This window comes from Aquarana catesbeiana, linkage group LG02, assembly GCF_042186555.1.
Source record: "Aquarana catesbeiana isolate 2022-GZ linkage group LG02, ASM4218655v1, whole genome shotgun sequence".
Taxonomy (NCBI): Eukaryota; Metazoa; Chordata; class Amphibia; order Anura; family Ranidae; genus Aquarana; species Aquarana catesbeiana.
In genome coordinates, this window is record NC_133325.1 from 625,933,319 (window position 1) to 627,086,751 (window position 1,153,433).

At 42.3% G+C, this 1,153,433-nt stretch overlaps 2 protein-coding genes across 9 annotated transcripts; both read left to right on the plus strand.

Annotated features, from left to right (window-relative positions):
• The first annotated feature begins 27,948 nt into the window (after positions 1 to 27,948).
• On the plus strand, positions 27,949 to 891,594 carry DHRSX (dehydrogenase/reductase X-linked). 4 transcript variants are annotated; one of them, XM_073616401.1, is made up of 8 exons: positions 271,235 to 271,363; positions 408,955 to 409,062; positions 413,805 to 413,873; positions 616,134 to 616,235; positions 672,424 to 672,631; positions 780,201 to 780,408; positions 860,041 to 860,064; positions 891,271 to 891,394. In XM_073616401.1, exons 1-7 carry the CDS (start codon positions 271,255 to 271,257, stop codon positions 860,059 to 860,061), a joined length of 825 nt encoding a protein of 274 aa, XP_073472502.1. In that variant the 5' UTR covers positions 271,235 to 271,254; the 3' UTR covers positions 860,062 to 860,064; positions 891,271 to 891,394. The 4 variants fall into 4 exon arrangements, with proteins under 4 accessions (XP_073472503.1, XP_073472502.1, XP_073472501.1 ...); XM_073616402.1 differs by lacking the exons at positions 271,235 to 271,363; positions 860,041 to 860,064 and adding an exon at positions 27,949 to 28,086 and having other exon boundaries at positions 891,271 to 891,594; XM_073616400.1 differs by lacking the exon at positions 860,041 to 860,064 and having other exon boundaries at positions 891,271 to 891,594.
• ZBED1 (zinc finger BED-type containing 1) lies at positions 27,957 to 290,421 on the plus strand. 5 transcript variants are annotated; one of them, XM_073616399.1, is made up of 2 exons: positions 27,957 to 28,086; positions 287,971 to 290,421. In XM_073616399.1, exon 2 carries the CDS (start codon positions 288,027 to 288,029, stop codon positions 290,109 to 290,111), a length of 2,085 nt encoding a protein of 694 aa, XP_073472500.1. In that variant the 5' UTR covers positions 27,957 to 28,086; positions 287,971 to 288,026; the 3' UTR covers positions 290,112 to 290,421. The 5 variants fall into 5 exon arrangements, with proteins under 5 accessions (XP_073472500.1, XP_073472499.1, XP_073472497.1 ...); XM_073616398.1 differs by lacking the exon at positions 27,957 to 28,086 and adding an exon at positions 271,232 to 271,363; XM_073616396.1 differs by lacking the exon at positions 27,957 to 28,086 and adding an exon at positions 271,232 to 271,363 and having other exon boundaries at positions 287,974 to 290,421.
• Positions 891,595 to 1,153,433: the final 261,839 nt, after the last annotated feature.

Below are 1,153,433 nucleotides of genomic sequence, written 5' to 3' on the forward strand. Positions count from 1 at the left end.
TGAAATCTCTTAAAAGGGTGCATGCACAGTGTATCAAAAGAACAGAGGGGACACAACAAGGCAACTGAGCTAGAGGAAGATACAATATATGAGTCTAACACACAGAGTACTGCCCAGTGGAAGGTAATGTGTTGTTTGGACTATAGTGTTTGTGTCACATGCAAGGCTGCAGGTAGTGGAGGGGGTTAAGTGCTTGGCACCTCCACTTGTGGCCGGTTCCTCACTTTGTGGGACTGGACCCGTGACACAGAGTGCCTAGGGACCCAACCTATATTCATGTAGGAAGGAGAAAGATGTATGAGGTACCTTGGGAGAATAAGCAAGCACGGTGGTTGGAGAAAGAGAGAGAGTGTTTCCTGTATCTCAAAGTAACCATGGGATAGGTCACTGGGAGAGAGGTGACATGCATTTCTTATTTGGTGGAGCTGTATAGGCTCAGTGGTACCAGCCTCAAAATGCTGCACACCTGGGAGTGATGTCCTCTATGCATAAGAGTGTTCAGGTGTCATCAGTGTAGTGCAGTCAGCCACAGAGTACAAGAAGCTAACTGTGAAGTTGCAGCCCACTTCTAAGCTCAGGAGATCTTCCTTATTGTTGACTTCCACATGACCGCAGCTCCCTACCTTAGGTTAAGGCATTAGTGCCTGCAAGCCAGGGTGCAGTAGTAAATTTAGCAGGAAGAGATCAAGCAGAAGCATAGCAGGCAAACAAGCCAAAGGTTGGTAACAAGTGTTTGCAGGTTGGGATCAAGTGGAAGCATAGTCAAGGAACAAGCCAAAGGTTGGTAACAAATGGTAATAAAGATGCTGATGGCAGCAGGAGTGTAAGGAGCAAGATATTGGATGAAGAAGAGCACAATAATCTGGCAAACAGGAAGACCAAAAACATCGCTTAAATAGGAAATCATGGGAGGAGCAAGGCATTTACGGTTCACCAAAACAAGCCAAAAAGTAAGTTTATTCAAGGGGACTGTCCAGCATTTCAGGTGGCTCAACAAGAAGATTTACTGCCAGATGGAGCAGAGGGCCTTAGTTCAGATTCAGGTACGTACAATGAAATTTAATCAGTACATTGTGCATCAAATACTTTCTTTACTCCTCAGTCTTGATTACAAACACCTCTTCTTATTCTTCCTGTAGTGTAATGTATTAAAGTCACATTTTACCCTATGAGCCAAGCGAATTTCCTTCCCTGGGGATCAGACATTTTTCCGTAATCATTATCTTCTTGAGAACTGTCCCCAGATTGCCCCAGTGAGTTATCCTTCCTCTGGAACCTATGAGATAGGACCCGGACGCTGTAAGTGTAGACTCTCGATGAAGGACCCTAAGAAGTAAACAGAAGAAGAGAGATAGATCATCATGTGACTGTGGCTTCAGTTAAGTAAAATTGACATTTGGATAGTTTTGTTTTTGAGAGGGTTGCTAATATTATAGAGCTGTGCTTTAAATAATCTAAACCTTGTTTTCTTAGGTCAGTTCAAAGCGACCCCCAGTAAATGTACCTTGGAGGAGTGCTCCAAGCTCCTTATTGAGTTGTCCTTGCTCCATGGCCATGTGTGCACTGCCTACGCCTTTCCTTCCCCTTGAAACACTTCAGATACTCCCTTGTGATTACACAGTGCTTGCAATCCCACACAGGTGATGTTCCCTTGAGTGACTTGTTATGTCAACATACCAGGTTCAGCCAGTGAAAGTCAGACAGATGCTGAAAAGAAGGAGCAATGGCACATGTGCAGCACAGATGAAGAACCAAAGGTATAGATACCAAAGTGAACAAAATGTGTCTATTAAAAACTTTATATGGGACTTTATATGAGGTGTGCACAATAGGCCGATGAAATTGACAAATATAAATACAATAAAAACATTTATTGCACAAATGATCACACATAAAAGAGTAGCATAAACAAAGGCAAAGCAGATACAATTTGTACATGGTTAAAGATTTCATTGCATTAGAAATACATGAGTATACATAACATCTAAAACACCCGACGTGTTACACGAGATGTGACTCGCTCTTCAGGGGTGGATGCATGTAGGATATATCTGGAAAATAATGACCAAAAAGGTAATGTAACACATGAATAAATTATAGACAAGCAGTAAGAGGGGCCTTACAGAAAAATAAAAGACCCCATACTCACCAATCGGCAAGGCCTAGGTGCCTGTGGCTATATTCACAGAGGATGGCAGCAATAAATGCTTGGGAAGAGAGCTGAGGGAGCAGAGCCAACCAAAAATCCAGACCAAAGAACATCGAGAAAGCAGACATGACATGGGTAGAAATTAGTGACCTTGGAGGTCCTAAATAGTCCGTTCAGGTGTCAACTATAATATAATATGATATAATATGTATATAATTATAATTATAATTGCTACATTGGCAAAATAATCATGACGTATATAATGGAATGCATGAATGCATGTACAGTATAAACCAACCTGTTGCGATGGTAGGATGGATAAAGGCCAAGGAGGAATGGTTGCAAAACTGCACACATTCCTCCTTTTATTTCTTTTATTCAAAATGTGTCTATTGGCTGCAGCTCCTGCTTCCACTGGACACGGGAATATGTCAAAGATAGGTGTCAATTTACCTTAGCTGCTTATATTTCATGTATGTTGACACATTTTATGGTATGCTTGGAGTACTTCTAGAACATTAACCTCCTCTAAATCTTAAAGCTTAACTCCAGGCAAAAATAAAATTTAAATACTGTGTTGTGCATATATTACTTTACTCCTCAGTCTTGATTTGAAACACCTCTTCCTAAGCAATTCTGCAGTGTAATAGATCATAGTCACAGCTTCCTCAATGAGACAAACTAATATCCTGCCCTGGGGATAAGTCGTTTTTCTCTGCTATTCTTGGGCAAAGGTCCTCTCACCTCCTCAGTGCCATCTTTACTATTGATTGGACCCTGGGCAAACATTTTCTTGGGCCCCCCAACCACTCTTAGACATATAACAAATAGCAGGAAGACTAAAAATCAGTTTACTGCAGCAGATCAGGCAGCAACTGCAATTGGTTACAGCATATTATTACCACTCACTGACTGCTTGCTAGAGGTTACAACACATAATTTCTGCTTTCCCATTCATTACTAGAGGTTACTGCACATCATTACTGCTCACTGATAGACGTACTACAGGTGATAACCAGAGGCTGCAAATCTAGTACAGGAGATAACCAGAGACTGCAGATCTAGTACAGGAGATAACCAGAGACTGTGGATCTAGTACAGGATATGACCAGAGACTGCAGATCTAGTACAGGAGATAACCAGAGACTGTGGATCTAGTACAGGATATGACCAGAGACTGCAGATCTAGTACAGGAGATAACCAGAGACTGCGGATCTAGTACAGGAGATAACCAGAGACTGCAGATCTAGTACAGGAGATAACCAGAGACTGCGGATCTAGAGCAGGAATTACCAGAGACTGCAGATCTAGTACAGGGGAAAACCAGAGACTGCTTATCTAATACAGGAGATTACCAGAGACTGCGGATCTAATACAGGAGATTATCAGAGACTGCGGATCTAGTACAGGAGATAACCAGAGACTGCGGATCTAGTGCAAGGGATAACTAGAGACTGCGGATCTAGTACAGGAGATAACCAGAGACTGCAGATATAGTACATGAGATAACCAGAGACTGTGGATCTAGAACAGGAGATGATCAACTAACTAACCATTTTAAAATTTTACCTATCAGCAATGTACAGCTATACTGTTCATAAACAACAGGTCAGGGCTAGGATAACAGTCCACAAGCACTCTATGGGGAGAAGGACCTAGCCATCCAGGATCACCATCCGCCCTCAGAGGTCCAGGTGCAGGGCCTCAGAGGTCCAGGTGCTGGGCCCTCAGGAGTCCAAGTGCGGGGCCCTCAGGGGTCTCAGCGCTCCTACTCCAATCTCAGCTCTGAGCCTTCGAGCATACAGACTGCATGGGGTGGGGTCAGAGCAGCAGTGGAGCTCCCAGCTCCACCCTGCTGGTTAGGGAATCCACCAATGTATTTCTCTGCGCTCGGCAGTGTTATCATGAGACCCCAATTTGTGGGCAGCGCAGGCTCAAGGGGCAGCTGTTTGGTGGGCCCCTCGACAATCACAGGGTCCAGGGCAGCTGCCCCTTTTGCCCCATGTTAAAGATGGCCCTGCACCTTCTCTGTGAGTTTTCCTGCCTCTAAAGCCTATGAAAGAAGATCCGAGTGCTGGAAATGTAGCTTCCACTGATATTAGGTGTGCACATCAAGCAGGCAGTTATGTGGACACTGGAAGAAGGACTCCAGGAAGTAAAAAGATAAAGAGAGGACTGTTATCTGACTGTTCGCCTAAGCTAAGTAAAAAGCAATGACACATGGGCAGCACAGGTGTGACACCAAAGTCAAAGATCCCAAAGTGAACAAAGTGTGTCTGGCTGCAGCTCCTGCTTCTACTGGACATGGGAATATGTCAAAGATAGGTGTCATTGTCTCGTAGCTTAAAGCGTAACTCCACTTTTGTTGAGAAAAAAACATTCCCCTCAGGGTGATCTATGTACATTGCAAAGATTATAACAAACTCTGTTGCAGATTCTGACCTTTTGTTATTCTGAAGAAATCCCTCTGTGTTTGTCTATGCCTCTCTTCTGAGTAGGTCTAATGGGAGTGGTTTCATAATTAACTGTCAGGTGTGGAGCTGCAGGGCACTAATGAGGAAATCTGCTCGGCCTGCATCCATTTAGACGGGTTCTGGGAAAATTGGTGAGCCAATCACGCAAGCAGGAAATTATGTTTCTGGGGAGTGGTCAGTACACACTCTGTGTACAGAAAACTCCAGGTAGCCATATTGCAAGGTATTCTCAGAAAATTACATTGTCTGCAGATTGAAAAGGAAATTTTTAATAACATTCAATTACAAAATGATTATGAGTTGACATATTTTATGGTTTGCTTGGAGTGCTTCTTAAACCATAAACAGTTCACGACCGCCCTATCACAGATTTCATGCTATAGGGCGGCCATTCTGTGCTGAATCACTTACAGTGCCTTGAAAAAGTATTCATACCCCTTGACATTTTCCACATTTTTTCATGCTACAACCAAAATCTTAAATGTATTTTATTGTGATTTTTTGTGATAGACCAACACAAAGTGGCACGTAATTGTGAAGTGGAAGGAAAATGATAAATGGTTTTCCAATTTTTTTACAAATAAATATGTGAAAAGTGTGGCATGCATTTGTATTCAGCCCCACTGATCAATACTCAATACTCAATAAGTCAATACTTTGTAGAACCACCTTTCACTGCAATTACAACTGCAAGTCTTTTTGGGGATGTCTCTACCAGCTTTGCGCATCTAGAGTGAAATGTTTGCCAATTCTTGTTTGCAAAATGGCTCAAGCTCCGTCAGATTGGATAGAGAGCGTTTTGTGAACAGCAGTTTTCCCAGCCAGTGTCATTAGTGCAGTGTCAGTGCATATTTTTAGAAATTATCACTGTATTAGTGTCACTGGTTCCAGGCAAAATGTCAAACGTGTCAGTTAGTGTCAGACTGACTGTCGCAATATCACAGTCCCGCTATTAATCGCTGATCGCTGCCATTACTAATTTTAAGAATAAATAAATAAATAAAAATTCCAGTATATATACCATAGCTTGTAGACGCTATAACTTTTGCGCAAACCAATCAATATACGCTTATTGGGATTTTTATTCTACAAAAAATATGTAGTAAAATACATATTGGCCTAAATTTATAAAGAAATTAGATTTTTTTTATTGAATATGTTTTATAGCAGAAAGTAAAAAATATTGTTGTTTTTGTTTGCAAAATTGTCAGTTTTTATTCTTTTATAGTGCAAAAAATAAAAAATCCCAGTGGTGATCAAATACCACCAAAAGTAAGCTCTATTTGTGGGAAAAAAATGACTTAAATTTCATTTATGGACAGCGTTTCATGACCGCACAATTATCAGTTAAAGTAATGCAGTGCCATATAGCAAAAAATGGCCTGGTCATGAAGCGGGGTAAATCTTTCGGAGGTTAAGTGGTAAGAGGTCAGCTCAGCTTTTTAAAATACTTATAAGCACAATTTAATGTCTATTTGTAGAGTACACACACATAGCAAATACAGGTAGTTATCTACTGTATATCATTTTAGCTCCAAAAAAATGCACAAACTTCATTGCAGAGTCATCTAATTAGGTTTGAGAATATTTCTTATAAAAAAAAATCACTGTTACTTCTAAAGCCAAAACACAAGCTAATTATTCAAAAAAGTCTACTGGAACAAAAAAAAATGGCTGACAAAATCTTCTCAAGGGTAGCTTAATTACAGTATCCTAACTGTTCTATTCATGAAGTATGTGCCTCTTACTAAATTATAAAAGTTGTGTGAAGAGCTAGTTCTTAAATTGAATTTAAGCATAATTAGCATTTCTTTTTACTTTTTCAAGCCTCCATTACCAAATCTCTCTATATTAAAGCCTGAAAAAAAGTATTAGGGAACTCTGACAGATGTCCATGCCACCTAAGGTATGAAATTATATAGGGCTACTGTTTTTTTTCTGAACAGTCATATCCTTGAAAGATCAGTTTTAATGATCCCTCTAAAGCCTGTATGACCTGTTCATGATAATGCTTATGGCTAGCCAATGGAGGGCAGCATATGTATAATAAAAGGAAGGGGGCAGTGGAAGTTCTACTTGTTCCTTCTTGTTTCTATGTTATTCACTAGCACAAAGCAACTATCATATAAATTCAACACTAAAAATCACTGGGGCATGCCTTGCCAATGTCTGATGCAACACAGATATACTATAATAGCAAAAAGTATGAAGGGGTTGTACTGCTGCTCAAGTGCCAATGAACAAATTCTGCACAGTACATACACTTTTGCTAAATATAAAAAAAATATTTGGTACTTAAAGGGAAATAGTGTGGAACTCTGAAGTGCAAAATTTGTGAAAAAACTGAAGCTTACTAAATATGGCTCTGTACTCTTTACTCTTTATCAAGAGTTTCAAGGGTATGTCACAACTCACTAAAAGTAATAGAGGATTCCCTCTGCCATCTAGTGTCAGACTGTCCCACAAAATAATAAGCCCACTATTACTGCCATTGGTTTGTGGGGCAGAGAAGGGGCTGCCAGAGCTCCAAGTTGTTGAAGATGGAGCCTGTGAGGACAGTTGGTCTAGGATTAAAAGACTACATAAACATACTGAACGTGATTTAGAGCTTGTCAAAGCTCTACTTGCAGCCAACTTTTGGTGTCTGTTTTTCATTTCAATTTGTATGCTAAATAAAATTTGATAAGTTAAATTTAATAAAACTTTTTTGTTGTCTCTTGTCCAGCTACTGGTTTACTATTCTTGCATTAGGAATGTTGATAAATGCTTCTAATTTATAAATGTTCATTGGTTGTCTTTACTGCATGTTGAGATCTATCCACCTATCCAACTATTTTGAAATTGCATTAGTCAACAAAAACTATGAAAATGAAACAATTTAGATATTCTTAACCAGCAGTGTAGAACTTTAACCAAAGCCCTCTCCAACTTTTCTAGCTGCTTTTAATGTGAAGTTATGTATTATAAAAGTTCTTTGTTAGCATGCTGTTCATACAGACATAAGTGCAACAATTATGCTCATATATTATACTATGGTTAGTCATTTTGCCACTAAGTGGTCGTGTTTGCAGTGGTGTATGTATAAATACATGGTTATGGTGTAAGTTCCTATCTTTGTGTTCCTGCTGTTTTCCATTAAAACAAAAAAGGCTCAGCCATGTGTACAGCAACATTTGAGTGGTAAGCATGGGTCCTGACTGTCCCTCATTTTGAGTCCCTCTGTTCCTCTTTTCTCCTTATTAGTCCCTCATTTTTGGTCTGATTTATATAGTTGTATATAAAATGCACTATTTATCCATCCATTAGCATTTACACCCTTAGCACTATATTTCCTCCCTGAAAAATGTAAAAAAGTTGCATTAAACATCTGTAGCCTGATAAAATACATATTTTAGGGCTGAAAAATACCTTAAGTGGTTATAAAGGCTGAAGGTTTTTTTTTTCTTCATGCATTCTATGCATGAAGGTAAAAAAACACCTTCTGTGTGCTGCTCCCCCCACAGCCCCCCTAATACTCACCTGAGCCCCATCTTGATCCAGCGGTGTGCACAAGAGCCTCAACTGTCCTGAGATCCCCTCTCCTCATTGGCTGAGACAGCAGCGGGAGCCATTGGCTCCCAATGCTGTTAATCACAGCCAGTAAGCCAATGAGGAGAGAGTGGGGGGCGGGGCCAAGCTACAGCTCTTTGTGTCTTATGGGCGCATAGAGCAGGGCTCAGCAGCAAGCATTAACCAGTGCCCCTAAAGCAAGTGGCTTGCTATTGGGGGAACTGGCCATGGGGGAGGAGCCAGCAGTGCAGGTGGGGGACCCCAGAAGAAGAGGATCGGGGATGCTCTGTGCAAAAACCATTGCACAGAGCAGGTAAGTATGACATGTTTATTATTTTTTGTAAAAAAAAAAGACAAACCTTTAATGCCACTTAAACCCCCAAGCATTACATATTTTGTGAAAGAAGAGAACCTGTAGAATAATAAAGTGGCAGTTGCACATTTATATGCTGCACCATATTTGCACAACTGTTTTTCAAACCTATATTTTATAATATATATAATTCACATTTTTTGTAAAGCTGAAGACACAAGATTGTGTTGAGTAAATAGAAACCATAGAAGAAACAGCAAAAAATTATGAGACTCAAAATCTTCTCTAGACAACACTTTTTAAAAATCTTTAAAGTTCATTAAATTAGAGTTAACCATGATTAGTGGCTCTGGAATTATCGTTCCCACTTCAGAGTGCTTGATGGTGATGGTGGGGTTTTCTTTAAAACATGTTTTAAATGTATTTTATTACATTTTATTGATTTATTTTACTTTACTTTATTATTATCACAAAGAGGTTGACAGATTATCTTAGGGGTCTATTAGAGTTAAGTGAATGTTCTTACAATTGTGAAATAAAGTATTGTTGTCTCCCTGCCCTACCCAGTGACAGTGCAAATGATTAACACAAAAGAACAAAAAAAAACTGATTGCAGCCACCACTGACCTGTGTTCCTGCACCAATGGTAATAATATTCCTTGAAAAGTGCCGCTCAATTACAATATAATTAAAAGAAAGTCACTATTGACTAAATCCAACTTCGATGCAATATGACCTAACGGTTTAGAGTGAAATTATATGAAATCATGCGCAAAAAAGTAACATGCCTTAACATGTATTCCACATATATATATATATATATATATATATATATATATATATATATATATATATATATATATATATTTTAACTAAAAATACCACAATGAAAGTGCATATACCCCATATCTTTTGATGAAGTCAAACTATTGACATAACACGTAGGGCAGAGCTCCTTTCAGAGGCATTGAGACAGAACAGAGCAGATCTAGCCACAGCCTCGATCCATCTGAGCACCTGAGCTGTCAGGGAGGAGTCCCGGGAATCAAACCCGTTCTGCATACTGACATGCCTAATATTGTGAGGGTGGTTCCTAGTGGAAAATACAATTCCTCATAAATCTTTTAAAATCAAAGTGCACTATTAGTTCTTTTTTTATCTCTTATATGTTTTATCTGTGCGAATTTGGGAGTAATCTGCATTGGAACCACAGTCTATTATGGATAGATAATCCCAGCTTTTAAAGGGGAAAAGGTGCATGTGACCTTGTTAAGGTCCATATTGGAAGGTGAGTATACATCTGCAACTTATTGGTGATGGAATTTATCTTCTTTGCACCATGGGATTCACCAAACACTGAATGAGGAATTTTAAATTTTGAGACACTGATACACATATTCAAGTTTTTTAGGGTTTTGTAACTCTTATTTTGATTTTATCACAGATGGTACTAATTGAAGACTGACAATTTTGAAAAAAATATATATATTTTTTACTTTTAGCTAAAAAAACATATCCAATAAAAAATGTAAAAAAAATCACATTTCATACATTTCAGCCAATATGTATTCTGCTACATGTTTTTGGTAAAAAAAAAAATCACAATAAGCATATATTGATTGGTTAACAATGTTATAGCGTCTACAAACTATGGGATGTATTTAAAGAATTATTTTTTATTTCTTTATTATTACTACTACTAGTAAAGGTGGCGATCAGCGACTTATAGCGGGACTGCGATATTGCGGCGGACAATCAAACACTTACTGAAACTTTTGACATGTTACGGGAACCAGTGACACTAATACAGCAATCAGTGCTAAAAACTTGCACTACCACTGTACTAATGACACTGGCTGGGAAGGGGTTAAACATCTAGGGGGATCAAAGGGTTAAATGTGTGCCTAGCCAGTGTTTGTGTGTACTATGTGGTGCTTTTACTAGTGGAAGGCATGGATTCTACTTCCTGCTTTGCCGAGACACAGTATGCATGCCTTCCCCCCTGTCAGAACCAGGATTTGCCTTGTTTACATAGGCAGATCCCCGTTCTGTGTGGTTTACACGCGATTGGCAGGTGTCAGAGAACATCAAGTCCTGGGACCCAGAGATCGGCTTCTGCTGTGAATTTTCACAGCAGGAGCAGCCTGGCGGCAGCGCGCACACTCCATCTGCAGGTAGAATTCCGGGATCACATATACAGTATCTCACAAAAGTGAATACAACCCTCACATTTTTGTAAATATTTTATTATATCTGTTCATGTGACAACACTGAAGAAATGACACTTTGCTACAATGTAAAGTAGTGAGTGTACAGCTTGCACAACAGTGTAAATTTGCTGTCCCCTCAATATAACTCAACACACAGCCAGTAATGTCTAAACCGCTGGCAACAAAAGTGAGTACACCCCTAAGTAAAAATTTCCAAATTGGGCCCAAAGTGTCAATATTTTGTGTGGCCACCATTATCTTCCAGCACTGCCTTAACCCTCTTGGGCATGGAGTTCACCAAAGCTTCACAGGTTGCCACTAGAGTCCTCTTCCACTCCTCCATGACGACATCACAGATCTGGTGGATGTTTGAGACCTTGCGCTCCTCCACCTTCTGTTTGAGGATGCCCCACAAATGTTCAATAGGCTTTACCCTCAGCTTCTTTAGCAAGGCAGGAGTCATCTTGGAGGTGTGTTTGGAGTCGTTATCATGTTGGAATACTGCCCTGTGGCCCAGTATCCAAAGGGAGGGGCTCATGCTCTGCTTCAGTATGTCACAGTACAGGTTGGCATTCATGGTTCCCTCAATGAACTGTAGCTCCCCAGTGCCAAGCAGCACTCATGCAGCCCCAGACCATGACACTCCCACCACCATGCTTGACTGTAGGCAAGACACACTTGTCTTTGTACGCTTTACCTGGTTGCCGCCACACACACTTGACACCATCTGAACCAAATACGTTTATCTTGGTCTCATCAGACCACAGGACATGGTTACAGTAATCCATGTCCTTACTCTGCTTGTCTTCAGCAAACTGTTTGCGGGCTTTCTTGTGTATCATCGTTAGAAGAGGCTTCCTTCTGGGACAACAGCCATGCAGACCAATTTGATGCAGTGTGCAGTGTATGGTCTAAGCACTGACAGGTTGACCCCACATTCCTTCAACCTTTGCAGCAATGATGGCAGCACTCATACGTCTATTTTCCAAAGACAACCTCTGGATATGACACTGAGCACGTGCACTCAACTTCTTTGGTCGACCATGGCAAGGCCTGTTCTGAGTGGAACCTGTCCTGTTAAACTGCTGTATGGTCTTATCCACTGTGCTGCAGCTCAGTTTCAGGGTCTTGGCAATCTTCTTATAGCCTAGGCCATCTTTTTGTAGAGCAACAATTTTTTTTTTGGATCCTTAGAGAGTTCTTTGCCATGAGGTGCCATGTTGAACTTCCAGTGACCAGTATGAGAGAGTGAGAGCGATAACACTAAATTTAACACACCTGCTCCCCATTCACACCTGAGATCATGTAACACTAAGGAGTCACATGACCCCGGGGAGGGAAAATGGCTAATTGGTCCCAATTTGGACATTTTCACCTACAGGTGTACTCACTTTTGTTGCCAGCGGTTTAGACAATAATGGCTGGGTTGAGTTATTTTGAGGGGGCAGCAAATTTACACAGTTATTGTAGCAAAGTGTCATTTCTTCAGTGTTGTCACATGAAAAGATATAATAAAATATATACAAAACTGTGAGGGGTGTACTCACTTTTGTGAGATACTGTACATACTTGATCTGTAGCAGTAAAACGATCCCCCCCTCAAGAAGGCACATGTACAGTCAGGCCAATGAACATTTAAATGATTCAGAGAAGGATTGGGAGAAAGTGCTGTGGTCAGATGAGGCCAAAATTGAGCTCTTTGGTATTTACACAACTCGCTGTGTTTGGAGGAAGAAAAATGCTGCCTTTGACGCTAAGAACACTATCGCTACAGTCAAGCACGGAGGTGGGAACATGATGCTTTTGGGGCTGTTTCTCTGCTAAAGGTACAGGCCGACTTTGCCACATTGAGGGGCCAATGGATTGTAAAATGTATTGTAAAATCTTAGATTAGAATCTTCTTCCCTCAGCCAGAACACTGAAGATGGGTCGTTGACGGGTCTTCCAGCATGACAATGACTCAAAACATACCGCCAAGGTAACAAAGGAGTGTCTCAAGAAGAAACACATTAAGGTCATGGAGTGGCCTAGTCAGTCTCCAGACCTTTATTCTATAGAACATTTATGGATGGAGCTGAAACTCCCAAGAAACCTTAAGGATTTAGAGAAGATCTGTAAAGAAGAGGGTACCAAAATCTCTCCTGAGATGTATGCGAACCTCGTCACCAACTACAAGAAACATCTTACCTCTGTGCTTGCCAACAAGGGTTTCTGCACCAAGAACTAAGTAATGTTTTGCTTGAGGATTAAATATTTATTTTACTCACTGAACTGCAACTTAATTTCTAGCATTGGTTTTATGTGTTTTTTTTTCTGGATTTTTGGTTAATATTCTGTCTCTATCATTTAAAATACACCTGATGATAAATATTATAGACTTCATTTCTTTGTAAGTGGGCAAACTTACAAAATATGCAGGGGATCAAATAATTATTTTCCCCACTGTATATATAATATATATATATATATATATATATATATATATATATATATATATATATATATATACATATATATATTAATTTACCCATGAAAAAGCAGTGGTGGGCATGAAGAAACATGTTGGGGTCATAGCTCGATGACGTCAGCATCTTAAGCAGGAAGGAAGCACACTCGTATGTGAAATCCATGCTGGCATTGCTCCTTAAGGGGGCAACATTGTTTTAAAGCGGCAAATGTTGTTAGTATATTTCTCTGGATTTTTTCAATGTTTTAATAAATGTATGGTGTTTTATGGTGTTTTAAATACTAACTGCACAATAAGCATTCGTAATTCTTTTTTGAGCACCATTTCACTGGAGGTATTGTTAATTGCTTTTTGGAGAGTGTGGAGATCCCTAGTGTTGATTTAGCTCCTAAGCACATCTGGAGAGTTCTCAAGAGCTATTGCAGCCCGGTTAAAGGGCAAGGCGCTTGTATATACGTGATTGAGGTGAGCAACTAGTGACATTGGTGGCTGATTACACTTGGTGTACAGGATAATTTATTGTGAACCATTATCACTGATTGTTTTTGGACACTAAGCATCTTTGGAGTATATAAACGAAACCATGGATTGGATTTTTGTACATATTATATTTTATTCACATTGTTAAAATTTTCTTTCCTCTTCTTTTCACTAAAGGTCCTCATCTAAACTGTCTTGCTTGGAATCTCCCTGAAACCTCCATAAAGGACTTCAATAATTCTATGTACTTGTTCTCTGTAACTTTCTTGTAATTCAGATTAAACAATAAGACAATATATTCAGCAAAGGGGTTTCCTTTATTTTGTCCTTCATTATATGTTCAATCACTGTTAAAGTTGAGGGCCACCCTTAAAAAAAAAAAGAAATACATTAATATTCTTAAAAAAATATATATAAAAAAATTTGAATAAAAAACATTTTTTTACTCACCAGAAACCCCTGTTGCTAGGCAGTCTTCCTAATCTGCCTCTTCCTATTCCACTGCGCTGTTTCTTCTGTTTCCTCCTCCTCGGCGAGCGGCCCCGTTGTCTTCTGGGAAGTGTGTGTCCCAGGAAACAACGGGGCCGTTCACAAAGTGCCGCGCGGATCGCACATGCGCAGTAGGAAACAGGCAGTGAAGCCTTAAGGCTCCACTGCCTGTTTCCCTTAGTTAGGATGGTGGCGGGGGGGCAACATCGCAGGCTCGCTTGGCAGGTAAGTGTCCTTATTAAAAGTCAGCAGCTACGGTGTTTGTAGCTGCTGACTTAAAAAAAAACAAAAAAAAAAAAACATCCGGAACACCCCTTTAAGCATATCATGTTCTAAACCAGAGTGCAAACGCAAACAAACAGCCCCACTCACCAAAAGCTGTTTTGCATGAATGAGTCACAGTTTTTACTGTTATTTGCTTTCTAGTATCATTTACATTACATCTGCTCTTGCTAATTGGTTACTAAAGAAAAAAAATGTGCTTATCTAGACTCTAAATGTATGTAGACCCTAACAATGAACTTCTCTTATTTGCTCCTTTTTGGTCTGCTGAACATACCATTAAAATGTATATTGTTAAATATGTTTCTTTGTTACCTATTTGTTGAGTTTGCTAGAAATCTTGTGAAGTGCTCATTGCCTTTGCACAAGGAGGGGTTATGGAGATGAGGAGTGGGGAAGGAGATGAAGAGAGGTCCGTGTTCTTTGCAATGGTTCTCAACTCCTGTCCTCGGGACCCACTAACAGGCCAGGTTGGCAAGATAACTGAAGTACATCACAGGTGATATAATTTGCTGCTCTGTGATTGCAGTATTCTAGTCTGCATCTCCCCAAGGTAATATTTAAATTCTGGCCTGTTAGTGGGTCCTGAGGACCGGAGTTGAGAACCATTAAAAGCACCAAAAATGAAGTAGGCATGGCTGACAACACATACTTTGGAATTCAGAGCCAAAGAAACACTTTGTCATGTCAAAGTGGAAGGTAGGAGCATACTATGGTTCTGACACATGAACAGTTATTTTTCTGTACTTGCAGCATGTTTAAAAGGATAAAACATGGAAAATGCGTTTGTATTGCAGAGATGTAGGAAATACATATATTTTTCATTTTGCCTTGACAGACACTTTAAGATGTGTGTAAAAATGTACACCTTATACTGAAAATTCTAATCAGGCAGCAGCTGCTGAAAGACATAAGGGTAACACATAATTCTTTCTGAGATCTCCTCTATCTGCAGTTATGATAATGTCCCATCACCTGTACTGGCGTATCACACACATACACTATATTGTCAAAAGTATTGTGACACCTGCCTTTACACACACATGAACTTTAATGGCATCCCAGTCATGGACTTTAGGGTTCAATATTGAATGAGCGAGTTTATAGTGAAGGAACTTGATTGGCCTGCACAGAGTCCTGACCTCAACCTGATAGAACACCTTTGGGATGCATTCGAGCAGAGACTGCGAGCCAGGCCTTCTCGTCCAACTTCAGTGCCTGGCCTCACAAATGCGCTTCTGGAAGAATGGTCAAACATTTCCATAGACACACTCCTAAACCTTGTAGACAGCCTTCCCAGGAGAGTTGAAGCTATTATAGCTGCAAAGGGCGGGCCAACTAAATATTTAACCCTACGGACTAAGAGTGGGATGCCATTAAAGTTCATGTGCATGTAAAGGTAGGTGTCCCCCCAATACTTTTGACAATATAGTAGTGTAGATAAGGGAAAAGTCAAGTACACATCAAAAGGCAGTGTTGAGACTTCTAGAAAATAGTCATTTATAATTCAGTGTCTTTTTTAAGGTGTGTAATCAGAAAATGTGAATCTGAGTTTTCAGGGACCCTTTAACCAGGTTCCGACTGGCTCACACCGATATACAACGGCAGGATGGCACGGATGTGCAAAGCCTTGTACTTGTACATCACTCGCGCCCGCTGGCAGGGGGCGCGTGCGTACCTGCGGCAATTGGATTAGTTGCAGAACCGATCAGTCTTCAGATCCAGGCCAATGATTTCTGGCCTGGACCTGCTGATCGGTTCTGACCAATGAAATGCCTCCTCTGCCTGTGTAATGTAAACACCTTCCATCCTGGAATTCTTTTCGGTTCCAGAGCATGGAGAGAGTTTTGAAGGCCATAAAAAGCCCAGATGGCACAAAACCCCCCCAAATGACCCCATTTTGGAAAGTAGACACCCCAAGCTATTTGCTGAGAGGCATGTTGAGTCCATGGAATATTTTATATTTTGACACAAGTTGCGGGAAAGTGACAATTTTTTTTTTTTTTTTTGCACAAAGTTGTCACTAAATGATATATTGCTCAAACATGCCATGGGCATATGTGGAATTACACCCCAAAATATATTCTGCTGCTTCTCCTGAGTACGGGGATACCACATGTGTGCGACTTTTTGGGAGCCTAGCCGCATACGGGGCCCCGAAAACCAAGCACCGGCTTCAGGATTTCTAAGGGCGTTAAGTTGTGATTCCACTCCTCACTACCTATCACAGTTTTGAAGGCCATAAAATGCCAAGATGGCACAAACCCCCCCCAAATGACCCCATTTTGGAAAGTAGACACCCCAAGCTATTTGCTGAGAGGCATGGTGAGTATTTTGCAGCTCTCATTTGTTTTTGAAAATGAAGAAAGACAAGAAAAATGTATTTTTTTTTTCTTTTTTCAATTTTCGAAAGTTTGTGACAAAAAGTGAGGTCTGCAAAATACTCACTATACCTCTCAGCAAATAGCTTGGGGTGTCTATTTTCCAAAATGGGGTCATTTGGGGGGGGTTGTGCCATCTGGGCATTCCATGGCCTCTGAAACTGTGCTAGGCAGTGAAGAGTGAAATCAAAAATTTACGCCCTTAGAAAGCCTGAAGGCGGGGCTTGGTTTTCGGGGTCCCGTGCGCGGCTAGGCTCCCAAAAAGTCCCACACATGTGGTATCCCCATACTCAGGAGAAGCAACAGAATGTATTTTGGGGTGTAATTTCACATATTCCCATGGCATGTTTGAGCAATATATCATTTAGTGACATCTTTGTGCAAAAAAAAAAAATGATTTGTCTCTATCCCGCAACTTGTGTCACAATATAAAATATTCCATGGACTCGACATGCCTTTCAGCAAATAGCTTGGGGTGTCTACTTTCCAAAATGGGGTCATTTGGGGGGGGGGTTGAACTGTCCTGGCATTTTATGCACAACATTTAGAAGCTTATGTCACACATCACCCACTCTTCTAACCACTTGAAGACAAAACTATATCCACAGTTCCAACTTTATTACTTCGGTATGTGAGCCATCCTGGCTGTTCGGAGGGAGTTCAAGCGGCCAAGCATCTAGGTGTACCTTCATAGGTCCATCATTGGGACTCACATCCGATTTAAATATAATTTGTTTATGAACATTATTTATATATCATTGTCATCATATTGGGATGAATTTTTTCACAATTATATATTTTTATTTTTCACATATTAATACAATATATGTATTCTATATGATGCTTGTTTATATGTCTGCTGACATCACGGTTTAATATATTTTGTGTTTATTCACGTGATTTAAACATCACACATTTTTTTCTCTTCCCCTTTAGGGGGACCCTTCTTCCTTGTTTTAGATAGCACACATACCAATCCCTATATAGATATCCCCTTTAAGATATTGATATTAATTTTCAGTCGGGTACGCTTGATTGGATATAGTACAGTATATGGGGCAGACTATAGGGGGGTTTACTTAAGGTACTCATTATTTTTTCTTTTTTTCTTTTTTATAGTATTTGAAAAAGATTTTATTTGATTAAACACCTCATGGGGGAGTTTTGACCCTCTGATTGACATTTCAGTGGGTCTGACCCAAATGAGGAACAAGTTTATTTTAGCGCCACACTTTACTCTTTATCTTGATTCACAATTTGTCTGATTGTTGTGTTGGCAGCTTTTCACATTTTTCTTTGGGACTGGCGCAATATTATTAATTTTAATTTTATGGTGCAATTGCTGTTTACATTTGACGCCAGACCGACGTTTGCGTTCGCCTTTGCGCGAGAGCAGGGGGGGACAGGGGTGCTTTTTTTTTTTTTTCTTTATTATTTTTTTGCTTTTTTATCTTATTTTTAAACTGTTCCTTTAATTTTTATTTTTTTTTATTAATTTTATTGTTATCTCAGGGAATGTAAATATCCCCTATGATAGCATTAGGTAGTGACAGGTACTCTTTTTTTAAAAAAATGGGCTCTATTAGACCCTAGATCTCTCCTCTGCCCTCAAAGCATCTGACCACACCAAGATCGGTGTGATAAAATGCTTTCCCAATTTCCCAATGGCGCTGTTTACATTCGGCGAAATCTAAGTCATGAAATGCTCGTAGCTTCCGGTTTCTTAGGCCATAGAGATGTTTGGAGCCATTCTGTTCTCTGATCAGCTCTATGGTCAGCTGGCTGAATCACCGGCTGCATTTTCAGGTTCCCTGTTGGGACAGGAAAGCCAGAGAAAAACATGGAAGACGGTGGGGGAGGGGGGGCATTCCCTCCCACTGCTTGCAAAAGCAGTCTAGAGGCTAATTAGCCGCTAGGATTGCTTTTACATGAAAGCCGACCGCTGCCTGAAAAGAATGATACCAAGATGATACCTAAACCTGCAGGCATCATTCTGGTATAACCACTCAAAGTCCAGCAACATACCAGTACATTGCTGGTCCTTGTTAGGCATATATTGTAAACTTTTTTGGGTATGTTTTTTTGTGGGTATGCCCACCATTAGAATACCTCCCTTCATCCACCCACTTCTAATGATGGGCATACATGCACCATTTATATATGCCGAAGCATGAGGGCATCCTCCCGCAAAAGGCAAGAGCAAATTGCTCCTCCACCCACTGCTTCCCCCACGCTTCGGCATATATGCTGAAGTATGTAACTGTGGTGGTGAAATCACCTCCGACAGCGCTGGAGTCATGGCTTTATATATCGTGGGAGCAAACGCTGTTGCTGTCAAGATAAATAAATCCGAGCTGCAACTGAATGGCGTACCTGCTAAGCAAATGATGGTTAACAATAAAACAAAGTAACATTACAGTATAACAGTAAGACTTACCATACCTGCAAAGCAAATACAAAAAAAAAAAAAACATAGTAAAAAATAAAACATTTAACGCAACCTGTGCCTAAAATATATATATGCCGAAGCATGGGGGCATCCTCCCGCAAAAGGCAGGAGCAAATTGCTCCTCCACCCACTGCTGCCCCCACGCTTCGGCATATATGCTGAAGTATGTAACTGTGGTGGTGAAATCACCTCCGACAGCGCTGGAGTCACGGCTTTATATATCGTGGGAGCAAACGCTGTTGCTGTCAAGATAAATAAATCCGCGCTGCAACTGAATGGCGTACCTGCTAAGCAAATGATGGTTAACAATAAAACAAAGTAACATTACAGTATAACAGTAAGACTTACCATACCTGCAAAGCAAATACAAAAAAAAAACATAGTAAAAAATAAAACATTTAACGCAACCTGTGCCTAAAATATATATATGCCGAAGCATGGGTGCATCCTCCCGCAAAAGGCAGGAGCAAATTGCTCCTCCACCCACTGCTGCCCCCACGCTTCGGCATATATGCTGAAGTATGTAACTGTGGTGGTGAAATCACCTCCGACAGCGCTGGAGTCACGGCTTTATATATCGTGGGAGCAAACGCTGTTGCTGTCAAGATAAATAAATCCGCGCTGCAACTGAATGGCGTACCTGAAAACAATAAAATGGTTACCAACAAAACACAGTAAACGGTAAAGTATAAAAAATCTGAAAATGAAACATGGTAAAACATAATAACAATAAAACATTGCAGAATAGAATAGAGTAAAAAAGAGAAGAACAATAGAGAGAGAATAGAGAGAGAGAGAACAATAAAACAACAACTATTTTTGTTTTTTTTATTTTATATTTTTTTTTGTGTTTTTATTTTTTTTTATTTTTTTTTTATTTTTATTTTTTACACTTTTTTTTAGTAACTTTTAACTTTTGTAACTCGTTCCAGGTTTGGGTCTATCAAAATGCAATGGCATCTTGGGAGACCCTGTGTTAGTGTGCCTAGTCTGTGCAGTGCTGAACCCTACGCTAATACTCAACTAATGTATGGTAGCGTTCAAAGCATTCACCCATGCAAAGACCAGGATTGCCAGGACAGGAGGGACAATAACACCGGGTGTCACGCCTAAATCCGCGCTTGCTGCAGACACGACATCTTTTTTGGGGGGCTCGTTGGGTAGGGGTACTCGGGATGGCATAAAGAAAATGCCGCTCATGCAGCCGGCTTACTGCATTTGGTTGGGGAAGGTGAGGTAGAGCACCGTCTGGAAACAGAAGGGCTCTGACGATCTCTTCCTGGAATTTAAGGAAGGATCCAGTCTGTCCTGAAGCTCTGTATAGCACATGAGCATTCAGCAAAGCCAATTGAAATAAGTATACAGACACTTTTTTGTACCAGCGTCTGGCCTTACGGGCAACTAGGTACGGCGCCAACAACTGGTCGTTGAGGTCCACCCCTCCCATATTAAGGTTGTATTCGTGGACACAGAGGGGTTTCTCCACAACACCAGGTATTTGGGTCGTCGTGTCTGCATGAAGGGAGGTGAGAACGAAAACATTCTTCTTATCCCTCCACTTCATAGCGAGCAAATTATTATACTTCAAGCAGGCTCTCTCCCCCAGCCTAAGACGGGAATCTACAAGCCGCTGGGGAAAGCCCCGGCGATTAGGTCGCACGGTGCCACATGCTCCAATCTGCTGATCAAACAAGTGACTAAAAAGTGGCACGCTCGTATAATAATTGTCCACGTACAAGTGGTACCCCTTTCCGAATAAGGGTGACACCAAGTCCCACACTATCTTGCCAGCGCTTCCTATGTAGTCAGGGCAGTTTGTCGGCTCTACGTGACTATCTTTTCCCTCGTAAACCATAAATCTACATGTATAGCCTGTGGCCCTGTCACAGAGCTTATACATCTTGACCCCGTATCTGGCACGCTTGCTGGGAAGGTACTGTTTGAATGACAAGCGGCCAGAAAACTTAATCAGGGACTCATCAACGCAGACAACTTGATGGGGGGTAAACAAGTCTGCAAAACGTTGGTTGAAGTGGTTTACGAGGGGCCGAATTTTGTAGAGCCGATCGTATGCAGGGTCTCCACGAGGACGACAGAGTTCATTGTCGTTGAAGTGCATGAACCGCAAAATCTGCTCGTATCGTGCCCTGGCCATGGAAGCAGAGAACAAGGGTGAATGGTAAATTGGGTCAGTGGACCAATATGACCGCAACTTACTCTTTTTATTCAACCCCATGAGGAGGGAAAGGCCCAGAAAGGTCTTAAATTCGGAGACCGTAATTGGTCTCCAATCTCTGGCAAGGGAGGACTGGGGATTAGCGGCGATGTGTTGACCAGCGTATAAATTGCTTTGGTCCACAATAGATCTATAGAGATCTTCGGTGAAAAACAGTGAATAAAAATCCAGTGGTGTAAAGTCAACTGTTTCCACCTGAATTCCGGGTTGGCCAGTGAAAGGGGGAAGTACGGGTGCTGCAGAAGTGGTGGGTTCCCAATTCGGATTGGCCAATGCAGCAGGAAGGGCACTATGGGCACGACGGGCCTGTCTTTGTCTTCTTGGTGGCAGCGGGACACTACTAGTGCTTGCCACCTCGCCAGCTTGAACTGCACTTATGGGACTCGCCACGTCACCACGTGATACTGCAGTGCTGGATGTACGACCAGGGTGTACTAGGCCGCTGGTGCTTGCCAGTTCACCAGAAGGAGTAGCGGCGCTAGTACTTCTCTGCTCCATACGAGAGCCCTGCGGTTCTTGCACTTCAAGGACAGAAGAAGATTGGGGTCTGGTACGCCTGACCTTAGCAGGGACCACAACTCTGTCGTCAGAGCTATCTGTCATGGAGCCGCTGTCCTCTACAGGTTCGTATTCTGAGCCTGAACTTGACAGATGAGTGACTTCCTCTTCACTATCTGTCATACTCAGAAACGTGTAGGCCTCTTCACTAGTGTACCTTCTATTTGCCATTTTGGGCTCTAAATTTAGGGGTACACTAGTGAGACTCACAGGCAAAAAAGCTCCTGACTGTCAGCGACTGATTCAAAACGCTACCAAAAAACTGTTAGCGATCGCAGGGATCAGGCCTGACTCTGCGAACGCTGCAGTTATGTGTGCTTAGTGTTTTGTAAGTGACAGTTATCGATCGATACTGCACTTGGGTGGGCTGGGCAAGGCTGGGCCGAGGAGCAAAACGCAGGTGCTAGCAGGTATCTGGGCCGATCCCGCTAACTCTGCGTTTCAGGGAACCCTAAACTGCTGGGGAGTATAGATCTGATCGGATCAGATATCGATCCGCTAGATACTATAGCACTAAGGGAGGTGTATGCTGCGTGCGTGGGTTTTAGCGGTACTGGCGCTAACCTGACGCTGCCTGGGGTGACGCAGACCTTATCTGATCTTAAAAACGTAACTTCTATCACCGCCGGGCAATTAGGGGGTTAAACCTTTATAGGGTAATAAACGGCGGGTGCCCTAAAACTATAATAAACTCTAATAAACTGTAATAAACTACAAAAAACAAACTAGCTAACCAGCGTCACCCGTAACACTTATACGGTGATCGCTGGGGTTAACTAGGGGGCAATCAGGGGGTTAAAACCTTTAGCAGGTAGTATATGGGGGTCCCTGTCGCTATAAAACACTGACAGCGAACCTATATACTTACCTCCCTAACTAGCGTCACCTGTGTCACTAATACAGCGAACCTATATACTTACCTCCCTAACTAGCGTCACCTGTGTCACTAATACAGCGATCAGAAAAACGATCGCTTAGCGACACTGGTGACGGGGGGTAATCAAGGGGTTAACTTTTATTAGGGGGGGTTAGGGGGGTACCCTGGACCTAAGGGGGGGTACCCTAGACCTAAAGGGGGCTAACCTAACTGCCCTAAAACTTTTAACTGACACAAACTGACACCAATGCAAAAAAAAAAAAAAATGCTATTGGTGTCAGAGTGACAGGGGGTACAGGGGGGTGATCAGAGGGTGATCGGGGGGTGATGGGGGGTGACAAGTGTGCCTGGCGTGTTCTACTGGATGTGTAGTGTTGTGCAGACTTACTTGATGTCTTCTCTCCTCGGCGCCGGATCAAAAAGACCGACTCGAGGAGGGATGACATCACTTCCTTTCCCTCTGTTTACATTACAGAGGGAAAGGAAGCATTCTCATTCGCCGGGAGCGATCGGGAGGGGGTGGCCAACAATGGATGGCCACCCCCTCACCTCTCATCGTCCGGGAAGAAATGGCGACCGCCTCGGGCACCGGGGGGGGGACCGATCGGACCCCCCACCCCCGGACAGGCAAATTACGTACATGTACGTGATTTTGCCTGTCCGTGCCACCTTGCCGAAGTACATCGGCGTGAGGCGGTCGTCAAGTGGTTAAAACCATGATGTTTACATGTCCTAAGCTGGCCATACACTGATCAAAATTCGGTAGGTTCATCAGAGACCAGTCGAATTTCGATCCCGGTGTGGCCACCCGCTCGACAGAAATTGATGTACTTCTGTTGAAGAGATATGCTGGAAAACCTTTGTGAATCAACAGCTGTATCAGGTCTCACTGTCATATACATTGTCCCTGCAAAGGGGATTCTTCTATGCAGCAATCCAACATGCCCTCTGCTAGAGTTACAAAAAGTCCAACTGAAGTTTCATACCTTTTATGCCGCGTACACATGATCGGACTTCCAACAACAAAATCCATGTTTTTTTTCCGACGGACGTTGGCTCAGACTTGTCTTTCATACACACGGTCAATCAAAACTTGTCGGAAATTCCGAACGTCCAGAACGCGGTGACGTACAACACGTATGACGAGCCGAGAAAAATGAAGTTCAACAGCCAGTGCAACTCTTCTGCTTGATTCCGAACATGTGTGGAACTTTGTGCGCCGGAATTGTGTACACACGATCAGAATTTACGAGAGTGGATTTTGTTGTCGGAAAATTTGAGATCCAGATCTAAAATTTTGTTTGTCGGAAATTTCCAACAACAAACTCCCATCGAACATTTCTCGCCGAAAATCTGACCGTGTGTACGCGGCATTAGTCTCTTTGTAGTGTTGTAATACCCACCTACCTGTCCATCCCCATCTGTTATGATTTGCAACTAACTGTTTAACCCTTTAGTGTGTGACCAGAGATCATTGACGCCAAAATTGCCAGACAAATTTAGCAGCATTAGTATGTGTCAGTTAATGTAACAATAACTTATACAAATGTTTTAAGACATATTGTTTAAGACTTCATTTGGTACACCGTTTTATTAAAAAATACTCTATTTTTAGCATAAGCTGACAACTGCGCAAATATGTTTAAAAAATAAATTTTTTCTATTTTTTTAAATCAATTTTATTTATTATTCTTATTATTTTTTATTTATTTTATTTTTTATAATGCAACTATATCCAACAGTTACACTATTATTATTACTCAGTTGAATACTGCAGCCTATCAATGAAGCCTTTAGGCTGTAAGTAATCACCGTGTCAAAGCTGACAGATGAGTAGTTATCAATTGATCAGTAACCACTTTAATTAGTTCATGATCATCAATAGGGACTCTGGCTGCCACGACCAATGGGATTGGGAGTTCACAGCTTCACGAAGTGTCAACTGCTGGTTGTCAAAAGGGGGTGATGTTGATGGTGGGGATGATGACTGACGTAACCCTGGCACGGAGTATCATGCTGGCGAATAATAATAAACAAATTGCAGACAAGAAGGGGATAAATACCATATCCCCTCAGTGAAAACACTGCTTCTTGCCTTTCCTCTTCAGTACTCTCAGTGACAACCATTCCCTTCAGCACAAGTCTTCCTCACACAGACTTGTATTGAAGAGGCAGAGAGTGGGTATGTCTGACTAGTTTTGTTACTGATTGCAGAATACTGAGTGCACTTGGTATAACTCTGGTACTTATTGGAATGCACATTTATATTTAGACATGAAACACAACTGATGTAGCAGGAAATTGAAGAAAGACTATCAAAATAAAGGTTGTTCGTTCAATGTCTAACTGACCTATAGTGCATCTTTGGTCAAAATTTTAAATATTTTCATTTCCACATTATATACCTACTCCTATCACTCTGAACGATCTTGAAATGTGTGCCCTTACTTTGCAAAGAGTCCCACACATTTACAGTCCTTAACTGGTATCCTGTACTGGTAAGTACATATATGTATTTTACCACAGGGGTTAACACTATCTACACTATCCTTATTCAGGCAAGCATTTCCTCAGGTTTTGGTAACATTACTGACACATGCACCAAAATCATGAAGTTATTACTATTGCCACTTGGCACTGACAGATTCTTAAAGAAATACCGCCAGTTGTCAAATTAGAAAAACTGGTGGTAATTAAGATCAGCTCTAGTGAGCTGGCGTGGTACACCAGTGCTCAAAGTGGGGGGCATTTTTGTGACAGCTTCCCGGACAGTACTGTATTCCCGGCCCCATTCTGATGTTGGCTGGGAGATTCCAAGGATGAAAGCTAAATGTGAACAAAAGAGCCAAGGATAGCGGTAATGTCATTACCCAAATATGGCCATAAGTCCATATTTTTGGAAATAGTTTGAGTCGCTGGGTGGGCAGAACCCGATGGGGAACTTAGAGGCCAAGTCTGCTCTACTTTTGATTGAGAGCGAATGGCAGTGAGCAGATTTAAAAGCTGGTATTGGACTGAATAGTGCCTCTGGATCCACCCACTGCCATATATTGTCAACGGGGCAGCACAGTGGTGAAGTGGTTAGCACTTCTGCCAAGCAGCGCTAGAGAGACTTGTTCAAAGCCCAACCACGACACTACATGCCTGGAGTTTGCATGTGCTCCCTGTGCCTTTGCGGGTACTCAGGTTTCCTTCCACACTCTAGAGACATGCTGGTAGGTTAATTGGATGGATCCTGTCTATGTATTCCCTGTATATGTATGAATGTGAGTTAGGGACCTTAGATTGTAAGATCCTTGGGGGCAGGGACTGATATGAATGTACAATATATATGTAAATTGAAAGTGCTATAGAAGTACCCGTAATAGATAAAAATAAATCAACAGCGAGGTGGACCTGATAGGGAAATAGACTCTCAGTTGCCAATCAGGCTCCACTTACCCTACTGCAAAACTCCTCGGTGCAAGCACCTGTCAGTGTAACAGGCACAGTGACCAGAGAGTGAAGAACCATGAAGGAGTGTCTAGTATGGACATTGACCTCATGGCCTGACAGATTCATGTAGCTGCCTGTGACAGGTATATGAATCAGACGTAAGCATGGGAAATTTTTGTTTGGACGCACATCCGAATTCTAAAGGGTGTCTACGACAGTGCTTAGTGCATATGGGCCCATCTCCATATTTCGTCTCTTAGCCTCCTTCCACCTTGCAATCCATGCACACAGAGATTATTCCATAAAACCAATAAAAATATTCTATGATTAAATGGTTTCTGTCATATGCGTTATAAGATGGGCTTTGGGAGCAGACACAATCATTTTTACTAGAATCTATCTGCCAATTTATAACAGTGTTTGGCACCCATGCAAAGCTTACTTCTTACAATACCTGGTGAACTAACAAGGCTTATATTCCTTAATGCAGAAGATTATAGTTATAGGTAGCAGTCGGTGTACACAACATCCCTGCATTTCATTTTGCTCATGTATTTATATGATAACCTGCAGCACGCTGCCTAAACAAAACATAATCACAACACCAGAGGATAAGAGCGTGCTGTTTGGTGACTGAATGATAGAGAAACAAGAGGAGGAGCTGTGCAGTGAGAAAGGGGGAGGACAGAGGGAGATACTGAGGTAGGGGAGGGAGAGACTTTGCTGGGTGGAATACTAATCAACCTACTTCTCAGTCTGCAGCAAGCAAGCTGCAGACATATACACACACACGCTTCAGTCTCACACATGCTGGAGTCTCTCTATCCCCCCATGCATACTACCTGCTGCATGCAGTTATGCTAACTCAACTTTACAATGCTGATACTTGAAATAATAACTCCAGCTTCTAGGCTATAATAGTCAACCGTAACCTCTGACCTTCTACTTATCCAACTTTCCTGCTTCTTTCCAGTTTTTTTTTTTTCTCTATTTGTCCCCAGCTGATGGCTTTTGATGGATGTAACAGCAGGAGACTACTTCGCTCATCAATCGCTACCCAATTTTGTTCCACAAGTTTGAATACATCTTGTCTTCTGCTAGAATAAAAGAAACCGGGAAGATTGGTCTGCTCCCATGGCAGGATTATTAGCATCATTAAGTTTCCTCTGCGCAGTCCCTCTCTTTGCTCTAGTTAAGGCTTTGATCTCTTGTGCTGGAGACTCAGATGGACGTGTGCAGAGAAGATTTTGAGCCCGTGTATAGAAGAGCTGTCATTTTCTTTCCCTTTTTCCTGTCAGGGGGAATAAGGCACCATTTGTACATCTCATTCAACTTGGCACGAAGCAATGCAGAGGATCCACAGGTCCTAGTTGGTACCTCGCTCCACAGCACTTGTGTGCCAGAGACCACCGGTTACCCTTTGCTCCGTTAATCACAGTAATTGCCAACTAGACCTCTCCACCTGAACCCCTAGGTGACATGCAGTCGCTCATATCTCCGGTGACCAAGGCTATCCTAGTAGCTTTATTTATTTTTGCCATTCTCCTGATCCTCTATGTGATCTTGTGGTATATCTGCAGAGACGTGGATTGTGATCATGGAATTTAATGTGGGACACCAGGCAATGGAGTAGGAACAGAGTTGGTCACAATAGGAATCAATGAAGCCGTCATTAGCCACTATTTTTCATGACAAGCAAAGACCAGAAACTGACCTTCAGAACTCAGGGTGATTCGGTAAGTTACCTTTTATCAATAGTAACAAAATAAAGGTTTTGGAACTCATCAATGAATTGCTAATGTATTATATGATTTTCAGTACAGCGTGATGGTGTTTTGCATATAATGACACAGCTACTCCAAAGACCAAATAACCAATATTTCAATAAAAACAGCCATTGAAAACTTTAATGACCTTTAGAGGTATATCAAACCTGGCTCATTATACTTGTTAAGTGGTAGCGAAAACCATTCTCCAGAGAAGGTATTATCTCAAGGCGTTTGAGTAAGGTTAGAGGTCATTTAGGGCAACAGTTTAGGTTAACAGCTCCAATCATTACTGGATTAAGTCCTACTCATCATTTGCAGATTTCCCTACTGTATCTTCCTTAGACTTTATCGTATGGGTGAAATATTTAAAAAAAGGAGATTATGATTATATACCAAGCCATTTTAAAACAATTTTTTTTTTTTAAGACACAAGGTCGTTTTTTATATTGAGGATCTAACTGACCCATTTATTGTTTCACAGGAGCAAAGGCTTAATACATTCTCTGAGGATTGTGTTATAAGAGAGAAAAGTGACAGGTTTTGGTGTGAATTAATGCATGCAGGGCTTGATATGAACATGAAACACCCAGCGTTCACATGATTTGTTTTGTCTCAGTGCATGAAGGGAGACAGGGAAGGACAGAAAGCATGAAAATGCTTTGCGGACCACATTGATATGCAAGAGATAACAGCAGCGATCTCATACTGATGATGAAGGAGAACCCTCGGGATAAAGGCAGGATAGTCATTGAAAAGGCAAATAGTTTGTCAACGCTTAGCTTGGAAATGCTTACAACAAAGATGGCGAGGCTGAAAGAACGGACACAGCTTCTTTAAATGAGGTATATTTATCAAAATGCAGTTCGCCGGCAAAAAAAAAAAAAAAAGCTTACCTCAGACATTAGCCTTTTATATGGTGTTCTGTCAGAGCCTGTGGCACTAGCAGCTGTACTGTGAATGATAAACACACACCATACCAAGTCAATAGCCCAGGCTGTAAAACGGCGTTCTTGTGCATCTTTTGGCAAAATGTAAAATGTTGCATTGTCTGAGGTAAATGGATTATTTCTAAGTTGGACGAGATGTTCAGCTAGGTTGGAAAGTTTAATACAGTTCTCAGACATGTTAATTGGGCGCTAGGTGTGTGAGATTAAATGTGTAACCCTTTCACTGTTGTTCCCCAGCTCACTTTTTACGTTCTTCACGGCCAAGCTATGTATTTCCATTTTCCTTGTACACTGATGCAACAATTGCCCCATCTCAAGATTAAGTTTTTTTTTTAAAGCAGTTTTTGTGTATCCTATAATACTCCTGTAAATATCTAAAGCTCAACTGTGGACAAAATCTATAATTTTCCCATCCTACCCTCCTACCCCCTTCTGACCTATCAGCTGTTCAATTTACCTTAACCTGGTGAAGTCAAATATACTCACCTGAGTTCCTCGCATACTGGTCCCTTGCTGATGCCATTTACGTCTGCAAGGACCGCTGGTTCAGTGTTGCACCTTAATCCAGTCCCCTTCACTGCTCTTGGTCCAATGTCAGCGGTCTTCTGGATCCTGAGAGAACCCGTCTGCTGGACAGCCAATGGAAATTGTCCAGCCAGTGACCTGGCCACCTGGAAGAAGGACCCTTCCGGGAAGTAAACAGAACAGGGGACCCAGCGCTCGATGATCATGTGACCATGGTTTCAGGTAAATGAAAACAGTGGGTAAGGAAAGGTTCAGTAATCAGAGAGAGAAGTGGGTTCATTTTATCTCATAATGTATTTTTTAACAAAACCGTATTTACCACAACAATAATACTAACATGATTATTAGCACCTCATAAACAAAATACAATCTCCAAAACTGGAGCTAAGCAATAAGACAAAAACAAGGAAATACATACGCTACCTGCTTCTACAAAATGTTAGTTTCCTGGCCTACTCACACAGGACAAATATGCAGGAAATATTGCTAAAATAATAATAAATTCAGATATATTTGATCTGGATGAGTGGTGAAGAATGTAGTGAAGCCAAGGGACTAACATGACAGCCAGACCAATAGGAATTGAAGAAGGAATTTACCTACGGGTTTCCTTTAAAAAAAAAAAAAAAAACACATCTGGACTTAAAGTATACCTGTACTGAACAAAATACAAATAAAGTGACACTAAGAGTTAAATGAAGATACCTAGAAATACAGGGGGTGGATTTACTAAAGGCAAATAGACTGTACACTTTGCAAGTGCAGTTGCACCTCTTCAAGTGCAACTGCTCCAGGACTTAGTAAATGAGTTGAAGCTTTCTATTCACATCCCATCCTGAAGACAATGTTGTTACTGGGGTAGACAGCAAGGGCAAATCTCCAATCTGGATACGGACAGCAATTAAAAGTTAAAGTGGTATTAAACCCAAAACCAAACATTTATTATATTGCAGCTTAGATGTGATGGCTGCATTTGTTTTCTTTTTGATGCTTTCTTTCTTTTATTTTCACCTGGTGATCTGGCCTGTTGTTTTTCAGAAGAACAAGCTATCCTGCAGATGTAGCATTTAGAGGGATGAGACAAACCAATTACCACCGACAGGGGTGCCTACAATGATCAGCTTTTATTCATTTATGAAAAACCTTTATCGCACAAGGAACAAAACTGTTTGCTGTAACTGCTTATAAAGTGTGAGCTAGAGTTTGGCTTAAATGTGTTAGTGCATCTAAATCTGTTAGTCCATCTTACACCCCCACCATGCTGACAATGCTACTATCCAAAGGTGCCCCCTGTGCACCCATATTGGGGGCACTCTAATACAAGAGGTGTGTTACTGGCTAGATCACCAGGTAAAAACAGGGGGAAAAAAGCCCGAAAAAATAAATCTAACGCAGCCACCACATCTAATGATTGGTAAAGCTGCAATATATAACATTTTGAAAGCTGTGCATTCAATCGCATTAGGTTACGGCAGCCTATTCATTTGAATTAGCTGCCTATTGCACCAAAACTGACCAAAAGTTGGACCTGAAGCGTTTTCTCTAATTCAGTGCACTAGAATGTGTGTTACCATAGCAAATTGGTGTGAATCATCATACTAGTATGAATGGGTCCTAATTTACACCAAAACCTTAAGCACTTTATCTTTTTGATTTAAACTAAAACTGTACGGCTAAATTCATGCTTTCACACCCAATGTGCATATTTGCAAAACAGTGAAAAATGATGAGACCTAAAAGTGTGAATAGACAACACAAAAAACATGACTTCCCCTGCTTTACATTAAATTGTCACCAAATGTAGTCTTAAAGTTCTAAAATGAACCTAAAGTGTGTAGCATTAAAGAGGTTTTATGTGTGGGCATGGTGCCTGTGTGTATATTATGTTATACAAGTAACAACCCAATCTAAAAGCCCTTTTTACCTTCGTGTAGCCATGGTCACATGGTGCTATGGCCCTGAACCTTTTCCTCTTCTGATTACTTCTTGTATGAGTTCTTCTTTGGATGTCCACATCCCTGCCGGCATGATATGGACACTTCCTATTGAAGGGCCAGTGGCAAGGTCCATTCAGGATCAAGTAGAAGACAGACTTCGGTGGAGGGGAATTAAAGGGGTTGTAAAGGTGTTTTTTTTTTTTTTTAAAAATAACAAACATGTCATACTTACCTTCACTGTGCAGCTCGTTCTGCACAGAGTGGCCCCGAACCTGGTCTTCTGGGGTCCCTCGGCGGCTGTCTCAGCTCCTCCCCGCAAGCATTTACCACCTTCATGCGAGCTCTCTCGCACGGTGGTGAGTGCTTGCGGGCGCGCTCCCGTGATACAGCCGGCGGCTATAGCCGCTCGCTGTATCACTCGGCCCCGCCCCCCGGCGCGCCGCGTCATCGGATGTGATTGACAGCAGCGCGAGCCAATGGCTGCGCTGCTTTCAATCCATCCACTGCAGCCAATCAGCGGCCAGGGTGAGCGGAGGAACAGATGTCGGGAACGCGAAGCTGACTTTCGAGGCGTCAGGTAAGTAAAACGGGGGGGCTGGGGGCGGCGGTTCTGTCAGAAGTTTTTTCACCTTAATGCATAGAATGCATTAAGGTGAAAAAACTTTTACCTTTACAACCCCTTTAAGGGGACCTCAGAGGGCCATCACTGCACTGGATTGGTGGAGCCCCCGCCCGTAAATAGCACCGGATTGGACCTAGATGGGAATTTAGGTGAGTACAACTGTGGAAAAACACACAAATAAATTGTCAGCGCCTAAAACCATATAGCTGCTAGCACACAAGGTGACCATACAAAGCCTTGTATATAAATCTATTAAACACAAATGCAGCACTCACATAAAACCATATAAACATAAGTGACAAAAGAAATGAGTCCCAAATATTGATGCAATAATAAAGCAAATTGTACTTGAAAGATGTCTACCATGTGCAGAAATATTGGCATGTGCTTAAACCCCTGTCTTACTATACACTCATATAGATATTCCAAACATATATATCAAAAATAGTAATCTTGAAATTAAAGCTACGTTCCACCAAGTGTCTAGGAATCCAGTGATCTGAAACCTCCACCTTTGGTAAAATCTGTTTGCTGCTTTTAAGGAGTCTGGCGTGTACTCTGTTAGTATTTTCCAAAGGGGGACTACTCATGGGCTAGTGCTCAGGGAAAGAAACAGGATAAAGCCTAGGTTCACATTGCTGCAGGCTAGAAATCGTGCGAGTTCAGCTGAACTTTCAACCTGGCAATGTAGTCCGACTTCGAGGGCGATTGGAGAGACATCTGTGCGGGTTACTGCACAGGTGACTATTGAAATTGCACCCGAAGTTGCCATCAGTAACACCATTTCTGTATTAGAGAGCTTATACTCTGGATGAAAGAGCAACAGAGACACCTTTGGACAGCAGCCCTGTCAGTCTGGGCGGACGGATGTGTAGATTTAGATACACTAAACAAATCAAAGCCGAACTCCAGCTAACACTTTATAGGCAGTTACAGCAACAGTTTAGTTCCTTTTGGGATAAAGGCGTTACATACATAAATAACAGTTGACCATTGTAAGGACCCCTATCAGTGTTAAATGGTCTAAAGTCTGTCCATCATATCTGTCCGTGGATTCTGAAGAAAACCTCTGTGTAGTGCTAACAGGCTGCTGCTGAATTTTTGGCAATGAGGGAGTTAATAGTCATAACTCCGAGTTAGACCTCTGTATACAGCACTCCCAAACCCCCCAAAGATGCTGCTTGCAGGACTTTTCCCTAACGTTCCACAAGCACACTGCTCCAGTGTGAAAGCACTCGAGCTTTCACATTCGGGTGGAATGGGAGGAAGTTTTCAGGCATTATTTCTAGCGCTAAAATGCCTGAAAACTGCCTCGGTGTGAAAGGGGTCTTACTGACAATTGCGCGGTCTTGCGATGTTGTACCCAAACAAAATGTATGTGCTTTTTTTCCCACAAATAGAGCTTTATTTTGGTAGTATTTGATCACCTCTGCATTTTTCATTTTTTGCGCTATAAACAAAAGAAGAGCGACAATTTTGAAAAAAACACAATATTTTTTTACTTTTTGCTATATCGCAATAAGCGTATATTGATTGGTTTGTGCAAAAGTTATAGCGTCTACAAAATAGGGGATAGATTTATGTCATTTTTATATATTTTTTTTTCACTAGTAATGGCGGCGATTAGCGTTTTTTATCGGGACTGCAACATTGCGGCGTACAGATCGGATACTTTTGACACTTTTTTGGGGATCATTGACATTTATACAGCAACCAGAGCTAAAAATAGCCACTGATTACTGTATAAATGCCACTGGCAGGGAAAGGGTTAACACTGGGGGGCAATCAAGGGGTTAAGTGTGTTCCCTAGGAGTGTTTCTATTTGTGAGGGGATGTGACTGACTGGGGGAGGAGACAGATCCTTGTTCCTACTTACTAGGAACAAACGATCTGTCTTTCCTCCCCTGTCAGAACAGGGATTTGAGTGTTTACACACACACTTCCCTATTCTGGCTCTCGTGCCCGTGATCATGGGTGGCCCAGCGGCAATCACACCCGCCAGCCACACGCATCGGGTCCCCCGCCGTGCAGCGAGCAGCTGCTATGGCTCTTAAAGGAACCACCTTATATATATGGCGATTCGTGCCGCAGAGTCATCCTGCCGCCGTATATATACAGGAGCCGGTCGGGAAGCGGATAATGACAGCGGCTGGTCAGCAAGTGATTAAATATCAAACATCTCTATACTTACCTGGGGACACTCGTGCCTGCTCTCTCCTGATCCCTGCTGCTGCGTCCATTGACACAGACAGCGGGACTCTTCTCTTCTTCCATTATTGAGAAAAGACTGTACCTTAATTACACTGTACATAACACAATCTGTGAATGGGGGAGAGAATCTTGTCATTTTCCAGACTCTTCTCCATTCACAGTTCATGTTACATGTAGTGTAGATCCAGCTAATTGACAGGCCTGGCTGGGACATACTTCACTACAGGTAAATGATGTGACTGCAGCTATAGGAGGAAAATTATATTTTGAATAAACTTTATCAGATTTAGGGCTCGTGCACACAGAACGTTTTAAAAATGCCGGCACTACAGCAGCGCTAAAAACGGCCATTTTTTCGTGTTTAGCTGCATTTTTACATTAGCGTTTTTACGCGTTTTGCTGCGTTAGCAATTTTGGACATTTTTTATTGAAAACACTCTCTATAATGTAAAAATGCCTAAAAACGTCAAACAAGACTAAGCATGGCTTGACGCTTTCAGACACGTTTTTTTGTCGTTTTTACAGCACAGGCTGTCGATTTTTTTTACTGCCACTTAACGCTTATGCCTCCAAACGCCTCTGTTAGTTTACGTGTGCATGGACACATAGGCTAACATGGTGGGGCTTTTTTGGCAGTTAAAAAAAACGTCAAATGCCTCTAACAGCAGCTGTAAAAACGATCAATAAATTAACACTTTTAGAAAACAGTTACATTCCCAGCATGTGCTGAGAATGTAACTGTCACATTTGCTTGTGCTCTCAACCAGTCAAATCACATGCGCAGCACCATGGCAGTTGAAGATCAAACAAAGACTAAGATGGCAGCTTCCTTAAAAAGATAGGAGGGTTCTGTTGCACTTTGAATTACCTTATCAACCAATCAAAACACAACTTCAGATTTCCCCCCACTGAACAGACTGTCCCAATGTGAAAAAGGACACATGGGATGTTGCCATAAAGTACATGCGATAAGCACAAATATACAGTAGGTACCTGCAGTTCTATATAAAGTAAAAACGTTTCTTTGGGCTTGTTCATGTGTGTCAATAAATGCTTCACTAATGTAACGTAAATGCTTTAGGTATGGTCAAGGTGTAGCTACAGCACATTATCATTGAAATGAATAGAGGCAGCCGATAAGCGTCAATGCCTCTTGAAAGCGACAAGCTGATAACTTTTAAACACAACACAATAATACAGTACCTTTCTTGTGTGTACTGCACTGTGTGGTGCCCATTGTAATATTTATGGCAGGCACTGAAGGCTTTTAAAATTCTGCTTAAATGCCGCTTAAACGGAGCTGGGTGCTGGAGGAGAGGCAATGGTGGTATCTCAAAATGCACTGGGAAATAATAGAGAACTAGGAAAGAGCAGCTCCAGCCACTTTCTGGTGGTAACACCATTTGCTTCTGTGTACAAGCAAAAGCATCAAGCCAGCCAGCAATACTGACAGTGCCAGGCAGGAGCATTATTGCCAGTGGCAAAGATTTTTGTGTCAGCAAAGTGTGGATGCCAACAAGATTATGTACGAGCAAGTGACTATGACAATCTTTCTGGAATCTTTCATCTTGAATGACCACACATCACACAGAGCCATAACCTTGAACTTTCAGGGCCCCGGTGCAAGAAACCTCAAAGCACCCCACTGACCCACTCCTTCCACCTGTGCCCTGGGCTTCCAGTTCTGCCTCCCACATATCCCCTGGGGCATGCATTCAGCACTCTCTGCAACTGACAGCTGATCACAGATCATGGTAAAGGGCCATTCACAGCAGCCCTTTACCATGTGATCAGCTGATCACATGTAAACAGACTTGCCGGTTATCGGCAGTCCTTTCCTCCCGCGCTGCGTCTGTGTGAGGAAAAGAGAGCCGTTAACTGGCAAGACTGTCAGTACATTGTTTACACTGATAATCAGGGCACTGATCATCAGTGCAACCCCATCAGTGCTGCCTATCAGTGTCGCCTATCAGTGCTCATCAATGCCGCCTATCAGTGCCACCTATCAGTGTTTATCAATGCCACCTATTAGTGCCGCCTATCAATGCCATCTATCAGTGCTCATCAATGCTGCCTATCTGTGCCGCCTATCAGTGCTCATCAGTGCTAATCAGTGCTGCGTATCAGTGCCCATCAGTGCAACCTATCAGTGCTCATCAGTGCCACCTATCAGTGCTGCCTATCAGTGCCTTTTCATCAGTGCCTCCTCAGCAGGACTCTGACCTGAGAGAGTCTCTCTCATACAGCCCAGAGCCTGCACTGACAGTTCCCCCTTCCTTGACCAGCTGGGAGAGAAGAGAGACAATCTGCTCCTTTTCCTCCTGCCCCTCTCCTTCTGTGTGTGCATCATGGGAAGTGTGAAGCCCAGCAGCTGAATGATCAAATTCAGCTGCTTAGCTTCACACTTCCCGCGATGCACACAGGGGGAGAGGGGCGGGAGGAGAAGGAGCAGATCGGCTCTCTCCTCTCCCGTCCGTCTGAGAGAGGAGGGAGGGGGAACTGTCAGTGCAGGCTCTGGGCTGTATGAGACAGATGCTCTTAGCTCAGAACCCTGCGGCCAGCAACCCCTTCGGGGCCCCCCCGACAGTGGCAAAATGCCAGGGCCAGTTGCAAGTGTGAACTTTGCGATCCTGTTAGTCCTGCCACTGCATCTACATCACTTCCCCTTGTAAGCACTTCCCACAAGAAAAACAACACATTCGGGGTATTTATCATACGTTCTTGATGCTTTTTGAATGCTTCAAAAACACATCAAAAACATGTCATAAATGCTATAGGTGCGTTAATGAGCATTGCTTTGTTATTCATAATCAACACACTTGTGAAGAGGCCTTAAAGTGTCACTAAACTCACATTGTAAGAACTATCAATAAATGCTGTATTACATGCTGTCATACTCAGTCACTATGTGATTTGTTTTTTGTATTCTGGAAAAAACCTGGTTGATCCTGCTGCTCTCTATCTCAACCTTCTGTCCATGTGCCCAATTCAGCTAGAAATTTTGCAGCTGTAGTGGCAACTCTGCACATGCTCAGTTTTCAGTGAGTTTCTATGCTGAGCATTTACTCCGTATCACATTTGAGCAGCCCATGTGACTATAGAATCACACATATGGGTGTATACACAGTGGTAAATGACAACCCACTCCCTCCCTCCTTTTCCATGCCCACTAACCAGCTAAATACAATTAGGGTGGGATATTACATGTAGATTAATGGAGGCTCCACCTCCCTCCTATTCTAAGACACAGGCTGGAGGGGCGTGACACAGCCTGTGACTGGCAGAAATCTGCCAACACCAGGTTATTTCCAAAAAATAATAAAGTTTTGACTCCAAATATATATGTGCATGACAATTTAAAGCCGTTTTATTTATATTAATTATTTATTTTAACTATGCATTCCAAAGGCTGTTTTTTTTTTTTTATTTATTTTGAACATGTGACCAGCAGCAGAGGACCTGCTTATGTTTCCCTACAGACAGGCTGGGAAAGATCTGGGTCATGTGACAGCTTTATATGGATTAGGAAAAAGGTACTTAGATGTTTTTTTTTAATTAAAATAATTATAGTGTGATCATCCGTGTACAGAAATAGAAGGAACAATGTAAATTAAACAGTGTGTGCTTAGTATCACTTTAAGCACTCTTTGATAATAAAAAACAGAAAGACAATTGGGTGTGCTGGCAACCACAAGATCTTGTCATAGTCTTTTCCTGAAACTAATCTGTTTTTATTTCACAAGCAAAATAATTTTTTTTAAAACTGATTTAGCCTTTTTTTTCCCTTAAGAAAATGTATAAATGATATAATCTGGAGACTTCTAGATGGTATACTGTATTCTAGATTAATCTCATGTGATTAATCCCATAAAGACATGTTTAAAAAGACAACATTATTAACCACTTGCTTACTGGGCACTTAAACCCCCATCCTGCCCAGACCAATTTTCAGATTTCACCGCTCTCACACTTTGAATGACAATTGCGCGGTCATACAACACTGTACACAAATGACACTTTTATAATTTTTTTCACAGAAATAGAGCTTTCTTTTGGTAGTATTTACTGCTGGGTTTTTTATTTTTTGGTAAAAAAACGAAAAAATGTCGAAAAAACAAACAAAAACAGTTTCATAGTTTGTTATAAAATACTAATGGGCGGCACTGAAGGGCACTGATAGGTGGCACTGATGGGCACTGATGATCACTGATGGGTGGCACTGATGGGCACTGGTAGGTGACACTGATAGACAGCACTGATCGGTGGCACTGATGATGTGGCACTGATGGGCATTGATTGTCAGCACTGGCACTGTTGGGCAAAGGTAGGTGGCACTGGGGGCACTGGTAGGTGACAATGGCAGGTGGCACTGGTGGGCACATATATGGCAGCCACAGCTCTCTGTGTGAGGGACCGATGTCCCTCTGACAGAAGCCGGTGATCAGCGTGAGGGAAAAAAAAAAAACGTTTGCCGATCTTCTGTTTACATCACATGATCAGCTGTCATTGGCTGACAGCTGATCTCCTGGTAAGGGGCTGGAATCGGCCCCTTACTCCGATCTGTGAGGCACGCAGGCAGCTCATGCATGGGAGGACGTCATATGACGGCCTCCTGGCAATTAAGGCCCATGCTGTAGCCGTCTTTCTGTTATGGCGCGGGCGGGAAGTGGTTAAATCACTTTAGGAGGAAACTATAATGGTTTGGGCCAATTTTAGCTTAAAGGGTAAGTTCACATTTACAGAAAAATTGGTAAGGTGAACTTACACTGGACCCCTCCCTATCCCCCCCGGTCCTGCTGACCTGGAGCCCGATGATCACTCACTAGGAGACCTCATAAAGCCGCCTCACCGTTCTGGGGATTAGAAATTCCCTTAGCTTAATCTCTTAAATGTGCCTCATCAGGACCAATCAGAATCCGTGTAGGATCACCGCAGGCGAAGAGAAGAGAAAGCCGCAGGGATTTCAAATCCCCGGACTGGTAAAGCGGCTATAGGATCTGTCAGAACGGGTGATCGCCGGACTCCAGGTTAGCAGGACCAGGTGCGATGGGAAGGCCGGACTCCAGGTTAGCAGGACCAGGTGCGATGGGAAGGGGGTCCAGTGTAAGTTCACCTTACAGATTTTTTGTAAAGGTGAACTTGCACTTTAAAGACAGATTCCAAGCAGACAGCAGAACCAAGCAAAGTTTGGTTTACTGCATGTTCGCCAAACAACAGAAAAAAACACACAAACCCCGAACCAAGTCAAATCTTGTAATTTTTTTCTGGCTTTTTCATGCTCCAAAAACCTGAACAAGTGGTACACCTGTAAGATGTACTCTCTCAAAAGATTCATTTAGGAGAACAAAACTAAAAACTTTTGTTGCTAAATTACATTTCCTGACCGGCTTTTGTTTTGTTTGCAAACAAAGTTGCTGTGGGATGCTCTTCAACTTCTGTACCAGAACCTTATTCATTATAAGGGTCTGTTATAAGTTTTAGACAGGACCCCATGTAAACAAAACCAAAACTTGGTGTGAAGTCCCCAAATATTCATACCAGACCTTTATCCAAGAATGCAGCTTGGCGGTCCAGAAAAGGGAGTAACAGTGAGCATCTTAACCAAACCAAGCTACATTGCCCTCAACATGGGAAGAGTATCTTGCCAAGGTGTGCTATTTGCCCTCATGTTGATAACGAAACAAGCCTCTTCCTCTCATCTCTGGCCTGGTGGATGAAAGTCCCCTTTATAATAAGGGCCTCCCTAAGATTTCTGCCCCTTGTGTGGATAAGTAAGAGGTACAAAAGTATACAATGTAAATAAACACAGATGCCATTGCTAAAAAAAAATATCCCACGGTTATATAGTGGCAGTAGTGATACCACCACTATACTATTTAAATCTAGCTAAAGCAGTGGCCAGAGCTTTGGGCAGGTGTACAAAATCTGGCAATTTAGTTCATTTATTTGACAAACCTTGAGCAGGTAGGGTTGGGGTTGAACTCTCTGTCAGCCCAATACCGATTGGCACCATCTTCTGCTTTTCCTTATCCTAGTCTGAACTCTGCTGTACAGAGATTGCAAGAAGTCATCTTCAGGCACTGAAACGGTTGGATTTTAATAAACACAGTTGCAATAAAGCGGTATTAAACCCAAAACCAAAAATGTAATGTATTATAGCTTACCAATCCTTAGATTTGCATTTGTCTTCTTTTTTTAGGCTGTTTTACTCTGGTGATCTGGCCAGTAATACAATTCTTGTATTAGAGTGCCTCAAAATAAATAAAAGTTGATCATTTTAAGAACCCCTATCAGTGGTAAATGGTTTGTTTTAACCCCACAACTGCTATAGTTGCAGGAGAGTATGTTCTGTTGAAAAACAACAGACTTACTGTCCAGATCACAAGATGACAATAAAGGAAAGAAAGCCTAAAAAAGTAAACTAATGCAGCCATCACATCTAAGAATTGTTTGCTTTTGGGTTTAACCACTTAAGCTCCAGAAGATTTTACTCCCTTTGTGACCAGGCCATTTTTTAAAATTTTGGCACTGCACTACTTTAACTGGTGATTGCGCAGTCATGCAACGCTGTACGAAAACAATACGTAATCATTTTTTACACAGATAGAGCTTTCTTTTGGTGGTATATGATCACCACTGGGTTTTTCATTTTTGTTTATAAATGAAAAAAGACCGAACATTTTAAAAAAAAAAACAATATTTTTCACTTTCTGCTAGAAAACATATCCAATAAAAAAAAAAATCTGATTTCTTCCCAAAATGTATTCTGCTACATGTTTTTGATAAAAAAAAATCCCAATACGTGTCTATTGATTGGTTTGCATGAAAGTTATAGAGCCTACAAACTATGGTATATATACTGAAATTTTTATTTATTTAGTTATTTATTTATTTATTTTGTATTTATTTTTATACTACTAATGGCAGCGATTAGCGACTTATAATGGGACTGCGGTGAATTTGAAACTAACTGATGATGTGGGAAACTGCCATCTGCCATCTATGTAACTGCCACTAACATCTCCAGTGACACAAATACAGTGATCAGTGCTGATAATATACACTAACACATTACTAATGACGCTGGGAAGGGATTAACATCTGGGACAATCAAAGGTACTGTGTGGTGCTTTTACTAAGGGATGTGCTGGTTTTATTCCATGCCTTGCATTTATCTATGTAAAACCTTTATCACTAAAGAAAAAAAAAAGCTGTCGCTGTAACCAGATCACTAGGTGAAAGGAGAGGGAAAAAACCTTAAAAAAAAAGAGAACTAAGGCCGCCACCACATCTAATGATTGGTAAGCTGTAATATTTTACATTTTTGGCATTTGGTTTAATACTGCTTTAGGACCCTTCCACATGGGACAGGCTCTGTTGGAGTCCGCCTGCTGAGCGGGGAATCTGTCCGCTAATCCCCGCTGAGTGGGCGGATGGCTGGTCCGTGTCCACTCTACTTGTACAGAGTGGACACAGACGCAACCTGCTATCCTCTATGTGTGGTCGGATGTAAACGGACCGCCTGTCCATTTACACCCAACTGCCATGCGATCCACTAGACAGATGGGGAACGGATGACCACTCATCTGTTTTTAGCAGACAGGATCATATTGGAATGTCAGCTGGTGTCCACAGACACATGTCCTTTGACACCCACCGCTCCATAGAGGAGACAGGAGAGTCCAATCGGGTCTGCCTGAAAAACTGACAGATGTGGATAAAGTGGATGTAAACCCGATTCATGAAATTTGAGCTGGGCACATATGTCTGTATGAAAGTGTGTGAGACTCGTGCCTTGGTAGTGTGGAATAATTGTTTAGACCACTGCTGTCAGTGCTATACCCCTTGGGAGGGAACAGAGAAGTAATAATAAAAAATTATACAGCGCTTGCCTCACCACACCTAATGGTCAAATTGGTTAATCTATATGTGATAACTCTATATATTTGTTAAGACAAGTGACTTTAACTTCCTTGGTGGTGACTTTAACCTCCTCCTTTAACCTCCTGTGGCTCAGGGTGAAATTTCAACATCATTAGCGGTAACCCCAAGCCACACTCGCGATTGCATTGCTGAATCCTGGAAGAGGTGACTTACCTTGTCCCTGGGATCCCGCGATGTACTCCCGCTGTGTCCGGCGGCCGGATCTTTCGTTCGATGTTCTGTGTGTTCCAGCTTCCCTTCCCTGCGAGCGTCGCAATTCAAAATGTGTAAAACACAACACACACAATACATTGTAATCTTATTGGATTACATTACTGTATCAAATAATTTGACCTCAGTTTGCCCCCCAGTGCTTGGTCCAGTGCCCTTGCCTGCAGTTTTACTGTACTTTCTTCCTGGAAACTGGAGAACGACCATGGCATCCAAAAGGTGTGCCTCTACATCAAAAGCGGTTTATGACCTGCTGGAAAACAGTGATAGCGATACAGAATCACTTGTAGAATTGAGTGATAGCGATTTGTGGGGAAATTCGTCATCAGACACAGAAAGTGATTTCAGCGACGATCCTGCGACTGAGCTCAGTGATGTGCGGACTTGGTGCTCTATTGACTGCGGTACAGATCATGCAGCGCCCCCAAGATTCCCATTTACTGGAGCACCTGGTATCAAAGTGGATGTTGAAGATGACAACCCCTTGGCATACCTCCAACTATTTTTGACCGATGAGGTTATTGAAAAAATAGTTACGGAGACAAACCGGTACCAGGAGAAACAAGCTGCTTCAAGGAGCTGAAAGTTGGAACCAGTGACCAAAGAGGACATTTGGAAATTTCTGGGACTAATAATTCTTCAGGGAGTGATGGGGAAACCCCTGCAGAAGTGGTATTGGACAACCAAGAAATTACTAGCCACTCCACTTTGGCACGCTTATGTCAGAGTACAAATTTTCCCTGATAATGAAGTTATTTTCACTTTGAAAACAATGAAGAGTGAAACTACTCATCCAACACCAAAACTCAAGAAGATTTGGGAGGTATATCAAATGATTCAGAAGAATTTCCAACAGAGCTATGTGCCAGATAGAGACATCAGCATAGATGAAAGTCTAACGGCCTACAAGGGAAGGCTCAGCTGGAAACAATATGTGGCATCAAAGAGAGCATGATTTGGCATAAAATGCTTTATGCTATGTGATCCGACAACTGGTTACATTTGGAATTCTGCCCTATACACTGGGAAAGGAACCAAATTCAACCCAAAATACCATAATTATGGAATGGCAACATCCTCCATTCTTTCACTGATTGAGCCATTGCTAAATCAGGGCTATTTTGTAACTACAGACAACTTTTACACATCTCCGGAACTTTATGAGTTCCTTCTGCAGAACAAAACGGATGCCTATGGAACCGTTAGGGCTAACCGATGTGACATGCTGCCAATCTTTGGCAATAAGAAGCTCAAGACAGGAGGAATGGTTGCCTGGCAGAAAGGCAAAATGATGGCACTGCAATGGCGTGACAAAAAAGATGTGTGCCTAATGAGTACAATCCATAACACCTCCACTGTCATGGTACACACAAAAGGTGGGAAAGACATGATGAAGACACAGGTAGTGATAGACTACAACAACACCATGGGAGGTGTTGACAGAGCTGACCAAGCAATGACATTTTATTCAGCAATGAGAAAACAACAAAAAAAGTATTACAAGAAGATCTTCAGGCATCTTCTTGAGCAATGCTTGTGGAATGCCTACATTTTGCTAAAAAAAAAGAGTGACAAGCCTGTGGTTCATGCTGACTCTGTTTGGAAAGTTGCCGAACTGATCTTTCTGAACCACCAAACACCAACGGCTGTGAATAGAGCTGGATGTTGTGCTGCTGGCGTTGTCAACCCACCTGACTGGTCGTCACTTCATGGACTACATCCCACCAACTGAAAAAAAGTCAGGACCCACAAGGATGTGCGTGGTTTGTTGCTCAAAGTGTGATGACAGTGGAAAGAAAATCCGAAAGGAAACCAGGTTCCATTGTCCTAATTGTGACGTCGGACTTTGTGCAGTCCTATGTTTCAAAATTTATCATACCCGGGATGTTTACTGAAGCAATATGAATAGTAATAGTGCACCCTTGTTTGGACAAAAACATTTTCAGTGTTTTTGATTTGATTATATTATTGACTAAAATTTATTGAATAAAATGTATTATTATTATTATTTGTTATTATTTATAGTTATTTTGTTATATTACAATTTATGATTTTGTGTTTCAAACTTTATCATACCCAGGATGTTTACTAGACTCTGGTTTGGACAGATTTAAGTAAGTTATTCCTAAGAATTACAGGCCTACAATATTTAAAGCCAAATTTCCATGCAAAAAAATTGTTCCGCTTTCAGCATAAAAAAATCTGACATAATCATACCACCAGGGAGGTTAAATGGACCATTCTGTGCTTTTATAATCCATAATTGAATGTGTGACTACTAAACCAATATAGAATCCATAAAAAAGTTCAAAAAAATCAATAGGCTGAATAAGATCAATAATAAATTAATAAATACATAGTGACTACTAGACCAATGATAGATATGATATATAGTGTCTGGTGATAAATCAATAAATACAATAATATTGTAATATTGTGACTTGTGATACATGTGCAGACAGAGCGGTTTATTTACTAAAACTGGAGAGTGCCAAATCTGGTGTAGCTGAGCATGGTAGCCAATCAGCATCTAACTTCAGCGTGTTCAATTAGGCTTTGACCAAAAAACCTGGAAGCTCATTGGTTTCTATGCAGAGCTGCCCCAGATTTTGCACTCTACAGTTTTATTAAATCAGCCCCATGGTCTGTTAAAGCGCTCTTGTGCTCCGTGCTCCAACGGAGACTTTCCTCCTGTGAGGCTATGTGGTTCCGCACTCACTAGATAGGATGGACTCTTCTACCTTATGGAAAAGAGAGTCAACTGTGCTTTTAGGTCTCTTGGAGGGGCCCTATCCCACCTCAGTGTCTAATGGGTACTCCCGCTGTGGTGGCATGCCTCCTATGGCAGCGCTCTTGGGCCGAGGCGTGCAGGCATATAATATAAGAAAATGCTCCTCATGGTGTAAGATCCTTAAAAACTTTTATTCGACATAAGCATCTTACAATAAACGTTTCCTTTTAAAATCCTTTAAAAAGTGACTCAACTGAACATCCCCCGTCAGGGCTTTTTTTTCAGCAGGAACTAGGGGGAACTCAGTTCCACCACCTCTGGCTCAGGTCTTCTGCTCCCTGCTCACCACTATCACTTGGTAACACTGAAGTCCAGCTTCTGCATTTACAAGTGATAGCTTATCTGTCAGTAGCTCCCACAGGTCAGATCTCCTGCGCAGATCTCACTGAGTGCCAGACAGGGATAAGGGAGATACAGAACAAATAACCAGGGTTTAGTGCAGTCATGGGCAGGAGAGGGTGCGTGGTAGGCTGCACCCTCTGTGGTCTCAATTTTTTTCCCGGTGACCAGTTGTTGATGCTCCTTCTGCATGATCTCCCTTGCAAGTGACTGTAGTATAGTATGCTGGGAGGTACTACAGCCGGATAGGTGCTTCAGCTTAATATTGCAACAAAGGTAAGAAATATGACAGATGGTGGAGCTTTTAAGGAGGGGGGAGAAGAGGGCAGTGGAGGGTGGGGTTGTATGCAGAGGGAAGAGCTACTATTTGATGCCATTTGTCAGGTATGTGTGTGTGGCAGGCATGGTTGAGTTCCTGCACCTATTCTCTGAGAAAAAAAGCCCTGTCCCCCATATTGCTGATGGTTTGTGTAAGGTAACGCTGTCTGCAGATCAGCGTGTGTTCCACGATCCATGCTGGAAGTGACGTATATGGGATTTTAACTTGATGCGTTTCGTCATCAAAGTGCGACGTTGTCAAAAGCAATCATGGCTCAGGGGGACTAAGTCCACGCCCCACATTATATAAGAATGCTTACATAGCGGCCGTGTATAGTGTGTGGACAGAGATAGATTGAGCTAGATTAGGCAGGCAGGTTATTTAGTGGCAGCGTATTTGATATACTGTATATATATATATATATATATATATATATATATATATTGAATTGGTTAAGGGGATCCCTGCGCCAAAATTACAAAAAAAAATGGCGTGGGGTCCCCCCAAAATCCTAGGCCTGCCAGGTTGCATGCTTTAATAAGGGTCTAGTATGGATTTTGGGAGGGAATCCCCACGCCAGTTTTTTTTTTTAATTTTGGTGTGGGGTTCCCCTTAAAATCCATACCAGACCTGAAGGGCCTGGTATGGATTTTGGAGGAACCCCCACGCCATTTTTTTATTTTGGCGTGGGGTTCCCCTTAAAATCCATACCAGACCTAGTAAGGATTTTAAGGGGAACCCACGCCAAAATGAAAAAAAAAGAAAATGGCGTGGGGGTCTGCCTCAAAATCCATACCAGGCCCTTCAGGTCTGGTATGGATTTTAAGGGGAACCAGCGCCAAAATTAAAAAAAAAGAAAATGGCATTGGGGTTCCCAAAAATCCATACCAAACCCTTATCCAAGCATACAACCTGGCAGGCCTTAGGAAAAGGGGGGGGGGACCGTACCAGGCCACATGCCCTCAACATAGGGAGGGTGCTTTGGGGTCCCCCCCAAAGCACCATGTCCCCATGTTGATGGGGACAAGGGCCTCATCCCCACAACCCTTGCCCGGTGGTTGTGGGGGTCTCTGGGCAGGGGGCTTATCAGAATCTGGAAGCCCCCTTTGTGAATGGGTAGGGGTACTCCTACCCATTCACCAAAAAAGTGTCCAAAAAGTAAAAACGACAGGAGACAGTTTTTGACAATTCCTTTATTAAAAAAAAAAAAAGTGTCCCGCGATGTCCATCCATCTTCAATCAGGGCTCCGACGGTACCAAGAAAAAAAAGAAAATGTAAAACTCTGGCGTCCTGCCGACTTCAGTCTTTTCGCGGTAACAGCTGTTATATAGCCAAGGGCAGGGCCACCTGGTGACGTCACCGGGGACCCCGCCTCTTCTAATGTCATGTGATGTCAGAGGGGGCAGAGTCACCTGTTCACTTCACAGGGTGGCAACGCCCTTGGCTATATTATAGCTGTCAAAGCGAAAAGAGGCAGAGTTTTTCCTGTTTTTTTTTTCTCTGGACCATCGGCGCCGTGATTGATGATGGATTTACATTGCGGAACACTTTTTTTTTTTTTTAAAAGAATTGTCAAAAACTGTCTCCTGTCCTTTTTTTTATTTTCTTGACACTTTTTTGGTGAATGGGTAGGGGTACGAGGTACCTGATACCCATTCACATAGGGGGGGGGGCCGTGATCTGGGGGATTTAAAGGGGGCTTCCAGATTCCGATAAGCCTCCTGCCCCCAGACCCCCACAACCACCGGGCAAGGGTTGTGGGGATGAGGCCCTTGTCCCCATCAACATGGGGACAAGGTGCTTTGGGAGGGACCCCAAAGCACCCCCCCCATGTTTAGGGCATGTGGCCTGGTACGGTTCAGGAGAGAGAGGTGCTCTCTGGTCCTCCCCCATTTTCCTGCGGCCTCCCAGGTTGCATGCTCGGATAGGGGGCTGGTATGGATTTTGGGGGGGGACCCACATGCCTTTTTTTTTCATATTGGTGCTGGGTTCCCCTTAAAATCCATACCAGACCTGAAGGGCCTGGAATAGATTTTGGGGGGGACCCCAATGCCATTTAAAAAAAAAAATTGGTGTGGAGTTCAAGGGCCTGGTAATGGACTGGGGGGGAACCCCCCTCCTGATTTTTTATGTATATTGCCGGGATCCGGCAATACATTACAGCCGCAAGCAATTTTAAGTGACATTTATTCCTTTAGCAATTTCATTTTGCTGCGGTACTGTTATAAACATGGGAAATATGAGCTACTTTACAGACAGACTAAGAGGACCCCCAGGCATGATATTTAAAGGAATATTTCATTTTTTTTTGTTTCATTTTAAGCATTATTAAAATCACTGCTCCTGAAAAAACAGCCGTTTTAAAAACTTTTTTTGCATTGATACATGTCCCCTGGGGCAGTACCCGGGTCTCCATACTCTTTTTATGGCAATAACTTGCATATATAGTTATATGCCTTTAAAATGAACACTTTTGATTTTTCACATTCGTGTCCCATTGACTTTAACAGTGTTCGCAGAAATTTTTAGCCTGTTCTCATGTTCTGGTGCGAAACCGAACCGGGGGGTGTTCGGCTCATCTCTACTCAACATAAAGCCCTGTCTGACTAGGACAGTGAGGAAGGTTTATAAGGGGTTTTTGTCACTCTGCAGCTGTGTGTGTAGTGTGAGCTTCAGGTTAAAACAACAGCATTTTTTCAGCAAATCCAATATGTTTTACTGGTAAATATTTAAAGAGGCTGGTTGTAAATAGTAATAAAACAAGTGCAACACTTAAAAAAAAATATTCTTTACAATCTAGTGCTGAGTTTAAATAAATAAAGTACATGCAGAACACTATGAATTTACTTAAACTCAGAGTTAATTACTTGGCCAGCTCAAGATAATGAATGTAATTAAGAGGAATATGTATTGTAATGCAACTAAATTGTGGCATATACCAATAATACAAAATCATTAGCGAGTTCAGGGCCTGGAAATCTCCCATGTGTGGAATTGAATTCTCCGCAATTGTTTTCACCCCCCTAATGTCATCCATACCTCCACAGCAAGGGGAAAGATTTAAAGAAGACCTAACATAAAAGGAAATGCTAGTTAGCTACCACTGATTCTGTTTTTTTTTTTTTCAGTCATTGTATACATATAAGCAATTTTGATATCATTTGCTGCATGCTTGTTCCAGGTCGGAGGCTCAGAGAGTAATGAAGTCATTGGATTAGCATAACAGCCAGGCAACTAGCATTTTTGTCAGTAGCACTCTATTTTTTTTCTCATGAGAGGTTTACTTTAACTTAAATTAAAAAATGCAGCTTGATTTTCTTAAGGCTGGGTTGATAAATTCCACAGTTCAGAGTCATTTTGAATGAGGATAGCTTGATCTCATGCTCTTGTAGCAGGAGGAGAGTAATCCCCATTTAAATCTGCGCGGAGTTGATGTATAATTTATCAGCCCAGCATGAGGAAAAGAAGCTCCAATTTTTAATTTAAAAAACAACAGCATAACAAAAGTTCTGTGTGATATCGCCCCAAGGGTGAACTTGATTGCAGAGGTACGCAATCAAAAATCACCTGCATAGCCTAGTTTTAAGAGTGTAAACAATATAAGCCTTCTAAACAAAAATTGCATGAATTTAGTAATCACACAGGTTTACACAGGGCTTCAAACTGCTGCTTGTCAAACTATGACAGGAAACATTGAAATATAAAAAAAAATCAAAATGCCATTTAGGCATGTTGCTACATCCAAAAGAGAAAGCATTAGTAAACAAGTTAAAGTGTCATTAAACCCAGACTGTAAAAAAATCTCTTATTACATACTATATAACAGATTGTTCATACTCACAAAGCCACTAAAGCATTTGTTTAGTGTGGAGTGATAAAAGCCAGGTTGATCCTGCCTTCATCTGTCCTTCCTATCTTCTCTGTGTCCCCATTGCAGTATGAGATTGTGTAGACCAGCTGATGTCCTTTACGGAGCATGCTCCGATTTCAGTTCTCTTCTAAGCTCTTCATTTCCTCCTTTTTCTTACCTTTTCAGTTTGCAGCCCACATGAGTACAGAGGGGGTTATTTACGAAAGGCAAATCCACTTTGCACTGTAAATGCACTTGAAAGTGCACTTGGAAGTGCAGTCGCTCTAAATCTAAGGGGTAGATCTGAAATGAGTGGAAGCTCTGCTGATTTTATCATCCAATCGTGTGCAAGCTAAAATGCTGTTTTTTACTCTCCTTGCATGTCCCCCTCCGATCTACAGCGACTTTACTTCCAAGTGCACTTGCAGTGCAAAGTGGATTTTCCTTTAGTAAATAACCCCCAGAGTCACATATGGTCATATCAAGTGATAAATGACACTCCCTTCCCTCCTCTTACATGTACTCCTATTGCTAAAGACTATAAGGGTGGGGTATAGAATGCTTATTGATTACATTCACTAAGAAGCTCACAAAAGCTCTTATTTTTACAAAATGAAAGCTAGTGTCAATCACCTTTTGGCTCTGCCTACACCATATTAATGCACAAAAACCACACATTTGATGTGCAAAAAACATTTATTGGGAGCTGTAAAACTGTTATTTGATATTTTTTATTCTAATTTGAAGGAAAGAAGAGAGGTTGCCACTCCAGGTGATTATAATATCCTGATGGACTCCGCGTCTGGTTGCTAGCCCCGGCTCGCTTCCGTTAACACTGAATATCAAACACAGTCGGCTGCACACCACGGCCAGTCCAAAGTATTTATTGTATAAATCTTCATAAAAGAAGAACCACCACCAGGACACAGTCAAATCAGGTCAGTTTGAAGCTTTTCCCACAAACGTTGTGCTAATTAGTTGAATAAGCACAAAGTTTGTGTAAAACGCGTCAACCTGACCTGATTTGACTTTGTCCTGGTGGTGGTCCTTCTTTTATGAAGATTTATACAATAAATACTTTGGACTGGCCGTGGTGTGCAGCCAGCCAAATTTGTTTGGTGTTCATAATCTAATTTGAAATGCTCTTTTTTTTAGTCATGTGAGACTGGTATAGCACGAATCAAGGCTGGCCAGACACAGACTCACACTGTAGAGAGCATATATCAGCAGAGTAATACAAGCCCCTCCCAAAGATAATGTGACCACACAACACTGCTGTAGGAATAAGGTACTTAGAGGATGAAAAAGATATGATTTATGTGAATGAATTATGGCAATTAACACTTCTCTGTTTAGCATCACTTCAAACTACAAGCCCATCTAAACCTAAAAACGAAAATGTCATATATTGTAGCTTACCAGTCCTTAGGTGTGGTGGCTTCATAGAATGAGAATGTTAAGCTGCAATATATTACATATTTTGGGGTTTGGATAGACTTTAAAGCCTACATTTAGTCAAGCATTTTTTTAAAATCAACACAAGGGACGATACAAAGAAATATCAATGCAAAGTGTCCCTTTTGCTGATGGCTGCTGCTTTAGTTGAAATCTGCAGCACTCTGAACCCCCCCCCCCCCCCCCATACTCCAGCTTGCAGCCCTAATCTTTCAGTGCTGCAGGGGTTAATAGAGTCAAGGGACCTGTCACAGGCATTCATCAATAATGCCAACTATTCCCACCCTTTCAGCCCACATCCTCCATTCATAGAAGCCATAATATAACTCTATTTATGCAGGAGGTAGACCTTTCATTCATCTGCTTGTCCTCCATTCATAGATCATCTGAAACTGGGGGGATTCAGGGGACTAAAGCATTAAACTTAAGTAGCAGACATCAGCACAAGGGGCACTCTGCATTAGTAGTAAGTACTCTCCCCTGTGCTGACATTAAAAAAACATAGGCTTTAAAGTGGAATTAAAACAAAAAGCAAACATTTATTATGTTGCAGTTTACCAATTCCTAGATGTGATGGCTGCATGTGTTTATACCAAAAGGGAAAACTGTTTATTGTAATTTTTTGTAAAGTGTAAAGTAAGGTCTGTTGGCATGGACCATAGGGTGAGTACATGGATTGAAAACTGGCTACAGGGGGGAGTTCAAGGGTAGTAATAAATGGGGAGTACTCGGAATGATCTGGGGTGGAAAGTGGGGTCCCCAAGGGTTCTGTGCTGGGACTTTTATTTTAATTTATTCATAAATGACCCGGAGGATGGGATAAACAGCTCAATCTCTGTATTTGTGGATGATACTAAGCTAAGCAGGGCAATAACTTCTCTGCAGGATGTTTTTTAGATTGTAAGCTCTAATGAGCAGGGCCCTCTAATTCCTCTTGTACCAAATTGTAATGTAACAAATTGTAATGTCTGCCTTTATTTTGTTAAGCGCTGCACAAACAGTTGGCGCTATATAAAACCTGTATAATAATAATAATAATGTGGAAACCTTGCAAGAAGATCCGAACAAATGAATGGGGTGGGTAACTACATAGCAAATGAAGTTTAATGTAGAAAAATATAAAATAATGCATTTGGGTGGCAAAAAACATGAATGCAATCTATACACTGGGGGGAGAACCTCTGGGGGAATCTAGGATGGAAAAGGACCTGGGGATCCTAGTAGATGACAGGCTCAACAATGGCATGCAATGCCAAGCTGCTGATAGCAAAGTAAACAGAATATTGGCATGCATTAAAAAGGGGATTAACTTCAGAGATAAAACGATAATTCTCCCACTCTACAAGATTCTGGTTCGGCTGCACCTGGAGTATGCTGTCCAGTTCTGGGCACCTGTCCTCAGGAATGATGTGCTGGAACTAAAGAGGGTCCAGAGAAGGGCAACAAAACTAATAAAAGGGACTGGAGGACCTTAGTTATGAGGAAAGGTTATGAGCACTGAACTTGTTCTCTCTGTAGAGGAGACGCTTGAGAGGGGATATGATTTCAATGTACAAATACCGTACTGGTGACCCCACAATAGGGATAAAACTTTTCTGCAAAAGGGAATTTAACAAGACACATGGCCATTCAATAATATAGAAGAAAAGTGTTTTTACCTTAAACTGCGTAGAGGGCTCTTTACTGTAAGAGCAGTGAGGATGTGGAATTCACTTCCACAGGCAGTGGTTTCAGCGGGGAGCATCGATAATTTCAAAAAACTTTTAGATAAGCACAACATACAGGAATATACAATGTAATACTGACATAAAATCACACACATAGATCGGACTTGATGGACTTGTGTCTTTTTTCAGCCACGCCTACTATGTAACTATGTTACCTAGAGTTTGGCTTCAGACTGTTAGTGGATCTAAATCTAACAATCTAACAATACATCTAACACCCCTTCAGACTGACAATGCTGCTGTCCAAAGGTGCCCCCTGTGCACTTTCATCCAGAGTGGGGCACTGTAACACAGGAGGTGTGTTACTGGTCAGATCACTAGGTGAAAACAGAGGGGGAAAAGCCTAAAAAAGAAAACAAATGCAGTTACCACATGAGTAAGAGAGATTTGGCTTAATTTGTCAGTCTCTGGTTTTTCTTGATCTACTTGTCGTCACAGCCCTGCATGATTCTTAACCTTTTTTGCCTGTTTTCCGTATATGTTTAAGATAGCTGTAGTATTAAGTTGTTACCACATGATGGCGCTATGCAATCCAAGGTGCAAGTGATTTTTTGATTGGCAGGTATGCCCTATATAAGAATGATCATTTCATAAGCACAAACGTCCAGATGAAGTGCCTGTTCAAAGCGCGAAACGCGTCGACGTAGCAATGCTATAGACGCTGGCAGCCCCCCCGACACCCCACTCTATCTCTGACAGCAGCGGGACGTTCCCTGCTATTTTTATACTGAAGAAACAAGCGTTATCATGGAGTTACCAAAGCGCTCTCTCCAGTGGCCAAACACAGCAACACCATCTGTGCAATGAACCGAACACAAACTGATCCATTGCTTTCCATGCAAATGAGTGGCTACACCATTGGACACATGGAAATCTCCAAGTCTGCATGTCAGCAGCTTTTCTTTGCCTGACCAGCTGGAACCACAGCGTGTGAGACATCCCCCAGTAAGGACCCAGTGACTACAGACGAGGGAAGGGTAAGAACCCCACAGGGACAGTTACCTCCCCACTAATTGTGTCTTTACACACACTTAAACCTGTGGTCACAGCTTGCTGCTATCAGGCTAGGCTGCAGCAGCACTGTGTGTTGAACCACCCTGGCATGTGTTTACAGTCTGTTGCATTTGCTGAATGAACTGTGTATAGTCAAGTGTGCCTCTATCTTTCTTTGGAATTCTGGAGACTTACTGATCGATTTATACATGGATACATTGTTATTGGACCATATCCCACACTGGCCTGGCTTTCAGTGTTACCACATGCTTGTTATTATCACATACAATCCACGGTTCCACTGCCTATTGTGCACGCCTACTGACTCCTTCACCTTTCATTCATCAAGCCCGTGCCAGGGCATTAGTGTACAAGGTTATATGTCAGTTTTTTGGGGGGCCTGCTGATACCACTTTGCCAAACAAGGAACTCTTATCCTCATACGCTCAGGGTCTTTATCATGTCATTTCAGGGAGACCACCGCTCAGCGCTGATCTGCATATATGGGGGAGGGTGTGCCAGCATGCTTGTTTTTAATGTAACAACGTTGTTTATTATCACCCCTTTTTTTTTTCTACAATGTGCTATACATGTTAGTGTTGGTGTTTTTTGTGAGGGAACCCATCTCACTCATACGGCCTTGGTGTCACATCAGCGAGATTTATATATTTTTATAGTACTGTGCAATAATCAATAAAGTTGTATTTTTCATTGATCAATACCGTTGTGATTCTCCCATTGATTGCAGTCCTGGGACTGCTCTGGTCCAAACCTCCCTTTTTTTCTTACTAGATTGTTACTCTGCTACTAGGGAGATACCCCGTCATATAGACGTATCGGCTGATCAATCATTATTATTATAATTTTTGACACTTAAACACTAGTGGATTCCAGTGGTTTTATCTTTTTGTTACTATTGCCCCCTGTGCACTTTCATCCAGAGTGGGGCACTGTAATACAGGAGGTGTGTTACTGGCCAGATCACTAGGTAAAAACAGAAGGGGAAAAGCCTAAAAAAGAAAACAAATGCAGTTACCAGATCTAGTGATTGGTAAGTTGCAGAAAAGTAAAATTTTCCAACAACAAAACCGTGGAATTTTGTCCGAAGGGCGTTGTCTCAAACTTGTCTTGCATACACACGGTCACACAATTGTTGGCCAACAATTACGAACGTAGTGAGGTATTAGATGTACTACATCTCAGCTCTTTAGTGTCACCCTTTGTGCTTCTGTTAATTTCGTGTTAGTAGAAGTTTGGTGAGTGTTGATTCGTGCTTTTCTTTTCGTGCTTTTAAGTTTGCGTTTTTCATTTTGTGCCTTTCAGTTCGTTTCTGACCGTTTGTCAACCAGACGTGTTGCGGAATCGGAGGAGATAACGTGTTATTTATTATTGGCCTTGGAGTTATTGCTTTGACATTATTTTTTTGGTTGAATAATGATTTTATTTGGTATATTTTCTATATTTTTGGATGCACAGAATGCACTTTTTGGTTAAGTTCTATTGGCAGATAGCATGTCTAATTTTATTTGTTTTCTTTTTTTTAATGCACAATAAAAAAACTGTGTAGAATAATACTTGGCTCTGTGTTTTACTTCAAATTACATTTTGGGAGTAGGCAGTTACATTTTAAAAAAATACAAAGTAAAATAAAAAGGGACACCAATATAGTTGTATCTTTGATCTTAAAAACTACGGGATAATGGTGTTGTGTTAACTTGCCCAATTAAAAAAATAAAAAGCATAATAATATTATTCTTGATTTCACTAGAAAAAAAAATCCTTTGAAAATTTGTTTGCAATAACTCCATCAGTATCACCAGCAAAGCAGCTTCATTATTATCCCATTAAAGAAGAAGAGAATTGTGCGCTGCATTTGGAGATTTCATAATTTGCCACGTCATGAATGTTAATTCTCCATTACGAATCTTAATTTACAAGACCGACCGCTTCTGGCTCGTCCTTGCTTCTGAGCATGTGTGTTTGTACTTTGGACTTTTGTCCGATGGACTTGTGTACACACAATCGGAAAATCCGACAACACACATTTGTTGGCGGAAAATTTGAAAACCTGCTAGCCAACATTTGTTGGCGGAAAGTCTGACAACAATTGTCCGTTGGAGCGTACACATGGTCGGATTTTCCGCAAACAGCCCGTCGGAAAATACGATCGCGTGTACGGGCGTTCACACTTTTCACCTAGACAGCTAGGGGTCTATTTATGAAAAAAATTGCTGGATGAATATGACAAACATTTGTCCAGCCATGACATATTCTGACTGTATTTTGAGCAAAATATGATCAGAATTTGTCATGGCAAGTCTTTATTAATAATTCCCTAAGTGATGGGACAGAAAAATGAAAGCCCCTTTTACACAGGGCAGACTCCGTTCCGATCAGCAGGGGATTTGTTTACAGATCCCTTGCTGATCAGAGCAGAGCGGGCCGATCACAGGTCCGTGTCTGCTAAGTTTATGCAGAATGAACACGGACACAGCCTGCTCTGCTCTATAGGTGGTCAGATGTAAGCGGACTCAGCTGCCCATTTACACCCAACTACCTCCGATCCAATACACCTACATGGAGGAGGTCAGATCACCTTCTGTTTAGTTTTAGCGGACTGGACCAGATCAGACGTAGGTGGGTGTACATGAACACGAGTCCATTTACACCCTCTGGTTCATAGGGGTAAATAGATCGTTCAATCAGGTCCGCTTAAAAAACTAACAGGCGCACTTGATCGTAACAGTAGTGTGACAAGGGCCTAAGACACCAGGAATCTGACAAAGTTTTAACTATTTCTCACATCCTTAAAGGATATTTATACCCATGAACAACAATTTTAAATATTGCATCTTACCCATGCCTAGATGTGTTCACCTACTGTACATTTCACTTTTCAAGCTAATGCCGCGTACACACGAGCGGACTTTCTATCCTACTTGGTCCGGCACACTTTCCGACGGACTTTGTCCGCCAGGTGCGCCGGACTTTAAAACGGACGGACTTGCCCACACACGCCGGGACTTTCCGGCGGGCTAAGTCCGCCCGTCTTTCCGACGGACTTTCGCCGGAGTTCCGGCGGACTTTCAGAATGAACGGACTTGCCCACACACGGACAAGTCCGTTCATTTTGAACGTGACTCAGGTGCGACGGGACTAGAAAAGGATGTCAATCTTGCCGCTTTTATCGGCGAGATTGACACCTTGCTAGCCCCGTCGCGGGGCATACCAGGCCCTTAGGTCTGGTATGGATTATAAAGGGGAACCCCGCTACGCCGAAAAAACGGCGTGGGGTCCCCCTAAAATCCATACCAGACCCCGATCCGAGCACGCAGCCTGGTCGACCACGCCCCCTAAAACGTCACAGTCCCAGCATGCCCAGGGACTGTGACATCATATGGGGGCGGGGTCTCCGCCTATATAAGTCACAACGCAGCCCTCAGAGACCAGTCCAGCCGGAGAGAGCGTCGTGTCAACATCTGGGGGAAGAGAAGAGAAGCCAAGAAGCCAAGAAGCCCAGAAGCCCAGAAGTCCGGACCTCCGCTCGCAATAGAGCTACATGAAGAGAGCGGAGGGGCCGGCCGAAGACCTGCGACACCGGGAGAAGAGGCCGGAGAGCGGAGAAGAACCAACCGGACGCCGGGAGAAGATGAAGCGGAGGGACCCCCGAAGCCGGAAGAAGACCCCCGAAGCCGGAGGAAGATCCCCCCCCCGGAGCTGTTTAATAAAATATTTTAAAAACCTGTGTAGTGTGTTTTATTACTTACACTTTTTTCCTAGGTAAATGGGTAGGGGTACCATGTACCCCATACTCATTTACATAGGGTGGGGGGCCGGGATCTGGGGGCCCCCTTATTAAAGGGGGCTCCCAGATTCCGATAAGCCCCCGCCCGCAGACCCCGACAACCAACGGCCAGGGTTGTCGGGAAGAGGCCCTTGTCCTCATCAACATGGGGACAAGGTGCTTTGGGGGGGGGCGCAGGGCGCCCCCCTCCCCCAAAGCACCCACCCCCCATGTTGAGGGCATGCGGCCTGGTACGGTTCAGGAGGGGGGGGGGCGCTCGCTCGTCCCCACCCCCTTTCCTGACCGGCCAGGCTGCGTGCTCGGATCGGGGTCTGGTATGGATTTTAGGGGGACCCCACGCCGTTTTTTCGGCGTAGCGGGGTTCCCCTTTATAATCCATACCAGACCTAAGGGCCTGGTATGCCCCGCGCTCGCCGCAATAGGAAGATTTGTTTTTCCTATTGCAGCGAGCGCGAGATGCAATACCATCCCCTCGTGTCGTATTTGGTCTGTCGGACCAGCCTACACACGAGCGGGCTTTCCGTCGGACCAGCACACACACGAGCGGACTTTCCGCCCGAAACTGAGTCCGACGGAAAGATTTCAAACATGTTTAAAATCTAGGTCCGGCGGGCTTTTGGGAAGAAGTCCGCCGGAAAAGTCCGCCGCCGCCCACACACGGGCGGATTGTCCGGCACACTCTGGTCCGCCGGACCAAGTATGCCGGAAAGTCCGACCGTGTGTACGCGGCATAAGAGCTATTTCTGTCAAACCTGGTAGAGATACAGTCTCTAGGTGACTTCCTGTGCACTGACCTGGTATCTCAAACAATGTTATTTGCTTTCCCAGTTATCCTCTGTGAACCTCAAAATGCCTCCTTGATATGTAAGGGACAGGGGAGGTTTTTTTGTAGTCTGAATAGGGGGAGCAACCTAGGATGTCAGCATTGCCTCTTCCTAGATACAGTGCAGTGAGCGAGCATTGTCATTTTAGGACTGGAGGTTACTGACAGGGTTACCAGGTGAAAATAAAGGGAACAAAGTGTGAAAAATGAACTGGTAAGCTAAAAAAATATTTCATTTCTGATATATATAACCCATATATGAGTTTAGATAAACGTAAATGTTTATTCCAAGTTATTGGTGTTGATTTATTCAAGGAGTATATATTTTATTTAGCTCTGTCGATTTTAGTCATGTATAGGAATGAGCTTCGAGTTCGAGTCGAACTCATGTTCGACTCGAACATTGGCTGTTCGCCCGTTTGCTGAACAGCGAACATTTTGGGGTGTTCGCGGCAAATTCGAAAGCCGCGGAACACCCTTTAAAAGTCTATGGGAGAAATCAAAAGTGCTAATTTTAAAGGCTTATATGCAAGTTATTGTCATAAAAAGTGTTTGGGGACCTGGGTCCTGCCCCAGGGGACATGGATCAATGCAAAAAAAAGTTTTAAAAAGGGCCGTTTTTTCGGGAACAGTGATTTTAATAATGCTTAAAGTGAAACAATAAAAGTGAAATATTCCTTTAAATTTCATACCTGGGGGGTGTCTATAGTATGCCTGTAAAGCGGCGCATGTTTCCCGTGTTTAGAACAGTCTGACAGCAAAATGACATTTCATGAATGAATTCCCCACAGGGGAACCCCGAACCAAAATTTAAAAAAAAAAATGACGTGGGGGGTCCCCCTAAATTCCATACCAGACCCTTATCCGAGCACGCAACCTGGCAGGCCGCAGGAAAAGAGGGGAGGACGAGAGAGCGCCCCCCCCTCCTGAACCGTACCAAGCCTCATGCCCTCAACATTGGGAGGGTGCTTTGGGGTAGCCCCCCCAAAACACCTTGTCCCCATGTTGATGGGGGCAAGCGCCTCATCCCCACAACCCTTGCCCGGTGGTTGTGGGGGTCTGCAGGACCCCCAGATCCCGGACCCCCCTGTGTGAAATGGTACCATTTCACAAAAAAACTGTCAATTATGTTAAAAATGACAAGAGACAGTTTTTGACAATTCCTTTATTTAAATGCTTCTTCTTTCTTCTATCTTCTATCTTCCTTCGGTTTCTTCCTCCATCTTCTTCTTCTTCTTATTCTTCTGGTTCTTCCTCCGGTGTTCTTGTCCTGCATCTTCATCCACGGCGTCTTCTTCCCTTCTTCTCCTCGGGCCGCTCCGCATCCATGATGGCATGGAAGGAGGCTCCCGTTGTGTGACGCTTCTCCTCAAGAGAGAGCTTCTTCTCTCCCAAAATACCATGACTACATAAATGTAGTCATGGTATTTACAAGTGCCCTTACAAGGCCCTACAACTGTTTGACAATTCGGTCACATCCACCCTTTGATGCGGCATGCTCCCCCCCATACAATCAGAAACAGATTGCACCAATTTAACCTACATGGGAAGTGTGTTAGGAATAAGCATTTGATGTCCAAAAAACTTTTAGATCAAGACATGCCACAGAATTTATAGGCAAAGACCCTGCCATCTTAAACATTGTATTTGGTCTGATGAGTCAAACATAGAGTTGTTATGACACAGTAATGCCCTGTACACACGGTCGGACATTGATCGGACATTCCGACAACAAAATCCTAGGATTTTTTCAGACGGATGTTGGCTCAAACTTGTCTTGCATACACACGGTCACACAAAGTTGTCGGAAAATCCGATTGTTCTGAACGCGGTGACGTAAAACACGTATGTCGGGACTCTAAACGGGGCAGTAGCCAATAGCTTTCATCTCTTTATTTATTCTGAGCATGCGTGGCACTTTGTGCGTCGGATTTGTGTACACACGATCGGAAATTCTGACAACGGATTTTGTTGTCGGGAAATTTTATACTGCTCTCAAACTTTGTGTGTCGGAAAATCCGATGGAAAATGTGTGATGGAGCCTACATACGGTCGGAATTTCCGGCAACAAGGTCCTATCACACATTTTCCGTCGGAAAATCCGACCGTGTGTACAGGGCATTACAGTAGACATGTTTAATGCAAACAGAAGACAGCATTTCAAGGAAGCATTGTGATGGAAATGCATGGTTTGGGTTTGCTTTGCTGCTTCAGGATCTGGACATCTTGCAGCCATTGTGTCAACTATGAATTCTACAACGTATCATGGTATGCCTGATGAGAGTGTGAGATTATCTATCTTAGTTGAAGCTGAACCAGAAATGTATTTTTCAACTTGAATAATGATCTGAAGCACACAAGAGAACCTACCAAGGAGTGTCTATGGATCGGCCTAGTCAAAGCCCTGATTTGAATTACATTGAAATGATGTGGGGTGATCATAAATGAGCAGTTCATGCAAGGAAGCCCACAGACATCTTGCAACTGAAGGAATTTTGCATGAAAGAGTGGTCAAAAATGTCACTGTCAATGTCAGAGACTGTTGGGCAGCTATGCAAATGCCTTTTAGCACATTGCATCTATTGATATTTTTATTGAATAAATAATTAAAAAGGCAAATGTCTTTTAGTCAAATATATCACCTTTATCTGCAGGTGCTGTTTGAATGAAAACCTAATGTTTACTGGTACAAATCTTGTGAAAAAGTCAAAAATTTCCATAAACTGTACTTACTTTTCCATATGACTTTACATTCCAGTTCACATTTGCAATGCGTATTGAACGTCAAAATAATACCATGTTAAGCCCTGTATTGAGATGAGGTGTACTACATATTTGTTTTTCATGTTCAGTAGTAAAAAATTGCAAGGATTGCAAGGATTGCAAAATAGCCAACAGATATGAGATCACCCTAAAAACAGCGGAGACAATCCAAACTTTATGTCCATAAGCACCGAGCTGGGGTAAAATTGGATGTTGGAGAGTGTGCTGCTTAGCAAAGCCCATATGTTAGTAAATTAGCTTTATGTACACTACCATAGTTGTGCATATTTCCACAACCATCACCTGTGCCTAGAAAAAAATAAGAATAAGCTTTGGCTGTTCAACCGGGTTTGTGGTGCTATCAATGCAACCGTGTATGTGCATTTTCTTTAATAAAATCAGGTATTTTGGAACAGATTTTACATAAAATAAAATATATTGGACTGCCCCGTACTTTTAATATCTTTTAATCTTTACCAATACATCTAATTTACGATATAAAAATAAATACTGCTGAATAGAAAATATGGATAGTTAATTAGGCTATTAAATTTCCTGTATACAGCCTGTTTGTTTTATTCAGACATAGTTAATATATTGCAAATAATTTAAATGTTATCATGTACATTTGTATGGAGGCATATTAACTCAGATTAAGCTTGTTAAAATAGGATTTTAGTCTTCAAAACACACTGTTTGCATAATTAGGTCATAGAGTGAAAATGTGGCAATAAACAAGTATTTGGCATGAAAAGCACTTAACAGTTAAAATGAATGAGACTGTATAACATAATAATAGGAAAACCAATGAAAAGCCTTTTAATACATGCAGCACGCAAGCCTTTGGGAGAAGGGGCAAAGACTTCTTTGGACAATTAAGCCACATATCCAACATACTGTGTAGTAAGGACACCAATCTATAATTTTGTATTAGTTACATAGTTGGTAAAGTTGAATAAAGACAACAGTCCATCCAGTTCAACTTGTGTGTAAGAAATTAGGGATATTTGTAAGGGTTCAATTGGGTTCCATTGATGTTTGTGAACCCTGCCCTGAGTCCTGCGTTAGCCCTAAATTTTGTGTTTGTTGGGATTTTCTTGACTTGGCTATCTAATCATACCTGCTTGTCCTCTCTGGTCTAGGTGCTATGTACTTGTAGTGAAGCCTACAATCTGGAGTTCCTTTTAGCAGTGCACATGTATCAGAGTGAGGCTGTGAGGCTTTAAATGATATTTGGGATCTCTGCTCTGGAGTCTGCATTGGCCATGGCAGCTCATTTATGTAGGACTTCTATGACCTGTCAAAAGATGGCTACACATCGATTTTCTTTAGATTTGACCTTTAGATCGGGGGTCTCCAAACTTTCTAACAAAAGTGCCAGTTTACTATCCTTCAGACTTTGTGGGAGCGGAACTGTGGCCAGTGGGAGAGGAAAATGACCCCGCATCAATGGGAGTAAAAATGCCCCATATTGGCATTAGTAGGAGGAATAGTGCCTCATTGTTGGTCGCAGAGGGAGAAATAGTGCCCCATCATTGTTGTCAGTGCAAGGAATAGCACCCCATCATTGGTGTCAGTTCAAAGAATGGCGCCCCATCATTGGTGTCAGTGGAAGGAACAGTGCCCCATCATTGGTGTAAGTGGGAGGAATAGTGTCCCATTGTTGGTGTCAGTGGGAGCAATAGTGCCTTGTATCAGTGGGAGAAATAGCACCCCAAAAGCTAGATAAAGGCAAGTAAAGGTCCGCATCTGGCCCCCCGGGCTACAGTTTGGAGACCACTGCTTTAGATCAACTACTGTATTTGCAAATGATTGGGTAATTTGAGGACCCACTTAAGCAATAATTTAATTTATATGCAATGAGGTAGGTCCTCACACTATAGTGTTATTGATAAAATTTGCTGAACTAATAGATCTAATCTAAGGCTCCATTCACACCTGAGCGATTTGGATCATGGGTGGAATCACCGCGATTCCACCCACGATTTCAGAATCGCAGCAAAACATTTGCGATGCCATGATTTCTTAATGGTAATCCAAACGCAGTGCGATTTTGCCATGGTTGTCCAGCGACAAAACGTGCTACAATCGCGGCAAAAATTGCAACCGCAAATGCTCCTGGCTCTGTTCCAAGATTTGGTATATGAGCTTCTTTGGAGCATTTTTGGAGCGGAGGGAGGCCTATTCAAATGAATAGTGCCGCTCCAAAAACACTCCACTACAAATCAAAAAAAGCTAAAAAAAAATGGGTTGCAGCAGCTGCTGCTGCGCTACACTCAGGTGTGAATGGAGCCCTAGGGAAATTTGATTGGTATGTAGCTTGCTTTATCATATACAAAAAACCATTTCTTTTTACAGATATGAACATATGAGGCGCTATATTTGTAGAAGGATCTCTTGATGTTTGAGAATCCTGCTCTACATCTTGCACTGGTCGTGTAGGTAGGTGGGATTCATTGATCAGTCTGTCCAGTTTTCAACAGTAACTCACTACAAAGTAAAATATTAGTTCCATGTATTCTTTGGGAGAGATTTACTAAAACTGGAGAGTGCAAAATCTGGTGCAGCTCTGCATAGAAACCAATCAGCTTCTAGGTTTTTATTGTCAAAACCTAATTGAACAAGCTGAAGTTAGAAGCTGATTGGCTACTTGGACAACTGCACCAGATTCTAATTGCTCCAGTTTTAGTAAATATCCCTACTTGTGTTCTCTACTCATCCATTGCAAATTTTAGTTAATACCCCTACTTGTGTTCTCTACTCATCCTTTGCAAGTTGCACATTATTAATCTATAAACAGTTACTTGCTGTTTCTGACATATTCATAATTGGAAAGGAAAAATATATTATATATTCCCAGATTGTTGCAGTACAACTTGAATGTGGTTCACAGAGCAAATGATTGATTTTCAGCATGCTGCAATCAGTCAGTGAGGCCCTCTGACCACCTGCACATTCTGCATTGTTGTCATCAAGTAACATAACGGTCCATTTGCTTGGATGATAATGAATCTGTGCTTTATTTGTTCACAGCTGGAAAGATGAGAAAGTGAGGTCAGAGAGCTGAAAATATGACATTCTGGACCTCATTTGTTAAACAGAACCAGAAACCTACATTATCATTTTTTGTCCTCTGAAGCAAGTGTCTGATATTATCATTGTTAGATGTGCACTGAAAAGATTACCCTATACACATAAAGGGTAATTTTTATAAAAGTTTAGTTGAATCAAGTTACAGAACTGAAATTGTATTTAAAGTGATTGTAAACTCTATTTTGCTTAAATAACAAACAGGTTTATACTTATCTGCTCTATGAAATGCAATTGCACAGAGCGGCCAAGAACCTCAAGGACGGTTCATGGCTCCTCCTCATCTCGGTGTGCCACCATAGGAAGCAGCTTCCTAATCCGGTATTGTAAACGGAAAAAAATTACTGCGCTATCCCCAAGTGAAAAAAAGTATTATATGTGAACAAGCTGCAACCATACAATGTGAGACACATCCATCTGTTGTACAAATCAAAATTTAAAGGCTGCGCTGCAATAAATGACATAAAACAAATGAAATAGTAAATGCATTTTGACAAATATCCATTTCTATGCGTGAATTATAGCAGTGATAACATGACCCACACAATAATAACCAAAAATTGATAAACAACGTAAAATCCAAACTGCAAAGTGCACAAAAGTGTATAGTTCATATAGAGGCAAGATTTATGCCAGGAAGAGAGTGGTGAACATCCGAATGGTGTATAGCATATGATTAAAACACTCAGGGTTCAGTGATGATAGAAAGAACTCCTCCACCTATGTAGAAAGATGTCCCCTTACCGACTCCTAAGATCTCTTTTCAGGAGATCAAGCAGGCATATGGCTGTATAACCCCAGCCTCGGGTATGGACCCGGAAGGTGACACTCCTAAAACTTCTAGGATGGAAGTCCTCTGTGTGGCGAATGGTCACTCGATTGTCATGAAAAATAAGTGACAAAGACTCCCATAGCGTAACAAGTTTAAACACTTTATTTAAAAAAAGTAAAAGAATCACACTCACATTATAGTAGAAATCATATTCTCATAAAACAATTGCCGGCCGGCTGCACACTGCTGCTCGTATCTTCCGGGATCAGCGAGGATCGTGGTGACGTCAGCACGTCGCTCCTCCCTACGCCGTTTCGTCAGAGGTGACGCCTTCCAGGGGCCCGTGCCCCTGGAAGACGTCACCTCTGACGAAATGGCGTAGGGAGGAGCGACGTGCTGACGTCACCACGATCCTCGCTGATCCCGGAAGATACGGGCAGCAGTGTGCAGCCGGCCGGCAATTGTTTTATGAGATTATGATTTCTACTATAATGTGAGTGTGATTCTTTTACTTTTTTTAAATAAAGTGTTTAAACTTGTTACGCTATGGGAGTCTTTGTCACTTATTTTTCATGACAATCGAGTGACCATTCGCCACACAGAGGACTTCCATCCTAGAAGTTTTAGGAGTGTCACCTTCCGGGTCCATACCCGAGGCTGGGGTTATACAGCCATATGCCTGCTTGATCTCCTGAAAAGAGATCTTAGGAGTCGGTAAGGGGACATCTTTCTACATAGGTGGAGGAGTTCTTTCTATCATCACTGAACCCTGAGTGTTTTAATCATATGCTATACACCATTCGGATGTTCACCACTCTCTTCCTGGCATAAATCTTGCCTCTATATGAACTATACACTTTTGTGCACTTTGCAGTTTGGATTTTACGTTGTTTATCAATTTTTGGTTATTATTGTGTGGGTCATGTTATCACTGCTATAATTCACGCATAGAAATGGATATTTGTCAAAATGCATTTACTATTTCATTTGTTTTATGTCATTTATTGCAGCGCAGCCTTTAAATCCTAATCCGGTATACCTGCGGGTACGCATAAGACATTATACAGTATAGGATTACACAAAAAACTGCACAGTTATATTCTGTTTATAATATAACTAAAGCAGTTTTTTTTTGTTTTGCTATCTGTGCCCCACTAGGAAATCCTTTTTTTCCTGTGCACACGACAAGAACAGAGAAAAAAAGACATTTCAAGGAGAGGAAAATTTCCTCTGACATTCGTCACTGGAACAAATGCCCCTGTTGATAGATTCCCCCTCTGTGCTTGGTAAAAAAAATAATAATAACAGCTTTTGGATTTTCTCTGACTTTCTATCCCAGTGATAGTGGTCACCAGTGCAATTACAGAGAGTAATTCCCCCTAATGGGACATCATAGGCATGTGCACAGGGTGTGCCGAATGTGCCAAGGCACACCCTAATCACCCCATGAGCATTAGCATTATCACTCTGTGTCCCAGCAGGAAGATAGGAAATAATTCCCTCCTACGAGTGAAGTTCTTACGCACTTCTGTTTCATTGTGTCGGCAGAGCGATCAATGTGCCGGGGCCATATAAGTGTAGACACACACACACATGTGTTTTTAAGCTCTAGGGTGCACACCCTAATGCACTAGGCTGCGCACACTTATGCGGGACTAAACAGCACTAAGAACAAGACAGGGTTCTAACCCTCGCCACACTGCAAAGAAAAACGTTTTGACTTTAGATATGCATTAGGGCCCTTTCACACAGGCTTTCCTATCAGGTCCACCCGTCAATTTTTCAGAAGGACTTGATTGGAAACTCCATGCAACCCTATGGACAGTCAGATGTAAACAGACCTGTGTCCATTTACATCTGGCTACCTCCGAGTCCATCCTGGTGCAAAAAGAAAATGTTTGTGGACCCAAACATTAAGGATTGGAGGTAGCCTGATGTACAGGAAATGGAGTCCCATAGAGCTGTCATGGATCCACCCATGTCCATCAGGCACAAACTGAACGGGTACCTATGTCAAAAACTGACATGTGTCCCATTTGGCTCCAATTCAGCAGAGGATCTGCTCACGAACCCCTTGCTGATTGGAGCAAACTCCGCTGCGTGTGAAAGGAGCCGTATGAAAAATTTTACAGCACATCCAAGCACCGTTTCTTACAATCTCATCCATTTATTTATGGTAGAATTTATTTTATGTGATTACTTACAGGCTGAAAGCTATTTTTATATCTGTGTGATTCAATTATTAAACACATTGGTATACACCGTATTAGTGTCATAATCTTAAAGCGGACCTGAACTCATAAAATAAAGATTTGCTATAATATAGGGAACATCTAGAAATCCTAAATCACTTTCGTGGGGAAAAAAAGCAAGAAAGAATAAAAATAAATAACAATGTAGCATACATGATTCCTACACAAGTCATATTGTAATTGAATGTTAAATACCTTTTCTTTTCAATCTGCATTGCTGTAATTTTCCGTAAAATGCAATATGGCAGCCTGGAGGCTTTTTATACACAGATGGTTTATAGAACACCCTCCAGATATGTAATCTTTTGCTTGTATGATTGGCTTTCTGATTTTCCCAGAAGTTTGCACTAAGATACAAATCAGATTTTGGGCATCCTCTCCAACAAAAAATTTATTTTTTGTGAGCTACTTCCCAAAGGGAAATTGCATCTAAAGGGATGCAGAAACTGCCACTTTCCCTATTAGAGCCCTGCAAGTGCAGCAGCTGATTGATAATTATAAAGTTACTCCCATTCACATTCACTTTGCACATGGAAATAGACAACAAACAACTATTTCTTTAACCACTTAAAGACCAGCTGCCACTGTTGTACTGTGGCAGGTTGGCTCTATTACGCGAATCGCCGTCATTGTATATCGCTTCGTGTAATAGATATAGCAGAAGCCCATGCACGTGGCAAGCGGGAGCGATGTCCACTGGCCACCCACGATCACTCCACACAGAGGCAGAATAGGGATCTTCCAGTGTAAACATGGAGGATCCCATTCTGACAGAGGAGCTGAGAGTGATTGTCTGTTCCTAGTGATTAGGAACAGCGATCGCTCGCCTCTGCCAGTCAGTCCAGCCCCCATACAGTTAGAAACACCTCCCAGGGAACACATTTAACCCTTTGATCGCCCCTGGTGTTAACCCCTTCCCTGCCAGTGACATTTATACATTAATCAGTGCATTTTTATAGCACTGATCGCTGTATAAATGTCACTGGTCCCAAAAAAGTGTCAGAAGTGTCCGGTCTGTCTGCCGCAATGTCACAGTCCCACTAAAAATTGCAGATCACCGCCATTACTAGTAAAAAAATAATAATAATAATAAAAATGCCATAAATCTATCCCCTATTTTGTAGACGCAATAATTTTTGGGCAAACCAATCAATATACGCTTATTGTGATTTTACCAAAAATATGTAGAAGAATATATATTGGCCTAAACTGAGGAAGAAATTCTTTTTTTTATATATATTTTTTAGGGATATTTATTATAGCAAAAAGTAAAAAATATTTTTTTTTTTCAAAATTGTCACTTTTTTTTTGTTTATAGTGCAAAAAATAAACAAAAAATAAGCAAACACTGTAGATGCTGACTTTAAATAAGTAGACATACCTGTCCTGGGTGCCCGCGATGTCGGCCGCCCGAGGCCGACCTGTCCCTTGTCTCTCGGGTCCCGGCACCGCCATCCTAAGTAAGGGAAACAGGCAGTGGAGCCTTGTGGCTTCACTGCCAGTTTCCTACTGCGCACGCATGAGCGGCGCTGCGCTTTGTGAATGGGACACGATGTGTTGTGGGACACACACAGTTCCCATAACACACTGCGTCCCATTCCCCAGAAGACAACGCGTCGAGCAGAAGACTGAAGATCACCGTGGTGTAGGAAGAGACAGATTAGGAAGCAACAGCCATTTCACGTAAGTAAAAAAAATTTTTTTTTTCCTCCATTTTTTTAGGTATTTTTTTGTGCAATTTTTTTTTTCAGGGTGGACCTCCACTTTAAGCGGTTAAAATAACAAAAGGTAGGAATCTGCAACAATGTTTGTTAAAATCCCTGCAATGTACATAGATCAATCAGAGTGGAATTATGCTTTAATTGTGCCTAAGCAGTACCTTGAAAAATGTACCTTTTGTCTGGAATTCCACCTTAAAAAGCAGTACACTTCCCTGTATGTACCTCCAGCAAAGCAAGATTTGATAATGTCACTACAAGGCTGCTAACTGTTTACCTTGATGGAGGCTCTGACAAGAGGAAGCAAAGCCTCTTCCATGCAATTCAATTGCCATCATGTTCAGTAGCAGTTTGCAGCTTGACTGTATATACAGTCTTCTCCAACCATTGAAAAGTTGACCCTCTGGTTGAAATCTATTCTGTAATGCACAATGCAGGGTAAGGTTTTAGACATAATTAAAATAATCAGACCATCCCATGGTGCAATAATGTTTCTGAGAGTCTTCTGCTCATATCTGATAATTATGTAGTTTTACAGGATTAGTGGTATTAAATTACAAGAAAACTACATATTGATAAATGGTATATAGGGTGCACATCTTACCTGGAAGAAAGAACTACATAGACGTCCTTTAGATCTCTGGTTATTTTCTGATTTTTTATGATTAGAGAGGCCTGGTTGATACATTCTTGCAACCTACAGTACACTTACTAGAGCCACGTTATTATAGTACCCACAGTCAAAGCATTTAAATTAAAGTGTCACTAAACGCACATCATATAAAAACTATCAACAAATGGTTTATTATATGCTGTTCATTCTCACTCATTCACTATGACATTCGTTTTCTGAAAAAAACCTGGTTGATCCTGCTGCTCTCTATCTCCACCTTCTGTTCATGTCCCCAATTCAGCTAGGGATTTTGCAGCTGTGGTGGCAACTTTGCACATGCTCAGTTTTCAGTGAATTTCTATGCTGAGCGGATTTCTGTCAGTCACAGGCTGGAGGGGCAAGACGCAGCCTTTAACTGGCATAAATCCGCCCACGCCATGGTATTGCCAAAAAAATAATAAAGATATGACTGCAAATATATATTTGAAAGACAATTAAAAACAGTTTATTGATATTAATTATTTATTTTTACTCTGTATTCCAAAGGCTGTTTTTTTTTTCTAACATGTGAACAGCAGCAGAGGACTAGAAGCTCCTCCTGCTTATGTTTCCCTGCAGACAGGCTGGAAAAGATCTGGGTCATGTGACAGCTTTACATGGATTAGGAAAAAGGTTCTTTTTTAAAATTCAGTAATTAAAATATTGTTAAATTATTAAAATAATATAAATATTATTAAATTATTAAAATAATTACAGTGTCATAATCCATGTACAAAAATAGAAGGGACAATGGAAATGAAAGGAGTTGTAAAGTCAGAATACTTACCTGAGCCCCATCACTCTCCAATGTCCACGAGTGTGTCAGCTGTCCAAGATTGGCTGAGACACAGCAGCGGTGCCATTGGCTCCCACTGCTGTCAATCAAAGGCAGTCAGCCAATCAGGAGAGATAGAGGGCAGGGCTGGGCCGCAGCTCTGTGTCTGAATGAACACACTGATCTGTGACACGGCTCAGGTGCCCCCATAGCAAGCTACTTGCTATGGGGGCACTCGACAGGAGGGAGGGGCCAGAAGCACCGAAGAGGGACCCAGGAAGAGGAGGATTGGGGCTGCCCTGTTCAAATCCACTGCACAGAGCAGGTAAGTATAACATGTTTGTTATTTGTATTTAAAAAAAAACAAAAAAAACAAGACTTTACAATCACTTTAAACTCCCTGGCGATATTCCCCCTGAGTGTGGCTCGGGGTGAATTTTCCATACCAAAAGAGGTAACCCCGAGCCACACCGCATTGCAGGATCCAGGCAAAGTTACTTACCTTGTCCCAAGGATCCTGCAATGTCACCCCGCTGTGTGTGCGAGCCGTGTACTCCGCTCGATTCATCACAGTGTTGCGACGCATGGGGACGGAGCCCGGCACCAAATTCAGAAAGTGAAAAACACATACAATACACTGTAATCTTACAGATTACATTACTGTATTAAATCATTTCACATACCTTTTGTCCCTAAGGCCCCTTTCACACTGGGGCGGTAGGGGGCGTCGGCGGTAAAACAGCGCTATATTTAGCGCTGTTTTACCGCGGTATTCGGCCGCTAGCGGTGCGGTTTTAACCCCCCGCTGGCGGCCGAAAAAGGGTTAAAACCCCTCGTATAGCGCGGCTATAGCCGCGCTATTACGCGGTATAGCCGCGCTGTCCCATTGATTTCAATGGGCAGGAGCGGTTTAGGAGCGGTGAATACACCGCTCCTTCACCGCTCCAAAGAAGCGGCTGACAGGAGATTTTTTCTTCTCCTGCCAGCGCACCGCTTCAGTGTGAAAGCCCTCGGGCTTTCACACTGAACAAACAGCGGAGGCTGTTTAGGGGCGATTTGCAGGCGCTATTTTTAGCGCAATAACGACTGCAAACCGCCCCAGTGTGAAAGGGGTCTAATGCTTTGTCCAGTGCCCTGCATGCAGTTTTATATTATATATACTGTTTCTGCCTGGAAACTTGAGATTGTCCATAGAAACCAAAAAGTGTCTCTTTACATGAAAAGTGGTTTCAGACCAGCTAGAAAACAATGATAATAAATTAGAATAACTTGCAGAATTGAGCGATAGTGATTTGTGGGGAGATCCGTCATCAAACACTGAAAGTAATGACAGCGACAATTCTGCAACTGAGCAAATTTCAGTGTTTTTGATTTGATTACATTATTGAATACATTTTATTATTGTTGTATTATTATTTGTTATAATTATTTATAGTTATTTATTATATTATAATTTAAGATTTCATGTTTCAAACTTTATCATACCCGGGATGTCTACTAGAGTCTTGTTTGGACAGATTTAAGTTAGTTACAGGCTCACTAAGAATTACAGGCCTACAATATAAAACGCCAAATTTCCATGCAAAACATTGTACCGCTTTCAGCATAAAAAATCTGACATAATCATACCGCCACGGAGGTTAAACAGTGTGTGTTTGGTATTACTTTAAGGGTTTTTGTAAACGGGACACCATAATGAAAAAAAAACATACTGCTCAAAAAATTACACAAAAAATACCCTCCAAAACAGAAGAAGATGGACTATTATGGGCACTTTAGACAATGGGAACTCACAAATGTTGATATAAAAATTGCTTTATTACAAAATACAAAAATACATACATAGAAAATATTGATGGAATCATTAAAATGGTTACAGCTTAATACAATACATGTGTCTAGAACACAGTGATATCTTTGTCTGAAAACCTTGACCAATGATCACTTATAGAGAGACATCCGACTTGTTTCGATATTAGGGGTTTGTGTTCTTCAGTCTAGTCATATAATTAGACATTTTGAATGATGATTTTCCCTTTACAAATCCCAATAATTCCGTTTTTTTTATGTACAAGTTATAGTATTGAGTCTTATCCACAAGTTCACCTCCACTTGGTCATTACCACTTTATAAAATGTTGGGGATTAAAGAAACCCTGACGCCATTTATTTCCAAAATAATCTTATACGACTATACTGTATATCTAGTTTATGTATTATTTTAATTTTACCTACCTGTAAAGGCCTTGTATAGACATCTAAAAAGCTGGAGAATGCTTCTGAACTCTACCATCTTGGTAGCAGCCTTTACTTCTTTCCCAGCCCCTACATTATTCATTCATGTGTCCTGCTCCCAAAGCAGCCTCTCAAGGTTGAAGGTTGACAGTGCAGAGGCTGACAGTGATAGCCGGACTCAGCAGAGCCAACAGCAGTGGGGGTAATTGGAAAAAAACACTACACATTAGCAGGCAGGGTTGGATACAAGTAGGACCTTCTGGTTTAGCCCATTCTGTTTAAATTGCACTGTTGTGCTTTTAGAGGTGACCTTCTGAACACCAAGGATGTAAAGAGTGGATGAGCAGTGTTACCTTCCTATCAGACTGAACAAGTCTGATCATTTTCCTCTTAGGCCCCATTCACACCTGAGCATAGCGTCTTCAGGCAGAAAGTTGCGCGTTTTTTACCGCAATTTTGACACATTTTTGCTGAGATTTTGTGCAGGTCAAAAGGTCACCAATGAAAAATGCCCAAATCTTCCTAAAAAAAAAGTTCCAGAACTTGTTTGAGCTTCAGGCGTTTCGGAGCTTCTAGCTTCAGACGTTTTGGAGTGGAGATGTGAACCATCTCCATAGAGAATAATAGATTTTTTTCCCCTCCAGCGTTTTGTAGCTTCAGGCTTCAAACTACAAAATGTTCAGGTGTGAATGGGGCCTTACTCTTTTCATTACCAAGTTGTTTTCACCTAAAGAACTGGTGATCATGATTAATGGATTTTTTTTTGGTTTCTCACACAATCTTTAGTTCTCTAGAGATTGTAAAGCCCATAGTTTTCTGAGATGCTGCAGCCAGTATCAACAATTACACTCTGATCAAAGTATAAAAATAAGCAGGGCTTTTTTTTTCAGTGGAGGAGTGCAGCTGCATTTATGTAATGGCAAGGGGTGCTAGGATATGCTGGAGGATCTATTGATGCTAGCTGCTGGGGAAACTATTGGAAGGGGTCTATAGTTGGGAGGGCCTGTTGTTGCTGGTAGTGGATCTACTGTTGCTGTGGGGGTCTACTGTTGAGGGAGGTGTCTATTGTTGAGGGAGGTGTCTATTGTTGCTGGGGGATCTACTGTTGAGGGAGGGGTCTATTGTTGTTGGGGGATCTACTGTTGAGTGAGGGGTCTGCTGATGTTGGCTGCTAGCCGATATAGTTTTACTGGGGGAGGGGGTCTTCTGTTGCTGAAGTGGATCTATTGTTTTGGTGGGGGCATCTATTGTTGCTAGGGGATCTATTGTTGGTGGTGGGGGCATCTATTGTCAGAGGCAACTACTTTACTGCTTTTCTTGTTATAATGAACATATTCCATACAAATTACTTAGCATAAAAAAAAAAATTATACTTGGTTCGGTATTCTATAAAGGGGTGGTACTAGGAGGTGGCTAGGGTGTGGTACCAAGGGGTATTCTGTCACTGCAAGGGTTAAATGCTGGTTTATGTCTAGGGTACCAGAAAAAGCACTTTTTTTTATCTAATTCCCAACTCCCATAGGTTCCCTCCAGACTACTACATCGGTGCCCATAGCCTCTTCTTCCCAGCGCTCCAGCGGTCACATGCCGTCTGTCATCATCAAGTACATTACAAGGCCCATATCCTTGCATTGGACATAAGGAAGCCAAGGGACAATCAAAAAGATGGAGTGTAGTAGAGAAGAGGAGATCGCCAGTTGCCAGGGGAGAAGGAGATCAGGTAAGTAGAACTGCTTTTTCAGGTACCCTAGACATAACCAAGCACTTAATTCTTGAAGTGTGGAGGCAGCTTTATTGCAAGGCTTAAGTAGTTTTAAAGGCTGAAGGTTTGTTACCTTCTTGAATACTATACATCAAGGTAAAAAACCTTCATTGTGCTGCTCCCCCCACAGCCCCCCTAATACTTACCTGAGCCCTCTCTCAATCCAGCACTGTGCACAAGAGCCTCGGCTGCCCCATGTCCCTCTCTCTTCATTGGCTGAGACACAACAGCGGGAGCCAGTGGCTCCCACTACTATCAATCACAGCCAATGAGAAGAGAGAGGGTGTGGGGCTGAGCCACGGCTCTATGTGTCTTATGGACGCATAGGACAGGGCTCAGGAGCAAGAATGCACCAGTGCCCCCATAGCAAGCAGCTTGCTATTGGGGGCACTGGTCACGGGGGAGGAGCCAGGAGCGCCTGCGGGGGACCCGAGAAGAAGAGGATCGGGCCTGCTCTGTGCAAAACCACTTCACAAAGCAGCTGCCTTTAATATCACTTTAGTTTACACTTGCTGTAATCTGTGTTGGATTTCTTTTATGCAATATGTTGCCTCTTCACCGCTTGTTTTTAACCTAAAAGCCTGCACCACCACGCCACCACTGCGTGCACAGGGAAGGCAGTTGTGGCATGGCCCCATAAACTTGATTGGGTTGCATTAGGCCCGGCAAACCTGGGGCATAATTTTTACATTGGCATGTGTACAGCCTTATCTCGCTGCCTTTGCACCTTGAGGGTCCTTTCACACCGTGATGATCCACCCCGTTAACATCCACTTGCTCAGCGGGGATCGCTCCGTGGATCCCCGCTGCGCAGGCAGATGACAGGTCCGTGCAGCGATGGACCTGTCAGAGCGCCGCTCTCCCCTATGGGTGATCGGATGACGACGGACCGTAGAGTCCGTCGTCACCCGATCCGAAAATGGATGGTAAAGTAGGTTTCACTTTTTGGATCGGAGCGGAGCGGGTCAGATGTCAGCAAACATGTCACCACTGACATCCGACGCTCCATAGGGGTCTATGGAGGGTCCGTTCAGGTCCGCCTAAAAAACTGACCTGAACGAATCGTTCATGTGAAAGAGGCCTAAGGGGGCAGTCACGGGGGGGGGGGTTGGGGGTTGCAGAAAAAACACAGTTCAACCAGCTATTTTTACTACCCCTGACCACAAATGTAAACAAACTCCAATGGAAGGATTTTTGTTTTCCCCAGAGATAGGCTTTAAAGGATTACTGTAGATCCAACCCCAATCACTAAAATCCCATTTAGTCTTTATCCAGTTAATGTAATTTAAAAGTGTTTTAGTTTAAATCTACAGCTTTCAGGAACGTCCAGTTATGGGGTGACACCTGCCTCCCAATTGTTCTCATGCATTGTTAGCCTGTCACATACTCCTAAAGTCCTAAAGACTCCTGGTGGAGATTGCAATAAGCAATGCTAAAACGCATTGTGCAAGAACAGTCTACAGGTGTTACTATCAGGAAGCCAGCTCCAAGCAATGATGTGCAGCTGACATTGAAGTGAGTACACATATACAATGGCTGACATGGGCTGGAAAACAAATCAGCAGCACTGGTGTGCAAAAAAAAAAGGTGAAAGACGGAAAAAAAAAGTGGCAATTCTTAAGGCTACAACATACTTTAGCAAACTAAACAGGTGTATTTATAAAAAAAAAAAGCACAGCAATTCACTCAGTGAAATTGCATATACATGTGCTCTGTGCGAATAGGGAAAAAATTTAAAAAAAAACCTTTTTAGGATTTTTCCTACGCTGTTTTTTATTGACTTGTAATTGAAAATACTGCAGTTGGCCACTAAATGGCGCTAAGTATCATAAGAAACTCCTATGATACCTACTGCCATCTAGTGGTCAAATGCAGTATTTTCCCTTCTCAATCAATGAAAAACATTCGAGCAGCACAGGAAACTTTCATTTTTTTGGACTTTCACTCTGCAAATTGCAATGATATTTTTTTAGATCTGTACTTGACCTGAACATATGCTTAGAGAAAAGAAAAATTGTGTATTAACATCCTGATGGCAGCATGAATTAACATTTCCCCAATCAGTTCAAATCAACGTGCCACTGTTTCAGGGATGTTTGTTTTGTTCCTTGATATTTTTTGCTATATTTTACATTCTGTGCAATTAAGTTCTGTAAGTCGTGTCAGTAGCAATAAAGAACAAATACAAGAAAAGGATTCAAAATGATATTTTGAAGTCTAATAAAAAAAAAATTAACTCTGGAGTTTATTTGATAAGGCAGAGCAACAACTGCGAACATAATCTCACCTCTGTCAGTTATGATATCTGTAATGTTGGCTGATGTATGAGCATACGGTGTACAAATTCATGGAAAACTGTGATAGTAACTCTTTCCTTGGTTGATTAAATTAGACATGACTATAAAGGGGATAGTATTTTTCTGTTATTGAAGTCTAATAAATGATGGCAAGCTAGAACTCCAAAAAGCATTTAGGTACTATGCAATGTTAAAAAAAAAAAAAAAAAAAAAGAAACAGTTACTGTACAGTAAGAAAACTGAAGTCTGGTGTCCATAGGAAATAAAGCAGCAGAAACTGTCACAGTCTTCAAAGGCTCTATGGCAGGTATCAAAACCTTTGTTTTAAAGTAGATGAAAACCTAGCTAAATGCCCCTTAATTTGCTAATTTGCTAATTGTATTACATATAATTGTCATGGTTTTGTTTCATCAAATATTTGTTTCCATTTTTTATGCTTTTTTGCATCTCAGTGATCTTTTCCACCCCCCTTTTAGCCACTTCCTGTCTACATGCACTCACACCTGCATTGCTGCACATGTTTTCCCTGGCCCAGCTTCCTGGTATTGACATTGGGCTACCTGCTTTTGCAATGTGTGTCCGCAAAAATCCCCTCCCTCCCCTCCAAAAAAATGTGAGCACTAATCTGCACGATTACCCCCAAGCATATATTCCCTTTGCAATCTAAAATTCTCCCCAAACAAAAATTTCCCCTCTTCCAGTCTTCCTGCCAGCTTGTAGGTAGGCACTCTCTGTGCAACAACCCTCCCACCACATATAACACCCCAGCGCTCAGGACAATTTAATTTTCCTGGAGTTAAGCTTTACTTAAAGTTGCTGATTTAACCACTTCAATACCGGACATTTTCACCCCCTTCCTGCCCAGGCCAATTTTCATTTTTCAGCGCTGTTGCATTTTGAATGACAACTGCGCGGTCATGCAACACTGTACCCAAATTACATTTTTTATAATTTTTTTCCCACAAATAGAGCTTTCTTTTGGTGGTATTTGGTCACCTCTGTGGTTTTTATTTCTTGCGCTATAAACAAAAGAAGAGTGACAAGTTTGAAAAAAAACAATATTTTTTACTTTTTGCTATAATAAATATCCCATTAAAAAAAAAAAATGTTTTCTCACTTTAGGCCGATATTTATTCTTCTACATATTTTTGGTAAAAAAAATCGCAATAAGCGTATATTGATTGGTTTGCGCAAAAGCGTCTGCAAAATAGGGAATAGATTTATGGCATTTTTATTTATTTATTTATTTTTTACTAGTAATGGTGGCAATCTGCAATTTTTATTGTGACTGTGACATTGTGGCGAACACATCGGACACTTTTGACACTATTTTGGGACCATTCACATTTATACAGAGATCAGTGCTATAAAATATACTGATTACTGTATAAATGTCACTGGCAGGGAAGGAGTTAACACTAGGAGGCGATCAAGGTGTTAACTGTGTTACCTAGGGAGTGATTCTAACTGTAGGGTGAGGGGACTCATAAGGGGAAGAGACCGATCGTTGTTCCTCTGTACTGGGAACACAGATCGGTTTCCTCTCCCCTGACAGGACGTGGATCTGTGTGTTTACACACACAGATCCACGTCCCGGCTCTGTTACCGGCAGTCACGGGTGCCTGGCGGACATCGCGGCCACTGGGCACACGCACCGGCTCCCAAGTGACGTGACGAGCATGACTGCTCCCCCTACACGGCCGGAAAGCTGAGGACATCATATGACGCCTGCCCGGGATGGGAGATCTCACGTCATTTGACAATAGAAGTGGTTAATAAGGCTGAAATTACATTACCATGATAAAGCTTATATAAGATTTTAGAGCTAGGGTTTAGATCTGCATTAAGAAAGCAAGGGGGTTCCCATGCAAAAAAAAATCATTAATACTTTTTAGTAATCTATTTTAACAGGTTTGCTGTCAACCTGCATTTTCATAAAGAATATTGGCAACTCCTTCATAAATGCCACAGAACATGTGATTATCCCTTTCATGACTAATGCCCTGTACACACGGTCGGACATTGATCGGACATTCCGACAACAAAATCCATGGAATTTTTCTGACGGATGTTGGCTCAAACTTGTCTTGCATACACACTGTCACACAAAGTTGTCGGAAATTCCGATCGTTCTAAACGCGGTGATGTAAAACACGTATGTCGGGTCTATAAATGGGGCAGTAGCCAACAGCTTTCATCTCTTAATTTATTCTGAGCATGCGTGGCACTTTGTGCGTCGGATTTGTGTACACACGATTGGAATTTCCGACAACGGATTTTGTTGTCGGAAAATTTTATAGCAAGCTCTCAAACTTTGTGTGTCGGAAATTCCGATGGAAAATGTGTGATGGAGCCTACACACGGTCGGAATTTCTGACAACAAGGTCCTATCACACATTTTCAAAGGAGGGAGGTGTCATCCCAGTAGGCACTGTATATTTTTCTAGAGGTAAGCCCCCATCCCAATTTTTGCCAAACCTAAGCACCCCCTAAAGGAGTGCGATTCCTCTAGCGGGACTTTTTTCACGGGGTTACCTCTAATAAAGTAGAAAGTAGTAGAAGTTTATAGTTTTTGTATAAAAGTATTGTAGTTTATTAATTTAGCATCTAAAAATCATTACACATGACCTAACCATATAGACAATAAAATGGATGCATGTAAATGGGAAAAAGTAAATCTACAAATAAATGACCAAATGCAATGATACAGGTAGTAAAGAACCAATGATCATAGAACCCGACGTTTCGAGGTAAGCAAAAGGGGTTGACCTCTTCTTCAGGGGTAACGACAATTGGTCAAAATGGATATTTCATCTAGAAAATTAACAAAAAGCAGAGCAAACATAAATGGATGAATATCTCAGGCATTCACAGCAGGAGGCAGTAGAGAGCATCTAGTTTACATTATAAAGGTCAATAGACATTAACATATGTTACATCTTTAGTAAGTTCCAGGCATATACATGCAGAGATTTCATACTGACCCCTTAAGATTCATATAAACACTCCCAGGGACATTATCAGCATCCAATGCGAATCAAGAATTTGCCGCCCGTCAAGGCCACACAGGGATCACAGAACCGAGGCTCAAGAAGATAGGGAAGATACCAGGTGAATCACAGGAAAAAGAACCAGGGTGGACTGAGGTTGCTTCACAAAGGATATCCCCAATATAAGAACAGACACAGTCCTCCCCTCACTGCGAAGGCTTGAGACAGCCTGTTTGATCACACATTTTCCGTCGGAAAATCCGACCGTGTGTACAGGGCATAAGCCTATTTTTGATATTTGGTGTTTACAAGTTAAAATCCGTATTTTTTGCTAGAAAATTACTTAGAGCCCCCAAACATTATATATATATATATTTTTTAGCAGAGAATCTAGTGAATAAAATGGCGATTGTTGCAATATTTTATATCACACGGCATTTGTGCAGCGGTGTTTTAAACGCAACTTTTTGGGAAAAGGGACACATTCATGAATTTAAAAGAAAAACAAACAGTAAAGTTAGCCCAATTTTTTTGTATAATGTGAAAGATGATGTTACGCCAAGTAAATAGATACCAAACATGTCACCCTTTATAATTGCACGCACTCGTGGAATGGCGACAAACTACGGTACCTAAAAATCTCCATAGGCGACGCTTTAAATTTTTTTTTTATGGTTACCAGGTTAGAGTTACAGAGGAGGTCTAGTGCTAGAATGATTGCTCTCGCTCTGACGATCGCGGCAATACCTCACATGTGTGATTTGAACACCGTTTACATATGCAGGCGCGATATCCGTATGCGTTTTCTTTGCTGCGCGGAAAAAAAAAATTCTTATTTATTTTATTTATTTATATATTAATAAATTGTGTTTTAAAAAAAAAAAAATTGATCACTTTTATTGCTGTCACAAGGAATGTAAACATCCCTTGTGACAGTAATAGTTGGTGACAGGTACTCTTTTGCACTTCAAAGTATTCAGATCGCCATTTTCAGCGATTCTGAATACTGTATACTTTTTTAAAACTGGCGCCATTGGCACCTGAGTAAACGGGAAGTGACGTCATGACGTCGCTTCCGTGTTTACGATTAGGAGGCTAGAATGAAGCCGCTCACGGCTTCGTTCCAGTCTGTCACTAGCCGCCGGTGGAACGGGAGGCCCGGTAAGAGTGGCGGGAGGCGGCGGGAGGGGGGATGTCCCCTCCTGCTCCCACGGTATAACAGCTGAGCGGCTTTTAGCCACATTGGTTGTTATATCTGGAAAGCCAATCGCCGGCTCTAAAAAACAGTACCGGGATGATGCGGGGATCATCCCGGTATAACTCTGAAAGCCGAGTACGCACATCTGCATGCGCTCTGCGGGAAGGGGTTAAAGCTAGGGATAAGCAGAATTCTGAGTATCAACTTCACAGGTGACTTACATAAACTCTGTAATCTGTTTTTAATGGTCTGTCAGAAGGGAACAGCTAAAGTAATTGGAATGAATGGAGTGCCAGCCCCCTGAACTCTTAAGGCCCGTACACACGATCCGAAAATCAGACGACAGATCGTCCACTTTTTTTTTTTGCATGCTAGTCGCATATCAAAAATGGCGCGTTTACTAAAGTTATGAAAATTCTCTTACGACAGAATAAAAAATCGGAAGTGATGTCATGTGTTGTAGTGTATTTGTAATGTATTTTCGGACGACAGCTGTACTGATTAAACGTAAATCGTACGATCTGGTATCATGCGAGAAAAATTTTCGTGCTTGTCCGGTCTGATTTCAGTCCAGATTATGGGCTGAATTTAGACCTGAAATTAATTAAAAGATGCAATGGAGCCGCTGCGGAGATGTATGAACCGGCTCTATAAAGCGTATTTCCACCTTTTTAGCCTAATCAAAATAATCCCTTTTTCGTATTTTTCACGTTTCCATTGATATAACATAAAAAATGCTTCTTACCCTTTTACATGCTCTGAAAAACTTAAAATAATATTTATGCCCCGTACACACGATAGGATTTTGCAACGGAAAATGTTCGATGGGAGCTTGTTGTCAGAAATTCCGACCGTGTGTATGCTCCATCAGACATTTTCCATCGGAATTTCCGTCACTCAAAATTTGAGAGCTGGTTCTCAAATTTTCCGACAACAAAATCCGTTGTCATAAATTCCGATCGTGTGTACACAATTCCGACGCACAAAGTTCCACGCATGCTCGGAATCAAGCAGAAGAGCCACACTGGCTATTGAACTTCATTTTTCTCGGCTCGTCGTACGTGTTGTATGTCACCGTGTTCTTGACGTTTGGAATTTCCAACAAGATTTGTGTGACCGTGTGTATGCAGACAAGTTTGAGCCAATATCCGTTGGAAAAATTCCATGGATTTTGTTGTCAGGAAAATCCTATCGTGTGTATGGGGCATTAGATTTCCCCTTTAATGAAATGTTGAGGAAGGGGATGGAGATTCATATATACCATAATGAACCTTGCCTGAACTGTGCAGGCATATCTTCAGTAGCAAACTAGAAGCGTACACTGTGTGCCCTAACAAAGGATTACAAATATCAAAGCTTGTATGTGTATGCACTTTCAGTCCAGTCTGTTCCTAAAATCTCCCTATATAAGCATATTGCAAGTTATTCTGAACAATAAAATCTGCCTATAGAGTCCTGCTCTAAAAAAATGAAAAAAGTAGGAAATTAAAAAAAAAAAAAATTGAAGTATTAAGTATGCTGTGTGAAAATGAACACATAACAGACATACAGGGCTTGATTTACTAAAGGCAAATAGACTGTGCACTTTGCAAATGCAGTTGCACTCCGCAAGGGCAGTTGCTCTAGAGGTTAGTAAATGAGGTAAAGCTTCACTTTGAAAAGAATACAAAATCATATGCAAGGTAAAAAAAAAATTTTTGCTTGCACGTGATTGGATGATGGAAGTCAGCAGAGCTTCTGCTCATTTACTAGCTTTGGAGCAACTGCAATTGCAAAGTGCACAGTCTTTTTGCCTTTAGTAAATCAACCCTATAGTGTGGGTTTCTAAAATATGGGTGTGGATACACTTTAATTTTACTAAAGGCCTGAATCAGAGTGCTGTATTTATTGTGAATAGACAAGACAATCTGGCTTTGGAGCATCAAGTCTTCCGAAAGCTTAGGGACAAATGAGATGGAGCTTTGTGAATATAATGACATATCTGCCTTTATATCTGTAGCAAAGTCTATAACCTCTTCCAGTCTAATGAGGACCTCCAAGGCCAAAGATAGCTGACATCCTTCAATATGTAGTGAGTTGTAAGGCATAGTGGGTCCAAAAGTGGTGAAAGTCATTGGGCGCCAGACACTTCTTGGATGTAAAAGAGGTTTTATTTCTTTTAACAGTCCTTTTTGTATTTTTGGGGAGAAGAGGGTTAGGGCCAGGACACCCTTAGGTAGTTGCAGTTTCAATTGGCAGACACCGAGACTTCAATAGGAGGACAGCCGTGCAGGGAAAGGCCCCAGCAAGGCAGCACATTTGCACATGCAGGAATGCTGTCCTATGGCAACAGTCTTTAACAGTTCCTAACACAAACGTAACAGTTCCTTCAGCTTCACTACAACTGCTTCTTGTATTTCTTCAACACTGAGCTCCGGTCTCTCACTAGACCCTCTGATTCACTGACTCTGAATCCCTTGAGCTCCTCCAATCTTTGCAGTGGTATCTCCCTCAAGCGTCACCCATGCTTCCCTGCTGGGCCCCTAGCTTGACACGATACTTATCAAGCTTCACCCCTGCTGACCAGCTCAGTCCCTGGCTTGACACACAAGGCTGCTCCGCAAGCATCACCTCCGTTGGTTGGCTCCCTGACTTGATCACCGCCTGATGTTTCCCGATTCTCCACTGTGCCCGTTCGGAGAGAATACTGCTCTGGTACTTGCTTCAGTTACTCACTGTGGTCCCTGGTAAAGGTGGTTGGTCCCTTAGTGGCGACAGCTCCCCTTCCACCTCCAACCACGTCAAGTTTTCTGGCCGGCAGAACCGTCACTTTTGGTTGGATTGCAAGCCGCAATCCCAACCCTTCACTGCCCTCTTACTTCTGGATAGGCCCTCACACAGCCTGGCAGCCAGATACCCCGGGATAGGCCCAATCGCCGGCCTAGCAGCCCGGGGCGTATGACACACATCCACCCAGACAGCCATCCAGGTGGCACAGAACACAGATCACCTGACTGCACCCAAATATATAGGTGCTCCCACCAGGCCAAGAGATTCAAGAAAACCCCCGCCCATTGGCTGAGATATCCCATATACCCATAACCTGACCTTGGGTTGCCCTTCTCATATCTAGTACCACCAAGTACCCGGCCACTTAGTGGTAGAAGAGAAAAGTGCAACAAGGCCAAACAGGGAGAAATCAATAGATCTCTATAAATCAACCAGAATAACTCCTCTTGGCAAGTAAATTTGTGAGGAGCTCCCTGCCTAAGCTACAGGGTGCTACATATGAATTATTAATACTTCACTATAAGCATTCTAGTCAAAAACTGAGGGCAGGGCAACTGCATATCCTAGTGTATGCACTCCCCTAGGGCAGAAATAAACTGGTAAGTGGTACTCTGAACCTCTTTACCAGTTCACATTCCTGAACAGAATGGTTTGCTGGCAGCTTGGAGATCTGCAGCTAAAACCCACTTACAGGGATTCTGGATAAAATTAATTTATCTGTAGTTCTGTTCAACTTTCTTTTGCTTTGAGTAATCACACTGCAAAGTCATCCACTGGTGAATATTACAAAGCGTTCCCTTTCCCACTGATGCCCTTCAAAAAATTGGCAGGAAGCATAGCAACTCCATTACGGAATCCATTACAGAATTTTCAGCACACGCTGTATGGGGTCAGTCAAGCAAAGGAGTGTTATACTCTACATGAGTTAAATATACCAATAGCAGGGCTTGAACTTAAAGTACTGTTATACAGATATATTTTAAAAACGCAAAAGCAGAGTTAAAGAAGACACAACGCAGTTAATGGTTTATCTCACACATTAAAGCACCCCCTAACACCCAACCATCTACTATCTGAACACTTGCCTATTCTCTTAGAAGAGCCCTTAACACTCAATCCTCTCCCCAAAAAATTAGGCATTTAGCCTCTATCTAAAGCCAGCCATAGATTATGTGATTTTCTTGATGAATTGACTTGCGCACAACCAGCCTGCCCATAGACAAATTGAATTTCGTCCGGTCCCTGCTGAACCAACTGAGATTAATGAGATTAAATGTAACATCCCCAAGCCAATTACCAAGCACCAGCACTGTACAAAGCTCAAGTTTGCTTTAAAGAACAATTATCATTTTTTAAATTATTCCGCTCCTGATGGCACAAAGAATATGTCCCATCTTTCTAACTGCAACACTAACTGCGATGTTGGATAGGGTGCCCCCCACCCCGGAGTATGGCCACCCAACACCACAGCTAGCAAGGAGATGGCTGCTTTGATAGTGAGTAGATCTTGGTTTCACTTCTGAACTCCACTATATCTCCATATGTAATGAATCAGAGGGGGGGCATCTGCTTCTTCTCCACTTTGGGAGTTTTTAGGTTAAGAGGGGAAACATAGCATTTCATTTTCTTTTTAGCACAAAGAGACACATTTCCTTTAAGGTGTTACTAACCCCACAGAAGTAAAATCATTCTGTATATGCAGTAAAGCATGCTTGTTATACTCAATGTGGAACCTAAGGAGTTTATCCGCTGCATTGTGTAAAAGGCTGTTTGATCCTGTCTTCTCTGATTCTCCCCTTCTTTTATTGTCCCCAGTCCATCTGCTGATAGCACAGAGCCTTGGAGGCACTCCACATGCTCAGTTTGGCGTGTATTGCTAGAGAGAGTTTTTTTTTTTTTCTTGGGCGGGGGCATGTGATCAGCATGGGGCCAATCAGCGCTGTCCATAAAGAAAGTCAGGGGTATTGCAGCCTCATAGGACGGTCAGAGGAGAATGAAAACTCCTTCTCCAAGCTTTAATCAGTGCTCATCCAGGCACTGATAGAAGTCACAAGACTGCTATATACAGCTGATGTGAAATGGTAATTAGCAGTTTATATTTACTAAAATAATTGCATTTCCATATTCTGTGCACTGTGGGAGACCACATATAGTGAATGCAGGTCCTGGGTTTAGTAACACTTTAATGTTCCAAATTTAAACCTTCCAAAACACACTCATATTGAAATCCATAATAATGTTTAGTCTGTCCCCAGCGCACTGATCAGAAAGAACAATAACTAACAAGCAATGGAGAAGCAGCACCAGGCCAGATGTAGCCCATACATTATTCATGTGTCATTTTACTTTCCCAACAATACTAACAGAGGAATTGTTTTTTAACACAAAGCCTTGTGGAACTTTTCTATTTCATAGTCTTAACCACTTCCGGACCGGCTCATGCCGATATATGTCGGCACTTTGAAGAGGGATATCGTTGTTATGGCTGCAGTTAGCTACCAATAACCCCGGTATCCTCTTCTTCAGTGAGTGGTCCGATTTCAGATAAAAAATCGGACTGCTCTGCGGCGGATTCGCCACAAGATCACTTTTATTGGTGGCGGGAGAGGGCCCCACCCCTCCCGCCGCTATCCGGTGCCCTCTGCCACTTACCAGAGCCATCGGTAGCAGCGGAGGCAATCGGGTCTTCTTACTGGCTTGGTATGGAGATGAGTAGGGGGAAGATGGCCCCCACCCTTCTCCATACTATTGCAGGCGGAAGCGACGTCAAAACGTCACTTTCGCCCATAGCTCTTAAAGCAACATTTTTATTTTATTTATTTTTTATTGCATTTTAGTGTAAATATGAGATCTGAGGTCTTTTTGACACCAGATCTCATATTTAACCCCTTCCCGCCGAGCGTACGCAGATGCGCGTACTCGGCTTTCTGGGGTTATACCGGGATGATGCCTGCAGTTGCAGGCATCATCCCGGTACCGTTGTTTACAGCGGGCGATCAGCTATCCGAGTATAACAACCGATGCGGCTAAAAGCCACTCGGCTGTTATACCGGAGGAGCGGGAGGGGACGTCCCCCCTCCCGTGCCATCGGGAGGCCCAGTGACCAATCGGCTTCCTCCGGCGGCTGGGGGCGGGCTGGAACGAAGCTGTGGGCGGCTTCGTTCCAGCCTTCTAATTGTAAATGCGGAAGCGACATCATGACGTCTCTTCCCGTTTACTCGGCTGCCAATGGCGCCGATTTTAAAAAGATACACAGTATTCAGAATCGCCGTTTTCAGCGATCTGAATACTTTGAAATGCAAAGGAAAAAGACCCCCGATCCCTCCATAAACAGTACCTGTCACCACCTATTACTGTCACAAGGGATGTTTACATTCCTTGTGACAGCAATAAAAGTCATCAAAACATTTTTTTTTTAAAACACAATTTATAAAAATAAAAATAAATAAGAAAAAAAAAAATTTAATTCAAGTTCGCACAGCAAAGAAAACGCATACGGAAGTCGCGCCCGCATATGTAAACGGTGTTCAAATCACACTTATGAGGTATCGCCGCGATCGTCAGAGCGAGAGCAATAATGCAATAATTCTAGCACTAGACCTCCTATGTAACTCTAACCTGGTAACCGTAAAAAAAATTTAAAGCGTTGCCTATGGAAATTCTTAGGTACCGTAGTTTGTCGCCATTCCATGAGTGCGTGCAATTATAAAGCATGACATGTTTGGTATCTATTTACTCGGCGTAACATCATCTTTCACATTATACAAAAAAATTGGGCTAAAACACCGCTGCACAAATACCGTGTGATATAAAATATTGCAACAATCTCTATTTTATTCTCTAGATTCTCTGCGAAAAAATATATATAATGTTTGGGGGTTCTAAGTAATTTTCTAGCAAAAAATACGGATTTTAACTTGTAAACACCAAATTTCAAAAATAGGCTTAGTCATAAAGGGTTAAGAGGACATGTCATGCTTTTTTACTATTACAAGGGATGTTTACATTCCTTGTAATAGGAATAAAAGTGACACAATTTTTTTTTAAAAGAACAGTGTAAAAATAAAAAAATAAAAGGTAAAATAAATAAGAAAAAAAAACATTTTAAATACGCCCCGTCCCGCCAAGCTCGCGTGCAGAAGTGAACGCATATGTGAGTAGCGCCCGCATATGAAAACAGTGTTAAAACCACACATGTGAGGTATTGCCGTGATCAGTAGAGCGAGAGCAATAATTCTAGCCCTAGTCCGCCTCTGTAATTCAAAACATGCAACTGTAGAATTTTTTAAACGTCGCCTATGGAAATTTTTAAGGGTAAAAGTTTGTCGCCATTCAACGAGCGGCGCAATTTTGAAGCGTGACATGTTGGGTATCAATTTACTCGGCGTAACATTATCTTTCACAATATAAAAAAATTGGGCTAACTTTACTGATGTCTTATTTTTTAATTTATTTTTTTCCAAAAAAAGTGCGCAAATACAGTGTGACAGAAAGTATTGCAACGACCGCCATTTTATACTCTAGGGTGTTAGAAAAAAAATATGTAATGTTTGGGGGTTCTAAGTAATTTTATAGCAAAAAAAAATGATTTTAACTTATAAACACCAAATCTCAGAAAGAGGCTCGATTCTTAAAAGCAAGAAGGCAGTGGAAATTAAATGCACACTTTAATGAGTTTTACAGACCCACTGTACAACAGAAAATATGGTATTTCAAAAACAACATGATTTCCTTTTTTTACATTTGTTTTTGGTAAATCTACATATTAATAGCACTCAGTGGCGGCTGATGCTCAAAATTTTTGGGAGGGCGCAAACAAACTGAAAACATTTTGAAAAAAAAAACATCAATTGCAGCCACTGTGCCATCAAATGCAGTCACTGTGCCCATCAAACACTGCCACTGTGCCCATCAAACGCAGCCACTGTGCCATCAAAGGCAGCTACTGTGCCAAACTCTGCCACTGTGCCCATCAAACGCAGCCACTGTGCCATCAAAGGCAGCTACTGTGCCAAACTCTGCCACTGTGCCCATCAAACGCAGCCACTGTGCCATCAAACGCAGCTACTGTGCCAAATGCTGCCACTGTGCCCATCAAATGCTGCCAGTGTGCCCATCATATGCTGCCAGTGTGCCCCATTGCCCATCATATGCTGCCAGTGTGCCTATCAAACACTGCCAGTGTGCCCAGCTGCCCATCAAATGCTGCCAGTGTGCCTAACTGCCCATCATATACTGCCAGTGTGCCCATCAAATGCTGCCAGTTTGCCCAACTGCCCATCATATGCTGCCAGCCTGCCCATCAAATGCTGCCAGTGTGCCCATCAAATGCTGCCAGTGTGCCCATTAAATGCTGCCAGTGTGCCTATTAAATGCTGCCAGTGTGCCCCCCACCTGCTCGCCATCTGCCCGGCACTTACCCTGTGTCTGTGGGGCAGCGAGTGACGGCGACGAACGGGGTCCTTCATGCATCTCCTGCCTCCTGATGGGCATCCAATAACGGCGCCTGTTATTTCAGCCAATCAGGTGACAGGTAACAGACCAGAGCACCTGATTGGCGGAGAGGCGGTTCAGTGTTAAGCGAATAGTCATTCGCTTTCCTAAGACAGCTGAGTGGACTGCGAGCGCCAAGCATGGCGCCCACAGTTCAACTATTTTGCAGCCTTACTTACCAGCTTCGCTCGGGCCATGCGCTCCATGGAGCTTCTGACGTTCGATTTTTTCTATTTTTTTTTTTTTTAAAGGTCCTTTACTGCTGTGAAGAATAAAGATCAACACTAGACTTAGCAATATATATTACACCAAAAAGAGAATGTGGAACAAAAACTGAAGTAAGCAAGCAGAATTGTTATTAGGAATGCAGTAAAAAAAATGATTGGCTATTTTTTCTTTTAAGTTTTTAGTTTTGCACCAATTTTTGTAGCAAACACTATTATACATATATCACACTGTAGAGCATGGTGGCATATTGCTTTAAGCTTGTTGCATACTCCGTATGCCCTTATAGCCATCCTTCTGTTTAGTCAACCCAGTTTTATTGAGTTCACCTGTAACATAGATTTATTACCTGTTGAACTTGTCAGTATATCTGTAATTTTTCCCCTTCCTTTGACCAAGTGACAATGCTGTTTATTCTGCAGTGAAATTGCACAACAAGGTTGTCACCCTATAGAGAGATAGACTTACAATTCTAAACAGACTTAAAGTTTTATTGTGATAGCATATGAATATCTGATGGGTGGTCTGACCACTGACAACGTTTTCTTTTATTGCTGCTGCTCTTATTTTCTTTATCTTCTTTTTGTTTTATTGTTTGTATAGATGCAAAAATTCTAATAAAAATTATTGGGGAAAAAAACAGACTTAAAGTAATCAACAAACATAAAATACATTTTATTATATATTTATAATTTTACACATAGCACTACATTTATTTATTTACTATCCATAAAATAAAGCCCAACTTGAGCTAATACCTTTTAAGCAGTTAAGGTAAGAACCGGTTCACACTGGGACGACTTGTCAGGCGACTTAGCCGCCTGACAAGTCACGTCCCGTTCTGTACAATGGAACCGTTCCAATAGGAGCGACGCAAGTCGCTGCGACTTAGAAAAAGGTTCCTGTACGACTTTGGGGGCGACTTGAGGCGACTTGCATTGACTTCTATATAGAAGTCGTTTTGCAAGTCGCCGCTGCTGTCGTGTGCAGGTCGCCCGAGGCAGTCGCGCTGCAAGTCGTGCTGCCTCAGTGTGAACTGACTCTAATGGTTTTTATTTTCTTTTGAATAAAGTTTAAACTTTATGAATGAAAATGTACCATATTAGTTCAGGCAGTTTTATATGGCTTTTCTCAACTACCAATTTTACTGGACAGCTTGACCTGCATTTAAATGTGAATAAAAATATAAAAATTGGAAATAAAAAGGAATTCATATGCCTAATATCATCAAACAAATATTAACCTATTACAGGTATTAGTATACTTTTCTTAACAAAGGTCCTTTATTCGTCTTGCTGGGATGGATAGAAGAATGAAGAGCAAGAGAAGGAACATAATGTAGTACTTCAATTCCCTAGGGGTAAAAGCTAATTCATGCTTGCTTTACTGCTGGTCATATACTGTATCTGAAGGTTTACATAAGCCTATCTCATCATTTCTACCCTCGAGGAACCCTTGAATTATTTTTCCAGCTCCCTGGGAACCCCCTTCAAAAAAAAAAATATACCTACAGCTCATGGTGCATGATCAATAATTTGAAAAAAATATTAAATAAAAGAATAATTAATGTGGATCACCTAGTGTATCGTACAAAATAGTTTCAGTAATATTTCTAAAATAAAAAATGACTACAGAAAAAAAAAATGCAGACAGTAAAAATTGTGTTGTCCTCCAACATTAATGATCATTGAAGAAGTGAGCCCTTACATTGGTTGTTAATGGATAATTGCCCCCTTGCATTGGTGGTCAGTGTAGCTGGAAGATCAACCAACCATTTCTCAAAGCTAAAGAAACCCCTTGGAACCTCAGAAGGGACCCTAGGGTTCCAGGGATCCCTGGTTGAGAAACACTGATCTACCCAGTGAGACAGCAACTTCGCTGGGATTCTAACCCAATCCTACTCTATTCAAATTTTTAAAAAGTTTTTACATTTTTTTTAAGTTTTTAAAAAGTTTTCTCTTTACAAACACTTTAATAATTGACCTAAAGAGAATTTTTTTCGATAAAGGCAGAGTTTTGTTTTAAGAATTTAAGATTAGTGATCCTCTTAGTTAATATTATCAGATCTTCAATATTATTATCAGATTTAAAATGCCCAATAAAGCTCTACCAAAACAGAGTGCTTTGTATGACTAAATTGTTCTGTTTATATAAAATATTCACTAAAAATAATTTTGCTAAATTTCAGAGAAAGTATGACTGTTGTTTCTTGCCCTATAATACTGCTTAATAAACAGATCCAAATATAAATATTAAGCCTCTGGCAGTTTTGTGCTCCTACCTTAGATAATCAGCGTTTTCACTATGCTTAAACTTGGCACATGTTCAGTTTTATTTTACAGCGCAACCCTATGCTTAAAGAACAACGATATCAGTACAACATCACATAAATACGTGGAGAAAAAAAAAACAGCAACAACATCAGATATCAGCTGTTTTATTCGGTTACATGGTGGAGCTACAGCAATGCTGTAATGCCTTTATGAATAATTCTGCTCAGCGCTAATTGTATCTAAAACAGCCACAGCTACACAAAAAATAACAAAAAACACTAAAACCCTTTATGCAAGGAAATTCACTTGTTTGTGTTCCCTTGCCTCTGCCACCTGAAAGGAGAAAAGTTTAAGGATGCAACATAGAATAATGATGAAAGGGAGATGACAAGGCATATTGTAAAGTTGTTTGCTGTATTTGATTGCCTGGTTAGTTAATTGGTATGACAGTGGCCTGACTTCATGCTGATAACACACCCTGATCCAGTGTTAATTTTGATGTCAAATTTCAATTCTGTTTTAATCATATTCTTTTGACTAAAATGGCATTTTAGTTTTAGTCATATTTTAGTCATCTGAATTGTTTTAGTTTTAGTCATATTTTAGTCGACTAAAATTTAATGGGTTTAGTTAAATTGTAACACATTATTTAACCACTTGCTTACTGGGCACTTAAACCCCCTTTCTACCCAGACCAATTGTCAGCTTTCAGCGCTCTCACATTTTGAATGACAGTTGCGTGGTCATGCAACACTGTACCCAAATGACATCTTTATCATTTTTTTTCACACAAATAGAGCTTTCTTTTGGTGGTATTTAATCAATGCTGTTTTTTTGGGGTTTTTTTACTAAAAAAAAAAAACGAAAAAGGACCGAAAATTTTCATAGTTTGTTATAAAATTTTGAAAACAGGTAATTTTTCTCCTTTATTGATGTGCGCTGATGAGGCTGCACTGATGGGCACTGATAGGCTGCACTGATAGGTGGCACTGATAGGTGGCACTGATAGGTGACACTGATGATCACTGATGGGTGGCACTGATGAGCACTGGTAGGTGACACTGATAGGCAGCACTGATCGGTGGCACTGATGAGGCACTGATGGAGATTGATTGGCAGCACTGGTGGGCATTGATAGGTGGCACTGTTGGGCAAAGGTAGGTGGCACTGTGGGCAATGGTAGGAGGCACTCATGGGTACTGATATGCGGCACTGGTGGGCACAGATGAGGCAGCCTGATGTCCCTCTAAAAGAAGCCGGTGATTGGCTTTTTTTTCCCTTCACACTGACAGCGTGGGGGGAAAAAAAACCTGATTACCGATCTTCTGTTTACATTATGTGATCAGCTGTCATTGACTGACAGCTGATCATGCGATAAGAGGCCGACTCGGTGATCACAGAGGGCGCTGCGCGCACCCCTCAGGGGGCACACAGGCAGCTAATGCACAGGAGGACATTGTATGACAGCCACCCGGCAATAAAGGCCCACGCTGTAGCCGTCATTTGGCTATAGCACGGGTGGGAGGTGGTTAATCATTTCTCTAGAATTTCCAAACTCATACTCCATATACTCCTGGAGTAAAAATCTAATAACATGTTATTAGTTATGGTATTAAGGTTTGAACATGCACTACAGACACAGATTTAGCTGTTGTGATATATAACCAGTGTTAATTGTGACGTCAAATTTCTATTTAGTTTTATTCATAGTCTTTTGACTAAAATACCATTAGTCATATTTTAGTTGTCTGAATTGTTTTAATTTTAGTCCTATTTTTGTCAACGAAATTAACACTTTCTGACTCTTGAATTAGCATATTAGTATCAAGTAAAAGAATCCCATAGTTAAGTGCAATGCAATCAATGATTTTAATGCACACCAAATAGCTGACTGTCTAGTGACAGTCTACATACCTGTAGGCATAGTGTACCGTGAGCATTTTCTAAGCATCTGAAATGCAGCTTAACATCAAAGCTAAACTCTAGGTAAACAGTTAAATATACAGCTAAGAGATACACATGAATGCTGGTTGTCCACCATAATATTTGTATTTCTGTCCAGTCAGTCCTGAGATTTACATAGCCCTAACTGATAGCACAGCCAGGTTGGTGACCTGACTTTTCTCTGCTACAATTAAACTACACAGTTAGTTCATGACCTGTTAACATTGTAGCAACAGCAGCAAAAGCAGAAAGAGGTCATGTATCTCTTCTTTGGCATTTCTCACACTTTCTAGGCAAAGTTCCAGTAAATAGAGATGAATTAATCTGCCGTAAGGAAAATGGCCTCCATGAAAAGAATGGGGAAGTAAAGAAAAATAAGGCACACAAAAATGAAAAAGCCTGCAATTATATATAAGTATACATTTGTAGATTGCCATTACATTACATTTCTTGTTGTAATTTTTATGATAAGGGCAACGTTTTTCATAAAGGGCTCCGTTGTGGCAGTCTAAACAGGTCTTGAATCCAATTATGTGATGCAAGAGCCCTATAAATTAAACAAAAACTTCTTCCTTGAGTTGGTCAAATCCTCTTTTTTTGTGCTTCATATGCCTCCCCTTCCAGACAGTGCAATCAAAAGTGGGATGGTTTCAGCATCACAATCAGTTCTGCAAATCCAGAAAGCGGACAGGGCTAGGTTATGCAGGCTTATGGCTCAGCAGTCACAATCAGGGGCGGTTCAAGGATTTCCGACTACTCAGGCGAAGGTGCATTTTGGCACCCCCCCATTCCAGAGTCCTAAGGTGGCTGCCCTAGCAGCCTTAAGCGCCTGAATATGTCCCAGACTTCTGCAAACTGTCCCTACTTCTTATAAAAGTCTGCAGTCAGGCATCAGTGCAAGGTCTCTCAGCTAATCCCTACAGCTGGATCCCTCCTGCAAAAAAAATGTTCCCCCTTCCTTTCGACTTATTTTGTTAAACTTCCTATTGTGTAGGATTCTGACTCACATGAGTGCAGAGGGGGTGAAAGAAAGAGGGGGAGAGAGAGGGCAGGGGTGAGAAAGAGAGGGTTGACAGAGAGAGAGAGAGAAGGGGTGGTTAGAGAGAGAGAGGGGGGAAGAGAGGGGTGAGGGGGAGTGAGAGAGAGGGGGGTGAGGGGGAGTGAGAGAGAGAGGAGGTGAGGGGGGTGAAAGAGAGAGGGGGGTGAGGGGGAGTGAGAGAGAGAGGGGGTGAGGGGGAGTGAAAGAGAGAGAGGGGTGAGGGGAGTGAGAGAGAGAGGGGGTGAGGGGAAGTGAGAGAGAGGGGTGAGAGGCAGTGAGAGAGGGGGTGACAGGGAGTGAAAGAGAGAGAGGGAGTGAGGGGGGTTAGAGAGAGGGGGTGAGGGGGAGTAAGAGAGAGAGGGGGTGAGGGGGAGTGAAAGAGAGAGAGGGGTGAGGGGAATGAGAGAGAGAGGGGGTGATGGGAAGTGAGAGAGAGGGGTGAGAGGGAGTGAGAGAGGGGGTGAGGGGGAGTGAAAGAGAGAGAGGGGGTGAGGGGGACTGAAAGAGAGAGGGGTGAGGGGAGTCAGAGAGAGAGAGAGGGGGTGATGGGGAGTGAGAGAGAGAGAGGGGGTGAGGGAGAGTGGGAGAGGGGGTGAGGGGAAGTGAGAGAGAGAGGGGGTGAGGGGGAGTGAGAGAGAGAGGGGGTGAGGGGGAGTGAGAGAGAGAGGGGGTGAGTGAGAGAGAGAGGGAAGTGAGGGGAGTGAGAGAGAGAGAGGGGGGTGAGGTGGAGTGAGAGAGAGAGGGGGTGAAGGGGAGTGATAGAGAGGGGGGGTGAAGGGGAGTGAGAGAGGCGGGTGAAGGGGAGTGAGAGAGAGAGGGGGTGAGGAGGAGTGAGAGAGAGAGGGGGTGCGGGGGAGTGAAAGAGAGGGGTGAGGGGGAGTGAGAGAGGGGGTGAGGTGGAGTGAGAGAGAGGGGGTGAGGAGAAGTGAGAGAGAGAGAGAGGGGATGAAGGGGAGTGAGAGAGAGAGGGAAGTGAGGGAGAATGAGAGATAGAGAGGGTAAGGGGGAGTGAGAGAGAGAGAGGTGGGTGAAGGAGAGTGAGAGAGAGGGGGTGAGGGGGAGTGAGAGAGAAAGGGGGTGAAGGGGAGTAAGAGAGAGACAGAGAGGGGGTGAGCGGGAGTGAGAGAGAGAGAGGGGGTGATGGTGAGTGAGAGAGAGAGGGGGTGAAGGGGAGTGAGAGAGAGCGGGGGGTGAGGGGGAGTGAGAGAGAGAGGGGGTGAGGGGGAGTGAGAGAGAGAGGGAGGTTAGGGGGAGTGAGAGAGAGAGAGGGGGTGAGGGGGAGTGAGAGAAAGAGGGGATGAAGGGGAGTGAGAGAGAGAGGGAAGTGAGGGAGAGTGAGAGAGAGAAAAGGTAAGGGGAGTGAGAGAGAGAGGTGGGTGAAGGAGAGTGAGAGAGAGGGGGTGAGGGGGAGTGATTGAGAGAGGGGGTGAGGTGGAGTGAGAGAGAGAGAGGGGGGGTTAGGTGGAGTGAGAGAGAGGGGATGAAGGGGAGTGAGAGAGAGAGGGAAGTGAGGGAGAGTGAGAGAGAGAGAGAGGGTAAGGAGGAGTGAGAGAGAGAGGTGGGTGAAGGAGAGTGAGAGAAAGGGGGTGAGGGGGAGTGAGAGAGAGAGAGGGGGTGAAGGGGAGTGAGAGAGAGACAGAGAGGGGGTGAGGGGGAGTGAGAGAGAGAGGGGGGGTGAGGGGGAGTGAGAGAGAGGGGGGGTGAGGGGGAGTAAGAGAGAGAAAGGGGGTGATGGGGAGTGAGAGAGAGAGGGGGTGAAGGGGAGTGATAGAGAGGGGGGGTGAGGGGGAGTGAGAGAGGCGGGTGAAGGGGAGTGAGAGAGAGGGGGTGAGGGAGAGTGAGAGAGAGGGGGTGAGGAGGAGTGAGAGAGAGGGGTGAAGGGGAGTGAGAGAGAGAGGGGGTGAAGGGGAGTGAGAGAGAGGGGGGTGAGGGGGAGTGAGAGAGAGAGGGGGTGAGGGGGGGTGAGAGAGGGGATGATGGGGAGTGAGAGAGAGAGGGGGTGAAGGGGAGTGAGAGGGGGGGGTGAGGGGGAATGAGAGAGAGAGGGGGTGAAGGGGAGTGAGAGAGAGAGGGGGTGAAAGGGAGTGAGAGAGAGGGGGGGTGAGGGGGAGTGAGAGAGGCGGGTGAAGGGGAGTGAGAGAGAGGGGGTGAGGGGGAGTGAGAGAGAGGGGGTGAGGAGGAGTGAGAGAGAGAGGGGGTGATGGGGAGTGAGAGAGAGGGGGGGTGAGGGGGAGTGAGAGAGAGGGGGTGAGGAGGAGTGAGAGAGAGAGGGGGTGATGGGGAGTGAGAGAGAGGGGCGGGTGAAGGGGAGTGAGAGAGAGGGGGTGAGGGGGAGTGAGAGAGAGGGGGTGAGGGGGAGTGAGAGAGAGAGGGGGTGAAGGGGAGTGAGAGAGAGGGAGGGGGTGAAGGGGAGTGAGAGAGAGAGGGGGTGAAGGGAAGTGAGAGAGGGTGGGTGAGGGGGAGTGAGAGAGAGAGAGAGGGGGTGAAGGGGAGTGAGAGAGAGAGGGGGTGAAGGGGAGTGAGAGAGAGAGAGGGGGTGAGGGGGAGTAAGAGAGAGAAGGGGGTGAGGGGGAATGAGAGAGAGAGGGGGTGAGAGAGGGCTGGTCAGGGGAGAGGGGGAGAGCGAAAAGGGGAAGAGAAAGAGTGAGAAGGGAGTGAGAGAGGGAGGGGGTGAAGGGGAGTGAGAGAAGGCTGGTCAGGGGAGAGGGGGTGAGCGAAAAAGGGGTGAGAAAGAGTGAGAAGGGGGTGAGAGAGGGAGGGGGTGAGAAAGAGAGAGGGCGGTTAGAGAGAGTGAGAGGAGTGAGGGGGTGAGAGACAGAGAGGGTGATAGAGAGAAGGGGATGACGGAGAGAGGGAGGGGTGTTTTTTTTTTTGTAGAGGATTCTCAACAATACATTACTCCAACCCCTCATTTGCTAAAATCTTTGCTAGACTTACATGTTTTGTTTTTTACAAAAAAGGCTTGGGGGAAATACTGAGTAGATGAGATGTCAGTAACAAAAGGAATAAATTTCATAGATCTCCGTCCACCCCATGAAATGGAACCTTTTTTGTCTGTCTTGCTAAGATTGTATGGCTGTAATCATGAATAGATCAATCTGTGACATGCACACAATCTGTTCCCTCTGTTATCCCAAAAGCTTTAAACTTGTTTTTATGATCAAGAGCTTTTGTGGCTTTTTAGGATTTGTGTTGACGGGCTTTGTGCAAGTGCAGCATTGACATTGGACTGAGATGCTTGGTAGATAACTTTCAGGTCCATTTCACCTACAGTTTGCCTCATTCTGATCTGCATTTGATCAGACAGATCATCCCTGTCATCAGACTCACCCTGATCCCGGGACTGCTGTCACCATGGCACCCTAAGCAGCTTCTGCACTGCTGGGAGAAACCACAACACGTGGGGGGGCGTATCTTTCCCTGACAGTCAACCTGGCAGCCCGCAGATCACTGGTCTTTGAACCAACCAGTGAGCTGGCTTCCCCACCGCTGGCCACGCCTACCTGTCAGTGCTCTGACATGCCTATTTGCGACATGCGCTGGTTCAAGCATCATCCTTAGAGGTCCTGTACACAGGATTGGCTAACACTGCTCACCTCCCCTGTCATTGCTGGCTGTCAGGGCTGGTGCAAGGAAATTTGTCTGCAGATGGGAAGGTGCATTTTACCGCCCCCTCCATCCTGGCACCCTAAGGCAGCTGCCTAACCTGCCTTATGCTGGCAACAATGCTGATAACCACACCTTTCCCCTAACACATCTTCTTATACCCCTACAGAGCAAGTATCCACAACCTATGTGAAGGATGACAGTTTCGTAGCAGAGCTGCAGCGTTGTCCCCCCGTCACAGGAAACTACATAGGGTGAACTTAACTGACAAGATCTACGGATGTTTGCAAGACTTTGCAAAAGGACTATGAGAAAACTGTATACGCATGCACTTACAATTGTGTCCAGCGGTGCATATTTTTAATTGCGAAGCCAAAGTTCTGCTTTAAGATATAACTTTGGTACATTTAAAGTATGCCCATAAGATCAAGAGTGGGTAGTGTTTTTTCAAGCTTAGCTTTCCTGTAAATAGATTAAATATTTTTTGATTTTACTATAAAAAAATAAGCTTTTCATCATAGGTACATAGTATAGAGTTTTTTTCCCCAATTATGCAGCTAGTAATTTATGTAGTTATTAAGTCATGGATTTTTGTATAAACATAGCTCTTAAAGCTGAAAATGTGACAGTTATCCCAAAGTTGGACTTTAAACAAATCCCTAACTACATTTATTTGTGTTTTTATATTTGCCTGATGATAAACTTCAATAATCACGTATGTGAATTATTAAATATAGTTTAAAGCTTATACTGTACAGCTGCATGTGTTCATAAAATAGAAGAATGTGATGTGTTTGAAGTACTGTACTCAGCAATAACACTCATAACTCATATATATAAAAAATTATTCTGTGGTTGCTACAAAAAAACCTTTTTTTGACAAAGAACATAATCTCTCCTTGAGATAAATATTCTTTATTACAATTTGAACAAAAAGGCATGCATTTTATTGATTGGCAGTTGGTATTTCCCTGTTCTTCTGAGGGAATTTCTCGATTAAATCTAAATGTCAACTTAATTTGAACTTGTGCTAGGTATTTGAGAAATACTACAAGTGATGAGAAAGGGCCTTTGAAGATCATCTGGGCAAACTGGAACCACCATTTAAAGTTGCAAACTAAAATATATTTTCTCAGCAATTCTATATATAAATGGATAACATTTTTATTTTCCAGGTGTGGACTATTATTTGGGAAAGATACAAAAGAATAAGCAATTTCTTGTAGGCATTGTCATGTTATGATGTGAATTTAACAATCCAAAATAGATATATTATTTTAATTTCAGTTATATTTCAAATTTGGGCTAATTTAAGCTCTTAAATTAAAAAAAAAAGGTTATATTCATAACCAGTGTTTTTATTATCTGTTCCTACACCACTTCCGTCTTTTGCATTAAATGGAATGTATAGCGATTTTGTATAGATTTTAAGTATTTACTATGACCAGGACTTTATTAAATAGGAATATATTTTTGAGTTAGGTAAAGATGAAATGTTGCATAGGAATATTATAAATTGTTATATTTAGCAATCAAGTGGAACTTTAGGCTCCATTTCATGTTTCTTAACTACCTTCTGTTGTACAAAAAAAAGCTTAATTTTTCTAAAGAGAAGTACCTCAAACCCCTAAAATGAATTAGAGCAGTCACTCATCCAGGCCTTATGCATACTGGGGCTCTTCTAAAAGCTTTTCTCCTGGCAGGAGCAGCTGCAAAAACTATCCTAAGCTGTGGTTTTTCAAGCGCTCTTAGGAGCGCCGAGTGCTTGGGCATTTATAAATTTCATTGGCCAGAAAATTCATTTATTCTGGTCACTGAAATGAAAAAAATGCTCAAGCGCTAAAAGCGCCCAGCTTAAATGAGTAAATGAGGTAAAGCTTCACTTTGCAAAGAATACCCAATCACATGCAAAGGAAATGAAAAAAAAAAAACAGCATTTTTGCTTGCACATGATTGGATGATGGAAGTCAGCAGAGCTTCTGCTTAATTACTAAGGTCTGGAGCAACTGCACTTGCAAGTGCACAATCCATTTGCCTTTAGTAAATCAACCCCGTAGATTAACATGGAGGAGAAAGAAAACGTGAGAGTGAGATTATAGGTTAATTTTTCTTTTAATAAAAATAAACATGTCATACTTACCTTCTCTGTGGTTTTGCACAGAGCAGACCTGATCTTCCTCTTCTCACATCCTCCGCCGATGCTCCTGGCTCCTCCCCCTTGACCAGTGCCCCCATAGCAAGCTGCTTGCTATGGGGGCACTGGTGCATGCTCACTCCCGAGCCCCACTCTATACATCCATAAGACACATAGAGCCACAGCTCTGTCCCGCCCCCTGCTCTCTTCTCATTGGCTCACTGGCTGTGATTAACAGCAGTGGGAGCCAATGGACCCCACTGCTGTCTCAGCCATTGAGGAGAGAGAGAGACCCAGGGCAGCAGAGGCTCCCGTGCACATCCCTGGATCAGGAGGGGGCTAAGGGGAGTATTAGGGGGGCTGTGAGAGGAGCGGCACACAGAAGGTTTCAGCCTTTACAACCACTTTAAATTCCTGTAAAAGCAGTGTTTGTGGGCTCAAGTGTGCATGAGGTCTTACTCTGCTGCTGTCATATTACTTGTCAGCAGAAGTGCATGAAAAATCTAAATATTTCACAGCCTTGCCAGACAGCAGAGTCCTGTTGGTGACCTGGCTTTTCACTGATGCATTTAGGCAATAAAACTCAGTCACTACCCCAGTCTATGACTGGAAATCAGCAGTTCACCCCTCTGCTCATACAGACTGTGGCTGAACATTCGAAGAATGGCTAACTGTAAAGGGGGACAAAGAAACACCAGCATGGGTGTCAATAAAACCTGCAGCCCTCATGTCCAGAACAAGATGGAAGTATAGCAGAAGCTGTACTATTCAGGCAAACTAAACAAACTCCTTTACACCTGCCAAAGAAAGACTACAGGACATTTCTTTACACCCAAGAAAACGACATACTAACAACTTGGAAGCGAGCAAAATCATTTGGGCTTTAAATATTAAAGTGTCTCTTTCAGCTTAAAAAATCATACCTGCTAAAAGAAGAGGGAATATAGTCACCTTTCTGGTGTCCCTTGTCTTGAAATGCAACTGGTTGGATTGGTGGTATACCTATTACCCATGCTGCTTGTAGTGGTTCTGCCGTCTGGCTTTGATGTCCTGTAATGACGTATAAGACATCGGGAGAAACCACAGCGTATGAAGTGAGAGCACATATTACACACACCTAGAAGTGTGGAACACCTGCAGTGGATGGAAAGCAACCAAGCGGCAGCATTGGGGCTGCTGGCAAGGTACTGTAAATAAAATCTTTTTTCTTTTAGACAATTCTAGCTGCCAACCTCCTAACAACCAATGATATCATCAGTTGCTAAGGAGGATGTCAGTTGCCTGCATATCATCCTTGTTTGACCCTCCCTTGCCTCTCTCCATCAGCTTTGGGGTCTCATTAGCAAAGTGATGAGAAAAACTGAGGGAGAAGAGAAACATTGGAATACTAGTCAGTACCAGTTTGCAAAAGTCTCTTTGCTTTGAAAGATTAAATCCTCTCTAATGTTGGGTGTTCTATGTGTGTCATCATCATCTGTGATGCTGTACACTGCTGTACACTGCTGTCAGTGTCACTGTGAGAGTCAATTTCATGTCTGTGTGCCGCCCATTCTAATTCTTGCCCTCTTGAGTCCTGTCCCTAAGCTACTTACTTACTTACTCTATTGAATATAAATAAGGAATATATTTTTTGCCTCAATATCTACCTTATATCACAACGCTAATTGCATAATTTACTTGTTTGTAGCCTAAATACTGAAATTTGCACTTAAAACTGTAATGTGTGTCATGTCAACAAATTTCAATCTGGTAGGTTGGCAACACTGATGTGACAATGCTCAGTATAAGGAATCCCATTCTACAATACAGGCTGTTCATATCTCTATGCTCAATTGCTTAAAGCTCGATGCTCAGAAAGGTAAATGAGACAAGTGACTACAAGATCTACACAAATCTGCCTCTTATCACTTTATCAGCTGCACTTTCTATGGTTTCTCTATTACAACTCAGCACATTGTCAATATGTAAGTAAGGTTTGTTCACAGGACTCCACCTGGCAAATAGGATGGCAGAGGAGTGCAGGAAATATGGATCTAAATAAGTTTTTTTTTGTTTGTTTCACAATTAAATAAGTTTAAGTGTCATAATTTAGGTAAGAGTTAAAGTGATTGTAAAGGTTTGTTTTTTTGTTTTTTTGTTTAATAACAAACATGTCATACTTACCTGCTCTGTGCAAGGGTTTTGCACAGAGCAGCCCTGATCTTCTCCTGGGGTCCCACGGTGGCGCTGCTTTCCATTGGGGCACTCGTGCGGGCGCGCTCCCGAGTCCTGCTGCTGCATCCATTAACACAGACAGCTGGACTTGGCCCCGCTCCCGTGTCACTGGACTTGATTGACAGCAGCGGGAGCCAATGGCTCCCGCTGCTATCAATCTATCCAATGAGGACTCGAGACAGTGGCTGGAGCTGTTGGGCTCGTGCTCGTCGCTGGAACGATCAAGTTCAGATAAGAAAAAGGGGGGCTCTGGGAGGCAGCTGCAGCACAGAAGCTTTTTCACTTTAATGCATAGAATGCATTAAGGTGAAAAACCTTGAGACTTTACAACTCCTTTATGGTTCCACTCTCTTATATAGGGTCAAGTTAAGGATAAGGTGCTTTTATATGTCAGAGGTCAGGTGCATTATTATACAAACTTTAAATGTCACTTGTTTTCAATGTGAAAATCCCTGCATGGAGAAGTAACAGCACATTACTTTATTTGTACTGGTGACCCCACAATAGGGATAAAACTTTTTCGCAGAAGAGAGTTTAATAAGACTCGTGGCCACTCATTACAATTAGAAGAAAAGAGGTTTAACCTTAAACTACGTAGAGGGTTCTTTACTGTAAGAGCGGCAAGGATGTGGAATTCCCTTCCACAGGCGGTGGTCTCAGCGGGGAGCATTGATAGCTTCAAGAAACTATTAGATAATCACCTGAATGACCGCAATATACAGGGATATGTAATGTAATACTGACACATAATCACACACATAGGTTGGACTTGATGGACTTGTGTCTTTTTTCAACCTCACCTACTATGTAACTATGTAACTATTACTCCTGTCACTATAAACCAACACATGAAACCCTGGATAGTTGCAGATCAGTTATTCCTATAGCTGCTAAATGTTTAACCACTTCAGCCCCAGAAGGTTTGGCTGCTCAATGACCAGGCCATTTTTTGCTATACAGAACTGCGTCGCTTTAATTGACAATTGCGCGGTCGTGAGATGCTGTGCCCAAACAAAATTGACGTCCTTTTTTCCCCACAAATAGAGCTTTCTTTTAGTGGTATTTGATTACCTCTGCGGTTTTTATTTTTTGCTCTATAAACAAAAGAAGAGCAACAATTTTAAAAAACACAATTGGGGGTTATTTACAAAAGGTAAATCCACTTTGCACTACAAGTGCACTGCAAGTCTCTGTAAATCCGAGGGGGACATGCAAGGAAAATAAAAAAAAAGCATTTTAGCTTGCACATGATTGGATGATAAAATCAGCAGAGCTTCCCCTCATTTCAGATCTACCCTCAGATTTACAGCGACTGCACTTCCAAGTGCACTTGCAGTGCACTTGTAGTGCAAAGTGTATTTGCCTTTCGTAAATAACCCCCTAATTTTTTCCTCAGTTTAGGCTGATATGTATTCTTCTACATATTTTTGGTCCAAAAAATCGCAATAAGCGTATATTGATTGGTTTGGGCAAAAGTTATAGCGTCTACAAAATAGGGGATAGATTTATGGCATTTTTATTATTTTTTTTTTTTTACTAGTAATGGCGGCGATCTGCGATATTGATTTTTATCAGGACTGCGATATTGTGGTGGACAAATTGGACACTTTTGACACATTTTTGGGACCAGTGACATTTATGGTCACTGGTAGGGGGTATGGGACTGACTAGGGGAGGAGAGAGATCGCTGTTCATGTCTCCGCTCCCCTGTTTACACACACATCCCTGTTCTCATTCTGTAACAAGCAATCGGGGTTCCCCGGCGGTCATTGCGCCCGCCGGGCACTCACATTAGTTCCGGGGACACACTTCAGGCATGTGCACGCGCTGTCGGAGGTGTCTTAATGAGCCGACGTACAGATACGACAGCTCGCACAGGGGAGCCAACCTGCCGCAGTATAACTGCAGCGGCTGGTCCGGAAGCGGTTAATTTGCACACTTTGCTTTAAAATGTCTCCTTTCAGTGAATATGGGGTTAATGAACCCACCAAGAAGATGGAGAGAGCACAGGTAGATGATGAAGAAAAAGAACTATGATTTAGTAGATTAATAGCTAGCAACATTTTGGCTGAAGGACCACAGTCACAAATATGACACACAATTAAAGAGCTACAAATGCATGACTTTTTTAATACACAGATTATTTTTATTTTTTTTTAATTTTTTTTTTTAAGTTTTGGGTGTGTAAAAGCTAATTTTTACGTGTTCCCTCTGCTGCACAAAGCAAACTACGACTAAAACTACTTATTCATTAGAGGCTTAAAATATCACTGTCATTATTCAAAGGACAACTTCACTTGCCCACCCTCCCTGAGTGCGGTGCACCTAGGTACATACCTTCAGCCCCAGTCCAGGGTTATTTACTGTGTTGCCCCGCTCAAAGCTGCACAGTCTTTCATCCAAAATAATGTCCTGTCAGATTCACTTTTGGTGCGCACGCATGCTACGGCTCCATTCTTTTTTACCTTTCTTGGGTTCAGAAGTTCGCAAAAGTCAATTTATAAAACATATCAATGGGGTTGATTTACTAAGGCTCTGTTCACACTTTCCCAAGTCCAAAGTCACACGACAGTTCAACTTTGGAGTCCGACTTTGATGCAACTTTGTTGCGGCTATTTACACTCTCTGGCATTGAAGTTGTATCAAAGTTGGATCAAAGTACTGCAGGAATCTTTTCTAAAGTCACGCAGACTTATGTAGTATCAGTTAAGACCGCTTTCATAGGGAAACATTGAATTTTACATGTCATCCAACTTGGGGTCTCACAAGTCGGATCCTATGTTGCAACAATGCGAACCAACCCTAAAACCGCAGAGTGCAAAATCTGGTGCAGCAACGCATGGTAGCCAATCAACTTCTAACTTCAGCTTGTTAAATTAAGCGTTAACAAAAAAAAAAAGAACTGGACGCTGATTGGTTTCTACTCAGAGCTACACTAGATTTTGCACTCTCCAGTTTTAGTAAATCAACCCCAGTGTGTCTAAATGTGTGGTGGGTTTTAGTTTTTAAAGTGGTTGTACACCCTGTACAACCACTTTTACCTACAGGTAAGCCTATATTAAGGCTTACCTGTAGGTGCTGGAAATATCTTCTAAACCTGCACGGTTTAGAAGGTATTTACAAAAAAGCCGTGCACCGATGTCTACAGCGCATGCGCCGATGTCGATGGCATATGCGCACTTTAGAAAGGGCAGATTGTGCCGTTTCTAAAGGGGTCATGCCGTGATTGGCGGCTCCCGCGCAACTCCAGCCAGTCACAGAGCCGGAGTTCGCGGCCCCGGAAGGAAGAGGGGTGAAGATGGACGCTTGCTGCTAGTGGGGACATCGGTGACATCGCAGGCTTCGGTTTCAGGTAAGTGACACATAATAGACTTCTATGCGATGCATAGTAGCCCATCATGCTTTACAGGGAAATAAAGAGGAGGTAAAACCCATCAGGGTTTACTTCCTCTTTAAGTCGGCTATGCTGCTGCAGGACCCCATAGTGTGCGTCATACACACTGAAATTGTGATAATGAAGAGTATTGGCAAAAATTTTGTACTTCCTGACAAGAAGACAAACCTAACTATATATGACAGATTCATTTAAAATTCACATGTGTTCTATTGTAAATCACAGTTTTTATTTAAGTTAAGTTAAGTTAATTAAGTGTAAAACATTACTGTAGTGGTAAAGTTTAAGTAAAGGTGACAATGAAAAGTCTGGAAATAACTAGATAAATGATAACATAACCTCTTGTGTCCCTGGCCGACGTTAAAGTGCTGAATAACGAGGGAATACCTTACAAAGACATTAAACAACAAAGCATTTGCAATGGAAATGAGGATATTTAATTAGATCTCCCATCTGGCCACTTTTTAATAATGCTGTTGGCAGGCCTCCATGTTTCCCGGTGTACAACCAGCAAGTACGAAAACCCATTATAAGCAAAATAAAGTTCCTATCTAAGCTGCTGAAGTCTATTATTACAAGTATTGTATGAATAGTCAGTAATCTTAATACCTGCTCCTTAGGGACCTCGTCTGACTATAATAAGTATTTAACTAATCCCTAAGCAAATACATTTGCTAGTGTTACTATAATCGGTATTTCTTATTTGTTTTTTACTTTCTTTTTGAACATGTTAAGGATTAAGGAATAAAGAAAGTGCATAGTAGTGATACTGTGTAAAAATGCAACAATCCAAAACATTTTTTTTAATGATTTATTCTTTATTTATAACACCAGAAGGAAATACAGACCAGTTTCTACAGTAGGCACAGAAAGAGACATTTTCAAAGCGGTACAGTAAAAATAAAAGAGCCTCCAGGGTTAAAGCGTTTGTTACCCCAACACTTTATAGTCCTGATATGCGCCTGCTGTACCATGTATTTGTATGAGAAAATATCCTGTTCTCTTTGTATTGCTTCCTCTATGTGAAATCCCTGTTGTTCCTGCTAGTCCCCTTGCTTTCTTATTAAAAACTGACCACACTGAACAGGGAAGCACACCCATGGTCAGTTCTCTAGCTATGCTGAGATTCCTCCAATGATCAGACTTGTCCTGACACGCCACTGTTGCACAGTCATTCACTGGGAAGCTCAGTGTGCTGCTGCTTCTCCTCCCCCAGCTCTTATGCAGCTGAGAAATGTAATGATTTATAAAAAAAAAGGAAAAAAGGCATTTATGTTTTTGTTATTATGTTATTTATGTTTATGTTATGTATGTTTTTTTATATATCTATACCAAAATGTTTTGCCTTTCATTTCTACTTTAAATGGAATGGGTTTACAAGATGATTGTTTACAATCATTTTAACCGCTTGTAACATATGTAACAGAAGAGTTTGGATTAGTTCTATCAACTAAGGTATATCATATAGAATCTGGCTTGTCCTATAAGAAACGTTTTAGAGTACATTTATTTTATTTGTGTCAGACTCGGTGTGGTGTTGGAGTAAGGTGTGAGTTTGGAAGGAGAAGGATGGGGATAAAAGGAGGTCATAGGATGTGGAGATGATGGGAGGAGAGGGGCCGGAGTGGAAGAGGGGGGGTAAGGTAGGTGGGTGGAAGGGGTAGAGAAAACAGCAGAGGAAAAATAGGAGATAGAGAAAAAGAGTACAAAAGTGAAGGTTGGTTGTACAAGGGGTGTTGAGGCATCAGGAGCATGATTCTAAAAGATTAACTTTCACGGCTCAGGGTTAAATCATCCACCTGAAAGAGGCAGTGGGGCTGTGGGGTGGCCACCTGTAAACCACTGTGGAGGTGATTTGGGGGAGAAGTTCTCAAACATGGTCTATCTGCGAAGGAACCAGCATTGTCCTGCATGCAGGAGAATTAACTAATCTCTTCCATAGTCCTATTAATGTTTGTGAACCAGAGAGACATGAGAGAGTAATATAGATTGTTTCAACAGATTTTGCTGCAGTAAAAGAAAATCTTATGGGTTATAACTGGTTACTGTACTAAAAGAGAAACTTAAATCACCCTGTCAAAGCAGGCATCCTTGGGTGTTTTAGATATCATGTCCCATACCACTGGCTACTATATTACTAGTGTTTCTTGTAGTGACAGGGTAGCCAGTAGAAGAAAAACACAGCGTCCAGTAAGGGGCTAGATATCTAACATTTCTTCCTATAAAGCCAACCTCTTACGTTACATAGATATATAGATACATAATAGGTGAGGTTGAAAAAAGACACAAGTCCATCAAGTCCAACCTATGTGTGTGATTATATGTCAGTATTACATTGTATATCCCTGTGTGTTGCGGTCATTCAGGTGCTTATCTAATAGTTTTTTTAAACTATTGATGCCCCCTGCTGAGACCACCACATGTGGAAGGGAATTCCACATCCTTGACTCTCTTACAGTAAAGAACCCTTTACGTAGTTTAAGGTTAAACCTCTTTTCTTCTAATTTTAGTGAGTGGCCACGTGTCTTATTAAACTCATTAAACCCTATTGCGGTATCACCAGTACGGTATTTGTATACTGAAATCATATCCCCTCTCAAGCATCTCTTCTCCAGAGAGAATAAGTTCAGTGCTCGCAACCTTTCTTCATAACTAATGTCCTCCAGACCCTTTATTAGCTTTGTTGCCCTTCTTTGTACTCCCTCCATTTCCAGTACATCCTTCCTGAGGACTGGTTTAATTTATCTAAATCATTTTCAGTTCATCACGTATTCCATTGACTCCATCTTCGCCTTAGCCTGACCCTTCTGGTAGCCTGGTTCTCTCTACTGGCTGCTGAGGTGCTCACATCCCACACTGCAATACAGGCCCCTCAGTGGTTTTCTTTTGGTCACATAAAGAAGTTCAATCAGTAGGCAAAGAATCCTAGGCTGAAGTAAAATTTCTGTTGACTTTATTGTAGCATGAAAGAACCTTTTTATACCTAGAGAATTATCTTTAGTAATGAGAAATACATTTTTCCTGAACGTGAATTTGACATGGATCTGGATGTTTCTTGCTGATCAGATGTTTGCTGATTTTCTCTGCCAGGGCAACAGATCCATTTGTGAACGGGTCCTTTGACACATGGGTCCCTGTTTATCCTAGATGACCTCTAGTGAGGATGTTTTGTAGTGACGAATTCTTGACTGGTAAACATTTCAATCCTAGCAATCTGCAACAAATAATCCAACCTGCAAAGCAAATTGCAGGTTTAATGTTGCCAAATCACCAGCTGATTAATAATTATCATAGAATATTTTGTTGCCTAAAGACAAACAATGAATGTCTATCTGCTGTGCATATTCACCTATGACAGAGACTAGAAAATAGTTTACCCTATGGGGTTTTCTTTTTGAGATTTAAAGCATTGTGTTATTGTGCATTGACCTTTCTTCTGATTGGCCCTGCTTCCCTGTTTAACAAAATCAGCAGAACATTATAAATAAATACAACAAACGACACATCATCGTGTCTCCATCTAAACCCTTTCATGACTAAGCCTATTTTTGAAATTTGGTGTTTACAAGTTAAAATCCGTATTTTTTGCTAGAAAATTACTTAGAACCCCCAAACATTATATATATTTTTTTAGAAGAGAGTCTAAAGAATAAAATGGCGATTGTTGCAATATTTTTTATCACACGGTATTTGTGCAGCGGTGTTTTAAACGCAAATTTTTGGAAAAGTGACACTTTCATGAATTTTAAAAAATCCAAACAGTAAAGTTACCCCAATTTTTTTGTATAATGTGAAAGATGATGTTACGCCGAGTAAATAGATACCAAACATGTCACCCTTTATAATTGTACGCACTCGTGGAATGGCGACGAACTACGGTACCTATGAATTTCCATAGGCGACGCTTTAAAAATTTTTTACGGTTTTTTTTTACGGTTACCAGGTTTGAGCTACAGAGGAGGTCTAGGGCTAGAATTATTGCTCTCGCTCTGACGATCGCGGCGATACCTCACATGTGTGGTTTGAACACCGTTTACATATGCGGGCGCGACTTCTGTATGCGTTTTCTTCGCTGCGCGAGCTCGCGGGGACGGGGGCGCTTTAAAAATTTTTTTTTTTTTTTAATTTATTTATTTTATTTATTTTTGTACTTTTATAAATTGTGTTTAAAATTTTTTTTTTTTTTTTTTACTTTTATTGCTGTCACAAGCAATGTAAACATCCCTTGTGACAGTAATATGTGGTGACAGGTACTCTTTATGGAGGGATGGGGGGTCTTTCAGACCCCCCATCCCTCCTTTACACTTCAAAGTATTCAGATCGCCGAAAACGGCGATTCTGAATACTGTGTACTTTTTAAAATTCGGCGCCATTGGCAGCCGAGTAAACGGGAAGTGATGTCATGATGTCGCTTCCGCGTTTACAATTAGAAGGCTGGAACAAAGCCACTCACAGCTTCGTTCCAGCCCGCCCCCAGCCGCCGGAGATTGGACACCGGGCCTCCCGATCGCACGGGAGGCCCGGTAACAGCGGCGGGAGGCGGCGGGAGGGGGTATAACAGCCGAGCGGCTTTTAGCCGCATCGGTTGTTATATTCGGGTAGCCGATCGCCCGCTGAAAACAACGGTACCGGGATGATGCCTGCAGCTGCGGGCATCATCCCGGTATAACCCTGGAAAGCCGAGGACGCATATGTGCGTTCGGTCGGCGGGAAGGGGTTAAAGTTAAACTAAAGGCTCCTGTATGACAATCTAAACAAGTACCGAATCAATTTACTATATTTTTACACAAGCCTCATAAAGTAAAAAAAACTCCTTCATTTGTGTCTACCACCCGCCCCCCTAGATACCTTCATGCATTGCCTCCTGCTTCTGTCTTAGCCAATGAGGAGGAAGAGACCTGAGAGAGCCTCTGCTCTCGTGCACATCGCTGGATCAAGATGGGGCTCAGGAAAGTATGGGTTGGGGGACTGCAACACACAGAAGGTTTTTACCTCCATGCATTCTAAAAAAACCTTGAGCCTTTACAAACATTTTAAGTGCTGTAGCACATATTTTAAGTGGAAGGCCATAGTTCTGCTTTAAATAGATGAAAAAGAATCCTATGATATCTGACTATACTCCCTACATGGAATACATTAAAGGAATAATGAGAAAAGGGATTTGAATAAAACATAGCTGATGCCAAATAATGTGATGTGATAAACATTCCACATATCCACCAAGCTAGATAAATTTAGGAGAGCGCAGAGTAAGATTTTATCAAGATGAAACAAGTGTATTTTTCAAAGTACAGCCATATTTTTAAGTATTTATAAAATGTTAAAGCGTATCTGTGGTCAAAATGTAAAATCATATATTAATTTCCACATTTTAATTATTCCTATTAACCCTTTAACTGCCAGGCCCTGTGCTCCATTTTATACACTCAGGTGGCCAGACCATTTTTGCAATTTTTTCCTTTTCTTTTTTATTTTTCACTTATAGCTTTCAGAGTTTGTAAAAGACCCCCCAAACCATATATTTTCTGAAAGCAGATGACCTCTAGAATAAAAAGAAGGTGCTACAGATTTTTTAGACCCCACTGTATTTGCGCAAATGTTTATCAAACCAAAGCAAAGCAAAAAATACACTAAAACCATTATTAGCGGATAAAAACACAGATAATTTTACAAAATTCCTGCAAATCCCTACTAAATATAAAAGCTTAACCTGTATGGAGTTAATAAATAACAAATATATTAAATTTTTTACATTGCACCTTTTTGAAAAATGGTGAAAATCGAACGTACTAAAAAATGTAAATATTCAAATTTCTCTAAAAATCTGAAGGTTTCATTTTTCCCTTACAGCTTTAAGAATTTGTGAAAGACCCCCAAAACCATATCTTTTTGCGTCTTTTTGCAAAATGGTGAAAATCGAACGTACTCAAAAATTTCTCTAAAAATCTGGAAGTTTTCATTTTTCACTTACAGCTTTCAGAGTTTGTAAAAGACCCTCCAAACCATATATTTTCTGAAAGCATATGACCTTTGGAATAAAAAGAAGTTTCCACTTATTTTTTAGGCCCAGGTGTATTTGACGCAAATGTTTATCAAAACAATATTTTTGCAAAAAAAAACACTAAAACCATTATTAGCAGATAAAAACACAACTAATTTTACAAAATTCCTGCTAAATTCTAACTAAATATAAAAGCTTCACCTGTATGATATTAATACATAACAAATATTTGTCATTTTTACATTGCGCCTTTTGCAAAATGGTTAAAATTGAACGTGCGTAAAAGTGTAAATATACAAATTTCTCTAAAAATCTGAAGGTTTTCATTTTTCCATTACAGCATTCAGAATTTGTGAAAGATTCCCCAAACCATATATTTTCTGAAAGCATAGGACCAGTATAAAATAAAAAGAAGGTGCTATTGATTTTTAAGGCCCCACCACATTTGTGCAAATGTTTACCAAAGCAATATTTTGCCAAAAATATACTAAAACCATTATTAGCAGATACAAACACAGAAAATTTTACTAAATACCTTCTAAATTCCTACTAAATATAATAGCTTAACCTGTATTGAGTTAATAAATAACAAATATTTGTAAATTTTAAATTACGCCTTTTTGAGAAATAGTGAAAATCAGAGGTATCCAAAGTTTTAGAACATCTGGAAATTTTCCTTTTTTACTTACAGCTTTCAGAATTTGTAAAAGACCCCCTAAACCATACATTTTCTGAAAACACAAATGTTTATCAAAATAATATTTTCACTAAAAATACACTAAAATCATTAATAGTGCACATAAACACAACATAACTTACAAAATTTCGGCTAAATTGCTACTAAAGCATTGCTCACATGCATGCATACTAAAGTGTACGCCCATGGGGGGCCATGTTTACCCGCACAGGGATGCACAGGTGTTCCATGCATCCCCGTACAGGCAGTCCCATTTATGTCAATTGGGATGCAACGGCTACACAGGCATAGCTGCTGTTCCCAATCTGACATCCGTGTGGGTGTGGGTACATGACTCGGAATGCAGACAGTGTGAGCTCAGGGACATGCATGCGGACCTACATGGATGTAAAATTGGGAGCAATGGCTCTGTTTGTGCAGGTGCTACATCCTAAATGACATCAATGGGACTGCCTGCACAGGGATCCAAGGAACACCACACCTGTGCATCCCTGTAAAGGAACGCTGTGTATGCCCTGTGTGAACAAAGCCGTAGGCCCCTTTCACACATGTGCAACGATCGGATCTGCCTGTGCGTTTTTTAAGTGGGCCCAATCGGACCACCCATCGTTCTCTATGGAGAGGTTGATGTAAATGGACGTTCGTCCATTTACACCCACCTGCATCTGATCCAGTCCGCAAAAAACATCTAGCAGATCGGTTCGGATGGTATCCGATGGAACTGGACAGGCGGTCCGTTTCCATCCGACCGCCCCGTAGAGAATAGCGGACTGTTTCCGTGTCCGCTCTGCATCAGCGTAGTGGGCGTGGACCTGTCATCTGCCTGATCAGTAGGGATCAGCAGACAGATCCCCCGCTGAGCAGGCAGATCTGCTTGACAGAGTTCGCTCCATGGGAAAGGGTCTTACCAGGAGCGGCCGGTCCATTAGGGGCATAGGAGCACTGCTCCCCTGCGGGGTGCCGGACTCATACATTTGTATGAGGTTTTTTTTCAAGCCACATGATTAGAGCTTGAGGCTCTAATTGGCTTGAAAAAGGTTGGGCAGAGCATCCCTCCCCCCCCCCGAACCCACCCACTTGTGACAATAGCAAATTAATAGTCGCAATTGTCTTCCGGCGTCTCCCGAGGAAGCCAAGGAGGGGTGAGTGTGGGGGGAAACGTCACCGTGGAGGGGTGAGTGTGGGGGCGACACCATGCGGGCAGACCTGGGGGGGAGTTGTCATACCCCAAAAAAGTCACTGGGTCTTACTATGTCTTACTTACTATCTCTTTTTTTGATACAGAGAAAGTCTCTGCAGCACTTTACTGTATAGAGATTCCTCATTCATTCATAAAATTACAGTCTAATACATAGTAACAATCGCAGTTACTATATATCAGCTGTCAGTGGGAGATCTAGGAGCGATCTGTAGTGATCGCTGCCTGCGCCCTCTCTACTACAGGGGAAGCTTGGTAAACACATGTTTATCAAGCCTCCCCAAGCCCCAACTTCACCCCACCCGGACCGCTCCCCCCCTCCCCTCAGCCTGACAGATCACGGAGATCAGTGCAGGGTGAAGCTGCAGGCAGCAGTCAGAGCAGCCATGGATCGAGGGTGCGGGGGCAGTTGGGGGGCTATCTGAGTGATGGGGGACACATCTGGATCCCCCCCAAGCCCCATGCAGCACCTGAAGCCAGCGGGAGTAGAAGAGGAGGGATGCCGGCTAATGATTGTAGCTGAGGAGGATGGGGTTTGCTGGAGGGGTTGGATTGGGTGTGGGGGGTAATCAGTGCTGGGAGGGAAGAAGTTGGGGAAAGGGGATAGGAAAGGAGAGTGGGGGGAACAATTTTAGATAGAAGTTAGCAGCAGGGGGGAGAGATAGGGGACAGGGAAGCAGCATCAGTGGGTTGTAATTCGCTGATCAGAGTTATAGAATTGTTCAGCAGAGTCTGCTGAATAAAGATGAGCTCCGGTGTGTTCGCATGCTGAACGTGCCGAGTCCGTCAAGAAGTCAGCGCGGCGTAGCACTAATCACAGGTACGGAGACATTTCCCGATCTCTGCAGCCGCCCATCGGGAAATGTCTCACTGATTGTGATTAGCGCTGCGCCGTGCCGACTTCCTGGCGGGCTCGGCACGTTCATCATACGAACACGCCGGAGCTCATCCTTACTGCTGAACAATTCTGCTATAAGTTTATGGTCATTGAAGTGACCATGAGCTTATAGCAGAGGGAGCAATGAGGTCTGTACCGCGTATGGACTTGGCCACCTGCAGGCACTTCTGTAGGTCCGTATGGCGTATGGACCTGGCAGTAAAAGGGTTAATCTGAATGATCTTGAAGTTTTTAAACTTACTTTATGAAAAATCCCTACACATTTACATAGCTCCAAACTGTCCCTGATTTGGAACAAAGTCCCTCTGTCCCTCTTTGCTCCTCATTTGTCCGTCATTTTGGTCTCATCTATATAGTATATAAAATGCATTAATTACCATTTTTGTTGTACAATTCTCCTTTAAGGGGGACGTGGCAGAGGGTGTGTCCTATGCCTACATACTTTTGCTAATAGGAGTCCCTCGTTCCTATCTCAGAAAGTTGGGAGGTATACACATTTACTTCTTTGATGTCTGTGACACATAGGGGTAGATTTACTAAGGCTGATGCACTCAGAATTTGTAGCAGCTGTGCATGGTAGCCAATCAGCTTCTAACCTCAGCTTGTTCAAATAAAGGCTAAGTTCATCTTTTTTTTTTCCTCTAAATTCTAGCTCCCCTATGTACCAATATAGCATGCATGTACTTTTTTGCAAAAATATCAAAGCTTTCCATAAAATCTACAGACACATACCTTACTGTCCTACATCAATGATTCCAAACATATCTATTGCTTCTGTCTTATGTCCTTACAGATTTTCGGTTATGACACAGGAGTTGACCAGCTGAACTTATTAGCACACACCCTGCATCATCTACCCACCCATTCCCAGCTGCACTTTTTTTAAATGAAATGCAATCAATAAGTGATCACCTTTCTCACTAAATACACAATATACAATCAGATTGCAGTGTATGGCCATCTTTATGCAAGTACATAGGAGGGAGTGGACAGAAACACTCAGCTGTCAAGCCCCGTTCACATCTCTGCATAGCGGGAACTCGCATTCCCACATGCGTTTTTTTTTTTTTTGCGAGGTGGGGAGGTGTTTTGGAGCATTTTCACTCATCACACATAGGGCAGCCCATCCACCCGAATAGGCTTCCCTACACACAGAAATCACCCCAAAGAAGCTTTAGAACCTTTTTTAGAATGGAGCTTGGTGTGTTTTTTTACTGCGATTTTTTGGTGCAGCGCATTTCTGAAATGCAAGGAGACGCACAGATGTGAATGGAGCCTCGTTGTTCTTGTGTTATCACACCAATTTCACTTTCTGGCCCCAATCACATCTAGCGTAGTGGGAGCCCACATTTTGTATCTCGTTTTTCCTGTGACACGCATAAGGCAGCCTGTTGATTTAAATGGGCTGTGCTATATGTGTCTTATGGGACATGTTGGCGTTTTGCGGGTTGCATGTTTTTTTCTGTGCGTTTTGCAGCATTTGCCATTGTTTTTTTCACATGGCGAAATGAGTGTTTGCTTCTCTGTTTGGTGTGTTGTTAACAATTAATAGCACTGAAAGCGCAACTAGTAAATTTAGGTGTATAAAGGTGGCCATACACTATACAATCTGATTATACAATCTCCTTTAGATCTGCCATCAATTATGTAGTGCAAGGGCCTGCCTGATTGGATATAGAGTGATTGGCTAGATAGGTGTTTCCTCCTATTATATCAATTTGGTAAATCTAAAGGAAAAAAAAAATTCTGTCCACTTCCTTCTATGTACTTGTATAAAGAAGGCCATACACTATGCAATCGGATTGTGTATTTAGTGAGAGAAGGGTGATCACTGATTGATTGCATTTCATTTAAAACACGTGCAGCTGGGAATGGGAGGGTAGATGATGCAGGGTCTGTGCTAATGAGGTCAGCTGGTCAACTCCTTCCTGTGTCAGAACCTAAAGTCTGTAAGGACGTAAGAAGCAATAGATACATTTGGAATCATCGATGTGGGACAATAAGGTACTTGTCTGTAAATTTTATGGAAAGCTTTGATATTTTTGCAAAAAAAGTACATAAATGCTATATTGGTGCATAGGGGAGCTGGAATTTAGAAAAAAAAAAAGGTAAACTTAGCCTTTAAGCTTTGGCAATAAAACCTGGAAGCTGATTGGTTTCTAGGGAGAAATTAGCCTGATTTTGCACTCTCCAGCAAATAAACCCCACAGCGGTGGCGTACCTATGGGGGGCGGCCCCGGGTGCCATACATTGGGGGGTTGTCAGACCAGCTATCAGGGACGGGGCAGGGCCGGTGCTCTGTAGCTGTTCTGGCTCTTTATAGTCAGCTGCTCTGTGTTATTCAGCTCACATTCTGGCTCTTTACTGCCACCTCTGGATGATTCCTGCATGTGCACCCTTTTGTGTGAACTGCCAGTACTATATTTTGGATTGCATGTCTCATGCCTCACAGGGACATGTAGAAACAGGACCTGGGACTAGGAAGACCACCTTACAAGTGGGGGCTGTGAGTACAAGTGAAGGGAGGAGGCTGGGTGTGTGTGTGTGTGTGTGTGTGTGTGTGTGTGTGTGTGTGTGGGGGGGGGGGCAGCTAAGTGTATACACATACCTCCCAACATTTTGAGATGAGAACGAGGGACACCTACTAACAAACATTTGTAGGCATAGGACACACCCCCTTAAAGGGAAATTAACAAAAAAAAGGTTAATTAAATCCACAAGGACTTTTTTTTACCACTACTATTCCTTTATATTGGCTCTTAAAATGTATAAATGCAGCAATTTAGAATTTGGATGAAAGGTTTAGCACTGGGAAACACTTTTTAAAAGATAAAAAGTGCATTTTATATACAACTATATAGATCAGACCAAAATGAGGGACAAATGAGGAGGAAAGATGGACAGAGGGACATTGCTCCAAATCAGGGACAGTCCCTCAAAATCAGGGACAGTTGGGAGCTATGTGTACAGGTGTGTGTGTGGGGGGGCAGCTAAGTGTGTACAGGTGTGTGTGTGTGGTAGGGGGACTGAGTGCGTAGAGGTGTGAGGGGGACTGAGTGCATAGAGGTGTGAGGGGGACTGAGTGCGTAGAGGTGTGAGGGGGACTGAGTGCGTAGAGGTGTGAGGGGGACTGAGTGCATAGAGGTGTGAGGGGGACTGAGTGCGTAGAGGTGTGAGGGGGACTGAGTGCATAGAGGTGTGAGGGGGACTGAGTGCATAGAGGTGTGAGGGGGACTGAGTGCATAGAGGTGTGAGGGGGACTGAGTGCGTAGAGGTGTGAGGGGGACTGAGTGCGTAGAGGTGTGAGGGGGACTGAGTGCGTAGAGGTGTGAGGGGGACTGAGTGCGTAGAGGTGTGAGGGGGACTGAGTGCGTAGAGGTGTGAGGAGGACTGAGTGCGTAGAGGTGTGAGGAGGACTGAGTGCGTAGAGGTGTGAGGGGGACTGAGTGCGTAGAGGTGAGAGGGGGACTGAGTGCGTAGAGGTGAGAGGGGGACTGAGTGCGTAGAGGTGAGAGGAGGACTGAGCGCGTAGAGGTGTGAGGAGGACTGAGTGCATAGAGGTGTGAGGAGGACTGAGTGCGTAGAGGTGAGAGGGGGACTGAGTGCGTAGAGGTGTGAGGGGGACTGAGTGCGTAGAGGTGTGAGGGGGACAGTGCGTAGAGGTGTGAGGGGGACTGAGTGCGTAGAGGTGAGAGGGGGACTGAGTGCATAGAGGTGTGAGGGGGATTGAGTGCATAGAGATGATGGGGGGCTGAGTGCATAGAGATGTGAGGGGGATTGAGTGCATAGAGGTGATGGGGGGCTGAGTGCGTACAGGCATGATCAGTGAAGGGGGTGCCAGATGGGGGGGTGCCAGATACAGGATCTGCCCCGAGTGCCAAATGCTCTAGGTACGCCCCTACCCCACAGTCACTTTGCCCTGTAAATAGGCACTGCTGTGCCATAGAATTCACAGAACCTACAATGCTGATGTTATATAATTAAAGTGTAGGCTGTTACTACAGATTTCCATTACCAGTCTTACTGGCATGGATTAGGTAATACTCATTTTCCTTTCTGCTCTAGGCTCTTTCTAGTCGTGCTCACAATACCAAAACTCTAGGCATCTGGTAATGTGAACACTGATGAAGGTGAGGTTCAGAATTCAGGTGGGTTGTTTCTCTCCTTAAGCAAGACCATGTGACTGAAATTCTAGGTATTTGGTTACCCAACACAGCATAGTATGAAAAGAAGGAATTTAAAGCCTAACTCTGGTCTGGAAGGGAAAAAAGCCCATGCAGTTGGGAACTAAAAGGTTTAAAGGCGAGGTGAAAAAGCTGAATTCCTTACCTTAATCCTGCTCCAGCTGTCCTGCTCTCCCTACGGTGCTCTGTACATTAGGTGGTCCCTTTGGCATGATCACGTATAATGCATTGTGTGTAAGGGAGGCAGGAGTGTGACCCCGACCGGGAGTACATAAGAAAGGAGGCTTTGCAGGACTAGTTGCACTGCTGGAGTGACCCCGCTGGAGCAAGGAATAAGGTAAGTATTACAGCAAAAGAGCAGAATTTAACCCTTGCAGTGTGTGTAGGGGTAGTTATACCTTGTGCACAGAGTTGGGCTTTAAGATCTGCTATTACTCTTAATAAAATAGTTCTCATATGTGTATTTCAGCTATGGCTATAACTAGGTGCCTGAAATTCAGTTTTAAAGTGATACTAAGCACACACTATTTACTTTACATTATTAATTCTCATCTAAGTACCTCTTTTCCTAATAGATAAACAGCTGTCACATGACCTGGCTCTTTCCCAGCCTGTCTGCAGGGAAACAAAACAAGAAGAGCTTCTAGTCCTCTGCTGCTGGTTACATCCCTTCGGGATACAGTATACAAATAAATAATTAATGTAAAAATACTATTATAAATTGTCATACAAATATATTTTTAAAATTCAAATCTTTATTATTTTTTGGCAATAACATGGTGTGGGCAGGTTTTTGCCAGCCACAGGCTGTGTTACCTCCCTCTAGCCTGTGTCTTAGAAAAAGGGAAAAGTGAAGCTTTCATCAATCTACAAGTAATATCCCATCCCCTTTAGTGTTTAGCGTGTTAGTGGGCACGGAGGAGGAGTGAAGAAAGTGGGCTGTCATTTACCACTGTGTATATGTGATAGTGATGTCATAAAAACTCACTGAAAATTGAGCATGTGCACTAGCTGCCAACACTGCTCTGCAAAATCCCCAACTGCATTGGGGACATGATCAAAAGGGGGAGATAGCAGCAGGATCAACCAGGTTTTTTTTGCAGAATATAGAAAACAAATCTCATTGTGACTGGGTGAGTATGAACAGCATGTAATACGTTTTTTTTATGATGTGGGTTTAATGACACTTTAGGGAAATGATTTCTATGTTGGGAAAAAAATATGCTCCAAGCACTTTGAATGGTAGAAACCACACAGTTCTGGTACATAATAAATATTGAGACCATAGATTACTTTTTCAAACCCTTCAATATTTTTGCCTAAGGCTGAAAATTTGATTAGCTCCTGCTTCCAGGAAAATGCACTAAAATAAAAAGACATAATTGTTTCCAACAGAAATGTAATAGTGACTATGTTATCTACAGCATACCTAATATTTGTAAAGCAAAGCAAGTTTCACTTAAAGTGACACTATTGCTTGAAAAGAAGTTCTTAAAATTGGTAGCCTGCTAAAGAAGATGCCTAATACTCTCCTCTCTGGAGGGTGATGAATTCTCATTTTGCTCTCTTCAAGAGCTACAGACTACAGTAAAACCTCCACATCTAACACACTTCCAGTTGTTGCAGTTGCCAGGCAACCTGCTATTTCCTATTGTTCTTTGCGCTGTTTCTTACATAACTGCTGTGTATGGTCTGGCAGAGGGTACCACAGCATCTGATACACACAGAAGTATTGGATACTGAAGATACACCTGGAAGCCATAACTCTTGAAGAGCATGAACTGTGAACTTGCTTCCCATTTGAAAGGTAAGTATAAAGAGTCTTCTTTTTTTGTAAACTGTTATTATTTCTTTATTTATTTTTTCAGGTGATATAACTGCTTTAACTCTTGCTCCCCTCAGCTGCACATACTTCTCTAGAAGATCTGGAAGACCTATGCAAGCTCTCAGCCCCAACTTGGAGCTTGGACAGTGCAAGGCATCAAAGTTGCCAACCAGAAACCACTACTCATGGGAGAAAGGAGAGTCACTCTATACTCTATTTCACTTTGTATGAACATAGTGCCAGGAGAGTAAAGGTTATAATGTGCTGATCATTCAGTTCTCCCTCTCCACTCTGAGCAGAGAGTTGGGACTGTTAGTCAGCAGCTCTCTGCTCTCCCCTCTAGTGCTCGCTGGAGCACTGTGCTGGGGAGGGTGGCGGGAGGGTCTGGCTCAGGCTCTCAGCAGATCACTGAGAGGCTGAACCAGGTGACGGTCCAGGCTTCTGGGGGGATACCGACCATATGTTTGGGATCTTTTCAGAGCCTGGACCAGCTCTGTGACATTAGCCGACAGTGGGCTTCAGCCCGGTGTTGGCTATAAAAGTATCACAGGAGTACAGAACAAACTGCACTCCTAGGATCCATAGGAGAAGTATGACCAAAAAAGCTTTGGTCATACTTCACTCTTTTATTGAACCTGTTGTTTTGCCCAAATTGGCAAAGCACAGATTTAGTTAAAGCATAAGTTTATCTGAAAGACAAATGAAATAGGCAAAAAAGGAAGTTACTTACCTTCCATGTGATGTGTCTTTTGTGCTTCTGTCTTCTAGTTCAGTAGCAATCTTCCTACTCTGATGCCCCTGCCACTGTAATCTTCCGGTACATCCGAGGTAATAGAACTGCGGAGCTGTCACAGACACTCTGCAAGAGTGCTCTACTATGCCTGCCCCTTCCACCTAGCTCCTCCATTAATAGAAACCATACTACAACTTCTGAATGAAACAAGATCTATGAATGGAGGGGTGGACCTTTTAATCATCAGATTAGGGTGGCAAGGGTGGGTGGTGGGGCACTGGAGGAGGTAGATTACTATTGACTTAAGGACAGAAACACAAGGGACACATCACACTGAAAGTAAATAGTTTCCCTAGTGCTTATTTTGTATTATATTTAGATAAATTTTGGCTTTAAAATTACCCACAATCTGACTGTTTATGTAGTGTAAATAATTGCAACAGAACGACCCCTAATCAGAACTTGAATCACCCAAACCCAACTAGGTAATTTTTTTCCAGTGGTTTATTGTTATCTTTCAGTTCCCCCCCCATAATAATAAACTAAATCAACTCAATGCGCAATGAACACTCAAAGTATAAGGTATGATTTCATAAGAACAACCAAATGCATGCTCTAATATCTAAGGCTTCTGCCATTTATACTACATTAGCCTAAATTCCATGCTTGAAAAAAATGTTTGCCTTGGGAAATATCTGGACTTTTGTCCCAAGGGTAGATATCTATATAAGGCAACCAAAGTGCTTCAGGGCTATATAACCATAACAAACTTATTAGAGCATAGCAAATCAAAGAAAATATTTTTATAAAGACATTCTATTTGTTGCAAAAATGTATTTGTATCAGGTTTGATCATTTTCCTTATGAGAAACAGTGTATGTGTCATTTATGTGTCATATTTCTAAACATTTAAGCATGTTGTACATCAGCAAGAACGTAAGATATTTCCACTAAAACAAAAGGCCATTTCATGCAAGAATTTCTCCAACATTAGGATTCCCAAAGTGAAAAACAATGCTTATTTTTAGTTTGTAGTCAGTGACCTGTATGGAAGTGTGATAGAGCCTTGTTCTTTGACCCTTAGCTTTTTCTTTATCTGTGTTGTATTACGTACACTGCATAGTACGCACAATACAACATAGTTGTTAAAACTGAACTCCAGGCATACAGCTAAAAACATACATTACATGAAATACATATATGTTTGTTTGTTTTTTTTTCCTGCTAAAGGATTTATATTTCTCTTAACCACTTCAGCCCCGGAAGATTTTACCCCCTTCATGACCAGAGCACTTTTTGCGATTCGGCACTGCGTCGCTTTAACTGACAATTGCGCGGTCGTGCGATGTTGTACCCAAACAAAATTGACGTCCTTTTTTCCCCAAAATAGAGCTTTCTTTTGGTGGTGATGGATTGCCTCTGCGGTTTTTATTTTTTGCGCTATAAACAAAAAAAGAGCGACAATTTTGAAAAAAAACCACAATATTTTTTACTTTTTGCTATAATAAATATCCCCCAAAAATATATAAAAAACCCCAATTTTTTCCTCAGTTCAGGCTGATATGTATTCTTCTACATATTTTTGGTAAAAAAAAATCGCAATAAGCGTATATTGATTGGTTTGCGCAAAAGTTATAACATCTACAAAATAGAGGATAGTTTTCTGGCATTTTTATTATTCATTTTTTTTTTTTATTAGTGATGGCGGCGATCTGCAATTTTTATCGTGACTGCGACATTATGGCGGACACAGCGGACACTTTTGACACTATTTTGGGACCATTGTCATTTATACAGCGATCAGTGCTATTAAAATGCACTGATTACTGTGTAAATGACACTGGCAAGGAAGGGGTTAAACACTAGGGAGCGATGAAGGGGTTAAGTGTGCCCTAGTGAGTGATTCTAACTGTGGGGGGAGGGGCTACCTAGGACATGACAGCGATCACTGCTCTCGATCACAGGGAGCAGTGGATCTCTGTCATGACACAAGGCAGAACGGGGAAATGCTTTGTTTACATAGGCATCTCCCCGTTCTACCTCTCCACACGGCAATCGCGGGCCACCGGAGAACATCGAATTCCCGGGACCCCCGGGCACGCTCCTGTGGCGAAAGGCGGCAAATTTAAAGGGACGTACCTGTACGCCCATTTGCCTGCCTGTGCCATTGTGCTGACATACATCTGTGTGTGGCAGTCGGTAAGCAGTTAACCACTTCAGCCCCAGAACATTTGGCTGCTGAATGACCGGGCCTTTTTTTGTGCAATTCGGCACTGCGTCGGTTTAACTGACAATTGCGCGGTCGTGCGACGTGGCTCCCAAACAAAATTGACGTCCATTTTTTCCCACAAATAGAGCTTTCTTTTGGTGGTGTTTGATCACTTTGAAAAAAAACACAATATTTTTTACTTTTTGCTATAATAAATATCTCCCAAAAATATATAAAAAAATTTTTTTTCCTCAGTTTAGGCCGCTATGTATTCTTCTACATAATTTTTGAAAAAAAAAATTCCAATAAGCGAATATTGATTGGTTTGTGCAAAAGTTATAGCGTCTACAAAATAGGGGATAGATTTATAGCATTTTTATTATTATTTTTTTTTTTACTAGTAATAGCGGCAATTTGCGATTTTTATCGGGACTGCGACATTATGGTGGACACATCAGACACTTTTGACACATTTTTGGGGCCATTGGCATTTATACAGCGATCAGTGCTATAAAAATGCACTGATTACTCTAAAAATGTCACTGGCAGGGAAGGGGTTAACACTAGGGGGCGATCACAGGGTTAACTGTGTTCCCTGTGTGTGTTTCTAACTGTAGGGGGAGGGGACTGACCTAGAGAAAATGACAGATCATGGTTCCTAGCTATTAGGAACTCACGATCTGTCACTCCTCACAGAACAGGGACACTTCCCTGTTCTACCTCCCGTGCCCGCGATTGCTCATGGCCGGCGGTCATCGTGACCATCGGCCACAAGCATTTGCACCCCCGCAGTGCAGCGGACATGTGCTCGTGCCTGCTATCCCAATCCTGCGAGCCGCCGTATAGTTACGTGGGATCGTGCCGACCTGCCGCAGTATAATGACAGCGACCGGTCGACAAGCGGTTAATCTATTTCTGATATTTACACATACCCACACGCAGCCACATGACACCACTTGCAATTAAAGTGTTTGTAAAACTCTGAAATGAAAAATGAACAGAGCATATCTCTCAATAGTATGTACTAGCCTCAATCCAAAGCACCAAGTGTGATTTCTGTCTCTTCTCTCGTTCGTCTGCTATCTGCAATAGTCGCTTCTGACACGTAATCCAAACACCATATAATCTCAAGAGATGCTCCCCCTCCTCCTCCAGCACACATAAGGTGATTGGATTGACAGCCTCAGTTGTGCATATTTCCCTATGAGACTAGGTAGAGGGGAGTGTGCCCATTCCCTCCACTCAGGTCCTAAATTACACTCAGCTCTCCTTTCCATGCTCTACAGTGTGTGACAGCAGATCCCCACCCCCTGCCTGTTGAAGCTCAGAAAAGCTGTGTAAATTCTGGACCTTGAACTAATGTAGAGGAGTGAAAGCTGCAGGTAAACAGGTACATCTTATGCAGTATTTTGCCATGGAGTCTAGTAAGGTTACTTTGCATTATAAGCAAGGAAGCTTAGACCTCTGCAGTATATTGATGTGCTTTTATTAAACAAAAAATGATGTACATACAAAACTATTACAATTATAGGAATACTATACAAGACTGACAGATATACCTCTAACACCAAAATGACTAGCAAATAAGCAGAAACTATGGTCTGTAAACAGTAGATATACACTGAAAAGTTACTTAAATCAAATTAGAGTGGGTTCATGATCTCCGTAGGCACAGAGGATCCCAGGCTTTTAAGCAGTTGCTGGAGATCAGGCGAAGGCGTATTCAGCTATAGCTTATTTTGGCTGTACAGACCTTCCTTGGTGTTAAGTCATTATAGAGTCCTCTTGTCAGCTTATGCCTGCCAACCTTTTATTATATGGGTGTGGCCCCTTTCGCAATACAGAGTTTCAATGGGAGAAACATTCTCCAATTCAATAGACTGATCCAACTGTCAACTAAAATACAACAAACGGTATAAGTTACCATTGTATCCAGCGGCATTTGTTTGAGAGGTATCCGCTCACACACTCCAAGAAAACATGATGTCTGCCTCTAAGACAGACTACCTAAACAGATTTTTCCATGTACAGTAAAGTCTGAAAAAAAATACATATTGAACGCAACACATGCAGGATGATTTGTTTTAGCTCTGTGTATCACCTGAGGCCAGTGATTTCACTGGGTATATATAAGGGCTTCCAACCATTTTAGGGAATATAGTGGCATCCTTGCCAGATACCCAGCTTTTTGACTAGACAGAAAAGGAATTGCAGCAGACTGATGAAGTTTTTTAAATAGGTACAGGCTGATTAAGTTACCATGTAGCTCACTCTACTCTCTCTCCTCTTATCAGAATGTTGTTTGTCTACACATTTACATGCTTAATACCTGTTTGTCTCTCAGTCCTGTCCCTTCCATTCCAAGTCTGACAGCTGCTATAGGGGATTGCACGAGGTTAAAACATTATAATTATTTTGGATGTACTGTATATAGTGCCAACTTAGTTTACAAAATAAAGGGAGACAATACAGTTGCAGTACAGTTTAATACAGGAGGGTTAGGTGGACCCTGTTTGTGAGTGCTATAAGGGTGGGACAGGTGATACAAAAGATAACTGTGGAGGGATGAGTCAATGGAGAAAGTAAAATTTCAGTTGTTAGGTAGAGGTGGAATAGGCTTCTCTAAGCCCCTTTCACACTGAGGCGTTTTTCAGGCACTAAAAAGCTAAAAATAGCGACTGTAAAGCGCCTGAAAAACGCCTCCCCTGCCACCCCAATGTGAAAGCCCGAATGCCTTTACACTAGGGTGCTGCGCTGGCAGGACATTAAAAAAAGTCCTGTAAGCAGCATCTTTGAAGCGGTGGAGGAGCAGTACATACACTGCTCCTCCACGGCTCCTGCCCATTGAAATGAATGGGCACCAATGCCGAAGCGCCTGCAAAGCACTTTGACAGCGGCACTACACAGGCACATTTAACCCTTTATTTGGCTGCTAGCGAGGGTTAAAAGTGCCCCGCTAGCGGCCGAATAACGCTGCTAAAACGGCAGTAAAGTGCCGCTAAAACTAGCAGCGCTTTACCTCTAACACCAGGAGAGGCTCAGTGTGAAAGAGCTCTAAAATGGTGAGTTTTAAAAAATCACTTGAAGGTGGACAGAGTAGGAGATAGCCAGATAGCTTGGGGTAGGGAGTTCCAAAGGAAGAGAGGTTTTAGAAAAATCCTGAAGACTAGCATGGAAGGAGGTGATGGGGGACTAAGGGGGGTTGTAGAGAGAAGGTGGTCTTGGGTGGTGCGAAGATGAAATTCGAAGATGAGGATGGTGATGTTGCTTGGGGCAGAGCTGTGGATGGTTTTGTATGTTATAGTTAGTATTTTGAATGGAATGCATTGGGTGAGCGTACCAGTGGAGGAATTGGCAGAGAGGGTTGGCAGACACTGAGAAGTTGGAAAGGTGGCAGCAGCATTCATGATATACTGAAGGGAGTATAGTCTGTGTAGAGGTTGGCCAACAAGGAGGGAGTTGCAATAGTCAAAGTGAGACATAAAGGGAGTAAATTAGAACCCTTGTGGTGTCATCTGTTAAGAAAGGGAGTTTTGGTGGAAAGATGAAGATGGCAAGATTTGGACAGGGATAGGACGTGGGGCCGAAAGGAAAAGTCTGAGTCTAGATATGAAGTTAAATTTAGGTACATTCACTACTTTTTTAACCACATAAAACAAGTAAAAATGTGCGCTGAACTGAAAAAAGCAAGCGGCCAGCAAAGTTCGTAGATAACAAACAAAAAGTCACATGCATAAAAATTATTGCAGCGCTGAAAAGTTCAAAATGAAATTGAAGAGTGGGAGGAATCCAATCACCAAATATATTGTGCAGATGTAGAAAGAGTCACTCGTCACCACGTGGTAATGTAGTCTGCTTACCAGAAGGTGTTAAGGATTAGGCATAGATGATAAATTCTCAATAGCATCCAGCAAATCCAGCCCACTGGAACCCCTCATCAGACCACAACATCCGTGGGATTTCCTTCACATATAAACATCTCCCAATGGTCACTTCAGAATTAGGCATTCAGGCATGTGGTCATGCCCTGCCTCTGAAGACATCTGTTATGATGAAACATGTCAGGCAGGCTGACATCCGTACGCTGATTGCTGCAGCCGTTTGTTCCTATCATTGATGCATGCTGTTTTAAGCTTCAACTGTAAGTTACTACAATAAAAGTTTTTTTATCTATCATTACGGGCTTCACTATGGGTGCTTCATTTTCTTTTCTCGGATATATGATGGTTAATTTACTAAAGGAAAATAGGCTCTGCACTTTGCAATGTGCAGTTGCACTCTGTAAGGGCATTTGCTCCAGAGCATAGTAAATGAGCAAAAGCTCTGCTAAATTACATCATCTAATCATGTGCAAGCAAACATGCATTTTAAAACATTTTCCTTGTATGTGATTGGGTACTCTTTTCAAAGCGAAAATTTACCTCATTCACTAAGCTCTGGAGCAACTGCACTTGCAGAGGATTTGGTTCCAAAGAGAGAAAGTCTCACTTGGGAGCCCATACTGGTGCTACAGAATAGGGTTAGCTGTCTATGTGTGTTCATGGGTTATGGACCAAACACCTGATTTGAATACAACATTGTAAAATTCATAAATTCATATAATAAACATATGTTTCCTCAAACCCCCCTCTGTTCCACTTATTTACATCCCTTTTAAGCTCACCGTTTCCAAACAAGGCAGCTACAGATCATACAGTGTGCAGAATAGGCAGTCGGTCTCAGATTTCTGTGTATCTGAAATGTACATTTTTACAATTAATATGCATAGATGACAAGCAGGCAGTCATTTAGAAAAAAAAATACTAAATACTGTACTAATTTTGTTGTCTGCTTCTCATTAATGCATAATGAACCATGTACAGCAAATGTATATGCTAAATCCATTGCAGACAACCTAAACTGTAGAAATCATACATTAAAGACACAAGTTGGAGACAGGAGATGGGAGTCATGTTTTGGGCACCCTGCTGCTTGAGGACTATAAGGCAGACCACACACGTTGCAAATTTCTTTCCTGCAACCCGCAATTTGCACGATTTCCCCATCAACACAATATACAGTGCTGACAGGGGAATTCCTCCTGCTGAACAATTGTCTTCTCTCGGTGGGGTGTCGCGCAGGGGAAGCCGTCTCCGCTGGAAGAAGACAGTGAGCTAGCTGCTACAGCCGCTAGCGATAATCATAAGAGAATCCAGCAGGCTGGTTGTACCCAACTTGACCGATCAACTTGGTACATTCAATCTGCCCAATAACGGTTTGAACCTTGTATAGCCGGCCTAACACTATGTGGGTTGCTAGTAAAATATTTCCATAATGTTGATGTGATAAGCCATGGGAAGACACGTGGCAGGCAGACATTAAAGTATGTACTGTATAATAGAATCTTTTCATGCTCAACCCTATAAGGTTTATGATCCCTACAAACATACAATATATTGCCAAAAGTATTGGGACACCTGCCTTTACACGCACATGAACTTTAATGACATCCCAGTCTTAGTTTGTAGGGTTCAATATTGAGTTGGCCCACCCTTTGCAGCTATAACAGCTTCAACTTACTCATCCATGTCTTTATGGACCTTGCTTTGTGCACTGGTTCAAATCATTTGGTGGAGGTGGGATTATGCTGTGAGGTTATTTTTCAGGGGTTGGGCTTGGCCCCTTAGGTGGTCTTGGGTGGTGCGAAGATGAAATTCGAAGATGAGAATGGTGATGTTGTCTGGGGCAGAGCTGTGGATGGTTTTGTATGTTATAGTTAGTATTTTGAATGGAATGCATTGGGTGAGCGTACCAGTGGAGGAATTGGCAGAGAGGGTTGGCAGACACTGAGAAGTTGGAAAGGTGGCAGCAGCATTCAGAGGCCCTGCCTCTGAAGACATCTGTTATGATGAAACATGTCAGGCAGGCTGACATCCGTATGCTGATTGCCTTAAGAGTTCCCAGTGAAGGGAACTCTTAAGGCATCAGGATACCAAGACATTTTGGACAATTTCATGCTCCCAACTTTGTGGTAACAGTTTGGGGATAGCCCCTTTCTGTTCCAACATGACTGTGCATGAGCGAGTTTGGGGTGGAGGAACTTGACTGGCCTGCACAAAATTCTGACCTCAACCCAATAGAACACCTTTGGGATGAATTAGAGTGGAGACTGCGAGCCAGACCTTTTCGTCCACATCAGTGCCTGACCTCAGTAATGCACTTCTGGAAGAATGGTCAAACATTCTCATGGACACACTCCTAAACCTTGTGGACAGCCTTCCCAGAAGAGTTGAAGCTGGTATAGCTGCAAAGGGTGGGCCAACTGAATATTGAACCTTACGGACTAAGACTGGGATGACATTAAAGTTCATGCGCATGTAAAGGCGGGCGTCACAATACTTTTGGTAATATAGTGTAGCTTGATTTCACATGCATGCAATAATTCTTATATTTAAAGAGGCACTTTAACAATGAAGAACTATGCTAATTTTCAGCCAGAATGGTACAACATAATTGCCTACAGATAAACCCAGATATTGATAACAATCTTTGTCCCCAGAGGAAAACCATGAATGGTTCTAAACAGAGTATTATATTATTGTAACCATGTAGGTTACCTTTCTGGTCCTTTGGGCCTTAAAGCAGGAACTTCTCTTCTCAATCAGTATTGACTATTTTTAATCATTGTGCTGCTATTATTAGTAAATAGATGTTTTAAATTTTTTGTTTACATTTCTTCCGTTTGTAGTGCTCAGATGCAGTGTAGTTCCACTTTAATGGTTTTAGAGTGTTTCCACTGAATTTAAGCGTATACTCAGCATGTTTTACATTATGCCCTTCTATTAACTTCTCCACTTCTGTTTTTATAAGTTTTATAAAACTTATGCATTTCATTAATTGCAGTAGGCCAGATAGTAAGGCCATAAAAGAAGAAAAAAAACACTATTTTCAGGAGGTCAGTGGAGAAATTTGAACTGAGAGATAGAAAAGAAACAAGAGAATACAAGGAGAGAGATTACAGTGGATAGAATTAAATTAATATGTTAGACTACCAAATATAAGAAAAAGAGGAAACAGAAAGAGAACGAAAGTGAGAAGTGGGGACAACTGATGGGATTTAAAGAAGAAAAGAAAACACCACATAAGAAAAGAAAGAGAAGTATGATAAATTAAGTTGTAGGCAGCATGCCCAACTCTCTTTATTGCACAACCATCATTACTGGAACACGTTCTTGGTGCAGATAAAGGAAAACATAAAAAAGTATAAAGATAAAAAAATATATAAAAGATTTATCAATTACAAGTTTTTAACCACTTGCTGTCCCGCCCACAGTAATTTTACTGCGGGCAGGTGGCACAGCCAGGCACAATCACGAAAGTAAAAAAACTCCTGCATTTGAGAGATTGCCATGCTGTTGGTTGGAAAAGGGGAAAGGTCTTCACCAATCGAACTGCCACATTAGCTGTGCTGCCACTTACAACAGGTCAGGGGGAACCCAGAGAAAAAAATCTAAAAAGGAGAAAAGAACAGAGGGCACACCAGCCTAGATCTAGCTCTGAAGAAGAGGGAACACCCTCGAAACGCGTCAGTGGTTTTTGGACTAAATATCCCACCACTGCTGCTTGCCAGCTGATCTTGCTGGATGATGCAAACTATGGACTTTACATTCTATGCTTGAACGTGTTACTTGTTTGAGAGTATGCATTTTTATCATTTTATGCACATTAAAGTGTTGCGAAGGTAATGCGCAAGGCTGGTGCGCCCTCTGTTCTTTTCTCCTTTTTAGGCACAATCACGAACATGTGTATCATTGGCTAGTGGATGTGCAGCATGCTGTTCCTGCTGCCAATGTGTCCACTAGAAACAGCAGATTGCAGCTCCCGATACCCAACCGTTTAAGCAGCCAGGGTAGCACGTAATAGCAATGTGATCACATGATCACAATGTAAACACAGCTGTTATGAAGAGGTTTAATTCATAACAGCTGTGCTTAGTATTGTGATGCTGTGATTGTCCCATAGCTATCACATGGTACCTGGGCCAATCACAGCACCCTGTACAATGTGATAGCTGTGGGTCAAACAGTTCAAAACATTGCTGTTATGGGTGGTCATCACTGTAACGGCAATCAAAGTGTAAAAAAATAAATAAAAATTCTTAATTACCCCCCAGAGTAGTACAGTGTCCTTATAGTGGCATTGAACTACTCAGATGAAAGTATGTAACAAAATAGTAAAGTTAGTTAAAAAAGGAATAAAAAAAGTAAATAAAATGTAATATATATATATATATATATATATATATATATATATATATATATATATATATATATATATATATATATATATATATTTATGGTCGTGGCCCTAAGACCGAGACAAATGTGGATCACATAAACACGCGACAAGACTCACAACATAAATAGACCTAAGGTGTGGCTTTTGGTCGTCTGGTAGGTATGGCAAGAAAAGGGGCCATACCCAAGATAAGTAATGGATGATTGTGGAGGAGAATTTGCTGAGAAGTGCTGTAAAAAGGGGAATGGGAGGGAGGGTATCGTTCACTGAAACTGACAAAGAGGAAGGGGAAGTGGTCAGCTTAAATACCCTCCGGGCTCCTCCCATAAATTCAGGCCAGCACACTGGCCTTCTAACTTATGGTCGTGGCCCTAAGACCGAGACAAATGTGGATCACATAAACACGCGACAAGACTCACAACATAAATAGACCTAAGGTGTGGCTTTTGGTCGTCTGGTAGGTATGGCAAGAAAAGGGGCCAAAAATAACCAGGTAGGGAAGTATCTTTATTGCCTCTAACCTCATTGAGTGAGCTTGGAGAAAGGGCCATCTTGAGGGAACATATATATATCTGGTAAAGCAGGCAGACTTTCACCTGCCTAGCTTCTTGGTCACATGGTCTGGTACTCCATGCTGAGATGTGGCTGAGGCTGCGCCGATCCAAAGGAATATCCAGAATACCGCCCAGGGTCTAGGCCTAAGTTGACCAGTAGGACCCAAACATGTTTAATAAACTGATTTCCACTCAGGGGGTTGACCTGAAAAGGCAGTAACGGGCTGGAGACTGGCTGGCTGGGTGAAAGAGCAGACGGTCAAAAGATCGTTGTTGGGCACCAGGCATTGCTGGTTCGAAAGAAGTTTATATCCACTCCGGGTCCGGTTTGTTGCGTTTTCCGAAAGATAAAAGGACATAGTGGCTTGGATACCGGCCAGGTACAGCCTGATAGGGGTATGAGGGAGAGCCAGCTGTGTGTGGCAATAAGATATAAAGGCTAGGACATGAGTGACGTCATCTACTGTGGTTCCGGGACAAGTGGCAAGGAACCTACGGTAGGTGTTCCAGGCCGTAGGATAAGCCTTTAGTGTGTTGCTAGACAGTGAGTGGTAGATGAGCCGGGTTGCATTGGCAATGTGTGGCATCAATCCATTGTTAGTTGAGACCAAGGTGGGATAGGAGTGGATGATGGGTCGGCTCCGGGTTCCTCCTGGAAGAAAGACAAAATTGGAGCGGGACAGTGCATCGGCTGCGGTATTGCACTTGCCAGGGATATGCTTACAGTAACTGTTAAATTTGGTGATGTAGTGACAATTGCAGCAGACTGCGCAGGAAGGACATGACGGGGAGCGACTTGGATCTACCCTTATTAATGATGTCAGCTGTAACCTGGTTGTCTGTGGTGAAGAGCTCTGTCTGATCTGTCCACGTGTGGCCCCAGACTTGGGCTGCTGCCACGATGGGGTACAGCTCGAACAATGACGAAGATCGAGGGAAGCCAGGAATCAGGCAGATTTCCGGGGGCCAAGGTCTGGCAAACCAGTGATGGCCAAAAATTGCAGCAAAGCCAATGGAGGCTGCAGCATCTGTGACTACCTGGCGCGACTGAGCTGATACTGAGGGAAAAACATTGATATGTCGTTGAAGTTGAAGAGGAACTTGTCCCACATAGCCAAGTCTGCTATTGCTGCTGGGTCTAGTCTGAGGACTTGGTCGGGTCCTGCACTCGGGCAAGAAAGACTAAGAGCCTTGAGATGAACGACCGCCCCTGAGGAATTGTTCTCATAGCGAAATTGAGCATCCCTATCAAGGACTGCAGCTGTCTTTTAGTACATTCCTGTGACTGGGTAAACTCCTGAATGACCAACCTAACACAAGCTAATTTGTCAGAAGGCAGGCTAGGCTGCATGGCGTGCGTATCCAGGACGATGCCTGAGAAACTTATGAAATGTGTTGGGCCTTCCACTATGTGTTCATTGAGATTGTTGAAGACCTCTCTTAGCTTGTCTAGATCTACCGGGGGGGGGGGGTATGTCTAGGTGTTCGATAAGCAGAAAATCGTCCGGATAATGGATAACCCTGTGGCATTGGGCCTGGTGTGACAGGTTTAAGTGAGGGATTGGGCAAAACCGTCAGCTTTGTGGGCGAAGTGGCGACAAAAGAGTTCCGTGTCTGTGAGGCTCCAGTCAGAGCTTATCTGGAACTGGGCAAGTCTCGCTGCTGCTTTGGCTGAAAAACGACCGATGGTCGTAGACGGCAAAACCTCCATATTTGTAAGCAAGATCTGTCATTGCATGAAGGTATAAGCCCCGCTCCTCCCTACTGCTGAGGGTGGCTGAACAAAGTACATCTCTGAACATCCCAAAGGCCAGGGTGAACTCAGTGGCTGACAGCTTACGACTGAGGCTGGGGTCTCTCGACTTGACAACCACTGAGACATCCCCCCCCAGGCGTATGATTTGTTGTCAGCCAAGTCATGGACTGAGATGAGCAGGGATGCCAATTGACGTCTTTGCCCTCCAATATATCCTCCCTGATGCTGGTCGGGACAAGATGAATGGGGAGGACGATAGGTGCAGAGCCTGGTGTACCTGCAGAAGGAGAAGCTGTCATCGGGACCATGACCAGGTCCGGGAGGGCCATGGATGGGCGAACTTTCAAAGGTGTGACTCTGGTCTGGACGTCCGAACTGTTGCGGCTAAGGGGGAGACCAAAGAGTGCATGGATTGTAGGGATGCCTGTTGGGCCCAGCTGCAGCTGGAGGCGGGAAGAGGAGCCTGAAAAGCTTTGCCTTCCTGGCCGTTAGCAGGAAAGGGAATATCCCTGTGACTCAGCTATGAGTTTGGGGATGTTCCGTCCCCTGAGGGACTGCAGGCAGCCGCGCTCTGAGCCGTTTGGGGGGGGGGGGTAACAGAGGGGCGGGTGTGAAGTCCTCGCTGCCAGAAGACAAAAAGGGGGCTGGGTGCTCATATTTAAGAGGAGTCATAGCCATAGGATAGAGAGCGGAGTGGTAAAGAGAAAACTCAGAGGAGAGGAGGAAAAAGGAAGAAGTACAGAAAAAGGAATGATAGGCATAGACAGGAGCTGACAGAGTTCTGTTGTGCAGAACTTATGTTGAGTGAAAATTTAGAAAACTCAGAAGAGTGCGTGGCGACCGAGGTGGGCCAGGAGGTGACTGGCCAGATAACCGATAGCTCGGGTGCCTGTCTGTGGCAAGCACAAACCTGAAGACCAGAACCCCAGGGCGTACTGGGGCGAGAAGTAGAAGTCTGGTACGGCCTACGTAGGAATGTTGCGGTCTGTAGGGGGTGACGTGTGCGCGGCCTGCTAACACTTGCACTGCCAGCAAGTCTACTGTTAAGCGACCTTGTCTGCGAGGTGAAGGGTCGCCCTTCGAAAACAGAGTGTCATGTATAGACATATGTGACAGAACTAACGCCTGGAGATCACGTCCAATGATGTATGTGAAGTAACGGTATAGTGAAAGGGTGCTGCAGAATGATGCGATAGAAAAGCCCATGAACTAGGCCCTGACTGACGCTCTAGTAGCGAGGTCCTGGTTATGATCGAAACTCGGTCGACCGGGAACACCTGCAGTAGGGGTGACATGAGTGCAACAAGATTTCTTTACTTTTTTTTTTTTTTATGTGTCCCCCTTGTATGCGACTGGCCCTGGTGAAGATGCAAACATAGCGTTTTTTTTTTGTTTTTTTTTGTTTTTTTGTTTTTTTTTTTTACCTGGGAAATAACGTCCAACCTGGTACAGGATGGAACCTGAACTCGACTGACCTGAGGGAGAAAAGATAGACGAAAACAATGAGTGGCTCGTATGAATGCCACTGGAGACGAGTGACCGATTAAGTGCCACTAAAAAATGAAGTGGGCTGTATGAGCACCACTGAGTGTGCTTGCAGGGATTGCAAGGAGTATATGTTGAGATGCATGTTTGCAGCGATTGCAAATGGGTATATGCTGAGATGCGTGTTTTTGCAGCGATTGCAAGGAGTATATACTGAGATGCGTGTTTTGCAGTGATTACAAAAATGGGTAAATGCTGAGATGCGTGTTTTTGCAGCGATTGCAAGGAGTTTATACTTAGATGCGTGTTTTGCAGTGATTGCAAAAAATGGGTAAATGCTGAGATGCATGTTTTGCAGCGATTGCAAGTGGGTAAACACTAAGATGTGTGTATTTGCAGCAATTGCAACGAGTTTATACTGAGATGCATGTTTTGCAGTGATTGTATACGGGTAAATGGTAAGATGTGTGTATTTGTAGCAATTGCAAGGAGTTTGTACTGAGATGCATAATTTTACAGAGATTGCAAAATGGGTATATGCCGAGATGCGTGTTTTTTGCAGCGATTGCAAGGAGTTATGATGAGATGCGTGTCTTGCAGCGATTGCAAGGAGTTTATACTGAGATGCATGTTGCAGCAATTGCAAAAATGGGTAAATGTTGAGATGCGTGATCTTGCAATGATTGCAAGGAGATTATACTGAGATGCATGTTTTTGCAGCGATAGCAAATGGGTAAATGTTGAGATGCGTGTTCTTGCAGCGATTGCAAGGAGTTTATACTGAGATGCATGTTGCAGTGATTGCAAATGGGTAAATGTTGAGATGCGTGTTCTTGCAGCGATTGCAAGGAGTTTATACTGAGATGCATGTTGCAGCGATTGCAAATGGGTAAATGTTGAGATGCGTGTTCTTGCAGCGATTGCAAGGAGTTTATACTGAGATGCATGTTGCAGCGATTGCAAATGGGTAAATGTTGAGATGCGTGTTCTTGCAGCGATTGCAAGGAGTTTATACTGAGATGCATGTTGCAGCGATTGCAAATGGGTAAATGTTGAGATGCGTGTTCTTGCAGCGATTGCAAGGAGTTTATACTGAGATGCATGTTGCAGCGATTGCAAATGGGTATATGCTGAGATGCGTGTTCTTGCAGCGATTGCAAGGAGTTATGATGAGATGCGTAGCTTGCAGCGATTGCAAGAAAGGTCACCTACTGATAGGCGAAAAAGAAAAGGATAGCAGAAATTGTATATGTAGGAAGGAACTGCGAAGTGGCATACGTAACGAATCGTCGATTTGTTATAGGGACTGTTACGTATTGGTGTGTGGGATACTCGTGACGCGAACCGTTGTGCCGCTTGTGCGACTAGGTTCGGAGTGGACTGTGATGCATGTAGCTGCTGAGGTGATGTGAATCGGACAAAAAATAAATAATGAATCGTAGGGTATGGTAAGAACCACTACAAATTGGTGTGCAGGATAAGACCGATGCAAACCATTGTGCCGCCGAGGCGACTATGCTTGAATCCGACTGTGATTCGTATGACATGAAAGCAATACGAAACAGTCAGTAGAAAATTACATAAACAACGAACCATTTGTGGGGTACAACAGGGACTAATAAGAATCAGTGAGCGGGATGCATCTGATGCGAACCATTGTGCTGCCGATGCGACTAGGTTGGAATCGGATTGTAGCAGGTATGCAATATGAATCGGCTGTAAAGAGATGGCACTGATACAAATCGGTTGTAAGATGTATGAAGTGAATCCAATACAAATCGGTTGCAGCGTGTATACCACACCTTACTTCTAAAACCGAACACATTCCAACCGCCCAGCCCCCCAGGCTAATCAAAGTGCAGACAAGGCCCCATGTGGGTCTAATTACCACCTCAATCAGACACAGAACCCATGCAAATAATACATGCTGATCTCCAAATGGATGAGACGGCAACCCCATAGACAGTGAATCCTATGAGAAAATGAAGCCTGTATCGAGTGATATCAGAGAACAACCAACAATGGCTCAGAGGCTTGGATCTACGAATAAATTGTATGTTTGTGGATAGGATGACAAGCAAGGCAGAGCAAGCCTGCAAATCTAAGTTTGCAGGTATAGGAAACATATCCAATGGTAACATTGCATATGAAAAAAAAAGGTTTGAACCCTACCTGCAACAGCAAGCGAGAACCGCCGACGAAGACGCTGCAACCCACTTGTAATCGAACGCACAGACTTATGAACACAAAGTAAGCTGGGAAGAGTCAGCACAGTGACATGTAGTATCGTTCACTGAAACTGACAAAGAGGAAGGGGAAGTGGTCAGCTTAAATACCCTCTGGGCTCCTCCCATAAATTCAGGCCAGCACACTGGCCTTCTAACATATATATATATATATATATATATATATATATATATATATATATATATATATTTTTTTTTTTTTTTTTTAACATACTGTCATCAGTCAGTATCCCTGCTCAACGCCACACCAGTCAAATGATGACGCTGTACTGCACTGGTGACAGTATGTAAAAAAAGAAATAAATAGTTGTGAAAAAGAAATTATGTAATTTCTTAATTTTCAAAAAAATTGTGACAAAAATGAAAACTTAAAAGATTCGCCATGCCTCTTACTAAATACCTCAGACTGTCTACTTTCCAAAAAGGGGTAATTTGGAAGGTATTTGTTAATATAGCAAAAAAAGCAAGAAAACCTAGTGGTGATCAATTACCACCAAAAGAAAGCATTATTTGTATGAAAAATGATATACAGTAAATTTCATTTGCGTGAAGTGTTACATGACCAAGCAATTGCCAATTAAAGTAGCACAGTGCTAAACAGCAAAAAAAATGGCCTGGCCATAAGGGGATAAAACCTTCCGGAGGTCAAGTGGTTAAACAAGGAGAAATAAAAGTTTGTTTTAGACTCTAGTGGGTAAGATGCGTGGAAATTAAAGCACATCAGTTTCAGTCTTCATCTTTATCTCTTAGGAAAACGATCCACAACCCTGTACATGCTCTTAAAATCCTTGAATTTAATAATTCTCCATAAAAATCAACTTCATCTCTAAATTCATCTTTGACTTCGCCCCCTGACAGCTGACAAGTAGAGACAATGACATATGGCTGTCAAATGATGTCTTTGACTTGCCAGCTGTGATTAGAAGATGCAAGAAGGTGGTACTCAAAGGCTAAAGAACTGAGTCTTGGGGGACAGACTGAAGCAAAGGTTTTTATTTACTGATTATAGAGAGTTCCTTATAAGCTGAATAGTTCCTTATTGACAGCAATCTCTGTATACATTGACAAACAGAAGGGTTGATTTAAACCATCTTATATTAATAATTAAAATCCTTTCTTACTTTTATTCTCAGGTTTCAAGTCTCACATTCCCTTCCCAAGGCTGACATCAGAGCTTCTAGATCACCATAATTTCCAGAGTGCCTGCAGTCGGCATTACAGGACCACCATTAGAACAATTGTCTCTCACAATCAAGATCTAGAGGAAGCTCTGTACCATTATGACCTTCCAGGAACTGGGCGGAACTAGGAGCTCTGGCATCACTTGGGAGATATAAAATGGGCACTTGAAGTCCGGAGATAAACATATTTTATTGTGTATGTCTAATCTGTGTCAACAAATAAAATAATATATTTTTAAAGTTTGTGGTGTTGGTATAAGTAATTTATAATAAGCAATAACATAAATATTAAACATTGTAGTGGAGTTAAACCTAAACTCATAGTTTTCTGCTATGCAAAAACATTACAGAGCCATTGACACTGTCCCTATTCCTTTACTGGATTCTCTGAAGAAAATATTTAAAGAATGCACTCTAGAGAGATGAAACAAGAAGTGTATGCTCTGGGTATGACCAGGACAGGAAGTAGAGTGAAATCTCCCCCTGGCCAACACTAAAGATGGAGCGATTTTCCTTCCTGCAACCCGTGGTTGGAGGGAAGAAAATTGCTCGCTTCCCCCATCAACACAGTGAGTGCTGATGGGGGAATCCCACTGCGGAGTCATTGTATTCATTGTGTTCTCCATCCCCACCAGGAGAACACAGTGATTACTGCTAGGGACTATAAAAGCCACTAGCAATAATCACATTGAAAATCTGACAGGTTGGTTGCATCCAAATTGATCGATCAACTTGGATAAATTTAGCCTTCACATACATTGTTCGAATCTCAGCCGATCCCTGCTGAACCGGCTGAGACTCGAACCGTCTGTGGCCGGCTTAACAGTGAATCACCTTTTAGGTTTTTTTTCTCTATTTTCACTGCAGAACAGATTGAAAGGACCAGCTACACTTAATTCTCCTATAACCTGACCTTACCATCAGAAATGCTGCTGTTAATAAGCATACATTAAAAGAAAACTTTTGTTGCACTGTCATCAAATAAATGATCATAAAGAAATATATTATGTACATAAAGTGTCTCACCTTACGTTTCGTTGTAAGAGACGTCATCACTGAGGCAAGTAGCAGTGACGTCAGTATGCCCACCGGGGCGCCGGACGATTTTGTAAATGAATGCCTGTTATATATTCAGCTCTTGTAAGTAGATGTCTTTTATTTAATAAATGCGTTTTAACGGACACTGTACAATGAGGATTTCTTCCCATCTGCCCCATGTGAATGGTCAGGAGTACTTTCTGGTAAAGTACCATTTGGTGAGGGAGACTCCAGAGTGTGTCCAGGGCAAGTGATTACCTATATGGGCTTTCCTGCTAGGATATACTTCCAACCACCATAGTGAGGGGAACTCACTACAAGCGAGGTCAAACTCATTCAGGGTCTCTTCTGGTAAGAGGCCAATTTTATCGTGTCTTGGAGTGGGTCACTTACAACACCAGCATACTGAAGATGTGCCCAATTTGCTCACCATACCCTAACTGAATAATTTTAGGGACTTTTTACCTATTCTTTGCACTTTGGCACATTATTATCTTTGCATGATTACACAATTTTTTTAATGAATTTTGCATATTTATTTTTATTACTTCACATATTGGTGTGAGAAACTTTATGTACATAATATATTTCTTTATGATTTATCATAATTTATTTGATGACAGCGCAAAAAAAAAATCCAAATTTTTTGTTTATTTATATTGATATGTGCAATATATTTTAGTGCAGCTGTCAACACTTTTAATCTTAACTTTATTGGTTGTATCACACTGAGCGCAGATAGTGTCCATCAAATATTCATACATTATCTTCAAATTGTTCTTGCACCTTCAAGTGCAGCATTTATTTTGACTGACCTTATCACTTTACCAGTTACACTGTGACAAGCCAACGTTGTTCAGGAATTATTTTCATTGAATTTGATAAAACAGCCTCTAATTAGCACATACAGAGTAACTATAAACTGGTCATTAATACGTTCACTGCGTCATAAGACTTAAAGTGGAACTTCAATCTCTCATTCAGCATTAATTAATTTTAATCCTCATGCTGCTAGCATAAGTAAATAGATAGGAAGCTATATTATATTTACATGTTTTAAACATTTTTTTATCTTTCTTTAGTTACTTCCTGGTTTATTGCCTAGGAAAATGATGCCATACATCCCAGGAGACTTCAGGAGGGGAGGAGTGGAGGAGGGGTTTTCTCAGCTAAGCACACACTCCTGCATGCATGGATTCCAGGAAGTAAATTTTACATTAATCATTTGCCCTTACTCAAGATGGCCACAGCCAGCAATGCTAGGGGCATTTTTTCAAAGTGATTTCTCAACAGAATAAAGCATGGAGACATGGATAGGTGGGGGAGTTTAAATTTGATTAACAAAAATGATATACCATATATAATTGCTGCACAAACCATTTTGCAATTCAAGGTGAATAAAATTATTTTTCTGTTTTAACCTCCCTAGCGGTAATCCCGAGTGTGGCTCGGGGTTAATTTTCAGTACCAATAGCAGTAACCATGAGCCACACTCGGGATTGCATCGCAGTATCCAGGTACAATTACTTACCTTATCCCTAGGATCCTGCAATGTCCTCCCGCTGTATCCTCCGCCAGATTCTCCACCCGATGCATCAATGTTCCGGGCTACGTTTCCTGCAAGTGTCGCAACGCATGAGGCGGAGCCCGACAGCAAATTAAAAAAAGTGCAAAAATTTGAATCACTTGCAGAATTGAGCGATAGTGATTTGTGGGGAAATTCGGCATCAGACACTGAAAGCGACAATTCTGTAACTGAGCTCAGTGCTGCGTGATCCGTACCACAGTCAACAGAGCACCAAGTTTGCACATCACTGAGCTCAGTCGCAGAATTGTCGCTGTTGTCACTTTCCGTGTCTGAAGACGAATTTCCCCCGAATCACTATCACTCAATTCTGCAAGTGATTCTAATTCGCTATCGCTGTTTTCTAGCTGATCTAAAACCGCTTTTGATGTAGAGGGATGCTTTCCATTGTCCTGATTGTGACATGTTTCAAAATTTTTCATACCCGGGATGTTTACTAAAGCAATATGCAGTGTCTAGTATTACAGTGACTAGTATTATTGCACCTTTGCTTAGACAAATTTCAGTGTTTTTGATTTGATGACATTATTGAATAAAATGTATTATTATTTTTTATAATGATTTATAGTTATTTATTATATCATAATTTATGATTTTGTATTACAAACTTTATCATACCCGGGATATCTACTAGACTCTTGTTTGGACAAATTTAAGTGAGTTATTCCTAAGAATTACAGGTCTACAATATAAAACGTCAAATATCTATGCAAAACAATGTACCGCTTTGACATTCAGACATAATCATACCGCCAGGGAGGTTAAACGGCATCTGCCTGCTTTCTAAAACTGGTAAAAATTAAAATATTCGTTCCTTGAAACCATGGCAACACTGGTGGGATTGTATATAGAACACCCCCTGAAATGTCTTTATCTACTCCTATGATTGGCTCAGTGCTTTTTTACAACAATTGTATCTTATTATAACACTCTGACTAATCATGTGATACCAGGAAAACCCTTTCTAGTGGTAGGAAATGACTTGATCTGTTTCAACAGTTGCGTGGCTGTTATGCCCTTCGACATAAGTCCATTGGCTTTAACTATTACTAAGGCAGAGTGGAAGTGGAACAAATATGCAGATCAGAAGTTCTGACTTATCTATAGCTTTCTATAGCTTCACTAGCTAAATGCTCACTCTGATTAGGTCTGGCAATGGAGAGTTCCATGGAGCTAGAATTTTAAAGCTCAGGGGGCCATCAATGCATCCATATTCCCCCTACTACAGGTATTCTTTAAAACAATGAACCAGCTTTCTTTAGTCATTCACATTTTACACAGGTAGATTCAGTGGGTTTTCTTTTCTTGATACCTCTAAGTTATTTGACCAAGAAAATGTCATGCCCTGGGAGCAGGCAACTTATGTTTTCAATTGAAGGCATTGGAGGTTGTTAGCTTTTCAAAATGAATCTGCAGAGAGTTTGTCTACTGATACAGAAAGAATGTCCTTGCTGTGGGGTAGACAAGTAATGCAATGGCCTAAGGCCAAGAGTCAGAGGTGAAAGACAGAATTAAGGTCAGCAGTACAGTAGAGATACAGACACCAATTATAAACTTTATCACTCACTACTCCATATGGTATAGATCACCATACAACCCTTCTTAACTCATTTTTCCATTACTTTCTTATGACTCTGTTCAGATATCCTTCCTGCTCTGGTCACATGGGTTCCATTATTGCCCTGAGAAGAGAAAGAAAACAGAACAGCCATGTGTTCAAACTTTAGGGATTAGAATTAGCATACATCACTGTTCAAGCTTTTAAAAAGGCCACTCAAAGCTGCCGTTTTTGGTTATATACAGATAACATTTGTTGGGGAGATCTCAGTGCTTGAGTTCTTGGCCCCATTTTTTATTTTTTATTAAGGAGCCACAGGAATAGCTAGAACAGTGGCAGATTAAGTATCTTGGACCTGGGCCTTTGTCAGTTCAAGGCTCCATACTCTTGGAGTTCTGATTATACAGTATGCCTCAACGAATCCTAGAGGAACATTTCTCTTAACCACTTCAGCCCCGGAAGGATTTACCCCCTTCCTGACCAGAGCACTTTTTACAATTCGGCACTGCGTCGCTTTAACTGCTAATTGCGCGGTTATGCAATGCTCTACCCAAACGAAATTTGCGTCCTTTTCTTCCCACAAATAGAGCTTTCTTTTGATGGTATTTGATCACCTCTGCCGTTTTTATTTTTTGCGCTATAAACGGAAAAAGACTGAAAATTTTGAAAAAAAATGATATTTTCTACTTTTTGTTATAAAAAAAATCCAATAAACTAAATTTTAGTCATACATTTAGGCCAAAATGTATTCGGCCACATGTCTTTGGTAAAAAAAATGTCAATAAGCGTATATTTATTGGTTTGCGCAAAAGTTATAGCGTCTACAAACTAGGGTACATTTTCTGGAATTTACACAGCTTTTAGTTTATGACTGCCTATGTCATTTCTTGAGGTGCTAAAATGGCAGGGCAGTACAAACCCCCCCCAAATGACCCCATTTTGGAAAGTAGACACCCCAAGGAAATTGCTGAGAGGCATGTTGAGCCCATTGAATATTTATTTTTTTTGTCCCAAGTGATTGAATAATGACAAAAAAAAAAAAAAAAAAAATTTACAAAAAGTTGTCACTAAATGATATATTGCTCACATAGGCCATGGGCATATGTGGAATTGCACCCCAAAATACATTCAGCTGCTTCTCCTGAGTACGGGGATACCACATGTGTGGCACTTTTTGGGAGCCTAGCCGCGTACGGGGCCCCGAAAACCCAGCACCACCTTCAGGATTTCTAAGGGCATACATTTTTGATTTCACTCCTCACTACCTATCACAGTTTTGAAGGCCATAAAATACCAAGATGGCACAACCCCCCCCCAAATGACCCCATTTTGGAAAGTAGACACCCCAAGCTATTTGCTGAGAGGCATGGTGAGTATTTTGCAGCTCTCATTTGTTTTTGAAAATGAAGAAAGACCAGAAAAAAAATTTTTTTTTTCTTTTTTCAATTTTCAAAACCTTGTGACAAAAAGTGAGGTCTGCAAAATACTCACTATACCTCTCAGCAAATAGCTTGGGGTGTCTACTTTCCAAAATTGGGTCATTTGGGGGGGTTTTGTGCCACCTGGGCTTTCCATGGCCTCCGAAACTGTGATAGGCAGTGAAGAGTGAAATCAAAAATTTACGGCCTTAGAAAGCCTGAAGGCGGTTCTTGGTTTTCGGGGTCCCGTACGCGGCTAGGCTCCCAAAAAGTCCCACACATGTGGTATCCCCGTACTCAGGAGAAGCAACAGAATTTATTTTGGGGTGTAATTTCACAAATCCCCATGGCATGTTTGAGCAATATAACATTTAGTGACAACTTTGTGCAAAAAAAAAAAAAAAATTTGTCTCTTTCCCGCAACTTGTGTCACAATATAAAATATTCCATGGACTCGACATGCCTCTCAGCAAATAGCTTGGGGTGTCTACTTTCCAAAATGGGGTCATTTGGGGGGGTTTGAACTGTCCTGGCATTTTATGCACAACATTTAGAAGCTTACGTCACACATCACCCACTCTTCTAACCACTTGAAGACAAAGCCCTTTCTGACACTTTTTGATTACATGAAAAAATTATTTTTTTTTGCAAGAAAATTACTTTGAACCCCCAAACATTATATATTATTTTAAAGCAAATGCCCTACAGATTAAAATGGTGGGTGTTTCATTTTTTTTTTCACACAGTAATTGCGCAGCGATTTTTCAAACGCATTTTTTGTGGAAAAAACACACTTTTTTAAATTTTAATGCACTAAAACACACTATATTGCCCAAATGTTTGATGAAATAAAAAAGATGATCTTAGGCCGAGTACATGGATACCAAACATGACATGCTTTACAATTGCGCACAAACGTGCAGTGGCAACAAAATTAATACATTTTTAAAAGCCTTTAAAAGCCTTTACAGGTTACCACTTTAGATTTACAGAGGAGGTCTACTGCTAAAATTACTGCCCTCGATCTGACCTTCGCGGTGATACCTCACATGCATGGTGCAATTGCTGTTTACATTTGACGCCAGACCGACGCTTGCGTTCGCCTTAGCGCGAGAGCAGGGGGGACAGGGGTGCTTTTTTTTTTTTTTTTTTTTTTTTCTTTATTATTTTTTTGCTTTTTTATCTTATTTTTAAACTGTTCCTTTCATATTTTTTTTTAAATCATTTTTATTGTTATCTCAGGGAATGTAAATATCCCCTATGATAGCAATAGGTAGTGACAGGTACTCTTTTTTGAAAAAATTGGGGTCTATTAGACCCTAGATTTCTCCTCTGCCCTCAAAGCATCTGACCACACCAAGATCGGTGTGATAAAATGCTTTCCCAATTTCCCAATGGCGCTGTCTAAGTCCTAAAATGCTCGTAGCTTCCGGTTTCTTAGGCCATAGAGATGTTTGGAGCCACTCTGGTCTCTGATCAGCTCTATGGTCAGCTGGCTGAATCACCGGCTGCATTCTCAGGTTCCCTGTTGAGACAGGAGAGCCAGAGAAAAACACGGAAGACGGTGGGGGGGGGCATTCCCTCCCACTGCTTGTAAAAGCAGTCTAGAGGCTAATTAGCCGCTAGGATTGCTTTTACATGAAAGGCGACCGCTGGCTGAAAAGAATGATACCAAGATGATACCTAAACCTGCAGGCATCATTCTGGTATAACCACTCAATCTACAGCGACTGCACTTCCAAGTGCACTTTCAGTGCACTTTCAAGTGTACTTGTAGTGCACAGTGGATTTGCCTTTAGTAAATCAACTCCATTATTTGGTTCTCTAACTTTGCTGTAGCTGCAATTGTCAGTATTTGTGATGGGGAAGAGATTGGGTGGTTTTGCTAGGGGGGGTGGTCCCTATTTCCAGGAGGAGGAGGACTGTCTTTGGCCACTGCTAAAGCCAATCACAGTCCTGCTAGCCCCGTCCACCATCTGGAGGAAGATGACTTGGTTGCCATTACCAATCTCAGAAAGAAGGGATTTCACTGTGATTGAGAAAACCACAATCAGGAGACAGTTTTTGAAATTTTTGTTGAGCTTCTGGGAACTTTGTTGAAATTATTCCTGAACCTTTGTGTCACTTACTACTGAACCCCGGCACTCTGTGTCCCTTTAAGCCACAGCCAGTATTCAGCGCAATGAAAATCACACCCAACTTTTGCTGCGGTGCACTTTTTCTCAACTGCGGGGCCCAACTTATGATCTTGCACACAGGCCCACTGCTTTCAGAAAATGCCCCTGAGCTGAGCTCATCATTGCACATCCATTCCAGATGCTTGTATGTGACTTCACATACATCACATACATCACATACAAGCACGTGGGCTGGATGCAAGAGGTGGATCAGCAGGATGAGTGTGCCAGGGCAGGTAGATGTGTCTCATGTCTGCTTCCTTTCACCACTCTGCATATCACGCATATCATAGATGAGAAGAGGGTACAGCAGTGGGGAAAATGAGCATAAGGGGTTCAGAGGTGGGACAGAAGAGCAGGAGGGTACAGCAGTAGGGAAGATGTGCAGGGAGGTACAGTGGTGGAAGATATGAGAAGGCGGTTCAGCAGTGGGACAGAAGAGCAGGGGGGTACAGTGATGAGGCAGATGAGCAGGGGGGTGGGTCCAGTGTTGGGCTAAATGTGACGGGGGTTCGGTGGTGGGACAGAAAAGCAGGGGAGTAGAGCAGTGCATGGGCAGATGTGAAAGGAGGTGTATTGGTGGGACAGATGAGTAGGGGTTTACAGAGGTCGGGCAGAAGAGCAGGGGGGTACAGAGGTGAGACAGATGTGCAGGAGGTACATTGGTGGGGCAGATGAGAAAGCAGGTTACAGTGGTGGGGCAGATGAGCAGATGGATTCAGTGTTAGGACAGATGAGAAGGTGATTCAGTAGTGAGACAGAAGAGCATGGGGATACCGCGGTGGAGCAGATGTGTAGGGAGGTACAGTGGTGAGGCAGATGAGAAAAGGGGTACCTTGATGGGGTAGATGAGCAGGGGGGTTACAGTGGTGTGACAGAAGAGCAAGGGGGTACAGTGGTGGGGCTAATGTGCAGGAGGTACAGTGGTGGGAGGGATGAGAAGGGGGTTCAGCGGTGGGACAGAAAAGCAGGGGGGTACAGTAATGAGAGAGATAAGCAGGGGGTTACAGTGGTGGGACAGATTAGCAGGGGGGTATTTAGTGTTGGGCCAGATGAGAAGGGGGTTACAGTGGTGGGAAAGATGAGCAGGGGGGGTTCAGTATTGAGGCAGATCAGAAAGGGGTTCAGAGGTGGGACAGAAGAGCAAGGGGTACAGCGGTGGGGCAGATGTGAAAGGAGGTGCATTGATGGGACAGATGAGCAGGGAGTTACAGTGGTTGGGCAAAAAAGCAGGGGATACAGAGGTGGGGCAGATGTATAGGGGGTACAGTGGCGGGGCAGAGGAGAAAGGAGGTACATCGGTGGAACACATGAGCACAGGGTTAAAGTGGTGGGGCAGAAGAGCAGGGGGAACAGAGGTGGGACAGATGTGCAGGAGATACAGTGGTAGGGCAGATGAGAAAGGGGGTTACAGTGGTGGGGCAGATGAGAAAGGGGGTTACAGTGGTGGGGCAGATGAGCAGATAGGTTCAGTGTTAGGACAGATGAGAAGATGTTTCAGAGGTGAGACAGAAGAGCAGGGAGGTACAGTGGTGAGGCAGATGAGAAAGGGGGATCATTGGTGGGGCAGATGAGCAGGGGGGATAAAGTGGTGGGAAAGAAGAGCAGGGTGGTACAGTGGTGGGGCAGATGTACAGGGCATTACAGTGGTGGGACAGATGAGCAGGGGGGTACAGAGGTGGGGCAGATGTACAGGGGGTTACAGTGGCAGGACAGATGAGCAGGGTAGTACAGTCGGGGGGGGGGGCAGATGTGCAGGGGGTTACAGTGGTGGGACAGATGAGAAAGGGGTTACAGTGGTGAGGCAGATGAGAAAGGGGGTGCATTGGTGGGGCAGATGAGCAGGGGGTTGCAGTGGTGGGACAGAAGAGTAAGGTGGTACAGTGGTGGGGCAGATGTACAGGAGGTTACAGTTGTGGGACAGATGAGCAGGGGTACAGAGGTGGGACAGATGAGCAGGGGGTTACAGTGGTGGGATTGATGAGCAGGGGGATACAGTGGTGAAACAGATTTGCAGGGAGGACAGTGATCTGAGGTGTGGAGTTGCAGGATGTTAATTTCTTACTACTACTAAGTCATTTACAGCATTTACTTTATAAAAAATAATTTTTGTGATTGAGAGTGTGAAGTTGATTTTTTTTTGTTATAAAATGGGCACTCTCAATTACATTGAAAACATTTTTCGGCACACTGTGCTTAAAAGGTTGCCTACTCCTGCTTTAACCTGTGCATGAAAGAACTAGTCCAAATACATTGTAACAATAATACAGTTACAACACATTTATCAATGAAGTCAACACACTAGGGTTGATTTACTGAAAGAAAATAGGCTGTTTACTTTTTAAGCCCCTTTCAGACAGGGCAGACTCTGTCAATTGGATCTGCTGATCCCCGCTGAGCAGGCAGATTATAGGTTTGTGTTTGTTTCACTATGCAGAGCAGACATGGACACAGCCCACTGTTCTCTATTGGGCGGTCAGATGGAAATGGAGGCTTCTATCCCTCTGTCATCTGATCTGCCAGGCAGATACCCATCCATCTGTTTTTAGCAGACAGGATCGGATCAGATGCTGGCGAGTGTTAGCGAACACACGTACGCTGACTTCCACCGCTCCATAGAGAGCCATGGATAGTCCAATCGGGTCCACCTGAAAAACTGACAGGCCAACCAGATCGGTCCATCAGTGTGAAAGGGGCCTTAGAGTTGATGTAAACCCCATTCATGAAATCTGACCTGGGCACATATATCTGTAGTGTTTATTATCTCTCTCCAAAGCCCTAAGTCCTTTCTGCTGCTCTGTTCTTCTCTTATCAGCATGATAACTTCTGACAAATTCTCCCACACAGGAGATAAAAGCAGCTGAACATTTGTGTTGGGGAGGGTGTTATAAATAGATTAGCAGAGAGATGGTCTATTCACAGCACAGCTCTGCAAGTTTCTTTGTTCCTCTGCCTATGTGTGGGGGGGTGCCTTTCCTCCAATCAGCTCACACACAGTGTATGCCCAGACCCCCCCCCCTCCCACCTCCCACTGCTGAAACAGGAAGAACCATTTCTAACACAATCTGCACTCTCTAAAGAATATAGAAAGCTGAAGACAGCAGATATACATGTAAAACCTATGTAGGAAGATTTGTTTCATCCCTGTGTATCATCTGAGGCTGATCACTTCATCTGTTAGGGTTTACATCCACTTTAAGGAGAGTTTCACTGCAAGGAAATTTGCAATGGAATTTGCCTCAGAGCTTAGTGCATGAGATAAATTTCATTTTGCAAAGAATAACCAATCATGTGCATGGAAATTAAAAAAAACTGTATTTTTGCTTGCACATGATTGGATGATGGAAGTCGGCAGAACTTCACCCCATTCACAAGGCTCTGAGGCAATTTCCTTTTAGTATTTAAATCCAGCATAAACAGGTCAAGGACATTTTTCACAGGCATTGGAAGGTCCTGAAAAACGATATTATTTTGGGACCAGCCCTTCCAGAGCAGGCTGGGGTGATTTATAGAGGTGCCATGTCCCTGAGAGGACAGATCGCTCCTAATATAACTGATCCCCCCTCTATCCCTTCCTTCTTCCAGAGCATGAAAGGTTTCTATCCTTGTCGAAGATGCAGGGTGTGTAAACATAACACACATAACTCCCGTAAAATTGAGACCTTTGGATCAACTACCACTGGGAAACAATATTCCATTAAACATTTTGTTACCTACTCGACAAGGTACATTGTGTACCTCATTACATGTCCTTGCGGGAAACAGTACGTGGGGCGGACCATTCGTACATTCGCCATAAGGGTTAATGAACATATCAAATCCATCAAAAAAGGACGAACTAAAAGCAGTGTACCCAACCATTATCTATTACACCATCACCGAGATCCTACTGGTACCAAGTTCCAAATAATAGACAGGTTCACCCCACACTGGAGGGGTGAATCTTGTGTAAGAGGAGTTTCAAGGCTTGAAACTTTTTGTATACACCAATTAAGAAGTTTTACACCATATGGGCTTAATGTAGAATGGGACATTAACTCATTCATTAATCAATCTTAACCCACAAGTCACCCCCTCTCCAGATAACTGGGTGGTCCAATTTTGTGTACAAGTGGTCCTTTAATATTGTTCATAACATATGGTGGTGAGATTATGCCTCATCTAATTGAAAATCAATTTAAGTCCTTAGAGTAGATAATATGGTTGACGTAAGGTGTAATAAACACTGAGTTTCACTATCCCGCTCGGAACTACTCTGTCCTGGTTTACATTATAATTTTTATTTTATATTATTATGTTCTCTCATCCTTTTCTTTAATATTATTTTTATTTATGATTATAATGGTAGTTTTAATTCTGAGTTTTCTTTTTTTTTTTTTTTTCTCTTTTTTCTTTTTTTTTGTTCATGTCTGTTAATTGATATGAGCAATATTTAGCATATCTCCTTATTTAATCACGGCCACATTGGCCTTCATACGTCTTATAACTCGTGATGAGTTTAGACTGTTATCACTAACCCCTGTCTTATACTCATATTTATAAATGTAGTCGGTCATTTGTATTATATATGGTCTACCATGGTCTGTGTTTTGATGATATTTGTGATTTAATTGCAAGGTATACTGACATCCTGGTTGGACACCCTAGTTTAAATAATCAAAATGAATTTTTTAATTTTAATTTTTATTTTTGCTTTCACGGCGGACTCTTCTGAATGCCGTGTTTATTCTAATTTAAACACTTCCGGCCTCGATGATCCATCTGGTACGCACCTGCGTTCCAACAGCCTTAGCGATGTGTTCCTATTTCCGGGCAGGCGCGATGATGTAGGCCCAATGACGCGTCACACGTGACCATGTGACGCAGGTCACGTGCTCGTTCAACAGGGTGACGATCTATAAGGGGCGGGTAATTGGTGAGTAGACACTCCTACCCAGTAAGAGCGCACCAAGATAGGACGCCTACAGCGAGGCTTGGTTGGTAGAGGCGTCTTAACTACTCTAATTGGCTCAACGTGGAAACACATGGTTCCCATTGGAACGCACGCTAGGTATCCAGGAAGTCAAAGCACGCGATGCCCCAACAGCTGTTTATGGGCCATTAATTTTTAAACATGTATAAAAGCGTGGTGGTGGCGGGATGGCATATACCCCAGCCGAAGTCTCTTCAGACGAAATGCGTCGGGTCTCTTTGCTGTACCCAGCCACCCACACCATGCTTACTTTCTACTGTTGGAATCGATTCTACTATTTTTATACGTTTTTATGGATTTTCTGATGATCGTTATTGATCAAATAAACGGCAATTGATCTATTTGGATTTACACCATGTGGAGGCTCTTTGTTTTTTTTCTACACATGGTTTATCAATGCTGACAAGGTCGGAGATCGTTTGGACCATCTGGGTAGGATCCGGGTCCCCCATTTGAGGAGGAAGTCCATCAGTGCACGGTCCACCCCCATACAGTCGTCTATCTTAAGACAGTGCAAGCCTGTTTGACTCACCGCCAACGGCCTGTGAGTCCACCCAAGTCGGTAAGAGTGCTTTATCCCTTATGTTGATTCGGAGTACTGCAGAGGAGCTATCAAAGTGCCATCCTCATTGTGTTCACATGAAATAATATTGGGACTAGACAAGTTTCATGTCTCATTTGATGGCTACACCTCTTATTGGATTTGTGGACATTTTATTATCACCGCTTTGTTTATTTGCTGCACTTTTTTCTCCATTTAGAAGGTGGACATTCTAATATTACCCTGTGGGTTACCACAATTTTTTTCACTTACATTTCATTTTCACTTTATATTTCTAAACGATTGTTCACGTCTACTTACTATATCTTTCAAACTGCTCACGTTTCCTTCACTATTCATGAATGAGCGTTTTACTTGCTATTAGACTATACATTTAGAATTGAGTTTGTTTATTTGTATAGCTTTGAGACTAGATACAGTCACTTTTCACTTGAATGTTGAATTATTTTATTATCTTGTAACCTCTTACATATAGAGGTTTTTGCACTTTAGCGCTACACTTTTTACATTTAAATACTTTACACAATTTTGTCACTTTGTAGTGTTGGCTGCTGTTTAATCTTTGGCGCGGTATTTTTTATCCAATTTCCTTTTAGTGCAACCTCACTTAAAAAAATACATTTTAGTGTCTGTAAGCTACAGTTAGGGTTCATTCACACCAGATGCAGTCCAATGCAATTTATTTCTGCATACAAAATGCATAGCTTAACATGGATTCCAATGACCCTAGTTCAGACCAGTGCAGTACGTTCCACTGCAGTCAACAAAAGCAGAACACATTGATTTTTTTTCGGTATGAAACGTGGAAAAACGCATCAAAAACTCACCGGAATGCATATGTCCTCAATTGTCCTCAATTGTGATAAAGAAAAAAAGATGTAGTGTATCAAAAATGCATCTGAATGAATCTGAAAAATGCATACAAAATGTTCATGTAGAAACACATTGGAAATATAGAAATTGTGGTATGAACTTGCCCTTACACAAGAGGCATAGGGGCTTTACTAAAACTGAAGAATGCAAAACCTTGACCAGCTCTGCGTAGAAACCAATAAGCTTCCATTTTTTTTTGTCAAAGCTTAATTGAACAAGCTGAAGTTTGAAGGCAAACATGAGTCCCCTAGGATCCTTGGGCCCTGGCTGTCCATAGTCCTGACCCTTGTGCTCGGTGTTCAAAGTTGTGTGTTACGTAGGACTGATCACAGTGCTCTATATTCTATGTTGTGTATTACATTAGACCTGGCCCCTGCTATCTATGGTCCATAATATACTTTACATACTATTGACCTCATTATTAGGGATGCACGGATCTGCCTGGGTTCGGTTCACAAACAATTTCATGTATTTTGCTCAAAGTTCACAATCTTTACAGTGAACCCTAATAAAGTATATGGGGATGGGAGGGCTGTTACTCAATTCTGGCCATTTGTGGGGCTTTTAAACAAGTGCAAACAGGTGCAAACTCAGACAGCCAGGTTCCACCTATAACTAAAACACTTTTGGATAATTTCACCCTTTACAGTAAGTAACCTTTTAGAAAATAACAATGCATACTCAGCACCCCACACTTGTGGGTCACTTAATCCCCTTGACATAACTACTCGAATCATTTGTAGCCCTAATTGTAAAAGGTTTCCAAACAAAATGTTATATTTTTAAGGATGCATGCACACTGGGCTTAAAAATGCCAGTTCTTTTGGCAGAGAAAACACTCATATAAAGAGTTTTTGTATAGGCGTTTAGGAACATTTAGCATTTTTTCTGCCCGAAAACTGCTCTCAGAAACGCAAACCAGAAGGGTTTTTTTCTGCCTCTAAAAATGTTCTAATGTGCATGGACACACTGGGGTTTATTTACTAAAGGCAAATCCACTGTGCACTACAAGTGCACTGCAAGTACACTTGGAAGTGTACTTGAAAGTGCAATTGCTGTAGTTCTGAGGGGAACATGTAAGGAAAAGAAATAACAGCATTTTTGTTTGTACATGATTGAATGTTAGAAATCAGTAGAGCCTCCCCTCATTTCAGATCTTCCCCTCCAATCCACAGCATCTGCACTTACAAGTGCACTTCCTTGTAGTGCAAGCTGGATTTGCCTTTAGTGAATCAACCCCATAGGACAAGCATCACTATATGTCAGACCCTGGTCCAGTTCTGGCCCCAGTAGCCATACTACCCAGACCGCAACCTCGCCAAATAGTTGCCTGTGTGTCCTCTTCTCGCTTGCCTGCCTGCTGCTGCTATGTTCACAGCATGGCAGGCGTGATGTGCACGGGTCTGTCCCTTCGGTAAGATCGTTGCATGGCCCCCCCCCGCCTGTCTTTTTCACACAAGATGAGAAGCACGGTTGCTCTGAAGATAGGGCGGCACTGTTTAAGTTAAGAAGCAGGTCATTGGTTGCTAGGCAGCGGGGCGGTCCCAGCAATCAGTCACTCACCTTTAACGTGAAAAGTCCCGCCCGTTATTTAGGGCTGCTGTGCTTTCGGTCTTGTGTGAATAAGGTAGGGCTCTGTGGGGAGGGGGGAGTGCTGTGCTGTTATGATGACAGGAGTCTACTATCGAGGGGGGTCTGTGATGAGGGGCCAGTCTGTGATGGGGGCTCAGTCTGTGATGGGGGGTCAGTTTGTGATGGGTGGCCAGTCTTTGATGGGGGGTCAGTCTGTGATGGGGGGCCAGTCTGTAATGGGGGTCAGTCTGTGATGGGGGGCAGTCTTTGATGGGGGGGTTAGTCTGTGATGGGGGGCCAGTCTGTGATAGGGGGTCAGTCTGTGATGGGGGGTCAGTCTGTTAAAGGGGGCCAGTCTGTGATGGGGAGGTCAGTCTGTGATGGGGAACCAGTCTGTGATGGGGGTCAGTCTGTGATGGGGAGCCAGTCTGTGATGGAGGGCCAGTCTGTGATGGGGAGGCCAGTCTGTGATGGGGAGTCAGTCTGTGATGGGGGCCAGTCTGTGATGGGGGGTCAGTCTGTGATGGGGAGTCAGCCTGTAATGGGGGCCAGTCTGTGATGGGGGATCAGTCTGTGATGGGGTCAGTCTGTGATGGGGGTCAGTCTTTGATGGGGGGTCAGTCTGATGGGGGGTCAGTCTAATGGGGGGCCAGTCTGTGATGGGTGGCCAGTCTGTGATGGTGGGTCAGTCTGTGATGGGGAGCCAGTCTGTGATGGGGGTCAGTCTGTGATGGGGAGTCAGTCTGTGATGGGGGCCAGTCTGTGATGGGGAGGTCAGTCTGTGATGGGGAGCCAGTCTGTGATGGGGGGTCAGTCTGTGATGGGGAGTCAGTCTGTGATGGGGGCCAGTCTGTGATGGGGAGGTCAGTCTGTGATGGGGAGCCAGTCTGTGATGGCGGGTCAGTCTGTGATGGGGAGTCAGTCTGTGATGGGGGACCAGTCTGTGAAAGGGGGAGTCAGTCTGTGATGGGGAGCCAGTCTGTGATGGGGAGGTCAGTCTGTGATGGGGAGCCAGTCTGTGATGGGGAGGTCAGTCTGTGATGGGGAGCCAGTCTGTGATGGCAGGTCAGTCTGTAAAGGGGAGTCAGTCTGTGATGGGGGACCAGTCTGTGATGGGGGAGTCAGTCTGTGATGGGGAGCCAGTCTGTGATGGGGAGGTCAGTCTGTGATGGGGAGCCAGTCTGTGATGGCAGGTCAGTCTTTGATGGGGAGTCAGTCTGTGATGGGGGACCAGTCTGTGATGGGGGGTCAGTCTGTGATGGGGCACAGTCTGTGATGGGGGGGTCAGTCAGTAATGGGGGGCTAGTCTGTGATGGGGGGCCAGTCTGTGATGGGGGCCGGTCTGTGATGGGGTTGGTCTGTGATAGGGGGTCAGTCTGTGATGGGGGCCAGTCTGTGATGGGGCCAGTCTGTGTTGGAGGGTCTGTGATGGGGAGTCTGAGATGAGGGGCCTGTGACGTGCACAGAAGGCTGTGATGTAGAGGATACTATGTGGAGTCATAGCACCAATACATCAAAATTCTGACCGAACCCCCGTGACTTTTAATTCGCTACCCCTACCATAGGATAACATTGTGCTGCTTCTACAGGCAAAACTCTAAACTCCTCTAGAAGCAGCATTTTTTAAGCAAGTGTGCATGGACCCTAATTATATAAAACACTAACCAATATAATTTATGTTTGCTGTGTTACTAAACTACAAAACTATGCTAACCATATTACCATGAAACTAGAAGAACCCCCAGAGCTCATCAGATTTACCCCCTTTAGGCTGGGGACCAGGAGACTAGGTTGCTATAACTGTATTTCCTCCATAGTCCATTACTCGGCACCCAGCCAACACTGGTAAAATGCGCTGTCATTTGTGTTATCCAGTACTATTTTTTATGCAGCCAAATGCCTTAGTGCTCTCATGTACATTGCATTCTAATTCTGTCATAAAAAAATAATAAAATACAGATTAATTTTCTGTGTGCAAAATCCCTTTTCAACATGTTTTTGATCAGTTTTTAATCCATTTTAAACAGAGCTTAGTCATAGTCAGTTCTCATTCTGTGGTAAATTGTTTTCAGTTCATTTGTCTGTATGTGTTTCTCCTGGTCATTTTATAGAACACAGAAGAATGGGATCAAGAGAAGTGAGAAAATGGAATTGTGTTTAGGCTACTTTCAAATCTTAAAAAAGAATGAATATAGAAAAACTTTGCATTGGTTTCAGTATCTTTCCCTTTTATTTGTATGCATTATTTCCCCATTAGAGACTCAATTTACAAAGCTAACACACCAGGATAAGGATCTTTATTTTTCCTTACTTTAAAAAAATGGTAATAGGAGCATGGAAAATGCCTTCAGTATCTTTTCAACGACTGAAACCCAACATTGCTTGGATAATGATCCATAAAAAGGTTGCTGGGATTGTTAATGATCAGCACAGTATGTTTGAACAGACGTGTGAATAGTGAGTGACATATACACATGTTCCCCTATCTTCTACACCCATGTAGAAGTTCTTGGCTACTCCTCTGCACTCTGGGACTTTCTCCACTTTGGGGGTTATATCTTTTTCCTTGGCTTCTCATTTCCTTTCTTCTTCCTATTTTCTTTTTCTTTCCATTTTGACACCTTAACTTCTTTATTTCATGACAGCCATTATACCATCATTAATGTGAAGTTTGCGATAAATACTATCACTATTTAATTCTTCGACATGCCTTCCAAATAATCTTTTCTTCTTTCTTCGATAACACGTTTTGTATGCTCTCCCCTGTTTTACGTCCAATGGGTCCAGATAATGACTTTTATGCCACTGTGGCAATTCTTGCATTTTCCTTTTCTGTTTTGAATCTTTGTATTCTGTACTAAGTTGGCGGATTTTGTAATGTCAATTTGTTAATGTTCTCAACACAGAAATACAAACCTTTTAAACATAAAAAAAAAAAAAAAATGGTAATGATTCTAGTGTGAGTCTGATGAGATTAGAGTCACGTGGCTAAAATAAAGGTTCTTATTCGTATGCTAGTGCTTTCAAAATTCTATGTCTATGGGGTTCATTTAGTAAAGGCAAATAGATTGTTTACTTTGCAAGGGATGTTGATTGTGGTATTTTTTTACCAAAAATATGTAGAAGAACACATATTGGCCTGAACGGATGAAGAAATTTGTTTTTTTGTATTTATTTTTTTTGGATATTTATTATAGCAAAAAGTTAAAAATATTGGATTTTTTTCAAAATTGTCGCTCTTTTTTTGTTTATAGCACAAAAAATAAAAACAGCAGAGGTGATCAAATACCACCAAAAGAAAGCTCTATTTGTGGGGGAAAAATCGACGCAGTGTCATATCGCAAAAAATGGCCTGGCCAGGAAGGGGGCAAATCCTTCCGGGGCTGAAGTGTTTAAAGTGAAAGTTCATGTTCACTAAGCTCTGGAAAAATTCCCTTGCAACGTGAACAGCCGGTTTGCCATTGCTAAATCATTATGTGCATTTAAAAAGACATGGAAAAGTGCAGTACAATTTGCCAGTAATGAAACATAAAGCAAGATCTTTGGCAGGAAATAGAACAATGTTCTAGAACTGACGGCAAAAATAAAAAAAATATATGTATACATTAAAAATCATTACAATTATTATTGAATTCAAATTGTGCAAATATCTGTCTTGGTATCACCCACTAATTACAGCAGCACTCAAGCTTGGAGAAGGAGGGGCAGTACTCTGAGCCAATTGGGTTCTATTTTCTGAACATTGGTTTGCTGCTGCTCTTGTTTGTATGGTCACAGGCTGGGGGCAGGCAGGTGACCTAGCTGTATTGCTTAAAGCAGAGCTGAACTGGATCTTCACAAACCGAAAATGTTATTTAATTTGTTAGCCTGTATAAATCTGCGAGTACATCAAACACTCCCCCCCCCCCAGATTAACAATGTAGCTCTCCACAACCAGATACCCAAATACAGACATGGAGGCATGGATCCAATCACGTGAAGCGTGTAAAAGTCCATCAATATACAGAAAAGCATGAAAAGATGTCAAAAAGTCAGGTCCATGAACTCCACCATGCGTGCTTGTCAACACGTTTCGCAAAGATTTGCTTCCTCAGGACATATTGGATAGGTGCTATTAAACATTTACAAAAACAAAAGAAAGTACATAAGTATCATATATTAGAGCTATATGTATATATATTCATGTCTTTAAATGTATTAGTGTATCTTGAAAAAAAAAAAAAAAAAGAGGGCAAAATAAACATATAATGTGTTTGCCTGATTGGCCTCGATATTCCATTTTTGGTTTTGGGCTTAATGCTGCTTTAAACAAGGTTGGGACAGTTTTAAGATGAGAGAAATAGGAGAGTAGAGCCGAGACCTGTACCCTGAGTTGGGTGAAACTTAGTACCTTGCATTCCTAAGCCAAGAAAAACTATGGTCCAGATTCCAATTAGGAAAAGGTCCATCTGCTCCTTCCCCCTATCCTCCCAAGGTGAAAGCCCATGTGCAATGTCCTGCTGAGTGAATAAAACTCCTTACCCAAGGGAGTATTGTCCCTTCACAGGGGACCTAGCAGCAGAACAAGAGAGCAGGCTAAACCACACACTATGGGGTAACAAGAAATTCTGCACGGCCAAGAAAAGAGGGTAACAATAAGCAGCTAACACAACCAATAAGATATACACATGTAACAAAAAATAAAAATTATGTGTAGCGCTAAAAGTTCAACAAAATGTCCAACAAATGACAGGGATGTCAAGAAACATATAGAAAAAGTCCTCCATATAAATAAGATTCAAAAATATCAGTGACTTCGTGTGAAGAACATAGCAAATGTGTGACATCTGAGGTGGACACAGAGGAGACACACCACCACCAACTGTAAGGAGGCTTACCAGATGACGTGGACCCAAGGGGGCATACGCCCGACTGGGTCAAGTCAGGCTTGGGTTGTGGATAGTGATGGATGTTCCAGGATAATGATGAAAGTGGAAGTCCGAGAACCAACCGGACGCTGATGGGTCCCTCTCACCATGTGTTCATCTCTAGATGACCTCAGATGTCACACATTTGCTATGTTCTTCACACAAAGTCACTGATATTTTTGAATCTTATTTATACGGAGGACTTTTTCTACATGTTTCTTTGACATCCCTATCATTTGTTGGACATTTTGTATAAACCACACACTATCCCTATAGTCTGACCCTTAGGACACTAAAAACAGACTGGTTTCTCTTCCCAAGTACCCAGGGGTGGGCTGGTAATTAAAATGGCTCCCTAAATTAAGTTAAATGCCAAGAACATTACCCCCACAGTGGCAACATCTAGTGGAGGCCCAGGTATATTGCCACGAGAACTGTTCTTGTGCATCTCAATGCATCCTGCACTACCCTACACATGTAAAATGTCTTGGTAAATTCTATATATTCCTTATTACTATGAGCTAAGAGCAGGCTCTCAGATTTCATTAGCAGCACTGCAAGGGAAATTTTGTAAATTAACTGTGCTTGGCTATGTAGGACCTCTGTTCCACCAGAATAAATTAACACATGATTAACACATGATAGATATTTGATTACTGCTTTTGCTGATCAAGAGGTACCACGAAAAAACACAAAAAAAACTTTATTACATAAATATCAAGGCTGCCTTTGCTGAGCTCTCTTTGCTGCCTATCTGTCACGTTGACCCTCTTGCTCCACCACTTTGTGTCACTAACCAGGAATAGGCATGCAGATAAGGACTTTTTTCCAGGGCTGTAACTAAAAGTATTGAAGCCAGTGAATCAGCATAAAAGTCAGTCAACTAGCATTTTCACAGTAGACCAACAATGGTTTACACCTTTATGTCTTTCATGACAGGTTTGCTTTAACCTGGAACATCTATTGGAGACTCTTATTCATATGAAGACCTTGTGTTTTTGTTTGTAAGCAAAACAGATCTGTGTTACAGAAATAATTATCTGTTAGAATACTAACTCTTGTGTGCTTTTTACAGCTCTACAAAGCTACCATCTGATACAGTGTCTAGGAATTCAATCCATACCCTCGTCTGAAATTTTGATCCAACCTACATTGTACGATATACTTTTTAGTAGTTCATTATGCTTTTTCTTCATCATATCAGTCTCAGAAGGATTTCAGATTCACATACACATGCAAATAGTCCCATACTTCAGCAGATGATGATATTTCTAATATGTTTATCCCACTCCATATCGGAGCTGTGTGAACTTCAGCTGAATGTGTAATGGGTTAGATAAATGAATATTTGCATATAATTTAATGGCATGCCTGATAAGTATGATTTTTCTAAATACAAACTTGATTTCTTAATGAATATATGCACAGTGTCATCTAGGAGACATGCTAGTATTATGACCTTATTACATGTATTTCTTCTTTACATTGCCCAGAATGTGCATGTGCATATTTATTAAGGCAGTGTATAGAGCGGGGATGATGTGCAACATGTTTTAGCCCATAGCATGCAATTTTATTATGATTTGCTATAGTTATAATATGTAAATCTGAATCCCAGACAGATATTGAAAAACACTAACGAATGCAATTACAATTTCATTAAAACAGTCTTTATATCAATTTTTAAATGCAGCAAGTATAAGCACCCTCATTTGTTTTGATATCAGCCTTCTGTAAACCTCTGTGAAGAAGCACTCAGACTTGGAGAGAAATCAGCAGCACTATGATCTAATCAGGGGTGCCTCATGCACATGGGCGGGCAGGAAAATGGCAGTAGTAGAGTAGAGAGCAGAGGGATGAGCTACTGTATTTATTGGCGTATAACACTCACTTTTTCACCATGAAAATCGGGTGCAAATAGCGTGTGCGTGTTATACTCCAATACTTCAATTTCAGCTGCCTCGGAGGCAACGGGCGGGAGGGGGGGCGGGACGAGTGCCGTCAGATTACATACAGTGAGAATCTCCTGTTTACTTGGCGGCCTCTGTAATAGGAAATCAATAGATGGCAATGGCGAGGCTCCTGCATTTATGGCAATGGCGGGGCTGCTGCATTTATGGCAATGGTGAGGCTGCTGCATTGATGGCAATGGTGAGGCTGCATTGATGTGGACTAATAAGGCTGCATTGATGGCACTTGTGAGGCTGCAGGTGGGCATTAATCAGGCTGCATTGATGGCAATGGTGAGGCTGCAGATGGGTACTGACCCTTATTTTGCTTCAAAGTTCCTTATTTCAAATTTAAGTTTTTTCCTGAAACTTCCCTCTTAAAATGAATGTGTGTGTTATACACCTGTGCGTGTTATACGCCGATAAATCACTCTCCCGCTCCTTCAGCCCACATTCACATTGGTCCGATTTGGCAGGCTATTTGATATGTCAAATTGCCTGCCAAATCGGCAGTTATTGGCGGCAATGGCATCGTCCGAATCGGTAAGGCGCTGACTTTGCACCACTGCACCGATTCCCAACAGTAGTTTCTGTACTACTTTTGGTGACTTAGGGGGGCAATTTGTATAGACGTCTGTGCAGCAACCCCGCACAGATGTCTGTCAAATCGCCCCTGAATTTGGACTGCATTGCCGGTTTGAAATCAGCTGAACTCGCACGATTTCTAACCCGCAGCAATGTGAATCTAGGCTCAGTGACCAGAATGAATTGCAAATTTGCGGAAGAGACACCAAGCTGTGTGACAGGGCTGTGTAAGTATCAGGACTGGATAGACAAATATACATATTTTTTAGCAGGTAAAACAGCTCCTATATACAGTATGTACCATATTTATGCACTTTTTTCCCCTGAAAATCGGGGGCAAATTAGGGGTGCGTGTTATACGCCGACAGCGTACCTCGGAGGGGGACTAGCGCCGCCGGAATTCACCGAGCCGTCATCTCCTCTCCACTTGACTGCTCGGCTCTCACTCAGCTTTTACTCAGCTCTCACATCACACACACAGTTCTGCCTCCACCACTGGCATTGGACCAGTGTTCTGCCTATCACAGGAGCTTTTCCAATGCCGATGGCGGAGGTGGGATTGTGTGGGTGTGACGTGAGAGCCGAGGAGAGAGGAGTTGACGGCTCGGTGATTTCCTGATTCAGGCTGCAAATTATGAGAGATGGTGAGGCTGCAAACTAACTAAAATTAATTTAAAAAAACGGCATTATTTAGGCTGCATTGATGCATTGATCAGGCTACATTGAGGACTTTATTTAGGCTGCATTGAGGACATTAATCAGGCTGTATTGAGGACATTATTCAGGCTGCATTGAGGACATTAATTAGGCTGCATTAAGGACATAAATCAGCCTGCAAATGGACACTAATTAACATTGATGGGCACTGACCCTTAATTTTCTTCAAAGTTGTTTATTTTAAAAATATGTTTTTTTCCTGAAACTTCCCTCTTAAAATTAGGGTGTGTGTTATACGCCAGCACGTGTTATACGCCGATAAATACGGTAATAAATCTTTGTATTTTGCTTTTTGCCTGGAGTTGCACATTAAAGTGGATATAAACCCGAATTTTTTTTTTCTTTTTGATGTCATAATGTAGAGTATAAGATTTCCTATAATTTAAGCCCAGTCTTGCCACAAAGAGTTAATCCATCTCTGAGCAATCCTCTTTTATTGTTCTGTGAGTAAATCTTGACAAACAGAGAAAAACTTTGTCAAATCCTCCCCCTTGCTGTGAGTGACAGGTGATTTACATATCTCGTGCACTAGCCTAAGACATGCAGTATTTTAATTCCCTCCCCCACTCCTTTCTTCAGCAGCTCTGCAAGGATTGGCTGTTCCACACCTCAGCATGATTTGGCATGCTGAAGTCATGTGGTTACTTTCCGGTCTTTTCACTGGATATTAGAGATCATAGCAGAAGTTCAGTGTAAGAAATACACAGGAGAAAATGCATATTTACAAGGGGAGTGTAGAGGTGGGCGGGGAGTCTACTGACATCACGACTCCACCCACCGAGCTCCAGACAACTGACCCACCCACAGAATATGCAGTTTTTGGGTTCTCATGACAGACAGAGGGGAGACATTTGACAGGTAAAGATACATGCAGGAGGCATGTATATCCTTATAGATAACCCCTACGGCAGTAGTTTAGAAAAGATGACATTGGGTTTACATCCACTTTAGGCCTCTTTCACATGGACGATCCGTATGTCCGTTTTTCATCCTTCCGTTTTTGGATGAAAAACGGACATACATTCATCCCTATGGAGCGTCGGATGTCAGCGGTGACATGTCCGCTGACATCCGACCCCGCTCCGATCCGAAAAGTGTAACGGAGGAAAAACCTACTTTTCCATCCGTCTTCGGATCGGATCGGGTGACACTACGGTCCGTCGTCATCCGATCCCCCCATAGGGGAGAGCGGCGCTCTGACAGGTCCGTCGCTGCACAGTGTGCAGCGATGCACCTGTCATCTTCCTGCTCAGCGGGGATCGGCGGAGCGATCCCCGCTGAGCCAGCGGATGTTCACGGGGCGGATCATCACTGATCCGCCCCGTGAGAAAGAGGCCTTAAGGAATAATCTGTGATTTATTGCTATGCACTGCTTGAGCAGAATAGCACTTGCTCTGCTACTGCACATACCTAAAGTAGATTTGTCAAAAAATATATAGGATTTCTGTAGTTGACCCACTTCTGAAAACACTAGTCGCCTGTGTTTTTTTTTTTTTTTCACCTGCTATCTTAAAAGCCCAACCCTAGCCAAAACGTTTTGTTTAGTGTAGAATGAAAAAGGGTTAAAACCTTTATTTGTATCACTGTCTGTGTTGGGGAGGTTTCCCCCCACTTGGTGTCCCGGTAAACCCAGTTGAAGAATTTGGGAGAAGGGTGGAGCAGGAAAACATATATAGAGGCCTAAAAAGAGGTTTAAAAAAATTTTGTGACTGGGGCAGAAAGTGAGGGGAATCCCGCACTGGGGACTCACAGCAATAGAAACTGACAGAGGTTCTAATTCTTCTATACTGTATCCAAAACAAATAAAAAATGTAGTCCTAAACTGGGCTTTTATACTTTCTGAGTTACTGACCAAGAAACACGTACACAGATGAGAAAGCGGGAGATGGCATTACCTGTTTACCTGCTCTAGTTCTAGGATTCACAATCAGTTGAGTTGCTTCTTTCTTCTGATGCTTTTGTTTGCATTCACATAATTAACTTGTATAGGAATGCGGTGCAATTCCTGTCCAAATTGCATGTGGTTCCCCACACCGCACAAGTGTGATCCTTGGGATTGATTTACTAAAGCACAGTCTTTTTGCCTTTAGTAAATCAACCCTCTAGGCTCAAGGAAAAAGCAGTGCAGATGCAACAAAAATGCAGTGGCATGGCATGCTGTGTTTACTCGACAAAGGTCACCAGGACAAATAGAAAGATATGAATCTCCCCACAGACAGCAAATAGAGTGGTATGAATCTCCCCACTGGCAGAGGTTCCAACTCCTTCCTACTGTATACAAAATTAAAGTAAAAAAGTTACAGCTAGAGATCAACTTTACAAAAGACCCCCATATAAAAATGTCCCATATGTGTCCATGGCTTAATATTCCCCCAAAATCACGGTACTTTTGCTAACCTATCTGACAGGTCAATATAAAAGAAAATAATTACAGAAGTTCTGCTTCGGAAGTCAAATCTCCTGCCCAGATCTGGTGATTAGACAGTGAAGGAGAGGCAGCTTAATAACGGGTTCATCCCTATGTGCTCCCTTCCTGTAAGTAATGCTGGCCATAGATGGAGCGATTTTCTTTCAACCCTTGGTTGCAGAAAAGAAAATTGCTTGATTCCCCCATCAACACAGTCAGTACTGATGGAGGAATCCCTCTTGCGGAGCCATTATGTTCTCCCGGCAGGGGGAGCCGTCCTCGCTGGGAGAACACAGTGATTAATGCTAGTGGCTATAATAGCCGTCTGCAAAAATCGCATGTAAAAATCCGACTATGGTCGGCTTAAGGCAGCACTATGCAAAGCACTAGAGTCCCTATTGGCTCAGAGTGCTAACCTTTCCCAATTATACTGCTGCTGTAGATGTGCTTACAGAAAGCCAACATAAAGATTAATTCTGATATTTAATCTAGCTGTGTTTAAAATATGTATACTGATTTTAAAGCAAAATATAACTGGAATAAAGGAAAATGTGTTTAAATATTTGCCTGGAGTTTCACTGCAATGAAATGAATAACAGTAACTGCAGATTCCACCTGTACTGCTAGTTTATGGTGGTGTTTTGGCACCAACACAAAATTCAATGGCTTGCCTAGTGAACCACTGTCTTTCCTCTGGATTTTAATCCTCTAGACCAACCTTTCTTAACCTTTTCAACACTGGGGAAACCTTTCCGGTCGCAGGGAACCCCTTCTAAAAATTACCATATCTACAACTAATGATACAATAGTGTGATGGTCAGTGGGAAGAATGCTTACATTTGTGATCACTGGGAAGTATTCCCCCCTTACAGATAGCTAAAAACATCAGTGGTGTCAGTGGGAACTGAGAGGCAGAATTTGCTTATTGCTCAAGGAACCCCTAGCAACCTATGGGGAAACTCTAGGGTTCCATGGAACCCTGGTTGAGAAACCCTGCTCTAGACCATCCATTCTCAACTAGGATTTCTCCTGGAGTGGCTAGTTGTTCCTGTAAGCTGTGGCTAACTGACCTCCAATTTGATGGTGCTTGCATAGTTCCAGGTCTAACATCACTTGACATAGCCAAAGACTGCAAATATGTCATTCTGGAAACCCCTGCAAGGAGGGCATTCTTCCAACCACCAATGTAAGGGACATTTTTCCAGTGGAAAATGTATTTTAGGGGTTCTCCCGCGGTAAAAAGCTTGAGGAAGGATGCTCTAGACTAGAGTAAGCATCTCAAACTGTAGCACTGTAGCTCTCTTTAAAAAAGATGGGCAGGAAGAGCCATCTAAACTGAAGTTGATGGGATTGCATGAGACACAGGACACAGCTGTCTGAATGCAGGAAGACACTAATACTGAATATTGTATATAGAGATTGTTATTTAGAATAGCTGCAAAGCTGTTTAAGATGGTGGCCACAAACAGCAGCAAATTTGGCACAGATTGAAGATGGTGATAGGCAGGCTCAGCAAAATACAATGTCCTGGAGCTTCCTAAACCTCTCTCTTGTGACATCACATGTATGTAGTCAAACTGAAGTGGTAGATTAAGGTGACATGGTCACCTTAATCTACCACCATTGCTGGAAAGTTCTAAAGAGGCAGCATTTTAAAACAGAAGCCACCAGAAAAGTAACTATATTGCCTCTTCTTTTACAAGACTGATCTTTTTTGGAAGTGACCTTCTGTTGACAGGGTCAGTTTAAAGATTATACATACAACCAATATTTGCCCATGGGATCTTAAATACATAATACAAAAATCATAAAATACCAATTTATTGTAAAAGGGTTGGACACATAAATGTATAAAGTACACACGAAAAATGTTTGGCATATCAAGCCAGTGGGTTACAGGTAACAATATATGAAATGTACACTAAGCTGGTATATTTTCAAGTACATGCTTTATATAACCAAGATGATTGCAATATGAGAGAGGAAAGCATCTTGTAACTCAACGCGTTTCATGAATACTTTCACTTCTTCAGGAATAGATGTCTGCAACAACAGAACCCTATACTAAAAACAAATACATACATTATATTAAAGCATTCCCTAGAAAGGTGTGGGGGGTGCCACCCCCCTACATATAGATGTTCTAAAAAGGGCCTTGCAAGCCAACTTGGAACTTGATAAAACATAGCGTCTCCAAATGGTGACCGCTGCTCTGACATGGGAGTAGTGGGAGGGGACCAAGACATTCAATGGGAAACCCAATGAGGAGGCACAAAAAAGATCATGGCTGTGGTAAAAAAATACCAAAAACAAACCTGAAAAAAGGGGAAAGAGTGAAAATAAATTAAAAGTGTAATAAGTACTGTACCTCCAGGTAATGTTAATACAGAAAAGAACATTATCTCAATGTGTTACAAATAAGGTTAATACTGTATGCATACTAAAAAAGTGCTATGCTAAATGTGTGTTGAAAATGAAAACAGAAAATGTAAAAAATGTGCAATAGCAGGGAAAACAAAGTCTGAAACCACAATATTGGGGTTGGAGTATTCCAGGATAAATAGGAGCTGCAATATTTTTGTTTATCAGTATCTGCCAAAATCTAATTTATGAAATATTTCAAATTACTATTTATATCTCTCAAAGTGTGGCCTGTATGACTGGCTTTGTAGCTTGTCCTTAAATTTGAGTTTTATATAACTGCTATAGACACTGTAAATCTGCCTTTCTAAATCTTTTTACTCCAGGGGAATCTTTGAAATATTTTTTCAGGTCTCATAGAACCCCTACTAAGAACTATTACTACTACTATTAAAAATGTCCCTTACCATGGTGGAAATTGGGAAGAATGACCCTACAGTGGAGGTTAGAATGTCACCTTACAGCAAGCTAAAAAAGATCACTGGTGTTACGCTGCTGGCTCTGCCAGGTTGTGATTGACATGGAAGGCACCATAAGATAGGATGCCAATTAGCCACATGTCAAGGAATCCCTAGCAACCTCTGGAGGAACCATGTGGTTTCATAGAACCCTGGTTTAGAATGGGTACTGTAAACAATAGTGAGAACCCTCTGTATAAATAAACTTTCACGTTTTTGTTATTTTTCCATACTTCAATGAAATGTTTAGTTCTTGTAATAGTTATGATACTGAAGCTCGTTTTGTTTTTCATCACGGAAAAGCTCAGAAACTGCTGACAGCCACTGGAGCAATGTGTTGTGTTAGGAGATCGCTCAGGGCGAAAAGCATTTGACGCTGACTCACTAATCATTTCATAAGATCTGCACTGTGATTCTTGTACATTTTACCCAGAGCTAATATTCATTGCACAATAACTGGATGCAGACTTTCATATGCAGCATAGATTGTTTATCATCCTCTATTTTCTAGCATACATAAATATATACATATTTTATAAAGAGAACTTTGGTGTCATTCATTGCAAGTCTTTTACCCTTTAGCCCTATATATTTTTAATAGTGCATAAGCAGTCCATCACATTTCAGCAAGTGATAGAACAGAGCAAAGCATCAAACAATTCGACTTCCTTGTTAAATTTTGGCATATGCAAGCTTGTCTCGTATGGTTGGTCTGACTTCAGTGAGTCAACACCTCAGAGACTGCAATTCATTGCTGTACTGTCTTTGCACTGTCTTATTAAAAAAGGCCAACAGTATCAGTCGACCTAAATCTTCATATAAATTCTCCAACAAGATTTTTTAACTGTCAGTAATTCCTGTGGTGAGTTATCTCAAAGCCGGCAGGGCTATTACAAGTGAGTCTCACTCTCTGTAAAGATTATGCTGTGCCGTGTATTGAGCATGCTGGAGAGCGCACGGTCAAAGCACAGTGCATATAGCTGAATATTACTGCATAGATTTGAACTGATTCTTTGAATAAAATGGCCCAATTCTCACTTGTGCTTATCATTCAGGGCTGTGCTAAACAAATGCTTAGATGAGAATGAGCCCTTAGGGTACTTGCACATCGTACTGATGTTTGAACATCATTTTTCATGGCTGAAATTTCAGGCCATTATTTTGCGTGTATATTTATGCGTACCCATGTAAGCACATAAAATAAATTCTGTATCGAACGCAAAAGCGTTCCCCACACACGGCTCATGTGTAAGGAAAAGTCTACAGGCTTGGAAAGATCGGTTCGTAAATTGATAGAAAACTGGCTAAAAGACAGAATTCAGAGAGTAATGGTTAATGATTCTTACTCTGAATGGTCTAGGGTTATCAGTGGTGTACCCCAAAGTTCAGTGTTGGGAGCCTTACTTTTTAATACCTTCATAAATGATATAGGGTCTGGGATTAAAAGTACCATTTCAGTCTTTGCAGATGACACCAAACTATGCAGTGGAATAACGTCCTTACAGGATGTCTCCAACTTACAAGCCGACCTCAATGCACTGTTTAATTGGGCAACTATGTGGCAGATGAGGTTTAATGTAGATAAATGTAACGTTATGCAGTTGGGGGCTAAGACTATGCATGCATCATACATACTAGGGGGAGTATAACTGGGGGGATACATAGTGGAGAAGGATCTGGGGGTTTTGGTAGATCATAAGCTCAATAATAACATGCAATGCCAAGCTGTGGTTTCCAAAGCGAGCAAAGTCCTTTCTTGTATTAAGAGAGATATGGACTTCAGAGAGAGAGATATCATTTTTCTCCTGTACAAACCATTAGTAAGACCTCATCTGGAATATGCAGTTCGGTTTTGGGCACCAGTTCTTAAAAAAGGATATCGGGGAACTGGAGAAAGTACAGAGAAGGGCAACCAAACTGATAAGAGGCATGGAGGAACTCAGCTATAAGGATAGATTAGAGGAACTGAATTTATTCACTCTTGAGAAGAGGAGATTAAGGGGGGATATGATCAACATGTACAAATATATAAGGGGTCCATATAGTGAACTTGGTGTTGAGTTATTCACTTTATGGTCATCACAGAGGACAAGGGGGTACTCTTTACACCTAGGAGAAAAGAGATTTCATTTCCAAATACGGAAAGGTTTCTTCACAGTAAGAGCTGTGAAAATGTGGAATAGACTCTCTCCAGAGGTGGTTCTGGCCAGTTCAGTAGATTGCTTTAAGAAAGGCCTGGATTATTTCTTAAATGTACATAATATAATTAGGTACTGATATTTATAGGTAAGGTTGATCCAGGGAAAATCTGATTGCCTCTCGGGAGATCAGGAAGGAATTTTTTCCCCTGCTGTAGCAAATTTGATCATGCTTTGCTGGGTTTTTTCGCCTTCCCCTGGATCAACTATGGATATAGGATTGTGTATATAGGATTGTATCATATTATTATTTATTTATTTATATGGTTGAACTAGATGGACTTCTGTCTTTTTTTCCACCTGACTATGTAACTATGTAACTGTCCCAGAATTCAATATTTTATTCAGAGGTGTATTGCATGCATGTAATTGCGTGCAAATATGTGTAAAATAATACCTGCCAACTCAGATTTCCTGTCTGTACAGGCACATTGAAATCAATGGTCAAAAATGTATGAAAAAATAAAAAACAATGGTCTGCATTTACATCAGTAAAAAAAAAAAAAAAACACCTGTATGCCTAAAAATGTTTTTAGGCAGTAGTATGCAAGAGGCCTTGTCATACAAATTGTGACTCCCAACACTGGAATCCCCAAGAGACAAAAAGGGGTTGCCTTTACTAAAGGCAAATAGACTGTGCACTTTGCAAGTGCAGTTGCACTCATTTTCCTTAAAAAATGTAAAAATGTAAATGTAAGGTGGTGAAGGTTCACTTTGTAAAGAACACCCAATCAAATGTAGGGAAAATTAGAGAATAGGTAAGGGACAGGTAGGCTAACACTTTATTTTTAACTTTTTTGCAGAACTGAAAGCAGCACACAGAGGATTACCAGTACTGATTTGTCAGAACACAAAACTGAAATCTTAAGTCAGTCTAGCATTATTTTTTAAGTATTTTGTTCACCACTCCATGTAATCAACTAAAATCTCCAAAGTGACAATTATAAATATCTAACACAGTGTGTTACATCTTTAGAGCAGAACTAGACTGCTTCTTCTGAAATCCCCACAATTATTCTTGGGGACTTCAACATCCCTGTCAACACTAACACTACTATTACTTCTAAACTTCTCAGTCTAACCTCATCGCTTGACCTGAAGCAATGGATACAGGCTCCTACCCACTCCAACGGCAACACCCTTGACCTTGTCTTCTCCTATCTGTGCACTCCGTGCAACCTTTCCAACAATCCATTCCCACTCTCTGATCACCACCTTATTAGTTTTGCTCTCTCCTTGTCTTCCACCTCTTCTCCCTCCAACCGCCCAACAGTTACACGCAGAAACCTTCGCCACCTCAACCCTTCTCTTCTCTACTCTGCTACTGATCACCTCTATGACAAAATCTCCCCCCTGTCCTGCCCCAACCTAGCTACTTTCATTTACAACAGCTCACTGTCCTCCTCCCTAGACAAGCTGGCCCCCCTCACTACACGCAGAATTAGGCCCCGACTGCTACAACCCTGGCAAACAGATGACACCAGAAGTCTCAGAAAACGTAGCCGCGCTCTTGAGCGCCTGTGGCATAAGACTAAGACCCAGGAAGACTTCACACAATATAAATCTGCCCTCCTAAAATACTACTCCTGCCTTCACACTGCCAAACAGACCTACTTTATCACACTCATCAACACCTTCTCATCCAGTCCACGTCAACTCTTATCTACCTTCAACACTCTACTCTGTCCTCCACTGCCTCCACCCACCAACTCAATCACCGCCCAGGAGATTGCCAATCACTTCAAAACTAAGATTGATACAATTCATGAGGAGATCGCCAATGCGAAAAACCTCCCCCATGCAACACCCCATGTCCACAGATACAGTCATTACTTCCCTCATTCAACCCTGCTACTACTACTGAGGTTGCTAAACTTTTATCTAGCACTCATCTAACCACTTGCCCCCTGGATCCTGTTCCCTCGCAAATGCTACGCTCACCCTCTGACTCGATTCTACGCTCTCTAACTCACATTTTCAACCTCTCCCTCTCTTGTGGCATCTTCCCAAACTCTCTAAAACATGCACTAGTCACCCCCATACTAAAAAAGCCCTCACTGGATCCCACCAATCTCAACAACTTACGTCCCATCTCCTTACTCTCCTTCTCCTCCAAACTTCTTGAAAGACTGGTCTACAACCGATTAAGTGACCATCTGACCATGAATAAACTTCTTGATCCCCTTCAGTCCGGTTTTCGCCCTCAACACTCCACGGAAACTGCTCTCCTTAAACTCTCAAATGACCTACTAATGGCTAAAGCCAATGGACACTATTCTGTACTACTTCTCCTGGATCTCTCTGCTGCCTTTGACACAGTGGACCACCCACTCCTCCTCGAAAAACTCCACTCCTTTGGTCTCCGTGACTGCACTCTTCGCTGGTTCTCATCCTACCTATCCCACCGCTCCTTCAGTGTCACTTACAACTCTACTTCCTCCTCTCCTCTTCCTTTTTCCGTTGGGGTCCCCCAAGGTTCTGTTCTCGGACCTCTCCTTTTCTCAATCTACACCACCTCCTTGGGTCAGTTGATTGCCTCCCACGGCTTTAAATATCATCTCTACGCTGATGACACCCAAATCTATCTCTCCACCCCCCAGCTCTCTCCATCTGTCTCCTCACGCATTACCAACTTATTAGCAGACATATCAGCCTGGATGTCACATCACTTTCTCAAACTCAACCTATCCAAAACCGAGCTCATGATATTTCCTCCCTCAGGTGCCACTTCCCCTGATCTCCCTGTCAAGATCAACGGCTCAACTATCAACCCATCTCCCCACGCCAAGGTCCTAGGTGTAATCCTGGACTCTGAACTAACCTTTCGACCCCACATTCTATCACTATCCAAAGCTTGCCGCCTCTGTCTTCGCAACATCTCCAAGATACGCCCCTTCCTAACCATTGACACCACAAAGCTTCTAATCCACTCCCTGGTCATCTCCCGCCTTGACTACTGCAACTCCCTCCTCATTGGTTTACCTCTAAATAGGCTATCCCCACTTCAGTCCATCATGAACGCTGCGGCCAGGCTCATCCACCACACAAACCGCTCAGCGTCTGCTACACCCCTCTGCCAATCCCTCCATTGGCTGCCACTCAGTCACAGAATTAAATTCAAGATACTAACTATAACTTACAAAGCCATCCACAACTTGGCCCCTAGCTACATCTCTAACCTAGTCACAAAATACCAACCTAATCGTTCTCTTCGCTCCTCCCAAGACCTCCTGCTCTCAAACTCCCTTGTCACCTCATCCCATGCTCGCCTTCAGGACTTCTCCAGAGCCTCCCCCATCCTCTGGAATGCTCTACCCCAATCCGTCCGTTTTTCTCCTATTTTATCCACTTTCAGACGATCCCTGAAAACTCATCTCTTCAGAGAAGCCTATCTGGCCCCCACCTAACAACTGTACATTTATCTTCTCAATCAGCACATCACCCACAGTTATTACCTCTTGTATCTCTTGACCTCCCCTCTTAGATTGTAAGCTCTAAGGAGCAGGGCCCTCTGATTCCTACTGTATCAAATTGTATTGTACTTGTACTGTCTACCCTCAAGTTGTAAAGCGCTACGTAAACTGTTGGCGCTATATAAATACTGTATAATAATAATAATTCTGTGCAGCACAAACCAAAAATGTGATTTAATACATTTTTAACATTTAAAGCAAACTCCCCCATCCATCCATGTCTCCATGCTTTATTTTACTGAGAAATCACTTTGAACCCCCCCCCCCAGCATTTTTGGCTGTGGCCATCTTGAGTAAGGGAAGATGATTCATATAGTATTTACTTCCTGGAATCCATCTGCCCTTAGCTCTTGCATGCAGGGGAGCGTGCTTAGCTGAGAAAACCTCTCCTCCCCTTCTGAAGACTCCTGAGATGTATTACATCATTTGCCTAGACCCGGAAACCTAGGAAGAAGCTGAAGAAACGTTTAAAAAAAAAAGTTTAAAATCAGTAAATATCACCATCGATCACATATCTAGGAATTAATCTTACATTCCCTAAAAAAAGCTATATGCAGCCAATTTTCCTAAACTATTAGATTCAATATCTAAAGATTTTCATAATATCAAAAAAATGCATCTATCAGTAAGTGCTGCTCACTTAGGGAGCAGCACTTACTGATCTTTATTACAGCAATCTCCTGAACAAAGGAATGTGGGGCTTTATTCACCTTTAACCATCATACATACCTGATGTGCAACCACCCCCGTATGGAGATCAACTTTCTGTAAAGTCCCGGGACGCCCTGAGTTCCAACCGCAGAGGATCCCCAAGATTGCATCCTGGTTGCCGGTTTATGATATAAACCTGTTTGACTCATAGAACGTACGATCTTTGAGTTCAAACTATCTGGTAAGCCTACATCTGCCTTGGTGGGGGCTTCACTGCGCTGGTGTTTTCAGTTTTTAGTCATTCCATTTTTACGCCAATGTGGTGAATAGGATCTTCACTTTCTTCACTACACACTGTGGACTTTATAGTATTTTTCAAGGACTTTTTCTATATATGATTTTTTTGCATTTTTTTAACTCACAAGGCACATGTTATATGTGGTATTTTTGTGATTTTCTGTTTATTATAATAGTTATTATGGGTCGTAGACTTTATTTGACTCACTGATATTTTGCAATTCACTTTGCATAGTTAATAGTTGGTGTTAACCAACCCAAATATCTAAGCACTACCCTTATACACTTCTGTTATTTCAGCAAAATTATTTGTTTGTTGTGTTAGCTGCTACCACCAGTTTGGGCAGCGCGGGGTACCTTTTTACATCCCAAGACTCCAAGCTGTCTATTGAGCTCAGTGCCTTTGACAAGAAGTGAGGAGAGGCATTGTGAGCTCAACCTCTCAGTCTGCTGCAAACAGAGTGTGCCAGCTTGCATTTAAACTGGCTGCTCTGTGTTTAGCTTCTGGCAGGCAGCGCAAAGAGCCCCATATCTCCGGAACCATAGATGATAGGAGCCCCAAATTTTGACCAATGTTGTGGTAGGACCCCCTTCATATCTGGGGTCTCTGTGACCCCTGGTCGCCAAGACCATCAAAGTTGATCTTTTTTTTATGCTCATGGCTCACCTGCCTCCTCTGACTGCACGTCCCTGCAATGCTATGAGAATCAATAACACAGCCACATCCTGTATTGAGCATTGGGATAGTTTCAAATTGGATCCTTATACCACACACTATGGAGCTGTAAAAATTTGACTAGCTTCTGGAACTCAGTATCTACTTTCATTGCCTCCCTTACAGGCAACCTATTAAAACTCTCATCAGCTAAGGCCCTTTTAATTGTCAACTTTGACATCTTTCCGACTCATCGCTGTGAGACTTACTATAACGAAAATGTGGAAATCGATCGAAGCTCCTAACTTTATTGATGTAATTTTAAGACTCAACACCCAAGCATACTATAAACTAATGCTAGCCCTAAAAAATAATAACATAACACACTTTAAGAAACATTGGCACATGTGGATCATACACCCCAAAGCCTCTAAAGTTTTAAAAGATCTGTACTCCCACTCTTAATCACTGAAATGTATCTAGTTGGTATTGAATATTTCTTATAGAGATGTATACTAATTCCATTTACTACCCTATATGCCTCAACCCTTTTCATTGGTTTATTGGTGAATAGGTTTGTTCACCATTTGTTATTATCTGGAACCAATATATTGTTTGCAATAGAAGGCTTCTTACTGTTAAGTGCACAATCTTATTATACCTAAACTACACTTACTATATATGTAACTCAGTCATAGAAATTATCCTGTTACAACTTTATAATTTACATAATTTGTTAATACCTGTTTTATTACCCAATAAAAAAACTTTTGAAAGTCAAAAAAAAAAACAGTAAATATAATATACTTCTATATATTTACTAATGGTAGCAGCAAAATGATTAAAAATAGTCAATGTTGATTGAGAGAATGAAGTTCCGCATAAATGTACTGTACAATTGATTGATCATATAAAATATGTGCATTTTAACTACTGTATCTTTTAGTCTTTCACTTAAAGCAGAAGAAGCAGTGCAGATATTGTAGCAAATTTTAATTTGTAAAACATTTCCAGATTGATTACCAGTTTGGTAAAATCAATGTTTTTTTTTTCTGCCAGATAGTATATCTCCCTCTGTACTTCTAGGCCACTCCAGATATGAGGGCTGCAGGTTTCATAGATAGCAGCGCTAGTGTCAAAGGACTTTTAATATGGGAAAGAGACTATGCCATCCCATAGTTCAGCTCAGAAGCAAGCAAGAGAGGCCCCCCTATAACAGGAAGTCAGATCACAGCAGCAGAAAAGGGGAAGTTGGAGATTTTGAGGAGGCTGAGAACAATAGAAGGTACATTTTTGAGTTAAAGCGGAGTTCCACCCAAAAATGGAACTTCCGCTTATCCGGTTCCTCCCGCCTCCGGTGTCACCATTTGTCACCTTTCAGGGGGGAGGGGGGAGCAGATAGCTGTCCAACACAGGTATTTGCTCCCGCTTCCGATGATAGATCGCCGCAGAATCTGCGGCAATCTACGCCTGTCCAGCCCCTCCACCATCCCCCTGCTGTCTTCTGGGAGACACAAAGGAAGACAGTAGGGACCAGTCAGGACGCACAGCATGACTCGCGCATGCACAGTAGGGAACCAGGCTGTGAAGCCGCAAGGCTTCACTTCCTGATTCCCTTACTGGAGATGCCGGGCCTCCACCCGGAAGCCGAGGGACGGGTCGGCTTCGGGTGAGGACATTGCGAGTGCCCTGGACAGGTAAATGTCCTTATTTTAAAAGTCATCAGCTGTAGTATTTGTAGCTGCTGACTTTTGATTGAATTTTTTTTGGCTGAACTCCGCTTTAGGAATACATACTTGTACAGAAAAAAAACAGAGCTTAGTGTCACTTTAAGCCTTGAATCATAGATAAGTGATTGGGCTCCATATGGAAAAGAGGTAGTCGGCCGCCACTTCTGCAATCTGGAACATTTGCATTTTCCTTTGCCTGCATTAAATCATATGACCTATGGCCATGGCCCCCCGGTGACCGTGATGTGGCAGTGGGGTTCTGGAACAGTAGTCTGGAGCTACTGGGAGTGGAAAGGCGTTTTAAAGTAAATGTTTCCCTGTGACAGCACTTGGGCTGTGATGAAGTGTGCCCTGTGCACAGTTGAACCTGCTGGCAGGGCTATGTTTCATATGGGATTCTATAAATGGCCAAGCAGAAAAGGGAGGCAGAAAAATTACATTAGCTCTGCAGTCAAAAGCAGACCATAGATTATACAATTTTTTTTCCTTCCACCATGGGTGAAAGGAAAGAAAATTGCTAGACTGACTGTGTTGATGTTGGAATTCCTCCCGCATCGCTATGTGTTCTGCTGGTGGGGAGCACGGGGGGCCTTCCTTTTTGACAAAATACAATGATTAGTGTTGAAAGCTATTGCTAATCATTTGGGAAAAATCTTCTGACTGTGTTCTGCTGGTGGGGAGCACGGGGGACCTTCCTTTCCGGCAAAATACAATGATTAGCATTGCTGGCTATTGCCAATCATTCAGGAAAAAGCTGACAGGCTGGCTGTACCCAAATCAATCTGTCAGGCTGCTCATACATGGATCGAAAATCGACTAGTCCCTGCTAAACCAGACAAATTTTGATCTGTGTATGGCAGGCTTAAAGCAGTAGTAAAGGCTTAAAAAAAAATAAAAAATAAACCCTGCAAGGTAAAGACATAATGTGTTAATATGCATCACATTCTAGCACATTATGAAAGACTTGCCTTGAAACTAAGCCCTCCAGGTTGAACAAAAAAAAATGTCAACTCTGGTCGGAGCCGCTGTACTAACGATCCAACGTTAGTACAGTGATCTCCCCTGCTGAGCTGTTATGTTCTGACAGGGGGACAGCCCCCCTGCCAGAACACTCTGATCAGGGCTCTCTGCCATTGGTTGAGAGTGCTGATCGGGAGCTGGTCGGCTGCTGGTTTTCCAGCATGCTAGTCTGACAGAAGCCGGCCAAACGGACCGATTGCCTTACACATGGGCCGAATGTCAGACAATTTTTATTGAACCACCCGATGTCAGCCGGTGATCTGCCGAAAATTCCAATTCACCAGAATCTCCAACCACGTCACTTCCGGTGACTTTCCAGCAGCAGTAATTGGAGATTTGGACAAGCTTTGACAGAACACGGGGTAAGGAGGAAAAAAGTTGTCGCCACCTTGGAGGCAGCCATGTTGTTGGTTAGTATCAGGCAGACTAACAATGGTCACTCATTATATGGTGTATCATAGTGTATATGCTGCCGCTGTTCTGTCAAAACAGCCAACTCGTCCAAATCTCCAATCATTGGTGCTGCAGAGTCAATGGAATTTACGTGGTTGCGGATTTTGGCGAGTTGCAGTTTTCGGCAGAACACTGGCATTCAACCAGTGTGTACGGAGCTTTAGGCCTGCAGCTCTCTTATCTGGAGTGGCCCGGGAGTGGTACAATCATGTATTACATATAGTGACAGCTAACATTCATTTCAACATAAAAATGTACAAATTCCTATGTGTTTGGCAATGGGCGTTCATTTGTTTAATTTATTCTTGTGTGTTTACTTTGTCTGTTTGTTAATGTATTGTGCTCTTTTGGTTGTGCAAATCCCCATAGTCTTATACTCATTACATTTTCTGTCCTTTCTTCTGTTTATAGTTTTTTTCGGCTGGGACTCTTAAAACTTGTGTGTCTGCGTAATGATGAAGCAGTGGGAGCTTGGTCATCTTTGTGTACGATTGCCACAAATGTCCCGGACACAGCTTTGGACAAAAGGATTTGTTTCCATTCTTATATGTTAAATGTTGCTTTATTCCGTATCTGTCTATTTAGATTCATAAATACTACCTTCAATCAGAGCTGATTATCACACTATATTAAAAAGAGAGCATATTACAAATATTAAAAAAGAGCAACAATTGCATTTCATTATTAGTACAACACTCAAGCTTATAAAGTGTGCTGAAGTATTTTATAAGATTTTCCATATACATCCTGGGTACATCAATGTTTTGGCCTATATGTTATTGTTGCGGTTTGTCAATATATTGCTGTGTTGCACTGCATCATGTATGTTTGATTTACTAAAACTGGAGAGTGCAAAATCTGGTGCAGCTCTGCATAGAAACCAATCAGCTTCCAGGTTTGTTGTCAAAGCTTAATTAAACAAGCTGAAGTTAGAAGCTGATTGGCTACCATGCACTGCTGCACCAGATTTTCCACTCTCCAGTTTTAGTAAATCAACCCTACGGTTTGTAAGCGTGCTGTACAACTGCAGCCTGCTCTTGTAGCAGTCATCACAATCACGCGTTTCTCTACAAGCTTTAACATGGCCTTTAGCCTAGTGATGAGTTTTTTCAAATGCTGGAATAGGAAACCACTTCAAGTTTTTATACTGACTCATAATGATGATGCACTGCAGATTGTATTACAAGCTTTAACTGTACTTTTTGTCGTCTTCTCCCCATTACTTGTTAAAGTACCACTTAAAAGGGGATATGTCAAAAAGAATTCTAATGCTATTTTTAATCCAATATAAATCTAGAACTATTTTAAGTTCACGCAACACAGACGTCAGTTCTAAATAAATACCTAATGAATGAGTCACCTGCTGGCTCCAATGTAGTCTTCAATATTCCACAAGTAAAATTTCCTTTACAAAGCTGTTCCTGGGCCCATTCACACCTATGCATGACCATTTTATTGTGCATTGATGAGTGTTGTATTGCCCCAGCCTATTTTTTCAAATGGGCACGTAAGGAGGTTCAGTGCACCATTGGCTGTACCTGACCCACACACGCTTTTTTATACCTATGCATTGTTGTGAACTAAAGGGTCGGATTTGTTGATTATTACATTCACATGTGTAGGAAAGCAACTAGAAATGAATGGAATGCTCCCCAGAATGCATGTACAATACGTGTTACCAAGACATGTTAACACATATGAAGTTGTGCACTGATAGATGTCATTCCGTCCTAAAAGAGTCTTATTCCATCTGCTGCATTCTTTCTTTAAAGTGTAAGTAAACCCTCCTATCGTTTTCAGCCAAGGAAGCTGCCATCTTTGCCTCTGTTTAATCTACAACAGCCATGATGCTGCACATGTGATCAGTTATGACACCAGCCATTGGAGGGTTTGACAGTTTGGTTGAGAGCACAACCAATGGGAGTGTTACATTTCTGGAAATGAAACAGTTTTATGGATGGGTTTACTTCCGCTTTAATAAAATAGAGACAGTGGATCCAGAGCCAAGATAGATTTCTCCAGAATGATAGCAATTTAATGGCAAGAAAAGGTGATATAGATATAAGGTATGGGGGGAAAAAAATCAGAATCACTGTGAGATATTAGAAGCTGTTGGGAGTTTCCTTCTCTTATCCTCCTACTGAAAAGTGAGGTATCGTTTTTCTGCAGAAATACCCTTTTTGTTAATATATACAGATTATTTTGTTATTATATTATTCATCACTATATTTTTAAATAAAATATATTATTTTAAACTCAAATTTTAAAGCTAGCCATACACAAGAGGTCTTAAGATAATGACATAATGACAAAAGATCCTTAATTGCCCATCCTCTAACTCAGTGTTTCTCAACTCCAGTCCTCAAGGCGCCCCAACAGGTCAGGTTTTCAGGATTTCCCTCAGATGAAAGGACTGTGGTAATTACTAAGGCAGCGAAACTGATCAAATCACCTGTGCAAAATAATGGAGAGCCTGGAAACATGATCTGTTGGGGCGCCTTAAGGACTGGAGTTGAGAAACACTGCTCTAACTGACGCCAAAACATATAGAGCAGCTATTCTCAACCAGGGTTCCTCCTGAGGTTGCTAGGAGCTCCTTGAGATGTGGCTGATTGACTTCCAATTTATTGGTTCCAGGGCCAACAACACTTGGTAAAGTCAGGAGCATGACACTAATTATGTTTTTAGCTGTATGTAACGGTGGCATTCTGACCAGCACTGTAAGTGTTGCATTCTTCCTACTGACTACCAATGTAAAGGTAATTTTTCCCATTGACCCTGGTTAAATTAGTAGTACGGGTTCCCCCGAAACTTGAAACCTATTCATTCTTCATGGGTAAAAAGGTTGCGAAAGGCTGATATAGAGATAGTAGTGCATCCCTTATGGTGCCTTTGATTTCTTATGCATATGATTTTCTCCTATGTGTTTGGGTCCAGCTGCCAATCTCTTGGTCTGCGCATTCTTAAATGAGCGAGTGACATCACCACTTCTCCTAGCATCCAACGGCAGCCAACACTGGGATTTTTCTTGATGTGTAAGACACAGGAAGTAGCTGAAGCAGAGTACTCCCAAGGTAAACATGAGTGGGTCGGGGAGGAGGGCCCCTTTAAACAGGCACTATCACTTTGGATGAGCAAAGTGCCAGTCCTTTTTTAGGTAGTTTTGCAGCCAGATTTTGGCTACTTTTAAACTGATGCGTTTTTGCTGCATTTTTACCTTGCTAAGAACACAGTAGAAATATTTCCCTTTAACTCCTATGAGACTCTTCACGCCACTGTACTGCATGTGCAGTGCATTTTGAAAAGTCTTGCATGCTGCATTTTAGGTGCACATTTCAAAACAGCACCAAAATTGCAGCTACTCATTGAAATCAATGGAAAATGCGGCAAAAACACATCAAAAACACACCGCAGTTGAGTTTTTGGTGTGCTTTTTAGGTCACATGTTCATGTTTCACAGGTGCATGCTGAGAATCAGGCACCCAGAAAATGCACTGGAAACGCATCAAAAACGCATATGCATTTTAATGCATTTTTTCAACAAGCAGTGTGAAAGCAGCTTTTGTGTTGTTTTATCAACGCATCAAAAGGTTTGATTTAGTTCACTTTCCTTTGCACAAACAATGTTGTTGGAGACATGTACTAACATTTTAAGAATTCTCCAGCAAGTTGAAAGTTTAGTTTAATGTTACAAATTTTTATTAGTTGTATTTATTCAACTGTCTGCTGCCCAAAAATGTAAACAGCATTGAAAAGGAACACTCATCGGTAATCCATTTATGGTTGGCCATAAACAGCTTAATCCCACCAAGTGCTTTTTATCGTACATGGAGATTTTACAAATCTTTGTGCAGTTGGATTGACCTTAAATTTGGCTCAATGAGAAAAGCAAAGGTAGGAGTTAACCACATACAGTACACACTGATTCTGTCTGCTGGGTAGGTCATAACAGTGGTGAATCATAGTGATATAGAGAACAGGTGAATAACTACCCACATGTCATTCTCTGCAACTTGGCAAGACAACTGCCCTCTATGGAAAGCATAAAACCTGGCAACAGACGATAAATTCTATTTTGTCTTATTACAATTTCCTTTAGAGGTACTAACTGCGGATGCTGTTTTTTTTTCTCCAAATAATTAATTGAACATATATTCCATCAACTAGACCAGTGGTCTCCAAACTGTGGCCTGTGGCCTCCAAACTGGGGCACTATTCCTCCCACTAATACGAGACACTATTCAGCCAACTGGCATGAACACGGGGTCACCATTTCTCCCATTGACACCAACAATGGGCCACTATTCCTCCCAATGATACCAACGATGGGGCACTGTTCCTTGAAGTGCAACTCCAGTCTTCCCCCAAACAAATTAAAAGTCAGCAGCTACAAACACTGTAGCTGCTGACTTTTAATATAAGGACACTTACCTGTCTAGGTATACAGTGATCTCCTCACACGAGCCGATTCTTCAATTGGCTTTGGGTGCAGGTGTTGGCATCTTAGCTAAGGGAAACCGGCAGTGAAGCCTCCCGGCTTCACAGCTAGTTTGCTACTCATAGGTGTGCGCAGCCTATTGCATTAGGGTGTGCACCCTTAAGCTCAAACACACATGTGTGTGCTGGTGTCTACATATATATGACCCCGTCACATTGATCTCCCTGCCGGCACAGTGAAAGAAGAGCATAAACACTTCTCTTATGGCAGAGCCAGTAAGAGGGAGATCTTTCCCCTGTTTCTGCTGCTACACAGAGCGATAACACTAATGTGCACAGGGTGATTAGGGTGTGCCTGGGCACACCCGGCACACCCTGTGCGCACACCTATGTTGCTACTACACTTGTGCAAGCTGCGCTGTGCTTTGTGAATGGTCCCGTAGTCTTCTGGGACCTGTAATGATGTGTCCCAGAAGGCTGTGGGGAGAAGGAGGAGCGGGCTGAACCAGAATTGGGAGTGTGTACCTGTCAAAACCAGGTACCCGCTCCCCCCCCCAAAAAAAAGTGCCAAATGTGGCAGTGGAAGGAGTGAGGGGGGAGGATGCAAACAAGTGCAACTTCAGCTTTTGGGTGAAATTCCACTTTAACCTAATACCAAATGTGATGTTTACTCCCACAGATGCCTTAAAAATTGCCATTCCCGCTGGCCACAGTCCGCCCCCCTAAAGTCTGAAGCACAAAAAACTGGCCCTTTGTTTAGAAAGTTTGGAGACCCCTGAACTAGACATTCAAATAAGTTGTTGGTAAATCTAAAGTTCACCACCCATGTTACAATCTGATTGTACAATTTCCTTTACGTCTACTAACAACTATGTAAAACTAGGGCCTACCTAACTGGATACAAATTGATTGGATAATTTAGGTAGGCCCTCATATTATATAGTTTTGGTAAATCTAAAGTTGATTTGTACAAATTTTTTATGGTTAGGTCATAACATGTTTGGCAATCCTAAAATTAATGGTAGTATTAGGATGCAACCTGTGGATGGCCAATCTAAGGCCAGCAACCACAGTGTTTTAGAATTTACAAGAAATTTGTATTATCCTATCTAACTCTCAACATATGAAATTTGGCCCTATAGTAAATCAGAAATGTATTGTATTGTAGCTCTCCGATACTAAAAATCCTACTATAATTTATTTCTGAAGGGGCTCAAGTAGAAGGGGGATGTTTTTCCACATTTGATTTCAGTTTGATATGTATGTCCAATGAAAGTCTTCATTTTTTCATTTAATTTAAGGGGACATTGAGGTTCTGAGGCTGCATTTGACCTGTTTTGCTTTGTGTTTCTTTGAGCGAAGCAGGTCCAATTAGATTCATTTGCACTGGAGGTAAAGCAGGTCAAACTGCATTTTGCATTAAAATGCACATTTAAGTATTGTGTTAGAATGAAAAAGCATGCAGGAAAGATTGCGGGAGGTAATATATATATATATATATATATATATATATATATATATATATATATTTTTTTTTTTTTTTTTTTTATATTTTTTTTTTTTTTGCACAGACAAATCAAGAACAGATGGTATGACCTAACAAGATCAACAATAAAGGTTAGGGTTGTAAAACAGGAAAGTCATAAACAAAGGCCAATGCAAAAAACAAGAGAAAATGTTGCAGTATCTAATGTTGCAGTACAGCATGCATAGATGTGCGCAGAGGGTGTGCCAGGGCACACCCTAATCACTACAAGCGACGCAGATTCCCCCTACTGCCTGAGACCCCCCCCCCCCCAATGTTGGGACCCTCATGCCCTGCAGTGCTGCTGGCTTCCCTCCTTCCTCCTGTTGTGGGGGATATTTCAGGATGGAGAGTGGGGGAAGGGGCTCATCAATATGTAATTTCTAAATTAACACAAGGAGCACACTCACTCACTGTGTTCATTTATAACTGGAGCATGGTAAACTGTTTACTATGCTTTAGTTTGTGAATGGACGGGAAGCCGCTCTGTACAGAGCACTTCCCATGAATTCACTGTCCAGTGCAGCTGATGCTGCAGAGAAAAACATGTGTGTTTGAGCTTTGGGGTGCACAACCTAACCGCAATAGGCTGTGCACACCTATGACAGCATGCAGGATTACATAAATGACATTCTATTAGGGATAAGGATTTATCCAGGGTTGCCATAACTTTACAAAAAGTGGCCAATATATAGAGTCTTTAGTAATGAAGGGAATGCTCATGAAATGAAACATGCTTGGAGCAAATGTACCGAAGAGCCATCTACCTGCGTCCAAATAAACACTGGGAAAAGTGCAGTACCCCTAGCAACCAATCAAATACTGGGAAAAGTGCAGTACCCCTAGCAACCAATCAAACACTGGGAAAAGTGCTGTACCCCTAGCAACCAATCAAATACTGGGAAAAGTGCAGTACCCCTAGCAACCAATCAGCATATATCTTCAACTGAATGTGCTAAACAGCATAAATACATGAAAAGTGGCTGGTTTCTAGGGGATCCTCCACTTCACACAGAGGAAACCTAACCTGTATAATTAACTACATAAATATGTGATCAGCTTGATATAAATAATCATATCACTGTGAGTTATTGTTTTTAAAGCGTGTGTATGGTTTGTAATTATTTGTGTACATAGGAACAGCCATATTTGCTCATTACATATGCAGGTTTTGCTTCCTGCTTAGTAATGCTGCATACTTTTTAAGTCCATGTTATTTCTCTTCACAAGTATACCAATCAGGTCTTGCTGATTAAAACAATGCAAACTTCTCTGTGTGATTATGGGATCAGGAGTGATTGCAAGCTAAAGAAAAATATTAATTAGTAGAAGAACCTGCAAATGGGTTTAGGTAGTATCAAAATGGAGCCTACAGCCTACACAAAAAAATTGAAAGGTAAAGCTGAACTCTAAGGGGCAATTCACACTATATGCAGTGGCAGATGTTTTACCGCATGGTAAAATGTAGACATGTGCGGTTTGTTTTGTTCCAAATTAATATTCAGACAATTTTTTTTGTTATTCAGAGATTCGGATATATCCGAATACCCAAATTACAATATAAAGAAATTTTACCGAATGCTCTGAATAACGTAACGAAATTCGTCCGAATTTCGGGAAATTCGGACTGAAATTCTAATCTAATTTTACATTGAACTCCAGCCAAATTCTTACTACACATAATGCTGAAATCAGAGACTATGGGGGTTATTTACTAAAGGCAAATCCACTTTGCACTACAAGTGCACTGCAAGTACACTTGTTAGTGCAGTCACTGTAGATCGCTGTAGATCTGAGGGGAAGTTCTGAAATGAGGGGAAGCTCTGCTGATTTATTCATGTACAAGCAAAAATGCTGTTTTTTATTTTCCTTGCATGTCCCCCTCAGATCTACAGCGACTGCACTTCCAAGTGCACTTGTATTGCAAAGTGGATTTGCCTTTAGTAAATAACCCCCAATGTGTGTTATTACCATTTCGAAATAATGCTGTTTTTGTTAAGGCAAAGGTGATTTACTAAAGGCAAATCCACTTTGCACTACAAGTGCACTTGGTTGTGCAGTCGCTGTAGATCTGAGGGGAAGATCTGAAATGAGGGAAAGCTCTGCTGATTTTATCATCCAATCATGTAGAAGCAAAAATGTTGTTTTTTTATTTTCCTTGTATGTCCCCCTCAGATCTACAGCGACTGCTTTTCCAAATGCACTTCCAAGTGCACTTGCAGTGCAATGTGGATTTGCCTTTAGTAAATAACCCCCATTGCAATCATTTGATGAAGACTTTTCTTTTGTTTGTTCACTTTGCTACATTCAAATCAAAAACAATATAACATTTTCGTTTATGACCGATTCGAAAAATTATTGATTTGAACATTTCGAATAAAAAAAATCAGAAAATTTGAAAATTCCAAATACAAATTACGAATTTCGAATTGAACAAATCAACCAAACTGAACTAAACTAAATAACTAGATTAACGAAAAAAACAAAAAACAAAAGAAAACTAATTTAATCGTCATGCACATGTCTAGTAAAATGTGTGTCACCATTCACACTGCAATGTAGCCTAGCGGAGAGCACTGGCCCGAATCGCACTGTAATGTCGAGCAGAGCATCATGCTGCCCAACAATACAGTGAAAGAAGTGTATGTTTTGTACACGTCAAATAAAGCTATAAAGTGCAAAACAAAAAGAAAAAGTGAGCTGTGTGATGCACTGAATCGCGCACCACACTGCCCCCTAGTGCAGCCAGCAACACGGAGCAGCTGGAGCGGAGAATCGCTTCTGCTGCTCTGCGATTTACCAGTTGTATAGTATGAAAGAGAAAAACTATTTTTGGATCTTTGCTTTGTAAAAATAAATCACCTCTAAAGATGAATGTCCTGTGTGTGGGGATGCTGCTGCTTAGTGTAAAACTCTTAGCTTCATTCATCCCATCACTAGTGTGAGTGCTAAATTTCCAGTGTTGAAGCTTACAGTCGCGGTTATCATACAGGCATACAGTGAAGGATAGAGGGTCACTCGCACTCAACCTCCTCCGTTCATAAAACATTTGTATTCTTTTTGCAGAATAAAAGGCTTTCTGTGATTGGACAAGGGGAGGGGTGGATGAACACGATCTTCCTGTCCAATCACAGAATGCCTTAAATTCTGTGAAAAGAATAGAAAATGTTTTGTGAATGAGGGAGGTAAAGTGCAAGTGACCCATTATCCTTAACATTATGCAATGTATGAGAGCCAGAACTGTAAGTTTCAATGCCAGAAGTTCGGCTCTTACACTTAGGGTTGCCACCTTTTCTTCAAGCCAAACCCAAACACTTTAGTCCAAAGCAAATCATTTTCTCCTGTAAAGGAGAACTCTGATACAAGAAGGTTTCTGCTCACCAAACCTCCCACTTACATCAGAGTTTCCAGCATTCCCCCTTAAATTGGGGTTCCCAAAGCCCCCTTTACATCAGAGTCCACAGTGCACCCCTTACATCTGAGTCCCTCTTACTTTAGTGTACTCACTCCCTCAGAGGCAGGAGAAAAAAGGGGGGGGACAGTTACAGACATTGGATGGTGAGCTCACTCACCTGGCAAAGGAGGCTCAGGTATCAACACCTTTCATCCACAATATGTCTCTTGGTTGCTGAGCTTCAAATTTCCAGCCCATGCATCCCTTTTCTGTTGCACAAAACGCTGGGGATTGCAGTGTGGGTGGGCAGACAGAGGGGTAGGGGCGAGAGGAGGAGGAGCAGATCAAGTACTATTTCCTCTTCTGTCCATGTATGGGGATGGGGCCTTTGTGCACCACTATGCACACGGCAGTTGTGGTACTCGTTTATTTGGGGAGCCATGGTACATTATGAATATTGTGTCTGGGTTTCAGGCAGTCAGAAACCTGGACACACAGTTTAAAACCCAGGCTGTCCGGGGGAATCCCGGACGGGGGGCAACCCTACTTACACTAGTGATGTGATGAATGAAAATAAGTTCAGCTGTAGGTAATAAATTACATTTTTACTTACCTTTGTTTCAGAGCCACGTCTTGTATGCTGCATTTAATTCTCAGACAGAAATCCCATTTTTTGCTGGCCAAAGGGCTGTCCTGGGGAACACTCCAGAATCTGAGTTGGCCCCATACAAGTCTATGGGGTCTTCTAAAAGGATTTTGGACTGAAATAAGTAAATAGTGCATACGACATGGCTCAGAAACAGGGGTGAGTAAAATGGTGGGAAGGAGGGTGTTAGTGTAGGTTACTTATGGAGGAGTAGGATGGGAGGATTAGAGAAGTTTAGTATAAAAGTAAAGTTGTCTATTAAGTCAAACACTATTAGAATAACTAAAAATATGTACTTGATAAAAAAAAACATATTTTAAAGTTTCCTTTTAAATGAGCTAGCTGGTACTCATTCATATACATGCCCATAAACACATTGCAGAATATAGCAGTTTTGGTATGTTTTAAATCTGTGACAATTAAACTGTGTTTATTATAAAATGTCCTGTTATATATGTGGTTTTTAGCGACACATCCCCTTGAAGTGAACTAGCCATAATGCTCAAATGATATATGTGCACTCTTGATGAAAATTATTGGTGTCTTATACAAGTTGCGATGTCAACTAGTGTGCAGTACAGATATAGCCATGAATGTGATGCTCTTCTTCTCATTCTTCCAATACATAAAACTATTTTTTTTAACAAAAAAAGCCTATATTGTGTATATTGTTCCTTAAAAACACATTTGTAGGATGAATTATATTTAAACAGATGACGTAACAAACGCTGCACTATATGTGCTACCATGAGCAGATCCCTTTTGCTATATCACTGGATTTCCGCTATACAAAATTAACTGCAGTAAATGACCGTTTACATTAAAAAGATTTTTGTCTACCTGTGCTACCATGTGAAATGGATAGCCTTACAGCCTTGCTGGCAATATGCAGTTTTAATGAGCATTTTTTAATTCTTCATTTTCAATAGATATAAGAATATTAGGTTTTGTTTGTTATTCTTGTTTGTCTTCTGCTGCTTCATTTATGTATTTCAATAAAAGTGTTTTGTATTTATTCATAACTACTGTACATTAGTGTGTGTAATATTGTTATAAAATGTACTTTATACTTTACAAGGATCTTGTATTATGTTTAACCTAAAGTGGAACTGAAATCAAAAAGTGAAGGTTTGATTTGTTATGGAGAACATTAAAGTGTTACTAAACCCAGGAGCCTGCATTCACTATATCTTGTCTCCCACAGTACACAGAACATGGAAATGCAATTATTTTAGTAAATATAAACTGCTAAATACCTTTTCTCATCAGCAGTATATAGCAGTCTTGTAACTTCTACCAGTGTCTTGTTAAAGCTTATAGGAGGAGTTTTCATTCTCCTCTGACTGCCCTATGAGGCTACATGAGCCCTGACTTTCTGTCTACACAGTGCTGATTGACCTTGTGCCGATCACATGCAACCTCCCAAAAAAAATCTCTAGAAATAAACACCAAACTGAGCATGTGCAGAGTGCCTCCAAGACTCTGTACTATTAGTAGATGGATTGCTGACTGTGAAAGAAGTGGAAGATCACAGAAGACAGGATCAAACAGACTTTTTTCTTACACAATGCGAAGGATTAACCCCTTAGGTTCCACATTGAGTGTAGCAAGTATGCTTTACTGCATATACAGACTGATTTTACTGTTGTGGGTTTAGTAACACTTTAAGCAACATTTATTGTTCCCAAGTAGTACCCTGAAAAATGAACATTTTTATCTTGAATTCCTCCTAAAAAAATAGCAGTGCACTTCCCTGTATGTGAGTGCGCCTATGCACTCCTGTACCTACAGCCTAATACTGTGTTTACCCGAAGATAAGACCCACCCTGAAAATCAGAAAAACGCTTGTAAAATCCTATAACCCATTCTATTACAGTAGTACATAATGTACAATGTATGTGTTTCTGTAATATAAATGCGGGTAAGAGAGCTTCGGCGGGTCACAGAAGCGCAGAGCGGCGCTATAACAAAGGTATTTGGCACAATTACATTACAGAAAGACACACATTGTACATTATATGCTACTGTAATAGAGTGGATCATAGGATTTTATAAGCATTTTAACTCATTTCACACTGGGGATTCCTGTCAGGCAGGGAGAGAGAGGGGGAGAGAAGACGGCACATTACATGGTAAGACCTACCCAAAAATAAGCCCTACTGTCACTTTTGTTGCCAAAATTAATATAAGACCTGGGTTTTTTTTTTTCGGGGAACACGGTAGTTATTATATCTTTTCATGTGACAACACTGAAGAAATGACACTTTGCTACAATGTAAAGTAGTGAGTGTACAGCTTGTATAACAGTGTAAATTTGCTGTCCCCTCAAAATAACTCAACACACAGCCATTAATATCTAAACCACTGGCAACAAAAGTGAGCACACCCCTAAGTGAAAATGTCCAAATTAGGCCAAAGTGTCAATATTTGGTGTGGCCCCCATTCCCTCTTGGGCATGGAGTTCACCACAGCGTCACAGGTTGCCACTGGAGTCATCTTCCACTCCTCCATGACAACATAACAGAGCTGGTGGATGTTAGAGACCTTGTGTTCCTCCACCTTCGGTCTGAAGATGCCCCACAGAGGCTCAATAAGGTTTAGGTCTGGAGACATTCTTGGCCAGTCCATCACCTTTACCCTCAGCTTCTTTAGCAAGGCAGTGGTCGTCTTGGAGGTGAAATATTGCCCCGTGGCCCAGTCTCCGAAGGGAGGGGATCATGCTCTGCTTCAGTATGTCACAGTACATGTTGGCATTCATGGTTCCCTCAATTTACTGCAGCCATGCAGATCCATTTGATGCAGTGTGCGGCATATGGTCTGAACACTGTCAGGCTGACCCCCCACCCTTCAACCTCTGCAGCAATGCTGGCAGCACTCATACATCTATTTCCCAAAGACAACCCCTGCATATGACGCTGAGCACATGCACTCAACTTCTTTGGTCAACCATGGCAAGGCCTGTTCTGGGTGGAACCTGTCCTGTTAAACCACTGTATGGGCTTGGCCACTGTGCTGAAGCTCAGTTTCAGGGTCTTGGCAATCTTCTTATAGCCTAGGCCATCTTTATGTAGAGCAACAATTCTGTTTTTCAGATCCTCAGAGAGTTCTTTGCCATGAGGTACCATGCTGAACTTCCAGTGACCAGTATGAGAGAGTGAGAGCGATAACGCCAAAATTTAACCCACCTGCTCCCCATTCACACCTGAGAGCTTGGAACACTAATGAGTCACATGACACCGGGGAGGGAAAATGGCTGGGTACAATTTGGACATTTTCACTTAGGGGTGTACTCACTTTTGTTGCTAGCAGTTTAGACATTAATGGCTGTGTGTTGAGTTATTTTAAGGGGACAGCAAATTCACACTGTTATACAAGCTGTACACTCACTACTTTACATTGTAGCAAAGTGTCGTTTCTTCAGTGTTGTCACATGAAAAGATATAATAAAATATTTACAAAAATGTGAGGGGTGTACTCACTTTTGTGAGATACCGTATCTGCAGTATGAGATATACAGCACTACTGCCTCTGACTTTCAGGAGTTTCCATGTGAAATTTGGTGATATCACTACTGTGCTACAGTTTGCCTTGCTGGAGGTCCTGACGTGACAAAGCAAAATCTTGCCTCTACCACTTTTATACAGATCAAGGCATGGTAAGTCAATAATGGGGAAAGATCAGCTGCAGGGAGACCACAAGCAATGCTGGTGACTAGTCCTTTACTACTCTTTGCCCTCTGCCTGCCTTTTTTGGGCACAGCTTCCAGAGTTCAAGCTAAACTTCAGGTACAATCTCTATTGCATAATTACATCTTGGACGGATGTAAGTGTGCATATCTTACACCTGAGGAGCTGCTGTGGAAACTGACAATCACTGCAGCAACCAGTGCTACTAAAGTGATAGCAGCAATCTTCTGGGTTTCTCTGCCAAGTGTCTTCTCTGTTCACTGACTACAAGGGGTTGTTCTCTCAGTAGCGCTGCCATTCACAGAACACCATGTATTTTTCTCAATTACTTCAAGGTGTTCTATGACTGGAATAGAAGGGGATTTTGACATCACCACCCCTCCTCTCCACCACTTCCATTTAGAAAATTTCTTGTATTTATTGATAGAAATGCAAAGTGTTTTGAGAACGATGGCAGTGCCAAGCGAGCAACTTCTTGTGTTCAGTGTGAAGAGGAGAAGCCCCTCGGCCTATGACCAAAAGGTTGTAGCTACAGCCCCTTAAAAAAGTATTCATACCCCTTGAAATTTTCCACATTTTGTCATGTTACAACCAAAAACGTAAATGTATTTTATCGGGATTTTATGTGATAAACCAACACAAAGTGGCACATAATACTGTAGTGGAAGGAAAATGATAAATGTTTTTTCAACATTTTCTACAAATAAATATCTGAAAAGTGTGGCCTACATTTGTATTCAGCCCCCTTTACTCTGATAACCCTAACTAAAATTTAGTGGAACCAATTGCCTTCAGAAGTCACCTAATTAGTAAATAGAGTCCACCTGTGTTTTTTGATCTGCGTATAAATACAGCTGTTCTGTGAAGCCCTTAGAGGTTTGTTAGAGAACCTTAGTGAACAAACAGCATCAAGAAGGCCAAGGAACACACCAGATCAGGGATAAGATTGTGGAGAAGTCTAAAGCAGGATTATGTTATAAAATAATACCCCAAGTTTCTCAATTATGTGCCACTTTGTGTAGGTCTATCACATAAAATCCCAATAAAATATTTACGTTCTGGTTGCAACATGACAAAATGTGGAAAATTTCAAGGGATACGAATACTTTTTCAAGGCACTGTATCACTGCAGAAGTACATAAACAGATTATATTGTGGTGCAAGCTGTCAAACAGTAATTGCTTTAAATGTGATGCCCAGCAGAGATTTCATAAAGTTCACATGTGGCACATTAGGGGTTAACTATCTGGTATCCAAAACTCAGTGCAGCTCCTCAATCTCTAAAGCAGCAAAAATGAAAAGCAGAGGGCGCATCTAGAGGTGTAAAATTTTCAGAAATCTTAAAGCCATGGGAAAAAACGTTTTATTGAAAATAAAAATCAGTGTGGAGTAGTTTTACAATTTGAAAGTCATTTTGTTATACTGGGAAGGTGAACTGCAGTGTAAAGAAAAGTATTATGCTTGAAATGAGATTATTAAATAAACTAAGTTTGCTTTTAAAATTACATTTTTTATTACAAATGGAATAACAAGGACTGTCTATCTTAAAAACATTTCAACTTTACATGAAAACAGGTAGCTCCTCCCTTTCCCTCGTCATAATATAAAAACATCCTAACAATATGCGTTTTCACTTATTAACAATGCTGATCCAGAAGCATATATTGCTCTTGCAAAAGCTTGATGAATGTTCTCCTGATGTTCAGCTGCCATTTTATTTAAAATGAAGGGATTGTGTATTTTCAGAAGGCCATGGTTTGTAACACTTCCTTACCTGAAGATGCTGCTGGTGAAGAAACACTTTGTGATGATCCAGAAATTTGGCTTTTTATCTAGAGCAGGCATCAATAAATGGCGGACCGCAGTCCGGACAGGGACCGAGGGACAGTCCAGTCTGGACCACCACCCAGCAGCCTAAGTTGACACCTCTCCTTCCACTGCTTCAGCTGTTAAAGTGGAGTTCCACTGAAAAAAAAAAATAAAATAAAAGTCATCAGCTACAAAAAGTGCTGCTGACTTGTAATAATCAGACACTTACCTGTTCCACGGTCCAGCGATGCAGGCCTACGAAGCCCTGCTCCTCTCCCCCTCCTTTCCATGGTGCTGGCATTCTTACTGTGGGCACGGACTGCGCATGCGCGAGCCGTGCTGTGAATGGCCGGGCCATCTTCTGGGACCTGTGACGTGTCCCAGAAGATTGCAGGAAGGGAGGGGGGAGAGGTGAACTTCCTTCCGGTGCCGCCGAGTCAGAGGAGGAAGTGGGAGCTGGGTGCCCGTAAAAATTGGGTACCCTCTCCCCACCAAAAAAAATGACATGCCAAATATGGCATGTCAGGGGTCACAGTCACTTTAAGCGGAAGTTCCATTTTTGGGTGGAACTCCGCTTTAAGGATCACTGCCCTGTAAAGGGCTGGAGGAATGGCAGGGTGGACCTGGACCCAGACCCCCCCATGCACCCGTCCGTCGCCCACCACTGTTGAAGTCACAGCAGAGTGGGCGGGAGGAAGGGCAGCTGCCCAACCCCTGCACCTCCAATGCACTTGCCTGCCGCTGAACCCACAGCGGATCCCCTCCCCCTGTGTGCACCCGCCTGCTGCCGCCGCTGTTGGGGTCTCAGCAGAGTGGGCAGGAGGAACAGACACTCTACAGGAGGAGTGGCAGCTTCCCAAACTCCCTCATGCACTACTCGCACGGCATGCGAGCAGACCCAGAAGAGGAGTCCACCCCGCCACTCTCCCCACCCTCCACAACACTGAGTTAAGGTAGGGGGAAGATTATGGGGGGGGCTGTGATGTCAGAGAGGGGAGCTGTGAAATGGCAGGGGGGCTGTGAGGGGTGAGCTGTGATATGAGGGGCTGTCAGAGGGGGGAACTGTAATACTGGGGGCTGTGATGTGAGATGGATAAGCTGTGATATGGGAGGCTGTGATGTGATATGGAGGAGCTGTGGTATGATATAGGAGGCTGTTATCTGAGAAGGGAAGCTGTAATTCGAAAGGGGGAGCTGTAATATAAGGGGCTGTGATGAGAATGGGGGGGGAGGGGCGCTGTGATATGAGGGGCTGTGATGTGAGAAAAGGGGAGCTGTGATGTGAGGGGCTGTGTTGTGATATGGAGGGACTGTGATGTGAGAAGGGGGAGCTATGATATAGGGAGCTGTTATGTGAGGGGGGAGCTATGAGAGGGGGAGCTGTGATATAGGGGGCTGTGATGTGAGAGGGAGGAGCTGTTATATAGGGGCTGTGATGTGAGAGGGGGGAGCTGGGATATGGGCAGGCTGTGATGTGAAAGAGGGTCTGTGATATGGGGGAGCTATGATTAGGGGGTTGTGATGTGAGAGGGGGGCTGTTATATGAAGAGTTTGTGATGTTAGGAGGAGGAGGACTGTGATGTCAGGAGGGGGTGAGCTGTGATGTGGGGGGGTTGTGATTGTAAGGGGGACTGTGATGTGAGGGAGGGGTCTGTGATTGCAAGGGGGGCTGTTATGTAAGCAGGGCTGTAATGTTGGGGGCTCTAATGTGAAAGGGGGTTGTGATGTAAGAGGGGCTGTGATGCAAAAAGGGGGACTGAAAACACTAATGTAAAGGGGGCTGTGACGTGAAAGACATAGAAGAAAAATGATATTTGGACCTCCATGAATTTTAATTCAGTACCCCTGAACTAGAGAATGGATAGAAATAGTCTATTTGCTACTTTCCCTTACTGGGACCTTTGTTTTGGTATAGTATGGTGTGCTTGTTACTTCTTAGAAGGAGTTTCCATCATAAACAGGGAACATTGTACATATCAATATAGCTAAAATGTGCCTAAAATGCACTGCCCTATTCACCTAGGGGTATGTTATGGCCCTTAAAGTTAAACACACAGTTGGAATACATACTGTATATGTGAACTGTTTTAGCTTCCAAACACTATATAATACTGTTCAGCAAGTCTTGTGATCCAGTTCATAGGCATGCGCACAGGGTGTGTCGGGTGTGCCTGGGCACACCCTAATCACCCCATGTGCATTAGCATTATCCAGGAGCAGTACCAGGTGGGTGGTTGGGGGTGCCAGTGGCCAGTGTAAATGCCCCCATTATATTACAGTCTAGGTTCAACTTTAGGAACACGTTACACCAGTCTTTAGGGTGTACCATAATATGCTCCCAATCAACTGCCTCCCACCATCAGAGCCCCCTTCCTGTGACAACAGGTGGCATTCATGTGTGTCTGAACTTTGGAGTGTACATCCTAATGCAATAGGTTGCGCACAGCTATGATCCAGTTACTTTTAAAAGAATGCATAACTAGGTTATAGTTCTCTGCAGAAGACTATACAGCAATTCATATTGGTCAGACTGTTGACCCTTCCTTATCCAGTTTGGGTGCTAATGTGCAATAAGCCAATACTGGGTCTATATAGTTACACCCACTTTAATATGACACACCAAAATCCTCTCTGGTGCAGACAATGCTGGTTTAGATCTGCTAAATACTATCTTTGGTATACATATGCAGTATTTTTTTCACTGTAATAAAATTAAATCAGTTTTCAGAAGTCTGTTTTCATTTTTGACATTAAATAGTGTATTTTTGTTGATCACTGTTAACACCAAAATTAAATTCACTGTGAATTTCATGATTATGGAATATTACCATGGGACTGTAGACAGCAAACGGAGTACAGAATAAAAACAAAAACTAAATTGTGGAGTTAAAATGGCCGTGGCCTCTATATTATTGGTATACAACTTTCATACATATCAAGTCAATAATAAATAACATAGTAAGAAGATATTGAGATGTAACCCAGATTGTGGTACCACATCCAAACAGAATTGAAAAAGGAAAGGAGGTATGTGCAATACTGAATTTTAAAATGGTAGCCACAGATAGACCCAGGTGAAAAAGTGACAGCACTCAATAGAATAAAATATAATTTTGTATTATTTTTATTATTTATTATTTTTATTCTATTGCATGCTGTCACTTTCACTTGGGTCTACAATTTAAAGTCCAGTATTACACATGCCTCCTTTCCTTTTTCAATAATAAATAAAGTTGTTAAAATAGATAATAACAAACTCAATCATAACATACCAGTGAAAACAACACAGCCACTACGGCTTGGGTTGTCATAATATCAAACCATTTTATTAACTGCCCCCCCATGAGCCAGGGTTGTTTGCAAAACCAACCTGGCCCAACTCCCCTTGCACCGTGGCCAGCTCCACCATATTTTGCAGATTATTATTGAAAATGTTGAGATCTATGTGTGACAAATGTATTCCATCCTTTTTAGAGATCCCAACTACACTACCCTTTAAGTCTACATGTCTGAAAGAAAAAACACCCAAAGTAGGTAAAAACATTTCTGATTGCCCTATTTATTCTTTTTCTAACCTTTTCAAAAGGGGAGTTATTATTATTATACAGGATTTATATAGCGCCAACAGTTTACACAGCGCTTTACAACATTAGGGAGGACAGTACAAGTACAATACAATTCAATACAGGAGGAATCAGAGGGCCCTGCTCGTTAGAGCTTACAATCTAGGAGGGAGGGTCAAGTTATACAAAAGGTAATAGCTGTGGGGGATGGGCTAATGGGGAAAATAGTGCAGTTGTTAGATGGAGGCAGGATAGGCTTCTCTGAAGAGGAAAGTTTTCAGGGATCGCCTAAAAGTGGATAAATTTGGAGACAGTCTGACAGATTGGGGTAGGGAATTCCAGAGGATGGGCGAGGTTCGGGAGAAGTCCTGGAGGTGGATATGGGAGGAGGTGATGAGGGAGCTAGAGAGCAGGAGGTCCTGGGAGGAACGGAGAGGGCGATTAGGTTGGTATTTTGAGACTAGGCTAGTGATGTAGCTGGGGGCAGAGTTGTGGATGGCTTTGTAACTTATTGTTAGTGTTTTGAATTTAATTCGTTGGGCGAGTGGCAGCCAGTGGAGGGATAGGCAGAGAGGGGTAGCAGACACTGAGCGGTTTGTAAGGTGGATGAGTCTGGCAGCAGCATTCATGATGGACTGAAGGGGGGATAGTCTATTTAAAGGTAAGCCAATGAGGAGGGAGTTGCAGTAGTCGAGGCAAGAGATAACCATGGAGTGAATCAGGAGCTTTGTGGTTTCATTGGTTAGAAAGGGACGTAGTTTAGAGATGTTGCGGAGGTTGAGGCGGCAAGCTTTGGAAAGTGATTGGATGTGGGGCCGAAAGGAGAGTTCAGAATCCAGGATAACACCTAGCACCCTGACATGTGGGGACGGGTGGATGGTTTTGCCATTGCTCTTGACAGAGAAGTCAGGGGAAGAGGCACGTGGGGGAGGAAATATTATAAGCTCGGTTTTGGCCAAGTTGAGTTTGAGGAAGTGGTGTGACATCCATACAGATATGTCGGTTAGTAAGTTAGTGATGCGTGAGGAGACTGATGGAGTGAGTGTAGGGGTGGAGAGATAGATTTGTGAGTTTAACCAAATCAACCTGGGCACAATCTCCAAAAAAAAAATACTGTATTAGGAAATTACATTTGGAAGTGATGTAAATAGTTTCTAATCTGAAATAGCATTTGTACTTTCCCAATGTTATTTCCTCCCAAATGAAGAACTAAAACATCAGGAGCAGGCAAGGATTGAAACATGTTACTCAATTCAATAAATAAATCCTGCCAATGCATGCCCCTTATACCGTGCTAGCAAATATTCACTATAAAGGGGTTAAAATTCAAGCTTTTGGAATAACTTCTTCACAAAGCTCTCCTTTCAGCCCATGAAAGAGTGTCCACCATCCAAACGGGCAAGACCTGACCTGAAATTAGAAGTGATAGTTAGGACGGATATATAATTTACTGTTAATGCTTTGGATTGCCATCTCCCAATCTTTTTAATAAGGTTGACATCTAAACCCAATCTGGCGGCTTCCGTGGTCGCGCCAATACAGAAAGAATGTGACGCTAGATTAATTTTGTCTAATTTTCTAAATTGTCAGGCATTTATGCAAAACAGCATTGAACTGAAATCTAGTTAAAGGTGACCCGATCGCTCAGAGAAGGTCTAGACCAGGGGTCTCAAACTGGCGGCCCTCCAGCTGTTGCGAAACTACAAGTCCCATCATGCCTCTGCCTGTGGGAGTCATGCTTGTAACTATCAGCTTTGCAATACCTCATGGGACTTGTAGTTTCTCAACAGCTGGAGGGCCGCCAGTTTGAGACCCCTGGTCTAGACTGTAAAAAAACCATACAGTAAAACAAATGGTCAAATTTAGTAACAGTAAAACAAATGGTCAAATTTAGCAGATTGGTCAGTTTTAGATTTTAAAATGATTTTTTTCTTAGTTTGCAGTCTTTTAGCCAAACATGGGTAAATAAAATGCCTGGTTCTGTATATCTATATGGGGGTACTACTTTAGAAATTCTTAATGCCCCAAAAAAGAGAATGCAAAAAACAGCCCAAAATAAATTTGCCTCAAAGGAGGAAAAACAGACTGTATTAGCTGCCTTACAAAGTTGACTAAGAATAGAAGGTGTAATAGCCATTCTAGTATCCAGGTGGAATGAACCCCTCTTGTAACCCTTTAATGCCTGCTTTACCGAAAAGAATGTATTGCAAGCAGTATGATTACTTAATTTCAAGAAAAAAGAAAGCTCTGCTAAAGTTTTATTAATATGAGCCCAGGATAGGGATTGGGACATTAAAATGTTTAAGAAGGATAAAAGTAAATATTCAGAAAATGTGGATAGAAATTTGTCATTTGAGGTTAGGTAAGAGAGCCACTGCAACCATGCCGCTAATGTAGAAGGCGCAACGGATTTCTTAATGCTTGCGCAAATCATTTCTAAATTAGGTCCCAGTTGGTAAAAGCAGCCTGAATCTGGTCATCTGCAAACGAGAAAGAGGATCTGCAATCTCATTTTGCATTACCTGTTAAGTAGTGAGCCTTCATACGTACGTTAAGACTTAGGCATTTGAAAACAAGATGTCTAATTAAAACGATGACTGGAGGGGATTTTGAGGATAAGCAATTTATAGTTTCTAAAAAACTCACCTCAATGTTCCAATGCAGCCAGAATAGGAAATAATTTTAGCAGCACCACGTTCTTTAAATAACCTTTAGCTTGCCAAGAAGGGTGCCACACCAAAAAATTTTGTCCGATACAAATTCTTCTTGGAAGATAGCCCTCCTACTGAATTCTTCTAAAAATTGAGCCCATACCAAAAGATCCTCTCTCAATTCTGTAGTGATCCTAATATGAGCAGTTGGAGATTTAAACCTGAAATTGACAAAACAAAAATGCCTAGAGAATATTCGGCCTATAGGTAATACTCTAGAGCAGTGGTTCTCAATCTGGGGGCCAAATGATGATTTGCCAGGGGTCACCGAATCCTGGGCTGTTCCTGAAGCCTGCATCGCTGTCCCAGACTTTTTACGGCCACCCAGCAGGGCTGTCCCTGGAGCCTGTGGCCATCCATTCAGCCACTTTGCAGCCACCTATTCAGTTCACGGAATGGCTGGGGGGCAGAGACTAGAGGTCAGCTGACTGGTGAGGAATGTGAAGTGGGAGGGGCTGGAGGAGACCCTATCTCCTGATTTTGGCATAGGTGTCACTGCTACTAGACATGTGCACACTGAAATATTTCGTTTCGGAATTTCGTTTTCGTCCAAAAAAATACATTTATTTAGTTACTCCCGAAATTCGTTTTTATTTATTTCGGTTTTCGTTAAAAATTGCATTCGTCCGAAAATCCTAATTAAGGTCGAATCTGTCATTGAATGCTTATGGTGTCTGTCGAATGTTCAAAGAAGATTCGACGGAGCAGCTAAACTGTGTGACGCCGTATAGTTTACCTGCTCCGTCGAATCTTCTTAGAACTTTCAACAGACACCATAAGCCAAACTACGTGTGTACTTAGTTCTAGCTATTTTACTGCTCCTCCTCTTTGGTTACAATCAGCCAATAACATTCATCATCATCATTATTTTTATTTATCTTTCCTCCCCTACGTCGAATCTTTCCTCCCCTACATCGAATCTTTCTTCCCCTACGTCGAATCTTTCTTCCCCTACGTCGAATCTTTCTTCCCCTACGTCAAATCTTTCTTCCCCTACGTCGATTCTTTCTTCCCCTACGTCGAATCTTTCTTCCCCTACGTCGAATCTTTCTTCCCCTATGTCGAATCTTTTCTCTCTACGTCGAATCTTTTCTCTCTATGTAGAATAATCTTGGACTAATAGAGCTAAGGTTAGGCACATTCGACCACAGGTTTGATGGACAGATTGTTATTGTCATCATCATGTCGAATCTCCTATCTATATCGAACTGTTGTAGCAACGAAAACGAAAATAAAGCATTTGTTTATGTCGGATCTTTCGTTTTTCGGACTCTGCACTTTCGTTATCGTTTGTTAAAACGATAACGAAAATACCTGAAATTCGGAGGAAAATGCATTCGGACGAAAACTAATGCACATGTCTAACTGCTACGAGACACCACAAAGTCGGAGACACAGTGAGTAACACTACCTGTGAATATAGTTGCCATTAAAAGTCCCCACTACAGTTCTCAGATCAGCAGATGACGTTGATCAAGAGCACCTAATTTGGCTGATCAGAACTTCCCCCAGCACTGCCACTCATCCCACTCCCCCCCCACCAAGGAGTAAGAGAAGGAATAAAAATAAAGAATAGATGTAAGGGAGAGGAAAGGAGGGGGAGGAACAAAGAAAAATGGAGAGAAAGAACAAGAAAGATGGCTAGAGTGAGGGATGGGGGGGAAAAACAAGAAATTAGGATAGAGACAGATAAAAGGGAAAGAAAGGAGAACAAAGAGAAAGAACTGTACATCTTAAAATGTACCATAAGGGGTTTTAATACTGTACGAGAGCTAAATATCTGTGGGTTAGGGGCACAAATTACTTGTCTTGTCTTGGGTGCTGACAACCCATGCTACGAAAATAATTTTACTGTTAGGGGTCCCCACAACTTGGGAAATTTTATCAAGGGGTCAGGGCACTAGATAGGTTGAAAACCACTGCTCTAGAGGCAAATGCTAGAAGGCCAGGGAGCTTTTGCATATCCTTTAAGATGACCGTTTTTTTGCCTAATCACTATGGCTGTGATATCCTTTAGCGTAGCAATTCTTTCATCTGGCAATCTAAATTCCATGGCCAAAGTATCAATGGTAATACCTGAAACATTTTCTAGTGGATGGAAAGATGGTCTTCTCATGAGCTAAAAGGATATTTAATTCAGCACAAACTCCTAAAAGGAATTTAAAATTTTATTACAGTCAAAACTGAATTACCTAGAAAAAGGAAATCGTCTAAATAATGTAATATCAAACCGGACCGAACTCTAACCACCCACTCTATAAATGTAGAAAAAGCTTCAAAGTATGTGCTAAAAAGTGACCAACCCATTGGGAGGCATCTATCAAAGAAAAAGCAATCATCAAAATAAAATCCTAAAGAATTAAACGATAAAGGGTTAATGGGCAGTAAACGGAATGCAGATTTTACATCCGCCTTAGCTAGTAATGCACCCCCAGCCTAAACTGCAAATATTTATTAAAGCATCCTCAAAATGTAGAATAATGCACCATAGCTAATTCATTACTAATCTGATCATTTAAAGAACCTCCTTTCGGAAAAAAGAATTGTGATGAATAAGCCTGTAAGAATGCTGCTCCCTCTTTGGAACAATTCCCAATGGGGAAATTCTAAAATCCTGAAAAGGAGGCTGCAAAAATGGGCCTGAAACCCTATCTTTCAAGATTTCTTTAAAATAAATTCCCTAACTACCTCAGATAAGACTAAAACAGATTACAATTTTTTTTTTTTAATGATGCAACCCTGACTTTGAAAAGGAGGAAGTAAAAAACCTTCATTAAATCCTTCAAATAGTAGCTGAGCCATCAGCCTGTCTGTGTGCAATTGCAGCCACGGAAGCATTTTTATTAAGTTCACTGGTCTTGGAGCTTTTTGAAAATGGCTCTTGACCTTGCTGTTGGTTGGCGATTGTCATTTTCTTAAAGGAGTTGTAAACCCTCGTGTTTTTTCACCTTAATACATCCTATGCCCTTGGCGGGGACGCACTGTCCCTCTCTCCACGGGGTCCTGGCTCTTGTTTGGATAGATTGATAGCAGTGCAGCCATTGGCTCCCGCTGCTGTCAATCAAATCCAATGATGCAGGCGCTGGGGGGCGGGGCCGAGTCCGACATTCGTGTCTATGGACGCAAACGCTGGACTCGGGAGAACACCCGCAAGGTAACCCCTCGGGAGAGCACTTCTCCTAGGGGGTTGTCTGATGCGGGGAGGAGACGCAAGAGCCACCATGGGACCCCAGAAGAGGATGTTCGGGGCCACTCTGTGCAAAACAAGCTGTACAGTGGAGGTAAGAATGATATGTTTGTTATTTAAAAAAAAAAAAAAAAAAACGAGCCTTTACAATCACTTTAAAGCATTTCGAAACAGGATGGGCTCCCGTGCAAATCGTGCATTCATGTCGGAAGTGTTTACACTGGGAATCATTAAATGCAAATCAGATTCTCTTTTTGTATGTAGTTGTTGAAGACACCAGGGGCTGCTGTTTACTCGCAAATGATCGTTGAGGTAGAAAGAGATTAAGCCACAAACCAATATCCTTGCAACCCCATTTTAAACTGGGGTGAACAGATCATTTCTGCCTAAACGATAAACCGTAGGCAAGCCATGATACCCCACATAAATTCTTATAGGCCTCCAAGACAAAGTCTAAATTTTGGAATAAACCAACACCTTTTTCAGCATTTTTTTTTTTCAAATGATACTGTAATAAACACAATATGCTTGTAGCCAGTTTTCAAAATTCCTGGCAACAGGTCTGCACCTGTCCTCTTCATATGTTTCATATTTTTTATTTTTAAAAAAGAATTCTTTTGAAGAAGGAAGAAGAGACAGTATGTCAACAAAATCTCCCCTAAGAATGTTTTCTTTAATATTAGCTGATAGGTGATAACCTAGCAGAGACAACTCACAAGGCATGGCTTCCTTAATACAAATTTCTGGAACATTAGCCACGCCTTGAGATGAATCAGAAATAGGAAGCAGCTGTGGAACATTAGTACTAGGTACAGGTAAAGCTAAAACTACTGCCCCAGCAGGACTTAATGTTGCCTAGCCAAGATCTGTGTTATTGCTGCTGTTTGGGGGAGACAATATAGCCCAAACAGCAGCAGATGAATTAGAAGCAGACTGAGTACTGCTAGCAGAATTAGCTTTATAACCATCAATGTGAGAGAATAAAGAAGCAGTCAATGAGGATAACAGCTGTAACTGAGAAGACTCACCACTTCCTTGAATCCCTGGTTGAGAAGCAACTGGAGAGGACACAACAGGGATCTGCTGTGCCTCTGAAGGATTTGGTACGTTGGCTACAGTAGGGTTTTCCATTTGCTGCCTTCTGTAGCTGTGAGACCTGCTGCTGGTGGCTGTAGCATTGCTGAAAGGGTTAAGCGTGGAGGGAGCCGACTGTGGGGCTGAGGCATCCCGTTGTTGTGGAGACCGCTCTGCCACCCCCGAGGCGAACCAGAAAGTTTCCTAATGCTGTGAGCAGAGCCACCCCCTCTTGTGGAAGCTCTGTCGCTTCTGGCTGAGCCCTCTTCTCTCTGGAGAGCAGAGACACCGTTCGCTCAGCTGGGTTGTAAGGGGAAATGCCTCCTGTGTTGGGCCCGCCTCCTCTTGGCCGGATACCTGCCCACTTCTCTGCCCGCCACTGACCTTATTGAGGTGGTTTCCTCTTCCAGGGCTTTATCAAGGGGGTCACTTCCTACCATGCCACCCAGACTATCTTCATCCCTCCATGGGACAGGTACTTCTGCTCCTGGTGGCTGGCTGTCATCAGCGGCGGCAGGTGCGGCAGCGAAGGCGGCTTCGGTGGTAGTGTTGAAAGCAGCGGAGCTGAAGGCGGCTGAGCTGGAGGCGGCTGTGGCGGAGGCTGAAGCAGTGGAAACGGTGGAGGAGTCCCGATGTCCCAGCGATCTACAGTGCCTTGAAAAACTTTTCATACCCCTTGAAATTTTCTACATTTTGTCATGTTACAACCAAAAACATAAATGTATTTTATTGGAATTTAATGTGATAGACCAACACAAAGTTGCACATAATTGTGAAGTGGAAGGAAAATGATACATGGTTTTTAAAATGTTTTACAAATAATTATCTGAAAAGTGTGGCGTGCATTTGTATTCAGCCCCCTTTACTCTGACACCCCTATCTAAAATCTATTGGAACCAATTGCCTTCAGAAGTCACCTAATTAGTAAATAGAGTACACCTGTGTGCAATTTAATCTTAGTATAAATACAGCTGTTCTGTGAAGCCCTCAGAGGTTTGTTAGAGAATCTTAGTGAACAAACAGCATCATGAAGACCAAGGAACACACCAGACAGGTCAGGGATAAAGTTGTGAAAAAGTTTAAAGCAGGGTTTGGTTATAAAACAATATCCCAAGCTTTGAACATCTCACGGATCACAGTTCAATCCATCATTTGAAAATGGAAAGAGTATGGCACAACTGCAAGCCTACCAAGACATGGGCGTCCACCTATACTGACAGGCCGGGCAAGGAGAGCATTAATCAGAGAAGCAAATATGTAAAAATGTGTTGGTGGTCCTGCGCTTACGGAATTAAATGGAAAAAGAGAAAAAAAGAGAACCGCTGCCCCTTCCGGTACAACCACCTGAGTGGAATGTAAATGCAAATGTTAAATGAGGGGAGGTAGGTGTGGCACTGTTCTTGGGTGCAATATTACATGCCCCTATGTGACACTCTATATATCCTACTGTTATATTGAATCAAAAAACAGAATTTGAAGTGTCATGTGCTTAGTGCAAATCCAAAAGTGTGCAAGTGCTGACAATGCACATATCAAGAAAAAATATGTATGTGATGACAAGTGTTCTTCAAAATTGTACCTCGGTGTTGTTCATATGCATCAATTTATATATATATAATGTGTTCAAAAATGATCCATAATATATTTACTGAGAATGCATAAATGAATCCCTACTTAAAGTGACTTGTGCTCTTGAAATCGTGCCTTAGTGATTCTGACCGAAAACGTCACCAGCTTCTGGAAGTTTCCAGAGTCCGCATAGAAGCGCCCCGCCTTCCCTGTGAGGAGCTGTGGCCGCCATCTTGTAATGGCCATTAATTTCCGCGTGGTGTCCTTGTACTTAGAGACTGTGCACATTGGCGGGCCGTCATTATCCACACGAATCGCAGCAATTCACTAGGCTTCCCGAAGACCTGAAATATACAGTTTTCTGGAGTAAGAAAGATACGGCAACAGCATGAGTCACTTCTGACAAGTTTTCCTGACGCCAAGAGAAAGCACTGAGCTCTGCAGAGTGTAACTTCAGCTTTCCACCCCCTGTTATCTGAAAGCTCAGACAAGCTGTATAAATTCTGGACTTTAAACAGATGTAGAGAATAGAAGACTGCAGATAAACAGGTGGGAGATACGGAGGGAGATCTAAAGGAGCGATATATATCTTATACCGCAAGCACGGAAACACACAGCTGATACAACGATTGCTGCACAGTGGCAGATACTGTAAAAGCGAGATACCCCTGCGTGGGGTTAGTGGTTCGGGTCAGTGCAATTCCTATAGGGGATCTATAAGGAGCACGGAGCACACATTTGAAGAGCACCTGTCACTTTTTTCATTTTTCTCACTTTTTTCTTTTTTAATTTTAAACGTTTCTTTGGAATGACATATGGACTATTTATAATTACAAGGTATACAGTTGCAATAAAAAGTATGTGAACCCTTTTGGAATTATATGGATTTCTGCACAAATTATGATCTGATCTTCATCTAAGTCACAACAATAGACAATCACAGTCTGCTTAAACTAATAACACACAAAGAATTAAATGTTACCATGTTTTTATTGAACACACCATGTAAACATTCACAGTGCAGGTGGAAAAAGTATGTGAACCCCTAGACTAATGAGATCTCCAAGAGCTAAATGAAGTGAGGTGTCAGCCAACTGGAGTCCAATCAATGAGATGAGATTGGAGATGTTGGTTACAGCTGCCCTGCCCTATAAAAAACACACACCAGTTCTGGGTTTGCTTTTCACAAGAAGCATTGCCTTATGTCAATGATGCCTCGTACAAAATAGCTCTCAGAAGATGATTAAGAATTGTTGACTTGCATAAAGCTGGAAAGGGTTATAAAAGTATCTCCAAAAGCCTTGCTGTTCATCAGTCCATGGTAAGACAAATTGTCTATAAATGGAGAAAGTTCAGCACTGCTGCTACTCTCCCTAGGAGTGGGTGTCCTGTAAAGATGACTGCAAGAGCACAGCGCAGACTGCTCAATGAGGTGAAGAAGAATCCTAGAGTGTCAGCTAAAGACTTACAAAAGTCTCTGGCATATGCTAACATTCCTGTTAGCGGATCTACGATACATAAAACACTAAACAAGAATGGATTTCATGGGAGGATACCACAGAGGAAGCCACTGCTGTCCAAAAAAAAACATTGCTGCACGTTTACAGTTTGCACAAGAGCACCTGGATGTTCCACAGCAGTACTGGCAAAATATTCTGTGGACAGATGAAACCAAAGTTGAGTTGTTTGGAAGAAACACACAACACTATGTGTGGAGAAAAAGAGGCACAGCACACCAACATCAAAACCTCATCCCAACTGTGATGTGTGGTGGTGGGGCATCATGGTTTGGGGCTGCTTTGCTGCGTCAGGGCTGCTTTGCTGCGTCAGGGCCTGGATGGATTGCTATCATCGAAGGAAAAATGAATTCCCAAGTTTATCAAGACATTTTTCAGGAGAACTTAAGGGCATCTGTCCACCAGCTGAAGCTCAACAGAAGATCGGTGTTGCAACAGGACAACGACCCAAAGAATAGAATAGAAGTAGAAGCATAGAAGTAAATCAACAACAGAATGGCTTAAACAGAAGAAAATACGCCTTCTGGAGTGGCCCAGTCAGAGTCCTGACCTCAACCCAATTGAGATGCTGTGGCATGACCTCAAGAAAGCGATTCACACCAGACATCCCAAGAATATTGCTGAACTGAAACAGTTCTGTAAAGAGTAATGGTCAAGAATCACTCCTGACCGCTGTGCACGTCTGACCTGCAACTACAGGAAACGTTTGGTTGAAGTTATTGCTGCCAAAGGAGGTTCAACCAGTTATTAAATCCAAGGGTTCACATACTTTTTCCACCTGCACTGTGAATTTTTACATGGTGTGTTCAATAAAAACATGGTAACATTTAATTATTTGTTTGTTATTAGTTTAAGCAGACTGTGATTGTCTATTGTTGTGACTTAGATGAAGATCAGATCACATTTTATGACCAATTTGTGCAGAAATCCATATCATTAGAAAAGGGTTCACATACTTTTTGTTGCAACTGTATGTATCTCCTTGCATGATTTTGATGCATATGAGCATCACTAAGGCACGATTTCAAGAACACAAGTCACTTTAAGTAGGGGTTTATTTATGCACTCTCAGTAAATGTATTATGGATCATTTTTGAACACAGTACATGCATATATATATATATATATATATATATATATATACACACATATATATATATATACATATATATATATATATATATATATATATATATATAAATTGATGCATATGAGCAACATTGAGGTACAATTTTGAAGAGCACTTGTCATCACATACATATTTTTTCCTATTATGTGCATTGTCGGCACTTGCACACTTTTGGACTTGCACTAAGCACATGACACTTTAAATTCTGGTTTTTGATTCAATATAACAGTAGGATATGTAGAGTGTCACATAGGGGCATGCAATATTGCACCCCAAAACAGCGCCACACCTACCTCCCCTCATTTAACATAATCAGAGAGGCAGCCAAGAGGCTGATGGTAACTCTGGAAAAGCTGCAGAGATCCACAGCTCAGGTAGGAGAATCTGTCTACAGAACAACTATTAGTCATGCAATCCACAAATCTGGCCTTTATGGAAGAGTGGCAAGAAGAAAGCCATTGTTGAAAGAAAGCCATAAGAAGTCCCATTTGCAGTCTGCAAGAAGCCATGTAGGGGACACAGCAAACATGTGGAAGTATGTGCTCTATTCAGATGAGAAAATTGAACTTTTTGGACTAAAAGCAAAACGCTGTGTGGTGAAAAACTAAACACTGCACATCACCCTGAACACATCCCCATCGTGAAACATGGTGGTGGCAGCATCATGTTGTGGGGACGTTTTCTTCAGCAGGGACAGGGAAGCTGGTCAGAATTGATGGGAAGATGGATGGAGCCAAATACACAGCAATCTTAGAAGAAAACCTGTTAGAGTCTGCAAAAGACTTGAGACTGGGGTGGAGGTTCACCTTCCAGCAGGACAATGACCCTAAACATACAGCCAGCGCTACAATGGAATGGTTTAGATCAAAGCATATTCATTGTGTTAGAATGGCCCAGTGAAAGTCCAGACTTAAATCCAATTTAGAATCTGTGGCAAGACTTGAAAAATGCTGTTCACAGACGTTTTCCATCCAATCTGACAGAGCTTGAGCTATTTTGCAAAGAAGAATGGGCAAAAAATTCACTGTCTAGATGTGCAAAGCTGGTAGAGACATACTCAAAAAGACTTGCAGCTGTAATTGCAGTGAAAGCTGGCTCTACAAAGTATTGACTCAGGGGGACTGAATACAAATGCACTCCACACTTTTCAGATATTTGTAAAATATTTTGAAAACCATTTATCATTTTCCTTCCACTTCACAATTATGTGCCACTTTGTGTTGGTCTATCACATAAAATTCTAATAATATACATTTACGTTTTTGGTTGTAACATGACAAAATGTGGAAAATTTCAAGGGGTATGAATACTTTTCAAAGGCACTATAGGTAGGTAAAGGCATCTCTTCACCCAGTCGTCGCCTCCTTCTTCCCTGAGTCTTTCAATCAGGTGCCTCACGAGACTCTTCATGACAACCCCCGCTGTGAGCTCCGGTATTATAGCTCGTATTATAGCCTGGGGAGCTCACATGCAGGTCTTGAGAACTGGCAGGGTGGGGCCACTGGAGCTGCCTTAAATAGGGGTTAGATCCCTTCTAGAAAATTCCAACAGGTCATGTGGCTTGACCTCAGGCGTCCCCAGCGGAGTCCCTCCTTACATCAGGCGTACCCAGCGGAGTGCCTCCTTACATCAGACGTCCCCTGTGGAGTGCCTCCTTACATCAGGCGTCCCCAGCGGAGTGCCTCCTTATATCGGGCGTCCCCAGCGGAGTGCCTCCTTACATTAGGCATCCCCAGCGGAGTGCCTCCTTACATCAGGCGTCCCCAGCGGAGTGCCTTCTTAGATCAGGAGTCCCCAGCGGAGTGCATCCTTACATCAGGCGTCCCCAGCGGAGTGCTTCGTTACATCAGGCGTTCCCCAGCGGAGTGCCACCTCACATCAGGAGTCCCCAGTGGAGTGCCTCCTTACATCAGGCGTCCCCAGCGGAGTGCCTTCTTACATCGGGCATCCCCAGCAGTGTGCCTCCTTACATCAGGCATCCCCAGCCGAGTACCTCCTTACATTAGACATCCCCAGCGGAGTGCATCCTTACATCAGACGTCCCCAGTGGAGTCCCTCCTTACATCAGGCGTCCCCAGCGGAGTGCCTCCTTACATCAGACGTCCCCAGTGGAGTGCCTCCTTACATCAGGCGTCCCCAGTGGAGTGCCTCCTTACATCAGGCGTCTCCAGTGTAGTGCCTCCTTAGATCAGGTGTCCCCAGTGGAGTGCCTCCTTAGATCAGGTGTCCCCAGCGGAGTGCCTCTGTAGATCAGGTGTCCCCAGTGGAGTGCCTCCTTAGTATAGGTGTCCCCAACGGAGAGCCTCCTTAAATCAGGTGTCCCCAGTGGAGTGCCTCCTTAGATCAGGTGTCCCCAGTGCAGTAGAGTCCCTTGACTCTCTCTTTTACAGACCAGTGTTGTGCCAAAAATCGGTTTTCCCCCAGAAAACCTGTTTCCGCTGGCTCTAGGCTGGCTCCCGGCTGAGATCGGAACTCCGCCCCTCCAGCCTACTACACTCCAGCTCCTTCTAATCTCCGCCCCTCCAGCCCGCTGCACTGCAGCTCCTACCACTCTCCCTCACAATGTTATTCAGCCATCTACCGCCCGCGCCCCCTGCGCGCACCCCCAATTTTCATGGGGAAAACCTGTTTCGGTACAACACCATGAAAACTGGGGGCGCGCGTGCGGGTGGTAGCCAGCTGAATAACATTGCGAGGGAGAGTGGTAGGAGCTGCAGTGCAGAGGGCTGGAGGGGTGGCGTTCTGATTTGAGCTGAGAGCCAGGGGAAACAGGAAAGAGATCTTGCCAGATCCAGATTTCCCAAGACAAAAGCAAAATCCCGGTATTTTAATCGGGACAACCTCTGATCTGGACGATGGTCCCAAAATTGGGATTTTCCCGGGAAAATCAGGACTGTTGGCAAGTATGCAAATGAGAGCTGGTGAGTGGAAAATTTGAGTGCTCCTATACCAATGTATCAATCTGTTTAGACTGACTAAAATAATACTCTTTCATGGTGTCCTGTTATTCATTATTTCAGCAATAATATTGATTGGACTTACGGTTAGTATCTACAAATCTGTATAATACATGCACCAAGCAAAAAAAAAGTGAAAAATCATAATAAATGTGCCTTTAGCTAAAATTTACAGTAATACTTCAACATGCATATTCACTGATCATGCACATCAGTCTCCCTTTACTGGGTTTGTTCTATGTTTTTACACTTTCCCTGAAGAAGATTGGTTATTTGAAGCTAGTCCAGGTTTACAACACTGATATAAGCCTAAAGCCTACACTGCACTATATGACTTTTATATTTTAACTGTGTAGTCGCAGCACGGGTTGTTTCCTGTGCCATAACCACAGAGGACTACAATTGAAATTTTTACCTTTCCTTATTTTAAAATTGTGAAGTATTCTTTCTGTCTTTTTAGCCATTGGCAATAACATGATCTGTTCATCTTGTCTTGAACATCTGCCTTGAAATTAGCCTTGCATGTACTTGTATTGAAGCAGGCTTCTGGGATTGTATAATATGTGCATTTCCTGCCGTTCTCAATGACTCAATAATAGTGTAGCGCCACCCCCGAAGGAGCCACTTGGTGATTTTGGGTTCTCTGTTCTATGCCTCAACTCCAAGAATGGCCTCAGCCCCTCTGGCACACCTGGTTAGATATAAAATTTCTGCAAACACTTTCAAGAATGCAAGTAAAGAAAATACCAATATGCTGGCTGTAGATTGATACCAGAAACAAACTAGACACAACTGGTAGTGATAAATGAGCTGAATATATTATCACAAAAGAATACTTGGAAACTTACAGCACTGTTGAACCTTGCTGCAGAGTATCAATACAATAGAAATGACAATCTCTAATATTTTAGCAACACTAAATATAGAAAACAAAGCATAATAATCTTTATGTCAATTGCACAGGAGCAGAGAGGGAGGAGAGAAGGTATATCAACTTCTCAGCTCCTTCTGGGCCACAAACACCATTGAAAGTAACAATACAAAAAGTCCCAAATGGTGGTTCAGGCTCCTGGCAATGTTGTAAGGCACTGGATCACCTCCTGTCGGCCGATCAGGATGGCTGGTAGCTGAACTGGCAGGGTGATCGCACAACGGCCAACAGGACACCAGGATGGGTCTTTTGACCCCCCGAAACGGTGCGTCGGTTGTCCCCGCTGGGCTAGATGGCGCAGAGTTCCTGAGCAGGGTCCCTGGGCTGAACGGTGGAGGACCGTGTGGGTGACACTGTTCCTGGCTCCTTTATCCTCAGTCTCTTGGCAGCAGTCTCAGGGAAAGCGTGGCTCTCTCTCTCTCTCAGATGCTGGTAGATGGTAGTGTGGCTCTTTTTCTCTTAGGTGGAGTTCCACCACACAGTCCCACCACCTCATTACTCCTGTCCTCTATCCCCTCTCCTCACAGTACCTCTCCCTGGTAGTCTCAAGAGAAACGTGTCTTTCTCTCCCTCTGTTGGGTCACACAGTCCCTGGTGTCAGCGTGTATCCCTCCTCTCAATCAGATGCCGGTACCTCAGACCGCTCTCCTCACTCTCCTCAGACAACCCTCCTCAGATCTTCTGTCAGCACTCTCTCTGTAGTCCTGTGTGGAAAGCCTGTCTCTCTCTCTTTTCTCTCACCTCAGCACTTCCCTCTCTTCAGTCTCCCCAGCACTTCCTGAAACTCCCCTTTTTCCCAGTGTGCTTTGTGTCTCTGAGTTTTCTGGAAGGACAAGTCAGCATCTTTCTGTCTCCGTCTTGTGGCCAAAAGGAGAAATTGCATTACAATATGCCTGCTACAATAGAATGTGCTGAAAAAATATACTGCAGTCACTTGTCAAAGGTAAGCCACCAGGTTAAATGGGAGGTATTTAGCTTTTAATAGGTACCATCATCCTTAATATGTATAGAGCAACGTTGATTGAAAAAGGGGGAAAAAAATCACATTAGGACCTCTCCAATTTGGTCCTACCTTTTTCTAAGGGTGTTAGGACTATTACGGTACCAAAAGGATATAGACCAGGAGTATATAAAATCTTTTACTTTATTAAAGGATAAGACATTAAAAAGTCCATATAAGGACACAATTAAAGCTAGACAAAAATATAATAACAAAAACTGTTTACAGCAAAGTTGACCCTAAATTGACATTGATAATGCCTGCTCAGGTGGATGACGGCAGGTTGTTTTGTACTTGTGGACGTGACCTCTACAGTTTCGCGGTCAAGCCGCTTCTTCGGGAGGCGTCTAGTACATAGTCTACAGAATGAAGAAGATCAACATTACAACAATGCGGCAAGTATTCATTACATATTTACAAAAATATACATGTATACATTGTTGATATTGGAGAAATAGTGATTGATGTTGCACTCACCACCCTTGGCCCACAAGGGGCTAGAACGACACTGTGAGTCGCCCACGACGGGCATTCCCCCGGGGGCGAGCAAGGGGGGGACTTTGAAAATACTATTGTGGAAAAAGATATATAGATTGTATAAATAATTATATACAAGGGGTTCTGGGAGAAGAGAGGGACCACCTGAGTTCCGGGAGCGGGAAAGGAAAGGATAAAGGGTGAAAAGGGCAAGGGGAAAACAAGGGAAAAGGGAGACAAACCAGAATGAAGAGAAGGGGAAAGGGAAAAGAATAGGAAGGGAAAAGAAAAAGGTGAAAGGAAAGGGGGGGAAAGGAGGGAAAGGAAAAAAAAAAGGGGGGGGGGGGGGAGGGGGAGGAAGAGAGAGAAAAAGAAAAGAAGAGATGGGAAGAAAGGGAAAAGTAGAAAGGAACAAAGGAGAAGGGAGGGGGGGCGGGAGGGGGGGGGAAATAACGAGAAGAGGAGGAAGGGAGAAAGAAAGAGGGCAAAAAGGAGGGAGTGGACAAAGAGAACAGAAAAATAAAAAAGGGGAAGGGAGAAAGGGTAGGAATGGACAAGGAGGGAAGGGAGGGGGGAGGAAGGGAGGGGGGGAGGAAGGGAGGGAGGGGGGAAGGAAGGGAGGGAGGGAGGGAGGGGGAGGGGAAAGAAGAAACCCTTGCACCTTGCTAGAGATAGCAGTAGTAATAAAACAGACTGGGGGGTCAAACAACTTCGTACCCACCGTTGCTGTGGTATAAAAATTTTTTGGTAAATTTGGTTGCTATCCACACACTGAAACAATGGTAAAAGAGCAGCAGCCACTTGAGCCAGGCATTGATGCCATTTGTAGGAAGCCTTGAGGGATAAACAAGTAACATAATATTTGTATCCACCTTTGCCAAACAAGAGTGCTTGAAAAAGGAGAGAGGTAGGGAGGCTTCCAGATGGGTGACAGCAATTAATGAGATAGATATAGTAGGGGGGAAGGAGAAAAGGCAACATGATAAAGTCCCACCTAATTTCTAATGTACTTACAGGCTTCAAAGAGGGGAGCTGGTCAGCAGGGTGCGTGTCACTCATCGCAGGCAGGTGGAACTGCTGCCTTTATATGTCCCCAACCCGGAAACTTGGTGATGAATTAATGGAACCCTTCCTGGACCATGTCCTGGGTTGGTATAGGTTTATCAATGACCTATTGGTCATTTGGACCGGCACAGAGCAACTTTTGAAAACAACTGGGGCAACTGGGGCAACTGGGACCGCCAAATTTTAAGAAGAGAATCACTCTGGATTGAGCGACTTAATGCGTTGACCCCACCGGGTATTAATGAGGCACATACTTACAAACATTTTCTTGATTAGTCTATCAACAAGTCTACCCACCCCTGCCGTGGCTCTCTCCTCTGATATGTCCGTTTTCCTTCATTTTTATTGAACAAAATATTCAATTTTCACACTGTAAATGTATATTTTGGATTATGAATATATTTTATCTGTAATCTATCCCCACTTCCTGGAATTACAGTGGTCAGGTTCCACCTTTGACTGCTTGCGAGTAGATTCCCCATACCTTACCTTATGTAAAATAGTATACTTTGGCTGTATAAATTCTTGGCACACCATATAGCATATTATTATGAACACGTGTTATAATCACTGTTATGTTGATTCAATGTATCTGTTTTTTGCTGTTTGACAGAAGTATTGCACTTCCTCCCCGGTGAGTATAATTCCTCCCGGAACAGCTGGAGTGCGCTCCTGTCAGCTAAGTGTTGTGTAAACATCAGTAATTATGTTCTATTGTTGTAGTTGCACTCGCTCTACTCCCTTGTTGAATGACGTGAGGAGTTTATTCTCCCCCTACGGTGGGCTTGCGTCTCTCCAGCAGTGGGCGGGGCTCTTGTTAGCCTCGCCACTGCTTCTCCAATGTGACGCCTTCAGCGTCATCGGGTATGGAGCTACGCGCGTGCACCGAACACATCGTGCGCATGCGCAGTAGAGGGGAGCCGGACCCGGAAACGACGGCGGCTGTTGGGTTCAGCTTCGCTAAGTTTCCGGGTTGGGGACATATAAAGGCAGCAGTTCCACCTGCCTGCGATGAGTGACACACACCCTGCTGACCAGCTCCCCTCTTTGAAGCCTGTAAGTACATTAGAAATTAGGTGGGACTTTATCATGTTGCCTTTTCTCCCTCCCCCCTACTATATCTATCTCATTAATTGCTGTCACCCATCTGGAAGCCTCCCTACCTCTCTCCTTTTTCAAGCACTCTTGTTTGGCAAAGGTGGATACAAATATTGTGTTACTTGTTTATCCCTCAGGGCTTCCTACAAACGGCATCAATGCCTGGCTCAAGTGGCTGCTGCTCTTTTACCATTGTTTCGGTGTGTGGATAGCAACCAAATTTACCAAAAAATTTTTATACCACAGCAACGGTGGGTACGAAGTTGTTTGACCCCCCAGTCTGTTTTATTACTACTGCTATCTCTAGCAAGGTGCAAGGGTTTCTTCATTCCCCTCCCCCCCCCCTTCCCTCCTTGTCCATTCCTACCCTTTCTCCCTTCCCCTTTTTTCTACGAAGTTGTTTGACCCCCCCAGTCTGTTTTATTACTACTGCTATCTCTAGCAAGGTGCAAGGGTTTCTCCTTTCCCCTCCCCCTCCTTCCCTCCCTCCCTTCCTCCCCCGCTCCCTTCCTCCCCCCTCCCTTCCCTCCTTGTCCATTCCTACCCTTTCTCCCTTCCCCTTTTTTATTTTTCTGTTCTCTTTGTCCACTCCCTCCTTTTTGCCCTCTTTCTTTCTCCCTTCCTCCTCTTCTCGTTATTTCCCCCCCCTCCCGCCCCCCTCCCTTCTCCTTTGTTCCTTTCTGCTTTTCCCTTTCTTCCCATCTCTTCTTTTCTTTTTCTCTCTCTTCCTCCCCCCCCCCCCTTTTTTTTTTTTTCCTTTCCCTCCTTTCCCCCCCTTTCCTTTCCCTTCACCTTTTTCTTTTCCTTCCTATTCTTTTCCCTTTCCCCTTCTCTTCATTCTGGTTTGTCTCCCTTTTCCCTTGTTTTCCCCCTGCCCTTTTCACCCTTTATCCTTTCCTTTCCCGCACCCAGCACTCAGGTGGTCCCTCTCTTCTCCCAGAACCCCTTATATATAATTATTTATACAATCTATATAACTTTTTCCACAATAGTATTTTAAAAGTGCCCCCCTTGCTCGCCCCCGGGGGAACGCCCGTCGCGGGCGTCTCACAGTGTCGTTCTAGCCCCTTGTGGGCCAAGGGTGGTGAGTGCAACATCAATCACTATTTCTCCAATATCCACAATGTATACATGTATATTTTTGTAAATATGTAATGAATACTTGCCGCATTGTTGTAATGTTGATCTTCTTCATTCTGTAGACTATGTACTAGACGCCTCCCGAAGAAGCGGCTTGACCGCGAAACTGTAGAGGTCACGTCCACAAGTACAAAACAACCTGCCTTCATCCACCTGAGCAGGCATTATCAATGTCAATTTAGGGTCAACTTTGCTGTAAACAGTTTTTGTTATTATATTTTTGTCTAGCTTTAATTGTGTCCTTATATGGACTTTTTAATGTCTTATCCTTTAATAAAGTAAAAGATTTTATATACTCCTGGTCCATATCCCTTTGGTACTGTAATAGTCCTAACACCCTTAGAAAAAGGTAGGACCAAATTGGAGAGGTCCTAATGTGATTTTTTTCCCCTTTTTCAATCAACGTTGCTCTATACTGCAGTCACTATCGTTCCTTTATAAGGATACAGCTGGGAAACGTGATGTGAGTTTTACCAATGAATTATAGTAGAGAAAACAGAATACTTTTAAAAAATGTGCAGTACGCAGCCTGAAACGCAGGTAGTTTCTCCATATTTCAGTAGTTATATGCATAAAAACATAGTTGGGCGAATTCAGTAATGCCCTAACAACACTTTTATGGTGGTGTGATCATTTAAAGTAGCCTGTGCCATATTCAAAAATCCATGCTGCCAGTTTTGGTGGCTTTACTGACTTGTGTGGCAGATTCAAGTGAGCCTCCTTTCCCAGCCGATGCCTCTTATGGAGAAACGCAGCGTATGGCGGAGCTAAGAAACCTGACGTCACCACACAGTAGTGGACCAGCTTCAATGCGGTAGTACTGCTTAACCTTCGTTCCTGTGATTTTCTGCTCAATACTTTGATGCCAACCGTGTTATTGGTTTTAATAAAGAAGTTTTTTTACCTACTACACTATGGAAGTCCTTCTTCCTTTTTAATCCTCTCTCTCATACATGACAAGCGATATATCCAAAGCCGGTCCGGTCATATAGATTCCACAGCATATGTAAAGGATCGGAGCCTGTGCAAGCAGATCAGCTGTTCCAGTTTACGGAACGCATTACCATCCTGATGTCAGTGGAGGATCGTATGCGGATAGATGTATGAATAGAAGGACCTCCTTGGCCATTCCTGCCTGCGGGATTCGCTACATTGGAGTCTGAAAGACCCCCGTAACAGGGGTCCCACATTTCTGGTAAGTGGCCACCTTTTTTCATTACACTACAGGATCCTGGGTCTTAGTGAAAGGACTACTTGATCCAAGAAATTACACACTTGGGTTACAGGACTGTTTGTAAATCGCTTTTTTCAATCATCCATCCCTCAAGGGGACTTTGTCACATTGTCGCTATTTATCACCTTTGAAGGCTTAACATCTGTGTTTTTTATTTGTTTTTATTTGTTTTTATTTTGACAGTTTATTTTGATAAATTTTGTTACACAGGATTGTAAAGAGAATATTCACATGCACACCCAGAATAAGGGAGTTCCCTCAGTCTGGTAGATTTGACAATAGTAGCGCACCTGAGTGCCTTTCAAGTATAGAAGCCAGCAAAGGATAATACAGAAGCAGATGCATAAATGATCCACACAGAAGTGTAAAATACACTCAAAGAAAAAAAAGATAAGAAGAAGAAGATTTCCTTGTTTCAATATGTTTTTCCGACAGGTAACCCCACAAACACATACATACAAACACATACATTTACCTAGAAAATATCCTGGTGATGGATAGTAAGTAGATAATAAAAACAGAAGGAAACACTGGATGGAGGCCATGTCCCAAATATAGGGACTCCAAATGGTAGCAGTTAGATGTTAGCGAGATAAAAGTGGTCCCCCACTGATTATAAATTTAGTAATATAAGATATAAGATATTTTTTTAATGGGGGTTTGGATGTTTTCGATGTCCAATTTTTGGAACAGGGCTATTTTGGGAGTTCTGAGAATATTTACTTCTGTCACTATACATATTAAGGTGAGAGCTCTAATTCAGATTCTGCCTGACCACAGTGTCTAAAACAAAAAGGGGAGGCTTGTGGACACATTTTAGCAATTCTGGTAGGAACCATGTACCACTTTAAAAAAGTTTTATAATTGAATTCCACTAAGGCCGGCCATACATTGTGTGAATTTCTTTCCTGCAACCACGGGTTGCAGGAAAGAAATTTGCATGATTCCCTCCTCAGCTCAGACAGTGCTGACAGGGGAATCAGTCATTGTCTTCTCCCGATGGAAGATAACAGTGATTATCCCTAGCGGCTATAGCAGCCACTTGCAATAATCGGAAGAGAAACCGGCAGGCTGGTTGTACCCAAGTTGATTGATCGATCAATTTGGTAATACAGTCTGCCCATTGATGGTTCGAAATCTCGGCCAGTTCCTGCTGATTCAAACCGTGTATAGCCGGACTTGGGCAGTGTTGAGAGACACTTTTGCTAGATTATTGGCCACTATCTGCCATTCCTATAGCTTATAGGTAGATCTTAATCTTGTTCCCATTGGATCATATAGGAAAATTTGTGTGCTGGAGCTATGGGTAGCTCATAGAGAGTAGATACATACTGTAGCTCTTTATGGGTGTAGTAGCTCTACAAGAAAACTCAACAGAAGTGAGGGTGAGCGGATGTGTGGTCTTTTTAAATTTAGCTGCCAAGAAGGACATAACTAGACTATAGCGAAACATTTCAGTGCAGGGGCATTTTCCATTTAGTATGAAAGTTTTCAAGGGAATATGTCTCATTTCAAGCAAAGGAATGTCCTATCCACAACAACCCAGGTTGAAGACCCTGAGGGATTCCAAACTGCTGAGTAGAGGAGCAAGCGGCGTATAAGGTGAGTGTAACTTTTTAATACTTCTATATCTATCCCATATCGCAAGAGTATAAGAGAGTGATGAGCATAAGATGGGGGTTGCAGCCGGCCAGGAAGCCATATCAGTATCTGTATTGGAATTCTAGGGCAAGAGGTCTTGAGTACTTTTTTGATAGTTCGATTGTTCTATTTACCGAAGGACTAATAATGATTTTTGTATGCTCCCCACTCTGGTGTTTACGAAATTGTTACATTTTCTATACATTGGCTCCAATTTTGCTAACTGTCATACTAATCCAATAAAAATAACTGAACAATGTAATTCTATGGCAGGCTAGTGCTTGCATACAGTATCTACCCATTGTGGTATTTTTCAGAAATGACTGGGACCAGATGTGTTATTTGTGCAGCATTTAGATCATACAAGTGACTGAGAAACACCAGCCCACCATGTCTTTTAGGCATATGCAATGCAGATTTATTGATTCTAGATGATTTATTGTTCCAGATAAAACAAAGAATTTTAGATTGCATAGGTCCTTGAATCCTTTCAGGAATCACCATGGGTAACATCCTGAAATAATATAGTATTCTAGGAATTAGTTTAATTTTAACGGAGTGTATCATGCCAAACCATGACAGGGGCATGATAGACCACTTTTGAAGGTCAGCGGCTAGCTGTCTAAAAAGGGGTGGATAGTTTCTCCTTATAAAGAGAGTCCAATGATTGATTGAGATGGATCCCTAAATATGGAATCGATTAAGAGACCCATTGAACATCAAAATTAGATTTAAGAATAGAGCAGATAGGTAAGGGTGAATTGATATCCATGGCAACAGATCAGAATGCTTTGTTCAGTAGCATCCCTTACATGCACTTCCTGAAGAAGCCAGGATGGCCAAAGTTAAAATGTGTAATGAAAGCATTCTTAGTTTACAGCATTTCTTCACTTATACCTAATACTTTTGCACATTACTGTATATAGATATATGTACAGTATATCTATTTTGAAATGATGCATGTAGGCCATATAAAATACACTTATTCCAGATATATCATTAGGGGAAGAAACAGAACACAGTTTGGCAGAATACATGACTAAATTGTTGAAACAGAAACAAATGAATGATGTTTGTTCATTTCCAGAACGACCAGTACAGACAGATGAGAAAGTTCAAGTAGGTGATTGGGTAATGATCAAGGTCATTAAGAAGAAGCATTGGCACACACCCAGATGGGAAGGGCCTTTCCAGGTCCTTCTGACCACCCCTACCGCAGTAAGGATAGCAGAAAGATCCACTTGGATTCACCAGTCCCACTGTAAAAAGATTTTTCAGGCAGAATAGGAAAAGGTTACTGTGGCAACCCAGGAAGTCCGGCTACAAAGAGGGGTTGAACGATAGGAACAGCCCATCTCAAACTGGTAAAGTCTCCACTACCCTACCCCTTGGGAAGCCACAGTCAGGATGAAAGGGACAGTGTTTATTGCAGGGACTCTGGTGAGTTTAATGTGGGTCTCAAACACCCTGGTTCTGAAGGGAAAAACATTTTTTTAAATCTAACTTTTGAGGAGAGGGTGACGAGTATGATACTGGTTGATGTGTGCAAATTGGTGGACTGTGGGAGTTATCAACAAGCACAGAACCTAGTGGGATCAGATATATATATATATATATATATATATATATATATATATATATATATATGATTGTACCTCCTGGAAGTCCACTCTATGGACAACGACTAACCCAGACTGGGGGTATAGCAACCCATGGGAGCCCTATGCAGGCGTACGAGAACCTGCTAAAGGACTAAAGACCAGACTATCAGTAACAAGAGCTGCGAACTCCCCTTGCAATCACCAGAGGAACTGTAATCTCTTTAACAGAACCCCAACTAGGGGACCAGAGACTGTTTGACATCGGCTTACATGTCATTGGAACTGATCCCATGGGAGGTTTATTCCTTGCAGCTAAAAGGGAAAATGAGACAGGGCCCCACAATGAAGAGGAGAAAGAAGGGCCACCAAAAACAGTAGTAGTGCAAATTGGCCCTGTAGTTAGGTTCACTAATCTGACCTTGGAAGATAGATTTGCTCTGGAGACAGGATACCAAGATAAGAATGAGTGGCTGGAAGGGTTGAGGTATATAGCTAGGACACTAAAAAAGGAAAATTGCCTGGTATGTGCTGGAGCCAGGCCTCACTTAGCTACAGTACCTTTTCCATTAGATGATCAAACTGATCCTGAAGGACTACAATGCATGTTGAAACTGTACAACAAGGGTTACACACCTAATCAGTTTGTTGTTTCCCCAGGTTCAGAGACCTCAAATACTCCCAGCGGTCATGGCGTATCTTGGTAACTGTTCTTGTTTTTCACTCCCGGAGAATGAGAGCGGAACAGACTTGGGACAATTACCCGATGACTACTGTAGGAACAGAGTGGTCACAAAAGAAGCTGACTGGATTGAACATGATACCCAGAGGGCTGATGTTTGGTGGTTGTGTGGTGACAAGAGCCAGGATCCCAGCCAATGCCCGAGGGGATTGCGCTTTGGTCCAGCTAGCTATGTCCATACGCCTCCTTTCAGAATCCCCGTGGAAGGAAAGCCACCCATGAGATTGGAGAGACGCCTCTCCAAAAGGGTCTTTTGATTCCCAGGTCTATATTGATGAGATGGGGGTCCTGCATGGAGTGCTGAATGAGTTAAAGGCCAGGAACCAAGTGGCAGCAGAGTTTGAGTCTCTGTTCTTCTGATGGAGTACGATAAATAAGAATGTTGACTGGATAAATTACATGTATTACAATCAGCAGAGATTTGTAAATTATGCTAGAGATGTAGTTAAAGGTCTAGCTGAACAACTATCTCCCACATCACTTATAGCTTGGCAAAACAGAATGGCACTAGACATGGTGTTAGCAGAAAGAGGAGAAGTTTGTAAAATGTTTGGGAGCCTGTGTTGTACTTTCATTCTCAATAATACAGCTCCAGATGGAATTGTAACACAGGCAATCGAGAGCCTCACCACATTATCAAATGAACTGGCTGAGAACTCCGAAATAAATGACCCATTTTCATACTGGTTGGAGGGATGGTTCAGAAAATGGACTGGATTGATCACATCAGCACTGATCTCCATCGCCATAGTGTTGGCCGTATTGGTAACCCGTGAATGCTGTTGCATCCCTTGCATTCGAGGACTGTCACAAAAACTGATTGAGACGGCAATGACAGACAGTCCCTGCCTCAGATGAGACTTATGATGATGTTGGAGCTGAAACTGCGATTGATGATGACCAGGCTGAAAGTGTGTCTAACACAGGCACTGTGTTTGAAAACTACCGCAGATGAAGAACAGCCACAAAGAGGAGGGAAATGTTGGAATTATCAAAGAACTGTTTGTGCCTGTTCTCCATTTAATAGGCTTAATTAAGGACACTTAAGAAGTATTGCTAGATGGTGATTATATCCTTCACAAACATAGGCGTTGTTTTTCTTTCTTATAACTATATTTGGAGTGACACTTTTGGGCGCAGGGTGACCAAGAAAAGAATGAACCCTGAGAATATGATTGGATTACTTCAAATGGGACAGTAATATTCATTAACCATATCTCTCAAGAAATATGAAGATTTTATCCCCTGTATACTGTGAGGTCTATGGCCAGGAAGTATAACTCCTAATATGGGCATTCCAAGAAGTTCAATGTAAGAGACTGACCGTCTATTGCTTAATGATGTTGCTTTTGTCTGGATAAGTAAATCATGTTAATCTTGTCTGAGGCAGTTTTCCCTTCACCTATTATTAAGTGTGCTAATGAACTCACCTGTTGTCTGCTAGGGGAGGTATTGACACTCAGAAAAATGTGTATTGGGGGCTCGTTATGTAACCATTGTGTGATGTTGTAGGTGGATCCGGGTCGTTGCTCATGTGGTGCCTGCAGTATTCTCAAGTGTATAAAAAGAGCCTGCATTTGTTTCAATAAAGAGTCTGATTCCTGTTTGACCCTCCATACAGAGCCTTGTCTCGTACTTGGGGGGAATAATTATTCGTATGGGTCTCTTTTCCGGCTGATTGGAGTGTTCGGTAACTGCCTTTGTGTTCGGAAATGGAATGTCCTAAACGGCTTAATCCCCTTTCATACTCGGGGTGTTGTTACATATGGTAATATTCTAAGATTGTAAGGTTTGCTGACGCAGACAATAAAGTTAGGTCCTATGAGCTGCCAGCATACACCCAGAGACTTATGGCTCCTGTAACTTCCTCTTTTTACTACTATTAAAAGCTAAGTCTGTGGTCACCAGGGGTGACTCCTCGCTTGAATCTATGCATGTAAGGACCTCACCCATATGTATCAATGCTTATGAATAGGGATGAGCCGAACACCCCCCTGTTCGGTTCGCACCAGAACATGCGAACAGGAAAAAAGTTCGTTCGAACATGCGAACACCGTTAAAGTCTATGGGACACGAACATGAATAATCAAAAGTGCTAATTTTAAAGGCTTATATGCAAGTTATTGTCATAAAAAGTGTTTGGGGACCTGGGTCCTGCCCCAGGGGACATGGATCAATGCAAAAAAAAGTTTTAAAAACGGCCGTTTTTTCAGGAGCAGTGATTTTAATAATGCTTAAAGTCAAACAATAAAAGTGTAATATCCCTTTAAATTTCGTACCTGGGGGGTGTCTATAGTATGCCTGTAAAGGGGCGCATGTTTCCTGTGTTTAGAACAGTCTGACAGCAAAATGACATTTTGAAGGAAAAAACTCATTTAAAACTACCCGCGGCTATTGCATTGCCGACAATACACATAGAAGTTCATTGATAAAAACGGCATGGGAATTCCCCAAAGGGGAACCCCGAACCAAAATTAAAAAAAAAATATGACGTGGGAGTCCTCCTAAATTCCATACCAGGCCCTTCAGGTCTGGTATGGATATTAAGGGGAACCCCGGCCAAAATTAAAAAAAAAAAATGACGTGGGGTTCCCCCTAAATTCCATACCAGACCCTTCAGGTCTGGTATGGATTTTAAGGGGAACCCCGCGCCAAAAAAAACGGCGTGGGGTCCCCCCAAAAATCCATACCAGACCCTTATCCGAGCACGCAACCTGGCAGGCCGCAGGAAAAGAGGGGGGGACGAGAGTGCGGCCCCCCCTCCCTCCTGAACCGTACCAGGCCACATGCCCTCAACATTGGGAGGGTGCTTTGGGGTAGCCCCCCAAAACACCTTGTCCTCATGTTGATGAGGACAAGGGCCTCATCCCCACAACCCTGGCCGGTGGTTGTGGGGGTCTGCGGGCGGGGGGCTTATCGGAATCTGGAAGCCCCCTTTAACAAGGTGACCCCCAGATCCCGGCCCCCCCCCTGTGTGAAATGGTAAGGGGGTACATAAGTACCCCTACCATTTCACGAAAAAAGTGTCAAAAATGTTAAAAATGACAAGAGACAGTTTTTGACAATTCCTTTATTTAAATGCTTCTTCTTTCTTCTATCTTCCTTCATCTTCTGGTTCTTCTGGTTCTTCTGGCTCTTCTGGTTCTTCCTCCGGCGTTCTCGTCCAGCATCTCCTCCGCGGCGTCTTCTATCTTCTTCTCCTCGGGCCGCTCCGCACCCATGGCATAGGGGGGAGGCTCCCGCTCTTCTCTTCTTCTTTTCTTCTCTTCTGTTCTTCTTCATTTTCTTCTCCGGGCCGCTCCGCAATCCATGCTGGCATGGAGGGAGGCTCCCGCTGTGTGACGGCGCTCCTCGTCTGACAGTTCTTAAATAACCGGGTGGGCGGGGCCACCCGGTGAACCCCGCCCCCCTCTGACGCACGGTGACTTGACGGGACTTCCCTGTGACGTCACGGGGAATGCCACAGGGAAGTCCCGTCAAGTCACCGTGCGTCAGAGGGGGCGGGGTCACCGGGTGGCCCCGCCCCCCGTTATTTAAGAACTGTCAGACGAGGAGCGCCGTCACACAGCGGGAGCCTCCCTCCATGCCAGCATGGATTGCGGAGCGGCCCGGAGAAGAAAATGAAGAAGAACAGAAGAGAAGAAAAGAAGAAGAGAAGAGCGGGAGCCTCCCCCCTATGCCATGGGTGCGGAGCGGCCCGAGGAGAAGAAGATAGAAGACGCCGCGGAGGAGATGCTGGACGAGAACGCCGGAGGAAGAACCAGAAGAGCCAGAAGAACCAGAAGAACCAGAAGATGAAGGAAGATAGAAGAAAGAAGAAGCATTTAAATAAAGGAATTGTCAAAAACTGTCTCTTGTCATTTTTAACATTTTTGACACTTTTTTCGTGAAATGGTAGGGGTACTTATGTACCCCCTTACCATTTCACACAGGGGGGGGGCCGGGATCTGGGGGTCACCTTGTTAAAGGGGGCTTCCAGATTCCGATAAGCCCCCCGCCCGCAGACCCCCACAACCACCGGCCAGGGTTGTGGGGATGAGGCCCTTGTCCTCATCAACATGGGGACAAGGTGTTTTGGGGGGCTACCCCAAAGCACCCTCCCAATGTTGAGGGCATGTGGCCTGGTACGGTTCAGGAGGGAGGGGGGGCCGCACTCTCGTCCCCCCCTCTTTTCCTGCGGCCTGCCAGGTTGCGTGCTCCGATAAGGGTCTGGTATGGATTTTTGGGGGGACCCCACGCCGTTTTTTTTTTTTGGCGCGGGGTTCCCCTTAAAATCCATACCAGACCTGAAGGGTCTGGTATGGAATTTAGGGGGAACCCCACGTCATTTTTTTTTTTTAATTTGGGCCGGGGTTCCCCTTAATATCCATACCAGACCTGAAGGGCCTGGTATGGAATTTAGGGGGACTCCCACGTCATTTTTTTTTTTTAATTTTGGTTCGGGGTTCCCCTTTGGGGAATTCCCATGCCGTTTTTATCAATGAACTTCTATGTGTATTGTCGGCAATGCAATAGCCGCGGGTAGTTTTAAATGAGTTTTTTCCTTCAAAATGTCATTTTGCTGTCAGACTGTTCTAAACACAGGAAACATGCGCCCCTTTACAGACACACTATAGACACCCCCCAGGTACGAAATTTAAAGGGATATTACACTTTTATTGATTGACTTTAAGCATTATTAAAATCACTGCTCCTGAAAAAACGGCCGTTTTTAAAACTTTTTTTTGCATTGATCCATGTCCCCTGGGGCAGGACCCAGGTCCCCAAACACTTTTTATGACAATAACTTGCATATTAGCCTTTAAAATTAGCACTTTTGATTTCTCCCATAGACTTTTAAAGGGTGTTCCGCGGCATTCGAATTTGCCGCGAACACCCCAAATTGTTCGCTGTTCGGTGAACTTGCGAACAGCCAATGTTCGAGTCGAACATGAGTTCGACTCGAACTCGAAGCTCATCCCTACTTATGAATAAAGCTTCTTCCTTGCTATGGACCGGGAGTCCTGATTGATCTAAGGTGACCAGGAGATTTTCCTGACACTTTTATACAAGTAATTGGCCATAAAAGGGGTATGGGGTTCGGGTACTGCCCAGGGGTACATGTATCAATGCAAAAGTTTTTACAGTACCATGCATTTTGGTGGGGTGCAAATTGAAAATCATGCCAGCACCTTTTTTGTGTGTTTCACAAGCATAGAGCAGCCTAGTTAACCACTTAAGGACCGCCTAACGCCGATTTACGTCGGCAAGGCGGCACGGGCAGGCAAAATCACGTACATGTACGTGATTTGCCTCTCGCGGGTGGGGGGTCCGATCGGACCCCCCCCCGGTGCCCGAAGCGGTCCCGTTCTGTTCCCCGGCGATCCGAGATGAGGGGGAGGCCATCCGTTCGTGGCCCCCCCCTCGCGATCGCCGCCGGCCAATGGGAACACTCCTTTGCTGCTGTATGCTAAACAGCAGCAAAGGAAATGATGTCATCTCCCCTCGGCTCGGTATTCCGTTCCAGCGCCGAGGGGAGAAGACATCAATGTAAGTGCACAACACACTACACACACAGTAGAACATGCCAGGCATACAAAACACCCCGATCCCCCCCCCGATCGCCCCCCGATCCCCCCCCAATCACCCCCCCCCCCCCTGTCACAAACTGACACCAGCAGGTTTTTTTTTTTTTTTTTCTGATTACTGCATAGTGTCAGTTTGTGACAGTTACAGTGTTGGGACAGTGAGTATTACCCCCCTTTAGGTCTAGGATACCCCCCTAACCCCCCCTAATAAAGTTTTAACCCCTTGATCACCCCCCATCGCCAGTGTCGCTAAGCGATCATTTTTCTGATCGCTGTATTAGTGTCACTGGTGACGCTAGTTAGTGAGGTAAATATTTAGGTTCGCCGTCAGCGTTTTATAGTGACAGGGACCCCCATATACTACCTAATAAATGTTTTAACCCCTTGATTGCCCCCTAGTTAACCCTTTCACCACTGATCACTGTATAACCGTTACGGGTGACGCTGGTTAGTTTGTTTATTTTTTATAGTGTCAGGGCACCCGCCGTTTATTACCGAATAAAGGTTTAGCCCCCTGATCGCCCGGCGGTGATATGCGTCGCCCCAGGCAGCGTCAGATTAGCGCCAGTACCGCTAACACCCACGCACGCAGCATGCGCCTCCCTTAGTGGTATAGTATCTGATCGGATCAATATCTGATCCGATCAGATCTATACTGGCGTCCCCAGCAGTTTAGGGTTCCCAAAAACACAGTGTTAGCGGGATCAGCCCAGATACCCGCTAGCACCTGCGTTTTGCCCCTCCGCCCAGCCCACCCAAGTGCAGTATCGATCGATCACTGTCACTTACAAAACACTAAACGCATAACTGCAGCGTTCGCAGAGTCAGGCCTGATCCCTACGATCGCTAACAGTTTTTTTGGTAGCATTTTGGTGAACTGGCAAGCAAGCACCAGGCAGCGTCAGGTTAGCGCCAGTAGCGCTAACACCCACGCACGCACCGTACACCTCCCTTAGTGGTATAGTATCTGTACGGATCAATATCTGATCCGATCAGATCTATACTAGCGTCCCCAGCAGTTTAGGGTTCCCAAAAACGCAGTGTTAGCGGGATCAGCCCAGATACCTGCTAGCACCTGCGTTGTGCCCCTCCGCCCGGCCCAGCCCAGCCCACCCAAGTGCAGTATCGATCGATCACTGTCACTTACAAGGCACTAAACGCATAACTGCAGCGTTCGCAGAGTCAGGCCTGATCCCTGCGATCGCTAACAGTTTTTTTGGTAGCATTTTGGTGAACTAGCAAGCACCGGCCCCAGGCAGCGTCAGGTTAGCGCCAGTACCACTAACACCCACGCACGCAGCATACGCCTCCTTTAGTGGTATAGTATCTGAACGCATCAATATCTGATCCGATCAGATCTATACTAGCGTCCCCAGCAGTTTAGGGTTCCCAAAAACGCAGTGTTAGCGGGATCAGCCCAGATACCTGCTAGCACCTGCGTTTTGCCCCTCCGCCCGGCCCAGTCCAGCCCACCCAAGTGCAGTATCGATCGATCACTGTCACTTACAAAACACTAAACGCATAACTGCAGCGTTCGCAGAGTCAGACCTGATCCCTGCGATCGCTAACAGTTTTTTTGGAAGCTTTTTATTGAACTGGCAAGCACCAGCGGCCTAGTACACCCCGGTCGTAGTCAAACCAGCGCTGCAGTAACACTTGGTGACGTGGCGAGTCCCATAAGTGCAGTTCAAGCTGGTGAGGTGGCAAGCACAAGTAGTGTCCCGCTGCCACCAAAAAGACAAACACAGGCCCGTCGTGCCCATAGTGCCCTTCCTGCTGCATTCGCCAATCCTAATTGGGAACCCACCACTTCTGCAGCGCCCGTACTTCCCCCATTCACATCCCCAACCAAATGCAGTCGGCTGCATGAGAGGCATTTTCTTTATGTCCTCCCGAGTACCCCTACCCAACGAACCCCCCCAAAAAAGATGTCGTGTCTGCAGCAAACGCGGATATAGGCGTGACACCCTCTATTATTGTCCCTCCTGTCCTGACAATCCTGGTCTTTGCATTGGTGAATGTTTTGAACGCTACCATACACTAGTTGAGTATTAGCGTAGGGTACAGCATTGCACAGACTAGGACACACTTTCACAGGGTCTCCCAAGATGCCATCGCATTTTGAGAGACCCGAACCTGGAACCGGTTACCGTTATAAAAGTTAGTTACAAAAAAAGTGTAAAAAAAAATATATATATATATAAAATAAAAAAAAATAGTTGTCGTTTTATTGTTCTCTCTCTCTATTCTCTCTCTCTATTGTTCTGCTCTTTTTTTACTGTATTCTATTCTGCAGTGTTTTATTGTTATTGTTATTGTTATTATGTTTTATCATGTTTGTTTTTCAGGTATGTAATTATTTATACTTTACTGTTTACTGTGCTTTATTGTTAACCATTTTTTTCTCTTCAGGTACGCCATTCACAACTTTGAATGGTTATACCAGAATGATGCCTGCAGGTTTAGGTATCATCTTGGTATCATTCTTTTCAGCCAGCGGTCGGCTTTCATGTAAAAGCAATCCTAGCGGCTAATTAGCCTCTAGACTGCCTTTACAAGCCGTGGGAGGGAATGCCCCCCCCCCCCCACCGTCTTCCGTGTTTTTCTCTGGCTCTCCTGTCTCAACAGGGAACCTGAGAATGCAGCCGGTGATTCAGCCAGCTGACCATAGAGCTGATCAGAGACCAGAGTGGCTCCAAACATCTCTATGGCCTAAGAAACCGGAAGCTACGAGCATTTTATGACTTAGATTTCGCCGGATGTAAATAGCGCCATTGGGAAATTGGGGAAGCATTTTATCACACCGATCTTGGTGTGGTCAGATGCTTTGAAGGCAGAGGAGAGATCTAGGGTCTAATAGACCCCAATTTTTTCAAAAAAGAGTACCTGTCACTACCTATTGCTATCATAGGGGATATTTACATTCCCCGAGATAACAATAAAAATGATTTAAAAAAAAAAAAAATGAAAGGAACAGTTTAAAAATAAGATAAAAAAGCAAAAAAATAATAAAGAAAAAAAAAAAAAAAAAAAAAAAGCACCCCTGTCGCCCCCTGCTCTTGCGCTAAGGCGAACGCAAGCGGCGGTCTGTCGTCAAACGTAAACAGCAATTGCACCATGCATGTGAGGTATCGCCGCGAAGGTCAGATCGAGGGCAGTAATTTTTGCAGTAGACCTCCTCTGCAAATCTAAAGTGGTAACCTGTAAAGGCTTTTAAAGGCTTTTAAAAATGTATTTATTTTGTTGCCACTGCACGTTTGTGCGCAATTGTAAAGCATGTCATGTTTGGTATCCATGTACTCGGTCTAAGATCATCTTTTTTATTTCATCAAACATTTGGGCAATATAGTGTGTTTTAGTGCATTAAAATTTAAAAAAGTGTGTTTTTTCCCCAAAAAATGCGTTTGAAAAATCGCTGCGCAAATACTGTGTGAAAAAAAAAAATGAAACACCCACCATTTTAATCTGTAGGGCATTTGCTTTAAAAAAATATATAATGTTTGGGGGTTCAAAGTAATTTTCTTGCAAAAAAAAAAAACTTTTTCATGTAAAAAATAAGTGTCAGAAAGGGCTTTGTCTTCAAGTGGTTAGAAGAGTGGGTGATGTGTGACATAAGCTTCTAAATGTTATGCATAAAATGCCAGGACAGTTCAAAACCCCCCCCAAATGACCCCATTTTGGAAAGTAGACACCCCAAGCTATTTGCTGAGAGGCATGTCGAGTCCATGGAATATTTTATATTGCGACACAAGTTGCGGGAAAGAGACAAATTTTTTTTTTTTTTTTTTTTTTTTGCACAAAGTTGTCACTAAATGATATATTGCTCAAACATGCCATGGGAATATGTGAAATTACACCCCAAAATACATTCTGCTGCTTCTCCTGAGTACGGGGATACCACATGTGTGAGACTTTTTGGGAGCCTAGCCGTGTACGGGACCCCGAAAACCAAGCACCGCCTTCAGGCTTTCTAAGGGCGTGAATTTTTGATTTCACTCTTCACTGCCTATCACAGTCTCGGAGGCCATGGAATGCCCAGGTGGCACAAAACCCCCCCAAATGACCCCATTTTGGAAAGTAGACACCCCAAGCTATTTGCTGAGAGGTATAGTGAGTATTTTGCAGACCTCACTTTTTGTCACAAAGTTTTGAAATTTGAAAAAAGAAAAAAAAAAAAAGTTTTTTCTTGTCTTTCTTCATTTTCAAAAACAAATGAGAGCTGCAAAATACTCACCATGCCTCTCAGCAAATAGCTTGGGGTGTCTACTTTCCAAAATGGGGTCATTTGGGGGGGTTTTGTGCCACCTGGGCATTCCATGGCCTCCGAAACGGTGTTAGGCAGTGAAGAGTAAAATCAAAAATTCACGCCCTTAAAAACGCTGAAGGCGGTGATTGGTTTTCGGGGTCCCGTACGCGGCTAGGCTCCCAAAAAGTCTCACACATGTGGTATCCCCGTACTCAGGAGAAGCAGCTAAATGTATTTTGGGGTGCAATTCCACATAGGCCCATGGCCTGTGTGAGCAATATATCATTTAGTGACAACTTTGTGCAAAAAAAAAAAAAAAAAAAAGTGTCACTTTCCCGCAACTTGTGTCAAAATATAAAATATTCCATGGACTCAATATGCCTCTCAGCAAATAGCTTGGGGTGTCTACTTTCCAAAATGGGGTCATTTGGGGGGGGGTTGTGCCACCTGGGCATTCCATGGCCTCCGAAACTGTGATAGGCAGTGAAGAGTGAAATCAAAAAGTTACACCCTTAGAAATCCTGAAGGCGGTGATTGGTTTTCGGGGTCCCATACGCGGCTAGGCTCCCAAAAAGTCCCACACATGTGGTATCCCCGTACTCAGGAGAAGTAGCTGAATATATTTTGGGGTGCAATTCCACATAGGCCCATGGCCTGTGTGAGCAATATATCATTTAGTGACAACTTTTTGTAAATATTTTTTTTTTTTTTTTTTTTGTCATTATTCAATCACTTGGGACAAAAAAAATAAATATTCAATGGGTTCAACATGCCTATCAGCAATTTCCTTGGGGTGTCTACTTTCCAAAATGGGGTCATTTGGGGGGGTTTTGTACTGCCCTGCCATTTTAGCACCTCAAGAAATGACATAGGCAGTCATAAACTAAAAGCTGTGTAAATTCCAGAAAATGTACCCTAGTTTGTAGACGCTATAACTTTTGCGCAAACCAATAAATATACGCTTATTGACATTTTTTTTACCAAAGACATGTGGCCGAATACATTTTGGCCTAAATGTATGACTAAAATTGAGTTTATTGGATTTTTTTTATAACAAAAAGTAGAAAATATCATTTTTTTTCAAAATTTTCCGTTTATAGCGCAAAAAATAAAAACTGCAGAGGTGATCAAATACCATCAAAAGAAAGCTCTATTTGTGGGAAGAAAAGGACGCAAATTTCGTTTGGGTACAGCATTGCATGACCGCGCAATTAGCAGTTAAAGCGACGCAGTGCCAAATTGGAAAAAGACCTCTGGTCCTTAGGCAGCATAATGGTCCGGGGCTCAAGTGGTTAAAAATACAACAGGTGGGAATACACAAAAAAGTGCTCCTGCTCAGACCCACCTCCTTGTGTGAATGAGCCCTCAGACTGGTGTGCGCCAAGATTGTGCATAATTCTGAAGGGTGTCTTGACTGAAGAAAGGTTGAAAAACACTGCACTAGACTAAATGTACATAAATGTAATGAAAACAATGTTGTATTTACATATCACAATTTGTTTTCTAGTGAAGAAACAGATGGTTATTTTAGAATGTTGTACTCAGCTGAAAGCCCTCCAGTGCTGCGCTCTGGCAGCCCTCCTGACCTTGCTAAAGCAAAATTTTTTTAAAATGTTTTCTTTTTTCTTAGTAGAGAGGAGAATTAAATGAGAACTTGTATCACAGCTGTACTCTACATATTGCTGGGCATTACAGCCAGCAATTTTTCATCGTTGCTGCTCTCTGCTCCTCCAAGGTCACCTTCCTAAGAGTTCTGTTACATTTTGCAAACTGGAGTCAGAAGACTAATTACTTACATACTTTTTTCAATTCTGAATGGCAGCATTAGCACCTAGCGAATATGTCAAGTAGAGCCGGTGTTTTGAGCAGCCTAACCTTTTGAGATATGGCTTGTTAACTTGTTCACTGCAAATGAGAAGAAAATCTAAGGTAAGCAGTTACAAAGCCTTAAAGAGGAGCTCCGGTCATATTTGCAAAATTCATAATAAACAGCCACTCACCTGTCCCAGGATCCAGTGCTGTGCTTAACCAAGCTGTTTTCTCTATCCTTCTTTGGCCCCTGGCGCTGGCATCTAAACTGTGGGCACCCGTCTGTGACAGCTGGGTGCCCACTGCACATGCGTAAAACCTTGCTGCACATTGTGAATGGTTCCCACAGTCTTCTGGGACCTGTCACATATCCCAGAAGACTGCTAGATGGACCGAACGGAAGTGGGATTGGGTAACAAGGTACCCGCACCCGCTCAAAAGTGCCATTTTCTAAGCAGGAGTGGGAGAGGAGGCCTTAAAGCTGAGCTTCCCAATTTGGGTGAAGCTCCGCTTTAAGCTAGCCATACACTAATCGAATTTCATTTGAAAATTTTCATTTTCAGGATGTTTGTTCAATTTTCTACTTGTTATGGGGCTCAAAGTGATGTTCATCTTCAACTTTAGTGACAAGAAAATTCGAAGTAGCAATATGGAAAAATGTTCATGATTGAAAATGTTAAAGCTTAATTTCTGTAAACTGTGCAGTACAATGCTAGAAAAACACACAATCCCATTTATAAAATTCAGCATGCAACAAATAAGGACTCTAAATAGAGATTTTATTATGTCTACTTTTTTGTAATCTTAATGCGGACCATTAGTAATTTTTTCAACTTTCCATCTATTAAATCTTCTGCCCTTGTTGTTTTAACTTTGGATAGTAAAACATTTTTTTTTCTGCCAGTAAATACCTTATACAGCCCACTTCCTGTTTCTTGTCTGGTCATTAGCCTAGGCTTATGAAATCATTCATGCACAGCTCCCTCTCTCACTCTTGTGAGAGTTTGCCAGGAAGGGAGGGGGTGAGTCATAAGAGGGCCAATGAGAGCTGCAGAGCTGGAGGTGTGCCTCTGTGTGTGTGTAAATACAGGAAGTGAACAGGCAAGGCTGCCCGTGCTTTAAATTATGTGTGCATATATGCAACGGTTAAGGCAGAGGCATTTTCTGAATGCGATGGGCCAGTGTGCAAGCACATAAGTTGGGCCCCAGTTTGGACCTGCAACAAGGGAGAGCCATGCCACTCTGCAGTCACCTACACATGTACATCATTTAACTACTTACCGACCAGCCGCCGCAGTTGTACCCCGGCAGGTTGGCACGGCTGGTCGATTCGGCTTCATTGTACGTCGGCCGCTTTAAGAAACTATAGAGGGAGCGCAAGCACACACGCAGCACCACGCCGCATCTGATGCACATGGCCAGGGGCCGCGATGTCGGCGGTCACCCGCGAACGCTCCTCAGAGAGCCAGAACAGGGATCTGTCAATGTAAACAGACAGATTCCCATTCTGACAGGGGAGTAGAGAAGAGAGCTGCTGTTCCTAGTGATCAGGAACAGCGATCTCTCCCCTCCTCTAGTCAGTACACTTCCCCCACAGTTAGAAACACCTCCCTAGGGAACACTTAACACCTTGATCGCCTCCTAGCGTTAACCCCTTCCCTGCCAGTGACATTTATACAGTAATCAGTGGCTATTTTTAGCTCTGGTCCTAAAAAAGTGTCAAAAGTGTCCGATCTGTCCGCCGCTATGTCGCAGTCCCGCTAAAAATCTCAGATTGCCGACATTACTAGTAAAAAAAAAATGTAATAATAAAAATGCCATAAATCTATCCCCCCCCCCTTTTTATATTTATTATAGCATATCGACCTAAACTGAGGAAAAAATTTGTTTTTGTTTTTTTAAATTGGGATATTTATTATAGCAAAAAGTACAAAATATTATGTTTTTTTTTTTTTAATTGTTGCTCTTTTTTTGTTTATAGCGCAAAAAATTAAAACCGCAGAGGTGATAAAATACCACCAAAAGAAAACTCTATTTGTGGGGAAAAAAGGACATCAATTTTGTTTGGGTACAACATCGCACGACCACGCAATTGTCAGTTAAAGCGACTCAGTGCCAAATCGCAAAAAATGGCCTGGTCATTAAGGGGGCAAATCTTTCCGGTCCTTAAGTGGTTAAAACGGTGGTAAACTTTTCCCCTGCAAGGCAATGTCATAATGTGCTAGCGTGCATCACATACAGTGTAGTGAAAGACAAATACTTCATAAACAGGCACTAATAACATAATTTCAATTTACAATACATTAATTGGGACTGCATGTCCTATCATGCCTCGCTCCATGGTCATTCTTTTTGTCATCACAGGCTGCCTATGCATGTTAGAATAAGCAGCGCCAGCGTCAACACATTAAATCACAGGAGCACACAAGAAAGGGTGGCTCTGGTGGGGCTTATTGGGCCCCTGCTAGAGAAAAGAGCCGCCATAAAGCCGGATATCAGGGTCAGCCCTGAGAAGACCAGCAGAAAAACAAACAGCAAGGAGAAGCATCCATTGTAAGCAATTTTGTCAACGTGAAATATTGTTAAAAGAAAGTACTTTAGTATCACTTTGAATATTCCATTAAAAGCATTGTGTTATGACTGTATTGTATGTAAGTACAAAGAAATACCTGTGGAGCTTGTCAGTAATTCAGATAATATCCTGTGTTATCTCAAAGAGACTATATTTAGTCAGTGAGTTCCTATGCGATGGATAACAAAAAAAATGGGAGTGGTTGATTCGTTTAGCAAAAGACAATGGACAGGGCTGACACCACTCAGTCCACAAAAATTGTCAGCCCACATTATAGGAAATGAAGAGCCAAGTGTATTTCTGGCAGATCAACAGGTATTTTCTACACTTGCAGGGTCTTTAAAGTGATAAAACATATTTCTTATAATCTTTCTGGCTAAAGCCCCTTACACATGGGCAGAATGTCGGGAGACATTTGCCGGTACAAAAAATACCGGCCAACATTCTGCCCCTGTTTATGTCGGTCTGTCTGGCAGAAGCTGCTCGTTCGGCTGACTTCTGTCGGACGTGCATGCTGGAAAACCAGCAGCCAACCGACTCCCGATCAGTGCTCTCAGCCAATTAGCAGAGAGCGATGATCAGAGTGTTCTGGTGGGGAGAACACAACAGCTCAGCGGGGGGAGAATGCTGGACTAGCCTCGTATGGTTAGTACAGCGGCTCCCAACTGGAGCTGTCAGTTTTTTTTCATTCAATCCAGAAGGTTGCACAAAAAAAAACTGTAGTGTGTACCCGGCTTATGTTCAAATGTAGTATCTGTTCTTATCAGTTACATTTTTGATAGGTCTTCATCTATGGACCATATATTAAATGCATATTTTAGAACAAGGAGAAGGAAGAAGAGCTTATGGTAGGGATTGTTTCAGGGGCGTAACTAGAAATAGCAGGGCCCCATAGCAAAATGTTGTATGGGGCCCCCCTGCAAACAGCCCCCCCCACAGCTGCCCTAGTGTCAATGCAGCGAGACCTGTGCCACATACAGCGTGACCTGTGCCCAATGCAACGTGACCTGTGCCCAATACAGCGTGACCTGTGCCCAATACAGCGTGACCTGTGCCCCATACAGTGTGACCTGTGCCCAATACAGCCTGGTAGGCCTGTGCCCCATACAGCCCCACCTATGCAGAGGAAGAGGCAAGCCACCCGGATCAGCAGAGAGTGGGATTGCCCGCTGTAATAGCTTTCATTTGAATTTCCTGTCTTCCCGGGGCTCATCGTCACATAGCCCCACCTCTTGGCCCGACGCCTTTGATGACGTCACAAGTCCCGCATTGGATCGGCGTTCTGTCTATCAAAGGCACAGGGCCAAAAGGTGGAGCTATGTGACGTGAGCCCCGGGAACACTGGAAGTTCTAATGAAAGCCCTTACATCGGGCAACTCAGCTCTCTGCTGATACGTACAGCTCGCCTCTTCCTTTCCTCTCTCTTCCCCTGGCTGGGAGACTGTGCCAGCGGTGCTCTTATCCTCACTGGGCCCCACTCGGCTGCGGGCCCCACAGCGCCCGCATGGGTCGCTATGGTGGTAGTTACGCCCCTGGATTGTTTACTGAGCAAACTTACTTATATATACATTTCACCATTTGGCATCACCGGCTGTATTTGGCTGCTAACACTCAGCCCCCGTTCACACTGATGCGACTTGTCATGCGATTTGACAGTTTTAAATCGCATGACAAGTTGCACCCTATTTGCGCCTATGGAACCATTCAAATCAATGCAACTCCGACTTACACCGATTTGAAAAAGTTTCCTGCACTATTTTTGTCGATTTCATGTGCGACTTGCATGAAGAAGCACAGATGTCAGCAAGCCACACATAAAATCATACTGACCTGCGGCTTTGAAATCACACTAAAGTAGTGCCATTTCAAAGTCGCATTCAGTGTGAATGGAGTGTAACATTTAACAGAAATTTTCCTGCGCTATCAAATATGGAGATGGCTGGAGGTGGAAAAGCTGCATGCACCTATTCGGGTAAACACCTGACCTTATAGTTGATTTTATAGATAAGTGGTGCAGCGCTAATCCTATATGTAAAAACTCAGGTGGTTTAAAAGTTGATCATAGTTTATGTCACCAAAGTGTATATAAATAAAAAATAATAAAAAATAATAAAAATATTAGAAAACCAGTGGGGTAATTTCTACAGGTGGTGTGTCTCACTGGACTAAATAAAAATAATATGGGTGTAAGCTGATAAGAGTATGCGTATTGCAAACTTAAATCCCCATAATAAATACCTAATACAACATAAGTGGCAAAAAACAATTTTAAATAAAGTGCAGCGTGATTTATGCTAAATACATATAAAGTCCAAAAGTGACAATGTGCATTGTGCAAACACTGTGCATAATATAAATGGCTGCACCTCTGATTACATACGGTGTTAGTATACAAAACTTCATAGAAAGTGCAAAATGTGCAAAAAAGACCGAAAAACTCCAAAATTGATATAGTAATTAATGTCCCAAAAATTAAGATATATATAATGAAAAGGAATTTTACACAAAAGAAATGTCCTTTTTTGATGAAATCTGTGACAGTAATGTGCTGGCATGCGCATGTGGCAGTTAAAGTGCCAAGTGACTCAAATCTCGTGCATCTTCGTGTGCAGACACTTCAGTGGGTAGTGGCCCCTTACCTCAAAGTAATGGGGCAACAGCATATGACCAAAGGGCTCTTTTTCTCATCCACCTAGGGGCTCCTGCGCATCTTTCACCGTCATTAGCAATTGAGAAAGACAATGATTGTATCCGACGAGCAGCGAGCTCGTATGCTTCTCACAGTGTGTACAGCCTATCCCGTCCCTACGCGTGAGGTCACACCACACGTGACTTCTTCAGTGTGAATGGAGTGTAATTGTTGAACTTTCACTTAATATGTGTCTATTTGGATTCTTTTGTTTTACACTATTTATGTAGTTTGATTTTTTCCTGGTTTGTGAGAAAAATTAGCACGGTATTTACCACACCATTTTCTATTAGCACAAACTTCATTATTTTCACCAGAAGTCAATGGGCAGCCTCCGCAATACAATGAGTGCGCTGCACTTTGTACGCAATGCACATGCACAGGAGGTGCATGCTGGGTAGCCACCGTATCCTGGAAGGGGCTACGAGCAGGCTTCAGATGCCCACACTGAAGATGGGAGCACGCTTACTAAGGAGGTGACAGTGAGTAATTTACAGAACTATCTAACAAAAAAGACTACTTTTACTACATGTCGGAATGTATTATATAAGATGCGGGTGCTTTTTAGGAAAGAAAAAGGCTGGAACTCCGCTTTAATACTTTAGGAACATGTTCTAATTTCTACATAAATATACTATATAAATGCAAACACGCCTAACTACTAAGCAATCACACAGACCTTAAATGCAGTGCAGTCCAGGTCTCATCACATTGGGCAATGTTTTCATTTGTTTTTAATCCAAATGTCTGCGTTGCAGATTGTAGTCACAACAGGTTCTATAGAGATGAATGGTAGTGCCAAGACCCACTGACCTATGCTGCAGAAGAACAGTTTTATTTATGCCAACTAAGTTTTTCTTTTTTAATCACAAAATAATTATCTAATTTGGTAATACATACAGTATCTCACAAAAGTGAGTACAGCCCTCACATTTTTGTAAATATTTTATTATATCTTTTCATGTGCCAACGATAAAGAAATGACACTTTGCTACAATGTAAAGTAGTGAGTGTACAGCTTGTATAACAGTGTCAATTTGCTATCCTCTCAAAATAACTCAACACAGCCATTAATGTCTAAACTGCTGGCAACAAAAGTGAGTACACACCTAAGTGAAAATGTCCAAATTGGGCCAAAAGTGTTAATATTTTGTGTGGCCACCATTATTTTCCAGCACTGCCTTAACCCTCTTGGGCATGGAGCTCACCAGAGCTTCACAGGTTGCCACTGGAGTCCTCTTCCACTCCTCCATGATGACATCACAGAGCTGGTGGATGTTACAGACCTTGCACTCCTCCACCTTCCGTTTGAGGATGCCCCACAGACGCTCAATAGGGTTTAGGTCTCGAGACATGCTTGGCCAGTCCATCACCTTTATAAAACAAAAAAAGTGCGCTCATAATCAGTGTGCAAATCGGATCGTATTAAGAAGATCCAAATCAATACAAATAAAACTAAAATAAAATTCTTGGAACGTACATCGATTAAAGTGCCATGAATAAATAATCTAAAGTGAAATGTGTACTAGTGTGCGTAAAAAACACATATATATGAACAACTTAAAAAATCCAGCACTGAATAAGTTGTCACATTAACCAATCCTTAAATACAGTAAAGCTTTTCAGCAGTGAAAGAAGTGGAGGTGGTCCATAAAGTGGATGACAGAAGGAAAAGTTCCATAAGTGTGTGTCCAATTCATAAAAGCAGGGAAGACATCCACGATCCATCAGGTCGAAACCCACACAGATAGATGGAGAAGGGGGGAGTGTATAGATGAAACTCTCACAAAATCCAAAGTTATTGAAAGGTGGACCCTTACCCTAAATGGTGGACCTCCCTGTTGGCAAGGTCTTACGTTCAGGCAGATTTAGCCCTCTGCGGGGACTGTGGGTTGATGGTATCCAAATCAGCTGATGTACCCTGCGTCTCCGACTTGGTGTGATCCAACTCGTCCACCTAAGGAGGGGTGATAAGCCCACCTAAATGGTGGACCTCCCTGTTGGCAAGGTCTTACGTGCAGGCAGATTTAGCCCTCTGCGGGGACTGTGTGGTGGGCTTATAGTGGGCTTATCAGTGTAGTATATACTATGCACTCCACTATATACACTGCACTGTAGTAAATTCTATACTCTGCACTGCACTGTAGTATACACTATGCACTGCACAATATACTCTGCACTGTAGTATATACACTCTGCACTGCACTGTAGTATATACTATGCACTGCGTTATATACACTACACTGACTGCACTGTAATACAGTATATATACTACACTGTCTGCACTGTAAAATATATTCTACACTGACTGCACTGTAGTATACAGTATATTATAAAAGTGGGTACACCCCTGACATTTTTGTAAATATTTTATTATATATTTTGAAAAATCAAAAGTCCTCATTTTAAAGGCTTATATGCAAGTTATTGCCATAAAAAGTTTATGGGGACCCGGGTACTGCCCTAGGGGACATGAATCAATGCAAAATAAAGTTTTTAAATTGATTGTTTTTTCAGGAGCAGTGATTTTCAATAATGCTTAAAGTGAAATAATAAAAATGAAATATTTTTTTAAATATCGTGCCTGGGGGTTCCCTTAGTTTGCCTGTAAAGTGATGCATCTGTGCGATGTGTAGAACAGTGCCGCAGCAATAATGACATTTCTAAAGGAAAAAATGTAATTTAAACTTGGTCGTGGCTGTAATGTATTGCTGGCTCCTGGCAATATAGATGAAAAAACAGTGAAAAAAACGGCCATGCCAACATAAAAAAAAAAAATTGGCGTGGGGTCCCCCCAAAATCCATACCAGACCCTTATCCGAGCATGCAGCCTGGAGGTTAGGATAGGGGGGGAACGAGTGAGCGCCACCCCCCGAACCAGACCAGGCCACATGCCCTCAACATGGGGGGTGGATGCTTTGGGGCGGGGGGGGCTCTGAGCCCCCCCCACCCCAAAGCACCTTGTCCCCATGTTGATGGGGATAAGGGCCTCTTCCCGATAACCTTGGTCGGTGGTTGTTGGGGGTCTGCAGGTGGGGGGCTTATTGGAATCTGGAAGCCCCCTTTGTAAATGAGTATCAGGTACATTGTACCCCTACCCATTCACCAAAAAAAGTAAAAAGTGTCAAAAAGTAAAAACCACAAGAGACAGTTTTTGACAATTCCTTTATTAAAAAAGAAAATACATCTTCAATCACGCCGCCCGACGGATCCGAAAAATAGACAAAACTAAAGTGCTACCTCCATGGGAATGCTGCCTCTATGGGAGGCCCCCTGACGACTGCTGTCTTTTCTCTATGACAGCTTTTATATAGGCAAGGGTGGGGCCTTCCGCTGATGTAACTGGATGACCCTGCCCCCTCTGACGTCACATGACATCACATGACCTCAGAAGGGGCGGGGTCACTTGGTTACATCACCGGGTGGCCCTGCCCTTGCCTATATAACAGCTGTCAAAGCCAAAAGACAGCAGTCACCGGGAGGCCTCCCAGGGAGTCAGAGCTTTTTGATTTTTTCTATTTTTCAGGTCTGTTGGGCGGCGTGATTGAAGATAGATGGACATTGCGGGACACTTTTTTTTTAAAGGAATTGTCAAAAACTGTCCGTTGTGGTTTTTACTTTTTGACACTTTTTTGGGGGAATGAGTAGGGGTATAATGTACCCGATACCCATTCACATAGGGGGGCTGGGATTTGGGGGCCCCCAAAGCACCCTCCCCATATTGAGGGCAAGCGACCTGGTATGATTCAGGGGGGGTGCTCGCCCCCCCATCCTGACCTGCCAGGCTACATGCTCGAATAAGGGTCTGGTATGGATTTGGGGGGGCCGCATGCCATTTTTAAAAAAAATTTAGGCGTGGAGTTCCCCTTAAAATCCCCACCACACCCGCAGGGGCCTGGTGTGGACGGGGGGGACCCAACACTGTTTTTTTCATTGATTTTTCCTGTATATTGCTGGGAGCCGGCAAAACATTACAGCCGCGAGCAAGTTTGAATGACATTTTTTCCTTCAGAAATGTCATTATTGCTGCAGCATGTTCTACACATCGCACATATGCGCCACTTTACAGGCAGACTAAGGGGGCCCCCCCCAGACATGATATCTAAAGGAATATTAATTTTTATTATTTCGCTTTAAGCATCATTAAAATCACTGCTCCTGAAAAAACGATTGTTTTAAAAACTTTTTTTTGCATTCATACATGTCCCCTAGGGCAGTAGCCAGGTCCCCATATACTTCTTATGGCAATAACTTGCATATAAGCCTTTAAAATGAGGACTTTTGATTTTTGATGTTCGTGGCTCGTATAAAAGGCCCAAAGACCAACACTCAGAAGAAGATGCTGGGGCTGGCAAGGGACTGTCAGACAGGTGAGTATTGAGCTTATTCCAAAAAGAAAAAAACCTGAAGATTAAAAGGCAGCTGAGAGCAATAGAAAGTAATTTTGAGTTAGGGCTCGTCATATAGGCACTTATGCTCGTACAGTGCAAAGAGCCATTTGTGTACTTTTCTGTCCTAGTGATAAGCAGCATGCAGGCAGCCCATATTGGTGAATGTTATGTAAATACAGCACTATATAAAATCCCATCAAAGAGAAGAAAAAACAATATATATAAATAAATAGACAATAATATATACAGTGGTAATTATGTGATCTATACTATATACAAAAATACTTTTAGTTTAGACATAAAACCACATGATTATATACAAATCATCAAACCAATTTAAAAAGTCCCAAATAAAGTGCAATATGCAAGAAAAAGTGCCTTAGTGCCCATGTGCTTTACAACCACTTTCCACTTTAAGCCTTTATTCACTGTGTACAACCTCCTCCTTCACATACCACTTACCAGATATATAGACCCACTGCTGTTTAGGATCAAAACACGATTATCATCATGGAAGGATTCCCCCACTCCTCCAACTTGCTTATTCAACAGCACCACCTCAATCCTCCTGCTCTCCAGGGTCTGCACCACTTATCTCTCCTAAGGGGTTCCACCAAGATTGTTCTTCTTTACTCATCAGCCAGGCCAGTCCACCAATCACCAAAACTCCCCTTCTTCTTTTCTCACATGGATGCCAGAACAGGGATAAAATTCAATAGAAGTTCATACTGTAACACTGTTTATTAATTAAAAACATTCATGAATGCAATAAAACTCACAATGCCTTCTATTGTCTCCTATATTGGTTAATGCATCAACTGCACGGACCCATCTGGACAGCCTAGTTTGACAGATGACAAGTGTGTGGACCCCAATGCAGAGCCTGTGCAGCCAGGAATGTGTACCCGTCTAATGTGGTTGTGTCCGAGTGTAGATACAGATGAAGCATACCCATTCACTACTGTCTGCATATTGCTTACCATTAGAAGAGAAAATTAAACAAAGGGCTCTTCAAACTGTATGGGGCTGAGCACCTGCATGAATAGTCTCTTAGCCCTAGTTTACACTGGATCGTTTTGAAATGCGATTTGACATGTCAAATCGGCGGCGATTGCTGTCCATGGCACCATCCTAATCGGTGCGATGCCACATCTGTCGCGCTGCAGCAATTTTAAAAAGTAGTTTCTGTACTACTTTATGCATTTTGGGCTGCGATTTACATTGACATCTGTGCAGAAATCTGCACAGATGTCTCTGAAATTGCGGCTGAAATCGGGACTGACATGCAGGAGTGAAATCGTGTGAGTTCAGCTGAACTTGCACAGCTTCATTCACGCCGCTCAGTGTGAACCTGGGCTTGAAGCCCAACTCAGGGAAACCTAAAAATTATCCCTGTCAGTGTGGCTATCCCTACAGTTAAAGGGTTAACTGTTTGTTTAGTATAGGGGAGGGTTTTTGTACTTTAAGCCCTCGTTCACACTGAACATGGCTTTGATTTCAAAGTAGCATTTCAATCCGACTTCGGGGGCGACTTTAAAGACATCTGTGCGGGTTCATGCACAGATGTCTATTGAGATCGCCCCAGAAGTTACCATAAGTAGTGCAGAAACTACTTTTGGAAATCCTGCGGCGCCGCAAAGTCGGCGTTGCACCGATTGGGACGCTCCTATTGCCGGCAATAGGCTCCAATTTGACATGTGATTTGACCTGTCAAATCGCGCCGATGTGAACGGGGGCTAACTTACCTGATCCTCTGCTCCACCGGCAGATGGTGCTCCTCCATACTCTGGCAGTGGACTGTCCATTGCAAGGCTATAGACCCCGCATTGGTCTTGATCTTATTGACTGTTGGAGCATAGGGGAAGAAGTAGCAGCACAGAGGATCACATATATAGATTCTGTTTTCAATGTCCCCTAGACCTAAACAAGCAACTAACCCTTGCAGTGCCGTCACAGCCCTATTGCAAGGAAATATGTTTTAATTTTCCTTGAGTGTAAGAATACATTATTATTAGCCACTTCCCTACCGGCCTATAGTCATATGACGTCCGCAGGAGCACTCTGCCATCCTGGGCGGGCATCATATGACATCCTCTGCTATTCGCCGCTCCTGTGGGCCCGCAGTGTGGCGATCAGGGATGAGGCGTGTCCCTCTGACACAGCCCATCTCTGATCAGTGTAAAGAGCCAATAAAAATCGGCTCTTTACCACGTGACCGGCTGTGTCCAATCACAGCTGGTCACATGCACTGTCCTCGTACACGCCCCTAGGGGCGCGCAGAGCGGTGATCGGGGACGAGGCTTGTCACTCTGACACAGCCCAACCCTGATCGCAGTAAAGAGCCAATTAAACTGGCTCTTTACCACATGACCAACTGTGTCCAATCACAGCCAGTCACAGAATGTCAACAAACCGCGGTAACGAGCTGTTACCGGGTTCTCCTCCTCACACACCTATCGTGTGTGTGGAGATTGTGGTAACAGCTCATTACCACTTACAGTGTACACCCAATCACACTGATTGCCCCCCAATAAACAGGACCTGTCAACAGCCCATCTGAGTACCCGAGTACCTGTCACCAGCCCATCAGAGTACCCGAGCACCTGTCACCAGCCCATCAGAGTACCCGAATACCTGTCACCAGCCCATCAGAGCACCAGAGTACCTGTCACCAGCCCATCTGAGTACCCAAGCACCTGTCACCAGCCCATCTGAGTAACCGATTACCTGTCACCAGCCCATCTAAGTACCTGGGTACCTGTCACCAGCCCATCTGAATAACCGGGTACCTGTCACCAGCCCATCTGAGTACCCGAGTACCTTTCACCATCCCATCAGAGTAAATGAATACCTGTCACCAGCCCATCTGAGTACCCAAGTTCCTGTCACCAGCCCACTCTGAGTACCCGAATACTGGTCACCAGCCCATCAGAGTACCTGAGTACCTGTCACCAGCCCATCTGAGTACCCGAGTACCTGTCACCAGCCCATCAGAGTACCTGTCACCAGCCCATCAGAGTACCTGAGTACCTATCTGCAGCCCATCAGAGTACTCAAGTACCTGTCACCAGCCCATCAGAGTACCTGAGTACCTATCTGCAGCCCATCAGAGTACTCAAGTACCTGTCACCAGCCCATCAGAGTACCTAACTGCAGCCCATCAGATTACCCGATTACCTGTCTCCAGCCCATTAGAGTACCCAAATACCTGTCACCAGCCCATCAGAGTAACCAAGTACCTGTCACCAGCCCATCAGAGTACCTATCTGCAGCCCATCAGATTACTTAAGCACCTGTCTCCAGCCCATCGGATTACCCGAGTACCTATCTGCAGCCCATGCCTCATAAAATATACCTTGGGGTGTTTGCTTTCCAAAATGGTGTCATTTTGTGGTTAATTCCACTGTCCTTGTGCTCCAGGACCTTCAAAAGTGTGATAGGAAGGAATTAAATTATATGTGTAATTTATGCTCCTAGAATGCCTGAAGGTACTACTTCATGATGTGTGTTAGAAATATCATATAAATTGACAACTTTGTGTAAGAAAAAAATACCTTTTAATCTTCTTTCCACATTTTCCAAAGACTTGTAGAAAAAATTAACCGTTCAAAATACTCATAATGCCTCATAGAATATATGTTGGGCTGTTTGCTTTCCAAAATGGGGTAATTTTGTGTGTAACTCCATTGTCCTAGTGCTCCAGGGCCTTTAAAGGTGTAATAGGTAGTTAGGAAATTTTACGTGTAAGTTATGCTCCAGAACGCCTGACGGTGCTCCCAGCATGTTGGACCTTTCTATGTGGCCAGGCTGTGTAAAAGTCTCTACATGTGGTTTCGCCATACTCGGAATGATTAGCAGAATCTATTTTGGGGTGTAATTTTTGCTATGTACATGCTGTGTGTTAGAAATATCTTATATATCTTACCACTTTGTAAAAAAACAAATACGTTTTAATTTTCACTCCATGTTTTTCAAAGACTTTTGGAAAAAATTAGCCGTTCAAAAGACTCACAATGCCACACAGAATATACGTTGGGGTGTTTGCTTTCCAAAATGGGGTAATTTTGTGGGTAATTCAGTTGTCTTGGTGCTCCAGGGTCTTTAAAAGTGTGATAGGTTATTAGGAAATTACTTCATTTTCCCAAGAATTGTGGGAAAAATTACAGCTTCAAAAAACTCACTATGCCTCTTACTAAATACCTTGGACTGTCTACTTTCCAAAAAGGGGTCATTTGGGGGGTATTTGTACTTTCAGGACACTTCAGGGCCTCAAGAGATGAGATAGGCTGTCAGTGCATCAGGTGTGATTCATTTTCAATGATTTGCATCACAGCTTGTAGACTCTATAACTTTCACACAGACCAAATAATATACACTTATTTGGGTTATTTTTACCAAAGATATGTAACAGTATAAATTTTGGCCCAAATTTATGAACAAAAATTACTTATTTGTAAAGTTTTATCATAGAAACGAAAAAAAAGTGTTTTTTTTTTTTCAAAATTTTTGCTTTTTTTCACTTATGTCTAAAAAAAAATTAAAAACCTAGTGCTGATTAAATACCACCAAAAGAAAGCTCTATTTGTGTGAAAAAAATTATATAAAATTTTGTTTGGGTACAGTGTTGCATGACTGAGTAATTGGCATCGAAAGTGCGAGAGCGTGAAAGCTGAAAAGTGGTCTGGGCAGGAAGGGTGTATAAGTGTCCTGTATTGAAGTGGTTAAGTGCCACCAACTCAAGTCTAAGTACTAGTAACATGATTTCATCACCACAGCTGTAGTCAATGCGTCCAACCACCTAGTAGTCGGTCTCCCTCTTTGCCTGGTTCCTTCAATCTTCCCAAACATTATTTCCTTCTCCAGTGATTTCTCATGAAGTCATAACGTCATCACTTGGGTCTAGTGACATAGCCAGTTTAATCTCTTCAAAAATTGTTCTATTAGTTTAATGGGCTGTTCATGGCACACATATAATCCTTTTCCAGCACCAAAGGTCAAATGAGTCGATCTTCTTTCTATCCTGTTTTAGTAGTGTCCAGTTTTCATAACTGTAATTGACAACTGAAAAAATGAGTACATAGACAAGTCTAATCTTTGTTCTGACTGTAATCTCTTTGCATTTGAATACTTTGTCAAGAGTCTTCTTTGTGTATCTGCAGGAGCTGCTAGTTTTGTAATCCCTCTAGAGTTATCCTGCTTTCACTGAATTGAGTGGTGTAATACCTCAACCCTTTACACAATAAAACCACACGAGTTTAAAATTACCTTGATTATATATACCAGAGTCCAAATAGAGTGGCTGCAAGAATGATAAACCTTCAGGGAGCTAAGCTACGTCTGAGACTGAGGGATGGCCCTGTTAAATTAAAGTTGCCTGCAGAGTTTTGATACATAAAAAATTATCTTTAATAAAATAGTGAGACAAGTATTAATAATTAACCACTTCCGGACCAGCCGCCACAGTTTTACTGCGGCAGGTTGGCTCGGTTGGGCAAATGGACATTACCCTACGTTGCTTTTCCTTCTGGCCACTAGGGGAGGGTGCAGCGCGTGCCTAGAGCCAATGTGAGTGCCCGGCAGGCGCGATGACCGCTGGGCACCCGCAATCGCTCATGACAGAGCGAGAACCGGGATCTGTGTGTGTAAACACACAAATCCCGGTTCTTTCAGGGGAGTAGAGAGAGATCGTGTGTTCATACTGAGTAAGAACACAGATCTCTCACTTCCCCTAGTCAGTCCCATGCCCCCTACAGTTAGAACACAGTGAGGGAACACAGTTAACCCTTTGATCGCCACCTAGTGTTAACCCCTTCCCTGCCAGTGACATTTATACAGTAATCAGTGCATTTTTATAGCACTGATCTCTGTATAATTGTCAATGGTCCCAAAAATGTGTCAAAATTGTCCAATTAGTCTGCCGCAATATCGCAGTCCCAATAAAAATTGCAGATCGCCGCCATTACTACATAAAAAAAATAATAAAATTAAAAATGCCATAAATCCATCCCCTATTTTGTATACGCTATAACTTTTGCGCAAACCAATTAATAAACGCTTATTGCAAATTTTTTTTACTAAAAATATGTAGAAAAATACATATCGCCCTAAACTGAGGAAAACATTTTTTTTTTTCTTTAAATGCGGGATATTTATTATAGCAAAAAGTAAAAGATATTGTGTTTTTTTCAAAATTGTCGCTCTTCTCTTGTTTATAGCTCAAAAAATAAAAAATGCAGAGGTGATCAAATGCCACCAAAAAAGGAAGCTCTATTTGTGGGGAAAAAAGCACATCGATTTTGTTTGGGTGCAGCATCGCACGACCGCGCAATTGTCAGTTAAAGCGACGCAGTGCCTTATCGCAAAAAATGGCCTGGTCATTGAGCAGCCAAATCTTCCGGGGCTGAAGTGGTTAAGACAAGAGGATACTTTCCCTAAATTGTAATTTGTCTTTTTTTTTCTTTTACAAGTTTAGTAGGAATACACACTTGAATATAATTTTTGTTTTTAACCACTTCCAGACTGGGGCAGGTTGGCTTGGCTGGGCAAATCAACGTTACCTTATTTTGCTTTTCCTTTTGGCCACTAGGGGCGTGTCTGCAGCGTGTGCCCAGAGCCGATGCGAGTGGCCGGAGGGCGCGATGACCGTTGGACACCCGCGATCGCTCGTGACAGAGCGAGAACTGGGATCTGTGTGTGTAAACACACAGATCCCGGTTCTCTCAGGGGAGAGGAGACAGATCTTGTGTTCATACTAAGTATGAACACTGATCTCTCTCTTCCCCTAGTCAGTCCCATCCCCCCTACAGTTAGAACACACCTAGGGAACACAGTTAACCCCTTGATCGCCCCCTAGTGTTAACCCCTTCCCTACCAGTGACATTTATACAGTAGTTAGTGCATTTTTATAGCACTGATCGCTGTATAATTGTCAATGGTCCCAAAAATGTGTCAAAGGTGTCCAATTTGTCTGCCGCAATATCGCAGTCCTGATAAAAATCGCAGATTGCCGCCATTACTAGTAAAAAAAAAAGTAATAATAAAAATGCCATAAATCTATCCCCTATTTTGTAGACGCTATAACTTTTGTACAAACCAATCAATATACGCTTATTGCGATTTTTTTTAACCAAAAATATGTAGAAGAATACATATCGTCCTAAACTGAGGACAAAATTTGTTTTTTGAAAAAAAATGTGGGCTATTTATTATAGCAAAAAGTAAAAGATGTGTTTTTTTCAAAATTGTCGCTCTTCTTTTGTTTATAGCTCAAATAATAAAAAACGCAGAGGTGAACAAATACCACCAAAAGAAAGCTCTATTTGTGGGAAAAAAAGGACATCCATTTTGTTTGGGTACAGTGTCACACGACCGTGCTATTGTCAGTTAAAGCAACTTAGTGCCGTATCGCAAAAAATGGCCTGGTCAATAAGCAGCCAAATCTTCTGGGGCTGAAGTGGTCAAACTGTCACTTTAAAGTGGAGTTCCACCCATTTAAAAGTCAGCAGCTATAAAAAGCTGCTGACTTTAAATAAACAGAATGTTCCACGGTCCAGTGATGCGGCCGCCCGAAGCCTCACCTCTCTCCCCCTCCTCTCTGCAGCGCCGGCATTGCAAGTGTGAGCGCCCGACTGTGGCTTCACAGCCAGGTGTGCACTGTGCATGCATGAGCTGCGCGTTGTGAATGGCCGGGCAATCTTCTGGGACCAGTGACCAGAGGATTGCAGGGAGGGAAGGGGGAGAGGTGAACTTCCACTCGGCGCCAGGAGATGAAGTGGGAGCTGGGTGCCTGTGATAACTAGGTACTCGCTCCACCCCCAAAAAAATGACATGCCAAATGTGGCATGTCAGGGGGTCACAAGTACTTAATGTGGAAGTTCCATTTTTGGGTGGAATTCTGCTTTAAAGAAGTTGCATTTCTTTTTTTATAAGTGTTCTGTCCCCCAGGCGACAAAGTGCAGTGTAAGGTTAGATCACCCTTTCTCAACCAGTGTGCCGCAGCGTGGCATCGGAGGTTCTCAGGTGTGCTGGAGGAGGCATTGTGAGAAGCTCCGTCAGCCTCAAAAGTGAAAGTAAAGTGCAGGGGAGTGTGCTGTGCTCTCTGCTTCCCCCTACAGTGCAATACCTGGCTGAATGAGGAAATTGGAAAAGTACTGTACTAGATTCGTTTTAAAAGGGCTTTATACATATGTCTGTGTGTGTACATGTGAGTGTACATGTGTGTGTGCATGTGTCTGTATATGTTACTTTTAATCCTGAACCCCCCCTTATTCCTTTACCATCGGAACTGCTTTTGTAGGGCTGGTCTGTGATAGCAGCAAGGACTGCTGCTCCTCTGAAAAGCAATCAATGCGCAGATTGCTTTTCAGAGGCATTTGACAGGCGGTAAAGAGGCAATATGTTACCTCCTTACCACCTGTTTTAAGCCCATAAATGCAGCATCACTACACTGCAAGCGTGCAATGCACACAGTTGCGGGTTAGTTGCAGTGCAGCCCATTCACTCTGGGTATACTGCCAGCTGCAGCCACAGCATGTGTACACCTCCAGCTGCTGCCTCTGCAGCTAAAGGGGGAGAAGTTGGGGTGATAAAAACAGCTCAACATTGTGGTTTTACCACCCCTCCAACCTGACATGTAAACAAGCCCTTGGTTTACGTCTGTGTGGCTGTGTGTAGGGAAGCCCATTCATTTCAATGGGCTTCCCTACCCGCAAAAATGCAGGGAAAGAAGTCCATGGCCTTTTTTTTTTTTAATTGCGCTGCACCGAAAGCACCCCATGTTTTCCAATGTGAGGGGTACTATTAAGAATTAATGGCACCCCTAACGAGCAGAGCATTCGTCTGTGCGTCAGGAACGAGCGCTATTTTGCGCGTGTTCCGCGACACACAGTAACGTGAACCAAGCCTTGGACTGGGGTGCCTCAAGACTAAAAAATTTTTTTCAAGAGCTCCCCGAGTGGAAAAATGCCAGTTACACTTACCGGTAACAGTGTTTCTGGGAAGTCTTCCAGGACGGCACCCTGAGAGATGACTGGTCCTACCTGACAGGAAACACAATCAACAAAGAGGTTAAAACCCCCGCCCCTCCCTGTGCTGCTCAGTTGTGAAAAAGTTTTGACCCACACCATTGCACAAGAGTGAAACACCTCAAATCTCCATACAAAACCAACATACCAAAAGAGCGGGTGGGAAGTAGGTCTGCCGTCTTGGAAGATTTCCCAGAAACACCGTTACCGGTAAGCGTAACTGGTCATTTTCTCAAGTCGTCTTCCAGGACGGCACCCTGAGAGAAGAGCAAGTAGTTTAGGCTTACCTTAAGGCAGGACAACAGCTTGTAGGACCTTCCTACCAAACGCCAGATCCTGAGGTGACAGCAACTCCACCCTGTGGTGTCTCAGGAAGGTGCTCCGGCTTGTCCATGTATCTGCTCTGCATACCTGCTCCACCGATGCTCCGGCCCTTTCTGCCCAAGAGGTCGCCAGAGACCGAGTGGAATGTGCCTTAAGGTTATTTGGGGCTGCCCTACCAGCCTGATCATAGGCCAAGGTAATAGTCTGCTTGATCCATCTTGCTATGGATGCCTTAGACGCTTGCTGACCCTTCTTCTGGCCAGAAAAACTAACTAGTGGCTGGACCTTCTAAACTCTTTAACTCTAAATAAGCCAACAGACAATGTCTGACATCTAAACAATGAAAGGAACTCTTTCTCTTGTTCTGAGGATTGGCATAAAATTAAGGAAGGACAATCTCTTGCGTTCTGTGGAACCTTGAGGCTACCTTCGGGGGGTATAGGGGGTCCTGCCTGAGTACAACCCTGTTGTCAAATAATAGAAAAAAGGGCTCTTTTAATGACAGAGCCTGGATGTCGCCCATCCTCCTGGCCATTGTAACCACCAGCAGGAAGGCTGTCTTTAGGGTAAGTAACTTAAAGTGATACTAAAGGTTCGTTTTTTAATTTCTAAATATGTTCCTTTAAGGTAGTGTACTGTTGGTTCACTTACCTTTTCCTTCGTTTTCCTTTGTAAATGCTTTTTTTCTGTGTGTGAATTTTCAACTTCCTGTTCCTCCTCTAGAGCTTGCCCCCATCATCCGAGCCGTTCTGGCTGGGGGTTAGTCAGCGTGTTCACCCCCTCCCTTGGGACTACATCCCTGCGGGGAGACGCTGTATGCGTTCACAGGCAGGGGAGCCTTCCTTTAAAGCCGTGACGTTGCTGCAGGGAGCACGCTCGAAAACCCGGAAGTTGAGAACATACAGTGAGGAAAGGAGGATGTGCTGATAAAGCCTATTTATCTAAGACCCCTTTCACACTGGGGCGCTTAGCAGGCGCTAATAATAGTACCTGCATAGCGCCTCTCCAGTGTGAAAGCCCAAGGGCTTTCACACTGGAGCGGTGCACTTGCAGGATGTTAAAAAAACTCCTGCAAGCAGCATCTTTGGAGTGGTGAAGGTGCGGTGTATACACTGCTCCTGCCCATGAAAATCAATGGGGCAGCGTGGCTATACCGCCGGCAAAGCGCCGTTGCAGTGGCGTTTTGCGGGCAGTTTTAACCCTTTTTCAGCCGCTAGCGTCCCCTAGCGGCCGAATATAGCAGCCCCCCCGCGGCCAAATATCGCTGCTAAAATGGCAGTAAAGTGGCGCTAAAAATAGCGCCACTTTACCGCCAATGCTGCCCCGTCCCAGTGTGAAAGGGGCCTAACAGGTAAATACAGAAATAACAGCTAGATTCATGATCTATATAGCATATAGATCAGATATTGCCAAAAAAAATTTTAGCTTTACAACCCTTTTAAGAGGGAAAAGAGCTAACGGCTCAAATGGTGCCCTGATCAGGGCTTCCAAGACTAGCGTTAGGTCCCAAGGTGGAAACTTGCTCATCTGCACTGGGGACAGTCTATCTCTGGCTGACAAGAACCTTTTAATCAGGGTGTCCAGAGCCAACCTCTTGTCCAAAAAACTGGACAAGGCTGCAACCTGAACCTTAAGGGTCTTAGTCACCAACCCCTGATCCACACCATCCTGGAGAAAATCCAGGATGGCAGGGATCTCTTGTTGGGAAGTCCCCTTCGCCTAGCACCAGCGCGAGAAGACTCCCCAGACTTTGGCGTAGATACGCCTTGTAACCGGCTTCTTACTCAAAAGGAGGGCTGCTGTCTCAGAACACCCCTTTTTTCGCAGGCTCTCCCTTTCAAGAGCCAAACCACTAGCCTGAAGAAGACGGGATCTGGGTGGCAGACTGGGCCCTGAAGGAGAAGGTCCTGCCGCTCCAGAAGGCTCTGAAGGGGGACCTACGAACCAATTTCCCAGGGAAGGGAACCAGGTCCTCTTGGGCCAATCAGAATCAGTCTGCCCTCTGAGAGACTCAGCTTCTGCAGAATCCTCGGGATCTGAACTAAGGGGGAAAGGCAATTGCCAAGTGGAAGTCCCAAACTTAGGCGAGCGCGTCTACCCCCTCTCTCGAGAGTGAGAACAATCTCTTCACTCTTCTGTTCCCTCTGCGGGCAAAGAGATCGATCTCTGGGTTGCAGAAGTGCCAGTATACGAGGGAGAACATTTCAGGGTTTAATTCCCACTCCCCCTGGTGAATCGGTTGCCAACTGAGGTAGTCCACTTCGACATTGAAAGCTCCCTTTATATGCACTGCTGAGATAGAGGGGACTCTCTGCTCTGCCCACTCCAGGAGTTCCAGAGCCAAGGTCAGAAGAGCGCGAGATCTGGTGCCTCCCTGATGATTCAGGAAGGCCACGTGGTTGCTTTGTTGGAAAGGATCTGGACCTCGCTGCCTTTGGTTCCTTCCTTGAAGGCCTTTAAGGCCTCTCTGACCGCCAAGAGTTCCCGGAAGTTGGGGGAAGCGCTCCTCTGACTCTGGTTCTAGGCACCCTGGGCTCGAAGTTCCTCTCAGTGGGCCTCCCAACCCAAAGCATCTGTTGTTACCCCGAGGGGTTGGGCCCAAAGTTGGCCCTCCGCAACCTCTGAGGATTGAGCCACCACTGCAGAGACTTCTTCACCCTTCCTGGAAAGGGAACCCTGTTGTCCAGAGTTCCTCTTTTCCCATCCCAGGAGGATAGGAGGAATTGCTGGAGAGTCCTGGAATGGAGCTGAGCCCATGGGACCGTGGGGATAAAGGATGTCATCAACCAGAGCACTCTCATGACCTTTCTGTAAATGACCTCTTCTTATTATAGAAGGGATGCTACTGCTGCAATGAGGCCCTCTACCTTCCCCTGGGGCAAAACAAGCTTCTGTGCTGTTGAATCCACCAGGAATCCTAGATAGACTTTGGTCTGGGCAGGAACCAGCGAGGACTTTTCCTAGCTGATAATCCACCCCAGGGACTCCAAGGTACTCACTACCTTGGCCAGGTCGGAGAGAAGATCTCGACTCTGGTTGCAAACCAGTATGTCGTCGAAATAAGGGATCAGCATTACCCCTCGGAGATGGAGGAATGTGACCACCTCTGCCAGGACCTTTGTAAATACTCTCGGACTGGCTGCCAGTCCAAAGGGTAGGGCAGAGACCTGCCAGTGCTGCACTCCCTGCTCTGAGGGGATCGCGAACCTTAGAAAGGCCTGGTGCTCTGGAAAAATAGGGACATGAAGATAGGCATCCTTCAAGTCTATCGTTACCATTAATACGTCAGAGGGTGCTTTCTGAGAGTATAGATGATCTCCATGCAGAACCTTTTGTACAACAGGAACCTGTTTAACCTTCTTAGATTTATTATGCGGCGGTACTTTCCCGAGGGCTTTGGGACTACGAAGATGTGGGAATAAAATCCCTGCCCGCACTGTACTGCTGGTACTGGCACTATGACCCCCTGCTCTGCCAGCTCTCTGACACTGTTTAAGAGACCTGCTTTCTGAGGGTCTCTGGGTAAGTGGGTTAAAAGGAAACTTGGGGAAGGTGAAGAGAGTAACTCCAATCTGTAGCCCTCTCTTACTATCTGAAGGATGTGGGGACTCTGGTAATCCTTCCCCACTGAAAGAGAAAGTGGGAAAGTCTTCCCCCCACCCTTACGTCACTTGGTATCCTTGTCGGCAGACTTCTGGCTGGGGAAGAGAAGACCTACCCTCTGCTTGCCTTTACCGACCCCCCAGCACCTGGTAACGGTACCTTCCTTTTTATCTCTAAACTGATTTTTAGCCTGGGGGCCTCAAAAAATTTCCCCTCTCCTTCTTAGATTTTATGGGAAATTTCTTGCCTTTCTCTGTAGACCTAAAAAGGGCCTGATCTAACCCAGTGCCGAAAAGCAGGGAACCCTCAAATGGAAGACCACACAGCCGAGTCTTAGAAGTGTTGTCCCCATCCCAGGTCTTGACCCACAAAGCTCTCCTTGCGGAATTCAAAAGGGCACCTGTTTTGGAAGTTGTACGCACCGTTTCGACTACTGCATCTGCCAGGTAGGCTAGTTCCCTATCAATCACATCTAAAGAGTCCAAGACCTGTTTGGACTTAGAGGTTCGCGACACATGATCCATTAGTTTGGTGACCCACATGTCTGTGTTCCTAGCCACACAAGCCGAAGCCAAGGCAGGACTCCATCTGGTCCCTGATGTTGCCCGCATCCTCAAATGAGAGGTCAGGTTGCTTGGACAGCTGAGCCAGGGAAGCATCTAATCTAGGTGTCTTAAAGAATCTCTCTTCCTCCTTGAAGGAGCACCTATGTTTCCACGTTTTAAACTTCAAAAGCTTTCTTTCAGGCTCCTTCCACTCCCTCAGAATGATTTCCTTAAAGGGGTTGTAAACCCTCATGTTTTTTCACCTTAATGCATCCTATGCATTAAGGTGAAAAAACTTCTGTCACTGACCGCCCCCCCAGCCCCCGTTTTACTCACCTGAGTCCTGTATTCCCCCGCCAGAGACGCGCTCTTTCCCTGTTCCCGTTTTCTTGGCTCTTGAATGGATAGATGGATAGCAGCGCTGTCTGCGATGGATAACTGGCTCCTGCTGCTGTCAATCAAATCCAATGAGGCAGGCGCGGGGCCGAGTCCTACATTCGGCGTCTATGGACTCGGGAGCGCGCCCGCGCTTTAACCCCCCGGGAGATCGCTTCTCCTAGGAGGTTAAACGATGCGGGAGGAGCTACCGCTGCGGGACCCCAGAAGAGGAGGATCGGGGCCACTCTGTGCAAAACGAACTGCACAGTGGAGGTAAGTATGGACATGTTTGTTATTGTATTGTATATTGTTATCTTGTGCGGACACCTGTGCTGCAGGTTCCTGAATGTCTTCTGACGCATATACCTCTATATCATATGTCTGCCCGGTCTGGAGTCCTCCTCCTGACTATCCTCAATGCCCTCATCAGAACCACTCTGATCGGGGGATTCAGCCTCCTCCTCCTCAGAATTCTGAGAGGGGAGAGGTCTCAGGGGTTTCGGACACCTATGTCTGCTACCCTCTGCTCTGTTAGAGGAGGAGCCCTTCTGGGAGGAAGAACCCTCTCTACAAGAGACACACATGCAAGTTAGAAAGCAATGCCCCCCTTGCTATGTCCCGCAGGAGTAAGAGTCAGGGTCCTCCGCCCCATCATTACCCCTGCCAGCTAGGTCAACTCACCCCCTGTGGTCTCCTCTAATGCTGCGGCCGCTAAGGGCCTCTCCTCTCTTTCCATCTTGTCACCAGAGTCTTCCAACCCATGCTGAGACTGGTGTGAAGATCAGGTAAGAGCAGGATGTGGACACCTGTTCCACCGTCGGTCAGACCTCCACTCCCAGCTCAGAACGCCGTGCCATTTTGCTGAAGCCCCGGACCGGAAGTGACCCGGGGAGGCGAGGCAACATCATTTCCGGTGCTAGGGAGGAAGCCGTGTCATTCCTCTTCCTGTCTCCGGCAAGATGGCGCCGAGTCCTCTCAGCCCAGCCAATCAGCGCCATTCCTCACTGCTAGCTGCCCGCGCAACCTTCTGCAGGGAGTGACCAGGAGTCGGGGGTATGTCGGACGCCCACCAGGTAAGGGGGGAGGAACAGGAAAATGGTCACTGCAGTTCTGGGTACCCCCAAATCTGCCGCCCCCCTGAGAAAAATGGGGAGACCCCCAGGAAAGGCAAGCCCTACCGGACCCAAAAGCTTCACAAGCCTGTGGCCCGGGCTCCCAGGGGGAGACCACCAGCCCACACCTTTGGGTCTTTTAGAAAAAAACAAACGGTTTTGCAGTGGGGAAACACAATCAAGAACTGAGGAGCACAGGGAGGGGCAGGGGATTAACCTCTTTGTTGATTGTGTTTCCTGTCAGGTAGGACCAGTCATCTCTCAGGGTGCCATCCTGGAAGACATACATGGCCAGACAGGGGTTCCCCTCCCACCCTTGGCTGTCCAGCAATGCAGCTAGCAAGGGGGCAGCTGCATTGATAGCCAGTGCTTATCTGTGGCTCCAAGCACTTTCCTGAGACAAGCGCTGGCAGAAGGAATGAAAATGAGAAGAGGGTGCGCCTTGTATGACCATATACAGTGCCTTGCAAAAGTATTCAACCCCCTTGGCATTTTTCATGTTTTGTTGCCTCACAACCTGGAATTAACATGGATTGTTTAAGGATTTGCATCATTTAATTTACAGAACATGCCCACAACTTTGAAGACTTTTTCTTTTTATTGTGAAGCAAACAACAAATAGGACAAAATAACAGAAAAAGTAAATGTGCATAACTATTCACCCCCCTAAAGTCAATACTTTGTAGAGCCACCTTTTGCAGCTTTCACAGCTCCAAGTCGCTTTGGATAAGTCTCTATGAGCTTGCCACATCTTACCACTGGGATTTTTGCCCATTCCTCCTTGCAAAACTGCTCCAGCTCCTTCAAGTTGGATGGTTTGTGCTTGTGAACAGCAGTCTTTAAGTCTGACCACAGATTTTCTATTGGATTGAGGCCTGAGCTTTGACTAGGTCATTCCAACACATTTACATGTTTCCTCTTAAAGGGGTTGTAAAGGTTCGTGTTTTTTCACCGTAATGCATCCTATGCATTAAGGTGAAAAAACACCTCGCTGTCATGGGCCCCCCAGTTTACTTACCTGAGCCTGTTCACCTGCTGTGCGCGTCCCCCGGTGTCCTCTTCTTCACTGAGTCTGGCCGTTGATTGGATAGATTGATAGCAGCGCAACCATTGGCTGTCAATCACATCCAATGACGTGCCGCCAGGGGGCGGGACCGAGTCATACACTTGGTGTCTATGGACGCCAAGTGTATGATATGGGGAGCACGCCTGCAAGCTAAACCCCTCTGGAAAGAGCTTCCCAGAGGGGTTTAGCTTTAGCGGGGATGAGCTGAGACAGTGCACAGTGGAGGTAAGTATAACATTTGTTATTTAAAAAAAAAAAAAACTAACCTATACAACCACTTTAAACCACTCAAGTGTTGCTTTAGCAGTGTGTTTGGGGTCATTGTCCTGCTGGAAGGTGAACGTCCGTCCTAGCCTCAAATCACACACAGTGGTACAGGTTTTGCTCAAGAATATCCCTGTATTTAGCACCATCCATCTTTCTCTCTAAACAGTTTCCCAGTCCCGACTGCTGAAAAACTTCCCACAGCATGATGCTGCCACCACGTTTCACTGTGGGAATGGTGTTTTTTGGGTGATGTGATGGGTTTGCGCCAGACATAGCATTGTCTTTGATGGCCAAAAAGTTCAATTTTAGTCTCATCAGACCAGGACACCTTCCTCTACATTTTGTGAGTCTCCCACATGCATTTTCACAAACTCATAATGTGCCACTTTGTTTTTTTCTGAAAGTAATGGCTTTCTTCTGGCCACTCTGCCATAAAGCCCAACTCTATGGAGTGTACGGCTTATTGTCGTCCTATGTACAGATACTCCAGTCTCTGCAGCTCCTCCAGGGTTACCTTAGGTCTCTGTGCTGCCTCTCTGATTAATGCCCTCCTTGCCTGGTCTGAGTTTTGGTGTGCAGCCATCTCTTGGCAGGTTTGCTATTGTGACATGTTCTTTCTATTTGGTTATGATATATTTAATGGTCCTCCTAGGGATCATCAAAGATTTGGATTTTTTATATAACCTAACCCTGACTTGTACTTCTTAACAACATTGTCTCTTACTTGTTTGGAGAGTTCCTTGGTCTTCATGGCAGTGTTTGGTTAGTGGTACCTCTTGCTTAGGTGTTGCAGCCTCTGGGGCCTTTCAAAAAGGTGTGTATATGTAATGACAGATCATGTGACACTTAGATTGCACACAGGTGGATATCATTTCATTAATTATGTGACTTCTGAAGGTAAGTGGTTGCACCAGAGCTTTTTTATGGGCTTCATAACAAAGGTGTGAATACATATGCACATGCCAATTATCAGTTTTTTATTTCTGAAAAATAGTTTTAGGTATATATTTTTCTAATTTTACTTCACCAACTTAGACTATTGTGTTCTGATCCATCACATATAATTCAGATTTTAAAAAACATTGAACTAAAGGCCATAATGTTACAAAATAGGTAAAAAACCATAGGGGGGTTAATACTTTTGCAAGGCACTGTATCTAACCCAGCTTTTATCAACCAGAGTGCCTTCAGATTTCTTCAGGGGAAAATGGTAAAAAATTGCCCCTAAATTTTATACAAGCCAGTGGGTGAATTAAGCCTGCCTTTTAGTTACACTCTGGGGTTGATTTATTAAAGGCAAATCCACTATGCACTACAAGTGCACTTGGGAAAGTGCAGTTGCTGTAGATCTGAGAGGAAGATCTGAAATGAGGGGAAGCTCTGCTGTTTTTATCATCCAATCACATTTAAGCTAAAATGCTGTTTGTTTTTTTTCCTTGCATGTCCCTCTCAGATCTACAGCGACTGCACTTCCAAGTGGACTTGTAGTGCAAAGTGGATTTGCCTTTCGTAAATAACCCCCAAAGCCCCTTTTTTTGTACCAATACAACCTTCCAGCTGTCAGAGTCCTAGCATCGAATTACATCATTGGTTGATAAGGAGGATGTTGGGCGCCTGCACAGCATCCTTTTTTGCCCCTGCCCATTAGCACTGGGGTCATATTAAAGGGGTTGGAAACCCTTGCGTTTTTTCACCTTAATGGAAAAAACTTCTGACACTGACCGGCCCCCTAGCCCCCCCCCCCCCGCTGTTTTACTCACCTGAAGCCGTTCATCCCCTCAGCGGAGAAGCGCCCTTCCTCTCGGCCCCTTGTCTCGGCTCTTGATTGGATAGATAGCAAAGCAGCCGTTGGCTCCCGCTGCTGTCAATCAAATCCAAGGACGCGGGCGCCAGCGGGTGGGGCCGAGTCCTGCATTCTGTGTGAATGTACACAGATGCAGGACTCGGGAGCGCGTCCGCATGGGTGTCCACATTAGGAGAGCCACTTGATGCGGGGAGGAGCTACCAGCGCCGCCGGGGGACCCCAGAAGTCGAGGATCGGGGCCACTCTGTGCAAAACGAACTGCACAGTGGAGGTAAGTATGACATGTTTTTTTTTTTTTAAATAACAGAGGGTTTACAACCCCTTTAACTGAGTGAGAACAGAAATATTGGAATATTTCTCAGTACCAGAATGAAAAGGTGTGTTTGCTTTGGAATAATAAATCACGTCTAATGCTGGGTGTCCTACCTGTGTGGATATTGCTGTATTATGTAAAACGATTAGTTTTATTTTTTACAGTTTAGAATGATGTGCCTTGAGATTGTTCAGAATTTTAAAGGGTACCTTGACTAAAGGTCTAACCTTCCACAGCACGCAAGAAGATGGGACAAAGTATTACAAATACATTGCTTTGGGGGGACAGAACACTGTAATAAAATAGCAAATGAGACTTCCCCTTTAACCACTTGACGACCGCCTCACTCCGATATACGTCGGCAGAATGGCACGGGCAGGCAGAATCACGTATATATACGTGATCTGCCTCCCGCGGGCGGGGGGTCCGATCGGACCCCCCCCCCCCCCCCGGTGCCCGAGACGGTCGCCTTGTGACTGGGAGCGATGAGAGGTGAGGGGGAGACCATCCGTTCATGGCCTCCCCCTCGCGATCACTCCCAGCCAATGAGAATCTTCCTTTGCTGCTGTGTGCTTTACAGCAGCAAAGGAAATTATGTCATCTCTCCTCGGCTCTGTATTTTCCATGCCGGCGCCGAGGAGAGAAGACATCACTGAGTGTAAAACACACACACACACAGTAGAACATGCCAGGCACACATTACACCCCCGACCCCCCCCTGTCACACTGACACCAAGCAGTTTTTTTTTCTGATTACTGCATGGTGTCAGTTTGTGACAGTTATAAGTGGTAGGGCAGTTATTGTTAGCCCCCTTTAGGTCTAGGATACCCCCCTAACAAAGTTTTAACCCCTTGATCACCCCCCGTCGCCAGTGTCACTAAGCGATCATTTTTCTGATCGCGGTATTAGTGTCACTGGTGACGCTAGTTAGGGAGGTAAATATTTAGGTTCGCCGTCAGTGTTTTATAGCGACAGGGACCCCCATATACTATCTAATAAATGTTTTAACCCCTTGATTGCCCCCTAGTTAACCCTTTCACCACTGATCACCGTATAACTGTTATGGGTGACGCTGGTTAGTTCATTTATTTTTTATAGTGTCAGGGCACCCACCGTTTATTACCGAATAAAGGTTTAGCCCCCTGATAACCCGGCGGTGATATGCGTCGCCCCAGGCAGCGTCAGATTAGCGCCAGTACCGCATACACCCACGCACGCAGCATACACCTCCCTTAGTGGTATAGTATCTGAACGGATCAATATCTGATCCGATCAGATCTATACTAACGTCCCCAGCAGTTTAGGGTTCCCAAAAACGCAGTGTTAGCAGGATCAGCCCAGATACCTGCTAACACCTGCGTTTTGCCCCTCCGTCCGGCCCGGCCCAGCCCACTCAAGTGCAGTATCGATCGATCACTGTCACTTACAAAACACTAAACGCATAACTGCAGCATTCGCAGAGTCAGGCCTGATCTCTGCGATCGCTAACAGTTTTTTTTGGTAGCATTTTGGTGAACTGGCAAGCACCAGCCCCAGGCAGCGTCAGGTTAGCGCCAGTACCGCTAACACCCACGCACACCTCCCTTAGTGGTATAGTATCTGAATGGATCAATATCTGATCCGATCAAATTTATACTAGCGTCCCCAGCAGTTTAGGGTTCCCAAAAACGCAGTGTTAGCGGGATCAGCCCAGATACCTGCTAGCACCTGCGTTTTGCCCCTCCGCCCGGCCCAGCCCACCCAAGTGCAGTATCGATCGATCACTGTCACTTACAAAACTCTAAACGCATAACTGCAGCGTACGCAGAGTCAGTCCTGATCCCTGCGATCGCTAACAGTTTTTTTGGTAGTGTTTTGGTGAACTGGCAAGCACCAGCGGCCTAGTACACCCCGGTCGTAGTCAAACCAGCACTGCAGTAACATTTGGTGACGTGGCGAGTCCCATAAGTGCAGTTCAAGCTGGTGAGCTGGCAAGCACAAGTAGTGTCCCGCTGCCACCAAGAAGAAGACAAACAGGCCCGTCATGCCCATAATGCCCTTCCTGCTGCATTCGCCAATCCTAATTGGGAACCCACCACTTCTGCAGCGCCCGTACTTCCCCCATTCACATCCCCAACCAAATGCAGTCGGCTGCATTAGAGGCATTTTTATGTCCTCCCGAGTACCCCTACCCAATGAACCCCCCCAAAAAAGATGTTGTGTCTGCAGCAAGCGCGGATATAGGCGTGACACCCGCTATTATTGTCCCTCCTGTCCTGACAATCCTGGTCTTTGCATTGGTGAATGTTTTGAACGCTACCATTCACTAGTTGAGTGTTAGCGTAGGGTACAGCATTGCACAGACTAGGCAAACTTTCACAGGGTCTCCCAAGATGCCATCGCATTTTGAGAGACCCGAACCTGAAACCGGTTACAGTTATAAAAGTTAGTTACAAAAAAAAAAAAAAAAAAAAAAACCACAAACAAAAATATATATGTATAAATATATATATATATATATATATATATATATATATAAAAAAAAATAGTTGTCGTTTTATTGTTCTCTCTCTCTATTGTTCTGCTCTTTTTTACTGTATTCTATTCTGCAATGTTTTATTGTTATTATGTTTTATCATGTTTGCTTTTCGGGTATGCAATTTTTTATACTTTACCGTTTACTGTGCTTTATTGTTAACCATTTTTTTGTCTTCAGGTACGCCATTCACGATTTTGAGTGGTTATACCAGAATGATGCCTGCAGGTTTAGGTATCATCTTGGTATCATTCTTTTCAGCCAGCGGTCGGCTTTCATGTAAAAGCAATCCTAGTGGCTAATTAGCCTCTAGACTGCTTTTACAAGCAGTGGGAGGGAATGCCCCCCCTCCCCCACCGTCTTCCGTGTTTTTCTCTGGCTCTCCTGTCTCAACAGGGAACCTGAGAATAAAGCTGGTGACTCAGCCAGCTGACCATAGAGCTGATCATTTTATGACTTAGATTTCGCCGGATGTAAACAGCGCCATTGGGAAATTGGGGAAGCATTTTATCACACCGATCTTGGTGTGGTCAGATGCTTTGAGGGCAGAGGAGAAATCTAGGGTCTAATAGACCCCATTTTTTTCAAAAAAGAGTACCTGTCACTACCTATTGCTATCATAGGGGATATTTACATTCCCTGAGATAACAATAAAAATGATTTTAAAAAAAAATGAAAGGAACAGTTTAAAAATAAGATAAAAAAAGCAAAAAAATAAGAAAAAAAAAAAAAGCACCCCTGCTCTCGCGCTAAGGCGAACGCAAGCGTCGGTCTGTCGTCAAATGTAAACAGCAATTGCACCATGCATGTGAGGTATCACCGCGAAGGTCAGATCGAGGGCAGTAATTTTAGCAGTAGACCTCCTCTGTAAATCTAAAGTGGTAACCTGTAAAGGCTTTTAAAAATGTATTTATTTTGTTGCCACTGCACGTTTGTGCGCAATTTTAAAGCATGTCATGTTTGGTATCCATGTACTCGGCCTAAGATCATCTTTTTTATTTCATCAAACATTTGGGCAATATAGTGTGTTTTAGTGCATTAAAATTTAAAAAAGTGTGTTTTTTCCCCAAAAAAATGCGTTTGAAAAATCACTGCGCAAATACTGTGTGAAAAAAAAAAAATTAAACACCCACCATTTTAATCTGTAGGGCATTTGCTTTAAAAAATATATATATAATGTTTGGGGGTTCAAAGTAATTTTCTTGCAAAAAAAAATAATTTTTTCATGTAAACAAAAAGTGTCAGAAAGGGCTTTGTCTTCAAGTGGTTAGAAGAGTGGGTGATGTGTGACATAAGCTTCTAAATGTTGTGCATAAAATGCCAGGACAGTTCAAACCCCCCCAAATGACCCCATTTTGGAAAGTAGACACCCCAAGCTATTTGCTGAGAGGCATGTCGAGTCCATGGAATATTTTATATTGTGACACAAGTTGCGGGAAAGAGACAATTTTTTTTTTTTTTGCACAAAGTTGTCACTAAATGATATATTGCTCAAACATGCCATGGGAATATGTGAAATTACACCCCAAAATACATTTTGTTGCTTCTCCTGAGTATGGGGATACCACATGTGTGAGACTTTTTTGGAGCCTAGCCTCGTACGGGACCCCGAAAACCAAGCACCGCGTTCAGGCTTTCTAAGGGCGTAAATTTTTTATTTCACTCTTCACTGCCTATCACAGTTTCGGAGGCCATGGAATGCCCAGGTGGCACAACCCCCCCCCCCCCCCCCAAATGACCCTATTTTGGAAAGTAGACACCCCAAGCTATTTGCTGAGAGGTATAGTGAGTATTTTGCAGACCTCACTTTTTGTCACAAAGTTTTGAAAATTGAAAAAAGAAAAAAAAATGTTTTTCTTGTCTTTCTTCATTTTCAAAAACAAATGAGAGCTGCAAAATACTCACCATGCCTCTCAGCAAATAGCTTGGGGTGTCTACTTTCCAAAATGGGGTAATTTGGGGGGGGGGGGTTTGTGCCACCTGGGCATTCCATGGCCTCCGAAACTGTGATAGGCAGTGAAGAGTGAAATCAAAAATTTACACCCTTAGAAAGCCTGAAGGCAGTGATTGGTTTTCGGGGCCCCGTACACGGCTAGGCTCCTAAAAACCACACATGTGGTATCCCCGTACTCAGGAGAAGCAGCTAAATGTATTTTGGGGTGCAATTCCACATATGCCCATGGCCTGTGTGAGCAATATATCATTTAGTGACAACTTTGTGCAAAAAAAAAAAAAAAGTGTCACTTTCCCGCATTTTGTGTCAAAATATAAAATATTCCATGGACTCAACATGCCTCAAAGCAAATAGCTTGGGGTGTCTACTTTCCAAAATGAGGTCATTTGGGGGGGGGGGGGTTTGTGCCATCTGGGCATTTTATGGCCTTCAAAACTGTGATAGGTAGTGAGGAGTAAAATCAAAAATTTACGCCCTTAGAAATCCTGAAGGCAGCGATTGGTTTTCAGGGCCCGTAGGCGGCTAGGCTCCCAAAAAGTCTCACACATGTAGTATCCCCGTGCTCAGGAGAAGCAGCTGAATATATTTTGGGGTGCAATTCCACATATGCCCATGGCCTGTGTGAGCAATATATCATTTAGTGACAACTTTTTGTAATTTTTTTTTTTGTCATTATTCAATCACTTGGGACAAAAAAAAATAATATTCAATGGGCTCAACATGCCTCTCAGCAATTTCCTTGGGGTGTCTACTTTCCAAAATGGGGTCATTTGTGGGGGTTTTGTACTGCCCTGCCATTTTAGCACCTCAAGAAATTACATAGGCAGTCATAAATTAAAGGCTGTGTAAATTCCAGAAAATGTACCCTAGTTTGTAGGCGCTATAACTTTTGCGCAAACCAATAAACATACACTTATTGACATTTTTTTTACCAAAGACATGTGGCCGAATACATTTTGGCCTAAATGTATGACTAAAACTGAGTTTATTGGATTTTTTTTATAACAAAAAGTAGAAAATATCATTTTTTTTTCAAAATTTTCGGTCTTTTTCTATTTATAGCGCAAAAATTAAAAACCGCAGAGGTGATCAAATACCATCAAAAGAAAGCTTTATTTGTGGGAAGAAAAGGATGCAAATTTCGTTTGGGTACAGCATTGCATGACCGCGCAATTAGGAGTTAAAGCGACGCAGTGCCAAATAGGAAAAAGTCCTCTGGTCTTTAGGCAGCCAAATGGTCCAGGGCTGAAGTGGTTAAATGGTAACTAAAAAAGAAATTGTAGACTTTAATTTTGGATAGAGTGGAGTGGGATTAGAACACCTGTCAAGTTTTTACTGCTGTCTATGCCTCCACTGTTAAGATTCACCCCCTATTAGTCCTGTTTACCATTATGAGTGAAACAAAAGACACACTTTGGGTAGTGAACAGAAACACAGAGGAAATTGGCCAAAGTTTTGGTAACCCTGGTAAAATCAAGCCATTCCCTCACTTTGGAGGGATTTCTTCTCTTCCTGTTTTGGCTATGGGACAGGAAGTGAAGGGAATGGCAGATGGCAAAAAACTGTGGTCATTACCCTCCCCTAATCTACCCAAAAATGAAAAAATCTGTCCCCGTTGGGGACAGATCCCTTTATTTCCTGTTCCGTAGCCAAAACAGCAAGTGAGAGGAAATCCCTCAAAAGTGAAAAAATTCCTGACTGTCATCAGAACTAGTGTCCCCATTTCCAGTGACAAAGGATTCCCTCACTTTACAGGTTTTTCTTCTTACTTCCTGTTTTGGCTCTGGGACAGGAAATGAAATCTGGGAAGGACATAAATGGCAAAAAGAAAAAACTGACAGGGGTTATAATCCTCCCTTACTTTATCCAAATTGGAAAAAGTTTTGCCTTTAGTTCTTCTTTAAAGCCACTTTACAGTTTAGTTGGGGGGGGGGGGGGCAGTAAAAACACAGGGCTGAGCCAGGTTTTTACCACTTTCCCTTACCTTAGGTTCACACTTCCGCATGTTGTGTGGGCTCCGTTTGTGTGGGCATGGCAGCCCATTCATAAGTGCATGCACCTTTTCAAAATAATAGAAAGGATCTTGCGAGCCAACAATGGTAATAATAAAGTGAGCATGTAGCGTGACCAAGCTGCAAACGCTAAACACGTTTCATATTCGTGCAGATAACACTCAAAAATTAAAATAAAAATGCATTTGCGCTAGGAAAATAAACAATACAAAAATAAACATTTATATAAAGTGCATAACTATCAAAAAAATATATAAATAATTATATAAAGTGCATAGCTATCAAAATTTTTTTTTTACCCAGAAATCTATTGTAATCCGTGCAATATTAATATTGTGATACAACAAAAGGCATGGGGGACAGATGCAGCATTGGACTGACATAGGTAAGTATGATGGAGGAAATAACCTCAAACCCATACTTCTCTTTTATTCTCGGTTCACACCTAAACCGGCTGCGGATCACACAGGAACACTGTGCGTCCCTGTTCTCCATTTCAGGGCTGATTCTTTGCCTGAGTTTGGCCCTGAAACATAGCCAAAGACGTTTCTGTGCAGTGCACTATGGAGCCGCCCCGGATATATGTAAACCGGCTTCATACAGACAAAAGAAAAATTTTGCCGCTCCAGATAAAGAGTTCCTTGAAGCACATGCCCTAGTGAGGCACACAGGTGCAAGCTCTGCAATGGATCAAAGAGCAAGAAAAGAGTCCTGGACGGCCGCACACCGATACAACACCTTTATTTGTAAATTAAAATCCAAAACAGTCAGTCCATATGATGCAGAGACGAATAGCTAACGCGTTTCACACCATATATTGGTGCTTAATCATAGCCAATGAGAGCTACGATTAAGCACCAATCTATGGTGTGAAACGCATTAGCTATTCGTGTCTGCCTCATTTGGACTGACTGTTTTGGATTTTAATTTACAAATAAAGGAGTTGTATTGGTTTTGCGGCCGTCCAGGACTCTTTTCTTGCTCTCAGCTCCATAGAGGGCGGTCACATTCCCCTGCTATGTGAATTGGATGCGGAGAAACACGCATCCAATTCGTACAGGTGTGAACCCTGCCTCAAGAGTGATCTGAATGCGGATCACTCTTTAGAGAGCAAAGCTAGTATGACTAAGCCCTTAAACCCTGCACTAGAATGGATCACATTCGATGGACACTATGCCTTCTGAAAGCGACAGGGGGTATAACTCCTGCAGTGGATGGTACGCAAAGCCTCGCAGTGTGTGTTAACCCCTGGCTGCTGTAACTTAGGCCCCCATTCACGTAGTAAAATCTTGCATTCCCACTTGTGATTTTATTTGCACAATTGCTATGCAATTCAATTTGCTTGAATGAGCTGCGCTATGCGCTTTGTCATGACAAAGAAGTTTAAGGACCAAATTTTGTTCCCAAGCCAGACACGTTTTCACACATGAATTTTGCCTCGATCCTTGCCCGGCAAAAATCACACCACGTTTGAAGTGCAATTTAGGATAAATGGCTTCCAAACACGCGTTTTGCCACAATTCCTAATTGGTGTGAATGAGGCCTAAAGGGGGGCAGTGGTTGAGGGGAGGTAAAAGCATTGCAAAGTCTTGACATCCTCTAAATCTGAACGAAGCCCTATTACAGAAGAAAAGAAATTTGTTATGAGTCTCCCTCACTATGGAAGGAAGAAGCACACTGACACTGCACAGCTAACCCCCATCTATGAGGGAAGACACTCCATCGCAATAGTCAGGACAGGGCGGCCGGTGTTCCGGCTATATGTGGGAGTTCCCGCCATCCCCGTCCTCCCTCCTATGACATGGCCGCCATGGCTCTCCTCAGCCCTCTGCTCCCCGTCCTCAGGAATTATTATATCGCACTGAAAGTCATCCTTCAACAGCTCCTGTGCCGAGCCTTCGTCCTGCCAGGTCAGACACTTTCCTTTTCTTGTTTATCACTTCTCTAGTAGGAACGACCTCTTAGCAGGTGTCGCCTATCGCGCATGTCGTGACGACATTGTCGCCTGCGAGGCGTTTCCATTGTCCTATCGCGATGTCTAGGTGATCGGGGTGTTGCGGTGTGAGGGGAGATCCGGGGATCAGGTTTGTACGATAATCGAGGATGTGGTGAAAGGACGGGAGCCCGCTCTTCCCGGTAAATGTTCTGCTGAGCGCTAGCGGGGACGAGCTTCCCTCACAGTGCGCGCTCACGGCGCTCCGTGCACGACGAGACTTCACTTCCACAGCTGTGTCTCTATATAGACGAGGACTGCCATTACTGACCTGTGACAGGACAGACCACTCGGTCGTGGCTGATCTGTGACAGGACAGACCTCTCGGCCATGACTGACCTGTGACAGGAAGACCTCTCGGTCATGGCTGACCTGTGACAGGACAGACCTCTCGGTCATGGCTGACCTGTGACAGGACAGACCTCTCGGCCATTGCTGACCTGTGACAGGAAGACCTCTCGGCCATTGCTGACCTGTGACAGGAAGACCTCTCGGCCATTGCTGACCTGTGACAGGACAGACCACTCGGCCATGGCTGACCTGTGACAGGAAGACCTCTCGGTCATGGCTGACCTGTGACAGGACAGACCTCTCGGTCATGGCTGACCTGTGACAGGACAGACCTCTGGGTCATGGCTGACCTGTGACAGGACAGACCTCTGGGTCATGGCTGACCTGTGACAGGACAGACCTCTGGGTCATGGCTGACCTGTGACAGGACAGACCTCTGGGTCATGGCTGACCTGTGACAGGACAGACCTCTGGGTCATGGCTGACCTGTGACAGGACAGACCTCTGGGTCATGGCTGACCTGTGACAGGACAGACCTCTGGGTCATGGCTGACCTGTGACAGGACAGACCTCTGGGTCATGGCTGACCTGTGACAGGACAGACCTCTGGGTCATGGCTGACCTGTGACAGGACAGACCTCTCGGTCATGGCTGACCTGTGACAGGACAGACCTCTGGGTCATGGCTGACCTGTGACAGGACAGACCTCTGGGTCATGGCTGACCTGTGACAGGACAGACCTCTGGGTCATGGCTGACCTGTGACAGGACAGACCTCTCGGTCATGGCTGACCTGTGACAGGAAGACCTCTCGGTCATGGCTGACCTGTGACAGGACAGACCTCTCGGTCATGGCTGACCTGTGACAGGACAGACCTCTTGGTCATGACTAAGGATGAGCTCCGGCGTGTTCGCATGCTGAACGTGCCAAGCCCGCCAAGAAGTCGGCACGGCGCAGCGCTAATCACAATCAGTGAGACATTGCCCGATGTGCGGCTGCAGAGATCGGGAAATGTCTCCGTACCTGCGATTAGCGCTGCGCCATGCCGACTTCCTGGCGGGCTCAGCACGTTCAGCATTCGAACAAGCCGGAGCTCATCCTTAGTCATGACTGACCTGTGACAGGACAGGCCTCTCAGTCATGACTGACTGGTGACAGACCTCTCAGTCATGGCTGAGCCTCAAAGCAATGACCAGGAGAGGTGGAGGACATGATTCCCCAAATATACTCTTCTTCCAGGTCACAGTCACCAAAACATGCCCCCCTGTAGCGCTAGGTTCCCATCTCTGTACGTCACGAGTGCGTTCAGAATCACACAACTTTATTGACATGTGGAGAAACACACTGCACTTTTACTAACGTGAAAGGGGCCCATTAACCACTTAAAGTGGAGTTCCACCAAAAAATGGAACTTCCGCTTTCAGTGTTGGCGACCCCCTGACATGCCACACTTGGCATGTCACTTTTTTTGGGGGGGGCGGGGGGAAGCGGGTACCCTGTTTTTAGAGGCACCCAGCTCCCACTTCCTCCCCTGACGCTGGAAGGAGGTTCTCCTCTCCCCCTCCCTTCCTGCAATCTTCTGGGACACGTCAAAGCGTGCAGGGCTCGCACAGTGCGCGCCCGGCTGTGAAGCCACAGCCGGGTGCCCACAGTTAGAATGCTGGCCCCGCGGAGAGGAGCGGGGCTTCGTGCACCCGGATCGCTGGACCGTGGGACAGGTAAGTGTCTTGATTATTAATGCTGACTTTTAAATGGGTGGAACTCCGCTTTTAGACACCCTAGAGAATAAAATGGCAGCTGTTACAATACTTTATGTCACACCGTATTTGCGCAGCGGTCTTACAAACACACTTTTTTTGAGAAACAATACGCTTTTTTGAATTTAAAAATAAGACACCAGTAAAGTTAGCCACATTTTTTTCTATATTGTGAAAGATCATGTTACGCCGAGTAAATTGATACCCAACATGTCATGCTTCAAAATTACGCCTGCTCGTGGAATGGCGATAAACTTTGGTTACCAGTTTAGAGTTGCAGAGGAGGTCTAGGCTAGAATTATTGCTCTCGCTCTAAAGATTGTAGTTTGAACATCGTTTACGTATGCGGGTGCAACTTACGTTTGCTTCTGCACGTGAGCATGGCAGGACAGGGCGCTTTATTTATTTATTTTTTTTCTTATTTATTTTACTTTTTATTTATACAATGTTCCTTTAAAAAAATATTTTTGGATGACTTTTATTCCTATTACAAGGAATGTAAACATCCCTTGTAATAGAAAAAAAGGCATGACAGGACCTCTTTAACCACTTCAGCCCCGGAAGAATTTACCCCCTTCCTGACCAGAGCACTTTTTGCGATTTGGTACTGCGTCGCTGTAACTGACAATTGCAACGTGCGACGTTACACCAAAATAAACATTTTTTTTCCTATTTGATCACCTCTGTGGTTTTTATGTTTTGTGCTATAAACAAAAAAAGGGCGACAATTTTGAAAAAAAAAGCAATATTTTTTACTTTTGCTATAATAAATATCCTAAAAAAAAATGTAAAAAAACAAATTTTTTTCCTCAGTTTAGGCCGATATTTATTCTACATATTTTAGGTGGATAGATTTATGGCATTTTTATTATTAATTTTTTTATTAGTAATGGCGGTGATCTGTGATTTTTATCGTGACTGTGACATTGCGGTGGACACATCGGACACTTTTGACACTATTTTGGAACCATTGTCATTTATACAGCGATCAGTGCTATAAAAATGCACTGATTACTGTGTAAATGACACTGGCAGGGAAGGGGTTAAACACCTGGGGGGTGATCAAGGGGTTAAGTGTGTCCTAGGGAGTGATTCGAACTGTAGGGGGGATGGGCTCACTAGAACATGACAGAGATCACTGCTCCTGATCACAGGGAAGCAGTAGATCTCTGTCATGTTGCTAGGCAAAACAGGGAAATGCCTTGTTTACATCTCCCCATTCCGTCGCTCCATGACACGATTGTGGGACACCGGTGGACATCGAGTCTGCGGGACCTGCGGGCACGGTAACGCAGTACGTGGTGGGCCCACTAGCCCCACAAATTAAAGGGGACGTACAGGTACGTCCATTTGCCCACTGCTGCCATTGTGCCGACCTATATCGGCGTGCCTGTGGTCGGCAAATGGTTAATGTGAGTTCTGGGCTCAAAAAGACCTCAGATCTCACATTTACACTTAAATGCAATAAATAAATAGACATTTGACGTCGCTTCCGTCATCCAATGGTATGGAGTCAAGTGGGGGGCCATCATTCCCTCACTCGAGCTACTGACGGCTCCTGTAAGTGGCGGAGATGGCCGGGACGCGGCGGGAGGGGGGTGGGCACCTCTCCCGCTGAGGATAAAAGTGATCTTGCAGCGAATTCACCGCAGAGACCACTTTTATCTGAAAGCAGACCACCCGCAGTGTTTAAAAATACTGGGGTTATGGCAGCTATCTGCTGCCATAATAACAGTATTCAATGTCAAAGTAGCGACGTATGACGGCGGGCGGTCTGGAAGTGGTTAAAGAAGATCTTTAGCCTGTTTGCAAAAAATCTGAACTCAGCAGCTAAAAATTCCATAGCTGCTGACATTTAACGTGTTCCCGCCGGCCATACGAATATATGCGGCCCAAATGTAAACAATTCTGTCATGAGATCATGTGCTGTGCTCTCTTGGCATTTAGAACTCAAAGGGTCGGGAGGCAGTCAACGAGAAGTGGTTAATAAAATGACACCTGTCCAAAGATCCAGCTCTGCCCTCACCCAAGCCGATTCCTCGTTGGTCTTTGGGTCCCCAGCATCGGCATGTTTAGCGTGGGAAACCGGCTGTGACTCTTTGCTACTTCACAGCCAGTTTCCCACTTCGCTGTGCGAATGGTCAAGCAGCCTTAGAGGACCTGTGATGTGTCCCAAGAGGTTGCAGGCAAAGGGGGGTCAGTGGAACTTCCAGTTTAATCGCCTAGGAGATCCGGCTGGAAGTGGGAGCAGGTACCCATCCTCCTCAAAAAATGCCCAAGAGTGTTAAAGGAGGGGGGGGAGCAAGACATAAAGCTGAACGTCCCATTTACGCTAGGTTCACACCTATGTGTGTGGCTGCGATGCGGAATTCACATCTGTTCCTGCACCCACAGCCAAATTAAACTGCTCTTAGGTGACATGCGGGGCTGCCATTCATTTTGAATGGCACCCTCACACATCTTAGCTTGTGGCACGTTTTCAGGGGCAGGAACCACAGGGAAATTGCCTGGTCAGAAAGAGTTTCCCTGCGGTTGCATTTTTTTTTGAAAAGGGTATTTATTTGCAGAAATGCAGGCACAGCAGCCCGTTCATTTCGAACAGAGTGAAGAACTGCTTTAAAGTTACAAACTATAAAGACAACAAAATGTTTATTAAAGTAGGACTATGGGCAATGTTTTTTTTTTTTTTTTCATTTTGGATAGAGCAAGGGAGGGTTATAACCCCTGTCAGATTTTTTTTTTTTTTCCATATGTGTCCCATTGGGGAGATTTCACTTCACCTTCTGTCCCCTAGCCGGAACAGGATATGAGAGGAAGTCCCTGCAAATTAAGGTTATTCCTTGGGGACCCCCAGATCACCAGAAGATTTTCCCTCTGTTACTTTTCTGGGGACAACCCAAAATTTGTGATTTTCTTTTACTTTCACTTTCAATAATGAGTGTAAACAGGACAAATAGAGAGGAGGAATCTCCCTAACGGGGGCACAGACAGCAGTAAAAACCTCACAGGGGGTCTAATCTTTCTCCAGTCCATCTAAAACGACATGAAAGATTTGCCTTTAGTTATACTTTAATTTTCATGAACAGTATAAAAAAAAAGTGCCAGGAAAGGGAGAACACAGTCACATGATCTGTCCTGTCACTGGAGTATTCTCTGCAGTTTTATGCAGAGATCATTCCCTAGGACGCTGCAGGCTTCACACATTATGCATTAGGCCCAGTCTGTTCGGACAGTATGGTCACCTGACTTGGCACCATCCACAGGCAGCTTAACTCTTCAATAAGGCACAGAAGTTGAATCTTCTAATTGCAGAACAGAGGATGTTTTTTCAGTCTTTTGAAGTGTAAAAAGACAATGACTTTCCTGAGCCCTGTCTCTGCAAAATACTAACAGTGACTGAAGGAACATGGGAGAAATGAGGAGGGTAAAGATAGAACTGAACAAAATATCACCAAACCGGAGGGGAGGACAGAGGAAGATACAAAACTTGCATAGTAAACCGGCTGTAGTGACCCAAAGCTGCCAATAGGTGTCAGCATGCTACAAAACAATAATAACCTGATGCAGTTCAATAAAACGCAGAAAAATTACATAAAGGAGGGCAGAACACATACATATTTAGCAATTTATGTGCCAAAAAAAAGGTGTCACACAGCAATTAATTGATGTGTTACATGATGGTGCTGTGCTGTCCATCCATACAAATCCACCTTTTTTCTCTTTACTGCAAGCAGTGTTGCGCCTTGTTCTTTGTACCTCCTCACTTCAGTATTTACGCCACTATTCTTAATGTTATCAATGCGACAGTTGTGCAACAAAGCCAAAGTTAACAGCCAAAGTTGCATCAAAATCGCAATATAAAATTGCTATGGAAATCGCATGCCTTTGGAGTCGCACCTAAGGCTGCATTCCCATTTGATTGCGGGCGGAATCAGTGCTGTTACACCCCCGCGATTTCAAATGGCTGCAAAACGTGGGACGCAATTGCAATGCCATTACTTCTGATGATGCTGTGACTGTGTGATGCAGTAAATTGTGGCAAATTCTTTCAAAAATCAGGCAATGTGATTGTCTGGATTTGTTTCCACATTTTGTCTCTCATAGTTGAGGTATACCTATGATGACAATTACAGGCCTCTCTCATCTTTTTAAGTGGGAGAACTTGCACAATTGGTGGCTGACTAAATACTTTTTTGTCCCACTGTATATGTTTATACACATAAATGTTCATGACCATGAAAGTTATACCTTCAAATTAAAGTTTTTTGTTTTGTTTTGTTTTTTTTTTTAGCACATGCACATTAGAGTAACTTTAGATTTTTCCCAACTGAGGACCACTTTCAGAGTTGGATTTCATTTTTTTACCTAATAAACAAGAAAAGTGTTCCCTTATTCTTTTTTAGCTCACTACAGTTAAAACAATCAGCGATTTATGCCTGTCAGTTGCTAGAAAAACAAGCAAATGTAGGACATACTTGCTAACACTTGGAACACCGGGGGTTGGGGGTGTGGGCAGAAGACAGGACACGCCGGTCACTGCAAAAAGGGGGTAGTGCTTAGATTGCATGGTTACCAGGCAAGAAAGCATGGGCCCTAAGGGAATAGAATAGTCACATGCAAACTCTTATATATTGAGGGGCTACATTATAAGCTTTGTAGATCTTAGATTTTTCTTATACATACAGTATCTCACAAAAGTGAGTACACCCATGACATTTTTGTAATTTTTTTTTTATATCTTTTCATGTGACAACACTGAAGAAATTACACTTTGCTACAATCTAAAGTAGTGAGTGTACAGCTTGTATAACAGTGTAAATTTGCTGTCCCCTCAAAATAACTCAACACACAGCCATTAATGTCTAAACCGCTGGCAACAAAAGTGAGTACACCCCTAAGTGAAAATCTCCAAATTGGGCCCAATTAGCCATTTTCCCTCCCCGGTGTCTTGTGACTCGTTAGTGTTACAAGGTCTCAGGTGTGAATGGGGAAGCAGGTGTGTTAAATTTGGTGTTATCACTCTCACTGTCTCATACTGGTCACTGGAAGTTCAATATGGCATCTCATGGCAAAGAACTCTCTGAGGATCTGAAAAAAAGAATTGTTGCTCTACATAAAGATGGCCTAGGCTATAAGAAGATAGCCAAGACCCTGAAATTGAGGTGCGGCACGGTGGCCAAGACCATACAACGGTTTAACAGGACAGGTTATACTCAGAACAGGCTTCGCCATGGTTGACCAAAGAAGTTGAGTGTATGTGTTGTGCATCATATCCAGAGGTTGTCTTTGGGAAAATAGACATATGAGTGCTGCCAGCATTGCTGCAGAGGTTGAAAGGGTGGGGGGTCAGCCTGTCAGTGTTCAGACCATACGTCGCACTCTGCATCAAACTGGTCTGCATGGCTGTCGTCCCAGAGGGAAGCCTCTTCTAAAGATGATGCACAAGAAAGTCTGCAAACAGTTTTCTGAAGACAAGCAGACTAAGGACATGGATTACTGGAACCATGTCCTGTGGTCTGATAAGACCAAGATAAACTTATTTGGTTCAGGTGGTGTCAAGCGTGTGTGGCGGCACCCAGGTGAGGAGTACAAAGACAAGTGTGTCTTGCCAACATGTCAAGCATTGTGGTGGGAGTGTCATGGATCTGGGGCTGCATGAGTACTGGCGGCACTGGGGAGCTACAGTTCATTGAGGGAACCATGATTGGCAACATGTACTGTGACGTACGGAAGCAGAGCATGATCCCTTCCCTTCGGAGACTGGGTCGCAGGGCAGTATTCCAACATGATAACGACCCCAAACACACCTCCAAGACGACCACTGCCTTGCTAAAGAAGCCAAGGGTAAAGCTGATGGACTGGCCAAGCATGTCTCCAGACCTAAACCCTATTGAGCATCTGTGGGGCAACCTCAAAAGGAAGGTGGAGGAGCGGAAGGTCTCTAACATCCACCAGCTCCGTGATGTCATCATGGAGGAGTGAAAGGGGACTCCAGTGGGAACCTGTGACGCTCTAGTGAACTCCATGCCCAAGAGGGTTAAGGCAGTGCTGTAAAATAATGGTGGCCACACAAAATATTGAACGTTGGGCCCAATTTGGACATTTTCACTTAGGGGTGTACTCACTTTTGTTGCCAGCGGTTTAGACATTAATGGCTGTGTGTTGAGTTATTTTGAGGGGACAGCAAATTTACACTGTTATACAAGCTGTACACTCACTACTTTACATTGTAGCAAAGAAATTTCTTCAGTGTTGGCACATGAAAAGATATAATAAAATATTTACAAAGATGTGAGGGGTGTACTCACTTTTTTGGGATACTGTATATATAGGGCTAGAAGGAAGGGTTCTTTTTTCACATAGGTTTATTTTTTCCCGGTTTGAAATACAGCCATATACCATGACATAAAACATGACTCACACAGGCACATTGGGGACAGTGATGCTGGGTTGTTTAGATATTTGTAGTGACAAGTTGTCCTCCATGCACATAGTGATGTACTTTAATTACAGTGACTTACTGAGATTTCACCTGTAATTTGGACCACTGCTGGCAGACACAGTACTGGTGTTCTCACTGTGACCTGAGCTGTGCTGACAAAGATAACTTAATTACTTTTTGATAGTTTCTATCATCCACTTCTGTAGAGTGTAAAAAATGTCAGAATAACATGTGGAACCCAGCTGTTGCAGTTTCTATTAAAGCAAACCTGTACTGCACACGTATGTTGGCTGCCATTGTTGTACTTTCCTTCTAGTTGCTGGGTGCCATACTGATTGCAAGGTGGCAGGCTTTCTGAGTATTCTGCCTAAGGCAAGCCATAAGTGATGCAATTTTCTTTCCTTCCACTAAGGGTAGAAGGAAAGAAAATTGCTTGATTTCCACATCAGCACAGTCAGGGCTGATGGGGCAATCCCTCCCTGCAACACTTTTGTATTCTGCCTGCAGGAAGCCTTCCTGGCTGTCAAAACGCAATGATCACTGCTGGTGGCTAGAGCCACCAGCAGTGATCACATGCAAAAAATCTGACAGGATGTGTGACAGACCCAACTGGGACAGGGGCTTTTGGAGGGGACTGCAGGGTAGCCTCTTGGCTACTGACTATGGGCCCTGGCATTTGAGGGAGCTACAAGCATTCAGGGAGCTATCCTGTTATATAATGCAAGATGACATGTTATTACCACATTTAACAGTCAAGGAACCCATGATGGTCTCCAGAAACTCAGTGAGAAGATTAAAGTGAAAGAAAAGCTGGTTAATTAGATCTATTGCCGAACTGTCTGGGGTGGGCACTCCCTAACTAATCAAGGCTTTTCTAGGGGTCTAGCTGCTAATTAGCTTACTGGTTAATTAGTTAGCTGTTGATTGGATTGCTGTTTGATTAGATCACGGTTAGCTGTTCATTGGATGTACTGTTAGATGTACTGTTGATATTAATGTTTAAAGTTTGCATTGTTTAAGATAATGTGATCAAGCTTTTATCTGACTTTGTGTGCTATAAATTCTGTGTGATCTTTCAATAAAGACTTCCAGTTTGCACCTAAACTAGTGTCGTCTAGTTCTTGGGTGCAATTCTCAGCAATTCTCATACCTGGTTCCTGGTTCTAGAGTGGAGAAAGCTGTATTTTGGCAGAGGAGAAGTGCATCACAGGCTAGTTGTACTGAAGTAGATTGATGGATCAACTTCAGTACAGCCAGCCTGGCCATAGATGGATTGAATCTCAGCTGGTTGCTACTGAACTGGCCAAGACTTGATCCATCTATGGCTGGCTTAGTCTCGGTTCACACATATGCGGTGCAGGATTTACAGTGATTCCAGTGCCACAAAATAAAGGTGCATGTACAAAATGAATGGCTCAAATCACACAGTAAAGAATCACATGTGAGTTGGCAGGATTGTTTGATTTCTGTCCAAATCACATGCGATTTTCCACACTGCAATAGTGTGAACTAGCACTTAAAGGGGAATTCACATCTGCAAATGCACCTGATGCCAATTACATGCAAGAACCAGTCTGCCTTCATCCAGGGCAGATTACATGCACTAAATTAGTCAGGAATGCCAGCCTCCATATTTCACTCAGTACAGGTTTTCTTCAAAGATTTTTAGTGGTGTTTCTCCATAAATGTGGTTGGGTTTACTTACCTAGTGTCTGTTAACCTACTATCCTGTTTTAGTCTTTAATGGTGATAGGTGGGTTTTAGGATTGGTGGTGCAAATAACGCAGAAGCCAGCACAATTTGTGTTATGCCGCGTACAAATGACCGGACTTTTCGGCAGAAAAGGTCCGACGGAATCATTTCATCGGATATTCCGATCATGTGTGGGCTACATCGGACTTTTTCTTTCAAAAATTCTGACAGACCTAGAAATAGAACATGTTTTAAATCTTTCCGACTGAATCAATCCCTATCGGTAAAACCGTTCGTCTGTATGCTGTTCCGACTGACTAAAAATGACGCAAGGGCAGCTATTTGCTACTGGCTATTTAACTTCCTTTTTCTAGTCCCCTTGTACGTGTTGTACGTCCCCGCGTTCTAAACGATCGGACTTTGGTGTGATCGTGTGTACGCAAGTCCGTTTCAGTGGCACTCCGTCGGAACTTCGCCAGAAAAACCGTCAGAGTTTATTCTGACGGAAAAAGCGGTCGTGTGTACGCAGCATTAGGAGCCAGCTCCATTGACAACAACTAGACAACTAGTCTAGACAAAAAGCTTTAATTTTTAAGGAGCAATTGGCTACCTGGCTCCTGTAATTTGTCTAGCGCTGATGCGCTGTATATAGACTGTGAAAAGTGTAAACTACTCTGCACTAAAAAGAGGGTCGGTTCACATCACTGTTTATTCTGCTCTGCTTTGTTCATCGTTCTTTGCTTATGTTATTTGGAATAACGGTTGCACTTTGTGTGTATGAGCTGAATCACCTGTGATAGGGAAACCCCAGAACTCAAGGGGTTTCAATAACATGTTGACTGTTGAAGCCACATTCAGAATAGATGAAATTAATATACAAGCCTATAGTTTTGAATATAAGCATGGAGAGCAGCACAGCACAATACATAGGGGTTTATTTACTAAGGGCAAATCCACTTTGCACTACAAGTGCACTTGTAAGTGCAATCACTGTAGATCTGAGGGGGAAGATCTGAAATGAGGTGAAGCTCTGCTGATTTTATCATCCAGTCATGCACAAGCTAAAATGCTCTTTTTTTGTTCCTTTTATGTCCCCCTCAGATCTACAGCAATTTTACTTCCAAGTGCAATTTCAGTGCACTTGCCGTGCACTTATAGTGCAAAGTGGATTTGCCTTTAGTAAATAACCCCCATAGTGTTGAGTTGAAAATAATTGCTCTACTGCCTAGCACAGCTGATACAAATTTATATGTCTTACAAAAAGGGTGAGAACTAGCTAACTATCTAATGGCCCGTACACAGGATCCAAATATCGTACGACCAATTTCGCTTAATAGTCGCAAGTAGAAATTGAATAGCTAAATAAAGTCAGGAAAATTTTCGTGCATGCCCAATCGAATAAGATCGGATGAACGATTGTGATCGGCTGTTGAAAGTAGTGTACACATGATCCGAAAATCGTACGATCCTTCCTTGAACGACCATTTTTGTACGATATTCAGATCGTGTGTACGGGCCATAAAGTTCCTTTGAAGTCAAATCTTAAAGGGTTTGTTAACCCAAATATATAAAACTATGCCAGCCCCTCTATTAGAGGCTAGCATAGCACAATGTGTCACTAGTTTTACAAAACAAACAGTGTAAATAACTAATTAGAGCTGTCTTCGGGCCGGTGACATGACTCACGGCCGCTTTCCAGCTCTGATGGATGGCATCTGAGGGAGGGGCCGTGATCTCCCTCTGACGTCAGCCGGGGAGATTACGTGGCCCCTCGTCTCCTCCGCAGAAGCCACCCATCGGAGCTGGAAAGCGGTCGTGAGCCACACGACCTGAAGACAGCTCAAATTAGGTATTTACAACACTCCTTTTGTAAAACAAATGACAGACTAATTGAGAGGCTGGCAGTGAAAATGTTATTTTAATTTACAAGCAATAGCGGTGGGGAGGGGGCGGGGCTGCGCTGGAGACAGACTCAGAGGCAATTGACAGGGAGGAAGGAGGGGGGGGAGAGCAGAGGGGACAGCGTATGACGGAGGGCCACAATTAGACCATGGTAATCAGGGCGGAGCAGCCCTGTTATCGTGGTCTATTTAGAGAGGGCATACAGGAACTGCAATGATCAGGGGTTTTTTTTTTACAGTTTAGAGGGGGGCAGATTACACACCACAAGCGCTGTGCTGTGTAATCTGCTTTAAGGGACCAGAATCTACAGATTTTTTGGGGGTTAAAGCGGGAGTCCGGTGACCAATTTTTTTTTTTTTTTTTTAAGTCATTGAGAAACTTTGCTAATCCCAAAATAATACTCACAGTTTGGGTGTAATATTACCGCCTCTGTCTGATTTCGTACTGAAGAATAACTTATAAAACGTGATGCTGGCCGTTTTCATCTTGCTTGTGGGCATGTGAAGCCCACAAGCATTGATTTCCAGGATGCGGTGAATGCTGTGCTCCCAGCATTCACTGCTCATTCCCGTGCATGCTCATTGGTTACAGCGAGCAGCACCGGAAATTTCCACTCGGTTCCAAGATCTCTTGAGATTTTAGCATGGCGGCGTTCCGCACTGAGTCTTGGGAAGCCTGACACTAAACTCCCAGGAGACAGTGCGGTGCCAGGGAAAGGCAATAAACACGCCTACTCCCACGGGAGGAGAGACAGGAAGTGCCACAATAAAGTTCAATACAAAGGTAATTACAGCGATAAAAAAAATCGCGTGGCATTTGAATATCAATGCAATTGACTGAAGGGGGTAAGAATAAGTTAAAAATTTGTGTGAACCTCCGCTTTAACAAACTTTAATACTCTGGTGACATTCATTGATATGCAGATGGTCATTCACATAAGCTTGTCAGTTTTAAGGCTATCTTCAAAGGGCGAGATAGCACTCTTTGCACAAGAAAGGCATAAATTGCCTTTGAACACAATCAAGACAATTGTTGCACAATGTGACTTCTAACAGAATATAAAACCAATATACAATGCTGTGAAAAAGTATTTGCTCCCTTTCTGATTTTTTAGTTTTTTTGCATATTTGTCAGACTTAAATGGCTCAGATCATCAAACAAATTTTATTATTACACAAAGATAAATACAAAATGCAGTTTTTAAATGATGGTTTAATTTATTAAGGCAAAAAAAGCTGTCCAAACCGGCCTGGCTTTATGTGAAAAAGTAGTTGCCCCCTAAACCTAATAACTAGTTGTGCCACCTTTGGCGGCAACAACTGCAATCAAGCATTTGCGATAACTTGCAGTGAGTCTTTCACATTGCTGTGGAGATATTTTGGCCCACTCTTCTTTGCAGAATTGTTTTCATTCAGCCACATTGGAGGGTTTTCCAGCTTGAACGGCCTGTGTAAGGTCATCATACAGCATCTCAATTGGATTTAAGTCCGGACTTTGACTAGGCCACTCCAAAACCAAAATTTTGCTTTGTTTGAACCATGTGGAGGTGGACTTGCTGTTGTGTTTCAGATCATTGTCCTGCTGTAAAACGCAAGTGCACTTGAGCTTCAGTTAATGAACTGATGGCCGGACATTCTCCTTTAGGATTTTCTGGTAGAGCTCAGAATTCGTGGTTCCATCAGTTATGGTAATTCGCCCAGGTCCTGAAGCTGCAACGCAGCCCCAGACCATCACGCTACCACCACCATATATGACTGTTGGTATGATGTTCTTGTTATGAAAAGCTGTATTAGTTTTATGCCAGATGTAAGAGGATACACCTTCCAAAAAGTAACATTTTTGTCTCATCAGTCCACAGAATATTTTAAAAAGTCTTGGGGATAATCAAGATGTTTTTTTTGTAAATGTGAGATGAGCCTTTGTGTTCTTTTTGGTCAACAGTGGCTTTGGCCTCAGAACTCTCACATAGATGCCATTTTTGCCCAGTCTCTTTCTGATGGTTGAATCATGAACACTGATTTTACTTGAGGCAGGTGAGGCCTGCAGTTCTTTAGATGTTGTTTTGGGTACTTTTATGACCTCTTGGATTAATCATCGTCATGCTCTTGGAGTAATTGTTGTAGGCCGGCCACTCCTGGGAAAGTTCACCACTGTCCCAAGTTATCTCCATTTGTGGATAATGGCTCTCCTCGTGGTTCACTGGAGTTCTAAAGCCTTAGAGATGGCTTTGAAACCCTTCCTAGACCGATACATATTTGTTTCTAATCTGTTCTTGAATTTTTTTAGATTGTGGCATGATGTGTGGCTTTTTGTGATCTGTTAGCGTGCTACACTTTGTCAGACAGCTTCTATTTATGTGATTTCTTGATTCAACAGGTCTGGCAGTAATCAGGCCTAGGTGTGGCAAGTGAAATTTAACTCGGCTTTTCAAAAAATTGTGGTTAATCACAGTTCATTCATGTTTCAGCATGGGAGGGGGCAATTACTTTTTCACATAGGGCCAGGCAGGTTTGAACAGCTTTTTTCCTTTAATAAATGAAATAATAATTTAAAAACTGCTTCTTGGATTTACTTAGGTTCTTTGTGTAATATTAAAATTTGTTTGATGATCTGAATCATTTAGGTGTGAGAAATATGCAAAAAAAAAATCAAGAAGGGGGGCAAATACTTTTTCACAACACTGTATATACTAAATCAGAAATACATGTTTGATCATAAATAAATGTTTGATAAATAAAATGGCTATTCCATTTACCCTATCACTTGTGCCAACTGCTATATATTAATCTTCCCCAAAGGTGTCCTAAGGTTGTAAGTAACTGCAGAGAAAAATGAGTTTATGGTGTGCAATCAGCTCTATGATGCTTGAGTATCATAACATAAGCTTCCAGAAAGATGAAGTTTAAGTAATGCAACCATTGGTTGCAGGAAAGAAAATTGCAGCACAGTCAGTGTGGATGGGGGAATCTCTCCCTCAGAGCTATTGTATTCTTCCAACAACTGTCCCGCCCAGGAGAACACAGTTTATTGCCTATAGCTGCTGGCAGTAATCGGGTGAAAATTCCAACAGGCTGGTTGTACCCAAGTTGAGTGATCTATCATGCCCATACATGGTTTGAATCTCAGCTGGTCTCTTCTGAACCATCCGAGATATGAACCTGATCCATCAAGAGGCAATTGGATATTTCCTGGATCGGCTTTACCTATGAATATTAGTATCTATACAGAATCGAGCAGCTGTGCATAGTAACCAATCAGCTTCTAGCTTCAGCTCGTAACCAATCAGCTTCTAGCTTCAGCTTTGAAAATGAAAGGTAGAAACTGATGGGTTGCCATGCACAATTGCTCCAGATTCTGTCCTAGTAAATTCTAGTCTTTGTATTTTAGAATTTGCCTTGGCCAGTTGTAGTTAGCTAATAGTAACAGCTACAGGCACTAACACGTATGTTTTAGTGGTGCATAACAATAGTGAAAAGCAAGGGGCACTGCACTATTTCCTGACATTCCTCTGTTGTACCCTTAAGGCAGGCTTGATTGGGACAAGTAAAATGTTTTTGCAAGTAGAATAACAGCTTTTTATGGTGTCCTACACTTTTAGGCATCTGTTTCCCATCTGTGCTTTTTTTCCTTTGCGATTATAGAAATGTCTGAATTGTCTTAATTCACTCAGCTCTTACACATGTATTTGCCATACCGATTATTATTTTCATTGCTGAAAATAACATTTGCTATAGCAAGTAACAACTGTAATAGTATAGTAATTTGAGCCTTGAATTTCCATTTTAGCAGCTTTAGCATTATCCTCATCTACCTGACTATAAGCAGATATTTTCATTGTTCGCATACCGATATAAACTGGTTAGCTATAAGACAGCCTCTCATAATATCGACGCAGGGATGTTTCCTAGGATCATTTGCAAATTTACATAAAAAAACAATGGTAGGTCCTTGAGAGATTGTTAAGAGTGTTAAATATATATAATACTGCCATACATGACAATTATCTGTCAAATGTAACCACCTTCAACCAACAGTTGACTGTATAAACTGGGTGGGTAACCTAATGCAGTATGGCCGAATGATGGCAAACAAAATGGTCCTAATAATCTTCCTTTTGCAGTTAAATACATAAAGACAGCTCTACCCAAAGACAGAATGTAAAAACTGAGCTTATGAGCAGTGTCAGATCTTATAAATAGGCTCAAATCAATGGCCTGTTAGGCCAGTGTAACTCCTTCCATAACACATTCACCCAAATCCAGTATATTGGGGCATAATCTAGATCTTCTGGAGTTGCTACATTATGATCGAAATTAATCTAACCATTGCATTTAATATTGTATTTTTTAACATACTTTAACATAATCTCCTTTTAAAATGTCACTAATCTTGTGGCCATACTTAAGCTTCCTCATTTATCTATATCTTCCTGCCTTTTAGCAGATCCATATTAATGACTGAAGGCATAACTGAAGAGGAGGAACACTAGGGAGACTATGGAAGCTAAAAGCAATGAAGTCTTACAGCCAGATCTAAAGCTGGTTGCCCACCCTAGGGCAAAGAGTAAAGTATGGAAGTACTTTGGATTTGATACAAATGCTGAAGGGTGCATCATGCAGTGGAAGAAGATCTACTGTCGCATATGTATGGCTCAGATTGCCTATTCTGGAAATACTTCCAACCTTTCTTACCATCTTGAGAAAAACCATCCAGATGAGTTCTGTGAGTTTGTAAAAAGTAACACTGAACAAATGCGGGAAGCGTTTGCTACTGCTTTTTCTAAGTTAAAACCTGAATCATCCCAACAAGTTGTTCAGGAATCATTAATAATAAAGAGCCCTCATAGTTTTGATGGAAAGAAGCAAATTGAAGTGTCAACTGCTGTAGTAAACATGATTTGTGAAGGTATGTTTCCAGCTTCCATATTGGATGAACCTACTTTCAAATCCCTACTGAAATCTCTGGATCCAAGGTTTGAGATACCGAGTAGAAAATATATCTGCAGCAGGGTTTTGCCTGAAAAATATCACACAGTTAGAGATGTTATGTTGAAAGAGCTGGTTGACATTTTGTGGTGTGGTATATCTACTGATATGTGGAGAAATGATTATCAGAATAGGTCATATGTGACCCTTTTCATTCACTTCCTGACTCCTGATCTTTCTAGTTGTTTGTCCCTGAGCTCCCGGTGTTTGAAGACATTTGAAGTACCTGAAGAAAACAAGGCAGAATCAATCACGCGAGTTCTGTATGAAACTTTTATTGAATGGGGAATAAGTAACAAAGTTTTTGGTGCTACCACAGATTACAAAAAATACATTATTAAAGCATGTTCCCTCCTGGATATACCTATAGAAATGCCTTGCTTAGGCCAAACATTTGACATGGGAATACAGCAAGCTTTTCTGCTCCCAAAACTGGCAGGGCTTCTTTCAAGATGTAGGAAGTTGGTGGAATATTTTCAGCAGTCTTCTGTTGCACGGTACATGCTTTGTGAGAAACAAAAACAGCAAAACATGCTTGCTTGCATGCTTATAAGCGATAAAGTTTCATGGTGGGGTAGCACACTTGCAATGCTGCAGTGCCTTAAGGAACAGCAGTTTATGATAGCTGGAGTTTTGGTGGAGGACAGTAATAATCATCATCTCATGCTTGAGGCAAATGAATGGAATACCATTGAAAGTCTGGTGGACTTGCTGCAACCTTTTAAACAAGTCACAGAAATGCTGTCAGTGTCAAAATATCCCACTATAAGTATGGTAAAGCCTCTTTTACATATGCTCCTTAACACATCATTAAACATCAAGGAGACTGACCTAAAAGAAATAAGCATGGCCAAGGAAGTCATTGCCAAAGCTTTGTCAGCTACTTATCAACAGACACCTGAAATAGATATGTTTTTAAACGTTGCAACCTTTTTGGATCCGAGGTACAAAAGGCTTCCATTCCTGTCTGCATTTGAACGTTCTCAGGTCGAAAATCGTGTTATCGAAGAAGCAAAAAGTTTGCTGGACAGAAATAAAGAGCACCTAAGAACTGAGGAAAAAGCGTATACAATTCCAGAAGAACCACCAGTAAAAAAAATGTTGATGTCCTCTACCACTCTTCCATCCAGTAATATAAACAACATGCTGGCTGAAATCTTCTGCCAGTCTGGTGCTTCTGAAGACCAGGAGGAGTGCCATGCTCAAGTGGTTGAGGAACTGAGCAATTTTAAATCCCAAAAAGTTCTTGGATTGAATGAAGATCCACTGAAATGGTGGTCTGACCGTTTGCAGTTATTTCCTCTGTTACCAAAGGTTCTCCAAAAATATTGGTCTATTGCTGGCACCAGAGTATTCCCTGGGCGTCTTTTTAGTTCGTCATCAAATGTTGTAATTGCTAAGAGGAACAGATTAGCTCCTGCTCATGTGGATGAACAGGTGTTTTTGTATGAGAACACAAGAAATTTTTCAGCAGCAGAACCTGAGGATGATTATGAAGGAGACTGGGGATTCCAACAAGAACATTTTTTTAATTTGAATGAAACAGTTGGTGTAGGCAATAGTATATTTTCAGTTAGGGACAGTGGGTTTGTTTAAATGCCTGCAACTGGATGAATTTGCCTTATGAATCTTACCAGCTACCAAAATATGTGGGCCTACTATTATGTAAAATCTATAAAGACTTATATGTATCAGTTGCTATAGTGATGAGTCCATTTTAAATGTGTATATTGTTTAAGAATTGCCACCATAGCTTTGTTCTAATGTCATATTTAATATTTATTCTGTGTAGGCTATATTTAAAGTAATAACAGAATTAGAATAATTTATTACAGTAGATGTAAATTGTTTTGTTAGATGTCTGTACCTAATCCAGCAAAACACATTAAATAGTATGTGGTCTTTTTAGATGCCTTATTTTTAAGTATAAAGATTTTCTTTTGAAAAAAAAAATGCCTTGTTTATCAAAGTGTTGAATGGAAAAGTTCCTTCGTTCTTTCATTCTTCAAAGAGAGAATTGGATTGGTTGCTGAGGGTCATAAGCACAGTCATTTATCCTTAGCACACTTTGAAAAATTATGCCTAAGTAATTGAATGTAAGGATAGACATGTCCTACTAGAAAAAACAGCTATGATGTGTTACCTGACATGGATAAAATAAGGACAGATTATATTGTTCAGTGTAGCCATTACCCTTGTGATATATTTTAGCAAATCAAGAAAATAGGAATTAAATCAGGAGGCTTCCAAGCAATAAGAGTATGTATTAAGGAGATGGAACATCAATTTAGAAATGTTCTCATACCTGTATATCAGTGTATGTCTGTCTTTTTTTACTTTTTTTTAGTTTTGGATAGAGTGGAGAGGAATTAGAATGCTTGTCAGTTTTTTTTACTGCCTATGCCCCCGTTAGGAAGATTCACCCTCTCTATTTGTTCTGTTTACTATTATCATTGAAAGTCAAAGTAAAAGAAAATCCAAAATGTTGGGTTGTCCCCAGAAAAATAATAGGGGGGAAATCTTCCAATTGGGACACTAGTTCTGGTGACCCAGGGGTCCCCAAGAAATTCCCGTAATTTCCAGGTATTTCCTCTTACAGCCTGTTTGGCTATGGCACAGGAAGTGAAGATAAATTTCCGCAATGGGACAAATATGGCGTATAAAAAATCTGATAGGTATAACCCTCCCTTGCTCTATCCAAAATGAAAAACAAATTTTGCGATATTTGCCCATGATGTCCTTTGATGATGCCCCGGAGGAGGGGCGAAACGCGTAGATGTACTACCAGTTCGTGCTAACCAGTGACGCAGTTGCTGCCTCCGTGGAATGCACGCCACGCAGCTGCGAACTGGGATGTTTTTTACTGATGCCTGTCTTTGCCAAATATTCTGTAAGTTGCGCATTTAATGTGCTTGATAACTCATGTTAAATGGTATTTCACTATGAGTTTTTCTCTGTTTTTCCATCTATGGAGTGTGGTATATCCTTTCTGTCATAAAATATCTTCTTGTAAGAAGTTTGCTGAGGAACCATCCTGCATATCCCCAGATCATTAGATCACTGCTTTTTTGATCTCAGACTGCGAAGCTGAGGATTTAATATTTCTGGTGAGTTTGGTCACCGAAGGGGGAGTCACCTCACTTGTTTAAAGTTTTGGAGCACCATTGCCCCTTTTATGGAAGCACCAAGCACTTTTTAGATTTTGTGCATGTTTTTTGTTGTTTTTATTATTTTACAAATACATTGATGTATAAGGCACCATTCACTAGGATGTATATTGTTTGATAGCTAGCGCTGTTTCATATTTTATTTTGTTTTAAGGTTTTAGCAACTTTGTGCAGCAGCTGCAGTCTTATTCTTATTTTCATTTGTATTCATTTTGATTTAACACTTCAGCATGAATTTTTGAATTAGATTTAAAGTTTTGCCCATAGTTCTACTTTAATAAACTTTTTGTAGTCTTTTTAGTTGGTAACTTTAAAGCAGTTCTTCACTCTGTTTGAAAAAAAGCAAAAGTCAGCAGCTACTGTAGCGGACTGTAGCTGCTGACTTTTAAAAAAAGGACACTTACCTGTCCAGTGAGCCATACCTGGCCCAGTTTTTTTTCGGTCTTCGGGGGCCCACCCCACAGCATATTTAGTGTGGGAAGCCAGCTGTGACTCATAGAGTCTCAGAGCTTCATAGACAGCTTCCCACTGCACACGTACGAGCCATGCTGAACTGTGAATGGTCTGTAGCTTCCTGGGACATGTGATGTGCCCCAGAAAGATGTGAGCAGGGAGAGGGGGGGCAGGTTTGGTGCCAAACTTCTGGTGAAATTGCCTAGGCGATCAGATCCGAAGTGGGAGTGGGTTCCTACTAAAACTTAAATTGGCACTTCTAGTCAGAAAACTAGTCTTACTAGATTGCTTCAGGTTTTCAGGTATAGCTATATAAAGCATTCAAATTAAGTATCTATTAGTGGGGCACCGAAATTTCAACCGCCGAAAATTATCGGCTGAAAGAAGAAAAATGATGATAATGGAACCGAAAAGGGGGCGGTCCGCTCTGGGTGTCACACTAGTCCTCCTGGCGCGCCCCTGTCATGCCCCTGTCACAGTCCTCCCCTCCGTCCTCCTCTCATTGTGAGTATCCTCCTGGCACCGCGAGTTCACACTGTGTCACGGAGCTGGATTGAATCGCCGGGCGGCTGTTGTAACAATGTCCTGGCTCTTGTGATAGGCGGTACACTGATCCAATTCCAGTCTAGGGAGCGGGACATTGTTACAGCTGTTGCCTGGTGATTCAATCCAGCTCTGTGACACAGCGTTAGATCGCACTACCAGGCACTGGTAGGCTGCATCTCATGGGCTCTGGTGAGACTGCATGGGCACTGGTGAGACTGCATGGGCTCTGGTGAGACTGCATAGGCTCTGGTAAGACTGCGTAGGCACTGGTGAGACTGAATTTCATGGGCACTGGTGAGACTGCATGGGCTCTGGTGAGGCTGCATTAATCTCTTGTATCATGTCTGCAGTCTCTGACCATCTCTAGTATCATATCTGCAGTCTCTGACCATCTCCTGTACTATGTCTGCAGTCTCTGGCCATCTCTTGTATCATGTCTGCAGTCTGTGACTATCTCCTGTGCTATGTCTGCAGTCTCTGACCATCTCTAGTATCATATCTGCAGTCTCTGACCATCTCCTGTACTATGTCTGCAGTCTCTGGCCATCTTTTGTATCATGTCTGCAGTCTGTGACTAACTCCTGTGCTATGTCTGCAGTCTCTGACCATCTCCTGTACTATGTCTGCAGTCTCTGACCATCTCCTGTACTATGTCTGCAGTCTCTGACCATCTCATGTATCATGTCTGCAGTCTCTGACCAATTCCTGTATCATGTCTGCTAGAGGTGCACCAAATGGAAATTTTGCTAATACTATTAGCAGTGTGTTTAAGTTTAGGAGATTGCAGACATACTACAGGAGATGGTCAGAGACTGCAGACTGCATTTTTCTTGAGCTTTTCTTTCACTAAATTTGCCAATAATGGCTAAAAATAAATTCATATTAATTTAAATTGATGATATTCTTTAAAAAGTCAAATATAATACAATTGGAAAAAAATATATTTTGTTTTTTCGGCTAAGTGCATCCTGCATTTTCGGTTTCGGTACCAAAATTTCCATTCGGCGCACCCTAGTATCTATACTGTTTAAAATCCAGTAATACGCTGGGGATGATTTACTAAAGGCAAATAGAGTGTGTACTCTGCAAAGCGCAGTTGCTCCAGAGCTTAGTAAATGAGCAGAAGCTCTGCTGACTTCCATCATCCAATCATGTGCAAGCAAAAATTGTGTTTTTTTTTTAAATTTTCCTTGCATGTGATTTGGTATTCTTTGCAAAGTGAAGCTTTACCTCATTTGCTAAGTTCTGGAGCAACTGCACTTGCAGAGTGCGACTGCACTTTGCAGAGTGGACAGTCTATTTGCCTTTAGTAAATCAACCCCACTGCCTCACCCTGCTCTGCGCACACTCAGTTGCTTTCCATTTTTAGACATTTTTATGCACTACCGAACTTGTAGAGGTCGATCTGCTGACTGTCCTAAAGTGGAATTAAACCCTCCTATCCTTTACAGCCAAGGAAGCTGCTTCTGTTTGATCTGCAACTGCCATGGTATTGCACATGTGATCAGTTATGACTCCATACATTTGATGGTTTGACAGTTTGGTTGAGGACACAGGCACATGGGACAGTTAGCAATCCCGGCATTCCTGGAATGTAACTGTTTTTTGAGGCTGGAGGCAATTTACAGCACAATTATGGTAGCATATGGTGGCATAATTATTAATGTGGAATGTATGTTTCTTGGTTACATAGTTACATAGTTACATAGTTAGTCAGGTTGAAAAAAGACACAAGTCCATCCAGTCCAACCATAAAAAAACAAAAAAAACAATATACCCAATACTATACCCACAGTTGATCCAGAGGAAGGCAAAAAACCCCAGCAGAGCATGCTCCAATTTGCTACAGCAGGGGAAAAAATTCCTTCCTGATCCCAGAGAGGCAATCGGATTATCCCTGGATCAACTTTACCTATAAATGTCAGTACCCAGTTATATTATGTACATTTAGGAAAGTATCCAGGCCTTTCTTAAAGCAATCTACTGAGCTGGCCAGAACCACCTCTGGAGGGAGTCTATTCCACATTTTCACAGCTCTTACTGTGAAGAAACCTTTCCGTATTTGGAGATGAAATCTCTTTTCCTCCAGTCGTAAAGAGTGCCCCCTTGTCCTCTGTGTTGACCGTAAAGTGAATAACTCAACACCAATTTTGTCATTCCTACATGTGACATTGGAGGAAACATTCTCCAGTTCATAAACGATCGTCATACAAATGATTTAGTTGCACTCCTCTGGTCGGACACAGGTGCCGCCACTGTTGCGCTGGTATCCCTTCTTACAGTCGCAGCCGATGTAGCACATTCGGTTGCACACTAGTGGCACGTCCCTGGATTTGCATGTAGTCAGACATATCTTGCCGCATCTAACAAATTCTTCATTCTCCGGACAGCCCCCGGGTGGAGCTGGACCACTTGATGCACTTTCAATGAGCAATGCACACACCACCAAACTGCAAAGCAGAACTGTCACACTGACTTTCATCTTTCTGCTGAATCATGCACTTCATCAAGATATGTGTAAAGAACATTCTTTTTTATCAAGTTGTTATAGGTAAAGTTCCACTTTAATTAGCCTCTCCCCCCAAAAAACTAATTCCAAAAGGTGGTAGGAGGACCTTTAGGGTGAAATTCCACTTTAAATTAATATGTTGAAAAACGTTGTAGAATTTCTACAAAACCAGATTATTTCTCAGTGAAGTGGTTCAGGGTCTAGTCCCCAAACAGTATTTAAGCCCCGGGTTCACACTGCCGCGCCTTTTAAAGTCGTGCGACTTTGCATCTGACATCCCAGCACGACTTCACCGCAACTTGCTTACGACTTCTTTAATAGAAGTCAATGCAAATTGTGCCACAGTCGCACCAAAGGTAGTGCAGCTACCTTTTCCTAAGTCGGAGCAACTTGAGTGGCAAAGGTTCCATTGGAGTTAATGGGGCACAACTTGTAATGTGACTTTGAACTCTAAAGTTGCATGACACGTCGCGGCAGTGTGAACCAGGCCTTAAGGTTTCTGGATCCACAGGTCCAAGTGAATAGGTGATACCAATTGTCCTCTAGTGGTTTCTCTGTAGGCATATTTGGAAAATTCTCTCTCATCTGTGAGACTCTAAGCTTAGCTTGTTATGATAGAAATATAAGAGCTCAACTTGTTGACTTTTCTTAAACTGGCAGGTTTGGAGTTGTTGACCCTATTTTTGATGAGACACATAGTGAGTCATCAAGGGTTTATACACTCTTTTCTGCTTTCCTTCAGACATATAAAGCTTGCTTCTGTGGAAGTGATCATGTCAACAGTTTGTTGTGCTAAGTGTTAAAGTGGTTGTAAAGCCTCAAGGTTTTTCACCAAGTGTTTGTAGGTTATTTTTTTAAATAAAAATAACAAACAAACATGTCATACCTCCTCTGTGCAGTGGTTTTGCACAGAGCAGCCCTGATCCTCCCCTTCTGGGGTGCCCCGCAGGCGCTCCTGGCTCCTCTCCTTCATAGGGTCCCCCCTATGGAAAGCCGCTCTCCATTGGGGCACCCGTGTTGGCTCGCTCCTGAGTCCCACTGCTGCGTCCATTGACATAGACATTGGGAATTGGCCCCACTCCCCAAACCAGTGTCACAGGATTTGATTGACAGCAGCGGGAGCCAATGGCTCCCACTGCTATCAATCTGTGCAATGAGGAGAGAGACAGCGTCTGGAGCCGCTGGGCTCATGCACATCTCTGGATCAGATGGGGCTCAGGTAAGTAAAAGGGGGGTCTGGGGGGCAGCTGCAGCACAGAAGGCTTTTCACCTTAATGTATAGAATGCATTAAGGTGAAAAACCTTGAGACTTTACAGCCATTTTAATGCATTCTATGCATAAAGGTGAAAAACCTTCTGTGCTGCAGCTCCCCCCAGACCCCCACTTTTCCTTACCTGAGCCCGATTCAATCCAGCAATGTGCACAAACGCAGCGGCTCCAGCTGCTGTCTCTCGCCTCATTGGACAGATTAATAGCAGCAGGAAGGAGCCATTGGCTCCCACTGCTGTCAATCAAATCCAGTGGCATGGTAGCAGGGGGCAGGGCCGAGTGCCGCTGTCTTTGTCAATGGACGCAGCAGCAGGACTCAGAAGAGTGCCCGCATGGGTGCCTCCCATGGGAAGTGGCTTTCTGTGAGGGATCCCGATGAAGGGGAGGGCCGGCAGGGCACCCCAGAAGAAGAGGATTGGGGCTGCTCTGTGCAAAACGATTTCACAGTGCAGGAAAGTATAGGGATGTTTGTTATTTTTATCTTTTCATTAAAAAAAAACAGCGTTTATAACCCCTTTAAACTCTGTCACCACCACTCTTCTTTAGGGTCACAATGAAAGCACTGATCCCTATTCTGCATTGGTTTAGGAGGAGATATCTACTTGTACTCTTGCTGTCTTCATAACAAGAAACTGTGTTTACTTGTAACAGTAATAAAGTTCAAGACTGGGCTTTTCTGGCACTCTTTGCTAGAAAATTACTTATAACACCCAAACAATATACATTTTTTTGGCAGAGACTTTAGGGAATAAAATGGCAATTATTGCATTTTTTTTATGTCACATGGCATTTGTGCAGTGGTTTGCAAACACAATAAAAAAAAATACACTTTAATGAATAGAAAAAGAAATAAAACAATATATACCCCAATTGTTTTGTAAAATGTGAAAGATGATGTTATGCCGAGTAAATAGATACCTAACGTCATGCTTTAAAATTGCGCATGCTGGTGGAATGGCGACGACCGCATTTAAAAAGCTCCGTAGGGGACGCTTTAACATTTTTTACAGGTTACCTGTTTAGAGTTACAGAGGAGGTCTAGCGCTAGAATTATTGCTCTTATTATTATTTATTTTACTTTTTTATCTATTATTTTTACACTGTCCCTTTATTATTTTTTTTATTATCACTTTTATTCCTATTATGAGGAATGTAAACATCTCTTGTAATAGAAATATGTATGACAGGTCCTCTTTATGGAGAGATGTGGGGTCAAAAAGACCCTAAATCTCTCCTTTTATCTTTTAAATGCAAAACATCAAAAAGAAAAATTGTTTTTAAACTTTTGCTTAAAAAGAAAATTGTTTACTTCCAGCCTGGGCTGGAAGTGACGTCATAACCTTGTTCCAGTCTTCCGAGGCCATGGAGGCGAACAAAGACAATCTAATCTTTGATTGCCTCTGGGACTAGCCGGCCGCACCTTTGGATCCCAGGCAAGCTGACTAAAACGGTAAGCTCAAGAAACACGGGAGAGCAGCAGGAGAAGTTGCCCCCCCCCCCCCCCCGGAATGCTTTTATGAGAAATCCAGCCACCGGCTGAAGAAAAAAATGCCGGGAATATGGCTGATAGCTTCAGCCATAACCTCAGTGAACCACTTTAGAGCCGCAATGTATATATATACATATTGCAGTCTTGAAGTGGCTAAAAATTTTCAACTTAATATTGCTGACAGGCAACATACACATACATACTTAAATGCCAATTCTGTTGCACATTTTGGGTGCGATTTTAAGCCTAGAATTATTTGTTATTTATGAAATTGCCATTGTCTCATCCTTTGTATTTAGTGGGGTTTTAGAATATAGTGTTTTGTGTCTACTAAAATTAGTAATAATTACTGGTATTTTTTGTAATTACTGGTATTTAAATTATCCCTTGTCACAGGATTTGACTGACAGTAGCAGAAGCCAATGGCTCCCGCTGCCTCAGCAAAGCCTGTGAGAGCAGGGAGAGCCGCTACAGAAGGGCACAGCACTGGATCAAGTGAGGGCTCAGGTAAGTATAACGAAGGGCTTAAATGCCCAAACAATTTTTACCTGAATGCAGGAAATGCAATAAGGGAAACATGTTCAGGCTTTAGAACCACTTTAAGCCTGAACGCCAGCCTTACCTTAAAGCCTATCTAAGCCAAATAACAAAGGTTTATAGTATTGCAGCTTGCCATTCCATAGATGTGGTGTGTGCAATAGTTTTTCTTTTTCACACTTTCTTCCTTTTATTTTAACCTGTTATTTCTGCCATTAGTATGCTTCCTGTCCTACAGTGACAACGGTACTAGGCAGTGTTGTCATCCTAGGACAGGCAGTGTGTTAGGGCTATATATCACCTCCCTCTGTTCTACATTACAAGGCAAGTTGTTTTGTAGTCCGTGGAGATAGCAGGGAACAATGCTAACTGGTAACTTGGTGAGCTTTTGGCCTCTGTCACTGTTAGCGCACAAGATTTCTGACTGGATGACCAGCTATCTTTTTTTGCACTTGTCAAACAGATGTAATAAAATGGTTTTGATGGTATTTTTTAACAGACCAAAAGAGAACAAATAAGAGATGCTTATTGCTAGAGTTTACATAAACTTACAGGCTCTTCTCATGTACTGAAATTGCTTTTTCAGATTTCAGTGTACACTGTGAACTGCACAGTGATAGTGAAACTGATAGTACGACTTCTATGAATGGATTGGGGGCAGTCCTAGTCGGCACTTTTGATTAGTGCTTGTAAGAGATGAAATTGTTTGTATTACCCTCCACCACTGTTGGGGTGTCCGGGGGCAGAGAAGGGAAGATTTCAAGGAACATAGCAGCCACCAGCGCACAGACTCTTTTTTCATGTAAGTATTGTTCCTGCCGCTGATTTAAAATAAAATAAAAATAACTAAGTTTCACGCGATGCTTTCAAACGCTGTACATTAACACAGGAGCTTCTGCAGCTGTTGCTGTGACACAGGGCATGTCTTGGCTGTCATTTTGGCAGCCTGGTTTTGCCAGCAGTAGCATCTGGGCAAAAAGGGTATGCAGTGGAAGATACTCCCTAAGAAATTAGTTGAAGTTTTTTAGGATGTATCTAATATGGCCAAAGCCCTGATTTGGTTAAATATCAAAAAAGAGATCCAAGATATCACTGTATTTAATATAGTAACTTACCAACTGAGCTAATTTACAAGTCTCTAGGTGTGTGCTACTAAACTTTAACGAAAAAAAACATAAATGGAGCTCTCTTGCAATATAAAGTTAACCGCTTGCCGACCGCTGCACGAACATTTACGTCGGCAGAATGGCACGGACAGGCAAATGGGCGTACAGGTACGTCCCTTTGAATTTGCTGTCGTTTGGTGGCGTGCGCACGACCCTGCCGCGAGCTCCGTGAGTGTGATTGCGGGTCCCGTGGACTCGATGTCCGCAGGGATATCCGCAATCGTCTCACGGAGAGGAAGAACTGGGAAATGCTGATGTAAACAAGCATTTGTTTACTGACACTGATCACAGCTCCCTGTGATCGGAGCGGTGATCAATGTGGTGTCACACGTAGCCCATCCCCCCTACAGTTAGAATCACTCCCTAGGACACACTTAACCTCTGCAGCGCCCCCTCCTGGTTAACCCCTTCACTGCCAGTCACACTGATCGCTGTATAAATGTGAATGGTCCCAAAATAGAGCCAAAAGTGTCCGATCTGTCCGCCATAATGTCGCAGGCACAATAAAAATCGCTGATCGCTGCCATTACCAGTAAAAAAAAAAATATTAATAAAAATGCTATAAAACTATCCCCTATTTTGTAGACAGTATAACTTTTGCGCAAACCAATCAATAAACGCTTATTGCGATTTTTTTTTTTTAACGAAAAATATGTAGAAGAATATGTATCGGCCTAAACTGAGGAAAAAAAACATTTTTTATATATTTTTTGGGGATATTTATTATAGCAAAAAGTAAAACATAATGCACTTTTTTTGTTTATAGCGCAAAAAGTAAGAACCACAGAGGTGATCAAATACCACCAAAAGAAAGCTCTATTTGTGGGCAAAAAAGGACGTCAATTTTGTTTGGGAGCCACGTCACACGACCGCGCAGTTGTCAGTTAAAGCGACGCAGTGTTGAATTGCAAAAAGTGCTCTGGTCTTTGGCCAGCCAAATGGTCCGGGGCTTAAATGGTTAAACACAAACAATCTTTGAAATATGTAACCTTGGTGCTTTCTGAAAAGTGAATAGGTCAGAGACATAGGAACTTTGAAACATTGTCTTTTTAAATTTTGTAAATTTATTTTGGGTAGGGCCCAGATATGAATATATATTTCAATAAAAATATTTTTAGAGTTATACAGTATGAGTCCAGTTACTGCCTTTTCTTTTTAAAAATTCCTGCATAGTCTATTATGGCTTCTCAGGTAAATGATAGACAAAGGGTAGGTAGATGGCACTAGTACCCCAAACCTGTGCCCTGTGGTGGATCAGTCTTAGTGCGTTTGCACTGAACGGACAGCGTTTATGCACAGAAAGGTCCTAAAGGAACTTAAAATTCAAATCGGAACAATGCACACACTCGAAGATAAGAGTCCACTTTTTATTTATTTATTTTTTATAAAATAGTCCACTAAATGTACCCAATGGCATTCTGCAAGTTTCAGAGGGCTGGATCTACCCCCTTAATCAGGAGTTGTAGCATGTGAATGGTACAGATGGTGGACTGTGTAGGTGCAAGGAACAGAATAAAACAAAAACTTCTGTAATGCATGCTACTTGGCAGCTGGGTATAGTATTTTTTTGCGTTTCCGAGTGCTAAAAGTGCACTTTTGGTACCGTGAACTACAGTAACTACATTTTGTGGTCTTATAGTGGACTGTTGTACTGAAATTAAACACTTTTGACATCTTTGAGTGTGGTGTTTTGCATTATTCCTCAGACAGGAATATTATGGTGACATTTCACTGAGGACCAAGAGACCTTCAAGGACTGGCCCAGTCATGGAATATTGCCCTGCAGAACTGTACCCAAGGCAGAATAACTGTTTTGAGTGGAGCTCTCTTTTAATTTACCTGTTTACTGATCTTTTTCTAAATGTGTATAGAACTTTATTTGAACCAAAGGTTAGTTTTTAAAACAAAATGTGTCAATTTATTCTAATGCATTTGTGTGCATATTTAATTCTTGTTGTTTTATTTTTTTACATGGAACTTTAGTTCAGTGTGAATGCAGATACCCGTTTAGTACTGGCTAGAAATAAAATATTTTTGTGAGTCTGATTATCAGTTTTGTTTCTATATCGATAGTTAATGTTGTCTAAATCAGTGTTTCTCAACTCTAGTCCTCAAGGCGCCCCAACAGGTCATGTTTTCAGGATTTTCCTCAGATGAAACGGCTGTGGTAATTACTAAGGCAGTGAAACTGATCAAATCACCTGTGCAAATTAATGAAAAGCCTGCAAACATGACCCGTTGGGGCGCCTGGAGGACTAGAGTTAAGAAACACTGGTCTAAATCCATCCTTAATGCGGGCTGCTGAATGAAACACGTTAAGCACATCATTTAGTACAGAGCACAGTTTGTTTCAGCTGTCTTATGATAATACACTGTATAGTCCTTTGTCATGTTACATGTTTTGATTTAAAGAATGCTTCTTATCATTAAGGTTTTATTTTATTAAAAAAAAGTGAAAAGTCTTGAAAAGTACAGTGATAAGGATAAAGAAAATCTAGATCAGATTATTGGCATGATTAGGGTGACAGATTTTCTCCAAAATGAACAAATTATAATTCCTGTTGGATTACATGTAATCATATTGGCCCTAGTTGGTTATTACATGATATTTGGGTGCAGCCTTATATCTCTCTCTCCTTTCAGCCTCGCCACTATGTATTGTATTGCAAAGATACAGGTATTATTGTTGAAGAATCGTCTGCATCCAACACACTTACTGGCCTCCCAATAAACTCAGTAGTTTGAATTTGCAGCTCTCACATCACTACTGTGGTATATAGCGATGTAGGGGCTGGCAGGAGAAACCATAGCGCACAGCAGAGAGTAAGGCTCCTTATCCCATCGGAAATATAAGATTATTAACATTCTTTAAGTGGTTGTAGACCCTTAAATATACCCACTGAAGTGACAAACCTCAGGTAATAGACAGGGATTAATCAAATCCTCTTATGTAAGTTGGTCTTGTTTATCTGCAGCCCTTCCTTTTCTACAGCCTTCTAAAACACACAGATAAAATACTTTTTCTCAGCTCCAGAAGGCAGGAGGTGGGGATCTGACATCACACACTGCACAGCATACAGCAGGGAGCTGAGTGTAATCTCAGACCTGTGTGGTGGGAATAGACACACACCCCTCCTCCCTCTAAATATTCCCATAGGGAATAGAAATATGTAAACCTTGTGCCAAAATTTGTTGTGAATTTTTAAATAAAGGCTGCTATCCCCCAAACTAGATGTGACTTCTAATGCAAATTTATTTATTTATTTCAGTTACTTATATAGCGCCATCAATTTACGCAGCGCTTTACATATACATTGTACATTCACATCAGTCCCTACCCTCAAGGAGCTTACAATCTAAGGTCCCTAACACACATTCATACATACTAGGGACAATTTAGATAGGATCCAATTAACCTACCAACCTAGTGCAAATGAGAAATGTATGTGGTGGGGGGAGCTAGGTCTAAGTTTATAATTTGCTATGTTGCATGGTAAATATCATGCCCAAAAACATTCTTAATGTATAAATATCAATGTGCCATACAAAAATACTAGTATCACTAATAGTGATATTTATACATTTAAAATTTTTTTTGGGCATGATATTTACCATGCAACATAGCAAATTATAAACTTAGACCTAGCGCCCCCCACTGAGGCTACCATTCATCTCATGTGTGCCGGGAGGGGGGCGGGGCCTGGTATTTTGTGTTGGCCGGATAACCTGTCAGAAGTGACTAATGCAGATAGAGAGAAGAGAGAGAAAACAGAAATCACACTTGGAGCTTTGGATTGACACAAGTACACACTATGGAAGGATATGCTTTGATTATCATTTCAGAGTTTACAACCACTTTAACGCAGCTGTATCTTGGTAATACAGCAGGGTCCTGTTAGAGCTGCACGATTAATCGTTAAGAATCAAAATTGCGATTCTTTTGATCTTAAAACAGTGCAGAGAGTTCTCTGACAGCTGAAAAAAAAATCCAGGCAGCCTGCCAAGTTTTATCACAACATCACATATGACATCACAAAGCAACATTTCCTTCTTAGATTAAAGGGATGAACTTCTGTCTGTAGATAAGGGAAGTTTAACACTTAAAGACTAAACCTTTTTCTGACACCTGCTTACAAGTTAAAATCAATATTTATTGCTAGAAAATTACTCAGAGCCCCCATATATATATGCCGGCGTATAACACGCACCCCAAGTTTAGGAGGGAATTATAAGGAAAAAAATGATTTAAGGAAAAAAACTTACATTTAAATGCCCATCAATGCAGCCTTATCAGTGTCCATCTGCATGCTTGTCCAGTGTCATTTGCAGCCTTGCAGTCAGCATCCTTGGTGTCATTTGCAGCCTTGCAGTCAGCAGCCTTGGTGTCATTTGCAGCATTATCAGTGTCCATTTGCAGCCTTGCAGCTTTGTCAGTGCTGATCTGCAGCTTTCTGTGTCCATTTGCAGCCTTGCTCAGGCTGCAGTTAAACTGCAGTGACTTTTCATTGTAACTGCAGTTTGAAAATGGCGCCGCCGGCGCCGAAATACACAGAGCCGGTCCTCGGCTCTTCTCGGCGGCTCTCGTTCACTTTTGGCTCCACTCGTAGTCCCGCCGGGGATGGGCGTGACTGTGAGCAGAGCTATCCAAACCTAGCCGAGTACATTCGTCTAGGTTCGGGCGGCGCTCAAGTGAAGCCGAAAGTGGCCGAGAAGAGCCAAGGACCGGCTCTGTGTATTTCGTAGCCGGCAGCGCCATTTTCAAATCGTGGTCGGCGATTTTGAAGCTCAGTCAGCGGGGGATCGCAGGGGATTGGCATATAACACGCACCCGCGATTTCCCCCTGATTTTAAGGGGGAAAAGTGCGTGTTATACGCCGATAAATACGGTATATACTTTTTTTTTTTTTTTTTTTTTTTTTTAGCAGAGACCCTAGAGAATAAGAGAATAAAATGGTGGTTGTTGCAATATTTTATGTCACACTGTAGTTGCATAGGGGTCTTTCAGACGCAATTTTTGGGGAAAAAATACACTTTAATGAATTAAGAAAAAAACTAAACTTTAAAAAAACTAAACATTAAAGTTAGCCCAATTTTTTTGTATAATGTGAAAGATGATGCTACGCCGTGGAAATCGTGATCTTTATTCTAAGCAAAAATATTGTGATTCTCACTTTAGCCAAAATCATGCAGCTCTAGGTCCTGTTATAGTGGATCTCTAAAGTAATTCAGTCCATTTTCCAATAAAGAAAATCTTTACACCAAAATATAGGCTTCCTACCTAACAGTATTATTGCATTATATCTTCCTGGGCCCTTTATGAGAACACTGATGCTATTGGAGTTCTTCAGTCATAGGTCAATATCACTTTTCTGTTTGGAGATACCTGCCCAATGTTGTTACATGAAATAACACACTCAAATTTGAATTGCATTTTATACAAAGTATAGTATTTTCACATTTTATGTATTTCACATTTAGTCAATATATAAAAAAAAAATCCTCATTAGTTTCATTTATGAAAATAATCAAAGGACCAAAAGACGCAACTATACAGAATGAACTTGAAATTTTCCACATTTTGTTATGTTACAATCAAAAAAGTAAATGTATTTTATTGGGATTTTATGTGATAGAACAACACAGAGTGGCACATAATTGTGAAGTGGAAGGAAAATGATAAATGGTTTTCAATTTTTTTTTTTACAAATAAATATCTGAAAAGTGTGGCGTGCATTTGTATTCAGCCCCCTTTACTCTGATACCCCTAACTAAAATCTAGTGGAACCAATTGCCTTCAGAAGTCACCTAATTAGTAAATAGAGTCCACCTGTGTGTAATTTAATCTCAGTGTAAATACAGCTGTTCTTTGAAGCCCTCAGAGGTTTGTTAGAGAACCTTGGTGAACAAAGAGCATTGCCAAGGAACGCACCAGACAGGTCAGGGATAAATTTGTGGAGAAGTTTAAAGCAGGGTTAGGTTATAAAAAAAATATCCCGGAAGCCCTTATGTCGTTGGGGGAGTTACAAGCTGCAGTCAGTGCCACTAAATCCAGAAAATCACCAGGCCCTGACGGCTTCACTATACAATATTATAAGGTCCTCCTACCCTTACTGGGACCTCATATGGTTAAGACATTTAATGTTCTGGGACAGTCCTCTTCCTTCCGGCTGCCCTGTTGGCCCACATATCTGTCATCCCCAAGAAGGATAAATACCCCTTCTCCAGTAGCAGTTACCAGCCAATCTCATTACTAAATGTTGATTTGAAACTTTTCATCAACCTTTTAGCCTCCCACCTTCAATCGTACTTACCCCAATTGGTTCATCTTGACTAAGTGGGCTTTATTCTGACACGAGAAGCCGGAGACAACACTACCAAAGGTCTGAATTTGGTCCATCTGGCTAATCATAACAAAATCCCCTGTGTGTTCCTGAGTACCGATGCTGACAAAGCCTTTGACAGAGTGAATTGGAATTTCATGTTTGCGGTCTTGCGTCATATGGGCTTTGGGGACCGAGTAATTGAGTGGATATCTAGTGTATACTCGGCTCCAAGGTCCTCAGTTACAGCAAACGGCGTGTTTTCAGAACCCTTCACTATATCTAATGGGACTCGCCAGGTGTTCTCTACTCTTGCCCCTGTTATTTGCCCTTACATTAGAACCCTTCTTGAGTAGAATCCAGTTAAACAAGGATATTACGGTCCTGCAGGTAGGAGCCTTACAGCACACGGTATCTGCCTACGCGGATGACATGCTCTTTTCATTGACCAACCCTCATATCCCCTTACCGAACCTCCTGGCAGAATTCGATTCGGTGCCCTATGGAACCTAGAAATTTATTTTAATAAATCAGAGGCCATGGGAGTGGTTCTCCCACCCACTTTATTGCTTACCATGCAGCTCAATTTTAACTTCAAGTGGACTTTAACGGCATTAAAGTATTTGGATACCTGTATCCCCCCGGTCCTGTCTAATACTTTTACATTAAATTTCCCGCCCCTATGTAATAAAGTCCGAGCCCTCTTAGATAAATGGCATCAAGGCCTACACTCTTGGTTTGGGTTTTGCAACATTATCAAAATGAGTGGCTTGCCCACATTTTTGTATCTTTTTCAGGCTCTACCTATTCACATCCCCTCATCATTTTTTTGTAAAATTAATGCCCAGTTCACCAAATTTATTTCTCATAAGCGACACAGACTTTGTAGTTGCTTTTTAAGCTTACCCAAACTACATGAGGGGGTGGTGGCTGCACCAGATGCATTGAAATACTACCAGGCTTCTCATCTAGGGAGAGTTATTGATTGGTGCAGACACAGTGGCCTAAAGGTATGGACACATATTGAACAACAGTATAGTTCCATCTCCCTCCATAGGGCTTCATGGTGTTATGCAACTATAGCGACATCTATAAAAAATGTAGCGCTAATATGATGTATGCTCTGTATAAAGTGCAAAAAAGAGAAAAACAAATGTGGGGAATAAACCCAATGAGGGACAATCAGTCCCAAAGTGCAAAGTCCAAAATGAGTCCAAAAGAAAGCCGTGATAATGAAGAATCAATCTTCTATCGTGTAAACGACCTTATGCAACTTCAACAGTGGTGAATCCAAGGAATGGAAATAATAATGTACTCTTACCGATTAAGGTGGACCTAGATGCCAGTGACACTAGATCAGTAAGGCTTGGATAATCGAATCGGTGGCTCCCTCAGAAGAAAATGGAAGGGTTATGCTACTTGCTCCCCACATTGCTTTTATTATTTGTGATCACTTTTATGTATTATTGGTATAATAAACCTATATTATTGACCTGCACCATTGGAGCCCCCCCTCTTCTTTTATACATACTCATTCTGGAGAGAGTTGCTGTGGCGTTTTTCCTGGATACGCTTCACCTCCAGTCCTGCAGAGCTTCATGAGGCTGTTTGAGGACATCTGTGGAGACCCAGACTTCCATTTTCTTCTGAGGGAGCCACCGATTCGATTATCCAAGCCTTACTGACCTAGTGTCGTTGGCATCTAGGTCCCCCTTAATAAGAGTACCTTATTATTTCCATTCCTTGGATTCACCACTGTTAAAGTTGCATAAGGTCGTTTACACGATAGAAGATTGATTCTTCATTATCACGGCTTTCTTTTGGTCTTTGTTTATTTATGCACTCATTTTGGACTTTGCGCTTTGGGACTAATTGTCCCTCATTGGGTTTATTCCCCACATTTGTTTTTCTCTTTTTTGCACTTTATACAGAGCATACATCATGTTAGCGCTACATTTTTTATAGTTTTTGGTTCAAAATTTTGGTCACATTTTATGTAGAGCTGTCACTATTATTGATATTTGCGCAGTATTTTTCCACTCTTCTTCAACTATACCGACATCCCTTAAGGCGTATCTGACCATGAGCCCCACGCTCTGCGTTTGCTCCCTGGCTTGCCATAACCCAGTGATATCATCCAGTCACTCTCCGTTATACCACATCTTGGGCAACCCTGGCTTTCCTCCAGGCCTAGAAGAGGGCCTGTTTCATGAGTTCTTTGAGCGAGGTTACTTTTAAGCTTCTCATTTCCTCGCGTCTGGTGCCTGGCCTTCAATCTCAACATTAAAGCATCCAGCTGGCTGTTTTGCCTTGAAGTTCTGGAAGGCACTACAGCTACATCATGTTCCATATGCCCTAGGACCCCTCAAACGGTATCGATGGCAGCTGACAATGTTTGAATCATACTGCTCAGACAGCGGTATTCTTCCCAATACCCTCTCAAAGATATACTCCCTCCTGATCTCCCCTCAGGAAGATTTTAAATTGCCTTGCCTAAGCAAATGGGAACCAGATCTCAATAAGACTTTCACACCTGACTAATGCCGGAATATAATCCAATTTACTCTAAAGTCCTCCATCTGTACTCGTGTTCAGGAAACTAATTACATGTTGTTTACCCGATGGTATTGTACTCCGTCATTCCTGCGTCTTTACTTCCGTGAGGCCTCTGACCGGTGCTGGAGATGCCGGGAAGGCATGAGGGATGCTACTACATACTGTTTGGTCCTGCCCGAAATTGTATCATTACTTGCAAGAGTTACACAGACTAACTCAACGTTTCACAGACTACTCGGTCCTGGATGATCCTGCCTTCTTCCTCCTCCATTGCGCTCTGATCCCAGTAAAGACCTACAAAAAATCAGTCCTTCGTCACTTAATGCCACCAAAGCCTGCTTTGCTTTAAAATGAAAGGATTCAAACCGTCCTTACATCTCCTTGTGGCTCCACAAAGTTGAAGACAACCACTTACCGACCGACTCATGTACATATACGTTGGCAGTTTGAAGATGGATATCTCGGTAACGGCAGCAGCTGCTGCCACAACCGAGGTATCCATGTTTAGAGCCGGCGGTTCTGTTTATGATAATGGTGGTCTCTGCGGCCAATTCACCGCAAGATCACGTTATTGGTGGCTGGAGAGGTGCCACCCCTCTCCCGCGCCCTCTGTGGCTTACCGGAGCCGTAGGTAGCTGCGGAGGCAATCGGGTTCTTTCACGTCTGTGGTCTGGAGATGAGTGAGGGGAAGATGGCCCCCACCCGTCTCCATACCAAAATGTCACTTCCACCCATACGTCATACGTAAAGGCATATTTTTCTGTTGTCATTTTTTCAAATGACAAATTTTTTTTTTTTTTTTTTGCATTGTAGTCCAAATATGAGATCTGAGGACTTTTTGACCCTAGATCTCATATTTAAGAAGTCCTGTCATGCTTTTTTTTCTATTGTTTACATTCCTTGTAATAGGAATAAACATGACCCAGTTTTTTTTAAAAAAAAAAAAACAGTGAATAAATAAATAAAATCCAGTAAAATAAACAAGAATTTTTTTTTTTTTTTTTTTAAGCGCCTCGTCCCGACCTGCTTGTGCACAGAAGTGAACGCATACATGAGTAGCGCTCGCAAATGAAAACAGTGGTCAAACCATACATGTGAGGTATTGCCACGATCGGTAGAGCGAGAGCAATAATTCTAGCCCTAGACCTCCTCTGTAATGCAAAACATGCAACTTGTAGAATTTTTTTAAACATCGCCTATGGAGATTTTTGAGGGTAAAAGTTTGATGCCATTCCACGAGCGGGTGCAATTTTGAAGCATGATATTATTTTTCAAATATCAAAAAAATTGGACTAACTTTACTGTTTTATTTTTGTATTCAAAAAAGTGAATTTTTTCCAAAAAAGTGTGCTTGTAAAACCGCTGCGCAAATACGGTGCGAAAAAAAGTATTGCAAAGACCGCCATTTTATTCTCTAGGGTGTTAGAAAAAAATATATATAATGTTTGGGGGTTCTAAGTAATTTTTTAGCAAAAAAACCTGTTTTAAACACCAAAATCTCAAAACAAGGCTAGTCCTTAAGTGGTTGACAAACTAGAAGTCCTCACCGCCCAGAATAGGCGGGGGCAATATAAGAAAACATGGTCCTACTGGATCATGTTTATATACTCTGATGAGGGCAAGACCCTTCTGGCAACCTGTTCTGGGGATTACATTCTCTCGACCTCTACCTTTTTCGGGCATTCTCTAGCATGACCCCCCTTCCCCCTCCCATATATAAAATATATATATATTTCTTTTTTTCCTCCTTCCTCTGTCTTATTCTGTATTTTCTTATTTCTCTGCTCTCTTGACCCTCTCTCCTCCTTTCAGAAAATTGAGTGTCCAGTTGAGCATGCTTTATGACCGGTTACTAACAGTACTGGACTCGGGAGACATCTCTGCTCACTACCCTAGCGTCTAAAGGTGCTCTCTGATCAATGTAGCCTATAGCCGATTTTCAGGTTGTTCTCCCCACCATTGGATATGCTATTTTCACTGGCTAGACCCCCCCCACCCCCCCATATTTGAGAATACTTTCCTCACCAACATTCAGTATAAGACATGGTACTTTTCCACTCTATATTTTATGTACATTTTATGTATGTCCCCCTTTTCTACAACAGCTAACGTGTTATGCGACATTGCTACTGTTAAATCATGCACGGCTTTGTTGGATACCTTATTTGCATAAATAAAGAATTTTGAAAAAAAAAAATATCCTAAGCTTTGAACATCTCATGGAGCACTGTTACAATAAAAAGTGTAACTGTGCTGACCATAAATGATATACACTACCGTTCAAAAGTTTGGGGTCACCCAAACAATTTTGTGTTTTCCATGAAAAGTCACACTTATTCACCACCATACGTTGTGAAATGAATAGAAAATAGAGTCAAGACATTGACAAGGTTAGAAATAATGATTTGTATTTGAAATAACATTGTTTTTACATCAAACTTTGCTTTCATCAAAGAATCCTCCTTTTGCAGCAATTACAGCATTGCACACCTTTGGCATTCTAGCTGTTAATTTATTGAGGTAAGCTGGAGAAATTGCACCCCACGCTTCTAGAAGCAGCTCCCACAAGTTGGATTGGTTGGATGGGCACTTCTGGCGTACCATACGGTCAAGCTGCTCCCACAACAGCTCAATGGGGTTCAGATCTGGTGACTGTGCTGGCCACTCCATTACCGATAGAATACCAGCTGCCTGCTTCTGCTGTAAATAGTTCTTGCACAATTTGGAGGTGTGTTTAGGGTCATTGTCCTGTTGTAGGATGAAATTGGCTCCAATCAAGCGCTGTCCACTGGGTATGGCATGGCGTTGCAAAATGGAGTGATAGCCTTCCTTATTCAGAATCCCTTTTACCCTGTACAAAGCTCCCACCTTACCAGCACCAAAGCAACCCCAGACCATCACATTACCTCCACCATGCTTAACAGATGGCGTCAGGCATTCTTCCAGCATCTTTTCATTTGTTCTGCGTCTCACAAACGTTCTTCTTTGTGATCCAAACACCTCAAACTTGGATTCATCCGTCCACAACACTTTTTTCCAGTCTTCCTCTGTCCAATGTCTGTGTTCTTTTGCCCATCTTAATCTTTTTCTTTTATTGGCCAGTCTCAGATATGGCTTTTTCTTTGCCACTTTGCCCTGAAGCCCAAAATCCCGCAGCCGCCTCTTCACTGTAGATGTTGACACTGGTGTTTTGCGGGTACTATTTAATGAAGATGCCAGTTGGGGACCTGTGAGGCATCTGTTTCTCAAACTAGAGACTCTAATGTGCTTATCTTCTTGCTTAGTTGTGCAACGCGGCCTCCCACTTCTTTTTCTACTCTGGTTAGAGCCTGTTTGTGCTGTCCTCTGAAGGGAGTAGTACACACCGTTGTAGGAAATCTTCAATTTCTTTGCAATTTCTCGCATGGAATAGCCTTCATTTCTAAGAACAAGAATAGACTGTCGAGTTTCAGATGAAAGTTCTCTTTTTCTGGCCATTTTGAGCGTTTAATTGACCCCACAAATGTGATGCTCCAGAAACTCAATCTGCTCACAGGAAGGTCAGTTTTGTAGCTTCTGGAAGGAGCTAGACTGTTTTTAGATGTGTGAACATGATTGCACAAGGGTTTGCTAATCATCAATTAGCCTTCTGAGCCAATGAGCAAACACATTGTACCATTAGAACACTGGAGTGATAGTTGCTGGAAATGGGCCTCTATACACCTATGTAGATATTGCACCAAAAACTAGACATTTGCAGTTAGAATAGTCATTTACCACATTAGCAATGTATAGAGTATATTTGTTTAAAGTTAGGACTAGTTTAAAGTTAGCTTCATTTAAAAGTACAGTGCTTTTCCTTCAAAAATAAGGACATTTCAATGTGACCCCAAACTTTTGAACGGTAGTGTATGTGTATATATATATATATATATATATATATATATATATATATATATATATATATATATATATATATCTTACCACATACCTAAAGCAGTGAATATTAATTATAAATGATTCATAAACTCAACCAAGTGCATTATTAGTGAACTACAGTGGTATAAAAAAATATTAATTTTCCTTAATGTAAAATATTAGTGAATGAATCAGAATCATGTGTTTAACAAAAAAAGACAGTCCCGGTATTCCTCTTCAAGAACTGGTTGTCCGAATCCCACGTGCACAAATCCACATCCATGATTGGAAAAACTTTCACTTATTCGTGAACACCACCACCTTCTAAAATGAACACTCACCAGAGATAAAATTAAAAGATGCCTTTGGTTTATGTCTGGGTTAACCACTCCACTCATATGGATATATCTGAAGGTTTCCAAACGGTATGCCAGTAATCACTCCATAAATCTCCACAATGATCTCAGGATCTCAGAGAAAGCAAAAAGCCATCATTGCGCAACATATTATGCTTTATTCAACACCTTTCACACTGCAGGCGTTTTTCAGGCGCTTTAGCGCTAAAAATAGCACCTGTAAAGTGCCTGAAAAAAGCCTCAGCTGCAAACCCAGTGTGAAAGCCAGAGTGCTTTCACACTGGGGTGCTGCGCTGGCAGGGCGTCACAAAAAGTCCTGCAAGCAGCTTCTTTGCAGCACTATAGGAGCGGTGAATACAATTAAAAATCTGTGGAATGATTTGAAGAGGGCTGTGCATAGGAGATGCACTCACAATTTGACAGATTTGGAGTGTTTTTTCAAAGAAGAGTGGGCAAATTTTGACAAGTCAAGGTGTGCCATGCTGATAGACTCATACCCAAAAAAGACAGACCTGCCTTGTCTCTTTCTATTTGCTGCCTACTCAAGTGCTCATGTACTGTCCTGACACTAGCCACTTCCTACCAAACACATAACTGAAATCTATACTTTAACCTTTGGGAAAAAATGCAAATATGTGATGGGGGTCAGGGAATGTGGGTTTGTGGTTCTGAAGTGTTTTCTGTAGGGCTACAACGATTATTTTCATATTTGATTTGTTGGCCGATTATTGTTTTGATTAATCGATAAATTGGTTAATAACCTTAAAAAAAAGTGTGGTGTATAATTTAGTTAATATGCATTCTTAAATGTCTCTATGCAGTGGTAAATATAAATAACCAACTATATGGTTAGGGAGTAAAATCTCTAATCCACTCTGAGCATAACAGACAGAAGAGATCTACTGTATATATTATTATGCTGCGTACACACGGTCGGACTTTCCGACGTAAAATGTGTGATCGGAGCTTGTTGTCGGAAATTCTGACCATGTGTAGGCTCCATCGGACAGTTTCCATCGGAATTTCCGTCGCACAAAATTTGAGATCTGGTTCTCAAATTTTCCGACAACAAAATACGTTTGCGCAAATTCAGATCGTGTGTATACAATTCCGACGTACAAAGTGCCACGCATGCTCGGAATCCAGCAGAAGAGCAGCACTGGCTATTGAACTTAATTTTTCTCGACTCGTCGTACATGTTGTATGTCACCGTGTTCTTCACGTTTGGAAATTTCGACAACTTTGTGTGACCGTGTGTATGCAAGACAAGTTTGAGCCAACATCCGTTGGAAAAAAATCCATGGATTTTGTTGTCGGAATGTCCGATCGTGTGTACGGGGCATTAGAGGTTGAATCTGGTAAGAAAGAAAAAAAAAAAGTTAAAGATTTTCAAACAGAACTGTAATATATTATATGCTGGCCTTTTTAAAATTTAATTTTAAGAACGTTTGTTCGATTTTCTAATCATTAGTGGGGTCAAGTCGACATTAGTTTTCAACCACAGTGACAGGAAAATTTTGAAAAAACTTTTTGGTCAAAGGAATTTCAGACAGGGTGTGTGGTTTTTGTTCAGAAATTACATTCATTTTAAAACAGATCTGTTTCAGCAGTGCGTTTTTGATGTTTGCGCACTTGATTTTGCTGCAATTTGCATTTTTGCATCTTTTTATGCTTTTTTTTGGTCAATTTGTTATTGGGCAAATTAAAAAACACAAACTGCTGCAAAAACGCACTACATGCTTTTCTGCAGCTTCTCCATTGAAGTATATTGAACCAAACAAGCACTGTTTTGCGTTGAAAAAAGTCCTCGACCCTTTCCAAATACGCAGCAGCTGAAAAAGCATAGATGTGAACGTGTCCCTTAGGAAACCATGTTAAATGAACTGTAGTGTGTTTCTGCAAAAAGCACCAAAAAACACATAGGTGTGAACCAGGCCTAAGATGTTTAGTAAAAGCAGCATGCTTTTTTGTAATACCAGGCATTAAAAAAAAAAAAAAAAATCAGGTGCCTCTCACGCAACAAAGATTCAGGTGGTTTTTCTTAATCAAGATTTTTTTTTTTTTTTAATAATTAACATTATAGATACCTGCCACTGTTTCTGGGGAAACTGTGAATTAAAGAGGAGTTCCACCCAGGGGCTCCATTAAAAAAAAAAAAAAATTAAAAGTCAGCAGCTACAAATACTGCAGCTGCTGATTTTTAATTGGACACTTACCTGTCCCTGGGTCCAGCGATACGGGGGATCGAAGCCCTGCTCGCCCCCCCCCTCCGCTCGTCGACGCCGGCATTTCAACTGTGGGCGCCGGGCTGTGGCTTCACAGCCTGGCACCCACTGCGTATGCGAGAGTGGCGCCGTGCGCCGTGATTGGCCGCTCAATCACCTGGGACCTGTAATGGGTCCCAGATGATTGACAGGAGGGAGGGAGCAGAGCCGAGCCTTTCCTGTGCCTGGAGGGAAGTGATGTCACCAGCCCAGGCAAAGGAAGAGGCAGACTACGAGGGACCACCTAGCAACAGGCATTTAGAGGTAAGTAAAAAAAAAAAAAAATTCAAATTTTTTTTGGTTTTTTTTTTACAATTTTTCAGGTATTTTTGTTTTTTTTGGGTGGAACCCCACTTTAAAGAATGATTAAGTTGCAACATATACTGTATTTTAACAAGTGTAGGCATGTTTGGTTGCATGTTAGGTCTGTTCCTTGGCCTGGCACCCCAAGATCCTCAAACAATATCTCTTTTCTGTGGTCGCTGGTCCTGGCCTCTTATGTGTCTCACTCTAAAAGTTTTCCATCACAGTGACAGTCCAATAGTGAAGAGCAGGAAGTGGTAGGCCAGAACACGTGACCACTGAGGGTGGTCTTTGTTCACAGATAAAAGTACTATGCTGTTCCTGGATCCCAGAAACAGACATTGCTTGTGGTGTCAATTTAATCAGTGCCTGCTTTCCACGTTAAAAAGTTTCTACACGTTAATAAAGGGGAATCAATTTTTCTCTGCAAGGCACAATTTTTTACATTGTTCAGCTTTTAACATAATATAAGCCAAAAAAGTGCAGGACTAAAATATTTATCAATCATATAACAAAAAATAAACACAGAAAGAAAAAAAATGTATATCTCTTATCACATATCCTGCATGTATTAGTATCGTGATCATATATAATCTCATGAAAGATTCAAAAAGTCCACAAATGTAAAAAAATACCGTATTTATCGGCGTATAACACGCGCCGATGTATAACACGCACCCCAAGTTTAGGAGGGGATTTTAAGGAAAAAACTTTTAGGAGGGAAGTTTAAGGAAAAAAAACTTACATTTAAATGCCCATCAATGCAGCCTCATCAGTGTTCATCTGCAGCCTTGTTAGTGCAGCCTTGCCCCAGTGTCCAGTGCAGCCTTGTCAGTGCAGCTTTGCCCCAGTGCAGCCTTGTCAGTGCAGCTTTGCCCCAGTGCAGAATTGTCAGTGCAGCCTTGTCCCCAGTGGTCAGTGCAGCTTTGTCCCCAGTAGTCAGTGCAGCCTTGTCCCCAGTGGTCAGTGCAGCCTTGTCCCCAGTGGTCAGTGCAGCCTTGTCCCCAGTGGTCAGTGCAGCCTTGTCCCCAGTGGTCAGTGCAGCCTTGTCCCCAGTGGTCAGTGCAGCCTTGTCCCCAGTGCTGCCGACATACACAAGTTTAGTGTGTATTTTTAAATATGGCGCTGCGGAGTTCGGAGGGACTCGGCGGCGCTCGTTCAGCTGAACGAGCGCCGCCGAGAACACAGTGACTGGGCGGAGCCGAGATACACATCTCGGCTCTTCTCGGCACTGTTCACAGTCACGCCCAGTCCCTATGATGGACATAACAGAGGTCCAATGGCGGGACTGGGCGGGACTGTGAACGGCACCGAGAAGAGCCGAGAACCCTCGGCTATGTGTATCTCAGCTCCGCCCAGTCACTGTGTTCTCGGCGGTGCTCGTTCAGCTGAACGAGTTCCCTCCGAACTCCGCGGCGCCGTATTTAAAAATACACGCTATGTGAATGTCGGCGGCGATCGCTCCGATAGATCACAAAAATAGCGGGGATCGGCGTATAACACGCACCCACGATTTTCCCCTGATTTTAAGGGGAAAAAAGTGCGTGTTATACGCCGATAAATACGGTATTTCAAAAAGTCCACAAAGTGCAGGAAAAAAAATAACAAAAAACAAAGTGCTCTAAAGATGCCACTTCGCAGTGTAAACCCTCTTGTTTTTTCACCTTAATGCATTCTATGCATTAAGGTGAAAAAACTTCTGACACTGACCAGCCCCCAGCCCCCCCGTTTTACTCACCTGAGCCGTTCATTCCCTCAGCGGAGACACTCTCTGTACATACACACTCTCTCTACCTCTCTGCCCGTTGTCTCAGCTTTTGATTGGATAGATTGATAGCAGCACAGCCATTGGCTCCCGCTGCTGTCAATCAAATCCAGTGACCTGGGGGGCGGGGACGAGTCCAACATTCTGTGTCAATGGGTGCAACAGCCGGACTCGGGAGTGCGCCTGCACGGGGACCCTCAAGGAGAGTGCTTTTCCTAGGTGGTTTCCCGATGCAGGGAGGAGCTGACAGCGCCACCGGGGGACCCCAGAAGAGGTGGATCGGGGCCACTCTGCATAACGAACTGCACAGTGGAGGTAACTATGACAAGTATGACAAAAAAAAAAAAACGAGGGTTTACAACCCCTTTAGCTTGCAAAGTGACTTCAGTGCTCATTCATTAAAAGGTGACTCCAGTGCTCTTCCTTCACCAATATGCACTTACCAGAATGCCATTGATAAACAGCATTAAATGTCATTCAAAACTAGAGAGATTCCCAGCAGTCTGTCGATCAATCCTCTAGAGGGATAGTGCTCAATCAGGGGGGAATTCTAGCCAGAAAATGCTCACCACAAGGAGCCCAAAAAATCAGTATATAGTGTAGTATATTTATTAGGATATATGGCAATTTAAAACGGCTAGTAAAACATTTCATATGGTGTACACCACAGTAAAAAAAACAGGCGGCCAGACTTACAATGATGGCCACGCATTTATATTGTTACACTGAGAAGTGTCACCTTCAGAGGACTTTCTAATTTATTATTTCCTGCACTTTGTGGACTTTTTGATATATTTTTTCACATTTGTGGACTTTTTGGAGATGATATATGATCACAATACTAATACATGCATGATATGTGATAAGAGATCTAAGCTTTTTTTCCTTTCTGTGTTTATCTTTTGTTATATGATTGCTAAATATTTTAGCTCTGCGCTTTTTAGGATCCTATTATTGTATATTAGGCTGGTCACCCTTTGTGCTAGCAGATTCACCTCCAAAGCACTCACTGATTCTGTACTATCATATCTGCCGTTGTAACGTAATATGTTCTGTAAACTTTGGATATTTGCAGACTGTCAAGCAGAAGTGGCACAAAAAGGCTCAAAATATAATTTAAGATAAAACTTTTTTTTTTAGTTTTGGATTGAGGGGAAAAGGATTAGAACACCTGTCAGCTTTGATTGCTGTCGGTGTCCCCATTAGGAAGATTCACTCTCTCTATTTGTCCTGTTTACCATTATCATTGAAAGTAGAAGTAAAAAAAAATCCCAAATTTTGGGTTACCCCAGGAAAGTAAAAGAGAGGAAATCTTCCAATGGGTAGACTAGTTCTGGTGACCCGGTATGCCCCAAGGGATTCCCTTAATTAGCAGAGATTTCTTCTCACTTCCTTTTTTGAATATGGAACAGGAGGCGAACGGAAATCTCCCCAATGGGCAAAAAAAAAAAAAACTTAAAGGGGTTGTAACTCTCCCTTACTTTATCCAAAATGAAAAAAAAGTTTTGCCTATAGTGCTACTTTAATATAATTACTTTTTCTCTTAACAATTGTTGAAAAATAATCACTATGTGAAGCACTGTGAAGGAGGAAGCAGTGCCGACACATGTAACAACTTTGGCTGCCTCTAAGTGGCTATATTTTCACCAATAATGTTTTTTTTATTTTGACCATTAGCAAAGGACTAGAAGCTCCTGCTGCCACTGTTTCCTTACAAACAGGCTGGGGAAGAGCTGGGTTATTTGACAGCTGTACTGTATATCAATAAGGAAATAAGGAAGTTAGGTGTTTTTTTTTTAATTAAAATAATTACAGTGCCATCTTCCACATACTGAAAGAGAATGGATAATGTAAATTAAACAGTATGTGTTTAGTTATATTGGAAAGGTGCAGCAGCATTCAAATCTGTTTCCTTTTTAACTTAAACTTTTTTTTTTAAGTAATTTAGGTAGTTTTGGTTGTGGCACCTGATTTTTTTTTTTTTTAATGCTTGGTATTACAAAAAAAAAAAAAAAGCATGCTGCTTTTACTAAACGTCTTAGACCTGGTTCACATCTATGTGTTTTGTGGTGCTTTTTGCAGAAACGCACTACAGTTCATTTACATGGTTTCCTTTGGGACACGTTCACATCTATGCTTTTTTCAGCCGCTGCGTATTTGGAAAGGGTCAGGGACTTTTTTTTAACGCAAAACAGTGCTTTTTTTATTCAATATACTTCAATGGAGAAGCTGCAGAAAAGAATGTAATGCGTTTTTGCAGCAATTTGTGTTTTTTTTTCTGCTCAACATCAAATTGGCCAAAAAAAAAGAAAAAACCCAAATTGCAGCAAAATCACGTGTGCAAAAATCAAAACGCACAGCAAAAAGCTCTGCAGAAACAGATCAAAAGCAAACTGAATAGGTGTGTAACGAGCCTTATGCTGGCCACACGGATCAAGTTTAAGACGAAAAATCTTTGCACATTCGATGAATGAATGTTTTTTGAAATTTTCACTTGTTTTTAACATTCCGTTTTTAAAATGAATGTAATTTCTGAACGAAAACCACATACACTGTCTTAAAATTCCTTTGACCAAGAAGTTTTCTTTTTCCAAATTTTCCCGTCACTGTGGTTGAAAATGAACGTCGATTTGACCCCACTAACGATTAGAAAATCGAACGAACGTTCTTAAAATTAATTTTTTTTTTGAAGGAAGACATTGTTTTTTGTTTTTTTTTTTAAATAAAAAAAAAATGATCTCTGAGTCTGATGATATTTACCAGGTTCACCCTTTAATAGTATATACAGTATATATCATCTAATAGTTTATACAGTATATCTCTTCTAATAGTATATACAGTATATCTCCTCTAATAGTATATACAGTATATCTCTTCTGTCTTTTATTCTCAGAGTGGATTAGATATTTTGCTCCCTAACCATATAGTTGGTTATTTATATTTACCACTGCATAGAGATATTTAAGAATAAATTGCCTTTTTTTTAAACTTTACATATTAACTAAATTATACACCACACTTTCTTTTAAGGTTATTAACCGATTAATCAAAACAATAATCGGCCAACTAATTCGATTATGAAAATAATCGTTAGTTGCAGACATCCAAATAAGGTGGTTTCATGAATAGAAATCAAGTAGAATACACTCACATTTGCAGAGAAATAAACTTGCATGATAGAAACGTCCAGCGTTTCAAGCCCACAAAACGGCCACAGCGTCCTGGCATATGAGTCGCGTCACACGTCTCTGACTCCCCCTACAAGTTTTGTCTTAAGGGGCGTTTAACAGTGTTTTAGTATCACTTTTTGTATTTTGGCATGTGTGTGAAAATTAACAACCTGGTCTACATTTGTTTAATTTCACTTGTCACATGGTATTTTGTTAAAAGACAAATACAAAAAAGTTTTTCATTTTATTGAAAATATGTATATTCAAAAAATGTTTGTAAGACAGTGCCAAAGTCCTGTTTGTCCCAAAAATACTTATTTCAGTATTATTAGGAAAAGCAAAGTTTTTTGCCAAATGAGTTGGCACATAAGTGAATTATAAAAAGTTGTTTGGTCCACTAGGCATAAAGAACCTTTAGTCCTGAAGTCTCCTTCCTAATTTTATGCAAAAATGGCTTCATCCACGGTAAACTATAGGGGATCGTGGCTGGCCATTTTCCACAATGGAGTAAAACAAAAATGACATACAAGTGGCAGCATTCATCAAATGTTTTTCCTTTTTGTAGACAGACATAGCAAATTACAACCACTAAAGTCAGATATTAGGGAAAAGAAGGATCAAAGTATAATGTCTATCTTTTTGATGTCTCTTTTTATTATAATCTTTTTTTTTTGTTGGCCATGGGTGCAGAGTATCCCAGTATACAGAGATAAAATGTTCTGTTTGTTCTAAAATCAAAACTAGAAGGGAGAGAAATAAGAGAAAAAATATGCCTTTGTGCTCACAGCCTAATGTTGACCACATGTTTTATAATTTTGTCAACTAATGCCCAATTCTCAAAGTAAAAAAAAAAAAAAATCACAACCTTACAGCACATTTAAAAGTCTCCCCACTGTCTGTCTATAATGGCTTTTGAAAAAAAAGAACTATTTGAATTAGGAGTAGAGCAGCTTCAGCAGCTGTTAAGAGAATGGGCAGTTTTCAGATCTTCTGTTGTCACCGATGAATGATCTGCCACATTATAGACATCTTTAATCCTCATGCTCTGAAAATTTTTTCACTCAGTCAAATTGCTCACTACAGATTAGTTCTGCTATGTGCTTTCCTTTGTGCTAAATCTTGGCAAAGTGAATGCAAACTGCAGTGTTTTTCCAATATTAAACCCCTCAAAAAGGAATATATTAGCAGGGGTATTGAATTAAAATTCATGGAGGTCCGATTAGTAAAAAAAAATTCCAGCAGAGGTCCGAAGCATTTTTATGCGGTGATTCTTTACATCACAGCCCAGGTGTGCAGGCACGACAGCCTATTCATTTGAATGGGCTGCTGTGCCTGCATTTTCTGCTGGGAAAAGGTCCAGGAGCCGCATGGAAACTGCATGGTGCGTTTGTACCATGCTATTTCCACATGCGGGATACTGCACCCTGTATTTCAGTGCATTTAGGAGTCAATGGTACCCCTGCACGTTTTCTGTGCAGCACTTCGTTTTGTGTGCAGCTGCTTGTCCCCCTTCACATATCACATATCATCCCCACAGCACTGTCCCCCTTCACATATCATTCCCACAGCACTGTCCCCCTTTCACATATCATCCCCACAGCACTGTCCCCCTTCACATATCATTCCCACAGCACTGTCCCCCTTTCACATATCATCCCCACAGCACTGTCCCCCTACACATATCCCCACAGCACTGTCCCCCTTCACATATCATCCCCAAAGCACTGCCCCTTCACATCCCCCTCACAGCGCTGCCCCCTACATATATCCCCCCACAACACTGTCCCCCTTTACATATCACCCCAAAGCACTGTCCCTTTCAGATCCGCCCTCACAGTGTTGCTCCCCTGTACATGACTCCCCCACAAACAGCACTGCCTCCTGTACATGACCCCCCCATACAACACTGCCCCCTGTACATGCCCCCCCCACACACAGCACTGCCCCCTGTACATGACCCCCCCACCACACACAGCACTGCCCCCTGTACATGACCCCCCACCACACACAGCACTGCCCCCTGTACATGACCGCCCCACCACATACAGCGCTGCCCCCTGTACATGACCCACACACAGCACTGCCCCTGTACATGACCCCCCCACCACACACAGCCCTGCCCCCTGTACATGACCTCCCCACCACACACAGCACTGCCCCCTGCACATGACCCCCCACACACAGCACTGCTCCCTCTACATGACCCCCCCACACACAGCACTGCCCCCTGTACATGACCCACACACAGCACTGCCCCCTGTACATGACCCCCCCACCACACACAGCCCTGCCCCCTGTACATGACCCCCCCACCACACACAGCCCTGCCCCCTGTACATGACCTCCCCACCACACACAGCACTGCCCCCTGTACATGACCCACACACAGCACTGCCCCTGTACATGACCCCCCCACCACACACAGCCCTTCCCCCTGTACATGACCTCCCCACCACACACAGCACTGCCCCCTGCACATGACCCCCCACACACAGCACTGCTCCCTCTACATGACCCCCCCACACACAGCACTGCCCCCTGTACATGACCCACACACAGCACTGCCCCCTGTACATGACCCCCCCACCACACACAGCCCTGCCCCCTGTACATGACCCCCCCACCACACACAGCCCTGCCCCCTGTACATGACCTCCCCACCACACACAGCACTGCCCCCTGTACACGACCCCCCCACCACACACAGCACTGCCCCCTGTACATGATCCCTCCACCACACACAGCCCTGCCCCCTGTACATGACCCCCCCACCACACACAGCATTGCCCCCTGTACATGACCCCCCACCACACACAGCACTGCCCCCTGTACATGACCCCCCACACACAGCACTGCTCCCTCTACATGACTGCCCCCACACACAGCACTGCCCCCTGTACATGACCCCTGCTCCCCATCCTTCACAGTCATGTTCTTTCCTCCCTTCACGCTTCTACCTTTCACAGAGCGGAGAGCAGGAGGCGGAGCAATCATGAACTGAAGGCAGAGGCACAGCAGCACTGGATGGGTTGCGGGAGCTGCCGGGTAACTTTTCATATTAGCAAGCTGGTGGTTGGCTGCTACAACCACCTCCTAGCAGCCAATCACCTCCTGGTTAATGTGAAAAGTTAATTCAGGAAGCTGCCTCTCTCCATGCAGTGTTGGTCCCTCCCCCAGTCTAGAATTGTCCCACCTCCCGCCGTCGGCTCCACTCTACTCTGCTAATGACAGCAGCAGATGCTGGGGACAAAAGCGGCAGCGAAATGGCGTGATCGCGGCGGTCCGGAAAGAGCAGTAGCTCGGCCGGACGCGGACCGCGGGCCGCCATTTAGTGATGCCCGTACTAAAGCTTACCGATCCTTAGATGTGTTGGCTGTATTTGTTTTCTTTTTTTCAGGTTTTTACCCTTTATTTCCACCTGCTAATGCTACAAATAACACACATCCTACTCCTTGTCTACACTTACGCCTCTATGGTATCTGTGTAAGGAGCCATGCTTGTCTCACGGGCTGGACTTCAAACAAGTCTGCCTTTGTTATTCTCCATTACGTGATGGATTGATGAGACTTAGGCAGGCCATACATGGTTCGAATCTCGGTTGGTTCAGCAGGAACTGTCCAAGATGGGAATCCTGTATGGGCAGGCTGAATGTACCAAGTCGATTGATCAACTTGGGTACAACCAGCATGCCGGGTTTTACCTGTGATTATTGCTAGCGGCTGCTATATCCGCTAGCAATAATCACTGTCTATGCCCAGAGAGAAGACAATGGGGTTGATTTACTAGGGAAAAGGCAAAAAGACTATGCACTTTGCAAAGTCAAGTTGCTCTAGAGCAGTGGTTTTCAACTCCTGTCCTCAGGACCCATTAACAGGCCAGATTTTAAGTATTACCTTGGGGAGATGCAGATTAGAATACTGCAATCACTGAGCTGCAAATTATGTATTTCAGTTATCTTGCAAACCTGGCCTGTAAGTGGGTCCTGAGGACAGGAGTTGAGAAACACTGCTCTAGAGCTTGGTAAATGACCAGAAGCTCTGCTGACTTCCATCATCCAATCATGTGCAAGCAAAAATGCATTTTTTTTTTAATTTTCCTTGCACGTGATTGGGTACTCTTTGCAAAGTGAAGCCTTACCTCATTTACTAAGCTCTGGAGCAACTGCACTTGCAGAGCGCAACTGCACTTTGCAAAGTGCATAGTCTATTTGCCTTTAGTAAATCAACCTCAATGGCCCAGCAGGAGGGATTCCCCTGTGAGCACTATCTGTGTTGATGGGGGAATCAAACAAAATTCGCTCCATGTATGGTTGACCTAAGGCTGGCCTAAGCCTCATGTACACTGGTTTCTTGACAGAAGAAAATCAGCGTTATAAACTCACCTAAGCTGCATTTTTTCAAAACAGTTGAGCAGAGTTTAACAGAGTTTGGCGTTTGAGCGTTTATTTAATTAGCCAGATATTTAATTTATTCTGGTCATCGAAATAAATCAACGCTGAAGTACTAAACATGTCTAGCGTTTATGAACGTTTAACAGCGTTCAGCTTTTTTTGGGATCAAAGTTGCCTCTCTTGGACACAATTTTAGGGCGTCTCTTGCAACTATACTGTTAAAAACATCTATATGTGCATGGACACATAGGATAACATAGAGGGGAGTTTAAGGGCAGAAAAAAAACACCTAAACTCACAAAAACATGAGTTTAAAGCGGAGTTCCACCCTAAAAGTGTTGGTGACCCCCTGACATGCCATATTTGGCATGTCGTTTTTTTGGGGGGGGAGCGGGTACCCTGTTTCTTCACAGGCACCCAGCTCCCACTTCCTCCCCTGGCACTGCGGCGCCGGAGGAAGATCACCTCTTCCCCCTCCCTCCCTGCAATCTTCTGGGACATGTCACAGGTCCCAGAAGATTGCCCAGCCATTTACAGCACGCAGCGTGGCTCACACATGCGCAGTGCACGCCTGGCTGTGGCTTCACAGTTAGAATGCCGGCGCTGCGGAGAGGAGAGGGAGAGGATCGGGGCTTCCTGCGCCCGCATTGCTGGACCGTGGGACAGGTAAATGTCTAATTATTAAAAGTCAGCAGCTACATTTTTTGTAGCTGCTGACTTTTAAATGGGTGCAACTCCGCTTTAACAGCTGCAGTGTACATGAGGCTTAATAGTTTACAAAAAAGAGATAATATTGCTTTTGCTGTTTTTTCACACACACTACATTTCTGGCAAGATCAACAGGTATTATCTGTACTTGCTGAAAAAGTTCTTAGCCCGAGCTTCAATATATTACATTTTTGTTTGGGGCTTAGATACATTTTACAATTTACCCATTTTTTGTGTGTTTTGTGAGGGGATACAAAGTGAAAACTCACTTTGAAAAGAAAACCTAACCGTGTGCAAGGAAAGTTGCTTCATCTCATTCACTAAGCTAGGTGAAAATTCTCTTTGAAAGTGAACATGCTCTACTTTTGTAAATCAACTTCTGTGCGTGGAATGTATTTTGTAAATTATTTAATGTGAAAATATAACATGTATATAATCATAATAGAGTGATATACTGGAGTATCTTAAAAGACTCATTTGTTTTTCAAAATTTGTTTTGATTTGAGTGGTGAAGGGTTTGAATTTCTCTATTTCTACTCACGACCCCACTTCCCTCGTTTCCTTATCCTGTGACACCAGGACAAATAAGGGCAAAAGGTATCATTGACCCAAGAAAACACAGATTCCTTCTGTCACCTACTAGTAAAAGTGTTCTAGTTGTTTGTGTCTCCACTGAAGGGGCTTTACCGCTCATGATAATTAAAAATCAGTGCAGCGCTATACAAATATCCAATGTGCATATGAAAAAATGATATATATAAAGTGCAATATGCTGTACATTTTTACTGATAATATGATCAAAAAATTATGCCATAAAGCTAACAATAAAGTGCAATGTGCTCCATATTCCACACAGTGTCCTTATGAATTCCAATGAATATTGCAAAAAAACAAGCAGTCTATTTGCTGATTTGTGATATCACTATAAATAAAGGTAATATATTCACAATAATCCATCTCCGTGCATATACAGATATCCTCGTGTCACTGCCACCAGTTGTGCCCTCACCTTATAGGCTTAATAACTTCACCTTAGATCACAATCAGTCCTCTGATTGCCCTCTTTAAATTCTCCTCCTTATAGCTCATCCGTTTACTCAGGCGTCTCACATCACAGGGTGTATTCCTTCCTTATTATTTACCGTTGGTCTCCACTCACATCGCCCACATGTAAGGTAACAAAGCTTACAATAGTGCTTTACTGTTTTAAAAGGATTTATTTATTTAAAGCATAAAACAAGTTTCACTCACATTTTTCAGATTAAAACAAGCCTTAACGTGTGTATCCACAAGTGCTGGGACAAAGGTATCGCCTCAGACCCGGCTCTGCATCCCCGGTTATCAGCGCTCCCCATCTGTTACACTGACTCTCTTTTCCAGTGTTACTTCCTGGTTCCTCACACGTCAGCCTCTCAAGCCCCTCCTACTAGTGATCTAAGGAGCAGTTATTAACCACTTCTCGACTAGCCGCCGCAGTTATACTGTGGCAGGTTGGCACAGCTGCGCGACCCGTTGTAGTTGTACGTTGACTCTTTAAGATGCTGTAGCAGGTGCGCGCCCGCAGCATGTCCCCAGAGCCGTTGCGCATGCCTGGCAGGCGCAATGACCGCCGGGCAACTGAGATCGCTTATGACAGAGCGAGAACCGTGGTCTGTGTGTGTAAACACACAAATCCCAGTTCTGTCGGGAGAGGAGACAGATTGTGTGTTCTTACTAAGTAGGAACAACAATCTCTCTCCTTCTCTAGTCAGCCACATTCCCCCTACAGTTAGAAACACACATAGGGAACACAGTTAACCCCTTGGTCACCCCCTAGTGTTAACCCCTTCTCTGCTAGTGACATTTATATAGTAATCAGTGGCTATTTTTAGTTCTGATTGCTGTAATAATGTCACTGGTCCCAAAAACGTGTCAAAAGTGTCCGATATGTCCGTTGCAATGTTGCAGTCCTGATAAAAATTGCAGACCACCTCCATTACTAGTAAAATAATAAAAATGCCATAAATCTATCCCCTATGTTGTAGATGTTATAACTTTTGCGCAAACCAATCAATATACGCTTATTGCGATTTTTATTACCAAAAATATGTAAAAGAATACATATTGGCCTAAACTGATGAAGAAATTATTTTTTTTACATTTTTTGGGGGGATATTTATTATAGCAAAAGTACTAAACATTGTGTTTTTTTTTTTTTCAAAATTGTAGCTCTTTTTTTTTAGCCTCAAAAAATAAAAAACACAGAGGTGATCAAATACCACCAAAAAAAAGCTCTATTTGTGGGGAAAAAAGGACATAAATTTTGTTTGGGTACAGCATCGCACAACTCACCAAATAGACGGCTTGTTTTTTTTTTTTCCACTATTCATTGGAATTCATAAGGACACTATGTGGAATATGGAGCACATTGCACTTTATTTTTAGCTTTATGGCATCATTTTTTGATCACATTATCAGTGAAAATTTACATCATACTGCACTTTATATATATCATTTTTTCATATGCACATTGGATATTTGTATAGCACTGCCCTTATTTTTAATCATTTTGTACTATCACATATTTGGAAGTGTGGGAAGTGCCTGCAGCTTTTAGGTATCATATAGCAGCTCACAAGGATTTATTCAAACTTTACCGCTCATGCCCTGTCATTGGGGGAGCAAGTAAAGGGGAACCTTCTCAGTATTGAAACATAACAGACATTCTTACACCCCTTACCATTCAAAACCAAAGAACCTTTCTGTTTGAAGTTGATTAGAGATATGGTGTGATTTGCATGTATGTGGACACTTAGAGGTTGATTTACTAAAACTGGAGAGTGCAAAATCTGGTGCAAAATCTGGTGCAGCTGTGTATGTAGCTAATCAGCTTCTAGCTTCAGCTTGTTCAATTAACCACTTCAGCCCTGGAAGGTTTTACCCACTTAATGACTATTTTTTGCGATACAGCACTGTGTTACTTTATCTGACAATTGCACTGTCGTGTGACGCTGTACCCAAATGAAATTGATATCCTTTTTTCCCCCACAAAAAGAGCTTTCATTTGGTGGTATTTGATCACCTCTGTGGTTTTTATTTTTTGTGCTTATAAGGAACAGAAAATCTTCTGTCAGAATGGGGATCTGTCTTGTTTACATAGGCACAACCCCGTTCTGCCTCTCTCTCTGTGGAGCGAAAACGGATGGCCGTTGTTTCATGCAATAGAGCCGCCCTGCCGCAGTATATATGCGGTGGGCGGTCTTTAAGTAGTAAGGCTTTGACAAAAAAAAAACTGGAAGCTGATTGGTTTCTATGCAGAGCTGCACCAGATCTTTTGGCTGCCATTGCATGGCATTAGACTAGACAGCTTATGTTTTTTTACCTGAATGGCAGTTGTACAAATAAACTTGAGCTCACGGTGTATGCCAAGGGTCTTCAAACTATGGCCCTCCAGTTGTTCAAGAACTACAATTCCCATCATGCCTAGCCATGTCTGTGAATGTCAGAGTTTTACAATGACTCATGGGATGTGTAGTTCCGCAACAGCTGGAGGGCCGTAGTTTGAGGATCCCTGGTGTATACCCTTAGTAATGTTACATCACTGTCCATAAGCTGGCCATAAACTAGAAGAGTTGTGTTCAAAAACTGTTGTTTTAGGAACGTTCCATTTTTATTAGTGAGGTCAAATCGACGGTTGATTTCGACCGCAGTGAGGGGAAAATTTGAGGGCGTGGAAGGGAATGTGGTTTTTGTTTCAGAAACTATATTCATTCCAAAATCAAATCTATATGTAAGTGATATAACTAAAGAGTTTTTTTTTTTTTTCATTGAAAAATGTTTATTGAGTTTTCCAACAAATTACAGAGGAAAAAAAAGAGAAAAAAAAAAAAGAAAGGCAGGAAATATAAAAACAATAAAAATTAAGAAGCAGCACTGAACCGGCCCAAATGTGCGTACATATCCATATTTGCTGTTAATTCAATAGTTTATGCATACAATTATTTATGTAATGTTATATTTGGTAGTCCAGATTTCCGTCATTTTGTTAAATTTACCACATTTAAGAGAATTGATCGCTAAAAGGCGTTCAAAGGTGTAATTTTGTTGAACTTTTCTAGTTACATCAGTAATGTTAATTGTAGGTGTGTTTTTTCTATTGTGGAGTATTAAGGACCTTGCTACTAGTAAAACGTGACATACCACATGTCTCATGTTGTACAGAAAGTTTTCTAGGCCAATGTGTAGTATTGCCAGTATTGGATTGGGGGGGGTGTGTGATTATACCCGTAAGGGATGAGATAAGCTTGAATATTTGGTTCCAGAAACTAGTTAAGCTGGGACATTCCCAGAACATGTGGAGGAGATGACCCTTGTGTCCACAATCCCGCCAGCATAGGGGTGAGGTGTTTTAGAAAATATTTTTGCCATTCTGCAGCGGGTGAATTGCCATCTATTGGTTATTTTGAGCATTAATTCCCAGTGACTGACACAGTGTGATGCATTTTGTATGGTTTGGAATGCAAATTCCCATTGTTTGTCTGTAATCTTGGTGCCCATATCTATGTCCCACTTCTTGTGTACTACTATTTTTTTGAACATCTTTTTGTTCTGAAGGAGGTTGTAATATATTGATATGCCCTTTTTATTCAACGATCCTCGTGTGAGGTGTTGCCTTACCACGGTTGGAAGATGAATTGTTGGGATCGGATGTGTGTGCATAAAATGAACCACTCTTATACAAGTGAAGAGCATGTTTCTTGGCATGTCGTATTCCTTCAGTAGACATTCTTTCGATTTAGGGATTTTGTTTGTGAGTAAGTCTTGTGCCGTTTGAAAGGGAAATTTCTTCAGGGATAACATGGGTATATTGGCCTCTATTATGCTTAGGGGATATTGGTAGTCTATTGCACTGCTATTGCTGAGTCATCGGGTGAGGTGGAATCTCCATGCCTGCAGTGATATTGTTATAGTGGGGGGAGTGTCTCGAGTACTCCAGGGTTTCCAGCTGTCACCCATAAGGAGAGCTGGTAGGTCAGATGTGGGTGCTAGGGTATTTTCAATTTCTACCCAAAGTGGTGTGTCGTTGGATGAAAACCAGTATCTGAGTTGGTCAAGTCTGGTTGCCAACATATAGTCATGGATATCAACTAGTCCCGCCCCCCTGCCCGCTTGTCAGGGATTAGATTGGTGTGTGAGCATCTTGCCTTCTTCGTACCCCACTGGAGTCTCCATTGGAGATTTGAGAGGAATTTGAAGTAATGTGCTGGAATGGGTATTGGTTAGAAGGGATTTGAGGTTAGTGTCTGCTAGTGAGCTTGTGGCACTAGTCAGGGTTATACCTAAGTATGGGATACCCTTGTTACTCTAGCAATACGGAAGGGATTGTTGTAACGTGTGACATACTTTTTTACGTACACCCAGATTTAGGATGAGAGATTTGGTGAAGTTCACCTTGTAGTATGAGATTTCACCAAAGGACTTCAGTATTTCATGTACCATAGGGAGAGAGGTAAGTGGTTTCGTTATCAGTAGTACCACATTATCTGCGAACAGGTTTTTGACATGGGGAGTGGTACCGAATTGGAAACAGGTTATTCTGGCGTGTGTTCTGATGGCCTCCGCCAGGGGTTCAATCATGAGATTGAAGATTGTCGGACATAGTGGACAGCCCTGGCAAGTGCCATTGGTTATATAAACAGGAGTAGAGAGCATGCTTGACGTGTATACCTGTGCAGATTGGCAGGAGTATAAGGCCAGTACTGCATTCAGAATATGACAGAAACCAAACCTAGACAAAGTCATAGACATATACTTCCAATGTACTCTATCAAACGCCTTCTCTGCGTCTATAGAAAGCAGCAGAGAAGGTGTTTTTGTTTTTTCAACATGGTGAATTATATTTATGATTCTCCTTGTAGCATCTGAGGTTTGTCTCCCCTTCACAAAGCCCATCTAGTCGCGTTGGATAAGAGATGGGATAAAGTCTGCTAGTCGTTTGGCTATTAGTTTAACATACATTTTGATATCGGTGTTCAAGAGAGAAATAGGACGAAAGTTGGGTGATGTAGTAAGTTCCTTTCCAGGTTTGGGCAGAGTGACTATGTATGCTTGGAGCATCTCTGGGAGAAATGTCGCTGTGTCTGCAGCCTTTGTGAAGACTGCTTGCATATGTGGTGCAAGGGAGGAGCTAAAAGTTTTAAAATATTAATTCGAAAAACCGTCAGGTCCAGGCGATTTGCCATTTGGTAACGTTGCTATGACAGCCTCTATATCAGAGGTATTGAACGGGGAATTCAGCGAGAGAATTTGGGACTCTGCGAGCGAAGGTAAGTTCAGTTTTTGCAGGAAGTCCCGAATGTTTTCTGCTGTAGGTTGAGATGTTGAGGCGTAATTTCTGATATTATACAGATCACTACAATAATTGGCATATTGGTTTTCTATGTCTTGCGGGTTAGTAATTTTGAGTTTGAGGGTGGGGTGTATCAAGTGAGCAATTCTATTCTTGGTGTGTGCGGCTTTGATTCTGTTGGCTAAGTATTTGCCTGCTCTGTTGGCATTAGCCTATGAGTTAAGTTTCAGGCGTTGTAAGTGGTAGTCATATTGTTGGGATAAGAGCTCTCTCAGATTCTCTCAAAACTGGGAAAGATGGTGGGCAAGAGTAGGGTCAGGTGATTTTTTTGTTTTGTGTTTCTAATGTGTGTATTTTAGTCAGGATAGAGTTGACATTGGCTGTATAGCGTTTCTTTTCTCTAGCACCGATTTGTATTAGTATGCCTCTCATGTATGCCTTATGGGCATTACAGAGAGTGAAAAGATTCTCCACAGAATCTGCATTATTTAGAAAGAAATTCCTAAGATGTTGTGAGATTATAGTGGAGGTTTGAGGTTCTTATAGTAGCCTGACGTTGCTGCGCCAGATAGTTGGGGAAGAAGAGACAACCTGATTGTTAATAGCAATAGTAATAGCTGCATGGTCAGACCACGTAATGTGTATCTGCACGGAAGAAGCTTTTTACAGTAACCATTTGTCTGTTAGGAATAGGTCAATGTGCGAGTAGGAACAGTGCCTGTGGGAAAAAAAGGTGTAGTTGTTTTCGTTCGCATGGATGCATCTCCACACATCAAACAGTTCTGCATTGTGGATTGTTTTGCTCAGGTATGTGGAGCTGTTTGTTTTGTGAGCAGATGTGTCCATTCTTGGATTGTAACTTGGAACCCCTGTGTCCGGAGAGAACTGAATGACATAAACTGCTTTTAACTCATGAGCTGCCACTGGTGTTCTTTTTGGAAGAACTTTGCGTGAGACCACTTGCCAGTCCTCTTGTAGTGGGCTAGGTACTAGGACAGGAGTAGCTGGCGGAGCATGTTCAGGTATAATACCCCAGTGGCGTAATTTTGCGATGCCTTCCTCCAGTGTGGAGATTAGGACTGAAGTTCCATTGTGGGTAACTGAGAGTTTAGCCAGGTACTTCCATTTGTGGATGATGTTGTGGTTCCTCAGAGCCTTTGTTATCGTCGCCAGGTTGCGACGCTGCTGGAGCATGTTGTTATTGTAATTCTGCATACTGTGGGGTTTTTTTTGGTTCTGCGGGATACTGTTAGGATTTGTTCCTTAACATGGTAGTAGTGTACCCTGAGCAACACGTCTCCGGGAGTATTTTCCGGTAGGAAGGAAGGTTTGGGAATTCGGTGGATGCAATCCACTATGAGAGCCTGTGATGACAGAGATGGAAGCAATGTTGAAAACAAAGCCTGGGTATATGATAGTAGCTGTGCGGCAGGTATGGTTTCAGGGATCCCCCTAATTTTGATGTTGTTCCTTCTGGATCTATCTTCTAAATCTACCACTTTGTTTTTCAACCAGGCAATTTCCTCACTGTGGTTGCTATGGGCATCTACCATCGTGTTAAAGGATGAGGTAAAATCACTCATTTGCTGTTCAATGTGATCAACCCTTCCACCTAAGGCCTGCACTTCCCTCTGGTAGTGATTTATCCCAGCAGTCATGTCAGCATGCAGGGAGGCCTTCAGGGATAACAACATTTCCTTGAGAACAGTGTCCAATACCGGCCTGTCTGAGGTGGGGAATGTTGCTATGGGGTCTTGCAGGTTTTGCACTAAGGTCACCCCAGCGTTACTAGGCCCGCTTACCTCCATGTCCAGGTCACTCAGCGGCCTGTCAGGTGAGGCAGTCCTCTGCTTTTGTTTAGCAGGGCTTCTTGTGGAAGGACTGGAAGTCCCAGAGGAGGATCCGCTGTGTGAGAGGGTAGCGTGAGACTGCGGTGGCGGTCTGGAGCGGCCGTTAGCAGCGGCCGCTGTCCAGTCTGCTTCCCTGGTGCGCCGCTGGCATTTTGTTGACTCTCCCGTGCTTTGAAGAAATCCTTCATTTTTTGGGGATTCTGTGGATGTTTTCTCAGCCGCATCATACCCAGCAGGTACAGTGGGGGATCGGTGGTGGTCTTTTAGGAAGTGGATGCTGCCGGTGGGCTCGGATGGTTCTGGATTCTCTCCGGCGGCCGAGGGAACCGCTCAGCTCAGACGTCCATCTTGGAGCTCGGTTGCCACACCCCCCATATAACTAAAGAGTTGATGGGTAAGGTAGAGAGTGTCTTTTTGCTGATGACAAAAAGGCGTGTAATAGGGTTGATATCCCTGGAGGAGTCTGTAAAATGGAAAATGATTTGGCTTTGCTGGAAATTTGGTTAAACCAGTGCAAACTGCAGTTCAATATTTCTAAATATAAAATATTGCACCTAGGGAAAAATAATTAATTGACAGAGTAAGATATTACAGAGTAGAGTTTTGGCCAGCACTACAGAGAAAAAAGATTTGGAGGTACTTTTTGGAGGTGTCACCAGAAGGAGGAAGGAGGTCCTGATTCCCCTAAATAGATTTTTAGTTAGACCTCATTTAAAACACTGTGTCCAGTTATGGAGATCTCACTTACAAAAAGATACTGATAGGATGGAACAAATCCAGCATTGGTCAGCACTACAGAGAAAAAAGCTGATGGAACAAATCCAGAAATGGGCAACAAAAATGGTGAAAGGTCTGAGGGATAAAACATATCAGGAGAGACTTTAGGGAACTTAATATATAAAGTCTGGAAGAAAGAAGGGAAAGGGGAGACATGATTGAAACCTTTAATTACATCAAGGGGGTGAATAAGGTTCAGGATTAGGGATGGGCCGAACACCCCCTGATTCAATTTGCACCAGAACATGCGAACAGGCAAAAAGTTTGAACGAACATGCGAACCCCATTAAAGTCTAGGGGACACGAACATGAAAAATGCTAATTTTAAAGGCTTGTATGCAAGTTATTGCCATAAAAAATGTATAAGGACCCGGGCACTGCCCCAGGGGACATGTATCAATGCAAAAAAAAAGTTTTTAAAACGACTCTTTTTTCAGGAGCAGTGATTTTAATAATGCTTAAAGTGAAAGAATAAAAATGAATTATTCCCCTTAGTCTGCAAGTAATGTGGCGCATCTGTGTGATGTGTAGAACAGTGTCGCAGCAAAATGACATTTCTAAAGGAAAAAATGTCATTTAAACTTGCTCGTGGCTGTAATGTATTGCTACCCGGCAATATAGATGAAAAATCAAGAAAAAAATTTGCCGTGGGTCCCCCCCCCAGTCCATACCAGGCCTTTCGGGTCTGCTATGGATTTTAAGGGGAACTCCACGCCAAAATTAAAAAAAAAAAATTCTGTGGGTTCTCCCCCAAAATCTATACCAGACCCTTATTCGAGCATGCAGCCTGGAGGCCAGGATGGGGGGGGCGAGTGAACGCCCCCCTCCAGAACCATACCAAGCCACATGCCCTCAACATGGAAAGGTGCTTTGGGGTCCCCCCAAAGCACCCTGTCCCCATGTTGATGGGGACAAGGGCCTCTTCCCGACAACCCTGGCCATTGGTTGTCGGGGTCTGCGGGTGGGGGGCTTATCGGAATCTGAAAGCCCCCTTTAACAAGGGGACCCCCAGATCCCGCCCCCCCTATGTGAATGGGTAAAAAAATGGTATAAATAAAAGTGACCTGCGATAAACCTCCATCATTAATCATGCTGCCTGACAGGCCTGAAAAATAGAAAAAAAAAAAAACGAAAAAACTCCGCCTCCGAAAAAACATGGGAGGCCTCCTGGCCACTGCTGTCTTTTGGCTTTGACAGCTGTTATATTGGCAAGTCCCATTGAGGCGGAGCTTTTTTTTTCCTTCGATTTTTCGGGTCCATCGGGCAGCGTGATTGAAGATGGATGGACATCGCGGGAACTTTTTTTTTTCTTTTTTAAAAAAGGAATTATCAAACTGTCTATTTTGGTTTTTATTTTTTGACACTTTTTTGGTGAATGGGTAGGGGTACAATGTACCTGACACCCATTCACATAGAGGGGACCGGGATCTGGGGGCTCCCTTGTTAATGGGAGCTTCCAGATTCTGATAAGCTCCCCGCCCGCAGACCCTGACAACCAATGGCAGGGTTGTCGGGAAGAGGCTCTTGTCCCCATCATAACAGTGTATAACAGTGTATATTTGCTGTCCCCTCAAAATAACTCAACACACAGCCATTAATCTCTAAACCAAAGGCAACAAAAGTGAGTACCCCCGTAAGTGAAAATGTCCAAATTGGGACCAAAGTGTCAATATTTTGTGTGACCAGCAATATTTTCTAGCACTGCCTTAAACCCTCTTGCCATGGAGTTCACCAGAGCTTCACAGGTTGCCACTGGAGTCCTCTTCCACTCCTCCATGACAACATTATGGAGCTGGTGGATATTAAAGACCTTGCGTTCTTCCACCTTCCGTTTGAGGATGCCCCACATATGCGCAATAGGGTTTAGGTCTGGAGACATGCTTGGCCAGTCCATCACCCTTACCCCCAGCTTCTTTAGCAAGGCAGTGGTTGTCTTGGAGGTGTGTTCGGTGTCGTTATGTTGGAATACTGCCCTGTGGTGCAGTCTCCAAAGGGAGGGGATCATGCTCTGCTTCAGTATGTCACAGTACATGTTGGCATTCATGGTTCCTGCAATGAACTGTAGCTCCCCAGTGCCGGCAGCACTCATGCAGCCCCAGACCATGACACTCCCACCACCAAGCTTGACTGTAGGCAAGACACACTTGTCTTTGTACTCCTCACGGCTACAATCAAATCAAGTACTCCTCACCTGGTTGCCACCACACACGCTTGACACCATCTGAACCAAATAAGTTTGTCTTGGTCTCATCAGACTACAGAACACTGTTCCAGTAATCCATGTCCTTAGTCTGCTTGTCTTCAGCAAACTGTTTGTGGGCTTTCTTGTGCATCATCTTTAGAAGAAGCTTCCTTCTGGGGCGACAGTCATGCAGACCAATGTGATGCAGTGTCTGTGCTGATCGCTCCGTCCTGGCCCCTCCCCTACGCGTCTTCGACACAGGGAGTCACGTGTTATCCCCCTGATGAAGACACGTGACTCCCTGTGTCGAAGATGCGTAGGGGAGGGGCCAGGACGGAGCGATCAGCACAGAGCTGGGTTGTGGATCTCTCATACCCCGCAGCACGCCGTATAGCGTTTTTGACTTGAAATGTATGGTGCACACTAGCACCTTATAAATGTGAGTACCCCAGTGTGTGGATTGGGTGTCATTTTAATAAATATTTAGCGGTATCACACTATATAGCCTTTCTCTTTTTTTGGTATGGTGTTTGTGGAGCCATAGAGAATCTGCTTGGAGAATCAGCTGTTATCAATCATTGAGCCCAGGGGTGGCTCCGCAGCATGTATTGACGCAGCTGAACACTGTGTCACACGCTCTAAGGTGAGCGCAACCACATTGGGAGTCACCGAGGCACTTCACGGCATGACTTGGGCACTTTTGATTTAGCACTGGAACTTTTTCTCTGAAGCACTATTATTATATTGATTTCTGTTGGAACTTATCACTTCACATTGCTGTGTTGGAAGATTTCTCACAAATAAGGACGATTATAGTCTTCAACATTATAAATAAGGACAATTATAGTCTACTTATCACACAAGTGGTTTATTTATTTATTTATTTATTTATTTATTTATTTATTTATTTTCACCTATCACTTTTATAATTACAGTGGATTTTTTAATGTGAGATATGCATAGTACATCATTTATTGTGCACACTTATTCAAGTATTTATGTTTTGTTGTTTCATATATTTATTTATTCAAATGTGTTCTTAGATTCATATTGTTATATTTATATATCACATGATCTAGATACGTATTGTTTGCACATTACACTTTGGGATTCATTGCACACGGCACCTTGCTGCACGTGTTGATATATTTATTTATTTAAGTATGCAGAGTTGGTCTAAGATCCATATTATCTGCACATTGCACTTTAGATTTTTTTATGTGATATCACCAGGGTGTATAGACACTTAGATATATTCCCAAGCGCAACGCAATTCTTTGTTTAAGTCTTTTTTTTCGGATCCTCAGAGAGTTCTTTGCCATGAGATGCCATGTTGAACTTCCAGTGACCAGTATGAGAGAGAGTGAGAGCGATAACACTAAATTTAACACACCTGCTCCCCATTCATACCTGAGACCATGTAACACTAATGAGTCATATGACACCGGGGAGGGAAAATGGCTAATTGGGCCCAATTTGGACATTTTCACTTAGGGGTGTACTCACTTTTGATACTAGCAGTTTAGACATTAATGGCTTTGTGTTGAGTTATTTTGAGGGGACAGCAATTTTACACTGTTATACAATCTGTACACTCACTACTTTACATTGTAGCAAAGTGTCATTTCTTTAGCGTTGGCACATGAAAAGATATAATAAAATATTTACAAAAATGTAAGGGGTGTACTCACTTTTGTGAGATACTGTGTGTGTGTATATATATATATATATATATATATATATATATATATATATATATACTGAAATACCTGCACGCCACTAACGAACCTGCCTAATCTAGCTCAGGTTCTCTCAATCTCCACATATCACACTACATACGGCCGCCGTGTAAGCAGCCTTATATAGTATGGGACGTGGACCCCCTGAGCCATGATTGGCCAAAGGCACCCTGTCTTTGGCCAATCATGGCTCTCACAGCAGATCGCGCTGTGATTGGCCAAAGCATGCAGGTCAGGTGCATGCTTTGGACAATCAGCAGCCGTCAATGCACTGCGATCTTGCAGTGCATTATGGGGTGCTCTGTGGTGCTCGAATTTGCTGCAAACACACCATATGTTCGGATCTCTTGCGAACAAACGCACACCCGATATTTGAGTCAAGCTTACATTTGATTTGAACATCGGGACCATCCCTATTCAGGATGGCAGTCTTCTAAAGATGAAACCAAGATCAAGTACATGGGGACATGACTTTAACCTCCCTGGCGGTATGATTATGTCAGATTTTTTTATCTCAAAGCAGTACATTGTTTTGCATAGAAATTTGGCTTTTTTTTATTGTAGGCCTGTAATTCTTAGTAATAACATACTTAAATCTGTCCAAACAAGAGTCTAGTAGACATCCCGGGTATGATAAAGTTTGAAACTTAAATTATAATATAAATAACAATAAATAATTCTAAAAAATACTAATAATAAAATTAATTTCCCCACGATTCACTATCGCTCAATTCTGCAAGTGTTCAAATTTACTATCGCTGTTTTCTAGCTGGTCTAAAACCGTTTTTGATTTAAAGGGACACTTTTTGGTTGCCATGGACAATCTCAAGTTTCCAGGCAGAAAGAACAGTATATATAATATAAAACTGCATGCAGGGCACTGGACAAATCACTAGGAACAAAAGGGATGTGAAATGATTTGTGAAATGATTTGATACAGTAATGTAATCTGTAAGATTACAGTGTACTGTATGTTATGTTTTTTGTACTTTTTGAATTTGCCGCCGGGCTCCGCCTCCCATGCGTTGCGACCCTCGCAGGGAATGGAGCCCGTCACACAGAGCATCAGGTGGAGTTCACAGCCCGCAGACAGAGGGGGGACATTTCAGGATCCTGGGGACAAGGTAAGTAACCTGGACCAGGATCCTGAGATGCAATCCCGAGTGTGGCTCAGGGGTTACAGCTAATGGTACTGAAATTTAACCCCGAGTCACACTCTGGATTACTGCCAGGGAGTTTAAACTAGCAGGAACAAAATTCCAAACTAATGTTAGAAAGGATTATTTTACTGAAAGGATAGTTGATGCTTGGAGTAGACTTCCAGCAGAAGTAGTGAATCAGTCAATAAGTGGATTCAAACATGCTTGGGACAAATATACATCTATACTCAAGCAAGAAAGAGAACTAAGAAAAAAAATATAAAATGGATATAAAAAAATGGGGCAGACTCGATGGGCCACTTCAAATGTACTGATGAGAATTTTCATATGAATGTTTGTAAAACTACTAAAACATTGGCTCCCCTGGAGATACTGCCCACTGTTCTACTCTATGTACTTCTCCATTTCACGTAATCCCTGCTAAGACACTCCCTTAGCATTGCTTGTAATATCCCCAGCATTGGAACAGGCACACTTTTACTATTTTAACTATAATTTAAACAAATGTATTAGTCTACAAGAATTTAGTTTATTTGTGAAACAACACTTCATACCCTAACTAACAGGTCCTGTGGGAGGACATGTTTAATCGGTCTCTTGACATATTAAACTACTGCCTGGTCATATCAAATTCTATCGCGTTTATATTTTAGCCTCTGCAAAAAGTATTATGTTTAGCTGAGACATCTTCTTTATATTCACGGACCATTACCTATTTAGTAATGAAGCTGCTGGCAGGAGTTACGATCCTTAAGAATGCAATGTAATTTGGCAGTATGGTCAATTTAGCAATGTCGAAAATTTGATGTTTGAGGTATAATCATAATGTATGTTTAGCAGCTTATAACTTCAAACACATTTTGTTCCATGTGTCTTTTCAGTTGTTGTTGCGGTATTTAACCACTTCAGCCCCTGAAGGTTTTACCCCCTTTCCTGACCAGAGCACTTTTTACAATTTGGCACTGTGTCATTTTTCATGGTAATTGCGCGGTCATGCAATGTTGTACCCTAACGAAATTTGCGTCCTTTTTTCCCACAAATAGAGCTTTCTTTTGGTCCTATTTGATCACCTCTGTGGTTTTAATTGTTTGCGCTATAAACAAAAAATGGCGACAATTTTGAAAAAAAAACAATTTTTTTACTTTTTGCTATAATAAATATCCCCAAAAATGTTTTTTAAAAAACAAAATTACTTCATTAGTTTAGGCCAATATATATTCTTCTACGTATTTTTGGTAAAAAAATCGCAATAAGCATATATTAATTGGTTTGCACAAAAGTTATAGCGTCTACAAACTATGGGAAAAATTTAATGCATTTTTATGGCATTTTTATTATTTATTTTTTTTACTAGTAATAGTGGTGATCTGCCATATTTAGCGATATTGCGCCATTGCGACAGACAGTTCGGATACTTTTGACACATTTTTGGGACCATTGACATTTATACAGCAATCAGTAATATAAAAATGCACTGATTACTGTGTAAATGTCACTGGTAGGGAAGGGGTTAATACTAGAGGCGATCAAGGGGTTAAATGTGTGTTCCCTCAGTGTGTTCTAGGACTGAGTAGGAGAGGAGGCATATCACTATTCCTACTTACTAGGAACAAACGACATGTCTACTCTCCTCTGACAGCACAGGGATTTGTGTGTGTGTTTACGTAGGAAAAATTATCCGCACTCCAGTTATTGCTCTTAAAATTTCTTCATTTTATTGAATAGCCACAGTGAACAAATGCATTAAGTCAGTTGACGCATTTCAGCCTATAAGGCCTTAGTCATAACACTGACTTTTCTGTTTATAATCTGTGTATTCACACACACAAATCCCCGTGCTGGCACTCATGCACGCGATCACGCATGGCCGGCGGCGATTTCTGACCGCCGGATCCGCTCATCGGCTCCCCCATTGTGCAGAGCGCGCGCGCGGCCTCTGGCGGCTCTTAAAGGAAACCCCGTACGGGTACGGGGTTTCGCGCAGGGGTGCCATTCTGCCCCGTAAATAGACGCGAGCCAGTCGGGAACCGGTTAAATTGACTTGCTTTTTACTTGACAGGTTCAGTGCAGATTTGTACATGCATTACACTATGGGATTGATTTACGAAAGGCTAATAGGCAGTTGTTCCAAAGCTCGGTAAATGAACAGAAGCTCTGCTGACTTCCATCATCCAATTATACACAAGCAAAAATTTTTATTTTTTAATGTTCCTTGAGACGTGATTGGAAGTGAAGCTTTCCTCATCTACTAAGTCCTGGAGCAACTGCACTTGCAGAGTGCAACTGAACTTTGCAAAGTGCACAGTCTATTTGCCTTTAGTAAATCAACCCCTATGAATTTGTGGATATCACACCATCACAACTATTTAAACTTGTTGGCCATCTCATTTCAAAACCATGGGCATTAAAGGCTAAGTTCACCTTTTTTCAGGCAGAATTTCACAAATAAAAGCCTTTTCTAATGTCTTTTCTGCCCAAGCCATCCCAATGTGCTTATCTCTCACCTAATCCATGGAAGCTTTGAGTTTTCACCTCTCAGTTCAATTTTTTTAAAAATGCTTTCTGAGACCTGACCTTTCAGGAAACGTCATATCCCTTCAAGCTCTGCATTACTGCTTCATAGCTCCCAACTGTCCCTGATTTCAAGGGACTGTCCCTGATTTGGAACAAAGGCCTTCTGTCTCTCTTTCCTCTTCATTTGTCCCTCATTTTGGTCTGATCAATATAGTTTTATATACAATGCACTACTTGGGGGGCGTGGCGTGACATAGTTGTACCTTTTGATCTTAAAAACTATGGGATAATGGTGTTGTGGTAACTTGCCCAAAAAAAAAACAAAAAAAAACAATAATATTATTCTTGATATCACTAGAAAAAAAAAGCCTTTGAAAATTCGTTTGCAATAACTCCATCAGTATCACCAGCAAAGCAGCTTCATTATTATCCCATTAAAGAAGAAGAGAATTGTGCGCTGCATTTCAAGATTTCATAATTTGCCACGTCACGAATGTTAATTCTCCATTACGAACGCTAGTTTACAAGATCGACCGCTTCTGGCTCGTCCTTGCTTCCGAGCATGCGTGTTTGTACTTTGGACTTTTGTCCGACGGACTTGTGTACACACGCTCGGAAAATCCGACAACACACATTTGTCCACGGAAAATTTTAAAACCTGCTAGCCAACATTTGTCCGCGGAAAATCCGACAACAATTGTCTGATGGAGCGTACAGACAGTCGGATTTTCCACCAACAGCCTGTCGTCATACATTTCCGTCTGAAAATGTCGATCGTGTGTACGAGGCTTTAAGGTGACTATACAGAATACAATCTGATTATACAATCTCCTTTAGATCTACCATCAGCTCTATAGTGCAAGGGCATGCCTGACTTGATACAAATTGAATGCATTATTCAGGTGGGTTTTCCTATGACAGAGTTTTAGGGGAGGGTGTAAACACACCAAATTCACTTTCAGGCTCCATTCATACAGCAAAGTGGAAGTGCGCTTTTTCTTGTGTATTTTTTTTTGTGACACCCATAGGGCAGCTCATTGATTTTAATGGGCAGCCCTATGCTCAACAAACACATTAAAGTAGCTCATGGGGCATTTTGTTACATTGCAGTTTGCACATTGTTTACGGTGCGTTTGTCGCACATTTTTGCACTTGATAAAATGCACATTTTCTTCCGTATTTAACAATTAACTAGTTAATTTTAAATGTATAAAGGTGGCCATACACTATCCAATCTGATATACAATCCGCACAATCTCTATACAATCTTTTTTATATTTAACAAAAATATATAAAAGGAGTGCACACCTATCTATCCAATTAATCTGTATCCAATTGGGCAGTCCCTTGCACTACATAGTTAATGGAAGATCTAAAGGATATTGTATAATCAGATTGTATAGTGTATGGTGAGCTTTACAGACTTCCATTGACACACTTCTCCTGTTTTCAGTACTACAGCTCTGCTCCACATAGGCTGTTATATGATTGCTCAGCTCCTGCACACTCTGCCATATCAACGATCTATGGAAGGTAAAGATATAAAATAACTGATGGCAGTGTATTTGGTGAAAATAGTGCTCACTGACATTGCCTGCATTGAAGAGGCATGAAACTACAGAAGGGGGCAGGAGCAGTCTCCCGGAGGAGGAGGGAAGGTGCAGGGTGTGTGTTAATGAGATCAGCTGCTGAACTACTTCCTTAGTTCACTAACAATTTCCCATCCCAAAATACCAGGATGGGTAGCAGGAAGTAAAGGAGGAGGTTTTTTTTTAATAGGAGACTGGAGGCTGAGGTTTATGCCTATCCTAGAAGATAGAGAAAGATTTTTCTTTTCTGTAACATATCTACATTATTGGTATATTGGTACTTGAGGAAGCTGGAATTTAGAACAAAAAAAGGTGAACGTAGCCTTTATAAAAAAATAACAAATGCACAGATTTTTGAAGAAAAAGATGTTCATTTATTATTTCCTGCAGGAGCCTGAAAAGCATTGCACCTGTGATCAGTAGATCATAGGTGCAATGTGGGCCACTGCAGACATATACTCCGGCTTTCACACCTCTGTACAGGCTTTCCATTTGAAACGCATGAAAATGTCCATGGACTACGAGAGGGTTCTTTAACCTCCCTGGCGGTATTCCCGAGTGTGGCTCGGGGTTAAAATTCAGTACCATTAGCGGTAACACCGAGCCACACTCGGGATCGCATTGCAGGATCCTGGGGCGGCGTTACTTACCTTGTCCCCGGGATCCTGCGATGTCCCCCGCAGTGTCCGAGGACTCCGTCCTCCTCCGAAGCCTCTCCGTGCCAGGCTCCGTTCCCTGCGAGGGGCGCGACGCACGGGGGCGGAGCCTGTCGGCAAATTCAAAAAAATGTCAAAATCATAACACATACAGTACTGTAATCTTACAGATTACAGTACTGTATGAAATGATTTCACATCCCTTTTGTCCCCAGTGCTCTGGCCCATGCCCTGCATGCAGTTTTATGTGATATATACTGTTCTTTCTGCCTGGAAACTGGAGATTGTCCATAGCAACCAAAAAGTGTCCCTTTACGTCAAAAGTGGCTTTAGACCAGCTAGAAAACAGCGATAGTAAATTAGAACACTTGCAGAATTGAGCGATAGTGAATTGTGGGGAAATTTATTTTATTACTATTTTTTTTAATTTTTTTTAATTATTTATTTTTATTTATTATATTATAATTTATGTTTTTGTGTTTCAAACTTTATCATACCCGGGATATCTACTAGACTCTGGTTTGGACAGATTTAAGTGTGTTATTGTTAAGATTTACAGACCTACAATATAAAACGCCAAATTTCCATGCAAAATAATTGTACCGCTTTCAGCACCTAAAATCCGAAATAATCATACCGCCAGGGAGGTTAACACTCCTGCAGCCCACTGAAACTGCAAGTCCATTATTCATTCACAGGGATCAATGAATTAACGACTTGCCTGTGTAACCGAAGCCCCACACAGCTGTGCTGTTTTCAGGGCCAGTTCAGACCACATGCAGTCTAATGCGTTTTTTCTGCATTAAAAACGCATGGAAAGTAGGTTATATGGTTTCCAATAACATAGTTCACACAATTGAAGTAAATTCCAGGGCTTTCCAGTTCCATACAAAAAGTAGAACATTCTGCATTTTTTCTGTACTGGACTGTACTGAAACACAGTAAAACACATCAAAAATGCACCAGAATGCACTGGAATGCATCAAAAATGCAACGGACCCTAGTACAGTGAAATAAAAAAAGGGAAAAAAAAGGAAAAAGAAGAAAAATAACGGATCTGGAGTGCATTTTTGTGGTGTGAACCAGCCCTTAAACAGTGACAGTGGATGAGGGGAGAAGAACCCCCCTGTCTGCTGTTACAGAGAAGGGGGAATCAGGGGGAGAGAAGGCAGGAGCTGGAACATGTTACATGTTCTACCCGAAATTCGGGTAGAACATGTAACATGTTCGTTCCAAAAGTGAACCTTGCCTTTAATATGCAATTGTTTCTTCTCTTTGCTTGTGTTTCTGGGGAAATGTGTGACCATTTAGCCAAAAGAGTATTTTTGAGGTCATGTTGGGAGAGAAGATTTGTCTTGCAATTAGCATTCTAGTTCATTCTAAAGGTGTTCAGTAAGGCCAGGGCTCTTTAAAGGCCATTTAAATTCCCCTACACCTAAACTTGTCAAACCACATCTTCATTGACATGGCTTTCTGCACAAGAACACAATCATGCTGGAACAGAAAAGGGCTTTTCACAAACTTATAATGGTACCGTTGTCTAACATTTTTTTGTTTGCTGAAGCATTAAGCTGCATTCACACTTGTGTAGCGCATGAACACATGGTCCCACTGTATGTAGGAACGTAGCTACCCTCTATTTCAAGATGGAGAATGTACTGTGGACTATGGGATTTGTAGTGTGCATAGCAACTAGTGTTCTCTGCTCATTCCAAATTGATGTCAGGGGGAAAAGGAGAGGCAGAAAAACAAAGAAACTATTTCATGAAAAAAATTACAGAGCCCTTCCATAGCGGATATGTAAGAATGATTTTTGGAGAACAGGGGTATCAATTAGTGCCACTTTAGCATAAATTAGCTTCTTGGAGTTGTATGATTGCCTGTAGAAACAACAAGTTAGAAACTAGGTTGTGCCTGAAATCCCACATTGCCGTGATAGTGGGTTAGGTGTTGGCACATAGTAATAATCGCAACTGACAAGTCTGAATGGCCAGGCACTTGTAATAATGCTGTCTAATTCTCACTCAGCCAGCCATCAGCCAGCAACCATTCTGTTACCAGACTGCACACAGAACAGTCTGGATGGTGTTCAGTTATTAGTACACTATCAGCCTCTGCAAAAATCAGCATGCACTAGCACATGCCATATGAAGTTATGGCCTATTTCCAAACTGTGAAGTCCGAAACAACCAGGCAACTAGCATTTCCAGTGGCAAGGCAGCAATTTCAGCTTCCATTTTTCTTTGTTAAATTATATTTAATGTAATTATATCTGTAGCATACAGTGGCGGCTGGTGCTCAAAAATTTTTTTTTTGGGGGGGGCGCAAACAAACTGAAGAATTCTGAAAAAACCCCATCAATTGCAGCCCCACTGTACCATCAATCACAGCCACTGTGCCATCAAACACAGCCGCTGTGCCCATCAATTGCTGCCACTGCACCATCAAACGCAGCCACTGTGCCCATCAATTACCACCACTGCACCATCAAACGCAGCCACTGTGCCCATCAATTACCACCACTGTGCCATCAAATGCAGCCACTGTACCATCAAATGTAGCCACTGTGCCCATCAATTGCCACCACTGTACCATCAAACACAGCCACTGTGTCATCAAACACAGCCGCTGTGCCCATCAATTGCTGCCACTGCACCATCAAATGCAGCCACTGTGCCCATCAATTGCCGCCACTGTGCCATCAAATGCAGCCACTGTGCCCATCAATTGCCACCACTGTGCCCATCAAACGCAGCCACTGTGCCCATCAAACGCAGCCACTATGCCATCAAACGCAGCCACTATGCCATCAAATGCAGCCACTGTGCCCATCAAAAGCAGCCACTGTGCCATATGAAACGCTCCTACTGTGCCATATCAAATGCTTCCACTGTGCCATCAAATGCTCCCACTGTGCCCCATCAAATGCTCCCACTGTGCCATATCAAATGCTCCAACTGTACCCCATCAAATGGTCCCACTGTGCCAGATCAAATGCTGCCAGTGTGCCATATCAAATGCTGCCAGTGTGCCCCCCGCCTGCCTTCTGCACTTACCCTGTCTCGGCGGGACAGCTCCTCGATGCTCCTCGATGTCTTCTTCTATCCTCTCTTCCTGTCCTCTGCTATGATTGGATGCCTGATAGGCGTCCAATCACAGCGCCTGTCGTTTCAGCCAATCAGGTGGCGGGTAACAGATCCGAGCACCTGATTGGTGGAGAGGCGGTTTAGTGTTAGGAAAGCAAATATTCATTCGCTTTTCTAACACAGCTAAGTGACCTGCGAGCGCCCAGCCTGGCGCTCGCAGGTCACCTTTTTTGACGCCTATTAGAGCCTATGGCTCTAATCAGGTGCTTGAAAAACACCCCCCGCCGTTGTAATTCAGGCGCCTGGCGCCCGAAAAGGGGCCGGGCGCCTGAATAGGGGGTGGCAGCGGCGGCCATAGATAGATTCATGCAATGCATGAATCTATCTATTGGTGCTAGAGGGGGCAGCGCCCATGCGCCCTTATGGACGCACCACCACTGGTAGCATATCTTAATGAATAGTGCCACTATCTGTAAGATAGATTATTTAGGTAAGCTGCTGTAAAGAGATGCAAGATGTAATTATTATTTTTTACAAAGTGCAGCGCTAAATCATATACTTAAATACATCTGGTGAAAATACAATCAATAAAATGCATTAACATATTTTTATATGTTAATGGATTTTATTGATTGTATTTTCAGCAGAACTATTTAAGTATATGATTTAGCGCTGCACTTTGTAAAGAATGTTATAGTTGCACATGCATATAGGGATGTGATCAGTGTTAGCAGCTGGTATTATTCAATTATTTATTTTTTACACGATCCTACACATTTCTTTTGGTGAATATTGGGTAGCTCGCACGATTTTTTATTTTTTTTATCAAGATGTAATTATTGTTTATTTAAAAAGTATCCCTTAGCGCTTTTGCCTTACAGGTGTTCTTTTTCATTTAGATGCTAGCCTGTCTAATCCAAGTTGACTTCCTTGGTGTGCTACAGAATACTGTTGACTTGAATTTGTGTTTTAGACTCTACATGTTTCTGTAATGCCAAGGTTGCTTGGAGTCAAAGGCACAAACTTCAAACAACCGCCTTTATATTTTTTTAAAATTAAGTATATGTTCACAGTTTATTTTAGCTCATTCTAATGTTTAAAAAGTAATAAAGTAATTCTTCAAACACTAATTCATGTACTGTAGTTTATCAAGTCTTTTTTTCTGGTTTTTGGTTCTATAGACTTCAATAGATCAAAAATGTGTATTGAAAAATGCAAAATGCACCTGGAATATGCAAACTGCCACTTGCATAGGTGTGAACCAGGCCTAAAGGTGGGCCCTCTGAGTGGGTGGTTTTCATGATGGGGATATGCTTTTAATCAATCCAGGATAACGACCCTAATGCCGCGTATACAAGATCGGATTTTCCGACGGGAAATTTTGGATGTGAGCTTGTGTTGGTGAAAGTCCGACCGTGTGTATGCTCCATCAGACAATTGTTGTCGGACTTTCCGCCAACAAACGTTGGCTAACATGTTCTCAAATTTTTTGCCAACAAATGTGTGTTGTCGGAGTTTCCGATCATGTGTAAAAAAGTCCATCGGACAAAAGTCCAAAGTACACACACACGCATGCTCGGAATCACGGACCTGCTGCAAGCGCTCAGTCTTGTAAAACTAGCGTTCACAATGGAGATATCACATGACTATTGAACTTCCTTTTTATCGGCTCGCCGTACGTCTTGTACATCACTACGTTCATAATTGTTGGCCAACATTTGTGTGACCGTGTGTATGCAAGACAAGTTGGAGCCAAAACCCTTTGAACAAAATTCCATGGTTTTGTTGTCGGAAAGTCAGATCGTATGTACGTGGCATAATAGTTGATGCACTCAAATTTGTTCCAAGTCCCCACTGGCTGAGTGGACACTCTACTCTACTACTCTGGTGAACTGGTATAGCCAGAAATACTCCTTTAGGTTCAGAAGGCTTTTGTCATTCTTTACCATACTTTGGCAGTGGTAAATGTGTCAAGCTTACTCTGAATGGAGGTCTTCTTCCCAATATAAGCCCAGGATGCTCTTTGAAAAGTTTTAGGTAAGACTATTGTGATGGTCTGAAAGACCAGGAAATGTTTAGCTTGGGTCGTTCGAGGCATGATAGTCATCTCTTGTGACTGGTGTGTAAGGCTGGCCATAGATGGTGTGAATCGTTCCTGCAACCATGGTTGCAGAGAATTGGTTCCAGAGTGAGTATAAATATTAGGGTGACAGTTGGCAACCCTACCAGGTTCTGTTGTGAATTGCAAAGACTTCTGTGACGTAGCCATTCACCCTCACTCTGGCACTGAGGTTGGAGTATAGGGCTACGATTCTGGCAACCATATTTCCCTTTATGCCCACTGATGCTAGGACTGCCTTCATGTAGTTCCAGGCGACCCTAAAAAATACCTTTTTTTGGATTTCATTGACAGGAAGAACTCCTCCTTATTAAGCTTAGTGGCCCAAAATGATATGTTCAAAGCTTTTAGGGTGTTGTCTCAAGCCTCCCTCCTGGGATGAAACCCACCTGTGCTGTTGATATCAAAGAAGGAGTGAAGATAACAAGTGGTTCACTAGAATCAGAGCAGTTCTTATATTTTTAACCACTTCCCACCTGTATAACCTAATTATACATTGGCAAGGTGGCACTGCTGTGCCGGATCACGTACCCAGTTCTGTCAGTAGGGAAGGCATGGATCCTGTGTTCCTGGTCAGGCACATAGTTAACCCTTTAATGGCCCCTGATGTTTAACCTCTTCTCAGTCAGTGTTATTAGTACAGTGACAGTGCATGTTTTTAGTGATCACTGTATTAGTACCACTGGTCCCCAGAAAGTGTCAGTTACTGTCCGACTGTCCACCTCAATATCGCAGTCCCACTATAAGTCACTGATCGCCGCCATTACTAGTTAAAAATAAATGAAAATATCCCAAAGTTTGTATAAGCTATAACTTTTGCGCAAACCAATCAATATATGCTTTTTAGGATTTGTTTTGATGAAGAAGTTACATTTTTTTATTGGATGTTTTATAGCTGAAAGTAAAAATATCCTTTTGTTTGTTTATAGTGCAAAAAAATAAAAACCGCAGAGGTGATCAAATACCACCAAAAGAAAGCTCTATTTGTGGGAAAAAGGGAAATAAATTTTATTTGAGTACAGCGTTGCACGACTGTGCAATTGTCAGTTAAAGTAACGCAGTGCTTATAGCGCAAAAAGGCCTGGTTATGAAGGGAGATAAGTATTCTGGAGGTCAAGTGGTTAATACAGTCAGGTTCTCTTTAAGTGGAATAAAATTCACAAAGAATTCAGCTTGCATCCAGAAGACACTGAATAATATCTGATATTAAACACCATTGCAAAATAGGTGTGGGTCATAAATTTTCAGGTAGTTTTAACACAAAGAAAAAGACAGATGAAGAAGTGGCTGACAAAACGGAGCACTTAATTAGGCAGTATTGTATTGTACAGTTACGTATTTCTACCCATTGCTAGAAACTTCCTGACAGGGAGCAGAATAATAACCTTAGGAAAGCCATAGATTATGCAAGAAAATTGCTTGAGTCTCCCATTAGCACAGTCAGTGTTGATGGGGCAGTCCCCCCGCAGCGCTATTGTGCTCTGCTGGTAGGATGCCTTTCCTGCTGGCAGGACACAATGAAAAATGTTTCTGGCTATAGCCAGCAGCACTTATTGTTTGGGAAAAACCCGACAGGCTGGTTGCACACAAGTCGATCTTGACTTGTGTACAACCCGGGTGCCCGTAAATGGATTGAAAATTTGTCTGGTCCCTGATGAACTTTTATCAATGTATGGCTGGCTTTAATGTGCTGCTTCTCAACTATTGTCCAATCACAGGTTGGGGTTGGTCCTGGAACAGATTATTTTAATAAGCTGCAGTGTTGTCTACAAGTAGGGCAGAATCTGGATGTGTCATCTGAATCACAAGAGCAGCATTGCAGTTAAAACTATATTTTAGCTGTGTAATGGCTTGCCCGAAGTTGGGTACATTTGGCGTTAGCCCAGAAATTCAGCATGGATTCTCCAATGCTGAGCTATGTTTTACCAATTTTGGATATTCACAGTAAAATAGTGTGTTTATATAAACTGTAGAATAATTAATGACTCTGGAAAGTTTAATATCTGAATTGCTGTATATGGAAGATGTGATCTGGAGTATATGTAGATGCAAACATTTTGTTTATTTTTCGGCTGGTGAACATAAAATACTTTTTCGTGTAGTGGATTATAGGGGGGGGGACTGGAGGTAAGTATGATGGTACCCATTACTAGATAGACATCACATCCTGGGAAAAGTGCCATCACTACTAATGAAAGGTTTTGGCTGTCGTCCATAAACTCCTTTCCTTCTCAAATAAACTAATTCTACAAGGCCAACCAAGGGTGGGCTTGTACTTGTTTAAGGAATGGGAATCAGAATTGGACTTTACTGTAAAGCTGAATTCCAGGTATGGATATTTTTGTATAGTAACATTAGTCCAGATTGGACCAATGTAAGTATGCACAATCCATACCTGGCTGTTTCCTGTGGAAGCAGCCAAAAGAAGAACGAAATTCTCCACCTGATATGTTTCTTCCTTGGCCTCCTGCACTCAGGAGTCTTTCTATAAAGTTCTCACCAGATGGTACACCTAGACACCAGCTAGAGCAGATGTGCCCAATGTGGCACAATCCTCCATATGTAAGCTCTAATGAGCAGGGCCCTGTGATTCCTCCTGTATTTAATTGTATTGTATCTGTGCTGTCTGCCCCCATGTTGTAAAGCGCTGCGCAAACTGTTGGCGCTATATAAATCCTGAATAATAAAATTAATAATAATAATATGTGGTGGGTGGGAATGTCTCAAAATTATATTGGTGCTTTATATGTCAGATAACAGAGGGCATCACAGGAGATCCCTTGTTGGATTAACAGCTTTTTACCAACCTTTTTGCTCTCACAGACCAGCGTTGTTTGTGTTTCCCAGGCAGAGAGCAAAGGCTGTCTGCTCAGGTGAGTTTAAATTCACCTGGGGAAGAGGACCAAGACCCGAACTGGATCATGGATCAGAGATTCCTGAATGTGTACTAGAGGAGCCTGGGAGACGTATAAACCCAGAACAGCTGCGTAAATTGACGGCGCTATATAAGTACCTGAAATAAATAAAAATAAAATAAAAATAGAACAGGACTTTTCCTGTCTCTCTCTGGGATGCTCTACTACATATCCTCCCCCCTTGTTTCAACCCCAGGGTTGGAACACCTGTGGCCCAACAGGAGTGAACACGGGAGAGGACATCTACAATCCCCATCTCAACACCTGGCCTGTGTTTTACAGTGAAGGAGTAATCCTGTAGAGCCAAAAACCACCGGTTCATCTGTCTATTAGTCTCCTTTTGGGCCATCCATTTCAGGGGAGCATGGTCAGTTATTAAGTCAAACTGGCACCCTAACAAATAGTACCTGAGAAAGTCCATGGCCCACTTTATGGCTAAACATTCCTTTTCAATGACTGCATACTTTTTCTCATGGTCATTGCGCTTTCTGCTTAGGTACACCACAGGGTGTTCTTACCCTTTGTGTACCTGTGATAGTACTGCCCCGATACCAACATCAGACGCATCCGTCTGAACTAAAGAATCTTTGGAGAAATCGGGGGAGTACAGTACTGGCTGTGCACAAAGAGCCTTCTTCAGGATTCCTCTGCTGCTGAGGACCATTTCACCATTACAGAGTCTTTCCCTTTTATAAGGTCTGTCAGTGGGGCAGCTATAGTTGCAAAATTTGTGATAAACCTTCTATAATACCCCGCAATGCTAAGAAAGACCCTGACCTGCTTCTTGTTTGCAGGACGTGGCCACTCCTGGATGGCTTCTATTTTACTCACTTGAGGTTTTATGACACCACGGCCAATAGTGTAGCCCAAATACTTGCCTTCCTCTAGACCAATGGCACTTTTTTTGGATTTGCCGTAAAAACCTTCTTTGAAGAGGGAATCAAGGACAGCCTGGACTGGAATCAAGGACAGTGCTATGTAGCACTATGTCATCTAGATAGGCTGCTGCATATCATCGGTGGGGTCTTAGGGTCCTGTCCATGGCCCTCTGAAATGTCGCAGGGGCATTTTGAAACCCAAAAGGCATTTTTTTATATTAAAAGGAACCCTCTGGGGTCACAAATGCAGTCTTCTCTTTGGCGCTACCAGTCAGGGGTATTTGCCAATAACCTTTTGTCAAATCCAAAGTGGTCAGATAGCGAGCCTTGCCAAGTCGGTCTATACGTTCGTCTACTCTAGGCATTGGGTACGTGTCAAATTTTGTCACTGTATTAAGCTTCCTGAAGTCGTTACAGAACCTCCAAGTGCCATCCGGTTTTGGGACTAACACAATGGGGCTAGACCAGTCACTATTGGATTCCTCAGTGACATCTAGCTCCAACATTCTTTTAACTTCATCACTGATGTCCTTTCTCCTCGCTTTAGGAATTCGGTACGGTTTGAGCTTGACATGGAGCCCAGGTTCAGTAACAATATCATGCTGAACTGCTGAAGTCGTGTCAGGTAACTCTGAAAATTTCTCTCTATTCCTTATCAGGAACTCTCTAGCTTCCTGTTTTTGGGAATCTGACAGGGTGTCTGGAATCATGACCTCAGGGATCAGAGGGGACTCAGTACCCTTAGACGTTACCAGGAGGGACCTCGCAGTTAACGCCAGTCTATCCTTCCAGGGCTTTAACAGGTTTATGTGGTAAATCTATTTGGGCTTCCTTTTTCCTCGTTGATACACCTTGTAATTGACCTCCCCACCTCTTTCAATTACTTCAAAGGGACCCTGCCACATAGCCAGGAACTTGCTCTCAACAGTGGGAACTAACACCAGGACCCTGTCACCAGGTGAGAAAACACGAAGTTGGGCCCCCTGCTGTATATCCTCTGTTGGGCTGCTTGGGCCTGCAGTAAGTGTTCTTTTACCATCAGCATGATTGCTGAAATCCTGTCCTGCATTTGAGCGATATGCTCAATGACACTTTTATGGGGTGTCTGCTAACCCTCCCAAGTCTCTTTGGCTATGTCTAAGAGTCCCCGAGGGTGTCTCCCATAAAGCAACTCAAATGGAGAGTACCTCGTAGAGGACTGGGGAACCTCCCTGTGGCAAACATCAAGTATGGTATCAGGAAGTCCCAGTTTTTCCCATCCTTGTCAACAACCTTTTTTAACTTGCTCTTTAATGTCTTATTGAAGCGTTCCACCAAGCCATCCGTTTGAAGATGGTACACCTAGGTTCTCAACTGCGTCACCTTAAATAACTTGCACAGCTCCCTAGTTATTCGTGACATAAATGGGGTGCCCTGGTCTGTAAGGACCTCTTTAGGGATGCCAACACGACTGAACACCATAAACAGCTCTTTGGCAATGTTTTTAGCAGACGAGGTACGTAAGGGAACTGCCTCGGGGTAACGGGTAGCATAATCCATGATTACAAGGATATGCTGATGACCCCGGGCAGACTTGGGGAGTGGACCCACAAGGCCCATGGAAATCCTCTCAAAGGGCACTTCAATAATGGGCAAGGACACTAAAGGGTATAAATGTCCCTTGCGCTACTCAGAGTAATAGGTGAATGTGTGAAAGTACAAAAAATAAATAAATCAAGTGGAAAAAATCTGCAGAAAACCTAAGCACATAACAGTAAGTAAAATGTATAAGGTGATCTCGTGCAGACTTGCAAATAATCTTAAAATGCATAAAGTGCAATGTGCAACCAATAGGAGTAGTGAAAACCTCAAATAAAAAATTGAAAAAACTGTGATTAGGGTTAAATAGGCTCCAATAAGGGACCTTTAAAAATAATAATAATAGGCTCCAACAGGGGAAATTAACAATGATAATAATGATAGGTGAAAACAAATGTCCAATACATGTAGAAAAAAGTAGGAAGAATCAATGGATGTGCAAAAAATCGCATGTGCAAAAGAAACAAGAAAAATACATAAATCGAGGGAGATGGGCGGAGCCTAGCGGAGCAGACATGCATTGTTAGAGCTTCGCACCGCTGAGGAGAGAAGAGAAGGACAAAGCGGAGCCTGCAGGCTCAAAAGGTATCCATTTGAACCTTTTTGCCCCAGGGAACAAACTGTGAAAGTTTGGGCAGGAAATATGGTACTGGGAGGAAACCGTGGCAGAAATAAAAATCACCTCACAAAGAGCTCACAGGCACTCACTGCAGCTGAAGCAGCTCCAGTCACCTCACAAGATACAGCATCAGGGCGCTCTCACAGACAGAAAATGTCACAGCAAGACTCTCCATTTGAGTCAGATACAGAACAAATCCTCTCACAAACTTCTCCACAAGCCTCCTCAGCATCCCCAGTAATATTATTACAATTTGAAAAGATGCTTCATAAGGCTTTAAAACAAACCTCAGACCAAATAACAAAAAGCCTAACCAAAGAAATAAGAGAGCTGGGAAACCGCACCGCAGCCCTAGAAATAAAAATGGATGAAATTGAAATTACAACCCAAGTAAATATAACAGAATTGGAACAATTAAAAGAAGAGAATTTAATACTTCAAACTAAGCTCGAAGATTACGAAAATAGAGCCAGACGTTCAAACTTGCGCATAAGGGGAATACCTGAAACTGTGACAGACCTGCAATCTACTATTACTGCTCTATTACAAGAACTAAAGCCAGATATCCCTATTGAACGTTTAGAACTAGACAGAGTACACAGAGCCCTCACAGCCAAAAGGAAAGATGGACCCCCACGTGATATAATCACAAAATTTCATTATTACAGAACGAAAGAACAAATACTAATTGCTGCAAGAGAAAAAAAGGAACTTAATTTTCAAGGACACAATTATCAAATTTTTGCTGACCTATCCCAACTTACTATTACTAAAAGACGATCCATGAAACCCCAACTAATGGAACTGCAATGCCACAACATTATGTATCAATGGGGCTTCCCCTTTTCAGTCAGATTTAACTACCAAGGTACAATTTACAGAAGCAGATCAGCAGATGAACTACAACAAACCCTTTTAAAATTAAATCTGACAGAACCCACAAGCAGCAACTCTCCCACACGCAGAAGAATGGCATCATCTTCACCTTCAGGCAGCACTCAGAAAATTTCAGAACAAAATGGGAATCATCATTCTCACAAAAGAGGCCGTTATGCCACATCATCCATGGACCAAGAAGATTCAGTGGACTGACATCCTAATTCCTGATATCTCTTCATTTATTATACTAAGAGATGGTTCTCTATAAAAAAACTGTATTTATAACTGAATGTAACTGCATTCTGATAGTCACACACTGTGTGGGATCATGTTACATTCCAGTTATATTTCTTATTACTTCTGATTCATATAGCCTTAGAATATTTAAGTGAAATATGGAAATTCTTGTTCAGTTATATATTATCAGGTAATAACAATAGATTTATTACTTTTTAGGACAAATATGTTCAATAATCCAGAAGTAATGGAAGCTTTTTCTTTCTTTTCTTAAAACAAATATATTAGTACCTAACTAGTTCCTAGAATTATGTTTTTGTTTATTCTAATCTGAAGCAATACAACCTCAATTTTATGAGTTAACATATCTAAACAGTTACATATGAATAAAATATGTAATTGTTTACTCTAAAAGGGTTAAAATCCCAAAATAATTCAAACTATCTTCATCAATACCAAAGTTATTAACAGTACCTTTCTAACTGAATTATTTAGCCTAGGGCAAGACTAACCATATACAACCACCCTGGAATAAATAATTTCAACAAAAACTATATTCTGCACTCCAATTAATGAAACATCATTTTGATGTCTTTTGACATAGCACTTCTCTCCTGTAAGCGGAAGATCCGTGTACCCCCATTAGCCCTCCTCATTCTCCCAACCATATTATGTGGGAGTGTGACGAAGGCACTTATTCCCCTGAGAGAGATATTTATTCTCTTTCACGGGTAAATTGTGATTACTTGCAAAAAATAATTTATACAATGTATCATCTAATCTCATATGTTTTTTGTTTACTCTTTACTCCAGAATTCACTGGTTTCTTTTCTATCTATTCATCTCTTCAGTCCACACAGGTTGATCTGCGCAGTCAGCTCTGCATAACAAAAAGTAAGTCAAAACTATTTGATCTGTTGCCATGGCACCACTGAATATACTTTCCCTGAATGTTCAGGGAATAAATGTCCCTCAAAAAAGGACCAAAGCCTTCCGTGCTTTCCATAACAAGAAGGCTCACATAGTATGCCTCCAAGAAACACACTTCACCAAAGATTCTACTCCAAAATATATTTCTCCTTTTTATCAACAAATTTACACGGCTTCTGCCTGTACCAAGCAAAGGGGAACTCTAATTGCATTTCACCGATCCACACCATTCACCTTATCATCAGAAATTAAAGACCCAAAAGGTAGATACCTGATACTCATGGGTTATATAATGGATACAGCAATCACGGTGATTTCCTACTACGCTCCTAACAAACAACCTACACCATTCCTCTCACATATATTACAAGTGATTAATACACACAAAATAGGAACAGTGATAATGTGTGGGGATTCAAACCAGGTCCTCCTCCCATTTCTAGATAAATCACCTTTTACACCATCCAAAATAACCTCTAGATTACCTTTTTCTCAACTTCTTTCCAAATACAATCTGGTAGATTCGTGGAGAGAAAGTAACCCAATGAAAAAGAAATTCACTTATTTCTCGCACCCTCATCAAACCTTCACCAGAATAGATCATATTTTTCTAACAATAGGAATGATACCAGAAATTATTGCATCAGATATAATTCCGATTCCGTGGTCTGACCATAATGCAGTATACACTACTATAGCCTCAGCCATACCAAAAGCGCATGACCCAACATGGTACTTACCGGACATAATGCTCAAACACCCACTACATCAGATGGCCATTGAACAAGCTTTAAAGGAATACATATCAATTAATAATACAACAGACATCTCCCCAATAACACTGTGGGAAGCTCATAAGCCTGTCTTGCGTGGTACAATACAAAGACAAATGGCACTATTTAAACGGGAACGCAAAAATCTAGCACAAAAACTAGAACTCAATTTTAATGCAGCCTACATATCATTTCAAGATAATCCATCTCAGAGTACAAAATCTCATCTGGAAAAATCTAGATTGGAATACGATCTATTTCTCACTGAGTCAGTTGATAAATCCCTCAAACGCTCCAAACACAATTTCTACATGAATACAAACAAACCAGGTACATATTTGGCTCGGGCATTAAATTCAACTAACAAATCTTTCAAACCAATACGTTTGAAATTATCAAAAAATGTTTACACTTGTAATCCAGTTAAAATAGTCCATAAATTTCACTCACATCTCGCAACTTTATACAAGACAAACAATGAATTTAATCCTACAGAGGCTGAATCCTTCTTCTCAAAAATAACCTTACCAGAGTTATCTCAGAATCAAAAAAGCAGTTTGGATGAGCCTATAACTATAGATGAAGTTGCTAACGCCATAAAAGACCTAAAACTTAACAAAAGACCAGGCCCAGACGGATACTCGGCTTTATACTATAAAACATTCTCAGAAATACTCTTTCCCATTCTCACTGAAACTTTTAACAAACTTCTAGATGGACATTCTTTTCGGCAAGAAACACTAATGGCCATTGTTTGTATGATCCCAAAACCCCTTTCTGATGATACTTCCTGTGTGAATTATCGGCCTATCTCTCTGTTAAACCTCGATATTAAATTATTAGCAAAAATAATAGCAAAACGCCTCAATAGCATTATAGGAAAATTAATACATAGAGATCAAGTAGGCTTCATGCCAAATAGACAGGCAGGCGATAATATACGCAGGGCAGTGTTATTGGCACATATTGCTAAAAAACGGAAAATCCCTTTATGTTTTCTATCTCTCGATATTAAGAGGGCATTTGACACAGTATCCTGGCAATATATGCAATATTCATTACAAAAATGGGGTTTTGGACCCCACTTTTTAACATGGATCAAAGCATTATATAATAAACCCAAAGCCTATATAAAATATGCTGGATACAAATCTGAAGCCTTTAATATCGAAAGAGGTACCCGACAGGGTTGCCCATTATCTCCCTTATTATTTGCCCTTATACTCGAACCCATGGCCCAATACATCAGAACAAACCAAACTATAACTGGCATTGAAGTAGGAGGTATTACACACAAATTATGTATATTTGCAGACGATATATTACTTTTTCTATCATCACCACAGGTCTCTGGTCCTAACTTAATACCAGCTCTTGATGGATTTGCAGCCCTATCCGGCCTTATGATTAATCCTAAGAAATGCCTAGTGCTTAATATTTCACTCACAAACATGGAATTGATCCCGGCTAGGGCTGCACTCCCATTCACATGGGCAGAAAAATCAATCCCATATCTTGGAATTCATTTAACAGCATCTCATTCTGACTTATTCTCAACCAATTATCCTCCTGTATTAAGACAGATCACAAATCTAATAAAACAATGGTCGCAACTTCCTTTATCCTGGATAGGGAAGATTAATGCAATCAAAATGACTATTCTACCCAAATTGCTTTATCTATTCAGAGTCCTCCCTATTCCAATTCCTTCCTATTTTTTGAGAATAGTACAAAAAAGAGCAACTTCGTTTATATGGGGCTCTTCTAAACCACGTATACCTATACACACACTACATCTTCCCAAAAATAAAGGAGGCCTGGGATACCCTAATTTTACTAACTACTACAGAGCAGCACATTTGGCCAGTCTGTCCAAATACCATGCAAAACAGGAAATCCCATTATGGGTATTTATAGAGGCTTCAGAAAATGACCCTCTATTAATATCAAATTTATTATGGCTTGATCCTAAAGACCGTTTTAAAATTCATAATCCCATAACTAAACACTTCTTATCTCTCTGGGATAAACTAAAAACCAAATATCAGTTACAATCTCCACACAATCCTCTCCTTACTTTTATCAGAAATCCGGCCTTTTATCCGGCATGGATCTACCCAAATTCTTTTAAAGCTTGGACAACATCAGGCATTCAGACACTAAATGACTTCATAGCATCTAAATCATTCCTTTCATTCCCATCGCTTAGAGAAAAATATGATCTACCAAACTCTGAGATATTTAGATATCTCCAAATCAAAAATTTCTATACACCATTCCTAAAGGGGGATATACCATTATCCCAATTATCAATTTTTGAATCAATCTGTACAAAAGATCCATTTGCTAAAGGTACAATTTCATCACTTTATAATCAATTATATGGAGTAGCAAATCTTAATAGACCCTCTTACGTTCAGAGGTGGGAGGAGGACCTGGGACGAACTTTAGAAGACACGGACTGGTCTAACATATGGCTCACATCTAAGTCATCTTCACCCAACATCTTAGCACTGGAGACAAATTATAAAGTCCTAACTCGCTGGTACCTTGTACCCGCTAGAGTGGCAAAATATTCACCTAATACCTCGGCTCTTTGTTTTCGAGGATGCCCAGAAATAGGCACATATTTACACATATGGTGGACGTGCCCAGTAATCCAAACCTTCTGGAAGGAAGTCTTCGTGATTGCATCTAAAATATTTTAAAAAATAATACAACCAGAATCCATATTTAACTTTACTTAATCTAAAACCAGAATGGTTAACACTCTCTCAATTCAAACTTATGATCCAACTAATAACGGCTGCAAAACAAACAGTGGCCAAGGCATGGAAATCTCCTACATTGGTACTAGCAGAAACAATTCACAGAATGAATAATACAATGTCCCATGCTAAGATGGTAGCCATCGATCAAAATCAAATTCCAAAATTTGAAAAACTTTGGCATCCTTGGATAAAACAACAGTTCCTGTCAAACTTCAATGACTCTGTCCTGTTGCCATGGTAACAGATTAAATGACTTACAGAGACACCCATTCTAAGGCTTCAAAGAGAACTAAAAAGAATAATAAACTGACAAGCGGGACAACCTTGTGGACCATACCTCTACCTTTCAACCCTTTTTCTTCTTTCTCTTTCCTTTTCTCCATCTTACGATTAAAGCTCATTATCAGAATTTATTTGACCTATATACACTCTACTTGTAAACAATATGTATAGTAGGTATAAATCATTTAAATACCTACAAAAGTAACTGAGGAAATGATATATATCTTTAATTTAGGTTTACGTGAACCCAATGTTTAATATTTGAAATTTCATGATATTTACCTATATAAACCCTACTGTAAAACAATGAGCTTACTTTATAGATCCTTGTAAACTTACTTTATGTATCTTTATAACATTGTATACTCAATAAACTTCTTTTGACAAGGAAAAATACATAAATCAGTACGTTAAAAATAGTTCACTAAAAGGAACAGAAAGTTAATGTTTTCTCGTCTTCCACAGAGAATGGTAAATACAGGAGAAATAAATATTCATGAAGTGGTGAACAAAGATGGTGTGGTAATGGAAAACCGAATCAGTACTCATCAGTGTCCATATATAACTTCATAAATAAATTCTCGAACTGTCGGTCTCACAGAACTCTCACCTCATATACTGTATTAAATCGCATGGTTGAATGGATATAACTCTCCACCGCTTCCTTTTGGTTCTTTTTCTGGCTCACATACACTTCAAAAAGCAGGCTAGGAGAACCTTGCCTCCACTCAGCCGTCCCAGTGCACTCTGGTGCATTAATGCAGTAATGATGGGGAAGAAAGAGAACAAAAGTGCCTCCGATAGTGTAGTGGGGTTTAAAAGACTAGGGTGCGTTTTATTGAAAACAATTAGGTGGACTCACATGTAAAATGTCAAAAACAGGCAAGAACAGTTTAAAACCGGCATTTTCACCGCCTCCTTACGTCACTTCCGGTGCGCATCTGACTCCAGCCACTCCCTACGTGTTACGTCACGTGACTTCATCTGGGGAACCGGATTGGCCGTAGAGGCATTGTTTTTATGTGCTAAAACCGGAAGTGTTTGAGCGGCCATTTTCTTATAGACCGCTCGTTGTTTACATCGCGGCCATTTTGTTGGTTATCCATGCACACCACATGGCGGCCATTTTCTTGTAGTGTGATTGTTATTATTTCACACAGATGAGATGATAGTGTGAGGAAATTCAACCAGGCATAAGCTGGATGATGATGTAAATAACAGGTGGGCATCAAATAGGATATAAATATGAATAATAAATATCATATAAGCCCAGTAAATTCAGGCAAACTTGGAGAGAAAAACTAAATTTATATAGATGATAAATAAGCAAATGATTCGCTCCGCAGATGTACTATGGCCAGGTAGGCTCTATAATATATCAGGCTGCCTCAGTCGTGCACCAGAGGAAAAGGCATTCATATAAATTGTTAAATATATAACAACATATATATAGGAAATATAATTATATAGAGATAACGAGAATGAATAAAATCTGCAGTGGTGAAATAAATAAAATAAAAAATAATAAAATAAAAAATAAATAATACATAAAAAATAATAAATAAAAAATGAAAAATAAAAAATAAATAAAAAATAAAAAAATAAAAAATAAAATATATAAAAAAAAAATAAAAAATAAAAAATCAAATCAAAATAAAATAAAATAAAAAATAAAAATAAAAAATGAATGAAAAATAAAATAGAAGATAAAAAATAAAAATAATAATTAAAAAATAAATAAATAAAAGATAAAAATAATAATAGTAATAATAATTGGTGAGATGTAGTAATGGGTGAAACATGAAGAGTGAGAAATAATACAAAATAATAAATAATAAAAAAGTGTAAGAAAATGGTAGTCAATATAGTGTAATGTTTAAAATATTGAAAAACCTCAGAGACATTAAAAATGGATACATTCGACCCAAACTAAAAGTTACTAAGAAAACAGTTTAGGTCGAACTCTACGTTCATTCCTCCAGGGGGTGAGAGTTTGCATAATGTGTATCCATTTACCCCAGAATTGTAACTGTGAAGGGTCTTTATTTTGCACTAGAGCGAAATGCCTAGATACACTATGCTTAGGAAAGCCATTTATAATATTTTGAACATGTTCTTGTATTCTCACTTTAAGGGCTCTCTCTTTTCTTCTGGAATTTTTTTGCATGTCGGCAGGCGTAACAATTTGTGCAAGGATAGAATCCCTTGTCACTAAAGAAGGTATATGTTGCTTTGGGGGGTGGTTCCACTACCGACCTGACAATCAGGTTTTTGATTGTAGGTGCTCTTTTATATATGATGTTAGGTCGATCTGGAAGAATCTTCTTTAGGTCTTTATTGTTCTTTAAAATGTGCCAATGTCGTTGGATTAATTTGGCTACCTCTATATGTTGGACTTTGTAGTCCAGTATCAGACATGGTTCTTCTTGTTCAAATACTTTTTTTGGCTTGTTCTGTAGCATCTCTGTCCTGTCCATTTCATTCACATGTTGTATCTGTTTTCCTATCCAAGAGTCATCATATCCTTTTGTTACAAACCTTGCTCCAATATGTTTGGCTTGGAGTTTAAAATCTTCTTCTTTTGTGCAATTTTTTTTAAGTCTTATTAGTTGCCCCTTAGGGATGTTATATAGCCAGGGTTTGTAATGACAGCTATCGATCGACAAATAGCTGTTGGTATCTACATTCTTGAAGAATGTTTTGGTCACCACTTTATCATCTTCTAGAGAGATATTCAAGTCCAGGAAGTCGATCGATTTCTCCTCTATTTTCCATATCAAGCGGATGTTTTTATCGTTATCATTCAGTTTATTTAGGAAATCTTCAAGTGTATTTCTACTGCCACTCCGCACAATAATTAGGTCATTGATATACCTTTTATATAAAGTAAGTTCGGCAGGGGTATCCTCATAGACTGATTTTTCCTCCCATTGTCCCATAAAAGCGTTTGCGACTCCCGGTGCGAATTTGGGACCCATTGCGATTCCTATGGCCTGTTTATAATAGTTCTGGTCATGCCAGAAATAATGAAATTTCAGGCAAAAATTGAGGCACTTAAGTATTTTCTTTGTTTGCAAATAAGGTTGCTATAATTTCTGAGAAGCCATTTCGTCGCTGAACACTCATCGTGATGTTGGACAATCGTGTATAACGATGCTACGTCAGCCGTAGCCAGTAAAGTTCTTCCCTCTAGTACTGGTATTGTGTCTAATAATTGTAACAAATGTTTGGTATCCTTGAGGTAAGCTTGAGTATGTTGAACTGCTGGTTGAATGATATAGTCTATGAACTGTCCCATCCTTGCCGTGAGGGAATATATCCCATTCATAATGGGTCTGCCAGGTGGATTTTCTTTGCTTTTGTGGATTTTTGGGACAGTATAGATGACAGGGATTCTGCATGACTCTGGTATAAGGTATTTTGATTCTTTTTTATTCAGAATGTCTTTCTTCATTCCCAGATTGACCAAAAGCTCCAATTCCTTCTTGTATTTAATAGTTGGATTTCCCAATAGTTTGATGTAAGTCTCTTCATCCTGTAGTTGTCTATTGAGCTTGTCCTGGTATTGCTCTTTAGATTGTATGACAGTCGCTCCCCCTTTATCCGCTGGTCGTATTACTATATCGTTTCTTTCAGTTAATAGTTTGATACCTTTCTTGAAGTGTATTGGATCCGACATTTTCTTCATTTTAAGAGATTCCAGGTCCTGTAGGACTAAGTTCCTGAATACATCGATGTGTTGATTGTCCGATACTTGTGGATTATACAGAGAGTTATTGCGCAACGCACTGTGGATCAATGTAGGGGGGTATCCCGAGTTGCATTGGATGGTCTAAAGGGGTTGTTCATAGTGTATTTCTTGAAGTTAATTTTTCTTATATATTTTTGTATCCCTATATAAGTGTCAAATTTGTTGAGATTTTTGACTGGGGCATGTTTCAATCCTTTGTCCAACACGGCCAATTCATCTGCCGTGATGGATATGCCACTAAGGTTTACGATATTCTCTCTTTTTCGCTTGGAGCCTCTTTCCCGCTCTGTGACCTCTTTGACCTGGACTGTTTCTTGTTCTGTCTTCTTGGGGTCGTTTCCTGGGTGATCGATATGGATCTTGCGGTTGTCTCCTGGGTGATCGATATGGATCTTGTGGTTGTCTCCGGGGTGATCGATATGGATCTTGCGGTTGTCCCTGGGGGGGAGTGATCTCTCCTCTCCCTGTCTAAAAAAGACCTCTGAGTGTCATATTCCCGTTGATCCAAGTACTGGCGTTGGTCATTGTGATATTGATCATGGTGATCTCTAATTGGATCAAATCTATTATACACGGATATGGGGGTTCTATCCTGTCCTCAGTAATGGTCTTGTTGGTAGGGGGGTCCTCTGTTTTCCCTTTGATTTCTCTCATTATGTTGCCAATTATTGTAGGGTTTCTTAAATGGCTTCTTAAATGTTTTTTCACGGTTTCTTTGGAGTTTGATACCCATAATTGCCATTATTCCGATGGTCATTTGGAAGTTGGTATCCATAATTCCCATTATTCCACTGATCATTTGGGGGTCTTCTCGTCTCTGTGTATGTATCTCTATCATCCCATCTTGGTAGATTATATACATGTGATGTAGTAGGATCTTGTATTCTAACCTCTCTTTCTGGCGTCGAATAAGTTGAACTGGGTTGTATTTATTCTATCTTGCTCTGCTATTTGAAGACTTGGTCCGTTTTATAATCAGTCACATCTCGCTGATATTTCTTCATTTTGCGTTGTACTTCGAAAACCAAATTGTACTTCCAAATCTTTAGCAATCAGGTCTTTATTCAATTATGTGGCGAGTTTCTTGAAGTCTATGGACTCCTTATGAGGTTCTAGTTTTAATTTTATTTCTTCAATTTGTTGTTCTATTAGTATGGTCTTTTTTAGTTTCCTACCTAGTAGAAATGTCCTACCTAGTAGGAATTTCAGACCTTCCACACTTTTGCTGTTACAAAAATTCAGCACTAAAGGACTTCGGAAGTGGGGTAGTGGGGCTGACATCTGACACACAGGACAGGATTGACAATAATTCTCAATATCTTTCTGTATCCCAGGCCAGTAAAAGGCCTGCGCAACACCCTTTCAGTAGTTTTCTCAATCCCTAAATGGCTTCCTAGCAAGCGCCCATGGGCAAGTTCCAACACCACCCGTCTGTATGGCTTAGGGACCACCAACTGTTCAACCACTTCATCATTCTTTTTACATACATGATACAGTAAATCCTCATTGCTGCTGAAATAAGGAAAACAGGGCCTGTCCCCTGGTTCGACAGGTACATCATTAATCACTATTACATTTTCCCAGGCCCTGGCAAGGGTTGGGTCTTTTCTCTGCTTGGTACCAAAATTTTCCTTATGCACATTAAGGTCAGCAAACTCCAACATAGGCTCAGATTCAGCAGACGGCTGTCCAGCTCCACTGGTTGGGGACTCCACATTATTAGAGTCTCCCAGCTCCAATACTAATTTGATAAAATATGTAAACAGTGTCAACCGCACTTAACTAATGATGCAAAAAGTATTTATTCTTCAGCATTGGAGACAAGAGAAGCCACTGACTGACAAGGTAGAGAGGTAGAGACCAATATGAGATTTTATAACATCTGAGTTTCCTAAATACTCTTTGACTCCTTCAATGCCCCAATGCTTACACATGGGACATAAGATAATAGATGTCTTGCACGCCAAAGGTTTACCTATTTGACCGCATGACCTGTTTAGAAGGCAAAGATCTGCTAGCCCTATAGCTTATTAAATGCCCCTAAACTCCCCTGTATCCCCTAGTTACTTTGTTGGTTCAGATTTTTTTAAATGTCATGTTGAGTTTGAAAAATGGTGCAAACACATATTTGAGACCTGTTTGCTATATACTAACTCATAGCACATAGGGAATTGATCACTTAGTTACACTTAGAGGGAGAGCATTATTACTTATAACTGTGTACTAACTCTTTATTTCATAATGCAGACTCTGTACCAAGCATTGTAATTATAACACTGTACTGTGAATGCTGAACCAACATCTCTTAAATAAGTAAAGATTATACTAAAAGGTTAAGACTGTGTTCACTCTGGATAAATGCATGTCATTTCATGCCTTCTAATGCACATGTTGGCATGTGTTTTGCTGTGATTCCCTGTTTTTGTCTGCAGGGAAAAAGATCACTGTGTGCTGGTCATAAAGTACACGGAAGGGAATATGACGTTTTTTTATACTTGTTATTATTATGGTCAGGAATATAAAATACAATTTATCCTCTTGCCACCCACATGCCGAACATATGCGTCAACGGGTGGCAGAGGTTTCTGTGCTGAGAGTACACTCACTGCACAGTCTCAGAACAAAAACCGAGCTGTCAAAGACAGTTCTGGGTTCCCACTAACGATAAGGAGCCTTGGGTCCAGCTCTGGATCATGTGACCACTGTGACAGCCAATCTACAGAGCTCTGTAGCTCAAGAGGCTTATAGGGTGGCTTCATCTGAGATTTCAATCAAACTTAGGAGTCTGCAGTTTATTATACAAAAGAAAAAGGACAGTTTTTTTTTTAATATTCAAAAGTGGATATACACTATATTGCCAAAAGTATTGGGACACCTGCCTTTACACAAATGGCATCCCGGTTTTAGTCCGCAGGGTAGGGTTCAATATTGAGTTGGCTCACCCTTTGCAGTTATAACAGCTTCAACTCTTCTGGGAAGGCTGTCCACAAGGTTTAGGAGTGTGTCTATGGGAATGTTTGACCATTCTTCCAGAAGCACATTTGTGAGGTCAGGCACTGATGTTGGACGAGAAGGCCTGGCTCGCAGTCTCTGTTCTAATTCATCCCAAGGGTGTTCTATCGGGGTAAGGGCAGGACTCTGTGCAGGCCAGTCAAGTTCCTCCACCTCAAACTGTCTCATCCATGTCTTTATAGACTTTGTTTTGTGCACTGATGCGCAGTCATGTTGGAACAGGATGGGGCTATACGCCAAACTGTTCCCACAAAGTTGGGAGCATGAAATTGTCCAAAATGTCTTGGTATGCTGATGCCTTAAGAGTAGCCTTCATTGGAATTAAGGGGCCAAGCCCAACCCCTAAAAAACAACACCACACCATAATCCCCCACCACCAAATGATTTGGACCAGTGCACAAAGCAAGGTCCATAAAGACATGGTTGTGCGAGTTTGGGGTGGAGGAACTTGACTGGCCTGCACAGAGTCCTGACCTCAACTGGATAGAGCACCTTTGGAACGAATTTGAGCGCAGACTGCGAGCCAGGCCTTCTCGTCCAACATCAGTGCCTGACCTTACAAATGCTCTTCTGGAAGAATGGTCAAAGATTCCCATAGACACACTCCTAAACCTTGTAGACAGCCTTCCCAAAAGAGTTGAAGCTGTTATAGCTGCAAAGAGTCGGCCAACGCAATTTGAAACCCTACGGACTAAGAATGAGATGTCATTAAAGTTCATGTGTGTGAGAAGGCAGTTGTCCCAATACTTTTGGTAATATATGTATTATGTACAGTATTTCTTTATCGTTCTTTATGGTACATCATGGGACACTGAGCCATAGTAGTTACTATGTGGTTATAGGCTATCTTCAGGTGATGGACACTGGCACACCCTAAGACAGGAAGTTCACTCCCTATATAACCCCTCCCACTACTCGGAGTACCTCAGTTTTTTCACCAATGTCTTAGGTGTTGGTCACAAGTAAAGATGTGCTATGCTGAGCTCCACTGGAATATTCCTTGCAGGCTATGCAACCGGATCCATTCAAAGTGTCTTTTTAGGCCGAATTGAATGGTACCCGGGCCTTGTGTTGGAAGAAACAAGGTTTATCCCATAACGCTTCTCTTTTTTAAAGAGCTGGACCCCGGGATCTAGTGCTTTGGTTTTGTCAGCCATAAAGTTTTCCTGGCGGAGTGCTTTACGGGTCCAGGAGTGTGGGTCCCCTGATAAAAAGGGGCCCCGGTTTCTGAAGGTTTTTTAACGGAGCCCACCGTGAGGGGTGAAGATTGGGTCTGTTGGTTTTACCACAGAAATCCCTGCGGTGGGAAAGGTAGGTGGAGACTTCTAAGGAATTTTAATTTTCTTATGAATTATCTCCTTTAAAAGTAAATGTTGTCATGCCTAAAAGTCACCACTGGGGGCTGTATAGAGCACGTACCTTGTCATGCTTTCCTCAGATCACTCTGTATCAGCAGAATATGCAAGACTTCCCTCCGGCTAGCAGTCCCAGGCTTCTGGTAAGATGTTGGGGGGGATTTTCTCCAAAAACACCCCCCACCTGGACAGAAGCTCTCTCCCTGCCCCTGGATAGAGGGGGAAGCCAGAAGGATCAGCGGATGCCGCTCCGTTCTCCACCGCCCCTGCACAGCGTTTTTTTCAGCTCTCCTCCTCGCTACCTGCCCCCCACACACACGCCACTTGTGCGGGAAAACGCTCTTTTTGAAAAGAGGATGGGGGGCGCGGTGGGAATACGGAGGGGCCGTGGCTTAGCGCGGCGTTGGCATGCAGTAACGTCCAGCACGGGAGTACACTTAAAAAGCTCCATTTTACTGACTGCAGCTGTCGGAGGGAAACAAGAACAAACAGGGGGCATGTAAGTGGTGACACAGGCATTCCCTTGGCACATTTACTAAAGCACCAGGCTGAGCATTAATAGCAGCGGCAGTTGCTGGACTATTTGCTCAAACAGTGGGTGCAATTTCTTCTGGTAGTGCCTCTGCATTTGTGCATCGGGCTATGGTCAGAAGGGGAGGTAGAATCACCCTAAAAAAAGGGCTCAGAAGGAACTCCCTCAAGCTCAAAAAAGCCTAAACTCATCTCTACAATGGCATCCTCCCCTGAGAGATCTGAGGTGGCTGGTCAGAGTGAGCTATCAGGGCTGTCAAATGTTGCAACTGTTTCCAACACTGCAGCCTCTGTCTTTATTACTGAAAACATTTTTTCCTCAGCCAAGATAGGATTGTAGGAAAGGTTAGTTGCTTTAATCGCATACCAGTGTGGGACAAAACGCGACAGGTCCCCTTCCATTACCCAGGACCCTCAATCTGAGGAACTGGGGCGGGAGAAGACAATTTTCTGTCAGGGGACCATGAAGAGGCTGATGACTCCTCTTTTGAGGGGTCAAATGCGGAAGGATCAGCTTCACAATCTGAAAGATTGATGGTGCAATCTCTTACTGAAATGGTCCGTTCCACATTTATGCTACCCTTAACTGAGTCGGTTGATGAGACCACTTCTTGTTTGGGTTCGCTAAAGCCTCCTCAAGCTGTGCATGCCTTTCCTGTCCATTCATTGCTGGAAAAGCTTATGTATTCTGAGTGGAATCACCCAAATAAGCATTTTTTTCCTCCTAAAAAGTTTTCAACGCTTTATTCTATGGAGGAAAAATTCATTAAGAAGTGGGAGATACCAGCAATTCATGCTACTATATCCTCTGTGAATAAAAGTTTGACTTGTCCCGTAGAAAATGCTCAAATGCTTAGGGATCCAACGGATAAGAAATTGAAATTCCTATTAAAAAGCACTTTTTCTCTGGCAGGTTCAGTGACTCAGCCTATGCTAGCAGCAACTGTTGTATGTCAATCCTTGAGAGACCAGTTTAAACAGGTGCTCAAGGTTGTTCTTGATCAGCGGGCCCAGGATTAAGCCGAGCTACCAGGTGCCTTATGCTTTGCAATAGACGCTATGAGATATTCTATTCTCCAGGCCTCACGCCTTACGCTTGGGCTGGTGCATATGCATAGAATCTTATGGTTGAAAAATTGGTCAGCTGAAGCACCATGCAAAAAGCTGCTGGCTAGTCTTCCTTTTCACGGTGAACGGATGTTCGGGGATGATTTGGATAAACACAGCCAAAAAATTTCTAGTGGAAAAAGTACCCTTTTGCCAGTTAGGAAGAGGAGTAAACGTATTTCATTTAAATGAGCTCCTTATCCAGTGCCAGTGCCTCCAGGCAGTCACGACAGCCTCCGCCATCAAGTTCAAGAGGTAAACCTCAGGGTCAACCCCAGGGACCAAAGAAACCCTGGGGGAGAAAACCTACATAACAAAATACTAAAGCCTCCTTATGAAGGGGTGCCCCCGCTCACTCGAGTGGGGGGGAGACTTCTGCAGTTCTCAAGGGTCTGGCAGGAAGAGTGTTGAGACAGATGGGTGACTTCCACAATAACTCTAGGTACTACCTAGAGTTCCGAAAGTTTCCATCTCCTCGTTTTCTCAGATCAAACGTTCCCAGGGATCCAGAGAAGAAGAAGTCTTTCTTTGAAGCATTAGACCATCTTTTGTCTCAAAAAGTGATCTCAGTGGTCCCCATGGAAGAGCAGGCATTAAGGTTTTATTCAAACCTTTTCATGTCAGACCTATTCTAGATCTCAAAGATCTAAACCGGTTTCTGAATATCCGCTCTTTTCACATGGAGTCAATCCGATCAGTATTCTCCATTATACAAAGTGGAGAACTTCTGGCGTCAATCGACATCAAGGATGCATACCTCCATGTGCCTATTTTTCCCTCTCACCAGAAATATTTACGTTTCGAGGTAGAAAATCTTCATTTTCAGTTTGTAGCTCTGCCTTTCGGTCTAGCAACTGCACTTCAAGTGTTTACAAAGGTCCTGGCCCCTCCTCTAGCCAGATTAAGGGCCCAAGGTATAACAATTATAGCTTACCTAGACGATCTGCTCTTGATAGACCAGTCAGTAGCCCGCTTAGACCAAAGTATGATCACCACAGTCAACTACCTGGAATATCTAGGTTGGGTTCTCAACCTAGAGAAATCCTCCTTAAAACCATCAGGGAGATTAGAATACTTGGGTCTGATCAAAGATACAGCCCAGAAAAGGGCATTCTTGCCCCAGGCAAAGATCAGCGCCATAAAGGAACTGATTCAGGTGGTCAAGGCAAAGAAGAATCCTTCTATTCGACTTTGCATGAGGTTGTTGGGAAAGATGGTGGCTTCATTCAAGGCCATTCCTTATGCTCAGTTTCATTCGAGGCTGCTGCAAAACAGTATCGTATGGGCTTAGAACAGGAAGGTCCAAGCTCTAGATTTCCCAATGTGTCTGTCTCCATGGGTGCACCAGAGCCTCAGTTGGTGGTTGATAACCAAGAATCTGCAGAAGGGAAAATCCTTCCTACCAGTTAACTGGAAGGTGGTAACAACAGATGCCAGCCTTTCAGGTTGGGGAGCAGTCCTGGAAGAGGCAACTGTCCAAGGGAAATGGTCCAGATCAGAAATGACCTTACCCATCAACATTCTAGAGATTCGTGCAGCGCGCTTGGTCCTGAGGGCCTGGATGTTCAGGTTATGGAATTGTCCTGTCAGGATCCAATCTGACAATGCCACAGCAGTGGCCTATATCAATCACCAAGGGGGCACGAGAAGTCGTGTGGCCCAGAGAGAGGTGAATCATATCCTAACCTGGGCAGAAAACAATGTACCTTGCCTATCGGCAGTCTTCATTCCAGGATTAGAGAATTGGCAGGCGGAATACTTGAGTCGCCAGCAGTTGTTCCCGGGAGAATGGTCCTCTCACCCCAATATCTTTCTGACAATATGCCAAAGAAGGGGGATCCCAGACATAGATCTGTTTGCGCCCAGGTTCAACAAAAAGATTGACAACTTTATGTCAAGAACAAGGGATCCACTAGTGTGCGGAACAGATGCCATGGTGTTTCCGTGGAATCAGTTCTCACTGATTTATGCTTTCCCTCCTATTCTGCCGCTTCCACGACTTCTTCGCAGGATCAAGCAGGAAGGAAAGTCGGTGATTCTTGTGGCCCCAGCGTGGCCCAGAAGATCCTGGTATGCAGAGATCATAAGGATGGTGGTAGGGGACCCATGGACCCTACTACCACGTCCAGACTTTCTCTTGCAAGGTCCGGTATTCGATCCTACCTTACAAACGCTAAATTTAACGGTTTGGCTATTGAGACCCACATTCTGAAGAAGAGTGGGCTATCGGTTCAGTGGTATCTACCTTGATTAATGCAAGGAAGCCAGCCTCCAGAATCATATATTATAGAGTCTGGAAGGCATATGTCTCCTGGTGTGAATCCAGGGGTTGGCACCCCAGGAAGTATATCATAGGTAGAATCCCTGACTTTCTGCACATGGGGTTAGAAATGAAGCTGCCCTTGAGTACTATCAAAAGTCACGTCTCAGCCTTATCCGTATTATTTCAACAACCACTTGCTTCGCATTCTTTGGTTCGTAGCTTTATTCAGGGGGTAACGTGGCTTAATCCTCCAGTCAGGTCACCCCTGAATCCTTGGGACTTGAATTTAGTTCTGTCGGCATTGCAGAAACAGCCTTTTGAGCCGATAAGGCTTATTCCCTTGGTCCTTTTGACAGGGAAACTCATTTTTCTGGTAGCCATATCTTCTGCAAGAAGGGTATCAGAGTTGGCAGCTCTTTCTTGTAAAGAGCCATATTTAATTATTCACAAGGATAAGGTGGTATTGTGTCCTCATCCTAACTTTCTACCGAAGGTAGTGTCAGGTTTTCATCTAAACCAGGATATTGTTCTACTACCTTCATTTTTTCCAGAACCCTTTTCTACAGAAGATAAGTCACTACATTCTCTGGATGTGGTGAGAGCAGTCAAAGTCTACTTGAAGGCGACTGCTCAGATTCGAAAAAAGGATGTTTTGTTTGTGTTGCCTGAAGGTCCTAAAAGGGAACAGGCAGCACCGAAATCTACTATTTCTAAATGGATTCGGCAAGTAATTGTTCAAGCTTATGGTTTGAAGAGGAAAATTCCACCCTCTCAAATCAAAGCACGCTCCAATAGGGCTGTTAGTGCTTTGTGGGCAGTGCATCACCAAGCTTCCGTGGCTCAAATCTGCAAGGCCGCAACTTGGTCTTCAGTCCATACATTTACCAGATTCTATCAGGTGGATGTAAAAGGGTGTGAGGATATTGCCTTTGGGCATAGTGTACTGCAGGCAGCAGTATAAGTCCTCTAGTCTCATGGTTGCCCTACTTTTGTTGTGTCTCCCTCCCCTCAGTTGACATTCCTCTGGGACATCCCACATAGCAACTACTATGGCTCTGTGTCCCATGATGTACGATAAAGAAAATAGGATTTTTATAACAGCTTACCTGTAAAATCCTTTTCTTGGAGTACATCACGGGACACAGAGGTCCCTCCTCTCTTCTAATACACGTATATTGCTTTGCTACAAAACTGAGGTACTCCCAGTAGTGGGAGGGGTCAGATAGGGAGTGAACTTCCTGTCTTAGGGTGTGCCAGTGTCCATCAACTGAAGGTGGCCTATAACCCACATAGTAACTACAGGCATACCCCACGTTTAAGTACTATGGCACTGTGTCCGTGATGTACTCCAAGAAAAGGATTTTACAGGTAAGCTGTTATAAAAATCCTATTTTTCAAAGAACAAAACAAAAAAAGACAAATTTTAAAAATTATGCAACTACATAAAACACTAGCGTATGGTGAATGTGCTTCTTTTGTAATCTGTTTTTCCTGGCTTTTTGTATTATTAAAACATTTTTTTCCATTTTGACTATTTAGTAGCTATAATTTTGTGACTTGTACAAATTAATATTCTAGTGCATGATGTGAGTGGGTATTTGTGCACTGTGCAGACATCTATGGCGCCAGCCTAATTTTGGGTCAACTAGCAATTTGTTGGCAAAATACACTGTGGAGAATTAAATGTGATCTGTTGGTCAAAGGGCATATGCACTGGACAGAGATTGTCTAACGATTCAAATGTAATCAACCAGATCTGATTATATCTTTTAACATTTGGGTTAACAAACAGAGGCAATCAGATGCAGGGACAATATTTTGTGTTTTCATGAGTTGAGGAAATTGGTACTATGTAGATGCTTTGTAATTTATTAAAGACTTATACTGTAAGTACTATCCACTTGCAGGGTACTCTTATGTATACAGAGATTTTTTGGTGGCTTAAGGCACCCATACATGTGCTGGCACTCTACGGATCGTGCCCTGTCAGATTTTCCATACTTGATCAGCACTGCAGGCTATAACTTGCAAAGCTGATCGGTGAATTCTGATGGAGGGGAAGCTGTCAGAATACAATAGCTCAGTGGGGAGGATTCCCCCATCCACCTCAAATGTGTGGATGGGGAAATGGGGTCAGTTTTTTTCATTCAACCCGCTAGTTGAGTGGAAAAAAAAAAGCGGAGTCATCTATGGGCTGCTTTCTCTATTAGTAGTTAGTCACATTCAGCTGGACTCATTCCGTAATGTTAAAGACATTTTACTACTCTCCCACGCTTCCTTGGCTCTAATGAGTCACAGTGGTTTCACAAACTTTCATATTTTCTATCTTGTTCTTGGACAATCAACCTCTGCCTTGACACATTCCACAGTGATTAGATTAACATGATTGTGTTACCTGTGGAGCTATGAATGCAGGGATATGTGCCTGGCACTCATTACAGCTGAGGAAGCTATTGGATGAATAGAAAAAATCATCCACCTTACATAACAAGTCCAATTGAATGTGACTAGCTATCACTAGGTATGTCATGACCTGAAGAAATTAGAACATTCACAGACATCTTTGGTGGCATGTTCATTAGAGCTGCACGATTTTGGCTAAAATGAGAATCAAAATTTTTTTGCTTAGAATAAAGATCATTATTCTCTCACGATTCTTGCGTAACATCATCTTTCATATTATACAAAAAATTGGGTTAACTTTCCTGTTTAGTTTTTTTTTAACTAATTGAAGTGTAATTTTTCCCAAAAAATTGCATTTGAAAGACCGCTGTGCAAATACAGTGTGACATAAAATATTGCAACAATCGCCATTTTATTCCCTAGGTTCTCTGCTAAAATATTTATATATATATATATATATATATATATATATATATATGTTTGGGGGTTGCAAGTAATTTTCTAGCAAAAAAATACAGATTTTAACTTTGAAAGAAACAAGTGTCAGAAAAAGGCTTTGGGGTTTATTTACTAAAGCTGGAGAATGCAGACTCAGGCTCACTTCTGAATAGAAGCCAATCAGCTTCCAGGTTTTATTGCCAAAGCTTAACCCCCCTAGCGGTATTCCAGAGTCTGGCTCGGGGTAGATTTTCAATACCAAAAGCGGTATCCCCGAGCCAGATTGCATTGCAGGATCCAGGAAGAGTTTACTTACCTTGTCCCCTGGATCCTGCGATGTCTCTCCGCTGTGATCGGCGAGCCGCTGTGTCTCGCTCGATTCACAGTGCCGAGCTCCGTTCCCTGCGAGCGTTGCGACGCACGGGGACGGAGTTCGGCGGCAAATTCAAAAAGTGAAACACACAGTATAGATACAGTATACTGTAATCTTACAGATTACAGTACTGTATCAAATAATTACACATCCCCTTTGTCCCTAGTGGTCTGTCCAGTGTCCTGCATGCAGTTTTATATTATAAAAACTGTTCTTTCTGCCTGGAAACTGGAGATTGTCCATAGCAACCAAAACTGTCCCTTTACATCAAAAGTGGCTTTAGAGCAACTAGAAAACAGCGATAATAAATTAGAATCACTCGCAGAATTGAGTGATAGTGATTTGTGGGAAAATCCATCACCAAACACTAAAAGTGACAATTCTGCAAATTTCAGTGTTTTTGATTTGATTACATTATTGAATAATTTTTATTATTATTATATTATTATTTGTTATAATTATTTATAGTTATTTATTATATTATAATTTTTTATTTTGTTTTTCAAAATTTATCATACCCGGGATGTCTACTAGACTATGGTTTGGACAGATTTAACTGAATTATTCCTAAGAATTACAGGCCTACAATATAAAACGCCAAATTTCTGTGCAAAATAATGGTACCGCTTTCAGCACCTAAAATCTGAAATAATCATACCGCCAGGGAGGTTAATAGAACAAACCGAGGTTAGAAGCTGATTGGCTACCATGCACAGCTGCACCAGATTCTGAGTACTCCAGTTTTAGTAAATCTCCCCCTTAGGCTACTTTCACACTGAGGTGCTTTACAGGCGCTACAGTGCTAAAAATAGTGCCTGTAAATAGCCTCTCCTGTCTCTCCAGTGTGAAAGCCCGAGTGCTTTCACACTGGAGCGGTGCGCTTGCAGGACAGTAAAAAAAAGTCCTGCAAACAGCATCTTTGCAGCACTGTAGAGCCCCCTTGCCCATTAAATTCAATGGGGCAGTGCCGCCAAACCGCCGGCAAACGCTTTGCTGGTGGTTTTAACCCTTTTTTGGCCACTAGCAGGGGTTAAAAACGCCTTGCTAGCGGCCGAATAGCGCCGCTAAAACGATGGTAAAGCGCCGCTAAAAATAGTGCCGCTTTACCGCCGCCGAACCCCAGTGTGAAAGAAGCCTATGTTTTTAAGTGGTTAAACATCCCTCATTTACAGACCAAAGTTCATTCCTTTGATCTAAGAACAAAAAGTTACAATGTTAAGGGTACTTTCACACCTGGGCAGTGCCGGGGTTAGCGGTAAAGTGCCGCTAGTTTTAGCGGTGCTTTACCACTGTTATAGCTGCCGAAGCGATTTGCAGGAGCTTCGGCAGTGTTGCCCATTCATTTCAATGGGCAGGGCGTTTTGGGAGCGCTGTATACACTGCTCCTGCACCGCCGCAAAGATGCTGCTTGTAGGACTTTTTTTCCTGTCCTGCAAGTGCACCGCCCCAGTGTGAAAGCACTCGGGCTTTCACACTGGGGAGGCATGAGAGGTGCTTTTCAGGCACTATTTTTAGCACTAAATTGCCTGAAAAGTGCCCCAGTGTGAAAGGGGTCTTATGGGGCGTACACACGGTCGGACTTTTCGGCTACAAAAGTCCGACAGCCCGTGCGACAAACTTTCGGCGGACTTTTGGCGGACTTGCGGCGGACTTTCTAACAAACGGACTTGCCTGCATACGATCACACAAAAGTCCGACGGATTTGTACTTGATGACGTACGACCGGACTAAAATAGGGAAGTTAATAGCCAGTAGCCAATAGCTGCCCTAGCGTCGGTTTTTGTCCGTCGGACTAGCATACAGACGAGTGGATTTCTGGGTCCGGCGGAGTTACGAAGTAAAGATTTGAAGCAAGTTCAAAATCTAAAGTCCGTCAGATTTGCGACTGGAAAAGTCCGCTGAAAGTCCGGGGAAGCCCACACATGATCGGATTGGCCGCCGGATTTGGTCCGTCGGCGTCCGTCGGTGTCCGTCGGACTTTTGTAGCCGAAAAGTCCGACCGTGTGTACGCCCCATTATGGTTATCTACCACCATTGACAATGTTGTGAAAAACTTAGCAGGCTGCCCTGTTTTTTTTTTCTTTTGACAGCTGAATGAGCAGAGAACTCTCTACACTTGTTACATGAATGAATCAGAAAATTCTGCATAGAGATTGTGAGTGGGGTTGAATCAAGATCACGATTTTTTAACGATTAATCGTGCTGCTCTAATGTTCATTAGGTAGTTGCAATCTAGTCCTGCACATCCCATTCTAATAAGTGTTTTCTTAATACTGCTCAGCCTTAAATTGAAAATTGTTTGCAATGTTTGTCAATGTAGTCCTGTTCACTTCTATTGTTTCCCCAAACAGTCCCTTTGGCCCATAAAAGTATGTAATACTGAGGCTAAGGAAGGATTTTTTTAAAAATGAAGTCTAATGCCCTGTACACACAATCGAATTGATCGGACATTCCGACATCAAAATCCATGGATTTTTTCCGACGGATGTTGGCTCAAACCTGTCTTGCATACACACGGTCGCACAAAGTTGTCGGAAAATCCGATCGTTCTGAACGCGGTGACATAAAACACATGCGTCGGGACTATAAATGGGGCAGTAGCCAATAGCTTTCATCTCTTAATTTATTCTGAGCATGCGTGGCACTTTGTGCATCGGATTTGTGTACACACGATTGGAATTTAACCAATCGGATTTTGTTGTCGGAAAATTTTATAGCCTGCTCCCAAACTTTGTGTGTCGGAAATTCCGACGAAAAAAGTCAGATGGAGCCCACACACGATCGAAATTTTCGACAACACAATCCGATCGCACTTTTTCCGTTGGAAAATCCGACCGTGTGTACAGGGCATTAGGCTGGCCATACATGAATAATTTTTTTATCATTTGATTCGATGTGAATGGGGGAATCCCTCCCGCTATGCAATTTTATTCTGACAGCAAAGAGACTTCCCCGCCTGCCCATCCATTGATCAAAGTTTGGCTGGTCCCTGCTGAAATCGGACGAATTTTGATCCATGTATAGCCGACTTAAGGCTTTTCTTGTATTCTTCCAAACTATAAAACAAATATTTAGTACATTGTACTGTCAGCCAAAGTGAAAATACTATGCTATGCTAGATTTGCGTCTTCTGAACTATTTTTATATGCTTAGCATCACTGCTGTTGAGGTATTCTAGTATACAAGTTTATTTTTAACTGATATTCAAAGCTTGACGTGGAAGTAGTAATTTAATGTATAATTGATCTTTATCGGGTCCTCATGGGATTGTGAACGGATGGGCTTTCTCAAGCTGGTTCTTTCAACCGTGAATGCTATCTCTCTGCTTGATTTTTTTCCTAGCATTTAAAGGCCATTTGTTACATACCTGAAAAGTCTTCTTTTTACTTTTTATGTAGGTGTACTTGACTTTTTCACTCAAAACAAATCAATTTTTATCTTAAAGTGGTTGTAAACCCGAAAAACAAAAAAAACAAAAAAATCAAACCCTGTAAGACAAAGGCATAATGAGCTAGTATGCATCGTATACTAGCTCATTATGAAATACTTACTGTAGATCCTACACCGCTGTGACCGGCGACATATCTCCCGGTGTCATTTCCGGGTTCGCGGGCCACATGACTGTGCGGCTGCTGAAGAAATGTCACGAGCGGGCCATTTCTTCAGTGCGCGTGCGTCGATGACGTCGGCGCAAGCGTATATGATATGTACCCCCGCAAGGTAACCCCCTATTATTTAATGCGGGGAGGAGCCGCGAGAGCCGCCGAGGGACCCCAAAGTATGATTTATTTGTTATTTAAAAAAAAAAAAAAAAGCTTTAGTGTCACTTTAAGCATGTGAATAACACACATGGCTAATTTACTAAAAGATTTGAGAATGTTCACACAATACATTGTATAAATATTTACTTCAGTTAGCCAATCATGTGCAAAGAAAATTTCTGCTTACTTATTTCATATGCATGTGATTGAATAATGGAAGTGAATACTCACACAATTTATTGTGTGAACACTCCCAAATCCTTTAGTAAATTTCTTTCAATAGCTGGCCACAATTTGACTGCATAGCTCATGCCCTGTTTTTTGCATTTGTTTTCCCGGGTATTTTATTGTTATTTGAAAATGTAAAGTGTATGTAAACTGCTCTACTTTACTCCCTTTTGGTGTGTTAAATAAACAATTGGATTAGTTTTGTTATATCTGTTCAATAAATGCAAAAAAATGACTTATTGATTCTGCGTATTGCCGGTGCTGCACTCAGGTATCCTTGTTTCCGGCTCTCTCTGGACTACAGAACACCTTCTTCCTTTGTAGTGAGTAAGAGGGGCAGGTGTGCTGTAGCTCTGTTCTAGGGTAACAATACATTGTAGTAAATGAAATGTGTTACCATTGGACACAAAATGTGTTACTGGCAGGATCACCAAGTGAGAATATAAAAAACCTGAAAGAAGTAAACTAATGCAGACACCACATCTAAGGATTGGCAAGGTTGAAATATATTACATTTTTTTGCTCTTGTGTTTAGATAAGCTTCAAGTATTGGAGATTAATCAACCAAGACTTGTTTTCTTTGTATTGTATAGAACAGGCAACAGTTTGATTTCAAGTCATATTTTTATTTTATTGTTTGTCTCCATTGTCACTGTGGCATGAAGTCAGTGGAACTCTCCAAAGAGGTCATACACATCAATAACTGAGGTTTTTTCCTTTATAGTGTTACTAAACCCACACCGTAAAAAAACTATCAATAAATGGTGTATTACATGGTGTTCATACTCACTCCATCACTGTTAGATTCATTTGCACTATTCTGTGAAAAACCTGGTTGATCCTGCTGACCTCTATGTCACTTTCTGTTCATGTCCCCAGTGCAGCTAGGGATTTTGCAGCTGTGGTGGCAACTCTGCACATGCTCAGTTTTTAGTGAGTTTCTTTGTGGAGCATTTCCTCCCTATCACATTTAAGCAGCCCATGTGATTATAGAGTCACACATGTGGGCGTATACAGAGTGGTAAATGACACTCCCTCCCTCCTCCTCCATGCTCACTAACCAGCTAAACACAAAGGGGGTTGGATATTACATGTAGATTAATAGTGGCTTCACCTCCTTCTTATTCTAAGACACAGGCTGGAGGGCGTGAGACAGATCCACCCCACACCATGTTATTTCCACAAAATAATAAAGATTTGATTTCAAATAAATTTGTATGCCAATTTAAAACAGTTTGTTGATATTATTTATTTATTTTTGCATTGTAATCCAAAGGCTTTTTTTAACATGTCACCAGCAGCAGAGGACTAGAAACTCCTCCTGATTATGTTTCCCTGGGAAAGAGCTGAGTCATGTGACAGCTGTATATGGATTAGGAAAAAGGTACTTAGATTTTTTTTTTATTTAAAATAATTACAGCGCGATCATCCATATACAGAAATAGAAGGGGCAATGTAAATCAAACAGTGTGTGTTTAGTAGCACTTTAATTCACCCTACAAATTAAAATGAATTAATAGCATTTTGTCTTCATATACTGACCTGTTGGTCAAGGTTGCACACCTCATCACCCAGACATGCAAATAACATTTGATTCCTAGTACAGTAAACATATGTTTTTTTTTCTTTGCTTTAAGCTGGTTTTTGGGTGGTCTTCCTCTGTGTTTTTTTTTTTTTCAGTACCAGGAGGCCCGTGTGTGTATATGTATGTGTGTGTATATAGATATAGATATATATATATATATATATATATATATATATATATATATATATATATATATATATATATAAATATATATATCTATATCTATATATAAATAATCAGAAGGGTGAGGTGCACTACAGTCTCAGATGGCCGTGCTTAGCAATCAAGCCCTCCCACAGGCTTCGACATAGAAAAAATCCAAAAACAAGGGATTACTGCACAAACCGTATTTATTTTGAAATCTTCAAAAGGACATCACCACGACATCCATAAAATCAGGCATCCATAATAAATGTTTTCGGGCTATTGTAGATAACGCCCTTCATCAGAAGATCATGCCTCAACTTCTGATGAAGGGCGTTATCTACAATAGCCCGAAAATGTTTATTATATAAAATAAAATAAATACGGTTTGTGCAGCAATCCCTTGTTTTTGGATTTTTTATATATATATATATATATATATATATATATATACATACAGTTGTGTGATAAAGTATCTGCCCCCTTTCTGACTTTTTTTGCATATTCATTAAATGACTCAGATCGTCAAACAAATTTTATTATTACACAAAGATAACCCGAGTAAATACAAAATGCAGTTTTTAAATGATGGTTTCATTTATTAAGGCAAAAAAGCTGTTCAAACCTGCCTGGCTTTATGTGAAAAAGTAATTGCCCCTATACCTAATAACTGGTTGTGCCACCCTTGGCAGCAATAACTGCAATCAAGCATTTGCGATAACTGGCAATGAGTCTTTCACTTTGCTGTGGAGCAATTTTGGCCCACTTTTCTTTGCAGAATTGTTTTAATTCAGCCACATTGGAGGGTTTTGCAGCATGAACAGCCTCTGTAAGGTCATGATACAGCATCTCAATTGGATTTAAGTCCGGGCTTTGACTAGGCCAGTCCACTCCAAAACCTAAATTTTGCTTTGTTTGAACCATTTGGAGGTGGACTTGCTGTTGTGTTTTCGGATCATTGTCCTGCTGCATATCCCAAATGCACTTGAGATTGAGGTCACAAACTGATGGCTGGACATTCTCCTTTAGGATTTTCTAGTAGAGCTCAGAATTCATGGTACCCATCAATTATGGTAAGTTGTCCTGTTGGTATGATGTTATTGTTATGAAATGCTGTATTAGTTTTAAGCCAGATGTAACGGGATGCAAACCTTCCAAAAAGTTAAATTTTTGTCTCATCAGTCCACAGAATATTTGCCTAAAAATCTTGGGGATAATAAAGATTTTTTTTTGGTAAATGTAAGGTGAGCCTTTGTGTTCTTTTTGGTCAGCAGTGGCTTTGGCCTTGGAACTCTCCCATGGATGCCATTTTTGCCCAGTCTCTTTCTTATTGTTGAATCAAGAGCACTGAACTTACCTGAGGCAAGTGAGGCCTGCAGTTCTTTATATGTTGTTCTGGGTTCTTTTATGACCTGCTGGATACGTCGTCGTCATGCTCTTGGAGTAATTTTTGTACGCCGGCCACTCCTGGAAAGGTTCATCACTGTTCCAAGTTATAATGGTTCTCCCTGTGGTTCACTGGAGTTCCAAAGCCTTAGAAATGGCTATGAAACCCTTCCTAGACTGATACATGTAAATTACTTTGTTTCTAATCTGTTCTTGATTTTTTTAGATTGTGGCATGATGTGCGGCTTTGTGTGATCTGTTAGCATGCTTCACTTTGTCAGACAGCTTCTATTTATGTGATTTCTTGATTCAACAGGTCTGGCAGTAATCAGGCCTGGGTGTGGCAAGTGAAATTTAACTCCACTTTCCAAAAAATTGTGGTTAATCACAGTTCATTCATGATTCAGCATGGGAGGGGGCAATTACTTTTTCACATAGGGCCAGGCAGGTTTGAACAGCTTTTTTGCCCTTAATAAATAAAATAATAATTAAAAAACTGCATCTTGGATTTACTCGGGCTATCTTTGTGTAATATTAAAATTTGTTTGATGATCTGAATCATTTAAGTGTGAGAAATATGCAAAAAAAAAAAATCAGCAAATACTTCTCACACAACTGTATGTGTATGTATATATATATAGTAAAAATAGAAAAGTAGAAAAAAAAAGAATCATTTATGAGGAATGGTGCAGAGGAAAGCAGCTTTATTAGGAGAAAACAGCAGGGAAGGTTAGGTCAGAGTTTCATGGAAGAAAAGACAAAAACCAGCAGGTAGGACTATGTCAAGAAAAAAAGGAATACAATGAGAAAGGCAGCAGGGAGGCATAGATCGGAAAAAAGTAGCAGTAAAAGAAGAATACAAATACTGTAAAATAAATAATGGAAGGGGAGATTTTACTGGAAAAGTCAGCTTTTACTGAATAACCAAGAGTGAACCGGTTAGAATGAGTACACATGACTGAGCAAAAACCAGGCTAATTGGTCTTTAGTTTTCAGCCCCTGTGATTGCTCACAGCACCGAACATAGAATAATCTGGTTCCACAGCTGTTTCGTTTGCATATAACAACATTTGCTCTGGCCATTATTACCAATGCTGAAAAACACTTCTATCACACCTAGGAGGACTTAAGGTAAAGCCCTAATTAGAGTTTTGGGGTTGGCATTCCACAAGCATGCTCACAGTCTTCCAGATCCCATAAAAACAACATCTCCGTCATACAGAACCTGCTTCAGATTGCTACTGGTGGGACCATTGGTAGCCTTCTTAAGTAATAGACAGTTCTGATACCTATCCCATTGGTACTGACTTTGTTTTTCCTCATTACCAAGTATTCTAGAGAGCCCTTTGGCTCACAAACCAGACTATGGAGGCTATTCACATGTAACAGATATTCACTGCCAATTTGTAAATAAACCTTAAAAAGGAAGTATAAGTATTAGACAAGCTGAAGTCAGAGAGGATGGCATAGAGCAGGAAACAGACAATAAGCAAATTTCAGGCAGACAAAGGTTAGCTCTCAAGCAAACCAAATCAGGGCTAGAAGGGTAAATGTAGAAACAGAGGATACAGATTGCTGAGACTGGATGAAGATGTTTCAGTACATTAACCTTTGTACAGTCCCTGACAAAAGTCTTGTCGCTTATGTACAAATTGACCTGAAGTGCCGCTAAAATATATTTCTAATCAAGATTTTGTTACAAGAAATGGGTCATTTTAATCCCAACAGCTTTTGTAATAATGTTTCAGTGCAAAACGTAACTGACAAAAAGTATTCTAATATTCACAGCTTGGTAAAGCCCATTGAGTCAATTTCTTTCTCGAACATCACGGGACACAGAGCCACAGTAATTACTGATGGGTTATATAGGTATCACTGGTGATTGGACACTGGCACACCCTATCAGGAAGTTCAACCCCCTATATAATCCCTCCCCCTTGCAGGGATACCTCAGTTTTTACGCCAGTGTTTTAGGTGATGGATGTGTAAAGATGTCCTGTGCTGAGCTCCAAAGGGAATATCCTAAGATCCTATACTGGGGCAAGCCAGGCGAACCGTATCCATTCAAAGTGTCTTTTCATGGCCGAATTGAATGGTACCCGGGCCTTGTGTCCGAAGAAACGAGGTTTTACCCGTAATGCTTCTCTTTTTAGAGAGCTGGACCCCGCAGATCAGAAAATGGCTTTAAACTTCCTTATTTCTGGCGAGGTGCTTTACGGTCCCAGAACTGTTGGATCCCCCTACTGATGGGGGCCCCAGTCTCTGACGGTTTTTTCAAACGGAGCCCACCGTGAGAGGTGAAGATTGGGTCTGTGTAAACAGCACCCTGCGGCTGGATAAGGTAAGAGGAGATTCCACAGAATTTTTGAGTTCTAGTGGCTTTTCTCCTTTAAGGTAAATGCATGCTATGCCTATTGTGACCACCGGGGGCTGCCAAGAGCACAAACCTACACATGCTGACTGTCTGTCTCAGGTGTTTTCATCGCTGATTATGTCCCAGCGTCTCAAGCAGGCTGCAAACAGGTAAGGTGGAAAGAGGGATTTCTCATGTTTTAATGTTCCCCCCCAGGCTAGAGAGGGGCCACAGGGGTCTAGAAAGTGGTTATACCACCCGGGCTCTGTGGCCTAATGGCCACCATCTCTGAAGATAGCCGTTCAGGCAGATCTTGTTACCAGCCCCCCCCCCCCCATCCCCAGCCTTTCTCCGGAAGCATGACAGGAGAGTCGGCAGCGCGGGAAGCGCTCGTTTTTTTTCAAAACTCGAGGGGGGGGCGGTAGAGGAGGGGGCGGGATGTCAGCACAGGTGCTTAGATTCCCACTCAGGCCAGCTGCAGGCTATTAAAGGCACTCTGTACAGGTGCATCGCTCAGCAGGCAGTGTTCATTTGTATACCTCACACCTTGTTGCTTTGCACTATGGGTAGAAGAGGTTCAAGCACCCCAGGAACCAGAGACACTAGGGGATCTCGTTCAGGTTCTGAGGGCCCCCTGTCGGCAGCATCCTCCCCCCCTAAAGATGGGCCAGGGACGGCTAGCCAGGGAGAGCCATCGGGGTCAGGGGCTACACCTGCTTCTGGCACTTCAGCCCCTGTATATATTACACAAGAGGTTTTTTCCTCAACCATTAATGGTCTAGAGGAAAGATTAATGGCCGTGATTACGTCTTCACTCAGTGGAAGAAAACGCACTAGGCTTTCCTCTGTTCCCCAAGACCCTCAGACAGAGGAGCTCTGGGATAAAGGAGATGAATCCCTTTCAGAGGATCGGGATGGGATGGATGATTCCTCTTCGGAGGATTCAGGTGGAGAGGAACCCTCTGCGACTTCCCAAGAGGAGGTCTTAGTGCAGATCCTCACTGGATTGGTCCGCTCCACATTTAAGTTGCCCATACCTGAAACTGCTAAAGAATCCTCTTCTGCTTTGGGGTCACTGAAACCTTTCCAAGCAGCACATGCTTTTCCTGTTCATACTTTACTTGAAAAGCTTATTTATTCTGAGTGGGATCACCCAGGCAAAAGTTTTTTTCCGCCGAGAAAGTTTTCAACACTTTATCCGATGGAAGAAAAGTTTATTAAAATGTGGGGATTACCGGCTATTGATGCCGCCATTTCCTCCGTAAATAATAGCCTGACTTGTCCTGTAGACAATGCTCAGATGCTCAGGGATCCTGTAGATAAAAGGACGGAATCCCTATTGAAGGATGTTTTCTCCTTAGCAGGATCAGTGGCCCAACCTGCAGTAGCAGCGATTGGAGTCTGTCAATACTTAAGAGACCATGTTAAGCAGGTCATCAAAGTATTACCTGAACAGCAGGCCCAGGGGTTTGCTAACTTTCCAGCGGCCTTATGCTTTGTGGTTGACGTCATTAGAGATTCTTTCGTGCAAACCTCCCGTCTTTCACTGGGGTTGGTGCATATACGTAGAATCCTATGGTTGAAAAATTGGTCAGCCGAAGCACCATGTAAGAAGCTACTGGCTGGGTTTCCATTTCGTGGTGCAAGGTTGTTTGGAGAGGACTTGGATAACCATATCAAGAGAATCTCTTGTGGGAAAAGCACTCTCTTACCTGTCAAGAAGAAGAGTAAGCGTCCCTCTTTCAAACGGACTCTTTCTCCAGCGCCGGGGACTTCAGCCTCCAGGCAGTCTCGATGGCCGCCTCCATCGGGGTCCAGAGACAAGAGTCAACCCCAGGGACAAAAGAAGTCCTGGGGAAAGAAGCCTACTAGGCAAAACACTAAGACCTCTGCATGAGGGGGCTCCCCCGCTCACTCGAGTGGGGGGAAGACTGCGACAGTTCTCAGAGCTCTGGCAGGAGGACTTCCAGGACAGATGGGTAATCTCCATGGTAACCTTAGGGTACAAGCTGGAGTTTCAGGAATTCCCCTCTCCTCGGTTCCTCAGATCAAATGTTCCCAGAGACCCAGAGAAGAAGCAGTCGCTCCTTCTAGCGTTAGAGCGACTTTTGTCGCAGGAGGTCATTATGATAGTTCCCACAAAGGACCAGGGATTGGGCTTCTATTCCAACCTTTTTACGGTCCAAAAGCCAAATGGGGATGTCAGGCCCATTCTGGACTTAAGGGATCTGAACCGATTCCTAAGGATTCAATCCTTCCGCATGGAATCAATTCGAACAGTAGTTCCCACCCTGCAGGGAGGAGAATTTCTGGCATCAATAGACATCAGAGATGCATATCTGCATGTGCCCATTTTTCCTGCTCATCAGAAGTTTCTGCGCTTCGAGGTAGGAGGGCGCCATTTCCAGTTTGTGGCTCTGCCTTTCGGGATAGCCACTGCACCTCGAGTGTTCACAAAGATCTTGGCTCCTCCTCTGGCCAGATTAAGGGCTCAGGGTATAGCTGTCATAGCATACCTAGACGACCTGCTCTTGATAGACCGGTCGGTAGCCTCTTTGAAGGGAAACTTGAGGACCACGGTCAGGTATCTAGAACACCTGGGTTGGATCCTCAACTTAGAAAAGTCTTTCCTAAAACCAGTAAGAAGACTGGAGTATTTAGGTCTGATTATAGATACAAGCCAGGAGAAAATATTTCTACCCCAGGCAAAGATCACTGCTTTGAGAGAGCTGATTCTGACAGTAAGGACCAAGAAGGGTCCCTCAGTCCGCCTTTGTATGAGGCTACTAGGGAAGATGGTGTCTTCATTCGAAGCAGTTCCCTATGCTCGGTTTCACTCAAGAATGCTGCAACACAGTATTCTGTCGACCTGGAACAAGAAGGTTCAGGCATTAGACTTTCCGATGCACCTGTCGCATGCGGTGCGTCAGAGCCTCAATTGGTGGCTCATACCCGAAAACCTGCAGAAGGGGAAATCCTTTCTACCGGTTACCTGGACGGTGGTAACAACAGATGCCAGTCTGTCAGGTTGGGGAGCAGTTCTGGAACAGGCTGCGGTCCAAGGGGTATGGTCCAAGACAGAGAGGACCTTACCTATCAACATTCTGGAGATCCGGGCGATACATCTAGCTCTAAAAGCCTGGACTATCAGGCTACAGGGTTGTCCGGTCAGGATCCAGTCCGACAATGCCACAGCAGTGGCTTATGTCAATCATCAGGGAGGCACCCGGAGCCGAGCTGCTCAAAAAGAGGTGAACCAGATCTTAGTCTGGGCAGAGATGCATGTGCCATGCATATCGGCAGTTTTCATCCCGGGAATAGAGAATTGGCAGGCGGACTATCTAAGTCGTCAGCAGTTACTTCCAGGGGAATGGTCTCTGCATCCCGACGTCTTTTGGGCCATATGCCAAAGATGGGGGGTTCCAGATGTAGATCTCTTTGCATCCCGATTCAACAAAAAGATAGACAGATTTGTGGCAAGGACAAAAGATCCTCTTGCATGCGGGACGGATGCGTTGGTGATTCCGTGGCATCGGTTCTCACTGATTTACGCATTCCCGCCTATTCTGCTACTACCACGACTCCTTCGCAGGATCAGGCAGGAAAGGAAGTCGGTACTTCTGGTGGCCCCCGCTTGGCCCAGAAGGACTTGGTATGCAGAAATAGTAAGGATGACGGTGGGTTCCCGTGGACCCTACCGGTACGCCCAGGCCTGTTATCTCAAGGTCCAGTGTTCCATCCTGCCTTACAAACGCTAAATTTGACGGTTTGGCTATTGAGACCCACGTTCTGAAGAGTCGTGGGCTCTCAGGTCCTGTCATATCTACCTTGATTAATGCAAGGAAGCCAGCTTCCAGGATGATTTATCATAGAGTCTGGAAGGCTTATATAACCTGGTGTGAATCCAGAGGTTGGCATCCCAGGAAATATGTCATAGGTAGAATCCTTGATTTTCTACAGATGGGATTAGAGATGAAGCTGGCCTTGAGTACCATCAAGGGCCAGGTCTCTGCTTTATCAGTATTATTTCAGCGGCCACTTGCTTCGCATTCTTTGGTCCGAAACTTTATGCAGGGGGTGATGCGTCTTAATCCTCCGGTTAAAGCGCCCCTAAACCCCTGGGACTTGAATTTGGTCCTGGCTGTGTTACAGAAACAGCCTTTTGAACCAATAAGTCAGATTCCTTTGGTCTTGTTGACAAGGAAATTAATTTTTCTGGTGGCCATCTCTTCTGCTAGAAGAGTATCAGAATTAGCAGCTCTTTCCTGTAAGGAGCCTTATTTGATTATACACAAGGATAGAGTGGTACTACGCCCTCATCCTAGTTTTTTACCGAAGGTGGTTTCTGATTTTCATTTAAACCAAGACATTGTTCTACCTTCCTTTTTTCCAGATCCCTGTTCTCCGGAAGAGAGATCTCTACATTCGTTGGATGTAGTAAGAGCAGTTAAGGCCCATCTAGGGGCAACTACTCAGATCCGCAAGACGGATGTTTTGTTTGTGCTGCCAGAGGGTCCCAATAGAGGACAGGCAGCGTCAAAAGCTACCATTTCTAAATGGATTCGACAGTTGATCATTCAAGCTTACGGTTTGAAACAGAAGATTCCTCCATTTCAGATCAGGGCACATTCCACAAGGGCTATTGGTGCTTCTTGGGCAGTGCATCACCGGGCCTCTATGGCTCAAATCTGCAAGGCCGCAACCTGGTCTTCAGTTCATACATTCACCAGATTCTATCAGGTGGATGTGAGAAGGCATGAGGATATCGCCTTTGGGCGTAGTGTGCTGCAGGCAGTGGTACAGGGTCCTCAGGTCTGATTGCACCCTACTTGGTCGTGGTTCCCCCCCCTCAGGTAGCATTGCTCTGGGACATCCCATCAGTAATTACTGTGGCTCTGTGTCCCGTGATGTTCGAGAAAGAAAATAGGATTTTTTAAAACAGCTTACCTGTAAAATCCTTTTCTTTCGAAGGACATCATGGGACACAGAGGTCCCGCCCCTCTTCTAATACACTATATTGCTTGGCTACAAAACTGAGGTATCCCTGCAAGGGGGAGGGATTATATAGGGGGTTGAACTTCCTGATAGGGTGTGCCAGTGTCCAATCACCAGTGATACCTATATAACCCATCAGTAATTACTGTGGCTCTGTGTCCCGTGATGTCCTTAGAAAGAAAAGGATTTTACAGGTAAGCTGTTTTAAAAAATCCTATTTTTTGCCAAGACATAAGTGTTGTCGCCTTGTTATATGAGCTTTACCTGTGACTAATAATGAATCAATTAGGTCTGAGGTGTGTATAAAAAGAACACCAGTACACTAGACCTTCTCAACTGCAACTAGACCTCTGCAAACATGCCTAAGATTCACCCGGAGACTAAAGTGTTGATTATCAAGAGGCTGAAGACCAGATGTGGCAGACACCTTCAATGTGTCTCAGCGTCAAGTTCAGAGGATAAAAAAAAGATTTGAAGAGACTGGAGATGTTTTGGACAAGGCCAGGTCAGGCCGACCCCGCAAGACAACTGCTTGAGAGGACCGTTTGTTGGCTCGAAAATCCAAGGCCAGCCCATTTTCTACTGCAGCAGAGCTCCACAAGACCTGGTCACCTGAAGTTCCTGTGTCAACCAGAACAGTTTGTCGGATTCTGTCTCGAAATGGCCTCCATGGTCGAATCAGTGCCCATAAGCCAGCACTAAACAAAAGACAATTGAAAAACCGTGTGGCATTTGCCAAGGGCCATAGCCTGCTAAAAGGATGGACTCTTGAAAAGTGGCAGAAGGTGGATTTTTCAGATGAATCTTCTGTTGAATTACACCACAGTCGCCGCAAATATTGCAGGAGACCTACTGGAACCCCGCATGGAGCCGAGATTTACGCAGAAAACAGTGAAGTTTGGTGGAGGCAAAATCATGGTCTGGGGTTACATCCAGTATGGGGGTGTGCGAGGGATCTGCAGGGTGGAAGGCAACATCAATAGTCTAAAATACCAAGAAATCTTAGCTACCTCTTATATTCCCAACCATAAAAAAGGCCAAATTTTGCAGCAGGATGGTGCTCCATCGCATACTTCCATCTCCACATTAAAGTTCCTTAAGGCAAAGAAGATCAAGATGCTCCAGGATTGGCCAGCCCAGTCACCAGACATGAACATCATTGAGCATATGTGGTGTAGGATGAAAGATGAAGCATGGAAGACGAAACCAAAGAATATTGATGAACTCTGGGAGGCATGCAAGACTGTTTTCTTTGCTATTCCTGATGACTTCATCAATAAATTGTATGAATCCTTGCCAAACCGCATGGATGCTGTCCTTCAAGCTCATGGAAGTCATACAAGATATTAAATTTGGATCTTACAGCACCACTACTTAATTTGCTGACATATTTTTGGATTTTCAGTAAAGTTGTTCAATTTCTGTATAGGCGACAAAACATCTTGCCAAAATTTGACCTGTCTGTCTTGATTAAATGATAAATCTTTTTTCAGTCAAACTAATTTATTTCAGTGCATTAAACATCATTTGGGAGGGCTTTAGCTTTTCCACTTGATTATTTAAAAGTCAGGTTAATAGTAGGAGTTTCTACAAAATAGAGAAGCGACAAGACTTTTGTCAGGGACTGTACACCCCTTACAGAAGGGGTAATTGGATGGATAGAATACATAGGCAAAGTCTTTGCACTTGCATTAGCAGTCCTTCTTCCATGGTATTTCCCGGTAACAGTCAGGATAAATGTAAAGGGGACTTAAGCTGGCCATAGACGGTTCGAATCTCGGCCAGTTCAGCAGGGACCAGCTGAGATTCGAACCATGCATGGGCAGTTTGAATTTACCCGATTTGATCGATCAACTTGGGTACAACCAGCCTGTCAGATGTTCCATGACATTATTGCTAGCGGCTGTTATAGCTGCAAACAATAATCACTGTGTTCTCCTGGCAGGGGCACACCCTGCATGGGAGGGATTTTCCCATCAAAAATTACTGTGTTTTGATTTTAAAAAACAAAAAAGGGTAGAGCAGGTTGTTCTGCAAAGCAAATGTACATATCAAAGGAAAATGCTCATATATGCTGAGCATAAATGTATATAGCAATTCTTGCGAAGATACATAGACAGACTTACATAAAAAAACTGAAAATTATCATCCAGCCACTAGAGTGTGTCCACAATGCACTGATTAGCCTCACGAGATAGGAATCGGGAAGCACAATAGGCACCAAAAAAAAAAAACTACTGGGATCTACATTTAAATGTACAGAATACAATGAAGAGTGGTAATCCAAAATCTTTAAATCATAATTGAAAATAAACAACAGTAATGCCACGTACACACGGTCGGACTTTTCGGCTGCAAAAGTCCGACAGCCCGTCCGACAGACTTTCGACGGACTTTTGGCGGACTTGCGGCAGACTTTCTAACGAACAGACTTAACTACATACGATCACACAAAGGTCCGACGGATTCGTACGTGATGACGTACGACCGGACTAAAATAAGGAAGTTGATAGCCAGTAGCCAATAGCTGCCCTAGCGTGGGTTTTTTTCAGTCGGACTAGCATACAGACGAGCGGATTTCTGGGTCGGCGGAGTTACGACATAAAGATTTGAAGCATGTTCCAAATCTAAAGTCCGTCAGATTTGCGACTGGAAAAGTACGCTGAAGATCCGGTGAATCCCACACACGATCGGATTGTCCGCCGGCTTTGGTCAGTCAGCGTCCGTCGGACCAGTCCGGTCGAAAAGTCCGACCGTGTGTAAGCGGCATAAGAGAGGTGCCAAAATGCCTATGTTGTAAAGGAGCTCACTTGGGAATCAACATGAGCCATATCCTATTGTAATCCTAGTACTGCACATCCAAAATGAATCATAGGGGTTGATTTACTAAAACTGGAGAGTGCAGAATTGGGTGCAGGTCTGCATAGAAACCAGTCAGCTTCCAGGTTTTTTTTTTTTTATCAAAGCTTAAAAAAACTTGAAGTTAGAAACTGATTGGCTACCATACTCAGCTGCACCAGATTTTGCACTCATCAGTTTTAGTAATTCAACCCTATTGTGTCTAGAGGGCCCCCAAGCAGGAATATATAATCTGTCAAATTATAATCAATTATAATTATATAACTAACCTCCTATTTGGCAATCATGGAATGCAATTCTTACCTGACAATCCAAAAAATAAAGGTCAAACATTAACCAAAGCAACTAAAAAAGCACCCCAATAATCAAAGATATCTCAGAGTCCAAAAGGCGAATAGTTCAGTGAGGAGATCCCAAAACCAGTGAAAATATAGCACTTTATCAGAAAACATAAAAGAATACCTCCAAAAAAATCTGAAATTAAATTAAAAAAGTTTTATCTCTCAATCAACTGGTCTCACAATTTGTCAGGGGAATGTCAGAATCAGGGCCTGTCAGTGTAGGCATTTCCCCATGCACCTGCGTGGTAGAATTGCACATCGGCGCGTACCGTTTCACAGTCAGCGGGTACAAGCGCGTGTTCCGAACGGATCAGCTCACGTAGGTGCACGACGCAGCGCATCAATACGAACGCGTGCACGCACATTGGGACGTTCCCCTGGTGGGCCTATATAAAGACAGCTATGTCCTGTGTTTGTTGCTGGTTTGTCTTTTCAGCTCCTGTAAACTGTTCCTGAATCTGTGTACCTGTGCCTGCCCGTTGTGACCCGGATCGACCTCGACCTTGCTTGAACCTCTCTTGTGCTTGACCCTCGGCTGCCTTCTGGACTCCTCTACCTGCTTGACTACCTGTGTTTGACCCTCGGCCTGCTCCTGGACTTGCCTCTGCCTCATCCTAGTGTGGATTATCTGCCTGCCTGACTACCTGTGTTTGACCCCCGGCCTGCTCTTGGACTTTGTCTCTGCTTCACCCAGTGTTGGACTATCTGCCTTCTGGAATACCCGTGTTTGACCCCTGGCCTGTTTCTGGACTTCTGCCTTGTGGTTGACCCTCAGTATGCGACTCAGCCACCCTGCACGGATCTCTTCTCTACCTGAAGAATCGCCCAGCTCCTCTACTACCTGCTGGCGACCTGTGCTTCTTCGTGCCCAATACCAGCTGTGCCACTCCCAGAGGGTATCGTGCGCCCAGCTAGAAGGGGAGCCTCTCTCAACAACTCGGCCTTGGTGAGTACCTGACAGTACAAACCAGCCATGAGTGAGGCCGACAGAGCTGGCTCTCCCCTTGAGGCACTCTGCCAGCAGGTTACAGCCCTCACCCAGGCTGTCCAGAGACTCCAAGATGGCTATTTCCAGATTGAGGGTCGTTTGCAACATCTAACCACGTTTCCTAACCCCTCGGACACCGCGTCAGCATCTGCCAGTGGGACATCTTCCTCTCGGGATCAAGCTAACCCAGCTCCTGCAGCAGTAATGGTCTTACCTGAACCCAGGGTTCCCATTCCGGAACGATTCTCCGGGAACTGGAAGAAGTACAGGGCATTTAGAAATGCTTGCCTACTATACTTTGCCCTTCAACCCAGGACTTTTTATTCTGAGACTGTGAAAGTGGGGTTCATTATCTCTTTGCTTTCTGACGAACTGCAATCCTGGGCTCACAACCTTCTTGAGCAAAAGAGCCCCCTCCTTGACTCTGCAGATACATTTTTTGACTCCATGGCCCAGCTATATGACGATCCGCAGCGTACCGCCACGGCTGAGTCCATCCTGCATACCCTGACCCAGGGAAAGAGACCGGTGGAAGATTACACTGTGGAATTTCGAAAATGGTCAGGGGACACCAACTGGAACGAGGCCACATTAAAATATCAGTATCGCCAGGGACTCTCAGAGACCCTAAAGCATGAATTGGCTTGAGTAGATACCCCGGTCTCCCTAGAAGACCTGATCCAGCTCGCTATTAAACTGGACAGACGCCTACGGGAACGTCGAGCGAGCGTTTCCAGTCTCCAAGACCCACTTGGATGATGCCGCGGGTACCACCTGTTCCTGCACCTTCTACAACTTCTTCGTCATCCTCCCATGGTGAGCCCATGCAACTGGGTCTAGTTCGACCCCCACTCTCTCCTGATGAAAAGCTCCGCCGGCCCCAGGCTAACCTTTGTCTATATTGTGGAGGGGCCGGTCACTTCTTAAACAACTGCCCTGTTAGACCCAGTAAGTACCACCTACGGTCTGCCACAAACTTTCAAGTCGCTAGTTCAAGCCAGTCTCACCTTGTCCTCATGATCTCATTACAGGTGGGAAGAGAAGAGAAGGTCCGGTTGCCAGCCATCGTTGACTCAGGAGCCTGCAGTTGCTTCTTGGATGCATCTTTAGCCCAAAACCTGCATATCCCTCTACGAGTTAAGGAGCAACAGCTACAAATCCATCTGGCAGATGGATCCCTACCCTGTTCTGGGCCTGTCACAGAGGAAACTAAGCCTATCCTCACCCACACAGACTCTGATCATTCTGAATTTCTTTGCTTTGACATTATAAGCTCACCTATGTTTCCCATCATTCTGGGGTTTCCATGGTTGCAGGCCCATGATCCTCAGATAAATTGGAGCAAGAAAGAAGTCCTCTTCTCTTCCACGTACTGCTCTCAGCATTGCCTTTCACCAAGATACGACAGAACGGCTCCATGTCTAACTCTACAACCAGCACCGGATAATCTTCAACATGTCCCCGCAGCATACCATGAATTCCTGGACATCTTTGATAAGAAGAAAGCTGACAGTCTACCACCTCAATGACCCTATGATTGCCCCATCGACCTCCTACCCGGTTCCGAAATCCCTTTCGGCCGCATTTTTCCTCTATCAGAGATCGAGCTAGAAGCCCTTCGCTCCTACATCGACGAAAATCTTGAAAAGGGATTCATCCATTCTTCTTCTTCTCCAGCTGGAGCGGGAATCTTTTTTGCCGAGAAAAAGGATGGAACCTTGAGGCCTTGTGTGGACTATAGGGAGCTTAACAAAATTACCATCAAGAACAGGTACCCGCTCCCTCTTATTCCTGAACTTTTCCAGCGTCTCCGAGCCGCTCAGATCTTTACCAAATTAGATCTCCGGGGAGCGTACAATTTGGTTTGGATACGAGAAGGAGATGAATGGAAGACAGCTTTCCGGTCCAGATTCGGGCACTTCGAATATTTGGTGATGCCCTTTGGCCTTTGCAATGCCCCGGCTACGTTTCAACATTTAGTCAACGACAACTTCCGTGAGTATCTAGATAACTTTGTAACTGTTTATCTCGATGACATCCTGATCTTTTCCACCACTTTAGAAGCACATCACACCCATGTGAAGAAAGTACTCTCAATCCTCAGAAAACATGGTCTATACTTAAAGGGGGAAAAATGTGACTTTGAGAAAGACACCATCCAGTTCCTCGGATTCATTATCTCAGTAGGAGGGGTCCCAATGGATCCGCAGAAAGTTAGGGCCATCCAGGAATGGCCAGCTCCCGTAGATAAAAAGGGAATTCAGCGATTCGTTGGCTTCACCAATTTCTATCGCAGATTTATTAAATGTTTCTCCTCTATCATCTCCCCTATTACTCAAATAACTTGCCAGCAGACTAGATTCCAATGGTCCCCTGAAGCTCAAGAAGCCTTCGATGAACTAAAAAGACTGTTTATATCGGCTCCTATTCTCCAACATCCCAATCCAGTCCTACCCTATGTACTTGAAGTGGATGCTTCGGAGTCAGCAATAGGGGCAATCCTGTCTCAGAGAAGTGGCAAAAAAGCCTTGCTCCATCCGGTGGCCTTTGCCTCTCGTAAACTCAACCCTCCGGAGAAGAATTATGATGTCGGGGATCGAGAGTTACTTGCTATAAAATTCGCCTTAGAAGAATGGAGATATCTGCTGGAAGGGGCATTTCAACCCATCATGATCTTCACTGACCACCATAACCTAGAGTATCTTCGAACAGCTGAACGCCTCCGACCTCGTCAGGCCCGTTGGGCCTTGTTCTTCTCCAGGTTTAACTTCCATATTACCTATCGACCTGGCTCTAAGAACGGGAAGGCGGACGCGCTTTCCCGTATGTTCCCAGAAACCACTGGACCGGAAGAACCTGGAACCAATTTAGCTCCCCACAACTTTCTTAGCCTCGTTCAGCCCAATCTTAGGTCAATTATTGTTCAAGCCTCCAGTCAATGTACAGAACCTGAAGTATCCTCCCTAGAAAAGAAAGATGGTCTGTTATGGGTCCAGGACAAGGTATTCGTGCACTCCCGGTAAGACTTCAGATTCTACAAACCTTTCACGATCACAAGTTGGCAGGACATTTTGGTATACAAAAGACCTCTGAACTAATTAATCGCTCGTTCTGGTGGCCGGGTTGGAGACAACACTGCAGAAGATATATACAATCTTGCATTACTTGCCAATGCAATAAGGGATCCAATGCCAAATCGTGGGGACTCTTAAAATCTTTATCTGTACCTGAACGTCCCTGGACAGAGGTCTCTATGGACTTTATTGTTGATCTGCCTCCTTCCGAGAAGTTTACTACCATCTTAGTGGTTGTTGACCGCCTTTCAAAGATGGCCCACTTCCTGCCATTAGTAGGCACCCCTTCTGCTTCCACAACTGCAGAAGTCTTTATAAAAGAAGTAGTAAGACTCCATGGTGTTCCCCACAACATTGTATCCGATAGGGGGATTCAGTTCACGTCAAGATTCTGGAAGGATATGTGCAAGTCCTTAGAAATCAAGACATCCCTCTCTTCCGCCTATCACCCACAAAGCAATGGCCAGACAGAAAGAACAAATCAGTCTTTAGAGCAATACCTTCAATGTTTCTGCTCCTGGTCCCAGGACAACTGGTCTTCCCTCTTACCGTGCGCAGAGTTCACCTACAACAATTCTGTACATTCCGCCATCAACCAAACACCTTTCTGGGCAAACTATGGTTTTCACCCTTCCTTTCTCCCGGATTCTATTCCCGAAGTCACAATTCCTGCAGTACAAGACCGTATACATGTTATCCAAACAAACTTTTTGCAAATTCAGGAAACAATGAAGAAAGCTCAAAAGAGATATGAAGAGTTCTATAACAGGGGAAGAAGAAGTAACCCAAGTTTCAAGGTAGAGATAAAGTATGGCTATCAGCCATCAACCTCAAATTACCTTGCCTATCACGCAAACTAGGCCCAAAATTCATTGGTCCTTTTGAGATTAAGAGGGTTGTAAACCCTGTGGCTTTTGAACTGACCTTGCCTAATTCCTATAGGATACATCCGGTGTTCCATGCCTCTTTACTAAAACCGGTCACTCCTAACTCTTTTCCAGGAAGGGAAGAACTACCTCCTCCACCAATCCAGATTGAAGGGGAAGAAGAATTTGAAGTGGAGGCAATAGTAGATTACAAATGGAGGGGGGGGCAGGAACAGTACCTAGTTAAATGGAAAGGGTATCCCCCGGAGGACAATTCTTGGGAGCCCGCTAGCAATATCCATGCCCCTCGTTTAGTGCGAGAGTTTCACAGAAGACATCCTGGGATCCGAGCTAGGTTGGGCACCTGGAGGTTGCCCCTTGGGGGGGCACTGTCAGGGGAATGTCAGAATCAGGGCCTGTCAGTATAGGCATTTCCCCATGCGCCTGTGTGGTAGAATTGCACATCGGCGTGTACCGTTTCACAGTCAGCGGGTACGAGCGCGTGTTCCGAACGGATCAGCTCACGTGGGTGCACGACGCAGCGCATCAATACGAACGCGTGCACGCACATTGGGACGTTCCCCTGGTGGGCCTATATAAAGACAGCTATGTCCTGTGTTTGTTGCTGGTTTGTCTTTTCAGCTCCTGTAACCTCTTCCTGAATCTGTGTACCTGTACCTGCCGTTGTGACCCGGATCGACCTCGACCTTGCTTGAACCTCTCTTGTGCTTGACCCTCGGCTGCCTTCTGGACTCCTCTACCTGCTTGACTACCTGTGTTTGACCCTCGGCCTGCTCCTGGACTTGCCTCTGCCTCATCCTAGTGTGGATTATCTGCCTGCCTGACTACCTGTGTTTGACCCTCGGCCTGCTCCTGGACTTGCCTCTGCCTCACCCTACTGTGGATTATCTGCCTGCCTGACTACCTGTGTTTGACCCCCGGCCTGCTCTTGGACTTTGTCTCTGCTTCACCCAGTGTTGGACTATCTGCCTTCTGGAATACCCGTGTTTGACCCCTGGCCTGTTTCTGGACTTCTGCCTTGTGGTTGACCCTCAGTATCCGGCTCAGCCACCCTGCACGGATCTCTTCTCTACCTGAAGAATCGCCCAGCTCCTCTACTACCTGCTGGCGACCCGTGCTTCTTCGTGCCCAATACCCGCTGTGCCACTCCCAGAGGGTATCGTGCGCCCAGCTGCAAGGGGAGCCTCTCTCAGCAACTTGGCCTTGGTGAGTATCTGACACAATTCCTTACAACGATGTGATATTCCCTACATCTTTTCTGATATATACACTTGTTTTGCAGAACAACCTCCTCTACCCCTGAAGAAGCTTTTTAAAATTGAAACGCGTCAGTAATCACATACATATTTGTGTCAAAATCTGACTATTATAATAATTATGATGTAATATATGTATGTGGGGTGATTTTGATATGATAGACCAATCTATCCGCCTCAATGTTTCTAGTATGATGCTTTTTATTCATGCCTCAATAATAAAAAAAAAAGTATACATTTTAATTTTTTTGTGGTTTTGGTGCCTTAAGAAACCCAGTCCTTGTTTTTCCCCCACCACTCTGTTCAGCTGCCAGGACAGGAAAATCCAACTTACACATGACAGCACTAGTGCAGCAGCTGAATAAATCAGCAGAAGAGTGAATATGGGGTGAGCAATAGCTGCCATGAAAGGGAGGATTAAACAAAACAAATTAAGCAATAAAATTAGAATATAATCTGTGCACCAACAGCCCTCCCCTATGAGATGGACTATACTATATAATTCATAATGTCAGCCCTTACCCACAAAGAGAAACGTATTCAAAAAACAAAACTGCAAAAACAGCATTGTAATCTCACTGCTTAAAAATACAACACTAGTTGTGCAGAAAACAATCCTAATATACAATTATCACGTTTCAACACCTAAATATTAAACTGTCCCAGAGTTTCAACGTATATGGCCAATTTAATAACCACAACTATAAGAATCTATTACATTATGAATTGTTGTTAGAATTCATAAGAAAGATTAAAATATGTTTACAGAGCTGATTCAAAAATCCATGTCAAGTACTTAACAGTAGTTTTATTGTAGCAGAGCAGCACAGGCAGGCCACACAATGTATCGGTATGTCGCCGGCTTGCTTCCGGGTGCGCTTTTTCCTGCCAACTCGTGCTGTGATTGGAGAAAGCACTAGTTTTCCAGTTGATTTCAGCCAATGATTTTGGCTCAAGTCAGCTGATTGGCTGTGACCAGTCATACATAGAGTTCTGTGTTTACAAAAACACAGAACTCCGTGTACTGTGAACAACAATCTGGCTGTTTCACAAACAGCCAGATAGTAAAGTAAAAGCAGCACACGTTACACATTGTTAGGCACACAGTTAACCCCTTGATTGCCCCTAGATGTTAACCCCTTCCCAGATAGTATATTATCACTGTATTACTGTCACTAGCGATGTCAGTGTCAGTAAGTGGCCCTCTCAGATAGTGTTTGTTAGCACCAGATTACAGTCACACTATAAGTCGCTAATCACCACCATTACAGGCCAGTGTCTATAGCTACGTAAATTCCAGTATATATACCATAGTTTGTAGACACTTTTGCACAAATCAATTAACAACTTGACCTCCAGGAGATTTACCGCCCCACAAATAGAGCTTTCTTTTGGTTGTATTTGATTACCACTGCATGTTTTATTTTTTGTGCTATAAACAAAAAAAGGCAGACAATTTTGAAAAAAAAAAAAAAACAATGTTTTTTACTTTCTGCTTTAAAACATATCCAATAAAAAAAAATTTTAAATCTAATTTCTTCATAAATTTAGGCCAATTATTTTTTATATACTAGTAATGGTGGTGATCAGCGAATTATAGTGGGACTGCAATATTACAGCGGACATTCTGACACTTTATGGGAACCAGTGACACTAATACAGTGATCAGTGCTAAAAATATGCACTGTCACTGTACTAATGACACTGGCTGGGAAACATCTAAGGTGATTAAAGGCATAATTGTGTGCCTAGCCAGTGTTTTTGTGTACTGTGTTAGGTGCTTTTACTAAGGCAAGAGATGGATTTTGTTTGCTGCTTGGCAGGGAAAGAAAATCCATCCCTTTCCCCCTGTCATGACGGAGCTCAGCCTTGTTTACATAGGCAGAGCTTGGTTCTGTGTATTTTCGTGATGATCGGTGGGTGCCGGCGGACAGCCTTTGGCCGGCACTCACTGATCAGCTTGTGCTGTGACAAGTCACAGCATAAGCAGTGCCGGCGGCACGTGCGCACCCCCTACCCAGAAGTGCAGAATCACGTATATATACAGTATATAGATCTATCTATCTATCTATCTATCTATCTATCTATACACATATACCATATATACTCGAGTATAAGCCATCCTGAGTATAAGCCGAGGCACCTAATTTACCACAAAAAACTGTGAAAACTTATTGACTTGAGTATAAGCCGAGGGTGAGAAATGCAGCAGCTACTATAAGTGGAAAAGAGGGTCAACAATGCCCATCTGCAGCTGCATACCTCAGTGTCCATTGCATACCTCAGTGTCCATTGCATACCTCAGTCTCCATTGCATACCTCAGTGTCCATTGCATACCTCAGGGTACATTGCCATAGTTGCCAACATTGTAAAAAAAAAAATGTGGGACACTTTTGTGGCTGTAGGCGGAGCCGTACAATAATTGGGGGACGGGGGCATTCATTTGTAGGCGTGGTTTAGGAAAAATATACAAGTGCGGCTTCGCGTGCCGCGGTGAAAAATGGGCGTGGTTTACGCGACATAGTGGGCATGGCTTAAATGGGCTTGGCTCAAGAGGGTGTGGTTAGAGTCTGAGATGAATGAGGGATGGAGAGGGAAAGGGGGAGAGGGGGAGAAGGGGAAAGGGGGAGAGGGAAATGATGGGACAGCAGCCCCAGATCCTACACAATAAAAATATATGTATTCTAGAAAGTTTAACAATCAGCAGATAAAGATACTCCAAGCACCTGGTGTTAGCACTTCAATCATCCCGGCACCATGGTTGTTATGGTGTCAGGATGATTGAAGTGCATTATTTCTATTATTACATTGTAATATAAAATGAAATCATTCAACTCACCATAATGCAGAATCAGTGGGATCCCTGAGCGTGTCACTAACCACGTTGCCTGCCACCAGCCGTCCGTCCTTGCGTCAGATGTCCCAGCAGAGTCCGTCCTTGCATCAGGTGCCCCCAGCGGAGCCCTCCTTACATCAGATGTCCCCAGCGGAGCCCCCCTCACACCAGGAGTCCCCAGCGGAGCCCCCCTCACACTAGGAATCCCCAGCGGAGCCCCCCTCACACCAGGAGTCCCCGGCGGAGCCCCCATCACACCAGGAGTCCCCGGCGGAGCCCCACTCACACCAGGAGTCCCCGGCGGAGCCCCCCTCACACCAGGAGTCCCCGGCGGAGCCCCCCTCACACCAGGAGTCCCCGGCGGAGCCCCCCCTCACATCAGGTGTTGCTGGCGGAGCTCCCCCTCACATCAGGTGTCCCCAGCGGAGCTCCCCCTCACATCAGGTGTCCCCAGCAGAGCCCCCCTCACATCAGGTGTCCCCAGCAGAGCCCCCCTTCACATCAGGTGTCCCCAGTGGAGCCCCCCTCACATCAGGTGTCCCCAGCTGAGCCCCCCCTCACATCAGGTGTCCCCGGCAGAGCCCCCCTCACATCAGGTGTCCCCGGCAGAGCCCCCCCTCACATCAGGTGTCCCCAGTGGAGCCCCCCTCACATCAGGTGTCCCCAGCAGAGCCCCCTCACATCAGGTGTCCCCAGCAGAGCCCCCCCTCACATCAGGTGTCCCCAGCAGAGCCCCCCTCACATCAGGTGTCCCCAGTGGAGCCCCCCTTATATCAGGTGTCCCCAGTGGAGCCCCCCTTACATCAGATTCCCACAGCGGTGCGCTCCCCCCTACCTCAGAGGTGTCCTAGTGTGTCCGCTGGCCGCATGGCTAGAACCCCCGCCCCTTTCCATAACAGACTGGCAGTGGGTAGGCAGGGTGAGGCGGAGCGGGGCGGAGGGTGGGCGGTGACGCAGGAGCTCCGTCTAGCCCCCCCCAGCCGTCTTTCTGAACTTCTTTAAGATGGTGGCCAGCGGAGACATTGTCTGTAGCGGACCTGTAGCGGCGGTGGCGAAAATCATGAAGAACCGGATTTCTCGGGACATTTCCTGGGACACCACAAATTCGGGAATGGAGTCTAAGTCCCGGGAATGTCCCGGGAAATCCGGGACAGTTGGCAACTATGCATTGCATACCTCAGTGTCCATTGCATACTTCAGTGTCCATTGCATAACTCAGTGTCCGTTGCATACCTCCCTGTGCCGATCTGCATGCCTCCCTGTGTTAATTGCAGCCTCCCTGAGCCGATCTGCATAGCTGATCTCTGTGTCATGCAGTCAGACGGCGGCCATTCCAGTGTACAAAAGCCGCTTCCCCTCCTTGTCCTCGTCTGTGATAGGCACAACACTCAGTTTCCCAGCAGTCATTGTTCAGTGTTCCGCCAATCACAGACATCCTCTCATCCTCGTCCGTGGGCTGAGGACGGGAGGACATCCGTGATAGGCGGAACACTGAACACTGACTCACTGCTGGGAAACTGAGTGTTCCCCTATCACGGGCGAGGAGGAGGAGGAGGAGGCGCGGCTTTTGTACACTGGAATGGCTGCCATCTGACTGCATGACATGCTGATCAGGTAGGCAGACGGCAGTGACTCGAGTATAAGCCGAGGGGGGCGCTTTCAGCACAAAAAAATGTGCTGAAAACTCGGCTTGTACTTGAGTATATACGGTATATATCTGATTATGCACAGCACGGCCGCCCTGTAGCAGTAACAAAGAAATGTATCAGAATTCATTTTGGCCAAAATGTATAAGGAAATTAGATTTTTTGATTTTTAATTGAAAATGTTTTATAACGGAAAGCAGAAAATATTGTGTTTTTTTTTTAAATTTGCAATCTTTTTTCATTTAAAAATAAAAAAACAAATCCAGTGGTGATCAAATAGCACCAAAATGAAAGCTCTGCTTGTGTGAAAAAAAAAATGATAAAAATTAAATTTGCGTATAGTATTTTTTGACCGTGCAATTGGCAGTTAAAGTAGCGCAGTGCTGAATAGCAAAAAAAAGCTCTGGTCATGACGGGAGGTAAAGCCTTCCGGGGGTCAAGTGGTTAATTTAAAGTAGATGTCTTTAAAGCCTTTGCATTTCTATTGCCATCTACTCATTCAGAGAAATCCAGGGAAAACTGTACCCATTGCTTGTTAATTGTTGAATAAATGCCTGGTCACTGAAGCATTACCATATGAAAACTGTACTGCAATCTGTAAGCTATGTTTGTAGAAAATATAGAGATATAATACTCAGGCAGTGTGAAAAGTGCTAACTGATACCAACCATACATTATATCAGATACAATCAGTTTCATACAGATCTAATGCCTGGGAACATGCAAAGGACTGTGTGCATGATAATGAAATACTGGATGTCACCGCCACTCTCCTAAACCTCCTCATAATACGATTAATGGAGTTAATAACTGGTATCATAACTGATCACCTGTGTAGCATCAAACAGAGATTGAGATGGCAGCTTTCTTGCCTGAAAAGGATAGGAGGGTTTTGTTCCACTTTAAAACACTAGTCATGATTCATGAACCCCCTGTGCCACCTGTGGGTATGGACTCTCTCTGACTCCTGGGCATGTGGTTGATCAGGCCCACCCTCTTTGCCTCTGTACATATGTTTTACATGGGCAGCAAGAGGTTAATATTTTCTTAATCGACTCTCCGCTATAGAGTTAAAGTGCTACTAAACCCTAGACCCTGCATTCACTATATCTGGTCTCCCACAGAACACAGAACAGGGAAATGCAATTATTTTAGTAAATATAAACTGCTACCTTTTCTCATCAGCAGTATATATACCCTGTTTCCCCAAAAATAAGACCTAGCGTGATTGTCGGTGATGGCTGCAATATAAGCCCTACCCCCCAAATAAGCCCTAGTTAAAGTCCTTGTAGGTCTTATTTTCAGGGTAGGGCTTATTTTTGGGGAAACAGGGTAGGGCTTATTTGGGGGGTAGGGCTTATATTGCAGCCATCACTGACAATCACGCTAGGTCTTATTTTCGGGGAAACAGGGTAGCAGTCTTGGAACTTCTATCAGTGTCTGGTTGAAGCTTGTAGGAGGAGTTTTCATTCTCCTCTGACTGTCCTATGAGGCTGCAGGACCCCTGACCCTCTGTCTGGACAGTGATGATTGGCCCTGTGCTGATCACATGCACTCTCCCAAGAAAAAAAAACAAACTCTCTAGCAAAACACCAAACTGAGCATGTGCAGAGTGACTCCAAAGGCTCTGAGCTATCAGGAGATGGATTAGGGACAGTGTAAGAAGGGGAGCATCAGATAAAACAGGATCAAACAGCTATTTTACACATTACGGAGAATTAACCCTTTAGGTTCCACAGTGAGTATAACAAGCATGCTTTACTGCATATACAGACCATAGTTGCCAACATTGTAAAAAAAAAATGTGGGACACTTTTGTGGCTGTAGGCGGAGCTGTCCAATAATTAGGGGGCGGGGCATTCACCAGCAGGCGTGGCCTATCAAAAACAGACAAGTGCGGCGCGCGAAGCGCGTCGCGCCGAAAAATGGGCGTGGTTTACGCGAAATTGTGGGCGTGGCTTAAATGGGCGTGGCTCTAGAGGGTGTGGTTAGAGTCTGAAATGAATGAGGGATGGAGAGGGGGGGAGAGGGGGAGAGAGAGGGAAATGACGGGACAGCAGCCCCAGATCCTACACAATAAAAATATGTGTATTCTAGAAAGTTTAACAATCAGCAGATAAAGATACTCCAAACACCTGGTGTTAATGCTTCAATCATCCCGGCACCATGGTTGTTATGGTGTCAGGATGATTGAAGCGCATTATTTCTATTATTACATTGTAATATAAAATTAAATCATTCAACTCACCATAATGCAGAATCAGTGGGATCCCTGAGCGTGTCACCTGCCACGTCGCCTGCCACCAGCCGTCCGTCCTTGCTTCAGATGTCCGAGCAGAGTCCGTCCTTGCATCAGGTGCCCCCAGCGGAGCCCCCCTCACACCAGGAGTCCCCGGCGGAGCCCCCCTCACATCAGAAGTCCCCAGCGGAGCCCCCCTCACATCAAGAGTCCCCGGCGGAGCCCCCCTCACATCAGGAGTCCCCGGCGGAGCCCCCCTCACATCAGGAGTCCCCGGCGGAGCCCCCCTCACATCAGGTGTCCCCGGCGGAGCCCCCCCTCACACCAGGAGTCCCCAGCGGAGCCCCCCTCACACCAGGAGTCCCCGGCGGAGCCCCCCTCACACCAGGAGTCCCCGGCGGAGCCCCCCTCACACCAGGAGTCCCCGGCGGAGCCCCCCTCACATCAGAAGTCCCCAGTGGAGCCCCCCTCACATCAGAAGTCCCCAGCGGAGCCCCCCTCACACCAGGAGTCCCCGGCGGAGCCCCCCCTCACATCAGGAGTCCCCGGCGGAGCCCCCCTCACATCAGGAGTCCCCGGCGGAGCCCCCCCTCACATCAGGAGTCCCCGGCGGAGCCCCCCCTCACATCAGGAGTCCCCGGCGGAGCCCCCCCTCACATCAGGAGTCCCCGGCGGAGCTCCCCCTCACATCAGGTGTCCCCAGTGCCCCCGCCTCACATCAGGTGTCCCCAGTGCCCCCCACTCACATCAGGTGTCCCCAGTGCCCCCCCTCACATCAGGTGTCCCCAGTGCCCCCCCACTCACATCAGGTGTCCCCAGTGCCCCCCCCTCACATCAGGTGTCCCCAGTGCCCCCCCCTCACATCAGGTGTCCCCCCCTCACATCAGGTGTCCCCAGTGCCCCCCCCCTCACATCAGGTGTCCCCCCCTCACATCAGGTGTCCCCAGTGCCCCCCCCCTCACATCAGGTGTCCCCCCCTCACATCAGGTGTCCCCAGTGCCCCCCCCCTCACATCAGGTGTCCCCAGTGCCCCCCCCCACTCACATCAGGTGTCCCCAATGCCCCCCCCACTCACATCAGGTGTCCCCAGTGCCCCCCCCACTCACATCAGGTGTCCCCTGTGCCCCCCCCCACTCACATCGTGTCCCACAGCGGTGCGCGCGCTCACCCCCCACCTAGAACCCCCGCCCCTTTCCATAACAGACTGGCAGCGGGGCGGGGGGTAGGCGGGGCGAGGCGGAGCGGGGCGGGCCGAGGCGGAGCGGAGCGGGCCGAGGCGGGGCGGGCCGAGGCAGGCCGAGGCGGAGCGGGGCGGGCCGAGGCGGAGCGGGGCAGGGGGTGGGCGGCGACGCAGAAGCTTCGTCTAGCCCCCCCCCCAGCCGTCTTCCTGAACTCCAACAAAATGGCGGCCGGCGGAGACAATGTCTCCGCCGGCCGCCGACCTCTAGCGGCGGCGGCGGCGGCGGCGGCGGCGGTTTCAAAAACCGGAACCGAATTTTTCGGGACATTTCCCGGGACGCCACAAATCCGGGAATGAAGTCCAAGTCCCGGGAATGTCCCGGGAAATTCGGGACAGTTGGCAGCTATGACAGACAGACTTTACTGTTGTGGGTTTAGTAACACTTTAGTGTCAGACCTTTTAACTGTAATGGTTCAGCATTTTGAAAGAATGTATTTCTAATTTAAACATATAGTACATTAATAACAGTTTAGGTTTTGGAGCTGAGCAGTATTCAAAATCTTATTTTGTATTTGTTCTCAGCAAGTTGTTTTGTTTGTTCTCAGCAATTCTGTTAGCAAACCAAGACGGGTACAGTGTGCAATGGGAAAATTCTTCATTGACTTTCTTTTCTATGTGCATTGGTTATAAATTATTTGCCTTGTTTATTTTTCTTGTAGATCTCCCAAGACAGGATGGAAAAGTTGCTTTTGTAACTGGAGGCTCAAGAGGGATAGGATATTATACAGCAAAACATTTAGCCAAACATGGAATGCACGTGATAATAGGTAAGCTACATTGTTCTATTTGTACTTGTTCTTGTAGTCATTAGCAATCTTACAGTATGAAGTTATAAATTTAATTCCTTCTAAGGACTTTTGTTTTACAATCCAAAGGTTAAAGGTTAAACTGCATCTGAATAATATTGGACCTAATTTTGTTTCCTGCTTTGCCATGGGTAGTCGTGAGGAGTAAAGAGGTACTTAATCCACAAAAAAATTGATGATCATTACCCCATGAGAAGGTATACATAGCCTTTTTTTAAGCATCAGGCAATGTTTAAAGAGCAGTTATCCATTGCGACCGATTAGCATTGCTTCTTCATTGTTTTAAACTGCTGAAAATACAGGTTACCTGTGTTTTTTGTATACCATTGATCTTTTCATTGCTTTTGATTACTTAAAAACTTTGGAATAAAAGGTACATCACCTTAAACCTAACCTAAATACTAAGGATATACCGCTTATGTCCTATACTCCAGCAAGGCTCTGCCTACTCCAGAGAATGTAAACACTTGACTGGGTTGTCTTATTTAAAGGGTTAGTTCACCTTTACCAATAAACTGCCTATGCAGATGAGGGACGTCTGTAGATAAAAACAAGCTTTTGCTATAGGTGTAGGCCATTTACGTACCTCATGAGGCTTGTTCTGAAAACTCCTAAGGGGGGGGGGGGGGGGGCAGCTATTAGGCCCCTTTCACACTAGCGGACTGTTTGGGTCCGCCTGTCCATTTTTCAGGCGGACCTGATCAGACCACCCATTGTTCTTTATGGGGCAGCAGATGTCACCTGCCAGCATCCGATCAGATCTGGTCCACTAAAAACAGACGGATGGGGATACGTTTGTCATCCGTCCATTGGATTGGATGACAATTGGATAGAAACGTACATGCAGTCCGTTTCCATCTGACCACCCCATAAAGAACAGCGGGCTATGTCCATGTCTGCTCTGCATAGTGGAGTGGACACAGACCTGTTATCTGCCTGCTCAGCATGTTCTTTCACTTCCCTGAGGCAGTAACTCTGAGCTTAGTGTCTGAGAGCTCACTCCTGTGATGTTGAAGTTGAACAGTAATAGCGTTTCCTCACTTAACAAGCAACGACCTGGGAGATTTCAGGTCAGGCTTCTTGAGATATGTAAATGACCTACACCAATAGCAAGGGTATTATTCAACTTTAGTCAAAGCTGCTCAGTTTGTTTTTATCAGATGCCCCTTATCTGCATAAGCAGTTGTATGGTAAAGGTGAACCAACCATTTAATTAAAAATACCTTCTAAAGAAATTGGGCCTGCTTTGAATAGAGAAAGTTACACTAAGGTATCAAGGTACTGAAGTAAAGGTGACTCCAAGGGGAAACACACAGCTGTATAATTATCAAAAATTATGTTTATTAATACAAACTGGAAAATTCACAAAAAAGCAACCATCACCACACCATCAAAAAATAAATGAATGACAACATTGTCTTTGTATAGCCAGGGCATCCCTCTCCACCATGCTGCAGTGTGATCGTCAGTACATGGCCAGGACTTGTTTTTTGTTTCAAGCCCGGGCTTACACATATGCGAATTGTATGCAGGTTTCCCTGCATCCAATTTGCATGACAGGAGAATGTGACCAGCTCTCAACGGAGCCGGTTCACACAGCTCCGGGGGGGGGGGGGGGACGCGGTTCGCATTTAAAAAGGGAATAGTGCATCTTTGATGTAAATGAAGACCAAAAGCAGTGGTTGTCCCGTCAAACATGAATGTATTGTAAAAATATTGTTACAATATATTTTGATGTTGTGCTTATGTGCAAGTCAGTGGCTAGCCCTTTGATGAGCAACTTCACAAGTATTTAAAAAAAGAATTACCGTAATAAATAAATAAAAGTTGCTTCTTTTTCAAATCTTATTAGCCCTTTAACCAAAATAATCTTTATTAACATTTCCTCCCCTTTACTCCAAATTTCTTTTTTTTTTTTATGTTTTTCATTCTTGCTTGTTTTATTTGCTTTCATAATGTTGTGCAAAAAAGACACACACAAAAAAAATCCTTTTTTAATTTGTAAATCATTTTTCCACTTTGGTATTTAGACCTGTTCACCCCAATGTGATTTGTCATGAGGTTTGACAGTTCAAAATCGCATGCCAAGTCGCACCCTATTTACAGGAATGGAACCATGAAAAATTGTTGAGACTCAAGTCACAGCGACTTTTAAAAGGTTCCTGCACTACTCTTCTAAAATTTCATTGCGACTTGCGTTAAGTTCTGTTAAATGAAGTCGCAAGCCGAAATGAAATCGGAGATCCAAATCGCACTGATCTGAGGTTTTGAAATTAAGAAATTTTTGAAAGAAAGAAAGTAGTGGGAACCAGGGCTAAAGAACATATTTTACTGGTAATATAAACAGGACAAATCATTTTTTTAATGTAGTGTAACTAAAAATTTAATTGTTGGACTGGATTATTTACACATGATAGATAGTAAAGGTATCTCCTTTGTCAACAGACTTCACAGACATCTTCCTAAATTTGAACCAGTTCTCAGACAGCACCCTCTATAGCAGTGGTGGTCAAATGACTAGACAGAGAGGTCCATATCTGGCATCACCAAAGGGCTACACATAATCAGTGTATATAATATAATTTTAACTGGAGGAAAGTTCAAAACTAATCTTAGAAATTGTCATTTTACTGAAAGGGCAGTTGATGTTTAGAATAGACTTCCAGCAGAGGTAGCGAGTCAGTCAACAATAAGTGGTTTCCAACATGCATGGGACAAACATACAAAACATGTATTAAAAAACAAAAAAAACAAAAACAAAACATTTCTTGTTCTGCTAGTCTACCACTACCCTTCCCCCCAACTGACAATGCTGTTGTTCAAAGGTGTCTGCTTTACTACTTCCTCCAGAATGCAGACACCTTAAGGCCCCTTTCACATGAGGCGGACTCCGTTTCTGTCCGTTGATCTCCGCTGAGCCGGCGGATGACAGGTCCCTCTCTGCTCACTGAGCGGGGAGGGGCTTGTCAGGTGCCGCTGCCGCCTATGGAGGGATCGGATGAAAACGGACAGCGTGTCCGTTTTAGTCAGATCTCCCCCGATCCGCCAGCGACGGACCTGGACGTAGGGCCATCCGTCTGCTCTTCAGCGGATCGGACCGGGTCGGATGTCAGCGGACATGTCTCCGCTGACATCCGACGCTCCATAGACTAACATGGAGCGCCCGTTCAGGTCCGCCGTCAAAACTGACAAGCGGACCTGAACGGTCCGATCGTGTGAAAGGGGCCTAAGAGAAGAAGTCTGTTACTAGCTGGATCATCAGGTGAAAATAAAGGAAAAAAGGCCTAAACAAGAAAATGTCAATCAGTACATCTAAGCTGTTATGTTACATTTTTGTTTTTGGATTTAATACCACCTTAGATGTGACTGCTAAAGATCACTGCCAGTATCGCCTCCTAACAGAGCCTCCACATTTGCACTTCTTACAGCCCCTTTAGTAGTGACGTGTCAAGGCTACGCACCAGGGTTAAAGCAGTGGCTGTCAACTTTATTGGGACCATGTTCCAATATATAAAAAAAATATTATACTCACACAATAAAAGTATGGAAATACAAAGCATGTATTGAAATGCTGGAGGACTCTAGATGGAGCTGGGTGTCACAGTGAGGGATGGGGGTTTTGGAAGGAGTTAGGGGGCTCTGCAGCGAACTTGATGGTTGATGGCCCAGTAGTGGATGAGGTTTCTTGAGGGAGATGGGAGAAACTGTAGGGGATGAGGTCTCTCCAGGATGTTGGGGGCTTTGCAGGGGCACTGTGGGAGATTGCTGGACTCTGCTGGGGCTGTGGTATATTGTTGGAGTTTGGGGGCTCTATGGGGAGGCTGGAGGCTCTGCAGCAAGCTAGGGGGCACTGAAGGGCACTGGGTTGCACTGTGTGTGCTGAGGGATCTGAGGGCACTGTGTTAGGTTGAGGAGCGCTGTGGGCTAATATGGGAGGTTAGGGGACACTATGGGAGTTGAAATGCACTGTGGAAGGTTATAGAGCAGGGATATGCAATTAGCGGACCTCCAGCTGTTCCAAAACTACAAGTCCCATCATGCCTCTGCCTCTGGGTGTCATGCTTATGGCTGTCAAAGTCTTGCTATGCCTCATGGGACTTGTAGTTCTGCAACAGCTGGAGGTCCGTTAATTGCATTTCCCTGTTATAGAGTATCTGTAGCTGGCTGGAAGCCCAGAAGGATGGAGGATGCAGCCCAGCAGTGGGTCATGTTGACGGTCAGTGAGGAGAACCACTGCTTTAGAGCAGTGGTCATCAACCCTGTCCTCAGGGCCCACTAACAGGCCAGGTTTGCAAGATAACTGAAATACATCACAGGTGATATCATTAGCTGCTCAGTGATTGCAGTATTCTAGTCTACATCTCCCCAAGGTAATACATAAAACCTGGCCTGTTAGTGGGCCCTGAGGACAGGGTTGATGACCACTGCTTTAAAGGGAGCACGAACTGATGTTTACAGCTAGACATTCAAAAAAAAAAAAAAAAAAAATTGCATCCCTGTGCTCTTACCCATTATACAAACTACCAAAGCAATACACGACTAGGAGAGAAAATAACTTTTCATACAGCTCCTTGAACAGACAGTGTTATGTCTATAGCACACACCAAGAATTACATTTATTTAAAGCATTAAATAGAACTGTGCAACAGTTGTGAATATTTCATTGCAATTCAGTAAATAAACATTCAGTTCATCCATTACAGCAGGAAACAATGAAGCTGATGGCAATGAAGCGGTGAGACGAATACAACAAGACACCCTGAATGAGAAAGGTATGCATTTTGTATGAACTCGCTAGCATGAAAGCATAGCAGCCAAAGGAGCACTATCTGTATTAGTAATACTGTTTAGTGGACCATAAGGTTTAGCTGGCTGGGTAAGTCATAAATAAACATTTCAATCATTTTATATTTTGAAATTAATTTATTTGCATTTATTTTGTATCGTTTTTCTTTTAAAAATGATTTGCAAATGCATTAGCGGTACTACGGATACATCTGTGCCTTTTTATATTGTGACTTTTGGATTGATAAATGCACATGATTCATGAATAGCAGAGTAAAAACAACTTGAGAAAACACATTAAACTGGGAAAGTAAAGCTAGCAAATAGTCATTACTATTGGGGGCCATTTCTAAGTTTGCTCCATTTTCCTTGCTCTAGTTGTCAACAATCAGCAACATTTTAGAGGTAAATAAACATACTTTTTGGTTGGAGTAGAGAATGGTCCGAACCCCTGTCAGTTTTCGTTTTGGCCACCTGGGGTCTATTTGGGAGATCTTCACTTCCTGCCCTGTAGACAATACAGAAGGTGAGAGAAGTTCTCTCTAAAGTGAGGAAAATAGCCACTTTTGGTCGGAAATTCCAACCGTGTGTATGCTCCATTGGACTTTTACTGGCGGAATTTCCGCCAGCAAAAGATTGAGAGCACGTTCTCTATTTTTCAGATGGAAAAAGTTCCAATCGGAAATTCCGATCGTCTGTATGCAATTCCAACGCGCAAAATTCCTGCGCATGCTCGGAAACAATTTGACGCATGCTCGGAAGCATTGAAATTAATTTTCCTGGCTCGTCATAGTGTTGTACATCACCGCGTTCTTGACGGTTGAAAGTTCAGAGAAAGTTTGTGTGACCGTGTGTATGCAAGCCAAGCTTGAGCGGAATTCCATCGGAAAAAACATCCAAGATTTTTCCGACGGAAATTCCGCTTGTGTGTACAGGGCATTAGACAGTTGTCATCAGTGTCCCCAATGGGAATATTTAATCTTTATTCCTGTTCTGGTTACACCTCAACATTTTGGATTCTCCTCACTTTCAGTTGCAGGGACAGTGGTCTAGAGGGTAAATCTCCGCAGCAGGGATATAGGCAGCAAAAAAAACTTGACAGGGGTTCTAACCCTTCACCACTCTACGCATAACTAAAAATAAAAAAGTTTTGTAGCTTATTAATCTTTTGGGGGTCATTTGCCTCCTGTAAGCGCTCTTTGATGACATTGTGGTGGTGTGTATTCACTGGCAGGATTGTGTTTACAAAGGAGAACACAGACGTTTCATTGGCGCTTCATTGGACTTTGATTTGTGTTGTTATCATTTATGATTCACTCTAGGTTAGTATGATGTAAACATGTTTTCTTGCATGAAGTTCCGTTTCAAAATCCCCTTACAACATTTCAATGGGAATCAAATCAGGGCTTTGACAGTCTTTGGCAATCAATAACTCTCTTTTTATTCTCTTGAGCATTTCCTTGGTGTTTTTGCTAGTGTGCTTTGGATCATTATTGTGTTTCCAGATCAGCTTCAACTTTTGAACAGATGGCCTAACATGCTGATGAAGTGCACTTTGATATGATGTAGACTGTAAGCTCCCCAGGCCTTAAAGCAAACCCAAAAAATACAATTTCCAGCATCATTTTTTTTACAGTTGCTATGAGGTTCTTCTCCTGTAAAGACATTAATTGGTCTTTAATGAACATTCATTTAGATCATTAAAATGAATACACCACATGGATTTTATGTGCAATTTTCTCAAGTTTCTCACCTTTATCTAATATTTGCCTTTTCAAATAAATTGAAAAAGTCAACGATTTTTATGGGGTGTATCTACTTTTTCACATCACTGTTTATACAAGCTGTTTTGCCTTCAAAGCATTTTTATTTTTGTCCATCCAGTTCTGCGATTTTATGCAGCTCTGCCACACAACACAGCCCTGTTTTGCAGGGGAAGATATCCAATTTTTTCTGCTGATGTTCAGTAACGCTCACAGGTCTCCGTCCCTCAAACCCCACTCCCCACCCCAACTCCAACCCTCACCCCCCCCCCTTGACTGGATAGTAATAGGAGAAGCATCAGACTGATGCTCTCCTTTCTCTATCACTCTGCTTTCTCCTTCTATTAACATGTTCCTTGCACTTGATCATGATTGGCTCCTTGTGCTGCTTCTCTCTCTCTGAATCAAAGCTCTGCTGTACAGGGACTGTAAGGGGCATCAGGCTGAATTAGTATACTTACACTGCTTACATTTATAAAAATGACATAAGGCTGTATTTACAGTATGAATACAAAGTTGCATTAATGTATGCCCTTTATTTCCTGCCTGGAGTCCAGCTCCAGGCAGAAAAACCACTTCATCCCCGGAAGATTTGATTAAAACCACTTCATCCCCAGAAGATTTGGCTGCTCAATGACCGTACTTTTTTTTTGCGATACCGCACTGCATAAATTTAACTGACAAGTGCGCGGTCGTGCGGCGCTGTACCCAAACAAAATTGATGTCCTTTTTTTCCCATAAATAGAGCTTTCTTTTGGTGGTATTTGATCACCTCTGCGGTTTTTATTTTTTGCGCTATAAACAAAAGAAGAACGACAATTTTATAAAAAAAAACAATGGGGGTTATTTACGAAAGGCAAATCCACTCTGCACTGCAAGTGCACTTGGAAGTGCAGTCACTGTAGATCTGAGGGAAAGATCTGAAATGAGGAGAAGCTCTGCTGATTTTATCATCCAATCATGTACAAGCTAAAATGCTCTTTCTTATTTTCCTTGCATTTCCCCCTCAGATCTACAGCGACTGCACTTCCAAGTGGACTTGTAGTGCAAAGTGGATTTGCCTTTCATAAATAACCCCTCAATATCTTTTACTTTTTGCTATAATAAATATCCCACATTTGTAATAAAAAAACACATTTTTTCCTCAGTTTAGGCCGATATGTATTCTTCTACATATTTTTGGTAAAAAAAATTGCAATAAGCGTATATTGATTGGTTAAAATAGGGGATAGATTAATGCCATTTTTATTATTATTTTTTTTTTTTACTAGTAATGACGGCGATCTGAGATTTTTATCGGAACTGCAATATTGCAGCGGACAAATTGGATACTTTTGACACATTTTTGGGACCATTGACAATTATACAGCGATCAGTGCTAAAAAAATGCACTGATTACTGTATAAATGTCACTGGTAGGGAAGGGGTTAACACTAGTGGGCGATCAAGGGCTTAACTGTGTTCTCTCACTGTGTTCTAACTGTACGGGGAGGGGACTGTCTGGGAGGAGAGAGATCGGTGTTTATAATTAGTATGAACACAAGATCTGTCTCTACCCTCCTGAAAGAACTGGGATTTGTATGTTTACACACACAGATCCCGGTTCTCGCTCTGTCACGAGTGATCGCGGGCGCACCCGCAAGGCACTCGCATCAGCTCCGGGCACACGCTGTGGGCGTGCGCGCCCCTGGCGGCGCATGCGTGCCCCTAGTGGCCGAAAGGCAAAGCAACATAAGGTAACGCCGTTTTGCCCAGCCGTGCCATTCTGCAGCAGTAAAACTGCGACGGCTGGTCGGCAAGCAGTTAACCCCCCTGGCGGTATGATTATGTCAGATTTTTTCTTGTCAAAAGAAGTTTATTGAGTATACAATATTATAAAGATACATAAAGTAAGTTTACAAGGATCTATAAAGTAAGCTCATTGTTTTACAGTGGGGTTTATATAGGTAAATATTATGAAATTTCAAATATTAAACATTGGGTTCACGTAAACCTAAATTAAAGATATATATCATTTCCTTAGTTACTTTTGTAGGTATTTAAATGATTTATACCTACTATACATATTGTTTACAGGTAGAGTGTATATAGGTCAAATAAATTCTGATAATGAGCTTTAAACGTAAGGTGGAGAAAAGGAAAGAGAAAGAAGAAAAAGGGTAGAAAGGCAGAGGTATGGTCCACAAGGTTGTCCCGCTCGTCAGTTTATTATTCTTTTTAGTTCTCTTTGAAGCCTTAGAATGGGTGTCTCTGTAAGTAATTTATTCTGTTACCCTGGCAACAGGACAGAGTCATTGAAATTTGACAGGAACTGTTGTTTTATCCAAGGATGCCAAAGTTTTTCAAATTTTGGAATTTGATTTTGATCGATGGCTACCATCTTAGCATGGGACATTGTATTATTCATTCTGTGAATTGTTTCTGCTAGTACCAATGTAGGAGATTTCCATGCCTTGGCCACTGTTTGTTTTGCAGCCGTTATTAGTTGGATCATAAGTTTGAATTGAGAGAGTGTTAACCATTCCGGTTTTAGATTAAGTAAAGTTATATATGGATCTGGTTGTATTATTTTTTTAAATATTTTAGATGCAATCACGAAGACTTCCTTTCAGAAGGTTTGGATTACTGGGCACGTCCACCATATGTGTAAATGTGTGCCTATTTCTGGGCATCCTCGAAAACAAAGAGCTGAGGTATTAGGTGAATATGTTGCCACTCTAGCGGGTACAAGGTACCAGCGAGTTAGGACTTTATAATTTGTCTCCAGTGCTAAGATGTTGGGTGAAGATGACTTAGATGTGAGCCATATATTAGACCAGTCCGTGTCTTCTAAAGTTCGTCCCAGGTCCTCCTCCCACCTCTGAACGTAAGAGGGTCTATTAAGATTTACTACTCCATATAATTGATTATAAAGTGATGAAATTGTACCTTTAGCAAATGGATCTTTGTACAGATTGATTCAAAAATGGATAATTGGGATAATGGTGTATCCCCCTTTAGGAATGGTGTATAGAAATTTTTGATTTGGAGATATCTAAATATCTCAGAGTTTGGTAGATCATATTTTTCTCTAAGCGATGGGAATGAAAGGAATGATTTCGATGCTATGAAGTCATTAAGTGTCTGAATGCCTGATGTTGTCCAAGCTTTAAAAGAATTTGGGTAGATCCATGCCGGATAAAAGGCCAGATTTCTGATAAAAGAAAGGAGAGGATTGTGTGGAGATTGTAACTGATATTTGGTTTTTAGTTTATCCCAGAGAGATAAGAAGTGTTTAGTTATGGGATTATGAATTTTAAAGCGGTCTTTAGGATCAAGCCATAACAAGTTTGATATTAATAGAGGGTCATTTTCTGAAGCCTCTATAAATACCCATAATGGGATTTCCTGTTTTGCATGGTATTTGGACAGACTGGCCAAATGTGCTGCTCTGTAGTAGTTAGTAAAATTAGGGTATCCCAGGCCTCCTTTATTTTTGGGAAGATGTAGTGTGTGTATAGGTATACGTGGTTTAGAAGAACCCCATATAAACGAAGTTGCTCTTTTTTGTACTATTCTCAAAAAATAGGAAGGAATTGGAATAGGGAGGACTCTGAATAGATAAAGCAATTTGGGTAGAATAGTCATTTTGATTGCATTAATCTTCCCTATCCAGGATAAAGGAAGCTGCGACCATTGTTTTATTAGATTTGTGATCTGTCTTAATACAGGAGGATAATTGGTTGAGAATAAGTCAGAATGAGATGCTGTTAAATGAATTCCAAGATATGGGATTGATTTTTCTGCCCAGGTGAATGGGAGTGCAGCCCTAGCCGGGATCAATTCCATGTTTGTGAGCGAAATATTAAGCACTAGGCATTTCTTAGGATTAATCATAAGGCCGGATAGGGCTGCAAATCCATCAAGAGCTGGTATTAAGTTAGGACCAGAGACCTGTGGTGATGATAGAAAAAGTAATATATCATCTGCAAATATACATAATTTGTGTGTAATACCTCCTACTTCAATGTCAGTTATAGTTTGGTTTGTTCTGATGTATTGGGCCATGGGTTCGAGTATAAGGGCAAATAATAAGGGAGATAATGGGCAACCCTGTCGGGTACCTCTTTCGATATTAAAGGCGTCAGATTTGTATCCAGCATATTTTATATAGGCTTTGGGTTTATTATATAATGCTTTGATCCATGTTAAAAAGTGGGGTCCAAAACCCCATTTTTGTAATGAATATTGCATATATTGCCAGGATACTGTGTCAAATGCCCTCTTAATATCGAGAGATAGAAAACATAAAGGGATTTTCCGTTTTTTAGCAATATGTGCCAATAACACTGCCCTGCGTATATTATCACCTGCCTGTCTATTTGGCATGAAGCCTACTTGATCTCTATGTATTAATTTTCCTATAATGCTATTGAGGCGTTTTGCTATTATTTTTGCTAATAATTTAATATCAAGGTTTAACAGAGAGATAGGCCGATAATTCACACAGGAAGTATCATCAGAAAGGGGTTTTGGGATCATACAAACAATTGCCATTAGTGTTTCTTGCCGAAAAGAATGTCCATCTAGAAGTTTGTTAAAAGTTTCAGTGAGAATGGGAGAGAGTATTTCTGAGAATGTTTTATAGTATAAAGCCGAGTAGCCGTCTGGGCCTGGTCTTTTGTTAAGTTTTAGGTCTTTTATGGCGTTAGCAACTTCATCTATAGTTATAGGCTCATCCAAACTGCTTTTTTGATTCTGAGACAACTCAGGTAAGGTTATTTTTGAGAAGAAGGATTCAGCCTCTGTAGGATTAAATTCATTGTTTGTCTTGTATAAAGTTGCGAGATGTGAGTGAAATTTATGGACTATTTTAACTGGATTACAAGTGTAAACATTTTTTGATAATTTCAAACGTATTGGTTTGAAAGATTTGTTAGTTGAATTTAATGCCCGAGCCAAATATGTACCTGGTTTGTTTGTATTCATGTAGAGATTGTGTTTGGAGCGTTTGAGGGATTTATCAACTGACTCAGTGAGAAATAGATCGTATTCCAATCTAGATTTTTCCAGATGAGATTTTGTACTCTGAGATGGATTATCTTGGAATGATATGTAGGCTGCATTAAAATTGAGTTCTAGTTTTTTTGCTAGATTTTTGCGTTCCCGTTTAAATAGTGCCATTTGTCTTTGTATTGTACCACGCAAGACAGGCTTATGAGCTTCCCACAGTGTTATTGGGGAAATGTCTGTTGTATTATTAATTAATATGTATTCCTTTAAAGCTTGTTCAATGGCCATCTGATGTAGTGGGTGTTTGAGCATTATGTCCGGTAAGTAGCACGCTGGGTCATGCGCTTTTGGTATGGCTGAGGCTATAGTAGTGTATACTGCATTATGGTCAGACCACGGAATCGGAATTATATCTGATGCAATAATTTCTGGTTTCATTCCTATTGTTAGAAAAATATGATCTATTCTGGTGAAGGTTTGATGAGGGTGCGAGAAATAAGTGAATTTCTTTTTCATTAGGTTACTTTCTCTCCACGAATCTACCAGATTGTATTTGGAAAGAAGTTGAGAAAAAGGTAATCTAGAGGTTATTTTGGATGGTGTAAAAGGTGATTTATCTAGAAATGGGAGGAGGACCTGGTTCGAATCCCCGCACATTATCTCTGTTCCTATTTTGTGTGTATTAATCACTTGTAATATATGTGAGAGGAATGGTGTAGGTTGTTTGTTAGGAGCGTAGTAGGAAATCACCGTGATTGCTGTATCCATTATATAACCCATGAGTATCAGGTATCTACCTTCTGGGTCTTTAATTTCTGATGATAAGGTGAATGGTGTGGATCGGTGAAATGCAATTAGAGTTCCCCTTTGTTTGGTACAGGCAGAAGCCGTGTAAATTTGTTGATAAAAAGGAGAAATATGTTTTGGAGTAGAATCTTTGGTGAAGTGTGTTTCTTGGAGGCATACTATGTGAGCCTTCTTGTTATGGAAAGCACGGAAGGCTTTGGTCCTTTTTTGAGGGACATTTATTCCCTGAACATTCAGGGAAAGTATATTCAGTGGTGCCATGGCAACAGATCAAATAGTTTTGACTTACTTTTTGTTATGCAGAGCTGACTGCGCAGATCAACCTGTGTGGACTGAAGAGATGAAAAGATAGGAAAGAAACCAGTGAATTCTGGAGTAAAGAGTAAACAAAAAACATATGAGATTAGATGATACATTGTATAAATTATTTTTTGCAAGTAATCACAATTTACCCGTGAAAGAGAATAAATATCTCTCTCAGGGGAATAAGTGCCTTCGTCACACTCCCACATAATATGGTTGGGAGAATGAGGAGGGCTAATGGGGGTACACGGATCTTCCGCTTACAGGAGAGAAGTGCTATGTCAAAAGACATCAAAATGATGATTCATTAATTGGAGTGCAGAATATGGTTTTTGTTGAAATTATTTATTCCAGGGTGGTTGTATATGGTTAGTCTTGCCCTAGGCTAAATAATTCAGTTAGAAAGGTACTGTTAATAACTTTGGTATTGATGAAGATAGTTTGAATTATTTTGGGATTTTAACCCTTTTAGAGTAAACAATTACATATTTTATTCATATGTAACTGTTTAGATATGTTAACTCATAAAATTGAGGTTGTATTGCTTCAGATTAGAATAAACAAAAACATAGTTCTAGGAACTAGTTAGGTAATAATATATTTGTTTTAAGAAAAGAAAGAAAAAGCTTCCATTACTTCTGGATTATTGAACATATTTGTCCTAAAAAGTAATAAATCTATTGTTATTACCTGAAAATATATAACTGAACAAGAATTTCCTTATTTTACTTATATATTCTAAGGCTATATGAATCAGAAGTAATAAGAAATATAACTGGAATGTAACATGATCCCACACAGTGTGTGACTATCAGAATGCAGTCACATTCAGTTATAAATACAGGTTTTTTTATAGAGAACCATCTCTTAGTATAATAAATGAAGAGATATCAGGAATTAGGATGTCAGTCCATTGAATCTTCTTGGTCCATGGATGATGTGGTATAACGGCCTCTTTTATGAGAATGATGATTCCCATTTTGTTCTGAAATTTTCTGGGTGCTGCCTGAAGGTGAAGATGATGCCATTCTTCTGCGTGTGGGAGAGTTGCTGCTTGTGGGTTCTGTCAGATTTAATTTTAAAAGGGTTTGTTGTAGTTTATCTGCTGATCTGCTTCTGTAAATTGTACCTTGGTAGTTAAATCTGACTGAAAAGGGGAAGCCCCATTGATACATAATGTTGTGGCATTGCAGTTCCATTAGTTGGGGTTTCATGGATCGTCTTTTAGTAATAGTAAGTTGGGATAGGTCAGCAAAAATTTGATAACTGTGTCCTTGAAAATTAAGTTCCTTTTTTTCTCTTGCAGCAATTAGTATTTGTTCTTTCGTTCTGTAATAATGAAATTTTGTGATTATATCACGTGGGGGTCCATCTTTCTTTTTGGCTGTGAGGGCTCTGTGTACTCTGTCCAGTTCTAAACGTTCAATAGGGATATCTGGCTTTAGTTCTTGTAATAGAGCAGTAATAGTAGATTGCAGGTCTGTCACAGTTTCAGGTATTCCCCTTATGCGCAAGTTTGAACGTCTGGCTCTATTTTCGTAATCTTCGAGCTTAGTTTGAAGTATTAAATTCTCTTCTTTTAATTGTTCCAATTCTGTTATATTTTCTTGGGTTGTAATTTCAATTTCATCCATTTTTATTTCTAAGGCTGCGGTGCGGTTTCCCAGCTCTCTTATTTCTTTGGTTAGGCTTTTTGTTATTTGGTCTGAGGTTTGTTTTAAAGCCTTATGAAGCATCTTTTCAAATTGTAATAATATTACTGGGGATGCTGAGGAGGCTTGTGGAGAAGTTTGTGAGAGGATTTGTTCTGTATCTGACTCAAATGGAGAGTCTTGCTGTGACATTTTCTGTCTGTGAGAGCGCCCTGATGCTGTATATTGTGAGGTGACTGGAGCTGCTTTAGTTGCAGTGAGTGCCTGTGAGCTCTTTGTGAGGTGATTTTTATTTCTGCCACGGCTTCCTCCCAGTACCATATTTCCTGCCCAAACTTTCACAGTTTGTTCCCTGGGGCAAAAAGGTTCAAATGGATACCTTTTGAGCCTGCAGGCTCCGCTTTGTCCTTCTCTTCTCTCCTCAGCGGTGCGGAGCTCTAACAATGCATGTCTGCTCCGCCCATCTCCTCCTATGTCAGATTTTTTCATCTCAAAGCGGTACATTGTTTTGCATAGAAATTTGGTGTTTTATATTGTAGGTCTGTAATTCTTAGTAATAACACACTTAAATCTGTCCGAACAAGAGTCTAGTAGACATCTTGAGTATGATGAAGTTTTAAACTCAAAATCATAAATTATAATATAATAAATGACTATAAATAATTATAACAAATAATATATCAACAATGTAATCAAAAACACTGAAATTTGCTCAGTTGCAGAATTGTCGCTGTCGTCACTTTCAGTTTCAGTGTCTGATCACAAATTTCCCCACAAATCACTATTGCTCAATTCAGAAAGTGATTCTAATTCACGATCACTGTTTTCTAGCTAGTCTAAAACCGCTTTTGACATAAAGGGACGCTTTTTGGTTGCTATGGACAATCTCAAGTTTCTGGGCAAAAAGAACAGTATATATAATATAAAACTGCAAGCAGGGCACTGGACAAAGCATTAGGGACAAAGGGGAGGTGAAATGATTCGATACAGTAATGTAATCTGTAAGATTACAGTGTACTGTATGTGTTCTGTATTTTTCACTTTTTGAATTTGCCACCAGGCTCCGCCCTGTGCGTCGCATGACGCTTGCAGGGAACGGAGCCCAGAACAGTAATACATCGGGCGGATGATCCAGCGGAGTACACAACGGTGGGACATTGCAGAATACTGGGGACAAGGTAAGTACGCTGTACATGGATCATTCGATGCAATCCTGAGTGTGGCTCGGGGGTTACCGCTTTTGGTAATGAAAATTCACCCCGAGCCACACTCGAGAATACCACCAGGAAGGTTAAGCAGATTGGATTAAAAAAAGAGACAATGGAGTTGATTTACTAAAGGCAAATAGACTGTGCATTTTGCAACGTACAGTTGTACTTTGCGAGTGCAGTTTCTACAGAGCTTATTAAATGAGGTGAAGCTTCACTTTGCAAAGAATACCCAATCACAGGCAAGGAAAAAAAAAAGCATTTTTGCTTGCACATGATTGGATGACGGAAGTCAGCAGAGCTTCTGCTCATTTATTAAGCTCTGGAACAACTGCTCTTGCAAAGTGCACAGTCTATTTGCCTTTAGTAAATCAACCCTGATGTGCTTGCTTTAGATTTCCATGTTTTTATTCTTATTTGAGTGAATGCACAAGTTGTAAGCTTTCATTTCTACCCAAATGTCAGGTAGAAAATTGTATACGGAGCCAAACTTCTGCATTGAGAATTGAGCTATTCTACAATATGGTGATTTAAATGCTGTATGCAACATTTAAGCTAGCCAGGCATCAACTTCAATGCATATGGGTCCACCAGAGGAGTTTTAACAGTGTGGCCAAAACAAAAAAGACGTTGGATGCACTTTGTGTAAAGCCTCCATTTAAATTTAGTCTTCAAGCAGCATTTGATAGTTTTGTTATTTTTAATAGGCTTTAAAATTAATAATAGGAACTCTACACTTGTAATTTTAAAATTATTGGTATAGTAGTTTATAAATTCTACTGTACATACCTAAATGATCAACAAGTCAAAAAAAATCTGATAAAAATACATGAGAGCTTTGTTCATTGGATTGGCTTTACACATGTTGATAAAGTTACTTGATCTGTCTGTTACTTGGGGGTCTATGCAGTTTACATCTCTACATTCCTAAAAAGATCTTAGTTGTGGGAAGTGGTGGGGTGGGGGGCAAAAAAGGAGTACAAAAATGCTGTCACCACTTTGAAGGCAGATTCAATCATCAATCACTTGCATTTGTATCTGAGCAGGTAATGATCAGTAAGGCAAATTTATACTTTTTGTAGAACAGATATTAGTACTAAAGGGATAATATAACTATTCTTGCAGATGATCATTTTGTGGACATGAAGCATTGGAGCCTACTGTATAGACATACATACTGTAAAAGGGTACTGGAAGTTAATAGTTAAGTCTAATATCAGTTCATTTGATTGATGTAATACCAAGATTTAAACTATAATTTAGGTATAATTAATTGAATGGATGACCTTGTCTAGCAAAGCGGATTGGTTTTCAGTCTACAAAATTTACAGTTTACCAAATAATTTATTGATGTACAGTAGCTGTGGAAGCAGCAAGGTGTTTTTCAATTTTGCGAATTCATTCAATTATTCATTAAAATATATAGCAAAAAGACAGCTACAACGTAAATTGGCTGAATAGAACTTGGGCTCTGGCTAATGCACTGCTCTTTCAGCCTTTCAGCATGATACGGATACTCTTAACCTGCCTGGCGGTATGATTATTTCAGATTTTTGCGTCTCAAAGCGGTACCATTATTTTGTCGTTTTATATTGTAGGTCTGTAATTCTTAGCAATAACACACTTAGATCTGTCCACCAAGAGTCTAGTAGATATCCCGGGTATGATGAAGTTTAAAACACAAAATCATAAATTCTAATATAATGAATAAATATAAATAATTAAAAAAAAATAATATAATAATAATAAAATACATTTCCCCACGATTCACTATCGCTCAATTCTGCAAGTGTTCTAATTTACTATCACTGTTTTCTAGCTGGTCTAAAGCCACTTTTGACGTAAAGGGACACTTTTTGGTTGCTATGGACAATCTCAAGTTTCCAGGCAGAAATAACAGTATATGTAATATAAAACTGCATGCAGGGCATGGGCCAAAGCACTGGGGACAAAAGGGAAGTGAAATGATTTCATACAGTACTGTAATCTGTAAGATTACAGTACTGTATGTGTTATGATTTTTATATTTTTTGAATTTGCCGCCAGGCTCCGACCCCGTGTGTCGCAATGCTCACAGGGAACAGAGCCTGGCACAGAGAGGCTTCGGGCAGAGGACGGAGCCCGCAGACAGTGCGGGGGGACCTCGCAGGCTCCTGGGGACAAGGTAAGTATACGGCACCAGGATCCTGAGATGTAATCCCGAGTGTGGCTCGGGGTTACCGCTAATGGTACTGAAATACATTTATCGCTTTTCATTTCATGCTTTTCAGTTCGTTTCTGAATGGCCGTTCGTCAACCAGATATGTTGCGGAATCAGAGGAGATAACGTGTTATTTATTATTGGCCTTGGAATTATTGCTTTGAGATTATTTTTTTGGTTGAATAATGATATGATTTGGTAAATTTTCTATATTTTTGGATGCATAGTATGCACTTTTTGGTTATTTTCTTTTGGCAGATAACATATCTTTTTTTTTTTTTTAAATGCACAATAAAAAAATTGTGGAGAATAATACTTGGCTATGTGTTATGGCAGTTATGTTTTAAAAAATACAATGTAAAATTGACAAGGGACACCAACATAGTTGTATCTTTGTTCTTAAAAACTAGGGGATAATGGTGTTGTGGCACAAATAAAAAAAAACAAAAAAAACTTAATAATATTATTCTTGATATCACTAGAAAAAAAAGCCTTTGAAAATTTGTTTGCAAAAACTCCATCAGTATCACAAGCTAAGCAGCTTCATTATTATCCCATTAAAGAATACGAGAATTGTGCGCTGCATTTGGAGATTTCATAATTTGCCACGTCACGAATGTTAATTCTCCATTACGATCGTTAGTTTACAAGACCGACCGCTTCTGCTTCCGAGCATGCGTGTTTGTACTTTGGACTTTTGTTCAACGGACTTGGGTACACACGATTGGAAAGTCCGACAACACACATTTGTTGGCGGAAAATTTGAGAACATGCTAGCCAACATTTGTTGGCGGAAAGTCCGACAATTGTGCGATGGAGCTTACACAGGGTCGGACTTACCGCCAACAAGCTCACATCCAATATTTCCCGATGGAAAATCCGATTGTGTGTACGCGGCATTAGTCTCAGCATAAAATAAAATACAAGAAGAGGAGTGCTCCTAAATGCAATATATTGGTGCACCATAAATAACAATAGTACTTACAAAAGTCAAAGCACAGTCTGCCAGAAGCCTAGGCAGGAGACAGAAGCTGACATCTATCCAACAGTGGAGCTGAGTGGTACTAGTAGTCAATGTTGGAGCATGTAGAGACACAACATTAACAGGAAAGGCCATTCTTTCAGGTGCAGCATTGAACTGCTCCTTTGTCAAATCTGAGGAGTCCCCTCCAAAGTTCCCTTCGAAACACTCATTAAGCTTCGAAGCACTCATTAAACTGGTGCACCCAGAATTTGGTGCAGCTGTGCATAGTAACCAATTAGCTTTTATATTGTATTGCCAAAGCTTAATGGAACAAGCTGAAGTTACAAGCTGCATTGGTTACTATGCTCAGTTGCACCAGATTCTGTGTGCATCAGTTTTAGTAAATCTCCCCCACTGTGACTCTGCTGCTTCTACTATTGTGCGTCCTAAATTACTTGTACACTTTGACTAACAGATGCAACCACTCCTGTCTGGTAGCTTGGGTAATATGATCATTTTTGCTATCCTACCTAGTTTAGAAAGTCCAAAGGACCGGAGAGATTGAAGTTCCTAAGGTAGGGACTGTAAGAAGCTTTGATTGTTTAGGTCAAATAGGCGGGACTTCGAGGAAGTTAGATGAATTCCAAGGTATGGTTTGGAGTGGTCTTCCCATTTAAACGAGAAGGTCTGGGAGAGGTGATGTTTCATATCTGGGGTAGGGTATGTAGGTTCAAATTGAATGATTTGGTTTTGTTTAGCTTATAGTAGGAGACTTTAGTAAACTCTGACAAGATGTTACGGACAGCTGGGAGATGGTGATCATTAGGATGATGTCATCAGCAATAAGACTGACTTTATGTTCTACGCCTTTGAGTTTAATTTCAGAGATTAAGGGGCTTTCCCTAATATTTGCTGCTAAAGGTTCGATAAGGAGGGCAAAAATAATGGGAGATAGGGGGCACCCTTGACACATTCCATTTGTAATATCATAGGGCTTTGAGAGTATGCCAGCAGTTAAGACCTTCGCTGATGGATCAGAGTATAGGGATAAAATTGCAGACTGAAGTCAACCAGTGATGCCAAACTTTTGTAATACTACTTTTAAGTATCCCCAATGCACCCGGTAAAATTCCTTCTCTGCATCTAAAGAGAGGAGCAGAGAAGGCATTTTCTGGTGTTCAAGACTGTGAATTAAGGTGATCAGACGTTTAGTTGCATCGGGGGCTTGGCGTCCGTGTATAAAGCCCACCTGGCCTGGATGTTTCAAGGCTGGGAGGAGTGGAAGTAATCTACGGGCAATTACTTGGGAGAATATCTTTATATATGTATTTAGCAGTGAAATTGGTCTGTAGTTTTGTGTTAGTTGGGGATCTTTACCAGGTTTAGGAATAGTAGTTATTACGGATTGTAACATTTCCTTCGGAGGAGAGCCAGAGGATGCGGCATGGTTGTAGAGTGAGGCCACATAGGGTAAGAAGAAGAGGAGCAAATTGCTTGTAATATTCATTGGTTAAATATGTGAAAAAATCTCATGCTAAATATAAGTGTAGACTGCTGCACTTTTAACACTCCTTGGATCAAGCATATAGTGAAAAAAAGTGAAAATATAAAAGATTGCGCTGTCTCATAAATACAGAAGAAAACTCTTATTAGAAAAGTTATAACAAACACAGTGTATCAAATAGTGATTAATGGAGAGTTCAATAAACAAGTGTCCATGTGTATCAGAAATGATGTGCTATCCATCGTTCACAGTGATAATAAAGTATATCAATCCAATTGAAAATAAAGTCGGCTTCTTACCAGATCCAGATGATCTCTAGATTATAAGAGATCATCTAACTCATGAGGTAAGAAAATGCCCGATGCCTGGCCACATCCTCTATGTGTCTCCTGACCTCCGAGATGGATGAATCCAACAGTCCCAGGCTCAGTGTCCCCACACTGCACTCTCCAGACTCTGTCTCCACACTGGAAATGTACTCCACAGCGTCCCAGTACAGCTTGCCTTTTTCAGGGTAATCACTGTGCTTCACTCAGGTGTGTGTGCAGGATATGGGAACGCAGAAATGTAGCTGGTCAGTGGATAAAGAATAGAGATTTACTGACTGCAGGAATGATGATATAGAGAGAAAATTTGGTTGGGGGGTAGAAGGGTCAAGCTGAGGGTTGAAGAAGGAATGATAATATTCCCCAAAGGCATTGGCAATATCCTGGGGATTGACTAGTGGGGTGTCTGGTAGGTAATAGATGCAATAAACTGTAAGTATTTGTACAATGCTAACACAAACACAGTCCCATTTTATGGTTAAAAATGTTACTTTAATGCAAAGAACTTGTATTATTTTATATTCAAAGGCAATATCAAAATATAAGCAGGACAAATGAAATGAAATATATTTTTGCAACAGGGACAATAATTAGAGAGTCAATGACTTTTGTATTAAAAAATATATAATATTTAATCCTTGAGTTGTCATGTATAGTAGGATGAATGATAAGTAGGATGAGAAGGATAAGTATATAGTAATTCCCCTAAATCCTAAACAAACAGGAAACTTGTGCAGTTCTGTTCAAAAAGGTAATATATAATTAGGTCCAGATTACCCTTCACAACCTAGACAAGCGCATACAGCCTAGTTGGTATAAGAATGTATGGTGATGTGATTGGTGTCTGTAATTCAGTTTTCTATACTTAAAGAACACAGGCTTACTGTATGTCCATAGCTTTAAGATCCTATTCAAACTTGACTGGTCCCTTGTGATTCATAACCACATGCATTTTAACATACAGCATTTCACACATTAATGTACGTTATTTAGGACTGGCTGCAAACACAAAAACAACAGATCAAAAAACAGACCTGCATCTTTTGTTTCTAAATGTATATTACAAATATTTCCCCTAGGAACCGGGACTTTTTAGGCACAGATTGTGAGACACTCTAATGTGTAAAAGTTATTAGATAATTTTATTAACAAGTATCAAAACTAACAAACATATATTTATAAAAACCATACTAATAGGGCTGTTGTACAAATCACTTAAGATACATATATTTCCTGGAAAAGTCCACCTCTTCATAAGGAAATTACTGTTAAAAAATATGTACAGTAAAAATATTGATACAACCACCCAACTGAGTAAGGAAGAAGAAAGGGCCATTGACCAACTCGTTTCCCTTCTCGAAGAAAATGACCAATCGGATCTGATTGACTGTGTCGACATTGAAAAACTTCTGGCCAATGTCGACAGTGAATCTGATGAAAAACCTTCCAAATCCAGATCCACACTTAAAAAAAAGTCTGATCAGTTTCCACCACCCAGTTCGAACCCAAATGTAGTGGCATTCCTAAAACTGGTATCTCCAGATCTGAACAAAATACCTATAAAAGCACATTCCAAAGACAATTTGATATCCTTGGAAAAACAGGCACTATATGACTTATCAAAGAATTATTCGTTGGTGGTTAAACCATCTGATAAAGGTGGGAATACAGTCATAATGAATAATGATCAGTATACCAACATGTGCAAAAAAATTCTCAAAAATGAGAATTGGTATCGCCTTATTCCTTTCAACATGATTGGCAAATTTAACACCATATTTTTTGATCTCGTAAATACAGCGGGTAGGAATGGTATTATAACAGCTACAACATGAAAATACATACGTACGGAAAATCCTAAAATCCTGACTTTTTACTCACTTCCCAAGATACATAAAGATAGGAATGACCCACCGGGCCGTCCTATAATCTTGGGAAATGGCTCCATCTTTGAGAGACTCAGTTGCTTGATAGACGAACATTTGAGACCTTTTGTGAGTAGCCTCCCATCGTACGTGAAAGATACAATGAATTTCCTCAAAATTTTGGATGGTCTATGTATATCCACACACTCGACTTTAGTAACCATTGACGTTGCGGTGCTCTATAGTTCAATTTCACATACCCTAGGTCTGGCTGCCATTCATCACATTCTATCTCAACAGATAGATGATGAATGGCCCTACAGCAACTTTATTGTTCAGTCATTGGACTTTATCCTCAACCATAATGTTTTTACCTTTGATGGCTCACACTACCTCCAGGTGCAGGGTATTGCTATGGGGACTTGTTGTGCCCCATCGTACGCCAATCTGTATCTGAGGGAGTGGGAGTGGTCACTTATGGCTGACACGATGTACACTGGCCACATCACGATGTGGGTAAGATACATTGATGATGTGTTTTTTGGCCAGACTTAATAAGAACCAGTTTAACCTGACTTTTACTATGGCCTACCATTCCTGTGAGGTGACGTTTCTGGATGTCACTGTCCTCCGAGGGAAGGGCGGTGCCATCCAGACTCATCTCTTCAGGAAATTAACAGCAGGAAATTCCATACTCCACGCTTCCAGCTTCCATCCCCGTCTGCTTATAACCTCTATACCTTTCAGTCAATATCTTCGTACCAGACGAAACTGTTCTGAGGAAAAAATATTTCAAATCGAAGCAAAAAAATTACAGACTAGACTGTTAGAGAGGGGATACTCAAAAACCTAACTCAAGAAGGCGTATAGAAAATCATTGGAGAAGATGAGATGTGAACTTCTATATCCCCAAAAACAAAAGAAAGACAGTCAGAATTAATATTCAACCAGAATAATATTGCCATTTTCTATTTAGCATAATAAAATTTGCAATATAGTTAAAAAATATTGGCACCTTCTATCTATGGACCCAAACATAGGTAGATTTGTGCCATGTAAACCTATCATTACCTTCAAGTGTGCCACATCAATCAAGACCGTATAGTACAAAGCGAATTTAGAGGAGAAAACCAAGGCGACCCCTGTAAACTCAAGGGTACATACAACTGTGGTGGATGTACCTTTTGTCAGTTTATACAAGTAGATCCCACATGTACATTACCCAATGGCAAAATCTTCAAAGCAATGCATTTTGCGAATTGCAAGACTATAGGGGTGGTGTACCTGCTAGTATGCGATTGTGGCTTTTATGTGGGAAAGACTAAGGTCGAATTGCGCTCCAGAATATCCAAACACATCATGAAGGGGTGTAACCCAGATCTCCATTTGGGGAGGCATGTAACATCTGTACACAATGGTATCTTTCCAATTTTTATTTTTGGTTCTCTAGAGTACACCCCAATCCAAGAGGGGGCGATTGGAATAAGGTTATATTGCAAAAAGAACTGAAATGGATCTTTTCCCTTCAGGCTACAATCTTTCCAGGCCTCAATGAGGCTGTCAATTACAAGCCCTTTCTTGAAGGGTTTGTATCTGGAGGGATGAAAAATAGCCAATCTAGCTCCCTGCTTTTTGACCTATATGAATGGGTTCTCCCTATATGCACGATATAGATATTCATCTCCCTCTTTTCCAACTAACGTTTCTTTCTGAATATCTAGGGATAATGTCATTACCTATTTTGTACACTATATATGTATATGTATACACTGCTAGGAAATAAGATGTCTGCTTTGTATTTGACCTCAGGTCCTATATCCATGTCCGCCACAACATGTACTTCAACTACACATGTCCATGTATTCCAGGGTATTCAATTCTATTCATTCATCTTTTCACTTTTCCATTAACTTCTTTATAAACTTTCTCCTAGGTCTGTATGGGGGCTATGGTGGGGTGTCTGTGCTCTTCCTATGCACAATCCCAGCATGCGTGGGCCGTTTATGCTCACGGGTTTCTGGTGTGGTGAAGAAAATTTTCACTGGATCTGCCCGCCTGCCCTGTTTGGCAAATCCCTGTGGTCCCCCGCAATTAGGTGGGCATATGACACTGGCTGCTTAGTTTGTGCCACTGTCTTTCCCTAATTCCATCTATGCCCCATCCATTGTGGCTGTCTAGTTGACAAACTGCTGCCTGTCCTGGCGCAGGCGCAGAGCTGTCTCGGGGAGGTATTCCATTCTTCTTCCTCTCCTCTCCAACGCCGCGGCTCCACGAATGACCATGCATGCATGTCAGTGGGAGCGCAACGCATGACGTCACTCCGTCCACGTCGCCATTTTGGGTGTGGGAAGGGGTGGCGCCGTGCACTGCGCTCTCAGGGGACCGGTCAGTCAGCAGCAGACGGGTGTCGGTGATTACCATCACCTTCACTTGTCATGTGGCGGTATTAGTCAGGCTAGTCCTCCCTATATATGGGGAATCTCGCCTGGCTCACACTTAGCAGTAACCTCTTGGGGAGACAGGACATTACAGATCCCACTGGTGCAGGTAAAAACTTTAACCAAGCAGCAATTGATACTCTTTATGAAGTCATTTTGATTGCTTGATAATTATACATTGCTTATATCTTCCCTTGCTTTTTGTAGACTGCCATATTATTGGATGGTCTCTCCAGACTGGTTGGCTTGCTGAGGGTTCATTTTGTGATACCTCAGCCACTGACTGGGCTTTTTATGCACATCAGTTTTTCTTTATCCATCGGCTTTACACTCTGTCCATGAAATAAACCAGTGAAGGATTGGGATTTTTCCTAGACCCTGCCTCCCCCCAAGCCTATACAGCATTCTCTGAGGTATTGACTTTGCCTTGTTACTCATGATTAGATGTACAAACATTACTATAACCCCCAGCTTCAACCTCATTATATGAGGGTCTATAGATGCTTAAATGGGGCTTTTCTTATATAGAGCTCTAGATTTTTAAACTGCTGTTCTTTTACATCTTTTGCCTCCTTGCTGATACAGTCCCGGTTTGGCGCATAGGCGAGCACTGCATTCACCTCCCCTGTGACCAAGGAGTTTTTCTTTTAATTTCAAGCTATCTACTTTTTTCTGCTGGCCTATCTGGCCATTTCTTATGTTGGACCCTGCCATACTATTGGACATGTGAGTACATGAACAAACGTAGACCACGCTCTTCCTATGTTTTCATCTGTTGCCACTATGTGGATAAGATTATTTATTGGATGTATGATGTTACTAAAAAAAACTTTTTTGTATTTTAGATTATCAATAACACATAAATTGCATAACGGATTATCCCTGAAGAAGGAGTTTATTATACTCCGTAACGCATAGGATTTCAAATGCATATGGTTTTGTTTTATGTTCACAATTTTGGTGCATGTACACTTAGATTTTTCCAGGAAATATATGCATCTTAAGTGATTTGTACAACAGCCCGTGTAGGGGTGCAGTGGTAGGGGTGATGGGAGGGTCAGAGTTGGAGTGTAGGTGGCTATCAGTATGGTTTTTATAAATATATGTTTGTTACTTTTGATACTTGTTAATAAAATTATGTAATAACGTTTACACATTAGAGTGTCTCACAATCTGTGCCTAAAAAGTCCAGGTTCCTAGGGGAAATATTTGTAATATACCCAAGTTAGGGATGTTGGCCATTTTACAGCAGATCAAATCCACTTCCATGTTTTTGATGTTGTTTCTAAATGTAGCGCACCAGAGCACATGTGGTGCACTATAGTGCATGTCAGTTGGCACCTACTGCACTGAATGGGTGCTGCTCTAAATGAATGGTACTGTAGCACAATGCTTAGAACGCTGCCTGTAGTGATATTACATGGTAAAACAGTTATTATACTACAAAGCATACAAAAGAACTACTGGCAAGGGAGCTCTCTTTAGCAGAAAGCCATCTATTAGGACATACTGGTTATCTTTAAACCGTTCAAAATGTTTTTTATATATGGTTTTCCTTTTATACTGTTTTTTGTATTAAATGTTAGTCAAAGGATGCATGTTCTTATGCTGTTTTAAAGCTATTAAAGTCATTTTAGCCTTTCTCAGAGTTGTTTTGTAGTGATTTAAAGCACGCTTATGTAGCTATGGCACAAATGATTTTTGTTCCAGCTGTCATTAAGGAGTATTCAATACATTTATACATCAGATCCCATCCAGTATGAAAGGAGCTTACATAGAAAGCAATGCAGCCTCATTATAGTGCATGGGACATACACATATATAAATAGTCTTCCAATGTAAAAATGAATAGTGATTGCTTGAAATTGAATGCTCTTTTAAAATGAAGAAAAATGCAAATGGTTTGAGAAGCCTAACAATGACTTGATTGGAAGCAACACACTGAGCCAGTTCAGATGTTGATACAAAATGTTGCTGTATATATGGTGAAAAAATATGCAGTCGTGTATATCATTCATAGTGTTTTTTTTTTTTTTTTTTTGCATAGTGGTTACATATAGTGGTTACGTTGCATATTTTTATTAGTGGGTCAACGTTACATTGTGTATTGCAGCGTGGAAGTGATTATTACTAATGTTTAGTATATTAAATTCCAATATAAAACCAGCAGGCAGATAAAAACACACTAGTTCTATTGAAAAGAAAGATAATCAAATGTATTTTTAAATGCAATGTGTCTATACAATTAGTAAGTAATTCTATTTCGATATTTCATGTACAGTAGAACTCAGGCTGGGAGTGGAAATGCAAGACTAAGATCTAATGAGGCTTGGTGGCATGCACATGTTTATCAGGGGAGGAGTAGAATAATAAAGTTATATTGAATGCTGACTCATATGTTGTTCCTGTGTACATATTGACAGCAGGCAATGCCAACTATGCATTTAGTGTAATTGGCTTCTCTGATGGTATTTGGCGACAATGCTTGAGGATGGTAATAGAAGTCCACACCTTTTCCACTTGCCTGCAGCACTTATAGTGACCACATGGCCTGCAAATGTAGTGCTTATTAAACAGAGATCAGGCAATACAGTGTTTTCATGGTATACATTATTACTTTTATCTTGCACCTTTCCATATTTTGCAGGCGTTGCCTTTATTTAATTAATGTTCTTCTTGCTCTTGGCAAGTGAGGTTCATAGGGTGGGAAGCAATTTTAAAGTATTAATAAGAAATTATAGTGTGCTGTAAAGGTTAACGCTCTAAAACTGTATGTATACCTGTGGTTTTTGTTTGAATAAATTCTTAAGGTTTTGTTCCATTTTTTATCATTGTTATTGGGGACAGTGTTCAGAAATATAATTTATGTTGGAAGTTTGAATGTGGCTGGTGATGAAGAAAGCAGAGCGAGGGGTAATAATATAACACCGACCACAGGAGGTCCTGAGATCTCCTTCTACTGACACTGTTAAATGGCTTGTGAAACTCTTACTGCAGTTGGATTTTAAATATTGCAGATTGAGGTAAATTAAAGTGATATATTAAAGGCATTTAAAAAAAATAAGAAACTTGTTATACTTACCTGCTCTGTGCAGTGGTTTTGCACAGAGCAGCCTGAATCCTCCTCTTTTTGCCCCCCCGCCGGTGCTCTTGGCCCCTCCCTCCTGCTGAGCTCCTCCAGAGCAGTGTGGACACCCAAGCAGGCTCACTCCTTAGCCGCTGATCTGCGTTCCCAATCACACATAGAGCCCTGGCTCGGCCTCGTCCCCTTTCTCTCCTCATTGGTTCACTGGCTGTCTCAGCCAATGAGGAGTGAGAGTCCCTGGAGAGTCGAGGCTCTTGTGCACATTGCTGAATCACAATGAGGCTCAGGTTAGGGCCCTTTCACACTGGGGCGGCGTGGGCGGCAAAGCCCAGCTATTGTAAGCGGCGCTTTACTGTCGGTATTCTAGCGGAAAGGGTTAAAAACCACCGTAAAGCTCCTCTGCAGAGGTATAGCCGCGCCGTCCCATTGATTTCAATGGGCAGGAGCGGTAAAGGAACGGTATACACTCCGCTCCTTCACCGCTCTGAAGATGCTGCTAGCAGGACTTTTTTTCCTGTCCTGCTAGCGCACCACTCCAGTGTGAAAGCCCTCGGGGCTTTCACACTGGAATCAAAGCAGCGGCACTTTCGGGTCGGTTTGCAGGCACTATTATTAGCGCAATAGCGCCTGCAAACCGCCCCAGTGTGAAAGGACCCTAAGTATTAAGGAGGGGCTGGGGGGGGGGGGCAGCTGCACAGAGAAGGTTTTTTACCTTTAACCTCCCTGGCCGTATGATTATGTCAGATTTTTAATGCTCAAAGCGGTACATTGTTTTGCATGGAAATTTGGCGTTTTATATTGTAGGCCTGTAATTCTTAGTAATAACACACTTAAATCTGTCCAAACAAGAGACTAGTAGGCATCCCGGGTATGATGAAATTTGCTCAGTTGCAGAATTGTCGCTGTCGTTACTTTCAGTGTTTGATGACGAATTTCCCCACAAATCACTATCGCTCAATTCTGCAAGTGATTCTAATTTATTATCACTGTTTTCTAGCTAAAACCGCTTTTGACGTAAAGGGACACTTTTTGGTTGCTATGGACAGTCTCAAGTTTCCAGGCAGAAAGAACAGTATATATAATATAAAACTGCATGCAGGGCACTGGACAAAACATTAGGGACAAAAGGGATGTGAAATAATTTGATACAGTAATGTAATCTGTAAGATTACAGTGTACTGTATGTGTTATGTGTTTTTCACTTTTTGAATTTGGCGCCGGACTCCGTCCCCATGCGTTGCGACGCTCGCAGTGAACAGAACCCAGCACTGCAATACATTGAGCAGAGTACACAGCTCGCACACAGTGGGGAGACATTGCAGGATCCTGGAGACAAGGTAAGTAACTTTGCCTGGATCCTGCGATGCGATCCCGAGTGTGGCTCGGGGTTACCGCTTCTGGTAATGAAAATTCACCCGAGCCACACTCAGGAATACCGCTAGGGAGGTTAAGCATAGAATGCTTAAAGGTAAAAAACCTTGAGACTTCGGAGCCATTTAGCTGGGGGGGTGAAAGGGGTTGGAATGCAGACTTTTTGTTATACAATAGAGTATAGAGAAAAGCTTTGTTGGAGTTTATTCATTCATTCAACCAGCACCAGTAAAAAATGAAAAAATGAATTTCCTTCCACAGGCGGTGGTCTCAGCAGGGAGCATTGATAGCTTCAAGGAACTATTAGATAATCACCTGAATGACCGCAACATACAGGGATATACAACGTAATACTGACACATAATCACACACATAGGTTGGACTTGATGGACTTGTGTCTTTTTTCAACCTCACCTACTATGTAACTATGTAACTATGTAACCTACCAGCATGTCTTTGAAGTGTGGGAGGAAACCGGAGTACCCGGAGGAAACCCACGCAGGCACAGGGAGAACATGCAAACTCCAGGCAGGTAGTGTCGTGGTCGGGATAATATGTATGAATGCATACGCACCAACACACATGTGTGTTTTGCTGTCTATTGCCATTTATTCTGAATGGTCCCCAATGCACACATGCAGCCCTAAAAACACTTCCCTATCCATTTTTACATAAAATAAGTACAAATCTACTCTCACTATTTATCAAAATACCTATCAATGAAAATTTCAAATGGAACTGATGTTGCCACATAATGCATTTTGTTAATATGGAATAAAGTAGTGGAATTTCATTGCATCATATAACAGGTAAAACTGAAAGTTTTTGCTAGAAAAATTTGAAAAAAAAGAAAAATTGATAGAATTTGTTGCTACCTCTTTCATATTTCTGTATAGGCTTACATTTCTTAAGTAATGGTCTGAAATCATTTGGGATAATTTCTCTGCAAAAAACTCTGTAAATGTTTACAGCAATGTCACGTCAAGGCATATTTTTACTATTATGATAGGCAGATAGTAATTCTCAACTGTATGTTGCAGAGGGTGAGTTACTGTAGAAGCTGGGATTCACCTTTTTCTGAGCTGCTTTGACATGACCACTGAGATACTCCATTGACTCTATCACTCGTATAGCATCTTGGAGTCAGAAAAATCAATAGCAATTTATGTCATAAATGAGAACTCGGGTGCCTTTAGTACAGGAGGAGAAAGTGGGAAATATAGTAGAAGTGATTACAGATGACGGAATAGGAGGAAAAAATACCACAATATTGTGAAATGATGGAGCACTTCAACACTGATGACTGGTTTAACCTATTGGTGCCGACGCTGCTATTTGCTTAAGTGCAGCAATGCTATATTTCTGGCTTGTATTTATGTGTCTGCAAATTTTTAAAAGAAATTCTACATTTATATATATTATGTCACAAGGGAAAACAAATTTATGAGAAACATTGAACGGAAGCAGCTATTCCCCAACTCATATATCACATTTTGGTTGTGGAGCAGTATTCATTTGAGCACTCTCCCATGTATAGTATATGATCTAAGTGTGTCCATGTTTAAATGCCTTCTCACGTAGGTGATTTGCTTCCATGTCTTTTGATTTATATGCCATTATCCCTCAAGTTCCCTTATCACTTTACGATAATATTCTAGCTCCTTTCAAAGATACATTTAGCTTTTACAAAGATGAATCTATACCTTTCTGTTTAGGAGATGAGATCCTAAAAAAGGAGAGAGGGGACAGATTTTGAGAAACCTGGATAAAATATTACAAGAAATACCCAAAGAGCAATAAATTGAGTTGTAAGGTGCAAAAAAAGTTTCAATTGACATTAAATTAATCAAAAAAAAATGTATTTATTACATAGATGCTATAATACTACTTAAAACATTGGTGCATATATCAAAATCTCCAAGTTCCAATACCAATACATTGTGGATAAAATATTAAAACCACCAGTGGTGGCTGGTGCTCCATTTGTTTTGGGGGGGGGCAGCAAAGAAACCACCAGCCACCCCCCCACCGTTTGGTTGATCGATCGGTCAAACCCCCCCGTTGCTCGCTCTTCCGTCCACCAGCCCCGCACTAAACCCATCTAAGTCGGGGGAAGCTTCAGCTCCTTCGTGCGTCTCCTCCTCCCGATTCATGACTGCTTCCCCTGTATCTCCTTGGTGGCTTCTTCCTCAGCAGCCAATACGGTCGCTTCTCCACTCGGCCAATCGGGTCTTAAGACCCGCTTCCTAAATGGCCAGGAGGAGAATCAGGGAGACAATACCGAATATTCATTCCCTATTGTCACACAACTGGGTGGGCTCAGGATGCAGTGCTCTGTGCCCCGAGCCCACCCTTTTTTTAAGCCAATTAGAGCCTTAGGCTCTAATCATGTGCTTCCAAAGAAAAAAAAAACCTATTGAAATCCATGCATCCGCACCCTGCATGTAGGTTAGGGGCCAGGCGTATGGATTAGGGGGGAGGCGCCCCTGTGTGCCACTGAAAACCACTGATGCAAAATGTTATCTTTTAGTTCACAAACTGAAGGCACAAGGCCAACTAATAATGAGCATTATGGCAAACAGAAGAGGGAATGGCACGGAAAACTTTTAGGACCCATTGGCTGGACAAGGACACTAAGGGCTGTATTTACTAAAGCTGGACAGTACAAAATCAGGCTCACTTCTACATAGAAACCAATCAGCTTCCAGGTTTTATTGCCAAAGCTTAATTGAGCACGCTGAGGTTAGAAGCTGATTGGCTACCATGCACAGCTGCACCAGATTCTGAGTGCACCAGTTTTAGAAAATTGACCCCACAGGATCATATGTAAAGTCTGAGGGAATTACAGTTATTGTCTTATCAATGGCAAGATAACAGTACTAAAACAAGTCTCTAGCAATCAAATTTCAGTTGTTGTAACTATATCAGTGAAAAATGATGTCTAATTGGTAGTGGGCAGCACAATGCTCAGTAGTTAGCACTTCTGCGTTGCAGCACTGAAGTCATCTGATCAAATCCCAACCACAAGACTACCACATAGATTTTTCATGTTCTCTTTCTGCTTGCATGGGTTTGGTTTATAGTTCACTTCCAATGCTAGTGGTTTCATTGGCTCCTGTCTAAATTAGCCCTTGTACAGTGAGTATAGAAAAAAAAATCACCCCAGTTTAAAATACGGTAATCATATTTTGTGTCTTTGCAGTCTGAAATTAAGACATACACAGTTTTCGTTTTATCCAGCTGTATTTACTCAGTGCAACTTATAACATACAAGTGAAAGATATAACACCAACATGTCAGAAAAAAAATAAAAAAACAAATACAGAATCACTAAGTTGGAAAAAGGCTCACCCCCTTGTGTCAATATTTTGTTGAACCACCTTTTGCTTTAATTACAGCCTTTAGTCTGTTGGGATATGTTTCTACTAACTTTGCACCTCTAGACTGCAATATTTGTCCACTTTTCTTTGGAAAACTGCTCAAGTTAAGTTAAAGTGGATATAAACCCGATTCATGTAATTTGAACTGGGCACATCTATCTGCAGTGTTTTGTTATCTCTTAGTCTCTCACAGTATCTATCAATACTCCCCTTCTACAGGGGAACCAGGAAGAAAACATTCTAACAGAACATGCACTTTCTAAACAGTATATCAAGGTGAAGACAGAAGATATACATGCAAAACTTATGTAGGGAGATTTGTTTCATCTCTGTGTATCATCTGAGGCTGTTCACTTCACTGGATATATGGAGGGTTTACATCTACTTTAAATTTGATGGTGACTGTTTGTGGACTGCAGTCCTTTAAGTCATTCCACAGATTTTCAACGGGGTTTGAGTCTGGGCTCTAACTAGGCCATGCAAGGACATTCGCCTTTTTCTTCTTTAACCACTGTGTGGTCATTTTTGCTGTGTACTTTGGCTCATTGTCATAAAGTGGCCGATGAGTGTAGATACATTATATATATAAATATATATATATATATATATATATATATATATATATATATATATATATATATATATATACACAGTATACCTCTGTATATGAATGTCCTAAATGGGGAAAAAACAAAGACCACATATATTATGTGATATCCCACAACACCCCAACATATAAATAAATATACATGGATAAAGATCACCAGACTGCTGTCAACTCTGAGAAATAAAAGCCCTGGTCCAAGATTGTTGTCTTTACACAGAATTACTGTGCAAAACAAGGCATTGAAAGTCAGCAATGGGAGAAAGATCAGCTGCAGCTTAACCTGGGAGCAATACTGGTGACTAGTTATTTGCCCTCTGCCTGCTTTTTTTGTGTGTGTGTGTGTGTGTTTATGGGGGGGACCTACGATGGCTTTCCTCCCATAAAGTAAGCTTCTTGGCTCATAGTGGTATATATGACATACCATAACTTGGGATTAAATGATGAAACCCATACCAGAAGTAATAATCCAATTATTCTTGGAACTCCACTTAACTTCCAGCTCAGACACATAAAGTGGAAGTAAACCAGAAATGCTAGATGTCACATTGCTTGTGCTCTCAACCAAACTGTCAAACCATCCAATGGCTGGTGTCATAACGGTTCACATGTGCAGCGTCATGGCAGTTGCAGATTAAACAGAGGCTAAGATGGCAGCTTCCTTGGCTAAAAACGATAGGAGGGTTTACTTCCACTTTAAAATCCAAACCCTTCTCAAGTCTTAACGATAAAAGATAATGATCATTAATTCAGCAACCTTTTTTTATTAAATCTATACATTATAATTTTAATCAAAGAGGGCTAAGATCCAACACTATATAATAGCCACAGGTTAATTTCAATATTAAATTTAGATTATAAACTACTTACAAAACCAATGGGGATCAGAATGAGTACTGTAATCTTGCCAGTAATCAAAAAAGGCAAAGCAAGGCTTTATTAACAGGGGCTCAATTTAGAATATACATAGACCTTATTAATCTGACAAATCCGACACTAAATCATTTGATTGTCTACTATGTGGATAGATTTATATGTATAATAAATACTTAGGAAGATACCTAACAGGTATTATATGTGATATTGAATGAAAATTAAAGATTACTTCATGTATTTGAAGAATGTTTCAAATTGTGCAGATGCGAACTAGCTATCAGGCTGAACAGAGGGCGTCCACGGTCTGGCCCTGTTTAAGGGGCTATCTCTTCTAGGTGCTGATTTCGTGTTTATCTTCATGCTGTATATGCAGATCTTCAGATTACACCTATTCTAGGCTACCAACTAGTATCCCTACCCACCAGTACTGCACTTCTATACATTCTGTGATCTCTGGATGAGACCCAGAAAACCATGCCTTTTAGCTTTTCCTGACACCCTTTATCTCGCTTCTGCTTTATGCATGAATTTCATGTGCTCCTGAGGAAGCATGCTCTCATGCGCAACATGTCGAGCAACTAAAAGTTCATGTATACCCGGACTCACAACCCGACCCACAAGTCTGCCTGTGTACACCTTCAACAGAATCACCATTACGGGAATTTCTTTTTCCAGACTGCTGCAATATTACCAGCTCTACGTATCGTATAGAGTGGGGTGTTAGGTTGTGTGCGGGTTATAAAATATTAATTCTACCAAATTTTATATATTTGTATCTACATTTTCTTTTTGTACTATCTGAATTTTGTACTCAATAAATTAATTTTATCATTTTTAGAAAACCTACCTGTGTGCCTATAAAGTCCATTCCTTAGTTCTCCTAGTATCTACTTCATGTATTTGCTGGGAAGCGCAATGACTGTGAAAAGAAACACTTTACCAAGATTGCTTTATCCGTACCCTTGAATAATGTCAAAGGGATATTTTACATGCTTTTGGAAATCTCAAAATGTTTTAATTTTATCCCAGTATGACATTTAATGTCTGTTAGGTCTCTTTCAAAGTATTTAATATACATAAAAATCAATCCACATGGTGGGCAACCAAATGCTTTTTTAGTGTCAGATATAGCTCTAGATTTGTCAAGTCAAAAAGATCTATATATCTTCTAATGCAAGCTCCTATTTATGAAGCTTGCTTTGTCTTTTTTTATTATAATCAGTGCCTTTTGAGCATGCACTGACCCATGATCTAGCAAGCAAGTGATCACTGGAAGCAGCATAGTGCTCCGGTAACTTTTTTCTTTTTTTTTTTTTTAACAGAAATTTTTTATTGAACAAATCAGCATTACCATACAAATTGAGTTAGTGCATTCAGTACAAAAATAATAAGGACTGTAAGATCTACCATCATCCGGTAGCCACTATTTATCAAACATTCCAGCTGTGCAGATGTGAGAAGTATCACCCAACAGCATAGTTTAATGCATTATAGTATTATAAAATCTTAGGTAACATTATGTAAGTAATCAGTATTCGATTAAACCTGGGCGGGGGGGGGGTCGGGAAGGAGTGGGGGGGAGGGAGAGGGGAGGGGACAGAAGAGGATGAGGGAGGGGGGGTACCAGGACCGAAGGAGAATAAACATGGGATAAAAAATGTCCTCCAATGTGTTTCGCATCATAATTAAGGGGTAGGGGGTTCAAGGTCCCCGGAAGCATCTACCCAAGAGGACCAGATTTTATCAAATTTCCCTGGGCATTGCCTACTTTCATATGTCATTCTATATAGAGGGAGTACCAAGTTAACCGACCTTTTCCACGAGGCTAGAGTAGGAGGCTCTGCCAGTTTCCATCTGAGTAAAATTTCACGTCTAGCATAATATAATGAGAAGGTAAGACACAATTTACTATACCTATCTCCCTCAACATCTTTCAAATGGCTGAGTAATAATATTTGAGGATCAACCGGTATATTTAGACCCGTGACATTGCCCAGTGTGGAGGCCACTCCTGTCCAGAAGGGTCGGAGTTTGGGACAGGACCAGACCATGTGCCAGAAGGTGCCCACCTCCTGCCTGCATCTTTGGCAGTTGGGGTCTCTTTGATGGTAAATGCGCGCCAATCACTGTGGGGTGAAATACGCTCTGTGTAGGAACTTAAATTGTACGAATCTATCTTTTGCAGCGATCATGGAAGGAATGTAGGAAATCAAACACTCCTTCCAATCTTCCTCGTCCAAAGAAGGAATATCCATCCTCCACTTTTCCCAGGTTTTAGTCAATTTGGTGTCATACTCTACTGTAAGGTATAGATATAGTGTTGAGAGAGGTTTCCCCATCACACTGGAAATCAGGACCCGTTCAATGGAGTCAGGTTCCAAAGTGAGGGGGGCAGGGAACTGGGCTTCAAAGGCGTGCTTCAGCTGCCAGTACCTGAACTGAAAGGAGGACGGGATAGCAAATGACTTCCTCAGAGCCTGAAAAGTCATAAGCCTACCGTCCTGAACTATATGTTTTAAGGTAAGGATTCCCTTCTTTGCCCATAGAGAGGGGTCCGGTATACTATAAAAGTGAGGAAGCATAGGGTTACCCCAAAGGGGCATGTGTGGTGAAATGTGATTAGGTTTCCCATATTTCTTCCTAGCCTCCTGTCAGAACCTCCTGGTGGTTCGCATCAGAGTTGTCATGGACGAACTGGCCCTAAGTCCACGAAACGGGAGATTGCTCAGGGCAGCGAAGGATCCCAGAATGGTTGCTTCCAGAGTGATCGCCGGGTTCTGTGCGGGCTGTGAGGACCACCACCGAATCGTGACCAGGACAGCCGCCCAATAATAAATTTGAAAATTCGGCAGTGCCAGTCCACCCCCGAAAGTGGGAGATAGAGGATCTGTTTGGCCACCCTGGGCGGCCTCCCCGCCCAGACAAAGTGTATCAGCAGACTATCCAACCTCCGGAAAAAAGCCTTGGGGATGTGAATGGGGGTATTGCGGAAGAAATATAGATATTTGGGAAGGTAAATCATTTTTAGCAGATTGACTCTGCCGACGGGGGTCAATGGGAGGGAACGCCATGCAGCACACCTAGCCGTTAGATGTGTCATGAGTGGTCGCAGATTGTTTTCCAGGACTTTACCACTAATTTTATTCGGATGTGGCACCCTAGGGGTTGAGGAATGGAGCGGGAAAAGAACTGACTTGTCCCAATTGATGCGAATCCCCGAGTACCGCCGAATCGATTAATAAGTTCCAGTGCAGTCTGTAAAGAGGACGATGCATCCGCTAAATAAAGCAGAGCATCGTCCGCATACAGCGATATCTTTTCCTCAATTGGACCTACCTAGAGACCCCTTACACCAGGATCCGCCCTCAGCAATATAGCCAGGGGCTCCATTGCCAGAGCAAATAAGCCCGGGGAGAGGGGGCAACCCTGTCTCATGCCCCGAGATAATGGGAACTTCCCTGATAGGCAGCCGTTGGTAAGAATTCTAGCTGAAGGATTACGGTATAGCATGTGGAGCCAGTTTGTGAAACCTGGGCCAAACCCAGCACCTCCCATAGGTAGCCCCACTCGACGGAGTCAAAAGCCTTCTCCGCGTCGAGTGAGGCCACCGTTCCTTTAGTCTTCTCGTCTGCCCTGTCTATGTGTGTATGAAGGCGTCTGATATTGATGTCAGTGCCTCTTCCGGGCATGAAGCCTGTTTGGTCCCTGTGGATCAGGGCAGTAATGACCAAATTAAGCCTATAGGCCAAAACTTTTGCCAGTACTTTTGCATCCACATTCAGAAGGGATATGGGGCGATATGAGGAGCATAATGTGGGATCTTTCCCTGGCTTGGGGATCACCACTATAATCGCGTCACTCATTGTGTCCGGGAGTTTCTCGAGGCGCGTCGATGCAGAGAAGAGGCCCTGAAGTTTATCAACTAGTTCTATAGGATATTGTTTGTAAAACTCCACAGGGATGCCATCGGGTCCCGGAGTTTTCCCTGCTTGCATTGATTTAAGTGCCTGGATTATCTCTAAGGACGTAATTGGGGCGTCGAGTTTGTCACGATACGTTACCGTAAGAATTGGGATATCGATGTGATCTAGATATGCTACCAAATCCTCCCTTTCATAGTCTGCCCTGGACGTGTAGAGGGATTCGTAAAATTACGCAAAACAACGATTGATGCCCTCTGGTGTGTGGGTCAGCTGTCCTGAGGAGTCCCTGATATGTGAGATGCTCATCCCTCCCGCCTGCTCTCTAGAGAGCCAGGCCAACAGACGGCCTGACCGCTCTCCCTGCACAAAGATCTGTTGGGATTGAGCCAGCATTTTCTTCTGGGTAAGAGAGGTATGGAGATGAATAACCTCCTTCGTGATAAGTTGTGAATAGTGTATAGGGTCTCGAGTACGAACAAAAAGAACCTCAGCACTACTCGCCTCTCTCTCAGCCTTTATCAAGTCTGCCTTACGCTCCCTGCGAACTCTGGCAATGATGGTCTGGTAATGTCCCCTCGTCGTGGCCTTAAAGGCATCCCACACAACTGTGGGGTCAGCTGAGCCTACGTTAACCGCCCAAAAGTCAATCAACTCAGTTCTGAATTGGGAATTGTTGATCAACACTTGATTTTCATATTGTTTACACTTAAGTGTTTAACATCTTTGAATTCACTCGATATTTCATGAACTTCTATATGTATGATCATTCATGCTAATCCGTGGACTATTAATATATACATATCCTGTTTAAATATATGGACTTATTTATACAGACGGTTTTTTAGGTATACATCCTATACGGATTCCTTAGAGGTTTAACTCCTAACCTATTTCTGTCTCTAGATTCATTTGTTTTTTATACACATGTAATCACACGCACTTTGAGATATTGTATATCACATATTAATGTCTGATATTTTTGCTTTAGCGCTGCATTTGTTCCTTTTTATTATTTATCACACATCAGTGCCGCCTTATCTGTGCCCATCAGTACAGCCTTACCTGTCTCCAGCAATGCCGCCTTATCTGTGCCTATCAGTGCCCACCAGTGCAGCCTATCAGTGCCAACCAGTGCAGCCTATCAGTGCCCATCAGTGCCGCCTCATCAGCCCATATCAATGAAGGAGAAAAATTACCTGTTTGCAAAATTTTATAACAAACTATGAAACATGATTTTCTTTTTTTTAATTTTCCGTCTTTTTTTGTTAGTTTAGCAAAAAATAAAACCCCCAGTGGTGATTAAATACCATCAAAAGAACGCTCTATTTGTGTGAAAAAAATTATAAAAATTTCATTTGGGTACAGTGTTGTATGACCGTGCAATTGTCATTCAAAGACAGCATTGAAAGCTGAAAATTGGTCGGGGCAGGAGGGGGTTTAAGTGCCCAGTAAGCAAGTGGTTAATGTGAATTACACTGTTTATATATGAATTTGGTGGCACTTTGCACTTTAAAAATAAGCACAGGACAGTTTGGGTATGTATATTGTTTACTGTATATTTGAATACTTCAGATAATATGCACTTGGAAAGAGTTGGGGCATATTTTGTAAGGGGGGTCATTTAAGGTCATAGATATTCGTGTCGCACTATTTTGCACTTCATATATAATTTGTACAGTATAGTCCTAGTATTCTGGATACACATTGGTGCAGCAAAGTTTTATTACGGCTAAGCGCAAACCTTAATTATTATCTTACTTGTCTTTCTTTATTACTGCCAGGATTATAGTACTAATTCTGGTAGCCAATAGCTTTGAAAGTGGTTAAGAATCTGAATTCAATATTGAAATGACCCTGTAGCTACTGCATAATTTTGAATCTTTGCTTTCTCTGTTTAAAATGATAATGTATAGATTTAAAACAAGTAATTGTTGCTGCATTACTGTTGATTCTCTTTTATTATTAAAGACTTAAAAAGGAGTTGGAGATTAACCGTGTGAGCTAGTAGTTTACTTGAGATCCAGGAATAATTGTTTACATAAAAAGAGATTCTACTTTGTTTTTTCATTTATATTTATTCAGCAGAGCTGTTTTTTTGTGACAAAAGAATGATTAATATATTGAAATTCAAGATTGGTGAGACTTAGCCAAGTTTTCCAATCTAAAGGTCTATCATTTGATAAAATATATTAAACCTTTAATACAGGCTCTCTAATATGCTTTCAATGCATTGTGTAAAATAATACTAAGATTACTATGAACATCTGAAAATAGTTGTCTACAGCTGTCTACAGTGCTCCTACACTCACTGCCCCTGCTTATTGAAATGAATGGCAGCGATTCCGAAGCGCCGTAACACGGGCGCTTTTAACCCATTCTTAAAAGCACCCCGCTAGCGGGCGAAAAGCGCCTCTAAAACTACCGTAAAGCACTGCTCTTACCCCCCTGTGTTTACTATGCAGCAGGGCAGCACCTTGACATGCAATACAAAAGACAGCGATGGTCCCTGTAGTAGTGGCAACTACTACAGGATTCTCTACATCCACAGTGGTCCCATGGTATGGTTTATGTATACTTACATTGGTCGAAGCTGGACCAATGTAACTAAGCAATAATAATTTACATAAAGGGAGTTCATCTTTAATAAAGCAAATTATTGCTTATCTTACAGAGCTCTTAGATAATACATAACTGACATCATTATAGGCTAGTAGTGGCTAACCTGGTGTACAATACACTTCAGCAATGGCCTATAAAGGTGTACGTACATATATATTTTTTATAATAGTGTGTAAGAATCTATACGTTAAAAATGGCTTATACCAGATTAATAAAAATGAATTTAGCCTTGATTTTCAGCTTTTTTAACGATTTTCTCAATTTACTGTCGATTTATAAATGAGTGTAAAAGTGACTGGCAATATGAAACAAGTTACTGGTGAAGCTTGGCAGAGAAAATTGAGTACTGTCCGTGATACTTTTTTTATTTGCACTAACATACAATTTTTCAGGACAAGCTTTCGGGGTATGTCCCCTTCTTCAAGGTCCAAGCAGTACTGATTTACAAATTTTTAAGCAGAATGTTAAAGAAGAAGAAGACAAAACAAAAAAAGAGAAAACCAAACACATACAAATTAATGGTAATAAAGATAGCAGCAGAGTTAGTGAGATAAGACAGAGGGAGAGCTATAGAATGCAGGGGGGGATACTAGTCACAGAGGGGTCGTAAAACTTTAGCATAATGTGTAAGGAAACCAATATCTAAATTCAGGCCATTATTTTTCGTGTCAAAAAGAAGTATCATTCTTAGTTCAAACGTTTTCCTTTCCTGGATAGTTCTGAAATTCCCTTTAAGAACTAAAACATTGAGGTCTTCTATAGTGTGGTCCGGTTGTGAGAAATGATGTCCCACAGGTTTCTCTGTCACAATTGCACTAATACGGCTACAATCAAATCAAGTTTGGTGAAGCTTGAAATAGGTGTTTTTACCACTTCATACTGCCTATAATGTATGCCAAGGCTAGGTTTACAACTTCCTTCTTTACATTTATTTTTGTGGTATAAAATGTTTACTTTCTGATTTCTAGCTGATTTCAGTGTATTTATAGAAATTATTTACTATTAACCTGAACGGGCTATTGATTTCAAACATCTTAGAAAATACAGCCTCAAGTCTTTTTGAGTGTGATGCTACAAGCTTGACACACCTATTTTTAGGCAGTTTTTCCCATTCTTCTTTGCATGACCACACAAGCTCCGTCAGGTTGGATGGGGAGCATTGATGCACAACCACTTTCAGATCTCTCCAGAGATGTTCAATTGGTTTCAAGTCTGGGCTCTGGCTGGACCACTCATGGACATTCACAGAGTTGTCCAGTAGCCACTCCCTTGTTATCTTGGCTGTGTGCTTAGGGTCATAGTCCTGTGGGAAGATGAACTTTCACCCCAGTCTGAGGTTCAGAGCGCTCTGGAGCAGGTTTTCATCAATAATGTCTCTGTACATTGCTGCATTTATCTTTCCTTTGATTCTAACTAGTCTCCCAGTTCCTGCTACTAAAAAACATCCCCACAGCATGATGCTGCCACCACCACCATGCTTCACTGTAGGGATAGTATTGACCAGGTGATGAACAGTGCCTGGTTTCCTCCAGACATGACACTTGCAGGCCAAAGAATTCAATCTTTGTTTTATCATACCAGAGAATTTTGTTTCTCATGGTCTGAGAGTCCTTCAGGTGCCTTTTGGCAAACTCCAGGGCTGTCATTTGCCTTTTTACTGAGGAGTGGCTTCAGTCTGGCCCCTCCACTATACAGGCCTGTTGGTGGAGCGCTGCAGAGATGGCTTTTCTTCTGGAAGACTTTCCTCTCTCTACAGGGCTCTGTCAGAGTGACCGCTAGCGGGGGTTAAAAGCACCCCCGCTAGCGGGCGAAAAGCGCAGATAAAACGACGGTAAGGCACTGCTATTACCCCCCCCCCCCCCCCGTGTTTACTATGCAGCAGGGCATACTGCCTATAATGTTTGCCAAGGCTAGGTTTACAACTTCCTTATTTACATTTATTTTTTTGGTATAAATGTTTACTTTCTGATTTCTAGCTGATTTCAGTATATTTATATAAATTATTTACTATTAACCTGAAGGGGCTATTGATTTCAAACAGCTTGCTTAAAAAGGTTCTTTCATCTAAAGCAACAGGATTTCTGGGGACTAAATAAATCAATTCATTTTTCAAACATTGCTTTGACCTGGTTGACAAATGGATCTTGTCAGGAGGTTATCTCTCAGATATAAAAATCTATATATGGCTTAGCAGAGCAGTGATAGGACAAGGCTTCAGGCACTACATCTGACACCTATTACATTTTCTTATCAGGCTTTGCATGTATAATGTATAACAGTTTGTTTAATGGCATACAGAATTCCATAATTTGGCTAATAAATAAGGCATTGTTCCCTTGTTCTGTTACATAATCCTTTACAAATTGTTTTTTAAATTAGATATAAAACCTAATTGAATGACATGGTTCACCTCCACTACCTGTCTACACATATCTGCTCTAGCAAAGGCTTCATGACATTTCCCAGCACTAGTCAAGAGTGACAGAGAGACAAGAGTCGCCATGTCTGTGTAATGTTTGTTGAAATAGACACTTATTGTTTCCATTGGAAGTCTGTGTGACAGAGTGACAGCCCATCACCACATCTGGGGAGAGGGACAGAGCATTGTCACCCTATAACAGGAAGTGTTGAACAAACCATGTCATGGCATGATCACTGAGTGTCAATTTAACCGCCTCAGGTCCGCCCTATAGCAGTTTTACCGCTACAGTGTGGCACCTGTGTGCCGGATCACGTATATATACATCATCTGACACTTCTGGGACACACAGTGGGTGCATGGTACCCGATGTCCTCCGGTACCTGTCGATCAATAGGTAGAGTGGCAGAAAGGCAATCTGCTTATGTAAACAAAGCAGATCGCCGTTGTGACCAGAGGGAAGGGATGGAATTATTGTCCCTGCAAAGCAGGGAATACATTCCATCTCTTCCCCTTGTGAATGCAACTACCACAGTATAGTAAAACACTGGTGAGGCACACAGTTAACCCTATGATCGCCCCTGATGTTAACGCTTACCTAGCCAGTGTCATTAGTACAGTGAAAGTGCATATTTTTAGCAGTGATCACTGTGTTAGTGTCACTGATCCCCAAAAAGTGTCAAACGTGTCCCACTATATGTTGCTGATCACCACCATTACTAATAAAAAAATAAATAAACATAAACATATCAATCAATATTAAAAACCAATCAATATACGCTTATTGGGATTTTTTTTACCAACAATATGTAGCAGAAGACATATTGGTCTAAATTAGATTTTTTTTTTTTTTAATTATTGGATAGGTTTTATAGCAGAAAGTAAAAAAAAAATTTATTTTTTTTCAAAATTGTCAGTCTTATCTTGTTTATAGTGCAAACAATAAAAAACGCAGAGGTGATCAAATACCACAAAAAGAAAGCTCTATTTGTGAGGAAAAAAAGGACATTTTATTTGGGTACAGTGTTGCATGACTGCGCAATTGTCAGTTAAAATAACGCAGCCACTTTCAGAGACTATCAGAGGTGATTTGTAACAGGGCCAGCTGCCTGCTAATCTATTTATAGCAACCTCCCCTGACACAAATTTCAGGCTGCTTTTATCTGATGTGTCGGAGAATTTGTCAGGAGTTATCAGGCTGATAACAGAGGAATCGGTCAGGAGAGAGCTACGGGTTTTATATCCACTTTAACCAATTTAGCCCCGGAAGAATTTACCCCCTTCCTGACCAGAGCACTTTTTGCGATTCGGCACTGCGTCACTTTAACTGACAATTGCGCGGTCGTGCAACGTGGCTCCCAAACAAAATTGACGTCCTTTTTTTCCCACAAATAGAGCTTTCTTTTGGAGGTATTTGATCACCTCTGCGGTTTTTATTTTTTGCGCTATAAACATAACAATAGTGACAATTTTGAAAAAAAATCATTATTTTTTACTTTTTGCTATAATAAATATCCCCAAAACATATATAAAAAACATTTTTTTCCCTCAGTTTAGGCCAATGCGTATTCTTCTACATATTTTTGGTAAAAAAAAAGCAATAAACATTTATTGATTGGTTTGCGCAAAAGTTATAGCGTCTACAAAATAGGGGATAGTTTTAGGCCCCTTTCACACAGACGGATAGAATTGTGCTTTTAGCTGCGTTTTCTACCGCAGCTAAACGCACACAATGCTTTCCTATGGCCCCATTCACACACTGCGTTTAGCTGCGTTTTGATTAAATGCGTTTTTTTGCAGATAGAAAAAATAGAATTGACTGCTTCCAGGAGCGATTTAGCGCAGCTATCCGCACATAACCGCAGGTAATCGCAGTGCACTGTGTCAGCTGCGGATAGCAGCGCCGAGCTGGCTCGCTCATCGGGAAAGGAAAAATAAAAATGTTTTTTCCTTTCCCAATGAGCGACAAGCACGGAGATCCGACTTGGATCCCCGCCAATGCCCGGCACTGTTTGGTATGAATCTTGAGGGGGAACTCCATGCCAAATTTTAAATAAAAAACCGGCATGGGTTCCCCTCCAAGAGCATACCAGGCCCTTCGATCTGGTATGGAATCCAAGGGGCACTCCCTACGGCGGAAAAACAGTGTGGGGGTCCCCCCAAAATCCATACCAGACCCTTATCCGAGCACGCAGCCTGGCCGGTCAGGAAACAGTACCGCATGCCCTCAACATGGGGGGGTTGGTGCTTTGAGGCAAGGGGGGGCACCCTGTGGGCCCCCACCCCAAAGCACCTCGTCCCCGTGTTGATGAGGACAAGGGCCTCTTCCTGACAACCCTGGCCATTGGTTGTCGGGGTCTGCGGGCGGGGGGCTCATCGGAATCCGGGAGCCCCCTTTAATAAGGGGGCCCCCAGATCCCGGCCCCCCACCCTATGTGAATGAGTATGGGGTACATCATACCCCTACTTATTCACCTGGGGAAAAAAGTGTTTTAAAAGTAATTTATTAGGCAGCTCCGGGGGTCTTCTTCCAACTTTGGGGGTCTTCTTCCGACTTTGGGGGTCTTCTGCCGACTTCAGGGGTCTCTCAGGCTTCTTCTCCCTCTCTCCGGTGTCGTCTCCGCTCTCTCTGGTTCTTCTCCAGTGCCTTCTTCCTTCTGCTGGGCTCCTCCGGTATCTTCTACTCTTTTGCCGCTCTTTTGCTAGCAGAGGAGCCCGGTCTTCTTCCATGAGACGTCTTCTTCCCTCTTATCTTCCAGAGATGTTGACACAACGCTCCCTCTCGCTGTAATGCCGTGAGTGAGGTCCGCAACCAATTATATAGGCATGGGGCGTTGTCACCGGGTGATGTCACCCGGTGACCCTGCCCCTTATGTCGTCACAGTCCCATCATGCCCCGGGACTTTGGTGGATTTTTTCTGTGTAGGGGGTGCCCCTTGGAATCCATACCAGACCGAAGGGCCTGGTATGCTCTTGGAGGGGAATCCATGCCGGTTTTTTATTTAAAATTTGGCATGGAGTTCCCCCTCAAGATTCATACCAAGAAGTGCCTGGTATTGGAGGGGATCCAAGTCGGATCCCCGTTACTGTCGGGTTGCTATGGAAATGGCAAACTGCAACTAAACGCAACCGCAGCTAATCGCAACCGCAGCTAATCGTACTGTACAAATGCAGCTGATGGTGTCTTGAATTTCACAACAAAAAAAACATGCTTTTAACTGTGGCAGAATAGCCGTCCGTGTGAAAGGCGCCTTATGGCATTTTTATTGATAATTTTTTTTTTACTAGTAATGGCGGCGATCAGCGATTTTTATCGTGACTGCAACATTATGGCGGACACATCAGACTATTTTGACACATTTTTGGGACCATTGGCATTAATAGAGCGATCAATGCTATAAAATTGCATTGATTACTGTAAAAATGTCACTGGCAGTGAAGGGGTTAACCACTAAGTGGCGCTGTAGGGGTTAAGTGTGTCCTAGGGAGTGATTCTAACTGTGGGGGGGGGGGCTGTGTGTGACACATCACAGATCACCGCTTCCGATTACAGGGAGCGTGATCAGTGTCAGTGTCATTAGGCAGAACGGGGAGATGCTTGTTTACATTAGCATCTTCCCGTTCTTCCTCCCCGTGAGACGATCGCGGGTATCCCCGCGGACATCGAGTCCGCGGGACCCGCAATCACAATCACGGAACTCCCGGCGGGCAACGTGCAAGTACGTTAATCTGCCTGTACGTGCCCTTCTGCCGCAGTATATCTGCATGAGCCGGTTGGGAAGCGGTTAAGGAAACCTGCTGAATTACAAAATATAAGAGATTTTAGAGATTAGGTTTACTTATACTATAAGGTTTATCAGCAGCTTTTTATATACATTCACCTAGACCAGCCTTTCTCAACCTTTTCAACACAGAGGATCCTATGAAATAACTTTCTGGTCTCAAGGAACCCCTGATAAATATTACTATATCAAGAACTCATGATACATTAGTGTGACGGTCAGTGCTCCTTACATGTTAAGTCATTGCGAAGAATAATCCCCTTACAGATAGCTAAATAGATCAGTGATGTCAGTGGGAACTTATCTGAGAGGCAGAGATTGGTCATTGCTCAAGGAACCCCTATCAACCTCTGAAGGAACCTTTGGGTTCCATTGAACCCTGTTTGAGAAACCTTGACCTAGACAAACATTATATTATCAACATTGAACCATTCAGCTCCATTCCAGTCTCATATACCACATGCTGATAAGCATTTGTGGCCATTAAGTGCGCAAGACCTTAGCCTGTGACTCAGAATGAAAAAGTAAGCTTTTATCTTTGGTTTTCATCTGATGCATCAAATCGAATAGGTCCTCTTTTTGTCCCCCCCCCCCTTAGAAACCTCGTCTTTTTGTATTGCCCCTAAGCTTTTTTTCCAACATGATCCCTAATTTCTTGTCCTGGAGTTACAGGGTAAAGCACACAATCACAAATCTCCTCAATGTAATTACAAGAAACTAAAAATCTGCCAGACACTGTTTCTCACTCTAAGGAAAACTAGAAAAAATGTATTCACTAGAGTTGGGGTAAATGCCTAACACGTTCCAAGAATACTGAGGTTACATTTAGGCTTAGGATACTTGCATCTGCATCCAGAGCTGTATGTCTTTACCTGTATGGATGTGAATAGTGCCAAGTATGGGAAGATTTTTACAGCCGCTGAATCTCTCAGGCCGTCGTTGATTTTAACAGGCTGGTAAGACAGAACACCTGTCATTTTTTGGCTACGTAAACATGACCCTGTGGATGGAGGTATATGTCTATGTGAATAGAACCTTACACAGAAAGGGAATATATTAAATAAATAAATTATATGTAAACAACAGCTGTCCCCCTATACACTTGGCAGACTGAAGGCATAACGTAAAAATACAGTGCTTGTCGTAATACCGTAATATTTGATTTCACAAGCGGATTGTGCCACAGGAAAAGTAAAATAGGTGAAATTGTGGTAACTGCAATCATACAATTATCTATAATTTTTTAAGGTATTCTTTGCAATTAATTTTCACTTTGCTACTCCTTATTCACGAAGCTAAGTGAACATTCACTTTTCAAAGTGAACATGCCCTACACTTTAGTGAATCAATGCCATTGTGTCTATGTCTCTCCAATTTATACAATAACAAAAATATGGAATGTCAACCATGTAGAAATATGAAAGTCATATCAAAATTACTTTAAAGTTATTGTAAAGGCTAAACATTTTTTAGCTGAATGCATTAACTGAGACCTGTCTTGACCAAGCACTCTGCCCGTCTGCAGCAACTCTCTCCCTCCATTCACAGGACAGAGAGGAAGCACCATTGGCTCCTGCTGCTGTCAATCAAATCCTGTGAGCAGAGAATGGGAGGCAGGCTGAGCTAAGCTGTGTGTATCTATAGACGCACACTTCCCGGCTTGGGAGCGAGCCTGCATGCGTGCCCTATAGAAAGAGGCATCCTGTGGTGGCACACGGAAACGAGGAGGAGCCAAGATTGCTGGCGAGGGACGCCAGAAGAGGTGGTTTGGGGTCGCTCTGTGCCATACCAATGCACAAAACAGGTAAGTATAACATGTTTGGTGTTTAAAAAAAAAGTTAAGCATTACAACCTCTTTAAGTCAAACATGACAATAATATCTCAAAATATGAGCTTAAAATATGCTATACTCATCCCTTAATATTTCTATAAATTCTTAATAGACATTTTATTCTCAATAAATGTATGCCTGGTTAAAAGTGTGTGTCCAGCTCAGCACTACTTCTGAAAATCAGTGGGCTTTGACCAAAGCATTTGATTCTCTCAGATGTCTCTCAGATGACTTTCACAAATCTGGCTTTATCATAGATAGAACAGTCAACATATCTATAAATAATATTTTTCTCAACCCTTCAATTGTAGAGGATAAGAGATGCCTGCTATCCCCAGAGCTCTTCTCTTTGCACTTTAAAATGAAGGGCACGTTTTTAAGAGGAAGAAATAACTCTTCGGCCTCATTCACACTGGCACTGTTAAACCTGCCTTTACTCTAAATGCAAATAAGTACAAGTAATGATTTTCCAGTGGCGTTAAGGTGTGGTCAGTTGAGCTGCCTTTGGAGATATACTAGAAATCGGTGCTTCTGGGATTCGATTAGACACTCTAAATGCATGTAAACAAGAATAAAGGTGGGTAAATCCAGGAACAAGAAATATTGATTGAGAGACATGAAAGTTGTTTATTCCCAGATAACTTCTCCTGCATTTAGAAAAGCTAAACGCTAAAGTGGCAGGGTGACATAGGACTTACAGTTTGATATTCTAGTAAAAAATATGGTATCTGAATTGTATTTTGAAAAGATGCACTAAATCTAGAGCAATACACTCCCTATGTAGTTAATTTCTTATCTAACAGTTCTTGGAGAAACAGAGCGATTGCAATGGGCCACCGAGAGCTCAATCTAGTGGCCAATCTACAAATCTCTATATTTAATGCAATAAAACAATATGTGGAGCTTGTTTGGCAATTTGTGAAAGTCATATCAAAAGTTAATTTGGGGTAAAAACAGCAAAAACATTATATAAATAATGCATGTATATGAATATGCATTCTATGAACTTCAATTCTTTCAGTTTAAAGCAGAACTTTACTCTTTCAATCAACATGAACAATTTTAATCCTTATGCTGCTAGCATTAGTAAACACAATAGATAGGAAACTATATCATATTTAATTGTTTTTAAAGTTTTTTTTTACATTTCTTCAATTACTTCCAGGTTTCCAGGTTTTGGGCAAACAATGTCATACATCTCAGGAGTCTTCAGGAGGGGAGGATGGGTTTTCTCAGCTAAGCACATCCTCCTGCCTGCATGCCTGAGCTAAGGGGTCATGAATCAGCTGCCCTTACACAAAGTGCCCATTGCCAGAAATGCTACAGGGCTGTTTTTCAAAGTGATTTCTTAGCAAAATAAAGCATGGAGACATACATGGATGGAGGAGTTTGTTTTGAATATTAAAAATGAATTAACCACTTGCCGGCCGGCTCCTTTAAGAGTCTTAGCAGGTGCTGCACTGCGGGGACCCGATGAGCGTGGCCGGCGGGCGCAATCACCGCCGGCCACCAGCGATAGCATGCACGAAAGCCAGAACGGGGATTTCTGTGTGTAAACCTTGTTCTGACAGGTGTAAAGAGACAGATCTGCTGTTCTTAGTAATTACGAACAGCGATATGTCTCCTCCTCCAGTCAGTCCCATCCCCCACAGTTAGAAACACTCATCAGGGAACACATTTAACCTCTTGATCACCTAGTGTTAACCCCCCTCCCTACCAGTGACATTTACACAGTAATCGGTGCATTTTTATAGCTCTGATCGCTGTATAAATTTCAATGGTCCCAAAAATGTGTCAAAAGTGTCCGATCTGTCCACCGCAATGTCGCAGTCCCGATAAAAATCACCTCCCATTATTAGTAAAATAAATAAATTTTGAAAAATGCCATAAAGATGCCATAAATCTTACCCATAGTTTGTAGACGCTATAATTTTTGCGTAAACCAATCAATATATGCTTATTGCGATTTTTTTTTTTTTTACCAAAAATATGTAGAAGAATACATATTGGCCTAAACTGATGAAGAAATGTGTTTTTTAAAAACATTTTTGAGGATATTTATTATAGCAAAAAGTAAAAAATATTGTTTTTCATTCTAAATTGTCGCTCATTTTTTGTTTATAGCGCAAAAAATAAAAACCGCAGAGTTGATCAAATACCACCAAAAAAAGCTCTATTTGTGGGAAAAAAGGGGCATCAATTTTGTTTGGGTACAACATAGCACAACCGCGCCATTGTCAGTTAAAGTGACGCAGTGCCGTATCGCAAAAAATGTCCCGGTCATTAAGAGGGAAAATCTTCTGGGGCTGAAGTGGTTTTAATAGCGTTTTTGGTTTGTGGTGCTCAGATGCAGTGTAGTTCCGTTTTAAGGGAGAGCAAAACAGTAAGGGGTCTTATTTAGACACTAAAACATGTGCAGTGGATTAAAGCCAATTAGCTTTAGATGGTCATACACTAGTAGAATTTATAATCATTCATGGGGTCAAATTTACGTTCATTTTTTGATGGCATTGCAAATTTGAAGGAGCAGGATGGAACATTTTTCTCAAACAAATTACAGTAAAACCTTGGTTTGAGAGTAACTTGGTTTGAGAGCGTTTTGCAAGACAAGCAAAATTTTTAAATAAATTTTGACTTGATATACAAGCGATGTCTTGATATACAAGTTAGCGTCATGTCACAAATGAGTATAAAAGAGAAGAGAGTCGCATTTAAGTGTAGCAATATGGTTACATTTAATGAAGGTACAACATTTAGCAACATATTGCTACTCTGTAGCTCCTGCTGGATTTTGCTTCTAATCCCCTTGTGGAGGCTTCCATTTGTGGATGGACATTTTATGGTTACACAACCTGGTCACATTTTTTTAAGGACTATAAACTGAAGGACTTATGAATAAATGGTTGTGGAATGAATCATCTGAGTTTCCATTATTTCTTATGGGGAAATTTGCTTTGATATACAAATGCTTTGGATTACAAGCATGTTTCTGAAACGAATTATGCTCGCAATCCAAGGTTTTACTGTAATTCTAACAAAAATGATGTGGTTTTCATTTGATAAAGTCCATTCAATCCAAATTCAGCTGTTAAAAACAAACCAAATTTTGAAGTACTTTTGAAATAAATTCGTCAAGTTTTCAAATGTACTGAGAATTTTTGTATAAATGTTCAAAGGAACATTTGAAAATTTGGTAATTATGGACAGCTTTGGAGTGAAAAGCCTCCTACTCTCGGTCTGTTCTGTCCTGCTGCAGAGGGTAATGTGGGAAGAGAATATAAAGTTATATGTCAGACCGTTTCACCAGCATCGTTTTAACATAAAATTTATGTTTTATGAATTTATAACTGCACTAAGAGGATGCTTTTTATGTTTAGTAGAAATTCTGCTTTAGGCATGAAGGCTCATTAATGTTTCCTTCTTAAATGAATAGGCTTAGACATTTTTCAGAAGCATCTTCTTTCTTCTCCTTCCTATTTGTATTTCCCTGTTGTCAGCAATCGTATTTGCATTCATAGGTTTTGTAGTCTTTTGTCAGTCTTCTGTGTAAAGCCCATCATTTTTTCTTGTAAAAAGCACTCCAGCTGAGTACAAGCTGTTCTTTATTGTTCACCTACATTTCTGTTGTGAGACAAAAATCGATACCACATTAATGTTGATTGCATGAGCAACAATCTTCATGTGCTGTCTCTTATTGTGAATTTCCTGCCATCTTTCTTTTTTATGTCTCATGTTTAATTTTAGCCAGAAGATCTAAGCAAAATAGTGACATTTATACTGACAAACTGGGAGGAACTCAGTTATATCCAGTAGCCCAGTGCCCACACAAAAGTTATGGCATACAGGCTGAGACCTTTTTCATTTAATTGCTGGTAGCTTGCAATGTCTTATATGTGAAATACTTTAATGTGTAATTGTGGCTATGGACATTCAGATACTTCATATCCTAAACAAACAGAAAACAAGCTTTAACCGCTTAAAGACCGCCCCAAGTACAAATACTGTGGCAGGGTGGCCCGTAAGCGCAAAATCACGTACCCATACGTGATTTTTTTTCATCGGCCCTGGAGTGGGGTGTGTGCGGGCGCCACCGCTTCTTCTCGGTGACAGCTGTTATATAGCTGAGGGCGGGGCCACTCAGTGATGTAAACGGACGACCACACCTTCCTCTAACGTCACGTGGCGTCAGAGGGAGGGGGTCACCCGTTTACGTCACCAGGTGGCCCCGCCCTCAGCTATAATGGACTGGGGGGGAACTCATGCCGTTTTTTTCAATGAGTTTTGTCACAGACCTAGCCGGGACAGAGGCTGTTGGAGAGGACTGAATGCAAGCCTGTTGCCTTTTGATTATGGGCCCTGGATTTTCAATGGAACGGTGCTCTTTGTGGGGTGAATTGGAGGTCCGGTCTGAACTGTACTAATCGGACTCAGTCGTGTATATATGTATATATTGTTTGTTGTTTGATTCTGTTGGGGACTCCTTGCTGTGGATCTGTGTCCCTGAAGAGGGAGGGGGGGGGGGTTCCTCCAGCAGCCCCCTGCTGATAAGACTGATTCATTCTGTTGGGACACATCCTGTGAGGAGATGCTGGTGTCATCAACCTGTGTTTATGTTAATTGAGAGAGCTGATCACATTAGCCACCAGCACTGGCTAGGAGACGAATGGTCTAGGCTGAGGAGGGGGTAGATTGTTGTTTGTATTGTTAATTGTAATTAGCTCCAGCTATTGTGTTTATATTAATGTGTGAAGCTCGGTGCCCACAAGTCTGTCATCTGGTCTGGGTACATTTTGTAGTAAATTAGCTCATGTTAATTAGGTTAGCTTTGAGTCATCCCTGCTGTATAAATGTGTGTGAGATCTCAAATAAAAAGTTAGTTCTGATGTACTCCAAGACTGGTGTTGTCTAGTTCTTGGGGTTCCTATAGCCAGATCCATTGGACTCGTGTTCCAGAACTTAGGAAGCGGTATATGACGGAAGCACTCAAGCGGAGTGTGGGACGTTCCGTGACATTGGTGGCAAGCAGCGGGAAAGCTTCCTGCAGTCTGGGACATCCAAACCTCCAACTGGATCCAAGATCAGCATAGCAGACTTCAGTCACCCCAGCGGAAATATGGACCTGGCATCAGAGTTCCCGGGGCTGCTGCGGATCATCCTTTCAACATACACCAGGACTGTGTCTAAGGATGAATACCTGGAGCTCAGGCAGCAAATTCGGGTGGAGCTCTGGATTGCAGCCCTCCGTCTCGCTGGTATAAAACAGGGCAAGTGCTTTCCAACCCAAGAACAACGGGCCAGTGACCAACGGGCATTGCGGATGGCATTCCTGGGAGAGCAGCCCCAGGAGCAATGGGTGACTGAGTTGGACAGGTTGGTCCAGCAGGAGATAGAGCTGGACAATTGTTATCGGGCTCTGCAATGGCACGCAGAGGAGGGATATTTAGGGGAGACAACAGAATGCTCTCCGGAGGGATATGACTTTGGAGGCCCTGGATTGCTGTGGGAGAGCCTTACAGATCATTTTATGTTTGGTGATGAAGGGGAACCTGACCTTGAGGACCTGCGAGAATATAGAGAGGCTATGCTCGGTCTTGCAGGGATCTCAGAGCTCAAACCTGATCTGGACCATTTGCTAAGGAAGGAACAGCATCTGGAAAGGGCATACAGGAAACTGCTAGGACAAGTTCAGCAGCATGCCAGAGAATCGGCAGTGGAAAATCCGGAGATTGCCATCCCCAAACCTGAAGTGCTGACATCAGGGCAGAGCTCTGCTAACCTCTGCCCAGAAATGATAGCATCTTCTGGGTTCCATGGACAGGAGATGGTGAACCTATATCCCCAGACATCAGTTGCAGAGACATGGGATTTGATAGACTTTTCTGCTGAGGAAGAACAACCTGATGAGCCTCCAGCAGAAGAGCTGCTATCAGGGCCAAACTTCACTGTGCTCTGCCCAGCACCAACAGTGGCTTCGGCCTTCTTGAGAGAAGAGGTAGTTGGCCTTTCTCCCACAACACTGACAGGGACATGTGATTTTCTGCCAGCAGCATCACAAACTTCTCCAGCTGAAGATCTGGTAACTGAACAGAGGGTCCAAGACCTCTGTCCCACACTTTTACCAATTCCAGAGACTGGGGATTTAATAGACATTTCTGTAGCAGAGGAACCACCTAGCAAACCCCCAGCAGAAGTGCTGGCAACCGGACAGAGGGTCCAAGACCTCTGCCCCACACCTGTGACAGTTTCGGAGGCTCAGGGTGAGAAGGTGGCAATCACTTACCAGCAGCAGATACAGGGGGAGAAGGGAGAGGAGGTGTGTGTTGTCACTCCCCAACAGTTGGCCAGGGTGGAGGAAGCGGACTTTCCTCCCCAGCAAAAATCCGTGCACCTGGGAGACAGTACCATCGACATGTTGTCCCAGCAGCCAGATGAGGGAATGGAAAAGGAAGCAGCCGGCTCCCTTTTCCAATGGCAACTACACAGTTTGGGAGTGGATGAAGCCAGCCTCCTGCCCCAACGGTTAGCTGGAGCGGAGAATGCGGAATCCCCAGCAGAAGTGCTGGCAACCGGACAGAGGGTCCAAGACCTCTGCCCCACACCTGCAGCAATTGTGGAGGCCCAAGTTGAGGAGGTGGCAGTCTATTGTGAGCTGCAGATCAGGATCCAAGGAGAGAACGCAGTCAACACCTCACAACTGCAGCTTGATCTGGTGTCGGTGGATGGAGCTTCAGTCCCCACCTGTATACCCCAGGGATGCTGGGCAGTCGGCCCAGATCCCCAACAGCAGGATGGAGTGAGCCCAGTCCCCCTGTCTTCTCTCCAGTGGCAGAAAGGACTCCAGGGAGAAGGGCCAGTCCAGGCCTCTCCCCAGCAGTGGGCATGTTCTCTGAGAGAGGCAGGGGATGGTTGGGTGAGTAATACTCTGTTTGGAACAACTTGTTTGGGGTACTGTGTGGGTACAGGCCGTAGAGGACTGGAACTATGGACTAACTTCGGAGTCAACCCGTCTGGGGTCTCCTCCTGTGTTAGTCTCCTGCCGAAAGGGGAGAAATGTCACAGACCTAGCCGGGACAGAGGCTGTTGGAGAGGACTGAATGCAAGCCTGTTGCCTTTTGATTATGGGCCCTGGATTTTCAGTGGAACGGTGCTCTTTGTGGGGTGAATTGGAGGTCCGGTCTGAACTGTACTAATCGGACTCAGTCGTGTATATATGTATATATTGTTTGTTGTTTGATTCTGTTGGGGACTCCTTGCTGTGGATCTGTGTCCCTGAAGAGGGAGGGGGGGTTCCTCCAGCAGCCCCCTGCTGATAAGACTGATTCATTCTGTTGGGACACATCCTGTGAGGAGATGCTGGTGTCATCAACCTGTGTTTATGTTAATTGAGAGAGCTGATCACATTAGCCACCAGCACTGGCTAGGAGACGAATGGTCTAGGCTGAGGAGGGGGTAGATTGTTGTTTGTATTGTTAATTGTAATTAGCTCCAGCTATTGTGTTTATATTAATGTGTGAAGCTCGGTGCCCACAAGTCTGTCATCTGGTCTGGGTACATTTTGTAGTAAATTAGCTCATGTTAATTAGGTTAGCTTTGTATAAATGTGTGTGAGATCTCAAATAAAAAGTTAGTTCTGATGTACTCCAAGACTGGTGTTGTCTAGTTCTTGGGGTTCCTATAGCCAGATCCATTGGACTCGTGTTCCAGAACTTAGGAAGCGGTATATGACGGAAGCACTCAAGCGGAGTGTGGGACGTTCCGTGACAGTTTTATCTATTTGGCCGAGACCCAACAATTCATTACAGCCACGATCAGTTTTAAATGGCTTTTTTCCTTTAGAAATGTCATTTTGCTGTGGTACTGTTCTAAACACAGGAAAACTGCACCACTTTACAGGCATACTATAGACACCCCCCAGGCACGATATTTAAAGGAATATTTCATTTTTATTGTTTCACTTTAAGCATTATTAAAATCACTGCTCCCGAAAAAACTGCAGTTTTTAAAATGTTTTTTTTGCATTGATGCATGTCCCCTGGGGGCCAAGTCCCCAAACACTTTTTATGACAATAACTTGCATATAAGCCTTTAAAATGAGCACTTTTGATTTTTCATGTTCATGTCCCATAGACTTTAGCGTTGTTCAAACAAATTTTTTTGCCTGTTCGCATGTTCTGCTGCGAACCGAATGGGGGTTGTTCGGCTCATCCCTAGAAACAAGTCACTGGGACAGTTGTATTGTGCTTATGATAACAAAAATAAAATGAGGGAGAATGCTGTATTGTACAGTGTTGACATTTTGCATTGTTGAGTATTGTGAAACAAATTTAGTTACTGACAGGTGAACTTACTCAATGGGGGCATGGGCACTGAGATCAGTAATAGGAATGCCCAACTGAACTGAACTGTCTGGGTTCAGTTTACAGGGTGTTCGTTGAATCCACTGTAAAATCTGAGCCTAAAACTAAATCTGAACCCCATTGAAGTAGAAAGGGTCCCCAAACACTTTTTATGATAATAACTTGCATATAAGCCTTTAAAATGAGCACTTTTGATTTTTCACGTTTGTATCCCATAGACTTTAATGGCGTTCGTGTGTTCTGCTGCGAACGGAATAGGGGGTGTTTGGCTCATCCCTAAAAGTATTTTCTCCCACTAAATGCCAATGCAAAAGTTTTGCTCTTACAGAATTAAGCATCTGTGCAGTAAAAAAAACAAGCACAGGTTTCACAATAAAAAAATTATTTTTTTAATTATTTTATCTGTTATTATATCTAGAATACACTAATTATGCTAATGAAATTTAGTTCTTTGGTTTTCCTAGTCCTGGACATTTTTCTCTATGGGGTAAAAAGGATAAAAAGGCTATAAAATGACAGTGTCTAATACCGGCATTATCAGCAAGGGAGAATACATGCTGTGATGTTTACATATTGCCACTTAACCAATTATGTATTATGCACAAGATTTATTTGTACAGCCTCATAGCCAGGAGGAATAACATGCAAAGCTGAAATCTTGCTGTATGTGTGACTCAGAGCAATTTGCAAAGAAGCCACGTAATATATTATCAAGTTTCAGGAAAATCTACTTTAAGGATGATGTAATTTACAAATCTTTAGCCAAGAGTGGAATTTCAGCTTATCATTACTGTCATGGACATGGGTATCAAGGGTAACAGGGACAAGGAAGGCCAGAGGAGGCGCAAGGTATGGTCATTCATTGTGCGTTCTCAGAAATCAACCATTTATTGCAGGGGTCTCCAAACTTTCTAAACAAGGGGCCAGTTTATTGTCCTTCAGACTTAAGGGGGGCCTGACCATGGCCATTGGGAGTAGAAAATGTCCAGGTATCCAGCGGGAGTAAACAATACCCTATCTATATATCTTTGGTGTCAGTGGGAGGACTAATGCCCCAACATTGGTGTCAATGGAAAGAATTGTGCCCTTTTTTTCTGGTGTCAGTTGGAGGAATTGTGTCCCATTGTTGGTGTCAGCAACAAGAATGATGCCCCATTGTTGGCGTCAGTGGATAGAATAGTGCTCTAAAGGCCGGATGAAGGCAAGCAAAGGGCTGCATCTGGCCCCAGGGCCACAGTTTCGAGACCTCTGATTTATTGTAAGGAGTAAGGACCACAAGTTCCCTATTCCAGACACAGGTAACAACCGTAATTAGCATGCGTACCCTAATATCTAGCTCTAGCGCTGATGTCACACCGCTATATTAGATCTCAATGAGCGGCTATTCAAGTAAGTTTTACATATTTGATTTCTTTATTATTAATGTGTATTACCTTTTTGGATTTTAGTAAACCATACCGCACCATGATCTGGTCTTGTTTTACTTTGTGTGTGAGCCATGCAGCATAATCACTACTATGCTGGAAGTAGCAAGAGAGTGATGGATCATGATTTGGCCATATGTCTTATCCCTGTAGGCTGGCTGAGGAAGGCAAAGCAGCTGTGGGAGATTTACATGCTCCTATGTGCGCTACTTGCTTATAGATCCGGTGAGTGTTCAGTTCACTTATAGCTGTGGTGTATGGCCATACGTAGGGCGAGCTTTGGTATTGGAAGATGTTGCACCAAGAAGTGTTTTTTTTTTTCTAGATTTGAATCTGCGCAGTATTGGATCATGTTTTCATGGACATTTGCTATGTATAATATCTGTGAGTACTGTGGGTGATATATCCTATTTTTGTGAATGCTGCATGTTTTTAGTAGTATTATATTACATTTCTGAGTCAACACACTCAAATAAAATAACTTGCAACATTATCTGTTTGCAAAGGCGCTGCGATCCTCTTCCGAATATACAATTTTGAGCTGAAATTTCTTGTTCAAATTTTTTTATGGAAAGCAAAACTTACATACAGTATGTCTGAGAAAAGGACAACATGCTCACATAGTAGAACAGAGCTCCACGCAGGGAGAATTATATAATGTTAAGTAGAAATATGACAATGGCAGTTGTAATTAATAGAGCAAGTGATGTCCAGAGGTGCTCATTCAGAATTGATAATAAAAATAATGAACATAAAAAAAACTATAGGATGGTAACTTTTAAACTATAGTGACCAGACGACCCTCCTTAGCCCCTGCCATAGCATTCTGTACGGACATTTCAGGCAATTGGAAATCTTTACTTTTGCTCATATACTTATGAGGAACATGTACATGGAAATTGTTGGACATTTGTATCCACCTTTTGATTACAAAAATGAGTTAAGGGGTGAACAAATGTGACCCTGGAAAGAAGTAGAGTATCTCCCACTGAAAGCCACTCTGTTGATTAATTCTTTGCTAAAGTCTGGGCAAAAAAACAGACAATTTCAAGATTGTATCCCATGCAGGAAAAACTGACACTTCTGAGATTGTGAAACTCCTGTATCCCTTGCAGGAATCAGTGGTTCCTTCTGCTGACCCCTAATGCCGTGTACACACGAGCGGAATGTCCGACAGAAAAAGTCCAACGGAAGTTTTTCATCATCTATTCCGATCACGTGTAGGCCTCATCGGACTTCTTTTTTCAAAAATTCTGACGGACCTAGAAATAGACCTAAATATTTCCGATGGAACCAATTCCTATTGGGAAAACTGCTCGTCTATATGCCGTTCCGACGGACCAAAAACGATGCATGCTCTGAAGCAAGTACGAGACGGAAGCTATTGGATACTGGCTATTGAACTTCCCTTTTCTAGTCCTGTCGTACGTGCTGTACGTCACCTCGTTCTGGATGGTCGAACTTCGGTCGGACTTCGGATTGACCGTGTGTAGGCAAGACCACTTAAATGGAATTCCGTTGGAGTTCCTTCGGAGAAACCTTCGGAGTTTATTTTGACGGCAAAACCGGTCGTGTGTATGCGGCATAAGTCATTACAGCAGAAGCTCTGACAGAGCCATAATCAAATTTTCCAAATTGAGGAAATGTAAAGATATAATATTTATATGAGCAAGGAGCAAAATCCTTACTGAGCCTATGGATTTGCTGCCTCCTTTACACTTAGCTGAATCCAATTATTATGACTCAACATTAAAGCAGTATTGAATCCCACACCAATAATGTTTTGAGGTTGCAGCTTACCAATGGCTGCATTCGTTTTCTCTTCCTAGGCCTTCTTCCCTCTATTTTCACCTGGGGATCTGGCCAGTAACACAACTCCTGTATTTAAATGCCCATCTCCACTCTGAATGAAGGAGCACAGGGGCACTTGTCAGTGTGAACACAAGCTCTAGCTCACACAGTTTTTTTTCTTTTAGAGTTAAAGATTATACATAAATAAATAAAAGCAGATCATTTAGGAACCCTTGTCAGTTTTAAATGGTTTGCCTCATACAGCTCCTTTGTAAAAAGTGAAGGCACACAGTAAAGTCCAAAGAGGAGCAAAACATCTTGTGGACTTGTATCTATGATTCATATCTGACAGGTTTATAGTACATTGCTATTGCTGTATTTCCTGGAGCCTGGCACTGATCCTTTTGATCTATGCACTTTCAATAGTAGAGTCTCTGCAGCCGCTATGCTCGCCTCTCCTTTCCTCCTGCCCAATCACAGAAGCCTTGGTATTATGTGAACACATTCACAAAATACCAAGGCTTCTGTGAATGGGCAGCAGAGGGGAGGGGCAGCCATAGCTGCTCTGTGCGCTTCCCTCCTCTCAGATCCCAGAGTGTCTCGCAGGCAAAGCAATAAACTGGTCAAATGTAAATAATAGAGACAAGTCCTGGAGATGTCATGCACATAGTTGGACTTACCTTATAGTGTGCCTTCACTTTTTACAAAGTGGCTGAATTCTTGGCAGTATTTTTTATTTCATTCTTATGCTGCATTTTTTACTTCTAGAACCGACAATTAGATATCCAATTTAATGTCATATAGTAGCAAAAACAGAGAAATTTGAAACGAGTACATATTTTATCAAATCACAGTGCATGACCAGCACAGTTTTGTACATTATTTTTTAAGTATCTGCAGTTATTTCAACATCTTTGTAAGGTTCCTAAAATAAGAAAAGTACATCGGGAGAAGAAAACATGCACTTAGATTACATAACTGCTTTCTCTGCGACTGTCTGTCTCTGAATTTCTTTCTCCCTATTTCCCCATTCTCTTAACAAAGTCATGCTGTTAGTCCCAAATGTAATAGTTATTTTCAGTGTCCTGAAAGAAAACAAGAGCAGCAATGGAGACAATCAAGAAAGGGTACAGTTTTTATACCACAAAACAAAGTTACATTTACTTATTGCTGCATATCCCTTTTTACATATAGCATGTGTTTACTATTTTGTTTTCAGTAAAACAGTAGTTATCTTTCTTGACCACAGCACTGCCCTAGAGGGAAGAGACACAAACAGCAAAGTTATTCCTCAGCAATTTCTTTATCAAGAGTGCAGTGTTGAAGTTTGCACAAACTTATTTCTGGTAGCGGGATCATTTTTGCTGCATGTTCTGATGCACCTTGAATTTAAAAGACAAATTTACTTAAATATTTCACCTAACCAGGCTCTTGCCAGGTTTATGCTATGCAGCCCACAGGGAGTCGCACAGCTGTTGCTGCAGACTCTCCTAAAAGGTCTCTCTATTGTTAGATGATAATATTAGAGTGTTATGTATAATTATCTTTTAGCGCTTCCTGCCTCTGTAAGGCTTTGATGAGATACCCCAGAAGGAGGAAGTGGAGAGAGAAAGAGAGTGAGGATCTAACACCACATGTCCACATAAATGAGCTGCATTACTGCAGTACAGTATTTTATCCAGACCAGAAAAAGAGACTATTCGGTAATTGTTCCAATGTTTTGGCTGTTTAACTGTAGCTGCTCATAACTTCTTGATCTGAATCCTAGTGACAGACAAATGTCTGTCCTATTATTATCTCACATGCACAGTGCCAGATAGACTATGTTACCAAAAGTATTGGGACGCATGCCTTAAGACGCACATGAACTTTAATGGCATTCCAGTCCGTAGGGTTTAATATTGAGTTGGCCCACCCTTTGTAACTTTAACAGCTTCAACTCTTCTAGGAAGGCTGCCCACAAGGTTTAGGAGTGTGTCTATGGGAATGTTTGACCATTCTTCGAGGAGCACATTTGTGAGGTCAGGCAATGATGTGGGTGAGAAGGCCTGGCTCGCAGTCTGCTCAAATTCATCCCAAAGGTCTTCTATTGAGTTGAGGTCAGGACTCTGTACAGGCCAGTCAAGTTCCTCTACCCCAAACTTGCCCATCCATGCCTTTATGGACCTTGCTTTGTGCACTGGTTTGCAGTCATGTTGGAACAGGAAGGGACCATCCCCAAACTGTTCCCACAAAGTTGGGAGCATGAAATTGTCCAAAATGTCTTGGTATGCTGATGCCTTAAGAGTTCCCTTCACTGGAACTAAGGAGCCAAACCCAACCCCTGAAAACAACCCCACACCATAATCCCCCCTCTACCAAATGATTTGGACCAGTGCACAAAGCAAGGTCCATAAAGACATGGATGAGCAAGTTTTGGGGTGGAGGAACTTGACTGGCCTGCACAGAGTCCTGACCTCAACCCGAACACCTGAACTAGAGTGGAGACTACGAGCCAGGCCTTCTTGTACATATCAGTGCCTGACTTTAACCGGTTCCCGACCGGCGCACGCCGATGTATGTCGGCAGAATGGCACGGCTGGGCAAATGGGCGTACCTGTACGTCAATTTGAATTCCCCGCCGTGTCATTGTGTGCGCGCCGCCCGGAAGCTCCGTGAGTCGGGTCGCGGGTCCCGCGGACTCGATCGCCACGGGGATACCCGCGATCACCTCACGGAGAGGACGAATGGGGAGATGCTGATGTAAACAGCATCTCCCCGTTATGCCTAGTAACAAGTGTCACTGATCACAGCTCCCTGTCATCGGGAGCTGTGATCAGAGTAGTGACACACACAGCCCATCCCCCCTACAGTTAGAATCACTCCCCTAGGACATACTTAACCTCTCCCTGCCCCCTAGTGGTTAACCCCTTCACTGCCAATGTCATTTACACAGTAATCAGTGCATTTTTAATCGCACTGTATAAATGACAATGGTCCCAAAAATGTGTAAAAAATGTCCGACATGTCCGCCATAATGTCGCAGTCACAATAAAAATCGCTGATCGCCGCCATTACTAGTAAAAAAAAAAAATGATTAATAAAAATGCAATAAAACTATCCCCTATTTAGTAAACGCTATAACTTTTGCGCAAACCAATCAATAAACCCTTATTGCGATTTTTTTTTTACCAAAAATATGTAGAAGAATACAATCGGCCTAAACTGAGGAAAAAAAATGTTTTTTTATATATTTTTGGGGGATATTTATTATAGCAAAATGTAAAAAATAATGCATTTTTTTCAAAATTATCGCTCTTATTTTGTTTATAGTGCACCAAAAGAAAGCTCTATTTTTGGGAAAAAAAGGACATAAATTTTGTTTGGGAGCCACGTCGCACGACCGCGCAATTGTCAGTTAAAGCGATGCAGTGCCGAATCGCAAAAAATGCTCTGGTCATGAAGGAGGTAAAATCTTCCAGGGCTGAAGCGGTTAAAAATGCACTTCTGGAGGAATGGTCAAACATTCCCATAGACACACTCCTAAAAATTGTGGACAGCCTTCAAAGAAGGACTGAAGCTGTTATAGCTGCAAAGTGTGGGCCAACTCAATATTGAACCTTACGACTAAGACTGGCAAGCCATTAAAGTTCTTATGTGTGTAAAGGCATGTGTCCCAATATTTTGGTAATATAGTGTAGCTAGGTCTGTGCTTCTGTATGTATGTAGTGGTCACCTTCCAGTAAATTACTAGGTGAACCTGTTTATGACAATATAACCTATATGCAGCTCCTACAGCTCCTATTATTTTAGTTATATTCTGCTCCTGTTATTTTGGTTAACCCTGTCCCTTCTGGTCTGAGATTCTATAGCTAGTTTTAAAGCTTGTATTTTTTCTGTACTGGTGTGCATCTATATACTTTTGGGTAAAGTTAATGCAGTTAATGTTATATCAAAGCTCCCACCTTTTTGAGATGGGAATAAGGGACACCTATTAGCAAAAGTATGTAGGCATAGGGCACACCACCTATCACGTGCCCTTCAGGCCCCGTACACACCTATTTCTAATTAGATACGCGTTTCCCTGCATCTAATTCGCATAGCAGGAGAATGTGACTGGCTCCCTATGGAGCTGGTTCACATATCTCCGGGGTGGCTGTGGAGCGCACTGCACAAAAACGCTGTGCGTCTTTGGCTCCGTTTCAGGGCTGAATTCAGGCATAGAATCAGCCCTGATTCGTCCCTGGAACAGGGGCGCACAGCGCTCTTGTGCGATCCACAGCGTCTTATAGTGTGAACCTGGCCTAAAGGAGAAGTATACAAAAAAATTATTAGCTAAACTCACAAGGGCTTTTTTTTTCACCACTACTATTACATTTATATTGGCTTTTGAAATTTAAAAATGCAGCAATGTAAAAATTGGATGAAAGGTTTAGCACTTTTGAAAGCTAAATAGTGCTTTTTATGTACAACTATATAGATCAGACCAAAATGATGGACAAATGTGAAGGAAAGAGGGACAGAGGGACTTTGTTCCAAATCAGGGAAAGTCCCTCGAAATCAGTGACAGTTGGGAGCTATGTTATATGCTGGTTGCAGTAGTTCCTTTGCTCCCAATTACTTTGATTATATTACTTGGAAGGAAATCTACTTTGTTTTCAGAGGCCCTCTCCTGGGTGGAGACACTGCCAATGTTATTTATTTGAGAGAGAGAGCAGCGCCACTCTGAGTGCAGTATGGTTGTTAACATTCCGAGTTTAATAGGAGCAAGTTGAACTCGCATTTGAGTTGAAATTAACAAGCATGTGTTAAAGGTTTTCTCCTTGGGGGTCCCTTGCGTCCAGCTTGGCAGCGATGATCAGCAGTCCCGGCCACTCCGGTGGTATCCAAGGCTGAAGTTGATCAAACGGCAGGCATGTCAGCACTGGAGCACAGGGGGCGTGGTTGACGTCACGTTCAGAGCATGCATGCTCTTTCATCAGGCACATGGAGCGGCCATCTTAAGTGAGGTCTATATAGAAAAAGAGGGGGGCCGTACGTAGCACTGCAAGACACAGCAGACCAGCACTAGCACCAGACTCCCTCTATATCTCTCACAAAGAATGTGCCATAAATTACACAGTAAAGGTTGAAGTAGTAGTACATTTGAAAGACATAGATTAGCAAATAAAAATAATAATAATAATAAATTTCATCTATATACATAGTAAATGCCCATTATTATTATCAAACCTACTCTTCTACTTAGCAAAGTTTCTGGTTCTCTTATTTATCTCTTATTTATCTACAGGTTTAGCACAATATCCTGTTTGGGGAGGGTCATTTCTCATGAACTCCCTACCCCAAAAGAGGGCTACACTAGAAAAAACCCATTCGCTATGGCCCACTATCTAGATGCACATATAATAGGCGACCTCGCTAACAAATGGGATTTTTTCATGATACGCCAAATAACTGAGGATCAACCAGCCTTGGGCCATACAGGATGAAACTATCAGGAGCATGGACATGTTAGTAGGGAAGGAGGGTCAACTTAAAATAATTATATGAAAGTATTGTGACAGCCTATAAAGGGAACCTGATGGTATAGAAATGTGAGATCTCTCATTGCTGACATGATGTTGAAAGTACATGCCCAGTCTTCATTATCCTTAGTCACTGACCCAGAATAAATATGTATTTACAATATCATTTGTCCCACAATACATTTTTTGTAAGCAACCTAAACCTACCACCCAGTATTTATATTGGTTTTTGGTTCCTTAAACCTTAATTTCCCTGTTCTAACCTATGACATCCTCAACTTTTACCTATTCCTAACAGACAGACTCTAACCACTTAGATAACTTTTGAATGCAATTGTTTGCATGCAACACAGCTTTATTAAGGGTGTAAAGTGTTTCCAGGAAAACTTGCTATTATGTGTAGGTATGCACTTTCATATCATGGCAAACTGAAGCTCTACTGCCATGTACTTTTTTACTTCTTTGGGACCAGCATTTTTTTCCTTTAGCCATTGGGCAGCCAATGATGATGTAACTCACGTTCATCTTGCAGATGCCAAGAGCAAAAGGAGTGTATAATTTCAGTGTTTTATTTGTAAAAATTTTAGATAACTTTTTAGATTTTTCCCCATTCCTATTTTAGTATAGATTAGTAATTTAAGATATCAATCTTAGGTCTTGTTCACATGGGGCGATTACATCTGTGCCCCATGCAGAGCCATGTTTACCCGCACAGTAACGCACAGGTTTCCTCATGCAGATAGTCCGAATCATAGCCGCTGTGAGACATCAGTATGGGTGCATGGGCGTGTTCAGGGTCGTGTACCCGCACCCACGCAGATGACACATTTGGAGGATTGGCTGTGTCCGTGCAGCCACTGCGTCCCAATAGACAACAATGGGACTGCTGGCATGGGGATGCACACAACATCCTTGTGCCGGTAAAATATAGTCCTACATGGGAAATGGATGTAATCACCCAGTTTGAACGAGACCTAATATAATTTACTTATAGCTTGTAACACCACAATATGTGGAAAAGTCCAAAGCAGTGAATGCTTATGTAAACCACTTTGCAAAGCTCAAAAAAGTCTCAAATGAAAATAAATCAGATGTGTGGATTAATTGTTCTGTATGCATGCAGTGTGCGTTTTGTCCCATTTCCTTTTTACTAAACTGCAGTTCATAGATGCGAACCAGCCATAAAGGAAAGATTGGGATTTCCTATTATAATACATTTTCATGCTGGATGATAACTTATGTGAATAGGCCCTAAAGACTTCTGTGTTATCCTGCATTCTCTACCATTAGAGGAAATGTGGAGATAGGTACCCTTGGCTCTAAACATGTTGCTGCTGTATCTACTGTAAATTCTTTTGAACAAAAAACTCAATTTTGGCATAGGGTGCAAATGTTCTTTTTGCTTGTCTTGCTCTGTATCCAACTTTTAGCCCCTTCTTTTTTCAAGAGATGAAATCAGGGGAGACAACGGGGACTATACTTCTGTGTATGCCCACTAAAAGTAAATCTACAGTGGCTTGCGAAAGTATTCGGCCCCCTTGAACTTTTCAACCTTTTGCCACATTTCAGGCTTCAAACATAAAGATATAAAATTTTTATTTTTTGTAAAGAATCACCAACAAGTGGGACACAATTGTGAAGTGGAACGAAATCTTTTGGATTTTTGAAACTTTTTTAACTAATAAAAAAATTAAAAGTGGGGCGTGCAAAATTATTCGGCCCCCTTGCGTTAATACTTTGTAGAGCCACCTTTTGCTGCGATTACAGCTGCAAGTCGCTTGGGGTATGTTTCTATCAGTTTTGCACATCGAGAGACTGAGATTCTTGCCCATTCTTCCTTGCAAAACAGCTCGAGCTCAGTGAGGTTGGATGGAGAGCGTTTGTGAACAGCAGTTTTCAGCTCTTTCCACAGATTCTCGATTGGATTCAGGTCTGGACTTTGACTTGGCCATTCTAACACCTGGATACGTTTATTTGTGAACCATTCCTTTGTAGATTTTGCTGTATGTTTGGGATCATTGTCTTGTTGGAAGATAAATCTCCGTCCCAGTTTCAGGTCTTTTGCAGACTCCAACAGGTTTTCATCCAGAATGGTCCTGTATTTGGCTGCATCCATCTTCCCCTCAATTTTGACCATCTTCCCTGTCCCTACTGAAGAAAAGCAGGCCCAAACCATGATGCTGCCACCACCATGTTTGACAGTGGGGATGGTGTGTTGAGTGTGATGAGCTGTGTTGCTTTTACGCCAAACATATCGTTTTGCATTGTGGCCAAAAAGTTCCATTTTGGTTTCATCGGACCAGAGCACCTTCTTCCACATATTTGGTGTGTCTCCCAGGTGGCTTGTGGGAAACTTTAGACGAGACTTTTTATGGATATCTTTGAGAAATGGCTTTCTTCTTGCCACTCTTCCATAAAGGCCAGATTTGTGCCGTGTACGACTGATTGTTGTCCTATGGACAGACTCTCCCACCTCAGCTGTAGTTCTCTGCAGTTCATCCAGAGTGATCATGGGCCTCTTGGCTGCATCTCTGATCAGTCTTCTCCTTGTCTGAGCTGAAAGTTTAGAGGGACAGCCAGGTCTTGGTAGATTTGCAGTGGTCTGATACTCCTTCCATTTCAAAATGATCGCTTGCACAGTGCTCCTTGGGATGTTTAAAGCTTGGGAAATCTTTTTGTATCCAAATCCGGCTTTAAACTTCTCCACAACAGTATTACGGACCTGCCTGGTGTGTTCCTTGGTCTTCATGATGCTCTCTGCGCTTTCAACAGAACCCTGAGATTATCACAGAGCAGGTGCATTTATACAGAGACTTGATTACACACAGGTGGATTCTATTTATCACCATCAGTCATTTAGGACAACATTGGATCATTCAGAGATCCTCTCTGAACTTCTGGAGTGAGTTTTCTGCACTGAAAGTAAAGGGGCCGAATAATTTTGCACGCACCACTTTTCAGTTTTTTAATTGCTAAAAAAGTTTAAAATATCCAATAGATTTCGTTCGACTTCACAATTGTGTCCCACTTGTTGGTGATTCTTCACAAAAAAATTAAAATTTTATATCTTTATGTTTGAAGCCTGAAATGTGGCAAAAGGTTGAAAAGTTCAAGGGGGCTGAATACTTTCGCAAGCCACTGTATAAGTAAAAATAAACAGTGAATTCATGTTGTGAATAATTGGTATTACTGTATTTGATAAACACCAGCGCTGGCAGCCATATATTTGGTGTAGATCAGCCCTAACAGAAATTATTTTAATAGCAATATTCTCTTAAATCCTGTCATATTTTCTGAAATAAATATTTTTAGAAACCCATTGGGAGATTACTGAATAATCCACATAAGATAACATATTGCAGCGGATGTAGACACGAGCCTCTGTGATTAATTATGTGTGAAATAAGGTACCAGTCTTCCAAAGCAGCTGTAATAATTGCAGATTAGCTGCATTGACATATTTCAGTTTATTATGTATATTTAATTCCATCTGGATTTAATATCAGTAACCTTCAGGAAGGTACAAAAGAAACAGTTTTCCTACAGAGTCTATTGTCTGTGTCTGCTCTATGAGCCAATCTTACCGTGTCTGCTTCCAACCTAGTATCATTGGTAGTGAAGCCAAGACAATAGGCGTTATCCCTTATTAAGATTTGCAGGTGGTGCAGCAGAAGCTGGGGTTTTTTAATAGTTCTTTATTGCTCTGTCCACTGTTTTAATCAACTCTGTATGCAGCACTAGTTAAATAAAGGTTATAAAATAACCACTGACATGACCTTTGTGAAATTAAAGGGGTCAGGATGTCTGGATACTATATTACTTGAGAAACTGAGCTACAGAAAGACAAGTACATCAAAAGCTTGTACACAGCAATTAGAGTGAAACAAAACCCTCCTATCTTTTACCAGCAAGGATGCTGCCATCTTAGCCTCTTGATGTGCAGTTTCTATGTTGCTGTACGCGTGATCAGTTATGACACCAGCCATTTGATGGTTTAGTTGCTTGGTTGAAAACACAAGCAAATGTGACAGTTATCATTCATGACATGCCTTAAATGCAACTGGTTTGGGAAACAGTTAAATGAATGGGGTTAATTGTGCTTTAACCACTTAAAGACCAGAACCTTTTCTGACATTTATTGCTTACAAGTTAAATCAGTATTTTTTGCTATTTTTTGCAAATATATATATTTTTTAGCAGAGACCATAGAGAATAAAATGGTGGCCATTTCAATATTTTATGTCACACTGTATTTGCACAGCGGTCCTTCTAATGCAATTTAAAAAAAAAAAATACAATAATAAATAAAAAAAAACAAAACAGTAAAGTTAGTCCATTTTTTTGTTTAATGTAAAAGATGATGTTACGCCCAGTAAATAGATACCTAACATGTCATGCTTTAAAATTGCGCACACTCGTGGAATGGCGACAAACTACGGTATTTAAAAATCTCCATAGGCGACCCTTTAAACATTTACTTTAACTAGAATTATTTACTTTAATTTTTTTTATTTATTTTATTTTATTTTATTTTTTTACACTGTCCCTTAAATTTTTTTTTGATCACTTTTATTGCTGTCACAAGGAATGTTAACATCCCTTGTGACAGTAATAGGCAGTGACATGTACTCTTTATGGAGGGATCTGGGGTCTATAAGACCCCATACCCTTTCTCTGCGCTTGAAAGTATTCAAAATGTCAAGATGGGCATTTTTGCATACTTTTGATTTTTGAAAACTGGCGCCGTTGGCTCCCAAGTAAACCACAAGTGATGTCATGACGTCGCTTACGGGTTACCATAGCGGAGACCCGATCAAAGCTGATTTGTTTGGGACTCTGACCAGACATGATGGCTGGTCGCCCGGGTCTCTCGGTGGGACGGGTGAGCGGTGGAAGGCGGCGTGGGGGGGGAATGTCCCCTCCCGCTGCTTATAAAAACCATTGAGTGGCCGCATCGGTTGTTATTACAAGAGAGCCGACCATCGGGGTGATAGCTGCAGTGCAACCACTTGAAGCCAAGTGACGTACAGGTACGTGATTTGGTGGCAAGTGGTTAAACTGGTTCTAAAGCCTACAGGTTTTTATACCCTAATGCATTCTATGCAATAGGGTAGAAAAACCTTCTGTTTCAAAGGATCCCCCATTACCCCCCTTATACTTACCTCACGATTTTGATCCATCGCTATGCATGAGAGGAGTGGCTCTCTCCACTCTCCCTCCTCACTGGGCAGCCTAATAGCAGCGGGAGCCATTGTCTTTCTATGGGGGCACTTAGTGTTGGGGAGGAGCCAGAAGCGCTGGCTGGGGATCCCGGAAGAGGGGCTACTCTGTTCAAAACCAGGTAAGTATAACATGTTTGTCATTTTATTAAAAAAATAAAGTTTTCAATCACTTTAAAGGCCACCGTTCATGAAAAATATGGAGGTGAGTACTGATGAGTTCTCAAACTTTTAGTTGCCTGACTGCCATGCTGATATTTTGGCTTCAATACTTTCAGCCTCTATCGCAAAACAAACATGCATGCTTGTTCTAGATCAGGGACTCAAAAAATATTGACGTCAGAGGGTCAGTATATTAACCAGGTAGCTACAATTTTCAGAATAAGGTCAGTAATAGCTGCCCCCATATTTTTCTCATGATATGTTTACTTTATGAAAGTATGAAAACAAATGGTAAAAGAAACTCAGCAGTGAACAGCAGGAAGTCAGTCTGGAAAGTAAATCCTGCCAGTAGAGTGGGTTGTACTGATGTCATTTATTGGTGGGGGAGTGTTATGTAGGTCAATGTTTGTCAGTTTTTTAACTATTCGTAGCTAGATTATTTTCTCTTAAAGTTCTTTTTTTTTCCATTTTGATTTTGTTGGAATATTAATCAAAAACACTCTTTGAATATTTTGCATGTATGTTTTCTATTGACTCTCAAATGATTAATAGAATATATAGTACAATGCAGTGTAGATGAATTCTCTTCTTTTTTTTCTTTTTTTTAATCTCTTTACATTTCCTATATTTTGGTCCTGTCAACTTGGCTTACACAAAACAAGATACTTGGTAGGTGTAATTTTGAATTCTGTCAACATAAAAAAGAATAGGGGGATATGATCTATCTTTGTTCAAAAAATAGGTCAATACAAGGCGTCCCGCACTCAAATCTCTCATAACTACCTGCCATCAGTTGGAACTTGTCCACGGTTCCTTTCATATGTAGAATAAAGCAGGGTAACTGCAGCACTCCTCTTTATTTTTCATGAAAAGTTGCAAATACATCTCCCTACTAAGGCCTTGGTAATCCTGTTCCACATCTCTATTCTATGCACCTATGTGCTATCTTGGGGATCCCCACTATCTTTGATTTTTTTTCTTCTTCTCCTTCTTCTTCTTTGAACATGGATAAGGGAGGGTGGGCATGGGGGGGGGGGGGGGGAGCATATTGTTAGATTTGTACCTATATCGGTTAGGTTAAAATATTTTAAAGTAATATTGGAACTTAAGTTCAATATTGTTTACTTATAGGTGATCTTTACTTCTGCTACCATCAATTGTACCTATGTATGTTAATTATCAATCGTATCTATGTATGTTAATTATTGAAATTCGATAAACAAAATTGACAAGAAAAGTAGCAAATATTCAAAAGTTACAAAGTTGCAAAACTACCAAACATCTGGCAACACTTATGGGTCTAGTCACTTGACCCTTCCTCAAGCCTATTGCCTGATATTCACCACCTTCTGTCATTTATCTTAAATCTAAGCTTAGTGGAGCTGACATTTGTTCACTGATTTTAACTCTTCATGTTTCTTACCAAAGCACAGAGCAGATCAGGATGACACAACTTTACATCAATATCTAAACATACACATGAAAAAAAGTTTTAAACAAGGGGAATTGGCGCTGTCCAGCTATATGTGCATAGATAGTGATTCGTACAAGTGCAAAAAAGATTTGTAAATACGTGTACCAAATATTAATATTGTGCGTGTAACGTTAGTGTTTGTAAAGGTATCTCAAGTGTAAACAATACACCTAACAGGTGTAATGTGATAAAGTGCAACGTGCTTCTAAAATATATGCAAAAATACCATTATACCAAAAAATTATATGTGTATAGAGGATTATGCCTATAGCTAGAAAAAACAGAATCCAATATATAAATAATTATAGCAATCAAACCAATATGACAATCCAGCAAACAATTGTTGGAAAATAAAAATGATAAATAATAAAAATAAAAATAGAAATCCCCAGCATATGTGCATAAGAACTCCAAAAAGGAAAAAGAAATTTTGTGTATAGAAAACAAGGACTTATAAAAAGAAGTCCTAAAAGTGTGTCCTTCTGGTGAAGAAAAGCGTAGTCTCAGCATTAACTGATAGTGTCCCGTCCTTCACTGCACTTTTAGGACTTTTGATTTTGGACACTCACTTTTTATAAGTCCTTGTTTTCTATACACAAAATTTCTTTTTCCTTTTTTGGACTTCTTATGCACATATGCTGGGGATTTCTATTTTTATTTTTATTATTTATCATTTTTATTTTCCAACAATTGTTTGCTTGGATTGTCATATTGGTTTGATTGCTATAATTATTTATATATTGGATTCTGTTTTTTCTAGCTATAGGCATAATCCTCTATACACATATAATTTTTTGGTATAATGGTATTTTTGCATATATTTTAGAAGCACGTTGCACTTTATCACATTACACCTGTTAGGTGTATTGTTTACACTTGAGATACCTTTGCAAACACAAACGTTACACGCACAATATTAATATTTGGTACACGTATTTACAAATCTTTTTTGCACTTGTACGAATCACTATCTATGCACATATAGCTGGACAGCGCCAATTCCCCTTGTTTAAAACTTTTTTACGTTTTGGATTTCACCTTGGTGATTTTCATTTATAGGGGGGGCAGCAGTCTTTCCTTGTTTCTATACTCCTAAGCGCGGAATTACTGTCATAAATTTCTAAACATACACATGCATTACATTAATATATATATATATATATATATATATATATATATATATATATATATATATATATATATATATATATATATATATATATATATATGTGTGTGTGTGTGTACATTAATTCCATGTGGCTGTAGAGTGTTTAAATTGTGTTAATTCCCTATCCCCACCTCTCTTTAAAGCAGTACTAAACTGTATCTGAATACCACTAACTGAAAACGCTATTTAATTCATTTTTAATATTCAAATGAAAACTCGCCCATCCATTCTTGTCTCCATTTTGTATTTTTTTTTGAGAAATCACTTTGAAAAACACCCTCTTAGTGTTTCTAGCCATGGCCATCCTGAGTAAGGACAGACAATTCATGTCATGTACATCCTGGAATCCACCTGGACTTAGCTAAAGCCTGCAGGCAGGAGGGTATGCTTAGCTGAGACAGCCCCTCCTCCAGGTAAAAGATAAAAAAAATGGCCATAACAACTCATGGGATGTATGACATAATTTTGGCCTAGGCCAGAAACCAGGAAGCAACTGAAGAAATGTTAAGAAAAAGATTAAAGCAAGGAAATATAATATACCTTCCTATTTGTTTACTAATGTTAGCAGCAAAAGGATTAAAAATAGTTAAAGTTGATTGAGAGATTTTAGTTACACCTTAATTTGGGAATGTGATCTATATCCATATATCTGTGAAACTGAATAGCCACTATCAATAAAATGCTTAACCAATTGTATTTCCACCTGTATATCTCCAATGGCACATTAATGTCTTGTAATGTGGTATGTACGTTTCTATGTGGTCTCTCCCATACAAAAGTGACCATATCTGACATCTGATCATATACAGTAAATTGGATCTGTTAACCAGTATACTTTTCTCATCATACAGCAAAACGTTGATGCCTCAATCCTCATTTTGTGATCAATACAGGTATATAAACTTGAAATATCCCAGGTGACTAAAAATTAGATCTCTAATCTTCCACAAGAAGTGGCCTGTATCCCTCAAATATAAGCAAATGTCAATAATTAACCGGATCATTATCCTATCATACAGTTTCGCCAAAGGTGACAATATAGAATCCACACTTGTGACTATGGTCCTGCCAGATGGACAAATGAGATTCTTGTGTACTATGGGGCAGTACATACATAACAGAAGTAATGGGGTGCTCTGTATACAAAAAAAATATTTTTGTAAGACTGTCAATTACCCCTGCAGTGCATGCACTCATGTTTAATCTTTTTTATATGTCAAATATATGATTACTTCCCAATTTCAGATATATCCTACTGTCTGATAGTTTTGTCTCGTAATTTTATTACGATAATTCTTTACCTCGTAATCACAGAATCTGGTATCCATTATTACCATTGAACCACCCTTGCGGGTGCCTGCCTAGCCAACAAGGATGTCTCATAAAATTATAATTGTATAACCTATAGGTCTAGTGCACAAAAGTTCAGAAATGTCCTTGTCCACATTTTTAACAAATACCTGTACTGGTGCAAGGGTGGTGGATGTAGGCTCATTGCTTTTAACTCACAAATTAAAGGTTTTGATAAACAGCCCAGTAAATGTCCTTATTGATGCGGTCTGTGGACGCATTGTGTATATTGTTTTCAATCTTCTTGACTGATAAAAGCATTATACAATACATCCTGTTTCAACCCTAACGAATCTCATAGTGGGACAAAAGCCCAAAACCTTATTTAATATAGCTGTCTCCTGTGCTGTTAGTTAAACAGAAGAGATATTATGTACCACACTCACTGAGGGTTCTATTTCTATGCTCTGCTTGTCCATGGAGTATTCTCTGATACCTCCTGGGGTATCTCTGACCACCTCCCCTAATCCTGGATCGTCCAATCCCTGCTGCGTGCCTAAAAAAAGTGATGCTCTGTCTGAATTTATGGAAGAGGCCGATGATGAGGTAACGCCACTTGTAGCTGTCATTCTTTTTTACGGGATTATTGAGCACCCCTCTCAGTCCAATTATACCACCCCTCTGTTCCTGGTATGGGAGTGTAGTTCACTTCTCTTCTGAACTTGATTTTCCTGGTTCCCTGGCATTACTCCGGACCGGTCGAGTGAACTACAGCATCTCCCACTTTTTTTTTTAAATACTTATCGAGATTTTCACAGTACAATAAGAGATGCAGGTACATAACATATATCTTAATAGCCTTGATGCAAAATTGCAAATAAAAAAGAAAAGCAAAATTTGAACATGGATAAGGGAGGGTGGGCAGGAGCATATTTACCCATAAACAATAATATGGCATAGCATTAAAAGCAAAATGACATAGTGAACATTAGTACCTCCAGGATGGATGACATAACAACAATAATATCAACGGAAAAGGCTACCTGTCTCGGAGAAAAAAATCTTGGGTCACCAAAGAGTTTTATGAGGGCGTGGTGGCTCTAGGGTTGTAGGAAGATGGAGGGGTCAGATAAGTTGGACACTTTAAGTTTGCCTAGGTAGTTGGTGAGGTCTCGCTTAAGATACCAATCTGAGAAGCGAAATGGATGCATGAGATCCTGCAGTTCCTGCAGTAGAGTGAAAGTTTAGTACGATGGTATCCAAACTCTCAAGATTCAAGAGCGATAATAACTCTGGGAGATTGAAGAGCAATAATATTGCCCATTTCACTGCTCGTCCTACGAGCAACTAGGAGACTTATATGAGTCCATTGTGTAAGGCACTTGGTTTTAATATACACGGCTGTAGATGTATTTTGCTTCACATGTAGCATTGGTATTTACTACATTTTATACTCCAGAGGAAGGAAATTATTTTTAGAAAAGCGTTGGGTGGTCCTGTCTAACATCATCTCCAGATAGAAGTGAAGATTTGCTTTTGTTAGCGGGCAGTGTTTAATACTCCTTTTTAAATGCTTTTTTGTGATGCATGTGTTAACACAATCAGCCGTTATTGAGTTTTTTTACTATTTTATTATTTTGTATAATAAAGAAGGGTTTTTTTATGTTTTATAACACAGTTGTAACTAATTGCCTTTAAAATCCCAAGTGGGGCAACTTCTCTGTATCTATTACGGGATCGTTAAGCACCCCTCTCTTTCCAATTATAGATCTGATAATTAATATAATCATCCTTATCCCATTCCAACTTCTTCTTTTCTCAGATCTAAACTTCCATTTGATTCTTCTGCATCTGTTTATGCACTTAATCTCTAAACTGCTGTATCTCCTGTGAAGGCATTCTATAGGAATATTGATGCTCATAAAATATTTTGACACATGTATGTTTTTGATTGACTTTCGAATGATCAAATATTAGTTAAAACTCTTTGTTTTTTTATCTCTTTACATTTCCTATATTTTTGTTCCTGGCTACATGGCTAAAACAAAAGAGATACTTGGTAACTTAATTTTGAATTATGTCAACATAGGAAAAGTATAAGGGGATTTCATCTATCTTTGTTAAAAAAATAGATATTTCTAAATAATTTTAAGCTATGTTCACACTGGAGTAATGAGAATATTACAGTGATTGCAAATCTTAGTCGTGAAATCTGAACGAAGCACATATATATGTAGTGTTTACTTGTCTATCTCCAAAGCTCTAAGTGTTGTTTCTTCTCTCTGGTGCTTTGTTCCTCTGTTATCAGCATGAGTCACTTCTGAGAAGTTTTCCCAACACATGAGATAAAATTTGTGTCAGGGAGGAGAGCTCGGCACACACCTTGTCTATTCAGAACACAGTTCTGCTGTGTTAGAGGGGCTTTTTTCATTTCTTCCAATTATCTCTCACACAAAGTGTCAGACCTCTAACTGCAGCTCTCCACCCCCTCTTCTGTGATACTGAAAAATGCAAAAGGATTTTTATCTAAAATAAGCACTTTTGAAGGGGTGTAGGGAAGCGAAGACCGCAGATAAACAAGTAAAACTTATCCAGGAGGATTTGTTTCATCTCTGTGTATCATCTGAGGCAAGTAACTTCACTGGGTATATGAGAGGGTTTACAACTACTTTAATGCAATGCCATGCAGGAACTGGGATGTTTTCAGCTTCCAGGAATTGTGTACAGATCTTTGCTACATGGGGCCGTGCATTATCATGCTGCAACATGAGGTGATGGTCATAGATAAATGGCACAACAATGGGCCTCAGGATCTTGTCCCAGTATCTCTGTGCATTCAAAATGCCATCAATAAAATGCACCTATGTTCCTTGTCCATAGCATATGCCTGCCCATACCATAACCCCACCGCCATCATGGGCCACTTGATCCACAAGGTTGACATCAGCAAACTATTCACCCATACAATGCCATACACGCTGTCTGCCATCTGCCCTGTACAGTGAAAACCGGGATTCATCCATGAAGAAAACACCTCTCCAAAGTGCCAGATGCCATCGAATGTGAGCATTTGCCCACTCAAGTTAGTTACGAAGATGAACTGCAGTCAGGTTGAGACCCCGATGAGGGCGACGAGCATGCAGATGAGCTTCCCCAAGATGGTTTCCGAAAGCTTGTGCAGAAATTCTTTGGTTATGCAAACTGATTGTTGCAGCAGCTGTCCAGGTGGCTGGTCTCAGACGATCTTGGAGGTGAAGATGCTGGATGTGGAGGTCCTGGGCTGGTGTGGTTACACGTGGTCTGAGGTTATGAGTCCAGTTGGATGTACTGCCAAACTCTCTAAAATGCCTTTGGTAGAGGACGGCTTATGGTAGAGAAATGAACATTCAATTAAAGGGCAACAACTGTGGTGGACATTCATGCAGTCAGCATGCCAATTGCACGCTCCCTCAAAACTTGCTACATCTGTGGCACTGTCCTGTGTGAGAAAACTGCACATTTTAGAGTGGCCTTTTATTGTGGCCAGCCTAAGGCACACCTGTGCAATAATCATGCTGTCTAATCAGCATCTGGATATACCACACCTGTGAGGTATATAGATTATCTTGGCAAAGGAGAAGTGCTCACACAGATTTGGACAGATTTGTGAACAATAGTTGAGAGAAATAGGCCTTTTGTGTTCATAGAAAAAGTAATTGTAACAAAACGTCCCACACTCCCCTTGAGTGCTTTCGTCATATACCACTTTCTCCCAGTCTGAATATAGATATCAGATATTCCAACCGCTCACAAGCACAAAACAAGACAATACTTGTTTAGTTGCTGAACATGGACTGTTTATTAGAACCAAAATACAAGTCTTATATGCAGTAGAAGAGGAGGTCCCCCCTCCTGCTCATATTACTCTAACAATACACCTGTAACCAGAAACAGAATTAACATGAGCTAATTAACTAATCCCTTTAAAGCAGCTGATGTGACTCCATGCCCTCCTGAGCATTGTTATGATTAATCAGGATTTCACTACAGGTCAGACTTGTTGTCACCGAGCTTCACACAGTAGATTATACATTATCATATGTATAAACACAGTACACCTTCTCACAATAGCAGGAGCTCCAGCAGGAGTCAGCCTGTCTCCTACATTGTACAGAGGCCAATGTGATCAGCTCTCTCAACTAACATGTTGAGTTCAGAATCAAACAAACCAAGAATAGTCTTTACATATATCCTGGGAGATATTGTGGATAAATATTAATGTCCCATTTTAAGTAATGCAAGATATATTTTCTCAGTCACCCTGTGCCAGGATGGCACAGGGTGACTTAGACATAAGAGATGCATGGGAGCTGAAACATGGGTTTCCCAACCTTTCCAAGGGATTCTTGGTTCCAGGGGCCCTCCCGTCACAGTCATAGATCTTTGCGTTCAGCTCATGATAAATAGGGGCAAACACAAAAGTGTTGCGTTTATAATTTTGCTCAGTGTATATAAAAATAGTGCAGCACAAAAAACATTCATATATTATATGAAAATAAAAGTCATTTAAACCTTATAGAATGCATAAAAACCTAAAATATTTGTTATAAAAGTTAGTTAATTGAAGATCCCAGAAGGTGCAAAGTGGTGCCTCCAGATGGAACGTGCAGGTTCCTTTTACTGTGCAGAACCTCCACCATACAAATAGATGGCCGCTCAGCTTAGAACCATGACCCCCTGAGCCAACAGGATGGCACTTGCATGTTCCATCTAGAGGCACCACTTTGCCCCTTCTGGGATCTTCAATTCATGAACTTTTATAAACTTCTTACATTCTATAAGATTTACAGGATAAATACACAAGGGCTGATTGCCCTAGTGAGTGATGTGGGCTCCCCCGAGGAACAGGGTTTAAGCACTAACTGGTCTTCACCAAGAGCTTGTGATGGTGGAGATCGGTTTCACTGCATGCTATTGTCAGGTCAAGGCCCTCAGGATCACCCTGCCAGTAGGTGAGCAACCCGGGGTGCAGTAGCAGATGTAGCAGGTAGGGATCAAGTAGAAGTGCAGTTGGTAAACAAGCCAAAGGACGGTAGCAAGTGGTTTCAGGTTGGGATCAAGCAGAAGCATAGTCGAGTAACATGCCATAGATTGGTAATAAATGGTAATGAAGATGCGTATGGCAGCAGGAGTGTAAGCAGCAAGATTTTGGCTGGAGAAGAGCACAATAATCTTGCAAACAGGAAGTGCAAAGGCTTAGCTTAAATAAGAAGTTCATGGGAGGAACAAGCAGTTCAAAGTTCACTAGAAACAAGATAGAAAGTAAGTTTGTCCAAGGGATCGGGCAGGGAGCTGTCCAGCTTCTCAGGTAGCTCAGCAAGATGAGCTACTGCCAGATGCAGCAGAGTTCCTAGGTTCACTTGCATGTCCTGACAGATCAACTGCAGGGAGCCTATATGCAATGTTGGTGACTAGTTCTTTTTGGGCACAGCTCCAACAGTACAGGACTGCTTTAAATTATTTGTGTGTGTGGTAAACAACTACTATATTTCCATCCTGTACTGCTGTAGGCCTTTATTTTCATGTATATTGCAATCAGCACTTTTCATTGGAATATCCTGTTTTCACCTCTATGTTTTGCCTAGCAGTGCTTTAAGATGAGAAGGCCATAGCAAAACAATCTCTAATATAAATTAAGTTAACTATTATGCCCCGTACACACGGTTGGATTTTCCGACGGAAAATGTGTGATAGGACCTTGTTGTCGGAAATTCCGACCGTGTGTAGGCTCCATCACACATTTTCCATTGGATTTTCCGACACACAAAGTTTGAGAGCAGGATATAAAATTTTCCGACAACAAAATCCGTTGTCGGAAATTCCGATCGTGTGTACACAAATCCGACGGACAAAGTGCCACGCATGCTCAGAATAAATAAAGAGATGAAAGCTATTGGCCACTGCCCCATTTATAGTCCCAACGTACGTGTTTTACGTCACCGCGTTTAGAACGATCGGATTTTCCGACAACTTTGTGTGACCGTGTGTATGCAAGACAAGTTTGAGCCAACATCCTTCGGAAAAAATCCTAGGATTTTGTTGTCGGAATGTCCGAACAAAGTCCGACTGTGTGTACAGGGCATTGCAGTAATATATTACAGACATTTTGTTTTTATTAGGACCCTTTCTCCTCCCCAGCGTGACAGTGCTGCATGACTAATCTGCATGCCATTTAGAATCATATGTGGTAAAATGAAAAAAGTTATTTTGCCAGTCAGTACGTAATTAGATGCCCCTTAAAAGAGAAGCATGTTTTTTTGTTTTTTTTTAATTCATACTTACCTATGTGGATGCAGCATCAGACCAATGCTGCATCTGCCCCCTGCCGTCTCTGCACTGAGAACCGAGCCACCGAACATCACCGATTTGGTTTTCACAGATCCCCGAGAGGAGAGCTGCTGCCTGTTAGTCAGCATCTCTCCTCTCTGCTTCTCCACGCTCATTGGCTTGCTGAGCTGTGGAGGGGCAGGGAACGGCTGTCTCAGTGGCTCGCTGAGGCGCTGAGACTGCCATCAATCAAGGCAGCTGGCGGATCCAGACTTGGGAAGTCGGGATGACGCGCTGCCTTGACTGATGGCAGTGATGTCAGCGGAGAGTGGACTTCAGACCACTCTCCGCTGAAAATGGGTCACAGGAGTGCAAAACGAATTCCACTCCTGTGACCTTTAGGAGAAGCCCAGCCTAAAAAGCTCAGGCTGGACTTCTCCTTTTAATATTTCCCATCTGGATGCCACTACTGTGCCTTCACATGATTTGTGTGTGGTTTGGACTATGGTTAGTGTTAAGAGTATCACAAATACAGTACATGTTGATCCTGCCAGTAAAATCCACCTCATGCAGCTTCCTATAATCAGAAAGACAACTCTGGTGCACTGCTTCTGAATTCAGAGTAGGGTTGTCACCCCAATGTAGGCTGTGCCTCATTGCATTACAATGGGACGAGAAGCTGTTGCAGGGGGTTTGGCTATTAGCAGCTGGCCACTGAAACCCTTTAACTGTGAGCTGCAGTGTCTTGGAGGGGCAGCCTGTGAGGCAAATATGAAGAAGGACTTGGCTCACTCACGGGTGGTAAAAGATTTTTTTTACTTTATGAGACTTCTGAATGACATAGTAAATGGATTTGGGACCCGCTTAAACTATCACACAGGAGCCTATAGATAATTCTTAAGATGGTCATCTCTGTGGCTAGTAACCTTGACTAGACATTTTCCTGCTTTGATTAAATGTTCTGTAGTTCTCTGCTTTACTTTCACACTCCCAAAGATCAATCCACCTTACTGTTTGGCTCTCTGCCCGGATGCTGGTCGTATCACTTTCTTCTGTGTAATAAGCAAATACTGTTTATCACACATAAAGCCAAGCTTGGTGTTCTCTCCTCTAAGGAGCACAATACAGAATTTAAACAAAATCCTTGAGGAATATTCTGACAGGTCACGTACATTAATTTCAGCAGGGAAAACTGGGGAAATGTTTGTGGACCTACACAACGTAAATATTGACATATAATGTAAAGCTTTTTTTCCTTACTAATAAATCTTATGAGATGATGTAATTGTATTTCTTATGTTATTTTTTTATTTTAACTCTAAGGATATTTAATGTATTTCCCTTTCTGTGGTATTCAGGGAAAACTGGAGAGAGATCAGTTTACATGGTATGCACATATAATGTAAGGTATGTTGACCTTCTCCCATTATGCAGTGGCCAATCATTGGCCCAAGCACTGTCACGTGACATAGAGAGTGACAGCACCGCTTCCTCAGAGCTCTGACACCAGCCAACACTTGATATATAATGGTGGCTGCAAGTAAAGGAATATACAACAAAAAGAATGTCAGGATTGCTGCATCAGGTGTGTAGACTTTGGAACTTAAACCGGAACTTTACCCATAACAACTTGATAAAAAATAATGTTCTTTAGCAAGGAACATATATTCCACATTAATATTTATGCTACCAAAATTAGTGTGTGCTGTAAATTGCCTCTAGCATTGCTTCTGTTTCTGGAGGCTGACATTTTGCTGAAACCCAGAGCTTCTGAGCTCAGTAAATCAGTAGGCCTTCAACAGATTGGCCTCTAATGGCTCTGATTTTCAGCGCAACGCCAAAAATGGAGAGCAACTAAGCATGTGCATAGCAGAGAGAGACAGTGCATTACTGGACTTTAAACAGTATAAGCTCTTATTTTTAGTGTTTTACATACCTACAAAAGGGGCCAGCCTGAAGTGATCTAGCAGGACTTAATTTTCTGACTAAAGTTCCACTTTAATCTTAGAATCGTTGTCACTTGATCCATAATTGACCTAAGAAATTAACCTAAGAAATTATAAGCATCTACTCAGAAAGTATGTATCAGTTGTGCATTGATTAACAGTATGTTAATGGCTGTGTCATCATCAAAAGAAGGATAATGAATACTAACAAAATTTTCCACAGAACTCAACCCTTTTAAGAAATATCTAAAGCCATTTTTTTCATTTTATTTATGAGGAATTCAGAAAAAAACGACTTGTCCTATGAACTGCTACAGACCCAATAACATCTTCATACTATGACAACCAAAACATATATAAAGCTGAAGTATGCAGTAAATCCCATATAATTTGTTTATTATCAAATTAAAATTGCATACCATTTTATATAAAAACACTCTGGATAGCTTGAATACTATTTAGAGAGACGGCCCTCATCTTTACTTATATCAACTTGATAAAGCAACCTGCCGAAAGAGCCTATTACTTCAATATATAGCTATCAACATAAATATTATGAATCATAAATGAGTGCCATAAAGAGAGGTACTCTTAACACCTAGACCCTCCATATCGTACACCTGTCCCACATCCATTTGCAAGGCCATTTGCATGTTGTCCATGTGTCCTTATATGTTGGATAAAACCTTGAACAAAAGCATATAGTGATAAAAGGTGCTCACAAATAATATCCACAAAATAATGAGCAATAGATCTTATGAGGTTAGACACTGCATATTGACTCAATTAATAGCAGTTTCTTCTCTGAAGATAGCTGTTCCAGGGGCTATTTCTCTAGAATAAACTGTACAATAAGGCCTCACACAGGGGTAAACAAATGCCACATTTTTTACTGATCTGGATATAGATGTTTTGTTGTTGATGGAACAACGCACACAGCTGAGTAAAGAGCAGTAATACAACGATGAGTACAAAGCTGTAAAACAAAGATAGAAAATGTTACGGATGAGTGCAGTAATTTATGCGCATATGGATCTTTACGCATTTCACACGTGTATTGCAACACTGGCAATGAAGAAGAATTTTTCCACTTGTATATGCATATTCCTTTAGCGCCTTTATGCGCCATTTACACAAGGTCTTTCTTCAACGTTTTACTAAGGGTCTTTCTGTCAACATGATCCTGAGTATAAATATAAGTACATTTTTACATTCATGTGCAACTGGCTTAAAGCAGTAGTACCTGCTTCCAGGAGTGGTAAGAATCCCTCATATAAGCACGGGGTAACAAAGGGTCCTACATTTATGGGTGGAGCCACTGTAATCTTTAAAGCCCACATTCTCAGCTGTTGCTACAGATAATGCACATCCACAAAATGAGAGGTAACAGTCCTTGTAAAGGTAGGCCATATGTTGCCTCAATAGACAGCCTATTTTTCCTCCAGATATGGCTATTTCAAGGACCACTCCTCCATAAAAACTTTGCATTAAAATTTCAGTTCCTGCTTACAGGACTGGTGAGAGTCTCATAAATAAATATGAGATGATCTATGGCCATGCATTTTTCTACATAATATAGGCCTCCTAATATGAGATAAAATCATTCTGTTATCTAAAAAATAACAGGTAGGCTGATATATTGCTATGGTGGCAAAATGAAACTGCTGTGACATTCAATGGCCATTAACCACTGTAGATAGTCCAGTGCCTCTCTGCAAGTCATTTTAGTACTGCAGGCAGTGCTAAGTTTGATGATCCTGAATAGATACCCCCTGGTAACATTTCAATAAGGCATCGGGGAAATCACCACAGGAAGTGATTGATAGAAAATCATCCCCAGTAGGACACAGCAAAAAAAAGACTGGGGTTTTAACCATTCCCAACTTTTTCACTACTAAAAAAAAGAAAAGGTATTTGCTTTAAATATACTTTAAGGGAAAAGGGACACTGTGGGGTCGATCTACTAAAGGCAAAAAGACTGTTTACTTTGCAGGCGCAGTTGCTTCAGAGCTTAGTAAATGGGGTAAAGCTTCACTTTACAAAAAATACCCAATCACTTGCAAGGAAAATAATTTTTAAAAAAACAGCATTTTTGTTTGCACATGATTGGATGATGGAATTCAGCAGAGCTTCCCCTCATTTACTAAGCTCTGTAGCAACTGCACTTGCAAAGTACTCAGCCTATTAGGTAAATCCACCCAATAGGGTTTGCATGGCAGTGTTTTTTTTTAATTGTCACAGCAGGCAAATCACTGAGCACAAAATCTCTGTATCATGTTAGTCAGTGTCAGAAGTGAATTCAAAATGCTCTGATCTTGTCAGATATTCTATAGCTTTTGGGAGATGATGCTATCTTCTGATATGGAAAGCTGCCACGTGACTCAAGCCATAGCCTAGGATCTGAGAAGAGCTTTTATCACATGCAATTTCAGGCCTGCCCTGCGTTCTTGTCCTATGGGAGGATCTTTTCCAAACAAATGCTGCTGATGTGACATGACTAGAGAATATTCCATCAGTTTCCTTACTAAAAATATGCCTTTTTTCAACTCACTCATGAATTTCCATGCTGAAAATTTTCACTTTGGGCCTCATTCTCACTGGACATTTTACTAACTTTTCTAGACTCCTGTTAGCAGCGTTTTGGCAGAAAAAATGTTTGACTCTTGTAAGTGCGTGTAATGTGTTTAGGTGCATCAAGTGCTTGGCCTGCTGTTGAAATAATTTAACGCTCAAGGACGAAATAGGTTTCAATGCGTTTAGTCGTGTCAAACATTTTTTCTGCCACATCTCTGCTGCTCCTAGACAGTGTTTTTTTTTCTACTTTAAACATCCCAGCCTCTAAACACCTATGTGTGCATGGAATGGTCTAACATGCATGGGTGTTTAGAGACAGAAAAAAAAAATGTCAAATGGCCTTAGTAACATCCAGTGTGCATAAGGCCTTAACATTACAATAAGAAACTTCCTCACGAATCTAAAGGTTTTGATCGAAAACATGAATTAATTATGTGTAGCATTCTTGTCAGACAGAATCACTCAACCCTGTGAGTAATAATGGCAACTCATCTGTACCAATAGATAGTGGATTACAGAATAAATCACTATTTAACCCGCTTAATGTAGCAAATCAACATTTAGAGGTATTCAAAGGTTTGGTCCTGCGTGACCTGGAACAAATTGTACCTAAAAAGAATGTGAACCCGCGCTATATCGAAGAAGGTATTGAAATTCTAGAAAAAAGAAAAGACATAATAGTGAGACCTGTGGATAAAGGTGGTGGAGTAGTGATTCTGTTGAAGGAATTCTACCATAACCAATTGACAGAAATGTTGACAAATGGGAAAACATACAAAAAACTAGAGAGAGATCCCACCGTACAATATGAAGAGGAATTGAGACTGTTAGTAGAAACAGAGTATCAAACAAGAGTCCTGTCTAATAAAGAGAGGAAATATTTAGTACCAAGCAGTAGCCATATCCCCAAAATATACACACTCCCAAAAATACATAAGGATGTGCAGTGCCCTCCCGCGAGACCAATAGTGAATGGAATTGGGTCAGTTACATCCAGGATGGGACAATATCTTGACCAACTCCTTCAGAAAAATGTAGTTCAAACCAAGGCTTACCGTAGGGTTACAAAAAATCTTTTGCAGCTTATACAGGAAGTAGATTTAACTGGGAAGGATGAAGTATATCTGGTAACTGCGGATGTGTCATCCCTTTACACGATAATTCAACACGATGATACACTATTGGCCCTGAATTGGGCCTTATGTCAAAGGGACGACATTCCACATAACCAGAAGATATTCATGCGTAATGCTTTGGATTTCTGCTTATCCCACAATTATTTCTGGTACAATGGCAAGTTTTACTCCCAGAAAAGGGGAGTAGTTATGGGTGCAAAATTTGCGCCCAGCATTGCAAGCCTTTTCATGGGGGAATGGGAAGACAAAACTATATTTTTTGTGAAAAGAGAGGAGTTGCTTCTATACAGAAGATATATTGATGATCTTTTTTTCATCTGGGCAGGATCAACACTATCCCTCCAATGTTTCCTAAAAGAATTAAATGCTAACACTAATAACATCAGATTAACAAGTGAATATAGCAAGTATGATATACATTTCTTGGATGTCAATGTGTACAGGCGAGGGGAAAAACTAGAAACAAAAGTGTACTTTAAGCCCACTGATTGTAACAGTTATTTACCTTACTGTCAGGAGTGGGGCTTCATCACAGGATTCCACTCACAATATAAGGAAGTGGAGTAAATGTTTTCAACACATTGGCACATTTTACTCATGGATAAGGTGTTAAAACTAGTACTCCCGCCAAATCCAAAATTTATTTATAGGAAGGCACCAAACTTCGGAGATAAAATAGTGAAAAAAGTATTAGACCCACTGACTAGACCACACTCTTTTTGGGATAGGGATGGGTTTTTTGCATGTAGAAAATGCAGAGCTTGTAGAGAAGTAAATAGACCAATAAGAGGTCTAGGGAGCTTTACATCTACCTCAAATAATAAAGAATTCTCTATTAAGGAATTAATTACAATACTACATTACAATACTAAAATCCTCTATTAAGGAATTAATTGCAATACTACACTCGTATATGCTTTGGAATGTCCCTGTGGATTGATGTACATAGGCCGTACAAAGAGATGTTTAAAAGTGAGACTAGCAGAACATGTATAGAATATTAAAATTGGATTCAAAGATCATAATGTGTCTCTGCATTTTAAGTTGTTCCACAATCAGGACCCATAAGGGTTAAAACTTTGGGTTGTGGATCACCTAAAACCAGCATGGAGAGGTTCTAATATTGTTAGGGAACTGTTCAAACGTGAAACGCAATGGATATTTTTGGTTGATACTCTCTTAACAAAAGGGTTAAATGTTGATTTGGATATCAACTGTTTCATTAGCGATTATTGAATTCATATAACCATTTTATTAGCCTTTATAAATTTTATTAATTTAAAAAAAAAATTGGTTTAAATGAATTAATACTATTCATTAACCGACCTTGTAAGGTCTACTATTAATGTTTTAGGTTTATTGTATGTTAATGATTTACAGTTTCAGTAACTATGTTAGAAATTAACACAGACTTGTGATTGTATTAGATCTAGGGTATGAAGCTGAAGTTGTAAAGCTATACCTTTTTTTAGCTATTAGATTGTGCAGTGTAGGCAGGAGATCCAATCTCTCAAGCCTGTAAGGTTATCTCTCTATGGGTTGACATTACGCTTGCGTGCACCTAACAGTTAAAGCGAGCAACACATAATGGGTTAACAGGTCGGGAGATGGACTAATAAAAGCTTGACGTTATGCCATGAGATCACGCCCTCAGCTGAAGTCAGATATGATGAAACGCGTCAGTGTGACCTCCATGGCAACCGGAAGTGATGTGTGCGCTCCACAGTCAGCTTGCTACTACCAGGAAGGAAACAATACCACGGTGCAATTGGCACAGACGTCTCCCTGTGCAGCAGACTGGTGACTACACTCGCTTATATGCTTCATTAATGTTTACAGTTTGTAGGTATTTTATATGGGGGACGGGTTTTCTTTGGGCTTATAAATAAATCTATGAAACAGGAATACGCTATGTCCGAATCTTTTGTACTTTATGAATGCTTTTGATCGGATCAAATCCTATTTCCCAAATCCGCCTCCAATGCTGATGACCGTGTTTTAAAGTAACATGAGGACTTCTCTTAAGGCTTGAAATTCTCTGTTCTTTGGTGAGTGTAACCCCTTGGGAGAGTGTGCCTCACGCGGTGAAGATTTGGTGTCTGGTGTATGGTGCACGCGCTGACAACTATCTATGATCACCCATTATCTTTTAGAGCTGTTTTTCACTGTCTTCGCACAAGAAACTTTCTGTTATTAATACTGAAGTTGGTCAAAAGTTGGAATCGACTAACCGTAGCGGTGTTTTAACATGAGACTGATGGAGCAATTGGACTGAACTTTCTTCTGTTACTTCATGCAATTTTATTAATCTATAACAGCAGCTTTTATGTTGAGTGTCTTTTATCCGCTTGATTGCTGAGAAGCGATTAAGGGATTTTTTTATGTTTGATTATCATTTATCTGACTTGGAAACTGTGAAGTAATTTGGCGCCGAGCAGTGTATTTAGGCCGTGTTTTTAGATTTTTTTTAATAAAATGTGTATTACCGTTGTGTTAAGGTGGACATATATGGCCCTATATTAGCAAGCAATACCAACAACACTTGCACTTGTGCTCCATTTACCCGATGACCAAATTGAGGAGAAAAAACATTTTGCAGCTGTCTTATTGCCCATTGATGTTAATAAGACATCTTCCTAAATATGGTCATTCTCACAGACATTCTTTCAAAGGAATGCTGTTCCCCCAACAACATCATTTCCTGACGAAACGCGTAGGCATTGCAAAGATTTGATCATCATACACAACTTTGATGCGAGTCCACATCAGAAGATCTACCTGCTTGTTTTGTTTGTGGGACAATACAAAGCAATAATCCAGTTATGTAAGTGCAATTTACACTTTTTATTAAAACTTGCTTTTACATACTTCACTAATGTTTGCAATTGTTTTCACCTTCTGTATACCCTTTATGGTTTATTGGCAACATCTATTAATGGACTGTGGAGCTGCTGTGTGGATACCAGTGGATGTACAACTTATTTGAAGCGCTTTTGAACATTTATTATTTGATGGTCAAAACATTTTGGTAAGAGGCTTTGATAGCTTTTTGCATGCAAGTGGGGGTTTTGGAGAGCACATCAGGAGGTGTGTAGATGAACCCATGGGAAGGACATTTTTTTTAGCACTTTTTTGAGTGGATATTATATTCAACTGTTACCTCTTGAAGCTTCTTTATTTGATTACAGTTCACTTTTTGTTTTATAAGTTGCAATTTGCACTTTAGCATTTTGATATTCTACATGCACTCTGATTCATGGAAGCTTGTTTGGCTTTGTGTATTCAACCATATATGAACTATTTATGGACAATTGAATGTTTTACTATTTATTTTAACTGCTTCAATACTTTTACCCCTCTCCTTCCCAGGCTAATTTTCAGCTTTCAGCGCTGTCACACTTTGAATGACAATTGCGAGGACATACAACGCTGTACCCAAATAAAATTTGTATAATTTTTTTTCACACAAATAGAGCTTTCTTTTGGTGGTATTTAATCACCACTGGGTTTTTCATTGTTTGCTAAAAAAAAAAACGAAAAGAGACCGAATTTAAAAAAAAAAACAGCACTGAAGGACACTGATTTGGTGGCACTGATAGCTGGCACTGATGAGCACTGATAAGTGACACTGATGGGCACTGATGGGCAATGATAGGCAGCACTTATGGGCAATGATATGTGGCACGGATAGGTGGCACTGATGGGCACTAAAGGGCAGCACTGATGAGCAGACACTGATGGGCACTGAAAGTCAGCACTGATTGGCATCAATAATGGGCACAGATTTGCATCACTGATGGGCACAGATTGGTGTAACTGATGGGCCCAAATTGACATCACAGATGGTCACTGACTGGCATTACTGTTGGGCACAGCTGGTGCTGCACTGATGATCAGGGCACTGATGATCAGTACCCTGATTACCTGTACGGTCTCCCCTGCGGAAATGCAGCTGATCGGCTCTCCTCTCTTCACAATCTGTCAGTGTGAGGCGAGGAGAGCCGATTACTGGCACTTCTGTGTTTACATGTGATCGGCTGTGATTGGACACAGCCAATCACATGGGTAAAGAGAGGCATCATTGGCTCTTTACCGAGATTGGATGCGTGAGAGAGGTGAGGCTGGGGCGACATCATATGATGTCATCCCAGAACTAGAGGGTATCCTGCCCGTCATTTAGTAAAATGGGAGGTCGTTAACTATTGCATTTCCATAATATATGGATTTCTAAGTTTATTGTAAGGGTACAGCACTACACTATTTGCGTATTTACTGTTCCAGTTTGGTATCACAAATTTTGAGTGTTGGCAGCTTTATCCATTTAGAATTTTACCTTATACTCCAGCACAAAATATTTTTTCTATGATTCCCTTAAAAATTATGCTGCCAGAGCTAGTAGAAAAACCTGTGTAAAATACACACCCAAAGTACTTGCATTTAGGAACATTTAGTTGTCTTTAGAAGTTGTCTTTAGACACATATAGCTTTTAAATGCGTACATTTTTATAATGACTTTACTTGCATATGTGTTTACATGCATTTATACATATAAAGTCTTCTGGTATGTACGGCTTTGGACGCAGCTGTTTCCTACTTTTTGGTATGGCACTAAACAATCCACACATTTTTATTTGTAGACACAGCTTTAGATGCACCTTTAGATGCATACAAAACTATACGTTGTATGCATTTATATGCTACGTTTTAGACACCCATGTGAATGAGCCCTTTATGGCAGTAAACTGTGGTATCAGAGCATAATAATTTACCTCAGCTGAGAGATGAGTATGCACTTTCTGGATTTCAAAAAGAGGATCACACTGATAGTGCTCATTATGTAAAGCAGTATGCATTAGCATATAAGCAGAGCTTGGTGGTACATACGAGGATCCGTGAGCTGGCCTGTGCTAACAGTCAATTCTTGTCAGCTTTCATTAATTCTTATGGTTTTGTCATGGCGTTCATGCTAATCCTTTTCGCACTTGCTCTCAGCGGTGTATCCTTGTTCTGACGGCATAGGACAAAGCCATTTTCTCTGTATTAAAATGTCCTTATGATTTATAGTGTTGACAGCACGCCGTATGCATCAAATGATAGCATAGTGCCAGTAATGAAAAAACTGGATTGTGTCCAGGCTGCTATACCTTGATCTGAAACCATCACTACAGTGGTTTATGTAGATTTCATAACATATATGTCATTTACTTTATATATGCAAATACAGGATATTTCATTTCAGGTACTGAACATCTTTATAAAGTAGTTGTGAAGGCATATTTCTAGAAATTGTGTCTCATTTAGATTTTTTTTCCTAAAACAAATACTGTGCTGCTTAATAATCTGCTATGCCTACAAGAGTGTAGTTTTTTTCTTATTTTGTTTTCTTAAAGCAGGATTAGGTCCCTGGTGCTGTTTGGAAATGTTAACTGTTTGAATGAAGAACAATTTAAGGCTGGGTTCACACTATCTTCACACTAGCGGCTCACAGCAGGGGTCCGGTGAGTCCCCGTTCACCGTTTCAGATCTGATTTCAGCCCAAATACGGACCAAAAGACGCACAGGGCTCATGTGCAAATTCGCACCGGAGCCGCAGCAGAGATATGTGAACCGGCTACATAGAGAGCCAGTCAAAATCTCCTGCTATTGTGAATTCCCCGCATCCAATTCGCAATAGTGTGAACCCAGTCTAAAGGTCCACTTGAGCTTTAGTTACTCTTTCTGGACATGTGTTGTATGTATGGGTCCCCAAAGCAAAACTGTTACAGTGTGCCCCTGCTGATCTAATCTCCACCTCAAAGGCAATTCTGCTTGTGATACAGAATACTAATTGTTTTCATAGTAATTGTTTAGAGGTTTACAAAAAAATACATTATATTTTTATATAAACTAAAAGTTATACAAACTAATAGTGTATAGTAGGAGTGTCAAACTTATTTTCATTGTGGGCCGCATCAACATTATGGTTGCCCTCAGAGGGCCGGTTGTATCTGTAAGACTAGATGTCCAGAGCACCCCACCCTCCCTTACATCAGATGTCAAGAGCCCCCCCCACCATCAGAAATCAACAGTCCCCCACCCTTCCTTACATCACAGTGCACCCTTACCTTGTGCTGCTGCAGGGAAGAAGCTGGAGATGGAGCTGGGAAGCAGAAGGGGGCCTGGAGTCAGCTGCCAGAGTCTTCTGAATGCTAAGGCAATTGGGTTTTTGTGGTTGCACAGAGAGGCACAGGATCTGTAGAAGGAGTTCTGTCCTCCTCTCTGCTGCCAGTTGCTGAGACAGGGGGGGGGGGGGCTGCAGCACTCTTCTCATCTCTTCTCCCATCTTGTCTCAACAGTCTGTAGCAGAGAAGAGGACAGAACTACTCCTCCAGATCTTGCACTTCTCCATGCAGGCTCAGTCTCCTCCAAACCTCCAAATTCCATTTTTTTACAGCTGTGATACAACTTCCTGTTAGAGGGTGGCTACATTCAGTCCCTATATCCCCACTCTATGTAGGAACATAGCCACCCTCTCTTGCTCACTCCCAAGATGGAGTAGGGATTATGGACTATCGGATACTACGTAAACTGTTGGCGCTATATAAATACTGTATAATAATAATAATATATATTGTGCATAGATCAGTGCACATGACTGCAGCTCAAGAACTCGCGGAGGTGGTTACAAGGAGGCAGAAAAGCACCATAAGAAACAATTCCATGAAAATAGATTATAGGACCACTAAGTGGATTATAGTTGGAGAATAAGGTTATTGTTAATTTCACTTAGGGGTTTATTTACTAAAAATGGAGAGTGCAAACTCAAGCTTCTGTATAGAAACCAATCAGCATCCAGGTTTTATTGTCAAAGCTTAATGGAACAAGCTCAGGTTAGAAGCTGATTGGCTACCATGCACAGCTGCACTAGATTCTATAGACCAAGCACCATAATACATGTTTTAAAGTGTAAAATAGCTAGGGATTGGCATGTGGTTTATGTCCTCCCTAAGTTCCCAAAACACACATCCTATTCATATAATCTTCGACAATTTATATGAATTCCCTGGCATAATTTTCACCTAATTTCAGGATATTTTAGCCAGCTTAATAATTCTATATCAGAAGACTGCACATAACAATATTTCCTGCAAAACTGTGTCTTCTGAGTAATATTTATGCACTTATAATGCTGGCATTCAATACATAACAGCCTGAATACTCTATAGAAGAAAAGATGATTGTAATTTCATGCAATGTGCAATATAGGATAATTAGGCAGCTAGCCAAAGGGAAAAACAGGGATATTTCCAGAAACAACACTTTCACAGTTCAAATTTTAAAATCTATGACTCTTCCTGGAAATAACATCTCTTCAGAGCTGCCATCATTGACCCTACACCTACAGTTTCAGCAATGAAGGTGATCATGGGTCTGTACAAGGAGAACATTTTTTTAATCCCAGCTGTTATTGCAGCTTATTGACATTAAATTAGATGTTGAACCTACTAAACTGGAACAAAGCTTGCCAACACAGGTGAAGAGGGATAGGCTGTGATACATGTAGTTAAAGGATAAGTTCACTTGTTGTAACATGTTACATCCATATTCAGGGTGTAGCATGTAATATATTGCTGTTGCAGCAGCGCCCGCACCCCCTTAATCCCCCATTGTGTCACAATTTTTTAAAAACATGGCCATGCAGGGCTCTACCCACCTGGCTGTGCCATTGAATCACACAGTTCTGTGAATGAGAGAATTACAAGTACCAACAGCATTTGCAGTTTATGGATTATAGTTCTCAATGAACTACCAGGGTGCTGGTGAGCACTCTAGGTAGTTACCTGTTGCTTCCTTTCATTGTGTAGCTGCCTGCCCATATGAGGTACGAGCAGACAGATACACTGACAGTCTGCAGGAGCCTGAGATTGCACCCTTGATCTGCTGATCGCGGGTGCAATGCTTTTCAGGCTTCTACTAAAAAAAATAATAAAGACACATTTTTTTAATTGCAAAAAGGTGAACTTATCCTTTAAATTTTAGCAAAATTAGCAACATACATAGCGTGCAAACGTTTTGTCATACAAATCCATGTATAGGAAACAGTGAACTAAAAAAGGGACCAAACTGGGGGCGTGGCCGGGATGGTGGACTGAGCAGACGTGCCTTCAGAGCTCTGCTGGAGACGAATCCGATATATTATCCTTATTGGGGTTAAACTATACCTGAACCGCTCTGACAGAACCTGTATGCCTTCCAGAACTGCTGGAGGTCCGAAACGGGGCAAGAGGCTTCGGTTTCCCCCTAACGCTGAGACTGTAGCGACTCCGTCTCCGGAGCAGCGGCCTGCAACTGTGCGCCTTGCCAATATGGCGTCGCAGACTGACCATGAGGAGGCAGCGGCCCCAGGAATACCAGAGGTTATGGCTGCGATCACCATGTGCCAAACTGCACTTACATCTAAGATAGAGGCGGTGCAGATGGATGTAGGACTAGTGCGGCAAGATCTGGATAAAATCCGTTCCAGAATAACGGTGGTGGAGCAGCGGGTGGGTGATACGGAGGACACTGTGGCTGGACACGAGGCTTCCATTAGAGCACTACAGATGCAGGTGAAGGCCTTGGAATATCGGGCGGAGGATGCCGAGAATCGGAGCAGGAGGAACAACCTCCGCATCGTGGGGCTCCCTGAGGGAGTTGAGGGGCGCAACCCCACTGTATTTACAGAAGACCTCCTGAGATCGATCCTCCCTGCGGCACACCTATCATCCCACTTTACGGTGGAAAGGGCTCACCGTGTACCGCCGGGGCCGGAAGGTGCCCCCCCCCGTACATTCATCCTGAGGCTGCTAAACTTCAGAGACAGGGATGAACTCCTGAGAGCGGCCCGAGCAGCAGGTGATATTCCCTACCGCAACGTGAAGCTAATGCTGTTCCCCGACTACACGATGGAGACACAGAGGCAGCGTCGGTCCTTCGATGCTGCGAAAGCGGCTCTGCGTGTCAAGGGGATCCGATACAGCATCTTGTTTCCAGCTAAACTGCGTGTAGTAGATGGAGAAACGGTAAGGATCTTCACTAATCCTAAGGAAGCTGGAGCATGGATCGAGACACTACCTCCCTAGATGCTTGTCTTCTGCCCTGAAACACCCTTTAGCCTTGGTCAGTAATCCAGTTTTAATTTTCATAAGTTTTATTTTTACCTGATTTGTATGGATGGGAGCGTAAATATGCAATTGGCACCGGATGGGTCAGACCCGAGGCCTGGTCTGAACTACACGTTAAATTTTAAGCCCAGGCTGCCCCAGATGAACTGCCTCTCCTGAGCTTATCCTGACCGGTGCCCACTCTTACACTGTGCCGGGCAATGAAGCCTCAATGTTGGGGACCTACGCCCTATGGAGATTCAGTCGCGAATATCTTAACTGTCGGATTGGTTTGTTACACCCAGCATCACTCCTTAATTCCAGCAACTCACTATTAATAAGGACACAGGGACCAAACACTCCGCTTGTCTGCTGAGCAAGTGTTAGCTCTGCAGCGTTCATATCGGGATCACGACCCCTATACCAAAGCTAACTGCTTGGAACTGTTTGATATTGGTTTGGGCTCATGTGCCTCTTACTGTTTGAGGGAGCACAGGGAGGGGGGAAGGGAAATTGGATGGCAGTTGCTATCCCACAAATGGGTTATATGTTAAGGTTACAGTTGAACATGGTTGGTCTCTATGTTGCTGCTGTTCTGCTTGGTGGGGGGTCGTCTGGGGGTGCGCGGCAGCCATGCCTTCACAAGTTGGTGGACGCTGAGGAGCAAATTGCGGCTGGAGGTTGCGCACCCCTGAAGGGGACCAACATGCCTAGGTGCAGAGATATCCTCCTGTTATGGATGTGTAAAAAATATGGCTAATTTTACAGTGATGTCATGGAATGTCAGGGGTCTCAACTCAGCAATAAAGAGGTCACTAGTACATAAATATATACGACAGCATAATCCCCACATTTGCATTTTGCAAGAGACCCACTTAATAGGTACCAAGATAATGGGCTTGAAAAGAGCCTGGGTTTCCGCACACTATCATGCCTCATACTCAAACTACGCCAGGGGTGTGAGTATCCTAATACATAGATCCCTTCCCTTTCAGCTAATGGCGGTCAAGACTGACCCTGGGGGTAGATATGTCTTAATGTGTGCGTTGATTGCGGATTCCCCATATATAATTGTAGGTATATACTTGCCCCCTCACTCAGATATAACCCTACTTCATACTTTAATGCATACAATAATACAATATGATGTCAGTAAGGTGCTCATTGTAGGGGATTTCAATTTAGTCATGTCCAATGATAGACATAGGCTTCGGCCCTCCTCCTCCGCTAGCTCAGGCTTGTCGCAGTGGGCATCCTCATTTCAGCTGACGGATCTCTGGCGTCATTTCCACCCCTCGGACGCTCAGTTCACCTGTTTATCCACTACTTTCAGGACGCTGTCCCGGATTGACGTGGCTTTTGCCTCGTCTGACATGCTGCGGGAGATGGTGTCCACGGAGATCCTCTCCCGCGGCATTTCGGATCACGCCCCGCTGCTGGTGGCAGTCCGGGCAGCGCCACCTGGGGGTCCGAGGTTGTCGAGACTGTCCAAATACTGGATTATGGACACGGAGATCCAGGAGGAAATGCCGGAGGCATTATGTAATTTCTGGTTATTTAATAAGGATTCCACTGGCCCACTTATAACTTGGGACGCCTTTAAGGCATGGGTGAGAGGGGAGTATAGTAGGAAAATTGCACATAGGAAAAGGGTGTCGGCGCAGTCTCTGAGGCAACTGGAGGAACAGGCTCGGGAACGGGAGCAACTATACGTTGATGCCCCGACCTCAGATAACTATATATCATGGCAATACACCCTCAGAGAATTGGCGCTGTTGAGAGTTGACCTCACGAAGAAGTCTATGATGGCATGCGCCCAGAGGGTATTTGAGTATGGGGACAAAAACGGCAGGCTACTGGCCTGGTTGGCAAAAGGACAATATGCACCGACTCATGTAGGTAGGATAAAAGATATAGACGGCACCATACTGACTACTCCAGCGACAATTAGTAATAGATTCTTTCAATTCTACCAAGAACTATATTCCACTAGAGTGAACTATGCAGCCCCTGACCTCTCTGACTACTTGGATAACATCCCTCTACCTGAACTCGACACAGACCAACGCGAAGCTCTAGAGGCAGATATAACTTTGGAAGAGATCCAGACGGCCATGGGTTGTATGCAGGCGGGGAAGGCTCCAGGCCCAGATGGCCTACCTATAGAGTTCTACTCACAGAATCAGGAACTGTTGGCTCCCAGACTGGTCTCTCTCCTCTCACATTACCATACTATAGGTTCCCTACCTGGTTCCATGTACGAAGCGTAGTGGTGTTGGTGCCCAAACCCGGTAAGGACCCTGAGGAGTGCGCCTTATATAGGCCCATCTCTCTGATCAATGCGGATGCCAAGATATTGGCCAAACTTTTGGCTCTTAGGCTGGCAACGGTGATTGAAAGCTTAATCCATCTAGACCAGACGGGGTTCATGCCGGGGAAGGGCACCGATATCAATATACGTAGGCTTTTTCTAAATCTTGACACGGATCATGACAATGCAGGCACTAGAGTCATAGCTTCTCTGGACGCGGAGAAGGCCTTTCGACTCCGTGGAATGAGAGTACCTAGAGGAGATAATGCAGCGATTTGGTTTTGGCCCCAAGTTTCTCCACTGGATAGGCTTACTATATAAATCCCCTAGGGCGAGGATCCGTGTCAATGATGACTTATCGGACTATTTTCTTATCCAGAGGGGTACTAGGCAGGGTTGCCCCCTGTCCCCCAGTCTATTCGCACTGGCTCTAGAGCCACTAGCTATTTTAATACGGAACTCGCAAGATGTTAAGGGACTCAGGGTTGGCCCTCTGGAGGAGAAAATTTCTTTATATGCAGATGACGCATTACTGTACTTACAGGACACCGAGACCTCTTTGCAAGCTGCATTAGGGATCTTTGACGAGTTTGGGAGGTTTTCCAGGATTAAAATCAATTGGTCTAAATCGGTTCTTTTCCCATTAGACCCTCAAGCTAGGGCAGGGGTGCCGTCAACTCCGTTAGTATGGGTGGAGGAGTTCAAATATTTAGGAATTGTGGTAACTAAGGATCTCCAGGCATTTCGTCGCCTCAATATACAACCCATAATAACAAGACTAAAAGAGCATTGCTCTAAATGGAAGGACCTACCTCTTAATCTGTTAGGGCGCATTAACATATTAAAAATGCTATATCTACCTAGGTTCAATTATGTATTTCGTAACTGCCCGATGTGGCTCCCTGGGTCACTCTTTAAAGACATAGATGTACGCATTGGATCATTTTTGTGGAAAGGATCCTCCCCCAGATTAGCTAGATCGACTCTACAGCTTCCGGTTCACTGCGGGGGTCTTGCACTGCCTAATCTACAGATCTACTATTGGGCTGCGGTACTAGTTACTGTGAGATGGTGGTTTGAACAATCTAGATCGAACGCTGCCACGTGTCTGGAAGCTGCTATTTTAGGATCCCTCAAGGAGCTAGGGAATGTAGTATATAGGGGCCCCTCAGCATACCCTTCACTCCCAGCCCCCACCAAAGTGACCCTTAAAGTATGGACAGTAGCCAGGAAGAGATTTATGTGCCCTCAACGGTACTCCCCCTTCTCTCCATTATGGGGAAATCCTTCACTTCCTCATTTTAGGACAATACCAGACCCACAAGTATGGGCCCGTTTTGGGATTAAGGTTCTTCAAGATATTATCCAATCAGGGAAACTGTTATCCTTTCAGGAGCTAGCAAAGAAAAACGGACTTCACGAGGGAATGTTATTTAGATACTATCAGTTAAGACATGCAGCCAGGGCACAATTCACTTTCCCTGTAAGCTTACAAACGGATCCCATTGAGGGAATTTTGGCACAGGAGACTCTTGTGAAGACCCTCTCCACCTTATATCTCGCCTTATTGGAAAGTGATTCCCCCAAGATGAATGCCCTGTGGGGCAAGTGGCAGGCTGATATCCCGGATATGGATAGGGAGACTTGGGAGGAGTGCTTTGAGGATGGGTCTAGGCTAGTAATTTCCTCCAGGGATAAATTGCTGCAAACTAAGTTTCTGCACCGGGTCTACTACACGCCTCGGAGGCTGTGCCAGATCTACCCTAATAGGTCGCCGAACTGTCCCAGGTGTCAGTCCCCTGATAGTACATATATGCATATGTTCTGGACTTGTCCCCGTATTGTACAATTTTGGGAAACAATTTTTGAAAGCATTAATATCCGCTTACAACTAACGCTACCAATGTTACCTGAGTTGGCTCTTTTGGGTATTCATGAGGATGACCAGAGACCGAAATATACGAAAACACTTATTTCATTGCTGTCGTTCTATGCCAAGAAAGATGTCCTTAAGAAATGGGCGTCACCGTCTCCTCCTAAGGTAGAGGAGTGGGACTCCGCTGTCAACGCTATAGTACCCCTTTATAAGATGACATACACTAGCAGGGGATGCCCAAAGAAGTTTGATCGGATATGGCTGCCATGGACTGAGCAATTCTAATATCAATGCCATGGGACTGATTGGGTACCACCCTCAGGGGGGAGGGAAATGTGGGCCCCCCCCCAGATACAGAATAAGACCACGTTGGAAATGCGATGGTGCTGCCTGTGAGCATAACTATGGTTTCCGTGCTGTTTAAAATGCTGTTTCATGTATCCTACTTTTAAGCAATAGATGGCTATAAAGTGTGTTTAATATATTTGTTGTACCTCAAGCTGATAATTCCATGAATGTAGGCAAGAGCTTGATTCCTGTATAATCTTTGTTATATAATGACTTCTACAATAAAGACCAACCTTGTTGTTAAAAAAAAGGGACCAAACTAAAATATTGTCATAGTAAAAATGAATGCAGGACTCGTTAATGACTGGAATGGTAACATTGGATTGGCGCAGGGCCAAATGTGGTGCCATTATTTAAAAAGGGAGCAAAGTCTTTTCCAATTAACTATAGACTTGTTAGTTTACCTTCTATAGTTGGGAAGATACTGGAGAGTTTAATAAAAGACCACATAGATAAGTTATTGCTAAAAAAAAGTATTTTAAGCAACAGACAGCATGGATTCATGAAAGACAGAAGTTGTCAAACAAACATGATTTCTTTTCATGAGGAGTTAAGTAAAACCTTGGACAGAGGGGTGGCTGTGGACGTGGTATACTTAGATTTTGCAAAAGCGTTTGACACAGTTTCCCACTCATGGACTCCATCGCCGCGGGGATACCAGCGATCGCCTCATGGAGAGGATGAACGGGGAGATGCTGATGTAAACAGCATCTCCCCGTTCTGCCTAGTGACAGTGTTAGGGGCAACTCTTAAACAAGTTGCTTATAGTTTATATTGCTTTGTCTAATTATTGCTTCATATAGGAATTAAGACACAGAGTCAGGTATGTCTGTATCAAAGTTCTGAGCATCCCAAAAAAGGACTGTTCCCTTTACTTCTTTTATAGGCAGTTCCAAAAGCAGTAATCTTATCGGCATTACCAAATGAGGTTAAGGTACAAAGAGTTTCTCATCAGCAAACATGTAATGATTATTCAGCAGTTCCAAATTCCATCTAGATACAGATTGATAGAACAATTGATACGTACATAGGTAAGAAAGGAGCACAAACAATTTAAATAGAACAATTGATACGTACACAGGTAAGAAAGGAGCACAAACAATTTAAATAGAACAATTGATACGTACACAGGTAAGAAAAAGCAGAAACAATTAAAGTGGAACTCTAAGTCATTATTTCAACCCTATCAACAGTGTCACTGATCTCTGCTCCCTGTTATCGGGAGCAGAGATCAGTGACGTGTCACACATAGCCCATCCCCCCCTACAGTTAGAACACATCCCTAGTACTGACTTAACCCCTCCCTGCCCCCTAGTGGTTAACCCCTTCACTGCCAGTGTCATTTACACAGGAATCAGTGCATTTTTATAGCACTGATTGCTGTATAAATGACAATGGTCCCAAAAAATGTGTCAAAAATGTCCGACATGTCCATAATGTCGCAGTCACAATAAAAATCGCTAATCGCCGCAATTACTAGTAAAAAAAAAATTAATAAAAATGCCATAAAACTATCCCCTATTTTATAAACGCTATAACTTTTGCGCAAACCAATCAATAAATGCTTATTGCAATTTTTTTTTACCAAAATATGTAGAAGAATACATATTGGCCTAAACTGAGGAAAAAAAAATGTTTTTTTTATATATTTTTGAGGGATATTTATTATAGCAAAATGTAAAAAAAAAGTGTTTTTTTTTCAAAATTGACGCTCTTATTTTGTTTATAGCGCAAAAAATAAAAATCACAGAGGTGATCAAATACCACCAAAAGAAAGCTCTATTTGTGGTGAAAAAAGGACGTCAATTTTGTTTGGGAGCCACATCGCACGACCACGCACTTGTCAGTTAAAGCGACACAGTGCCGAATCGCAAAAAACGCACTGGTCAGGAAGGGGGTAAATCCTTCCGGGGCTGAAGTGGTTAAAAAAGGCCTGGATTCTTTCCTAAATGTACATAATATAACCAGGTACTAACATTTATAGGTAAAGTTGATCCAGGGAAAATCCAATTGCCTCTCGGGGAATCAGGCAGGAATTTTTTCCCCTGCTATAACAAATTGGAGCATGCTTTGCTGGGGTTTTTCGCCTTCCTCTGGATCAACTGTGGGTATAGGAGTGTGTATATGGGATTGTATTTATGTTTTTTTTTTGTTGAACTAGATGGACTTGTGTCTTTTTTCAACCTGACTATGTCCCTATGTAACAAACCATCAAATGGGATTTCATAAATAGGATAAAAAAAAGCTAAAACATAACATTTGCCTAGAAAAGTAGAACACATGGCTGTTTGACCTTTAAATACATTTTATGTAAATCCTTTGTTGCATCTCAGTGTTTTGGATCTCCTGTAGCCACTTTCTGTCTACATGCATGCACTTCAGTGGTGACTACATGGCATTTTTCAGAGCTGATTTCTGACTATGCCTGCATAATGTGTGTTAAAATAGTGACTTGTAGTCCACATCAGAAGCCCATGTGGAAAAGTGACAACAAATTAGCACAATTGGGAGACCAGTACAAAGAGTTGTCACCCTATAACAAGAAGTACCTGAACAAGGATTCATGGCAGAAGCAATAGGTATTGTTTTATTGAAAGTTGTAGATTAAACAAAATTACAATTTTAACTTACATTAACTTAACATCTATATGGTAGATAATATATATACGTTAACCAATGTAACACACTTATGTGGCATTACAGTGAGCCTTCTTCCATGGGACTGCATATACAGTATGTGCACTGGAATTTGTGCTGGAAGTGTGATCTATATTATGCCCCCAGCATGAAGTCTGAACTGATCACATGATCGCTGTGATAGCCTGTGATTTTCTTTTTCAGTGATCACTCCAGTAAAACCCGCCCCCTGTACTCTATTTTTCAGTTTTAAAAGGAGAAAAAGATACGTTGTATCTTTTTCTCCTAGCCAGAGACTAGTGTAAGCAAAAAAAAGTCTGTGAAACAAAAATAAATTAACCACTTTCCACAAATGGACATACCCGGATGTCCTTGGGATTCAGTGGTTCTACCCGATTCATAGCTATAGCCATGACCCTGTTTTTTTTTTTTTTTTTTTAGAGCTGGCGATGTTCTATAATGTAAAAGTGATCCGAGCAGCTATATAGCCGCCAGGTCATTTTTACTCTTAAATGTGGAGAAAGGGGGTCCCCCCCACCGGAAGGTAAATAAACCTTCAGCCTTTAGAACCACTGTAAGTTAAAAAAATGTTATCCTTTATAGCACTTTAAATGAAAGCCTAACTCCAATTTTATTATCACTTTAAGTAGTAAATAGCCCAAAATGAACTATTTATTGTGCTAACAGGTTCGCTTGCTAAGCACATTGTATTAACTGTATGTAGCCACATACAGTATACAGTGCTGTGTTCCAGCAGTGGGATGGGGACTTCCTGTTCCACTCCCGAAACAAAATAGAGTGGGGCAGAACTCAGCCACAGAAAGCTTTGTATTTTATGAATGAATACACAGCCTTCTCTGATTGACTGAGGTTTTTTACAAAATCTAATATGACATATGAGCATTTCCTAATATTATTAACCATTTCTACTTGATAAAAAAAGGGAGAAAAAAATAAGACAAATATTTTCAAGGCAAGCAATTTAGACTATCATTGAGGCCTGGTGGCTTGGTTGCTTCCAACTCCCAGATCCACCTGGCCTCATGTTGCAAAAGTACACAATTAAAATCCCCCCCCCCCCCCAGTTTTGGAGGGGACTACTTCCAAAACCCAACAGCTTAGACATTTTGGGTCTCTGTAGTGTTGTAAACATACATGACGAGCAATGGGAGCTTTTAAATGGTATGTTGCAATCCCATAGATGTTGTCTTGTAGACAATCTTCTAATTGTACAAATGGTCTTCCCAATATAGAAGGACCCACAGGTGCAAAAAACAACATACATCACACCTGTGGGGTCACATATCACCTGTTGGTTTCACCTGAGGGTCCTTTCAGTGGGCAAGACCACCCTAGCTGCTTCTACCATATAGATATAGTATTCGCATCTGCTACATCTTTGCATCCCAGTGTTCTGTGTCTAATAGAGGGCTTCCATTGTATATCACTATGAACCAATAGGTCTAATAGTGAATTTGCTTTTCTAAAGACTATTTGAGGTCTATTAAAAATAAATGTATTGACTGTTGGATTACAAGTCAAAATATGCCAATGGGCTGTGCAAATATCCCATACTTTATTAACCAGCTCGGTCTATTGTAAACCAAACCTCCTCTTTCCTTTGGTCAGATTTTCTCCTGGATCCAAAAAGCAAATCATTATGTTCACTTTGTTTTGCTCATTTGTTAGCTGTATTTAACCACCCGTCCCTGTACCCTTGGCTTTGGAACATGCGTTGCAATTCCTTTGCCTCTAATTTAAAGTCCCCTGGATCTGTGGTCTGGGATGAAAACTATTTGCATGTAACAGATTGTTTGTGGCCATAGTTTTTGAGGCAGCCCCCCCCCCCCGCAAACAGCCATGTCACCCAGTCTCCTAAGTACAATAAGTACAAATTTGCATATGCCGGGGCATACTTGGTGCCCATGGCTGTGCCTGGTGAAAAAACTTGCCGTTAAACTTAAAATTTATTGTGGGTCAACAGAAATGTCAAGAGCCTTACTATTAAGTCACTATGTTTGTGTTTATGAAGACCCCTCTCATGGAGTATCGAGGAATATAAAGCCCCCATATCCAACATGAGTAGGATTGAACAATATCTGTATGTATTCTCTTCCTTGCCTAGATGCTGACATGCCATTTAAAAAAATTTAAATCGCCGTAATTACCTTTTATTTTTCTATTCTTCTTTGCACTTCCTGGTTCTCCTCCCGTGGGAGTAGGCATGTTTCTAGCCTCTCCCAGACTCCTGGGAGCTAGTCTCAGGCTTCCCAGGATGCCACTGAGCATGTGCGGGAACGAGCGGTGAATGCTGGGAGCACAGCATTCACCACATCCAGGAAATAAATGCTTGTGGGCTTCAAATGCCCACAATGAAGATGGAAACCGCCTGCAGTGAATAATATAAGTTATTCTTTCCGACGAAATCTGACACAGGCGGACATATTACACACAATATGTGAGTATGTAATGCTGAGAAGAAAAGTTTGTGAATGAACTCAAAAAAAAAAAAAACGATAGATAGGTGGACCCCCGCTTTAAGAAAATTGGTTCCTTACAAATGGCTGTAAAACCCTATTGATGTATTCGCTAGCTGTCTCAGTCAGTGAGCCATTTCCTGAGATTATTGGCTGGCCGGGGAGGGGGGGATCCTTAAGGGACTTGTGTACTTTAGGAAGGGAATAGAATATGGGCACTCTTGGATATCTAATTTTTAAATACTCCATAGTTTCCTTGTCCATGAGCCCCTCACCATATGCCTCATCAATGATATTAGAGAGGGCTTTTATATTGTATGAAGCTGAGGCTTCATACAGTTAATACAGTGCACCTGTTAGTGCAGTATATAGTTTGTTTGAACTAGCTTGGCCTAAATGAACTATAAATAGGGACATTAAGTTTGGAGTTTAAAGCTTTAAATGTTGTTTTCTATTAATGTTGGAAAAAAAAAAAAAAGGAAAAAAACCCACACAAGGCCATCGCAACATGCATATTATACAAGCCAATTGGTGTGAATGGGCCCTTACTGACCATTTCTTCTCCATGCATAAGGTCTTTACGTCAGTTGTTCTGTTTGATGTAGAAGAAAATGCATCTCTTTCTTGTGTTCACCTGTATCAAATTCTGAAGCCTACTGAATTATTGTAAAGAAAGCACCTGGTGATAAAACATAAAAGGACCTTCAAAGAATTGAAGCAACCCTGAAATAGCCTGTGAAACAGAACAAAGCTGTCCCCAATCTCTTGTATCAAATGGTCAGATGCTGTATATTTGCTCTCACTTGTTTGACGTGAGGTGACAAACATCCTTTATCAGATCACTAAGCAAGATGCTGCAGAACATAAGACATGCATTGACCTTTCCCTTCACAATCCCCGGAGAGGCAATTATACATGCTGTACATAAAAAGCTTTTATTTAGACTACACACAGAATTTGTCTGATAATATTCAGAGGCTTTAACTTTACAAATGTGTCTTTAGGTTTACCTTCTCATATTGGCATTGCTTGTGCTGAAAGTCAAAACCAGTGGCACAAAAAAATTAAAATTTTAAATAATTATCAATTTGGCTCTAGGTTTATATTATGTTTCACTACTTTAAACATGTCTTCAGGACTCTGTTTAGATTTTGCACATGAGCAATTAGGGTTGTACACTGTCCATATCTGCGGCAGATATGGTCAGGTGTTTCAGATCAGCTGAGCACAGTAAACGTGTACAAACCAATGACAGGCTGACACTGTGATTACATGTGAACCGCTTATGACAGTGTCAGCCTGTTATTGATTTGTACAGGCTTCCTGTCTGCAGCTGATTAGAAACACCTTTCTCTACCCGCTTCAGAAATACACTGATCTGGGTGGTGTACAGGCCTAATCTACTCTTTGCATGATTCACAAGCACCACAGAGCTATTTTCCAGCATGAATACTAAAGTCTATGCTATAGGCTTTTATTTTGCAAATGTTTTGCTCCCTGTTATAGAAATCATGCCCTGTCAATGAACAGATTTACACATTATCTGACGTTTTTATGTTTTTTAAGTAAAAATGTCAGCATCAGCCCTGCCCAGCTTCCATGAACATCTGTAAAAAAGGGCCATGGGCTGAACATTGCTGGTCATAGTCAGTATAACATTGACAACATAAATCACATTTTTGGACATTTTTTCCCTCTTGCCCTCTCAGGAAACATTCTGACATTTCCAAATAGTCTCCAATGCTAACATGAATAAAAAGTTGTACAAAGAAAAAGGCCCTCATATATGGCAATGAATATGATAAAGCTGAACTCTGGGGAATGAAAAAGTTCTCTCGTGCAGTGGGGCTGTGCATGCACTGCGCAGGCCAACTGCTTGTTTTTGTCTAGGGGATTAGAGATCAGAGATATACTTACCTAATCCCTGATCCTAGCCACATAAGTCTCTGTGGCTCCTGCCCACCCCCCCCCCTCGGTCTGGCGGTCTTGTGTAGTGGACTGTTCCTGATCTCATCATGCCCATAGACCTATCATGGAACTGACAAACAAGATATTTGGGGGGCACGCCCTAAAAGATGCATTAAAGATGGTGCAGCCACAAGACCATACAACAGAACAAAATATTACAGCGCACACATGCAAAAAAGACATTTACCTCCTGCAAGGCTATTTAAAACACCTACGGCCGAACAGCTTACACACAGAGTCTGCAAGAGCCCTGCGTAGCGCCCATAATCTGCTGAAGTAGAACTGAAGCCAAAACTTTTCTTTTAATTTTGGACAGAGTAGGGGAGGGTTATAAACCTCCTCTGGGGAGGGTAACCTCATTGGGGAGATTTCCCTCCACTTCCTGCTCCATAGGCAAAACCGGAAGTGTTCAAAGTACGGAAAATCCCAGGTTGTCAGACATGTTACTAGGTCATTTTGGAAGATTTCCTCTCTATTCCTGTTCTGGTGAGGGCTAAAAATTTAGGATTTTCCTTCATTTTCACTCTTAAAATGATAGTAAACTCTCCCCCACAACTTTTTCTTATTTAAATCATTAGTAAACACTGTACAAGTCGCTGTGTGCAGATGTCTCCAAACCTGCTACGTTTGCTTGTAATCTGTCCAGTTCATTTTCGTGACGTCAGCGGCGCATGCGCACAATTCCCTCAATTCATGGCAGGCTCATTGTGCCAGTCAATCCATTCAATACTAAGCAGTGGCTCCATTATCCCCTTTGTGCTGCACTGCACCGAGGTCCTATGAGATTTGTGGGACTTGTAACGTTAAATAGCACGTCACATAGCATGACACACAGGAGCGGAGATCAGCTGCATGCTCAAAAATGCAGCAAGGAAACACAGGAAGGGCGGAAGTATTGGGGACTGCGGACTTGGAAGGCATTACTTAGCATGGCGCCGGCTTCTCCCGGTAAGCAAGAATTTAAAAACATAAAAAACAAGAAAAAATACTGCGCTACCACTAAATTGATAAACCCCCCAAAAAGCAGCAGTTAAACAGTGAGATGTGCACCAAAATGACAAAAGAAAAAGAAATAACTGCGCTAAAATATATATGAATAAGATATGTGAAATATTCTTATATCGATGTCCCAAAAACCTCTGTTAGAAAATTCATGTATGTATGTGAAACATTGTGATAATCAGAAAAATATATATAAGTCCATACATATAACTGTGAATCAAAAGGTGATGTCCATATGTGGTAGATGGAAATCTTTATATATGATAATTGACCAGAATCAGTCACAGAGAGAAGCCAATAAATGGACACAACCAGACTTGGTGGTAAAGATGAAAGAGACACCACACTCAGAGATCCGCCAACGCACAAATATTGCGCTTACCACAAGGCAAGCAAAAACCAGCCTATGTTCCGTCCTGGTGTGGGAAAATCCAGCTGGATTTTCCCACACCAGGACGGAACATAGGCTGGTTTTTGCTTGCCTTGTGGTAAGCGCAATATTTGTGTGGTGGCAGATCACTGAGTGTGGTGTCTCATTCATCTTTACCACCAAGTCTGGTTGTGTCCATTCATGGGCTTCTCTCTGTGACTGATTCTGGTCAATTATCATATATAAAGATTTCCATCTACCACATATGGACATCACCTTTTGATTCACAGTTATATGTATGGACTTATATATATTTTTCTGATTATAGCAATGTTTCACATACATACATGAATTTTCTAACAGAGGTTTTTGGGGCATCGATATAAGAATATTTCACATATCTTATTCATATATATTTTAGCGCGGTTATTTCTTTTTCTTTTAAGAATTGAAAAACAGCTGGAAAAAATTTAAGTAACATCCGAAGGTGGTTATTAATAATGTATAATGAGTTGGAATAGTTTATTACACTGCCATTATTAAGAAGCAGCATTTGAGGGACAGCGTTTATTACCGCTTTAATAATAATGCCACCAGTATAGAGATGGTGAATCTCCCAAACAGGGGCACAAGTGTTCTAATCCCTCTCCACTCTATCCAAACCTAAAAAAGACCGCAGTAAAAACCTGACAGAGGTTCTGACCTTTTCTGTCCTATTAATACTTAATACTAATTTCTTTTCTTGGTTTGCAATGCAGGAAGTAAGGGGAAAAACTCCCCAGTAGGGACACAGACACACATTAAAGTCTCCTAGAGGGTCTACCTCATTCCCACTCTACCAAAATAAAACAAAACTTTTCTGCTGTCTTTGTTCCTGTTGGGGAGATTTTTCGTTCTTTTCCTTTCCCTGTGACCACATTTACCATTACAGAAAATAGCCCAACTGGGGTCATTAACAGTAGTTAGTAAATACCACAAAAATGTTCCATTCCCTTTTTCTGAAACTTTAAATAAAAACATAGTTCCTCAGTTACACTACTTCCTAGTGAATGCCTGTGTCCTCCTACAAATTATTCCTAGTGAATTCCTAAATCCTAGTGAAAACAAACAAAAAAAAAAAAATATATATATATATATATAACACTCCTGTTAAAATGTCAGGTTTCTGTGATGTAAAAAAATGAGACAAAGATAAATCATTTCAGAATTTTTTCCACCTTCGATGTGACCTATAAACTGTACAACTCAGTTGAACAACAAACTGAAATCTTTTAGGTTGAAGGAAGTAAAAATAAAAAACAAAAATAATATGTTTTATAAGTGTGCACAACCTTAAACTAATACTTTTTTGAAGCACCATTTCATTTTTTTACAGCACTCAGTCTTTTTGAGTATGAGTCTATCAGCATGGCACACACTCTTCTTTGCAAAAACACTCCAAATCTGTCAGATTGCGAGGGCATCTCCTGTGCGCAGCCCTCTTCAGATCGCCCCACAGATTTTCAGGCATCTCCTGTGCGCAGCCCTCTTCAGATCGCCCCACAGATTTTCAATCTGATTTAGGTCTGGGCTCTGGCTGGGCCATTCCAAAACTTTAATCTTCCTCTGGTGAAGCCATTCCTTTGTTGATTTGGATGTATGCTTTGGGTTGTTGTCTTGCTGAAAGATGAAGTTCCTCTTCATGTTCAGCTTTCTAGCAGAAGCCTGAAGATTTTGTGCCAATATTGACTGGTATTTGGAACTGTTCCTAATTCCCTCTACCTTGACTAAGAAAAACAGCCCCAAAGCATGATGCTGCCACCACCATGCTTCACTGTGGGTATGGTGTTCTTTTGGTGATGTGCAATATTGTTTTTGTACCAAACATATCTTTTGGAATTATGGCCAAAAAGTTCAACCTTGGTTTCATCACACCATAAACACATTTTTCCACATGTTTTTGGGATACTTCAGATGTGTTTTTGAAATATTTAGCCAGGCTTGGATGTTTTTCTTCCTACAAGAAGGCCACCGTCTTGCCACTATACCCCACAGCCCAGACGTATGAAGAATACAGGAGATTGTTGTCACATGTACCACACAGCTCCATACTTGCCAGATATTCCTGCAGCTCCTTTATTGTTGCCGTAGGCCTCTTGGCAGCCTCCCTGACCAGTTTATTCCTAGTTTTTTCATACATTTTGGAGGGACATCCAGTTCTTGGTAATGTCACTGTTGTGCCATATTTTCTCCACTTGATGATGACTGTCTTTACTTTGTTGCATGGTATATCTAATACCTTGGAAATTCTTTTGTACCCTTCTCCTGTCTGTTACCTTTTAACAATGAGATCCCTCTGATGCTTTAGAAGCAGCTCTCTGCAGACCATGGCTTTTGCTGTAGGATGCGACTAAGAAAATGTCAGCTGAACTTTATTTGGGGTTAATCAGAGGCACTTTAAATGATGGCAGGTGTGTAATGATTCCTATTTAACATGCGTTTGAATGTGTTTGCTTAATTCTGAACACAGCTACATCACCAGTTATAAGAAGGTGTGCACACTTATGCAACCACATTTTTTTAGTTTTAGATTTTTACTCCCCCCCCAAAAGATTTCAGTTTGTTTTTTAATTGAGTTGTACAGTTTATAGGTCACATTAAAGGTGGAAAAAGTTCTGAAATGATTTATCCTTGTCTCATTTTTTTTTACATCACAGAAACCTGACATTTTAACAGGGGTGTGTAGACTTTTCATATCCACTGTATATATATTTTTCCCTTACCCCCCCCCCCCCCTTAAAGTGAAATCATTTTAATTGTGAATTAAATTAAAAGTGATACTGAGAATAGAGAAAAGATGTAATAAATAAATAAAATGTAATAAATAAATGAATAAATAATGGGGAGGGAGTTAAAGTAACCCTAATCTTCTAAATATTCCACTCAAGAGGTTCCCTTTGTTCTATTTCCACCAACATCTTTTAAGGTGCATTCTCATTACCCATATAACTCATATAAGTTGGGGATTGTTTAAACTCAATCCAGCTTCTCTATATTCCATGAAATCTTAATCCAAGATCATTTTGAAAACCAATTAATTCTTCCATTAGCCTGGATCTGTTTATTTCTCTAAACCACTCTCTAATTGTCGGTATTTTCTTTACATCCCAATACTTTGGAATTAACACTTTCACTGCGTTTAATAAAAAGGGGGTAATAGCTGTTCTATACTTCTTCCTTGGTTCTCCTGAAGCATAATACAAACATTGGCAGGGGTCCCGTCTAGTCTCTTCTTTATTAGGCTCAGCACTTTTTTCCAATAGGGCTGAGTCAAAGGGCAACACCACCAAATATGTGCATGTGTTCCCTCACCTCCACAAGCTCTCCAACATAAAGATGACATATCTGAGTTAATCCTGTGTAATTTTGATGGGACATAATACCACTTTGTTAACAATTTATAATTAATTTCCTTTATTCTCTTGTCCGTTCAGGTAGAATATATATACTCAATGACTATGTTTTAAGACTTCCAGAATAGTTTGATTCAATTCACATTCCCAAGCCTGATTACCCGGGATCAGGGGGAGATCAACATCTTATATATGCTAGATATCCTGTGTCTATTTATTCACCCCTGATCCACCAATCTTTCACATGGGAGGAGTTCATGGACTGAGCAGACAGGTTTTGTAAGTGTCTCCACTAAATGTTGGAGTTGTCTATATCTCCAAACATCCCATGGAGAAACACCATATCTGTCTCGTAATTCTGATAATGAAGAAATTACATTCCCATTCAGGACGTCCTTCAATCTCAGACAGTCAGAGGGGGTCCATTTTAAGTACATCTTATTGTCCTTCCCTGGAGGGAAGTAATTGTGCCTGAAAAGGGGCATTAGAAGGCTATTATTTTGCCGTAGCGCACTTTTTAGCAAACTGTCCCAGGATCGTAAAGTCTATATTGTAATTGAAGCCAGATCTTTAGGAAGGCCTCTATGTTGTTTTGGTAACCAGATAATCTGACCCAGATTTGAATCACTTATACTTCCTTCCATTTGCACCCATTTCTTCTGAGAAGTGCCATGGACCCAGTCTATTACTCTCCGCAAGACTGCAGCCTCTTGATACTTCTCAAAATCTGGGAGGAATAGGCCCCCAAATAATTTAGGTTTAACCAGTGTCTTTTAAGCAAGACATGGTCCTCTATATTTCCATATAAATCTCCCAACCAATGATCTAAGGATCCTAAAATAGGTCCCCAGGATATTTATCTGGAGGGTTTAAAAGATATACAGGGCTTTCGAGATGGTCACCATTTTAATCACATTTATCCTGCCAAACAAGGACAACCTGTCGGCTGGATATCCTTACAGATCTTGTTTAATTTTGTTAAGTAGGGGCATATAGTTGTCTTGAAACAAATCTATTTCTTATGTAGATAAAGATATACCCAAATATTTTAGACCCTTCTATTTCCACACAAAGGGATATTGGGATCTAAGATCCCTACACTCCACTAAGGGGACGAAGATATTTAAAGATTTTAGTTTTCTCTACATTTAGTTTAAAGTTTGAAATTTCCCTGTATCTTTCCAACTCTGCGAGAATATTTGGGAGCGTCTGTGATGGATTTGATACATATAGCATAAAGTTATCTGCAAATGCAGACACCTCATGTTCTTTTCCAGCTATCTCTAGGTCCTTGATTTCTAGATTTGCCCGAATAGTTGCTAGCAGGGGGTTCCAAAGATAGTACAAAAAGTAAAGGGGGAAGTGGACAACCCTGACGTGTACCATTATAAAGTATAAAGGGCTCTGAAAGAGTCCCATTAACCCATACTTGAGCTGTTGGTTCAGAGTATAATGCCTCTACCCACTTATACATACGAGGGCCTAAGCCAACGTAGCGCAAAGTTGAAAGCATATACTCCCAGTCCAATCGGCATTGATTGATAGAAAGAGTACTGGTTTCTTTCCTTTTTTGGCTCCATGCATTAAAAGTACAGTCCTAATTACGTTGTCCCTCTCTTCCCTCCCTGGGACAAAGCCCGCTTGATCTTTCTCTATCAGAGAGAGCATGAAAGGCTTCAACCTCTCAGCCAAGATCTTTGCATACATTTTGATATCTTTGTTGATTAAGGAGATTGGCCTAAAGCTGGAACACAATGTTGGATCCTTCCCCTCTTTTACTAAGAATGATATATAAGCCACTAATGCCTCCTTACATATCTCCAGATTGCCCCCAATAGAATTCATGTATGTCCAAAAGTAAGGAATTAAAATTCCTCTAAACTTTTTAAAATATAAAGAGGTAAAACCGTTGGGGCCTGGACTTTTACCTACCCCAGTGCTTTTAATTGCCTCTTGTATTTCTTCTATAGTAACATCCCCATCTAGCTTAATGGCATCTTCTTCTGATATAACTGGAAGTTTTGATTTCTGTAAATATTTTTACATTTTATTTCGTCTAAGCTGGATATCATCAAGGTTCTGGGTATTATTCACTTTATATAGTATTTGGTAATATTCCTGGAAGATTTTAGTGATAGCACTAGTAGAGTATTTCAACTACCCTTTTTTACCTTTCAGTTTTTCTATATAGTTTACATTACCTCTGGGTTTAATTATACCTGCCAATAATTTCCCTGGTCTATTTCCCGCTTCATAATACCTTTTAGCTGTTAAATCAAAAGCCCATTTGGTTTCCTGCTCCATTTGGTCCTTAAATGCCTCTCTGTTTTCTATCAATTTGGCAAACGCTATATCTGCAACAGATCCTTTGTGTAATCCTTCCAGGTTCTGAATTTCCTGTAAAAGAGTTTGTTTCCGAGCCAACCACATTTTCTTCCTTTTAGCTCCTTCTGCTATTAAACTTCCTCTCATAAATACTTTATGAGTTTCCCAAAGAACGGTCGGGGCAATATTTTACATATTGTTTTCCTTAAAAAATAAATTCAGATCACCTTCTAAATCTGCTACTACTCTAGGATTATGTAAGAGAGACTCATCCAATCTCCAAGATTTCTACCTGGTCGGTAGGTCCTTTAAGTCCAGGACCACCATAACCGGGGCATGATCTGAGAGAGTTATTGATTTGATTTCTGCCTTTAGCAATCCCTCTAGGAGCTGATGGTCCAGAATAACATAGTCAATTCTTGAATAGGATGAGTATACTTGAGAGTAGTAGGTATATCTCTACCCCTGGAATGTAAAATTCTACATGCCTCTACTAACTGTTGTTTATGTAATTTTTTTTATTTAATTGACCTAAGTTGTTTACCTTCCGATCGTAGAGAAAGAGGTTGAGTGTCTAAGGCTGGATCAAAAACAAAGTTAAAGTCGCTTGCTACTATCAATCTTCCCTCTTTAAGAGCTTCCAATTTATTCGTAACCCTCTTCAAAAAGAGAGCAGAGCAGGAGTTTGGACAATATACATTCACTAACGTACAGCTAATATTAAACAGAGAGCCTTTATTAAACAAGAATCGTTCTTCAGGATCTGATTCTATTGCTTTCAATTTAACTGATGTATTTCTATCAAACCCTATCGCTATTCCTTTTGATCTCTTATTAGAGGAAAAGCCATGGAACCATGTTAGAAAGATTTTTGAACCCCGGATAATTTTTGATGACCATTTCAAATGAGTTTCTTGTAAAAATACTATGTTAGCAGAAAATGCTTTTAATTCCAGAGAGATCTGATGTCTCTTATTCGGGCTATTTAAACCTCTGACATTATAGGTGATTATATTCTAAGGGGCTATGTTTTAGAAAAAAAAAAGAGTGCTATATGCAAAGAAGAAAAATTGCTTATTTGCAAAATGTTATAACAGAAACTAAGAAAAAAGTTTTTTTTTAAATTTTCGTTCTTTTTTTGCTTGTTTAGCAAAAAGTGAAAAACCTAGTGTTGATTAAGTACCACCAAAAGAAAGATCTATCCATGTGAAAAAATGATAACAATTTCCTATGAGTACAGTGTTGCATGTCTGTGCAATTGTCATTCAAAGTACGACAGCACTGAAAGCTGAAAATTGGCCTGGGCAGGAAGGGGGTAAAAGTGCCTTTGAAGTGGTTAAACGATAACCGCAGCAGTGACAGCAGTGTTTTATTTTTGATATTGTTATATGTATAATTGTTTTTAACCACTTCAGCCCCGGAAGCTTGGCTGCTGAATGACCGGGGCCATTTTTTACGATTCGGCGCTGCGTCGCTTTAACTGCCAATTGCGCGGTCATGCGACACTGCACCCAAACAAAATTGGCGCAATTTTTTTCCCATAAATAGAGCTTTCTTTTGGTGGTATTTGATCGCCTCTGCGTTTTTTATTTTTTGTACTTTTTGCTATAATAAATATCCCCATTTTTTTTTTTTAAAAAGCAAATTTTTTCTCAGTTTAGACCAATATGTATTCTTCTACATATTTTTGGTAAAAAAAAATTGCAATAAGCGTATATTGATTGGTTTGCACAAAAGTTATAGTGTCTACAAAATAGGGGATAGATTTATAGCATTTTTGTTATTATTTTTTTTATTAGTAATGGCAGCGATCTGCGATTTTTTATCATGACTGCGACATTATGGTGGACACATTGGACACTTTTGACACATTTTTGGGACCATTGGCGTTTATACAGCGATCAGTGCTATAAAAATGCACTGATTACTGTAAAAATGTCACTGGCAGGGAAGGGGTTAACACTAGGGGGCGATCAAGGGGTTTACTGTGTTCTCTAGTATGTGTTTTTAACTGAAGGGGGAGGGGACTGACTAGAAGAAGTGGTTCCTAGCTAATAGGAACAGATGATCTGTCATTCCTCTCAGAACAGAACAGGGAAGTGTGTGTTTACACACACTTGTCCCTGTTCTGTCTCTCATGCTCGCGATTGCTCGTGGCCGGCAGTTATCGTGACCGTCGGCCACGAGCATCGGCACCCCCTCTGTGCAGCACGCGCACGCCTGCTATCCTGATCCCGCAAGCCGACGTATAGCTACGCCAGTTCGCGGGATCATGCTGACCTGCCACAGTAAAATGATGGCGGCTGGTCGGCAAGCGGTTAAAGAAAAACACATATGGGGAAGGATTAGGTGATCACCACTAGCTTCAGGGTCCTGTGCTAAGCACCTGCCCTGCTGCATAGTGAACACAGGAAGTCTCTCGCTTAGCACAGGTGCCATACAGAGAACACTTTACATTTTCTTAATGAATGCAAAATATTTCCTAACTGGATGAGAGGGAGATTATGTCACCTCACCGTATTTCCACCTTATCTAATCAAAAAATGTAAAAAATGCAAAGTGTTCTCTGAATGGTGCCTGTGCCAAGGTTTATTAACCGGTTCCCCACCATGTCACGCAGATATACTGCAGCTCAATGGCTCTCCTGGGCAAAATCCCTTACGGATACATCCTACCCTTTTTCGGCCACCAGAGGGCTTGCGCACGTCGCCGCACGGCGGGGGACCCGATGCCGGCCACGCGCAATCGCGTGGACGAGTGCCGGCATGGGGATTTGTGTGTGTAAACACACAAATCCCTGTGCTGTCAGAGGAGAGGAGCCATATCTTTTTTTTTCCTACTTAGTGGGAAAAACAATATGTCTCCTCTCCTAGTCAATCCTATCCTCATACAGTTAGAACACACTGAGGGAACACACAATAAACCCCTTGATTACCCCCTAGTGTTAACCCCTTCCCTGCCAGTGACATTTACACAGTAATTACTGCATTTTTATAGCACTGATCGCTGTATAAATGCCAATAGTCCCAAAAAAGTGTCAAAAGTTTCCGATCTGTCCGTCGCAATGTCACAGTACCGCTAAAAATCGTAGATCACCGCCATTACTAGAAAAAAAAAATCATAAAAATGCCATAAATCTTTTCCATAGTTTGCAGGCGCTATAACTTTTGTGTAAACCAATCAATATACGCTTATTGTGATTTTACCAAAAATATGTAGAAGAATATATATTGGCCTAAACTGATGAAGAAATTTGTTTTTTAAAAAAAATTTGGGGGGATATTTATTATAGCAAAAAGCATAAATATATTGTTTTTTTTTTTTTCAAAATTGTCCCTCTTTTTTTGTTTATAGCACAAAAAATAAAAGTCACAGAGGTGATCAAATACCACCAAAAGAACGCTCTATTTTTGGGAAAAAAAAGGCCGCAAATTTAATTTGGGTACAGCGTCGAACGACCGCGCAATTGTCAGTTAAAGCGACGCAGTGCCAAATTGTAAAAAGTGCTCTGGTCAGGAAGGGGATAAAATCTTCCGGGGCTGAAGTGGTTAATAGGCAGGGCAGCTGCTTAACACAGGCCCTACTGTAGTGATTTCCAGCTTCTATAGGGATTCGCCAGGTATGGCACATGCATACTTAAATTTTTTTTTTTTTCCATAAAAGATTTTATTCAAGCAATTGTACATACAACTTTTACAATCTGTGTTACATATGTATAAAGTACAAGAGAAGAAGCTTTCATGTTTCATACAAAAAAAAAGCATAATTTTACATCTTAAGTCATGGAAAATCGAACATTATGTTTTAAATTTCTTAACAAGTGTAATTTAGTCCCTTAGAAGGTCTTGTAATTATATTCGGTATAGTTGGATTTTGAGATAGAGATACTCTTTTAAATAACATTTAGAGCATTTGACTTGGTTTAGCTTTGTTCAAGATAGAGTGTCTCTAAAGGCTTATTTGGTCCTGAATGGTTAGTTATGATGTTTGTATGATTTTCCCTTTAGTCAGCTTATGACATGATGATCATAGAAAACTTCCCGTGTGTGGTATTTAAAGAGGGGGCTTAAATATTGAGAAACGGGAGAATATGATTAAGTGTAGTTTTAGAAAAGGGGATAGTGGGGTAGTCAGGGAGGGAGGGGGGGGGAGTGAGGGCTGCTCTTCCGTTGTATGCTTTTTCTTCCATCCCGCACAATGGGAGGAGGGAATACTGAGAAATCCAGTAATGGAAAGGGATCTAAATTATTGCACTTTATGTTGGGAATAAAGATTTATAATAATCCGTTGTTTTGAAGTGGTTCCAACAGGCCCAAGTGGTTGTAAATGTTTGTATGCGCTCTTGAGCTATAAGGATCAATTCTTCCATTTCCGCTATCTTGGATATTTTCTGTAACCATTCCCTAATTGTGGGTATGTCTGTTGTTCTCCAATGGGTTGGAATGCAGAGTCTCGCTGCATTGACCATATGCATAGCCAGGGATTTAAAGTACTCGTGTTTGGGAAGTGTAGTATGATGTAATAGATATTGGGCAGGGGTGAAGTTCAAGGTGTATGTGGAGACTTGTTCTATGATGGAGTGGACCTCCCTCCAGAAAGTCTGGATGGAGTCACACTCCCACCAAATGTGTATCATGGAACCTACCGCTTTTTTACATCTCCAGCATACATCAGGTATTGATGGAGAAAATTTGTGTAATCGTGATGGGGTCCTATACCATTTAGTTATGATTTTGTAGCCATTTTCTTGTATCGCTACATTCATTGACCCTTTGTGTGCATAAGAGTATATGGTTTCCCAGTCTTCTTCCGTCAGTGTGAGTTGTAGGTCTGTGTTCCATGAGTATCGTGGGATTTCAGAAGGTTTTGTTAGATCGTTGTCATAGAGCATTGAATAGATTCGAGAGATGATATGTCTCTGAGGTGAATCGCTTGAGCAGAGGTTTTCAAATGTTGTTAATTTTCTAGTCCATATTGCGGTTGAGCTTTTAGATGTTAAATAGTGTCTTATTTGTCTGTAGGACCAGAAAGGGAACGTATTTGTATGACATTCTGATTTCAGGTCTTGATATGAACGTATGGTGCCTTTGTCAAAAAAATTGTGGGCTTTTATCTCTTTATGTGGCCATTCAGTTTGTAGGAACTTCAAGGTTTCACCAGGTGGAAATTCTGGGTTTCCTCGTATGGAGGTAAGAGGTCCTAGATGTGTGGATAAGTTATGCACTGTTATGGCCTTATTAAAGGCCATTAGAGTGGGATATATAAAGGGGTGTGTCTTGAGGGTCTGAGGCCATACTCTTGGTAGAAGCCAGGGGAGAATATGAATGGGGGTGTGAGTATAAAGGTGTTCTATTGTCACCCATGCTTTTTCTATATGGTGTATCTTCCAGTCCACAATCCTGATTAGATGGCATGCCATGTGGTATTTGTATAAGTCAGGGAGGCCAATTCCCCCTCTAAGTTTCGGAAGGGTTATTCGGGTATATTTTATGCGTGGAGATTTGTTGTTCCAAAGAAAGGCTGTGCACATACTTTTGTATTTGGCAAAAAAGGAGGGGGGTAAGTGTATAGGGATTGCCTGCATAAGTTATAAGAGGCGGGGGAGAACAATCATTTTTATTAAGGCTGCGCGGCCGAACCAGGAAATGTTTAAGTTGATCCATTCTTTAAAGTTTGTTTGAAGTTTAGTTAGGGCTTTTGCATGGTTATGATTATAAAGGTCTGATGTTCGTTCCGTAATCCGTATTCCTAGATACATAATGGCTTCTTTTTCCCAATGAAATGGGAAGTGTAATTGGGCATGGGTTACTTCTTGCGGGGTAAGAGATACATTCAGGGCATTGGACTTGGTATAGTTAATTTTTAGGTTAGACATTTCTCCAAAATGTTTTAAATCTCTCAGTAAGTTGGGTAGGGAGATTTGAGGTTCTTGGAGGGTAAGTAAAATGTCATCCGCGAAAGCAGCTACTTTAAACTCTTTATGTGCAATGGGTATTCCTTTAATATCTGAATTGTTGCATAATTTATTTAGTAGGGGTTCTAATGTCAGGACATAGATCAGTGGGGAGAGTGGGCATCCCTGGCGGGTACCATTGCTTATAGAGAAGGCGTTTGACAGGAGGCCATTGACCCTTACCCTGGCTGAGGGGTTAGTATATAGTGCATTGATATGCGTGTACATGCGTGACTTGAGGCCTATGCCCTTGAGGACTTCCTGCATGTAATCCCAGGCCACCCTGTCAAACGCCTTCTCAGCGTCTAGGGATAGGAGAAAGCCTTTGTTTCCAGAAGTGGCTAGCCAATGTTGTATATTTAGGGTACGGATAGTGTTATCCCTGGCCTCTCTTCCCGGAATAAACCCAACTTGGTCGGGGGATATGAGACCAGGGATAAATGGTAGTAGCCTATTTGCCAGCATTTTGGCGTGTAGTTTGATGTCTACATTCAGTAGAGGAATCGGTCTATAGTTCGGGGCTTGTGTATGATCCTTGCCTTCCTTTGGTATAAGGGTTATATGTGCTTCTAGTAGTCTGCTTGTTGATGTGTGCGAGTCTGCGAGGGAGTTAAAGGATTTAAGCATTTCTGGAATCAAAATATCTTGGAAGCTTTTGTAATATATTAATGGAAAACCGTCTGGGCCTGGGCTCTTGCCTACGCTCATCTGTTTGATTGCTAGTTGGAGTTCCTCTGATGACAGGGGGCTTTCCATGGATTCTGCTTGTTGAGAGGTGATAGGTTTGGGGCAAAACTGTGTTAAAAATTCCTTTAGTTGGGACTTTCGGTCGCCCTGATCGGTTTAGGGTCAATATGTTGGTTTATGTTATACAGTTTAGAGTAATATTCTTCGAAGTGTTTGGCTATATCTGCATTTTTGGATAGAAGAGTGTCGTGTTTATCTCGAATCATGTGGATTCTAGAGGGTGCTTTGGTTGCTTGGACTGCCCGAGCGAGCAGTCTCCCGCTCTTGTTGCTGTATTCATGGAACACTTTCTGTTGAAGAATATATCTCCTTCTGGTACGCTTTCCTAAAATGTCTTGTAATGAAGAGCGGGCTTGAAGTAGTTCCTGTAGTGTGTTTTGTGATGTTGTTTGTTTATGTGTAGCCTCTAGTCGGTTTATGGTTTGGATCAAAGATCTAATTTGTTCCTGATGTCTCCTTTTGATTGTGGATGCGAGTGTAATGATTTCCCCCCTTAGTACACACTTATGTGCTTCCCATATAGTGATTGGTGCGATGTCTGGGGTGTTGTTTTCTCTGAAGTAGTTTTGTATGCGAGAGTGTAACTGGGTCAAATTGTCAGGGTCCTTAAGCAGCGCTGGGTTCAGTCGCCATGTTTTGGTAATTTCTCTTTTTTCGGGGAATGTGAGTGTTACTGAGATAGGGTGGTGGTCTGATAAAAACATTGGTTCTGTAGTCGCCTGCGTGAGTAGGGGTAAATCATTTTGCGATAAAAATAGATAGTCTATCCTAGAATATTTTTTGTGTGGGGCTGAATAGAAGGTATAGTCTTTATCAGATGGGTACATGGTGCGCCAGGTATCATGGAGAGTAAGGTTTTGTAATTGAAGTTTCATTAGGCGTAGGGCCCGGTATGTAAGTGTGGATGTACCTGTGGACGTGACGAGGCTGGGATTTAATGGTACATTAAAGTCACCTCCTAATAGCAGTAAACCGGTTTGGAAATTTTGTAGAAGGTCACAGATTTTCTTGACAAAGGACACTTGGTGTTCGTTTGGGCAGTAAATGTTGGCTATGGTGATGGGTTTGGCAGCGTATATTCCTTTTATGAATATAAATCTGCCATCCGGGTCAACTAATGTGTCTGTCATTTGGAAGTCAGCTTGTTTGGAAATGAGAATCGAGACTCCTTTTGTTTTGGATTCCTGGTTGGTGGAGTGAAGGACTTGTTTATAGATGTGGTTTGTCAATTTGGGTATGGCGTTAGTTCTGAAATGTGTCTCCTGAAGTAGGATAAAGTGTGCTTTGTGTTTTGTCAGAGCTGCAAGGACTTGTGACCTCTTTTCTGGTAGGTTTAGGCCTTTAACGTTAAGGGATATGCATTTTAGTGAGATTTGCATCTTACTGGTTCTCGGCTTCGAAAGCATTTTAAGAGTCTAGAGGAAGAGGGGAAGGGTATATGTGTGGGTTGGAAGAGCAGCCCTCACTAGGATCTAGGGTAATAAGAGTAGTAGGTAGGGCTAGATAGGAGGTAGATGACCAGAGGAGGAGGGGGCAAAGGGGTTTCAGATCATACGTTTATCCGTTACTTCCCCACGGATTGTGGCTTGGGGTATGAGAAAGTATTGGCTTGCACAGTCGTGGATAATCCACGCTCTGTGTATGGTACTTTACAGGAGGTGGTTCTCGGAAAACCTAACCACCTAGTTAAGAGGGGGTCCAGGGTGTCAGTTAGAGTCCACAAGGACTACTGTGGTGGGACAATTGCTCAATATGTAGTCTCTTCATTACTATGACAGTTCAGTCCGAGTAAGTTGAAGAGGGGTGTCTGTGTGTAAACTGTACTGAATATTAGCATAAGGGGACTCCCCATGCCTACTGGGAGTTCCCTGTGTCTGTTTACCCCTCGATACGGTTCCCGGGCTCCGCCCCCCCACAGTAGGGAAGCGGGTCCCACGGATCCATGAGCGGTCAGTATTGCATAGTGGGGAAGGATCAGTCTGCGAGAACTGAACCGGTCCCCCCTCCACTATTGTGCAGCCTAGAACTGAATATTATCTGTTAAAGCAAGGCACATGCGAGGAAAAATAGAAAAAAGCAAAAAGGCAAAAAAATTTTTTATATAAGACCAGTTCCACAAAGGCAGTTAGTAAAAATCCCCCCCCCTTGTTATGATTGAGGTATGTAATTATTACCACTGTAGGGAGTCGGTTAACTGTTGAGTCAATCAAAAATTAGAACTTTTACCTTTCCCTTTAACTTGTGGCAAAAAGATTTTGGGGATAATTATGTGGTATTTAGCCTCTGTACGTCTTTGGGAATTCAGTCCAATGGAGTTGAAGAGATGTGTTTGTATTCGTAACACAATAAGGATCTTTTCTGGATAGAACACAGTATCTCAGTTGATATTTTGATTCTGAAGAGTTTCCGTCATCTTACAGATACAAAAGTTCAGGCATATACAGTATATGACTCTGGGGTATGTTGAGCACTAAATTAATCATCTCTGTAATTCCTGCGCGGGGTGTCTGCGCGGTTCATGGCATGCGGTGGTACATCTCGACGTGAGAAGCGTTCTCCCGGGGATGTAGGGTCTAGTCTTCGGCGTCTGGATCTGTGGCGTTGTGCTTTTGGTGAAGCATTGTAGGAAACTGCCTTCCAAGGTTCCGATGGGAAGTAGAAGGAGTACCATTCCGGTAATTCAATTGCTGGGATATCGAGCTGTTCACAGAACATGGGGAGGTCTTCTGGTGTTCGGAGGAGTGCGGTGCGACCTCTGGTGGTGGCTGAGAGGCAAAATGGAAACTTCCACCTGTATTGTATATTGCATGCCCGTAACGTTTCCAGCAGGAGGCGTAGTGTGCGTCTGTTTTGTAATGTTATCTGAGATAGATCTTGGAACAATTTAATGTCTGCGCCATTGTATAAAATAAGGCCTCTATCTCTCGCCTTTCTAAGAATCTCCTCTTTAAGCGGAAAGTTTACTAGACAGCTTACTATGTCCCGAGGGGGTTCTGTGTCCCGGGGAGGTAGTGCACGATGAATTCTCTCCATATCAATAGGGGTATCTGCAGGCCGTTCAAGGAGTTCATTGAATATTGTGCATACTGTCTGCATCAGTGCAGATGGATCTATGCCTTCAGGGACCCCCCTTACTCTTATATTATGTCTGCGTCCTCTGTTATCGAGGTCTTCCACTTGTCTGTGGAGTTCAAAGATATGTGGGAGATGCATATCATGTGCTTTTTGTACTTGCCCGATTGCAGCTGCCTGTATTTGAGATGATTCCTCCACTTCAGATAGGCGATTATGCATTGATTGGATGTCCGTTTTCAGATCTGATATGGCAGTTGTTAGGGTATGTTTTATGTCCAGTGCGACCCTCTGCAGGTCTCTTTGCAGGTCCAATAAGGATGGGTTTGTGGATGTTGCGCAGTGAATGTCCGCCGGCGCGATCACGGAGTAGCTAGGCGAGGCCGGGGATGAGGCCTTGGATGTCTGTGAGGCCTGTGTCTCCCCGTGGAGGGTTGCGGCCTTTGTACGAAATATGTCCGGGATGTTATTACTAGCTGTGTCCCAGATTGTTTCTCTGTCTCCTTGGTGGAGCAGGGTGCCGAGGTGCTTCTATTCGGCTTACCCATGGCTTAATCTGGCTAGCGGTGGTATTAGAAGAGGCTGAAATCGTCCTCTCTTCTCAAGCAGCCATCTCCGATCCCATCCAAGCCACGCCCCCGCATACTTAAATTTTTAACATAACTATGTTTGTTTAGCTGTACATGTGTGTGGATTTATGCATTTTAGAAAGAATAAAGATATTGGCATTTTTTCAATTGGGCGTTGTCACCATTTATTAGATTCTGTGTTTCTTTATTTTGGATAATATTCTTTGAGATAGGTTATATTGACAAAGTAGAGGAGGGGTAGAGCCCACATCCATTTGTCTGTAGGTTTGTAATACTTAAATTGGTCCAAGCTGATGTAAATATACCTAGACTTTAGTTTTAAAGGGTAACTCCACTTTCATGGGGAAAAAAATAGCAAATAAAAAAAAAATGATATAGCATATACAATTGTGACACAAGTCATATTCTAATTGAATGTTATTAGAAAATGACCTTTCCTTTTCATTCTGCAGCTTTATAATTTTCTGTAAAATCCAGTACAATATGGCTATCTGAAGTTTGAATGTGTACAGAACACCCCCCAGAAACATAATTTCCTGCTTGTGTGATTGGCTCACTGATTTTCTCAGAAGTCTGCACTAAGATACAAGTCAGATTTCAGTCATCCCCTGCAACAAAAATGTAATTTTTGGTGAGATACTCCCAATAGGAAATCACTTCTAAAGGGATGCAGGCCCTGCAGCTTTCCTCATTAGAGCTTTGCAAGTGTAGCAGCTGATTGAAAATTATGAAACCACTCCAGTTAGATTCACTTACCCACTTACCACATGGACACAGACAAACACACAGGGGATTTTTCAGGATAACAAAAGGTAGTAATCTGCAACAAAGTTTGTTAAAATCCTTGTAATGTGCACTAATCACTCAGAATGATTTTTTTCTAAACAAAATTGGAGTTATTCTTTAAGGGCATCCTACTGTATTACTTTGTAGAAATATTGGTTTTAATAAACAGCAAGGCGGAAATTATGAATGAAATGTCTTTGTTCTTTGCATAGAGCAAGTTTCAGAATGTACATCTGGGCCATGACTTAAAAGCTGCACAAATCACAATAACTTGAGACCAATAACAGAACAAACACCTTTTTTTTTATTAAATTAATTGCTTTAAAACTACTATCTATAATAGCATCAGTACAGATGTACTAAACAAATGGACAACTGTTTGTAAGCGCGCAATGTGTACTAGAGAGATTTTATTTAATCTAATACTTTCCAAAGTAGGAAAGATTAACCAAACCAGATGATGTACACCACACTGAACCTGTAGCAGTTGGGAAGTGCGTCAACATCACATCAAAATGACACAATGCAGAGCACAAGGGAATTGAGTCAGAGATAGCTTATCTTCCCAGGTATTCTGCATCATCTTATTGTTTTGTTTTTATTTTGTTGCTTCCATCTGATCAGCTTCACATCTGAGACCCTGATACTCAGCAGCATATTGCATGGTCCCGCTATCTTGAAAAATTCAATTAAGGCTATAAAGGGAGCAGAAAGGCTGTGTCCCATGAAAGAAAATGCTTTAATTTAGAATCTTTCCATTTTAATGTCTGAGCATTCACGCTGTATTGGAATTGTTTACCTGCCACGTGAATGTTATGTGGAATTGTTGACAGTAAGGGCTAAGTCTACTTGTTTTCTTAGTTTTCTAAGGATCTAATCTTGTGTCTATCACGTATTAGTAGAAGTTTGGTGAGAGAGGATTCACGCTTTTCAGACTTCTGCTTTTTCAGATCGTTTTACTGCTGTTCAGTTTGTGCTTGTGGGTTTGTATCTGCTTTTCAGTGCGTGAAGTCAGTTGTATCTGTTTTTCAGTTCGTTCTTGTACGCTCATTTCTAATTTTCAGCTCGCTCTTCACAGGCCTTGCTGTTCTTCAGTGCATTCTGTTTAGTTCGTTCTGACCAGCCGACCGTTTTGAAGCCATGTTGCGGGTACGTACTCGTCGTACAGTTCGTGCTGTGCGAGGGCTTGGTGTGATAATCCTAATTATGTTGCCTCAGTTGGGCCTGAGGCCGGACTTTCAGAAACTCCAATGAAGGCCCTGGAAGCTGGCCGTCCTGGCTTGCCCCCCCAAAACTTTTTCAAAGTTTTACCTTGAAATTTCTAAAAAAATACAGAAACAGGCATGTTTACAAATATAACATACACAACTCTGGAGCATTGCAAAAAAGAAGGCAATATCAGACATTTTATAGTGTGAAAAAGGTCTTAAAATTGCCTTCATGGGGTGAAGTCACCCCTGTAAAAGCCAAATTTAGAAGATGCACACAAATTGTGAGTCAAAATGGGGATTTCCTTTCTGATCCCATACCTAATGTCAACATGTGCTATCTCCCATCATGGGGGATCAATGGACGTATTTTGGGGGTGCAACCACTTCCTCTCACCTACTAGAGTTGGGAGGAAGGGGTTGCACCCACAAACCGCATACATTGAAATCCCCTGATGGCAGATAGCACATGTTGACACACTGTGTGCATCTTCCAAATTTGGCTTTTAAACTGTATTAAAACTTTAGATAAAATTTTTGTAAAAAATAAAAAAATTCCAGGAATCTTTTTTAGGATTTAAATTCTCCCTAGTACATCAATCATGTTCTTCAGTCTTTGTTCAATCTCCTTGTTTTTTTCTTTGATAATGTCCAAATCCTGACTACAAAACATGATTTCCTGGATCGTCCATTGGGCACTGTCACTGGTGAAATCACTGGATTTTGGTACCACAACCTGAACATCACCAAAAATAAAAATATACACAATATATTATAAATATGCAGGCATACATCTATTACCTGAATCTGTGGTGTCTGACACTGACCTGTTGTGGTGACAATCTCCACCACCTCTCCTTTCTCCACATCCTCAGGTTGTGACCTCTGTTCCCCTTCTTCAGGAGGTGGGGGGGGGGGGTCCCTGGTGTCCTCATATTTTCCGAGTCTTGGCTCACCTATGAGAATGAAACAAAAGGTATACTTAGCACACAGATATTTGAGTCCAGAAATAGGAATATGAAACATTGCTTGGAAGTGGGGTACAATTGTCTGTTTTGGCAGAGTTCCAAGCTGAAGACATGATTTTTTCCCTTACCAAAGCTGGAATACTACAATTTTTTTGGACAATTTTCACACATGTAGACACCCCAAGTATCCACTGGAGCACCTGTGTGGGACACCCTAAAAAGTTTGTTCTTGTGTCCCACACTAGTGCTCGAGAGTCCAGATGTAAACAGCTGCTGAGTGTCCTCTCCTTACATTACACTGAATCAAGTTTGCAATTCGAAATCTAGACAACAATGTCCTAAACTTCTTTGAATACAAATTACCATGACCAAATGTAGTTAACCCTGTATCTGGAAAAAACATCGTATTTAGTTGGCAAACGAACAATGTTTACTACGACCGATTACTGTGCCCACGAACATGAAAGTAGCCATTTTAAACTGTCCAACAGTAAAGAAAAGCACATGGCGCAGCATGCAAGTAATAATAAGAATAGGAACACACGACAACTACTTACTTTTTAGAAGCACTTTCTTGATCCTTCTGTACTGATCCTGCTCCCTTAATTTGAGGTCCGACCAGCGTTTCCTTAATTGCTCCCTGGATCATCGTACCCCAAAATTCCAGCGCAGACTCTCCACAACTTTAGACATGATCTTGACCTTTCTCACATTTGGGTTTAGTTATGGTCCATAATTCCCTTCATAGTCGGCCCTCTTAAATATGTCGACCATCTCCACCATCTCTTCAAAGGACATATTTGAGGCCTTAAATCTCCTCCTCCTGGATCGGCACATTTCTTGCTCTGGGCTTTCCTCCTCGTTACTGCTATTAAGCACCTGCTGTGTCTCCGCCATGTCGTTTCCCACTGCAACAAAAGAGACGGGGCGGGGAATATTCTAGAAAGAACATCAGGGGCGGGTGACACTGGCGGAGTTTCACGCATGCGCAGTATATATAAAGCGTAACATGTGCGTCGTATGTAGATCTGTGAGCAGAGAAAGGTGTAGCAGAAGCGCCGATCGTTATAACGAAGGTACAATTTTAAGTTGGTGCATCAGCGGCCTATACTGCTTATAGATTGAGGCCTATATTGGGTCAAGATTAGGAGAGTTTCGCCTGACATTAGGGTTTGTCTTGTGTTGTGTCTTGCAGAGAAAATGGATCTATTCAATGATGAGGACTTTATGCCCATATTCATTGATATGTTCAGGGTGATGCCCTGTCTGTCTGCCCTGTCTGTGGCAGGTATACCACCCCTATTATATTATCTCAAAAAGGTCCAGGATTCCCTGAGATCAGGAGCTGCAGCAGATGTCCCCAGGCTGTGGTACTATGACAGACTGCATTTTCTGGCAGGTCAGACTGAACCCAGGCCAGCACTCTCCAGTCTTCCTTCCACAATTCCTTCCCCCCCAGCTGAGGCTTCTGACGTCCAACCTGGGCCTTCCAAGCAGCAACATGTGAAGGAGCCCAGCTTGAGCCAGGTATAGCATTCTTCAAAATATTTCTGGTTGTCAAATTAATGATGTAAAATATATGCTAATTTTGATCACTAATTTCTGATTTCACAAAGTGGTTTTACATATTAATGCTGGGGTCAGAATGATAGTCTTTTCTATTTATTAACATTAAATTTGCAACAGTCATGAGTTGAAAATTGTGTGTGATTGATGAACCAAAGACTAAAACTAGGTCCCTTTTTCATACACAGGAAAGCCTCAGCCAGGCCATGGAAAGTGGCAGCCAGGAGGTGGCCGAGCCCAATAGCCTGCCCTCCGCTTTCTGCCAAAAAGTGGCAGGAAGAGGAGTAACGTGAAGGAGGCAGCAATTGGCCTATTTCTGAAGGCTACTGCGGCCCTCAGAACCCCCCAAAGTGTTCAAGAGGACTTTGCATACATTACAGCATGCAAAATGCATGAAAGATGCTGGAAATGGAGGAGGGCCAATGCCTATTATGTGAGGAAGTGATGTTACAAGCCCTAAACAAGGGCTTGAGGGGCCAACTCAAAAGTCAAAGCCACATTTGTGAGTGGAACCATGGTCCTCCTCCTCCTCCTCCACCTCCTGCCACACTTCCAACACCACAGCCACAGCCTGGAAGGAAGCGTCTAAGGAAGACCAGAGAGTGATGGCCTGGGTTCAGTCTGGTCTGGCAGAAGATGCAGGCTGTGGTCTGACCACAGCCTGGGGCCAGATATGCTGCTGCTGGTTCTGATCTCTTGTAGTCCTGGACCGGATTGTGCTCACTATTATAAGGACTCCTCAGGCCACCAATTTTGACTGTAAAATTATTGATGTCTGCCCTGAGGTACAAAGGCTTTGCAAATTTCACCAGTTTCTCCAGTGTTGCCTTCTTCTTTATTTTGTTAGGACCCAGAATAAACGGATATTTTTTTTTTACTTCAAAAAGGACAGTTTTTTGGAGTAGGCAGGTACATTTAAAAAATACAATGACAATTAACAAGGGACACCAACCAACCTCATTGAGATTTACAAAGACAAGATAATAATGGTGTTGTGGAAACGTGACATACAAAAAAAAATGGAGATCACTATAAAATAATTTAAAAAAATAAATAAATGGAGATCACTATAAAATAATTAACAAAAAAAAAAAAAAACAGGAGATCTTGATTCCCAAAAAAATAAAAAATGACTATAACAATTAATTATAAACATTATTATGGAGATCTGGCTTTAAAAAACGAAAAGATTATTCAGGAGATCACGAGAAGTAATATAAGTTTGTGAGAACTCTGTGTGAATATGAGCAGCAAAACAACTTTATTCAGCAAAACAACTTCATTCTTCTAGCATTATAAAGAAGAAGAGAATGCATTGAAAGATTTAAAAGACTGAGCGGCTCCGTCTCGTACTTGATTCTGAGCATGCGTGTTTTTTTGCGCATCGGAATTGCATACAAGTGAACGGAATTTCCGATAGAAACTTTTTTCGGGAACATTGAGAATATGCTCTCAATCTTTTGCTGGCAGAAATTCGGCCAGCAAAAGTCCGATGGAGCATACACACAGTCGCATTTTCCGACCAAAAGCTCTCATCGGTCTTTTGCTGGCCGAATTTCCGATCGTGTGTATGCTGCATTACTCTCCTTATCCAATACTGTTTATTTTGTTTAAATGTGGCAGAATTGTTTTAGATTTACTTTTCAATGTTTCCAAGTGATGAAAAAAATTCAGCAAAAAAGCCGGGAAAATTAGACACATTGGGAGAAAATGTAAATGTGTTGTACATTTGGGAGCTGGATATTTTCATTAAAAAAAAAACTTTACTGAAAAACTAGTATGTCTAGGTGTGGACACACATGTTGATGAGAAGTTCAGCAATAACTAACATCCAATGCCAGGCCAAGTCTTCTGAAAAAAAAGGGTAGAGAGTCACAAAACCTATGAATATATTTTTACCTGATTTAACCACTTGACCTGGAAGGTTTTACCCCCTTCATGACCAATCCATTTTTAGATATTCTGCACTGGGCTATTTTAACTGACAATTGCGCAGTCATGCAACACTGCACGCAATGAAATTTATATAATTTTTTTCACATAAATAGAGCTTTCTTTTGATCGTATTTGATCACCACTGGGTTTTTTATTGTCATATAAACAAAAAAAATGGAAAATTTTGAAAAAAATGATATTTTCCACTTTTTGCTATAAAACATATCCAATTAAAAAAAAAATCAAATTTCTTCATAAATTTAGGCCAAAATGTATTCTGCTGCATGTCTTCGATAAAAAAAATAAATCCCAATAAGTTTTTTTTTTATTGGTTTGTGTAAAGGTTATAGCGTCTACAAACTATGATATACTGTATACATATACTGGGATTTACGTAGCTATAGATGCTATTGGCTGTGATCAAAGCAGGGATCAGCAGGAACCCAGGAGGTAGGTGGCAACGTACAGGTACAGCAGGAAATATATAGGCATAGGAAATGCTTCCTGGAACACGGACCAAGACGATAAAAGGGCAATATTACTGGCATAACTAACAATTGCTTTTTTAGATTACAAATAAAAATAAAAATATAAAATAACAAATAGAATTATTTAGATTATTAAGTAACAAATAAAAATAAAAACATAAAATAACAAATAGAATAATTTAGCTTATTGGGTAAATTAGTGCAGTAAACACTTTTGATTCATAAGACCAAAAAAGACAACTGAGGAAGAAATAAAAAAGAGGGATTTGGTTCCAAAAGTCCCTCCAAATGAACAACAGTTGGGAGCTGGATAAGCGCATTAGTAAGACCATATCTGGGGTTCCTCAGTCTCTGACACCAGAACACAAGAAGACAGAAAAATTGAAAATAATATATAGAAAGACAAATAAAGGAATAAAAGTCCTTTAGGACTTAAACTGATTGTAAACAATCACCTTGTAAAACAACCCATTCAGTTTAAATAGAAATGAAAGGCAAAACATTTTTGTATAGATGTAAAAAAACATTATAAATACATTTTGTTCCCTTTTTTTATAAAGTTTACATTCACACCTGAGCGTTTTCAGCTCGTAAAACGCCCGAACAATCGCCTGAAAAACGCCCAACAAGCAAAATCCCATTCATTTCAGTGGCATCTGTTCACATCTGAGCATTTTGTCACCTGAAGCAGAACGCCTGAAAAGCGCCCTAAGCTCAAAAGAGAACATGAACTTATTTGGGGCAGATTACAGGCGTTTTTCTGCCTTTTACATTGGTGACCTGAACAAAATTGCGGAAAAAAAACGCCCGACTTTGACTCGCTCAGGTGTGAATGCAGCCTTAATGATCACATTCCCTCTGTTCTCAACTGCGTAAGAGTTGGGGGGAGAAGAAGCAGCAGCACACTGAGCTTCCCAGTGAATGGCTGTGCAGGGGGGGGGGGGTGTCAGGACAAGTTTGATCATTGGAAGAGAGCAGGCTGAGTTCCCAGCATAGCTAGAGAACTGACCACAGTGTGCTCCCATTCTTAGTGTGGTCAGTTTTTAATAGGAAAGCAGAGGGACTAGCAGAAACACCAGGGATTTCACACAAGGGAAGCAATACAAAGAGAACAGGAGACTTTCTCATACAAGTACATGGAACAGCAGGCACATATCAGGAATATGAAGTGTTGGGGTAAGAAATGATTTAAGTTATAATTATACATTCATAAATATATTGACACTGAAGAAAAGCACATTTAAATACTTTAAAGGCTCACATAAAAATGAAATACTAACAAGGTCACCACAGAAGACAAAGGGAACATGGAGCCAAAATACAGAACGCCAGGTGTAGTATTGCTATCTTTGGACTTCTCTGGTCATTAATGAGTTTTATATTTCCTGTTTTATTTAAATTATATTTAATATTGGGTGGAATGCAAGAGCAACACCTTAAAATGGGTGGGAATGCCCAAAAATCCAAAGTAGGCAGATACAGAGGCAGAATTTATGACAGTGATTTTAACTATGAAAATCTCAGAATATATCTGAAGCTAGCGAGTGACGAATTGCAGAACTATTTGTCCTGTGAAACTTCATTTACATTTGTTCTGTGTAAATACCAGCAAAGTGAAATGTTGCCAGGCCATTTTCTCTCCAAACCAGATGTTCTTTATTTAAAAGAAGTGTGAATAAGGAAAATGCCATATTATGACCACTACGTGGAGCTGATAATCGTAGAAATCTCGTATTTGTTTCCTATCATCCTTGATCATAAAAAAAAACATGTAAACAGTGATACCTTAGTTCACAAACTTAATTTGTGAAACGGCTCCTGTCGCGAATCTAATTGTTTGCGAACCAAGGCAAATGTTCCCATAGGGTTCAATGTAAATCAGGTTAAACTGTTCGGAACTTTTTTTTTGTTTATATAAAATTATGAAATGTATGTACAAAAAAAGGATTTTAAACATATATTACATACAGTCTTTTACATTAACCACTAGCCGACCAGCCGCCGCAGTTAAACTTCGGCAGGTTGGCATGGCTGCACAAATCGGCGTAGCTGTACATCGCTCCTTTAAGACGTCACAGCAAGCGCACGCACACGCCCGCCGCGTGTCCCCAGAGCCGATGCGTGTGCCCGGCCGGCGCGATGACCGTCGGGCACCCGCGAGTGCTTGAGACAGAGCGAGAACCAAGATCTGTGTGTAAACACAAAAGTCCCGGTTCTCTCAGGGGAGAGGAGAGAGATCTAGTATTCATACCAAGTAGTCAGTCCCACCCCCCTACAGTTAGAACACACCTAGGGAACACAGTTAACCCCTTGATTGCCCCCTAGTGTTATCCCCTTCCCTGCCAGTGACATTTATACAGTAATCAATGGCTATTCTTAGCTCTGATCGCTGTATAAATGTAAAAATTACATAAATCTATCCCCTATTTTGTAGACGCTATAACTTTTGCGCAAACCAATCAATCTACGCTTATTATGATTTTTTTTACCAAAAATATGTAGAAGAATACACATCGGACTAAACTGAGGAAAAATTTTGTTTTGTTTTTTTTAAAAATTGGGATAATTATTATAGCAAAAATACATAATATTGTGTTTTTTTCAAAACTGTAGCACTTTTTTTGTTTTTTTGCAAAAAATGAAAACCGCAGAGGTGATTAAATACCACCAAAAGAAAGCTCTATTTGTGGGGGAAAAAGGACATAAATTTTGTTTGGGTACAACATCGCACGACTGTGCAATTGTCAGTTAAAGTGACGTAGTGGCGTATTGCAAAAAATGGCCTCGTCTTTAAGGGGGCAAATTTTTCCGGGGCTGAAGTGGTTAAGCGGACCTCTTTCATGTATACATCTAAAAAGAAAGAAAAAAATGTAGCTCCTCTTTAATCCTTGTTTGAAACAAACCCCAATTTAAATGACAAATCTAGGGGCCAGAAAGCAGCAGTGTGCATCCAGGAAAAGATCATCTGAGGGCATGATAAAGTTGTAGAATTCATATGAACTGTTTTTCCATGATTCCCAATCATGTGAGCCCACCCTCATGGTAGTCAGGGGGCAGAAACCCCTATCTAAGTGGACTGGTTCTCCTAATGCTGGCCATACACTATACGAAAAATCGAATGATAGCAATTTAAAAAAAACGTAAGAATTTTTGGAAGGGCAAAAGATACTACCATCATGTAGCGACCAAATTTTCGAAAGATAAATGTTCAATGGACATAAATTAACTAGTTTATCGTTTGATTCGGTCACATTAGAAGACTCTAATCTTGCACTGCTCTTCTCAATATGAACGTGTCAGAGCAGGGAAGATGACCGCGGCTCGTGTTCGTGAACCGAAGCGGAGTTCGTGAACCGAAGCAAATTTTTGTGAACTCTTCTATTTGCGAACCAAATTGTTTGTGAACAGAAGCATTCGTGAACCGAGGTATCACTGTACTTACATTTCTTAGTGTAAAAAGCCATAACAAAAAGCTCTATAAATAAATACAACCCAAGTATGAAGATATTAATCATGTCGTAATTAGACATCCAAAAAAGCCTTATCCAGTAGTGTTCAAACAATGATGTTGCATGAAAGTTTACAAACCCTCAAATAAATTGTGTTGGTAATTCCACTGCTTTATTTCCAGTAAATCAATGTGAAAACACAGTGCCTGCAAAAAATAAGCAACCAGTGCCAGTGACACTATCCACTCCAGTGGCCTCAGCCATTTTATACCTATATGCTGAAGTCAAAAATTCCAAAAAATCATGTTGCACCATGCTCCTGTACTATCCTAGTATCTCACAATAAAGAGCACACGGTGTGGCACATACTACAAAACTACACAAAGACTATATATATATATATATATATATATATATATATATATGTATATATATGTGTATATATATATATATATATATATATATATATATATATATATATATATATATATTTATACAGTATCTCACAAAAGTGAGTACACTCCTCACATTTTTGTAAATATTTCATTATATCTTTTCATGTGACAACACTGAAGGAATCACACTTTGCTACAATGTAAAGTAGTGAGTGTACAGCTTATATAACAGTGTAAATTTGCTGTCCCCTCAAAATAACTCAGCACACAGCCATTATTGTCTAAACCGCTGGCAACAAAAGTGAGTACACCCCTAAGTGAAAATGTTCAAATTAAGCTCCAAGTTTCAATATTTTGTGTGGCCACCATTATTTTCCAGTACTGCCTTAACCCTCTTGGGCATGGAGTTCACCAGAGCTTCACAGCTTGCCACTGGAGTCCTCTTCCACTCCTCCATGACGACATCCTGGAGCTGGTGGATGTTAGAGACCTGCCCTCCTCCACCTTCCATTTGAGGACGCCCTACAGATGCCTCAATAGGGTTTAGGTCTGGAGACATGCTTGGCCAGTCCATCACCTTTACCCTCACCTTCTTTAGCAAGGCAGTGGTCATCTTGGAGGTGTGTTTGGGGTCGTTATCATGTTGGAATACTACCTTGCGGCCCAGTCTCCGTAGGAAGGGGATCATGCTCTGCTTCAGTATGTCACAGTACATGCTGGCATTCATGGTTGCCTCAATGAACTGTAGCTCCCCAGTGCTGGCAGCACTCATGCAGCCCCAGACCATGACACTCCCACCAGCATACTTGTAGGCAAGACACACTTGTCTTTGTACTCCTCACCTGGTTGCCACCACACATGCTTGACACCATCCGAACCAAATACGTTTATCTTGGTCTCATCAGACCACAGGACATGGTTCCAGTAATCCATGCACTTTGTCTGCTTGTCTTCAGCAAATTGTTTGCAGGATTTCTTGTGCATCATCTTTAGAAGAGGCTTCCTTCTGGGATGACAGTCATGCACACCAATTTGATGCAGTGTGCATAATGTCTGAGCACTGACAGGCTGACCCCCCACCCCTTCAACCTCTGCAGGAATGCTGGCAGCACTCATATGTCTATTTCCCAAAGACAACATCTGGATATGACCCTGAGCACATGCACTCAACTTCTTCAGGAGACCATGGCGAGGCCTGTTCTGAGTGGAAAACTTGCCACCACCCTCATTTATAGCTGGCTATCGCAGTAAGCGGCATTGGAGGGCTACAAACGGATGCAAACAAAGCCTGGGGAATGCCCAGGAAAAAATTCCATGCCTACTTACCACTAGCTCGCAGACAACCAAATTGACCTGTCTAACAGTATGCTTTAAAAACAGGGGTTTAGTCCGCACGCATTTGCAAACACATGCGTACGCCACAGAGCCTTGTCACGGCACCCTGATATCTGTGGTCCCAACACCTGCTCTCAGTCCATCTGCTCTCATTTATCCATCAGAATGCATGTGCCTTCACTGTGGGGACACTCATATTTTAGTGTTCGGGCCACAGATATCAGGGTGCCATGACTAGGCTCTGTGGCTTACGCATGCGTTTGCAAATGCGTGTGGACTAAACCCCTGTTTTTAACGCATACTGTTAGACAGGTCAAATTGGTTGTCTGCGAGCTGGTGGTAAGTGGGCTTGCAATTGTTTCCTGGGCATTCCCCAGGCTTTGTTTGCATCTGTTCTGAGTGGAACCTGTCCTGTTAAACCGCTGTATGGTCTTGGCCACTGTGCTGCAGCTCAGTTTCAGGGTCTTGGCAATCTTGTTATAGCCTAGGCCATCTTTATGTAGAGCAACAATTCTTTTTTTCAGATCCTCAGAGAGTTCTTTGCCATGAGGTGCCATGTTGAACTTCCAGTGACCAGTATGAGAGAGTGAGAGCGATAACATCAAATTTAACACACATGATCCCAATTCACACCTGAGACTTTGTAACACTAACAAGTCACATGACAGCAGGGAGGGAAAATGGCTAATTGGGCCCAATTTGGACATTTTCACTTAGGGGTGTACTCACTTTTGTTGCCAGCAGTTTGGACATTATGGCTGTGTGTTGAGTTATTTTGAGGGGACAGCACATTTACACTGTTATACAAGCTGTACACTCACCACTTTACATTGTAGCAAAGTGTAATATTTTCAGTGTTGTCACATGAAAAGATATAATGAAATAAGGGGCGTTGCTAGGTCTGCAAAAGATCAGGGGCTAGAGCCCATAGCAGTGGTCACCAACCTTTTTGCATGCCCCGGGGGGGGGGGGGGGGACCGGTGGTAAGCAATTTTTCACGGCCGATGGCTCGTGTTGGCGCTTCAATCACCATGGCACCATGGTTGATATCGTGTCAGGGAGATTGAAGAAGTACATTATTTCTTACAACTTGTTAAATTCTAATATATAATGAAGTGGTTCAACTCACTATACTGCAGAATCAGTGGGAGCCCTGGGCGTGTCACTTGCCACATCTCCTGCCACCAGATGCAGCGTGTCACTTGCCACCATCACCTGTCACCAGATGCAGCGTGTTACTTGCCACTTTCACCTGGCAGCAAATGTGGATTGTCACTTGCCACGTCTCCTGCCACCATTTGCAGATTGTCACTTGCCACATCTCTTGCCACCATTTGCAGATTGTCACTTGCCACGTCACCTGCCACTATTTGCAGATTGTCACTTGCCACGTCTCCTGGCACCATTTGCAGATTGGCACATCTTCTGCCACCATTTGCAGATTGTCACTTGCCACATCACCCGCCACCAGATGTGGGTTGTCACTTGCCAACTGATGTGGATTGTCACTTGCCATGCCAGTCAGTGCCACCAAATGTGCATTGACGCCGCATTGGTGGCAGGCTGACAAGCACCTCCGACATTGAAGCAAGGGGGTCTGGCTGCAAAGTGGAGCTCTATGATGACAGGTAGCACATGGCCTCAACTCCACCATGCTGTTAGGGCGGAAGAGCACTGATGTGTGGCTGGCAGTGAGAGATGATGTCATCTCTTTGCTGCTCGCCGCACCTCACTCCCAAATTGAAGAGGCCTGGCTGTGAAGAGCGCTGATGTGGAGCGGGCGGAGAGAGATGTCATCTCTGCTCGTCTGCCTGCTCGCTTCTCTCTTCTCCCCCGCCACTCTCATGCAGCCAGCCTGCCCGCTGCAGCAGCCGCAACCCGCTGGTTAGGCAGGGACCCTGCAGCAAGAGACTCGGGGCTATGGGCCCCAGATTCGGGGCTATAGCCCCAATAGCCACCCCCTAGCAATGCCCCTGATAAAATATTAACAAGAATGTGAGGGGTGTACTCTTTTTTTGTGAGATACTGTATATACCACCTTGCCTACATTTCGGTGCCTTCAGTTTAACTGCATTTAGAGAAAATAGAATTAGTTCGTCCAGGATCGTATTAGAAACTAAACGCATGTAAACACAGCTAAACCTGCTTTAACCGCTGGCCGACCAGCCGCCGTCATTATACTGTGGCAGGTTGGCATGATCCCGTGAATCGTCATAGCTGTATGTTGGCTTGCGGGATCGATATAGCAGGCGGGGGTGCTGATGCTCGTGGCTGATGGTCGCGCTGAATTGCCAAGGCTGTCAATTTTGTTTGGGTGCAACGTTGCACGACCGAGCAATTGTCAGTTAAAGCGACGCACTGCCGAATCGCAAAAAGTGCTCTGGTCAGGAAGGAGCTAAATTCTTCCGGGGCTGAAGTGGTTAAAGCTGGAACATCTAAGCGCAGAAAAAAAGTGATCTGTGAGGCATGAAAGTTGTTTATACTTCCCAGATGATTTATTCTGCATTTAGAAAAGCTAAGCACAGGAGTGCCAGTGTGAATGAGGCCTTGTTTATTTCAGTAAAAATACATGGATCTGCTGCTGATATGTAAATGCATATTCAAATTAGGAAATGAGCAACAATTGCTAAAAAAATATTTTACAGTTAGAAAAGAAAAGTCAGGCGCCTGCTGGTATTTTAGGTATTCATGGCACATTCCAATAAAATGATGAATTCAGCTCTTGGAATTTAAAGTGATATGTTATTTCAGTTTCAACTGGCAGTATTCAAAGGAAAAATAATTGATTTGTTAGGGGATGAGTTTGAGTATAGGAATATTATCCTGATATATCAAATTCTAACACCATACTAATTAATGCTCTGCCAATATATTTTAATTAGTTACATGGCAATATCTTTCTAATTACTGATCTGCAGTAAGGCCAAAATTGCTTGCCACAGAAGGATACTGCTATGAGAACGGATTACCATCTGCAAATTCTGCTTTCTTTTATAAAATACTTTTAATTAGCTTAGCAGCATGTATTCTGGGACTGATCATTATTGTTAATTGATTTTGATGTTAGAAGTTAGCTTCTTTGTGAATGTGTACATTTTTTCACATTAGATGCATTAAAGTGGAACTGAAAATTTACACAAAAAAAGTTTTCTTTGGTTTTCCAGGTATCATGTGTGACAAAGGGGTTGATTTATTAAAGGCAAATAGATTGTGTACTTTGCAAAATGCAGTTGCACTTTGCAAGTGCATTTGCTCCAGAGCTTTGTAAATGAGCAGAAGCTCTGATGACTTCCATCATCCAATCATGTGCAAGCAGAAATGCTGTTTTTTTTTTAGTTTTCCTTGCATGTGATTGGGTATTCTTTCAAAGTGAAGCTTTACCTCATTTACTAAGCTCTGAAGCAACTGCACATTCTATTTGCCTTTAGTAAATCATCCCCAAAGTGTGTGCTAGGCTGTTAGGAGCAGTCATTCCTCACCTGTATATTAGACCGAAGGGCAGGGGGAGGGGTTCCTTAGAATTTTTTCTGTATATGAAAAAAAATGAGCTAAAACGGTATTAAACCCAAAGGCAAACATTTATTATATTGCAGGTTACTAATTTTTAGGTGTGATGGCTGCATTTGTTTTCTTTTTAGGGCTTCTTTCCTTTATTTTCTCCTGGTAAACCGGCCCGTAAGTCTGTTGTTTTTCACTGTCCTGCAGATGTAGCAGTTATAGGGCTGAGACAAACCATTTACCACTGACAGGGGTGCTTACAATGATCAGCTTTCATTCATTTATGTAAAACCTTTATCCCAAAAGGAAAAACAAACTTGTTGCAACTGCTTATAAAGCGTTAGATGGATTTCAGTTTTAGTTTGTTAGTGTATCTAAATCTGCTAGTCCATCTAACCTCCCCTTAGATAAACAATGCTGCTGTCCAAATGTGTCTTTGTTGCTCCTTTGTTTAGAGTGTAGTAGTTTAGTGCTGCTGACTGGACCACAGAGTGACACAATTTTGGCTACAAACCCCCTTCTTTAAGACCTGTTATCACTCATATTTCATTGTATTGATCCCATACACACCGTGGATGCAGGTTCCTTTGGGATCTTTGTGTGGAATCTTGGGGGCCACATTGCTCATTCCCTTATCCATCTGGAGACCTGAGGGAGTCCTTCCCCTTTTGGCGCAGCAGTCTTATACCATCAGACCACATCTCACTCCTTGCTGACTGTGTGTTTGAACCTTTTACGCTCTCCTATGTACAACCCTGATGAAGGGACCTATCCTGTCCCAAAATGCGTCGGGTGCATAGGAGAAAGATCAAGATTGTTCACACAGTCATTTTGACAATGTTCATTCATTTATGTTTTATTGGGTGATGTATACACCTGTTTTACAATTTGTAATAAATTTGATATTCATATTTTCTGTGTTATCTCTGTTACCTTTAAAGTCCCACTAGTACCGGGGTGTACTTTGTAAAATTCTTGTTTAGAGTGTAGGCATCCCAAGGAAGGAAATGTGTTACTGGCCAGATCACCAGGTGAAAACAGAGGGGGGAAAAAGAAAACAAATGCAGCCACCACATCTAGGGATTGGTAGGCTGCAATGTGTAAAATTTTTGGTTTTGAGTTTAATACCACTTTATGTATAGGTGCTTTTGCTTCCTGTGATGGTGTGGCAACAATGCTTCATTGCTCCAAATTTCAGAACAGACTTGCCGCTCTCATGTAGCTTTTGCCTGCTTGCGTTTCAGTGGCATGAAAAAAGAATGGCTTTCAGCATTGTCACTCAGTGCCTGGCCACACCTAGTCCTGCTCACCATTTCTAGATTGATGGCACTGCCTCTGTTTCAGAAACCCTCCTACTGTGAGCTGCAGTGACTGGGAGGGGAAGCATGTGAGACACAAATGAAGGAAGTCACCATTAGGGAAAGTAAAATAAAGTTTACTTTATGCGCCTTGTGCATCACATAAGAACGTGATGTGGTGCTTGTATAGAACATTATGCAGGAGCCTTTAGCTGTACTTTAAATTAAAAGTTCAGTTTTCATGCAAAACCAATTGCCCACCGTCCCTAGCCTTCTAACACAGAACACTTCTTCTTCCTGCCATCCCGATGCTTACTTATTTGTTTTTCACAGTGGTAGTCTCCTTCAGGCTGGGTCCACACCTATGTGAATTGGATGTGGATTTTTCCGCATCCAATTCGCATGACAGGAGAGTGTGACCGTCCCTCTATGAAGCCGGTTCACATATCTCCGTTGCAGCTAAGGACTGCATCTTTGACTAAGTTTCAGGGCCGTATTAGGCAAAATTTCAACCCTGATTTGTCCCTGAAATGGAGGACAGGAGCGCACCGGACCCTTGCTGTGAGCCGCATCCTTTGGAGGTGTGAGCCCAGCCTCAGTGCTTTCTGTCCACCGGCCAAAACCTTCTTTGGTGCTTCTAAGGGAGAAGTATGGACTTGGAAAAAAATAAACATACACACTCACCTCAATGCTGCAGTTGTTCCACGTTGGCTCTAAGAAAGAGAACTGAGTATTCACATGACCACTGATCACTCAGTTCTTGATCTGCTCAGAACGGAGAGAAGCGATTTTCAGTCACCTGCCCCTCTAGAGCTCACTTGAGTGCCAGGCTGGTGATGGAGGGCGGGCGCAACTGGCTTCAGCTGTCAGCCGCGCGCTGAGAGCCAGAGCCAGCTGTCAATCAGGCAGCTGGGTGGATCCCAATAATATGGTTGGGATATTTCCAGAGCCTGGAGAAGCTCTGATATGTCAGCTGGCAGAGGGGCAGAGGGGCACTTACAAAAGTAAGTGAACTCCTGTGATCCACAAGAGAAGTATGGCCAAAAAAAATTGGGCCATACTTCTCTTTAAAGCTTCTAAAAACCTAAATCGGGCTATGCTTCAATAACAGGGATGCTTGGAGTTATCTCCTTATTAAAGTCTAAAGCTAGGCATAGACAGATCGAAATTTGGCCGGTTCAGCAGGGACTGAATTTGGATCTGTGTGTGGTCTTTCCTGTTTAAAGGAAGCTAATCATTAGATTGACTTCTGATTGAAAAAGCTAGCTGGAAAATGTTTGTCGATCAGTTTCAGCAGCCAATCAGCTGCAGCTGCTGATCAGTGCATTCTGCTGCTGTCAGAGAATGCCCCAGCGGGGGGATTCCACCATCCACCTCGCTTGTGTGGATGAATGAATCTGTTAGTTTTATTGTCTTTTCTTTTTTCCTTTTCGGCTGAATGTGCAGACAGGCACAACAAACAAGATTTTAGGTTGGAGGAGGGTAAACACCGAAGGAGGTTGCCACTGTCATGCAAAGGAGAATGAATGGGACCTCTGAAATTGAATATTTTTATTGATTTAGTTTTCCAATGAATTGCACTTCTTGTGGTTAAAAACTATTTTTCTTTAATCTGCACAAATTGCATTGTATTTATTTGGAAAGATTATGTACAGATGAGTGATCTTCTGTTGGCTAGTCATGGACTGCCATAGTAATATGGTACATTAACTTTGAAAGACTGAATCAGAACCCTTATGCCGCGTACACACGGTCGGACTTTTCGGCTACAAAAGTCCGACAGCCCGTCCGACAGACTTTCAACAGACTTTTGGTGGACTTGCGGCGGACTTTCTAACGAACGGACTTAACTACATACGATCACACAAAAGTCAGATGGATTCGTACATGATGACATACACCGGACTAAAATAAGGAAGTTGATAGCCAGTAGCCAATAGCTGCCCTAGCGTGGGTTTTTGTCCGTCGGACTAGCATACAGACGAGCAGATTTCTGGGTCCGGCGGAGTTACGACGTAAAGATTTGAAGCATGTTCCATATCTAAAGTCCGTCAGATTTGCGACTGGAAAAGTCTGCTGAAGGTCCAGTGAAGCCCACACACGATCGGATTGTCCGCCGGATTTGGTCCTTCGGCGTCCGTCGGACCAGTCCGGTCGAAAAGTCCGACCGTGTGTACGCGTCATTAGGCTCCATTAACATTTTCATGCTTTTTGCAGAAATGCAGGACATTTTTTTTTAACATTGGTTTCTATGAAACATGTTCACATCAATGCATTTTTGAAAAGGGCCAGGGACTTTTTTTAAACACAAAACGGTGCTTTTTTTTGCTTTTTTGGTTCAATAGACATCAATAGAGAAGCTGCAGAAAAGCATGTAGTGCGTTTTTCCTGTGATTTTTAAAAAAATCTGCCCAACAACAAATCCAGCGTGGATTTTATTTAAATAAAGTCGATTTAAAGCAATATTTTAATCATGATTTAAATCAATAGTAAAAAGGCTTGATTTGAATTAACTCGATTTATATCATAATTTTTAAAAAGTAACTGTCATTTCTGTCCCGCAGCGGTTCCTCCTCTGACCCTCTGTTGACTTACTGACAGTCCCATTCACTTTAATGGGATGGCTGGTGATGCGGCAGCGACACAACAAGGTGGGGGACCGCTAGTGGCAGCAGGTGAGTAGATGCCCACTAACAGGCGCTGCCATGGTGGATCTGAAATGACAGGTGCTCTTTAAATGTAAGGACTCATTCTTGCTGGTAGTTAGACCCTTTAATATTTGCAAACAAAACGAAGGTTTCCTATTTTAGAATAATAAGCTGTCAGGTTAGTAAAACAGCGATATCAGAACCGATTCAATCATAGTTTGTAGTGTACATAGATTTGCAAAACAATGGGATGAAGGAATATTCCTGAACTTTGTTTTATCTCATGGTTACTGTAACATCAATGCAGTGCATGTTATCTCTGCTTGCAGAGCTTGGATTTATTGAATGTAAATATTGCAGAATATACAGCCTCATGCTACATACGTAACTAAGCTCCATGCTGAAAAAACGAATTTATTAATGTGTCTTAAATAGAAAACAATCTTTAGATTTTTTTAGTGAAGTAAATTTGATAAAAGCCAAAAAAATAAGATTTAAATAAAAAAATCTGATTTAAATTTAAAAAATCTGAAATTCTTGATTTTTATCCACCCTGTAAAAAAATGAAAATTGCAGTAAAATCGCAGTAAAAAACACACAGCATGCATAGATGTGAATCAAGCCTTAATGGACTGCATCTGTTGTAATTTTCAGATAACTTTTCTATATTTATCAGACTAAGATAAATATAAGACTAAGATCTCTGGTGACTGTTATTATCTTTTTTCTGATGAAAGTGACACCGAATGACAGCACCTCCCCCCAGCTCCCAATGAACCTACAGACATCTGATATATAGGATAATTTAACCAGTGTAATCAATATTAATAAGTCCATCTACAATGTAATTATTGGACAATGTATGTGGTAATAATGAAATACCTTTGGGCACTGTAGCTATAAATAGGTTGTTTGGCTGGGTTGTTCAACGTAAATTCAGTCCATTTTTCTACTGATCTCTGTCAATAGAGAAATATATGTCTGATAACAAAGTCGTCTACTTTGTGAAACCTTGAATAAATATAATACCGATGTCTTGTTCTAGTGAATAGGAAATATTTTGTACACAACATATGGCTACCCCTAGATTCTTCTCCAAAATCCCACCAGGTTAAAACATCTGTGTTTTTTATGGAAATGATTAGAGTATGTTGTTGGGTATAGTCATTGTGATACTAAAGCCTCGTACACATATGAGGAACTGGCCAAAATTCAGCAGGGTTCCAGATGGCGTCCCCTGGGAGTTACTCACCTAAGACATGTATTTCATAATGGAAGAATGCTGTCCTTCGCAGACTTACAATCTAAATTTCCACTACCATCTAATATGTTGTTCTTATACCTACAATTGCAACATGCAATACGGGCGCAGGGTGGTGCAGTGGAGTGGGTACAGTCACCCACCCCTGTTTTTCACATATTACAAGAGGCAACAGATACCAAAGGTATAATATCTCAATGCTATCTCATGCTCCTCTCTTCTTCTCTGGAAGGGCATCCCATAAAAGCAGCGGCACAATGGGAGGCAGACTTGGGTCCTATCACAGGGGAGCAGTGGGAAGAGGCCCTTCAAGCTGTTAACACCTGTTCGCTAAATGTATCACAAAAAGTTTCCCAACTATATATCCTGTTAAGGGTGCACTATACACCAGTAAAACTACACAAAATGGGGAAGTTACAGGATCCACTGTGTAACAGGTGCAAGACTGTGCCAGGTGATCTGATACATCTCCTCTGGCGATGCCCCAAACTCCATAGGTACTAGACAGGGGTTATGACCTTACTTAACAGGGTTTTCCAGACTAATGTCCCTCTAGACCCATTGGGATGCCTTTTAGGGATACTGGAGGGGGTCATCCCGGAGATAATAACTAGAATGGCCTTTGCCAGAGCATTATTTCAGGCAAGGAAAACAATACTTCTGCACTGGAAATCTGTCACACCACCATCGGTCAAAACATGGATTCAACAGATGGGTAACACCCTTGTTATGGAAAAGTATATATATCAGCACAGGGGGAACCCTGGGAAGTTTGATAAGTTATGGGATGCATGGCTTGACAGAGCAGGTATAAGTCCTGTAGAACTGGTACAAATGAGGTTGCTTAAATGTACATAGAGACGCCTGGGAACACGAGTAGATGAGTAAAGATGTAAACCCTAGAGCAGTGAAATGGATGTTAAGGGTATTGATTAGGTACCTAGAGGAGGGGAAAGGAAAAAAAGACTTGCTGGTCAAAGGGAAGTTTGTTAAAACTATATTCTTTTATTTTAAACTGTATACTTAAACAAGTACGTGTAAACAAAGAAAAGTGGCTAAATGGATGTATACATGACTTATAATTGTCGGTACAAAATGCAATACTCTACTTGTATGGTGTTACTGTATGTTTCTTGAGCAATAAAAACCTTTTTGATTAAAAAAAAAAAAGCCTCGTACACAGGATCAGATTTTCCAATGGAATTGTGTGATGACAGGCTGTTGGTGGAAAATCCAACCGTCTGTATGTTCCATCGGACAATTGTTATCGGATTTTCCACGGACAAATGTTGGATGGCAGGTTTTAAAATTTTCCGTGGACAAATGTGTGTTGTCGGATTTTCCGAGCGTGTGTACACAAGTCCATCGGACAAAAGTCCAAAAGTACAAACACGCATGCTCGGAAGCAAGGACGAGCCGGAAGCGGTCAGTCTTGTAAACTGGCGTTTGTAATGGAGAATTAACATTCATGACGTGGCAAATTATGAAATCTCGAAATGCAGCGCACATTCTCTTCTTCTTTGATGGGATAATAATGAATACTTCTTTGCTGGGGATACTGATGGAGTTTTGCAAACACATTTTCAAAGGCTTTTTTTTTCTAGTGATATCAAGAATAATATTATTTATTTATTTTTTTTTTTAATAATCAAAATTTTTATTTCCATTTTATAAATACAACAATCTTCATACATTGTTACAAAATCCCCTCATCACCCACCCCAAACCCTTATTACATTACATCTTATACTGCCACATTCACTTAAATCTTATCTACTTATCCCCCCCCCTTCCCTTCCAAACCATTTGATAATCCTGTATTTATTCCTTACCCAAAAAAAAAAAAAATTCTTTTCTTTTCTTTTTCTTTCCTTCCTCCCTCTCCTTTTGTGCAAGAGGCCCTTATTAGCCAAACTGACCTAACAAGTGTTGTTACCTTTTTACCTTTTACTCGTCGTGAGAAGAAAAGTGTATAGAGTGTACATAATTGGATACGAAGTGTACGTGTTTATCAATTGTATATTTGTGTACAAGGCCCTCATTGGCCAAACTATTCTAATAAGTGTTATTACCCTTTACCCACCAAAACACCAGAAAACCGAGCAAAATAAAAAAAAAAAAAAAAATTATGTGATTCCCAATTTCATCCCCCACATCACCCAGAGAAAAAACAAAAAAAACAAAAACCCCAAACCCCGTGTTTATCAATTTATTTAATTTGTGTAGGAGGCCCTCAATGGCCAAACTATAAATGTTATTACCCTTTACCCGTCGTGTTATAAAAAACAAAACCTGTGTTTATCAATTTATTTAATTTGTGTAGAAGGCCCTCATTGGCCAAACTATAAGTGTTATTACCCTTTACCCGTCATGTTATCTCGAAAAAAAAAAAAAAAAAAAAAAAGAAGGTGGGGGGGAGGAAAAGCACAAGAAAACCACAACCCCACCCCCTCCAAACCCTCCCCCACATAATGGATCAGCGAGCTAATTCCAATATTCCTTTCTTTTCTTATAGGTCAATATCTTTTATTATACATATTTACAAGGGCTGTACCTCCACCTCCTTCTCATTTTAATCATCTCCTTCTTCTTTTTCCATCTCAACTAAACATTCCTTCCAACCTGCCCATTTCTTTTCAAATTTCCCTTGTTGGCCCTTTACCACATGAACCCATATTTCCGCTTCCATTATTAAGCTCACTTCCCTTCTCCAATCTAATATTGAGGGACCCTGTATCTGTTTCCAAAATCTCGGTATGATTTTTTTCGCTGCATTTAATAGGTGAGGTGTTATGCCCTCCCGATACTTTCTTTTAGAGCCCGGCATCCCATGGAACAAGTAATGTAGTGGTTGAAATTCCAAGTGCCCCACCGTCAATTTCTTGATCCATGGAGACACCGACTCCCAGAATCTTTTAATTACTGGGCATGTCCACCACAGATGGAGAAATGTGCCTTTCTGACCACATCCCCTCCAACATCTATCACTTATAGTTGGAAACATATGTGCCAATTTGACTGGGGTCCTATACCATCTTGACAAAAACTTGTACGCCATCTCTTGCACCTTTGAGCTTGTAGATGAGGAGTGCGTTAGTACAATCATCCTTTTAATTTGATTGTTAGTCAGTACCTGTCCCAGTTCCTTCTCCCATTCCCTTATATAGTATGGAATTGTTCCTTCCTGTCCCCTAAGTATCCCTTTATACATTTGCGACAGTACATTCCTGGGACTAGATCTCTGCACACACTGTTTCCCAAATATAGTGAGAGAGTTCGTAGGTCTTATTGATAACTTGCTTTTATTAAAAAATCTCACTATTTGATTGTATTTCCACTCCGCCATATGCACTGTCCCATATCTAGACACCATCTCTGTCAGAGATAACAAGACTCTGTCCGGGGCAAACCTGCCACAGGTGGAGTCTCCACCTCCACCCCAAGCCCCCAGATACCCCATCTCCTCCCCCAGGGGGAACCAAGTGAATCCCTCCAGAGGAGCCAGAGGTGATATCCAGGGGGCATAATCCCCATTCTTATTCAACTTATCCCAAACTTCCAATGTGTTCTGGGTTAATGGTGACACCCATTGAGACAACCCCCTTGATGAACTCTGAATCCAAGGTGCTCCTGCTAGATTCCTCCCTGCCATTGAGTTTTCTACTTGAACCCAAAGTTTTTTATGTGTATCATGGCGCCAGTTCAAAATCCGGACTAGACTCATAGCCTTATAATATAGGGCTATGTCCGGTATTCCCAGTCCCCCCTCGGCCTTATTTCTTCTCAGAAGGTCGTGAGCTAATCTGGGTCTTTTATCATTCCATACAAACACCACAAACATCCTACGCATTTGTCTGAAAAAGGACTCCGGTACCTTAATTGGTATTGTGTACAATATATAGATTAATCTAGGAAGTATACTCATTTTTATGGCACTAATCCTCCCAAACCAAGTTAGGTATTGACCTTTCCATTTTTTAAACTCTTCCGCTATCTCCGTCAATAGTATGCCATAATTAACTTCATATAGTCTTTTCATATCAACACTAATACGTACCCCCAAATACATCAGGGACTCTCTCTCCCAGACAAATGCATACATACGTCGCAGCGTCTTCTCCAGTCCCATTGGGACGTGGATAGGAAGGATAATTGACTTCCCCAGGTTGATTTTAAAATTAGATAAGGTGCCAAACTTTTGTACCACCAACATAAGTGCAACTAAAGATGTCTGTGGAGACGAGAGAAAAAAGAGTAGGTCATCAGCGTAAGCTGCGACCTTATGTTCCACCTGTCCTATTCGCGTCCCACTTACCTCTCTGTTATTTCTAATTTTACGTAAGAATGGCTCTAATGTTATTGCAAATATTAAGGGTGATAATGGGCATCCTTGCCATGTACCATTCCGAATACTAAAGCATTCTGACAACGTTCCGTTTACTTTAATTCTTGTTTTAGGGCCTGCATACATCGACATTATCCATCCCATCATCCGCTTCCCCAGGCCTATTCCCTTCAATATTTCTCTCATAAAGCCCCAATTCACCCTGTCAAAGGCCTTTTCGGCATCCATTGACAGAATGATCCTTGGGGCCCTATCTGGACCAGACTGCATCCAGTGGAGGACATGAAGCGCCCGAATAGTATTATCTCTCGCCTCCCGCCCTTCCATGAACCCAGTCTGGTCCAGATGTACCATCCCCCCAATGTGCCCCTGGAGCCTCAGGGCCAAGATCTTTGCTAACAATTTAGTGTCCGAATTAAGAAGGGAAATAGGCCTGTAGTTTGCGCATTTCTGGGGATCTTTTCCTCCTTTTGGCAATACTGTTACGTACGCCGGAAGGGCTTCTGGTGGTAGTGGGTTAGATGCGTTAATTGAATTGAAGTATTTGCACAGTGGTTCTATTAATACTGGAAGGAATATTTTATAGTATATATTCGTCAGCCCATCTGGGCCTGGGCTTTTCCCTAATGGCAATGTTGCTATTACCCTTCCCAGCTCCTCTACCGTGATTGGGCGCTCTAACTCCTCTATAGTTGTTTTAGACAGCCTAGGCATTGATGTTTCATTGATGTAATCCTGTATCTCTTTTCTCTCGGGGCTTTCATTATCTACTTCGGGAATATTGTATAATGCCTCATAAAATTTGCTAAATTCTGCAGCTATGGCTTTCGTTCCAACTACCTTCTTACCTCTAACCAATAAACTATGAACGTGTCTGGATTCCTATTGCTTTTTAAGTTGTTTAGCTAATAGCCGCCCGCTCTTATTTCCCTGTTCATATGCCCTATTTGCAAAGAACCTAATTTTATTTCTAACTTTTTGTTCTAAGCACTGTGAGAGCTCCGCTCGTAAAGCCTCTAGGCGCCTACTATCTGTAGGGTCAAGCTTCCTCTTGTGCTTCCCCTCCAGTTCACTGATTTTATCTAATAGTGGATTAAGCTGCAAAACTATGGAGCAGACGTTGTCTTTTTACAAGAGACTCATTTTAAGGGGGATTCCATCCTTAGCTTACCCCAGAGCACTATGAACCAATGGTACCATGCAGTGTCCCCAGTCACAAGGGCCAGAGGGGTCACAATTTCTTTTCATGCCCATGGAAAATGGAGACAGTACAGAGTGACCCTGAGGACGTTTCTTATTTGTGAAGGGTACACTGCATGGTGTACGATATACATTTGCAACGATCTATGCACCAAATGAAGGGTCAGTAATTTTTTTTGTCAAAACATTTAAGAAATTGGAACAATTTAGAGAGGGCTGTCTGATGATGGGCGGGGACTTTAACCTGGTGCTGGATCCAAATATGGATACATCAACAGGAAGAACTGCCTTGTCATTTAGAGCCTTAAAACGAATTAAGCAACTTATACGCTCTCAACATCTGGTGGACTGTTGGCGGGTATCACATTCAGGAATTAAAGACTTTAGCTATTATTCAAAAACACACGACATGTACCCGCGTTTGGACCTCCTCCTGGTGGATCAGTTTCACCTGGAGAATGTCATCTCAAGCACAATTGGACCCATTACTACATCAGATCATGCCCCAATAGCACTAATGTTCCATCTAATTCAGATGGGGAGTTTGGAGCGAACGTGGCGCTTGAACAAGTCGCTATTGGATAGGGAAGAAATAGTAGAGAAATTGGGAGTTAAAATAAAAGAGTATTTTGAAATAAAAAAGACAGGGGAAGTGTCTGATCAAATGGTGTGGGAGGTCCATAAAACTGTCATAAGAGGGGATTTAATAGCGTATGGCTCGTATATAAAAAAAGAAGGGAAAAAAGAGATAAGAATAATATTATTTTGCTTTTTTTTTTTTTTTTTTTTTTTGGGCAAGTTACCACAACACCATTATCCCGTAGTTTTTAAGATCAAAGATACAACTATGTTGGTGTCCCTTGTCAATTTTACATTGTATTTTTTTTAATGTAACTGCCTACTCCCAAACTGTAATTTGAAGTAAAACACATAGCCAAGTATTATTCTCCACAATTTTTTTTAATCGCGCATTAAAAAAAGAAAACAAATAAAATTAGACATGCTATCGGCCAATAGAACTTATCCAAAAAGTGCATTCTATGCATCCAAAAATATAGAAAATATACCAAATCAAATCATTATTATTCAACTAAAAATTAAAATAAAAGCCTCATGCATGTGTCCTGCTTCTTAATATAGGGAGTCAGCAATGCCAAGAGTTGGTGAAAGCAGGGGTCCATCATCCAGAGATAATTCCGAAAATCATCTGGATTATTCTCCTGGAGCTCCCGCAGCAAAGGCATATGACATAATTCGTCATGATTAATAAAGCAACCAATTTTTGGTCCAAGAACTCCTCCTGTTCCTGGACTGGACTTGGGTCAAAGCAATAACTCCAAGGCCAATAATAAATAACACGTTATCTCCTCCAATTCCGCAACATGTCTGGTTGACGAACGGCCGTGAAAAGCGCGAATCAGCACTCGCCAAACTTCTACTAATATGAAATTAGCAGAAGGAGCCCAAAAGGTGATGCTAAAGAGCTGAAAAAACACATAGTACGTCACTATGTTCGTGTTTGTTGAGCGACAATTCCTTGCCGTTTGTATGCAAGACAAAATCCAGGCACACGCCTTCGGACAAAAGTCTGAGATTTTGTCTGCAGAAAATGTAATTGTCTGTACGAGGCTTAAGGGTTATAGCCCAGTACACACTGTAAGAAAATCGGATGGTCTGGATTCCTTGATGTTTCACAGCAATTCGAAACTGAGAATGATACTAATGCCCCGTACACACGGTCGGACTTTGTTCGGACATTCCGACAACAAAATCCTAGGATTTTTTCCGACGGATGTTGGCTCAAACTTGTCTTGCATACATACGGTCACACAAAGTTGTCGGAAAATCCGATCGTTCTAAACGCGGTGACGTAAAACACGTACGTCGGGACTATAAACGGGGCAGTGGCCAATAGCTTTCATCTCTTTATTTATGCTGAGCATGCGTGGCACTTTGTCCGTCGGATTTGTGTACACACGATCGGAATTTCCGACAACGGATTTTGTTGTCGGAAAATTTTATATCCTGCTCTCAAACTTTCTGTGTCGGAAAATCCGATGGAAAATGTGTGATGGAGCCTACACACGGTCGGAATTTCCGACAACAAGGTCCTATCACACATTTTCCGTCGGAAAATCCGACCGTGTGTACGGGGCATAATTGTACGAAAATTGTTCTACGACAAAGGTTTTTTTTGTCATGCGCAGTCTTTTATTTCTGATTTTTCTCGTACGAAAACAGTACACTAAGCGAAAATTGCTAGTTCTGTTCACGTATGGGAAAAATGTTGGAGTTTTTCCCTTAGCAAATTTTTATTTGGTAACTCTGAATCGGATGTCTAAAGTTGTGTACACACTATACGAAAATCGAAAGATCATGCCTGGTACAGAATTTTTCTTCCGATTTTCTCATAGTGTGTACCCCACTTATGACCCATAGGGTATAATGCTACTTATGAGTGTGGTACTGATAACACATAGATATTTGGCAACAATGATTTGTAGTCAAGTCAACAATAATAGTGATGGATATGATATTTGGGTAATGATGACTATAACTGGTATTGATATATAGTAATCGAAATAGGGTGAGTGGTATTATAGGTGTATTGCCAACATCCCAAAAGTTTACAATATAACCAAAAAGAAACATCCCCTGCGGGACCTTATAGGCAAATTGCACCAAGAAATAATTAGCTAAAAGGATTTTTCATGCTCTTTATTGTACATATACATTTAAATTGGTTGCATTGCCCGCTTTGACATTTTTATGCAGGTTTAGGAGATATTCATTTTACCTACAGGTAAGCCTTATTATAGGCTTACCTGTAGATAAAATGAATATCTCCTAAACCTACACGGTTTAGGAGATATTCGCCATTCATGCAGCCGCTGATGTCAGCGACGCATGTGAGCTGAAGGTCCGGCAGCTTGTGCCGGAACGAAGGACTCCTGCATGCATGACCTCGTCGCGGCTCTGACCACTCACAGCGCCAGAGCCTGCGAACGCGGGAAAAGGTGCAGAGGGAACATGTCAGCCTCCTCGGCGGTTCTAAGGTAAGTATTTCACAATGTACTAGTATGCATGCATACTAGCACATTATACTATTGTCTTGCAGGTTTTTTTTGGGGGGGGGGTTTGGTGGTTTACTACCGCTTTAACAATTTGATTATATTTGTAGATTTGGTCTACCCTGTTCATGCCTTAAAGAAGGAATATATTTTCGAAACACGTTGGGATTCTTTGTCCGGATGCTACATGTCAGAGCTACATAGCCATATTCAGGCAGCTTACATTGTGACATCTTGGACATATAGGGTATTTGTGACTAATATATATATATATATATATATATATGTATATAGACTCAAACCATATTACCAAAAGTATTTGGATGCCTGCCTTTACATGCACATGAACTTTAATGGCATCCCAATCTTACTCCATGGGGTTCAATATTGAGCTGGCCCACCCTTTGCAGCTATAACAGCTTCAACTCTTCTGGGTTTAGGAGTGTGTCTATGGGAATGTTTGACCATTCTTCCAGAAGCGCATTTGTGAGGTCAGACACTGATGTTGGACAAGAAGGCCTGGCTCACAGTCTCCGCTCTAATTCATCCCAAAGGTGTTCTATCAGGTTAAGGTCAGGACTGTGCATGCCAGTCTATTTCCTCCACCCCAAACTTGCTCATCCATGTTATTATGGACCTTGCTTTATGCACTGGTCCAAATCATTTGGTGGAAGGGGGATTATGGTGTGGGGTTGTTTTTCAGGGGTTGGGTTTGGCCCCTTAGTTCCAGTGAAGGGAACTGTTAAGACATCAGCATACCAAGACATTTTGGATAATTTCATGCTCCCAACTTTGTGGGAACAGTTTAGGGATGACCCCATCCTGTTCCAACATGACTGCACACCAGTATATAAACAAGGTCTATAAAGACCTGGCTGCTTGCTTCCCCCAGTCCTCCTGACTGGCACACACACATTGAGATTCCCCAGGGCAAGTTTAGATGAAGACTTGGCACACCGGTGTCTTCAAGAGAGCACTACTACAGCTGACAGTCTCTCCACTTGTCTTGTCCCTGCACTTTGCTGATCTACACACTGTCTCTCCTTGCTCTCTCTGCCCCCCAAGCTCCAGTCTGAGGTAAAACCCTTTCCTGGTAGGGGCCCTCAAGGGCCACCGACAGTCTCCCCTCAGCACTCCTTCTCCATCTGCCACCCGACTCACTTGCTGGTATGGCCCATGTCTATTTAACCACTTGCCGACCAGCCGGCATCATTATACTGCAGCAGGTTGGCACGATCCCGCGAACTGTCGTAGCTATATGTCGGTCCCTTTCAGCAGGATAGCAATCGCCCGCTGCACAGCTGACCTCTGGTCACGAGCGATCGCGGGCACGAGAGGAAGAACAGGGATGTATGTGTGTAAACACACACACATCCCAGTTCTGTGAGGAGATGAGAGAGAGATTGCGAGTTCCTACAAGCTGGGAACCACAATCTCTCATCTCCTATAGTCAGTCCCATCCCCCACAGTTAGAACACACACATAGGGAACACAGTTAAACCCTTGATCGCCCCTAGTGTTAACCCCTTCCCTGCCAGTGACATTTATACAATAATCAGTGCATTTTTATAGCACCGATCGCTTTATAATTGTCAGTCGTCCCAAAAATGTGTCAAAAGTGTCCAATTTGTCCGTCATAATGTCGCAGTCTCGATAAAAATTGCAGATCGCCGTCATTACTAGTAAAAAAAAATAATAATAAAAATGCCACAAATCAATATATGCCTTTTGCAATTTTTATTATCAAAAATATGTAGAAGAATACACATTGGCCTAAACTGAGGAAAAAAATAGCTTTTTATAAAAAAAAATTGGGGCTATTTATTACAGCAAAAAGGACAAAATATTGTGTTTTTTTTCAAAATTGGCGCTCTTTTTTTGTTTATAGTGCAAAAAATAAAAACCTCAGAGATACCACGCAAATACCACCAAAAGAAAGCTCTATTTGTGGGAAAAAAAGGACGTCAATTTTGTTTGGGTACAACGTCGCACGACCGCATATTGTCAGTTAAAGCGACGCAGTGCCGTATCACAAAAAATGGCCTGGTCATTGAGCAGCCAATTCTTCCGGGGCTGAAGTGGTTAAGGGCTTCTTTAGCTCCCTGCCACGGTGTGTGTTCAGGGCTGCTTGGCCACACCCGCACACCTATCAATGTGTCACTTGGATGATGGAAGTCAGCAAAGCTTCACCTCATTTACTAAACTAAAGCCTCATACACAGGGGCCAAATATTGAGGAATATATTCAATTGAATCTGTCCGATATTCGGCCCATGTTTACGGCAGCTGGGGCATGACCGAAAAAGGTCTTCTGATCGGCATTCGATCAGCGCTCTCAGCGCTGACCAATGTGTTCTGCCAGGGGGCTGTCCCCCTAATACATGTCAGATGTATACATCGGAATGTTAGTACAGGATATCCTCCCAAACTCTTCAGTTTTTTTTTCATTCAGCCCGCTGGGCTGAATGAAAAAACAAAAAATTGATAGTGTGTACCAAGCTTAAAGTAATTGTAAAGGCAGAAGGTTTTTTTAACTTAATGCTTTCTATGCATTGAAATAAAAAGCCTTCTGTGTGCAGCAGCCCCATTAACCCCCCCCCCAATACTTACCTGAGCCCCATCTATATCTAGTGATGTCATTGAGTACCTTGCCAGTCCGGGACTCTCCCTCCTGCTTTGCTGAGCCATTGGCCCCCCTGCTGTAAATCAAACTCAGCCAATCAGGAGAGAGAGGGGCGAGGCGGGGCTGGGTCGTGGCTCTGTGTCTGAATGGATACACGGAGCTGCAGCTCAGCTCGGGTGCCCCCATAGCAAGCTGCTTGCTGTGGGGCACTCAACAGGAGGGAGGGGCCAGGAGCTCCAGCCAGGCACCAGAGAAGAGGAGGATCCGGGCTGCTATGCGCAAAACTACTGGTTACTGGCAGGTAAGTATAACATGTTTGTTATTTTAATAGAAAAAAACAATCACTTTAAGGTAAAATTCCCATGAAGCCTATTGTAGGCCTTAGTAGATCAGCAGAGGAAATATGGAAGCAATATACTGTATTTTATAACCATCATATAATCAAATATCTACAATGTCCACTTTTTGCATATCCCAAATGACATATTCCCTTTGTTTGTGTTTTCCATTATCTGTAAAAAAAAAGATAATAGCCCCCTCACCCTGCTCTCTGGCCTCCCCTTGCTTTCTAGAGATTACCTCAGAGCTGTTGCTATCATTATAAGATTTGTGTATTTTTCCTCAGTTTCCTCTGTATCTTGAAGATTAATTTGTCTACCAAACAGAAAAATTGCCTGTCTGCACCCTTCACTATATTTTTAAATTTGAAGCCATTTTTCATTTTGTCTATTTGATGCTATCTTAAAATATATTCTCCCTCTCCAGTGAGCAGGAAAGATACAGAGATAAAAAAAAAAAAAAAAGAAAAAAATGAGTCATGATGAACTAAAAGCTCTATGGGCCTTTTTCAGCCAGAAGCATTGTGTAAAACCAGTGGGAGATTCCAGTCAGTAACTGTGTGAATATTCACGTTGGACATTAATGAACCATCTCCTTCTGTGACAGTAATAAAATGCATATATGCAGTCTGAGTGTCTAATGTGACACACAGTCTGTTACACCTGAAACATTAGATTTTTTTTTCTTTTAATACTGTCTTTCCTTCTTACTATGACAGTGATTTATTTTGGCGCATCAGATGATAAATTACCTACTATACAGTGGTTTTGGGATAAAAATAGTAAACAATTAAGTATAAGCACCATAGTTTACTAAAGTGAGTAATATAATTAGGATATTATGGATGCAGGGAGTGTTGTTGGGAATCTAATTAAAAAAATGAAAACAATCTGTTTAATCGCAGACCATGAATACACTGCAAATGCACGTGCATGAAAAATCTCTGGTGGCATATATGAACCAATGTAACAGATTATTTTTATTGGGCCATTAACATACGTAGATTGAGCTACTGATTGAGGAAGCAAGAACTTGCTCAGGCATCAAGACCCCCACCACACACCCATTCCTTTTAACCTCTATCCCCCTCTAACTAATTGCCATGTTATTTTAAGAAAATCCTAAATTGAAAGCTCAGTTTTACTTACGTAAAAGTGTGGTCATATCACGTCAGGTCATGAGTCTTCTCTTCTCCCTTCCTCATTGTAGAATGGGAGCATGTTTCTTTGTGCACCCTTGTTGCTGCCTGGGTGGGCATTGGGATCCTCTTAGGTTCTGAAGACGGCACCAGTTTGATGAAGAAAACCCATTGGTGTGGAAACAGCTGCAGCGCTGGATCACCGGTCTTCATTCCTGGTGGAGAGATGTGGGCAAGAGTCACTTGATAGTGGACTTAGCTGAGTAAAGCTGTAGAGGAGGAAAGCTGTGCTTGATTGTGATAGTGGAGGGAAGGTGGGTTGGGGGTTTAGTTGGGGGGTTTAAAGGCCACTGACCACCAATGATTATGGGGTTTGTTCTGGGGTGGAGAGATGTGGGCAAAAGACACTTGATAGTGTACTTAGCTGAGTAAAGCTGTAGAGGAGGAAAGCTGTGCTTGATTGTGGTAGTGGGGGAAATGGGGTGGGGGTATAGTTAGGGGGGTTAAAGGTCACTGACCACCAATAATTATGGGGTTTGTTCTGATGACTTTAAAATGCCACCAACCACCAATGTTGTGGGAATGTTATGGGGAGGAGTTTAAAGTTCTGCTGAAATCCAATGGTGGGGAGAGAGGTTGTAAAATGCCACTGACCACCAATGATGGCAGGATTGATTTGATGGTGGCGGTGGTTGGGCGGTTGGGATCATCCATGACTTCTAGTCATTGCACACTATATAATTTTAACCGCAGCCTTCTTTCACTAATAATAGAAGGTTTTGACAAGTATGCATTTGCAGTTATACAATTGCAAACTTATCAGCCTTTTTCTTTTTTAGAGTAAAAAATAAAAGAAGTGGTTATTAAAGGAGAAGTTTGGCTAAAGCTCTTGTGGCGATAGTTCTCCTGTGGATCACAGGCATGCACTTCTCTGCACTCCTGTCGTCCAGACTTAGTCGACAGTGTCTCAGAGGCGGTCCAGGCTCTGCAGGGATACTGACAGTAATGTCAGTATCTGCTCAGATGCCTGACTGGCAGCTAGCTCAGCCTCTCAGCACGCCGCTGAAAGCCGGAGCCAGCCGATCCCAACCCCTGCCCACCCCCACACTCCAGTTAGTGCTGGAGGGGCAGAGCACAGTCAGTTACCACTCTACTCACAGCGGACCCGAGAACTGAGTGATCAGCAGTCCTTGATTGATGCTGCATCTACAAATAAAGTTTGTCTTTTTTTAGCTCTGTCTAAAAAAAGATTAAAAAAAAAAAAAGTTATTTAGGTGCAGAGTGCATGTGGGAGTAATTGTCAGTCACATTAGTACAGTACTGAAAACTGAAAAATCGTCTGGAGAGTAGAGATGGACCGAACAACCCCTGGTTCGGTTTGTGCCAGAATGCTCGAACATCGCAAAAGTTCGGTCCCCAACTCCTAACACCATTGAAGTCTATGGGACCTGAACTTCAAAAATCAAAAGTTCCAATTTTGAAGGCTTATATGCAAGTTATTGGTCATAAAAAGGGTAAGGGGGCACGGGTCCTGCTCTGGGGACATATAACCAATGCTAAAAAATGTTTTAAAAAATCTTGTTTTTAAAGGAGCAGTGATTTTAATGATGCCTAAAGTGGTTGTAAACCCACCTCTACAACTTTGCATCAATCTAATCTACATAGCACAGGCAGCTGGTCGCTGCCTGTGAAAGTGCACTCACAGATTTCTTTGCGATGCAAATAGTGATTATATGTCCTGTGACGTCGACCACGCTTGTGCACTAGGTTTCTTCTTTAAGGGCACACAATGTGTGCCGTTTCAGCTTCCTCTGCCTGCCGTGTCATTATCTGACACTCAGAACAGTGCAGATCGAAGCCTCGCGATGCTGCAGCATGACCCCCTCCTTCCCTCATTGAGATGGCTCTGTTGCCGTAGTAACAGCAATCAAGATCGAGGCTTGGTTACAACGCTACAGCGCATGCGCGAGATTTCGGCAGGGATATGAACTAAGGGCGGAAATTACGCCCGCATTGGCTTCAGCATACAGGAGGAAGAATGGCGTGGGCGATACCCGGAAGAGACAGAAGAATCTAACTAAAAAAAAAGGTACATATAATGCTCATTTTGGACTAATTTCTATATCTGTTGCTTGGCAAAAAAAATTAATTATAAGAAAAAAAGCAATATCTTGCAGGGTTTACTTCCTCTTTAAAGTTAAACAATAAAAATGAAAAGTTCTTTTAAATATAGTGCCTTGGGGTCCCGTTAGTCTGCCTGTAAAGTGGCGCATCTGTACCGTGTGTAGAACCTGCTGCAGCAAAACTGACGTTTATAAAGAAAAGAAATTCCAAATTTCCGGCAAAACAAAAATGCTTAAAAAAGAAACAGTGGGACCCCCCTCAAATTCATACCAGAACTTTATCCGCTCATGCAGACAGGTCAGGAAAGAGGGGGTAGAAGTTAGCGACTTCCCCCCTCCTGAACCATACCAGGCCACATGCCCTCAACATGGGCGGATGCTTTGTGGTGGGCAATAGAAAAATTTAAAAAAAGAAAAAAAAAATGCATGTCCCTCTCTCCCATCCATACCAGGCCCGTTTTTTTTTTTTAATTTTGGCATGTGGTTCCCCTTAAAATCCATACCAGACCCAAAGGGCCTGGTATGGATTGGTGGAGGACCCCCATGCTGTTTTTTTAACATTTTTCTTTTGCTGCCATTTTTTTTTTCATTCAGCTGTCAGCGGGAAAGCCTATTGACAGCTGATGACTCATCTATTGTTAAGGACACAGCGGCCCGGCTTCCTGGCCCCCTCCTTATCAACCAGCTATTCCCTATGCCCTGATAGGGCCAAGCTTTGCCTCATCAGGGCTTAGAATACACTGTGAAGCGTGCAGTGCATTGTGGGGTGCTCGTCAGGCAAACATCACAACTTTTGCTCGCCCCAAACTGTTCACCCAACTCTACTGGGGAGGAATGGGATGTAACATGCTGGACCTGAAGTCAATGAGGAATAATTTTTTTTGTCAATTTTAATATTCATATAAGGGGATTGTATCCAAAAGATGTTTCCAGATTAAATTATCTTCAAGCAGCCAATCTTTAGCTGTAAGCTTTAAGCCCTTTCTTCATTTCACTGTCTCTCTGTGTGCTTTCAGTTCCAGTTCCAGGACATGTTTTCCAGTTCCAGAACATTCATTCTGTGAAATAGTGTCTAGAAAAGAGGAAATGCATCAATTATTGTCTGACAGCAAGGCATTGCCAAATAGGAGCAGTGAGACAGACTGTAGGACAGATTACTACAAGGCTACAGCCTGAGTTCTAAATTCCTCCCTTAGCTGATCTAAAGTAGCAATGCTACAGAATAATACCTGACCCTGACCACCTTTTAGTTGTTTGTTTAGGTCTGTTTAAGGTGAAAATCTGTTTCATCTACAGGAATAAATCCATTGTAGAATTGTGACATCCGTTGTAGTTGTCTACTAAGGATGACAGACAGAGGTACAAATATACAGAAAAAACCCTTGCTTAGACTTTGCTAAGTGATAGGTAGCCTGATTTGCATCTAATTGTTTCACTAATTTGCTTGATAAATGCCCCTCGTTGTATATTCATTGTATATTCATTATGTGGCAATACTACTACTTTGTATTTTGGCAAATGTATGTCTGATTCAGCCAGGCATCTTTGCTGGCACGGGAATTATTTGGAAAGCTCCTAAATTCACTAAAGCTGTGCAGTGAAAGTAGCTACTAGAGAACAGATTCAGACTAGTGACTTTGGGCTCAAGGTTAATTACACATGCACTGTACGGGAATATGATACTATCTTTACACATCTGAGAGTGTGTACACGGGGAAGGTTACCAAAGTTTGAATGTGCGTTACTTTCTAGTCTTGGATAGTGGAATTGTGTTTAGAGAAAATAAAATTCTGTGCTTCCAGGATCCGGATTAGCAACGCTAAATGTGGCTAAACGCATATAGATCCATCTACAATGTAAATTTGACTAAATCTGCTTTAAAACCAGAACATATAAAAGCAAGAAAAAGTGATTTTGGAAGCATAAAGTTGTTTTTTACTTTCCAGATCACTTAAAAACTTTGAATGTGCGTTATTTCTTTTTTCTGTCTTGGGTAGTGGAATTGTATTTAGAGAAGATAAAATTCTGTGCTTTCAGGATCCGGATTAGCAACTCTAAATGTGGGAAGCAAGAAAAAGTGATTTTGGAAGCATAATAATTTGAAAAATTGTAATAGTATGGAGTTTTTTTAAAAAGTAAGGTCAGCAAACAAAATACTGCTCGAAGTATTTACTCACTAAAATTGCGTTTGTCTATATCACTGCTGGAGAATTTTCTGGTCAATACCTTTCCTGAAAGAAAGTGCGTAAAATCAAACCCCACAGGAACACTGATGGAAATAAAAACCTGACAGAAGCTCTAAGCTTTCCCTTTTCTTTTCAAAACATGATATTTTGTCTGGAGTTGAGCTTTAACTCTTTTATTTTATGTCATTGATGACTGAATGCTAAAGCTAAAGTTAGCAGCATCTGTTAACTTGGTATTGTATTGCTCTATGACTAAGTTTTATACTTAAATTATTTGAAATATTCTTTATATGTTTAAAGGGCATATGTGCACTGCTTAACCACTTGACCACTGGGCACTTAAACCCCCTTCCTAACCAGACCAATTTTCAGCTTTCGGTGCTCTCACATTTTGAATGACAATTACTCAGCCATGCAACACTGTACCCATATGAAATTTTTGTCCTTTTTTTCACACAAATTGAGCTTTCTTTTGTTGGTATTTAATCACCGCTGGGTTCTTTATTTTTTGCGCTATAAATCAAAAAAGACTGAAAATTAGATTAAAAAAAAAAATTCTTTGTTTCTGTTAAAATTTATTGCAGAGTATTGGCGAGTATTGGCAGAGTTTTGCAGAGTATTGCAGAGTATTGCAGTGTTGCAGAGTATTGCACAGTATTGCACAGTATTGGCATAGTATTGCACAGTATTGCACAGTATTGCAGAGTATTGCACAGTGTTGCAGAGTATTGCACAGTGTTGCAGAGTATTGGCAGAGTATTGCACAGTGTTGCAGAGTATTGCACAGTATTGCTCAGTATTGGCAGAGTATTGCACAGTGTTGCAGAGTATTGGCAGAGTATTGCACAGTGTTGCAGAGTATTGCAGAGTATTGCACAGTGTTGCAGAGTATTGCAGATTATTGGCACTGAGCAGCGCTCTGGGCACTACACATCCAGCCCACAGCGCTGCTGCAATCTCTCCCCCTCTCCCCTCGCATTGTACCGATCGGTACAGAGAGTGGAGGGAGGAACCAGCGTCATGACGTGACGCTGGTTTGTTTACAAGTGATCACTCCGTCATTTGACGGAACGATCACATGGTAAATGGCCGCTATCAGCGGCTATTTACGGTGATCCGTGATGCGGACCCGGCGGTCACGGATGTTCCCGGGTGCGCGCCCCAGGTGGCGCGTGGGAGCATCATTCTGGGAGGACGTCCCACGGACGTCCACCCAGAATAAGCCGACCGTGCTGTAGCCGTCTTTCGGCTATGGCCCGGTCGGCAAGTGGTTAATTAAAACCCTGCTCTGGTTTGTTTTATTATAGGTTGGCAAATGCAATTAAAATATTTTTTTTTTTGTTTCTATTTTTGAACAATGTATTATTATGTAATTCTATCTAATAGTTACACTCTTAAAGCGTAACTTCTCAAAAAATTCCCTGCTTGGTGATCTATGTACATTGCAAGGATTATAACAACCTTTGTTGCAGATTCCGACCTTTTGTTATTCTGAAGAAATCACAGTTTGTTCCTCTGTTCCTCTGTGCCTCTGTGCTCAGTGGGTCTAATGGGAGTGGTTTCATAATTATATATCAGCTGTGCAGCTGCAGAGCATCAATGAGGAAATCTACTGGGCCTGCATCCCTTTAGACATGTTCCTATTGGGAGTATTTCCCCAAAAATTTAGTTTTTATTGCAGGGGATGTCTGAAATCTGACTTTTATTTTAGGCCGACTTCTGTCAAAACCAATGAGCCAATCACACAAGCAGGAAATGATTTCTGGGGGGTGGTCAGTACACATTCTGTGTACAAAACAACTCCATGTAGCCATATTGTACTGCATTTTCAGAAAATGACAGCAGATGCAGATTGAAAAGGAAGGGTAATATTTTAATAACATTCAATAATAATATGACTTGTGTCGTAATTGTATATGCTATATTATTTTTTTCTTTATTTGCTATTTTCTTTACCCATGAAAGTGGAGTTACACTTTAAGTGCCTAACTGGCATCTGAAGCAACCATACTAATTACCCATTAGGATCCCTCAAATCCTATTTGTACTTTAAATATATGGCACTGCAGATCCCGTTGCAGCATAAAGAGGCAGTGTTCATCTGCAGGTTGAAGGTTTATTTTGTCAATAGAGCCCCCAGCCTGCATGTGATGTCAGAGTTGATCTATAATATAATTGGGAACCACTCTCATTGGTTGTGATCAGCAGAGATTGGGTGGTCAGTGACAGCTGGAATTGAGAGCTTGCAGCCCTACAAAGTGTTGGCTGGTAACTCTTGGGGGGGGGGGGGTTATTAACGCATCTTCATCATTGAGCATCTTACAGGGTATTTTTGGCATGCAGATTATAAGCAGAAAGAGGTTAAAGTAAATTTGGAACTCAGGATGAAGCCACCTCTGTCATGATAATATCATGTGAACAGGTGTGAAGTTGGAGTCTTTGATTTCTAAAATAAAAAGTAATTTCATAAAGTAGAATTCAGGTGTTTCTTTAATCCAACTCTGATGTGACTGATATTAATTCGTATGGTTTGCATTTTTCTTTAGAAAGATAAAATTATTTTACATTTTAGAAAGATGAGCTACTGAACATGAACTTACTCTGAACTCCTGCATTTTGTGAAGCTTAAAATGAGGTTATGAAACTCTGTGTATTCTAAGTTGAAGCATTAATGATTATAGCATTTCTGACAGTAGCTTTAATATCATATACCACCTTGACCATCATGACAAAGTCACACTTTAATTTAAACTGTTAAACTAGATAATTGTTTTGACATAAGGTTACATTTAGCTAATGAATTATACGATTAGGAATTTGTACAGTCTTTAGTAACTTTATGTTTAATTCATCTTTCCTTACCTAGTAAAAGACACCCAAAGAAAATGTAAGAATTTACAAATTATGCTATAAATGGGTATTTCTTGGTTAGTAAACAAAACGTTGAATATATTTTTTGGTATCAAGGTTGATTTGCACAACAGAATAATTTGTTTTCTATTTAACTCTGCCTTTTATAGTTACTATAGTAACTTGCACACCTCTTTTCTTCTTATATCGTAAATTACTGTTCCTACTATTTTTTTTAAATCAACTTAAGAAAAAGTAAAATAATTTAGTGGATTCTTAATGCAATCCATAGACTGAAATTCCCCTTAGTTTACCTATATTTTGCTTATATAGTTCTGCACATGTTTAAAACTGTATGTTTCAATATTGTTTTGGCACTTTCACTTTATCTTGCATTCTCCTTTTGGGGAGTATTCGTCAATCGACCTTTGGAGAGCATGTTTTTGAATATATCTGACATTTAAGGGAACAGCACACCATTCTTTTACACACCCAAAAATGATACTTGGTTCTCTATTCTCTAAAAGGGCGATACTGGGAGGTGGGTAGAAATTGGAACCAAGGGACATTGCTCGATGGTGGGTAGGGCTTTACTGGTTTACACTATAAGGCTTCTCCCTGTTTGCATTATGTACGCACATATGATGAGTGGTTCAATCCCAGAGATGTTCCCGAACATAATGAAAACAGGAAGAAGCCTTATAGTGTAAACCAGTAAAGCCAATTTATTTAAAACATTAAAATTACCCTCACAAGAAAGCTGAAAATCATGAGCAGGATATAAAACAAGCTGGCCGCGGTGTCACCGGTCGCACGCAAACTTTGGCTGATGCGGTTTCCCAAAACTGGTGTCTTCTGGGATTGGAGGATCTGGGAAGACGGGTGACACGGGTGGCTGGCTTGTTTTATATCCTGCTCATGATTTTCAGCTTTCTTGTAAGGGTAATTTTAATGTTTTAAATACATTGGCTTTACTGGTTTACACTATAAGGCTTCTCCCCGTTTGCATAATGTTCACACATATGATGAGTGGTTCCATCCCAGAGATTTTCCAGAGTCAATAGCAACAACCAGAGTGCTATAGCAGGAGTGCCTTGCCATTGAATATTCCTCTGTGGGAATTGATTGCAGGCTCATTTTGAACTTTGTAATCGAGATCCATTGCATTTGCTAAGCAATTGCTCTTTTAAATTTGAGAAGCATGTTTGAAGCACTGGAGCACTTTGTGTAGTGGAAATTGGTCCATAAGCACTGAGCACCTTTTCTTTGGCACATTTATGTTGGACTATCTATATCAACTGAGGAAAATGGACTTCACATTGTTTATTATATTTTGCTTATATATTATTGCACATGTTTAAAACTGTATGTTTCAATATTCTTTGGCACTTTCACTTTATCTTACATTTTCCTTTTGGGGAGTATTTGTCAATTGACCTTTTGGAGAGCACTTTTTTGAATATATTTAACATTTAAGGGAACAGCAAACCATTCTTTTACACACCCAAAAATGATACTTGGTTCTGTATTCTCTAAAAGGGGTGGTACTGGGAGGTGGGTAGAATCTGAAACCAAGGGACATTGCTTAGAGGTGGGTAGGGGACGGAGACCAGGGGTGACTTGGAAGGGGGGAGTACCTGCACTTATTCTCTGAGAAAAAAGCCCGGTGTATTTTTTACATGCCTATTTATCTTTTCTCCCCATTCTTATATAAATACTAATATTATAATTATTTTCCCTAAAACTCTATTGGACACAAATAAAATAAATCAACAAAACAAAAAAATAACAAAGACAATAAGAGGCATATCCAAACAGAGGGCTTATTTCACTTTACCACCTTAAAGGGGTTGTAAAAGCAGAAAGTTTTTTATCTTAATGCATTAAGATAAAAATCCTTCTGCGTGCAGCAGCCCTCCCTAATACTTACCTGAGCCCCCTCTCTATCCGGCGATGTCCACGAGTCCCTCGGCCATCCAGGACTCTTCCTCCTGAATGGCTGAGACACAGCATTGGCGCCATTGGCTCCTGCTGCTGTCAATCAAAGTCAGTTAGCCAATCAGGAGGGAGGGGGCAGGGCCAAACTGCAGCTCAGTGTCTGAATGGACACACGGAGCTGCAGCTCGGCTCAGGTGCCCCATAGCAAGCTGCTTACTGCGGGGGCACTCGGCAGGAGGGAGGGACCAGGAGCATTGAAGTGGGACCTGAGAAGAAGTGAATCCAGGTTGCCCTGTACAAATCCACTGCACAGGGCAGGTAAGTATAACATGTTTGTTATTTTTAAAAAAAAAAAAAAAAACAACTTTACAATCACTTTAAACAATTTCACAGGTGCAAACCTTCACATTATGTTCCTTAAATCATCTGTTTCCATATACAGTGCCTTGAAAATGTATTCATACCCCTTGAACTTTTCCACATTTTGTCATGTTACAAACAAAAACTTAAATGTATTTTATTGGGATTTCATGTGATAGACCAACACAAAGTGGCACATGTGAAGTGGAAGGAAAATGATAAATGGTTTTCAAGTCAATACTTTGTAGAACCACCTCTTGCTGCAATTACAGCTGCAAGTCTTTTTGGGTATGTCTCTACCAGCTTTGCACATCTAGAGATGACATGTTTGCCCATTCTTCTTTGCAAAATAGCTCAAGCTCTGGCAGATTGGATAGAGAGTGTCTGTGAACAGCAATTTTCTTGCCACAGATTTTCAATAGGATTTAGTTCTGGTCTTTGACTGGGCCATACGAACACATGAATATGCTTTGATCTAAACCATTCCATTGTAGCTCTGGCTGTATGTTTAGGGTCGTTGTCCTGCTGGAAGGTGAACCTCCACCTCAGTCTCAAGTCTTTTGCAGACTTTAACAGGTTTTCTTCTCATGCCGTGTACACATGAGCGGAATTTCTGTCGGAAAAATCTTGGATGGTTTTTCCGACGGAATTCCGCTTGGATTGCATACACACGGTCACACAAAAGTTCGCTGAACTTTCGACCGTAAAGATCGCGGTGATGTACAACACTACGACGAGCCGAGAAAATGAAGTTCAGTGCTTCCGAGCGTGTGTCGAATTGTTTCCGAGCATGCATAGGAATTTTGTGCGTCAGAACTGGTACAGATGATTGGAATTTCAGATCATAACTTTTTCCCACTGAAAAATTGAGAATATGCTCTCAATCTTTTGCTGGCTGGAATTCCGCCAGCAAAAGTCTGATGGAGCATACACATGGTCGCATTTTTGGACCAAAAGCTCACATCGGACTTTTGCTGGCGGAATTTATGTTCGTGTGTACGGGGCATAGGATTGCCCTGTATTTGGCTCCATCCATCTTCCCATCAACTCTGACCAACTTCCCTGCCCCTGCTGAAGAAAAGCATCCCCACAACATGATGCTGCCACCATCATGTTCCATAGTGGGGATGGTGTGTTCAGGGTAATGTGCAGTGTTAGTTTTCCACCACACATAGCGCTTTGTTTTTGGGCCAAAAAGATAAATTTTGGTCTCATCTGATCAGAGCACGTTTGCTGTGTCCCCCCACATAGCTTCTGGCAAACTGAAAATGGGACTTCTTATGGCTTTCTTTCAACATTGACTTTCTTCTTGCCACTCTTCCATAAAGGCCAGATTTGTGGAGTGCATGACTAATAATTGTCCAGGGGACAGATTCTCCCAGCTGAGCTGTGGATCTCTGCAGCTCCTCCAGAGTTACCATGGGCCTCTTGGCTGCTTCTCTGATGCTCTCCTTGCCTGGCCTGTCAGTTTCAGTTGATGGCCATGTCTTGGTAGGTTTCCAGTTGTGCCATACTCTTTCCATTTTCGGATGATGGATTGAACAGTGCTCCGTGAGATATTCAAAGCTTGGGATACTTTTTTGTAGCCTAACTCCACTTTAAACTTCTCCACAACTTTATCCCTAACCTGTCTGGTGTGTTCCTTGTCCTCCATGATGTGGTTTGTCCGCTAAGGTTCTCTAACAAACCTTTGAGGGCCTCATAGAACTACTGTGTTTATGCTGAGATTAAATTACACACAGGTACTCTATTTACTAATTAGGTGACTTCTGAAGGCAATTGGTTTCACTAGATTTTAGTAAGGCGTATCAGAGTAAAGGGGGTTGAATGGAAATGCATGCCACACTTTTTAGATATTTTATTTGTAAAAAATTGAAAACCATTTATCTTTTTCCCTCCACTTCACAATTATATGCCACTTTGTGTTGGTTTATCACATAAAATGGCAATAAAATACATTGACGTTTTTGGTTGTAACATGACAAATTGTGGAGGGGTATGAATACTTTTTCAAGGCACTGTATATTATCCAAGTGGTCCACCTTAAATGAAAGACCTCATATCTATCATGTTTTTGTGCAACTTTTTTCCTCCATCCTCATTAAACAGCACATTTCTAATGTCCATTCCCCAATTGTTGGGGATTTGGCAGACTGCCAGTATCTCGATATCAGAGCTCTGGCTACATCAAGAAAGAGTTTCAGTAATGACTTTTAAATTGATGAAATTGTACCTGGGGTTACTGAAAACAACAACATCTTGGGTCTCCACTCATAATCTATTGGAACTAATCTATTATATACCTTTTATATTTTGTCCCAAAATTGCTTAATTAATTAAAGGGCGGCTCCACCCGATGTGTAATGCCCTGTACACACGAGTGGAATGTCCAACAGAAAATATCCGACGGAAGCTTTTCATGTCTATTCCGATCGTGTGTAGGCCTCATTGGACTTCTTTTTTCAAAAATCCTGACGGACCTAGAAATAGAACATGCTCTAAATATTTTAGACGGAACCATTTTCTATAGGGAAAACCGCTCATCTGTATGCTGCTCCGACGGACCAAAAACGACGCTTGCCTGAAGCAAGTACGAGACGGAAGCTATTGGCTACTGGCTATTGAACTTCCTTTTTCTAATCGCGTCATACATGCTGTATATCACCGCGTTCTGGACGGACGGAGTTTGGTTAGACTTTGGATTGACCATGTGTAGGCAAGACTGCTTGAATGGAATTCCGTCGGAGTTCTGTCGGAGAAACCTTCGGAGGTTATTCCGACGACTAAAACGGTCGTGTGTACGCGGCATTAGAGTGTGCCAACAGATGCAGATCTCCTTAATGAAAAAAAAAAAGTATATACAATGCTGTGAAAAAGTATTTGCCCCCTTTCTGATTTTTTATTTTTTTGCATATTTGTCACACTTAACCACTTGAGCCCCGGACCATTATGCTGCCTAAGGACCAGAGGTCTTTTTCCAATTTGGCACTGCGTCGCTTTAACTGCTAATTGCGCGGTCATGCAATGCTGTACCCAAACGAAATTTGCGTCCTTTTCTTCCCACAAATAGAGCTTTCTTTTGATGGTATTTGATCACCTCTGCAGTTTTTATTTTTTGCGCTATAAATGGAAAAAGACCGAAAATTTTGAAAAAAAATGATATTTTCTACTTTTTGTTATAAAGAAAATCCAATAAACTAAATTTTAGTCATACATTTAGGCCAAAATGTATTCGGCCACATGTCTTTGGTAAAAAAAATGTCAATAAGCATATATTTATTGGTTTGCGCAAAAGTTATAGCGTCTACAAACTAGGGTACATTTTCTGTAATTTACACAGCTTTTAGTTTATGACTGCCTATGTCATTTCTTGAGGTGCTAAAATGGCAGGGCAGTACAAAACCCCCCCAAATGACCCCATTTTGGAAAGTAGACACCCCAAGGAAATTGCTGATAGGCATGTTGAACCCATTGAATATTTATTTTTTTTGTCCCAAGTGATTGAATAATGACAAAAAAAAAAAATATTTACAAAAAGTTGTCACTAAATGATATATTGCTCACACAGGCCATGGGCATATGTGGAATTGCACCCCAAAATACATTTAGCTGCTTCTCCTGAGTATGGGGATACCACATGTGTGGGACTTTTTGGGAGCCTAGCCGCGTACGGGGCCCCGAAAACCAAGCACCGCCTTCAGGATTTCTAAGGGTGAAAATTTTTGATTTCACTCTTCACTGCCTATCACAGTTTCGGAGGCCATGGAATGCCCAGGTGGCACAAAACCCCCCCAAATGACCCCATTTTGGAAAGTAGACACCCCAAGCTATTTGCTGAGAGGCATGGTGAGTATTTTGCAGCTCTCATTTGTTTTTGAAAATGAAGAAAGACAAGAAAAAACTTTTTTTTTTTCTTTTTTCAATTTTCAAAACTTTGTGACAAAAAGTGAGGTCTGCAAAATACTCACTATACCTCTCAGCAAATAGCTTTGGGTGTCTACTTTCCAAAATGGGGTCATTTGGGGGGGTTTGTGCCACCTGGGCTTTCCATGGCCTCCGAAACTGTGATAGGCAGTGAAGAGTGAAATCAAAAATTCACGCCCTTAGAAAGCCTGAAGGCGGTGCTTGGTTTTCGGGGTCCCGTACGCGGCTAGGCTCCCAAAAAGTCTCACACATGTGGTATCCCCGTACTCAGGAGAAGCAGCAGAATGTATTTTGGGGTGTAATTTCACATATTTCCATGGCATGTTTGAGCAATATATCATTTAGTGACAACTTTGTGCAAAAAAAAAAAAAAATTTGTCTCTTTCCCGCAACTTGTGTCGCAATATAAAATATTCCATGGACTCGACATGCCTCTCAGCAAATAGCTTGGGGTGTCTACTTTCCAAAATGGGGTCATTTGGGGGGGGTTTGAACTGTCCTGGCATTTTATGCACAACATTTAGAAGCTTATGTCACACATCACCAACTCTTCTAACCACTTGAAGACAAAGCCCTTTCTGACACTCATTGTTTACATGAAAAAGTTATTTTTTTTTGCAAAAAAATTACTTTGAACCCCCAAACATTATATATTTTTTTAAAGCAAATGCCCTACAGATTAAAATGGTGGGTGTTTCATTTTTTTTTTCACACAGTATTTGCACAGTGATTTTTCAAACGCATTTTTTGGGGAAAAAACACACTTTTTTAAATTTTAATGCACTAAAACACACTATATTGCCCAAATGTTTGATGAAATAAAAGATGATCTTAGGCCGAGTACATGGATACCAAACATGACATGCTTTAAAATTGCGCACAAACGTGCAGTGGCAACAAAATAAATACATTTTTAAAAGCCTTTAAAAGCCTTTACAGGTTACCACTTTAGATTTACAGAGGAGGTCTACTGCAAAAATTACTGCCCTCGATCTGACCTTCGCGGCGATACCTCACATGCATGGTGCAATTGCTGTTTACGTTTGACGACAGACCACCGCTTGTGTTCGCCTTAGCGCGAGAGCAGGGGGCGACAGGGGTGCTTTTTTTTTTTTTTTTTTTTCTTTATTATTTTTTTGCTTTTTTATCTTATTTTTAAACTGTTCCTTTCATTTTTTTTTTTTTTTTTTAATCATTTTTATTGTTATCTCGGGGAATGTAAATATCCCCTATGATAGCAATAGGTAGTGACAGGTACTCTTTTTTGAAAAAATTGGGGTCTATTAGACCCTAGATCTCTCCTCTGCCCTCAAAGCATCTGATGACACCAAGATCGGTGTGATAAAATGCTTCCCCAATTTCCCAATGGTGCTATTTACATCCGTCGAAATCTAAGTCATAAAATGCTCGTAGCTTCCGGTTTCTTAGGCCATAGAGATGTTTGGAGCCACTCTGGTCTCTGATCAGCTCTATGGTCAGCTGGCTGAATCACTGGCTGCATTCTCAGGTTCCTCGGGCACCGGGGGGGGGTCCGATCGGACCCCCCACCCGCGGAAGGCAAATCACGTATATGTACGTGATTTTGCCTGTCCGTGCCACCTTGCCGACGTAAATCGGCGTGAGGCGGTCGTCAAGTGGTTAAATGACTCAGATGATCAAACAAATTCTATTATTACACAAAGATAACCTGAGTAAATACAAAAAGAAGTTTTTTTAAATGATGGTTTCATTTATTAAGGCAAAAAAGCTGTCCAAACCTGCCTGGCTTTATGTGAAAAAGTAATTGCCCCTAAACTTAATAACTGGTTGTGCCACCCTTGGCGACAACAACTGCAATCAGTCTTTCACATTGCTGTGGAGCAATTTTGGCCCACTCTTCTTTGCAGAATTGTTTTAAGTCAGCTACATTGTAGGGTTTTCCAGCATGAATGGTCTGTGTAAGGTCATGATACAGCATCTCAATTGGGTTTAAGTCCGGGCTTTGACTAGGCCACTCCAAAACCTAAATTTTGCTTTGTTTGAACCATTTGGAGGTGGACTTGCTGTTTCGGATTATTGTCCTGCTGCATAACCCAAGTGCACTTGAGCTTGAGGTCACAAACTGATGGCTGGACATTCTCCTTTAGGATTTTCTGGTAGAGCTCAGAATTCATGGTTCCATCAATTATGGTAAGTCGTCCAGGTCCTGAAGCTGCAAAACAGCCCCAGACCATCACGCTACCACCACCATGTCTGACTGTTGGTATGATGTACTTGTTATGAAATGCTGTATTAGTTTTATGCCAGATGTAAGGGGACGCACACCTTCCAAAAAGTTTTTGTCTCATCAGTCCACAGAATATTTGCCTAAAAGTCTTGGGGATAATCAAGATTTTTTTTGTAAATGTGAGATGAGCCTTTGTGTTCTTTTTGGTCAGCAGTGGCTTTGGCCTTGGAACTCTCCCATGGATGCCATTTTTTCCCAGTCTCTTTCTTATTGTTGAATCATGAGCACTGATCTTACCTGAGGCAAGTGAGGCCTGCAGTTCTTTAGATGAGTTCTGGGTTCTTTTATGACCTCCTGGATGAGTCGTCGTCATGCTCTTTCAGTAATTTTTGTACGCCTGCCACTCCTGGGAAGGTTCAAAACCGTTCCAAGTTATCTCAATTTGTGGATAATGGCTCTCCCCATAGTTGACTGGAGTTCCAAAGCCTTAGAAATGGCTTTGAAACCCTTCCTAGACCGATTTCTAATCTGTTCTTGAATTTTTTTAGATTGAGGCATGATGTGTGGCTTTTTGTGATCTGTTAGCGTGCTTCACTTTGTGAAGCATGCTAACAGATCACAAAAAGCCATGTGATTTCTTGATTCAACGGGTCTGGCAGTAATCAGGCCTAGGTGTGGCAAGTGAAATTTAACTCCGCTTTCCAAAAAATTGTGGTTAATCACAGGTCATTCATGATTCATCATGAGAGGGGGCAATTACTTTTTCACATAGGGCCAGGCAGGTTTGAACAGCTTTTTTTCCTTAATATGAAAAATGAAAAAAATTAAATAATTTAAAAACTGGATCTTGGATTTACTCGGGTTATCTTTGTGTAATATTAAAATTTGTTTGATGATCTGAATCATTTAAGTGTGAAAAATATGCAAAAAATAATAAAAAATCAGGAAGGGGCAAATACTTTTTCACAGCACTGTATGTCTCAGGCTAGATGTCCTTTAGGATTTTTATCCACCCTCCATAACTGAAAAACCTCTGGCTACTCATGTCTCATTTAAAATATTCATAAAGTTTCATTTAATAAAGCCCCCAATGTTCTTGTGCAGTGAATATTTAACAGATCTTATACTGCTCATAGATTTCCCCTTCAACATTACCTTTATATCATTTTTATTCATAAAAATAGTTGATATTTTAGCTGCACTCATAAACTGAAAACTGAACAAAATGGAAACAAAATGTGTATTTTAATGCACAGAATTGGATTTTAACTGCTTTATGCTTCCAGTGTTTTCTTTGCTCCATTTATTTTCTTACAGAATGTACTGATTTGATTTCATTTGTAACTGCCACACAGATCACATATAGGTTTTAAATTAAATTTTCTTTTTTTTACAGAAAACAACATATGCTATGCAACAGTGAATCACTGAACCAAAGATACAAAATAAATGTTTTCTTATTACAATAAATCTATGCTAGGATGTAAGCATACCTGCCAGCATCCCTAGTTTTAGTGGCATTCTCTTGACTTTGTGAGCCAAAGGGGCAGAGTTTTTAGAAATTATCTGTGGTCTTTTAAATTGTGGTTATAATTTAGGTTTGGCTTTTCTTGTTAAATATATTTATTGAGTTTTCACAGAAGAAGAAATAAAATGATACAATACATGGATACATATCAATCGTCAGAAGATCTTTGCAGTATGATAAAAAGATAAATAAATAAGTTAATAAAATAAAGTAATTTTAGAGATATCTTACAACCATATTTACTATACACTAGTTGGGATTCTAGATGTAAGATTAGAGAAATAAATCAAGTTATTAGACTAAGTATCCACAGGAATATTTTAGGAAATAATAAAAGAAAAGGAGAGGGAGGAGAGATAAAGATGGGAAGAAGGAAAGAAGAGAGAAAAAAAAAAAAAGAGAGTTTCCCGGGATGATGATCCAGCTCTCATTAGGTATACGAATATAATATATATTTCAGTAATAATATGATATATATCTTAGTGTGGTAACAACAGAGATTGGTCAAAATCTGTAGGGAGGTAGTTTTTAACCCATGGTTGCCAAATTTTGCGAAATTTATTTATTTTATTTTCTTCAATAGCTGTCATCTTGGCGTATAAAAGTGCTCTGTTCATTCTATGTTTAGCTTCAGCAAGAATTAGATTTTGGGACTTCCACGCCTTGGCAATCATTTGTTTAGCTGCAGTGCTAAGTTGGATAAACAATTGTAATTGAGTATGGGTTAGTATTGTGGGTTTAAGCTTTAGGAGTGCCGTTGTAGGATCTGGAGGAATCGTGATTTTCAGGGCTTTAGAAGCCATAAGAAATATATTCTTCCAGAATTCTTCAACTACGGGGCATTGCCACCATATGTGAAAATGTGTTCCTGCTGTGTCACATCCTCTAAAGCAATGTGAATATGTGGGGACAAATTTAGCTATTCTAGCTGGTACAAGGTACCAGCTTGCTAGAACCTTGTAATTAGTTTCTACAGCAAAACAATTTGGAGAGGAAGTTTTGGTGGCTGACCATATATTCGACCAATCTTGTTTATTAAACACTCGATTCATATCTTGTGCCCATTTATTTGTGTATGAGGGTAGAAACTCATTAGATATCATATTAAGTTGGAAATATAATATTGAGATAAGTCCTCTAATGTGTGGATCACTTATACAAATCCGCTCAAATTGAGTCATTTGATTAAGAGTTGAGCCTGTACTAAGAGGTGGTTCATAAAAATTTTTAATTTGTAAATATCGAAATATTTCAGTTTTAGGTAACCCAAAGGTTTCACATAGTACAGGAAATGTATAAATAGCTTTAGTCGAGGAAAGATTGTATAAACGAGTCAGGTTCGTAGAGGTCCATGCAGAGAATGATTTTGGGAATTTCCAGGCAGGATAAAAGGCTGGATTATTAAGAAATGAAAGCAAGGGATTATGTGTTGATTGAAGATTATGTGCAAATTTACATTTATCCCATACTGCTAGGGTCTGTTTCGTGATAGGATTAGAAAGATGTATTCTATCAGCAGGACAGAGCCAAAACATATTTGCCACTGAGATAGGGTCACTTTCCACTGATTCAATAGCTACCCATAGGGGAGCTTCTACAGAAGTATGATACTTGGGTATAAGTGCTAGCTGTGCAGCGTAGAAATAGGAGGAAAAGTTGGGCAATCCCAAACCACGACTCAATTTATTAAGGTAAAGCGTAGATTTAGGTATACGAGGTTTGGTGGTACCCCAAATGAAGGACATAACTCTACGTTGAGTAAGTCTAAGAAAGTAAGATGGTAAAGAAATAGGGAGTACCCTAAATAAATATAAGAATTTCGGCAGGATTGACATCTTTACTGCATTAATCCTTCCCAACCATGACAATGATAGAAGAGCCCATTGTTTCAGGAAGCCGGAAGTTTGTTTAAGGAGGGGTAAGTAATTTGCCGCAAAAAGGTATTTAAGAGAGATTGTGAGTTTTATTCCTAGGTATGGAAGCTGCTTTGGAACCCAAGTAAAGGGTAAGGAAGTTTGTGTCTGCCGAAGTTCTAATTGAGATAAGGAAATATTTAATGCATTTGATTTTGTTGGATTAACATGTAGTCCTGATATTTGGGCAAAATTATCTAGTGTTTTTAGTAGATTAGGGGTGGATATATTGGGGTGAGACAAAAATATGAGAATGTCATCCGCAAAGAGACATAGTTTATGGTGATAACCACCTAGTTCGATACCTTTAATGTCAGGATTGGTTCTAATAAGGTGTGCCAGGGGTTCTATTATTAGGGCAAAAAGTAGAGGGGAAAGAGGGCATCCTTGTCTAGTGCCTCTTTTGATATCAATCATTGTTGACTTATAGCCTGCATATTTGATATATGCTCTAGGATTATTGTATAAGGATGAGACCCAGGTTAAAAAATTGTTTCCAAATCCCCATTTACCAAGGACATATTCCATATAAGGCCACGTATCCGAATCGAATGCTTTCCTTATGTCTAAGGATACAAGGCAAGCTGGGATTCGTCTAGTTTTAGCCGCATTAATAAGTAAGAGTGCTCTCCTGATATTATCTCCAGCTTGGCGTTTAGGCATAAAGCCTGTTTGGTCTTTATGGATTAGTAGGCCAATAATATTATTCAGTCTAGTGGCCAAAATTTTAGCAATTAATTTTATATCGAGATTTAGGAGGAATATAGGACGATAATTAGTCCAGGAGATGGAGTTAGAATGTGGTTTGAGGATCATTGCTATTATAGAGGTGAGAGTCTCTGTTCTAAATGAGTTACCTTTAAGAATCGAATTGAAGGCTTTAGTTAAGACAGGTGTTAAGATTGATGCAAATTGTCTATAATATGTTGCCGAAAATCCATCTGGGCCTGGTCTTTTACGTAATTTTAAAGATTTTATTGCGTTAAGGACTTCAGTATCTGTAATTGGACATTCAAGAAGATCTTTCTGTTGTTGATCAAGGTTAGGAAGCGTGATATTGGAGAACAGTGTGTCTGCTTTAGTTTTATCAAAATTTAAGGCAGAAGAATATAGTTTAGATAACTTAGAGCGAAAAATTTCAAGTATTTTCACTGGGTTACTAGTGTAAGATTCCCGGGATACTTTCAATCTGATAGGCGTATGTATATGTTGTGAATTTTTTAAAATTCTGGCCATAGGTGTATCAGGTTTATTTGCCCTGCGATATTGAACATGCTGGCGTTTACTTATAAGTTTATCTGCTGTATCAGTAAGAAAAAGATCTAGATCCAGGCGGGCTTTTTCTAGTTTGGTACTGTTGGTAGCATTCGGGGAGGTTTGAAAAGTTTGATGACCGTCATTAAAGGTAGATTCAAGTTTTGCAAACAACAGTTTGCGTTCTCTTTTAAGGTTAGTTGCTTGTTGTATCAGTCCACCCCTAATGACTACCTTGTGCGCCTCCCATAATGTAATAGCAGAGACATCGTCTGTATCATTGGATTTTAGGTAATCAGAAAGTGCTTTTTCAATCTCAACACAATGAGAAGGGTGGGTCAGAATTGAATCGTTTATACACCAAGTGGTATCGTGTGATCTAGGAATTGTGGAAGCAATGGTAATGAATACTGCGCAGTGGTCTGTCCATGGAAAAGGAATGATTTTGGATGATATGATTTCTGGTAGCATACTTGACGGGATTAGAATATGATCTATTCGTGAAAAAGAGTTATGCGGATAAGAATAACGAGTGAAGCGCCTACTAATAGGGTTCATCTCTCGCCAAGTATCTACCAGGCTATGAGTGGTGAGTAGATGTTGAAAAGTTAGGTTTATTGAGTTTGTGGTAGGTCCAGGGGGAGATTTATATAAGAACGGGAAAATAGTAGCATTAGAATCCCCACAAATAACAACAGTACCAAACTTATGTACTTCTATAAGTTGTAAAAGGTGGGATAAGAAAGCAGTTGGGCGTTTGTTAGGGGCATAATAAGACACAATAGTAATAGGATTATCAGAAATAAATCCTGTTAGGAGAACATATCGTCCTTCAGGGTCTGTTATTTTGGATACAAGGTTAAACGGAGTGGAACGGTGAAAACCAATGAGAGTCCTGCGCTGTTTAACCGTAGCTGAAGCAGTATAGAATTGTGGATATGATGATGAAAGAAATTTGGGATAAACTTTGTCAGTAAAATGCGTTTCCTGCAAACATATAATATTAGCTTTTTTCATAGCAAAAGAGCGTAAAGCCTTGGTTCGCTTATGTGGAGTATTAAACCCCTGTACATTTAATGACAAGATATTTATAGGAGCCATAAAACAACGAATGCGAATATTATAGCATAACAAGCAGAGTACTCACCGAGAGCCAGGATCACCAACCCGAGAGTCAGTAGGGAATAGCAAAGATTAAAGAAAGAAGCAATAGAATAGAAAAAGAAAAAAGGAGAGGAGAATCGAACAAACCCAATATGAAGACAATTTAGCAGTATATAAAGGCTAAATAATAGGGTGTAGGAGCATCTCAGGAGAGTTTTTAGAACTCTCTGAGAGGGTCCGGGACCACCAATAGAGACCCCCATAACAATGGTAGGAGTCCTTAGGTGGAATAAAGGGCAACAAGAAATTCCTAAGGGATGTATAACATCGGAGGACCACAGGAACTATTCCATTACTATCATAGTATAGATAAAATTTCGCTTAAATTGTTACAAAAAAAGAAAAAATAAAGTTCAAAAACTTGAGAGGAAAAAAAAACAGAAAAAAGTTAATATAAAAAAATAAAAAAAAAATATAAAAAAAAAATATATATATTTTTGTAACATAACAGTAGTATGTAGCCATAACTAATTTTAGTCATGAATATGGCCAGTTAATTAACTCTGTCAGCATACTGTGCTGGAAAAAAGTAGCAAGGACAAATAACTAGTCTGGCTTAGATTGTCAGTCCATTGAATCCTCATTGTTTGGTGGTGAATGTTCATATCGACCTCGCTTGTTAAGATTTTGATGGGAAGATGTGGAATAGCTGGGTTTTGGGTCTTTGTTTTGCTGTGTAGAACGAAAATCTGAGCGCCTATGAGACTGGTCATTTGGTAAGATTACTTCGGCTAGGCCCATATCAAATAGGGCTGACTTCAAGTCCTCTGAAGAGCGACAAACATATTTTGTTTCCAAATGAGTAAATCTGAGACAAAAAGGAAATCCCCATTGATAGGAAATTTGATTTCTCTGGAGTACCTGGAGTTGAGGTTTAAGTGCAGGTCTTTTTGCAACCGTTAGTGGGGACAAATCTGTGAAGAGTTGATAGGTATTGCCCTGGAAGCGAAGAGATTCTCTCCCTCTGGCAGCTGTTAGTATCTGTTCTTTGGTTCTGTAAAAGTGCAATTTAGCTATAATATCCCTTGGGGGACCATTTATTTTGCGTGGGGCTAACGCTCTATGCACTCTATCCATTTCAAACCTGTCAATAGGGGTTCCAGGTAATAATTCTTGAAAGAGCGCCGTGATATTAGCCTGCAGGTCTAGAACAGATTCAGGGATTCCCCTGATTCGCAAATTCGATCGACGATCTCTGTTCTCTTGGTCCTCTAAACGATTTTGTAATGTAAGGTTTTCCTCTTTTAGTACCTTCATCTCAGACATGTAGTTCTGTGTAAAATTATCAATTTCATCAACCCTCAGTTCTAAGTCAGCTGTTCTCTGACCTAGTTCTCTAATTTCTTTAGTCAGTTTGTCAGTTATATGATCAGAAGTCTGTTTGAGGGCTTTCTGAAGCATACATTCAAATTTTTTGAAGATGTCAGACTGTGTAGCAGCTTGTAATTCACAGTATTCATTTTCAGACTCAGACTCACCGTTAGCAGCCTGTGTCTTCTGACTGTGAGGTAAAGATTTTTCAGTGTATTCACCGCTGTGCTGACTGTGAGGTAAAGATTTTCCAGTGTATTCACCGCTGTGCTGACTGTGAGGTAAAGATTTTCCAGTGTATTCACCATTGTGCTGACTGTGAGGTAAAGATTTTTTAGTGTATTCACCGCTGTGCTGTGGGGGAGAGGATGCCGCCGCCATTCCAGCCGCCAGCCTGTGTGCCGTTTCCTTCATTTTTCCTGCTTTAATTTTCGTTTTAGGAGCTCTCAAGACCATTGTCAGTGAAGCTGACAGTATTAGGTAGGATTTTCTGCAGTTTTGGGATACTTGCTGGTTCACTGGGACCTGTAGTCCTCCGATGAAAACTCCCAAGGAGCGGAGCTCTAAGGTAACATTACCTTCACCTCAGGCTGCCGCACATGCACCCCAAGGTTTGGCTTTTCATATTAGAGCTGAATATGGAAGGCTTATGCCGCGTATACACGAGCAGGCTTCTCGTCGGACTGAACTCCGAAGGACTTTTCAACGGAGTTCCAATGGAGTTCTGACGGAGTTCCGACGAAACAGAGTTGCCTACACACAATCCCACCAAATTCCGATCGTTTTGAATGTGATGACGTACGACCGGACTATAAAAGGAAGTTCAATAGCTAGTAGCCAATAGCTGCCCTTGTGTCATTTTTGGTCCGTCAGACTAGCATACAGACAAACGTTTTTCTCGATAGGTATCGAGTCCATTGGAAAGATTTGAAACATGTTCTATTTCTAAGGTCCGTCAGATTTTTCAACAGAAAAAGTCCAATGAAGCCCGCACACGATTGGAATGTCCGACGAATTTGTTCCGTCGGACCTTTTCTGACGGAAAGTCTGCTCTGTGTACACGGCATAAGACAGACATGTCATTGAACTTGTAAAACGGTAAGGGGTAAATAGATTATAGGTGCAGAAATGTACAAATCTTATTGCCCGACACCCGGGACATGCAGTTCCTGGCGCCTGGCACGTTTTTTTTTTTTGCATTTAGCCCTGCTGCTGGCAAACAGCAAGGTTTACTTTTTTTGCTTTGCCCCTTAACAGAGCGGACACTGGAGCCTAAGTTGGCTGCTCAAAATGCGCTGGTACTGAGCATCCAAGTGCTTCCATGTGTGAGGGTAACCTGAAGGAATAAAGGTTTTATTTTAATAGGGGCCGGCGCCTCATTTACTGGCTCAGCAGATGCGCTTCTACTGAGCTTTAAGAGAGCCTAGCACTCCCCTTTCCTGACAAGCACCCAATCAGTGCTCATCACACTGCAAGTTCTTTCCCCTCCCTGCCAGTCCTCGGGTTTGGTGTTGGAGACAGGCAGGGAAGTTAATAAGGAGATAAATAGCGCAATGTTAAAAACATTAAAAATTTAAGTGGTCAAAAGCCCCTTTTGTTTTTACACGCTCCAGACATTCCTAAAAGCACCTCTGTCTCATTAAAAAAACATCAACCCTTTGTATTTTCCATCCTCACAAAGCAATTTCAAAGTTTAACCGTTCAATACAGGGCATTTTCACCACCTTCCTTCCAGACCAATTTTTAGTTTTCATCGCTGTTTAAATGACAATTGCGTGGTCGTGCGACGTTGTACCCAAACAAAATCGACGTCCTTTTTTTCCCCACAAATAGAGCGTTCTTTTGGTGGTATTTGATCACCTCTGCGGTTTTTATTTTTTGCACTATAAACAAAAGAAGAGCGACAATTTTGAAAAAAAAAACACAATATTTTTTACTTTTTGCTATAATAAATATCCCAATTTAAAAAAAAAATATTTTTTTTTTCCTCATTTTAGGCCGATACGTATTCTTCTACATATTTTTGGTAAAAAAAATCGCAATAAGCGTATATTGATTGGTTTGCGCAAAAGTTATAGCGTCTACAAAATACGGGATAGATTTATGGCATTTTTAAAAAATATTTATTTATTTATTTTTTTTTTACTAGTAGAGCGGTGATCTGCGATTTTTTTTCTTCATGACTGCGACATTATGGTGGACACATCGGACACTTTTGACACATTTTTGGGACCATTCACATTTATACAGCGATCAATGCTATAAAATTGCATTGATTACTGTATAAATGTGACAGGCAGGGAAGGGGTTAAACACTAGGGGGACATGAGGGGTTAAATGTGTTTCCTAGGGGAGTGATTCTGTAGGGGGTGGGGACTCACAAGGGGAGGAGACCGATCAGTGTTCCTCTGTACTGGGAACACAGATTGGTCTCCTCTCAACTGACACACACAGATCCGCGGTCCTGCTCGGTTAACGGGCAATCGCGGGTGCCTGGCAGACATTGCGGCCGCCAGGCACACGCACCGGGTCCCGAGCAGTGCGGCGGGTGTGCGCGTGCACCCCCTAGACGGCTGGGAATCCCAGGATGTCAGATGATGGCTACCCAGGATGGAAGATCCCATCTGTGGCCGTCATATTACTATACGCCGGTATTGAAGTGGTTAAAGGGACATACGTCCTTTGAAAATCCCTAGTGATAAAACTGTCTCATTCAGTAGTATTTGAATTGAATGAGACAGTTGTCTAATTTTTATTAAAATGATAACATAAAAGTCATAAATTATCTTTAAGTACAACTGTCTCAATGATAATGCTACTGAATGAGACAATTTTATCGCTTGGTATTTTCAAGGGATGAATGTCCTTTTAATCGTGTCCCTAATGCATGATTTCCTGAAAGGTGACTGTGTGCGTGTATGGTTAAATGTGTGCATGTATGGGTAAGAAACTGTGTGTGACTGTGTGCATGTATGAGTAAGTCATTGTATGCATGTGTGAATAAGTCACCGTGAATGTGACTGTGTGCATGTATGGGTAAAAAGACCTTATTTAAATATGGTTTTGGTTAAAATTATTTTTTTATATCCGGACAAGTAGATTGTGACCCCCCCCAATTTGGTCCCATGGACAAGTAGCTTTTAGAAAAAATGAAGTGGATCAGTGACATATTTTTACTGAGCCTCCTTATCCTAGTGGCAAATTATATTTACTTACCTGCTCTGTGCAGTGGTTTTGCACAGAGCAGCCTGGATCCTCCTCTTCACAGGTCCCACGCCGGTGCTCCTGGCCCCTCCCTCTTGCTGCTTGATATGGGGGCACCCAAGCAGGCATGCTCCGGGCCACGGCTCTGTGTGTCCATTCACAAAAGGAGCTTTGGCTCAGCCCTGCCTGATTGGCTCACTGGCTGTGATTGACAGCAGCAGGAGCCAATGACTACCACTGATGCCAAAAGCCAATCGGGGTAGCGAGTCCCCGGAGAGGCAAGGCTCTCATGGACATTGCTGGATCGAGAGGGGGCTCAGGTAAGTATTAGTTGGGATTGAGGGGCTATTGCACAAAGGTTTTTTACCTTCATGCACAGGATGCATGAAGGTAAAAAACTTTGTGCCTTCACAACCACTTTAATGGTTTAATTCCAGTAATTCCAGTAGAAAAAAGTTGGGTCACCAATCTGGCTGCTTTGTATGGGTCTCAGGACGGGCAGAGTCATGGGTACTTTGGCAGAAGGTGCCTACATTGGGGGGCGTGGCCAAGACCGGCATGTGAGAGGACGCACTTCTCACAGCTCCTGCCTGATCCTCAGATTGATCCTTTCCCAGCACCCCTGATCCTGATTTTTTCGACCCCCCAGCTGGCTACTGAGACCCCCTATCATCTGGACCCACCACCGGCCCTCTGCACGAGAGCAAAGACCCGCCGAGGCCCGTTAGAGATGGCGGGACCGGACTCGCAAGATGGCGCCGCCGCTGCAGCAGCCAAAGCACAGCGCACGCCGCGAACGACGGACAAGCCCAGGGATAATACCAGCAAGAAGCAGCTGAAAGGACAGGGTAAGGAGCAGTACAGAGACATGACATACTACACACAGAAAATACAAATCCCGGAGGAAGCGGGGGGGACTACAAGTAACGGGGAAGCTGCAGATCTTTATTCATAAGCTGACTGGGGCCTTGATACAGACACCATGCCTGAGCAGCTCCATGAGGACATTAGTCATCCTCCCTCCCCCCCACCATCAGATGAGATAATTGAGACCCTGGAGCAGCCCACCCTGGCTGATATTTTGAAGGCTGTTAATGTGTGCACGGCCACAGTCACTGATATGAAGGAGCAGTTTGGGGGCCTGAGGGAAGAGGTCTCACTACTTAGACAAGACCTTCAGAAGCTTAGAGAGAGAGCAACTGCAGTTGAGAGCAGAGTAAGCGATTTGGAGGAGCAGTTACCCCCGGTGGCGCGAGAAGCAAAGACAGCTTACCGCATGGCCCAAGATACGTATAATAGAGCAGAAGACACGGAAAATCGTTTGCGCAGAAACAATGTCCGTATAGTCGGCCTCCCTGAGAAATCAGAGGGTAGAGATCCCACATCGTTTGTGGAAAGCTGGCTGGTTGAACTGTTTGGCCGAGAAGCCTTTTCCCCATTCTTTACAGTGGAGAGGGCCCATAGAGTACCGGGGCGACCTCCCCCACAGGGTGCTCCCCCCAGATCAATGTTGGCCAAACTGCTACACTACCGTGACAGAGAGGCAGTGCTACGCTGCGCAAGAGAACAGGCCACAGTGAAGTTCAATGGCGTAAGAGTGTCTTTCTATCCAGACTTTTCGGCCGAGGTGCAAAGAAATAGAGCTAAGTTCAGCGATGTGAAGAGGCGCCTAAAAGCTTTGCAACTGCCATACGCTATGCTATACCCGGCGAAGCTCCGAGTAACTGCGGAAGGACATGCACAATTCTTTGACTCTGCCAGAGAGGCTGCCGCCTGGTTGGACCATAATGAACAAGCACTGCGTCGTCACCATGCTGAGGTGGAAGGTGACTGAACGGGACATACTTCCAGATGGTAAGAGCGCTGTCCATACATTGAGATGCCACACTCTCTCTTTTTTGCTGTCTTTTCTGGTCCACAAAGTCACTACCATGCCGTCTTTGGGTTTTTTTTTGTTTTTACACCTTTTTACCATAATCTACCAACTCACTTGACCTCTTCAAAGTTACCCAAGTGCCGGGAATCATCCCATATTTCTTTAGTGAAAGGAACTGAACTGTGAAACCCCCTTTACTTGACTTGTGATGTCTGAAGTATTAGTTGGTCTGTTTTTAGGCCGTGTTGGGCCCTATGGGCCTACCCCGTTGGCATGGCTCATCAGGATGCCTACTTTGTTTATTTTTGCCTGCTCTCTCACATGACAAAAGGAAATACCTCAGTGCAGTTGCACTGCTGTTTGTTGGCACCATTGTGCTATGTTATTCTATACAGCCTGTTTCTTACCGCAGTCCAAGAATCTCACTCCCACTAACCATCTGCTATTTTGATTTCACTCAAGCCTGCTGCAATCTCTCCCAACAGGATTTCGGTGGTCTCTGTGCAGGCAAGCCACCCTCTAACCTTCCCTCACAACTAACTGTGTTTTTGCCATGGCGGGTTCACCGGTGATCTCCTGGAATGTTAGGGGCATGAACTCCCCCCTGAAACGCACTATGATTTTCTCATGTCTGAAAAAGTTTTATCCTGCGGTTATTTGCTTGCAGGAAACACATTTAACGTCTGATTCTATAAGTTGTATGAGATATAGATGGATCGGGTGGTCGTACCACTCCACTCACACCTCCTTTTCTCGGGGGGTGAGTGTAGTGATACACAGCTCCCTAGACTATCAGGAATTTGATCCAAAATAGATCAGGAGGGTAGATTTGTATTTTTGCATTGTCGCATTGGTATTCTGAAATGTATTCTGGCTTGTGTGTACATCCCTCCCCCGTTTAATGCTCGGGTACTCCGGCTCCTCCTGGAATTTCTGGAGGGGAAGCTGGATCTCCCGTTACTGCTGGTGGGCGATTTCAACAGCTGGCTGGCTCCGGCCCTGGATAAACACCCGGGCCCGAGCACCCCAGCTCCTTATAGGCTAACTCCGCTGGCTAGATTGCTACAGGAGGTGGGATGGCTGGATTTGTGGAGACACCGGAATCCCACTGCTAAACAGTTCTCCTGTTTCTCGAAATCACACGGTTCCTTATCTAGAATAGATTTGGCAGTGGGTAACCCGGCTATGCTCTCCTCGGTGCTAGACATTTCGTACAAACCTCGGTGTGTATCTGATCACTCCTATTTGGTGATAAACCTTATTGTATCCCACCAATCCACACTCCCTAAGGTACCGTGGAAATTTAATGCCTTTTGGCTTCAGCTTTTTACCTCCCCTGAGAACTTAGAAGGCAACATAAAAAAGTTCTTTTCATGTCAACCGGGCTCATTGTCTGCCCTTGCAGAATGGGAGGGCTTCAAAACACACCTTAAGAAAATACTTAGTAATGAGGTCACCAAGATTAAGAAACATTCTGAAGCGCTGCGGGACACACTGGAATCCCATGCCTGCTCCCTTGAGGCAAAGTATGTCCAAGACCCAACTGACTCCACAAGGGAGGCTTGGCAGTCGGCTCAATCAGCTTATGAGCACCTGCTGACCTCCTCGGCGGACAAAAAGAGGTTTTTTTCTAAGACTGCCTTTTTTGAGGAAGGGGAAACGATCGGACGCCTTTTAGCTAGAATAGCCAATTCTGATAAGAGATCTCCGGCAATCGTGTCCATAAGGAGGGCTGACGGGCGTCTGGTACACTCCCCAGATCAGGTACTCCAGACGTTGGCAGAGTTCTATGAGCAGCTATATTGCTCCTCTTCCAGATATAGCTCCGAGGAGCTGTACAGTTACTTGGATGGCATTGTATTTCCACAGCTTACGGACTCCCAGAGGAAAGAATTAGACGCCCCTTTGACTCTTGATGAGATGCAGGAGGCGGTGGCTGCATTCCCTAACTGTAAGGCCCCCGGGGGGGATGGTATCCCTATGGAAATCTATAAAACCTATTCTGAGATATTACTCCCCAAGCTCTTAAATGTATTTCTTACCGCTAGGAAGCATAATACCCTACCACCCTCCATGTCTAGAGCCCACATTGTATTAATTTTAAAACCAGGCAAGGACCCCGTAGACCCGGCCTCATATAGACCGATATCCCTATTGCAGTCAGACATCAAAATATTGGCAAAGGTTTTGGCTATCAGGTTGAATAAGGCTGTTGCCTCAATTATACACTCTGATCAGGCGGGATTTATGCCCAACAAATCAACAGCAATAAACCTTAGGAGATTATATCTTAACATGCAGTCCCCACCGGATAATAAAGGTAAGAGGGCATTGCTGTCTCTGGACGCAATGAAAGCCTTTGATAGTGTGGAATGGCCATACCTATGGGAGGTAATGAGGAGATTTGGTTTTGGAGAGATATATATTTCTTGGGTGCGTTTATTATATCATTGCCCTCAGGCGATAATTAGAGAGGCGGGTAGAATGTCACTGCCCTTTGCTCTGGGGCGGGGTACAGGGCAGGGGTGTCCTTTGTCCCCCCTGCTGTTTGCTCTAGCCATAGAGCCGTTGGCAATACGGATCAGAGACTGCAGAGATATCACCGGCTTCTGCTATGATGACAGACAGGAGAAGGTGATGCTCTATGCGGATGATACTATGATTCTTTTGGGTGATACTGACCACTCCCTAAAAAACACAATGGATACAGTGGTTCGCTTTGGGGATTTTTCGGGCCTTAAAATAAACTGGACCAAGTCAGCCCTAATGCCAATAGATGATGCAAGATTATTAAATGAAGAGAAAGTTGGGGGAATCCCTGTGTCCGCTTCCTTCAGATACTTGGGGATACAGGTTTCTCCTAAGATTAGGGAATATAGTCAGTTGAATATTTCCCCACTACTGGCTCGATTTCGTCTACGAGTTAAAACCTGGAATGCTCTGGGTATGTCGGTTGCAGGCAAAGTGAATCTAATTAAAATGATTCTAATGCCTCAACTGCTATACATACTACATAATTCACCGGTAGTCATCCCACTTAAGATATTCAGAATAATTAATGCCATTTTTCGTGAACTGATCTGGAAGAACCGCCCACCAAGGATAAAACTAGAAAACTTACAACGCCCTAAAGATGAAGGTGGACTTGCATTGCCAAATCCATGGCTTTATTACTTGTCATCGCAAATGCAACATTTAATAGGCACCATGGCCGTGGAGGGGGAGTTTACGGCCAGGGTCCCTAGCGCTTCAGAATATATAATGCTACATACGATAGGGGGTAAATCCGTTCCCACGGCTTTAGAGGCCGCGGCCTTTAGCAAGCCTCAGAAATGTTTCCCCACTTATGCCCTCATACAAAAAATATGGAACAAAACTAAGTACATTCAGGAGGCGACAGGTATCAACGAGTATAGTCCTATATGGGGAAATGAATCCTACCCAGAACTTGCTAAACTGCAACATGCGGAAAGGTGGAAGAGGTTTGGCATTCTCTACCTAAAGCAAATCATAAGTGAGGGCAAATTACGTTCATTTGACAATTTAAGGGACCTATATAGTCTTCCGTCCTCCATGCTTTTTTATTATATGCAACTTAGACACGCATTTGAAGCACAGTCAAAAACCTCTGATTGGCATACCAGCTCGAACCCTTTGGTCGATTTGCTTAAAGGGGCGGAGACCTCTAAAGGATTCATTTCCCAGAGCTATAGCACCTTGCTCCACAAATACCTTCTAAAGCATCCTTTGACAGTAAAAGGGAAATGGGAGTTGGATGTTGGACCCTTAGATGAGGATCATTGGGAGGAGGTCTTGCAGTCAGTTTCCATATGTTCACTGAATGTAACGCAAAGACTAACGCAACTATATACACTTCTGAGAGCGTATTATACACCCCATAGGCTACATAATATGGGACTTCTTTCCACCCCAACCTGTACTAGATGTAAGAGAGATCATGGAGATTTAATACATATGCTATGGAGATGTCCCAGATTGCATGTGTACTGGAGGGGGGTGGTGGACATGCTGAACGCAGTGTTTGGGGTCTCAATTCCGCTGGACCCTAGACACTGTATTTTGAATGTGTTAGATGAACTAGAGTGGGAACCCCACGTCAGGGAAGCTTTAACTAGAGCCCTTTTTGTGGCCCGTAAGCTAATCATGGTACACTGGAAATCTGAAACGCCTCCCTCAGTCAAGGAATGGATTACCGCACTAGGACATATATTAAGAATGGAGAAAATTATATACCAACACAGGGGATGTTCAAGAAAATTTGAAAAACTATGGGAACCATGGCTAGGCACTCCTGGGTTAGCTCCAGAGGACCTGGTCATGGATAGATTACTGCGCCTTAATAACGGCTGAAGGCATGGTGCACCCCGCATTAGCCCTGATTGGAGCTCTGGGCTCGGGATGGTTACAGATAGAGGGTTGGAATTTCCATAAGTAGGAGGCAGTGATATCAATTCCTATCTTATTTTCTAACAGTGGGATGTACTTTATACTTTTGTATGAGTCTGATTCTTCTATGGAACTATGCCTGATTAGGCTACTATGTACAATTTAACTGTGGATTTCTTGGACTGTATGTACTTGTTTTTCAATAAAAACTTTTTCTTGGATAAAAAAAAGGTGCCTACATTAGTTTTCTTTTTACTTTCATTCTCACCTTTAAACCTGTGAATAACATACTTTCAGTCCATTGATGGCTACACTCACTTCTCCATGGAAGGAGCTATGGCAGACTTCAAAAATGTCTGCCTTTGTTCATCTTCAATGGCACTGCATTTAAGAAACAGCTCAGGTATTTTTTGTGCTTGCTAAAAATTTTCTCAGTCTAAAAAAATAAAACATATGCAACCACCACATCTAGGGGCTGTTAATGCATTTTAAAATAGTACTTCATCTGTCGTATCTGCTCCACCCCACCCTCACCACTAATCTTCTGGTGTGGTAGGGGTTAATACAGCTAATTGCTATTAGAAGCTCTCATTAAGAGAGCTTGACAATGCCTGGCTTTTCCTGCCAAATGTGCCATTCATAGAAACTGTACTACAGCTTCTATGAATGACAGAGGATCTATGAATGAGGGCCAGGCGGATGATTTTACAATGTAAAATCATTGTGTTATGGCATATGTGTAATTTGTTATTCTAAAATGGAAATATCTTAAGGGATAGCATACAGTATATGGATATGCTTTTTAGTTTATGTTCAAAATAAAGCTATACTATTAATTAACCATCAGTTTGAATTATTCTACCCTATAAAGTCCTACTTCTTGTTGTAGCTTTACATACGTGGATAAGTCAGAGGAGTTTCAGATCTCTTATCCAATGGCTCTGCTTTTACAGGCAGCTTCTAATCTGCTATTTTTAGATAACTATAGTGCACTGAATAGCTATATAAAAGGAACAATTAAAAAAAGCTAACCATGTTTCATAAATGACAATAAGCAGGCAACAGTTTCAGATCCATTTGCACAATCCCTCCTCAAGCCTATTGTCCTATGCTTACAAATGTACAAGTTCCAATTAGTTCTAACATTAACCCTAATATACCTTTTTCAATTCCTTCAAAGCCATGACGCAGATTCAGGAGACTCTTCCTTATACTTGTAAATTTAAAGTGGTTCTAAAGGCAGAAGGTTTTTTTATCTTAATGCATTCTATGCATTAAGATAAATAGCTGCTTGCTGTAGGGGCACTCAGCAGGAGGGAGGGCCCAGGAGCCCCGATGAGGGACCGGAGAATAGGAGGATCTGGGCTGCTCTGTGCAAAACCATTTCACAAAGCAGGTAAGTATAACATGTTTGTTATTTTTAAACAAAACAAAAAAAAGAGACTAATGCCTTGTACACACGATTGGACATTCTGACAACAAAATGTTTTTTTTTTTCCAACGGATGATGGCTCAAACTTGTCTTGCATACACACAGTCACACAAAGTTGGGTGGAAATTCCGAACGTAAAGAATGCGGTGACGTACAACATGTACGACGAGCCGAGAAAAAGGAAGTTCAATAGCCAGTGCAGCTCTTCTGCTTGATTCCAAGCATGCGTGGAACTTTTGCGTCGGAATTGTGTACACACGATCGGAATTTATGTGAACGGATTTTGTTGTCGGAAAATTTGAGAACCGGATCTCAAATTTTGTGCGACGGAAATTCCGATGGAAAATGTCCGATGGAGCCTGCACACAGTCGGAATTTCCAACAAAAGGCTCCCATCGAACATTTTTCGTTGGAAAATCCGACCGTGTGTACGAGGCATTAGTATCACTTAATGTAAGAACAATAAATATGACTTCCCACTTGCACAAAAACAGATGTAGATAAAAGTCTACAGTTAACCCAAATGTGGCATGTAAGGGGGCGAGGAGTGCTTAAAGTGGAAGTTCCACTTTTGGATGGAACTTCGCTTTAACCGACAGCTGAGCAACCTGTGCATAGAGAAGGAAGGGCTGAGAGCCCAGCCCTGACAGTACCCCCTCGGAGGACCACTAGGTTTGAGGGGAAAACGTCTATGGAAGGAGGAGGACAGGAAGGAGTATGTACGTCTGAGGATGAGACCCAAGAGTTTTCCTCTGGACCGTACCTTTCCAATGAACCAGGTACTGTATGCGCCCACGGAACCTACGGGAATCAATGATCGATTGTATCTCATACTCCCCATGGTTTTCGACCTGCACTGAGGTAAAGATGTGGTACAGAGGTGATGAATCGGTTGCACACCAAAGGTTTTTATAAGGAGACATGAACAACATTTGAAATATGTATGTTAGATGGAAGGTCTAATGCGTAAGCCACTGGGTTGATCCTACGGAGAAAACGGAAAGGCCCAATAAATCATGGTGACAGTTTCAGTGAGGGAACAGTCAGAGGTTACAAGATGACAGCCAGACCCTCTCCCCAACCTGGTAGGAAGATGCAGGTAGGCGTCGGCGGTCAGAATGGAGTCTGTACCTCTCACTGGCATGTTGCAAGGACTTTTAGACCTGCACCCAAGTGGAACGAAGATCGCAGAGATGCCCCTCTAACGCAGGAATTCTTTAAGGAACAAATGAGTAAGGCAATATGGATGGTTGGAAACCATAATTCACCATAATCTGAGACAATCGGGAAGCGGTATTGACAGCACTATTGTGAGCAAACTCCACCCAAGGTAGGAGGTCTGACCAGTTGTTATGGTGGTCAGAAATATAGCAGCGTAGAAACTGCTCCAAGGCTTGGTTGGCTCGTTCTCCGGCCCCATTGGACTGCGGGTGATATGCAGAGGAGAAGGAAAGCTGAATTCCTAACTGTGCACAAAACATTTTTAACATTTTATAAAACCGGTCAACCACCATAAGAATAACTGTGTTGCCCTGGGAGTTGGGTAACTCCACAATAAAATCCATAGACAGGTAGGTCCAAGGCCTCCCTCCATTGGGTATGGGTTGTAGGAGACCCACTGGAAGGTGTCCTGGTGTCTACTCTGTGCACGCACGGAACAAGCGGCTACAAAGGCGGTTACATCAGCGCGGAGACTAGGCCACCAGAATTGTTGAGAAATAGCCCAAATGAGTTAAATGAGATGATTCTTCCCTGGGTGGCCAGCGCCCTTGGGAGAATGGTAAGTCTTGAGCAAAGCAGTGCGGAGATTCTCAGGGACGAAGTAGCGGTCACTAGGTTTCTCGGGAGGAGACTGGATCTGAGCGGCTCAAATTCTGTCACCCAAAGGTAAGGCGAGACTGGTGCATACAGTAGCCAGAATGTGATCGGGAGGTATTACAGTAACAGGCACTGACTCTTGGAAGCGGAGGAAAACTGTCACGTCAATGCGTCAGCCCTTACATTCTTGGTACCGGGTAAGAATGAGAGCTGAAGCTTGACAGAAAAAGAGCCCACCACGCTCTTCTATGAGATTAGCCTTAGACAAGAATGTGAGATTCTTATGGTCAGTCAAAATGAGGACTGGCACAGTGGTACCTTCGAGGAGCCCTCTCTATTTATTAAGAGCTAAAATTATAGCAAACAATTCTCTGTCCCTAATCTCATAATTGCATTTTGCAAGAGACAATTTCTTAGAAAAGTAGCCAAAAGGGTGCATAACGCTCTCAGAGGTAGGATGTTAAGACAGAAGGGCGCCCACTTTAATCTCAGATGCATCAACCTCAAGAATGAAGGGTAGCGTAGAATCAGGATGTGCCAGCACTGGAGCTGAAACAAAGGCAGCCTTGAGAGACTCAAAGGCTTTAATGGAATCTGGAGACCAATTCTGTGGGTTACCGTCCTTTCTGGTCATATTAGTCAGGGGTTTGACCAGAGAAGAGAAGTTCTGAATAAATTTACGCTAATAATTGGCAAAGCCAAGAAAATGTTGTAATGGAAGTAGACCACTTCCACTGTAGACTGCAGATAATTTCTCTGGGTCCATTGAAAAACCGTCAGAAATGTCATAGCCCAGAAATGTAGCCTGTTCACGATGGAATTCGTACTTCTCCAACTTACAATACAGGCTTTTATCTCTCAACCTACGTAGCACACAGGAGACATCTGTGTGATGGCTCCCTAGGCATTATAATATATGAGAATATCATCGAGATAAACCACCACACATTGCTGCAACATATCTCGGAAGACATAGTTGATGAACTCCTGAAAGAACCCTGAAGAAGTCATGTGATCGGTGACGTCACGCGTAGGGCCGGAATAGGCTTTTTCACACTGCTGGAAGCATAACGAGTTCCCTGCACGTAGGAGAAAGGATTTGTCTATACACTGTTTAATGTGAGTACATTCACTTATGTTTTTGAATAAAGTGCCACCTTGTTAAAAACATACTTCACTATCCAGTACCTTCATACCCATTTTTTACATACACCTGAGATGTTGAGGCTGAGCTAGGACCCGCGCTGGTCCAGGACCCCAGCTAGGATTATAGCTATTTGAACCCAGCTGCCATAAGGATCACTCAATGCCGCCAAGCGTGGATATAGGGACGGGATTGAGGCTCAGGACCCTGCGGTTTAGCTACTATTTTGCGGTTGATCTAGCACCGCTAGGTAAGGTGCCACTACCTACACTAGTGTATTATGCACGAAGAGGACACAGATTGAATTGCATCCCAGACACCCCACTGCTATCTACTTGAGCACTAAGACTTTTTTGTGCACCTTGAAAGACATTAGCACATTGCACTTTAAGTTGCTGCACTTATTGGCATGTCATTTACTATTTTAATTGCAGATTAAGCACAGTATTTTAGGATCACCACTGCTGGGACATTGCCTTATTACTATGCCACTTATCACTTTATCATTTATATTTTTTTTGGATTGATTTGTTTGAATAGGTCACCATAGCACCGGCACTTTATATCATATGTTTTGCACAATTAATTAATTAATTAAGGATGCATTTTTGATTTTTATTTTATATGAATTGAATGTATTTTGGATATACTCACTTTTGATTATTTACATGAAGATGTCTTTGCACATTTCTTTTTATTGACACAAGATCTTTATAACCCCCATTTCACAAGGTTTTTAGTATGAACACAAACCTATGCGATTTTATTCATTATGCGATTTTATGTATTATGGGATATCAACACACAGTATAATTGACCACATAAGGAGATTTACAGCAGTCTGTTCTTCTGGCTAGCGCAGCACCCCCCCTTCCATTTCTGTTTATTTTGGGTTTGTGCTTGGCCCTTTTTCGGTGCGTGCAGCTGTCCAGTCACATACGTTCTCTTCAACTTTCATCTTTTTCTCTTTCTTCCTTTTTTCCAATTGGGTAGCGCAGGAATATTTCTATTATGTTGCAAAGACCAAACGGCATTACGAGGTATCCATAATGTCCTGTCCTGGTGTTAAACACAGTTTTCCATTCGTCACCCTCCTTGATCCACACAAGATTGTATGCCCCTCTCAGATCGAGCTTCGTGAAAACTGTTGCTTCCTAATCCCTAATTCTGTAATCAACGGAATCGGGCAGGCGTTCCTAATTGTGATGTGATTGAGACCCCTATAATCGATACAAGGTCTCGGTTCACCACTCTTCTTTTTCACAAAGAGGAAGCCAGCACCAGCAGGAGACAAGAATTTGCGAATGAACCCTAGAGAAAGTGCATCAGCAACATAGTCCTCCATAGCTTTATCCTCCAAGACAGACAAAGGGTAAACCTGACCACGCGGAGGCATAGCACCAGGTTGAACGTCAATTGCGCAATCATATGACCAGTGTGGAGGCAAATTACCAGCTTGACCCTTGTCAAAGACACAGCTAAATTTGCGGTACTCCTCTGGCAAGGAGGAGAGGGAAGAGGTGCACAAGACCTTTTCGAAAACATGTCTCACTGCATTGTGACGACCAGGAAAGAACCTTAGCAAAAAGCCATTAAAAAGAAGGGTTGTGCCTCTGTAACCAAGGAGAGCAAATTACTTGAAATTGGATTATCTCATGGTGAAGAGCCCCTACTGCCATGGTCAACGGAGCAGTCTCATGAGTCACATGGGCAGGCTGTAGAGGTCTCCCATCAATAACCTCAATCTCAAGTGGAGTGGCACGAAGCTGCAATGGAATCGAGTGCTTAGAGACAAAGGCACTGTCTATGAATGGGCCTACAGCCCCAGAATCAATTAGACCCTGTGTATCAATGAATGACTCAGACCACGAAAGGGTAACCAAAACTAGAGGCTTATCCTTCAAGGTAACTGGGGACGCCACCTAAGGTCTATCCCCTACAGGACCTCAGGTGCAAGCATGTCCCGGTTGGGTAGGACAAGAGTTCAAGAAGTGACCTGCCTGGTCACAATTAAGGTACAATCTCTCCCTCCTCCTAAAGGCTCTCTCATCCGCAGAGAGACGTGTGAAGCCCAACTGCATGGGTTCTACTTCACTGGCAGACTCTGTACCAGGAGGCATGGGAGGTGAGGGAGGCAAGGGTGGGACTGCAGAGCTCGGAGCCAAACATACAGGAGGCTTCTGGAAGTGCTCCTTAAAGGAAGGTCTCTCTTGGAGTCAATGAGAATGGCAAACGTGGTCAACTTCTCCAGATCTGTAGGTATGTCTCGGGCTGCTATTTCATCTTTGATGTTATCTGAGAGACCATGAGAAAAAGCAGCAACGAGGACCTCATTGTTCCAAGTGACCTTTGCTGCCAGAGTATGGCATTCAATGGCGTAATTGGCAACAGTTCTAGTACTCTGTTTGATGGACATGAGGCTCTTGGCAGCAGAAGTGGAGCGGGCAGGAACATCAAATACCCTTTTAAAGGAAGCCACAAACTGTGGGTTTCGGATGATTAACGGACATCAATGCATTCCAATGGAAAAATGAATGACAACGTTTCATTATCTGTTTTCATCCACTTCCGACAACATTCGTTCTTTTGAACGGATGAAAGCCCTATTTTTCATCTGTCAAAAAAACAGATTAGACGAAAAACGTATGTAAACTGAGAAAATGGTTAAAAGCGATTAAAAGCGCCCCACTAGCAGCCGAAAAGCGCAGCTTAACCTCCCTGGCGGTAATCCCGAGTGTGACCCGGGGTGAACTTTTATTACCAAAAGCAGAAACCCCGAGCCACACTTGGGATTGCATCACAGGATCCAGGCAAAGTTACTTACCTTGTCCCCAGGATCCTGCAATGTCCCCGTGCTGTGTCCGCGGGTTGTGTACTCCACTCAATGTATTACTGTGCCGGGCTCCGTTCCCTGTGAGCGTCGTGACAAGCTCAAAGTAGTGAAAAATACATAACACTTACGGTACCCTAAAATCTGTAAGGCCCCATTCACACCTGAGCGTTTCGTAGCTTGAAGCCTGAAGCTACAGAACACTGGAGGGGAAAAAAAACAATTATTCTCTATGGAGGTGGTTCACCACCTCCTGGATCTCCACTCTAAAACGCTTGAAGCCAAAAGCTCCAAAACGCCTGAAGCTCAAACAAGTTCTGGAACTTTTTTTAGGCAAATTACAGGTTTTTTCTGCTTTTTACATTGGTGAACTTTTGACCTGTACAAAAACGTGGCAAAAATCGCTGCAAAATCACTTTTTTCTGCCTGAAAACGTTATGCTCAGGTGTGAATGGGGCCTAAGATTACATTACTGTATCAAATCATTTCACCTCCGTTTTGTCCCTAGTGCTTTGTCCAGCGCCCTGCATGCACTTGTATATTATATATACTGTTCTTCATGCCTGGAACTTTGAGACTGTCCATGGCAACAAAAAAGTGTCCCTTTACGTCAAAAGTGGTTTTAAACCATCTAGAAAACAGAGATGGTAAATTAGAACACTTGTAGAATTGAGCGATAGTGATTCGTGGCAAAATTCGTCATCAAACATTGAAAGTGACAACAGCGACAATTCTGCAACTGAGCAAATTTCAGTGTTTTTGATTTGATTACATTATTTTAATACATTTTATTATTATTATATTATTATTTTTGATAATTCTTTATAGTTATTTATTATATTATAATTTATGGTTTTGTGTTTCAAACTTTATCATACCCAGGATGTCTACTACCTTGTTTAGACAGATTTAAGTGAGTTATTCCTAAGAATTATAGAATTACAATATAGAACGCCAAATTTCTATGCAAAACAATGCATCACTTTGAGACACAAAAATCTGACATAATCAAGGAGATTAAACAGCACTAAAGTGCAGCTAAAAGGAGCGCGCTTTAGCACTAACACGGCCCCAGTGTGAAAGGGGTCTTAGCTCAGAGATAGAGAAGATATTCAATGAGGTTTATTTTCTAAGGCTGGTGAGTGCAAAATCAGGCTCGCTTCTGCATAGAAACCAATCGGCTTCCGGGTTTTAGTGCCAAAGCTTAATTGAACAAGCTGGTTGGTTTCTATTTAGAATTGAGCCTGATTTTGTAAATAAACCCCATTGCATCTCTCCTCTCGGTTCTTAGATCAAAGGAGTGAGCTTCGGTCTGTAGATGAGGGCAGTTTAACTACTTGAAGACTAAACCTTTTTCTGACACTTGTTGGTTACAAGTTAAAATCAGTATTTTTTGCTAGAAAATTACTTAGAACCCCCAAACATTATATACATTTTTTAGCAGAGACCCTAGAGAATAAAATGGCGGTCGTTGCAATATTTTATGTCACGCGGTCTTTCAAACACAATTTTTTGGGAAAAAATACACTTCCATAATTGAAAAAAAAACTAAACAGTAAAGTTAGCCCAATTTTTTTGTATAATGTGAAAGATGATGTTATGCTGCGAGAATCGTGAGAGAAACATGATCTTTATTCTAAGCAAAAATATTGTGATTCTCATTTTATCCAGAATCGTGCAGCTTTGTAAACCAAACATTTGACTCAAGTGATTAAGTGGATGTAAAGAACTCATGTAAAAACTTATGAAAAACTGTTGTGAACTTATGAAAAACTGATGTAAACTGATCCGTTTTTTCTTTGTGACTGAACTGACGAAACAAACTGAACACATGTGTGAAAGAGACTTAAGAGAGGCTACTATGGAGGCTACTTACTGCTGACCTTTTTCTGCTCAGATGCACAGACTTCAATATTTTTTTAATAACTGACCTGGAGCAAATATGCAGGTCCGATATCCTGACTTACATAATTGCACTCAGTCAATGACTCAGGAAATATTGACGCCATTGGATTATCAAGACAGCCAGGCAACTAGCATTTTCAGAAGGAGAGGTGAACATTGGCACCATCCATGGTTCTCTCATGACAGGTTTATTATAATGCTGACAGAACCAGATCACTTCTGGCAGCATCTATTGTCAGCTACCAACATACTTTACCAACGTACATTACAATTTAATTGTACTCTTTCTACGTTCAATTTATCAAAAACCAAGACTATACACAATCTCTTTAGTTTATATACAATCACACTGCATATTAGTTAGTAAATATACAGGAAATTGTGCAATCAGTTTGTAGCATGTGTGACCAGCTTAAAGTACATGTAAATATCAAAAATCCTGTTAATTTTTTTAACCTAAAGCCTCCAACCAAACTAAGTCCTAGTGATTTTACAATGTAAGTCTTTGTTCAGGCACTTCTTTTTCTAGTGTAATGACATTCTGTCTCCAGGTTGTGCCTCTCAACTGGCCATTTCAATACACAATGTGCAGGCATGGTACACTGTTGTCAACATTAGGAAACCCTTTATGAGAATGCCATGCAACCATCAATGGAGTGCATGCAACTAACCAGAGGGGAACTGCAAAGGGGGCAGGACCAGGAGCACTGAGATGGAACAATGACAGACATATTTTTATTTTTGAGTGACAATTGTATATGATACACAATGCTTTAGTATTCTAATTGTCATTCAATTTTAGTTTACATCTACTTTTTACATCTAATTTAAAACATATCTATGGTCACATTTTTAAATTATATATTCATTTTCACATTAGATTTCAATTATTTCTAGCCTACTCCTTTTAATCTGAACGATCTTGAAGTTTGGAAACATACTTTGTGAAGAATCACACACATTTACTTTCTTGAATTCTGTGACACGTATTCACTATGCCCTGTGAGTAGGCAATGCTGTGTCATAGATTTTACAGAGCCTGCCTTCTGAACTACAGATGTGCTGAGAGGAGTTTCAGGAGTTGGAATGAGTACAACAATCACTGTTTGCAAGCAGAAAGATATCATCTTTAGAAATCAAAACAGATGGTCAGTATGATGAGAATGTGAATTGGGCACTCCAAAAATTGTTGTGAGACAGTGCCGCCATGTTGTTCGGAACTCATAATCAGCCATGACATTTCTTTTTTAGCCGCAACAACCCCATTTTTATGGCATGGCTACATTCGGACTCCATCATATACGATTAACACATTTTTAGCTGCATTCAAGAACATCCTTATCAGTCCATTGAGAGGACACCACAGACCCTCTCAACTCTTTTAACTAACATAAAAACAAAGCAGGGTCCCCAGATAACCTTTCGATTTAGCCCAGGGATCCTCAAACTATTGCCCTCCAGCTGTTGCGGAACTACACATCCCATGGGGCATTGTAAAAGTCAGACATTCACAGACATTACTAGGCATGATGGGAATTGTAGTTCCTGAACAACTGGAGGGCCGTAGTTTGAGGACCCCTGATTTAGCCAATCTACACCCCATTAACAGGACAATACACATTCTAGTCTTACTCTAATAACCATCATAAAACTGTCAAGTCCAGGCATAGGTAATTGCTAAGCAGATAACTGTTCTAGCTAACCCATTGTTTAGCTGGAGTAATTACATTTCTGTCCTGGGATATCAAAACTTTAGTGTATTTCTTAACTCCTGAGATAATAATGGTACAGCCAGAAAAAGTTTAACTCTATCAATTAATTAGCAACATTTTCAACCCAAATACCCTTATTGTAGGAGGTAGCGGAGGTGGATTAGACGCATTACCTCTCCGAGGTGAACAAGGTATCTGATACCCATCATATTTGTATTCATATTCATATTTGTATTCATATTCAGTCAAACAATAATTTCATGCTGGACAATAATATATAAGTTACCAGAATGCAACCTGTAGGTATTCCAAGATGATAACCCCTTGGCACCAGTGCCTGCCTGCTCTTTAAGGCTTAATGTACGCGGGACATGTTTACAACCTCTCCTGAATGTATTAACTTGACAGATAGTAACGTTTAGCCATGTTTTGCCGCGTTTGCGTTTAGAAGTGTAAAATTAAAAATATCTTCTTTTAAAAAAAATAGCCAAAAATTAAAAACGCCTGTAAACGAAACGCGGCTAAACATGAGTTACCACGTTTAGCCGCTTTTAGCCGCGTTTAGAAGCGTTTGGCGCTTGAAATGCCTCTAAACTCAGCGACTGAACTAATTTTTTTGCTTTCCAAAAAAGGCCTCTAAACTCAACTGCCTAAAAACGACATTAAATTAACCTGTGTACATGTACACATAAGATAACATTGGATGAGTTCAGGGGCAATTGAAAAAAGCATCCAACTGCCTCTGAATGTTCGTTTACAGGCAGCAGTGGACAAGAGGCCTATGGGGTTTCAGATGGTGGGAGGCAGGGCAGGATTTATGATCATGTGCCTGCCGTGATTGGCTGTTATGGTGGTCACATGATCGGAAAGCTTACAATTACCTGCCGGTAACTGCATTGGGAGTGTGCAGGGCATGAGCTCTCTGCACAGCTGTTTTTGCAATATTGCATGCAAATATGCGGCCACTCGGCTCCAAGGCCCAACCGCCGAGAGGCTGCATAGTTGTGGGCTGTCGGTGCCAAGAGGTTAATACATGTAGAATACTGAATTTGAGGACAAGATAGCTGAATGCTCATAAAAGATTGTGACATCCCATCAATCACTCCTCAGACCTTCTTATTGGTCAGAGCATTTCTGTAAACACCCTCCTCAGGGACCAAAAAAGGGGATGCATCAGTAGTCTAGAGCTCTCTTTTACCATCAAACAAGGAACACCAGCTAAGATCTATGAGATCCACTGATCCATCTTACTCATTGACTGATCTCTGCCGAACTCACAGAACCAGGACTGTGTTAGCTATTTTCACTTTTAAACCCTTTTTGTTTTTGTGTTGCACTATCCTCTCTTTTTCCTTTTTAATACTCTTTTTATGAAACATTTTATTTGCACCATTTTACTTTGCTATTATTAAACAATATATTGAAAAGTGTAAATTGATTGTCTCAAATGCGTTAATGCAAAACCCAAAGAATCCCTGTCTCTTTGTAAAGCATTCCTATATGGTTTGGATATACTTGTTTGTGGTGAGTGTGTATTACAGAAATGTATTCCAAGTCATAATTGCTATTGCTAATGTTATGAACATTTGATATTTTACAATAAAATATCTTGTGGCCGTGATTGATTTGTTTTATAAAGCAACAAGAAAGGAGTTTTTTAATGTAAGCTTATATTACATTGTAAGCTAATATTAGATTGTCAAATATAGTTATTGTTTTTATTGCTACTGCTAATGTTGTAAAATGGAAATGCATATGCTATGACCACAGAACTCCTATAACTGTCTGACAGCCAAAACTGTTAACCTATCTTAACATATAAAACATACTGGCATGTAAGTATATTTATGTCGGGCGTAATAATGGTTACCTGATATCATTGGTTTGATAAATGTAATTTTTATGTATAATAAAATAGTGCAGTGTAGTATTGAAGGTAAATTGCAACATTTGTCCCCTGTCCTCAATTTCACATTTAACTCCATTACTGAGAAGTGTACATTCCCTACACAGGCCCAGGAAACACACATTACACTTATTCTCAAGAACAACAAAGACCTCGCTCAATGGGCAAGTTGCTATTTTACTTAATAATGTTGACATAAAAATGTATCACAAGGCCCTCTCTAATAGACTCAGACACTCATATTATGTGTGCTGATGAACTAAGGTGTGTACCCTTTTGCAAAACCATCACCCTTATTGATCATGCCAAGAAAATGAAAACCCCCTTTGCCTACTCCCACTTGATGCAGAAAAGGCCTTTAATGCCTTAATTGGCAATTTTAAGAGGCAACCTTGTAGAAAATTGGCCTCCCAGTTGATTTTATAATCAATATTATGGCATGATACTCATCCCTAACAACCCAGGTCAGAGGGTACTTTACAATATTCATTCCTTTAGGTATCAACAGGACACATGAGGGTTGCCCTTTTTCCCCTTACCTGTACATATTAGGAATAGAGCACCTAGCCCAAGAGCTCCATAAGAACCCTTCCATGTAAATGCTCACTGTGGAAACTGTTCAGCATAAATTTGTATTTTATGCTGATACTTGGGTCCCTCAGCAACTTTAAAATCAATACCCATAAGTCAGAGGGGCTCAACATCTCCTTAACAGAGGGAGAGAAAGTCCATTTCGTCAGCAAGGGATAGTTAGGGTGTCCACATCCCTACTAACTAAAACTCTATGAACTCCATGAACTTAACTTATGGTTAAGTCAACAATGTTTATTGTCTTGGACATCTAAGAAGCACCTTTTTTTAAGATGAATATCTTGCCTTGTTTTTTTTTTACCTATTTCAGACAGTACCCCTCTACATACCTTGCCCTTTCAATAAAACCTTAGGCACTCTCCTACTTATACTCCTACTTATGTTATATCTTGGCAAGTTCCTCTGCTTAGCTAAAATATGACATACTGGTTAAGTGAAAAAAAGCTGGAAGCTCAGGCTTGCCACATCTTAAGTCGCACTAGGAATCTGCTCTGCCCATATTATTGACTGGTTTAAGCATGAACTACACAAACTTTGTGTTTCCATAATTTGTAGACCATCATTCTTATCTCTCTTCCTTGGATCATTTTCCCTGACCCCTCATCTTCTGCTTTGCGTGACCTTGTTACTCAAGTTGGGATTCACTACTCTGCAATCGGGGCATATCCTCCTATATTGGACCCTTTATCCCAATGTTTGGTAATCTGTAATTTCCCCCTGGAATGCACTGTACCTCCTACCTTGGTTGGAGCACCCCCCCATCTTTTTTACAGACACCTTGCCCCAGATTGAAGCCCCTCATGCAGCTGCTGACTTCCCCTAGGCTGTGCCCAGGGGCAGAAACAGAGTTCCCCCCTCCACCAGGGATCTAACCCACTTTGAGACTCTTTGCATTAACCCAGTTATCAACTAAAACATGATATCTTGAATTACACCATACTCCTGAGACATGTGTTACCTACACCTCCATACTACAACAGGGACTGGGAAAGAGACATAAGACATATATTTATCTATTTATTACAGCCAGTTAAATAGTACTAACAATTTACACAGCACTTTACAGTCTATATTCACGTCAGTTCTGCCCACAAGAAGCTTACAATCAAAGGTCCCTGTGACACATACATTTTACATGGATGATACCATTGACCATTTACATTACACAGGATTTTCCTCTCTATTTCCAACCAATGCTGGAGGGGTGACAAGGAACCATGTTACATACTTATGCCCTGTACACACAATTGGACATTGATTGGACATTCCGACAACAAAATCAATCGGATTTTGGGCCAAACTTGTCTTGCATACGCACGGTCGTACAAAGTTGTTGAATTAAATTAATTTAATTCATTTTTATTATTCAAAGCAAACTCCCCATCCATCCATGTCTCCAGGTTTTATTTTGCTGAAAAATTGCTTTGAGAAACACCCCCTAGGATTTTTGGCTGTGGCCATCTTGAGTAAGGGCAAGTTATTCATGTAGCATTTACTTCCTGCCCTTGGCTCAAATATGGATACAGGAGAGTGTGCTTAGCTAAGAAATCCCCTCCTCCTCTCCTCCCCTCCTGAAAACTGGGATGTATGACATCATTTGCCTAGGCAGGAAACCAGAAAGTAACTGATGAAATGTAAAAAAGAAATTAAAACAAGTAAATATAATACACTTTCCTATCTATTTATTAATGCTAGCAACATGAGGAATAAAAATAATCAATGTTGATTGGGAGAGTGAAGTTTCACTTTAAGATTTTTCTTCATTGCAGCTAGAGCCCTCATTCTGACATACTAGAGATCCCTGACACCCTAACAGCTTGCTGAGTAAACTGCAGAATTTTAACAGCTAACGAGGATGGGCAAACTCACAGAAAAAAAAGACCTACCAGAAATGTATAGTTGTTTGAAGCACTTGGATTATCTACCTGCATATAGGGCACCTTCAAATATATCTCAGACAATGATGGTCTTCATTTTTCTGGCTAACCACAAATGCAGCAGAATTTCGGAGAGGGGGTGGGACCTTCTGGTACAAGCTTCATCCACCCCCATTTCCTTCCCTTCCTCCCCTCTATATGTGGTCTTACTTTTAACGATGTTGTGTTTCTCTTTCCCTTTCTGCTCTCACTTACTTGTTAGCCATGTTCAATGTAATGTTGTCGGTGCTCTTACTGTCTTTAGTGAAGAATGTATTAATGCACTATTGTTTGATTGACCTGTATTACTGCAACACCCATGTTATGATGGCATGTACTGGGAGCCATGTGTGTAAAATGTGTAAAATGTGCTTTGGCTGATTGACCTGCCATTTCATGGTACCTGAATACTTTCAGGGCCAATACGATTTGGAAAAAAAAGCAGCAGGGACCCAATTATCATTTCAGCTGCCTGTAAGGGTGGCATTCTGACCATTACTGTCAGGGCTGCATTTTTCCTACTGACCACCAATTTAAGGGCCATTTTCTCCATTACCTGTGATGAACTGTGTTTAGTAAGGGTTCCTCTTAACGTGAAAATTATTTTAAGATTTCCTATGGGTAAAAAGGTTGTGAAAATCTTCCTTATAAAATGTTTTTATTAAAATAAAGTATATTGCAAAGGAAAACATGCTGCTTCCCAGAGGTCTCACTAATGTGCATTCTTTTGTTTCTTATCCTCCCAGTGGAATTTTTATTTTGTGACTTGGCTTCTATGAAGTCCATTCGGAACTGTGTTCAGAATTTCAAAGCGAAAAACCTTGGTCTTCATGTACTGATCAATAACGGTAAGTCTTTTAATATATTTCTCCTTTTTGGATAGTCTTTGGGATAAGTATAATATAACAGTATAATGTACTGTCATGTCATGTAGTCAGTCCAGGAAATCTATATCTGTTTCTCCATCTCCGTCTCCAGTTAGGAAAGCTTTTTAAATGTAATAGGAGTAGTTGTGGCATTGGACAAATCAGGGAGAACTTAAAAAAGCCATAACATTTCTACCCAGTCTGGAAGCTATGTATGATTGTTCAATTCAGCCCAACATTATAAGTTTTTTTGTTATTTAAAATTAGAACAAGCCTGTCACATGCTTGTCAAAATGATTTGGAGATCTACAGATATATGCAGCTACGATTATACACTTTTTTTGTAAAATCCAAGCCCGACCCTGCACCTCCTACCTCCTGAACCTATCACTAAGGGGACCAATGAAGGTCTTGGTGGAAAAAGGGAGTAGGGCAAAACTTACTCTGCCTTTATATCTTAGTCCTACTAACCATTTAAAAAAAATATCAATCAACTCTGGGCGATCTATGTACGTTGCTGATTCCTGGATAGGGGAGGTATGTGATCATTATAATCTCCTGGCGCATTCTCTGCATTTTGATGAGGAAAGTTGCAATGTCTTCATCTGTTTGGAAAATATTAACTCATAGGGAGTACTTAATAGGGAGTACCAATAAATTAAATAAATAAATATATATTCGCATACACACACACAAACACACACAGTCTTATAAATAAATGTAAACCAACGTTTTAAAATGTACTAAAACATGGACGGTGTCAGTAGAGCAGTGGATGGTGTCAATAAGGCAGAGATTGGTGTCAGTAGAGCAGTAGATTATGTCAGTAGTTGTTTTTTTTATTATTTTATTTTTTTAATTGTTTTTTACAACTTTATTTATTTATTTTTTACAAGTTTCAGGAGCCCAATTAGAGGGTGTTTTTTTATGAAATATCAGGGGTCTAAAGAGACCACTGAGGTCTCACCTTTGAGGCCGGATTCACATATGTGCGGCCGCGGTTCCCAGTATGGGGTCCAGTGCGTTCATGTTCACTGGTTCAGGTGCAAATCAGGTCTGAATTTTTGCCTGAATTTACACCTGAACCAGACCCAAACATGCACTGGACCCTTTTAGAATGTGGACTGTGGTTGCCCCAGACATATGTGAACTGGCCTAATTTAGAGCCGGTGTCTTATCGAATTCAGTCCCCTATCATATAGTGTCCTCCCTGTACTGCGCAGGCGCAGTACGGAGGACAAAAGAGACGCCGAAAGTCTCCGAAGTTCAACAGCTGATCGTCAGCTGTACACGGCGCCTGCGCATTTATTCTTACCCTATGTCCAGGATCATTCCCTACTATCCAAGTGGACATAGAGTTAGAATAAATATTTGCCGAGCGCAGCGAGGCCGTGCCCGAAGCATGGCGAGCGAAGCGAGCCCGCGAGGGGCCCTCTTACACTGCCATCACTAACAGGTGCCCGAGCGCCGTGTACAGCTGATGGTCAGCTGATCAACTTCGGGCATTTTCGGCATCTCCTGCTCCTCCGTACTGCGCAGTCGCTGCGCCTGCGCAGTACGAGGCGGACACTATCTGATACGAGGACACTATATGGCAGAACACCGGTCACACTCGCATGTCATGTGAATTGGATGCAGGAAAAACACATCCAATTCGCACATATGTAAACCTGGCCTCAGACAGAGAAAGGGACTAAGGACAAAGATTGCCTTAGCTGCACTGGACAGTGAATAAATGGAAAGTGCTCTGTGCTGAAATGAACGCAGTGAGTTATTAGTGCCGATCACTCTGTGTTCATTCAGAGAAAGAAGATAACTTACACCCTCCCCATCCTGAAGATCCCCCACAGCAGCCGAGAAGAGAGGAAGGAAGCTGGCAGTGCTTCCTCGGGGGGAGGGGGGCTCATGGGGGACCAGGTAGCAGGGGGAATCTACGCTGCAAGGGGGTGATTAGCACACCCGGTGCACATGCCTATGTTCTCAGGACATTCTATACAACAACTGAGTACAGAACGCCTCTGTACCAGTTGTTGTATAGAATATAGAAGTTGCCAGATTTCATTCAACTTTTTAACAGTTTTAGAATATTACAGCACCTCCAGATTACAATTGAAAGGTAATTTTTAATAATAAGACTTGCAGTGCACCTGTAGTGCAAAGTGGATTTGCCTTTCGTAAATCAACCCCCATTGGGGTTGATTTACGAAAGGCAAAAATGACTGTGCACTTTGCAAAGTGCAGTTGCACTCTGCAAGTGCAATTTCTCCAGAGCTTAGTAAATGAGCAGAAGCTCTGCTGACTTCCATCAGCCAATCATATGCAAGCAAAAATGCTGTTTTTCTTATTTTCCTTGCACGTGATTGGGTATTCTTTGCAAAGTGGAGCCTTACCTCATTTACTAAGCTCTAGAGCAACTGCACTTGTGAGGGCAACTGCACTTTGCACAGTGCACAGTCATTTTGCCTTTAGTAAATCAACCCCATTGTGTACTGCCTTTGGTGCACTCAGAGGCATTCTACTGGTTTCACTGCTGCCCACTGTGGATATCTCTTTTTGTGCATCAGACTGTGTGATTCTAGGCCACTTAAAAGTGCAAACCTGCTGCTACTTTAGAAATTATTTAAATATAGCAATGTGTTTATTTTCAATAACTTTATTTGCTTTAGGCTGTTGTGCTAAATATTGTTTTTTAGTTCCTAATGACGCGTACACACGAATGGACTTTTCGACCGGACTGGTCCGACGGACAATTCTACCGTGTGTGGGCTTCCGTTGGACTTTAGTGTGATCATGTGTAGGCAAGTCCGTTCGTTCGAAAGTCCGTCGGAAGTCCGTAAAAAGTCAGTCGGAAAGACTGTCGGACCTTTGTTGGCGAAAAGTCCGCCCATGTGTACAGGGCATAAGAGTCTTTCCTGTGATGTCTACAGCCTAATAGTAGTAACTGTTCTGAATGCAATAAAATAAAATCAGATTGACAAGTTTATTTCATATCATGGTCCATCTCTTTGCATTGCCTTTTTTTTTAACAAGTCTTTTTTTACATTTTGCACGTTGTCTTAAAGTCGGGACTATTTTTAACTTTACACTGTGTGTGCTGGCTAAATTTGCTTTTTCCATTTTGTGTTTAACATCAAATTTACTGACAATAATATCACATTTGAAGAATGAAAGAGAGACAAGCTCAGCTAATGCTGTAATTGCTGCTCACTGTCATAGTTTAGGCTAGAAAATCACTCACACAGAAACAATTCTGAGAATTACTGACATCTCTGAGGACATTAAGACTAATGGTGATCTTTTGTCTTTGGTGACCAGTGAACTGCAGGCAATGTTACAGACGGTGAAAAATTAAACTCCGTGATTGAGCATGGCTCAAGCAATTGGTCTGAAAAAAACGACAGCAATCTCTCAAGGACAAGTCAGCGTATTCAAGCTATTTAATTTCACAATGAGATTGTCTCTTGTGGCACATAATAGCTCTTACCTGAGTGAAATATATATATATATATATCTTCTAACAGATTCTTAGGAGACCCCTAAAAAAATGTATAAAAATTCAAAAACGGAATCACTGAGTTGGAAAAAAGGTCACCCTCCTCCTAAAAATGACTCAATCAGGTATTGCTAATCACCTTCTCAATGGCACACAAAACCGTTTGACACTCAACTGTGATCAGCTGTGGTCATTTTGATTAGCTCAGCGTGAAAAGAGCTTTCCTTGAGCATTTCAGTCCTTGGTAGGGCAACTAAAGCAAACAATAACCTATGGGTGGCAAGGCACTGTCAAAAGATCTCCTGAATAAAGTTGTGGACAGGCAAAAAAAAAATGCAAAGGCTTTATCAATGCCTGGAAGCACAGTGAAGTCTATCAGTAAGAAGTGGAAGGTATTTGGTATGACACAGACCATCCCTGGATCAGGACGTCGCTCCTAAATAGATGAAAGAGCCAGGAGAAAACTGGTCAGAGAAGCTACCAAGAGGCCTACAGCAACTCTGAAGCAGGTGCAGGAATTTATGACAAAGAGTGGTCATTGTGTGCATGTGACAACAATATCACAAATTCTCCACAAATGTGGCTTGTATGGGAGGGTTGCAAGAAAACAGCCACTCCTCAATAAAGGCCACATGCAGTCACGACTGAGCTTTGCCAAAACCTTGAAGATTCTGGGGCCACATGGGAAAAGGTGCTATAGTCAAATGAGACTAAATTTAAATTATTTGGCCTCAACATCAAACAATATGTCTGGTGGAAATCCAATACAGGTCACCATCCAAATAACCATTTCTACAGTAAAGCATGAAGGTGGTAATATCCTTTTATGGGTGTGTTTCTCTGCAGCAGGAACTGCTGCAGAGAAACACCCCCTCAAATTCTTGAGGGAAATCTGCTGCCCTCTGCCAGAAAGTTGTCAATGGGAAGAAGGTTTACCTTCCAACATGACAATGACCCAAAGCACACAGCAAAATGAGCACACAGTGGTTGAAGGAGAAAAAGGTGAATGTTCTTGCATAGCCTAGTCAGAGCCCAGACATTAAAACACATTGAAAATATGTGGAATGACTTAAAGACTGCAGTCCCCAAATGGTCACCATCAAATTTAACTGAACTTGAGCAGTTCTGCAAAGAAGAGAGGACAAATATTAGAAAATCTAGATGTGCAAAGTTAGTAGAGACATATCCCAACAGACTAAAGTCAGTCATTAAATGGTGGTCACAAATAGTGGTTCAACAAAATACTGACCCAAGGTGGTTATCACTTTACATTTCAACTGATTCTGTTTTCTTATTTTTATTCTTTTCTGACATGTTGGTGGTTATATCTTTTACTTGGATGTTATAAGTTGCACTGAGTAAATACAGCTGGATAAAACAAAAGCTGGGTCTGCATTCATTTCAGGTTGCATAGTAAGAGAATATGTTTATCTTAAAGGGGGTGAACCTTTTCTATACCCACTGTAGTTTTGTATAAAGCATTTAAAAGTTTACTATTTTTGCTATCTGTGTTTCCCCTTGGGAGCATTTTCCCCATATACTTATACATTTATGATGTTCATCTAAGCCCCAATGTTGCTCCACTTATATAGCATGATAGAGGGGGCCCCTTGATATCACTAAAGGGTCACACATAATGTTCAGTGAATGTGATGCTACAAAAGGCTGTCAGATACTGAATGCATTCGACAGGAATTGTTCAGAAACTACAAACATGCTACAGAAGTTGACAGAGTTTGGGAACATGCTTAAGGAGACGGTTATAGCCTGGAGACACATTAGTTACATAGTTACATAGTAGGTGAGGTTGAAAAAAGACACAAGTCCATCAAGTCCAACCTATGTGTGTGATTATGTGTCAGTATTTCATTACATATCCCTGTATGTTGCAGTCATTCAGGTGATTATCTAATAGTTTCTTGAAGCTATCAATGCTCCCCGCTGAGACCACCGCCTGTGGAAGGGAATTCCACATCCTTGCCACTTTTACAGTAAAGAACCCTCTACGTAGTTTAAGGTTAAACCTCTTTTCTTCTAATTGTAATGAGTGGCCACGAGTCTTATTAAACTCTCTTCTGCGAAAAAGTTTTATCCCTATTGTGGGGTCACCAGTACAGTATTTGTATATTGAAATCATATCCCCTCTCAAGCGTCTCTTCTCCAGAGAGAATAAGTTCAGTGCTCGCAACCTTTCCTCATAACTAAGATCCTCCAGACCCTTTATTAGCTTTGTTGCCCTTCTTTGTACTCGCTCCATTTCCAGTTACATTACATGAGGCTGCTAGCAATCACAGCTATTGCAACTCCTTTACAAATCATCGCTATCACATTTTTACTCTCTACAGCCCCCTTAAAAATGTGCTTGTGCCACATTTGACATTTGTATCAACAAGATCCGTTATAAAAGATCAGAGGAAAAAAAAAAACATAAAAGCCTTCACAATCTCCTGAGTATTTATCAACAGTGCAGTTAAGGTTTTGCTGAGTACACATTTACCCTAAGTGAGAAAATTTTATTAAATAACAAAAATTAGCAATAAATAGATAAAATCAATAGTCTGCACCCGAACAACTAGTTAGTCTCATATCCGGGATAGAGATCTGATTGACTCTGACATCTGTCTGTCTGTTAATGCCTTGGACCTGGTACTGTATGCTCTCCGTATTCAGGTTTTCTGTGCTTATCCAGATTATTGGACTGGCACCTCTGCTACTGTCAGTCTTTGCTCTGTCTTCCTGTCTGAATCATACACTCTGCTTAGAATCAATTCGTCTGGGCCAAATTTGACCATAGGCCTTGTAGCTTATCAACTATCTGGGGCATACACTGTTCTAGCATTTAATTGAGTGCTTCCACTGGAGTCACTTGCAATATAACCACTTGACCTCTGGAAGATTCACTCCCCTTCTCGACCAGGCCACTTTTTGCAAAACAGCACTGCGTTAATTTACCTGACAATTGTGTGGTCGTTCAAAACACTGTACCCAAATAAAATTGATGTCATTTTTTCCCACAAATAGAGCTTTCTTTTGGTGGTATTTGATCACCACTGCATTTTTTATTTTTTTGTGCTATAAACAAAAAAAAGTGACAATTTTGAAAAAAAAAAATATTTTTTTACTTTCTGTTATGAAAAACATTCAATAAAAAAAAATGTAAAAACATCTAAGTTCTTCATACATTTAGGCCAATATGTATTCTGGTACATGTTTTGGTAACAAAAATCCCAATAAGCGTATATTGATTGGTTTACACGAACATTGTAGCGTCTACAAACAATGGGATATTTTTATGGATTTTTTTTTTTTTATACTAATAATGGTGGTGATCAGCAACTTAAAGCAGGATGGTGAAATTGCGACGGACAATCAGACACTAACTGACACCTTTGGCACTTTGTGGGAATCAGTGACACTAATACTGTGATCAGTGCTAAAAATAAAAAAAACTATACTAATGACACTGGCTGGGAAAGGGGGTTAAACATCCAGGACGATCAAAGGGTTAACTGTGTGACAAGTCAGTGTTTTTGTGTACACAGTGTGCTGCTTTTACCAAGGGAAGGGATTGATTCTAGTCCCTGCTTTACAGAGACAGAATACATCCCTTCCCCCCTGTCAGAACTGAGATATGCCTTGTTTACATATCTTAGTTCTTTGTGTATTTCCGAAGATCAGCGGGTGCCAGAGGACATCGAGTGCCCAGCATCCACAGATTGGCTTCTTCTGTGAATAATCAGAGCAGAAGTGGCCCGCCGGTGTCCACACCCCCTGCAGGCGGAAATGCAGAGTCATGAATATATACATGATCCTGCCCACAACTGCCGCTCTGTAACAGAAAAACTGGCAAGTGGTTAATCAGCAGTGCACAATATTTCTATGCATGGGTGTTGTAAATCCACCTACTGTATGTACAGTTTTCTGGTGTCCTCCACCAAAGTCTAACCCTACTCCTACACCCAAATCCACCCTAGATTCTTAAAAGGAATAAGACAAAAAGCCAGTGCTCATAGTCACTGTTCAGGGCATTTTAAACAATAACATAATGAAAATTATGGATTGCAATTTTGGACTACATTGCCATAAAATTCTACAGTAAAGGCCTGCCTCTCTGGTCAGACATAGTAAAGCATGAGATTACCTGCTCAGAAGGTTGACTAAAAGAGGAATATTATAAAAATATCTACTTAGCAAAAAAAAAGCTGAAAAAATAAATAGGTACATATCTAAATGAGACATTTTTGTGTGAAGTAAATCTTTTCTATGACAATATGAAAATAATGATATCTATTGGTTTTGTGAACTGGATAGCCGAAGGTGAAGTAGGTGCATCCCAAACTACATAGACAAATTGTGTGCAGTTTGAATGTCACTTTATTTTCTCCTTGCTGTTTACTTTTTCAGCTATAGAACTTGACAGCAGCTATTTACTCCTGTACATCAGACACTTACGTTTGACGTGTTGCTGATTCCTGTTCAGAATGCCTCCTTGTGACAAGATGCACATTTAGTTGAACTTTTTATCTTTAAGATAAATGGAGCAAAATGCTTCTGTCTCGTATGAAGAGTTCTTCATAGTTGATATATTTATATGTATGTTTGTCTTACAATATATTTCTTGGTAATATGATGATGTATCATAATACCTTTGGCTGTCCCATGTGTAAGGACAGAATGTTTTTGAAACCCACCTGCCGTTTGTTCCTTTTTCTTCTACATTATTTCAGCTCAATATCACTGTATGGAAATGACATTGTAAAGCAGTATTTAACATCAGTTTGCTGTTGTAATATACAATGTATCCAAAAAAACACATTTGGAGACAAGGGAAGGGTGCAACCCTTTCAGTCTGCAGCTGCCGCTTGCAAAATAATCAAAAGGATGGTCCTGCTCCACTCATTCTCTTTTTTTGACGGGTTTAGAGGGGTTTATAAAATTAACCATACAGATGTTGTAAGGCAAAGAGCAACGTGATGCCATTACTGGCAACCATCCAGAAGCTTTGCTTTGTTAATCCAATTATAGAAAAGGGGGATCTGAATGTTAAACTTCACAACAGGAACCTATAGTACAAGAGGGCGCATGCCCCTGTACAAGTGTATGCAAATCAATGTTTGGAACTGAATTTTAAACTTCAGAACGGGAACTGATGGAACTCACATTTTAAAAAAATGGGCATAAACTGCTATTCCACAAATTTATTATGAATGTTTAGAATAATTTAAAGTTCACTTTCAGGCAGTTAAAAAAAAAAAATCAATAAATACAGTTATCTATTTATTATTATATATTATATATTATAAATATATATATTTTAAATGCACCTAATCAAAAAAAAGGAGGAGAGCAAGAGAGTGGGACTTTACATGAAGCACGTGGTTGCAATAGAGTAAATTGGTGAACATATAGGAAATTTTGATTATTTTATAGTATATACATAAATATAGTGCTGGTATCAATTATAAACGACAAGCATGGTAATAACAATAAACATGGAAAAGACATTGGTATCTCATGATGTAACCACAATAATATTCCATAGTTCACCAATAGCAAGATTGCATAAATTGCGAAATAATGCCTGCTGGACCTATGGCATCACTAGTCCTGCAAAGATGGGTATTGTATAATGACTTAAAGGTCTGGGTAAGTATTAGTAGAAACACGGCGTCTGGTAGCTCTACACATTTCGTGGCTTTTGAGCCACTCGTCAGGAGCAAAGGCGTGATGTATCTAAAATAGAATTATTATATATGAATAGTTTTATATATATAAACATGAACAGGGGTAGGGTAAAGAAGACCCCACACTCGGTGCATGCTTGCTTACTGTAGTTCGTGTATTGATGATATGGTACGGGCACTGCGAGCCATCCGAGGGCACCTCCAACCGGGAGCTGTGGCGGAAAACTCGGCGGGGACAACCCACACAGGCATCAACCAGAGTAGACATGAAACCACGAGGCACTTCTGTGTGGGAAGTGAAAATATGAAGTGAATCTGGGAAGTCTCTAAGAGATATGAGTGAGGGTGAGAAAGTGGGCAGGAGACCCGGGCTAGTAAAAAGGAAATAGTGTGCAGAAGTGAGGACTGACGAGCCTGAAGCTAACCATAAACTGTGTGGGATGGAAGTGTGAGTGAGGGAAGTGGATATCCACCAGTGGCACCTAGGAGGTGGGAGTGGAAGGCCCGAGGGGCAGTGATAAGGAGTGCAATATTACCTAATGTGGATGAAGAAACTGAGGAGAGGGGAAAAACGAGATCCCAAGCTGCGTGGAGTTTGGTTTGCCAAGATCGCCCGGGGAGACGCCCATATATGCGCCACCACGGAACAGCCCACCATCGTCACGCCGTGTAGCAGAGTGGGAGGAGGGGCGCCATCAACTGGGCAACTGTGTGCCCGGTCAACTGGCACCGACATATCTCCCATGTAGCTCACAAGCATGGAAACCACCTGCATGGGCGTGACAGCACCCAAAGAACGCCGCACGTCCAGCGTGGAATGCGCGTCGTTGACACGCAGTGACCACACATCCACTCCCCAGGCGTCATAGGAGGCAGGGGATGGGAGGAGGCCCACAAGGCGCATCACAGCTCCTGGACACGGAGACAATCAGTCAGACGGCATGACAGCCTGACCATGCACACCACCCACAGTGACAACGAACCAAAGTTATATGTCCAAATTGAACTGTAAAAGAATTAATGAATAACAAGATACTACTGATAAGGAGGTAGATCGGATAAACCAGGGGATGCTAGCATTAGGTCAAGAGGTGTAGTAGACTTGAACCAATAGAGCGTTACCACGTGCTTCCATCCCTAGTTAGAGTGATAAAGTGGAGGGTTTTTTGGGACTTTAAATGAAGCCATGGCCTGGTAAGACTTAACCAAAAGGTCAGATATTATCTGCTGTGCCCAAGTAATTCTCCATGCCTTGAAATCCTTCCTCGCTCTATAAAGTTGGCCACACTTGTTGGGAAAAACATGGTTCTATAACCCTCAATCACAGTTCCATTGGTAACAATTGTAATACATAAAGATCATGTTATATAGGAATTGAAAGTCCCACATCCAAGAAAAATATAAGTAGTGGTAATATTCTTATCAAGTCCTGTGTGTGTACGGATCTCTTTAGGCCAGTAGAAGACACATCCACATCCATATCTGACCTTTTGGTTAGGTCTACAGCTATAATGTACCCTCAGAACCTTGATTAATGAACCTCCTCTAGACCACGGTACCATCCCTATGTTTTTTGGATACTTTGTTACCATCATTCATCTGCATCCTTCCAATTCAGTATGAACTGTGTGATCCTTTCATATTGATCATATCCAAGAACTGTTTCTTTGGCATTTAGACATCCTGCTAATTAATCATACGGGACTGTTCCTTTTGCAGAACCATCAGTCCAGTACAGCTGGACCCTGCACATATCCCCCTTCCATTGGCAATTTAACCAATCTACCCCTTGTTTGGGGTCATAGACATGCCTATGAGGTGGACATTTGGCTTTTTATTAGCATAAGTGTTTATTGTGTGATGTGGTACCTGTTTTATAGCCAGTTTTTCTTTTTTGCGTGACCTAATAAATGTTTTTCTAGTGGATATAGTGAGTTGAATCAATTGATAAGCACATTTCTACATATGAGAAGGTTGAGCTAAGTCAGGATTTTTATTCTGTTATTGTGTTATGTTTTTTACTGATAGCTCCCATCTCATTTATACCCTACCCTGAACAGTGCTCAAAGGGTTACATTTTTGCAACACTATTAAGTGTAGTATCTTGAGGGTCATTAAAGCTTAGGGTATATTTAGTTTGCCTAAAGTTTTGAAGCAAATTTCTACTTTTTGCTTTCAATGCTTTGTGAATTGGGACATGTAACACAAAAAATAGGTGCTATTCCAATTTGGCTGCAAAAGTGGAAATACACTTTAAAGAGTAATTATATTTTGTTGAGAAAAAAACATTTCCCTCTGGGTGATCTATGTAAATTGCAGGGATTTGAACAAACTTTCGTGAAGCTTCCCACCTTTTATTATTCTCAAGAAATAGCTGTTTATGTCCATGTGCAAAGCAAATGGTGCTTCACATGCAGGGTTCTAATGATAAAATTAGGAAAGTGGCATCCCTTTAGAAGTGATTTTCCTTTGAAAGTATCTTATCAAAAATTACATTTTTGGTGCAGGGGCTGCCCTGCAGACTTCTGAGAAAATCAGTAAGCAAGTCACACAAGCAGGAAATTAAATTTCTGGGGGTGTTCTGTACCCCATCTGTGTAACCTCCAGGTTGCCATATTGAATTGCATTTTACAGAAAATTACAGCACTGCAGATTGGAAAGGAAAGGTCATTTTTAAAAACATCTAATTACAATATGACTTGTGTATGCTATATTATTTTTATTATTTTCAATTTTTTTCCAACGAAAGTGGAGTTATCTTTTAAGCTATCATTTAAGTATAGGTCCACTTTAAGTTACTATGACCTTATCTGCAGCAACACTGGCGACTTGGTCAGGGTGTTGTTTAACATAGTAATAAAATTAATTTATACCAGGACCATGATATTGCCTCTCACTTTCCTCTGCATTATTCTGTCTTCTCAGTTAACATTCCTGCTGGTTGGTTAACCATAGAGTAACCCTGATATTTCTCCAGCATCACCATGTCTTCCTGCAGTTTGCAGATAAGGCCAATCAGAAAATTTGAAATGTAAAATCTGGCTTCCCAGAGCTGCAGCTGCAGACATTATTGTCTGGATGTTTCTACATAGCCTCTAGCTAATGTGCACATCCACCAAGATATAACTCTCGCAATGTCACTTAGAGGTCAATAAACTCTTGAGAATCACATAAAAGGCAGGCATGAAGGGCACGGATGAGTGGCATAAGGCCTATTTCTTTCTGACAAGATACAAACCTCAGTGCCAGAGAAAATTAAATTAACATTTAGTAATTCATATTAAAATTATATTTTTACCTCCAGCATAAATGAAATGCAGAGCTTGACTCAAGATAAAAACATATTCTGTCTCAATTTGCATATTTCCAACGACTTAAAGGATAGCTAAAGCTATCTGTCATGTTTTATTCTTTATTATTCCTATGTATTTGGTTTTTTTTAAAGGAAGACATTCAGCGTCTGTTCTTGGTCTTTTCTGCATAGTTGTGGTTAAATAACATAACAATTTTGGTGTATAACAAGTGGGTTATCAGAAAAAAAAACATTTAAAATAGGATAAATATAGTTTGTTAAAAAAAAAAAAAAAAAAAAAAAGCACAACGTTTCTTGCACTCCATCATTGTGAACCAAGGCTAAAAGGTAAGCAGTGAGAGAGGAAACTCCCTCATAGTGACCACAGCAAATATGTAGACCTGGCAAATCAAATACAGAATCCCAGAGAATTACAGAATTTTTCAGGTAATTTAAAGTTTATCTAAAACACCAGAATAATTGTTTTTGTTTTAGATTTACAGTAGGGAGGGGTTAGGATCTCTCTCAGGTTTTTATTGCTGTTTGTGTTCCTGCTGGGGAGATTCATCCTCTCATCTTAGTGACTGATCATTGTCACCATGGCTGAAAGTGAAATTTTAGTGAGTAAAAGTGAGTAAGATCTAAAATTATGAGTCACTGAAACAGGGATCCATAGTGACACTCGCTCCAGTGACACGTGTCAAAGAGAGGATTCCCCTTACTTTGGAGAAATCTCCTCTCTAGACATGTGCCATTTGTAGCACTACGAATTTAGACAAAAGCTTGATACATCAGAATCTCACAATCACAATAGTAACAAATTTCAACAAATTCAAAATTAATTATATTGAAAGCAACAAAGTCATTTATATTCATTTGTTCCATTCAGATGACAGGATGCAATAGTTTGGGCCTTTTGTTAATGTTTGACGCATTCAAAATAACTTAATGACCTTACGAATGATTCAAATGAATTCAAATCCAATTGTTTTTATTCTAGTGAGCATTGCGTGAATTATAAAAAATGCACTACATAATATACAGTATCTAACAAAAGTGAGTACACCCTCACATTTTTGTAAATATTTTATTGTATCTTTTCTTGTGACAACACTGAAGAAATGACACTTTGCTACAATGTAAAGTAGTGAGTGTACAGCTTGTATAACAGTGCTGTCCCCTCAGAAAAACTCAACACACAGCCATTAATGTCTAAACCACTGGCAACAAATGTGAGTAAACCCCTAAGTGAAAATGTCCAAATTGGGCCCAATTAGCCATTTTCCCTCCCCGGTGTGATATGACTCATTAGTGTTACAAGGTCCCAGGTGTGAATGGGGAGCAAGTGTGTTAAATTTGGTGTTATCACTCTCACTCTCTCATTGGTCACTGGAAGTTCAACATGGCACCTCATGGCAAATAACTCTCTGAGGATCTGAAAAAAAGAATTATTACTCTACATAAAGAGGGCCTAGGCTATAAGAAGATTGCCAAGACCCTGAAACTGCCCTGCAGCACGGTGGCCAAGACCATACAGTGGTTTAACAGGACAGGTTCCACTCAGAACAGGCCTCACCATGGTCGACCAAAGAAGATAAGTGCATGTGCTCAGGGTCATATCCAGAGGTTTGTCTTTTGGAAATAGACGTATGAGTGCTTCCAGCATTGCTGCAGAGGTTGCAGGGGTGGGGGGTCAGCCTGTCAGTGCTCAGACCATACGCCGCACACTGCATCAAATTGGTCTGTATGGCTGTCATCCCAGAAGGAAGCCTCTTTTTAAGATAATGTACAAGAAAGCCCGAAAATAGTTTGCTGAAGACAAGCAGACTAAGGACATGGATTACTGAAACCATGTCCTGTGGTCTGATGAGACCAAGATAAATGTATTTGGTTCAGAAGGTGTCAAGTGTGTGTGGCGGCAACCAGATGAGGAGTACAAAGACAACTTTGTCTTACCTACAGCCAAGCATGATGGTGGGAGTGTCATGGTCTGGGGCTGCATCAGTGCTGCCGGCACTAGGGAGCTACAGTTCATTGAGGGAGCCATGAATGCCAACATGTACTGTGACATACTGAAGCAAAGCATGATCCCCCTTCCTTCGGAGACTGGGCCGCAGGGCAGTATTCAAACATGATAACGACCCTAAACACACCTCCAAGATGACCACTGCCTTGCTTAAGAAGCTGAGGGTAAAGGGGATGACCTGGCCTAGCATGTCTCCAGACCTAAACTGTATTGAGCATCTGTGGAGCAACCTCAAATGAAACGTGGAGGAGCGCAAGGTCTTTAACATCCACCAGCTCCGTGATGTCGTCATGGAGGAGTGGAAAAGGACTCCAGTGGCAACCTGTGAAGCTCTGGTGAACTCCATGCCTAAGAGGGTTAAGGCAGTGCTGGAAAATAATGGTGGCCACACAAAATATTGACCCTTTGGGCCCAACTTGGAAATTTTCACTTAGGGGTGTACTCACTTTTGTTGCCAGCGATTTAGACATGAATGGCTATATGTTGAGTTATTTTGAGGGGACAGCACATTTACACTGTTATACAAGCTGTACACTCACTACTTTACATTGTAGCAAAGTGTCATTTCTTCAGTGTTGTCACAAAAGATATAATAATAACATTTTTACAAAATGTGAGGGGTGTACTCACTTTTTTGAGATACTGTATATGGAATGGAAACATATTGCAATAAATAGTTACAGTAAGGTATAAAAGTGAAATAAGATGATTCCTACTTTGTGGTTGCGTTGGCTGGAGGTGGATTGATCAGAATCTCTGAATCACCACATAACAAATGAGTCCAACTCTTCTGAAACAACTTACAAAAATAAGAATCGATTCAAAACAACAAATATACAAAACAAATCATTCTAACATAACAAATATGACAAAATGAGATGATTAACTTAACAAATAAAAACAAAACAATTTTGTTTCGTTGTGCACATCTCTACTACTATTCCCTGGGGGACAGAAAAGAAAAAAAAAATGGGAGGTTTTAATTATCCCTTAATCTGTCCAAAACTAAGAAAATGTTGTGGTTATTAACATTTAACTATTTAGCATCCACCAAAACAGTGGAAATGCAGCATAGCAGTGGGGGCTGGTGCTCAAAATGTTTGGGAGGGCGCAAACCAACTGAAAAATACTGAAAGAAAAATCCCATCAAATGCAGCCACTGCGCCATCAATTGCAGCCATTGTGCCCATCATATGCAGCCACTTGTGCCCATCAAATGCAGCCATTGTGCCATCAATTGCATCCATTGTGCCATCAAATGCAGCCACTGTGCCCATCATATGCAGCCATTGTGCCCATCATATGCAGTCACTTGTGCCCATCAAATGCAACCGCTTGTGACAATCATATGCAGCCACTTGTGCCTATCAAATGCAGCCACTGTGCCATCAATTGCAGCCATTGTGCCCATCAAATGCAGCCACTGTGCCCATCAAATGCAGCCACTTGTGCCCGTTAAAAGCAGCCACTTGTGCCCGTCATATGCAGCCACTTGTGGCCGTCATATGCAGCCACTTGTGCTCATCATATGCAGCCACTTGTGCCCGTCATATGCAGCCACTTGTGCCGTCATATGCAGCCACTTGTGCCCGTCATATGCAGCCACTTGTGCCCATCATATGCAGCCACTTGTGTCCATCATATGCAGCTACTTGTGCCCGTAAAATGCAGCCACTTGTGCCCATCATATGCAGCTACTTGTGCCCCATCAAATGCTGATGCTTGTGCCCATCAAATGGCGCCACTCGTGCCCATCAAATGGCGCCACTCGTGCCCATCTTATGCAGCCACTTGTGCCCTTCATATGCAGCCACTTAAACTCGTAATATGCAGCCACTTGTGCCCATCATATGCAGCCACTTGTGCCCAACAAATGCAGCCACTTGTGCCCATCATATGCAGCCACTTGGGCCCATCTTATGCAGCTACTTGTGCCCGTCAAATGCAGCCACTTGTGCCCATCATATGCAGCCACTTGTGCTCATCATATGCAGCCACTCGTGCCCCATCAAATGCAGCCACTCGTGCCCATCAAATGCTGCCACTCATGCCCATCAAATGCCACCACTTGTGCCCATCAAATGCCACCACTTGTGCCTATCAAATACAGCCACTCATGCCCATCAAATGCTGTCATTTGTGCCCATCAAATGCCGCCACTGTGGACCCCGCCCGCTGTCTGCCCGCCACTTCCTCTCTTCTTCCATTCTGCAAGGCATCCAATCAGGTGACGGGTATTAGACCCACGCTACCTGATTGGCGGAGAGGCGGTTCAGTGTTAGAAAAGCAAATATTCATTTGCTTTTCTAACACATCTGGGTGGACTGCGAGCTCAATGCTCTGCGCTCTAAATACACTGTTTTTGAAGCCTATTAGAGCCTATGGCTCTAATCAGGTGCTTTAAAAAACACCCCCGCAACTGGAATTCAGGTGCCCGACGTCTGAAAAGGGGTTGGATGCCTGAATAGGGGGTGGCAGCGGCAGCCATGGATAGATTCATGCAATGCATGAATCTATCCATTAGTCATAGAGGGGGTGGCTGGAGGGAGGGGGCGACGCCCCCGTGCGCCCTTAATGGACGGGCCCATGCAGCATAATATTAGTATGTTTGTATCCCTTTTCTAATTTTTTTCTAGCTCTTCTAATTTGTGAAAATGAACTGATGGCAACAGCAATAAGTTAGGCTAAGTGTAGACGTGCAGTTAGGGGGCTTTTAGCACCCCCCCAATGGCCCCCTTAAGCTGCAATGGCAGAAAATGGGTGTTTACATGCCGCTTTTCCCAACTTTTTGAGATCTCTCCACAGGTGATCTATGGGATTTAGATCTGGACTCATTACTGGCCAGTTCAGCACTCTCCAGTGCTTTGTATTATACAGATTGAACTGGATGGACTATTGTCTTTATTCAACCTTACCTACTATGTAGAGCTGCACGATTAATCATTAAAAATTGCAATTTTTTCCCCCTCGCGATCTTAATAAAGCATTTTCCCGATTCTTTCTATGCAGGGAATTCTCTGCTCAAGACTACAGCTGTCAAAAAAAAAAAAAAAAACAGGCAGTCTGCCAAATATCACAACATTCCTCAGCCACTGAGCTAACTATAAACATTGTAACGTTTTGTTCTTTAGATCAAAGGAATGAACTTCAGTCTGTAAATGAGGGCAGTTTAACCACTTAAAAATTAAACCTTTTTCTGACACGTGTTGGTTTCAAGTTAAAATCATTATTTTTTGCTAGAAAATTTCTTGGAACCCCCAAACATTATATTACGTTTTTTAGCAGAGACCCTAGAGAATACAGTGGTGGTTGTTGCAATATTTTATGTCACACGGTATTTGCGCAGAAGTCTTTCAAATGCAATTATTTTGGAAAAAAAACAGCAGCTCTCCTACTATGTAACTATGTAACCATTTCTGGGTGCTTTTTGATGTGTGCTTTGGGTCATTGTCCTGCTGTGAGATCTCTGACAGAAACCCAACTTTCTGACACTAGGCCCTACATTTCTTTGGAAAACTTCAGATTTCATAACGCCATGCATACTGTCAAGACATCCAGTGCCTGAAGCAGCAAAGCAACCCCAAAACATCAGTGAACCTTCATCATGTTTGACTGTAGGGACTGTATTCTTTTCTTTAAAGGCCTCATTTCTTTTTCTGAAAACAGTAAAATGATGGGCTTTACCAAAAAGTTGTAATCTTGTTTGGTCTGTCCATAACACATTCTCCCAAAAGGATTTTGGTTTCCTCAGGTCCGTTTTGGCAAACTCTTTGATCATTTTTTTTTCTTTTTCGTCCAGGGAGATTAGCTACAGAGCCATGGGCACTTCCTGGCAATGTTGTGCACAGTGGACACATTAAGATCACTGGAGATGGACTTGAGAACTTGTAACCTTGAGATTGTCCTTGCTTTTCAACAATTTTTGTTCTCAAATTCTCAAACAATTCTTTGCTGCACTTTCTATTTTTCATGCTCTGTGTGGCACACAGAAACACACAACAGAAAGGTTGAGTCAATTTTTCACCATTTTACCTGGCTGCCAGTGTGATTTCTATATTGTCAGCACCTGTTAATAGATACAGGTGAGTTTAATTACAAATTACAGGAGCATCATGAACTTGGAATGCACTTATTTCTTCCAATTTTGAGAAGGTGCCAATAATTTTGTCCAGTTCATTTTTTGAGTTTTGCGTGGAATATGTCAGATTTGGCTTTTTGTTTCTCCACTTTTTTGTGTCATACCAATACAAACAACAGAAATAAACATGAGAATGCCTAAACTTTTCTTATTGCAATACATTTCTGGATGAAGAGGTGCATTATCTGACCTAAATGCAGGGGTGCCAATATTTTTGGCCATGACCATATGTGTATATACATAAATGGGGTGTACTCACTTTTGTGAGATACTGTATATACAGTGATCAAAATTATAAACACAACACTTTTGTGTTTGCCCCTAATTATCATGAGCTTAACTTAAAGATCTACATTTTTTTCTTTGTACACAAAAGGCCTATTTCTCTTAAATATTGTTCACAAATCTGTCTAAATCTGTGTTAGTGAGCACTTCTCCTTTGCCGAGATAATCCAACTACCTCACAGGTGTGGCATACTAAGCTGATTAGACAGCATGATTATTGCACGGGTGTGCCTTAGGCTGGCCACAATAAAAGGCCACTGTAAAATGTGCAGTTTTATCACACTGCACAATGCCACAGATGTAGCAAGTTTTGAGGGAGTGTGCAATTGGCATGCTGACTGCAGGAATGTCCACCAGAGCTGTTGCCCTTGAATTGAATGTTCATTTCTCTACCATAAGCCATCTCCAAAGGTGTTTCAGAGAATTTGGCAGTATATCCAACCAGCCTCCCAACTGCAGACCACGTGTAACTACACTAGCCCAGGACCTCCACATCCAGCATCTTCACCTCCAAGATTGACTGAGAGCATCCACCTGGACAGCTGCTGCAACAATCGGTTTGCATAACCAAAGAATTTCTGCACAAACTGTCAGAAATTGTCTCAGGGAAGCTCATCTACATGCTCATCGTCCTCATCGGGGTCTCGACCTGACTGCAGTTCGTCGTCGTAACTGATTTGAGTGGGCAAATGCTCACATTCAATGGCGTCTGGCACTTTGGAGAGGTGTTTTCTTCACGGATGAATCCTGGTTTTCACTGTACAGGGTAGATGGCAGACAGCATGTATGGCGTCGTGTGGGTGAGCGATTTGCTGATGTCAACGTTGTGGATCGAGTGGCCCATGGTGGTGGTGGGGTTATGGTATGGGCAGGTGTATGCTATAGACAATGAACACAGGTGCATTTTATTGATGGCATTTTGAATGCACAGAGATACCCTGATGAGATCCTGAGGCCCATTGATGTGCCATTCATCCACGACCATCACCTCATGTTGCAGCATGATAATGCATGGCCCCATGTTGCAAGGATCTGTACACAATTCCTGGAAGCTGAAAACATCCCAGTTCTTGCATGGCCAGCATACTCATCGGACCCATTGAGAATGTTTGAGATGCTCTGGATCGGCGTATACGACAGCGTGTTCCAGTTCCTGCCAATATCCAGCAACTTCACACAGCCATTGAAGAGGAATGGACCAACATTCCATAGGCCACAATCAACAACCTGATCAACTCTATGCGAAGGAGATGTGCTGCACTACGTGAGGGAAATGGTGGTCACACCAGATACTGACTGGTTTTCGGACCCCCCCCCCCCCCCCCGACCCCCCAATAGAGTAAAACTGCACATTTTAGAGTGGCCTTTTATTGTGGCCAGCCTAAGACACACCTGTGCAATAATCATGCTGTCTAGTCAGCATCTTGATATACCACAGCTGTGAGGTGGATGGATTATCTCGGCAAAGTAGATCTTTGAGTTCAGCTCATGATAAATAGGGGCAAATACAAAAGTGCTACATTTAAAATTTTGCTCAGTGTATATACAGTATCTCACAAAAGTGAATACACCCAATTTACATTTTTGGAAATATATATATATATATTGTAAAGCTTGCTCACAGGAATTGGTGTGAGGACACACTTGATGACTTCAGCTGTCATTGTACTGTTTGCTGGGCTTCTTTTTTTTATCTTTATTTAGCTTTTCAAAATTATAACAGTACAATCAGTACCACATAGTAAGATTGGAAAGTACAAGAGAAGGTGATGCTCCCATTTCCATATAAATTAACAGATCTGGCAGTACAAACAAACTTGAGAAAATGGAGAAAGGCAGTGTACCACAATGTTAGCTATAACATCAACAAGATCCAAATCAGCTGGAGAAATACATTACATAATCAGCTATGTCCATAAAAGATAGAAATGGGTCTACAGAGAAATAGCATTAAAGGGAAGGAGGAGGAGGAGAAAAAAAGTAGGAAAGAGAGACAAGAAAACTCAAAAAGAAAATGGTTCCAATGCTGGGCTTTTAATTTGTCCCTGCCAGCCTCCAGGCATACCTACCTGCCTTTAAAGTGTTTGTAAATTTTTTTTTTTAAATAACAAACATGTTATACTTACATGCTCTGTGCATTGGATTTGCATAGAGCAGCCCTGATACTCCTCTTCTGGTGTCCCCCGCAGGCGCTGTTGGCTCTGCCCCCCCTCACATAGTGCCCACCATAGCAAGCTGCTTGCTATAGGGGCACTCATGCGGGCTTGCTCCAGAACTGGCTCTGTGTGTCTATAGACGCAAAGAGTGTGGCTCAGCCCTGCCCCCTCCTCACTAGTTGGGATTGACATCAGTGGAATTTAATGGCTCCAGCTGCTCTGTCTGAGCCTATGAGGGGGGAGAGAACCAAGAAAATAACTGCTCTCATGTACAGTGCTGGATTGAGATGGGGTTCAGGTAAAAATAAAAAGGGCTTGGGGGGAGCTGCACGTTTGGTAATTTTGCGGCAAAATTTGTTTTGCTGATATAACTTCTCTCATTCCTAAAGCTGGCTTCTAGACTAACAGCCTAAAAAAATACACATGTGAAATAAATTAATTATTATTATTATTATAATACAGGATTTCTATAGCGCCAACAGTTTGCACAGTGCTTTACAACATAAGGGCAGACAGTACAGTTACAATACAGTTACAATACAGTTCAATACAGGAGGAATCAAAGGGCCCTGCTCATTAATGCTTACAATCCCATACATATATGAAAGCTGGCTTACCTGCCAAAGTATTCATTCCTGAGATTAACACAGTCCTGCCAGAGAACACAAATAGGTTGGTGACCTGACTTTTGTCTGCTGCAGTTAAGCAATACAGTGTGTTGACTTTCCTTCCCCAGCCTGTGATTAGACCTTGAATAACCCCTTCCCGCCGACTGTACGCAGATCTGCGTACTCGGCTTTCCGGGGTTATACCAGGATGATGCCTGCAGCTGCAGGCATCATCCCGGTACCGTTGTTTACAGCGGGCGATCGGCTATCCGAGTATAACAACCGATGCAGCTAAAAGCCGCTCGGCTGTTATACCGGAGGAGCGTGAGGGGACATCCCGCCGCCGCTCTTACCGGGCCTCCCGTGCGATCGGGAGGCCCGGTGTCAAATCGGCTGCCTTCGGCGGCTGGGGGCGGGCTGGAACTAAGCTGTGGGCGGCTTCGTTCCAGCCTTCTCAATGTAAACGCGGAAGCGACGTCATGAGGTCACTTCCCGTTTACTTGGCTACCAATGGCGCCGGTTTTAAAAAAATATACAGTGTTCAGAATTGCCGTTTTCGGCGATCTGAATACTTTGAATTGCAAAGGAGGGATCGGGGGTCTTTTAGACCCCCGATTCATCCATAAAGAGTACCTGTCACCACCTATTACTGTCACAAGGGATGTTTACATTCCTGTTGACAGCAATAAAAGTAAAAAAAAAAAAAAAAAAAAATTTTTTTTAAACACAATTTATAAGTATAAAAATAAATAAAATAAATTAAAAATTTTTTTTTTAAAGCGCCCCCATCCCCGCAAGCTCACGCAGCGAAGAAAACACATACGGAAGTCGCGCCCACGTATGTAAACGGTGTTCAAATCACACATGTGAGATATCGCTGCGATCGTCAGAGCGAGAGCAATAATTCTAGCCCTAGACCTCCTCTGTAACTCAAACCTGGTAACCGTAAAAAAAATTTAAAGCATCGCCTATGGAAATTCATAGGTACTGTAGTTTGTCGCCATTCCACGAGTGCGTGCACCAGGGTGACGTGTTTGGTATCTATTTACTCGGCATAACATCATCTTTCACATTATACAAAAAAATTGGGGTAAGTTTACTGTTTGGATTTTTTAAAGGTCATGAAAGTGTCCCTTTTCCAAAAATTTGCGTTTAAAACACCACTGCACAAATACCGTGTGATATAAAATATTGCAACAATCTCTAGATTCTCTGCTAAAAATATATATATAATGTTTGGGAACTCTAGCAAAAAATACGGATTTTAACTTGTAAACACCAAATTTCAAAAATAGGCTTAGTCATGAAAGGGATAAACAGCAGAGTGACAAGCTAAAAAAAACAAAGGTAGTGCTCCTGCGCTATCAGTAGGGCAATGGTAAGATGGCTAACTGCTGCAAACAATGGCAGGCTGATCCAAGGCCAATGGGGTGTGTGGTGAGATGGTAATGTATGGTGCTGCGCTGTCAGAGGTAAGTGTGAGTAATAGGTAACACTCCTAAAACGAAATAAGTGGAACCATATAAAATGATGCAATAAAATGAATATAAACCTACAGTGTGAACAGACGTAATGTAAAGACACCTCAAAGAGATAAGTATATGAACAGGCAAATGAGATAAAATAACATAAAAGCAAAAATAAATAAAATTAACACAATAATCCTCACAAAAAAAGCGATCAATAAGTGCTCATAGTGAACAAACAGATGGTACCATGACTGATAGATACATGACAAGGTGAAGCATGTATGATGCAGTGTTAACATATAAATGTCCTAGAAAAATGTAATAATATGGTGTAAACATATACCGTATATACTCGAGTATAGGTCCATGAATGAATGAATGAATGAATGAAGGATTTGTAGAGCGCTACAAATGCGAACTGAATTGCCTCAAGGCGGTAGAAATGCGTTCTCTGTTGCCAGCTCTTAGAAAAGGAAGGTCTTTCGTTTTTTCCTGAAGGCCTGATGGTTTTCTTCCATGCGGATGTGAGTCGGAAGAGTGTTCCATAGTCGAGGTCCTTGGACTGCGAATCTTCGTTCTCCCTTTGCTTTGTAGCGATATTTGGGCATGATGAGGAGGTTTTGGTTAGCTGATCGAAGGCTGCGATTGGGTGTATAGTGTTTTATTTTCTCCTGAAGATATAGCGGAGCGTTTCCTTGTATGCATTTGTGGGTGAGGCAGAGGGTCTTGAATTTGATCCGATTCTTTACGGTTAGCCAGTGTAGGCACTTTAGGGATGGTGAAATAGATTCCCAGGGTTTTTTTCCTGTTAACAGTCTTGCCGCCGTGTTTTGAATGAGTTGTAAGCGCGCAAGCTGATATTGGGGTAGTCCTAAGTATAGCGAATTCGCGTAGTCGAGTCGGGAATTGATGATTGTTCCCACAACTGCCGCTTTGTCTTCTTCTGGGATGAAAGGGATGAGTCTGCGTAGGAGGTGGAGGAGATGGTGGGAACCGCTCACCACTGATCCTATTTGTGCATCCATTGTCATTCCTGAGTCAAAGTTGACTCCGAGACTCTTGGCTTTGAGGCTTGGAGCGATGGTCTGTCCTAGGATGGTGGGAGGTGTCCATGGGGTCTTAATTTTGGAATTTTTGTTGGCATGTAGGAGAAGAAGTTCTGTTTTTGCACCGTTAAGTTTAAGGGAGCTGAAGGTCATCCATTCATCAATTGAACTGAGGCATTCTTCTAATTGTTGATGATGTTTTTTTTGTCCGGTGATGCGAAAGTAGAGTTGGGTGTCGTCAGTGTATGAGTGGAAGCAGAGATCGGTTTTCCTGATGATATTGAGAAGTGGGCGGATGTATATGTTGAATAGTACTGGTGACAGGGGTGATCCCTGAGGAACTCCGCAGGAGATTGCCCGGGTTTCCGAGGTGAATGTTCCTAGCTTCACTATCTGAGAGCGATTCTCTAGGAAGGATGCAAACCATTTTAGAGCCGGACCTGTGGCTCCTGCCACTTCTGAGAGGCGGACAAGTAAAGTATTGTGGTCCACTGTATCAAATGCTGCGCTGAGGTCCAACAGTACCAGTAGACTGGATTCTCCGTCATCTGCTGCTTCAAGGGCGTCGTCCCATATTTTGAGGAGTGCTGTTTCTGTGCCATGGCCCGGGCGGAAGCCTGATTGCAGAGGGTCCAGAAGTTGGTGTGTGTCCAGGTGGCGTTGTAGCTGCTGTACTACTGCTTTCTCCATAATCTTGGAGATGGTGTTGAGGCTTGTTATCGGTCTGCGGCAGTTAGGGTCATTAGGGTCAAGATTGGGTTTCTTCAGCAGAGGTTTGACGATGCCTTGTTTGAGAGAGATTGGTACAGTCCCTTCTTTGAATGATTGATTTATGAGGTGTGTAAGAGTAGGGGCCAGGATGTCGGAACATTCTTTAAGGAGTTTTGTGGGAATGATGTCGTTTGGGGATGTGCTGTCGCGAAGGCTTCTGATAATGTTTATAGTTGTGTCAGTGGTGATAGGAGACAAAGAAAAATTCGGTGGTTGTGTGATGTTCGTGTTAATATCCTCTTTTTGCTTTGGTTGAGTGAGGTTGGTTGTTCTTTTCTGATGAATTGATTTCCGGATGTTGTCGATTTTGTCGATGAAGTAATCTGATAATTCATTGCAGAATTCTTGAGTATTGTTTCCGGGTGGCTCTAAGCAAGTTGGGTTCATTGACTGAGTGACTAATTTGAAAAGTTCTCGTGGACGGTTTAGGGCAGTTGAGATGGTGTCCGAGAAATGTTCTTTTTTGGCTTTGAAGATTGCCTTGTGGTATTTCACAGTAAGTTCTTTGTAATCGGTACGGTTTTCCTTGGTGGGATTTCTTCTCCATGCTCTTTCAGCTCTTCTAAGTTCTTGCTTGAGTAGGGTGAGCGTGGCATTAAACCATCTCGAGTTTTTATTGCGGATAGGTGTTCTGCGTTTTGGCGCCACTGAGTCTGCTGTTTGTAGTAATACCTTGTTTAGGGAGTTGAGTGTTTGTTCCGTTGAGAGGTTTGCGTTTAGCAGGAGCATTTTGTTTGATAGTGTGGTTTTGAAGAGTTCGGAGTGTAGTTTTTTCTGGGATCTATTCCAGTTTGTTGTTGCCCGTTTCTGTTTTTGGGAGGTGGTGTTGATGGTGATTTTGAATTTGATAACGTGGTGGTCAGTCCACGGTAGTGGAGTGTTGTCGAGTATGTTGATGTCCATATTCTGTTTGAAGATGAGGTCTGAACCGTGTGTGGGAGCATTTATCAGTTGTTGCAGGCCCAGTTCTTCCATTTGGTTGACGCAGGCGGTTGCGATACAGTCTTGGGCAGAGTTTGCCCAGAGGTTAAAATCCCCAAGTACCAGCAGGTTTTTGGTTTTCAGGGTGTGTGTCGAAAAGAATTCGGTGAATGGAGTAAGGAGATTGGTCTTTGGTCCTGGTGGTCTGTAGCATAGTAGTATGTGAATGGTGTCTTGAGGTGTTGTTTGAAGATGCAATGAGAGAGTTTCCATGAAAGGCACTGAGTTCTGTAAAGTTGGTTTGGTAAACCCAAGGTGCGATTTGAAAATCACTGCTAGGCCTCCTCCTTTTTTTAATATTCTATGCTCAGTTAGGATACTGTAGTTTTCGGGCACCAATTCAGTTAGGATGGTGTTGCAGTCAGGTGTTAGCCAGCTTTCTGTAATGAAGAGGCAATCAATGTTGTTTTCGATGATAAAGTCGTAAATTTCCAGCCTGTGCTTGACTGCAGATCTGGTTTTGATCATGGCGCATGCTAGTTGTTGTGCTTTGATCGATGTCTCGCTGTTTCTGATGGTTGATTGTGGCTTTGTCCTTAGTAATTGTTCCTTTTTCAGTCTTTTTTGCGTGGCGGTTGGCAAAATTGCGGCAGCGTTTCTTAGCCTGTGAAGGGTGTCTGCTGTGTATTTGAAGTTGCACACGATGAGGAGGAAGAGTTGTTGAAGGAAGGTTAATCTAATGTTGATGATGATACTGATGTAGCGATAACGAGCTTGCTGGAGGATGTAGGGATCAGATGGTCACCACTGCTCCTGGAGTGGTGTGGGTGACGGGTTAATGTGGTGCGGAGGTCCTGGCGGAGGTGGTGTGCCTACCACCCTCTTGTTGATCCAGAGGAAGGCGAAAAAACCTCCGCCGCGATCGCCAATTGCGCGGCAGAGGAAAAATTCCTTCCTGACCCCCCGAGGGGCGATCGGGCTCGGCCCCTGGATCAACTGCCAGTGACCCCGGTGCTTACCTGTAGGATGGTGGGTGGTGCGGTGGCTGCGTCTAGGGCGATCTGCGGTGGATTGGCCTTAGGTGAATCAGTCACCAGTGCCCTCTGCGGTGAGGTCCAGTAGTGGGGGGTGTTCCAGGTGTGACGGGGCGCGGGCTCTGTAGATGAGAGTGGAGGGGGGTTGTGGCTGCCGGAGCTGGGCCGCAGCCGTGGTCTGCCCCACTAACTTAGCGGCTGGAGCGGGGTGGCTAGACCGCGGCTGCGGAAGGGTCCGGGGGGGGGAAATTGGGGGCTATGGAGGGAGGGTCCAGTCGGGGGGGTGTGATGCGGCCGGGGTACTTGCGGCCTTAGGAGGGAGGCCCAGAAGCTGTAACGTTCAGCCTAGGTGTAGCAAGATGGCCGCCGACTAGGCCCAAGCGGCGGATTGGCCGGCAATAGGAGTAGTAAGATGGCTGCCGGCTAGGCCCGAGCCAGGGGCTGTCCTAGCGTTGTTGCCCGGGCCCTTCTGCTGGAGTAGACGGGTAGATCCGGTGAGGATAGGCTGGCAGGAGGGGTGGCACGGGTCCGCCGACGAACTACCTGGCGGTAGGTGTGAGGAGTGGCAGTAATGTGCTGCCGGGCGGTCAGCCTGAACTAGGCCGGAACTGCGGGGTCTCCTGAATATAAGCCGAGGCACCTAATTTTACCCCAAAAAACTGGAAAAACGTATTGACTCGAGTATAAGCCTAGGGTGGGAAATGCAGAAGCTACCGGTAAATATTATGCTTCATAAAGCTTATGGGAAATGAAAAGCTTTATTCTATTTTTTTCCAGTGTACACAGTACTGTAAATGCCAAAAGAGGTATAGTAAATATAGTGAAGCCATGCTCATTTAGAATGCCCAGTTATGTGCAAGGGAAAATAAATAGAAAGATCACGCTTTCATGTTATTCGCTAGGTGAGTATTCACATTGCTGGGTGAACAGTCTCTACATCTTTAGTAAGTCAAGCTCCCTCTGCCTGTTTTGTGGCTCTAAATGTTCCCCGGGGCAGCATCTACACAGAATCACTTAATTTATCAACCCCTCTCCCAATTTGGTACACATTTGACAAGTTACCACAAATATCCAGTGGATGCTGCAATGGTGGACAGTTCTGTGTGCATTGCATGTTTTAGGGATTGATAAAAAGTGATCCTCTGCTTTGACATCCTATATTGGCCACTTTCTGTGCCCTTTATGCAGTAGGGAAGAGATCTGCTGGCAGTTAGGTGGTGGGGAGCATTCAGAAGCATGGTGCAAAAGCTTTATTCTATTTTCTTACCATGAACTGTGTATGTGAGATCGATGTCCCACTATGTCAGATCGCCGTGCAGCCACGGTAGTGATGTCCCGCCTCACTGTACCGTCTGTCACAAAAGGAGGCGGAACATCATTATGTGGCTGGCTGCGTGGCGATCTGACACAGCATGGAAGGGAGGGGAAACTCACAGGGGTGCCGGGCGGATTCACAAGCGTCACCCAGTGGCACGGCCCTGCCCCTTTTTCTCCTCCATTTGGGACATTTTTTTCACTCATTCGAGTATAAGCCGAGGCGGGTTTTTTCAGCCAAAAAAAATGTGCTGAAAAACTCGGCTTATACTCGCGTTTATATGGTATATAGAAGGTGATAAGTCGTTTCACTGTGGATAAAAGCAAAAACAGTGACTGGTGTCTCTTCATTTAGTGCAGTGACACCTCTGTGTTGATTGGCCTCTCACCTTACTGCTGTAAAGTAACAGCATAAGTGGATAATGATAAAGGACTCCAATACACTTTGTAGGTCCTCCTATGGTCAGCTCGGCTGATGGCTCCCAACAGTACAAGATCCCGGCTACCTTTAGGGGTCCTCCTCTCCTTGGCGCATTGATAGGCGCTCTATGGTGGATGGTGGTTCCTCTATGTTGTCTGGGGGTCCATACCGGACTCGCCCGGGTAATCGGTAAAGAAAGAAAAAGGGGGGTTCCCAAACAGTCTGATAATGTTTGGGTAAAAAAATGTATTAAATAAAATGGCTGGAAATCTCACATGCAAAACAGTAAACACAGCGTGTAATCCACGAACGGCGAGCTCTTATTCCCACGTCACTTCCGGTGTGCCTGTCAATCAATCCCGACAAGTAGAGTCACTCCCACGTGACTTCATCAGGGTACCCCCAGACCACCATTGAAGAGTCATCATCCACCATAGAGAGCCTTCCAATACAATTTTTCTAGGACATTTATATGTTAACACTGCATTATATATGCTTCACCTTGTCATGTATCTATCAGTCATGATACCATCTGTTTGTTCACTATTAGCACTTATAGATCACGTTTTGTGTGAGGATTATTCTGTTTATTTTATTTATTTTCACTTTTATGTTATTTTATCTCATTTGCATATTCATATACTTCAGGGACTTGCGGTGAGGTCAGTGGCTGGTGAGGCACTGGCTAGTATCAGAGCCAGATACACACAGGTTACATACGCTGCAAACGTTAGAGCGAGAACAGTAATTCTAGCACTAGACCTCCTCTGTAACTCTAAACATGTAACCTGTAAAAAATTTTAAAGCGTCGCCTATGGAGATTTTTAAGTACTGAAGTTTGGCGCCATTCCAGTGTGTGCGCAATTTTAAAGCATGACATGTTAGGTATCTATCTACTTGGCGTAACATCATCTTTCATAGCATACAAAAAAAGTAGGTTAACGTTAGTGTTTTGTTTTATTCATGAAACAGTTTCTTTCCCAAAGAAATGCATTTGAAAAATTGCTCCGCAGACACCGTGTACCGTAAAAAGTTGCAATGACCACCATTTGTTCCCTAGGGTGTCTGCTAAAACAATATATATAATGTTTGGGGGGTTCTAAGTAATTTTCTAGCAAAAAAATTATGACGTGTCAGCATTGGCCTGGGTGGCAAGGGGTTAATTACCATAAGAAAGTAATATACAAATAATTATTCTATATTATTTTTAAAGTAATTTACTGTATTTTCAAAAACTGTACTCAAGCAGGTGGCTTAACGGACAAATTACTGAAGTTTGAAGTTATAACTTCAAACCAGCAATTTCACAGTAAATACTGTAAATAAATAATAAATTATTATTTTATAACATATAGCATAATATATGATTTAGCTTGTACCCTTTCAGAAGCAGCAGATTCTCATTCTCCCTCTTAACTGTGTGAGAAAAACATGGGATTGTGGGTAAATCTTATACACATAAACACGTTTTTTCCTTCTAGTTAAGAGGGCTGGAAGGGAGTATTTGTCTTTTAGACACATCCCCCCTTCTATGACACAGCAGTGAGAGGCCAGCCTCCACTGCAGCATTTATATTGGACAGCTTGGGCAAATGGTACTTTACCATTGGTCCAAGACTCCAAGCTGTCCATTGAGCTCAGTGCCTTTGACAAGAAGTGAGGAGAGGCACTGTGAGCTTATCCTCTCAGTCTGCTGCAGAGTGTGCCAGCTTGCATTTAAACTGGCTGCTCTGTATTTAGCATCTGACAGGCTGCGCAAGGAGCCCCATATCTCCGGAACCATAGATGATAGGAGCCCCAAATTTTGGGGTCCTGTAACCCCTGGTCGCCAAGCTATGACCCTCAAAGTCGATTGTTGTTTTTTTTTTTTTTGTATTTTTTGTTTTTTTCTGCCTCACCTGCCTCCCCTGACTGCACATCCCTGATATACTTATCTCTGTGAGGTGTCTTTACACCACGTCTGTTTACAATGTAGGTTTATATTCATTTTATTGCACCATTTTATATGGTTCCACTTATTTCGTTTTAGGAGTGTTACCTATTACTTCTTATGCCCCGTACACACGGTCGGATTTTCCGATGGACATTGTCCGATCGGAGCGTGTTGTCGGAAATTCCGACCGTGTGTGGGCTCCATTGGACATTTTCCATCGGATTTTCCGACACACAAAGTTGGACAGCAGGAGATAAAATTTTCCGACAACAAAATCCGATCGCGTCAATTCCGACCGTGTGTGGCCTGTTCCGACGCACAAAGTGCCACGCATGCTCAGAAGAAATTCCGACACGGGACAGCTCGTTCTGGTAAACGTAGCGTTCGGAATGGATACAGCACTTTCGTCACGCTGCAATGTTCAAAATTGTTTAATACAGCGCACTCTCTTCTTCTTTATAATGTGACAAGAATTAAGTAGTTTTGATGCTCATATTCACACACACTTCTCACAAACTTATTTCGTTACTATTTATCGGGATTCCCTCAATATATTTAGATTTCTCACATCTGACAACAAAATTTTTTTTTATTTTTGGACTTTAATGTAGATTCTTTTTTTGTGTTTCTCTTTTTTATTTTTTTGGTGATTTTGATTTGTACTCCCGAAAATGTTTGTGTGTGTTTTTGGTGACAAGTTCCCACAACACCACTAATATGTTGTTCTATTTAATCTGTAGGAGATTGTTTGGTGTTGTTGTCCCTTGTTAATTTCACATTGTACTTTAGAAATGTACCTGAATCGTCACCAACAAACTGTCCTTTTTGGATGAAAACACACACAGGAGAGTAGAATTTCCCTAAAAAAATTTTATTAAGGGCTCACAACTAAACAAAGAGGGAGGCAACGCTGGAGAAACTGCAGAAGTGGGCGAAGCCTTGGACCCCCAGGGCACACATCAATTATTTAAAAGCAAAATTGGTGGCCTGAGGAGTCCATATCTAAGGGAGTGCAGTCTGGTCCAGAAGTCCCAGAGATCCGGAAAGCAGCAGATGACATCTGTGTCCCCAGGCTGTGGTCATACGAGAGACTGCATCTTCTGTCGGACCAGACTGAACCCAGGGTCATCACTCTTTGGTCTTCTTTCCACGCCTCCTTACAGGCTTTGGCTGTGGTGGTGGAGTTGTGGCAGCAGGAGGAGGAGGAGGATCGTCCCTCTCAATGACATCCGTCTTGTGTGTCAGTTCCCCACTCAACCCCTTACGAAGGACTTTATAAATCAGGTCCTCAGAGATCTTGCGTTGGCCCTCCTGCATGCCCTGCAATTTTGTGGCAGCCATGCAGGCAAAGGCCTCTTCAGGACTGGGGAAGGCTCGGAGGGACGCCGAAGCCTCCTGGATCAGCCTGTACGCTGAATCCTGCACGGGACTCGGAGTGGCCTTCCTGGCTCGTTTATATGGCAGGCGGAGGGGAGGGACCTGAGACTCAGTCAGGCTGCGACTTGTCCCAGGCTTCTCTTGGCTGACACTTAGCCCCGCCTCCTCCTGGCTGCCACTAATCCCCGCCTCCTCCTGGCTGACACTAATAATCCCCGCCTCCTCCTGGCTGCCACATTCCACAGCCTCCTCCTGGCTGAGGTCTTCCTGTGTATGAAAAAGGGACATAGTTTTAGTTTTTTATTCATCAATCACACACAGTTTTCACCTCCTGACTGCTGCAAATTGAATGTTAACAAATATAGCAGACTATCCTTCTGAGCCCAGCAGTTTTCATTCTTGTCCCAATTTTGGGTGCCCACTACTGTCTATTGATATGTAAAACACTTTTTTTAATCAGCAATTAGTGATCAATAATAACATCTAATAAACATCATTTATTTATTGACCAGAAATCTGTAGAAGAATGCTATACCTGACTCCAGCTGGGCTCCTCCACTTCTTCCTGGCTGGAAGGCCCAGGTTGGACATCGGAAGCCTCAGCTGGTATGGAAGGAAGCGTGGAAGGAAGAGTGGAGAGGGATTCCCTGACTTCAGTGTGGTCTGACAGAAATCGCAGTCTCTCATAGTACCACAGTCTGGGGACATAAACGTCATCTGCTGCAGCTCCGGGCCTCTGGGAATCCGTGACCTTCTTGCGCTCCCTAAGATAAGTGCTCCTCAGGCCACCAATTTTAGCTTTTAAATAAGGGATGGTTGCTGTGGGGACCACCGGCTTCACCAACTCCAGCAGTTTCTCCAGCGCTGCCTGCCTCTTCTGTTTGTGATTATAGTGGGGGTGTCTCACTTGCCACAGACAGGGCAGCTCCCTGTACTTGTCTATGAACAGGGGCAGGAAATTGTGGTCGTTGAACCCATCCATTTTCTCTGCAAGACACAACACAAGACAAACCCTAATGTCAGGCCAGACTCCCCTAATCTTGTTACAATATAGGCTTCCATTTCGAAGCAGTATAGGCCCAAGTTTCGATCCTACCTTCGTTAGCACGATCAGCGTCTCCGATGCTCCTTCCTCCACTCACAGATCGTACGTAAGACGCGCGCGTTACGATTTATACACACTGCGCATGCGTATAACTCCGCCCGCCCCTGACGTTCTTTCTAGTCTAGTCCCCGCCCCTTTTCGTTCGGCGCAGTGGAGGAAGAGCACATGGCGGAGAGACAGCAGGCTAGTGCTAAGTACAGCAACGAGGAGGAGGAGGAAAGGCTGGAGCCTGAAACATCCCGATCCAGAAGGAGATTAAAGGACTCAAATATGTCCTTTGGGGAGATGTTGGAGATTGTGGACATCCTGAAGAAGGCCGACTATGATGGAAAGTATGGGCCTTACCCCAACCCCAATGTCCGAAAGGCCAAGATCATGGCGAAAGTGGTCAGGAGTCTGCACCGGAAATTCGGGGTACGACGATCGAAAGATCAGTTTAGGAAGCGGTGGTCGGACCTGAAATTACGAGAACATGAGCAGTACAGAAAGATCCGGAGAAGGCTGCAAAAAAGTAAGTAGTTGTCCTGTGTTCCTATTCTTTTTGTGTTTATTACGTTCGTGCTGCTCCATGTGCTTTTAGGAACTGTTGTACAGTTTAAAATGGCAACTTTCATGTTCATGGGCACATTATTCGTTCGGATCACACATTGTTATTTTGGACGATAAAATACCATTGTTTAGGCCATATGCATTTGGCCACCATTTTGACGCCCTATACTTGTCTTCAAAGAATTGGGTTGTGTAGATGGCTTTGTTACTAGAATGAAATGCAAACTAGATTCTGTGTAAGGAGAGGACACTGAGCAGCTGTTTTCACATCTGGACACTGGAGCACTAGTGTGGGACACAAGAACACCATTTTTATTAGGGGGGCCACACAGGTGCTCCAGTGTATACTATAGGGGGGGCTACATCTGTGAAGCTTTTACCAAACAGGTAAAGTATTGCAGCTTGACAAAGGACACTAAAAAAGCTACATCTTGGAACTCGGCTAAAATAGACAATTGTACCCCACTTCCAAGCAATGTTTCATCTTTATAGTTCTGCCATCAAATATCTGTGTGCTAATTATACCATTTTTGTTTTACATAGGGGAGAAAAGACTCGGAGGACACCCCTCATCCGAGGAGACCACAGACCCCCCTCTGGAAGAAGGGGAAATCCCCCCAACACAAGCTGAGCAGGAGGATGAAGACGTGGTGGAAGTAGTCACCACAACAGGTGAGTGTCTGCGACCACAGGCTCAGATAAGAGATGGATTGCGGCATTTTTTTGAAACCTAATTTATTTTGGGGTTCCTCTCTTTTTAGGTGATCGTGAGGTTGTGGATCCAGATCCTTTCACATCAGAAAGTGCCCAGATCCTGATCGGGGAGATCATGGGGTGTAATTTACAATTGGAAAACATCAAGCAAAACATCAATGATGTTATTCCAAAATATAAAAACATCATTGATGTTTTGGGGCGAGTTTAAAGCACCTCCAAATCACTTTCTTCTTTTGTCTGCTACAATGTGCGAAATGTTTTTGTGATTTTTCCCAAAGCCAAATTTGGAGGATGCACACAGTGTGTCAACATGTGCTATCTGCCATCACGGGAGATCAATGGACGTGTTTTGGGGGTGCAACCAGTTCCTCAATTATAAAGTAGCGGTGAGGAAGGGCTTTCTCCCCCAAAACACATCCCTTGATCCCCCCTGATGGCAGATAGCACATGTTGACATTGGGAAATTTGTGTGCATCTTCCAAATTTGGCTTTTCCAGGGGTGATTTCCCCCCATCTGAACGCAATATCAAACACAGTTCCTAAATACTCATGTCTGATTATGCCTTCCAGTTCTACCAAATGTGAACTTTGTAAGATCAAGATTTGTGTCTTTTCTTGTTGGTTTTACACAGGCCTGTTTTCTATAAAATGCACATTTTGATTTTGGATAATGACACCACAAAAATTGGTATACAACAAACATGTTGGTTTGTCAGAAAAACCTTTGGTAAATGCACATGTTGATTGTGATGCAACTGTGATTGTGCAGGTATTAAAAAGATTGCTCATCAAGAATGTGTGGATTATTGTCTCAACACTACAACACTTTTGGGGTGATGTAATTGTTTTTTATGAGAAAATGGGGGTTATTTCCTAAGGGGAAATCCACTTTGCACTACAAGTGCTGTTTCAGTGCAGTTGCAAGTGCACTTGTAGTGAAAAGTGTCTTTGCATTTAGTAAATAACAGCCAACAGTGCTTTGTATAAGGTTACACAATCACGACATTTTCTGCACTCCACACATTTCTGTCAGGGTCAGCTAAAACAAACACAAGCAGTAAATGTCCACAAAGAAGAGCTTGGGGGGAGATGCCTGTCGAGAACTTCAAGTCCTGCAGACTTCTCCCTGTGGCCAAATACCGCAAGGCAGCGACCAACCTCTGCTCCGGAGTGATGGCTTGCCTCATGCAGGTATCCTGCCTGCTGATATAGGGGGTCAGCGAAGCCAACAAACGGTGAAATACGGGGTCCTTTATCCTGAGAAAGTTCCTGAAATCATCAGGATTATTCTCACGGATCTCACGGAGCAAAGGCATATGAGAGAACTGGTCACCCTGAAGCAACCAATTCTTGGTTGCTTCAGTTGAACAGTGTATAGGTCACATTAAAGGTGGAAAAAGTTGTGAAATTATTTGCTGTAGGCATCTTGGCAGCCTCCCTGACCAGTTTTCTTCTCGTCCTTTGATCAATTTTGTAGGGACGTCCAGTTCTTGGTAATGTCACTGTTGTGCCATATTTTCTCCACTTGATGATGACTGTCTTCACTGTGTTCCATGGTAAATCTAATGGCTTGGAAATTCTTTTGTACCCTTCCCCTGACTGATATCTTTTAACAATGAGATTCCTCTGATGCTTTCGAAGCTCTCTGCGGACCATGGATTTTGCTGTAGGATGCGACTAAGAAAGTGTCAGGAAAGACCTACTAGAACAGCTGAACTTTATTTGGGGGTTAATCAAGAGCACTTTAACCACTTCAGCCCTGGAAGGATTTACCCCCTTAATGACCAGGCCATTTTTTGCGATACGGCACTGCGTGCCGCTTTAACTGACAATTGAGCATTCATGTGACGTTGTATCCCACAAATAGAGCTTTTTTTTGGTGGTGTTTGATCACCTCTGTGTTTTTATTTTTCTGCTCTATAAACAAAAAAAGACCGACAATTTTGAAAAAAAAAAGTTTACTTTTTGCTATAATAAATATCCAAAAAAATGTAAAAAAAACTAATTTCTTCATGAGTTTAGGCCAATATGTATTCTTCTACATATTTTTGGTAAAAAATATCCCAATAAGTGTATATTGATTGGTTTGCACAAACGTTATAGCGTCTACAAAATAGGGGATAGATTTATGGCATTTTTATTACTATTATTTTTTTTTTTACTAGTAATGGTGGTGATCAGCGATTTTTAGCTCTGCTGCAGAATTGCGGCGGACAGATCGGACACTTTTTTGGGACCAGTGACATTTGGACAGCGATCAGTGCTATAAAAATGCACTGATTACTGTAAATTACGCTGGCAGGAAAGGGCTTAACACTAGGGGGCGATCAAGGGGTTAAGTATGTCTTAGGAAAATGTTTCTAACTGTGGGGGGAGTGGACTGCCCGGAAGTACGGAGAGATCACTGTTCCTAATCACTAGGAACAGACAATCTCTCTGTACTCCCCTGACAGAGCGGGGATCTGCTTTGTTTACACTGGCAGATCCCCTTTTTGCCTCTCTGTGGAGCAGTCGCGGGTGGCCGGCGAATATCGCGGCTGCCGGCCACGCGCATCGGCTCCGGCGCCCACTGTGTCTATTACACGAAGCGCCGTACCAGTACAGTATAACTGCCGCAGCTAGTCGGCAATTGGTTAAATGATGGCAGGTGTGTACTGACTCCAATTTAACATGAGTTTGAATGTTATTGCTTAATTCTGAACACAGATACATCACCCGTTATAAGAGGGTGTGCACACTTATGCAACCACATTATTTTATTTTTTTATTTTTACTTCCCCTCCCTAAAAGATTTCAGTTTGTTTTTTTAATTGAGTTGTACAGTTTAAAGGTACACATTAAAGGTAAAAAAAAGTTCTGAAATCATTTATCTTTGTCTCATTTTGTTACATCACAGAAACCTGACATTTTAACAGGTGTGTGTAGACTTTTTATATCCACTGTATATATATATATATATATATATATATATATATATATATATATATAGCTCATTCTCCCATGAATAAGCTAACCAAGGCAGCTGCCTAAATCACCTCTCACTCAATCAAATTCACTCACTCAGTTCTGCATAAAACTTTAGATGTTCCTGACCGTAAAGGTTCTTTAGCCTAATGGAATTACATCAATTTTACTGACCAGAGATTGATTACAACAGTATGTGGCCTTAGGCAAGGTAGCAGTTTTGCCCTCTCATCCCTTAAATTGACTTTGATAAGGATTACATTAGGAACAAAGATGTCGCCCTTCCGGCATTTTCTTTACTGGACAGCAACTGCTTGCAAATGCATCCTCCCTTGTACAGTGACAGGCAAGTGCACAACTTTGACCAATTTTTCTATTTCTTGGTTTACTGCAGGAGCATGACATTTGTAGCCGGGCCCTCTGGACACCCAGCAGTCCCTAGAAGCCTACATAAGTTGCCTTGTGGAAAATCTGGTACTGATACCGGAAGTGTCAGAATAGCTACCACCACTGCAGTCTATAGAAACCATTACCCAAGAATTACCTGGTTGATATATATATATATATATATATATATATATATATATATATATATATATATATATACAGTGCCTTGCAAAAGTATTCTCCCCCCCTTGGATTTTTACCTATTTTGTTACATTACAGACTTTAGTTCAATGTTTTTTTAATCTGAATTATATGTGATGGATCAGAACACAATAGTCTAAGTTGGTGAAGTAAAATTAGAAAACTATATACATAAAACTATTTTTCAGAAATAAAAAAATTATAATTGGCATGTGCGTATGTATTCACCCCCTTTGTTATGAAGCCCATAAAAAGCTCTGGTGCAACCAATTACATTCAGAAGTCCTATAATTAGTGAAATGATGTCCAACTGTGTGCAATCTAAGTGTCACATGATCTGTCATTACATATACACATCTTTTTGAAAGGCCCCAGAGGCTGCAACACCTAAGCAAGAGGCACCACTAACCAAACACTACCATGAAGACCAAGGAACTCTCCAAACAAGTAAGGGACAATGTTGTTGAGAAGTACAAGTCAGGGTTAGGTTATAAAAAAACATCCAAATCTTTGATGATCCCTAGGAGCACAATCAAATCTATCAAAATCAAATGGAAAGAACATGGCACAACAGCAAACCTGCCAAGAGACAGCCGCACACCAAAACTCATGGACTGGGCAAGGATGGCATTAAACAGAGAGGCAGCACAGAGACCTAAGGTAACCCTGGAGGAGTTGCAGAGTTCCACAGCAGAGACTTTACTATCTGTACGTAGGACGCTCCATAGAGTTGGGCTTTATGGCAGAGTGGCCAGAAGGACGTCATTACTTTTAGCAAAAAACAAAATGGCACGTTTTGAGTTTGCGAAAAGGCATGTGGGAGACTCCCAAAATGTATGGAGGAAGATGCTCTGGTCTAATGAGACTAAAATTGAACTTTTTGGCCATCAAAGAAAATGCTATGTCTGGCACAAACCCTACACATCACATCACCCAAAGAACACCATCCCCACAGTGAAACATGGTGGTGGCAGCATCATGCTTTTTCAGCAGTCGGGACTGGGAAACTGTTCTGAGTTGAGGGAAAGATGGATGGTGCTAAATACAGGGATATTCTCGAGCAAAAGCTGTACCACTCAGTGTGTGATTTGAGGCTAGGACAGAGGTTCACCTTCCAGCAGGACAATGACCCCAAACACACTGCTAAAGCAACACTTGAGTGGTTTAAGGGGAAACATGTAAATGTGTTGGAATGGCCAGAAAGTCTGTGGTCAGACTTAAAGATTGCTTTTCACAAGCGCAAACCATCCAACTAGAAGGAGCTGGAGCAGTTTTGCAAGGAGGAATGGGCAAAAATCCCAGTGGTAAGACGTGGCAAGCTCATAGAGACTTATCCAAAGCGACTTGGAACTGTGATAGCCGCAAAAGGTGGCTCTACAAAGTATTGACTTTAAGGGGGTGAATAGTTATGTACATTGACTTTTTCTGTTATTTTGTCCTATTTGTTGTTTGCTTCACAATAAAAAAAAAAAAACATCTTCAAAGTTTTGGACATGTTCTTTAAATTAAATGATGCAAATCCTCAAACAATCCATGTTAATTCCAGGTTGTGAGGCAACAAAACATGAAAAAATGCCAAGGAGGGTGAACATTTTTACAAGGCACTGTATAACAGATGCAAAGAAATGGTGTAAAAGAAAAGGCACAATGAATAGAACAACGTCTTTGCTACACCAAAAAAATTCCTCGACTTCCATGTCCTCACTAATCTTTGTTTAATGATGATAATCATTGCTTTGTAGAAGTATTCTTGGCACTTTCAGCATGAAAGAGGTTAAATTACAGATGGTTTCGTTATATAAGAGGGAAATCCTTGTGTCATGTGTAGGATATAAAATATGCATTAGTCTTTCCTGAAGGATTTCCATGGTGGGCGTAAAACACTTGAGGCTGTGTATGGGAGGAAGAAATACATTTTCTTCTAGAAGAAAGACTTCTGTTTAGAAATGGAATTTCAGATTCTGGCTTTCTATTTTTCAAGTGTATTTTGCAGGGTTGAACATAAAACAAAAAAGCTAAAAAATTGTATATGATTACATCAGGTAACCAGTTATAACCTTGTGCGAAACTTTATGTCACTGAAAGTAAATTGCCTCTTTCTCCTTTTTATTTTTATGCTATTTTTATCTGTGCTTCAGCTTCAGCGGGAGAACTGTCTCTTTCACTGACAAATAGTAGGTGGTATTTTTTTTTTTTTAAACAGTTTACAAAACAGAAGTATATAACGTCATCTCTCACGCTTTGTGCTAGGTCAAAATAGCAAACTGTACTTATCAGACGCTCTTAGTACAGTTATTTTGGCTCATAATAACCTTCCTATTGTACATTTATGAATCAGAGTTACCAAGGCTGAATTTTACCAGTTTTAAGCTGATGTAGGTGACTGTCTTGTGCTGACCATAAATAGTTCTTTGGCTGTCTGGCAGAATTGTAATCATTGCTTGCGGTAACGTGCAGTCATTTTGGTCTTTGGACCAAAATGTCACCTATACTTTTGAAAAAGTATAAATACTTGAAGGGTATCCTAAAAATGAACTTCTCTTATTTGGCCTCTTTTGGTCTGTTAAACATAACAAACCATTTTGGTATACCTGATAAGTGCACAAAATACCTGCTGATACTGTCGGAAATCTTGTACATTTTTTAAACTTCTTTAAACTTACGTTTTGTAAACTTCTTTAATTCTCTGCCTGTGCTTGTTGTTATCACTTACATTACATCTAGCTATTTCTAATGCCGCGTACACACGAGCTGACTTTTCGACCGGACTAGTCCGGCGGACAATTCGACTGTGTGTGAGCTTCATCGGACCTGCAGCGGACTTTTTCGGTTGAAAATCTGATGGACTTTAGATTTGGAACATATTTCAAGTCTTTACGTCGGAATGCCGCCGGACCCAGTTCCTATCAAAAAGTTCGCTTGTCTGTATGCTAGTCCGACGGACGAAAATCGACGCTAGGGCAGCTATTGGCTACTGGCTATCAACTTCCTTATTTTAGTCCGGTCGTACGTCATCACGTACGAATCCGTTGGACTTCGGTGTGATCGTGTGTAGGCAAGTCTGTTTGTTCGGAAAGTCCGTCGGAAGTCCGCCCAAAGTCCGTCGGATAGACCGTCGGACCAGTCCGGTCGAAAAGTCCACTCGTGTGTACGCGGCATAAGTACTACAGAACCATGCCCCTTTATATTATGGAAAAGAGGAGAGTCATATAGTCTTATCCATACTCTGTTTTTCTGATACAGTAGGGTGAGTAAGCATTGTCATCCTAGGACTGGATATAGCAGAATTACCAGGTAACATTTAAATGAACTAGATCTTGAAAGAAAAGAAAGCTGTTATTTATCACATTTTTATTTTTGGGTTTAGGTAGATTCTCACAAGGCATTCTGACTTTCTTCTATATTCAAATCAATAATAGGTTACTGATGTTCGTCCTTGTCAGTGGCATATGATTTTGTGGAGTGATTCACTTTGGCATTCCCTAAATCACAGTCCCACTATAAGTCGCTGATCACCACTATTACTAGTATGAAAAAAAAAATAATTCCAGTATCTACAGTATATCAGACACTATAGCTTTCACGCAAACCAAATAATATACACTTATTGGGATTTTTTCTTTTGTACCAAAGACATGTAGCACAATACAATTTGGCCTAAACTCATGAAGAAATTTGATTTTAAAATTTTTTATTGGATATGTTTTATAGCAAAAGGTAAAAAATATTGTTTTTTTTTTCGAAATTTTCTGTATTTTTTTATTCATATTGCAAAAAAGAAAAAACCCAGTGGTGATCAAATACCATTAAAAAAAGCTCTATTTATGTGAAAAAAATATTGAAAAAAAAAAAAATAGCACAGCACCCAATAGCTAAAAATGCTCTGGTCATCAAGGGAGTAAAATCTTCCGGAGGTCAAGTGGTTAAAATAATTTTTATTATTGTACATTAGTATTAAAAGAAAAAAAATACTATAAAAACATAAACACAATCACTATGATGTAGCTTAGTATTGGCAAGTGCATTTAAGCGATTGCAGCTGTATGTGCATTTATTAAATAAGAAATATTTTCCATGTCTAAAATTCTAAATTCTAAATCTCAGATTAGATAGCATCAACCATATAAAGCCTAAATACTTTGTCCTACTTACAGCACCTGTATTGCACGGTTTCTGCTGTGTACTTAAAATGGTTGTAAAGGCATTAACCACTTCAGCCCCGGAAGAATTTACCCCCTTCCTGACCAGAGCACTTTTTGCGATTCGGCACTGCGTTGATTTAACTGACAATTGCGCGGTCGTGTGACGTTGTACCCAAACAAAATTGTTGTCCTTTTTTTCCCACAAATTGAGCTTTCTTTTGGTGGTATTTGATTGCCTCTGCGGCTTTTATTTTTTGCACTATGAACAAAAAAGTGCGACAATTTTGAAAAAAAACGCATTTTTCTTTACTTTTTGCTATAATAAATATCCCCCAAAAATATATAAAAAAACAATTTTTTTCCTCAGTTTATGCCGATATGTATTCTTCTACATATTTTTGGTAAAAAAAATCACAATAAGAGTATATTGATTGGTTTGTGCAAAAGTTATAGCGTCTCCAAAATAGGGGATAGATTTATGGCATTTTTATTACAATTTTTTTTTATTAGTAATGGCGGCGATCTGTGATTTTTATCGTGACTGCGACATTATGGTGGACACATCGAACACTTTTCACACTATTTTTGGACCATTGACATTCATACAGCGATCAGTGCTCTAAAAATGCACTAATTACTGTGTAAATGACACTGGCAGGGAAGGGGTTAAACACTAGGGGGCAATCAAGGGATTAAATGTGTCATAGGGAGGTGTTCTAACTGTAGGGAGGATGGGCTACCACTGACATGACATCGATCACTGCTCCCGATGACGGGGAGCAGTGGATCTCTGTCATGTTACAAGGCAGAACAAGGAAATCCCTTGTTTACAAAGACATCTCCCCGTTCTACCTCTCTACACCGCAATCACAGGCCGCCGGCGAACATCGAGTTCCTGGGACCCGTGGGCACACTCCTGCGGCGCGCGCGCGCCTGATAGGCTGCAAAATTAAAGGGACGTATAGGTACGCCCATTTGCCTGCCTGCGCCATTCTGCCGACGCACATTTGTGTGCGGTGGTCGGCAAGCGGTTAATGAAATAAATAACAGTACAACTAAATGTAAACATGTGACATCTATTAAACTCTAAGATTGGTTTACACTACTGTGATGCGCTGTTCACTCGATTTGCAGTGCGATTATGTAGTGCGACTTTAATATTGGTGCCTCTTGGACGTGGTTTGCAAGACTTTAATATGCCAAAAAATGGTTAAAAACACTTACCAGAGATGATAAATAAACAGGCTCATCAATGTAAGAAGAGAAGCCCAGCATGAAGATCTCCCATAACAGTCCTTGCAGTATGTCTCACTACCGACCAGCGGATGTGACGTCAAAGCACTCGGATTTGATGTCTGGGGGGGGGTTGGGGTGACACGTTTTAGGCGCATGTGCACTAGCTGGTCCTTCTTAACCCTATGGGCGACAATTCTTTCTGCATTCCTGACACTGCTGGTTGGTAGTGAGACACACTGCAAGAACTGTTATGGGAGATCTTCTTGCTCAGTATTTATCATCTCTTGTAAGCGTTTTAAACCATTTTTTGGAATATTAAAGTCTTGATTTACTGCACTTAGAAGCACCTTCTTTATGTTCCATTTTTCTATTAGAGTCTGCTTCTCTCTCATGGAGTGCTGCTGAAGTGCATTCCAAGATACCTGCCAACTGGCTCTTTGTTCATATCCTGATTTAGACTTTGAACTTCATCATTAATTGAGGGTCTGTTTGCCAAGAGCATAACTATTTTAAATCTTGACTTTCTGAAACATCTAAATGCTCAAGAATATGCGTGTATGAAATGCACACAATATTTGCTTTGAAGACATTGTTAATATGTTTTACAACACCTCTTCAATGTTCTTTCCAATATTGAAACACCTCCAGAGTAGACGAACAAGATCTCCCAGGGCCTGAGAACAGCTGGCAAAGCCAGAATCATCCAGGAGACCCGCTCTGTGAAATAAAATAAGAGTTATTCTTTGAGAGGCTGATAAAGAATAGACAAAAGAGTATAACAGAGCACCACCAATATCACCACCACCCAAAATAAATTCTCTCGAAAGAAAAAAAACACCTTGTTTTATAACTGTTAAAGTTATTTTCACTGTACTGTATTTACATAGTCATATACAACATTTTAAAGATAAAAATACCACAAAAAATATATTTAGTATAATCTCTCATGATTATACAGTGGAATATCTGGGCAGCCCATAATTGCTATATTTTGAAAACTGAATTACCCATTTACATTGGTATATCACTGAAAGCAACAAAAGGTTTGATCATGGGTAGTACACTGATGGTCACAGCTATACACATTTCTCATTGTGCTTCATTAGGAGACATGAGGTGATATCCTGTACAGACGCTGTCAAAAAAGAATATAGTGTAACAGTAGAAAGGACCCCCTAGACCCCCAGTGGGAGAGGAATAACCAGAGGAGGTAGGGCACAAGCATCAAGCAGTTGTCCTATTGTTTGTGGTATCCACAAACCGAGTATCACAAACATATGGCTACACAATATCCTTGATGATCGCGCTTAATCACTTGCCCCCATTTAGCGTGTTTAACAGATTTTTGTTTGTCAAAGTTTCATTGAACAAGCTGAATTTAGATGCTGATTGGCTACCATACACAGCTGCACCAGTTGTTGCACTCCCCAGTTTTAGTAAATTTACCACTATGGCACAATTGAATAAAATTGCATAGTCCTTCAACTTTGTCACTTCTGTATATAAATCATTTTACAAGAGAGGTATAAATATTCCTTTATCCCCAAGGAACCGTTCACCAACATTTCTTCTTCAAGGTTTGAATGGGTCCACAACTTCCTCACACACAAGCTAAAATTTAGCAAAAAAAAAAAGAAGAAAGAATCCTACTGTTTTAGTCACACCACTTACCTCTAATGGAGTATGTCCCATGCTGTGCAGGCAGCTGGATCCTAGAGAAATCTTCACTGCATGAATGACTCCTTCTTTGTCTCTGAATTATGGTAACAGCTTCTGGCGGGACAGCAGTACAGATAGTCTGCAAGACTGATACAACCACTCCTTCCTCCCCCTGCAGTGGGGAGAGTCTGATCAGTCATAGTATCCTCTCCCCCATTCACGGATCGTGTTACAGGCAGTAACTGGTCATATAGAAATGTTGTTTTTTTCTCTTTTTATTTCATGTTGATCGGGTACCTTTTTTAAGTTTGGGGTGCTCAAAACTGAGCATATTTAAAAGAAAAAAAAAAGCTAAGCATGAGAACCAAATGCACCTAATCCATCTTACATTATCTCACTTACATTCACTACACTGTCCTATCTTTATAGAGAAATAAAAGGTTAGGCATACACCAGTTAGGCCTACTATCCTTAACCAGTGCCTGCCCACAGGACGTTATATGATGTCCTGGACGTTCAATGGTGATACCTGGATGATGCCTGCAGCTGCAGGCATCATCCACATATTTTTTTTTCTGCCTGTAATGCTCTTAAATGTAAAAAGCAATCCTAGCAGCTAAATAGCAGCTGGATTGCTTTTACATGTGAAGGAAGGGGTTCCCTCACGCCGCCTTTTGCTGCCTTTACGGGCTCTCTCATCCCACGGGAGGGGGGCCCAGGACTGAAGCCGGTGGTTCTGCCGCCTTACCATAGAGATGGCAGAGGACTACAATGTCCCGATCATCTCTATGGTCTAAAAAAACGGAAGCGACAAGTATTTTGTCACTTCCAGTTTCACCAGGATGAAAACAAGCAATTACTGGCTTGTGAAAGCATCTGATAAAACTGGTCTCAGTTTGATCAGATGCTTTTAAGGGCAGAGGAGAGATCTGGGGTCTAATAGACCCCATATGTCTCCGTAAAGAGTACCTGTTACTGCCCATGCTATCACAAGCAATGTTCATCCCTTCTGATAGCAGAGAGAAAGTGGCCAGTTTTACACTTCCTTATCATCTATGGCCTACTAATTCTTAATGAGTGTTTGATAGAAATTGGCCAGCGGTAGAACAGGTTTGCATCAGTGAGAACAGGGACAACCACAGCATTACTACTGGCCAATTTCTATCTGCTGGTTGGACCAGGTTTGTTAACATTTCATAAAAAAGCATGTGACACTGCTAAGCTATTAAAAAAAAAATAGAATGACTCTGTTGCTGTTTGTAAGCCAAGCTAAATGTAAAAAGACAACAATAAAAAAACCATAGTCTAATATGCCCAGCCAATGTGAGCTGTCGCTGAGACTGTCAGTGAAAAACATACTGTTCTCTAACACCATGCACAACTTTAAGGCATCTCACAAGCAAGTTTTTTTTTAAATTCTGCATTTTCAATGTTGCCCTCAAAACTGCATGAAAACAATCTTTATTCTATGTATATTTCGTGCATGTCCCCCATGGCAATGCCCTGCTTCCGTGCCTTTTTTGAAAGTAGTTTTCCCATAAGCTGAAACATGGCCAGCCAGACTTAACAAGATTCACACCACATTGACTTTAATGGCAGTCACCCCTAAGTTCAAGGTCACTTAACCTTGAACAAGATTTGCTGTACAAAAATCAAACTCAAGCAGAGCCATTTACTACTCTAATAGCCCCATATTGGCAGTAAGCACATGCCATCCCAGACCATATACTGGGCTTACTTGTGCTTTACACTTGTAATTGAAGCTGCAGCACACCTCTTTTTATTACTGCCTGCAAATTTTTATTTACACTCAATAGGTGTAAATTAAAAATTTCTATGAAGCAAGTAAGAGTCTTTGGCAGTCTAGTGCTGATTTACGATGTGGTGCATTATTGTCTAATGTGTAATTTACCTGTATCTACATTAAGCAGAAAAGAAAATAGTGGGTAATCTTTTTCCTGCAGAGTGATGCATATTAAAAAGACATCGGGATGCCCTCAAATATCACAATGAGTCACTTCACAGCCAGTCTTGTAGAAAGCTTTGGCTGCATAATCGCTTTCATCAAAATTGTCTCTACCAGTAGACCTTGATTATTTAACCAGTGAGGGTGCATATGCTGCAGTGATTTACTGCTCTCTTGCTAAACAGGCTATATCCATACAATAATACATAAAAAGATGTATTCTCAATGTATTTAGTAATTATTTATTTGATTGCCTTTTCCCCCTACTAGAACACTAAAACTTTCTGCATTATTAAATCTCATTACATGGTGGAAATTCCAACTCATCATTTTCCAAGACCCAATAGCTGGCACATAAAATTGTTTTTTCTTCATGGAGCTTATAAATTTAGGTCTTTTTGTATAAAATGATGGCACTTACTTAAACACGAGTCTTCAAAGGCAATTTCAGGCAGTGAATAACATCCTAAACAGAACTGGATATGCAATCCGGGAAAGATTTTCATAATGCTAATGTCAGAAAGTCAACTTGTTTTTAATAGTTTCTTATTGCTAGATGGAGTCATTCTATACTGTCCTACCTCAGAGGTATATCGCTCTGAAAAGGAAGGGTGGGGCTGAGGTATGAATATTTTGCTGAAAGATTTAACACTGAATTATTAGTTCACAGAGAGATTTAGATGGACTGACCTGGCAATCCATGTCCTCAAAGAATTGCAGAATTGCTTCAAAATAGAATTAAAAAAATCTCTTGTCGGGAATTTCTAAACCAACTGTTTGAATTTTGTGGGTCATATCGAGTTTTACTAGGGGTTCTATCAAGTTTCAATCAAACTGATTATTTAAAGCTAAACTCCAAACAGATACTTAAAATATATAAATTCAGTCATGTATTTTTAAATCCTGTGGGCGTACTTAAATGTGACTTTGTATCAACCACTTGTAATCACCTATACAGTAGAACCTAGATTAGGAGAGGAAGTGGCAGCATTAGGATTTGATTAGTTCTGCTACATGTGCTGGGAGGAGGAAGATGCTGGCAGAAAGAGAAAGCAAAGTGCTTTCTTATCTGTCTGTTGCTATATCTATTTTGCTGTCTAATCACAGGCTGCAGGGAGGTGAACTAGTTGTATTGCTTAACTGCAGTAAAGAAAATTCAGATCACCAACATGGCTTTGCTGTTTGACAGGGCTGTGTAAATCTCAAAAAGGGTGGACAAACAGAAATCCTGTACCAGTCAAATCAACTCAAACATATATGTATTTAAAGAGGAACTTCACCCATGCCCATGAATATTATTTTCCATATGTTCCATCCTGCGCTCCATCTTCAGTCTTCAGTACCTAATGATGGCACCCTTGATCTTGCACAAACATGCCACAGTTCTTCAATGGCATGCAGGATCAAAACCAAATGAAATTCCATCTCCTGGTGTGGCTGTGTTGTCAGTGTGTGTTGTGCTGTTAGGGAGAGCTGAAAATTCTGTGTAGGAAGAGATACTCAGGGCAAATAATAAAGAACAGTAACAGTCCTGTTATGCCTCCACAGGGTGCGGATGCCAGATTCATGTACCATGTACCTTCATGTACCTATTGGATGTGCGCACTGAGGCCCGAGTATCCATAGGGCCACACTGTTGTTAGTGCAACTGAGCTCCCTCCCAACCACTGCAGCAGTCACACAGACAGCACAGCAGCCCAGGAGCTTTGTAGCAGGGTGGGCAGAGCCTGATGGGAATTTACAAACCCTATTTCCCCATTGGGTCTGCTCCCCTTGTGATTGACAGCAGGCAGTGTGTAAAGCCATAGTCAAAAGACATCCTGTTATTGGCTATGGGATCAGCCTACTTCCTGCTGTCAATCACAAGTAGAAAGCAGACCTAAGGAGCAACTAGTGTCTCACGCACCACTCTGCTACCCAGCGTACAAAGACAGGCACTCTGCCTGCCTCTGCAAGCCAATTTAGTGTTGATGTTAATTATTTCGAGTTATAGAAAAACCAGAGGTAATTATTTTTTAATTTGGTACAGTAATAGCACCACTTTGTAAACGTGGTGCTATTAAAAACTGCCTGAATCTGCCACACATTTCAGTAAAGCTACTGAAACTGATAGCATGGATTTTCTAACCTGGAGCAGGCTATTTTAAAGGTCCATACTGCCAAAAAATAAACTTTATTAAATCCCCTTGTCTGTATTTTATTTTGCTTAATGGGGTAGGTTTGTATATTTTCCATATTGCCCTTGAAACTGCCTTAAAAAGCCCTCTCCCCATTTTTTTTTTTTATATTTTAGTACTAATACAGTTGCAATAAAAAGTATGTGAACCCTTTTGGAATGATATGGATTTCTGCACAAATTGGTCATAAAATGTGATCTGATCTTCATCTAAGTCACAATAATAGACAATCACAGTCTGCTTAAACTAATAACACACAAAGAATGAAATGTTACCATGTTTTTATTGAACACACTATGCAAAAATTCACAGTGCAGGTGGAAAAAGTATGTGAATCCTAGACTAATGAGATCTCCAAGAGCTAATTGGAGTGAGGTGTCAGCCAACTGGAGTCCAATCAATGAGATGAGATTGGAGGTGTTGGTTACAGCTGCCCCGCCCTATAAAAAACACCCACCAGTTCTGGGTTTGCCTTTCACAAGAAGCATTGCCTGATGTGAATGATGCCTCGCACAAAAGAGCTCTCAGAAGACCTACGATTGAGAATTGTTGACTTGCATGAAGCTGGAAAGGGTTATAAAAGTATCTCCAAAAGCCTTGCTGTTCATCAGTCCACGGTAAAACAAATTGTCTATAAATGGAGAAAGTTCAGCACTGTTGCTACTCTCCCTAGGAGTGGGCGTCCTGTAAAGATGACTGCAAGAGCACAGCGCAGACTGCTCAATGAGGTGAAGAAGAATCCTAGAGTGTCAGCTAAAGACTTACAAAAGTCTCTGGCATATACTAGAAAAAAGAATGGATTTCATGGGAGGATACCACAGAGGAAGCCACTGCTGTCCAAAAAAAACATTGCTGCACATTTACAGTTTGCACAAGAGCACCTGGATGTTCCACAGCAGTACTGGCAAAATATTCTGTGGACAGATGAAACCAAAGTTGAGTTCTTTGGAAGAAACACACAACAATATGTGTGGAGAAAAAGAGGCACAGCACACCAACATCAAAACCTCATCCCAACTGTAAAGTATGGTGGTGGGGGCATTATGGTTTGGGGCTGCTTTGCTGCATCAGGGCCTGGACGGATTGCTATCATCAAAGGAAAAATTAATTCCCAAGTTTATCAAGACACGTTGCAGAAGAACTTAAGGCCATCTGTCCACCAGCTGAAGCTCAACAGAAGATGGGTGTTGCAACAGGACAATGACCCAAAGCATAGAAGTAAATCAACAACAGAATGGCTTAAACAGAAGAAAATACGCCTTCTGGAGTGGCCCAGTCAGAGTCCTGACCTCAACCCGATTGAGTTGCTGTGGCATGACCTCAAGAAAGCGATTCACACCAGACATCCCAAGAATATTACTGAACTGAAACAGTTCTGTAAAGAGGAATGGTCAAGAATTACTCCTGACCCTTGTGCACGTCTGATCTGCAACTACAGAAAACGTTTGGTTGAAGTTATTGCTGCCAAAGGAGGTTCAACCAGTTATTAAATCCAAGGGTTCAAATACTTTTTTCCACTTGCACTATGAATGTTTACATGGTGTGTTCAATAAAAACATGGTAACATTTAATTCTTTGTGTGTTATTAGTTTAAGCAGACTGTGATTGTCTAATTTTGTGACTTAGATGAGGATCAGATCACATTTTATGACCAATTTGTGCAGAAATCCATATAATTCCAAAAGGGTTCACATACTTTTTATTGCAACTGTACATGTCCCCAGTAGCAGTGCCTAGCTTCCCATGTCTTTTGTTTCACAATGACTTGCTTATTAACTTTACAAATGCCCAGAATTAAAAAAAAAAAAACACCTTAAACCAGGGGTCTCAAACTGGCAGCCCTCCAGCTGTTGCAAAACTACAAGTTCCAAAATGCCTCTGACTGTGGGAGTCATGCTTGTAACTGTCAGCTGCAATGCCTCATGGGACTTGTAGTTTTGCAACAGCTGGAGGGCCACCAGTTTGAGACCCCTGCCTTAAACACACACAGGCTTCAATGGGTATTGCTTAATTGTAAAATTGCTCATAAATCAAGCTCAGACATGTCTGATCATCACTATTTGTAGAGTGTCACCAGACCCCTGAATCCTGGAGTGAACTAATGTATGGCAAATACCCTTCATTTCCTGTCTAAACATCTATATGGTTAATTTCAAAGCACTGTATCCCATATTTAGGGGACATTTAAGTTATTTTTCTTAGGTTCAGTGAGAAATCAAGAAATCTTTGAATGTCACTACATAATAATTCTACAGACTGCTACTCTTTACTACTTACTAATAAGGCTGATTATAAGATATCTAGTCTTTATGACATGTATTTCTACAGGTATTAATGCTTTGAAGCATTTCCTTCCCTGTGATAATGTCATCTTACCAATATATTCAAATTCAACCTATTGATCAATTGACCAGTTACACAGAGAGCCCTGTGGTCAGAAAATACTAGCTTTCCTAATTCCTTCAGAAGAGCTGTCATTTTACATAAATCTAAAGTGAAGGTGACATTGGCGTATGTTATTTCTTCCTGTTTCAGTAAGTCATTTTGACCATGACCACATAGTATCATATATCATGTATAATTGATTTGTGTTAGTGGACAATGTGCATAACTCCATGCAATGGAGCTAATATGCCATTATTATGTGTTAAAATAGATTTGCTGCTCAGTGGTGCCTTTTGGATGTATGATATTGCTTGTACCTTAAGCAATCTCATCAAATGGCGGTCAGCCGTGGTAATATTTGAACATCTTGGTTACGGTAAGACATGAAAGCAGATTTGACTGATGGTTTCTTGTATTCTACAGAAAAGAAAATGTTCTCTTTCAGAAATTCATAATTGGACATTAGTAGAACTGTAAATTCCATGTATTTAAATACATATCTACATAGCTTAATTGTACAGTACAGGACACAGGCAAAGTATTCACTGATAGAAAAAAAGCCAAGGATAAATCCAAGGAAAACTCCAAGCTTACTTACCAACCAGCCCCAGGAAAACCGAATCAACCTGTCTAACATTATGCGTTAAAAACATGCGTTTAGTCTGCACACATTTGCAAATACATGCGTAATCTACAGAGCCTTGCCAAGGCACCCTGGTATGTAGTCCTATAACTAACTGATGAGTGACTCCACAATGGAAGCACATGCATTCTGATGGATACAAGGAGGGCAGATGGACTGAAGGGAGCCCATCCCTTCTTAATGGTACAGGGGCACACTGAACACCCAGCACATAGCACAATGGCTGCAAAGGTGTCAATGCGTTGCCTGACCAATATAACAGTGTTACAAAAAAAGGAGTCCACTGCCCCACCTATAACTGGCCATTGCAGTAAGCAGCATTGGATGGCAACATATGATAGAAAAAAGCCAAGGATAAATCCAAGGAAAACTCCAAGCTTACTTACCAACCAGTCCGCGGACAACTGAATCAACCTTTCTAACAGCATGCGTTAAAAACAGGGGTTTAGTCTTTATATTGTTCAGGCAACGCACTGACACCTTTGCAGCCATTGTGCTATGTGCTGGGTGTTCAGTGTGCCCCTGTACCTTTAAGAAGGGGTGGGCTACCTTCAGTCCATCTGCCCTCCATCTATCTATCAGAATGCATGTGCTTCCATTGTGGAGTCGCTCATCCGTTAGTGATAGGATTACAGATACCAAGGTGCCTTGGTGGGTCTCTATAGCTTATGCATGTATTTGCAAATGTGTGCAGACTAAACTCCTGTTTTTAATGCATACTGTTAGACAAGTTGATTTGGTTGTCTGCGGGCTGGTCGGTAAATAAGCTTGGAGTTTTCCTTGGACTTATCCTTTACTTTTTTCAATCATATGTTGCTTTCCAATGCTGCTTACTGCAATGGCCAGTTATAGGTGGGGGCAGTGGACTCCTTTTTTGTAAAGTGTTCACTGACCTTAGGTTATGGGCTCCTAACTTTAGGTTATTGAACACTGGCAAGCTTTCAACAACATTCCCACTGGGTGCCTCCTCTATACCCTTTCCAGACTCCGTGAGTCCTCAGTTTTTTGTTAGTGTTCTAAGATGATGGACCGCTTCACCTTCACAGAGAAATCACTTTTAGCCTAAAGTGGTTGTAAAGGTAAAAGTTTTTGTTTGTACCTTAATGCATTCTCTTTCAGAGGCTTGGCTGAGAGTGGCAGAAGCCATTGGTTCCTGCTGTTGTCAATCAAAATCTGTCAGTGGGGCGGGGCCGGACCAGGCTGTGTGTCTGAATAGACGCAAGCTGCTTGGGATCGAGCACGCATGATTACCCCCATAGGACACTCAGCAGGGGGGAGGAGCCAGGAGCGTCAGCAGGGGACACCAGAAGAGGAGGATATTAGGGCTGCTCTGTGCAAAACCATTACACAGAGCAGGTAATCAACTATTCCTCCCACTGACACCAGCAATAGGGCACTATTCCTTCCACTGACACCAGTGATGGGGCACTATGTCTTACACTGATATCAGTGATGGGGCACTATTCCTCCCATTGTTCTTCTCAATAATACCAACAATGGGGCACTATTCCTCCCATTGATATCAAAGATGGGACACTATTCTTCCCAATGATACCAATAATGAGCCACAATTCCTTCCACTGATACCAATGATGAGACACTATTCCTCCCAATGATGCCAACAATGTGGCACTATTCCTCCCACTGATAGCAAGGATGGGGCACTTTCCCTCCCAATGATACCAATAATGGGGCACCATCCCTCCAAATGATACCAACCACGAGGTACAATTCCTCCCTCAATATCATATGAGGAAGTGTTTTCTTCCACTGATGCCAGAAAAATTTCCACTCCCTCTGTCCACAGTCCAGTCCCTCTAAAGTCCGAAGAACAATACATTGGCCTTTTATTTAGAAAGTTTGGAGACCCCAGTTTTAGACGAAAAACATTTGAGTCTCTAGACCTTGCCTGCATGCTTTATTTACTGGGGTTAATTTACTAAGCAAACTGACTGTTAATGAATGAGGTGAACCCTTTGAATACCAAACAATACGTGAGAAAAATGTAAAAAAAAACATTTTTGATTAAACATGATTAGTTAAATAAAAATCTTAAACAAACACAGCTTCATCATAGTTCCTGAGCTCCATTAACATTCACTTTATTAAATTTACAGTGCTTTATCGGTAAGTCAACTCCCATGAGTTACAGCCACATGATTTACTGTTTGGGTATTTGCATTATTAGTGAGTTATGAAGTGCATATTGAATAGTCCTAAAATTTGTTAATGTAACCATGTAGATGTAAACCCTAACAATGAACTTCCATCTACTCCTTGTTTGGTCTGTTAAATATATAATTGACAATGTTTTATGTTATCTGTTCAGTAAGTGCAAAAAAAACCCCTGTTGCTCTTGTCTGAAATCCAGAGCTGTCCTATGCATGCTTCAGTCTTATTAGCCCTGTCAGTTTTTCCCTTTGAGTTTAGAACACCTACCCCCTATGTTACAAATTTGAGGCTAACACCATTTCTTGACATTTCAGTGCAGCAAAGGCACTGTGTTGTCAACCTAGAAGAGGAAATTTGAAAGATATGTGCATTTCTGCCAAGGCCAATATCATGCTGTCTTGTGTTCAAATACAGTTAGGTCTATATATATTTGGACACAGGCACAATTTTGGTTTAGGAATGACAGCTCTTAGAAATAGCCACCCCCTTTTTTAAGAGACCAAAAGTAATTGGACAATTGAATCAAAAGCTGTTTCATGGCCAGGTGTGGGCTACTCCTTCTTTATTTCCTCATAAATTAAGCAGGTGATAGGTCTGGAGTAAATTCTAAGTGTGGAATTTGCATTTGGAATCTATTGCTGTGAACCTACATCATGCGTTCAAAGGAGCTGTCCATGCAAGTAGAAAAGGCCATTATAAGGCTTCAAAAATGAAACAAATCCATCAGAGAGATAGCAGCAACATTAGAAGTGGCCAAATCAACAGTTTGGTACATTCTGAGGAAAGAAGAATGCACTGGTGAGCTCAGCAATATAAAAAGGCCTGGACGTCCACGAAAGACAACAGTGGTGGATGATAGCAAGATCCTCTCCTTGGTAAAGAAGAAAACATTCACAACATCCAGACAAGTGAAGGACACTCTCCAGGAGGTGGGCGTATCATTGTCAAAGTCTACAATCAAGAGAAGACTTCACAAGAGAAAATAAAGAGGGTTCACCACAAGGTGTAAACAAGACCAATTCTGGAAAAGCATTCTTTGGATGGATGAAACTAAGATTAATCTGTACCAGAATGACGGGAAGAAAAAAGTGTGGAGAAGGCTTGGAACAGCTCATGATCCAAAGCACACATCGTCATCTGGGTCATTGGTGTTTATTGATGATGTGACTGAAGACAGAAACAGCCGGATGAATTCTGCAGTGTTTAGAGATATACTGTCAGCCCAGATTCAGCCAAATACAGCAAAGTTGATTGGATGGCGCTTTACAGTACAGATGGACAATGATCCAAAACACACTGCAAAAGCAACCCAGGAGCTTTTGAAGAAAAAGAAGTGGAATATTCTGCAATGGCCGAGTCAATCACCTGATCTCAACCCAAATGAGCATGCATTTCACTTGCTGAAGGCAAAACTAAAGACAGAAAGAGCCAGAAACACTGAACAATTGAACACAGTTGCAGTTAGAGCCGGGCAAAGCATCAGAAAGGAGGAAACCCAGTCTTTGGTAATGCCCATGGTTTTCAGACTGCAGGCAGTCATTGCCAGTAAAGGATTCTCAACTAAATATTGAAAATTAACATTTTATTTAGGATTGTATTCATTTGTTCTATTACATTTGAGCCCCTGAAAATGGGGGACTGTGCAAAAAAATGGTTGCAGTTTCTAAAATTTGTACTTGATATTTATATTCAACCCCTTGAATTAAAGCTGAAAGTCTGCACTTCAAATTAATTTGGATTGTTTTGTTTAATTTTATTCTGGTGGCATACAGAGCCAAAAGTATGAAAATTGTGCCTGTGTCCAAATATACTGTATAAGGACCTAACTGTATATTTACATTGTGTTAACATTGTGGACATATACTAGCTTATCACTTCTCTTATTTTCTGTCTTCGGTAGCTGGAGTGATGCTGGTACCTGAAAGCAAAACAGAAGATGGTTTTGAGACACACTTTGGCTTGAACTTTTTGGGCCATTTCCTACTGACAAACCTCCTGCTGGATACTATGCGGAAATCTGGAACCCCTTATTTTAATACTCGTGTTGTTACAGTATCATCAGCCACCCATTTTAATGGAGAATTGAATTTTGATGACCTGCAAACAAGGTATTTTTAATGAAGCGCTGTTTATCAACAATACTTATTGTTGACTGACTGAACATCACTAATAATGTACAGGCAGACCTATACATATTGTAAGGTAAAATAAAATGTTAATTCATTGTAATCCAGGTATCCTTCTGGGAAAGTTAGCACACCTTAAAGTGCATCTTGCATGTAAATGCAAGGTCCACCTGTTAGTAGGATCCCCACCCCCATATAAAAATGTTGGGCTAAAGAGGAAAGAAATTCAACAAAAAGTAAAAAGATTCATAGATATTTGGAGGGAATGTAACCTTAGCACGTGGGAGTTATACATTCCACCCCCATATACATAACTTTTTCTTACGCATAGACCACCTATTCACGCTTTCTCCTGTGCCCCTGTATATTACTGATGCCTAAATACTATTGATACCTTGGTCTGATCATTCCCCATCAGAGGCAATATCAGAGGCAAACTAATACAAATAGCACATAGGGCAAAACAAATGCGAGAGTCAACTATTAAACAAAGAGAAAGAGAGTTTGCGCTCTTTCATAAACAACAAAGATGACATCCCAAAAAAAGACTTAAGAACAGAAATCAAAGCAGTCCATATGACTCAGAATCTTAGTCTAACTACAAAGGCAGAAAAAACACTCAAATGAGACACAATCTTTATACATTAGGTGACAAAACTAGCACTCTGTTACTGAAAAAACTATCACCCAAACCATTCAATTCAGCTATTCCAAAACTGTGCGTACGTACAGGCACAACCACGAAAAAACAGGGAATTTTAAAATTTCTATACCAAATTTTATGCACAGTCAATTCCCCTCCCAGCTGCCATAGCCAAACAATTTTTCAGGGATCTTCCTTTACATACTCTTAAGAGGACACATAGAGCAAATAAAGGAAGCAGATGAACAGAGTTGACCACTTGATGCGGTTGCCGGGCAAGACTAGACCGACAATTTTCCAGCCTCCCCATGGCCCCCTGGCCCCTTCGCTACACAACCCTGCTTTCACCCTAGGTCTTACTCCCACTAACTAACTCAGTGGCGGACCAAAAAGAGTTTTCTTAGAATAAGGGTTCTTTGTGATGACCAACAATCAAAACAATTTTTGCAAAATAACCACCAGCTACCTGCTACTAAACATTTCTGTTATGCACAGATATAACACTTCTACCAGACATTATAACATTATCATGTTATCACGTTGTTCTGATGTGAATACTATGTTGGCAATGGAATACTTATGTAAAAACAGCGACAAAATCCCAGGCCATATCTATTCTACTTTTACTTCAAAACTGTACAAATTACCTAACATGGTGAAGTGGGAAAGAGATCTGGATGAGGATGTACAGTAGATCTTTCAGAATGGCACAACCTGGCTCAAAAGACCTCCAAGTTTTATAAATACTTTTTTAAATACTTCCATGATTGAAGCTAATTATAAAGTGCTGTTGCGTTGGTACATGGTACTTACAAAATTAGTGCTTTAGGGGATGTGGACAGGAGGGCACAGACTACCATATTTGGCGATCAATGCCGCGGGTCAGGAGATTTTGGATTCAAGTCTATAATTTTATATACTTTCTGACCTAGACTAATCTTAAAAAGTCCCCATGGCAAGCTCCACAGAGCCAACCATTGAAAGAGGTTCTCAAACATACCAAGCAAATGATTTCTTTTATATTCTTGGCCACCAGGATAGCAATTGCTAGATCATGGAGGTCTCTGTCTATCCCGTTCCCACTGAAATACTAAAAGCTATTATGGACAATGATAAATGAAAACATTTCAGCTACATTACAATATGAGTTTCCCCTATTTGAAAATACATGGGACCCTTGGATACGTTACCTTTCAGGAGAACATTTAATGGCATAACTGACTGGACTTGTGGGTCAGAGAGAAAGATGGGAAGCATCTCTTTGTGAATCTTCTCTTGTCCTTTCTTTTTTCCTTTTCCCCTTCTAGTCTTTCCCCATGTTTTTCCTTCCCTATGTTTATGGTATTCGCCAAAGTGTTCTACAGTTTACACCACCAGCACTGTAATGGTTGCCACAAGCCTTTTATTAAACAGGGGTTCCCTTTATTTGTATCCTTTTACTCCACTTTGCCATTCCACCTTATCTCGAGTACATGAGAAATGGTTTGTTGTTATGGTGATGACCCTGAGTGTGTGTCCTTGGAAACCTTGAGTCAATCTGTTTGAAAATGTGCAGTGCATAAGCACGTATAACTGGTTCAAAAACCAATAGAAATTATTGTAAAAGAAAAAGTCAAAAATTACACTCAGATAGGATAGGGTGATATCAGTGAGCCTTCTCCTGCGATCCTGGGAAAACACCTGTGTACGGTATTGCACTTTTCCATGGAGAAGGCCCATCAAATATAGGAGGAGCTGGAAGCTGAAGTGTAAGGCAAGTTTTTGTAATCTTGTTTTACGATTTTTAATTGATTTTCCTTTACCTAGCCTTTTTAACCTAGGATTGGGCTGCTACCTAATAAGAGGACCATGTATTTCCATGCAAATTCCACTTTTATATCATTGGTTTCTGATGAAGGTTACTGGTTGTTAATGGTGGAATTACCATTAACAACAAAAAACACACTTTAGAAGTGTATACAACAATGTTAAGTTTACATTACAGTCAAAAAAGAATGAATAACATAATTCTAAGCAAGTTTAGTGGGAATTAAGTGCTGTGTCACTAGCTAGAGTGTCACACATGCATATTCCAAACTCTTTTCCCATTTTTTCAAAGTGAGGTAGCTTCCCCTCACCATTGTTCCTATTTGGAAGGTACACACTTTTTTTGCCTTGGTTAGCCTTAGTTTTGCTGCCTATAGTGACTTACCTTTGGCAATTAAACCCCTTCTGCTGCCAGCAGCTAATTTATGAGGTTTTTTCTTGGTGCCCTAATTTGAGTTGCCTCAGCAGTGACTTTCGATATCCCACATCAGGGACTGACACCAACAGTCTGAATCGCTGTCCCCTACTTGACTCTATATATTCCTTGAAGTGTCCATTAGCGCCATCAGGTGTGATCCCCTCCTTTGTCGTGTCCAGGGAGTAGTTCTCTACAGCTACAGTATTCTAGAGTTTATGGACATAATCGCAACTATAATTTCTGACTCCCCCCCCTCCAGAATCTATATTTGACATTCCTGCAGTTGTAATGGCCTTTTTTTAAAAAAAAATAGCAAATATGTTATACTTACCTGTTTTTGTAATAGAATTGCACAGAGCGGCCAGATCCTCCTCCTTCTGGGGTCCCCCGCCGGTGGGTCTGGCTCCTCCTCTGCTCAGTGTGCCACCATAGGAAGCCACTTCCTATGGTGCCACACCTACAGGCTTGATCCTGAGCTGTGCTGCATACATTCATAGACACAGGCAGCGTGACTCAGTCTGATTCCTCATCACAGGATTCGACTGACAGCAGCAGGAGCCATTGGCTCCCGCAGCCTCAGCAAAGCCTGTGAGAGCGGGGAGAGCCGCTATAGATGGGCACAGTGCTGAATTGAGTGAGGGCTCAAGTAAATATAAGAGGGCGTTAAGGTGCGATACTAACACCTAAACAATTTTTCACCTTAATGCATGGATTGCATTAAGGTAAAAAATGTTTAGGCTTTAGAACCACTTTAAGAAGGGGATGATTTGAGAACTGCTATGGAGGTCAAGACAGCAATAATAGGAAAGTGTTTGGCTGTAGGGCTGAATGGAGAGGCCAGAGCTCAGAATTACACTTGGCACATTAGCATGAGGGGAGGGACTTAGGCCCCTTTCACACTGGGGCGGTAGGGGGCGTCGGCGGTAAAACAGCGCTATTTTTAGCGCTGTTTTACTGCGGTATTCGGCCGCTAGCGGTGCGGTTTTAACCCCCCGCTGGCGGCCGAAAAAGGGTTAAAACCCCTCATATAGCGCGGCTATTACCGCGGTATAGCCGCGCTGTCCCATTGATTTCAATGGGCAGGAGCGGTTTAGGAGCGGTGAATACACCGCTCCTTCACCACTCCAAAGATGCAGCTCGCAGGAGATTTTTTCTTCTCCTGCCAGCGCACCGCTTCAGTGTGAAAGCCCTCGGGCTTTCACACTGAACAAACAGCGGAGGCTGTTTAGGGGCGGTTTGCAAGCGCTATTTTTAGCGCAATAACGCCTGCAAACCGCAACAGTGTGAAAGGGGCCTTAAAGTCACACTACTGATCTTGAAAACAAAGATTATAAGGTCATTTTGGAGAAATTTTGAGGAAGTAGTGTAACGTCCATATTGATATGTCAGTTACTAAGTTTTTGATTCATAGGGAAACAAAAGGAATGAGCAGAGAAGTAAAGAGACCTGTTATATTGCTTTTGGTGCCACTCAAAGTAGAGGTGAAAGTATATGCCTGTGTTCCAGAACATGGGGTGCAGGGTTAACCTGATATCAATCCAGAGGGCTAGTAAATGTAAAGAATCACTACTACTCCCAACCAGCCCAAGTAAATAAATGATAAGGAGCAGCCTCAGTCTATATGTCTCCACCACACGCCCTGATGCATTTTGCCCCGCCCACCGGGGCTTAGTCACAGGGTAGGAGCAGGATAAAAATTTTCATGCATCATTAGCCGCACAGAGAGAATGTGATGGAAGCTGAAAAACAGGTGCCAACTAACTAAGACCAGTGCGGAAAAAAATTGTGAAAAGCTTGTAATCAACAAATATGAGAGGGTGTTATTATAAACCACAATGAAAAAAACAAAAGGAATGAAAAGTGAGATAATGAAAAAAAGAATTTGGATGAGAACATAAAATGGTAAAAAAGAGATAAATTAAAGACGAATAGTAATCAAAAAAGAAGGGTGAAAAGTGAGAGAGAGATACATTTGGCTGTTGTCGACATAGATATGGTATTGGAAGGTGCAGGTTATCAACTTACCCGAGAGGAGATATAGAGAGAGAGTAAAATGGGTCCAAGGACAGAATAGAAGAGCAGTCTCTGGGGAGTGTTGCTGGCAAAAGCCAGACTAAGTAGTTTAGAAAGTTGGTGTTAATGAGGTGGTAGCTCAGAGGGTTATAAACTAGGCGTTCTAATTCAGTTTTAGAAAGATGGGGAAAATACCAGTAAAGAGGGAGAAATTAAAGACTTCAGTTAGCATTAAAGTGCCATTCATATTCCACACATAGACAATTGTCAGGCAGGCTACCTTAGCAGGCAGAATCTACATACGGGGGTGTGGCCCCTACAGCTAAAAGTCTTTGGGAGCCTACTGTATGTCACAAGTGGGGGATGCTGGACTTTCTGACATCCATATTCAACAACATACATGTCCCTTAAAGAACAGAAATGATGAGATGAGAAGATGAGAATGTGTCGACTAAAATGATTCTTTTACCTTTGGAATGCATAGGGATTTGTAATCAGTTATAGGTGTCTTTTTTACTATTTACTACTAACACAAGCTCCCTATGTAACTGCCCTGGCCACTAGTACAAGTGTGTACTTGTTGAGAGGTTGTTAATTTAAAGCACAGTGTCAGGAAGGGGCTAATACAAATCTGTACGTACTGGTATGTTAAAGTAAACCCAAATTATACACATTAAAGTGTTTTGATATTCTACACAAGAGGTAAAAGCACTTTAGAATAGAATACAATATCTCAGCTATAAAAAGCGTACTTCTCCCCTCTGGGAACCACTTAATTGCTGCACCTTCTCCATACTTCAGAACAAGCTTTTAATTTACCGCTATAGCTGTAAGCATGAAAATGATTGTAAAGTCTTGTTGTTTTTGTTATTTTTTACATTATACTTACCTGCTCTCTGCAGTTGGTTTTGCTGCTCCTGGCCTCTCCTGTCGAGTGCCCCTACAGCAAGCAGCTTACTATGGGGGCACCCAAGCCGAGTCACCACTCTGTGTGTCCATTCAGACATGGAGCCCCGACCCGGCCCCGCCCTTCTCTCCCCTGATTGACTAACTGACTTTAATTGACAACCACGGGACCCAATGGCATGGTGTCTCAGCAAATCAGGAGGAGAGTCTCGGATGGCTAAGACACTCGTGGACATCACTGGAGAGAGATGGGGCTCAGCTAAGTAATTAGGGGGTGCTGGGGAGACTGCTACACACAGAAGGTTTTTTATCTTAATGCATAGAATGCATTAAGATAAAAACCTCTTTTAAGAAGAAATGCATCATCAAAGTTCACAACGGACGCCCTAAAATCTCAGCTATTTTCCTATTACTTTCTATAGAATCTTGGCAACCAACCAGCCCTCTAATGTAAATACACAGCAGGTGAATCAAAGCTGTTAGAAATCAGCTGAAACACAACTTTAGGCTGGGTTCACACTGGTACAACAAGACAGTCGTAGAACTGTGGATCCGACTTTGCCCTGCGACTTGAAGTTCGACATCCGTCTGACTTCAATGAACGGGGATCTGACTTTGAACCCAACAATAGCAGGCACCTTGTGTCTGGTATGAATCTCCGTGCCAAATAACAAAAAAAAACTCATGGGTTCCCCCTCGAAGGCCATACCAGACACTCTGCGCCCCCCGATCCATACCAGGCCACATCCCCTGGCATTGATTTTAAGGGGACCCCCCACGGCATGGGGTCCCCCCAAAATCCATACCAGACCCTTATCCAAGCATGCAGCCCAGCAGGTCAGGAAAGGGGGTGGGGATGAGCGAGCGCCCCCCCCCTCCTGAACCAGACCAGGCCACATGCCCTCTACATGGAGGGGTGGGTGCTTTGGAGATCCCAGACAGATCCCAGCCCCCCACCCTATGTGAATGAGTATGGAGTACATTGTACCCAGGGGCGTAACTAGAAATCACAGGCCATAGCAAAATGTTGTATGGGCCCCCCCCTGCAAACAGCCCCCCCCCCCACAAAAAAATAACTAATTCCATTGAACAACAGATTACCACACTCATATGGCACAGTACCCAGGCAACAGCTTATATTAATTTTGAACAACAAAACAAAAGTTTAAATAACCATATAATAAATTGCAAAATTCAAAGCATTGTGTGTACTACTTCTACTCTTTTATACTTACGTTTTGTAAAGGGCAAACAACGCAAACTGCACCGGTTTAAGAGGAAATTTAACAGGATGACAACCTTGTAAGGGAAGGAAGAAATTAGGTCTTACATTCTATGCACTTTAACTTGGCATAAAATTCTTAATTTTTGAGTTTACACCTACTTGATTTAGACCTTGATGCTTAACGTGCATATTTTCAACATGTCTATGTCAACATGTAAGGCAACAGAACATTAGAAAAAGTCAATCTGAAAAAGAGTGAATCTTGATCTAAAATATGAAGATACGATGATGATAAATTAACAATATCTTACTATATTTCTTTTATTTGATTTTATCCATTTCTCTCCAAAGCTGTTTTCCAGCCAAACAGGCAGTGCAGAAGCCAAAAACCTTCCATCCTTTGATTTAATTGACTAGAAAGGTGTAATTTGTCATCAAACAGGAAGATTTAGATGGGTAAATGGGCAAGGTCTACACACATTTTACAAAAGAGTGTATACAGAAAACGAATTTTGACTGGATTAAAAAAAAAATGTGATTCACATAGGATGAAGTTTTGCCTGATGTGCAATGCTCAAAGTGGGCAAGTGGGGCAGCTGTGGACAGGTATGTAAAAAGAAATGTATCGGTTAACCAGCCAATTCAACAACTGAGATTAGTTAAGTGGAACTCTAGCCAACACAACAAAGTACAAATCTGACATACATATAAGCATTCAGACAAAATATTTGCCAAATACTTATAATTCAGTTCAGCCAGTTTTCTGTTTTACACATCAAAGCGATCTTAGAAAGCCAGTCAGGATTGCACCATTGTACCTTTACCCCCTTCTAAGTCTGCTCACTCAAACATAAGCTGCCAATTCTGCCATGTATTTATTCAAATATTTGCCTATTATTTGCCAAACTGGAACTAAAGGGTTCTATTTATAACATATTTCCCATGCTCCTCAGCTTCATCTGATAATCAAAATACAATATTACATTCCATAAGTTTGACCTGAAAAACCAAAAAACAAAGAACGTATCTTTTTGTGCCAAGTGGCAAAAAAGAAATGTTTTGACATTTTCAGAGGGTGAATGGCTTTGCGAATAGGTTATAAATAGACCCCATGGTTTAACCCAAATAAGAAAGGCTATGTATGGCTGGCAACAAAACCAAACATGAACTTTGAAAACTCTTCCAACTTGTATACTAACAAAACACCACATCTTAGGAAACATGTCTGCGTGCCTTCAATTCTGCAAAAGTGTCCACCATGTGGTTTAGGTCCAGCCGTTTTGCTCTAGAATTTTCAATGCTTAGGATAGCAAGCCCAGAAAGCCTTTGCTCAGACATAGTGCTTCTGAGATAATTCTTTATTAGTTTTAGTTTTGAGAAGGATCTTTCTGCTGAGGCCACAGTCATGGGTAGTGTTAGGAATAAAAGCAACGCTGTGCACACATCTGGCAGATTTGATGAAAGAGCAACTATTCTCAACTAAGAACAAACGTGCAAGATCCTTCACAGAGGTCGATTTCTGAATGTCCTCTTTAACCACTTCAGCCCCGGAAGGATTTACCCCCTTCCTGACCAGAGCACTTTTTACAATTTGGCACTGCGTCGCTTTAACTGCTAATTGCGCGGTCATGCAATGCTGTACCCAAACGAAATTTGCGTCCTTTTCTTCCCACAAATAGAGCTTTCTTTTGATGGTATTTGGTCACCTCTGCCGTTTTTATTTTTTGCGCTATACACGGAAAAAGACCGAAAATTTTGAAAAAAAATTATATTTTCTACTTTTTGTTGTAAAAAAAATCCAATAAACTCAATTTTAGTCATACATTTAGGCCAAAATGTATTCGGCCACATGTCTTTGGTAAAAAAAATGTCAATAAGTGTATATTTATTGGTTTGCGCAAAAGTTATAGCGCCTACAAACTAGGGTACATTTTCTGAAATTTACACAGCCTTTAATTTATGACTGCCTATGTCGTTTCTTGAGGTGCTAAAATGGCAGGGCAGTACAAAACCCCCACAAATGACCCCATTTTGGAAAGTAGACACCCCAAGGAAATTGCTGAGAGGCATGTTGAGCCCATTGAATATTCATTTTTTTTGTCCCAAGTGATTGAATAAAGACAAAAAAAAAAAAAAATACAAAAAGTTGTCACTAAATGATATATTGCTCACACAGGCCATGGGCATATGTGGAATTGCACCCCAAAATACATTTAGCTGCTTCTCCTGAGTATGGGGATACCACATGTGTGGGACTTTTTGGGAGCCTAGCTGCGTACGGGGCCCCGGAAACCAAGCACCGCCTTCAGGATTTCTAAGGGCGTACATTTTTGATTTTACTTCTCACTACCTATCACAGTTTTGAAGGCCATAAAATGCCCAGATGGCATAAAACCCCCCCAAATGACCCCATTTTGGAACGTAGACACCCCAAGCTATTTGCTGAGAGGCACGTTGAGTCCATGGAATGTTTTATATTTTGGCACAAGTTGCGGGAAAGTGACACATTTTTTTTTTTTGCACAAAGTTGTCACTAAATGATATATTGCTCACACAGGCCATGGGCATATGTGGAATTGCACCCCAAAATACATTTAGCTATTTCTCCTGAGTATGTGGATACCACATGTGTGGGACTTTTTGGGAGCCTAGCCGCGTACGGGACCCTGAAAACCAATCACCGCCTTCAGGATTTCTAAGGGTGTAAATTTTTGATTTCACTCTTCACTGCCTATCACAGTTTCGGAGGCCATGGAATGCCCAGGTGGCACAACCCCCCCCCAAATGACCCCATTTTGGAAAGCAGACACCCCAAGCTATTTGCTGAGAGGCATGGTGAGTATTTTGCAGCTCTCATTTGTTTTTGAAAATAAAGAAAGACAAGAAAACATTTTTTTTTTTTTTTCAATTTTCAAAACTTTGTGACAAAAAGTGAGGTCTGCAAAATACTCACTATACCTCTCAGCAAATAGCTTGGGGTGTCTACTTTCCAAAATGGAGTCATTTGGGGGGGGGGGTTGCCACCTGGGCATTCCATGGCCTCCGAAACTGTGATAGGCAGTGAAGAGTGAAATCATAGCTCGTAGCTTCCGGTTTCTTAGGCCATAGAGATGTTTGGAGCCACTCTGGTCTCTGATCAGCTCTATGGTCAGCTGGCTGAATCACCGGCTGCATTCTCAGGTTCCCTGTTGAGACAGGAGAGCCAGAGAAAAACACGGAAGACGGTGGGGTGGGGGGGTGCATTCCCTCCCACTGCTTGTAAAAGCAGTCTAGAGGCTAATTAGCCGCTAGGATTGCTTTTACATGAAAGCCGACCGCTGGCTGAAAAGAATGATACCAAGATGATACCTAAACCTGCAGGCATCATTCTGGTATAACCATTCAAAGTCGTGAATGGCGTACCTGAAGACAAAAAAATGGTTAACAATAAAGCACAGTAAACGGTAAAGTATAAAAAATTGCATACCTGAAAAGCAAACATGATAAAACATAATAACAATAAAACATTGCAGAATAGAATACAGTAAAAAAGAGCAGCACAATAGAGAGAATAGAGAGAGCGAGAACAATAAAACGACAACTATTTTTTTTTATTTTATATTTTTGTATGTGTTTTTTTTTTTTTTTTTACACTTTTTTTTGTAACTGTAACTTTTATAACGGTAACCGGTTCCAGGTTCGGGTCTCTCAAAATGCGATGGCATCTTGGGAGACCCTGTGAAAGTGTGTCCTAGTCTTTGCAATGCTGTACCCTACGCTAATACTCAACTAGTGTATGGTAGCGTTCAAAACATTCACCAATGCAAAGACCAGGATTGTCAGGACAGGAGGGACAATAATAGCGGGTGTCACGCCTATATCCGCGCTTGCTGCAGACACAACATCTTTTTTGGGGGGGGGTTGGTTGGGTAGGGGTACTCGGGAGGACATAAAGAAAATGCCTCTCATGCAGCTGACTGCATTTGGTTGGGGATGTGAATGGGGGAAGTACGGGCGCTGCAGATGTGGTGGGTTCCCAATTAGGATTGGTGAATGCAGCAGGAAGGGCATTATGGGCACGACGGGCCTGTGTTTGTCTTTTTGGTGGCAGCGGGACACTACTTGTGCTTGCCACCTCACCAGCTTGAACTGCACTTATGGGACTCACGTCACCAAGTGTTACTGCAGTGCTGGTTTGACTATGACCGGGGTGTACTAGGCCGCTGGTGCTTGCCAGTTCACCAAAACGCTACCAAAAAAACTGTTAGTGATCACAGGGATCAGGCCTGACTCTGCAAACGCTGCAGTTATGCGTTTAGTGTTTTGTAAGTGACAGTGATCGATCGATACTGCACTTGGGTGGGCTGGGCTGGGCCGGGCGGAGGGGCAAAACGCAGGTGCTAGCAGGTATCTGGGCTGATCCCACTAACACTGCGTTTTTGGGAACCCTAAACTGCTGGGGACGCTAGTATAGATCTGATCGGATCAGATATTGATCCGTTCAGATACTATACCACTAAGGGAGGTGTACGGTGCGTGCGTGGGTGTTAGCGGTACTGGCGCTAATCTGACGCTGCCTGGGGCTGGTGCTTGCCAGTTCACCAAAGCGCTACCAAAAAAACTGTTAGCGATCGCAGGGATCAGGCCTGACTCTGCGAACGCTGCAGTTATGCGTTTAGTGTTTTGTAAGTGACAGTGATCGATCGATACTGCACTTGGGTGGGCTGGGCTGGGCCGGGCCGGGCCGGGCAGAGGGGAAAAACGCAGGTGCTAGCAGGTATCTGGGCTGATCCCGCTAACACTGCGTTTTTGGGAACCCTAAACTGCTGGTGACGCTAGTATAGATCTGATCGGATCAGATATTGATCCGTTCAGATACTATACCACTAAGGGAGGCGTATGCTGCGTGCGTGGGTGTTATCGGTACTGGCGCTAATCTGACGCTGCCTGGGGCGACGCATATCACCGCCGGGCGATCAGGGGGCTAAACCTTTATTCGGTAATAAACGGCGGGTGCCCTGACACTATAAAAAATAAACGAACTAACCAGCGTCAACCGTAACGGTTATACGGTGATCAGTGGTGAAAGGGTTAACTAGGGGGCAATCAAGGGGTTAAAACATTTATTAGATAGTATATGGGGGTCCCTGACGCCATAAAATGCTGACGGCGAACCTAAATATTTACCTCCCTAACTAGCGTCACCAGCGACACTAATACAGCGATCAGAAAAATGATCGCTTAGCGACACTGGCGACAGGGGGTGATCAAGGGGTTAAAACTTTATTGGGGGGGGTTAGGGGGGTATCCTAGACCTACAGGGGGCTAACACTCACTGCCCTAACACAGTAACTGTCACAAACTGACACCATGCAGTAATAAGAAAAAAAAAAAAAAATACTGCTTGGTATCAGTGTGACAGGGAGGGGTGATTGGGGGGTGATCAGGGGGGATCGGGGGTGTAAAGTATGCCTGGCATGTTCTACTGTGTGTGTGTGTAGTGTTTGTGCACTCACGTTTTCTCTCCTCGGCGCCGGAACGGAAACTGCTGAGCCGAGGAGAGATGACATCACATCCTCTGCCTGTGTGTACTTCACACAGGCAGGGGAGGATTCCCATTGGCTGGGAGCGATCGCGAGGGGGGGGGCCATGATCGGATGGCCTCCCCCTCGCCTCTCAACGCTCCCAGACAAATGCCGACCGCCGCTGGCACCGGGGGGGGGTCCGATGTACAGGTACGTGATTCTGCCTGCCCGTGCCATTCTGCCGACGTATATCGTCGTTAGGCGGTCGGTCGGCAAGTGGTTAAGTGCTGATCTAAAACTTAGAAGCTGACCAGCGAAAGTTGATGAGAGGTCTTTTTCATACTTTTGTTGCAGATTTGATGCAGCTTTAAACAAATCATCATCCGATGTTGATACTAGAACTGCAGGTTGAATTATTTCAAACCGCTGAACAACCCTATTAAGTCCCTGGAACCTGTTTGACAACTGGTTTACTATTATGTCTAAGCACCTATAGAAAACGTTGATTTTGAAACATTTTTCAAGGTCCTCTAATCTCTCATCAACACACAATTCATCAAAATGCTTTCTGACAGTGCGAATTCCTTTTGCTTCAAATCTGGGGGTAATATTCCATTTTTGTGCAAGCAATACAGCATTATTTCTGGCTTCCCCAAAACTGCTTCTGAAATTGGATAGCTCACCAAGGCTGTCTTAATTAAATGAGAAGCTTTGGACAAGTCCATGCTCTCTGACTGGAGGAGTTTAGACAGAGAATTTATGCTTGAGAATATTTTGGTTTGTAGAACAATTAGAAATATAGATTGGAAGGACTCTAATTTTTTTTCAGCCACATTGCCTCTTCTCTTTCACTTTTTTTGGTAGCTACAAGGCTTATTTTTGATAGCGAGAAAATAGATAGGGGTAAGTGGCGCTACCTATGCCGGGGTACCTATTTGGATTTACTAATCTGTGCTCGTGTATACAGAGCGGTAAAGCCACTAGACCAAAACAGTTTTGAGTGTGTATATCAACCTATTAAAATTAATAAACCGTGCTAATGTGTACAGGCCAATAAAAATCTCTTAAATATAGCTAAAGTGTAACTGAACCATCCAAATGAATTAAAATAGAAAATAAAATAAAATAAAACCCCCACCTATTGCATGAAGAGGGATCTTAATAATCAAAATCCCCCCTGCTAGTGGTATAGTGAACAATCTACAAATGTCAGTGGTAAATAATATCAATAAATACGTGCAAATAGTGTCCACCAGGTAAATGGAGTATATCTAATATATCACATAAATCCAAAGTCCGTGTTAAACCACACTCCCATCCATAATACAACATGTGTTGTAAAAATTATATCAATAGGAAAAAATGTGAAAATCTAAAAAAAAATACATAAAGTTCCAACAAAAATACCTCTTTACCAATTTATCTCACCCTTTTGGGGGTGTGATTAAGGGGAGGCTGCAGACCGTAGTCCGTGTGCACGGAAACCCTCTCTTATTTATTATTTTTGATAGCGCTTTAAGTACATCTACAAAATGAAAACGCAAGGCAAGCAGTGACTCATAGCGAGATGACCAGCGTGTGGGACACAATTTCTCCAGTGTAACAGAGGATTAACTGGTAAATGAAGACAGGATCTTCCACCGCTTTCCACTGTCCTCAAAAAAATTGTGTAAATGTTGAACCACACCCATGAAGTTTGAGACCTCTATAATCTCTGCCACAGCATCTTGGAGGACCAAATTAAGATTGTGTGCTGCACAATGAACATAAAGTGCATTCTCCTCTCTTTGCAAAATTCGAGTCTGCACACCAGAATAGGTTCCACTCATTGTGGCAGCACCATCATAGCCCTGACCATGGCACTTATCCAGAGAAATTCCTTTATCATCAATAAATGCAAGTATTTATTTTTCTATACCTGCAGCACTTTGGTCATGAATAGCATTGAATCCAAGAAATGCCTTATGTATGTTAATTTGTTTTGCTCTCGTATTTGGATCTCTTTCAATAGAAACATATCGGAGCACCAGGCTCATTTGATCACATTTAGAGATATCCTGAGTAGTATCTATAATCAACAAGTAAAACTGTGCGTTTTGCACTTCAGACAAAATGTCATTCAGAACTTGCTTTGACAAAATATCTATGACTTCATTTTGAATTTTTGGACTAAGGTATTTGACTTTTCCCTGTGGTAACTGTAGCAATTGCTTTAATATGGGATCATACTCAGCTAGCAGTTCAATTATTGCCAGGAAGTTTCCACTGTTGACTTCTCCTATTTTTTCGCTTTCCCTTTTTACGCCACTGATCATATATTATGCAAGAATCTATATGAGTTTGAGATGTTTCATGAACCTGTATTTTTGTTGACAAGCCTTTCCATTTTTGTATCCCCTTTGCCCATGCTGGTTCAGAGCCTAGTTTTTTTACGGTCATCAAATAACCAGCATGGTTCCCAGTATGCAACATTCAATTTAGGAGAATAACAGAGCCAGGTAATGGCTAGTTTAAGTCCTGTTTTTGTTGTTTTTTCATAATATTTTACTGAAAAACACCTATGTTCCTCATCATTGTCTCTCTTAAAGGGCCCTGTAGGTCTACAAGGACCATTTGTGATTATAAATCTCTTCACATGTGCATCTGTAATTATAATTGGAAAGTTTGCCCTGTCTGTGACATATTTTGTAGATGCAATGTCAGTTAACACAGCTATGTCACTACCAGTCAATTGAACATCGGCTGCTGTAAATGGCTGTTTCAGGATAATCTTTTTCAATATTGTCCTCAGTAACACCACCCAACTCTTGGCTTGTACTCGGTTCATTCAGAGGAAACTGGCTAAGTAGCAATTGCTCCTGTACTGGCATGTCAGTAATTGTGGGGTCAAGGCTTTCTGGGCTTGCCTCAGCAACTTTCTCTGCATTATGGTCTGCTGTAGAGCTCTGACCAACATTGGGCACATTAAAAAAATGTGTGATTTTTGGAAGTTTCTCCGTTTTGTAGGTGTCTTCCCTTTTCTTTTTACACTTGTGAGTGCCACTTTGATGATGGTAACTGGACATTATGGTTGAAACTGAAAAATACAGTACAAGGAAAGACCCTTATACTCCTCAATTACATAGATAACATCAAAACAAAAACACTGCCAATAAAATTCATTCATCAATGACCGTGACCAGTAAAATCATTCCTCAGTGACCGTGTACAGTAAAATCATTCATCACTGACCGTGACCAGTAAAATCATTCATCAGTGACCGTGACCAGTAAAATCATTCATCAATGACCGTGACCAGTAAAATCATTCCTCAGTGACCGCGACCAGTAAATTCATTCCTCAGTGACCAGTAAAATCATTCATCAGTGACCGTGACCAGTAAATTCATTCATCAGTGACCGTGACCAGTAAATTCATTCATCAATGACCGTGACCAGTAAAATCATTCATCAGTGACCGTGACCAGTAAAATCATTCATCAGTGACTGTGACCAGTTATATCATTCATCAGTGACTGTGACCAGTAAAATCATTCATCACTGACTGTGACCAGTGCAGCCTGTAGGACATTAATACATCAGTTACTACAAGTATGAGACAATGTCGTGCTACTAGTGATAAAAAATATATATAAAATAAAAAATAATAAAGCCGCTAGCATAAACAGTATAGTGGACTGCACAGATAAGTGAAAAAATATATATAAATGCAGCGCTAATATGTAACAAAGTGAAAAAGTGAAGTGTCACTTAAAGTATAAATATAAACATAAAGCTAGTGGTGACTTATAAGTCAAACACCAGCATGAACAATTTACAATAGAAAAAAATTTAAAAAGTTTGTTACAAGTAAAAAAGTGATATGTGAAATGTCCATATAAGACAGCAAAAAAAAAAACCCTGCAACCAAAACTGTCCGTGGTGAGCCAAAAAATAGGAGATTCCTCAGTGGGTAAAATGGAGGCCCATGTGTAGATGATGCATGTAGATGGTAATTGATCGACCGCTATATGTGACAGGAAATAACCTCTTCATAAGATATTTTGCAGCATAAAGATGGAAATAATTGAAGAAATGGGTACGCTTACCATGAGAAGTGGACACACTCACCATACAGCGGTGGGTCAATCAGGCGTGAATGATATCACATCAAACCATAAAAAAGAGGAAAGAAGAAAAGGGCCTCCACATAGTGTGTGAATCCAAATAATAAACATTTTTTTTTATGCCCCCTGTTGAAGGACTTTTGTTCGCTGCAAAATATCTTATAAAGAGGTTATTTCCTGTCACATATAGTGGTCAATCAATTACCATCTACATGCATCATCTACACATGGGACTCCATTTTACTCACTGAAGAATCTCCTATTTTCTGGCTCACCACAGATAGTTTTGGTTGCAGGTTTTTTTTTTTTTTGTCTTATATGGACATTTCATATCTCACTTTTTTGTAAATTGTTCATGCTGGTGTTTGACTTATAAGTCACCACTAGCTTTATGTTTATATTGATACTTTAAGTGACACTTCACTTTTTCATCAGTTACTATGACCAGTGCAGGACATTTACCCCCCTCCCCCCGCCATGCTGCATATTAGAAAAATCACAGTCACAGACAGTTCATATTCTTCATACTGCAGTCCGGCTGTATGGCATCACTGGCTGCATCAGCTTAACTTAGCTGTGCTACTGCTTGCTTACTTACCTGTGAAATGTGAATGATCTCTGACTCTGTCTCTGGCTCTCTGCAATAAAGTGGGTGTATTGCGGTTCCTCCTCTGTGACGCTGCCTAGCTCCTCTTGGTCGCAGGCTGCAGTAGCTCTCAACGTTCCTCCCATCGCGCCTCCGGCCGAGTGACGTCGCACCACTGGGGCGGGGATGGCGCTGGTGTTCTGTCTTCTGTGCAGGACAGTCACAGGAGCTTGCCAATGCTGAGCCCCGGGCCACTCGGGAGCGGGCCCTGTCTGAGGGCCCCACTCGACAGTGGGCCAGGGCCCCATAGCGACCGCAGGCCCCATAGCGACCGCATGTGTCGCTATGGCGGTAGTTCTGCCACTGATTGTACCCCTAGCCATTCATCTAAAAAAAAGTGTCAAAAATAAACACGGTACACAGGTTTTAAGAGTATTATATTAAGGCAGCTCTGGTGTCTCTTCCGATTTCTTTTCCCCTCTCCGGCTCTTTTCCCTCTTCTGGTGATATCTTCTCCCTCTGCCGGTTCTCCTTCGCTCTCTCTGCTGATGTCTTCTAGCTCTCTCCAGTTCTTCTCCTCTGTCTGCTATCTTCTGCCTCTGCTGGGCCTCCTCTCTCCTCTGTCTTCTCCCTCTGTTCTTCCTCCGATGTTGACTTGAGGCTCTCTCCCACTCTAATGCTGGGTTTGCCGTGTGCCAATACTTATATTGGCATTGGGCGGGGCCACCCACTGACATAATCCAGAGACCCCACCCCTTGTGAGGTCACCGCCCAGGACATGATAGGGGCAGTGACGTCACAAGGGGGCAAGGCCTCCAGATAACATCATCGGGTGGTCATCGGGTGGTCCTGCCCTATGCCAATATAAGTATTGGCACACGGCGACCCCAGCATTAGAGCGGGAGAGAGCGTCGAGTCAACATCAGAGGAAGAACAGAGGGAGAAGACAGCATAGAGAGAAGGCCCGGCAAAGGCAGAAGATAACGGACAGAGGAGAAGAACGGGAGAGGGCTCGAAGACATCAGCAGAAAGCGGAGGAGAACTGGCCAAGGGGGAAGACATCGCCAGAGGAGACCGAGAGGGGAGAAGAAATCGGTAGAGAGCTGCCTTAATAAAATACTTTAAAAAACTGTGTACTGTGTTTTTTTACACTTTTTTTTAGGTGAATGGTTAGGGGTATAATGCACCCCATACCCATTCACATATGGTGGGGGTCGGGATCTGGGGGCCCCCCTTTCTTTATCGTACATCACAGGACACAGAGCACCATAATAATGATTATTTGGGTTATACGCTACCTTTAGGTGATTGGACACTGGCAACCAATAGTAAGATGGTTCCTCCCATATAACCCCTCCTATACAGGAAGTACCTCAGTTTTTTCGCCAGTGTCTTGAAGGTGATGGTCATGGCTGTTGAAGTTTCTCAAAATTCTTCAATGATGTCCCAGTGAGGACGTTATAATCGGATCCATTCAGATGGCATAAGAAAGCTAAAGTCGATGGTACCCGAGCCTCGATTCAAGAGCGAGGTTTTGCCTGTAACGTGTCCTATATGGCGCTGGACCCTTGTTAAGTTGGTATTCCTGGTCAAACTTGCCCAAGGTAAACCAGAAGGGTGCCTTACAGGTCCAAGGATGTGGACCCCAAAGAATGAGGGACCCGGTCCTTGAAGGTCCTCAGAGGCGCTACCCACTGTGATGGGGGAAGATTGGACCTGGTAAAACAGGCCCTGCTGCTTGGGACGGTGAGTACTCCCTCTGGGAATTTTAATATATTTTTCCCTCTGTTTCCGCTGGAAAACCTCAGTAACTTGTGTCTTGGATGTTACAGATTGACTGGTATGGCGCGCACTTATGGCGGGGCATGCACGGGGGTGCGCATGCGCTACATGTGCGCTGCGTGCGCCCCGCATGTGTGCGTGTGCGCCTGTGGTGTGCGCGCTGTCAGTGTGCGCATGCGCCCTTGCTGTGCACAACGCGGATGCGCTGCGTACGCGGCGTGTGTCAGGGCACGGCGCATGCGCCGTGCGACATGCATCCCGCTGATCGTGTGGGCACGCGTGCCCACCCTGTGCACTGTCAAATTAGGCTTTATAAGAGCTGGAGGTCCTGGCGTGCGCTGGGACAGCACAGAGCGATACTAGGGCACGTGAGTCTGAGAGTTTTTGGACACAGTTGAGACAGGTTGAAACTCTGGTTACAGCTTGTGGGGAGTACTTTTTTCCTCGTATGTAAGCGATGTCTTCCAGAAAACGAGTTACAGGGAGCAGGGCAAGCACAAGGGTAAGAGTACCTCCCTTGAAAACAGGATACCAACCTCATGCTGATGCAGCCTCAGTCTCCCCTGAAAGACCTGCGGCATCTGGCCTGGCTGAGCCATTGCATTTGACAGGCATAGTGGCCACTACCAATATTCCTGCTTTGGCTTATGTTACAAAGGATGATTTGGCATCTGCATTAGCGGGCCTTGAAGGCAAAATAGCTGGTATGATTGCCTCTGTAGCACAGGGAGGGAAGAAGCGTAATAGATCTCCCTCTCCTGAGCCCGTGCCAAGTGGGGAATCACTAGAGCACCAGGACTCTTATAGCCAGATGGGTTCAGGTGATCTGGAACCAGAGTGGGCAGACCTGGAGGAAGGAGAGGCTGAAGAATCCTCAGCGGAGGACTCCGGTTCAGATGAGCCAATTTCAGCCTCCCATTCCCAAAAATTGTTTATCCAATCTCTAAGTTACCCCCGGTTCAGGAGTCTGGACTCTCCTGTTCTACTTTGGGATCTCTGCGACCGCAGCAAGGTTCCCAAGCATTCCCTTTGCATCCATTATTGGAGCAGGTGATTTACGCAGACTGGGATCATCCTGACAGGATATACTTACCTCCAAAAAGGTTTTCTCTCTTATATCATAAGTTCAGGAAGAAATGGGATACACCTTTGGTGGACGCCGCCATTTCTTCAGTTAAAAAAGTTTTACCTGTCCAGTGGATAATGCCCAGGTATTTAAGGATCCGGTAAATAAAAAGCTAGAGTCCTTATTAAAAGCCTCTTTTGCTGTGGCTGGTGCAGCAGTTCAGCCAGCAGTTGCAGCTATTGGGATTTGCCAATCCCTAAAAGACCGCTTTAAAAGGTTGATAAAGAACTTACCTTGCCAGGAGGAACCTACCGAGAAATTATCAGAGCTTCCTCATGCTTTATGTTTTTCAGTGGACGCATTGAAAGACTCAATCCAGCAGATGTCTCGTTTTGTGTTGCTGTCAGTACATATGCGCAGGGTCTTGTGGCTAAAGAACTGGTCTGCTGAGACGCCATGCAAAAGGCTACTCACAGCTTTCCCATTCCATGGAGAACACTTGTTTGGCGAGGATCTGGATAAATATATCCAAAAGATCTCAGGAGGAAAAAGTGCCTTACTTCCTATTAAAAGGAGAAGTAAGCAACCCTCCTTTAAAATTCCCAATGCTCCAGGGCCTAGTGCTTCTGCCCCCAAGCGATATCGACGGCCTCAGCCATCTAGGTTTAAAAGACCTCAGGGTCAGAGGAAGCCCTGGACCCAAAAGCCAGCCAAGTCCAATTCCAAGTCAAGCTTGTGAAGGGGCGCCCCCGCTCTAATGGGTGGGGGGCAGGCTTCGGCTGTTTTTGGATGCCTGGGAAGAACTGGTCCAAGACAAATGGGTCATTTCCACGGTAACACAGGGTTACAGAATAGAGTTCCGAGAAATTCCTCCAGACCGTTTTCTGTACTCAAGGGTCCCGTCGGATCCAGAGAAAAAGAAATGCCTGTTCCTAGCTTTGCAGCATCTGCAGAAGTAGGGGGTAATTGTCAAGGTTCCGCACGAAGAAAGATTCAAGGGGTTTTACTCAAACCTTTTCAGCGTGCCGAAACCACATGGGGAGGTAAGGCCCATTTTGGACCTCAAGGCTCTCAACCTCTTTGTAAATGTCCAGTCCTTCCGTATGGAGTCGGCTCGTTCAATAATAAGATCTCTGAGAAAAGGAGATTATTTAGCGTCCATAGATATCAAGGACGCTTACCCTCATGTACTGATCTTTGGTCCACATCAAAGGTTTCTGCTTTTCGCAGTAGAGGGCCGTCATTTTCAATTCATGGCACTGCCATTCGTCTAGCCATGACCCCCATGGTTTTCACAAAGATTCTGGCCCTGGTGTTGGCATCCCTAAGGTCTCAGAAAATCTCCATGGTAGGATATCTGGACGATCTTCTCCTGAGGGATTGCTTTTACCCCATCCTGATCCAAAATGTGTCAAGAACGGTGCAGGTTTTACAACGCCTAGGTTGGATTCTAAATGTGGACAAATCAGCCCTTTGTCCGACTCAAATCTTGGTGTATCTGGGTCTGGTCTTGGACACCGCCCAAGAAAGGGTGTTTTTACCCTCCTTAAAGATCATTTCCATAGTGGAACTCGTCCAGAGGGTGAAAAAAGAACCAAGACCATCTATACGGCTGTGCATGAGGTTGCTGGGCAAGATGGTGTCATCCTTCAACGCAATTCCATATGCACAGTTCCACTCCAGGGTGTTCCAGAACAGTATTCTGGAAGCCTGGGACAGGTCTGCTCGAACCTTAGATCATCCTATGGTTCTATCTCCTCAGGTACAACGGAACCTCTCTTGGTGGTTAAGAACCAGCAATTTGAGGAAGGGAAAATTTTTTCCACCAGCAGCCTGGAGAGTGGTAACTACAGACGCCAGTCGTCTCGGCTGGGGAGCAGTCCTGGAGGAGGCACCTGTCCAGGGAGTATGGTCACAGGCAGAAAAGACCTTGCTCATCAATCTATTGGAGATTCGGGCAGCTCGTCTAGCTCTGTGCTTCTGGACATCCAGGTTGCGGGGTCTTCCTGTCCGAGTCCAGTCTGACAACTCCACGGTAGTGGCATATATCAATCACGAGGGAGGTACCAGGAGCCGGGCAGCCCAAAGAGAAGTAAATCACATATTGACTTGGGCAGAAAAGCATGTGCCGTTTCTTTCGGCAGTGTTTATACCAGGGGTGGACAATTGGCAGGCAGACTTCCTAAGTAGCCAAAAATTGTTGCCAGGGGAATGGTCCCTGCATCCAGAAGTTTTTCTACAGATCTGCCAACACTGGGGGACCCCAGATGTGGATCTGCTGGCATCCAGATTCAATTCCAAACTGGACAGCTTTGTATCCAGAACCAAGGATCTGCTTGCTGTCGGGACAGACGCATTAGTAGTTTCTTGGGATCAGTATTCTCTGATATATGCTTTCCCTCCGATCCAAATTCTGCCGCACTTACTACACAGAATACAGGAGGAACGAAAGCCATTGATCCTGGTAGCCCCAGCGTGGCCCCGGAGATCATGGTACACGGAGGTTGTGAAGTTGGCAGTGAGGGACCCATTGGCCCTTCTGTGCCGTCCAGACCTGTTGTCTCAAGGACCCATATTCCATCCTTCTTTACGGTTGCTGAATTTGATGGCATGGCTATTGAGACCAGAGTATTGAAAGACCGGGGTATTACGGGTTCAGTCTTGTCTACTCTGATAAATGCAAGAAAGTCCGTTTCCAGAACTATTTACTATAGAGTCTGGAAGTCATACATTTCCTGGTGTGAGGGAAGGAAGTGGAACCCTTGTAAGTATACGATTGGGAGAGTTCTTGCCTTTCTTCAAGCGGGAGTAGACTTGAAGCTGGCTTTGGGGACAATTAAAGGACAGATTTCGGCCTTATCGTTTTTTTTCCAAAGACCAATTGCATCCCATTCTTTGGTACGAACCTTTGTCAAAGGATTAATGTACCTGAGGCCGCCGGTTAAACCGCCTTTATTCCCCTGGGACCTAAATTTGGTGCTGTCAGCCTTACAGAACCAACCATTTGAACCTATTAGGCATATTCCTTTTGTCCTATTGGCCAGTAAATTTTAATTGTATCAGCAATACTTTGATACATTGTTTCATGTTACTCCTTCTAGGCTGTCCACCTTGGCGCTCTATTTTGTTTTCACTACTTTTTACCACCATTTGGGCACCCTTGTCTCGGGGGAGGCTTGTGTGAGCCCGCTGCGCTAGCGCTGACTCCAACATACCTCAGCTCCCGGGACGGATGCACATGTTTAGTCCTGGTCCCGCACCGACCACACCCCAATGTACGGACTTCATGTAAGTACTTAGGGTGCTCCCCACCCTTGCTTGCTTGTCACGTTCAATTACCAATAGACTCACCATAGATTTTATTTATGCTTCAGATGTCCCCTGAACACCTGCCCCTGATGAGTGTCTTTTACACGAAACGCGCCGGGCATATGGGATCTAGACATATGTCTACAACACACTTTCAATCCAGAACATCTCTCATTACTTCATCAACATGTTTACTGCTTTTATCTGTATTCCCTCCATCGGTGCTGCTATATATTTTACATGTGTATATATATATATGAAATGTTTGTATGTATTATCCATCAAATGAGACCACAATGTGACGCCAAGTTTGATACTTTCTTGTCGTTTATTGCATATGCACGTACATATGTGTTTGCAATTCACTATGAAATGAGATTCACTATAATATCTTTCTTTATGTGATTTCTTTTTTGACTGGGTTTTTATGTATTTCATTTTTTCAATAAACATGTACATTTATTTTAGTTTCCTTCACCTTGTTCATGACCTCATTTAAAGTCCCGCCATGTCCAACAATTTTCTGCAAACAGGAATGGAGGCACATTTCAATATGTGCCTCATTTAAAGTCCCAAAATCCCCCCTCTTCTCTCTTCGTATGGGGATGGAGGTTCATGGACAGTTGTTGGCAGTGTTCCCCTGCCACCCTGGTGTTAGGTTCCTATGACTAGGATGGTCTTGCACCGTACCCTGGTCTTGCAGACTCTGGGCACTTTTGTGCCCATGAGATCCTGCAGCACAATTGTGTCATGTTCACCTAGGGATCCTGAGTTGTGGCCTGCCACATCCAGGACCGCTTCTGTACCTGATTCCCGGGAGCTGCGGTGCGCTCTGGGTCCCCCCTCCCCTCCGTCTTTTTTGATGCCGAGGATGGGCGGGTTCCCACAGCGCACCGGCGCCACCCATCCCGCTCCACTAGTGACGTCACAGCTGGCGTCACGACGTGGAGTGTGAGTTTTTTCCGCAGAAAAACATGGAGGTTCCCCGCAGACGCAATTCACGGTCTGTGTTGAGGCCCCTCCCCATCCCCGCCGTGCAAGGGTGACGCTAGTTGTTGGGTCAGCGTGCACGTGTGTGGGTCGGGTCTATATCTTGCCTCCTCTGACACAATCGGGTGCCATCTTTCAGAGACAACTCATTGAATTACAGCGCTCTTTTGGACCAAGCAAGGCATTAGCAGTTTGGGTTTGTTTTTTACCATTTTTGCCTGCTAGATATCTCCCACTGATCGGCCTGATGGAACTGACTATGTCTCTGCTGTGCATTCCCTGTCCTCCTGCACATACTATACTCCATTGTGCTATGTAGTTGGCTGTATAATAGTTGATACCATCGCTTTCTCTGGCACAGACATCCTTTTCCACCATCCTCATCAAACTAACATCAGTTTATCAAATTTTCATTGTATCAGCAATACTTTGATACATTGTTTCATGTTACTCCTTCTAGGCTGTCCACCTTGGCACTCTATTTTGTTTTCACTACTTTTTACCACCATTTGGGCACCCTTGTCTCGGGGGAGGCTTGTGTGAGCCCGCCGCGCCAGCGCTGACTCCAACATAACTCAGCTCCCGGGACAGATGCACATGTTTGGTCCTGTCGCGTTCAATTACCAGTAGATTCACCATAGATTTTATTTATGCTTCAGATGTCCCCTGAACACCTGCCCCTGATGAGTGTCTTTTACACGAAACGCGTCAGATATGGGATCTAGACATATGTCTACAAAACACTTTCAGTCCAGAACATCTCTCATTACTTCATCAACATGTTTACTGCTTTTATCTGTATTCCCTCCATCAGTGCTGCTATATATTTTACATGTGTATATATATATATATGAAATGTTTGTATTATCAATCAAATGAGACCACAATGTGATGCCAAGTTTGATACTTTCCTGTCGTTTATTGCATATGCACATACATATGTGTTTGCAATTCACTATGAAATGATATTCACTATAATGTCTTTCTTTATGTGATTTCTTTTTTGACTGGGTTTTTATGTATTTCATTTTTTCAATAATCATGTACATTTATTTTAGTTTCCTTCACCTAAAATAAAATTATTTTTTTCCTTCACCTAAATAAGACTTCAGTTAGCATTAAAGTGCCATTCATATTCCACACATAGACAATTGTCAGGCAGGCTACCTTAGCAGGCAGAATCTACATACGGGGGTGTGGCCCCTACAGCTAAAAGTCTTTGGGAGCCTACTGTATGTCACAAGTGGGGGATGCTGGACTTTCTGACATCCATATTCAACAACATACATGTCCCTTAAAGAACAGAAATGATGAGATGAGAAGATGAGAATGTGTCGACTAAAATGATTCTTTTACCTTTGGAATGCATAGGGATTTGTAATCAGTTATAGGTGTCTTTTTTACTATTTACTACTAACACAAGCTCCCTATGTAACTGCCCTGGCCACTAGTACAAGTGTGTACTTGTTGAGAGGTTGTTAATTTAAAGCACAGTGTCAGGAAGGGGCTAATACAAATCTGTACGTACTGGTATGTTAAAGTAAACCCAAATTATACACATTAAAGTGTTTTGATATTCTACACAAGAGGTAAAAGCACTTTAGAATAGAATACAATATCTCAGCTATAAAAAGCGTACTTCTCCCCTCTGGGAACCACTTAATTGCTGCACCTTCTCCATACTTCAGAACAAGCTTTTAATTTCCCGCTATAGCTGTAAGCATGAAAATGATTGTAAAGTCTTGTTGTTTTTGTTATTTTTTACATTATACTTACCTGCTCTCTGCAGTTGGTTTTGCTGCTCCTGGCCTCTCCTGTCGAGTGCCCCTACAGCAAGCAGCTTACTATGGGGGCACCCAAGCCGAGTCACCACTCTGTGTGTCCATTCAGACATGGAGCCCCGACCCGGCCCCGCCCTTCTCTCCCCTGATTGACTAACTGACTTTAATTGACAACCACGGGACCCAATGGCATGGTGTCTCAGCAAATCAGGAGGAGAGTCTCGGATGGCTAAGACACTCGTGGACATCACTGGAGAGAGATGGGGCTCAGCTAAGTAATTAGGGGGTGCTGGGGAGACTGCTACACACAGAAGGTTTTTTATCTTAATGCATAGAATGCATTAAGATAAAAACCTCTTTTAAGAAGAAATGCATCATCAAAGTTCACAACGGACGCCCTAAAATCTCAGCTATTTTCCTATTACTTTCTATAGAATCTTGGCAACCAACCAGCCCTCTAATGTAAATACACAGCAGGTGAATCAAAGCTGTTAGAAATCAGCTGAAACACAACTTTAGGCTGGGTTCACACTGGTACAACAAGACAGTCGTAGAACTGTGGATCCGACTTTGCCCTGCGACTTGAAGTTCGACATCCGTCTGACTTCAATGAACGGGGATCTGACTTTGAACCCAACAATAGCAGGCACCTTGTGTCTGGTATGAATCTCCGTGCCAAATAACAAAAAAAAACTCATGGGTTCCCCCTCGAAGGCCATACCAGACACTCTGCGCCCCCCGATCCATACCAGGCCACATCCCCTGGCATTGATTTTAAGGGGACCCCCCACGGCATGGGGTCCCCCCAAAATCCATACCAGACCCTTATCCAAGCATGCAGCCCAGCAGGTCAGGAAAGGGGGTGGGGATGAGCGAGCGCCCCCCCCCCCTCCTGAACCAGACCAGGCCACATGCCCTCTACATGGAGGGGTGGGTGCTTTGGAGATCCCAGACAGATCCCAGCCCCCCACCCTATGTGAATGAGTATGGAGTACATTGTACCCAGGGGCGTAACTAGAAATCACAGGCCATAGCAAAATGTTGTATGGGCCCCCCCCTGCAAACAGCCCCCCCCCCACAAAAAAATAACTAATTCCATTGAACAACAGATTACCACACTCATATGGCACAGTACCCAGGCAACAGCTTATATTAATTTTGAACAACAAAACAAAAGTTTAAATAACCATATAATAAATTGCAAAATTCAAAGCATTGTGTGTACTACTTCTACTCTTTTATACTTACGTTTTGTAAAGGGCAAACAACGCAAACTGCACCGGTTTAAGAGGAAATTTAACAGGATGACAACCTTGTAAGGGAAGGAAGAAATTAGGTCTTACATTCTATGCACTTTAACTTGGCATAAAATTCTTAATTTTTGAGTTTACACCTACTTGATTTAGACCTTGATGCTTAACGTGCATATTTTCAACATGTCTATGTCAACATGTAAGGCAACAGAACATTAGAAAAAGTCAACCTGAAAAAGAGTGAATCTTGATCTAAAATATGAAGATACGATGATGATAAATTAACAATATCTTACTATATTTCTTTTATTTGATTTTATCCATTTCTCTCCAAAGCTGTTTTCCAGCCAAACAGGCAGTGCAGAAGCCAAAAACCTTCCATCCTTTGATTTAATTGACTAGAAAGGTGTAATTTGTCATCAAACAGGAAGATTTAGATGGGTAAATGGGCAAGGTCTACACACATTTTACAAAAGAGTGTATACAGAAAACGAATTTTGACTGGATTAAAAAAAAAATGTGATTCACATAGGATGAAGTTTTGCCTGATGTGCAATGCTCAAAGTGGGCAAGTGGGGCAGCTGTGGACAGGTATGTAAAAAGAAATGTATCGGTTAACCAGCCAATTCAACAACTGAGATTAGTTAAGTGGAACTCTAGCCAACACAACAAAGTACAAATCTGACATACATATAAGCATTCAGACAAAATATTTGCCAAATACTTATAATTCAGTTCAGCCAGTTTTCTGTTTTACACATCAAAGCGATCTTAGAAAGCCAGTCAGGATTGCACCATTGTACCTTTACCCCCTTCTAAGTCTGCTCACTCAAACATAAGCTGCCAATTCTGCCATGTATTTATTCAAATATTTGCCTATTATTTGCCAAACTGGAACTAAAGGGTTCTATTTATAACATATTTCCCATGCTCCTCAGCTTCATCTGATAATCAAAATACAATATTACATTCCATAAGTTTGACCTGAAAAACCAAAAAACAAAGAACGTATCTTTTTGTGCCAAGTGGCAAAAAAGAAATGTTTTGACATTTTCAGAGGGTGAATGGCTTTGCGAATAGGTTATAAATAGACCCCATGGTTTAACCCAAATAAGAAAGGCTATGTATGGCTGGCAACAAAACCAAACATGAACTTTGAAAACTCTTCCAACTTGTATACTAACAAAACACCACATCTTAGGAAACATGTCTGCGTGCCTTCAATTCTGCAAAAGTGTCCACCATGTGGTTTAGGTCCAGCCGTTTTGCTCTAGAATTTTCAATGCTTAGGATAGCAAGCCCAGAAAGCCTTTGCTCAGACATAGTGCTTCTGAGATAATTCTTTATTAGTTTTAGTTTTGAGAAGGATCTTTCTGCTGAGGCCACAGTCATGGGTAGTGTTAGGAATAAAAGCAACGCTGTGCACACATCTGGCAGATTTGATGAAAGAGCAACTATTCTCAACTAAGAACAAACGTGCAAGATCCTTCACAGAGGTCGATTTCTGAATGTCCTCTTTAACCACTTCAGCCCCGGAAGGATTTACCCCCTTCCTGACCAGAGCACTTTTTACAATTTGGCACTGCGTCGCTTTAACTGCTAATTGCGCGGTCATGCAATGCTGTACCCAAACGAAATTTGCGTCCTTTTCTTCCCACAAATAGAGCTTTCTTTTGATGGTATTTGGTCACCTCTGCCGTTTTTATTTTTTGCGCTATACACGGAAAAAGACCGAAAATTTTGAAAAAAAATTATATTTTCTACTTTTTGTTGTAAAAAAAATCCAATAAACTCAATTTTAGTCATACATTTAGGCCAAAATGTATTCGGCCACATGTCTTTGGTAAAAAAAATGTCAATAAGTGTATATTTATTGGTTTGCGCAAAAGTTATAGCGCCTACAAACTAGGGTACATTTTCTGAAATTTACACAGCCTTTAATTTATGACTGCCTATGTCGTTTCTTGAGGTGCTAAAATGGCAGGGCAGTACAAAACCCCCACAAATGACCCCATTTTGGAAAGTAGACACCCCAAGGAAATTGCTGAGAGGCATGTTGAGCCCATTGAATATTCATTTTTTTTGTCCCAAGTGATTGAATAAAGACAAAAAAAAAAAAAAAATACAAAAAGTTGTCACTAAATGATATATTGCTCACACAGGCCATGGGCATATGTGGAATTGCACCCCAAAATACATTTAGCTGCTTCTCCTGAGTATGGGGATACCACATGTGTGGGACTTTTTGGGAGCCTAGCTGCGTACGGGGCCCCGGAAACCAAGCACCGCCTTCAGGATTTCTAAGGGCGTACATTTTTGATTTTACTTCTCACTACCTATCACAGTTTTGAAGGCCATAAAATGCCCAGATGGCATAAAACCCCCCCAAATGACCCCATTTTGGAACGTAGACACCCCAAGCTATTTGCTGAGAGGCACGTTGAGTCCATGGAATGTTTTATATTTTGGCACAAGTTGCGGGAAAGTGACACATTTTTTTTTTTTGCACAAAGTTGTCACTAAATGATATATTGCTCACACAGGCCATGGGCATATGTGGAATTGCACCCCAAAATACATTTAGCTATTTCTCCTGAGTATGTGGATACCACATGTGTGGGACTTTTTGGGAGCCTAGCCGCGTACGGGACCCCGAAAACCAATCACCGCCTTCAGGATTTCTAAGGGTGTAAATTTTTGATTTCACTCTTCACTGCCTATCACAGTTTCGGAGGCCATGGAATGCCCAGGTGGCACAACCCCCCCCCAAATGACCCCATTTTGGAAAGCAGACACCCCAAGCTATTTGCTGAGAGGCATGGTGAGTATTTTGCAGCTCTCATTTGTTTTTGAAAATAAAGAAAGACAAGAAAACATTTTTTTTTTTTTTTTCAATTTTCAAAACTTTGTGACAAAAAGTGAGGTCTGCAAAATACTCACTATACCTCTCAGCAAATAGCTTGGGGTGTCTACTTTCCAAAATGGAGTCATTTGGGGGGGGGGGGGTTGCCACCTGGGCATTCCATGGCCTCCGAAACTGTGATAGGCAGTGAAGAGTGAAATCAAAAATTTACAGCCTTAGAAAGCCTGAAGGCGGTGCTTGGTTTTCGGGGTCCCGTGCGCGGCTAGGCTCCCAAAAAGTCCCACGTGTGGTATCCCCGTACTCAGGAGAAGCAACAGAATGTATTTTGGGGTGTAATTTCACATATTCCCATGGCATGTTTGAGCAATATATCATTTAGTGACAACTTTGTGCAAAAAAAAATAAAAAAAAAATTGTCTCTTTCCCGCAACTTGTGTCACAATATAAAATATTCCATGGACTCGACATGCCTCTCAGCAAATAGCTTGGGGTGTCTACTTTCCAAAATGGGGTCATTTGGGGGGGTTTGAACTGTCCTGGCATTTTATGCACAACATTTAGAAGCTTATGTCACACATCACCCACTCTTCTAACCACTTGAAGACAAAGCCCTTTCTGACACTTTTTGATTACATGAAAAATTTTTTTTTTTGCAAGAAAATTACTTTCAACCCCCACACATTATATATTTTTTTTAAAGCAAATGCCCTACAGATTAAAATGGTGGGTGTTTCATTTTTTTTTTCACACAGTATTTGCGCAGCGATTTTTCAAAAGCATTTTTGGGGGAAAAAACACACTTTTTTAAATTTTAATGCACTAAAACACACTATATTGCCCAAATGTTTGATGAAATAAAAAAGATGATCTTAGGCCGAGTACATGGATACCAAACATGACATGCTTTAAAATTGCGCACAAACGTGCAGTGGCGACAAACTAAATACATTTTTAAAAGCCTTTAAAAGCCTTTACAGGTTACCACTTTAGATTTACAGAGGAGGTCTACTGCTAAAATTACTGCCCTCGATCTGACCTTCGCGGTGATATCTCACATGCATGGTGCAATTGCTGTTTACATTTGACGCCAGACCGACGCTTGCGTTCGCCTTAGCGCGAGAGCAGGGGGGACAGGGGTGCTTTTTTTTTTTTTCTTTATTATTTTTTTGCTTTTTTATCTTATTTTTAAACTGTTCCTTTCATTTTTTTTTTTTTTTTTTTTTTAAATCATTTTTATTGTTATCTCAGGGAATGTAAATATCCCCTATCATAGCAATAGGTAGTGACAGGTACTCTTTTTTGAAAAAATTGGGGTCTAGACCCTAGATTTCTCCTCTGCCCTCAAAGCATCTGACCACACCAAGATCGGTGTGATAAAATGCTTTCCCAATTTCCCAATGGCGCTGTTTACATCCGGCGAAATCTAAGTCATAAAATGCTCGTAGCTTCCGGTTTCTTAGGCCATAGAGATGTTTGGAGCCACTCTGGTCTCTGATCAGCTCTATGGTCAGCTGGCTGAATCACCGGCTGCATTCTCAGGTTCCCTGTTGAGACAGGAGAGCCAGAGAAAAACACGGAAGACGGTGGGGTGGGGGGGGTGCATTCCCTCCCACTGCTTGTAAAAGCAGTCTAGAGGCTAATTAGCCGCTAGGATTGCTTTTACATGAAAGCCGACCGCTGGCTGAAAAGAATGATACCAAGATGATACCTAAACCTGCAGGCATCATTCTGGTATAACCATTCAAAGTCGTGAATGGCGTACCTGAAGACAAAAAAATGGTTAACAATAAAGCACAGTAAACGGTAAAGTATAAAAAATTGCATACCTGAAAAGCAAACATGATAAAACATAATAACAATAAAACATTGCAGAATAGAATACAGTAAAAAAGAGCAGCACAATAGAGAGAATAGAGAGAGCGAGAACAATAAAACGACAACTATTTTTTTTTATTTTATATTTTTGTATGTGTTTTTTTTTTTTTTTTTACACTTTTTTTTGTAACTGTAACTTTTATAACGGTAACCGGTTCCAGGTTCGGGTCTCTCAAAATGCGATGGCATCTTGGGAGACCCTGTGAAAGTGTGTCCTAGTCTTTGAAATGCTGTACCCTACGCTAATACTCAACTAGTGTATGGTAGCGTTCAAAACATTCACCAATGCAAAGACCAGGATTGTCAGGACAGGAGGGACAATAATAGCGGGTGTCACGCCTATATCCGCGCTTGCTGCAGACACAACATCTTTTTTGGGGGGGGTTGGTTGGGTAGGGGTACTCGGGAGGACATAAAGAAAATGCCTCTCATGCAGCTGACTGCATTTGGTTGGGGATGTGAATGGGGGAAGTACGGGCGCTGCAGATGTGGTGGGTTCCCAATTAGGATTGGTGAATGCAGCAGGAAGGGCATTATGGGCACGACGGGCCTGTGTTTGTCTTTTTGGTGGCAGCGGGACACTACTTGTGCTTGCCACCTCACCAGCTTGAACTGCACTTATGGGACTCACGTCACCAAGTGTTACTGCAGTGCTGGTTTGACTATGACCGGGGTGTACTAGGCCACTGGTGCTTGCCAGTTCACCAAAACGCTACCAAAAAAACTGTTAGTGATCACAGGGATCAGGTCTGACTCTGCAAACGCTGCAGTTATGCGTTTAGTGTTTTGTAAGTGACAGTGATCGATCGATACTGCACTTGGGTGGGCTGGGCTGGGCCGGGCGGAGGGGCAAAACGCAGGTGCTAGCAGGTATCTGGGCTGATCCCACTAACACTGCGTTTTTGGGAACCCTAAACTGCTGGGGACGCTAGTATAGATCTGATCGGATCAGATATTGATCCGTTCAGATACTATACCACTAAGGGAGGTGTACGGTGCGTGCGTGGGTGTTAGCGGTACTGGCGCTAATCTGACGCTGCCTGGGGCTGGTGCTTGCCAGTTCACCAAAGCGCTACCAAAAAAACTGTTAGCGATCGCAGGGATCAGGCCTGACTCTGCGAACGCTGCAGTTATGCGTTTAGTGTTTTGTAAGTGACAGTGATCGATCGATACTGCACTTGGGTGGGCTGGGCTGGGCCGGGCCGGGCAGAGGGGAAAAACGCAGGTGCTAGCAGGTATCTGGGCTGATCCCGCTAACACTGCGTTTTTGGGAACCCTAAACTGCTGGTGACGCTAGTATAGATCTGATCGGATCAGATATTGATCCGTTCAGATACTATACCACTAAGGGAGGCGTATGCTGCGTGCGTGGGTGTTATCGGTACTGGCGCTAATCTGACGCTGCCTGGGGCGACGCATATCACCGCCGGGCGATCAGGGGGCTAAACCTTTATTCGGTAATAAACGGCGGGTGCCCTGACACTATAAAAAATAAACGAACTAACCAGCGTCAACCGTAACGGTTATACGGTGATCAATGGTGAAAGGGTTAACTAGGGGGCAATCAAGGGGTTAAAACATTTATTAGATAGTATATGGGGGTCCCTGACGCCATAAAATGCTGACGGCGAACCTAAATATTTACCTCCCTAACTAGCGTCACCAGCGACACTAATACAGCGATCAGAAAAATGATCGCTTAGCGACACTGGCGACAGGGGGTGATCAAGGGGTTAAAACTTTATTGGGGGGGGTAGGGGGGTATCCTAGACCTACAGGGGGCTAACACTCACTGCCCTAACACAGTAACTGTCACAAACTGACACCATGCAGTAATAAGAAAAAAAAAAAAAATACTGCTTGGTATCAGTGTGACAGGGAGGGGTGATTGGGGGGTGATCAGGTGGGTCGGGGGTGTAAAGTATGCCTGGCATGTTCTACTGTGTGTGTGTGTAGTGTTTGTGCACTCACGTTTTCTCTCCTCGGCGCCGGAACGGAAACTGCTGAGCCGAGGAGAGATGACATCACATCCTCTGCCTGTGTGTACTTCACACAGGCAGGGGAGGATTCCCATTGGCTGGGAGCGATCGCGAGGGGGGGGGCCATGATCGGATGGCCTCCCCCTCGCCTCTCAACGCTCCCAGACAAATGCCGACCGCCGCTGGCACCGGGGGGGGGTCCGATGTACAGGTACGTGATTCTGCCTGCCCGTGCCATTCTGCCGACGTATATCGTCGTTAGGCGGTCGGTCGGCAAGTGGTTAAGTGCTGATCTAAAACTTAGAAGCTGACCAGCGAAAGTTGATGAGAGGTCTTTTTCATACTTTTGTTGCAGATTTGATGCAGCTTTAAACAAATCATCATCCGATGTTGATACTAGAACTGCAGGTTGAATTATTTCAAACCGCTGAACAACCCTATTAAGTCCCTGGAACCTGTTTGACAACTGGTTTACTATTATGTCTAAGCACCTATAGAAAACGTTGATTTTGAAACATTTTTCAAGGTCCTCTAATCTCTCATCAACACACAATTCATCAAAATGCTTTCTGACAGTGCGAATTCCTTTTGCTTCAAATCTGGGGGTAATATTCCATTTTTGTGCAAGCAATACAGCATTATTTCTGGCTTCCCCAAAACTGCTTCTGAAATTGGATAGCTCACCAAGGCTGTCTTAATTAAATGAGAAGCTTTGGACAAGTCCATGCTCTCTGACTGGAGGAGTTTAGACAGAGAATTTATGCTTGAGAATATTTTGGTTTGTAGAACAATTAGAAATATAGATTGGAAGGACTCTAATTTTTTTTCAGCCACATTGCCTCTTCTCTTTCACTTTTTTTGGTAGCTACAAGGCTTATTTTTGATAGCGAGAAAATAGATAGGGGTAAGTGGCGCTACCTATGCCGGGGTACCTATTTGGATTTACTAATCTGTGCTCGTGTATACAGAGCGGTAAAGCCACTAGACCAAAACAGTTTTGAGTGTGTATATCAACCTATTAAAATTAATAAACCGTGCTAATGTGTACAGGCCAATAAAAATCTCTTAAATATAGCTAAAGTGTAACTGAACCATCCAAATGAATTAAAATAGAAAATAAAATAAAATAAAACCCCCACCTATTGCATGAAGAGGGATCTTAATAATCAAAATCCCCCCTGCTAGTGGTATAGTGAACAATCTACAAATGTCAGTGGTAAATAATATCAATAAATACGTGCAAATAGTGTCCACCAGGTAAATGGAGTATATCTAATATATCACATAAATCCAAAGTCCGTGTTAAACCACACTCCCATCCATAATACAACATGTGTTGTAAAAATTATATCAATAGGAAAAAATGTGAAAATCTAAAAAAAAATACATAAAGTTCCAACAAAAATACCTCTTTACCAATTTATCTCACCCTTTTGGGGGTGTGATTAAGGGGAGGCTGCAGACCGTAGTCCGTGTGCACGGAAACCCTCTCTTATTTATTATTTTTGATAGCGCTTTAAGTACATCTACAAAATGAAAACGCAAGGCAAGCAGTGACTCATAGCGAGATGACCAGCGTGTGGGACACAATTTCTCCAGTGTAACAGAGGATTAACTGGTAAATGAAGACAGGATCTTCCACCGCTTTCCACTGTCCTCAAAAAAATTGTGTAAATGTTGAACCACACCCATGAAGTTTGAGACCTCTATAATCTCTGCCACAGCATCTTGGAGGACCAAATTAAGATTGTGTGCTGCACAATGAACATAAAGTGCATTTTCCTCTCTTTGCAAAATTCGAGTCTGCACACCAGAATAGGTTCCACTCATTGTGGCAGCACCATCATAGCCCTGACCATGGCACTTATCCAGAGAAATTCCTTTATCATCAATAAATGCAAGTATTTATTTTTCTATACCTGCAGCACTTTGGTCATGAATAGCATTGAATCCAAGAAATGCCTTATGTATGTTAATTTGTTTTGCTCTCGTATTTGGATCTCTTTCAATAGAAACATATCGGAGCACCAGGCTCATTTGATCACATTTAGAGATATCCTGAGTAGTATCTATAATCAACGAGTAAAACTGTGCGTTTTGCACTTCAGACAAAATGTCATTCAGAACTTGCTTTGACAAAATATCTATGACTTCATTTTGAATTTTTGGACTAAGGTATTTGACTTTTCCCTGTGGTAACTGTAGCAATTGCTTTAATATGGGATCATACTCAGCTAGCAGTTCAATTATTGCCAGGAAGTTTCCACTGTTGACTTCTCCTATTTTTTCGCTTTCCCTTTTTACGCCACTGATCATATATTATGCAAGAATCTATATGAGTTTGAGATGTTTCATGAACCTGTATTTTTGTTGACAAGCCTTTCCATTTTTGTATCCCCTTTGCCCATGCTGGTTCAGAGCCTAGTTTTTTTACGGTCATCAAATAACCAGCATGGTTCCCAGTATGCAACATTCAATTTAGGAGAATAACAGAGCCAGGTAATGGCTAGTTTAAGTCCTGTTTTTGTTGTTTTTTCATAATATTTTACTGAAAAACACCTATGTTCCTCATCATTGTCTCTCTTAAAGGGCCCTGTAGGTCTACAAGGACCATTTGTGATTATAAATCTCTTCACATGTGCATCTGTAATTATAATTGGAAAGTTTGCCCTGTCTGTGACATATTTTGTAGATGCAATGTCAGTTAACACAGCTATGTCACTACCAGTCAATTGAACATCGGCTGCTGTAAATGGCTGTTTCAGGATAATCTTTTTCAATATTGTCCTCAGTAACACCACCAACTCTTGGCTTGTACTCGGTTCATTCAGAGGAAACTGGCTAAGTAGCAATTGCTCCTGTACTGGCATGTCAGTAATTGTGGGGTCAAGGCTTTCTGGGCTTGCCTCAGCAACTTTCTCTGCATTATGGTCTGCTGTAGAGCTCTGACCAACATTGGGCACATTAAAAAAATGTGTGATTTTTGGAAGTTTCTCCGTTTTGTAGGTGTCTTCCCTTTTCTTTTTACACTTGTGAGTGCCACTTTGATGATGGTAACTGGACATTATGGTTGAAACTGAAAAATACAGTACAAGGAAAGACCCTTATACTCCTCAATTACATAGATAACATCAAAACAAAAACACTGCCAATAAAATTCATTCATCAATGACCGTGACCAGTAAAATCATTCCTCAGTGACCGTGTACAGTAAAATCATTCATCACTGACCGTGACCAGTAAAATCATTCATCAGTGACCGTGACCAGTAAAATCATTCATCAATGACCGTGACCAGTAAAATCATTCCTCAGTGACCGCGACCAGTAAATTCATTCCTCAGTGACCAGTAAAATCATTCATCAGTGACCGTGACCAGTAAATTCATTCATCAGTGACCGTGACCAGTAAATTCATTCATCAATGACCGTGACCAGTAAAATCATTCATCAGTGACCGTGACCAGTAAAATCATTCATCAGTGACTGTGACCAGTTATATCATTCATCAGTGACTGTGACCAGTAAAATCATTCATCACTGACTGTGACCAGTGCAGCCTGTAGGACATTAATACATCAGTTACTACAAGTATGAGACAATGTCGTGCTACTAGTGATAAAAAATATATATAAAATAAAAAATAATAAAGCCGCTAGCATAAACAGTATAGTGGACTGCACAGATAAGTGAAAAAATATATATAAATGCAGCGCTAATATGTAACAAAGTGAAAAAGTGAAGTGTCACTTAAAGTATAAATATAAACATAAAGCTAGTGGTGACTTATAAGTCAAACACCAGCATGAACAATTTACAATAGAAAAAAATTTAAAAAGTTTGTCACAAGTAAAAAAGTGATATGTGAAATGTCCATATAAGACAGCAAAAAAAAAAACCCTGCAACCAAAACTGTCCGTGGTGAGCCAAAAAATAGGAGATTCCTCAGTGGGTAAAATGGAGGCCCATGTGTAGATGATGCATGTAGATGGTAATTGATCGACCGCTATATGTGACAGGAAATAACCTCTTCATAAGATATTTTGCAGCATAAAGATGGAAATAATTGAAGAAATGGGTACGCTTACCATGAGAAGTGGACACACTCACCATACAGCGGTGGGTCAATCAGGCGTGAATGATATCACATCAAACCATAAAAAAGAGGAAAGAAGAAAAGGGCCTCCACATAGTGTGTGAATCCAAATAATAAACATTTTTTTTTATGCCCCCCAGTTGAAGGACTTTTGTTCGCTGCAAAATATCTTATAAAGAGGTTATTTCCTGTCACATATAGTGGTCAATCAATTACCATCTACATGCATCATCTACACATGGGACTCCATTTTACTCACTGAAGAATCTCCTATTTTCTGGCTCACCACAGATAGTTTTGGTTGCAGGTTTTTTTTTTTTTTGTCTTATATGGACATTTCATATCTCACTTTTTTGTAAATTGTTCATGCTGGTGTTTGACTTATAAGTCACCACTAGCTTTATGTTTATATTGATACTTTAAGTGACACTTCACTTTTTCATCAGTTACTATGACCAGTGCAGGACATTTACCCCCCTCCCCCCGCCATGCTGCATATTAGAAAAATCACAGTCACAGACAGTTCATATTCTTCATACTGCAGTCCGGCTGTATGGCATCACTGGCTGCATCAGCTTAACTTAGCTGTGCTACTGCTTGCTTACTTACCTGTGAAATGTGAATGATCTCTGACTCTGTCTCTGGCTCTCTGCAATAAAGTGGGTGTATTGCGGTTCCTCCTCTGTGACGCTGCCTAGCTCCTCTTGGTCGCAGGCTGCAGTAGCTCTCAACGCTCCTCCCATCGCGCCTCCGGCCGAGTGACGTCGCACCACTGGGGCGGGGATGACGCTGGTGTTCTGTCTTCTGTGCAGGACAGTCACAGGAGCTTGCCAATGCTGAGCCCCGGGCCACTCGGGAGCGGGCCCTGTCTGAGGGCCCCACTCGACAGTGGGCCAGGGCCCCATAGCGACCGCAGGCCCCATAGCGACCGCATGTGTCGCTATGGCGGTAGTTCTGCCACTGATTGTACCCCTAGCCATTCATCTAAAAAAAAGTGTCAAAAATAAACACGGTACACAGGTTTTAAGAGTATTATATTAAGGCAGCTCTGGTGTCTCTTCCGATTTCTTTTCCCCTCTCCGGCTCTTTTCCCTCTTCTGGTGATATCTTCTCCCTCTGCCGGTTCTCCTTCGCTCTCTCTGCTGATGTCTTCTAGCTCTCTCCAGTTCTTCTCCTCTGTCTGCTATCTTCTGCCTCTGCTGGGCCTCCTCTCTCCTCTGTCTTCTCCCTCTGTTCTTCCTCCGATGTTGACTTGAGGCTCTCTCCCACTCTAATGCTGGGTTTGCCGTGTGCCAATACTTATATTGGCATTGGGCGGGGCCACCCACTGACATAATCCAGAGACCCCACCCCTTGTGAGGTCACCGCCCAGGACATGATAGGGGCAGTGACGTCACAAGGGGGCAAGGCCTCCAGATAACATCATCGGGTGGTCATCGGGTGGTCCTGCCCTATGCCAATATAAGTATTGGCACACGGCGACCCCAGCATTAGAGCGGGAGAGAGCGTCGAGTCAACATCAGAGGAAGAACAGAGGGAGAAGACAGCATAGAGAGAAGGCCCGGCAAAGGCAGAAGATAACGGACAGAGGAGAAGAACGGGAGAGGGCTCGAAGACATCAGCAGAAAGCGGAGGAGAACTGGCCAAGGGGGAAGACATCGCCAGAGGAGACCGAGAGGGGAGAAGAAATCGGTAGAGAGCTGCCTTAATAAAATACTTTAAAAAACTGTGTACTGTGTTTTTTTACACTTTTTTTTAGGTGAATGGTTAGGGGTATAATGCACCCCATACCCATTCACATATGGTGGGGGTCGGGATCTGGGGGCCCCCCTTTCTTTATCGTACAGCACAGGACACAGAGCACCATAATAATGATTATTTGGGTTATACGCTACCTTTAGGTGATTGGACACTGGCAACCAATAGTAAGATGGTTCCTCCCATATAACCCCTCCTATACAGGAAGTACCTCAGTTTTTTCGCCAGTGTCTTGAAGGTGATGGTCATGGCTGTTGAAGTTTCTCAAAATTCTTCAATGATGTCCCAGTGAGGACGTTATAATCGGATCCATTCAGATGGCATAAGAAAGCTAAAGTGGATGGTACCCGAGCCTCGATTCAAGAGCGAGGTTTTGCCTGTAACGTGTCCTATATGGCGCTGGACCCTTGTTAAGTTGGTATTCCTGGTCAAACTTGCCCAAGGTAAACCAGAAGGGTGCCTTACAGGTCCAAGGATGTGGACCCCAAAGAATGAGGGACCCGGTCCTTGAAGGTCCTCAGAGGCGCTACCCACTGTGATGGGGGAAGATTGGACCTGGTAAAACAGGCCCTGCTGCTTGGGACGGTGAGTACTCCCTCTGGGAATTTTAATATATTTTTCCCTCTGTTTCCACTGGAAAACCTCAGTAACTTGTGTCTTGGATGTTACAGATTGACTGGTATGGCGCGCACTTATGGCGGGGCATGCACGGGGGTGCGCATGCGCTACGTGTGCGCTGCGTGCGCCCCGCATGTGTGCGCCTGTGGTGTGCGCGCTGTCAGTGTGCGCATGCGCCCTTGCTGTGCACAACGCGGATGCGCTGCTGATGCGCTGCGTACGCGGCGTGTGTCAGGGCACGGCGCATGCGCCGTGCGACATGCATCCCGCTGATCGCGTGGGCACGCGTGCCCACCCTGTGCACTGTCAAATTAGGCTTTATAAGAGCTGGAGGTCCTGGCGTGCGCTGGGACAGCACAGAGCGATACTAGGGCACGTGAGTCTGAGAGTTTTTGGACACAGTTGAGACAGGTTGAAACTCTGGTTACAGCTTGTGGGGAGTACTTTTTTCCTCGTATGTAAGCGATGTCTTCCAGAAAACGAGTTACAGGGAGCAGGGCAAGCACAAGGGTAAGAGTACCTCCCTTGAAAACAGGATACCAACCTCATGCTGATGCAGCCTCAGTCTCCCCTGAAAGACCTGCGGCATCTGGCCTGGCTGAGCCATTGCATTTGACAGGCATAGTGGCCACTACCAATATTCCTGCTTTGGCTTATGTTACAAAGGATGATTTGGCATCTGCATTAGCGGGCCTTGAAGGCAAAATAGCTGGTATGATTGCCTCTGTAGCACAGGGAGGGAAGAAGCGTAATAGATCTCCCTCTCCTGAGCCCGTGCCAAGTGGGGAATCACTAGAGCACCAGGACTCTTATAGCCAGATGGGTTCAGGTGATCTGGAACCAGAGTGGGCAGACCTGGAGGAAGGAGAGGCTGAAGAATCCTCAGCGGAGGACTCCGGTTCAGATGAGCCAATTTCAGCCTCCCATTCCCAAAAATTGTTTATCCAATCTCTAAGTTACCCCCGGTTCAGGAGTCTGGACTCTCCTGTTCTACTTTGGGATCTCTGCGACCGCAGCAAGGTTCCCAAGCATTCCCTTTGCATCCATTATTGGAGCAGGTGATTTACGCAGACTGGGATCATCCTGACAGGATATACTTACCTCCAAAAAGGTTTTCTCTCTTATATCATAAGTTCAGGAAGAAATGGGATACACCTTTGGTGGACGCCGCCATTTCTTCAGTTAAAAAAGTTTTACCTGTCCAGTGGATAATGCCCAGGTATTTAAGGATCCGGTAAATAAAAAGCTAGAGTCCTTATTAAAAGCCTCTTTTGCTGTGGCTGGTGCAGCAGTTCAGCCAGCAGTTGCAGCTATTGGGATTTGCCAATCCCTAAAAGACCGCTTTAAAAGGTTGATAAAGAACTTACCTTGCCAGGAGGAACCTACCGAGAAATTATCAGAGCTTCCTCATGCTTTATGTTTTTCAGTGGACGCATTGAAAGACTCAATCCAGCAGATGTCTCGTTTTGTGTTGCTGTCAGTACATATGCGCAGGGTCTTGTGGCTAAAGAACTGGTCTGCTGAGACGCCATGCAAAAGGCTACTCACAGCTTTCCCATTCCATGGAGAACACTTGTTTGGCGAGGATCTGGATAAATATATCCAAAAGATCTCAGGAGGAAAAAGTGCCTTACTTCCTATTAAAAGGAGAAGTAAGCAACCCTCCTTTAAAATTCCCAATGCTCCAGGGCCTAGTGCTTCTGCCCCCAAGCGATATCGACGGCCTCAGCCATCTAGGTTTAAAAGACCTCAGGGTCAGAGGAAGCCCTGGACCCAAAAGCCAGCCAAGTCCAATTCCAAGTCAAGCTTGTGAAGGGGCGCCCCCGCTCTAATGGGTGGGGGGCAGGCTTCGGCTGTTTTTGGATGCCTGGGAAGAACTGGTCCAAGACAAATGGGTCATTTCCACGGTAACACAGGGTTACAGAATAGAGTTCCGAGAAATTCCTCCAGACCGTTTTCTGTACTCAAGGGTCCCGTCGGATCCAGAGAAAAAGAAATGCCTGTTCCTAGCTTTGCAGCATCTGCAGAAGTAGGGGGTAATTGTCAAGGTTCCGCACGAAGAAAGATTCAAGGGGTTTTACTCAAACCTTTTCAGCGTGCCGAAACCACATGGGGAGGTAAGGCCCATTTTGGACCTCAAGGCTCTCAACCTCTTTGTAAACGTCCAGTCCTTCCGTATGGAGTCGGCTCGTTCAATAATAAGATCTCTGAGAAAAGGAGATTATTTAGCGTCCATAGATATCAAGGACGCTTACCCTCATGTACTGATCTTTGGTCCACATCAAAGGTTTCTGCTTTTCGCAGTAGAGGGCCGTCATTTTCAATTCATGGCACTGCCATTCGTCTAGCCATGACCCCCATGGTTTTCACAAAGATTCTGGCCCTGGTGTTGGCATCCCTAAGGTCTCAGAAAATCTCCATGGTAGGATATCTGGACGATCTTCTCCTGAGGGATTGCTTTTACCCCATCCTGATCCAAAATGTGTCAAGAACGGTGCAGGTTTTACAACGCCTAGGTTGGATTCTAAATGTGGACAAATCAGCCCTTTGTCCGACTCAAATCTTGGTGTATCTGGGTCTGGTCTTGGACACCGCCCAAGAAAGGGTGTTTTTACCCTCCTTAAAGATCATTTCCATAGTGGAACTCGTCCAGAGGGTGAAAAAAGAACCAAGACCATCTATACGGCTGTGCATGAGGTTGCTGGGCAAGATGGTGTCATCCTTCAACGCAATTCCATATGCACAGTTCCACTCCAGGGTGTTCCAGAACAGTATTCTGGAAGCCTGGGACAGGTCTGCTCGAACCTTAGATCATCCTATGGTTCTATCTCCTCAGGTACAACGGAACCTCTCTTGGTGGTTAAGAACCAGCAATTTGAGGAAGGGAAAATTTTTTCCACCAGCAGCCTGGAGAGTGGTAACTACAGACGCCAGTCGTCTCGGCTGGGGAGCAGTCCTGGAGGAGGCACCTGTCCAGGGAGTATGGTCACAGGCAGAAAAGACCTTGCTCATCAATCTATTGGAGATTCGGGCAGCTCGTCTAGCTCTGTGCTTCTTGACATCCAGGTTGCGGGGTCTTCCTGTCCGAGTCCAGTCTGACAACTCCACGGTAGTGGCATATATCAATCACGAGGGAGGTACCAGGAGCCGGGCAGCCCAAAGAGAAGTAAATCACATATTGACTTGGGCAGAAAAGCATGTGCCGTTTCTTTCGGCAGTGTTTATACCAGGGGTGGACAATTGGCAGGCAGACTTCCTAAGTAGCCAAAAATTGTTGCCAGGGGAATGGTCCCTGCATCCAGAAGTTTTTCTACAGATCTGCCAACACTGGGGGACCCCAGATGTGGATCTGCTGGCATCCAGATTCAATTCCAAACTGGACAGCTTTGTATCCAGAACCAAGGATCTGCTTGCTGTCGGGACAGACGCATTAGTAGTTCCTTGGGATCAGTATTCTCTGATATATGCTTTCCCTCCGATCCAAATTCTGCCGCACTTACTACACAGAATACAGGAGGAACGAAAGCCATTGATCCTGGTAGCCCCAGCGTGGCCCCGGAGATCATGGTACACGGAGGTTGTGAAGTTGGCAGTGAGGGACCCATTGGCCCTTCTGTGCCGTCCAGACCTGTTGTCTCAAGGACCCATATTCCATCCTTCTTTACGGTTGCTGAATTTGATGGCATGGCTATTGAGACCAGAGTATTGAAAGACCGGGGTATTACGGGTTCAGTCTTGTCTACTCTGATAAATGCAAGAAAGTCCGTTTCCAGAACTATTTACTATAGAGTCTGGAAGTCATACATTTCCTGGTGTGAGGGAAGGAAGTGGAACCCTTGTAAGTATACGATTGGGAGAGTTCTTGCCTTTCTTCAAGCGGGAGTAGACTTGAAGCTGGCTTTGGGGACAATTAAAGGACAGATTTCGGCCTTATCATTTTTTTTCCAAAGACCAATTGCATCCCATTCTTTGGTACGAACCTTTGTCAAAGGATTAATGTACCTGAGGCCGCCGGTTAAACCGCCTTTATTCCCCTGGGACCTAAATTTGGTGCTGTCAGCCTTACAGAACCAACCATTTGAACCTATTAGGCATATTCCTTTTGTCCTATTGGCCAGTAAATTTTAATTGTATCAGCAATACTTTGATACATTGTTTCATGTTACTCCTTCTAGGCTGTCCACCTTGGCGCTCTATTTTGTTTTCACTACTTTTTACCACCATTTGGGCACCCTTGTCTCGGGGGAGGCTTGTGTGAGCCCGCTGCGCTAGCGCTGACTCCAACATACCTCAGCTCCCGGGACGGATGCACATGTTTAGTCCTGGTCCCGCACCGACCACACCCCAATGTACGGACTTCATGTAAGTACTTAGGGTGCTCCCCACCCTTGCTTGCTTGTCACGTTCAATTACCAGTAGACTCACCATAGATTTTATTTATGCTTCAGATGTCCCCTGAACACCTGCCCCTGATGAGTGTCTTTTACACGAAACGCGCCGGGCATATGGGATCTAGACATATGTCTACAACACACTTTCAATCCAGAACATCTCTCATTACTTCATCAACATGTTTACTGCTTTTATCTGTATTCCCTCCATCGGTGCTGCTATATATTTTACATATATATATGAAATGTTTGTATGTATTATCCATCAAATGAGACCACAATGTGACGCCAAGTTTGATACTTTCCTGTCGTTTATTGCATATGCACGTACATATGTGTTTGCAATTCACTATGAAATGAGATTCACTATAATATCTTTCTTTATGTGATTTCTTTTTTGACTGGGTTTTTATGTATTTCATTTTTTCAATAAACATGTACATTTATTTTAGTTTCCTTCACCTTGTTCATGACCTCATTTAAAGTCCCGCCATGTCCAACAATTTTCTGCAAACAGGTATGGAGGCACATTTCAATATGTGCCATATTTAAAGTCCCAAAATCCCCCCTCTTCTCTCTTCGTATAGGGATGGAGGTTCATGGACAGTTGTTGACAGTGTTCCCCTGCCACCCTGGTGTTAGGTTCCTATGACTAGGATGGTCTTGCACCGTACCCTGGTCTTGCAGACTCTGGGCACTTTTGTGCCCATGAGATCCTGCAGCACAATTGTGTCATGTTCACCTAGGGATCCTGAGTTGTGGCCTGCCACATCCAGGACCGCTTCTGTACCTGATTCCCGGGAGCTGCGGTGCGCTCTGGGTCCCCCCTCCCCTCCGTCTTTTTTGATGCCGAGGATGGGCGGGTTCCCACAGCGCACCGGCGCCACCCATCCCGCTCCACTAGTGACGTCACAGCTGGCGTCACGACGTGGAGTGTGAGTTTTTTCCGCAGAAAAACATGGAGGTTCCCCGCAGACGCAATTCACGGTCTGTGTTGAGGCCCCTCCCCATCCCCGCCGTGCAAGGGTGACGCTAGTTGTTGGGTCAGCGTGCACGTGTGTGGGTCGGGTCTATATCTTGCCTCCTCTGACACAATCGGGTGCCATCTTTCAGAGACAACTCATTGAATTACAGCGCTCTTTTGGACCAAGCAAGGCATTAGCAGTTTGGGTTTGTTTTTTACCATTTTTGCCTGCTAGATATCTCCCACTGATCGGCCTGATGGAACTGACTATGTCTCTGCTGTGCATTCCCTGTCCTCCTGCACATACTATACTCCATTGTGCTATGTAGTTGGCTGTATAATAGTTGATACCATCGCTTTCTCTGGCACAGACATCCTTTTCCACCATCCTCATCAAACTAACATCAGTTTATCAAATTTTCATTGTATCAGCAATACTTTGATACATTGTTTCATGTTACTCCTTCTAGGCTGTCCACCTTGGCACTCTATTTTGTTTTCACTACTTTTTACCACCATTTGGGCACCCTTGTCTCGGGGGAGGCTTGTGTGAGCCCGCCGCGCCAGCGCTGACTCCAACATAACTCAGCTCCCGGGACAGATGCACATGTTTGGTCCTGTCGCGTTCAATTACCAGTAGATTCACCATAGATTTTATTTATGCTTCAGATGTCCCCTGAACACCTGCCCCTGATGAGTGTCTTTTACACGAAACGCGTCAGATATGGGATCTAGACATATGTCTACAAAACACTTTCAGTCCAGAACATCTCTCATTACTTCATCAACATGTTTACTGCTTTTATCTGTATTCCCTCCATCAGTGCTGCTATATATTTTACATGTGTATATATATATATATATGAAATGTTTGTATTATCAATCAAATGAGACCACAATGTGATGCCAAGTTTGATACTTTCCTGTCGTTTATTGCATATGCACATACATATGTGTTTGCAATTCACTATGAAATGATATTCACTATAATGTCTTTCTTTATGTGATTTCTTTTTTGACTGGGTTTTTATGTATTTCATTTTTTCAATAATCATGTACATTTATTTTAGTTTCCTTCACCTTGTCCATTACCTCATTTAAAGTCCCGCCATGTCCAACAATTTTCTGCAAACAGGGAAGGAGGCACATTTCAATATGTGCCTCATTTAAAGTCCTAAAATCCCCCCTCTTTTCTCTATTGGCCAGTAAATTGGGTTTTTTGGTGGCTATAACATCGGCTAGAAGGGTGTCTGAATTGGCCGCCCTTTCTTGCAAAGAACCTTTTTTGATTCTTCATCAGGACAGAGTGGATATGCGCCCACATCCGGATTTTTACCAAAGGTGGTTTCCAATTTTCATTTGAATCAGGATATCATTTTACCTTCCTTTTTTCCAAACCCTAAAACTAGGGAGGAAAGGTCGCTTCACTCGCTTGATGTGGTGAGGGCGATCAAAGTTTACTTAAAGATGCCAGCTTCTTTTCGGAAGACTGACTGCCTTTTTGTCCTGCCGGAAGGTCCTAGGAAAGGACAGCCGGCAACAAGTTCAACTATATCTAGGTGGATTCGCCAGACTGTTATCCAGGCGTATGGATTATGGTGCAAAGTTCCACCTTGGGATTTAAAAGTACACTCCACTAGAGGGGTTAGTGCATCATGGGCAGTATGCCAACAGGTGTCTATGGCTCAGATTTGCAAAGCAACCGCTTGGTCTTCAGTTCATACGTTCACCAGGTTTTACCAGGTGGATGTTAGATCTCACATAGAGACTGTTTTTGGCCACAGCATGTTGCAGGCAGCTTTAAAGTCTCAGGCCCTGTTGGGGCTTAGGGATATTGTGTTCCCCCCTCAGGTGCATTGCTTTAGGACATCCCAAATAATCATTATTATGGTGCTCTGTGTCCCGTGATGTACGATAAAGAAAAATTGATTTTTAATACAGCTTACCTGTAAAATCCTTTTCTTGGAGTACATCACGGGACACAGAGGTCCCTCCCCTCTTTTCTGGGATCGTCATTTCTTGCTACAAAACTGAGGTACTTCCTGTATAGGAGGGGTTATATGGGAGGAACTGTCTTACTATTGGTTGCCAGTGTCCAATCACCGAAAGGTAGCATATAACCCAAATAGTCGTTATTATGGTGCTCTGTGTCCTGTGATGTACTCCAAGAAAGGATTTTACAGGTAAGCTGTATTAAAAATCTATTTTTTTTAAGGGGGCTTCCATATTCTGATAAGCCCCCTTCCCACAGAACCCGACAACCGCCAGCCAGGGTTGCGGGGAAGAGGCCTTTGTCCTCATGTACATGAGGACAAGGTGCTTTGGGTGCTCATTCATGGATTTTGGGGGGACCCCACACCTTTTTTTTGGTGTGGGGGTTCCCCTAAAATCCATACCAGACCAAAGGGCCTGGTATGCTCTTGGAGGGGGAAGCCCATGCTGTTTTTTTTTAATTTGGCGTAGAGTTCCCCTTCAAGATCCTCAGAGCACAAGTCGCATGCCAAAGTCAGATCAGTTACGACGATAATCTAACTTTGATCCGACTTCAATGATATTCAATGGGCTGAAGTAGGATCAAAGTCGGACCAAAGTAGTGCAGGAACTTTTTTCAAAGTTGGACTGACTTGTGTTGGACCAGTTAAGACAGCTCCCATAGGGAGACATTGATTTGCATACATCATGCGACATGAGCTCCCAATGTCCGAGCGTTTGTCATACAACTGTGAACCCGGCCTTATGCAATAGGCAGAAGTAGGATCAAAAACAGACCAAAATCAAAGTAGTGCATTTTCAATGTCGGACCGACTTGTTTCGGACCAGTTAAGACAGCTCTCATAGGGAAACATTGGTTTTCACGCATCATGTGACATGAGCTCCCAATGTCGGAGAGTTTGTCCTACAAGTGTGAACCCAGCCAGAGGCCGGGTCCGCACTGATACGACACGACTTTTGTAAGACTGTCATCTGACTTTGCCCTGCAACATTGGTCCTACTTCGGTCGTTCTTCCGTCAGACTTGAATGAACAGGATAAGATTTTGCTCTGACTTTGAGTCCAACTTGTCCTTTGACCAATCAAAACAATCCCAGCGTGACATAAATTCCTTTTCCTGCTTCTGTAATCACCATGTCGGATGTCACAAGTCGGATGGTTAGGACAAGGATCTGACTTTGATCCAACTTCAATGGCATTGAATGGGCTGAAAACGGACTAAAGTCGGACCAAAGTAGTGCAGTGTAGTGTAGGCTGATTTGTGTCGGACCAGTTAAGACGGCTCTCATAGGAAACCATGTATTTGTACATGTTATGTGACATGTGCTCCCAAAGTCGGAACGTATGTCGTACCAGTGTGAACCCAGCCTCAGAGTCTTTATTGTGACCTTTGAGGATCTTTATGAATGAATTACTTCAGATTTCAAGCAGCTAGAGAGGTTAGAGGGATTGTTTTAATGCTCTTTCGCTGTTAAGAATATGTAAATACTTGAAAGTCCAAAGTCTGGTCACAGGTCCACTTTAATAATATGCTGCATATTTATAAATGCGACTGCACAGAATGCTTGCTTTGTTCCCTCCTTCACTTTTACCCTTTGCTTCCCTGCAACAAAATCTCGTTACATACCAAGGCTACCATAAAATCATGACCAAATGACCACCATTCTGCTCATTAGATTGCATTGGACTAAAACTTTAAGTTTATAAAAGGAAACAGTTTAATTATGAAGTGAAGGAAGAATTTACTGAAAAATTAACTTCCCCACTCTATATGACTCCTGTAGTCCTAGCTACACTATTCTAGAATCTCTACATGGGCTTGCCACAGCTGCATCCAGCATGTAATCACCTCAAAAATGTATACCATTGGTATAAAAGGTGTAGATTTTGAAATGTATAATGATTATAAATATATTTTCTAAAAATAAAGACTAAAAGAAAAATGATGATATCCTTTTTTTTGGCGGTAACTAGTTGCATCAGAATCATTCAATATTTGTTCAAATAAAACATCAGAATTAAAATATTGATAGGAATATTATAAGGAAATTTAGGTCAGCGCTACCTGTACTGTAGCACATGGCCAATTTATTAACAGCTCATGGCAAAGGAAAGGTGGATGAGCGCTTCAGGGTTTATTTCTACTATAATCACCTATCTCAGCTGGTGACCTTGAGAGCCGAGAAAAACACATGTCAGTTTGCATTAGACTGCTAGAGATGTGTGTTGTCACCAAGACAACTCTTAACAACTGCGAATATTGCTAAGGACTGGTATAAGAGTAAAAGCACAGTAGACACCAATAGTTCGCATATACGCCAATAGTATTTTCTTTATCCTCACATGTTTCCTTTAAAGGACAGTGTTGCCTTTAGTGCAGTTGCAAAAAATAAAGTTTTGGCTATACATAAACTAAAGTGTTCACCCCCTTTCCACAAATGCAGCCTAGTTGAAAAAATGCTTACTTTCCACCCCTTTCCAGCTGTCTCACTATGCAGCTCTGCCTGGCATTGCATAGACTGTGCAAAAAATGTCCTGGCTGGCTCCTTTTAGTATGTACACCACGGTCCCATCCATTCCTATGGGCAAGCCACACTCTTCTGGATGGCTTGAGGCTTCCATTAGTTTGGCTCACCAATGGGAATGAATGGGACCATGGTGCATGTGCAGTATGAAGAGAGGCTCCCTGCATTGTTTTCATTGCAAAGACTGCGGCTCAACTAGCAGTGCTACACAGCAAAGATTACTGGAAACAAGGAAGAAAGTAAGTATTTCATGGTTCATGAAAGTGAGGACAGATTGAAACTCAAATCTTCAGCTTTTATATATGGAACAGCATATACATTATATGCATTACAGATTTTTACATTTTAAATCCGTCCCTGTATACAGTATTTCATTAGCACTGTCTCTTTTTGTCAAATTGCATTCAATGGTGGCTGTAAGGGAGGTGTAAAGGCAGCACATAGAGGAAAGGTATAAGCCTGGTCTAAACAAAACATTTTTTATTTTCATATTGTTTAGATCTGTAGAGATCATACATTACATATTTTTTTTCATTTTCTAAAGCTGGAAGAACAGCTGGTGTGCTAATTACTGTATGTGAATCCTATAAACCAAATGCCCAAAATACATTATTGAAGTAGGGACTGGGTGTGCAAGGAGGAAATCTCTAAGAGCAGTAGGTACAGTATATAGTCCAGATTTAAAAAGTAACTCCACTTTTATTGAGAAAAAAACATTCCCCTCTGGGTGATCTATATACATTACAAGAATTTTAACAAACTTTGTTGCAGATTCCTACCTTTTGTTATTCTGAGGAAATCACTGTTTGTTAGTCTGTGTCCATGTGGTAAATTAATCTAATGGGAATAGTTTCATAATTCTCAATCAGCTGCTGCACCTGCAGGGCTCTAATGAGGAAAGTGTCAGGGCCTGCATCCCTTTAGACTTGATTTCCTATTGGGAGAATCTGACCAAAAATTACATTTTTGTTGCAGGGGATGCCTGAATCTGACTTGTATTTTAGTGTAGACTTCTAGGAAAATCAGTGAGCCAATCACATAAACAGGAAATTATGTTTCTGGGGGGCATTCTGTATACATTATGTGTACAGAACACCTCCAGGTAGCCATATTGTATTGCATTTTACAGAAAATTACAGAGCTGCAGATTGAAAAGGAAAGGTAATTTTTAATAATATCAATTACAACATGACTTGTGTCGCAATTGTATATGCTATATTATTTTCTTTTTATATCTTTTTTTTCCCAAGAAAGTGGAGTTACCCTTTAAGTGCCTAACTGGCATCTGGAGCAATCATACTAATTACCCCTTAGGATCCCTCCAATTCTGTTTGTCCAGTACACATTTTGTTCAGCAGTAAGTACTAAGCCCTAAGGAAGAAGGACTTCTGTACGCACAAAATGTGTTGACATTTAGGATATAAGAATCTGAAAAAAAAAAATAATCTGGACTTTATATTTTAAATGATTTCTGCTGTTCTGCCTTGCACACCCAGTCTCTACTAGAGCAAAGATTTGACCTTTGGCCACCACTCGGAGTGAATTATTTCTTCTATACTGCTTAAGACCTGACTGAAAACACATACTGCCTTAGGGCCGGTTCACACTGCTGCGGTGCGAATTTTGCGCAAATTTGATCCAATTGCGTTGTGAATTTTCATTCCGAATTCTTTATGTGTTCTGGTGAATCTACTGCAATTCTATGGCAAATATTGCATTGAATTCGCATCGCACACGAATCAAACTCGCACAGGACCCTTTTTGTACGCAGCTTAGATTCGCAACGCATTTATGTGAAAGGCACTAATGGAAAACTATGTTATATAAATGACTTGTGAATTTGATCGATTGCAACGGCTCAAATTCGCAATAGAATTTGCAGCAGTGTGAACCGGCCCTTAAAGTCACACAAAATGATATCCTTATGTTCTCCAAAAATCATCCATATACACCCACTAATTAATGGCCCTGTAATCTATTTTTATTAAATTGTTTTTCACTGTGTTTTTCCACCTCCTTGTAACATTCTCAGTGAGCTTCTGAACTGTTCTTTTTCTCATTACTTCCATTTATTTGGAACGAACAGTGCACATTAGTTGCAATCATGTGAATTGCTCTATGCACACTACAAATCCCATAGTCCATAGTCTATCCCAGATAGCAAGGACAACTTGCCACAAATTTGTGGCAGTGTTGAATTGTAAGACTGTTAACTTTACCACGTTTTCACTGGCAAGTTGTAAACTTGTAGATTACGGTACTTGAAGCATTTACGGTACTTGATTTCTAGTTAACACTTTTCCAACTGTAGCAAATCTCTGTGGTATGTCTTTAGCAAGAGCAAAGTTGCAGTGGTGAGTCTAAAGCAAGAGCTCTGCCAGTCTACAGTATGAACATTCAGCCACAGTAACCCCTGTGGTGGGATGACTATTGCCCAACATAACTGAACCAGAACTTTAAGCAGACTTGCAAGATGTTTGCAAAGAAAGTTGATCTGGAGTCAGGCAATGCGGACTTGCTGCAATTGTGCAACAAACTTGTAAAGCCTGGCAAGTCTAGCAATAGCTTGGCAAGTCATTTTCGAACTTTCAGCACAATTTCTTGCTATGTGGGATAGTCCATAGTTAATTTTTGGAATGAGCAAGATAGGGTGGCTATGTTCCTACATAAAATGGGACAATGGAAAATGACTGTAGGCACCCTTTCTGATCACAGCATCAGAAAAAAAAGAATTTGGAGATTTGGAGGAGTCTGAGAGTAAGATTTTGTTTTAAGAATACATAGTTGAATGCTGTAGATTTGTAAAATTCAGATCCCTCCACCCTTCTTCTTCCAGAATCCTCTGTTCACTCCACCTTTAATTTAAATAAAATCCGGGTGCACATCTATGCCTTTATGAATATCTGAATGTAAAAATGTTTCCAGTCTAGTGTAGACTAGCAGCAGACATGCAACAATAACATTTTAAATATTTACATTTTTATCTTATTTCAAATTTCATGATCCTAATAATGCAGAAACTTCTTATATACTGTATTTTTACAACTGCAAAGGAGAAAGAAAATCACAAAAATGCATTTAGTCTGTAAAAGCAATTTTGCCCATATCTAAAAATAGTTTGGAAATGGAAGGTCCTGTTTTCGATTACCATTGGGGTAATGCGCCTCTGCAGAAAAGCATTAGGAGACGCTCAGCAATCCACTTGATGTTACCTTCTGAGAAAATAGGGGGCAGCCAGACATAGGCTAGATTTTATCAATTGCGTTGGCTGTGCTTTTGATGGTAATTTTATGTGGAAGAGCTTTGGGGAACAGAGCTATGGTAACATTTGTGTATATAGGTATTAAGTGGTTCTGTCATCTTGGGCGATCAATAAACAGATCAATGCTTCTGAACTGTGGCCGTGAGTGTACTGTTTAGATTCTTTTCTACTGATTGATCTGTACTTCTTACTCATGCGAATCAAGCTGTAGAAAAAAAAAAAAAACACTGAAACAGTGTGTTTAGCTTTTTAGAATTCAGATGAAAGCTTTTCGTGTTTAATTTGGTATTTGGAAAAACTAGATCATGCAGATTTTGTCTCTGCCTTTGCTTATTTTCCTTAATGTTCTTTATGAATTATTTGTTAGAAAATACTTTTGCAATTTAGAGGTTTTCATTTTATACTATGCATCATGTTCACATCTAAATCAGTCAGCCATTAACTACATCAATAACTGCAATGCCACTGTATGTGCCAGAGCCTTCAGGACACAATTTTCTTTTCAAATAGCTTGAGATTCTGCCAGTGATTAGGATTGCTGAATAAAGATATAGCAGATGGAAACAAATGCTGCACGAGATAAAATATAGTGTAAAGAATTTCCAACCGCAGCTGTTTCACTTTTACCATTGTTGGCTATAAATATTAAAATATAAGTGTTTAAATATTTCCTTTATGCAGGACTTCTGGTTCTTGAAAAAAAGTGTAATGCCCTGTACACACGGTCGGACTTTCCGACGGAATATGTGCGATCGGAGCTTGTTGTCAGAAATTCCGACCGTGTGTGGGCTCCATCTGACTTTTTCCATCGGAATTTCCGACACACAAAGTTTGAGAGCAGGCTATAAAATTTTCTGACAACAAAATCCGATCCTTTAAATTCCGATCGTGTGTAGACAAATCTGACGGACAAAGTGCCACGCATGCTCAGAATAAATTAAGAGACGAAAGCTATTGGCTATTGCCCCGTTTATAGTCCCGATGTACGTGTTTTACGTCACCGCGTTCGGAACGATTGGATTTTCCGACAACTTTGTGTGACCATGTGTATGCAAGACAAGTTTGAGCCAACATCCGTCGGAAAAAAACGATGGATTTTGTTGTCGGAATGTCCAATCAATGTCCGTATGTACAGGGCATAAGTGGCTGTTCACATAGTATGGTGATAAGCGGTTTTCTGCCCTGGGAGAACGCTAGTCACTGCTAGGACACAAGATAAAACAATTGTTTTCTATGTGCCCTGTTTGCACTGCAATGCAGCCTTGAGCACAGGAAGACACTGCATGTCACTGTACAGCAGCTCTGCTTTATGGTGACATAAATGAATGTAAACTTCACATAAATTTCACAAAAAAAAACCCAGCAGGAGCTGTGTGATGTGGTGCAACATGCATTATACCGCCCCTTACTGCTGCCTCACTGCAGTCATAATGGAAAGACCTTAACTTCTTCCTACCCGGCCACTGCACATAAACGGCCAGGTGGGCCTTTCGTCATTCTGAGTAGACATACAGGTACGTCCCTCAGAACGAGTGCCTGCTCGCGGCTTGATCGTGGGATGGCTGTAACTACAGGACACAGCCAAGATGGGATCCGGACATGATCACTGTGATTGGCTCTCCCAAACATGTGATGGCTGTGTCCAATCACAGCCTTCTCAGTGTAAACAGAGACCCTTGTCTCTGTATCACTTCTCCCCACTGAGCTCAGTGAGCATTCAGTTGGGGGGGGGGGGGGCGGGGGAATCTGCAACATCTGTGACAGCTCTGTGTGTGAGAAATCATTTTATACAAAGAGCTGTCACAGATCCCCACACACAGTACACCAAGCACCACAGCACCACTGTCCCTTTCCCCATAAATAGCTATCACACTGCCCCCATAAACAGCTGTACCAGTGCACAAAACATCTGTCAGTGTCCCCATCACATCTGTACCAGTGCAAAAAGCATCTGTTACAGTGCACAAAACATCTGTCAGTGTCCCCATAAACATCCGTACCAGTGCACAAAAATCTGGAATAGTGTTCCTTTGTGACATCAACATCTGTCAGTGTCTGCTGGTGGACGATCAACATCTGTCAGTGTAGAACAAAGAAAGCTTGCCGCTCCAGGTGAGGTGGGGAAGTGTGATGGATGGTGGGTGCACGCCTCGGCTTGCCCTTCCGGATACAATGCACAAAAAAGAGGAATAGGCTGCACACCACCGTATAATCCAAAATCTTTATTCCGACATCCTGAAGTGACACCACAAGCACAGATGCCTGGTATGGTAGACGCATTTCACACTACTATGAGCGCTTAATCTTGCAGTGTACATCACAAAAACATCTGTCAGGGTGCCAGTGTCCCCCCAATAAATAAATAAAACATTTACTCTATAACTTTCTAAAACAGACCAAATAATATACACTGATTTGGGTTATTTTTACCAAAGAAATGTAGCAGTGTAAATTTTGGTCCAAATTTATGAAGAAAAATTGCTCATTTGCAAAATTGTATAATAGAAACTAAGAGAAAAACTTTTTTTTCAAAATTTTCAGCCTTTTTTTATTTGTAGTGCAAAAAATAAAAACCCCCAGTGGTGAATTAAATACCACCAAAAGAAAGCTCTATTTGTGTGAAAAAAAATTATAAAAATACAGTGGGTACAGTATTGCATGACTGAGTAATTCTCATTCCAAGTGTGAGAGCACTGAAAGCTGAAAAATGGTCTGGGTAGGAAGGGGGGTGAACGTGCACAGTATTGAGGTGGTTAACCACTTCCCGTCCGGCCTATAGCAGATTGACGGCCGGGAAGTGGTTCTGTTATCCTGACTGGGCGTCATATGACATCCAGCAGGAAAACATGCTGGCGTGTGCCCGCGGGGTCATGTCTGACACGCCGCATCTCTGATCCTGGTAAGAAGCCTCTGACAGAGGCTTCTTATTACGTGATCAGCTGTGACCAATCACAGCTGATCATCACGTGAACCAGGAAGTGGGTACAGTGTTGCATGTGACCGCGTAATTGTCATTCAAAGTGCAACAGCACTGAAAGCTGAAAATTGTCCTGGGCAGGAAGTGGCGAAAGTGGTTAAAGTGGAACTTTAGTCAGAAAATGAGGTCCTCCTAGATCACTTCAGGATGGCCCCTTTTGCAGGTATAGCATTATAAGTAAAACATTCAAAATAAGTGTCTTTACTGTGTAAAATCCAGTGATACACTGTCTCATCCTGCTCTGCACATGCTCTGTTGTCCCAATTTTAGACATTTTAAACACTGCTGAGCCCGATCTGATGACAGCCAAGGAAGTTGCTTCTGTTTGATCTGCAACTGCCATGTTACTGCACATGTGATCAGTTATGACACCAGCCATTTAAAGTTTTGACAGTTTGGTTGAGGACACAAGCAAATGTGAGAGTTAGGCTCGGTTCACACTGGGGCGACTTGTCAGGCGACCTAGTCGCCTGACAAGTCGCCTCCCGTTCTGTGCTATGGAACCGTTCTAATTGGAGCGACGCAAGTCGCTCCGACTTAGAAAAAGGTTCCTGTATTACTTTGGGGGCGACTTGGGGCGACTTGCATAGACTTCTATGCAGAAGTCGTCTCGCAAGTCGCCCCGCAGTCGTTTGCAGGTCGCCTCGCTGAGGCGACCTGCAAGTCGTGCCGCCCATGTGTGAACCGAGCCTTAGCAATCCCGGCATTCCAGGATTGTAACTGTTTTTATAAACTGTTAAATCAATGGGTTTAGTTAAGCTTTATGCTTTACTGCTGTTCAGGGTCTCTGGGCTTTAGCAAAATGGCAGCCCCAGCAAGAAAAAACAGGGGCAATGTTGGAGGCAATTTACAGCACACACTAATTTTGGTAGCATAATTAATATTGTGGAATGTATGTTCCTTGCTAAAGAACATTATTTTTTTATCAGGTTGGTATGAGTAAAGTTCCACTTTAAGGATTATAAAAAGAATACTTTTTTTTCTGTTCCACAATAGATCCAATAACCTCTGAAATACTCCTGAAACTATAACCTCTCAGGGCAACCAAAACTGAGAAACACCAGTCTGCCTTAATGGTTAGATTTTAGTGTTGTATACCTTTCAGCTTTCCAAGACAAGAAAGAGGGACACCTTTAAAATTAAACTCTGATCACAAAAAATATCCTTTAATCTCCTCAGTAGCCATAGATATACAATAAATCCACATGAATGCCTTTACAAACCCATAGATATTTCTTTTTAAAAGTTGCCGTGACATCATCACTGTGCTGTACATGACCTGTGCAGAGAGCAGGGCTGTGGGAGGGACCCAACAGACCCCACCCACTAACTGCTGCCTGTAAAAACTACAGGAGGGGCGGAGAAAAGATTCCATAATGTATTCCCTGTGCTTGTTCTATAAATCTAACTGTTACTGGCCACCACAATTATTTTTCTTGATTTCTTTTAGTGTTTCTTAAAGCCAGAAAGTTGCCATTTGAAATGCCTTTAGTTTTTGGCCATGTCTGTAAGATCTGCTTTTTTTCTACAACAATAAACAACTGAAGGAACATCCTCAGGGACTGGTGATTCCATCATTTTTGCCAGGGGTTGTATTTAATCATCACTAGGTTTTTGTTTTTTTTTTATATATAAACAAATACATTCTGAAAAGTTTGAAAAAAAAAGTTTTTCTTAGTTTCTATTACAAAAGTTTGCAAACAAAAAATCTTTCTTTATAAATTCAGGCCAAAAATGTAGTCTGCTACATTTCTTTGGTAAAAATAACCCGAATCAGTATATCATTTAATCTGTGTGAAAGTCTACAAACTATTTTATATATTTTTGAAACTTGATCAATCTTGATGTACTGACCATGTACCTCATTTTTGATGCTCTGAAATGTCAGGACAGTACAAATACCCCCAAGTACCCCCCCCCCCCCCTTTTTGGAAGGTAGACAATCCTATGTATTTATTACGAGGCATGGGACGTTTTTTGAAGTTGTAATTTTTTGTCACAGTTTTTTTTGAAAATGAAGAAATTAAATAAAAAGTGGGATTTTTTCGCAATTATTTCTTTTTTTTACGCACTGGTCACCCGTGCAGTACAGCATCATCATATGAATGGTGTTGCGGTGATCAGGGATACTGACTAGTGACAGTATGAACAAAATAAATAATGTTTTATTCAGTTTTTTAAACTTTTTTTTTAACAATATTTTTACTTTGTTTCCTTTTTTCTCTTTCTTTTTTTTTTTTTTTTTTTTTTTTACATAATCTCATCAGAGTAGTTCAGTGTCACCATAGTGATACTGTACTGCTCTGGGTGTTGATCAGGGTTTTTTTTAAACTGTGATTGCTTCTTACAGTGATGATCACTGTAACAGCAATAGTTGGAAATGTCATGAATAGCTTTCATCCATGCCTCATTGTTTAATATTTTGATGTTGTGATTGGCCACAGCTATTATATGGTACAGGGTGTTGTGATTGGCCCAGGCACCATGTGATCACTAGTGACCAATCACAGATCAAACACAGTAGTAAACAATGATGTCATGAAGGGATTCCATTCATAACTGTTGTATACTCAGTTTCATGTGATCGCACAGCGATCACGTGGTATCTGGGCTGTTCACAGTGGCCCAGAATTTTATTTTATCTATATTTTAATTTTATAAAGTTGAACAGGTCATTGTGCATGCACACAAGAAGAGATGATCAGGAAAGTCCTTGTACGTTGAATCTTGGTGCCTTGCAAAGATCAAAAGAAATCAGAGATCAAGTGAAACGTATAACAACCATGACCATACAGTAAAGGAATAGGGATACAAAGAGGGTCACGAGCATCAATAATATACTGAATATATTGTTTTCATGAACTAAAAAAAATCTCAATTGTTGTGACAACTATTTAGCATAAAAAATTGAAAACACAAGTCTATAAATTTCAACCTATAGAAAAAAATTACTACAATGGCAAACCTACATAAACAGAACCCTATACCAACATATAGTCAAGAGGAAGGCAAAAAATCCCCTATAAAGCATTGTTCAATTTGTTCCAACAAGGGGGAAAATCCCTTCCTGATCACTGAAGGCAAATGGATATTCCCTTGATCTGCTGTTATTACATATAAATGGTAATATCTATTATCTAGATATGTTCTGTGAGTTTACGAATGCTTCCAGTTTTTTTTAAACAATCAACTGAGCTGGCTAGAACTACTTCCTGAAGCAGTCTATTGCACAATTGTATAGCTCTTACTGAGAAAAAGCACTTCCAAATGCAGGGGTTAAATCTGTTTTCCTCTAAGTGTAAAGACTGCCCCTTGTCTTTTGTAATGACCTTAAAGTGTTTCATTTTGCACTATATTTACCTTATATGTATATATACATGATGATCCTATTTCTTATAAACACCTTTTCTCAAGGGAGAATAACTTTTGTTTAGCTAATTTCTCCTGCATGCCTTTTCTCAGTATTGTTGCCCTTCCCTTCATGGTCTCCAGTTCCCCAAAATCTTTCTTGTGAAATGGTGCCCAAAACAGGCACCTGTTCACTTCCATGGACCCCTGGTATTTTCCCCCCAGGCCTGGGACCTGCATGGCAGGTCTACCCAGGTGTCGCTGGGTAGAAGGAAGGGATACCAGCAAATGCCCATTCACTGGTCTCCTCTAGTAAGAACGCAAAACAGACAAGAATTTCAACTCAAGTCTCTGTTGTTGTTTTCCCCCGGCTGCTATGTGCATGACCTGCTCTCCATTAGCTTCATTGAAGTGCATAAAAGACATCAAGGGACTAACAGACCTTTGATGTCTCAATAAAGAGAACCTGTCGAAATAAACTTGCTATCACATAGAATGCTATTGGTGCCCTATGTGATAGCAATAAATTTAAGTGAAAACAGTGTTAAAAAAAGTAAAAGGTACACCCAAGCACTCTACCCCCCCAATCTATAAGTTTTGAGCCCACCCCACCCCATGTACATGCACAAACGTGTATGCAAATGTTTACATTTGTATGTGTATTCACTGGACAACAGAGGTTATTTTGAATTTTTCTTCCAATGTTTTATTTATTTTATTATATTTAACATTTTAAAACGTTTTCTTTCATTGTTTGAAATCTGAGTTTTTTGCTATCACTCTTCTATGTGGTCCTTTTTAAAACTGTCAAGTATCTTCTCGACTGCTGAAATAAAACCTACAGATTTGTAGTTGCTGCATATGATCCCTTTTAAAATATAGGCACCAGATAATTACATTGCCCAAACCTGGGAAGACATCTGATGTTCCTCAAAATTTCAGGCCCATGTCTTTATTAAATATTGACCTGAAATTGTATGCAAAGCTCCTAGCTCTACGTTTGGTAGAATTATTACCTACCCTAATACACCCAGATCAATCGTGATTTTCCAAGAGTAGGCAGACATCGGATGCCACCAGAAGAGTAGTCAATATAATACATCACGCTGATCAAAGACACCTTCTCTGCTTCTTGCACTGTATGCAGAGAAGGTATTTGATCGTATTCACTGGCAATACTTATTGGAAGTTCAAAAAATTTGGTTTCACCGGCCATATCCTCTCGGCCATAATGGCCTTGCATATCTGCCCATCAGCTCTTGTATATACGAATGGCATGATGTCATATCCTTTTTATATCACTAATCGCACCCGTCAAGGCTGCCCATTATCCCCCCTAATATTTAAACTCCTTACGGAACCGTTAGCTTCTTTTGTAAGAGTACATCCAGACATTCATGGAGTCATACTGGGAAATAAGTCACATGTCATCAGTCTTTTTGCTGATGACATCATTTTAATGTTATCGGATGTGAAATCCTCATTACCAGCGGTTTACAATGTATTGCAAATGTTCCAAACAAGTTTATATTACAAAGTTAATGCATCCAAGTGGTATGTTTTGGACCTGGGGATATATCCTGAGATCAGGCACTCATTGATGGATTCCTACCCTTTTGTCTGGAGAGACAAGGGCATTGGTTATCTTGGCAATTATTCTCACGAAATCCACCAACTCACTATTCAGAGCTAACTATCTACCCCTTATGTCCAAAATTTACACATCTTTGACGCATATCTCCAAAATAGAAATAGGTCGCTTTGCCGCTTTTAAGATGATGGTCTTACCACAACTATTGTACTTAGAACTCTTCCTATTCGTGTGCCTGCATCTTACTTCCACAAGTTACAAACAGCTGTGAATAGATTTTTGTGGCAAAACAAGAGGTTTCGCTGTGCATTTAGTAAACTTACAAAGCTTAAAAAGGCTCAGGGTTTAGGCCATGTAGTCCTATGAGACTATCACTTAGTTTCAATATTAACTCAACTAAAAAAATGGTTTTCCTGCTCCCGCTTTTCATTTTGGGCCTCCGTAGAGTCTATACATGTTCCAGGTAAGAACCTAGTCACCTTTTTACACTCATTTTAGTTCTGTAACTGGACTCCATCTTCCCTCCCCCTTACGGTTTTGGCAGCCATTCAGGCCTGGAAAATTGTAACCTCTATGAGCTCCGATAACACACAGGAATCCCTACCAATTCCTTTATGAGTCTGCCAACTAGTCATACCAATATATTATTAATAAGGTGGGGTTCATATAGAGGTATTATGGATACACGACCTATATTGTTTGAATACATTGAAAACCTTCAACACTCTTAAAAACGAGCTTACCTTATTTGAGCGAGAACATTTTACCTATTTACAAATTTCCTTTCTCCTCAAACACCACCCCAATCTTTAATGTAAGCTCCCTAATAGACTTGCTAAGTTCTTTCACAAGCCAGGACTAACAAAGGATGGTAACTCCCTGATCTATTCCTTACTGGGGGATAAAAGTAGCTTCACAAAAACCACAACCTTTTTAGCATGGGAAGAAGAGTTACAGTAAGTTTATCCTATACCCCTATCCAATGGCAACATGCTCTCCTAGCCACATACTCCTGCTCAAAAAATGCCAACCTGTGGGAACTCATGCACAAGGTAACATTACGATGGTACTTAACACCATATCGCTTATCTAAATACTACTCTCAATCATCTAATCTATGTTGGAGAAACTGTGGCCAAATAGGTACACTTTGTCACGTATTATGGTCATGTAGGTCATTGGATAAATTCTGGCCTTATGTTTTCCAAAAACTTTCAGAAATTATAGCTATCCTGCTGCAGACTTCCCCAGGACTGGACCTACTAAATCTGGGAATAGATGAAATCCCAAGAATATTGAGAAACACAGCAGTCAATGTACTATTAGCAGCAAGACTAGTCTTGATGAGGCACTGGAAATCTCCCCTAATCCCAGCAATGTCTAAATTAGTTACCCTAGTTCACCAACACTATACTGATGAGAGGATGTATGCACTTGCTACTGACTTTCTTAAATTTTCAACTGACAGATGGAGCCCATGGGTAGAATGGTATGAAAATTATGCTCACAGTACATGCTGATTATTTTTCTAAATGACATGCTTTCACATTCAGTTAGACAACCTCTGACTCATGTTATGTTATTTTACTTTATTTGATTTTTTCTGTAGATCTCTGTTCAATTCTCTTTGTATGTTGTTGAATATTGTTAATAATATACAGTATATCATATCTTCCAGATACGGGCCTTGGCCCAATATTTGTGGTTATTCGGAAGCCTATGTATCAAGTTTATCTTTTTACTATGTGTTAAACTCAATACAAATTATTGAAACATAAAATATAGGCACCACTTTAGCCTTGTGTCAGTCCACTGGTACCAAGCCAATCATTAAAGAGTTTCTAAAAATTAGAAACAATGGCTTCAAAATCACCCAACTCAACTCTTTCAGGGCATGTGACTGTAAGTCATATGGTTTAGGTGCTTTATTCACCTTTATTTTGTCTAACTGATTTTGGACCATATCAATTTTGATCAATTGTGGTTCATTTGAGAATGGGGCACTACCTTCCCCGATGTGGATTTAAAGGAGTTGTAAAGTCAGAAGGTTTTTTTTTTATCTTAAAGCATTCTATGCATTAAGATAAAAACCTTCTGTGTGTAGCAGCCTCCCCAGCACCCCCTAATATTTACCTGAGCCCCCTCACTGTCCAGTCTGGGACTCTCCCTACTGATTGGCTGAGACACAGCAGTGGTGACATTGGCTCCTGTGGCTGTCAATCAAAGTCAGTTAGCCAATCAGGGAGACAGGGGCAGGACTAAACGGCAGCTCTGTGTCTGAATGGACACATAGTTGCTTGCTATGGGGCCAAGAGCAGCAAAGAGGCACCCGAGAAGAGGAGGATCCGGGCTGCTCTGTGCAAAACCACTGCACAGAGCAGGTAATTATAGACACGTTTATTATTATTTTATTTTTTATTAAACAAGACTTTTCAATCATTTTAAGCTCCACCATTTTCCTTTGTAAACACAGAGCTGAAGAAGGTATTTATCTTAATTGTATAGTATTGTACACTAACAAAGTGTTTATAGACCTGAGTTATAGGCTCGTTCATACCTTCAGGTAATTGGACACTGGCAACGCTTTTGAGGAAATGCCCCCTGGATGCCTCCCCTATAACTCTACCCCACTCTGTCCTCAGTTTTATGCTTTTTTTTTTTTAAAGTGATGGACCTCCTTTTCTTTGTGGAGAAATCACTCTTAGCCTAACTAGTTTATTATTTTATCTTCGGTTTCTTCAATCAACTCTCCAATCATTTCCTTCATTGCCTTCTAATACCACAAACAGAAACAGTGCATACGGATCGGCACAGTTCCCGGATCCCATGCTGTGGAGATGGCCTGTAATGTTGCTTTGGGCACTGGATTCTGCACAGGCACTCATCTTGGCACTTAGTGCAATGCATGTAGTCAGCTGCAGGGTATTATACAGGTCCAGGACCGTGGTCCATCCTTATGGAACCCAGACCCTGAAGACACCTTTAGGAATATGCCCACCATGATGGCTGAAGCTTGGACTCTATTTACAGTCCAGCATCATGGACAGGTAAGACAGGGTTATCCTGTATTGGATTGTTACTGTAAAAACCAGGCTTATGTTTGAAATGTTTTCACTTTACAGTGTAAACTTTGCAAACCCTGCTGGTCACACGTTTTACTGCCATTTCTACCTAGAATGCTTATAAAGTACTCAGGCACTATCTCCCTCCCTTTCGCAATGATGACTTTGCTACAGGACGTTCTGTGCACCCCTCTCGACATGTTTACCCTAGATCCTGCAACTAACTCCATGAGTACCGCAGGACAAAAGTCAGGAAAACATTTGTTGTGCCATAGACTCACACAACACTGAAACTCATAGTGAAGATGTTTCCCTTGAATTGAAACATCTGGCTCTAGTTCTATTTCAGGCACACATCAAGCAGCCTACCTGACAAAGGCACATTTTTCTACATCTATGTAACAATTATTCAGACAACTATCAGCCTTAATACATTCATTTTTTTTCAGGCTATAAAATGGCAAAATGGTCTGTTCCTGTACCTGATCCTGCCATCTCAATCTTAAAAAAACATCCATGTACCAACTGAAGATGCTCATTCATAGATTCTGCAGATGGAAAGCTTGGGACACTCTAAAAGCCCTCTTTACCCTTGCAGCCCAACCCTCTTGCTGCAATTTTAGTATGGCAAACTGGATTAGGGTGATAAACAACCAAACCTATCCTGTATTGCAGGACTGTGCTTTAACTGGGCAAATACAACCATTACTTTTGTGTGGATGCCATAGAACATGTGATGACATAAATTTCCAGAATAGATCTAAAGTCAAGTGTGCAGAATCTTGTGGCTAAAAGTCTAGCTCTACCCAGGCTTCATCTTTAAGTTCAGCACTTCTTTTCGGCACAAGACTTTGGCCATGAAGCCCACAAAGTGTTCCCCAATGCCCTCTTCCCAATTAGGGGGCACCCTCACTTCTAAGAGTGGGAGGTCTGTTACAGTTTGCCTCTGTCTAGGTCACAGACGTTCCAGACCCATGGTTTCAAAGAGGTACAAAATAGAGTTAAAAAATATTTCCCCTCACAGCTTTCTTCTCTCAGATTCACTAAACAACCATCCAAAGACAGTCAGATATGCAGAATGGCCTGAATCATCTCTTGTCCCAGGGAGTAGTTTTGCCAGTACCTCCAGAGGACAGGTTAAAAGGTTTCTATTCAAACCCCTTGGGTTTGAATAGGTGTACTCATCCAATTTTGGACTTAAAATCCCTCAGAAAATACCTTCAAATTTTGTATTGAATCTGTAGACATCCAAGATGCCTATTTGTATATTCACATTTACATACTTCATTAGTGCTTTCTGCTCTTTGTATTGGCAGACAGTCATTTCCAGTTTGTCGCACTGCCTACCGGCCTATCCTCTGCTTCAAAAGTAGTCACATTTCCACATTTTCAGAACTCAGGGCAATCAGGTCACAGGTTATCTAGATGGCCTTACTCCTGATGGACTCCGCTCCTTTCCAGCTGTTCCAAACACTCACAGAGCACAATTCAGGCATAAGAACTGAGATCAAAGAAACATCCTGCAATGAGATTCTCCACGAGAGTGCTGGGCCTAATGGTAGCCTCCTTCAAGGCTTTACCATTTGCTCAATTTCATTTGAGACCTCTCCAGCACAATATCTTGTCAGTCCGGAACAAATATACTTTAACGCTCGACCTACCCATGCTACATCTCTCAACCTACTTAAACATGGGGATCTCCCCAGTCCTAACAATAGGGAAGTCTTTCCTTCCTTATCACTGGATAACAATAACAACAATTGCCAGTCTTTCAGGCTAGGAGGATAGTTCTAGTCCCTTAAACGCTAGGGAATATGGATAACAGTGGAGCAAAGCTCCCATTAACATTCTAACATTCATAGCCCAGAGCAATAAAAATGGCTCTGCAACGCTGGACCCCACTTCTTCAAGGACACCCAATCAGGGTACAATCAGACAATACCTTTGTCATGGCCTACATCAACCATCAAGGTGGCATCAAGAGTCAAAGAGTCATGCATCCCTAAAGGAAGCGAGCCAGATAATCTCTTGGTCAGAAACCCACTGCCCAGCAATCACTGCAGTTCACATCCCAGGAATGGACAACTGGAAACAGATTACCTCAGCCGCCACCACCTGGATTTATGGAAATGGCCCTTCACCCAGACAACTTCAACCTGATATGTCAAAGATAGGTAACCCCCCAGATGTGAACATCTTCACCTCTAGATTCAACAACAAAATACCTTGTCTGCTGCATAAGCCAGAGAAAAAGCCAGATCTTATTGCACCAAACTGGCACAGAGAAACAGGGTACACAGCTATACTCAGACTACCCCTATACTCAGATGACCCCTGGACTTTTTTCAACAGGCCAGACCTGCTGTCTCATGGCCCTCTGTTCCAACTCGCTTCCTAATTTCTGACTTTAACAGCATGGCTATTGAAGCCTAAGTCTTAGGAGACAGAGGGGTCTGAGTCTGTCACTCCTACCTTGCAAGAAAAGCCACTTTGAGGAAAGATCTACTATCGTACCTGAAAATCTTTCTTTGCCTGGAGTGAACACAGACACTTTAATCCCAGAAATTATAAAAATAAGGTTCATTCCTGCGCTAAAAAAGAACAATTCAAAATACCCCCCCCAAAGTGTTATATAGATCAGCAAAATTATATACACTCACTGGCAACTTTATTAGATACACCTGTTCAATTGCTTGGTAACACAAATTTCTAGTCAGCCAATCACATTGCAGTAATTCAATGCATTTAGGCATCTAGACGGGGTGAAGACGACTTGCTGAAGTTCAAACTAAGCATCAGAATGGGGAAGAAAGGGGATTAAAGTGACTTTGAACGTGGTATGGTTGTTGGTGCTAGATGGGCTGGTCTGAGTATTTCAGAAACTGCTGATCCACTGGGATTTTCACGCACAACCATCTCTAGCCGCTTGCCAACCGGCTCACCCCGATATAAGTCGACAGAATGGCTCTGCTGGGCGAAACCCCGTATGGGTAAGTTGTGCCCTTTAAGAGCTGCCAAAGGGCGTGCACACGCGTGCGCTACACGGCGGGAGTCGTTGTAAATGCTATAACTTTTGCGCAATCCAATCAATATACGCTTATTGCGATTTTTTTTAGCCAAAATTTTGTAGAAGAATATATATTGGCCTAAACTGATGAAGAAATCTGTTTTTTTAAAACATTTTTGGGGATATTTATTATAGCAAAAAGTAAAAAATATTGTTTTTTTTTCAAAATTGTCGCTCTCTTTTCATTTATAGCGCAAAAAGTAAAAACCGCAGAGGTGATCAAATACCACCAAAAGAAAGCTCTATTTGTGGGAAAAAAAGGACGCAAATTTCGTTTGGGTATAGCATTGTATGACCGCGCAATTGTCAGTTAAAGCAATGCAGTGCCAAATTGTAAAAAGTGCTCTGGTCAGGAAGGAGGTAAAATCTTCCGGGGCTGAAGTGGCTAGGGTTTACAGAGAATGATCCAAAAAAGAGGAAATATCCAGTGAGTGGAAGCTGTGTGAATGAAAAATGCCTTGTTGATGTCAGAGGAGAATGGGCAGACTGGCTCGAGATGATAAAAAGTCAACAGTAACTCAAACTCGTTACAACCAAGGTATGCAGAATACCATCTCTGAATGCACAACACATCAAACCTTGAAGCAGATGGGCTACGGCAGCAGCAGACCACAGCGGATGCCACTCCTGTCAGCACAGAACAGGAAACTGAGGCTACAATTCACACGGCACATTAAATTTGGACAAAAGAAGATTGGAAAAATGTTGCCTGGTCTAATGAGTCTCGATTTCAGCTGTGACATTCAGATGGTAGGGTCAGAATTTGGTGTAAACAACATGAAAGCATGGATCCTATTCTGCCTTGTATCAACGATTCATGGTGGTGGTGTAATGGTGTGGGAGATATTTTCTTGGGGCACACATTGGGCCCCTTAGTACCAATTGAGCATTGTTTAAATGTTTCATGCTCTGTGTAATATAAATAGATGAAAGGCTCACCGGATGCTCATGACGCTTTATGGCCGGATCTAGAGGGGGGCTGGGTTGGACTGTGTGCCCCCAGATTTCAGTTGTGCCCCCACAGTCAAACCCCCCATGGACATTGTGCCCAGTCATGGTTGCCAACTGTTCATCAAGGGAAGTAGTTCGTAGGGGTGGCTGGCAGGGACATGCGGTGAGGTCAGTGGCTGGTGAGGCACTCGCTAGTATCAGAGCCAGATACACACAGGTTACATACGCTGCAATTGTTAGAGCGAGAACAATAATCCTAGCACTAGACCTCCTCTGTAACTCTAAACGTAACCTGTAAAAAAATTTCAAGCGTCGCCTATGGAGATTTTTAAGTACCGAAGTTTGGCGCCATTCCACGAGTGTGCGCAATTTTAAAGCGTGACATGTTAGGTATCTGTTTACTCAGCGTAACATCATCTTTCACATTATACAAAAAAATCAGGCTAACTTTAGGGTTTTTCTTTTATATTAATGAAACTGTTTTTTTCCCCAAAAAAAAAGCGTTTAAAAAATTGCTGCACAAATACCGTGTAACATAAAAAGTTGCAACGACCACCATTTTATTCCCTAGGGTGTCTGCTAAAAATCTATATATATATATATATATATATATATATATATATATACAGTATATATAATGTTTGGGGGTTCTGAGTAATTTTCTAGCAAAAAAAATATGATTTTTACATGTAGAAGAGAAGTGTCAGAATTGTGGCAAGGGGTTAATTACCACAACTAATATACAAATAATTATTATATATTGTTTTTAAGGTAATTTACTATATTTTCAAAATCTGTACTCAAGCAGGTGGCTTAATGGACAAATTACTGAAGTTTGAAGTTATAACTTCAAACCAGTAATTTCACAGTAAATAGATATATAATAAATTATTATGTTATAACATGTAGAAGAACTAGAGATACTGTTGTACGAGGAGGATTTAGATTTTATAGGAATTTCGGAGATTTGGTGCTGCTCTCATGATTGGCTGGCAACCATTCAAGGGTATTCCCTTTATCGCAGGGATAGAGAGGGTAAAAAAGGGGGAGGGGTACGCCTGTATATCAAGAATAATGTACAAGTGAATGTGAGAGATGACATCACTAAGGGAGCAAGGTAGGAGGTGGAATCCTTATGGGTAGAGCTCCAAAGGGATGAAACTAAGAGAAAAATAATATTAGGGGTATGCTATAGGACCCCTAACCTGAGGGAGGAGGGGGAGACGGATGTCCTATCACAATTTGGATTAGCAGCAAGGATGGGATTATCATAATGGGGGATTTTAACTATCCAGATATAGACTGAGCGGAGGGAACCACGCATTTGACTAAGGCTCGCCAGTTCCTGAATGTCTTGCAGGACAATTTCATGGGTCAGATGGTGGACGCACCAACTAGAAACAAAGCGTTACTAGACCTACTGATTACCAACAATACAGACCTGATCACGGATGTGGAAATAAAGGGCAATTTAGGAAACAGCGATCACAGGTGAAGTAACTTCAGTATAAATCACACAAATAGGGAATGTAAGGGGAATACAAAGAATAAAATTGGGATAAATTGGGATAAAATCTTAGGTACAAAGAACATGGAGGAGAGATGGGTTTGCTTTAAGAGCATATTAAATAAGGGCATTAACCAGTGCATCCCATTGGGAAATAAATTTAAAGAGCGATGTCACGGAACGTCCCATACTCCGCTTGAGTGCTTCCATCATATACCACTTCCTCCCAGTCTGTATACAGATATCAGATATTCCAACCTCTCTGAGCACAAAACAAGGCGACACTCGCTTGTTGCTAACATGAACTCACTTTATTCAGAACCAGAATACAGTCTTATATACAGGAGAAAATATTACTCCAACAATACAAACGTAACCTAATTAACCTAATTAACATGAGCTAATTAACTAATCCTTTATACAGCCTAGGTGATTGAGACATGACCTTTTGCCCAGACTGAATTAATTATCACAGGACACCTTCTCACAATAGCAGCAGCTCCAATAGGAGTCGTCCCATCTCCTACATTGTATAGTGGACAATGTGATCAGCTCATTCAATTAACATAAACACAGGTAGTTGGAGTTGATGACACCAGCATCTCCTCACAGGATGTGTCCCAACAGTATAATTCAGTCTTATCATTCTAATATGGCATATAAAGGGTTCCCAGAGTCTGTGTGTTTTGGGGGGACATGGAGCTGAATCCAAAGTAACACCAACCCCAGGGTCCCCAGGCATACAGCTCACAGAGAGCACCATTCCCCCAAATGCTAGGGCCCATAATCAAAAGGCAACAGGCTTGCATTCAGTCCTCTCCAACAGCCTCTGTCCCGGCTAGGTCTGTCACATTTCTCCCCTTTCGGCAGGAGACTAACACAGGAGGAGACCCCAGACGGGTTGACTCCGAAGTTAGTCAGTAGTTCCAGTCCTCTACTGCCTGTACCCACACAGTACCCCAAATAAATTATTCCAAACAGAGTATTACTCACCCAGCCAACCTCTGCCTCTCTCAGAGAACATATCTGCCGTTGGGGAGAGGCCTGGACTGGCCCTTCTCCTTGGAGTCCTTTCTGCCGCTGGAGAGAAGACAGGGGGACTGAGCTCACTCCATCCAGCTGTTGGGGATCTGGGCCGACTGCCCAGCATCCCTGGGGTATACAGGTGGGAACTGAAGCCCCATCCACCGACACCAGATCAAGCTGCAGTTGTGAGGTGATGACTGCATTCTCTCCTTGGATCCTGATCTGCAAATCGCGATAGACTGCCACCTCCTCAACTTGGGCCTCCACAATTGCTGCAGGTGTGGGGCAGAGGTCTTGGACCCTCTGTCCGGTTGCCAGCACTTCTGCTGGGGATTTGCTAGGTGGTTCCTCCTCTACAGAAACGTCTATCAAATCCTCAGTCTCTGGAATTGCTAAAAGTGTGGGACAAAGGTCTTGGACCCTCTGTTCAGTTACCAGATCTTCAGCTGGAGAAGTTTGTTGTAACTTCATAGATGCTGCTGGCAGAAAATCACATGTCCCTGTCAGTGTTGTGGGAGAAAGGCCGACTACCTCTTCTCTCAAGAAGACCGAAGCCACTGTTGGTGCTGGGCAGAGCACAGTGAACTTTGGCCCTGATAGCAGCTCTTCTGCTGGAGGCTCATCAGGTTGTTCTTCCTCAGCAGAAAAGTCTATCAAATTCCATGTCTCTGCAACTGATGTCTGGGGATAGAGGTTCACCATCTCCTGTCCGTGGAACTCAGAAGATGCCATCAGTGCTGAGCAGAGCGCAATGAAGTTTGGCCCTAATCCCAACTCTTCTGCTGGGTGCTCACCCGATGGTTCTTCCTCAGCAGAAAAGTCTATCAAATCCCCTGTCTCTGCAACTGGTGTCTGGGGATGGAGGTTCACCATCTCCTGTCCATGGAATCCAGAAGATGCTATCAGTGCTGGGCAGAGGTTAGCAGAGCTCTGCCCTGTTGTCAGCACTTCAGGTTTGGGGATGGCAATCTCCAGATTTTCCACTGCAGATTCTCTGGCATGCTGCTGGACAGGCACATTCCTCCATCCAAGATCATCCCATGCAGAAACAGGATCATCAAGGTCAGTCAGCACTTGCTGCATCCGCCATAAGACCTCCGCCTCCATAGCTGCGGGGGCAGGTTGGCAAAGCACACTATTGCTCTGCCACATTGCCGACTCTTCAGCCAGGATTTCAGGGTTGTCAGCTGGTATTTCCTGATAGTCCCAGGCAAAGGGAGCCCAGGCCTGGCACTGAGCAATGTCTAGCAGCCGTCTGTAGGCGATCTCTAGCTCCCATTCCTGAACGGCCAGAAACTCCAAATCTTCCTGTGCCCAGTGCACTTCCGAAATGTTCAGTAGCCCTTCTCTGAAATCCATGATTTCGTCCACCCGCCACTCCAAATCACTCCCAAAGTTAGAGTCTCCTGTCAGCTTCACATACAACAGTCCCAAGCCACCGTAGCTTAAGCCTTCCGTTGGGCTGTCATCCGCTATCCAGGGACATGCTTGGGATACATGCCACCGGAGGGCTCTGTAGCTCTCATCCAGCTTTATCTCTGCCCAGACCAGCCTGCTTAATTCAGCTGTCTGCTTCTTGTGTGGTTTTTCTCCCAAAAACCGCACCCGCAGTCCGTACTGCGACAGTACCTTTCCTCGATGGAGGGGAGAACTTTTCCCTGGTGTCGCTGCTCACGGGCTAGCGCTTCCTTCCAGAGTTTGCAGCGAATAGAATCACACCATCCCAGCAGGACCTGCTCTGATACTGGTTCTCTGTGCTGTATCTGCATCTCTCGCAACCTCCTTCTGAATTCCTCATCCATGGCGGCTGGTATCTGTACCTCTCCTCTCCTGCTATCTGGACCTTGGATCCAGATGGAAGTTTGGATGTCCCAGACTGCAGGAAGCTTTTCCGCTGCTTGCCACCAATGTCACGGAACGTCCCACACTCCGCTTGAGTGCTTCCGTCATATACCACTTCCTCCCAGTCTGTATACAGATATCAGATATTCCAACCTCTCTGAGCACAAAACAAGGCGACACTTGTTTGTTGCTAACATGAACTCACTTTATTCAGAACCAGAATACAGTCTTATATACAGGAGAAAATATTACTCTAACAATACAAACGTAACCTAATTAACCTAATTAACATGAGCTAATTAACTAATCCTTTATACAGCCTAGGTTGATTGAGACATGACCTTTTGCCCAGACTGAGTTAATTATCACAGGACACCTTCTCACAATAGCAGCAGCTCCAATAGGAGTCGTCCCATCTCCTACATTGTATAGAGGACAATGTGATCAGCTCATTCAATTAACATAAACACAAGTAGTTGGAGTTGATGACACCAGCATCTCCTCACAGGATGTGTCCCAACAGTATAATTCAGTCTTATCTTTCTAATATGGCATATAAAGGGTTCCCAGAGTCTGTGTGTTTTGGGGGGACATGGAGCTGAATCCAAAGTAACACCAACCCCAGGGTCCCCAGGCATACAGCTCACAGAGAGCACCATTCCCCCAAATGCTAGGGCCCATAATCAAAAGGCAACAGGCTTGCATTCAGTCCTCTCCAACAGCCTCTGTCCCGGCTAGGTCTGTCACAAGCAAAAAAAAGGATGGCTTAACTCCAATGTAAAAATGCATTTAAAAGCAAAGGAGAAGGCCTTCAAAAAATACAGGGCTGAGGGATCATCATCAGCATTTAGACTTTACAAAGAATGCAACGGTATCATTAGCAGTAATCGGCATGGATTCATGAAGAATTGTTCTTGCCAAACCAATCTATTAACATTTTATGAGGAGGTGAGCTGCCATCTAGATAAAGGAAGGCCCATAGACGTGGTGTATCTGGATTTTGCGAAAGCATTTGACACACATAAACATAAACGTTTACTGTACAAAGTAAGGTCCATTGGCATGGGCCATAGGGTGAGTACATGGATGAAACTGGCTACAAGGGCGAGTTCAGAGGGTGGTGATAAATGGGGAGTACTGAGAATGGTCAGGGTGGAAAGTGGGGTCCTCCAGAGTTCTGTGCTGGGACCAATCCTATTTAATTTGTTCATAAACGACCTGGAGGATGGGGTAAACAGTTCAATCTCTGTAATTGCGGACAATACTAAGCTAAGCAGGGCAATAACTTTTCCGCAAGATGTGGAAACCTTGCAAGAAGATCTAAACAAATAATTGTGGTGGGCAACTACTTTATATAAATGAGGATTAATGTGGAAAACTGTAAAATAATGCATTTGGGTGGCAAAAATATGAATGCAATCTACTCACTGGGGGCAGAACCTCTGGGAGAATCTGGGATGGAAAAGGACCTGGGGGTCCTAGTAGATGATAGGCTCAGCAATGGCATGCAATGCCAAGCTGCTGCTAACAAAGCAAACAGAATATTGGCACGCATTAAAAAGGGGATTAACTCAAGAGATAAAGCGATAATTCTCCCACTCCACAAGACTTTGTTGCGGCCACACCTGGAGTATGCTGTCCATTTCTGGGCACCAGTCCTCAGGAAGGATGTACTGGAAATGGAGTGAGTTCAGAGAAGGGCAACAAAGCTAATAAAGGGAATGGAAGTTATTAGTTATGAAGAAAGGTTACGAGTACTGAACTTATTCTCTCTGGAGAAGAGACACTTGAGAGGGGATATAATTTTAATTTACAAATACCATACGGGTGACCCCATAAAACTTTTCCGTGGAAGAGAGTTTAATAAGACACGTGACCACTCATTAAGATTAGAAGAAAAGAGGTTTAACCTTAGACTGCATAGAGGGTTCTTTACTGTAAGAGCGGCAAGGATGTGGAATTCTCTTCCACATGCGGTGGTCTCAGCGGGGAGCAGCGATAGTTTCAAAAAACTTTTAGATAAGCGCCTGAATGACCACAACATACAGAAATATACAATGTAATACTGACATATAATCACACACATAGGTTGGACTTGATGGACTTGTGTCTTTTTTCAACCTCACCTACTATGTAACTATATCATAATAATATATGATTTAGCTTGATTAAAACAGTACATTTTCAGCAGGCAGCAGATTCTCATTCTCCCTCTTAACTAGAAATAAAAAGCATGGGCCTATGGGTATAAGATTTACCCATAATCCCATGTTTTTCTCACACAGTTACACATGTTCCCTTCTATGACACTGTAGTGAGAGGACAGCCTCCACTGTAGCATCTTTATTGGACAGAACCCCCCTTGCAGTAACTTGTGCTTCCTTGGGATCTCAGCTTGGTTCTCTCTGTCCTGCAGAAACCACCCTTTGAACCCATCAGGGGCCTTTTTGGTCGTATTACATCTGTCAGATGTGTCTCTTAGTTGGTGGCTGTTCGTGTAAGGAGAAATTCCTTATTCTTCACAATGAAAAGGGAGTCTTACACCCAAGACCATCCTTTTCTCCTAAGGTGTATCCGTCTTCCACCTCAGTGAAGACATTGTTCTACCATTCTTAGGCCATGCTCTGAAGCACCCAACAAAAATTTCTCAGAACTGCCTGGGTGCATTCAGAACCATAAGAGTCTACCTCAAAGCAACAGCTTTGATCAGGAAAACAAATTCCCTATTTGTCCTGTCCTCAGGACCTTACAAGAGACACCCTGCTTCCAAGTCCACCATCGCAAGATGAATAAGGAATCTGATCATTAGAGATTACATTCACAAGGACAAATCTCCTGCACTTTTACATGCCCGCTGCACCAGAACAGAGGGAGTTTCCTTTTCATTCCGGCATCAGGCCTCTGTAGCCCACCTGTTCATACCTTTTCAAAGGTCCACCATGTAAACATCCAATCTTCTGTGGATGCAGCTTTTGGCTTCAAAGTTTTGGCAGCGACACTCTGAAGATGGGTCTGTTGACCCTTGTTGATGTTGGGCACGTTAGGACAGTACTGCTTGCCTAGTCTTAGCCAACCCTTTTCATTCATTGCTTGGGGGGCATCCCAGGGCCTATGAATACTTTGACCTGAATACTTTGTCCTGTACTGTACGATTATGGGAAGAGGAATTTTGACTTACTTGTAAATTCCATATCTTAGAATACAGTACAGGACACTCTCCCTTCCATTCCTTGGTTACTCTGCATTGCTTACTACAATACTTAGTCTGTTGTGTATTCCAAGATATTGAAATAAAAATTCTTCAAATTGTTTGAGATTAAAAGGTCCAGCTGAGCATCATTTCTAGTTGGGGATTCTATAAACTGTTTCATAAAATTGACTTGTACTAAGTTTTTTTAAATTTTGGCCCCCTGAGCCGAGTGCTCTAGAAATCTCCTTCCATCTTACTGCAGGTCTTTAGCCATGAATTTAGCTCTCTAAGCTCCTGTTCTTTCTTGTGTTGTACATGGCCTCCACATTGACCAAGACTGCTGTGCCATGCCCAGCTCCCCTTAGTAATTTGTTTACCGAGGGCACCTCATGACAGATCCTAGTACCAGAGTGAGTGACAATCATTCAGCTGTGGTGATCCGGGTGACAAATTATAATATCAGACCTCTGGATTAAAGAGTTCCATATTATCACCAACTGTCTAGGCCTTTCTGCTTTACCCTCACTACCCCTACTAGGTGGACTGCTCTCCACACTGTTGGGGGTAACAGTGACATCTAGGGCTGTCAGCTCTAAAATTGGAACCTGCACATTTTCACTCAATTTAGCAAATTTGTTTGAGTTCTCAAACACAGGCATGGCCTTCCTTTTCTGGGAGCCCCTGACACTCCCTCTTACTATAGTAGCCCAGCTTCCTATCTGATCATTCCCATTTACTGTACCCCTTTGCCCTCCACATCAACACTAGATGACTCCTCTCAAGATTGTCAAGTCTCAGTGTTACAATTTGTTCCTCCAGTTCTTTAATGTGAACTTCCAGGAGGGCAACCTGCTTACATCTCACAACGGTATTTATCCTGGAAATGTTGCTCTATTTGTGTATACATATAGCACACGCATGTCAGTGGAGCATGACTGATGGGCAGGGATTTAAGCTGAAACTTTCATTTACCTACATTTACACATCAGAGTTAAATATAGTCCCGGGAATTCATAAAGACTGGTACAGACAGATTTAGCGAAAGCATTTTGCATGCATTGTTAAAGTGGTGCAGCGTGCCAAAATCATGTATCTGTCTAGAACTTGTACTTGAATTTGGTGCATGTTGCAATGCTTTAAGAACGCATGAGAGACACTTTTGCAAAATCTGTCTCTGTACGCCAAAACAAGTTGGTCTTAATTAGCTTACATTTTTTAAGATACAAACTGTCGATATATAATTTAGAATTTTGCGCACATGTTTCTGTCAGAACCAAAACTGTTGCAGATGTTTTTTGCATTCGACACAACAAAAGAAAATACCATCAGAAAAGTGTCGCAGCAGCTTTAATGATTTCCTCCAGGTGTGCTTTGATACTTTTAGGCTCCATGCACACTGGAGCTCATAAACGGCCTTTTTCTGGAGTTTGGGCGTTTTTTTTAACAGCCCATGAACTCCCGTCTATGTTATCCTATGTGTCTATGCACACATGGACGTTTTTTAGCTTTTATCAGCAGTGAAGTTTACGGGCTGTTCTCTGAACGCCATAAAATCGTGCTCAAAGTGCGGTTTTTCTGACCACAGAAAATGCTAAAAAATGCAGATTAGCGCACATAAACGCACGTTAATTAGCATTCGGTGTTCTATTTTTTCAATGCATTGTGGGAGTTTGGAAATGCATTATGGGATTTTTGAAGTGTCCTCTGTGTATTTTTATTAAAAACACCCATAAACGCTAATGCTAAAAAACGCTCATAAACGCTAGTACAAAATGCGTTTTTCAACCAGCGTTTTCTGCCAGCAATCTGGCATCCAGAAAAAGCTTTTTTGAGCTCCAGTGTGCATGGAGCCTTATGCTATAGTGTATTTGGTTCAAGATGTACTCTGTCTCTGACAGCGCGTAAACACAGAGTGTAAACCCAGGTAACAGATACTGCAGAACTGGAGCGGCACCGATATGTTACGGTACTTATTATTTCAGTTACAATATTTATATTACTATATTGAAGACTCCTTTTGTTTCAACTCCTTTTAGCCTGGGTTCACACTATTGCAAATTGGATGCGTCTTCTTGCAAGTCCTGTGCGTCTTTTGGTCCATTTCAGGTCCGAACACAGCCAAAAATTCAGACTGAAATCGGACCTGAAACACTGACCAGGGATGCATCGGACCTCTGCTGTGAGCTGCTCCGTGCTTCATTGTGAACCCAGCCTGAATCAAATCCACTTAGTTCGCAAGCCTCTGTGAGTTACCTCAATGTGAGTTGTGCTGTTGCTTATATCATACTTAACTATTCCCTTTAAAGAATGTGAAAATAAAAAATGCAGAAAATTAAAAAAAATATATGTATTTTAAAAGCTGATAATGAAGAGTCCAAAAAATAAATAAAACGAAAATTGCAAAAGCAATCTTTTTTTTTAGGTTCCGTTGCAATGGTCCTAAACCAATAACTACTGACCTATACAAGGGTTTTGGTGGCAATGGTCCTAAACCAATAACTACTGGCCTATACAAGGGTTTTGGTGGCAATGGTCCTAAACCAATAACTACTGACCTATACAAGGGTTTTGGTGGCTTCATGGTCGCTTGTAGAAGATCCAGAAAATGTCTATTGTCATGCATCGCAAATCTATTTTTTTGTATTTAAACCACTGCCAAATAGTTGAGTTTGCTCAGCTGATTTCTAGCATAAGCAGACACAGAAGAAGATACACATAACCTGATCCATCGCTGGCTGAGATACTTGATTTCCCTCTGCTTGACTCACTACTCACCACTAACTACAATATCTTTCTTCTACAAGAATTTTGTATTAAAATGATTCCATGTGAGGTATTACTTTGTCAGGGGCTGCATTAATTCTATTTAGGAACATATTTAACATTTTCACACAACAAATGATTCAGCACTCTCAGATTAACAAAAAAAGTGTGTGTCTATATATATATATATATATATATATATAAAGAGAGAGCTATAGATATATAGATATATAGATATCTATATATCTATAGATCTAGCTATCTATAGCTAGATCTATAGATATAGATATATATATAATTTTAAACTTTAACTTGTAACTCTAATAAAATAATGACATAATGACAACAATATTAACTACACAAATGCAGAAAATAACAAAGCCTTGACAAAAGCAATCTACTAAATTAAATTTTTCGCTTTCAACCTTAAAAGGAATCTTATTTTCTAAGCCATGTCTGTGTCTTCAGATATGTATGTATAATGGTACACATATCTGAATTTTTGTATTCATGGTGCATGTGCTGCAGAGCAGTTAAGAACCAAGGTATTAGCTGCATAGCCACTGAGACAGACACAAGGAAAAGGGTGGCTTTTATTTTGCATGTAAAAGAAATAAAAAAATATATAAATGAGTCCCTTCTTGTCCAGCCGAATCAAGACATTCGGCAACTGTCCAATTATTTGAGCAGATACAAGAGTTTGCTCTCTGTATGTTATGAAAAACACCTGAATAGTGTGCATTGTGTGAAAGTGTGGATTTGTTTTGAATACCATGAGGTATGCCTTGCAGAATCAAATATATATATATATATATATATATATATATATATATATATATATATAGGGATGAGCTTCGTGTTTGAGTCGAACCCATGTTCGACTCGAACATCGGCTGTTCGCCCGTTCGCCGAATTGCGAACGATATGGGCCGTTCGCGCCAAATTCGTGTGGCGCGTCACGGCCCATAATTCACTGCGGCATGGCAGTGCATTGCTTGCTGATGATTGGCCAAGCATGCACTATGACCCGCATGCTTGGCCAATCACAGCGCCGCCTGAACAGAGAGCCATAATTGGCCAAAGCCAAGGAGGCTTTGGCCAATTATGGCTCAGGGGATTTAGTACATGCCCCACACTATATAAGGCCGCCTGCACGGCGGCCCTGTGTAGTGTGTGTTCCGGCGTTCATTAAGAGAGAGAGAGAGACAGACAGTGTCATTTGATTTGAGTTAGATAGATTAGGCAGAACAGTCAGTCAGTTAGCTGCACTTACAGTGTATTGTGTATATATATGCATCCCAGGTGTTGCATATATATATATACACTGTATTCAGTTTAGCTAGATCTGTTCCTGTTATCTTCTAGACTATTTACATTTAGTGCAGTGCGTCCTGCTCACAGTGTTCAGCTAGATCCGTTCCTGTTATCTTCTAGACTATTTACATTTAGTGCAGTGCGTCCTGCTCACAGTGTTCAGCTAGATCCGTTCCTGTTATCTTCCTACTGACAGGCAGGCTTGTCTGGTTACAGTATATAAAGCTACCTGAAGAAAATTACTGGTGTTCTATTTGATCCTATTAGTACCACGGTCAGGCAGCTAGACTATTTACATTTAGTACAGTGCGTCCTGCTCACAGTGTTCAGCTAGATCCGTTCCTGTTATCTTCCTACTGACAGGCAGGCTTGTCTGGTTACAGTATATAAAGCTACCTGAAGAAAATTACTGTGTTCTATTTGATCCTATTAGTACCATGGTCAGGCAGCTAGACTATTTACATTTAGTACAGTGCGTCCTGCTCACAGTGTTCAGCTAGATCCGTTCCTGTTATCTTCCTACTGACAGGCAGGCTTGTCTGGTTACAGTATATAAAGCTACCTGAAGAAAATTACTGGTGTTCTATTTGATCCTATTAGTACCACGGTCAGGCAGCTAGACTATTTACATTTAGTACAGTGCGTCCTGCTCACAGTGTTCAGCTAGATCCGTTCCTGTTATCTTCCTACTGACAGGCAGGCTTGTCTGGTTACAGTATATAAAGCTACCTGAAGAAAATTACTGGTGTTCTATTTGATCCTATTAGTACCACGGTCAGGCAGCTAGACTATTTACATTTAGTACAGTGCGTCCTGCTCACAGTGTTCAGCTAGATCCGTTCCTGTTATCTTCCTACTGACAGGCAGGCTTGTCTGGTTACAGTATATAAAGCTACCTGAAGAAAATTACTGGTGTTCTATCCCAGCTTAGTGCAGCTACAGGCCATTAGTATGTCTGGAAGGCCAAGAAGGAGAGGCAGACAGTCACAAGCCAATAAGAGAGGGCAAGCAGGCTCTGTGTCTAGTGCTGGTCGTGGAGACGGTGCATCCTCATCAGCACGTGGCCATGGGACACGCTGGGCCTTTTTTTCGGCAGCTGGCCGTGTTGAGCCGCAACATGCAGAAGACTTGGTCGAGTGGATGACCAAGCCGTCCTCATCCTCCTCATCCTCTCTCACCCATGCCCAGGGTGCTTTGTCTGGCAAAGCAGCGGCCTCTTCCCTCAGCTCAATGTCATCAGTGACTCCTTCCCTAGTTCCACCATGTCCTCATGAGGATTCCCTCGAACTGTTTGACCACAGTGTTGGGTACATGCTCCAGGAGGATGCCCAGCGTTTGGAAGGCTTTGATGATGATACTGAGCTTGATGAAGGCAGTAACATGAGCACGGACAGAGGGGGTGCCCAAGAAGGACAGCAATCTGGCAGTCATGCTCCCCCTGCTGCAGCATACTGCCAGGTTTGCTCCAGTGATGAGGAGGGAGGGGATGATGAGGTCACTGACTCAACGTGGGTGCCTGATAGGAGAGAGGAGGAGGAGGAGGAGGAGGAGGCGGCACATCACCAACGAGGCAGGATGCCCTCCAGGGGCCAGCCTAAGGGCAGCACATTGACTGCATCACACCCCAAAGCTCCACATGTGCAGGGCGCTGCAGTCTCTGCGCGTTATTCAAAAAGTTCTTTGGTGTGGGCCTTTTTTGAGACGAGTGCATCAGATCGCACCGCTGCTATTTGCAACATATGTCTCAAGCGTATCTCACGTGGCCAAAACATCTCCCGCTTGGGTACCACATGCTTGACCAGACATATGTTGACCTGCCATGCAGTTCGTTGGCAAGCGTATCTAAAAGACCCACACCAAAGAACAAAGAGGATCTCTCCTTGCTCCTCATCAGCTGAGATTTCCAACCCCACTAGACCTCCAGTCCTCTCTGAGACCTGCAGTGAGAGGAATGAAGGTGTAGAATTAGGTGTGTCACAGCCACGTACTTGTGGGCAATCTGCTTTTGGTACACCGACGTCAGATTGTACCAGGCAAATTTCCCTGCCCCAGCTGCTGCACCGCCGAAAGAAGTTTGCTCCCAGCCATCCACATGCCCAGCGGTTGAATGCTAGCTTGGCAAAATTGCTAGCACTTCAACTGCTGCCTTTTCAGTTGGTAGACTCTGCCCCCTTCCGTGAGTTTGTGGAATGTGCGGTTCCTCAGTGGCAGGTACCCAAACGCCACTTTTTCTCACGGAAGGCGATTCCGGCTCTCTACCGGCATGTGGAAGGCAATGTCCATGCCTCGCTGGACAGGGCGGTCAGCGGTAAGGTGCATATTACCGCTGACTCATGGTCCAGCAGGCATGGACAGGGACGTTACCTAAGTTTCACGGCACATTGGGTGACTCTGCTGGCAGCTGGGAAGGATGCAGGACAAGGTGCAGTAGTGTTGGAGGTTGTTCCGCCACCACGCCTCCAAAATGCTGATTGTGACACACCTCTCTCCTCCACCCCCTCCTCTTCTTCCTCCATGGCCTCTTCCTCGGAACCAGCGGTGCTCCGTAGTCGTTCAAGGGGCTACGCAAGTACGCAGGCCAAAAGATGCCATGCGGTGCTTGAGCTGGTGTGCTTGGGGGACAGGAGCCACACTGGGGCAGAGGTTCTGTCAGCTCTGCAGGGGCAGGTTCAGAGGTGGTTGACGCCACGCCAACTTAAGGCAGGAATGGTGGTTTGCGACAATGGCACCAACCTCCTCTCTGCCCTCCGACAGGGACAAATGACCCATGTGCCCTGTTTGGCTCACGTCCTTAACTTGGTGGTGCAGTGGTTCTTGGGCAGGTACCCGGGCTTACAGGATGTCCTGAGGCAGGCCAGGAAAGTCTGTGTGCATTTCCGCCGGTCATATAATGCCAGTGCTCGGCTGACGGACCTCCAAAAGGAGTTTAACCTGCCCAAGAACCGCCTAATCTGTGACATGCCCACCAGGTGGAACTCAACGTTGGCCATGCTGCAGCGGCTGCACACGCAGCAGAGGGCCATCATGGAGTACCTGTGCGACTATGGCACCAGGACAGGGTCAGGGGAGCTTGGTTTTTTTTTCCCCACGCCAGTGGGCCATAATCAGGGATGCATGCACTGTCCTGTCACCATTCGAGGAGGCCACGAGGATGGTGAGCAGTGACAGTGCATGCATCAGTGACACTGTCCCCCTTGTCCACCTGTTGGAGCACACGCTGCGTGGAATAATGGACAGGGCACTTGAGGCAGAACAGAGGCAGGAAGAGGAGGACTTCCTTAGCTCTCAAGGCCCCCTTTATCCAGACAGTGTTCCTGCGTGCCCGCCGATCACACAGGAAGAGGACGAGGAGGAGGAGGAGGAAGATTGTGTCAGTATGGAGGTGGAGCCTGGCACTCAGCATCAGCAGCAGTCTTTAAGGGATCAGTCCCAAGAAACACATGGACTTGTACGTGGCTGGGAGGAGGTGGCTGCGGACATTGTCGTCCTTAGTGACCCAGAGGACTCCGGACCGAATGCCTCAGCAAACCTACACTGCATGGCCTCCCTGATCCTGCAAAGCTTGCGTAAGGATCCTCGTATTCGTGGTATCAAGGAGAAGGACCAATACTGGCTGGCAACCCTCCTTGATCCACGTTACAAGGGTAAGGTTGCGGACCTTATCTTGCCATCACAGAGGGAGCAGAGGATGAAACATCTTCGGGAGGCCTTGCAGAAAGGTCTGTGCAATGCGTTTCCCAGAGACTGGGAGGTTACAAACTCCTGTTTCTGGACAACGTGTTGCTGAGGCTTCGGTCAGTCAAAGAAGGAGCGGTGGAGAAGGTGGCCGTCTGACCGATGCGTTCAGACAATTTTTTGGTCCGCAGCCCCAAGGTATGATCGGTTCCAGCAACCATCGCCAGCGTCTGTTTTACATGGTGCAGGAATACCTAGGGGCAAGATCAGACTTGGACACCTTTCCCACCGAAAATCCTCTGGGTTACTGGGTCTTGAGGATGGATCACTGGCCAGAGCTTGCACAGTATGCAATTGAGCTACTGGCCTGTCCTTCATCCAGCGTTCTTTCGGAACGCACATTCAGTGCTGCTGGAGGCGTGGTAACCGATCACAGGGTGCGTCTGTCCACCGACTCGGTCGATCGGCTGACCTTCATAAAAATGAATGCGTCTTGGATCACCACCAGCTACCAAGCACCTGATGCTGATGTAACCGAATAATTTTTTTTGAAATCTCAGATCCCTTCAAAGACTGCCTATGCTGATGCTGAGTGACTATCCCTGAGTAATTATCCTCTTCCTCCTCAATCATCACGCTGATAGCTTGTAAGAACATTTTTGGTTCTGGGCGCCACCACCAGTGCCTAAGGCACAATTTTTCAGCCCCTGTTTAACAGGGGCGTGTTAATTACAATTTTTGATGTAATACTTTGCAGCAGGGCTCGTTCCTGCGTTCCAACTAGAGTGTCTGTGAGGGGTTGCAGTGTTGTGGCACCAGCACCAGTGCCTAAGGCCCAATTTTTCTGCCCCTGTCTAACAGGGGCGTGTAATTACAATTTTTGATGCAATACTTTGCAGCAGGGCTCGTTCCTGCGTTCCAACTAGAGTGTCTGTGAGGGGTTGCAGTGTTGTGGCACCAGCACCAGTGCCTAAGGCCCAATTTTTCTGCCCCTGTCTAACAGGGGCGTGTAATTACAATTTTTGATGCAATACTTTGCAGCAGGGCTCGTTCCTGCGTTCCAACTAGAGTGTCTGTAAGGGGTTGCAGTGTTGTGGCACCAGCACCAGTGCCTAAGGCCTAATTTTTCAGCTCCTGTTCAACAGGGGCATGTAATTACAATTCTTGATCTAATATTTCACAGCAGGGCCCTGTGAGGGCTTACAGTGTTGTGGCCACAGCAACACCTAAGGCCCAAATTTCTGCTGAGTATATAAGGCAGGACCCTACTTTCAAACATCTAACTTACAAACGACTCCTACTTGCAAACGGAAGGAGACAACAGGAAGTGAGATGAAATCTACCCCTAGGAAGGGAAATTCTCTCCTGTAAGAGTTAATATGGGAAAACAATTTCTCCTTTCCACTGATGCTTTCCAATCCTTGTTCCACAAAAAACCCAAATTTTCAAAAAACATTTTTCATTGGGACAAAAAGTGAGGTGAAATCTTCTGAAGAGGAGGAAAGACAGCAAAACAATTGTCACAGGGGTGATGACCCTTCCCTATGTTTTCCAAAAAGCTTAAAAAAGATTTTTTGGCTGGAGCTAAACGCTTTAAAAATGTACCCGTTCAAAATTACAAAGAGATTCTACTTAACAACAAACCTACAGTCCCTGTCTTGTTTGCACCGCCTGTATACTGCTGTTCAGAGTATATAGGGCCTTTCCTTATTTTAATTTGGGTGCGGGGTTCCCCTTAATATCCATACAAGACCCAAAGGGCCTGGTAATGGACTGGGGGGTACCCATGCCGTTTGTCTCACTGATTTTCATCCATATTGCCATGACCCGACATGACATTAAACCCGCAAGCAGTTTTAAATGAGATTTTTTCCTTTAAAAATGACATTTGGTGCAGGGACTGTACTAAACACGGGAAACACGAGCCACTTTACAGGCCTACTATAGACACACCCCAGGTACGGTATTTAAAGGAATATTTCACTTTTTTTTTTTTTACTTTAAGCATCATTAAAATCACTGCTCCCGAAAAAACGGCCGTTTTTAAAAGTTTTTTTTGCATTGATACATGTCCCCTGGGGTAGGACCCGGGTCCCCAAAACCTTTTTAGGACAATACCATGCAAATTAGCCTTTAAAATGAGCACTTTTGATTTCGAACGTTCGAGTCCCATAGACGTCAATGGGGTTCTAACGTTCGTGCGAACTTTCGGTCCGTTCGCAGGTTCTGGTGCGAACCGAACCGGGGGGTGTTCGGCTCATCCCTATATATGTATATATATATATATATATATATATATATATATATATATACAATATCCCACAAAAGTGAGGACACCCCTCGCATTCTTGTAAATATGTTATTCTATCTTTTTATGTGACAATACTGAAGAAATGACAATTTGCTACAATGTAAAGTAGTGAGTGTACAGCTTTTATAATAGTGTAAATTTGCTATCCCCTCAAAATAACTCAACACACAGCCAATAATGTCTAAACCGCTTCCAACAAATGTGAGTTCACCCCTAAGTGAAAATTGGGCCCAATTAGCCATTTTCCCTCCCCGGTGTCATGTGACATAATAGTGTTAGAAGGTCTCAGGTGTGAATGGGGAGCAGGTGTGTTAAATGTTATCGCTCTCACTCTCTCATACTGGTCACTGGAAGTTCTACATCGCACCTCATGGCAAAGAAACTCTCTGAGGATCTGAAAAAAAAATTTTTGCTCTACATAACGATGGCCTAGGCTATAAGAAGATTGCCAAGACCCTGAAAATGAGCAGCAGCACAGTGGCCAAGACCATACAGTGGTTTACTAGGACAGGTTCCACTCAGAACAGGCCTCGCAATGGTCAACCAAAGAAGTTGAGTACACGTGCTCAGCGTCATATCCAGAGGTTGTCCTTGGGAAACAGATGTATGAGTGCTGCCAGCATTTCAGCAGAGGTTGAAGGGGTGGGGGGTCAGCCTGTCAGTGCTCAGACCATACGCCGCACACTGCATCAAATTGGTTTGCATGGCTGTCATCCCAGCAGGAAGACTCTTCTAAAGATGATGCACAAGAAAGCCCGCAAACAGTTTGCCCAAGACAAGCAGACTAAGGACATGGATTACTGGAACCATGTCCTGTGGTCTGATGAGACCAAAATAAACATATTTGGTTCAGATGGTGTCAAGAATCTGGCGGCAACCAGGTGAGGAGTACAAAGACAAGTGTGTCTTACCTAGAGTCAAGCATGGTGATAGGAGTGTCATGGTCTAGGGCTGCATGAGTGCTGCCAGTACTGGTGAGCTACCATTCAGTAAGGGAACCATGAATGCCGACATGTACTGTGACATACTGAAGCAGAGCATGATCCCCTCCCCTCGGAGACTGGGCCGCAGGGCAGTATTCCAACATGATAACAACCCCAAACACACCTCCAAGATGACCACTGCCTTGCTAAAGAAGCTGAGGGTAAAGGTGTTGGACTGGCCAAGCATGTCTCCAGACCTAAACACTATTGAGCATCTGTGCGGCATCCTCAAATGGAAGGTGGAGGAGCGCACGGTCTCTATCATCCGCCAGCTCCGTGATGTCGTCATGAAGGAGTGGAAGAGGACTCCAGTGGCAACCTGTGAAACTCTGGTGAACTCCATGCCCTAGAGGGTTAAGGCAGTGCTGGAAAATAATGGTGGCACATAAAATATTGACACTTTGGGCCCAATTTGGACATTTTCACTTAGGGGTGTACTCACTTTTGTTGCCAGCGGTTTAGACATTAATGGCTGTGTGTTGAGTTATTTTGAGGGGACAACAAATTTACACTGTTATACAAGCTGCACACTCATTGCTTCAGTGTAGGGATGAGCCGAACACCCCCGTTCGAACACGCGAACACCGTTAAAGTCTATGGGACACGAAAATGAATAATCAAAAGTGATAATTTTAAAGGCTTATATGCAAGTTATTGTCATAAAAAGTGTTTGGGGACCCGGGTCCTGACACACAGGGGACATGGATCAATGCAAAAAAAAGTTTAAAAATGGACGTTTTTTCGGGAGCAGTGATTTTAATCATCTTAAAGTGAAACAATAAAAGTGTAATATTCCTTTATGCCTGTAAAGGGGCGCATGTTTCCTGTGTTTAGAACAGTCTGACAGCAAAATGACATTTCAAAGGAAAAAAGTCATTTAAAACTACTCGTGGCTATTAATGAATTGCTGGTCCGACAATACACATAAAAGTTCATTGATTAAAACGGCATGGGAATTCCCCACAGGGGAACCCTGAACCAAATTTTTTTTTAAAAATGGCGTGGGGCCCCCTAAATTCCATACCAGGCCCTTCAGGTCTGGTATGGATATTAAGGGGAACCCCGGCCAAAATTTTTTTAAAAAATGGCGTGGGGTCCCCCTCAAAATCTATACCAGACCCTTCAGGTCTGGTATGGATTTTAAGGGGAACCCCGCGCCAAAATTAAAAAAAAAATGGCATGGGGTCCCCCCAAAAATCCATACCAGACCCTTATCCGAGCACGCAACCTGGCAGGCTGCAGGAAAAAAGGGGGGACGAGAGAGCGCCCTCCCCCTCCTGAACTGTACCAGGCCACATGCCCTCAACATTGGGAGAGTGCTTTGGGGTAGCCCCCCAAAGCACCTTGTCCCCATGTTGATGGGGACAAGGGCCTCATCCCCACAACCGTTGCCCGGTGGTTGTGGGGGTCTGCGGGCGGGGGAATCTGGAAGCCCCCCTTAACAAGGGGACCCCCAGATCCCAGCCCTCCCCCCTATGTGAAATGGTAAGGGGGTACAAAAGTACCCCTACCATTTCACAAAAAAATTGTGAAAAATGTTAAAAATGACAAGAGAGATTTTTTGACAATTCCTTTATTTAAATGCTTCTTCTTTCTTCTTTCTTCTATCTGCTATCTTCTATCTCCCTTCGGTTTCTTCCTCCATCTTCTTCTTCTTCTGGTTCTTCTGGTTCTTCCACCGGTGTTCTCGTCCGGCATCTTCCTCCGCGGTGTCTTCTTCCCATCTTCTTCTCGGGCCGCTCTGCATCCACCATGATGGGAGGCTTCCTGAAGAAAATGCAGATGCATTGAAACGCATCATCTGACACGCCCAGACGACATTTCCGCTGTTCTCACTTCAGTGTATGGTGCGCTCCACACTGGTCCTCATCCGGTTCCTGCTTCCAGTTTCTGGCTTCTGGTGCCAACTAGATGCTGGGTCCTCCTTGCAGACACCTGGGTCCCTCTGTTCTCCCCACAGCAAAGCCCCCACCAGCCGAGGATTACACACTGCAGCCAGCCACTCTACACTCTCCCCAGCACTTAGAGACATCTTTGGGATCCCACACTGTGAGCAGCTGATATCACGTCCCTGGACCATCCACATGATTTTATGTGCCTTACTTTACTGAATCCTTGTGAGTAGCCATTTGGCCGTTTGTTTTTACATTTATATATTAAAGTTACTTTTGATACTGCACTTAGATTGGCGCACTTTGTCTTTTATCTGCACATTGCCTTCCAGAGTTTTGCTTCTACTCCCAAGGGAGCAGCCGCTGGTGCTTAGTATCATCCTCATTCAAACTTTTTGTTATTTTTGGGACTTCACAGTTTTAGCCCTATATTGTTATTAACTATACGCCCACTATTGTCATTTTGGACATTCTGGACATTTGGGACAATTATTATTATTTTGATATTTTTTCTTTTCATGTTTGGTTGATACCTTGCGCCATTTTCCCTTTTTTTAAACCCCAAATTGTTCACTGTTTGGCGAACAGCCGATGTTCGAGTCGAACATGAGTTCGACTCAAGCTCGAAGATCATCCCTACTTCAGTGTTGTCACATGAAAAGATATAATAAAATATTTACAAAAATGTGAGGGGTGTACTCACTTTTGTGAGATACTGTATATGTTTTATTATTCTTTTTTTTGGCCCATACAATTTATGTAGATAGTTTTAGCAGAAATTCCTACAACTGAAAGATGGCAGTTAAGCATTTACTTTAGAAGGTGAGCCATTCAAAATGTGAATTTGTGCTTGGCAGGGAAAATCTGACTCATCGAACCATAGTTAAGTAGATTTCTGTAATAATCCTGAATTTCCTGTTATAGAATGTACAGCTGCGAGTGATCAGTTTGGGAAAAGAAATCTAAATGTTCTTGCTTAAAATATAAGTGGCAAGGTGTATTACAGAGATAGTATAAGTAATGCATATGCCAGAAAAATGTTGGGAGGAGATTAGATAAAAATTAGTTGGTTCCTTGATTTTAAAAGACATAACATTTAAATGTGTATTTTGGACTTCTTTAAAGCAGAACCCAATGGGCTTATGAAAAAATACTAACTGAAGCAGATATGAATTACAGAATAACAGAATTTTTAAAGAGAAACCATTTTTTAAGCTGTGCCCAAAAAAACAGGCAAAGAGCAAGCCATTAGTTTTGCCTGTCATCTTCCTACCTGTATTCTTCATTTGTTCTGCTTTCTATCCCACTTGGTAGTGGCAGGGCTTTTTCTTCTTAATGCCAGAGCCTCCAGCAAGAATAGCAGTGCAAAGTAGTGCTTAAAGCTTTTATAAAGGCATTTTTTTAAATTAAAATAATGAACATGTTATATTCATCTACTTTGTGCAATGTTATTCTCCTCTTCTGAGTTCGCCCACCAGCGATCTTGGCTCCTCCTCTTCTGTGTCTGCCCCTATAGCTAGCCACTTGTTTTGGGGGCAGATGTGTGGACTCACACCTGAGCCGGGCCATGTGTCCATAGCCCAGAGCTCTCTGCTCACAGTATGTGGTTGACAGCAGCAGGAGCCAATGACTCCCACTGCTGCACTAACATCCTGTGAGAAGATAAAGACAGGGGACAGGAACTGCAGCCATTTACAGTGCTGGATCAATACAGGACTTAGGTAAGTGTTTAGGGCAGGGAGGGACAGCAAGTAGCAAAACTTTTTTACCTTAATGCAGGGGATACATTAAAGCCGAATTCCAGGAATTTAGACACTTTTTAAAAAGTGTAGGCACTTAAATCTAAGGAGGTGCATGACATCTCCTGAACTTATCTGTATTATTTATATCTGACAGGTTTATGGCTCTACCGGAGCATACATGGACACTCAGGCTGTGATAGGAGAGAAAGGCACACAGAGCAGCTATGCCCGCCCCTCCCCTGTGCTGCCCATTCAGAGAAGCCTTTATATTTTGTGAATGAGTTCAAATAATACAAAGGCTTCTGTGATTGAACAGGAGGAGGGGAGAGGCAGGCATAGCAGCTGCAGGACTCTAATGTTGAAGATGCTTAGACCTAAAGCATGAGTGTAGGGCTCCCATAAATACAGCATATAGCTGTCTCCTGGGAGTGCAATAAAATTTTCAGATGTAAATAATAGCAATAAGCCCAGGGGATGTAACGCATCTCTTTGGATTTATCTAATAGTGTGCCTTCAATTTCACAAAGGAGGTGTATTCCTGGAATTCAGCTTTAACATAAAAAATCTTTTAGCTTTAGAACCACTTTAATCTTACACAGCAGATACTGTATACAATTATAAGGCTGTAGGCACAGGGGTGCCTAATCACACTTGCATACCAGGAAATGCACTGCTATTTTTTAGGAGGAATTCCAGACAAAAAGTACAAATTTACATACCTCTCTGTAATTCTGTATATTGCAGGTCTCAGGCTAGAAGAAGGGTAACCAGAGGTAGGAGCCAATATGGTTCTGCTGTAGCGCACATGCTCTGACAGAAAGCATGCTGGAACCAAGAGAACAGTGTGTTGGCTCATCAGTGTGCCGCTGCCATCTCAGTGTCCATTGATCGGGCTGGGATATGTTTGGACCAAACTGTTCTGCCACTGCAGTGATTCAGATCTTGGCTATGTTGCCTGACATTGGTATCTAGAAAACAAATCTATGCATTCAGTTTGTGTATTTAGCTGATTTCCTGGAGTTCTGCTTTAATACAGTTTAAAAATGTCTAATCGTTTTTAGTTTAAGCTGAACATGAAGATTCTGTTTAAAGTTATAATACTATAAAGGCATATTTATCAGCATAGTTGCATACGCTTACTGGAATGTAAGGAAGATAAACTCTGTTTACATGAGAAACATTCAAAATTGCATCAAAACTATGTGATAAGATTGTTGTTTTGGAGGACAAATTTTTGTTGGATTTAATAGAGCACCATGTTAGTTGATTAAAATAACAGCATTCAGAGCTAGATTTATAAAACTGGAATCTGTAGATACATAGCCTGCGGTGTTCTGTGCTATGACAATGATCGTACTTTTTTTGAAATGTAAAATTTCCTAGTTTTGCTGCGAGAATAATAATTTAAACCTTAGTACTTAACATTTTTGCATGTCTGTTTTTCTTTTAAGCCTGTGCTTGCTTTAAATGCTTCTGAAAATACTCTGAAAATAAGTAAGATTATTCATAGAGCATAGCACACCAATTCCCCATTGTTGTTTTTGGGTGGCTCCATCCAATTTATAGGCTTCCATGGAACCACCTTTGTGTGTGCATTCCCAGAAAGCGCTACAGTGGCGTTTCCTTACGTCCACAGAAACATATGTCTTGGCAGCAAGCCTCCCCCCTCTTCTCTCTTACAAGCAAGTGATAGACACCAACTGGAAACTGTGCTGTGTCTAGTTCACTATGCACTTTGAAATACTCAGAGCACGTGCTCCCCTATCCGGACGTTCGAGGAAGCAGTACTGTGTGACCTGGAACTGGCAGAGACTAATAGCAAAGTTTGTGGGCAAAAATTTAAAGAAAAAAAAATTCACTGTAAATGTTTCCCTGCTTGCCTAGAATGCATTATGTTTATAAAGGTTGAGCATTTAATACTACTTTAATTTTAACAGCAGAGCTCAACAACTGATGACTCTAAAGCAACAAGTTCACTTGAAGTTAATTTAAAGCCTCACAGACTACCCCTATTCACCTTTCCTTTGTTGGAAGAACAACAGAAATCTGCTTACATACTGTGACTGTGTATATGCATTATATTTGTCTATCCAGCAGGTGGCACTGCAGCATTATAGTGTGTATTCTATGATATAATGTAATCACAGGATGTACCTTCCTTATTGTGTTATATGCACTTGTTTGTTGTTCAGATCCTGTTCCTGTCTCCATGCTGATAAAGCCATAATCTGATATCCTCCATAAAAGTAAAGCTGTTTGCTGTAACCAAGAAGCTTCCGGTGCATAATTTCAATACTCTTACAACAGGTTACGGGCTCAGCACACCCAACAGGCACCAAGTGGCACTGGAAAGAATACTCAGTGAGTACAGTGAATCAGTGAATACTGTATACAAGCTACTGAAAAATGGCAAGCAGTGCAAATGTGAAGTATGCAATAGCAAAACTGAACAATGCCAATTACCAGCTGTGGAAGTTTAAGCTATAAATGTTTCTCAGCGAGAATGACTTGTGGCAAGTGCTGAATACAGACAGACCAACAAATGGAGAGACAGGGGACTGGGGCAGGAAGGATAGACAGGCAAAAGCGACTATAAGCTTAAGAGTGGAAGATGATCAGCTTATCCACAGAAGAACAGAGAAAACGGCCAAAGTTATGTGGACTTCATTACAAAAACTGCATGAGCGTTCAAGCCTCAACAGCAAACTGTTTTTGCTACGAAAACTATGTAAGATGAGACTAGACGAAGGCTAGCAAATGTATAACCACGTGAAAGCTATGCTAAAGATCATAGAGCAGCTACGCATCAGAGAGGACATCAAAGATAACCATATTGTTGCCCTGCTCTTCTGCAGCCTTCCTGAGACATATACTGCTCTCATTAACACTTTAAAACCAGAACTGAGCAGGAACTGACACTGGAATATGTCAAAGGGAAATTAATCAATGAATATGACAGAAGGAAAGAAAATATGCACCATGATGACAATGATCTTAAGGTGTACAAAGGCACAAAGCACAACAAAGAATACAGAGCCTGTTTTCACTGTAAAAGGACCAATAACATAAAAAGGACTGTTCTATCTGGAAATCTGAGCAGTGAAAACTAAAGCTATCCACAAAAGACAGAGTCAAAGCAGCCATAAAGGAAACTGCAGACACATCATGAAGTGGCACCTTTAAATGAAGGAATAATATATGATCAAAGTTGAGTGTTATTCCAACAGTGCAGATCGTGGTATGAAATGTGCAGTCCAAGGACCAAAAAGTCCTTTCAATAATGGTGACACCGTCCCACGCCACAAAAGAAATGATACCTCCACCGCAAGAAATGCCTGCTTACCAGCTGATGTGGACCTCCTATCACAGGAGGTCTATCTCGCTTGTGGCTAATACCCAGCCAGGGCCTTTGTTTGCATAGGGAGATGTGTACATGGCCGTCCCACCATATATCAACTTCTGGGATCACAGGTACCACAACTGATATGGCTCAAACTTTAGCGGGAAGCCTTTACAGATGTCCTCCGAATAGTCATACTCATGGAAGTTCCCCAAAAAAATAAAGGCTCGCCATAGTGTAAAACCAAAAACATTTTTTAACTCCTTCAGATCCGCGCTATAGCCCAATGACAGCTACAGCGAGGATCTGCTTTTCCGGGAGGCCGTCAATAGACGTCCTCCCCTTTGCACACTCCCCGCGCTGTGATCACCGAGTCAATGAGACTCTGGTGATTACAGACCGGAGTAAGGGGCTGATCCCGGCCCCTTACCACGTGATCAGCTTTCAGCCAATGACACCTGTTCACATGATGTAAACAGAAGATCGTAAAAAAGCGGATCACCGGCCTCAGTGCAAGGGACATTAGTCCCGAAGAGGAAGAGGCGAAGCCGCCTCATCTGTGCCCACCAATACCGCCTTCCAGTGCCACCTGCCAGTGCCCTCAGTGCCTCCTGCCAGTGCCCACACAGTGCCACAAAGGAGTGCATAATTGAGAGCAATCAGTGCCACCTATCAATGCCCACCAGTGGTGCCAATCAGTCCCTCATCAGTGCCACCTAGCAGTGCTGCCTATCAGTGTCACCTACCAGTGCCAATCAGTGCCCATCACTGCCACCCATCAGTGCCCATCACTGCCACCTATCAGTGCCAATCAGTGCCAGCTATCAGTACCACCTATTAGTGCCCTTCAGTGCCACCTATCAATGCCCATCAGTGCCACCCATTAGTGCCCACTAATGCCACCTATCAGTGCCCACCAGTGCCACCTCATCAGTGCCCACCAGTGCTGCCTATTATTGCCCATCAGTGCCACCTTTTAGTGTCCATCAGTGCCGCCTTATCAGTGCCCATCAGTGCAGCCGATCAGTGCCTATCAGTGCAGCCTCATCAGCGTACATCAATGAAGGAGAAAAATTACCTGTTTGCAAAATTTATTAACAAAATATAAAATGATTTTGTTTTGTTTTTTTTAATTCTGTATTTTTTTATTTTTTTAACAAAAAATAAAAAAAAACAGAGGTGATCAAATACCACCAAAATAAAGCTCTATTTGTGGGAGAAAAATGATAAAAATTTCATTTGGGTACAGCGTTGTATGACCGCACAATTGTCGTTCAAAGAGTGACAGCGCTAAAAGCTGAAAATTGGTCTGGGCAGGAGGGGGATTTAGGTGCTCAGTAAGCAAGTGGTTAAATATAAAAAAGTAATGCACTTGCATCAAGTTTGCATTAACAAGCATGGGAAAATCTCAACCTGAAACTCTTCACTCTTCTGCCACACTATTCAGCCCTGAAAAGAAATAGCAATAGCCAGAACCTCCCGATATGGAGAGCATGTGACTTACTCTTCTCCCTCTAGCATAACAACACTTTTAAATAGTAAATAAGCACTCAGGCACACAGTGCTGTCACATGTGGCAGGGAGAGAATTCTGGGCCCTTTGTACAGTCAAAGTCACTTATGGGGGCTGATTGAACCTATGGGTAAGTGAACAAAAGTAAGCAGCTCACTTGGTGGGGCCACTATTAGGATAAACTGTCCTGTCTGGTCCAGAGATTGCTGTGTACAACCCTGGTGGATAAAGCAGTTAGCCCAGGTCAGAGTAGGCTTCCTAAGGGAAAGGAATGTTTGGAAAAGAAGTACAGGTCATGTGACATGAAAGTTGGAATGATGTGGGTTTTTCAGTGGGCTGATAATGGTATTTTATAGACATGCAGGGTGCCTCTGTGCATAAGCTCCTATGAAATGTTGCAGCTGGTGACAGCAGGACTGCTAAATACATGGGAGCAGTGAATAGGAAATCATCTTGGGCCATGGATTTATTTTCTGTGTGTAATGTCCTGCATCTCGATGGCAGGGGCCAGCTGGGAACATGTGAGACACTTAAAGTGAAACTACAGGCAAATGTTTTCTTTAGTTTTGGACAGAGTAGGAAGGGATTATACCCCCTATCAGTTTTTATTGCTGTCTGTGTCCTCTTAGAAAGATGTACCCTCTATATTTGTCCTGTTTACCATTATCATCAAGAGTGGGTGTAAAAGAAGATCCCAAATTTTGGGTTGTACCCAGATCAAGACCAGAGGGGAAATTTTACAATAGGGACACTAGTTCAGGTGACTCTGGGGACAACCTTTACTTTGGAGGGATTTCATCTGACTTCCTGTTTTGGTTATGAGGCACAAACTGAAGGGCAATCTCTCCACTAGGACAAAATGGCAAAAAAAAAAAATATATGTGTATGTGTGGGTATATATATATATATATATATATATATATATATATATATATATATATATATATATATATATATATATATATATATATAATATATTTCAAGGGTTACACCCTTCCATTACTCTATACAAATGCAAAATGACTTTAGTTAAAAATGACTGCTCAGAAAAAACAGTTAGTATAAAGTATGGGTACCCTCATCCTAAAAATCTATGAGACAAATTTGGGAAAAAATGGGGCAACAGGATTTTCTTGGTACCGTCGAAGGACAATGACACATTTTTATAAGTTAAAACAATCATTTTTATTACAAATAGAATGTTTAAAAACAGTTCCATAAGAGCCCTTGCACACTGGGGCGGTTTGCAGGCGCTATTGCGCTAATAATAGCGCCTGCACATGGTGTGGACCATCAAGCTCTCAAGATGTTTCGCCATTACCCGCTTCTTCGGGAGAATAAACACTGAAATACAAATAAAACAGCATAAGTATTTATATAGTAGAGATAATCATCACAATACAATTCTTACAATGCAAAGTTAGTTAGACCAGTGTGAAAAACCCAGAAATCACATAAAGCCAACATGCAGCCATACGGAGGCACCACAGGAAAGAGATCATGGGTGAGCACAGAAGCACATACAGTGGGGACAGAAAGTATTTAGACAACCTTACATTTTTCACTCTTTGTTATATTGCAGACATTTGCTAAAATCATTTAAGTTCATTTTTTTCCTCATTAATGTACACACAGCACCCCATATTGACAGAAAAACACAGAATTGTTGACATTTTTGCAGATTTATTAAAAAAGAAAAACTGAAATATCACATGGTCCTAAGTATTCAGACCCTTTGCTGTGACACTCATATATTTAACTCAGGTGCTGTCTATTTATTCTGATCATTCTTGAGATGGTTCTACACCTTTGTTTGAGTCCAGCTGTGTTTCATTATACTGATTGGACTTGGTTAGGAAAGCCACACACCCGTCTATATAAGACCTTACAGGTCACAGTGCATGTCAGAGCAAATGAGAATCATGAGGTTAAAGGAACTTCCTGAAGAGCTCAGAGACAGAATTGTGGCAAGGCACAGATCTGGCCAAGGTTACAACAAATTTCTGCTGCACTTAAGGTTCCTAAGAGCACAGTGGCCTTCATAATCCTTAAATGGAAGACGCTTTGGACAACCAGAACCCTTCCTAGAGCTGGCAGTCCGGCCAAACTGAGCTATTGGGGGAGAAGAGCCTTGGTGAGAGAGGTAAAGAAGAACCCAAAGATCACTGTGGCTGAGCTCCAGAGATTCAGTCTGGAGATGGGAGAAAGTTGTAGAAAGTCAACCATCACTGCAGCCCTCCACCAGTTGGGGCTTTATGGCAGAGTGGCCCGATGGAAGCCTCTCCTCAGTGCAAGACACAAAAAGCCTGCATGGAGTTTGCTAAAAACACCTGAAGGACTCCAAGATGGTGAGAAATAAGATTCTTTGGTCTGAGGAGACCAACATAGAATTTTTGGCCTTAATTCAAAGCCAGGCACTGCTCATCACCTGTCCAATACAGTCCTAACAGTGAAGCATGGTGGTGGCAGCATCATGCTGTGGGGGTGTTTTTCAGCTGCAGGGACAGGACGACTGGTTGCAATCGAGGGAAAGATGAATGCGGCCAAGTGCAGGGATATCCTGGATGAAAACCTTCTCCAGAGTGCTCAGGACCTCAGACTGGGCCGAAAGTTTACCTTCCAACAAGACAATGACCCTAAGCACACAGCTAAAATAAAGAAGCTTTGGCTTCACAACAACTCTGTGACTGTTCTTGAATGGCCCAGCCAGAGCCCTGACTTAAACCCAATTGAGCATCTCTGGAGAGACCTAAAAATGGCTGTCCACCAACGTTTACCATCCAACCTGACAGAACTGGAGAGGATCTGCAAGGAGGAATGGCAGAGGATCCCCAAATCCAGGTGTGAAAAACTTGTTGCATCTTTCCCAAAAAGACTCTTGGCTGTATTAGATCAAAAGGGTGGTTCAACTAAATACTGAGCAAAGGGTCTGAATACTTAGGACCATGTGATATTTCAGTTTTTCTTTTTTAATAAATCCGCAAAAATGTCAACAATTCTGTTTTTCTGTCAATATGGGGTGCTGTGTGTACATTAATGAGGAAAAATAAATGAACTTAAATGACTTTAGCAAATGGCTGCAATATAACAAAGAGTATATATATAGCAATAACTCACGGTGGAGCTGCTGATTTAAATCGGGTTGTTTCCGTCCCCTTTTTACCTGTAGTTTCACCAATACCAGATTTAGAGTCCACGTTGAACTTATCATCTAACAATGTAGGCACCAGTCACTTTAGTACTTTTCCAATGCTTTAATGGGAGTTAACTGGAAGAAGTAGCAGGAAAGAGGTAGAAGAAGAGTTGCAGGGAAGTTCAAATACCTTTTCTTGGTGTAGCACTAAGGAATTGAAATCTCAGGGATGAATATATCTTCGGTTCAGGATTAAATCTTTGCTCGCCCAGATAGGCCCCTCTCACTAACCTAGCAGCCGGTATGCAGCACGAACAGAAAGTCTTTGCCACAGACTTGAGTGAAACAAAACTGCACGATCCTCTGCCACAGGATGTAGTAGTTTTCAGTGAACAGCAACACAATACCAGAACCTTTAGCCGACCCGGCGGTACTATGTAGTAGGTTAACTTAAGATGTGTCCTCCAATTGAGTCACCAGGCCCCTCTCCAGACCAGCGCTCCGCATGATCCTTCCATGATGGGTCCTCCCCTGGATTCTTCTCAATTGTCCAGCTTCTTCCCGAAGGACAGACAGCACAGGACCATCTCCGCAGAAGTTGTAGTAGGCCCCAGACAGACTTCTGGGCCCACCCACACGCTGCAGCATCGCAGTCCTCCGGGCCGGAGGACCATGTGGTAGGACTCCTAGCACATACCTGTCGGCCAGGAGGGCCAGCAGGTGGAACGAAAAGAACCAGAAATATGGCATCTGTCCCTTAAATACCCCCTCCCAGAATGCACCGCAGGGGATAACCTCTGCCGAGTTACTTCTGAGAAAGAAGAGCACTCAATACACCTCAGTCTGCTGCTTTCCAGCTCCGGTCTGTAGTGACACTGACATCTACAGGCGACGGAGTGGAAATGCACGCAACACAACCAAGGTTGGAACAGAAGCTAATTTAGCTATAGATTAAATCTGAACTATGTACAGAACAGATGACCCACTAAATTTATATATAAGCGGTATCTGGGAACTGGGAAACATGTTGAGAGCTTAATGACCCACACCAACACTATGATCCTGGAGTAGCTTCTCAGGCAGAGGTATCTCCTATGGTCGTGGTGTCGAAGCCCTCAAGAGGGAGTTAACTTCCATTTATGCTTTATATGTTGTTTCCCACTGTAGCGCAGGAGCTTGTCCAAAATGTGTCCTTTCCTCCCATGTGCAAATCCACACCGCCCTATCCACATGCTTCCACATTGTGCTTACATGGGAAATCCTGTAGCGGTGGGTTTAGCAAATGTGGTAAAGCTGTGCTCACTCTGAATACACAATCACTACCAAAGGAAATGAAAAAAAAAAAACCCAGAAAATCCACTTTGTATGTTTGAGCAAGACAGAGCTGGTCCAGCAATATCTCACTGTTTTAAATGACCTGTGCAAGAAGGGGCATTGGTGGACCCAGGATAAGGTTTCAACTGATTGGTAAAGCCTCTCCCAATTAAGTAAAAAGCCGAAAGGAGAGTTCAGAATCCAGGATAACACCTAGCACTCTGACATGTGGGGAGGGGTGGATGGTTTTGCCATTGCTCTTGACAGAGAAGTCAGGGGAAGAGGCACGTGGGGGAGGAAATATTATAAGCTCGGTTTTGGACAAGTTGAGTTTGAGGAGGTGGTGTGACATCCATACAGATATGTCGGTTAGTAAGTTAGTGATGCGTGAGGAGACTGATGGAGTGAGTTGAGGGGTGGAGAGATAGATTTGTGTGTCGTCAGCATAGAAATGATATTGAAAGCCGTGAGAGGCTATCAACTGACCCAGGGAAGAGGTGTAGATTGAAAATAAAAGAGGTCTAAGAACAGAACCTTGGGGGACCCCGACAGAGAAGGGAAGAGGAGTGGAGGAAGTAGAATTGTAAGAGACACTGAAGGCGCGTTGGGATAGGTAGGATGAGAGCCACTGAAGAGCACAGTCACGGAGACCAAGGGAGTAAAGTTTTTTGAGGAGGAGGGGGTGGTCAACCGTGTCAAAGGCAGCTGAAAGATCCAGAAGTAGGAGTACAGAATAGTGTCCGTTGGTTTTTGTAGTTAGTAGGTCATATGTGAGTTTTAAAAGAGCAGTTTCTGTGGAGTGTTGAGGGCGAAATCCAGATTGAAGGGGATCAAGAAGGTTGTTTTTAATGAGGTGGTCGCTCAGTTGGTTGTAAACCAGGTGTTCAAGGAGTTTAGAGGAAAAGGGGAGCAAGGAGATAGGGCGTAGGTTGTTAAGATTGGTAGGGTCCAAGGACGGCTTTTTGAGTATGGGGGTAACCAGTGCATGTTTTAGAGCATCGGGGAAGATGCCAGAGGTGAGGGAGAGATTGAAGATGTGGGTTAGAGAGTGTAGGATGGAGTCAGAGGGCGACCGGAGCATTTGAGAGGGAATAGGGTCCAGGGGACAGGTGGTTAGGTGGGCGATAGAAAGGAGTTTAGCAACTTCATCTGTAGTAGCAGATTTGAATAGGGGGAGTGTCAGTTGTACCTGTTGACATGGGGTCTTAGCTGGGGGAGATACCTGTAGAATGGAGATTTCATCACGGATTGTATCAATCTTGTTTTTGAAGTGATTAGCAATTTCCTGGGCAATGAGTAAGTCAGTGGGTGGAGGCGGTGGAGGACAAAGTAGAGAGTTGAAGGTAGAGAAGAGTTTACGGGGATTGGATGAAAAGGTGTTAATAAGAGTTGTAAAATAGGTTTGCTTGGCAGTGTGGAGGAAAGAATAGTATTTTTGGAGGGCAGATTTGTATTGGTTGAAGTCTTTGAGAGACTTAGTCTTGTGCCATAGACGCTCAAGAGCGCGACTACATTTTTTGAGAATTTTAGTGTCATCTGTTTGCCAGGGTTGTAGGGGTCGAGGCCTGATTCTGCGTGTAGTGAGGGGAGCGAGCTTATCCAGGGTGGAGGACAGAGATTTATTGCAGATGGACGTGGCTTGGTTGGGCCAGGACAGGGGAGAGATTTTGTCATAGAGGTGGTCAGTAGCAGAATAGAGGAGAGAGGAGTTGAAGTTGCGAAAGTTTCTACGGGTGATGGTTAGGCGATGGGAGGGAAAGGTAGTGGAAGACAGGGGGAGAGAGAAACTAATAAGGTGGTGGTCGGAGAGAGGAAAAGGATTGTTTGAGAAGTTGCATGGAGTGCATAGGTAGGAGAATACAAGGTCAAGGGTGTTGCCATCAGAGTGAGTAGAAGCCTGTACCCATTGCTTCAGGTCAAATGAAGAGGTTAGACTAAGAAGTTTAGAAGTAGCAGGAGTGTTTGTATTAGCAGGGATGTTGAAATCACCGAGAAGGATTGTGGGAATTTCCGAAGAGAGAAAGTAGGGTAGCCAGGCAGAAAACTCATCAAAGAAAGTTGATAATGGTCCAGGGGGCCGGTAGATCACAGCAATTCTTAGGGAAGTAGGAGAGAATAGACGTATACAGTGGGCTTCGAATGATGAAAGTATTACTAAAAGTATTACTAGTATTACTAAATTACTAAAGTATTACTAAAGCCAATTTTGGATATAGTAGGACATGGTTTTGGTTTGCCATCTGTGTCCCGAGATTTCACTTGACACTATAGACACACCAGGAAGTAACAACAAATTCTCTCCAAAGTGAGGTAAATCTCCCTGGACATCTGTCATGTGAAAATAGGTCTTCCTTGGAGGATTTCCCCTCTATTTTTATTCTGATGGCAACTCAAAATGTACATGTTCCCTCACTTTCAGTCCCAGTGACAATGCTCCAGCAGGGACACAGACATTCTAATCCTTCCACACTCCTTCCACACTCTATTCAACATTAAGAAAAAAAGAAAAGAAAAAAATGATGGCAGCTCCCATTATTTTATCCTCACAATTCTGATTCATACAATTTAGGATTAAGGCTAGGTTCACACTAATGCAGTGAGATTTTGATCCAATTTTCATTGTGATTTTGTAGTGCAGGTGCAATATAGCTTGGTGCATTTTTGATACGACTTCTTTATGCATGTTTTACTACTGCGACTCATCCTTGCTGTCTGCCAGCAGGGATGAGTCATTGGCTGTTAAGGAACCCACACCTTTCTAAGAACCAGTAACTCACCCCGGCTGTCAGCAGCAGGGATGAGTCATCTTTTGTTAAGGAGGCGGCACCCAGTGGTGCCCTAACAACCATGTTTTACCCCCCCTTGGATCCCATGCTAAAAAGAAAAGAAAAAAAAAAAAAAAAAAGCTGAAGGGCCTGGTATGGACTTTAAGGGGAACCCCCAAGCAAAACAAAAATGGCGTGGGTCCCCCTTCCCAAATCTATATGAGACCCTTATCCAAGCATGCAGCCTGATGGGTGCCTGCTTTTTAAACAACTGATGTTGCCGATGATGCTGATGAGTGTCTGATTGTTAGGACACCAGCGGGTGCCTGCTGCTAACAAATAACACAAATTGCACACGAAAACACATAGAAAAATGCATTTTATGCATTTCCATTGAAGGCTATGGACCACATAATCACACCATAGTAGCACAGGACCCTGTGAACAGGCACCATTGGAAGCAATGTTATTTCCATTTTTGTGCAATTCAATACGACCCAAGCTGCACCTGAAATCGTATAAGTGTGAACCAGGCCTCATGTGCCAGTTCTCCATTAAGCAGAAAATGTTTGTTTTTTTTATGAAAGTCATGCAAACTGGTAAAAGACTAAGAGGGTTTTTGGAGAAGGTACAGTGAGCCAATTCTGAATGATGTTCTGAGCAAACAGCTATTTAAGCATTCAAGGGATGGTGGTATAGTTCAGTTTCAGCTCCACTTTAATCAAGTATGTGTATGCAGCCTCACGCTGTTCTGGTAGGTTCCTGACTAATTACTTACTGAATAATAATGTGAACTTGACACAGGTAGCTTAAATGGCATTTTCCCTGTGTGAAAACAGGTGATTTGTGCATAAAAGTTCCCTCCTTTGTGAATCTCTAAAATTAAAGTGCCATAAGCATTTAGCACACAATTAATCGTCACAGCCAATTATTTTCCTTCTTGTCAGCTCCAAGCAATAATGAATTTAATTCAGTTATGTGTTCCTAGAAGACCATTATATGTATTTTTACATAAAATTTGCAATCATAGCCTAAGGATTTAAACCTGTTTTGCTATTAGCCTCCTGTATTGTCCTGTACAGCAGAATTTAGACTGGGAGAGAAAAGGTCAGGTCCAAGCCTGTCAGAAATGTACCTTGGCACTGGCATGCTGAGGAGGGGAGCAGAGAAATGACAGCATTATTGTGTTGCTGCTCCCTTATCTAATCTCTGATTGGGGTTAATAGTGTTATGCCGCGTACACACGACCGGACTTTCCGGCAGAAAAGGTCAGACGGAATCATTCCATCGGACATTCCGATCGTGTGTGGGCTTCATCGGACTTTTTCTTTCTAAAATTCTGATGGACTTAGAAATAGAACATGTTTCAAATCTTTCTGAAGGAATCAGTTCCTATCGGGAAAACCACTCGTCTGTATGCTGTTCCGATAGACCAAAAACGACACAAGGGCAGCTATTGGCTACTGGCTATTGAATTTCCATGATCTAGTCCCGTCATACGTCATCGCGTTCTAAAGAATCTAAACGATTGGACTTTGGTGTGATCGTGTGTAGGCAAGTCCGTTTCAGCAGAACTCCATCGGAACTCTGTCGGAAAGACCGTCGGAGTCTATTCTGATGGAAAGTCCAGTCGTGTGTACGCGGCATAAGGCTCCTTTCAGACGGGTGGACTCCGGCAGCGGATCCACCTACTCAGTGGGGAATCTGTCCGCTAAACTCTGCTGAGCATGCGGATGACAGGTTCGTGTCCACTTCGCTGATGCATAGCTGTTTCTGTTTCTATCCCACTGTCATCCAATCCGATCCATCAGATAGATGGGCAACAGATCCCCATCAATTTATTTTTAGCGGATCGGATGTTGGCATCTGGCGCTCCATAGAGGGCAATGGATGGTCTGATTGAGTCCGCCTTAAAAACTGACATGTGAAAGGGGCCTAACAGAAGAGTTGCCTGTGAGTACCAGGAACTGGCTGTGCTGTCTGGCAGTAATTGGATAATGATGATTGATCTGCCTGGATTACAAGCTGGCATAACAAAATTAAAAATCTTTCAGCAGCTATTATAGTTTGAATATACTGTATAAAGTACAAATTTATATTTACTTGTTTGCATGGATTTTAACTTTATTTGTGCTGAATAATTATTTTTAGTAAGTATATTTATTTGCTTTCCTATAAAACCTTAGCTATGTTTCATCTCTCCCGCCTACAGGGTAATGCACACCTACATGTCCACCATAGGTCAGGGAAGTCCGAGGAAATATCCAGTCTCAATCTATATAGTATTATTAGTATTATACAGGATTTAGGCCTCTTGCACACAGTACTGATGTTTGAGCATCAGCATTTCTGGACGTTATTTCAGGCGTCTGTTTTGTGAATATTTGCATGCGTATTCGCATTTGCGCATACAAAACATTCCTAGGCATAATTCATTAAGCCTTCAGCCCTGGAAGATTTTACCCCATTCCTGACCAGAGCACTTTTTGCGATTCGGCACTGCGTCGCTTTAACTGACAATTGCGTGCAACGTTACACCAAAACAAGATTGAGGTCCTTATTTTCCCACAAATAGAGCTTTCTTTTGGTGGTATTTGATCACCTTTTATCACGTTTTTTTTTTTTGCGCGACAAACAAAAAAAGAGCGACAATTTTGAAATTAAAGCAATATTTTTTACTTTTTGCTATAATAAATATCCCCCAAAAATATATAAAAAAAAACACATTTTTTCCTCAGTTTAAGCTGATATGTTTTCTTCTACATATTTGTGGTACACAAAATTGCAATAAGCGTATATTGATTGGTTTGCGCATAAGTTATAGATTCTTCAAAATAGGGATTAGATTTCTGGCATTTTTATTATTATTTTTTTTATTAGTAATGTGATTTTTATCGTGACTGCGACATTATGGCGGATACATTGGACACTTTTGACACTATTTTGGGACCATTGTTATTTATACAGCGATCAGTGCTATAAAAATGCACTGATTACTGTGTATATGACACTGGCAGGGAAGGGGTTAAACACTAGGGGGCGATCAAGGGGTTAAGTGTGTCCTAGTGAGTGATTTTAACTGTGGGGGGGTGGGCTACCACTGACATGACAGCGATCACTGCTTTGATGACAGGGAGCAGTAGATCCTTGTCATGTCACTAGGCAGAACGGGGAAATGCCTTGTTTACATAGGCATCTCCCCGTTCTGCAGCTCCGTGACACGATCGGGACCCGCGGGCACAGTCATGCTGTATGTGGCGGGCGCGCGCCCACTAGCCCCGCCAATTAAATAGGAATGTACAGGTATGCCCATTTGCCCACCGCTGCCATTGTGCCAACTTATATTGGCGTGCAGCGGTCGGCAAGTGGTTAATATTTATGCTCAAATGAGAGGATTTGCACATACCAGCTTAAAATACTGACTGGGAATTCAGATTTTTTTTAAACAAAAAATTTAACTCCAGCAAATGCAGCGCTTGTTTATGCGCCCTTGTGTACAGGCACATTGTAAACAATGGCTGGATTTTAGATCAGTAAAAAAAAAAAAAAACTATACTGAGCTTTTTCAAACTGCAGTGTGCAAGAGGCCTAACAGTATATTGCACAAATTGTTTGCACATTACTTTTCAAAATGAAGGTAGACCGTACATTTACAATTCAAGACAAGAGAGCTAAAACCAGATTGTTTGAACTATTTGCATTCTGATTGTATTCTGATGGCTATGCTTATGTTTATTATATGTTGCATGTTAAGGGTGGGATGTGGTGTTTTGATTTCCTAACCTAGAAATGATTCATATTTATGCAATTTTCCAACCAAGGATAAAATTTTCACAGCAGAAAACACTGGAAGCCACTTTCATAAAACAAGTCATTGGTAATCAGAGATCACTACAAACTGAATATTGTTGCCATGGTTAGAAGGATACATTTAATTTTTGGACAGTTACACAAATAGGACTAAAATGAAAAGGTTATCTTTAATACACAGGATGGGTTTAATAACAATTCTATATGTTCTATCATTTTTACGCAGCAATTTAAGAGGTAGCAATGGCCATTAGAAGGATCCTATAACCACCATAGCTTTTAAGTTATTTTTTAAAGACCAGTGTAGTCGACAAAGTGTTTCCTGATTATGGTATATGTTACTTTTTAGGATTTTTTTGTTTGCTCTCCTAAAGTTTTCCTTATTAAATGTTCAGTACAGCAAACTTTCTTCCATAATCCGGTCAAATGTCTTAAGAACACTTTGAAGGCTTAACATAAGCTGTTTCACTTTCACTAGCCTGACCAGAAAGCTTTTCTCTGTGTCGATATGACCGATTTCTGAGCTCAGCAGAGAAAATGGAAATGAAGCAGGATGTGACCTTTTATATTTGTCCTATTACCACTTAAATATAGGAAGATATATAGACCACATTGTGTAAGAAAGAATAAAAAAGTTCCAGTTTATTTAATCATATAACAATTTTGTGTTTGTTTTAGAAATAACTTATTTACGTGTTTATGCTACTTTATGTTTGTTCTTTACACAGCCATTGTTACTCATCCCATGGTGCATATGCTCAGAGTAAACTGGCCCTTGTCCTGTTCACTTACTATTTACAACATCAGCTTACTGCAGAAGGTTGCTATGTAACTGCTAATTCAGTGGATCCTGGGGTAGTGAACACTAACCTCTACCAGCATGTCTCCTGGCCAGGAAGATTTGTGAAATGGTTGACTGGCTGGCTTTTTTTAAAGGTAGGTGTTTACTTAGTAATAATCTTCACACTTATGTTACATAACCCAAATACCACAGTACAATAGCTTCATTATATAAAAATATTATATTTAACTACTTAAGGACCAGAATATTTTCCCCCTTAATGACCAGGTCATGCGATGCTGTACCCAAACAAAACAAATTATTTTTTCCCACAAATAGATCTTTCTTTTGGTGGTATTTGATCACCTCTGCGGTTTTTATTTTTTGCGCTATAAACAAAAAAAGAGAGAGAATTTTGAAAAAATAAAAAGCAATATTTTTTACTTTTTGCTATAATAAAAATCCCCCCAAAAATATAAAAAAACAAATTTCTTTCTCAGTTTAGGCCGATATATATTCTTCTACATATTTTTGGTAACAAAAATCGCAATAAGCGTATATCGATTGGTTTGCACAAAACTTATAGCGTCTACAAAATAGGGAATAGATTTATAGCATTTTTATGGCATTTTTATTTATTTATTTTACTAGTAATGGCGGAAATCTGCAATTTTTAGTGGGACTGCGACATTGTGGCGGACAGATCGGACACTTTTGACACATTTTTGGGACCATTGACATTTATACAGCGATCAGTGCTATAAAAAATGCACTGATTACTGTGTAAACGTCACTGGTAGGGAAGGGATTAACACTAGGGGGTGATCAAGGGGTTCAATGTGTTCCCTGCTAGGTGTTTTTAACGGTATGGGGATGTGACTTACTAGAGGAGGAGCCAGATTGCTGTTCCTACTTAGTAGAAACACAAGATCTGTCTCTCCTCTCCTGACAGGATGGGGATTTGTGTGTTTACACACACACACATCCCTGTTCTGGCTCTCGTGCCTGCGATCGCGCTTTGCCGGTAGACATCACGGCCGCTGGCCACGTGCATCATGTCCCCCACCGTGCAGCGCCTGCTAGAGCTGTTTAAAGGATCGACATACAGCTACGACAATTTGCTGGAACGTGCCGACCTGCCGCAGTATAATGATGGCGGCTGGTTGGCAAGTGGCTAAATAAAACATGATACAACTGTTTTGTAGAAATGAGATATGAGAGACATTATTTTATCTTTATCCCCAAATCTGCCACCATTGGTGAACTACAGTTGTGCTCGTAAGTTTACATACCCTGGCAGAATTTATGATTTCTTGTCCATTTTTCAGAGAATATGAATGATAACGCAAAAACTTTTTTCACTCACGGTTAGTGTTTGGCTGAAGCCATTTATTATGAATCAACTGTGTTTACTCCTTTTAAATCATAATCACAACATAAACAGAAACTACCCAAATTACCCTGATAAAAAGTTTACATACCCTGGCGATTTTGGCCTGATAACATGCACACAATTTGACACAAAGGGGTTTGAATGGCTTTTAAAGGTAACTATCCTCACTTGTGATCTGTTTGCTTGTATCTAGTGTGTGTGTGTGTATAAAAGGTCAATCAGTTTCTGGACCCCTGACAGACCCTTGCATCTTTCATCCAGTGCTGCACTGACTTTTCTGGATTCTGAGTCATGAGGAAAGCAAAAGAATTGTCAAAGGATTTGCTGGAAAAGGTAGTTGAACAGTATAAAACAGGAAAGGGATATAAAAAGATATCCAAGGAATTGAGAATGCCAATCAGCAGTGTTCAAACTCTAATCAAGAAGTAGAAAATGAGGGGTTCTGTTGAAACCAAACCACGGTCAGGTAGACCAACTAAAATTTCAGCCACAACTGCCAGGAAAATTGTTCAGGATGCAAAGAAAAACCCACAAATAACTTCAGATGAAATACAAGACTCTCTAAAAACATGTGGTGTGGCTGTTTCAAGGTGCACAATAAGGAGGCAGTTGAAGAAAGATGGGCTGCATGGTCGAGTTGCCAGAAGAAAGCCATTGCTACACAAATGCCACAAAGTATCCTTCTTACAATATGCCAAACAGCACAGAGAAAAGCCTCAAACCTTCTGGCACAAAGTAATTTGGAGTGATGAGACCAAATTTGAGCTTTTTGGCCACAACCATAAAAGCTTCATTTGGAGAGGAGTCAACGAGGCCTATGATAAAAGGTACACCATTCCTACTGTGAAACACGGAGGTGGACTGCTGATGTTCTGGGGATGTGTGAGCTACAAAGGCACAGGAAATTTGGTCAAATTTGGTCAAACCCATGGGTCAGGGCTACTGTAGGACTGCTGAAAATTTTCTCTGGGTCCATCGAAAAACCAACAGTAAAATTGACATAACCCAGGAATTTAACCTGTTCATGATGGAATTCGCACTTCTCCAATTTACAATAGAGATTGTTCTCTCTTAATTTCTGAAGCACACGACAGACATCTGTGTGGTGGCTCTCCAGGGACTTGGAAAATATGAGGATATCATCAAATTAAACCACCGCACATAACTGCAACAAATCTTGGTGGACATCGTTAATAAATTCCTGGAAAACTGCATTACAAAGGTCAAAAGGCATTATGAGGTACTCGTAATGGCCTGTTCAGGTATTGAATGCAGTTTTCCACTCGTCGCCCTCCTTAATCCTCATGAGAATGTATGCCCCTCTCAAATCAAGCTTTGTGAAAACCGTTGGTCCCTTGAGGCGGTCAAATAACTCCGTAATCAATGGAATCGGATAGGCATTCTTAATCGTAAAACGATTAAGACCCCTATAATCATTACAAGGTCTCAGTTCACCACTCTTCTTCTTCACAAAGAAGAAACCAGCACCAGCAGAAGATGAGGATTTGCGGATGAAACCTCGAGAAAGTGCGTCTGCAACATACTCCTCCATGGCCTTATCCTCCAAGACCGACAAAGGGTAAACCCAACCACGAGGGGGTATGGCACCAGGTTGAAGGTCAATTGCTAAAATCGAGGTACTCATCCGGCAGGGAGGAGAGTGAACAGGTGCACAGGACCTTGGCTACCTTCTGGAAGTATGTCTTACTGCCTTGTGGTGACTAGGAGAGAACCTCAGCACGGAGCCAATCAAAAGAGGGGTTGTGCCTCTGTAACCAAGGATAACCAATAACCAGCAGAAACTTAGGCGAGGAATTAACTTAGAATTGGATTATCTCATGGTGAAGAGCCCCTATGGCCATGGACAACGGAATAGTCTCATGAGTCACATGGGCAGGCTGTAGAGGTCTTCCATCAAGAGCCTCAATTGCAAGTGGAGTGTCACACAGCTGCAGCGGAATCGAGTGCTTCGATACAAAGGCAGCATCAATGAACAGGCCTGCAGCCCCAGAGTCAATTAGAGCCTGTATTTTGAAGGACGACTCAGCCAAAGAAAGGGTAACCGAAACCAGGGGCTTATCCTTCTGGATAACTGTGGATGAAACAACGCCACCTAAGGTCTGTCCGTGACAGGACCTCAAGGTTCCGGTGTTCCCTGGATGGGTAGGACAAGACTTCAAACAGTGACCTGCCTGGCCACAATAAAGGCACAATTTCTCCCTCCTCCTAAGGGTTCTCTCATCCACAGAGAGATGCGTGAAGACCAAGTGCATGGGTTCATCTTCACAGACCGACTCGGTACCAGGAGGCATGAAAGGTGAGGGAGGCAAGGGTGGGACTGCAAAATTCGGAGACAAATATACAGGAGGCTTCCGCAAGCACTCCTTAAAAGGGAGTCTTTCTCTGAGTCAATGAGGATGGCAAACGTGATCAACCTCTCCAGCTCAGTGGGTATATCTCGGGCTGCTATCTCATCCTTGATGGTATCCGAGAGACCATGAGAAAAAGCAGCCATGAGGGCCTCATTGTTCCAAGCAACCTCTGCTGCCAGAGTACAGAATTCAGTGGCATAAGCAGCAACAGTTCTCGTACTCTGTTTGACATGAGGCACTTGACAGCAGAAGCAGAGCATACGGGAACGTCAAATACCCTTTTAAAAGAAGTCACAAACGCAGGGTAACTCAAGACAACAGGTTTTTGCGTCTCCCATAGAGGGTTTGCCTAGGCCAAGGCTCTCTCAGGAAGCAAAGATATTACGAAACCTACTTTGCTTCTGTCCGTGGGAAACGCCTGGGGCAGCATCTCAAAGTATATCTCAACCTGGTTGAGAAACCCCCTGCATTGGACTGGATCGCCCCAAATCGATGGGGAAGCGGAGCGGAACCAGACATACCTCTTATAGAGGTAATACTCGAGGCAGGTGCCTGCACAGAGACTGGAGCAGCAGCAGGGATGGCCTGCAACAAAGGTTGTACCGGAGCAGCCACAGTGGGAGATTCCAGATGAGCCGTGCGACTCAGGAGCGTTTGTAACACCATGGCAAACTGATCCATGCAGAGATCCTGCTCATCCAATCTGGAAAAAATATTACCAACAAGTGGATTGACTGCATCTTCTGAATTCATGGCCTTTGCCTACTGTCAGAAACCATGAATCAGACAGAAGTTAAGAGTAAATGTAGTCAAAACATAGCCAGAATTCAGGAACCGGAACGGATAGTCAGACAAGCCAAAACGTTAGGGAACTAGAGATGAGCATAGTAGAACAGCAAGCAGGATCTGGAGCCAGAAGGAATGTCTGCCAAGCAAGTCTTTTAACAGGAACACAGGAGAGCGTCTCTGGAGATGTGACCAAGGCAAAGGCAGAGATCATCTGGATTGGATGGCTTAAGTAGGCAGTTGAGTCACTGTGGAGAGATAAGAGCTGGCAATTAGCCGACAGCTGAGCGGCCAGCTTTGAGAAGGAAGGGCTGAGCCCAGCCCTGATGGCTACGCATGGGACATACTTGGACATTTCAACATGACAATGATCCAAAACTCAAGGCCAAGTCGACCTGTCATTGGCTACAGCAGAATAAAGTGAAGGTTCTAGAGTGGCCATCTCAGTCTCCTGACATCAATATCCTTGAGCCACTCTGGGGAGATCTCAAACATGCAGTTCATGCAAGACAGCCCAAGAATTTACAGGAACTGTAGGCTTTTTGCCAAGAGGAATGGGCAGCTTTACCATCTGAGAAGATTTTTTGTTTAATAAGTTTTTATTGAAGAAAAAAGTAAAGCAAAAATGTACATATATCACAAAATAGATACATTCTTGGAGATTGGACAATATAAGTTTCAGTGCTCACAGAATACAACGGTTATGTATAAGCCAACATAAAACCAAAAGATGTCTCTGGAGATGTACACATTGCAAGTGTGATAACCAAATAAACTGAGGATTCTTTCTATGTGAGTATTTGAAGCAAAACATAATTAAGAGAAAACTTTGCTTTAGTTTAAAGAGAATAGAGAAGAAGAGACAGCAGCAAAGAAGGGATTGGGGAAAGTGAATGATGAGAAAGAAAGTAAATGAGAAAAAGAAAAGTAAAGAAGGTAAGGGAAAAGATGGTGGGAGGGAGGAGAAGGGGTGGGGATTGCTGGCATGCATATCAATATATTGAAAAAAGGTTGAGTTATTGAGATTTATTGAGATTTAAATGGCCAAGCTTAATTTAAATACCTAAGGGGTTTGCATTATAAGGTCTTTATAGGAGGAGGTGGACTGAAACTTTATCCAGGAAGCCCAGGTTAAAGAATGTTTCTTTGAAGTACCTCTAATACTGTGGGTAATACTCTCCATAAGGTGTACTTCATCAACCCTATGTAGCCATACTTTTATAGAAGGGGTTATTGGTTGGCCCCATAAAGAAGGAATTAAAGCTTGGGCAGTGTTCAAAAGATGAGGAATGAGTGAACGTCTGTATAAGCTTATGGGAGTTTTCATAGCATGGAAAAGAATAGTCCATGGGTCATCAGGTATGTGGACATCCGAGATCTGTAAGATCAGATCGCGAATGGCATCCCAAAAAGGTCGAATAAGTGGACAAAACCACCATATATGTGCATGAGTAGCTTTGTTCCCACAGTTCCTCCAACACAACGGGGAACTGGCGGGGAACATTTGGTGTAATCTAGATGGGGTGTAATGCCACCTGGTAAGCAATTTATAGTTGACCTCTGACATTTTTGAGGCCAGGGAGGAGGTGTGGGCTAATTGTAGGATCTTATCTTTTTTGGTTGTCAGTGAGGGAGGAGTTCAGGTCTATTTCCCATTTAGTCAAAAAAGGTGGAAAGTCGGGATTTTGAAGAGCAATAAGAGCTTTATAAAATAGAGAAATACCATGTGGGGGGGTCTTTTGGCTGAAATATTTCTTCTATACCGTTTAAATCGCATATATCTCTAAGCGCATTGGGGAGGGAACTTAAGAAGTGTTGTAGTTGGTGATACCTCCATTTATCTAAAAACGTGACAGGTTTAGGAGCAAGGATCGATTGTAATGGTTTAAGTGCGTTGTCTCGAAGAACATGATGTAACAGGAGAGGCTCTTCCGATCCCCATGATTTAAAGCCGGGGTCCAGTAAACCTGGTGGAAAATATTTATGGTCGAGGAGAGGCAATAGAGGAGAATCATAATTCCATGAGAATTTTTTATGCAGGGCATCCCATATATCTAAAGAGCTGAGGTAGTTCGGGCAAAGTTCCTACAAGAACGGGGTATCCAAGGTGCTATTGAGAGATCTATTCCACTTAAAAAATATTCAAGTTGTACCCATAATTTTGATTGAAAAGCATATTTCCAATCAGCCAATCTGGACAGAATAACCGCCTGATAATATGCCTTAAAATTAGGAAGCGCTAAACCTCCTGAGCATTTGGAGCGAAACAATAGCCCTCTAGATATTCTGGGATGGCTGTTCTTCCAGATAAATCGGGAAATCAAGGTTTGTAAAATAGTGAAGAACCCCACCGGTACACCTAGTGGGAGCATTTGAAAGATAAATAGGATGCGGGGTAATATATTCATTTTAATGATATTTACTCTCCCCAACCATGTGTGTGATAAGTTGGACCATTTTCGTAAGTCATCTCTAATCCTATTTAGCAAGGGGATATAATTATATCGAAAAAGGGACTGGAGATTAGAAGTAAGATAGATGCCTAGGTATTTCATGCATGTCGGTTCCCACTTAAAGGGAAAAAGGGGTTTAAGGGAAAGTGCCTCGGACTTGGGGATATTAATGTTTAAAATTTCGGATTTGGATACGTTTATTTTGAAGTTAGAAATTGAGTGAAAGGTAGAAAATGCAGACATTAAGTTGGGAAGTGAAATGCGTGGTTGCTGAATAAAAAAATAGTACGTCATCAGCATAAGCTGCGTATTTATGGGATCTATTGCCTATTTGTATGCCTTTGATGTTAACATTATTCCTAATTGTAGCTAGGAAGGGTTCTAAGGTAATAGCAAAGAGGAGAGGGGACAGGGGACAACCCTGCCTGGTACCATTATGTAAGACAAAAGGGTCACTCAACATTCCATTAATTCTTATTTGTGCTGTGGGGTTAGAATAAAGGGATGAGATACGATGAAACGTCTTAGGTCCCAATCCAAAGTGTCGTAAAGTCAACTTAAGATAGTCCCAGTCCACCCTATCAAAAGCCTTTTCCGCGTCAGTGGAAAGGAGCAGGGTGGGCTGGGCGCATCTTTGAACATATTGGACTAGGGAAATTGCTCGAAGGGAATTGTTTTTAGCTTCTCTATTTGGTATGAAACCTGATTGGTCGGCTGAGCTCCAGCTGGGCAATAGGGGGAGCAAGCGATTTGCCATTACTTTGGCTAATAATTTAATGTCAACATTTATTAATGATATTGGCCTAAAACTGTTACATAGGGTGGGGTCCTTATCAGGTTTAGGAATGACAGAGATATGGGTGGAAAGGGATTCTGGGCGTAGGCCTGAAGTGTGAGAGACAGAGTTTGCGTAAGCGGAGAGGCGAGGGAGTAAAATGTCACTGAATGTTTTATAATATAAAATAGTAAACCCATCCGGTCCAGGTGCTTTACCAGATGGGGAAGACTTCAGTGCGGCCTGGAATTCCTAACCGAGAAGTCTTCCTCTATTTCTTTGAGGACAGATAAGGGCAATTTAGGTAGGTTGGCTTCTTTCAAGTAGGAGAGCATACAGTTTCTTCTCTCTTTTTGAGGTAAAGAGGATAAGTCATTTTTAACATTATAAAGGTCCGAATAATACTCTCTAAAGGCCTTAGCAATATCTGGAGTTGCATGGACAAGCTCTCCTGTAGGAAGTTTGATTTTGGAAATAAATGACTGCGACTGTTTATTTTTTAATGATCTAGCTAATAATTTACTGGGTTTGTTCCCCCACTCATAAAATTTCTGCGATATGCGTTGGAATTTTCTCTTAGTGTCTAAATTAAGAAGGGATTTTAATTCCTCTCGTTTAAGTGTGAGGGATTGGAGGTGCTCAATATGCAGAGAGAGTTTATGCTGTTTGTCGAGGACCGCTATTTGTTGTAGCACCTGATTAATTTGTTGACCATGTTCCCTTTTTTTCCTAGCTCCAAGCTCAATAAAACGGCCCCTAATAGTAGCCTTATGAGCTTCCCAAACAATGGAGGGAGAGGTATCAGAGGGCTTGTTTTCCTTAAAGTATTGTGATAAATGAGAAGCTAACAAGGAGACCTCAGCTTCATTAGTAAGAAGGGAGTCATTAAGTTTCCATTGGTCCCACATCTCCCTCCCACCGTGGCTTGAGGTTATACACAACTTTGGCAGACACTGGTGCGTTAAGCATGTTGTAAAAACAAGAGATCAATTTTTTGGGATCTGTATCCTTTACAACTGCTATAATGGGATTAAGCGTGGGTTGCGGGGGGGATTGTAAAAATTGTGATTGAGTTGCATGTCTCAATTGGAGAAATCTGTAGAACATACGGTCATGCAGTGCAAATTCCCTCTTGAGGGTGTTAAAGTCTTTGAGAGTCCTGTTTGACAAAATGTGGTGCAGATAAAATATACCCTGTCTAATCCAGAGCCCCGGATTTTGAATACGTTGAAACTCCTGAAGATCTTTGTTATACCACAGGGGAGTATAGTCATTGTATAAAGGGATGTCTAGCTTGCCAGTAGCAAGTTCCCAGATGCGTCTGTAGTGGTACAGTAAAGACTTCTTGTCTCCTTGAAATGTTGGAGCGGCCTTGGGACGTATCCAATATTGGGTCTAGTGCCATGTTTATGTCTCCCGCTAGAAGGGTAAGACCCTTGGCGAAGTGTGACAATTTAGTTAGGATTTGTGAGAAAAAAGTAGGCTGATTTTGATTTGGACAATACACATTTGCCAAAGTACATTGAGTGTTGCTTAGGAAGCCCCTACGGAAAAGAAAACGACCATGGTCATCCGCTAACATATCAGATAACCTAAAGGATACATTTCTGCAAAATCCAATGGCTACACCCTTAGCTTTATTGGTGTCCGATAAGCTATAGTACCACTGCGGAAAGTGGGGTGAAGTAAATTTAACAGGTGTTGTGTGGGTTAGATGCGTTTCCTGAAGAAAGCATAGAGCATAGAGCATGCGGACTGTTTTAGTTCACAAACTATTTGGTGTCGCTTAGCAGCAACATTAAGACCCCTGACATTGTATGATATAACCTTTAACATGGCCATTGTTAAAATAAAATGTGATCCTTCAGCTTATCCTGACATGCATGCCAGCGGGGAGGGGGGAGTGGAGGGGGGGGGGAGAGATTATTCGGAGAGAGAAAGAGAGAAAAGAGGAAGAGGATGAGCATATATAGAAATTACATACATGAATCATAAAACTTGTGGGAAACAAATGATTAACACGCAGAAATCTGCAGTGGTCCCATTGGGGAAAGAAAGAGCGAGAGGCCATCCCAGTCCCTGGACAGGGATTGAATAGGACAGCTTAAGGCCGATCGCACTCGCCAACCCCAGAAGGAGAGGGGGGATGGGGTTACGCTGTAGGGAAGGGGTAGTGAGGGAAGTGCGCCCCGACAACACACGGCCTGTAAAAAAAAAGAACATATAACTTATGACTATAAGTAAACAATTAGTTCCAGTTAGAAATATAAAGAACATTTATGTAGGATCAGGATTATTTCAACCAATATGTATCCTACCAGGTAACATAAATGTAGACCAAACTGGAGCGTGAACCAAATAACAAAAGAAAAAATAGAACATTGGTCAGATCAATGGTGAGTCATCTTTGGCCAAGTATAGTCAAACAAAAGTAGAAAAAACTGCGGCCAAAACCGGACTCCGTAGAAAAAACCCTGTAGGAGAATAATTGTCTATATTAATGAAATTAGTGTAGATGAAAAATACACAGTTCAACCATGCTTTTGTGTAGAGCCTGGGAGAGAGGTATGCCTTTTCTTTGAGGGGGTTTTTCTCCAAAGTGTATCCATTGGACTCGAAAATTTGGGGATTGGATCCTGCCAGACTGGGAGCTCCATGGACGGAAGGTGGAGATCCTGTAAAAAGGTTGAGAGTTCCTCAGGAAATCTTAGTGTATGGGAACGGCCATTTTTTGTGGTAATCAGACAGGCTGGGAAGCCCCATCTGTATGTGATCCCATCTGAGCGTAGTTGATCAAGGAGCGGCTTTAGGGCTCTACGGCGGTCCAAAGTATCCTTGGAGAGGTCCGGATATACGGTGATAACTGCCCCGTCAAAGTCTATGTTAGGCAAGCCCCGCATCTTCATCATAACAGCATTTTTGTCCTCAAAGTAATGCAAGCGACAAATAACGTCCCTGGGCTGGTCTAAGTTAGCATTACGGGGTCTCAGTGCACGATGCACACGGTCAAAGCGTAACGGTGCAGTGACAGGGTTGCCCAGGATGGTATTAAAAATGCCTCTTATAGATGGTTCAAGGTCATTATCTCCAGTCGCTTCCGGCAGACCTCGAACACGTATATTATTTCTACGGTTACAGTTTTTGAGGTCTTCAAGCTTATACAGAGAGGCCCGATGGGCAAATGCCAGCTGGGTAACAGTGTCCTGTAATTCTTTAATGGCTAGGGCTTGTGTGTCCTGCCATTGCTCCGTTTCCTCTACTCTGACCAGGATATGTGACATATCAGATCTAACAGCGGTTATTTCTTTTTTAATGGATTTCTCCAAACTGTGAAACATACCTGCGAGTTCTTTTTTGAGACCACTCATTAGTGTAGTCATTTCGGAACCAGCGGGAGATCAAGGGTCGTCCATAAGGTCCGAGCAATATGAGGAGGCCGGAGAGCTCTCCCTCACAGAGGCAGCGTGAGATGATGGAGAAGCGCTCGTTCTCGAGGTTCGGAGCTGGTCGCCACGTGTGTTGGCTAAGTATTGCTGAATGGAACCCATGGAAATGGGAATGGACAGTGATCTCTTGCTTGATCGTTTACCTGAGGCAGACCGGAGTTTAGGCGTTTTGGCTGGCATAACTGGAACTATACGGCCGATAGCTGCAAGGGGCACCCCCTAGTCACATCTGTTCAATGCCGTGCATACATCCAAATAAAGATATCATGCAAAAAGATACTCATGCAGGTAGTATGCAGATAGAAATAAATTCACTTCAGCAGCAACAGAGAGGAGTCAGGAGATTTATCTTGAGTAAAGACTGTAGGAACGGTAGCTGTGCAGAGAATGTATTAGCTTGAAACTAGCTTGAGAGTATTTGGAGCACCAAGATGTCCGCCTGCTTCCAGGCTAATAAAGGGAGTATTTGGAGCACCAAAATGGCCGCCGACCTCCAGAAGCAGGCCGAAGCCGCAGACTTTCCTGAAAACAGTATCCGGCCGGGAGAGCGCCGCTCCTTACCAGCCCGGGACGTCTCTATACAATACAGAATTCGGGGTCCCGGTGGTAAGATAGTGCGGAGACACTATTAAGGGAGCCGGCAGAGGAAATAATGGGCAGGAGCCGCATTACTTACTGTGTCCTTGTGATGTAAATGCCGGAGCGGCAGGCCGCAAGATGGCATCTGGTTGAGGGGAGCCGGAGGTAGAAGAGGGGATCCTGAGGTGATATTACTCCTCCACACAAGCCCTGTGTGATAGCCGACGGCGATTTGACCTAGGAGCCAGTACAAAGATCCCTCGTGTCCTCCAATCCATGGGAGAGGAGAGCAGCAGGCTTTGGGGATTCAGCAGGCCCCAAGATGGGGGCGGGTACACAAGGCTCAGATCTGGCTGCAGGCCAGAGTCTAAAGAATGCAGCAAATCCAGCCAATACCCCACAGCGTCAATAGCAGAGGGAAGCCAGTCTCTCTTGTCAGCAGAATGAAGTTTGAGAGAGTATAAATGGGCTAGGATGGCTGTGGATGCTAGTGCTTTGAGCGGAGCTCGGCTTCCATACATCCTCTCTGCTGCTCATCCAGACATGCCCCCCACCATCTGAGAAGATAAAGCGCCTTATCTGCAAATACCACAAGAGACTTCAAGCTGTCATTGATTAAAGGGGGCAATAAACGGTATTAAGAACTGGAGTATGTAAACTTTTCATCAGGGTCATTTGGGTAGTTTCTGTTATTATGATTTAAAAAGAGTAAACACAGTTGATTGAAAGTGTAAAGAAAGTTCAAAGAGAGTGAAAGAAAAGTTTTTGTATTATTCATATTCTCTGAAAAATTGCCAAGAAATCATAAATTCTGCCAGGGTATGTAAGCTTATGAGCACAACTGTATGTGCATTAGAAGATTTGCCAATTCAAATCAACCAGAAAGTGGTGGAAGGTCTTAGCACAAGATAGAGCATATGATAGTTCCCCATTTTTGACATCTAAAAGCCCCCTGGATTGAGTGTTTTTATGACATAGCCTAAAAAGACTTCTAGTTCAGATGTTAATTCATCCTTGTCCTCTGACCATATTGTATGGTAATCATGGAGGGGCTTTTTTTCCTGCAGATTTCTGGTTCTATCTTAAAGAAAGCTACAATACAATAAATAATCCACTGGTGATGTAATATTGTGTTACAGCACAAGCTTTCAGATAGGCAATGGCTGTTTTGCTTGCGTCTATCTAGCAAGGTTGCTTTGCGGTATAAGCAAGGAAGCTGCTGCAGTGTGTAAATGTGCTTTTACTAAACAAAAATGCTGTACATACAAAACTATTACAATATTAGGAGTACAAATCAAGACTGAAAGATATCTAGAGCAAATTAACAGCCTAGCAAGTCAACGGAAACGATGGTCTGTAACAGTAGAAATACACTTAAGTTACTTAACTCTGGTTACTGTGTTCATGATCCCTGGTGGCAATGAGGACTCAGTCGGTAGGTATTAGAGAATCAGGCGAAAAATCTTTTTCTTCAATGGCTGGTTACAAATTCTTTCCCTTCTGGTCTTAAAGCATGATGAGAGGCTTCTGGTCTTACAGACTGTCCTTGGTTCTAATGCATGATGAAGTCCATCTCTAGCTTATGTCTGACAACCCTTTTTATGTATCAGGTTGTTTACCATAGTTTCCAAACAACAGAAAGCATACCTGTTTACTGTAGCTGTAGAGGCAATAGACTATTGAAACTATCAGCAGTTCCCACTGTTTGAGGACAGCCTGTGTACTTACTTGTTACCAAAACATCCTCAAACAAACTAGTCTGATGGGAAAATCATTAATTTAATACAATATATATATATATATATATATATATATATATATATATATATATATATATATATATATATATGCATATATATATATATTCATATCAAATACAACATCATGTTGGACAGGCCTTCAGGTCAGTCTTTTTCAACCAAGGTGCCTTCAGGATTCTTCAGGGGTGCCTTGACAAAATGCCTATAAATTGCCCAAAAATTGCCCAACAATTGTATACAAGCCAACGGATGGATGAAGCTAGCCTTTTAATTACACAAAGCCACGGGTTTTCATTGTGCACCACCTTCTAACTGCCGGCATCTTTAGAACCAATTATGTCATTGTTGACAAGGAGGACATCGGGCACCTCCACAGAATTATTTTTTGCTTCTCCCTTACTCCTCTCCGTCAGCACTGTGGTCGCAGTAGCTTAGTGTGGGAGAGAAACTGAGGACAGAAAAATATTAGAATGCAAAGGTGTATTTGCTTTGAAAGAATAAATCATCTCTATTGTTGGGTGTCCTATGTGTGTGGATGTTACTGCATAATGTAAAATTATTAGTTTTGTTTTTTTTTACATTTTAGAATGGGGTGCCTCGAAATTGTGCACAGTTTTAAAGGGTGCATCGACTTAAAAAAAGCTTGAGAAATTCTGAGCCAAACAGTTGGTAAGGGACCTATTGCTAGGTAGAGATCACAATGTGTATTACTAAATGGACAGGCCAGAATAAAAACAGGGATTAAACTGGAAGGTCACGTTTGCTCCTGCCATTTTATTTTATTTAATGTCAAAGATGAATTGAAGAAAAAATCAAAAGTCTCCATTTGAAGGCTTTTATGCAAATTATTGGCCAAAAAGAGGGTATGGGGGCTCAGGTACAGTATTGCCCTGGGGGACATGTACCAATGCAAAAAAAACTTTTAAAAAATATTATTTTTAAAGGCGCAGTTATTTTAATGATGCTTAAAGTGAAACATTAAAAGTTAACAATTCCATTAAATATTGTGCCTAGGGGGTCCCTTTAGTCTGCCTGTAAAGTGATGCATCTGTGCCGTGTATAGAACCCACTGCAGCAAAACTGACATTTCTAAAGAAAAAAAAATAACATTTAAATTGCCGACAATAACATACCATTGTCGGCAATAGAAAAACGTGTAAAAAATGTACTTGCCCCCCAATCCATACCAGACCCTTATCTGAGCATGCAGCCTGGCAGGTCAGGAAAGGGGCCGTCAAATCAGCGCACACGCCCTTCTGAACCATAACAGGCCACATGCCCTCAACATGGGGGGGTGCTTTGGTGTGGGGGCTTATACCTTGGCTTTGGTTGTGGGGGTCTGCTGGCGGTGGGCTAATCGTAATTTGGAAGCCCCCTTTAACAAGGGGCCCCAGATCCCAGCCCCCCCTTATGTGAATGAGTATGGGGTGCATAGTGCTCCTACCCATTCACCCAAAAAATGTCAAAAAGAAATAAAAACACACAGTTTTAGACAATTTCTTTTAATATAAAAAATAAAAATGTCCCCCAATGTAGATCCATAGTCAATCCCGATGCCACCGCTGGACCCGGAAAAAAAAAAAGACGATCCGTCGTTAACGAAGGCTAATCTGCTACTGCAGGCTCCGGTGCATGCTGGGTCGCTAACGTCACAAGGGGCGTTGCCACCGGGTGACATCGCCCCTTACCTACAGTATCTCACAAAAGTGAGTACATCCCTCACATTTTTGTAAATATTTTATTATATCTTTTCATGTGAAAACACTGAAGAAATGACACTTTGCTACAATGTAAAGACGTGAGTGTACAGCTTGTAGCATCAAAACTTGTGGCAACAAAAGTGAGTACACCCCTAAGTGAAAATGTCCAAATTGGGCCCAATTAGCCATTTTCCCCCCTGTCATTTGACTCGTTAGAGTTACAAGGTCTCAGGTGAGAATGGGGAGCAGGTGTGTTAAATTTTGTGTTATCGGTCTTACTCTCTCATACTGGTCACTGGAAGTTCAACATGGTACCTCATGGCAAAAAACTCTCTGAGGATCTGAAAAAAGAATTGTTCTACATAAAGATGGCCTAGGCTATAAGAAGATTGCCAAGACCCTGAAACTGAGCTCAGGTTCCACTCAGAACAGGCCTTGCCTTGGTCGACCAAAGAAGTTGAGTGTGCTTGCTCAGCATCATATCCAGAGGTTGTCTTTCGGAAATAGACATATGAGTGCTGCCAGCATTGCTGCAGAGGTTGAAGGGGTAGTGGGTCAGCCTGACAGTGCTCAGACCATATGCCGCACGTTGCATCAAATTGGTCTGCATGGCTGTCATCCCAGAAGGAAGCCTCTTCTAAAGATGATGCACAAGAAAGCCCGCGAACAGTTTGCTGACGACAAGCAGACCAAGGACATGGATTACAGGAACCATGTCCTTTGGTCTGATGAGACCAAGATAAACTTATTTGGTTCAGATGGTGCCAAGGATGTGTGGCAGCAACCAGGTGAGGTATACAAAGACAAGTGTGTCTTGCCTACAGTCAAGCATGGTGGTGACAGTGTCATGGTCTGGGGCTGCATGAGTGCTGCCGACACTAGGGAGCTACAGTTCATTGAGGCAACCATGAATGCCAACATGTTCTATGACATACTGAAGCAGAGCATAATCCCCTCCCTTCGGAGACTGGGCCGCAGGGCAGTATTCCAACATGATAACTACCCCATACACACCTCCAAGATGACCACTGCCTTGCTAAAGAAGCTGAGGGTAAAGGTGATGGACTAGCCAAGCATGTCTTCAGACCTAAACCCTATTGAGCATCTGTGGGGCATCCTCAAATGGAAGGTGGAAGAGCGCAATGACTGTAACATCCACCAGCTCCGTGATGTCGTAATGGAGGAGTAGAAGAGGACTCCAGTGGCAACCTGTGAAGCTCTGATGAACTCCATGCCCAAGAGGGTTAAGGCAGTGCTGGAAAATAATGGTGGCCACACAAAATATTGACACTTTGGGCCCCAATAATGGCATTTTCACTTAGGGGTGTACTCACTTTTGTTGCCAGTGGTTTAGACATCAATGGCTGTGTGTTGAGTTATTTTGAGGGGACATCAAAATTACACTGTTATACAAGCTGTACACTCACTACTTTACATTGTAGCAAAGTGTCATTTCTTCAGTGTTGTCACATGAAAAGATGTAATAAAATATTTACAAAAATGTGAGGGGTGTACTCACTTTTGTGAGATACTGTATATAAAAACTGTCAAACGGCTGAGCCTGCAGTAGGCGGCTAGCCTTCATTGATGGCAGAACTTTTTTTTTTTCTTTTTTCGGGTCTGGCGGGGGGACATTGCTTTTTTTATTTTTTTTTTATAAAGGAATTGTCAAAGACTGTGTCTGTGTTTTTTGTTTCTTATTGACACTTTTTTTGGTGACTAAGTAGGGGTATAATGTACCCCTACTCATTCACATGAGGGGGCCGAGACCTCAGGGCCCCCTTGTTAAAGGGGTCTTCCAAATTCTAATAAGCCCCCTTCCTGCAGACCCCCACAGCCACAACCCAGGATTGTTGGGACGAGGCCCTTGTCAACATGGAGACAAGGTACTTTGAGGTGGGGGGGCTGAGGGCATGTGGCCTGGTATGGTTCAGGAGGGGGGGCACTCGCTTGTCCCCCCCTTTCTTGTCTTGACCTGCCAGGCTGCATGTTTGGATAAGGGTCTGGTATGGATTTTGGGGGGGGGCAGGCTGTTTTTTTTTTTTTAATTTTGGCATTGGGTTCCCCTAAAATCTATAGGGCCTGGTATGGATTGGGGGGGGGGGACCCCCACGTCATTTTTTTTACTCTTTATATTGCCAGCAATTTTCTTTTTTCATTTAGCTGTCAGTGGGGAAGCCCATTGACAGCTGATGACTCATCGTTGCTCAATGCAGCGGCCGGCTTCCCAGCCCGGTTCCTTAAAAATCAGCTTTCACTGTGTCCTGATTGGGCAAAGTTTTGCCCAATCAGGGCTTAGAATGCACTGTGCAGCACACAATGATAAGAGAGAGAACCCCCAAATGATCACAGCAGACATGCAGACCCTGCACCTCTGAACAGGTAGTAAAAAATGTAGGTGGCTAAACTAAAACAAAAAAGTTTAGTTTTAGTTTTGGGTGTACTCATGTTTTAAGTATAAAAATTTGAACAAAACCTTTTTTTTTGTACACCTATCATGCAACGTGTTTTGATCCCTGAGGGGGGGGCAGTTTGAAGATAAGTGATACATGGTACAGTAGACAATGGCAGATTTGGGTTGGTAGCTTTGGCATCTCCAACCTTTCCCATGTGCCCATTTTTCATGAATATTTTATAATGTAGAAATATAAAAGCAGGTTTATTTTGCTGATAAGCTAATAATCCACAAGCTTCTGTCTAATCCCTTTTACAGTGAGGTATTTAAATGAATCCTGGAACCATTTTGAATGAAATTTGTAATGGAAGCACATTTGCTAAATTACTTGCTGACTGAAGCAAGACTTTGCAGTGCATACACAGGAATATTAATTACGCAGGAGTTAATAATAATTGTAGAACATGAGTCGAGTCACCATAGTTTGGTATAATAAAAATGCTTTTGTGTTTCAGAGCATAACAAGAAACCATTGCAAATGAATAAATCATTGTCCTCCACGTCAGTTTGGTGTGGCTGGAAAATTGGTTGTACTACATGCACACTTCTACTCAAAAGGAAATGAAAATGATTAACTCATTTCCAACTGCTGCTTATGCTGATAAATGGATGTAACTGTAATTATTAATCTTTTTTCACCTTTATGATCAATTGTTCAGAGGCCTTGCAAATGCGACCTCTGTGACCTGCTGCAGGGGGAGGACAGTTGGAAATTCTCATTAAACTGAAGTAGATTTTTCTTTTCTAGATGCTTTACCTTAAATTATTTTCTAAGTAGATATTTTTAGAGATGTTCGAGCAGTGCAAAGAACAATGGCTATGTGCAAAATTCAATAAACTATAGTAACCAAATAGAATTATTATCAAACAAATGTAGCCGCTGATAGGTACATCTAGTGAGTCACTTGTTAGAGGAAGTCAAATTTGCCTCTGTTCCAGCTTGGCTGAGTTGCATGTGGTTCCACACTGTGCCGGTGGGTGTCGTTGTCACCATGGGCCAGTGTTGGAAAAGCAATGTGTTGAAGCGTATGAGTGCTCCTCTGTCCCGGGGACATCTCGGTGGAGTTAGTCCTCCGAGATGCATCCTGGGAGAGGGTATTTATGGGACAGACACCATATTTTGGGGTTCGTTTTCAGCCACCTGCTGGCCCTCCTGGCCGACAGGTATGTGTTAAGAGTACCACCTCGTGGTCCTCCGTTCCAGAGGCCCACGTCGCTGCGGCATGTGGGTGGGCCCAGAAGCCTGTCTGGGGCCTACCACAGCAGCAGAGGAATGGTCCTGAGCTGTCTATCCTAAGTGAAGAAGCTGGACAACCGAGAAGATCCCAGGGGAGGACCCGTCATGGAAGGATCATGCAGAGTGCTGGTCTGGAAAGAGGCCTGGTGACTCAGTTGGAGGACGTATCCTGAAGTAGTCTTACTGCATAGTACTGCTGGGTTGGCTTAAAGGTTCAAGTACTGTGTCTGACATTCATCGCAAACCAATACATCCTGTGGCAGAGGATTGTACGGGTTTCATTCCAAACAAATCTGTGGCAGAAACTTTTGTTCGTGCTGCATACTGGCTGCTAGGCAAGTGAGAGATGTCTATCCAGGCGGTCAAAGATTAGATCCTACAAAAGGGGGAGATTATTCAACTACAAGTGTTCAATTCCAAAGAGTGTTCTGAAGAATACTACTGAAAGGTATTTGCGCTTCCCTGCAGCTTTCCTTCTGCCTCTTTCCTGCTATTTCCTTTATTTGTTCATTAAAGCATTGGAAAAATATACTCGAGTGTTCAGTGCTTGCATCACCCAGAGGTAAACTCAACGGAACCCTAGACCCGGTGCCGGTGAAACAGAGGTGTCGAGAGTGAAGGTAACAGCCTGCTTTAAACCAGCAGCTCCACCGAGAGTTATTGCTACATGTGGGTGCGTCGTCCGGGATTTGTTAGCCATCAATTCTCGCAACCTAGAGAGGTGTTTCACCGGGAGTTTATGGTGAGAGGTGGACTTTGTCATTTTCTCAGGAGAAGAAGAGGTTAAAAGTTGCAGGACTTTATTTATGAGTGCGTAGGCGGCGGGTGCCAGTAAAAGCCCGGAAGCTACGTGATCAGAAGAACAAGTGGGAGGAGCCTACCCTACTTGATACCGCATAGGACGCATGTATGTGTTTGGCGCCTGAGAAGAAGAGAGGCCTCGTGATCGTGCTGAGAAGATCAGAGTATGGCCATGTCTTTTCCGGCGATGCAGCCAATTATGGGACCAAGAATGTTCCCTGTGAGTACTGTGTCGAGTACTGTGCTGACCGGAACCCTGCTTACAGATATCGGTATTCATCTGAAGCCGCAGGGGAGGTTTGTTCTCTATACCGTCGGAGATATCGAAGGGCTGGGCATGATCTGCCACCAATGTGAAGGACTGGCCGTACATCTCCATCCATTTGGTCGCTGCCCGCAATGTGGAGAATATTTGTTTGTGGTGGACCAACCTACCATGTCGCCCCATGCTTATCGTATGGACTGGGCTACATGTGTCGCCACAGTAGAAGCTGCTACTTCTGCTGGAAGTGAACGGCAGGCCGTGACTTTGCCTGTTGTTGCCGAGAATGTTCCGGAGAGAGACACTGCTGTTACTGATTCATTAGCGGGCATTACTTTGATTTCCGCGTCCACTACACCTATCCCCGTTGTACCTGTCCAGAGGAAGGTGGGATATGTGAAGGCTTCCCGCGGCCGTGACCGAGGCCTACCCTAGAGACTACCCGAACCGGATCCAATAAAGTCCATATCAGGAACGGGTGAGCAATCAGTGGGGAATGTATCTGGGACTGTAAATAAATATCTGCCAGCAGAAGAGCTGGGAGATTCGGAGATAGAATCCATGTCGGATCTCTCCGGTGATGATGACCTATTTGAGACTATGTCACAAGAACTGTTATGGGCCCAAGGCGAGGATGTCGCCTCTGCTATGACTTTCCCTGAATGGACAGCCCTGAGTTCTGGGAAGACATCACCCTGTGTGGAGCCACACAGCACTGTAAATGAGACACTGTCAAAAGTTACTAGTTCACTTCAGACACCGGCTGGGTCTATGGTGAGCAAGTCGGTGGATTCATGTGTGCCTCCTGGTATGGAAAAAAATAGATCCTTACCAAAACTTGCACGTTTGCAGAGAATGTTGAACAAGCGTGTAGCCACAGAATATGGTTTGGAGTTCCCTTATGTCCCTCAGGATATAATGCAAGTGATTGAAGTTAACCGGGAGCTTTGGTACAGTGAAGCTGTTTGGGACTATTTGTCTGTGCCTAAGCCTTTCCGAAAAACTGGTTGTTCTGTTGCTATGGATGAACGCTTCAGTTGATGTTTTATGCACTGGAACTATGGTCGGCACATTCATGCTGACAAAGTGGTCATTTGCAGACCCGGAAAAGATGACGTTGTATATTTCATCACTACAGTGGATAAACAGGGAAGAACACTGACATTGCCAGATCCCCGGTTTTATTGGTAATTATGAGCAAAAGAACTTTGGGATAGTTAGTTAGTGTCAGTATATAGAGATCTTCGTGGTCAAGATCTGAATATTCATCTCAGTGTTTCAAATCCAAGGACTTCTTTTTGCTAGCCAGATTTCTTTCATTTAAAAATTGTGTATATATAGGGATGGACTCCTAAAGATTATTCTGATATAGATAATGGGAAGAGAGTTTCATTTTTTTCAAATGAGACTTTGCTCCTGAAACTGTATAGGACGCATGTATGTTTAATGTGTTTTCTTTTTCAGGAACTATTTGATCTCCTATCAAGCTGTTAGGCTTTTCAGTTAAGATAGATAGTGAGGTTATTTACAGTCATAGGATGGTTTTGTTTGCGGATGTGAACATATTGTTTTACAAATGTTAATCTTATAATGTCTTTCTACTGTCTTTCCCTCTTATTTACTTGAATCCAAGTTTTAAGCTCAAATACCTGCTCTCAGGCTTGGGAGTTTTTATTTTTGTGACAGACGTTGAGGACAACATCTATTGTAGTGGGGGGAGTATGTAGCGCTGGTAGATTTTGAATCTACCGCTGTAATAGGTAAGTGGAGCACTCATATGCCTGAAGGTCACATAGTTCTGCAGAAATAACCCTGCAAGGAAACAGATTTTTACTTCCAATGTCAAGGACCCTTTATGTCTTGATCAGTTGTGTGATTTATAATGTGTCATTAAAATTGATTTATTCCAGGCCCTGTACTGGTATTTTCTTGCTTAACATTTGTATTATTTTTCTTTTCGTCTTTAGACCTGCTTGAGCTATAGTGAATTGAGCAAACTAGAGATGCTCTCAGGCTTGGGAGTTATTATTTTTGTGACAGACGTTGAGGACAACATCTATTGTAGTGGGGGGAGTATGTAGCACTGGTAGATTTTGAATCTACCGCTGTAATAGGTAAATCTAGTGAATCACTTGTTAGAGGAAGTCAGATTTGCCTCTGTTCCAGCTTGGCTGAGTTGCATGTGGTTCCACACTGTGCCGGTGGGTGTCGTTGTCACCATGGGCCAGTGTTGGAAAAGCAATGTGTTGAAGCGTATGAGTGCTCCACTGTCCCGGGGACAACTCGATGGAGGTGGTCCTCCAAGTTGCATTCTGGGAGAGGGTATTTATGGGACAGATGCCATATCTTGGGGTTCGTTTTCAGCCACCTGCTGGTCCTCCTGGCGGACAGGTATGTGTTAAGAGTACCACCTCGTGGTCCTCCGTTCCGGAGGCCCACGTCCCTGCGGCATGTGGGTGGGCCCAGAAGCCTGTCTGGGGCCTACCACAGCAGCAGAGGAATGGTCCTGAGCTGTCTATCCTGAGTGAAGAAGCTGGACAACCGAGAAGATCCCAGGGGAGGACCTATCATAGAAGGATCATGCAGAGTGCTGGTCTGGAGAGGGGCCTGGTGACTCGGTTGGAGGACCTATCCTGAAGTAGTCTTACTGCATAGTACTGCCGGGTTGGCTTAAAGGTTCAAGTACTGTGTCTGACATTCAAATACATCCTGTGACAGAGGATCGTACGGGTTTCATTCCAAACAAGCCTGTGGCAGAGACTTTTGTTCGTGCTATGTACTGGCTGCTAGGCAAGTGAGAGATGTCTATCCAGGCGGGCAAAGATTAGATCCTACAAAAGGGGGAGATTATTCAACTACAAGTGTTCATTCCAAACAAGTCTGTGGCAGAGACTTGTGTTCGTGCTGCGTACTGGCTGCTAGGCAAGTGAGAGATGTCTATCCAGGCAGGCAAAGATTAGATCCTACAAAAGGGGGAGATCATTCAACTACAAGTGTTCAATTCCAAAGAATGTTCTGAAGAATACTACTGAAAGGTATTTGAGCTTCCCTGCAACTTTCCTTCTGCCTCTTTCCTGCTACTTCCTTTATTTGTTCATTAAAGCATTGGAAAAATATACTCGAGTGTTCAGTGCTTGCATCGCCCAGAGGTAAACTCAACGGAACCCTAGACCCGGTGACGGTGAAACAGAGGTGTTAAGAGTGAAGGTAACAGCCCGTACGGGTTTCATTCCAAACAAGTCTGTGGCAGAGACTTTTGTTCGTGCTGCGTACTGGCTGCTAGGCAAGTGAGAGATGTCTATCCAGGCGGGCAAAGATTAGATCCTACAAAAGGGGGAGATTATTCAACTACAAGTGTTCAATTCCAAAGAATGTTCTGAAGAATACTACTGAAAGGTATTTGAGCTTCCCTGCAGCTTTCCTTCTGCCTCTTTCCTGCTACTTCCTTTATTTGTTCATTAAAGCATTGAAAAAATATACTTGAGTGTTCAGTGCTTGCATTGCCCAGAGGTAAACTCAGCGGAACCCTAGACCCGGAGCCGGTGAAACAGAGGTGTCGAGAGTGAAGGTAACAGCCCGCTTTAAACCAGCAGCTCCACCGAGAGTTATCGCTACACAAATATAAAGTAACCTACCAAAAAAATGATTCTCAACAGCCGTGTATTCCATATATGGCCAGTTAATGTATAAAAATTGCCATTGTGTAACAAATCCCATTAAAACCAAACCTACCATTCTTCTCAGGGGACACTCGTATGGTTTAGATGCTATCTATCCCAGGATGAAAATCCAGTAATGAGGATTCAATATATGAAACAAGGCGTCCTAACACCATCAAATTCATACATGCATCATGATGTAAAACACAGATGGATACAAACAGATACCAACCCTTGTATGAACACAATGAGATTGTACACTATCACAGCTTTGTATATAAAAATTCATAAAAATGGCTTTAATATTGTGGCTTCAGACCTATATTGGCCTCCCAGTAAATGTAAAGCTAGAAAGATGTTTACATGTCAATCAAAGATGGTGAAGTGCTTTTCATGTAGGAGATGACAAACAGGATGTGCCAATAATCAGGACAGTGACATAAATCTTCTCAGATCATTCAATATATATCATGAAGCAATAATTGGACACATCTTGAAACCAAAATTGGGAATTTCTCAGTTTTTAATATATTGTGTGTGTGTGTATTCCTTAGGGCAAAAAGGCTTTTTCCACTTCCACATGCATATAGATAGATTCCTTCGGGACCCCCCCCCCAAGGTCCTGAGATCCAAAGAAAGCAATGCCCATGTCTCTGATACAAATCAGTATATTATCTCCTAAGGTCAGTGAATATCCAACAAATCCTCAGGGCATGCATGGTATAATCATCTGAATAACTTCACTAACCATTTCCAAGATGGGCTAGATACCCCAAATCTCCATTGTGTCCTTATTGGATGTATCAGCTTTGTCCAGTGATCAAAGAGTTGTTGTAATCTAAAGAGTTTGTAAAAATTAATTTTGTATACAATATATCAGCATCCCCTTTTAAAAGATCACGTTCCAGCTAAAATTATATCTCACATAATAGAAGTGAGGGCACAGTCTTTGCTCCCAGAAATGGTGGGATGCTACAGGCGTCTGACTGGTTCTATCAACAATATCCAGCTTCCCCAGACTTCACCAACCTTTGGTGTATCATTAGTCTTCAAAACAAGCATATCACACAGTCCACAGTCTGGTGCTTGAGGAGATTTCAATGACCTTCAAAAGCTATGGAATGATAAAGTTAATTCCTTATAGTGAAATTGAGAACATAGAAGAACAGCCTTATTTATATGCAGCCGTTTAGCCTCACATGCCAAACAGCACTTATTCCCCCTATGAATACGATAGAACTTTTGATTGTACTAACATTAGTGATTTGTTTTACAATACTCATTAATGGCTTTTTTAATGGTTCTATTTACATCTATAGCAGATTGAACAAACAAGAGATGCATTGGGATCCACTATAATAATGTAAGATCTAGTATATCAGCACTTATTATTATACTCATAACAGTACATAGTATACAGGACTGCAGTGATGTAGTAGAAAGAAAGTGGTGTCTTCATAGAAAGTGGTGTCCATTTGCACAAGGCCTCCATTAGAAAGATTCTTATAACAGAAGATATTATTTTTCACATCTTGGACTGGCAAATTTTGAATCATGGTTTAGATTTGTGTGGATGTATTCTCCAGGAGCAATTACTCACCAAAAGTCAGCTTTACAGACACATATCGTCACCCATAAACCTCCTAGAGTGTGATTTCTGCATTTAGAGAATTGCTGGATGAGGTGAACACTGCTCTGGTGATGTACAGGTATTGCATATTAAGAATGGAAGTTGCCCATAAAAGATACTCCTTTATACCTGTAGTTTGGCACATCAGCTACCTATATAAAGGGTGTGTCATCATTTAATGTATCAGTATCCTCTAAAACGGGGATATGCAATTAGTGGACCTCCAGCTGTTGCAGAACTACAAGTCCCATAAGGCATAGCAAGACTCTGACAGCCACAAGCATGACCCCCAGAGGCAGAGGCATGATGGGACTTGTAGTGTTGCAACAGCTGGAGGTTCGCTGATTGCATATCTCTGCTCTAAAAAAATAACTCTGCTATCTCAAAATAATGGGTGCAATGTTTAACCAATACTGCCCTCTGTAAATCAGGTTCAGTGTTTTAGCGATTTTTAATCTCAGGTCATATGTGACCATTTTAGGCACAAATAAGAATCCTGCAGTACTTAATTTAGTCTAAGGATTGCATTGACAGTATTTAGCCCTGCATGTTCCATTGGCCTTTCTCAATGTCAAAGTTATTTTCTCACTCTCCATCTGCTCTCACATTTACTAACTTTGCAGCAACAGCATAAAATCATAACCCCCGATGGGCACCAATTGCACAGACTTTTGTACAGATTAGGATTGGAAACTTAAGCAAGTTCAGGGAAGACCTGAAGGTCACATAGTTCTGCAGAAATAACCCTGCAAGGAAACAGATTTTTACTTCCAATGTCAAGGACACTTTATGTCTTGATCAGTTGTGTGATTTATAATGTGTCATGAAAATTGATTTATTCCAGGCCCTGTACTGGTATTTTCTTGCTTAACATTTGTATTATTTTTCTTTTCGTCTTTAGACCTGCTTGAGCTATAGTGAATTGAGCAAACTAGAGATGCAGTTGCCTCTCTGATTGCTTGGTTCTTACATTTAGTTACAGTATTGTAGTGTGTCATTATGCAATACCTCTGATCTGACTTACTATACTGCAGCACATATAGTAAATGACTGATTTTTTTTCAGAATTATCTATAGAATTTACTAGTAAAAGTGTATCTGTTTGCTGTATGGGAGAAATTATAAAATAACATGCCTTAATTTGTCAAATATAGCAATTTTGTGACACATCTGGCATAAGACAACAAACAAATTATCAAATGAGAAGCCATTGGTAGCACCATGGACACTTGTTACCCCTAATTGTACAATCGTTCCTCGTCCCCAAATACTATAAATATACAACCAAGATTAAATTGAACCACAGTCCATGGACTTCAATGGTACCACCAGATGTACATATATAAAACTTTATTAATGCTCAATAAAATATTAAGACCATTACAAATAAAAACACAGTAGCATTCTGCACCCTGTGTCGATAAGGGTGGTGACCCGGTTCACATGTAACAATGTAATAATTACAATTACAATGTAATAATTACACCCTAGCTATCAGAGTAATATGCATAGCATTGTAGTGTAGTAATATGTGAATTTGGCGGGGGACACCTTGTAGAGTACGCTTTGAGTCCATCACCATTGAGCTTTACCTTTGGCCTATTTGTAGCAATACCCTGGCATCGGTTTGTGGTTATAGGAAGGCAGTTGTGATGAATTCTGTATTGCTTATTGTGGAATAAATTGAATTATTATGAGGGCTACCCTTCATGCTCATAAAGAGATGAAACTATATATTTATTTCATGCTTCTTGCCTTATGGAGCCCTGACCTTTTATCCACCATTTATCATGTGACATACTGCATCTGGCATAACTCATCTGGCCGATGCTGTTGTAGCATTTATATGTTTGCACCTTCTGCTCCTGAAGAAGCGGAACTGCACAAAACATGTCAAGCTTTATGTGAAGGGGTGGTGGAGCCCCCTAATATTCATATTACTCTGATTGCTAGTCTGTAATTATTATATTGTTACATGTAAACCCAACCACCACCCTTATCGCCATAGGGTGCATAGTGCTACTGTGTTTTTATTTGTAATAGTGTTTTATTGTGTATTAATAAAGTTGTGTATTTTATATATTTGAATGTCTGGTGGTGCCCATGGACGGTGTTCCAATCTAATCTTGGTTGTATATTTTTACATAAGACAACAGCTTTGGGACACATCACTATTATCTTAAAGCATCATTGTCATTGTACGTTTGCATGGCAGAACACAGAAGATGTTTATCTGTCACAATGACAAAACATACAATGTAAGGTCTAGGAAACTTACAGCATGAGTTAAAGAGTTACTAAACCCAGGATGCTGCATTCACTATATCTGGTCTCCCACAGTAAACAGGACATGGAAATGCAATTATTTTAGTAATTATAAACTGCTAAATACCTTTTCTTATCTGTAGTATATAGCAGTCTTGTGGCTTCTATGAGTGTCTGGTTAAAGCTTGTAGGAGGATTTTTCATTCTCCTCTGACTGTCCTATAAAACTGCAGGACCCTCTGCCTGGACAGTGCTGATTGGCCCTGTGTTGATTACATGCACCCTCCCAAGAAATAAAAAAAGCAATAGACACCAAACTGAGCATGTGCAGAGTGCCTCCTAGGGCTCTGTTCTCAAGAGAGACTGTGGAAAAAGGGGAGGATCAGAGAATACAGGATCAAATAGCCTTTTTACACACTGTGGAGGATTAACCCCTTGGATTCCACAGTGAGTATAACAAGCATGTTTTACTGCATATGTGACTATACTGACTGGTTTTACTGTTGTGGGTTTAGTAACACTTTAAATTTAGGCACTTAAAGATCCTGATATCAGGACACTATAATAAACACCGCCTTCTCTGACCTCCTGTTCTGAAAGTTAACCATAGACAAAATCAAAATGGATATAAGTGATGTATTTTTACTTTATTCAGCATTGCCTGGTATAATCATTTCAACCCTTAGACATACAGGTACATCCTACAGGCAGGAATCAGTTTAAGAAGAACTAAGCCCTCCTATCCTTTTCAGCCAAGGAGGCTGCCATCTTAACCTCTGTTAGATCTGCAACTGCCATGGTGTTGCACATGTGATCCTTAGAGCCCATTTGGCAAACACCCGAATTTGCGCGGTGCTCTGCAGAATTTTTGTTCGCTGAGCACCCCACAATGCACAGTGCATTCTAAGCCCTGATTAGGCAAAGCTTTGCCCAATCCAGACACAGGGAATAGCTGGTTGTTAAGGAGTGGGTGAATGAAAAAAAAAACATTGCTGGCAATAGAAAAATGTTAAAAAGATGGTGTGAGGGTCCCCCCAATCCATACCAGGCCCTTATACAAGCATTCAGCCTGTCAGGCCAGGAAATGGGGGGTGGGCGAGCCCCCCCCTCCTAAACAATACCAGGCCACATGCCCTCAACATGCCCCCACCCAAAGCACCTTGTCCTCATGTTGATGGGGACAAGGGCCTCTTCCCCACAACCCTGAGCTGTGGTTGTGGGGGGTCTGTGGGCAGGGGGCTTATCGGAATCTGGAAGCCCCCTTTAACAAGGGGCCCCAGATCCCAGTCCCCCCTATGTGAATGAGCATAAAAAAGGGTCAGAAAGAAATAAAAACACCGACAGTTTTTGACAATTCCTTTATTAAAAATAAAATGTTACCCGATGTAGAATCCATTTTTTTTAACATTTTTCTATTGCCGGAAATGGTATTGTATTGCCAGCAATTTAAATGTTATTTTTTTTCTTTATGTCAGTTTTGCTGCAGCAGGTTCTATACATGGTACAGATGCACCACTTTGCAGGCAGACTAATGCCCCGTACACACGGTCGGATTTTCCGATGGATAATGTCCGATCGGAGCGCGTTGTCGGAAATTCCGACCGTGTGTGGGCTCCATCGGACATTTTCCATCGGATTTTCCGACACACAAAGTTTGAGAGCAGGCTATAAAATTTTCCGACAACAAAATCCGATCGCGTCAATTCCGACCGTGTGTGGCCAGTTCCGACGCACAAAGTGCCACGCATGCTCAGAAGAAATTCCGAGACGGAACCGCTCGGTCTGGTAAAATTAGCGTTCGCAATGGATACAACACTTTCGTCACGGTGCAATGTTAAAAACAGTTTAATACAGCGCACTCTCTTCTTCTTTATAATGTGAGAAGAATGTAGTAGTTTTTCTGCTCATATTCACACAGACTTCTCACAAACTTCTTTCCTTATTATTTATCGGGATTCCCTCAATATATTTTGATTTGTCACATCTGACAAAATTATTTTTGTGTTGTTTTATTTTATTTTTTTTTATTTTAAGGCATAATTTTTTTTTTTTTTTTTTTTTTTTTTAGGTTTGTATTTTTTTTACGGCTGATCTGTGTTTTATTTTATTTTTCGTTTTACTCCAGAATATTTTTGTGTGTGTTTTTTGTGTCAAGTTACCACAACACCATTGATATCTTGTATTATTTAATCTCAAGGAGATTGCTTGGTGTTGGTGTCTCTTGTTAATTTCACATTGTACTTTAGAAATGTACCTGAATCCTCACAAACTGTCCTTTTTGAAGGAAAACACACATAGGCGAGTATAATTGAAACAAAAATTCCTTTATTAAGGGCTCAGAACCAAACAAAGAGGGAGGCAACGCTGGAGAAACAGCAGAAATTGGCGAAACCTTGGACCCCAGGACAGACATCAATTCTTTAACATCAAAATTGGTGGCCTGAGGAGTCCATATCTAAGGGAGTGCAGTCTTGTCCAGAAGTCCCAGAGATCCGGAAAGCAGCAGATGACATCTGTGTCCCCAGGCTGTGGTACTACAAGAGCCTGCATCTTTTGCCAGACCAGACTGGACCCAGGGTCATCACTTTCTGGTCTTCTTTCCACGCTTCCTTCCTGGCTGTGGCTCTGCTGTTGGAGATGTGGCAGGAGGAGGAGTAGGACCTGGAGGAGGAGGAGGAGTAGTAGGACCTGGAGGAGGAGGAGGACCATGTGTGAGGTCACAAATGTGGGTAGCAGATGTTATTTGGCCCCTCAACCCCTTATTGAGAGCTTCCAACATTAAGGACTCACACATGAGTTGTTGGCCCTCCTCCATCCGCTGCATTTTGCAGGCAATTATGCCAGCAAAGTCCTCCTCCACAGTGTGGGGGGCTGTCAGGGCCTCTGTAGCCTTCCAAAAGAGGCCTATGGCAGCCTCCCCTAGGGTACTCCTCTTCCTGCCACTTTCTCTTTGCAGGTGACTGGGAGGGACCTGGATATCAGGCAGCCTGCTCGGCCCGGCCACCTCCTGGCTGAGACTTCCCTGTGTATGAAAAAGGGACATGGTTTTAGTTTTTGCATCATCAATCCCAATCTTAAATTAGTACTCCAAACTAACATCTAGTTAACATCATTGACTGGACAAGCAGAAATATTTAGAGGAATGCTATACCTGGCTCAAGCTGGGCTCCTCCACATGTTGTTGCCTGGAAGGCCCAGGTTGGGCGTCAGAAGCCTCAGCTGGGGGGGGGAAGGAAGACTGGAGAGTGATGACCTGGGTTCAGTCTGGCCTGCCAGAAAATGCAGCCTGTCTTAGTACCACATCCTGGGGACATAGATGTCATCTGCTGCTCCGGATCTCTGGGAATCCTAGACCTTCTTGTGCTCCCTTAGATAATTGCTCCTCAGGCCACCAATTAGGATCTTCAAATAGGTCATGTCTGCCGTGGGGATCACCGTCTTCACAAATTCCAGCAATTGATCCAGTGCTGCCTTCCTCTTTGTTTGGTTCTTATATTCAGGGTGGTTTATCTCCCAAAGACAAGGCAGCTCCCTGAACATATCTATGAAGATTGCCATACAGTCGGTATCTTTCAAGATATCCATTTTCACTGCAAGACACAACACAAGACAAACCCTAATGTCAGGCAAAACTCTCCTAATCTAGTTACAATATAGGCCTCATTCTAGAAGTAGTATAGGCCCAAGTTTGGCTCTTACCTTCGTTATCACGATCGGCACCTCCGATACTCCTTCCTCCGCTCACAGATCATACGTACTACGCACACGTGTTACGCTTTATACACACTGCGCATGCGTGTAACTCCACCCGCCCCTGATGTTCTTTCTAATCTATTCCCCGCCCTTTTTCGTTCTGCGCAGTGGGTGAAGAGCACATGGCGGAGTCAGAGCAGGTGCGTGCTAATTATAGCAACGAGGAGGAGGAAAGCCCGGATCCGGAAACGTCCCGATCCAGAAGGAGACGATTTAAGGCCTCAAATATGTCCTTTGGTGAGATGTTGGAGATGGTCGACATCCTGAAGAAGGCGACTATGACGGGAAGTATGGACCTTACCCTAATCCCAATATCAGAAAGGCCAAGATCATGGCGAAAGTGGTCAAAAGTCTGCACCGGAAATTCGAGGTACGACGATCGAAAGATCAGCTCAGGAAGCGGTGGTCGGACCTGAAATTAAGAGAGCCCGAGCAATACAGAAAGATCCGGAGAGTGCTGCAAAAAAGTAAGTAGTTGTGCTGTGTTCCTATTCTTTTTGTCTTTATTACGTTCGTGCTGCTCCATGTGATTTTCTTAAGTGTTGTACAGTTTAAAATGGCAACTTTCATGTTCATGGGCACATTATTCGTTCGTATCAAACATTTTTCTTTCGGCCTATAAAACACCATTGTTTAGGCCATATGCATTTGGCCACATTTTTTAGGGCCTACTTGTATGAAAAATATTTGGTTGTGTAGATGGGTTTGTTACTAGAATGAAATGCAAACTAGATTCTGTGTAAGGAGAGGACACTCAGCAGCTGTTTTCACATCTGGACGCTGGAGCACTAGTGTGGGACACAAGAACACCCTTTTTATTAGGGGTCCCACACAGGTGCTCCAGTGGATACTATAGGGGCGTCTCCATCTGTGAAGCTTGTACAAAACAGGTAAAGTATAGAAGCTTGACAAAGAACATTAAAAATTCTACATCTTGAAACTCTGCAAAAATAGACAATTGTACACCACTTCCAAGCAATGTTTCATCTTTATAGTTCTGCCATCAAATATCTGTGTGCTAAGTATACCATTTTTGTTATACATAGGAGAGAAAAGACTCAGAGGACACCCCTCATCCGAGGAGACCACAGACCCCCCACCTCGGGAAGAAGGGGAAATACCCCCAACCCAAGAAGAGCAGGAGGAGGAAGAAGACGTGGTGGAAATAGGCACCACAACAATTTTTAGGTGATCGTGATGTTGTGGATCCAGGGCATTTCACCTCGGAAAGTGCACAGATCCTGATCGGGGAGATCATGGGGTGTAATTTAGCATTGGAAAACCTCAAGAAAAACATCAATGATGTTATTCAAAAAAATAATAACATCATTGATGTTTTGGGGAGAGTTTAAAACCCCTCCAAATCCCCTTTTTTTTGTGTGCTACAATGTTAAAAATGTTTTAGCGATTTTTAGAAAAGCCAAATTTTGAGGATGCACACAGTGTGTCAACATGTGCTATCTGCCATCACGGGAGATAAATGGACGCGTTTTGGGAGTGCAACCCCTTCCTCAATAATAAAGTAGCTGAGAGGAAGGGGTTGCTCCCCCAAAACACGTCCCTTGATCCCCCGTGATGGCAGCTAGCACATGTTAGTGTTGGTGTGCAGCTTCAAAATTTGGCTTTTCCTGGGGTGACTTCACCCCATCTGAATGCAATATCAAACACAGTTCTTAAATACTCATGTCTAATATTGCCTTCAAGTTTTACCTAATGTGAACTTTGTAAGTTCAAGATTTGTGTCTTTCTTGTTGTTTTGAAACATGCCTGTTTTATCGTAAATGGACATTTCTATTTTTGATAATGCCACCACAAAAATTGTTATACAACAAACATGTTGGTTTGTTTTAAAAACCTTTTCTAAATGCACATGTGATTGTGCAGGTATTAAAAAGATTGTTAATCAAGAATGTGTGGATTATTGTCTCAACGCTACAACACTTTTGTGGTGATGTCATTTCTGCTTTCTGTGACAATGGGTGTTATTTCCTAAGGGCAAATCCACTTTGCACTACAAGTGCAGTTTCGGTCCATTTTTAAAGTGCGCTTGTAGTGCAAAGTGTATTTGCCTTTAGTAAATAACACCCAACAGTGCTTTGTATAAGGTTACACAATCACGCCATTTTCAGGACTCACCACATTTCGGTCAGGGTCAGCTAAAACAAACACAAACAGTAAATGTCACCAAAGATTTGCTTAATTTTTTTTTATTTGATTAAGGTTTCACAAATTGTCTGGCATATTGATGGCCCCCCTACCCGCAAAGAACTCAAGGTATCTTAGCCTGACATCACGGGCACTCAGGGAGGGCAAGCCAGGACGGCCACTTTCAAGCGCTGTCAGGGTTGTTTCATTTATAATTCCGGCCTCAGGCCCAACTGAGCCAGCATAGTTGGCACAATGTTGCCGTAAAAAGTTATGTAGAACACAGCATGCCAGGATTATATGATTCAGTTTATACTCTGCCATATGGATGGGTGTAAGAAATAGGCGGAAGCGGCTGGCCATGATTCCAAATGTGTTCTCCACCACTCTTCTGGCTCTGGCAAGCCGGTAATTAAAAACCCTCTGGTCTGGGGTGAGGGTCCTCATCGGGAATGGCCGCATAAGGTGGCCCCCCAGCGCAAAGGCTTCATCCGCAACGAAGACGAATGGGAGTCCTTCCACATTGTCTTCTGGAGGTGGCAAGTCCAAGCTGCCATTCTGGAGACGCCTGTAAAACTCCGTCTGGGCGATGACTCCACCATCGGACATCCGGCCATTCTTCCCCACGTCCACATACAGGAACTCATAATTAGCCGACACCACAGCCAACATCACAATACTATTGAACCCTTTATAATTATAATAGTATGACCCCGAGTTGGGTGGTGGGATGATGTGTACGTGTTCCCCATCAATTGCCCCTCCGCAGTTAGGAAAGTCCCACCTCTGGGCAAAGTGGGAGGCCACAGTCTGCCATTCCTGTGGCGTGGAAGGAAACTGTGAAGGAAAAAAAAATTAGTCTTTTTGCACATTAAAACATGGAAAGCAGATTAGACACAAACATTCTTGGCCAACATCAAGATAACATTTAGTAATGGGAATTTTTAAACACCAAAGTATAAGGTACACCTAACAGATTCCCCCTCCCCCACCCCCCTCTCATGGGCCATTTCTAACATTATAGGGGGGGAGGGCTTGGACAGGTAACCCTCTCCACTTCATTGAGAGGTGAATGCCTAAATAATGGGTATAACTTTGAACAGCCCCTCCTTAGTTACACTATTGGCAGCCCACTGGACAGGTAAGAAGTGTCATAATACAAAGATATAAATACACATTGTACACATTTGAGCAAATTTGGACATTCTGCTATCACCTATCAAGATAATAATAGTATACAAAAACTTTAAACAGTACCATTTGAAAGTATACAGGCAGGCCCTTGCACTACATGCTTTGGGGAATTCATCCATACATCTGACCACAAAAGGGTATAGTGTTTGCCAAAGTCAGCAGATAGATGATGAGGATAGATAGAGAATTGGTATCAGCTGACTTAGCAGTTGGGGGGAGGGAGGGTTAAAAATGATTTGGGGACACCCCAAAAAAAGCCTCTGGCACTATGCCTGAATTTAAAGGACAAATCACATTTTAAAACATTTTAGGGGGTTTTTGGGGTAAAGCACTACTATGGATCTGACAAAATACATTGTTAAGTGACTACATGAGGTGAATATAGGGCCAGGAGACCATGCTGGGGAGGTAAGTGAAGGCAAATATGTATGAAGGAGCAAAATAATAATTACATAAAAATCCAGCATGCATGAGGACAAAGGGGACATTCACAGCATAATACAATCATGGTAATTAGGGAATGAGGAAAGAAATACAATATATTATCAAACATTAAATACACTAAAATGTGATATTAAAGGATAAAAATCTTACCTTCATATACTCCTTCTGTAGGACCTGGATGATGGCAGAACAGGTCTCTGGGAAAATGATACCCAGAGCCTGGGGGGAGATGCCTGTTGAGGTCCTGCAGGCTTCTTCCCGTCGCCAAGTACCGCAGGGTGGCGATGAGCCTCTGCTCCGGAGTGATGGCTTGCCTCATGCAGGTATCCTGCCTGCTAATATAGGGGGTCAGCAAAGCCAACAAACGGTGAAATATGGGGTCCATCATCCGGAGAAAGTTCCTGAAATCATCAGGATTATTCTCACGGATCTCACGGAGCAAAGGCATATGACAGAACTGGTCACGCTGAAGCAACCAATTCTTGGTCCATGAACTCCTCCCCACCCTGTTCATGGACTGGACTTGTGTCAAGATCAGGACCCCAACACCAAGTACGAACTCTACGAGGAGTACGTATACGCAACATGGCTAGAAAACGGTCGGCTGCTCAGAACAAAGTAACAGAACGCACTGAAGAACAGCAAGGCCTGTGAAGAGCGACCTGAAAAACAGTAACGAACGAACAAGAACACAATGACTCAAATAAGTCACGCGTAGCTTGCTTGCACGCACTGAAGAGCAGATACAAACCCACAAGCACAAACTGAACAGCAGAAAACGATCTGAAGACCACGAGTCTGAAAAAGCGCAAATCGTCTCTCACCAAACTTTTACTAACACGAGATTAGCAAAAGGAGCCCAAAGGGTGCCGCGCTTGGTTCTGAACTGGCCTTTTCTAGTCTTGTCGTACGTGGTTGACGTCACCGCGTTCTTGGCGATCGGAAATTCCGACAACTTTGTGCGACCGTGTGTACACAAAACAAGTTTGAGCCAACATCCATCGGAAAAAATCCTAGGATTTTGTTGTCGGAAAGTCCGATCAATGTCCGACCATGTGTACGGGGGATTAGAGGATCCCCAGGCACTATATTTAAAGGAATTTTTTATTTTTACTGTTTCACTTTAACCGCGTAAGGACCTGCTCATGTACATATACTGTGACAAGGCGGCGCTTAAGTGCAAAATCATGTACCTGTATGTGATTCCTCTCTTCGGCTCAGGGGCATGCACGAGAGCTTCTGGAGGACTACTCCTGCTGTGATTGGACACAGCCGGAGCCAATCAGTGGGTCCGGTGGCCACGATGGCTGCTGGGACCCACTGATCATTCACAGGAGAGGCAGAATGGTGGTCTGCCTATGTAAACAAGGCAGACCGCCATTCTGTGAGGGAGGAAGATGGAGATCTTGTGTTTCTGCTAAGCAAAAACACGGATCTCTGTTTTCCTCCAGTCACAGCATTCCCCCCTTAGTTAGAAAGCACTCCCTAGGAGCACACTTAACCCTTTGGTCGCCCCTGATGTTAACCCCTTCCCTGCCAGTGTCATTTATACATTGACAGTGCATTTTTTTTTAGCACTGATCACTATATTGGTGTTACTGGTCCCCAAAAAGGGTCACTTAGTCAGATTTGCCCACTGCAATGTCGCAGTCCTGCTAAAAATTGCTGATCAACGCCATTACTAGTAAAAACAATAAAAAAAAAAAGGGGCAGGAGGCGGAGCCTAGCGGAGCAGACATGCATTGTTAGAGCTCCATACCGCTGAGGAGAGAAGAGAAGGACAAAGCGGAGCCTGCAGGCTCAAAAGGTATCCATTTGAACCTTTTTGCCCCAGGAAACAAACTGTGAAAGTTTGGGCAGGAAATATGGTACTGGGAGGAAACCGTGGCAGAAATAAAAATCACCTCACAAAGAGCTCACAGGCACTCACTGCAGCTGAAGCAGCTCCAGTCACCTCACAAGATACAGCATCAGGGCGCTCTCACAGACAGAAAATGTCACAGCAAGACTCTCCATTTGAGTCAGATACAGAACAAATCCTCTCACAAACTTCTCCACAAGCCTCCTCAGTATCCCCAGTAATATTATTACAATTTGAAAAGATGCTTCATAAGGCTTTAAAACAAACCTCAGACCAAATAACAAACAGCCTAACCAAAGAAATAAGAGAGCTGGGAAACCGCACCGCAGCCTTAGAAATAAAAATGGATGAAATTGAAATTACAACCCAAGAAAATATAACAGAATTGGAACAATTAAAAAAAGAGAATTTAATACTTCAAACTAAGCTCGAAGATTACGAAAATAGAGCCAGACGTTCAAACTTGCGCATAAGGGGAATACCTGAAACTGTGACAGACCTGCAATCTACTATTACTGCTCTATTACAAGAACTAAAGCCAGATATCCCTATTGAACGTTTAGAACTGGACAGAGTACACAGAGCCCTCACAGCCAAAAAGAAAGATGGACCCCCACGTGATATAATCACAAAATTTCATTATTACAGAACGAAAGAACAAATACTAATTGCTGCAAGAGAAAAAAAGGAACTTAATTTTCAAGGACACAATTATCAAATTTTTGCTGACCTATCCCAACTTACTATTACTAAAAGACGATCCATGAAACCCCAACTAATGGAACTGCAACGCCACAACATTATGTATCAATGGGGCTTCCCCCTTTTCAGTCAGATTTAACTACCAAGGTACAATTTACAGAAGCAGATCAGCAGATGAACTACAACAAACCCTTTTAAAATTAAATCTGACAGAACCCACAAGCAGCAACACTCCCACACGCAGAAGAATGGCATCATCTTCACCTTCAGGCAGCACCCAGAAAATTCCAGAACAAAATGGGAATCATCATTCTCACAAAAGAGGCCGTTATGCCACATCATCCATGGACCAAGAAGATTCAATGGACTGACATCCTAATTCCTGATATCTCTTCATTTATTATACTAAGAGATGGTTCTCTATAAAAAACCTATACTTATAACTGAATGTAACTGCATTCTGATAGTCACACACTGTGTGGGATCATGTTACATTCCAGTTATATTTCTTATTACTTCTGATTCATATAGCCTTAGAATATATAAGTGAAATAAGGAAATTCTTGTTCAGTTATATATTATCAGGTAATAACAATAGATTTATTACTTTTTAGGACAAATATGTTCAATAATCCAGAAGTAATAGAAGCTTTTTTTTTTTTTTTTTTCTTTCTTTTCTTAAAACAAATATATTATTACCTAACTAGTTCCTAGAATTATGTTTTTGTTTATTCTAATCTGAAGCAATACAACCTCAATTTTATGAATTAACATATCTAAACAGTTACATATGAATAAAATATGTAATTGTTTACTCTAAAAGGGTTAAAATCCCAAAATAATTCAAACTATCTTCATCAATACCAAAGTTATTAACAGTACCTTTCTAACTGAATTATTTAGCCTAGGGCAAGACTAACCATATACAACCACCCTGGAATAAATAATTTCAACAAAAACTATATTCTGCACTCCAACTAATGAAACATCATTTTGATGTCTTTTGACATAGCACTTCTCTCCTGTAAGCGGAAGATCCGTGTACCCCCATTAGCCCTCCTCATTCTCCCAACCATATTATGTGGGAGTGTGACGAAGGCACTTATTCCCCTGAGAGAGATATTTATTCTCTTTCACAGGTAAATTGTGATTACTTGCAAAAAATAATTTATACAATGTATCATCTAATCTCATATGTTTTTTGTTTACTCTTTACTCCAGAATTCACTGGTTTCTTTTCTATCTATTCATCTCTTCAGTCCACACAGGTTGATCTGCGCAGTCAGCTCTGCATAACAAAAAGTAAGTCAAAACTATTTGATCTATTGCCATGGCACCACTGAATATACTTTCCCTGAATGTTCAGGGAATAAATGTCCCTCAAAAAAGGACCAAAGCCTTCCGTACTTTCCATAACAAGAAGGCTCACATAGTATGCCTCCAAGAAACACACTTCACCAAAGATTCTACTCCAAAATATATTTCTCCTTTTTATCAACAAATTTACACGGCTTCTGCCTGTACCAAGCAAAGGGGAACTCTAATTGCATTTCACCGATCCACACCATTCACCTTATCATCAGAAATTAAAGACCCAGAAGGTAGATACCTGATACTCATGGGTTATATAATGGATACAGCAATCACAGTGATTTCCTACTACGCTCCTAACAAACAACCTACACCATTCCTCTCACATATATTACAAGTGATTAATACACACAAAATAGGAACAGTGATAATGTGTGGGGATTCAAACCAGGTCCTCCTCCCATTTCTAGATAAATCACCTTTTACACCATCCAAAATAACCTCTAGATTACCTTTTTCTCAACTTCTTTCCAAATACAATCTGGTAGATTCATGGAGAGAAAGTAACCCAATGAAAAAGAAATTCACTTATTTCTCGCACCCTCATCAAACCTTCACCAGAATAGATCATATTTTTCTAACAATAGGAATGATACCAGAAATTATTGCATCAGATATAATTCCGATTCCGTGGTCTGATCATAATGCAGTATACACTACTATAGCCTCAGCCATACCAAAAGCGCATGACCCAACGTGGTACTTACCGGACATAATGCTCAAACACCCACTACATCAGATGGCCATTGAACAAGCTTTAAAGGAATACATATCAATTAATAATACAACAGACATCTCCCCAATAACACTGTGGGAAGCTCATAAGCCTGTCTTGCGTGGTACAATACAAAGAGAAATGGCACTATTTAAACGGGAACGCAAAAATCTAGCAAAAAAACTAGAACTCAATTTTAATGCAGCCTACATATCATTTCAAGATAATCCATCTCAGAGTACAAAATCTCATCTGGAAAAATCTAGATTGGAATACGATCTATTTCTCACTGAGTCAGTTGATAAATCCCTCAAACGCTCCAAACACAATTTCTACATGAATACAAACAAACCAGGTACATATTTGGCTCAGGCATTAAATTCAACTAACAAATCTTTCAAACCAATACGTTTGAAATTATCAAAAAATGTTTACACTTGTAATCCAGTTAAAATAGTCCATAAATTTCACTCACATCTCGCAACTTTATACAAGACAAACAATGAATTTAATCCTACAGAGGCTGAATCCTTCTTCTCAAAAATAACCTTACCTGAGTTATCTCAGAATCAAAAAAGCAGTTTGGATGAGCCTATAACTATAGATGAAGTTGCTAACGCCATAAAAGACCTAAAACTTAACAAAAGACCAGGCCCAGACGGCTACTCGGCTTTATACTATAAAACATTCTCAGAAATACTCTCTCCCATTCTCACTAAAACTTTTAACAAACTTCTAGATGGACATTCTTTTCGGCAAGAAACACTAATGGCAATTGTTTGTATGATCCCAAAACCCCTTTCTGATGATACTTCCTGTGTGAATTATCGGCCTATCTCTCTGTTAAACCTCGATATTAAATTATTAGCAAAAATAATAGCAAAACGCCTCAATAGCATTATAGGAAAATTAATACATAGAGATCAAGTAGGCTTCATGCCAAATAGACAGGCAGGCGATAATATACGCAGGGCAGTGTTATTGGCACATATTGCTAAAAAACGGAAAATCCCTTTATGTTTTCTATCTCTCGATATTAAGAGGGCATTTGACACAGTATCCTGGCAATATATGCAATATTCATTACAAAAATGGGGTTTTGGACCCCACTTTTTAACATGGATCAAAGCATTATATAATAAACCCAAAGCCTATATAAAATATGCTGGATACAAATCTGAAGCCTTTAATATCGAAAGAGGTACCCGACAGGGTTGCCCATTATCTCCCTTATTATTTGCCCTTATACTCGAACCCATGGCCCAATATATCAGAACAAACCAAACTGGCATTGAAGTAGGAGGTATTACACACAAATTATGTATATTTGCAGACGATATATTACTTTTTCTATCATCACCACAGGTCTCTGGTCCTAACTTAATACCAGCTCTTGATGGATTTGCAGCCCTATCCGGCCTTATGATTAATCCTAAGAAATGCCTAGTGCTTAATATTTCACTCACAAACATGGAATTGATCCCGGCTAGGGCTGCACTCCCATTCACATGGGCAGAAAAATCAATCCCATATCTTGGAATTCATTTAACAGCCTCTCATTCTGACTTATTCTCAACCAATTATCCTCCTGTATTAAGACAGATCACAAATCTAATAAAACAATGGTCGCAACTTCCTTTATCCTGGATGGGGAAGATTAATGCAATCAAAATGACTATTCTACCCAAATTGCTTTATCTATTCAGAGTCCTCCCTATTCCAATTCCTTCCTATTTTTTGAGAATAGTACAAAAAAGAGCAACTTCGTTTATATGGGGCTCTTCTAAACCACGTATACCTATACACACACTACATCTTCCCAAAAATAAAGGAGGCCTGGGATACCCTAATTTTACTAACTACTACAGAGCAGCACATTTGGCCAGTCTGTCCAAATACCATGCAAAACAGGAAATCCCATTATGGGTATTTATAGAGGCTTCAGAAAATGACCCTCTATTAATATCAAATTTATTATGGCTTGATCCTAAAGACCGCTTTAAAATTCATAATCCCATAACTAAACACTTCTTATCTCTCTGGGATAAACTAAAAACCAAATATCAGTTACAATCTCCACACAATCCTCTCCTTTCTTTTATCAGAAATCCGGCCTTTTATCCGGCATGGATCTACCCAAATTCTTTTAAAGCTTGGACAACATCAGGCATTCAGACACTAAATGACTTCATAGCATCTAAATCATTCCTTTCATTCCCATCGCTTAGAGAACAATATGATCTACCAAACTCTGAGATATTTAGATATCTCCAAATCAAAAATTTCTATACACCATTCCTAAAGGGGGATACACCATTATCCCAATTATCCATTTTTGAATCAATCTGTACAAAAGATCCATTTGCTAAAGGTACAATTTCATCACTTTATAATCAATTATATGGAGTACCAAATCTTAATAGACCCTCTTACATTCAGAGGTGGGAGGAGGACCTGGGACGAACTTTAGAAGACACGGACTGGTCTAACATATGGCTCACATCTAAGTCATCTTCACCCAACATCTTAGCACTGGAGACAAATTATAAAGTCCTAACTCGCTGGTACCTTGTACCCGCTAGAGTGGCAAAATATTCACCTAATACCTCAGCTCTTTGTTTTCGAGGATGCCCAGAAATAGGCACATATTTACACATATGGTGGACGTGCCCAGTAATCCAAACCTTCTGGAAGGAAGTCTTCGTGATTGCATCTAAAATATTTTAAAAAATAATACAACCAGATCCATATTTAACTTTACTTAATCTAAAACCGGAATGGTTAACACTCTCTCAATTCAAACTTATGATCCAACTAATAACGGCTGCAAAACAAACAGTGGCCGAGGCATGGAAATCTCCTACATTGGTACTAGCAGAAACAATTCACAGAATGAATAATACAATGTCCCATGCTAAGATGGTAGCCATCGATCAAAATCAAATTCCAAAATTTGAAAAACTTTGGCATCCTTGGATAAAACAACAGTTCCTGTCAAACTTCAATGACTCTGTCCTGTTGCCATGGTAACAGATTAAATGACTTACAGAGACACCCATTCTAAGGCTTCAAAGAGAACTAAAAAGAATAATAAATTGACGAGCGGGACAACCTTGTGGACCATACCTCTACCTTTCAACCCTTTTTCTTCTTTCTCTTTCCTTTTCTCCACCTTACGATTAAAGCTCATTATCAGAATTTATTTGACCTATGTACACTCTACTTGTAAACAATATGTATAGTAGGTATAAATCATTTAAATACCTACAAAAGTAACTAAGGAAATGATATATATCTTTAATTTAGGTTTACGTGAACCCAATGTTTAATATTTGAAATTTCATGATATTTACCTATATAAACCCTACTGTAAAACAATGAGCTTACTTTATAGATTCTTGTAAACTTACTTTATGTATCTTTATAACATTGTATACTCAATAAACTTCTTTTGACAAGGAAAAAAAAAAAAAAAGTTCATAAATCTATCCCATAGTTTGTAGACACTATAACTTTTGTGCAAACCAATCAATCTACGCTTATTGGGATTTTTTTACCAAAAACATGTAGCTGAAAACATATTGGCCTAAATTGATGAAGAAATTAGATTGTTTTACCTTTTTTATTGGATATGTTTTAAAGATGGAAAGTAAAAAATATTGTTTTTTTTTTTTTTTTTAATTGTCAGTCTTTTTCTTGTTTATAGCGCAAAAAATAAATACCGCAGAGGTGATCAAATACCACCAAAAGAAAGCTCTATTTGTGGGGAAAAAAAGATCATCAAGTTTATTTGGGTACAGTGTTGCATGACCACACAATTGTCAATTAAAGCAATGCAGTGCAGTATCGCAAAAAATGGCCTGGTCAGGAAGGGGGTAAAACCTTCTGGAGCTAAAGTGGTTAGGCATCATTAAAATCACTGCCCCTGTAAAAATTTTCTTTTTTTTGATACATGTCCCTTAGGGCAGTACCCGAGTGCCCATAAACTTTTTATGGCCAATAATTTGCATATAAGCCTTCAAAATAGACACTTGATTTTTCAAGTTCAGATCCCATAGACTTTAAAATGTTTTGGAGTTCAGGTCCAAACTTTTGCGATGTTCGAGAGTTCTGGTGCAAACTGAACCAGGGGGTGCTCGGGCCAACTCTAGTGATCAGTTATGACTCTAGCCATTTGAAGGTTTGACAGTTTGGTTGAAAGCCCAAGCAAATGTGACAGTTAGCATTCCCAGCATGTCAGAAATGTAACTAGTTTTTATAAAACTGTTAAATTAAAGGGTTTAGTTTTGCTTTGAGATAGAAACAAACTACAATGTTGTACTTAAACACTCTACTTTTTTTATAGGGGTGTGCATCTTCACTAGTCTCATGATTCGATTTGATTACGATTACCCTATCCACGATTCCATTTGATTCTGCGATGCATCATGACGCATCATGATTATTGCGCAAGTGCGCATGGTTAAAAACTTTTTATCCAGAGATTCAAGCAGTCAGAAAAACTCAATTTTTCTCCAGTGGCAGAGGGATAGTGGGATCAGAGGCAGAGGGACAGATGGGATCAGAGGCAGAGGGACGGATGGGATCAGAGGCAGAGGGATGGATGGGATCAGAGGCAGAGGGATGGCTGGGATCAGGCAGAGGCATGATGGGATCAGTGGCAGAGGGATGGTGGGATCAGAGGCAGAGGAATGGCTGGGATCAGGCAGAGGGATGGTGAGATCAGGCAGAGGGATGGTGGGATCAGTGGCAATGGGATGGATGTGTTCAGGCTGAGGGATGTCGGGATCAGTGGCAGAGGGATGGATGGGATCAGAGGCAGAGGGATGGTTGGGATCAGAGGCAGAGGGATGGATGGGATCAGGCAGAGGGATGGATGCGATCAGGCAGAGGGATGGTGGGATAAGTGGCAGAGGGATGGCTGGGATCAGGCAGAGGGATGGTGGGATCAGAGGCAGAGGGATGGATGGGATCAGAGGCAGAGGGATTGATGGGATCAGAGGCAGAGGAATGGATGGGATCAGAGGCAGAGGGATAGATGGGATCAGAGGCAGAGGGATAGATGGGATCAGAGGCAGAGGGATGGTGCGATCAGAGGCAGAGGGATGGTGGGATCAGTGGCAGAGGGATGGATGGGATCAGTGGCAGAGGGATGGATGGGATCAGAGGCAGAGGGATGGATGGGATCATAGGCAGAGGGATGGGTGGGATCAGAGGCAAAGGGATGGATAAGATCAGAGGCAGAGGGATGGATGGGACCAGAGACAGAGGGATGGATGAGATCAGAGGTAGAGGGATGGCTGGGATCAGGCAGAGGGATGGATGGAATCAGAGGCAGAGGGATGCCTGGGATGAAGCAGAGGAATGGATGGGATGAAGCAGAGGGATGGATGGGATGAGGGGTAGAGTGATGGATGGGATCAGAGCCAGAGGGATGGATGGAATCAGAGGCAGAGGGATGGATGGAATCAGGGGCATGGATGGAATCAGAGGCAGAGAGATGGCTGGGATCAGGCAGAGGGGTGGTGGGATCAGTGGCAGAAGGATGGATGGGATCAGGCAGAGGGATGGCTGGATCAGTGGCAGAGGGCTTGATGGGATCAGAGGCAGAAGGATGGATGGGATCAGAAGCAGAGGGATGGTGGGATCATAGGCAGAGGGATGGATGGGATCAGAGGCAGAGGGATGGTGGGATCAGTGGCAGAGGGATGGTGAGATCAGTGGCAGAGGGATGGATGGGATCAGTGGCAGAAGGATAGATGGGATTAGGCAGAGGAATGGATGGGATTATTGGCAGAGGGATAGATGGGATCAGCAGAGGGTTGGTGGGATCAGTGGCAGAGGGATAGATGGGATCAGGCAGAGAGGTGTTGGTAGTGGAGGGATGGGATCAGTGACACTTGCACTCACCAGCTCTCCATGCTGCTCTGTGTGTCTTCCCCCTTCCAGTGAAGCCTCTCCTGATGTTGGGCCTCCTTCAGCTCCTCCCCCTGCACTGTACTGGCTGTCAGCTCATCAGCTGCCTTTCTGCTTCAGTGAAGGGGAGGGGGCTTTATACACTATGCAGACTCTGCCTCTGTGTTTCTCCCGGAGAGGTAGAGCACCACACGGAGAGACGGATGACGTCCCCAGACATCGATTCAGCTGACTCGCAGCATCGTTGCAGCATCGTGAACGTCTGAATCACGATGCACCGATGCTGCAATTATATTCAACACACCTACTTTTTAAACAAGCTACAAGTTACAGCAAGAGTTTTTTTTCTTTTTGTTAAAAAAAAAAGTTCAAACTATACGCATAAAATCTAACTGTTGTAAGCAACTCTAGCAGTGTTATATAGTTAATCCCAACCCCTGTAACTAACACTTTTGCTGGACTGAAGGATGTGTTAAAGAAAGTGGGAAAAAAACAGATCTGCTGGCAGAATCAATAGGTAATAAAACTTTGTTACAGTGGGGTGGAGACAAACAAAAAACTGTTAATGCATTTTTGATGATCTCTATAGTTACCCTTTAAGTTTCCAGTAGGCATACAAAAGTTTTGCAGTAAAATTAGTGTACATTTGCATGTGCCCTTTGTTTGGTTAACATTATGAGAAGTAGCTGGCAGAGCTGGATCTACACACTGACAGAGTAGTGGGAATTGTAGCAGACCTTCCCCGCCTCCTCCTCATTTTAAACTGCTGCCATTACTGTAGTAATTATAAAAAAATAAAAAAACACATATAAATATAATTTTTTGGTTTCTGTTTTCACACATGTAATGCTTCTCTTCTCCTCCTGCATTGCAGTTTTGACTGGTAAACATAATCAGTGACTTACTACCTTGGTCTCTGGGCTGGCCTACCAGTAACATACCTCCCAACTTTTTGAGATGGGAATGAGGGACACCTATCAGCAAAAGTATGCAGGCATAGGACACCCCCCCTGCCACGCCCCCTTAAAGGAGAATTGTACAAAAAAACAAGATTGGTTTAACACACGTGTTTTTTTTACCACTACTATTCCTTTATATTGGCTTTTGGAATTTACAAATGCAGCAATTTAGAAATCAGATGAAAGGTTTAGCACTGGGATACACTTTTTGATAGATAAAAAGTGCATTTTATAAACATCTATATAGATCAGTTCAAAATGAGGGCAAATGAGGAGGAATGAGGGACAGAGGGACATTGCTCCAAATCAGGGACAATCCCTTGAAATCAGGGACAATTGGGAGCTATGCAGTAACGTCTGCTTCAGATCTATGTAGAAAAAAAAGAATTAATGGACTTTTTATGAGATCCAGGGGCAGCGGAAATGCCCTGGCTAAGTCACCAGTGCCCCAAACAAGGCATAACTTAAAAAAACAAAATGTAAATGAACTGCTTGCAGCCTGCCCACAGTACATTTACTGTGGCAGGGTGGCTTAGCCCGGATAGGCGACGTACTGGTACATTGCCAAGCAAATGCACACTAGAGCGACTTCATGGGGAATCGCAATGTTGCAATCTCATGACTGCTGTGTCCGGTGGACACAGTGGATCATGGCATACCTCCCAACATTTTGAGATGGGAACGAGGGACACCTATTAGCAAAAGAATATAGGCATAGAACATACTCCCTGCCACACCCCTAAAGGAGAATTATATAAAATTATTAGGTAAACCCACAAGTTTTTTTTTTTACCACTTAAACTGGCTCTTATAATTAACAACCGCAGCAATTTAGAATTTAAATGAAAGGTTTAGCACTGTGAAACACTTTTTGAAAGATAAATAGTGCATTTATATACAACTATATAGATCAGACCAAAATGAGGGACAAAGGAGGAGGAAAAAGGGACAGAGGGACTTTGTTCCAAATCAGGGACAGTCCCTCGGAATCAGGGACAGTTGGGAGCTATGGATCACTGTGCTTGTTACCTGGCCGCTGTGAGCAGCCGGAGTATCATGTGAACTCTATAACTGGTCATAGTGATCACATGATTACAATATCAACAAAACATCATGACTGTATCATTATGCTGTGATTGGCCCACAGCTATCACATGGGCCAGTCACAGCACCCTGTACCATGTGTTTATCTGTTGCAAATCATAGTATGCCAAGTATGTAAGCATTGTCATGAAGCCATTGATGACAATGAAAGTGTTTGTAAACCTTAAAAATCACATTGCCGTTCCTGTCCCTTTAAAGCAATATATTTTGCACTGTGCTGTTTAAATGTTATATAATCCTTTCAGTATAATGTAATACCTGGTTGATCCTGCCTGTGCCTCTGTCCCCCTGAGTACACTTACTACAGAAAAAAATAGATGCCAATGGTATATAGAGAACTTGTATGTGGAAGGTGCAATCATTCATTTTGAAAAGGCACTTACTCCTATTACCTCCCAATGACTGACACAGCACGGTTTTTTGGGCATGAACCCTGGTTGCTAGAGCAAGTACCAGTCTGCACTGGCTTTTATACCTTGTACCACCCTGCCACCCCACCTGGCACTAGGATTGCCAGTGTCACTTGGCCAATAAAAAAAAGGAACAAGTTGTGTGCCAGTATAAAAAAATACCATCGCACTAATGGCAGGTAGAAGCCCTTTGATTGTTTTATCCAATCCTTAGATAGCTTGTGGGCAGGTGCAGTCTATATTCTCCACTGCAGGTGGTGATTGACCAACGCCAATGCAGATGGGGGAGTAAGTTGGGAGGAACTTGGTTCCTCTATGGTTTCCTTGCTCACAGGGAGGCAGCTATCCGATTGGATGCTGGCACCTCATGTGACTTTGGCTGCCATCTTGGGTCAGACAGTGTTTATTTAGGACCCTGGCTCCCGGGTTTGGTGCGCAATTTTCATGTGTGGCTAGTGTAGGGACAGGTCAACCGTCTGACAGGGAGAGTGCTGAGAGCCAGGAAAAGGTTTTGGAGGAGTAAGGAAAGAATATGGACCATGCCAATCCTCTGGAAAGCCTCCCCTTTGGTTTTGGACTAGCCATGCCACATTCTGCTCCTCTTGGCACATTCTGTCGGCATTTTCATATCTCCACTCTACTGTCCCACTTCTGTTACACTCTGTAAGTGGCTCAGAACGTGTTGCCTATCCATCAGGCCTGTTTATGTATTACTGAACTTTCTACAATATTCCATTATTGCTGAACTTGGACTCAGTTTGCTCACTGCCTGCTGCATCACGCTGCACCCTACGCACAAGCAACCCACCCAGATCAGTGTGTGATAGGATCTAAGCTCCTCTTCCTAAGGGGCTGTTCAGTGCTAGACTTTGCTGCATATTCTGGGTGGGGAGGAAAAGTGCTGTATAGTGGCTATAGCACACATCACTGAGTTCAGAGCACACAGCAGAGCAGAGTAAAGATGTATGTGTGGTTGGTATACAGGCTTGGAAAGGAAACAAGGTTAGCTAACAGCTATTTTCTAGCAAGTAAGTCTGAGGCCTCATTCATATCCCAAAATAAAGAAACCACCAGCTCTATGTGCTAAATAGTTAATAAATGTGACCTTAAAATATAAATTTACCAAAAAAAAAAATATACCATACCACTTAAAGAAGTCCACAGCTGCAGCTCAAATTGTGCCCCCCCCCCGATGCATATACGTCAATATAACCATTACAAAATCAGCCCCGCTCTCAATCCTAAATGATTAATAAATAAGCAGTGTTTGATACCTCTTATATGTTTGCTAATTTAACATAACACTTTAATATGTGATTTGTAATTTGACAGGCCACAAATAAGTGCTCCAAAATAATCCATGCTAATCTTGCAGACATTGTGTGGTATTCCAAACGTACCCCACACAGAGCCTTTTGACCCATTTATCTCTAATAGGGTCAAATATCGCTTTATATTGAAGTATGATGTTTCTCCTCTGCTCCACCACTACTTCTCCAAACATGGGACAGCAGTGGTGCCTGTTAAAAAGTACCTTGTTTGGCACTTGGTACTTCCAGCAACATAGTATTATTACCCTGGGCACCGCTGTTCTGGGTATCAGATTTGGCATGCGCTCCACTAGGAGGTTGCTTTATAATTACATTTTAATTGATAAGCATGTCAATTTATTTTTTATTTGCTAGGGGACAGTACAATTAGGATGTCTCTGTAGGATGTTTTTTAAATCTAGAGTTTTGTTTAATTAACATTTTTTGGGGGGAAAGTTAATTTAACTATTTGATAGCTGTCAGAGTGTTTTTACTTTGTAATGGTACATCCAAAAAGTTATCTTACATTTAATAAGTTATATGGCCATTAGGATTTGGGTATAAATAGTCAAATGGTGTCTGCTAGCTTCCTTAAGAGGCCTGGGTAGGGTGAAATGCACAAAGGCGGAGTCGCGGATCTCAATGTCACTTCTGGCCACTTCCGGTTACGTGACTTCCTCCTTGTGGAGCGCATGTCACTTCCGATACACAGAACAATGGCACCCAGGGTAATAACACTAAACTGCTGCATGTACCAAGTGACAAACAAGGCACTTTTTAATAGGCACCACTGCTGTCTGATCCTTGGAGAAGTGTTGGTGGAGCGTAGGAGAAATATTTAAAGATAAATGGGTCAAAAGGCTCTTGTGACTCTGTGATCTATGTGGGACACAATTGGAAACCACACAAAGGGGGTTATTTACGAAAGGCAAATCCACTTTGCACTGCAAGTGCACTTCATAGTGCACTAAAAGTGCAATTGGAAGTGCAGTCGCTCTAAATCTAAGGGGTAGATCTGAAATGAGTGGAAGCTCTGCTGATTTTATCATTCAATCATGTGCAAGCAAAAATGCTGTTTTTTATTTTCCTTGCATGTCCCCCTCGGATCTACAGCAACTTTACTTCCAAGTGCACTTGCAGTGCAAAGTAGATTTGCCTTTAGTAAATAACCCCCAAAGTCTTTAAGAAGGAGCATGGATTATTTTGGAGTACTTGTTTGTGAACTGTCACATTATGGAGAGGTGCACTAAGGTGTCCTTTTATGAAACTGAGATCAGCGGCGATCCCGAGTCTCATCGCTGATCTCAGGTCATTACTAGTTTATGAAACTGAGATAATCAGCAGAGAACATGTTCTCCGCTGATTATCTCAGCACAGTGAGAATCTGTAACTGACTGTCACAGAAACGGCCAGTTTATGAAGGTGCGATCTCGGCACCTCACTGGCGATCTGTGACAGAATTCTCACTTTCTGATTCACCATTTCAGAAGTGGAGAATCAGAGAGAGAAGCGTGAAGCTGGCTGAGTATTCTGGAGAAAGCAAGAAGTCCCCACCATTACACACCCCAAAACCAGCCAGCAGGATAGGAATTTATAGTGTATGATATATATATATATATATATATATATATATATATATATATATATATATAAATCTGCATATACAGATATATATATATTAGGGATGCACCGAAATTTCGGCCGCTGAAACATATAGGCCGAAAATGGCCCTTTCGGCAAAAAGCCAAAAGAGAATTTTTGCCGATACCGAATGGGGCGGGGCCTGGGCCCCCGTGCCTGGTGCCGCCTATCAGGGGGGCTTCCTATATCGTAGAAGAGAGGAGAGCCGCCGCCTGTTTGATTACAGCGCCGGGAACATCACAGCTTTCATTTCAATAGCTGTGTGTTCCCCGCTGCGCGCCGTCACATACAGTCCCTCCCCCTTGTCCGGGCACTTTGATAGACAGATCACCCGTCCAATGGGACGGCGCTGTAATTAAACAGGCGGCGCCAGCTCTCCTCTCCCTTCACAGGCTGCAATGGGGACACAGGCTGCACTACTGGGGACACAGGCTGCAATGGGGACACTGGCTGCACTACTGGGGACACTGGCTGAAATGGGGACACTGGCTGCACTACTGGGAACATTGGCTGCAATGGGGACACAGGCTGCACTTCTGGGGACATTGGCTGCACTACTGGGGACATTGGCTGCAATGGGGACACAGGCTGCACTACTGGGGACACAGGCTGCACTACTGGGGACACAGGCTGCACTACTGGGGACACAGGCTGCAATGGGGACACAGGCTGCAATGGGGACACAGGCTGCACTACTGGGGACACTGACTGCAATGGGGACACAGGCTGCAATGGGGACACTGGCTGCAATGGGGACACTGACTGCACTACTGGGGACACTGGCTGCACTACCGGGGACACAGGCTGCACTACCGGGGACACAGGCTGCACTACCGGGGACACAGGCTGCACTACCGGGGACACAGGCTGCACTACCGAGGACACTGGCTGGCTGCATCTGACGGGCACTGGTGAAGCTACATTGATCTATTGTATCATGTCCACAGTCTCTGACCATGTCCCCAGTCTCTGACTATCTCCTGTACCATGTCCTCAGTCTCTGACCATCTCCTGTACCATGTCTGCAGTCTCTGACCATCTCCTATACCATGTCTGCAGTCTCTGACCATATCCTGTACCATCTCTGCAGTCTCTGACCATCTCCTGTACCATGTCTGCAGTCTCTGACCATCTCCTGTACCATATCTGCAGTCTCTGACCATCTCCTGTACCATCTCTGCAGTCTCTGACCATCTCCTGTACCATGTCTGCAGTCTCTGACCATCTCCTGTACCATCTCTGCACTCTCTGACCATCTCCTGTACCATGTCTGCAGTCTCTGACCATCTCCTGTACTGTGTCCGCAGTCTCTGACCATCTCCTGTACCATCTCTGCAGTCTCTGACCATCTCCTGTACCATCTCTGCAGTCGCTGACCATCTCCTGTACCATCACTGCAGTCTCTGACCATCTCCTGTACCATGTTCCCAGTCTCTGACCATATCATGTACCATCTCTGCAGTCTCTGACCATCTCCTGTACTATGTCTTCAGTCTCTGACCATATCCTGTACCATGTCCCCAGTCTCTGACTATCTCCTGTACCATGTCCGCAGTCTCTGACCATCTCCTGTACCATGTCTGCAGTCTCTGATCATCTCCTGTACCATGTCTGCAGTCTCTGACCATCTCCTGTACCATGTCTGCAGTCTCTGACCATATCCTGTACCATGTCTGCAGTCTCTGACCATATCCTGTACCATGTCCCCAGTCTCTGACCATCTCCTGTACCATGTCCTCAGTCTCTGACCATCTCCTGTACCATCTCTGCAGTCTCTGACCATCTCCTGTACCATCTCTGCAGTCTCTGACCATCTCCTGTACCATCTCTGCAGTCTCTGATCATCTCCTATACCATCTCTGCAGTCTCTGATCATCTCCTGTACCATCTCTGCAGTCTCTGACCATCTCCTGTACCATGTCACCAGATATCTATATCTAGATAGATAGATAGATAGATAGATAGATAGATAGATAGATAGATAGATAGATAGATAGATAGATAGATAGATAGATAGATAATTTTATATATATATATATATATATATATATATATATATTTTTTTTTTTTTTTTTTTTTTTTATTAGATGTTCACGTCTCTGGCTGGGTTCACACTTGTGCAATGTGTGAACCAGCGTGATTCCTGTGTGGGTTTCCATATCACACCTACATTGACATCTGCGCACCACTGCGGGTGTCAATGTAAAGTTAATGACACCCCCAGATCATTTCACAGATCGCAGTGCAAACCATGTAATGGTGCAGGAATCGGATCGCATGGGTATTCACACCCATGCGATCCGATTCCAGTGCGGACCAAATAAAGGGTCCTGTACCATTTTGGTGCAAATGCAATATGATTTAGGGCCGGTTCCCACTGCTGCGGTGTATGAGATCGGATGTGATTCGCACTGCACTGCAGTGCAAAATCACATCCGATCTCTGTGCGATGCGATTTCAGCCATACAGATAGCATGGCTGAATTTGCATTGCATTCGGACCAAACTCGTACAGGACCCTTTTTTGGGTCCGCAGCAGAATCGGATTGCATGGGTGTTCACACCCATGCGATCTGATTCCTGTCTGAGTTTGCAGATTGCACTGCGATATGTGAACTGATTTGGGGGTGTAGTTAACTTTTAGGCCCGGTTCACACTTGTGCGATGCCAGACATCGCACAAGCATCTCATGTAATTCGCAGCGCACTGCTGTATACATTACATGTGATGTCTGTGCGGTGCGATATTAGCCGTACAGATAGTATGGCTGATATCGCACCGCATTCGGTGCAAACACGCACAGGACCCTTTTTTCTTTTCGGACCAGAATCGGATCGCATGTGTGTTCACACATATGCGATCCGATTTACGTCCAAACTGTCAGTTAGCAGTGCGATATGCAAGCTGAACTGGGGGTGTCGTTAACAATGTATTGACACTCCCCAGAATTCGCATATGGCAGTGTGAACTGACATGCGAGTCAGTGCGATGCGGGAACCCGCAGTGGATTTGCAGTGTTCTCTCATCGCACCAGTTTATCAATTTTTATGTTTATCAATTATGAAATATATTTTATTTTAATTCATTACTAAATATTTATACTTGTATATGGTATTAAAATGATTTTTTAATGATTATAAATGTATTTTGCATTTATATGAATGGCGTATAGCTGCATTACATACTGTATGTGTATTACATTCATTTACTGTACACCATTCACATTTAAATAGGCACATGTATGATCTTTAAATATTGATAAAAACAATGTTTTTTTTAATAAGTAGGTTAATGTATATTGTGTAGGGGGAATTTAACTTTATTATTTTATTATTATGTTGGGGAATAATGCGTGCTGAAACTTTTGTATTTTATGCTTCCTCATACTGTAATCCCGCTACGTCACGCGAGATTACAGTGAGAGGGGCCGCTCTGAGGAGTTCCGGCGTTTGTAGATCGCTTCTCAACGCAACATGAGAAGCGATCTACACACTTTCATAAACAGGCACTCAGAGGAGAGCGATCTCCTCTGAGAATGCCTGAGAACTGAATCACGGTATTTTACCGCAGTTTCATAAAGGGACACCTAAAGCATGGACTGTTAATTCGTTTTTTGGGGAAAAAATTATGTCTTTTCATATATAGATATATTTTCACTTGTAAGGTTACAAATCACATATTGAAATGTTATTAGCAAACTCATAAGAGGTATCAAGTACTAATTTATCATTCAGGATTGAAAGCATGGCTTGTTTTATACATAATTTAAATTGCTTTGATCTGCACAGATCAGAGCAGGCTCAGCACCAGGGCACATAGAAAACAATTGTTGCATTGAGGTGGGTGAGGGTGTAATTGGTGGAAAAGGGATTGACCCCTGCAATTTATATGGTACATCATATTTTACATATTCCCGATTCCTGTACTTTATAAATCGTGCTTTACATTACATATACTTGACCAAAGCTTTTATTGTCTCAACAGTTGCTGGTTGCCAAGTAGCTCCCAAGAGTTTTAACAAAGTTTGTAGTGCAACAGAGTTTTTTAATTAAAGTTTTTTTTTTTTTAATTAAAATGCTAGGGGGGTGTTTTTCAAAGTGATTGTTCAACAAAATAAAGCATAGAGACATGGATGGATGGTGAAGTTTGCTTTGAATATTAAACATGAATTAAATACTGTTTTTGGTTTGTGGTGCCCAGATGCAGTGAAGATCCACTTGAAGTGCTGAGCTTCTGTTGTAGGTGTTGTGGTCTTCCTTTAACTATCCAGGTCACTGGTAGGGGATCGGGAGACAGGAGTTCCTATGTGCAAACTCTTTTATTACTATAGCGCTTATTTTAAAATAGTGGAGGTCTGTGAGGGCTGTCTGGCTGTAAACATGTGCTACAGGTGATACCCGAAAAATTAGAATATGGTGCAAAAGTTCATTTATTTCACCAATGCAACCTAAAAGGTGAAACTAATATATGAGATGGACTCATTACATACAAAGCAAGATAGTTCAAGCCGTGATTTGTCATAATTGTGATGATTATGGCTTACAGCTCATGAAAACCCCCAAATCCACAATCTAAGAAAATTTGAATATTACATGCAATCAATAAAACAAGGATTGTACATAGAACAATATCGGACCTCTGAAAAGTATAGGCATGCATATGTACTCAGTACTTGGTTTGGGCCTCTTTTGCAGCAATTACTGCCTCAATGCGGCGTGGCATGGAATCAGCCTGTGGCACTGCTGAGGTGTTATTGAAGACCAGGATGCTTCAATAGAGGCCTTCAGGTCTTCTGCCTTGTTCGGTCTCATGTCTCTCATCTTTCTTTTGGCAATGCCCCATAGGTCAGGCGAATTTGCTGGCCAATCACACACAGTAATTCCACGGTCATTGAACCAGGTTTTGGTGCTTTTGGCAGTGTGGGCATGTGCCAAGTCCTGCTGGACAATTAAGTCAGCATCCCCATAGAGCTTGTTGGTGGAAGGAAGCATGAAGTGCTCCAAAATCTCCTGGTCGAAGGCTGCGTTGACCCTGGACTTAATGAAGCACAGTGGACCAACACCAGCAGATGACATGGCTCCCCAAATCAACACAGACTGTGGAAACTTCACACTGGACTTCAAGCTTCTTGCAGTTTGTGCCTCTCCATTCTTCCTCTATACTGTGGGTCCTTGGTTTCCAAATGAGATGCAAAATTTGCTCTCATCAGAAAAGAGGACTTTGGACCACTGAGCAACAGACCAGGTCTGTGTTTCTTTAACCTTGGTAAGACGCTTCTGACGTTTTTTGTTCAGGAGTGGCTTGACAAGAGGAATACGACATTTGAAGCCCATGTCCAGGATCCGTCTGTGTGTGGTGGCTCTTGATGCACTGACTCCAGCCTCAGTTCACTCCTTGTGAAAGTCCCCAACACTTTTGAATGGCCTTTTCCTGACAATCCTCTCCAGGCTGCGTCATCCCTGCTGCTTGTGCACCTTTTTCTTCCACACTTTTCCCTGCCATATAACTTTCTATTAATGTGCTTTGATATAGCACTTTGGGAACATTCAACTTCTTTTGCAATTACCTTTTGAGGCTTTCCCTCCTTATGGAGGGTGTCAGTGATGTTTTTCTGCACTACTGTCAGGTCAGCAGTCTTTCCCATGATTGTGATTCCTACTGAACCAGACTGAGAGACCATTTAAAGGCTCAGGTGTTATGGCTTAATTAGCTGCTTAGAGTGCAACACTTTGAGCCTAGAATATTGTATCTTTTCACAATATTCTAATTTTCTGAGATTGTGTTTTTTTATATGAGCTGTAAGCCATAATCATCACAATTATGACAAATCACGGCTTGAACTATCTTGCTTTGCATGTAATCAGTCTATCTCAAATATTAGTTTCACCTTTTAAGTTGCATTAGTGAAATAAATTAACTTTTGCATGATATTCTAATTTTCGAGTTTCACCTGTATGTGAAGCTGTCACAGGACAGGCAAAATTCAAGAGTAATATTTTCAGACTGCCTGTTGGCACACTGTTGATCTGGACATTAGCAGTTTCTGCATGGAAGATCTGTTATTTAGCCTTGTATTCCATAGTATCTGATGAGTTAAATATTGTTTCTAAATTGCTTAGCCCCCTTTTTTTATATCAGCACAGCTCTTTGCTCTTCTACTGTAACTTACCTACCAACTGGCTGTTTCTATAGCACACAAGTAATAAAACCCCCAAATGAGAAAGTAAAAAAAAAAAAAGTTTATATATATATATATATATTTATATATATATATATACACAGTATATCACAAAAGTGAGTACACCCCTCACATTTTTGTAAATATTTTATTATATCTTTTTGTGACAACACTGAAGAAATTACACTTTGCTACAATGTAAAGTAGTGAGTGTACAGCTTATATAATTGTGTATATTTGCTGTCCCCTCAAAATAACTCCATACACAGCCATTAATGTCTAAACCACTGCCAACAAAAGTGAGTACAATCCTAAGTGAAAATTTCCAAATTGGGCCCAAATAGCCAGGTTATAGGTCACATTAAAGGTGAAAAAAGATGATTTATTATTGTCTCATTTTTTTACATCACAGAAACCTGACATTTTACCAGGGGTGTGTAGACTTTTTATATCCACGGTATATATATACATACACATACACTATATTGTCCAAAGTTTCTGGACACCTGCCTTTACACCCACATGAACTTTAATGGCATCCCAGTCTTAGTCCATAGGCTTCAATATTGAGTTGGCCTACCCTTTACAGCTATAACAGCTTCAACTGTTCTGGAAAGCCTATCCACAAGGTTTAGAAGTGTCTATGGGAATGTTTGACTATTATTCCAGAAGCGTATTTGTGAGGTCAGGCACTGATGTTGGACCAGAAGGCCTGGCACGCAGTCTCCGCTCTTATTCATCCCAAAGGTGTTCTACCAGGTTGAAGTCAGGACTCTGCGCAGGCCAGTCAAGTTCCTCTACCTCAAACTCACTCATCCATGTCTTTATGGACCTTGCTTTGTGCACTGGTCCAAATGATTTGGTGGAGGGGGGATTATGGTGTGGGGTTGTTTTTCAGGTGTTGGGCTTGGCCCCTTCGTTCCAGTGAAGGGAACTCTTAATGTGTCAGCATACCAAGTCATTTTGGACAATTTCATGCTCTCAACTTCGTGGGAACAGTTTGGGATGGCCCCTTCCTGTTTCAACATGACTACGCACCAGTGCACAAAGTAAGGTCCATAAAGACATGGATGAGTGAGTTTGGGGTGGAGGAACTTGACTGGCCTGCACAGAGTCCTGAATTCAACCAGATAGAACACCTTTGGGATGAATTAGAGCAGAGACTGCGGGCCAGGCCTTCTCGTCCAACACCAGTGCCTGACCTCACAAATACACTTCTGGAAGAATGGTCAAACATTCCCATAGACACACTAATAAACCTTGTGGACAGCCTTCCCAGAAGAGTTGAAGCTGTTATAGCTGCAAAGGGTGGGCCAACTTGATATTGAACCCTATGGACTATGACTGGGATGCCATTAAAGTTCATGTATGTGTAAAGGCAGGCATCTCAATACTTTTGAAAATATAGTGTGTGTATATATATATATATATATATATACACACACATTATATATACATGTTGGTTTACGGGGGGAAATGTTGATCACAGTTGCTAATATTTTGTAAATCAGTACAGAATACAGTGCAGGCTGGAGGTAATAAATGGACTATGAGGGCTCTTTTTAGGCACCATAAAGCCATCTTGACATATTTGGTTCAGTTTTTATAAATATGAATGTGATGTAAATATCTATGTAGCCTCGAGATATGCAGATTAAAATAGAGCGGTAGTAGCAGCCTTCAGATGTACTTAGGATTTTGTGACATAGAAAGATAGTATTAATATTACATTTTCCCGACACAGTGGCTTTTCAGCCAAGCAGGTACGAAAGGCTTCTTTCTACTTTGGTAGGCTTTCATGCTGACATTGAAGTCCTGCCTTCTGTCATGCTGATACTGAGATCTCCAGGGTCCAGAATCTCCTGGGCTCTGTAACTCTGCTGTTCAGCATGACAAATGAAGCTAAATGTCAAGAATTGCTAAAACATATTCTGAAATATAAAATCAACAGAGAAATACACAATTCTCAATATCTGTTATCTTTGTGTCACGGTCTTCATTTCTGCTTTTGGACACACCAATTTACATAGGTTAAACTGTATTGAACAGACATTGTAATGAATTTACATAAAACAATTATTTGCGCAAAGACAACAAACAGTTCTTGTATAGCATAAATAAAAGGAACCTAATGTGTATTTATAGATATTTTTTCTTTAGTTTTGAACATTCAAGAGTATCTAATCCAATGCCAAAAAATTACTATATATTGAAGCATAACTGTCCTTAGATGTGGTTGCTGCATGCTTTTTTTTTCAGACTTTTTTCCCCAGAAATTTTCACCTGGTATACTTGCGAATAACATACTTCCTGTCCGTGCACATCTACACTCCTTCTTCATGGTATCTATGAAGGCATCCATGGTTGTTCCGCAGGCTGGGCTTCAAACATGCCTGTATGTGTTCAGCACCATTACCTTCTTCATTGATGGGGCTTATAGTTTACGCAATAACGTTTTTTGTGCTTTCCCTTAAGCACACAAGAAATTACAACACTGCATTTTTCGCAAGATGACCAGGTGTTTTCTGTACATGCTGAAAATGTTTTTGACCTGAAAAGTGTAAACAAATGCCGCAACCACGCCTAAGACTGGTACTCAGCAATACATTACATGTTTCAGTATATATCCCATAGTTTGTAGATGCTATAACTTTTGCACAAACTAATCAATATACGCTTATTGGGATTTTGTTACCAAAAATATCTAGCGGAATACATATTGGCCCAAATTTATGTAGAGATTTGATTTTTACATTTTTTTATTGGATATGTTTTATAGCAGAAAGTAAAAAAAAAATTTTTTTTTTTCCAAAATTGTTGGTATTTTTTTGCTTATAGCGCAAAAATCAAAAAAGGCAGCGGTAATCAAATACCACCAAAAGAAAGCTCTATTTGTGAGAAAAAAAAAGGAAATATATTTTATTTGGGTACAACGTTGCATGACTGTGCAATTGTTAGTTAAAGTAATGCAGTGCCATATCACAAAAAATGGCCAGGTCATGAAGGAGGGTAACTCTTCCAGAGGTCAAGTGGTTAAAGGAGAATGTAACCAAATATGATTAAGGTTGAGCTTAACTGTATCTGAGCACTGCAAACACTATCTAGTTAATTTTAATATTCAAAGTAAACTCACCCATCCATGTCTCCATGCTTTATTTTGTTGAGAAATCAATTTGGAAAATACTCTCCTAGCTTTTCCATAGATGGCCATCTTGAGTAATGGAGGATGATTCAAGTAGTATTTATTTCCTGGAATCTATCTGCCCTTAGCTCAAGCATGCAGGTAGGAGAGAGCATGCTTAGCTCCTCCGGGTGGAAAAAAAAACACCCACAGAGACTTCTGTCATGTATGACCTCATTTTGACCTAGGCCAGAGACCAGGAAGCAACTGAAGAAATGTAAAAAAAGTTTGAAACAAGTAAATGTAATATACCTTCCTATTTATTTACTTAGGCTAGCAGCATAAGGATTAAATAGTTAATGTTCTCTTTTAATTGTATAAATTGGAATATGGAATACAACGTACATTCATTTAATTTAGTAATTATTTTTCTTCCCACCTGGGTTTAAATTAATAAATCAAATGCTCAAACCAATTACACTCACTTCATCTTTAAATATACAAGCAAGCTAATCCTTCCATGTAGTTGCATTTGTCCATGTTAGCTTTTCATTTCAAGTTCACTCATAGAAACTGCTTCAAGCTCCTTACAAATAGAAGACGTCAAACAGCGTATGCCAATATTTGCCGGGGGCACATAAGATTGGAAAGTCTGTGGGGTTCCTAAATTTACTTCACCAAGGGCGCACCTCTGAGAAAACTACTAAGATATCATACCGAAGAAGATTATACTCTCAGGAAAAATTAGATTGCACTGGAACTTAGAACAGTCTGTGACCTCTAAAAATTGTACTCTGCTCTATATTGAAAGGCAATCCTTTGGTTAAAGTGCACCTTTCAGTAATTTTACAGGTCTGTATGGATAAATTCCTGACATGTGGCAATATTAAGAAAAAATATGTATTTTTTCAGAAAAGGTCCTTTTCTCATTAAAAAGCAGTCCTTAAGATCCAGACCAGTGACTTTACCTTACCTGAGATGGTGTCATCAGTCTTCTGCAGGAAAGAGAAAGCATTTCCTTTGTCTCCTCTATCCCAGGGATTAGACCACAACACCTAGTTAATTAGGTGAGAGTCTGCAGCAAGGGGATTTGTGATATTCATTTGAGAGTACAAGCCAAGAACTGCACAGCCGTCAGGATATACAGGATTGTACTACCTGTGAGCCAGAATCTCAGTCCAGATATTAGATGCTTACCTTGGATGGTACCTGAACAAAAAATGGTGTCAACATCTTGTCTGTGTACAACACAAGTGTAACTTAGTCCCCTTAGATATTTAAAAAAAATGTCAGATGGTGGAGCTGGCAGATGGAAGGAGTCTTCAGCGGGAGTGGACTGTTTTTTTTTTGGATCAGCGGTGGCAGTGGCGGATCTACAAAAACTGCCTACTGTCATTTTCTACACTACACATTTTTTTTCTGTGAATGAGTAGGGGTACTATATACCCCATACTCATTCAGAGTGGGGGGCGGGATCTGGGGGCCCTGCTTGTTAAAGGGGGCTTCCAGATTCCAAATAGGCCCCCCACCCACTGACCACCGGCCAGGGTTGTGGGCCCTTGTCCCCATCAATATGCATCTCCCATCAAAGCACCCCCCCGATGGTGAAGGCATGTGGCTTGGTAGGGTTCAGGAGGGGGGGAGCGCCTGCTCGTCCATTCCCTTTTCTGACCTGCCAGGCTGCATGCTCGGATAAGGGTCTGGTATCAATTTTTTTTGGGGGGGGACACACCATTTTTAAAAAAAAAATATTGGCGTAAGGTTGCCCTCAAAATTCTGAAGAGCCCAGTTATGGATTTGGGGGACCCCGTGACGTTTTTCTTTGCCGGAAATTCTTGTTTTTACATTCACCTGTCAGTGGGGAACTTGCCAGTTGTTAAGGATGTGGCGGCTGGGTTCCCTCCTTTACAACCAGCTGTACACAGTTTGTTAAAGAAAAAAAAAAACACATGAAAACATGCCTGCAAACCACATCAACCACAACCGCATAGATGTGAACCTAGGGTTACTCTCACAATTTCTTATTACAGTACAAAATCACACTAATGGGTAAATTGGCTTACACTTATGAAGTTCGGTCAGTATTAGGGCCTGCATCAACGGGCTTTGGGTTTGTGTCAATGGTATCAGTTTGAGATACTTCCAAGATCATTAGGATTTCATTTACAGGTGTATTTGACTTGTAGGCGACCTCTTTCTTACTTACGTTTCGCCTTCAAGCAGGTTTTGCATTCACATAGACTTGTTTTGGAATTCAGGACCCATTTGAAGGGAACAAAAGTCTGTCAACACAGGTCCTTACCCTATCATAGCTCATCTCTAAGTGCAATTTTTAGCAGAGATATTGCTCATGAGCTCCAAATGTCAATGTGGCACTGAGCTGATGTGGCTTGTCCAGCTACACTGTGAGGGATACCAAAAGAGAGATGAAAGGTTTACCCAAGAAGTGTAGGCCAACAGCCAGTTCACAGTAAAGAACAGTAAGATCAGGTCTGAGAATAGGATCAGGATGCACAGAAGTAAGCTGACTGTCCCAGCTGAGAGAAGGTAGATTGTGGAGAAGGATTTCTCCACACCAGGCTCACCCTGCTTAAGACCAGGAACTTGATGACAAGTTGGTACTAAGAAGTAGGTCTAAATCAAGAAAGAACACTGCAGTGATAACCCAGGTAAAGGTGCTGGTTATGGAAATCATAGGAAAGGTAGAGGTCTGAGTTTAGGTCCGGCAGGGGACTTGGGTAACCAGGATTGAAGACAGGGGTCAGGGCAGGTACCAGACTTGGATAACCAGGAACCAGATCAAGGATTGGGACAGTTGGCAGACTCAGCTGGGAACAAAGCCAAGGATCAATACACCTGGAATACTGAATCCATGACGGAAAGCAGGCTGAATAGAAGGCAGATACAGAGCTTGACAGCTAGCTTGTAAAATTGCTTCTTTGGAAGTGAGCTGAGAGCTGAGTTTAAATAGACAAGGCAAGAAGGGGAAGTCTTCCTACTTGGCTGCAGCCTGACAGGAGGTGAAGGATGCTGCTCTGATTGGCTACAGCATGATTGAGAGACGAATAGCCTGGCTGAACAGGGACTAGCAGAGTAGCTGATTATGTTGTTCAGCAGGTGAGACTGGTCAACATTTATAGCACTTAGCCCAGAGCAGAAACAAGGTTAGGAAAGAGCACACGTTGTGGAACTACAACATGTGCTCTGTTGCAGCTTGCCTGCTGGTCTGTGGAGCAAAGTAACAGATCAGCAGCAGCTTTTACTGCTGATCTGTGACACCAAAGAGCTCTGTTGTCTCTCTGGATCATTAAAGGCACTGCATCAAGTGTTAAATCTGAACTCTGGGCAGAAAGAAAAACTTTTATGCAAATATATTCCTCCACAGTTACAAAAGATATAAATCCAATTTGCGTACAACAAACATCCTTGCAAATCCAGATCTTACCTTGTGAAACACCTGTGACACCATCCCTGTGCTGTACATAGCCTGTGTAGAGAACAGAGCAGCGGAAGATGCCCAGCAGACGGAGACAACAGCAGAGCAGCAGTAACTGGTCTTTATTGCAGGAAGCTCCTGCACAAAGGCAAAGTTTCACATTGGACTACTGCACAGATATAAATGAAATACAGAAAGCATACCAAGATTCAAGGAAGAATACTCATGCCTATTGTATTTAGAATATATCTGATTATCCCAGAATTCAGCTTTAAAGTGACTCTATCGATATATCAAATTTTTTTTTAAAAAGGTGGTCCCTAAAAATGTAGTACCTGCCCCACAATCTGCTCCACTGATATTCACTCTCTTGAATAGTTTGGCTTGTTGAAGAATCTTCAGCATCCCCCACTTTTGGTATCATCAGATGCCTGGTCTCTCTTTGTAATCTGTGGTTTGATCTGCCAGCCACTGTGTCACTACAAGCTGTAGTGATATAGAGTTTGGTGATTTAGCCAGGACTAGGCAATTTACACACCTGGAAAGGCCACTGTAGGTTTTCAAGGGAGCAAAAGTTAGTGGAGCAGGTAGCAGAGCCTATCAGAATCAGATGCTTTGGGAAGGGGACTCTTATTTTTTTGAAGAACCCCTCTCAAAGCACCTCTCTACCCCCAAAACCTAAAATCATATATGCCAGTGGTATTAAAATAGCAGGGATCTGCACATTGACTGTGCTTTGCTTTGGGGATACCAGCTTGCATGTCTGTTGTGATGAGCTAGATTTCCTTGAGAAGGGAACTTGACAGCTCTGCTAGTGGCAAAACTGTGTAAGAAAATGTCCTAATGGCTACTGCTCTTTGCACATCATCACTGCCTTTTGCACTGCCTTTTTGAAGTCTGAATGCAAGGTATTAGTGGTAACAGAATCACTTGTGGCGCTAGTCTTTTATATAGTGAAAGGGATATCTAGAAACTTTGCTTTCCCTTAGATATATAGTCATTACTTAGCTCAAACAATGTAAATGTTAAGGCCTACATGAGATTAATCTTTGCCACAGCCAAAATACAGCAATTGCTTTTTACTGATAACGGAATTCGTTTCTCTTTTCATTAGCGGATTGAAGAGCAAATCAATTATACAGCAAACCGAACACACTATTTTCTCCTTCAGAGCAAGGATGCATAACTAAATTATAATCAATACCCGCGGCACAGCTTTTAAGCTAGACACTTGATAAGATGGTACATTTGTGCCATTTTGGGGCTGATTTATTAAAATCAAAAAAAAGAAAGCTAATTAAGCAAGAGACAGCAAACTGTGGAGCTTGTCTGAAAATTAGAATGAATGCCTAAAGTAACTAACAAAGGTTCAGTTTAAGGCTGGGTTCACACCATTGCGAATTGGATGCGGTCAATCAAGAGATTTTGACCGCCTCTCTATGGAGCCGGTACACATATCTCCGGTGCGGCTCCGGTGTGAATTTGCAAGCGGTGATAGTGTGAACCCAGCCTTAAGGAGAACAGCTAAAAGAAAAATTTGCTAGTAATATGCATCATTTAAAAATATAATATTCTTGTTGTCCTTATGACGTTTTGTTATGTTGGCTTCCTGAGTAGGGATGAGCCGAACACCCCCTGGTTCGGTTCGCATCCAGAACATGTGAACAGGCAAAAAATTTGTTCGAACACGTGAACACTGTTAAAGTCTATGGGACACGAACATGAATAATCAAAAGTGCTCATTTTAAAGGCTTATATGCAAGTTATTGTCATAAAAAGTGTTCGGGGACCCGGGTCCTGCCCCAGGGGACATGTATCAATGCAAAAAAAATGTTTTAAAAACGTCCGTTTTTTTGGGAGCAGTGATTTTAATAAAGCTTAAAGTGAAACAATAAAAGTGAAATATTCCTTTAAATTTCGTACCTGGGGGGTGTCTATAGTATGCCTGTAAAGTGGCGCTTTTTTCCCGTGTTTAGAATAGTCTGACAGCAAAATGACATTTCTAAAGGGAAAAAAAAGTCATGAAGTAATAGCGGTGTCGGCTATAGTGAATTGTCTATGGGAGAAATCAAAAGTGCTAATTTTAAGGGTTAATATGCAAGTAATTGTCATAAAAAGTGTTTGGGGACCTGGGTCCTGCCCCAGGGGACATGTATCAATGCAAAAAAAAGTTTTAAAAACGTCCGTTTTTTTCGCTAGCAAAATGACATTTCTAAAGGGAAAAAAAATCATGAAGTAATAGTGGTGTCGGCTGTAGTGAATTGTCTATGGGAGAAATCAAAAGTGTTAATTTTAAGGGTTATTATCCAAGTTATTGTCATAAAAAGTGTTTGGGGACCTGGGTCCTGCCCCAGGGAACATGTATCAGTGCAAAAAATAAGTTTTAAAAACAGCAGTTTTTTCGGGAGCAGTGATTTTAATAATGCTTAAAGTGAAACAATAAAAGTGTAATATTCCTTTAAATTTCGTACCTGGGGGGTGTCTATAGTATGCCTGTAAAGGGGCGCATGTTTCCCATATTTAGAACAATCTGACAGCAATATGTCATTTCTAAAGGAAAAAAAGTAATTTAAAACTACTCGCGGCTATAATGAATTGTCGGTCCGACAATACACATAAAAATTCATAACCATCGCGGCATAGCATACTCATATGAACAGACTATAATATACCACTAAACAGCGCTAGTTTTGAACAGAGATACATATGCATGCGGCCAGCAACACATGAACAAAAAAGTCCTTTTTGTAAGAAGCGGTGATGAATACAGAGTGTAGTTAAAACAGTGTCCACCAGGTGTTTGTAACGCTGATCTTCAGTGTGCACCTTCCACCAATCAATCAGATCCCACCATGTGATAGCACACTTCCTTTAGGGGGTTAAACTCACCAGAACTAGGTAATATTAAAGCCAGGAAGTGGATTGCGGCTCTTGGACAGCTGAGCCGGTATCTACAGCTGTGAAGTTTTTTATGAATGTACGAACCTATACTGAAGGGGGGTTTTTTATGTGTGATGTGATAGGATCTACTTTTAATAAACAGGATTACGCTATGTACCCCTTTCTTTCATTGTTTGTTTAATTTCGGTCCCTGATCATCTGAGAACTCTCCGAAGTGGTGGTTGCAGCAGTGCATGGATTGGTTGGTTTGTCCCTGAAGGCTTTAATATTACCTAGTTCTGGTGAGTTTAACCCCCTAAGGGAAGTGTGCCATCACATGGTGGGATCTGATTGATTGGTGGAAGGTGCACACTGAAGATCAGCGTTACAAACACCTGGTGGACACTGTTTTAACTACACTCTGTATTCATCACCGCTTCTTACAAAAAGGACTTTTTTTTGTTCATGTGTGTTGGCCGCATGCATATGTATCTCTGTTCAACACTAGCGCTGTTTAGTGGTATATTATAGTCTGTTCATATGACTATGCTATGCCGCGATGGTTATGTATTATGTTTAAATTATAAACAGCTGCTATTTTTTGTCTTTTTTCCGTGCCTGCCTGTATTTAACAAATTGGACGGTCACTTTGGTCTAATTGTTGCTTGCTGTTGAGGCTACATCTTGTCCTGGCGCTGAGTGGTGTGATTGAGGGCCGGTATCAACACCGCTTTTGTCCATAGTTTTTTACACATAAAAATTCATTGACAAAAACGGCATGGAATTTCCCCACAGGGGAACCCCGAACCAAGATTAAAAAACAAAAAATGCGTGGGGGTCCCCCTAAATTCCATACCAGGCCCTCCAGGTCTGGTATGGTTATTAAGGGGAACCCCGCACCAAAATTTTAAAAAAATGGCGTGGGGGTCCCCCTCAAAATCCATACCAGACCCTGCAGGTCTGGTACAGATTTTAAAGGGAACCCCACGGCAAAATAAAAAAAAATGGCATGGGATCCCCCCAAAAATCCATACCAGACCCTTTTCCGAGCACGTAACCTGGCAGGCCACAGGAAAAGAGGGGGGACGAGAGAGCGTCCCCCCTCCTGAACCGTACCAGGCCACATGCCCTCAAGATTGGGTGGGTGCTTTGGGGGAGGCCCCCAAAGCACCTTGTCCCCATGTTGATGGGGAGAAGGACCTCATCCCCACAACCCCACAACCCATACCCGGTGGTTGTAGGGGTCTTTGGGTGGGAGGGGCTTTAACAAGGGGACCCCCAGATCCTGCCCCTCTGTGTGAATTGGTAATGGGGTACAAATGTACCCCTACCATTTCACAAAAAAAGTGTCAAAAAGGTTAAAAAACACAAGAGACGGTTTTTGACAAGTCCTTTATTAATTTCTTCTTCTTCCATCTTCTTTCTTCTGGTCTTCCATCGGTGTTCTTCTTCTTCCTCCATCTTCTTCTTCCTCCATCTTCTTCTTCTCCATCTTCTTCTTCTTCATCTTCTTCTTCCTCCGCTCTTCTTGTCCCGCATCTTCCTCCAGCTTCTTCTCCGCTCTGTCCGCACGATCCGCTTCAGTGGGAGTCTTCCGCCATGTGGCGCTTCGGTTCTTCTGACACTTATTATATAACAGAGGGCAGGGCCACCCGGTGACCCCGCCCTCCCCTATGGCATTCCCTGTGTTGTCAGAGGGGGCGGGGTCACCCGATTACATAAACGGGTGACCCCGCCCCCTCTGACAACACAGGGAAATGTCATTTTGCTGTCAGACTATTCTAAACACAGGAAAAAAGTGCCACTTTACAGGCATACTATAGACACCCCCCAGGTACGAAATTTAAAGGAATATTTTATTAAAATCACTGCTTAAAAACTGACGTTTTTAAAACTTTTTTTTGCATTGATACATGTCCCCTGGGGCAGGACCCAGGTCCCCAAACACTTTTTATGACAATACCATGCATATAAGCCTTTAAAATTAGCACTTTTGTTTTCTCCCATAGACTTTTAAAGGGTGTTCCGCAGCTTTCGAATTTGCTGCCAACACCCAAAAATGTCCTTGTTCGGCGAACTGGCGAACAGCCAATGTTCGAGTCGAACTCATGTTCGACCTGAACATAAAGCCCATCCCTATCCCTGAGTCAGAGAGGCGGGCTGATGATGTCACATTCTCTGACTCAGGCAATCAGAGAAAGCTTTGTATTCATTGCTAGAAGACATTGCTTTCTCTGAATGGCTTAGCACTGCTGTGATAGACTCTACCGTGTTCCGGGTATGAGACAGTAAGCCTCGGTTTGAACCCAGACCACAGTGCGGTATGTAGCCTCAGCTACATGCAGTTTGTACCGAAAATCCAGCAGCCTCACATGCTAGTGAGGGACATAGTTCCTTTGGGCCAGCTTGGCCCAAGCGAACTATGTAAAGTATATAAAAAAAACTGGCATTCTTGCCAGCACTGGAACATTGACAGTCTGGTTGCTCTGCACAACTCTTCCACTTTCCCTTATTTTTTTTATTATTTTGTATTCATATGGAGCTATGCGTAGAATAAAACACATTTTTCACTAGCTGCTCTTGAAACGTGCCAATATAATAAAATCACATCTTGTGCAAAAATATTTCTGTTCACTTTTCATGATGTAAGGAAGATTCTGTTACCCATAAAATAATGTCAGAGGTGGTATGCAATATATTGTGTTAGCAATATGTAGCTTTTCCATCTGTATTACCCATAAAAATGGCTGATTCGCTCTCATCTCTCAAAGAAAGTTTTGCTTTTTTTCCCTGGCTGTGATATACCGTGTGTATTTTGTTATTCTAGCGCAATGTGAATCTTATTGTTCATGATGTCGTTCCTGGCTAGAACAAAGAAAATGAAAATCACTTTGTATTCATACTGTGAGCAGAGTACAGCAGCTGCATGAGCTCAGCATGTATGCACAGGAACTGACTACTACGGTATTGAGCGATATTAAAACTGAGCTTTGTATAAATAGAATGACTAAAGTCAAAGCAAATAAATAATGTCTGTTTTCTAAATGCAGGTTAAGATGGCCTCTTCCATAAGCTTCTGGACCCTAGCCAATTCATTTTTATGGCCGTATTAATATTAGTTAGAAAGACTTTAACTCTTTAGAACTTAGGTTCGGCTTATTGTTGACTATCTGATGTTAAAGCGACAATGTCACAAAATGAAAACTGCCCATAAACCATGTACTAAGTGGAGTGGTGTGGTGTTTGGTGGTGGAGGCTAAAGGAGAAGTAAGAACTTTTTTTTCTGTACAGATACTTGGTTTATTTGGGTGTCACTTTAATGCTGTAGATTGTACTTTAGAGGTGGTATTGCTTACAAGATCAGCGGTAAGTAAATGATTCCGTCTGGCCAATTAAATTTTACCTTTTTCTATCGGCTAAAAACATGAACTTCATATAAGTAAATATACATGGTAGAGGTTCTATTTGTAATGTACAAATTTTGGGTTTGTTATAAACCACCTTATATAAATGATGTAGCTGAATTCCAAATGCTGATTTAAATTGAAAAGGCAGATAGCAGACATGAAGTCCTTGTTATAAGTCCAACTATCTACACGTTAACCAGGATATTTAAGCATTTTTCTAGTAAAGGGAATAGATACCTATCCATAAAACCCACTCCTCAAGTGGTAGCTGAAACAACTAAATGGGAGGCTCTGCTAGAGTTGGGCATTTCAGATAGACCAGATACAAAATAAAATGTGCAGGTCTAGAAATAGTTTGGCATTAGTGGCCACAGCATGGTAACATTTGATTTAGTACTCAATTTGTTGGAAAAGAGGGTTACAAATGTTATTTGGAACAGAAAGGCTTAACCACTTGAATATCAGCCTGTAATATGCCTTATTACCAGGCAAATTTTCATTTTTCAATGTTATGATACTTTGACTTAAATGGAAGTAAAAGCAAAACCTAACTAACTCTAGACCTACTCCCACCCACATTTTAAGCCTAATCTAGCCAGCCCTGTAAAGAAAACAATCGCTATATTTACCTGTTCCGCAGCTGCTTCAGTCTCAGGCTGAGCTGACAGCGGCGGCTTCAGTGTGTGGGAGAGGCAGCCAACAGCGGAAGCCTCATAGTAAGTCTATGAATGATGTCACTTCCCAGGCATTTCTCAGCCATTGTCGACCTTCTCCTGCACATAGAGGCTGCCGCTATGACATCACTCATTAAACTATTATGGGCTGCCTCCCCTACACACTGAAGCTGCCGCTGATAGCTCAGCCTGGGACCCAACTGTAGCGTTTTCAAAATAGGTAAGTATAGGAATCGTTTCTTTACAGAGCTAGATAGATTAGGCTTATGCCTCGTACACACGATCAGATAATCGGATGATAAAAATCGCTTTCGGATTGATCGCACGATAGTCTGATTGTTACACAGTACACAGCTTTCGACAGCCGATCATGACAGTCCGTCAAACAAAATCTGAAGGGACAACTAGAATGGGGGTGAAAGTAGGTTTGGAGTTAGTTACGTTTTGCCTTTACTTTCATTTTAAAGTTACCTGGTAATGCAGCATTGTACCCAAATCAATTTTATATATTTTTTTTTTTACAAAGTTTTCATTTTGGTGGTATTTTGCATGAGTTTTTCTATCCTTTTATAAGACCAAAGATTTGGGGACAAAAACTGTGTCCCTTATTCTCTGTTATAAAACATCACAAATAACAAAGCCAATCTCAACCCAGCCATGTGCATTGGACAGACAGGTAGCAGTGGGAGCTATTGGTTTCTGCTGCTATCCATCACATCCAGTGAGGAGAGAGGGAGTGAGGGCAAGCTACCCTCTGTGTATCAATAGACACACAGAGCCAGTTTGAGTGTGCACAAGTGCCCCCATAGCAAGCAGCTTGCTATGAGGGCACTCAGCGGGGGGGGGGGGCACCGGCATGGGACCCAAGAAGAGGAGGATTGGACCTGCTCTGTGCAAAACCATTGCACGGGGCAGCTAAGTATGGCATGTTTATTAATTAAAATATGTATATATAAAATGCAAAGCTTTACAATCACTTTAATTACACGTCAGAGTCAGGATAGAGATAAGATGTACAGATCACACTCAGGGTGAAACTATCCCACAATCAGTTAAACCCCTCACCTTGAATCTGCTAATGAGTGATTAGTTAAATCCTCCAAACTAGAGGAAGAGGAGGGCTCTCAAGTGAAAACACTACAGTGTTTACATGTGTATCACTGTGATTGGTCATCAGAGCAATAACAAGGTGAAGAGACACTCTGATTAGCTCTGTACATTGTGCCTGTAATCTGAGCTGTCCAATTGACAACCCGTTCACCACTCTGCCATTTTAAAATGCTTGGCGGTAGTGAACTGATAAACTCTTATTCTTTTTATTATAACCAATTTCATATTAAAAATATGGATTAAACCAGTTTTTATGAATTATTAGTCATATAGGACTTTACGGTGTAAAATTACAGTTATACCTTCATTTATTTTATTATTGCTATAATAATTGTATTGACACGTTACCAAGGTCAATATTTTGAAAACACTTAAAGTGGTTGTAAAGGCTCAAGGTTTTTTACCTTCATCAATGAAGGTAAAAAAAAACCCTCTGTGTGCAGCATGCCCCCCCCTAATACTTACCTGAGCCCCATTTTGATCCAGCACTGTGCATGAGAGCAGCGGCTCTCCCGGGTCTCTTCCTCCTCAATGGCTGAGACAGCAATGGAAGCCAACAATCAGGAGCCATGTCAATCACAGTCAGTGAGCCAATGAGAAGAGAGCAGGGGTGAGGCTGAGCCGCACTCTGTGTGTGAATGGACACACAGAGCAGTGGTTCAGGAGCGAGCCTGCTCTGGTGCCCCCATAGCAAGCTGCATGCTATGGGGGCACTCGGCAGGAGGAAGGGACCAGGAGCGCCAGCGGGGGACCCGAGAAGAGGAGGATCGGGGTTGCTCTGTGCAAAACCACTGCACAGAAGAGGTAAGTATGACATGATTGTTTTGTTTTTTTAAACTGCCTTTATTATTACTTTAGACTGGGTTCATACTGGAGAACACAGTGGCTCAAAGCAGGAGTCCAGTGCGTCTCCATTCACTGTTTCAGGTCTGATTTCGGCCCCAAATTTTTGGCTGAATTCGGACCTGAAACAGACAAAAAGATGCACAGGGCTCCTATGCAATTCGCACCGGAGCTGCGGAGATGTGTGAACCGGCTCCATAGAGAGCCGGTCACGATCTGCAGCTATGCGAATTGGATGCAGGGAAACCCAATTCGCAATGAACCCAGCCTCAAAGTGAACCCGATGAAGGATTAACAGGTTAGGTATGATCAAAACAACAGAAAAAGACTTTTTCGTGACAAATATTTTCTAGCATTATAATCTACATTGCCCAATTATTTTGTTAACTAGGTGAGGGTGATGGACAGCCTCTTTGACCAACAGGGACCAAGCTCACGTGCATTTTTATCATAAACCTGGGTTGAACTGCCCATGTTTGTGATTGATGGACTTTAAAAGAGAAGTTCAAGAATACAAAAAAAGATGGGAGAGGCCTGTAACTGTCATCATAGGTATACCTCAACTATGAGGTACAACAAATCCAGACAATCACATTATCTGATTTTTGAAAGAATTTATTTGCAAATTATGGTGGAAAATAAGTATTTGTTCACCTACAAACAAGCAAGATTTCTGGCTCTCACAGACCTGTATCTTCTTCTTTAAGAGGCTCCTCTTTCCTCCACTCATTACCCGTATTAATGGCACCTGTTTGAACATGTTATCACCTGTCACCAAATCACCAAAGACACCTGTCCACAACCTCACACAGTCACACTCCAAACTCCACTATGGTGAAGACCAAAGAGCTGTCGAAGGACACCAGAAACAAAATTTTAGACCTGCACCAGGCTAGGAAGACTGAATCTGCAATATGCAAGCAGCTTGGTGTGAAGAAATCAACTGTGGGAGCAATAATTAGAAAATGGAAGACATACAAGACCACTGATAATCTCCCTCGATCTGGGGCTCCACGCAAGATCTCACCCCGTGGGGTCAAAATGATCACAAGAACGGTGAGCAAAAATCCCAGAACCACACGGGGGGACCTAGTGAATGACCTGCAGAGAGCTGGGACCAACGTAACAAAGGCTACCATCAGTAACACACTACGCTGCCAGGGACTCAGATCCTGTACTGCCAGATGTGTCTGCTTAAGCCATTACATGTCCAGGCCCATCTGAGGTTTGCTAGAGAGCATTTGGATGATCCAGAAGATGATTGGGAGAATGTCATAAGGTCAGATGAAACCAAAGTAGAACTATTTGGTAGAAACACAACTCGTCGTGTTTGGAGGAGAGAGAATGCTGAGTTGCAACCAAAGAACACCATACCTACTGCTGACCGGTGGGTGTCGCTGTTATCACTGGTTAGTGTTGGAAGGGCAACGTGTTGAAGCGTATGGATGCTCTTCTGTCCCGGAGACAACTCGGTGAAGGTGGTCCTCCGAGTTGCATTCTGGGCTAGGGTATTTATGGGACAGACAGGTATGCATTAAGGAGCTACGTTCCGGAGGCCCACGATACTACGTTCCGGAGGCCCACGGGGTGGGTCCAGAGGCTTGTCTGGGGCCTACTACTGAGGCCGAGGAATGGTCCTGAGCTGTCGGTCCTGTGTGGCAAAGCTGGACAACCGAGGAGATCCCAGGGGAGGACCCGTCCTGAGCTGTCGGTCCTGTGTGGCGAAGCTGGACAACCAAGGAGATCCCAGGGGAGGACCCGTCTTGGAGGGATCACGCAGCATGCTGGTCTATAGAGGGGCCTGGTGGCTCGGTTGGAGGACGTATCCGAAAGTAACTATACAGCATAGTGTTGCCAGAGGTAAACTCAACGGAACCCTAGACCCGGTGGCGGTAAAACAGAGGGAAGCAGAGTGAAGGTAACAAACCCGCTTAAACCAGCAGCTCCACCGAGAGTTATTGCTACATGTGGGGGCGTCGTCCGGGATTTATTGACCGTCAATTCTCGCAACCCAGTGGAGTGTTTTACCAGGAGTTTCCGGAGAGAGCTGGACTTAAAAAAAAAGAAAAAAGAGAATCTTTCAGGAAGAGAAAAGGTAAAACTGCAGGACTTTATTTCTGAGTGCATAGATGGCGGGCGCCAGTAAAAGGCCCGAGAGCTATGTGACTAGAAGAACAAGTGGGAGGAGTTACCCTACTTGCTACCGCGTGGGACGCAGGTATGTGTTTGGCGCCAGAGGAAAAGAGAAGCCTCGTGATTGTGCTAAGAAGATCAGAGTGTGGCCATGTCTTTTCCGGCGATGCAGCCAGTTGTGGGACTGAGAGTGTTCCCTACAAGCACCGTGATGAATACTGTGCTATCTGGAACTCTGCTTACGGATACTGCAGTTCGTTTGAAGCCGCAGGGGAGGTTTGTCCTGTATACTGTAGTGATTTAATAATATTGTGGTATAGTGGTTATGATAATTAATTAGTAAGTACTCTTCCGCAGCAACCCAATTCTTCCAGAGAGATGCACTTTATTGACTTCCAACACAGAACAAAGTCCAAAGTCCACAGATGACAAAGAAATCCGACAGAGTAGATATAATTCAGAGACCCATTTCTTAGGTCTGTGTCTTCATACACAGATAAGCCTAACTTTTTTTTTTAAACTATAGACTGAACACCATGTTATATTCACTAGACATTGAATGGCCGAGCAATTTGATTGGCCGTTTCAATTTAGGACTTTGATTTGCTTCAGTCTTTCAGACAGACAACAACCCCCCCAGCCGTGCAGTCATAAACCACCCCAATTTGCACTCCCGCATATCAACATCAACAAGTCACCTTAGATATGTGTAATTAGATTAGATTAACAGATACCACCTGAACACCCTTTGAAATGTTCAAATAGACTTGCATAAGATTAACACATCAAAGGGTCTTCAGCTGTCCCCTTGCTATGTTAAAATTCATTTGGACAAATCAACCATTGTCAATTGAATTCTGGCCTGGTCAATATTGACTGTATGTGTACATACATATAATAATGTCCCACATAAATCGGTGAACATATTAACACATATACAACATATACCTCAGGAGATGTTGAGGGATTGATCTGCCATCGATGCGAAGGATTGGCCGTGTATCTTCGTCCATTTGGCCGATGTCCGCAATGTGGAGAGTACTTGTTTGTGGTAGAGCAACCTACCACGTCGCCCCATGCTTATCGGATGGATTGGGCAACAGGTATCGCCACAGTAGAAGCTGCTACTGCTACAGAGAGAGAGTGACAGGCCGCCACTTTGCCTGTCGTTACTGACAATGTTCCAGAAGGAGACACTGCTGCTGTTGTCTCATCAGGGGACATTACTTTGGTTTGTGCGTCCACTACGCCTACTCCTGTTGTGCCTACTCAAAGGAAGGTGGGCTATGTAAAGGCTTCCCGCGGCCGTGGTCGAGGCCTACCCCAGAGGTTACCTGGACCGGAGCTACCAGAGTCCACGTCAGGAACGGGTAAGCCACTGTTGGGGAATATGTCCGGGACTGTAAATAAATATTTGCCAGCGGAAGAGTTGGGAGATTCGGAAATAGAATCCATGTCGGATCTTTCCGGTGATGATGACCTATTTGAGACTATGTCACAAGAGTTATTGTGGTCACAAAGTGAGGATGTTGCCTCCGCTATGACTTTCCCTGAATGGACAGCCCTGAGTTCTGGGAAGACGTCACCCTGTGTGGAGCCGCACAGTACTATTGATGGGACTTTGCCAAAAGTTGCTAGTTCACTGCACTATGGTGAGCAAATTATTGGATTCCTGTATACCGCCTGGTATGGGGAGAGACAGATCTTTGCCAAAACTTGCCCGCTTACAGAGGAAATTGAACAAGTGTGTGGTGGCAGAGTATGGTTTGGAGTTCCCCTATGTGCCCCGGGATATCATGCAGGAGATTTAAACTAATCGGGAACTTTGGTACAGTGACACTGTTTGGGACTATTTGTCTGTACCTAAGCCCTTCAGAAAGATTGGATGTTCTGTTAAGATGGATGAATGTTTTAACGGATGCTTTGAACATTGGAATTTCGGTCGGCACATCTATGCTGACAAAGTGGTAATTTGCAGGCCGGGAAAGGACAATGTTGTGTACTTTATTACCACAGTGGATAAAGAGGGAAAGACACTGACCTTGCCAGATCCCCGGTTTTACTGGTAACTATGGACAAAAGAACTTTGAAGTTATTTAGCTAGTTAATGTCAGGGTACAGAGATCTGCGTGGTCAAGATCTACATATTCTGTTCAGTGTTTAAATCCAAGGACTTCCTTTTGCTAGCTGGATTTTGTTTCATGAAAAAAAAAAAGAGAAGAAGAATTTTATATAGGGATGGACTCCTAAATATTTTTTTTTTTTTTTGGTATAGGTTATAGGAAGAGAGTCTCATTTTTAAATGAGGCTTTGCTCCTAATGTTGTGTAGGATACATATGTGTGTTTAACTATGTTTCCTTTTCAGGGATCATCGGATCTTATATTAAGCTGGGAGGCTTTTCAGCTAGTTAGATAGTGAGGTTGTGTACAATCATACTATGGTTTTGTTTGCGGATGTAAACATAATGTTTTATAGATATAAGTCTTATAGTGTCTTTCACTGTCCCTTTCTCTCTCTCTGTCTATCCAAAGTTATAAGAAACTCAAATGCTTACTCTCAGGCTTGGGAGTTATTGTCACTGTTTTTGGACAGACGTTGGGGACAACATCTATTGTAGTGGGGGGAGTATGTAGCGCTGGTAGATTTGCAATCTACTGCATGTTAGGTAAATTTAGTAATTTGTTCGTTAGAAAGGTTAAGTTTGCCTCTGTTCCAGCTTGGCTGACGTTGTGTGTGTCGCTGTTATCACTGGTTACTGTTGGAAGGGCAACGTGTTGAAGCGTATGGATGCTCTTCTGTCCTGGAGACAACTCGGTGGAGGTGGTCCTCTGAGTTGCATTCTGGGCGAGGGTATTTATGGGACAGACGCCATATTTTGGGGTTCGTTTTACAGCCACCTCCTGGCCGACAGGTATGCATTAAGGAGCTACCTCATGTTCCTCCATTCCGGAGGCCCACAATACTATGGCGCAGGGGTGGGTCCAGAGGCTTGTCTGGGGCCTACCACCATGGCCGAGGAATGGTCCTGAGCTGTCGGTCCTGTGTGGCGAAGCTGGACAACCAAGGAGATCCCAGGGGAGGACCCGTCTTGGAGGGATCACGCAGCATGCTGGTCTATAGAGGGGCCTGGTGACTCGGTTGGAGGACGTATCCAAAAGCAACTATACAGCATAGTGTTGCCGGGTTGGCTTAAAGGTTCAGGCACTGTGACTGACATTCATTACAGAAAATCTGATACATCCTGTGGCAGAGGATCGTACGGATTTTGTTCCCAAGCAAGTCTGTGGCAGAGACTTTGATTCGTGCTGCGTACTGGCTGCTGGGCTGGTGAGAGAGGCCTATCCAGACGAGCAAGGAGTGTGTCCCACGAGGGGAGCGCATTCCATACAATATCTGAATTCTACCCGAACATTTGTTAAAAGAACCCTACAAAAGATGTTTGAGTTTCTTCTGCAGTTTCCTTTCCGCCTCTTTCCTGCTATTTCCTAAGTCAAGTGTTTAATAAAGCTTTGAAAACGTACTCCAGTGTTGGTGCATGTGTCGTCCAGAGGTAAACTCAACGGAACCCTAGACCCGGTGGCAGTGAAACAGAGGGAAGCAGAGTGAAGGTAACAGACCCGCTTAAACCAGCAGCTCCACTGAGAGTTATTGCTACATCACCATAATTTGCAAATAAATTCTTTCAAAAATCAGACAGTGATTGTCTGGATTTGTTTCCACATTTTGTCTCTCATGGTTGAGGTATACCTATGATGACAATTACAGGCCTCTCTCATCTTTTTAAGTGGGAGAACTTGCACAATTGGTGGCTGACTAAATACTTTTTTGCCCCACTGTACATAGATGGCTGCAACCCCAATCCAAGCTGCAGTTGTCCCCTGCTGGTTCTACACTGAGGATGGAGTGATCAAAGACCGCTGATCGCTCAGTCCTCGGTATTCAGTCTACTGGGAGCCGGTGACTGTCATTCACTGGCTCTCTGCTCTACCCCTTCAGTGCGCTGGGCTGTGGAGGGGGCGGGAGAGGCTGGCTTAGTCTCCCAGTGGTATGCTGAGAGGCTTAGCCAGCTGTCAGTCCAGGCATCTGGGTGGATCCCAACAGTAAAGTCAGGATTTTTCCAGAGCCTGGACCAGCTGGATGATGTCAGCTGACAGTGGGTTACAGGAGTGTGGAACAAAGCACACTCCTGTGATTCTTAGGAGTAGAGCCAAAATGACTTTGCTTCTAGCATTCTTCTTGATTGTAAAGCTTAGTTTTTTTATTTTTCCAAGTAACAAACATGTTATACTTACCTCCTCTGTGTAAGGGTTTTGCACAGAGTGGCCCCGATCCTCCTTTTCTGGGGTCCCCCGGCAGCACTCCTGGCTCCTCCTCTTCCCGAGTGCCCCCACAGAGAGCCGCTTTCCATGAGGGCACTCGTGCGGGCATGCTACCAAGTCCTGCTGCTGCATCCATTGACACAGACAGCAGGACTCAGCCCCGCCCCCTGTTTTCCGTGTCACTGGATTTGATTGACAGCAGCGGAAGCCAATGGCTCCTGCTGCTATCAATCTATCCAATGAGGACTCGAGGCAGCGGCTGGAGCTGCTGTACTCGTCCCGTCGCTGGAACGATCAAAGAAATAGGGGGGGTGCAGCACAAAAGGTTTTTTTATCTTAATGCAGAAAAAACGTAAAGTTTTACAACCCCTCTAAGTTGAAGTTTTGGAAAGTTGATATTTATAACATTGTATTGGATAGTGTAACGCAATATACATGATAATAGAGGACAACTAGTTGAATTGATCACTTTGCTGTTATAACGGATGATATCATGCCAAATATTTAACTAGGAACCAAATGATGGGGTTATGGGACTGCATCTCTGAATAATTATATTCTTTTCCTTACTGAACCTGAAATCAAAGTGGACCTGCTGTATCACATGACATGTGAGTAAGACTATCAGTAATTGTACCTTGATTCCATATTTAGATTGCAAAAAAGTATCACCTTTTGTAACTGTCTTGTGTATTTGTGGTTTGCTATTTGCATATAAATAAATCTGATAAAATCCTTATGATTTTCTTGGAGCTATTTTATTCCAAGCATATGTAAAGAAATTATGTGCAAATAATTTGTGGAAATATACCGCCTCTACCTCACATTACTCTGCGCCGAGAACTACTCCGAAATCCACGGTAGTGAACAAAAGCAGCTACTTAAAATGATAAACATATATAAATAAGCAATAAATCATAAATAAAATAGGTGCCAAGTCTCTGATTCCTTATTGCAGCAGCGCTATGTGTCAGATGTCAGGACACATTTAAATAAGACCAGTGGAAAAGAAGATTTTAGGAAAGTTCAAAAAAAGCTGTAGTCTGTGGATATGAAGAGTTTCTTTCACCAAGAGTAATCACCGCGTAAGGGGGTAACCCCCAGTGAGATTGCACTCACCACAATTCCAGCAAACACAAGCCTTTATGTTGTTATCTTTGATAGCTTTCCGTCTCCTCTATCCAACCACCAGATGTCACTAGCACTCTCGGTTAATATTGTATCATACATAGGGGGAAAATAAAATGTCCATATAGCGTAATATTGCTAAAGAAATTTTATTTATTTAACATGCAAAATAACTCCCTCCTTATAAAACTGCGTACCAGATGTACCATGAGATAGAGCATTTGTAAAGTGCACTGTGCCTGTATTCCCGTCTCCCGGGAGGTTGTCAGAACGCTCGCTGTATACAGCTGGTTACTCCCTTCCTGGTTCCTTTCCAGTGCATGGAACGCACACGTCACTTCCGGTAGATTACGTCTCTGACGCGTTTCGTCACTTCCGGACGTCGTCTGACGACGTCCGGAAGTGACGAAACGCGTCAGAGACGTAATCTACCGGGAGTGACGTGTGCGTTCCACGCACTGGAAAGGAACCAGGAAGCGAGTAACCAGCTGTATACAGCGAGCATTCTGGAACATCTCCCGGGAGACGGGAATACAGGCACAGTGCACTTTACAAATGCTCTATCTTATGGTACATCTGGTACGCAGTTTTATAAGGAGGGAGTTATTTTGCATGTTAAATAAATAAAATTTCTTTAGCAATATTACGCTATATGGACATTTTATTTTCCCCCTATGTATGATACAATATTAACCGAGAGTGCTAGCGACATCTGGTGGTTGGATAGAGGAGACGGAAAGCTATCAAAGATAACAATATAAAGGCTTGTGTTTGCTGGAATTGTGGTGAGTGCAATCTCACTGGGGGTTACCCCCTCACGCGGTGATTACTCTTGGTGAAAGAAACTCTTCATATCCACAGACTACAGCTTTTTTTGACATAGCGCTGCTACAATAAGGAATCAGAGACTTGGCACCTATTTTATTTATGATTTATTGCTTATTTACATATGTAAAGAAAAGCCAAGCTTTTAGTCTTTTTAAGTGATAGAACCTTATACAGTAGAACTGGTACTTATCAGACTTAGTCTGGTGTAAAAGGTATGGGAATATATTGGGCGATCAATTGGGGGTCTAAAAATGTAAAAGGATTAAGAGCACTTGTCTTACATGGATTTATCAGAAATAAAACAAGTTTATAATAAACTGATGAAAGCAGCCACAGCATTAAAAGGTTTGAACACCTGCAAGTGATAAAACAAATTATATACTTAGTTAGGCCAGGGAATATTTTTAAATATTTCATTGAAATTTGTGCTAAGAGTCAGAACATGAAATCCATAAAGTTGGCATATGGATTCAATAAGATTGCAATAGTGCTTCCTGTTTGTGTTTCAAGGAGATTAGCAATTAGTCAAATATGATATTTGGTATGCACACCCTATGATGCCATCTGTTGCGAGGTGATATCTCAACATTTTTAAAGAGGAGGCTTTTGTATGGGAGATAAAAATTAATGGAATAAATAAAGATCAAATACAAATAAAACAACTCCAATGCTTGCAATGCTCATTCGCAATTTTGAGACAATTTTATTTACTTTCAACCAGACAGAAGAAAAACTGCCAGTTTAAATGTATAAAACATTGTTTGTCTAATGAAACTATGTGATGTGTGGCAATAGGTTGCCCTGATCCGTTTTTTGTTTTTTTTAATTAAAAGCCAATTAAATGTAATTGAAATTACCTGACAATTGCCATGCTTTGAGTGGACTGCAGCTTTGTGGGTTGACCCTTTTATAATTTACAGAATTTAAGCCCAACCCTAACTGGAATATATTCTCTTTCTCGTCCATTGAGGGACACAGAAAAACAGTCAGGTTATACTGCCACCTATAGGAGCCTGGGACATTGGCAAATGTAAAAATCGAAAAATTGTTAGCCAGTCACCTTGTAATACTTTCTCTACTCAAAATGCCTCAGTTTTCTCTTGTGTCTTAACCTCCCTGGCGGTTTTCCAGAGTGTGGCTCGGGGTTAAAATTCACCACCATGGAGGGCAGGAGGCGGAGCCTAGCAGAGCAGACATGCATTGTTAGAGCTCCACACCGCTGAGGAGAGAAGAGAAGGACAAAGCGGAGCCTGCAGGCTCAAAAGGTATCCATTTGAACCTTTTTGCCCCAGGGAACAAACTGTGAAAGTTTGGGCAGGAAATATGGTACTGGGAGGAAACCGTGGCAGAAATAAAAATCACCTCACAAAGAGCTCTCACTGCAGCTGAAGCAGCTCCAGTCACCTCACAAGATACAGCATCAGGGCGCTCTTACAGGCAGAAAATGTCACAGCAAGACTCTCCATTTGAGTCAGATACAGAACAAATCCTCTCACAAACTTCTCCACAAGCCTCCTCAGTATCCCCAGTAATATTATTACAATTTGAAAAGATGCTTCATAAGGCTTTAAAACAAACCTCAGACCAAATAACAAAAAGCCTAACCAAAGAAATAAGAGAGCTGGGAAACCGCACCGCAGCCTTAGAAATAAAAATGGATGAAATTGAAATTACAACCCAAGAAAATATAACAGAATTGGAACAATTAAAAAAAGAAAATTTAATACTTCAAACTAAGCTCGAAGTTTACGAAAATAGAGCCAGACGTTCAAACTTGCGCATAAGGGGAATACCTGAAACTGTGACAGACCTGCAATCTACTATTACTGCTCTATTACAAGAACTAAAGCCAGATATCCCTATTGAACGTTTAGAACTGGACAGAGTACACAGAGCCCTCACAGCCAAAAAGAAAGATGGACCCCCACGTGATATAATCACAAAATTTCATTATTACAGAACGAAAGAACAAATACTAATTGCTGCAAGAGAAAAAAAGGAACTTAATTTTCAAGGACACAATTATCAAATTTTTGCTGACCTATCCCAACTTACTATTACTAAAAGACGATCCATGAAACCCCAACTAATGGAACTGCAACGCCGCAACATTATGTATCAATGGGGCTTCCCCTTTTCAGTCAGATTTAGCTACCAAGGTACAATTTACAGAAGCAGATCAGCAGATGAACTACAACAAACCCTTTTAAAATTAAATCTGACAGAACCCACAAGCAGCAACACTCCCACACGCAGAAGAATGGCGTCATCTTCACCTTCAGGCAGCACCCAGAAAATTTCAGAACAAAATGGGAATCATCATTCTCACAAAAGAGGCCGTTATGCCACATCATCCATGGACCAAGAAGATTCAATGGACTGACATCCTAATTCCTGATATCTCTTCATATATTATACTAAGAGATGGTTCTCTATAAAAAACCTATATTTATAACTGAATGTAACTGCATTCTGATAGTCACACACTGTGTGGGATCATGTTACATTCCAGTTATATTTCTTATTACTTCTGATTCATATAGCCTTAGAATATATAAGTGAAATAAGGAAATTCTTGTTCAGTTATATATTATCAGGTAATAACAATAGATTTATTACTTTTTAGGACAAATATGTTCAATAATCCAGAAGTAATGGAAGCTTTTTCTTTCTTTTCTTAAAACAAATATATTATTACCTAACTAGTTCCTAGAATTATGTTTTTGTTTATTCTAATCTGAAGCAATACAACCTCAATTTTATGAATTAACATATCTAAACAGTTACATATGAATAAAATATGTAATTGTTTACTCTAAAAGGGTTAAAATCCCAAAATAATTCAAACTATCTTCATCAATACCAAAGTTATTAACAGTACCTTTCTAACTGAATTATTTAGCCTAGGGTAAGACTAACCATATACAACCACCCTGGAATAAATAATTTCAACAAAAACTATATTCTGCACTCCAATTAATGAAACATCATTTTGATGTCTTTTGACATAGCACTTCTCTCCTGTAAGCGGAAGATCCGTGTACCCCCATTAGCCCTCCTCATTCTCCCAACCATATTATGTGGGAGTGTGACGAAGGCACTTATTCCTCTGAGAGAGATATTTATTCTCTTTCACGGGTAAATTGTGATTACTTGCAAAAAATAATTTATACAATGTATCATCTAATCTCATATGTTTTTTGTTTACTCTTTACTCCAGAATTCACTGGTTTCTTTTCTATCTATTCATCTCTTCAGTCCACACAGGTTGATCTGCGCAGTCAGCTCTGCATAACAAAAAGTAAGTCAAAACTATTTGATCTATTGCCATGGCACCACTGAATATACTTTCCCTGAATGTTCAGGGAATAAATGTCCCTCAAAAAAGGACCAAAGCCTTCCGTACTTTCCATAACAAGAAGGCTCACATAGTATGCCTCCAAGAAACACACTTCACCAAAGATTCTACTCCAAAATATATTTCTCCTTTTTATCAACAAATTTACACGGCTTCTGCCTGTACCAAGCAAAGGGGAACTCTAATTGCATTTCACCGATCCACACCATTCACCTTATCATCAGAAATTAAAGACCCAGAAGGTAGATACCTGATACTCATGGGTTATATAATGGATACAGCAATCACAGTGATTTCCTACTACGCTCCTAACAAACAACCTACACCATTCCTCTCACATATATTACAAGTGATTAATACACACAAAATAGGAACAGTGATAATGTGTGGGGATTCGAACCAGGTCCTCCTCCCATTTCTAGATAAATCACCTTTTACACCATACAAAATAACCTCTAGATTACCTTTTTCTCAACTTCTTTCCAAATACAATCTGGTAGATTCATGGAGAGAAAGTAACCCAATGAAAAAGAAATTCACTTATTTCTCGCACCCTCATCAAACCTTCACCAGAATAGATCATATTTTTCTAACAATAGGAATGATACCAGAAATTATTGCATCAGATATAATTCCGATTCCGTGGTCTGACCATAATGCAGTATACACTACTATAGCCTCAGCCATACCAAAAGCGCATGACCCAACGTGGTACTTACCGGACATAATGCTCAAACACCCACTACATCAGATGGCCATTGAACAAGCTTTAAAGGAATACATATCAATTAATAATACAACAGACATTTCCCCAATAACACTGTGGGAAGCTCATAAGCCTGTCTTGCGTGGTACAATACAAAGACAAATGGCACTATTTAAACGGGAACGCAAAAATCTAGCAAAAAAACTAGAGCTCAATTTTAATGCAGCCTACATATCATTTCAAGATAATCCATCTCAGAGTACAAAATCTCATCTGGAAAAATCTAGATTGGAATACGATCTATTTCTCACTGAGTCAGTTGATAAATCCCTCAAACGCTCCAAACACAATTTCTACATGAATACAAACAAACCAGGTACATATTTGGCTCGGGCATTAAATTCAACTAACAAATCTTTCAAACCAATACGTTTGAAATTATCAAAAAATGTTTACACTTGTAATCCAGTTAAAATAGTCCATAAATTTCACTCACATCTCGCAACTTTATACAAGACAAACAATGAATTTAATCCTACAGAAGCTGAATCCTTCTTCTCAAAAATAACCTTACCTGAGTTATCTCAGAATCAAAAAAGCAGTTTGGATGAGCCTATAACTATAGATGAAGTTGCTAACGCCATAAAAGACCTAAAACTTAACAAAAGACCAGGCCCAGACGGCTACTCGGCTTTATACTATAAAACATTCTCAGAAATACTCTCTCCCATTCTCACTGAAACTTTTAACAAACTTCTAGATGGACATTCTTTTCGGCAAGAAACACTAATGGCAATTGTTTGTATGATCCCAAAACCCCTTTCTGATGATACTTCCTGTGTGAATTATCGGCCTATCTCTCTGTTAAACCTCGATATTAAATTATTAGCAAAAATAATAGCAAAACGCCTCAATAGCATTATAGGAAAATTAATACATAGAGATCAAGTAGGCTTCATGCCAAATAGACAGGCAGGCGATAATATACGCAGGGCAGTGTTATTGGCACATATTGCTAAAAAACGGAAAATCCCTTTATGTTTTCTATCTCTCGATATTAAGAGGGCATTTGACACAGTATCCTGGCAATATATGCAATATTCATTACAAAAATGGGGTTTTGGACCCCACTTTTTAACATGGATCAAAGCATTATATAATAAACCCAAAGCCTATATAAAATATGCTGGATACAAATCTGAAGCCTTTAATATCGAAAGAGGTACCCGACAGGGTTGCCCATTATCTCCCTTATTATTTGCCCTTATACTCGAACCCATGGCCCAATACATCAGAACAAACCAAACTATAACTGGCATTGAAGTAGGAGGTATTACACACAAATTATGTATATTTGCAGACGATATATTACTTTTTCTATCATCACCACAGGTCTCTGGTCCTAACTTAATACCAGCTCTTAATGGATTTGCAGCCCTGTCCGGCCTTATGATTAATCCTAAGAAATGCCTAGTGCTTAATATTTCACTCACAAACATGGAATTGATCCCGGCTAGGGCTGCACTCCCATTCACATGGGTAGAAAAATCAATCCCATATCTTGGAATTCATTTAACAGCATCTCATTCTGACTTATTCTCAACCAATTATCCTCCTGTATTAAGACAGATCACAAATCTAATAAAACAATGGTCGCAACTTCCTTTATCCTGGATAGGGAAGATTAATGCAATCAAAATGACTATTCTACCCAAATTGCTTTATCTATTCAGAGTCCTCCCTATTCCAATTCCTTCCTATTTTTTGAGAATAGTACAAAAAAGAGCAACTTCGTTTATATGGGGATCTTCTAAACCACGTATACCTATACACACACTACATCTTCCCAAAAATAAAGGAGGCCTGGGATACCCTAATTTTACTAACTACTACAGAGCAGCACATTTGGCCAGTCTGTCCAAATACCATGCAAAACAGGAAATCCCATTATGGGTATTTATAGAGGCTTCAGAAAATGACCCTCTATTAATATCAAATTTATTATGGCTTGATCCTAAAGACCGCTTTAAAATTCATAATCCCATAACTAAACACTTCTTATCTCTCTGGGATAAACTAAAAACCAAATATCAGTTACAATCTCCACACAATCCTCTCCTTTCTTTTATCAGAAATCCGGCCTTTTATCCGGCATGGATCTACCCAAATTCTTTTAAAGCTTGGACAACATCAGGCATTCAGACACTAAATGACTTCATAGCATCTAAATCATTCCTTTCATTCCCATCGCTTAGAGAAAAATATGATCTACCAAACTCTGAGATATTTAGATATCTCCAAATCAAAAATTTCTATACACCATTCCTAAAGGGGGATACACCATTATCCCAATTATCCATTTTTGAATCAATCTGTATAAAAGATCCATTTGCTAAAGGTACAATTTCATCACTTTATAATCAATTATATGGAGTAGCAAATCTTAATAGACCCTCTTACGTTCAGAGGTGGGAGGAGGACCTGGGACGAACTTTAGAAGACACGGACTGGTCTAATATATGGCTCACATCTAAGTCATCTTCACCCAACATCTTGGCACTGGAGACAAATTATAAAGTCCTAACTCGCTGGTACCTTGTACCCGCTAGAGTGGCAAAATATTCACCTAATACCTCAGCTCTTTGTTTTCGAGGATGCCCAGAAATAGTCACATATTTACACATATGGTGGACGTGCCCAGTAATCCAAACCTTCTGGAAGGAAGTCTTCGTGATTGCATCTAAAATATTTAAAAAAATAATACAACCAGATCCATATTTAACTTTACTTAATCTAAAACCGGAATGGTTAACACTCTCTCAATTCAAACTTATGATCCAACTAATAACGGCTGCAAAACAAACAGTGGCCAAGGCATGGAAATCTCCTACATTGGTACTAGCAGAAACAATTCACAGAATGAATAATACAATGTCCCATGCTAAGATGGTAGCCATCGATCAAAATCAAATTCCAAAATTTGAAAAACTTTGGCATCCTTGGATAAAACAACAGTTCCAGTCAAATTTCAATGACTCTGTCCTGTTGCCATGGTAACAGATTAAATGACTTACAGAGACACCTATTCTAAGGCTTCAAAGAGAACTAAAAAGAATAATAAACTGACGAGCGGGACAACCTTGTGGACCATACCTCTACCTTTCAACCCTTTTTCTTCTTTCTCTTTCCTTTTCTCCACCTTACGATTAAAGCTCATTATCAGAATTTATTTGACCTATATACACTCTACTTGTAAACAATATGTATAGTATTTATAAATCATTTAAATACCTACAAAAGTAACTAAGGAAATGATATATATCTTTAATTTAGGTTTACGTGAACCCAATGTTTAATATTTGAAATCTCATGATATTTACCTATATAAACCCTACTGTAAAACAATGAGCTTACTTTATAGATCCTTGTAAACTTACTTTATGTATCTTTATGTATCTTTATAACATTGTATACTCAATAAACTTCTTTTGACAAGGAAAATTCACCACCATTAGTGGTAACCCCGAGCCACACTCAGGATTGCTTTGCAGGATCCTGGTGCGGTATACTTACCTTGTCCCCAGGATCCTGCGATACCCCCCCGCGGTGTCCGTGGGCTCTGTCCTCCGCCCAAAGCCTCTCTGTGCCGGGCTCCGTTGTCTGCGAGTGTCGCGACACACAGGGGCAGAGCCTGGCGGCAAATTCAAAAAAGTGAAAAATCATAATACATACAGTACACTGTAATCTTATAGATTACATTACTGTATGAAATTATTTCACATCCCTTTTGTCCCCAGAGCTTTGTCCAGTGCCCTGCATGCAGTTTTATATTATATATACTATTCTTTCTGCCTGGAAACTTGAGATTGTCCATGGCAACCAAAAAGTGTCCCTTTATGTCAAAAGTGGTTTTAGACCAGCTAGAAAACAGTGATAGTAAATTAGAACACTTGCAGAATTGAGCGATAGTGAATCGTGGGGAAATTAATTTTATTATTATTATATTATTATTTTTTATAATTATTTATATTTATTTATTATATTATAATTTATGATTTTGGGTTTCAAACTTCATCATACCTGGGATATCTACTAGACTCTTGGTGGACAGATTTAAGTGTGTTATTCCTAAGGCCTACAATATAAAACGCCAAATTTCTATGAAAAATAATTGTACCGCTTTGAGACGCAAAAATCTGACATAATCATACTGCCAAGGAGGTTAAGAGGTTGGATGCCTTTCTTTCAGTTTTATTGAAAAAAAAATATTTTTTGCTTGGCTTTCTTGTTTAATGGATTTTGTTTATATATATGTCATTCTGCACAGAACGGCCACCCTGTAGCAATAAATCTGCTATAGAGTGGTCGTGAACTGGATAATCTGACTGTTTCTGAATTTCTGTGTCCCTCAGTGGACGCCAAAGTAACTACAAAAATACTAATTGTTGGTTTTGGTTAGAGTGAGGTAGAGCTGTAATTTCTGTCATGTTTGATTTTTGTGTCTCTGTTGGGGAGATTTCACATTACTTCCTCTCCTGGTGAACATACAGGGTGTGAAATTGACTTGGGCAAAGAGACAGCAATAAAAACCTGACAGAAATTCTCACCCTTCTCACCTTTGTTGAGAAAAAAAATTGTATTACTGTTTGTAATCCCACTGAATAGATATTAGATATTAGATTAGCCGAATTTCTGTGTCCCTCAGCGGACCACAAAGTAAATACAAAAATGCTATTTGTTGGTTTTGGTTAGATACCTAATGGAAATTAGATACCTAATGGGAATAGGTATAGTAATAACAAACCCAGCAGAGACTATAGCCTAATATTGGTAAATATGGGTGCACAGTAGGGTTCGTTTATAATTCTTGGAGCAAAAGCAAAGCTGCTGCTTATATTAAGACTTCCATTTTTTAAATTATTTTTTTTTCTTTTTAACCCAATATTTTACATGAGTTCACTCCAATCAGCCCTGTCAAAATAGAAAAAAGTGTTTTTTTTTTTTTCGTTTTCTTACTTTTTTGTCTATGGATTGCATAAAAAAATACAATCATTTTGCAAGAATGCCTAGGTAACATAGCATTCATATTCATTTCTTTTTTTTTAACCCCTTGTATTCAGGTGATGTAAAAAAAAAAGAATTTTTAATGCTTCTTTTAAAAAATTAAATCAGGCTATTGCAGCGCACATGTGTTGGCAAAGAACATGATGCCAGAATAAGAGAGCAGAGAGATGACCTATTTACTGTGCTGCTGCTTCATCCTTGTCCAATCAGCAATCTGAGGTTGTTTCCATGCGCTGTTATAGTCCCAGCCCTGGCTGTGCTGTCTGCTGTGGAGCTGCTGTTATCACAGGAATGGCTGCAGAGAATTACACATTATTTGGCAGGTAGAACCGTTACCAGATAAGTATTGCACCTTTGTATTCAGCCTCTTGTAGGCTTAACAATGGGCAGTAAACAGTTTATACCCAAGATTCCTATGACCTTGGATAAACCTGCAATATTAGCAGCTAGAGAAAATAATGAAAATTGTCTGTTAGCTCTGGTGATGTGTGAACATTGTGAGAATCCCTCGCGTCCGCCTTTGTTTCCCTTTCCCTTCTTATAATCCCTGTGGCTTTCCTCTTGGAAAGGATTTTGTGCTCAAGAAACACTGCAAGCTAAATCATAAACCGTCTGCATAGCGCAGAGTAAGACCAACTCTATCAAAAAATATTGAAAGCATATCTTATGATCTTTTATCATTTTACTTTACATTTAGAAGATAAATTATAATGGAGCAAGCTTTTACAATATCCAGTATTAATCCCAATCAAATCAGAAGACAGAACATGAGTAAGTCCAAAGGAGTATAATTCCACTCACCACTCATTGAAATTGACACTTATCCTTCCCAGGGGTCTAGCACTAAAGAGGAAATTGTTTTGTATATTACAAGTTAAAATATAGCTGAGTACTGTCCGTGTTGGTTTTTATTGGCAATAAAGGTTACATTTTCACAATAAGCTGTAGGAATCTTTCAGGTTTCGAAAGTCACTACTCAAAGCACTTAAAACACTATCCTCCACCCATAGTTAAGATACACCTGCCATAAAACATTGTGTAAGCTGCCATTGTGGACCTCTCTTTTGTGGATGTTAATTCTCTATCTGTCATGATGACACTGTAGCATCAATCCTTTGAATCATTGACACAACATAGGAAAAGAGAATTCTGACACTTTCCTGCAATTCATTTACACCATGCTTGTTCCGAGTTTGTAAAATGATTGCAGCCAGACTCCAGGTTGCATGGAGTTTGCATGTTCTCCCTGTGCCTGCATGGGTTTCCTCTGGGTACTCTGAAGTTCTCCTATACTCCAAAGACATGCTGGTTGGGTTAATTGGCTCCTGTCTAAGTTGGCCTTAGTATGTGTATTTATGAATATGAGTTAGGGATCTTAGATGGTAAGCTCCTTGACGGCAAGGACTAATGTGAATGTACAATACTTTATACATGTAAAGCGATGTGTGCATTGTCAACGCTAAATACGTACCTGTAATAAATAAAGGTTGACTTCTTTCGAGAGGGAATGGCCATGCAGAACTGGCCAAATTTCAATCCATCAATGGCCAGCTACTTGGAGAAGTACAGCCAAAGCTTGTTTGTGGATCACAGGAGTGCAGATGGTTTTGCACTCCTGCGACCTGTTTTTAGCAGACAGAGGGCTAAAGTCCGCTGTCTGCTGACGTCACAGAGTCAGTCCAGGCTCAGGCTAGACCGGCACCTGGCTCAGCTTCTCAGCGAGCCACTGAGAGGCTGAGCCAGCCGCTCCTGATAGTCACCAGCCACTCCTGATAGTCACCAGCCGCTCCTGATAGTCACCAGCTCTCTGCTCAGGGCGCTGTGAGAACAGAGCGATGTTTGATTGCTCGGTTCTTAGTGTTAGAGCTGGCGGGAGACAGATGCAAAACTGGACCGATGCTGCAGCCAGCTAGGTAAGTATTATTCTCTTTTAACCAGTTGCTGACCAGCTGCTGCAGTTATACTGCAGCAAGTTGGCTTGGCTATGCGAATCGACGTACTGTTTCGTCGGTTCATGCACTGGCTTTTGCTGGCGCGTGCCCGCCGCTGGAGGCGAGAGCCAGAATGGGGATCTGTCAATGTAAACAATTTAGAGGTTAAATTTGTTTTTTTATATATTTTTTTGGATATGTATTATAGCAGAAAGTAAAAAATATTGTTTTTTTTTCAAAATTGTCGCTTTTTTTTGTTTATAGCGCAAACAATAAAAACCACAGAGGTGATCAAATCCCACCAAAAGAAAGCTTTATTTTTGGAGGAAAAAAAGACATCAATTTTGATCAAATACCACCAATAGAAAGGTCTATTTGTAAGAAAAAAAAAATCAATCTTGTTTGGGTACAGCATCGCACGACCGCGCAATTGTCAAGTAAAGAGACGCAGTGCTGTATTGCAAAAAATGGCCTGGTCAGGAAAGGGGTAAATCCTTCTGGGGCTGAAGAGGTTAAAGAAACAAATAAATGCCTGAGGTGTCACAATATGCAGAAACTAAATTGTCTTTTTAAACTGTTAAACATTTTATTAGTAAAATGCCATCCTTGAGCTCCAGTCAGTGATTTTGCCTGAGCTGAGAAGGATGCCATCGTTCTTCTGCAGGGGAAAGCATTTTCTCATCCTCTTGTCCCCCGGTATTTAGTAAAACACAAGGTAAGAGGCTGCAGCAGACATTTGGAAACACAGCCGAGGATTGCACGAGCAACAAGGTTTACATGACTTGACATCACTGAACCAACATCTCAGTCCAGAAAGTAGATGCTGACCCAGTATCCAGAAAGTAGATGCTGACCCAGTATCCAGAAAGTAGATGCTGAATATACATTGCTCCGTTATATTTACAGATCACTTAACATGCATGTACTTAACAAAACAATAAACAAGTATATTTAATGCTAGGTCCACTTTAGAGTTAAATAATTTTAAGGGGTTAGTCAATTTACAGTAAAAATAAAACTATGCCCTCGATCACTCTATCAAGTAACAGTATGCCCGCTTTTTGGTCATGCCCACAAGTTCCTGTTGGATGGCCCAAGTAGCACATTACATTGTTCTTCTCAATCCCTTTAAGGTGTCAGTACTAATTATTTTCAAATGTTGGCAGCTATGGTTTATTTTTATGTCCACTGGCACAGATTATAGAATTGATATAGAACAGTCTCTGTTTTTATTACATAGTGAATGGTTTCTTGTATCTTTTACTTTCGGACTAAGCAAGTCATATGGTATGTCTACTTTTATTTTAACACAGGATTCAGGCTCAGGGACTCAGTTCCTTCACTTATATTCCCAGCACTGACTGTATGTATAGTTTACAGGTACTGGAAAGGGGTGCTTATATATAAATGTCTTTGTTATTTAGACTGTATAGACTTACTCACTTTGCAGTCCTTTGTGGACCCAGTAAAAAATCTTGATTAGCACTAGATTCTATGTGTTGGGTGGAATAATAATTTAGCTATATATTTTTATGTGTGGATAATTGCAGTGGATATAAATTGGAGAAGTGTTAATTTGGATGCAGCCTAGCAGGATCTGTGTTCTAAAATAGATAGACAACTATATATAGATGAGAACATTAATACAGGGTGTATTTAAACAGAGATTTAAGATTTAAAAAAACCCCAGTATTTCATTTTATTGTAAAAAAAAACACACTTGTTTGGTAGGTCTAAGTACTAATTATGTAAATGAGCCAACCGATTCCTCTATTTCACCTGAAATACATACACAGCTGGGCTTTTTCCTATGAATTCTGGCTCAAAGAGATCTGATTAATTAAGTGTGGCTACGTTAACATATTCTCTTTGATGGATACTTAGCATTTCTGTCACTAGCTTTGAAGCCTGTTTTTATGCCTAAAATATTTCAAGGTGACACAGAATCATATAGTTCTCATCTTACTTCAGAAAGTACAGTGGAAATTCTAAGATCTGGCCTTCCATAGCAAAGTGATTTAAAAACATTATACATGCAGGTAGATTGATTTGAAGGGAGTCTGTGCTATGTTGTTCTTTTCCCACTGTATAATTTTATTTTATGCTTTCATGTAGAATATATACTATATTGCCAAAAGTATTGAGACACCTGCCTTTACACGCACATAAACTTGAATGGCATCCCAGTCTTAGTCCATAGGGTTTAACATTGAGTTGGCCCACCCTTTGCACCCTCTGCAGTGCCTGGAACTAAGGGGCCAAGCCCAACCCCTGAAAAACAACCCCACACCATAACCCCCCCTCCACCAAATGATTTGGACCAGCGCACAAAGCAAGGTCCATAAAGACATGGATGAGTGAGTTTGGGGTGAAGATTTGGGGAGCCATGTCATCTGCTGGTGTTGGTCCACTGTGTTTTATCAAGTCCAAAGTCAGCGCAGCCTTCTACCAGAAAATTTGAGAGCACTTTGTGCTTTCCTCTGCAGACCAGCTTTGTGGAGATGCTGCTTTCATTTTCCAGCAGGACTTGGCACCTGCCCACACTGCCAAAAGTACCAATACCTGGTTTAATATTCATGGTATCGCTGTGTTTGATTGACCAGCAAGCTGGCCTGACCTAAACCCCATAGAGAATCTGTGGGATATTGTCAAGAGGAAGATAAGATACACCAGACCCAACAATGCAGATGAGCTGAAGGCTGCTATCAAAGCAACCTTAACTTTCATAACACCTCAGCAGTGCCACAGGCTAATCGCCTCCATGCCACACCGCATTGATGCAGTAATTCATTGAAAAGGAGCCCCAAACTAAGTACTGCGTGCATACTACACTGTACATGGACATACTTTTCAGTAAGCCAACCTTTCTGTATTAAAAATACTTTTTTTATGTAATATTAAAATTTTCTGAGATACTGAATTTGGGGTTTTCACTAGCTGTAAGCCATAATTATCAAAATTAAAGAAAGCAATGTTTAAAGTAGATCACTCAGTGTGTAATGAATCTATATAATATATGAGTTTCACTTTTTGAATTGAATTACTGAAATAAATTTACTTTTTGATGATATTCAAACTTTTTATAGATGCACATATATATATATATTTATTTCAGGTACTTATATAGCGCCATCAATTTACGCAGCGCTTTACATATACAATGTGCATTCACATTAGTCCCTACCCTCAAGAAGCTTACAATCTAAGGTCCCTAACTCACATTCATACATACTAGGGACAATTTAGACAGGATCCAATTAACCTACCAGCATGTCTTTGGAGTGTGGGAGGAAACCGGAGTACCCGGAGGAAACACACGCAAACACAGGGAGAACATTCAAACTCCAGGCAGGTAGTGTCGTGGTTGGGATTCGAACTTTTTTACTGCTAGGCGAGAGTGCTAACCACTACACCACTGTGCTGCCCTAATATATGATGGGTGGTAACAGATGCAGGCTGGGTGTACACATGTGTACCATCCGAACAGTCCGTCCCACCACTTGTCACAAGACTGCCATAATGCGCAGGCAGGGACCGCGGGAGGGCTGGTAGTGGTGGAGAGGCAGGTGGGAAGGACACGGCCAGCTCTCTATACAAGCTGTACACTTACTACTTTACATTGTAGCTTTACATTGTAGCAAAGTGTCATATATTCAATGTTGTCACATGAAACAATATAATAAAATATTTACAAAAATGTAAGGGGTGTACTCACTTTTGTGAGATACTGTATACACTGTATAAATAAGCTTAACATGAATAATAACACCAAATAATACAGTTATATGTACTGTACAATGTACCCTAAACGTATTACATACATGAGTATCCTGCATTTATCTTGATATGTACAGGTTAGGTTTTTGTTCACCTTGCCCCCAGGCCTCCCTGTAAGCTTCTACCTCAAACTGCTCTGTCCAGCTTGCCTAAAGCTTGAAAGTTTTCACAATGCTGTAATATACACTATTTCCCATACATCTTCACACATCCTCAAGGTCTCATGCTGGGTCTCTTTCTTTGAAAGTCTATTTTAAATAAATTACAATATGTACTATACATTTTCTGCTAGCTACTTTGGACTTACGTCAAAACTGGCCATTTAGTAGACCCAGAAATGATAAGAACATGTAACAAATGGAGTCATTTTGGCATGTTTGTATAGGAAGCTGCTATGTAATTTTTCTCGGTGCAGTTAATGCATGCCAACCCCTGTTGTTCAGTGATTTGTATAGTACAACTTATTAATTTCCTTCTGCCTCATGTATTCCTTTCCTTCCAAAAACTCAGCAAGCTTTTCCAGGCCTGTGAAACACTGTGTTATACTGCTAAATGTACAAGAATTATATTTATTGGAATTATTTGGATATTCTGTGCAAGCTGTAAATATTATATGATAGGCCTTATTACGTGTACCTTTCAAAATACACACTGATTTATGTAGCCCTTTACTATGGCTTCAAAGCATATCATTAAAAATTTGTGATTTGTTTATGTAATGGGAATTGTATTGAAGAAGATGTCCAAGAACACTTTCACAGACACAGTTGTGCAATTAAAACTGTCCAAAAATAAAAATAATGCAATACCTTCAATGACCCAACTATACATGATAAAGTATAGAAACAATACCTATAAGTCGTAGATTACATATCGATACCAATGTCAGATGTCTGGCTATGTAGCTGGTAATGTGTAGTTCAAAGGAGGTTGTTCTAATGAGCAACTAATGGGCAAGCATTATTGCAGTTTAACAGAAAGTAAAGAAAAGGGGGGGCTGAGGAGAGGGTAAGTGGGGTAGTGTTTGCCTCGATCACCAACCTATTCATCACAGCCTATCTTGGGTGTTGTGGATGGCCCAGCTGACAAACTACAAAATCTGGTCACTCTGCTAGTCAAAGCATGCATAATAAAATATCAAGGCTTGAAAATAAGTGGAATCCATTAAGAGAACTTATGGTCTACAAGTAGTGTTTAACTGGATTTGTTTATCGTGTAATTGGGCCTGTAGGAACTCCATTCATATAAGATGACAAAGCTCCTGGACCCATTCCATAACAGAAGGGAACGTAGAAGCCTTCCAATGTCTGGGAACAATGTCTTTTGGCATAGATATAAAGTAATGGACAATATGTGCTTTAGGGCAAGATCTGGCATTATAGATGCATTTGGTGCTTATTGGGGGTAGATGGGGGTCCTGGTGCTTAGTGGGGGGGGGGATAGGGGTCTTGGTGCTTAGTGGGGAGAGATGAGGGTATTGGTGCTTAGTGGGGGGAAATAAGGGGTAATGGTGCTTAGCAGGGGTAGATAGGGGTCCTGGTGCTGTGTGGGTGGAGATAGAGGTCCTCTTGCTTAGTGGGGGGAGATGGGGGGCCCTGGTGTTTGGTGGGGGGGGTGGGAGGACCTGGTGCTTAGTGGAGGGAGATGGGGGGTCCTGGTGCTTAGTGGGGGGAGATAGGGAGCCCTGGTGCTTAGTGGGGGGAGATGGGGGGTCATGGTGCTTAGTGGGGTGATATTGGGGGGCACTGCCAGTCAGTGGGGGAGGGGGCACTAGTGGCACAGCATTATATTTTTCCCAATTGAGATCTAATGTGTTTTCAAAGTGTTCCTTACATTTTTTTGAGAATTGTGTGTGTGTGTGTGTGTGTGTATATATATATATATATATATATATATATATATAATTTTTTTATTATTTATTTACATATACTGCATATCTATATGAGTGTACAGCTTGTATAACAGTGTCAATTTGCTATATTTTTGCTTTATTTGCTAATTTGCTTTATTATATCTTTTCATGTGACAACACTGAAGAAATGACACTTTGCTACAATGTAAAGTAGTGAGTGTACAGCTTGTATAACAGTGTCAATTTGCTGTCCCTTCAAAATAACTCAACACACAGCCATTAATGTCTAAACCGCTGGCAACAAAAGTGTATACACCCATAAGGGAAAATGTCCAAATTGGGCCCAATTAGCCATTTTCCCTCCCGGTGTCATGTGACTCCTTTGTGTCTCAGGTGTGAATGGGTAGCAGGTGTGTTAAATTGGTGTTAAGGTGTTATCGCTCTCACTCTCTCATACTGGTCACTGGAAGTTCAACATGGCACCTCATGGCTCAGCTGACAAACTACAAAATCTGGTCACTCTGCTAGTCAAAGCATGCATAATAAAATATCAAGGCTTGAAAGCAAGTGGAATTCATTAAGAGAACTTATGGTCTACAAGTAGTGTTTAACTGGATTTGTTTATCGTGTAATTGGTCCAGTAGGCGCTCCATTCTTATAAGATGACAAAGATCCTGGACCCATTCCATAACAGAAGGGGACGTAGAAGCTTTCCAATGTCTGGGAATAACTTATTTTGGCATAGATAAAAAGATATAAAGTAATGGGCAATATGTCCTTTAGGGCAAGATCTGATATTATAGGTGCATTTGCATGTTTGATGGCAATGTTTGGCAACAACAATAATGGTCCACAGATTCCACAAAGGGAATTGCTATGGAGCTAATGCACAATTTGATGCATGTGTTTTTATTCTGCTAAATGCACATTTCTGCATGTCTGCTAAGAATTTATTTTTAATCTTCAGTATGGATACTTTAAAAATTAAAAAGAAAAATAAGTGCATAAATCTTAGTTTTATCTATACTATCCTTTTTGGTTTGTTGCTAATGGGGTCTTGTTCAAGTGTTTCTATGGAAGTATACACTGTGCTCAGTCTAGCAAAGTCCTATGACAATATATCTTCGAAATTTTCTCTATTCAGCTTTACCTTGACAGTCCCTGGGTGCCATAACAAAGCTTTACACTTGGGCGCACATTTCCTGTTTGAGTTTCGGTCCAGTGAGAAGCTAACTTCAGGCAAATGGAAAAAAAAAACAATCCCCCAACAAAGACTGAAAATAAAAAGCAGCTCTGACTGCAAAACTTACCTCTTCGCTGGCACTGTCCCCACAGTAATTCCTAGATTTCCTCAGTCTCCTGTTTAAATGATGCCACTGAGGTGACATTACACAGCACCCTGCACTCACATATAAAGAGAAAGAGGATCCTGGCCATCATGTGATTGGCCTGAGGACATCTACATACAAAACATAAGTATAACAAAAGAGCAAAGGACACTGCTGAGGATTCAAGCCCCAGAGTTGGGCTTGAAGTTCTGTTTCAAGTAAGCCCCACTCTGTTCTTTTCCTTAGTGCCAATATATTACGAAGAGCATTGACCTATGCATCCAAAATCTATAATGCAAACTGACAAGAGCTGGCATTGTCATGCTGTTGCCTATCCATCCCACCCTGCCTACACCCAGATTGGCCAGTGACTAAGGCAGCCCATTATTTGACTCTTTTTATTTTTTGTTCACCAGCAGGATGAACAAAAAAACAATGACTCGATTCACCCAACCACATTTGAGGTGGATGGGGGAGATCCTCCCCGAGGAGCCTTTGTATTCTGACAGTGGGGAGACTTCCCAGCCATCAGAAAACACTGATCAGTATAGCTGGCGGTGCTGATCAAGTATACATTTTCCAAAAGGGCGGTTGTACAGAATTTGATTAGTAGATTGACTTCTGTACAACCACCCTGCCCATACATGGATCAAAATTCATCTGTTTCCTGTTTAGTGGCCAATAGGGAGATAAGGAGATTGAAGGGTTCGTATTACCATACGGCTCAAAAAAAGCTCAAAAGCCTTTAGGAGCAGCTTCTTTGAGCTTCTTTGAGATGCAGTATACATAAGCCCTAATATGATATAGCCAGTTTTTCTATAATCAAATTATTTGCTTTTATGTATTAAAATCCATGAGTCTGCTAAATAAATTTTAGAAAATGATTTATTTATGATGGATCCTCTTGTCTTTATATTATATATAGCTACATGTTTAATATAGCCATTCTTGCCTTTATATTACAATATACAGTATATATATATATATATATATATATATATATATATATATATATATATATATATATATATATAGATATACATCTATATATATAGATATATATAGATCTATATATAGATATATGTTATGAAATGAGTGGGCCCGTGTGCAAGATCAAGAGTGGGTCCCAGGCATCGATAAATAAAGAAATGTGGCACGCAAAAAAGTGGGCGTGTTTTAACGTGTGCTAAATATTGGGCGTGGCTTAAAGGGGTGTGGTTAAATAGAGTCTGAGATTACTTACAGAATGTGGTAATGTTAAATAGGGAATGCACAGTGCGGTGTGTACAGCAGTGGGTAGTATGTGCAGGGAGAGGAGTGTGAAGTGTTTGGTGGTGGGTAGTTTTTGCAGGAGAAGAGTATGAAGTGTATGGTGGTGGGTAGTATGTGCAGGGAGAGGAGTGCTAAGTTAAGTGTATGGTGGTGGGTAGTATGTGCAGGAGAGGAGTGCGGAGTGTATGGAGGGGGGTAGTATGTGCAGGAGAGGAGTGCGGAGTGTACAGAGGTGGGTAGTTTGTGAAGGGAGACGAGTACAAAGTGTATGGCGGTGGGTAGTATGTGCAGGGAGAGGGGTGTGGAGTACATGGTGGTGTGTAGTATGTGCAGGGAGAGGGGTATGGAGTTTAAAGCGGTGGGTGGGATGTCCAGGGGAGGAGTGCGGAATGTATGGAGGTGGATAGTATGTGCAGGGAGAGGAGTGCGAAGTGTATGGTGGTGGGTAGTATTTGCAGGAGAGGAGTGCTAAGTTAAGTGTATGGTGGTGGCTAGTATGTGCAGGAAAGGAGTTCGGAGTATATGGAGGTGGGTAGTATGTGCAGGAAGAGGGTTGTGGAGTGAATAGTGGTGGGTGGGATGTACAGGAAGAGATTTGCGAAGTGTATGGCGGTGGATAGTATGTGCAGAGAGAGGAGTGCGGAGTGTATGGCGGTGGGTAGTATGTGCAGGGAGAGGGGTGTGGAGTGTACAGCGGTGGGTAGTATGTGTAGGATGGTGTCAGTAGGGCAGTGGACGGTGTCAGTAGGTCTTATTACTTTATTTATTTATTTATTTTACAATTTAATTTTTTTGTATTTCTTTTTCATATTTTCAAAATGCTTTTTGGGGACCAGTGAATGGTGTCAGTAGAGCAATGCACAGTGTCATAACAGAAGGACACAAGGGGCCAGAGGAGGACACGGGGGGCTGGAGGAGCACACAGAGGGGCCGTAGGAGGACACAGGGGGGCAGTCGAGGGTGATCGGTGCAGTGGGTGGGGCGCCAGTCATGGAGCCTCCTACAGCCTACCTGATGGGGCCCCCAGCCCTGCCCCTGACCCTGCATACCTGCCTAAAATAATGCAGCTTTGACTTCAAGGGGGACAAAAGGGAGCACTGGTGAAAGATGGGGGGTCCTGGTGCTTAGTGGGAAGACATAGGGGGTGCTGCTGCTTAGTAGAGAGACATAGGGGGTCCTGATGCTTAGTGGGGAGAGATGGGGGTCTTGGTGCTTAGTGTTGAGAGATGGGGTCTTGGTGATTAATGGGGGAGGGGGAGAGGGGGTCCTGGTGCTTATTGGGGGTATATGGGAGTCCTGGTGCTTAGTGGTGGGAGATAGGGGTCCTGGTGCTTAGTGGGGAGAGATGAGGGTCTTGGTGGTTAGTGGGGGGAAATAAGGGGTAATGGTTCTTAGCAGGGGTAGATAGGGGTCCTGGTGCTTAGTGGAGGGAGATGGGGGGTCCTGGTGTTTGGTGGGGGAGATGGGAGGACCTGGTGTTTAGCGGAGGAAGATGGGGGGTCCTGGTGCTTAGTGGTGGGAGATAGGGGGGTTGTGGTGCTTAGTGAGGTGATATTGGGGGGGCACTGCCAGTCAGTGGGGGAGGGGGCACTAGTGGCACAGCATTATATTTTCCCCATTGAGATCTAATGTGTTTTCAAAGTGTTCCTTACATTTTTTTTAGAATTGTATAAATATATATATATATATATATATATATATATATATATATATATATATTATATATATATGTGTATGTTATTTACATATACTGCATATCTATATGAGTGTACAGCTTGCATAACAGTGTCAATTTGTTGTCCCCTCAAGATAACTCAACACACAGCCATTAATGTCTAAACCGCTGGCAACAAAAGTGTGTGCACCCCTAAGTGAAAATGTCCAAATTGGGCCCAATTAGCCATTTTCCCTCCTGGTGTCATGTGACTCGTTAGTGTTACAAGGTCTCAGGTGTGAATGGGTTAAATTTGGTGTTATCGCTCTCACTCTCAAATACTGGTCAATGGAAGTTCAACATGGCACCTCATGGCAAAGAACTCTGAGGATTTGAAAAAAAGAATTGTTGCTCTACATAAAGATGGCCTAGGATATAAGAAGATTACCAGGCCTTGAAACCGTGCTGCAGCACGGTGGCCAAGACCATACAGCAGCTTGACAGGACAGGTTCCACTCAGAACAGGCCTTGCCATGGTCGACCAAAGAAGTTGAGTGCACGTGCTCAGCGTCATAGCCAGATATTGTCTTTGGGAAATAGACCTTTGCTGCAGAGGTTGAAGGGGTGGGGGTCAGCCTGTCAGTGCTCAGACCATACACTACACTCTGCATCAAATTGGTCTGCATGGCTGTCGTCCCAGAAGGAAGCCTCTTCTAAAGATGATGCACAAGAAAGCCCGCAAACAGTTTGCTGAAGACAAGCATACTAAGGACATGGATTACTGGAACCATGTCCGATGGTCTGATGAGACCAAGATAAACCTATCTGGTTCAGATGGTGTCAAACATGTGTGGTGGCAACCAGGTGAGGAGTTCAAAGACAAGCGCGTCTTGCCTACAGTCAGGCATGGTGATTCCGGCTGCATGAGTGCTGCCGGCACTGGGGAGCTACAGTTCATTGAGGGAACCATGAATGCCAACATGTACTGTGACATACTGAAGCAGAGTATGATCCCCTGCCTTTGGAGACTGGGCTGCAGGGCAGTATTCCAATAGGATAACGACCCCAAAAACACCTCCAAGACCACCACTGCCTTGCTAAAGAAGCTGAGGGTAAAGGTGATGGACTGGCCAAGCACTTCTCCAGACCTAAACCCTATTGAGCATCTGTGGGGCATCCTCAAACGGAAGGTGGAGGAGTGCAAGGTCTCTAACATCCACCAGCTCCATGATGTCATCATGGAGGAGTGAAAGAAGACTCCAGTGGCAACCTGTGAAGCTCTGGTGAACTCCATGCCCAAGACTGGTAACAAAGGCAGTGCTGGAAAAAAATGGTGGCCACACAAAATATTGACACTTTGGGCCCAATTTGGACATTTTCGCTTAGGGGTGTACTCACTTTTGTTACCAGCGGTTTAGACATTAATGGCTGTGTGTTGAGTTATTTCAAGGGGACAGCAAATTTACACTGTTATACAAGCTGTACACTCACTACTTTACATTGTAGCAAAGTGTCATTTCTTCAGTGTTGTCACATGAAAAGATATAATAAAATATTTACAAAAATGTGTACTCACTTTTGTGATATACTGTATCTACACATACAGTATATATATTGTATACAATTTTTATTAATTCATGTACATTTTTAATCCAAAGCTGTCCAAAACCATTGTGGGTAAGTGAAGAAGGCAGCACAACAGTAGCTTCCTGTCTTTTACCTCACTTTGCCTGACTAAGCCATCTGATAAGGGATGGATCCTTACAACTGGTGAGTCATCCATCCTCAGGTGTAAATAGGGGATAGCATGGAAAGAATGATAATGAGCCTAAAGTTCCACTTGCTTGCTCAAAATCCTAATATGCAATAATGTTTATCTACTTGAAAAAAATTATTTTAAAGTTTTTTTTTATTTTAGTCCTAATAATAATAAAGAAATGATGTACAAGCATACAGTTCTTTTGAAGTGTATGTAAATCCTAAATCAACAACCTTAGAGAGGTGTAGATCTACCTGAACACCATGGGAGAAGTCAAAGATCACTGGGTACAGTGTTTCCCATGTCATCCAATGTCACCTCCTCACCGTCTGATTTAAACTTATAATTGCTGTACTTCCGTGCCATATTAGCATGCATTGCACAGCAATTGTATGTTTAAATCATGCGGTGAGGTGGCGACATATTACCTCTTCACCTCCTGTCAGGCATGCGTGGATTACTTTTCAGAAGAACAGTACTCCCTCCTGTATTTGGCGGCAGCACTATTAGGGCTCATTCACACAAGAGGTTGAGGGTGGTAAAACTCTTCAGCTGATCCACAGCTTTACAACCCCAGGAGGAGCAACAGCTAAGAGTGTATACATGCCATGGCAGGAATTAAATCCCCTCTCACTTTTGGTGGGGGCCACTCTGTAAGCGCCCCTCAACCACATGCAATGCACACAGTTGCAGTATGCTGGAATGGGGTCCAAAAGTTAGAATAGTTGGAGAGGAAGCGATACTTGGTCGCTGTACTGCGCAAGGTTGCAGAGTACTTGACATGGGTTACAGTTGCCAAGCATGACAGGGCATATAATTCTTGCTGCAGCATGTGTACACCTCTGGCCACAGCAGCTAAAGGGGGTGCAGTTGAGGGGGGAGGTGTTGATGGTCATGGCTAAACTGTGGGGTTTTACCGCCCTCCAACCCACACGTGTAAATGAGCCCTTACTGACCTGAGCCCCCTATAATAGTTGCTTGCTCTGTTATAGTTGGTGTTATCCCCTTGATGACACCAGTGCACTGTGTGTGAGCTTCACTTGCAACAATGAAATGTATTGACCTGAGCAAATATAGCTGCAAGATAATAGAGGAGAGGAGTCCACTGTCAGTACACCATACTGGAGTTCTTCTCTGTTCCTTGCAGCTGTTACTGGCGCTGCTCTGGTCCTAAGGCAGGATACAAAAAGGCGGATTGCAGTTAACACCACCCTGCCAGGGACTGCAGCCAGAATTAAAGAATCAGTATCAGCAAATGCATCCTCCTGCTCACTCCGCTGGCCCCACTATAATTACGAAAATCCTACTGCTTACGTATGAGACACCACTGTTCTGAAGATGGGGGCTTGGCAAGCTGGGGGCATGATCTACCCGTCACCTGACCGCCATCGACTGGTAGATCGGGATCGATGGGTTGCCGACTTCCTCCACCAAATCTATCACATAGGAAGCCCATTGACCACCTGAATGGTCTTGGGCAGGCTGTCAGCGCAACTAATAATTGCAAAGCAGTGGCTTAGGGCTGTCTGCCTGAAACAGTAATTGCTGGTCCTGGCAGGGTCTCTAGGTAAGAGACTTTGGAAGATATTCCTAATCAATTATTAGCTAAAGAAAACTCTATGCAGTAAAACATAATTCCATAAAATGAAAAATAGTTTGAGGGTTTACATGCACTCTAAAAACTCTTTATTAAATAAGGATAATTGTGTCATTTTAATTGTGTTTCAACTTCCCCTTTAAACCGCTTCCCGACCAGCCACCGTCATTATACTGCGGCAAGTTGTCTCATTCCCGCAAATCGCCATAGCTGTACGTCAGCGTGGGAACTGTCTTTTGTGGGCGGCGCGTGTGCACTCCCATTGGCAAGCAGGGGAGGCAATCAGCGGGTCTAGCGGAATCGATGTCAGGCGGCCACCCGCGATCATTCCCCGCAGTGACAGAACGGGAATCTGCCTGTGTAAACAAGGCAGATCTCCGGTCTGACTGGGGAGATCAGAGATCCTGTCTTTCTGTTATGCAGGAAGATGGATCTGTTTGTTTACCAAGTCACACAGTCCCCCATACAGAAAACACCTTGATCGCCCCTGATGTAAACCCCTTACCCGTCTGTGTCCTTAGTACAATAACAGTGCTTATTTTTAGCACTGATTACTGTAATAATGTCACTGGTTCCCCCCAAAAATATAAAAAATGTCAGTTAAGTGTCCGATCCGTCCGCCGCAATGTTGCAGTCCTGCTACAAAATCACTGATCGCCACCATTACTAGTAAAAAAAAAAATAATAACAGTGCTTATTTTTAGCACTGATTATTGTAATAATGTCACTGGTTCCCCAAAAAGTATCAAAAATGTCAGTTAAGTGTCCGATCCGCCCACCGCAATGTCGCAGTCCAGCTAAAAATCACTCGCCACCTTTACTAGTAAAAAAAAATAATAATAAAAATGCCATAAATCTATCCACTATTTGAAGACGTGATAACTTTTGTGTAAACCAATCAATACATGCTTATTGCGATTTTTTTTTTTTTTTTTTTACCAAAAATATGTAGCAGAATACACATCAACCTCTACTGATGAATAAATTGTTTTTTTTTACCTTTTTTTTTGGAAATGTTTTGGGTTTTTTCAAAATTGTCACAGTTTTTTTGTTTATATCGCAAAAAATAAAAAAGGACATTAATTTTGATCAAATGCCACCAAAAGAAAGCTCTATTTGTGGGAAAAAAAAGGACATCAAATTTGTTTGGGTACAGCATCGCACGACCGCGCAATTGTCAGTTAAAGCGACGCAGTGCCGAATCGCAAAAAATGGCCTGGTCAGGAAGTGGGTAAATGGGGCTGAAGTGGTTAAAATACTCAAATTTCTCAAATATAAAGGCAAAATAGATAAATAAACCACAAAATTGCTGCAAAATATGTTTATCTGATTTTGCTATAGTAAAAACAACAACATCCTCGACAACAACAACAACACATAACTATAAAAATGATATTACAGAATATTAAATATTAATGCCAACTGATGAATAACTAAACAGCTCTTCAAATACCTTCATTAGCTTCTCCACTACTGTTACCAAGGTTTAGTCATGCAAAATGTACAAGAAAGTAAACAGAATCAGTGGGAAATACCTATCAAGGGCTTTTAAAAAGCCAAAAATAAATGTTTTATATGTTTTTCTTATCTGTGTGCACAGTACTGTTATTTTGAATATGATTTATGTGGTGTAGTGTTCAGCAAGAGAACAAAAACAACTTTTTTTTTTTTGAGTGGTAGCAAGGCGGGCAGGTTTCTTTAATAAGGTAATAACTTTAGGTTACTGCCATTAGTGCATCATCATTTCCTTTTCAATTGTCATCTTAAAGCAGACCCTGCACTAAAAATGTAAGGTCCACTTACTTATTCATGCCAAAACGCTAAATTAAAACTAAAAACAAAACTGGGGAAAAAGGTTAGTAAATATACTTACCCCCCTGCAGCGCCATTCTTCTGGTGATGACGCTACTTCCGTGTTGGAGTGCCTTCTCATCTTCTCACAAAATTTGGGCTAAACACCATTTCCTGGTATCTAACTGGAAGCATGTTGATGTCAACCTCTGCAGTATAGAAGCTAGGCGAACATAGTATATTTACTAGCCTTTCTCCCCTTCCCCATATCATTGCAGCATTTTGACATAGAGGGGGGTGACATAAATAATAAGGCTTTGCTTTTAGTGCTTGTAGTCTGCTTTAACCACTTCAGCCAGCCCCGGAAGATTTTACCCCCTTCCTGACCAGAGCCTTTTTGGAGATTTGGCACTGCGTCGCTTTAGCTGACAATTGCGCGGTCGTGCAACCTTGTACCCAAACAAAATTGACGTCCTTTTTTCCCATTAATAGAGCTTTCTTTTGGTGGTATTTGATCACCTCTGCGGTTTTTATTTTTTGCGCTATAAACAAAAAAAGAGCGACAATTTTGAAAAAAAATATTTTTTACTTTTTGCTATAATAAATATCCCCCCCCAAAAAAACAAATTTCTTTCTCAGTTTAGGCCGATATGTATTCTTCTACATATTTTTGGTAAAAAAAAATCGCAATAAGCGTATATTGATTGGTTTGCGCAAAAGTTATAGCGTCTACAAAATAGGGGATAGAATTATGGCATTTTTATTATTAATTTTTTTTATTAGTAATGGCAGCGATCTGCAATTTTTATCATGACTGCGTCATTATCGCGGACACATCGGACACTTTTGACATTATTTTGGGACCGTTGTCAGTGCTTTAAAAATGCACTGATTACTGTGTAAACGACGCTGGCAGGGAAGGGGTTAAACACTAAGTGGCGATCAAGGGGTTAAGTGTGTCCTAGGGAGGTGTTCTAACTGTTGGGGGGATGGGCTACCACTGACATGACAGCGATCACTGCTCCCGATGAAGGGCACAAGGCAGAACAAGGAAATGCCTCGTTTACAAAGGCATCTCCCAGTCCTGCCTCTCCATTCCGCAATTGCGGGTCGCCGGCGAACATCGTGTTCCTGGGACCCGCGGGCACACTCCCGCAGTGTGCGGCGGGCATGTGCCCATTAGGCGGCAGATCCAAAGGGACATACAGGTATGCCTGTTTGCCTACCTGTGCCATTCTGCCGACGTACATCTGTGTGCGGCGGTCGGCAAGCGGTTAATGTGTATGCTATCCCTAACAATGAACTTCTCTTATTCTCTCTCTTTTGGTCTGTTAGATAGATAATTGAAATCATTTTGTTAAATCATTTTGTTAAATTGTTAAATTTTGTTAAAGTGCCTCCACTGTACTGTTATTAGTTTATATTTTTCCTAGTTATCTCCTTGAACTACAGAACCTCTGCCTTACTATGTTCTGGGAAGGGGGAGGTTTTCTATAGCTGTAACATCTTTCCTGTCCTAAGGTGGCAACACATTACATTGGGGTTGATTTACTGAAGGCAAATAGATTGTGCACTTTGCAAAACGCAGTTGTACTCTGCAGTTGCTCCAGAGCTTGGTAAATGAGGTAAAGCTTCACTTTACATGCAAGGAAAATTTAAAAAAAAACAGAATTTTTGCTTGCACACTATTATATAATGGAAGTCAGCAGAGCTTCTGGTAATTTACTAAGCTCTGGAGCAACTGTTCATGCAGAGTGCAACTGCACTTTGCAAAGTGCACAGTCTATTTGCTTTCAGTAAATCAACTCCAGAGTGCCCCAATATGAAATATTGCCTGGAGGTCTAGTGGGTATATAGCTGCATAGCTGCATATAGGGCATAGGACTGTGCTAGTACAATATAGGACTGTGTGTTACTTGTTGGATCACCAGGTGAAAAAACCTACAGACTTATGTTTTAGGCATGGCAATGTTTTTATTTTACTAGTTACCTTTATATGATTCCCTTTACATCTGGACATTTATAATTAACCGCTTCCTGACCAGTGCACGCTGATATACGTCGGCAGAATGGCACTGGTGGGCAAAAGGGCGTACAGGTACGTCCCCTTTAAGAAGCGGTGCTGCGGCTGTGCGCCTGCCGCGTTCTCCGTTACCATGGGTCCCACAAACTCAACGTCCTCCGGGTGCCTGCGATCGTGTCCCGTTCTGCCTAGTGACAGGACAGAGATCACTGCTCCCTGTCATCGAGAGCAGTGATCGCTGTCCTGTGTGTTGTAGCCCCTCCCCCCCACAGTTAGAATCACTCCCTAGGACACACTTAATCCCTTCATCGCCCCCTAGTAGTTAACCCCTTCACTGCCCATGTCATTTACACAGTAATCAATGCATTTTTATAGCACTGATCACTGTATAAATGACAATGGTCCCAAAATTGTGTCAAAAATGTCCGATGTGTCCGCCATAATGTCGCATAAAGATCACCGCCATTACTAATAAAAAAAAATAATAATAAAAATGCCATAAAACTATCCCCTATTTTGTAGACACTATAACTTTTGCGCAAACCAATCAATATTCGCTTATTGCGTTTTTTTTTTACCAAAAATATGTAGAAGAATACATATTGGCCTAAACTGAGGGAAAAAATGTTTCTTTTATATTTTTTGGGCGATATTTATTATAGCAAAAAGTAAAAAATAATGTGTTTTTTTCAAAATTGTCGCTCTTTTTTTGTTTATAGCGCAAAAAATAAAAACCTTAGATGTGATCAAATACCACCAAAAGAAAGTATTTGTGGGAAAAAAAGGACGTCAATTTTGTTTGGGTACAACATCTCACAACTGCGCAATTGTCAGTTAAAGCGACGCAGTGCCGAATCGCAAAAAGTGCTCTGGTCAGGAAGGGGGTAAATCCTTCTGAGGCTGAAGTTGGTTAATTGTTATATCTTTAAGATGATTTGCTGACATTACTGTTGTTGTATATCTGTAACACTAGAACAGTGGTCTCCAAACTGTAACCCGGGGGCCAGATGTGGCCCTTTGCTTGCCTTTATCCGGCCCTTGCACACCAACAATAGGGCACTATTCCTTTCACTGACACCAATGATGGGGCACTATTCCTTCCCCTGCTGTCAACGATTGGCACTATTCATCCTTCTAATACAAGGGACTATTCCTCACACTGACACCAACAATGGAACATCATTCCTCCCAATTGCACCAATCATAGAGCACTTTTCCATCCCCTGATGCCAACAATTGGCACTATCCTCTCACTAATACCAATGATGAAGCATTGTCCACTCCCATTGACGCCAAAGCATTTTCTACTCACACTGGCCACATTCTGGCCCCCAGAGTGTCTGAAGGACAGTAAACTGGTCCTTTGTTTAGAAAGTTTGGAGACCCTACACTAGAAGATCTGGTAGTTAAAGCACTAGAAGACATGGCATCTCCATTTAGCGTTGTTGGAGAGGGAGGGTCAACACTTGTAGCCAGACATGTGTACCCTACTTACATGTGCTAACGAGGAACATGCTGACAGGCGGAGGAGCAAAGAGTTTCCCTCATCACTGTCCAATCACAGGCTGGGGGTGGGAATGTGACTTTGCTTCATTGCTTAACTGCAGTAGAGAAAAGTCTGGTCCCTGTGCTTGCTGTGTTCTTTATCGGGGTTGAGTAAATAATGTCAGAACGGCATGGAAATTACAAAATATATAGAGCTATTGTTTCATAAATATAAAACCGTTTTATATTTTCTTTCTGTTGCAGACAGCTGAAGAAGGGGCATTCACTTCCATTTATGCATCCATTTCACCAGACCTGGAAGGAATTGGGGGCTGTTATTTATATAATGGACAAAGGATAAAATCTGCGGATGTAACATATAATACAGAGGTACAGAAGAAGCTATGGTCTGAAAGCTGCAAGATGGCTGCACTTCCTGCTTTGTCCTAAAATTTTTTCTTATTATGTTTTGTTATGTCCAAGTATACAGCAGTTCAGGATTTTCTATACGAAACCTGGATCATTGTGGAGATAGTAACTGGAAAATTGTGACAAATATTTCAACAATAAATGCTTGTTAAAACATTACGACAGATGATCATTTTGTTAACTGTGACTGTGGACGGTTTGTGCTATAGAAATACATTTTCAGTCACCAACATGATTATATACAGCCATATTGAAAGGACACTAGCCTTTTTACTGCTGTGTTATAAATAGTAATAGGCAACAGCAACTGCAGCAAGTTTGGCTTGTGTTTCTTTTTAGAAAAACTACCACTAAATACACCGGCCACTTTATAAGGTACATCTTGCTAATACCGGGTTAGACCCCTTTTTGCCTTCAGAATTGCCTTAATTATTTGTGGCATAGATTTTGGTCCATATTGTCATAATATTTTCACGCAGTTTCTTTAGATTTGTCGGCTGCACATCCATGATGTGAATCTCCATTACACCACATCCCAAAGAGGTTCTATTGGATTGAGATCTGGTGACTGTGGAGGCCATTGGAGTACAGTGACCTCATTGTCATGTTCAAGAAACCAGTGGTGAGATGATTAGAGCTGTGTGACATGGTGCATTATCCTGCTGAAAGTAGCCATCAAAAGATGGGTACACTGAAGTCATAAAGGGAAGGACATGGTCAGCAACAATACTCAGGTAGGCCGTGGTGTTTAAACAATGCTCAATTGCCACTAAGGCCCCATTCACACCTGAGCATTTTGTAGCTTGAAGCCTGAAGCTACAAAATACTGGAGGGGAAAAAATCAATTATTCTCTATGGATATGGTTCACATCTCCACTCCAAAACGCCTGAAGCTCAAACAAGTTCTGGAGCTTCTTTTTAGGCAGATTGCAGGCATTTTTTTTTCTTTTTACATTGGTGACAATTTGACCTGTAAAAAATCGCACAAAAACGCAGTAAAAATCACGGAAAATATACTCTCAGGTGTGAATGCAGACTAAGGGGCCCAAACTTTGCCAAGAAAATATCCCCCACGCCATTACACCACCATCAGTCTGAACCCTAGAGATAGTTGTGCGTAAAAACCCCGGTAGATCGGCAGTTTTTGAAATACTCAGACCAGCCCCACCTGGCACCAACGACCATGCCACGTTCAAAGTCAGATTATAGAGATCAAAGACGCCTGTGCACAAGTCTGCTGGTGGGAATACGATCCCCCTGTGGTTCTGTTCAGGGGAAAATACTCCTTCTGTAGCAGCGCGATATCCAATTTTAGAGAGAAGGCATCCAGACAAGAATCATCCTATATTTTCAAGTAATCCTGGATGGTCTCATTAAATAGAGGATAGAAGAAAGGACTTCATGGTGTAGTATGTCCAAAGTGAATTTATTTTTAAAAATTTAGCAATGCTTACATCCAAGAACACGGTAAGAAGATTTTAAAAACAGCCGTCGCTCAAGGCAGCTGTCTGCTAGCGTGATGACGTCAAGGGCTAGTGCTACCCATTATTCTAACTGTTCTTTTTTTGCTTTTGGGATAAAGTTTTCCACAAATGAATGAAAGTTTATCACTGCAATCACACCTTTCAGTTGTAAATGATTTGTCTCAACCCTTTAACTGCTACTTTGCCTGGACAGCTTATTGTGTTAAAAAAAAAGTTGAAAAATAGCAGACTTACTGGTTGGCTCACCAGGTGACAAAAAGTAAACAAGCCAAAAAAATTAAACGAATGTAGCCACCATATCTAAGAATTGGTGAGCGGCAATTTACTACATTTTTGTTTTTGGGTTTAGTACAACTTTAGGTAACCCTATTTACCCCATTGCGACCAATCAGCTTTCAGTTTCATAGGGTGATGAAAAATTAATGATTCTTATAAATATTTGCACTATGCATATTGTTTGGGTATAAGTTTATTACAGTAATTCTGTGATGCTATTTCATTTAAAGGCCAACCCAAGGCCGCTCTGTGCAAAGGCCTGCTCTAAAAGCTAGTTATACTTTGGGGTGGTTGCCATTTTTGTTTCGCTTTCTGGAATTGGTGTGGGGACACATTGGATTTAGCTTGTGCTATGTTGAGCTTCTGGTGTTCCTGTACTGCCTCCAGCCATACCTGCCCTTAAAGTGGTTCTAAAGTCAAAAGGTTTTTTTTTATCTTAATGCATTCTCCAACTAATTTCCTACCACTTCCACCATCTCATTCCCCACAGTTACAACCTTTTGTACCACCTGCCCCACTCTATTAGATTGTAAGCTCTTCTGAGCAGGGCCCTCTTAATCCTCTTGTATTTTATTGTATTATAACTGTATTGTCTCCCTTTAATATTGTAAAGCGCTGCGTAAACTGTTGGCGCTATATAAATCCTGAATAATGATAATAATAATAATTCTTAATGCATTGGTTTTCAGCTCTGACTTTTTCCACAAATTTTTCAACATATTTTAACAGTTCATCATTCAAACGGTGCCTACATATCTTTTAAAGTAGTATACTTAAATAAATAACACATACAATTGACATGGTGTATTCATGCATGCCATCTAAATTAGCAAAAATTCTGATTCGTCACATGGAAAAAGTAAGTGCATCCTTACATTTATCACCAATAAATAATTAGAACCTCATTAGTTAGCATGCAAGTTGAACCTGTGTTATTTACCTCAGACATCAAGGATCTGGTATTCCTTTTGCTATTGATGCTTGTGGTGTCATCATGCCAAGATTGATAGCCCACAGAAAGGTTGTGGAAGGGTCCAAAAAGGGATTTAAAAGGATTGCCAAATGATTTGAAATTAATTGCTTCACTGTAAAGCCGCATACACACGACTGGATTTTTCGACGGGAAATGTGTGATGACAGGCTGTTGGCGGAAAATCCGAGCGTTTTTATGCTGCACCGGACAAATGTTGGATTTTCCGTGGACAAATGTTGGATGGCAGGCTTTAAAATTTTCCACAGACAAATGTCTGTTGTCCGATTTTCCAAGCGTGTGTACACATGTCTGTCAGACAAAAGTCCAAAGTACAAACACGCATGCTCAGAAGCAAGGACGAGTCAGAAGCGGTCGGTAACATTCGTGACATGGCAAATTATAAAATCTCGAAATGCAGCGAACATTCTCTTCTTCTTTATTTAATGGGATAATAATGAAGCTGCTTTGACGGTGATACTGATGTAGTTATGGCCAACATATTTTAAAAGGCTTTATTTTCTAGTGATATCAAGAATAATATTATTATGCTTTTTTTTTTTTTTTTTTTTTTTTTTGGGCAAGTTACCACAACACCATTTTCCCAAAGTTTTTAAAATCAAAGATACAACTATGTTGGTGTCCCTTGTTAATTTTACATTGTATTTTTTTAAATGTAGCTGCCTACTCCCAAACTATCATTTGAAGTAAAACACATAGCCAAGTATTATCCTCCACAATTTATTTATTGTGCATTAAAAAAAGAAAACAAATAAAATTAGACATGCTATCTGCCAATAGAACGTAACCAAAAAGTGCATTCTATGCATCCAAAAATATAGAAAATATACCAAATCAAATCATTATTCGACCAAAAAATAAAATAAAAGCCTCATGCATGTGTCCTGCTTCTTAATATAGGGGGTCAACAATGCCAAGAGTTGGTGAAAGCAGGGGTCCGTCATCCGGAGATAATTCTGAAAATTATCCGGATTATTCTCCTGGAGCTCCTGCAGCAAAGGCATATGACATAATTGGTCACGATTAACCACTTAAGGACCAGCCTCGGTTTGGATTTTAGGTGTTTACATGTTTAAAACAGGTTTTTTTGCTAGAAAATTACTTAGAACTCAAAAACATTATATATGGTTTTTCTTCTAACACCCTAGAGAATAAAATGGTAGTCATTGCAATACTTTTTTTTGCACCGTATTTGCGCAGCAGTCTTAAAAGCGCACTTTTTTGGAAAAAATTCACTTTTTTGAATAAAAAAATAAGACAATAATAAAGTTAGCCCAATTTTTTTTTATATTGTGAAATATAGTGTTACGCCAAGTAAATTGATACCCAACATGTCACACTTCAAAATTGCGCCCGCTCGTGGAATGGCGTAAAACTTTTACCCTCAAAAATCTCCATAGGCGACGTTTAAAAAATTCTACAGGTTGCATATTTTGCGGCATAGAGGAGGTCTAGAGCTAGAATTATTGCTCTCACTCTACCGGTCGTGGCGATACCTCACTTGTGTGGTTTGAGCACCATTTTCATATGCGAGCGCTACTCGCGTATGCGTTCGCTTCTGCGCGCGAGCTCGTCGGGACGGGGGTTTTTTTAAAAAAACATTTATTTTTATTTATTTTACATTATTTTATTTATTTTTACACTGTTTTTTTTTTTTTTTAAATTGTGTCACTTTTATTCCTATTACAAGGAATGTAAACATCCCTTGTAATAGAAAAAAACATGACAGGACCTCTTAAATATGAGATCTGGGGTCAAAAAGACCTCAGATCTCATATTTACACTAAAATGCAATAAAAAAAAAAAGTCATTTAAAAAAATGACATTTGAAAAAATGTGCCTTTAAGAGGCATGGACGGAAGTGACATTTTGACGTCGCTTCCGCCCAGCAGTGTCATGGAGACAAGTGGGCGCCATCTTAGCCTCACTCATCTACAGGCACAGGACGGAGATGGATGCGATTGCCTCCGCCGCTACCGACAGCTCCGGTAAGCGGAGGAGGGCACCGGATCGCGGCGGGAGGGGGGGCCTCACCCACCACCGATAAAAGTGATCTCTGCCGCAGGGACCACTTTTATCTGAAAGCTGGCCGCCGCACGAAAACAGGGATACCGGGGTTATGGCAGCTAGCTGCTGCCATAACAATGATATACCCCTTCAAAGTTTGGACATACATCGTCGTGCGGTGATCGGCAAGTGGTTAATAAAGCAACCAATTTTTGGTCCAAGAAATCCTCCTTCTCCTGTTCCTGGACTGGACTTGGGTCAAAGCAATAACTCCAAGACCAATAATAAATAACACGTTATTTCCTCCAATTCCTCAATATGTCTGATTGACGAACGGCCGTTCAGAAACGAACTGAAAAGTACGAAATGAAAAGTGCGAACTGAAAAGCGGTAAATGAAAAGTGCAAAATAAAAAGCGTGAATCAACAATCACCAAACTTCTACTAACAAGAAAATTAGCAGAAGGAGCCCAAAGAGTGGTGCTAAAGAGCTGAAAAAACAGTTTGTATTTGTTGGCGGACAATTCCTTGCCATTTGTATGCAAGACAAAATCCAGGCACACGCCTTCGGACAAAAGTCAGAAGTTTTGTCTGCGGATAATCTGATCATGTGTACGAGGCTTAAGAAAAAAATCTACAAGTGTTGTACAAAATTCAAACATCTGCTAATTTGTCCAGGACTTGCTTCAGCTCTTCTGGGAAGGCTTTTCACAAGAATTTAGAGCATGCCTGTGGGAACTTCTGTCCATTTTGCCAAAGGGCTTTCGTGAAATCAAGTACTGATGTTGACCAAATAGAGCTGCCTCGCATTCTTATTCATCCCAAAACAGTTCAAAGGAATGGAATCAGGGTTTATACAGGCCACTTGGGTTTGTCCCAAGCTCATCAGACCTATCCTTATAGACCAGACTTTGTGTACAGGAGCACAGTCATACTGGAGCAGAAATGGGCCTTCCCCAAACAGTTGTCAAAATGTTTGAAGTGTCCAATTGTCTAAAATGTTGTACTGTGTGCTGCACAAAAAAAGGCACAAATAGTTACCTCCTGGAATTTTTTTCATGCTAGTTGGCACAGGACCCTGAGCACCCACATAGTTCTCCTATATCTCTGGATGGCCAATTTTGGTGACTTCATAATACATATACTGGTGATATAATACATATACTGGTGTTGGTTGGGAATGTTTAGACAACATACAAAAGGAAGGTGGAGTTCACGCACATTCCATGAGGTAGATTCAGGTATATCACATTGGAACCCTAGTGAAACATGACTTTTTAAATATAATTTCAAAACCTATTTTTTTTTTTCAGGTGCAACATTTTAATTTGTCACTGGTGCGTCATGACTAGTTAGAGCTTTGACTGTATTACTGTGTTATGAGTGCATTATAATTATGGTAAACTGTGATTGCAATGTTCTATCCTTATCTTTTCTTATAGAGTGCATCATATTTCTACATGTGCTTTAACTGGAAAAAAAATGCAAAATGGTCAGCTGTTAATGCCTTCTTCTATAATGAAAACTCACATATATTTTAATTTGTCCCTGTAAGTAATTTAAATCAGATAACACCGGGACTGCATTATTGCGCTAAAACAATTATTCCGGGGTCACGCCAGCTCCAGTTATATGCACTGAATAAATAAGAACATATGAATCATTCAAGTACTAAGACCCTTTCATTGAAAACCATTGAAAAATCACGCAAAATATACTCTCAGGTGTGAATGCAGACTAAGGGGCCCAAACTTTGCCAAGAAAATATCCCCCACGCCATTACACCACCATCAGTCTGAACCCTAGAGATAGTTGTGCGTAAAAATCCCAGTAGATCGGCAGTTTTTGAAATCCTCAGACCAGCCCCACCTGGCACCAACGACCATGCCACGTTCAAAGTCACTTAATTACCCTTTCTTCCCCTATCTGATGCTCGGTTTGAACTTCAGCAAGTCATAGTCACCACATCTAGATGCCTAAATGCATTGCATTTCTGCCATGTGATTGGCTGATAAGCAATTTGTGTTACCGAGCAATTGAACAGGTCTACCTAATAAAGTGGCCAGTGGATGTACATTATGATGTATTGCTTGGTTAGGGTACTTCAATTTATATAGAGAGTAAAAATGGACCCTTTGATGCACATTATAGCCTTAAAATTTATGATGAGCTCATTAAGCATTAATTTGGTAGTAACAAGAAATTTTAAAGATGAATCTGAAATCTTAGGAGTATGGTAATCATGCAACTAGAAAAAGAATGCAAAACTTTGTAACTATAGTAAAGACTCAACGAGTAGTTAAAATTAAGAGATACTGATTGTGTTATGAATATATGCAACCTTTGCATCATTCCCAGTGACCACTGACAAGGTAATTTATTGAGGGCACTCAGATTCAGTGAAATGTAGTGACAATCCTGTTTCCAAAGAATACCCGATCATGTGCAAAGAAAAACAGAAATAAAAATGTTTGTTTTTTTTCTTGCATGTGAATGGATGGTAGACGTCAGCAGACCTTTACCTCTTTCACTAGGAAAAACAAGTCCAATCCATGGAGGCCTAACTGCACAACTTACAGGACTGCTATTGATGCTGTGGTGCTAGATACCACAACATACAATCAGAGGTCTAGCGGCATCCTGCTGTGATGATTCAGGGGCTGTTTTGGGGGCAAAAGGGGGACCTACTCAATATTAGGTAGGTCATCATAATTGTTATGGTTGATTGGTGTAAGCAGTTATAGCAACTGTTCTTTTTTGGATAAATAAAAAACAAGCACACATCCACTACTATTCAGGCGAATAAGTGAAAAATTGAAAAAGTAATATCAAAAAAAGTGTTGCAAGTGTAATATCTCAAAACAAAAGACATTCATATAAAATGCCAAAACAAAAAAATACATATAAAACAATTAGTGAACTAATCTGCATTAAAAGTGATCAAAGAAAATATTGCATATGCTCAAAAGAATTAGTCCATATAAGTATAATGACTGCGATATGAGACAGCGTATATCTTTCAATATTCTGAAGTCAGGAAATAATATCAATGCCGCTTACCAGATTCATAGGATCTTAGATTATAGAGATCAAAGACGCCTGTGCACAAGTCTGCTGGTGGGAATACGATCCCCCTGTGGTTCTGTTCAGGGGAAAATACTCCTTCTGTAGCAGCGCGATATCCAATTTTAGAGAGAAGGCGTCCAGACAAGAATCATGCTTTATTTTCAAGTAATCCTGGATGGTCTCATTAAATAGAGGATAGAAGAAAGGACTTCATGGTGTAGTATGTCCAAAGTGAATTTATTTTAAAAAATTTAGCAATGCTTACATTCAAGAACACGGTAAGAAGATTTTAAAAACAGCCGTCGCTCAAGCCAGCTGTCTGTTAGCGTGATGACGTCAAGGCTAGTGCTACCCATTATACTAACTGTTCTTTTTTTGCTTTTGGGATAAAGTTTTCCACAAATGATTGAAAGTTTATCACTGCAATCACACCTATCACTTGTAAATGATTTGTCTCAACCCTTTAACAGCTACTTTGCCTGGACAGCTTACTCTGTTAAAAAAAAGTTGAAAAATAGCAGACTTACTGGTTGGCTCACCAGGTGACAAAAAGTAAACAAGCCAAAAAAATTAAACTAATGTAGCCACCACATCTAAGAATTGGTGAGCGGCAATTTACTACATTTTTGTTTTTGGGTTTAGTACAACTTTAGGTAACCCTATTTACCCCATTGCGACCAATCAGCTTTCAGTTTCATAGGGTGATGAAAAATGAATGATTCTTATGAATATTTGCACTATGCATATTGTTTGGGTATAAGTTTATTACAGTAATTCTGTGATGCTATTTCATTTAAAGGCCAACCCAAGGCCGCTCTGTGCAAAGGCCTGCTCTAAAAGCTAGTTATACTTTGGGGTGGTTGCCATTTTTGTTTCGCTTTCTGGAATTGGTGTGGGGACACATTGGATTTAGCTTGTGCTATGTTGAGCTTCTGGTGTTCCTGTACTGCCTCCAGCCATACCTGCCCTTAAAGTGGTTCTAAAGTCAGAAGGTTTTTTTTTATCTTAATGCATTCTCCAACTAATCTCCTACCACTTCCACCAGCTCATTCCCCACAGTTACAACCTTTTGTACCACCTGCCCCAACCTATTAGATTGTAAGCTCTTCTGAGCAGGGCCCTCTTAATCCTCTTGTATTTTATTGTATTATAACTGTATTGTCTCCCTTTAATATTGTAAAGCGCTGCGTAAACTGTTGGCGCTATATAAATCCTGAATAATGATAATAATAATAATTCTTAATGCATTGGTTTTCAGCTCTGACTTTTTCCACAAATTTTTCAACATATTTTAACAGTTCATCATTCAAACAGTGCCTACATATCTTTTAAAATAGTATACTTAAATAAATAACACATGCAATTGACATGGTGTATTCATGCATGCCATCTAAGTTAGCAAAAATTCTGATTCGTCACATGGAAAAAGTAAGTGCATCCTTACATTTATCACCAATAAATAATTAGAACCTCATAAGGTAGCATGCAGGTGGAACCTGTGTTATTTACCTCAGACATCAAGGATCTGGTATTCCTTTTGCTATTGATGCTTGTAGTGTCATCATGCCAAGATTGATAGCCCACAGAAAGGTTGTGGAAGGGTCCAAAAAGGGATTTAAAAGGATTGCCAAATGATTTGAAATTAATTGCTTCACTGTAAAGCCGCATACACACGACTGGATTTTTCGACAGGAAATGTGTAATGACAGGCTGTTGGCGGAAAATCCGGCAAATGTTGGATGGCAGGCTTTAAAATTTTTCACGGACAAATTCTCTGTTGTCGGATTTTCCGAGCGTGTGTACACATGTCTGTCAGACAAAAGTCCAAAGTACAAACACGCATGCTCAGAAGCAAGGACGAGCCAGTAGTGGTCGGTAACATTCGTGACAAATTATAAAATCTCGAAATGCAGCGCACATTCTCTTCTTCTTTATTTAATGGGATAATAATGAAGCTGCTTTGACGGTGATACTGATGTAGTTATGGCCAACATATTTTAAAAGGCTTTATTTTCTAGTGATATCAAGAATAATATTATTATGCTTTTTTTTCTTTTTTTTTTGGGCAAGTTACCACAACACTATTTTCCCAAAGTTTTTAAAATCAAACATACAACTATGTTGATGTCCCTTGTTAATTTTACATTGTATTTTTTTAAATGTAACTGCCTACTCCCAAACTATCATTTGAAGTAAAACACATAGCCAAGTGTTATTCTCCACAATTTATTTATTGTGCATTAAAAAAAGAAAACAAATAAAATTAGACATGCTATCTGCCAATAGAACATAACCAAAAAGTGCATTCTATGCATCCAAAAATATAGAAAATATACCAAATTAAATCATTATTCGACCAAAAAATAAAATAAAAGTCTCATGCATGTGTCCTGCTTCTTAATATAGGGGGTCAACAATGCCAAGAGTTGGTGAAAGCAGGGGTCCGTCGTCCGGAGATAATTCTGAAAATTATCCGGATTATTCTCCTGGAGCTCCCGCAGGAAAGGCATATGACATAATTGGTCACGATTAACCACTTAAGGACCAGCCTCGGTTTGGATTTTAGGTGTTTACATGTTTAAAATAGTTTTTTTTGCTAGAAAATTACTAGCCAATTTTGGTAACTTCATAATACATATATTGGTGATATAATACATATACTGGTGTTGGTTGGGAATGTTTAGACAACATACAAAAGGAAGGTGGAGTTCACGCACATTCCATGAGGTAGATTCAGGTATATCACATCGGAACCCTAGTGAAACATGACTTTTTAAATATAATTTCAAAACCTAATTTTTTTTTTTTTCAGGTGCAACATTTTAATTTGTCACTAGTGCGTCATGACTAGTAAGAGCTTTGACTGTATTACTGTGTTCCGAGTGCATTATAATTATGGTAAACTGTAATTGCAATGTTCTATCCTTATCTTTTCTTATAGAGTGCATCATATTTCTACATGTGCTATACAATTACCTTACAAAATAGATTTATGATGTAAGCAGACTTTAACTGGAAAAAAAATGCAAAATGGTCAGCTGTTAATGCCTTCTTCTATAATGAAAACTCACATATATTTTAATTTGTCACTGTAAGTAATTCAAATCAGATAACACCGGGACCACATTATTGCACTAAAACAATTATTCCGGGGTCACGCCAGCTCCAGTTATATGCACTGAATAAATAAGAACATATGAATCATTCAAGTACTAAGACCCTTTCATTGAAAACCATGATTCAGTAAATTATTTTCTTTACCTGAATTCTTGAATTCAGAATTGTGGTTTGCTTTCTTTCAGAACAACTTACAAAGACTCTGTGCTGTTTAGCTTAACTTTTCCATTATACCACCCTAGTTAAGATGTGATCCATTCTCAACGTAAATCATTTTTGTCATACCTTTCTGTTTTTAAATTCGACCTTTTTTTGCTTTATGTTAACATTTCTTTTTTGCCAATCTGTTTTCTTCTTAATATTTTTTCAAGTTTGCCTAGATATGCCAGCTTTTGGACCTAATACTATTTTGAGCTTAATAAATTGGAGAAAATATTTTCTTTGAAAGTAAAGGGAATTCATTTGCCACTCATTATAAAAAGCATCCATTCATTTTCATTTTTGAGCCCTGTGTTTATTTTCATTAACCTGTCCCATTTGAAATGATTTAAAAATTATTTCAAATAATAATACGATCCTTTGTTCTTGTTGTAAGGGTTTTTGACCATATTACAGCTAACGCTTTTTGAAAATTTGCATGTGTTGGGTCATTGACTCGGAAATCAAGGGTAAGAAAGAAAGCCCAAGAGCCTGACTATCAAACAGAAGTCAGCAATGGCTTCGGATATTCCTTTTCCTGAGTCTTACTCAACAATATGTAGAAGATATGTTTAGGTGTTAACAGGATCTAACTAATTAGTGACATGGAAACTTCTCAAAACATCTACAAACTGAGACATCAGAAATTAAAAGACAAAATTACACCAATTTGCCACAGTCATTATACTCTGATATACACTTGGTGTCACACACCTGTCAGAATGAAAGCGACCAGCCTCTGGCAGGGTAAGAGAACACTTTGTGCCAGGGATTCCTACTCTGCAACAATATTTATGAATTCTACTGAATTCAAGGAAGCGCTAGAAAACCTCAAAGTGAAAATGTCATATATTGCAGCTTACCAATTCCTAGATGTGGTGCTACTACATTAGTTTTCTTTTTTTTAGGCTCTTTTCCTTTATTTCAACTTATGATCTGGCCAGTAACACACTTTCTGCCTCGTGGTGTCCTAGGTTAGGTTATCTATCAGATTTAGACGGGCTCCGCTAAAAAATTTAAGTGGCTAACATTTTATAAGCAGGTACATCAACAGTTTTGTTCCTTTTTGGGACAAAAGGTTTACAGAAATTTAAAAAAGCTCACCATTCCAAGCACCCCTGTCAGTGGTAAATGATTTGTCTTGACCCTCTAACTGTTACTTTGTCTGGACAGCTTGTTTAGTTAAAGGAAGTTCAAAAAATATACAGAATACTTTATTAATCCCAAAGGGAAATTGGGAAATTGTTGCCACACAGCCAAACTCAACAAAGACAACACAAGATCACAACAATGAACAGAACAATATACAAAAACACAACAAAATTACCAATAACAGCTGTTAGTGCATAATAAAACAAATTAAAACTACACTATAAATAAAACCATCCATTCAATTAAAATACAACATAGAATGCGTAACACAGATTCAAATAACAGAAAATCAAACTACCACATTCAAATAATACACAACTTTTTCTAACATTATCCCAAATAATAATTAACATAATACCAACATACTATAAAAACAACATAAAATCCTGATCATAAACCAGAATAAAATCTTCATCTCTAGCCCTCAATTTTATTACTTGATGATCACAGGCAAAAATGATTTCTGTTTCGTACATCACTGGACACAGAGCCACAGTATTTACTGTATGGGTTATATAGGCACCTCTAGGTGATGAACACTGGCACACCCTAGACAGGAAGTTTAGCTCCCTATATAACCCCTCCTATTACTGGGAGTACCTCAGTTTTTTTGCCAGTGTCTTAGGTGTTGGTCATGAGTAAAGATGTGCTATGCTGAGCTCCACTGGAATATTCCTTGCTTGGGCCAGCTATGCAACCGGGTCCATTCAAGTGTCTTTTCCAGGCCGAATTGAATGGTACCCGGGCCTCGTATCTGAAGAAACAAGGTTTTACCTGTAACACATCTCTTTTTAGAGAGCTGGACCCCAGGATCCAGTATTTGTTTTTTTCAGCCATATTCCTGGTGGGTGCTTTTTACAGGCCCAGGGCTGTGGATCCCCCGATTAAAAAGGGGGCCTGTCATGAAAGGGTTTACCCGTTGATGTCGCTATCGGTCTCTTGGATCGCAGTACCAGTGTCCACCAGCGGGTGTCTTCCAACACCTAGGACCTGTAGTAAGAGGACTCTCCTGCTGGTGGCACTGTTGCATCCTTGGGCCATAGTACCGGTGTCCACCAGCGGGTGCACTCCGGCAGTGTGGAGCAAACAGCACCCTCTGTGCTCAGCTGTAACCTGAGGTCAATTACTACAGCCTTATAAATACCCGGCAAGCCCTCACAGGCTTGCCTTGGTATCTTTCTTCCTTGCGCCCTGACCTGGAACCTGTATCTGGAACCTGAACCTGAACCTGCTCCTGAGCCTGTATCCGATCCCATCCTGATCCTGTCCCTCCTGTGTTCCTATTCCCTTGTAGCCATTTCCCATCCATTATCTCCCTCTCCTAACCTGCCCTTGTTCAGTTGCTGATCCCCCTGTGTATGACCCTGGCCTGGCTAACGTGTTTGATTTCGGTACTTCCCTTTGGCTGTATATATTATCTGTTGTCTGTGGGTTTCTGTTTATTGGTTGAGCACTATTTGTATTTGGGGTGTTGTTTATTTATATCACTTATCTTAAATAAACATTATTCTATCTCACTTTACATGCGGTTGGGTTCCTTCTTTGCAGTCCACACAATCTGGTCACACCTGTTCATGACAGTATACCAAGGCCATCTCTGACCAGAAGTGGCTGCACAGGGGAACCATCTCGGTTCCATTTCACGTTGCTGGGATGAATTCAGATATAATTGTTTATTATGCTCTGCTGGCAACAGAGAGTTCTGAATATCTCCGCCAGACATTGGAAGGGTGGTCCAGTGATCAGCTGCTGGAGATTATCCGTTTAGCTCACTCTGTGGTCGATCAGGGCAGTATACGGTTTGAGGATGTTCAGCCTTTGATTGGAATGTGTACAGAGCTGGATCCTTTTTTGAGCATTATTCAGTTTGTCCCAAACAGTTGCTGAAAGATTGTATAGATGAAGTGCAGTGCCTGTTTAGACAGAGGATATGTGAGCCCACTTTTGTGCTACCTGTACTTCAGGCATGGTCAGATCTGTTATGCCCAGCTTCTGTCCACAACCCAGACCTGCTACTAAACACCTGCCTGCTCAGATGTCCTTTCTCCTAGCACCACTGGCAACCTCAGCTACAGTCCAATATACCCTGCTCCCCACCAAGTATCAATACCCTGTTTCTACTTCCTGCACCTATCCAGCCTTTAACCCACCTGCCTCTTCTCTAATACCTGCAACTTCCCCACAAGAACTTCCTCTGGCCGCTGTTCCCCCTTCCTTGCCATATCCCAGCCCTTCGTTTCAGTATGCCTCACCTCCTGTCTACAGTCATACAGCCACCTACAGATCTCCAGCAGTTAAGCCAAAGAAGAAACGGAAGTTCTTCCCCACTCACTTGATCCTGCCAGTAACCCAACTTGCTTCCACACCAACCAACCTGTTCCAGCCTGCGTTCATGCCAGTTGAACTTGATGACCCACCTAAACCTGCCAAACCTCTGCCTGCTATCCAACCCGAAGCCTCGGTGCCCACTTTCCAGTCTGATGTGCCCGCCTTCCAGTCTGATGTGCCCGCCTTCCAGCCGGATGTCTCGATGCTTGCCTTCCAGCCGGATGTCTCGGTGCCTGCCTTCCAGCTTGATGTCTCTGCCTTCCAGTCTGATGTGCCCTCCTTGCAGTCTAAGGTGGCTGCTTTCCAGTCTGATGTCCTGATGCCTGCCTTCCAGCCTGAAGTCTCGGTGCTCGCTTTTCAGTCTGATGTGCCGCTTCTCAGTCTGATGTCTTGATGCCTGCCTTCCAGCCGGATGTCTCGGCGCCTGCCTCCCAGCTTGATGTCTTTGCCTCCCAGTCTGATGTGCCCACTGTCCAGTCTGATGTGCCCACTGTCCAGTCTGATGTGCCCACTGTCCAGTCTGTCCTGATGTCTGCCTTCCAGCCCGAAGTCTCAGTGCCCGCTTTCCAGTCTGATGTGCCTGCTATCCAGTCTGATGTGTTTGCCTCCCAGTCTGATGTGCCAGCTTCCCAGTTTGTTGTCTCAGTGCCTGCCTTCCAGCCTGATGTCTTGAAGCTTGCCTTTTGGCTTGATGTCTCAATGCCTGCCTTCCAGCCTGATGTGCCTGCCTTCCAGCCTGATGTGCCAGCTTCCCAGTTTGATGTGCCAGCTTCCCAGTCTATTGTCTCAGTGCCTGCCTTCCAGCCTGATGTCTTGAAGCTTGCCTTTCAGCCTGATGTCTCGATGCCTGCCTTCCAGCCTGATGTGCCTGCCTTCCAGCCTGATGTGCCAGCTTCCCAATTTGATGTGCCAGCTTCCCAGTTTGATGTGCCAGCTTCCCAGTCTGATGTGCCAGCTTCCCAGTCTGATGTGCCAGCTTCCCAGTCTGATGTGCCCGCTTTCCAGCCTATTATCCCAGTGCCTGCCTTCCAGCCTGATGTCTCAGTGCTAGCTTCCCAGCCTGATGTGCCAGTTTCCCAGCCTGATGTGCCAGCTTCCCAGTCTGATGTGCCAGCTTCCCAGTCTGATGTGCCAGCTCCCCAGTCTGATGTGCCAGCTCCCCAGTCTGATGTGCCAGCTTCTCAGTCTGATGTGCCCGCTTTCCAGCCTATTGTCCCAGTGCCTGCCTTCCAGCCTGATGTCTCAGTGCCAGCTTCCCAGACTGATGTGCCAGCTTCCCAGACTGATGTGCCAGCTTCCCAGACTGATGTGCCAGCTCCCCAGTCTGATGTGCCTGCTGCCCAGCCTGAAGTGCCCATGCCTGTTGCCCAGCCTGATGTGCCTGCTGCCTAGCTCGAAGTGCCCGTCCCTGCTGCCCAGCTCAAAGCACCTGCTGCCCAGCTCGAAGTGCCTGCTGCCCAGCCTGATGTGCCTGCTGCCCAGCTTGAAGTGCCCGTGCCTGCTGCCCAGCCTGATGTGCCTGCTGCCCAGCTCGAAGTGCCCGTGCCTGCTGCCCAGTTCGAAGTGCCTGCTGCCCAGCTCGAAGTGCCCGTGCCTGCTGCCCAGCCTGATGTGCCTGCTGCCCAGCTCGAAGTGCCCGTGCCTGCTGCCCAGCTCGAAGTGCTTGTGCCTGCTTCCCAGCTCAAAGTGGCCGTGCCCGCTGCTCAGCTTGATGTGTTCCTGTCCGCTGCTCAGCCTGATGTGTTCCTGTCCGCTGCTCAACCTGGTGTGTTCCTGTCCACACCAGCTTGGTGTGTTCCTGCCCGCTGTCATCTCGGATGTGCCCACTGTCATCTCGGATGTGCCCGCTGTCTTCTTGGATGTGCCCGCTGTCTGCTCGGATGTGCCTGCTGTCTGCTCGGATGTGCCTGCTGTCCTTTCGGATGTGGCCGCTGTCTGCTCAGATGTACCCACTGTCCAGTTTGATGTACCAGATGCCCAGCCTGATGGACCCTCATCTGTTGTTCGGTTTGAGGCCATGAACTTTGGACAATTTTATCTTGTTGGAGCGTCCGGAGGCCACTGCTTTGCAGGGGGGTACTGTCATGAAAGGGTTTACCTGTTGATGGCGCTATCGGTCTCTTGGATCGCAGTACCAGTGTCCACCAGCGGGTGTCTTCCAACACCTAGGACCTGTAGTAAGAGGACTCTCCTGCTGGTGGCACCGTTGCATCCTTGGGCCGTAGTACCGGTGTCCACCAGCGGGTGCACTCCAGCAGTGTGGAGCAAACAGCACCCTCTGTGCTCAGCTGTAACCTGAGGTCAATTACTACAGCCTTATAAATACCCGGCAAGCCCTCACATGCTTGCCTTGGTATCTTTCTTCCTTGCGCCCTGACCTGGAACCTGTATCTGGAACCTGAACCGGAACCTGCTCCTGAGCCTGTATCCGATCCCATCCTGATCCTGTCCCTCCTGTGTTCCTATTCCCTTGTAGCCATTTCCCATCCATTATCTCCCTCTCCTAACCTGCCCTTGTTCAGTTGCTGATCCCCCTGTGTATGACCCTGGCCTGGCTAACGTGTTTGATTTCGGTACTTCCCTTTGGCTGTATATATTATCTGTTGTCTGTGGGTTTCTGTTTATTGGTTGAGCACTATTTGTATTTGGGGTGTTGTTTATTTATATCACTTATCTTAAATAAACATTATTCTATCTCACTTTACATGTGGTTGGGTTTCCTCTTTGCAGTCCACACAATCTGGTCACACCTGTTCATGACAGGGCCCCAGTCCCTGAAGGTTTTTTAACGAAGCCCACTGTGAGTGGTGAGGATTGGGTCTGTTTGGTTTACCACAGAACTCTGCAGCCGGATAAGGTAAGGGAGATTCCTAAGGAATTTTTCTAATTCTTGTGGGCTTTCTCCTTTAAGTAAATGTTGCAATGCCGTAAGTCGCTGTCAAGAGCACGTACCTGTTCCATGCTTGTCAGTGTTGCTTAGTGTCACAAGCTGCACGCTTCCTCCGAGCCCAAGCTCTAGGTAGGATGTGGGAAGGGGGGTTTTCTCTTTTCAGGAATGTTCCTCCACAGCTTCTTTCCAGGCTAGAGGCCATGGGACAGTCGGCGGTATGCCGCGGCACTCCCGCCGCCATTACGGCGGCTTCCCATCCACCTTCCTATGACCCAGCCCCCCCTCCACACGCAATCTGGTTGAAACGGAGCCCCCGCTTGTGCGGTAAACAGTCTTTTTTTGAAAAGATGAGGGGGCGGAAAGGGTGGTCAGAGGAGGGAGGTGGAGCATCAGTGCGGCATCGGCATGGTTCAACGCCCACAAACGCAGGCCATGCTTAGCTATAAATGTGCACTTTTTGCAGATGCACACAGCTAAAGAGGGACACAGAGCAGATGGATGGCATGTGAGTGTGGGTGACACAGGCATTCCCAGGCACATTTACTTAGAATCAGACTGAGCCTTGATAGCAGCGGCAGTTGCTGAACTATTTTGCTCAGCAGTGGGTGCATTTCTGGTACTACCTCTGCATTTGTGCTTTGCACTATGAGCAGAAGGGGAGGTACAAATACCCCGAAAAATAGGGGCTCAAAGGGATCTCCCTCAGGCTCTGAGGACCCCCCTCTGCAATGCCATCTCCCCCTGAAAGACCTAGGGAGTCTGGTCAGAGTGAGCTGTCGGGGTCAGGGGCTGCAACTGCTTCCGGCATTTAAGCCCCTGTATATATTACTCAGGAGGTCTTTTCTTCAGCCATAAGTGGATTAGAGGAAAGATTAGTGGCCTTAATCGCATCTTCACAAAGTGGAAGAAAACACATTAGGTCCCCTTATACTACCCAGGACCTTCAAACAGAGGAACAGTGGGAAAGGGAAGACTAATCCCCCTCAGAATACCGGGATGAGACTGATGACTCCTCTTCTGAGGAATCAAGTGGGGAAGGACCCTCTTCAGCTTCACAGGCTGAGAAATTGCTGGTGCATTCTCTTACTGAAATGGTCCGCTCCACATTTGAGTTACCGTAACTGAGTCGGTTGAAAAGCCCACTTCTTCTTTGGGTTCACTGAAGCCTCCTCAAGCTGTGCATGCTTTTCCTGTTCATTCATTGCTGGAAAATCTTATTTATTCTGAGTGGGATCACCCAGATAAACATTTTTTCCCTCCTAAAAAGTTTTCATCACTTCATCATATGGAGGAAAAATTTACAAAGATGTGGGGTATACCAGCAATTGATGCTGCTATATCTTCTGTAAATAAAAGTTTGATTTGTCCTGTTGACAACGCTCAAATGCTTAGGGGTCCAACCGATAAAAAATTCCTTTTAAAAAACAGAGATCATTTGAAACATGTGCTCAAGGTTTTCCCTGAACAGCAGGCCCAAGAGTTAGCCGAGCTGCCAGTGGCTTTGTGTTTTGCAGTTGACGCAATCAGAGATTCTATCCTTCAGACCTCTCACCTTACGCCTTATTTTTTATGGTTGAAAAATTGGTCAGCCGAAGTGCCATGCAAAAAACTCCTGGCTGGTTTCCCCTTCCGTGGTGTAAGGCTGTTTGGGGATGATTTGGACAATTGTATCCAAAAAATCTCAAGTGGAAAAAGTGCCCTTTTGCCAGTTAAGAAAAGGAGTAAATGTTGCTCATTTAAACGGGCTCTTTCTCCAGTGCCAGGGGCATCAGACTCCAGGCAGTCACGATGGCCTCCACCATCAGGTTCAAGAGGTAAAACTCAGAGTCAACCCCAAGGACAAAAGAAGTCCTGGGGGAGGAAATCTACGAGACAGAACGCTAAAGCCTCTTTATGAAGGGGCGCCCCCGTAGGCATCAAGTGGAAAAGTGGAAAAACTTCATTTTCAGTTAGCAGCTCTACCTTTGGGTCTAGCTACTGCACCTTGGGTGTTTACAAAGGTCCTGGCCTCTCCTCTGGCCAGATTAAGGGCCCAGGGTATAATGATTATAGCGTACCTAGACGTCCTGCTCTTAATAGACCGGTCGGTAACCGGCTTGGACCAAAGTTTGGTCACCACAGTCAACTACCTGGAACACCTAGGTTGGGTCCTCAACCGAGAGAAGTCTTCTTTAAAACCAGTAAGAAGACTAGAGTACTTGGGTCTGGTTATAGATACAACACAGAAGAGGGTGTTTTTACCCCAGGCAAAAATCAGCGCCATAAAGGAGATGGTTCAGGTAGTCAGGGATAAGAAGGGTCCTTCTATTCGCCTTTGTATGAAGTTGTTGGGAAAGATGGTGGCTTCATTTGAAGCGGTTCCCTATGCTCAGTTTCATTCAAGACTGCTGAAAAACAGTATCCTGTCTGCCTGGAACAAGTAGGTCCAGGCGTTAGATTTTCCAATGCATTTGTCGCCAATAGTGCGTCAGAGCCTCAGTTGGTGGTTGGTACCCGGGAATCTGTGGAAAGGGAAATCCTTTTTACCAGTTACCTGGAAGGTGGTAACAACAGATGACAGCCTTTCGGGTAGGGTAGCAGTTCTGGAAGAGATGACTGTCCAAGGGAAATGGTCCAAAATCGAGAGGACCTTACCCATCAACAGTCTAGAGATTGGGGCAGTGTACCTAGCCCTAAAGGCCTGGACATTCAGGTTGCAGGGTTGTCCTGTCAGGATCCAATCCAACAATACCACAGCAGTGGCTTATATCAATCACCAAGGGGGCACCAGGAGTCGTGCAGCCCAGGGAGAAGTAAACCAGATCCTTACCTGGGCAGAAAAGCATGTCCCGTGCATATCTGCAATATTTATTCCAAAGGTAGAGAACTGGCAGGCGGACTACTTAAGTCGCCAGCAGTTGTTCCCGGGGGAATGGTCTCTTCACCCCGATATCTTCCTGGCTATATGCCAAAGATGGGGGATCCCGGACGTAGATCTGTTTGCGTCCAGGTTCAACAACAAGATCGACAACTTTGTGTCAAGAACAAGGGATCCACTCGCATGCGGAACAGATGTGTTGGTGACCCCGTGGGATCAGTTCTCACTGGTTTATGCATTCCCTACTATTCTGCTGCTACCACGACTTCTTCACAGGATCAAGCAGGAAAAGAAGTCGGTACTTCTGGTGGCCCCAGCGTGGCCCAGAAGATCTTGGTATGCAGAAATAGTAAAGAGGGTGGTAGGGCCCCCATGGACCCTACCACCACGTCCAGACCTGCTATCGCAGGGACCAGTGTTCCATCCTACCTTACAAACGCTAAATTTAACAGTTTGGCTATTGAAACCCACATTCTGAAGGGCTTTCAGGCTCAGTAATATCTACCTTGATTAATGCAAGGAAGTCAGCTTCCAGAGTCATTTATTATAGAGTCTGGAAGGCATATGTTTCCTGGTGTGAATCCAGGGGTTGACATCACAGAATGTATGTCATAGGTAGAATCCTTGCTGGATTCGGCAAGTACTTATTCAAGCTTATGGTTTGAAGAGGAAAGTTCCACCTTTTCAAATCAAAGCGTGCTCCATCAGGGCTGTTAGTGCTTCATGGGCAGTGCATCACCAGGCCTCCATGGCTCAAATCTGCAAGGCCACAACCTGGTCTTCAGTCCTTACATTCACCAGATTCTATCAGGTGGATGTGAGAAGGCATGAGGATAACGCCTTTGGGCTCAGAGTGCTGCAGGCAGCAGTATAAGGTCCCCAGGTCTGATTGCACCCTACTTTTTGTTGGTGTCCCCTCCCCTCAGATAGCCTTGCTCTGGGACATCCCATACAGTAAATACTGTGGCTCTGTGTCCCGTGATGTACGAAAAAGAAAATAGGATTTTTATAACAGCTTACCTGTAAAATCCTTTTCTTCGAGTACATTACGGGACACAGAGGTCTCTCCCCTCTTCTAATAAACGTATATTGCTTTACTACAAAATTGAGGTACTCCCAGTAATGGGAGGGGTTATATAAGGAGCTAAACTTCCTGTCTAGGGTGTGCCAGTGTCCATCACCTAGAGGTGCCTATATAACCCATACAGTAAATACTGTGGCTCTGTGTCCCGTGATGTACTCGAAGAAAAGGATTTTACAGGTAAGCTGTTATAAAAATCCTATTTTCCTGTGTCGCTCTGTGGTGCATCGTGGTTGTAATAATCTGTCACTGATGGTACTCTGCAGGCTGACCAGCGTATTGTGGAGTGGGTGGGAGGAGTTGTCCAAGATTGAACGTACCTTGAACAACATTCTCCTCTTCAACATTGTTGTTAAAAACTCCAATTCCAATCCAACAACATCACTGGCCTTGTGAATCAGTTTGTTGAGTCTGTTGGTGTCAGACACCCTAAGCCTGCTTTCTCAGCATGCCACTGCATACAGGAGAGCGCTGGTTACCACAGACCCATAAAACATTTTTAGCATCGTCCGGGAGATGGTAAAGGACCTCAGTCTCCTCAAAAAGTAGAGGCAGCTCTGGCCCTTCCAACAGAGCACATCAGTGTTCTTGATCCAGTCCAAGTTATTATCAATGTGCTCCTCCAGATACTTGTAACTCTCTACTAAATCCACATCCACTCGTCGGATGGAGATTAGGGTCACTGGTGGCTTCCTCTTTCTTAAATACACAACCTGCTCTTTTGTCTTTGTTACATTTCGATAGGGATGATCATCCTCACACCATGTGACAAAGTTCTCTACAACAGAATAACAGACTTATTGTAAGGTAAACCAGATTCCCAGCACCAGAAAACCAGTGTGGGCATTGCATTACATTGTTCACATGCTCATACCTCTAGGCAAAGAGGCAATAGATGTGCTATTCCAGTTCATTGCTTCAATTCATGTGTGCACATGTACATATGCACGTGCGCATGCCAATTAGTGTGCGCACTTGGCACCCAGTGGTCTATTTAAACTGGTCTGTCACCATGAGCAGTTGCTGAATGGTCTTCAGCTTGTACCTGTATTCCTGAGACCTGATCCATTGAACATGCTGACCTATGTATGACCCGCTTTCTCCTAATCTTCGCACGTGCTCCTGCATTAATCTTGTTCATCTGATCTCTCTCTGACCTCGGCCTATTTGCTGGACTCATCTTTGCCTGCCGATTCTGTACTGCGCTGCCCGACTGTTACCAACCTTGACCTGCTTCGTGGACTTGCTCTGCCTGCTGACTCACTCCATTGTTGCCTGGCTGCCGCTGATCACTGCCTGTATTCCGGCTCTCCTGCCATCTCCTGCTTTGGTACCAGGCTGCTTCAGTATCCTATCCTAAGGATCTGGGCTTCATCCACATGAAAAGCGGACTTCGCCAGTCAGCTTCTCTGGCACTCATGCCACTCTGTGCCCTCACGCTCTCTGTCTCCACCTTCAGGAGTGTTGGATAGGAGGTGCAAGATAGGCCTCCACAACATTCCAGTCATCACCAGGTACATAATACTTATTGGCTGGATCACCAGGTGAAAGTAAAAAATGTATGCAGCCCCACACCTAATACCACTTTAATATTACATTGTTTACGTGGCTTCAGAAATCGATACTATTTTATAAAGGAAAAGCAGTAAGTGAGCAAGTTTATTACATTTATTTGTTGCAACACTACCTAATACATTTGTAACTGTTGCAGTGGTATTTGTGTTTTAATATTCCCATGCATGCCTCATTGCCATAGAAGTGAATTTCTATCTTCTCCTTTTGGTGATCATTAAGAAAACATATTCAATTTTGTGAGTGCCGATGTATTATGTTGTTTTACTCATTACAGATGACTAGTCCTTTGACTTCCATCTGCATTTTGGGGTACAGCTTTCCTCTCTTTGTAAAAATTTCCTCAAACTTCCTGTTGTCTCTTTGGAACAGGATGTGAAGGGAAATGTCTCCGTTGGTACACAAAGAGCCGAAAATAACCTGGCAGAGTTTTTTTTTACCTCTTTCTTAGTCTAAAAAAAAATACAGTTTGAGCTATTTATACACTTTACAGTAAGTAGAGATGTCACATGATGAGTGTGACAGTCAGTAGCAGCAGAAAAACTGTGGTAACCCCCATATTTCTATTATATTGTAAAATGTTCACTTTAAGCAAAGCTGTATTTCCTGCTCAGAAGGTTTGCAAAATGGTTGCACTTTACTTCTCCTTCCCACAATACAAGTCTGTTGGTTGCTTGTTACCTTATCTCAACAGTCATTACACAAGGAGATGGAGTGATTGCAGTGACATACACCACTCCCTCTCATGTGCAACCTAGCAATCCCTCAATTAAAAAAAAAAAACTATAAATAATAATAAATAATAATAGAAATATCAAAAATAGAAACCAAAATATGTCTTTACTAAAAGCTTTTTATATTTTTTCTTTAAGGAATGTACAATCCCCAACATTCAGTTACAAATTTCTTTTAAATGGAAGGTCCACTTTTTTGAAGCCCCTATTTCGCAAATAAAAAAAGGCTAGAAGAAATATTCCAGAAAAAAGCACTTGGGAAAACAATGTTAAAAATACTTATCTCAGACTCTTGCCTAACTGCTGCCTCCTGGGAAAGCTACGTTCTTCATATCTCAAAAATGTGTGCTCCAGCATAGTATAGCACATTTTGATGTAAGGTCTACTTTAATAAGTTCACCAATAAAAAACTTGCATCAATGACTTACAAAAGAAAAAAAAAGTCCCGTTGGTGCCATTTGAAGACATCGTTTGAAGTTCTGGATACTTAAATTGTATCTATTCAGAAAGCCCTTTAAGTTTAAGATTTTCTTGTAATGAATAATTCTTTTAAAATTTGATATCATTTAAATCAAGAGAGACAGAGCGTGCATTTATTATGTCATGAATTTTAAATGCTGTCTTGTAAAGAAAAAAGCAGAGTTTGGTAAAGTATAACTTTTAAATATTAGCTTACATATTTCTCTTGTAAAGGAAAGTATACATGACACATTCATCACCTTGAATATATGTGGAGTTACAATTTTCAAAAATAATGTCAGCAACGCTGTATTCTGGCATCACATATTTTGGATGTGTAACTGATTTTTAACTTTCACTTCTAGCTCGACTAAATACAGCATGGACACAACTAGATTGTTTTGGCTGTGACAACTGAATTTTTTATCCAGCGGTAATAGGCTGGTGGAAGTAGGAGCTATAACTAAAAGCTATAGGAACATATTATATTACTCTTACTCAATTACTCAAATTCAGCAGTGGCCTAACAGCTTCATAATATGGTTTGTGAGCTTCTTTTTCAAAGTGCCACACTGTATTGTCTTAAAAGTTTAATAAAATGTCAAAACACTTCAAAACCACAGCCCATATTCCACAAAACACCTCCCATCCTTGTATTCTCCAATTATTTGTGAAATATTTAAAATTCTAAATTCAGGTAGTGTTTGGTATAAATTGGCTAATGTCAAGGCAGTATGCAGGCACTTCAATAGGCATTAAATAGAAAGAAGTTTGTAGTGTGTGCTTTTTACCTATCTAATGGCATTGCAGCCACTTTCCTTTCGATTGTTGCTAATGTGCCCTTTTCTTCCTCTTCCCCAAGAGACCATAACAGCTAATTTATTTTAGAGTGCTGGTAATGCACCCCCTTTCTCCTACTCCTCCTCAAAATAGCATAGCAGCAATTTTTTCAAGGGCCACTAATGTGCCCTTTTCCTTCATTCAAGGATGCATTGCAGCCATTTTGTGACTGCTAATGGACCATTTTCCTACTCTTCCTTAAGGTGAAGAGCAGGCACTTTCTAATGCTGGTCATGCACCTCTTATCTCCTCCCCTCCTCCTCTTCTGCTAATCCCCTAATCCTGCCATAGGTGCATGGGTGGGGTGCTGGCCGTTAGAAGAAGGAGAGTTGTCATGCTGGCATTGAGGGAAAGGAGTGTTGTAATGCTGACAGTGAGGAGGAGGGTTGAGGTTTACTGCTGGACAAATGTATTAAACATCAAGTAACAGCCCAATATTTCTCTAACTGTAGTTTTATCTTCTGTCAGTCAGGTGTACTAGAAACTGAAATAGTTTTGCAGAATTTTACCGATTTTCTATAAATACAAAAGATAAAAATATACTAGTGAGTCAGTCAGATATCTGATGGCTGTTTTCATTCAATATTTTAAAATGAAGACTTTTCATGATGGATGACATAAAAAGCAATAGACTACCAATCGGGATAACAAGGCTAGGCCAAATTTGCTGGTAGGTATACAAAAAATTAGAAAACATTTTTTACTTACATATTTATAAAAAATGTTAATACATTTCTATCTACATTTTTTATAGTTTTACCTTGTAAGGCTGCCCTGCGCAGGTGCAGAGACTGCAAAATTAACTGGGTACCACCAAGGCCTATACCAGCCTTTTTCAACTAGGGTGCCTTCAGGTTTCTTAAGGGGTGCCTTGACAAAATGCCTACAAATGGCCCAGAAACTGTATACAACCCAACAGGTGGATCAAGCCTGCCTTTTAGTTACACAAATTCAGAATTTTTAATTTTGAACCATTACACGTTCACCTGCACAGCATCCTTGTTTGACCCTCCCCTGCCCCTCTCAGTGAGTGTTGAGGTCACATTAGCTGAATGAGGGAAAGAAAGTGAGGAAGAAGAGAAACCTTGCAGTACTAGTCAGTACCAGTTTGCAAAGGTGTATTTGCTTTGAAAGAATAAATCACCTCTTATGTTGGGTGTCTGACGTGTGTGGATGTTGCTGTGTTATGTAAAACTATTAGTTTAGTTTTTTACATTTTAGAATTGAGTGCCTCAAGATTGTGCTTAATTTTAAAGGGTGCTAACTGAAAAAAGGTTGAGAAACACAGCACCTTACAATGGCTACCCTCAACACAAAAGGGAGGGCAGACAGCAGTAAATAGGAGGAAATTATACGGGAAGGGGAAAAGGACAGGCAGCCGATGTAGAATTCTATGGCCATAACTTGCCTGCCCTTCCTCAAATTAAGAATGTCAGGGATTAAACTATTTAGAGAGGGAACATTTAAAGCTCTTCCATACATGTAATTGCTAGATGCTAATACCAAGTCAAATGTAGGTGCTTACACTGCTTACCTTTAATTAATACCTTTAAAGAATACAGAAATCCATTAATTTTTGTCTTTTATATATGTCTGGAGTTTGGCTTTAAACTGAGACACATTTGTATATTTGTTTTATTTTAATCCCGTAAATACTTGCTGAATACAACACAAAAGCCAGAAATCTCTAATCTCTAGAGCCCATGCTCTCAAACACATGTCAAAGTGACCATTAGATAATTCAAAAATCAAGTATTTTAGATAGGCTTATGAATTTAATCTTCTCGTTTCAGTGTTGTACAGACTCACATATTAGAGAAGAAGCTTTTGTTATGTTATAACAATAACTCAGGGGTTATCTGATTAGTAGGCAAGTTTAAATGTTGAGCTTTTCTGAAATGTTGAGCTTTTATGAAGGTATTATGTTTTCTGTTCTTGTGCAAACAAATTGGAATCAAATTATGAATTTACAAAATTGTCATGATCAGCGAAAGAAAAATAGCCTATTAAAGAATTGTTGCTCAGGTTATACACACCCTAGTTAATGAAAACTAGACGGGATTTATGCCAGGTAAGATATTAACCTTCGGAGACTGTACACTGTCTTGGCCTCAACAGACGGGGTCGTCCTGCCTGGAGCGGTGGCCTCCCTAGACACAGAAAAAGCTTTTGATTCTGTGGAATGGGAATCCTTATGGGAGGTCCTGCACAGGTTAGGCTTTGGACCCGCTTTTATCTCTTGGGTCAGGGCTGTGTACAGATTTCCGACGGCCAGGGTTCGCACAAGAACCACTCTCTCCCCTCATTTCTCCCTCTACAGAGGGACTAGACAGGGGTGCCCTCTCTCCCCAGGGCTTTTTGCCTTGGAACTTGAACCCATGCTTACACTAAGGTCTACACCAGAGGTACAGGGCATAGCTGTGGGTCCCTTCCAAGAAAACGTCTCGTTGTATGCCGACAACACCTTATTGTATCTTAGGGATGGTGGGGCCTCCCTACAGGCTGCCCTATTAGTCATTTACCAATTTGGGCAATTCTAGGGAGTCTGTATCAACTGGGGCAAGTCTATTCTTTTCCCCCTGGGTCTGGTAATTGACTCTTTGCAACCCGCTACGCAGCTGCAGAGGGTCTCCCAGTTCCGATATTTGGGAATATTTGGGAAGCAATTTATCTCTCCCAATTTAGACCCAGTAGTCTCTCTATTGTCCCAACGCTGTGCTGCCTGGAGGTCTTTGCCCCTCACCCCTGTAGGTCCAGTCAATCATGTCAAAATGTCAGTGTTGCCTAAGTTTACATACCTTTTTAGACAGGCTCCTGTACCTATACCCAACATATTTTTTAGGACACTTTATAACAGCATTATTTCATTTGTCTGGAAAGGGGCCACTCCTAGAATAGCTAAAACTACCCTGCAATTACCCATTACATTGGGTGGCTTCGCTCTACCGTTTCATTAAATACTATTGGGCAGCTGTCCTAATAAATTTTAAGTGGTGGCTCTCCCACTTCCACACTTGAGGTGGCATTGCTCAGCTTGTACTCGGAGCTGCACAACTTAATACATCGGGGTCCCCATTCTAACTCCAATGTGACCCCCCTATGAAAACGACCCTTAAGGTTTGAGATACTGTTTGTACAAAGGTTGAGAAATAAAATGCTTGGTCTTCGCATACACCACTCTGGGGCAATCCTCGACTGCCTCACTTCCACTCTATCCCTAATCTAGTCCTGTGGGCTGGATATGGGATTATGAAAAAAGGGAATTGTCCCCCAGGTAAAGGGGTTTTCTAGGCAGCAGGCAATATGGAAAAGATGACACTCAATTAAAAGAATAGTCTTTATTAGGACATGATGACAATAAAGTTAAAACATGAGCTGTGGTACAGGAGATATTAAAAGCGCAATAGCACATGTAAAACTACACACAATTATACAAATAATCAAGCGCTTGGATTAACTCTGACGCATTTCAACCCCATCAGGTCTTCTTCAGAGGATATGTATGCGCTGTAGAAAAGATTGCATGCATGAAAAATATATCAATACAAATACACATGATTATATATAATATAGAGATAAAGAACAATTTATGGCATAGTTAACAATTACGTGTGTATAGCCATTTCTCCTGAATCTGAAGTTCTCAAAAGACCTCCACCACCTAGTTTCGGCCCAGGTCCCCCGGCCCACCAACACCCCAAGGGGGGAAGGCCGAGCACAACTGAGTAACTTACGATGGATTACAATTGTGGAATTGCCCTGTAGTCGGCAAGGGGCGTGTGGACAGGCGGCACCTGCAATCTAAACATCGAGCAACAGCACTATTAGTGCTTATAAGGAGATACAACTAAGATTTTAATTGTAAATATGTGTACTTAATTGGGTAAAAAGTAAAAGGGTTAAGAAATATAATCTTGATTTTAGTTAGATTTAAGCCATTGTATCTGATTATCACGACAAGCAACATAAAAATGAATTATGTACTTAGTGATCAAAAATGAACAAAATGTTTTTTTTTTTTTTTTGGACAGATGTCCAAAAAGTATGACGCGTATCCAGGTATGGAGGTAAGACTCATTAGATGAATGAAGTAAAAATAGGAAAACAGGAATGGAATAGTAAGAGAGGGGAGAGAAAGAAAGGAAAGGAAGAAGAAAAAAAGGAAAATCCCCGACAAGTGAGGAATAAGTGGGAAGGAAGGAGGGGGATGGGGAAAAAAAGGGGGTGGGGGAAGGGAGAAAGGTGGGGGGGAAACAGAATGGGGAAAAGGGAGGGAAGGAGAAATGGAATGGGAGAAACAATGAGAGGAAGAGAAAAAAAGGAAGAGAAAGAAAGGAAAAAAGGTGAAAAAGGAAAAAGCTAGTCAAAGAGCAGAAAAGGAAAAGGAATGAAAAAATGATGTGCGAAACAACACTGCTAAGAATGGAAAGTGAGGCTGAAGCGTGAAAAAAAAGTTGTGAAGGAAAAGTGGGGACATGAGTGAGAAGAGTGAAGGGTAAAATAACCAGGTGAAGGGTGAAGCTAGGACAAAGTGAGAAAGATGCATCATGGGCAATGAGTAATGAAAGGGGTGCAAGGGAATTGGGAACATGAGATATGAGAAAGAAAAGGTGAATAAAGTCCGTGAATTATTGCCTTGAAAATGCAGGATGTATGGGCAGTATACCAACAAAGAAGGAACAATATTTGTAGTTACACAAAGTGAGTGTTGAAAGCAGAAAGCTGCCGGATCTGAAATGGAATTATTAAAAAGTATTTTTATCACTATCAAGTATTAAAGGGAATACGGCCCGTCGATGCATAAATATGCAACGTGAGGTCCAGACCTTGAGAGTGTAAAGGTATAGCATAAGTTACCTGTGTATGTATTTGCAGGAGGAAATTTAGTAGATGCCTTTTTAAACATGGTGGCAGGGTTACGTGATGTTGTTACAACATCACGCAACAGGGTGTCTAAATCGATTTGATCTATAAGATCGACTGTATTGTTCTCTTGATATAAAAGGGCCAATTCTTGTAAGGCCTTAAATTCCCGAATGCTATACAATGACCAGTCAGTGGTGTCTTCATGTGGATCATTTTTCGCATGCAGATACTTCAAGAGTAATCTGCGTGCGAAGAGCTGTATGTCTGTAATGGCTTCAGAAACATCAAAATTCTGTTCCGGACAAAAAGTAAGTCCTCGGGACAGAATTTGTATTTCAGCTGATGATAGCTTGTAAGAGGATAAATTGATCACACTTAGGAGGTTGGTAGTATCCGTACAACGAATGGGTCCATACCCTTGCCTACTCTGTTTATTTGTGGGGAACAGAGTCCCGTGCCGGGTTTAAAGATTTTGACAGGGTCAGTGTGGGTTGACCCGAAGGTAAGGCCAATTGGGGGTTTGTAGCCAAATCATGTAGTGAATGGTTAGATTCACAAGATCCGGGGTGAGCGTCCGATCCAAATCCACAGACGGATCCGTATCTGCAGACGGGCCAGGACACACATCCTCAGACGGAGAATGAACATCTTGAGGGCAGATGTCCATTATGCATTTTTTGTTTTCTTGTTCGGTTGAACCTCTGTTAGCAAGATCTCTTTTTTGTTTACCCCGACCGTGGCCACGCTGGGGAGGAGGGGAGGAGCCTGGTTCCGCCCAGCATGGGGAGTGGGCTTGGATTTGGATTTAGTAGTCTTGAGTTTAATTTGTTGTTCTCTAAGTGAGTAGGTTTTTCCCAATGGCGTCGGATGGACATTCCATCAGTAGGCGCGCCCCTCCAGAAACGCATATTTATTATGCAGAAATTGTGTTTCCTTGGTTTGTAGAATGCCCTGATTGAACAAAGACAGGGTGTTCTTTAAATTTGTCTGTAGTTGCACAAACATAGCATGTTTAGTACATGGAATTAATGCCATTCCAAATGAGCAATAACTTTGTCCAGAAGTACAATCTGTTTGCTGTACTCCCTGGAGAGAATAGCCATCATCTCCATGGAACACAGCTTCAGATTGGTTTCCCACTTGGCTTTACATTCACTTCTTATTGAATCTATAAGCAGTAACATATGTCTAAAAAGTATGATGTGTATTCAGGTATGGTGGTAAGACTCATTAGATGAATGAAGTAAAAAGAGGAAAACAGGAATGGAATAGTAAGAGAGGGGAGAGAAAGAAAGGAAAGAAAGAAGAAAAAAAGGAAAATACCCCGACAAGTGAGGCATAAGTAGGAAGGAAGGTGGGGAATGGGAAAAAAAAGGGGGAGCGGGGGAAGGGAGGAAGGTGGGGGAAAACAGAATGGGGAAAAGGGAGGGGAGGAGAAATGGAATGGGAGAAACAATGAAAAGAAGAGAAAAAGGGAAGAGAAAGAAAGGAAAAAAGGAGAAAAAGGAAAAAGCTAGTCAAAGAGCAGAAAAGGAAACGGAATGAAAAAATTATGTGCGAACAGCACTGCTAAGAATGGGAAGTGAGGCTGAAGCGTGAAAAAAAAGTTGTGCGATTGTGAAGGAAACATGAAGTGAAATAACCATCACTAAAAAAATTGTGAAGGAAAAGTGGGGACATGAGTGAGAAGAGTGAAGGGTGAAATAGCCAGCTGAAGGGTGAAGCTAGAACAAAGTGAGAAAGATGCATCATGGGCAATGAGTGATGAAAGGGGTGAAAGGGAATTGGGAACATGAGATATGAGAAAAAAAAGGTGAATAAAGACCGTGAATTATTGCCTTGAAAATGCAGGACGTATGGTGCAGTATACCAATAAAGAAGGAACAATATTTGTAGTTACACAAAGTGAGTGTTGAAAGCAGGAAGCTGCCGGATCTGAAATGGAATTATCAAAAAGTATTTTTATCATTATCAAGTATTAAAGGGAATACGGACCGTTGGTGCATGAATATGCAACGTCGGATCCAGACCTTGAGAGTGTAAAGGTATAGCATAAGTTACCTGTCGCAGAGGTGCTCCTAAATCAATGAACTTCCTGCTGGAGCAATGGGGATCAATTGAAGGATCACCTACCAGCATTAAGTATCAAAGTTTGGAAACTAATTGTTGCTGAAATCAGTTGCAGGTGCACACCAGCCATCTCCACCTTACTCACCTGTACAGGGATAGTGCCAATGATGTCGGCAATCCACGTGTAATTCACCCGGCGTTCCGGAAGACAGACCGTCCTGGCATCACCATCATTTCCACTGCAAATGCGTGGCGTTGTGACGTGGCACGGTCACGGCGCCCAGAGGAATCCGGAATGCCGCTGGCAGGGGAAGCCACATCCAAGAAGATCAAGCCCTCTAGTGGACGTGTAGAAAAGTGCAGGGCCCTGCACCTGTCTCCCCCTGCCAGGAAGGAACACAGTGGCAGGACCAATTCCCCCAAAGAGGTGGCGAAACCGGGGATCCAGACCAGGACCTAGGGGGGGGGAGGGAAGAAGACCACAGAACAAAATAACATATATGAAAATTTTTTTTTTTATCTGGTATACAATATAGAAACCACAGCGTGAATTGCTATTTTTGTCCAGAGGCAAAAAATTTTAACACCTACTGCACCTCACACAGTGTGTTTATATATAAGGAAAGTTTTTTGGAGCTGAGAGCTATTTAGAAGGTATCCAGAGAGTCCACAAATTGTCTTCACCAAAATCTATTCATTATACAAAATGAAAATATTAATACTACACATCATCTTAAATAAGTACAAATAGAATGGAATGAGAATTTATCCCAGCTGGAGACACACTATTTTCAACTACATGGGGAAAAAGACATAATATAAAATACAAACGAACAAATAAACTATAGCAAAACAATAAGCAAATGTATAATTATTGTAATACCATAATAATGACGTATTCAATGTGTTTTGTCTGAGGAGAAGCCTCGCAAGAAAGGGGCAAAAGAAATTGATTCATTGAGTCCAGGGGGTGACGTGGCCTGCAACTGGAAGATCCATTTTTGCTCCTTCTGGAACAGGACCTTGTTCCAATCGCCATCTGGTATTTGTGCTTTATGAAGTGCTGTAAAAGTGACATTTGGCACCCTATAGTTATGTTCAAAAATAACATGTCTCCCGATTGGGAGATATCTATTCCCGATTTCTATACTGTACATGTGTTTGGATATTCGTCGCCAAAACTCTTACTTGGTTTTGCCGATGTAATAGGCACCACATTCGCACCCCATGAAATATACCACCCCACGGGTCTGGCAATTCACGAAGTGCGACGGCTTGAAAATATATTTTGAAGAATATTTTGGCCTTCCTTATAAGTGGGCAAAATGTACAATGACCACAAGGGAATGAACCAGGGGTGTGACAATATTTGAATCTTTTTTGTTGGTCTTTAAATTCGCTTTGGACAAGCATATCTTTGAGGTAGGTGGCCCTCCTAAAAGTTATCGATGGCTGTTTTGGAAGGAGAATTTTTAATTGGGGTAATCGTCTAGGATGCTCCAATGCTTTTGCAGGATGTTTTTGATAGCTACATGTTGACATGAAAAACGCATAATGATGCAAGTAAGATTCGGGGCAGTGGAGTCACGAGATTGGGGTTTGTGCAACAGAGTGGACCGAGATTGTGTCATTGTTTTATTGTATGCCTTCTTTAGACATGATTTACTGTAACCACGACATGATCTACTGTATCAGTGGAGCAGTTGCAACGGAGTCACAAGTATTGCCCGTAAGGAATAGAGTTTTTGAGTGATGACGGATGAAAGCTCGCAGCATCAAGCACCATGTTGCCAGCGGTGCTTTTACGGAACAAAGTGCTAGAGAGCTTATTTTCAGGGGTGGTTTTAACCAAAACGTCCAAGAAGGTAACACTCACATGGTTGTAAGTCATGGTAAATTTTAGGCCATAATCATTTACATTCATTAGATTAAAAAATTCAATAAGTTTAGCCTCTGGTCCCTCCCAGACGACGAAGATGTCATCGATATACCGTAGCCACTTGGTAATGTGGCTAGTGTACTCAACGAGTCCTCCGTCACCTAGGAGGGACTTCTCCCACTCCCCCAGGTACAGGTTGGCATAGGAGGGGGCACAGCATGTTCCCATAGCTAAGCCCTGTACCTGGAGGTAGTGGGAGTTGTCGAAACTGAAAAAATTGTGGCGCAAAATGTATCGCAAACCAGTCAGGATGAATCCATTTGTTGCTGAGTCATAGTTTAGACCTCGTTGGAGAACTTTTTGTACAGCAGCTAAACCCAGGGTATGGGGGATGCTGCTGTACAGGGCTTCAATGTCAATGGTGACAAGGATGGAATGACCCGAAATAAGATGATCATCAATAATCTGCAAAAAGTGGATCGTGTCTTTGAAATAGGATGGCAATGAATGGACAAAAGGCTGAAGATGAGCATCAATGACGTGGCTGAGATTCTCGGATAAGGCCCCATTTCCAGAGACAATGGGGCGACCGGGTGGGTCAGCCGGGTTCTTGTGGATTTTAGGTAGGCTATACAAGGTAGCCACTTTTGAATGTTTGGTACGGACAAAATTGTATATATCCCTAGTAATCGTGCCGTTGGAAAAGGCTTGGTCTACCATTTGGTAGAAAGCTATATTGTATTGATTAATATTCAAGATGGAAATCTGTTTGTACCAATCTTTATTCTTTAGGATATGGGATTATTACCTTGGGGAACATAGTTTATCAGGGGCGATTGATCACTTATGATAACCTTAAGAGGTGTCGTGATCTTCTGAACCAAATGTTTTTTAGATATCTACAATTACGCCATGCTTTTCGGGCCAAATTTTCTCCCCCTATACTTTTGGAGATGTCCGATATGGAAAGTATACTTAGGCCGGTGGTGAGAAAACGCTTTCTACCCTATATAACCTATTGGCCAACCTAGATACATCAAAGGTCTCTCATTTATTTTCCTCTTGGCAACAGGATATTCCCACATTGGCAGCTGATGATTGGAAGGAAGGCATCCAACAATATCTTCCCCTAATGATCTCGGCATGAGACAGATTCACCTAACTCAACTTTCTCCATCGAGCCTACTATTCTCCTGCACGTTTGGCAAAAATTCACACCGTCAGAATAGCGCTCTGCCCTAAATGTGGCTCGGATAATACTGACTTCTTCCATATGGTATGGTCCTGTCCCAGATTGCAGAAGTTCTGGAAGGGGGTGGTGGATGATAATAGCGTTATTGGGGAAATTAAGGTCCCGCATTCCTCTTCTACTGGGCATCTGTGATACATTAGAGGCCCCTCAGAGGAAAAAACTGTCTTCTACACAGCCTTTTATGCTAAAAAGGCAATCTTCCTCCAATGGAATCAAGCTCAACCTCCTACTCTACAGCTTTGGAAATTGACATATTTAGGAAGGAATTGCCCAAAGAAATTTGATAAATTATGGGCTGCATGGGTCAAAGCAAGGCAGTTGACCCTTGAGTAATGTTCTGAAGCTCTCTTTTTTCCCTTTCGTTGACCCCCTGGGTATATGGATGGCATTTTTAAGCTGACTGGTTAAAGTTTTGATTCTCCCTTTATCTACACACTGGCTACCCCCTCTTTGTAACGTTGCTAATGTTATACATATCTTTCTCTGACCACCCCCCACCCCCCCATTTCGCATACTATGTTCTATTTTGGATTTGGTTGCTGGCGGAACTCTGGGATGAAGGTTCCCAATACGATTGTTAACTTAATACTCATCTGTATGATTTAAAACTTAAATAAACTTAAAAAAAACATTTTGCTCATAGCAATTAAATGTTAACCCATTAAACTTAAAATGAACTAGCAGAATACATACTGGCTAGATCTTTAAAGGTGCATGCTCTGTTGTTGTCATCTTGATCGTGCTCGACTACCTATTGAGCTGTTGGCCTATAATAGAAGTATGCAGGTCAGGTGTGTAAGCACTTTCTTATCCGAATACTTGGTCCAGGTCATTGACTCACTAAATAGTAAAGTAGGAAGATATAAGCCCTGGAGCCTGCATCTAAAAAACAATGTCAGCAATAGCTCCTCCTTCCATACATCGAGGAGATGCAGCTGACTCCAGTATACCTTGTTATAATTTGATGCTGCAAGTATCCTCACTGGGTCCAATCACATCATTCCATTGTGAGTTGGTTTGCTTCAGTGCAATTAATTTTTATTGGCACCCCAATGTACATCCACAAAGTACCTGTGCCACAGTGCACAGCAGGGCACCACAATGAACAATGCATTGCAGTGAGCTGCATAAAAATGCAGAGAGTCCTATTTTTTTATTCGTTGAGATGCTTGGTTATATGTTTTGACATCAGCATCCGAGCACATCAAAAAAAATTATTAATAAAAATGTCATAAATCTATCCCTATTTTGTAGACACTATAACTTTTGCACAAACCAATCAATATACACTTATTGCGTTTTTTTTACCAAAAATATGTAGAAGAATACCTATAGGCAAAAAACTTTTTTTTATATATATTTTTGGGGGATATTTATTATAGCAAAAAGTAAAAAAAATTGCTTTCTTTTCAAAATTGGTGGTCTTTTTTTGTTTATAGCGCAAAAAATAAAAAATGCAGAGGTGATCAAATACCACCAAAAGAAAGCTCTATTTATGAGAAAAAGAGGACGTCAATTTTGTTTGGGTACAACGTCGCACGACCGCGCAATTGTCAGCTAAAGCGACGCAGTGCCAAATCGCAAAAAATGCTCTGGTCAGGAAGGGGGTAAATCCTTCCAGGGGTGAAGTGGTTAACCGGTTCAATACAGGGCATTTTCACCCCCTTCCTTCCCAGACCAATCTTTAGTTTTCAGCACTGTTGCAATTTAAATAACAATTGCGCGGTCGTGCGACGTTGTACCCAAACAAAATTGATGTCCTTTTTTCCCCACAAATAGAGCTTTCTTTTGGTGGTATTTGATCACCTCTGCGTTTTTTATTTTTTGCGCTATAAACAAAAGAAGAGCGACAATTTTGAAAAAAACACAATATTTTTTACTTTTTGCTATAATAAATATCCCAATTTTTTTTTTAAAAAACACATTTTTTCCTCAGTTTCAGCCGATACGTATTCTTCTACATATTTTTGGTAAAAAAAATCGCAATAAGCGTATATTGATTGGTTTGCGCAAAAGTTATAGCGTCTACAAAATACAATCATTTATGGCATTTAAAAAAAATATATATTTATTTATTTTTTTTACCAGTAATAGCGGCGATCGCAATTTTTTTTCGTGACTGCGACATTATGGCTGACACATCAGACACTTTTGACACATTTTTGGGACCATTCACATTTATACAGCGATCAGTGCTATAAAATTGCATTGATTACTGTGTAAATGTGACAGGCAGGGAAGGGGTTAACCACTAGGGGGAGGCAAGGGGTTAAATGTTTCCTAGGGGAGTGATTCTAACTGTAGGGGGAGGGGACGCACAAGGGGAGGAGACCGATCGGTGTTCCTCTGTACTGGCAACACAGATCGGTCTCCTCTCAACTGACAGGACGTGGATTTGTGTCTTTACACACACAGATCCACAGTCCGGCCCGGTTAATGGGCAATCGCGGGTGCCCGGCGAACATCGGGCACACGCACCAGGTCCCGAGCACAGCGGCGGGCGCGCGCCCCCTAGACGGCCAGGAAGCCCAGGCCGTCATATGACGTCCACCCAGGATGGGAGATCCCATCTGTGGACGTCATTTTATTATGGCCGGGTAGTGAAGTGGTTAAAGGGTTTAGGAGGTGGTGGCATGATGTGATTGGAAGAGAGTGAGAGGTAGGGGTAGAATGTGATTGAAAGTGTTCAGGAACACAGAAGATGTTAAATGTCACAATGACACAACATACAATGTAAGGTCTAGGAAACTTACAGCATGAGTTATAGTGTTACTAAACCCGGGAACCTGTGTTCACTATATCTGGTCTCTCACAGTACACAGATAATTGAAATGCATTTATTTTCCTAAATATAAACGGCTAAATACCTTTTCTCATCAGCAGTATATAGCAGTAGTCTTGTGACTTCTAGCAATGTCTGGTTAAAGCTTGTAGGAGGAGTTTTTTTTCCTCCCTTGACTGTCCTATTAAGCCTCTGCTGGACCCCTGACCCTCTGTCTGGACAGTGCTGATTGGCCCGGTGCTGATCATATGCACACTCCCAAGAAAAAAAAAAACTCTATAGCAATACACACGAAACTGAGCATGTGCAGCTTGCCCCCAAGGCTCTGTTCTATCAGCAGATAAATTGGGGACAGTGGAAGAAGGGAAGGTTAAGAGAAAACAGGATCAAGCAGCCTTTTTACACAATACAGATAATTATCCCCTTAGGTTCCAAAGTGGGTATAACAAGCATGCTTTACTGCATATACAGACCGATTTTACTGTTATGGGTTTAGTAACACTTTAAGCCTTTTTATTCTGAATGGGCTGCCTAATGCAGCATGCCTCAATGGTATGTTAATGGTAGGCAGTTGCCAAACTACTGCTGGTATAAACTAAAAACCTTCCTGACATGGCTTAAAGTGTAATTAAAGCCAACACTTTTATTTAGCTTTGGATGGAGTGGAGAGGGATTAGAACTCCTGCCAGGTTTTATTGCTGTCTGTGCCCCCGTTACGGAGATTCACCCTCTCTATTTGTCCTGTTTATTGCTATCACCGAAAGTAAAAGAAAATCCCATTTTTCTTTTTTTACATTAGCACACTAATGCCCCGTACACACGGTCAGACATTGATCAGACATTCCGACAACAAAATCCATGGATTTTTTCCGACGGATGTTGAGTCAAACTTGTCTTGCATACACACGGTCACACAAATTTGTCGGAAAATCTGATCGTTCTGAACGTGGTGACGTAAAACATGTACGTCGGGACTATAAATGGTGCAGTAGCCAATAGCCTTCGTCTCTTAATTTATTCTGAGCATGCGTGGCACTTTGTGTGTCGGATTTGTGTACACACAATCGGAATTTCCGACAATGAAAATTTTATAGCATGCTCTCAAACTTTGTGTGTCGGAAATTCCTATGGAAAATGTGTGATGGAGCCTACACACGGTCGGAATTTCCGACAACAAGGTCCTATCACACATTTTCCATCAGAAAATCCGACCGTGTGTACAGGGCATAATAGAGGAGAAACCTTCTAATGGGGACACTAGTTCTGGTGACCCTGGTGACACACCGGGATTCCCTCACTTTGGAGGGATTTCCTCTCACGTCCTATTTTGGCTATGAGATGGGAAGTGGTGGCAATATACCCAATGGGACACAGATGGGAAAAAAAAAGTTTTGCCTTTAGTTACACTTTAAGTTCAGGTCATTCTAATTGGCAAAGCTTGGCCTTTCCCTACCATCAATAAAACTTGCTTGCCCCTTCCTACCACCTGCACTTTGCTATTGTCTAGTTTTTTTTATTATTATTATTTATATTTTTTTTTTTGCTTTTTTTTATCAGAGTAATATAAAAAATATTGCATACTTAGACTTTAAACTAGCCAATGGGAAGCTTTTTTTTGTCTCCTCACCATTTGTAAAAAGCATTTTATCAACAGCTCAAGCCAAATTGAATTAAATGAATTAGTCAGAACAGTCAGTCATTGCAGAGAACCATCCGTATTAGACAGCTCGGTCTGACAAAGTGAGCCTTAGGCTCGGTTCACTGCCGCGACTTGTCATGCGACTTGAGAGTTCAAAGTCGCATGACAAGTCGCACCCCATTAACTTCAATGGAACCATTCCAAACGGGCAACTTCATCATGACTTGCATTGACTGTTAATGAAGTCACAAGCAAGCCGCAATGAAGTTGCGCAGCAAAGTCGCACCTTAAGTTGTGACAGTGTGAACTGAGCCTAAAGGCAAGCCATTTCAGTTGTATTATCTTTTAGGCTGCATTCACACCTGAGCGTTTTCTGCTCATAAAACGCATGTAAAATGCCCCAGAAAAAGGCCTGAAAAACTGCCAACAAGCAAAATCCCTTTCATTTCAATGGCACCTGTTCACATCTGAGCATTTGACACCTAAAGGAAAACGCCTGAAAAACGCGCTAAGGTCAAAAAAGAACATGAGCTTCTTTGAGGCACATTACAGGTGTATTTCTGCCTTTTCCATTGGTGAAAGGACAAAATCGTAGCAAAAACACGGCAAAAATTGCGGTAAAAACACGGTAGAAACTGTGACAAAATCGCCGTAAAAACACGTGACTTTGAAACTCTCAGGTGTGAATGCAGCCCTAATAAACCACTAGTGCTCTGGGACGCCTTTGTCATGAAAGAAATGTTTTGTAAAACTTTGATTTGTAACAGAGCTATAAAAGAAAAGTTTGAAAATGTATTAAACGAAAAGTAAAATAAAGTTCTCACAACCAATATTGTTTCCAACATGTTTGTCATTTAGTTGTACAGCATTTCTTTTTTTATAGAACTTTCTGCTGAAAACCTAGCTGAACTTGAACCTCAATGAAGCCCATTAGAACTAAAGGAAATTTTAAAGTGGTTGTACACCCTGTACAACCAATTTTACCTACAGGTAAGCCTGTGGGTGCTGGAAATATCCCCTAAACCTCCACGGTTTAGGTGATATTTACAAAAAAGCTGTGCGCCGATGTCTATGGAGCATGCACCGATGTCTACAGCACATGCGTACTCTAGAAAGGGCAGATCATGCCGTTTCTAAAGGGGTCATGCCGTGACTGGTGGCTCCCGCGCGCACGCACGGGAGTGACGTCACATGACTTCGGCCAGTCACAGAGCTGGAGTTTGAGGCCCCGGAAGGAAGATGGGTGAAGATGGACGCTTGCAGGCTGCGATGCATAGTAGCCTATTATGCTTTACCTTTGCAGGGAAATAAAGAGGACGTAAAACCCATCAGGGTTTACTTCCTCTTTAAGAGGCTGTGAACGGCAACAAAGTAACATAAGCTGAATAGCTTTTCTCTTTGAGAATTCTCTGAGATTTTGTGTTCCTTTATATATTACAGGACATTTATTTTTATATGAAGTACAATGTAAATGTGAATTGCTATAATTACCCATAGCAATGAAATGGTCTACTTTAAGCCGTACTTGCCTTTCAGATCTAGTTAAAACTGCTGCTAAAATTCAATGCGTAATGGTAATGTTAGGAGTATTACGTGTCTACATTTTGAAAATCATTGTTCTTTTCTAGAGGAAATCAACAGTAATCATTTTCATTGTTGAAAGTTCATATTTTAAAATAGCACTTGCTATGTACACTATACGGAGAGATATTTAATATTTTCTTTTAATAAAAGGGAGTTACTTATAATCAATGAATTATTTATTTCCAGTGTTTATATGGTGCCAACATACTACACAATGCTTTACAAATTAAAATGTACTGATTCATTATAGTCCCTGCCTAAATTATCTACATAATATCCCTAACAAACTCTGAGCAATTTAAGGGGAACCAATAAGGCTACCATTATATTTTTGAATTGTGGGAGTAAATTAACATAGAGAGGGCACACAAATGTCATACCATGCCAGATTTAGTGTAGATCTAATCTCAGCTTACATTTATTTCTTAAAGCGGAGTTCCGCTGTTTTTTTTTTTTTTAAGTCAGCAGCTACAAGTACTGTACCTGCTGACTTTTAAAATATGGACACTTACCTGTCCAGGGCGCCTGCGATGTCAGCACCCGAAGCCAATCTGTCCCTTGGCTCTCGGGTGCTGCCGCCGCCATCTTCGGTAAGGGAATCAGGAAGTGAAGCCTAGCGGCTTCACTTTCTGGTTCCCTACTGTGCATGCTTGGCTCACGCTGCACGTTCCCACTGGTCCCTGCTGTCTCCTGGAACACGTGTGTCTCCCAGAAGACAGCGGGGGGAATGGGAAGTGGCGTAGATACCCGCGGGTGGCACGGATATCTATGCCCGGAAGTGGGAGCAAAATACCTGTATTAGACAGATATCTGCTCCCCCCTACCCCCGAAAGGTGCCAAATGTGACCCCAGAGGGGGGAGGATTCCGAAAAGCGGAAGTTCGATTTTTGTGTGGAACTCCCCTTTAATATAATATTTTAGACTTATTTCATCCTTTTTTTATGTTATTGCTGGGTTGCTGATTCCTTTCAGCCTTTTTCATCCAATGCTTGTCTACATGCACATACTCCAGGGTCACACCATTGCTCTGGACAGACTTCCTGATATTGACAATAATAGACCATGGGAGTTATTTACAAAAGGCAAATCCACTTTGCACTACAAATGCACTTAAAAGTGCCCTTGGAAGTGCAGTAACTGTAAATCAGAGGGGAAGATCTGAAATGAGGGGAAGCTCTGCTGATTTTATCATCCAATCATGTGCAAGCTAAAATGCTGTTTTTTTATTTTCCTTGCATGTCCCCCTTGGATCTACAATCTACTTTTAGTACACTTGTAGTGCAAAGTGGATTTGCCTTTCGTAAATAACCCCCCATGTCTCCACAATGTGCGTCGGCACAAGCACTGTTGCTTGTGCTCTCCATCAGTAGCTTATGTGACAGGGTACAATACAGGAGCATAATTAGGAGACAGTTGTTGCAAAGTTTGAGGCATAACAAGAAACCACATGGCAGTATGCTTTTATTGAACGCTGTAGATTTTAAAAGTCCATGGGGGTTATTCACTAAAGGCAAATCCACTTTGCACTACAAGTGCAAACTACAAGTGCAAAGTGCACTTGAAATTGCACTGGAAGTGCACTTGGAAGTGCAGGTGCTGTAGATCCGAGGGGGACATGCAAGGAACATAAAAAACAGCATTTTAGCTTGCACATGATTGGATAATAAACTCAGCAGTGCTTCCCCTCATTTCAGATCCACCCTTCAGATTTGCAGCGACTGCACTTCCAAGTGCACTTTCAGTGCAATTTCAAGCACTTTGCACTTATAGTGCAAAGTGGATTTGCCTTTTGTAAATAACCCCTATATGTCCACACAATAAAATAAATTCCATCACTAATCAAATAAAAATATGATGACTTCAAATCAGCAGTTCACAAACAAATGAATAAAGTCCATAAGTCCACACAGTGAAATAACTTCCAGCACTAAGCAAATCAAATTATGATGACTTCAAATGAAAAGTTCAAACAAATTAGTAAAGTCCATAATTCATACAGCTTGATGATCTCTTGAGCAACACTGTCTCCACCACGACTAAGTGAAATCTAAACTCACCCAATAAGAGAGACCTCCATCAGTAAAATATTAAGTGCTCTTATTTAGCTCCATTACATTTCTGATGCAATGCACACAGTTGCGCAGTTGCGGCTTTTAGGGGTTAAAACAATATAATGTCTCCTCACTGTCTGTAAAAAGACTTGTGAATCCATCACAGATAGCTCTTCAGAGGGTGAAACTACTGTTAACGAGCCCTAAAAGTTCATCAGTTTAAATATAGATCTGATATAACCATTGATGCCAAATGCTTCTCTTTTGTATTTCTAAGATTTGAAGTTTTTTTTTTTAATTCAGTAGAACATAATAGTTTTAAAACTATAATGTGGGTCTGAGCACTATACCTAACCCTACTATCAATAAGGTATATGTCAAGCCAAAATAAAAAAAATGAAATGCATCTCTGTTACCAGGCCATTTTTTATGATGCGGCACTGCGTTAATTTAACTGACAATTGCGTGGTCATGCAATACTGTACCCAAATAAAATGTATGTCATTTTTTTACCCCACAAATAGAGCTTCCTGTTGATGGTATTTAACCTCCTTGGCGGTATTCCCGAGTGTAGATCAGGGTGAAATTTCAGTACCATTAGCGGTAACTCTGAGCTTCGGGATTGCATTGCTGGATCCTGGAAGAGGTGACTTACCTTGTCCCTGGGATCCCGCGATGTACTCCCACTGTGTCCACTGTGTACGTACCTTGCTCAAAGTACATACCTATACTCCAATCTTCCACACAGATTTGGAACCACCTAAACTCCACTAACCCCAAAGAGAAAGGAATTTCCTTGATTTACAACTTACTTAACTCTAAATCAGTCTTCATCAAATCCAACCCACTTATTAAGTGGGAAAAAGACTTAGGTAAGGTATTCACAGAAAAAAACTGGCTTGCAGCGATTAAAAACAACCATTGGTTCTCAAGGTGCTGAAATTATGACAAATTAGCACAAAAATTTCATGCAAGATGGCACTTTACCCCATACATAGTCACTAAATTATCAGACGATAACTCGAATTTATGCTGGAGGGATTGCAGACAGGTGGGGATGTTGACACATATGGTGTGGGCGTGTCCTCACCTTTGCGGCTTCTGGTCAGAAGTTTTTAAGCTGACTGCGAAAGTCACCGGGGTCCTTGTACACCCTTCTATTGAAAAAGCAATACTGAGTTTTAATATGTTGGTGTACCCAATTTTGGTAAGATCCATAGCAATGCACATTATATATGCTGCTAGATCTCTAATGATGAGCAAATGGAAAACCAACAAGATCCCCAGCTTAAGAGAACTTATCACAAAAGTTAATACTGTGGCAGAATATGAAAAAATACTGGCATATAGGGTGTAAGATATGTTTCCAACTGGTCAATATAGAACTCTCTAAATCATCCACGGTAATAGTGCTGTACTCTGTTATGTCTTTCTTCCCTTTCCACCCTCCTCCCTCTTTCCTCCTAATCATCATATTGCTGAAATGCTATAATCAATCAATATAATGTTGTTATATACAGTAGTTCTAAGAAATTACGTTTTCAATTTGTTCGGTTAACACAAGTTATTAATGCAGCCTATGTGTTCAATTATGCATTTAACTTTTTACTGCTGGGTGAATGAGAATAGAAAGACTCAATGTGAGTTCATAGAGGTTTCTTTCTAAAGAAGCTGAGGGTAAAGGTAATGGACTGGCCAAGCATGTCTCCAGACCTAAACCCTGTTGAGCATCTGTGGGCATCCTCAAACGGAAGGCGGAGGAGTGCAAGGTCTCTAACATCCACCAGCTCCATGATGTTTTCATAGAGGAGTGGAAGAGGACTCCAGTGGCAACCTTTGAAGCTCTGGTGAACACAATGCCCAAGAGGGTTAAAGCAGTACTGGAAAATAATGGTGGGCGCACAAAATATTGAAACTTTGGGCCCAATTTGGAGATTTTCACTTAGGGGTGTACTCACTTTTTCTTGCCAGTGGATTAGACATTAATGGCTGTGTGTTGAGTTATTTTGAGGGGACAAATATACACTGTTATACAAGCTGTACACTCACTACTTTACATTGTAGCAAAGTGTAATTTCTTCAGTGTTGTCATATGAAAAGATATAGTAAAATATTTACAAAAATGTGAGGGGTGTACTCAGTTTTGTGAGATACTGTATATATACCCTATTCTTTCTATTATGTACTGATTGTTTGTTTATATCCATAACACACATATGCCAATATGTTATGATCCAATCCAGTTGAAAAACATATTTATCCAGGATGAATATTGTGACATGACCATTTTTCCAATATCTGTTGAGGAGTTTTTTAAATAAATCTGCACTCAATTTTATCATCTCTAATTACCAACCCGGCCAATTTTGACACTTTGCTCCTACATGTAAAAATCATAATTTTTTTGCTAGAAAATTACATAGAACCCCCAAACATTATATATGTTTTTTTTATCAGAGACCCTAGAGAATACAATGACGGTCATTGCAACTTTTTATCTCTCACGGTATTTGCGCAGCAATTTTTCAAACACTTTTTTTTGGAATGCTTTTTTTTTCATGCTTTAAAAAAAAAAAAACAGTAAAGTTAGCCCAATTTTTTTACATAATGTAAAAGATGAAGTTGCGCCGAGTAAATAGAAACCTAACATGTCACGCTTCAAAACTGCACACACTCGTGGAATGGCGCCAAACTTCGGTACTTAAAAATCCCCATAGGCAATGCTTTAAAATTTTTTACTGCTTACATGTTTTGAGCTACAGAGGAGGTCTAGGGCTAGATTTATTGCTCTCACTCTAACGTTCGCGGCGACACCTCACATCTGTGGTTTCAACACCGTTTTCATATGTGGGCGGGACTTACGTATGCGTTCGCTTCTGCGTGCAAGCACACGGGGACAGGAGCACTTTAAAATTTTTTTTTTTTTTAATTGTTAATTTTACTTAAAAAATTTTAATCTGACACTTTAAAAAAAAAATAAAATTTGATCACTTTTATTCCTATTACAAGGAATGTAAACATCCCTTGTAATAGGAATATGGCATGACAGGTCCTCTTTACAGTGAGATATGGGGTCAATAAGACCCCACATCTCACCACTAAGCTGGGAATCCTGAAATAAAAAAAAAAAATAAAACGATCACCGCTTCCCAGCCGAAGCGGCGCCGTTTTTTTTAATGCAGAGGCCGGGCGTGACGTCATAACATCGCGCCCGGCCTCCGAACGATCATAGAGACTCCGGTGACCATCTGGTCCGCCGGAAATCTCTATGTTCGACATCTGGGGCCGGCGGATCCGCTCTCCGATTCATCGATCGCAGAGGTGAGTCGGAGAAAGCACCGGAGGGTGGTGGGAGGGGGGGCGTCCCCTCCTGCTGCCCGTAAGAACGATCAATCGGCTGACCCGCCGCTATGATCATTCTTATGGTGTAGGGAATCGCCGGCTGAAAACGGCAATATCTGAATGATGTCTCTAGTTGCAGGCATCATTCAGATATACCCCCACAAACCCAGGACATCCACGGATGTCCTACGGTCGGCAAGTGGTTAATATGTTATCATTTATCTGTGTGCACATACATGAAATGAAAAAGAAACCTTATACCTACCCAATGCCCACCGGTTGTCACACACTAAAATCCCAATTCCCCATTTCGTTCTTCAGTTTTAGTAAATCAACTCCATTACATTTATGTGTTTGCTACTACAGTGTCTTGTAGAACTACTGAGAAAATCCCCAACTGGCTTCATAAAAGCCATTATGCATGTGGCCATCCTCTTCTTAACAGTCATTTAAAAATGATCAAAGGAAACAGCAAAGTAATGGATAGCCATCTCCCTTAGGATACAGTGTATATTATGGTGGAATGTGAAACAAATTGAATATTTACACATGACTGTCATAGATAAGCTTTGATATGTGACAGTTTGTCATCTATACTGTGTACTCTTCGGTCTCTACACACATGCCCAGTACTGTTCTGGGACTTACCAACTAACAAAACACAAAGGGGAATACCCTGGAGGGGAAAATAACACAAACGGGGGATCTTCTGACAGATGATGTCTGTAAGCATTCTAAAACTATGCCCTGAAGTGTCACACGCTTTTATAGTATACATCATAAACAGAGCAATCATCCTTCTTATGAAGCCCTCTGCTCCAAAAAACATGTGTATATTAAATTAGACACTTCAAGCCGAAGATGGAAGCTTGCCTTAATATAATCCTAGCATAACATAGTTTATAGGTAATATTTATTTCATCTATTTGCCTAAAGCATGTCAGAGTTTATTGAAAAAAAAATAAAGACACAGTTTTATGATTCAAAAGCATCTTCCCAAATATGACAGTTTAAAGAAAGCTAAATTGCATTCATAGATAAACTACAAACAGTTCTTTGTGTAGTGCCACCTCAGCGATAATTACTGAAATATTGGTTTAATCCTGAGCTGATGGTACCAATTACATTTAAAATGAAGCCACTTTCTTTTTTTTTTTTTTTTTTTTGGAGTTTTATCTAAAGGGGAGAAGAAAACAGATCTTTGCTGTTTGCAGGTGTTAGTTCTTCAGTCACTTCTGAGGAAGATTTTACATGCATCGCCTGAACCAGGCTGCTCAACCTCACAGATGCACTTATTTCTGCTAATCCGATGCACCACTGGAAAGCCTGCAGTCATCTGCCATGCTCTTTCAACAGTTATAAGAAGATTAACACTTTCCGAATTAATAGTATGATATGGCACACAAGCTAATTTCTAAAGTAAAAGTAAATCTTTAAATCCATTACTCTAAGCAGAACAGAAAAATGTCTAGCTAGAATTGGGTATCACATCTCTCATGGGGTGTGGTAAACAAATCTATCTATCTATCTATCTATCTATCTATCTATCTATCTATCTATCTATCTATCTATCTATCTATCTATCTATCTATCTATCTATCTATCTCTATCTATCTATCTATCTATCTATCTATCTATCTATCTATCTATCTATCTATCTATTTTTCCTACATATCCATGATATTTATATAGGCAGTGCTACAGTATGTTCCTATTTCTAGTGCAGACCTATAAAGTTGATATAAAGTTCATAATAACGATTAATAAAAAACTTGAATCATATGTAATCAAATAATGTGCAAATATAAGTCCATGTGAGACAATATATTTAGCATTTCATCAAAATTGCAGAGTGAAAATGCCCCAATCAAATTAAAAAAAACAGAGCGTGTCTCCCAAAGAGAAAAAAAAATGCTCTAAGTATCTAGCATGTGTGGTGAATAGAGCTCCAAAGCTGCTTACCAAAAGGCTGTGACCCTCTGATTAGGAGCGGTCATATTGAGCATGAGACTGGCAATGAGACTCCTTTGGGCACCTGTCAAATTCCCAATAGTGCAAGCTCCAAAAGTGTATCACCAGATATCTCCTCCCGGAGCTGGTGTCATATACAAGATACTGGGATACTACAAGTATGGTCAGTAGTAGAAGAGGCAGTGGAGGAGACATCAAGGAAGCAGCTGTAATATTGTAGGAGCAGCAAAGATATTGGAGGAGAGGAGGAGACATTGGGAAACACATAGACACATCGGAGGAGAGGAGGAGACAGTAGGGCAACAGAGAGCGGACAGCGGGGGACTGACATTGTGCAGTGATGGGGGTGAGGGGAGCCCCTATTTTTTATGAGTGGCATTGATTCAGCCCCTGACACATGGTTACTGCTCGGTCATCAGTTTGTTGCCTAATGGAATTCAGCTCCTGTAAGGGTTAATAATGCAAAAGACTGCAAGCAGTTTGCCTTGCTGTAACCCTTGAGTCAGTGGCAGTAAAGGGTTAAAACCTAGTTGAAGCCTTGATTATTATACTTATTATACTGTCAGGCAGCATAATAAGTAAAAATAATTGCAATTTTATACTACGTGCGTGAAAATAGAGCTAATGTTTAAAAACATAAAATGAGTGAGCACGCAAGGCGACTCCACCAACCTTGTCAATCAACATAAACTTAAACAAAGTGCAGTGCTACAAAAAAAAATATATAAATCACAATGGTAATCTGTAAAATATTGTAAAACTAATATATAGAAAAAAAGTTGTGAAATACAGTTATTCATATGTAGCGCTAACTCTCGATGAAGTTGCTGGTTTAAGCGGGCTTGTTACCTTCACTCTCCTTCCCTCTGTTTCACCGGCACCGGGTCTAGGGTTACGTTGAGTTTACCTCTGGATGACACACGCACCAACACTTGAGTACGTTTTCAATGCTTTATTAAACCATCAGCAAAGGAAGTAGCAGGAAAGAGGCAGAAGGAGAACTGCAGAGGAAAACTCAAATACCTTTTTAATAAGATTCTTGACAAATGTCCTTGGGGTTGAATATTTCAGTAGAATGCACTCCCTTGGTGGTACACACTCCTTGCACGCCTGGATAGGCCTCTCTCGCTAGCCTAGCAGCCAGTACGCAGCACGAACCAAAGTCTCTGCCACAGACTTGTTTGGGATGAACCCGTACAATCCTCTGCCACAGGATGTATTGTTTTTTTTATGGTGAATGTCAGTCACAGTGCTTGAACCTTTAAGCCAACCCCGCAACACTATGCTGTATAATCACTTTAGGACACGTCCTCCAACCGAGTCACCAGGCCCCTCTCCAGACCAGCGCGTTGCATGATCCTTCCATGACGGGTCCTCCCCTGGGATCTCCTCGGTTGTCCAGCTTCTTCACTCTGGATAGACAGCTCAGGACCATTCCTCGGCCGCTGTGGTAGGCCCCAGACAAGCTTCTGGGCCCACCCCTGTGCCACAACAACTTGGGCCTCCGGAACGGAGGACCACAAGATAGCTCTCTAACGCATACCTGTCGGCCAGAAGGGCCAGCAGGTGGCTGTAAAACGAACCCCAAAATATGGCGTCTGTCCCATAAATACCCTTGCCCAGAATGCAACTCGGAGGACCACTGACAGAAGAGTATCCATACGCTTAGACACGCTGCCCTTCCAACACTAGCCAGCGGTAACAGCGACACCCATGGCTCAGTATGGAAACACACGCAACGTCAGCCAAGCTGGAACAGAGGCAAATCTAACCTTCCTAACGAACAAGTTACTAAATTTACCTATCAGATGGTAGATCGCAAATCTACCAGCGCTACACATACTCCTCTTGGAGACAAAAAAGGATCCATTATGTGAAAAGAACATAAGTGGCCCCGACCGCAGCTATATAACAGGTGTGATCGGGAAGAAGTGTCACTCGGCGGGAGCCTTCCAAGGAGGCGGAGCTGTTGCAGCTTTTTTTTTCTTTTTTCGGCTCATCAGGCGGCATGATAGAAGATGAATGGACATTGTAGGACATTTTTATTTTTCTATCTTTTAATAAAGGACTTGTCCCTAAGTGTCTCCTGTCTTTTGAACTATTTTTGACACTTTTTTTTTGGGAAATGGTAGGGGTACAATGTACCTGTTACCAATTCACAGGGGGGGAGGCCAGGATCTGGGGGTCCCCTTGGTAAAGGGGGCTTCCAGATTCCGATAAGCCCCCTGCCCGCATACCCCCACAACCACCGGGCAAGGGTTGTGGGGATGAGGCCCTTGTCCCCATCAACATGGGGACAAGTTGCTTTGGGGGCTACTCCAAAGCACCCTACCCATGTTGAGGGCATGTGGCCTGGTACAGTTCAGGGGGGGGCGCTCTCTCGTCCCCCCTCTTTTCCTGCGACCTGCCAGGTTGCGTGCTTGGATATGGGTCTGGTATGGATTTTGGGGGGGACCCCTACGCAATTTTTTTTTTTATTTTTGGTGCGGGGTTCCCCTTTAAATTTAGCACAGGGTTCCCCTTAATTTCCATACCAGACCTGAAGGGCCATGTATGGATTTTGGGGTGACCCTCACGCAATTTTTTGGTTCAGGGTTCCCCTTAATGTTCATACCAGACCCAAAGGGCCTGGTAATGGACTGGGGGGAGCCCATGCCATTTTTTTCAATGAGTTTTATCTATATTGCCGAGACCCGACAATTCATTACAGCCGTGATCAGTTTTAAATTACCTTTTTCCTTTAGAAATGTCATTTTGCTGCGGTACTGTTCTAAAAACGGGAAAACTGTGCCACTTTACAGGCATACTATAGACACCCCCCAGGCACGATATTTAAAGGAATATTTCATTTGTATTGTTTCACTGTAAGCATTATTAAAATCACTGCTCCTGAAAAAAATTTTTTTTGCATTGATACATGCCCCCTGGGGCAGGACCTGGGTCCCCAAACACTTTTTATGACAATAACTTGCATGTAAGCCTTTAAAATAAGCACTTTTGGTTTTTCATGTCAGTGTCCCATAGACTTTAACAGTGTTCTGCGGCTTTCGAATTTGCCGCGAGCACTGCATATTGTTCGATGTTCGCCGAACGTCCGAACAACCAAAGTTCGGCCTGAACTTATGCTTGGGCCAAACTGTTCGCCCATCCCTAGCTGCTACCACCATATAGTCACTCATCAGAAAAAAGGGTAAATGTACATGAGACCATCCACATATTACTGCAAGATCCATTAGGTCGCCATACAATCCAATCGGTACCTTCTTATACAATCTGCTGCAATAAATTAGCTCACTGAGTGGAGCCAAAGGAATCCATATGTAGTGTAGTAGTTTATTGACTCAATAAAAATTACATAAAATGCTGCAGCATACTTAAAACACTCCAGTAAAACAAGCCGGCCAGACTTACTCTGAAGGCCGCTGGATCAGAAACCGGAGGTGGTGGCGTGGCATCAGTAGGTAGGGTCCTCCTGAGGTGTTTCGTGTGCCTGCACATCTTCAGGGGTATGCCTTTCACTGATGCCGATGTAGCACCCTGGAGTTTAGGCAGGGATGCTCCTCACAAATTTACTTGCCAGGAGTAGTTATCCTGGTTGATTGTTAGAGATTCATTGATTTCTCCCTAAGTTTGGTCTTGCTGCACTTTTCTCTTCTACCACTAGGTGACTGGGTACTTGGTGGTACTAGATATGAGAAGGGCAACCCAAGGTCAGGTTATGGGTATATGGGGTATCTCAGCCAATGGGCAGGGGTTTTCTTGCATCCCTTGGCCTGCTGGGAGAACCTATATATTTGGGTGGAGTCAGGTGATCTATGTTCTGTGCCACCTGGACGGCTGTCTGGGTGGATGTGTGTCGTATTGCCCAGGCTGCTAGACTGGTGATTGGGCCTATCCTGGGCACATCTGGCTGCTAGGCTGTCTGAGGGCCTATACAGAAGCAAGAGAGCAGCGCAGGTTTGGGATTGCGGCTTGCAGTCCAACCAAAAGTGACGGTTCTGTTGGCCGGAGAATCTGTCAATGGTCGGAGGTAGAGGGGAAGCTGTCACGGGTAAGGGACTATCTGCCTTATTACCAGGGACCACAGAGAGCAACTGAAGCAACCGGAGCAGAATTCTCACCAACCGAGGATGGTGAAGAATCGGGAAACTTCAGTGAGAATCAAGCCAGGGACCCAGCTAGCGGAGGAGATGCTTTTAGAGCAGCCTTGTGTGTCAAGCTAGGGACAGAGCAGGCCAGCGTGGCCAAGCTAGGGACCCAGTAGAGAACCGGGGGTGACGCTTGAGGAAGATACCACTGTGAAGATTGAACGAGCTCAAGGGATTCAGTGATAGTGAATAAGTGGGTCTAGTGAGGGACCGTGAGCTCAGTGTATTGGGGAACTACAAGGAGCGATTGCAGTGAAAGTGAAGGAACTTTGAAGTCTTGTGTTTGGAACTGTTAAAGACTGTTGCCATAGGAGACAGCATTCCTGCACATGCAGATGTGGTGTCTTGCTGGATGCCTTTCCCTGCATGGCTATCCTCCTATTGAAGTCTCTGAGTCTGCCAATTAATCTCACAACTACCTAAGGGTGTCCTGGCCCTAACCCTCTCTCCCCCAAAAATACAAACAGGACTGTTAAGAGAAATAAAAGCTATTTTGCATCCAAGAAGTGTCTGGCGCCCAATAACTTTAACCATCTTACACTCACTATGCCTCACAACCCACCACATACAGAAGGATGTCAGCTATCCCTGGCCCTAGAGGTTCTCATCAGACAAAAGGAGGCCTGGGACCTTGCTACACCAACAATTTGTGTCCCTTAAATAGCCCGAAAATGCAGAAATTGGAAGGTTCCAAAAACAGGAAGTGAAGGGACCATCATTTTGACGATGACCGAAAGTTGTCAGACAGCCATTTTCCTGAGGATCTTGGCCACTATTCAGTGCATCCACAAGAGGCTGGAAATGGCGGTCCCTCTCTTCCGTTTTTCAGAATCATCCAATTTCGCATTTTTTTTTTGTTTCAAAAAGTTTTTATTTTTAAGAGGATTAAGTTGTACAAGTGATATAACAGTACATAGTGGGATCTTTCACAAAAACATCTTTAAACCACAAATTAAGCAATGAAATGTATCACTGTTAGGATTAATGCTATCCATATCTGCACTTTAACTAACCCGCGACATTCTCGACAAAGTAGGAGGCATTTGAAGCAAATAAGCACCATCATGCGATAACATTCAGAGGGTGTATTCAGTATTCAGTACCGCCAGGTGAACCAAGGGAAAAACCTCTCCCTACCCAAGCACCCCTAACGGGAGAAGACTGTGCGAGGGGGGAGGGTGGTGGTTGCCAATTGTGAGATAATATCAGTGTTTGTCCACCAGGCGGCCCCTGAGATCCCTCCAAAATCTTGTTAGATAATTATTATTTCCATAGCTGTAAAGATGTAGGGATATTAAATGGGAGGGGGAAAGCTGGAAGTGTGGACGGTTGTAGTCTAGGATGTGAAGGAATATCTAATGTTGGATGGAAGAGGGGCGCAAGCCTCGTCTGCCTTGTAGGGTGGGAGCTTAAAGAGGAGTGGAAAAAGGAATGATATGCGCCATGTGGGGGAGGAAAAACTAAAGTGAGTGGATCTGAATGAACATGAGCATCAACATGGCGGACATGGCGGACACTCGAACTATATCCTAAGTTAGATACTCTAAGGGATGTGATAGTTAGATCCCAGTGGGGGTCTAGGGTGTGGGTCAAGAAGAAGTGTCTGAAACTCTGGGGAGTCTCGAAAGTGTATCCAACAGGCCCATGTTTTGCGAAATTTTGTAGGGTTGTCTTTAGCTTGGTGTATTAAGTCTTCCATCTCTGCTATCTTTTCAACACGTTTCAGCCAGTCAGATATTTTGGGTGGGGTCACGTTTCTCCAAAACAATGGGATACACTTTTTAGCTGCGTTAATGAGGTGAAGCATTAGAGACTTCCTGTATGCGGATTGTTGTAGTGACGTGTGGTGTAATAAATACTGAGCAGCAGTCAAGTCTAGTGTGTAGGTGGTGATTCATGTTGTGTACCTTTTCCCAGAATGGTTTAATATGAGTGCAGTCCCACCAGATATGTAGAAGAGAGCCTACTTCAGAGTTACATCTCCAGCACATCGGTGATATATGTGGTTGGAAGATATGAATTCGTTCAGGGGTGCGGTACCATCGTGAGTACAGTTTGTAATTGTTTTCTTGTGCGGAGATAATGATAGAACCTTTGTGGGTATGCTCAAATATATTTTCCCATTCTTCTGGGGAGAGGTCTATGTTAAGCTCTCCCTCCCATTTCTGGTTGATCGGGTTAGATTTGTGGTTGATTTCACCAAAAAGCATAGAGTGGACAGTTGAGATTAGATGACTTTGGGGACTTTTAATGGAGCACAATGTTTCGATAGGGTGAAGTTCTCTATACCATTGAGAGATGGGTTTGATGCTATTCAGAAAGTGTCTTATTTGTATGAAATGAAAAAATGAGATGTTGTTATCTGGGAAGTGTGAGGGCAGGGCAGCGAATGGGATGATTGAACCGTTGTCAAAGAGGTCATGTGCTCTCAATGAGCGGTGGAAAAGTCGGGATTGCCAGTCGGAGGGGTCATTGGTCCCGGTGAGGGTGTTATTTTGAGGGAGTGACATGTGTTTCTGAAGCTGTTTAGCGTAGGTCCTGTAAGCGGATGAGTTGAGTATTCCCTAGGTGTAGCCTTGCTGTCAATCCACGGTACGTGGGATAGAGGGATATTGGCACAAGAGTCCTCAAGTGCGATCCAGTCTTTAGCGTGACTATGTATGTGCCAGTCTATTAATCTGGTGATAAGGCATGCCGTATGGTACTTATGGATATCTGGTAAGCCTAGTCCACCTTTAAGTTTTGGAAGGATCATTCTATCCCAGCTGATTCTTGGAGATTCGTGGGCCCATATAAACTTTCTGCAAAGTCTTTTGTAAGTCTTAAAAAATGTTGGTGGTAGTTTGATCAGGACTGTTTGTAAAATGTACAATATACGGGGTAATATATTCATTTTTAAGATGGCAATTCGCTCAAACCAAGAGAACTGCCCTGAAGACCATTTGTTAAGATCGTTTCTTATAGTTTGGAATATTGTAGAGTAGTTTTTGTCATATAGATCAGTTAGCTTGGAAGGTATTTGGATACATAAGTACGTAAGGGAGTGAGGGGCCCAGCAGAAGGGGAAATTAACTTGGCATTGTGAGACTATCGTTGGTGGGAGAGAGATATTGAGAGCTTTGGCTTTTGAAAAATGTATTTTCAAATTGGATAATTTGTGGAAGAGGGTAAAGTCCGTCAGTAAGTTAGGTATAGTGATTAAAGGATTGGAGAGGAAGAGAAGAATGTCATCGGCATATGCTGCTAGTTTGTATTGTTTGAGTCTGATCTCGATGCCGGTTATATTTGGGTTGGTCCTAATTTTGTGTAATAGAGGTTCTAATGAGAATACAAAGATGATGGGGGATAGTGGACATCCCTGCCTAGTGCCATTCGAGATGGAGAAGGCGTTCGACAGGTGGCCGTTGACTCTTATTCTGGCTGTGGGTGAGGCATATAGTGTTAGGATCATTTGGAGGAAATGTGCCAGAAATCCCATAGCCTGTAGTACTGCTATCATGTAGTCCCAAGCCACCCTGTCGAATGCCTTCTCCACATCAAGGGACAGGAAGAAACCTTGTTTAGAGGATGTTGATAGCCAATGATGAACGTTGATAGCTTTTATAGTGTTATCCCTAGCCTCCCTGCCAGGGATAAATCCGACCTGGTCTAGGGAGATCAGATTGGGGAGGAGCGGGAGAATACGGTTGGCGAGAATTTTGGCATAAATTTTCATATCGACATTTAGGAGAGAGATAGGTCTGTAGTTAGATACCAACGTCTCATCTTTGCCTGGTTTCGGTTTCGGAGTGTAATGTGGGCTTCTAGTAAGTCTTTATTTACTTGTGAGGAAGAAGAGATATCATTGTATGTCTTAGTGAGGTAAGGGGTCAGCATATCTTGGAAAGTTTTATAGTAACTCACAGTCAGACCGTCTGGGCCTGGGCTTTTGCCTGGTTTAAGTTGTTTCAGCACTGCTGTGATTTCGTCTGTACTAATGGGGCAATCTAGGCGCTGTGTGTCTTCTGGAGTAATAGAAGCTGGGCAGTATTGGGATAAAATTTCTCTTATTGCTTCTTGTTTGTCTGTATTAGGACCTGTCTCCCTAGAGGAGGGTAGGTTATAAAGATCTGAAAAATAACGGACAAATTGGTTGGCAATATCTGCTGGTGAGACGAAAAGTGCACCTAAGCAGTCTCTAATTGTGTGCATGTTATTCGTTGCTTTCTTAGATTGTAGTGCTCTGGCCAATAATTTTCCAGATTTATTTCCGAATTCATATAACAGTTTTTGTGTTAAGACATATTTGCGCTTCAAGGATTTATCTAATTCTTCAAGGAGCTCTTCCCTAGCTTTTATTAAGTCGACCATGGATTTGGTAGCTAGAGAAAGTTTATGTGCTCTTTCCAAAGTATGGATTTTTGCATATAGTGCCGTAATGCGATCCCGTTTGAGTTTGTTTCTGTTGGCATTTAGAGAAATAATTTCTCCACGTATCACGCATTTATGTGCAGCCCATATGCTGCATTGTTTTGATTCCCCAGGGACATTTTCCGCGAAATATTGTGTAAGGCATGTGTTAAGTTTTTGAGTAATTTCAATGTCTGTTAGGGTTGAGTTATCTAGGTGCCAAATTCTGTTTCTAGTTCACACTGTCGGAATGTCTAGGGTAATGGACACTGGGCTATGGTCAGAGAGAACCATCAGGTCAATAGAGGCCTTTGATAGGAGTGGTAGGTCGGTCTAGGATATGAAGAAATTATCAATTCTTGTATATTTGTCGTGTGGTGAAGAGTAGAATGTAAAGTCCCTCTCGTTTGGGTGTAGTGTTCTCCAGGCATCATGTAAGGTCAGTTCTTGGAGGTGTTTTTTGATGGTCTTAAGGGCTCTGTAAGGCATGGAGGATGTCCCTGTGGACGAATCCTGGGAAGGGGAGAGTGCCACGTTGAAATCCCCTCCAACAATGAGGATGCCGGAATAGAATTCTGTTAGTAACTGGAGAGTTTCACAGAAAAATAGAACCTGATTTTTGTTGGGTACGTATAAGTTTGCGAAGGTAATGGGTTTGTTATGAAGGGTCCCCTTGAGGAATAGGTATCTGCCGCATGCGTCTCTTTTAACCTCTGACACTTGTAAGGGGCAGTTTTTCGCTATCAAAATTGTGACACCTTTCGTTTTAGCTTCTTTATTGGAGGCGTGGTAGACCGTAGGGTAGTGATGGTTGGAGAGTTTTGGGATGTTGTCAGAGCGAAAGTGTGTTTCTTGAATGAAGGATATCTGAGTTTTGTGTCCTCTTAATGTGTGTAACAGCTGGGATCTTTTTTCGGGTATGTTAAGTCCGCGGATATTCATTGAGCAAAGTTTCACCCGGGAGATAGGTGACGGCTTAGCGTGATCTTGCATGTTAGGAGTTTGAGTGTCCGCCATTAAAGGAGGGAAGGGGGTGTTCATGTGGGTCTATGGTAAAAGTGAGCAGGTGTTGAGTTATCCGTCTGTAAAGGAGAGCAAAAGTGGGGGGGGGATACTTAACTAACCTCCTCTACTTTGTAGAGAGGGTAAATGTGTACGGTGTGTCAGCAGTGGAGTTTGACCTGTATTCAGGTCTAAACTGTTTTGGGGGTTGGTAACTACCTAGCACTGAAGATACGTCCAATAGCGAGCAAACCCGCCGTTACCAGTTTCAGAGGCGTACCAGTGGAGGGTAGTGCTCCTGAAAATAAGCAAAGGAAAAGCCGTTATGAGAGGTAAAATATGTGAAATCGAAAAGTATGGGAATTTAAATAGGGATCAGGGGATATCCCTCTAGTCCCACACCCCTGTGACCAGTGCGTGGGACTAAAGGGACACCCAAGGTGCAACACTACAAGGACGGGTGATATAGCTATCGGTCAATGTAGGCTATATAATTATATGATTATGTGATTATAGGCACAGGGGTATTGTTAACTGCCGAGTAATGGACAGCGGTTCCCTATGAACGCAAAGTTCTTAAGCATGTGAAAGATACAATAAAACAATAAAACAAGATATCAAAAGGAACTTAAACTGTATCAATAACAACGAAAACATTGAAAACAATTGGAAACAATGAAAACAATGAAATCAGTGCCGAGGTCTGTAAGGTTGTCACTTACAGGGCACCTATAGTTCTATTAGTATCTTGGATGAGATCGTGCATAGCGATATGCCTGTTCTTATCAGCCAGCTGTCTAGCTTGCTATCCTCGCCCTCCATAATGTGCCAGTGTAATATATTTAGCGACGATCATTTCTATGTGTGTAAGTGTACCGTTTAAGCTATAACCTGACAAACGTGTGGGAGTGGATCTAAACAAACTTGTCTCCTGTTACAAGAGCCTTGAGCTCTGTTAAGCGGTTGAGTGCCTGGAAGGTGAGGTGAGTTATCACTTCCTGGTATTACATGTAGTTTAGGCCCTTCTGCTGAATGCCATAAAAGGATAGAAAGAAGTCATCAGCCTACTGGAGCAGCATACTGTCGTGCGTACCACTTTCCCCTGCATGTTCTGTACTCATGGGGAGGTGAGGGGATGATGTTCCGTTAGCAGATCCCGCAAATTTATATGTCCACAATGTGTTGCTGGTAATTCTATGAGACAGAGTCTCATAATGTAGAGTGTATGTAAGGTGAGGAAGCCAATCGTGATTTCATTCACATGTGCCCACTGAAAAGGTCGGGGTAGTGGGATTCATGAAAGCATGTGTTTTGTTGTGATATGGACGGCAGTGATTGCCAGGCAGGGAGAAAGAGAGTTGTAAAGACATGGGGAGGCGATGATAAAGTATACTGTCCTTATGTGCTAAACAAAAAATATTAGACCATAGTTGTTGTATGCTGATATAATGAGTATAAATGACCAAAGGGTGATGTTATATAGCTTACAGGGACTTATAAATTGTTGTGAGATAGAGTTTAAAAGACTTGTTGGTGTCTAATGCAGTGTAGTCTGAGTTTCTCCTGTAGGAACGCACTTGGCAATCTGTTGACAAGTGTGTTTGTTATAAATTACCAAATCCAGTATAAGTCCGATCTGCTTAGAGACCGTGAAATTACATAGAATTTATTGGCAGAATAGCATTGTCCTGGAGGAGCTCGTGGCAGCCAGTATAATCTGGACTTGTCCTGAAGCATAGTAGTCCATCGAGGATGTTGAATAGGGATCAAGTAAGTATCGAAAATACAATTGGAGGAGTCTGTCAAGCACGGCTCGAGCGGAATTATTCATCATTTAGTGGGTGTATGGCTTGTGGCATTGCGAAGGAGGAGGGGGGAAGGCATGAGGCATGTACAGTCTTCCCCACAGTGTCACATTGTATACTGCCAGGGTTGCTCTTGAGCGTTTACTCCTAATCAGTGTTAGCTGTCGGAGCCGGAGAGCGATAGTGAAGTGATCGGGTGAACTCGAAAACAACCTCTTTGAGGTCCTAAGCCAAAAAACTTTAACCGGAACATGGCGTTAATCAGACTTGAAAGAAATCTGTAGATGTTAGTGATGAGATTTGGGTCCCTGTAGCGAACTGTTCATTGGAGGTGGATCAAAGCTACTGCTTTGTGAAGGTTCTCACCTGCTGTACAAGAAGCTGGGTGTTCGCGTCGGTGGGGAAGTAAGTATCAGCTGCAGACCTCGGTGCTGGTGTAATGTGTTTCAAACTAGAGAGGTAACTCTATAGCCCAAAAAGGAAGGAACATTCCCGAGATTGTAAAGGCACAGTCCTGTGAACCAAAAAATGTGAATCAGCAAATAAAACCTTGGAAACTTGTGAGGTTACTAAACTCAGCCAGAGCGTGGCGATAAAACTTCCGTGTGGCGCTCTGCAAGAAGGGTAGTGTTAGTGATCTCTTCGGGCTCTTCGAGAGCGCGGGAAGCCTGACAGACTGTGTCCGTGATGAGCGCCGCGGTGAGCAGCATGTGACCTGGTGCCCGATAGTGATCTTCTCCTTCTGTAGCGTACATCCTGAGCTTCCATCGGTTCTTCTGGAGGCGTGTGTCGTCTTGCAGTTAAATGTAGGAACTCAGCGTACCAATTAGGGACATCTACCAAGGGGATGTCCAGGCTGTGACAGAATTGTGGTAGATCTTCAGGTACTTTCAGCAGGGCCGTCCGACCCAAATGTGTGGCAGACAGGCAAAACGGGTACTTCTATCGGTATTGTATTCCATGTGCACGTAGTACCTCAAGAAGAGGTTTTAGACCCCTTCGGTGCTGTAAAGTGATGCTGGATAAATCCTGAAAGATTTGGATATGTTTTCCATCGCGCTGAAGTTGTGATTTGCCTCTCGCTTGTCGCAGGATTTCTCCTTTTAACTTATAATCCACAATACAGCATATAATGTCCCTAGGGGGATCTGTTTCTCTACCCTTAGGGCGCAGCGCCCTGTGGATTCTTTCCATCTCGATTTGGGTTTGACGAGGTCTGTTTAACAGGCCATTGAAGAGGTCAGTAACTGCCGGCATCAAGTGCTCAGAATCAATGGCCTCAGGCATGCCTCTGATTCTGAGGTTATGGCGGCGACCGCGATTATCAAGGTCTTCAACGTGTCGTTGCACTTCTCTCAGCTGCAGAGTGTGTGTGTCGATCTTTCTCGTTACCTTGCGAAGGACCGTGTCATGTTGGGTCGCGGTTCTTTCAACTACATGTACCCTGTCACTTAATGTGTGGATATCCAGACGTAAATCCGCAATGGCGGCCGACAGTGTGTCCTTGATGTCAGCGGCCATTGTCCTCAGGTCGTGTATGAGGTGGGATTGTGGGGGGGACAGTTGTGTTCCAGATGTCTGTGAGGGTCCGTGGCGGGATGACGCCATATTGCTCCGCTGCGTTCTAAACATCTCCGGGATGTTCTGGCTTATACTCCCTGTATGTTCGCGGGGAGAGCGGGACCGTGAAGTAGAAGATTGTCGGGATGCTGTCCCCATCTTCTAGTGTATAATTAGAAAGAGTTTGAGCGAGTTTTCCTCCTGTAATGTTGAGAAAAGAGTGGTAATGGCAGGAGCTATGCAATTAAGCAGCCATCTTCCTGTGTAGCCAGACCACGCCCCCCCAATTTCACCTTTTTAAGCTATTTAACCACTTCAGCCTCGGAAGGATTTGCCCCCTAATGACCTGGCCATTTTTTATGATAAGGCACTACGTCGCTTTAACTGACAATTGCAAGGTCGTGCAAAGCTGTACCCAAACAAAATTGACGTCCTTTTTTTCCACAAATAGAGCTTTCTTTTGGTCATATTTGATCACCTCTGCGGTTTTTATTTTTTGCACAATAAACAAAAAAGCCCGACAATTTTGAAAAAATATTTTTTTTCCTTTCTGCTATAATACATATCCAAAAAAAAAAAAAATCTAAAAACAAATGTATTCATCAGTTTAGGCTGATATTTATTCTTCTACATATTTTTGGTAAAAAAATCGCAATTGGCGATATATTGATTGATTGGTTTGCGCAAAAAAAAAACTATGGGATAGATTTAGGGACTTTTTTTTTTGTTTGTTTTTGTTTTTACTGGTAATGACGGAAATCTGCGATTTTTATCGGGACTACGACATTGCGGCAGACAAATCTGACCCAAAATTACACTTTTTGGGGACCAGTGATATTATTACATTGATCAGTGCTATAAAAATGCACTGATCAATGTAAAAATTACACTGGCAGGGAAAGGGTTAACACTAGGGGGTGATGAAGGGGTTAAGTGTATTCCCTGGGTGTGTTCTAACTGTAGGGGGGGTGTGCTATCAGGGCCATGACAGAGATCACTGTTGCTGATCATCTGGCAGAATGGGGAATCGTCTTGTTTACATAGGCAGTTTCCCGTTCTGTCTATTTTACACTTCGATTGCGGGTCGTTGGCGGACATCAAGTCTGCCCGAGATTGCTTTCTGTGCAAAAACCGATGTACACCTACAGTGGTTTGCGCAGGAAAGCCGACCTGCTGCAGTATAATGACGGCGGCTGGTCGGCAAGAGGTTAAGGGGGACAAATTGATGGGGTCATTAAAAAGTGTACCCCTGAAGATGTGCATGTGCATGAAATGCGTCAGAAGGAGAATGTCAGATTGTATGAGAAGACACCAACTGGATTGTGTGGAGACCTAGTAAATCTTACAATAATATGTGGATGGTGTCATACGTATTTACCATTTATTTCTGGTAAGTGCAGATATGGTGGTGGCAGCGTAGCATCATTTGTTTTTCACATGATGGATCTAGAAGATCTGTTTACCAAATAATTTTTGTATCTCACGACTGAATTAACTTTATTGGGAGGAGGACAAGAATCACTTCTGCTTTCTTCACAAAAAGGACTGTTCTTTTCACATAATGGATCCTTTTCAAGAGGAGTATGAAGGAATGACTGTATTTCACAACTTTTTTATACAGTAAAACCTTGCATTGCAAGCATAATTCTTTCTGGAAACATGCTTGTAATCAAAAGCACTCGTATATCAAAGCAAATTTCCCCATAAGAAATAATGGAAACTCAGATGATTTATTCCACAACCATTTATTTATAAGTCCTTCCGTTTATAGTCCATATAAAAAGATTATAGCAATGTGTAACTAGGGATGAGTCGAACACCCCCGGTTCGGTTCGCAGTAGTACATGCAAATAGACCAAAAATTTGTGCAAACGCGCAAACCCCGTTAAAGTCTATGGGACTCGAAAGTGAAAAATCAAAAGTGCTAATTTTAAAGGCTAATATGCAAGTCATTGTCATAAAAAGTGTTTGGGGACCTGGGTCCTGCCCCAGGGGACATGAATCAATGCAGAAAAAAGCTTTAAAAACGGCCATTATTTCAGGAGCAGTGATTTTAACAATGCTTAAAGGTAAACAATAAAAGTGAAATATTCCTTTAAATATCGCGCCTGGGGGGTGTCGACGGTATGCCTGCAAAGTGGCGCATTTTTCCCCGTGTTTAGAACAGTCCCTGCACAAAATGACATTTCTAAAGGAATAAAAGTGATTTAAAACTGCTTGTGGCTGTAATGTAATGTTGCCCCACCAGCCCATTACCAGGCCCTTTGGGTCTGGTATGGATATTAAGGTGAACCCCGCACCCAAATTTAAAAGAAAAGGCGTGGGGCCCCCATGCCCTATATACTCTAAACAGCAGCAATATACCGGCGGTCCCCGGGTTACAAACAACATAGGGACTAGGTTGAATCTGTTTGTAATTTGGAACAGGTAAATTTTCTAAGTGTAGCTCCAGACAAAAAATTCTATTTTGAAGCTTTTTGGATAACATAGGGAAGGGTTATCATCACCCCTGTAACGTTTGTTTTGCTGTCTGTGCCCCTGTTTAGAAGATTTCACCTCACTTTCTGTCCCAATGAGAATTGGGTTATTAGGGAAAAAAGGATTGGTGATAAAGCATCAGTGGAGACACCTTTTTCCCATATTAACTCTTACAGGAGAGTATTTCCCTTCCTAGGGTTAGATTTCCTCTCACTGCCTGTTGTCTCTCTCCTTTGGAAGTAGGAGTCATTTGTAAGTCGGATGTTTGAAAATAGGGGACCGCCTGTATATACTATACGGCCTGCCCTATACACTCGGCGGAAAATTGGGCCTTAGGTGTTGGTGGTACCAGAGCACTGTAGGCCCTCACAGTTACTCTTGGTGGGTACTGGAATGGGCCCTGCTGTGAAATATTATATCAAGAATTGTAATTACCTGCCCCTGTTAAACAGGGGCAGAAAAATTGGGCCTTAGGCGGTGGTGGTGGTGTCACAACACTGTAAAGCCTCACAGATACTTTTGTTGAGCACAAGAACAGGTCCTGCTGTGAAATATTAGATCAAAAATTGTATTTACGTGCCCCTGTTAAACAGAGGCAGAAAAATTGCGCCTTAGGCGGTGGTGGTGGTGGTGTTGGCACAAAACTGTAAAGCCTCACAGATACTTTTGTTGAGCGCAGAAACAGACCCTGCTGTGAAATATTAGGTCAAAAATTGTAATTACGCGCCCCTGTTAAACAGGGGCAGAAAAATTGGGCCTTAGGCAGTGGTGGTGGTGCCACAGCACTGCAACCCCTTAAAGATACTCTAGTTGAGCGCAGGAATGAGCCCTGCTGTTAAATATTTGATGAAAAATTGCAATTACGTGCCCCTGTTAAACAGGGGCATAAAAATTGGGCCTTAGGCAGTGGTGGTGGTGCCCTGAACCGAAAATATTCCTAGAAGCTATCATCATTAAGATTGAGGAGGAATAGGATAGTAACTCAGCATAATAGGATAGTCACTCAGCATATGCAGTCTTCAAGGGATCCCACAACCATAGAAAAATCAATCGGTTACATCAGCATCAGGTACTTGGTAGCTGGTGATCCAAGACTGATTCATTTTATGAATGTGAGCCGATCAACAGAGTCTGTGGATAGGCGCACTCTGTGTACGGTTACAAAGCCTCCAGCAGCACTAAATGTGCATTCAGAAAGAACGCTGGATGCAGGACAGGCCAGTAGCCCAATTGCATATTGAGCAAGCTCTGGCCAGTGGTCCATCCTCAAGACCAGTAACCCAGTGGATGTTCTGTTGGAAAGGTCTCCAAGTCTGATCTTGCCCCTATACCTACCTACCCCTACCTTCCCTTGTAACGTGGATCAAGATGGGTTGCCAGCCAGTAATGATCCCTCTCCTTGATACCACGAATCTTAGGGTCCTTTTGCAGGCTTTGCAGGATCAGGAAGGCCATGCAGCGTAGGTTTGCAGAGGCATTCGGTCCTGAGTCCTTTGGGTCACTAAGGATCACATGATCCTCAACCACCTCCTCCCAGACACGTACAACTCCATGGGTTTCTGGGGACTGAAAATGATCCCTTGAAGACTGCTGCTGATGCTGAGTGTTATCCTCCACCTCCATGCTGACACAATCCTCCTCCTCCTCTTATTCTTCTTCCTGTGTGATTGGCGGGCCTGCAGGAATACTAGTATCTGGATAAAGGGGGCCTTGAGAGGTAAGGAAGTCCTCTTCTTCCTTCTGCTGTTCTGCCTCAAGTGCCCTATCCATTATTCCGCAAAGCGTGTGCTCCAACAGGAAGACAAGAGGGACAGTATCACTGATGCATGCACTGTCACTGCTCACCATCCTCGTGGCCTCCTCAAATGGTGACAGGACAGTGAATGCATCCTTGATCAGTAGCCACTGGCGTGGCAAAAAAAAACCAAGCTCACCTGACTCTGTCCGGTTGCCATACTCACACAGGTACTCACTGATGGCCGTCTGCTGTGTGTGCAGCCACTGCAGCATTGCCAACGTTGAGTTCCACCTGGTGGGCATGTCACAAATGAACGGTTCTTGGGTAGGTTGCATTCTCTTTGAATGTCAGCCAGCCGAGCACTGGCATTACATGACCGGCGGAAATGACCACAGACTTTCCTAGCCTGCCTCAGGAGATCCTGTAAGCCCGGGTACCTGCTCAAGAACCGCTGCACCACCAAATTCAGGATGTGAGCCAAACAGGGAACATGGGTCAAGTGTCCCTGTCGGAGGGCGGAGAGGAGGTTGGTGCCATTGTTGCATACAACCATTCCTGGCTGAAGCTGGCGTGGCGTCAACCACCCCTGCCCCTGCAGAGCTTACAGAATCTCTGCCCCAGTGTGGCTCCTGTCCCCTAAGCAGACCAACTCAAGCACTGCATGGCATCTTTTTGCCTGAGTGCTTGCATAGCCCCTTGAATGCCTACGGAGCACTGTTGGTTCAGAGGACAAATCTGCAGAGGAAGAGGCCATAGAGGAAGAAGAAGAGGAGGGGGTGGAGGAGAAAGCTGTGGCAGAATCACCACTAACATTTTGGAGGCATGGTGGCGGAACAAGCTCCAACAATACTGAACCCTGTCCTGCATCCTTCCCAGCTGGCAGCAGAGTTACCCAGTGCGCCATGAAAGAAAGGTAACGTCCCTGTCCATGCCTGCTGGACCATGAGTCAGCACTAATATGCACTAGACATGTGCACACTGAAATATTTTGCTTTGGAATTTCGTTCCCGTCCAAAAAATAAATTTATTTAGTTACTCTCGAAATTCGTTTTTATATATTTCGTTTTTCGTTAAAAATTGCATTCATCCGAAAATCCAAATTAAGTAAGGTCAAATCTGTCATTGAAGGCTTATGGTGTCTGTCGAATGTTCAAAGAAGATTCGACGGAGCAGCTAAACTGTACGTGTACATTTCCGGTCGAATTTTCCACCTACAAGCTAGCTGTAGTAGAATTCTAATGTTGTATGACTAGTAATAATTATATTTATTAATTATTTTACTATCCAACCAACATTAGAATTTTTCTATAGCCTATGGGCGGATGCAGTTAACCGGAAATGTACGATTGCAGCGTTGTACAGTTTAGCTGCTCCGTCGAATCTTCTTAGAACTTTTGACAGACACCATAAGCCAAAGATTCGACGTTTGTATGTTTTTTGTTGCTTTGACGAATCTTCGTCGTTCATGTTGAATGGTCTACTCTACCCCAACAGTCAGCCAACTTTCACATTCGTTTCTCAATCTCCAAGTGCAATGACGTTGTGTCAGATATTGATATGGCATTATAATATAGAATCTATAATAATAGATCCCCCCCCACAACGCGGGCAGCCTCTGAGGCTATCACAACACTAGCAACACTAGTATCACTATCAAGTTCACAACACTGACACAATAGCAGCAGATTATTATGAAAAAGTTAAGTTGAACTGTAGCTTGCTTCACTATTGTTCTGCTGCTGTGCTTATGCTTAATTGTTAAATAATTCAGGTTCTCTGACAAACGGACCAGCTAAGATTGACTGTCTTCTGAAATGATTCAGTGTGTGTGTCTCTCTCTCTGCTAGCAAATCGTAAGTGAAAGTAAGTTGGCTGTACGTGTGTACTTAGTTCTAGCTATTTTCCTGCCCCTCCTCTTTGGTTACAATCGGTCAATAACATTCATCATCAGCATTATTTTTATTTTACTTCCCCCACCCAATTCCAGCGGCGATCTTTTTTCTCTATGTCGAATCTTTTCTCTCTATGTCGAATCTTTTCTATCTATGTAGAATAATCTTGGACTAATAGAGTTAAGGTTAGGCACATTCGACCACAGGTTCAATAGACACAGATTGTTATTGTCAGCGTCATGTCGAATCTCCTATCTATATCGAACTGTTGTTGTAACGAAAATGAAAATAAAGCATTTGTTTATGTTGGATCTTTCGGTTTTCATATTCTGCACTTTCGTTATCATTTGTTAAAACTGCACTAGAGGTGCACAGTACTGTGTACACCAACAGAAGTTTAATAACAACTATGGGTACACTGTATGTATTGTGTACACCACCAGGAAAGTAGTAGCAACTGCACTAGGGGTGCACGGTACTGTGTACACCAACAGAAGTTTAATAAAAACTATGGGTGCACTGTATGTATTGTGTACACCACCAGGAAAGTAGTAGAAACTGCACTAGGGGTGCACAGTATTGTATACACCAACAGAAATTTAATAACAACTATGGGTGCACTGTATGTATTGTGTACACCATCAGGAAAGTAGTAGCAACTGCACTAGGGGTGCATGGTACTGTGTACACCAACAGAAGTTTTTTTTTTTATCCAAAAACGTTTTTATTGAAAAACGAGTACATACAGTCCAAAATTATTCAAGTAAGATATACAAAATAAATGAGTACATTTCCAGAAAAACACCAACAGAAGTTTAATAACAAGTTGACTATGGGTGCACTGTATGTATTGTGTACACCACCAGGAAAGTAGTAGCAACTGCACTAGGGGTGCACCGTACTGTGTACACCAACAGAAGTTTAATAACAACTATGGGTGCACTGTATGTATTGTGTATACCACCAGGAAAGTAGTAGCAACTGCACTAGGGATGCACGGTACTGCATACACCAACATAAGTGTAATAACAACTATGGGTGTACTGTATTGTGTACACCACCAGAAAAGTAGTAGCAACTGCACTATGGGTGCACAGTACTGTATACTGAATATTAGAGTATATTAGTATACTCTAAGTATATTCTAAGTATATTAGAAACAGTACACCAGGAACGACCTGCAGTGAGATATAGCTAAACTGTATGCAGTGGATATATATATATATATATATATATATATATATATATATATATATATATATATATATATATATATATATATGAGACTATCTGTATATATATATTAAATACACTGCAGCTAACTGAATCACCTGCCTGCCAGAAGTATATTAGAAACAGTATATATATATATATATATATATATATATATATATATATATATGTGTATATATATATACAAGACTATCTGTGTATATATGTAGGAAGGCCAGTATGGTGGCCTGAATTTACGGGAGGAGCCCGAGGGGTATTTAAGCAGCCCGCTCACCTGTGGTGCTTGTCGGTTTCCTGTGCGCGATATACGTCACTAGGCCGACTATTCGAATACCAGCGTCCACAAGTTCTTGTCTCGCAAGTTCCCGCATTCGCAATTCCGTGCTCGAGAGTTTCGAAGTCCATGTTACCGATTAGTAGTTCGTACCACGCGTCTGGCTCAGCTGTCGCAGGTAGGGTCCTGTCGGACTTTTGTATTCACGCATTGTTAGATATCATGTCACTAAACCGTGATATCAAACTTACGAATCACTCGCAATTTCACAAACGTAACCGCAATGCATACCACTCGCACCATCGCAATGTTACCATTTCTCGTTATTTGAAAAACCACCGCAACGTAGACGTTGCTTCATTTCAGGCATGACTAAATTGTTACCACGCAAGTAGACAACCGTTGTAATTCGCAATGTCGCAATTTCTTGTCGACGTCAGTTCGATACCAAAGCATTTCTCATTTCTGAACATTTCTAAGCATTTCTAACATTTCAACCATTTCGAATCATTTCATTCATTTCAGTCACGTACCGCGCTCCAATTCGAATCCAGTCGCATCCAAAAGATGCACCGATTCGTTCCGGTGTGCCCCAGTAGTTACGGCCTCATTTCAGTACATGCTCCAGAGTCACGTTCGTTATCAGTCGCTCGTTACGACTCACCGATTCGTACCTCTGTCATGGTATCATTTCACTGTCACGTATCACGCGCCGATACGAATTTCAGTCGCATGGAAATGCACCGATTCGTCTCGGCGTGCCCCAGGTATTTGCCACATTTCAGTACATGCTTCAGAGTCCGATTCGCAGTCAGTCACAACAGCGGCATGATTGATTCGCGCCTCTGTCATGGCAACAATTTGTTACACCTGCACTTACCGCGCTCCGGTTCGAATCCAGTCGCATCCCCGATGCACCGATTCATTACGGCGTGCCCCAGGGCTCGGCCTCATTTCTGAAACATGCTCCAGAGTCCGGATCGTAACTAGTCGCAGATATCGGGCGACCGATCCGCATCTCTGTCATGGGAACTATTACCATTCATTTCACTCCCACATGGCATCACCGTTTTCGAAACCAGTTGCATCCGAGATGCACCGATTCGTTACGGAATGCTCCAGTTATTTCGGCCGTATCCATACATATACCAGAGCTCGGTTCGTTGCCTGTCGCAAATGCGGCACAACCAATTCGAGCCTCGGTCAAGGTGAAAACATTTCTGTCATTTAGTTGTTTCATACTGCGCTCCGATTCGAATCCAGATGCATCAAACATGCACTGATTCGTCCCGGTGTGCACCAATGTTTTTTTCGATTGCCTCATTTCAGTACATGCTCCAGAGCTCGGTTCGCGGTCGGTCGCAGTCATGGCACGACCGAGCCGGATCTCTGTCATGGCAAGAGATTTCACTCATTTCATAATCAAGGCAAACATTTCAAATCATTTCGTTGTCACTAAGATTGAAAATCACCATACAAGTCACTGCTTCAAGTTAGCCAGCAAACCCTTCACGAATTATCACCTTTCATTTTCCTCCAGGTCAGTCAAAGCTCAGTAGGTCCACCCTGCACCAGGTTGGACGATATCCCCCCAGGTAAAAAAAAAAAAGGGAGAAAACATGTTGGGTAAGTATGGCTCAGGGAAACAAAGCAAACTTGAAATTCATGTCACCCCCAATAGGTTACAGTCAACCAAAACACGATCTGAAGGACAGGATATCTTTACCAGATCAACCATGTCCCAGGCCGGCAGCAAAGACCTCACGGCCCCCCGTCACCTTCTCCGGTCTCAGAGAGTGGCAGCGTGCAGTCCTTCAGAGGATGGACTATCCCCAAATTGACGGCAGAGCTAAGACGCAGAGGCGTGCCCTTCCCCGCTACAGCCAGGAAAGGCGAGCTGTTCAAGCTCCTCTTCCCCCCACCAGCTGCAGCAGGACCCAGTACCCAGCAGGCATCTCTCCAGTCGATATCCTCGGCCATCTCACAACTTCACACTATGGTGTCGTCCCTCTCTACCTCGGTCAGGGACGTACAAACCAGAGTGGCACTCCTGGAGGCTCGGCCGGCCGCGGCTATTCCCGACCCAACCGTAACCCAACCTTTAACACCCCTTCCTGCAGGTTGGAGCCCCATTGTCTACCCCTCCCATTTGGTGCCAACCAGCATCAGGAAGGACATCTTGGATGGCAGGGACGTCAACCTGGCCTCTCTCCTGATTTCTGTTCATGATCTGGCAGAAAATAAGGCCTATACCTGGGGTGACATATCGGTGGTCCTTAAAGCCAAAGACCCCAGACTGAACCGGAAATTATCTGTCCCAGAGTTCACCCTGGCCTTTGGCATGCTGAGAGATGTCCTGTGTTCAGCCGCTCCCAGCAGAAGGGAAGAGCTAGACTTATACCTCCATACGGTAGTAGACTTGGGTTACAAGTATGGAGGATTTTCTTTTTACGACTACCACCGTTCCTTTTCCGCAACGCTCACCCCTGTGTGCGATTTGCCAGTCCTCCACTCACACTGCCACCTGGTGCGCCAATGCGACAATCAGACGTCCCTTTGAATTTCCCTCCACCTCCGGTGCACTTCAGGGTCAGTCGACCCCTGAACAAACGCCTCAGGTGGACAAATTCGGACGCCCAGTCTGAACCGTGGGAGGAGCAGCCATCTGCAATAATTACAACTATGGGTCCTGCAACTTCAGTCAGTGCCGCCTACTCCACATCTGCACCTTATGCCAAAGAGCGCACCCAAGAAACTTGTGCGAAGTTAAACAACAAAAGAGGGCAAGACTAAGCCGGAATCAATGTCTGGTGGCTAGGACTCTACCTCCCCTCACATCCCACCCCCTCCCTGGCCACCTACCTTATCCAGGGGTTCACAGTAGGGTTTCACACCGGCCTCATTTCTTTACCCCACAGTACCTACGATTATTATACCCTATTGGGCTTGTAAAGGGCAAGTTCACAAATAAATTACGCTTGGTGTACGACCTGTCTGCGCCTCATTCTTCCCACATTCCCAGTCTCAATTCTCCGATCCCCTCTGAAGAATTCTCCCTAAAATACTCCTCCGTGGACATGGCAATCCAAGCAGTCATCAAAGCAGGTACAGGTTCCTGGCTCTCCAAAGCCGACATCTCGGATGCCTTCAAGCTCCTGCCATCCACCCATCCCTTTGGTGCTGGCATGGCATCAAGTGGAAGGAGGCATACTATTTTGCCACAAAACTGACGTTTGGTTCGAAGAGTAGCCCTTGGCTCTTCGACACATTCACTCAGTCCCTCGCTTGGATATTCTTACACAAGGCTCAGTGCCAAGAAGTCATCCATTACCTGGAGGACTTTCTACTAATAGAACCACCCAGCAGGCCCCCAGGAGACCTCGACAAACTCAGAGTGGTATTCGGAAATCTCAATGTTCCCATCGCTGAGCTCAAAGTTAACGGCCCAGCACATAACATCACCTTTCTCGGGGTCAACTTAGATACCTGCACTATGCAGGCCAGTCTCCCCCTCGACAAACTAACCCGCATTAGGGCGGTCCTTCACAAATTCACCCACACCAAGGGGTGTACCAAAAAGCAGTTGCAATCTCTCCTGGGAATGCTTAATTTCGCCATGCGAATTATTCCACAAGGCCGCACCTTCGTGTCTCGTCTGCTGAGACAAGACACAAGACCCTGATCAGATCCTGAATCTAGACTCCGCAGCAATAGCGGACCTATCTATGTGGGAGGAATTCCTGTCCGCCTGGAATGGCATATCCCTATTTATACCCATGGTTTCGGCCCTTTCACCCCAGGTGGTGACAGACGCTGCAGCTTCCACAGGTTTCGCAGCAATTTTTGGCCACCAATGGTTTTCAGGACCCTGGCCTCAACAGATACTGTTGATACCCGGCTTTACCCGAACATCTTCCCTCTTCGAACTCTATCCCATAGTGGCAGCTGCACAGCTCTGGGGTCATCATTGGATAGGGCAAACTGTGGTCTTCACCACCGACAATCAGGCCACGGCAGACATTATCAACAAAGGCAGGTCCAAGTCCCTAGCAGTCATGTCCTTCCTGCGCAGATTGGTACAACTGTCTTTACAGCATCAGTTTAACATCCACTGTTCATTTATTCCAGGCAGATACAATTTAGCTGCTGATGCACTGTCACGTTTTAATTACACCTTGTGACGGGAGGGCCCGCGGAACTCAGAATCCCTTGGAAAGTAGGGGATGTCCTTGTTTCAGCTTCCCATATACATCTTATGTCTAAGTCACCCTGTGCTATCCTGGCACAGGGTGAGTGAGAAAATATATCTTGGACTACTTAAAATGGGACAGTAATATTTGTCCACAATATCTTTCAGGATGTATGTAGAGACTATTATTGGTTTGGTTGATTCTGAACTCAACCTGTTAATTGAGTGAGCTGATCACATTAGCCTCCAGGACTAGCTAGGAAACGAACTGTTGATGACTAGGCTGAGGAGGGGGGGAGATTGTTGTTTGTATTGTTAATTGTAATTAGCTCCAGCTATTGTGTTTATACTACTGTGTGAAGCTCGGTGCCCACAAGTCTGTCATCTGGTCTGGGTAAATTTTTTAGTAAATTAGCTCATGTTAATTAGGTTAGCTTTGAGTCAGCCTGCTGTATAAATGTGTGTGAGATCTCAAATAAAGAGTTAGTCCTGATGTACTCCAAGACTGGTGTTGTCTAGTTCTTGGGGGTTCCTATAGCCAGATCCATTGGACTCGTGTTCCAGAACTTAGGAAGCGGTATACTGACGGAAGCACTCAAGCGGAGTGTGGGACGTTCCGTGACATTGGTGGCAAGCAGAGGGAAAGCTTCCTGCAGTCTGGGAAATCTAAACCTCCACCTGGATCCAAGACCAGGATAGCAGACTTCAGTCACCCCAGCGGAGATATGGACCTGGCATCAGAGTTCCCAGGGCTGCTCCGGATCATCCTTTCAACATACACCAGGACTGTGTCTGAGGATGAATACCTGGAGCTTAGGCAGCAAATTCAGGTGGAGCTCTGGATTGGAGCCCTCCAGCTCGCTGATATAAAACAGGGCAAGTGCTTTCCAACCCAAGAGCAACGGGCCAGTGACCAACGGGCATTGCGGATGGCATTCCTGGGAGAGCGGCCCCAGGAGCAATGGGTGACTGAGTTGGACAGGCTGGTCCAGCAGGAGATAGAGCTGGACAATCATTATCGGGCTCTGCAATGGCACGCAGAGGAGGGATATTTAGGGGAGACAACAGAATGCTCTCCGGAGGGATATGACTTTGGAGGCCCTGGATTGCTGTGGGAGAGCCTTACAGATCATTTTATGTTTGGCGATGAAGGGGAGCCTGACCTTGAGGACCTGCGAGAATATAGAGAGGCTATGCTCGGTCTTGCAGGGGTCTCAGAGCTCAAACCTGATCTGGACCATTTGCTAAGGAAGGAACAGCATCTGGAAAGGGCATACAGGAAACTGCTAGAACATGTTCAGCACCATGCCAGAGAATCAGCAGTGGAAAATCTGAAGATTGCCGTCCCCAAACCTGAAGTGCTGACAACAGGGCAGAGCTCTGCTAACCTCTGTCCAGCACTGATGGCATCTTCTGGGTTCCATGGACAGGAGATGGTGAACCTCTATCCCCAGACACCATTTATAGAGATAGGGGATTTAATAGACTTTTCTGCTGAGGAAGAACAACCTGATGAGCCTCCAGCAGAAGAGCTGGTATTAGGGCCAAACTTCACTGTGCTCTGCCCAGCACCAACAGCAGTATCTGTGGAGTTACAACAAACTTCTCCAGCTGAAGATCTGGCAACCGAACAGAGGGTCCAAGACCTCTGCCCCACACCTGTGGCAGTTTCGGGGGCCCAGGTTGAGAAGGTGGCAATCACTTCCCAGCAGCAGATACAGGGGAAGAAGGGAGAGGAGGTGTGTGTTGTCCCTCCCCAACAGTTGGCCAGGGTGGAGGAAGCGGCCTTTGAGGCAGCCTTCTGTATAAATGTGTGTGAGATCTCAAATAAAGAGTTAGTCCTGATGTACTCCAAGACTGGTGTTGTCTAGTTCTTGGGGGTTCCTATAGCCAGATCCATTGGACTCGTGTTCCAGAACTTAGGAAGTGGTATACTGACGGAAGCACTCAAGCGGAGTGTGGGAAGTTCCGTGACACACCTCCTTTTTCAAACAGGTTCCCGGAGCCAATCCAGTGTCGGCCCCTATCCCTGTCTGGTCACAACTGACCCTGGACTAGTTCAACATTTACAAGGAGCAACGCAGCTCATCAATCACTCACTCTCCCATAACACACTCAAAGCCTACCAGACAGCGTGGAAGGCGTTCAATAAATTCCTGACACCCTGCTGCAAAGGACCAACAGATGTCAAACAGGTACTGGCCTTCATTTTATACTGCCACACTCAGCTGGCCTTATCTTACAATACCATTTGGCTATACCTAGCCGGCATACAACATTTCTTGACTCTTGAAGACCCCCGCAAAATCTTCACTGTTCTCATCACACGCTATACGAGCCATCCTAAGGGACATTCAGAAACAACAACCAGTGATTAGCACCAAGCGCTTACCCATTACGGGGCCCATCTTCAGGGATATGTCGACCATCCTGGCTACTTCTCCATTCGGTCTTCTCCCCAGCACGGTCCTACAAGCAGCCATATATTTGGCTTACTACGGGTTCTTGCGACCGGGCGAGTTCACCTGTAACAACCCCGCAGACCAAGTACTATGCAGACGACACTTGGTTCGCTACCAAGACCATTTCGTCCTTCACCTCGAGGTTTCTAAAACCCAGCAAACATGCTCTGGAGTGGACATTCACCTCTACAAAACCAATAACAGCTGGTGTCCAGTCACCGTCTCCTGTCACTCCTGCCTGAACAACCGGACACCAGTCCTCTTCTATCATTCCCAGTTAAACCCTTAAGCGCCTGTCAGTTTGTGAAACACATAAGGATACTTCTCCGCAATCTTCACCTTAACCCGAGTCAGTACTCCGGACACTCCTTTTGTATCGGAGCAGCCTCCGCAGCATCCCGCCACGGGGTCCCAGACCACGTCATCAAAAGACTAGGCAGGTGGAAATCAGCCTGCTTCGCCCGGTATATCCCCAATTCTCAAGTAGGGATGGCACAGGCATTTTCCAAATTGCCTCAATAAATAACTGAAAACCAATAAAATATTATACCCCTACCTGAATGTTTTTGCCCCCTTATTTTGGCATACCGGCCATTAGACCAAGGCACACTTTCAGGTCCATTTCATAGGGTAAGTCCACACTTCCAGGTCTATTTCCGATGGTAAGTCTTATGTTAACTATAAATGTTATCTATGTCCATATTGGACATAGGGCTGCAACCATAAGTAGGAAGGCCAGTATGGTGGCCTGAATTTATGGGGGGAGCCCGGGGGGTATTTAAGCAGCCCGCTCACCTGTGGTGCTTATCGGTTTCCTGTGCGCGATACCCACCCTCCCATCCCCATTTCACAGCATTTCTCAACTATTCATTTCTCTTTACAGAATAATCATTTCTTAAACAAGGGTATGCCCCCTTATTTTGGCATACCGGCCATTAGACCAAGGCACACTTTCAGGTCCATTTCATAGGGTAAGTCCACACTTCCAGGTCTATTTCCGATGGTAAGTCTTATGTTAACTATAAATGTTATCTATGTACATATTGGACATAGGGCTCCAACTATATATATATATATATATATATATATATATATATATATATATATATATATATATATATATATATATAAAATACACTGCAGCTAACTGAATGAGTGCACTGTATGTATTGTGTACACCATCAGGAAAGTAGTAGCAACTGCACTAGGGTTGCACAGTACTGTGTACACCAACAGAAGTTTAATAACAACTATGGGTGCACTGTATGTATTGTGTACACCATCAGGAAAGTAGTAGCAACTGCACTAGGGGTGCATGGTACTGTGTACACCAACAGAAGTTTTTTTCTTTTATCCAAAACCGTTTTTATTGAAAAACGGGTACATACAGTCCAAAAATCTTCAGGTAAGATATACAAAATAAATTAGTACATTTCCAGAAAAACACCAACAGAAGTTTAATAACAAGTTGACTATGGGTGCACTGTATGTATTGTGTACACCACCAGGAAAGTAGTAGCAACTGCACTAGGGGTGCACCGTACTGTGTACACCAACAGAAGTTTAATAACAACTATGGGTGCACTGTATGTATTGTGTATACCACCAGGAAAGTAGTAGCAACTGCACTAGGGGTGCACGGTACTGTGTACACCAACATAAGTGTAATAACAACTATGGGTGTACTGTATTGTGTACACCACCAGAAAAGTAGTAGCAACTGCACTATGGGTGCACAGTACTGTATACTGAATATTAGAGTATATTAGTATCCTCCGAGTATATTCTAAGTATATTAGAAACAGTACACCAGGAACGGTCTGCAGTGAGATATAGCTAAACTGTATGCAGTGGATATATATATATATATATATATATATATATATATATATATATATATATATATATATGAGACTATCTGTATATATATATTAAATACACTGCAGCTAACTGAATCACCTGCCTGCCAGAAGTATATTAGAAACAGTATATATATATATATATATATATATATATATATATATATATATGTGTATATATATACAAGACTATCTGTGTATATATGTAGGAAGGCCAGTATGGTGGCCTGAATTTACGGGAGGAGCCCGAGGGGTATTTAAGCAGCCCGCTCACCTGTGGTGCTTGTCGGTTTCCTGTGCGCGATATACGTCACTAGGCCGAGTCTATCTGTGTGCATATATATATATATATATATATATATATATTAAATACACTGCAGCTAACTGAATCACCTGCCTGCCAGAAGTATATTAGAAACAGTACACCAGGAACGGCCTGCAGTGAGATATAGCTAAACTGTATGCAGTGTACATATATATATATATATATATATATATATATATATATATATATATATATATATATATATGAGACTATCTGTATATATGCATTAAATACACTGCAGCTAACTGAATCACCTGCCTGCCTGAAGTATATTAGAAACAGTACACCAGGAACGGACTGCAGTCAGATCTAGCTAAACTGGATACAGTGGATATATATATATATATATATATATATATATATATATATATATATAAGACTATGTGTATATATATATATTAAATACACTGCAGCTAACTGGACTTAGTGGACTTAGTCCCCCTGAGCCATGATTGGTGAAAGGCACCCTGCCTTTGGCCAATTATGGCTCTCTTAGCTGAGGGCGCTGTGATTGGCCAAAGCATGCAGGTAATGGTGCATGCTCTGGCCAATCATCATACAGCAATGCACTGCATTATGGGCCGTTACGCGTGGCTAGGATTTGGCACGAACGGCCCATAATGTTTGGTTTTCGAAGAATGGGCGAACAGCCAATGTTCGAGTTGAACTCATGTTCGACCCGAACAGAAAGCTCATCCCTATCGGTTGTGTAACCATAAAATGTCCATTCACAAATGGAAGACTCCACAAGGGGATTAGAAGCAAAATCCATCAGGAGCTACAGAGTATAAAAGAGAAGAGAGGCACCTCTAAGCATAGCAATATGGTTACATTTAATGAAGGTACAACATTTAGCAACTCACATGGTTGATGATTAAAACAGGTACATCTAAGTATGCAGGCATCTGGGGTAAAGGTGTCCACACAGACCATCCTCCGCACCGCCGACTCTCACCGCAGTCAGTCTGCAATCGTGACCGGGAAGACTACCCTGCAGTAGAGCAACATGAAAGCAAGGCTTGAAGCGCTTGTGGAGCGCAGCGTGGAAGTGATGACGCTGTTAGCGGTGCGGAGAGTGGACAGCTTTATCCCGGATGTCTGCATACTTAGATGTGCCTGTTTTAATCATCAACCATGTGAGTTGCCAAATGTTGTACCTTCATTAAATGTAAACATATTGCTACACTTAGAGGCGCCTCTCCTCTCTTTTTTACTCAGTTGTGACGTGACACTACTTGTATATCAAGATACCGCTCGTTTATCAAGTCATAATTTATTTAAAAAAAAATTCTTGTCTTGCAAAACACTCTCAGACCAAATTACTCTCAATCCAAGGTTTTACTGTATATATTCGTTTTATACTATTTTACACATTACTATTGTGATTTATATGTTTTATTGTAGCTCTGTACTTTGAGTTTATGAGAACTGCCAAAGCTGCCCTGCGAGGTCAGCACAGAAAAAGCCTTACTGCGTCTCTCACACAGAGCGGTCAACAGTGACCCGACACTAATGCCCCGTACACACGGTCGGATTTTCCGATGGAAAATGTCTGATCGGAGCGTGTTGTCGGAAATTCCGACCGTGTGTGGGCTCCATCGGACATTTTCCATCGGATTTTCCGACACACAAAGTTGGAGAGCAGGAGATAATATTTTCCGACAACAAAATCCGTTGTCGGAAATTCCGATCGTGTGTACACAAATCCGACGGACAAAGTGCCACGCATGCTCAGAATAAATAAAGAGATGAAAGCTATTGGCCACTGCCCCGTTTATAGTCCCGACGTACATGTTTTACGTCACCGCGTTTAAAACGATCGGATTTTCCGACAACTTTGTGTGACCGTGTGTATGCAAGACAAGTTTGAGCCAACATCCGTCGGAAAAAATCCTAGGATTTTGTTGTCGGAATGTCCGAACAAAGTCCGACCGTGTGTACGGGGCATACCTCTGCAAAGAATCCACAAGCAACAACATTCATGCTTCCTGAACAAAGTTGTTGATTTTAGCGCTGTGTAGTTAGAGTGTCAGAGTACAAGAGAACCAGACCGCTGTGCTCTTTGTGAGAGCAGAGGTCCGACTCTCCAGTGTGTTGCCTACAATGGCCAGCTTCTAATCACAGTCTTAATCATACACTCCTAGGGGCATAGTTATAAATCTGTCTGACATTCAGCAAACATTCACTGCAGGTAAACCTTCCTGGTACATGTGTTTTAAATATTCCTCTTAATATAAATACATACATAAAAAAATACAATTTTCTTTACTTACTAAGTAACCTGACAGCATAACAAGTATAGTAACCAATGCTCCAATCAGGCTTTAAACATGACTACATCTTATTCTTGTTCCCGTCTTTTTCAATTAATCACATCTTAATCATAAAGTGACACAAAAACAATTATAATGAAAAAATGTTATTTCTTCTACTTACATGTATTTATAACTACATGTTTAATGTATAAATTATATTCCTAAATTGTTAATACTGATCGTTTTCTATGCAAACCCCAAATTGTTTGCTGACATAAATCAGAATGTTCAATAAAGCTCATAATTCCTTATCAAGTATTTTGTTATAGCTACTGACATTTTTCTCCTTAAATGCAAATGTTGCATAAAAAATGCTGAAATGCCAAATAAATGAGTTTCGAAATGTCATCTGCAGTAAATGCTTCAGGGCTTAATTGTTGAAAAATGTCCAAAACAAAACATGGTTATATGTTGAAACAGATGAACACAGTACTTGACATGGATTGCAGACTAATAAAAAAAAATAAGAAAATCTGCGTACAATAATATTGTCTTGGTTACTTCATACTGGCAAAATAAGTTCACGCAAAAGGCATTTTTACTTTCAGGTAATGATTGAAAGTAAAATTGTACAGTATGCATATGAGTCTAGTCCGTTTGTATGCTTAATCATTTATATGTAAAGGTTATCCTATATCTTTTACAACTAATTTAACCAGTGCCCCAGTTAATTAATTACCCCAACTGTTCCCCAAAAGGTATAAATCCTCAGTTGATCTCTTTCTAACTGCTTACAAGCACCCACCATTAGGGATGAGCTTCGTGTTCGAGTCGAACCCATGTTCGACTCGAACATCGTCTGTTAGCCCGTTCGCCGAATTGCGAATGATATGGGCCGTTCGCGCCAAATTCGTGTGGCGTGTCACGGCCCACAATTCACTGCGGCATGGCAGTGCATTGCTGGCTGATGATTGGCCAAGCATGCACTATGACCCGCATGCTTGGCCAATCACAGCGCCGTCTGAACAGAGAGCTGTAATTGGAGGCTTTGGCCAATTATGGCTCAGGGGATTTAGCACACGCCCCACACTATATAAGGCCACCTGCACGGCGGCCCTGTGTAGTGTGTATTCCAGCGTTCATAGATAGAGATAGAGAGAGACAGACAGTGTCATTTGATTTGAGTTAGATAGATTAGGCAGAACAGTCAGTCAGTTAGCTGCACTTACAGTGTATTGTGTATATATATATGCATCCCAGGTGTTGCATATATATATATATACACTGTATTCAGTTTAGCTAGATCCGTTCCTGTTATCTTCCTACTGACAGGCAGGCTTGTCTTGTTACAGTATTTACAGCTACCTGAAGAAAATTGCTGGTGTTCTTTTGATCCTATTAGTACCACAGTCAGGCAGCTAGACTATTTACAGTTAGTGCAGTGCGTCCTGCTCACAGTGTTCAGCTAAAACTACAAGTTAGTGGGGTGCGTCCTGCTCACAGTGTTCAGCTAAACCTACAAGTTAGTGGGGTGCGTCCTGCTCACAGTGTTCAGCTAAACCTACAAGTTAGTGCGGTGCGTCCTGCTCACAGTGTTCAGCTAAAACTACAAGTTAGTGCGGTGCGTCCACCTCACAGTGTTCAGCTAAACCTAGAAGTTAGTGCGGTGCGTCCTGCTCACAGTGTTCAGCTAAAACTACAAGTTAGTGTGGTGCGTCCACCTCACAGTGTTCAGCTAAACCTACAAGTTAGTGCGGTGCGTCCTGCTCACAGTGTTCAGCTAAAACTACAAGTTAGTGCAGTGCGTCCACCTCACGGTGTTCAGCTAAACCTAAAAGTTAGTGCGGTGCGTCCTGCTCACAGTGTTCAGCTAAAACTACAAGTTAGTGCTGTGCGTCCTCCTCACAGTGTTCAGCTGAACCTACAAGTTAGCGTACTGAGACCTCTGCACAGTGTTCATCTAAAGCTACAAGTTAGTGCAGTGCGTCCTGCTCACAGTGTTCAGCTAGATCCGTTCCTGTTATCTTCTTACTGACAGGCAGGCTTGTCTTGTTACAGTAATTACAGCTACCTGAAGAAAATTGCTGGAGTTCTTTTGATCCTATTAGTACCACAGTCAGGCAGCTAGACTACTTACAGTTAGTGCAGTGCGTCCTGCTCACAGTGTTCAGCTAAAACTACAAGTTAGTGGGGTACGTCCACCTCACAGTGTTCAGCTAAACCTAGAAGTTAGTGCTGTGCGTCCTGCTCACAGTGTTCAGCTAAACCTACAAGTTAGTGTAGTGAGACCTCTGCACAGTGTTCATCTAAAGCTACAAGTTAGTGCAGTGCGTCCTGCTCACAGTGTTCAGCTAGATCCGTTCCTGTTATCTTCTTACTGACAGGCAGGCTTGTCTTGTTACAGTATTTACAGCTACCTGAAGAAAATTGCTGGTGTTCTTTTGATCCTATTAGTACCACAGTCAGGCAGCTAGACTATTTACAGTTAGTGCAGTGCGTCCTGCTCACAGTGCTCAGCTAAAACTACAAGTTAGTGGGGTACGTCCACCTCACAGTGTTCAGCTAAACCTACAAGTTAGTGGGATGCGTCCTGCTCACAGTGTTCAGCTAAACCTACAAGTTAGTGTGGTGCGTTCACCTCACAGTGTTCAGCTAAACCTACAAGTTAGTGCGGTGCGTCCTGCTCACAGTGTTCAGCTAAAACTACAAGTTAGTGCGGTGAGTCCATCTCACAGTGTTCAGCTAAACCTAGAAGTTAGTGCTGTGCGTCCTGCTCACAGTGTTCAGCTAAAACTACAAGTTAGTGCTTTGCGTCCTCCTCACAGTGTTCAGCTAAACCTACAAGTTAGCGTAGTGAGACCTCTGCACAGTGTTCATCTAAAGCTACAAGTTAGTGCAGTGCGTCCTGCTCACAGTGTTCAGCTAGATCCGTTCCTGTTATCTTCTTACTGACAGGCAGGCTTGTCTTGTTACAGTATTTACAGCTACCTGAAGAAAATTGCTGGTGTTCTTTTGATCCTATTAGTACCACAGTCAGGCAGCTAGACTATTTACAGTTAGTGCAGTGCGTCCTGCTGACAGTGTTCAGCTAAAACTACAAGTTAGTGGGGTACGTCCACCTCACAGTGTTCAGCTAAACCTAGAAGTTAGTGCGGTGCGTCCTGCTCACAGTGTTCAGCTAAAACTACAAGTTAGTGCTGTGCGTCCTGCTCACAGTGTTCAGCTAAACCTACAAGTTAGTGTAGTGAGACCTCTGCACAGTGTTCATCTAAAGCTACAAGTTAGTGCAGTGCGTCCTGCTCACAGTGTTCAGCTAGATCCGTTCCTGTTATCTTCTTACTGACAGGCAGGCTTGTCTTGTTACAGTATTTACAGCTACCTGAAGAAAATTGCTGGTGTTCTTTTGATCCTATTAGTACCACAGTCAGGCAGCTAGACTATTTACAGTTAGTGCAGTGCATCCTGCTCACAATGTTTAGCTAAAACTACAAGTTAGTGGGGTACGTCCACCTCACAGTGTTCAGCTAAACCTACAAGTTAGTGGGGTGCGTCCTGCTCACAGTGTTCAGCTAAACCTACAAGTTAGTGCGGTGCGTCCTGCTCACAGTGTTCAGCTAAAACTACAAGTTAGTGCGGTGCGTCCACCTCACAGTGTTCAGCTACACCTAGAAGTTAGTGCGGTGCGTCCTGCTCACAGTGTTCAGCTAAAACTACAAGTTAGTGGGGTACGTCCACCTCACAGTGTTCAGCTAAACCTAGAAGTTAGTGCGGTGCGTCCTGCTCACAGTGTTCAGCTAAAACTACAAGTTAGTGGGGTACGTCCACCTCACAGTGTTCAGCTAAACCTAGAAGTTAGTGCTGTGCGTCCTGCTCACAGTGTTCAGCTAAACCTACAAGTTAGTGTAGTGAGACCTCTGCAGAGTGTTCATCTAAAGCTACAAGTTAGTGCAGTGCGTCCTGCTCACAGTGTTCAGCTAGATCCGTTCCTGTTATCTTCTTACTGACAGGCAGGCTTGTCTTGTTACAGTATTTACAGCTACCTGAAGAAAATTGCTGGTGTTCTTTTGATCCTATTAGTACCACAGTCAGGCAGCTAGACTATTTACAGTTAGTGCAGTGCATCCTGCTCACAGTGTTTAGCTAAAACTACAAGTTAGTGGGGTACGTCCACCTCACAGTGTTTAGCTAAACCTACAAGTTAGTGGGGTGCGTCCTGCTCACAGTGTTCAGCTAAACCTACAAGTTAGTGCGGTGCGTCCTGCTCACAGTGTTCAGCTAAAACTACAAGTTAGTGCGGTGCGTCCACCTCACAGTGTTCAGCTACACCTAGAAGTTAGTGCGGTGCGTCCTGCTCACAGTGTTCAGCTAAAACTACAAGTTAGTGGGGTACGTCCACCTCACAGTGTTCAGCTAAACCTACAAGTTAGTGGGATGCGTCCTGCTCACAGTGTTCAGCTAAACCTACAAGTTAGTGTGGTGCGTTCACCTCACAGTGTTCAGCTAAACCTACAAGTTAGTGCGGTGCGTCCTGCTCACTGTGTTCAGCTAAAACTACAAGTTAGTGCGGTGCCTCCACCTCACAGTGTTCAGCTAAACCTAGAAGTTAGTGAAGTGCGTCCTGCTCACAGTGTTCAGCTAAAACTACAAGTTAGTGCTGTGCGTCCTCCTCACAGTGTTCAGCTAAACCTACAAGTTAGCGTAGTGAGACCTCTGCACAGTGTTCATCTAAAGCTACAAGTTAGTGCAGTGCGTCCTGCTCACAGTGTTCAGCTAGATCCGTTCCTGTTATCTTCTTACTGACAGGCAGGCTTGTCTTGTTACAGTATTTACAGCTACCTGAAGAAAATTGCTGGTGTTCTTTTGATCCTATTAGTACCACAGTCAGGCAGCTAGACTATTTACAGTTAGTGCAGTGCGTCCTGCTCACAGTGTTCAGCTAAAACTACAAGTTAGTGGGGTACGTCCACCTCACAGTGTTCAGCTAAACCTAGAAGTTAGTGCGGTGCGTCCTGCTCACAGTGTTCAGCTAAAACTACAAGTCAGTGCTGTGCGTCCTGCTCACAGTGTTCAGCTAAACCTACAAGTTAGTGTAGTGAGACCTCTGCACAGTGTTCATCTAAAGCTACAAGTTAGTGCAGTGCGTCCTGCTCACAGTGTTCAGCTAGATCCGTTCCTGTTATCTTCTTACTGACAGGCAGGCTTGTCTTGTTACAGTATTTACAGCTACCTGAAGAAAATTGCTGGTGTTCTTTTGATCCTATTAGTACCACAGTCAGGCAGCTAGACTATTTACAGTTAGTGCAGTGCGTCCTGCTCACAGTGTTCAGCTAAAACTACAAGTTAGTGGGGTACGTCCACCTCACAGTGTTCAGCTAAACCTACAAGTTAGTGGGGTGCGTCCTGCTCACAGTGTTCAGCTAAACCTACAAGTTAGTGTGGTGCATTCACCTCACAGTGTTCAGCTAAACCTACAAGTTAGTGCGGTGCGTCCTGCTCACAGTGTTCAGCTAAAACTACAAGTTAGTGTGGTGCGTCCACCTCACAGTGTTCAGCTAAACCTAGAAGTTAGTGCGGTGCGTCCTGCTCACAGTGTTCAGCTAAAACTACAAGTTAGTGATGTGCGTCCTCCTCACAGTGTTCAGCTAAACCTACAAGTTAGCGTAGTGAGACCTCTGCACAGTGTTCATCTAAAGCTACAAGTTAGTGCAGTGCGTCCTGCTCACAGTGTTCAGCTAGATCCGTTCCTGTTAGCTTCTTACTGACAGGCAGGCTTGTCTTGTTACAGTATTTACAGCTACCTGAAGAAAATTGCTGGTGTTCTTTTGATCCTATTAGTACCACAGTCAGGCAGCTAGACTATTTACAGTTAGTGCAGTGCGTTCTGCTCACAGTGTTCAGCTAAAACTACAAGTTAGTGTGGTGCGTCCACCTCACAGTGTTCAGCTAAACCTACAAGTTAGTGCAGTGTGTCCTGCTCACAGTGTTCAGCTAGATCCGTTCCTGTTATCTTCTTACTGACAGGCAGGCTTGTCTTGTTACAGTATTTACAGCTACCTGCAGAAAATTGCTGGTGTTCTTTTGATCCTATTAGTACCACAGTCAGGCAGCTAGACTATTTACAGTTAGTGCAGTGCGTCCTGCTCACAGTGTTCAGCTAAAACTACAAGTTAGTGGGGTACGTCTACCTCACAGTGTTCAGCGAAACCTAGAAGTTAGTGTGGTGCGTCCTGCTCACAGTGTTCAGCTAAAACTACAAGTTAGTGCTGTGCGTCCTGCTCACAGTGTTCAGCTAAACCTACAAGTTAGTGTAGTGAGACCTCTGCACAGTGTTCATCTAAAGCTACAAGTTAGTGCAGTGCGTCCTGCTAACAGTGTTCAGCTAGATCCGTTCCTGTTATCTTCTTACTGACAGGCAGGCTTGTCTTGTTACAGTATTTACAGCTACCTGAAGAAAATTGCTGGTGTTCTTTTGATCCTATTAGTACCACAGTCAGGCAGCTAGACTATTTACAGTTAGTGCAGTGCGTCCTGCTCACAGTGTTCAGCTAAACCTACAAGTTAGTGTGGTGCGTCCACCTCACAGTGTTCAGCTAAACCTACAAGTTAGTGTGGTGCGTCCTGCTCACAGTGTACAGCTAAAACTACAAGTTAGTGCTGTGCGTCCTGCTCACAGTGTTCAGCTAAAACTACAAGTTAGTGTGGTGCGTCCACCTCACAGTGTTCAGCTAAAACTACAAGTTAGTGCGGTGCGTCCACCTCACAGTGTTCAGCTAAACCTACAAGTTAGTGCGGTGCGTCCTGCTCACAGTGTTCAGCTAAAACTACAAGTTAGTGTGGTGTGTCCTCCTCACAGTGTCCAGCTAAACCTACAAGTTATTTTTTTGTGAGCTCTGTACAGTGTTCAGCTAAAGCTACCTGTAGAAGGTTGGTGGTGTTTTCCTGATCCTATCACTACCGCAGGCAGCTAAAAAAGCTACAAGTTAGTTTTTTGCGAGCTCTGCACAGTGTTCAGCTAAAGCTACCTGTAGAAGGTTGGTGGTGTTCTCATACTACAGGCAGGCGGTTGATTTTGCTAGCTGCAGTATCAGTATATATATATATATATATATATATATATATATATATATATATATATATATATATATATATATATATCCCAGCTTAGTGCAGCTACAGGCCATTAGTATGTCTGGAAGGCCAAGAAGGAGAGGCAGACAGTGACAAGCCAATAAGAGAGGGCAAGCAGGCTCTGTGTCTAGTGCTGGTCGTGGAGACGGTGCATCCTCATCAGCACGTGGCCGTGGGACACGCTTGGCCTTTTTTTCGGCAGCTGGCCGTGTTGAGCCGCAACATGCGGAAGACTTGGTCGAGTGGATGACCAAGCCGTCCTCATCCTCCTCATCCTCTCTCACCCATGCCCAGGGTACTTTGTCTGGCAAAGCAGCGGCCTCTTCCCTTGGCTCAATGTCATCAGTGACTCCTTCTCTAGCCCCACCATGTCCTCCTGAGGAGTCCCTCGAACTGTTTGACCACAGTGTTGGGTACATGCTCCAGGAGGATGCCCAGCATTTGGAAGGCTCTGATGATGATACTGAGCTCGATGAAGGCAGTAACGTGAGCATGGACAGAGGGGGTGCCCAAGAAGGACAGCAATTTGGCAGTCATGCTCCCCCTGCTGCAGCATACTGCCAGGTTTGCTCCAGTGATGAGGAGGGAGGGGATGATGAGGTCACTGACTCAACGTGGGTGCCTGATAGGAGAGAGGAGGAGGAGGAGGAGGCGGCACATCACCAACGAGGCAGGATGCCCTCCAGGGGCCAGCCTAAGGGCAGCACCTTGACTGCATCACACCCCAAAGCTCCACATGTGCAGGGCGCTGCAGTCTCTGTGCGTTATTCAAAAAGTTCTTTGGTGTGGGCCTTTCTTGAGACGAGTGCATCAGATCGCACCGCTGCTATTTGCAACATATGTCTCAAGCGTATCTCGCGTGGCCAAAACATCTCCCGCTTGGGTACCACATGCTTGACCAGACATATGTTGACCTGCCATGCAGTTCGTTGGAAAGAGTATATAAAAGACCCACACCAAAGAACAAAGAGGACCTCTCCTTGCTCCTCAACAGCTGAGATCTCCAACCCCACTATACCTTCAGTCCTCTCTGAGACCTGCACTGAGAGGAATGAAGGTGTAGAATTAGGTGTGTCACAGCCAAGTACTTGTGGGCAATCTGCTTTTGGTACACCGACGTCAGATTGTACTAGGCAAATTTCCCTGCCCCGGCTGCTGCACCGCTGAAAGAAGTTTGCTCCCAGCCATCCACATGCCCAGCGGTTGAATGCCAGCTTGGCAAAATTGCTAGCACTTCAACTGCTGCCTTTTCAGTTGGTAGACTCTGCCCCCTTCCGTGAGTTTGTGGAATGTGCGGTTCCTCAGTGGCAGGTACCCAAACGCCACTTTTTCTCACGGAAGGCGATTCCAGCTCTCTACCGGCATGTGGAAGGCAATGTCCATGCCTCGCTGGACAGGGCAGTCAGCAGTAAGGTGCATATTACCGCTGACTCATGGTCCAGCAGGCATGGACAGGGACGTTACCTAAGTTTCACGGCGCATTGGGTGACTCTGCTGGCAGCTGGGAAGGATGCAGGACAAGGTGCAGTAGTGTTGGAGGTTGTTCCGCCACCACGCCTCCAAAATGCTAATGATTGTGACACACCTCTCTCCTCCACCCCCTCCTCTTCTTCTTCCTCCATGGCCTCTTCCTGTGCTTTGTCCTCGGAACCAGCGGTGCTCCGTAGCCATTTAAGGGGCTATGCAAGTACGCAGGCCAAAAGATGCCATGCGGTGCTTGAGCTGGTGTGCTTGGGGGACAGGAGCCACACTGGGGCAGAGGTTCTGTCAGCTCTGCAGGGGCAGGTTCAGAGGTGGTTGACGCCACGCCAACTTAAGGCAGGAATGGTGGTTTGTGACAATGGCACCAACCTCCTCTCTGCCCTCTGACAGGGACAAATGACCCATGTGCCCTGTTTGTCTCACGTCCTTAACTTGGTGGTGCAGCGGTTCTTGGGCAGGTACCCAGGCTTACAGGATGTCCTGAGGCAGGCCAGGAAAGTCTGTGTGCATTTCCGCCAGTCATATAATGCCAGTGCTCGGCTGACGGACCTCCAAAAGGAGTTTAACCTGCCCAAGAACCGCCTAATCTGTGACATGCCCACCAGGTGGAACTCAACGTTGGCCATGCTGCAGCGGCTGCACACGCAGCAGAGGGCCATCAATGAGTACCTGTGCGACTATGGCACCAGGACAGGGTCAGGGGAGCTTGTTTTTTTTTCCCCACGCCAGTGGGCCATGATCAGGGATGCATGCACTGTCCTGTCACCATTTGAGGAGGCCACGAGGATGGTGAGCAGTGACAGTGCATGCATCAGTGACACTGTCCCCCTTGTCCACCTGTTGGAGTACACGCTGCGTGGAATAATGGACAGGGCACTTGAGGCAGAACAGAGGCAGGAAGAGGAGGAATTCCTTAGCTCTCAAGGCCCCCTTTATCCAGACAGTGTTCCTGCGTGCCTGCTGATCACACAGGAAGAGGAGGAGGAGGAGGAGGAGGAAGATTGTGTCAGTATGGAGGTGGAGCCTGGCACTCAGTATCAGCAGCAGTCTTTAAGGGATCAGTCCCAAGAAACACATGGACTTGTACGTGGCTGGGAGGAGGTGGCTGTGGACCATGTCGTCCTTAGTGACCCAGAGGACTCTGGACCGAATGCCTCAGCAAACCTACGCTGCATGGCCTCCCTGATCCTGCAAAGCCTGCGTAAGGATCCTCGTATTCGTGGTATCAAGGAGAAGGACCAATACTGGCTGGCAACCCTCCTTGATCCATGTTACAAGGGTAAGGTCGCGGACCTTATCTTGCCATCGCAGAGGGAGCAGAGGATGAAACATCTTCGGGAGGCCTTGCAGAAAGGTCTGTGCAACGCGTTCCCAGAGACTGGGAGGTTACAAACTCCTGTTTCTAGACAACGTGTTGCTGAGGCTTCGGTCAGTCAAAGAAGGAGCGGTGGAGAAGGTGGCCGTCTGACCGATGCCTTCAGACAATTTTTTGGTCCGCAACCCCAAGGTATGATCGGTTCCAGCAACCATCACCAGCTTCTGTTTTACATGGTGCAGGAATACCTAGGGGCAAGATCTGACTTGGACACCTTTCCCACCGAAAATCCTCTGGGTTACTGGGTCTTGAGAATGGATCACTGGCCAGAGCTTGCACAGTATGCAATTGAGCTACTGGCCTGTCCTGCATCCAGCGTTCTTTCGGAACACACATTCAGTGCTGCTGGAGGCTTTGTAACCGATCACAGGGTGCGTCTGTCCACCGACTCGGTCGATCGACTGACCTTCATAAAAATGAATCAGTCTTGGATCACCACCAGCTACCAAGCACCTGATGCTGATGTAACCGAATAATTTTTTTTAAAATCTCAGATCCCTTCAAAGACTGCCTATGCTGATGCTGAGTGACTATCCCTGAGTAATTATCCTCTTCCTCCTCAATCATCACGCTGATAGCTTGTAAGAACATTTTTGGTTCTGGGCGCCACCACCAGTGCCTAAGGCCCAATTTTTCAGCCCCTGTTTAACTGGGGCGTGTAATTACAATTTTTGATGCAATACTTTGCAGCAGGGCTCATTTCTGCGTTACAACTAGAGTATCTGTGAGGGGTTGCAGTGTTGTGGCACCAGCACCAGTAACTAAGGCCCAATTTTTCAGCCCCTGTTTAACAGGGGCCTGTAATTACAATTTTTGATGCAATACTTTGCAGCAGGGCTCATTTCTGCGTTCCAACTAGAGTATCTGTGAGGGGTTGCAGTGTTGTGGCACCAGCACCAGTGCCTAAGGCCCAATTTTTCAGCCCCTGTTTAACAGGGGCGTGTTATTACAATTTTTGATGCAATACTTTGCAGCAGGGCTCATTTCTGCGTTCCAACTAGAGTATCTGTGAGGGGTTGCAGTGTTGTGGCACCAGCACCAGTGCCTAAGGCCTAATTTTTCAGCCCCTGTTCAACAGGGGCATGTAATTACAATTCTTGATCTAATATTTCACAGCAGGGCCCATTTCTGCACCCACCAAGAGCGAGTGAGGACTTACAGTGTTGTGGCACCACCACCACCAAAGGCCCAATTTTTCTGCCCTTGTTCAACAGGGGCATGTAATTACAATTCTTGATCTAATATTTCACAGCAGGGCCCTGTGAGGGCTTACAGTGTTGTGGCCACAACAACACCTAAGGCCCAAATTTCTGCTGAGTATATAGGACAGGCCCCTACTTTCAAACATCTAACTTACAAACGACTCCTACTTGCAAACGGAAGGAGACAACAGGAAGTGAGATGAAATCTACCCCTAGGAAGGGAAATTCTTTCCTGTAAGAGTTAAAGCGGGGGTTCACCCACACCACCAAAAAAAAAAAATATTAAAAGCCAGCAGCTACAAATACTGCAGCTGCTGACTTTTAATACATGGCCACTTACCTGTCCCAGGGTCCAGCGATGTCGGCAGGGGACGCCGAGAACCTGCTCGGTTCTCGGCAGCTGGCGCCGCCATCCTAGGTGAGGGAATCAGGAAGTGAAGCGTTGCGGCTTCACTTCCCGGTTCCCTACTGCGAATGCGCGAGTCGAGCTGCGCATCCCAAATGGTCCCCGCTCTCTCCTGGGAGCTGTGTGTTCCCAGGAGACAGCGCGGTGGGGACGGGAAGAGGCGTAGACTCCCATGGGAGTCTATGCCGGAAGTGGGTGCAAATACCTGTCTTAGGCAGGTATCTACACCCCCCTCCCCCCTGAAAGGTGCCAAATGTGACACCGGAGGGGGGGAGGGTTCCGAAAAGCGGAAGTTCCATTTTTGTGTGGAACTCCGCTTTAATATGGGAAAAACATTTCTCCTTTCCACTGATGCTTTCCAATCCTTGTTCCACAAAAAACCCCAAATTTTCAAAAAACATTTGTCATTGGGACAAAAAGTGAGGTGAAATCTTCTGAAGAGGAGGAAAGACAGCAAAACAAATGTCACAGGGGTGATAACCCTTCCCTATGTTTTCCAAAAAGCTTAAAAAAGATTTTTTGGCTGGAGCTAAACACGTTAAAAATGTACCCGTTAAAAATTACAAACAGATTCTACTTAACAACAAACCTATAGTCCCTGTCTTGTTTGCACCGCCTGTATACTGCTGTTCAGAGTATATAGGGCCTGGTGGCCCCACACCTTTCCTTATTTTAATTTGGGTGCGGGGTTCCCCTTAATATCCATACAAGACCCAAAGGGCCTGGTAATGGTCTGGGGGGTACCCATGCCGTTTGTCTCACTGATTTTCATCCATATTGCCAGGACCCGACATTACATTAAACCCGCAAGCAGTTTTAAATGAGATTTTTTCCTTTAAAAATGACATTTTGTACAGGGACTGTTCTAAACATGGGAAACACGCGCCACTTTACAGGCATACTATAGACACACCCCAGGTACGATATTTAAAGGAATATTTCACTTTTTTTTTTTTTTTTTTTTTACTTTAAGCATCATTAAAATCACTGCTCCCGAAAAAACGGCCGTTTTTAAAAGTTTTTTTTGCATCGATACAAGTCCCCTCGGGTAGGACCCGGGTCCCCAAACCCTTTTTAGGACAATACCATGCAAATTAGCCTTTAAAATGAGCACTTTTGATTTTGAACGTTCGAGTCCCATAGACGTCAATGGGGGTTCTAACGTTCGTGCGAATTTTCGGTCCGTTCGCAGGTTCTGGTGCGAACCGAACCGGGGGGTGTTCGGCTCATCCCTACCCACCATTTGTTTAAATTAGAAGACTGAATGGCTGCCAAGTTCCTGCTTCCAAAGAAATAGAGGAAAAAGAATTTAGGATTTCAGTATCTCTATTGTGAACTGTGAAGGTGAATTTCCCCTTAGTGCAAGTAGCTACATAGGTGAATGAGGACTTGTTTTATTGTTTTTTAAGTAGATTATGTAAATGCTCTAATGTGCAAAATCTGGGCAAGGGTTAACATTAGTGGGGCTTTGGTTAAAGGTTAGGGTAAGGACTAATTTTTTCAAGGTTCGGTTAGTAATCAATTGTCATTACAGGCAAGGTAAAAATTCTAAAAAAATAAACAAATTCTTGTGAGCTACCATGTAAAGATCCAAATAATTATTAAGGACAGCTGCCAGCATTGATCACATCCCATATGCTTGTGCCAATCCAGTGAATAAACTAAAAAAAATGCTGCGCTATCCCAATGTGGTCATATAACCATCACATACAATACTACCATTATTATCTCCAAAAATTAATATTATGAAATATTTCAATCATATGCAGTTAGATATTATACATGTATTGCAATCCTCTGCAATTACAAATTGCAATACTATGCGATAATTCCAGTGACAATCCTATGCGATTAAAAATAGCAATCATATGCGATAATTCCAGTGACACCTTATGCGCGTATACACAACTCTATTTAAAGTGCATCCACGTTGATTAACCAATAGAAGTAACAAATATATCGTGCTTAAAGTGCTCTTGTGCAAAAATATTCATGCATTAATGTGCCTTAAAAGGAATGCAACATAAAAGTCCACTCCTATTGTATTCTTTCTTCTGATTCTCATTACAGATGATAAAACAACGGGGGCTCATGTCCACTCTTGTGCTCCCCCTGTGGTGTATGCGCTCAACTCAGAGGGCGTGACCTTGCACCTAAGTTTGGTCAAAGGTTAAAATCCTACTTATGTAAGCCTTCAATGAGGATTGAATGGTGTTATTATTTGGCTATATTATAATGATTCACTTACAGCACTGCTGTGTAACCATCCGCCATCTCTTCCTCTAAGAGTCTGATCTAGCTAAAGCTGCACACACAGGACTGCCACCCTCTTGTAGTCAGTTGAAAAGGTAATACAAAAAGGCAGCTACCATTTTTTTTTGCCAAAACTGCAGATTTTCCCCACTTCAGCCCCAGAAGATTTTACCCCCTTCCTGACCAGAGCACTTTTTACAAATTGGTACGGCGTTGCTTTAACTGATCATTGCGCAGTCATGCAATGCTGTACCCAAACAAAATTTGTGTCCTTTTTTTAGCACAAATAGAGTTTTCTTTTCATGGTATTTGATCACCTCTGTGGTTTTTACATTTTGCGCTATAAACAAAAAAGGAGCGACAATTTTGAAAAAAAATATATATTTTTTACTTTTTGCTATAATAAATATCCCCAAATTTAAAAAAAAAATTCTTCATCAGTTTAGGCCAATATATATTCTTCTACATATTTTTGGTTAAAAAAATCGCAATAAGTGTATATTGATTGGTTTGCGCAAAAGTTATAATGTCTACAAACTATGGGAAAGATTTATGGCATTTTTATTATTTTTTCTTTTACTAGTAATGGCGGTGATCTGCTTTTTTTAATGGTATTGCGACATTGCGACAGACAGATCGGACACTTTTGACACATTTATGGGACCATTGACAATTATACAGCAATCAGTGCAATAAAAATAATCACTGGCAGGGAAGGGGTTAACACTAGGGGGCGATCAAGGGGTTACATGTGTGTTCCCTCAGTGTGTTCTAACTGTATGGGGATGGGACTGAGTAGGAGAGGAGACATATCGCTGTTCCTACTTACTAGGAACAAACGACATGTCTCCTTTCCTCTCACAGCACAGGGATTTGTGTGCTTACACACACAAATCCCCACTCTGGCGCTCGTGCACGCGATCACACATGGCCAGTGGCGATCACGACCGCCGGCCACATGCATCGGGTCCCCTGCCGTGCAGCGGGTGCGTGCGCCCTCTGGTGGCCAAAAAGGGGAAGGAACGTACCCATACGGATTTTGCCCAGGAGAGCCATTCTGCTGCAGTATATCTGCGTGAGTTGGTAGGGAACCGGTTAACATGAAAAAATTATAGAAAAAAAATTCTCAAGTAGTAAATGGGTTGTAGGATCTAAAAGCAAGAACAAAATTGTAATAACATGCAACTTACTACTTCTTAGAGGTGGTGACTGCATTTTTCTTTTTTCATGCTAAGAACATTTTTTAGCAAGTACAGAAAATGCCCCTTGATCTTACCAGAAATGCCATATAATAGGGATGAAGACCAGAAGACATGTTTCTAGTCCAAATCAAGGGAGTAGGCAAGTGTGACAACCATTGATTCCTCCATAGATACAGTAGAGCAGGTAAGTGTAGCTACCTCATGACAGAAAATGTGTTATTATTATTAATGGGATTACTGGGTGCAAGTAAAAGAAATAAAACTTAAAAAAAGAAAACAGAAAAGCTGCAATATATTAAATGTTCATTTTTAAAATACGCTGACCCTGAGATTTATCTCAGCATTGTGGATTCACTCCTTTTCATTGGTGAGCACACCTACCAATGAGCTTTTTATTATTTGAAAAGTTTATTGTGTGTGACAGATTATTTTCTGTATTAATACAGAATGAAAAGAAGAATTTACAGATTTTCCTATCTTCCGTTAAGTCCATTAGCATGTACAATGTACCCTTACCCAGTTAGCTTGTGTATGTAATGCCTGATCAGAAAGTACACAGCTATTACATAAATATCTGCATACAATAAAGGCCCTTTGAAGCATGCACAGTGCAGTGAATACTCCCAGCCGATTCCCATTCCCATGAGCACAACAGAGGGAACATTAATGGGTCAGTGTGTGATATTGTGCAAGTACAGCATATTGTGCACACTTGCACATTGTGACTAGAGCCAACCCACCATAAAAGTATTAATATTCCATTTTATTAAATCAAAACTCTAAGCAAATTGGAGATGTTTTTAATGACCACGTATTATATCATTACTGATTGTTGAGGATTTTGTTATTCTATTAATTAACATGTGAAATCAAATTAGGTACATGATTTGTGCCATCTTAATGTTTCTAATTGCTTGTTATTGCAAGTAGAAGAAGATTGCTGTGGCTTATTCTATAATAGTGCTTGGTTGATTTACTTTTGCTGAACTGTATAAGTGAATACAGAAAATGCCCTTATGGTGAAGAACTAATATAGTTGCCACTGTCAGGAGTGATGCAGTAAAATCTTTTCACTGCATTTCAATAGGAATAACCTTCATAAAATAAGGTTATTCATAATAACACCTTATAATGAGTTATTCTTTCTACAAAAGAGGTGTATTTCATTAATTTACATTGTATTGTTTTGTTAGATGTGAGTTGCTTATGTTACCTAACACAATCTTCCTTGTCGTTGTTATAGTACATAGTTGGTTTTAGTAGGGACATCTTAATGTTTGCTAAAAGTAATGTAATAGTGTGCAAAATGAATTTGGGATCTGCCTGCTGTCTCTGTGTGTGTGTCTTTGGTATGTGTCAGCTCAACCACATTTTCCACCGTTAAATGAATTTGGGATCTGCCTGCTGTCTCTGTGTGTGTGTCTTTAGTATGTGGCCTTCTCTATCTGTTGCCCTGTGTGCATAACCATGACGTTTTTTGTTGCTCTGGACTGTCTTACCTAAGTTTTATGATCCTATCTTGGCCTCTGGCCTCTTGCTATTCTGACTTTAGAAGCAAAAAGTCCACTTTGATTGTTAGGCATTATTATAGTCACTCATGATTAATTAATGAACTTCAACCCCACCCTTATAACAGTATAAATTTGAGCATCCTTAAGGGGCCAGCACATTTCTGGGGGAGCACATTGCAATGGCTTCTATCCTTAAGGCTTCTTTCTCTAAGTGATTCTTTCTACAAGTGATATGCACTTCAATCTCTGCACTTCATCGATTGCACAAAGCAAACAAATATAGCAATCTGCACTGGAAAGCACCTAACAGACTGCAGGTGACCCTATCTCCCTAATAAGCTCTCCTTCCACTCTGTAACATGCACTCTCTACCACTGCTTCTGACACTCCTGTCCTTTCTCCTCAAACTCTCTTACCTTCACCCCCCCTCTCCACCCCCCTGCTTATACATATCACCCTGCCTTCTGTCCTCTCCCTACTACTGCTCCTACCAACTCTTGCTCATTCTACATCCATATACTGATAAAACCTCCAGTACTCTGAGACATGCCCCTTCACATAAATCACATTCCCACATTACCTCCCTCACCCTCCTGCTTCTCCTAATCTCTGGTGACATATCCCCAAACCCTGGGCCACCATTATCTGTCTTTGCCCAACGCTCCCATCCCCCTACACCCTCTGGCAGGAGCCGCAACCCACAGAACTTGGTCTCTATTCCTCTTTCCAAAACCAGCCCCCCCTTTTCCTGTGCCCTGTGGAATGCACGTTCTGTCTGCAACAAACTCACCGCCCTTCACGACCTCTTTATCACAAATTCCTTTAACCTACTTGCCATTACTGAAACCTGGCTTCATGAATCAGATACTATTTCTCCTCCTTCCCTCTCCTATGGGGGTCTTCTCTGGACTCACTCCCCCAGACCAAGTGGACGGAAGGGAGGTGGAGTGGGACTCCTTCTAGCCCCATGCAGCACCTATCAGGTACTTCACCCACCTCCCTCTCTGACACTCTCCTCTTTTGAGGCACATTGCATTCGTCTATTCTCTCCCATTTCTCTAAGAATTGCTGTCATCTACCGGCCCCCTGGACCAGTATCAGCCTTTCTTGGTGACTTCTCTGCCTGGCTACCCTACTTTCTCTCTTCTGAAATCCCCACAATTATTCTTGGGGACTTCAACATCCCTGTTAACACTAACACTACTATTACTTCTAAACTTCTCAGTCTAACCTCATCGCTTGACCTGAAGCAATGGATACAGGCTCCTACCCACTCCAACGGCAACACCCTTGACCTTGTCTTTTCCTATCTGTGCACTCCGTGCAACCTTTCCAACAATCCACTCCCACTCTCTGATCACCACCTTATTAGTTTTGCTCTCTCCCTGTCTTCCACCTCTTCTCCCTCCAACTGCCTAACAGTTACACGTAGAAACCTTCGCCACCTCAACCCTTCTCTTCTCTGCTACTGATCACCTCTATGATAAAATCTCACCTCTGTCCTGCCCCAACCTAGCTACTTTCAATTACAACAACTCACTGTCTTCCTCCCTAGACAAGCTTGCCCCCCTCACTACACGCAGAATTAGGCCCTGACTGCTACAACCCTGGCAAACAGATGACACCAGAAGTCTCAGAAAACGTAGCCGCGCTCTTGAGCGCCTGTGGCATAAGACTAAGACCCAGGAAGACTTCACACAATATAAATCTGCCCTCCTAAAATACTACTCCTGCCTTCACACTGCCAAACAGACCTACTTTATCACACTCATTAACACCTTCTCATCCAGTCCACGTCAACTCTTCTCTACCTTCAACACTCTACTCTGTCCTCCACTGTCTCCACCCACCATCTCAATCACTGCCCAGGAGATTGCCAATCACTTCAAAACTAAGATTGATACAATTCATGAGGAGATCACCAATGCACAAAAACCTCCCCCATGCAACACCCTATGTCCACAGACACAATCATTACTTCCCTCATTCAACCCTGCTACTATTACTGAGGTTGCTAAACTTTTATTTAACACTCATCTAACCACCTGCCCCCTGGATCCTGTTCCCTTGCAAATGCTACGCTCACCCTCTGAGTCGATTCTACACTCTCTAACTCACATTTTCAACCTCTCCCTCTCTTGTGGCATCTTCCCAAACCCTCTAAAACATGCGCTAGTCACCCCCATACTTAAAAAGCCCTCACTGGACACCACCAATCTCAACAACTTATGTCCCATCTCCCTACTCTCCTTCTCCTCCAAACTTCTTGAAAGACTGGTCCACAACCGACTAAGCGACCATCTGACCATGAATAAACTTCTTGATCCCCTTCAGTCTGGTTTTCGCCCTCAACACTCCACGGAAACTGCTCTCCTTAAACTCTCAAATGACCTACTAATGGCTAAAGCCAATGGACACTATTCTGTACTACTTCTCCTGGATCTCTCTGCTGCCTTTGACACAGTTGACCACCCCCTCCTCCTCAAAAAACTCCACTCCTTTGGTCTCCGTGACTGTACTCTTCGCTGGTTCTCATCCTACCTATCCCACCGCTCCTTCAGTGTCACTTACAACTCTACTTCCTCCTCTCCTCTTCCTTTCTCCGTTGGGGTCCCCCAAGGTTCTGTTCTTGGACCTCTCCTTTTCTCAATCTACACCACCTCCCTGGGTCAGTTGATTGCCTCCCACGGCTTTTAATCTCTACGCTGATGACACCCAAATCTATCTCTCCACCCCCCAGCTCTCTCCATCTGTCTCCTCACGCATTACCAACTTACTAGCAGACATATCAGCCTGGATGTCACATCACTTCCTCAAACTCAACCTATCCAAAACCGAGCTCATGATATTTCCTCCCTCAGGTGCCACTTCCCCTGATTTCCCTGTCAATATCAACGGCTCAACTATCAACCCATCTCCCCATGCCAAGGTCCTAGGTGTAATCCTGGACTCTGAACTAACCTTTCAACCCCACATTCTATCTCTATCCAAAACTTGCCACCTCAATCTCCGCAACATCTCCAAGATACACCCCTTCCTAACCAATGTCACCATAAAGCTTCTAATCCACTCCCTGGTCATCTCCCGCCTCGACTATTGCAACTCCCTCCTCATTGGTTTACCTCTAAATAGGCTATCCCCACTTCAGTCCATCATGAACGCTGCTGCCAGGCTCATCCACCTCACAAACTGCTCAGCGTCTGCTACACCCCTCTGCCAATCCCTCCATTGGCTGCCACTCAGTCACCGAATTAAATTCAAGATACTAACTATAACTTACAAAGCCATCCACAACCTGGCCCCCAGCTACATCTCTAACCTAGTCACAAAATACCAACCTAATCATTCTCTTCGCTCCTCCCAAGACCTCCTGCTCTCAAACTCCCTTGTCACCTCATCCCATGCTCGCCTTCAGGACTTCTCCAGAGCCTCCCCCATCCTCTGGAATGCTCTACCCCAATCCGTCCGATTTTCTCCTACTTTATCTAATTTCAGACGATCCCTGAAAACTCATTTCTTCAGAGAAGCCTATCTGGCCCCCATCTAACAACTGTACATTTATCTTCTCAATCAGCACATCACCCACAGTTATTACCTCTTGTATTTCTTGACCTTCCCTCTTAGATTGTAAGCTCTAAGGAGCAGGGCCCTCTGATTCCTACTGTATCAAAGTGTATTGTATTTGTACTGTCTACCCTCAAGTTGTAAAGCGCTACGTAAACTGTTGGCGCTATATAAATCCTGTATAATAATAATAATAATAATAATAATAGAACAAATGTGTAGGAATTTAGTTTAACAAAATATGGATCTAGGGTGCCTAAATCAGATATTTATTGGACTATATATTGGACTATATATTGACAGCTAAAAGAGTTGTTTTTTTTTTTTACCAGCCTTTGGTGGCAGTATATAAATACATTTTATATATATATATATATATATATATATATATATATATATATATATATATATCCAGTATATGCTTAAAGCAGGGGTCCACCTATCTATCGTTTTTTTTTTTTTTAGTTCATTCACAAACTTTTCTTCTCAGCATTACATACTCACATATTGTGTGTAATATGTCCGCCTGTGTCAGATTTTGTCGGAAAGAATAACTTATTATATTATTCACTGCAGGCGGTTTCCATCTTCATTGTGGGCATTTGAAGCCCACAAGCATTTATTTCCTGGATGTGGTGAATGCTGTGCTCCCAGCATTCACCGCTCGTACCAGCACATGCTCAGTGGCATCCTGGGAAGCCTGAGACTAGCTCCCAGGAGTCTGGGAGAGGCTAGAAACATGCCTACTCCCACGGGAGGAGAACCAGGAAGTGCAAAGAAGAATAGAAAAATAAAAGGTAATTACGGCGATTTAAATTTTTTTAAACGGCATGTCAGCATCTAGGCAAGGAAGAGAATACATACAGATATTGTTCAAAATTTGGGTGGAACCCCGCTTTAATAATATGATAAGTATAGTGCATAATACCAATACAACCATTAGAAAAAGGTAAGTAGCACGTCTTTGAAGGAATTGGTCATAAATGTGGCAATTTTCAACCAATTTAAAGCTATCAGAAAACACAAATACAACCACAAATAATTGCCAGAAACTAAGCAATCTACCACCCTTGACTTCAGCTGACTGACAGAATTTGGTTGATTGTGAAATCAAAACTGGATAAAAAATTGTCAGCTTCAGTGGAGCTGAAAGGTCTAAATGAAAAAAAAACTAGAGCAATATCTTTGACAGCATTCTGGTGTTTCTGTTGGGTTTGAATGAGGCAAATATTGTTTTTTGTGGTTGATTGTAACTACTATTTTATGTCAATGATTGCTTTGCAATTTGGAAAAAAAGATAAAATAGATGGTTTGATCTCTCTTTTAAATTGCCACATGTACAGTATGTAGAACTCCATTACATCCTTTGGACATTTCACCTCAGGGTTGGTTTCTTGACTGTAATGAGTAATAGAGTTTATTCAGACCACAAAACTCCAAGGATAGAGGGTTATGGCACAAGGCACCAAAAAAGACACAGACTCTGAAAAACCCACCTACAGCTGATAATGAAAACCTTTAAGCTATATTGACGCTCTGTATTCTCTTGACTGTAAAGTAGTAACATTACTCTACTCACTGGACGAGCTGCTAGACTTCCTGTAAAGCCAAGCTTGTATTCAGCTTCTCTGGAAACTCCTATTGCAGCAGAAGTTGACCTCTGGTGCTCCTATCCAGCTTTATTCTTCCCAGGCACATCAGCCAGGCAGTAAAAAACTTCAGGCCTCAGCCTTTGCTCTGTGCTTCCCAGGTACATGTGTCCTTCTCATTTAGCAGGCCCAGGACAAAGTCTGTGGGACAGTGAGCTTCCAGGAGGTTCCTTCAAATATTTATACCCTTTTCCAGCAAGCACCACTGGCATTAACCTTTTTAGTGGTTGGCCAAAGAAGAGGTTAATATTCATAGAGATATTAATATTTATAACCCTGGCTATTGGATCTTCCCCATACCCCCCAACTTTTATGAGATGAGAACGAGGGACACCTATTAGCAAAAAGTATGTAGGCTTATGACACAAGTTATTTTTAACCACTACTATTACTTTATACAATTCAGAAGGTTTAGCACTGGGAAACACTATTTGAAAGATAGTGTATTCTATATACAACTATATAAATCAGACCAAAATGAGAGACACATGAGGGGGGGAGAGGGACAGAGGGACTTTGTTTCAAATCAGTGACAATCCCTTGAAATCAGGGATAGCTGGGAGCTATGCTTCTCACACTATTTCCAGAGACACTCCCCAGCAACAGGCAGGGGTAAATAATAACCCCAACTTAGGGGAAAGCTGTAGGAAACACATTTCAGGCTGAGGCTGACAATAGTCTGGCAGTACTAAATTTAGAATAGGGACACTACTTGGTATGGCAAGGTCCCTACAATTATATTACAATTTTATATTGTTGAATAGAAAATTGCAATCATCCAATACATTAAGATGATCTTTATGTGGACAAAACTAATTCTTTTTTACTCAGGTGAGCATGTGTGAATTAGTTCACATAAGTACCTGTACTTCGGTCTGTGCATGAGTTACAGTGGGCGCGTGTGCGCCACCGCCGGAGGCACGCGTCGGGGGAGTGCGCCCGTAGGGCCTGTGGACTCAATGTCTGCTGGCCATGCATTATCATGGTACACAGAGGCAGAATGGGGATCTGCCTATGTAAACAAGGTGGATCCCCATTCTGACAGGGGACAACATTGAGATCTGCTGTTCCTAGTGATCAGGAACAGCGATCTCCGTGTTGTCCTAGTAATCCCATCCCCCACACAGTTAGAATACACCCAGGGAACACAGTTAACCCCTTGATCGCCCCCTAGTGTTGACCCCTTCCCTGCCAGTGTCATTTATATATTGATCAGTGCATTTTTTTTTATCCCTGATCACTGTGATAATGTCACTGGTCCCCAAAAAGTGTCACTTGGGGTCAGATTTGTCTGACGCAATGTTGCAGTCCTGGTAAAAATCACAGATCGCTGCCATTACCAGTAAAAACAATGAAAAAATAACAGTCCATAAATCTATCCCCTATTTTGTAGACGCTATAACTTTTGCACAAACCAATTAATATACGCTTATTGTGATTTTTTTACCAAAAATATGTAGAAGAATACATATTGGCCCAAACTGATGAATATATTTGTTTTTTTTATATTTTTCTTTTGGATATGTATTATAGCAGAAAGTAAAACAGATTTTTTTTTTTTTTCTAAATTGTCAGTCTTTTTTTATGTATAGCGCAAAAAATTGCAGAGGTGATCAAATACCACCAAAAGAAAGCTCTATTTGTGGGGAAAACATCAATTTTGTTTGGGTACAACGTCGCACAGGCCGCGTAATTGTCAGTTAAAGCGATTCAGTGCGTATTGCAAAAAATGGCCTGGTCATTAAGGGGGTAAACCCTTCCGGGGCTGAAGTGGTTAATAACGATATATGCCTGGGTATGTGCACAATTCCCTCAGGACTCTGGCCCTATTGTTGATAATACCTGTTTATACAGTGGATGTTTGTATTGCTATTAATCTCTTCTATAAATCTCTAAATAATCTGTTATATAAAGCTTGTATTATTTCTACACTGGTATGCATCTATATGCTTATGGTTAATGTTATATGCTGGTTGCAGTAATTCTTCTGCATCAAAATAATTTGTTTAGATCACTAATCCCCAGGAAAGGAATCCCTTTCACAGAGGCCCTGCCCTGGGTAAAGGCCCTGTGACGGGAGTCACTTTGGGCGGGGGGCTGGTGGAACCCAGAATCCCTTGGAGAGGTTGGGAAACCCTTGCTTTAGCTCCCCATGCACCTTCTATGTCTATGCACCTTCTATGTTACTCTGTGTCTATTATGGGCACAGGGTGACCAAGAAAATAATGAACATTAAGAATGTGGCTTGGATTACAGTAGTTATCGGCGTATAACATGCACCCCAAGTTTAGGAGGGAATTTTAAGGAAAAAAACTTTTTAAGGAAAAAAACTTACATTTAAATGCCCATAAATGCAGCCTTATCAGTGTCCATCTGCATGCTTGTCCAGTGTCATTTGCAGCCTTGTCAGTGTCATTTGCAACCTTTGCAGCCTTGCCAGTGTCATTTTCAGCCTTGCCAGTGTCATTTGCAGCCTTGCAGCCTTACCAGTGTCATTTGCAGCCTTGCAGCCTTGTCAGTGTCCATCTGCAGCTTTGTCAGTGACATTTGCAGCCTTGCCCAGGCTGCAGTTAAACTGCAGTGACTTGTCAGTGTCACTGCAGTTTGAAAATGGCGCCGCCGAGATACACAGAGCCGGTCCTCGGCTCCTCTTGGCTCTTCTTGGCTCCTCTTGTAGTCCCGCCCAGTCCCGTCCTATGATGGACATAACACAGGTCCAATGGCGGGACTGGGTGTGACTGTGAGCGGAGCCGAGCACTGCCCATATACATACATAGCCGAGTGTACTCGGCTAGGTTCGGCTAGCTCCGCTCACAGTCACGCCCAGTCCCTGTGTTATGTCCATCATAGGGTGGGACTGGGCGTGACTGTGAGCGGAACTAGCCAAGCATAGCCGAGTACACTCGGCTATGTATGTATATCGGCGGCCGGTGCACGCTCCGCTCACAATCAGCGGGGGGGATCGGCGAGATCAGCTTATAACATGCACCCACGATTTTCCCCTGATTGTAAGGGGAAAAAAGTGCGTGTTATACGCTGATAAATATGGTACTTAAAATGGAACATTAATATGTATCCACAATATCTCCCAGGAAATATACAAAGACTATTCATGGTTTGTTTGAGTCTGAACTATACATGTTAATTGAAAGAGCTGATTACATTGGCCTCTGTACAATGTAGGAGACACTCTATCTGCTACTGGAAGCTCCTGCTATTGTGTGAAGGTGTTCTGTGTTTATAGTTATGATAATGTATAATCTACTATGTGAAGCTCAGTTACAACAAGTCTGACCTGTAGTGAAATCCTGATTAATCACAACAATGGGCAGTTGGGTATAGGGTCACCTCGGCTGCCCTAAATGACTAGTTAATTAACTGTTAATTCTGTTTCTGGTTACAGTCTGTATTGCCAGGGTAATATGATCAGAAAGGAGGGACGGGAAATGTCTTCCTGGTGTAAATATGCATGAGTTTGTTCCAATAAACATTCCATGTTGCTATTTGTAACTGAGCTAGTCTCACCTGTTTTTTTTTTATTACAATGTGGCTGTAATATTTGATATCTGAAGGTCCACACTGGAGGTGGCTGTATACTGACGGAAGCACTCAAGCGGAGTGCAACAGGGTTCCGTTATAGGCCCCAAAAGAGGGTTACAAGGGTATGTAGATATACAAATTTCCTAAATTAACCCAATTGTGTATTCATCAAAAAATTCTTACATGTATTTAAATTGTAACTCAGTCTGTCTTAAAAACTAAAAGAAAAAGAAAACAAAGGTGCACCAGCCTTGTGCATTAACTTTAAAACATTTATTGTGTAAAAAAGGTAAAAAGAAACAACTCACAAGCAGTTGGTGGAGGAAGCACACCATAAAAGTGCACCGACAAACAGCGTGCAACTTAGGATGAGCGAAACCTTCCAAAGATCGTGGAGGAACGCACAGGCATCACAATCAGATAACGCGTTTCGAAGGGAACGTCCCTTCTTCATCAGAGCTATGCAGTGAACTCTCCTTCAGCAGTCCCCATTTATAAGTGCCTAAGTGTCAGTAGAGCAAGGAAGGGATATGGGGCTCCTCCCCCTCAGGGCACCCCTCCCTCCTATGTCTTCCAATCATGCGGGCAGACCTCCAATTGGTATACAGAGAATAATTCATAAAATAAATAATAAATATATAATCAATATAGTAGATATATAAAATATACAATATATATAATATATATATCTTTTATATTATATTATATTATATATTGTATATTTTATATATCTACTATATTGATTATATATTTATTATTTATTTTATGAATTATTCTCTGTATACCAATTGGAGGTCTGCCCGCATGATTGGAAGACATAGGAGGGAGGGGTGCCCTGAGGGGGAGGAGCCCCATATCCCTTCCTTGCTCTACTGACACTTAGGCACTTATAAATGGGTACTAAAAACAGAGAGATGGGGGGGGGGTTTGGGACTTTAAATGAGACATGCAGCTGGGAAGGTGACACAACATAGTAATGATATGAATATCTAATAATTGCACCATAAATGTGACCGCATCGTATTGCATGGTAATGAACGTATAAACAGTAAATTATAATAAATCAAGGAAACTTTATTTCATAGTAAGATATATATTATTGAGACATCATAAAACAACATAATGGCATAGCAGCCTATTATGGTCATCATGGTACCATGGTAAGAATTCATCAGACTAATATTTGCATATGACTGCATCATAGTATTAATAATGTCTGGTGAATGGACCACATTTGTGACTAAATAGCTTGCATGTAGACAGAGTAAAAGAGTATGACATACTTCTTTGTAAGTAACCTTTTATGGTTTTTAACCATTATTGCTACTTTAAGATTATATTACAACAATTTTCTCTACCTGCCCTGTGATCAGCCCCTGAGAATTTCCTTAAATATCTTTTATAGACAGTTACATTGCATCTGCTCCTGAAGATCGGAAAGATCCATGAAACGCGTAGAGCTCTTAGATGCTATTCACTTTAACAACCCCTCTACACTTCTACCAGATTATGCCGTTTGGATTCCACCAACTGCTATTATATTACTGTGAAGACACACAACTTTAAAATTGAATTGTTTTTATCTCACCATTGCGACCCACATCCTGCTGCTATGTTGATGGGTCACCTTGTTATTTTGGATCATATTTATGGAACATTTATTCATATGTCATACTCTCTTACTCTGTCTACATGCAAGCTATTTGGTCACAAATGTGGTCCATTCACCAGACATTATTAATACTATGATGCAGTCATATGCAAATATTAGTCTGATGAATTCTTACCATGGTACCATGATGACCATAATAGGCTGCTATGCCATTATGTTGTTTTATGATGTCTCAATAATATATATCTTACTATGAAATAAAGTTTCCTTGATTTATTATAATTTACTGTTTATACGTTCATTACCATGCAATACGATGCGGTCACATTTATGGTGCAATTATTAGATATTCATATCATTACTATGTTGTGTCACCTTCCCAGCTGCATGTCTCATTTAAAATCCCAAAAACCCCCCCATCTCTCTGTTTTTTGTATGCATTTTGGGGATGGAGGTACATTTTTGTAAATGTCCTCATATAAAGTCCCATTTAGTTAGTTCTCTTTTTTTATAAATGGGTACTGATGAAGGAGAGTCCACTGCATAGCTCTGATGAAGAAGGGACTTCCCTTCGAAACGCGTTAGCTGATTGTGATGCCTGTGCGTTCCTCCACGATCTTTGGAAGGTTTCGCTCATCCTAAGTCTCATGCTGTTTATCGGTGCACTTTTATGGTGTGCTTCCTCCACCAACTGCTTGTGAGTTGTTTCTTTTTACCTTTTTTACACAATAAATGTTTTAAAGTTAATGCACAAGGCTGGTGCGCCTTTGTTTTCTTTTTCTTTTGGTCTCTTTAGGATCCCCCATTCTTGAGGGCAGCAAGGCCTGTGTTGACATACCACTTATATGGTGATCCACCTGTGCGCAGGAGACGTTTTTTCTTTTCTACTGTCTTAAAAACTAGCTTTGTAGAATTAAATGTATGCAGAATTCTGACGAGGAGAGGATTTGACAGCACTTGCAAGCTATTTTAGATTTCAATACATTGCTCAAGGAATAGGCTTATACAGTATCTCACAAAAGTGAGTGAGTATGCAGATGCCTTAAAAGTTCCCTTCACTTGAACGAAGGGGCCAAGCCCAACCCCTGAAAAGTAACCTCAATCCCCCCTCCACCAAATGATTTGGAGGGGTGGCCCAATATAGTATATATATATATATACAGTATCTCACAAAAGTGAGCATACCCCTCACATTATTTTTGTAAATATTTTAATTGATCTTTTCATGTGACAGCACTGAAGAAATTACACTTTGCTACAATGTAAAGTAGTGAGTGTACAGCTTATATAAGGCCCCTTTCACACGATCGAACCATTCAGGTCCGCCTGTCAGTTTTGACGGTGGACCTGAACGGGCGCTCCATGTTAGCCTATGGAGCGACGGATGTCAGCGGAGACATGTCCGCTGACATTCGACTCGGTCCGATCCGCAAAAAGCAGACAGATGGCCCTACATCCGGATCCGTCGCTGGCGGATCGGATCGGGTGAGATCTGATGAAAATGGACATGCAGCAGCGGCGCCTGACAAGCCCCTCCCCGTTCAGCGAGCAGAGAGGGACCTGTCATCCGCCGGCTCAGCGGAGATCAACAGGGAGATCTCCTGAGGCGGACTCCGTGGAAGCGGAGTCCGCCTCGTGTGAAAGGGGCCTTACAGGAAATTACACTTTGCTACAATGTAAAGTAGTGAGTGTACAGCTTGTATAACAGTGTAAATTTGGTGTCCCCACAAAATAACTCAACACACAGCTATTAATGTCTAAACCGCTGGCAACAAAAGTGAGTACACCCTTAAGTGAAAATGTCCAAATTGGGTCCAAAGTGTCAATATTTTGTGTGGCCACCATTATTTTCCTGCACTGCCTTAACCCCCATGGGCATGGAGTTTACCAGAGCTTCACAGGTTGCCATTGGAGTCCTCTTCTACTCCTCAATGAAGACATCACAGAGCTGGTGGATGTTAGAGACCTTGCGTTCCTCCACCTTCCATTTGAGGATGCCCCACAGATGCTTAATAGAGTTTAGGTCTGGAGACATTCTTGGCCAGTCCATCACCTTTACCCTCAACTTCTTTAGCAAGGCAGTGGTCATCTTGGAGGTGTGTTTGGGGTCGTTATCATGTTGGAATACTGCCCTGTGGCCCAGTCTCCAAAGGGAGGGGATCATGCTCTGCTTTAGTATATCACAGTTGTCATTCATAGTTCCCTCAATGAACTGTAGCTCCCCAGTGTCGGCAGCACTCATGCAGCCCCAGACCATGACACTCCCACCACCATGCTTGACTGTAGGCAAGACACTCTTTGTACTCCTCACCTGGTTGCCGCCACACACGCTTGACACCATCTGAACCAAATACGTTTATCTTGGTCTCTTCAGACCACTGAGGACCACCATTGCAGGATTTCTTGTGCATCATCTTTAGAAGAGGCTTCCTTCTGGGATGACAGCCATGCAGACCAATTTGATGCAGTGTGCGGCATATGGTCTGAGCACTGACAGGCTGACCCTCCACCCCTTCAACCTCTGCAGCAATGCTGGCAGCACTTATACATCTATTTCCCAAAGACAACCTCAGGATATGACGCTGAGCACATGCACTCAACTTCTTTGGTCGACCATGGCAAAGCCTGAATGGAACCTGTCCTGTTAAACCGCTGTATGGTCTTGGCCACTGTGCAGCAGCTCAGTTTCAAGGTCTTGGCAATCTTCTAATAGCCTAGGCCTTCTTTATGTAGAGCAACAATTCTTTTTTTCAGATCCTCAGAGGTCTTTGTCATGAGGTGCCATGTTGAACTTCCAGGAACCAGGAAGAGAGAGTGAGAGCAATAACACCAAATTTAACACACCTGCTCCCCATTCACACCTGAGACCCTGTAACACTAAAGAGTCACATGGCACCGGGGAGGGAAAATGGCTAATTGGACCCAATTTGGACATTTCCACTTAGGGGTGTACTCACTTTTGTTTCCAGCGGTTTAGATTGTGTGTTGAGTTATTTTGAGGGGACAGCAAATTTACACTGTTATACAAGCTGTACACTCAGTGTTGTCACATGAAAAAGATATAATAGAATAAGATATAATAAAATATTTACAAAAAATGTGAGGGGTGTACTCACTTTTTTGAGATACTGAATGAGAGTGTAAAGGAATGGCCATATAAGTGCTTGACCAAGCTGCTTTTGCGTTAGTAGAAAAAAGTGAGGTCAGTGCCCCAATGGCATGGATGACAAGGATGTGTGAGTTAGAAAACTATCTGCATCACAATTTTTTGGGGAGGTAAAACAGTTTACAGGCATGTATTTCAGTGTGATTTTATTTGTTTGCCTGCACTTTCACTTTTTAAAACTTCAACTGTGAGTTGAATTAGGGAGTTAGATGTCCCTCCCCTTACAGAAGTAGTTGAGTGGTCATACAGGTAATGCATGTGCAGGATCAGTTTTTACCAAGCCGGTCCACAGTAAATCTTTTATGTCATGATATTCCTGGTGTTCTGCTTTAATCATGAAATCATTTTTAAAAAAAGCCATATTATTTACTTGTTATGATACCCGACTGAAAAACAAAGCTTCACCTGGGCTCAATCTGAAAGAATCTGCCAAACTTAGAGAGGACGTATATCAACTAATCCCATTCAACATTGTCATAGTGTCATACTAACTGTGCTCACACGTTAATCTCACATAGTACATACTGTAAGCAGCTATAAATGTGGTGTATTTAAAAAAAAAAAAAACAGAAAAAACTGCTAAAAATAGTTGTGAGATGAGTAGCAAATTGTAAACCGGAAAATATGTGAAATGACAAGTTTCCCTGGTGGAAAAAAAAAAAAAAACATACCTTTTTTTTTTTTTTTTTTACATAGGACTAAAAGAATATAAACTTCAAAAGAATAAAAGTTCACAGCTGTTTGACCCTTTTAAATATTCTCATTGTCATAAAAAATGTGAAACTTTTTCACACTTAAAGTGGTTCTAAAGGCAGGACACTTTTTACCTTAATACATTCTCTGCCTTGAGGTAAAAAATGCCCCAGCATTTGTATGCCCCCCTCATCTCCATAAATACTTACCTGAGTCTGATATCAATCCAGATCTGTGCCCGAGTGCAGTAGCAAAACTCTCTACTTTTCTCCTCACAGGACTGAGTGAGAGCAGTGGGAGCCATTTGCTCCTGCTGATGTCAAACAAATTCTGTGAGGAGGAATTTAGGGAGGGACTAAGCCATGCTGTGTGTGTTTATAGACACAGGTAGGTGTGCCCCCATAGGAAGCAGCTTCCTACTGTGGCACACCGAGAAGAGGAGCAGAGTGGACCCCAATGCAAAAGTGGATTTTTATATATTTTTATCATTTTTTATAAGTTTGATTTTAATCTTGATGTACAAATATACAATAAGTTCCTGATAAACCAATATTTGAGCCATGGGTAGCCCTGTCAGCATGTAGGTGGGTGCAGTTCAGCCTCTCCTCTGTAGGTGGTGCTGTTCTGGTAGCCTCTGTACAGAGGGAACAGAGATTGAGAGAAGCTTTTGTTCCTATGAAAGGAGGTGCGTGTAAAGGAGCGCCCAATGTACAGTAGATGTGAATATAAAAAAGCTTTATTAGGAGTACAGATTATAGAATAAAGCCAATGCGTTTCAGGGGACAGAGGACTCCCCCTTCCTCAGGGCTGCTGTTAAATATTATTAGAAAAAGATCCAGATGGGGTCTTTCTGAGACATGAACATTGGATCCATGATTGTCCGGATGTCAGCTAGAGCTTGAGAGGCAGCCCAAGGTAGCAGCCCAGGCCCACAACATAGCTCACCATCTCTCCCAAAAAAAAAGCTGGCCACCAATTTTTGGGAAGGAGACCTCTCCTGTCTGCCCTTTTGACCTCTCATTTACAACCAGTGACCGATCAAGTCAATCCAGCGCAATCTCGACCCTTTAAAAACATATTTGTTCCTATGAGGCCTTCATAGGTGTCATCAGGAGAGCAGGCATCCAATTGGACAATGCTGCACTGAGTTACCTCCACAGCCCTCTTTAGTGAGGACACTGCTAATAAATAGTATAGCATCACAGCAGTTGGTGCACATTTGTGAATTAAATAGCTTAGGGGCAGGATCCCTGCAGGCTAAGGACAGTGCACTTATTGCTTTGGAGAGGTTCCGGTTGAGGAGGGATAGTGCAGGGATACAATGCCTGGCTCCGCCATCTGGGAACCCTAGAGAGTTGGGACAAGGACATTTCTATCTGTTTATTAAAGGCACCTGTACCGCTGTTCTGCCTATCAGCCACCCCTTAATCATATGCTGTTTCAGTAACGTAGCCTACCAAAGTGTTCTATTAACTACAAAGACTGTGTTAAAGTACCACCAACATTGCTAAGAGCTGCTATACCTGGGTTGCTTGTAATACTAAGGCTTTGTTGTCATAGTGTTTGGAACTGTAAGTTTGCACCTTGCTCCTGTCTTCCACGTGTCCTACCTTTACTCCTTCTCTGATACCAATCAACTGGCCCCGCCTAAAGGCATCCTCCAATCAGAAAATCGAAGGAGCCCGGTGGAAAATTGTTGACCAGACAGTTTCTGCTTTCAGATGCAAGCACTGTTTGGGTATTCTGACAACTGTTTTAGCCGGCAGATACAAGAGCCAGCAGGAGAGATTCAGGAACTGTTTGACCAACATTTTTTTACTAGAAGGTGGGTGGATGATGTCATGATCTCTGCCTCCAATCAGAAGAAGCCTTGTGTTCATTCCTATAATACAAAGCTTCCTGTGAATGACTAAGCAGCGCTCAGTGAGGCAGGACGTTCCCTGCTGCTGGAACACAGAGCTGTAAACTGTACAGTAGGTGACCGCGATATTGTGTCAATCTTGTCGCATTTCTCGGCGAGATTTGACACCTGCAAGCTCCGTCGCAGGAGCCAGCGCCGAGGTGGCTCACTCATCGGGAAAGGAAAACTTTGTTTTCCTTCCGCGATGAGTGACAGGCAGTGCTGACAGCTGTCTGGTATGAATCCTGAGGGGGAACGCCGCAGCAAATTTTAAATGAAAAAACCAGCGTGGGTTCCCCCCCAGGAGCATACCAGACCCTTAGGTCTGGTATGGATTGTAAGGGGAACCCCCTACGCCGAAAAATCGTCGTGGGGTCCCCCCAAAATCCATACCAGATCCTTATCCGAGCACGCAGCCCGGCCGGCCAGGAAAGGGGGTGGGGACGAGCGAGCGGCCCCCCTCCTGAGTCGTACCAGGCCGCATGCCCGCAACATGGGGGGTGGGTGCCTTGGGGGAGGGGGGCGCCCTGCGGGGCCCCCCCACCCCAAAGCACCTTGTCCCCATATTGATGAGGTCAAGGGCCTCTTCCCGACAACCCTGGCCGTTGGTTGTCGGGGTCTGTGGGCGGGGGGCTTATCGGAATCCGGGAGCCCACTTTAATAAGGGGGCCCCCAGATCCCGGCCCCCCACCCTGTGTGAATGAGTATGGGGTACATGGTACCCCTACCCATTCACCTAGGGAAAAGTGTCAATAAAAAAAAAACACAGTACACAGGTTTTAAGAGTAATTTATTAGGCAGCTCCGGGGGCTTCTTCTGACTTCGGGGGTCTCCTTCCGACTTCTCCCGGTGTTCCGCCTCTTCTCCCGGTGTTCCGCCTCTTCTCCCGGGCCCCGCTGCTATCTTCTTCCAGCTCTATTGCCAGCGAGGGGCCTGGTCTGCTGCCGCTGTCTTGTCGCTGCTGTCTTGTCGCCGCTGTCTCGCCTCTTCTTCTCTTCTCTTCTCTTCTCTGCGCAGGGACTCTGGGGTCATGCCCCCTTATGACGCCAGAGTCCCTGCGCATGCTGGGAACATGACGTCATAAGGGGGCGGGGTCACCGCCTATATAAATGGCTCCGCAGCTCGCACAAAGTATTCCAGCCGGAGAGAGCATCGTGTCAACATCGGAAGAAGAGAAGAAGAGAAGAAGAGGCGAGACAGCGGCGAGACAGCGGCGACAAGACAGCGGCGACAAGACAGCGGCAGCAGACAGGGCCCCTCGCTGGCAATAGAGCTGGAAGAAGATAGCAGCGGGGCCCGGGAGAAGAGGCGGAACACCGGGAGAAGAGGTGAAACACCGGGAGAAGTCGGAAGGAGACCCCCCGAAGTCGGAAGAAGACCCCGGAGCTGCCTAATAAATTACTCTTAAAACCTGTGTACTGTGTTTTTTTTTTTATTGACACTTTTCCCTAGGTGAATGGGTAGGGGTACCATGTACCCCATACTCATTCACACAGGGTGGGGGGCCGGGATCTGGGGGCCCCCTTATTAAGGGGGGCACCCGGATTCCGATAAGCCCCCCGCCCGCAAACCCCGACAACCAACGGCCAGGGTTGTCGGGAAGAGGCCCTTGTCCTCATCAACATTGGGACAAGGTGCTTTGGGGTGGGGGGGCCCCACAGGGCGCCCCCTCCCCCAAAGCACCCACCCCCCATGTTGAGGGCATGCGGCCTGGTACGGCTCAGGAGGGGGGGCGCTCGTTCGTCCCCACCCCCTTTCCTGACCGGCCGGGCTGCGTGCTCGGATAAGGGTCTGGTATGGATTTTGGGGGGACCCCCACGCCGATTTTTTGGCATAGGGGGTTCCCCTTATAATCCATACCACACCTAAGGGCCTGGTATGCTCCTGGGGGGGAACCCACGCCGGCTTTTTCATTTAAAAATATAAATCTCGCGGTCAGGTACTGTATGTAGCTGGGGAAAAATACAGTTCATACAGTGTTGAAAATCGCTGCATGTGTTAGTGAAAGAAATTGTTCATTTGGACCAGCTTGGTCCAAACAAGCTATTTAAAGTTCACTAAAACATACAATTAGACTTTCAGCTTTATTAATGCAAATGACAAGTAGCAATATTGATACTAATTAGTACTTCTGGATATCTGCATTTTGCACATCATCAATGTCCTTTGCACTGTTCTGTTGTACACTTTAACATGTACTTAAAAGTGAAAAAATAAGATTTATTTATTATAAATAGCGAAGAAATAACCTGTCTTGTTGTTGTGGTAATGTTGGGCAAGTGACCTTTTTTTAAACTCATCAGATTGGTAATGTGATCTGAAAACACAACTATAATATAATATTGTTAACCTTTGATGCTGTGGAATAGAGGAAGATGAAGGAATGTGTCTGTTAGCACTTGTGAGATTTCTGACGTTCCCTGTGGCCAGAATTGTAAATCAAATCCCTCAGCTAGTACAATAAAGACAGCCTAAAGAAACAACCAAGAGTCACATCCAATCAGCATCACCCGGTAACCCTCCAGAACAGGTGATCAATATTCATCAGCCTCACATTTCTATTGCTGGAGATGGTTAATGGGCTGATAATGCCATCCTCCTTGTAGCCAAATTTCATCAGGGAGAAGACAGCTGGAGCTAAGAGAAAAAAAACCTTATCAGATCAGGCAGTAGGCAGTTTAGGAGGCTAAAATTAACCTTGGACCATTCACATAACCAACTAATTGTTTATGACTGCTCAATGCCTGCCGGTGACAAAGGTTTATTGCTTTACAGATATCATCTTATTTGAAGGTTTTTGAGCTAAAGAAACAATGTATATTTAGAAGTACACAAAAGTACAGTGACAGCATAAATTCTAATACTGATGTGATACTTTTTGGATCATATAAATAAAGTATAAGAGTAGTAAAATGGGCTTGTAAATGACAGACTCTGGAGTAGCTGTGGAATCTCAGGAATGTAAAGAGGTTCACAGCCTGCAAATATTACAAGGTCACAAATAATTTGTGAGACTTTTAGATGACATTTCGGCTAACAATGCAATCAAAGTGTCAGTCCACCCTAAAGCAATTTTTAAGTGTATCAAAACCCAAGAAGAAAAATTGAATATGTTACAGATTATTAGTCGCAGTCGTAGTCACGGTGAGCCAGGATCATATATGGTAAGGTAGAAGGAAGCATGGTAAGGTAGCAAGGTGAGATAAGTACCAGGAAAGCAGGCAGAGTGAGGTCCACTAGCAAACTGAAGTCGGCAGTCCCCGAGTTACAAACATCTGACTTACAAACGAAGGGAGACAACAGGAAGTGAAGGGAAATCTACCCCTTGGAAGGAAAATTCACTTCAGTAAGAGTTATCATGAGAAAAAGGTGTCTCCACTGAATCTTTATCACCAATCCTTGTTTCCACAAGAACCCCAAATTTTCAAAATCCAGTTGTCACCGGGCCAGAAAGTGAGGTGAAATCTTCCAAACAGGGGCACAGACAGCAAAACAAAAGTTACAAGGGTGTTAACCCTTCCCTATGCTATCCAAAGAACTTAAAGCGTTTTTGTTGGCTGGACTTACACTTACAAAATCTAACTGTTCCAACTTACATACAAATTCAACTTAAGAACAAACCTACAGACTCTATCTTGCTCGTAACCCGGGGACTACCTGTACCAGGGAGACAGGCAGAGTGTAGTCAGAAGTGAGCCGAGGTCGGCATCCAGAATACAGAAAGAAAGGCAAGCTGGGTAAGCAAACTGACTGAGGTCAGTCAGCAAAAGCAGGAGCACAGGAACACAGGTCACAGGGAAAATGAAAAACATCCAGCGATTACCAAACATTAGGGCCTCCTTTAAATAGGCAGCCTGGCGTAATTCCCAAGATTGGGAATGCATGGGTGCACACAGTGGCGCCGACGTGTCAGTGCATGTTGGTTACTGGCTCAGGCTCATCTGTATGTTGGAACATGTGCATGAGCATTAGATGCACGAGAATGAGCATTAGCTGCATGAGAATGAGCATCAGCTCTATTCATTTTGTGACATTAGGGGTCCTTATAGTAGTAGTTATGTAGCTTTTTTCCTTTGTTTTCATCTGGTGATCCTGCAAATAACACACTTCCTGTCCTAGGGTGACAACACCTGTTTACTGAACTGTACCTATAAGGAAAAGTGTTTTTACCCTAGAATTAAGTCTCCTAATTGTCTCTAAGGGGTTGATTTACTAAAGTAACACTAAATATACTTGTTTCTGTGCAAGGGAAGTTTCCCCAAAGGTTAGTGAATGAGGTAAAGCTCTTCTGACTTCCATCATTCAAACGTGCAAGCAAAAATGCTGTTTTGTTTTTAAATTTCCCTTTGACGTTGATTGGATATTCTTTTCAAAATTGAACCACATTCTCTAAGCTCTTGGGATAAATCATTTGCAAAGTGCAACTTCCCTGTCTTTAGCAAATCAACCCCTATTTCTCTTAGAGACTTCAATGGTATAAGTTTGCACTTGTGTTTTCAAGCGTACAAACTAAAAATGACTGTTAAATGGTTTCCACTCTCTCTGTTCACAATGTGTCTCTGACACTGAGATAGTGTGGTAGGAATAAAAAAAAAAAACTAAGGTGTTCAGGTACACTTAAAATTCTAAAACAAAAGATATTTGCACTAAAGTGTCACTTGTGAATAAATGTAGATATCTCAGTGGCAATCGCACTCACTATAGCTCAACATAAATATAAATAATAGTTATCTTGATTGATCTGCGCTACCAGAATAAGAAAAGAGCATGTGCATTAAATTAAAAAAACAATTGATATACAAGAATAATACATACATTATTATTATTATACAGGATTTATATAGCGCCAATAGTTTACGTAGCGCTTTACAACTTGAAGGTAGACCGTACAAATACAATACACTTTAATACAGTAGGAATCAGAGGGCCCTGCTCCTTAGAGCTTACAATCTAAGAGGGAAGGTCAAGTGATACAAGAGGTAATAACTGTGGGTGATGTGCTGATTGAGAAGATAAATGTACAGTTGTTAGGTGGGGGCCAGATAGGCTTCTCTGAAGAGATGAGTTTTCAGGGATCGTCTGAAAGTGGATAAAGTAGGAGAAAATCGGACGGATTGGGGTAGAGCATTCCAGAAGATGGGAGAGGCTCTGGGGAAGTCCTGATAGCGAGAATGGGATGAGGTGACAAGGGAGTTTGAGAGCAGCAGGTCTTGGGAGGAGCGAAGAGAACGATTAGGTTGGTATTTTGAGACTAGGTTAGAGATGTAGCTGGGGGCCAGGTTGTGGATGGCTTTGTAAGTTATAGTTAGTATCTTGAATTTAATTCAGTGACTGAGTGGCAGCCAATGGAGGGATTGGCAGAGGGGTATGGCAGACGCTGAGCGGTTTGTGAGGTGGATGAGCCTGGCAGCAGCGTTCATGATGGACTGAAGTAGGGATAGCCTATTTCGAGGTAAGCCAATGAGGAGGGAGTTGCAGTAGTCGAGGCGGGAGATGACCAGGGAGTGGATTAGGAGCTTTGTGGTGACATTGGTTAGGAAGGGGCGTATACATATGAGGTATGTCTAAAAAGTTTGGTAAATGGTCTGATATTTCAATAACAACATGGGCCAGGTGCGTGCACATGCACATGGCTATCCAGAGACATGTCAAGAAGCGCCACCTAGCGTGGAGTACAAGTGACCACCAGGGCCAACTCGCTGTGGGCAGTCAAACGTAATCAGTGTGAGATGTAGGGACACAGTGCAATAGAGCAAAAAGTGAACATCAAATTCTGCTACAAATTGGGGAAAACGATGATGGAGACACATGAAATGTTGGTGCAAGTGTACGGGAAGCCGTGAGCAGAAAATGTGTTTACAACTGGTTTAAACTCTTTTGTGACGGGAACAAAACAACTGAGGATGAGCCAAGTTCGGGTCTGCCATCGACAAGCATAACCACAGACATGATTGAGCGAGTATGACAAATGCTGGCACAAGATTGGCAACTGACTCTACGATTGATGGTGGAGGAATTGGGCATTAGCAAGGACACGGTGCGCACCATCATCCGCAAAAATTTGGGTAAGCGGAAGACCTGTTCCTGCTTTGTGCCGCACAAGCTGAAAGATGAACAAAAGAAAAACGGATGGAAACCTCTGGAGATTTCATTACCATGTGTGACCAGGATCCGTCCTGCACCTGCACACTGTGTGATCCGTTCGCGCCAATTCTTGGCTCAGCACCACGTACCTCTTCTTGATCATGCACCGTATCCCCCCTGATCTGGCGCATGAGAACTTCTTTCTGTTTCCCCGCCTGAAGAGCATCATGAAAGATGCATGTTTTTCAGACGTGGCGACAATCCAAGAGTGTGTGATAGCAGTTCTGTGATCGATTCCTATAGAGGCCTTTGCTGACAGTTTCCAGAAGCTTTATGAATGTTGCCAAAAGTGTGTTGTGAAGTATGCCATTTATTTTGAAGGCCAATAAAGGTAACTTGTTTGTATCTTCTTTTTCTGATACCATTCACCAAACTTTTTAGACACATTTTGTACATCAAATCCATGAAAATTCATGAAAAAGTTGAAAAAATTCATAAATGTGCTCACAAAAATTCAAACGCTTTAATTATAAGTCTAAGATAAATATAAAGTGCTAAAAACAAAGTCCCTAACCAAACATAATAGTCGTCACTGGGGCATGATACTTGAACTTTTTGAATTTATCAGTTTTTATGGATTTGATGTATGTATTTATTATTCTTGTATATCAATTGTTTTCTTGTTATGCACATGTAGCGCTGGTAGATTTTTAATCTACTGCTTATAGGTAAATTTAGTGGGTTGTCTGTTTATACATAGTCAGATTTGCCTCTGTTCCAGCTTGGCTGAGTTGCATGTAGTTTCACACTGTGCCTGTGGGTGTCATTGTCGCCATGGGTCGGTGTTGGAGAGGCAACGCGTTGAAGCGTGTGGGTGCTCCTCTGTCCCGGAGATGGCTCGGTGGAGGTGGTCCTCCGAGTTGCATTCTGGGAGAGGGTATTTATGGAACAGACGCCATGTTTTAGGGTTCGTTTCGTTCCACCTGCTGGCCCTCCTGGCCGACAGGTATGTGTTAGGAGTAGTACCTCGTGGTCCTCCGACGGGGAGGCCCACGTCGCTGCAGCGTGTGGGTGGGCCCAGAAGTCTGTCTGGGGCCTACCACGGTGGCAGAGGAATGATCCTGGGCTGTCTGTCCTAAGGGGAGAAGCTGGACAACTGAGAAGATCCCAGGGGAGGACCCGTCATGGAAGGATCATGCAGAGTGCTGGCCTGGAGAGGGGCCTGGTGACTCAGTTGGAGGACGCATCCTAAAGTAATCCTACCGCATAGTACTGCTGGGTCGGCTTAAAGGTTCTAGTGCTGTGTTTGCTGTTCATCGTAAACCATTACATCCTGTGGCAGAGGATCGTACGGGTTTTATTCCAATCAAGTCTGTGGCAGAGACTTTTGTTCGTGCTGCGTACTGGCTGCTAGGTTAGTGAGAGAAACCTATCCATGCGGGCAAAGATTCAACTCTAAAAAGAGAGTACATTCATCTACAAACTTTCAATTCCTAATACTACACTACTTATGTCAAAGAACCTGTCAGTGTGCTCTTACTGTGTAAAGGAACAGCACATGTATACCACAACTGAATAACATTTAGTTTGTAGAAGCTCTGTGTATCATACATAACCTCCATTTTGTAAAATAAAATACATGTTTTTATTCTTTTATCATCTTTTGTGTCATCTCTCTACTTGATTCTGCATCATTTGTGGTATCTCTGCACATACCTTTTTGCAAGGTCTTTCTGTCTGAATGAAAATACTCAGGGAGGGTTTCCTAAGTATTACATAATTACATAGTTAGTCAAGTTGGCAAAAGATTCACAGCTATCTAGTTCAGCCAGAACAAAAAATGAACAAATAGAAAACCTCCTTGTACACGAAGGCAAAAAACCCCTATAAAGCATGGTCCATTTAATTCAGCAAGGTAAAAAATACTTCCTGATCCTCCAGGAGGCAATTGAATATTCTCTGGATCAACAATCTCTGTTGTTATTATCGATAAAGGTTAATATCCAGTTATATTTTGTACATTTAGATATCCATCGTGTTCTTTTTCAAAACAATCTGCTGAGCTGGTCGGAACTATTTCTTGAGGGAGTCTTTTCCACATGATGAAAACAGTAGACAATGCCTCCCTAATGCTACTACCTTCAGGGTCAAGTGGAGTGACCCCCATGTGGTCTAATGGGCAAACATTTCAAAAGATTCAGTTCAATACCTTGGGTTAAATTTACATCCTTGGAATGCAGTAGGTTAAAACAGATGGTCACCATTCACTTAAGTAAGATTTTTAAGTTTTATTTTGGGGCACTAATCAGTAGAAAAGTTGAGGAAAAGTGATACTTAAAATAGTAGTAACTTCCTAATAGCAACTTTATGTACATTAACCTCCCTGGCGGTATTCCCGAGTGTGGCTCGGGGTTAAAATTCAGTACCATTAGCGGTAACCCCGAGCCACACTCGGGATCGCATTGCAGGATCCTGGGGCGGCTTTACTTACCTTGTCCCCGGGATCCTGCGATGTCCCCCGCAGTGTCCGAGGGCTCCGTCCTCCTCCGAAGCCTCTCCGTGCCAGGCTCCGTTCCCTGCGAGCGGCGCGATGCACGGGGGCGGAGCCTGGCGGCAAATTCAAAAAAATGTCAAAATCATAACACATACAGTACTGTAATCTTACAGATTACAGTACTGTATGAAATGATTTCACATCCCTTTTGTCCCCAGTGCTCTGGCCCATGCCCTGCATGCAGTTTTATATTATATATACTGTTCTTTCTGCCTGGAAACTGGAGATTGTCCATAGCAACCAAAAAGTGTCCCTTTACGTCAAAAGTGGCTTTAGACCAGCTAGAAAACAGCGATAGTAAATTAGAACACTTGCAGAATTGAGCGATAGTGAATTGTGGGGAAATTTATTTTATTACTATTTTTTTTAATTTTTTTTAATTATTTATTTTTATTTATTATATTATAATTTATGTTTTTGTGTTTCAAACTTTATCATACCCGGGATATCTACTAGACTCTGGTTTGGACAGATTTAAGTGTGTTATTGTTAAGATTTACAGACCTACAATATAAAACGCCAAATTTCCATGCAAAATAATTGTACCGCTTTCAGCACCTAAAATCCGAAAGAATCATACCGCCAGGGAGGTTAAGACAATTTAGCGACTTCTTCAAGGAAGACCTCATGGCACCTAAGGAAGTAAGGCACGACATGAACCCTAAAACAAAGGGTATTGTGTTCGCTTGATCATTCTACTTACAAAACCATGTACAGTAAACCTGTTGGCTCTAGTGTCTGCTCTCTCCTAACAGAAAGTTCATGTACACTTCTTCTACGTAGGCAGCTGCAGGTGATTTACTCTTTTTTGCAGTGGATCTCAATCAATATTCAAGTTCTACTATTTTTCTAGTGCCATGTTTCCAACTGAGGAGAATCCCCGGGCATAATTCTTCTGGTCTGCATTGGTTACAATGCACAGCTGCATCAGATTCTGTGTGCAGCAGTTTTAGTAAATCTCCCCCAAGGTGTCTGAACAAGGACCTTCATGTAAATACGTTTAAACTTACTTTAACATGGTAAATCATGTATGTGACTTTAGAGATTGGGTTTAAATCTAGTATTAGAATTTTGAATAAAGTCTAGTCTTATTGCAAGCCATCATCAAGAGGGGGGCTGCCCTCGGCTTTCTGCTAGGCTCTGTTACACTTTATTTTTTTGTTTGAGTTAATCTGTGCAACTGTAAAAGCTTCACAGACAGTATGCCTTCCTTTGATAACATCTTTGAGCATTTTTATTCCTTTGTTTTCCATAACATTAGTCTATTATAGATCTGGTGATGCATGAAACATTCATAGTTTATCTTCATTCATATTTTGCTTCCAAATGAAAGCTATAAGTAGATTGGTTACCATGCACATCACCTCCTATTTGATGTGTTATTTTTATATATATATATATATATATATATATATATATATATATATATATATATATATATATATATATATATATATATATATTTATATATATATTTATATATATATACACACATACATGCACAGTGCCTTGAAAAATTATTCATACCCCTTTTTTATGTGTTAGACCAACACAAAGCAGCACATAATTGTGAAGTGGAAGGAAAATGATAAATGTTTTTTAACATTTTTTACAAATAAATATGTGAAAAGTCTGGCGTGCATTTGTATTCTGCCCCCTTTCTTTTGATACCCTAACTAAAATCTAATGGAACCAATTGCCTTCAGAAGTCACATCATTAGTAAATAGAGTCCACCTGTGTGTAATTTAATCTCAGTATAAAAACATCTGTTCTGTGAAGCCCTCAGAGGTTTGTTAGAGAACCTTAGTGAACAAACAGCATCATGAAGGCCAAGGAACACACCAGACAGGTTGGGGATAAAGTTGTAGAGAAGTTTAAAGCAGAGTTAGGTTATAAAAAAAAATCCCAAACTTTGAACATCTCACAGAGCACCGTTCAATCCATCATCTAAAAATAGAAAGAGTATGGCACAACTGCAAACCTACCAAGACTTGGCTGTCCACCTAAACTGACAGGCCGGTCAAGGAGATCATTATTGAGAGAAGCAGCCAAGAGGCCCATGGTAACTCTAGAGGAGCTGCATAGATCCACACCTCAGGTGGGAGAATCTGTCCACAGGACAACTATTAGTAGTGCACTCCACAAATCTGGCCTTTATGGAAGAGTGGCAAGAAGAAAGCCATTGTTGAAAGAAAGCCATAAGAGGTCCCATTTGCAGTTTACGAGAAGCCATGTGGGGGGCACAGCAAACCTGGAAGGAGGTGCTCTGGTCAGATTAGATCAAAATTGAACTTTTTGGCCTAAAAGCAAAAGCTATGTGTGGCAGAAAACTAACACCACACATCACCCTAAACACACCATCCCCACTGTGAAACGTGGTGGTGCCAGCATCATGTTGTGGGGATGCTTTTTATCAGCAGGGACAGGGAAGCTGGTCAGAGTTGATGGGAAGATGGATGGAGCCAAATACAGGGCAGTCTTAGAAGAAAACCTGTTAGGGTCTTTAAAAGACTTGAGACTGGGGCAGAGGTTCGTCTTCAGCAGGACAACGACCCTAAACATACAGCAAGAGCTACAATAGAATGGTTTAGATCAAAGCATATGCATAGAATGACCCAGTCAAAGTCCAGACCTAAATTCAATTGACAACCTGTGGCAAGACTTGAAAATTGCTGTTCACAGATGCTCTCCATCCAATTTGGAGCTTGGAGACAGAGCTTGAGCTATTTTGCAAAGAAGAATAGGCAAAAATGTCACTCCCTAGATGTGCAAAGCTGATAGAGACATCCCCAAAAAGGCTGGGAACTGTAATTGCAGCAAAAGGTGGTTCTACAAAGTATTGACTCAGGGGGGCTGAATACAAAATGTACGCTGCACTTTTCACATATTTTTTTGTAAAAAATGTTGAAAACCATTTATCATTTCCCTTCTACTTCACGATTATGTGCCACTTTAATGTTGGTCTATCACATAAAATGGCAAAAAAGATATTTACACTTTTGGTTGTAACATGACAAAATGTGGAAATTTTCAAGGGGTGTGAATACTTTTTCAAGGAACTATATATATATATATATATATATATATATATATATATATATATATATATATATATATATATATATATATATATTGTTCTAGTTCTAGATTTGTATTCTCAAGATTTAACCACTCTGTATAAATATTTTACTCATGCCACTGACTGATTCTGCAAATCTGTTCCTACTGTCTTTGCTTGACATACATTGTTGATAAAAAAGGAATAGACGTGGAAGAAATGCGTATAAGTGATTTAGAAAATGCATTTCTTAAAGAAATTTCAGACTTTATTTGTGGATTCTAAATGAAGTACATTAAATTAAGTGTTGATGCAAACGTGTGTGCAATTTGATCTCCAGTGGAATTAACAAAGCAGATGCCTACTTATTAATGAAGGGGTTTTTTTTTCTAATGAGAGAATCAAATATGATTATCAAATGCACTTCTGTTAATGTATTATTAAGATGAGTGAATGCATTCACGTAATTATTTCAATAATGTGATAGGTTAGTTGAACATTTTGTTTCCTGAAAAATAGCTAAATAATAGTTTAGATGCATTTATTAAATATTTAAATAACCATGTTTGTGACTGTACTGCCTGATACTTATGCCTGGGGGGGGGGGGGGGGGGGGGGGGGGGTGGATCATGCATAAATATCTTACTACCCTCCAGGACTATGGACAGCTTTACAAATGAGTGACCCAACCTGTGTGAGCTGGCATTTAAAAGAAGATAGGAAGTAAGAAAGTCAAAAAATATTAACATGTACATTGTCTAAGAAAAAAAATTGAAGCAGTCATTTTGGGTATGCCTACATACTAGCTGCTTGGATAAAATAATGTTGTTTAATTTCATCATTGAAATCTACATTAGCAGAACTGTCTCCCTCCTACTTTAAAACTGTTTTAGTGGACACAACTTGTTGTTAGGTGTCTATATTATTATTCTGGTATTCATCTTCTGCACCAGGCATGACAACTCCCTCTATCTGATTTTGTATTTGGCTAGTTAATATTCATAGTTGATCAATTCCTTATAATGTCTAGTTTCACCTTTTGAATGACCCTGAATCTGAAAAAATACATGCCATGCACTGCCCTCTTTATGAACCTACTGTTATCTTCTCAGATACATTGTGATAGAAGGAGAAGATGCCTCCTCAGCATTAAGTCATGTGATAAGGCAAATAAGTCCTACTCAGAATTTCATAAAACATAAGGTATATTGAGTGGGGGGCTTTTGTGTGGGCATTGTGTTTAAAATGCAACTGAGAGCTCAGCTTACCAATTACATCTTCCTTGAAGTTGCTCTTTAGTTATTATATTTGATTGGCACAGGTTCCTGTAGTAGAATTAACTTTAGAAGGTTGAAAACCAGGCAGTCCCACAATCATCTTGCTATGAGGTGCCATCATATATCATCGCTCCCCTGTTCTTGGCTGCAGTTACATAACAAAGTGTTTGGGCTCAGAACAGAATGCATAATTTTCTTATTAATATTATTATTAGCTATAAACAAATATTTAAAGTGATACTAAAGCTTTGTTTTTTTTTTGTTTTTTAATTAACAAACATGTCATACCTCCACTGTGCAGCTCGTTTTTCACAGAGTGGCCCTGAACATCCTCTTCTGGGGTCCCTCGGCGGCTCTCGCGGTTCCTCCCCGCATTAGATAACCCCCTAGGAGAAGCGCTCTCCCAAGGGAGTTACGTTGCAGGCGCACTCCTGAGTCATTCATTCGGTGTTCATAGAAGCCGAATGTATGACTCAGCCCTGCTCCCCAGCGCCCGGGTCATTGGAATTGATTGACAGCGCTGCTATCAATCTATCCAATCAAATCCAAGACTCCGTGGAGAGAAGGATGACGTGTCCCCACCGAAGAAGATGAAGGGGCTCAGGTAAGTAAAACGGGGAGGCTGGGGGGCCGGTGACTGCCAGGTGTTTTTTCATCTTAATGCATAGGATGCAACCCCCCAAGTGAAAGGAGCAGTAATGCATCATCTGTACTTAAAGTACAAATACAGTTTATTGGCTAACACAAGGTTTTAAAGATGCTTTCACAATGAAGCACATTATGTTTATTCATAAAGCATTAAACAATACTGGATCACTAATCCACTTATTTATACTCAATACAATAACACAATAAAAAAGTGAAATTGGGGGCATGGTCTAGCGTCAGAACGGAATGGCCACTTAGAGACAGAGCTCCACCATCCAGGGCTCCACCGAAGCACCTCAGCAGCTAAACAACCCCGATCCGCTGCTATACAGATGGCGGGCAAGAGCCAGCCGACTGCCTGGTCACAGCCATACCCATCCACACAGCTCAGCAGGAACATCTCAGCAATGCCACAGACACACAGGCCGCATCTCAAGCCGCGAACTGTAGTAATACAGGACACCTGGCCTCCGCTGATATCCCTGCAATCCCCCTCACGAACGGGTCTCCCTCACAGGCTTCTCCCTTCCTCTGCCTAGCAGACCTCCAGCTAGTTGCTCTGGATATTAAGAGCACACTAACAGCAGCCATTTCAGAGCTGAAACTGGACATTAAGGCTGTGGGAGCATGTCTGGAGTATGTGGAGTCGATGGCCATGACACAAGGAGCAGCCATCACGCAGGTACAGCAAACAGTGAGTACACACATGCAGCACCTCATGGACATGCACAGGCACTTGGAGGACTTAGACAATAGGGGCCGCAGACACAATCTACGTGTCCGAGAGATCCTGGAGACAGTAGAGGGACCCCAGTTGCAGGCTGCTGTGTGGGCCATAATCAATACTCTGCTGGGCAGACCACCAGATGCACCAGTAGAAATGGAGAGGTGCCATACAGCGTTGAGACCCAGGGGAAGGGACACTGACCCACCCAGAGATGCAGTATGTTGCCTGGTCAGTTTCACCCAAAAAGAAGACATACTGCGCTTGGCCCGAAATCATGCACAATTGGCGTTTGAAGGGGCACGCATCCAATTGTTCCAAGACCTCTCTGCCGTTACGTTGCAGCACAGAAGAGAGCTCCTGCAAGTTTTGCGGGACAGACGTATTCCCTATCGATGGAAATTTCCATTCTGCCTTCAGGCGACCACTGGAAATCGCACAGCACAACTGCGAACGCCATCGGACCTGCCTTCCTTCTGTGAAACCCTGGGCATCCCTGTGGTTCCAGTCCCGGACTGGTACAGTGCATTTTTGCAAGCGGAACCCTGGATACCTGCCCACCCAGGCGACACCCTGAGGTCGCAGAGAAGCAGACAACGGCGTCGCAGAACTTCAACTAACTCTCCTCCCAGAAGACAAGGGGACATGGAAACGGATGAAAGCCCGCTCGTCTTCCCATCATCTGCTCGCCACAAGACAGAACCTTGAACATGCAGACGGAACACGGTGGGCTGCGTCGTAGCCCCCACTCCCCTTTGCTGACCTTCATCAACCAGCACTGTCCAGAGACCTGGCTCACGCCACTTTCATAGACCCAAGCAAGACCCAAGCGAAAGGTAAGGAGTAGTGGGGGGGGGTTTGACTTTGCCTCAGGTACCCTTTCACCTTTTACACCACCATATACCACACCCCACATTGAGAAGATCACATTTAGTCCCTCCTTCATGTTATGAGGAAAGACACCTACTTGATTATGCGCTGCAGGGTCCAGAGATCAGGACACGGAGGCCTTATTTCGAAAGCTGGACTGTAAATCTGGCAGAGGTAAACACCCGCCTTCAACCAATGCCCCAACCCCTCTGTGACTCTATCTGAGATGTACTCCATCCCCAGCCAGGGCTTGGAAAGTCCCACTTGATGAACCAGCTGACCCAGGGGAAGGAGCACTCTCTCCCCTTTACACAGCGTCGAGCCAGCAAACAGAAGTTACACAGTCACAGCAAGGTAAAGCTGGAGGCCCTTTCATATTCCACTGGCTGACCTCCCGGTTAAGTTGACAGGGAACCTAGTACAATAGACACCTATTATATGACTCTGACAACAACACCGCTATACTTAAGACATAGGAGCAATCATTTTGTTGCCCCACCCCTACCTCCCCTCTGCCCAAGGGCACAATGCCGCTGTTACGCACACCGCACTGGAAGTGCAGAATTCTATTAGTATTGCTTCCTATGGCTTGGGATGGGGGGGCGGCTGTTGCGGCCCACCGAATCCGGGACTGTGAATATAACTGTATACTGTTGTTTGTTTCCTGTTTACTTTTGATAGTTTCTTATACATAACCGCCCATAGGCTGGGACACTTTTTGGGGTACCTTGGGAGACCCAACCCTGACCTATAGCTGGTTACTTTACTTTCCTATAGTTGCCTGTGACCTGCGGGACCAGGAAACCCACGACTCGGGGGCACACGCCCTACACCTGAATAGGGCAGAATGCGGGTCCCCATAGTTTAGCTTGGTTACGTTGGATAAGGTTTTACAAGGTAAATTGTTCACTTTTGGGAGGAGTCATACGGGGACCCTACCCTGGTGACCCGCTGGTGGGTGGGATCCTCTGCTCCGGGGGTGTCCCTGACTTGGGCGCTCCCGGAGCTGGGGACCTCAATTTACGATCTTGGTAGCTCATGTGGCAACTGAGTAAGTTCAGTTAATCTAAATTCTCTAGTGTGGTATATTTTAGCACTTCATAACTTTTCTTTTTTCAGGTTAATCCACATGTTCACAAGATGTGCTCAAAGGATTTATGGATGGCCATGGCTGGAGGGGAATCCCAGAGGGATTATCCCCACTGGGCTTGACTGGTCTTGCCCAACACCTCTCCCAGCTGTTGGGATGGATGTCCCCCCATCAAACCCTATATATGCCCTTTGGAGCCCCTGGATGGCGAGGTGTGCAACTTTGTTTTTGGCGCTAGACTCTCACCCCACCACAAGGAGGCAGGCTCCCCCCTTGAACCAATCCGGAATACCCTTTTCCTATCCCCCTGCCCCATAACCTCCCCCTTTAGGTAACTCAGCGGGACTGACAGTACCTCTGGTGAATTTGAACCACTCCCTACCAAGGTATTTGGTGTACCACACCTGTTTCGAGCCCCTCTTAGGTTACGATAGCTGAGTTGCCCCCTATGCTGGGCTCGATCCCTTTCCTTCTCTTTTCTATTTTCCTACTTTCCTCTTCCTACCCTCCACCCTCCACCCCCTATCCCCCTCCCCACCCCTCTCCCATCCAAACTTAGGAGGTGCTAATAACAAACAACTCCCTTTATCAAACATGCCTCCTGCAGTGCAGGCGTCAGCTCCTTTATCCCTCAAGGTCTACCCATTGAACACGAAGGGTCTTAATATACCCGAGAAATGCAGTAGCGTTCTTTCTGAGGTTCACAGAAGCAGAGCCCAAGTAATATTTCTGCAGGAAACACATTTTAAATCAGGATCCATACCCCGCCTATCCAATAGTAGATTTCCTGTGGTATTCCATGCAACCTGTGCAGACTCCAAAACAAAGGGGGTTTCGATATTGATCGCAAAATCGTTTGCGTTCTACCTCACGGATCAAGTCCTTGACCCTGAAGGTAGATACCTCTTCCTGAAAGGGATTTGGAAAAATAGAACAGTAACCCTGGCAAATATATATTGCCCCAACTCTGGCCAAGTGACCTTCCTGAAAGAGGTCCTCTTACAACTAACAATATTTCAGACGGGCCTGCTCATACTGGGTGGGGATTTTAACATACCCCTGGATCCACTCCTTGATATCTCAAATGGCACATCTTCACTCCCGTTCTCTGCCTTACGCCAAATAAAGCTGAACTTAGCCTCTCTCACACTCCACGACATCTGGCGCACCAGAAACCCACGGGAGAGGGACTACACATTTTTCTCACCTCCACATAATCGATACTCGAGGTTAGACTACCTCTTCATCCACCAAGCCGACCTGACATACCTCCATGAAGCGACTATAGAGAATATGGTACTCTCTGACCATCACCCAATCACACTGACCTTACAATTCCCTCAGAGGGAAACCTCTACCAAAATATGGAGGCTAGATGCCACCCTACTACTCGAACCTAGAGACCTCACGGACATAACACAGACCATCAGGGACTACTTTCGACATAACGATACACCAGATGTGTCTCCCATGACTCAATGGGAAGCGCACAAATGCGTGGTACGGGGGCACCTGCTTTCCACCGCGGCCAGGAAGAAAAGAGAACACCAAGCTACTATTAAAAGCTTATCCGACAAAATAGCCTCTCTGGAATGCTCGCTGACAAGGAGGGTGGCGAAAGATTTAGCCGATACCAGAGCACTCCTTTGTGAGGAGCTCTTCAAAAGAGCATGTAAATGGCAACTCCTGTCACAGAAGCTGTTCTATGAACAGGGTAATAAACCAGGGAGGCTCCTAGCGAGAACCACTCAGAAACGGACCCTTACATCTACAGTACACCATATCAAAGGAAGAGATGGGGCTACCCACTCCAAAAATGAGGAGATCGCTAACCAATTTCAACTATTTTATAGCAAACTTTATGATCTCCAATCACACGAACACAGATCAGTAGCAGAGAATGTTCGCATCAATGTCATGTGCGAGTTCTTAACCACATACAGCCCACAGGCGCTCTCAACTGGGGATAGAAAGGCCCTGGAAGCCCCGAATTCAGTGGAGAAGTGGGAGGCAGCTTTGAAGGCCAGGAAGCCTGGCAAAAGTCCAGGTCTGAACAGCTTCTCGGCACAATACTATAAAAGCTTTGCCAATCTTCTAGCTCCGGGATTCCTCAAGGCCTTCAATGCCCTCGCCCGCTCCCCTTGCAAGTCAGGAAGTCTCTTAGAAGCTTATATCTCGGTAATCCCTAAAGAAAATAAAGACCCCACTGACATAGCCAATTACGACCCATTTCCCTTTTAAATGCGGATTGGATGTCAAATTGTTTGCCAAGATCCTGGCCACCCGACTGACCTACTGTCAGAGAGGTTACCTGGTTGGGCGCTAGTGCGTGCCGGTGCGCGTTGGTGTGCGTGTTCCTGTGCTCGTGCCTCTGCGAGTACTGGTGTGCATGGTCTGGCTAACCCTGGGGTGCGCGGTGGTGCCGGGACGTGCGTGCGTCCGCCTGTGGGCGCTGATCTGCATATGCCTGGAGGTGCTGGTGTGCGCGCTCGTGCGTGTGCAGGCATGCGCGCACCTGTGCGTATCGGCGCATGCACGAGAGCAGCGTTTGGTGCAAATCAGCCTACTTAAGCCTGCTGCTCACTCTGCCCGGTGCTGCCTGATCAACAGCTCCTGTACTAAAGTTCCCGTTGCCTTTTCCGTGTTCCTGTGTTCCTGAGTGCTGATCTCCTGACGACCCAGCTTTCCTATTGGACCTTCCTGACTTCTGCCTGCATCTGACCCCGGCTTGTTTGACCCCACCTCTGCCTGCTCCTCTTGTGTTGTGACCTGTCAACCTTGCTCCTGCTCAGCATCTGTTGCTTGTGCCCTGATTACTACCTGCTGCTTGAGGATCACCTTCCTTCCGGCTCCTGGACTGCTGCACTAGGCTCTCATACCATTCCACACTCGCGCGCTTCCTGTCTGCTCTACCAGGGGCCACGAGTCGGATACGTAAGGGAGCCTACCCTCTGCCCAAGTGGACTCCCCGGTCTGGTAAGTGGGAAGCCTGACACCTACCATGTACCTGCATGGGTGGGCCTGGACCAGGTTGGTTTTGTCCCTGGGAGACAGGCCAGGGACAACACCATTAAAGCCCTCAATTTGCACCACTGGCTCACCACTACCCAACGGGAAGGCTGTTTTCTGGCCATGGACGCAGAGAAGGCGTTCAACAGGGTGGCCTGGGACTATATGGACATGGTCCTGGAAAAACTGGGACTGGGTCTCTGTATGCGGGACTTTATCAGGGCGCTATACACAAATCCCAGAGCTAGAGTCCGGGTTAATGGTCACCTGTCGGACGCCTTCCCCATCCAGAATGGGACCAGGCAGGGGTGTCCGCTCTCCCCTATACTTTATATCCTCACTTTAGAACCTCTCCTCCGCTGCATTCGAGCAAACCCAAATATTAAAGGCATAGAAGTACACCAGCGGGAATATAAGATTGCCGCCTTTGTGAATGATATCCTGCTCTTCCTCTCGTCCACGTTAACGTCCCTTCCCAATTTGATGCCGATTCTAGAAAAATTCCTATTCAGGCATTTCATACACATAATCAAGTACACCACCTATCAAGAGAACCTCAGCAATTGGAACAATTACCAAAACTATCTGGAATATGGTGGAAAGTAACCTGAAATCTCAGGTCTAGAAGATACCAAGCCACATCCAGGATACATTATTTCTTCACAACAAACTTATTGCCATGAGGGTGGTATGCATTCTATCAGTGGTACACTTTGGGAAATGTATCTGCCTGCAGAACGAATTAATAGACCAGTGAAATTAATTTTGACCCACTGCCATATTTTCTTTTGGCCAAGAAATCTATTTGCAACAGATGTAAGTGGTATTGGGACCATGGTTTGCCCTCAGCATGCAAATATTTTTTATAGCTAAAATAGAGGAGAGGTACTTGACAATCTGCACTGAAAAAGCCATAACCCATAATTCAATTACATTATCAACATCTTGATTATCTGGATTGAAAGCAAGGTAGGGGGTCTTTTTTTTTAAACTAAATATCCACTTAGAGCATCTTAAGCGGCATTTTACAAAGCAAAGACCTAGCCTCACAGCAATTACTGCTCAGATCAATAAGTCAATTAACCTCCAGCAGATAGAATTACATCCGACTGATCATCACTTACATGACATGCCCGGAAGTCTTGACTGCACACTACAAGTCGGGTGCAAGAAAGAGGGGATGGGTATGTTCCTACATACAGTGGGACCATGGAGAACAAATGTAGCCACCCTCAAACAGGAGGTTGGATTACAGCAGAAAAAAGATTAGTTTGGAAAAGGCTTTGAGCAATAGAAGGTATTTTTGGAGTTAAGAATATATTCTTGAATAGATTTTTTGTAAGCAGAATTTAGTATCATTTTAAACTCCACACAAAATAGGAGATGTATACATCATGTTGATGCCTCTACTAGAACAATGGGAAAAGAGGCAAGTATCAGGTTTGAAGCAAGGATCCAGGGCCTTGGGCTGGGCAGCAGTTGCTCGTCTATCTATTTGTTTTGTTCTGAATATGCTATAAATGAGTGTACATACTTTTAGTACCAAAAAAATGCCTAAATTATGTTGACTACAATTCTGCTTGAAATAATTAGTACACTCCTCAAACTTAGAAACCACCTTGTAGAGTTTTCTTCATTGAATGTGAAATGTTTTTTACAGCATGTAAATAAAACAGAATGGCTTGCAGCATTTTTCTGTGTTCACAATGGTCAAATTGGTTTAGACTGCAGGAAAGCGTCTGGAATAGTGACAGGTCTCTGCTGCTTTTATAATGTAGTTTGATCAGGCGTAGAATAGGAAGGGATGTCTGTATGTATAAGATTTTTGTTCATCATTTTCCCAAATACTGGATCAATGAAGAACAGTGTGAACCTGGCACCTAGCGAGCTTGGTATTTGTCATAAATATACCTTAAATGAAAAAAGCCACAGGCAGTTGTGACAAAAAGGAGAATGACAAAGGCCTCAGATGAGCCAAGTGCTATCAAAGCCCTATTGTTCGTTCATAAAAATAATTCTTTTTCGTGCATCCATGCATCTGGAAGCCTATTGTATCATTCAAAATTGGTTCAGATAAAGAAACAGCCTATACCACCCTTTAAGTTTCTACATGATGCCGTAAAGGGAATGTACTGTATATTTTAAATGGCTATATATTTTAAAATGTTATTGTCACGTTTGCATAAATGTACAAGATACATGTGTGGAGTAGGGATGAGCCGAACACCCCCCGGTTCGGTTCGCACCAGAACCTGCGAACGGACCGAAAATTCGCACGAACGTTAGAACCCCATTGACGTCTATGGGACTCGAACTTTCTAAATCAAAAGTGCTCATTTTAAAGGCAAATTTGCATGGTATTGTCCTAAAAAAGGGTTTGGGGACCCGGGTCCTGCCCCAGGGGACATGTATCAATGCAAAAAAAAACTTTTAAAAACGGCCGTTTTTTCGGGAGCAGTAATTTTAATGATGCTTAAAGTAAAAAAAAAAAAAAAGTGAAATATTCCTTTAAATATCGTACCTGGGGGGTGTCTATAGTATGCCTGTAAAGTGGCGCGTGTTTCCCGTGTTTAGAACAGTCCCTGCACAAAATGTCATTTTTAAAGGAAAAAATCTCATTTAAAACTGCTTGCGGGTTTAATGTAATGTCGGGTCCTGGCAATATGGATGAAAATCAGTGAGACAAACGGCATGGGTATGGATATTAAGGGGAACCCCGCACCCAAATTAAAATAAGGAAAGGTGTGGGGCCACCAGGCCCTATATACTCTGAACAGCAGTGTACAGGCAGTGCAAACAAGACAGGGACTGTAGGTTTGTTGTTAAGTAGAATCTGTTTGTAATTTTGAATGGGTAAATTTTTAACTTGTTTAGCTCCAGCCAAAAAATCTTTTTTAAGCTTTTTGGAAAACATAGGGAAGGGTTATCACCCCTGTGACATTTGTTTTGCTGTCTGTCCTCCTCTTCAGAAGATTTCACCTCACTTTTCGTCCCAATGACAAATGTTTTTTGAAAATTTGGGGTTTTTTGTGGAACAAGGATTGGAAAGCATCAGTGGAAAGGAGAAATGTTTTTCCCATATTAACTCTTACAGGAGAGAATTTCCCTTCCTAGGGGTAGATTTCATCTCACTTCCTGTTGTCTCCTTCCGTTTGCAAGTAGGAGTCGTTTGTAAGTTAGATGTTTGAAAGTAGGGGCCTGCCCTATATACTCAGCAGAAATTTGGGCCTTAGGTGTTGTTGTGGCCACAACACTGTAAGCCCTCACAGGGCCCTGCTGTGAAATATTATATCAAGAATTGTAATTACATGCCCCTGTTGAACAAGGGCAGAAAAATTGGTAGCTGGTGGTGATCCAAGACTGATTCATTTTTATGAAGGTCAGTCGATCGACCGAGTCAGTGGACAGACGCACCCTGTGATCGGTTACAAAGCCTCCAGCAGCACTGAATGTGCGTTCCGAAAGAACGCTGGATGCAGGACAGGCCAGTAGCTCAATTGCATACTGTGCAAACTCTGGCCAGTGATCCATCCTCAAGACCCAGTAACCCAGAGGATTTTCGGTGGGAAAGGTGTCCAAGTCAGATCTTGCCCCTAGGTATTCCTGCACCATGTAAAACAGACGCTGGCGATGGTTGCTGGAACCGATCATACCTTGGGGCTGCAGACCAAAAAATGGTCTGAATGCATCGGTCAGACGGCCACCTTCTCCACCGCTCCTTCTTTGACTGACCGAAGCCTCAGCAACACGTTGTCCAGAAACAGGAGTTTGTAACCTCCCAGTCTCTGGGAACGCGTTGCACAGACCTTTCTGCAAGGCCTCCCGAAGATGTTTCATCCTCTGCTCCCTCTGCGATGGCAAGATAAGGTCCGCAACCTTACCCTTGTAACGTGGATCAGGGAGGGTTGCCAGCCAATATTGGTCCTTTTCCTTGATACCACGAATACGAGGATCCTTACGCAGGCTTTGTAGGATCAGGGAGGCCATGCAGCGTAGGTTTGCTGAGGCATTCGGTCCGGAGTCCTCTGGGTCACTAAGGACGACATGGTCCGCAGCCACCTTGGGACTGATCCCTTAAAGACTGCTGCTGATGCTGAGTGCCAGGCTCCACCTCCATACTGACACAATCTTCCTCCTCCTCCTCCTCCTCCTCGTCCTCTTCCTGTGTGATCGGCAAGCACGCAGGAACACTGTCTGGATAAAGGGGGCCTTGAGAGCTAAGGAAGTCCTCCTCTTCCTGCCTCTGTTCTGCCTCAAGTACCCTGTGCATTATTCCACGCAGCGTGTGCTCCAACAGGTGAACAAGGGGGACAGTGTCACTGATGCATGCACTGTCACTGCTCACCATCTGGGATAGATATATATATATATATATATATATATATATATATATATATATATGTACTGATACTGCAGCTAGCAAAATCAACTGCCTGCCTGTAGTATGAGAACACTGCCGACCTTCTACAGGTAGCTTTAGCTGAACACTGTGCAGAGCTCGCAAAAAACTAACTTGTAGCTTTTTTAGCTGCCTGCGGTAGTGATAGGATAAGGAAAACACCACCAACCTTCTACAGGTAGCTTTAGCTGAACACTGTGCAGAGCTCGCAAAAAAATAACTTGTGGGTTTAGCTGAACACTGTGAGGAGGACGCACCACACTAACTTGTAGTTTTAGCTGAACACTGTGAGCAGGATGCACTGCACTAACTTGTAGCTTTAGATGAACACTGTGCAGAGGTCTCACTACACTAACTTTTAGTTTTAGCTGAACACTGTGAGCAGGACGCACTGCACTAACTTGTAGCTTTAGATGAACACTGTGCAGAGGTCTCACTACACTAACTTGTAGGTTTAGCTGAACACTGTGAGGAGGACGCACCACACTAACTTGTAGTTTTAGCTGAACACTGTGAGCAGGACGCACTGCACTAACTTGTAGCTTTAGATGAACACTGTGCAGAGATCTCACTACACTAACTTGTAGTTTTAGCTGAACACTGTGAGCAGGACACACTACACTAACTTGTAGCTTTAGATGAACACTGTGCAGAGCTCGCAAAAAAATAACTTGTAGGTTTAGCTGAACACTGTGAGGAGGACACACCACACTAACATGTAGTTTTAGCTGAACACTGTGAGTAGGACGCACTGCACTAACTTGTAGCTTTAGATGAACACTGTGCAGAGGTCTCACTACACTAACTTGTAGTTTTAGCTGAACACTGTGAGCAGGACGCACTACACTAACTTGTAGCTTTAAATGAACACTGTGCAGAGCTCGCAAAAAAATAACTTGTAGGTTTAGCTGAACACTGTGAGGATGACGCACCACACTAACATGTAGTTTTAGCTGAACACTGTGAGCAGGACACACTGCACTAACTTGTAGCTTTAGATGAACACTGAGCAGAGGTCTCACTACACTAACTTGTAGTTTTAGCTGAACACTGTGAGCAGGACGCACTGCACTAACTTGTAGCTTTAGATGAACACTGTGCAGAGGTCTCACTACACTAACTTGTAGGTTTAGCTGAACACTATGAGGAGGACGCACCACACTAACTTGTAGTTTTAGCTGAACACTGTGAGCAGGACGCACTGCACTAACTTGTAGCTTTAGATGAACACTGTGCAGAGGTCTCACTACACTAACTTGTAGTTTTAGCTGAACACTGTGAGCAGGACACACTACACTAACTTGTAGCTTTAGATGAACACTGTGCAGAGCTCGCAAAAAAATAACTTGTAGGTTTAGCTGAACACTGTGAGGAGGACGCACCACACTAACATGTAGTTTTAGCTGAACACTGTGAGTAGGACGCACTGCACTAACTTGTAGCTTTAGATGAACACTGTGCAGAGGTCTCACTACACTAACTTGTAGTTTTAGCTGAACACTGTGAGCAGGACGCACTGCACTAACTTGTAGCTTTAGATGAACACTGTGCAGAGGTCTCACTACACTAACTTGTAGTTTTAGCTGAACACTGTGAGCAGGACGCACTGCACTAACTTGTAGCTTTAGATGAACACTGTGCAGAGGTCTCACTACACTAACTTGTAGTTTTAGCTGAACACTGTGAGCAGGACGCACTGCACTAACTTGTAGCTTTAGATGAACACTGTGCAGAGGTCTCACTACACTAACTTGTAGGTTTAGCTGAACACTGTGAGGAGGACGCACCACACTAACTTGTAGTTTTAGCTGAACACTGTGAGCAGGACGCACTGCACTAACTTGTAGCTTTAGCTGAGCACTGTGCAGAGGTCTCACTACACTAACTTGTAGTTTTAGCTGAACACTGTGAGCAGGACGCACTGCACTAACTTGTAGCTTTAGATGAACATTGTGCAGAGGTCTCACTACACTAACTTGTAGGTTTAGCTGAACACTGTGAGGAGGACGCACCACACTAACATGTAGTTTTAGCTGAACACTGTGAGCAGGACGCACTGCACTAACTTGTAGCTTTAGATGAACACTGTGCAGAGGTCTCACTACACTAACTTGTAGTTTTAGCTGAACACTGTGAGCAGGACGCACTGCACTAACTTGTAGCTTTAGATGAACACTGTGCAGAGGTCTCACTACACTAACTTGTAGGTTTAGCTGAACACTGTGAGGAGGACGCACCACACTAACTTGTAGTTTTAGCTGAACACTGTGAGCAGGACGCACTGCACTAACTGTAAATAGTCTAGCTGCCTGACTGTGGTACTAATAGGATCAAAAGAACACCAGCAATTTTCTTCAGGTAGCTGTAACAAGACAAGCCTGCCTGTCAGTAAGAAGATAACAGGAACGGATCTAGCTAAACTGAATACAGTGTATATATATATAAATATGCAAAACCTGGGATGCATATATATGCACATTACACTGTAAGTGCAGCTAACTCACTGATTGTCCTGCCTAATCTATCTAACTCAAATGAAATGACACTGTCTCTCTGTCTATCTATCTCTCTTTCAACGCCGGAACACACACTACACAGGGCCGCCGTGCAGGTGGCCTTATATAGTGTGGGGCGTGTTCTAAACCCCCTTAGCCATAATTGGCCAAAGCCACCCTGGCTTTGGCCAATTACAGCTCTCTCTACCGACGGCGCTGTGATTGGCCAAGCATGCGGGTCATAGTGCATGCTTGGCCAATCATCAGCCAGCAATGCACTGCGATGCCGCAGTGAATTATGGGCCGTGACGCGCCACACGAATTTGGCTCGAACGGCACATAACGTTCGGAATTCGGCGAATGACCGAACAGCCAATGTTCGCCAATGTTCGAGTCGAACATGGGTTCGACTTGAACACGAAGCTCATCCCTAGTGTGGAGTAAAGGAAAAAAAAATTGACAGCACCATCCATTAAAATGATACTTACAGTAAGTAGATATTGGATATGAGAGGGATTTTCAAGATGTTACATCAATTAATCAGATATGACAGTTAAAATTCAATGACATTTATTTCAAATGCATATTAAAATCCATTTTGAGTTCCATAAAAACATATTTGTTAAATATCCTCTGTAATTGTTATGATGGTATTATCAAGTTCCTCTATACATTTCTTCCAAAACATTTTGTTGATTTTTGATGTAACATTCATATTTGCTACATTTTCAAGGTGGCTTTTCATATATACAGATGTTTGTAGATGCTCCTTCTAATGGATGAAAAAAGTGCAGATTCAGTTTCAGTGAGTTGTTATGCAGTTCATGTGTGTTTTTATGTGCATATGTACAGGGGTTGGACAAAATTTATCGAAACAAGTATGGTAAAAGAACAAAATTGTTACCTAATATGGTGTTGGAACACCTTTGGCATCGAAGCTGGCCTCTCCTGGGAATTGACAAACATAAGTCTTGTATGGTGGATAATGGAATCTGATAGCACTTTTCATGCAAAAATCCAGGTCACAATCCTGTGCAATGTCCTTTTGTCTCTTTCGGTCAGTTGACCATATCGAAACTGTATATGCCGTCATAAATTTTGATATTTTACCAAATAAATTGACAACTTTAGTCACAGAGGCACCAACAATTTGAAACTCAGTAAGCTCTGACATGACTCTGTATTACTAGCAGTGCATGCAGCGAATGAAGAAAGTGAGGCTTCCCACCTGTTAGCTAGGTGTCTCATCACACAGCTTAAGCAAAAGCAAAAAAATGTTACATTCTCTTTCAACGCGAAACATGTTGTCACTTTCACACCTGCAAATCATGTTGTGCTTCCATATATTTGTCCAACCCCTGTATATCAGAGTCCCCATCGGAGACCCTTCTTAACTGAGAGTTCCTTCAGTGCCCCTACTTACGTCAGAGTCCTACTCATCAGACCCCCCTTACATCAGGAGACCGACAGAGTATACCTATATATCTGAGTCCCCATCAGAGGACTCCCTCACATTAGAATCTCCATCAAAGCCACCCTTACTACATAATCCTCATTAGATACCTACCTTACATCAAGAGTCCCTATCAGGCCCCTCTTACATCACAGTCCCCTCAGAGACCCTCCCTTACATCAGGAGCCCCCATGAAAGTCAACATGAGAGACAGTTTACATCAAGAATCCTCATCAGAAAACCCCCTTACATCAGAGTTTATATCAAAGCTCCCCTTACTGAGTGACAGCAGGTGCAGGAGCCAGGACTTGGAAGGCAGAGCAGGTTTGGACAAATCTTTTCCCATTTACTGCTTCACCCAGGTACTAAACACTACTCTCTGAAAATAAAATATTCTTTCTATCATACTACTTGCATAGCAAAGTCGGACCAGGACAAGATGACCCCTAATTGGTCGCTATCGGTAAGAGCACCTAAAGTTTAGCACATAAATATTAACAGTATCTGAGGTTAATAGCCACTACTAAGTAAGAAGCATAGCAAACAAATATAGCATACAAAGATGGATATGACTTCTTACATATACCCATACAAACTTTAAAAAGAATTAAGGATTTTTAAAAATGCTAACATACACATATAAGATTACATAAATAACTGCTATCACATTCACAAATATGCATGTATATAAATGTAAAAAGATTATAGATCTCATTTACACTATTACTGTTTTAACTATGTTTACAATAGGGAGCAGCTAAAAAAGAAGACACTGCATTTTGATCCTTTGCCACAGGGCATGTCTCCTCCGAGAATTGTTTAGACATTGAACTACAGCCTGAGCAAACTGTTCAGCTATGTGGTGCCTCATGTAAAATATATATTTTCTTGAAATTTTAACTCAGGCTGACATCTATGTCTTGGGCTGAATATGCTGCTTGATGCTCGGAAAAGTATTTTCATTTGTAGGTATGCCTAACTTACAGAACAACTCCATTAACATAAAATTCAATGTAATTGATTTCTGTTAAACAACATAAAATGGAAAGGACAACTGTCACTTCAAGGTTAATTGTTGGCGACGGATCCATTTTTATTGAAACTTTATCTTGATAGCAGTGTCATTTGGATTTTAAATATGTATTGGTTGTCTATTATGTGCTTTTGTAATGTAGTTGTTTTTACAACAATGGAGAACATAGGCTGCAATGTCTAACATAAAGTCATAGGGCTCATTCATACTTGAGCAGAGTATATTCCTTGTTATATTGAAGCTTTTTTTTCCAGATGTTTTTCAGGCTTTTTTTTATGTTTTACAGATGCATTACAGTCATTTTACAACTGTTTTAGCACATGTATCCCTCTTCAGAAGTTTGTTTCCTTAGCTGGACAAGGGGTGGAGAGCAGTTCTTTGAGAGAAGAGGAGTAAGTTCTTCAAGCGTAAAATTGTTTAATAGCGCATACATCACATGTTTACAGGCCCTCCCAATGAAGTCTAAACATGCTAAAAAAGCTAATGACTATTTTAAGCTTAGTGTGTAGAACATAGAGTGACTGAGTGTGTAGGCAGGTGCAGTCTGCTTCCTCTACTGTAGATGACACCTGACTGGAGCGGCATTACAGCCTGGGGATTAAGTCAGGGGAAACTCGGTTTCTCTGTGGTTTTCTGGCTCCTGAAGGCAGCATTCCGGTTGAATGTACTATAGAAGTGGTGCTGCACTAATCCTAGCATAAACAAAAATTCTAATAAAGTGATGGTGCTGATCAGCTGTAGTGCTAAATAAATATCAGGCATAAATCAACAATATAAACAATATTAAAAAGTTTTAGATAGTATGTGACCAATTCTACATAAAAGACAATCACTAAAAAAAGTGCGTAGTGCAGAAACAGTATATACAATCACCATCAATAAATATCCATATCAGGAAATTGCAATGTGAAAATATCAGAAAAAAGTGTGCAAAAATGCTGTAGGGGTAAGCCCTCCTATATAAAGTGTCCAATGCACCACATTTCCCCTGATGAAGTCACGTGTGGTGTGACGTCACACGTAGGGACGGGACAGGCTCCTTATGCTGATTGAGGCTTACGAGCTCGCCGCTCGTGGGAGATAAGCCATTATTTTACTGCTGTTATGTGAGTACCCATGTTTTATGCTAATAAAATCAAGTTTTAGCCTGACAATATTACGCTATTTGGGACCTTCCTTCTTTCTATTTTCGTGTCCCCTGCACTACCTGAGGAATTAATGTTCCGGTATTAGGACCGCACGGATAGAGGAGAAAAATAAAGGATGGTATTCCCAACACTGGTCTTAAGCTGTTACCCCATTACCTTAAGGTAAGGGGCCATTACTTACTAGTGTGTGTCCAAACACGAAGAGGAACACTATTTTATTTATTTGAGCACTTCACTGCAATTTGTGCATGCCAGGAAGCCGTTTCACTCTGTGAAGGAGGACTTTCTTATGCTCACTCACTTTGATTGATTTGAAGATTATGCATTTTTAGTCACGTGGATTGTGTTTACTGCATGGGTCACTTTGATTACTATGCCTGATGTGTGTATACTATACGTAGGATTCTACTGGTTGCATTGGACATTTTGCACTTTATATAGGAGGGCTTACCCCTACAGCATTTTTTGCACACTTTTTTCTGATATTTTCACATTGCAATTTCCTGATATGGATATTTATTGATGGGGATTGTATATACTGTTTCTGCACTACGCACTTTTTTTAGTGATTGTCTTTTATGTAGAATTGGTCACATACTATCTAAAACTTTTTAATATTGTTTATATTGTTGATTTACGCCTGATCATATTTATTTAGCACTACAGCTGATCAGCACCATCACTTTATTAGAATTTTTGTTTATGTTAGGATTAGCGCAGCACCACTTCTATAGTACATTCAACCGGAATGCTGCCTTCAGGAGCCAGAAAACCACAGAGAAACCGAGTTTCCCCTGACTTAATCCCCAGGCTGTAATGCCGCTCCAGTCAGGTGTCATCTACAGTAGAGGACCACACTCTGATGGGCTGATGGCAGGTACTCGAGTACTGTGATGGGCTGATGACAGGTACTCTGATGGGCTGATGACAGGTACTCTTTATTACTGGCAATCTGTGTTTTTTGTGTACACTGTAATCGGTAACTTGCTGTTACCGCAATCTCCTCACTGAGGAGAGGAACCCGGTAACAGCTAGTTACTATGGCTTGTTTACATGCTGTGATTGGCTCTTTATCAAGTGACCGGCTGTGTCCAATTTCATTGGCTTTTTACCCTGATCAGGAATAGGCTGTGTCTGAGGGACATGCATTATCCCCGATTGCCGTGCTGCGCGCCCCTGGGGGCGTGCACAAGCAGTGTGCACGGGGAGATCAGATGTGACCGTCTATGATTGGACACAGCCGGTACTGTGGTAAACAGCCATTTTCATTGGCTCTTTACCCTGATCAGGGATGGGCTGGGTCCCAACGGACGCACTTCTTCCCTGATCACCGCTCTGCACACCCCCGGCTTTTGCTCTGGTCTGGTCTGGTCATGTGATCCAGCAGCTCCGACTTGTGTCAATGAGTGGCTGCTGCAAGGGTAAGCAGAGAGCGTCAACAATAGCTGGGCTATGCATGCCTATGGGTCACAGCTATTGGAATTCAAAGCCGTTGTCAAGCACTAACTTACACATTGCTGCAGGATCATTTGACTGGACCAGAGTGGATCGAAACTAGGTAAGTACACAGATCTTTTTTAAGCAGGTTAAGCAGGATAGGTAGGAGGAGAGGGGGAGCAAACATTTTCAATTTTTTAAAATAATTATAATTTTTAATGTTCAAGAATCATTATAATTAGGGTTTTATTTCATTTTAATTTAGGCCCAAAGCAAAAACATACTACCATTGCATACTAGCACATTATGTGAAACTTACCTGCAAAAGAAGCCATCCCCGCTGCAGGCTGCATCCATCTTCGCCCCTCTTCCTTCCGGGGCAATAGACTCCAGCTCTGTGACTGGTTTCTGGTCTTTTTGGGTATCCTGTGCCCTAACCCCTCTCTTGCTGGGTTTATTTGCCTATAATAAACTCTGTTTAACTTCTTAGGTCTCATGCATACAGAGCATTTGCCCATCTCTTCTAGATGCCTGTCCTCCTCGCAGCAACATTTTGGCAGAAAACACGCTCAAAGGTTGTAAACACGTGTAAGCATGTCTCAGCAAGGTTTAGGCACGTCAAGTGCTTGGGTGTTAATTCATTTCATTGGCCAGAATAATATTTTTCTGGTCATTGAAATTAATTAATGCTAGCCTTAACATGCATTTACACATATTTCTATGTGTCAAGCATTTTTTCTTCCAGTGGCCCCTGGACATGCAGAAAGTATTTTTTTCCGGCCTTTAAACACCTATATGTGCATGTAGGGGAATTTAGAGACAAAATTTGGTTTAGAGTCAAAATTGTCAGCAAGTAATGGTCTTTTCTGTAGAAGTGAAATAAGTGCCTCTACAGTCACCCCATGACTTCTACAGCAGAACAGAGCAGAAGGCGCCCCCCACCCTATGTCCTTTTGAGCTCAATGTGCTTTGGGACTGTGAGGGAAGGAAGGTACACCCATACCTGACTCCCCTCTGTAATGAAAATGGAAGCATCAAGGATTTTGGTTTGTTTACAAGCCATTACTGGCTTGTAAAGCATCTGATCAAACCGATTTTATTTTGATCAGATGCTTTGGAGCTAAATGAGAGATCTGGGGCAAAATAGACCTGTCTAATAGGACCTGTCACAGCCCATGCTATCAAAAGGGATGTTGTTCAAAAGGAAGTTTTAAATAAAATAAATAATAAAAAAATGAGTGTCCTTGTCCCTCCCCCATGCTAACATGCTAGTGCAAACACATATGTAAGTCCCACGCGCATATGTAAGTCCCACGTGCTGCTAAAGTCAGAGCAAGAGCAACAATTCTAGTGCCAGACCTCCGTGTAACTCTAAATTGGTAACCTGTAAAGGCTTTTAAAGCAATGCCTAATGAAGATTTTTAGGTGCTGCAGTTTGTCGCAATTCCACGGAAATGTGCAATTTTAAAGTGTGACATTTTAGGTATCTATTTACTCTGCATAATATCATCTTTTTTATTGTACCAAAAAATGGGTGTTATATTGTGTTTGTGTGCACTAAAATTCATTAAAGTGTATTTTTTCCAAACAAATTGTGTTTCAAAAACTGCTGTGCAAATATGGTGCAACATTAAAAAATTGCAACAACCACCATTTTAATCTCCAGGGTCTCTGCTTTCAAAAAATATATAATGTTTAAGTGTTCTAATTAATTTTCTAGCTAAAAAAAATGCTGCTTTTTACATAAATGTCAGAAGTGTCAGAGTTGGCCTGGGGGTAAGGTGGTTAAAGCTACTGCCACCTAATTTCTTCTGCACACAAAGAGTCAAGGCAAGGTAAGACAGGTGTAAGACAGAATAGGAAGTGAGGGGAAATCAGCCCAATAAAGAAACATGCAGCAATAGCAAGTAGGGAAGTTAATACCAATGTAATGCTGATGGTATTAATTTATTTGGTATTAATTTATTTGGCACAAGCATAATGGACGTGATCAATGCTAGCAGCTGTCCTTTAATCATCTCTAATTATCATTTGGATTTTCACATGGTAGCTCGCAAGATTTTGTTTTTTAGAGACCCATGGAGAACCACGTCTCCCTACCTTGCCGGGAAGCCTAAAAGAGATGAAACCCACCCCGAAATGAACAAAAGGGGCCATGAGGAGAGAGGACCGCTGAAAAATTAATAAACAATAAAACAACAGTATCCAATTACAATACAATAAAAAGCATTATATATGTATTCACAATGTTATTTATACGAAAACATGAAGATTTTCGAGAGCCTAAAGCATGTTAAATATTCAATCTTTCTTTCTATAATGAAGAAATGTTTTAATTAGTTTATCCAAAATAGTATTCCCATTATGTTTTTCTAATGCAATTATTTTGGAAAAGGAGCATATGAGAAAGTTTGCGAGTAAATCTACTCCCTAAAGTCAGGGTTGCTGTGTATGGCTATGGCTAAGTGATCCATGCAAAGAATTAAAGAGGACAACCCTGATGTTCCATTTTTTATTTGGACAAGGTCAAAAAAACAGGCCATTCATGCAAACTTTGGCCATAGGGCAGCCATAGAGACCCATGGCCTTTTCCAATGATAAGTCTGGGATACCAATTTATTGTAACTCGGCCAGCTGAATTCCCCAGTTTAATCAAACTATTTTTCTGCATCAATTAATAGTAAGCAAAGTGAGTTTGATGTCTGAAGGCATATTAAGGTAGAAAGAGGGGTTTAACAGTGTTATCTTGAGCCTTACAATTGGGAATGAATCCAACTTGCTCCATGTCAATCAAGGAATGTATGTTAGGATATATTTTAGTGGAGATTCATTTGGGATAGAGAGTAAGCCTCGATTACACATGACACGTGGGCAACACGACTTCAGCGCGACTTTGCAAGGCGACTTCAATGCGACTTCAACGCAACTTTAATGCGACTTGTAGCAATTTACAGCACGACTTCAAATTGCCCCCAGTATAGGCGACTTTGCCTGTGGCCAATCAGAGCTAATCAGCTCTTGTGACATAATTCTTGTTCCTTTTTGTTGTAATGTTTCTCTTCCTGGTTCCAAGTCCCCTGTGTACTGTGACGAGAATGTTGTCTTTGCATTCTTTAATGACAGCTGTCATAACAGCTGGTGTAGCAGCATTGATGGAAGAGGAAGAAAGGAAGCGGAGGATTAGGATGAGAAGAAGACGTCACTAGTGGATACATCCAATCATTGTAAATAGAGATACCAGAGGCCAGTTCTGGGCCATGTTCGAAAATTTGCGTTCTTATGATGACAAGTTTTTCAATTATACCAGGGTGTCTATCACAAGGTAAGTAAATATGCTATATGTGGATATGCATATATTAAAAAAAACAAACATGTTTCATAGTTCGTTATATAATTTTGCAAATGGTTAATTTTTCTCATTCAAAAAGATTTGCTGATGAGGCTGCACTGATGGGCACTGATGGGCTGCACTGATGGGCATTGATGGGCACAGATAAGGCGAGACTGAAGGGCACAGATAAGGCGACCCTGATAGGAACAGATAAGGCGGCACTGATGGTTGGCACTCATGAGTGGCACTGATGGTGGCATTAATGGGTGGCAGTGATGGGCAATGATAGGTGGCTGTCACTGATGGGCAATCATAGGCGGCACTGTGAGGTGACACTGTAGGCACGGATGGGTGGTACTGTGGGCACTGGTAGGTGGTGCTGGTGGGCACTGGTACTTGCCTTCACGATCTTGACCAATGTCCCTCTCGCCCCCGCCGGTGATCGGCTTTTTTTTCCCCCTCACGCTATCAGTGCGAGGAGGAAAAAGAACCGATTACCGGCTTTGTTTAAATCACATGATCAGCTGTCATTGTCTGACAGCTGATCACGTGGTAAGGGGTCCGATCTGTGATCAGCTGAGTTTCATAGACTCGCTGATGACAGAGTGCGCTGCGTGCACCCTGCAGGGGGTGTACAGGCCACTCAAGCATGGGAGGATGTCCAGGGATGTCCTCCCAGCAATTGGCATCTGTTCTGTAGCCGTCTTTCGGCTATAGCGTGGGGGGCTGGGAAGTGGTTAACTACACTTTTATCTATATGTTTGTTTTTTACTCTGTATCTTTTAATAGATAAAGTCTTTCTGAGCCCCACATTTTAGATATCTGTTTTTTTATTATTGACTCTAGAGAATATGGGTTAATGTGTGTGTTTCAATATAGTAAATTACCTCCTTTTTTGACGTATTGCTTGGTCTGCTTTCCATCCATCTGGAGCGACAGAACACATCATTTCGGAGGAGTATTTCACTTACTGAAAGACTGATTATTACACTAAGGTAATCTATATTTTAGTGGATGCACAACATTAGCACAACAGTAGCTGTGCTTCTCCAATGGGTCACAGGAGTGCAATTTTTATGCACCCCTGTGACCCCTTTTCAGCATACAGTGGTCAGAAGTTGGCTCTGCGCTGACATCACCAAGATCAGTTCAGGCAGCGCATCATCTTGACTTCCAAACTTCTTTACCCACCAGCTGCCTGAACTTCTCTTAGGAAGCCGCTCCATGCTACTCCACAGTTCAGCGCTCCTAGGAGTGTGGAGGAGCAGAGCAGGAGACCTGCTGACTGAAAGTCAGCAGCTCTCTGGTAAGGGAGGGTAGAGAACAGAGCCATCGACAATGTTTGTTGACTCTGTGTGAAGAAGCGGCAGTGGACAGATGCAACATCGGTGCGATGCTGCATCCACCTAGCTAATTATCATTCTTCCAAAAAACAAAAAAGTAATGTGGAACATATATTGTAGAATGTAGTACACAAACCATAGAATTTAGTAAAACTTTTTAATATAACAATAATCAAAGAATAATAAACCTTTTTTAATTTTTACATAGTATCTGCAAAGAATAATAAACTTTTTTTTAATTTTACATATTATCTGTATACATATTATCTGTATAATCAAAGAATAAGAACCATTTTGTAAATTCTAATAATAACACATAATTGCTGATACCAGGGTTGATACTCAGAATGGGAGGTAGCACTGCTGGTGGAAGGGCTTTGGGATTGTGTTTCTTGGAAACATGGTGCACCAATGGAGGAGGGAATCGGGGACGGGGATGGATATGGGATCAGTGGACGGGAATAGTTTTGCATGTTGCCATACTCATCCGAGTATGGCCTGAAGCGAGAGGAATAGTAGTGTTGGGTTCTGGGTGGTGGGGGGTTTGTGTAAGAATAATAAGGACCGGATGGTGGTGGCGGTCCAAAAATTGGTGAGGAGCAAATAGATTGCTCATTTCGAACACTGGAATCAAGTAGATCCATCACCGCTTTCTTGACCTGGTTTCTTCTGTCCTCTGGAATTTTTTTTAACATTCCAGCCACCATTATCCTGAAACCATACTCCTCAGACTCAAAATCGTCCAATTTTTGATTGAGACGATCCATGAGATCTGCAAACCTTTCCATGTTTTCCACACGCCTTCCACGTGGTCTATTAGTACGCACTGATCTTGCTTGAGTAGGCTCAGGCCTTTGGACCTGACTAGGGCCAGCTGTCTCCTGCGTATTAAATGAATTGTCTGAGGGGTTCATCTCCTGAGTCGTATTTTCATCCAAGGAACACTGGTCCTGCGACCCTTGAGGTTCCGGAGGTGCCTCGTGACCTTCCTCATCCACTTCCCAACTGGATTGTGTTCTGTAATAAAGATATAATACTATCAGGCACAACCTTCTTTATATAACTGTATAGTAGCACTTTTATAATATGAAAGTTATCTCACTCTCTCAGCTCCATGTACGGTCTCAGAAAGTCCAGCTCATCTGCGTGGACATAGGGTACCACCCTTTTAGAGCCCGATCCACTTCTGGCCTCCAATATCTTTCGTAAATATCTTTTATAACAGTGTCTCAGGCCCTTCCATCTAATTTGTATTGCAGACACTGCAAAAAAGAAATAGAAAAATAATCAATTATGTATTTTGTCTGTCAGGTACCTGGTGGGCAGGTTGACAATCAGCTACATCATCCGAGAAACCTGCCAAATCATATGGGACGTGCTTAACCCCATCGTTATGAAGAGACCGACACAATATAAATGGCAGGATATTGCAAGACTATTTTGGAGTCGTTGCAATTTCCCAAATTGCATTGGAGCTATAGATGGCAAGCACATGCATTTCTTTAAGCCTATTGGTAGCGGAAGTATGTTCTTCAATTACAAAAAATATTGCTCTTTTGTACTGCTTGCCGAGGCCGATGCAAACTACTGCTTCACCTATATAGATAAAGGATCCTATGGAAGTAGCTGCGATTCCCGTATTTTTACAAATTCCTCTATTGGTCAAAGGCTACGAAATAATCAACTAGATATTCCTGAGAACTGTCCACTTCCTGGCACTACTGAACCCCCACTACCCTATGTGTTCATAGCCGATGAGGCTTTTGCAGTGGGGCAACACCTAATGAGGCCTTACTCCAAAAGGAATCTGAGTACACCTAAGAAAGTCTTTAATTATCTAACAAGGGCAAGAAGGGTGGTTGAGTGCAGTTTTGGAATTCTTGCCAATAAATGGCGTTTGTTACACACGCCTATTGCCTTAAACCTTGAAAACACAATTATTGCTGTCAAAGCAGCATGCGTGCTCCACAATTATGTTCGGGTACGTGATGGGTACTGTTTTATGGATTCCCTTATGCATGACCTGGAGAGTGCACACCTCAGTGCTACTAGGGGATCCAGCGATGGTATCAGTGTTCGCGAGCAATTTACTTCATACTTCCTTTCACCGGCTGGTGAAGTAGAATGGCAATTGGATGCTATTTCCTAACTGCATTGCTAAGTTATTTTAATATATATTTTTTTGCTCTTGCTGTTTGCTGAAAGCCTGTATAGGTATTGAGTTTAAGTTTGTAATACTATGCTATACTGTGGTTAATGTATCGCATACTATTAGTTGGTTTCATATAAATAAACTGTTATAATAGAATAAACCATACTTTTTTTTGGGCTGTCTTGGTATTGATCATTTATTATCTACATATATTAACAAAGATATTTAATTCTACAACATAAAGCTAACATGATTCCTATTCTGCAATAGGAATAAAGATGAGTGATAGTCTGCACCAGGGGACTAGGTTTCCACTTGTGCGACTTTTCATCATGCGATCTGGGCCAGAAAAGTTGCATGACAAGTCATACACCATGATTATAGTCACATGACAAGTCGTACCCCATGATTATAGTCGCATGACAAGTTGTACCCCATGATTTTGCTAGGTTTCCACTTGTGCAACTTTTCATCATGCGATCTGGGCCAGTAAAGTCACATGACAAGTCGTACACCATGATTTTAGTCACATGACAAGTCGTACCCCATGATTATAGTCACAGGACAAGTCGTATCCCATGATTTGACTAGGTTTCCACTTGTGCGACTTTTCATGCGATCTGGGCCTGAAAAGTCGCATGACAAGTCCTACCCCAAGTCGTTCTCCATGAATTCCAATGAGTACCGTTCATATCTGTGCGACCTCAAATCGCAGCGACTTCAAAGTATGTCCCTGCACTACTGCGACTTGAGGTGCAACATTACACAGACATTGCTTCAGGTCACAGCAAAAAAAAATTGCTGGAAAACCTGCAAGTTTGGGGACGCAATAGTGGAAACATAGTTTTCCACAGTCTGGCCTTCCAGTTGTTCATGAACTACAAGTCCCATCATGCCGAATGCCTCATGGGATGTTTATTTGCCCAACACCCGCATAACAAACAGACATAAGTAAAAGAAAGTTGTTAACTTCCATTTCTCACTACATTTGTTGATGATCATCATGTCCCAATTTTCAAACGATCCACTGCAGATCTCCAGCCACGCACTGTCCCTCTTTACTTGATCTTTATAATGTATATCAGATTTGTCATAAAGACATGGGCGCTGTCTCACAAGCCTTATGAGACTTTCTATGGGCTCTCGGTGAACTACCTCCCTGGCTCTGGTAGACATTCTGCTAACTACTACAATCAGCAAGACATAATGGCATTCAGTTCTTCAAGGAAGTGATATGTGACAGAGGGAGGGAGGGAGGGGGCAGCATGTGTAGTGGTGACCTTTTTTTTTTTATATTTCCTGTAAAGTCGCTTGAATATAGATGGGGATCCGACTTGGAGGTGACTTCCATTGAATTTTATGGGTACAAGTCGCCTACAAGTCGGATTGAAGTAGTACAGGAACCTTTTCTGAAGTCGGAGCGACTTCAGTAGTGTAAATTAAGATGCTCTCATTGACTATCATTGACTGAATTAATATCACCGTCCCAAATGAACAGGACGTCATCTATAAATCTTCTCCACATGACCAATTGGGGTGGTTTATCACGTAGGACATCGTCCTATGACGTCCTGTTCATTTGGGACGGTGATATTAATTCAGTTACCACTTTCCTGTCTGTTCTTAACAACAACGACAGGGGCATAGTGCTTACCCATGAAGCCAGCTCTACCCAAATTTTTTGGATTTGGTTCTTACAATTATCAATGATGTGATTACCACCTCCACCTATTTCAAACCAACTGACAGGAATAGTTTCATTCCGCTTGACTCCTGCCATCATCGCTCTTGGTTGACCGCTGTTCCCAAGGGCCAGTTTTTGCATCTAAGACGGAACTGCTACGATTTAAATGAATTTTATAGGAAGGCCTCAACCTTAAAATCTAGATTTGTAGGCAAAGGTTATGATGCTGCTACCCTAGATTCTGTTATCACAGAGGTAGGAAATAGGGACCGCAAGGATTTATTAAGTGACAAACCTCCCCAGGTAGCAGACAGGGAGGACTTTGGACTGGCCTTCCTCACGACTTACTCGAGTCAACATTGGGCCATCAAGAGGATTATTAAAAAACATTGGCCAGTTATTAAAAATGATCGGGTTTTTGGACCCTTACTATCTGACAAACCACGTGTTCTATTTAGGGGAGCCACCAATTTCAGACACTTATTGGCACCTAACATTCCGGTTCCACCTATACGGCCTACCTTTTTTGGGGACTTAAAAGGCTTCTCCCCCTGTAGGAGATGTAAAGTCTGTAGGGTTAACGCATTATTTGACAGAAGACTGACGGAGTTTACATCTAGCGGCACTGGTGCTACATACTCCATCGAGTCACTTATCACATGCACCACGAAATGCGTTGTATACCTCCTTAGATGTCCATGTGGGTTGGAGTATGTGGGACGAACTGTCAGGAAATTGAACATTAGGTTGGGTGAGCACATCACCAACATAAAGCAAGGTTTCGACAAGCACAGTGTCTCTAGACACTACGATCTTGTGCATAACAGGGACCCCAAGGGAACTGTTTTTATTGGCATAGAGAAATATGTTCCCCATTGACGTGGCAGTAATGGTAGGAGAACCATCTCTAGATCGGAAACAAATTGGATCTACAGGCTTGGTTCTCATGCCCCCAATGGTTTGAACATTTTTATCAATAATAGTTGATGTCCCCCTCAGCAATGTATTTCAGCTTTTATTTTTATTTTATTCTTAAAAAAACATTTTTTGGTCATATTTTTTATTTCTATTTGTGTTAATTTTTTCACATATTTATATATTTTTTTATAATGGTTTTTGATTGTGATGTATCACAGCTGTTGGGTAATCTAACAGCTGTTGTGGTAAACTAACTTTACATCGCTATTTTTTCTGTATTTATTGGTATGAGGGATATCTAGTCTCAATCCTTATGGTTTTTGTATTATTCTGCATCTTTAGGCATTTCTCAATTTTGCCACTAGATGGCATTGTCTGTAGCACATTTTCCCTTGCACATTACCTGTGTTATTCTTCCCATAACTAGAGGAGTACTCTGCATACTTAATTCATGGACATCCCATGTTTGGTTTATGTGGGCTGTGTATATTAACTCTGTGTAACCAATCAGCATTAGCCCTGTTTTAGATCAGCCAACGATCGCGCTGCATTGCGCATCGCTTGGGCTTACGCGGTTGCGTACCCCTGATGACGTCAGTTGTGACGAAATGGCCGTAGGGTCACAACATGAACTCGTATCGTGCATGCGCGAACTTATTTTAAACGGCGCTGAAGCCTTTTTTTATTCTTACTGGATTTTTTATGTTGTTTACATTATCTGTGCAATTTTATGCAGAACTTGTCTGCTATTTATAATAAATAATTTGGCATTCTACACTATGGGAGTTTCCTCTTCTCTTTGATATGGTCTATCCCCACTGGAGTGCTTGCTGTTTTGAGTTATCTTATCACCACGCTCTCCTGAGCGTCCCCACTAAGGAGAGATCCGGAAGGGAGGAAGGAGATTCGAGGACCACCAGCTGGTACCCTGTCGTGATTTCTGTGGTATTCTACTAAGCCTGTATTGACCCCCCTGAGCAAGGGCGGTCGCAGGCTTTCTGGTAAGCCTCCATCTTTTCCACTTGGTGACGGGCAGCACTATTAAGTTGGAGTATCGCATTTGGAATTTTTTCACTTTTATATATAATTATTCCTGGACTTGTGGACTTTTTTTTGTTTTATTTGAACTATTCATTATTTTGGTTTGGCACTTTGGGAACATTTATTTTTAATAAGTGTCGGTATTTCATGATTTTTCATCACTGTTTACACCATTTCACTAGTATTTATTAATTTATTTTGATAGCACTAATATTCATTTGTCCAGTGCTGCACTTTATTTATACATATATATTTTATACATTATCTATTTTATATATAATTTGCACGTATTCAACCACACATTCACTCACTTTGTAATTGGTCCAGCGCTGCGTTGTCCTTTTTTTATTCTTTTTCTATGTGCCCTTGTATTGGGGTTATAACGCTTAGCTGCAGGACCCCCATCACGGTTTTTTGACTTATCAATATTTTTTTGCTCAGCACCTAGCGCAATTCTTTTTTCTTTTACTATTCATCAGGAGTTGGGTACAGAAGTAAACTGTAAATACAAATGGATATGCAATATTAATTAATATGTCCTACCCCTTTAAGGGGAGGAAAGACCTCATGGGGAGAAAGAAATCTATACTCACAGGTCGGCTATAACACTGTACTTGGCTGGCAGCGAGGAAGATGGGACCCCAAATGGTTGTCTGTTCCAGAGCTGAGGCAAGAAACCCACCCCAGCCAGGAAACCACCCACATGGCATGCTCGACTACCACAACCATTCCACATGTGTGGGGAGGATTGCAAATGTGGTGTTCTGGAAAAAATATATGTAAACAAATGTGAAAAACGTGTGAGAAAAATATGAAAGGTGAAAAACTGTGAGAAGTGAAAAACATAAGTGTAAGTGAAAAAAATATATATATATGATGATATGTGTATGTTGTAATGAATGTTATGTGTGCATAAATATACATATAGAATGGTACTTGGGTGTATTAAATGTGTCAAAGAAAAAAAAAAAGGGGGGAAGAAAAAAGGGCTGAAAAAAAGAAAAATAAAAAAAGTGTGCATACCTTACGTGTATGTGTATCCAGTGAATGGGCTGTGTGTGTTGCCTCCCTGGTGTCAAACACATAGTGAAATGGTAACGCAATCAAGCTCACCTGCTTAAGTAATCCAGGTATGGGGCGGGTCCCCGACCAACGTCATGCACAACGTTGAATGAGAATCGGAGTAGTATTCATTGAGTAGTATGTAACCACTCATGTGTATGTGCATCTTACAGCAGCTCTGTTGCATATGGGTTACCAATGCCTGTTAATAGGAAATACCTTGTATTATACTCTATTATTACCTACTATCTCTTTTGTGCTGCCAAGTTGACAAATATGTATCTATTACGTTTATGCCATGTGTATGTGCAGATATATGAAAATACTTTTTTTATCTGTTTTATATTATTGTTACAAATAAATAATGTTTACCAACCACCTCCACAAGTCAATTGCCTCATTTAAAGTCCCACATCCCGCCTTTTTTGGTTACGATCTGAAATGACAGGTGCTCTTTAAATTTAAGGACTCATTCTTGCTGGTAGTTAGAATTTTTTATATTTGCAAACAAAATGAAGGTTTCCTATTTGGAGTAATAAGCTGTCAGGGTAGTAAAACAGCGATATCAGAACTGATTTTAGGTTAATAAGTTAATCACACATAGTTGGAGAACTACTCATATTCTTTTATTTAATTAAAACAATAATTTTGCCAGTGCATGTTATCTCAGCTTGCAGAGCTTGGATTCATTGAATGAGTTTACCAAAAATGTAAATGTATTGCAGAGTATACAGCCTCATGCTACATAACTAAGCTCAATTTCATGCTGAATAAACTAAATTATTAATTATGCATCTTAAATAGAAAACTATCTTTAGATCAATTTTTTACTCCAAAAGCATCTTATTAAAATAAAAGAATACGATTTAAATGTTAAAAATAATCAGATTTAAAAAAAAAATTAAATCATAGATTTTTATCCACCCAGGTCATGTCCTTGAACTGTTAGTAAAAGGTTTCTGTAAACATATTAGGGCAAGGACTTTTTCTGAAGGGGGAGGAAGAGTGTTCCAGACTGGATTTCTAAATGAGATAAAGAAGGAGGATGTTTTCCAGCTTCTGTTCCAGGTAATTATGAAAATGAGCCTGTCAGTTGAGGAAGGCACATGGGTCCAAGTAGAGGTGGATATTATAGAGACTGGCATAATATTTATAGAAAGATTTAGCAATGTCTGTGAAGGCATGTCCTATTCCTCAACCAGAAAGGCTCTTTGAGATGCTAAATCTTGAGCCCCACTGAGTGCATCTACTGACATGTACAGTGCGGCTCGGCCCCAACCCACACTCCCTCATCACTGGATTTTATTGTTGGCAGCAGGAGTCAATGTATCCCCCTGCTCTCACTGAATGCACTGAGGAGGGAGAGAGGGAACAGCACCCCTGCTCTCTAACACACTGCTTGACCCAGAACGGGCTCAGGTAAGTATTTAGGGGAGTGGGGGGCTGCACCTAAAAGGCTTTTTCTCTTGCATTAAGGTAAAAACCTTTATCCCTTACAACCACTTTAATCCCTGCTTGTGCTTACCGAGTCGGTTTAGGCCTAGCATAGCCAACATTAGTCCAGACTGGCAGTATAATTCCTGCACTTTGTACGTCAAGTCTTATTATTGCCCATTGTTGCGTTTTAGGTAGCGCTGCTACTTTTTATGCTGACCTGGAGGCTACCTGTCATTTTTATGCTTGGCCTTAAGGGCTAGTTTACACTTGCTTCAAAACATGGCTTTGGACATGCTTTGTTAAAGCTCTCTGAACGCCAGTCAAAGCCCCTGTCACTAAATAAAATGGTTAGCTTACAGTCCTGTTTACACCTTGCTTTCGCTTGGTGCTTCAATGAGGCTGTGATGAGGCTTCAGTAGGGCTTTGATGAGGCTTTGGTGGAGCTTCAATGGGGCTTTGGTGAGGCTTTGTGGGGCATCAGGGGGGCTTCAGTGGGGTTTCAAGCGAGCTTTGCCATAGACTTCTATGTATGCTTTGAAGCACAACTACACCACATGGGGTATAATTTTTGAAGCAAAGCTGAAGCAAAGCAAAAGCAAGGTGTAAACAAGCTAACCATTTTATTAGTGACCGGAGCTTTGACTGGCATTCATAGAGCTCTAACAAAGCGTGCTCGAAGCCTTGTTTTGAAGCAAGTGTAAACTAGACGATAATGTGTGTTGAAGCCAAAGCAAGGGTAAATGGGCCCTTATTGTTCAGTTATCAACCTTACTGAGTAACAATACATAAGGGTTACCCTTGCTAATTAGTTTGGTGCTTGCTCTTTGATTTAGCACTGCTATTGGGTATTAGAAATGAATATGAGTGGTTCATTGTGTTTGCTTGCTGCTTTACACTCAACCAGGTGTGTCAGAGAGGCCAGAGCTGTCATCAAATGAATAGGCTTTTATGATTATTATTTATTATTTACTTCTTCTTTTTCGCTTCACATTACTGGACTTTGCTGAAAAATCATTGTGCTGGCTTAAACCTTCCTCTCTGACAATTTACTGCTAAAACCATGATCAATGTCGAGTAAAACTGCCATTTTTCTTTATAGCTTGATATTTACACTTCAGACTTTTACTTGCTATTGCAGTCATGAGCAGATTTTAAACATTTGATTGCCCAGCCGTAAAAGTTATGGCAGTAACCATAAAAGGGTTCATTTTATTAAAAACGACCTTTTCTTTTTAAATCTGTTGCCATCTTGTCCAAAATAAGAAAATGTAAATGTTGCTTCCTTGAAACCATGGCACACAGTGATAATCTTCAAGCTGCTTGTGTAAAGAATTTCCCCAGGAATCTCATTTATTAGCTCATTTCACAGAAGTCTGAACAAAGCTTACGGTCAAATTACAGACAGTCCCTGCAGTAGAAGCTGACATTATGGGGTTAAGATTTACTAAAGGCAATTAGACTGTGCACTCTGCAGTTGCTCCAGAGCTTAGTAAACGAAGGAGAGCTCTGCTGACTTCCATCATCCAATCATGTGCAAGCTGGCATATGGGGTAGAACAGTTAAGAAATGAATGCCGATGTGGGTTCATTAAACATTACTAAATTTATTTTTAAAATGCAATTATCATAATAATCTGTTCAACAGAGCTCAGACTGGAAAAGGGAGGGGCAGCACTAGGATCAGTCAATTATGCTCCAGTGCACATGGGATGTAAAAACTATTCTGATAGGAGGAGAGAGCAGAGTGGAACTAGGGATGATTTGTCACTGTGCTGTTTCTTTGCCTGCGCTGTCCAATCACAAACTGGGGGCTGAAATGTGACCAAGCTGTTCTGCTTAAAGCCCAGCTCCAGGCAAAAAATAAAAATAAAGTTTTCCCATGCAGTGGGGCTGTGACCGCACTGCACAGGTCAACTGCTTGTTTTTGTCTAGGGGACTGGAGAAAGCTTATACTCACCCAATCACCCAGGCCATCTGCAGACGGCACTTCCCAACAATCCAGCGGTGGACTGTTCTTGATGCCCTCACATCCAGGTCAGGTTCATGGGCATGATGGCGTTAGGAACAGTCCACTGCACAAGGCTGCTAGACCGCAGGGAGGCAGGAGCCACACAGACTGGTCTTGTGTTGGGAAGATTATAGAATTAGGTAAGTGTATCTCTGTTCTTCAATCTTCTAGTCTAGACAAGAATAAGCAAGTTGACCCATGCAGTGGGACTGTGTCTGTGCTGCATGGGTCAACTTGGTTATTTATTTTTTTTGCCCTGAGCTGGGCTTCAGCTTGATTTTTTAAGTCAGCGCCTATGAATACTGACTTTTAAAAATGTGATACTTACAAGCACCTGGGGTCCAGTGCTGTCTTCCTGCAGTCAGTTCTTTCCGCTGCATGTCACTGGTATTAAAATCTTATATAAGGGAGCCAGCTGTGGCTTTTTGAGGAACCACAGCCAGCTTCCCACTGCGCATGTGCGAACTTGCACAATGCTTTGTGAATGGTTGTGCAGCCCATATGTTCCAGGAGCCTGCAGGAGGGGGTGAGGCAAGGGATGCCATCCTTGGCTAAGGATAGTTGGAACAAGTACCCCCCCCCCAAAAAAAAACTGCAACTGAGTTACAAGCTGGGGGGAAGGAGCAAACCAGAGGAATGGCGCTTTTTGAGTGAAGTCTTGCTTTAAATGCAGTAGAGAAAAGTCAGGTCACCAATTTGGCTGTGATTTTTGTTTGTTCTGTTATTTCAGTCCTAGATAGGCAAAAATATGAATTCTTTTGTGGGTAAAACAGCCCTCATATATGCATTTCTAATGTAAATTTTGCTGTTTGCAGGAGTTCAGCGCTGAGAATTGAAAAACATTTTTTCGTAAAAAATCATGACATATTTAAAAGCATTAATGGAAAGTATAGTACATTAGTTGTAATTTCTGACTTCAAGAAAATGAAATAAACCACACAACAACAAAGAACAAAATGATCCCACTGTTCCAAGAACATTTCCATTTGTAAACAGATAACAATGATATCATTTTCTTTCATTTCCGCCTTTTTATCTACTTGTTCATTTTCCACAGCAACTGTTGCAAAATAGCAGCAGGCGCAGTCATTGTTTCTTCCCGGAGAAACTTGAATAGCATCTGATACCATCTGGAAGCATTGGCTATTTCAAAGGCTGTCATGTTTTGGGCTGTCTGATTGCTTGTGATTGACTTTAAATTGTTGTCATTATTTTGACACAGCGTGATCTTAAAGTAAGAGGGGTGCTGAAACATTGCTTACTATATACCCAACACACATGTTTTACATCTTCTTCAAAGTTTTTGGATTTTATTTTTTATTTTAAATGGAAAAGATATAATAACGTGAAAAATCTTTGAGGAAGAAATGTCAAAACCATTCAGCAGAAGAAGCATTACTAAGGATAAAGCTGGCCATACACATATAGATATTTTATGTTTAGCCTACAGGCACAACAAATTCCTCCATCCATGCTACGCAGATGGATAAATCCCCCACTGTGACTATTGTATTTTGACACTTGACTTATCAGCTGTCAAAACAACTGAGCAGTGCCTGGATCTGATTGGATGCAGTCGCCAATTTTCCATCCGGTGTTTTTGATTTTTAAATTGAGGGATGTTGGTTTGGATGCATTGACATGTTTTGCCCATAGGGCTCAATTGTGAAGGCCAAGGTAGAGCTGCACGATTAATCGTTAAAAAATCGTGATCTCGATTCAACCCCTCTCATGATCTTAATCCAGCATTTACACGATTCATTCATGTAAGTGAAGAGCCGTTCTCTACTCACTCGGAGCTGTCAAGAAAAAAAAAGCTGGCAAATGTTTAACAACATTGTTAGCGCTGGAAGACTATAAACAAAATACCTTTTGGTTCTTAATTTAGATCAAAGGAATGAACTGTCTGTAAATGAGGTCAGTTTAACCACCTAAAGCATAGTTCCACCCACCTTTTTCACTTCTCGCCATACAGCACTAATGTGCATCTTTAAAATGAATTGGCAATTTATTATTTTTTTTCTGTTCACTTACCTGATGTATGCCTGTATCTAATTTCACTTCCTCCTTTAGGTGCCGCGGTGCCGAACATCATTTCCGGCTTTGCATTGGCTCCTGGGAGATCTTGGTCAGCTTGATATGGCACTGCTCCCATACCTTTTAACATTGGCGTATATGGAAAATTTTGGTCAGCTTGACATGACACAGCTCCAGTAACATTTAACATTGGCGTCTAGGGAAAATTTTGGTCAGCTTGACTCTTGTTGCTTACAAGTTAAAATCAGTATTTTCTGCTAGAAAATTACCTAGAACCTCAAAACATTATATATTTATATATTTTTAGCAGAGACCCTAGAGAATAAAATGGCGGTTGTTACAATATTTTATCTCACACTGTATTTGTGCAGCGGTCTTTAAAACGCAATTTTTTAGGAAAAAATACACTTCAATAAACAAAATAAAAACTAAATAGTAAAGTTAGCCCACTTGTTTTCTATAATGGGAAAGATGATGTTACACCGTGAGAATTGTGAGGGAATCGTGGTCTTTATTCTAAGCAAAAAAATAGTGATTCTCATTTTAGCCAAAATCCTGCAGCTCTAGGCCAAGGTCATGGAGCAATAACGTTAAGGAACCTACAAAGCTATCAGTTGTGTGATATACATTTCTTATTGCTGTTAAAGTGAAACTAAAGTTCTGCTGTATGAAACAGCGAGCAGGCAGGCTTTTATTGCAGAAGGGACATGTAAAGTCACTTCTATAATAAGATGCCCCAACCTGCCTGCTCACTGTCTTCTCTGGCACTGTAAACTGAGCTGCGCATGTGCAGCTTAGCTTACAGGGAGCTGCAAGTATCTGAGTGCCGGGATGACTGGCTCCTGTGCATGTGCAGGAGAGATATCATCCCATGCTGGCCAATGAAGAGGCTCAAAGTCCAGTACTCAGAAGAAGATGCCAGCACTGGTGAGGGACAGTTGGATATGTAAGTATTCACCCTTTAGTTCCTCTTTAAATGCCCCTTGCCTGAAAGTGGTTGTGGTTTAATAGTAGTGGGTGGATTATATGTGGGTTGTTCTATATGTGCGAAAATATTATTGGGTATATTCGTTAACATTGCAAAATAATTTGAAGGACAATTTGTAAGACAGGGTAAATATGCCAAGCACTGAATATACCAACAATGGTATCTCCTAGGTCAGGGGTTTACAATCCTTCTAAATAAAGGGCCAGTTTTATGTCCTTCAGACTTTACGAGGTCTGAACAGTGGTCTGCGGGAGTAGAAAATACCCAGCGTGAGTGGACAATGTCAAAGGCTTGGTGGACAGTGAGAGTAAAAAAATAAAATAGTGCCTGTGGTAATTAGGAATGGAGGCCCATCATTGGTATTAGTGAGAGAAATAATGCCCAGTTGTTTATATCAAGGGGAAAAATGATGCCCCACCTTTAGTGTCAGTGGAAAGAATAATGCCCCATTGTTAGTATTAGTGGAAAGGGTAATGCCTCATTGTTGGTGTCAATGGAAAGAATAGTGCCCCATCGTTGGTGTCAGAGGGCTGAAAAGTGCCCCACTGTTGTCGTCAGTTGAAGGAATGGTCCTCTTATCAGTGGGCCAGATAAAGGTAGGCAAAGGGCCACATTCAGCCCCTGGGCCATAGTTTGGAGACCACTGTTCTAGATGAAGCTAATGTGTGGTTGTGGCTTCAAGAGGTGTGGTTTGCAAAGACAAATATTTTCCCTGTAGATACTATACCATCCCCCCAAAAAAATGAATGGATGAGATACTTTTTGAAATAGGAAAGCTGATTGCTACTCAATGGCTGCTTAAATGTAACTTCCTTACATACAAAATAAGGAGATATACTAAAATATTACAGCCGGCATATACAAAAAGACAAGTGCTACTCTGTAGTGTCCATACATACAGAATGAAAGCAGATATTGAGAATTACACCAAGCCTACAGGACAAGAAAAGCACTACAGTACAGTGTTGATACATGGTAGCACAAGAATTACACTCAGCGCAGGAGACAAGAGAAGTGCTACTATGCAGCTTCAATACTTACAGAATTAAAGATACTGAAAATTACAACTAGCATAGAGAAGATATGAAGTGTTACTGCACAGTCTTTGTACTTAATATTAAGAGCAGATACTAAAAAATACACCGAGGGTACAGGACAGAAGTGCTACAGTGCAGTCTCCATGAGAACTGACACAGAGAATTACACCCAGCATAGAGAAGACATAAAATGGTACTGTGTCACATTGAGAGCCTGCTCCCATATAATGTGAGTGCCAGTCACCACTAAGACACACAGAAAATAATTGTTTTTATAAGTACTCTATTCTCACTGCAATGCAGCCTGGAGCTGCGATGAAATGCAGACATGCTGCATTTTATCGCAACACACAGGAATTGTACAGCAGTGCTACTGTATGGTGACATGAATGAAGGGTCACTTTGTGAACCTCACATAAAGTATAAGGTTCACACAAAAAAAGGAGCTGTGTGATGCGGTAAATGTGCGTCTCACCATTCCCTACTGCTGGCTCACTGCAGCTGGAATGGAGCGCTGCCCTCACACTTAATGGCTGCGGTTTAGTGTGCGGGCAGTATGAACTGACCATTATATAAAAAAAGACATCAACAATAACAGATGTCAAACAAGACCTTCTGGGGCTATTCTTTAAAGAAAAATTAGACATGGATTTGTCCCATCATAGGTCAGCGGCTCATTTCTTTAGAAAATGAGCCAATATATTGCTAAAATACTGCCAGTATCTGAGAAATCAACCCTACATCTACTGCCACGGAGAAGAGTATCAGCTTTCCACCCTAACAAACCTCTGCCTGACCCATGCCTCTTGCCTCAATAATACAGAACTATTTGTTTTATTTTTTGATGATCTGTGTTACCACCTATCTTGCATGGGTTCTCTGATTGCACCTAGGTAGAAAGCCACGCTCCCTGTAAAGTGCAAGTGCAAATGACATACTCTAATGTAAACGAAGTAAATGTAGTATATATATAAATATAGTGTCAATAGTGATACTCATAGGTAAATATCACCTAAGTGAAAACAGCAAATAATCAAACATCAAAATTTGAAAAATCAAAAACAAAACAAGTGAAAGCAACAGTTCAAAATTCAAAATGAGTTCAAAAAATTAAATTCAAAAAATATATTTAAAAAAATGTTCAAATAATGTTGAATCTTTTCCCCATACATCCCACTAATGGTCTTTAATGACCCATCTCTATCCGGGAGTTTGTTTGCATGCATCTAAGCAGCTACAGTGTTACCTGAGTTACCTGAGTTCCAGTACCTGAACAAAGCCGTGATCGTGTGGAGCTTCCTTGGCTGTTCTTGAAGCGTTCTTTGACTCCTGTCATGGGAGTCACCACAATCTGGTGAGTAGGCTGTGTGGCTGGTGATGGTGGTGGATTACTGTTGTCTGATGCCTTGCTGAACCCCAGGAAGATTCATCCAGGAGTCCGATTTCAACATTATTTGAACACTTTTTTAAATATAATTTTTTAATGTCATTTTTTGAACTCATTTTAAATTTTGAACTGTTGCTTTCACTTGTTTTGTTTTTGATTTTTCAAATTTTGATGTTTGATTATTTGCTGTTTTCACTTAGGTGATATTTACCTATGAGTATCACTATTGACACTACATTTATATATATACTACATTTACTTCGTTTACATTACAGTGTGTCATTTGCACTTGCACTTTACAGGGAGTGTGGTTTGCAATTAATTTGTTAATTATTGTTTTTCATTTTTCAGTCACCATTATAACGTGCTGCTCCTTAATCTATATTCATTTAACCAGCTTCCATTTGCGCGGGTTGGTAGTTTCTACTATCTATTATACATCTTCCTTTTTTTCTAAGTTACACCCGCAGAAATGGATATTTTTGATTATATGAGTAGCAGACCCACTGACACAACTGATATTTTTGCTTCTGCTGAAAATATAGCACTTAAAGATTTGGAACACAATTTTAAATCCCTAAAAAATACCCTGGATAAGAAAATCCGAGCTTGGTGGGATGTTGCCACATTAGAACAGTATGTTAAGAATAAAATGACCCCAAAGCGTTTATGTTGGGACTTAGGTCCAAATGATGGTCTTGAAGACTCTGATTTGGATACCCAATGGTACAACTTTTTTCCTTGTCAAAAGAAGTTTATTGAGTATACAATGTTATAAAGATACATAAAGTAAGTTTACAAGGATCTATAAAGTAAGCTCATTGTTTTACAGTAGGGTTTATATAGTGTAATGTTTGGGGGACCAGCTAGATCGCAGGACACAGGCTTTTCACTCAAAAGGAGATTTATTGAACTTAAATAGCTTTACAGCAGCAAAAACAAAAGAAAAAGGTTTTAGTCTCACCGACTTGCAAAGTCCAGAACTGCTATCGCAGTTAAACAGTCCTTAATTTCTGTTGCAGCTAGCTTCCCCTGGCAGGAGACTTCCAGGCAGGACACTGCTATTCACTTTTGTTGCTGCACAACAAACACCATCCACCATCCACATTCTCCTTTACACTCCTCCACACCCTCTCCAACTTCCTGTCTTGTTTTAAACCCACTTCCTCTGACAGGTGAGTTAACCCTTTTTGTTCCCTTAAAGGGACCACAGTCCAAACAGAGGGGAAACATAGCGTCCTTCCAGGACCCAGCCACGGCGTCCTGTACATATCCCCCCCTGTGCCCCAACGCCATGGAGGTGGAGGCAACAGTGGAGCTCAAACAATGGACTCGGGAGAGGGCATCTGCATTTTGATGCAGTCTCCCGGGCCTATGCTCCACTACAAATTTAAATTCCTGGAGTGCCAGGAACCACCGAGTAACCCTGGCATTATTCCCTTTACCCTGTCTCAACCATGTTAAAGGGGCATGGTCAGAAATCAGCCTAAACTTCCTCCCCAAAAGGTAATATCTGAGGGATTCCAGAGCCCACTTAATGGCCAGACACTCTCGTTCAATTATAGCGTAGTTTTTTTCCGCTGGTGTTAACTTCCTACTGAGGAAGACTACCGGGTGCTCCTCTCCATTAATAACCTGTGACAACACCGCTCCCAATCCTACATCAGAAGCATCAGTTTGGACAACAAACTCTTTTGAAAAATTGGGTGCTACCAGGACAGGGTGTTGGCACAGTGCCGACTTGAGCTCCAAAAAGGCCTTCTCAGCGTCTGCATTCCACTCCACCATGAACGATTTCCGACCCTTAGTCAGATCGGTCAATGGAGCCGCCAACGTGGCAAAGTTGGGTACAAACCTCCTGTAGTATCCCACCATGCCCAAGAATGCACGTACCTGCTTTTTTGTGAAGGGACGGGGCCAACTCTGTATAGCCTCTACCTTGCTGACCTGAGGTTTCACCACCCCTCTACCCAGGATATAGCCCAGGTATTTCACCTCCTCCATTCCCAAAGCACATTTTTCAGGGTTTATTGTAAACCCCTCCTTCCAAAGAGAGTCCAGCACTGCCTGGACTTTGGGCAAGTGTGATTCCCAGTCTCTGCTAAAAATGACTATGTCGTCCAAGTACACTGAGGCATATTTCTGGTGAGGTCGTAAAATCCTATCCATTGCTCGCTGGAATGTGGCTGGAGCAGTTTGCAATCCAAAAGGCATCCTTTTGTACTGAAAACTCCCCTCTGGGGTAGAAAAAGCAGTTTTCTCTCTAGCAGCCTTAGTCAACGGGATTTGCCAATATCCCTTGGTAAGGTCTAATGTAGTGATATACCTGGCTGGACCTAGTCTCTCAATAAGCTCATCTACCCGGGGCATGGGGTAGGCATCAAACCGTGAAACTTCATTAAGTTTCCAAAAATCATTGCAGAATCGCAGAGTCCCGTTGGGCTTCGGTACCAACACAATCGGGCTCGACCACTCACTCTGCGATTCCTCAATAATCTCCAGGTCTAACATCTTCTTCACTTCCTCTGAAACAGCCTTCCTTTGGGCCTCTGGGATGCGGTAGGGCCGGACAAAAACTTTGACTCCTGGTTCCGTGATGATATCATGCTCTATGGTACTCGTGAGCCCTGGCAAGTCTGAAAATTTTTCTTTATTTCTCTGCAAGAACTCCTTTGCCTGCTGGCTTTGGGTTTTAGACAGGGTATTTGCTACTTGGACACTCTCCACCCCAACCCGAGGCTCCAATCTTGCACTAGCCAGGGAGGTCACTGGTTCCCTCTCTGTCCAGGGCTTTAACAAGTTTACATGATATATTTGATAGGGTTTCCTCTTACCCGGTTGGTGGATTTTATAATTCACCTCTCCTACTTTTTCTACAACTTCAAAGGGGCCTTGCCACCTGGCTAAGAATTTACTTTCCACAGTGGGAATCAACACCGCTACTCGATCCCCCACTTGGAAATTCCTTATTTTAGCAGCCCTATTATAGACTCGTCGTTGAGCCTCCTGAGCTTTTTGTAAATGTTCCTTGACTAGTGGCAACACAGTTCGGATCCTCTCCTGCATTTGGGAAACATATTCAAGAACACTCTTATGCTGACTAGGTTCACTTTCCCATTCCTCCTTAACAAAATCCAGTAGTCCGCGAGGTCTCCGCCCATATACCAACTCGAAGGGCGAAAACCCAGTGGAGGCCTGGGGCACTTCCCGGATAGCAAACAGGAGAACTGGTAACAGACAGTCCCAGTCTTTCCCATCCCTTTGTACAACTCTCTTAAGCATAGATTTAAGGGTCTTATTAAAGCGTTCCACTAACCCATCCGTTTGGGGATGGTAGACCGATGTGCGCAGCTGTTTAATCCGGAAGAGCTTACACACGTCGGCCATAACTCTCGACATAAACGGGGTGCCCTGGTCCGTTAGTATTTCCTTGGGAAAACCAGTCCGTGTAAACAACTGGAATAATTCCCGGGCAATAGCCTTAGAGGAGGTATTTCGCAGGGGCAGCGCCTCAGGATATCGGGTGGCATAGTCGAGAATCACCAGTATGTAGGAGTGACCTCGAGCCGACTTCACCAAGGGACCTACTATATCCATGGCTATCCTTTCAAATGGGACCTCAATTATGGGCAGAGGGACCAAAGGATTCCGGAAGTGGGTCACCGGAGCGGTCAATTGACAGGTGGGACAAGAGGTACAGTATCTCCTTACCTCTGCTTTCAGACCTGGCCAGTAAAACCGGTCGGTGATCCGTGCCTCCGTCTTTTCAACTCCCAGGTGTCCCCCTAAAACATCATCATGGGCCAGGTCCAGGACCTTGCGTCTATACTGTTGGGGTACCAATAATTGCTCTACCACATTTTCTCTCACTTTGGTAACCCGATAAAGCAATTCATTACATATTGCAAAGTGTGGCCACCGCTCATTCGCCCCTGGCTCTTGGGGAACCCCATTTAATACTACCACCTGTTCCCGTGCATGGGCCAAAGTGGGGTCCTGCATCTGGGCAGTACCAAATGCCCCCTGCGGAACACCCAAATCCGGCAGGGCAGGGGTAACGGCCACTTCCTCATCCTCTTCCCCCAGCATTACCTGAAGTGGGAAAGGTTCCCCCCCCTCTTCAGTGTTCAGGTAGGTCTGTGAACCACACATTTTGACACCCTTAATAACATCAGCACTACTTTCATCACCATTAACCAAATCATTAGCATTTTCAAGAACATTCGGCATTTCAGGGTTATTTCTCTCAACCGCAGGAACAGAGGGACTAGTTTCTCCCCAGTCTCTGGACCGTTCAGGTAGTTCTCCTTGTCCCCACAGTTTTGCAAATAACGGACAGTCTCGTCCTATGATAACATCATGTACCAAGTTTTTTACCACCCCCACCTCTTGAGTACCAGTGCCACATGCTGCGGAGATGGTCACCGAGATGAGAGGGTACTCTCTAGTGTCCCCGTGAATGCACACCACCCGTAAAGTTTTTCTTACCGGACCGATCTTCCCAATCACTCTAGGATGGATCAGGGTTACCATGCTTCCGGAGTCCAGCAAAGCCCGGGCAGGGAGGTGGTTCACTTGGACTTCACACTCGAATTTCTCTTCTCCAAGATCGATATGTGTTGTACATGCTTTATGGGCATAAAAAGACCCCCTCCGAAGAACCCCGCATTCCATGGGCTCCTCTTGCAGTGGGCAGTGGGCCCGGGTATGGCCCCAGGAATGACATCACCAACATTGTACATCCCCTCCTCTCCGAACAGGAACAGGTCGCTGAGAAGGTATCGGGAGTGACTCTTGACCTTCTGGGGTGTTGGTTCCAGGGCTCCGGGGAACGTCCTTTCGAAGGGCAGCAGTCGAACGAATAGGCCGTGGCAGACTGGGTCCTTGGCGCTTGGTAGGGCCAAGCATATCCTCCACCACTGTGTATCGTTCTACCATCTCGACAAGGAGGTTCACTGTTTTGGGGTCTCCATGGCTGACCCACCGTTGAAGGTCGTCTGGCAGTGACCTTAGGTATCGGTCCAGCACGACCCGCTCCACGATTTGGAGGCCAGACAACATTTCGGGCTGCAGCCATTTTTTTACCAGTTGCACCAGGTCATGCATTTGAGACCGTGGTGGACGATCTGGACGATACTTCCATTGGTGCACTCGTTGGGCCCGAACAGCTGTAGTTACCCCCAAACGAGCCAATATTTCTGCCTTTAATTTTTGATAGTCTTTAGCGTGATCTGGTGGCAGGTCGAAGTAGGCTTTTTGCGGATCTCCGGTTAGGAAAGGAGCAATTAGGCCGGCCCACTGGTCCTGGGGCCACCCTTCTCTCTCTGCCGTCCTCTCAAATGTAGCAAGAAATGCCTCTACATCATCACTCAGGGACAATTTCTGCAAAAAATGGCTTGCCCTCACGGTCACCTGGTTGCCAGGGGCAACAGCCGCTTGCTCACGGCCCTGAGAAAGCTGCTGCACTACTTCTTTTAAGGCAGTCACTTGAGCCTGCATAACCTCTTGCTGGGTCGCTTGCTGGGCTGCCAACTGGGCCACCAACAGGCGAGTGTTTTCTTGCTGTACCTCATGGCGAGTCTGCGCTTGTATATTAGCCAAGGACAGCTGTTTAATTAGCTCCTCCATTGCTTCAGCTTTCAGGGTTTGTGCGGCTTTAACCCAGGACATAAATCCACTGTACTGTCCCTTTAAATGTCAGTTTTAAGTCCAATACACAAAAAAAAAAAAAAAAAAAAAACAGCAAGAAAAATGCCTGTTACTCTGTCCTGCCCGCATTCGAGCACCACTTGTAATGTTTGGGGGACCAGCTAGATCGCAGGACACAGGCTTTTCACTCAAAAGGAGATTTATTGAACTTAAATAGCTTTACAGCAGCAAAAACAAAAGAAAAAGGTTTTAGTCTCACCGACTTGCAAAGTCCAGAACTGCTATCGCAGTTAAACAGTCCTTAATTTCTGTTGCAGCTAGCTTCCCCTGGCAGGAGACTTCCAGGCAGGACACTGCTATTCACTTTTGTTGCTGCACAACAAACACCATCCACCATCCACATTCTCCTTTACACTCCTCCACACCCTCTCCAACTTCCTGTCTTGTTTTAAACCCACTTCCTCTGACAGGTGAGTTAACCCTTTTTGTTCCCTTAAAGGGACCACAGTCCAAACAGAGGGGAAACATAGCGTCCTTCCAGGACCCAGCCACGGCGTCCTGTACAATAGGTAAATATCATGAAATTTCAAATATTAAACATTGGGTTCACTTAAACCTAAATTAAAGATATATATCATTTCCTTAGTTACTTTTGTAGGTATTTAAATGATTTATACCTACTATACATATTGTTTACAAGTAGAGTGTATATAGGTCAAATAAATTCTGATAATGAGCTTTAATCGTAAGGTGGAGAAAAGGAAAGAGAAAGAAGAAAAAGGGTTGAAAGGTAGAGGTATGGTCCACAAGGTTGTCCCGCTCGTCAGTTTATTATTCTTTTTAGTTCTCTTTGAAGCCTTAGAATGGGTGTCTCTGTAAGTCATTTAATCTGTTACCATGGCAACAGGACAGAGTCATTGAAGTTTGACAGGAACTGTTGTTTTATCCAAGGATGCCAAAGTTTTTCAAATTTTGGAATTTGATTTTGATCGATGGCTACCATCTTAGCATGGGACATTGTATTATTCATTCTGTGAATTGTTTCTGCTAGTACCAATGTAGGAGATTTCCATGCCTTGGCCACTGTTTGTTTTGCAGCCGTTATTAGTTGGATCATAAGTTTGAATTGAGAGAGTGTTAACCATTCCGGTTTTAGATTAAGTAAAGTTAAATATGGATCTGGTTGTATTATTTTTTTAAATATTTTAGATGCAATCACGAAGACTTCCTTCCAGAAGGTTTGGATTACTGGGCACGTCCACCATATGTGTAAATATGTGCCTATTTCTGGGCATCCTCGAAAACAAAGAGCTGAGGTATTAGGTGAATATTTTGCCACTCTAGCGGGTACAAGGTACCAGCGAGTTAGGACTTTATAATTTGTCTCCAGTGCTAAGATGTTGGGTGAAGATGACTTAGATGTGAGCCATATGTTAGACCAGTCCGTGTCTTCTAAAGTTCGTCCCAGGTCCTCCTCCCACCTCTGAACGTAAGAGGGTCTATTAAGATTTGCTACTCCATATAATTGATTATAAAGTGATGAAATTGTACCTTTAGCAAATGGATCTTTTGTACAGATTGATTCAAAAATGGATAATTGGGATAATGGTGTATCCCCCTTTAGGAATGGTGTATAGAAATTTTTGATTTGGAGATATCTAAATATCTCAGAGTTTGGTAGATCATATTTTTCTCTAAGCGATGGGAATGAAAGGAATGATTTAGATGCTATGAAGTCATTTAGTGTCTGAATGCCTGATGTTGTCCAAGCTTTAAAAGAATTTGGGTAGATCCATGCCGGATAAAAGGCCGGATTTCTGATAAAAGAAAGGAGAGGATTGTGTGGAGATTGTAACTGATATTTGGTTTTTAGTTTATCCCAGAGAGATAAGAAGTGTTTAGTTATGGGATTATGAATTTTAAAGCGGTCTTTAGGATCAAGCCATAATAAATTTGATATTAATAGAGGGTCATTTTCTGAAGCCTCTATAAATACCCATAATGGGATTTCCTGTTTTGCATGGTATTTGGACAGACTGGCCAAATGTGCTGCTCTGTAGTAGTTAGTAAAATTAGGGTATCCCAGGCCTCCTTTATTTTTGGGAAGATGTAGTGTGTGTATAGGTATACGTGGTTTAGAAGAGCCCCATATAAACGAAGTTGCTCTTTTTTGTACTATTCTCAAAAAATAGGAAGGAATTGGAATAGGGAGGACTCTGAATAGATAAAGCAATTTGGGTAGAATAGTCATTTTGAGGAAGTTGCGACCATTGTTTTATTAGATTTGTGATCTGTCTTAATACAGGAGGATAATTGGTTGAGAATAAGTCAGAATGATATGCTGTTAAATGAATTCCAAGATATGGGATTGATTTTTCTGCCCATGTGAATGGGAGTGCAGCCCTAACCGGGATCAATTCCATGTTTGTGAGTGAAATATTAAGCACTAGGCATTTCTTAGGATTAATCATAAGGCCGGATAGGGCTGCAAACCCATCAAGAGCTGGTATTAAGTTAGGACCAGAGACCTGTGGTGATGATAGAAAAAGTAATATATCGTCTGCAAATATACATAATTTGTGTGTAATACCTCCTACTTCAATGCCAGTTATAGTTTGGTTTGTTCTGATGTATTGGGCCATGGGTTCGAGTATAAGGGCAAATAATAAGGGAGATAATGGGCAACCCTGTCGGGTACCTCTTTCGATATTAAAGGCTTCAGATTTGTATCCAGCATATTTTATATAGGCTTTGGGTTTATTATATAATGCTTTGATCCATGTTAAAAAGTGGGGTCCAAAACCCCATTTTTGTAATGAATATTGCATATATTGCCAGGATACTGTGTCAAATGCCCTCTTAATATCGAGAGATAGAAAACATAAAGGGATTTTCCGTTTTTTAGCAATATGTGCCAATAACACTGCCCTGCGTATATTATCGCCTGCCTGTCTATTTGGCATGAAGCCTACTTGATCTCTATGTATTAATTTTCCTATAATGCTATTGAGGCGTTTTGCTATTATTTTTGCTAATAATTTAATATCGAGGTTTAACAGAGAGATAGGCCGATAATTCACACAGGAAGTATCATCAGAAAGGGGTTTTGGGATCATACAAACAATTGCCATTAGTGTTTCTTGCCGAAAAGAATGTCCATCTAGAAGTTTGTTAAAAGTTTCAGTGAGAATGGGAGAGAGTATTTCTGAGAATGTTTTATAGTATAAAGCCGAGTAGCCGTCTGGGCCTGGTCTTTTGTTAAGTTTTAGGTCTTTTATGGCGTTAGCAACTTCATCTATAGTTATAGGCTCATCCAAACTGCTTTTTTGATTTTGAGATAACTCAGGTAAGGTTATTTTTGAGAAGAAGGATTCAGCCTCTGTAGGATTAAATTCATTGTTTGTCTTGTATAAAGTTGCGAGATGTGAGTGAAATTTATGGACTATTTTAACTGGATTACAAGTGTAAACATTTTTTGATAATTTCAAACGTATTGGTTTGAAAGATTTGTTAGTTGAATTTAATGCCCGAGCCAAATATGTACCTGGTTTGTTTGTATTCATGTAGAAATTGTGTTTGGAGCGTTTGAGGGATTTATCAACTGACTCCGTGAGAAATAGATCGTATTCCAATCTAGATTTTTCCAGATGAGATTTTGTACTCTGAGATGGATTATCTTGGAATGATATGTAGGCTGCATTAAAATTGAGTTCTAGTTTTTTTGCTAGATTTTTGCGTTCCCGTTTAAATAGTGCCATTTGTCTTTGTATTGTACCACGCAAGACAGGCTTATGAGCTTCCCACAGTGTTATTGGGGAGATGTCTGTTGTATTATTAATTAATATGTATTCCTTTAAAGCTTGTTCAATGGCCATCTGATGTAGTGGGTGTTTGAGCATTATGTCCGGTAAGTACCACGTTGGGTCATGCGCTTTTGGTATGGCTGAGGCTATAGTAGTGTATACTGCATTATGGTCAGACCACGGAATCGGAATTATATCTGATGCAATAATTTCTGGTATCATTCCTATTGTTAGAAAAATATGATCTATTCTGGTGAAGGTTTGATGAGGGTGCGAGAAATAAGTGAATTTCTTTTTCATTGGGTTACTTTCTCTCCATGAATCTACCAGATTGTATTTGGAAAGAAGTTGAGAAAAAGGTAATCTAGAGGTTATTTTGGATGGTGTAAAAGGTGATTTATCTAGAAATGGGAGGAGGACCTGGTTCGAATCCCCACAAATTATCACTGTTCCTATTTTGTGTGTATTAATCACTTGTAATATATGTGAGAGGAATGGTGTAGGTTGTTTGTTAGGAGCGTAGTAGGAAATCACAGTGATTGCTGTATCCATTATATAACCCATGAGTATCAGGTATCTACCTTCTGGGTCTTTAATTTCTGATGATAAGGTGAATGGTGTGGATCGGTGAAATGCAATTAGAGTTCCCCTTTGCTTGGTACAGGCAGAAGCCGTGTAAATTTGTTGATAAAAAGGAGAAATATATTTTGGAGTAGAATCTTTGGTGAAGTGTGTTTCTTGGAGGCATACTATGTGAGCCTTCTTGTTATGGAAAGTACGGAAGGCTTTGGTCCTTTTTTGAGGGACATTTATTCCCTGAACATTCAGGGAAAGTATATTCAGTGGTGCCATGGCAACAGATCAAATAGTTTTGACTTACTTTTTGTTATGCAGAGCTGACTGCGCAGATCAACCTGTGTGGACTGAAGAGATGAATAGATAGAAAAGAAACCAGTGAATTCTGGAGTAAAGAGTAAACAAAAAACATACGAGATTAGATGATACATTGTATAAATTATTTTTTGCAAGTAATCAAAATTTACCCGTGAAAGAGAATAAATATCTCTCTCAGGGGAATAAGTGCCTTCGTCACACTCCCACATAATATGGTTGGGAGAATGAGGAGGGCTAATGGGGGTACACGGATCTTCCGCTTACACGAGAGAAGTGCTATGTCAAAAGACATCAAAATGATGTTTCATTAATTGGAGTGCAGAATATAGTTTTTGTTGAAATTATTTATTCCAGGGTGGTTGTATATGGTTAGTCTTGCCCTAGGCTAAATAATTCAGTTAGAAAGGTACTGTTAATAACTTTGGTATTGATGAAGATAGTTTGAATTATTTTGGGTTTTAACCCTTTTAGAGTAAACAATTACATATTTTATTCATACGTAACTGTTTAGATATGTTAACTCATAAAATTGAGGTTGTATTGCTTCAGATTAGAATAAACAAAAACATAATTCTAGGAACTAGTTAGGTAATAATATATTTGTTTTAAGAAAAGAAAGAAAAAGCTTCCATTACTTCTGGATTATTGAACATATTTGTCCTAAAAAGTAATAAATCTATTGTTATTAACTGATAATATATAACTGAACAAGAATTTCCTTATTTCACTTATATATTCTAAGGCTATATGAATCAGAAGTAATAAGAAATATAACTGGAATGTAACATGATCCCACACAGTGTGTGACTATCAGAATGCAGTTACATTCAGTTATAAATATAGGTTTTTTATAGAGAACCATCTCTTAGTATAATAAATGAAGAGATATCAGGAATTAGGATGTCAGTCCATTGAATCTTCTTGGTCCATGGATGATGTGGCATAACGGCCTCTTTTGTGAGAATGGTGATTCCCATTTTGTTCTGAAATTTTCTGGGTGCTGCCTAAAGGTGAAGATGATGCCATTCTTCTGCGTGTGGAAGTGTTGCTGCTTGTGGGTTCTGTCAGATTTAATTTTAAAAGGGTTTGTTGTAGTTCATCTGCTGATCTGCTTCTGTAAATTGTACCTTGGTAGTTAAATCTGACTGAAAAGGGGAAGCCCCATTGATACATAATGTTGTGGCGTTGCAGTTCCATTAGTTGGGGTTTCATGGATCATCTTTTAGTAATAGTAAGTTGGGATAGGTCAGCAAAAATTTGATAATTGTGTCCTTGAAAATTAAGTTCCTTTTTTTCTCTTGCAGCAATTAGTATTTGTTCTTTCGTTCTGTAATAATGAAATTTTGTGATTATATCACGTGGGGGTCCATCTTTCTTTTTGGCTGTGAGGGCTCTGTGTACTCTGTCCAGTTCTAAACGTTCAATAGGGATATCTGGCTTTAGTTCTTGTAATAGAGCAGTAATAATAGATTGCAGGTCTGTCACAGTTTCAGGTATTCCCCTTATGCGTAAGTTTGAACGTCTGGCTCTATTTTCGTAATCTTCGAGCTTAGTTTGAAGTATTAAATTCTCTTTTTTTAATTGTTCCAATTCTGTTATATTTTCTTGGGTTGTAATTTCAATTTCATCTATTTTTATTTCTAAAGCTGCGGTGCGGTTTCCCAGCTCTCTTATTTCTTTGCTTAGGCTTTTTGTTATTTGGTCTGAGGTTTGTTTTAAAGCCTTATGAAGCATCTTTTCAAATTGTAATAATATTACTGGGGATACTGAGGAGGCTTGTGGAGAAGTTTGTGAGAGGATTTGTTCTGTATCTGACTCAAATGGAGAGTCTTGCTGTGACATTTTCTGTCTGTGAGAGCGCCCTGATGCTGTATCTTGTGAGGTGACTGGAGCTGCTTCAGCTGCAGTGAGTGCCTGTGAGCTCTTTGTGAGGTGATTTTTATTTCTGCCACGGTTTCCTCCCAGTACCATATTTCCTGCCCAAACTTTCACAGTTTGTTCCCTGGGGCAAAAAGGTTCAAATGGATACCTTTTGAGCCTGCAGGCTCCGCTTTGTCCTTCTCTTCTCTCCTCAGCGGTGTGGAGCTCTAACAATGCATGTCTGCTCTGCTAGGCTCCGCCTCCTGCCCTCTCCGGTACAACTTTTTTAATGATAGTGAACAGAAATTACTGGATATAATTATTTGTAGGAGGCAAGCCAAACTACAAATACTGGAGACTAAAATTGTTGCAGTCAAGGAGGCCATTTTACCTTTTAAAGACACTGCAGAGTACAAAGAAAAAAACATACAGGTACAGAAACGTTTAGAGAAATTGGATAAGGATACCAAAGCCAAGAAAATCAAAAAGTATCAACGTGATCTCAAAGATTATAGGGAAAACAGAATTTACAAATGGCAGGAAGAGTCGGTGGATATGGTTCCAAACCAATCCATGGACTCTTCCTCAGAGAGGTTGGAGCCCATCCAGCCTCCCATTGTTCCTCTATGTTCCCCCCCCGGGTTGTGGTAACCAGGGGCGTAAGCCCGGCCCCCCCACCCAAGGTACCACATACAAAAGAGGGGGTACTGTCCCCAGAGGTGCTACTAGTAACTCTGGTTACTCGACGTACCCCACCCCTATATCTAGTTCTAGCCACTATGATAATGGCTATTATGGAGGTTACGACATCCCTACGCACAATAGGTTCCAACCCCTCTACCAAGGGGATGATCCACAGAGAGGTGGCTCACCCCATAGGCGTTTTTGCAGGAGAGGACATGGAGATCCACCTTCCCGGGGGGGCTGGAATCACCACAGGGGCTACTCCGGATAGAGGGGCAATTGGAGAGGAAGGGGTGGACCACCCAACCCACCCTGGTACAATCCACCACCAGGGACCCGATATGGGGACCAGGCGAATTCCCATTGGCAACAATGGGAACCAACTGTCTGGCCCACCCAGGACCCCCAAAGAAACAACGTAGAGGCACGAGAGGAGGAAGGAAGAACAGAAAGAAAGAGAGAATAGTTGGCCAAGGAATTTTTAATTTGCGTGATGAGTCTTTCACTCTCAATGAACTTAAAGTACTTGAACTAGGTCTTAAATATGCCCCAGATAAAGGACTAAACAAATTTGAGGTGTTCATTAACACTGAGAAATTTATACGTAAACTTAATATTAAAAAACATTTTGCAGAGAAACGAGTTCTTAACACCCAGCCTATTGAACCAGAATACCAACACAGCGGATTGAGAAATCAATCAGTCTTTAACCCCAAAAAGTAATCTAACCATTTTCTCGAGATGTTTAAAAGTATGGTTGAGCAAGACATTAGACTCATTAAGACCAAAAAAAAAGGAAAAAGAAGGATAACATACAAAAAGGTATAGAGGCACTTGAGAAAAAGAAAAATATCGCTATCCGCCAAACGGACAAAGGGGGGGTATAGTGGTTTTAAATAGAGATGACTACATGAAAGAACTCAATAGACTGGCGAGTGATACTGTGTAATATAAGAAAATTAATGGTGATCCCACAAAAAACTAAAAAGTTTAGCGAAGGATAGTGTACGCAAAGCTAAAGAGGTAGGAATCCTTAACAAGAAAGAAGCCAGATATTTAGCCCCTGATGCACCCAGACTCCCTATAATATATTAATTGCCCAAAATACATAAAAGTTCTCAATGCCCACCCAGCAGACCTATTATCAGCGGCATAGACTCTTTAAAGAATAGGTGAATACGTCGATTATTTCTTGCAGCCCATTGGTCAATCGAACCCCTCATATTTGCGAGATAGTAAACATCTTATGAACTTGCTTAAGGATATTCCGGTTCAGGATGACACAATCATTGTTACGATTGATGTCGAATCGCTCTATACCAACCTGGTTCAGAAAGATGTTTTGAGAACAAGGAGGGCCCTTGATTCTAAGTCCAGCCTCAAGGTTGAACAGAAAGAGTTTCTGATCGAGATCTTGGAGCTGGCTATGTCTAATAACTATTTCTGGCATGAGGGGTCTTGTTACAGGCAGATCAAGGGAGTGGCGATGGGAGCCAAGTATGCTCCCAGTGTGGCCAATATATGCCTGAGTCTTTGGGAAAACCACAGCATATTTGGAACCCACACACCTGAGATCTGCCTGTACAAAAGGTACATAGATGACATTGTGATTCTGTGGAACGGTACAGTGGAGGCATTGGAAACGTTCCTTAGTACCATTAACCATAAATGCTATGGACTAAGTTTCACAGGCAATTGGAGTACAAGTGAGATCAGTTTCCTTGATTTAACTCTATATAAGAATAATGGTAAAATTCTAACAAAGACTCATTTCAAGAGCACCGATAGAAATAGTTACATACCCACGGCCAGCTGCCATCACCCTCACTGGCTCAAAGGGATACCTAAGGGACAACTATTAAGGATTAGATGTAATTGTGATTCTATGTCAGATTACATGTCTCAATCTAATCTATTGGTTGACAGATTCAAAGAAAAAGGGTACCGGGAAAAAGATCTCAGGGCCACCCAATTACTTATTTCACGGATGGATAGGGATCAACTCTTGAAAGATAATATCAAAGAGAAATGTGAACTGGACTATGTTCCTTTTCTGACTAGTTTCAATAGGGACTATAAAAGTGTTGAAAAAAACTTTTCAAAACACTGGCCAGTTTTGCTAGGAGACAGGACTCTGTCTAGCTTCTTACCAGAAGGTCCTAGGTTCATCTATCAGCGTGCACCGAGTTTACAGAATAAATTAGCCCCAAATGTATTTAATCCCCCCAGGAGAGTTCCCACTTTCTTGGATCTCAAAGAGTTCTTTTATTGTAGGAAGTGTAAAGCCTGCAAATTAACTAGGAACAATATGAGAAAAGTAGAACACTTCATATCCTTCAGCACAGGCAAAGACTACAAAATAGACAAATTCATCACCTGTAAATCTACCTATGTCACATACCTCATTACTTACCTGTGTGGGTTACAGTATATCGAAAGTACCAAGAGAAACCTCTGCACCGTATCAATGAACACCTCACAAATATTAAAAACGTTTTTCCCAAACACAGGCTCTCTAACTATTTTAGAATCCACCACCGGCAGGATCCTAGCTTGGCTAGATTTTTTGGGATTGACAAGCTGGATGCTGATTGGAGGGGAGGAAATATGGTTCAGAGAATATCAAAAAACAAAACGGAATGGATTTATCGATTGAACACACTTACTCTGGCAGGTGTCAATGTGGATATCGATCTGAATTGTTATCTGCCCAATTATTAATCTATATTTATACTGGTTGTGAAGGGGCAATCCATTCCGGTTCCATCCCTTTATTTTTATATTTATATTTCCTTTTATATTTCCTCCAAATTTAGGTATAAATTTAGATTTAAAATTTAAGTTTAAATCTATTTATTTCATTTTTTTTTAATTTATGTATTTTATTGTATTTATTTATGCATCTTGATTTATTCATTTTATCCAGTTGCGTAATCTGGCATCTATCCACAAAATGGCAGTTTAGATACCTTAGGAATTCTATAACCGTATTCTACTTGCTGGCCACAAGATGGCAATGTTTCCTTTAATTTTATTTTTTTCAATTTTGGTTATTCCCTCTCCAAGGTGGGATGTCACCGGATTGAAAGCCTTTGATTGATGTGTGTATTTAAGGAGGCGGCTTACCCGTTCATACGATCCCTGATGACGTCAGAACGCACTGATGAACGCACTGATGATCCCTGATGACGTACCGAACGTGACACGCCATTTCCATTCACAACGTAGTTTGTTTGTGTGTCTGCGCGAACCCACACGTGGGTGATGCGGTTTTTAGCTCGTTTTTAACCTGTCCAATAAATTTTGGCATACTTCACGATGAGAGTTCATACATCTTTTTCCCCATACATTGAACTAATGGTCTTTAATGACCCATCTCTATCCGGGAGTTCGTTTGCATGCATCTAAGCATCTACAGTGTTACCTGAGTTACCTTAGTCCCAGCACCTAAACAAAGCCGTGATCGTGTGGAGCTTCCTTGGCTGTTCTTGAAGCGTTCTTTGACTCCTGTCATGGGAGTCACCACAATCTGGTGAGTAGGCTGTGTGGCCGGTGATGGTGGTGGATTACTGTTGTCTGATGCCTTGCTGAACCCCAGGAGAATTCATCCAGGAGTCCGATTTCAACATTTGAACACTTTTTTAAATACAATTTTTTAATTTAATTTTTTTAACTCATTTTGAACTTTGAACTGTTGCTTTTACTTGTTTTGTTTTTGATTTTTCAAATTTTGATGTTTGATTATTTGCTGTTTTCACTTAGGTGATATTTATCTATGAGTATCACTATTGACACTATATTTATATATATACTACATTTATTTCATTTACATTAGAGTGTGTCATTTGCACTTGCACTTTACAGGGAGCGCGGTGTGCAATTAATTAGTTAATTATTGTTTTTCATTTTTCAATCACCATTATAACGTGCTGCTCCTTAATCTATATTAGTTTAACCAGCTTACATTTGCGCGGGTTGGTAATTTCTACTATCTGTTATACCTAGGTAGAAAGGCCTAAGCCATGGTTCCCACCCTCTACCACCCCCCACCCCCCACCCCCCACCCCCCATCCCCCATCCAGCTCCTTACCTCTCCCCTCACCGGTTTCCCTCCTCCCCTTGTCTTCTCCTCCCCCATTCCTACTCCCACTTCTTGTTCGCCCACCCCTCTCCCTCCCCCTTTTCCCTCCTTCTTACCCACCTCCTTTGCCTCTCCTTTCCTACTCCTTGGCTGGTTGCTTTCTCCATCTTTTACATTTTACCTTGTGCCCCCCTTTTTTTGTAGTTAATTTTCTTACTTAATACATCCTCTGGTTGATGTTATGTCACCTAGCTAGACAAGGGTACTGTTCTTAATAGGATCCATTAGGATATTTCCTGGTATTACAGACATACAATGTCATCCTTCTTGACACCCCTCCCCCCCAGCCACCTTGCAACATTGAGTGACTACTTAACTAAGGTTAAAGGGGTTGAACCCACTGTCACATTACTTTCTTTCATATTGTTCTTTTTGTTGATATAGTTTACCTGTAACTAGTGTAATTTGACACAGCTTTTGTTCATCAATACCTGGGCTTGCTCCCTCCTCTTTTAGTAAATTTGTATTTCTCTATGTTGCAAAACTCAATAAAGCTTTTTTTTTAAAAAAGACAACAAATGAATTTTATTCAGCATGTATTACAAAAGGAGTATACAATGTTCATATGAATAAATGTGTCAGAAATTTAGAAACAGTCATGAAAAAAGCAGAATATACTGCTTTTTATACAAATGCTAGAATTGTCTTGCAAAAGGTCAGGTACCTGGAATCTATGCATAGAAGTGTAGCACCCTGATGTTTAGGCAGGCTTGCTCTTAAATTTATTTGCCAAGTGATAGACGCCTTTGCTAATTGTCAGGAGGTCAATTGATTTCACCTTAATTCTGGAGTTGCTGCACTTCTCTCTTCTGACGCTAGATGGCCTGGTATCTGGTGACATTAGATAAGACAAGGGCATTGCAAGGACAGATTAGGAATGAAGGGGGTATCTCAGCTAATGGGCAGGGATTTTCTTAGTTCCCTTGGCCTGCTGGGAGAGCCTATTTATTTGAACAAAAGAACTCAATGCTCCAGGTGAGACAGGAAGCCTAATGATATCACGGGTGCCCGCCTCGGCTCGCCTCCACATAAGATCAACACTGAAGAAATGGCTGCACTCCAAGATCCATCAAAATTCGTATTTAATGAACGAACATCCCAAGTGTTACAGACAGTTCAAATGGTAGACGCGTTTCACACACTAACAGGCACGCACCTGTTAGTGTGTGAAACGCGTCTACCATTTGAACTAAGAATTTTGATGGATCTTGGAGTGCAGCCATTTCTTCAGTGTTGCCTATTTATTTGGGTGGAGTCAGGCGATCAGGGTTCTGTGTCACCTGGACGGCTGTCTGGGTGGACGTGTGTTGTATTAACCTGGGCTGCTAGGCCAGAAACCTAAGGCCTATCCTGGGGACATCTGGCTGCTAGGCTGTCTGAAGGCCTATCCAGAAGCAAGAAGCAGTGTAGGGTTGGGACTGTGGGCTTGTAGTCCAACCGGAAGTAATGGTTCTGCCAGCTGGGGAACCTGTCATGGTCAGAGGTCGAAGGGGAAGCTGTCGCCACTGAGGGGCCATCCACCTTGTTACCGGGGACCACTGTGAGTAGCTGAAGCAAGTACCAGAGCAGTATTTTCACCAGCCAGGGACAGTGAAGAAGTGGGAAAACTTCAGCAAGTGCCAAGCCAGGGACCCAGCCAGTCGGGTGATGCTTGAGGAGTATCTGTGAGTGCCAAGCTAGGGACCCGGCAGGGATGCGGGGGTGATGCTTGAGGATAATACTGAGTGAGAAGATTGGAAGAGCTCAGGGGAGCCGGTGGCAAGTGGATCAGTTCTAGTGAAAGACTGGGAGCTCAGTAGAGTGAAGTTCTACAATAGGAGATTGTAGAAGAAGTGAAAGAGTTCACTGTAACCTTTGTTAGAAACTGTTACAAGATTGTAGCCATAGGCATAGGCGTGCACAGAGGGTGTGCCAGGTGTGCCTGGGCACACCCTAATCACCCCGTGTGGCGCAGATTCCCCCTGTTTAGACCCCTGATATTTCACCAAAGCCCCCAAAGGGGCTTCTAAAAAATGTAAAAAAAATAATTAATAAAATAAAATTGTAAAAAATATTAAAAAATAAAATTATAAAAATAAAAAATACTGACACCATCCATTGCCCTAATGACACCATCCACTGCCCTACTGACACCAATCTCTGCCCTACTGACACAGTCTATTGCTCTTCTGACACTGTCAGTACATATACACATGCACACACAAGCATATGTGTTTGAGCTTTGGGGTACACACCCTAATGCAATAGGCTGTGCACACCTATGGCCATAGGAGACAGCGTTCCTACTCATGCAGACGTGGTGTCTAGCTGGATACCTTTCCCTGCATGGCTGTCTGCCTATAGAAGTCTCGGAGTCTGCCAATTAACATTCTGTTTAAGAGACAATAAATCTCTTTGCATTCAAGAAGTGTCTAGCGCCCATCAATATACCTTGCATTACACCCACCATGCCTTGTAACCCACTCTACACAGAAGGATGTCAGCTGTCCCTAACTCTGGAGGTCACCATTAGGCCTAAAGAGGCCCGGGGCTTGGCTACAGAAAGTAGCCTGGTCAGTTCTCAGGTAAATGAAAAGAATCACTGAAGGATTGTGTGCCTTAGCTGGATGTGGAAAAAAAAGACAGATGACTGCTTGGATTTAGTGTTGTCATTGGCAAGGGTGGCGAGAGGACACTAAAAACAAATTGCTCAAGAGAGGGCTACTGAATTAGTCAAATTTCCAAGAAATAAAATAAATAAAAAAAACCACTGGATCAGCATGGTGCAATGGTACATGATGAAGCTGGTCAAATATGATCACAGTTACCATTTTTTGTTACTAAATATTCCTAATTACTACCAACCTCATGTTTATGTTCCCACTGCTGGCACAATGCTAATTCTGGATCTCTTTAATTTGCACAGATGCAACTGGGACTTTACAGGACATTACTACAGGAAAATGTGTAAACAGCTTGAAGAGGTATCACAAGAAAAAAATACTCTTATGGAGCAGTTATTATAGCTACTGACTTCAAGCAAAATATGTTCATGCCTCAGCAATTTTCTCATTCAGTCCATAGTAATTTGCAAATAAAGATGATGAAGAGTGAGACTTATTTTGGTAAATATGTAATTATTTCTAAACTGGAAAGATTGGTGCAAGGTGATATCATTTGTTACTCAACATTCACTTCCTGTTGGAAAGGAGCAATAAGGCAGCGCACAGCATTGATGATGTACAAACTGAACTACCCCATAACAACTAGAAATCATGGTAACTAATTTTACTAAACTGAAATCTGATTGGTTGCTTTGAGTTGCCACCCTCTACATATCCTTGTTGCCATTTGTACTGTGCCTGAAAGTGTATTAAACCAAATGTAAGGTATGGAAGATATTACATTATTTTCTGGCCACCCTGCTGGTTGGTATAGTTCAGTTAATAAGGGGAATGCTTCAGGACTGTACCATATATTAACATAGCCAAAACTGGCGGCACAGTGGTGTAGTGGGTAACACACTCACCTAGCAGTAAAAAAGGGTCGCTGGTTTGAATCCCAACCACGACACTACCTGCCTGAAGTTTGCATGTTCTCCCTGCGCTTGCGTGGGTTTCCTCCCACACTCCAAAGACAGGTTAATTGGCTTCTGTCCAAAATTGGCCCTAGTGCAGTATATGAATTTGAGTTGTGGGATCCTTGAGGGTAGGGACTGATGTGAGTGTGCAATGTATGTGTGGAGTGCTGTGTAAATTGGTGGCACTATATGGGTACCTTAAATAAATAATATATAATAGAGGAGCATCTTAATGAGACACAATGTACTGGAATAGGGACAATTGTAGACACGCACCCACACTCGCTCAGGATGGACTGGTGTCTTTATTCAACCTTACTAACGATGAAACTAATGTTTAATAAGGAATTCCACCCGTCCAATTTTGACCTGGGCAGTTCAGATTTGAAAACCGCTCTGTGGGTTTTTGATTGCTATGCTAGTTTGAGTACTCTGCATAGTAGCCCTGAACTCCCGCCATGCCCAATCCCCCAGTGTAATTTGTGGGTTCCACTCTGTGTTTCAGAAAGACACAGACAGAGGGCTTCTGAGAGTAGCTTTCAGCAATCTGACGTTGTGAGCAATAGTTATTAAAGATCTGCTCGCCTTTTTAGGGGGCAGTTAAAACACATATGTGTGAATCAGCACACAGGCTTTTAATAAATCAGCAGAAAAGTTAACTCCAAGCTGCTGACAACAAGCTCTGTTCTGGGTTCTCCAGATTCCTCTCAGCAATAATCAAATGCAGGTCCTGCAGGTAAGGGGCTGGTGAAAAGTAACATATAAAATCGAAATGGGATAGCGGCTTTCATCTTTATTTCAATGCATTTCGGAGTGGTGCACCACTCCTCCTTAAAGAGGAACTGCAGTCTGCTCACATAATATGTAATAAAAACATCTTTGCCATTCTGAAGCTTCCCTCCAACCACTGTACTTGCCAAATATGCTGCAGAAATCTCCCTCCGGCTGCAGCCAGTAGTGTATTTTGGTTTTGTGCTGCCCAAGGCAAGACTAAAATCAGGCACTTCATCTGAATTTGTCACACCCCTTCCTGCTTAAGACCCACCCCTTCCTCTTTAGGCTCCACCTCTTCCTATTAGAGCTCCACCTCAGGAGTTGGTCAGAGACTGCAGACATACCTATAGCAGCTGGTCAGAGACTGCGGACATGATACAAGGGATGGTCAGAGACTGTGGACATGATACAGGAGCTGATCAGAGACTGCGGACATGATACAGGAGCTGATCAGAGACTGCGGACATGATACAAGAGATTCTCAGAGACTGCGTACATGATATCGGAGATGGTCAGACTGTGGACATGATACAGCAGGTGGTCAGAGGCTGCTGATATGATACAGGAGGCGGTCAGAGACTGCGGACATGATACAGGACATGGTCAGAGACTGTGGACATGATACAGGAGACGGTCAGAGACCGCGGACATGATACAGGAGACGGTCAGAGACCGCGGACATGATACAGGAGACGGCCAGAGACTGCGGACATGATACAGGAGACGGTCAGAGACTGCGGACATGATACAGGACATGGTCAGAGACTGCGGACATGATATAGGAGATGGTCAGAGACTGCAGACATGATACAGGAGATGGTCAGAGACTGTGGACATGATACAGGAGACGGTCAGAGACTGCACATATCATCAGACTGCAGACATGATGCAGGAGATGGTTAGAGGCTGGGGGCATGAGCAGAGACTGTGGACAAGATCAGAGGCTCCGAACTTAATCAGAGGCTGCGGACATGGTCAGGGGCTGCGGACATTACTTGCATGATACATCACTGTGACCGTCCCCTCCGCTGAGCCCAGCCAAGCCGACGTGAGTCAAGACCGCCCGCCCGAGCATAGCAGAGCACAGCCGAAGTGAGCTGAGTGGGGACCGACCCTTCCTGCCCGAGTATAGCTGAGCACAGCCAAGGTGAGCTGAGCGGGGATTGCCCCCCCACCCGAGGACAGCCGAGGTGAGCTGAGTGGGGACCGCCCCCTCCCACCCGAGCATAGCCCAGCACAGCCGAGGTGAGCTGAGACTGCCCCTCTGCTCGAGCACATCCAAGCCATTCACTTTATGCCGCTTTATGGGGGACTCTATTTGTGTGGCAGTCAGAACTCGTGGGGGGCTTTTTTGTCAGCTTTTTTGTCGGCCTAGGCCGAGACACAGCATTGGCTGCAGCCATTTTAACTGTGGGCAACTAAAGCTGCTGCCTGTTCACTTCCTGGATTTAAACAGACACACAGAGGCACACCTCCAGTTCTGCAGCCCTGCAGCTCTGATTGGACCTCTTGTGACCCATCCCCCTCCCTTCCTGGCAAACTCTCATGAGAGTGAGAGAGAGGGCTGTGCATGATGTCCTAAGCCTAGGCTAATGACCCGACAAGAAACAGGAAGTGGGCTGTATAAGGTATTTACTGGCAGAAAAAAAACTAATCTAACTTTTACTATCTAAAGTTAAAACAACAAGGGCAGAAGATTTAATAGACGGAAAGTTGAAAAAATTACTGAAGGCCGGCTTTAAAGACACATCTAAAAATGGCAAAATTTCTCAACAGATATAGACTAGGTTTATATCAGCAGGCTATAAAAACTTGGATAAAATATGGTGGGCCACACTTAAAGGTACCATAGCCTAAATTTAGATAAAATACAAATGGTATCATTCTTATGAACTGTTAAGGTATCCATAGACAACGTTGTAGTAATCAAAGCATTTGCAATTTAATTAATATCACATAAAACATTTAAAATTAATTTCAATAACTGTGAATCCCCCCTTTCTTATGGTAGTCTGGTACACAACATCTCACAGATATAACCAAATCAATCAATCTGCCCTATATATAAAACAATCTTTATCTTATTGGAGCTGTCAAAACGATCCTGTTGCCTCTGCATGTTTCAAGGGCTATGTCCAGCTTCCTCAGGAGGACAATGGACGTCTGTACAGAGGTAAGACGTTTCTTGTAGTTGGTTAACAAATTGGCACACATCTCAGGTGGGATTTTGAGCCATGCTTTTTTACAGATCTTCTGTAAACCCTTAAGGTTTCTTGGCTGTCACTTGGCAACTCAAAGTTTCAGCTCCCTCCATACATTTTCTATAGGATTAAGGTCTGGAGACTGGCTAGGCCACTCTATGACCTTAATGTGCTTTTTCTTCAGCCACTCCTTTGTTGCTTTGGCTGTATGTTTTGGGTCATTGTCATGCCGGAAGACCCATCCACGACCCATCTTCAGTGTTCTGGCTGAGGGAAGAATTATCTCATCCAAAATTTTACTATACATGGCCCCATCTATTGGTCCTTCAATGCGGCAAAGTTGGCCTGTACCTTTAGCAGAGAAACAGTCCCAAAGAATAATGTTTGCACCTCCATGCTTGACTGCAGGCATGATGTTCTTAGGGCCATAGTCAGCATTTATCTTCCTCCAAACACAGCGAGGCGAGTTAATGCCAAAGAGCTCAATTTTGGTCTCATCTGACCACAGCACTTTCTCCCAATCCTTCTCTGAAACATTTAGATGTTGGCAAACTTCTGGTGGGGCCGTACATGTGCCTTCTTGAGGAGTGGGACTTTGCGGGTGCTGCAGATTTCAGTCCATGGCAGCGTAATGTGTTACCAATGGTTTGTTTGGTGGCTGTGGTCACAACTGCCTTGAGATCATTCACAAGCTCCCCTTGTGTAGTTTCATGATCATCCTTACCCCATTAGGCGAAATCTTGCATGGAGTGCATGGAGCTCCAGACCAAGGGCAATTGATAGTTATTTTGTATTTCTTCATTTGCGAATAATCGCTCCAACAGTTGTCTTCTTCTCCCCAAGCTTCTTGCTGATGGTCTTGTAGCCCATTCCAGTCTTGTGCAGGTCTACAATCTTGTCCCTGACATCATTTAATAGCTCTTTGGTCATGCCCATGATGGTGGGTTTGAATGGAAGAAAGAGATTCTGTGGACAGGTATCTTTTATACACATAACGAGTTGTCGTTAGGAGCACCTTCTTAAATAGTAACGACTAATCTGTGTACCACATGAGCACATACTGTAGCCAGTCTGTGGGAGCCAGAATTATTGCTTGTTGGTAGGGGATTAGTAGGGGATTAAATACTTATTTTACTCACTGAACTGAACTCAATTTATAACATTTGTATCATGTGTTTTTTTCTGGATCTATGGTTGATATTCTGTCCCTATCATTTAAAATACACCTATGATAACAATTATAAACCCTTAATTTCTTTGTAAGTGGGCAGACTTACAAAACCTGCAGGGGATCAAATAATTATTTTCCACACTGTAAATAGTGCCATCAGTTTACACAGCTCTTTATATATACAGTATTTTGTACATTCACATTAATCCCTATCCTCAAGGAGCTTACAATCCAAGGCAGGGGTGTCCAAACTTTTTTTTAAAGAGGGCCAGTTTTAATGAAGTGAACATGTGTGAGGGCCAACTATTTTGCCTGACATTCTTTAAACCATTAAAATTCGATCGAAGTGTGTTTGTCCGAGCACTAATACACTGACCAACAAGAATTCTCTTGCCTTTGTGGCTGTGTGTGGTGAAGAGATGAGCTTGGGCGTGTTATTGGGATATACCGTATTTATCGGCTTAAAACACGCACCTTCACTTTAAAAAGGAAGTTTCAGGAAAAAATCTTAAATTTTAAATAAAGAACTGTAAAGCAAAATAAGGGTCAGTGCCCATCAATTCAGCCTAATGAGTGCCCATCTGCAGCCTCACAAGTGCCATGAATGCAGCCCCACCATTGCCAGGAATGCAGCACCCCCATTGACATAAATGCAGACTCACTGTTGACATGAATGCAGCACCCCCGTTGCCATGAATGCAGCACCCACGTTGCCATCAATGCAGCACCCACATTGCCATAAATGCAGCCCCCCATTGCCATAAATGCAGCACCCCCATTGTCATGAACGCAGCACCCCTGTTGCCATGAAAGCAGCACCCACATTGCCATGAATGCAGCACCCCCATTGCCATGAATGCAGCACCCACATTACCATGAATGCAGCACCCCCATTGTCATAAATGCAGAACCCCCATTGACATGAATGCAAGAGAAACTCCTGTTTTCTCGGCAGCCTCTTTAATAGAAATTCCCGCCTCCTATGATGGACAGAACAGCCATCCAATGGCAGCGCAGGAGATGGGACTTCCTTTTACAGAGGCCGCCGTGTAAACAGGAAATACTCCTGTATGTACGGCACTCGTCCCGCTCCCTCCCATCCCCTCCAAGGAAGCCAGTATATATATCTTTTGTGATCCCCAGTGCTCGGGGATTTGTTGGGGGGCCACAAAAGATATACATGTCAAAATTACCAGACGGGCTGTCCGAAACCGGAACTTTGGACATGCCTGATCTAAGGTCGCTAAATCACATTCATACATACACATACTAGGGCCAATTTAAACAGGAGCCAATTAACCTACAAGCATGTCTTTGGAGTGTGGAAGGAAACCAAAGTATCCAGAGAAAAACCATGCAGGCACAGGGAGAACATGCAGAATCCATGCATGTAGAGTTGTGGTTGGAATTTGAACCAACAACTCTAGTGCTGCTAGATGCAAGTGATAGCCACTTTGCTACAGTATTTAAAGAGACAGTACAAAGTATTTTTTCAAGCGTCATCATGAGAACAATGCCATATCCCATCATAATAATAATTATAGATAAGGTTACTCACTGTAGCCACAATTTTAAATGGGTCAGAGGTACACCACAGATAACCTGGGTGAGTGAAGGAGCGCCTTCAAAGGATAGCTAGAGGGGGAGACACACTTCAGTAAAAATGCTGTTTAAAAACTCTACCTAAGTGTATCATAATAACACATTCAATCCACCATGGTCTACTTCAGGTAACAAAGAGGGCACCCATTAAAGAGGTTGTAAACAAACAAAAAAACCTGTAAGACATTGCGTTCCAGCTCATTATGAAATACTTACCTTAGAATGAAATTCTGTCAGCGGCGACTGCACACCGTTGAGGCGGCTGACATTTTCCCCCGAGTTTCTTCCGGGTTTGTTGTCTTCGGCGCTGTGATCGTCAGGAGCCGTGATTACGCATGCGTGCGGGAGCCACCAGTTACAGATAATCTCCCAGAGGAAGTCACGAGGGTGTGATGAAACTAGTAGGAGGGGCGTGGAGGGCTGATATAAGCATTGAGGTAAGGGTACATCCGGTGGAGGGTGCACAAGGATTCATTTGTCATATTCACAGAGGTGGATCAGAGTGAAGATTGGTGTTTTTACAGCATCTGTTTCTTTCCCTATCACATATTGGACTATAATATTGTTTATAATCACCAAAGACTGGACTATTCGATACTAAATGATTGATTCATAAGCACATTGTTTTTCATGTATTGTATTGTATAGTCATTTATATTTATTTATTTAATCCATCATATTATATGATTGGGAGTTAAGCCACGTACACAAAATCAGATTTTCCAATGGGAAATGTGTGATGACAGGCTGTTTGCGGAAAATCCGACCATTTGTACGCTCCATTGGACAATTGTTGTCGGATTTTCTGTGGACAAATGTTGGATGGCAGGCTTTAAAATTTTCTGTGGACAAATGTCTGTTGTCGGATTTTCCAAGCGTGTGTACACAAGTCCGTTGGACAAAAGTCCAAAGTGCAAACACGCATGCTCGTAAACAAGGACGTGCCAGAAGCGGTCGGTCTTTAAACTAGCGTTCGTAATGCAGAATTAACATTCATGACGTGGCAAATTATGAAATCTTGAAATGCAGTGCACATTCTCTTCTTCTTTAATGGGATAATAATGAAGTTGCTTTCCTGGTGATACTGATGGAGTTATTGCAAACAAATTTTCAAATTTTTTTTTTTCTAGTGATATCAAGAATAATATTATTATGCTTGTTATTTTTTTTTTTTGGTGCAAGTTACCACAACACCATTATCCCGTGTTTTTTAAGATCAAAGATACAACTATGTTGGTGTCCCTTGTTAATTTTACATTGTATTTTTTTAAAAGTTAAAATGTAACTACCTACTCCCAAATTGTCATTTGAAGGAAAACAAAGCCAAGTATTATTCTCCACAATTTTTTTATTGTGCATTAAAAAAAGAAAACAAATAAAATTAGACACACTATCTGCCAATAGAACTTAACCAAAATGTGCATTCTGTGCATCCAAAAATATAGAAAATATACCAAATCAAATCATTATTCAACCAAAAAATAAAATAAAAGCCTCATGCATATGTCCTACTTCTTAATATAGGGGGTCAACAATGCCAAGAGTTTGTGAAAGCAGGGGTCCGTCATCCAGAGATAATTCCGAAAAACATCTGGATTATTCTCCTGAGCTCCTACAGCAAAGGCATATAATTAATAAAGCAACCAATTTTTGGTCCAAGAAATCCTCCTCCTCCTTTTCCTGGACTGGACTTGGGTCAAAGCAGTAACTCCAAGGCCAATAATAAATAACATGTTATCTTCTCCAATTCTGCAACATGGCTGGTTGACGAACGGCCGTTCAGAAACAAACTGAAAAGCGCAAAATGAAAAGCGCGAAACATCACCAAACTTCTACTAACACGAAATTAGCAGAAGGAGCACAAAGGGTGGCACCTGACAATTGAACTTACTCTTTTTCGGCTCGTAGTACGTCTAGTATGTCACTAAGTTTGTGTTTGTTGGCCGACAATTGTGTACTATTTGTATGCAAGACAAAATCCAGACACACGGGGGGTGTGGCTTAGCAATGGCCGAGTGAGAAAGTGTTTTCCGAGAGCTCCTGGCATCCCCCTTTCCATCCCGCAAAACTGACAGCTTATCCAAGTGAAAGCAAGGCATGACAACTACCAAAAGGTACAGGACACGATCTTCGCCCAGAGGTACCCGGTCAATAACCCCCCCGGAGCGGTATACAGAGATATTTCAAAGACTCACAGACGGTATCCCCGGGCGCCATCGTGACAGCGCCACGTGTACAGTATATGGCAGAGACAGACACGCTGGACTTACCTGCCTCCCCTACACCATCTACCGCCTCAGACTTCTTCCCGAAGACTCCCGTGGTCTTCCAAGCTGACATGGCTAGTTTGTCCCAATGGCTGAGTGGCCTCCGGGCCATCCTACAAGCACTCCCTACCAAGGCGGACATTGAGGCCCTTCCTTCCAGGTCATATATAGAGTCCCTTATACTCCGGGTTGAAGAAGCACACAACCGTGACATCCAGGAGGTCAGGAACGGAGATACATGCGCTCACGGACCGTGTGGAATCAAGTGATGCATCAATCTTGTCCCTCACACAATGGGTCTCCGCACTGGAGCGCTCACAGGAATCCCAGGCAGCCGCGGCCGTGGATCTGCAGCTCCATTTGGAGGATTTAGAAGACCGCAGTCGCTGCAACAATTTGCGACTGCGGGGCATCCCTGAGGCTACTGGGGCTGAGGACCTGGCGGCGACAGTTACAGCCATTCTTCAAATGGTCCTGGGAACCGCCCCGCCGCACCTAGAGCTGGACCGGGTTCACAGATCCCTTGGGCCTAAGTCATCGGACCCAGACAGACCCCCGGGATGTACTCTGCAGGCTCTACAGATACACTCAAAAGGAGTTCATTCTTCGCAAGGCCTGGGACCATGAAGAGGTGGAATTCAATGGAGCTGCAATCAAAATCCTTCCAGATCTGTCGACCAGCCCTGGAATTGGCCAGACGGCAGGGATACACATACCGCTGGGGCTATCCCGTGGTGGTGACATTCCGTAATGGAGCTGCCTCCTTCACCCTGCGCACTCCGGCGGAACTGCCAGCTTTTTTTGTTTACTTGGGAGTGGAGCCGGTTCCGGTCTCAGATTGGCTTGCCTTTGTCCCTCGGCCCTCGGGCCGTCTGGGACCCACCACTCAGCAAAACCATCAACCTCCCTGTCAACAGCGGTCCAGAAGAAGACCCCGGGCACCTTCCGCCGAGGGGACACATGAGTCATGACCATGGAGCTTACTATCAGCCTAAGCATAAGCCTGCACACAATTAGTTCACTTTACCCCTAACTTGTTGATTGTGAACCACTCATTTTTGTAGGTTGTCCAGCGGTACCCACAACACTTTTTTCTTACCAGACACTGGAGCTGTGCTGCATCATGGTGCAGATCTCCCATTTCCCCTCCCGAACACTGGCCACTGTGGGTGCCCCAGGGAGGGGGCCGGACCATGTTAGGTGGCATCTGCCCTGGGAGCCCTGCGGGAAGAGCTTCTGCCACACTGAACTGTGACTGTCGGGAGACCCTCAGAAATCGCTCTCAGGCTATGTGACTCATGAGATCTACCCGTCCGGAGACAACATGTGATGTATATGACTACGTTGTACTGAAACCCCTGATGCTGGGTATAGTCTATGGGGCCAGTACATATAAGCAATAATGTTCCCTAATATATAGGAGCTGTTTAGGAGGATGCAATATGAGCCTTTTGTATGTGCAGTGTCAGGTCATGGCAGCCAATAAGTTGAATAACTTTGTGATATCTCCAATACGTTTGCTGCACGTGCCTTGGTGGATGTGGTGGGTCCTCCCTCCTCTCGTTCAGTGTCGCTTCGGGCATTTTACCCAGCTGTGATCCGGGGGGGAGGGAGAGGCAGAGCCATCCTCTGATATCATGTATCCCAAGGCTTGTGAGAAAACGAGAGGGGAGGTGATACTGTGGAACATATCCTTGGATTATCCCTCTCCGATCACTGGGCCTTAGATGGAGGGTCTTGCTTAGCGGGCCCCCCGGGGGAGCGTTATATACCCGATGGGAGCAACGGGATTACCCTTGTGATACGATCATGGGGCCCCACAAAGAAATACGTTGATTTAGGACTGAGGAGCTTGCCTGCCCTTTACCTGAATGGAATGGGGGGAATGTGCCTTGGGGGTTAGATGGTCCAGTGGCTGGTTGGAGACCTTTGCATTTATGCCGCTGGCTATGTTCCCTCCTCCAGGTAGGGGAGACTCTATAGATAGACGATAGGAATGTGGTCACAAGGTTAAACTCAATGTTTAGTAGTTATACGGGGTTGTAGTGATTGCTGTTATTAAAAGGATCAGGCTTGGAGACTGAGTATTGAATGTAAGCAATGTGATTATAAGTAAAGTTTATTCGGAAGCCTGCAGCTTTTCTCCACAAAATCTAGCTTCCGCATTTTTCTATTTTGCCTTACAGCCCTCACCACATTTACTATATCACACATCACTATACTATGGGATCGGGAGGGGTAGTCAGCGGGTCCCTCGCTGGCTATTTCTCTCCACAACCCCAATTAGGCCTGCGCTCGATTGCCAATTCTATACTGGTGAGCGTCTTAGCACCATTGTGCTACTCCTTTGGAATATATTTCTTACACTCACTAAGTGCGACGTAAATACTACTTCTTCCTCTGTCTTACTCCATTTTCCCACGCTAACTCACTTTCACCATCCTATTCTCCCCTACCTCTAGTCCTTCTCCCCCCATCTTTACCCTTTGATCCCAGTCCCCTCTCTATAATCAGGGGCCATGGAGGTAGTGAATGTACTCTCACTAAATAAGAAGGGCCTAAACGTGCCTGAAAAAAGATAAATGCTGCTACACGACCTAAGACATCACAAGACAGACCTAGCATTAATCCAGGAGACACATTTTAAGGGAGGTAATCTCCCCATATTGAAAAACAAATTCTTTCCGTTGGTGTACCACTCTACTAATGGGTCCGCTAAGACCCGTGGAGTATCTATACTCATCTCCCGCAAAGTCCCTTGGAAATGTGTAGATGTGAAATCTGACCCGGAAGGACGTTATTTGTTCCTCAAGGGATTGGCGGGGTTCAGGTGACCCTAGCAAATATCTATGCCCCTAACAGTCGCCAAGACCACTTTGTCACTAAAACCATAGATGCTCCACTGGAGTTCACTAGAGGTCAACTGATAGTAGAGGGTGACTTTAATATCCCGCTAATTCCTACAGAGGATACCTGCTCAGGACACTCTTCAGTCCCACCTAACACTAGGAAACAAATCGCCCGCGCACCGCACAAGGCACAATTGATTGATGCTTGGAGACTCCTTCACCCGACTGAAAGGGATTACACCTTTTATTCTACTCCACATAAACAATACTCAAGGATTGACTACTTCCTACTTCCTCATGCCCAACTGCACGCCCTCCACGACTCCTTGATTGGGTCCATTACGTGGTCCGACCATGCCCCTGTCCTGCTGACCTACGCCCTGACCGACAACTTCACCTCCAGAACAAAGACCTGGAGATTAAATGAAAGTCTCCTACAGGACGAAGAGGTACTTAAAGATGTACTCAGGGAACTGGACTGTTACTTTAAGACCAATAACACTCCTGACAGTGACAAAATTACAAAATCTTACTACCGTCCCTAGGGGAATTCATGCATAAACTCTTCAACTCACTTGATTCTGGCACGCATATCTCAAGAGACACTCTTACAGCACATATTGCGGTAATCCCCAAGGAAGGGAAGGATACTGCGGCTTGTGGGAACTATAGGCCAATTTCACTACTTCATGTGGATCTCAACATTTTTACGAAACTACTGTCCACTAAGATCCAACTCTATCTCCCATCCCTGATCCACTTAGATCAGGTTGGTTTTGTTCCAACCAGAGATTCTAGGGACAATACAATCAAAGTCCTTAACATTCTACACGTGGTCAATCAGAATAAAATTCCCTGTGTCTTCTTAAGCACGGACGCAGAGAAGTCTTTTGACAGGGTGAACTGGCACTTCATGACTTCTGTCTTAAGACATGTAGGCTTGGGCAACAAGATGCTAAATTGGATTAATTCAATCTACACCGACCCCACAGCTCGGGTCCGTGCTAACTGTGCCTTGTCAGACCCCTTTGCAATCAGGAACAGAACACGCCAGGGGTGCCCATTATCCCCACTCCTCTTCGCCCTGTCATTGGAACCCTTCCTGCATACCGTGCCTGCCAACTCAGACATAACTGGAGTAGCCGTGGGAGAGTCACAGCAGAAGATTGCCGCATATGCGGATGACATGCTGTTTACACTTACTAATCCGGTGGTCTACCTTCCCAATCTTCTCCAGGAATTCAGAACATATGGTAGTATTTCAAATTTGAAAATCAGTTTCAAGTCCGAAGCAATGAGTGTAGGAATGCCCCCATGTCTCCTCACATCTCTCAAGAATAGTTTTAAATTTAAATGGACTAACACAGCCCTGAAATATCTGGGCACACATATCTCCCCCAAAATGTCCCAGATATTTGCCCTGAACTTTCCTCCGCTACTGTCAGCTGTTCGTGCTTTGCGCACCAAATGGCACACAGGGTTACATTCATGGTTTGGTAGATGCAACATCCTTAAGATGTGCATTCTCCCTAAATTCCTATACCTTCTACAGGCCCTACCGATCCAAATCCCGTCTCGCTACTTTGACCAAACTAGTGCCCTTTTTTTTTACTTCATATGGGCACATAAAAGGCCCAGACTTAACAAGCAACAGCTCACACTGCCCAAATTGTATGGGGGTTTGTCAGTGCCAGATCTCCGCAAATACTAACAAGCAACCCATCTGACCAGACTTATCGACTGGAACCGCCACCAGCCCACTAAATTATGGACCCAGCTGGAACAGGATGTGTCATACCCTTGAACAGAGCATCCTGGTGCCATAACTCATTACCAAGAGGCATGAAAAACCATCCTCTGATAGGCGTGACCACGCGAACATGCTTGTCTCTCTTTACACGATATCACCTTACGTCACTTGACTCCCCGCTTCGCCCGATTCTGGGAACTCCAGAGTTCATTCCAGGATACACAGATCCCGTCTTTCATTCCCTGCGGACCTTAGGCTACTTTCAAGCATCCCATTTCATCACAAACTGCCAGTGGCCCTCCACAACCGATCTCATGAGCTTAGAAGGCCTGTTCCGTTTAGATTTTTGGAGGGCTCTCCAACTCAGCCATTTCCTTAAAACATTACCCCCTCCTGGAAATTTTGACCAGACCCTGACCACTTACAAAACTTACTGTTCAGAAGAGGGAGCTTTACCTCATACCCTGTCTGCCACCTACTAACTGTTGATTACGCCACCAGATAGTCATCAAATGCATGGCCTCGTTGCATGGGAAAGGGATATTCTTTACTTTACATATATGCACAAAGATGCAGGAAACCAATTATAAATTAGTCACCAGATGGTACAATACTCCTGCGAAATTACAAAAGTTCTTCCCACCTTCCTCGGATCGCTGTAGGAGATGCCAGGGAGATCGGGGAACGATTCTCTATATTTTATGGACCTGGCCCAGATTGGAGTAGTTCTGGAAGACCATCCAACATACGGTACAGAAGTTCACAGAGTGTCCTATCCTAGCTGATCCTGCCTTCTTCCTGCTCCATGCTTCTAATATGTCAGGTAAGGCCTACAAAAAATCTTTGATCCGACACCTATTGGATGCAGCCAAGGTATGCATTCCCCTACTGTGGAAGTCCACCAAATATCCGACTGTGGGCATGTGGCTCAATAACAAAAAGTAATAATGCGCCAATCCAAAGTGTAAGAAGCAGCCAACACAACAATCAGACAAATTGTGAGTAAATAGTGCAAATAAAATGTGGCGCTAGAAAAAACTTGTTCTTTATTGGGCAAGACCCACCAAAATGGCAATCTGGGGGTCAAATTTTGCACAGCAAAGTGTTTAGTGAAACAGGACTTTTACTGATCCTGTATATGATTGTATGTTAAACTAACAAAATATGTGTATCTGTTAAATGATCACCGGTGTGATCACATATATGAAGTGTTAATTTATATACAAAAAAGAAAACTCAATAAAACATGAAAAAGGTCTATAAACCACAAGGACGATGTCTCTGTGGGGTGATCACCTATATGATCACATCTATGGGATGTCTATTTATGCACAAAAAGAAACCCAATGAAATAAAAATCAAATGTGTAAAACACAACAAATGTGAACAAACATATAATGTGTTCATAGACAGATCTGCGTGTCTATTCCACTATCAAAAGCATATATCTCATTACCCTCGATAGGAAACATAATAGTGCATAAATCCTAAGTCAATAAGTGTGACTTTGTAAAAAAAACGGTGAAACAACATTCACACCAACAGTGTTGCTGCCCCAACTTAAAATGGAACAATTGTGCCAAGATAAAGTAAAAGTCCATAGAAAGTCCTCAAGACATGTATCTGAAGACTTAGCCAATAAGGCTTCCACTGAAATTTGTTGTATGGGACCCCTAAATCCAAGAGTGGTTCCTGTGTAGTCTGATGATTAGACTTGTAAAGTAGATAGGTAAAATACCCTTACCGGAGATGGTGGACTCACCAGCCAGCGGCTTAGGAGTCAAACGGGCTTACGGTGGAGCAGAGACAGGTGGATGTAGTACTGTATCCTCCGCAGGTGGGAACAGCAACCGGTGGAGTTCCTCAAAGACCGGCCTCCTATGATCCCACTAGTCACCGGGCTTCGCGGTATAGAATAATACGACTATCCAATACTCGATCCTTCATGAGGTGGGTGCAGATCCTGGTCTGTGTATCAGCCTTGAGCTATATGCTTTTGATAGTGGAATAGACACGCAGATCTGTCTATGAACGCATTATATGTTTGTTCACATCTGTTGTGTTTTACACATTTGATTTTTATTTTTGTTTCATTGGGTTTCTTTTTGTGCATAAATAGACATCCCATAGATGTGATCATATAGGTGATCACCCCACAGAGACATCGTCCTTGTGGTTTATAGACCTTTTTCATGTTTTATTGAGTTTTCTTTTTTGTATATAAATTAACACTTCATATATGTGATCACAACGGTGATCATTTCACAGATACACATATTTTGTTAGTTTAACTTATGATCATATACAGGATCAGTAAAAGTCCTGTTTCACTAAACACTTTGCTGTGCAAAATTTGACCCCCAGATTGCCATTTTGGTGGGTCTTGCCCAATAAAGAACAAGTTTTTTCTAGCGCCACACTTTATTTGCACTATGTGGCTCAATAAGGTAGAGGACATCAGGAAAATGGAGGACCTAGTCCTAACGGCCCGCCATCAAAATGAACAGTATACCAAGACTTGATCCATGTGGCTTATGTTTATATTCTCTGATGAGGGTCGGACCCTTCTAGAGGGTGATGCTCTAGATTAGGGTAGCTGCACCATAGAAGGACTGATGGCTGGAGTGGACTGTTGAGGTCAACTGGCCGTATTTACTAACACATGCGGCCCGAGACATGTGCGTGTGCTGCCTCCCTGTGCCCCTCTCCCCCCCCCATCTCCCTTCTTCTTCCTACATCCTTCCCTCCCCCTCTTCATTCCTTCTCTTCTCCTTTCATCTCTAGCTATCTACTCCTGTTGTTTCTAGAAAAGGAAAATGGCAAAAAGAAAGGGCTGACCATATCTGATTGGGAAACATTGCAATGAAAGTTTTCTCTGCGCTCTTTAGTAGAATATGCATAACTCAGGAATGGAAGATGGTATTGCCTTGTTCTCAGTTGTGGAGTTGTAAGAGGCTGCGTCCTCAAATGTTTGCATGTTTATGATGTTTCATTGAAGCCTCGCCCTTTCTTGAGCTTGAATAAAAACTTATATTTAAAAAAATCCAGACACACACCTTCGGACAAAAGTCTGAGGTTTTGTCTGTGGAAAATCCGATCGTATGTACGAGGCTTTAATGTGAAGGTGAGAGCACTTGCACTTTACTGAGGAGTAGGAGGCTGTATTGAGCACTTTATTTGGGGGTCACACACATATTATTATATCACTGACACTTCATGTTCACTTAGAGCTGCACTCATTTGTCATTTATTTTCTGTAGTATCACATATTTAGGAAGTGTGGGGAGTGCTGGCAACATTTTGTTTATTGGTTTGTTTGTATAGCTGCTCACAAGGTTTTGACACACGATTAAAAAGGAAGACTTTACTTCCTCTTTAAATCATCAGGCAGTGGAAGTAGATGACAACAAATTAGTTAACTCTATTCTTGTCAAAATTGTATAAGTTGTTTTCTTAATACGTGATTCATAAAATATATATATATATATATATATATATATATATATATATATATATATACACACAGTTTTGCAGGCACGCTCCAACATTTTTGGGCCCGTCAGAGGACCGCTGTTATGTCAAACAGTTCCATTGTGACATGTTATGTGCAACCCTTGTGACCCTTTTTTTCCCAGCCAGTCAACAGTTTTTCTGCATATAGCAAAGGAGGCATAGGCTTTCAGTTTTTAATAATACATGGCTGTCATGCTTTGTCCCCTTTCATATCATACCACCTGCAACCCTGAAGAAGACATCTGTTTGAAATGCAGTGGGTAGTTTCTAAATGAAATATATTATGTGTAATGTAACTCATTATTATTTGTCATTTGTATACTAAATGAGGCACTGGTACGATGCTGCAGTGAACTTTTAAGAATTACTGTACCTGTATTGGTTCGAGAACAGCCATGACTATCTCTTTTAATGTTGTTCGATAAAGATGTCATTTTAGAGAATTTTGTATGTAGTATTAAAAGTGCCTTGAAAGTTCCAGTCACCATTTTGTTTTTTAACCACTTCAATACCAGGCACATAGACACCTTCCCGCCCAGGCCAATTTTCAGCTTTCAGCGCTGTTGCAATTTGAATGACAATTGCGCGGTCATGCTACACTGTACCCACCAAATTTTTTATCATTTTGTTCCCACAAATAGAGCTTTCTTTTGGTGGTATTTGATCACCTCTGCAGTTTTTATTTTTTGCGCAACAACAAAAAAAAGACCGAAAATTTTGAAAAAAAAAAAGTTTTTTTTTGCTTCTGTTAAAATTTTTTGTAAATAAGTATGTTTTCTTCTTCAATGACGGGCACTGATATGGCTGCACTGACGGGCACTGATATGGCGGGACTGAAGGGCACCAATGGGGTGGCACCAATGAGGTGACACTGATGAGGTGGCACTGATGGGCACTGATGCTGGGCACTGATAGGCGGCACTGATGGGCACTGATAGGTGGCACTGATGGGCACTGATAGGTGGCACTGGTATGCAGCACTGATGGGCACTCATAGGTGGCACTGATGGGCACTCATAGGCGGCACTGATGGGCGCTCATAGGTGGCATTGATTGGTACATATGGGTTGCACTGATGGGTACTTATGGGTGGCACTGATAGGTGGCACTGATGGGCACTGATAGGTGGGCACTGATGGGCACAGATGGGCACAGATGGGCACTGACAGGTGGCACTGATGGGCAATGATGGGTGGCACTGATGACACTGATTGGTGGCACTGATAAAAATTATTGGTGGCATTGCTGGGCATAACTGAAACATAATGGTGCCAATCAGTGCCCATTTGTGGGCACTGATTGGCACAGATTGGGCACATTGGGCACATGTGGATGGCCGTGGGGTACATACCTGGCCATCCACATGTTGCCCCTTCCCTGGTGGTCCTAGTGGCGATCCCTGGTGGTCCAGTGTGGTGATCTGAGGGGGGGCTGCGCTGATAAACAATCACCGCAGCCCCCCCTGTCAGGAGAGCCGCCGATCGGCTCTCCTCTACACGCGTCTGTCAGACATGAGTGAGGAAAAGCTGATCAACGGCTCTTCCTATTGACATTGTGATCAGCCGTGATTGAACACGGCTGATCACGTGGTAAAGAGCCTCCACCGGAGGCTCTTTACCAAGATCGGTGTAGCGGTTTGTCAGGCTGACACACGGCTCCACCCATCGCCGCGATGTGCACGCCCCCGCGGGCGCGCACGGCATATTATCCTGCTGGACGTCATATGACGCCCAGTCAGGATAACGGAACCACTTCCCAGATGTCAATCCGCTATAGGCCGGGCGGGTAGTGGTTAATTATCTTTTGGGGATGTTGGCACATAGAACTAGCAAAAGCCCTTTAATATAGTACATACGATTTGTTTAGTATATGATAGATGATGGATCAAATAAAGAGAATTAGGTTCCTTTTTGGGAAACCTAAATGGTGGTTCATCAAAAGGACCCACAACACACCCTTCTACAATCTCTTATATCTCTATAATGTTTTTGTACTCTACTTTGCTATGGGGGCACTCATGCGGGCTCGTTCCCGATCTAAATTAGTTGTAAAGCTTAGAGTTTTTTTTATAAAATAGCAAACATGTTATACTTATCTCCTCTTCTGGGGTACCCCACCACCACTCTCGGGTTCTTCTCTTCTTGGTCTGGCACCATAGGAAACCGCTCAGCCCTGCCCTTCGTTCTCTCCTCACTTGACAGCAGCGGGAGTCTGCTATTGTTGTATACCCCTTGCATTACACTCTGACTGTTAAATCTTGTAAGTCTTAGCTGAATGGTAAGATTAGATTGTACAATCACATTGTTTATGTCATTCTGTAATGTAGGAGAATTACATTTTTCTGAACTTGAGCATTCAGCAAAGGTAATGATGGACCAGGTCTCAGGGAGTTTGACATACCTATGAATGCTGTAACAATTTACATATCAATGCCACCTGCGATTTACATATCAATGACTCCACAATTTACATATCAATCATGTGTACACTGCAAACAGAGCAGGGCTGGGCAGCATTAGTAAATCACTCACACCACTGGGCTGGGCCTATCTTAAGGAAGGGGCCTGGAGCTGCAAATCCAATAGCAACTCCAATAAAATGTTAATCCAGCCCTGAACTTGACACTTTAACCCCTTCCCGACCAGTCGCCACAATTATGCCCCGTACACACGGTCGGACTTTGTTCGGACATTCCGACAACGAAATCCTAGGATTTTTTCCGACGGATGTTGGCTCAAACTTGTCTTGCATACACACGGTCACACAAAGTTGTCGGAAAATCCGATCGTTTTAAACGCGGTGACGTAAAACACGTACGTCGGGACTATAAACGGGGCAGTGGCCAATAGCTTTCATCTCTTTATTTATTCTGAGCATGCGTGGCACTTTGTCCGTCGGATTTGTGTACACACGATCGAAATTTCCGACAACGGATTTTGTTGTCGGAAAATTTTATCTCCTGCTCTCCAACTTTGTGTGTCGGAAAATCCGATGGAAAATGTCCGATGGAGCCCACACACAGTCGGAATTTCCGACAACACGCTCCGATCGGACATTTTCTATCGGAAAATCCGACCGTGTGTACGGGGCATTATACTGCAGCAGGTTGGCTCCCCTGGGTGAGCCGTCGTAGCTATAAGTCGGCTCCCCTTTTGACCACTAGCGGACATGCCCGCAGCTCCACGCCAGAGCGTCAGTCACCTGCGATCGCTCCACACAGTCAGAACGAAGTTCTGTCAATATAAACAGACAGATCTCTGTGCTATCAGGGGAGAGGAGAGCGATCTGTTCATACTAAGTATGAACAGCTAATCACTCTCCTCACCCAGGCAGTCCCATCCCCCCATAGTTAGAATCACTCACTAGATAACACATTTAACCCCTTGATCGCCCCTTAGTGTTAACCCCTTCCCTGCCAGTGACATTTACACAGTAATCAGTGCATTTTTATAGCACTGATTGCTGTATAAATGCCAGTGGTCCCAAAAATGTGTCAAAAGTGTCCTATCTGTCCGCTACAATGTCGCAGTCCTGCTAAAAATTGCAGATCACTACCATTACTAGTAAAAAAAAATAATATTAATAAAAATGCCATAAATCTTTCCCCTATTTTGTAGATGCTATAACTTTTGCGCAAACCAATCAATATACGCTTATTGCAATTTTTATTATCAAAAATATGTAGAAGAATACATATTGACCTAGACTGAGGAAAAAAATAACTTTTTTAAAAAAAAAAATTGGGGACATTGTAGCAAAAAATACAAAATATTGTGTTTTTTCAAAATTGTCGCTCTTTTTTTGTTTATAGCACAAAAAATAAAAACTAAACAGTGTATGCCCTCACGCTATTAAGTGAATCAATTTAATTTAATAAAATTGCAGCTAGACCTAAAGTGTATGCAGTGCACAAAATTGGTGAAAGATAAAATATGATCAGCGCAACTTAATAGGATAAATGGATATTCCCAGTGACAAATGAAAAAGTCTCCTAGGTAAACAAATACACTTCTGTGCAAACTAGAAATCCTGGGTGGATTTATGCAATAAAGTGTGCTGTGCAAAATAACAATAACAAGATGCAAAAAACTGGATACAAAATAAATTCCTTTGCAAATAAATGAATGGTCAGTGCAAATGAGTATAAAGACCCAGGTAGCTCAAAGGTAAGCAAATACACTCCTGTGCAAGCTGGAACTCCTGTGTAGGTATGAGCAATAAAGTGAACTGTGCAAAATGACAATAAATACAAAATTAAAAATTAAAAATTAAGAAATCCTGTGCAAATAAAGTGCAAATAGCAAATAAATAAATAAATAATCTGTGCAAATGAATGAAAAGTCGCAAGTAGCTCGAAGATATGGAACTGTGACACAGAGCTATGTCATGTAGTAATAGTCCACTGTGTTAAAAATAGCCAAATCAATAGCTGAATGTATCATCAAAGGAAATCTTCAATGGGAGATCTTCATAAATACCCCTTAATGCTCTCTGGACTCTTACCTCAATCATAAGTATATATAGCGTTAGTGATCCGTTTAGCTGGGGTACATCTATGGATTTCCCGACCTTTAAAGCAGTAATAGCCAGTGGTGTTGCTCCCAATGGACTGTAGTGGAACAGGGGACTTCTCCTGACGAAGTCACATGACGTGACGTAATGCATTGGGAGTGGCCGGATACCGAATGAACTGGAAGTGACGTAAGAGGCATCTGTAACACAGTGCATTGCACATCTCTGCTGTTTTTTTATCTTTTCTTTGTAAGTGCCCATTTGACTATTTAATAAATGCACTTTTTAAACGGTTTGCACTATGGGAGATTCTTCTTTTATCCCCTTATATGCCCGTTTCCCGTAAATTAACTATGCTGTGAATCCGGAACCCATCATTTAAAAGCCTGAGGAGAAAAAAAAAGCAGATCACAGCTGGCTGTGAGAGGGACATCTGTCCTGATCAAGGAGAGCTGCCGCCAGCTCATTTGTGCCCACCTGCGCCACCTGCCAGTGCCACCTAGCAGTACACAACAGTGCCGCCTACCAGTGCCCACCAGCGCCACCTACCAGTGCCCACAGTGCCACCCGTCAGTGCCCACAGTGCCACTGTTCAGTGCCCACAGTCAGTGCCTCATCAACAGTGCTGCCCTTCAGTGTCACCTACCAGTGCCCATCAGTGTCACCTACCAGTGCCCATCAGTGCCACCTAGCAGTGCCACCTATCAGTGCCCATCAGTGCTACCCATCAGTGCCACCCATCAGGGCCCATCAGTGCCATCTTATCAGTGGCCATCAGTACCGCCTTATCTGTCCCCATCAGTGCTACCTTATATGTGTCTATCAGTGCTGCCTTAACTGTGCCTATCAGTGCCCATCAGTGCAGCCTATCAGTGCCCACTAGTGCAGTCTATCAGTGTCCACCAGTGCCGCCTCACCAGCGCATACCAATGAAGGAGAAAAATTACCTGTTTGCAAAATTTTATAACAAACTATGAAACATGATTTTTTTTCAATATTTTTCATTTTTTTTGTTTGTTTAGCAAAAAAATATAAACCCCAGCTGTGATTGAATACCACCAAAAGAAATCTCTATTTGTGTGAAAAAATTATAAAAATTTCATTTGGGTAAAGTGTTGTCATTCAAAGTGTGTCAGCAGTGAAAGCTGAAAATTGGTCTGGGCAGGAGGGGGGTTTAAGTGCCCTGTAAGCAAGTGGTTAAACTTACCTGAGTTATTGGTTACAACGCGAACTTTACTCCAACAATAGATGTATTAATTATATAGTCTCCATTTTAAAAACATGAAATTCGCTTGAAGCAACTAGTAATAAATAGATGTGATAAATTCAAGCCAAGTTCTTGTCTGATATTGCTGTTTTGTTGATTATTTTAATTTATGAAACAATAAACTGTGACCAAGCCATCCTTCTCTACAGCAGCAGTATCTGGTTCAGTGAACCACAAAACAATTATTTTCAAAAGGTAGAAAAGCACATCAAGTAATTATATTTTATTACTTCAGTTTTGATTAAACATTCATACCAGCATATCTTTTAATGTTTTAATATGACAAAATAAAACACAAAGTTATGCAATGTAATTTTCTTATCAAATGACATAGCTGATGGCTAGCAAAATAATCATAGCAATGTATTCATTGTTTAAACTATTGCTGTATTGCTTATGTATGTGCTACTACAGACTAAAGATTTATGTAATCATAACACTTATTCTTTTTTTAATATTATTATCACTGTCATGTAGAATAAAACTATTTTTGAGAATGTCTAGGCATTCCTATATCAACTGCCCCAGTTGGTCAAGCTTGGTATAGGTGCAATAGAACAGTCAGCCGATGATTTTCTGTTTGGAGATTTTTAGAAAGTGATAGTCATTTTACTTTTTTTCTGTTCTGTCTTACTTTAAAGTGCAATGACATTCGAGTAATTCTCAACTTGAAGGGAAAGATTTTCTTCTTTGAAAGTAGTACTTAACAAAACCTTTTTTTTTTAGGTTTGGATAGAGTGGAGAAGGGACATTCCAGCACCTAGCTAAGTGAATACATCAAATCAGTGATTTCTTGGTATTGGCAGTATAGGTTGGGTTCCACAAATAGGCAGTGCAGTGGCAAGTGAGCATGTGATGGGTTATGTTCTGTCCTCACTACATGTTTCCCTGTGAGTAGCTCAACATGCAGCTAAACCCTCCTATTCTGCAATAAGCCAGACTGAATGTAATCTTAAAATGTTATTAACAATACAGGGTGAGGTGAAACTAATGGGAAAAACAAATGAGAAATACATACAATCAATGTATGAAACATACAAAACCCAATGAAATAATTAGGCTGCAGATGGCAAGAAGTCCATGCTCACCAGTGATGCATGCCTGTAGGGGATGTAGATTCAGTTCACAACATGTGCTTCTAATGGTGGCTGGTTTCCTCTATCTCAGTTCTTAAAATGGATTCTGTGCTCCCAGGATGAACCTGGTTCCTTTCCTTAAAGAAGTTGTAAAGGCACAAGATTTTTTTATCTTAATGCATGCTATGCATTCCCGCCGACCGTACGCAGATATGCGTACTCGGCTTTCCGAGGTTATACCGGGATGATGCCCGCAGCTGCAGGCATCATCCCGGTACCGTTGTTTACAGCGGGCGATCGGCTACCCGTGTATAACAACCGATGCGGCTAAAAGCCGCTCGGCTGTTATACCGGAGGAGCGGGAGGGGACACCCCCCCTCCCGCCGCCTCCCGCCGCTGTTACCGGGCCTCCCGTGCGACCGGGAGGCCCGGTGTCCGTTTGGCTGCCTTCGGCGGCTGGGGGCGGACTGGAACGAAGCTGCGAGCGGCTTCGTTCCAGCCTTCTTGTTGTAAACGCGGAAGCGACGTCATGACGTCACTTCCCGTTTACTCGGCTGCCAATGGCGCCGAATTTAAAAAAGTACACAGTATTCAGAATCGCCGTTTTCAGCGATCTGAATACTTTGAAGTGTAAAGGAGGGATGGGGGGTCTTTTAGACCCCCCATCCCTCCATAAAGAGTACCTGTCACCACATATTACTGTCACAAGGGATGTTTACATTGCTTGTGACAGCAATAAAAGTAAAAAAAAAAAAAAAAAAAAAAAAATTTTAAACACAATTTATAAAGTACAAAAATAAATAAAATAAAAAAAAAAAAAAAAAAATTTTAAAGTGCCCCTGTCCCCGCGAGCTCACGCAGCGAAGAAAACGCATACGGAAGTCGCGCCCGCATATGTAAACGGTGTTCAAACCACACATGTGAGGTATCGCCACGATCGTCAGAGCAAGAGCAATAATTCTAGCCCTAGACCTCCTCTGTAGCTCAAACCTGGTAACCGTAAAATTTTTTTAAAGCGTGGCCTATGGAAATTCAAAGGTACCGTAGTTCGTCGCCATTCCACGAGTGCGTGCAATTATAAAGGGTGGCATGTTTGGTATCTATTTACTCGGCGTAACATCATCTTTCACATTATACAAAAAAATAGGGGTAACTTTACTGTTTGGATTTTTTAAAATTCATGAAAGTGTCACTTTTCCAAAAATTTGCGTTTAAAACACCGCTGCACAAATACCGTGTGATAAAAAATATTGCAACAATCGCCATTTTATTCTCTAGATTCTCTGCTAAAAAAATATATATAATGTTTGGGGGTTCTAAGTAATTTTCTAGCAAAAAATACGGATTTTAACTTGTAAACACCAAATTTCAAAAATAGGCTTAGTCATGAAAGGGTTAAGATAAAAAAACTTCTGTGTGTAGCAGTTTCCTCAGCACCCCCCAATTATTTACATGAGCCCCTTCTCTCTCTAGCGATGTCCACGAGTGTCTTAGCTGTCCCAGAGACTCTTTCTGATTGGCTGAGAAACAGCAGCGAAGCCATTGGCTCCTGCAGCTGTCAATCAAAATCAGTCAGCCAATCAGGGGAGAGGGGGTGGGGCCAGGTCGGGGCTCCATGTCTGAATGGATAAACAGAGCTCTGACTCGGCTTGGGTGTCCCCTGTAGCAGGTTGTTGGCTAAGGGTCACTCGATAGAAGGAGGAGCCAGGAATAGCAAAGATGGACCCAAGAAGAGGATCCAGGCTGCTCTGTGCAAAACCAACTGCACAGAGGAGGTAAGTATAACATGTTTGTTACTTTAAAAAAAAAAATGAGCCTTTACAATCACTTTAAGCCTGGTACACACAATAAGAATATAGGACGAATGATTGTCCATTTTTTTGCAGGCTAGTCTACTCTTGAAAATCACTAGGTTACTAATGTAGCAGTATGGTGGTAGGGGCTGCTGGTAGTTGTGGTCCGTCTCTCACCCTGCACAGCCAAGCACACGAATTCCCAGACATCCAACAGTCAAAAAATAGTCATTGTACTTGGTTTTTTGTTGTTTTTATTTAGGGGATTTAACTTGGATGGGGATAGGGTACTTATGGGATTCCCACTTGATTGCAGATAGGGAATTAGCGACTGAAACTATATACACCCCCGGTCTATACACACTTCTCCTCTTCTACCTCCAGCACAGACTTACTTGTAGAACTACAATGCCCAGGACCAGCTAGCACTGTTGGTGTGATCTAACACAGACTCAGTTAGATCCTTGAAAATACCATTTGCAGGCAGGGACCACTGGCCCCTATGGTGCAGAAAAAATGATAGCCCCAGTGATAGCTGTCCCACGTGGCTACTGATCCCAGTACTATCTCTTTAGGCCCTGCCAGCCCTCCTGGCTGCAGCTGCCTCTTTCCACTGCCCATGCCACCACAGTCCTCCTGACTGGCTCTGCACCCATCCCAGACTGCTTGCACCCAGTCCTCTCAGGCGTGCCTCCCAGTCCTCCTGACTGTGTATCACTCACCAGCCCCCTTGGCTGTTCCTGCTGTTCTTCCTGGAGACTTGCTTGGTAGTGCTCTTCTGCTGTCCTCTTTGCTCCTAGTGACTCCTGGCCAGGACACCTCCATGGTTTTAGGAAGGCCCAAGGTCCCCCCACCCCCCCCCCCCCAGACTGGGGAGCTCCCTCCAAGGCCACAACAGCCTAACACTCCATCTCCAACTTCCACCCGAAAAACTCCTTCCCAGCTGGGCTGACCCTGAGTATTTGGGATTGGAAGTTGGGGATTGGTCAGGGCCCTCAGAATACTCCAGGCAGCTCCACCCAACCTCTCCTCCTATCTTTCCAGAAGGTTCCAGCACATTCTGGAAATAAGGGGGAGGTCTCAGTGGTGCTGCCTATGAGTCATCCAGCGCTCCCTGGATTTCTGCCAACCCATGAAACAAAAACAAGCAGGCTTGGATTGATTTATTTTGTGCACTGGGAATTACAATGAAGGATGATGGGAACTTTTACTGAAGCTGTACACTTTCTAGTTTCTGTAAAACAGTACATTTACTCTGGGCTCCATCTAGTGGCCAAATTTAATATTGCAGGCAGGGCAACTTAATTAATTTTTCTGGAGGCAGGACAGGTTAGGTAAGTTCTGAAAACAAATACAAAACATAGGTCTTATACTTACCCCTAATTACAGCAACAATATGGGATTTATTTTGCTCCTATTTACACCAACCATGGGCCATATTTTATCCCAGTGATATCAATGATGGTGTTTATTTTATTCCTACTGACACCAATGTTGGGGATTATTTTATCCCACTGACATGAAAGGTGGGATTTATTTTATCCCACTGTCTCCAAAAATTAAGTTTGTTTTACTCCCACTTACATCAATAGTCAGCTAATTTTAGTTCCACTTTATGCCCCGTACACACGATCAGACATTGATCGGACATTCCGACAACAAAATCCATGAATTTTTTCCGACAGATGTTGGCTCAAACTTGTCTTGCATACACACGGTCACACAAAGTTGTCGGAATTTCCGAACGTCAAGAACGCGGTGATGTACAACACGTACGACGGGACTAGAAAACAAAAGTTCAATACCAAGTGCGCCACCCTTTGGGCTCCTTCTGCTAATCTCGTGTTTATCTCGTGTTAGTAGAAGTTTGGTGAGAGACGATTCGCGCTTTTAAGACTCGTGCTTTTCAGTCCATTACTGTTCTTCAGTTTGTGCTCGTGGGTTCATATTTCTATTACGTATTTGATTTTCAGTGCGTTCTTGTCCGCTCTTATCTGATTTTCAGCTCCGGCCTTTCTGTTTTTCAGTGCTTTCTGTTAGTTCGTTCTGACCAGTTTTGAAGCCATGAGGACCCTTACCCCGGACCAGAGGGTTATAACTACTGTCTGGCCAGATCCAGAAGAGTGGTGGAGAACGTTTTTGGGAGCATGGCCAGCTGGTTCCGCCTATTCCTTACGCCAATCAATATGGCGGAATATAAACTTAACCATGTAATCCTTGCATGCTGCATTCTACACAACTATTTAAGGAGAAATTCAATGAACTGTGTGGCCTCAGTTGGGCCTGAGGCCGGACTTCAAGAATAAACCCTGACGGCGCTTAAAGCTGGCCGTCCTGGCTTGCCCCCCCAAAGCGCCCACGAAGTAAGACAGAAGTATGTTGAGTACTTTGCGGGTAGGGGGGCCATTGATATGCCATAAATGGTTTAAGAAACATTTTATCAACAATTTTTTAACGTAAACTGAAAGAAGATTTCCTTTGATTTACTGCCTGGGTTTCTTTTAGCTGTCTCCTAGGTTCTCCAATGAGCTTTTCTTTTTGGACATTTTCTTTAATAGTGCAAATGTAATTTATTTGATACATGAGGTGACAATCTCTTCTTCAGCAAACTATTATGTTGTGGGTCTGCTACACACAACCTTGTTTTTGTTGTTAATGTATGTAATGCATTACTGACAAAAATATTCATAATTTTCAGCACCATGAATTAATTTTGTGGAGTCATGAAAATGGCGTGATTGTAGCAAATTCTAAAGCACTGTGGGAGTTATTTACTAAAGGCAAATCCACTTTGCACTCCAAGTGCACTTAAAACTGCACTGAAACTGCACTTGTAGTGCAAAGTGGATTTGCCTTTAGTAAATAACCCCCCTTGGCACTGTAAACACCAACTTTTACTACAAAAACTGCTTTTGATCATTGAAATAAGAAGCCACACATTGTTGAGTCGAAAACTTTTTATTCAAAGCACATTCACATGTGCATTTTGAAAAGTGTTTTTGAACAAACCAACATCTTTGGTGTATAACATTTTTTTTGTCACATTAATTAGAAATAGCCTTTTTGAAACATAACATACAGAACTCAGGAACTTACAAAGTTATACTTTGACAAAGTGAAGGCAATATCAGATATTAGTATGTCCAAACTGTGTTGATATTGCCTTCATCAGATGGGGTGATGTCATCAGATGGGGTGATGTTTAAGCAAAATTTTGAAGATACACACAAATTGGGATTCAAAATGTGGATTTCCCTCTTGATCCCATGCCTAATGTTAACATGTAATAGCTCCCATCAGGGGGGATCAATGGACGTGTTTTGGGGGTGCAATCCCTTCCTCTCAATTGGGAGGAAGGGGTTGCACCCACAAAACACGTACCTTGATATCCTCTGATGGCAGATAGCACAGGTTGAGAAACTGTGTGCATCTTCAAAATTAGGCTTTTAAAATACTTGAATCAAACTTTTTTTTAAAACCCAAAATACACAAAAACAAAGGGTTACATTTTTGTGTGTTTTAGATTCTCCATAAAACATCAATGATGTTCTTCATTTTTTTGAACATCATTAATGTTTTGCTTTAGATTTTCGAAATCGCAAATGCACCCCATTATCTCCCCAATGAGGACCTGGGCACTTTCACTGGTGAAATGAGATTCTTCTTCCACAACATCCACATCACCTAAAAAAACACAAAATAACACACCATGTATTATAAATATGCAGGAACATATCTATTACCTGAAGCTGTGGTCTCAGACACTCACCTGTTGTGGTGACTATTTTGCCCACTTCCAAAACCTTTCCCTCCTCTGCCTTGGTTTTGGTGACTTCCCCTTCTTTTGGAGGTGGGGGGGTGCCTGGTGTCCTCAGATGTCCTGAGTCTTTTCTCCCCTATGTGAATAAAAAAAAGGTATACTTAGCACACAGATATTTGATGCCAGAAATAGTAATATTAAACATTGCTTGGAAGTGTCGTACAATTGTCTGTTTTGGCAGAGTTCCAAGCTGAAGACATTTTTATTTCCTTTCCAGTGCTGGAATACTTCCCTTTTTTGTTCAGTTTTCCCACATGGAGACACCCCTATAGTACCCACTGGAGCACCTGTGTTGGACACCCTAAAAAGTTTGTTCTGGTGTCCCACACTAGTGCTCCTGCATCCAGATGTGTAAACAGCTGCTGAGTGTCCTCTCCTTACACTGAATCAAGTTTCCATTTCATTCTAGTTACAAACCCATCTAGACAACAAACTTTTTTTAATACAATCAGGCTTGAACAAATGTAGTTAACCTGTATCTGCCTAAAACATCTTATAAGTGGGGGAACGAACGATGTTTCCAACGACCGATTACTGTGCCCATGAACATGAAAGTTGCCATTTTAAAATGTACAACAGTAAAGAAAAGCACATGGAGCAGCACGAATGTTAAGAAGAAAAATAGGAACACACGACAAAACACTTACTTTTTTGCAGCACTCTCTTGATTCTTCTGTACTGATCGTGCTCCCTCAATTTCAAGTCTGACCAGCATTTCCTCAATTTCTCCTTGGATCGCCGTACCCCAAAATACCCGTGCAGACTCTTCACAACTTTAGGCATGATCTTGGCCTTTCTCACATTTGGGTTTGGGTAAGGTCCATGCTTCCCATCACATTCGGCCCTCTTCAAGATATCCACCATCTTCAACATCTCTATAAAGGCCATATTTGAGGCCTTCAATCTCCTCTGTCATCGTGAGGTTTGGGGGTCCGTCGTTGCTGCTCTCCTCTACATGCGCATGTTGTCTCTCCGCCATGTTCTCTCCCACTGCAACAAAAGACAAGCGGCGGGGAATAGACTAGAAAGAACGTCAGGGGCGGCCGGAGTTTTACGCATGTGCAGTGTATATAAAGCGGAACATGTGTGCGTCGTACGCACGATCTGTGAGCGGGGGACAAAGTAACGGAAGCGGCGATCGTTATAACGAAGGTACAATTTTAACTTGGTGCATCAGTGGCCTATACTGCTTATAGATTGAGGCCTATATTGGGTCAAGATTAGGAGACTTTCGCCTGACATTAGGGTTTGTCTTGTGTTGTGTCTTGCAGAGAAAATGGATCTATTGAATGATCAGGACTTTATCCCCATATTCATTGATATGTACAGGGAGCTGCCATGTCTTTGGCAGGTAAACCACCCGTTTTATAACAATAAAACAAAGAGGAAGGCAGCGCTGGATCAATTGCTGGAATTTGTGAAGCAGGTGATCCCCATGGCACAAAGTGTTTTACATATCAATAGACAATAGTGGCCACAAATGATTGGGACAAGACTGAAAAATGGTGGGGTCAGAATGATAGTGTTTTCTATTTATTAACATTCAATTTGCAATAGTTATGAGCTGAAAATTGTGTGTGATTGATGAACAAAAAACTAAAACTATGTCCCTTTTTCATACACAGGAAAGTCTCAGCCAGGAGGAGGCCGTGGAAAGTGGCAGCCAGGAGGTGGCGGGGGTAAGTGGCAGCCAGGAGGCAGCCGGGCCCAGTAGCCTGCCAGAATCCCAGGTCCCTCCCCTCACCCTTCCACAAAAAAGTGCCAGGAGGTGGAGTAACCTGAAGGAGGCAGCAATTGCCCTATTTCTGAAGGGTACTGCGGCCCTCAGAACCCCCCCCCCCCAGTGTTCAAGAGGACTATGCCTACATGACAGCCTGCATAATGCTGGAAATGGAGGAGGACCAACACCTCTTATGTGAGGAAGTGATCTTGCAAGCCCTAAATAATGGGTTGAGGGGCGAACTCACAAGCCAAAGTCACATTTGTGAGTTCAACCATGGTCCTCGTCCTCCTCCTCCTCCACCTCCTGCCACACCTCCAACACCAGAGCCACAGCCTGGAAGGAAGCGTCCAAGGAAGACCAGAGAGTGATGGCCTGGGTTCACTCTGGTCTGGCAAAAGATGCAGGCTGTGGTATGACCACAGCCTGGGGACATATATGTCATCTGCTGCTGTTCCTGATCTCTTGTAGTCCTGGACCGGATTGTGCTTACTATTATAAGGACTCCTCAGGCCACCAATTTTGACAGTAAAATTATTGACGTGTGCCCTGGGGTACAAAGGCTTCGCAAATTTCTGCAGTTTCTCCAGCGTTGCCTTCCTCTTTATTTTGTTATGACCCAGAATAAATGGATACTTATTTTTCATAAATACTTGCCTATGTGTTTTACTTCAAAAAGGACAGTTTGTTTGTGAGTAGGCAGGTATATTTCCAAAATACAAGGTCATATTAACAAGGGACACCAACCAACCTCCTTGAGGTAAAAAAATACAAGATAATAATGGTGTTGTGGTAACTTGACACACAAAACGTGAAATAATATTATGGAGAGCACTAGAAAAATCAAAAAAGCAGATCTTGATTAAAAATACAAACAAAAAAAACAAAAATACAAAATTGTTAAGGAGATCTGACGAAAAAAAAAAAATATTATTCATGAGATCACAAGAAATTATAAAGAAATCAGTTTGTGAGAACTCTGTGTGAATATGAGCAGCAAAACAACTTCATTCTTCTAGCATTCTAAAGAAGAAGAGAATGCGCTGCATTAAAAGATTTCAAAATTTGCAGTGTGACGAATGTGCTACGTCCATTGCGAACGCTAGTTTTACCAGACCGAGCGCTTCCGTCTCGTAATTTATTCTGAGCATGCGTGGCACCTTGTGCGTCGGAATTGTGTACATACGATTGGAATTTACGCAAACGGATTTTGTTGTCGGAAAATTTGAGAACCAGATCTCAAATTTTGTGCGACAGAAATTCCGATGGAAACTGTCCAATGGAGCCTACACACGGTTGGAATTTCCGACAACAAGCTCTGATCGCACATTTTACGCTGGAAAGTCCAACCGTGTATGCGGGGCATTAGTGTACCCCCAGACCAAAATTTTCCCTAAACATAGGAATGCATGTGAAGAAAGTTGTGACACTACAATCTATAAAGTGCAAGTACATATATAGTGTAGCGCTGATTAAAACTAAAAATAAAAATATTTTATACACAAAGAGAATGTATAACGAAGGTAACTGCATATGTCCCAAATAATGACGTAAGATACTTTTAGCCGGTATCTGTTGGATATAAAAACAGGATTCTAAAAGGGGTAAAGTCCCATAAAGATGGTAATATTGTTCACCACGTGAATAACTGGTAGAAAAGTGACACAGATATAATGGATCCCCCGCGTGGAAGCAATGCAGGCTTACCGGAACAGTTGGACTCAAAAAAACATATGTCTCATGAGTCAGTAGAGCTTGTATTGCCAACAGACAATGAAGTGGGGTCTCCCAACCGGACGATAGGAAATCCAGATTGCATCTAGGACTTTAGGTAGAGCTCTTCCATATGCGACTTGGTCTCGGTATAGTGGCCCATATGGGATGAAAAAAGGGCCGCATAGTATAATAACGTTTTGGTAAAATGAATTTATTTAAAGGTAAAACACTTACATTTTCCGTATTAAAAAAGCGCTTATCATAAAATTGTGGCATGCAGTGGAGTCTCCCGACGCGTTTCGTCTAATCAGACTTCATCTGGGGTACCCTACCACTGCTGCCCTACTCCTTTATAAAGGTGCTATGACCCCCCTTGATGAGAATCCAGCTCGTGCCCATTGTTTACATGCACTTCTGGGTACCGCCAAAATGGCGGCCCCGCGTGCGTTCCAAGCCTCTTTCCATTGTATATTGTCGTTCCAGCACTCCCTTGTTAATGCTCTATAATATTGTATATATTAGTTTCCCACATTCTCCTAAGGTTTACAAACTTGCTGGTGCCCAGACAAATGCAAAAATATAAATAAAAAGCAGTATGAGAATGATAAAACCGAAAGGGGATCTTCTGGATTATACACAGGAACTGTGCAAATCCAGACAGTCCATTTTGATGACGTAAAAATCATCATCTTCCGCCCGAATGGAGCGCAAGCTCAGCCGCCATCTACTGCATGCGTGCCACGCCTCCCCATGGTGATAAACACGCAGCAATGTCGTCACTGGCGGCTCCGCCCGGCAGCCTGCCTTCAAGATAAGATGACACGCTGTTATGTTGTAATGCTGCGCTGTGTGTAGATACAAATACTGTGTATGTGAATTAACTAGATGGTGTCTCATCTCTGAAGTGACTGGGAAGATACCTACGTGAAAAAATGAAAATAACAAAAAACGGTCCTAGATTGAGAAACTTTTATAATGTGATTAAGCAAAATTGTGAAAATAATGTATGTGTTTTAACAAATAGTGATTGTATCAAATGTTGTATATAAGTGAACAAATTTCACTGAGTCTAAAATTCTGAAGTGTGTATGGATATAATGTGAATGGAAGTCCGCACTGTATAAGATACATTTGAGGGCTAAAAAATAAATTATAATGAATATAGAAACCCCATCAAATTAATAACCCTAAAACATAACATATAGGTCCGAGAGAGATTCTCAATGGGTGATCTAAAATCATAATCTGTACATACATAATATATATAAAAAATACAAAAAAGCCGTGTAGTGACGTGAGTATAAATACATGTACAAAATTTGTAAAAGTGAAGAGCAGAATTTCTTTTATTATATAAGTATAGGTATGTCTGGTCCGGACTGTAATTCATGAATCCCTCCACCCACGGGGTATGAATGTAGATCTAGATATCAATGCTTTTATCAATGAATCTTAGGATCTAATCAATCTGTCGGACCAGACATACCTATACTTATATAATAAAATAAATTCTGCTCTTCACTTTTACAAGTTTTGTACATGTATTTATACTCACGTCACTACACAGCTTTTTTTGTATTTTTTATATATATTATGTATGTACAGATTATGATTTTAGATCACCCATTGAGAATCTCTCTCAGACCTATATGTTATGTTTTAGGGTTATTAATTTGATGGGGTTTCTATATTCATTATAATTTATTTTTTAGCCCTCAACTGTATCTTATACAGTGCGGACTTCCATTCACATTATATCCATACACACTTCAGAATTTTAGACTCAGTGAAATTTGTTCACTTATATACAACATTTGATACAATCACTATTTGTTAAAACACATACATTATTTTCACAATTTTGTTTAATCACATTATAAAAGTTTCTCAATCTAGGACCGTTTTTTGTTATTTTCATTTTTTCACGTAGGTATCTTCCCAGTCACTTCAGAGATGAGACACCATCTAGTTAATTCACATACACAGTATTTTTATCTACACACAGCGCAGCATTACAACATAACAGCGCGTCATCTTATCTTGAAGGCGGGCTGCCGGGCGGAGCCGCCAATGAGGACATTGCGGCGTGTTTATCACCATGGGGAGGCATGGCACGCATGCAGTAGATGGCGGCTGAGCTTGCACTCCATTCGGGCGGAAGATGATGATTTTTATGTCATCAAAATGGACTGTCTGGATTTGCACAGTTCCTGTGTATAATCCAGAAGATCCCCTTTCGGTTTTATCATTCTCATACTGCTTTTTATTTATATTTTTACATTTGTCTGGGCACCAGCAAGTTTGTAAACCTTAGGAGAATGTGGGAAACTAATCTATACAATATTATAGAGCATTAACAAGGGAGTGCTGGAACGCACAATATACAATGGAAAGAGGCTTGGAACACACGCGGGGCCACCATTTTGGCGGTACCCGGAAGTGCATGTAAACAATGGGCACGAGCTGGATTCTCATCAAGGGGGGTCATAGCACCTTTATAAAGGAGTAGGGCAGCAGTGGAAGGTTACCACAGATGAAGTCTGATTAGACGAAACGCGTCGGGAGACTCCACTGCATGCCACAATTTTATGATAAGCGCTTTTTAATACGGAAAATGTAAGTGTTTTACCTTTAAATAAATTCATTTTACCAAAATGTTATTATACTATGCGGCCCTTTTTTCATCCCATATGGGCCACTATACCGAGACCAAGTCGCATATGGAAGAGCTCTACCTAAAGTCCTAGATGCAATCTGGATTTCCTATCGTCCGGTTGGGAGACCCCACTTCATTGTCTGTTGGCAATACAAGCTCTACTGACTCATGAGACATATGTTTTTTTGAGTCCAACTGTTCCGATAAGCCTGCATTGCTTCCACGCGGGGGATCCATTATATCTGTGTCACTTTTCTACCAGTTATTCACATGGTGAACAATATTACCATCTTTATGGGACTTTACCCCTTTTAGAATCCTGTTTTTATATCCAATAGATACCGGCTAAAAGTATCTTACGTCATTATTTGGGACATATGCAGTTACCTTCGTTATACATTCTCTTTGTGTATAAAATATTTTTAGTTTTAGTTTTAATCAGCGCTACACTATATATGTACTTGCGCTTTCTACAAATTTCCTTGTTTGTCGTGTGAGCTGCTATTTAAGTGAGTAAGCGCAGTGTCTTGATTATTTTTTACAATCTATAAAGTGACATCCACTTTATTGGCCACTCCCAGCTAATACTCTCATGTTCTCACATATTTGGTGGGTAGTGCATTTTATACACTGTTTTTTTCTTTTTGGACCCTTTAAGATATTTCTTCCTAATTATTTTTACATGTTGGACCTGCAGGCAATAATTTCCCCACTTCTGCTTCATTCATTTTGGGGATCTGTGATTTTATATCATCTTCTACTGCTGTTTAACTATTATTTCATCAGTCATTAGACCACTAATGACCACAGGGGCATCCTCTCCAGAAAATTACTGAGGTGTTGGCTTAGTGGTGGGAAAAGTGATAAATGTTGGGAACAACCATCCAAAGTGTTTTCTACTCCCCTGGGCTCAGTCCTAGGTGGTGCTGCCTTGAAAAGTGCTGATCAGAGTGTATTCTGATATTCTAAGCCCTTTTTAAGGAGCTGTGCAGATGTTACCACTGGGGAAAAGAGGAAAGGACCTACAGCTACCCACAGAGTAAGCAGGGCTGAACTTGTCTAGGGAGAATGTAAACACTAGATTCTTTCTGCTAACCTGCAGGCAGGGGATCCTAAATTGCCCATCCACACTGTTAGTGTATGAGATGAAAAATTCAGCATAAAAACGAAAAAAATGTAAAAAAATTATTTGCGCTCATCTATTTAACCCACCGTAAGCCAAAGATCCAGCCCTAAGAAGTAAATGTGCCTAGGGTCTTAACTCAAGTAAGTGGACTAGGGCATTTCCAGTGTACACCTAAGCTGATTGGGATCTCATATGCTACATATAATTGTTCAAATATTTTTTATTAATTATGTGTTGCAGTGTAAAGAGCTTAGGGGAGACCCCGATAGAAGCCAAGCTGAACAGCTATATTTATGAATATTGTGTGGCAACTATTCACCACTGTTCACAATTACTATTCACAGTTAAACAGAAAGGGGAGCCCCTGAAGGTTTTGGGGTGCAGTAGAACATAATGAGATTAGAAGTTTATGAAAAACATAGTGCATATTGTAAAAAGTTGACCACTTCTAAACAACACAATATGGCTATACTGCAGAAAAATATCTTCCATATATGAAAATATGGTTATAACCAGTGAGATTATTATTACACATTGTTCATATAGTACAAACAGTTTCTGTAATGCTTACTGTGCTGTATTATGATTCGAAATGGGTACAGTGGCTCACTTGTTGCTGTGTAAAATAATGTGTAATGTAAGGGCAGTGGGGCGCACCTCTTTGGAACCTCCAAACCTTGAGCACTCTAATATGCAAATACCAACTTTTATAACAAATTGGGAACTTGGGTTTAGTACTTTTCACCAACAGGCCCTTTAATATGACTTAAAGCTTCCCCAATCAATCATGAGGTGTGGAAGGGGTGGGTCCAAGTTTAGACTTTCGTTCGTAAGTTTATATTTTTATTAGCATGCCCCTGGGGATATGTGGGGATTTACACTATTGGGGGCTAATAGACTGGGTGGAGCTGGAACTAGGGAATGCTCTTTCCTGAATTTTCACAGATGATTTATAGGATAATTAAGGATATGAGCAGTTAGAGGGATAGGTTTGTGGGCCTTCCAGGTGAACATGAAGGCCATTATGAATCTAAGAGACACTCAGCAATAAACTGTCTCCACTGAGTCATTTGAAATACATTTTTTGTCCTGTTCTGTTCTTAAATAGACTTAATTACTCAATCTCTTGCTAAGTGTGACTGCTAAATGACAACAATTGTCTTAAGTGCAAATGTCTATGTTTTGATTAAAAGAAGATATATTTTGACTACAGAAATTACTCCTGTTGCTAATTGACAGAACATGTGTTGAACAGCTGCATGTCATCTAATAAGACCTTCTGTTTTGCTAAATTTGACATTATTTTCTTGATTGTCTCTGGAAGAAAACCATGTGTGGTCTGCATAATTTAATAAAAGTACTCAAAGAACATTCATATATGTGTAGATGTATCAATGAGAATGAGGAGTGGTCAGCCATCTACTCCTGCGTGTTTGTATTGCCAGCCATCATGATTCATTTTTATTCTTAATTTGGCTGCCATGCTCAAGCAAGTAGAAGACTATCCCTTTTTAAATTGAGAACTAAAGTGTTACTAAACCCAGGACCCTGCATTCACTATATTTGGTCTCCCACAGTACACAGAACATGAAAATGTAATTATTTTAGTAAATATAAATTGCTAAATACCTTTTCTCATCAGCAGTATATAGCAATCTTATGACTTCCATCAGTGTCTGGTTAAAGCTTGTAGGAGGAGTTTTCATTCTCCTCTGACTGTCCTATGAGGTTGCAGGACCCCTGATCCTTTGTCTGGACAGTTCTGATTGGCCCTGTGCCAAACACATGCTCCCTCCCAAGAAAAAAAAAATTCTCTAGCAATACACATCAAACTGAGCATGTGCAGAGTGACTCCAAAGGCTCTGTTTTATTAGAAGATGGATTGGGGAGAGTAAAAGAAGGGAAGGATCAGAGAGGACAGACTAAAACAGCCTTTTTACACAATGCAGAGGATTAACCTCTTAGGTTCCACAGTGAGTATAACAAGCACGCTTTACTGCATAAACAGACTGTTTTTTCTGTTGTGGGTTAAGATCACAAAAATAAAATGGAATATTAAAGGAAAAGTTTGCCTTTAGTAACATGTTACATTGTTATCCGTATGTGTGATTCCTGTGTGAGTCAGTGCAATGCGTTTTTAAACCCATTCATTTGAATTGGCTGAAATCGTACTTTTAAACATTCACTGTAACTGGATTCTATAGTACTGTGGTACCATGCCATCCGGTGGAGGCAAACACACTGTTTCCTGCACTACATTCTGGTGTGATTGGGCCTCTAAGCCTGCTCATGATTAAATCAGTTGTAAATTTGAGAAGTACATGACACCCACGATTTATTCACAAATTTCTTGACCCATTTTAAAAATGAATGTAAATTACCGTCCAGTTGCTCAGATAAAAAGTTTTACCAGTATATCAAACAGAACATTTGTAAGATGTCCAACGCACTGAAGTATTTCCTTTTTCTACAAGCTCTACCAAAAAGCAAATCTTGTGACCATGTCATCCCAGTAGCATTGGCTATAGTCTAATAAGAAATTTGGCAATGAAATATCTAGATATTACAAAGCAAATAACTAATCAATGCAAGCTGGCAACAGGCCTGGAACTTCCAGAGATCGCTGCAAAGCGCAGTATACAGTAATTGCATTTTTACTGAGAAACAGGTAATTTGATATAAAATTGCCACAGTGGATGTTAAAAATACCTGCTGTTTTATGTTGCCACTTCAATTGATTGTATAATAACAATGATATATTGAGTTATAAATACAGCTCCACAGCAGAAAACAACACTAGATCCTTAAAGTGGTTGTTAACCCACTTGGTGCTGTTTATACCATCCTCTCTGTAATAATAAATAATGTGCTTCACTGCCTTTTTTTTTTAAAACATACACTGCTAAATAACTTATTTTATAGCCCTAATTGGCGCTAATGTGTCCGGCGGAGCCGAGGAACTCCCACTGACATCAGCCGGGAGGAGGACAGGAGAAGAGGAGAGAGACGGCAGCAAGGCGCTATAGAATAAGGTATTTAGTGGTGGTATTTTTAGAAAACACATGCAGTGCAGCACATCATTTAATATTACAGAGAGGATGGTAGCAAAACAAAAATATGGTGTGATACCAGTAGGAAGGGGGTACGAGCTGACAGGCAGAGAGGGGAGGGGGAGGAGGACAGAGGAGGACACAGGACAGCAGTCTGCGGATGATGGAGGCACGTAAACTGACCATGGTTTCAGGGTTTAGCAGTTTACAGAGGGGAGGGCAGAAACTGGAAGGATCAGCCAGGTTTTTTAGGTGTTACAGAGGGCCAAATGACACAGCACAAGCACTGTGCTGTATAAAATGCTTTAAAGGAACAGGATTCATTTTTAATTTTGGGCTAACAAACGCTTTCAGAGTGTAAGCTTTTACAAATATTGCATTGTATTTTTCTTTTCTTTTTTTTTCTGTTATAGCAAACTGTATGTGTACGCATTTTTGTAGAAATAATGACAGGTGGCTGTATCAGAGTACTCATAGTAATAATAATCACAAAGAATATTACCACTCCAGGAGCCATAGATCCAGAAGCAGGAGAGCAATGACTGGTGTCGGCAAGTGCTTGTATATTTGCATTGAACAATAGGAGGAGGCTCATATTGTCTAGGTAAGCAAATTCAAACAATGACAGACTGCAAGCTAACATACCCAATGCTGTTCTTGGGGAATCCAAGGTGACTCGCTAAAACAATACTTCTCAGCTCTATACAAAAGATAACTGTAAACAAGTGTTAAGCTGCCCATATGCTAGTAGAATTGCATTAATAATTTTGATTGTAAGAATTTTCTAATAGTGGGGGTAAAATCAATATTGGTTTTCGACCGCAGTAATGAGAACATTTGAAGTAGCAGGATTGAAATGTTTTTTTTTTTTTTCAATAATCAAATTTCTAAAAGTAAATGTGCTTTTTTGTTCTGGAAAGACCATATATTCTAAAATCGAATGTTAAAAGCAAATTACATTTTGAAGTACTGTCAAACAACATTAGTTAAGTCATCAAATGTACTGATGAAAATTTTCATATGAATGTTCTTACAAATGTGCATTAGAAAAGCTACTAGTGTACAGCCATTTTTTGTTTACAGAGGTTTTACCCACAAATAATTGGTTATGGAGTTACCATACACCAATTTAAAAGAAGATAAAAAAAGTACATAGAAAAATGTGAAAATATTTTCCTCTAAGAGAATAGATGTACCTCAAGAGTAAGATGTTAGAAGTGAGTCTACCTGAAGGTACTTTCTTATGACAATTCCTTATGTGTCTACAATAACAATGCATCATATGCTCAGTCCCTAAAAAAAGTTCATAACACAAATATTGTTCTCCACTTTGTTTCTCTGAAACCATTCCTTCAAGGATTAGTAATGTGGTCCTTTCTTAGGGTGGACATATACATTTTATCCTTGAAATTCACCCTGCCCAGTTTTGCCTAGTCATTATGACTAAGAGAAGTTAATTTGTGAAACACGTCAGCTCCGGCTGTGGCTTGTCTGTATCGGTGTTGTCATGATTTGTTTATAACTGAAATAAAGTAATACATTATATCTTCTATATTCTGGAGTGCAGTCAAAATTTCTCTTATGCTTGGATACTTGCCCAGACTGCAGACTGGACCTGCACCCGGTCATTAGAGGGAGGATTAGTCTAACTTGGAGAGGTGCAACCTTGTCTTAACATCAGGTGTTATACGTTGTCTGGTCGATGCCAACACGCCAACAAGAAAGATTTTACGTTCCACTCTGCTAGGCACAACTCATATTCCCTGGTTTGACCATTGACCTGCTTATCATGGACAAGTAAACAGACCATGCTCTCAACTCTATTACCCTGGGGGAGAAGGACTCCTGTTCTCCCTTCTCTGTATGGCATTACAACAACGCTATCTTGCAATCTTCTACCCATCTACCCATTTTTACTCTGTTTCTGGGACAATGACATACCAGACACTAAATCCTTCACGATGTGGAATGCCCAAAAAGCATTTAGGAGAGGCATCCTAATACAATTGAGTTCTAGGGTTAAAAAATAGTATGACTTACGTCTTACTAAACTGCTTCCTGAAATCATAAACTGTATCTCCAGAATAAGTCCTCCCTGTCTGATGCCACAGTACTGAACTCAGGGGGTTGCTGGGTGACTCCCATAATAGACTTCCTAAACCTTTGAGACTGAACTTCTATGCTCATCAAATTTTTAGCAAATAGGATTATAACACACAAAGTTAAAGCTTACCTATTTCACCCCTTTGATAAACATAAATGCCTTTGCGGACTACTATAGTTCCCTTTTATATTTGTTGGCTCGATTACACCTCCCATCTCTATTGGAGATGCTGAATTCTCCATATACCACCCCCGAAATTGAAAATATTATAGATTCCCTTCCCTCTGGTAAGTCACCTAGACCAGACGGGTTCACTAATAAATATTACAAATCTTTTAAACAATATTTATTTTCAAACTTGGTAACTTTGCTCCAAGACACAGTGTCTAAGAAGTAATTTTCCAAAGAGATGCCGAAAGCATGTATGGTTACACTTCCTAAACCGGGTAAAGAGCCTAATGTGCCTGTAAACTTTCAATCCATATCCTTAATAAATACGCGTTTGAAAACCTATGTTAAGCTGTTAGCCAACCGTTTGATTTAGGTTTATCCCACTTAAGTAAAGCCAGATCAAATGGGATTGATGTAAAACAGACAAACAACAGATGCTACCAGATGCATTGTTAATATTTTGTATCATGTGGAAGTAACTCGAATGCCTTAGAAGCAGAGAAGGTGTTTGATAAGGTCCATTGGAGGTATATGCAATTGGTTCTGAAGAAATTTGGTTTTGAGGGCTCAATTATTTTTGCCATCCTAGCACTTTATTCATGACCATCTGCCCAGGTCTATACTTCCAGCCTTCTACCAAAACGTTTGGGATCCTCAGTGGTACACGCCAGGGCTGCCTGCTCTCCTCATCGGTTTTTAATTTAATGATAAAGCCATTGGCAGAGGCTATCCTCTCTGACCCCCTTATATCTGGGTTTCACTTACGAACCACATCCCACAATTAACCTATTTGCAGATGATGTAATCCTTCTTTTAACTAACCCACTGATATCATCACCTGCAGCCCATCAGGTCCTAAACCATTTCAGTACGTTATCTTATTATAAGATACAATATAACAAAATCCATGATCTTAGGGGTACATAAATTGTTCTGCCAACACTCAACAAATCAACTACCTTACTCCTGGACGGGGCATTCCTAAGCATTCCATATCTCGGCATAGTGCTGACATCATCTACTCTCCCGAACCCCCTTAAAGTGTTACTAAACCCACAACAGTAAAATCAGTCTGTATATGAAGAATAGCATGCTTGTTATATTCACTAGTGTGAAAAATGTAGCGCTATAACAAGATATAGTAGTATTGACACATACAGTGCTGGAACATAATAATGCTCAAAGGTTAATAAATATTGAAGTCCAACCAGTGCAATGAAAGAATGTGAAGAACCAAAATAATACAAATAAAATTAAAGTCCCATAATGAAATTCAATTCAGTGAAATATAGGATAAAAGTCCAACTGTGCAGTGAAGATCTTCCAATATGAAGTATAATCCCAAAACTGGTAAATCCTTAAAGTGAAAGAGATTGAACACTCTTACCGGAACAGGTGGATCTGGATGTCAGCGACACCAAATCAAACACGCTTGGAAACCCAGATAGGTAGCTCTCCCAGATGAAAGTGGGGACTCCGGATCTCCTCTCTGCTGGAACAACCTCAGCAGTATCCACCAAATAGGAGGGCGATTAATCCAATGGAAACTACACAACGACTCTCATCCAACCAAAATGTAGGAAAAAAAAAGAGAAGGAGTGCTCCAATGGTGCAGGTCACAAAAGTAGGTTTATTGAATCCAACAAGTATAAAAACGATTAAAATAGTGATCACGTGAAAATAAAAGCAATATGGAGAGCGATGAGCCCTGACCGACGCAATTTGTCCTAATTGAACATGATGTAGATGTCACAATGGCAGCGGTGGGCAAATGGAGCAGTGAAGATCTTCCAATATGAAGTATAATCCCAAAACTGGTAAATCCTTAAAGTGAAAGAGATTGAACACTCTTACCGGAACAGGTGGATCCGGATGTCAGCGACACCAAATCAAACACGCTTGGAAACCCAGATAGGTAGCTCTCCCAGATGAAAGTGGGGACTCCGGATCTCCTCTCTGCTGGAACAACCTCAGCAGTATCCACCAAATAGGAGAGCGATTAATCCAATGGAAACTACACAACGACTCTCATCCAACCAAAATGTAGGGAAAAAAAGAGAAGGAGTGCTCCAATGGTGCAGGTCACAAAAGTAGGTTTATTGAATTCAACAAGTATAAAAACGATTAAAATAGTGATCACGTGAAAATAAAAGCAATATGGAAAGCGATGAGCCCTGACCGACGCGATTTGTCCTAATTGAACATGCTGTAGATGTCACAATGGCAGCGGTGGGCAAATGGGCGTACCTGTATGTTCCCTTTAATTGGAGGGGCTAGAGGGACCTGCGGACTCGATGTCTTCCAGTGTCCCGGCAATCGTGTCATGGAGCCGCAGAACGGGGAGATGCCTATGTAAACAAGGCATTTCCCCATTCTGCTTAGTGACATGACAGAGATCACTGCTCCCTGTAATCGGGAGCAGTGATCGCTGTCATGTCAGTGGTAGCCCACCCCCCCACAGTTATAATCACTCCCTAGGACACACTTAACCCCTTGATCGGCCCCTAGTGTTTAACCCCTTCCCTGCCAGTGTCATTTACATAGTAATCAGTGCATTTTTATAGCACTGATCACTGTATAAATGACAATGGTCCCAAAATAGTGTGAAAAGTGTCCAATGTGTCCGCCATAATATCGCAGTCATGATAAAAATCGTAGATCGCCACCATTACTAATAAAAAAAATAATAAAAATGCCATAAATCTATCCCCTATTTTGTAGACGCTATAACTTTCGCGCAAACCAATCAATATATGCTTATTGCGATTTTTTTTACCAAAAATATGTAGAAGAATACATATCGGCCTAAACTGGGGAAAAAAGTAGTTTTTTTTATATATTTTTAGGGGATATTTATTATAGCAAAAAGTAAAAAATATAGCTTTTTTTTCAAAATTGTCGCACTTTTTTGTTTATAGCGCAGAAAATAAAAACTGCAAAAGAAAGTTCTATTTGTGGGGAAAAAAGGAAGTCAATTTTGTTTGGGTGCAACATCACACGGCTGCGCAATTGTCAGTTAAAGCGACGCAGTGCTGAATCGCAAAAAGTGCTCTGGTCAGGAAGGGGGTAAAATCTTCCGGGGCTGAAGTGGTTAAGCCCGGAATTTTAAGTTCCCTTTCAACATTACTCAAGGGTAAGATGTCCTTATATGCACCTCATTCATCACAGAAAGGTCAGGGGTGTGGGCCTGGTGGATCTCCAGAACTATTGTAATACCCCCTACTTAGCTTAATTAAAATATTGGTTAAGTCCACACTCTGAAGCTTTGTGGGTAGATATTGAGAAGCACCTAGTGGGGACCTCTAATTTATTTTTACTGCTCATAGCCACATCTGCATGTGCAGGAATGCTGTCTCCTATGACAACAGTCTTTAACAGTTCTCACAGTTTTCACGGTGGTATCATCCTCAAGCGTTACCCCCGCTTCTCTGCTGGGTCTCTAGCTTGACACGCTAGATACCTCTCAAGCTTCACCCACGCTGGCCTGCTCAGTCCCTAGCTTGACACACAAGGCCGCTTTGCAAGTGTCACCTCTGCTTGCTGGGTCCCTGGCTTGATTCCCACTGAAGTTTCCCAACTCTACAGTGTCCCTGGTTGGTGAGAATACTGCTCGCTTTGGTCCCTGGTAATAAGGCAGATAGCCCCTTACTGGTGATAGCTTCCCCTCTACCTCCGACCTCAACAGGTTCTCCGGCCAACAGAATGTCACTTCTGGTTGGACTGCAAGCCGCAATCCCAGCCCTGCGCTGCGATCCTGCTTCTGGATAGGCCCTCAGAAAGCCTAGGTCCAATCTCTGGCCTAGCAGCCCAGGCAGTACAACACACATCCACCCAGATAGCCTTGCAGGTGGCACAGAACAAAGATCACCTGACCTCACCCAAATATATAGGCTCTCCTAGCAGGCCAAGGGATTCAAGAAAACCCCTGCCCATTGGCTGAGATACCCCATATACCCATAACCTGACCTTGGGTTGCCCTTCTCATATATAGTACCACCAAGTGCCTGGCCACCTAGTGGTAGAAGAGAAAAGTGCAAGAAGGCCAAACTTAGGGAAAAATCAATGGATCTTTAACAATTAACCAGGATAACTACTCCTGGCAAGTAAATTTTTGAGGAGCAACCCTGCCTAAACTCCAGGATGCTACACTAGACTAATGAAACCTAATGTGGCACACATACTTAGCCACCCATAAGCACAATATATGTATGCCCATAGGCACATTGGAACTTCTTCTCCCTTATTTGAAACTTGAGTATTGGTTAGACCTAGGAGAGCTTTGGGTTGATTACGTTTTTAATGGCACAACCCTAAAAGATATGTCCGATCTGAGGAGGGAATATTGGATTTCCAAAGTTGATGATTTCATGTATATTTGTATAGCAAAGTTTCTAGGTAAGCACCATCTTTCTATGGTGTCCTTTGCTTCACCAGCTTGGAATTTTTTTCCTCAGCTTCTACAAAAACTAGAGGAATCACCACTGACAGGAAATCCATATTTATCTGGTCTTCCTTCCAAGTTCACAGGCTTTGGCAGTTAGAATGGCAGAGCCGCGATGACATCCCTCCCGTGCATATGCATTGAAGCCACGATCATAGCGCAGCACTCTCAATGGATGGCATACTCGAGTGTGTCGTCCATTGAGGGTGCAGTGTGCACGTGCCAGTAACGTCCCCAGCTGTTACACATTGGAATATCTCCTAAGCAGTGCATGTTTAGGAGATATTCACTGTACCTCCAGGTAACCCTTATCATAGGCTTACCTGTAGGTACAATATAAAGAGCAGAGTTTACTACCGTCTTAAAAATCCTATCACTGGCAAAATGTTGCTAGCAACAGGTTGCTCATCTGAAGATGGTCCTAAAGGAAAGATTGATTCCAATTAGGTATTGGTGTAGCTTAGCTCAGCATTCATGCCTATGTATCCAACACACAAGTCTGCCTATCTAATCATGCTTTGATATCCATGGACATCATAAAGTGTATCTCAATTCTCAATCACATTGGTGTACCTATGCATACACCAGTGCAAAGGGCTGTCTTTGTCCACACAAAATGCACAGGTGTTCCTTGCATCTGCGTGTAGGCAGTCCAGATCATGTCTATTGGGCCTGCTTGCATGCGTGTTCCCCCGGATCCTGGCAGTGCCTTTGATTTCCTATTTTACACTGACCACGCTAAGCATGGAAACACATCCACCACCTGTGTGGTCAATTTTCTGGCTGTGCTGGGAAAATAGCCTGCCTGTCCTCCAATGGCCAAGACTGGTTCTGACACACCCCTGCACAGCCATTCACTGGGAAAATCAGTGTGCTGCTGTTTCTCAACCCCCGCCTATCCAAGGGTATAAAAGGGTATTTATATATTTATTATAAGTATATTTCTATATACATATCTACAGTATATATATACAGTATATATATATATATATATATATATATATACAGTATCTCACAAAAGTGAGTACACCCCTCATTTTTTTTGTAAATATTTTATTCTATCTTTTCATGTGACAACACTGAAGAAATTACACTTTGCTACAATATAAAGTAGTGAGTGTACAACTTGTATAACAGTGTAAATTTGCTGTCCCCTCAACTCAACACACAGCCATTAATGTCTAAACCGCTGGCAACAAAAGTTAGTACACCCCTAAGTGAAAATGTCCAAAGTGGGTCCAATTAGCCATTTCCCCTCCCTGGTGTCACGTGACTCGTTAGTGTTACAAGATTTCAGGTGTAAATGGGGAGCAGGTGTGTTAAATTTGGTGTTATCGCTCTCACTTTCTCATACTGGTCACTGGAAGTTCAACATGGCACCTCATGGCAAAGAACTCTGGGGATCTGAAAAAAAGAATTGTTGCTCTACATAAAGAGGGCCTAGGCTATAAGAAGATTGCCAAGGGCCTGAAACTGACAGGACGGGTTCCATCCAGAACAGGCCTCGCCATGGTCGACCAAAGAAGTTGAGTGCACACGCTCAGTGTCATATCCAGAGGTTCTCTTTGAAAAATAGACATATGAGTGCTGCCAGCATTGCTGCAGAGGTTGAAGGGGTGGGGGGGTCAGCCTGTCAGTGCTCAGACCATATGCCACACATGCATCAAATTGGTCTGCATGGCTGTCGTCCCAGAAGGCAGCCTCTTCTAAAGATGATGCACAAGAAAGCCTGCAAACAGTTTGCTGAAGACAAGCAGACTAAGGACACGGATTATGGAACCATGTCCTGTGGTCTGATGAGACCAAGATAAATGTATTTGGTTCAGATGGTGTCAAGCGTGTGTGGCAGCAACCAGGTGAGGAATACAAAGACAAGTGTGTCTTGCCTACAGTTAGTCATGGTGGTTGGAGTGTCATGGTCTGGGGCTGCATGAGTGCTGCCGGAACTAGGGAGCTACAGTTCATTGAGGGAACCATGAATGCCAACATGTACTGTGACATACTGAAGCAGAGCATGGTCCCCTCCCTTCAGAGACTGGGACGCAGGGCAGTATTCCAATATGATAATGACCCCAAACACACCTCCAAGTTGACCACTGCCTTTCTAAAGAAGCTAAAAGTATAGGTGATGGACCGGCCAAGCATGTCTCCAGACCTAAACCCAATTGAGCATTTGTGGGGCATCCTCAAATGGAAGGTGGAGGAGCGCAAGGTCTCTAACATCCACCAGCTCCGTGATGTCATCATGGAGGAGTGGAAGAGCATTCCAGTGGCAACCTGTGAAGCTCTGGTGAACTCCATGCCCAAGAGGGTTATGGCAGTGCTGGAAAATAATGGTGGACAGACAAAATATTGACACTTTGGGCCCAATTTGGACATTTTCACTTAGGGGTGTACTCACTTTTGTTGTCAGCGGTTTCGATATTAATGGCTGTGTGTTAAGTTATTTTGAGGGCACAGCAAATTTACACTGTTATACAAGCTGTACACTCACACTCACTACTTTACATTGTAGCAAAGTGTAATTTCTGAAGTGTTGTCACATGAAAATATATAATAAAATATTTACAAAAATGTGAAGGGTGTACTAACTTTTGTGAGATACTTTATATATATATATATATATATATATATATATATATATATATATATATATATATATATATGCACATATATATATATATACATACACACACACACATATATGTGTTTTGCCGTCATTTCTATTTTAAACTGAATGGGTTGTGTTACACGCTAGGCTTAAGGTTATTGGGTACTTCATAGAGGTGCAACAAATATGGAGTAAGTGGGAATCTTACCTAATATATATATATATATATATATATGTAGAACTCACCGAATAAATATCGGGGGGGGGGTATTATACTATACAAACAAAAAATAAAAAACACAAAGACTTCTACACACCCTAAAGAGTTAAATCTTTAATTTGGGAGTGAATATAATTACCTGCACGCTGTGGGAATCCTTTTACGTTGCCATGCTTTACTTCACTTGAATCTGTTGTAATCTCCTATGTACAATGAATGAATATCTGAGCAGATTGGATCAGTATTGTGCATTTTGTGCCATTTTTCTCCAGTGATGTTATATCACCTTGTTCTCAATGACTACTTACCTGGATTAAGCAGTCGGGACTGATTATAACCTTCATTACACTCACATGGAATACGGATGTATAAATATTTGACTGCATTATGATATGCCCATGTTTAATCCCATTGTCCCTTCAGCCCCACTGACTGACAGACTTATGACCAGGGTAGCTTTGTAGATATTATAGAGTGTGGCTCTTATTCTGTGCATCTTTCCATTACAGAATAGTGTGATGTATGTTATATGTGTTTTACACAGAAACACACTACTCCGTTTTAGGAAAGAGCTGCAGGGATCCCATTTTTTTTAGCTGGCTTTGAGCCATTATTTAGGAATCAAGAGGGTACTTTGCATTGGGGAGGGTGAGCTTGCTTATTGTGGGTTTTTTTTTTGCACTCTTTTGACCCTTGGTCATACGAGGGATATTTTTGCCCTACAGTGTGTTTGGTTTTAAGAGGAATATTTTTGGGGAGGGTTGGATTTCATGGGGGGGTCTTGGGTCATTGTGCTAATAAATTGTTGTACATCGCTTCTTTTAGCAATACATTCTTTTTGTAGTTTAACTCTTTAGGGTGTGTAGAAGTCTTTGTGTTTTTGATTTTTTTGTTTGTTGGTATACTTCATAGAGGTGACAAGGTTGAAGTCCCTCTATCACATTAAAAGCATTTAATTATCAGCAATATTCTGCCTTGCTTTACAAGTATGTGACCTTCCTTTGTGATAGCTGATGTAATTGTACTACATGAATGTATGCCAACAGCAAGTGTATTCATATAGTTTTCTTCTGCAGAGGTTTCATTATTTTGTCTATTGACTGTGTACACAAGTCTATCTTCTTGCAGGGTAAACTCTTATTATCCGCACACCCAGTCTTATCTAGGACCATTTAGTGCCTTTCAATTCCCAGCTCTGTGCTCTACAGAGAGGAACTGAGAGCCATTTTATGCGTGCATTTAAGTACAATAAATTGTGTTTTTTTTTCACAGAAGGGAAAATATTTTTGTGCCCTGTTGATTTAAATTCAGAGTCATATTTGTGTCATCAGCAAAAGAACTAGATCAACATCTCCTCCTAGCAGCAAAAACGGATACAACAGTTATATAGAGAGGAAAATTGAGGTGTGCAACAGTGCCTTTCTGTCAAATATATTTAATAACATTGACTGGTTATTAAAAGGACATCATCTAACAAGATCTTTTTTTTCAGATTTCTGCTGGCCATAGACAGTAGAAAGTTGGACGTGCAGGCTGACCCTGGCCCTGGCTGGCCATAGACATTAGGAGGTTGGAAGCGCAGTAGAGAGGTCAAACATGCAGACAAGATCTGCCCACTCTCAGACATGATCTGACCACTCTCATGTATCTGTGCTGGCCATCAGGTCCATAAGCATAAATGCTCCTTTTAGGTAACAATTCTTGTTTAGCCTATTGAAATGGGCAGGGAGGTATGTCAAACCCACATCAGTTGTGACAAGGATTTCTAACATCTTCAATCTCTATTCACCCCAAGAAACCTCATCTAATAATGTCTGTTGGTGCCTCATAGCAAATACAGCATCTAAATGATGTTCAAGCCCCATGCACTGCATCATGCAAGGAAAGGGAGAAGATCCCATGCTCCCCCATATCCAGAAATTCCAGATATTTCCAGATATTTCCAGGCATCCAGCAGTCAAACAGGGAATGCAAAGGTAAGTATCAGCGGGATGGGGGTCTTATCAGGAGAACTTATCACTTTGGCTTAAATAAACAAAGCAGTACCGGGACAAAGTCATCCAGCACCCAGACAAACATGCCAAACTGTGCCCTCCTCCCCTATTCATGATGTGCAAACTTAGGGGATCCTGCACCCAGCAGTCACTTGTTAAAATCACTGCCACTGTCACTACTCCTGTCAGCCTTAGAACAGAAGGAAGGCACCCCTATCTTTACAGTAAACCATTGCGCCCAGGGCACCCTCTCCTCCCACCCCTTCTCCTGACCCTAAAACAAAGTGAAAGTTTTGCTTTGTAGACTCTGCATCTACATATACTACCGCAGGGTTGCTCAACCAGGGTTCCATGGAAGTCTAGGGTTCCTCCAGAGGTTGCTAGGGGTCCCTTGAGCAATTTCTGCCTCTCAGATAAGTTCACACTGATGCCATTGATCTTTTTAGGGGGTAATGCTTCCCAATGACCACAAGTGTAAGAAGCATTTGTCCCACTGACCATCACACTACTGTATCATGAGTTGTAGATATAGTCATTTATAGCAGGGGTTCCCTGAGCCTGGAAAGTTAATTCAAGGATTCCCCTGTGTTAAAAAGGTTGGGAAAGGCTGCACTACTGTATTTACAGTGGATGTAAACCTGATTCATGAAATTTTAGGTGGGCACATACAGTATATCTGTAGTGTTTCCTTATCTGTCTCCAAAGCACCAAGTCTAAGGTGTTTGTGCTGCTCCGTTCTTCTGTTATCAGCATGATAACTTCTGACAAGTTCTCAGACGGGAGATAAAAGCAGCCTGGAATGTGTGTGGTGGGAGGTTGCTATAAATAGATTAGTAGAGAGCTTGCCTTGTAAAAGCACAGCTCTGAAAGTATCTTGGTTCCTCTGCCAATGTGGAGGGGGGTGTGTGCCTTTCCTCCAATCAGCTGTCACACAGGGTAGGTCAGAATGACAATCCTACTGCTGAATGAGGAAGTGAAAATTCTTACCCAATGTAAGAATTCTAAAGAATATAGCAAGATGAAGTCAGCAGATATACATGTAAAATGTATGTAGAGAGTTTTGTTTCATCTCTGTGTATCATCTGAGGCTGTTCACTTCACTGGGTATAGGAGATGGTTTACAAACACTTTAACCACTTGACAACTGGGCACTTAAACCCCCTTCCTAACCAGACCAATTTTCAGCTTTTGGTGCTCTCACATTTTGAATGACAATTACTCAGTCATGCAACACTGTATCTATATGAAATTTTTGTCCTTTTTTTCACACAAATGGAGCTTTCTTTTGGTGGTATTTAATCACCGCTGGGTTCTTTATTTTTTGCGCCGTAAAAGAAAAAAGACCGAAAAATATGTAAAAAAATACATTTTTCTTCATTTCTGTTATAATATTTTGCAAATTAGTAATTTTTCTTCATATATTTTGGCCAAAATTTATACCGCTACATATCTTTGGTAAAATTAACCCAAATCAGTGGATATTATTTGGTCTTTGTGAAAGTTATAGAGTCCAAAAGCTATGGTGCGAATATCTGAAAATTGATCACACCTGAAGTACTGACGGCCTATCTAATTTCTTGAGACCCTAACATGCCAGAAAAGTACAAATACCCCCCAAATGACCCCTTTTTGGAAAGAAGACATTCCAAGGTATTTAGAAAGATGCATGGTGAGTTTTTTGAAGTTGTCATTTTTTCCCACAATTCTTTGCAAAATCAAGGTTTTTTTTTTACTTTTTTTTTTTCCCACAAAATTGTCATATTAGCAGGTTATTTCTCACAAACTGCATATGCATACTACAGATTACACCCCAAAACACATTCTGCTATTACTCCCGAGTATGGCGATACCACATGTGTGAGACTTTTACACAGCGTGGCCACATACAGAGGCCCAACATGCAGGGGAGCACCTTCAGGTGTTCTGGAGCACCCAGGCCAATTCTGATATTTGTCTCCTACATGTAAAAATCATCATTTATTAGCTAGAAAATTACATAGAACCCCAAAACATTATATATGTTTTTTTAGCAAAGACCCTAGAGAATACAATGGCGGTCGTTGCAACTTTTTATCTCGCACGGTATTTGCGCAGCAATTTTTTTAACGCTTTTTTTGGGAAAAAAAAACAGTTTTGTGCTTTACAAAAACCAAAACAGTAAAGTTAGCCTAATGTTTTTGCATAATGTGAAAGATGAAGTTACGCCGAGTAAATAGATACCCAACATGTCACCTTTCAAAATTGCACGCGCTTGTGGAATGGCGCCAAACTTTGCTACTCAAAAATCCCCATAGGCGACGCTTTAAAATTTTTTACTGGTTACATGTTTTGAGTTACAGAGGAGGTCTAGGGCCAAAATTATTGCTCTCGCTCTACCGATCGCAGCGATACCTCACATGTGTGGTTTGAACACCGTTTTCATATGTGGGCGGGACTTACGTATGCGTTCACTTCTGCATGCGAGCACACAGGGACAGGGGCGCTTTAAATTTTTTTTTTTTTTTATTGTTCATTTTACTTTATTTATTTTAGTTTGATGCTTTTTTCCAAAAAAAAAATTTTTGACCACTTTTATTCCTATTACAAGGAATATAAACATCCTTGTAATAGGAATATGGCATGACAGGTCCTCCTTACAGTGAGATATGGGGTCAATAAGACCCCACATCTCACCTCTAGGCTGGGAAGCCTGAAATAAAAAAAAAAAAAAAACGATCCTGGCTTCGATCGTAGCGGTGAGTCGGTAAAAGCGCAGGAGGGGGGGACATCCCCTCTCGCCTCTCGTAAGAACGATCAAGCAGTGGAACAGCTGCTATGATCGTTCTCATGGTGTAGGGAATCGCTGGCTGAAAAAGCTGATATCTGAATGATGCCTGTAGCTGCAACCATCATTCAGATATCCCTGCACAAAGTCAAGGATGTTGTATGATGGCCGGCGGGCGGGAAGTGGTTAAAACGCTTTTTTTTTTTAACACAAAGTTGTCCATTTATACAATATTTCTACCACATAACATGTACATACCAAAAATGACACCCCAAAATAGATTCTCCTGCTCCTCCTGAGTACGGCGATACCACATGTGTGAGACTTCCGCAGCCTGGCCACATACAGAGGGCGAGTACAGCTGAGCATGGCTGGGTATGGCAGGGTATGGCGGGGTATTGCGGAGTATGGCAGGGTATTGCGGAGTATGGCGGGGTATTGCGGAGTATGGCGAGGGCGGGGTATTGCGGAGTATGGCGGGGTATTGCCGGGTATGGCGGGGTATGGCGGAGTATGGCGGGGTATGGCGGAGTATGGCGGAGTATGGCAGAGTATGGCGGGGTATGGCAGAGTATGGCGGGGTATGGCAGAGTATGGCGGGGGCATGGCAGAGTATGGTGGGGGCATGGCAGAGTATGGCGGGGGCATGGCAGAGTATGGCGGGGGCATTGCAGAGTATTGTGGGGGCATTGCAGAGTATTGCACAGCATTGCAGAGTATTGTGGGGGCATTGCAGAGTATTGTGGGGGCATTGCAGAGTATTGTGGGGGTATTGCAGAGTATTGCACAGCATTGCAGAGTATTGTGGGGGTATTGCAGAGTATTGCACAGCATTGCAGAGTATTGTGGGGGTATTGCAGAGTATTGCACAGCATTGCAGAGTATTGTGGGGGTATTGCAGAGTATTGTGGGGGTATTGCAGAGTATTGTGGGGGTATTGCAGAGTATTGCACAGCATTGCAGAGTATTGTGGGGGCATTGCAGAGTATTGCACAGCATTGCAGAGTATTGTGGGGGTATTGCAGAGTATTGCACAGCATTGCATAGTAGTGAGGGATGGCTGAGCATGGATGGATGGATGGATGGATGTCTCTGTGCAGCGCTGTGGGCACTACACATACAGCCCACAGCGCTGCAGACATCCATCCATCCCCCTCCCCGCTCACTGTGTACCGATCGGTACACAGGAGGGGAGGAGAGGAACCGGCGTCATCAGATGACGCCGGTCTGTTTACATGTGATCGCGCTGTCATTTGACGTCGCGATCACATGGTAAACGGCCGCGATCAGCGGCCATTTACCGGGATCCGTGATGCGCCGGGTCCTCTGGACCCAGGGGGCGCGCAAGAGGGGAATTCTGGGAGGACGTCATAGTACGTCCACCCAGAGTTATCCAACCGCCCTGCAGCCGTCATTCGGCTATGGGCCGGTTGGTAAGTGGTTAATCTCTCCTTCAGGTAAATAGCTTCTTTCTGATTGTCATAATTAACCACTTCCGCCTGTCAGTGCGCATCAGTGCCACCTGTCAATGCAGATCAGTGCTGCATATCAATGCTGCCTATTGGTGCCCATCGGTGCTGCATATCAGTGCCGCCTATCAGTGCCCGTCAATTCTACATATCAGTGCCTCCTCATCAGTGCCCATCAGTGCCACTTTATCAGTGCCAACTCATCAGTGCCCATCAATGCTGCCTCATCAGTGCCCGTCAGTGAAGGGGAACACAAAATTTTATGAAAGAAACTAAAAAAAAACAAAAAATTTTTTTTCAAAAATTTTGGTCTCCTGTTATCAGCTCCGTTCTTCTGTTATCAGCTTGATAACTTCTGACAAGTTCTCAGACGGGAGATAAAAGCAGCCTGGAATGTGTTTCGTGGGAGGTTGCTAAAAATAGATTAGTAAAGAGCTTGCCTTGTTTGTTTAGCAAAAAATAAAAACCGCCGAAGTGATCAAATACCACCAAAAGAAAGCTCTATTTGTGGGAAGAAAATGATAAAAATTTAGTTTGGGTACAGTGTTGTATGACCGCTCAATTGTCATTCAAAGTGTGACAGCACTGAAAGCTGAAAATTGTCCTGGGCAGGAAGGGGCGTAAGTGCCTGGTATTGAAGTGGTTAACTGACTACATAAAGTAGCAGAAGAAGTTCATCATAATTCTTATTTAAAGCTGAATTCCAGGTGTGTTCCCCATGTGGAAGGGCAGTCTCTTAGCACAGGACCCAGAAGACAGTGAGGATCACTGGATGGCTTACCTTTAAATAGACTATCCCCCCTTCAGTCCATCATGAATGCTGCTGCCAGACTCATCCACCTTACAAACCGATCAGTGTCTGCTACCCCTCTCTGCCAATCCCTCCATTGGCTGCCACTCGCCCAACGAATTAAATTCAAAATACTAACAATAAGTTACAAAGCCATCCACAACTGTGCCCCCAGCTACATCACTAACCTAGTCTCAAAATACCAACCTAAACGCCATCTCCGTTCCTCCCAAGATCTCATGCTCTCTAGCTCCCTCATCACCTCCTCCCATATCTGCCTCCAGGACTTCTCCCGAGCCTCGCCCATCCTCTGGAATTCCCTACCCCAATCTGTCAGACTGTCTCCAAATTCATCCACTTTTAGGCGATCCCTGAAGACTTTCCTCTTCAGAGAAGCCTATCCTGCCTCCATCTAACAACTGCATTATTTTCTCCATTAGCTCATCCCCCACAGCTATTACCCTTTTGTATAACTTGACCCTCCCTCCTAGATTGTAAGCTCTAACGAGCAGGGCCCTCTGATTCCTCCTGTATTGAATTGTATTGTACTTGTACTGTCTGCCCTAATGTTGTTGTAAAGCGCTGCGTAAACTGTCGGCGCTATATAAATCCTGTATAATAATAATATAATAATAATAATAATCACTGTAGTAGTGGTGGTCACTGCAGTGAATCTCTGCTTCCACAGAGGTCGGACAAATTTGGCATATGTGTACGTGCATTTTTCCAGGCTTGATCAATAAAACTATAAAAAATAAAATAAACATACCTGAAATTCAGCTTTAAGGGACACAATACAATTCCATTACAAATTGTATACTATTCTACTCAAGCTATTCTGTAATTGAAAGCTCCAGGACATCACCTAATAATATAGTTAAAACACTCGCTTCTACTACCCTACATAGCACAATGGCAGCAAAGGCTTACCAACCGAAGGCCAGTTATAGATGGGGGCAGGGGCCATCTCTTTGTTACTGGTGTAAATTTGGTCAGGGGAAACACTGGGCACCTTTGCTGCCATTGTGCGATGTACTGGGTATCCAATGTGCCCCTGTTCCTTTAACCACTTCAATACAGGGCACTTATACCCCCTTTCTGCCCAGACCAATTTTCAGCTTTCAGCGCTCTCACACTTTACATGCCAATTACTCAGTCATGCAACACTGTACCCAAACAATTTTTTTATCATTTTGTTCATAAAAATAGAGCTTTCTTTTGGTGGTATTTAATCACTAAGTGCGACATAAGTGGAAAAAAAGAGCGAAAATTTTGAAAAAAAAAAACACTTTTTTTTTAGTTTCTATGATAACATTTTGCAAATAATTCATTGTTGTTCATTAATTTGGGCCAAAATTTATACTGCTACATATCTTTGGTAAAAATAATCCAAATAAGTGTATATTATTTGGTCTGTGTGAAAGTTATAGAGTCTACAAGCTATGGTTAAAATCATGGAAAATTGATCACACCTGATGTACTGACTCATTTCTTGAGGCCCTGAAATGTCAGAAAAGTACAAATGCCCCCACAAATGACCCCTTTTTGAAAAGTAGAGAGCCCAAGGTATTTAGTAAGAGGCATGGTGAGTTTTTTGAAGTTGTCATTTTTCCCCACAATTCTTCGGAAAATTAAGAAATGTTTTATTTTTTACACAAAATTGTCATAATAACAGGTACCCGGGTACTCGGATGGGCTGGTGACAGGTACTCGGGTACTCTGATAGGATGGTGACAGGTACTCGGGTACTCAGATGGGCTGGTGACAGGTACTCAGGTACTCAGATGGGCTGGTGACAGGTACTCAGGTACTCAGATGGGCTGGTGACAGGTACTCGGTTACTTTGATGAGCTGGTGACAGGTACTCGGTTACTCAAATGGGATGGTGACAGGTACTCGGATACTCTGATGGCCTGATGACAGGTACTCGGGTACTTTGATGGGTTGATGACAGGTACTCTGATAGGCTGATGACAGGTACTCGGGTACTTTGATGGGCTGGTGACAGGTACTCAGGTACTCAGATGGGCTGGTGACAGGTGTTCGGGTACTCAGATGGGCTGGTGACAGGTACCCGGGCACTCAGATGGGCTGGTGACAGGTACTCGGGTACTCTGATAGGATGGTGACAGGTACTCGGGTACTCAGATGGGCTGGTGACAGGTACTCAGGTACTCAGATGGGCTGGTGACAGGTACTCAGGTACTCAGATGGGCTGGTGACAGGTACTCGGTTACTTTGATGAGCTGGTGACAGGTACTCGGTTACTCAAATGGGATGGTGACAGGTACTCGGATACTCTGATGGCCTGATGACAGGTACTCGGGTACGCAGATGGGTTGGTGGCAGGTACTCTGATAGGCTGATGACAGGTACTCGGCTACTTTGATGGGCTGGTGACAGGTACTCGGGTACTCAAATGGGCTGGTGACAGGTACTCGGATACTCTGATGGGCTGGTGACAGGTACTCTGGTACTCTAATGGGCTGGTGACAGGTACTCTTATGGGCTGGTGACAGGTACTCGGGTACTTTGATGGGCTGGTGACAAGTACCTGGGTACTTTGATGGGCTGGTGACAGGTACTTGGGTACTTTGATGGGCTGGTGACAGGTACTTGGGTCTTTTGATGGCTGGTGACAGGTACTTGGGTACTCTGATGGCTGGTGACAGATACTCTGATGGCAGGTGACAGGTACTCTGATGGCTGGTGACAGGTACTCTGATGGCTTGTGACAGGTACTCTTTATTAGGGGGGCAATCAGTGTGTGTTGGTTTACACTGTAAGCTGTAACGAGCTGTTACTGCAATCTCCTTCTCGCACACGATCGGTGTGTGAGGAGGAGAACCCGAGCGCTGTGCACGTGGACAGTGCATGTGACCAGCAGTGATTGGACACAGCCGGTCACATGGTAAAGACATTTTTTATTGGCTCTTTACACGGATCCAGGATGGGCTGTGTCCGAGGGGCCCGCAGGATCGGCAAGAAGGGGAGGAAGTCAATTGACGCCCGCCCAGTATAGATCCCATCTGCAGACGTCATTTGACTATGGGCCGGTTATGAAGTGGTTAAGGAGGATTGGGCTACCTCCAGGCCCACCTGTCCCTTATCTATCCATTAGAATGCATGTGTTCCCACTGTGGAGATTCTCATAAACTTAGAAGGGTTAGGACTGCAAGTGATACAGGGTGCTCTGAAGCATCCTTGCAGCTTACGCATGCGTTGGCAAATGTATGTCAACTAAACCCCAGTTTTTAACGCATACTGTTGGTCAGGTTAATTCAGTTGGTAAGCAGTAACAAAAAACTGGCCACCGCCCATACCCATAACTGGCCTTCACAGTTAGGAGCACATGGAGGGCATATACATGTAAGACAAAAACAATTCCATAACTCAACTCACCAACCAGTCTGCTGACCAACCAAATTAGCCTGTCTAACCGTCTGTTAAAAGCAGGGGTTTAGTTAGCACACATTTGCAAATGCATGTGAAAGCTGCAAGGCCTCGTCAAGGCACCCTGTATTGCTTGCAGTCCTAACACTACAAAATTTATAAGTGTCTCCACAGTGGAAGCACATGCATGGAATGGATAGGTGTGGGACAGGTGAGCCTGGAGGCCGCCCTAGCCCCCTTAAAGGAACAGGAGCACACTGGACACCCAGCAAGAGCACAATGGCAGCAAAGGTGTCCAGTGTGCCCCCGACCCACATATACAAACAGTAACAAAAACTGGCCACCGCCCACACCCATAACTGGCCTTCACAGTAAGGAGCACACGGAGAGCATATACATGTAATGCCCCGTACACACGGTCGGACATTGATCGGACATTCCGACAACAAAATCCTAGGATTTTTTCCGACGGATGTTGGCTCAAACTTGTCTTGCATACACACGGTCGCACAAAGTTGTCGGAATTTCCGATCGCCAACGCGGTGACGTCAACCACGTACGACGAGACTAGAAAAGGACAGTTCAGAACCAAGCGCAGCACCCTTTGGGCTCCTTTTGCTAATCTCGTGTTAGTAAAAGTTTGGTGAGAGACGATTCGCGCTTTTTCAGACTCGTGGCTTTCAGATCGTTTTCTGTGGTTCAGTTTGTGCTTGTGGGTTTGTATCTGCTCTTCAGTGCATGCAGCGAGTACCATTGACTTGTCATTGTGTTCTTGTTCGTTCATTACTGTTTTTCAGGTCGCTCTTCACAGGCCTTGCTGTTCTTCAGTGTGTTCTGTTACTTCGTTCTGAGCAGCCGACCGTTTTCTAGCCATGTTGCGTATACGTACTCCTCGTAGAGTTCGTGCTGTGCGGTGGCTTGGTGTTGGGGTCCTGACCTTGACACAAGTCCAGTCCATGAACAGGGTGGGGAGGAGTTCATGGACCAAGAATTGGTTGCTTCAGCGTGACCAGTTCTCTCATATGCCTTTGCTCCGTGAAATCCGTGAGAATAATCCTGATGATTTCAGGAACTTTCTCAGGATGACGGACCCCGTATTTCACCGTTTGTTGGCTTCGCTGACCCCCTATATCAGCAGGCAGGATACCTGCATGAGGCAAGCCATCACTCCGGAGCAGAGGCTCGTCGCTACCCTGCGGTACTTGGCGATGGGGAGAAGCCTGCAGGACCTCAAGTTCTCAACAGGCATCTCCCCCCAGGCTCTGGGTATCATTATCCCAGAGACCTGTTCTGCCATCATCCAGGTCCTGCAGAAGGAGTATATGAAGGTAAGATTTTTATCCTTTAATATCACATTTTATTGTATTGAATGTTTGCTAATATATTGTATTTCTTTACTCATTCCCTAATTACAATGATTGTAATATGCTGTGAATGTCCCCTTTGTCCTAATGCATGCTTGAATCTTATGGGGTTTTTTTGTCCTTCATACATATTTGCCTTCACTTACCTCCCCAGCATGCTCTCCTGCCCTATATTCACATCATGTAGTAACTTAACAATGTATTTTATCAGCTCCATAGTAGTGCTTTACCCCAAACACCCCCTAAAATGTTTATAAATGTGATTTGTGCTTTAAATTCAGGCAGAGTGCCAGAGGCTTTTTTTTGTAGTGTCCCCAAATCATTTTTATTAACCCTCCCTCCCCCCAACTGCTAAGTCAGCTGATACCAATTCTCTATCTATCCTCAATCATCTATCTGCTGACTTAGCCAAACCCATACACACTATACCCATCTCTTTTGTGCTCAGATGTATGGATGAATTCCCCAAAGCATGTAGTGCAAGGGCCTGCCTGTATACTTTCAAATGGTACTGTTTAAAGTTTTTGTATCCTATTATTATCTTGATAATAATAAGGTAATAGCAGAATGTCCAAATGTGCTCAAATGTGTACAGTGTGTATTTATATCTTTGTATTCTGACACTTCTTACCTGTGCAGAGGGCTGCCAATAGTGTAACTAAGGAGGGGCTGTTCCAAGTAATACCCTGTATTTAGGCATTCATCTCTCAATGAAGTGAAGAAGTGAAGAGGGTTACCTGTCCAAGATCCCCCCCCCTATAATGTTAGAAATGGCTCATGAGAGGGGGGGAGGGGGAATATGATAGGTGTACCTTATACTTTGGTGTTGTAAAATTCCCCTTAATAAATGTTATCTGGATGTTGGCCAAGAATGTTTGTGTCTAATCTGCTTTCCATGTTTATGTGCAAAAATACTATTTTTTGTTTGTTTTCCTCAACAGTTTCCTTCCACGCCACAGGAATGGCAAACTGTGGCCTCCCACTTTGCCCAGCGGTGGGACTTTCCTAACTGCGGAGGGGCAATTGATGGGAAACACATCCACATCATCCCACCACCCAACTCGGGTCGTACTATTATAATTACAAGGGGTTCAATAGTATTGTGATGTTGTGGTGGTGTCGGCTAATTACGACTTCCTGTATGTGGATGTGGGGAAGAATGGCCGGATGTCGATGGTGGAGTCATCGCCCAGACGGAGTTTTACAGGCATCTCCAGAATGGCAGCTTGGACTTGCCACCTCCAGAAGACAATGTGGAAGGACTCCCATTCGTCTTCGTTGCAGATGAAGCATTTGCTCTGGGGGACCATTTTATGCGGCCATTCCCGATGAGGACCCTCACGCCGGAACAGAGGGTTTTTAATTACCGGCTGGCCAGAGCCAGAAGAGTGGTGGAGAACACATTTGGAATCATGGCCAGCCGGTTCCGCCTATTTCTGACACCCATCCGTATGGCGGAGTATAAACTTAATCATATAATCCTGGCGTGCTGTGTTCTACATAACTTTTTACGCCAACATTCTGCCAACTATGCTGGCTCAGTTGGGCCTGAGGCCGGAATGATAAATGAAACAACCCTGACGGCGCTTGAAAGTGGCCGTCCTGGCTTGCCCTCCCTGAGTGCCCGTGATGTCTGGTTAAGATACCTTGAGTTCTTTGCGGGTAGGGGGGCCATCAATATGCCAGACAATTTGTGAAGCCTTTATCAAATAAAATCCATAAAAAAGCAAATCTTTGGTGACATTTACTGCTTGTGTTTATTTTAGCTGACCCTGACAGCAATGTGGGGAGTCCTGAAAATGGCGTGATTGTGTAACCTTATACAAAGCACTGTTGGGTGTTATTTACTAAAGGCGTAGACACTTTGCACTACAAGTGCACTTGAAACTGCACGGAAACTGCACTTGTAGTGCAAAGAGGATTTGCCCTTAGGAAATCACCCCCATTTTCACAGAAAGCAGCAATTACATCACCACAAAAGTGTTCTAGCGTTGAGACAATAATCCACACATTCTTGATTAACAATCTTTTTAATACCTGCACAATCACATGTGCATTTAGAAAAGGTTTTTAAAACAAACCAACATGTTTGTTGTATAACAATTTTTGGGGTAGCATTATCAAAAATAGAAATGTCCATTTAAGATAAAACAGGCATTTGTAAAACCAACAAGAAAGACACAAATCTTGAACTTACAAAGTTCACATATGGTAAAACTTGAAGGCAATATCAGACATGAGTATTTAGGCACTGTGTTTGATATTGCGTTCAGATGGGGTGAAGTCACCCCAGGAAAAGCCAAATTTTGAAGATGCACACCAATTTACGAATGTCAACATGTGCTAGCTGCCATCACGGGGGATCAAGGGATGTGTTTTGGGGGAGCAACCCCTTCCTTTCAGCTACTTTATTATTGAGGAAGGGGTTGCACCCCCAAAACGCGTCCATTGATCTCCCGTGATGGCAGATAGCACATGTTGGCACACTGTGTGCATCCTCAAAATTTGGCTCTTCTAAAAATTGCTAAAACATTTTTAACATTGTAGCACACAAAAAAACAAAGTGATTTGTAGGGGTTTTAAACTCTCCCCAAAACATCAATGATGTTATTATTTTTTTTAATAACATCATTGATGTTTTTCTTGATGTTTTCCAAAGCTAAATTACACCCCATGATCTCCCCAATCAGGATCTGTGCACTTTCAGAGGTGAAATGCCCTGGGTCCACAACATCATGATCACCTAAAAAGAGAGAAAACCCCCAAAAAACAGGTATTATAAATATGCCGGCATCCATCTCTTACCTGAGCCTGTGGTCGCAGACACTCACCTATTGTGGTGCCAATTTCCACCACGTCTTCTTCCTCCTCCTGCTCTGCTTGGGTTGGGGGTATTTCCCCTTCTTCTCGAGGTGGGGGGGTCTGTGGTCTTCTCAGATGAGGGGTGTCCTCCGAGTCTTTTCTCCCCTATGTAAAACAAAAATGGTATAATTACCACACAGATATTTGATGGCCGAAATATAAAGATGAAACATTGCTTGGAAGTGTGGTACAATTGTCTATTTTGGCAGAGTTCCAAGATGTAGCATTTTTATTGTCCGTTGTCAAGCTTCAAGACTTTACCTGATTTGTACTAGCTTCACAGATGGAGACCCCCCCCCTATAGTATACACTGGAGCACCCGTGTGGGCCTCCTAATAAAAAGGGTGTTCTGGTGTCCCACACTAGTGCTCCAGCGTCCAGATGTGAAAACAGCTGCTGAGTGTCCTCTCCTTACACAGAATCTAGTTTGCATTTCATTCTAGTCACAAACCCATCTACACAACCAAATATTTTTCATACAAGTAGGCCCTAAAAAATGTTGGCAAATGCATATGGCCTAAACAATGGTGTTTTATAGGCCGAAAGAAAAATGTTTGATACGAACGAATAATGGGCCCATGAACATGAAAGTTGCCATTTTAAACTGTACAACACTTAAGAAAAGCACATGGAGCAGCACGAACGTAATAAAGACAAAAAGAATAGGAACACAGCACAACTACTTACTTTTTTGTAGCACTCTCCGGATCTTTCTGTACTGCTTGGGCTCTCTTAATTTCAGGTCCGACCACCGCTTCCTGAGCTGATCTTTCGATCGTCGTACCCCGAAATTCCGGTGCAGACTTTTGACCACTTTCGCCATGATCTTGGCCTTTCTGATATTGGGGTTGGGGTAAGGCCCATACTTTCCATCATAGTCGGCCTTCTTCAGGATGTCGACCATCTCCAACATCTCCCCAAAGGACATATTTGAGGCCTTAAATCGTCTCCTTCTTGATCGGGACGTTTCTGGATCCAGGCTTTCCTCCCCCTCCTCCTCGTTGCTATAGTTAGCACACACCTGCTCTGACTCCGCCATGTGCTCTTCCCCCACTGCGCCGAACGAAAAGGGGCGGGGAATAGACTAGAAAGAACGTCAAGGGCGGGCGGAGTTACACGCATGCGCAGTGTGTATAAAGCGTAACACGGGTGCGTAGTACGTAGATCTGTGAGCGGAGGAAGGAGTATCGGAGGCGCCGATCGTGATAACGAAGGTAAGAGCCAAACTTGGGCCTATACTGCTTCTAGATTGAGGCCTATATTGTAACTAGATTAGGAGAGTTTTGCCTGACATTAGGGTTTGTCTTGTGTTGTGTCTTGCAGTGAAAATGGATATCTTAAACGATACCGACTTTATGGCAATCTTCATTGACATGTTCAGGGAGCTGCCTTGTCTATGGGAGATCAACCACCCACATTATAAGAACCAAACAAAGAGGAAGGCAGCGCTGGATCAATTGTTGGAAATTGTGAAGCAGGTGATCCCCACAGCAGACATCACCTATTTGAAGATCCTAATTGGTGGCCTGAGGAGCACATATGTAAGAGGCTGTGGTACTATGACAGGCTGCATTTTCTGGCGGGCCAGACTGAACCCAGGTCATCACTCTCCAGTCTTCCTTCCACGCTTCCTTCCCCCCCAGCTGAGGCTTCTGACTCCCAATCTGGGCCTTCCAGGCAGCAACATGTGGAGGAGCCCAGCTTGAGCCAGGTATAGCATTCTTCTAAATATTTCTGCTTGTCCAATCAATGATGTTAACTAGATGTTAGTTTGGAGTAATAATTTAGGATTGTGATTGATGATGCAAAACATTAAACCATGTCCCTTTTTCATACACAGGGAAGTCTCAGCCAGGAGGTGGCCGGGCCGAGCAGGCTGCCTAATATGCAGGTCCCTCCCCTACACCTGCAAAGAGAAAGTGGCAGGAAGAGGAGTACCCTAGAGGAGGCTGCCATAGGCCTCTTTTGGAAGGCTACAGAGGCCCTGGGAGCACCACACACTGTGGAGGAGGACTTTGCTGGCATAATTGCGTGTAAAATGCAGCGGATGGAGGAGGGCCAACAACTCATGTGTGAGTCATTAATGTTGGAAGCTCTCAATAAGGGGTTGAGGGCCCAAATAACATCTGCTACCCACATTTGTGACCTCACACATGGTCCTCCTCCTCCTCCAGGTCCTTCTACTTCTCCTCCTCCTCCAGGTCCTACTAGTCCTCCTCCTCCTCCAGGTCCTACTCCTCCTCCTGCCACACCTCCAACAGCAGAGCCACAGCCAGGAAGGAAGCGTGGAAGGAAGACCAGAAAGTGATGACCCTGGATCCAGTCTGGTCTGGCAAAAGATACAGCCTCTTGTGGTACCACAGCCTGGGGACATAGATGTCACTTGCTGCTTTCCGGATCTCTGGGACTTCTGGACCAGATTGCACTCCCTTACATATGGACTCCTCAGGCCACCAATTTTGATGTTCAAGAATTGATGTCTGCCCTGGGGGTCCAAGGCTTCGCTAATTTCTGCTCTTTATCCAGCGTTGCCTCCCTCTTTGTTTGGTTCTGAGCCCTTAATTTTAAGGATTTTAGGTTTCAATTATACTTGCCTATGTGTGTTTTCCTTCAAAAAAGGACAGTTTGTTGGTGAGGATTCAGGTACATTTCAAAACTACAATGTGAAATTAACAAGGGACACCAACACCAAACAATCTCCTCGAGATTAAATAATACAAGATAATAATGGTGTTGTGGTAACTTGACACACAAAACATACACAAAAATATTCTGGAGTAAAACTAAAAATAAAATAAAACAAAGATCAGCCTTGGAAAAAATACAAACCTAAAATAAAAAAAAATCTGCCTTTAAAAAAAAAAAAATAAAATATATTTTTGTCAGATGTGAAAAATCAAAATATATTAAGGGAATCCCGATAAATAATAAAGAAAGAAGTTTGTGAGAAGTCTGTGTGAATATGAGCAGCAAAACTACTTTCATTCTTCTCACATTATAAAGAAGAAGAGAGTGTGTTGTATTAAACCATTTTTAACATTGCACCGTGACGAAAGTGTTGTATCCATTGCGAACGCTAAGTTTACCAGACCGAGCTGTTCCGTCTCGGAATTTCTTCTGAGCATGCGTGGCACTTTGTGCGTCGGAACAGGCCACACACGGTCGGAATTGACGAGATCGGATGGCAGCAAAGGTGTCCAGTGTGTCCCCGACCCACATATACAAACAGTAACAAAATAATGGCCACCGCCCACACCCATAACTGGCCTTCACAGTAAAGAGCACATGGAGGGCATATACATGTAAGACAAAAACAATTCCATAGCTCAACTCACCAACCAGTCTTTTGCTCAACCAAATTAGCCTGTCTAACCATCTGTTAAAAGCAGGGGTTTAGTTAGTACACATTTGCAAACGCATGTGAAAGCTGCAAGGCCTCATCAAGGCACCCTGTATTCCTTGCAGTCCTAACATTACAAAATTTGTAAGAGTCGCCACAGTGGAAGCACATGCATGGAATGGATAGTTGTGGGACAGGTGAGCCTTTGTTACTGTTTGTATATGTGGGTGGGGACACACTGGACACCTTTGCTGCCATTGTGCTCTTGCTGGGTGTCCAGTGTGCTCCTGTTCCTTTAAGGGGGCTAGGGCGGCCTCCAGGCTCACCTGTCCCACACCTATCCATTCCATCCATGTGCTTCCACTGTGGAGACACTTATACATTTTGTAGTGTTAGGACTGCAAGCAATACAGGGTGCCTTGACGAGGCTTTGCAGCTTTCATATGCGTTTGCAAATGTGTGCTAACTAAACCCCTGCTTTTAACAGACAGTTAGACAGGCTCAGTTGGTAAGCAGACTGGTTGGTGAGTTGAGCTGGGAATTTTCTCTGTTTTTTTCCTCTTGCGTTTGCCCTTCCATGTGCTCCTTGCTAAGAAGGCCAGTTATAGTTGGGGGCAGGGGTCATCTCTTTGTTAAGGTGCAACAATGAACCAGAAATAAAGGTTGTCACCTGTCTGGTTATGCAGCGTGGCAGGGCTGTGTGACTCAGGTAAATCATTTCACATACAGTATCATGTATTAAATGTGTATATACCTATTTTACTAAAGTCACAAAGTGATTTAAAGTTTAAAAGAAAACCTTTTTCAGTATCATACCTCTCAACTCTTTGAGATGAGAGCCCTACATCCCTGACACTCTGGGTGTCAGACCTTAAGGGTCTGGTATGGATTTTGAGGGGGACCCAGCTACCATTTTTTTTAAAAATTTTGGCGTGGGGTTCCCCTTAATACATACAGAATTTAGGGCAACCTCCACGCTATTTTTTTAAAGACCTGAAGGGCCTGGTATGGAATTTAGGGGGACCCCCACGCATTTTTTTTTTTAAATTTTGGTTCGGGGTTCCCCTGTGGGGAAATCCCATGCTGTTTTTATCAATGAACTTTTATGTGTATTGTCGGATCGACAATTCATTACAGCCGCGAGTAATTTTAAATTACTTTTTTTCCTTTACAAATGTCATTTTGCTGTCAGACTGTTCTAAATACGGGAAACATGCGCCACTTTACAGGCATACTATAGACACCCCCCAGGTACGAAATTTAAAGGAATATTTATATACTTTTATTGTTTCACTTTAAGCATTATTAAAATCACTGCTCCCGAAAAAACAACCGTTTTTAAAACTTTTTTTTGCATTGATACATGTCCCCTGGGGCAGGACCCAGGTACCCAAACACTTTTTATGCCAATAACTTGCATATTAACCCTTAAAGTTAGCACTTTTGATTTCTCCCATAGACAATTCACTATAGCCGACACCGCCATTACTTCTTGGCTTTTTTTCCCTTTAGAAATATCATTTTGCTCCCGCAAAAACAGATGATTTTAAAACTTTTTTTGCATTGATACATGTCCCTTGGGTCAGGACCCAGGTCCCCAAACACTTTTTATGCCAATAACTTGCATATTAACCCTTAAAATAAGCACTTTTGATTTCTCCCATAGACAATTCACTATAGCTGACACCGCTATTACTTCATTACTTTTTTCCCTTTAGAAATGTCATTTTGCTGTCAGACTATTCTAAACACGGGAAAAAAGTGCCACTTTACAGGCATACTATAGACACCCCCCAGGTACGAAATTTATAGGAATATTTCACATTTATTGTTTCACTTTAAGCTTTATTAAAATCACTGCTCCTGAAAAAACGGCTGTTTTTAAAACTTTTTTTGCCATTGATACATGTCCCCTGGGGCAGGACCCAGGTCCCCAAACACTTTTTTTGACACTGTAATGGATGTGACTATGAGTGTTATGGTGAAATGCCTATTTCCAATATAACCATATAGATATAAGTTCTTACTTCAGCCTCTGCTATCAGCCTTAACCATATTCAATTAGATGTCTGCCAGCTTACCCTTCCCCTTCATGTGGATCAGAACTGCAAGATTTAAGAACAAGTTTAAGAAGATTGTGCCTGTTTTCAGGAACTGGAAACAAGACACCCTATTTAGCTATGATAGTTTGCTATTCCCTTATATAGATATAACCCAGCTAAAAGCTTAAACTTTGTCACAATAATGAATATGTATATCTTGTGGTCCGCATACGCTTGTCTTATTTGATATTTGATTTGATAACAAAATATCCGTCTCACAGCATATTAGCCGGAGTCCAGGAAGTAATAAAGGAGAAGTATCAACTGAACTCGTGTATGTGTCAGTAATTTGCTTCAAGTGTGCACACTTTTACATTGAAGGTTGATTTGGCCAGGGGGACAGAAACAAAAGTACCGAACGGTTCTGGTTTGGTCCAAAACAACAATACCATGCATATAAGCATTTAAAATTAACACTTTTGATTTCTCCCATAGACTTTTAAACTAGACTGTTCTGCGGCTTTCGAATTTGCCACGAACACCCCAAATTGTTTGCTGCTCGGTGAACTGGCGAACAGCCAATGTTCGAGTCGAACTCATGTTCAACCCGAACATAAAGCCCATCCCTACACTCAACGGTGCTTTTCTCTCTGGGGGGAGTCTGCTATCAATGGCCCTTTTTAAATCTGTGGCAATGTTTACTATGAAGGGGGACCTGTGCTAGCACTCATTTCTTCCCTTTTTTTCTGCCATCCACTGTATTTACCTTTGGCCCTATATCTCCTCCCATTCATTAGACAGTGATCGTGTTTATGACAGGTGAGTTTTTTATATCTCTCGCCCTGGTGCATCCAGTTAAGATTATTCTGCCATTATCTGACCTATTCGGCATTATTTGTCATAGATTTCCACTTTCTGATGGTAATACCTGACCCCTCAGCAGCCACCCTGTTTAATTGTATGCACCGCTTTCTTCTGTGACCCTGCGTTTTTATAGTTGACTGTAAGTACTGGGGTTACACCCAATATTTGTTTTACCCTATGCACTAAAGTACAATTATACACTTTATACTATTTCTATTCTTATCATCATGTTATGCACACGCCCGTAGTTGTCTGGTTTGCCTTTCCTGTCTGAGTGGTTGCCTTGTGGGATACCCACGTCACATGGGGGGTTGGGTGAAATGGAAGACCGTATTAACTGTTAACTGTTTGTATTCATTATATGTTGTTTATGTATTTTTATTTTCTTTATATTTAAATAGTTATTCAAATGCTCCTGAAGAAGCGCAAGGCCCCTAACATGTAGAGCAAGATACTACCTCACTGCAATATAACCGTACTCTTGGATTCACTGTTACTATACAGCCAATCTATTTGTTGTCAGATTCCATGTAGCGATGTCAGTTATGTTTAGCTTTATATTCCCCTCATTGGTTCATTTTATAAGTGTGATTTTATACATATTTTGTCATTTTTTTTAAATAAATTTATATTTTTGTAAAAAAGTCCAAGCTCTTCTTATCAAATTTTTTCCAAACTATTAGTCGTACACTCCACAAATCTGGCCTTTATGGAAGAGTGGCAAGAAGAACATCGTTGTTGAAAGAATTCCATAAGAAGTCCTGTATGCAGTTTGCGAGAAACCAAACATGTGGAAGAAGATGCTCTGGTCAGATGAGACCAAAATTGAATTTTTTGGCCTAAAAGAAAAACTTTATGTGTGACAGAAAACTAACACTGCACATCAGCTTGAACACACCATCCCCACCATGAAATATGGTGGTGGCAGCATCATGTTGTTGGGATTTTTTTCTTCAGCAGGGATAAGGAAGCTGGTCAGAGTTGATGGTAAGATGGATGGAGCCAAATATAGGGCAATCTTAGAGTGTTCAAAAGACTTGAGACTAGGGCGAAGGTTCACCTTCCAGCAGAACAACGACCCTAAACCTACAGCCAGAGCTACAATGGAATGGTTTAGAGCAAAGCATATTCATGTGTTAGAATGGCCAAGTCAAAGTCCAGACCTAAATCCAAATGAGAATCTGTGGCAAGCCTTGAAAATTGATGTTCAGTGTCAGAAACCATGAATCAGACTGAGACAGAAGTTAAGTTAAATCACACTTGTTTAATAATAACAAAATGGTAAACCGAGTAAACGTAGTCAAAACATAGCCAGAGTTCAGGAACTGGAATGGATAGTCAGACAAGCCAAAACGTCAGGGAGCCAGAGATGAGCGTAGTAGAACAGCAAGTAGGATCTGGAGCCAGAAGGAATGTCAGCCAAGCAAGTCTTTAAAAGGAACACAGGAGAGCGTCTCTAGAGATGTGACCAAGGCAAAGGCAGAGATCATCTGGGCTGTATAGCTTAAGTAGGCAGGACTGACGAGCAGGATATTAACAGCTGAGTCACTGTGGAGAGAAAGGAGCTGGCAATTAGCCGACAGCTGAGCGGCCAGCTTTGAGAAGGAAGAGCTAAGCCCAGCCCTGACTGTAACCCCTCCTCAATGACCCCTCCCCCTTGGAGGACCTCCAGCCTTCAGGGGAAAATGTCTATGGAAATCACGGAGGAGGACAGGGGCATGTACGTACAAGGATGAGACCCAAGAGCGTTCCACTGGACCATACCCTTTCCAATGCACCAAGTACTGTATGCGCCCACGGAATCTACGGGAGTCAACAATGGACTGTACTTCATACTCCTCATGGTTCTCAATCTGTACAGGGTGAGGACGAGGCACCAAGGTCGTAAAGCGGTTGCAGACCAAAGGTTTTAATAAGGAGACATGAAATACATTCAAGATATGCATATTAGAAGGAAGGTTTAATGCGTAAGCCACTGGGTTAATCCTGCGAAGAATACGGAAAGGCCCAATAAACCGAGGTGCGAACTTCAGAGAGGGGACACAAAGTTGGAGGTTGCAAGATGACAGCCAGACCCTGTCCCCAACCTCGTAGGAAGTCGCAGGCAGGCGTCTGTGGTCAGCATGGACTCTATACCTATCATTAGCATGTTGCAAAGCCTCCTGGACTTGTGCCCAAGTGGAACGAAGACCACGGAGATACTCCTCTAATGCAGGAATACTCTGCGGAACAAACGAATCAGGCAACATGGAAGGTTGGAAACCATAGTTCGCCATAAATGGGGAGAATTGGGAGCAGAATTCAAGGCACTATTGTGAGCAAACTCCACCCACAGTAAGAGGTCTGACCAGTTGTTATGATGGTCAGAAATATAGCTAGTTAGGAATTGCTTCAAGGACTGATTGGCTTGTTCTGCGGCCCCATTAGACTGCGGGTGATATGCAGAGGAGAAAGCAAGCTGAATTTCCAACTGTGCACAAAAGGCTCGCCAGAACCGGGACACAAACTGACTACCCCTGTCTGAGACAATCACCTTGGGTAGCCCATGTAAGCGAAAGATCTCCCAAACAAAAATGGAAGCCAGTTTCTTAGAAGTGGGCAACTTCTTAAGTGGAACACAATGGGACATTTTTGAGAACTGGTCAACCACTGTAAGGATAACTGTGTTGCCCTGGGAGTTGGGTAACTCCACAATTAAATCCATAGACAGGTGGGTCTAGGGCCTCTCTCCATTGGGTATGGGTTGCAGGAGGCCCACTGGAAGGTGTTGTGGAGTCTTACTCTGAGCACACACGGAACAGGCAGCTATGAAGGCGGTTACATCAGTACGTAGACTAGGCCACCAGAATTGTTGGGAAATGGCCCAAAAGAGTTGATTCTTCCCAGGGTGGCCAGCAGCCTTGGGATAATGATAAGTCTGGAGCACGGCAGTACGGAGACTCTCTGGGACAAAGCAGCAGTCACCAGGTTTCTCAGGAGGAGCATGGACCTGAGTGGCAAGAATTTTGTCACCCAAAAGAGAAGTGAGACTGGTGCGAACCATAGCCAGAATACGATCAGGAGGAATCACAGGAACCGGAACCAACTCCATCTTGGAAGTGGAGGAAAATTGTCATGACAAAGAGTCAGCCCTGACATTCTTAGTACCGTAAGAATGAGACAATGTAATTGATACTAGACAAGAAAAGAGCCCATTGCGCCCTTCTGGGAGAGAGGCGTTTAGCCTCAAACATGAATGTGAGATTCTTATGGTCAGTAAGTATGAGAACCGGCACAGTGGTACCTTCGAGGAGATGTCTCCATTCTTCAGGGCTAAAATGATCGCTAACAGTTCTCTGTCACCAATTTCTTGGAAAAGTAGCCACAAGGATGCATAGTGCTCTCAGAGGTAGGACGTTGAGACAGAAGGGCGCCAACTCCAGTCTCAGAAGCATCAACCTCAAGGATAAAAGGTAACATAGGATCAGGATGTTCCAACACAGGAGCAGAAACAAAGGCAGCCTTGAGACTCTCAAAGGCCTTAATGGACTCCGGAGACCAACTCTGTGGGTTACCATCCTTTCTAGTCATATCAGTCAGGGGTTTGACCAGAGATGAGAAGTTATGAATAGATTTCAGATAATAGTTGGCAAAGCCAAGAAAATGCTGCAGAGGACATAAACCCATGGGTCGGGGCCACTGTAGGACTTCTGAAAGTTTCTCTGGGTCCATCGAAAAACCAGAAGTGGAAATTACATAACCAAGGAATTTAACCTGTTTGCGATGGAATTCACACTTTTCCAATTTACAATAGAGATTGTTCTCTCTTCGTTTCTGAAGCACACGACAGACATCTGGCTCTCCAGGGACTTGGAAAATATGAGGATATCATTGAGATAAACCACCACACATAACTGCAACAAATCTCGGAAGACATCGTTAATAAATTCCTGGAAAACTGCCAGGGCGTTACAAAGGCCAAAAGGCATTACAAGTTACTCATAAAGGCCTGTTCTGGTATTAAATGCAGTTTTCCACTCATCGCCCTCCTTAATCCTCACGAGATTGTATGCCCCTCTCAAATCAAGCTTTGTGAAAAACGTTGCTCTGTTGAGGCAGTCAAATAACTCCGTAATCAACGGAATCGGATAGGAATTCTTAGTCGTGAAAAGATTGAGACCCCTATAATCAATACAAGGTCTCAGTTCACCACTCTTCCTCACAAAGAAGAAACCAGCACCAACAGAAGACGAGGATTTGCGAATGAAACCCTGAGAAAGTGCGCCTGCAACATACTCCTCCATGGCCCTATCCTCCAAGACCAACAATGGGAAACCCGGCCACGAGGGGGTATGGCACCAGGTTGAAGGTCAATTGCGCAACATACGACTGGTGTGGAGGCAAACTACCGGCTTGACCTTTGTGAAAGACATCGCTAGAATCCCGGTACTCCTCCGGCAGGGAGGAGAGTGTAGAGGTGCACAGGACCTTGGCTACCTTCTGGAAGCATGTCTTACTGCATTGTGGCAAACAGGAGAGAACCTCAGCACGGAGCCAATCAAAAGAGTGGTTGTGCCTCTGTAACCAAGGATAACCAATAACCAGCGGAAACTTAGGTGAGGAAATAACTTGGAATTGGATTATATCCTGGTGAAGAGTCCCTATGGCCATTGGCAAAGGAACAGTCTCATGAGTCACATGGGCAGGCTGCAGAGGTCTCCCGTCAAGAGCCTCAATGGCAAGTGGAGTGTCACACAGCTTCAGCGGAATCGAGTGCTTCGATACAAAGGCACATCAATGAACAGGCCTGCAGCCCCAGAGTCGATTAGAGCCTGTATCTCGACGGATGACTCAGCCCAAGAAAGGGTAACCAAAACCAGGGGCTTATCCTTCTGGATAACTGGGGACGAAACAACGCCACCTAAGGACCTCAGGGTTCGGCTGTTCCCTGGACGGGTAGGACAAGACTTCAAAAAGTGACCTGCCTGGCCACAATAAAGGTATAATCTCTCCCTCCTCCTAAGGGTTCTCTCATCCGCAGAGAGACACGTGAAGCCCGAGTGCATGAGTTCATCTTCACAGACCGACTTAGTACCAGGAGGCATGGGAGGTGAGGGAGGCAAGGGTGGGACTGCAAAGTGTGGAGACAAATGTACAGGAGGCTTCCGCAAGCACTCCTTAAAAGGAAGTCTTTCTCTGAGTCTGGAGTCAATGAGGATGGCAAATGTGATCAACTTCTCCAGCTCAGTGGGTATATCTCGGGCAGCTATCTCATCCTTGATGGTGTCCGAGAGACCATAAAAAAAAAACAGCCACGAGGGCCTCATTGTTCCAAGCAACCTCAGCTGCCAGAGTATGGAATTCAATGGTGTAATCGGCAACAGTTCTCGTTCACTGTTTGATGGACATGAGGCACTTGGCAGCAGAAGCAGAGCGTGCAGGAACATCAAAAAGCCTTTTAAAAGAAGCCACAAACTCTGGGTAACTCAAGACAACAGGTTTTTGCATTTCCCATAGAGGGTTTGCCCAGGCCAAGGCTCTCTCAGAAAGCAAAGATATCACAAAACCTACTTTGCTTCTCTCCGTGGGAAACGCCTGGAAACGCATCTCAAAGTATATCTCAACCTGGTTGAGAAACCCTCTGCATTGGACTGGATCGCCCCCAAATCGATAGGGAAGCAGAGCGGAACCAGACATACCTTTTATAGAGGTAATACTTGAGGCGGGTGCCTGCACAGAGACTGGAGCAGCAGCCGGAACAGCCTGTAACACAGGTTGTACCGGACTAGCCACAGTGCTTCCAGGTGAGCCGTACGACTCAGGAGCGTTTGTAACGCCATGGTAAACTAATCCATGCGGTGATCCTGCTCATCTAATCTGGAAAAAATATTACCAACAAGTGGATTGACTGCATCTTCTGAATTCATGGCCTTTGCTTACTGTCAGAAACCATGAATCAGACTGAAACAGAAGTACAGTTAAATCACACTTGTTTAATAATAATAATATTAAAAAGATTAACAGAGTAAACGTAGTCAAAACATAGCCAGTGTTCAGGAACTGGATGGTTAGTCAGACAAGCCAAAACGTCAGGGAGCCAAAGATGAGCGTAGTAGAACAGCAATGGGATCTGGAGCCAGAAGGAATATCAGCCAAGCAAGTCTTTAACAGGAACACAGGAGAGCGTCTCTAGAGATGTGACCAAGGCGAAGGCAGAGATCATCTGGGCTGGACGGCTTTTAGTAGGCAGGACTGACGAGCAGGATATCATCAACAGGTGAGTCACTGTGGAGAGAAAGGAGCTGGCAATTAGCAGATAGGGATGGGCCGAACACCCCCCTGTTCGGTTCGCACCAGAACATACCTAACAGGCAAAAAATTTGGCAGAACACACGAACACCGTTAAAGTCTATGGGACACGAACATGAATAATCAAAAGTGCTCATTTTAAAAGCTTTTATGCAAGTCATTGTCATAAAAAGTGTTTGGGGACCCGGGTCCTGCCCCAGGAGACATGTATCAATGCAAAAAATTTTTTAAAAAACGGCCATTTTTTCGGGAGCATTGATTTTTTTAATACTTAAAGTGAAACAATAAAAATGAAATATTCCTTTAAATATTGTGCCTGGTGGTGTCTATAGTATGCATGTAAAGTAGCTCAGTTTTCCCGTGTTTAGAATAGTACCACAGCAAAATGACATTTCTAAAGGAAAAATTGTCATTTAAAACTGCTCGCGGCTGTAATGAATTGTCGGATCTCGGCAATATAGATAAAACTCATTGAAAAAAATAGGGATCCCCCCAGTCCATTATCAGGCCCTTTGGGTCTGGTATGAATATTAAGAGGAACCTCAAACAAAAATTTAAAAAAAAATTGCGTAGGGGTCCTCCCCAAAGTCCAAACCAGACCCTTATCCAAGCACGCAACCTGGCAGGCCGCAGGAAAAGAGGGGGGACGAGAGAGCGCCCCCCCTCCTGAACTATACCAGGCCACATGCCTTCAACATGAGGAGGGTGCTTTGGGGTAGCCCCCCAAAGCACCTTGTCCCTATGTTGATGGGGACAAGGTCCTCATCCCCACAACCCTTGCCCGGTGGTTGTGGGGGTCTGCAGGCAGGGGGCTTATCGAAATCTGGAAGCCCTCTTTAACAAGGGGACCCCCAGATACCCCCAGATACCGCCTCCCCCTGTGTGAAATAGTAGAAGTCCATTCATCTTCTTCTATCGCTCTGCCGACGGACCGAAAAAAAAAAAACGCCACTGATCCACCTGCATGGGTGGCTCATGCTGTCTGACGCGTCCTCGCAGGTGACAGTTCTTATATAACTGAGGGCGGGGCCACACTGTGATGTACCCGGGTGACCCAGCCCCCCTCTGACGCACGGGGGGGCTTTGCCATGGCTACCCGTGGCGTCAGAGGGGGGCGGGGCCACCCGTTTGCGTATAAGAACTCTCAGCTGTATAACCGCTGTATTTGCAGCAAAAGGTGGTTCTACAAAGTATTGACTCAGGGGGGCTGAATACAAATGTACGCCACATTTTTCACATATTTATTTAAAAAAAAAAAAAAATGAAAACCATTTATCATTTTTCTTCCACATCACAGTTATGTACCACTTTGTGTTGGTCTATCACATAAAATCCCAATAAAATA

Excerpts from the sequence above, each read along its gene's own strand:
- DHRSX (XM_073616400.1), top strand. The coding sequence starts at position 271,255 with ATGGCCGCCATGGCTCTCCTCAGCCCTCTGCTCCCCGTCCTCAGGAAT. Across the intron at positions 409,063-413,804 it reads TGGAATGCACGTGATAATAG|CAGGAAACAATGAAGCTGAT; the intron begins GTAAGCTACATT and ends CATCCATTACAG. Across the intron at positions 616,236-672,423 it reads TCATGTACTGATCAATAACG|CTGGAGTGATGCTGGTACCT; the intron begins GTAAGTCTTTTA and ends TGTCTTCGGTAG.
- ZBED1 (XM_073616399.1), top strand. The coding sequence starts at position 288,027 with ATGGAAGCTAAAAGCAATGAAGTCTTACAGCCAGATCTAAAGCTGGTT.